This window comes from Phyllobates terribilis, unplaced genomic scaffold, assembly GCF_046119375.1.
Source record: "Phyllobates terribilis strain yellow unplaced genomic scaffold, ASM4611937v1 Scaffold_4__5_contigs__length_816908805, whole genome shotgun sequence".
In the NCBI taxonomy this organism is placed as follows: domain Eukaryota; kingdom Metazoa; phylum Chordata; class Amphibia; order Anura; family Dendrobatidae; genus Phyllobates; species Phyllobates terribilis.
In genome coordinates this window covers 527,581,466-528,734,898 of record NW_027362764.1, presented here as the reverse complement: position 1 = coordinate 528,734,898, position 1,153,433 = coordinate 527,581,466, and the positions used below count along the sequence as shown (strand labels likewise).

The 1,153,433-nt window shown below is 43.1% G+C and overlaps 1 protein-coding gene across 1 annotated transcript; it reads left to right on the top strand.

Moving 5' to 3' along the window:
- The first annotated feature begins 272,226 nt into the window (after positions 1-272,226).
- Positions 272,227-898,148, top strand: GALR1 (galanin receptor 1). Its single transcript, XM_073678918.1, has 3 exons — positions 272,227-273,158; positions 678,582-678,647; positions 895,782-898,148. The coding sequence occupies exons 1-3, from the start codon at positions 272,484-272,486 to the stop codon at positions 896,097-896,099; spliced, it is 1,059 nt and encodes a 352-aa protein (XP_073535019.1). The 5' UTR covers positions 272,227-272,483; the 3' UTR covers positions 896,100-898,148.
- The last annotated feature ends 255,285 nt before the right edge of the window (positions 898,149-1,153,433 follow it).

The window sequence follows — 1,153,433 nt, the reverse complement described above, 5'->3', positions numbered from 1 at the left end:
GAGCATTGTATGGGGCCCATTATCCTGTATGGAACAATATATGGGGCCCCGTGATGCAAATTAGCTGAATGTGTTCTGGGGCTTTTACAGTCTTCTGGATCAACAGATTTAGGTATTGGGAGTTTAGTAATACCATTATTAGAATCATAAGAGTAATACAAAATATAAAACTAATCAAATATATAAATGGATTCCTTTTTAATTGTAGTGCAACATAATAATAATAGTAATAAGACATTTGTTAGGCCTGGTCCTATTAAGTCAGAATGTTAGTGTAGGGAGTACAATTGGGGGAGAAAGGTAGAACTGGATGGACCTATGTTTTTATTCAACCTACTTTACTATGTTACTATGTTATATTCTATGGACCAAAATATGGGACCTATTATTCTGTATGTAACAGTATACGGGGCTCATTACACTTTATGGAGTATGATATGGGTTCCATTATCCTGTATGGAGCATTATATGGGGCCCATTATTCTGTATAGCGCATTATATGTGGCCCATTATTCTATATGCAGCATTCGATTGGGTCCATTATCCTTTATGGAGCAATATATGAGGTCCATTATTCTGTATGGAGCAATATATAGGGCCCATTATTCTGTATGGAGCAATATATGGGGCTCATTGTACTGTATGGAACATCATATGGGGATCATTATTCTGTATGGAGCATTATATGGGGTCCCTTATCCTGTATGGAGCAATATATTGGGCCCATTATTCTGTATAGAGCATTAGATCAGGTCCATTAATCTGTAAGGATCATTGTATGGGGCCCATTATTCTGTATGGAGCAATATATGGGGCTCATTATACTGTATGGAGCAATATATGAGGCCCATTATACTGCATGGGACAGTATATGGGGCTCATTATACTGTATGGAGCATTGTATGGTGTCCATTATTCTGTATGGAGCATTAAATGGGTCCATTATTCTGTATGGAGAATTATATGGGATTCATTATTCTGTATGGAACATTATATGGAGTTCATTATTCTGTATGGAGCATTATATGGGGTTCGTTATTCTGTATGGAGCATTATATGGGGTCCATTATCCTGTATGGAGCAATATATGGGGCCCATTATTCTGTATAGAGCATTGTATGGGGCCCATTATTCTGTATATAGCATTATATATTATTTATTTATTTTACTCACTTATATACCGAAAAAAAACAAAGACAAAAGCAAAATACACTAATACCTAAAAGTAAATGGATAAATCACACAGTGCATAAAAATAATGATAAATAATAAAAGTTAGCATTATATGGGGTCCATTATCCTGTATGGAGCAATATATCAAACCCATTATTCTGTATAGAGCATTTGATAGGGTCCATTATTCTGTATGAAGCATTATAGGGGCCCATTATTCTGTATGGAGCAATACATGGGGCTCATTATACTGAATGGATCAATATATGGGGCCCATTATTCTGTATGGAGCAATATATGGGGCCCATTATTCTGTATGCATCAGTATGTGGGTCTCATTATACTGTATGGAGCATTATATGGGGTCCAAATTTTCTCTAAGGACCATAATATGAGGTCCATTGTTCTGAATGGAGCATTACATAAGGTCCATTATTCTGTATATAACATTATATGGGGCCCATTAGTCTGGTTGGAACTGTATTTGGGGCTCATTATACTGTATGGATCATTATTTGGTATTCATTACTCTATATGAAACATTATATGGGGCCCATTATTCTGTAAAGAGCATTATATGGGGTCCTTTATTCCGCATGGAGCATTATATGGTGTCATATGTTCTGTATGGAGCATTATATGGTGTCCATTATTCTGTATGGAGCAATATATGGGATCCACTTACTTTTAAATTATCAATGGAGGAATGCTATTCCATTTGCTTCTCAGGAGACACAAATTATACTATACTATAATGTGCTATGCTATTCTATACTATACGATATTAATGTTGCTTCACTATTCTATGTCCTCCCAAGTCTGTGTTGTAGCATGGCATCTATGTTTGTACTCTGCTTTCATTACCTGATTCATTTGATGTTTAATATCTCCAAGCACAGTGCTCGAAAACTTGGACAATATTATATAAAACCTTGATGGAATCTCTATTCACCCATAGAATAGTTTAAACAAAAGGTCTTTAAAAGTTCTGACAATCTTATTTTAAAGGGGTTGTCCAGTACTAGAACAATCTAGAGGAACTCAGAAAAAGACAGACAAAAGAAATGCAAACTCCCTGTCAGACAATCATAATAATAGTTCACAGATCTGGTAGATTACAGAGAAGCTGAATAACATTTCCAGGGTAAGGAATGCTGCCATATTTGATGAATTTGACTTGCGGGCATAGCTATGCTCTGCCCTGCCCTGACTCATCTCAAGCTCTGCCCACTCTGGAGCTGGATAAAAGTGGAGTTAAAGCGCCAAAAGTTGCAAAATTTTTGCAACACTTTGCAATGTGACTTTTCAAAGTATTTACGACAATATTCTTGAAAAAACACTTGGATGAATTGCAGCCCATGATTCTGAAATTTGGCATAGTAGCTAGTGTGAAAACTGCAATGTTTTAGATTTTTTTTTAATATTGTGGTATGGAAAAGTTAAAAAAACACAATAAAAGATGTCAAAAATTTTTAACATTAAAATCTGATTTAAATAATGTCATTTTCTGAAAACATTTTCCCTTTAAGGCCCAAACTAAACCATGTCCTTAAGGGGTAAAATATGACTTGTGTTTCAAATATGAAAACATTCATTGCTTCATTCACTGACTCACTAAGAAATTAACCTTCACCTAAAGCTACCCATACACATGAGATCTGAAAATCAGCCAAACCTGCTGATTTGGGCGAGATTAGCTGACCATTTAATTTGATTGAAGATCTCCTGACACATGATGTTGGGGTAAAAGGAAGGATTAGACAGTTTGAATTAATAATTTCCATCTTTTTATCCTCTCGGGAGACAACCATCATCAAATATATCTGGCATGTGCTTCTTCGTGTGAATGGGCGTGTTGATAGAGATAACTAGTGGTGGACAACAGCTACCTAAGGTGTAAGGTCACCTATGTTAGTACAGTTCATGATCCGCATATATAGCATTATCCTGTGTACAGAAATTAAATAGTTAACTGTGAACTGTTTTTTTCATTTAATCTACTATGATGTATATATTAATCTATAATAATCAATGTAAAATGAACATAAAGAAAATGTATTCAAATGCTGTGACAATACTTAATTAGTTACCTAATGTGTTCTATTCAAAGTTGTTTTCAAGTTCATTAATGCTGGATAATTTATACAGTTTTGTTCCATTTAGTTTCCTGCTAACATGCATGACCAGTTTGATAAATGTTTTCTGTTAATTGAAAGTACATTACACTCTAATGTTTCTAAACAGAACTGATTTCAGAGGGTTTAATAATCTTAACTCTTTAAGTGAGACACATTCAGAGTCTTTAACTTTTTGGTGATCAGACATGAAAGACCCTTAGGATGTCTACTTTCAGTTAATGTTCATGCCTGAGTGCAAATTGGTATAAAAAGCAAACAAACTGTGTTGTCCTCACCTACAGTGCTGGCCAAAAGTACTGGCACCCCTGCAATTCTGTCAGATAATACTCAGATTCTTCCTGAAAATGATTGCAATCACAAATTCTTTGGTATTATTCTCTTCATTTAATTTACCTTCAATGAAAAAAACACAAAAAGAATTGTCCTAAAGCCAAATTGGATAGAATTCCACACCAAACCTAAAAAAGGGGGTGGACAAAAGTATTGGCACCCTTTCAAAAAATCATGTGATGCTTCTCTAATTCGTGTAATTAACAGCACCTGTAACTTACCTGTGGCACCTAACAGGTGTTGGCAATAACTAAATCACACTTGCAGCCAGTTAACATGGATTAAAGCTGACTCAATCTCTGTCCTGTGTCCTTGCGTGTACCACATTGAGCATGGAGAAAAGAAAGAAGACCAAAGAACTGTCTGAGGACTTGAGAAACCAAATTGTGAGGAAGCATGAGCAATCTCAAGGCTACAAGTCCATCTCCAAAGACCTGAATGTTCCTGTGTCTTCCGTGCGCAGAGTCATCAAGATGTTTAAAGCCCATGGCACTGTGGCTAACCTCCCTAGATGTGGACGGAAAAGAAAAATTGACGAGAGATTTCAACGCAAGATTCTGCGGATGGTGGATAAAGAACCTCGACTAACATCCAAACAAGTTCAATCTGCCCTGCAGTCCGAGGGTACATCAGTGTCAACCCGTACTATCCGTCGATGTCTGAATGAAAAGGGACTGTATGGTAGGATGCCCAGAAAGACCCCACTTCTTACCCTGAGACATAAAAAAGCCAGGCTGGAGTTTGCCAAAACTTACCTGAGAAAACCTAAAACGTTTTGGAAGAATGTTCTGTGGTCAGATGAGACAAAAGTAGAGCTTTTTGGGAAAAAGCATCAACATAGAGTGTACAGGAAAAAAAAAGAGGCATTCAAAGAAAAGAACACGGTCCCTACAGTCAAACATGGCGGAGGTTCCCTGATGTTTTGGGGTTGCTTTGCTGCCTCTGGCACTGGACTGCTTGACCGTGTGCATGGCATTATGAAGTCTGAAGACTACCAACAAATTTTGCAGCATAATGTAGGACCCAGTGTGAGAAAGCTGGGTCTCCCTCAGAGTTCATGGGTCTTCCAGCAGGACAATGACCCAAAACACACTTCCAAAAGCACTATAAAATGGTTTTAGAGAAAGCACTGGAGACTTCTAAGGTGGCCAGCAATGAGTCCAGACCTAAATCCCATAGAACACCTGTGGAGAGATCTCAAAATGGCAGTTTGGAGAAGGCACCCTTCAAATATCAGGGACCTGGAGCAGTTTGCCAAAGAAGAATGGTCTACAATTCCAGCAGAGCATTGTAAGAAACTCATTGATGGTTACCGGAAGCGGTTGTTCGCAGTTATTTTGGCTAAAGGTTGTGCAACCAAGTATTAGGCTGAGGGTGCCAATACTTTTGTCCGGCCCTTTTTTGGAGTTTTGTGTGAAATGATCAATGATTTGATTTTTGCTTCATTCTCTTTTGTGTTTTTTCCTTGCAAGCAAATTAAATGAAGATAATAATACCAAAGAATGTGTGATTGCAATCATTTTCAGGAAGAAACTGAATATTATCTGACAGAATTGCAGGGGTGCCAATACTTTTGGCCAGCACTGTATTCCCTGGTCTACTAGTGAGTCTCTGCCACTGTTCCATAGAATTGTCTGTGGCGCTAATGTCACATTTATAGCTTGTCCGCCAATCATTGAGCAACTCACACAGTGTTGAGAGAGAATACCGCACTCACAAGATTCCAAAGAGTGTGCAACCAAGCATTAAGCTGAGGGTGCCAAAAATTTTGTCCAGTCCATTTTTGGAGGTTTCTGAGAAATTATGTCCAATTTGCCTTTTTTTCTTGTTTTATTTTGTTTCATGTGTATAACAAAACGTGTAATTGCAATAATTTTCTGGAACAAATACTTCATTTTCTGGGACAATTTCAAGGGTGACAAAACTTCTGGCCAGGACTGCATATATTTATTTGATACAATACTTGCAAGTTTTCCCACCTACAAAGAATGGAGAGGTCTGTAATTTTTTGTCATAGGTACACTTCAACTGTGAGAGACAGAATCTAAAAATAAAAAACAGAAAATCGCATTGTATGATTTTTAAGTAATTAAATTGCATTTTTTTTGCATGAAATAAGTATTTGATCACCTACCAACCAGCAAGAATTCTGGCTCTCACAGACCTGTTGGTTTTTTGTTAAGAAGCCCTCCTACTCTGCACTCAATACTTGTATTAATTGCACCTGTTAGAACTTATTACCTATATAAAAGACACTTGTCCACACAATCACACGCCAACCTCTCCACCATGGTCAAGACCAAAGAGCTGTTTAAGGACACCAGGAACAAAATTGTAGACCTGCACAAGGCTGGTATGGGCTACAGGACAATAGGCAAGCAGGTTGGTGAGAATGCAACAAAAAACTGCTGGCACAATGATTAGAAAATGGAAGAAACACAAGATGACTGTCAATCTTCCTTAGTCTGGGGCAGCATGCAAGATCTCACCTCGCAGGGTAAGGATGATTCTGAGAAAGGTCAGGAATCAGCCCAGAACTACATGAGAGGCCTGGTCACTGACCTGAAGAGAGCTGGGACAACAGTCTCAAAAATTAGTGCTAATAACACACTATGCCATCATGGATTAAAATCCTGCAGGGCATGAAAGGTCCCCCTACTCACACAAGCACATGTCCAGGCCCATTTGAAGTTCATCATTGACCATCTGGATGTTCTAGAGGGGGCATGGGAGAAGGTCATGTGGTCAGATGAGACCAAAATATCACTTTTTAGTATCAACTTCATTCGCCGTGTTTGGAGGAAGAAGAAGAATAAGTACAACTTCAAGAACACCTTCCCTACTGTGAAGCATGGTGGGGGAAACATCATAATTTTGGGGTGCTTTTCTGCAAAGGGAACAGGACAACTGGACTTCAGTGTTGCCCAGCGATAGCCCTAATACCTGAAAGATCTGGAGAATATCTGTATGGAGGAGTGGGCAAAAATCCCTGCTGCAGTGTGGGCAAACTTGGTCAAGAACTACAGGAAACATCTGACCTCTGTAATTGAAAACAACGGTTTCTGTACGAAATATTGAGTTCTGTTTTTCTATTGTATCAAATGCATATTTCCATCAATAAAATGCAAATTAATTATGTAAAAATCAAACAATGTGATATTCTGTCTCTCACAGTTGAAGTGTACGTATAATAAAAATTACAGACCGTTAAATTCTTTATGGGAAAACTTGCAAAATTGGTAATGTATCAAATCCTCATTTTCCCCACTGTATACATATACAGTGGTGTGAAAAAGTGTTCGCCCCTTCCTGATTTCTTATTATTTTGCATGCTTGTCACACTTAAATGTTTCAGATCACAAAACAAACTGAAATATTAGACACAGATAACACAATTAAACACAAAATGCAGTTTTTAAATAAATGTCTTTATTATTAAGAGAAAAAGAAATCCAAACCTACAGGGCCCTGTGTAAAAAAGTGATCCCCCCTTTCCTTAAGCATAAATTAACTGTGGTTTATTACATCTTTGGGAAGATGAGTTTAATTTCTCAAGCCACACACATGCCTGATTACTGCCACACCTGTTCTCAATCAGTAATTCACTTAAATAGGGCCTGCTTGACAAAGTGAAGTAGACCAAAAGATCCTGAAAAACTAGACCTCATGCTGCGATCCAAAGACATTCAGGAACAAATGAAAAAGAAAATAATTAAGATCTATCAGTCTGGAAAAGGTTATAAAAAAAATTCTAAAACTTTGGGACTCCAGCAAACCACAGTGAGAGCCATTATCCACAAATTGGGAAAACATGGAACAGTGGTGAACCTTCCCAGGAGTGGCCAGCCGACCAAAATTACCCCAAGAGCGTAGCGACAATTCATCCAAGAAGTAACAAAAGACCCCACAGCAACATCCAAAGTACTGCAGGCCTCACTTGCCTCAGTTAAGGTCAGTGTTCATGACTCCACCATAAGAAAGAGACTGGGCAAAAACGGCAAAAATGGCAGAGTTCCAAGACAAAAACCACTGCTGAGCAAAAAGAACATTAAGGCTCAACTCAGTTTTGCCACAAAACATCTTGATGATCACCAAGACTTTTGGGAGAATACTCTGACCTGACGAGACGAAAGTTTAACTTTTTGGAAGGTGTACGCCATTACATCTGGCGCAGAAGTAACACAGCATTTCAGAAGAGGAACATCATACCAACATTAAAATATTGTGGTTGTGTGATGGTCTGGGACTGTTTTGCTGCTTCAGGACTTGGATGACTTGTTGTGGTAAATGGAACCATGAATTCTGCCGTCTACCAAAAAATCCTGAAGGAGAATGTCCGGCCATCTGTTTGTGACTAGAGATGAGCAAATATGTTCGAAAAAACGATTGCCAATTTAAAATTTGGCACGAATATGGCAAATTCGGATTCACGATCGGACACACAAGCATTTTTTCTTAAAATCTGCAAAATTCAGTAAAAAGTCGGTGAAACTGAGGGAAATTATTGCGTTGCCGCTAAAGTATTTTTAGCACTTTGACTGGATAGTGGTGGTGTATGATGAGTTGGGGGGACGTGTTTGATGATGGAAGGGGGTGGAGAGTACTCAGAGGAGCGGCGTGCTTGTAATCTTTTTTTTTATTTCCTAACTGTATGTATGCAAATTGCAGCTAGCCAATCAGGGCGCAGAAACCATCCACAATGTCCAGACACAAGGGCTTGTGCCATTGGCTGCTAAAATCACATGTCCCTCTCTATGTAAAGAGCAGGCATGTTGTTTTAGTGCCATTTGCTCCTGGTCTGCTCCTGGATTCATTAGAGATTTTAGCTAGTTATCTAGGCGGTTGCTTCTAAGTCAAATAGTTTACATAGTTAGGGTCCTGTGTGAAATGGAACTTCCAGCAGATTTTTTTTATTGTGTCATTAGTGAGGTCCAGACAAAGACAGCAGGGCACATTTCGTAGGAGTCGGTTGTGCACTGCTTCTATTGTACTCCATGCACGAGTACACCTTTAAAAAATCTATTTTTTTCTGTGACTAACATGATTCAGCATGACATATCTCACCTTCTCATTTTGTGGCAGTGAAATTCAGCTGTATGCAGATCTCATGCAGAGTAAAAAAATCTATTTTTTTTCTGTGACTAATGTGATACACAGAGGAGATCTCAGTTTGAAATCGTTTGGAGCATACACCAGTGATACACCAGGTTAGATTTCAGTTTTAAATTTCTTGCAGCATATATTCTATTGTATACAGGCCTCATCCACGGAAAAAAAATAATTTCTTCTGTTACTAACTTGATACAGTAGGGGAGATCTCAGTTTGAAATTATATGGAGCATATATTCTATGTTATACAGGCCTCATTCACAGTAAAAAAAAATATTTCTTCGGTTAGTAACGTCATACAGTAGGCCAGATGTCAGTTTCAAATTTTTGGGTCCTGATATTGTTCTCCACACAGAGGTACACATGATAAAATCAAAATTGGTTTTCTTACTACCGTGGTATATAAAGCAGGATACATTTAATCTTTTAATTCTTTGGTGTTGATATTCTTCTCCATACAGGGGCTGATATGATAAAATATAAATTTTTTCTGTTACTACCGTGCTACATAAAGGAGGCCGCATTTTATCTTTTAATTATTTTGTGCTAGTATTGTGCTCCAGCCAGGAGTCCACATTTCACAATAAAAAGTCTTTGTGCTAACAGCATGGTCCTGAAACCATGCCACATTTAAGCATTGGTATGGGCTTGGAGTTTGATCAGTAACTGGTGGAGGAGTGACTGGTGTAGGCCTGGTGCTCTGAGAACTCTGCCAAATTAAAGCAACACAAATGAAGGATGCCCAACTTGAAGACCAAACATTTTAAAAAACTATGGGCAGATACCACAAAGGTGGCATTAATTTCTATTTATGTATTTACTAGCTGTACTACCCAGCTTCGCCCGGGTTAATAACCGCTGTTAGCAAAATAGAATGTGTTAAAAAACATTTATTCTCCACACAAAAACCACAAACCAAATAGATAGAAATGTAATTATTAAAAGGCAAAAACTAAGCTAATAGAAGCATTTCACAACATATATTTCAACACCAGAGATATTCCACACAGATTTAACTAAATTGGCCAAGTAATGTGAAGTAATCTTCTACTCCTTATTAGTGTTGAGCCACCCCCGTAGTGTTCGAGTTCGGTTCGTCGAACACCCGTATGTTCGCCGAACTGTTCGTCGAACTATTGGTCGAACACCGTCGAACACCGTAAAAACCAATGGCAGGCAAACAAAAACACATAGAAACACATAGAAAAAACATAGAAAACACTTCAAAAGGTGTCCAAAAGTTGACAAACTGCTCAGAAGACACAACTAACACATGGAAAAGTAACAAGTACATATAGTCATGCAAAAAGAAAAGAGGTGGAGGAGTAAAAGGAGGGGGAGACACAGATATAGGCATGTCATGCCCTTCTAAAACCAAAGAAGTGCGAAGCCGACACGGCCAGTCCGTTCCTGCCCGTGCCACCTCCGTGTCGCCGGGTTTGTGACAGAGCCGCAGTGGACCCTGATGGCCAGCCCCCCTCTCCCAATACTGGTGCCTGTCCGCTGGTGGGTCGAGCCCCCCCGCGGTGGGGGTGGAGTAACATCTGCAGAAGAAAGACCATCTTCCAGCCAAACTAAGATGTCTACATCTTTTCGTGGACAATGTGATACGATCCCTTTCTTATGGACACGCCCATCGCTACAAATTCCAGATGAGGCACAAAAACAGCAGGTGCTTCAATGGATATCAAGTGCTCCTTCAAGTGGGCTCTACTCCACCTCAACTTCAACATCACAAATACTCCAGTCCTCAGAGGTGTCACCCCAATCGCACTTGCTTCCTCACAGCTCCCAAGTCTCCAGCTGTCCGTCTGAGTATGGGGTAACACAGATGGTTGAGTCTGCACAGCTGTTTACCCATAGTATAGCCTGGGAAACGGAGGTCTGCTCCAGAGCTTCTGTTAATCCAGACGAGGTAATGATCTGCACTGATGCCCAGAATCTTTATAAGTCGGATCCAGGACCAGATGAAGAAGGTTCTGAGCATAATGTAGACCCTCGTTCCCAAACTGTAATTCCTGTTGGTGGAGACAATGATGAAGACGATGATGAGACTCAAATACCTGATTGGAGCGACAACTTGACTTTTCGGTCAGGGCAGGAAGAGGTTGGGTCTGAGGACGACGGGTGTGAGAACACACAGGGTGATGATGACGAAGTTGGAGATCCCACTTACTGTCAACCCACAGTCAGCCAGTCGATTAGGTCAGCAGAGGAGGTGGAGGAGGATGTGACTAGCCCAGGGGATGGGGATGACTCGGTACCCGGGCCTTTGCCTGGCCTTGGGGATGTCGCGGTGGTCAGCTCCCTGGCCGGTACCCTGGGGTCAGAATTTAAAAGGTTGGATAATTGTTAATTTTATAAGAGTTCGTGACGCCACCTGTGGTATCTGGTGAGAAGCACCAGCGCTGCAGTAGTCCACTGAGGCCAGTGATAAGGCAGCTCAATGGTATAGCTCCCCACAGGTGGAGCTAGGTCTCAGGGCAGCGTATGCAGGGGGAATGCAGGACAGGCGAGACCCAGCTGGGTCAGAGCAAGAACGGGAACGGACACGGTAGTCACTTCAGTACCTTTTACTGGTGGAAATTCAGGCACATCCCGGAGCACTGTAGGGTGAAGTGTGCATATCAGGATCCTCCCCAATGAGCGGGTGTAGGGCCTCCTGTTTCTTGCCTCTGCGTAGTAAGTTTCTGACCTGCCTGGAGCTAGGCCTAACTTTGTCTCTGTCCTGCGCTGGCTGACCTTGTGGTAGGGCCTTCTCTTGGAGTTCACGCTCCCAGTATGCGGGGCCTAAACGTCTCCTGGCTCTGTTACGTATTAGCACCTTAGCGATCCTGGGACTTGTAGTTCTCCAGGGATTCCGGTTATGCCTTACTGGGTCATAGAGATCCCGGTAAGCTCGGATCCGGTGTCCGGTAAATGCTTCGGTGTGAGCTGGTTAAGCTCCTCTGCCCCTTATGTACTAACTCGCTACTCGCCTTCGGCCTACTCGGGCCCTCACTAGGCTATACACACTAACGGCAGCTTGCCGCTCTTCCCGATCTTATGGCGCCGGTACACCTTAAGCTCTATCTGGGCTCCCTGAATCTAGCTAGCAGGAGCCTCATGCTCCACTGCTGAACTATTAACTGAGTTCTCTAGACTAGACTGAGCTCCACTGCAGACTGACCTCTAATAGGCTTCTCTACTGCAGGAACTCTTCAGAGGAACTGAACTGCCTAGTCCCACCTTCCCTATTTATATCCCTAACGGGCTCCCTCTGCTGGTCTGAGATGGAAGGTGGAGATGTGTGAATGTTTATGGGGGCCTCTTGTGGAGGATTCCATCAATGCACTCTTCTAGGATCTGTGATACCAAGCGCAGCAGGGCGTCACAGATGCTATTGACGATGAGGTTAGGTTGCGCCTTCCTGGACAGAGACGGATTACTGGAAGCACGTCAACAACTGCATCCTCAACCACAACTCTGCCTCTGACCACAAGTCGTAGTGGCTCTTCAGGTCGCATGGGCTGTAAGCCTTGCATAGCCTGGGCATTTTTTCAGATCGATAAGGATGACCCAACTCATGTTATCTGTAATATTTGTCACCAAAAGCTAAGTAGAGGCCAAAAAAATCTATAGTTTGAGTACTTCATGCATGTACCGTCACATGGATATGAAGCATAGGTTGCAGTTGGAAGCTCACTGTGCTACAATGCAGCCTAGCAGGCCAGGTCAACCACCGTCTGCCCATCTTGTGCATCCGCAGCCTCTTCATCCTCTGTGACTGGGGGGACAGCAGTCACACATGTTTTTGGACGCAGACCTGCCACCTCTTTACCCGCAACAGCCAGTGTGATTGGCAGGTCGTCAGTTCATTGGGAAGTGGAAACACCTGCTGGTGTTGAGCGCTCTCCGACATCGAGAGCACCACCTTTGGATCAAGGCAACCTAACATGTCCGCCTGCATCTTCCTCACAGACCGGCAGTTTGCCGGGGACACCCTACTCAACCCCGTCTAAGCACAACAGCCAGCCCTCGGTCGCTCAGGTGTGGAAAAGTAAAAGACCATTTCCTCCTAGCCATGACAAAGCTAAGAGGTTGAATTTCACCATCTGCAAGCTCTTGGCTACAGAAATGCTGCCTTTAAGCCTGGAGGACACAGAGGATTTTCGAGACCTTATGTCCGTCGCAGTGCCCCAGTACCAGATGCCAAGACGGCACTACTTCTCAAAGAAAGGTGTGCCTGCGCTCCACCAGCATGTCGCACACAACATCACCGCTTCTTTGAGAAACTCTGTGTGTGACAGGGTGCATTTCACCACAGACACTTGGACGAGTAGGCATGGACAGGGGCGTTACATGTCCCTGACTGGGCACTGGGTAACTATGGTGACAGCAGGACAAGGGGCTGCTGTCCAAGTCTTGCCGTCCCCACGAGTTGTGCGTCAATCCTCTTTATCTAGAAGTTCCTCCACTGCTTCTGCCTCCTCAACCTCCTCTCGGTCCTCCACCTGCACCCAAAGCCTGTCTAGTAATGCCACCTGCTTTCTAACTGCGCAGAAGGAATCCTGCACACCTCCTTACTATGCTGGCAGCAGGGCTCAACGGCATCAGTGTTTACTTTGAAATGTCTGGCAAATGTGAGTCACACAGCTGAGGATTTGTGGTCAGCTCTGGAGACCCAGTTTCATGAATGGTTGTCTCCACTGGACCTGCAACCAGGGAAGGCCATGTGCGACAATGCTGCAAACCTGGGTGCGGCCCTTCTCCGGGGCAATGTCACACACGTACCTTGTATGGCTCACGTGTTGAACCTGGTATTCCAGCAATTTTTAGCCCACTATCCCGGACTAGATGGCCTTCTGCCGAGGGCACGGTCGCTGTGTGCTCACTTCCGCCATTCGCATCCCGTAGCTCAACGACTTACATCTCTACAGAAGTCGTTGGGCCTGCCAGCTCACCGGCTGAAATGCGATGTGCCGGCACGGTGGAATTCAACTCTGCACATGTTGCAGCGATTGTGGCAGCACCGACAAGCCCTCGTGCAATAAGTTCTGACGTATAGCCTGGGCCAATGAGATCCAGAGGTGGGGCAAATAAGGCTGCAGGAGTGGTCTCAGATCAGGGACCTATGAAGTTGACGCGCCCCCTGGGCCGTGGGGTACCCGGAGCCGGGCCGGTAGACGTTGAGAGTTGTAGTCACTGTGGCGGTGACCTGGTCCGTGACCCAGGGCGGTCAATCCAAGGGTAATTTGTATATATGGGTTTTATAATGTCCGACTACGCCACCTGTGGAGTGCAGCCAAAGGGGCCGCCGCTGCGGAACAGTCCTCTGAAGCTGGTGGTTTTGCAGCAATGGTATTATTACTCCTCACAGGAAGAGTGTAGCTTCAGGGCAGTGTGGGTGGATGATGGTGGTTGTAGTGCAGGGAGTCAGTAATGAACACAGAGTCCGTGTGATGCAGTCCCAAGATCTTTACTCACAGTTGTTGCAGTCCAGATTACAGGTACCAGAGCAATCTCCCCCGTCGTGCTGTGCATACTCAGTGAGGGTCTCAGTCCACACCCAGATAGCTCCGGAATACTTAGCAGGACCCCCTTCTGTGTGTCCTTTCTCTGGCCTTCTCCCTGCACCTCACACCCAGTGACACTTCTATCCGATATCCTCGGGCCTTGGCAGGAGACGTGTGTTCCGTCCCCTGGGTCCTATGTGGCTACCTTCTTAGTGAGACTAGTGTGGACTTTGGCCTGCAGTACATGAAATGCTGCAGCCTCCGGTTTCTAGTTGAGCCGTGCTGTTTCTCCGCTAGTTGAGGGACCGGTTCCCCTTATCTGGCCTGACCCCTCTACCTCCTGGTAGCAGCGGGAGTACGGGTGGCCTTCTGCACGGCCCGTAGCCCTAGGGTCCCTTCGGTTCCTGGAGCCTTCCTGCTCCCACTCCTCTCTTCTCTCCTTCAGTTCTGGGCCTCCCAGGCTAGGCCCGCCTCCGGAGCAGAGCTCGTGCAGAGCTTCTGCTCCTGTCACTTTTCCTCCTCTGACTGGCTTGCACTTTCTAAGATGGCTTCCTATTTATACTCTCCCTGTCATGTGCTCCCCTAAGCTGCTCCCCTAATAACCCACTACATAGGACGCTCCCGCCAGCTAGGGACCTGGGACTGGGCTCTCCCTTAGGAGCAATCTCGCCCTACTCCCACTGCGGGTATGTGTTGGATGCAGGTGTTAGGGTCCCGAGCCATACGCCTTCCTTACCTGAGGGTGAGATACCACACCTCTGGGTGAGATGCAGTAACTCTGTGGTGACTGAACCCTCAGGGGCGCCACACACACTTCTGCACAGTTTTGAAATGGCGACGAAGATGTTTAGTGCTGACGACGATGCCATTATCAGCATGACTATTCCGGTGATTTACATGCTGGAGCACACATTAAACAGAATTCAGAGTCAGGTGGTGGGACAAGAGGAGGTGGAGGTAGCAGAGGAGGAGTCGTATGCGGAAGGGATAACATCTCCAAGGTCCTGACGGTCGGCAGCACCAAGGCGGCAGGCATGGGAGGGTGGGGGAGAGGGATTAACTAGGGAGCATGGTAGCAGCCAAACTGTTGAGGAAGGTGCAGGAGCCGAGGAAGAAGTGGAGGATGAACTGGCAGTGGGCATGGAGGACTTATCAGATGAGGGTGACCTTGATCACATTTCTGTTGTGCGAGGTTGGGGGGAGAGGGCAGAGGACGGAAGCATGATTCTTACCTCACTACCAACACAACAAGGACTTGGTCCTCCTGGATGCGCAAGACACATGAGTGCCTTCTTGCTGCACTACCTGCAACGTGACCCTCGGATTGTCAGAATTCGAAGTAATCCCGACTACTGGGTTGCCACACTCTTAGATCCCCGGTACAAAAGTAAATTAGCCGAAATAATTCCTGCCATAAAAAGGGATTTACGCATGCAGGAGTATCTGCAGACGCTGTTGCAGAATCTTACATGTGCTTTTCCACAAAATACCAGTGGTGCACGTAGTGAATCTCACAGTTCTAACTTGCCAACCGTGGGACTGTCGAGTCTTCATCACTCAAACTGTAACAGTAACACAGTATCTGCTGGTAACAGCAATTTTGTGGAATCGTTTCACCATTTTTTTAGACCATCCTTTGCAAGGCCACAGGAGACAAGAAGTCTGACACATAGTCAACGCCTAGAGTGGATGGTACAGGAGTATCTACAAGTTAACATCGAAGCCATGACTGTGTCACTGGACCCTTGCTCATTTTGGGATTCCAATCTGGAAAAATGGCCGGAGCTCGCCACTCACACCTTGGAGATCTTGTCATGCCCTGCAGACAGCGTTCTCTCTGAACGTGTGTTCAGCGCTGCTGGTGGTGTGCTGACAGATAAGCGCACGCGGCTGTCCACTGAGAATGTAGACAGACTCACGTTCATAAAGATGAACAAATCATGGATTCGCAAGGACTTTTCTACCTCTGTGTCATCCTGGGGAAACTAAAAGCTTGAGGATTTGTAAAATCACCTCACCAACCGTTTTAAGCAATTGATGCAACTTAACCCTAGACCATAAAAATCTACACTTTCACATACCTGGGGCCTTTTAGGCCCGTGTGCAAATAACATGGAATAACTCAAACTCAAATGACAAACAACAATATACATGAAGAATACCTAGAGTTTCAAAATTCTAACTAAAGTAATCTTGCAGAAAATAGAAAACAATTAACAGGGTGGGCCTGCGAGGCCCAAGGTATGCGTTCTAGGGTTAAGTGGTGTCTGTGCCACAATTTTGGGAAAAAATGGAGACTCTTTTTGGAGTCCCCTTGCTGTGTCTTAAGTGACGTTGGCATCGTCAATTCGAGGTGGGTTGGGTCGCTCCCCCCTCTTTTAACTGTAAGAAACTACATACACTATGGCTTGGGGTAACACAGATGGTTGAGTCTGAAGAGCTGTTTACTCAGAGGTCTGCTCCAAAGCTTCAGTGTCTGCTAGTCAGCGTAGAATTTTTAACTGCATCTAGCCTAGGCAATACTTTGGACGTAGTAGCCCAGCTGCAAAGCAAGCTGCACCACCTGTGTATCTAATAAGAATTTTTAAATGCATCTAGCCTAGGCAGATTGTGGGGACCCCCAACCAAACCCAGACGCTCAGCCCCCCTACCGCCCCCCTTTCCTTCACAATACAATAATGTAACTCTTACAACTGGATGGGTGAGGATTGGTCACAGCTTTATTAACTCTTTATACTCATTCCATTAGAAAGGCATTTTATTTCTAAAATAATTCAGCTTGTTACAGCATGCCCTGGGTCTCCACTCCGGCAAGTTGGCCTACAAGTGTAACTCTCCAACATGTCCTTTCTATTTCCTGGCCACGGAGGATCCTGCGTACTCGTATGCATGACTCTGACCCCCACCCATCACTCTTAATGCTTGTTCCACTCCGTCCTGGAATCCTGACAGGAATATGTCCAGTCCAATATCCATTAAGTGAACACCGTCGGGCTGTATGAGGCCTGCTTTATCTCCTTCCAGTTGTCGGTGTCGTATCACTACACCGCCTCTGTCTCTTCTAAATTTTGCCATCCGAATATTTATTACCCGCCTTGTCCGTTCGATGGCCGTGATGTCTCACGCACCTTCCCATACCGCTATCGGCACAATCTCTGACCATACTATAGTTAGTTTTGTGAAAAATTCTCTGAAGAGCTCAGTGTCTAGTATCATTATTGCCATTAGTTATGCGCTCTTGTGATGACCCAGGTTGTTTCCCCCAGCCTGTATAACTAAGATGACCAGACCTCTTGCCTCTCTTCCTACCTTGATTACCCCCATTAGTACCTGTGGCCATAGCAGGCCTCTAATACCTCTCCAGTTGAAATATGCGTTATGAAACTCTAATTTCCTCCCGCCTAGGCGGACTTTCGCCCTTTTTTCTGCCCATTATATATACGAGTGGCCTATCACCCACACTGTTGGCTTAGTGTCACCTGTAAAAGAAACAAACCACGTTAGGATAACAAGTCCGGTCTTATGTATCTCGCCAAACACATGGATCGCCATCTCCCTATCCTCTGAACTTCCGTTTCTGACAGTCCTGCTCTTGCTGCTTCCGTGGCCACGCCTATGCGGAATGATTGTGTCCCGTAATCTTTGGGGTGGTTCCCTGCCGATGTTATGCATTTATTAAATATAGCTTGGAACTGGTATCTTGATAATGGCGTTCCATCAATGTGTGATAGGAAGAAATTACTTTGTGATCTGATGGTTAGATATGTTTTTACTATTGTTACCCGACTCAGTGTACTGTTTGTGGGTTGTAGAAGTACCCAAGTGCTCCTGCCCGCTGGAACCGTTTTCGATTGGCGTATGCGTAGACGTATTGCATTATTGGCTATGACTACGTCCTGGTGTAATAAGCCTCCACTGGTGGTAATTTTGGATTGAGGGACTAATTCACTTATGCATTGCACCCCGAAGAAGGCGATCACAAATGCAGTGGACAGTAGTGTTGCTTCAAATTGTGAGTGTCATGTTAATGGTGTTAGGGATATGATGTGAGAAATCAGTTTTAGTGACACGGGACGAGACGTCTACACTCCTGACTTGGCTGACCCCTTTTCCACACTTTTATGGATTGTCTGAAGATGAATCTTTGTCACATCTCCCCAATTCAGTAGTTGGAAGTGAAATGCTACTCCGGTCAGACACCACTGCGCTGACGCCCCTGATATGCCCCTCATCATTAGCTGGTGGAGAAATTCTATGGTGACTTGTGATCTGGCTTGTTCACATTGGTCAACCCGTCTGCCTGCTACTAGTCGTGTCCACTCTTCCCATGCCTTACTGTATGCTTGCCACGTCGACGGGGCAACTGACGCTCTGATTAATGGCATCAACTATTCGCCACTAGATCCCATAGGGAGGGTGGGCAACAGTTGCCCGATGGGTGGGCGTTGGGGAAGAGCTCTGTGAAAATCTGCCAATTGAATTGTTATAAAGCGTTAGCAGCAGCTTTAGACCCCTCAGCATAGTGGCTAGGGCGGACCCATACATTGTGTTTTAGGCACAGGAATGCTAGCCGGCATAGAAGGCCTAGCACTGGGAGAGACGATGATGCCATCTTATTAATGCAATGGGCTAGGCTGGTGTTTTTTGTTATGAAGCGTATATTTTTGTTAGCCAGGCGCGCGCCCCATATTTCTTTTGCTACCACTATTGGGGAGAAAAATTATTTTCAGGGCTAGATGCAGCTAAAAATTGTTATTAATTTCAAAGCTGGTGGAGCTTGGTATAGATGGCCTAATACAATGAGTACCACACACTGCTACAAGCCCAAATATTTTTTCAGAGCTAGATGCAGATAAAAATTATTTTTAATTTGCAACCTGGTGGAGGTTAGTATAGATGGACTAATAGAACAAGTCCCACACACTGCTAGAAGCCTAAATATTTTTTTAGAGCTAGATGTAGAAAAAAATTATATTGAATTTGCAACCTGATGGAGGACAGTATAGATGGACTAATAGAACAAGTCCCACACACTGCTAGAAGCTGAAATATTTTTTCAGAGCTAGATGCAGAAAAAAATTATATTGAATTTGCAACTTGATGGAGGTCTGTATAGATGAACTAATAGAACAAGTCCTACACACTGTTAGAAGAATAAATATCTTTTCAGAGCTAGATGCAGATAAAAATTATTTTTAATTCGCAACCTGATGGAGGTCAGTAAAGATGGACTAATAGAACAAGTCCCACACATTGTTAGAAGCTGAAATATTTTTTTCAGAGCTAGATGCAGATAAAATTATATTGAATTTGTAACCTGATGGAGGTCAGTATAGATAGACTAATAGACCAAGTCCCAAACACTGCTTGGAGCGTAAATTTTTTTTTCAGAGCTAGATGCAGAAAAAAATTATATTGAATTTGCAACCTGATGGAGGTCAGTATAGATGGACTAATAGACCAAGTCCCACACACTGCTAGAAGCCTAAATATTTTTTCAGAGATAGAAACCGATGAAAATTATTTTTAATTTGCAACCTGATGGAGGTCAGTATAGATGGACTAATAGAACAAGTCCCACACACTGCTAGAAGCCTAAATATTTTTTCAGAGCTAGATGCAGATAAAAATTTTATTGAATTTGCAACCTAATGTAGGTCAGTATAGCTGGACTAATGGAACAAGTCCCACACACTGCTAGAAGCCTAAATATTTTTTCAGAGCTAGATGCAGATAAAAATTATTTTAAATTTGCAACCTGATGGAGGTCAGTATAGATGGACAAATAGAACAAGTCCCACACACTGCTACAAGCCTAAATATTTTTTCAGAGCTAGATGCAGAAAAAAATTATATTGAATTTGCAACCAGATGGAGGTCAGTATAGATGGACTAAAAGACCAAATCCCACACTCTGCTAGAAGCCCAAATATTTATTCAGAGCTAGATGCAGATAAACATTATTTTTAATTTGCAACCTGATGGAGGTCAGTATAGATGGACTAATAGAACAAGTCCCACACACTGCTAGAAGCTGAAATATTTTTTCAGAGCTAGATGAAGATAAAAATTAATTTTAATTTGCAACCTGGTGGAGGTTATTATAGATGGACTAATAGACAAGTCCCACACTCTGCTAGAAGCCTAAATACTTTTTTAGAGCTAGATGCAGAAAAAAATTATATTGAATTTTCAACCTGATGGAGGTCAGTATAGATGGACTAATAGAATAAGTCCCTCACACTTCTAGAAGCCTAAATATTTTTTCAGAGCTAGATGCAGGTAAAAATTATTTTTAATTTGCAACATGGTGGAGGTTAGTATAGATGGACTAATAGAGCAAGTCCCACACACTGCTTGAAGCCTAAATATTTTTTCAGAGCTAGATGCAGATAAAAATTATTTTTAATTTGCAACATGATGGAGGTCAGTATAGATGGACTAATAGAACAAGTCCCACACACTGCTAGAAGCTGAAATATTTTTTCAGAGCTATATGCAGAAAAAAAATATTTTTAATTTGCAACCTGGTGGAGGTTAGTATAGATGGACTAATAGACCAAGTCCCACACACTGCTAGGAGCCTAAATATTTTTTCAGAGCTAGATGCAGAAAAAAAATATATTGAATTTGCAACCTGATGGAGGTCAGTATAGCTGGACTAATAGACCCAGTCCCACACACTGCTAGAAGCCTAAATATTTTTTCAGAGCTAGATGCAGATAAAAATTATTTTTAATTTGCAACCTGATGGAGGTCAGTATAGATGGACTAATAGAACAAGTCACACACACTGCTAGAAGCTGAAATATTTTTTCAGAGCTAGATGCAGAAAAAAATTATTTTTAATTTGCAACCTGATGGAGGTCAGTATAGATGGACTAATAGAACAAGTCCCACACACTGCTAGAAGCTGAAATATTGTTTCAGAGCTAGATGCAGATAAAAATTATTTTTAATTTGCAACCTGGTGGAGGTTGGTATAGATGGACTAATAGAACAAGTCCCACACACTGCTAGAAGCTGAAATATTTTTTTAGAGCTAGATGCAGAAAAAAATTATATTGAATTTGCAACCTGATGGAGGTCAGTATAGATGGACTAATAGAACAAGTCCCACACACTGATAGAAGCCTAAATATTTTTTCAGAGCTAGATGCAGAAAAAAATTATATTGAATTTGCAACCTAATAGAGGTCAGTATAGATGGACTAATAGACCAAGTCCCACACACTGCTAGAAGCCTAATTATTTTTTCAGAGCTAGATGCAGATAAAAATTAATTTTAATTTGCAACCTGATGGAGGTCAGTATAGATGGACTAATAGAACAAGTCCCACACACTGCTAGTAGCCTAAATATTTTTTCAGAGCTAGATGCAGATAAAAATTATTTTTAATTTGCAACCTGATGGAGGTCAGTATAGATGGACTCATAGAACAAGTCCCACACACTGCTAGAAGCTGAATTATTTTTTCAGAGCTAGATGCAGAAAAAAAATATTTTTAATTTGCAACCTGAAGGAGGTCAGTATAGATGGCTAATAGAACAACTCCCACACACTGCTAGAACCTGAAATATTTTTTCAAAGCTAGATGCAGATAAAAATTATTTTTAATTTGTAACCTGGTGGAGGTTAGTATAGATGGACTAATAGACCAAGTCCCACACACTGCTAGAAGCCTAAATATTTTTTCAGAGCTAGATGCAGAAAAAAATTATTTTTAATTTGCAACCTGATGGAGGTCAGTACAGATCGACTAATAGAACAAGTTCCACACACTGCTAGAAGCCTAAATATTTTTTCAGAGCTAGATGCAGAAAAAACTTAAATTGAATTTGCAACCTGATGGAGGTCATTATCGTTGGACTAATAGACCAAGTCCCACACACTGCTAAAAGCCTAAATATTTTTTCAGAGCTAGATGCAGATAAAATTATTTTTAATTTGCAACCTGATGGAGGTCAGTATAGATGGACTAATAGAACAAGTCCCACACGCTGCTAGAAGCCTAAATATTTTTTCAGAGCTAGATATAGATAAAAATTATTTTTAATTTGCAACCTGATGGAGGTCAGTATAGATGGACTAATAGAACAAGTCCCACACCCTGCTAGAAACTGAAACATTTTTTCAGAGCTAGAAGCAGATAAAAATTATTTTTAATTTGCAACCTGGTGGAGGTTAGTATAGATGGACTAATAGACCAAGTCACACAAGCTGCTAGAAGCCTAAATATTTTTTCAGAGCTAGATGCAGAAAAAAATTTGATTGAATTTGCAACCTGATGGAGGTCTGTAATGATGGACTAATAGACCAAGTCCCACACACTGCTAGAAGCCTAAATATTTTTTCAGAGCTCGATACAGATAAAAATTATTTTTAATTTGCAACCTGATGGTGGTCAGTATAGATGGACTAATAGAACAAGTCCCACACACTGCTAGAAGCTGAAATATTTTTTCAGAGCTATATGCAGAAAAAAATTATTTTTAATTTGCAACCTGGTGGAGGTTAGTATAGATGGACTAATAGACCAAGTCCCACACACTGCTAGGAGCCTAAATATTTTTTCAGAGCTAGATGCAGAAAAAAATTATATTGAATTTGCAACCTGATGGAGGTCAGTATAGCTGGACTAATAGACCAAGTCCCACACACTGCTAGAAGCCTAAATATTTTTTCAGAGCTAGATGCAGATAAAAATTATTTTTAATTTGCAACCTGATGGAGGTCAGTATAGATGGACTAATAGAACAAGTCACACACACTGCTAGAAGCTGAAATATTTTTTCAGAGCTAGATGCAGAAAAAAATTATTTTTAATTTGCAACCTGATGGAGGTCAGTATAGATGGACTAATAGAACAAGTCCCACACACTGCTAGAAGCTGAAATATTGCTTCAGAGCTAGATGCAGATAAAAATTATTTTTAATTTGCAACCTGGTGGAGGTTGGTATAGATGGACTAATAGAACAAGTCCCACACACTGCTAGAAGCTGAAATATTTTTTTAGAGCTAGATGCAGATAAAAATTATTTTTAATTTGCAACCTGAAGGAGGTCAGTATAGATGGCTAATAGAACAAGTCCCACACACTGCTAGAAGCTGAATTATTTTTTCAGAGCTAGATGCAGAAAAAAAATATTTTTAATTTGCAACCTGAAGGAGGTCAGTATAGATGGCTAATAGAACAAAAAACACACACTGCTAGAACCTGAAATATTTTTTCAAAGCTAGATGCAGATAAAAATTATTTTTAATTTGTAACCTGGTGGAGGTTAGTATAGATGGACTAATAGACCAAGTCCCACACACTGCTAGAAGCCTAAATATTTTTTCAGAGCTAGATGCAGATAAAAATTAATTTTAATTTGCAACCTGATGGAGGTCAGTATAGATGGACTAATAGAACAAGTCCCACACACTGCTAGAAGCCTAAATATTTTTACAGAGCTAGATGCAGATAAAAATTATTTTTAATTTGCAACCTGATGGAGGTCAGTATAGATGGACTAATAGAACAAGTCCCACACACTGCTAGAAGCTGAATTATTTTTTCAGAGCTAGATGCAGAAAAAAAATATTTTTAATTTGCAACCTGAAGGAGGTCAGTATAGATGGCTAATAGAACAACTCCCACACACTGCTAGAACCTGAAATATTTTTTCAAAGCTAGATGCAGAAAAAAATTATTTTTAATTTGCAACCTGGTGGAGGTTAGTATAGATGGACTAATAGACCAAGTCCCACACACTGCTAGGAGCCTAAATATTTTTTCAGAGCTAGATGCAGAAAAAAATTATATTGAATTTGCAACCTGATGGAGGTCAGTATAGCTGAACTAATAGACCAAGTCCCACACACTGCTAGAAGCCTAAATATTTTTTCAGAGCTAGATGCAGATAAAAATTATTTTTAATTTGCAACCTGATGGAGGTCAGTATAGATGGACTAATAGACCAAGTCCCACACACTGCTAGAAGCTGAAATATTTTTTTAGAGCTAGATGCAGAAAAAAATTATATTGAATTTGCAACCTGATGGAGGTCAGTATAGATGGACTAATAGAACAAGTCCCACACACTGCTAGAAGCCTAAATATTTTTTCAGAGCTAGATGCAGAAAAAAATTATATTGAATTTGCAACCTAATAGAGGTCAGTATAGATGGACTAATAGACCAAGTCCCACACACTGCTAGAAGCCTAAATATTTTTTCAGAGCTACATGCAGATAAAAATTAATTTTAATTTGCAACCTGATGGAGGTCAGTATAGATGGACTAATAGAACAAGTCCCACACACTGCTAGAAGCCTAAATATTTTTTCAGAGCTAGATGCAGATAAAAATTATTTTTAATTTGCAACCTGATGGAGGTCAGTATAGATGGACTAATAGAACAAGTCCCACACACTGCTAGAAGCTGAATTATTTTTTCAGAGCTAGATGCAGAAAAAAAATATTTTTAATTTGCAACCTGAAGGAGGTCAGTATAGATGGCTAATAGAACAACTCCCACACACTGCTAGAACCTGAAATATTTTTTCAAAGCAAGATGCAGATAAAAATTATTTTTAATTTGTAACCTGGTGGAGGTTAGTATAGATGGACTAATAGACCAAGTCCCACACACTGCTAGAAGCCTAAATATTTTTTCAGAGCTAGATGCAGATAAAAATTAATTTTAATTTGCAACCTGATGGAGGTCAGTATAGATGGACTAATAGAACAAGTCCCACACACTGCTAGAAGCCTAAATATTTTTACAGAGCTAGATGCAGATAAAAATTATTTTTAATTTGCAACCTGATGGAGGTCAGTATAGATGGACTCATAGAACAAGTCCCACACACTGCTAGAAGCTGAATTATTTTTTCAGAGCTAGATGCAGAAAAAAAATATTTTTAATTTGCAACCTGAAGGAGGTCAGTATAGATGGCTAATAGAACAACTCCCACACACTGCTAGAACCTGAAATATTTTTTCAAAGCTAGATGCAGATAAAAATTATTTTTAATTTGTAACCTGGTGGAGGTTAGTATAGATGGACTAATAGACAAAGTCCCACACACTGCTAGAAGCCTAAATATTTTTTCAGAGCTAGATGCAGAAAAAAATTATTTTTAATTTGCAACCTGATGGAGGTCAGTACAGATCGACTAATAGAACAAGTTCCACACACTGCTAGAAGCCTAAATATTTTTTCAGAGCTAGATGCAGAAAAAACTTATATTGAATTTGCAACCTGATGGAGGTCAGTATAGTTGGACTAATAGACCAAGTCCCACACACTGCTAAAAGCCTAAATATTTTTTCAGAGCTAGATGCAGATAAAAATTATTTTTAATTTGCGACCTGATGGAGGTCAGTATAGATGGACTAATAGAACAAGTCCCACACCCTGCTAGAAACTGAAACATTTTTTCAGAGCTAGAAGCAGATAAAAATTATTTTTAATTTGCAACCTGGTGGAGGTTAGTATAGATGGACTAATAGACCAAGTCCCACAAACTGCTAGAAGCCTAAATATTTTATCAGAGCTAGATGCAGAAAAAAATTATATTGAATTTGCAACCTGATGGAGGTCTGTAATGATGGACTAATAGACCAAGTCCCACACACTGCTAGAAGCCTAAATATTTTTTCAGAGCTAGATACAAATAAAAATTATTTTTAATTTGCAACCTGATGGTGGTCAGTATAGATGGACTAATAGAACAAGTCCCACACACTGCTAGAAGCTGAAATATTTTTTCAGAGCTAGATGCAGAAAAAAATTATATTGAATTTGCAACCTGATGGAGGTCAGTATAGATGGACTAATAGAACAAGTCCCACACACTGCTAGAAGCCTAAATATTTTTTCAGAGCTAGATGCAGAAAAAAATTATTTTGAATTTGCAACTTGATGGAGGTCAGTATAGATGAACGAATAGAACAAGTCCCACACACTGTTAGAAGCCTAAATATTTTTTCAGAGCTAGAAACCGATGAAAATTATTTTTAATTTGCAACCTGATGGAGGTCAGTATAGATGGACTAATAGAACAAGTCCCACACACTGCTAGAAGCTGAAATATTTTTTCAGAGCTAAATGCAGAAAAAAATAATATTGAATTTGCAACCTGATGGAGGTCAGTATAGATGGACTAATAGAACAAGTCCCACACACTGCTAGAAGCCTAAATATTTTTTCAGAGCTAGATGCAGATAAAAATTTTATTGAATTTGCAACCTAATGTAGGTCAGTATAGCTGGACTAATGGAACAAGTCCCACACACTGCTAGAAGCCTAAATATTTTTTCAGAGCTAGATGCAGATAAAAATTATTTTAAATTTGCAACCTGATGGAGGTCAGTATAGATGGACAAATAGAACAAGTCCCACACACTGCTACAAGCCTAAATATTTTTTCAGAGCTAGATGCAGAAAAAAATTATATTGAATTTGCAATCAGATGGAGGTCAGTATAGATGGACTAAAAGACCAAATCCCACACTCTGCTAGAAGCCCAAATATTTATTCAGAGCTAGATGCAGATAAAAATTATTTTTAATTTGCAACCTGATGAAGGTCAGTATAGATGGACTAATAGAACAAGTCCCACACACTGCTAGAAGCTGAAATATTTTTTCAGAGCTAGCTGAAGATAAAAATTAATTTTAATTGCAACCTGGTGGAGGTTAGTATAGATGGACTAATAGACCAAGTCCCACACTCTGCTAGAAGCCTAAATACTTTTTTACAGCTAGATGCAGAAAAAAATGATATTGAATTTTCAACCTGATGGAGGTCAGTATAGATGGACTAATAGAATAAGTCCCACACACTGCTAGAAGCCTAAATATTTTTTCAGAGCTAGATGCAGGTAAAAATTATTTTTAATTTGCAACATGGTGGAGGTTAGTATAGATGGACTAATAGAGCAAGTCCTACACACTGCTTGAAGCCTAAATATTTTTTCAGAGCTAGATGCAGATAAATATTATTTTTAATTTGCAACATGATGGAGGTCAGTATAGATGGACTAATAGAACAAGTCCCACACACTGCTAGAAGCTGAAATATTTTTTCAGAGCTATATGCAGAAAAAAATTATTTTTAATTTGCAACCTGGTGGAGGTTAGTATAGATGGACTAATAGACCAAGTCCCACACACTGCTAGGAGCCTAAATATTTTTTCAGAGCTAGATGCAGAAAAAAATTTTATTGAATTTGCAACCTGATGGAGGTCAGTATAGCTGGACTAATAGACCAAGTCCCACACACTGCTAGAAGCCTAAATATTTTTTCAGAGCTAGATGCAGATAAAAATTATTTTTATTTTGCAACCTGATGGAGTTCAGTATAGATGGACTAATAGAAGAAGTCCCACACACTGCTAGAAGCTGAATTATTTTTTCAGAGCTAGATGCAGAAAAAAATTATTTTTAATTTGCAACCTGATGGAGGTCAGTATAGATGGACTAATAGAACAAGTCCCACACACTGCTAGAAGCTGAAATATTGTTTCAGAGCTAGATGCAGATAAAAAGTATTTTTAATTTGCAACTTGGTGGAGGTTGGTATAGATGGACTAATAGAACAAGTCCCACACACTGCTAGAAGCTGAAATATTTTTTTAGAGCTAGATGCAGAAAAAAATTATATTGAATTTGCAACCTGATGGAGGTCAGTATAGATGGACTAATAGAACAAGTCCCACACACTGCTAGAAGCCTAAATATTTTTTCAGAGCTAGATGCAGAAAAAAATTATATTGAATTTGCAACCTAATAGAGGTCAGTATAGATGGACTAATAGACCAAGTCCCACACACTGCTAGAAGCCTAAATATTTTTTCAGAGCTAGATGCAGATAAAAATTAATTTTAATTTGCAACCTGATGGAGGTCAGTATAGATGGACTAATAGATCAAGTCCCACACACTGTTAGAAGCCTAAATATTTTTTCAGAGCTAGATGCAGATAAAAATTATTTTTAATTTGCAACCTGATGGAGGTCAGTATAGATGGACTCATAGAACAAGTCCCACACACTGCTAGAAGCTGAATTATTTTTTCAGAGCTAGATGCAGAAAAAAAATATTTTTAATTTGCAACCTGAAGGAGGTCAGTATAGATGGCTAATAGAACAACTCCCACACACTGCTAGAACCTGAAATATTTTTTCAAAGCTAGATGCAGATAAAAATTATTTTTAATTTGTAACCTGGTGGAGGTTAGTATAGATGGACTAATAGACCAAGTCCCACACACTGCTAGAAGCCTAAATATTTTTTCAGAGCTAGATGCAGAAAAAAATTATTTTTAATTTGCAACCTGATGGAGGTCAGTACAGATCGACTAATTGAACAAGTTCCACACACTGCTAGAAGCCTAAATATTTTTTCAGAGCTAGATGCAGAAAAAACTTATATTGAATTTGCAACCTGATGGAGGTCAGTATAGTTGGACTAATAGACCAAGTCCCACACACTGCTAAAAGCCTAAATATTTTTTCAGAGCTAGATGCAGATAAAATTATTTTTAATTTGCAACCTGATGGAGGTCAGTATAGATGGACTAATAGAACAAGTCCCACACCCTGCTAGAAACTGAAACATTTTTTCAGAGCTAGAAGCAGATAAAAATTATTTTTAATTTGCAACCTGGTGGAGGTTAGTATAGATGGACTAATAGACCAAGTCCCACAAACTGCTAGAAGCCTAAATATTTTTTCAGAGCTAGATGCAGAAAAAAATTATATTGAATTTGCAACCTGATGGAGGTCTGTAATGATGGACTAATTGACCAAGTCCCACACACTGCTAGAAGCCTAAATATTTTTTCAGAGCTCGATACAGATAAAAATTATTTTTAATTTGCAACCTGATGGTGGTCAGTATAGATGGACTAATAGAACAAGTCCCACACACTGCTAGAAGCTGAAATATTTTTTCAGAGCTAGATGCAGAAAAAAATTATATTGAATTTGCAACCTGATGGAGGTCAGTATAGCTGGAGTAATAGAACAAGTCCCACACACTGCTAGAAGCTGAAATATTTTTTCAGAGCTAGATGCAGAAAAAAAATATTTTTAATTTGCAACCTGATGGAGGTCAGTATAGATGGACTAATAGAACAAGTCCCACACACTGCTAGAAGCTGAAATATTGTTTCAGAGCTAGATGCAGATAAAAATTATTTTTAATTTGCAACCTGGTGGAGGTTGGTATAGATGGACTAATAGAACAAGTCCCACACACTGCTAGAAGCTGAAATATTTTTTTAGAGCTAGATGCAGAAAAAAATTATATTGAATTTGCAACCTGATGGACGTCATTATAGATGGACTAATAGAACAAGTCCGACACACTGCTAGAAGCCTAAATATTTTTTCAGAGCTAGATGCAGAAAAAAATTATATTGAATTTGCAACCTAATAGAGGTCAGTATAGATGGACTAATAGACCAAGTCCCACACACTGCTAGAAGCCTAAAGATTTTTTCAGAGCTAGATGCAGATAAAAATTAATTTTAATTTGCAACTTGATGGAGGTCAGTATAGATGGACTAATAGAACAAGTCCCACACACTGCTAGAAGCCTAAATATTTTTTCAGAGCTAGATGCAGATAAAAATTATTTTTAATTTGCAACCTGATGGAGGTCAGTATAGATGGACTAATAGAACAAGTCCCACACACTGCTAGAAGCTGAATTATTTTTTCAGAGCTAGATGAAGAAAAAAAATATTTTTAATTTGCAACCTGAAGGAGGTCAGTATAGATGGCTAATAGAACAACTCCCACACACTGCTAGAACCTGAAATATTTTTTCAAAGCTAGATGCAGATAAAAATTATTTTTAATTTGTAACCTGGTGGAGGTAAGTATAGATGGACTAATAGACCAAGTCCCACACACTGCTAGAAGCCTAAATATTTTTTCAGAGCTAGATGCAGATAAAAATTAATTTTAATTTGCAACCTGATGGAGGTCAGTATAGATGGACTAATAGAACAAGTTCCACACACTGCTAGAAGCCTAAATATTTTTTCAGAGCTAGATGCAGAAAAAAATTATATTGAATTTTCAACCTGATGGAGGTCAGTATAGATGGACTAATAGAATAAGTCCCACACACTGCTAGAAGCCTAAATATTTTTTCAGAGCTAGATGCAGGTAAAAATTATTTTTAATTTGCAACATGGTGGAGGTTAGTATAGATGGACTAATAGAGCAAGTCCTACACACTGCTTGAAGCCTAAATATTTTTTCAGAGCTAGATGCAGATAAATATTATTTTTAATTTGCAACATGATGGAGGTCAGTATAGATGGACTAATAGAACAAGTCCCACACACTGCTAGAAGCTGAAATATTTTTTCAGAGCTATATGCAGAAAAAAATTATTTTTAATTTGCAACCTGGTGGAGGTTAGTATAGATGGACTAATAGACCAAGTCCCACACACTGCTAGGAGCCTAAATATTTTTTCAGAGCTAGATGCAGAAAAAAATTATATTGAATTTGCAACCTGATGGAGGTCAGTATAGCTGGACTAATAGACCAAGTCCCACACACTGCTAGAAGCCTAAATATTTTTTCAGAGCTAGATGCAGATAAAAATTATTTTTATTTTGCAACCTGATGGAGTTCAGTATAGATGGACTAATAGAACAAGTCCCACACACTGCTAGAAGCTGAATTATTTTTTCAGAGCTAGATGCAGAAAAAAATTATTTTTAATTTGCAACCTGATGGAGGTCAGTATAGATGGACTAATAGAACAAGTCCCACACACTGCTAGAAGCTGAAATATTGTTTCAGAGCTAGATGCAGATAAAAATTATTTTTAATTTGCAACCTGGTGGAGGTTGGTATAGATGGACTAATAGAACAAGTCCCACACACTGCTAGAAGCTGAAATATTTTTTTAGAGCTAGATGCAGAAAAAAATTATATTGAATTTGCAACCTGATGGAGGTCAGTATAGATGGACTAATAGAACAAGTCCCACACACTGCTAGAAGCCTAAATATTTTTTCAGAGCTAGATGCAGAAAAAAATTATATTGAATTTGCAACCTAATAGAGGTCAGTATAGATGGACTAATAGACCAAGTCCCACACACTGCTAGAAGCCTAAATATTTTTTCAGAGCTAGATGCAGATAAAAATTAATTTTAATTTGCAACCTGATGGAGGTCAGTATAGATGGACTAATAGAACAAGTCCCACACACTGTTAGAAGCCTAAATATTTTTTCAGAGCTAGATGCAGATAAAAATTATTTTTAATTTGCAACCTGATGGAGGTCAGTATAGATGGACTCATAGAACAAGTCCCACACACTGCTAGAAGCTGAATTATTTTTTCAGAGCTAGATGCAGAAAAAAAATATTTTTAATTTGCAACCTGAAGGAGGTCAGTATAGATGGCTAATAGAACAACTCCCACACACTGCTAGAACCTGAAATATTTTTTCAAAGCTAGATGCAGATAAAAATTATTTTTAATTTGTAACCTGGTGGAGGTTAGTATAGATGGACTAATAGACCAAGTCCCACACACTGCTAGAAGCCTAAATATTTTTTCAGAGCTAGATGCAGAAAAAAATTATTTTTAATTTGCAACCTGATGGAGGTCAGTACAGATCGACTAATTGAACAAGTTCCACACACTGCTAGAAGCCTAAATATTTTTTCAGAGCTAGATGCAGAAAAAACTTATATTGAATTTGCAACCTGATGGAGGTCAGTATAGTTGGACTAATAGACCAAGTCCCACACACTGCTAAAAGCCTAAATATTTTTTCAGAGCTAGATGCAGATAAAATTATTTTTAATTTGCAACCTGATGGAGGTCAGTATAGATGGACTAATAGAACAAGTCCCACACCCTGCTAGAAACTGAAACATTTTTTCAGAGCTAGAAGCAGATAAAAATTATTTTTAATTTGCAACCTGGTGGAGGTTAGTATAGATGGACTAATAGACCAAGTCCCACAAACTGCTAGAAGCCTAAATATTTTTTCAGAGCTAGATGCAGAAAAAAATTATATTGAATTTGCAACCTGATGGAGGTCTGTAATGATGGACTAATAGACCAAGTCCCACACACTGCTAGAAGCCTAAATATTTTTTCAGAGCTCGATACAGATAAAAATTATTTTTAATTTGCAACCTGATGGTGATCAGTATAGATGGACTAATAGAACAAGTCCCACACACTGCTAGAAGCTGAAATATTTTTTCAGAGCTAGATGCAGAAAAAAATTATATTGAATTTGCAACCTGATGGAGGTCAGTATAGCTGGAGTAATAGAACAAGTCCCACACACTGCTAGAAGCTGAAATATTTTTTCAGAGCTAGATGCAGAAAAAAATTATTTTTAATTTGCAACCTGATGGAGGTCAGTATAGATGGACTAATAGAACAAGTCCCACACACTGCTAGAAGCTGAAATATTGTTTCAGAGCTAGATGCAGATAAAAATTATTTTTAATTTGCAACCTGGTGGAGGTTGGTATAGATGGACTAATAGAACAAGTCCCACACACTGCTAGAAGCTGAAATATTTTTTTAGAGCTAGATGCAGAAAAAAATTATATTGAATTTGCAACCTGATGGACGTCATTATAGATGGACTAATAGAACAAGTCCGACACACTGCTAGAAGCCTAAATATTTTTTCAGAGCTAGATGCAGAAAAAAATTATATTGAATTTGCAACCTAATAGAGGTCAGTATAGATGGACTAATAGACCAAGTCCCACACACTGCTAGAAGCCTAAAGATTTTTTCAGAGCTAGATGCAGATAAAAATTAATTTTAATTTGCAACTTGATGGAGGTCAGTATAGATGGACTAATAGAACAAGTCCCACACACTGCTAGAAGCCTAAATATTTTTTCAGAGCTAGATGCAGATAAAAATTATTTTTAATTTGCAACCTGATGGAGGTCAGTATAGATGGACTAATAGAACAAGTCCCACACACTGCTAGAAGCTGAATTATTTTTTCAGAGCTAGATGAAGAAAAAAAATATTTTTAATTTGCAACCTGAAGGAGGTCAGTATAGATGGCTAATAGAACAACTCCCACACACTGCTAGAACCTGAAATATTTTTTCAAAGCTAGATGCAGATAAAAATTATTTTTAATTTGTAACCTGGTGGAGGTAAGTATAGATGGACTAATAGACCAAGTCCCACACACTGCTAGAAGCCTAAATATTTTTTCAGAGCTAGATGCAGATAAAAATTAATTTTAATTTGCAACCTGATGGAGGTCAGTATAGATGGACTAATAGAACAAGTTCCACACACTGCTAGAAGCCTAAATATTTTTTCAGAGCTAGATGCAGAAAAAAATTATATTGAATTTGCAACCTGATGGAGGTCAGTATAGTTGGACTAATAGACCAAGTCCCACACACTGCTAAAAGCCTAAATATTTTTTTCAGAGCTAGATGCAGATAAAATTATTTTTAATTTGCAACCTGATGGAGGTCAGTATAGATGGACTAATAGAACAAGTCCCACACGCTGCTAGAAGCCTAAATATTTTTTCAGAGCTAGATGCAGATAAAAATTATTTTTAATTTGCAACCTGATGGAGGTCAGTATAGATGAACTAATAGAACAAGTCCCACACACTGTTAGAAGAATAAATATCTTTTCAGAGCTAGATGCAGATAAAAATTATTTTTAATTCGCAACCTGATGGAGGTCAGTAAAGATGGACTAATAGAACAAGTCCCACACACTGCTAGAAGCTGAAATATTTTTTTCAGAGCTAGATGCAGATAAAAATTATATTGAATTTGCAACCTGATGGAGGTCAGTATAGATAGACTAATAGACCAAGTCCCAAACACTGCTTGGAGCGTAAATATTTTTTTCAGAGCTAGATGCAGAAAAAAATTATATTGAATTTGCAACCTGATGGAGGTCAGTATAGATGGACTAAAAGACCAAGTCCCACACACTGCTAGAAGCCTAAATATTTTTTCAGAGCTAGAAACCGATGAAAATTATTTTTAATTTGCAACCTGATGGAGGTCAGTATAGATGGACTAATAGAACAAGTCCCACACACTGCTAGAAGCTGAAATATTGTTTCAGAGCTAGATGCAGATAAAAATTATTTTTAATTTGCAACCTGGTGGAGGTTGGTATAGATGGACTAATAGAACAAGTCCCACACACTGCTAGAAGCTGAAATATTTTTTTAGAGCTAGATGCAGAAAAAAATTATATTGAATTTGCAACCTGATGGACGTCATTATAGATGGACTAATAGAACAAGTCCGACACACTGCTAGAAGCCTAAATATTTTTTCAGAGCTAGATGCAGAAAAAAATTATATTGAATTTGCAACCTAATAGAGGTCAGTATAGATGGACTAATAGACCAAGTCCCACACACTGCTAGAAGCCTAAAGATTTTTTCAGAGCTAGATGCAGATAAAAATTAATTTTAATTTGCAACTTGATGGAGGTCAGTATAGATGGACTAATAGAACAAGTCCCACACACTGCTAGAAGCCTAAATATTTTTTCAGAGCTAGATGCAGATAAAAATTATTTTTAATTTGCAACCTGATGGAGGTCAGTATAGATGGACTAATAGAACAAGTCCCACACACTGCTAGAAGCTGAATTATTTTTTCAGAGCTAGATGAAGAAAAAAAATATTTTTAATTTGCAACCTGAAGGAGGTCAGTATAGATGGCTAATAGAACAACTCCCACACACTGCTAGAACCTGAAATATTTTTTCAAAGCTAGATGCAGATAAAAATTATTTTTAATTTGTAACCTGGTGGAGGTAAGTATAGATGGACTAATAGACCAAGTCCCACACACTGCTAGAAGCCTAAATATTTTTTCAGAGCTAGATGCAGATAAAAATTAATTTTAATTTGCAACCTGATGGAGGTCAGTATAGATGGACTAATAGAACAAGTTCCACACACTGCTAGAAGCCTAAATATTTTTTCAGAGCTAGATGCAGAAAAAAATTATATTGAATTTGCAACCTGATGGAGGTCAGTATAGTTGGACTAATAGACCAAGTCCCACACACTGCTAAAAGCCTAAATATTTTTTTCAGAGCTAGATGCAGATAAAATTATTTTTAATTTGCAACCTGATGGAGGTCAGTATAGATGGACTAATAGAACAAGTCCCACACGCTGCTAGAAGCCTAAATATTTTTTCAGAGCTAGATGCAGATAAAAATTATTTTTAATTTGCAACCTGATGGAGGTCAGTATAGATGAACTAATAGAACAAGTCCCACACACTGTTAGAAGAATAAATATCTTTTCAGAGCTAGATGCAGATAAAAATTATTTTTAATTCGCAACCTGATGGAGGTCAGTAAAGATGGACTAATAGAACAAGTCCCACACACTGCTAGAAGCTGAAATATTTTTTTCAGAGCTAGATGCAGATAAAAATTATATTGAATTTGCAACCTGATGGAGGTCAGTATAGATAGACTAATAGACCAAGTCCCAAACACTGCTTGGAGCGTAAATATTTTTTTCAGAGCTAGATGCAGAAAAAAATTATATTGAATTTGCAACCTGATGGAGGTCAGTATAGATGGACTAAAAGACCAAGTCCCACACACTGCTAGAAGCCTAAATATTTTTTCAGAGCTAGAAACCGATGAAAATTATTTTTAATTTGCAACCTGATGGAGGTCAGTATAGATGGACTAATAGAACAAGTCCCACACACTGCTAGAAGCTGAAATATTTTTTCAGAGCTAAATGCAGAAAAAAATAATATTGAATTTGCAACCTGATGGAGGTCAGTATAGATGGACTAATAGAACAAGTCCCACACACTGCTAGAAGCCTAAATATTTTTTCAGAGCTAGATGCAGATAAAAATTTTATTGAATTTGCAACCTAATGTAGGTCAGTATAGCTGGACTAATGGAACAAGTCCCACACACTGCTAGAAGCCTAAATATTTTTTCAGAGCTAGATGCAGAAAAAAATTATATTGAATTTGCAACCTAATAGAGGTCAGTATAGATGGACTAATAGACCAAGTCCCACACACTGCTAGAAGCCTAAAGATTTTTTCAGAGCTAGATGCAGATAAAAATTAATTTTAATTTGCAACCTGATGGAGGTCAGTATAGATGGACTAATAGAACAAGTCCCACACACTGCTAGAAGCCTAAATATTTTTTCAGAGCTAGATGCAGATAAAAATTATTTTTAATTTGCAACCTGATGGAGGTCAGTATAGATGGACTAATAGAACAAGTCCCACACACTGCTAGAAGCTGAATTATTTTTTCAGAGCTAGATGCAGAAAAAAAATATTTTTAATTTGCAACCTGAAGGAGGTCAGTATAGATGGCTAATAGAACAACTCCCACACACTGCTAGAACCTGAAATATTTTTTCAAAGCTAGATGCAGATAAAAATTATTTTTAATTTGTAACCTGGTGGAGGTTAGTATAGATGGACTAATAGACCAAGTCCCACACACTGCTAGAAGCCTAAATATTTTTTCAGAGCTAGATGCAGAAAAAAATTATTTTTAATTTGCAACCTGATGGAGGTCAGTACAGATCGACTAATAGAACAGGTTCCACACACTGCTAGAAGCCTAAATATTTTTTCAGAGCTAGATGCAGAAAAAACTTATATTGAATTTGCAACCTGATGGAGGTCAGTATAGTTGGACTAATAGACCAAGTCCCACACACTGCTAAAAGCCTAAATATTTTTTCAGAGCTAGATGCAGATAAAATTATTTTTAATTTGCAACCTGATGGAGGTCAGTATAGATGGACTAATAGAACAAGTCCCACACCCTGCTAGAAACTGAAACATTTTTTCAGAGCTAGAAGCAGATAAAAATTATTTTTAATTTGCAACCTGGTGGAGGTTAGTATAGATGGACTAATAGACCAAGTCCCACAAACTGCTAGAAGCCTAAATATTTTTTCAGAGCTAGATGCAGAAAAAAATTATATTGAATTTGCAACCTGATGGAGGTCTGTAATGATGGACTAATAGACCAAGTCCCACACACTGCTAGAAGCCTAAATATTTTTTCAGAGCTCGATACAGATAAAAGTTATTTTAAATTTGCAACCTGATGGTGGTCAGTATAGATGGACTAATAGAACAAGTCCCACACACTGCTAGAAGCTGAAATATTTTTTCAGAGCTAGATGCAGAAAAAAATTATATTGAATTTGCAACCTGATGGAGGTCAGTATAGCTGGAGTAATAGAACAAGTCCCACACACTGCTAGAAGCTGAAATATTTTTTCAGAGCTAGATGCAGAAAAAAATTATTTTTAATTTGCAACCTGATGGAGGTCAGTATAGATGGACTAATAGAACAAGTCCCACACACTGCTAGAAGCTGAAATATTGTTTCAGAGCTAGATGCAGATAAAAATTATTTTTAATTTGCAACCTGGTGGAGGTTGGTATAGATGGACTAATAGAACAAGTCCCACACACTGCTAGAAGCTGAAATATTTTTTTAGAGCTAGATGCAGAAAAAAATTATATTGAATTTGCAACCTGATGGACGTCATTATAGATGGACTAATAGAACAACTCCCACACACTGCTAGAAGCCTAAATATTTTTTCAGAGCTAGATGCAGAAAAAAATTATATTGAATTTGCAACCTAATAGAGGTCAGTATAGATGGACTAATAGACCAAGTCCCACACACTGCTAGAAGCCTAAAGATTTTTTCAGAGCTAGATGCAGATAAAAATTAATTTTAATTTGCAACCTGATGGAGGTCAGTATAGATGGACTAATAGAACAAGTCCCACACACTGCTAGAAGCCTAAATATTTTTTCAGAGCTAGATGCAGATAAAAATTATTTTTAATTTGCAACCTGATGGAGGTCAGTATAGATGGACTAATAGAACAAGTCCCACACACTGCTAGAAGCTGAATTATTTTTTCAGAGCTAGATGCAGAAAAAAAATATTTTTAATTTGCAACCTGAAGGAGGTCAGTATAGATGGCTAATAGAACAACTCCCACACACTGCTAGAACCAGAAATATTTTTTCAAAGCTAGATGCAGATAAAAATTATTTTTAATTTGTAACCTGGTGGAGGTTAGTATAGATGGACTAATAGACCAAGTCCCACACACTGCTAGAAGCCTAAATATTTTTTCAGAGCTAGATGCAGAAAAAAATTATTTTTAATTTGCAACCTGATGGAGGTCAGTACAGATCGACTAATAGAACAAGTTCCACACACTGCTAGAAGCCTAAATATTTTTTCAGAGCTAGATGCAGAAAAAAATTATATTGAATTTGCAACCTGATGGAGGTCAGTATAGTTGGACTAATAGACCAAGTCCCACACACTGCTAAAAGCCTAAATATTTTTTTCAGAGCTAGATGCAGATAAAATTATTTTTAATTTGCAACCTGATGGAGGTCAGTATAGATGGACTAATAGAACAAGTCCCACACGCTGCTAGAAGCCTAAATATTTTTTCAGAGCTAGATGCAGATAAAAATTATTTTTAATTTGCAACCTGATGGAGGTCAGTATAGATGGACTAATAGAACAAGTCCCACACCCTGCTAGAAACTGAAACATTTTTTCAGAGCTAGAAGCAGATAAAAATTATTTTTAATTTGCAACCTGGTGGAGGTTAGTATAGATGGACTAATAGACCAAGTCCCACAAACTGCTAGAAGCCTAAATATTTTTTCAGAGCTAGATGCAGAAAAAAATTATATTGAATTTGCAACCTGATGGAGGTCTGTAATGATGGACTAATAGACCAAGTCCCACACACTGCTAGAAGCCTAAATATTTTTTCAGAGCTAGATACAAATAAAAATTATTTTTAATTTGCAACCTGATGGTGGTCAGTATAGATGGACTAATAGAACAAGTCCCACACACTGCTAGAAGCTGAAATATTTTTTCAGAGCTAGATGCAGAAAAAAATTATATTGAATTTGCAACCTGATGGAGGTCAGTATAGATGGACTAATAGAACAAGTCCCACACACTGCTAGAAGCCTAAATATTTTTTCAGAGCTAGATGCAGAAAAAAATTATATTGAATTTGCAACTTGATGGAGGTCAGTATAGATCAACTAATAGAACAAGTCCCACACACTGTTAGAAGAATAAATATCTTTTCAGAGCTAGATGCAGATAAAAATTATTTTTAATTCGCAACCTGATGGAGGTCAGTAAAGATGGACTAATAGAACAAGTCCCACACACTGCTAGAAGCTGAAATATTTTTTTCAGAGCTAGATGCAGATAAAAATTATATTGAATTTGCAACCTGATGGAGGTCAGTATAGATAGACTAATAGACCAAGTCCCAAACACTGCTTGGAGCGTAAATATTTTTTTCAGAGCTAGATGCAGAAAAAAATTATATTGAATTTGCAACCTGATGGAGGTCAGTATAGATGGACTAATAGACCAAGTCCCACACACTGCTAGAAGCCTAAATATTTTTTCAGAGCTAGAAACCGATGAAAATTATTTTTAATTTGCAACCTGATGGAGGTCAGTATAGATGGACTAATAGAACAAGTCCCACACACTGCTAGAAGCTGAAATATTTTTTCAGAGCTAAATGCAGAAAAAAATAATATTGAATTTGCAACCTGATGGAGGTCAGTATAGATGGACTAATAGAACAAGTCCCACACACTGCTAGAAGCCTAAATATTTTTTCAGAGCTAGATGCAGATAAAAATTTTATTGAATTTGCAACCTAATGTAGGTCAGTATAGCTGGACTAATGGAACAAGTCCCACACACTGCTAGAAGCCTAAATATTTTTTCAGAGCTAGATGCAGAAAAAAATTATATTGAATTTGCAACCTAATAGAGGTCAGTATAGATGGACTAATAGACCAAGTCCCACACACTGCTAGAAGCCTAAAGATTTTTTCACAGCTAGATGCAGATAAAAATTAATTTTAATTTGCAACCTGATGGAGGTCAGTATAGATGGACTAATAGAACAAGTCCCACACACTGCTAGAAGCCTAAATATTTTTTCAGAGCTAGATGCAGATAAAAATTATTTTTAATTTGCAACCTGATGGAGGTCAGTATAGATGGACTAATAGAACAAGTCCCACACACTGCTAGAAGCTGAATTATTTTTTCAGAGCTAGATGCAGAAAAAAAATATTTTTAATTTGCAACCTGAAGGAGGTCAGTATAGATGGCTAATAGAACAACTCCCACACACTGCTAGAACCTGAAATATTTTTTCAAAGCTAGATGCAGATAAAAATTATTTTTAATTTGTAACCTGGTGGAGGTTAGTATAGATGGACTAATAGACCAAGTCCCACACACTGCTAGAAGCCTAAATATTTTTTCAGAGCTAGATGCAGATAAAAATTAATTTTAATTTGCAACCTGATGGAGGTCAGTATAGATGGACTAATAGAACAAGTCCCACACACTGCTAGAAGCCTAAATATTTTTACAGAGCTAGATGCAGATAAAAATTATTTTTAATTTGCAACCTGATGGAGGTCAGTATAGATGGACTAATAGAACAAGTCCCACACACTGCTAGAAGCTGAATTATTTTTTCAGAGCTAGATGCAGAAAAAAAATATTTTTAATTTGCAACCTGAAGTAGGTCAGTATAGATGGCTAATAGAACAACTCCCACACACTGCTAGAACCTGAAATATTTTTTCAAAGCTAGATGCAGATAAAAATTATTTTTAATTTGTAACCTGGTGGAGGTTAGTATAGATGGACTAATAGACCAAGTCCCACACACTGCTAGAAGCCTAAATATTTTTTCAGAGCTAGATGCAGAAAAAAATTATTTTTAATTTGCAACCTGATGGAGGTCAGTACAGATCGACTAATAGAACAAGTTCCACACACTGCTAGAAGCCTAAATATTTTTTCAGAGCTAGATGCAGAAAAAAATTATATTGAATTTGCAACCTGATGGAGGTCAGTATAGTTGGACTAATAGACCAAGTCCCACACACTGCTAAAAGCCTAAATATTTTTTTCAGAGCTAGATGCAGATAAAATTATTTTTAATTTGCAACCTGATGGAGGTCAGTATAGATGGACTAATAGAACAAGTCCCACACGCTGCTAGAAGCCTAAATATTTTTTCAGAGCTAGATGCAGAAAAAAATTATATTGAATTTGCAACCTGATGGAGGTCTGTAATGATGGACTAATAGACCAAGTCCCACACACTGCTAGAAGCCTAAATATTTTTTCAGAGCTAGATACAAATAAAAATTATTTTTAATTTGCAACCTGATGGTGGTCAGTATAGATGGACTAATAGAACAAGTCCCACACACTGCTAGAAGCTGAAATATTTTTTCAGAGCTAGATGCAGAAAAAAATTATATTGAATTTGCAACTTGATGGAGGTCAGTATAGATGAACTAATAGAACAAGTCCCACACACTGTTAGAAGAATAAATATCTTTTCAGAGCTAGATGCAGATAAAAATTATTTTTAATTCGCAACCTGATGGAGGTCAGTAAAGATGGACTAATAGAACAAGTCCCACACACTGCTAGAAGCTGAAATATTTTTTTCAGAGCTAGATGCAGATAAAAATTATATTGAATTTGCAACCTGATGGAGGTCAGTATAGATAGACTAATAGACCAAGTCCCAAACACTGCTTGGAGCGTAAATATTTTTTTCAGAGCTAGATGCAGAAAAAAATTATATTGAATTTGCAACCTGATGGAGGTCAGTATAGATGGACTAATAGACCAAGTCCCACACACTGCTAGAAGCCTAAATATTTTTTCAGAGCTAGAAACCGATGAAAATTATTTTTAATTTGCAACCTGATGGAGGTCAGTATAGATGGACTAATAGAACAAGTCCCACACACTGCTAGAAGCTGAAATATTTTTTCAGAGCTAAATGCAGAAAAAAATAAAATTGAATTTGCAACCTGATGGAGGTCAGTATAGATGGACTAATAGAACAAGTCCCACACACTGCTAGAAGCCTAAATATTTTTTCAGAGCTAGATGCAGATAAAAATTTTATTGAATTTGCAACCTAATGTAGGTCAGTATAGCTGGACTAATGGAACAAGTCCCACACACTGCTAGAAGCCTAAATATTTTTTCAGAGCTAGATGCAGATAAAAATTATTTTAAATTTGCAACCTGATGGAGGTCAGTATAGATGGACAAATAGAACAAGTCCCACACACTGCTACAAGCCTAACTATTTTTTCAGAGCTAGATGCAGAAAAAAATTATATTGAATTTGCAACCAGATGGAGGTCAGTATAGATGGACTAAAAGACCAAATCCCACACTCTGCTAGAAGCCCAAATATTTATTCAGAGCTAGATGCAGATAAAAATTATTTTTAATTTGCAACCTGATGAAGGTCAGTATAGATGGACTAATAGAACAAGTCCCACACACTGCTAGAAGCTGAAATATTTTTTCAGAGCTAGATGAAGATAAAAATTAATTTTAATTGCAACCTGGTGGAGGTTAGTATAGATGGACTAATAGACCAAGTCCCACACTCTGCTAGAAGCCTAAATACTTTTTTAGAGCTAGATGCAGAAAAAAATGATATTGAATTTTCAACCTGATGGAGGTCAGTATAGATGGACTAATAGAATAAGTCCCACACACTGCTAGAAGCCTACATATTTTTTCAGAGCTAGATGCAGGTAAAAATTATTTTTAATTTGCAACATGGTGGAGGTTAGTATAGATGGACTAATAGAGCAAGTCCCACACACTGCTTGAAGCCTAAATATTTTTTCAGAGCTAGATGCAGATAAATATTATTTTTAATTTGCAACATGATGGAGGTCAGTATAGATGGACTAATAGAACAAGTCCCACACACTGCTAGAAGCTGAAATATTTTTTCAGAGCTATATGCAGAAAAAAATTATTTTTAATTTGCAACCTGGTGGAGGTTAGTATAGATGGACTAATAGACCAAGTCCCACACACTGCTAGGAGCCTAAATATTTTTTCAGAGCTAGATGCAGAAAAAAATTATATTGAATTTGCAACCTGATGGAGGTCAGTATAGCTGGACTAATAGACCAAGTCCCACACACTGCTAGAAGCCTAAATATTTTTTCAGAGCTAGATGCAGATAAAAATTATTTTTAATTTGCAACCTGATGGAGGTCAGTATAGATGGACTAATAGAACAAGTCCCACACACTGCTAGAAGCTGAACTATTTTTTCAGAGCTAGATGCAGAAAAAAATTATTTTTAATTTGCAACCTGATGGAGGTCAGTATAGATGGACTAATAGAACAAGTCCCACACACTGCTAGAAGCTGAAATATTGTTTCAGAGCTAGATGCAGATAAAAATTATTTTTAATTTGCAACCTGGTGGAGGTTGGTATAGATGGACTAATAGAACAAGTCCCACACACTGCTAGAAGCTGAATTATTTTTTCAGTGCTAGATGCAGAAAAAAAATATTTTTAATTTGCAACCTGAAGGAGGTCAGTATAGATGGCTAATAGAACAACTCCCACACACTGCTAGAACCTGAAATATTTTTTCAAAGCTAGATGCAGATAAAAATTATTTTTAATTTGTAACCTGGTGGAGGTTAGTATAGATGGACTAATAGACCAAGTCCCACACACTGCTAGAAGCCTAAATATTTTTTCAGAGCTAGATGCAGATAAAAATTAATTTTAATTTGCAACCTGATGGAGGTCAGTATAGATGGACTAATAGAACAAGTCCCACACACTGCTAGAAGCCTAAATATTTTTACAGAGCTAGATGCAGATAAAAATTATTTTTAATTTGCAACCTGATGGAGGTCAGTATAGATGGACTAATAGACCAAGTCCCACACACTGCTAGAAGCCTAAATAATTTTTCAGAGCTAGATACAAATAAAAATTATTTTTAATTTGCAACCTGATGGTGGTCAGTATAGATGGACTAATAGAACAAGTCCCACACACTGCTAGAAGCTGAAATATTTTTTTAGAGCTAGATGCAGATAAAAATTATTTTTAATTTGCAACCTGGTGGAGGTTGGTATAGATGGACTAATAGAACAAGTCCCACACACTGCTAGAAGCTGAAATATTTTTTTAGAGCTAGATGCAGAAAAAAATTATATTGAATTTGCAACCTGATGGAGGTCAGTAGAGATGGACTAATAGAACAAGTCCCACACACTGCTAGAAGCCTAAATATTTTTTCAGAGCTAGATGCAGAAAAAAATTATATTGAATTTGCAACCTAATAGAGGTCAGTATAGATGGACTAATAGAACAAGTCCCACACACTGCTAGAAGCCTAAATATTTTTTCAGAGCTAGATGCAGATAAAAATTAATTTTAATTTGCAACCTGATGGAGGTCAGTATAGATGGACTAATAGAACAAGTCCCACACACTGTTAGAAGCCTAAATATTTTTTCAGAGCTAGATGCAGATAAAAATTATTTTTAATTTGCAACCTGATGGAGGTCAGTATAGATGGACTCATAGAACAAGTCCCACACACTGCTAGAAGCTGAATTATTTTTTCAGAGCTAGATGCAGAAAAAAAATATTTTTAATTTGCAACCTGAAGGAGGTCAGTATAGATGGCTAATAGAACAACTCCCACACACTGCTAGAACCTGAAATATTTTTTCAAAGCTAGATGCAGATAAAAATTATTTTTAATTTGTAACCTGGTGGAGGTTAGTATAGATGGACTAATAGACCAAGTCCCACACACTGCTAGAAGCCTAAATATTTTTTCAGAGCTAGATGCAGAAAAAAATTATTTTTAATTTGCAACCTGATGGAGGTCAGTACAGATCGACTAATAGAACAAGTTCCACACACTGCTAGAAGCCTAAATATTTTTTCAGAGCTAGATGCAGAAAAAACTTATATTGAATTTGCAACCTGATGGAGGTCAGTATAGTTGGACTAATAGACCAAGTCCCACACACTGCTAAAAGCCTAAATATTTTTTCAGAGCTAGATGCAGATAAAATTATTTTTAATTTGCAACCTGATGGAGGTCAGTATAGATGGACTAATAGAACAAGTCCCACACCCTGCTAGAAACTGAAACATTTTTTCAGAGCTAGAAGCAGATAAAAATTATTTTTAATTTGCAACCTGGTGGAGGTTAGTATAGATGGACTAATAGACCAAGTCCCACAAACTGCTAGAAGCCTAAATATTTTTTCAGAGCTAGATGCAGAAAAAAATTATATTGAATTTGCAACCTGATGGAGGTCTGTAATGATGGACTAATAGACCAAGTCCCACACACTGCTAGAAGCCTAAATATTTTTTCAGAGCTCGATACAGATAAAAGTTATTTTAAATTTGCAACCTGATGGTGGTCAGTATAGATGGACTAATAGAACAAGTCCCACACACTGCTAGAAGCTGAAATATTTTTTCAGAGCTAGATGCAGAAAAAAATTATATTGAATTTGCAACCTGATGGAGGTCAGTATAGCTGGAGTAATAGAACAAGTCCCACACACTGCTAGAAGCTGAAATATTTTTTCAGAGCTAGATGCAGAAAAAAATTATTTTTAATTTGCAACCTGATGGAGGTCAGTATAGATGGACTAATAGAACAAGTCCCACACACTGCTAGAAGCTGAAATATTGTTTCAGAGCTAGATGCAGATAAAAATTATTTTTAATTTGCAACCTGGTGGAGATTGGTATAGATGGACTAATAGAACAAGTCCCACACACTGCTAGAAGCTGAAATATTTTTTTAGAGCTAGATGCAGAAAAAAATTATATTGAATTTGCAACCTGATGGACGTCATTATAGATGGACTAATAGAACAAGTCCCACACACTGCTAGAAGCCTAAATATTTTTTCAGAGCTAGATGCAGAAAAAAATTATATTGAATTTGCAACCTAATAGAGGTCAGTATAGATGGACTAATAGACCAAGTCCCACACACTGCTAGAAGCCTAAAGATTTTTTCAGAGCTAGATGCAGATAAAAATTAATTTTAATTTGCAACCTGATGGAGGTCAGTATAGATGGACTAATAGAACAAGTCCCACACACTGCTAGAAGCCTAAATATTTTTTCAGAGCTAGATGCAGATAAAAATTATTTTTAATTTGCAACCTGATGGAGGTCAGTATAGATGGACTAATAGAACAAGTCCCACACACTGCTAGAAGCTGAATTATTTTTTCAGAGCTAGATGCAGAAAAAAAATATTTTTAATTTGCAACCTGAAGGAGGTCAGTATAGATGGCTAATAGAACAACTCCCACACACTGCTAGAACCTGAAATATTTTTTCAAAGCTAGATGCAGATAAAAATTATTTTTAATTTGTAACCTGGTGGAGGTAAGTATAGATGGACTAATAGACCAAGTCCCACACACTGCTAGAAGCCTAAATATTTTTTCAGAGCTAGATGCAGATAAAAATTAATTTTAATTTGCAACCTGATGGAGGTCAGTATAGATGGACTAATAGAACAAGTCCCACACACTGCTAGAAGCCTAAGTATTTTTACAGAGCTAGATGCAGATAAAAATTATTTTTAATTTGCAACCTGATGGAGGTCAGTATAGATGGACTAATAGAACAAGTCCCACACACTGCTAGAAGCTGAATTATTTTTTCAGAGCTAGATGCAGAAAAAAAATATTTTTAATTTGCAACCTGAAGTAGGTCAGTATAGATGGCTAATAGAACAACTCCCACACACTGCTAGAACCAGAAATATTTTTTCAAAGCTAGATGCAGATAAAAATTATTTTTAATTTGTAACCTGGTGGAGGTTAGTATAGATGGACTAATAGACCAAGTCCCACACACTGCTAGAAGCCTAAATATTTTTTCAGAGCTAGATGCAGAAAAAAATTATTTTTAATTTGCAACCTGATGGAGGTCAGTACAGATCGACTAATAGAACAAGTTCCACACACTGCTAGAAGCCTAAATATTTTTTCAGAGCTAGATGCAGAAAAAAATTATATTGAATTTGCAACCTGATGGAGGTCAGTATAGTTGGACTAATAGACCAAGTCCCACACACTGCTAAAAGCCTAAATATTTTTTTCAGAGCTAGATGCAGATAAAATTATTTTTAATTTGCAACCTGATGGAGGTCAGTATAGATGGACTAATAGAACAAGTCCCACACGCTGCTAGAAGCCTAAATATTTTTTCAGAGCTAGATGCAGATAAAAATTATTTTTAATTTGCAACCTGATGGAGGTCAGTATAGATGGACTAATAGAACAAGTCCCACACCCTGCTAGAAACTGAAACATTTTTTCAGAGCTAGAAGCAGATAAAAATTATTTTTAATTTGCAACCTGGTGGAGGTTAGTATAGATGGACTAATAGACCAAGTCCCACAAACTGCTAGAAGCCTAAATATTTTTTCAGAGCTAGATGCAGAAAAAAATTATATTGAATTTGCAACCTGATGGAGGTCTGTAATGATGGACTAATAGACCAAGTCCCACACACTGCTAGAAGCCTAAATATTTTTTCAGAGCTAGATACAAATAAAAATTATTTTTAATTTGCAACCTGATGGTGGTCAGTATAGATGGACTAATAGAACAAGTCCCACACACTGCTAGAAGCTGAAATATTTTTTCAGAGCTAGATGCAGAAAAAAATTATATTGAATTTGCAACCTGATGGAGGTCAGTATAGATGGACTAATAGAACAAGTCCCACACACTGCTAGAAGCCTAAATATTTTTTCAGAGCTAGATGCAGAAAAAAATTATATTGAATTTGCAACTTGATGGAGGTCAGTATAGATGAACTAATAGAACAAGTCCCACACACTGTTAGAAGAATAAATATCTTTTCAGAGCTAGATGCAGATAAAAATTATTTTTAATTCGCAACCTGATGGAGGTCAGTAAAGATGGACTAATAGAACAAGTCCCACACACTGCTAGAAGCTGAAATATTTTTTTCAGAGCTAGATGCAGATAAAAATTATATTGAATTTGCAACCTGATGGAGGTCAGTATAGATAGACTAATAGACCAAGTCCCAAACACTGCTTGGAGCGTAAATATTTTTTTCAGAGCTAGATGCAGAAAAAAATTATATTGAATTTGCAACCTGATGGAGGTCAGTATAGATGGACTAATAGACCAAGTCCCACACACTGCTAGAAGCCTAAATATTTTTTCAGAGCTAGAAACCGATGAAAATTATTTTTAATTTGCAACCTGATGGAGGTCAGTATAGATGGACTAATAGAACAAGTCCCACACACTGCTAGAAGCTGAAATATTTTTTCAGAGCTAAATGCAGAAAAAAATAATATTGAATTTGCAACCTGATGGAGGTCAGTATAGATGGACTAATAGAACAAGTCCCACAAACTGCTAGAAGCCTAAATATTTTTTCAGAGCTAGATGCAGATAAAAATTTTATTGAATTTGCAACCTAATGTAGGTCAGTATAGCTGGACTAATGGAACAAGTCCCACACACTGCTAGAAGCCTAAATATTTTTTCAGAGCTAGATGCAGAAAAAAATTATATTGAATTTGCAACCTAATAGAGGTCAGTATAGATGGACTAATAGACCAAGTCCCACACACTGCTAGAAGCCTAAAGATTTTTTCAGAGCTAGATGCAGATAAAAATTAATTTTAATTTGCAACCTGATGGAGGTCAGTATAGATGGACTAATAGAACAAGTCCCACACACTGCTAGAAGCCTAAATATTTTTTCAGAGCTAGATGCAGATAAAAGTTATTTTTAATTTGCAACCTGATGGAGGTCAGTATAGATGGACTAATAGAACAAGTCCCACACACTGCTAGAAGCTGAATTATTTTTTCAGAGCTAGATGCAGAAAAAAAATATTTTTAATTTGCAACCTGAAGGAGGTCAGTATAGATGGCTAATAGAACAACTCCCACACACTGCTAGAACCTGAAATATTTTTTCAAAGCTAGATGCAGATAAAAATTATTTTTAATTTGTAACCTGGTGGAGGTTAGTATAGATGGACTAATAGACCAAGTCCCACACACTGCTAGAAGCCTAAATATTTTTTCAGAGCTAGATGCAGATAAAAATTAATTTTAATTTGCAACCTGATGGAGGTCAGTATAGATGGACTAATAGAACAAGTCCCACACACTGCTAGAAGCCTAAATATTTTTACAGAGCTAGATGCAGATAAAAATTATTTTTAATTTGCAACCTGATGGAGGTCAGTATAGATGGACTAATAGAACAAGTCCCACACACTGCTAGAAGCTGAATTATTTTTTCAGAGGTAGATGCAGAAAAAAAATATTTTTAATTTGCAACCTGAAGTAGGTCAGTATAGATGGCTAATAGAACAACTCCCACACACTGCTAGAACCTGAAATATTTTTTCAAAGCTAGATGCAGATAAAAATTATTTTTAATTTGTAACCTGGTGGAGGTTAGTATAGATGGACTAATAGACCAAGTCCCACACACTGCTAGAAGCCTAAATATTTTTTCAGAGATAGATGCAGAAAAAAATTATTTTTAATTTGCAACCTGATGGAGGTCAGTACAGATCGACTAATAGAACAAGTTCCACACACTGCTAGAAGCCTAAATATTTTTTCAGAGCTAGATGCAGAAAAACCTTATATTGAATTTGCAACCTGATGGAGGTCAGTATAGTTGGACTAATAGACCAAGTCCCACACACTGCTAAAAGCCTAAATATTTTTTCAGAGCTAGATGCAGATAAAATTATTTTTAATTTGCAACCTGATGGAGGTCAGTATAGATGGACTAATAGAACAAGTCCCACACCCTGCTAGAAACTGAAACATTTTTTCAGAGCTAGAAGCAGATAAAAATTATTTTTAATTTGCAACCTGGTGGAGGTTAGTATAGATGGACTAATAGACCAAGTCCCACAAACTGCTAGAAGCCTAAATATTTTTTCAGAGCTAGATGCAGAAAAAAATTATATTGAATTTGCAACCTGATGGAGGTCTGTAATGATGGACTAATAGACCAAGTCCCACACACTGCTAGAAGCCTAAATATTTTTTCAGAGCTCGATACAGATAAAAGTTATTTTAAATTTGCAACCTGATGGTGGTCAGTATAGATGGACTAATAGAACAAGTTCCACACACTGCTAGAAGCTGAAATATTTTTTCAGAGCTAAATGCAGAAAAAAATAATATTGAATTTGCAACCTGATGGAGGTCAGTATAGATGGACTAATAGAACAAGTCCCACACACTGCTAGAAGCCTAAATATTTTTTCAGAGCTAGATGCAGATAAAAATTTTATTGAATTTGCAACCTAATGTAGGTCAGTATAGCTGGACTAATGGAACAAGTCCCACACACTGCTAGAAGCCTAAATATTTTTTCAGAGCTAGATGCAGAAAAAAATTATATTGAATTTGCAACCTAATAGAGGTCAGTATAGATGGACTAATAGACCAAGTCCCACACACTGCTAGAAGCCTAAAGATTTTTTCAGAGCTAGATGCAGATAAAAATTAATTTTAATTTGCAACCTGATGGAGGTCAGTATAGATGGACTAATAGAACAAGTCCCACACACTGCTAGAAGCCTAAATATTTTTTCAGAGCTAGATGCAGATAAAAATTATTTTTAATTTGCAACCTGATGGAGGTCAGTATAGATGGACTAATAGAACAAGTCCCACACACTGCTAGAAGCTGAATTATTTTTTCAGAGCTAGATGCAGAAAAAAAATATTTTTAATTTGCAACCTGAAGGAGGTCAGTATAGATGGCTAATAGAACAACTCCCACACACTGCTAGAACCTGAAATATTTTTTCAAAGCTAGATGCAGATAAAAATTATTTTTAATTTGTAACCTGGTGGAGGTTAGTATAGATGGACTAATAGACCAAGTCCCACACACTGCTAGAAGCCTAAATATTTTTTCAGAGCTAGATGCAGATAAAAATTAATTTTAATTTGCAACCTGATGGAGGTCAGTATAGATGGACTAATAGAACAAGTCCCACACACTGCTAGAAGCCTAAATATTTTTACAGAGCTAGACGCAGATAAAAATTATTTTTAATTTGCAACCTGATGGAGGTCAGTATAGATGGACTAATAGAACAAGTCCCACACACTGCTAGAAGCTGAATTATTTTTTCAGAGCTAGATGCAGAAAAAAAATATTTTTAATTTGCAACCTGAAGTAGGTCAGAATAGATGGCTAATAGAACAACTCCCACACACTGCTAGAACCTGAAATATTTTTTCAAAGCTAGATGCAGATAATAATTATTTTTAATTTGTAACCTGGTGGAGGTTAGTATAGATGGACTAATAGACCAAGTCCCACACACTGCTAGAAGCCTAAATATTTTTTCAGAGCTAGATGCAGAAAAAAATTATTTTTAATTTGCAACCTGATGGAGGTCAGTACAGATCGACTAATAGAACAAGTTCCACACACTGCTAGAAGCCTAAATATTTTTTCAGAGCTAGATGCAGAAAAAAATTATATTGAATTTGCAACCTGATGGAGGTCAGTATAGTTGGACTAATAGACCAAGTCCCACACACTGCTAAAAGCCTAAATATTTTTTTCAGAGCTAGATGCAGATAAAATTATTTTTAATTTGCAACCTGATGGAGGTCAGTATAGATGGACTAATAGAACAAGTCCCACACGCTGCTAGAAGCCTAAATATTTTTTCAGAGCTAGATGCAGAAAAAAATTATATTGAATTTGCAACCTGATGGAGGTCAGTATAGTTGGACTAATATACCAAGTCCCACACACTGCTAAAAGCCTAAATATTTTTTTCAGAGCTAGATGCAGATAAAATTATTTTTAATTTGCAACCTGATGGAGGTCAGTATAGATGGACTAATAGAACAAGTCCCACACCCTGCTAGAAACTGAAACATTTTTTCAGAGCTAGAAGCAGATAAAAATTATTTTTAATTTGCAACCTGGTGGAGGTTAGTATAGATGGACTAATAGACCAAGTCCGACAAACTGCTAGAAGCCTAAATATTTTTTCAGAGCTAGATGCAGAAAAAAATTATATTGAATTTGCAACCTGATGGAGGTCTGTAATGATGGACTAATAGACCAAGTCCCACACACTGCTAGAAGCCTAAATATTTTTTCAGAGCTAGATACAAATAAAAATTATTTTTAATTTGCAACCTGATGGTGGTCAGTATAGATGGACTAATAGAACAAGTCCCACACACTGCTAGAAGCTGAAATATTTTTTCAGAGCTAGATGCAGAAAAAAATTATATTGAATTTGCAACTTGATGGAGGTCAGTATAGATGAACTAATAGAACAAGTCCCACACACTGTTAGAAGAATAAATATCTTTTCAGAGCTAGATGCAGATAAAAATTATTTTTAATTCGCAACCTGATGGAGGTCAGTAAAGATGGACTAATAGAACAAGTCCCACACACTGCTAGAAGTTGAAATATTTTTTCAGAGCTAAATGCAGAAAAAAATAATATTGAATTTGCAACCTGATGGAGGTCAGTATAGATGGACTAATGGAACAACTCCCACACACTGCTAGAAGCCTAAATATTTTTTCAGAGCTAGATGCAGATAAAAATTTTATTGAATTTGCAACCTAATGTAGGTCAGTATAGCTGGACTAATGGAACAAGTCCCACACACTGCTAGAAGCCTAAATATTTTTTCAGAGCTAGATGCAGATAAAAATTATTTTAAATTTGCAACCTGATGGAGGTCAGTATAGATGGACAAATAGAACAAGTCCCACACACTGCTACAAGCCTAACTATTTTTTCAGAGCTAGATGCAGAAAAAAATTATATTGAATTTGCAACCAGATGGAGGTCAGTATAGATGGACTAAAAGACCAAATCCCACACTCTGCTAGAAGCCCAAATATTTATTCAGAGCTAGATGCAGATAAAAATTATTTTTAATTTGCAACCTGATGAAGGTCAGTATAGATGGACTAATAGAACAAGTCCCACACACTGCTAGAAGCTGAAATATTTTTTCAGAGCTAGATGAAGATAAAAATTAATTTTAATTGCAACCTGGTGGAGGTTAGTATAGATGGACTAATAGACCAAGTCCCACACTCTGCTAGAAGCCTAAATACTTTTTTAGAGCTAGATGCAGAAAAAAATGATATTGAATTTTCAACCTGATGGAGGTCAGTATAGATGGACTAATAGAATAAGTCCCACACACTGCTAGAAGCCTACATATTTTTTCAGAGCTAGATGCAGGTAAAAATTATTTTTAATTTGCAACATGGTGGAGGTTAGTATAGATGGACTAATAGAGCAAGTCCCACACACTGCTTGAAGCCTAAATATTTTTTCAGAGCTAGATGCAGATAAATATTATTTTTAATTTGCAACATGATGGAGGTCAGTATAGATGGACTAATAGAACAAGTCCCACACACTGCTAGAAGCTGAAATATTTTTTCAGAGCTATATGCAGAAAAAAATTATTTTTAATTTGCAACCTGGTGGAGGTTAGTATAGATGGACTAATAGACCAAGTCCCACACACTGCTAGGAGCCTAAATATTTTTTCAGAGCTAGATGCAGAAAAAACTTATATTGAATTTGCAACCTGATGGAGGTCAGTATAGCTGGACTAATAGACCAAGTCCCACACACTGCTAGAAGCCTAAATATTTTTTCAGAGCTAGATGCAGATAAAAATTATTTTTAATTTGCAACCTGATGGAGGTCAGTATAGATGGACTAATAGAACAAGTCCCACACACTGCTAGAAGCTGAACTATTTTTTCAGAGCTAGATGCAGAAAAAAAATATTTTTAATTTGCAACCTGATGGAGGTCAGTATAGATGGACTAATAGAACAAGTCCCACACACTGCTAGAAGCTGAAATATTGTTTCAGAGCTAGATGCAGATAAAAATTATTTTTAATTTGCAACCTGGTGGAGGTTGGTATAGATGGACTAATAGAACAAGTCCCACACACTGCTAGAAGCTGAAATATTTTTTTAGAGCTAGATGCAGAAAAAAATTATATTGAATTTGCAACCTGATGGAGGTCAGTATAGATGGACTAATAGAACAAGTCCCACACACTGCTAGAAGCCTAAATATTTTTTCAGAGCTAGATGCAGGAAAAAATTATATTGAATTTGCAACCTAATAGAGGTCAGTATAGATGGACTAATAGACCAAGTCCCACACACTGCTAGAAGCCTAAATATTTTTTCAGAGCTAGATGCAGATAAAAATTAATTTTAATTTGCAACCTGATGGAGGTCAGTATAGATGGACTAATAGAACAAGTCCCACACACTGTTAGAAGCCTAAATATTTTTTCAGAGCTAGATTCAGATAAAAATTATTTTTAATTTGCAACCTGATGGAGGTCAGTATAGATGGACTCATAGAACAAGTCCCACACACTGCTAGAAGCTGAATTATTTTTTCAGAGCTAGATGCAGAAAAAAAATATTTTTAATTTGCAACCTGAAGGAGGTCAGTATAGATGGCTAATAGAACAACTCCCACACACTGCTAGAACCTGAAATATTTTTTCAAAGCTAGATGCAGATAAAAATTATTTTTAATTTGTAACCTGGTGGAGGTTAGTATAGATGGACTAATAGACCAAGTCCCACACACTGCTAGAAGCCTAAATATTTTTTCAGAGCTAGATGCAGAAAAAAATTATTTTTAATTTGCAACCTGATGGAGGTCAGTACAGATCGACTAATAGAACAAGTTCCACACACTGCTAGAAGCCTAAATATTTTTTCAGCGCTAGATGCAGAAAAAACTTATATTGAATTTGCAACCTGATGGAGGTCAGTATAGTTGGACTAATAGACCAAGTCCCACACACTGCTAAAAGCCTAAATATTTTTTCAGAGCTAGATGCAGATAAAATTATTTTTAATTTGCAACCTGATGGAGGTCAGTATAGATGGACTAATAGAACAAGTCCCACACCCTGCTAGAAACTGAAACATTTTTTCAGAGTTAGAAGCAGATAAAAATTATTTTTAATTTGCAACCTGGTGGAGGTTAGTATAGATGGACTAATAGACCAAGTCCCACAAACTGCTAGAAGCCTAAATATTTTTTCAGAGCTAGATGCAGAAAAAAATTATATTGAATTTGCAACCTGATGGAGGTCTGTAATGATGGACTAATAGACCAAGTCCCACACACTGCTAGAAGCCTAAATATTTTTTCAGAGCTCGATACAGATAAAAATTATTTTTAATTTGCAACCTGATGGTGGTCAGTATAGATGGACTAATAGAACAAGTCCCACACACTGCTAGAAGCTGAAATATTTTTTCAGAGCTAGATGCAGAAAAAAATTATATTGAATTTGCAACCTGATGGAGGTCAGTATAGATGGACTAATAGAACAAGTCCCACACACTGTTAGAAGCCTAAATATTTTTTCAGAGCTAGATGCAGAAAAAAATTATATTGAATTTGCAACCTGATGGAGGTCAGTATAGCTGGAGTAATAGAACAAGTCCCACACACTGCTAGAAGCTGAAATATTTTTTCAGAGCTAGATGCAGAAAAATATTATATTGAATTTGCAACCTGATGGATGTCAGTATAGATGGACTAATAGACCAAGTCCCACACACTGCTAAAAGCCTAAATATGTTTTTAGAGCTAGATGCAGATAAAATTATTTTTAATTTGCAACCTGATGGAGGTCAGTATAGATGGACTAATAGAGCAAGTCCCACACACTGCTTGAAGCCTAAATATTTTTTCAGAGCTAGATGCAGATAAATATTATTTTTAATTTGCAACATGATGGAGGTCAGTATAGATGGTCTAATAGAACAAGTCCCACACACTGCTAGAAGCTGAAATATTTTTTCAGAGCTATATGCAGAAAAAAATTATTTTTAATTTGCAACCTGGTGGAGGTTAGTATAGATGTACTAATAGACCAAGTCCCACACACTGCTAGGAGCCTAAATATTTTTTCAGAGCTAGATGCAGAAAAAAATTATTTTTAATTTGCAACCTGATGGAGGTCAGTACAGATCGACTAATAGAACAAGTTCCACACACTGCTAGAAGCCTAAATATTTTTTCAGAGCTAGATGCAGAAAAAAATTATATTGAATTTGCAACCTGATGGAGGTCAGTATAGTTGGACTAATAGACCAAGTCCCACACACTGCTAAAAGCCTAAATATTTTTTTCAGAGCTAGATGCAGATAAAATTATTTTTAATTTGCAACCTGATGGAGGTCAGTATAGATGGACTAATAGAACAAGTCCCACACGCTGCTAGAAGCCTAAATATTTTTTCAGAGCTAGATGCAGAAAAAAATTATATTGAATTTGCAACCTGATGGAGGTCAGTATAGTTGGACTAATATACCAAGTCCCACACACTGCTAAAAGCCTAAATATTTTTTTCAGAGCTAGATGCAGATAAAATTATTTTTAATTTGCAACCTGATGGAGGTCAGTATAGATGGACTAATAGAACAAGTCCCACACCCTGCTAGAAACTGAAACATTTTTTCAGAGCTAGAAGCAGATAAAAATTATTTTTAATTTGCAACCTGGTGGAGGTTAGTATAGATGGACTAATAGACCAAGTCCGACAAACTGCTAGAAGCCTAAATATTTTTTCAGAGCTAGATGCAGAAAAAAATTATATTGAATTTGCAACCTGATGGAGGTCTGTAATGATGGACTAATAGACCAAGTCCCACACACTGCTAGAAGCCTAAATATTTTTTCAGAGCTAGATACAAATAAAAATTATTTTTAATTTGCAACCTGATGGTGGTCAGTATAGATGGACTAATAGAACAAGTCCCACACACTGCTAGAAGCTGAAATATTTTTTCAGAGCTAGATGCAGAAAAAAATTATATTGAATTTGCAACTTGATGGAGGTCAGTATAGATGAACTAATAGAACAAGTCCCACACACTGTTAGAAGAATAAATATCTTTTCAGAGCTAGATGCAGATAAAAATTATTTTTAATTCGCAACCTGATGGAGGTCAGTAAAGATGGACTAATAGAACAAGTCCCACACACTGCTAGAAGTTGAAATATTTTTTCAGAGCTAAATGCAGAAAAAAATAATATTGAATTTGCAACCTGATGGAGGTCAGTATAGATGGACTAATAGAACAAGTCCCACACACTGCTAGAAGCCTAAATATTTTTTCAGAGCTAGATGCAGATAAAAATTTTATTGAATTTGCAACCTAATGTAGGTCAGTATAGCTGGACTAATGGAACAAGTCCCACACACTGCTAGAAGCCTAAATATTTTTTCAGAGCTAGATGCAGATAAAAATTATTTTAAATTTGCAACCTGATGGAGGTCAGTATAGATGGACAAATAGAACAAGTCCCACACACTGCTACAAGCCTAACTATTTTTTCAGAGCTAGATGCAGAAAAAAATTATATTGAATTTGCAACCAGATGGAGGTCAGTATAGATGGACTAAAAGACCAAATCCCACACTCTGCTAGAAGCCCAAATATTTATTCAGAGCTAGATGCAGATAAAAATTATTTTTAATTTGCAACCTGATGAAGGTCAGTATAGATGGACTAATAGAACAAGTCCCACACACTGCTAGAAGCTGAAATATTTTTTCAGAGCTAGATGAAGATAAAAATTAATTTTAATTGCAACCTGGTGGAGGTTAGTATAGATGGACTAATAGACCAAGTCCCACACTCTGCTAGAAGCCTAAATACTTTTTTAGAGCTAGATGCAGAAAAAAATGATATTGAATTTTCAACCTGATGGAGGTCAGTATAGATGGACTAATAGAATAAGTCCCACACACTGCTAGAAGCCTACATATTTTTTCAGAGCTAGATGCAGGTAAAAATTATTTTTAATTTGCAACATGGTGGAGGTTAGTATAGATGGACTAATAGAGCAAGTCCCACACACTGCTTGAAGCCTAAATATTTTTTCAGAGCTAGATGCAGATAAATATTATTTTTAATTTGCAACATGATGGAGGTCAGTATAGATGGACTAATAGAACAAGTCCCACACACTGCTAGAAGCTGAAATATTTTTTCAGAGCTATATGCAGAAAAAAATTATTTTTAATTTGCAACCTGGTGGAGGTTAGTATAGATGGACTAATAGACCAAGTCCCACACACTGCTAGGAGCCTAAATATTTTTTCAGAGCTAGATGCAGAAAAAAATTATATTGAATTTGCAACCTGATGGAGGTCAGTATAGCTGGACTAATAGACCAAGTCCCACACACTGCTAGAAGCCTAAATATTTTTTCAGAGCTAGATGCAGATAAAAATTATTTTTAATTTGCAACCTGATGGAGGTCAGTATAGATGGACTAATAGAACAAGTCCCACACACTGCTAGAAGCTGAACTATTTTTTCAGAGCTAGATGCAGAAAAAAAATATTTTTAATTTGCAACCTGATGGAGGTCAGTATAGATGGACTAATAGAACAAGTCCCACACACTGCTAGAAGCTGAAATATTGTTTCAGAGCTAGATGCAGATAAAAATTATTTTTAATTTGCAACCTGGTGGAGGTTGGTATAGATGGACTAATAGAACAAGTCCCACACACTGCTAGAAGCTGAAATATTTTTTTAGAGCTAGATGCAGAAAAAAATTATATTGAATTTGCAACCTGATGGAGGTCAGTATAGATGGACTAATAGAACAAGTCCCACACACTGCTAGAAGCCTAAATATTTTTTCAGAGCTAGATGCAGGAAAAAATTATATTGAATTTGCAACCTAATAGAGGTCAGTATAGATGGACTAATAGACCAAGTCCCACACACTGCTAGAAGCCTAAATATTTTTTCAGAGCTAGATGCAGATAAAAATTAATTTTAATTTGCAACCTGATGGAGGTCAGTATAGATGGACTAATAGAACAAGTCCCACACACTGTTAGAAGCCTAAATATTTTTTCAGAGCTAGATGCAGATAAAAATTATTTTTAATTTGCAACCTGATGGAGGTCAGTACAGATCGACTAATAGAAGAAGTTCCACACACTGCTAGAAGCCTAAATATTTTTTCAGAGCTAGATGCAGAAAAAACTTATAATGAATTTGCAACCTGATGGAGGTCAGTATAGTTGGACTAATAGACCAAGTCCCACACACTGCTAAAAGCCTAAATATTTTTTCAGAGCTAGATGCAGATAAAATTATTTTTAATTTGCAACCTGATGGAGGTCAGTATAGATGGACTAATAGAACAAGTCCCACACGCTGCTAGAAGCCTAAATATTTTTTCAGAGCTAGATGCAGATAAAAATTATTTTTAATTTGCAACCTGATGGAGGTCAGTATAGATGGACTAATAGAACAAGTCCCACACCCTGCTAGAAACTGAAACATTTTTTCAGAGCTAGAAGCAGATAAAAATTATTTTTAATTTGCAACCTGGTGGAGGTTAGTACAGATGGACTAATAGACCAAGTCCCACAAACTGCTAGAAGCCTAAATATTTTTTCAGAGCTAGATGCAGAAAAAAATTATATTGAATTTGCAACCTGATGGAGGTCTGTAATGATGGACTAATAGACCAAGTCCCACACACTGCTAGAAGCCTAAATATTTTTTCAGAGCTCGATAGAGATAAAAATTATTTTTAATTTGCAACCTGATGGTGGTCAGTATAGATGGACTAATAGAACAAGTCCCACACACTGCTAGAAGCTGAAATATTTTTTCAGAGCTAGATGCAGAAAAAAATTATATTGAATTTGCAACCTGATGGAGGTCAGTATAGATAGACTAATAGAACAAGTCCCACACACTGCTAGAAGCCTAAATATTTTTTCAGAGATAGATGCAGAAAAAAATTATATTGAATTTGCAACCTGATGGAGGTCAGTATAGCTGGAGTAATAGAACAAGTCCCACACACTGCTAGAAGCTGAAATATTTTTTCAGAGCTAGATGCAGAAAAAAATTATATTGAATTTGCAACCTGATGGAGGTCAGTATAGATGGACTAATAGACCAAGTCCCACACACTGCTAAAAGCCTAAATATGTTTTCAGAGCTAGATGCAGATAAAATTATTTTTAATTTGCAACCTGATGGAGGTCAGTATAGATGGACTAATAGAGCAAGTCCCACACACTGCTTGAAGCCTAAATATTTTTTCAGAGCTAGATGCAGATAAATATTATTTTTAATTTGCAACATGATGGAGGTCAGTATAGATGGACTAATAGAACAAGTCCCACACACTGCTAGAAGCTGAAATATTTTTTCAGAGCTATATGCAGAAAAAAATTATTTTTAATTTGCAACCTGGTGGAGGTTAGTATAGATGGACTAATAGACCAAGTCCCACACACTGCTAGGAGCCTAAATATTTTTTCAGAGCTAGATGCAGAAAAAAATTATATTGAATTTGCAACCTGATGGAGGTCAGTATAGCTGGACTAATAGACCAAGTCCCACACACTGCTAGAAGCCTAAATATTTTTTCAGAGCTAGATGCAGATAAAAATTATTTTTAATTTGCAACCTGATGGAGGTCAGTATAGATGGACTAATAGAACAAGTCCCACACCCTGCTAGAAACTGAAACATTTTTTCAGAGCTAGAAGCAGATAAAAATTATTTTTAATTTGCAACCTGGTGGAGGTTAGTACAGATGGACTAATAGACCAAGTCCCACAAACTGCTAGAAGCCTAAATATTTTTTCAGAGCTAGATGCAGAAAAAAATTATATTGAATTTGCAACCTGATGGAGGTCTGTAATGATGGACTAATAGACCAAGTCCCACACACTGCTAGAAGCCTAAATATTTTTTCAGAGCTCGATAGAGATAAAAATTATTTTTAATTTGCAACCTGATGGTGGTCAGTATAGATGGACTAATAGAACAAGTCCCACACACTGCTAGAAGCTGAAATATTTTTTCAGAGCTAGATGCAGAAAAAAATTATATTGAATTTGCAACCTGATGGAGGTCAGTATAGATGGACTAATAGAACAAGTCCCACACACTGCTAGAAGCCTAAATATTTTTTCAGAGATAGATGCAGAAAAAAATTATATTGAATTTGCAACCTGATGGAGGTCAGTATAGCTGGAGTAATAGAACAAGTCCCACACACTGCTAGAAGCTGAAATATTTTTTCAGAGCTAGATGCAGAAAAAAATTATATTGAATTTGCAACCTGATGGAGGTCAGTATAGATGGACTAATAGACCAAGTCCCACACACTGCTAAAAGCCTAAATATGTTTTCAGAGCTAGATGCAGATAAAATTATTTTTAATTTGCAACCTGATGGAGGTCAGTATAGATGGACTAATAGAGCAAGTCCCACACACTGCTTGAAGCCTAAATATTTTTTCAGAGCTAGATGCAGATAAATATTATTTTTAATTTGCAACATGATGGAGGTCAGTATAGATGGACTAATAGAACAAGTCCCACACACTGCTAGAAGCTGAAATATTTTTTCAGAGCTAGATGCAGAAAAAAATTATTTTTCATTTGCAACCTGATGGAGGTCAGTATAGATGGACTAATAGAACAAGTCCCACACACTGCTAGAAGCTGAAATATTGTTTCAGAGCTAGATGCAGATAAAAATTATTTTTAATTTGCAACCTGGTGGAGGTTGGTATAGATGGACTAATAGAACAAGTCCCACACACTGCTAGAAGCTGAAATATTTTTTTAGAGCTAGATGCAGAAAAAAATTATATTGAATTTGCAACCTGATGGAGGTCATTATAGATGGACTAATAGAACAAGTCCCACACACTGCTAGAAGCCTAAATATTTTTTCAGAGCTAGATGCAGAAAAAAATTATATTGAATTTGCAACCTAATAGAGGTCAGTATAGATGGACTAATAGACCAAGTCCCACACACTGCTAGAAGCCTAAAGATTTTTTCAGAGCTAGATGCAGATAAAAATTAATTTTAATTTGCAACCTGATGGAGGTCAGTATAGATGGACTAATAGAACAAGTCCCACACACTGCTAGAAGCCTAAATATTTTTTCAGAGCTAGATGCAGATAAAAATTATTTTTAATTTGCAACCTGATGGAGGTCAGTATAGATGGACTAATAGAACAAGTCCCACACACTGCTAGAAGCTGAATTATTTTTTCAGAGCTAGATGCAGAAAAAAAATATTTTTAATTTGCAACCTGAAGGAGGTCAGTATAGATGGCTAATAGAACAACTCCCACACACTGCTAGAACCTGAAATATTTTTTCAAAGCTAGATGCAGATAAAAATTATTTTTAATTTGTAACCTGGTGGAGGTTAGTATAGATGGACTAATAGACCAAGTCCCACACACTGCTAGAAGCCTAAATATTTTTTCAGAGCTAGATGCAGATAAAAATTAATTTTAATTTGCAACCTGGTGGAGGTTAGTATAGATGGACTAATAGACCAAGTCCCACACACTGCTAGAAGCCTAAATATTTTTTCAGAGCTAGATGCAGAAAAAAATTATTTTTAATTTCCAACCTGATGGAGGTTAGTACAGATCGACTAATAGAACAAGTTCCACACACTGCTAGAAGCCTAAATATTTTTTCAGAGCTAGATGCAGAAAAAAATTATATTGAATTTGCAACCTGATGGAGGTCAGTATAGTTGGACTAATAGACCAAGTCCCACACACTGCTAAAAGCCTAAATATTTTTTCAGAGCTAGATGCAGATAAAAATTATTTTTAATTTGCAACCTGATGGAGGTCAGTATAGATGGACTAATAGAACAAGTCCCACACCCTGCTAGAAACTGAAACATTTTTTCAGAGCTAGAAGCAGATAAAAATTATTTTTAATTTGCAACCTGGTGGAGGTTAGTATAGATGGACTAATAGACCAAGTCCCACAAACTGCTAGAAGCCTAAATATTTTATCAGAGCTAGATGCAGAAAAAAATTATATTGAATTTGCAACCTGATGGAGGTCTCAAATGATGGACTAATAGACCAAGTCCCACACACTGCTAGAAGCCTAAATATTTTTTCAGAGCTAGATACAAATAAAAATTATTTTTAATTTGCAACCTGATGGTGGTCAGTATAGATGGACTAATAGAACAAGTCCCACACACTGCTAGAAGCTGAAATATTTTTTCAGAGCTAGATGCAGAAAAAAATTATATTGAATTTGCAACCTGATGGAGGTCAGTATAGATGGACTAATAGAACAAGTCCCACACACTGCTAGAAGCCTAAATATTTTTTCAGAGCTAGATGCAGAAAAAAATTATTTTGAATTTGCAACTTGATGGAGGTCAGTATAGATGAACGAATAGAACAAGTCCCACACACTGTTAGAAGCCTAAATATTTTTTCAGAGCTAGAAACCGATGAAAATTATTTTTAATTTGCAACCTGATGGAGGTCAGTATAGATGGACTAATAGAACAAGTCCCACACACTGCTAGAAGCTGAAATATTTTTTCAGAGCTAGATGCAGATAAAAATTTTATTGAATTTGCAACCTAATGTAGGTCAGTATAGCTGGACTAATGGAACAAGTCCCACACACTGCTAGAAGCCTAAATATTTTTTCAGAGCTAGATGCAGATAAAAATTATTTTAAATTTGCAACCTGATGGAGGTCAGTATAGATGGACAAATAGAACAAGTCCCACACACTGCTACAAGCCTAAATATTTTTTCAGAGCTAGATGCAGAAAAAAATTATATTGAATTTTCAACCAGATGGAGGTCAGTATAGATGGACTAAAAGACCAAATCCCACACTCTGCTAGAAGCCCAAATATTTATTCAGAGCTAGATGCAGATAAAAATTATTTTTAATTTGCAACCTGATGAAGGTCAGTATAGATGGACTAATAGAACAAGTCCCACACACTGCTAGAAGCTGAAATATTTTTTCAGAGATAGATGAAGATAAAAATTAATTTTAATTGCAACCTGGTGGAGGTTAGTATAGATGGACTAATAGACCAAGTCCCACACTCTGCTAGAAGCCTAAATACTTTTTTAGAGCTAGATGCAGAAAAAAATGATATTGAATTTTCAACCTGATGGAGGTCAGTATAGATGGACTAATAGAATAAGTCCCACACACTGCTAGAAGCCTAAATATTTTTTCAGAGCTAGATGCAGGTAAAAATTATTTTTAATTTGCAACATGGTGGAGGTTAGTATAGATGGACTAATAGAGCAAGTCCCACACACTGCTTGAAGCCTAAACATTTTTTCAGAGCTAGATGCAGATAAATATTATTTTTAATTTGCAACATGATGGAGGTCAGTATAGATGGACTAATAGAACAAGTCCCACACACTGCTAGAAGCTGAAATATTTTTTCAGAGCTATATGCAGAAAAAAATTATTTTTAATTTGCAACCTGGTGGAGGTTAGTATAGATGGACTAATAGACCAAGTCCCACACACTGGTAGGAGCCTAAATATTTTTTCAGAGCTAGATGCAGAAAAAAATTATATTGAATTTGCAACCTGATGGAGGTCAGTATAGCTGGACTAATAGACCAAGTCCCACACACTGCTAGAAGCCTAAATATTTTTTCAGAGCTAGATGCAGATAAAAATTATTTTTAATTTGCAACCTGATGGAGGTCAGTATAGATGGACTAATAGAACAAGTCCCACACACTGCTAGAAGCTGAATTATTTTTTCAGAGCTAGATGCAGAAAAAAATTATTTTTAATTTGCAACCTGATGGAGGTCAGTATAGATGGACTAATAGAACAAGTCCCACACACTGCTAGAAGCTGAAATATTGTTTCAGAGCTAGATGCAGATAAAAATTATTTTTAATTTGCAACCTGGTGGAGGTTGGTATAGATGGACTAATAGAACAAGTCCCACACACTGCTAGAAGCTGAAATATTTTTTTAGAGCTAGATGCAGAAAAAAATTATATTGAATTTGCAACCTGATGGAGGTCAGTATAGATGGACTAATAGAACAAGTCCCACACACTGCTAGAAGCCTAAATATTTTTTCAGAGCTAGATGCAGAAAAAAATTATATTGAATTTGCAACCTAATAGAGGTCAGTATAGATGAACTAATAGACCAAGTCCCACACACTGCTAGAAGCCTAAATATTTTTTCAGAGCTAGATGCAGATAAAAATTAATTTTAATTTGCAACCTGATGGAGGTCAGTATAGATGGACTAATAGAACAAGTCCCACACACTGTTAGAAGCCTAAATATTTTTTCAGAGCTAGATGCAGATAAAAATTATTTTTAATTTGCAACCTGATGGAGGTCAGTATAGATGGACTCATAGAACAAGTCCCACACACTGCTAGAAGCTGAATTATTTTTTCAGAGCTAGATGCAGAAAAAAAATATTTTTAATTTGCAACCTGAAGGAGGTCAGTATAGATGGCTAATAGAACAACTCCCACACACTGCTAGAACCTGAAATATTTTTTCAAAGCTAGATGCAGATAAAAATTATTTTTAATTTGTAACCTGGTGGAGGTTAGTATAGATGGACTAATAGACCAAGTCCCACACACTGCTAGAAGCCTAAATATTTTTTCAGAGCTAGATGCAGAAAAAAATTATTTTTAATTTGCAACCTGATGGAGGTCAGTACAGATCGACTAATAGAACAAGTTCCACACACTGCTAGAAGCCTAAATATTTTTTCAGAGCTAGATGCAGAAAAAACTAATATTGAATTTGCAACCTGATGGAGGTCAGTATAGTTGGACTAATAGACCAAGTCCCACACACTGCTAAAAGCCTAGATATCTTTTCAGAGCTAGATGCAGATAAAATTATTTTTAATTTGCAACCTGATGGAGGTCAGTATAGATGGACTAATAGAACAAGTCCCACACCCTGCTAGAAACTGAAACATTTTTTCAGAGCTAGAAGCAGATAAAAATTATTTTTAATTTGCAACCTGGTGGAGGTTAGTATAGATGAACTAATAGACCAAGTCCCACAAACTGCTAGAAGCCTAAATATTTTTTCAGAGCTAGATGCAGAAAAAAATTATATTGAATTTGCAACCTGATGGAGGTCTGTAATGATGGACTAATAGACCAAGTCCCACACACTGCTAGAAGCCTAAATATTTTTTCAGAGCTCGATACAGATAAAAATTATTTTTAATTTGCAACCTGATGGTGGTCAGTATAGATGGACTAATAGAACAAGTCCCACACACTGCTAGAAGCTGAAATATTTTTTCAGAGCTAGATGCAGAAAAAAATTATATTGAATTTGCAACCTGATGGAGGTCAGTATAGATGGACTAATAGAACAAGTCCCACACACTGCTAGAAGCCTAAATATTTTTTCAGAGCTAGATGCAGAAAAAAATTATATTGAATTTGCAACCTGATGGAGGTCAGTATAGCTGGAGTAATAGAACAAGTCCCACACACTGCTAGAAGCTGAAATATTTTTTCAGAGCTAGATGCAGAAAAAAATTATTTTTAATTTGCAACCTGATGGAGGTCAGTATAGATGGACTAATAGAACAAGTCCCACACACTGCTAGAAGCTGAAATATTGTTTCAGAGCTAGATGCAGATAAAAATTATTTTTAATTTGCAACCTGGTGGAGGTTGGTATAGATGGACTAATAGAACAAGTCCCACACACTGCTAGAAGCTGAAATATTTTTTTAGAGCTAGATGCAGAAAAAAATTATATTGAATTTGCAACCTGATGGACGTCATTATAGATGGACTAATAGAACAAGTCCCACACACTGCTAGAAGCCTAAATATTTTTTCAGAGCTAGATGCAGAAAAAAATTATATTGAATTTGCAACCTAATAGAGGTCAGTATAGATGGACTAATAGACCAAGTCCCACACACTGCTAGAAGCCTAAAGATTTTTTCAGAGCTAGATGCAGATAAAAATTAATTTTAATTTGCAACCTGATGGAGGTCAGTATAGATGGACTAATAGAACAAGTCCCACACACTGCTAGAAGCCTAAATATTTTTTCAGAGCTAGATGCAGATAAAAATTATTTTTAATTTGCAACCTGATGGAGGTCAGTATAGATGGACTAATAGAACCAGTCCCACACACTGCTAGAAGCCTAAATATTTTTTCAGAGCTAGATGCAGATAAAAATTATTTTTAATTTGCAACCTGATGGAGGTCAGTATAGATGGACTAATAGACCAAGTCCCACACACTGCTAGAAGCCTAAATATTTTTTCAGAGCTAGATACAAATAAAAATTATTTTTAATTTGCAACCTGATGGTGGTCAGTATAGATGGACTAATAGAACAAGTCCCACACACTGCTAGAAGCTGAAATATTTTTTCAGAGCTAGATGCAGAAAAAAATTATATTGAATTTGCAACCTGATGGAGGTCAGTATAGATGGACTAATAGAACAAGTCCCACACACTGCTAGAAGCCTAAATATTTTTTCAGAGCTAGATGCAGAAAAAAATTATTTTGAATTTGCAACTTGATGGAGGTCAGTATAGATGAACGAATAGAACAAGTCCCACACACTGTTAGAAGCCTAAATATTTTTTCAGAGCTAGAAACCGATGAAAATTATTTTTAATTTGCAACCTGATGGAGGTCAGTATAGATGGACTAATAGAACAAGTCCCACACACTGCTAGAAGCTGAAATATTTTTTCAGAGCTAAATGCAGAAAAAAATAATATTGAATTTGCAACCTGATGGAGGTCAGTATAGATGGACTAATAGAACAAGTCCCACACACTGCTAGAAGCCTAAATATTTTTTCAGAGCTAGATGCAGATAAAAATTTTATTGAATTTGCAACCTAATGTAGGTCAGTATAGCTGGACTAATGGAACAAGTCCCACACACTGCTAGAAGCCTAAATATTTTTTCAGAGCTAGATGCAGATAAAAATTATTTTAAATTTGCAACCTGATGGAGGTCAGTATAGATGGACAAATAGAACAAGTCCCACACACTGCTACAAGCCTAAATATTTTTTCAGAGCTAGATGCAGAAAAAAATTATATTGAATTTGCAACCAGATGGAGGTCAGTATAGATGGACTAAAAGACCAAATCCCACACTCTGCTAGAAGCCCAAATATTTATTCAGAGCTAGATGCAGATAAAAATTATTTTTAATTTGCAACCTGATGAAGGTCAGTATAGATGGACTAATAGAACAAGTCCCACACACTGCTAGAAGCTGAAATATTTTTTCAGAGCTAGATGAAGATAAAAATTAATTTTAATTGCAACCTGGTGGAGGTTAGTATAGATGGACTAATAGACCAAGTCCCACACTCTGCTAGAAGCCTAAATACTTTTTTAGAGCTAGATGCAGAAAAAAATGATATTGAATTTTCAACCTGATGGAGGTCAGTATAGATGGACTAATAGAATAAGTCCCACACACTGCTAGAAGCCTAAATATTTTTTCAGAGCTAGATGCAGGTAAAAATTATTTTTAATTTGCAACATGGTGGAGGTTAGTATAGATGGACTAATAGAGCAAGTCCCACACACTGCTTGAAGCCTAAATATTTTTTCAGAGCTAGATGCAGATAAATATTATTTTTAATTTGCAACATGATGGAGGTCAGTATAGATGGACTAATAGAACAAGTCCCACACACTGCTAGAAGCTGAAATATTTTTTCAGAGCTATATGCAGAAAAAAATTATTTTTAATTTGCAACCTGGTGGAGGTTAGTATAGATGGACTAATAGACCAAGTCCCACACACTGCTAGGAGCCTAAATATTTTTTCAGAGCTAGATGCAGAAAAAAATTATATTGAATTTGCAACCTGATGGAGGTCAGTATAGCTGGACTAATAGACCAAGTCCCACACACTGCTAGAAGCCTAAATATTTTTTCAGAGCTAGATGCAGATAAAAATTATTTTTAATTTGCAACCTGATGGAGGTCAGTATAGATGGACTAATAGAACAAGTCCCACACACTGCTAGAAGCTGAATTATTTTTTCAGAGCTAGATGCAGAAAAAAATTATTTTTAATTTGCAACCTGATGGAGGTCAGTATAGATGGACTAATAGAACAAGTCCCACACACTGCTAGAAGCTGAAATATTGTTTCAGAGCTAGATGCAGATAAAAATTATTTTTAATTTGCAACCTGGTGGAGGTTGGTATAGATGGACTAATAGAACAAGTCCCACACACTGCTAGAAGCTGAAATATTTTTTTAGAGCTAGATGCAGAAAAAAATTATATTGAATTTGCAACCTGATGGAGGTCAGTATAGATGGACTAATAGAACAAGTCCCACACACTGCTAGAAGCCTAAATATTTTTTCAGAGCTAGATGCAGAAAAAAATTATATTGAATTTGCAACCTAATAGAGGTCAGTATAGATGAACTAATAGACCAAGTCCCACACACTGCTAGAAGCCTAAATATTTTTTCAGAGCTAGATGCAGATAAAAATTAATTTTAATTTGCAACCTGATGGAGGTCAGTATAGATGGACTAATAGAACAAGTCCCACACACTGTTAGAAGCCTAAATATTTTTTCAGAGCTACATGCAGATAAAAATTATTTTTAATTTGCAACCTGATGGAGGTCAGTATAGATGGACTCATAGAACAAGTCCCACACACTGCTAGAAGCTGAATTATTTTTTCAGAGCTAGATGCAGAAAAAAAATATTTTTAATTTGCAACCTGAAGGAGGTCAGTATAGATGGCTAATAGAACAACTCCCACACACTGCTAGAACCTGAAATATTTTTTCAAAGCTAGATGCAGATAAAAATTATTTTTAATTTGTAACCTGGTGGAGGTTAGTATAGATGGACTAATAGACCAAGTCCCACACACTGCTAGAAGCCTAAATATTTTTTCAGAGCTAGATGCAGAAAAAAATTATTTTTAATTTGCAACCTGATGGAGGTCAGTACAGATCGACTAATAGAACAAGTTCCACACACTGCTAGAAGCCTAAATATTTTTTCAGAGCTAGATGCAGAAAAAACTAATATTGAATTTGCAACCTGATGGAGGTCAGTATAGTTGGACTAATAGACCAAGTCCCACACACTGCTAAAAGCCTAAATATCTTTTCAGAGCTAGATGCAGATAAAATTATTTTTAATTTGCAACCTGATGGAGGTCAGTATAGATGGACTAATAGAACAAGTCCCACACCCTGCTAGAAACTGAAACATTTTTTCAGAGCTAGAAGCAGATAAAAATTATTTTTAATTTGCAACCTGGTGGAGGTTAGTATAGATGGACTAATAGACCAAGTCCCACAAACTGCTAGAAGCCTAAATATTTTTTCAGAGCTAGATGCAGAAAAAAATTATATTGAATTTGCAACCTGATGGAGGTCTGTAATGATGGACTAATAGACCAAGTCCCACACACTGCTAGAAGCCTAAATATTTTTTCAGAGCTCGATACAGATAAAAATTATTTTTAATTTGCAACCTGATGGTGGTCAGTATAGATGGACTAATAGAACAAGTCCCACACACTGCTAGAAGCTGAAATATTTTTTCAGAGCTAGATGCAGAAAAAAATTATATTGAATTTGCAACCTGATGGAGGTCAGTATAGATGGACTAATAGAACAAGTCCCACACACTGCTAGAAGCCTACATATTTTTTCAGAGCTAGATGCAGAAAAAAATTATATTGAATTTGCAACCTGATGGAGGTCAGTATAGCTGGAGTAATAGAACAAGTCCCACACACTGCTAGAAGCTGAAATATTTTTTCAGAGCTAGATGCAGAAAAAAATTATTTTTAATTTGCAACCTGATGGAGGTCAGTATAGATGGACTAATAGAACAAGTCCCACACACTGCTAGAAGCTGAAATATTGTTTCAGAGCTAGATGCAGATAAAAATTATTTTTAATTTGCAACCTGGTGGAGGTTGGTATAGATGGACTAATAGAACAAGTCCCACACACTGCTAGAAGCTGAAATATTTTTTTAGAGCTAGATGCAGAAAAAAATTATATTGAATTTGCAACCTGGTGGAGGTTGGTATAGATGGACTAATAGAACAAGTCCCACACACTGCTAGAAGCCTAAATATTTTTTCAGAGCTAGATGCAGAAAAAAATTATATTGAATTTGCAACCTAATAGAGGTCAGTATAGATGGACTAATAGACCAAGTCCCACACACTGCTAGAAGCCTAAAGATTTTTTCAGAGCTAGATGCAGATAAAAATTAATTTTAATTTGCAACCTGATGGAGGTCAGTATAGATGGACTAATAGAACAAGTCCCACACACTGCTAAAAGCCTAAATATTTTTTCAGAGCTAGATGCAGATAAAAATTATTTTTAATTTGCAACCTGATGGAGGTCAGTATAGATGGACTAATAGAACAAGTCCCACACACTGCTAGAAGCTGAATTATTTTTTCAGAGCTAGATGCAGAAAAAAAATATTTTTAATTTGCAACCTGAAGGAGGTCAGTATAGATGGCTAATAGAACAACTCCCACACACTGCTAGAACCTGAAATATTTTTTCAAAGCTAGATGCAGATAAAAATTATTTTTAATTTGTAACCTGGTGGAGGTTAGTATAGATGGACTAATAGACCAAGTCCCACACACTGCTAGAAGCCTAAATATTTTTTCAGAGCTAGATGCAGATAAAAATTAATTTTAATTTGCAACCTGATGGAGGTCAGTATAGATGGACTAATAGAACAAGTCCCACACACTGCTAGAAGCCTAAATATTTTTACAGAGCTAGATGCAGATAAAAATTATTTTTAATTTGCAACCTGATGGAGGTCAGTATAGATGGAGTAATAGAACAAGTCCCACACACTGCTAGAAGCTGAATTATTTTTTCAGAGCTAGATGCAGAAAAAAAATATTTTTAATTTGCAACCTGAAGTAGGTCAGTATAGATGGCTAATAGAACAACTCCCACACACTGCTAGAACCTGAAATATTTTTTCAAAGCTAGATGCAGATAAAAATTATTTTTAATTTGTAACCTGGTGGAGGTTAGTATAGATGGACTAATAGACCAAGTCCCACACACTGCTAGAAGCCTAAATATTTTTGCAGAGCTAGATGCAGAAAAAAATTATTTTTAATTTGCAACCTGATGGAGGTCAGTACAGATCGACTAATAGAACAAGTTCCACACACTGCTAGAAGCCTAAATATTTTTTCAGAGCTAGATGCAGAAAAAAATTATATTGAATTTGCAACCTGATGGAGGTCAGTATAGTTGGACTAATAGACCAAGTCCCACACACTGCTAAAAGCCTAAATATTTTTTTCAGAGCTAGATGCAGATAAAATTATTTTTAATTTGCAACCTGATGGAGGTCAGTATAGATGGACTAATAGAACAAGTCCCACACGCTGCTAGAAGCCTAAATATTTTTTCAGAGCTAGATGCAGATAAAAATTATTTTTAATTTGCAACCTGATGGAGGTCAGTATAGATGGACTAATAGAACAAGTCCCACACCCTGCTAGAAACTGAAACATTTTTTCAGAGCTAGAAGCAGATAAAAATTATTTTTAATTTGCAACCTGGTGGAGGTTAGTATAGATGGACTAATAGACCAAGTCCCACAAACTGCTAGAAGCCTAAATATTTTTTCAGAGCTAGATGCAGAAAAAAATTATATTGAATTTGCAACCTGATGGAGGTCTGTAATGATGGACTAATAGACCAAGTCCCACACACTGCTAGAAGCCTAAATATTTTTTCAGAGCTAGATACAAATAAAAATTATTTTTAATTTGCAACCTGATGGTGGTCAGTATAGATGGACTAATAGAACAAGTCCCACACACTGCTAGAAGCTGAAATATTTTTTCAGAGCTAGATGCAGAAAAAAATTATATTGAATTTGCAACCTGATGGAGGTCAGTATAGATGGACTAATAGAACAAGTCCCACACACTGCTAGAAGCCTAAATATTTTTTCAGAGCTAGATGCAGATAAAAATTAATTTTAATTTGCAACCTGATGGAGGTCAGTATAGATGGACTAATAGAACAAGTCCCACACACTGTTAGAAGCCTAAATATTTTTTCAGAGCTAGATGCAGATAAAAATTATTTTTAATTTGCAACCTGATGGAGGTCAGTATAGATGGACTCATAGAACAAGTCCCACACACTGCTAGAAGCTGAATTATTTTTTCAGAGCTAGATGCAGAAAAAAAATATTTTTAATTTGCAACCTGAAGGAGGTCAGTATAGATGGCTAATAGAACAACTCCCACACACTGCTAGAACCTGAAATATTTTTTCAAAGCTAGATGCAGATAAAAATTATTTTTAATTTGTAACCTGGTGGAGGTTAGTATAGATGGACTAATAGACCAAGTCCCACACACTGCTAGAAGCCTAAATATTTTTTCAGAGCTAGATGCAGAAAAAAATTATTTTTAATTTGCAACCTGATGGAGGTCAGTACAGATCGACTAATAGAACAAGTTCCACACACTGCTAGAAGCCTAAATATTTTTTCAGAGCTAGATGCAGAAAAAACTAATATTGAATTTGCAACCTGATGGAGGTCAGTATAGTTGGACTAATAGACCAAGTCCCACACACTGCTAAAAGCCTAAATATCTTTTCAGAGCTAGATGCAGATAAAATTATTTTTAATTTGCAACCTGATGGAGGTCAGTATAGATGGACTAATAGAACAAGTCCCACACCCTGCTAGAAACTGAAACATTTTTTCAGAGCTAGAAGCAGATAAAAATTATTTTTAATTTGCAACCTGGTGGAGGTTAGTATAGATGGACTAATAGACCAAGTCCCACAAACTGCTAGAAGCCTAAATATTTTTTCAGAGCTAGATGCAGAAAAAAATTATATTGAATTTGCAACCTGATGGAGGTCTGTAATGATGGACTAATAGACCAAGTCCCACACACTGCTAGAAGCCTAAATATTTTTTCAGAGCTCGATACAGATAAAAATTATTTTTAATTTGCAACCTGATGGTGGTCAGTATAGATGGACTAATAGAACAAGTCCCACACACTGCTAGAAGCTGAAATATTTTTTCAGAGCTAGATGCAGAAAAAAATTATATTGAATTTGCAACCTGATGGAGGTCAGTATAGATGGACTAATAGAACAAGTCCCACACACTGCTAGAAGCCTAAATATTTTTTCAGAGCTAGATGCAGAAAAAAATTATATTGAATTTGCAACCTGATGGAGGTCAGTATAGCTGGAGTAATAGAACAAGTCCCACACACTGCTAGAAGCTGAAATATTTTTTCAGAGCTAGATGCAGAAAAAAATTATTTTTAATTTGCAACCTGATTTAGGTCAGTATAGATGGACTAATAGAACAAGTCCCACACACTGCTAGAAGCTGAAATATTGTTTCAGAGCTAGATGCAGATAAAAATTATTTTTAATTTGCAACCTGGTGGAGGTTGGTATAGATGGACTAATAGAACAAGTCCCACACACTGCTAGAAGCTGAAATATTTTTTTAGAGCTAGATGCAGAAAAAAATTATATTGAATTTGCAACCTGATGTACGTCATTATAGATGGACTAATAGAACAAGTCCCACACACTGCTAGAAGCCTAAATATTTTTTCAGAGCTAGATGCAGAAAAAAATTATATTGAATTTGCAACCTAATAGAGGTCAGTATAGATGGACTAATAGACCAAGTCCCACACACTGCTAGAAGCCTAAAGATTTTTTCAGAGCTAGATGCAGATAAAAATTAATTTTAATTTGCAACCTGATGGAGGTCAGTATAGATGGACTAATAGAACAAGTCCCACACACTGCTAGAAGCCTAAATATTTTTTCAGAGCTAGATGCAGATAAAAATTATTTTTAATTTGCAACCTGATGGAGGTCAGTATAGATGGACTAATAGAACAAGTCCCACACACTGCTAGAAGCTGAATTATTTTTTCAGAGCTAGATGCAGAAAAAAAATATTTTTAATTTGCAACCTGAAGGAGGTCAGTATAGATGGCTAATAGAACAACTCCCACACACTGCTAGAACCTGAAATATTTTTTCAAAGCTAGATGCAGATAAAAATTATTTTTAATTTGTAACCTGGTGGAGGTTAGTATAGATGGACTAATAGACCAAGTCCCACACACTGCTAGAAGCCTAAATATTTTTTCAGAGCTAGATGCAGATAAAAATTAATTTTAATTTGCAACCTGATGGAGGTCAGTATAGATGGACTAATAGAACAAGTCCCACACACTGCTAGAAGCCTAAATATTTTTACAGAGCTAGATGCAGATAAAAATTATTTTTAATTTGCAACCTGATGGAGGTCAGTATAGATGGACTAATAGAACAAGTCCCACACACTGCTAGAAGCTGAATTATTTTTTCAGAGCTAGATGCAGAAAAAAAATATTTTTAATTTGCAACCTGAAGTAGGTCAGTATAGATGGCTAATAGAACAACTCCCACACACTGCTAGAACCTGAAATATTTTTTCAAAGCTAGATGCAGATAAAAATTATTTTTAATTTGTAACCTGGTGGAGGTTAGTATAGATGGACTAATAGACCAAGTCCCACACACTGCTAGAAGCCTAAATATTTTTGCAGAGCTAGATGCAGAAAAAAATTATTTTTAATTTGCAACCTGATGGAGGTCAGTACAGATCGACTAATAGAACAAGTTCCACACACTGCTAGAAGCCTAAATATTTTTTCAGAGCTAGATGCAGAAAAAAATTATATTGAATTTGCAACCTGATGGAGGTCAGTATAGTTGGACTAATAGACCAAGTCCCACACACTGCTAAAAGCCTAAATATTTTTTTCAGAGCTAGATGCAGATAAAATTATTTTTAATTTGCAACCTGATGGAGGTCAGTATAGATGGACTAATAGAACAAGTCCCACACGCTGCTAGAAGCCTAAATATTTTTTCAGAGCTAGATGCAGATAAAAATTATTTTTAATTTGCAACCTGATGGAGGTCAGTATAGATGGACTAATAGAACAAGTCCCACACCCTGCTAGAAACTGAAACATTTTTTCAGAGCTAGAAGCAGATAAAAATTATTTTTAATTTGCAACCTGGTGGAGGTTAGTATAGATGGACTAATAGACCAAGTCCCACAAACTGCTAGAAGCCTAAATATTTTTTCAGAGCTAGATGCAGAAAAAAATTATATTGAATTTGCAACCTGATGGAGGTCTGTAATGATGGACTAATAGACCAAGTCCCACACACTGCTAGAAGCCTAAATATTTTTTCAGAGCTAGATACAAATAAAAATTATTTTTAATTTGCAACCTGATGGTGGTCAGTATAGATGGACTAATAGAACAAGTCCCACACACTGCTAGAAGCTGAAATATTTTTTCAGAGATAGATGCAGAAAAAAATTATATTGAATTTGCAACCTGATGGAGGTCAGTATAGATGGACTAATAGAACAAGTCCCACACACTGCTAGAAGCCTAAATATTTTTTCAGAGCTAGATGCAGAAAAAAATTATATTGAATTTGCAACTTGATGGAGGTCAGTATAGATGAACTAATAGAACAAGTCCCACACACTGTTAGAAGAATAAATATCTTTTCAGAGCTAGATGCAGATAAAAATTATTTTTAATTCGCAACCTGATGGAGGTCAGTAAAGATGGACTAATAGAACAAGTCCCACACACTGCTAGAAGCTGAAATATTTTTTTCAGAGCTAGATGCAGATAAAAATTATATTGAATTTGCAACCTGATGGAGGTCAGTATAGATAGACTAATAGACCAAGTCCCAAACACTGCTTGGAGCGTAAATATTTTTTTCAGAGCTAGATGCAGAAAAAAATTATATTGAATTTGCAACCTGATGGAGGTCAGTATAGATGGACTAATAGACCAAGTCCCACACACTGCTAGAAGCCTAAATATTTTTTCAGAGCTAGAAACCGATGAAAATTATTTTTAATTTGCAACCTGATGGAGGTCAGTATAGATGGACTAATAGAACAAGTCCCACACACTGCTAGAAGCTGAAATATTTTTTCAGAGCTAAATGCAGAAAAAAATAATATTGAATTTGCAACCTGATGGAGGTCAGTATAGATGGACTGATAGAACAAGTCCCACACACTGCTAGAAGCCTAAATATTTTTTCAGAGCTAGATGCAGATAAAAATTTTATTGAATTTGCAACCTAATGTAGGTCAGTATAGCTGGACTAATGGAACAAGTCCCACACACTGCTAGAAGCCTAAATATTTTTTCAGAGCTAGATGCAGAAAAAAATTATATTGAATTTGCAACCTAATAGAGGTCAGTATAGATGGACTAATAGACCAAGTCCCACACACTGCTAGAAGCCTAAAGATTTTTTCAGAGCTAGATGCAGATAAAAATTAATTTTAATTTGCAACCTGATGGAGGTCAGTATAGATGGACTAATAGAACAAGTCCCACACACTGCTAGAAGCCTAAATATTTTTTCAGAGCTAGATGCAGATAAAAATTATTTTTAATTTGCAACCTGATGGAGGTCAGTATAGATGGACTAATAGAACAAGTCCCACACACTGCTAGAAGCTGAATTATTTTTTCAGAGCTAGATGCAGAAAAAAAATATTTTTAACTTGCAACCTGAAGGAGGTCAGTATAGATGGCTAATAGAACAACTCCCACACACTGCTAGAACCTGAAATATTTTTTCAAAGCTAGATGCAGATAAAAATTGTTTTTAATTTGTAACCTGGTGGAGGTTAGTATAGATGGACTAATAGACCAAGTCCCACACACTGCTAGAAGCCTAAATATTTTTTCAGAGCTAGATGCAGATAAAAATTAATTTTAATTTGCAACCTGATGGAGGTCAGTATAGATGGACTAATAGAACAAGTCCCACACACTGCTAGAAGCCTAAATATTTTTACAGAGCTAGATGCAGATAAAAATTATTTTTAATTTGCAACCTGATGGAGGTCAGTATAGATGGACTAATAGAACAAGTCCCACACACTGCTAGAAGCTGAATTATTTTTTCAGAGCTAGATGCAGAAAAAAAATATTTTTAATTTGCAACCTGAAGTAGGTCAGTATAGATGGCTAATAGAACAACTCCCACACACTGCTAGAACCTGAAATATTTTTTCAAAGCTAGATGCAGATAAAAATTATTTTTAATTTGTAACCTGGTGGAGGTTAGTATAGATGGACTAATAGACCAAGTCCCACACACTGCTAGAAGCCTAAATATTTTTTCAGAGCTAGATGCAGAAAAAAATTATTTTTAATTTGCAACCTGATGGAGGTCAGTACAGATCGACTAATAGAACAAGTTCCACACACTGCTAGAAGCCTAAATATTTTTTCAGAGCTAGATGCAGAAAAAAATTATATTGAATTTGCAACCTGATGGAGGTCAGTATAGTTGGACTAATAGACCAAGTCCCACACACTGCTAAAAGCCTAAATATTTTTTTCAGAGCTAGATGCAGATAAAATTATTTTTAATTTGCAACCTGATGGAGGTCAGTATAGATGGACTAATAGAACAAGTCCCACACGCTGCTAGAAGCCTAAATATTTTTTCAGAGCTAGATGCAGATAAAAATTATTTTTAATTTGCAACCTGATGGAGGTCAGTATAGATGGACTAATAGAACAAGTCCCACACCCTGCTAGAAACTGAAACATTTTTTCAGAGCTAGAAGCAGATAAAAATTATTTTTAATTTGCAACCTGGTGGAGGTTAGTATAGATGGACTAATAGACCAAGTCCCACAAACTGCTTGAAGCTGAAATATTTTTTCAGAGCTAGATGCAGAAAAAAATTATATTGAATTTGCAACCTGATGGAGGTCTGTAATGATGGACTAATAGAACAAGTCCCACACACTGCTAGAAGCTGAAATATTTTTTCAGAGCTAGATACAAATAAAAATTATTTTTAATTTGCAACCTGATGGTGGTCAGTATAGATGGACTAATAGAACAAGTCCCACACACTGCTAGAAGCTGAAATATTTTTTCAGAGCTAGATGCAGAAAAAAATTATATTGAATTTGCAACCTGATGGAGGTCAGTATAGATGGACTAATAGAGCAAGTCCCACACACTGCTAGAAGCCTAAATATTTTTTCAGAGCTAGATGCAGAAAAAAATTATATTGAATTTGCAACTTGATGGAGGTCAGTATAGATGAACTAATAGAACAAGTCCCACACACTGTTAGAAGAATAAATATCTTTTCAGAGCTAGATGCAGATAAAAATTATTTTTAATTCGCAACCTGATGGAGGTCAGTAAAGATGGACTAATAGAACAAGTCCCACACACTGCTAGAAGCTGAAATATTTTTTTCAGAGCTAGATGCAGATAAAAATTATATTGAATTTGCAACCTGAAGGAGGTCAGTATAGATAGACTAATAGACCAAGTCCCAAACACTGCTTGGAGCGTAAATATTTTTTTCAGAGCTAGATGCAGAAAAAAATTATATTGAATTTGCAACCTGATGGAGGTCAGTATAGATGGACTAATAGACCAAGTCCCACACACTGCTAGAAGCCTAAATATTTTTTCAGAGCTAGAAACCAATGAAAATTATTTTTAATTTGCAACCTGATGGAGGTCAGTATAGATGGACTAATAGAACAAGTCCCACACACTGCTAGAAGCTGAAATATTTTTTCAGAGCTAAATGCAGAAAAAAATAATATTGAATTTGCAACCTGATGGAGGTCAGTATAGATGGACTAATAGAACAAGTCCCACACACTGCTAGAAGCCTAAATATTTTTTCAGAGCTAGATGCAGATAAAAATTTTATTGAATTTGCAACCTAATGTAGGTCAGTATAGCTGGACTAATGGAACAAGTCCCACACACTGCTAGAAGCCTAAATATTTTTTCAGAGCTAGATGCAGATAAAAATTATTTTAAATTTGCAACCTGATGGAGGTCAGTATAGATGGACAAGTAGAACAAGTCCCACACACTGCTACAAGCCTAACTATTTTTTCAGAGCTAGATGCAGAAAAAAATTATATTGAATTTGCAACCAGATGGAGGTCAGTATAGATGGACTAAAAGACCAAATCCCACACTCTGCTAGAAGCCCAAATATTTATTCAGAGCTAGATGCAGATAAAAATTATTTTTAATTTGCAACCTGATGAAGGTCAGTATAGATGGACTAATAGAACAAGTCCCACACACTGCTAGAAGCTGAAATATTTTTTCAGAGCTAGATGAAGATAAAAATTAATTTTAATTGCAACCTGGTGGAGGTTAGTATAGATGGACTAATAGACCAAGTCCCACACTCTGCTAGAAGCCTAAATACTTTTTTAGAGCTAGATGCAGAAAAAAATGATATTGAATTTTCAACCTGATGGAGGTCAGTATAGATGGACTAATAGAATAAGTCCCACACACTGCTAGAAGCCTAAATATTTTTTCAGAGCTAGATGCAGGTAAAAATTATTTTTAATTTGCAACATGGTGGAGGTTAGTATAGATGGACTAATAGAGCAAGTCCCACACACTGCTTGAAGCCTAAATATTTTTTCAGAGCTAGATGCAGATAAATATTATTTTTAATTTGCAACATGATGGAGGTCAGTATAGATGGACTAATAGAACAAGTCCCACACACTGCTAGAAGCTGAAATATTTTTTCAGAGCTATATGCAGAAAAAAATTATTTTTAATTTGCAACCTGGTGGAGGTTAGTATAAATGGACTAATAGACCAAGTCCCACACACTGCTAGGAGCCTAAATATTTTTTCAGAGCTAGATGCAGAAAAAAATTATATTGAATTTGCAACCTGATGGAGGTCAGTATAGCTGGACTAATAGACCAAGTCCCACACACTGCTAGAAGCCTAAATATTTTTTCAGAGCTAGATGCAGATAAAAATTATTTTTAATTTGCAAACCTGATGGAGGTCAGTATAGATGGAGTAATAGAACAAGTCCCACACACTGCTAGAAGCTGAACTATTTTTTCAGAGCTAGATGCAGAAAAAAATTATTTTTAATTTGCAACCTGATGGAGGTCAGTATAGATGGACTAATAGAACAAGTCCCACACACTGCTAGAAGCTGAAATATTGTTTCAGAGCTAGATGCAGATAAAAATTATTTTTAATTTGCAACCTGGTGGAGGTTGGTATAGATGGACTAATAGAACAAGTCCCACACACTGCTAGAAGCTGAAATATTTTTTTAGAGCTAGATGCAGAAAAAAATTATATTGAATTTGCAACCTGATGGAGGTCAGTATAGATGGACTAATAGAACAAGTCCCACACACTGCTAGAAGCCTAAATATTTTTTCAGAGCTAGATGCAGGAAAAAATTATATTGAATTTGCAACCTAATAGAGGTCAGTATAGATGGACTAATAGACCAAGTCCCACACACTGCTAGAAGCCTAAATATTTTTTCAGAGCTAGATGCAGATAAAAATTAATTTTAATTTGCAACCTGATGGAGGTCAGTATAGATGGACTAATAGAACAAGTCCCACACACTGTTAGAAGCCTAAATATTTTTTCAGAGCTAGATGCAGATAAAAATTATTTTTAATTTGCAACCTGATGGAGGTCAGTATAGATGGACTCATAGAACAAGTCCCACACACTGCTAGAAGCTGAATTATTTTTTCAGAGCTAGATGCAGAAAAAAAATATTTTTAATTTGCAACCTGAAGGAGGTCAGTATAGATGGCTAATAGAACAACTCCCACACACTGCTAGAACCTGAAATATTTTTTCAAAGCTAGATGCAGATAAAAATTATTTTTAATTTGTAACCTGGTGGAGGTTAGTATAGATGGACTAATAGACCAAGTCCCACACACTGCTAGAAGCCTAAATATTTTTTCAGAGCTAGATGCAGAAAAAAATTATTTTTAATTTGCAACCTGATGGAGGTCAGTACATATCGACTAATAGAACAAGTTCCACACACTGCTAGAAGCCTAAATATTTTTTCAGAGCTAGATGCAGAAAAAACTTATATTGAATTTGCAACCTGATGGAGGTCAGTATAGTTGGACTAATAGACCAAGTCCCACACACTGCTAAAAGCCTAAATATTTTTTCAGAGCTAGATGCAGATAAAATTATTTTTAATTTGCAACCTGATGGAGGTCAGTATAGATGGACTAATAGAACAAGTCCCACACCCTGCTAGAAACTGAAACATTTTTTCAGAGCTAGAAGCAGATAAAAATTATTTTTAATTTGCAACCTGGTGGAGGTTAGTATAGATGGACTAATAGACCAAGTCCCACAAACTGCTAGAAGCCTAAATATTTTTTCAGAGCTAGATGCAGAAAAAAATTATATTGAATTTGCAACCTGATGGAGGTCTGTAATGATGGACTAATAGACCAAGTCCCACACACTGCTAGAAGCCTAAATATTTTTTCAGAGCTCGATACAGATAAAAATTATTTTTAATTTGCAACCTGATGGTGGTCAGTATAGATGGACTAATAGAACAAGTCCCACACACTGCTAGAAGCTGAAATATTTTTTCAGAGCTAGATGCAGAAAAAAATTATATTGAATTTGCAACCTGATGGAGGTCAGTATAGATGGACTAATAGAACAAGTCCCACACACTGCTAGTAGCCTAAATATTTTTTCAGAGCTAGATGCAGAAAAAAATTATATTGAATTTGCAACCTGATGGAGGTCAGTATAGCTGGAGTAATAGAACAAGTCCCACACACTGCTAGAAGCTGTAACATACCTGGCGGCGTCCTTGCATGATGGTCCATCTCCCACTGTGCAAGAGCGCGAACTTGATCTCCAGTCCAGAATGTCTCTCTGGCTTCCCTCCATGCTGTCTGTTTGTGTCTGTTTCTGCTGCTTAAGGGCGGCGCCCGATCACTTCCTGCTTTTTGTACCTGCTGTGGGTCACATCCCTTGTGCGTCCTCAGCCTATTGCTGTCTGTCACCTGGTATATAGCTCAGCTGCTCCCATCTATTCCTGCCTGAGCATAGTGTTTCATTCAGTGTGTGCTTGCACTCTGAAGGTGCCAGGTCCCGTTCTGTGTTCTCTTGTCTGCCTATCCTGGAGGCTGTATTTCCAGGCCTGTCTGAACACGCTCCTAGCCTGTTCCTCCTGCCTTCTAGGGGCTGATTACCTAGACCCGCTCCTGTATCTTGTCTGTCCTGTCTGAACACGCTCCTTGCCTGTTCGTCCCGCCTCTCTGGGGGCCGTATTCCCAGACCCGCTCCTGTATCCCGCTGCAGTGTCGGTCTCCTCCGTACGCTCAGTTCCAGTCTGAACTCTCTCCTATCCTTTACCTGTTTTGCCTCTATGTCCGTTCCTTTCCTTTTTCTGCAGAGTCTGAACTTGCACCTAACTCCTGTTTGTTGTCTCTGTACTCCCGTTTGTGAGTTTGTGGTCCACTCGTTACTTCACTGCAAGTACCCTGTGGGTATCTGGCTCTGCCTTTCTCTTCCTGTCTGTTCCGTGTGAACAGAGCCCTGTCCCCTCTACTCAGCCTTGCCTGCTCTGACTCCTTTGCTCACTGCTCCGGCGGTTCTAGCCTGCTCTGACTCCTTTGCTCACCGCTCCGGCGGTTCTAGTCTGCTCTGACTCCTTTGCTCACCGCTCCGGCGGTTCTAGTCTGCTCTGACTCCTTTGCTTACCGCTCCGGCGGTTCTAGCCTGCTCTGACTCCTTTGCTCGCTGCTCCGGCAGCCTTGCTCCGCTCTGACCCTTTTGCTCGCTGCTCCGGCAGTCTCGCTCCACTCTTGCTCACCGCTCCAGGCGACCTCGTCCTGCTTTACTCTTGCTCACTGCTCCAGCAGTCTTGCTCAGCTCTGATCCTTTGTTCACCGCTCCTGGCGGCCTTGTCCTGCTCTACTCTTGCTCACCGCTCCAGGCGGCCTTGTCCTGCCCTGTTCTCGCTCACCTCTCTGGGCGGCCTCACTCTGCTGTGTTTGTCCGCCACATCTGTGGTTCTGTTCCTGAGTCCCAGTGTGTACTGGGTCCTATCCCGCCAGTGTCCCTACCTGCTAGTGCCTCCCTGTCTGCACTCTAGCTGTGCTTGCCTGTACCCCTCTGCCTGTATTGTTCCTGAGTCCCAGTGTGTACTGGGTCCTATCCCGCCTGTGTTCCTACCTGCTAGTGCCTCCCTGTCTGCACTCTAGCTGTGCTTGCCTGTACCCCCCTGCCTGCATACCCGCCTGCCTGCATACCCGCCTGCCTGCATACCAGTCGTGCCTGAATATACCCACCAGTCTGTGTGCCAGCCTACCAGTCTGTTCCTGTATTCGCCTGTGTGGGTCAACAGCCGTGTCCGGGGTCTGTCCTGGAGTAGCACCTGGTCCCTCTGCTCGGTTCCTCCTTGGTGCACTGGCGTCGTATGCCGTCGTGCGACCCTGGTTGGATCGGGTGAATACCTAGTTACGCCCCTCCAGGCATTCACTCTCCGGCACGGTCCAGTGGAATCACTACAATCACACGCACACGCCGCTCAGCCCGGGCGTGTGCATAACAGAAGCCTAAATATTTTTTCAGAGCTAGATGCAGATAAAAATTATTTTAAATTTGCAACCTGATGGAGGTCAGTATAGATGGACAAATAGAACAAGTCCCACACACTGCTACAAGCCTAAATATTTTTTCAGAGCTAGATGCAGAAAAAAATTGTATTGAATTTGCAACCAGATGGAGGTCAGTATAGATGGACTAAAAGACCAAATCCCACACTCTGCTAGAAGCCCAAATATTTATTCAGAGCTAGATGCAGATAAAAATTATTTTTAATTTGCAACCTGATGGAGGTCAGTATAGATGGAGTAATAGAACAAGTCCCACACACTGCTAGAAGCTGAAATATTTTTTCAGAGCTAGATGAAGATAAAAATTTATTTTAATTTGCAACCTGGTGGAGGTTAGTATAGATGGACTAATAGACCAAGTCCCACACTCTGCTAGAAGCCTAAATACTTTTTTAGAGCTAGATGCAGAAAAAAATGATATTGAATTTTCAACCTGATGGAGGTCAGTATAGATGGACTAATAGAATAAGTCCCACACACTGCTAGAAGCCTAAATATTTTTTCAGAGCTAGATGCAGGTAAAAATTATTTTTAATTTGCAACATGGTGGAGGTTAGTATAGATGGACTAATATAGCAAGTCCCACACACTGCTTGAAGCCTAAATATGTTTTCAGAGCTAGATGCAGATAAAATTATTTTTAATTTGCAACCTGATGGAGGTCAGTATAGATGGACTAATAGAACAAGTCCCACACACTGCTAGAAGCTGAAATATTTTTTCAGAGCTATATGCAGAAAAAAATTATTTTTAATTTGCAACCTGGTGGAGGTTAGTATAGATGGACTAATAGACCAAGTCCCACACACTGCTAGGAGCCTAAATATTTTTTCAGAGCTAGATGCAGAAAAAAATTATATTGAATTTGCAACCTGATGGAGGTCAGTATAGCTGGACTAATAGACCAAGTCCCACACACTGCTTGAAGCCTAAATATTTTTTCAGAGCTAGATGCAGATAAAAATTATTTTTAATTTGCAACCTGATGGAGGTCAGTATAGATGGACTAATAGAACAAGTCCCACACACTGCTAGAAGCTGAAATATTTTTTCAGAGCTAGATGCAGAAAAAAATTATTTTTAATTTGCAACCTGATGGAGGTCAGTATAGATGGACTAATAGAACAAGTCCCACACACTGCTAGAAGCTGAAATATTGTTTCAGAGCTAGATGCAGATAAAAATTATTTTTAATTTGCAACCTGGTGGAGGTTGGTATAGATGGACTAATAGAACAAGTCCCACACACTGCTAGAAGCTGAAATATTTTTTAGAGCCAAATGGAGAAAAAAATTATATTGAATTTGCAACCTGATGGAGGTCATTATAGATGGACTAATAGAACAAGTCCCACACACTGCTAGAAGCCTAAATATTTTTTCAGAGCTAGATGCAGAAAAAAATTATATTGAATTTGCAACCTAATAGAGGTCAGTATAGATGTACTAATAGACCAAGTCCCACACACTGCTAGAAGCCTAAATATTTTTTCAGAGCTAGATGCAGATAAAAATTAATTTTAATTTGCAACCTGATGGAGGTCAGTATAGATGGACTAATAGAACAAGTCCCACACACTGCTAGAAGCCTAAATATTTTTTCAGAGCTAGATGCAGATAAAAATTATTTTTAATTTGCAACCTGATGGAGGTCAGTATAGATGGACTAATAGAACAAGTCCCACACACTGCTAGAAGCTGAATTATTTTTTCAGAGCTAGATGCAGAAAAAAAATATTTTTAATTTGCAACCTGAAGGAGGTCAGTATAGATGGCTAATAGAACAACTCCCACACACTGCTAGAACCTGAAATATTTTTTCAAAGCTAGATGCCGATAAAAATTATTTTTAATTTGTAACCTGGTGGAGGTTAGAATAGATGGACTAATAGACCAAGTCCCACACACTGCTAGAAGCCTAAATATTTTTTCAGAGCTAGATGCAGAAAAAAAAAATTTTTAATTTGCAACCTGATGGAGGTCAGTACAGATCGACTAATAGAACAAGTTCCACACACTGCTAGAAGAATAAATATTTTTTCAGAGCTAGATGCAGAAAAAAATTATATTGAATTTGCAACCTGATGGAGGTCAGTATAGTTGGACTAATAGACCAAGTCCACACACTGCTAAAAGCCTAAATATTTTTTCAGAGCTAGATGCAGATAAAATTATTTTTAGTTTGCAACCTGATGGAGGTCAGTATAGATGGACTAATAGAACAAGTCCCACACGCTGCTAGAAGCCTAAATATTTTTTCAGCGCTAGATGCAGATAAAAATTATTTTTAATTTGCAACCTGATGGAGGTCAGTATAGATGGACTAATAGAACAAGTCCCACACCCTGCTAGAAACTGAAACATTTTTTCAGAGCTAGAAGCAGATAAAAATTATTTTTAATTTGCAACCTGGTGGAGGTTAGTATAGATGGACTAATAGACCAAGTCCCACAAACTGCTAGAAGCCTAAATATTTTTTCAGAGCTAGATGCAGAAAAAAATTATATTGAATTTGCAACCTGATGGAGGTCTGTAATGATGGACTAATAGACCAAGTCCCACACACTGCTAGAAGCCTAAATATTTTTTCAGAGCTAGATGCAGAAAAAAATTATATTGAATTTTCAACCTGATGGAGGTCAGTATAGATGGACTAATAGAACAAGTCCCACACACTGCTAAAAGCTGAAATATTTTTTCAGAGCTAGATGCAGAAAAAAATTATTTTTCATTTGCAACCTGATGGAGGTCAGTATAGATGGACTAATAGAACAAGTCCAACACAATGCTAGAAGCTGAAATATTGTTTCAGAGCTAGATGCAGAAAAAAACTATTTTTCATTTGCAACCTGATGGAGGTCAGTATAGATGGACTAATAGAACAAGTCCCACACACTGCTAGAAGCTGAAATATTTTTTTAGAGCTAGATGCAGAAAAAAATTATATTGAATTTGCAACCTGATGGAGGTCAGTATAGATGGACTAATAGAACAAGTCCCACACACTGCTAGAAGCCTAAATATTTTTTCAGAGCTAGATGCAGAAAAAAATTATATTGAATTTTCAACCTGATGGAGGTCAGTATAGATGGACTAATAGACCAAGTCCCACACACTGCTAGAAGCCTAAATATTTTTTCAGAGCTAGATGCAGAAAAAAATTATATTGAATTTGCAACCTGATGGAGGTCAGTATAGATGGACTAATAGACCAAGTCCCACACACTGCTAAAAGCCTAAATATTTTTTCAGAGCTAGATGCAGATAAAATTATTTTTAATTTGCAACCTGATGGAGGTCAGTATAGATGGACTAATAGAACAAGTCCCACACACTGCTAGAAGCCTAAATATTTTTTCAGAACTAGATGCAAATAAAAATTATTTTTAATTTGCATCCTGATGGAGGTCAGTATAGATGGACTAATAGAACAAGTCCCACACACTGCTTGAAGCTGAAATATATTTTCAGAGCTAGATGCAGAAAAAAAATATTTTTAATTTGCAAACTGAAGGAGGTCAGTATAGATGGCTAATAGAACAACTCCCACACACTGCTAGAATCCGAAATATTTTTTCAGAGCTAGATGCAGATAAAAATTATTTTTAATTTGCAACCTGGTGGAGGTTAGTATAGATGGACTAATAGACCAAGTCCCACACACTTCTAGAAGCCTAAATATTTTTTCAGAGCTAGATGCAGAAAAAAATTATTTTTAATTTGCAACCTGATGGAGGTCAGTATAGATGGACTAATAGAACAAGTCCCACACTCTGCTAGAAGCTGAAATATTGTTTCAGAGCTAGATGCAGATAAAAATTATTTTTAATTTGCAACCTGATGGAGGTCAGTATAGATGGACTAATAGAACAAGTCCCACACACTGCTAGATGCCTAAATATTTTTTCAGAGCTAGATGCAGATAAAAATTATTTTTAATTTGCAACCTGATGGAGGTCAGCATAGATGGACTAATAGAACAAGTCCCACACACTGCTAGAAGCTGAAATATTGTTTCAGAGCTAGATGCAGAAAAAAATTATATTGAATTTGCAACCTGATGGAGGTCAGTATAGATGGACTAATAGACCAAGTCCCACATACTGCAAAAAGCCTAAATATTTTTTCAGAGCTAGATGCAGATAAACATTATTTTTAATTTGCAACCTGGTGGAGGTTAGTATAGATGGACTAATAGACCAAGTCCCACACTCTGCTAGAAGCCTAAATACTTTTTTAGAGCTAGATGCAGAAAAAAATTATATTGAATTTTCAACCTGATGGAGGTCAGTATAGATGGACTAATAGAATAAGTCCCACACACTTCTAGAAACCTAAATATTTTTTCAGAGCTAGATGCAGGTAAAAATTATTTTTAATTTGCAACATGGTGGAGGTTAGTATAGATGGACTAATAGAGCAAGTCCCACACACTGCTTGAAGCCTAAATATTTTTTCAGAGCTAGATGCAGATAAAAATTATTTTTAATTTGCAACATGATGGAGGTCAGTATAGATGGACTAATAGAACAAGTCCCACACACTGCTAGAAGCTGAAATATTTTTTCAGAGCTATATGCAGAAAAAAAATATTTTTAATTTGCAACCTGGTGGAGGTTAGTATAGATGGACTAATAGACCAAGTCCCACACACTGCTAGGAGCCTAAATATTTTTTCAGAGCTAGATGCAGAAAAAAATTATATTGAATTTGCAACCTGATGGATATCAGTATAGCTGGACTAATAGACCAAGTCCCACACACTGCTAGAAGCTGAAATATTGTTTCAGAGCTAGATGCAGATAAAAATTATTTTTAATTTGCAACCTGGTAGAGGTTGGTATAGATGGACTAATAGAACAAGTCCCACACACTGCTAGAAGCTGAAATATTTTTTTAGAGCTAGATGCAGAAAAAAATTATATTGAATTTGCAACCTGATGGAGGTCAGTATAGATGGACTAATAGAACAAGTCCCACACACTGCTAGAAGCCTAAGTATTTTTTCAGAGCTAGATGCAGAAAAAAATTATATTGAATTTGCAACCTAATAGAGGTCAGTATAGATGGACTAATAGACCAAGTCCCACACACTGCTAGAAGCCTAAATATTTTTTCAGAGCTAGATGCAGATAAAAATTAATTTTAATTTGCAACCTGATGGAGGTCAGTATAGATGGACTAATAGAACAAGTCCCACACACTGCTAGAAGCTGAATTATTTTTTCAGAGCTAGATGCAGAAAAAAAATATTTTTAATTTGCAACCTGAAGGAGGTCAGTATAGATGGCTAATAGAACAACTCCCACACACTGCTAGAACCAGAAATATTTTTTCAAAGCTAGATGCAGATAAAAATTATTTTTAATTTGTAACCTGGTGGAGGTTAGTATAGATGGACTAATAGACCAAGTCCCACACACTGCTAGAAGCCTAAATATTTTTTCAGAGCTAGATGCATAAAAAAATTATTTTTAATTTGCAACCTGATGGAGGTCAGTACAGATCGACTAATAGAACACGTTCCACACACTGCTAGAAGCCTAAATATTTTTTCAGAGCTAGATGCAGAAAAAAATTATATTGAATTTGCAACCTGATGGAGGTCAGTATAGTTGGACTAATAGACCAAGTCCCACACACTGCTAAAAGCCTAAATATTTTTTCAGAGCTAGATACAGATAAAATTATTTTTAATTTGCAACCTGATGGAGGTCAGTATAGATGGACTAATAGAACAAGTCCCACACGCTGCTAGAAGCCTAAATATTTTTTCAGAGCTAGATGCAGATAAAAATTATTTTTAATTTGCAACCTGATGGAGGTCAGTATAGATGGACTAATAGAACAAGTTCCACACAATGCTCGAAACTGAAACATTTTTTCAGAGCTAGAAGCAGATAAAAATTATTTTCAATTTGCAACCTGGTGGAGGTTAGTATAGATGGACTAATAGACCAAGTCCCACAAACTGCTAGAAGCCTAAATATTTTTTCAGAGCTAGATGCAGAAAAAAATTATATTGAATTTGCAACCTGATGGAGGTCTGTAATGATGGACTAATAGACCAAGTCCCACACACTGCTAGAAGCCTAAATATTTTTTCAGAGCTAGATACAGATAAAAATTATTTTTAATTTGCAACCTGATGGTGGTCAGTATAGATGGACTAATAGAACAAGTCCCACACACTGCTAGAAGCTGAAATATTTTTTCAGAGCTAGATGCAGAAAAAAATTATATTGAATTTGCAACCTGATGGAGGTCAGTATAGATGGACTAATAGAACAAGTCCCACACACTGCTAGAAGCCTAAATATTTTTTCAGAGCTAGATGCAGAAAAAAATTATATTGAATTTGCAACTTGATGGAGGTCAGTATAGATGAACTAATAGAACAAGTCCCACACACTGTTAGAAGAATAAATATCTTTTCAGAGCTAGATGCAGATAAAAATTATTTTTAATTCGCAACCTGATGGAGGTCATTAAAGATGGACTAATAGAACAAGTCCCACACACTGCTAGAAGCTGAAATATTTTTTTCAGAGCTAGATGCAGATAAAAATTATATTGAATTTGCAACCTGATGGAGGTCAGTATAGATAGACTAATAGACCAAGTCCCAAACACTGCTTGGAGCGTAAATATTTTTTTCAGAGCTAGATGCAGAAAAAAATTATATTGAATTTGCAACCTGATGGAGGTCAGTATAGATGGACTAATAGACCAAGTCCCACACAGTGCTAGAAGCCTAAATATTTTTTCAGAGCTAGAAACCGATGAAAATTATTTTTAATTTGCAACCTGATGGAGGTCAGTATAGATGGACTAATAGAACAAGTCCCACACACTGCTAGAAGCTGAAATATTTTTTCAGAGCTAAATGCAGAAAAAAATAATATTGAATTTGCAACCTGATGGAGGTCAGTATAGATGGACTAATAGAACAAGTCCCACACACTGCTAGAAGCCTAAATATTTTTTCAGAGCTAGATGCAGATAAAAATTTTATTGAATTTTGCAACCTAATGTAGGTCAGTATAGCTGGACTAATGGAACAAGTCCCACACACTGCTAGAAGCCTAAATATTTTTTCAGAGCTAGATGCAGATAAAAATTATTTTAAATTTGCAACCTGATGGAGGTCAGTATAGATGGACAAATAGAACAAGTCCCACACACTGCTACAAGCCTAAATATTTTTTCAGAGCTAGATGCAGAAAAAAATTATATTGAATTTGCAACCAGATGGAGGTCAGTATATATGGACTAAAAGACCAAATCCCACACTCTGCTAGAAGCCCAGATATTTATTCAGAGCTAGATGCAGATAAAAATTATTTTTAATTTGCAACCTGATGGAGGTCAGTATAGATGGACAAATAGAACAAGTCCCACACACTGCTAGAAGCTGAAATATTTTTTCAGAGCTAGATGAAGATAAAAATTAATTTTAATTTGCAACCTGGTGGAGGTTAGTATAGATGGTCTAATAGACCAAGTCCCACACTCTGCTAGAAGCCTAAATACTTTTGTAGAGCTAGATGCAGAAAAAAATTATATTGAATTTTCAACCTGATGGAGGTCAGTATAGATGGACTAATAGAATAAGTCCCACACACTGCTTGAAGCCTAAATATTTTTTCAGATCTAGATGCAGATAAATATTATTTTTAAATTGCAACATGATGGAGGTCAGTATAGATGGACTAATAGAACAAGTCCCACACACTGCTAGAAGCTGAAATATTTTTTCAGAGCTATATGCAGAAAAAAATTATTTTTAATTTGCAACCTGGTGGAGGTTAGTATAGATGGACTAATAGACCAAGTCCCACACACTGCTAGGAGCCTAAATATTTTTTCAGAGCTAGATGCAGAAAAAAATTATATTGAATTTGCAACCTGATGGAGGTCAGTATAGCTGGACTAATAGACCAAGTCCCACACACTGCTAGAAGCCTAAATATTATTTCAGAGCTAGATGCAGATAAAAATTATTTTTAATTTGCAACCTGATGGAGGTCAGTATAGATGGACTAATAGAACAAGTCCCACACACTGCTAGAAGCTGAAATATTTTTTCAGAGCTAGATGCAGAAAAAAATTATTTTTAATTTGCAACCTGATGGAGGTCAGTATAGATGGACTAATAGAACAAGTCCCACACACTGCTAGAAGCTGAAATATTGTTTCAGAGCTAGATACAGATAAAAATTATTTTTAATTTGCAACCTGGTGGAGGTTGGTATAGATGGACTAATAGAACAAGTCCCACACACTGCTAGAAGCTGAAATATTTTTTTAGAGCTAGATGCAGAAAAAAATTATATTGAATTTGCAACCTGATGGAGGTCAGTATAGATGGACTAATAGAACAAGTCCCACACACTGCTAGAAGCCTAAATATTTTTTCAGAGCTAGATGCAGAAAAAAATTATATTGAATTTGCAACCTAATAGAGGTCAGTATAGATGAACTAATAGACCAAGTCCCACACACTGCTAGAAGCCTAAATATTTTTTCAGAGCTAGATGCAGATAAAAATTAATTTTAATTTGCAACCTGATGGAGGTCAGTATAGATGGACTAATAGAACAAGTCCCACACACTGCTAGAAGCCTAAATATTTTTTCAGAGCTAGATGCAGATAAAAATTATTTTAATTTGCAACCTGATGGAGGTCAGTATAGATGGACTAATAGAACAAGTCCCACACACTGATAGAAGCTGAATTATTTTATCAGAGCTAGATGCAGAAAAAAAATATTTTTAATTTGCAACCTGAAGGAGGTCAGTACAGATGGCAAATAGAACAACTCCCACACACTGCTAGAACCTGAAATATTTTTTCAAAGCTAGATGCAGATAAAAATTATTTTTAATTTGTAACCTGGTGGAGGTTAGTATAGATGGACTAATAGACCAAGTCCCACACACTGCTAGAAGCCTAAATATTTTTTCAGAGCTAGATGCAGAAAAAAATTATTTTTAATTTGCAACCTGATGGAGGTCAGTACAGATCGACTAAAAGAACAAGTTCCACACACTGCTAGAAGCCTAAATATTTTTTCAGAGCTAGATGCAGAAAAAAATTATATTGAATTTGCAACCTGATGGAGGTCAGTATAGTTGGACTAATAGACCAAGTCCCACACACTGCTAAAAGCCTAAATATTTTTTCAGAGCTAGATGCAGATAAAAATTATTTTTAATTTGCAACCTGATGGAGGTCAGTATAGATGGACTAATAGAACAAGTCCCACACCCTGCTAGAAACTGAAACATTTTTTCAGAGATAGAAGCAGATAAAAATTATTTTTAATTTGCAACCTGGTGGAGGTTAGTATAGATGGACTAATAGACCAAGTCCCACAAACTGCTAGAAGCCTAAATATTTTTTCAGAGCTAGATGCAGAAAAAAATTATATTGAATTTGCAACCTGATGGAGGTCTGTAATGATGGACTAATAGACCAAGTCCCACACACTGCTAGAAGCCTAAATATTTTTTCAGAGCTAGATACAGATAAAAATTATTTTTAATTTGCAACCTGATGGTGGTCAGTATAGATGGACTAATAGAACAAGTCCCACACACTGCTAGAAGCTGAAATATTTTTTCAGAGCTAGATGCAGAAAAAAATTATATTGAATTTGCAACCTGATGGAGGTCAGTATAGATGGACTAATAGAACAAGTCCCACACACTGCTAGAAGCCTAAATATTTTTTCAGAGCTAGATGCAGAAAAAAATTATATTGAATTTGCAACCTGATGGAGGTCAGTATAGCTGGAGTAATAGAACAAGTCCCACACACTGCTAGAAGCTGAAATATTTTTTCAGAGCTAGATGCAGAAAAAAATTATATTGAATTTGCAACCTGATGGAGGTCAGTATAGATGGACTAATAGAACAAGTCCCACACACTGCTAGAAGCCTAAATATTTTTTCAGAGCTAGATGCAGAAAAAATTATATTGAATTTGCAACCTGATGGAGGTCAGCATAGCTGGACTAATAGAGCAAGTCCCACACACTGCTAGAAGCCTAAATAATTTTTCAGAGCTAGATGCAGATAAAAATTATTTTTAATTTGCAACCTGGTGGAGGTTAGTATAGATGGACTAATAGACGCTGTCCCACACACTGCTACAAGCCTAAATATTTTTTCAGAGCTAGATGCAGAAAAAAATTATATTGAATTTGCAACCAGATGGAGGTCAGTATAGAAGGACTAAAAGACCAAATCCCCCACTCTGCTAGAAGCCCAAATATTTTTTCAGAGCTAGATGCAGATAAAAATTATTTTTAATGTGCAACCTGATGGAGGCCAGTATAGATGGACTAATAGAACAAGTCCCACACACAGCTAGAAGCTGAAATATTTTTTCAGAGCTAGATGCAGATAAGAATTATTTTTAATTTGCAACCTGGTGGAGGTTAGTATAGTTGGATTAATAGACCAAGTCCCACACACTGCTAGAAGCCTAAATATTTTTTTAGAGCTAGATGCAGATAAAAATTATATTGAATTTTCAACCTGATGGAGGTCAGTATAGATGGACTAATAGAACAAGTCCCACACACTGCTAGAAGCCTAAATATTTTTTCAGAGCTAGATGCAGATAAAAATTATTTTTAATTTGCAACCTGATGGAGGTCAGTATAGATGGACTAATAGAACAAGTCCCACACACTGCTAGAAGCTGAAATATTTTTTCAGAGCTAGATGCAGAAAAAAATTATTTTTCATTTGCAACCTGATGGAGGTCAGTATAGATGGACTAATAGAACAAGTCCAACACACTGCTAGAAGCTGAAATATTGTTTCAGAGCTAGATGCAGAAAAAAATTATTTTTCATTTGCAACCTGATGGAGGTCTGTATAGATGGACTAATAGAACAAGTCCCACACACTGCTAGAAGCTGAAATATTTTTTTAGAGCTAGATGCAGAAATACATTATATTGAATTTGCAACCTGATGGAGGTCAGTATAGATGGTCTAATAGAACAAGTCCCACACACTGCTAGAAGCCTAAATATTTTTTCAGAGCTAGATGCAGAAAAAAATTATATTGAATTTGCAACCTGATGGAGGTCAGTATAGATGGACTAATAGACCAAGTCCCACACACTGCTAAAAGCCTAAATATTTTTTCAGAGCTAGATGCAGATAAAAATTAATTTTAATTTGCAACCTGGTGGAGGTTAGTATAGATGGACTAATAGACCAAGTCCCACACTCTGCTAGAAGCCTAAATACTTTTGTAGAGCTAGATGCAGAAAAAAATTATATTGAATTTTCAACCTGATGGAGGTCAGTATAGATGGACTAATAGAATAAGTCCCACACACTGCTAGAAGCCTAAATATTTTTTCAGAGCTAGATGCAGGTAAAAATTATTTTTAATTTGCAACATGGTGGAGGTTAGTATAGATGGACTAATAGAGCAAGTCCCACACACTGCTTGAAGCCTAAATATTTTTTCAGATCTAGATGCAGATAAATATTATTTTTAATTTGCAACATGATGGAGGTCAGTATAGATGGACTAATAGAACAAGTCCCACACACTGCTAGAAGCTGAAATATTTTTTCAGAGCTATATGCAGAAAAAAATTATTTTTAATTTGCAACCTGGTGGAGGTTAGTATAGATGGACTAATAGACCAAGTCCCACACACTGCTAGGAGCCTAAATATTTTTTCAGAGCTAGATGCAGAAAAAAATTATATTGAATTTGCAACCTGATGGAGGTCAGTATAGATGGACTAATAGAACAAGTCCCACACACTGCTAGAAGCTGAAATATTTTTTCAGAGCTAGATGCAGAAAAAAATTATTTTTAATTTGCAACCTGATGGAGGTCAGTATAGATGGACTAATAGAACAAGTCCCACACACTGCTAGAAGCTGAAATATTGTTTCAGAGCTAGATGCAGATAAAAATTATTTTTAATTTGCAACCTGGTGGAGGTTGGTATAGATGGACTAATAGAACAAGTCCCACACACTGCTAGAAGCTGAAATATTTTTTTAGAGCTAGATGCAGAAAAAAATTATATTGAATTTGCAACCTGATGGAGGTCAGTATAGATGGACTAATAGAACAAGTCCCACACACTGCTAGAAGCCTAAATATTTTTTCAGAGCTAGATGCAGAAAAAAATTATATTGAATTTGCAACCTAATAGAGGTCAGTATAGATGAACTAATAGACCAAGTCCCACACACTGCTAGAAGCCTAAATATTTTTTCAGAGCTAGATGCAGATAAAAATTAATTTTAATTTGCAACCTGATGGAGGTCAGTATAGATGGACTAATAGAACAAGTCCCACACACTGCTAGAAGCCTAAATATTTTTTCAGAGCTAGATGCAGATAAAAATTATTTTAATTTGCAACCTGATGGAGGTCAGTATAGATGGACTAATAGAACAAGTCCCACACACTGATAGAAGCTGAATTATTTTATCAGAGCTAGATGCAGAAAAAAAATATTTTTAATTTGCAACCTGAAGGAGGTCAGTATAGATGGCTAATAGAACAACTCCCACACACTGCTAGAACCTGAAATATTTTTTCAAAGCTAGATGCAGATAAAAATTATTTTTAATTTGTAACCTGGTGGAGGTTAGTATAGATGGACTAATAGACCAAGTCCCACACACTGCTAGAAGCCTAAATATTTTTTCAGAGCTAGATGCAGAAAAAAATTATTTTTAATTTGCAACCTGATGGAGGTCAGTACAGATCGACTAAAAGAACAAGTTCCACACACTGCTAGAAGCCTAAATATTTTTTCAGAGCTAGATGCAGAAAAAAATTATATTGAATTTGCAACCTGATGGAGGTCAGTATAGTTGGACTAATAGACCAAGTCCCACACACTGCTAAAAGCCTAAATATTTTTTCAGAGCTAGATGCAGATAAAAATTATTTTTAATTTGCAACCTGATGGAGGTCAGTATAGATGGACTAATAGAACAAGTCCCACACCCTGCTAGAAACTGAAACATTTTTTCAGAGATAGAAGCAGATAAAAATTATTTTTAATTTGCAACCTGGTGGAGGTTAGTATAGATGGACTAAAAGACCAAGTCCCACAAACTGCTAGAAGCCTAAATATTTTTTCAGAGCTAGATGCAGAAAAAATTTATATTGAATTTGCAACCTGATGGAGGTCTGTAATGATGGACTAATAGACCAAGTCCCACACACTGCTAGAAGCCTAAATATTTTTTCAGAGCTAGATACAGATAAAAATTATTTTTCATTTGCAACCTGATGGTGGTCAGTATAGATGGACTAATAGAACAAGTCCCACACACTGCTAGAAGCTGAAATATTTTTTCAGAGCTAGATGCAGAAAAAATTATATTGAATTTGCAACCTGATGGAGGTCAGTATAGCTGGACTAATAGAGCAAGTCCCACACACTGCTAGAAGCCTAAATAATTTTTCAGAGCTAGATGCAGATAAAAATTATTTTTAATTTGCAACCTGGTGGAGGTTAGTATAGATGGACTAATAGACCAAGTCCCACACACTGCTACAAGCCTAAATATTTTTTCAGAGCTAGATGCAGAAAAAAATTATATTGAATTTGCAACCAGATGGAGGTCAGTATAGAAGGACTAAAAGACCAAATCCCCCACTCTGCTAGAAGCCCAAATATTTTTTCAGAGCTAGATGCAGATAAAAATTATTTTTAATGTGCAACCTGATGGAGGCCAGTATAGATGGACTAATAGAACAAGTCCCACACACAGCTAGAAGCTGAAATATTTTTTCAGAGCTAGATGCAGATAAGAATTATTTTTAATTTGCAACCTGGTGGAGGTTAGTATAGTTGGATTAATAGACCAAGTCCCACACACTGCTAGAAGCCTAAATATTTTTTTAGAGCTAGATGCAGATAAAAATTATATTGAATTTTCAACCTGATGGAGGTCAGTATAGATGGACTAATAGAACAAGTCCCACACACTGCTAGAAGCCTAAATATTTTTTCAGAGCTAGATGCAGATAAAAATTATTTTTAATTTGCAACCTGATGGAGGTCAGTATAGATGGACTAATAGAACAAGTCCCACACACTGCTAGAAGCTGAAATATTTTTTCAGAGCTAGATGCAGAAAAAAATTATTTTTCATTTGCAACCTGATGGAGGTCAGTATAGATGGACTAATAGAACAAGTCCCACACACTGCTAGAAGCTGAAATATTTTTTTAGAGCTAGATGCAGAAATAGATTATATTGAATTTGCAACCTGATGGAGGTCAGTATAGATGGTCTAATAGAACAAGTCCCACACACTGCTAGAAGCCTAAATATTTTTTCAGAGCTAGATGCAGAAAAAAATTATATTGAATTTGCAACCTGATGGAGGTCAGTATAGATGGACTAATAGACCAAGTCCCACACACTGCTAAAAGCCTAAATATTTTTTCAGAGCTAGATGAAGATAAAATTATTTTTAATTTGCAACCTGATGGAGGTCAGTATAGATGGACTAATAGAACAAGTCCCACACACTGCTAGAAGCCTAAATATTTTTTCAGAACTAGATGCAAACAAAAATTATTTTTAATTTGCATCCTGATGGAGGTCAGTATAGATGGACTAATAGAACAAGTCCCACACACTGCTAGAAGCTGAAATATTTTTTCAGAGCTAGATGCAGAAAAAAAATATTTTTAATTTGCAAACTGAAGGAGGTCAGTATAGATGGCTAATAGAATAACTCCCACACACTGCAAGAATCCGAAATATTTTTTCAGAGCTAGATGCAGATAAAAATTATTTTTAATTTGCAACCTGGTGGAGGTTAGTATAGATGGACTAATAGACCAAGTCCCACACACTGCTAGAAGCCTAAATATTTTTTCAGAGCTAGATGCAGAAAAAAATTATTTTTAATTTGCAACCTGATGGAGGTCAGTATAGATGGACTAATAGAACAAGTCCCACACGCTGCTAGAAGCTGAAATATTGTTTCAGAGCTAGATGCAGATAAAAATTAATTTTAATTTGCAACCTGATGGAGGTCAGTATAGATGGACTAATAGAACAAGTCCCACACACTGCTAGATGCCTAAATATTTTTTCAGAGGTAGATGCAGATAAAAATTATTTTTAATTTGCAACCTGATGGAGGTCATTATAGATGGACTAATAGAACAAGTCCCACACACTGCTAGAAGCTGAAATATTGTTTCAGAGTTAGATGCAGAAAAAAATTATATTGAATTTGCAACCTCATGGAGGTCAGTATAGATGGACTAATAGACCAAGTCCCACACACTGCTAAAAGCCTAAATATTTTTTCAGAGCTAGATGCAGATAAAATTATTTTTAATTTGCAACCTGATGGAGGTCAGTATAGATGGACTAATAGAACAAGTCCCACACACTGCTAGAAGCTGAAATATTTTTTCAGAGCTAGATGCAGAAAAAAATTATTTTTAATTTGTAACCTGGTGGAGGTTAGTATAGATGGACTAATAGACCAAGTCCCACACACTGCTAGAAGCCTAAATATTTTTTCAGAGCTAGATGCAGAAAAAAATTATTTTTAATTTGCAACCAGATGGAGGTCAGTATAGATGGACTAATAGAACAAGTTCCACACACTGCTAGAAGCCTAAATATTTTTTCAGAGCTAGATGCAGAAAAAAATTATATTGAATTTGCAACCTGATGGAGGGCAGTATAGATGGACTAATAGACCAAGTCCCACACACTGCTAAAAGCCTAAATATTTTTTCAGAGCTAGATGCAGATAAAATTATTTTTAATTTGCAACCTGATGGAGGTCAGCATAGATGGACTAATAGAACAAGTCCCACACACTGCTAGAAGCCTAAATATTTTTTCAGAACTAGATGCAAATAAAAATTATTTTTAATTTGCATCCTGATGGAGGTCAGTATAGATGGACTAATAGAACAAGTCCCACACACGGCTAGAAGCTGAAATATTTTTTCAGAGCTAGATGCAGAAAAAAAATATTTTTAATTTGCAACCTGAAGGAGGTCAGTATAGATGGCTAATAGAACAACTCCCACACACTGCTAGAATCCGAAATATTTTTTCAGAGCTAGATGCAGATAAAAATTATTTTTAATTTGCAACCTGGTGGAGATTAGTATAGATGGACAAATATACCAAGTCCCACACACTGCTAGAAGCCTAAATATTTTTTCAGAGCTAGATGAAGAAAAAAAATATTTTTAATTTGCAACCTGATGGATGTCAGTATAGATGGACTAATAGAACAAGTCCCACACTCTGCTAGAAGCCTAAATATTTTTTCAGAGCTAGATGCAGAAAAAAATTATATTGAATTTGCAACCTGATGAAGGTCAGTATAGATGGACTAATAGAACAAGTCCCAGACACTGCTAAAAGCCTAAATATTTTTTCAGAGCTAGATGCAGATAAAATTATTTTTAATTTGCAACCTGATGGAGGTCAGTATAGATGGACTAATAGAACAAGTCCCACACACTGCTAGAAGCCTAAATATTTTTTTCAGAGCTAGATGCAGATAAAAATTATTTTTAATTTGCAACCTGATGGAGGTCAGTATAGATGGACTAATAGAACAAGTCCCACACACTGCTAGAAGCTGAAATATTGTTTCAGAGCTAGATGCAGATACAAATTATTTTTAATTTGCAACCTGGTGGAGTTCAGTATAGATGGACTAATAGAACAAGTCCCACACACTGCTAGAAGCTGAAATATTGTTTCAGAGCTAGATGCAGATAAAAATTATTTTTAATTTGCAACCTGATGGAGGTCAGTATAGATGGACTAATAGAACAAGTCCCACACACTGCTAGACGCCTAAATATTTTTTCAGAGCTAGATGCAGATAAAAATTATTTTTAATTTGCAACCTGATGGAGGTCAGTATTAGAGATGAGCGGTGTTCGACTAGAACTGTTCGCCAATCTCAAATTCGAGCTGTTTTGGGCGGTGTCCGAGTTGTTCGACGAACCCGAACGATTTGCAAAAAATTCGGCTGTTCGAGGTTATGTTCGATAACTGTTCGTGCACCAAAAGCGTGTCCTGCATGTCTGGCGCTATTTAGAGCACCAATCATGCAGGGATTGTCTGCCACTCACTGTAATGCCACAGCCATGGTGGTTGTGGCATTAGAGTGATTGCCCAAATGGATGGGAACTGTGCTCACAGTGAAACATGAAAAGCCGGCAATTCAGCAGCGGTACACCGGTACCCGACAATTTAGAACCGAAAGAATAGAGCATCACACATAGATTAGATAGATAGAAACATGTCAGTCACATATATAAGAAGTACAGTGACAGTGTTGATTACTGTACTTGTCATTTAGTGTAAAGGATTTATAAAAAAAAATATTAGTGTTTTCATGCACCGTCTCTTTAAAAAAGCCGGCCGGCAATTCAGCATCTGTACCCGACAATTTAGAATAGAAGGAATAGAGAATCACACATAGATTAGATAGATAGAAACATGTCAGTCACATATATAAGAAGTACAGTGACAGTGTTGATTACTGTACTTGCCATTTAGTGTAAAGGATTTATTAAAAAAAATAATAGTGTTTTCATGCACCGTCTCTTTAAAAAAGCCGGCCGGCAATTCAGCATCTGTACCCGACAATTTAGAATGGAAGCAATAGAGCTTCACACATAGATTAGATAGATAGAAACATGTCAGTCACATATATATGAAGTACAGTGACAGTGTTGATGACTGTACTTGTCATTTAGTGTTAAAATAAAGGATTTATTTAAAAAAAAATTGGCGTGGGATCCCCCATAATTTTAGTCTCTAGCGGAGGTTAAGCAGACGGCTGGGGCAGATGTTTGAAGCCTGGGAAGGGGTAATACCCACGGAGCTTCCCAGGCTACTAATATCAGCCCCCAGCTGAATGCCTAGCCTTTACTAGCTATTAAAATGGGGGACCCCCCAAAAAATTGACGTGGGGTCCCCCCTATTTTAATAGCTAGCAAAGGCTAGGCAGACAGCTGGGGGCTGATATTAATAGCCCAGGAAGGGTGCCATGAATATTGGCCCCCTCCCAGGCTAGAATCACCAGCCGTCAGCCGCCCCAGAAATGGCACATCCATAGGATGCGCCAATTCTGGCACTTAGCCTCGCTCTTCCCACTGCCCTGTAGCGGTGGCAGTGGGGTAATAGGGCTGGGGTTGATGTCAGCTTATAATGCCAGCTGACATCAAGCCCAGGTTAGTAATGGAGAGGCGTCTATAAGACACCCCCATTACTAACCCCATAGTCAAAGTTAAAAAAAAACACAAACACCCAGAATAAAGTCCTTTAATTGAAATAAAGACACAATTCTTTATTGTTCTAAATTAAACCATACTTACAATCACGCCCATTCCAGCTGAAGCCAACGATCCCCTGCAATAAAAGAAAAATAATAAAGCATCATAATCCTTACCTTCCCATGGTTCCCACGACAGCTTCAGCTCTGCTACATCGAGATGACAGGCTGGACCGCAGCAGAAAGCTGCCATCCAGCCTGTCATCCCGCAGACACTGAGAAGCGCAGGCTTGCTTGCGCTGCTCAGCGTCTCTCTGTGACGGCATCCAGATGAGCCGAGTTAATGTCCAATGAACTCGGCTCACCTCATGCACGTCACTGACAGCGTGGGAAAATTCTCACGCTGAAGCGGTGAGTGCAGGAGAATTCTCCCACGCTGTCAGTGACGTGCATAAGGTGAGCTCATGTCCAATGAACTCAGCTCACCTCCTGCACGTCACTGACAGCGTGGGAGAATTCTCCTGCACTCAGCGCTTCAGCGTGAGAATTCTCCCACGCTGAAGCGCTGAGTGCAGGAGAATTTTCCCACGCTGTCAGTGACGTGCATAAGGTGAGCTCATGTCCAATGAACTCAGCTCACCTCCTGCACGTCACTGACAGCGTGGGAGAATTCTCCTGCACTCAGCGCTTCAGTGTGAGAATTCTCCCACGCTGAAGCGCTGAGTGCAGGAGAATTTTCCCACGCTGTCAGTGACGTGCATGAGGTGAGCTGAGTTCATTGGACATTAACTCGGCTCATCTGGATGCCCTCACAGAGAGACACTGTGGAGCGCAAGCAAGCCTGCGCTTCTCAGTGTCTGCGGGATGACAGGCTGGATGGCAGCGTTCTGCTGCGGTCCAGCCTGTCATCTCAATGTAGCAGAGCTGAAGCTGTCATGGGAACCATGGAAAGGTAAGGATGATGTTGCTTTATTATTTTTCTTTTATTTCAGGAGATCGTTGGCTTCAGCTGGAATGGGCGTGATGGTAAGTATGGTTTAATTTAGAACAATAAAGAATTGTGTGTTTATTTCAATTAAAGGACTTTTTTCTGGGTGTTGTGTTTTTTTTAAATACTTTACTAGAAATTCATGGTGGTCATGTCTAATATTTTCGTGACCCCATGAATTTCGGGCTTAGGGCCAGCTGATAATGCCAAGCTGGCCCTAACCCCTTTATTACCCAGTGAGCCACCGCATCAGGGCCCTGGATGAGTTGGGTACAGCGCCAGAAGATGGCGCTTCTATGAACGCGCCATTTTCCGGGGTGGCTGCGGACTGCAATTTGCAGCGGGGGGTGGCCCAGAAAGCTTGGGCCTCCCTGCGCTGCGGATTCCAGCCCCCAGCTGCCTAGTTGTACCTGGCTGGACACAAAAACAGGGCGAAGCCCCACGTCAATTTTCTTTAAATTATTTCATGAAATAATTAAGAAAACAAGGGCTTCCCTATGTTGTTGTGTCCGGCCAGGTACAAATAGGCAGCTGGTGGTTGGGGGCAGCCCGTTCCTGCCTGCTGCACCTGACTGGACACAAATATAGTGCGAAGCCCCACGTCAATTTTTTTTAAATTATTTCATGAATTTCCTGAAATAATTTAAAAAAATTGAAGTGGGGCTTCGCACTATATTTGTGTCCAGCCAGGTACAGCAGGCAGGAACGGGCTGCCCCCAACCACCAGCTGACTATTTGTACCTGGCCGGACACAACAATATAGAGAAGGCCTTTTTTTCTTAATTATTTCATGAATTTCATGAAATAATTAAAAAAAATTGAAGTGGGGCTTCGCACTATATTTGTGTCCAGCCAGGTACAGCAGGCAGGAACGGGCTGCCCCCAACCACCAGCTGACTATTTGTACCTGGCCGGACACAACAATATAGGGAAGGCCTTTTTTTCTTAATTATTTCATGAATTCCATGAAATAATTAAAAAAAATTGAAGTGGGGCTTCGCACTATATTTGAGTCCAGCCAGGTACAGCAGGCAGGAACGGGCTGCCCCCAACCACCAGCTGCCTATTTGTACCTGGCCGGACCCAACAATATAGGGAAGGCCTTTTTTTCTTAATTATTTCATGAATTTCATGAAATAATTAAAAAAAATTGAAGTGGGGCTTCGCACTATATTTGTGTCCAGCCAGGTACAGCAGGCAGGAACGGGCTGCCCCCAACCACCAGCTGACTATTTGTACCTGGCCGGACACAACAATATAGGGAAGGCCTTTTTTTCTTAATTATTTCATGAATTTCATGAAATAATTAAAAAAAAAATACGTGGGGCTTGAATCTGCAGCGCATGGAGGCCCAAGCTTTCTGGGCCCCCCACCCGCTGCAAATTGCAGTCCGCAGTCACCCCGGAAAATGGCGCGTTCATAGAAGCGCCATCTTCTGGCGATGTACCCAACTCATCCAGGGCCCTGGTGCGGTGGCTCACTGGGTAATAAAGGGGTTAGGGCCAGCTTGGTATTATCAGCTGGCCCCAAGCCCAAAATTCATGGGGTCACGCCAGTATTAGACATGACCGCCATGAATTTCTAGTAAAGTATTTAAAAAAAACACAACACCCAGAATAAAGTCCTTTAATTGAAATAAACACACAATTCTTTATTGTTCTAAATTAAACCATACTTACCATCACACCCATTCCAGCTGAAGCCAACGATCTCCTGCAATAAAAGAAAAATAATAAACCCAGAATTTTCCCACGCTGTCAGTGACGTGCATGAGGTGAGCTCATGTCCAATGAACTCAGTTCACCTCATGCACCTCACTGACAGCGTGGGAAAATTCTCCTGTACTCAGCGCTTCAGCGTGAGAATTTTCCCACGCTGTCAGTGACGTGCATGAGGTGAGCCGAGTTCATTGGACATGACCTCGACTCATCTAGATGCCGTCACAGCGAGACAGGGAGGAGCGCAAGCATGCCTGCGCTTCTCAGTGTCCGCGGGATGACAGGCTGGATGGCAGCGTTCTGCTGCGGTCCAGCCAGTCATCTCGATGTAGCAGAGCTGGAGCTGTCCTGGGAACCATGGAAAGGTAAGGATGATGTTGGTTTATTATTTTATTTTTATTACAGGAGATCGTTGGCTTCAGCTGGAATGGGCGTGACGGTAAGTATGGTTTAATTTAGAACAATAAAGAATTGTGTGTTTATTTCAATTAAAGGACTTTATTCTGGGTGTTTGTGTTTTTTTTAACTTTGACTATGGGGTTAGTAATGGTGGTGTCTTATAGACGCCTCTCCATTACTAACCTGGGCTTGATGTCAGCTGGCATTATAAGCTGACATCAACCCCAGCCCTATTACCCCACTGCCACCGCTACAGGGCAGTGGGAAGAGCGAGGCTAAGTGCCAGAATTGGCGCATCCTATGGATGCGCCGTTTCTGGGGCGGCTGACGGCTGGTGTTTCTAGCCTGGGAGGGGGCCAATATTCATGGCACCCTTCCTGAGCTATTAATATCAGCCCCCAGCTGTCTGCCTAGCCTTTGCTAGCTATTAAAATAGGGGGGACCCCACGTCATTTTTTTGGTGGGGTCCCCCATTTTAATAGCTAGTAAAGGCTAAGTATTCAGCTGGGGGCTGATATTAGTAGCCTGGTAAGCTCCGTGGGTATTACCCCCTTCCGAGGCTTCAAACATCTGCCCCAGCCGTCTGCTTAACCTCCGCTAGAGCCTAAAATTATGGGGGATCCCACGCCAATTTTTATTTTAATAAATCCTTTATTTTAACACTAAATGACAAGTACAGTAACCAACACTGTCACTGTACTTATTATAAATGTGACTGACATGTTTCTATCTATCTAATCTATGTGTAATGCTCTATCTTTCTGTTCTAAATTGTTGGGTACCGCTGCTGAATTGCCGGCCGGCTTTTTTAAAGAGACAGTGCATGAAAACACTATTATTTTTTTAAATAAATCCTTTACACTAAATGACAAGTACAGTAAGCAACACTGTCACTGTACTTATTATATATGTGACTGACATGTTTCTATCTATCTAATCTATGTGTGAAGCTCTATTCTTTCTGTTCTAAATTGTCGGGTACAGATGCTGAATTGCCGGCCGGCTTATTTAAGAGACGGTGCATGAAAACACTAATATTTTTTTTAATAAATCCTTTACACTAAATGACAAGTGCAGTAACCAACACTGTCACTGTGCTTCTTTTATGTGTGACTGACATGTTTCTATCTATCTAATCTATGTGTGATGCTCTATTCCTTCTTGTCTAAATTGTCGGGTACCGGTGTATGCCGCTGCTGAATTTGCCGGCCGGCTTTTTTAAAGGGAGTGTCTTCTGAGCAGTTTTTCAGCTTTTGGACACCTTTGCAGGTGTTTTCTATGTGTTTCTATGTGTTTTTGTTTGCCTGCCATTGGTTTTAACGGTGTTCGACGGTGTTCTAAGGTGTTCGACGAACAGTTCGACGAACAGTTCCTCGAACATCCCGGTGTTCGACGAACCGAACCAAACCCGAACACTACGGGGCTGGCTCAACACTAGTCAGTATAGATGGACAAATAGAACAAGTACAACACACTGCTAGAAGCCTAAATAATTTTTCAGAGCTAGATGCAGATAAAAATTATTTTTAATTTGCAACCTGATGGAGGTCAGTATAGATGGACTAATAGAACAAGTCCCACACACTGCTAGAAGCTGAAATATTGTTTCAGAGCTAGATGCAGATACAAATTATTTTTAATTTGCAACCTGGTGGAGGTTAGTATAGAAGGACTGATAGACCAAGTCCCAAACACTGCTAGAAGCCTAAATATTTTTTCAGAGCTAGATGCAGAAAAAAATTATATTGAATTTGCAACCTGATGGAGGTCAGTATAGATGGACTGATAGAACAAGTCCCACACACTGCTAGAAGCCTAAATATTTTTTCAGAGCTAGATGCAGATAAAAATTATTTTTAATTTACAACCTGATGGAGGTCAGTATAGATGGACTAATAGAACAAGTCCCACACACTGCTAGAAGCTGAAACATTTTTTCAGAGCTAGATGCAGAAAAAAATTATATTGAATTTGCAACCTGATGGAGGTCAGTATAGATGGACTAATAGAACAAGTCCCACACACTGCTAGAAGCCTAAATATTTTTTCAGAGCTAGATGCAGAAAAAAATGATATTGAATTTTCAACCTGATGGAGGTCAGTATAGATGGACTAATAGACCAAGTCCCACACACTGTTAGAAGCCTAAATATTTTTTCAGAGCTAGATGCTGATAAAAATTATTTTTAATTTACAACCTGATGGAGGTCAGTATAGATGGACTAATAGAACAAGTCCCACACACTGCTAGAAGCTGAAACATTTTTTCAGAGCTAGATGCAAAAAAAAATTATATTGAATTTGCAACCTGATGGAGGTCAGTATAGATGGACTAATAGAATAAGTCCCACACACTGCTAGAAGCCAAAATATTTTTTCAGAGCTAGATGCTGAAAAAAATTATTTTTAATTTGCAACCTGATGGAGGTCAGTATAGATGGACTAATAGAACAAGTCCCACACACTGCTAGAAGCCTAAATCTTTTTATAGCGCTAGATGCAGATAAAAATTATTTTTAATTTGCCACCTGATGGAGGTCAGTATAGATGGACTAATAGAACAAGTCCCACACACTGCTAAAAGCCTAAATATTTTTTCAGAGCTAGATGCAGATAAAATTATTTTTAATTTGCAACCTGATGGCGGTCAGTATAGATGGACTAATAGAACAAGTTCCACACACTGCTAGAAGCCTAAATATTTATTCAGAGATAGATGCAGAAAAAAATTATATTGAATTTGCAACCTGATGGAGGTCAGTATAGATGGACTAATAGAACAAGTCCCACACACTGCTAAAAGCCTAAATATTTTTTCAGAGCTAGATGCAGATAAAAATATTTTTAATTTGCAACCTGATGGAGGTCAGTATAGATGGACTAATAGAACAAGTCCCACACACTGCTAGAAGCTGAAATATTTTTTCAGAGCTAGATGCAGAAAAAAATTATTTTTAATTTGCATCCTGAAGGAGGTCAGTATAGATGGCTAATAGAACAACTCCCACACACTGCTAGAATCTTAAATATTTTTTTCAGAGCTAGATGCAGATAAAAATTATTTTTGATTTGCAACCTGGTGGAGGTTAGTATAGATGGACTAATAGACCAAGTCCCACACACTGCTAGAAGCCTAAATATTTTTTCAGAGCTAGATGCAGAAAAAAATTATTTTTAATTTGCAACCTGATGGAGGTCAGTATAGATGGACTAATAGAACAAGTCCCACACACTGCTAGAAGCTGAAATATTGTTTTAGAGCTAGAAGCAGATACAAATTATTTTTAATTTGCAACCTGGTGGAGGTTAGTATAGATTGTCTAATAGAACAAGTCCCACACACTGCTAGAAGCTGAAATATTGTTTCAGAGCTAGATGCAGATAAAAATTATTTTTAATTTGCAACCTGATGGAGGTTAGTATAGATGGACTAATAGAACAAGTCCCACACACTGCTAGACGCCTAAATATTTTTTCAGAGCTAGATGCAGATAAAAATTATTTTTAATTTGCAACCTGATGGAGGTCAGTATAGATGGACTAATAGAACAAGTCCCACACACTGCTAGAAGCCTAAATCTTTTTTCAGCGCTAGATGCAGATAAAAATTATTTTTAATTTGCAACCTGATGGAGGTCAGTATAGATGGACTAATAGAACAAGTCCCACACACTGCTAGAAGCTGAAATATTTTTTCAGAGCTAGAAGCAGAAAAAAATTATTTTTAATTTGTAACTTGGTGGAGGTTAGTATAGATGGACTAATAGACCAAGTCCCACACACTGCTAGAAGTCTAAATATTTTTTCAGAGCTAGATGCAGAAAAAAAATATTTTTAATTTGCAACCTGATGGAGGTCAGTATAGATGGACTAATAGAACAAGTTCCACACACTGCTAGAAGCCTAAATATTTTTTCAGAGATAGATGCAGAAAAAAATTATATTGAATTTGCAACCTGATGGAGGTCAGTATAGATGGACTAATAGAAGAAGTCCCACACACTGCTAAAAGCCTAAATATTTTTTCAGAGCTAGATGCAGATAGAATTATTTTTAATTTGCAACCTGATGGAGGTCAGTATAGATGGACTAATAGAACAAGTTCCACACACTGCTAGAAGCCTAAATATTATTCAGAGATAGATGCAGAAAAAAATTATATTGAATTTGCAACCTGATGGAGGTCAGTATAGATGGACTAATAGAACAAGTCCCACACACTGCTAAAAGCCTAAATATTTTTTCAGAGCTAGATGCAGATAAAATTATTTTTAATTTGCAACCTGATGGAGGTCAGTATAGATGGACTAATAGAACAAGACCCACACACTGCTAGAAGCCTAAATATTTTTTCAGAGCTAGATGCAAATAAAAATTATTTTTAATTTGCAACCTGATGGAGGTCAGTATAAATGGACTAATAGAACAAGTCCCACACACTGCTAGAAGCTGAAATAATTTTTCAGAGCTAGATGCAGAAAAAAATTATTTTTAATTTGCATCCTGAAGGAGGTCAGTATAGATGGCTAATAGAACAACTCCCACACACTGCTAGAATCTTAAATATTTTTTCAGAGCTAGATGCAGATAAAAATTATTTTTAATTTGCAACCTGGTGGAGGTTAGTATAGATGGACTAATAGACCAAGTCCCACACACTGCTAGAAGCCTAAATATTTTTTCAGAGCTAGATGCAGAAAAAAATTATTTTTAATTTGCAACCTGATGGAGGTCAGTATAGGTGGACTAATAGAACAAGTCCCACACACTGCTAGAAGCTGAAATATTGTTTTAGAGCTAGATGCAGATACAAATTATTTTTAATTTGCAACCTGGTGGAGGTTAGTATAGATTGACTAATAGAACAAGTCCCACACACTGCTAGAAGCTGAAATATTGTTTCAGAGCTAGATGCAGATAAAAATTATTTTTAATTTGCAACCTGATGGAGGTCAGTATAGATGTACTAATAGAACAAGTCCCACACACTGCTAGACGCCTAAATATTTTTTCAGAGCTAGATGCAGATAAAAATTATTTTTAATTTGCAACCTGATGGAGGTCAGTATAGATGGACTAATAGAACAAGTCCCACACACTGCTAGAAGCCTAAATATTTTTTCAGAGCTAGATGCAGAAAAAAATTATTTTTAATTTGCAACCTGATGGAGGTCAGTATAGGTGGACTAATAGAACAAGTCCCACACGCTGCTAGAAGCTGAAATATTGTTTCAGAGCTAGATGCAGATACAAATTATTTTTAATTTGCAACCTGGTGGAGGTTAGTATAGAAGGACTGATAAACCAAGTCCCACACACTGCTAGAAGCCTAAATATTTTTTCAGAGCTAGATGCAGAAAAAAATTATATTGAATTTGCAACCTGATGGAGGTCAGTATAGATGGACTGATAGACCAAGTCCCACACACTGCTAGAAGCCTAAATATTTTTTCAGAGCTAGATGCACATAAAAATTATTTTTAATTTACAACCTGATGGAGGTCAGTATAGATGGACTAATAGACCAAGTCCCACACACTGTTAGAAGCCTAAATATTTTTTCAGAGCTAGATGCAGATAAAAATTATTTTTAATTTGCAACCTGATGGAGGTCAGTATAGATGGACTAATAGAACAAGTCCCACACACTGCTAGAAGCTGAAATATTTTTTCAGAGCTAGAAGCAGAAAAAAATTATTTTTAATTTGTAACCTGGTGGAGGTTAGTATAGATGGACTAATAGACCAAGTCCCACACACTGCTAGAAGTCTAAATATTTTTTCAGAGCTAGATGCAGAAAAAAAATATTTTTAATTTGCAACCTGATGGAGGTCAGTATAGATGGACTAATAGAACAAGTTCCACACACTGCTAGAAGCCTAAATATTTTTTCAGAGATAGATGCAGAAAAAAATTATATTGAATTTGCAACCTGATGGAGGTCAGTATAGATGGACTAATAGAAGAAGTCCCACACACTGCTAAAAGCCTAAATATTTTTTCAGAGCTAGATGCAGATAAAATTATTTTTAATTTGCAACCTGATGGCGGTCAGTATAGATGGACTAATAGAACAAGTTCCACACACTGCTAGAAGCCTAAATATTTATTCAGAGATAGATGCAGAAAAAAATTATATTGAATTTGCAACCTGATGGAGGTCAGTATAGATGGACTAATAGAACAAGTCCCACACACTGCTAAAAGCCTAAATATTTTTTCAGAGCTAGATGCAGATAAAATTATTTTTAATTTGCAACCTGATGGAGGTCAGTATAGATGGACTAATAGAACAAGTCCCACACACTGCTAGAAGCTGAAATATTTTTTCAGAGCTAGATGCAGAAAAAAATTATTTTTAATTTGCATCCTGAAGGAGGTCAGTATAGATGGCTAATAGAACAACTCGCACACACTGCTAGAATCTTAAATATTTTTTTCAGAGCTAGATGCAGATAAAAATTATTTTTAATTTGCAACCTGGTGGAGGTTAGTATAGATGGACTAATAGACCAAGTCCCACACACTGCTAGAAGCCTAAATATTTTTTCAGAGCTAGATGCAGAAAAAAATTATTTTTAATTTGCAACCTGATGGAGGTCAGTATAGATGGACTAATAGAACAAGTCCCACACACTGCTAGAAGCTGAAATATTGTTTTAGAGCTAGAAGCAGATACAAATTATTTTTAATTTGCAACCTGGTGGAGGTTAGTATAGATTGTCTAATAGAACAAGTCCCACACACTGCTAGAAGCTGAAATATTGTTTCAGAGCTAGATGCAGATAAAAATTATTTTTAATTTGCAACCTGATGGAGGTTAGTATAGATGGACTAATAGAACAAGTCCCACACACTGCTAGACGCCTAAATATTTTTTCAGAGCTAGATGCAGATAAAAATTATTTTTAATTTGCAACCTGATGGAGGTCAGTATAGATGGACTAATAGAACAAGTCCCACACACTGCTAGAAGCCTAAATATTTTTTCAGAGCTAGATGCAGATAAAAATTATTTTTAATTTGCAACCTGATGGAGGTCAGTATAGGTGGACTAATAGAACAAGTCCCACACGCTGCTAGAAGCTGAAATATTGTTTCAGAGCTAGATGCAGATACAAATTATTTTTAATTTGCAACCTGGTGGAGGTTAGTATAGAAGGACTGATTGACCAAGTCCCACACACTGCTAGAAGCCTAAATATTTTTTCAGAGCTAGATGCAGAAAAAAATTATATTGAATCTGCAACCTGATGGAGGTCAGTATAGATGGACTAATAGACCAAGTCCCACACACTGCTAGAAGCCTAAATATTTTTTCAGAGCTAGATGCAGATGAAAATTATTTTTAATTTGCAACCTGATGGAGATCAGTATAGATGGACTAATAGAACAAGCCCCACACACTGCTAGAAGCTGAAATATTGTTTCAGAGCTAGATGCAGATACAAATTATTTTTAATTTGCAACCTGGTGGAGGTTAGTATAGAAGGACTGATAGACCAAGTCCCACACACTGCTAGAAGCCTAAATATTTTTTCAGAGCTAGATGCAGATAAAAATTATTTTTAATTTACAACCTGATGGAGGTCAGTATAGATGGACTAATAGAACGCGTCCCACACACTGCTAGAAGCTGAAACATTTTTTCAGAGCTAGATGCAGAAAAAAATTATATTGAATTTGCAACCTGATGGAGGTCAGTATAGATGGACTAATAGAATAAGTCCCACACACTGCTAGAAGCCAAAATATTTTTTCAAAGCTAGATGCTGAAAAAAATTATTTTTAATTTGCAACCTGATGGAGGTCAGAATAGATGGACTAATAGAACAAGTCCCACACACTGCTAGAAGCCTAAATATTTTTTCAGAGCTAGATGCAGATAAAAATTATTTTTAATTTGCAACCTGATGGAGGTCAGTATAGATGGACTAATAGAACAAGTCCCACACACTGCTAGAAGCTGAAATATTTTTTCAGAGCTAGAAGCAGAAAAAAAATATTTTTAATTTGTAACCTGGTGGAGGTTAGTATAGATGGACTAATAGACCAAGTCCCACACACTGCTAGAAGTCTAAATATTTTTTCAGAGCTAGATGCAGAAAAAAAATATTTTTAATTTGCAACCTGATGGAGGTCAGTATAGATGGACTAATAGAATAAGTCCCACACACTGCTAGAAGCCTAAATATTTTTTCAGAGCTAGATGCAGAAAAAAATTATATTGAATTTTCAACCTGATGGAGATCAGTATAGATGGACTAATAGACCAAGTCCCACACACTGCTAGAAGCCTAAATATTTTTTCAGAGCTAGATGCTGATAAAAATTATTTTTAATTTGCAACCTGATGGAGGTCAGTATAGATGGACTAATAGAAAAAGTCCCACACACTGCTAGAAGCCTAAATATTTTTTCAGAGCTAGATGCAGATAAAAATTATTTTTAATTTGTAACCTGGTGGAGGTTAGTATAGATCGACTAATAGACCAAGTCCCACACACTGCTAGAAGCCTAAATATTTTTTCAGAGCTAGGTGCAGAAAAAAATTATTTTTAATTTGCAACCTGATGGAGGTCAGTATAGATGGACTAATAGAACAAGTTCCACACACTGCTAGAAGCCTAAATATTTTTTCAGAGATAGATGCAGAAAAAAATTATATTGAATTTGCAACTTGATGGAGGTCAGTATAGATGGACTAATAGAACAAGTCCCACACACTGCTAGAAGCCTAAATATTTTTTCAGAGCAAGATGCAGATTAAAATTATTTTTAATTTACAACCTGATGGAGGTCAGTATAGATGGACTAATAGAACAAGTCCCACACACTGCTAGAAGCTGAAACATTTTTTCATAGCTAGATGCAGAAAAAAATTATATTGAATTTGCAACCTGATGGAGGTCAGTGTATATGGACTAATAGAACAAGTCCCACACACTGCTAGAAGCATAAATGTTTTTTCAGAGCTAGATGCAGAAAAAAACTATATTGAATTTTCAACCTGATGGAGGTCAGCATAGATGGACTAATAGACCAAGTCCCACACACTGTTAGAAGCCTAAATATTTTTTCAGAGCTAGATGCTGATAAAAATTATTTTTAATTTACAACCTGATGGAGGTCAGTATAGATGGACTAATAGAACAAGTCCCACACACTGCTAGAAGCTGAAAAAAATTTTCAGAGCTAGATGCAGAAAAAAATTATTTTTAATCTGTAACCTGGTGGAGGTTAGTATAGATGGACTAATAGACCAAGTCCCACACCCTGCTAGAAGTCTAAATATTTTTTCAGAGCTAGATGCAGAAAAAAAATATTTTTAATTTGCAACCTGATGGAGGTCAGTATAGATGGACTAATAGAACAAGTTCCACACACTGCTAGAAGCCTAAATATTTTTTCAGAAATAGATGCAGAAAAAAATTATATTGAATTTGCAACCTGATGGAGGTCAGTATAGATGGACTAATAGAACAAGTCCCACACACTGCTAAAAGCCTAAATATTTTTTCAGAGCTAGATGCAGATAAAATTATTTTTAATTTGCAACCTGATGGAGGTCAGTATAGATGGACTAATAGAACAAGTCCCACACACTGCTAGAAGCCTAAATATTTTTTCAGAGCTAGATGCAAATAAAAATTATTTTTAATTTGCAACCTGATGGAGGTCAGTATAGATGGACTAATAGAACAAGTCCCACACACTGCTAGTAGCTGAAATATTTTTTCAGAGCTAGATGCAGAAAAAAATTATTTTTATTTTGCATCCTGAAGGAGGTCAGTATAGATGGCTAATAGAACCATTCCCACACACTGCTAGAAGCCTAAATATTTTTTCAGAGCTAGATGCAGAAAAAAATTATTTTTAATTTGCAACCTGATGGAGATCAGTATAGATGGACTAATAGAACAAGTCCCACACACTGCTAGAAGCTGAAATATTGTTTTAGAGCTAGATGCAGATACAAATTATTTTTAATATGCAACCTGGTGGAGGTTAGTATAGATTGTCTAATAGAACAAGTCCCACACACTGCTAGAAGCTGAAATATTGTTTCAGAGCTAGATGCAGATAAAAATAATTTTTATTTTGCAACCTGATGGAGGTCAGTATAGATGGACTAATAGAACAAGTCCCACACACTGCTAGACGCCTAAATATTTTTTCAGAGCTAAATGCAGATAAAAATTATTTTTAATTTGCAACCTGATGGAGGTCAGTATAGATGGACTAATAGAACAAGTCCCACACACTGCTAGAAGCCTAAATATTTTTTCAGAGCTAGATGCAGATAAAAATTATTTTTAATTTGCAACCTGAAGGAGGTCAGTATAGGTGGACTAATAGAACAAGTCCCACACGCTGCTAGAAGCTGAAATATTGTTTCAGAGCTAGATGCAGATACAAATTATTTTTAATTTGCAACCTGGTGGAGGTTAGTATAGAAGGACTGATAGACCAAGTCCCACACACTGCTAGAAGCCTAAATATTTTTTCAGAGCTAGATGCAGAAAAAAATTATATTGAATTTGCAACCTGATGGAGGTCAGTATAGATGGACTAATAGACCAAGTCCCACACACTGCTAGAAGCCTAAATATTTTTTCAGAGCTAGATGCAGATAAAAATTATTTTTAATTTGCAACCTGATGGAGGTCAGTATAGATGGACTAATAGAACAAGCCCCACACACTGCTAGAAGCTGAAATATTGTTTCAGAGCTAGATGCAGATACAAATTATTTTTAATTTGCAACCTGGTGGAAGTCAGTATAGAAGGACTGATAGACCAAGTCCCACACACTGCTAGAAGCCTAAATATTTTTTCAGAGCTAGATGCAGATAAAAATTATTTTTAATTTACAACCTGATGGAGGTCAGTATAGATGGACTAATAGAACAAGTCCCACACACTGCTAGAAGCTGAAACATTTTTTCAGAGCTAGATGCAGAAAAAAATTATATTGAATTTGCAATCTGATGGAGGTCAGTATAGATGGACTAATAGAACAAGTCCCACACACTGCTAGAAGCCTAAATATTTTTTCAGAGCTAGATGCAGAAAAAAATTATATTGAATTTTCAACCTGATGGAGATCAGTATAGATGGACTAATAGACCAAGTCCCACACACTGCTAGAAGCCTAAATATTTTTTCAGAGCTAGATGCTGATAAAAATTATTTTTAATTTGCAACCTGATGGAGGTCAGTATAGATGGACTAATAGAACAAGTCCCACACACTGCTAGAAGCCTAAATATTTTTTCAGAGCTAGATGCAGATAAAAATTATTTTTAATTTGTAACCTGGTGGAGGTTAGTATAGATGGACTAATAGACCAAGTCCCACACACTGCTAGAAGCCTAAATATTTTTTCAGAGCTAGATGCAGAAAAAAATTATTTTTAATTTTCAACCTGATGTAGGTCAGTATAGATGGACTAATAGAACAAGTTCCACACACTGCTAGAAGCCTAAATACTTTTTCAGAGATAGATGCAGAAAAAAATTATATTGAATTTGCAACCTGATGGAGGTCAGTATAGATGGAATAATAGAACAAGTCCCACACACTGCTAGAAGCCTAAATATTTTTTCAGAGCTAGATGCAGATAAAAATTATTTTTAATTTACAACCTGATGGAGGTCAGTATAGATGGACTAATAGAACAAGTCCCACACACTCCTAGAAGATGAAACATTTTTCAGAGCTAGATGCAGAAAAAAATTATATTGAATTTGCAACCTGATGGAGGTCAGTATAGATGGACTAATAGAACAAGTCCCACACACTGCTAGAAGCCTAAATATTTTTTCAGAGCTAGATGCAGAAAAAAATTATATTGAATTTTCAACCTGATGGAGGTCAGTATAGATGGACTAATAGACCAAGTCCCACACACTGTTAGAAGCCTAAATATTTTTTCAGAGCTAGATGCTGATAAAAATTATTTTTAATTTACAACCTGATGGAGGTCAGTATAGATGGACTAATAGAACAAGTCCCACACACTGCTAGAAGCTGAAAAAAATTTTCAGAGCTAGATGCAGAAAAAAATTATTTTTAATCTGTAACCTGGTGGAGGTTAGTATAGATGGACTAATAGACCAAGTCCCACACCCTGCTAGAAGTCTAAATATTTTTTCAGAGCTAGATGCAGAAAAAAAATATTTTTAATTTGCAACCTGATGGAGGTCAGTATAGATGGACTAATAGAACAAGTTCCACACACTGCTAGAAGCCTAAATATTTTTTCAGAAATAGATGCAGAAAAAAATTATATTGAATTTGCAACCTGATGGAGGTCAGTATAGATGGACTAATAGAACAAGTCCCACACACTGCTAAAAGCCTAAATATTTTTTCAGAGCTAGATGCAGATAAAATTATTTTTAATTTGCAACCTGATGGAGGTCAGTATAGATGGACTAATAGAACAAGTCCCACACACTGCTAGAAGCCTAAATATTTTTTCAGAGCTAGATGCAAATAAAAATTATTTTTAATTTGCAACCTGATGGAGGTCAGTATAGATGGACTAATAGAACAAGTCCCACACACTGCTAGTAGCTGAAATATTTTTTCAGAGCTAGATGCAGAAAAAAATTATTTTTATTTTGCATCCTGAAGGAGGTCAGTATAGATGGCTAATAGAACCATTCCCACACACTGCTAGAATCTGAAATATTTTTTCAGAGCTAGATGCAGATAAAAATTATTTTTAATTTGCAACCTGGTGGAGGTTAGTATAGATGGACTAATAGACCAAGTCCCACACACTGCTAGAAGCCTAAATATTTTTTCAGAGCTAGATGCAGAAAAAAATTATTTTTAATTTGCAACCTGATGGAGATCAGTATAGATGGACTAATAGAACAAGTCCCACACACTGCTAGAAGCTGAAATATTGTTTTAGAGCTAGATGCAGATACAAATTATTTTTAATATGCAACCTGGTGGAGGTTAGTATAGATTGTCTAATAGAACAAGTCCCACACACTGCTAGAAGCTGAAATATTGTTTCAGAGCTAGATGCAGATAAAAATAATTTTTATTTTGCAACCTGATGGAGGTCAGTATAGATGGACTAATAGAACAAGTCCCACACACTGCTAGACGCCTAAATATTTTTTCAGAGCTAAATGCAGATAAAAATTATTTTTAATTTGCAACCTGATGGAGGTCAGTATAGATGGACTAATAGAACAAGTCCCACACACTGCTAGAAGCCTAAATATTTTTTCAGAGCTAGATGCAGATAAAAATTATTTTTAATTTGCAACCTGAAGGAGGTCAGTATAGGTGGACTAATAGAACAAGTCCCACACGCTGCTAGAAGCTGAAATATTGTTTCAGAGCTAGATGCAGATACAAATTATTTTTAATTTGCAACCTGGTGGAGGTTAGTATAGAAGGACTGATAGACCAAGTCCCACACACTGCTAGAAGCCTAAATATTTTTTCAGAGCTAGATGCAGAAAAAAATTATATTGAATTTGCAACCTGATGGAGGTCAGTATAGATGGACTAATAGACCAAGTCCCACACACTGCTAGAAGCCTAAATATTTTTTCAGAGCTAGATGCAGATAAAAATTATTTTTAATTTGCAACCTGATGGAGGTCAGTATAGATGGACTAATAGAACAAGCCCCACACACTGCTAGAAGCTGAAATATTGTTTCAGAGCTAGATGCAGATACAAATTATTTTTAATTTGCAACCTGGTGGAAGTCAGTATAGAAGGACTGATAGACCAAGTCCCACACACTGCTAGAAGCCTAAATATTTTTTCAGAGCTAGATGCAGATAAAAATTATTTTTAATTTACAACCTGATGGAGGTCAGTATAGATGGACTAATAGAACAAGTCCCACACACTGCTAGAAGCTGAAACATTTTTTCAGAGCTAGATGCAGAAAAAAATTATATTGAATTTGCAATCTGATGGAGGTCAGTATAGATGGACTAATAGAACAAGTCCCACACACTGCTAGAAGCCTAAATATTTTTTCAGAGCTAGATGCAGAAAAAAATTATATTGAATTTTCAACCTGATGGAGATCAGTATAGATGGACTAATAGACCAAGTCCCACACACTGCTAGAAGCCTAAATATTTTTTCAGAGCTAGATGCTGATAAAAATTATTTTTAATTTGCAACCTGATGGAGGTCAGTATAGATGGACTAATAGAACAAGTCCCACACACTGCTAGAAGCCTAAATAATTTTTCAGAGCTAGATGCAGATAAAAATTATTTTTAATTTGTAACCTGGTGGAGGTTAGTATAGATGGACTAATAGACCAAGTCCCACACACTGCTAGAAGCCTAAATATTTTTTCAGAGCTAGATGCAGAAAAAAATTATTTTTAATTTTCAACCTGATGTAGGTCAGTATAGATGGACTAATAGAACAAGTTCCACACACTGCTAGAAGCCTAAATACTTTTTCAGAGATAGATGCAGAAAAAAATTATATTGAATTTGCAACCTGATGGAGGTCAGTATAGATGGAATAATAGAACAAGTCCCACACACTGCTAGAAGCCTAAATATTTTTTCAGAGTTAGATGCAGATAAAAATTATTTTTAATTTACAACCTGATGGAGGTCAGTATAGATGGACTAATAGAACAAGTCCCACACACTCCTAGAAGATGAAACATTTTTCAGAGCTAGATGCAGAAAAAAATTATATTGAATTTGCAACCTGATGGAGGTCAGTATAGATGGACTAATAGAACAAGTCCCACACACTGCTAGAAGCCTAAATATTTTTTCAGAGCTAGATGCAGAAAAAAATTATATTGAATTTTCAACCTGATGGAGGTCAGTATAGATGGACTAATAGACCAAGTCCCACACACTGTTAGAAGCCTAAATATTTTTTCAGAGCTAGATGCTGATAAAAATTATTTTTAATTTACAACCTGATGGAGGTCAGTATAGATGGACTAATAGAACAAGTCCCACACACTGCTAGAAGTTGAAAAATTTTTTCAGAGCTGGATGCAGAAAAAAATTATATTGAATTTGCAACCTGATGGAGGTCAGTATAGATGGACGAATAGAATAAGTCCCACACACTGCTAGAAGCCAAAATATTTTTTCAGAGCTAGATGCTGATAAAAATTATTTTTAATTTGCAACCTGATGGAGGTCAGTATAGATGGACTAATAGAACAAGTCCCACACACTGCTAGAAGCTGAAATATTTTTTCAGAACTAGATGCAGAAAAAAAATATTTTTAATTTGTAACCTGGTGGAGGTTAGTATAGATGGACTAATAGACCAAGTCCCACACACTGCTAGAAGTCTAAATATTTTTTCAGAGCTAGATGCAGAAAAAAAATATTTTTAATTTGAAACCTGATGGAGGTCAGTATAGATGGACTAATAGAACAAGTTCCACACACTGCTAGAAGCCTAAATATTTTTTCAGAGATAGATGCAGAAAAAAATTATATTGAATTTGCAACCTGATGGAGGTCAGTATAGATGGACTAATAGAACAAATCCCACACACTGCTAAAAGCCTAAATATTTTTTCAGAGCTAGATGCAGATAAAATTATTTTTAATTTGCAACCTGATGGAGGTCAGTATAGATGGACTAATAGAACAAGTCCCACACACTGCTAGAAGCCTAAATATTTTTTCAGAGTTAGATGCAAATAAAAATTATTTTTAATTTGCAACCTGATGGAGGTCAGTATAGATGGACTAATAGAACAAGTCCCACACACTGCTAGAAGCTGAAATATTTTTTCAGAGCTTGATGCAGAAAAAAATTATTTTTAATTTGCATCCTGAAGGAGGTCAGTATAGATGGCTAATAGAACAACTCCCACACACTGCTAGAATCTGAAATATTTTTTCAGAGCTAGATGCAGATAAAAATTATTTTTAATTTGCAACCTGGTGGAGGTTAGTATAGATGGACTAATAGACCAAGTCCCACACACTGCTAGAAGCCTAAATATTTTTTCAGAGCTAGATGCAGAAAAAAATTATTTTTAATTTGCAACCTGATGGAGGTCAGTATAAATGGACTAATAGAACAAGTCCCACACACTGCTAGAAGCCTAAATATTTTTTCAGAGCTAGATGCAAATAAAAATTATTTTTAATTTGCAACCTGATGGAGGTCAGTATAGATGGACTAATAGAACAAGTCCCACACACTGCTAGAAGCCTAAATATTTTTTTCAGAGCTAGATGCAGATAAAAATTATTTTTAATTTGCAACCTGATGGAGGTCAGTATAGATGGACTAATAGAACAAGTCCCACACACTGCTAGAAGCTGAAATATTGTTTCAGAGCTAGATGCAGATACAAATTATTTTTAATTTGCAACCTGGTGGAGGTTAGTATAGAAGGACTGATAGACCATGTCCCACACGCTGCTAGAAGAATAAATATTTTTTCAGAGCTAGATGCAGAAAAAAATTATATTGAATTTGCTACCTGATGGAGGTCAGTATAGATGGACTAATAGACCAAGTCCCACACACTGCTAGAAGCCTAAATATTTTTTCAGAGCTAGATGCAGATAAAAATTATTTTTAATTTACAACCTGATGGAGGTCAGTATAGATGGACTAATAGACCAAGTCCCACACACTGCTAGAAGCCTAAATATTTTTTCAGAGCTAGATGCAGATAAAAATTATTTTTAATTTACAACCTGATGGAGGTCAGTATAGATGGACTAATAGAACAAGTCCCACACACTGCTAGAAGCTGAAACATTTTTTCAGAGCTAGATGCAGAAAAAAATTATATTGAATTTGCAATCTGATGGAGGTCAGTATAGATGGACTAATAGAACAAGTCCCACACACTGCTAGAAGCCTAAATATTTTTTCAGAGCTAGATGCAGAAAAAAATTATATTGAATTTTCAACCTGATGGAGATCAGTATAGATGGACTAATAGACCAAGTCCCACACACTGCTAGAAGCCTAAATATTTTTTCAGAGCTAGATGCTGATAAAAATTATTTTTAATTTGCAACCTGATGGAGGTCAGTATAGATGGTCTATTAGAACAATTCCCACACACTGCTAGAAGCCTAAATATTTTTTCAGAGCTAGATGCAGATAAAAATTATTTTTAATTTGTAACCTGGTGGAGGTTAGCATAGATGGACTAATAGACCAAGTCCCACACACTGCTAGAAGCCTAAATATTTTTTCAGAGCTAGATGCAGAAAAAAATTATTTTTAATTTGCAACCTGATGGAGGTCAGTATAGATGGACTAATAGAACAAGTTCCACACACTGCTAGTAGTCTAAATATTTTTTCAGAGATAGATGCAGAAAAAAATTATATTGAATTTGCAACCTGATGGAGGTCAGTATAGATGGACTAATAGACCAAGTCCCACACACTGCTAAAAGCCTAAATATTTTTTCAGACCTAGATGCATATAAATTATTTTAATTTGCAACCTGATGGAGGTCAGTATAGATGGACTAATAGAACAAGTCCCACACACTGCTAGAAGCCTAAATATTTTTTCAGAGCTAGATGTAAATAAAAAATATTTTTAATTTGCAACCTGATGGAGGTCAGTATAGATGGACTAATAGAACAAGCCCCACACACTGCTAGAAGCTGAAATATTGTTTCAGAGCTAGATGCAGATACAAATTATTTTTAATTTGCAACCTGGTGGAGGTTAGTATAGAAGGACTGATAGACCAAGTCCCACACACTGCTAGAAGCCTAAATATTTTTTCAGAGCTAGATGCAGATAAAAATTATTTTTAATTTACAACCTGATGGAGGTCAGTATAGATGGATTAATAGAACAAGTCCCACACACTGCTAAAAGCTGAAACATTTTTCAGAGCTAGATGCAGAAAAAATTATATTGAATTTGCAACCTGATGGAGGTCAGTATAGATGGACTAATAGAACAAGTCCCACACACTGCTAGAAGCCTAAATATTTTTTCTGAGCTAGATGCAGAAAAAAATTATATTAAATTTTCAACCTGATGTAGGTCAGTATAGATGGACTAATAGAACAAGTCCCACACACTGCTAGAAGCCTAAATATTTTTTCAGAGCTAGATGCTGATAAAAATTATTTTTAATTTGCAACCTGATGGAGGTCAGTATAGATGGACTAATAGAATAAGTCCCACACACTGCTAGAAGCCTAAATATTTTTTCAGAGCTAGATGCAGATAAAAATTATTTTTAATTTGCAACCTGATGGAGGTCAGTATAGATGGACTAATGGAAGAAGTTCCACACACTGCTAGAAGCCTAAATATTTTTTCAGAGATAGATGCAGAAAAAAATTATATTGAATTTGTAACCTGATGGAGGTCAGTATAGATGGACTAATAGAACAAATCCCACACACTGCTAAAAGCCTAAATATTTTTTCAGAGCTAGATGCAGATAAAATTATTTTTAATTTGCAACCTGATGGAGGTCAGTATAGATGGACTAATAGAACAAGTCCCACACACTGCTAGAAGCCTAAATATTTTTTCAGAGCTAGATGCAAATAAAAATTATTTTTAATTTGCAACCTGATGGAGGTCAGTATAGATGGACTAATAGAACAAGTCCCACACACTGCTAGAAGCTGAAATATTTTTTCAGAGCTTGATGTAGAAAAAAATTATTTTTAATTTGCATCCTGAAGGAGGTCAGTATAGATGGCTAATAGAACAACTCCCACACACTGCTAGAATCTGAAATATTTTTTCAGAGCTAGATGCAGATAAAAATTATTTTTAATTTGCAACCTGGTGGAGGTTAGTATAGATGGACTAATAGACCAAGTCCCACACACTGCTAGAAGCCTAAATATTTTTTCAGAGATAGATGCAGAAAAAAATTATATTGAATTTGCAACCTGATGGAGGTCAGTATAGATGGACTAATAGACCAAGTCTCACACACTGCTAAAAGCCTAAATATTTTTTCAGAGCTAGATGCATATAAAATTATTTTTAATTTGCAACATGATGGAGGTCAGTATAGATGGACTAATAGAACAAGTCCCACACACTGCTAGAAGCCTAAATATTTTTTTAGAGATAGATGCAAATAAAAATTATTTTTAATTTGCAACCTGATGGAGGTCATTATAGATGGACTAATAGAACAAGTCCCACACACTGCTGGAAGCTGAAATATTTTTTCAGAGCTAGATGCAGAAAAAAATTATTTTTAATTTGCAACCTGAAGGAGGTCAGTATAGATGGCTAATAGAACAACTCCCACACACTGCTAGAATCTGAAATATTTTTTCAGAGCTAGATGCAGATAAAAATTATTTTTAATTTGCAACCTGGTGGAGGTTAGTATAGATGGACTAATAGACCAAGTCCCACACACTGCTAGAAGCCTAAATATTTTTTCAGAGTTAGATGCAGATAAAAATTATTTTTAATTTACAACCTGATGGAGGTCAGTATAGATGGACTAATAGAACAAGTCCCACACACTCCTAGAAGATGAAACATTTTTCAGAGCTAGATGCAGAAAAAAATTATATTGAATTTGCAACCTGATGGAGGTCAGTATAGATGGACTAATAGAACAAGTCCCACACACTGCTAGAAGCCTAAATATTTTTTCAGAGCTAGATGCAGAAAAAAATTATATTGAATTTTCAACCTGATGGAGGTCAGTATAGATGGACTAATAGACCAAGTCCCACACACTGTTAGAAGCCTAAATATTTTTTCAGAGCTAGATGCTGATAAAAATTATTTTTAATTTACAACCTGATGGAGGTCAGTATAGATGGACTAATAGAACAAGTCCCACACACTGCTAGAAGTTGAAAAATTTTTTCAGAGCTGGATGCAGAAAAAAATTATATTGAATTTGCAACCTGATGGAGGTCAGTATAGATGGACGAATAGAATAAGTCCCACACACTGCTAGAAGCCAAAATATTTTTTCAGAGCTAGATGCTGATAAAAATTATTTTTAATTTGCAACCTGATGGAGGTCAGTATAGATGGACTAATAGAACAAGTCCCACACACTGCTAGAAGCTGAAATATTTTTTCAGAACTAGATGCAGAAAAAAAATATTTTTAATTTGTAACCTGGTGGAGGTTAGTATAGATGGACTAATAGACCAAGTCCCACACACTGCTAGAAGTCTAAATATTTTTTCAGAGCTAGATGCAGAAAAAAAATATTTTTAATTTGAAACCTGATGGAGGTCAGTATAGATGGACTAATAGAACAAGTTCCACACACTGCTAGAAGCCTAAATATTTTTTCAGAGATAGATGCAGAAAAAAATTATATTGAATTTGCAACCTGATGGAGGTCAGTATAGATGGACTAATAGAACAAATCCCACACACTGCTAAAAGCCTAAATATTTTTTCAGAGCTAGATGCAGATAAAATTATTTTTAATTTGCAACCTGATGGAGGTCAGTATAGATGGACTAATAGAACAAGTCCCACACACTGCTAGAAGCCTAAATATTTTTTCAGAGTTAGATGCAAATAAAAATTATTTTTAATTTGCAACCTGATGGAGGTCAGTATAGATGGACTAATAGAACAAGTCCCACACACTGCTAGAAGCTGAAATATTTTTTCAGAGCTTGATGCAGAAAAAAATTATTTTTAATTTGCATCCTGAAGGAGGTCAGTATAGATGGCTAATAGAACAACTCCCACACACTGCTAGAATCTGAAATATTTTTTCAGAGCTAGATGCAGATAAAAATTATTTTTAATTTGCAACCTGGTGGAGGTTAGTATAGATGGACTAATAGACCAAGTCCCACACACTGCTAGAAGCCTAAATATTTTTTCAGAGCTAGATGCAGAAAAAAATTATTTTTAATTTGCAACCTGATGGAGGTCAGTATAAATGGACTAATAGAACAAGTCCCACACACTGCTAGAAGCCTAAATATTTTTTCAGAGCTAGATGCAAATAAAAATTATTTTTAATTTGCAACCTGATGGAGGTCAGTATAGATGGACTAATAGAACAAGTCCCACACACTGCTAGAAGCCTAAATATTTTTTTCAGAGCTAGATGCAGATAAAAATTATTTTTAATTTGCAACCTGATGGAGGTCAGTATAGATGGACTAATAGAACAAGTCCCACACACTGCTAGAAGCTGAAATATTGTTTCAGAGCTAGATGCAGATACAAATTATTTTTAATTTGCAACCTGGTGGAGGTTAGTATAGAAGGACTGATAGACCATGTCCCACACGCTGCTAGAAGAATAAATATTTTTTCAGAGCTAGATGCAGAAAAAAATTATATTGAATTTGCTACCTGATGGAGGTCAGTATAGATGGACTAATAGACCAAGTCCCACACACTGCTAGAAACCTAAATATTTTTTCAGAGCTAGATGCAGATAAAAATTATTTTTAATTTACAACCTGATGGAGGTCAGTATAGATGGACTAATAGACCAAGTCCCACACACTGCTAGAAGCCTAAATATTTTTTCAGAGCTAGATGCAGATAAAAATTATTTTTAATTTACAACCTGATGGAGGTCAGTATAGATGGACTAATAGAACAAGTCCCACACACTGCTAGAAGCTGAAACATTTTTTCAGAGCTAGATGCAGAAAAAAATTATATTGAATTTGCAATCTGATGGAGGTCAGTATAGATGGACTAATAGAACAAGTCCCACACACTGCTAGAAGCCTAAATATTTTTTCAGAGCTAGATGCAGAAAAAAATTATATTGAATTTTCAACCTGATGGAGATCAGTATAGATGGACTAATAGACCAAGTCCCACACACTGCTAGAAGCCTAAATATTTTTTCAGAGCTAGATGCTGATAAAAATTATTTTTAATTTGCAACCTGATGGAGGTCAGTATAGATGGTCTATTAGAACAATTCCCACACACTGCTAGAAGCCTAAATATTTTTTCAGAGCTAGATGCAGATAAAAATTATTTTTAATTTGTAACCTGGTGGAGGTTAGCATAGATGGACTAATAGACCAAGTCCCACACACTGCTAGAAGCCTAAATATTTTTTCAGAGCTAGATGCAGAAAAAAATTATTTTTAATTTGCAACCTGATGGAGGTCAGTATAGATGGACTAATAGAACAAGTTCCACACACTGCTAGTAGTCTAAATATTTTTTCAGAGATAGATGCAGAAAAAAATTATATTGAATTTGCAACCTGATGGAGGTCAGTATAGATGGACTAATAGACCAAGTCCCACACACTGCTAAAAGCCTAAATATTTTTTCAGACCTAGATGCATATAAATTATTTTAATTTGCAACCTGATGGAGGTCAGTATAGATGGACTAATAGAACAAGTCCCACACACTGCTAGAAGCCTAAATATTTTTTCAGAGCTAGATGTAAATAAAAAATATTTTTAATTTGCAACCTGATGGAGGTCAGTATAGATGGACTAATAGAACAAGCCCCACACACTGCTAGAAGCTGAAATATTGTTTCAGAGCTAGATGCAGATACAAATTATTTTTAATTTGCAACCTGGTGGAGGTTAGTATAGAAGGACTGATAGACCAAGTCCCACACACTGCTAGAAGCCTAAATATTTTTTCAGAGCTAGATGCAGATAAAAATTATTTTTAATTTACAACCTGATGGAGGTCAGTATAGATGGATTAATAGAACAAGTCCCACACACTGCTAAAAGCTGAAACATTTTTCAGAGCTAGATGCAGAAAAAATTATATTGAATTTGCAACCTGATGGAGGTCAGTATAGATGGACTAATAGAACAAGTCCCACACACTGCTAGAAGCCTAAATATTTTTTCTGAGCTAGATGCAGAAAAAAATTATATTAAATTTTCAACCTGATGTAGGTCAGTATAGATGGACTAATAGAACAAGTCCCACACACTGCTAGAAGCCTAAATATTTTTTCAGAGCTAGATGCTGATAAAAATTATTTTTAATTTGCAACCTGATGGAGGTCAGTATAGATGGACTAATAGAATAAGTCCCACACACTGCTAGAAGCCTAAATATTTTTTCAGAGCTAGATGCAGATAAAAATTATTTTTAATTTGCAACCTGATGGAGGTCAGTATAGATGGACTAATGGAAGAAGTTCCACACACTGCTAGAAGCCTAAATATTTTTTCAGAGATAGATGCAGAAAAAAATTATATTGAATTTGCAACCTGATGGAGGTCAGTATAGATGGACTAATAGAACAAATCCCACACACTGCTAAAAGCCTAAATATTTTTTCAGAGCTAGATGCAGATAAAATTATTTTTAATTTGCAACCTGATGGAGGTCAGTATAGATGGACTAATAGAACAAGTCCCACACACTGCTAGAAGCCTAAATATTTTTTCAGAGCTAGATGCAAATAAAAATTATTTTTAATTTGCAACCTGATGGAGGTCAGTATAGATGGACTAATAGAACAAGTCCCACACACTGCTAGAAGCTGAAATATTTTTTCAGAGCTTGATGTAGAAAAAAATTATTTTTAATTTGCATCCTGAAGGAGGTCAGTATAGATGGCTAATAGAACAACTCCCACACACTGCTAGAATCTGAAATATTTTTTCAGAGCTAGATGCAGATAAAAATTATTTTTAATTTGCAACCTGGTGGAGGTTAGTATAGATGGACTAATAGACCAAGTCCCACACACTGCTAGAAGCCTAAATATTTTTTCAGAGATAGATGCAGAAAAAAATTATATTGAATTTGCAACCTGATGGAGGTCAGTATAGATGGACTAATAGACCAAGTCTCACACACTGCTAAAAGCCTAAATATTTTTTCAGAGCTAGATGCATATAAAATTATTTTTAATTTGCAACATGATGGAGGTCAGTATAGATGGACTAATAGAACAAGTCCCACACACTGCTAGAAGCCTAAATATTTTTTTAGAGATAGATGCAAATAAAAATTATTTTTAATTTGCAACCTGATGGAGGTCATTATAGATGGACTAATAGAACAAGTCCCACACACTGCTGGAAGCTGAAATATTTTTTCAGAGCTAGATGCAGAAAAAAATTATTTTTAATTTGCAACCTGAAGGAGGTCAGTATAGATGGCTAATAGAACAACTCCCACACACTGCTAGAATCTGAAATATTTTTTCAGAGCTAGATGCAGATAAAAATTATTTTTAATTTGCAACCTGGTGGAGGTTAGTATAGATGGACTAATAGACCAAGTCCCACACACTGCTAGAAGCCTAAATATTTTTTCAGAGCTAGATGCAGAATAAAATTATTTTTAATTTGCAACCTGATGGAGGTCAGTATAGATGGACTAATAGAACAAGTTCCAGACACTGCTAGAAGCCTAAATATTTTTTCAGAGCTAGATGCAGAAAAAAATTATATTGAATTTGCAACCTGATGGAGGTCAGTATAGATGGACTAATAGACCAAGTCCCACACACTGCTAAAAGCCTAAATATTTTTTCAGAGCTAGATGCAGATAAAATTATTTTTAATTTGCAACCTGATGGAGGTCAGTATAGATGGACTAATAGAACAATTCCCACACACTGCTAGAAGCCTAAATATTTTTTCAGAGCTAGATGCAAATAAAAATTATTTTTAATTTGCAACCTGATGGAGGTCAGTATAGATGGACTAATAGAACAAGTCCCACACACTGCTAGAAGCCTAAATATTTTTTTCAGAGCTAGATGCAGATAAAAATTATTTTTAATTTGCAACCTGATGGAGGTCAGTATAGATGGACTAATAGAACAAATCCCACACACTGCTAGAAGCTGAAATATTGTTTCAGAGCTAGATGCAGTCACAAATTATTTTTAATTTGCAACCTGGTGGAGGTTAGTATAGAAGGACTGTTAGACCAAGTCCCAAACACTGCTAGAAGCCTAAATATTTTTTCAGAGCTAGATGCAGAAAAAAATTATATTGAATTTGCATCCTGATGGAGGTCAGTATAGATGGACTAATAGACCAAGTCCCACACACTGCTAGAAGCCTAAATATTTTTTCAGAGCTAGATGCAGATAAAAATTATTTTTAATTTGCAACCTGATGGAGGTCAGTATAGATGGACTAATAGAACATGCCCCACACACTGCTAGTAGCTGAAATATTGTTTCAGAGCTAGATGCAGATACAAATTATTTTTAATTTGCAACCTGGTGGAGGTTAGTATAGAAGGACTGATAGACCAAGTCCCACACACTGCTAGAAGCCTAAATATTTTTTCAGAGCTAGATGCAGATAAAAATTATTTTTAATTTACAACCTGATGGAGGTCAGTATAGATGGACTAATAGAACAAGTCCCACACACTGCTAGAAGCTGAAACATTTTTTCAGAGCTAGATGCAGAAAAAAATTATATTGAATTTGCCACCTGATGGAGGTCAGTATAGATGGACTATTAGAACAAGTCCCACACACTGCTAGAAGCCTAAATATTTTTTCAGAGCTAGATGCAGAAAAAAATTATATTGAATTTGCAACCTGATGGAGGTCAGTATAGATGAACTAATAGACCAAGTCCCACACACTGCTAGAAGCCTAAATATTTTTTCAGAGCTAGATGCAGATAAAAATTATTTTTAATTTGCAACCTGATGGAGGTCAGTATAGTTGGACTAATAGAACAAGTCCCACACACTGCTAGAAGCTGAAATGTTTTTTCAGAGCTAGATGCAGATAAAAATTATTTTTAATTTGCAACCTGGTGGAGGTTAGTATAGATGGACTAATAGAACAAGTCCCACACACTGCTAGAAGCCTAAATATTTTTTCAGAGCTAGATGCAGAAAAAAGTTATATTGAATTTGCAAACTGATTGAGGTCAGTATAGATGGACTAATAGACCAAGTCCCACACACTGCTAGAAGCCTAAATATTTTTTCAGAGCTAGATGCAGATAAAAATTATTTTTAATTTGCAACCCGATGGACCTCAGTATAGATGGACTAATAGAACAAGTCCCACACACTGCTAGAAGCTGAAATATTTTTTCAGAGCTAGATGCAGATAAAAATTATTTTTAATTTGCAACCTGATGGAGGTCAGTATAGATGAACTAATAGAACAAGTCACACACAACTAGAAGCTGAAATATTGTTTCAGAGCTAGATGCAGATACAAATTATTTTTAATTGCAACCTGGTGGAGGTTATTATAGATGGACTAATAGAACAAGTCCCACACACTGCAACAAGCCTAAATATTTTTTCAGAGCTAGATGTAGATAAAAATTATTTTTAATTTGCAACCTTATGGAGGTCAGTATAGATGGACTAATAGAACAAGTCCCACACACTGCTAGAAGCTGAAATATTGTTTCAGAGCTAGATGCAGATACAAATTATTTTTAATTTGCAACCTGGTGGAGGTTAGTATAGATGGACTAATAGAACAAGTCCCACACACTGCTAGAAGCCTAAATATTTTTTCAGAGCTAGATGCAGACAAAAATTATTTTTAATTTGCAAACTGGTGGAGGTTATTATAGATGGACTAATAGAACAAGTCCCACACACTGCAACAAGCCTAAATTTTTTTTCAGAGCTAGATGCAGAAAATAATTATATTAAATTTGCAACCTGATGAAGGTCAGTATAGATGGTCTAATAGACCAAGCCCCACACAATGCTAGAAGCCTATATATTTATTAAGAGCTAGATGCAGATGAAAATTATTTTTAATTTGCAACCTGGTGAAGGTTAGCATAGATGGACTAATAGACCAAGTCCCACACACTGCTAGAAGCCTAAATATTTTTTCAGAGCTAGATGCAGATAAAAATTATTTTTAATTTACAACCTGATAGAGGTCAGTATAGATGGACTAATAGAACAAGTCCCTCACACTGCTAGAAGCCTAAATATTTTTTCAGAGCTAGATGCAGATAAAAATTATTTTTAATTTGCAACCTGGTGGAGGTTAGTATAGATGGACTAATAGACCAAGTCCAACACACTGCTAGGAGCCTAAATATTTTTTCAGAGCTAGATGCAGAAAAAAATTATATTGAATTTGCAACCTGATTGACGTCAGTATAGATGGACTAATAGACCAAGTCCCACACACTGCTAGAAGCCTAAATATTTTTTGAGAGCTAGATGCAGATAAAAATTATTTTTAATTTGCAACCTGATGGAGGTCAGTATAGATGGACTAATAGAACAAGTCCCACACACTGCTAGAAGCTGAAATATTTTTTCAGAGCTAGATGCAGATAAAAATTATTTTTAATTTGCAACCTGATGGAGGTCAGTATAGATGGACTAATAGAACAAGTCCCACACACTGCTAGAAGCTGAAATATTTTTTCAGAGCTAGATGCAGAAAAAAATTATATTGAATTTGCAACCTGATGGAGGTCAGTATAAATGGACTAATAGAACAAGTCCCACACTATGCTTGAAGCCTAAATATTTTTTCAGAGCTAGATGCAGATAACAATTATTTTTAATTTGCAACCTGATGGAGGTCAGTATAGATGGACTAATAGAACAAGTCCGACACACTGCTAGAAGCTGAAATATATTTTCGGAGCTAGATGCAGATAAAAAGTATTTTTAATTTGCAACCTGATGGAGGTCAGTATAGATGGACTAATAGAACAAGTCCCACACACTGCTAGAAGCTGAAATATTTTTTTAGAGCTAGATGCAGAAAAAAATTATATTGAATTTGCAACCTGATGGAGGTCAGTATAAATGGACTAATAGAACAAGTCCCACACACTGCTAGAAGCCTAAATATTTTTTCAGAGCTAGATGCAGATAAAAATTATTTTTAATTTGCAACCTGATGGAGGTCAGTATAGATGGACTAATAGAACAAGTCCCACACACTGCTAGAAGCTGAAATGTTTTTTCAGAGCTAGATGCAGATAAAAATTATTTTTAATTTGCAACCTGGTGGAGGTTAGTATAGATGGACTAATAGAACAAGTCCCACACACTGCTAGAAGCCTAAATATTTTTTCAGAGCTAGATGCAGAAAAAAGTTATATTGAATTTGCAAACTGATTGAGGTCAGTATAGATGGACTAATAGACCAAGTCCCACACACTGCTAGAAGCCTAAATATTTTTTCAGAGCTAGATGCAGATAAAAATTATTTTTAATTTGCAACCCGATGGACCTCAGTATAGATGGACTAATAGAACAAGTCCCACACACTGCTAGAAGCTGAAATATTTTTTCAGAGCTAGATGCAGATAAAAATTATTTTTAATTTGCAACCTGATGGAGGTCAGTATAGATGGACTAATAGAACAAGTCCCACACACTGCTAGAAGCTGAAATGTTTTTTCAGAGCTAGATACAGTTAAAAATTATTTTTAATTTGCAACCTGGTGGAGGTAAGTATAGATGGACTAATAGACCAAGTCCAACTTTCTGCTAGAAGCCTAAATATTTTTTCAGAGCGAGATGCAGAAAAAAATTATATTGAATTTGCAACCTGATTGAGGTCAGTATAGATGGACTAATAGACCAAGTCCCACACACTGCTAGAAGCCTAAATATTTTTTCAGAGCTAGATGTAGATAAAAATTATTTTTAATTTGCAACCTTATGGAGGTCAGTATAGATGGACTAATAGAACAAGTCCCACACACTGCTAGAAGCTGAAATATTGTTTCAGAGCTAGATGCAGATACAAATTATTTTTAATTTGCAATCTGGTGGAGGTTAGTATAGATGGACTAATAGAACAAGTCCCACACACTGCTAGAAGCCTAAATATTTTTTCAGAGCTAGATGCAGATAAAAATTATTTTTAATTTGCAAACTGGTGGAGGTTATTATAGATGGACTAATAGAACAAGTCCCACACACTGCAACAAGCCTAAATTTTTTTTCAGAGCTAGATGCAGAAAATAATTATATTGAATTTGCAACCTGATGAAGGTCAGTATAGATGGTCTAATAGACCAAGCCCCACACAATGCTAGAAGCCTATATATTTTTTAAGAGCTAGATGCAGATAAAAATTATTTTTAATTTGCAACCTGGTGAAGGTTAGCATAGATGGACTAATAGACCAAGTCCCACACACTGCTAGAAGCCTAAATATTTTTTCAGAGCTAGATGCAGATACAAATTATTTTTAATTTACAACCTGATAGAGGTCAGTATAGATGGACTAATAGAACAAGTCCCTCACACTGCTAGAAGCCTAAATATTTTTTCAGAGCTAGATGCAGATAAAAATTATTTTTAATTTGCAACCTGGTGGAGGTTATTATAGATGGACTAATAGACCAAGTCCAACACAGTGCTAGGAGCCTAAATATTTTTTCAGAGCTAGATGCAGAAAAAAATTATATTGAATTTGCAACCTGATTGACGTCAGTATAGATGGACTAATAGACCAAGTCCCACACACTGCTAGAAGCCTAAATATTTTTTGAGAGCTAGATGCAGATAAAAATTATTTTTAATTTGCAACCTGATGGAGGTCAGTATAGATGGACTAATAGAACAAGTCCCACACACTGCTAGAAGCTGAAATATTTTTTCAGAGCTAGATGCAGATAAAAATTATTTTTAATTTGCAACCTGATGGAGGTCAGTATAGATGGACTAATAGAACAAGTCCCACACACTGCTAGAAGCTGAAATATTTTTTCAGAGCTAGATGCAGAAAAAAATTATATTGAATTTGCAGCCTGATGGAGGTCAGTATAAATGGACTAATAGAACAAGTCCCACACTCTGCTTGAAGCCTAAATATTTTTTCAGAGCTAGATGCAGATAACAATTATTTTTAATTTGCAACCTGATGGAGGTCAGTATAGATGGACTAATAGAACAAGTCCGACACACTGCTAGAAGCTGAAATATCTTTTCGGAGCTAGATGCAGATAAAAAGTATTTTTAATTTGCAACCTGATGGAGGTCAGTATAGATGGACTAATAGAACAAGTCCCACACACTGCTAGAAGCTGAAATATTTTTTTAGAGCTAGATGCAGAAAAAAATTATATTGAATTTGCAACCTGATGGAGGTCAGTATAAATGGACTAATAGAACAAGTCCCACACACTGCTAGAAGCCTAAATATTTTTTCAGAGCTAGATGCAGAAAAAAAATATTTTTAATTTGCAACCTGATGGAGGTCAGTATAGATTGACTAATAGAACAAGTCCCACACACTGCTAGAAGCTGAAATAATTTTTCAGAGCTAGATGCAGATAAAAATTATTTTTAATTTGCAACCTGGTGGAGGTTAGTATAGATGGACTAATAGACCAAGTCCCACACACTGCTAGAAGGCAAAATATTTTTTCAGAGCTAGATGCAGAAAAAAATTATATTGAATTTGTAACCTGATGGAGGACAGTATAGATGGACTAATAGAACAAGGCCCACACACTGCTAGAAGCCTAAATATTTTTTTAGAGCTAGATGCAGATAAAAATTATTTTTAATTTGCAACCTGATGGAGGTCAGTATAGATGGACTAATAGAACAAGTCCCACACACTGCTAGAAGCTGAAATATTTTTTCAGAGCTAGATGCAGAAAAAAATAATATTGAATTTTCAACCTGATGGAGATCAGTATAGATGGACTAATAGAACAAGTCCTATACACTGCTAGAAGCCTAAATATTTTTTCAGAGCTAGATGCAGAAAAAAATTATATTGAATTTGCAACCTGATGGAGGTCAGTATAGATGGACTGATAGACCAAGTCCCACACACTGCCAGAAGCCTAAATATTTTTTCAGAGCTAGATGCAGATAAAAATTATTTTTAATGTGCAACCTGATGGAGGTCAGTATAGATGGACTAATAGAACAAGTCCCACACACTGCTAGAAGCTGAAATATTTTTTCAGAGCTAGATGCAGAAAAAAATTATATTGAATTATCAACCGGATGGAGGTCAGTAAAGATCGACTAATAGAACAAGTCCCACACACTGCTAGAAGCCTAAATATTTTTTCAGAGCTAGATGCAGATAACAATTATTTTTAATTTGCAACCTGATGGAGGTCAGTATAGATGGACTAATAGAATGATGCTATGCCCAAAAGGTTTTACTTTACTAGGTGCAGTAAAAAAAATTGTATTCTATACACAGGTGGTGTAGCTTGCAACACAGTTAGGCTACTCCACTGACTAACACACTCTGCAATAGGCCAAAAAGGATTTGCTTTGCTAGATTTAGCCAAATGCTGTGAAAAAAACTTGCACAGCACTGGCACAGACCTGCCTGGCAAAAAGTGATAGGAACTGATGTAACCTAGCCCTGAAAAGGACTGCAATTACAATTAGTCTTTACTCCCAACCTATCTATTTAAAAGCACAGACCTGCCTGTTAAAAGTCGCATGAAATGATGTAACCTAGTCCTTACAAGGACTGCAATCACAACTCTTCCCTACTCCCAAGCTATCTGTAGATTTGTGCGAAATTTGCTTGAAATTAACAAAGTATAGTGCACACAGCAACAGTGGTGCCATCTAACACGCAGCTGCAGCAGTGAGAAAATGGTGGCGACGGGGAAAATGGCAGGGTCTTATAGGGCAAGGACAAGTGACATACACTGCCAATGACACATGCCCTTGCTTGTGTGAAAAAAAGCAGTTTGCTCCGTGTGTGCGCTACTGATAGGCTGACAGACTGCACCTCCCCACTGTAAATGTGGGAAAGAGAAAAAAAATGGAGATCTTCATTATTCCTGCAGAGATCCATCCCCTGCCCCTCCCCCCGCCCCGCTGTACACTCAAACTGCGTATTAACATTAATTTTCATCATTACTGAGAAAAAATCCAGTTATGATTTTGGTGCATGAACAGTTATCGAACATAACCTCGAACAGCCAAATTTTTTTCAAATCGTTCGTGTTTGCCGAACGGCTCGAACACCGCCCAAAACAGCTCGAATTTGAGATTGGCGAACAGTTCGAGTCGAACACCGCTCATCTCTACTCCTTATTCGAGAGCCTTTTGATAAACAACATTCTTAGTTCTTCCTTCAGGTGCAAACGCGAACAGATTTTTGGCTGTTCCAACTCTTGAACAGGCCACATAAAGTTGACCATTAGAAAAGCATGGAGATTGTAAATCGATTCCAACTACTTTCAAGGACTGTCCCTGAGCCTTGTTGATGGACATAGCAAATTCCAGTCGAGCAGGAAACTGGAGGTGTTTAAAATCAAAAGGCAAATCAGATGGAATGAGAGGAATTGTTGGAATGAAAACATCTTCTCCTGTGGCACATCCTGTCAAAATGGTTGCCTCAATTTCATGTGGAAACAGGTTCTTAATCAAGAGTCTTGTTCCATTACACAGCTTTGGTGGATCCAAATTTCTCAATAGCAGAATAGGTGCTCCAGGTTTTAGAAAGAGGTTGTGAGGAGGAAGTCCTTGTGCTTTGTTATACTGAGAATGTCCTTTGTTGCCTATATTAACCAATCACAGCTCAGATTAATTAACTGTAGCAAAATAGAAGCTGAGCTGTGATTGGTTCCTATTGGCAGCCTGATAAATCTTTGTGAGATGAGTTTTGTGTGTGCTGAGGGTGGCATATGTGTTCATGCACGTGGTAGTGTGTGGTGCATTTTGTGTGTGTGTTCATATCCCCGTGTGTGGTGAGTAGGAGTATCCCATGTCGGGGCCCAACCTTAGCAACTGTACAGTATATACTCTTTGGCGCCATTGCTCTCATTCTTTAATTCTCCCTTGTTCACATGTGGCAGCTGTCAATTTGCCTCCAACACTTTTCCTTTCACTTTTTCCCCATTACGTAGATAGGGGCAAAATTGTTTGGTGAATTGGAACGCGCGGGGTTAAAATTTTGCCTCACAACATAGCCTATGATGCTCTCGGGGTCCAGACGTGTGACTGTGCAAAATTTTGTGGCTGTAGCTGCGACGGTGCAGATGCCAATCCCGGACATACACACATACATACATACATACATACACACATACATACATACATACAAACACACACACATACATTCAGCTTTATATATTAGATTTTACTCACTTATATAGCGCCAATAATAACACAGCACTTTACAGACATTTAGAGACATTAGTGGCACTGTCCTCATTGGGTCTCACAATCTAAATTTCCAATCAGTATGTCTTTGGAGTTTGGGAAGAAAAATGGGTACCCTGTGGAAACCCTTGCAAACATGGGGAGAACATACAAACTCCTTGCAGATGTTGTCCTTGGTGGGGTTTTAACCCAGGACCCCAGTGCTTTAAGGCTACTAATGTTTTTGCGTTGATGACTCAACGCTCTTGGGGTTGAAGTCTTTCACTGCCAAGCACACTGTGTGCCTCAGTGCTGTCTTGGGGAAAACCACTCTCAAGATTGTCTTCAAGCATGTTTTGATACTGCAGCATGGGTGTGTCCCTTTCCAGGGGGAAGAGGGAGCACCTGGCAAAATTTACTTTTGTACCGTGGATCGAACAGACTGGCACTGTCATCACTATTTTGAATCCTAACAATATGGGCAACAATCATGTTGCAGATAGTGCTGCAAGAAGGCGCTTATGGGTCAATCTCTTTCATGAGGTCCAAGTCCATAGTGTGTTGGTGGCGGGATAACACTCAAGCTTGCTTCCTCCATCCCCTCTTGGCAATCATTATCTTCTTCATCTCCTAACTGTTGTGTGTCCATCACCTCTTCCTTCTCATCCTTCTCCATTTGTTCCCCCCCTTGGCAACCACCTGTGAGGCAACAGACAGGAACTTAGAGATATTGTTAACCTTTCCACATCCTCCTCTGCTTCCTTTCAATAAACTTTATTAGACATCCGAACCCAAACAGAAAATCGGACATCGTGTTAAAAGTCCATGTTCGGGGTTTGGTCCCGGACACTAGGTGTGTGATACGGACCCTGAACTTTACAGTTCAGGTTCGCTCATCCCTAGTAAAGAGTAAATAAAGAGATAAAATATACACTCTTGATAGTAATTTTTCTTCTCATCAATTTACTAATGAATGCATATTTTCCTCAATACTGCTAAGGCTTAACTATTTCCATAGTGATTGACATTAGAAGTAATCACCAGCATGTTCTTTGCTGCTAAGTAATAAGTAATCACTAAAAGCAGGCAGAATCATTTTAAACTAAGATTTAAGTAGTTTGTGATTTTCTCTGCAGACATAAACAATTTGTGTGAAAAGACAGCAGCAAACCATGATAATATTTTTCAAATTATCCTGAGAAAAGTTGATGTTTTTGAATACATTCATACATCCATGTGAGTGTTAAAAGGAATCTGTCAGCAGGTTATTGCTATGTAAGCTAAAGACAGCATGTGGTAGGGATTAACACACAGATTTCAGGGATGCCTCTCCTATCAAGCTTCATACTGTTGTTTGCTTGCAATAATTGCTTTAGCACCAGGAACTTATCATTGCTGTGGCACAGCAGCACCTGCCTCCTAGTCTGACACTCCCCCTCCTGCCTGTGATAAGCACCTCACTGGACCTATGGACATTGTATATACAGAGCCTAGTGTGGGTGGGGTTAGCTTTCTCAGCTCTGCTGTATTGCTAAATCTAAAAGCTCTGAATGTGTCAGAACTACTGAACCCAGTAATCTAAGTGATACATGGTTGGATTCAGCTTCTCTTTGTCTACATCAGCCTGCTCTCAGATGGGGTAGCAAAAACTTGTTGACAGATTCCCTTTAATATCCAAGAGAAATGCAACAATTTTTTTTCGCCGGTGTCATTCGAAATGCATCCTATTTGCATCCTAGCTGCTTCCATTTTACTATCTTTTTTCCACTAGACCATGTGTATAGACTGCATGTTTTATACATTGATTTTTAATGTATATGTTAAAAACAGATGAAACTCAGATGGAGCTCTGGAGAGCAAAATATATTGTCAGTGTGTCATTTCATGTACATTAATCCCCATAGACTTTAATAACAGAGTTTTTTCCACAAAACAGATGAAACTAGAACTCAAACTGGAGACACAAATCCATTTTTAAAACTAATTTTGGATCAATGAAACCCTATGAATCAGTGTTTTGTCCAATGTGTGAATGTAGCCTAAAAATATTTATTTAATATGTTTCAAAAATAATTTATTTTAAAATGCTACAACCATAAAAATAAAAAGTTGCAGTCTTGTTTTCTTACACTTACAGATAGATAAAGTAGCATGGAGTAGATGGCACAAGACCGCAGAGCCATGTGAACGGCTGCAGCAGCCCAATGAAGAAGTTGAGGCATCACTACTGCAGTCATGTGAACAAAGGCCAGCTGGGAACAGTGGTGAGGTGTTGATAGAGCAGCAGCTGGTTAGTAATTATTTAATTTTTCTATTTTGCGAGTTAACAGAGAAATTTAATATTGAAAACAGAAAAACCCCATTCATTATACTTTGCTGAATTCAATACTATAAGCAAATGTAAGAATATTTGTAAAATATTTTAGCTAAGAAATATGGTTCTTTCTTCACTTGTGAGCCACTTCTTGCCTTCCTTGTGCTTCTTTAGCTCATTATTTACTTATAAATCCAGGGTCAGACCAGAAATTGATTTTTATTGAATGGGGAAGGAAAATGGAAGAGCTGAGTGAAAGCCAAGTAGTAATATTGTGTTTTAACACATCTAAGTGCAGGATTCACAGCTACACTGCTTAGTAGCTCTATATTATGTCCTTCATGCTGCTGTTGCTGCTTCACAAGTAGTTCTATTTCTCACACCAAAACTTATTCTGAAAAGACCTGAGGAGATTTGTCTTGTGAAATCCCTGATAGAAGCTTTAAAATAATAGTAGGGCAAATGGTGACCAGGTAAGTCAAAATACTTTAACCTCTCTATAGCTTCCATATGAAGTGGTACTTTGCCTCTTAATACATTTCTAACATAACTGGGCTGTTTATACTCTGAAAATTGAAATCTGTCCCTTATCTTATTCCAGAATGATAAATTCCCCTGTATTGATGTTGACTTTAAAACCATGGCTTTTTTCTGACAAGTAGTAAATTGGTTATTGACATAGCAAACATTAAACAAGCCTGGATACCACACTATGGTATTAACAAAGTAAGCCTATGCAGTCTGTGTATTGTGACTGCTTATTTACTGTATGCGGAGCAGATGACATATGCATCATTCAAAGTTTCTTTTGTGCGAACAAACATTTGTGGTGCAAACAATGTTGTTCTTTCAAACAACGTAGGCTTTCTTAAAATGACAAAGATATTCTAATGCAGAAAACTGTAACTTGACACTTGCTTGTACAATTTCATTTGCTATTGTTGTGTTAATTGTTAAGAGTTAATTTTTTGTATGTAATACAGTTATATGAAAAATTTTGGGCACCCCTATTAATCTTAAGCTTAATGTTTTATAAAAATTGGTGTTTTTGCAACAGCTATTTCAGTTTGATATATGTAATAACTGTTGGACACAGTCATGTTTCTGCCTTGAAATGAGGTTTATTGTACTAACAGAAAATGTGCAATCTGCATTCAAACAAAATTTGACAGGTGCGTCCCTCAACTTTAACAAGATTCCCGGTACCGGCATTGGCCACACAGCCCGAAAGCATGATGGAACCTCCACCAGATTTTACTGTGGGTAGCAAGTGTTTTTCTTGGAATGCTGTGTTTTTTGCCGCCATGCATAACGCCTTTTTGTATGACCAAACAACTCAATCTTGGTTTCATCAGTCCACAGGACCTTCTTCCAAATAGAAATTGGCTTCTCCAAATGTGCTTTTGCATACCTCAGCCGACTCTGTTTGTGGCGTGCTTTCAGAAACGGCTTCTTCGCATCACTCTCCCATACAGCTTCTCCTTGTGCAAAGTGCGTTGTATAGTTGACCGATGCACAGTGACACCATCTGCAGCAAGTTGATGCTGCAGCTCTCTGGAGGTGGTCTGAGGATTGTCCTTGACTGATCTCACCATTCTTCTTCTCTGCCTTTCTGATGTTTTTCTTGGCCTGCCACTTCAGGCCTTAACAAGAACTGTCCCTGTGTTCTTCCATTTCCTTACTATGTTCCTCACAGTGGAAACTGACAGGTTAAATCTCTGAGACAGCTTTTTGTATCCTTCCCCTGAACAACTATGTAGAATAATCTTTGTTTTCAGATCATTTGGCAGTTGTTTTGAGGAGCCCATGATGCCACTCTTCAGAGGAGATTCAAACAGGAGAACAGCTTGCAAGTGGCCACTTTAAGTAGCTTTTCTCATGATTGCATACACCTGGCTATGAAGTTCAAAGCTCAATGAGGTTACAAAACCAAAAAAAGTGCTTTAGTAAGTCAGTAAAAAGTAGGTAGGAGTATTTAAAACAAAAAAATGATAAGGGTGCCAATACTTATGCACCTGACAAATTTTGTTTGAATGCAGATTGCACATTTTCTGTTAGTACAATAAACCTCATTTCAAGGTAGAAAAATTACTGTGTCCAACAGTTATTACATATATCAAACTGAAATAGCTGTTGCAAAAACACCAATTTTTATAAAATATTAAGCTTAAGATTAATAGGGGTGCCAAAACTTTTTCATATAACTGTATCTTCTGGTACAATATCTCTTCTTCTACAGTTTAAAAAAAGTGTCAACAATTATAAAAGTATAGCATTTGATGCAAACCACATTCTTTTATTGAAATGACATCAGAAACATCTTGTTTCCATTGATAAATGCGGTTGTATGTTACCAGATTGCTGCCATTGCAATGATTAAGTATACAGAATTATGTGGACGCTTTCAAGGAACTCCATGATTCCAATAAAACCATTTAGGAATCACTGAAGTCACACATTCAATGCCATTTGACTCTGATTGCTAAGTTTTCTCTTCTTGTACATACTATATAATTCTTGGGTATTATACCCTTTCTTGTCTTTTTACCACACTTGTCAGACTGTGAAGTAAGGGAACTTTTTGCAGTTGATTAATTGTCGCTCTTAAAACTTCCTAATATTATAATAAGGAAAATAGAATGGCATAACAATTCTTACCGTGAGGATGCATCCTATTTTTATAAGAAATGCAAATGCTCGCAGGGTGCAATTGACACTATCAGCATCGCTGTGAAAGATGATAAGGGAATTTCTCTTTGCTGACTACTTAAGTGAAATGACATTTCTCCAAATGTTTAGTGCAATAATAACAGGAGGAAAAAGATATGAAGAATTTTATTACAGGGAACAAGCTCAGTGAATATCAAAATGTGACTGGAGCTGTGGAGTCCAAATTGTAATTTTGTAATCCAAATAACTGAACAAATAAAACTGTTTACTACAAAGTAGCAGGTCAGCCATGATAGATGTGTGATTGGTAAATGCTGAATGCACTCATCAAACTTAAAACATAGTCTTTTTATGAAAGGAAACCTGTCAGCAGAATTTTAGTGATGCTGTAAGGGTGTGATAGGGGTTGTCATATGCCTTTCCCTCTCCATACTGTGTTTGTATAAAATGTGTGTTGATTTGTGACTGTTATACTATGTGTATCTGCATAGAGTTTCATAGGCACTATTGTACAGTATTGTGATTAATGTATGATGTTATTCATGTATAGTGTATAGGGCAAGCATAGGATACAGTTTAGTGTTTAGTTAGTGATAGATAGAAACATCAGGGTAGATAGGCAATGATGAGCCTATTAGTGTATAGATATAAGGCATAGTGTAGGACACAGGAAGTTCAATGCATGCTGTTAGAAACTGCAGCAGCGGTGAAACGCGCGTCGAGGTAGCAAGAGAGCCAGAAATACACCATCTATGACTATACCTATTGTCTACAGGTAATATACCCTTTCAATTATATATTTGAGACACCTATAGAACTTATTATATATATTCCTACTACTAATTACTCAAATTAGACTTACCATATTGAGTATAAGGCGGCCTCCTATATCTACTCTATTGTTGGTAATCCTATACCTTACACTTAGGGGAAAAGCAATATTATAGTCCAGCTCACTGGTCTCCTATAATCCTTTGTACTAAGTTATGTCCTATTTCTATGTACAGTGCTGGCCAAAAGTATTGGCACCCCTGCAATTCTGTCAGATAATACTCAGTTTCTTCCTGAAAATGATTGCAATCACAAATTCTTTGGTATTATTCTATTCATTTAATTTGCTTGCAAGGAAAAAACACAAAAGAGAATGAAGTAAAAATCAAATCATTGATCATTTCACACAAAACTCCAAAAAAGGGCCGGACAAAAGTATTGGTACCCTCAGCCTAATACTTGGTTGCACAACCTTTAGCCAAAATAACTGCGAACAACCGCTTCCGGTAACCATCAATGAGTTTCTTACAATGCTCTGCTGGAATTGTAGACCATTCTTCTTTGGCAAACTGCTCCAGGTCCCTGATATTTGAAGGGTGCCTTCTCCAAACTGCCGTTTTGAGATCTCTCCACAGGTGTTCTATGGGATTCACGTCTGGACTCTTTGCTGGCCACCTTAGAAGTCTCCAGTGCTTTCTCTAAAACCATTTTATAGTGCTTTTGGAAGTGTGTTTTGGGTCATTGTCCTGCTGGAAGACCCATGACCTCTGAGGGAGACCCAGCTTTCTCACACTGGGCCCTACATTATGCTGCAAAATTTATTGGCAGTCTTCAGACTTCATAATGCCATGCACACGGTCAAGTAGTCCAGTGCCAGAGGCAGCAAAGCAACCCCAAAACATCAGGGAACCTCCGCCATGTTTGACTGTAGGGACCGTGTTCTTTTCTTTGAATGCCTCTTTTTTTTTCTTGTACACTCTATGTTGATGCTTTTTCCCAAAAAGCTCTACTTTTGTCTCATCTGACCAGAGAACATTCTTCCAAAACGTTTTAGGCTTTTTCAGGTAAGTTTTGGCAAACTACAGCCTGGCTTTTTTATGTCTCAGGGTAAGAAGTGGGGTCTTCCTGGGTATCCTACCATACAGTCCCTTTTCATTTAGATGCCGACGGATAGTACGGGTTGACACTGTTGTACTCTCGGACTGCAGGGCAGCTTGAACTTGTTTGGATGTTAGTCGAGGTTCTTTATCCACCATCCGCACAATCTTGCGTTGAAATCTCTCGTCAATTTTTCTTTTCCGTCCACATCTAGGGAGGTTAGCCACAGTGCCATGGGCTTTAAACTTCTTGATGGCACTGCGCACGGAAGACACAGGAACATTCAGGTCTTTGGAGATGGACTTGTAGCCTTGAGATTGCTCATGCTTCCTCACAATTTGGTTTCTCAAGTCCTCAGACAGTTCTTTGGTCTTCTTTCTTTTCTCCATGCTCAATGTGGTACACACAAGGACACAGGACAGAGGTTGAGTCAACTTTAATCCATGTTAACTGGCTGCAAGTGTGATTTAGTTATTGCCAACACCTGTTAGGTGACACAGGTAAGTTACAGGTGCTGTTAATTACACGAATTAGAGAAGCATCACATGATTTTTCAAAGGGTGCCAATACTTTTGTCCACCCCCTTTTTAGGTTTGGTGTGGAATTATATCCAATTTGGCTTTAGGACAATTCTTTTTGTGTTTTTTTTCATTGAAGACAAATTAAATGAAGATAATAATACCAAAGAATTTGTGATTGCAATCATTTTCAAGAAGAAACTGAGTATTATCTGACAGAATTGCGGGGGTGCCAATACTTTTGGCCAGCACTGTATATGTAAAATCTATGTTAACATTAGTGTTGAGCGAACATGCTCGACACTGCTCGGTACTCGCCCGAGCATCACGCTACTCGGGATGTTCGGCGAGCACCGAGCATTTCCGGGTTACTCGGGCGGGAGCTCGGGTCTCCGCCCTGCATGTTTGGCGCTCTTTACAGAGCCAATGAACATGCAGGGATGGCCAGCCAGTCACTGTAATGCCGGAGCCATGTTGTTTGTGGGCATTAGAGTGATTGGCTGGCCGCACAGCGTCACCTCGAGTATTTAAAACGGTGCGCCGCCATCTTGGACACAGTCGCTCCGGATCAGACAGTGTAGGGACAGCGCTGCTGATTTAGGGAGAGATATATCCTGCAAAATAGTTAGTGTGGGGTCTGTAAAGGCTGCCAGATCAAACAAACAGTCCTTCTCAGGACTAAAATCCATCCCAGGTATATCAGGCAGGCAGGCAGGCTGTATAGGAGACGCAGTGGTTATACCAGCAAACGCTGCATTACAGTCCTGTGTGCTGCTCCTGTTGCTGAAATTGCTGGACTTAGCTCCAGGTCCCTGGGGCCAGGAAAAAGACTTTTTTTTAATCTAAATCCTCTTTTTTTTTTCCTCCTTCACAATGTACAAATACCCATCTTATTAACTTTTTGGTGCCCCCCCCCCCCAAAAAAAAAGTGTGCCTCTGATTTTTCAGACACAAATATATCTGTTGAAAATAGTCTGGTGTAGGCCAGAGAAATAGAAGTGTGTTTTTGCAGTTCTATGGGCCATTTGTATCTAAAAAAAACTGTTTGAGTGTGTCGCTCACTGTTCAGCCTCAAATATATATATATTTTAAAAAGCCTGGTATACACCAGTAAATTATTACTGTGATTTTGATGTTCCACGGAAAAACATCTCTATTATCCTGTTTTTGGCATCTTTTGCTGTAAAAAAAAAAAAAAATAGTGTCTCCCTGATTTTTCAGACACAAATATACCAGTTGAAAATAGTCTGGTGTAGGCCCGAGAAATACAAGTGTGGTTTTGCAGTTCCACGGTACAAACCTCTGTATTATCCACTTTTGGGCCATTTGTATCTAAAAAAAACAGTTTGAGTGTGTCGATCACTGTTCAGCCGCAAATATATATATATTTTAAAAAGCCTGGTATACACCAGTAAATTATTACTGTGGTTTTGATGTTCCACGGAAAAAAAACATCTCTATTTTCCTGTTTTTGGCATTTTTTGCTGTATAAAAATAATAAGAGTGTCGCCCTGATTTTTCAGAGACAAATATATCTGTTGAAAATAGTCTGGTGTAGGCCAGAGAGACAGAAGTGTGCTTTTGCTGTTCCACGGTAAAAAATCTCTATTATCCTGCTTTTTGCATTTTTTGCTGTAAAAAAAAAAAAAAATAGTGTCTCCCTGATTTTTCAGACACAAATATATCTGTTGAAAATAGTCTGGTGTAGGCCCGAGAAATACAAGTGTGGTTTTGCAGTTCCACTGTACAAACCTCTGTATTATCCACTTTTGGGCCATTTGTATCTAAAAAAAACAGTTTGAGTGTGTCGCTCACTGTTCAGCCGCAAATATATATATATTTGAAAAAGCCTGGTATACACCAGTAAATTATTACTGTGGTTTTGATGTTCCACGGTAAAACATCTCTATTATCCTGTTTTTGGCATTTTTTGCTGAATAAAAATAATAATAGTGTCTCCCTGATTTTTCAGACACAAATATATCTGTTGAAAATAGTCTGGTGTAGGCCCGAGAAATACAAGTGTGGTTTTGCAGTTCCACGGTACAAACCTCTGTATTATCCACTTTTGGGCCATTTGTATCTAAAAAAAACAGTTTGAGTGTGTCGCTCACTGTTCAGCCGCAAATATATATATATTTGAAAAAGCCTGGTATACACCAGTAAATTATTACTGTGGTTTTGATGTTCCACGGTAAAACATCTCTATTATCCTGTTTTTGGCATTTTTTGCTGAATAAAAATAATAATAGTGTCTCCCTGATTTTTCAGACACAAATATATCTGATGAAAATAGTCTGGTGTAGGCCAGAGAGACAGAAGTGTGCTTTTGCTGTTCCACGGTAAAAAATCTCTATTATCCTGCTTTTTGCATTTTTTGCTGTAAAAAAAAAAATAGTGTCTCCCTGATTTTTCAGACACAAATATATCTGTTGAAAATAGTCTGGTGTAGGCCCGAGAAATACAAGTGTGGTTTTGCAGTTCCACGGTACAAACCTCTGTATTATCCACTTTTGGGCCATTTGTATCTAAAAAAAACAGTTTGAGTGTGTCGCTCACTGTTCAGCCGCAAATATATATATATTTTAAAAAGCCTGGTATACACCAGTAAATTAATACTGTGGTTTTGATGTTCCACGGTAAAACTTCTCTATTATCCTGTTTTTGGCATTTTTTGCTGTATAAAAATAATAATAGTGTCTCCCTGATTTTTCAGACACAAATATATCTGTTGAAAATAGTCTGGTGTAGGCCAGAGAGACAGAAGTGTGCTTTTGCTGTTCCACGGTAAAAAATCTCTATTATCCTGCTTTTTGCATTTTTTGCTGTAAAAAAAAAAATAGTGTCTCCCTGATTTTTCAGACACAAATATATCTGTTGAAAATAGTCTGGTGTAGGCCCGAGAAATACAAGTGTGGTTTTGCAGTTCCACGGTACAAACCTCTGTATTATCCACTTTTGGGCCATTTGTATCTAAAAAAAACAGTTTGAGTGTGTCGCTTACTGTTCAGCCGCAAATATATATATATTTTAAAAAGCCTGGTATACACCAGTAAATTATTACTGTGGTTTTGATGTTTCACGGTAAAACATCTCTATTATCCTGATTTTGGCATTTTTTGCTGTAGAAAAATAATAATAGTGTCTCCCTGATTTTTCAGACACAAATATATCTGTTGAAAATAGTCTGGTGTAGGCCAGAGAGACAGAAGTGTGCTTTTGCTGTTCCATGGTAAAAAATCTCTATTATCCTGCTTTTTGCATTTTTTGCTGTAAAAAAAAAAAAAAAATAGTGTCTCCCTTATTTTTCAGACACAAATATATCTGTTGAAAATAGTCTGGTGTAGGACCGAGAAATACAAGTGTGGTTTTGCAGTTCCACGGTACAAACCTCTGTATTATCCACTTTTGGCAATTTGTATCTAAAAAAAACAGTTTGAGTGTGTCGCTCACTGTTCAGCCGCAAATATATATATATTTGAAAAAGCCTGGTATACACCAGTAAATTATTACTGTGGTTTTGATGTTCCACGGTAAAACATCTCTATTATCCTGTTTTTGGCATTTTTTGCTGTATAAAAATAATAATAGTGTCTCCCTGATTTTTTAGACACAAATATATCTGTTGAAAATAGTCTGGTGTAGGCCAGAGAGACAGAAGTGTGCTTTTGCTGTTCCATGGTAAAAAATCTCTATTATCCTGCTTTTTGCATTTTTTGCTGTAAAAAAAAAGAAAATAGTGTCTCCCTGATTTTTCAGACACAAATATATCTGTTGAAAATAGTCTGGTGTAGGCCCGAGAAATACAAGTGTGGTTTTGCAGTTCCACGGTACAAACCTCTGTATTACCACTTTTGGGCCATTTGTATCTAAAAAAAGCAGTTTGAGTGTGTCACTCACTGTTCAGCCGCAAATATATATATATTTTAAAAAGCCTGGTATACACCAGTAAATTATAACTGTGGTTTTGCTGTTCCACGGTAAAAAATCTCTATTATTCAGGTTTTGGTAGTTTTTTCCGTAAAGAAAAACAGTAGTGTCTCCTGACTGTTGTGGCACAAAAATATATCTGTTGAAAATAGTTTTGTGTAGGCCCGACATCCCTGTGTGGTTTCGCAGTTCCACGGGTCAAATTGCTGTACTATGCAGTTTTGGTCCTTTGGTATCTAAAAAAAAAGCAGTTTGAGTGTGTCGCTCACTGTTCAGCAGCAAATATCTCTATTTAAAAAAGTGTGGTATACCCCAGTAAACAATAACTGTGGTTTGCCTCTTCCACGGTTCTAATATACTCTTTATTACCCTTTTTCCATTGATAGTGCAAGTGTAAGCTATTTTACTTCATTTACAATGGGCATGGCGCATGGCAAGGGACGTGGAAGTGGATGTTCTGGTGATGGTTCGTGCAGAGGACGGGGCCGTGGCCAAGGTGAAAATGTGCCACAACCAACAGCCACATCTTCTCTCTCCCACTTCTTGACCGAATTACTAGGGAAGCACAGAACAACACCAGTATTTAGAACTGATCAGTGTGAACAGGTTATTAATTGGACAGCAGACAATACTTCCAGTTACCTGGGCACCACCACCTCCGGTCTGTCTTAGACATGGTTAACTCTTAGTAGCCGTGAGTCTCGACCGCATACTCCTCCTCACCCTGATGCTCCTTCCTTCCACCATGCCGAGTGTCGTCAGACAGCAAGTGATCCCACACTTGGACACTCTGAAGAGCTGTTCACTGGTCCATTTCCATATTTGGGCCCCTCGCCTGATACGCTTGAAGTGGTGGAAGATGAGACCCCATGTTGCGATGCCCAAATATTTGAACAGCCACGGCCACAGGAAGTCGATGTTGGCAATCTGTCACAAGAGGTGGACGATGACGAGACACAATTGCCAGGAAGTGAGGAGGAGGATCGTGGTGCGCAAGTGGAAGAGGAGGAGGTGGTGGATGATCTAGTAACTGACCCAACGTGGAAGGAGGACATGCAGAGTGAGGCCAGCAGCACACAGGGAGGCAGAGTACCCCAACAGGCAGGAAGAAGCAGTGTGGTGGCCGCAGACAGAAGGCAGGCAACCGTTCCCCGTAACACCAACACGAGGGACGTTGCCAGTACAAGCGGTAGGTCTTCCAGAGTCTGGAATTTTTTTAAAGACTCTGCTGATAACCCCAAAAAGGCCATATGTTCCACCTGCCATGCCAGCATCAGCAGGGGTGACAAAACTACCAGCCTGACCACCACCAGCATGATCAGGCACATGGCAGCAAAGCACCCGACTTTGTGGGGCGAAACCCAGGGTCCACGACCAGTGTCAGCGGGTGTCACCACTGCTTCTTCCACTGTTGTGCGTGCAATAGAACCCCCTGTTGTGTGTGCAAGGCAATCCCCTGTCCATACTGCATGTAAAGATGCTCCCTCCTCTCAGTATTCACTTGTTATGGCAGTTTCTCAAGAAACAGCATCAACGTCCACGTCCACGTCCCACTGCATCGTTCAATTGTCCATATCCCAGACCTTTGAACGAAAGCGGAAATTCGCAGCTAACGCCCCACAGGTCACAGTCCTAAATTTGCACATTTCACGACTGCTTGCATTGGAAATGCTGCCTTTTAGGCTGGTGCAGACGGAATCCTTCCGCAATCTTATGGCGGTGGCCGTCCCTCGGTACTCGGTCCCCAGCCGACAGTATTTTGCCTGGTGTGATATCCCCGCACTACACAAGTACGTGTCCCAAAGCATCTGCCGTGCCCTCAACAACACAGTTACTGGGAGAGTCCACCTGACAATGGACACGTGGACAAGTGCTTGTGGCCAGGGATGGTACATCTCTCTGACGGCACACTGGCTAAACATAGTGGAAGCCGGGACCCAGTCGGACCTTGGGACGGAACTCATCCTCCCCACACCGAGGATTGCGGGCCCTATGTCAGTCAGAGTTGCCCCCACAGTGTACAGCTCCTGCGCATCCTCCTCCTCCTCCTCATGTTCAGCCTCCATCTCAGATATCACCACATCAAATACAAGCTGGAAGCATTGCAGTACTGCCTCCGCCAAGCAGCAACAGGCTGTGCTGAAGCTCATAAGCTTAGGTGATAAACCTCACACTGCTTGTGAGTTGTGGACAGCTGTGAAGGAGCAGGCAGATCTGTGGCTGAGACCGCTGAACCTACAATGGCCGTAACCTGGTGGCGGCTCTGAGGCGAGGTGAGATCACACACGCACCATGCCTGGCTCATGTGCTTAACCTCGTGGTTTAGCGGTTTCTTAAATCGTACCCCGAGTTGCCAGATCTGCTCGTGAAAGTACGCCACCTCTCAGCTCATTTTCGCAAGTCCGCTACCGCTTCCGCCGCCCTTGCTGTGTTGCACCAGCGTTTGCAGTTTCCGGCACACCGACTGGTGTGTGATGTCCCCACACGTTGGAACTCTACCCTCCACATGTTGCAAAGGATTTGTGAGCAGAAGAGCAGAAGAGAGCAGTTGTGGAGTACCAGCTGCAACAAGGCAGTCGATATTCAGGTCAGACTCCACACATAAGACCTCAGGAGTGGACCTGGATGTCTGACATATGTACCATCCTGACAAACTTTGAGGAGGCCACCAAGATGGTGAGTGGCGATGACGCCATCATTAGTGTCAGCATCCCACTTGTCTTTCTTTTGCAACGCTCTCTGCAGAGAATTAAAGAGGAGGTATTAAAGCCAGAGTATGATGAGATGGATCAAGAAGCCGTAGCGGGCGATTACACACAGCCCAGCCTCATCTCATCCCAACGTGCATTGGGGGACAATGAGGGAGAGGAGGAGGAGGAGGAGGAAGAACAGGAGCTGCTATCATGCGTTGTAGACGGTAGTACCTGTACAAGTGTCATATCGTCGGTTCAGCGTGGGTGGCCTGAGGACAGGGGGGAGGAGGAAGAGGAGGAGGAGGAGGAGGAGAGCATGGTCAGTCGTCATCTTGGTGAGGACACAGAAATCTTGCCCGATACCAGTTTAGCACGCATGGCTGACTTTATGTTACGCTGCCTTAACCGTGACCCTCGCGTTGTCAAAATGTTGGGTGACAGTCATTACTGGTTGGTGACACTTGTAGACCCCCGCTACAAGGAGAACTTTCACTCTCTTATTCCTGAGGTGGAGAGGTCTACAAAAATGGGGCAATACCAGAAGGCCCTTGCTGCAGAACTCTTAAAAAAATTCCCATCTGAACACGCTAGCGGCAGAGGTCACAGTTCATTGCCCAACCAAGGCGTACAGGCGAGAGAGATGCAACTCCAATCCAGCAGAGGCAGGGGAACACTGTCAACATTCTGGGACAGTTTTCTGACACCCGCCCAGCTTACAGGCCCTGAGGCGCGGGGTACTCTCACAAGGAGTGGAAAGTTTCAACAGATGGTGAGGGAGTACCTTGCCGATCGTACCAGCGTCCTCTGTGATTCCTCTGTGCCTTTTAATTATTGGGTATCCAAGCTGGACACTTGGAATGAACTCGCTCTGTACGCCTTGGAGGTCCTGGCCTGCCCTGCCGCTTGCGTGTTATCGGAGCGTGTTTTTAGTGCCGCTGGGGGAATTATAACTGATAAGCGCACTCGCCTGTCAACTGACAATGCTGACAAGCTGATCCTTATCAAAATGAACAAGGGCTGGATTGGGCCAGACTTCTCATCACCACCAAATGACAGCAGAGTAACATAAAGTCAAATCCACTGTGTTATTTCGGGAGGTGTGTTCACATGCACCGCTTCACACCCACACATGGGTATACGCTTCCTCGTTTCGGCTGTTTAATCTTCTTCTCCTTATCCTCAGCCTCCACCACCACTATACCTCCAGGGTGCCAGCATTGCAAGTTCCTCCGTCCTAATTTTTGGCAACTTTTGCTGGGAAAGCATAAGCAAATACTATGGGACACCCACTCCCCAATAATGGGACTTATGTTTGTAATATGCTGTACTGCATGGCTCTTTTAAGGGGCATTGCAAGTTGCTCCGTCCTAATTTTTGCCAGCTTTTGCTTGCAAGGCATAAGCAAATACTATGGGACACCCACTCCCCAATAATGGGACTTATGTTTGTAATATGCTGTACTGCATGGCTCTTGTAAGGGGCATTGCAAGTTGCTCCGTCCTAATTTTTGGCAGCTTTTGCTGGGAAAGCATAAGCAAATACTATGGGAGACCCACTCCCCAATAATGGGACTTATGTTTGTAATATGCTGTACTGCATGGCTCTTGTAAGGGGCATTGCAAGTTGCTCCGTCCTAATTTTTGGCAGCTTTTGCTGGGAAAGCATAAGCAAATACTATGGGAGACCCACTCCCCAATAATGGGACTTATGTTTGTAATATGCTGTACTTGCATGGCTCTTGTAAGGGGCATTGCAAGTTGCTCCGTCCTAATTTTTGGCAGCTTTTGCTTGCAAGGCATAAGCAAATACTATGGGACACCCACTCCCCAATAATGGGACTTATGTTTGTAATATGCTGTACTGCATGGCTCTTGTAAGGGGCATTGCAAGTTGCTCCGTCCTAATTTTTGGCAGCTTTTGCTGGGAAAGCATAAGCAAATACTATGGGAGACCCACTCCCCAATAATGGGACTTATGTTTGTAATATGCTGTACTGCATGGCTCTTGTAAGGGGCATTGCAAGTTGCTCCGTCCTAATTTTTGGCAGCTTTTGCTTGCAAGGCATAAGCAAATACTATGGGACACCCACTCCCCAATAATGGGACTTATGTTTGTAATATGCTGTACTGCATGTGACGCGCCCCCTGGGCCGTGTGTACACGTGTGTGGGATACCCGGTGCCGGGTCTCTGGGGTCTGTAGTCTCCGTGGCGGTGACCCGGTCCCGTGGCTCAGGCTGGTCAAACCAGTGGCAGTCTTTCTTAGGTTTTGAGGCTAATTGTCCGACTGCGCCACCCGTGGATTGCGGTTAGGGAGTACCACCGCTGCGAGGCAGACCGCTGAGGCTGGTGTTGTGTGCGCAGCATAGAATGGGATAACTTCCCTCGGGAGGAGTATAGCCTCAGGGCAGTGAGTGTGGATGATGGGGTTGATGGTGCACGAGCGCAGCAGGAACGACTCAGAGTCTTTGCAGTGCAGTTCGGGGTCTTTACTGATGATTATAAGGTAGACCCTCCCGGGAGTACTGGCTAGCATAAGAGGCCTGGTCAGTCTGTGAGCAAGCAGGAGTTCCCCTGGCCAGGTGGAGTTGTAGGCCTCCCCATCTGTCTGCACTCTTCCTGGCTACCTTGCTGTAAGCGGGTAGAAGTAGCACACGTCCCTGAGTGTACCGTGTAGTTCTCACCCGTATGGCTGGTGACTTGGGGCCTTCTGTTAGCCTCCGCTCCACGACGGCGGTGCTGGTCCCTTGCTTGTGACTGAGCCTCCGGGCTTCTATGGCCAGAGGACCTGAAATCCCCTGCCGGCTGGTTTCTGCTGCTGGATATATAAGTCCTCACAGCTTCGGACTCCTGTGTCCGGTTCCTATTGTTTTCTGCCAGGGCGAGCTCTGCTCAGCTTCCAGCCCCTGGTTTTTAGCTCCTAGCACCTACAGAACTCCTTGCTGTTACTTTCCCTTGCTCTCACTCTGACTCTGACTGTTCTCTGACTCACTCAACCCCGCCCCAGATCCAGTTTATAAGGGCAGAATTCTCCCCTCCCAGGACTGGGGCAGGAGGATGTTGCATGTGTAAGAGATCCTGACCAGGAAACCTCCCACTTGCTCTCCGACGTAATACCTCTATTACTCTGGTGACCAGACCCCTGGGGTGCCACACATGGCTCTTGTAAGGGGCATTGCAGTTCCTCATAATTTTTGGAAAGCCTTCCATTCACTGCTTAGGCCAACAGTGCACGGGAGACCCAGTTGCTATAAATCGAAAAAAAGGTTTAGTTAACGCCCTCTGACCTCCATGTCATTTCCAAGGGGCATTGGAGTGGCTCGAAATTTTTGGTAGGCATTGCACTCACTGTATGCCCTATAACTGTGTAGCTGAACCGCTCCTTTTGTTACAGAAACTTATCCTACAAGACATATCTGGTTGACTGGCCTGATATTGATGTGAATGGTCCCTGTTCCTCCTGCTCTTTCTCCTTTGCCACCACCTCATCCATCATTTATCACCTGAAGCTTTGTTTTAACGGGAGTCTTAGAACTGGGATAGTAGCAGGAAAACATCCAGCAATCCTCGGAGGAGGTAGGATATGCTCCAAAACGCTGACCACCTCAGGTCTAGCCGCTACTACATACATGCGCTTGCATTCCAAGAAAACAAAGCAGATGCTAGCTTCTATCATCATCATCATGCTCCTCACCTAGGCACTCTCAACTCCCCTGATGGAGAAGCCAGGGCCCTCCGGAGGAGTCTGGTTCTCTGGTGGGATCGTCCAATGCTGCCCTAAAGCAGGCCAGGCTAAGAAAAGTGTGGGGGAAGGTGACAGGAGAAATCAGGGCGGCTGGGGACCGAGTATGGACACCTGGCCGCCACCTGGCGGCTGGGGACCGAGCGTGGACAACCGGCCGCCGGGCGGCTGGGGACAGAGTATGGATACCTCAATGCCGAAGCGGCCATGAGGTAGTGGCCAGCTTTGGCCTCCACCAAACTAAAAGGCCCCATTTCAAGTGAAAGCTAGCAGTACGGTATTGCAGCCTGCGGGTGGGTGGGTGGTTGGCTGCATATTTTAGCTTGCATTGCAAGGAATGGGGGAGGTACAATTGAACAATGCCCTGGGACAAGGACTTGCACGGGGATAGTTGCAAGTCAGCATCTTCTGATGCGGCAAGGATCACTTCTGATGGGCACACTTTTAGACAGTTACCTGGGAGTCAGAGATGCTTCCAGGGGTCTTCCCCATGCTGATCCCTTGTCTTTTCAGCACTGTATGCATGTGTCACACAGCACATGGCCAGATAAGGTTGTAAAATGTTAAAATGACATTTCCCGGTGAACGCATATGTCACGGTTGAAAGCAATACAAAAGTGCAAAAACGCATGAAAAATGCTACTTGTGAACAGAGCCCAAGGTGTGGAGGAGTATTTTTATTTTTGGTTATTTATTTTACCTTATACACAAGTTTCTACCCTGGAAAGGAAATTCCTTAACATATTTCACAGGAAAACCGTTTCAGTTTCGTTTTTGAACGTTTTATTGTGAGCCCGCAAAAGTGGCTTAATACCTCTGACCACGTTGTTGACAGCAGTGACCTGGGGGTCAGAAATGCTTCCAGGGGCGATCCCCATGCTGCCCCCATGTCTTTTGAGCACTGTCACTATCGTTTTGGGCACTTTTTAGGCTTTCTACAGACTGCCGGGGGTGCTGCCGCAAAAATGCTCGGGTCTCTCATAGACTAACATTGGGCTCGTTGCTCGGGTCGAGCACCCGAGTATCATGGTAAGCTCGGCCCGAGCTTCGAGCACCCGAGCATTTTAGTGCTCGCTCAACACTATCAGTCGTCATCTTGGTGAGGACACGGAAGTCTTGCCTGTTACCAGTCTGGCACCCATGGCTGACTTTATGTTACGCTGCCTTAACCGTGACCCTCGCATTGTCAAAATGTTGGGTGACAGTCATTACTGGTTGATGCCACTTTTAGACCCCCTCTACAAGGAGAACTTTCACTCTCTTATTCCTGAGTTGGAGAGGTCTACAAAAATGGGGCAGTACCAGAAGGCCCTTGCTGCAGAACTATTAAAAAAATTCCCATCTGAACAAGGTAGCGGCAGAGGTCACAGTTCGCTGCCCAACTAAGGCATACAGGCGAGAGAGACGCAACTCCAATCAAGGAGAGGCAGGGGAACACTGTCAATGTTCTAGGACAGTTTTCTGAGACCTGCCCAGCTTACAGGCCCTGAGGCGCAGGGTACTCTCACAAGGAGTGGAAAGTTTCAAAAGATGGTGAGGGAGTACCAGCGTCCTCCGTGATTCCTCTGTGCCTTTTAATTATTGGGTATCCAAGCTGGACACTTGGAATGAACTCACTCTGTATGCCTTGGAGGTCCTGGCCTGCCCTGCCGCTAGCGTGTTATCGGAGCGTGTTTTTAGTGCCGCTGGGGGAATTATAACTGATAAGCGCACTCGCCTGTCAACTGACAATGCTGACAAGCTGACCCTTATCAAAATGAACAAGGGCAAGATTGGGCCAGACTTCTCATCACCACCAAATGACAGCAGAGTAACATAAAGTCAAATCCACTGTGTTATTTCGGGAGGTGTATTCCCATTCATCACTTCACATCCACACATGGGTATGCGCTTCCTCATTTCGGCTGTTTTTTGCTCTTCTCCTTATCCTCAGCCTCCACGACCACTATACCACCAGGGTGACCGTGGTCCATGTTGCCAGCATTGCAAGTTCCTCTGTCCTAATTTTTGGCAGCTTTTGCTTGGAAGGCATAGGCAAAGATTATGGGAGACCCACTCCCCAATAATGGGAATAATGTTTTTAATATGCTGTACTGCATGGCTCTTGTAAGGGACATTGCAAGTTCCCCCTTCCTAATTTTTGGCAGCTTTTGCTTGGAAGGCATAGGCAAAGACTATGGGAGACCCACTCCCCAATAATGGGAATAATGTTTTTAATATGCTGTACTACATGGCTCTTGTAAGGGGCATTAAAATTGTCTTGTTAAGCTACTGTGACCTCCATGTCTCTTCCAAGGGTCGTTAATATTGTCTTTTATTCCACTGCGACCTCCACCACTCTTCCAAGGGGCATTAAAAGCGTCTTGTTAAGCTACTGTGACCTCCACGTCTCTTCCACAGGGCGTTGATATTGTCTTTTTATTCCACTGTAACGTCCACCACTCTTCCAAGGGGCATTGAAATTGTCTTTTTATTCCACTGCGACCTCCACCACTCTACCAAGGGGCATTAAAACCGTCTTTGTTAAGCTACTGTGACCTCCACGTCTCTTCCACGGGGCATTGATATTGTCTTTTTATTCCACTGTAACCTCCACCACTCTTCCAAGGGGCATTAAAACTGTCTTGTTAAACCACTCTGAACTCCACGTCTCTTCCAAGGGGCATTAAAACCATCTTGTTAAGCTACTGTGACCTCCACATCTCTTCCAAGGGGCATTAAAACTGTCTTGTTAAACCACTCTGAACTCCACGTCTCTTCTAAGGGGCATTAAAACCGTCTTGTTAAACCACTCTGATCTCCACAGCTCTTCCAAGGGGCATTGACATATTGTTTTTAATTACCTCTAACCTCCACGACTCTTGCAACGGGCATTGCATTTCCTCCTAATTTTTTTCAGCTTTTGCTTTTCATTGCATAGGCGAACACTAAGGGAGACTGACTTCCCAATAATGGGTAGAAGGTTTTTAATACGCTGTAATCCACGTCTGTTTCAAGGGGCATTGCAGTGCCTAATAATTTTTGGAAAGCCTTCCATTCCCTGCTTAGGCCAACAGTGTACAGGAGACCCAGTTGCTATAAATGGAAAAAACGGTTTAGTTAAGGCCCTCTGACCTCCATGTCACTTCCAAGGGGCATTGGAGTGCCTCGAAATTTTTGGTAGGCATTGCATTCACTGTATGCCTTATAACTGTGTGGCTGAACCGCTCCTTTTGGTACAGAAACATATCCTACAAGACATGTGTGCCTGGCTGACCTGATATTGATGTGAATGGTCCCTGTTCCTCCTGTTCTTTCTCCTTTGCCACCACCTCATCCATCATTCATCACTTGAAGCTTTGTTTTAACGGGAGTCATAGAACTGGGATAGTAGCAGGAAAACATCCAGCAATCCTCGAAGGAGGTAGAATATGCGCCAAAACGCTGACCACCTCAGGTCTAGCTGCTACTACATACATGCGCTTGCATTCCAAGGAACAGAAAGCTAAGGAGGTGGATGGCCTCGTGATCATGAATAATTTACTCGTTGTGTAGGAGGCCGACCACAGCTGCTGTCTATCTTCTGAACTTTGTGTTGAAGCCTGATTGACCCAGGACCCGCAATCCTCTATGTCTGGAGGACGTGTTGCATCCCAGTGTCCAACTGTGTCCCGGCTTCCACAATATTAACCCAGTGTGAAGGCGTCAGTGAGATGGACCATTCCTGGCTACATTCACTTGTCCACGTGTTTGTGGTTCGGCTGTCCTTCCCACTAAATGCACTGGGGAGGGCACAGGTAAAGTTTTGGTATGCGAGCTTGTGTATAAGGTGCACCGGGACAAATAGGGGCGGCTGGGAACCGTTTATGGACACCCGGCCACCCCCACGCGGCTGGGGACTGTGTGTGGGCACCCGGCCGCGGGGCGTCTGGGGACTGAGTATGGACACCCGGCCGCCCCCTGGCGACTGGGGACCAAGCGTGGACACCCGGCCGCCGGGCGGCTGGGGACTGAGTATGAATACCAGGCTACCGACGCAGCCATGACGTGGTGGCCAGATTCCACCTCCACATGCCTAAAAGGCCAAATTTCAAGTGCAAGCAAGCTAGCAGTATGGTATTGCAGCCTGGGGGTGGGTGGGTGGCAGGCTGCATACTTGCGCTTGTATTGCAAGTTATGGGGGAGGTACAATTGAACACTGCCCTGGGACAAGGACTTGCACGGGGATAGTTGCAAGTCTGCATCTTCTGATGCGGCAAGGATCACTTCTGATGGGCACACTTTTAGGCAGTGACCTGGGTGTCAGAGATGCTTCCAGGGGTCTTCCCCATGCTGTTCCCATGTCTTTTCAGCACTGTATGCATGTGTCACACAGCACATGGCCAGATAAGGTTGTAAAATGTTAAAATGACATTTCCCGGTGAATGCATTTGTCACGGTTGAAAGCAATACAAACGTGCAAAAACGCATAAAAAATGCTACTTGTGAACATAGCCCAAGGTGTGGAGGAGTATTTTTGTTTTTGGTTATTTATTTTACCTTATACACAAGTCTTTACCCTGGAAAGGATGTTCCTTAACCTCTTTCCGACCTGGTCAGTAATAGTACGCACCAGGTCGGGAAGGCCGGTTCAGCGGTGGCTCCGGCGGTGAGCCCGCACTGAAGCGAGCACATGTCAGCTGATTATTGGAATCGCAATCCACCCGCTGCTGTTAACCTGTTAAATCTCTGACAGTGGCATTTATCTCGCGCTTCCGCGAGTCCTAAGCCCCGCCCATCAGTGACCCCGTCACTTCATCGCGGGTCACCAATGGGTGGGCATGACAACTCAGGGTCTGCAGCAGTCGCCTGTGGTTGTCATGTCTCAATTGCTATGAGCGCCACCAATTGGTCAGCGCTCATAGCAAGTGAGCATTTCTCCTGCATACAAGCGATCTGCTCATCGCTTGTATGCAGTAGAAGCAATCAGACAACTGCTGCTTCTAGTCTCCTCTGGAGACTATAGAAGCAAGCAGAAAGTGTAAAAAAAAAGTTTTTAAAAAAATAAAAAGAATAAAAAATATATAAAAGTTTAAGTCACCCCCCTTTCGCCCCATTCAAAATAAAATATATATATATAAAAAAAAAAACACATACACATATTTGGTATCGCCGCATTCAGAATCGCCCGATCTATCAATATAAAAGAAGAATTAATACAATCAGTAAACGGCGTAACGAGAAAAAAATTTTAAACGCCAGAATTAAGTTTTTTTGGTCTCTACAACTTTGCAATAAAATGCAATAACGGGCGATCAAAACATCGGATCTACCCCAAAATGGTATCAATAAAAACGTCAGCCCGGCACGCAAAAAATAAGCCCTCACCTGGCCCCAGATCCCGAAAAATGGAGAAGCTAAGGGTCTCGGAAATGGCGTCATTTTTTTTGTTTTTTTTAGCAAGCTTTGAATTTTTTTTTCACCACTTAAATAAAAAAGAAACTATACATGTTTGGTGTCTATGAACTCATAACGACCTGGAAAATAATGATGGCAGGTCAGTTTTAGCAATCTGTGAACGTGGTAAAAAAAGGACCCAAAAAACAACTGTGGAATTGCATTTTTTTTGCAGTTTCACTGCACTTGGAATTTTTTTCCCATTTTCCAGCACACGATATGGTAAAACCAGTTATGGTGTTTAAAAGTACACCTCGTCCCGCAAAAAATAAGCCCTCAGATGGCCATATTGAATGAAAATTAAAAAAGTTCTGGCTCTGGGAAGAAGGGGAGCAAAAAAGGAAAACACAAAAACAGAAAGACCCATGGTCGTTAAGGGGTTAACATATTTCACAGGAAAGCACTTTCACTTTCGTTTTTGAACGTTTTATTGTGAGCCTGTAAATGTGGCTTAATACCTCTTAACACGTTGTTGACAGCAGTGACCTGGGGGTCAGAAATGCTTCCAGGGGCGATCCCCATGCTGTCCCTATGTCATTTGAGCACTGTCACAATCGTTTTGGGCACTTTTTATGCTTTCTACAGACTGCCGGGGGAGCCGCCGCCAAAATGCTCGGGTCTCCCATAGACTAACATTGGGCTCGTTGCTCGGGTCGAGGACCCGAGTATCACAGTGAGCTCGGCCCGAGTTTCGAGCACGCGAGCATTTTAGTGCTCGCTCAACACTAGTTATCATCTTTTTAAAACCTTTTTGATATAATACATTTCTGATATATAAATTATTTTGATCTACTGCTTCTTCCTTTTTTTCGTGATTGGTGATGTTAAAGGGTAGTGACTGAAGTTAAGTGGTGAAGGGTGAAGTTTGCCTAGCAACTAAAGAAGACAGTTGGTGATTGGCCCAGTAATAAGTGGGAGAGGTTTGGGTCAGATAAGAGCAGAGTTTTTTTCCGGTTAGTCAGTCAGTCAGAGATGAAGAGTTGGTTGACAAAGAGGTATTTTAATTGCTGGCAAAAACAAGATTCCATTGAGTAAAGACAAGCCGTGGCTGCATTTATAATTATTATTAGTTATTTAAGCAAAAACAAACAAACAAACAAACAAGCATCAATTAATTGCTGGTTAAACATAATTACCATCACTGTTTCCAATTCTCAATACCAATTTGTCCTGTGGAAAAGTTGACTGGTGGCAAGTCTGCTTGTGAATAAATGCAAACTATTGGCTGATTTATCACAAGTTCCAGCAAAGCATAGAAAGGAATAGGTGCACACTACAATACCAAGGGTTACAAGTTGTGTTGAGCCACCCCCGTAGTGTTCAGTTTCAGTTCGGTTCGTCGAACACCGGGATGTTCGAGGAACTGTTCGTCGAACTGTTCGTTGAACACCTTAGAACACCGTCGAACACCGTTAAAACCAATGGCAGGCAAACAAAAACACATAGAAACACATAGAAAACACCTTCAAAGGTGTCCAAAAGCTGACAAACTGCTCAGAAGACACTCTCTTTAAAAAAGCCGGAAGCAAATTCAGCAGCGGCATACACAGGTACCCGACAATTGAGACAAGAAGGAATAGAGCATCACACATAGATTAGATAGATAGAAACATGTCAGTCACACATATAAGAAGCACAGTGACAGTGTTGGTTACTGCACTTGTCATTTAGTGTAAAGGATTTATTTAAAAAAATATTAGTGTTTTCATACACAGTCTCTTTAAAAAAGCCGGCCGGCAATTCATTCAGCAGCGGTACCCGACAATTAAGAACAGAAAGAATAGAGCTTCACACATAGATTAGATAGATAGAAACATGTCAGTCACATATATAATAAGTACAGTGACAGTGTTGCTTACTGTACTTGTCATTTAGTGTAAAGGATTTATTTAAAAAAATAATAGTGTTTTCATGCACCGTCTCTTTAAAAAAGCCGGCCGGCAATTCAGCATCTGTACCCAAGCTTTCTGGGCCACCCCCGCTGCAAATTGCAGTCCGCAGCCACCCCGGAAAATGGCGCGTTCATAGAAGCGCCATCTTCTGGCGCTGTACCCAACTCATCCAGGGCCCTGATGCGGTGGCTCACTGGGTAATAAAGGGGTTAGGGCCAGCTTGGCATTATCAGCTGGCCCTAAGCCCGAAATTCATGGGGTCACGCCAATATTAGACATGACCACCATGAATTTCTAGTAAAGTATTTTAAAAAAACACAACACCCAGAATAAAGTCCTTAAATTGAAATAAACACACAATTCTTTATTGTTCTAAATTAAACCATACTTTCAATCACGCCCATTCCAGCTGAAGCCAACGATCTCCTGCAATAAAAGAAAAATAATAAACCAACATCATCCTTACCTTTCCATGGTTCCCACGACAGCTTCAGCTCTGCTACATCGAGATGACAGGCTGGACCGCAGCAGAACGCTGCCATCCAGCCTGTCATCCCGCAGACACTGAGAAGCCCAGGCATGCTTGCGCTCCTCAGTGTCTCGCTGTGACGGCATCCAGATGAGCCGAGGTCATGTCCAATGAACTCGGCTCACCTCATGCACGTCACTGACAGCGTGGGAAAATTCTCATGCACTCAGCGCTTCAGCGTGGGAGAATTCTCAAGCTGAAGCGCTGAGTGCAGGAGAATTTTCCCACGCTGTCAGTGACGTGCATGAGGTGAGCTGAGTTCATTGGACATGAGCTCACCTCATGCACGTCACTGACAGCGTGGGAGAATTCTCCTGCACTCAGCGCTTCACCGTGAGAATTTTCCCACGCTGTCAGTGATGTGCATGAGGTGAGCCGAGTTCATTGGACATGAACTCGGCTCATCTGGATGCCGTCACAGAGAGACGCTGAGGAGCGCAAGCAAGCCTGCGCTTCTCAGTGTCTGCGGGATGACAGGCTGAATGGCAGCTTTCTGCTGCGGTCCAGCCTGTCATCTCGATGTAGCAGAGCTGAAGCTGTCGTGGGAACCATGGAAAGGTAAGGATTATGTTGCTTTATTATTTTTCTTTTATTTCAGGGGATCATTGGCTTCAGCTGGAATGGGCGTGATTGTAAGTATGGTTTAATTTAGAACAATAAAGAATTGTGTCTTTATTTCAATTAAAGGACTTTATTCTGGGTGTTTGTGTTTTTTTTAACTTTGACTATGGTGTTAGTAATGGGGGTGTCTTATAGATGCCTCTCCATTACTAACCTGGGCTTGATGTCAGCTGGCATTATAAGCTGACATCAACCCCAGCCCTATTACCCCACTGCCACCGCTACAGGGCAGTGGGAAGAGCGAGGCTAAGTGCCAGAATTGGCGCATCCTATGGATGTGCCATTTCTGGGGCGGCTGACGGCTGGTGTTTCTAGCCTGGGAGGGGGCCAATATTCATGGCACCCTTCCTGAGCTATTAATATCAGCCCCCAGCTGTCTGCCTAGCCTTTGCTAGCTATTAAAATAGGGGGGACATCACGTCAATTTTTTGGTGGGTCCCCCATTTTAATAGCTAGTAAAGGCTAGGCATTCAGCTGGGGGCTGATATTAGTAGCCTGGGAAGCTCCGTGGGTATTACCCCTTCCCAGGCTTCAAACATCAACCCAGCTGTCTACTTAACCTCCGCTAGAGCCTAAAATTATGGGGAACCCCACGCCAATTTTTTTTAAAATAAATCCTTTATTTTAACACTAAATGACAAGTACAGTAATCAACACTGTCACTGTACTTCATATATATGTGACTGACATGTTTCTATCTATCTAATCTATGTGTGATTCTCTATTCCTTCCATTCTAAATTGTCGGGTACCGCTGCTGAATTGCCGGCCGGCTTTTTTAAAGAGACGGTGCATGAAAACACTAATATTATTTTTAATAAATCCTTTACTCTAAATGGCAAGTACAGTAATCAACACTGTCACTGTACTTCTTATATATGTGACTGACATGTTTCTATCTATCTAATCTATGTGTGATGCTCTATTCTTTTGGTTCTAAATTGTCGGGTACTGGTGTATGCCGCTGCTGAATTGCCGGCTTTTCATGCTTCACTGTGAGCACAGTTCCCATCGATTTGGGCAATCACTCTAATGCCACAACCACCATGGCTGTGGCATTACAGTGAGTGGCAGACAATCCCTGCATGATTGGTGCTCTAAATAGCGCCAGACATGCAGGACAAGCTTTTGGTGCACGAACAGCTATTGAACATAACCTCGAAGAGCCGAATTTTTTGCAAATCGTTCGGGTTCGTCGAACAACTCGAACACCGCCCAAAACAGCTCGAATTTGAGATTGGCGAACAGTTCTAGTCGAACACCGCTCATCTCTAGTTACAAGTACCAACATAGTCAGTGATTAAATACAAAGCAGAAGCAGGGCTCACTTATCCTGATATAGAAGATGGTCACAGTGGCAGGCTGTACTGGAGGGGAGGACTCTTCAATTTGGCAGAACTTTCTTCTGGCACAGTAAATGGTTCTTATGTTCTGCTCCATGAAAACAGAGATTGGAATGAAATACAGCACAGCTTGGCATATAGAGGACTGAAACTGAAGTGTGGAGACAGATCAGAGGATGAGGAGTTACTAGAATAGGCTGCCTACAGGGAGAAAGCTTAGCCTGGCAAAAGGGGGGCTGAAGCAGTAGATGCTGTGAAGGAGTGCCAGTGACAAGGACGACTGCACAAAATCCTGAGCAATTTCCCATTTTATCATGGGTCACAAGAGTTTTCTCCGTTCTCACTGCATTTTGGCTGCAATCCCTTTCATCCTTTTGTTGAGATGAGTTTTTGGACTTGCAACTTAAGGAAAGGATTGCCCTCCTTGGTCCAGACAGTGTTGTCTAATCAGCTGGCATCTGAAATCCCTCACCTACTGTATCCTCACCTATCCCTTGTAGATTGTGAGTCCTCGCGGGCAGGGTCCTCGCTCCTCCTGTACCAGTCGCCGTCACGTTTTGTTCAAGATTATTGTAATTGTTTTTGCTATGTATACCCCTTTTTCACATGTAAAGCACCATGGAATAAATGGCGTAATAATAATAAATAATATTAATAATAATAATAATAATAATAATAATAATAATAATATGGACTCTGGTCTTCCATTTCAGTATCCCTGCTGTTAATAACCACCCCTTTAGAATTGTTTTGTATTTTATCATTTCGTTTTCACATTTATGCAAGAAATTTACAAGTTGTGCCCTTTCATTAAAGGTATTGTAGAAGATTTTTGAAAATAATTTCAAAGCAAGGAATTCATTAAAATATATTTTTTTAAGATTTCTCTAAATTGAATGCATCTTGACTCAACATATCCCAAAAATGTGTGACGTGGGATGATCAACTAATGAAAAACACATGATTTTGCAATACTCTCTCAAGAGATATCTATGCTATATGCTTCTTTTTTATGCCCAGTGGCTGTGGTATTAAATGAGGCCTGTCATAGGTTTTGTTTACATGTTGTGTCATTGTACTGAATTTGTTTAACACCTTAGTGAAGAACACTATTTTGAGCCTAATGACCAAGCCCTATTTTTCAAATTTGAAATATGTCACTTTCCGTGGTAATAATTCTGAAATGATTGCCAGTGATTAAAAGTGGTTTTCCTAATAGATTGTACTGTATGGTAACGGTAAATTTAGGCTGATATGTTTTTTGTTTTTTGTGTGAAAATATCTGAAATTTGATGAAAACTTACCAATGTTTAAACTTTGAATGCTTGTATCCTTGAACCACATGGTTATACCACACACAATAGTTAATAAACAACATTTCCCATATGTCTAGTTTATGTCAGCATCATTTTCCTAACCTCCTTTTATTTTTTTTGAATGTAAGTAAAGTTGAAATTTACAATCAAGTTTTCATTTTTTTCAAGGAAATTTACAAATTCTATTTTTTACAGACCTTTCAAGTTTTTAAGTGACTTTGAGGCTATGTGCCCACGATGCAGAAATGAAGCAGAAAATTTCTGCAGCATTTCTGCATCTCCCTGGCAGAAAAACGCATACAGATTGTGCATGCGTTTTTCCTGCAGAATACATGCGGAATACATGCGGATTCACATACGTACCCACATGCGTTAACGCATGTGTTTCCGCATGCGGACTGACAAGCACTTTCCAGGCGATAGCATCACTTGGAAAGTGCTTGACAATTAGGTCACACTGTATAAATCCATGCAAAAGGCATGGATTTATACAGTGTGACCATAAAAATAAAAAAATAAAGCTATACTTACCCCCGATACCCCGCCGCGTGTGCGGGAAAGCCTGCGGTCATATTACCGCGACGTCATCTCAGGTCCTGGAAGGAGTAGTGCTGCAGGGGCCGCCAGACAGGTGAATATAAACTTTATTTATTATTTTATTCTTTTTTTCATAGGTACAATGGTACCCAGGTCTGGATGAGAGTCTTCTCTCCTCCAGAACTGGGTACCATCCGCACATAGAGACGCATATAATCCGCTTGTACAAATGTACAGACACGGATTCTATGCGTCTCAATGCAAGTCAATGGCGGCCATTCCGCTGCGCTTCCGCAAAATTAATGAACATGCTGCGGATGTATGAGTGCTGCAGAAATGCTGTGGAAAAATCCGCAGCATGTGCATTGACATTGCGGAATGCCATTGGGGACCATGGCAGAAGGCTTACCATGCGTTTTTGATGCTTTTCCACTGCGGAAATTCTGCAGCAGAAACGCATGAAAAACGCATCGTGGGCACGCAGCCTGAGGGGCCTACAGTGGTTTGCAAAAGTATTCACCCGCTTGACTGTTTACCTATTTTGCTACATCACAATTTGTGTTAAAATAGTTTTGTAATCCGATTTGTGTGTGATGCATCAGCACTAGTGATAAGTGAAGATGATACTTGGATATTAGTGTAGAGCGAGCACTAAAATGCTCGGGTGCTCGAAGCTCAGGCCAAGCTAACCGTGATACTCGGGTGCTCGACCCGAGCAACGAGCCCAATGTTAGTCTATGGGAGACCCGAACATTTTTGCGGCGGCACCCCCTGGCAGTCTGTAGAAAGCCTAAAAAGTGCCCAAAACGATAGTGACAGTGCTCAAATGACATGGGGACAGCATGGGGATCGCCCCAGAAAGCATTTCTGACCCCCAGGTCACTGCTGTCAACAACGTGGTCAGAGGTATTAAGCCACATTTACGGGCTCACAATAAAACGTTCATAAACGAAACTGAAATGGTTTTCCTGTGGAATATGTTAAGGAACTTCCTTTCCAGGGTAAAGACTTGTGTATAAGGTAAAATAAATAACCAAAAACAAAAATACTCCTCCACACCTTGGGCTATGTTCACAAGTAGCATTTTTTATGCGTTTTTGCACTTTTGTATTGCTTTCAACTGTGACAAATGCATTCACCGGGAAATGTCGTTTTAACATTTTACAACCTTATCTGGCCATGTGCTGTGTGACTCATGCATACAGTGCTGAAAAGACATAGGAACAGCATGGGGAAGACCGCTGGAAGCATCTCTGACACCCAGGTCACTGCCTAAAAGTGTGCCCATCAGAAGTGATCCTTGCCGCATCAGAAGAAGCAGACTTGCAACTATCCCAGTGCAAGTCCTTGTCCCAGGACAGTGTTCAATTGTACCTCCCCCATTCCTTGCAATGCAAGCACAAGTATGCAGCCTGCCACCCACCCTCCCGCAGGCTGCAATACCATACTGCTTGCTTGCTTGCACATGAAATTGGGCCTTTTAGGCATGTGGAGGCGGAATGTGGCCACCACGTCATGGCTGCGTCGGCGGCCTGGTATCCACACTCAGTCCCCAGCCGCCCGGTGTCCGGGTGTCCCGCTTGGTCCCCAGCCGCCAAGGGGCAGCCGGGTGTCCATAAACGGTCCTCAGCCGCCCCTATTTGAAGGACTGCCTAACCACAAACACGTGGACAAGTGAATGTGGCCAGGGATGGTCTATCTCACTGACGCCTTCACACTAAGTTAATATTGTGGAAGCCAGGACACAGTTGGACACTGGGATGCAACATGTCCTCCAGACATAGAGGATTGCGGGTCCTGGGTCAATCAGGCTTCAACACAAAGTTCAGAAGGTAGACAGCAGCAGTGGTAGGCCTCCAACACAATGAGTAAATTATTCATGATCATGAGGCCATCCATCTCCTTAGCTTTCTGTTCCTTGGAATGCAAGTGCATGTATGTAGTGGCGGCTAGACCTGAGGTGGTCAGCGTTTTTGCGCATATCCTACCTCATCTGAGGATTGCTGGATGTTTTCCTGCTACTATCCCAGTTCTATGACTCCCATTAAAACAAAGCTTCAGGTGATGTATGATGGATGAGGTGGTGGCAAAGGAGAAAGAGCAGGAGGAACAGGGACCATTCACATCAATATCAGGCCAGTCAACCACACATGTCTTGTAGGGTATGTTTCTGTACCAAAATGAGTAGTTCGGCTACACAGTTATAGGGCATAAAGTGAGTGCAATGCCTACCAAAAATTTCGAGGCACTCCAATGCCCCTTGGAAGTGATATGGAGGTCAAGGGGCCTTAACTAAACTGTTTTTTCCATTTATAGCAACTGGGTCTCCTGTACACTGTTGGCCTAAGCAGTGAATGGAAGGCTTTCCAAAAATTATGAGGAACTGCAATGCCCCTTGAAACAGATGTGGATTACAGCGTACTAAAAACCTTCTACCCATTATTGGGGAGTGGGTCTCCCTCAGTGTTTGCCTATGCATTGAAAAGCAAAAGCTGACTAAAATTAGAAGGAAATGCAATGCCCGTTGGATAAGTCGTGGAGGTTAGAGTTAATTAAAAACAACATTTCAATGCCCCTTGGAAGAGCTGTGGACTTCAGAATGGTCTATCAAGACAATTTAATGCCCCTTGGAAGAGACGTGAAGGTCAGAGTGGAGGTCGCAGTGGAATAAAAAGACAATATCAATGCCCCTTGGAAGAGTGGTGGAGGTCACAGTAGCTTAACAAGACAATCTTAATGCCCCTTGGAAGAGTGGTGGAGGTCACAGTAGCTTAACAAGACGATCTTAATGCCCCTTGGAAGAGATGTGGAGGTCACAGTAGCTTAACAAGATGGTTTTAATTCCCCTTGGAAGGGTGGTGGAGGTTATAGTGGAATAAAAAGACAATATCAATGAGCCTTGGAAGAGTGGTGGAGGTCGCAGTAGCTTAACAAGACAGTTTTAATGCCCCTTGGAAGAGACGTGGAGGTCACCGTAGCTTAACAAGATGGTTTTAAAGCCCCTTTTAAGAGACGTGGAGGTCACAGTAGCTTAACATGACGGTTTTAATGTCCCTTGGAAGAGTGGTGGAGGTTACAGTGGAATAAAAAGACAATATCAATGCCCCTTGGAAGAGTGGTGGAGTTCGCAGTAGCTTAACAAGATGGTTTTAATGCCGCTTGGAAGAGTGGTGGAGGTCGCAGTGGAATAAAAAGACAATATCAATGCCCCTTGGAAGAGTGGTGGAGGTCGCAGTAGCTACACAAGATGGTTTTAATGCCCATTGGAAGAGACATAGAGGTCACAGTAGCTTAACAAGAAAGTTTTAATGCCCCTTGGAAGAGACCTGGAGGTCACAGTAGGTTAACAAGACGGTTTTAATGCCCCTTAAAAGAGCCATGCAGTGCAGCATATTAAAAACATTATTTCCATTATTGGGGAGTGGGTCTCCCATAGTCTTTGCCTATGCCTTCCAAGCAAAAGCTGCCAAAAATTAGGACAGAGGAACTTGCAATGCTGGCAACACGGACCATGGTCAACCTGGTTGTATAGTGGTGGTGGAGGCTGAGGATAAGGAGAAGAGCAAAAAACAGCTGAAATGAGGAAGCGTATACCCATGTGTGGGTGTGAAGGGGTGCATGGGAATACACCTCACGAAAAAGCACAGTGGATTTGACTTTATGTTACTCTGCTGTCATTTGGTGGTGATAAGAAGTCTGGTCCAATCCATCCCTTGTTCATTTTGATAAGGGTCAGCTTGTCAGCATTGTCAGTTGACAGGCGAGTGTGCTTATGAGTTATAATTCCCCCAGCGGCACTAAAAACACACTCCGATAACACGCTAGCGGCATGGCAGGCCAGGACCTTCAAGGCGTACAGAGCGAGTTCATTCCAAGTGTCCAGCTTGGATACCCAATAATTAAAAGGCACAGAGGGATTACGGAGGATGCTGGTATGGTCGGCAAGGTACTCCCTCACCATCTTTTGAAACTTTCCACTCCTTGTGAGAGTACCCCGCGCCTCAGGGCCTGTAAGCTGGGCGGGTCTCAGAAAACTGTCCCAGAATGTTGACAGTGTTCTCCTGCCTCTGCTGGATTGGAGTTGCGTCTCTCTCGCCTGTACGCCTTGGTTGGTCAACGAACTGTGACCTCTGCCGCTAGCGTGTTCAGATGGGAATTTTTTTAACAGTTCAGCAGCAAGGGCCTTCTGGTACTGCCCCATTTTTGTAGACCTCTCCACCTCAGGAATAAGAGAGTGAAAGTTCTACTTGTAGCAGGGGTCTAAAAGGGTCACCAACCAGTAATGACTGTTACCCAACATTTTGATAGCGCGAGGGTCACGGTTAAGGCAGTGTAATGTAAAGTCAGCCATGCGTGCCAGACTAATAATGGGCAAGACTTCCGTGTCCTCACCAAGATGACGACTGACCATGCTCTCCTCCTCCTCCCCCCTGCCCTCAGGCTACCCACGCTGAACCGACGATAAGACAGTTGTACAGGTAGTATCGTCTACAGCGCATGATAACAGCTTCTGTTCTTCCTCCTCCTCCTCTCCCTCATTGTCCCCCAATGCACGTTGGGATGAGATGAGGCTGGGCTGTGTGTAATCACTCGCTATGGCTTCTTAATCCATCTCATCATACTCTGGCTGCAATGCCTCCTCTTTAATTCTCTGCAGAGAGCTTTGCAAAAGACAGACAAGTGGGATGCTGACGCTAATGACGGCGTCATCGCCACTCACCATCTTGGTGGACTCCTCAAAGTTTGTCAGGATGGTCCATATGTCAGACATCCAGGTCCACTCCTGAGGTCTTATGTGTGGAGTCTGACCTGAATATTGACGGCCTTTTTGCAGCTGGTACTCCACAACTGCTCTCTTCTGCTCACGAATCCTTTGCAACATGTGGAGGGTAGAGTTCCAATGTGTGGGGACATCACACACCAGTCGGTGTCCTGGAAGCTGCAAACGCTGCTGCAACACAGCAAGGGCGACGGAAGCTGTAGCCGACTTCCGAAAATGAGCTGACAGGCAGCGTACTTTGACGAGCAGATCTGGCAACTCGGGGTACAATTTAAGAAACCGCTGAACCACGAGGTTAAGCACATGAGCCAGGCATGGTACGTGTGTGATCTCGCCTCGCCTCAGAGCCGCCCCCAGGTTACGGCCATTGTCACACACGACCATGCCTGGATGTAGATTCAGCGGTCTCAGCCACAGATCTGCCTGCTCTTTCACAGCTGTCCACAACTCACAAGCAGTGTGAGGTTTATCACCTAAGCTTATGAGTTTCAGCACAGCCTGTTGCCTATTGGCTGAGGCAGTACTGCATTGCTTCCAGCTTGTAACTGTTTTGATGATATCTGAGATGGAGGCTGAACATGAGGAGGAGGAGGAGGAGGATGATGCGCAGGAGATGCAGACTGTGGGGGCAACTCTGACTGACATAGGGCCCGCAATCCTCGGTGTGGGGAGGATGTGTTCCGTCCCAAGGTCTAACTGGGTCCCGGCTTCCACTATGCTTAGCCTGTGTGCCGTCAGGGAGATGTACCGTTCCTGGCCACAAACATATGTCACGTGTCCGTTGTTAGGTGGACTCTCCCAGTAACTGCGTTGTTGAGGGCACGGCAGATGTTTTGGGACACGTGCTTGTGTAGTGCGGGGATGGCACACTGGGTAAAATAGTGTCGGCTGGGGACCGAGTACCGAGGGACGGCCACCACCATAAGGTTGTGGAAGGATTCCGTCTCCAAATGCCTAAAAGGCAGCATTTCCAACGCAAGCAGTCGTGAAATGTGCAAATTTAGGACAGTGGCCTGTGGGGCGTTGGCTGCGAATATGCGCTTTAGTTCAAAGCTCTGGGATATGGACAATTGAACGCTGTGGTGGGACGTGGACGTGGCGTTGATGCTGTTGCTTGAGAAACTGCCATAGCAAGTGAAGACTGAGAGGAGGAGGCATCTTTGCATGCTGTATGGACAGGGGATAGCCTTGCATGCACAACAGGGGGTTCTCTTACACGCACAACAGCGGAAGAAGCAGTGGTGACACCCGCTGACACTGGTCGTGGACCCTGGGGTTCGCCCCATAAAGTCGGGTGCTTTGCTGCCATGTGCCTGATCATGCAGGTGGTGGTCAGGCTGGTAGTTTTGTCACCCCTGCTGATGCTGGCCTGGCAGGTGGTACAAATGGCCTTTTTGGGGTTATCAGCAGAGTCTTTAAAAAAATTCTAGACTCTGGAAGACCTACCGGTTGTACTGGCAACGTCCCTCGTGCTGGTGTTACGGGGAACGGTTGCCCACCTTCTGTCTCTGGCCACCACACTGCTTCTTCCTGCATGTTGGGGTACTCTGCCTCCCTCCCCCTGTGTGCTGCTGGCCTCACTCTGCATGTCCTCCTGCCACGTTGGGTCAATTACTAGATCATCCACCACCTCCTCCTCTTCCACTTGCACACCACGGTCCTCCTCCTCACTTCGTGGCAATTGTGTCTCGTCATCGCCCACCTCTTGTGACAAATTGCCAGCGTCGCCTTCATGTGTCCGTGGCTGTTCAAATATTTGCCCATCGCTACATGGGATCTCCTCTTCCACTACTTCAAGCGGAGCAGGCGAGGGGCACAAATATGGAAATGGACCAGTGAACAGTTCTTCACAATGTACAACTGTGGGATCAGTTGCTGTCTTACGACACTTGGCATGGTGGGAGGAAGGAGCATCAGCATGAGGAGGAGTATGCAGTCGAGACTCACGGCTTCTAAGACTTGACCGTGTGGAAGACACACCGGAGGTGGTCGTGCCCAGGTGACTGGAATTATTATCTGCTATCCAATTAATAACCTGTTCACACTGATCAGTTCGCAATAGTCGTGCTGTTGTGTGCTTCTCTAGAAATTCGGTCAAGAACTGGGAGCGAGAAGATGTGGCTGCTGGTTGTGGCACATTTTCACCTTGGCCACGGCCCCATCCTCTACACGCACCATCACCAGAACGTCCAGTTCCACGTCCCTTGCCACGCGCCTTGCCCATTGTAAATGATGTAAAATAGCTTACACTCATACTATCAATGGCAAAAGGGTAATAAAAAAGAGATTTGAACCGTGGAAGAGGAAAACCACAGATATAATTTCCTGGTGTATACCAGACTTGTTAAAATAGATTTATTTGTGTCTGAACAGTCAGCGACACACTCAAACAGTTTTTTTTTATGGAAAAAAAGCAAGCAGGTTGATAACACCCAGATTTGAACCGTGGAAGAGAAAAAACACAGTTCTATTTCTCTGGCCTACACCAGACTCTTTTAAACAGATTATATTGGTGTCTGAGCAGTCAGCGAGACACTGAAAATGTTTTTTTTTATGCAAAAAAGACAAAAAAATGGAGAATACAGAGATTTGAATCGTGGAACTGCAAAACCACAGTTAGAATTTCCTGGTGTATACCAGACTTGTTAAAATAGATATATTTGTGTCTGAACAGTCAGCGACACACTCAAACTGTTTCTTTCATGGAAAAAAAGACAAGCAGGTTGATAACACCCAGATTTGAGGCGTGGAAGAGGAAAAACACAGTTCTAGTTCTCCGGCCTACACCAGACTCTTTTAAACAGATATATTGGTGTCTGAATAGTCAACGAGACACTTAATTTTTTTGGGGGGGGGGGAATACCAAAAGGTATTTGTACAGTCTGACTGAGGAAAAAAAAAAAACAGGATTTAGATGAAGAAAAAAGGATTTTTCCTGGCCCCTGAGACTTGGGGATAAGTCTAGCAATTTGAACAGTAGGAGCACACAGGACTGTAATGCAGTGTTTGTTGGTATAACCACTGCATCTCCTATACAGCCTGCCTGATATCTGGGATGGATATTAGTCCTGAGAAGGACTGTTTGTTTGATGTGGCAGGCTTTAGAGACCCTACACTAACTATTTCACAGTATAAATCTCTCACTAGCTCTGCAGCACTGACCGTACACTGTCTGATCCAAAGCGACTGTGTCCAAGATGGCGGTGCCCGGTTTTAAATACTCGAGGTGACGCTATGCGGCCAGCCAATCACTGTAATGCCCACAAACAACATGGCTGTGGCATTACAGTGATTGGCTGGCAATCCCTGCATGTTCATTGGCTCTGTAAAGAGCACCAAACGTGCAGGGCGGAGACCCAAGCTCCCGCCCAAGTAACCCGGAAATGCTCGGTGCTCGCCGAACATCCTGAGTAGTGAGATGCTCGGGCGAGTACCGAGCAGTGTCGAGCATGCTCGCTCAACACTATTGGATATCACTCAAGTATCTTGGTGCTCGGACGTGCTTGACACTCGCCGAGCACTGGCTCGTGCTCGGATATCAAGCTTGAATACCTGCCATGCAGGGATTGCCTGCCAGTTACTGTAATGCCATAGCCATCTTGGTAGTGCCATTACTGTGATTGGCTGGCCGCATTACCTCATCATCAAAGGTTATAAAAAGACCAATACTGCCACTCTTGGCACACTGATGCCATGGCACAGCTCAGGGACAGTTGTGATTGGAGGGAGAGAGTAATTGTCCAGGCCTATGTGTGCATAGTTTCAGGAATTCCTCTAGAGGTGATATTGCTGATGCTAAACCATAGTATTAAAAGTCTTTGTAAGGGCTAATTCTTTTTTTTTCTGTTTCTATGCAATACCTTGCGCATTTAGCCTAAGGACAGCTGCAGGAGCAGGGAGAGTGACTGAATACAGCCTCTAGGCAGGACTTTGGGCTTTGGAGTCCATTGCTAAATATATAGCTGCTGCAAGTGATGATCACATTTTTGTTTTTTTGGTTAGAAAATTTACTGTATTGTCATCCATACAGCTTAACCTGCTTTATGTGAAATTATGGTGGTTTGAAATATAAAAACAACTCTTGGCCTGCTACAGATGACCAATTTTCTTGTTCCATATTTGACTATTCTCATCCATACCGTTTAACATATTTTGTGTGAAATTACGGTGATTTGAAATAAAGAAAAGAAAAGTTTGGCCTGGTACAGGTGATACAATTTTTTTGTTCCAATAATTGACTATTGTCTTCCATACAGCTTAATCTGCTTTATGTGAAATTTGGTCATGTGTGATAATGGCCGTAAATTGGTGGCGGATGTGAAGCTTAACAAGCTTACATGTGTACCATGTTTGGCCCACAAGCTCAACTTGGTAGTTCAACAGTTTCTGATAACCTACACAGATTTGCCAGAACTTCTGATCAAAGTACGCCACGTCAGTGGCCATTTCTGCAAGTCAGCTACAACTGCTGCGGCCCTTGCAGTGCTGCAGTAGTGCATCAAGTGCCAGGTCACCAATTGGTGTGAGATGTCACCACGTGCTGGAACTCCACAATGCACATGTTGGCAAGGCTTTGTGAGCTGCAGAGGCCAGTTGTCAAATACCAGCTCCAACACGCCTGTCGTTATTCTGGTCAGCCTCCGCACATAACAACTGAAGAGTGGGCATGGGTTTCTGACATTTGTGTGGTTCTCCAAGACTTTGAGGACTCTACAAAGATGATGAGCGGCAATGACGCCATAATCAGCGCAATGTTCCTGCTTCTGCGCCTATTTACACAGTCGCTGCTCACAATTAAACATGAAACTGTGCATATGGAACAAGTGGAGATGGAAGAAGGCATGAGACAGGGAAAAACTACCCAGCCTAGCCTCATCTTATTTGCTCAGTGCAGATTGGGTAACAATGAAGAGGAGGAACAGGAGCTGGTAGCTAAAGCAGAGGCTAGTACCCACACAAGGTTTGTTCCGTCTCTCCTACATAGATGGGCTGAGGAGGGGAATGAGGATGAAGAGAGGGAGGAGGAGGAGATGGAGAGTCACCATCATCGTGGAGACAGGGAAGTGTGGGCTGTAGGGAGCTTGGCACATATGGCCTACTTTATGTACTGCTATCTTTCCCATGACCCTCACTTTATATTCATCGTGGCCAAAAAAAGTGTACTGGTTGTTCACCCTGCTAGACCCACACTGCAAGGAGAACTTTATATTTCTTTTTCCTGAGGCGGAGAGACTTAATAAAATGGTGCTACACCAGAAAACCATTATGGAAAATATGTTGAAAAAGTTCCTATCTGACAATGCGAGCGGCAGGGGGCAAACTTCCTTGCCTTGCCCGACCAAGGAGGAGAGGCAAAGGAGACACACACCAGATAAAGCAGAGGCAGGGATACACTGTCAAAGTCCTGGGCCAATTTCATGACACCCTCCCAGCGTCCAGGGCCTGATCACTGGATATTTTTGAAAAGGAGGGAAAGTTTTTAAAAATGGTCAAGCAATACCTGGTTGACCAAACCAGCGTACTCCCTAATTCCTCTGTGACCTTCAACTATTGAGTCTCAAAGCTGGACACCTGGCTTGAGCTGTCCCATTATGCTTTGAAGGTGTTATGCTGCTCTGCCACTAGCATCTTGTCTGAGCAGGTTTTTAGTGCTGCCGGGGGCTATAACAGACAGGCGTTTTTGTCTGTCAACAGAAAATGCTGACAGTCACTCTGATAAAAATGAAGAAAGCATGGATTATCCCTGACTTTTCCACACTACCAGATGACAGTAGCACATAAAGTGTTTTCAATGTTCATTATTTGAATGAGGCCCTCCAGTTGTTGCCTTCAAGGACTTATGGATGACTGGATGATCCCCCTTATAATTTTTTCCTGGCTTTCCATTTTGTGCAGAGCCTTTGTGAGTGTAGGAGCACACACTTTTCTAATATTTTAATGAGGCCCTCCAGTTGTTAACTTCAAGGGTCTATGAATGAGTCTGCTTATTTTTTTTCTCTGTCCTTGCACTGTGTGCAGAGCCTTTTTGAGTGTAGGAATACCACAACTATACTTTATTTAAAATATTTGCATCAGGCACTACAGTTGGTGCCTTCAAGGGTGTATAGATGACCCCGCTTGAAATTTTTGGCAGGCTTTGCACTGAGTGCATAGCCTTTATGAGTCTAGGAATACCTCTACATGACACTTTGAACATGAATTTGAATGTGTATGAGGCCCTCTTTTATGTATAATATAGGGTGCATCGGAGCCCCCCTTCCAATCTAATTTTGGCTGTCCTTGCTGCCTTCATAAATTACACTGAAATTTCTAATTTTTTATAAAAATTTTAATTTTTGTTTACTTAAATTAATATTTTTTTAAAATTCTTTTAAAATTTTGCCTTATATACAAGTCATTATACAAGAAAGAATGTTTAACATTTTTTTCTCCTGTAAACTCCAATTTCTCTTTAAATTTGAATGTTTTATTGTCAGTCCTTAAAGTGGAATAAAAGTGTGATACCATTGTTCTTAGCAGCGACCTGGGATTCAGAGATGCTTCCAGCGGTCATCATTATGCTGTTCTCCTTTCATTCAGCATTTTTTCCATCCATTTCAACTCTTTCACTGCCCCCAGACCTCCTTGTAGAGCCTGCCAGAAAAATGCTCGAATTGCCCATTGACTGCCATTATATTCATTACTCGAAACGAGCATCTGAGCATTAGGAATTGCTCAGTTTGAGTAACAAGCATCCGAGCAGTGCTCGCTCATCCCTAATCAGCATTAAATAGTTTTAAGCTGGTGAAGTGAAATGAAAATATAGATATAAATTAAACTTATGGGTTAAACTTATGGGATCAAATAAATAAAATTGGCATGTGCATATGTATTCACTCATGTTGCTATGAAGCCCCTAAAAACTTCTGGTGCAAGCAATTACCTTGCTTAGTGAAATTAATTTCTCCTGTGTGCCATCTAAATGTCTCATGGTCTGTCAGTATATACACACCTTTTCTGAAAGGCCACAGAGGATGCAACACCAATAAGCAAGAGGCACCACTAACAAAACAACAACATGAAGACCAAGGAGATCTCCTAACAAGTTAGGGACAAAGTTGTTGAGAAGTACAAGTTAGGGTTGGGGGGTTGGGTTATAAAAAATATCCCAATCTCTGATAATCCCCCGATGCATCAACAAATCTATTATCATCAAATGGAAATAACATGGTACCACAACAAACCTGCCAAGAGAGGGCTGCCCACCAAAACTCTCAGCCCGAGCAAGGAGGGCATTAATCAGAGAGGCAGCACAGAGACCAACGGTAACCCTGAAGAAGCTGCAGTGTTCCCAAGCAGAGACTGGAGTACCTGTTCATTCGACCATAATAAGCCATACACTCCATAGAAGTGGCCTTTATGGAAGAGTGGGCATAAAAAAGTCTTTACTTGCAAACAGAAATTGTAAGGTTCGTTTTGAGTTTGCTAAATGACATGTGGGAAACTTCCCAAATGTATGAAGGAAGGTGCTGTGGTCAGATGAGACCAAAATTGAACTTTTTGACCACCAAGGTAAATGCTATGTCTGGCGTCAAACCAACACAGCTCATCACCCCGAGAACACCATCCCCACAATGAAACATAGTGATAGCAGCATCATGTTGTGGGGATGTTTATCGGCATCAGGGACATGAAAATAGTCCAAGTCGATGATAAAATTGATGGTGCAAAATACAGGGATATTCTTGAGCAAAGCCTGTTTCAGTCTGTCAGTGATTTGAGACTGGAGAGGAGGTTTACCTTCCAACAAGACAATGACCCAAAGCATACTGCTAAACCAACACGCGAGTGGTTTAAGGGGAAACATGTAAATGTTTTGGAGTGAAATTTGCTGTTCACCATAGGAAACCATCTAACTTGAAGGAGCTGGAGAAGTTTGCCTTGAGGAATGGGCTAAATTCCCTTTGGTAAGATCAGGAAAGCTCATAGTACCTTATTCAAAGCAACTTGCAGTTGTAAATACTGCAAAAGTAGGCTCTACAAAGTATTGACTTTAGTGGGGAGAATAGTTATGCACACTGAAGTTTTCAGTTATTTTGTCTTATTTGAGTTTTCAAGAAAGAGAAAACCAAATGTTCACAGTTGTAGGCATATTCTTTATATGAACTGATGCAAACTCTCAAAAAAACTGTGAAATCTCAGTTTGTGAGTTAGAAAAACATGTAAAAAATGCCAAGGGGGAGGGGGTGAATACTTTCACAATCCACCGCATATATATCTGAAATCCTCCAGAAGTGATATTTTAAAAACTGCCCCCCCCCCACACACACACACACACAAATTATTCTAAACTGCTGTTCAGGTGCTACACAGGAGTTAAGTCAAGGTGGAGCGAAAAAATGAAAAATGAAATTCTTTCCACCAAAATATTGCTTTAGCTACAATTTTTTATTTTCACAAGAGGTAGTAGGAGAAGATGGACACTAAAATATGTGACACATTTTCATCTGAATATGGCAATATCCCATATGTGGTAAAAACTGCTATTTGGACATACAGAAGAGGTTGGAAGGGAAGACGCACTATTTGGTATTTTCAATATAAATTTTGACTGGAACTGTTTTTGGATACCATGTTGCATTTGTAGAGCCCATGAGATACCAAAACAGTACAACAGAAACCCCCACAAGTGATCCCATTTTTTAAACTAAACCCCTCAATGAATTAATCTTAGGCTGTTTTGAGCATTTTAAACCCATAGATGCTTTACGGAATTTTATAGCATACATTTGGGTTTAATAACGAAGATTTAATATTTTCCAGTCAAAAGTTGCTTTAGCCCTATGTCTGTAATTTTCAAAAATGGTGACAAAATGAAATGGACCTCATAGTTTGTTACGCAATTTATCCCGAGTGCGTTGATACTTTATATGTGGTACAAGTAAATTAAAAATTACAGGGTTCGCAAAGGAAATAGCACCATTTGATTTTTGGAGTGCGAATTTGGCTGGATTAGATTGTGGACGCCATGGTGCTATTGCATAGCTCCTGACATATCAAAACAGCAGACACCCCCACAAGTGATCCCATTTTGAAAACTTGACCCCTCAAGAAATTCATCTAGTGGACTTGTGAGCATTTTTAACCTATATGCTATTTATGGAACTTTATAACATGTGAAAGCAAAAAAATTACACTTTTTCCAGAAAAATACCATTTTAGCACCAATTTTGTAATTTTCACGAGGGATAATAATAGAAAATGAACCCCATAGTTAGATAAGCAATTTCTCCCGAATGCAGTGATACCCTATATGTGGTAAAATAAAATAATGTTTGGGCACATGGCAATGCTTGGAAAGCAAAGAGTACTATTTAATTTTTGGAATGCAAATTTGGACACCATATTGCAGAGCCCCTGAGGTGCCAAAGAAGCCGAAATATCCACACGTGGACTCATTTTGCAAACTAAACCTGATAAGAAATTCAACTAGTGGTGTGTTAAGCATTTTTAACCCTCAAAAAACATCACAGAATTTTATAAGTCTGGGCTATGAAAAGTCTTTCCGCTAAAATGTTTATGTAACCCTGCTGTTCTGTTCGGGTCCATATGACCCGAAATGAAATTTGAGACCCTGAATATTATTTATTATGTCTATCTGAAACTTGTGATTAATTGACTTTTCCTCATTTGAGGGGTTCTTACTATGAAAGTTGTCACTGTGCTCTCGATGGTGGGTATAGACTTTTGGGATTGAATGACAGCTTGCCTGAGCATGCCTTCTGAAGACACAATTAGTCTGCCTCAGGCAAGCTGAGCAGGCAGTGTGATTCAGCAGTAGAGCAGGGGCCGACACCTTTACTAGTGATGGGAGGGAGTAGTTTGGATGGAGAATGGAGAGGGTATGATAAGTGCTGATTCACAGGCCATTGCAATGCATGATGGAGCTTGCAGTATTAGAACACAGCAAGCCTGAAGACAGGAAGTCAATGATGTAAGTAGCAGAGCTTCAGCTGGCAGACACCAAGCGATGCTATCTGCATGATAAAGGTATATATTACTATAATAAGAGTATGGATGCATTTGCTGGCACATAATATCAAGACTAGTTTTGAGAGAACATGCTCGACACTGCTCGGTACTCGCCCGAGCATCACGCAACTCGGGATGTTCAACGAGCACTGAGCATTTCCAGGTTACTCGGGCGGGAGCTCGGGTCTTCACCCTGCATGTTTGGCGCTTTTTACAGAGCAAATGAACATGCAGGGATTGCCAGCCAGTCACTGTAATGCTGCAGCCATGTTGGTTGTGGGCATTACAGTGATTGGCTGGCCGCACAGCGTCACCTCGAGTATTTAAAACCAGGCGCCGCCATCTTGGACACAGTCGCTCTGGATTAGACAGTGTAGGGACAGCGCTGCTGATTTAGGGAGAGATATATACTGCAAAATAGTTAGTGTAGGGTCTGTAAAGGCTGCCAGAACAAACAAACAGTCCTTTTCAGGACTAATATCCATCCCAGATACCAGGCAGGCAGGCTGTATAGGAGACACAGTGGTTATACCAGCATACGCTGCATTACAATCCTGTGTGCTCCTGTTGCTGAAATTGCTGGACTTAGCACCAGGTGTCGGGGGCCAGGAAAAATCCTTTTTTTTTCATCTAAATCCTCCTTTTTTTTTCCTCCTTCACACTGTACAAATACCCATCTTATTAACCTTTTGGTGTGTCCCTCCCCCCCAAAAAAAAGCGTGTCTCTGATTTTTCATACTCAAATATAACTGTTGAAAATAATCTGGTGTAGGCTAGAGAAACAGAAGTGTTGTTTTGCACTTCCACAGTTCAAACCTCTGTATTATCCATTTTGGGCAATTTGTATCTAAAAAAAAAAGCAGTTTGAGTGTGTCGCTCACTGTTCAGCCGCAAATATCTCTATTTAAAAAAGTGTGGTATACCCCAGTAAACAATAACTGTGGTTTTGCCATCCCACGGTAAAAAATCTCTATTATTCAGCTTTTGGTAGTTTTTTCCGTAAAGAAAAACAGTAGTGTCTCCTGACTGTTGTGACACAAAAATATATCTGTTGAAAATAGTCTTGTGTAGGCCCGACATCCCAGTGTGGTTTCGCAGTTCCATGGGTCAAATCGCTGTACTATCCAGTTTTGGGCCTTTGGTATCTAAAAAAGAAAGCAGTTTGAGTGTGTCGCTCACTGTTCAGCCGCAAATATCTCTATTTAAAAAAGTGTGGTATACCCCAGTAAACAATAACTGTGGTTTTGCCATCCCAGGGTAAAAAATCTCTATTATTCAGCTTTTGGTAGTTTTTTCCGTAAAGAAAAACAGTAGTGTCTCCTGACTGTTGTGACACAAAAATATATCTGTTGAAAATAGTCTTGTGTAGGCCCGACATCCCAGTGTGGTTTCGCAGTTCCACGGGTCAAATCCCTGTACTATCCAGTTTTGGGCCTTTGGTTTTTAAAAAAAAGCAGTTTGAGTGTGTCGCTCACTGTTCAGCCGCAAATATCTCTATTTAAAAAAGTGTGGTATACCCCAGTAAACAATAACGGTGGTTTTGCCATCCCACGGTAAAAAATCTCTATTATTCAGCTTTTGGTAGTTTTTTCCGTAAAGAAAAACAGTAGTGTCTCCTGACTGTTGTGACACAAAAATATATCTGTTGAAAATAGTCTTGTGTAGGCCCGACATCCCAGTGTGGTTTTGCAGTTCCATGGGTCAAATCGCTGTACTATCCAGTTTTGGGCCTTTGGTATCTAAAAAAAAAGCAGTTTGAGTGTGTCACTCACTGTTCAGCCGCAAATATCTCTATTTAAAAATGTGTGGTATACCCCAGTAAACAATAACTGTGGTTTTGCCATCCCACGGTAAAAAATCTCTATTATTCAGGTTTTGGTATATTTTCCGTAAAGAAAAACAGTAGTGTCTCCTGACTGTTGTGACACAAAAATATATCTGTTGAAAATAGTCTTGTGTAGGCCCAACATCCAAGTGTGGTTTCGCAGTTCCACGGGTCAAATCGCTGTACTATCCAGTTTTGGGCCTTTGGTATCTAAAAAAAAAAGCAGTTTGAGCGTGTTGCTCACTGTTCAGCCGCAAATATCTCTATTTAAAAAAGTGTGGTATACCCCAGTAAACAATAACTGTGGTTTTGCCATCCCATGGTAAAAAATGTCTATTATTCAGCTTTTGGTAGTTTTTTCCGTAAAGAAAAACAGTAGTGTCTCCTGACTGTTGTGACACAAAAATATATCTGTTGAAAATAGTTTTGTGTAGGCCCGACATCCCAGTGTGGTTTCGCAATTCCACGGGTCAAATCGCTGTACTATCCAGTTTTGGGCCTTTGGTATCTAAAAAAAAAGCAGTTTGAGTGTGTCGCTCACTGTTCAGCCGCAAATATCTCTATTTAAAAAAGTGTGGTATACCCCAGTAAACAATAACTGTGGTTTTGCCATCCCACGGTAAAAAATCTCTATTATTCAGGTTTTGGTATATTTTCCGTAAAGAAAAACAGTAGTGTCTCCTGACTGTTGTGACACAAAAATATATCTGTTGAAAATAGTCTTGTGTAGGCCCAACATCAAAGTGTGGTTTCGCAGTTCCACGGGTCAAATTGCTGTACTATCCAGTTTTGGGCCTTTGGTATCTAAAAAAAAGCAGTTTGAGTGTGTCGCTCACTGTTCAGCCGCAAATATCTCTATTTAAAAAAGTGTGGTATACCCCAGTAAGCAATAACTGTGGTTTTCCTCTTCCACGGTACTAATCTACTCTTTATTTCCCTTTTTCCATTGATAGTGCAAGTGTAAGCTATTTTACTTCATTTACAATGGGCAAGGCGCGTGGCAAGGGACGTGGAAGTAGACGTTCTGGTGATGGTTCGTGCAGAGGACGGAGCCATGGCCAAGATGAAAATGTGCCACAACCAACAGCCACATCTTCTCGCTCCCACTTCTTGACCGAATTACTAGGGAAGCAAAGAACAACACCAGTATTGAGAACTGATTAGTGTGAACAGGTTATTAATTGGATAGCAGATAATACTTCCAGTTACCTGGGCACCACCACCTCCGGTCTGTCTTCCACACGGTCAACTCTTAGTAGCCGTGAGTCTCGACCGCATACTCCTCCTCACCCTGATGCTCCATCCTCCCACCATGCCGAGTGTCGTCAGACAGCAAGTGATCCCACACTTGGACACTCTGAAGAACTGTTCACTGGTCCATTTCCATATTTGGGCCCCTCGCCTGATACGCTTGAAGTGGTGGAAGAGGAGATCCCATGTTGCGATGCCCAAATATTTGAACAGCCACGGCCACAGGAAGTCGATGTTGGCAATCTGTCACAAGAGGTGGACGATGACGAGACACAATTGCCAGGAAGTGAGGAGGAGGATCGTGGTGAGCAAGTGGAAGAGGAGGAGGTGGTGGATGATCTAGTAACTGTCCCAACGTGGAAGGAGGACATGCAGAGTGATGCCAGCAGCACACAGGGGGAGGGAGGCAGAGTAGCCCAACAGGCAGGAAGAAGCAGTGTGGTGGCCGCAGACAGAAGGCAGGCAACCGTTCCCCGTAACACCAACACGAGGGACGTTGCCAGTACAAGCAGTAGGTCTTCCAGAGTCTGGAATTTTTTTAAAGACTCTGCTGATAACCCCAAAAAGGCCATATGTTCCACCTGCCATGCCAGCATCAGCAGGGGTGACAAAACTACCAGCCTGACCACCACCAGCATGATCAGGCACATGGCAGCAAAGCACCCGACTTTGTGGGGCGAAACCCAGGGTCCAGGACCAGTGTCAGCGGGTGTCACCACTGCTTCTTCCACTGTTGTGCGTGCAATAGAACCCCCTGTTGTGTGTGCAAGGCAATCCCCTGTCCATACTGCATGTAAAGATGACCCCTCCTCTCAGTCTTCACTTGTTATGGCAGTTTCTCAAGAAACAGCATCAACGTCCACGTCCCACCGCAGCGTTCAATTGTCCATATCCCAGACCGTTGAACGAAAGCCTAAATTCGCAGCTAACGCCCCACAGGCCACAGTCCTAAATTCGCACATTTCACGACTGCTTGCGTTGGAAATGCTGCCTTTTAGGCTGGTGGAGACGGAATCCTTCCGCAAGCTTATGGCGGTGGCCGTCCCCCGGTTCTCGGTCCCCAGTCGACACTATTTTGCCCGGTGTGCCATCCCCGCACTACACAAGCACGTTTGCCAAAGCATCTGCCGTGCCCACAACAACGCAGTTACTGGGAGAGTCCACCTGACAACGGACACGTGGACAAGTGCTTGTGGCCAGGGACGGTACATCTCTCTAACGGCACACTGGGTAAACATAGTGGAAGCCGGGACCCAGTCGGACTTTGGGACGGAACACATCCTCCCCACACCGAGGATTGTGGGCACTATGTCAGTCAGAGTTTCCCCCACAGTGTACAGCTCCTGCACATCCTCCTCCTCCTCCTCCTCCTCATGTTCAGCCTCCATCTCAGATATCACCACATCAGTTACAAGCTGGAAGCATTGCAGTACTGCCTCCGCCATGTGGCAACAGGCTGTGCTGAAACTCATAAGCTTAGGTGATAAACCTCACACTGCTTGTGAGTTGTGGACAGCTGTGAAAGAGCAGGCAGATCTGTGGCTGAGACTGCTGAACCTACATCCCGGCATGGTCGTGTGTGACAATGGCCGTAACCTGGTGGCGGCTCTGAGGCGTGGTGAGATCACACACGTACCATGCCTGGCTCATGTGCTTAACCTCGTGGTTCAGCGGTTTCTTAAATCGTACCCCGAGTTGCCAGATCTGCTCGTGAAAGTAAGCCGCCTGTCAGCTCATTTTCGCAAGTCGGCTACAGCTTCCGCCGCCCTTGCTATGCTGCAGCAGCGTTTGCAGCTTCCGGCACACCGACTGGTGTGTGATGTCCCCACACATTGGAACTCTACCCTTCACATGTTGCAAAGGATTTGTCAGCAGAAGAGAGCAGTTGTGGAGTACCAGCTGCAACATGGCCGTCGATATTCAGGTCAGACTCCACACATAAGACCTCAGGAGTGGACCTGGATGTCTGACATATGTACCATCCTGACAAACTTTGAGGAGGCCACCAAGACGGTGAGTGGAGACGACGCCATCATTAGTGTCAGTATCCCACTTGTCTGTCTTTTGCAACGCTCTCTGCAGAGAATTAAAGAGGAGGCATTGCAGCCAGAGTATGATGAGATGGATCATGAAGCCGTAGCGGGTGATTACACATAGCTCAGCCTCATCTCATCCCAACGTGCATTGGGGGACAATGAGGGAGAGGAGGAGGAGGAGGAAGAGGAGGAAGAACAGGAGCTGCTATCATGCGTTGTAGACGGTAGTACCTGTACAAGTGTCATACCGTCGGTTCAGCGTGGGTGGCCTGAGGACAGGGGGGAGGAGGAAGAGGAGGAGGAGAGCATGGTCAGTCGTCATCTTGGTTAGGACACGGAAATCTTGCCCGGTACCAGTCTGGCACGCGTGGCTAACTTTATGTTACGCTGCCTTAACCGTGACCCTCGTGTTGTCAAAATGTTTGGTGACAGTCCTTACTGGTTGGTGACACCTGTAGACCCCCGCTACAAGGAGAACTTTCACTCTCTTATTCCTGAGGTGGAGAGGTCTACAAAAATGGGGCAGTACCAGAAGGCCCTTGCTGCAGAACTCTTAAAAAAATTCCCATCTGAACATGCTATCGGCAGAGGTCACAGTTCGTTGCCCAACCAAGGCGTACAGGCGATAGAGATGCAACTCCAATCCAGCAGAGGCAGGGGAACACTGTCAACGTTCTGGGACAGTTTTCTGACACCCGCCCAGCTTACAGGCCCTGAGGTGCGGGGTAATCTCACAAGGAGTGGAAAGTTTCAAAAGATGGTGAGGGAGTACCTTGCCGACCGTACCAGCGTCCTCCGTGATTCCTCTGTGTCTTTTAATTATTGGGTATCCAAGCTGGACAATTGGAATGAACTCGCTCTGTACGCCTTGGAGGTCCTGGCCTGCCCTGCCGCTAGCGTGTTATCGGAGCGTATTTTAGTGCCGCTGGGGGAATTATAACTGATAAGCGCACTCGCCTGTCAACTGACAATGCTGAAAAGCTGACCCTTATCAAAATGAAGAAGGGCTGGATTGGTAAAGACTTCTCATCACCACCAAATGACAGCAGAGTAACATAAAGTCAAATCCACTGTGTTATTTCGGGAGGTGTATTCACATGCACCGCTTCACACCCACACATGGGTATACGCTTCCTCGTTTCGGCTGTTTTATCTTCTTCTCCTTATCCTCAGCCTCCACCACCACTATACCACCAGGGTGCCAGCATTGCAAGTTCCTCCGTCCTTATTTTTGGCAGCTTTTGCTTGCAAGGCATAAGCAAATACTATGGGACACCCACTCCCCAATAATGGGACTTATGTTTGTAATATGCTGTACTGCATGGCTCTTGTAAGGGGCATTGCAAGTTGCTCCGTCCTAATTTTTGCCAGCTTTTGCTTGGAAAGCATAAGCAAATACTATGGGAGACCCACTCCCCAATAATGGGACTTATGTTTGTAATATGCCGTACTGCATGGCTCTTGTAAGGGGCATTGCAAGTTGCTCCGTCCTAATTTTTGGCAGCTTTTGCTTGCAAGGCATAAGCAAATACTATGGGACACCCACTCACCAATAATGGGACTTATGTTTGTAATATGCTGTACTGCATGGCTCTTGTAAGGGGCATTGCAAGTTGCTCCATCCTAATTTTTGGCAGCTTTTGCTTGCAAGGCATAAGCAAATACTATGGGACACCCACTCCCCAATAATGGGACTTATGTTAGTAATATGCTGTACTGCATGGCTCTTGTAAGGGGCATTGCAAGTTGTTCTGTCCTAATTTTTGGCAGCTTTTGCTTGCAAGGCATAAGCAAATACTGTGGGAGACCCACTCCCCAATAATGGGACTTATGATTGTAATATGCTGTACTGCATGGCTCTTGTAAGGGGCATTGCAAGTTGCTCCGTCCTAATTTTTGGCAGCTTTTGCTTGCAAGGCATAAGCAAATACTCTGGGACACCCACTCCCCAATAATGTGACTTATGTTTGTAATATGCTGAACTGCATGGCTCTTGTAAGGGGCATTGCAAGTTGCTCCATCCTAATTTTTGGCAGCTTTTGCTTGGAAACCATAAGCAAATACTATGGGACACCCACTCCCCAATAATGGGACTTATGTTTGTAATATGCTGTACTGCATGGCTCTTGTAAGGGGCATTGCAAGTTGCTCCGTGCTATTTTTTGGCAGCTTTTGCTTGCAAGGCATAAGCAAATACTATGGGACACCCACTCCCCAATAATGGGACTTATGTTTGTAATATGCTGTGCTGCATGGCTCTTGTAAGGGGCATTGCAAGTTGCTCCGTCCTAATTTTTGGCAGCTTTTGCTTGCAAGGCGTAAGCAAATACTATGGGACACCCACTCCCCAATAATGGGACTTATGTTTGTAATAAGCTGTACTGCATGGCTCTTGTAAAGGGGATTTACAAGTTGCTACGTCCTAATTTTTGGCAGCTTTTGCTTGGAAAGCATAAGCAAATACTATGGGAGACCCACTCCCCAATAATGGGACTTATGTTTGTAATATGCTGTACTGCATGGCTCTTGTAAGGGGCATTGCAAGTTGCTCCATCCTAATTTTTGGCAGCTTTTGCTTGGAAATCATAAACAAATACTATGGGAGACCCACTTCCCAATAATGGGACTTATGTTTGTAATATGCTGTACTGCATGGCTCTTGTAAGGGGCATTGCAAGTTGCTCCATCCTAATTTTTGGCAGCTTTTGCTTGGAATGCATAAGCAAATACTATGGGAGACCCACTTCCCAATAATGGGACTTATGTTTGTAATATGCTGTACTGCATGGCTCTTGTAAGGGGCATTGCAAGTTGCTCGGTCCTAATTTTTGGCAGCTTTTGCTTGCAAGGCATAAGCAAATACTATGGGAGACCCACTCCCCAATAATGGGACTTATGTTTGTAATATGCTGTACTGCATGGCTCTTGTAAGGAGCATTGCAAGTTGCTCCGTCCTAGTTTTTGGCAGTTTTTGCTTGGAAAGCATAAGCAAATAGTATGGGACACCCACTCCCCAATAATGGGACTTATGTTTGTAATATGCTGTACTTCATGGCTCTTGTAAGGGGCATTGCAAGTTGCTCCATCCTAATTTTTGGCAGCTTTTGCTTGGAATGCATAAGCAAATACTATGGGAGACCCACTCCCCAATAATGGGACTTATGTTTGTAATATGCTGTACTGCATGGCTCTTGTAAGGGGCATTGCAAGTTGCTCCGTCCTAATTTTTGGCAGCTTTTGCTTGGAAAGCATAAGCAAACACTATGGGAGACCCACTCCCCAATAATGGAACTTATGTTTGTAATATGCTGTACTGCATGGCTCTTGTAAGGGACATTGCAAGTTGCTCCGTCCTAATTTCTGGCAGCTTTTGCTTGCAAGGCGTAAGCAAATACTATGGGACACCCACTCCCCAATAATGGGACTTATGTTTGTAATATGCTGTACTGCATGGCTCTAGTAAGGGGCATTGCAAGTTGCTCCGTCCTAATTCTTGGCAGCTTTTGCTTGCAAGGCGTAAGCAAATAATATGGGATACCCACTCCCCAATAAAGGGACTTATGTTTGTAATATGCTGTACTGCATGGCTCTTGTAAGGGGCATTGCAAGTTGCTCCATCCTAATTTTTGGCAGCTTTTGCTTGGAAATCATAAACAAATACTATGGGAGACCCACTTCCCAATAATGGGACTTATGTTTGTAATATGCTGTACTGCATGGCTCTTGTAAGGGGCATTGCAAGTTGCTCCATCCTAATTTTTGGCAGCTTTTGCTTGGAATGCATAAGCAAATACTATGGGACACCCACTCCCCAATAATGGGACTTATGTTTGTAATATGCTGTACTTCATGGCTCTTGTAAGGGGCATTGCAAGTTGCTCCATCCTAATTTTTGGCAGCTTTTGCTTGGAATGCATAAGCAAATACTATGGGAGACACACTCCCCAATAATGGGACTTATGTTTGTAATATGCTGTACTGCATGGCTCTTGTAAGGGGCATTGCAAGTTGCTCCGTCCTAATTTTTGGCAGCTTTTGCTTGGAAAGCATAAGCAAATACTATGGGAGACCCACTCCCCAATAATGGAACTTATGTTTGTAATATGCTGTACTGCATGGCTCTTGTAAGGGGCATTGCAAGCTGCTCCGTCCTAATTTCTGGCAGCTTTTGCTTGCAAGGCGTAAGCAAATACTATGAGACACCCACTCCCCAATAATGGGACATATGTTTGGAATATGCTGTACTGCATGGCTCTAGTAAGGGGCATTGCAAGTTGCTCCGTCCTAATTCTTGGCAGCTTTTGCTTGCAAGGCGTAAACAAATAATATGGGACACCCACTCCCCAATAAAGGGACTTATGTTTGTAATATGCTGTACTGCATGGCTCTTGTAAGGGGCATTGCAAGTTGCTCCATCCTAATTTTTGGCAGCTTTTGCTTGGAAATCATAAACAAATACTATGGGAGACCCACTTCCCAATAATGGGACTTATGTTTGTAATATGCTGTACTGCATGGCTCTTGTAAGGGGCATTGCAAGTTGCTCCATCCTAATTTTTGGCAGCTTTTGCTTGCAAGGCATAAGCAAATACTATGGGACACCCACTCCCCAATAATGGGACTTATGTTTGTAATATGCTGTACTGCATGGCTCTAGTAAGGGGAATTGTAGTTGCTCCGTCCTAATTTTTGGCAGCTTTTGCTTGCAAGGCATAAGCAAATACTCTGGGACACCCACTCCCCAATAAAGGGACTTATGTTTGTAATATGCTGTACTGCATGGCTCTTGTAAGGGGCATTGCAAGTTGCTCCGTCCTAATATTTGGCAGCTTTTGCTTGGAAAGCATAAGCAAATACTATGGGAGACCCACTCCCCAATAATGGGACTTATGTTTGTAATATGCTGTACTGCATGGCTCTTGTAAGGGGCATTGCAAGTTGCTCCGTCCTAATTTTTGGCAGCTTTTGCTTGCAAGGCATAAGCAAATACTATGGGAGACCCACTCCCCAATAATGGGACTTATGTTTGTAATATGCTGTACTGCATGGCTCTTGTAAGGGGCATTGCAAGTTGCTCCGTCCAACTTTTTCGCAGCTTTTGCTTGCAAGGCATAAGCAAATACTATGGGAGACCCACTCCCCAATAATGGGACTTATGTTTGTAATATGCTGTACTGCATATGACGCGCCCCCTGGGCCGTGTGTACACGTGTGTGGGATACCCGGTGCTGGGTCTCTGGGGTCTGTAGTCTCCGTGGTGGTGACCCGGTCCTCTGGCTCAGGCTGGTCAAACCAGTGGCAGTCTTTCTTAGGTTTTGAGGTTAATTGTCCGACTGCGCCACCCGTGGATTGCGGTCAGGGAGTACCACCGCTGCGAGGCAGACAGCTGAGGCTGGTGTTGTGTGCGCAGCAGAGAATGGGATAACTCCCCACGGGAGGAGTATAGCCTCAGGGCAGTGAGTGTGGATCATGGGGGTGATGGTGCACGAGCACAGCAGGAACGACTCAGAGTCTTCGCAGTGCAGTTCAGGGTCTTTACTGATGATTATAAGGTAGACCCTCCCGGGAGTACTGGCTAGCATAAAAGGCCTGGTCAGTCTGTGAGCAAGCAGGAGTTCCCCTGGCCAGGTGGAGTTGTAGGCCTCCCCGTGTGTCTGCACTCTTCCTGGCTACCTAGCTGTAAGCGGGTAGAAGTAGCCCACGTCCCTGAGTGTACCGTGTAGTGCTCACCCATATGGCTGGTGACTTGGGGCCTTCTGTTAGCCTCCGCTCCACGACGGCTGTGCTGGTCCCTTGCTTGTGACTGAGCCTCCGGGCTTCTATGGCCAGAGGTCCTGAAATCCCCTGCCGGCTGGTTTCTGCTGCTGGATATATAAGTCCTCACAGCCTCGGACTCCTGTGTCCGGTTCCTATTGTCTTCTGCCAGGGCGAGCGCTGCTCAGCTTCCAGCCCCTGGTCTTTAGCTCCTAGCTCCTACAGAGCTCCTTGCTGTTACTTTCCCTTGCTCTCACTCTGACTCTGACTGTTCTCTGTTCTCTGACTCACTCAACCCCGCCCCAGATCCAGTTTATAAGGGCAGAATTCTCCCCTCCCAGGACTGGGGCAGGAGGATGTTGCATGTTTAAGGGATCCTGACCAGGAAACCTCCCACTTGCTCTCCAACGTAATATCTCTATTACTGTGGTGACCAGACCCCTGGGGTGCCACACATGGCTCTTGTAAGGGGCATTGCAGTTCCTCATAATTTTTGGAAAGCCTTCCATTCACTGCTTAGGCCAACATTGCACAGGAGACCCAGTTGCTATAAATGGAAAAAAAGGTTTAGTTAATGCCCTCTGACCTCCATGTCATTTCCAAGGGGCATTGGAGTGCCTCGAAATTTTTGGTAGGTATTGCACTCACTGTATGCCCTATAACTGTGTAGCCGAACCGCTCCTTTTGTTACAGAAACATATCCTACAAGACATATCTGGTTGACTGGCCTGATATTGATGTGAATGGTCCCTGTTCCTCCTGCTCTTTCTCCTTTGCCACTACCTAATCCATCATTTATCACCTGAAGCTTTGCTTTAACGGGAGTCATAGAACTTGGATAGTAGCAGGAAAACATCCAGCAATCCTCGGAGGAGGTAGGAAATGCGCCAAAACGCTGACCACCTCAGGCCTAGCCGCTACTACATACATGTGCTTGCATTACAACAAAACAAAGCAGATGCTAACTTCTATCATCCTCATCATGCTCCTCACCTTGGCACTCTCAACTCCCCTGATGGAGAAGCCAGGGCCCACCGGAGGAGTCTGATAGTCTGGTGGGCTCGGCCAATGCTGCCCTAAAGCAGGCTAGGCTAAGAAAAGTGTGGGAAAGGTTACGGGGACAAATAGGGGTGGCTGGGGACCGAGTATGGACACCCGGTCATCCCCTGGAGGCTGGGGAGCAAGCGGGGACACCCGGCCACCAGGCGGCTGGGGACTGAGTATGGTTACCAGGTCGCCGACACAGCCAGGGCGTGGTGGCCAGATTCCACCTCCACATGCCTAAAAGGCCCAATTTAAAGTGCAAGCAAGCAGTATGGTATTGCAGCCTGGGGGTGGGTGGGTGGCAGGCTGCATACTTGCGCTTGCATTGCAAGGAATGGGAGAGGTACAATTGAACACTGCCCTGGGACAAGGACTTGAATGGGGATAGTTGCAAGTCTGCAACGACAGGTGCAAGGTGGGAGGCATCTTCGCATGTACCATGAACAGGGGTTTGGCATGCACACACTACAGCGGAATAGGCTCTCCTTCCCACTAAATGCACTGGGGAGGGCACAGGTAATGTTTTGGTATACGCGCTTAATCTTATGTATAAGGCACACCAGGAAAAATAGGGGCGGCTGGGGACTGAGTATGGATACCTCGCTGCCGAAGCAGCCATGAGGTAGTGGCCAGCTTCGGCCTCCTCAAAACTAAAAGGCCCCATTTCAAGTGCAAGCTAGCAGTATGGAATTGCAGTCTGGGGGTGGGTGGGTGGCAGGCTGCACACTTACGCTTGCATTAAAAGAAAACATAGCAGATGCTAACTTCTGTCATCATCATCATGCTCCTCACCTTGGCACTCTCAACTCCACCGATGGAAAAGTCAGGGCCCACCGGAGGAGTCTGGTTCTCTGGTGGGCTCGTCCAATGCTGCCTAAAGCAAGCCGGGCTAAGAAAGGTGTGTGGGGGGATGTTCCAAAGAGAAATAGGGGTGTCTGGGACCGTTTTTGGACACCCGGCTGCCCCCAGGCGGCTGGGGACCGTGTGTGGGCACCCGGCCGCCAGGCGGCTGGGGACTGAGTATGGATTCCAGGCCACCAACACAGCCATGACGTGGTGGTCAGATTCCGCCTCCACATGCCTAAAAGGCCCAATTTCAAGTTCAAGCAAGCAGTATGGTATTGCAGCCTGGGGGTGGGTGGGTGGCAGGCTGCATACTTGCGCTTGTATTGCAAGGAATGGGGGAGGTACAATTGAACACTGCCCTGGGACTAGAACTTGCATGGGGATAGTTGCAAGTCTGCCTCTTCTGATGCGGTAAGGATCACTTATGATGGGCACACTTTTAGACAGTGACCTGGGAGTCAGGGGTCTTCCCCATGCTGTTCCCATGTCTTTTCAGCACTTTATGCATGTGTCACACAGCACATGGCAAGATAAGGTTGTAAAATGTTAAAATGACATTTCCCGGTGAATGCATTTGTCATAGTTGAAAGCAATACAAAAGTGCAAAAACGCGTAAAAAATGCTACTTGTGAACATAGTGGAAGGTGTGGAGGAGTATTTTTGTTTTTGGTCATTTATTTTAACTTATACACAAGTCTTTTCCCTGGAAAGGATGTTCCTTGACATATTTCACAGGAAAAAAGTTTCACTTTCGTTTTTGAACGTTTTATTGTGAGCCCGTAAAAGTGGCTTAATACCTCTGACCACGTTGTTGACAGCAGTGACCTGGGGGTCAGAAATGCTTCCTGGGGCGATCTCCATGCTGTCCCCATGTCATTTGAGCACTGTCACTATCGTTTTGGGCACTTGTTAGGCTTTTAAAAGACTGCCGGGGGTGCCACCGCAAAAATGCTCGAGTCTCCCATAGACTAACATTGGGCTCGTTGCTCGGGTCGAGCACCCGAGTATCACGGCGAGCTTGGCCCGAGCTTTGAGCACCCGAGCATTTTAGTGCTCGCTAAACACTAATCAAGACTAATGAATAAAAAGTGAAGAATTAGGGGTAGTGGATAACTTCTCTAACCTCAAAGTTTTCACTCACATGAGGGGTAATAGGAGTAAATGGACAGGACAATTTGTTATGAAATTTTTACCAAATGTGGGAATACCTCATATGTGGTTGTACACTACTGTTTGAGCACACAATGGGATAGGATGGGAAGGAGAGAGTGCTATTTGACTTTTAGAACTCAGATTTTGTTTTACTAGATTGTAGGCTCAATTGGAAGAGCCTCTGAGGTGGAAGAATAGCAGAAACACCCAAGAGGGACCCAATTTTGGAATCTTCCCTGCCTACGGGGTCTAGTGATGTAACTAGGGGTATAGTAAGTGTTTTAAACTCACAGGTGCCTCACAGAATTTTTTAACATTGGAAGAGGAAATATAACTTTTTAGTGGTAAAAATTAAATTTTTTCATATTTGGTGCAATTTTTTAATTTAAATAAATGTAATAAGTGAAACTGTACCGCACATTTTCTTGCACAATTTCTTCTGAACGCTGTGTTACCCTGTAGGTTGTCAAAAACTACTGTTTTGCCACACTTGAGGGTTCAAAAGGTAAGAGCACTATTTGTTTTTGGAGCGCAGATTTTGCTAGAATAGTTTGCAGTCAACATTTGCACATCTCCCAAGGTGGCAGAACAACAGAAAACTCACAAAAGTGACCCCATTTGGAAAATACACCTCTCAGTGAATTAATCTATGGCTATAGTGACTATTTTTGCCCCACAGGTGTTTTCCCTTTATAACATCCACTTCATGCTTTAATCTGGAGGCATGCAAATATAGCAATTTACTACCCCCATACATTGTACCAAGCTTGAGATTCTGGAGACTTGCACCCCATATATTGTTAAGTGGATTCTCTCTACTACCGCAATGATAAACATGTAGCCTCTTACTGCTGTCTATGAACACTATGGAGCTCAGAAGGGAGGGGGTCATTTGGATTTGGGAGTGCAGATTTCAATGGATTTTATTTCATGTGGTGGGAGTCATGTCACTTTTCCAAAGCCTTTGTCCAACCAGTAACATGGAATCCCCATAGATTTCCAATGACTGCACACATACTGGCTGGCGACCAGTCCATGTATTATTATTTATCCTATTCAGTATATCAAGGCTGCATTATACAATATATGTACTTTTTACCTTTTGTGTCTCCCCCACTTCCTCATAGACTGTAAGCTCGCGAGCAGGGCCCTCACTCCGTTCGATATGAGATATGCTTATTCTGTATTGTCTGTATAAGTCCCCCCTAAAATTTGTAAAGTGCTGCGGAATATGTTGGCGCTATAAAAATAAACTATTATTATTATTATAATGACAGATGAATGATGGCTTGTTTTTGGCAGGATAGGTTCAAGTTTTTATTGGTAACATTTTGGGGTACATAATATTTTTTGACCATTTTCAGTATAAGGCTTGGCTGATATTTATCCTGTGCTCTATGCTGAGAACTTACATTAGGGTATCCATCTAAATCCACAAAAAAATGCAATTCAGATGAAACCCCCATGGAACCACTCACTATGAGGCAGACAAGTCGCTTTGTACATTGTTTGGCATCTGTTCCCGTGGTATCTGTCTTTGTAGGCATGTTCGACCACACTTTTGTGAGCTAAAAAGATGTCTAAAATAATAAAACACCGCCAGTGGAGTCCAAATTGAATCCATATGCCTCCTTATAGTCAGTGGTTCCTTTGGGGGTTTCATCGGAATTGTGTTTTTAGGGGATTTAAACAGAAATAAGAACTAGCAAGTGTAGATATGGAATAATACCCCCTGAACTCTTTGGTGAGACTGCTCCACTTTTTCATTCTAATATTGCTTACTAGATTTACTTTGTTTGGCATGTGCACCATTTACCTACTATAACACTGTAGGTCCTTTCTTTGTGGGAGTATTTTACCTACTACATTACTGCAAGTCTTTTTGAGGAATATTTTGGCCTTTTAATTGTCTTTGTTGTGCTTGCCCTTTCGTAGCCAGGAAGCTTTTTTAGAGTGTACTTTATTAAAAGTTATGTTTTATTATCCATAGCTACCATTGCTAGTACTTATTAACTTGACAGGTAGATTGGCTCCGATTTTTAATCAGGACATTAATTGCATCTATCGATTTACACAGAAACCCTGATGTAAGTGCTTAGCGCAGAGTACAGGATAAATGTGAACCAAACCTTATTCCAATCTTTGGGTGGCAGAAATAAACAGCAGTTAAAGAATTTCTTGTATTTTTACTACGTTTATATTGCAGTATAAGCGGTAAGACATCTTTGTAATAGTACTGAACTGAAGTATAATGATACCAGATATACAGTACAGACCAAAAGTTTGGACACACCTCATTTAAAGATTTTTCTGTATTTTATGACTTTGAAAATTGTACATTCACACTGAATGCATCAAAACTATGAATTAACACATGTGGAATTATATACTTAACAAAAAAGTGTGAAACAACTGAAAATATGTCTTATATTCTAGGTTCTTCAAAGTAGCCACCTATTGCTTTGATGACTGCTTTGCACACTCTTGGCATTCTCTTGATGAGCTTCAAGAGGTAGTCACCGGAAATGGTTTTCACTTCACAGGTGTGCCCTGTCAGGTTTAATAAGTGGGATTTCTTGCCTTATAAATGGGGTTGGGACCATCAGTTGTGTTGTGCAGAAGTCAGATGGATACACAGCTGATAGTCCTACTGAATAGACTGTTAGAATTTGTATTATGGCAAGAAAAAAGCAGCTAAGTAAAGAAAAACGAGTGGCCATCATTACTTTAAGAAATGAAGGTCAATCAGTCCGAAAAATTGGGCAAACTTTGAAAGTGTCCCCAAGTGCAGTTGCAAAAACCATCAAGCGCTACAAAGAAACTAGCTCACATGAGGACCGCCCCAGGAAAGGAAGACCAAGAGTCACCTCTGCTTCTGAGGATAAGTTTATCCAAGTCATCAGCCTCAGAAATCGCAGGTTAACAGCAGCTCAGATTAGCGACCAGATCAATGCTACACAGAGTTCTAACAGCAGACACATCTCTACAACAACTGTTAAGAGGAGACTTTGTGCAGCAGGCCTTCATGGTAAAATAGCTGCTAGGAAACCACTGCTAAGGACAGGCAACAAGCAGAAGAGACTTGTTTGGGCTAAAGAACACAAGGAATGGACATTAGACCAGTGGAAATCTGTGCTTTGGTCTGATGAGTCCAAATTTGAGATCTTTGGTTCCAACCACCGTCTCTTTTTGCGACGCAGAAAAGGTGAACAGATGAACTCTACATGCCTGGTTCCCACCGTGAAGCATGGAGGAGGAGGTGTGATGGTGTGGGGGTACTTTGCTGGTGACACTGTTGGGGATTTATTCAAAATTGAAGGCATGAAGGCATACTGAACCAGCATGGCTACCACAGCATCTTGCAGCGGCATGCTATTCCATCCGGTTTGCGTTGAGTTGGACCATCATTTATTTTTCAACAGGACAATGACCCCAAACACACCTCCAGGCTGTGTAATGGTTATTTGACCAAGAAAGAGAGTGATGGGGTGCTACCCCAGATGACCTGGCCTCCATAGTCACCAGACCTTAACTCAATCGAGATGGTTTGGGGTGAGCTTGACCGCAGAGTGAAGGCAAAAGGGCCAACAAGTGGTAAGCATCTCTGGGAACTCCTTCAAGATTGTTGGAAGACCATTTCCAGTGACTACCACTTGAAGCACATCAAGAGAATACCAAGAGTGTGCAAAGCAGTCATCAAAGCAAAAGGTGGCTACTTTGAAGAACCTAGAATATAAGACATATTTTCAGTTGTTTCACAATTTTTTGTTAAGTATATAACTCCACATGTGTTAATTCATAGCTTTGATGCCTTCAGTGTGAATGTACAATTTTCAAAGTCATGAAAATACAGAAAAATCTTTAAATGAGAAGGTGTGTCCAAACTTTTGGTCTCTACTGTATATGTAGTTTTTTTTATGTTTTGCTACTTTTACACTGTAAAAAATCTTTTTCTGCAAATAATTTTTTTACCACCATATTCTGAGAACAATAACTTTTTTATTTTCTGGCAAACAGAGAATTATTTATTGCTGCACGAGTTGAAGTACCATTATGGAGTAAATTATATTTTTTGATCGTTCTATATTCAAATTTTACAGACGCAGAATGAACAAAAACCAGCTATTCAGGTATTGTTCTTACATTTTATCTTCTACACTGTTCATCCTTCAGTAAAAATGATAAGACCTTACTTATACTTACTGTACTTATATACTGCAGTGCATAAGACATGTCAGTCTTTCACTGACACAACCTGTTAGACTATGTTGGGGTCTAACAGGCCATTGTACCCTGAGGTCCTCATAAGATTACGTCAGGTTGAAATGGCACAATGGGGTAACGTACATCAATAAAAGTGACATATCCTGAAAGGGATGCCCAAGCCCTATTTCAGGATGCTATTAGTAGGGTAGGCAAAAATGACTTGTCAAATTCCCTTTAATAGTGGAGGTGGTTATGAAATCTCTATTCTTCCTCTTTGCTTTCTTTTACTTGTCAACACTTTGTGTACAATTGTTTTCATAAATAATATCATGACGCTTTGTACATTATTGTTGTTAGTACTAATTGTCTCTGGCTTCTTTTATTTTCTATCATGCTTTTACATAACCTTGTTTCATTTCACGTATTAACCATCTAATGTGATTCGAGACATACAAATATTTGAATCCCTTTCTACATTACACAGGGAAATGTGACTGTCAAGTTCTGATGGCCTATTTAACTATAGCTAGATGATTTATATTAAGTCTGTGTGAATTAAGAAAAAATCCATTTCTGAGTTCTCAATATGCAAATTCTGTTTTTCATTGCCTTATCTTTCCAAAACACCATTAAAGAAAAGTAGAAAGGCAGTTTGAAAGAACTGCATATTGGCTTATACTTTTTTTTTCAACTGGGGATAAATCATGTCACAAAGTTCCTATCCATTAGAAAGCATTCCCAGAGACACTTCACAGGCATCTTTACATGTCAGCTCCACTTTACTTTATATCAAGTTTGGTGATTTGTAAATATTTTTACATACATTTTAAATAATTTAACTGAACAGTATATTAGCACCCTTATATGTGTCCTTATTTACCGTTGGCTCAACATATGGTGTGAGATGACCAGCTGTTATCCCGCTGTGTACAGTTTCCTTTTTTTTTTAAATGTTTTTTTTAATCCCTGCCTTCCAAAAGCCATAACTCATTTATTTTCCTAGCAACATAGCCATATGGCATTTTTTGTGAAATAAGTTGTAATTTTTAAATGCACAATTTATAGGGTTTATACCAAGATATGTAGTTATGCCTTACCTGGGGTCCAGTCACAAGACTGAAGAGCCAGTATAAACGGAGCAGAGGTCAAGCATAGACACCATCACTCTATTCATTCTTTACGGGAGCCCAGAAGATAGCTGAGAGCAAAAAGTTGAGCTCAGCTATGAACTTTGATGGAAGTTGCAATGAAAAATATGTTTTTTTTCTTTTGCTTTCTCTTACCAAAGGAGAAAACGGGATGATCTGAATTTGTGATTTTTATTATTCTTAAATATTGTTTTTAAGAAACTATTTCAACTATATATTATTTATTTAGTCACTCTTGACAGAGGGGCCTTGTATCCAACTACTTAGATGCTGTGGCTAGCTTTGAGCATGGCAGTAGAAGACAAGTGTCACCTGTATAAACCCTCATTCACATGTCCGTGATGCACGCTCGGGTTTTATCCACTTATTTCACAGATATAACACGTACCCATTATAATGTATACTGCTACTCACATGTCCGTGCTTTTCACTGACCATGTGTCTGTGCAAAACACATGGAGCCATGTCCATTTTTTCCAGCAACACGAATGACAAGGGCCAATATTAGTCTATGAGTCTGTGAACAACTCGAACAACACACGGATGGCATCCATGTGATGTGCTTATTTAACATTGCAAAGTATAGGAGAAGCTTTGTCATTTCTTTCATTCTTTATCCATCGGTGATAAACTCTGATAATACACTGATGGTTAAAATAATCACACTGATGACACACTGATGGTAAAACAGACACATTGATGACACACTGATGGTAAAACAGACACACTGATGACACTGATGGTAAAAACGGACACACTGATGACACACTGATGGTAAAACAGACACACTGATGACACACTGATGGTAAAAACGGACACACTGATAACACACTGATGGTAAAAAAGGACACATGAATAACACACTGATGGTAAAAAATGACACACTGATGACACACTGATAGTAGTAACGGACACACAGATGATACACTGATGACAATCACCCTGATGACACACTGATGGTAAACACGGACACAATGATGGTAAAAACATTCAAATGGATGACAAACTGATGGTAATAATGGACACACAGATGGTAAATACGGACACACTGATGTTTCACTGATGGTAAACACAGACACACGGATGACACACTGATGACACACTGATGGTAAACACAAACACACTGATGTTTCACTGATAAACACAGACACATGGATGACACACTGATGATACACTGATGGTAAAACCAATCACATGGATGACACACTGATGGTAAAAACGGAACACAGATGACACACTGATGGCAAAAACGGACACATGGATGACACATTGATGGTAAAAACTGACACAGTAATGACACACTGATGGTAATAATGGACACATGGATGACACACTGATGGTAAAAACGGACACATGGATGACACACTGATGGTAAAAACAGACACACTAATGACATACTGATGACACACTGATGGTAAAAACAGACACACTGATGGTAAAGGTAAAAATAATAACACTGATAACACACTGATGGTAATAATGGACACACTGATGGTAAAAACAGACACACGGATGACACATTGATGGGAAAAACAGACACACTGATGGTTAAAATGGACACACAGATGACACACTGATGGTAAAAATAAACACATTGATGACACACTGATGGTAAAAATGGACACACTGATGGTAAAATTGGACACACTGATGGTAAAATTGGACACACTGATGGCACAATGAGGCACTACACTGATAACACCAGTACCATTTTTTCATGTATGTGTTTAAACATGGACGTGTGAATGATGCCTAACAAAGCTGCCACCTACTGAGTAGAGAATAGGCTTAACTTCTAAGCCATACAATTCCTTATGACTTCCACTATATGTGTCTGCCTGTTACCGTCAGGTGTTTGTAATATGAGAATTAGTGATGAGCGAATACATTCGGCACTATTCGTTACTCGCACGAATAGTACGGTATTTGGGCTATTCGTTACTCGGCAAGTAATTAGCTATTCGCCTCGGTATATTCGAGTGATCCGTCCAGCATGCTTGGTGCTTTATTTGCAGCCAATGAACATGCTGGGCTTGCTTGCCAATCACAGTAATGCCAGTGCCATCTTTGGTGTGGCATTGCTGTGATTGGCTGGCCTTATAGCGTCATAGGAGATATTTAATCCCTGCCGGCGGATGGCATCCATGTGATGTGCTTATTTACCATTGCAAAGTATAGGAGAAGCTTTGTCATTTCTTTCTTTCTTTATCCATCGGTGATAAACTCTGAAAATACACTGATGGTTAAAATAATCACACTGATGACACACTGATGGTAAAACAGACACATTGATGACACACTGATGGTAAAACAGACACACTGATGACACTGATGGTAAAAACGGACACACTGATGACACACTGATGGTAAAACAAACACACTGATGACACAATGATAGGTAAAACGGACACACTGATGACACACTGATGGTAAAAACGGACACATGAATAACACACTGATGGTAAAAAAGGACACACTGACGACACACTGATAGTAATAACGGCTACACAGATGACACACTGATGACAATCATACTGATGACACACTGATGGTAAACACAGATACACTGATGGTAAAAACAATCACATGGATGACAAACTGATGGTAATAATGGACACACTGATGGTAAATACAGACACACTGATGTTTCATTGATGGTAAACACAGACACACGGATGACACACTGATGACACACTGATGGTAAACACAAACACACTGATATTTCACTGATGGTAAACACAGACACATGGATGACACACTGATGACAAACTGATGGTAAAAACAATCACATGGATGACACACTGATGGTAAAAATGGAACACAGATGACACACTGATGGCAAAAATGGACACAGATGACACACTGATGGTAAAAACGGACACATGGATGACACACTGATGGTAAAAACAGACACACTAACGACATACTGATGACACACTGATGGTAAAAACAGACACACTGATGGTAAAAATAATAACACTCATAAGGGGTGCACGTGGTGTGGGGTGTCTGACAGTCATTTCAATGGCAACTGACTAACGTCCATCCATCTCTTCTATCTTCACACAGGTATAACATCTCTGCTTGCTGTTATCTATGTCATCTGCTGAACCCTCATCTTGAAACTTTTTCTATGGTATAACATCTCTGCTTGCTGTTATCTATGTCATCTGCTGAACCCTCATCTTGAAACTATTTCTATGGTATAATGTGTCTGCTTGGTGTATCTGTGCTCTGTCACTTGATGCATTGTATTCAGTATTCACTGTCTGTCCTGCCATCATTGTAGACTTTATCTGATGGCGAAAGGTGTTATACTGTGTCCGGCATAGTGAGCTAGGCCTGTTTCTTTGATCAGCCCTCCACCCCCCCTGGTGAGCTGAGCAGCTGGTAATTTAGTCACAAGCAGCACCCACAATCCCTCTCACCTGATGCTATAGTCCTTCCTATAAATCTAGATGTGTCATAAGGGGTGCACGTGGTGTGGGGTTCATGCACGTGTCCTCTTCAGCAAAAGTGTCCTGTTCAACAAGTGTCTGACAGTCATTTCAATGGCAGTCATTCAGGGCAGGAGTCAGGTAACCCACACTTTGTGCTCTCTGCTAACTATGTATTTTATTCCTGTGTCCATATTCCTGTGTGCTTTTTTCATCCACATTTACCGCCCTATCCCCCCTCCATCACCACTCATCCATATCTGCCCCATCACTCCTCCCTCTCCCATGTACTGCTCCCATGCTCTTTTGAACATACTGACAAATCTCACTCTGTCTCATCCAAAGGTATTGCACAAGAAACCATGTCACAAATCCAAAAACTATCTGCTCTTTCTCTTTTTACTGCTACTACTCATTTCAGGGGATATCTCTCCTAATCCTGGACCACCCTCTGCCAACCTGAACCCTTCCCCCACCTCACATCGAAACCCTGCTAACCTTATTAACATCAGCTGTACTCCTTCATCTCCCTCCTTCAATTGCGCACTGTGGAATCCACGGTCTGTATGCAACAAGCTTCCTTTTCTGCACAATTACTTTCTGCCCAACGCACTCAATCTGCTGGTCCTCACAGAAACCTGGATCCAGGATTCTGACAATGTATCCCCTGCCGCTATTTCTCATGGCGGCTTGCATTTTTCCCATTCTCCGAGACCTGCAAACAGACTTGGTGGTGGGGTCGGCATACTCCTGTCCCCACATTGCACCTTCCAGGTCATCCCCCCAGTACCATCACTCTCATTCCCTTCTTTTGAGGTCCACACTATCAGGCTCTTCCATCCCCTGTCCCTCAGAGTAGCCGTCATATGCTCAGCCACCCAGTTCCTTGACCATTTTTCTGCCTGGCTGCCACACTTCATGTCCTCAGATATATCAACCCTTATCCTGGGAGACTTCATCATCCCCATAAACAGCCCCACCTTCTCATCTGCATCCCAGCTTCTATTTTTAACCACTTCTCTTGGCCTCTCACAGCTTTCAACCTCTGAGACACACAAAGATGGAAACACCCTTGATCTGGTCTTTGACCGGCTTAGTTCAATCCCCCACCTAAATAACTCCCCTCTTCCCCTCTCTGATCATAACATTCTCTCCTTCACGCTCACAAATCCTCGCTCGCCCCAGCACACTCCTACCTATCACACATTCAGAAATCTACAAGCCATTAACCCTCATACACTTACAGACTCCCTTCACTCATCACTGTCCCCAATCTCCTCTTTTTCCTGTCCTGATCTGGCTGTAAACCACTACAATGACACTCTCATAAGCACGCTGGACCAAGTAGCGCCCCTCACCCTCAGAACCTCCAATCACAGAGTAAAACAGCCCTGGTTTACACCGCAAACCCGATTTCTCCAGCGTTGCTCTAGAAGTGCCTATGGAGGAAAACTCGGACACCAGAAAACTTTATCCACTACAAATTTATGTTAAAAACATATAACTCTGCCCTTTACCTCGCCAAACAGACCTACTTCACCACCCTAATATCCTCACTATCCAACAACCCCAAAAAACTCTTCGATACCTTCCACTCCCTCCTCAGTCCTAAAGCGCAGGCCCCCATTGCAGACATTTGTGCTGAGGACTTGGCCTCCTACTTCACAGAGAAAATAGACACCATCCGTCTGGAAATCAGCTCCCAGCCACCAAGTGCCGTGATTCCCATCCCCCCCCCACATTCCCTCTGGATCACTCTCCACATTTGACCCAGTCACAGTAGATGAAGTCCCCAGGTCCTCTCTTCTTCTCATCCCACTACATGCACCACTGACCCCACCCCTCACATCTTCTCCAGTCTCTTTCTTCAGTCTTCACTACTCACTTAACTAAAATCTTCAACCTCTACCTTTCTTCTGTTATTTTCCCCTCCTTCAAACACTCCATCATTACTCCATTATTAATAAAGCCCTCTCTTGACCCTTCCTGCACAAACAACTACAGACCAGTCTCCAATCTTCCCTTCATCTCTAAACTCTTGGAGCGCCTGGTCCACTCCCGCCTTACCAGTTACCTCTTCACTCACTCTCTTCTAGACCCATCACAGTCCGGCTTCCGCCCCCTACATTCTACAGAAACTGCACTCATCAAAGTAACCAATGACCTTCTGACAGCAAAACATAATGGCGATCACTCTCTGCTCATTCTTCTTGACCTCTCTGCAGCCTTCGACACCGTTGACCATCACCTCCTACTCTCTATGCTCCACTCAATCAGCATAAAAGACACTGATCTCTCCTTGTTCTCCTCCTACCTATCTGACCGCTCTTTCAGTGTATCATTCGCTGGCTCCACTTCTTCCCCTCTTCCTTTCACTATTGGGGTTCCTCAGGGTTCAGTCCTTGGCCCTCTTCTCTTCTCTCTCTACACAGCCCCAATTGGACAGACCATCAGCAAATTTGTCTTTCAGTACCATCTTTATGCTGATGACACACAACTAAACACCTCATCCCCTGACCTTACTCCCGCTGTACTATAGAACACCAGTGACTGTGTGGCCGCAGTTTCTAACATCATGTCTGCTCTCTACCTGAAACTCAACCTTTCCAAAACTGAACTTCTTCTACTCCCGCCGTCTACTCACCTCTCTAAATCTGACATCTCTCTCTCCGTGTGTGGCACCACAATAATGCTGAGCCAGCAGGCGCGTTGTCTGGGCGTTGTGTTTGACACCAATCTCTCCTTCACCTTCCACATACAATCTCTTGCCCGCTCTTGTCGCTTGCACCTGAAGAACATCTCTAGAATCCGCCCCTTTCCCACATTGGAAACAACAAAACCCTCACTGTTGCCCTGATCCACTCCCGCCTTGACTACTGTAACGCTCTATTAATTGGCCTCCCACTCACTCGACTTTTTCCGCTCCAGTCCATCCTTAATGCTGCAGCTAGGGTCATCTATTTTGCTAACCGTTACTCAGACTTTACCGCTCTGTGCCAGTCATTGCACTGGTTGCCCATGAATTATAGAATCCAATTTAAATTGCTTGTTCTCACCCACAAAGCCCTCCACAGTGTGGCACCCCCCTACATCTCTTCCCTCATTTCTGTTTATCGGCCTACCCGTTCTCTACGCTCCGCAAGCGACTTTTGACTAACATCCGCACTAATCCGTACCTCCCACTCCCGGCTTCAAGACTTCTCCCGAGCTGCACCTATTCTTTGGAATGCTCTACCCCAAGAAATTAGGATGAACCTCAACTTACACAGTTTTAGGCGCTCCCTAAAAACACACCGGTTTAAAGCAGCCTATCATCTTCCCTAATCGGAGTCCTTTTATATTCTTATAGCCCATCCCTTATTTCTCCAAACATAAGTCTCCACCGAACCCAAAAGCACTACAGATACTGGCTGGTGATGAGCTCATGCAGCGTTTATCTATCCCTCATCCCCTCAAGATGGCTGGACCATCCTTGTAAATAAACCATTGTACTTTGTGTCACCCCCACCTCATTGTAGTTTGTAAGCTCTTACGAGCATGGTTGTCATTATTTTTGCTGTAATTATTGTATTATCTTTAGCTAGGTTACTTATGACTGTTGCATATGAACCTGTGAATTGTTAAGCGCTGCGGAATATGTTGGCGCTATATAAATAAAGACTATTATTATTATTAACACTGTTGACACACTGATGGTAATAATGGACACACTGATGGTAAAAACCAGGGCCGGCGTCAGCACCTGGCGCACCCGGGCAAATGCCGGGGCCCTGAGCAGGCAGAGGGGCCCACTGGCGGTCGCGTACCATGCTGGGCTATGGGCGGAGGAGAGCAGTGTCAGCGCCCGCCCTTCTCCCCCCCTTGCTCAGGGCCCCGGCAGCTGGATACTTACCTCTCCCCGTGCCTCCGCAGATCCGCTGTCTTCCTGCTCTGCGCTCCCTGTGACGTCTCAGGTCAGAGGGCGCGGTGACGTCTTTTCACCGCGCCCTCCCCTGAGCCGTCACAGGGAGCGCTGAGCGGGAAGACACCGACAACGCTGGCGTTCGGACCCGAGCAGCGGGCAGCGGGCAGCAGGTGAGGAGAAGGGAGGTGAGTATTTGATTTTTTTTTTTTTAATGTATGGAGGTATGGGGCAGTATAAAGAGAAGGGGGGGCATCCTGCATGGGGCATTATAAAGAGGGGGGGGGACATCCTGCATGGGGCATTATATAGAGGGGGGGTGACATCCTGCATGGGGCAATATAAGGTGGGGAACAGCCTGCATGGGGCATTATAAAGTGGGGGGCAGCCTGCATAGTGCATTATGTGGGGGGGAACAGCCTGCATGGAGCATTATAAGGGGGGACAGCCTGTATGGGGCATTATGTGGGGGGTAACAGCCTGCATGGAGCATTAAAAGGGGGGGGGGCTGTATGGGGCATTATGTGGGGGGGAACAGCCTGCATGGAGCATTATAATGGGGGGCATCCTGCATGGGGCATTATAAAGAGGGGGGCATCCTGCATGGGGCATTATAAAGAGGGGGGGCATCCTGCATGGGGCATTATATAGAGGGGGGGTGACATCCTGCATGGGGCATTATAAGGTGGGGAACAGCCTGCATGGGGCATTATAAAGGGGGGGGGCAGCCTGCATAGTGCATTATGTGGGGGGGAACAGCCTGCATGGAGCATTATAAGGGGGGGCAGCCTGTATGGGGCATTATGTGGGGGGTAACCGCCTGCATGGAGCATTAATAGGGGGGGGATGTATGGGGCATTATGTGGGGGGTAACAGCCTGCATGGAGCATTATAAGGTGGGGGCAGCCTGTATGGGGCATTATGTGGGGGGTAACAGCCTACATGCAGCATTATATGGGGGCCAGTATCCTGTATGGAGAGTTATAAGGGGACCGGTATCCTGTATGGAGCGTTATAAGGGGACCGGTATCCTGTATGGAGCGTTATATGGGGGGCCAGTATCCTGTATGGAGTTTTATAAGGGGACCAGTATCCTGTATGGAGCATTATATGGGGGCCAGTATCCTGTATGGAGCTTTATAAGGGGACCAGTATCCTGTATGGAGCGTTATATGGGGGCCAGTATTCTGTATGGAGCCTTATATGGGGGCCAGTATTCCGTATGGAGCCTTATATGGAGGCCAGTATTCCATATGGGGCCTTATATGGGGGCCAGTACTCCGTATGGAGCCTTATATGGGGGCCAGTATTCCGTATGGAGCCTTATATGGGGGCCAGTATTCCGTATGGAGCCTTATATGGGGGCCAGTATTCCGTATGGAGCCTTATATGGGGGCCAGTATTCCGTATGGAGCCTTATATGGAGGCCAGTATTCCGTATGGGGCCTTATATGGGGGCCAGTATTCCGTATGGGGCCTTATATGGGGGCCCGTATTCCGTATGAAGCCTTATATGGGGGCCAGTATTCCGTATGGAGCCTTATATGGGGGCCAGTATTCCGTATGGAGCCTTATATGGGGGCCAGTATTCCGTATGGAGCCTTATATGGGGGCCAGTATTCCGTATGGAGCCTTATATGGGGGCCAGTATTCCGTATGGAGCCTTATATGGGGGCCAGTATTCCGTATGGAGCCTTATATGGAGGCCAGTATTCCGTATGGGGCCTTATATGGGGGCCAGTATTCCGTATGGGGCCTTATATGGGGGCCCGTATTCCGTATGAAGCCTTATATGGGGGCCAGTATTCCGTATGGAGCCTTACATGGGGGCCAGTATTCCGTATGGAGCCTTATATGGGGGCCAGTATTCCGTATGGAGCCTTATATGGGGGCCAGTATTCCGTATGGAGCCTTATATGGGGGCCAGTATTCCGTATGGAGCCTTATATGGGGGCCAGTATTCCGTATGGAGCCTTATATGGGGGCCAGTATTCCGTATGAAGCGTTATATGGGGGCCAGTATTCCGTATGGAGCCTTATATGGGGGCCAGTATTCTGTGTGGAGCGATTCACCGGTTTCTGAGCTATTGTGGAATTTACAATAGATATCACTCATGTAATGTAAGAAGTGAAATCTTTGCATTGTACTATATATATATATATATATATATATATATATATATATATATATATATATATATTCTCCGCTGTATCTCTGCATCATGAATCGTGGTATGTGTTAATGGGGCCCACTGAGACTCTTTCGCCCGGGGCCCAGAAAAACCTGGAGCCGGCTCTGGTAAAAACAGACACACGGATGACACATTGATGGGAAAAACAGACACACTGATGGTTAAAATGGACACACGGATGACACACTGATGGTAAAAACAGACACATTGATGACACACTGAGGCACTACGCAGATAACACCAGTACCATTTTTTCATGTATGTGTTTAAACATGGATGTGTGAATGATGCCTAACAAAGCTGCCACCTACTGAGTAGGGAATACCTCCGTCTGCTTATGTGTGGGAAAGACAGATCCTGATGCATTTAAAACCACCTGCGGCATGGGGGTGGGGGTGGAGTGCTCAGAGGTCTCTTAGAGAGGTATTCACATTGGTAGGTCCTGACATCGAGAAACGCCTTACCGCGGCTGTCAGGTACACATGAATTGGCCAATTTATGCGCTAAGATTTCTCATTTATTTACAGCAGTAATGCTATTCATTTTCCATACTTCATATTTCATGCGCTAAAAAAATTTTTCAAAAAATTTTTCATTTATTTCTATTTTTTACAGCAGTTATGCTCTTCATATTTCATATTTCACATCTATATACTCAGTGTTACAGTGTGCTACTTTATTTGTTCATTATATATGGAGGTAGCTGCTCTTAGTAAGCACCTGTTCACACCTAGTTTTTGTAGTGGAAGTGCCGTCATTCTCTTTGTTACTAGATTTAGCGTTGACTGAGCACTCCACCCCGACCCCCATGCCGCAGGTGGTTTTAAATGCATCAGGATCTGTCTTTCCCACACATAAGCAGACGGAGGTCTCTTAGAGAGGTATTCACATTGGTAGGTCCTGACATCGAGAAACGCCTTACCGCGGCTGTCAGGTACACATGAATTGGCCAATTTATGCGCTAAGATTTCTCATTTATTTACAGCAGTAATTCTATTCATTTTCCATACTTCATATTTCATGCGCTAAAAAAAAATTTAAAAAAATTTTTCATCTATTTCTATTTTTTACAGCAGTTATGCTATTCATATTTCATATTTCACATCTATATACTCAGTGGTACAGTGTGCTACTTTATTTGTTCATTATATATGGAGGTAGCTGCTCTTAGTAAGCACCTGTTCACACCTAGTTTTTGTAGTGGAAGTGCCGTCATTCTCTTTGTTTCTAGATTTAGCGTTGACTGAGCACTCCACCCCCACCCCCATGCCGCAGGTGGTTTTAAATGCATCAGGATCTGTCTTTCCCACACATAAGCAGAGGGAGGTCTCTTAGAGAGGTATTCACATTGGTAGGTCCTGACATCGAGAAACGCCTTACCGCGGCTGTCAGGTACACATGAATTGGCCAATTTATGCGCTAAGATTTCTCATTTATTTACAGCAGTAATGCTATTCATTTTCCATACTTCATATTTCATGCGCTAAAAAATTTTTTCAAAAAATTTTTCATTTATTTCTATTTTTTACAGCAGTTATGCTATTCATATTTCATATTTCACATCTATATACTCAGTGTTACAGTGTGCTACTTTATTTGTTCATTATATATGGAGGTAGCTGCTCTTAGTAAGCATATGTTCACACCTAGTTTTTGTAGTGGAAGTGCCGTCATTCTCTTTGTTACTAGATTTAGCATTGACTGAGCACTCCACCCCCACCCCCATGCCGCAGGTGGTTTTAAATGCATCAGGATCTGTCTTTCCCACACATAAGCAGACGGAGGTCTCTTAGAGAGGTATTCACATTGGTAGGTCCTGACATCGAGAAACGCCTTACCGCGGCTGTCAGGTACACATGAATTGGCCAATTTATGCGCTAAGATTTCTCATTTATTTACAGCAGTTATGCTATTCATTTTCCATACTTCATATTTCATGCGCTAAAAAATTTTTTCAAAAAATTTTTCATTTATTTCTATTTTTTACAGCAGTTATGCTATTCATATTTCATATTTCACATCTATATACTCAGTGTTACAGTGTGCTACTTTATTTGTTCATTATATATGGAGGTAGCTGCTCTTAGTAAGCACCTGTTCACACCTAGTTTTTGTAGTGGAAGTGCCGTCATTCTCTTTGTTACTAGATTTAGCGTTGACTGAGCACTCCACCCCCACCCCCATGCCGCAGGTGGTTTTAAATGCATCAGGATCTGTCTTTCCCACACATAAGCAGACGGAGGTCTCTTAGAGAGGTATTCACATTGGTAGGTCCTGACATCGAGAAACGCCTTACCGCGGCTGTCAGGTACACATGAATTGGCCAATTTATGCGCTAAGATTTCTCATTTATTTACAGCAGTAATGCTATTCATTTTCCATACTTCATATTTCATGCGCTAAAAAAATTTTTCAAAAAATGTTTCATTTATTTCTATTATTTACAGCAGTTATGCTATTCATATTTCATATTTCACATCTATATACTCAGTGTTACAGTGTGCTACTTTATTTGTTCATTATATATGGAGGTAGCTGCTCTTAGTAAGCACCTGTTCACACCTAGTTTTTGTAGTGGAAGTGCCGTCATTCTCTTTGTTACTCATCCAAGTGTCTGTGGTGAAATGCACCCTGTCACACACAGAGTTTCTCAAAGAAGCGGTGATGTTGTGTGCGACATGCTGGTGGAGCGCAGGCACACCTTTCTTTGAGAAGTAGTGCCGACTGGGCATCTGGTACTGGGGCACTGCGACGGACATAAGGTCTCGAAAATCCTCTGTGTCCACCAGACAGAAAGGCAGCATTTCTGTAGCCAAGAGCTTGCAGATGGTGAAATTCAACCTCTTAGCTTTCTCATGGCTAGGAGGAAATGGTCTTTTACTTGTCCACATCTGAGGGACCGAGGGCTGGCTATTGTGCTTAGACGGGGTTGATAAGGGTGTCCCCGGCAAACTGCCGGTCTGTGAGGAAGATGCAGGCGGACATGTTAGGTTGCCTTGATCCAAAGGTGGTGCTATCGATGTCGGACAGTGCTCAACACCAGCTGGTGTTACCACCTCCAAAGAAAATGATGACCTGCCAATCACGCTGGCTGTTGCGGGTAAAGAGTTGGCAGGTCTGCGCCCCAAAACAGGTGTGACTGCTGTCCCCCCAGTCACAGAGGATGAAGAGGCCGCAGATGCACAAGATATGGCAGACGGTGGTTGGCCCGGCTGGCTAGGCCGCATTGTAGCACACTGAGCTTCCCACTCCAACTTATGCTTCATGTCCATGTGCCGGTTCATGCATGAAGTACTCAAACTATGTATTTTTTGGCCTCTACTTAGCTTTTGCTGACAAATGTTACAGATAACACGAGTTGGGTCATCTTTATCGATCTGAAAAAATGCCCAGGCTATGCAAGGCTTAGCACCCATGCGACCTGAAGAGCCACCACGACTTGTTGTGAGAGGCAGAGTTGTGTTTGAGGATTCAGTTGTTGACGTGCTTCCAGTACTACATCTCTGTCCAGGAAGGCGCATCCTGACCTCGTCGTCACTAGCATCTTCCTCCACCTCCTCTGCTGACCTCATCTCTTGGCTGACTGTGGGTTGACAGTAAGTGGGATCTCCATCCTCATCATCATCACCCTGTGCGTTATCACACCCGTCGTCCTCAGAGCCAACCTGTTCCTGCCCTGACAAAAAACTAAAGTTGTCGCTCCAATCAGGTATTTGAGTCTCATCATCATCTTCCTCATTGTCTCCACCAACAGAAGTTACAGTTTGGGAATGAGGGTCTACATTATGGTCAGAACCTTCTGCGTCTGGTCCTGGATCCGACTCATAAAGATTCTGGGCATCAGTGCAGATAATTTCCTCGTCTGGATTCACAGAAGCGCTGGAGTCGATCTCTGATTCCCAGGCTATAGTATGAGTAAACAGCTCTGCAGACTCAACCATCTGTTCTACCTCATACTCAGACGGGCAGCTGGAGATTTGGGAGCTGTGAGGAAGCAAGTGCGATTGGGGTGACACCTTTGAGGACTGGAGTATTTGTGATGTTGAAGTTGATGTGGAGGAGAGCCCACTTAAAGGAGCACTTGATATCCGTTGAAGCACCTGCTGTTTTTGTGCCTCATCTGGAATTTGTAGCGATTGGCGTGGCCGTAAGAAAGGGATCTTATCACATTGTCCGCTAAAAGAAGTAGACATTTTAGTTTGGCTGGAAGATGGTCTTTCTTCTGCAGATGTTACTGTTGCTTTAACACCTACCCCACGGACACAACCTTTTTTCCCCTTCCCAACACGCCTATTCCCCTTTCCACCAGCAGCAGGCTTTTTTCCACTCATTTTGGTGGTTAACTAATTCACAACTCTGGAGTTGTTTGCACAAAAAAACAATGGATGGGAACCGAGCAGAGCTGAGTGGCCAAACTGTGGTATTAGGCCAAAACTATTGGCCGGGTTAGATGCAGAAAAAAATTATATTCAATTTGCAACCTGATGGAGGTCAGTATAGATGGACTAATAGAACAAGTCCTACACACAGCTAGAAGCCCAAATATTTTTTCAGAGGTAGATGCAGAAAAAAAATATATTCAGTTTGCAACCTGATGGAGGTCAGTATAGATGGACTAATAGAGAAAGTCCCAGACACTGCTAGAAGGCCAAATATTTTTTCAGAGCTAGATGCAGACAAAAAATTATTTTTAATTTGCAACCTGATGGAGGTCAGTATAGATGGACTAATAGAGAAAGTCCCACACACTGCTAGAAGGCCAAATATTTTTTCAGAGCTAGATGCAGAAAAAAATTATATTCAGTTTGCAACCTGATGGAGGTCAGTATAGATGGACTAATAGAACAAGTCCCACACACAGCTAGAAGGCCAAATATTTTTTCAGAGGTAGATGCAGATAAAAATTATTTTTAATTTGCAGCCTGATGGAGGTCAGTATAGATGGACTAATAGAACAAGTCCTACACACAGCTAGAAGCCCAAATATTTTTTCAGAGGTAGATGCAGAAAAAAAATATATTCAGTTTGCAACCTGATGGAGGTCAGTATAGATGGACTAATAGAGAAAGTCCCACACACTGCTAGAAGGCTAAATATTTTTTCAGAGCTAGATGCAGACAAAAAATTATTTTTAATTTGCAACCTGATGGAGGTCAGTATAGATGGACTAATAGAGAAAGTCCCACACACTGCTAGAAGGCCAAATATTTTTTCAGAGCTAGATGCAGATAAAAATTATTTTTAATTTGCAACCTGATGAAGGTCAGTATAGATGGACTAATAGAGAAAGTCCCACACACTGCTAGAAGGCCAAATATTTTTTCAGCGCTAGATGCAGAAAAAAATTATATTCAGTTTGCAACCTGATGGAGGTCAGTACAGATGGACTAATAGAACAAGTCCCACATACAGCTAGAAGCCCAAATATTTTTTCAGAGGTAGATGCAGAAAAAAATTATATTCAGATTGCAACCTGATGGAGGTCTGTATAGATGGATTAATAGAACAAGTCCCACACACAGCTAGAAGCCCAAATATATTTTCAGAGGTAGATGCAGAAAAAAATTATATTCAGTTTGCAACCTGATGGAGGTCTGTATAGATGGACTATTAGAACAAGTCCCAGACACAGCTAGAAGCCCAATATTTTTTCAGAGGTAGATGCAGAAAAAAAATATATTCAGTTTGCAACCTGATGGAGGTCAGTATAGATGGACTAATAGAGAAAGTCCCACACACTGCTAGAAGGCCAAATATTTTTTCAGAGCTAGATGCAGAAAAAAAATATATTCAGTTTGCAACCTGATGGAGGTCAGTATAGATGGACTAATAAAGAAAGTCCCACACACTGCTAGAAGGCCAAATACTTTTTCAGAGCTAGATGCAGACAAAAAATTATTTTGAATTTGCAACCTGATGGAGGTCAGTATAGATGGACTAATAGAGAAAGTCCCACACACTGCTAGAAGGCCAAATATTTTTTCAGAGCTAGATGCAGACAAAAAATTATTTTTAATTTGCAACCTGATGGAGGTCAGTATAGATGGACTAATAAAGTCCCACACACTGCTAGAAGGCCAAATATTTTTTCAGAGCTAGATGCAGATAAAAATTATTTTTAATTTGAAACCTGATGGAGGTCAGTATAGATGGACTAATAGAAAAAGTCCCACACACTGCTAGAAGGCCAAATATTTTTTCAGAGCTAGATGCAGAAAAAAATTATATTCAGTTTGCAACCTGATGGAGGTCAGTATAGATGGACTAATAGAACAAGTCCCACACACAGCTAGAAGCCCAAATATTTTTTCAGAGGTAGATGCAGATAAAAATTATTTTTAATTTGCAGCCTGATGGAGGTCAGTATAGATGGACTAATAGAGAAAGTCCCACACACTGCTAGAAGGCCAAATATTTTTTCAGAGCTAGATGCAGATAAAAATTATTTTTAATTTTCAACCTGATGGAGGTCAGTATAGATGGACTAATAGAGAAAGTCCCACACACTGCTAGAAGGCCAAATATTTTTTCAGAGCTAGATGCAGAAAAAAATTATATTCAGTTTGCAACCTGATGGAGGTCAGTATAGATGGACTAATAGAACAAGCACCACACACAGCTTGAAGCCCAAATATTTTTTCAGAGGTAGATGCAGATAAAAATTATTTTTAATTTGCAACCTGATGGAGGTCAGTATAGATGGACTAATAGAAAAAGTCCCACACACTGCTAGAAGGCCAAATATTTTTTCAGAGCTAGATGCAGACAAAAAATTATTTTGAATTTGCAGCGTGATGGAGGTCAGTATAGATGGACTAATAGAACAAGTCCCACACACTGCTAGAAGGCCAAATATTTTTTCAGAGCTAGATGCAGAAAAAAATTATATTCAGTTTGCAACCTGATGGAGGTCAGTATAGCTGGACTAATAGAACAAGTCCCACACACTGCTAGAAGCCCAAATATTTTTTCAGAGTTAGATGCAGAAAAAAATTATATTCAATTTGCAACCTGATGGAGGTCAGTATAGATGGACTAATAGAATGATGCTATGCCCAAAAGATTTTACTTCACTAGGTGCAGTAAAAAAATTGGTATTCTATACACAGGTGGTGTAGCTTGCAACACAGATAGGCTACTCCACTGACTAACACACTCTGCAATAGGCCAAAAAGGATTAGCTTTGCTAGATTCAGCCAAATGCTGTGAAAAAAACTTTCACAGCACTGGCACAGACCTGCCTGGCAAAAACTGATACGAACTGATGTAACCTAGTCCTGAAAAGGACTGCAATTACAATTAGTCTTTACTCCCACAATCTATCTATTTAAGAGCACAGTCCTGCCTCATAAAAGTCGTAGGAAATGCTTTAACCTAGTCCTTAAAAGGACTGCAATCACAACTATTCCCTACTCCCAAGCTATCTGTAGATTTGTGCGAAAATTGGCTTGAAATTAACAAGGTATAGCGCACACAGCAACAGCGGTGCCGTCTAACACGCAGCTGCAGCAGTGAGAAAATGGTGGCGACGGGGAAAATGGCTTGGTCTTATAGGGCAAGGACATTTGACATACACTGCCAATGACACATGCCCTTGCTTGTGTGAAAAAAAGCACTTCGCTCCGTGTGTGCGCTGCTGATAGGCTGACAGATTGCACCTCCCCACTGTAAATGCGGGAAAGAGAAAAAAAAATGGAGATCTTCATTATTCCTGCAGAGATCCATCCCCTGCCCCTCCCCCCACCCCGCTGTACACTCAAACTGCGTATTAACATTAATTTTCATCATTACTGAGAAAAAATCCAGTTATGATTTTGGTGCACGAACAGTTATCGAACATAACCTCGAACAGCCGAATTTTTCTCAAATCGTTCGTTTTCGCCGAACGGCTCGAACACCGCCCAAAACAGCTCGAATTTGAGATTGGCGAACAGTTCGAGTCGAACAACGCTCATCTCTACTAGCTAGGGCTTGGCCCATTCTCCAGACTGACTCCACGATCTCCAAATTTATATCTCCTACCCCGAGTGTAACAATCAGGAGATCTAAAAATCTACGTGATCATTTAGTACGAAGTAATATCAAGAAATGCCAGAAAGGGCCTTTATTGACGGGGTTGGCCCTGCGCCTGGCTGCAGGCCGTGTGGCCGATGTGCTGCATGCTCAAATGTTGAACGTGCTACTCATTTTTTTTAATTCATCAGGATCTAAGACCTTCAAGATTCAAAAACATATCGATTGTACATCTAGGTATATTATATACTTTGCCATATGTTCTTGTGGACTTATATATGTGGGGTTAACCTCTCGACAATTGAAAGTTAGGATCCAAGAGCACGTATTGGGTATTCAGGCAGCAGTTGACCACTCGGATGTGTCCACCCCCCATCACTTTAAGATATACCATAACTGTGATAGTACACAACTAAAAGTTAGAGGAATGGATCAACTTGCTGTTACCATAAGAGGTGGAAAGGTAAGCCAACGTTTGGCTAAATTAGAAACTCATTGGATTTGGACCTTGGATACTGTTTATCCTAAGGGTCTCAACGAAGATTGGAGTTTTGTCCCATTTCTATAATCATCCATTAAAAATACATGTGCATTGTTTGGTTTTAAGTGTTTTTATTCATTGTATTTCATTTTAATCATTCCCAGATGTTCACATGTCTATCCACGTATCTGATCATGATCTGTTACGGATGTCATTTTTTTTTTTCATCACCTCCACATATATTATGTGGGAGCTGCCATTATGAACGTCACGTATCCTAAGCATAAAGAAGATATCTACATCGACAATATTTAATAGGGCTAAATGCCTAATCGATTGTAAAGAATTAGTACTTTGGGATCGGAAATTGTGACATCTAAAACTTGGAAATGATGGCAACATACTGTGTGGGAGTTTCAACTACAAATGTTATGCACCTCTATTTTGAAAAAGATTTTTATATGTGAAATATGTGACTAATACCTATTGTGAAAAATGGTATAATTGTATAAATTGGTACTCTTTGTTTCTGTCACAACATATGCTTATAGTATTGTATTTTTTCAGAATTGACATTATTTGTAGATAAAAGTTTAGAGATCAGACTTTTTGGCTGATCCATAGATGGGTAATTCTAATTCCTGGTGAGAAATGTATGGTGTATTCTTAGTCTCCCACTTTCATTCTGTATGATAAGCTCCCAGTAACTTGCTTTGAGGGCCGAATTACACACGCGCGTCATGCCTGCGGCGAGTCCCCCGGCTCTCGGAATCTAATCGTGAGGACCTGCGCCGCGGTCAGCTGATCGTGACGCGTGTGCCACGTGATGCCGACGCCGCGGGCCGCCCTGCCCGTCATGACGCGGTATGCGTCATCAAAGGTCCTCAAACAGATTAATCAGAACATGGATATCCGGTTTTGTGCACGGGGTGATTGGTGTGGGGACATTTAAAAGGATGATACTGACACTACCATATGCCCCCTGACGAAGGTTCGCCGAAACGCGTGTTGGGGTGGATGTACACCATCCAGCCGTTGGTACGCTCCTGGCTCCCTGTATTTAAGGTAGCTATATATTCTATAAACAACACACTTAATTGTATATGGCTTACAAACTGCCCTAGACTAGTGGGAATACTTGAGTGGTAGTATGGATTGGAGCATGTAAATTCAATCATCGACTATATTGATATACCAATAAGGCTGGATGTTTGATACGTCCGTTTTTCTCTGTACATGGCCATTGGTGTCAAATACTCCTTATGCGATTGAACTGATTTTTAATTAACCACTTCGCGCCAGAGCCTGTTTTTGCCTTCGTGACCGGGCCAATTTTTTCAATTCTGACCACTGCCAGTTTATGAAGTAATTACCCTGGAACGCTTCAACGTATTCCCCTGATTCTGAGATTGTTTTTTCGTGACATATTGTACTTCATGATAGTGGTAAAATTTCTTCGATATCACTTGCATTTATTTGTGAAAAAATCGGAAATTTGGCGAAAATTTTGAAAATTTGGCAATTTTCAAACTTTGAATTTTCATGCCCTTAAATCAGAGAGATATGTCACACAAAATAGTTAATAAATAACATTTCCCACATGTCTACTTTACATCAGCACAATTTTGGAACCCAAATTTTTTTTTGTTAGGGAGCTATAAGGGTTAAAAGTTGACCAGCGATTTCTCATTTTTCCAACAAAATTTACAAAACCATTTTTTTAGGGACCACATCACATTTGAAGTCACTTTGAGGGGTCTTTATGACAGAAAATACCCAAAAGTGACACCATTCTAAAAACTGCACCCCTCAAGGTACTCAAAACCACATTCAAGAACTTTATTAACCCTTCAGGTGATTCACAGGAATTTTTGGAATGTGGAAGAAAAAAATTAACATTTAACTTTTTTCACAAAAATGTTACTTTAGACCCAATTTTTTTATTTTCACAGGGGTAACATGAAAAAATGGACCCCAAATTTTTTTGTGCAATTTCTCTTGAGCGTGCTGATACCCCATATGTGAGGGAAAACCACTGTTTGGGCGCACGGCAGGGTTCGGAAGGGAAGGAGCGCCATTAGACTTTTTGAATGTAAAATTTGTCTGAATAATTAGCGGACGCCATGTTGCATTTGGAGAGCTCCTGATGTGCCTAAACAGTGGAAACCCCCCACAAGTGACACCATTTTGGAAACTAGACCCCTTAGGGAACTTATCTAGATGTGTGGTGAGCACCTTGCACCCCCAGCTGCTTCACAGAAGTTTATAATATTGAGCCGTAAAAATAAAATTTTCACATTTTTCCCTCAAAAAATGTTTTTCATTCCCTAATTTTGTATTATCATAAGGGTAACAGGAAAAATTGCACCATGAAATTTGTTGTGCAATTTCTCCTGAACACGCCGATACCCCATATGTGGAGGCAAATTACTGTTTGGGCACATGGCAGGGTTTGAAAGGGAAGGAGCGCCATTTGACTTTTTGAATGTAAAATTTGTTTGAATAATTAGCGCACGCCGTGTCACATTTGGGGAGCCCCTAATGTGCCTAAACAGTGGAAACCTCCCACAAGTGCCACCATTTTGGAAACTAGACCCCTTAGGGAACTTATCTAGATGTGTGGTGAGCACCTTGCACCCCCAGCTGCTTCACAGAAGTTTATAATATTGAGCCGTAAAAATAAAATTTTCACATTTTTCCCATAAAAAATGTTTTTCATTCCCTAATTTTGCATTATCATAAGGGTAACAGGATAAATTGCACCATGAAATTTGTTGTACAATTTCTCCTGAGTACGCCGATACCCCATATGTGGGGGAAAACCACTGCTTTGGTGTACGGCAGGGTTCGGAAGAGAAAGAAGCGCTATGTTGGCTGGGATAGGCAGCAGACACCATGTCACATTTGAAGAGTCGCTGACATGCCAAAACAGCAGAAACCCCCACAAGTGACCCCATTTTGTAAACTACACCTCTCAAGGAATTCATCTAGGGAAGTAGTGAGCATTTTTTAATTTTTAAATTTATACCATTGGGCAGTGAAAAAAGCATAATTATATTTTTACCACAAAAAAATGTTTTACCCTCAGATTTTACATTTTCACACAGGGCAATGGGTAAAAATGGTGCCGAAATGTGTCACACAATTTCTTCTAAAAGTGTCAATACCCCATATGTGGCTGTATCGTACCACTTAGCCATACGGTGAGATTTGAGGGGGAAGGAGCGCTATTTGACAATTGGAGAACAAATTATTGTAGAATAGGCATTTGGATTTGGGAGCACAAAATTTCTGAATTTCTTTTGGGGGGCAAGGACCATTTTTCTTTTCCAGAGCCTTTCTGCTACCAGTAACTTGGAAGTCCCTTATATTTTTAACAGATGATGGACCTGAGTGGGGACTAGCTTTTTTTGAGGACTGAGTTGAAGCTTTTATTGGGAACATTTTACGTAACATTTATCCGGCGCTCTAGGCTGAGCACTTACATCGGGGTTTCCATCTAATTTTCCAAGTGATGTAATTCAGATGAAACCCCTGCAGGATCCATTCACTGTAATGAGGCAGCAGAGTTACTCTGGACTCCGTCTGGCCTCTGTTTAGTGGTGTCCTTTTTTTCAGAAGTGCACAAAACTGTGGCCAACCGCACTTTTATGCACGCCTAAAACAAATGACACCGTGGGATCCCAGGCTAGACGGCATCCACAGTGGCCTATATCTGCCTCATTACAGGGAATCTTCCATCATGGGTTCTGGCTGAATCACGTATTTCAGAGATTTACATGGAAACTCTGGTGTAAGTGCTCAGCGCAGAGCACAGGATAAATGTGAGCAGAGCCTTACTGGGATCTTTGGGAGACATAATAAACAAATCAGTAGCAGGTGAATAATATTTGTTTTATTTATTTTTTATGCCGTTCCTAGTGTGATATAACTGATTAGATTACTTTATTCTTCGGGTCGGTGCGATTACAGAGATACCAGATTTATATCGGGTTTTTATGACTGACAGCTGTCACACACTAAAATACGCTTTTTTTGCAAAATCTAGTTTTTGCATCACCATATTTTGAGAGCTATAATTTTTCCATATTTCGGCCGATAGAGTCATGTGATGGCTTGTTTTTTGCGGGACGAGTTGAAATTTTTATTGGAACCATTTTTGGGCACGTGACTTTTTTGATCGCTTTCTATTCCGTTTTTTGGGAGGTAAAGTTAACAAAAACAAGCACTTCAGGAATTGTTTTTTGAGTTTTTTTTTATGCCGTTCTGCGCGTGGTAAAAGTGATCAGGCAGCATTATTCTTCGGGTCAGTACGTTTACAGCGATACTACACTTACTGTATTTTTTTAATGTTTTGGCGCTTTTACACAATAAAACAATTTTATAGAAAAAAAAAATTTTTTTTTGCATTGCTTTATTCTGAGCGCTATAACTTTTTTATTTTTTGGCTGATGGAGCTGTATGGCGGCTTTTTTTTGCGGAACAAGATGACGTTTTCAGTGGTACCATTTTTATTTCTATTCTGCTTTTTGATCGCATTTTTTTCCACTTTTTGTTTGGCGATATGATGAAAAAGCATATTTTTTTGCTTCGTTTTTTATTTATTTTTATTACGGTGTGCACAGAAGGAGTTAATTAGTGTGACAGTTTTATAGCTCAGGTTGTTTCGGACGCGGCGATACCAAATATGTGTACTTTTTTTGGTTTTGTAATAATTTACGGATTTATTGGTTTAATATTTTATTTATTTATTTTTATTTATTTTGTGATTTTTTTTTTAATAGTTTAAAAACTTTTTTTTTACTTTTTTTTACATTTTTACTTAGTCCCTGTATGGGACATTAATTTTTATTTTTCTGATCACTGATCTCATGTAATGTAATACACATATATTACATTATATGAGATCTTCACTAACTGTTTCAGTCAGAGTCTCCTGTCTGACTTCAGCTACATACAGGCTGAAGTCAGACAGGAAGGACACCATATATGGGAGAGCTGGAGGCGGTCATGTGACCTCCAGCTGCCATAGCAACCCCAGGTCCTCAAACGAAACGGAGGTCTTCGGAGGTAAGTAAGACGACCCCCTCTCTTCCTGCTGTCTCCTATATGCCGTGATCACTATAGATCACAGCATATAGAAGACAGCAAAGGGTTAACATCACTGGGACCTGATCTAATCAGGTCCCGATGATGTATCCTGTCAGAGCTAACGCTCTGCACTGGAATCGCAGTGCTTGCAGGACCCTGGGGGTCCTGAACACTGCGAGACCACCCACCGTTTTTAAACGTCGGCACTGCACAGAGCCCGGCAAGCGCCGACGTTTATCTACAGTGGGCGGTCGGGAACCGGTTAAGATATGTCTAATAAATGTATATATTTTTTTACATCAACAAATGTTTATGGGCTTTATGTCGCTATTTCTCTCCTCTTCTTCCTATCTCTACGACCTAAAAGTGTCTGAACCTGTATATATCTCTAATTTGTTGTCTCTGTGCAATATTAGTGATTTGCGTGTATACGTGCTACTTCATTGAAAGTACCTTGTGTGAGTCTGGCTCTATCTGTCCTGTGTGTAACTGTACTTGTATTAGTCTTGCGTGAACTTGGTTCTGTCTGCCTTGTGTGTACATGTCCTTACCTGACCCAGTCTGTTCTATGTGAACCTGCGATTCCTTACCTGTCCGCACCTGCAATTCCCTGCCTGTCCGCACCTGCAGTCCAGTACCTGCCTGCCAGAAACCCAGTTCCTGCTGAAGCCATTCCTGCCTGTCCAGTCTGAACTGTACACAAGTCGTATTTGCCAGTGACCCAATTTTTTCTGAAGCTTAACCTGTCTGTCCAGTCTGAAATGGGTCCTACCTGTGTTAGTATATCAGCCGTACCCACCAGTGCCAGTCTGTGTACCTCCTTGAGGGTCAGCTGCCGTGCATCCGAGGCCAGTACTAGTGTAACACCTGGTCTCGCCCTTCCCTTGTCCTCCTTGGATTATGTAACCGAGGTCAGTCTTTGTGTGGCACTTAGTCATTCCCCACCAGGCTCTCCTTGGTTCAAGGCACAGTGGAACCACAATGCACGCACACGCTTAAGTATGCACGAGCATAACACTCTAGCTGCACCTCTCACAGCTCTGCTGTCTTGCAACATTGACTGCCTGTGAGATGAAAGCTGAAGAACTGAGAGGAACTTGCAGATGTGTTAATTATAATCAAAGAAAAAGGGAAAGAAAAGCGCTCTATGTGTGAACGAGCTGGGAACAACAGGGCAACCTCAGCGTGTTGGAGAGACTCCCCTCAGGGGATTGTGTTTGTCATGCCTAGCGCTGATATACATCAGAAGCAAATTCCACCAGGCTGCAGTTCCAATCACCAGACCAAATGAAGGGCACAGGACCATGAAGAAATCCACATAAGAGTAAAGGCGGCGATGATGTTGGGCGCTGCCACAGGGATGATAGGAAGGGTGGTAAAGAAGTCAGTTTATTTCAATTTTAATCTGAATAAATCTGACTTCTTAACCACTCTGCCTATAATCCCTGTGGCAGCACCTGACATCATCGCTGTCTTTACTCTTAACACAGGAACATTTTCTAACTCATCCAATTATTGTACTGATCTTTATTCCAAGATTTATTGATTAAAATGTACTTTGTTCATTGGACAATCCCTCTAAGGGAAACTTTGGGATTGGGTAGTGCATTCTGGGCAAAAAAATAAATATATATACATAGTGAGACAGTGAGGGGAATCATATGTGAGGGACAGTATGTATCCCCTAGGATACACATAGAGGTATATTGAACCCCCTGGAGTGCACTGTAATCAAATAAACAGCTGTGGTTGCAGTGCAAAATAAAAGTAAGCTTGGACTTGGTCAAGCTATTTGACCAAGTCGGATTTACGAAAACCTGGCACAGCCTTTTATTTTTGGAGTGATCTACAGGATGGTAGTGGGGTGGATCACTCCCTCCAGCCCAGGTCTTACAAGTGGCTCATGGCCACAGTTCTTCATTTAAACCTGCAGCAAAGGTTTGGATATGTCAGTGTTGGGATTGATAGCTGCACAGTAGGAAGATCTGCACTGCAAGCCTGTGTGAAGGCATAACACAGGCCTGACTCATCAATAAGTGACACGACAGTGCAGTCTCCCACGGCAATGGTGTTGTTTTGTACCGACGGTATTGGAGGACCCGGCTGCGATCCGGAGTTGCTGGACACTAAGAACAAAGTTGAACAAAGTTGGACATTTTTAGGTCAATGCCTGTTAAATTGCACTGTGTGAACACCGCCGCACTATTTATTTATTTAATTTACTCACTTATATAGCACAATTAATTCCACAGTGCTTTACAGACATTATCGGCACTGTCCTCATTGGGGCTCACAATCTAAATTTCCTACCATTATGTCTTTGTTAAACTTTCTGTTTTCCTGCCTATAGTTTTTTCTTTCCCATTTCCAGGCAAATTTAAATTGATAATATTGTCTGCTAACATCCATTGCACACAGTATGCATTGCTTAATACAGTATGTGCATATTTAAAGTGCACCTTTCAGCAAGATTGTGCTCAGTAAACTACATACATTGTCAGGTGGGCGACATTACACTGATAAAATTATACCTTAGTTGATAAAATCTGTCCTGTGATTCTTGTGTAATCTTTACTTTCAGTTTGGAGATAATGATATGCTCGTGCCCCGGTGCGGCCTGTGAGGGGCGCCCTATCTGGTGCTCTGCTTACATATTCAACTGTATTCTCTTATGAAAGCTCACTGATCCTTCACTGACCAGCCTCCTATTTTACCTAGCCCCGCACTACTAGATGCATTATGTAAAATAGGAGGCAGGTCAGTGAACGATCAGTGAGCTGTCATAAGAGCATACAGTTGAATATGTAAGCAGAGCACCAGATAGGGCGCCCCCCACAGGCTGCCACGAAGCATGAGCATATCATTATCTCCAAACTGAAAGTAAAGATTACACAAGAACCACAGGGTGGATTTCATCAACCAAGGTATAATTTTAATCAGTGTAATGTGGCCCACAAAAATGTATGTAGTTTACTGAGCACAATCCTGCTGACAGGTGCCCTTTAAGAAAAGAAGAATAAACAAAACCTTTTTGAACTAAAATAATAATAAAAAATTCTATACTTTCTAGTTCACTTTCATAAACTAGAATATCTTAGTTGTTATTCCTAAATAGCACTTTGTATCACTACTGGCACCGTTCATTTTGTTAGCATCCACTTAGCTCAAACGATCGCTTCCTTATCCATACTGAATACTACAATTATCGGATTTGATAATAGATGTAAGAACATTTACTTGGTGACTCAAGTTCATACATAGTTCTAGTTATATTCTTTAAGCATCTATTACAATTTACCATTTATCGCAAGTGTCATATTCCCACAAATATACCAGAAATCGGCCATATTCTTTGAAAAAAATACAAGCTCTGCTTTATAAAGATAGAATAGAATCAGATCTGTGTAAATGACTTTTTTTCCTGTGATTGGGGCAGATGCACATTACAGACCTCTACATGAACCCAGGAGATGACTCATCTATCTCCATAATATCCTTTCTCTTCCCTATCTCCACCTCATAACATCCACATGGTAAGGTCCAGGAATTGAACATCTATTTTAAAGCATCCAAATTGTATTTTTTTTTTGCATTTTTCAATAAAAAAAAATTCAAAAAAATAGTAATAGGAAAATACATATGATTTTTTTCACAACACATTCCTATGTAATGCTTAGCATATTACGCCTGCACACATATTTTTAAAATAAGGATACACTAAAGCAGAGCTTTCATTGCTTAGATTTTCCCTGGCTAACAAGGTTTCCACAATCATTGGCTTAGAATGGGCCTAACCAATTATATGCAGACATGTATCCAATTTGCAAGTAGCTTTCCTTTTTCATTAGTTCTCATCAGAGGAAGATAGATAACAATGGGTTGTACCTTACATCCTATTGTTGACCTAATAAAAATGAAAAAATCAGCTTGCAAATTAGATACATGTCTGTGTCTAAATGATTGTGTCACTCTCATGCTTGTATTGGAATTAAAGGAACAAGAATTGCTGAAAATGCACAAAAAGCATAACAGCTTTTCCATTAATGTATTCCTGCCTTGTGATAATATTATCTCTTTCCTCAAATAGCCTGAACGTATATAGAATTTGTTTTCTGTCAGCCAATTCATGTTATCATACACAAAGCATAAAACTAAACTCATTTTATTAAATAAAAAAAAAATATATATATATATATATATATATATAACCCATCCATATTTGATATCCCCATGTCAGTCATATTGTATACTTTGCATTTATAGTCAATAATGAGCCATGCAAAAACATGACAGAACATTGAGGAGGTTTTTTTTGCTTACCCCCACAAAATCTAAAGGGGTGATCCGAAGTCAAAGTAAATTTGATTCTAAATCCCTATTTCTTTGATGCTATAATCTAAGTTATTTTCAAACATACTTGCTTTAAAAACTCCCTACGATTCCCTTACTACACTGTCTAACTTCTATGCTATTTTTTTTTTTTTCAATTCCTGTGTGATGATGATTCATTTGAGAATCTCAGTGCATGCTGGGATACTCAATGTGTCATCGGGGCAGAGGCTGAGGTCACAGGTGCAGCCTTTGTCCCCTCCCTGAAATGAAGCATCATCAGTGACACACACTTCAGGATTATGTCTCCGTGTTCTGTCCATTGTGTGATATGCACAAAGTGCAGGAGACCAACGCCGCCAAGGCAAGTGACGTCACTGGTCAACAGACCAGGTTTTGTAACACCGCTCTGTTGTCGGCTGGTTACTACTGAGCTGAGACAACAACAGAGCGCTTGCTGTGATTATGCACAGGGACACATCATGGACTAGCCCAGCCCCTGAAATGAGAATCACTGATAACGCTTAATTTCAGGGAAGAGGAAAGGACTGCAGGTGTGACCTGATGACACTTCGTTTGAATATATCAGCATGCACTGTGACTCTCAAACAAAGCGTCATCAAAAAGGAAGCAGGGCAAAAAAAAAAAAAAAGAAAAGCAGTTAGATAGTATAGTTAGGGAAGGATAGGGAATTTTTAATGCAAATATATTAGAAAATAGCTTAGATTATGGAACCAAGTAGATAGGGATTTAGAATGAAATTTACTTTAACTTCGGGCCACCCCTTTAATAACTAAACAAAAAACTAACATTCATATAAACTCCAAAATAGTATGTGTAGAAACTGCAGATAATCTTTAAAAACAATACAAGACCCCATATTGCTACGCTGATGCAAACAAAAAAATGCAAAATTGTTCTTGAATGCCAAGATAGAGTTAAAATTGATAAATTTAATTTGGTTCTAAAGATTGGAAATTTATTTGTCCTTAAACAGTAAAAATGTATAGAGGATTTCACAAGAACTTTTGAGAGAAGCATCAGTTGTCCCTCAGATTTCTCACAAGCAACAAGTCAGAAGTGGTTACAGAATTGGATAGCATAGATGACATAAAGAGAAGAGAATTCAAGGAAATTATATTTGAGAACTTGTTTTCAAATTAATATTTGAGCCATACAGGTGGCATGCTGATTGAAAGCACTGTTTTAGCATCTACTACTTCTTTACTAATATGGTCACATACAGGTGCATCTCCCAAAATTAGAATATCATCAAAAAGTTAATTTATTTCAGTTCTTCAATACAAAAAGTGAAACTCATATATTATATAGAGTCATTACAAACTAATTGATCTATTTAAAGTGTTTATCTCTGTTAATGTTAATGTTGATGATTATGGATTGCAGCCAATGAAAACACAAAAGTCATCATCTCAATAAATTAAAATAATTAACAAAAAACACATGCAAAGGCTTCCTAAGAATTTAAAAAATTAAATTTCTTTCAGTAGGCTCCACAATCATGGGGAAAACTGCTGACTTGACAGATGTACGGAAGGCAGTCATTGACACACTCTATAAGGTCCCAGAGTTCCAATTTTCATTTGGAAATCAAGGTCCCAGAGTCTGGAGGAAGAATGAGGAGGCACACAATCCAAGCTGCTTGAGGTCTAGTGTGAAGCTTCCACAATCAGTGGTGGTTTGGGGAGCCATGTCATCTGTTGGTGTAGGTCCACTGTGTTTTATCAAGACCAAAGTCAGCGCAGCTGTCTACCAGGAAATTTTAGAGCACTTCATGCTTCCCTCTGCCGACAAGCTTTTTGGAGATGGAAATTTCATTCTCCAGCAGGACTTGGCACCTGTCCACACTACCAAAAGTACCAATACCTGGTTTATAAACAACAGTATCACTGTGCTTGCTTGGCCAGCAAACTCACCTGACCTTAACCCCATAGAGAATCTATGGGGTATTGTCAAGAGGAAGATGAAAGACACCAGACCCAACAATGCAGACAAGCTGAAGGCTGCTATCAAAGCAACCTGGGCTTCCATAACACCTCAGCAGTGCCACAGGCTGATCGCCTCCATGCAACGCCGCATTGATGCAGTAATTGATGCAAAAGGAGCCCCGACCAAGTATTGAGTGCATTTACTGAACATACATTTCAGTAGGCCAACATTTTGGATTTTAAAATCATTTTTCAAGCTGTTATTAAGTATTCTAATTTACTGAGCTAATGACTTTTGTGTTTTCATTGGCTGTAAGCCATAATCATCAACATTAACAGAAATAAACACTTGAAATAGATCACTCTGTTTGTAATGACTCTATATAATATATGAGTTTCACTTTTTGTATTGAAGAACTGAAATAAATTAACTTTTTGATGATATTCTAATTTAGTGAGATGCACCTGTATATAGCCCAAGATACACCATGATTATAACTGTCATAAGGCATTAATACATTTGTGTAGTTTGCAGGCATTGAAGAACCTATGCTTCGCAAGTCAGGACCTTTTTTTGTTTTAATTCAGCTGCCCTCTAGTGGCCGACAAGCAGAATACATCTGATCAAAACAGGAATAAAGTACAGTAATATAAATCACAATTGGTCATTTAATTACATCAATTTATGGAAGCTGAAGGCAGTTTACAGATTTCATATGTAAAGCAGTAGAGCTGGATTAATTAAAAAGAAAACAGTAGCAAACCACATTGGTATCAAGGATGAATAACACAGGCCTCATACAAGGTCAGATTTTTAAAGGAAAGGCCTATTATTTTAATAAATTTAACCAAATGTTCTAATGTAGTTGTTAAGAGAAGTTCGTCATTTTGCTGGTAAACTTTGTATGTAGTTATTGAGCAACAGGCAGCAACATGAGTCTATAATTTCCATATATTCATTATGGACATTGCACTGATGTCATATTATAAGACATTTACACTAAACAATATATTTACTTGGGCATTTTGCTTAAGTCTGACTGGAAGGGTTAGTTTTGAAGTTTATGTAGTATGACAAATGGAGATGGTGAAAATTATGGAAGAATTTAATTGAGTGGAATTGAATTCTAGTCGAAGTTTATAAATATCTGTATTCTTCCAAATAGCATTTTTTTGTAATTCACTATGTGTGAATGAATTCAACTAAATAGTGACAAGCTTGCAAAAAGGCCAGCAAAAGGTTAAATAAGATAAGAAGTATTGCTCACCTACCTCATCACTCACCTGTCTGCCATCTGATCCTTTTGTGTCTGCAGCCTTGAGCAGCATTGTCAGTGTCTTAAACTCTAAGCTTCAACCAGGCCTGGGAGGTCACTGCACGTCGTAAGGTTGTGACATACTTTTTAGCATCAAAATCAGGGGTGGACATACAATTGCTGCAATCTGTGCATCCACGCTGAGTCCCAAAATGTAAGGGGGCCCAATTCCACCTTTAAAACAGATCAAATTGTGTATTATGATGAACTATTGAGCTGCAAAGGACCCACATACTGTTCTTGCACACGGACCACCTTCTGTCTGCATCAAAATGTTGTGATGTCACGATGTGCACCGCATCATCATTTCATGCAGGGAGATCCGTGGTCTAGTTGCAGCCGGAAGTCTTGGCCTAGAGTGAAAACATTGGAAATGTGGTGGGCAACCATGGAAAGAAGAGTCGCAAAGGAGCAGCAGGGGCAGCCATACAGGTGACCAGTGATGTATTAGCTTTTTTTTCTTACATTCTATGCTTACATGTCTCTAGACCTCAGAGTATAACAAGGAACAATCAAATTAAGGTGAATAACTTCACTGTAAATGGAATTTCTGGGGAAAATATGCACTATCTGGTGAATCAGAATTTTTTTTAATCTACTGATCTCTAGTAGGGATGTAATGTGACAGTGTGGCGCCCTGCAATGACCGGCGTCACAAATGTCTATTAACTCTGATGGTGTGAGAAGCCAGCTCTTCAGCCATTTTTACACACACATGTAATTATTGTAAGGGCTATTGTGAAGTCTGGTGGGTAGCAGGCCCTGCAAGAGAACTACCCAGCCCAGGAAAAGCAACCCTGCACCACTGGGATTGAGTGGTGCTGGAGACCAAGGAGGCCAACCAGTGCCTTCATTGTGGTCATTGTTGGGACTCCAGAGAAATCTGTGCAGCCGCTTGGAACATAGTGTCCTGCGCAGTTCAAGAAGTACCCAACTGTCAGACGACGTCAGAGATGGAGGGATGTCTTGATATGATTCTTAGTTGTCAGCGGTGGGAAGAAAGCTGATGTACTTTCCTGTAAGCCTGAGGTGCCATGGATGCCAAGGTCCAGGATGAGAGGAGAATTTTTAGTGCACGTATAGTGCCATATGCAGCGGGAGTGAGCAGAGCTGTTACACATAGCCGCAAAAGAACTGGGTTCATCACACCATGGGTGATGGAGGGTGTTGGCTCAGGGTACTGAATAACTGTGGAGAGCTGTCATCATCATCATCAACTGCTCCAGTAAAAGCGGGTTTTTTTCCAGATGCATCTGAGGTCTGGACATTGATTATTGAGACAGGCTGGTCCTGCATCCCTTCCCCAACTTTCCCCTTTTTATTCTGCTGAGGACGGCCTGCCAGCTGGCAAAACCGCGGTGACCGTTGGCCGCCATTATGCCTCAGCCTTGTGGAGTCCGACCCAGACAACAGCATACATTGTTTGCAGAATTATTAGGCAAATGAGTATTTTGATCACATGATACTTTTTATACATGCTGTCCTGCTCCAAGCTGCATAGGCTTGAGAGCCAACTACCAATTAATTAAATCTGGTGATGTGCATCTCTGTAATGAGGAGGGTGTTGACTAATGACATCAACACCCTAGATAAGGTGTGCTTAATTATTAGGCAACTTCCTTTCCTTTGGCAAAATGGGGCAGAAGAGAGATTTGACGGGCTCTGAAAAGTCCAAAATTGTGAGATGTCTTGCAGAGGGATGCAGCAGTCTTGAAATTTCCAAACTTTTGAAGCGTGATCACCGAACAATCAAGTGTTTCATTGCAAATAGCCAACAGGGTCGCAAGAAGCGTGTTGGCCAAAAAAGGTGCAAAATAACTGCCCATGAATTTAGGAAAATCAAGCGTGAAGCTGCCAAGATGCCATTCGCCACCAGTTTTGCCATATTTCAGAGCTGCAACATTACTGGAGTAACAAAAAGCACAAGGTGTGCGATACTCAGGGACATGGCCAAGGTAAGGAAGGCTGAAAAACGACCACCTTTGAACAAGAAACATAAGATAAAACGTCAAGAATGGGGCAAGAAATTTCTTAAGATGGATTTTTCAAAGGTTTTAAGGACTGATGAAATGAGAGTGACTCTTGATGGACCAGATGGATGGGCCAGAGGCTGGATCAGTAAAGGACAGAGAGCTCCACGCTGACTCAGACACCAGCAAGGTGGAGGTGGGGTACTGGTATGGGCTGGTATCATCAAAGAAGAACTTGTGGGACCTTTTCGGGTTGAGGATGGAGTGAAGCTCAACTCCCGGACCTACTGCCAGTTTCTGGAAGACAACTTCTTCAAGCAGTGGTACAGGAGGAAGTCGGTATTGTTCATGAAAAACATGATTTTCATGCAGGACAATGCTCTATCACATGCATCTAACTGCTCCACAGCGTGGCTGGCCAGTAAAGGTCTAAAAGAAGAAAAAATAATGACATGGCCCTCTTGCTCACCTGTTCTGAACCCATTAGAGCAGGGTTCCCCAACTCCAGTCCTCAAGGCCCACCAACAGGTCATGTTTTCAGGATTTCCTTAGTATTGCACAGGTGATGGGATTGTTGCCTGTGCAGGTGATGGAATTATCACCTGTGTAATACTAAGGAAATCCTGAAAACATGACCTGTTGGTGGGCCTTGAGGACTGGAGTTGGGGAACCCTGCATTAGAGAACCTGTGGTCCATCATAAAATGTGAGATCTACAGGGAGGGAAAACAGTACACCTCTCGGAACAGTGTCTGGGAGGCTGTGGTGGCTGCTGCACCCAATGTTGATCGAAAACAGATCAAGCAACTGACAGAATCTATGGATGGAAGGCTGTTGAGTGTCAACATAAAGAAAGGTGGCTATAGTGATCACTAATTTTTGGGGTTTTTGTTTTTGCATGTCAGACATGTTTATTTCTAAATTTGTGCACTGATATTGGTTTACCTGGTGAAAATAAACAAGTGAGATGGGATTATATTTGGTTTTTATTAAGTTTCCTAATAATTCTGCACAGTAATAGTTACCTGCACAAACAGATATCCTCCCAAGAAAGCCAAATCTAAAAAAAACCCCACTCCAACTTCTAAAAATATTAAGCTTGGATATTTATGAGTCTTTTGGGTTGATTGAGAACATAGTTGTTGATCAATAATAAAAAATAATAAAAATAATCCTCTAAAATACAACTTGCCTAATAATTCTGCACACAGTGTAGTGTAATGTTGCACTGGTGACAGGGCCGTGATCATAAATTCTGGTTCTCCTACAGCAAACTACCCTGGGTACCTGCTCAACCCGCATTGCTGGATGGATCATGGAATGTGGTAGGTGGGTTGTCAGCAGTATACTGGGCACCTCACCAGCTTACAACTCTGTTACTGCATAAAAGACGCTAAAGACCAAGACCACTATTACGCCATACAGTAACAATATAATGGTGGATACCAGGTCTGTAGACTGTATAACTGATTATAGTACAGTTATTTTTAGCGACTTACAGCTGACGTTCTTTCTGATTTAAGTCGCTCAAGTTACCTGTTACATCTTGTCCAGATTGACATGACAATTTCCTCAAGCCATTACTTGTCTGCAGAGTTTGCAAGACAGAAACATACAGTATGAGCTGTCACATTTCTAGTACATCTCCATCTAATCCCAAACTAGAAAACTGTCCATCTTGCTGCTAACACCAATTCTATACCAGTTTCTGTTTTAGTTGCCGCTAATACGGCTCCTGCTGTATAACATAGTGTCCTAAATATTGTATTTCAGAATAAATATAGATATTCACAAAATTACTCCCAAATATGTTGGCAGACAGACATTGGCCCAAAAACAATAATGCTCCAAAAAGTAAATGTGCTAAACAGTTCCCTATATCGTGCTCAACACAGTAAAATTGTCATGTTTTGTGCTCCACAGAGTAACAACACCAACTATTGTCCCTCTTAAAAAGTAATAATGTCTCATTTATTCCATCATACAGCTTCATTTACTTACGAGTCTCAGAAAATGGTGGCACAAACACATTGTTTTTATAATCTTCTGAATTTTTTTTTTAAAAACTAAAATATAAAGTTTGGTATTGGCTCAATACTGCAGACCAGAAGACTGATTTCACCAGCTTATTCTTAGATCACAGCGAAAGTTGTAAAAACCAAAACAAAAAACAATGGTGGAATTGCATTTTTTTTCACCATTTTATCCCACTTGGATGTTTTTAATATTATGTCAAGTGCCCCTTTAAGTAATAATAATATGTGAAATGACCTTTACTGAATAACAATGCTCCCTGACTGCTTCATAAAAGAAAAAATGCATTGAGGAAAAAAATATAATGTATCCTCTTCTAACCAAGATCAGCGCAGCAACCAAATCCTCTTCTACATTTGCTAGGCCATGTGATGCGGTGAAAGGGGACTCTGATGTCCTGTGCATGGCCTCACTATTCTGTAATCCACAGGCCCACAGCTGTAGACTATGAGACATATGGACATAGGATTGGGAGTCCATAGCATTCTTCTCTAACACATATTTTATCAAATAAAAATGGCATTCACCCGTGGATCTGGGAGGGTACCAACTTTCAAGTTTGACTCCTATGCTAAAGACAGTCATGGAGGCAAACTGGTCCTTTAGTTTCTATCTTTAGGACCAGGACCCTGATGGCAGCACCAGCAGTAGCAGATAGCAGTCTAGACTGGTGATGCTGTATTAGCAAGTGGGTAGATGAAGCTAGTCAATAAAACTGAGAAAGTTTGAAATATATATTACTACTTTTGACCCATTATTCGATATAACATAGAAGGAAACACTGGTTATACTAGATCACGTTCTCATTGGCACCATAAACACAGAGCCCAAACACAATGTTTAAAGTATCCTAATATAATTTAGTTGAAGAATACCAATAAAGTAGATTGAAGGCAAAGAAAATGTGAGCTCTCCTCTCTCCAGACATTGGTTTTACGAGTAGAAATTACAATATTAACCCTTGTATTTGCAGTTAAAAGCCATAAACATAAAAATAATGTGAATATACTGTACATGACATGTTTTCAGACCAGACATTTAAAGTGAATAATTAACCGTGAATAAAACAATGTTACAATGTTATTAATCGTTGTTGGTATGGTATATATGCAATATAATACAGACCGGTTTTAAATAACAATAACATGCAATACTTATTATGATGAAAGAGCCATAATTGTAAGAACTTAAAGGGAAAATCCAGAAAAAAGGACGTTTTTACATGTTGCAAAGACGTCATAATAAAACAGGCTGATGTCACTGTTGTATCTGACATTTAAAATGGCAGAAGTCTCCAAAGAGTATGTGAAAATGCCTGTATTTTGCCAATTAGAGAGGGTTCAAATGTATGTTTATTCAGTTTCTAGAAAGTAATGGTCTATAATTAATCTTAATTTATTTTTGGTGTTCTTTTACGTATATGCTTCATTTTGCCTCTTCAATACATATCGCTGATCCATGGGCCTGAATAGTTCCAGTTTTATTTCCTCGCTCTATAGAATGTGGCTTTGAACATATTTGAGTCGACTTTTCTTTTGCTTGTGAGTCAGTAGAGATGTACGCCTTGGAGCTCAGGCATGGAGTCCTTCACCCTTTATTATGTGCCTTACTGTGCAAACTAAACCCACTGTGCCTGTTGCCAACCACATCTGGCTGCAGGGCTTTTGCAGTCACTCAAAGGTTTTTGATCACCTGCGTCCTCAGGAATTTGGTGGCAGCTGGTGATGGCTTTCTCTTTCTGTTATATCCAGGTAGTGTATCCATTGCTTCCATAATGTTGAACTTATGATCTTTGCTTCCAACTGTATCTCTAGAAATATTTAATGCCTTTGCTCTCTCTTTCTCTTTCTTTTTCTCTCTTTCTTGTCTTTCCCCTCATTTGTGCAATGCAATTATTTCTTTTCTTAACTTTTTAGATTACTCTCTTGACAAACCAAGAACATTAGTGAACTGGAGGCCATTGCCCATGAAGCCTGGGCTAAGAAGCATTAGGAACTCTTCCAGAAGCTGGTGTCTGACTGTGCATCATGCTTTCAGCAGGTCATAACAACCAAAGGTGTCTCCTAACTACTCTAGACCCTTATCATGAAAGGGTTGAATAATTATGAGTCTGCAACAGTCATTAAAATGGTATTTAGTGTTGAATTTGGAGAAACCACTTGTTATATTTGTTGTACTTAGCTATTTAAATTGTTCTTGCATCATTAGTTTATTTCAAATAGCAGATAAATCTAATTTCCATAATTGTGATTGTACAGTATGCACAGATCATACTCTGGGGCTTCCAACCGAGAAGTGTAGAATTTACACCAGGCATTACATAGCATAGCCATAGCTAGACTTTTATTTTTTTTTAACTTGGTGAAGGGATTTGTTAAACTGTCTCATATATAGATAAAAAAATGGCTTGTTGGCACCCACACTTTGACCTGAATGCATCATAAACCATTTGTATGTATTTATGGATCTTGTACTTCCCTCTCTTTTGGGGCTTGTGTCCATGTGGAAATAGATGGTGGTGCACAAAGAAAAAATATTTCCATGTGTCCATGTCACTTATACCTCCTCTGTGCCACGTTTATCTATCTATCTATCTATCTATCTATCTATCTTTCTATCCATCGATCCTTCCATCCATCTATCCATCATTCATCTATCTATCTGTTTATATGTTTTTATAAGCCTGCATTTCTCAAGTTGGCAAACTATTATTACCAAGAATATTGCCTTGATAAACGCAGCACATTTTTATGTAATCTGTTTACTGTCACTAATTGGTTCTATGCGGTAAAGAAAATCCCGGGCCTCATTTAAAGCAAACAAACGTCTTGTTGAACAGCTTCTGTCGTGCCCAAGAGAAGTTGCAGACAGTGTGAGATAATGAGAGTCATTTGCCAGCAGTTGTTGAAAATATGGAAAAGACAGAATAAGTAGTCACTTATAAAGGCAAGAAAGCATCATTATGAAGAATTGCATGATTCTTAACTTTTTCTAGTGATATGAATAATTAATCGAGTTCTCTAGGGGTAAGTGAATGATCATATAGGTTTCTTTAGGGAATTTTGCAGATAATCAGTCACGGCAGTCATGATGTATTGCACAGTTATGTCAGCTATAAAACCTTAATTATTAAGATTGTAAGCTTTCATAGCTAGAAAACTCTGCTTTGCATGTTGGTGCTAAAGAATTGGTACCACAGCAGCCAGACATCTCATTTTCTTCAAATATCAAAAGACTGACCATCACTTCCAAAACAGAAAACTAGTGTGTACAGGTGTTTACTAAGAGTAGCCATCTCCATATATAACCAACAAGTAAAATAGCACACTGCAACGCTAATTTTTATTCATTTGTAAGAAATCCCATGCCCACTGCTTGTTTTTGATTATACACTGCATTTAATGACATTTCAATCATTCAAAATTTGCAGCAGAGACAAGCATTTACGCTACATAAAATTGACATGCTGCGGGTGAGTTTACGCAGTGTCAAAAACAAAAACAGTGGGCATGGGATTTCTTATAAATGAAAAAAAATGAAGAATTAAATAAAAAAAAATGGTGTGGGCTCCCGCGTCATTTTCATAACCAGCAGAGAGAATGCCGACCGCTGTGAGCTGATATTAATAGTCAGGGAAGGGGACATGGATCCTGGCCCCTTGTGAGGCTAATAATATCAGCCCTCAGCCACCCCAGAAATGGTGCATCCATAAGATGCGCCAATTCTGGCAATTAGCCTTGCTCTTCCCACTTGCACTGGTGGGGTGGCAAGTGGGGTAATAGGGTTGAGGTTCATCTCAGCCTTGTATTGGCAGATGACATGAAGCCCAGGGTAATAATGGAGAGACATCTATAAGACATCCCCATTTCTAGCCCCATAGTGAAGATTTCGAAATAAACCCACGGCCTGAAAAAAATCCTTTATTTGAATTTTTTTTTCCCCAAAATCTGACTCACAGAAAATAAATTCCCTCGCTGATTAGAAGGGTTTACAGTCTACAGGAGAGATAACGAGAGGAGATTGCTGATCTTAAGAGTTTACATTCTACAGGAGAGAGAAAGAGAGAGGAACCCGAAGACCATAAGAGTTTACACTGTACAGAAGACATAGATAGAGAGGGAGAACCCTGCTGATCATAAGAGCTTACAATCTATAGGAGAGAAAGACTTACCTAGTGACTTTGGAGGTGGAAAGTGTTTCTGATGTGCAAACTGTTCTCCACTGGGAATTGCTGACCACCACTGTACAAGGCATTATAATCCATATGATGTCATAGCTGCAGGGCATTATGGGGAAGCCCACATAGCCACAAAAAGACATTAGGCCACTCTCTGATGCTTCAGCAGTGTTGGAAATTGTGCCAGATAAGTTTTTTTTTGTGAGCAATTAAACAAATTAAATCTCAAAGTGTCCTAATTCGCATGAAACTGAATTTTATTAAATTCGACTCCAATTTGATCTTCCGCTGATCTGTCCACTCATCTCTGCTAATAAAGGTTTCCAAGAAAACATTACATCTGAGTGTATTATTAGCAAATGCTACCAGTAATTGCTGTAACTGTGCCTCTTATCCTGTACTAGTCCACATATAGATGCAGACCAAATAAAGCCCAATCAGCCATCTTTACTAGATGCCAACTATTAGTACTACATATTACACTCCCTCTATAAATTCTAGAGAGGCAGCGATGCCTTTTCAGCTCTTTATATGGCAGCATTATGCCAAAAACAGAAACTAAAACCACCCCCTTAATAGAGCAATTGTAACTAGTGGACAGTGAACCTCTTCGTGTTGGCAGAACATTTGCAGACATTTTTTAAGCTCCACATCTTACATTTTGTCTCTGAATCCAGACTTAACATAGTTTTCTTCTTTCAACTGTTGCTCTAAATAAAAAAAAAAAATCCTTAAAACATAAAATATATTGGCATAGAGTACCATGTTCCAGGAAAGAGCGCAGACACTATGTACTGAATTATCTGCTAGTGAAGGCTACGTTCTTGGGTGTGCTCTAAATTTCATCATGCAGAAGATTTGTTGGAAAAAAAGTGATTTTTAGTTCTGATTTTATTTTTCTAAAAAATATTATTATTTAAAAGGGTGACTGAAACTTTAAAATGACTGTATTTACAGCTTACATTTTCAATGTATTAATTTTTCAGCAATTATGATTACATTGAGAAACATACACTTGCCACCTGTGGTCCTTCACTATGTATTATAGATTCCAGAGACAGACTGTTCCCCGTCCTCAAATATCACATATTCTACACAATGTGACATATTTAATGAACTGTCAAAAAAACTGTTTGTTGGCAATAGCAACCTATCACAGCTCTGCTTTAATTTTTCTAAAGCACTATAACAAATGAAAGCTGAAGTGTAATTGGCTGCTAAGGGCAACATAGACTGGATTTTTTTAGAAAGACTTAAAAGGGTATTCCCATGTCCAAGATCCTATCCCAATATATTGTAGGTGTATTAATAATAATATCAACAAATACCTCCATTGAAATGTAGAACAGTTCTTCTTATTAGCTATGTCCCTTACCCCATGTGCAGTGCATGTCATGCCAGGTGTGGGGAAGACTGCAAAAGAGAGGAAAAAGGGAAAGGGAGCCCAGAGACTAGGGAAAGGGGGGAAGTGGAGACTTCCTAGTCTGGTCTAGCATCACCCTGTCTCAACTAGCATTCCTATATTGCCTCCTCAGCAATTGCCGCACGCATGCATCGCTCTACTCTCCCTGGCGTATGGCTGCAGCTAGGGATGGAAGGAGATGAGCACTAGTCAACCTCCACTAAACTCTATAGACAGCAAGGGTGGACAGAACAGGGGAAATGGCTTAGCTTTAGATGTACTCCAAAAAAGCACACGACCTCAAGCTGCAGAGAGGACGAAGTACTGCTCCTGCTAAGCTTCACAAGTAGAAATGGATATAGCCGGCAACTCCCTTTCAGACACACCAGGTATATATGAACAAATAAAGTAGCACACTGTAACACTGAGTATATAGATGTGAAATATGAAATATGAATAGCATAACTGCTGTAAAAAATACAAATAAATGAAAAATTTTTGAAAAATTTTTTTAGCGCATGAAATATGAAGTATGGAAACTGAATAGCATTACTGCTGTAAATAAATGAGAAATCTTAGCGCATAAATTGGCCAATTCATGTGTACCTGACAGCCGCGGTAAGGCGTTTCTCGATGTCAGGACCTACCAATGTGAATACCTCTCTAAGAGACCTCCGTCTGCTTATGTGTGGGAAAGACAGATCCTGATGCATTTAAAACCACCTGCGGCATGGGGGTGGGGGTGGAGTGCTCAGTCAACGCTATATCTAGTAACAAAGAGAATGACGGCACTTCCACTACAAAAACTAGGTGTGAACAGGTGCTTACTAAGAGCAGCTACCTCCATGTATAATGAACAAATAAAGTAGCACACTGTAACACTGAGTATATAGATGTGAAATATGAAATATGAATAGCATAACTGCTGTAAAAAATAGAAATAAATGAAAAAGGTATATATTCACCAAAGCCAGAGATCTAATTCACAAGAGATAGGTAGCCGCTCGGTCCTAAAGACAGCCTCTTATCTAAGAAACTGTCTGCAATGCCAAACATAGAGATCTTCTGCAACCCAATGCAGGGCAACTGTCTGTCACCTCTGACACACCGTGACAGTGTATCACAGCAGCTTAGATATCCATGGTGATGACATAGATGATTGGTTACAGTAGTAATGGTGTTTCTACTGACTTTGACATCTTCAGCCTATGTAAATATAGGACCAGAGGAGAGAATCAGGGACGAAGCATTGAGAGGAGTAGAGGACTGATATCTTTTTAGCTTATTTTAGAAGTATTGCTACTTGGGGACAGCTTATTAAGTAACTTGGACAATCTCTTAAAGGGGTTGTCCAGTGAAAACAAATATAGGCGATAGCTTGATCATTGAGGGTCCAAGGACTTGTACCAATATGTAGAATGGTTGCACTTTTATCCCCGTTAGAGTAGAGTGGCAGTGCACATATGCAACATGTGCCCCATTAACTCCATGTGGGGCTGCTGAGCGCTGAGCGCAGCTTTTTCCTTCAAGCCCACAGAGAATGAATGGAGCAGCGATTGGATGTCAAACCTGCCATGCAATTTTGTAACGGGGATAACATTTCTCTGTCGGAGATAAAAATGCTTCTCAGCACAGGTCTCGAAAGTTGGACATAAACTAATCAGAAAGTTATCACCTGTCCTGTGAATAGGTAATAACTTGTTTTCACTGGACAATCTTTTTAAGTTTTCTGTCGTGTTCTTTTCATTTTAGGGTTTTAATGCTATAAGAAAGGTATTTTATTCTAAAAACAGAGTCACTTTTGTCCATGGATTGTGTTTGGTTCTTCAGCTTAGCACCATTCAAGTTAGCCAAAAGGCCTGAACAAGAGCAGAAATACCAGTAAATATACAAGAGCAGCCATGTTAAACGCATAAAAATTCAGTATAATTACACAATGTAAGTTAATTACAAAAAATAACTGTAACTTGGTCTTAAAACAGAAAAAACATTACTTTGATTACAGTTGCTTTAAACCATCCTATAATTTCATCCATTTGTTAATTTGCCAGTACAGCTTTTAACATGAAGCTCTGTGGATAAGATAAGATTAAAAATGACATCTTAGATGTATGCTCTGATTCATCAAAACCAGCATTGTTCAAGCCGGTCTTGATGAGAGATGTCCTGTAGTCTGAGGCACCTAATTCAATAAGAGGCGCTTGCCTCTTTATGAACCTGGCGAGTCTGAAAGCTGCTGTGCGCCTCCGTGTGCCTCTCCATAAATCTTACTCTAGTCAAGGACTGAAGTAAGATTTGTGTCACAAGGAATGCTGCAGCTTGTTATGAATAAGACGAGCAGGCATCTCTACACCTAGCGTAGGTTTTAGACAAAGAGGAAAAAGTTTAAAGGGGGTCCCAAATGCTAACATATTGCACCATCACACAGAAACATTTTGATTGTATTTACATGCGCTTAGTTCAGGCAGTAAAACGAGCATTAATCGACAATATTGAAGTAATATTTATTTTAATGGAACGCAACCGACCCCGGGGTCCGCAATGCAGCCTAATGGACTGCTGCCGAACACTTTCCGGGTGGAAAGGAAAGCGACAACTAAACTGATAAACCGTCTGTGTTAACCGCACACCGGGCCGGGTAAAGCGATACGCTCTATCTCCGTAAACTGCACGGATGGAGAGCGACCGGCGACGCACCTATAAACTATCTTAGCCCTTCGTGTTAATGCACACAGAAGGGTAAGACGGTTCACACAATCTCCAAGAACCGCAGGGAGACGTGTGACCGTGGGAGAAGCAGTAGCCCTGTCTTTGATACAGGCGCTACGCTATGGGGAATGGCGCTAAAGCGGTTCGCATAATCTCCAAGAACCGCAGGGAGACGTGTGACCGGAGAAGAAGCAGTAGCCCTGTCTTCGGTAGAGGCGCTACGCTATAGCAGTCGGCGCTAGTATGTGGGTGTGATACCCGCCGGGTATTCGTGCACTCAGCCGGCGAGCTACCGGACTGAGCAGACCCACTCTATATGGCTCAAGCTACCTGCCTGCATAAAGCTATGGCTCTTCGAGGAGCCCCAGAGTTCAAGCGTGCACACCACAACCAACCAGCTCAAATGATCTGAGCGTGTCGCCATGTTTGTGAGCGGGCCTTTTAAAGACTAAGCCCTGCCCTCTGACGTGCCATTAGTGACCAATCAGGCAGTGCCAGGTCACCGGGTCAGGTGGGTGCCAAACCACCAATCATAATCCGCCAGGTCACGGACATGCTCTGTACGGCAAACTCTGGACTTAGACTCCGCAAGCCCTGTCTCTCTCTGCAACCCAGGCTTAACATTGTTAGGCACAACTACCTGCAAGATAAACAGTGCTTGCGGACAAGCTAGGTGTTGGGGCTGATGATGATGCTGAGCAGCATCAGCACTGGCTGGACTGAAATGGGAGACCACAGAAGGTCCTGGACCCATTTCAAATCCAGCACCAGACCAACACCTAACAGTAATTCAACAATTGTTTCCCAGGCTTTTTACACTGGCTGATGAAGAATGATGGGCTCAGAACGATTACTAAGAGATCAATCTGTCCCCATACAGCAGCATATCTGCAGTTTTCACTGGCGATGTGCTGCTGAAAACAATTCATTTTGTTCCGGCATAAACAATCCAGTCACCCAATGAATGAGCAGCATTTTGCTTGTTTAGTATAATGCACCCCATAGTCATCCATACAGTATAATGCATTCCCCATAAGCATCCATACAGTATAATGCACCCCACAGTCCTCCATACAGTATAATTCACTCCCCGTATAGTACATATAGTATTATGCACTCCATAGAGTCCTCGATAGAGTATAGTGCAGCTCCCATAAGGAATAACGCAGCCCCCATAGGGTATAATGCAGCCCCCATAGAGTATAAGGCAGCCTCCATAGAGTATAATTCAGCCTCACAGAGTACAATGCAGCCCCATAGAGTTCAATAAAACCCCATTGAGTATAATGCAGCCCTCTTAGAGTATAATGCAGCCACCATAGAGTGTAATGCAGCCCCCATAGAGTATAACGCAACCCTCATAAAGTATAATGCAGTCACAATAGAGTGTAATGCAGCCCAATAGAGTATAATGCAGCCCTCATAGAGTTTAACGTAGCCCCACAGAGTTCAATACAACCCCATAGAGTATAATGCAGCCCTCATAGAGTATAATGTAGCCACCACAGAGTGTAATGCAGCCCCATGGAGTATAATGCAGTCCAATAAAGTATAATGCAGCTTCATAGAGTAAAATTCAGCCACCATAGAGTAAAATGCAGCCCCACACAGTAAAATACAGCCCCACACAGTAAAATGCAGCCCCCATAGAGTACAATGCAGCCCACCATAGAGTATAATGCAGCCCCTATAGAATATAATGCAGCCCTCATATAGTATAATGCAGCCCCCATAGAGTAAAATGCAGCCCTCATACAGTAAAATGCGGCCCCTTGGGGTATAAAGTATTAGCGCCACCACATACTCACAGATTAAAAAAAATATATACATTACTCACCTGAGTCACCTCTCCTCTTTTGCTTGCTGCTTAGGTCTCTGCTACGTGTCTCTTCACCTCAGTAACTCCACTGCCTGACACAGCGTGGTGTGCGATGAAGTGACGTCAACTCGCTTGCTGTGTCAGACGCAGAGGGGGGATGATGGGAGAGGGAGCATCATGTGACACTCCCTCCTCCATGCCAATACAGTTGAATGCGTGATCGAGGGTGGGAGAGGGAGCTGGCGCTTGGTCAGCCTGACTCACGGGCCCAATAGCGGCTACTAGGAGGCCCCTGGGGGAGTGGGGGCCCTAGGAAAATTCCAGTTTGCCTGCCTCTAACGCTGACCCTGGCTACACCACGTTGCGCCCCATCCCACCCCAACTCTGCCTATCTTGGCGGCTCTGGACAAAACTGGCATGTAAACACCAAAAGTGGCTAAACTTTTCCACAGTTTTTCAAAGTTTTACGTCAGAATTCGTCCAGAATCGCTTTTTTGAATTGGGGTCGTAATCTTTTGACACACTAATGTGTTTCTGCCTGCTGTTTTAAAATACATAGCAATGCTATATTTGATCAGACATTCAGTCTCAGAATAAGGAGCGGTGGTGATGAAGGGATAAACCTAGACTTAAAGTGTAACCATCATTTTCATTTTTACTTCATAAATCAATAGTACGCATGAAAATAATCCACTTTGTTATATATCAAATCAGAGAGATTTGCTTCTCTCTCTGCCAAAATTGATCATTATTAAAATTCTCAATTCTGAGGTAAAATCTGTATTCAATGATGACAGACTTTCCCATTGCTTAGGTAGGAGATGGTGACAGCTACTTATAAGAGTCTATGTAGACGGGAGGAGGGAGGAGCTAGAGGCAGAGCACCTCCCCCTCCTATCTAGATAGAATCCCATCAGTACAAGCCGCCAACTCCTATCTCAGTAATGGGAAAGTCTGTCTTTACCGAATACAGATTTTACCTCAGAATTGAGAATTTTGATAATAATCAATTTTGGCAGAGAAGGAAGCTAATTTTTCTGATAAAGTTTATTAAAAAGACGCTTATTTTGACATGTACTATTGATTCATGAAATAAATATTAAAATGATGATTACACTTTAAAGGAATATTCTGCAATCTCATTCAATCCCAGAAAGATTGACTGGAAAGGCAGGACGCATGAGTGACCCCATCTCTGTTCCATTGGGTGACACAAGAACCACATTTTAGCAGTTACCACTTAACTAGTGTATAGGTGATTATTTCTTATGACCAGATGCTCCTTTAAAAAGTTTTCGATTTTCCAAAAAAATAAAATGCCTAAATAATTACAGGCATGTAAAACAACAAACAGATATTGTTCACTCTTCCCCCCAGGTCCAGTGCTTGATTTGTGCCGCTGCTCTGATCTCTGTATTGGCAGCATAAGTGACATCAGGGTTCACCTCTCTGGCCAATCATTGATTTAGCGGGTTGTGCCATTTACATGAATAGAGCCAATGAGATCAGTGATTGGCTGAGCTGTAATCATGATGTCACTGCTGCAGAAAATACACAGAGACGAGAGCAGCAGCGGAGAGCCAACACTGGACCTTGCGGAGGGTAAGTATTACTACCTGTGCTTGCTGATATACAGGCAATCATTTGGGCAATCATTTGAAAGTGGAAACACCTTTAAATAATTTTGAAATGTTCAGTTTTGATCAGCCTCATTAATGGAACATGGCTATAAAATGAAAACCTTATATTATTTCCATATAGGTGTTTCTCTTTAGTTTCGTCTTTCCACATTATATAGTTTAAACGGAATTTTCCTACTCCAGAATCCATATAAAAGTAAGAAAATGTCCTTGCAGGGGACCTTGCACTAACAAGAGCCATATCTTTATTTAAAAAAAAATGCTGAACAGTTTTGGAGAAATGAGGTGATCCGAGTCAGGAAAAGTGTGGGAGAAAGGGTGCTCCGGGTCACATAAACCCATCATGGTGGTCCTAGCAGTGCACCTAATATGCATATGGACATAATGAAGGTTTTTGCCAAAACTATAAAATGAACATATGGCTCTTCTAAATACAAGATCATCCATAATCATCCATTTGCTCACTTTAATATGGATTTTGGAGCTGAGAGACTCTCTTTAAAATCTTGTTCAAAACCTAACAGTAAATTTAATATTAATATCAAACTATTTAATTAAAAATACTGACAACTTTTGTAATGTACTTCAATTAAAAATTCCCTATAGTTCCCTGTCTACTAACTTCTTTCTTATGCTGGCTTTAAAGAAAAATGACGAGCCAGCAAGAGAGCGCTCTCTTGCCGGCTCGTCACTTTTCTTTATAGCAAGGTTATCAACTTATTTTTTTATTTTTTCTTGATAGCTTATCAAATAATCATGGACAGACAATATTTTTTTATGGACACTTTAAGAATTCTTAAAAAATCATTATGATTATAAGTGATCCATGTCTGCAGCCCATAATTCTGATATGAACACATCAGCTGCATTCACTCTAAACTGCAAAATGGTAATTACAATCAAATAATCTGTATAAGTTTCATAAGCTTAAAAAAAATTACATACAGTACAGACCGAAAGTTTGGACACACCTTCTCATTTAAAGATTTTTCTGTATTTTCATGACTATGAAAATTGTACATTCACACTGAAGGCATCAAAACTATGAATTAACACATGCGGAATTATATACTTAACAAAAAAGTGTGAAACAACTGAAAATATATCTTATATTCTAGGTTCTTCAAAGTAGCCACCTTTTGCTTTGATGACTGCTTTGCACACTCTTGGCATTCTCTTGATCAGTTTCAAGAGGTTGTCACCGGAAATGGTCTTCCAACAATCTTGAAGGAGTTCCCAGAGATGCTTAGCACTTGTTGGCCCTTTTGCCTTCACTCTGCGGTCCAGCTCACCCCAAACCATCTCTATTGGGTTCAGGTCTGGTGACTATGGAGGCCAGGTCATCTGGCATAGCACCCCATCACTCTCCTTCTTGGTCAAATAGCCCTTACAAAGCCTGGAGGTGTGTTTGGGTTCATTGTCCTGTAGAAAAATAATTGATGGTCCAACTAAACGCAAACCGGATGGAATAGCATGCCACTGCAAGATGCTGTGGTAGCCATGCTGGTTCAGTATGCCTTCAATTTTGAATAAATCCCCAACAGTGTCACCAGCAAAGCACCCCCACACCATCACACCTCCTCCTCCATGCTTCACAGTGGGAACCAGGCATGTAGAGTCCATCCGTTCCCCTTTTCTGTGTCACACAAAGACACAGTGGTTGGAACCAAAGATTTCAAATTTGGACTCATCAGACCAAAGCACAGATTTCCACTTGTCTAATGTCCATTCCTTGTGTTCTTTAGCCCAAACAAGTCTCTTCTGCTTGTTGCCTGTCCTTTCAGTGGTTTCCTAGCAGCTATTTTACCATGAAGGCCTGCTGCACAAAGTCTCCTCTTAACAGATGTGTTGAAGAGATGTGTCTGCTGCTAGAAATCTGTGTGGCATTGACCTGTTCTCTAATCTGAGCTGCTGTTAACTTGCGATTTCAGAGGCTGGTGACTCGGATAAACTTATCCTCAGAAGCAGAGGTGACTCTTGGTCTTCCTTTCCTGGGGCGGTCCTCATGTGAGCCAATTTCTTTGTAGCGCTTGATGGTTTTTGCAACTGCACTTGGGGACACTTTCAAAGTTTTCCCTATTTTTCGCACTGACTGACCTTCATTTCTTAAAGTAATGATGGCCACTCGTTTTTCTTTACTTATCTGCTTTTTTCTGGCCATAATACAAATTCTAAGGCTGAGTTCACACGATGCGTATTTAATGCTTTTCCGCGGTGTTTTTGCAGTTGGTAGAAGGGCAGCAATGTTCCCCAATTGAAATCCGCATGTGCTGTGCCCATGATGCGGAATTTTCCGCAGCGTAAACGCTGCGCTCAAAAATCTGCAGCATGTCAATTAATTTTGCGGAAATGCGGCGTTTTCGCCGCCATTGACTTGCATTAGAACGCTCCAATTCCGCAAGACTGCATCTGTACTTGCGTTATTGGCGCGTTCTAATGTGCGGATGGTACCCGGGTGTGGAGGAGAGGAGAGTCTCATCCACACCCAGGTACCATTAAAAAAAAGCTGTAAAAAAAGAATAAAATAAAAAATAAATGTATTCTTACCTTCTGTCGGCCCGCGCACCGCTCCTTCTTGGTTCCCGGCACTTGCAGTGAATTGTAGGACCTGTGCTGACGTCAGAGTCATGTGACGGGTCACGTGACGCTGACGTCGGCAGGTCTTTCAATTCAAAGTTGCCAGCGAGGGAGACTGGATTGAGCAGGACAGCGCAGGCCATCGGAGGTAAGTATATACACTCTCTCGGGTCACACAATATAAATCCATGTCGGCTGCATGGATTTATATAGTGTGACCTAGTTGTCAAGCACTTTCCAGGTGATGCTAAAATCGCCTGGAATGCGCTTGTCAATCCACATGCGGAAACGCATGTGAATCCGCATGTATTCCGCAGGAAAAACGCATGCACAATCTGCATGCTTTTTTTCTGCCAGGGAGATGTGGAAATAATGCAGAAATTTTCTGCTTCTTTCTGCATCGTGTGCACATACCCTAACAGTCTATTCAGTAGGACTATCAGCTGTGTATCCACCAGACTTCTGCACAACACAACTGATGGTCCCAGCCTCATTTATAAGGCAAGAAATCCCACTTATTAAACCTGACAGGGCACACCTGGTGAAGTGAAAACCATTTCCGGTGACTACCTCTTGAAGCTCATCAAGAGAATGCCAAGAGTGTGCAAAGCAGTCATCAAAGCAAAAGATGGCTACTTTGAAGAACCTAGAATATAAGACATATTTTCAGTTGTTTCACACGTTTTTGTTAAGTATTTAATTCCACATGTGTTAATTCATAGTTTTGATGCCTTCAGTGTGAATGTACAATTTTCATAGTCATGAAAATACAGAAAAATCTTTAAATGAGAAGGTGTGTCCAAACTTTTGGTTTGTACTGTACGCCATCATTTTTTTTTACGGACAGTGCCCTATTTTTATGGATTTTCCTGGGATTTCCGGACGGTTGGCAACTCTAGTTTATAGTCAGCAGGGTAGTACACTGTCAGTACGTATTGAAAGTAAGAGAACGACGAGCAGGGAGCACATACTGAGGCTAGCAGTATAGCAGTATAGCAGAGGCTAGCCCGGCACCTAAACCAGACGCTCCTGATGACATCCCAATCAAGGGTGATGACAATGATGGCAGCTGTGGCAGTGACTCCTGATGACGTACAGTTTGAGAATCCTCAGCACGGGTTGTTATTAGAAGAAAAAAAATATAGATAGGACATTAGAGTAGAGAAGGAACAGTGGAGAAATTTTTAATTAAATTACATTAGAAAAGTTGTTTTTTAATTAGTTAAACATTAATTTTAAATTCACTGTTATGTTTCAGACAATTTCTTTAAGGTGCATTCATAAATGTTGATATTTATTATCATCCAAGAAGAAAATGACCAATGTCACCAATGCGTAAAAAAGGTGAAAAAATTCATTTCTACCCAATGGGATTTCATTTCTCAATATTCCAAATGCTGAACAGCGTAACTAAAATGACAGCACATAAGCAGTAATGGCAAAGATTGGTGAATAACAGAGTTTATTTACCTATGATGGGAACGCTTCCTGTAAAAAAATGTTCCAGTCAGATGACAATATGTCAGTGTATTAAAAAGCCGGCTCAGACAATAAAACTGTTAATGATTAATTGGAGAGGTCCTTCTAACTGCAAGAAAAATTTTGATGTGTAAATTTAGCCTTCAATTAAAATTGTGTCTAACAGATGATGAGAGCAGCAGCTAAGCACGGTATCCGGTATTTCCATTTGTGCACACTGCTATTAGTAGGAATTGACGTCACTTAGAAAGCCAAAGAGGTATTAAAGGTAACACTCTGGCCTTATGAATGTGTGCTGCTTTAAGAGGGATCTGCCAGTAGGATCAACCCTCCGATATCATGTATATGGGCATGCAAATCATAGGAAGCTGAATACAATGCCTTGATATCTGCGATCCAATGTCTTATAACAGAGAAATCCATGTTTTTCTTATAGTTAAATGACCTGTTAAGATCTATGGTCTGGACACAGATTTGCATGAAAATCAGCATCCAGACCTTATCTTAAATAAAAAGAGTCCTTACCAGTGTGAGACATGTAGTGACTGACAGTCTGCTCTCCTGATCTCACTGCAGAGCTGTGTGTGATTACAACTGACACCTCTGCAAGTGTCCTCTCAGTGCTTCAGCTTCCATATCACAGGTAGCCAGTGTTGTAATAGTGATGTAATACAGCAGAGCTGTGAGAGCTGCAGCAAATCTGTTTATTAGGAGACAAAGTTCAGTTCTACTGTTCTATTTTAGTTACATGTCTCGCAATGGTAATAGCTCCTTTCATTTAAAATAAGCTTTGGAGACAGATTCTCATGTAGATCTGTGTCCGGCCCACAGTCAAGAACAGCTCATTTACAGATAATAAAAATGTAGATTTCTCTGAAATAAGACATCAGATCACAGATATCAGGGTATCATTTTATTCAGCTATCTATGACCAACATGGCCATACAGACGGTTTTGGAGGGTTGATCCTACTGACAGATTCCTTTTAAAGCAGCATTTCTCATTGTTACAAAGTATGCAAATTGTCTTTACAGAGAGGACTAGAACTCTAGTGAGACCTATTGGAAGTAGCAATCCTAAATAGGATAATAGTACGCACCAGGCTGTCACCCCTGTTCAGCGCGGGCACTGGTGGTGAGCCCTCACTGAACCGGGCACATGTCAGCTGATTCTTACAGCTGACATGTGCCCGCAACAGCCGCGGGTGGAATCGCGATCCACCCGCAGCTGTTAACATGTTAAATGCCGCTGTCAGTCTCTGGAAGCGCGTCACTTACCCCACCCATTGGTGACCCCGTCACGTGATCACAGGTCACTGATGGGTGGGCATGACAACCCTGGGTCCGCAGCAGACCCCAGTGGTTGTCATGTACTGATCGCTATAAGCGCCACCTAGTGGTCGGCACTGATAGCACAGGAGCATTTCTGTTACATAGAGGTGAACAGCTTATCACCCCTATGCAGCAGAGGCGATCAGGTAATTGCTGCTTCTAGTCTCCCATGGAGACTATAGAAGCAAGCAAAAAGGGAAAAAAATGTTTTTAAAAATATAAAAAAAATAAAAAAAAAAAACACATACACATATTTGGTATCGCCACGTTCAGAATTGACTGATCTATCAATATAAGAAAAAATTAATCCGATCGGGAAACAGCATAGCGAGAAAAAATTCTAAAAGCCAGAATTACGTTTTTTGGTCGCCACAACAATGCAATAAAATGCAATAATGGGCGATCAAAACATCGGATCTATCCCAAAATGGTATCAATAAAAACTTCAGCTCGGCGCGCAAAAAATAAGCCCTCACCTGGCCCCAGATCCCAAAAAATGGAGACGCTACGGGTCTTGGAAAATGGTGACTTTTTTTTTTTTTTTAGCAAACTTTGGAATTTTTTTTCACCACTTAAATAAAAAAGAACCTGTACATGTTTGATATCTTCAAACTCTTAATGACCTGGAGAATAAGAAAGGCAGGTCAATTTTAGCATTCAGTGAACGTGATAAAAAAACTAAAAAAAAACATCTTTGGTATTGCACTTTTTTGCAATTTCACCGCACTTGGAATTTTTTTCTGTTTTCCCGTACAAGATATGGTAAAACCAGTAATTTCGTTCAAAAGTACAACTCGTTCCACAAAAAATAAGCCCTCACACGGTCATATTGACCAAAAAATAAAACACTACGGCTCTGGGAATAAGGGGAGCAAAAAACGAAAATGCAAAAACAGAAAATCCCAGTGTCCTTAAGGGGTTAAAGTTAGGTACCTCCAGTGAAAATTGTAAACAAGTCTACAGATCTGATTCCTATATTCCTGTAAATACTCTGGACCAGATCAAATCCACATTCTCTGGTGTAATCATCAAGTGGTGAACAGGATATCAGAAGATCGGGTGTTACGTGACAGAACAGCATCCAACTGTTACTAGTACAATTCATCTATTGCCAGTATATAGGAAGAAACCATATATACCATAATCCTGGATGAGCTGGATTATTCATGAGATAGTCAGGTAGGTAAACCGGGGTAATTGCCCACTTGTAAACCTAAAACAGATTTCTTAAAGTGAATGAAAACAGGAAATAGAGGAGGATGAATAGCACTGCAAAATAGAGTTAGAGCACAATAGAAATGCAGAATCGATCCAAGATTTCAGTGAGTTAGATATGTAAAAATTAAAACAGAACTATATGTGAAGGGTTTGGACCCAAGGGCTCTCAGTGTATTTGTGGCACCCCAGGGGTCCGGTTGCCACAGTATCATTGTCTCCCTCACAAGAGCTGATGCCTTGCCGGGAAGCAAGCAGGGGTCCCCTAATCAGGTATTACTAAGCATGCAACACTTTCCTGGCTCCAGACCAGCAAGGGGAGCTCCTCCCCTTAGCAACTGGGATCTGGAGGCAGGGTTAGTTAGTCTTAGTGTGAGGAGTTGAAGTCAGGACGTCGAAGAGAGAGGAGCTGCGGACTGGAGCTGCGCAGCAGCTCATCCCAGAAGGAACCATCACAGAAGAACCGGACACCGGAGTCCGAGGCTGTGGGGCACTGAAGGCCCAGCCGCAGAAACCGGAGGGCAGGAGACTGCAGGTCTCCTGGCCCCATCAGATGCCCGGAGGCTCAGCAGCACAGAGGGCCCAGCACTGCCACGTGGGAGTGATGCACCAGCAAGGCCCGAGCTGCCTGCCATACGGGTGAGCACAAAGACGTTGCACTCAGGGACGAGGGCCACCACACAGCTACAAGCAGCAGGGCCAAAGAGATTAGTGGAAAGGGAAGGCCTCCAACTTCACCTGGCAAGGAGGATTCTTTACTTGCTTACAGGCTGCCCAGACTTCCACTTCTAGCCAGTACCCTAGTCCCGGCTTGTCTAATCACCACCAGTAAAGCTAAGAGGAAACCGCCAATAAGTTGTGGACTGATTATTGCTGCACCATCAATCCCTGCACTACAACACCCAGCATAACCCATAACATCTACACTGCCCTGGAGCTAAGCTCTACCTGTGGAGAGCCACACCATCCCTGCTGCAGTAGCATCAGCTCCAGAGGACCTGCTCCGCAGAGGCGGCTCCCTCAGCTGCATACCACAGGTGGTGTCTCGAACTTTATACAAACACTATAAATCCCCTATAAATAACCCCTTTTTATTGACCGCCCTGGGTCACGGACCGGGTCATCGCCACTGTGACATCCCCCAGAATCTACCGGCCTGGCACCAGGTACCCCACGGCCCAAGGGGTGCGTCATATTTCCCAGTGTAGATCTGTAATCATGCAACCCACTCGTATTGCAAGCAGCATATGTGATGAAGTTAAGTTGATTTTTTCATTGCCCCCTTTCTTATAAATCAGTAATGTGTGTGTAGCCAATGCATTCAAATCCTTACATGTCGACATCTTCTTCCATTTCTAGGACTGTTCCAGTCCTCTCCTGCATCATGTGACTGTAGCTTTTTCTTGCCGGCTACCACGAACACTGTTAGTTCCTTTCTTAGGGCAGAGACAGACTGCCGTATAACTCGTGTGATGATCGTATGGCACTGGACAGACTGGCAGGCACCTCTCCTGACCTGAGTAGGACAGCATGATGTATTTCTATGCAGCTGTCAAGGTCAGGTCAGGAGATCTGCTGGCCAATACGAGGTTTACGATGCGATCCTCGCTCGAGAAGTACGGCAGTATGTCTCTGCCCTAAATGTTACTCTATTAGCTCCTCAGTCTGAGCCTCATCGACTTACATTGAAAAAGTGACTACCTGTCCACTTAGAAAACGCTGCATGAGCTGGCTGGTCACAACCATGATCTCTTGATACAGGAGTGTAACGGAGCAGCACTGGGAAGGTCAAAAGACAGTGACAGGTAATTATTTTAATGCACTCATTACACACACATTACTGATGGCTAAAAGAGAAGGCAAACAAAAAATGCCAGAGCAACCCTTTAAAGGGACTCTGCCAGCTCTAATAACAATTGCATCTTTAGGGAAGAGTCAAATGGCCATATAATTCTGACGAGGATCGCAATGCAATACTTGGATTGGTCGTCCCGTTTTTGAGAGCTGCTTAGTTATATGGCCGTCTGACTCTTCTCTTAGGCTAAGTTGTCTTGATGAGGGAAACTCTGCAAATAAAACACATATTTGCCACAAAGAGAAATTGAAATTGACATGTTGCATATTTCAAAAACACACCGCAGGTCAGTTACGCTGCGTGAAAAAAAAAACACAGTGGGCATGAGATTTTCAAAAATACCATATACTTTGTTGGAACTGTAATACTCTTTGATTTTTGCTCAGTAAAAATATAGCTTATAAAAAATGCACCATATAATCAAGAGCAAACCACAAAATATCATCGAAGAATATTAACGTGTCATAAAAATCAAGATATATCCTATAAGAATCGCAAATAACCCATACGGTGCCATGGAATAACCTATCAAAATAATGCCAAGCTAACACAATAGGGTGTAATGAATATTAGGAGAAGTCATCAGAGGACATTGTTATATCAATCTCAGCAAGATGGAGAAGAAAAGAAAAAAAGTCTACAATCACCTGTGAGTCACTGCATGTAATAGTTATGTATTCTGTGACTTCGTCTGATCACGTCAGAACTTACTCTGGACTAACATGGTCATAGTACAGATACATTTTATCATCCTGCTTTACCTGCAACTCAGAATCCTCTCATTTCACAAGTAATAACTAAAAGTAAGACTACAGGAGGAAATATCAGGAAAGAAAAGAAAAATAGTTCCTAAGAAACTGAAAGAAATGTGTATAATATTAAAAGCAATCTTTCTAAACAGTAATCGCCATGTTTACGGTACAAAGCTCTGTACCAGCACTAACTTGACACGGTAATATTGGTTGGAGTCTGTATGTCGCTATCAGTTCAGCAGCACTTTGATTGTTGTAGATGCTGTATGACATCGTTATAAGACATTTCATTGTGTTTGGTCCACAAATGCATAATATTTATGGCACCATATAACAACAATTTGGTGACATTATATATTTCACACACTGAAAGACACTATTATGTGCCTAGCTAATGATGCTTTTATAGTACAAAATATAGATGTGAGATAAAAGATTTTCTTATGCATTTTAACGGATATATTGTCAATCATAACATGCCAGTAAATCCTTTGCCTTCATCTTGACAATGGTTGTCATAATAACCCTCTTTTTTAACATTTCAACCAGATCTTCAAGGCAAAAAACAAACTAACTACTTGGATGGCAGCCCAGATGCTCCCTTTTGAGGCTATAATAAAACAGAGTGCCAGTTGTAGTCCTCCACTAGTGCTAGATATTGTCTCCCAATATCAGCAGTGCTGTATTTGGCATTCATGCTACCATAAACACTTTACCTTTTCACACCCCCAACAATTAAGTCAGACTAAAGGCGTATGCACACAACGTATTTTTCAGGTGGATCCGCTCCATAACCTGGCTGAAGAAAGTGCTGAATAAACTCTAAAAAGAATGAACATATGTACTGCAATGTAAGAATGACTTGCTGTGCATATGTTCAGCTTCTATTAACTACTTCAGGTTTCGAAAGATGGGAAGCAATTAAAAGTGACCTTACCATTTTTTGGGCGGCTTCTGCTTGTAAACCACTCACAAGTTTATTCAATGCAATTTAAATAAAAAAAAGCCAAAAGATTTTTGAAAAATTGACTGAAAAGAAGCAAAAAATGTAATTACAGTACAAAAGATCCTGCTGTGCCCTTGCGCGGTTTGCAGACGTCTAAAAGATATTGTTTGCACATACCCTAAATGTGCACATACACTTTAATAGTTAAGGCACCCATACACATTAGACTAAAGTTGATAGAGCAGGAAGACTTCAAAAGGTTCGGCAGACAATTTAAGGCAAAGTTCACATGTCCAATAATCATCCGTTAGAATGGATACAGCAGCAATCTGTTGTCAAAAAAGTTGTGCAGACACAACTTTTTTTGTCCACCTGAATAAAACTGATTTCAACTGGATCCATTTTGTTAACATTGAAGTCTGTGGAAAAAGGATCAGTTAAATAGCCATCCATTTTCCTCCCATTTGAAAAGGATCTGTTTTTCGCTTACGGGATCAGTTTCAAATAAATGATTACTTGAAAGTTCACACGTCTAGTAGCATGTGTTAAATATTTATTTCTCCACTTCCAGTAAGCAAAAAACGGATCCTTTTCAAATGGGAGAAAACGGATAGCTATTTAACGGATCTCTTTTCCATAGACTTCAAAGTTAAAAAACGGATCCAGTTGAAATCAGTTTTTTTCAGGTGGACAAAAAAGTTGTATCTGTGTAGTGGGATGGGCATCTTGCACATACTCCTTGAGAAACCTCCATGTAATGTTGTACAGTGTAATGTGTAGTGTGTACTGTGTGATACGTAATGTTATGTGATGTTAAGTATAATGGCCACAAGATGGCAATAACGATGTTATAGCCTGCCCAGCACCAGACAGTGAGTAAGGCAAAACAGAGTTAAGTCCAGAGTTTAGCCAGCCCAGAGAGGGAGGGCTATACAGCATGATCAGAAAGTACTTCCTGGTAGCTAGTCAGAAAAGAGCCCAGATGTGCAGAGTAAAGACCTATGGTGCTGGATGCAGTGGGTGTCCTTGTGTCAAGAGAGGAGCTACCGGAGCAGATAGTAAGGGCCTGTATGAGAAGAGATATCAAAAAAGAGAAGCGAGTAGCAGACCGGAATCGGGGCACAGAGAGTGAGAGAAAGAATATCAGGGCCTGGGGCAGGAAGCCTAGCAGGACGGTACGGAGAGAAGTAAAGGAAGGCAAAGTAAAGGGAAGCAAAAGGAAGAGAATACATATATCATTGTAGCTACTAGGCATCTACAGTAAAGAAAGTCATGTCACCATATTGGGATATATCCACTCCTACGAAGAAATTACAGGCCGCGTTGCTACATGATGGAGTCCATGAGTCTTGCGGACCGGAAACTGAGTTTAGCTGTGAGAGGCCGTAGTGTAATACCTCAACCCGTGCGGATCCCACAGAGGAAAAGGGGCCTTACCGTTACACCTCAACCTGAGTGTTCCCCACAGAGTTAAAAAATGAAGGTCCCAAGATAGTATGCTGGGCTGTGCAAAGAGTAGAGGAAGTAAGTGAAGAAGATAAAGTGTTTTCAGGGAAGAAGGAGATGTGTGTGTTCATGTCCCTTGTGGTTAAAGAAAACCAGCATCATCGGTTACATGTGGCCTGCATGGGCGTAGCGCCCACACAGCACAAGTCAACACACCAGCCAGGACCCCCACTTTTTAATAACGTGCCTGGGTGTATGAGAACAGTACCTTGCCCATGGCTACCATCCTGTGCCATGTTACTTCTGTACAACTTTTTTGTCAATGGAGATTGCTGTTGGGCCATGCTAATGGATTATTACTGAATATGTGAACTTAGTATATTGTGTATGGGGTCCCTTACAGATGATTGTTTCAGGAAATAAGGGTCTGGCAAGTCAGATTTCAGACTGCAGATCCTTTTGTTCTGTAAGTGATAAGCCACCACAAGAGATGTCTAGTAGTGTTGAGCGAGTATGTTCTATTAACCCTTTTGCCGAGTATGCTCAGGCCGAGCTCTGAGTTTTTATAGCTTCTCGGTGATAAGGTTAAATCGCTCCCCTGTGCAAGATTTGCGACTGTTTGACAGTTTTATTACATGTGAGGAATGTCTATTTCTTACACATTCCTCCCATGCAATAAAGCTGTCAAACAGTTGCAAATCATGCACATGGGAGCGATTTAACCTTATCACAGAGCAGCTATAAATACTCGGAGCTCGGCCCGAGCATACTCGGACAGAACATACTTGCTCAACCCTAATGTCTAGCAGTGGCTCTTATTGAGAACTCAGAAGCGCTCAGCAGAGTGAGCACGCCTGTGTTTGGGAAAGTTGGGGGAGATAGCAGCCGGATGAATGATCAGACAGCTTTCTATAGTGTATGGGGACTCTAGTCAAATACTTCTTCGGCTGACGTACTGTATATAGTTTCATTCAGATAGATGTATTTTTAGTACAGTACACTGATCCTATAATTATCTATTATCAAGTCTAATAAATTAAATATTACAACATCTACATTAATACATTATCATAACTACCATCAGGACATGAGTACAACCCCAGAACCATCATCAGGAGATACCTACATCACCAGAACCACCATCAGTACACGACTATTTTACCAGAAACACCATCAGTACATGACTACATCATCAGAACTGTTGTCCGTACATGACTACATCATCAGAACCATCGTTAGTAAATAGAAACATCATCAGAACCATCATTAGTACATAGCTACATCATCAGATCCACCATCAGCACAGGAATACAGCACCAAGTTCAGTCTCTCTATCACAATTAAATTAAATTCAAATGAGCTCTATTGGCAGAACTAAGCACGTGAAGCATTGCCAAAGCAAGTGGTAAAATAATGGGGGAATGGGGATAGGGACACATCTCCATGGTGGGGTATAGGGGTCCATGACATATCAGGCTCCTCTTAGTCTGAGGCAGGCACTAACATTTTGCGCTGCTATGGCTGCTGCAGTTTCTCTTCCTCCTCCATGGAGGTGAAGTCTAGGAGGATATCAGACAGTGTCTACTGAAGTGAGTGTCCCTCACAGCATATTTGGGGCACCTCAGCAAGAAGTGTGCCTCATCCTCTATGGCCTCCTGGGGCACTGCTGGCAGAGTCTGCTCTTTTGGGACTTATAGTTCTGTCGGTGCCGCCCGTATTCGACGAGGAGGCTGTGGGCACTCAATCTGTGCCGGCTCAAGATCTGTCACTTTTTGGGATTTTCTAGTTTCTCTAGATATGGGGCCAGTTTGTATTCCATCTGTATGTTTTGGTGTAGTGTCAGTTTATGTTGTTCCTCCAGACGGTGAGATATTCCTTTTTGCCTCTTTGTACAGTCTTCCGGGTTTCACCTTTTGTCAGGCCATGCAGGTTGATGTCTTGGTCAGGCTGGTTTTGGGTGATTTGTGTTGTTGGACTCCATTCTCCTGTGGCTTCCTGGTGTAGCAAGGTTTCGTGATGGTAGGAGCTGGGACTACTACTTTGTATATGAGCCTTAAATGATAGCTCCTTCTTCTGGATCGCAAGGTGGAGTGGAATCTGCCCAGCATTGCTCTGGAGATGCTGTTTGATGTGCTCCAATGGACTTGGAGGAAGTGTTTGTACAACACTAGGGGAAATATTTCTGTTGGTCCAGCATCCCACTTTGGGACCCCAGACTTTGCTGACATAGAGAAGGATTGGGGCAATAATGGTATCAAAGATTTTTAGCCAGACGGTTACAGGTGCCTTGAGATGGTAGACGTCTACTGATGGCATAGAAGGTTTTGCATGCCTCATCTTTCAGCAACTTTATCGCTGGCTTAAATCTCCCTGATTGGCTGAGTTCTAGGCCAGGTAGGTGTATTGTTGGTTTCTGTAAGTGGACAGTTGTCTATTATGAAGGAAGGATGGCCAGCTGGTTTCTGTTTTTTTTCTGGAACACCATAATACTATTTTTTTCTGGTTGATTTTCAGTGCCCATGTGGTGCTGAAGGTCTCTAGAGTTTTCAGATTATCTTGGAGTCCTTTCTCAGTTTCTGATAACTGCACGAGGTCATCAGCATACAGCAGAAATTTCACTTCAGTGACATGTAGTGTGAGTCATGGTGCTGAAGAGGACTCCTGAGCCACCGCCAGAATATTGATGTAATTGATGAATAGAATTGGACTGAGGCTGCAGCCCTGTCTTACATCTCGGCTTGGCTGGAAATAGGCCATGCTCCTTCCATTTACCTTCATGCTGCAGCTGTTCTCAGTGTATGAGCTTCAGATAACATCATATGTTTTTCCTTCTATTCCGCTCCCAAGCAGTTTTATGGTCCTAGGTGCCACACTGAATTGAACACCTTCTTGAAGTCCAAAAAATAGGCATATTTCCTCCCATGCTTTGTATTGTGGATTTGGTTCTTGATAAGGCTGTGCTGGGTGTAGATATCGTCCATGGTGCTGTGGCTTGGAATGAAGCCTGCGTGGCTTTCACTGAGGACGTTGTTGGGTGAAGAAGTTGAGGATCCTCTTGTTCAGGATGAAGTTGAAGAGTTTCCTCAGGTTGCTGCTGACACATATCCCCCAGTAGTTTGCTGAGTCGTACTTGTCCCCGATTTTGTGTATTTGGGTCATGAGTCCTTGGTTCCAGTTTTTGGTGAAGTAGGCAGTCTGCAATACAATAATTTTGGCAATGTAATTGGTGTGTCCAGAAGGCTTTGGAAGTATTTGAATTGTATCTCCATATCCTTCAGTTTGAAGGATATGGAGATACAAGGTTTGAGCTCTTTTTGTGCCGGGTTAAGGTCTTCACCTGGGATGTCTTTGTAAAGGTCCTTGAAGTACTGGAATAAGATGTTGCCTCTCTGGATGTGGAGGTTGTTTCTTTTATGGTTGATTTCAAGGTGGTTCCAAAGTTCCCAAAAGCTGTTGTCTTCAAGGGAATCTTGGAGTTGGAGGAGTTTGGTGGAAATGAGGCTTTGCTTTTTCTTTCTGAGCATGGATTTTTAATTTTGTTGTATGGTGTGGTAGGCTTCTCTAAGATTGGGGTTATTTTGGGTCTCTGTGTTTTTAATTTGAGGCCTTCCTTATGGGTTTACATTCCTTGTCAAACCAATTGGGATTTTGTGTACTCAGCCTCTTGTTGCTGCATCTTTTTAGGTCGGACATTTCTGCCATGGCATAGAGTATGTCGTTAAGGTCCCTCAGCGCTAGGTGTACTCCTTCTGGGTTAAGTTCATATACGTTATTATGGAAGTGTTGGAGCTTCTCCTTGTTCTCTGGTCTGTTGATGGCATCTGTACATTTTGGAGCTGACATCTTGGACCATTTGAAGGAAGGAGGAAAGTTAAAGAGTCCGGTCTGCTGCAGAATTTGTGACGGTGATTTGTTTGTGAATTTGATGTATAGGAGCAGTTGGTTGTGGTCTGACAGATGTGTTTCTGGGGTGACTATAAAGGTGCCAATATTTGTAGGGTCCATATCTGTGATGGCATAGTCTATCATGCTGCTGCCCATGTGGGAGTTTAGGGTATGTCTTCCCAATGAGTCTCCCTTGGTGAGGGCATTGAGGATGCAAAGTCCGAGGCTTCGGCATAGGTTTAACAGTGTTATGCCACTTTTTTTGACTGTGCCGTCATAGCTATTCCTCTCGGTGTGAACTGGGTTGTCACAGTCGGTATTTGCTCCAAATATATAGACGTTTCCATCAGTGGTAGTGATAGATGAGAACGTTGCCGGAGACTGGAAGTGGGCAGATTTACTCTGTAGTGTCTCAAAGCTGTCTGGGTTGAAGTATAGAGACTCTAGAGGAGCTATGTATGCTGCACAAAAGTAGATGTTGGCCCAAAAGGTGAGATGGATGGGGCTTATTGTTACCCAGATGTGGCTTTCTCCTCTCTTAACTGCTCAGATATGTTCATGAAACTCCTTTTTGTACCAGACTAATATTCCTCCTGAGCTCAGGCCCTTTTTGGTGGTTTTGTTTTTCAGGGCAGGGACAGAGAGTTCCCTGTATCTGGTGGAGACAAGGGATTCATTATCTGCTTTAGTCCATGTTTCCAGGAGGATTTGTATATCGGTGTTTTTCAGTCTGTGCTTGAAGTCTGGGTTGTCTGTCTTACTTCTAAAGGCTGAAGTGTTCAGGCCCTGGATATTCCAGCTACTGATGATTAGAGGTGACATTGTGGGGCTATATACCTTGTAATGAGCTGGACAACTTGGATCGCTGACTAGTTACCATGCTTTAGGCAATTGATCTAGTCACATTAGTTTTTTGCACAGAGAGCTGAGCTTGGTCTTTATCTCCTCCATGTCACTGCTCTGCTTTACTCTGTGTGGGATGGTGTCTTCTAAGAGTTGTGTATCTCATGGCCTAATTTTGCATACAGGTCTCAGTTTCCAGTTTGCTGTGCATATTCAGTTTTAGGTCTATTTGTTAGAGGTGCTCTTTCTACAGGTTTTTGGTTCGTGTGGGTTTCGTGTCCCAAGATTCTGTTGAGCACTATGTCTTTGAGTTCTTTGGCAAGAAGGCTGATTCCTTGGTTATTAAGATGTTTATCATCATACTGGTGATGGAGAATTATGGCGGGATGTTGTGCCAGAGTGATGTCTGGTGTCGAGGTGATCTTGGTTGCTAGCTCTCTGTTGATGTCTTGGGTGATGAGTTTGGGGACATTTTTTCTTGACAGCAGAGATGACAGGATGAGCTTACACCAGGGAACTTCTGTCGTGTGGTCTTTGATAGCTGACACAATTGTCCTACTAATACAAGAAATAGGTGTGAACAGGTGCTTACTAGGAGCCGCTACCTCCATAAAATACTAACAAACAAAGCAGCACACTGCAACACTAAGTATGCGAACATGAAATATATGAAATTTGAATAGCATTACTGCTGTAGAAAATAGAAATAAATGAGAAATCTTAGTGCATAAATTGGCCAATTCATGTGTACCTAGTAGCCGCAATAAGGCGTTTCTCAAAGTACCAGGACCCTGCCAATGTGAATACCTGTCTAAGGGACATCCGTCTTCTTATGTGTGGGAAAGTAAGATCCTACTGCAATTAAAATTGCCTGTGGCATAGAGGTAGAGTGCTCAGTCAAAGCTTAAACATAGAAACAGAAAAAACTGACGGCACTTCCAATACAAGAAATAGGTGTGACCTTATTGACGTTACCTCAGTTCACAGCGGCTGGTTATCAGGCTGTGCTGCGCTAGTGATGAACTGATGAGCGGCCGTTCATCAGTACGGCACTGGTGCTGTGCATCGTGAAAACCAGCTGCTATGAACTGAGGTGATCTTACTGACATCACCTTAATTCACAGCAGCCGGGTCTCAAGGAGCGCAGCCTGATACCTATCAGTAGTTGCTACTTCAGTCTATGGAGCTGCATTCTCCGATGCAGTTTTATGGAGCTGCGACCCTGTGAATTATTTGTTTTTATTATTAATTTTTTTTTTAATAAATGGAGGAAAGAGGGAAATTGTTGGGGAGTTGTTTTTTTTAAATAAAGATTTTTTCATGTGTTTTCTTTTTTTTTTTTTACTTACTGGGTTTGTAATGGAGGTGTCTGATAAATGCCTCTCCATCACTAATGCATGGGCTTCATGTGAGCGCACATTACACAGCTGACATCAACCCCACAATCCCACCAGCCCGATTGCCAATGCACCAGTGAAATCAGAAAGAGCAAAGACTAAGCACCAGAATTGACGAATCTAATGGATACGTCATTTTTGGGGTGGCTAAGAGCTGGTCTTATTAGGCTTGTAAGGGGCCAAAATCCATGGCCCTTTCCAGCTTATTAATATAAGCCCCCGGCTGTCTGTTTTGCCTCAGCTGGTTAATTAATAATAGGGGGGACTCCATGTCACTTTTTTAAGGTTCCCCCATTTTTAATAACCAGCAAAGGTAAAGCAGACAACCAGGGGCTGGTATTAATAGCTTGAGAAGGTCCTTGGATATTGGCCCCTTCCCAGCCTAATAATTCTGCTTCTTTCCCTTGGCTGGTTAATAAAAATAGGGAGGACCCACATTGATTTTTTTCATTTATTTATTTATTACAGTAAAATACAGTACTACAGTAAAATACATACGCATGGTAACCATAGTTCACAGCTGTCAGTTGTTCTAGCAGCTGAAAACTCCAGTTACCTTAAAGTCTCCGTTAAAGTAAACCTGTCAGCAGGATTTTGCTAATTTTGTCTTATCTTGCTGATCTGGCATAGAACACCAAGGAAAGACCCTGCCTACAGTCCCACCCAAGAGCACGGGCATATCATTAACATTCATTATTCATTCATTCATTATCATTACATGAGAACTACAAGATGGATTTCTTCACCTCTGGTATCATATTAATCAGTGCAGCAGCCCCAACATGACAAGGTCTGTAGTTTACTTAGCAAAATTCTGCCGACAGGATTGCTTTAAGGTTTCCGGGCCTCACAACTGTTGAGAGACCTGGTGGCTGTGGACTCTGGTAACAATTAAGGGAGTCTGCAAAAACCTGCTGAAAGATCCCCTTTAATCAAGTCTCGATATATGGCATTGTTCATCAGGGTCCGATCTCAGAGGGTCTGTATCACACTGAGTACTGATTGTTTCTTTTTTTCTCCTATCTAGTCGGGCACTATGCTTTGGCAGTGATATACATTCCTCAACAGTGAAACTGCAATACCAAAAAGAAAAAGTTGAAGAATTATGAAAATCACAGGATCGATAGACATGTTAAAAAAACACTCCCATCAAAGTTTTTAACCTCTTAATATTTTGCAGTCATCATATCATATAGCAATCTGTACTGACAGTTGCTCATTTTCCCTTCTACCCATGTAATTCTTCACTTTTCCATTAAGTCTATGACATCATGTGATTAAAAACTGACTAGCTGAATCCTTCTAAGCTCTATGTGGACACAGGAAGTCAATTTTCCCTGTTTGAATCACAAGTCCCTGCAAAAGTCCCTAGCGGGGGTGGGAGAGGGTAGCAGCTGGGTCACGAGCTGAAGATGGGAATGATTTATGCAGGGAAAAGTTACTCCCTGTTCTCACATAGGGTACTGTGACTGCAGCACACAAGCTTTGCAATCTTTGGTTGCATGCCCTTTTTGCAACCAAAGTCTCTATTTAACCCACATTTGCGATGTAGAGTATCCCTATCTGGGTGTTAGTTGTGTGCCATCAGTGGCCCAAACTTATTTTGGTCTTTTAAAACAATTGATACTTTTTCATCGCAATGAAAAGTGGCCAGCATTCATGCCTACCCTAGGGCGACCTGCAGTCACATGATTCTAAAGCCTGCCATCACCAGGCTTGGACTGGCTCACAAAAGAACAAGAGAATCCTCCAGTGGGCCACTGTACAAGAGTGGGCCACCACCCTCTTATATGACCAGTACTTGGCACAATGTACTTCAATCACTATGTACAGACAGAGGCAGCGTCTTATTCATGTAACAATCTACACAGTTCATTGTTACATACAGTACAGACCAAAAGTTTGGACACACCTTCTTATTTAAAGATTTTTCTGTATTTTCATGACTTTAAAAATTGTACATTCACACTGAAGGCATCAAAACTATGAATTAACACATGTGGAATTATATACTTAACAAAAAAGACTGAAACAACTGAAAATATGTCTTATATTCTAGGTTCTTCAAAGTAGCCACATTTTGCTTTGATGACTGCTTTGCACACTCTTGGCATTCTCTTGATGAGCTTCAAGAGGTAGTCACCGGAAATAGTTTTCACTTCACAGGTGTGCTCTGTCAGGTTTAGTAAGTGGGATTTCTTGCCTTATAAATGGGGTTGGGACCATCACTTGTGTTGTGCAGAAGTCTGGTGGATACACAGCTGATAGTCCTACTGAATAGACTGTTAGAATTTGTATTATGGCAAGAAAAAAGCAGCTAAGTAAAGAAAAACGAGTGGCCATCATTACTTTAAGAAATGAAGGTCAGTCAGTCCGAAAAATTGGGCAAGCTTTGAACGTGTCCCCAAGTGCAGTTGCAAAAACCATCAAGCACTACAAAGAAACTGGCTCACATGAGGACCGCCCCAGGAATGGAAAACCAATAGTCACCTCTGCTTCTGAGGGTAAGTTTACCGGAGTCACCAGCCTCAGAAATCGCAGGTTAACAGCAGCTCAGATTAGAGACCAGGTCAATGCTACACAGAGTTCTAGGAGCAGACACATCTCTACAACAACTGTTAAGAGGAGACTTTGTGCAGCAGGCCTTCATGGTAAAATAGCTGCTAGGAATCCACGGCTAAGGACAGGCAACAAGCAGAAGAGACTTGTTTGGGCTAAAGAACACAAGGAATGGACATTAGACCAGTGGAAATCTGTGCTTTTGTCTGATGAGTCCAAATTTGAGATCTTTGGTTCCAGCCACCGTGTCTTTGTGCGACGCAGAAAAGGTGAATGGATGGACTCTACATGCCTGGTTCCCACCGTGAAGCATGGAGGAGGAGGTGTGGGGGTGCTTTGCTGATGACACTGTTGGGGATTTATTCAAAATTCAAGGCATACTGAACCAGCATGGCTACCACAGCATCATGCAGCGGCATGCTATTCCATCCGGTTTGCGTTTAGTTGGACCATCATTTATTTTTCAACAGGACAATGACCCCAAACACACTTCCAGGCTGTGTAAGGGCTATTTGACCAAGAAGGAGAGTGATGGGGTGCTACGCCAGATGACCTGGCCTCCACAGTCACCAGACCTGAACCCAATCGAGATGGTTTGGGGTGAGCTGGACCGCAGAGTGAAGGCAAAAGGGCCAACAAGTGCTAAGCATCTCTGGGAACTCCTTCAAGATTGTTGGAAGACCATTTTCGGTGACTACCTCTTGAAGCTCATCAAGAGAATGCCAAGAGTGTGCAAAGCAGCCATTAAAGCAAAAGGTAGCTACTTTGAAGAACCTAGAATATAAGACATATTTTCAGTTGTTTCACACTTTCTTGTTAAGTATATAATTTCACATGTGTTAATTCATAGTTTTGATGCCTTCAGTGTGAATGTACAATTTTCCTAGACAGGAAAATACAGAAAAATCTTTAAATGAGAAGGTGTGTCCAAACTTTTGGTCTGTACTGTACATTTGTGATTGAGGATAATGTCACATTTGCATGTAGCTGAAAAGTGGGGTCCCGGAGTTGGTTACTGGTGGGCCCTTTGCACCCCAGTCCGACACTGGCCATCACTATCTGTTTTTTGGAAGTGAAAGAACGGTAATCCAAAATCATTTAACCCTTTGAGAACTCATTTTTATTCAAAGCAGTAAAAGGTGACCAACTGCCCCTCTGTGACAGTGTATATGCCCAGAATCTAGACTTGAATCAGTTTGATGCAGGACATCTCCGTATGTCTGCTGTCAATGACACAAAATGTTTTAAGCCTTTGAAAATATCTGTTGCTTATTTAAATCTGTAAAGAACAGCAGTCGGCCCAATTTAATGCCAATATTCAAGCTGAAAGCCCCCTTAGGTGAGTCTAGACATGAATGCTTTCCCCGCAGGGAAGTCTTTGTGAGAACAGTGGCTTAAAGTTTATTCAAACCACTTAATACACCAAAGTGTTGAATGATTATTCAAAACAGTAAAAATTCACCAGCTGCCATTTTCATGCCAGTCTTGATGCCCAGAACCCTTTTAGGCCAGTCTATTCTTGGATGATTTTCATGCAGCATTTTGCCGTCTACACGTAGGAGTGTAAGAAGAATTGCCTAATGGTGTTTAACCATTTGAAAACATCTGATATTCATTATGATCACTAAGTAGCTCTGTCTCCTCACTGTGATAACAATATAAGTGCCAAAAACTGTATTTGGCCAGGTGGATTGAAATCATTTTGATGCCAGGTATACCTATTCGTATGCTAGATGTGTAAATATAATGTGCCAAAAGCATTTATTCCTTTGAAAATTCCAGTAAGGCTATGTTCACATGTTGTGTTTTTGCTGTGGTTTTGTTTTATGCAGGCTAAACCTCTTGGCAGTAAAGACAAAAAGCAGCAAAAGCACAGCAAAAATTAATGATTGCGTTTTTTTAAGTGTTTTTGCACTTGCACTAGGGTGAAAAAACGCTACAAAAACCTTGCAAAAACGCTGAAAGAATTTAAATGCTGAAGGTTTAAAAAAAAAAAAACAGCAGTTTTTCTAATCCAATCCGGAAAGAAAAAGCAAGTGTGTGCATGAGATTTCTGAAATCTCATAGCTTTTGCTAATACTGTAAGAAGCAGCTTTTAATTTGCATAAAAAAACGCAGCAAAAATGCAACGTGTGAACATAGCCTAATGATATGAGCACGCGTTAAGTATTTGCTGCAGAGATTTCTTCACCAATTCTGCATCTCTTGGCAGGAAAAACGCAGCATAAAATATGTGCATTTTAGTTGCGTTTTTTTTTGCTGGGACTAGGAGATCAATGAAGTTTTGTGATAAAACTGTGCAGAAAAAACGCGACAAAAATGAGTCAAAAACGCAACATGTGCACAGACCCCAACTTTTCTGAACATGCAATATTTGGCTCACTTCATATTTTGATATCAGTGTTCATGCCCAGAACCACTTTGGGACAGCTGGGTCTGGAATGATTTTGATTCTGAGCATCCCTATCTGTGTGTAAGCTATGTAAGATCAGAGGTGCAATTTAACCCTTTTAAACCATTGGCTGTCTACCCACTATGATGCCAGTGTGTATGGCAAGAATGGAGAATCAGCTGAATTGTAAGTAACATACTAATGTGTGGTTGCAGTGTGAAATCAGTTGCCTCTTTACATTACACTTCCAGGTGCTCACCTTGGGTCTCATTTTATGCCTAGATTTTCTGATTCTCGGTTGCTTTCAGCCTCAGCTTCTTATCTGTGCACTTGAATTATTTTATTTATATATACTATAATCTCTAATTACTGAGGCATTAACAAAACAATAATAGGTACCTAGTTATTAAGACGCTAGTGAATTAGAAATCAACTTCAGCCCTGAATAGGAGACTGGACGAATAAGAAAACAGCTTCAGCATCGTCAGCTGATAGAACATGAGGGAGGAGGTGAAAACTCCAGGCTGAGAGGAGCAGTCACATAAGAGGAAGCACAGAGCGAAGTGCTGTCAGCACCCTGCTCCCTGTCCTGGCTGCTTCCTTCTAACTGAAGTCCCAGCACTTTCTTCTCTAGTCCTCACCTGCTCCTCTTCATCACTTGTTGGCTTTTACAGTGAGAGTTCTGTGCAGTAAAGTACATCCTGAAGTACCAGTGACTGCTGCTGATCAGTGCATGTCTATCTGACTGGCTGAAGACATGGATCAGATTACAGAGCTGGGGAACAAGAGTGAGGGGTTTACCCTGGAAGCCAATGGATCTGATGAACTACCATCTGTAAAGCCACTCTTGGGAATTGGCATAGACAATGTTATTACTCTGGTGGTGTTTGGCATCATATTTGCACTAGGGGTCTTGGGCAACTCATTGGTCATCACAGTCTTGGCAAGAAACAAGCCTGGCAAGCCTCGTAGCACCACCAACATCTTCATCCTGAACCTGAGCATTGCTGACCTTGCTTACCTTCTGTTCTGCATCCCTTTCCAGTCCACTGTCTATGTCCTGCCAACCTGGGTGCTTGGAGCATTCATCTGCAAGTTCATTCACTACTTCTTCACTGTATCCATGCTGGTGAGCATCTTCACCCTCTCAGCTATGTCGGTTGATCGCTACGTAGCTATAGTGCACTCCAGAAGGTCTTCTTCCATTCGTATATCAAGAAATGCCCTGCTTGGAGTCATCCTCATCTGGATCCTATCCATTGCCATGGCTTGCCCTGTTGCTTATAATCAACGCCTGATCCACAGGAGCAACAACCAGACCTTCTGTTGGGAGTTCTGGCCAAATCTGAAGCACAAGAGGATTTATGTGGTTTGCACCTTTGTATTTGGGTACCTGCTCCCTCTGCTTCTCATTTCTTTCTGCTATGCCAAGGTAAATCCATAAAATAGTAGTATGTGTGCATATCATGTCTCCAACAAAGTCTTGTTTGCAAGAGCTGGATGCAGGGTCATACACTACAATGCTAATGAGATGGCAGATGTCCAAGCTATCTACACTAATCCCCCTTCTACTACCAATAACTCTATACACATATGTCTATGGAGCTGGTTCTTTCATGTTAGTGCATACATTATAGACCCTTAATAGCAATTACTTTTCCTTAGTACTAGCTACTGTAATTCCTTATTAAATTAGCATAAGAGCACAATCCTATCAGACACTGAGAGCTTGCACACTCTTTAGTAGAGCAGTCATTATACCTGTTGCTTCTGTAGGGGGCTGAGGATATTAGTGTGCACAGTTAAGAGTGTGAATTAATTCAATGGCAATGCGATGAAAACTGTTGACTTGTCCGCAGAGACTTATTTCTACATTTACCAAAACTTATTGACAGATACATTATAATTATGGTTCTATATCTCTCCTTAATCCTTGTAAAATTAGAGAAGCTGTAGATTTGTGACCTTGTCTGGTGGCCAACATGAACACGTGAAAGGGATACTTTATAAGTAAAATACAAAATAAACAGAACTTTAACAATGTAAAGGGTGTATAACATATCTGATTACATTAAACCCTTTATAGGTGTATTAATGGGCCTCATGATTGCTTTGAGTGTTTACATACAATTCTGTTTAAAACCATTAAAAACTTAATGGAATGTCACCATGTCATATATAAAATACTACATCTTGTACTCAGCACTGCTATATCTGTAAGTCAAAATGTGTCCCCAATTTGAGTTTGGCCAGCAAGGATCTAACCAACATCTTAACCATAGTAGTAGCATACATCCTTGAAATCTATTATTATTGTTATGTTTTGCTTATATAGTACCATCATATTTAGCAGTGCTTTACAGAAATAAAAATTGCTGTCCCCATTGGGGCTCACAATCTAGATTCCCTATCATTATGTCTTTGGAGTTTGTGAGGAAAGCGCAGAACCCGGAGAAAACCAACACAAACATGGGGAGAACATACAAACTCCTTGCAGATGTTGTCCTTGGTGGGACTTGACCCCAAGACCCCAGCGCTGCAAAGCAACAATGCTAACCACTGAGCCACCGTTCTGCCCATCTACAAGTGAACATGTGAATAGTCACTGATCAAAGATTATCATTTACTCAGACTAGAGGTTACACACAGCACATTGAATATTAATATGTCTAGTAACAGAGATAAACTCTGAGCTGTGCCAGGTAGACGTGAATTATGGAGATGGTTGTTTTTATGGAACTTTGGATTTGTCCTATTAGAGAGTTCTCAGGGGAGGAAGGGATCCATTAAAGGAATTGTCCAGAATTAGAAAAGAAGTGTTTTCTTCTTTTTGGGAGACAGCGGCACGTCTGTCACTGGACTGTTTCTGGTATTGCAGCTCAAACTGTTAGAACTGCATGTAGCTGAACTGCAATACCAGACACGGCAAGCGGTCTGATGTGGCGCTGTTTCTGGAAGAAAAGCAACAATTTTTTCTAATCCCAGACAACCCAGTCAATGACCCTTATCTATTAGCCAAAGCAGAAAGCAGCTACATAAATGCTCTTTCACTCTGTTGGACCCAGCATGTCAGCACATTACATGGACAGCCCATTGATTTCAATAACAACTGTACAATACTTCATTTTCCTCATGCTGAATTTAGTATTTGCTACTGTATTGTTCCTCCACCGTTTACTTCTTATCACTGGGAGAGGGTCTCAGCTTATCATCAAGGTGCCTTTCGAAAAAAAAAAACATAGTACAAATTATAAAAAAAACACTTTAAAAATATATATATTTTTTATTTGCTTGCACTAGTCCACTGAACATGCAAGCATCTCTGATCATCTCTTATGAAGGCTCAACAGATATGTTCTTAAGCTTCAAATTTATTCCTAGAAGTTACCAGGTGTCAGAGTGACATATTACAAGAATAGTAGATCGTTCGCCGAAACTCAACTGCAGACTTCAAGATACTGTCAAACTGGAGTGCAGAATGACCAAGAAAGACTGATAAACCTCACATGGTTAGACACTGTTAGCAAAGGATAGGTAAAAAGTGCAGTTTGCTGTGGATACATAGGAAGCAGCAGTCTGATTGTAAAGAGTTAATGTGAGTAATAAGGTAGGTATAACATATAGAGTGATGGCAGATATATATCCTTGTATATTTCCTGAGACTGCTTGGTGTGGGTGTGAGGGTTGAGCACTTTAATACTGATGTGTTCTACTTATTCCTAAATACTACTTTTTACTACTGCCTTGGTGTTCTGCATCACTATAATCACATCTTTTAGTTGTTGCCTTTTGCCTCGCAACTGAAGCAGGACTGCAGATATATTCTATCAGGGCCGGCCTTAGGGTATATGGCGCCCTGTGCGAAATCCCTCTTGGCGCCCCCCCCCAAAGAAAAAAAATTAAACTCATGTAGGTGAAAACAACAAGTGCATTTTTTATTAATCAAATGATCAAGTAATAACAAGCAACAAAAGTTGAAAAGTTTTAAAGCCGCCACCACGATAAGGTAGACTCTTCTGGCAGGGCCCTACTCTAACCTATTAAAATTTTCTTAAAATATCCAATACTCTTTTTAGATATATTTTTATTTAGTTTTCTTTAAGGGAATGTGTCATATACATTTTTTTTTAAAAATGACCAATAATACCACATACAGGGAATACTGCCACACCATGACCAGACCACATATTACCACAACATAGTGACCGAATAATACCACACAGAAGGGGGAAAAACTGCCACACCATGACCAGACCACATATTACCACCACATTACTAATATTACCACCACATTACTAATATTACCATAAGTGTCATTATGCACGGGAGCTCTATACATGGTATGTATAATGTAAGTGTCCAGGTAATCTAGTGATCACCAGTGACATTATACACAGGAGCTCTGTATATAGTGTCAGTGTACAGGTAATACAGTGATCATCAGTGACATTATACACAGGAGCTCTGTATATAGTGTCAGTGTACAGGTAATACAGTGATCACCAGTGACATTATACACAGGAGCCCGGTACATAGTATATAGTGTAAGTGTACATGTAATACACTGACTCACTGGTGACGTCTCTAGGTGAAGTCCTTCAGCTACGCTTTTCTCCTTCATCCAGCACAGACCGCCATTACGTCTTCCAGCCAGGACTCGTCTCTGCATAAAATAACACAGTTATCTAGAGCACATTCCCCAACTTCTACATTACGCAGCTGAATACAGACGTGTATCCACCATCAATATATGGTTAGTTATTATACAACCTACCATTCCAAATATAAATTGTAATCCACCACGGTGCCCCCATTAACTGTAAATAGGCACTTAATATATAATTTAATTAGAACCTCTACTCTTTCCGCCAATTTGTTACCAGTTACACTCCTGCATCCGCAACGCCCCCTACTCTATACTTCCTGCTCCCCGCATTCATTATTTACATGCACCCCCTGCCCCAATTCATTATATCATGTCCTGCTCTCCCCACCCCATCATCATTTACTGTCCCCCACCCCACATTCATTATGTGCAGCTCATTATCCCCCTACTCCCAATTCCCCCATGTGCAGCTCATTTTCTCCCAATTCCCCCATGTGCAGCTCTCACCCCCCCATGTGCACATCTCTCATCCCCCTCCCCCACATGTGCCCCTCTCTCATCCCCCTCCCCCACATGTGCACCTCTCTCATCCCACTCCCCCACATGTGCACCTCTCTCATCCCCCTCCCCCACATGTGCACCTCTCTCATCCCCCTCCCCCACATGTGCACCTCTCTCATCCCCCCCATGTGCACATCTCTCATCCCCCTCCCCCACATGTGCACCTCTCTCATCCCCCTCCCCCACATGTGCACCTCTCTCATCCCCCTCCCCCACATGTGCACACCTCTCATCCCCCTCCCCCACATGTGCACCTCTCTCATCCCCCTCCCCCACATGTGCACCTCTCTCATTCCCCTCCCCCACATGTGCACCTCCCATTCCCCCCACTCCTAGTAAATTGTATTTAAAAAAAAAAAAAAACTTGTTATACTTACCCCCATGCGATCCCTGCAGAATCCTCGTCCAAATCGATGACACCAGGTTCTCCTGACTTCCGGTCATGTGACGGTGCCGTCACATGACCGGAAGTCAGAGAAATCATGACAGAGATGTTCCGGCCCCGGCGCTTAGCATGGGGCCGGGGGCCCCATGAGGAGAGAGACACACAAGAGGGGGGCCCCCAAGGGGGCCCCTACCGGCCGGGCCCCATACTGGAGTCAGGGCAGTCATGCCCTGATGGCGGCCCTGCTGGAGGCTGAAGGGGCCCCCTCTCCCTCGGGGCCCCCGTTCAATGAACCGGCTGCACGGGCGGTAGTTCCGCCCCTGTGTGTGAGGAGGAGAGAGTGCAGCGCGCCCGGGTCCCGGCCGGACATTTCAGAGCAGAGAGGGGGCGCCGGCGCCTGAGCACAGAAGAAACGCTGGGCGCTCCCTCTCTGCTCTTCCATAAGAAAAATACCGACGGGGAGGGAGCCAGCGCAGCGCCCCCCTTCACTCTCAAGTTTGAGGCGCCCTGTGCAGTTGCACAGCTGGCACGCCCCAAAGGCCGGCCCTGTATTCTATCACCTGCCTGACATAGAACATTTGCACCAGTGAAGAATTCACCACAGATGTAGAAGCCCATGGTTAGAAAAAGGTCCGGCTTCCCCCTCATAGAGCTGTAGAATATTACTGCAGCCATCACTAGGGGTAGCTTAATGCATAGAAATGATTACAGCTTCCATTGAGTTTAGTGGCAACTGCATAAAAATTCACATAAAAATTCACATGCACTGAGCTCCTCCTAGTGGTGGTTGTAGGCATCCAGTTTTAACATGTACTGTTGGAAGGAAGCAAGGAATTAGGACTGTATGGGATAGATGTATCAACATATTGAAACATATTGAAAAATATGGTGTTCAGAGTGAGCATCATATGGAAACACCAAATCTGCTTGTTCCACTGTATAAGTCGAATAATATGGAAAACTTGGTTGAACCAAGCACAATTTGTACTACAGAAGGTCCGAGCTGGTGTTTTAGTCCTAAATTGTGTTCATCAATACTACCCTGTTGATAAATGTAATACATGCTGCACAGGATGAGATACTAACACACTAGTATCAAAAGAGCTCCCACTATAAAGATGAGGATTACATTCATAAAATGTAGTAAATTGTTTGGAGTTCTCAGTGGTGGATTGGGCCCATACTAGGCTTTGTGATGGGGCATTATAATTTGGTTTGCACTACCATTAAAGGGGGTTGTCCGGTACTTTTAAAAATATGCCAATGTGTTTTAATGATAAATAAAAGCTTTCTAATTACCTCCTGGTGCTGTTTCTGCCTGTGAGCGGCGCTATCTGTGGCCGCTATAGGAAGGACGTGATCCCCAGCTGCAGCCGGCTCTGCCATCCGCTGATGTCACGACAAGTCCAGGCTGCAGCCGAGGGTCCCTCTTCTGCGTTCCACCGGTGGTTGCTGGGTTGTGGGCGGGGTTACCACGCACGTCACACCCGGCATCCACCACGTGCTCTCCCTGTCCCCATTCATTGGGAAAGCACACGGTGGATGCTGGGTGTGACACGGGGAATAACCCCACCCACAACCCAGCAACCACTGCTGAGTCACGCCTCACTTGATGTGATGTCAGAGGGGGGGTCATGTGCTGCCTGTGAGCGACCACCGATAGCACCGCTCATGGCAGAAACAGCATCAGGAGGTAATTAGAAAGAAGCTTCTATTTATCATTAAAACACATCGGCATATTTTTAAAAGTACTGGACAACCCTTTTAATGATAAGCATGTAGAAATGTCCCGTCTCTAGCGTCCTCCCTGTAGCACCTTGATAGACTGTTAGCATAATATTGGTGTTGCTTATTCCTCCCTGAAGTGGGACCTGGGCTGTTAGTATGTTATTGTTCTGGGAAGCCGAGTGTCAGCATGCCACTAATTGATGGAGCTATTGATCCATGCCTTCTCTGACCACCTAGAAGTTCTGCGCATTCAACCTACAATTTTCTTCTATTAGGCTTAAACAATGAATTGTAGCAGGCAGGAAAGCAAACAAATAATACTCTTTTCAGCAGTATTTTTAAGTTGATGTTTTTCCTATGTAGACATTAAATTGAAAAGAGAGTATACAAGGGTGGTTTAATTACAGTTCTTACTCACATATATTGTCTTCATGAACCAAAGTCTGCCACGTATTTGCTTATACTTTGTAGAATAGGTAGACCATATTCCAATTTCCATTGTTTGGTTTATTGTTGCTTTGTTCTATTATACCGTGGAAGAAATAATAGGCCATTAAAAGAAACGGTTCAGTACTTTACCTTCTAGGAAGAAGTAATTAGACAACGTATTTACTTGCATGATCCAAACATGTCCTACTGGTTCATGAATAAACAGAGCTTTTACTCTGTGTGACTTTTAGATGACTTTACTATTTGCTGATCATTGAGGTAAGGCACTTTTCACTGTGATATTTTCTATAATTTTAAACAGAATTTTTTTGTTATGCTGTTTTTTATTTATTTCGTTTACTCATTTCTTTTTACAATTTGCATTATATTACACGTATGCAATACTGTAAATTCTGATATCAAAAGTTTCAGGTTTGGGTATTTATAATGATGTCATAGGACATTATTTGAGAATAATCTGCAGAATATTAAAATTACACTAAAGTTAAAGAAAGGTATGAAACTTTGCATTATAAAATAGTATGAATTGCAATGTTGTCATTGGTTGTATCACGACCACACCAAGGCCAAACTGTACCTTCTATATGTTTCCATCTGTTACTAAAAGGATTTGCTGCAAGTTACATGATGAAAGGGATTGCTATAAAATAATAAAAAAGCATTATTCTCCCATCACACACATTAGTCATCTGACCACTGCAGCCAATCAATGGCCTGAGCTGATTGACAGCAGTAGACAGATGATTGATGTATAAGACCTCATTACTTTTGGTACCAACATTGATCACCTGAGTAAAATTACTAAAACACGAGGTTTCAGGATCTTTTCATATTTCATACTTGGTCAATTTTAAAAATCCAAGAAAATCCTTATAAGTGTATGAGATCTTTTTTATTGATGTGGGTCCAAACGTGTTTATTTTTGTTGAGCATTTTACAGTGTTTATGCAGCGATGATTTGTGTTTTTTTTGTAAATTACATAATTATTTTTCTGTAAAACATAAAATGAATAACAATACCACAGCAAAACCCACAACTGAACAATGCTTAGGAATCCATCTTAGTAATAAGCTGAGGAAGCATGAATGTTTCCATTCATAGGCAGCAGTAATAAGGTTTGAAAATGGTAAGGTAAACTGGAAAATGACACAACCTTTTAGCACAAAAAAAAGAGCTTTTTTTTCATTCATTTATTTATTAAGCCTTATACATTCTGGAATTCTGAAAATCACAAGATTTATCGACATGTTCATTTATACAGTATCGAGTATGAGCACCACACACAAAAATGCACACACTTATACATCTTGGCTGCTATCACTGAGGTTATTAATGGTTGTCTGAGGAGTGTTCTGCAATGCTGAATGCACTTGGGCATGCAAATCATCAAGATCTTCTGCTGGCAGCTTTCTTTGCAACTGCCGACCAATGACGTCCCAGATGTGCTCAATGGGATCAAGTCTGGAGATGTTGAAGGCCATGAGCACTACTGTACATTATGCATTGCCACAGAATAATCCCGGGAGCAAGATTGATGTGACCTTCCCTCATGAAAGCCCCTTCTTTGATATCATGTCACGGCTCTCAAAGGCTATCATACTGCGGAGCAAAACAGCAATGGAGGCTGGAATGAAGGTTTAATCTCTTCAGTGACAAGTTCTACTTTTCTCATAAATGCAATAATAGCTTGAGATTGGTCTGGAGGGTACATGGACAACTCCATGAAGAGGTCTTCGTGAAGAACATCACATCCTACTCCTAGGATTATGTGGTGGGCAGTTATAATGTACAATGGCCAGACCCCTATTGTGTTTACTCCAGATAACAGTAACAGCTCAGCATTACATTTTTTGGTTATCGAACCAATAATACAGCCATTTCGCCAAAATATCCAAGCAGCCATTTTTCAGCACAACAATGTCAGACCACATTTTGCTCGTGCTACTGTGAGCAGCCTGTGTGGCTTAAACATTCCACCATGGCCTGCAATGTCTCTGGACTTATCTCCCATCGAGTACATTTGGGACGTCATGAATCAGCAATTGCAAAGAGAGCTGCAAGCGGCGGATGTGAATTCAGCTCGGTAAAACATTCCTCAGAGAACCATTAATAAACTCATTGATAACATGAGAAGGCAAGTAAGTGCATGTATTTCTGCACGTTGTACTCGTACTCAATGCTGAATAAATCCAGATATTTGTAAATGTTGTTTCCATTTTTCATCAATTGCATATCATAAACATGTCTATGGAATTCCCTCTTATTGTTGGAATTGCAATAAAGCAGCCTTTTAATGCCAAATGATGAGTGACACATTCTTCTAATTCTATTTACAAGTAGATTTTTTTCTATGGTGAGCACCATCTATGTGATGTTACTGCAATCAAGTCTATGATGTCGTACATAATTACCATCTAAGTTGTGCAAAGTGTGAATGGTCTCTGTTCTTTACAAATATTGGATAAACAACTTTTCAGAATTTTCATAATTCCATGATTTTTAATTTTAGGTGTTGCTATTTTAAAGTGTTGAGGAGAGTATTTTTTTTAAGTGAATTGCAGCATAATTCCCAACATTGAAAGTTGTTACCTATCTACAGGATAGTTGCTGACAGGGCCGGCGTCAGCACCCGGCGCACCCGGGCAAATGCCGGGGCCCTGAGCAGGCAGAGGGGCCCACTGGCGGTTGCGCTCCCCGCTGGGCTATGGGCGGAGGAGAGCGGTGTCAGCGCCCGCCCTTCTCCGCCGCTTGCTCAGGGCCCCGGCAGCTGGATACTTACCTCTCCCCGTGCCTCCGCACATCAGCTGTCTTCCTGCTCTGCGCTTCCTGTGACGTGTCAGGTCAGAGGGCGCGGTGACGTCTTTACACCGCGCCCTCCCCTGAGCCATCACAGGCAGCGCTGAGCGGGAAGATGCCGACAACGCTGGAGTTCGGACCCGAGCAGCGGGCAGCGGGCAGCAGGTAGCAGGTGAGGAGAAGGGAGGTGAGTATTTGATTTTTTTTCTTTAATGTATGGAGGCATGGGGCAGTATGAAGAGAAGGGGGGGTGGCATCCTCCATGGAGCATTATAAAGAGAGGGGGGGGCATCCTGCATGGGGCATTATAAAGAGAGGGGGGGACATCCTGCATGGGGCATTATATGGGGGGTGACATCCTGCATGGGGCATTATAAAGAGGGGGGGGTGACATCCTGCATGAGGCATTATAAGGTGGGGAACAGCCTGCATGGGGCATTATAAAGGGGGGGGCAGCCTGCATAGTGCATTATGTGGGGGGGAACAGCCTGCATGGAGCATTATAAGGTGGGGGCAGCCTGTATGGGGCATTATGTGGGGGGTAACAGCCTGCATGGAGCATTAAAAGGGGGGGCCTGTATGGGGCAATATGTGGGGGGTAACAGCCTGCATGGAGCATTATAAGGGGGGGACAGCCTGTATGGGTCATTATGTGGGGGGTAACAGCCTGCATGCAGCATTATATGGGGGCCAGTATCCTGTATGGAGCGTTATAAGGGGACCGGTATCCTGTATGGAGCGTTATATGGGGGCCAGTATTCTGTATGGAGCCTTACATGGGGCCAGTATTCTGTATGGAGCCTTATATGGGGGCCAGTATTCCGTATGGAGCCTTATATGGGGGTCAGTATTCCGCATGGAGCCTTATATGGGGGCCAGTATTCCGTATGGGGCCTTATATGGGGGCCAGTATTCCTTATGGGGCCTTATATGGGGGCCAGTATTCCGTATGGGGCCTTATATGGGGGCCAGTATTCCGCATGAAGCATTATATGGGGGCCAGTATTCCGTATGGAGCCTTATATGGGGGCCAGTATTCTGTGTGGAACGATTCACCGGTTTCTGAGCTATTGTGGAATTTACAATAGATATCACTCATGTAATATAAGAAGTGAAATCTTTGCATTGTACTATATATATATATATATATATATATATATATATATATATATATATATTTCTCCGCCGTATCTCTGCATCATGAATCGTGGTATGTGTTAAAGGGGCCACTGAGACTCTTTCGCCCGGGGCCCAGAAAAACCTGGAGCCGGCCCTGGTTGCTGACTTTCTGATCTGTGGGAGTCAGGGGCCGATTGGGCAACGTGGCAAAAAGTCAGATGCTCCCCGGGCCGGTTCAGTAGTACCGCCTGGGTCTCGAGCATTCTAGCAACATTTACCCTTAAATTACCGATGACTGTAACATAATCTGTAACAGGCTCAGAGCATTTATCAAATTGTAATGTGACTGCAGATATTGTAAAGCAAGATACAGGAGTATGTGCACATGCAGCAGCATGCTATGCATATCTGAACATGCTTTTTGCTATCCACTGGAGAGGAGCACAGGACTCAGAGGTGCTGCAGTATGGGGGCTGTATATAGAGAGGAACGAAAGGAGCAATATATTGCAGGATAGGGGTTGTATATACAGGGGCTGAGAGGTTCGCTATAATGCAGGATGAGGATTGTATTTATAAGGGGCCAACAATTTTGATATACTTCAGGATGGAGGCTGTATATGCAAAGGACTAAGAGAAGCAATATACTGCAGGATGGGAGCTGTACGTACAGAGGCTGAGAGTAAGGATATAATGCAAGATCAAGGCTGTATATATTTGACCTTTATACAGAGGGATCTGAAAAGATTGAGGTGCTACATGATGGGGTTGAGGAGCATTGTACTGCTGAATGCATTAGTATATATAGAGGGCTTAGAAAAGAATGCACTGCAGGATGGTCATGTATGTAGAGGCGTCTGAGAGGAGTGATTATCTGCAGGAGAAGGCTGTACACGGGGACTGTGAGGAGTGATGTACTGTGGGATGAGGTTGTGTATAGAAAGGCTGAGAGGAGTGACTTACTGCAAGATGGAGCTGTGTATAGAGGGGCTGAGAAGAGTGATGTACTAGAAGATGGTGTTGTATACAGAGGGGGTAAGAGGCACATTATAGTGGGGGAGTGTCTATAAAGGTGGCTGAGGGGCGTAAACAATCTGCAGCTGTATCACTATTCGTAAGAGATGCCAATGCAGTTGGATGCCTCTTCATTCTACCTGCCAGAGACAAGTGCTGGTGGACCTTAAGATGCCATAATCTGGCTGGATGAAAGGCGAGAATGATCATTTTTACAGTAGTATTCAGGTTGCTGAGAAATGCTGGCAGTTGCTCCTGGTTTGTGTGCATCTTCTTGTGGCCGACTGGTGGCAGCACTCAACTAGTTCCTTATTAAATGTGACAACGCAATGCAGCAGCGCTCTGAATCTTTTGGATTGTGAATTATAGCAATTGATTTTAGTGAAATGTACATATTTATACAACACTGGTGCACTGTGTGGTGGATGTTGTTATAGTCTGGAGTGGGGATGATTATTATACTGCATGGGGTGTGTAATTACAATCTGTGGACAGCTGTTTACTGCAGGACAATATGTTATATCCTAGGTAGCAGAATAATTATACTACAGGTGATCACTGCAAGGGGATATATTATAATCAGGGGGAATGATTTATTAATATAATATGAAGGATTATCACTGGAAGGGGGTAAGTAATTGTGATCGGGAAGGATGGGTGGGGACAGTCGTCTTCTGCAGGTTGTGACCTGCCGGATCACTCCGGTGTTTGCTGGGTGAGCTGGAAGCCAGAACTCAATATAAGTCTATGCGAGGCAGAACGAGATTCTTATGGACTTGCATTGAGAGCTTGTGACCGTTTCCTCTGACTTACAGTCATTCCATCAGTTGCGGTCAAAAGATGGCAGATCAGGACTGGAGCAGCACTGGGAAGAGATGAAGACAGCGACTGGTAAGTATATTACTAGGGGTAGTGAACTTACGTTAGTGGCACTACTCCAGTTCTGAAAGAAAAAAATTCTTGAGTGGAGCTTTAACTATAAGTAAACTATTCATGATTCATTTCTAAGGATACAACAATAAGAGGCTTTGTTTTTAATGTATTGAGTTGTTACTAAACATACCATCAGGCATGCCAAGTGCTACATGAGACTAAAGACTAAAGGCCCCGTCACACTTAGCGACGCTGCAATGATCCCGACAACGATACGACCTGTCAGGGATCGTTGCTGCGTCGCTATGTGGTCGCTGGTGAGCTGTCAAACAGGCAGGCTCACCAACGATCAGGGGAGCAGCGATATCGTGGAAAGAATCTTTCCACGATGTCCTGCTCTTGGTTACGAGCCTGCTGAAGCCGGAGCAGGCTGGTAACTATGGTAAACATCGGGTTACTAGGGGCACACGTGCCCCTAGTAACCCGTTGTTTAGCATGGTTACCACTCTGCTACAGTGAGCGGGAGGTTACCGCTCACTTTAGCAGGCTCGTAACCATGATAAACAACGGGTTACTAGGTGCGCGTGTGCCCCTAGTAACCCGATGTTTATCATGGTTACCAGCCTGATCGCTGCTCCCGCTGGTCACACACAGCGATGTGTGCTGACCAGCAGGAGAGCAACGACCAAAAAATGGTCCAGGACACTTTGCAGCGATCAGCAACCTCACAGCAGGGTCCTGATCGTTGCAAAGTTTCACACATAGCGACATCGCTGGTGAGGTCGCTGTTGCATCACCAAAACCGTGACACAGCAGCGATCTCGCTAGCGATCTCGCTATGTGAGACAGGGGCTTAAGAATGGGCCGCACCACTCAAGAGCCAGCATCTTGTGCTTGCCCCCAGGGTAACATTTGCCAGTCAGCCACTAGTGGGCTTCCGTCCATTGGGTTCTCCACTGATTCAAAAAGTGAGATTTTGAAATGTACCACTGAAATACAGTAATAGCTATACATGCATTCATACTTGCTTTTGATGGGGATTCAAGCAGTCAGACACCAACCGATTAGAAAGTTATTACCTTCCTATCAATACTCATTGTTGGGAATAACCCTTTAATCACTCAATAGCAAAAAGTTATGAAACTCTCAAAAATATTCTGTGATTTCATTTCTCGTGTTGAAGTTTTCTACTTGCTATCAGTAAGTGAAAATATTAAGTATTTCCAGTGAAAATGTATCATTAGTCCGACTTCTCACTCAGTAGGTCAGCTTGTTACACTATATCAAAGTAGGTAAGAGCTATTAGCCTGGAGTTCTAGGCCAGGAAAGAGATTTGTGCTGCTACTGTTGCTAAATTTGGCTTACAGAGGATTATCTTGGCTATTTTTCAGTTGAAGAAGATACATCAGATAGTGATATGTCAAGGTTGATGCGACAAACAATAATTGATCAAGACTACATTCTAAAATGTGCACATCGCAAATAACTAACGAGGGAATAGAAATGATCAAAATAATCAACAGCACATGTGTTCATGTAAAGTAATGTGAACTACTACATCGATTAAAATACTTTGGAAGTATTGTGGGCAAAACTACAATTTACATTCTGTCTGGACTCGCAGAGTGAGTCTGTGAATCAATCTCAGTGCCAAAACAGAGTGACTGACAGCTTTACCTGCTCTTGTAAGAAAAGCTGTCATACATACAAATAGTTTTCAAGAGGAAACCAATTTCATTTACTTTTAAAACAGGGAGATATTTTAAGGTAGTTGCAGAGTCATAAAGATCCTGACGTCGTATTTCTTTTAGTCTTGTTGATCATTTGCCCAGTGAAGGTCTGCTGGATCTGAATTTTTAGTTAATGGTGTGAAAAAATATTATTTAATATTGTGTATTTGACCAAAATAAATAGAATCCGCCTAACAAAATCATCACAGTATAAAACAAATAAATTTTTTATTATCTAACAGAAAAATATAATAAAATAGTGACTCCAATAAATGCAAATAATGATGAAGGAACAGATGTCACAGTAGAGTTATTCACAACAATATACAGGGCAATAAAGTGCATCTGACAGTATGATAAAATGATTAAGATAAAAGGCTAGTGCAAAATAATATTGTAGTAACAAAGTATATCCTTACCAAAGCACAACACCTCAGTAGAAAGCAAAAGGAAAAATGCATTTAGTACATAATGTAATACAGATCGCCTTGGCTGCAACTTCAATGTATGGCTTTGTGAACATAATTTTCTGAGGCATTCAAAAGCGTTGAGTTTTTCAAACTAATATTGCTTCAGGAAAAGATCCTTCTTTGAGGAGTTTTTTGGTTCTTGAAGATTTTCCTGAAGTGATTTGAAAGAGTGTTGGAAGATGTTTTTTTAAGTGTTTTTTGCAGGCTCTTGGCTGGACAGTGTCTAGTTTGGATCTGATTCTGCTCCAAATAAGTGACATGTACTTGTCTTTTTTTCCACCAACCATTTTTCAGAACCCAAAGCGGTTTAACTGCGCAAAACACTTAAAGGAGTTTTACACTATTACGACAATCCCTTCTCAATCCCTATATTTCCCCCCTGTAAAATAATAACATCTATATTCACCTCTGGTGACAGTGCCATTCCAGTGATGTCGTCACCAGCTTTCCTAGCATTGTTATGTCACGCAAACCCTGAGACCAATCAACTCTGACTTCACTCTCCCCTCCTTCGGAAGAATTATATACATCCAGATGAAGTGAGAGACCAGCAGATGAATGTGATTTGACCTCAGCGTTGTTTAATAACATTGTCACACGAAGAAGGTGTTTTTCTAGTAGTGGACAACCCCTTTAACATATGTATAGCAAAGTGATCTTTCAGTGGAACTGAATATGAAAAGTCTAGTATTTAAGCTAGTGTTTTCAGCCATTTTTTTTACTCAATCCAAAATAATCTTCAAAACTGTGTGAGCACTAGGCTTCAGTTTTTCCTAATCTGATTTCCTCCAAGGGGATCATAAAAGAAATAGAAACAGCCCAGGCAATGTGAATGTGCTAGCGGAAATTCTTGTCAGGAATTCAAGCCACTGAACTACTAGTGATCAGCTAATTGTCTTGAAATCTGCCTCAAGAAATTGAGCTGTCCAAGGTTGAAAGTCTGGCTGAAGACTGCATAGGTGTAATATACTGTAAGTAAAGCTAAACTACATAGTAGTTATCAGTTGCTGTTCGGTACCTTACGCCATGATGGATAATTTGGTTCACAGTGCACTTGAACTCCACACTGGTGTAACACAAATCTGTATTTTGCCATTTTGCATGCATGCGTAGATAGGTTAATGTTGAATCCACTAGTATTAAAAAATACAGTAGATAACAAGGGAGGTAATTGGGGTATTTGAAAAGATATGCCCAAAATGTATCATCACTTTCATAGTTTATGTGCTGATCACCAATTCACCAGTGAAATTTAGAGATCATGTTAAATCTAGGTTTAGGTCATGGCGGGTTACATTTGTGTCTCATATGTATATGTTGAAAGCCTGTAATGGGTTAGCATTTTATGACTTTGAGAGTGCATTAGTTTAAGTGTTACATACATTACCATATTGAATAATGCTAAATGTCATCCACTTCTTTGTCAGATAAATACATGACTCTATTAACCTTCATCTTCACACTTCTGCTAAAATGCAGCCAGTATATTTACAGCTTTTTCAGACATGATCAGCATTAATGGTTGGCCAACTTATTTTATTTTAATGCTGGAATCACACTTTTGCAACCAAAATAGATTATAAAGTGAGTTGCCGCTCACAAAGTTGTAGAAGAAGTAAGTGGGGTGAAAGCAGGATTATCTCAACAGCTTGGGTTAAAAAGAAATCATTATGAAACTTTGTCCAAACTCAAAGTATTGTCCAAACTGCATTTCATTTGTATTCTCATAGCTCCTACTACTGAGCAGATGTGACTGTCGACGATTAAGGAGAATAGTGGCTGTTCTCCTCTTATGGGGAGAAGACTTGGATTACTTTATCCCCTACACCATCAGCTATATCATCTACTCTGCAAAGGCTACTATTCTATGACCAAACTGTCTTATAGCTTCTCTGCTGAGAAAGAAGAGTAATGGTACTATTAGCAAGTGTACGCCAAGTGCATGGACTGTGCATACTGACCCTTTGTGTAAAGGTCATGGTTGCCTAGGCTCAAGGAAAAAGGAAGTCATATTTCCACTTCTAAGCAGAGCCAGTTGCAGTGTACAGTGCCTCTAAATAATACAATTTATACAGGTACCATGCTGTACCACTATGTAAAGGCCACGGCATAGTGACCATATAGCAGTAGGGACCAGTCTTAAACTGGGATACTGCACACCATATAAGTGAATACAGTACAATTAAATCCAGTGACTCATAGGTGACGTATTTATTCCCTTTCCTCTTTCTCCATCTGACCCGAGCCTCCATGATAACTCTCCCAACTATGACTTGTTCCCGCAGAGTTTGCTGCCTTAAAATCTGCCTGTTTGCTACCCTCTACCCATTCTCCACCCTCTACACAAGCATCCTATTCTGCTAACCTGTACCATTCTCCTATTTTTCCTCCAATATTTTGACTGTGGCTGTTTCAGGTGCCCTCATAACTATAGATTTACTCTAAAACAAGAGCCAAACAAGTGTCCCAGATGGTTAAATGCCTTACACAACAATTGCGTATAAATTTGTCCCCCACACAGTGCCAGTGTCCCATTCAATAATGTTGCCAGCCCTTTGTGCCCAGCATAGTATGTGTTCCGCATTGTCCCCTAACAGTAATAGAGCTGTGTAATGGCAACACCTGTACAAGCCTTGTCTGAGAAAAACAGAAAAATTGGTCATATGAAAGTGTTTCTATGATTTTACATTTTTTTGAGCCGTGTACCGCAAACATCTCTTTCATTTTCCAGCTGTACGGGAAAGAAACTCCAGAGCAGTTTAAACCCTATGTTTAATTAGATGTAATTAAAACGCTTCTAAATCTAAAAATGTTCAAATGGATTGCGAATCTGAATACCGCTGGCGACATAGTTATCAAACGTAATTCTGCAATCTTTCTCATATTTCTTTTGTATTGTATATATCTACACATCAGCAGCTGCATATTGTGAAGCCAAACTGGAAAATATGTGGCAGCTGCTAAAATGTTCATCTACAGTAATCGTAGATAGATTGGATATGTGTTGATATGGCATATTACGTTTTAAAATGTACCACACTTGTGGAAATTAAATGTTTAAAGGAATATCAAACACACAAAATGTGCGTAAGGCTAAATTATAGACCAAATTAATTCATTATTTTGATGTATTTGAACAGATATTCCTCCCATAGCAGCCTTGAGATCAGTACTTTAGCAGTCAATTATATCAGAGTCCATATTACCAATTATATCTATTGTAAACCGTTTATTTTACCACTTTGGGGATACAGTTTTTATTGCTAAAGTGTCAAGAAAATGCAAATATTATAATCTTAAAACATGAAAAACTTTTATTTTTATTTGATTTTTGGTATTTTTTTGCGTTTTCTGGTTTCCAAAAACTTGTTATTTTGGTATGTGACGTGGTGATATTCTATGAAGCATTTTTTATCATTTGTTTTTCATCATTATTAGTTGTAAGGCTATCAGCCTGTATACAGTTGTCACTAGAGATGAGCGGTGTTCGACTAGAACTGTTCGCCAATCTCAAATTCGAGCTGTTTTGGGCGGTGTTCGAGTTGTTCGACGAACCCGAACGATTTGCAAAAAATTCGGCTGTTCGAGGTTATGTTCGATAACTGTTCGTGCACCAAAAGCTTGTCCTGCATGTCTGGTGCTATTTAGAGCACCAATCATGCAGGGATTGTCTGCCACTCACTGTAATGCCACAGCCATGGTGGTTGTGGCATTACAGTGATTGCCCAAATCGATGGGAACAGTGCCAACAGTGAAACATGAAAAGCCGGCAATTCAGCAGCGGCATACACCTGTACCCGACAATTTAGAACCGAAAGAATAGAGCTTCACACATAGATTAGATAGATATAAACATGTCAGCCACATATATACGAAGTACAGTGAAAGTGCTGCTTACTGTACTTGTCATTTAGCGTAAAGGATTTATCAAAAAAAATAATAGTGTTTTCATGCACCGTCTCTTTAAAAAAGCCAGCCGGCAATTCAGCAGCGGTACCCGACAATTTAGAATAGAAAGAATAGAGAATCACACATAGATTAGATAGATAGAAACATGTCAGTCACATATATATGAAGTACAGTGACAGTGCTGCTTACTGTACTTGTCATTTAGCGTAAAGGATTTATCAAAAAAAATAATAGTGTTTTCATGCACCGTCTCTTTAAAAAAGCCGGCCGGCAATTCAGCATCTGTACCCGACAATTTATAACAGACAGAATAGAGCTTCACACATAGATTAGATAGATAGAAACATGTCAGTCACATATATATGAAGTACAGTGATAGTGTTGGTTACTGTACTTGTCATTTAGTATTAAAACAAAGGATTTATTATTAAAAAAATTGGCGTGGGGTTCCCCTTAATTTTAGGCTCTAGCGGAGGTTAAGCAGATGGCTGGGGCAGATGTTTGAAGCCTGGGAAGGGGGTAATACCCACGGAGCTTCCCAGGCTACTAATATCAGCCCCCAGCTGAATACATAGCCTTTACTAGCTATTAAAATGGGGGACCCCCCCAAAAAAATGACGTGGGGTCCCCCCTAATTTAATAGCTAGCAAAGGCTAGGCAGACAGCTGGGGGCTGATATTAATAGCCCAGGAAGGGAGCCATGAATATTGGCCCCCTCCCAGGCTAGAAACACCAGCCGTCAGCCGCCCCAGAAATGGCGCATTCATAGGATGCGCCAATTCTGGCACTTAGCCTCGCTCTTCCACGCTGCCCTGGTGCGGTGGCAGGGGGTAATAGGGTTGGGGTTGATGTCAGCTTATAATGCCAGCTGACATCAAGCCCAGGTTAGTAATGGAGAGGCGTCTATAAGACACCCCCATTACTAACCCCATAGTCAAAGTTAAAAAAAACACAAACACCCAGAATAAAGTCCTTTAATTGAAATAAAGACACAATCCTTTATTGTTCTAAATTAAACCATACTTACCGTCACGCCCATTCCAGCTGAAGCCAACGATCTCCTGCAATAAAAGAAAAATAATAAAGCAACCTCATCCTTACCTTTCCATGGTTCCCACGACAGCTTCAGCTCTGCTACATCGAGATGACAGGCTGGACCGCAGCAGAACGCTGCCATCCAGCCTCTCATCCCGCAGACACTGAGAAGCGCAGGCTTGCTTGCGCTGCTCAGCGTCTCTCTGTGACGACATCCAGATGAGCCGAGTTCATGTCCAATGAACTCGGCTCACCTCATGCACGTCACTGACAGCGTGGGAAAATTCTCACGCTGAAGCGGTGAGTGCAGGAGAATTCTCCCACGCTGTCAGTGACTTGCATAAGGTGAGCTCATGTCCAATGAACTCAGCTCACCTCCTGCACGTCACTGACAGCGTGGGAGAATTCTCCTGCACTCAGCGCTTCAGCGTGAGAATTCTCCCACGCTGAAGCGCTGAGTGCAGGAGAATTTTCCCACGCTGTCAGTGACGTGCATAAGGTGAGCTCATGTCCAATGAACTCAGCTCACCTCCTGCACGTCACTGACAGCGTGGGAGAATTCTCCTGCACTCAGCGCTTCAGTGTGAGAATTCTCCCACGCTGAAGCGCTGAGTGCAGGAGAATTTTCCCACGCTGTCAGTGACGTGCATGAGGTGAGCCGAGTTCATTGGACATTAACTCGGCTCATCTGGATGCCCTCACAGAGAGACACTGTGGAGCGCAAGCAAGCCTGCGCTTCTCAGTGTCTGCGGGATGACAGGCTGGATGGCAGCGTTCTGCTGCGGTCCAGCCTGTCATCTCGATGTAGCAGAGCTGAAGCTGTCATGGGAACCATGGAAAGGTAAGGATGATGTTGCTTTATTATTTTTCTTTTATTTCAGGAGATCGTTGGCTTCAGCTGGAATGGGCGTGACGGTAAGTATGGTTTAATTTAGAACAATAAAGAATTGTGTGTTTATTTCAATTAAAGGATTTTTTTCTGGGTGTTGTGTTTTTTTTAAATACTTTACTAGAAATTCATGGTGGTCATGTCTAATATTGGCGTGACCCCATGAATTTCGGGCTTAGGGCCAGCTGATAATGCCAAGCTGGCCCTAACCCCTTTATTACCCAGTGAGCCACCGCATCAGGGCCCTGGATGAGTTGGGTACAGCGCCAGAAGATGGCGCTTCTATGAACGCGCCATTTTCCGGGGTGGCTGCGGACTGCAATTTGCAGCGGGGGTGGCCCAGAAAGCTTGGGCCTCCCTGCGCTGCGGATTCCAGCCCCCAGCTGCCTAGTTGTACCTGGCTGGACACAAAAATAGGGCGAAGCCCCACGTCAATTTTCTTTAAATTATTTCATGAAATAATTAAGAAAAAAAGGGCTTCCCTATATTGTTGTGTCCGGCCAGGTACAAATAGGCAGCTGGTGGTTGGGGGCAGCCCGTTCCTGCCTGCTGTACCTGGCTGGACACAAATATAGTGCGAAGCCCCACGTCAATTTTTTTTAAATTATTTCATGAATTTCCTGAAATAATTTAAAAAAATTGAAGTGGGGCTTCGCACTATATTTGTGTCCAGCCAGGTACAGCAGGCAGGAACGGGCTGCCCCCATCCACCAGCTGCCTATTTGTACCTGGCCGGACACAACAATATAGGGAAGCCCTTTTTTTCTTAATTATTTCATGAAATTCATGAAATAATTAAAAAAAAAGTACGTGGGGCTTCGCCCTATTTTTGTGTCCAGCCAGGTACAACTAGGCAGCTGGGGGCTGGAATCTGCAGCGCAGGGAGGCCCAAGCTTTCTGGCCCCCCCCCGCTACAAATTGCAGTCCGCAGCCACCCCGGAAAATGGCGCGTTCATAGAAGCGCCATCTTCTGGCGCTGTACCCAACTCATCCAGGGCCCTGGTGCGGTGGCTCACTAGGTAATAAAGGGGTTAGGGCCGGCTTGGTATTATCAGCTGGCCCCAAGCCCAAAATTCATGGGGTCACGCCAGTATTAGACATGACCGCCATGAATTTCTAGTAAAGTATTTAAAAAAAACACAACACCCAGAATAAAGTCCTTTAATTGAAATAAAGACACAATTCTTTATTGTTCTAAATTAAACCATACTTACCATCACACCCATTCCAGCTGAAGCCAACGATCTCCTGCAATAAAAGAAAAATAATAAACCAACCTCATCCTTACCTTTCCATGGTTCCCACGACAGCTTCAGCTCTGCTACATCGAGATGACTGGCTGGACCGCAGCAGAACGCTGCCATCCAGTCTGTCATCCCGCAGACACTGAGAAGCGCAGGCATGCTTGCGCTCCTCACTGTCTCGCTGTGACGGCATCCAGATGAGCCGAGGTCATGTCCAATGAACTCGGCTCACCTCATGCACGTCACTGACAGCGTGGGAAAATTCTCACGCTGAAGTGCTGAGTGCAGGAGAATTCTCCCACGCTGTCAGTGATGTGCATGAGGTGAGCTCATGTCCAATGAACTCAGCTCACCTCCTGCACGTCACTGACAGCGTGGGATTGTTTCCTGTGAAATATGTTAACCCCTTAGCGACCATGGGTCTTTCTGTTTTTGTGTTTTCCTTTTTTGCTCCCCTTATTCCCAGAGCCAGAACTTTTTTAATTTTCGTTCAATATGGCCATGTGAGGGCTTATTTTTTGCGGGACGAGTTGTACTTTTAAACACCATCACTGGTTTTACCATATCGTGTGCTGGAAAATGGGAAAAAAATTCCAAGTGCAGTGAAACTGCAAAAAAAAATGCAATTCCACAGTTGTTTTTTGGGTCCTTTTTTTACCACGTTCACAGATTGCTAAAACTGACCTGCCATCAATATTTTCCAGGTAGTTACGAGTTCATAGACACCAAACATGTAAAGGTTCTTTTTTATTTAAGTGGTGAAAAAAAAATCCAAAGCTTGCTAAAAAAACAAAAAAAAATGACGCCATTTTCCGAGACCCTTAGCTTCTCCATTTTTCGGGATCTGGGGCCAGGTGAGGGCTTATTTTTTGCGTGCCGGGCTGACGTTTTTATTGATACCATTTTGGGGTAGATCCGATGTTTTTATCGCCCGTTATTGCATTTTATTGCAAAGTTGTAGCGACCAAAAAAACTTAATTCTGGCGTTTAAAATTTTTTTCTCGTTACGCCGTTTACTGATTGTATTAATTCTTCTTTTATATTGATAGATCGGGCGATTATGAATGCGGCGATACCAAATATGTGTATGTGTTTTTTTTTTTATATATATATTTTATTTTGAATGGGGCGAAAGGGGGGTGACTTAAACTTTTATATATTTTTTTTATTTTTTTAAAAATTTTTTTTTACACTTTCTGCTTGCTTCTATAGTCTCCAGAGGAGACTAGAAGCAGCAGTTGTCTGATTGCTTCTACTGCATACAAGCGATGAGCAGATCGCTTGTATGCAAGAGAAATGCTCACTTGCTATGAGCGCTGACCACTAGGTGGCGCTCATAGCAATTGACACATGACAACCACAGGCGTCTGCTGCAGACCCTGAGTTGTCATGCCCACCCATTGGTGACCCGCGATCACGTGACGGGGTCACTGATGGGCGGGGCTTAGGACTCCCGGAAGCGCGAGTTAAATGCCACTGTCAGAGATTTAACATATTAACAGCCGCGGATGGATTGCGATTCCAATAATCAGCTGACATGTGCTCGCTTCAGTGCGGGCTCACCGCCGGAGCCCCCGCTGAACCGACCTTCCCGACCTGGTGCGTACTATTACTGACCAGGTCGGAAAGGGGTTAAGGAACATCCTTTCCAGGGTAAAGACTTGTGTATAAGGTAAAATAAATAACCAAAAACAAAAATACTCCTCCACACCTTGGGCTATGTTCACAAGTAGCATTTTTTATGCGTTTTTGCACGTTTGTATTGCTTTCAACCGTGACAAATGCATTCAACGGGAAATGTCATTTTAACATTTTACAACCTTATCTGGCCATGTGCTGTGTGACACATGCATACAGTGCTAAAAAGACATGGGGACAGCATAGGGGAGACCCCTGGAAGCATCTCTGACATTCAGGTCACTGCCTAAAAGTGTGCCCAGCAGAAGTGATCCTTGCCGCATCAGAAGATGCAGACTTGCAACTATCCCCGTGCAAGTCCTTGTCCCTGGGCAGTGTTCAATTGTACCTCCCCCATAACTTGCAATACAAGCGCAAGTATGCAGCCTGCCACCCACCCACCCCCAGGCTGCAATACCATACTGCTAGCTTGCTTGCACTTGAAATTGGGCCTTTTAGGCATGTGGAGGTGGAATCTGGCCACCACGTCATGGCTGCGTCGGTAGCCTGGTATTCATACTCAGTCCCCACCCGCCCAGCAGCCGGGTGTCCACGCTTGGTCCCCAGTCGCCAGGGGGCGGCCGGGTGTCCATACTCCTTCCCCAGCCGCCCCGCGGCCGGGTGCCCACACACAGTCCCCAGCCGCGTGGGGGTGGCCGGGTGTCCATAAACGGTCCCCAGCCGCCCCTGTTGGTCCCGATGCGCCTTATACACAAGCGCGCATACCAAAACATTTCCTGTGCCCTCCCCAGTGCATTTAGTGGGAAGGAAAGCCTAACCACAAACACGTGGACAAGTGAATGTGTCCAGGAATGGTCCATCTCACTGACGCCTTCACACTGGGTTAATATTGTGGTAGCCGGGACACAGTTGGACACTGGGATGCAACACGTCCTCCAGACATAGAGGATTGTGGGTCCTGGGTCAATCAGGCTTCAACACAAAGTTCAGAAGATAGACAGCAGCAGTGGTCGGCCTCCTACACAACGAGTAAATTATTCATGATCATGAGGCCATCCACCTCCTTAGCTTTCTGTTCCTTGGAATGCAAGCGCATGTATGTAGTAGCAGCTAGGCCTGAGGTGGTCAGCGTTTTGGCACATATTCTACCTCCTTCGAGGATTGCTGGATGTTTTCCTGCTACTATCCCAGTTCTATGACTCCCGTTAAAACAAAGCTTCAGGTGATGAATGATGGATGAGGTGGTGGCAAAGGAGAAAGAGCAGGAGGAACAGGGACCATTCACATCAATATCAGGCCAGCCAACCACACATGTCTTGTAGGATATGTTTCTGTACCAAAAGGAGCGGTTCAGCTACACAGTTATAAGGCATACAGTGAATGGAATGCCTACCAAAAATTTTGAGGCACTCCAATGCCCCTTGGAAGTGACATGGAGGTCAGAGGGCCTTAACTAAACCGTTTTTTCCATTTAAAGCAACTGGGTCTCTTGTACACTGTTGGCCTAAGCAGGGAATGGAAGGCTTTCCAAAAATTATTAGGCACTGCAATGCCCCTTGAAATAGACGTGGATTACAGAGTATTAAAAACCTTCTACCCATTATTGGGGAGTGGGTCTCCCTTAGTGTTCGCCTATACTTTGAAAAGCAAAAGCTGACAAAAATTAGGAGGAAAAGCAATGCCCGTTGCAAGAGTCGTGGAAGTTACAGGTAATTAAAAACAACATGTTAATGCCCCTTGGAAGAGCTGTGGAGTTCAGAGTGGTTTAACAAGATGGTTTTAATGCCCCTTAGAAGAGACGTGGAGTTCAGAGTGGTTTAACAAGACAGTTTTAATGCCCCTTGGAAGAGATGTGGAGGTCACAGTAGCTTAACAAGATGGTTTTAATGCCCCTTGGAAGAGACGTGGAGTTCAGAGAGGTTTAACAAGACAGTTTTAATGCCCCTTGGAAGAGTGGTGGAGGTTACAGGGGAATAAAAAGACAATATCAATGCCCAGTGGAAGAGACGTGGAGGTCACAGTGGAATAAAAAGACAATTTCAACGCCCTGTGGAAGAGACGTGGAGGTCACAGTAGCTTAACAAGACGCTTTTAATGCCCAATTGGAAGAGTGGTGGAGGTCGCAGTGGAATAAAAAGACAATTTTAACGACCCTTGGAAGAGACGTGGAGGTCACAGTAGCTTAACAAGACGATTTTAATGCCCCTTACAAGAGCCATGCAGTACAGCATATTAAAAACATTATTCCCATTATTGGGGAGTGGGTCTCCCATAGTCTTTGCCTATGCCTTCCAAGCAAAAGCTGCCAAAAATTAGGAAGGGGGAACTTGCAATGTCCCTTACAAGAGCCATGCAGTACAGCATATTAAAAACATTATTCCCATTATTGGGGAGTGGGTCTCCCATAGTCTTTGCCTATGCCTTCCAAGCAAAAGCTGCCAAAAATTAGGACAGAGGAACTTGCAATGCTGGCAACATGGACCACGGTCACCCTGGTGGTATAGTGGTCGTGGATGCTGAGGATATGGAGAAGAGCAAAAAACAGCCGAAACCAGGAAACGTATACCCATGTGTGGGTGTGAAGCGGTGCATGTGAATATACCTCCCGAAATAACACAGTGGATTTGACTTTATGTTACTCTGCTGTCATTTGGTGGTGATGAGAAGTCTGGCCCAATCCAGCCCTTGTTCATTTTGATAAGGGTCAGCTTGTCAGCATTGTCAGTTGACAGGCGTGTGCGCTTATCAGTTATAATTCCCCCAGCGGCACTAAAAATACGCTGCGATAACACGCTAGCGGCAGGGCAGGCCAGGACCTCCAAGGCGTACAGAGCGAGTTCATTCCAAGTGTCCAGCTTGGATACCCAATAATTAAAAGGCACAGAGGAATCACGGAGGACGCTGTTACGATCAGCAAGGTACTCCCTCACCATCTTTTGAATCTTTCCACTCCTTGTGAGAGTACCCCGCGCCTCAGGGCCTGTAAGCTGGGCGGGTGTCAGAAAAATGTCCCAGAACGTTGACAGTGTTCCCCTGCTGGATTGGAGTTGCATCTCTCTCGCCTGTACGCCTTGGTTGGGCAACGAACTGTGACCTCTGCCTCTAGCGTGTTCAGATGGGAATTTTTTTAAGAGTTCTGCAGCAAGGGCCTTCTGGTATTGCCCCATTTTTGTAGACCTCTCCACCTCAGGAATAAGGGAGTGAAAGTTCTCCTTGTAGCGGGGGTCTAAAAGTGTCACCAACCAGTAATGACTGTCACCCAACATTTTGACAACGCGAGGGTCACGGTTAAGGCAGCGTAACATAAGGTCAGCCATGCGTGCCAGACTGGTAACGGGCAAGATTTCCGTGTCCTCACCAAGATGACGACTGACCATGCTCTCCTCCTCCCTTCCTCCTCCCCCCTGTCCTCAGGCCACCCACGCTGAACCGACGGTATGACACTTGTACAGGTACTACCGTCTACAATGCATGATAGCAGCTCCTGTTCTTCCTCCTCCTCCTCCTCCTCTCCCTCATTGTCCCCCAATGCACATTGGGATGAGATGAGGCTGGGCTGTGTGTAATCGCCCGCTACGGCTTCTTGATCCATCTCATCATACTCTGGCTGCAATGCCTTCTCTTTAATTCTCTGCAGAGAGCGTTGCAAAAGACAGACAAGTGGGATGCTGACACTAATGATGGCGTCATCGCCATTCACCATCTTGGTGGCCTCCTCAAAGTTTGTCAGGATGGTACATATGTCAGACATCCAGGTCCACTCCTGAGGTCTTATGTGTGGAGTCTGACCTGAATATCGACGGCCATGTTGCAGCTGGTACTCCACAACTGCTCTCTTCTGCTCACAAATCCTTTGCAACATGTGGAGGGTAGAGTTCCAACGTGTGGGGACATCACACACCAGTCGGTGTGCCGGAAGCTGCAAACGCTGCTGCAACACAGCAAGGGCGGCGGAAGCTGTAGCCGACTTGCGAAAATGAGCTGACAGGCGGCGTACTTTCTCGAGCAGATCTGGCAACTCGGGGTACGATTTAAGAAACCGCTGAACCACGAGGTTAAGCACATGAGCCAGGCATGGTACGTGTGTGATCTCACCTCGCCTCAGAGCCGCCACCAGGTTACGGCCATTGTCACACACGACCATGCCGGGATGTAGGTTCAGCGGTCTCAGTCACAGATCTGCCTGCTCTTTCACAGGTGTCCACAACTCACAAGCAGTGTGAGGTTTATCACCTAAGCTTATGAGTTTCAGCACAGCCTGTTGCCGCTTGGCGGAGGCAGTACTGCTATGCTTCCAGCTTGTAACTGATGTGTTGATATCTGAGATGGAGGCTGAACATGAGGAGGAGGAGGAGGAGGATGCGCAGGAGCTGTACACTGTGGGGGCAACTCTGACTGACGTAGGGCCCGCAATCCTCGGTGTGGGGAGGATGTGTTCCGTCCCAAGGTCCGACTGGGTCCCGGCTTCCACTATGTTTACCCAGTGTGCCGTCAGAGAGCTGTACCGTCCCTGGCCACAAGCACTTGTCCACATGTCCGTTGTCAGGTGGACTCTCCCAGTAACTGCGTTGTTGAGGGCACGGCAGATGCTTTGGGACACGTGCTTGTGTAGTGCGGGGATGGCTCACCGGGCAAAATAGTGTCGGCTGGGGACCGAGTACCGAGGGTCGGCCACCGCCATAAGATTGCGGAAGGATTCCATCTCCACCAGCCTAAAAGGCAGCATTTCCAATGCAAGCAGTCATGAAATGTGCAAATTTAGGACTGTGGCCTGTGGGGCGTTAGCTGCGAATTTGCGCTTTCGTTCAAAGGTCTGGGATATGGACAATTGAACGCTGTGGTGGGACGTGGACGTGGACGTTGATGCTGTTTCTTGAGAAACTGCCATAACAAGTGAAGACTGAGAGGAGGGGGCATCTTTACATGCAGTATGGACAGGGGATTGCCTTGCACACACAACAGGGGGTTCTATTGGACGCACAACAGTGGAAGAAGCAGTGGTGACACCCGCTGACACTGGTCGTGGACCCTGGGTTTCGCCCCACAAAGTCGGGTGCTTTGCTGCCTTGTGCCTGATCATGCTGGTGGTGGTCAGGCTGGTAGTTTTGTCACCCCTGCTGATGCTGGCATGGCAGGTGGAACACATGGCCTTTTTGGGGTTATCAGCAGAGTCTTTAAAAAAATTCCAGACTCTGGAAGACCTACCGCTTGTACTGGCAACGTCCCTCGTGTTGGTGTTACGGGGAACGGTTGCCTGCCTTCTGTCTGCGGCCACCACACTGCTTCTTCCTGCCTGTTGGGGTACTCTGCCTCCCTCCCCCTGTGTGCTGCTGGCCTCACTCTGCATGTCCTCCTTCCACGTTGGGTCAGTTACTAGATCATCCACCACCTCCTCCTCTTCCACTTGGCCACCACGATCCTCCTCCTCACTTCCTGGCAATTGTGTCTCGTCATCGTCCACCTCTTGTGACAGATTGCCAACGTCGACTTCCTGTGGCCGTGGCTGTTCAAATATGTGGGCATCGCAACATGGGATCTCCTCTTCCACCACTTCAAGCGTATCAGGCGAGAGGCCCAAATATGGAAATGGACCAGTGAACAGCTCTTCAGAGTGTTCAAGTGTGGGATCACTCGCTATCTGACGAGACTCGGCATGGTGGGAGGAAGGAGCATCAGGGTGAGGAGGAGTATGCGGTCGAGACTCACGGCTACTAAGAGATGACCATGTGGAAGACAGACCGGAGGTGGTGGTGCCCAGGTAACAGGAAGTATTGTCTGCTATCCAATTAATAACCTGTTCACACTGATCAGTTCTCAATACTGGTGTTGTTCTGTGCTTCCCTAGTAATTCGGTCAAGAAGTGGGAGCGAGAAGATGTGGCTGTTGGTTGTGGCACATTTTCACCTTGGCCACGGCCCTGTCCTCTGCATGAACCATCACCAGAACGTCCACTTTCACGTCCCTTGCCACGCGCCTTGCCCATTGTAAATGAAGTAAAATAGCTTACACTTGCACTATCAATGGAAAAAGGGTAATAAAGAGTAGATTAGAACCGTGGAAGAGGAAAACCACAGTCATTGTTTACTGGGGTATACCACACTTTTTTAAATAGAGATATTTGCGGCTGAACAGTGAGCGACACACTCAAACTGCTTTTTTTTTAGATACCAAAGGCCCAAAATTGGATAGTACAGCGATTTGACCCGTGGAACTGCGAAACATCACTGGGATGTCGGGCCTACACAAGACTATTTTCAACAGATATATTTTTGTGTCACAACAGTCAGGAGACACTACTGTTTTTCTTTACGGAAAAAACTACCAAAAGCTGAAAAATAGAGATTTTTTACCATGGGATGGCAAAACCACAGTTATTGTTTACTGGGGTATACCACACTTTTTTAAATAGAGATATTTGCGGCTGAACAGTGAGCGACACACTCAAACTGCTTTTTTTTTAGATACCAAATGCCCAAAACTGGATAGTACAGCGATTTGACCCGTGGAACTGCGAAACCACACTGGGATGTCGGGCCTACACAAGACTATTTTCAACAGATATATTTTTGTGTCACAACAGTCAGGAGACACTACTGTTTTTCTTTACGGAAAAAACTACCAAAAGCTGAATAATAGAGATTTTTTACCGTGGGATGGCAAAACCACAGTTATTGTTTACTGGGGTATACCACACTTTTTTAAATAGAGATATTTGCGGCTGAACAGTGAGCGACACACTCAAACTGTTTTTTTTTTTAGATACAAATGGCCCAAAATGGATAATACAGAGGTTTGAACCGTGGAAGTGCAAAACAACACTTCTGTTTCTCTAGCCTATACCAGACTATTTTCAACAGTTATATTTGTGTCTGAAAAATCAAAGACACGCTTTTTTTGGGGGGGGGGAGGGGGGACATACCAAAAGGTTAATAAGACGGGTATTTGTACAGTGTGAAGGAGGAAAAAAAAAGGAGGATTTAGATGGAAAAAAAAGGATTTTTTCTGGCCCCCGACACCTGGTGCTAAGTCCAGCAATTTGAGCAACAGGAGCACACAGGACTGTAATGCAGCGTTTGCTGGTATAACCACTGTGTCTCCTATACAGCCTGCCTGCCTGGTATCTGGGATGGATATTAGTCCTGAAAAGGACTGTTTGTTTGTTCTGGCAGCCTTTACAGACCCTACACTAACTATTTCGCAGTTTATATCTCTCCCTAAATCAGCAGCGCTGTCCCTACACTGTCTAATCCGGAGCGACTGTGTCCATGATGCCGGCGCCCGGTTTTAATTACTCGAGGTGACGCTGTGCGGCCAGCCAATCACTGTAATGCCCACAACCAACATGGCTGCAGCATTACATTGACTGGCTGGCAATCCCTGCATGTTCATTGGCTCTGTAAAGAGCGCCAAACATGCAGGATGGAGACCCGAGCTCCTGCCCGAGTAACCCGGAAAATCTCGGTGCTCGCCGAACATCCCGAGTAGCGTGATGCTTGAGCGAGTACCGAGCAGTGTCGAGCATGTTCGCTCAACACTAGTCACCAGGTATTGCTAACCCATCTGAGAGCAGCATGATAAAGGGGCAGAAACCCTAGGAAAATATGGCTTACTGGGCTACTTGCTGCAGTTTTGATAAAATCAATGTTTTATCTGCTGCAGATCTAGAAGTTTTCGTAATACTGAGCTCTGTATAACCCCACGCACACCACTGATTGACAGCTTTCTGTGCACACCTCATAGGCAGAAAGATGCCAATCAGTGGTGAAGGTGGGGTTATACAGAGGTTATGAATATGGAGGACTACCTGGCAGCAAGTTTACTAGTCTTCTAGTGACAATCTCCTGCTGATGAAACAGTGATTTTTTCAAAACTTCAGCAAGCAGCTCAGTAAGTGAATCAGGTCCCTGGTGACAGGTTCCCTAGCCCATAGTATTCTTCTGCAGTGAAACTACGCCTAAAAAAATTAAATGGACACTATTTCTTTTTCTAAATAACAATCAGATTTTTCAGCTTTTCTCCAAACCAACACACAAAATTATTCTTATTATAGATCCACATTGTACAATGTTGCAGGAAGGGATAGTTTTGATAATATACTATGTTGCTAGGTTTCACAGTTCAATAATTCTGCCTTGTCCAATGCATAGAAAATTATAGTGAAGGAGACCTATTGCAGCTTCCAAATTACAGGTTATCCCAAGTTCCTGGTGTTTTTAAATAAATCCTTGAAAGCAGTCATGGTGTGAGTTGTGTTCTGCTAATGCATTGCTTATATAAGAAATATATAAGTTTTAGGCAGGTGTGTAAAAATGCTGCAAAATAAAAATGGTTTAAAAAATAGAAGTGTTATTAGTTTATTTTATCAAATAATAATATGCTGAGTACTCTGTAAATTGCACACAGTTTTTGAAGGAACTCAGAAGAGAGGTTGTTCCAAACATCTTGGAAAATTAACCACATATATTTTGTGGATGTAGGCTTCACAGTTCCTTCTGTCTCTTCATGTAATCCCAGACATACTCAATGATATTGAGATTAGTGCTCTGTTGGGTCATATCATTACTTTTATCACTGCTTTTACATATTTACGCTGAAGATAGTCCTTAATGACATTGACTATATGCATGGAGTCATTGTCCTGCTGCCATTGGAGCCAATCAGACATATCCCTGATGGTACTGCATAATAGCTAAGTATCTGCCTGTATATTCCATTATTAAAGGCATCATTGTTCTTGCCCAAATCACCAACTCCCTTTGATGAAATGCAGCCACAAACTTGCCAGGAATCTCCACCATGCTTCACTGTTGCCTACAAACCCTTATTGTAATGTTTTGCTTTGCCCTTTGGCAAACAAATTGCCTTCTGTTACAGGCAAATATTTCACATTTTGACTCATCATTCGAAAGCACCTTCTGCCATTTTTCTGCATCCAGTTCCTATGTTTTTATGCATAGTTGAGTTTCTTGGTCTTGTTTCCATATCGAAAGTATGTTTTTTTGGCTGCAGTTCTACATGATGGGTATAGCTGAATACCCCTGATTGCTGCCAGTTCCAAATATTGATTTAATTTAGATATCGTCTTTGTTTATTCACTTTGCATTTTGATAATTGATTAAAAAAAAAAAAAACATTTATATTTTTGAAAATATTTCTTTGCTCAGCTATACTGACAGGTCTCTGATGGAGAGAGAAGTGATTTGGGCACCATGCATCTCATAGCAGGTTCCATTTAGATTGCGACATATGCTTTATAGCTACAGTAGCACAAGTGGTAAATGTGTATTTTCACCTTTATCCTTTTATGCCCTCAATTTCCTGTAACTTGCTCAATAGATAAGAAAGCACTTTATTGCATAGAATTACAAAAAACATTTATTTTCATGTTCCACACAAAAACACATTAAATCAACAGTGAAATAAAGCCAAATGCAATCTTTTCCCAGGAGATAAATGTATTCTTATTTTAGATAACCCTCTTACCCAGCATTTGTAAGTCAGAAATACAACACGGCCTTAAAAAAAAACCTGATTGTAATTTATCGTTGAGAATGCAAACATTTATTTTAATAACATGCCATTTTATTTTAATAGGCTCAGATGCTCCATACAAAGAACATAAAAATAGCCCAACATAAAATATGCAACATATGGTAAAAAGAATTACTAAGAACACACATATCGGGTTATTTAATCCCATGCCTAATTTACAAATACTGTGTTTGTTACTGAAAAAGCCATAAGCAGATTTTAAAATAACCCAGAAACAAATAGGACTGTGTAATTTGAGGATATAATTTGTGTGCGTGATATACACGTGATCTGAAGAATTATCTAAACTTAACATATGAGACCATAACATTTGAACGACAACGAATATGTTAGAACGTTAAAAAGTTTTACTCACATCGTAGACTTTGATAGATTTACACAATTACTCAATTTACAAAGGAAGTACGCGCTGAACTCCCGCATGCATGCTTCATTGAGGAAATATTGGAAAACCATCATCCATCACCAGTGTGCAGTCGCCATCAAGTCATTTTTAATATTGAGCTGCTTTTCAGTTCCACCTGTTGCTAACTTTGTACACGGTGTCATGAGAATATACAGCAATTCCTCTGACAGTTCTGGAAGCTGATCTTTTTCTTGTTCAGTTTTTTTTTTATACCTCTCTGCTTCAAAATTGATAGAATATATCATTAAATGTTTTGTTCGGGATAAAGCTTCATCCATGTCAAGTTTTAATAGCTTTTATACTACTGTATCATTTTCGATGGCTTTAAGTGATGCTCCAGGCAGTTTCCTAATATGCCATTATTAGAATCACTCTTCGGAGCCGTAGGGGCATCTGTGTAATTTTTTATTTGATTCTCTTATATCTGCAATCTATTGACAGAAGGCGGCCTGCCATAAATGGCAGTTAGTATCGAATGACAGAAGTTTCCCAAAGGCCTGTTATTCCAGGCATATATGCATTCCTGGGGTAAATTAAAAAGGTTTTCCACTACTATTTTAACATTGATGACCTATCCTTAGGATAGTATGAAAGACTCGGCACGTGTCGGTATACAAGTTAAGAGGATAAATAGTTTATTTTGTGCAATCCAAGATAGTGCAATGTGTTATAACAATTGACGTTTCGGTCTACCATCCAGACCTTCATCAGAAAGTTTGCAGATTGCTAGAGAGAGGAAGGATACACTTGTAGGCACACTGTGGCATACGAAAACCGTCGCTGTGGTAATGAGCGACTCTTAACTCCACGAGTGGCAAGTCTTTCATACTATCCTAAGGATAAGTCATCGAGATTGCTCTTTACATGTTCCAGCTTACATCACTTCTATTAACCACTCCAGTGTTTGAAAACCCTGAAGCAGTTAAAGAAGTGAGATGTTCATTCTTAACAGTATAGAGTGAAAGCTTTTGCAAGAACAACGGCAAAGCTGCCAGCAGAGCCACCTCTTAAAAATAACAGCTTGCATTTTCCTGAAGTGACTTCACCTGGAGAAACTCTGCGGCTGCGTCGGCATCTAAATGATGCTATGTGTACATAGCCTAAGAGATAAAAGATATTAACATTGTGCATCAATTGATATTCTGCAACCAAGGATGCCCTCTATTTTGAGCACTACAGGCATTTGTTGAATACAAAAGATCTCAATTCATTCAAATAGGCACCCTTCCAATCTATAATGTAGATACAGATCATGGGATTGCTCTGGGCCTGTAGTGAGGGAGGTAGCAGTTGCATTTTTTGGGGCTAATTTTTTGAGTTTGATACTGTAGCCATTTACTATCAGCCCCTTCTATTGGTGGTTACAACTAGTATTTCTAGCTCTATGGCATAAAAGAAAGTTGGGTATTTCTAGTCCTACATCTGAAAAATACATTGCTCTCCTACATATACATTATTAAAGTCTAGAATTGTTAGTCTATAACACAGTGCAAAAGTCAGAGGAGTGAAAATAAATTATCCACAGGAAAGGTGATAACTAATTGATCAGGGATCTGACCGCAGGGACCCGCATTAGTCAGCAGAATAGGGAATCTTTATTCCCCGACAGGGCACTTTTATCCTCATTAGAATGGAACAACAGTCCACATGCTTGACTGCTACTTCATTCATTCTTTATGAGGCTGTAGGAAAAAGCTGAGTGCAATGCTTGGCAGCTCCTTTGGTAAAGAATGTTGCGACGAATGAGCATGTGTAACAATCCTCAATTCTAATGGGGATAAAAGTGCCCCATTCTGTCGATCGGTGTGGGTTTCAGTGGTAGAACCTTCTCCGATCAAGAAGTTACTCATATGGCATATAGGTAATACCTTGTTTTTACAGGACAACCCTTTTAAGATTAATTGAAAAAATAGTACATTTGGAAGTACTGTCAGTTTGGTTGGGGCAATTGCCATTATAATTGCTGTATAGAATCCTATGTCAGCTCTCAGTGGTAACCTATGACATTGCCTCAGCATATACTGTAAATTGTACTGAAAGAAGCACTCCTCCCATCAAAGTTTTTATTCTCTTAAATTGCAATCATCATATTACATAGCACTGTGTACTTACAATTGCTCATTTTTCCTTTCTACCCAGTTAACTCTTCTCTTTTCTAGTATGTCCATGACATCATGTGATCAAAAATAGACTAGCTGAATCCTTCTAAGCTCTATGTAGCAATAGGAAATCTCTTTTTCCTGCATGAGTCATCACTGCAAAAAGACCCTGGCAGGAAGGAAGAGGGCGCAGCTGGATCAGGAGTTGAAGAGGGGGATGACTCTTCAACTCAAAAGAGACTTCCTGTTTCTACATAGAGAAGAGAAATAACTGGGTAGAAAGGCGACATGAGGAATTGTAAGTGCACAGTGCTATATAATATGATAATTGCAATATATTAAAAGTAAGATGGTAACAATTTTGATGGGAGTGCTTCTTTAAAAGACAATGGAAGTTGTCTTTATTTTTTCTTCCAATAAAGGACAAAAATGATAACAAGAAAACAATGTGCAAGCAGCACAAATTCTAGATCATACTGTGATCTCTCACCAGTTTAACAAAAAATTAAATATACTAAGACTTTTATACATGAATAATGGAAATGTTATTGAATTAATAAAAGATATTTTTTTAGTTTATTTAAAGAGGATTATAATTGAATTACTCTTTACAAACCTGGGTAACCGTTAATCTCTTTATTTTAATGTAAAACATACTGCTTTAATTACTTTCTAAAGCTGAATTTAGAATTCTTCTGGTTTTCTGTGACCAGTAAACAATGCATTTTTGGGGTTTGGAGGGCAGTCATATATTTAGAATCAGCATGGACACGGGTGCAATAACGGAGTGGAGGAAAAATTCTGTCAAATCTTCAAAAGTTTTAAGCTTGAATGAGAATGGAGAACAAAACATAAAATAACTGGAGATTTGTCCAAAAATGGTAATGCGAAGAGAGTAAACATACTAAAGTGTCAAAATCAGTGTTTTTCTTTTACTTTACATTAAGTACATGAATCATTTTCCATTTTATTGTTAAACCTTCCCTGTTTAAGATCTTAATTTTCTTAATTAGTGCCTGATTTAACGTTCACATAATATCTTCTGTCGTATATTTTAGATAGCATTACTAATTTGGGATTCCTATGCAATTCAGTGTTTTTCTGGTCGCCTTAGGTTTTACTTTTTGTCTTAATGGTCTAAAGCTCTTTAATTACCTCTGTAACGAGAAGAGGATTTTACCATGATTAGATCACACTAACTCCATTCACATACTTTCACAATGCAGTATCGCGCTATGAATTATGCTTTCATTAGCTACATTTAATTATAACTGTAGTTTTATTGTTCAGAATATTTACTTCCTGGAGACACTTTTCTCTAAAATAACAACATCTTTCTTAACAACATCTTTTGGTGGAAATCCCTTAGCATTTGCTAGAAATAGAGTCTCTCACTACAAATATAAAATTAGTACTGGTTTATCCATGTATAAAAATTAGTTAATGTATGTAGCATTTAAAGGATAAATACATATTTAATAAGAATTTTTCATGTGGCTACATTCTTCATAAAAAATTACGGCATCTTAACAGAACCTGTAACTAGATTCATGGAGCCTGAAGAAGGGGCGGTATGATTCAGAGCTTGGCTGTGTGATTGCAACTAGGTATGGTTTACTCTGAAGCACTGCGGCGTCTTTGAGGAAACAGTTTGGCGGGGACTATAAAGAGAGATGTGACTAGTCTAGCATGGCCTCAGGCCAACTTCTCCTTGCTCGATCAAGGTGATTGACATGTCTCTCCCTATGTACACACATAAATCTTAATAAATCATTCAGCGTGCAAAGCCTGCCATTTTGCTTGCCTGTCTACACAGGAGGATGTGCTTCCTAGGAGAATGATCTTTTGTGCAAAACAAAACATTTCATCAGCCGCACGAGTGTTTTGCTCATTAAGCGGGTGATCCACAGTCTATTTAGATTGCACGATTAATATGAAAAATGTGCAGTGATAACGGACCTTTACCTATGTAATTGCAGCACTCTAGCTTGCATATATATATTTTTATGTTTTTCAAGTTGAAAGTATAAAAGTTTGGAGTACAGTCACATGTGTTGTTGTGACCATACAGAAATGAGAGTCTTATAGGTAACAGCTACAAGAAGTACAGAAGGAGTGAGCTGTTCCTCGGTATAGAGTAGGTAAAACTGGACTCTTTAGTTGTGGAGATGGTGAACCGCGGGTGAAGAATCATGGCGCAGCCTGTGCGGAAATAGACTTTAGAGGTATTACACCTACTTTCTTTGGGCATTTGTCACAAAGAAGACAGGGAACCATTCAAGGATGGTCCACATTGCAAGTGTATTGTGCTTATTCTCTATGTTAATTACAGGAATTTTGCCTTCTCCAATTTCCAAAAATCTGAAATTTAGTTCACATCTATTCTTAATCAATTAGTAATGTTCAAGGGCAAACCGTATTTTTAGACTATGTTTTATCTATTTTGTTACAGTTTCTTGATAGTTACAGTAGCTGCACACCCTTCCTGACTCTCTAGTGTTATCCTCTCACTGTGGTTAGAGACACTCATGGAATATTTAAAATCTGAAGCAGGAATAAAACTCTTATTTTCTTCTATAACTTAAAGTTTTACTTAATAATGGTCAGTTTGGTGGTGTAACCAGGTCTCGCAGGATGCTACAAGTTTTTTTTTTTATACAATTTATACTTTTTTTTCTTCTCTTAAAGAAATCCTGTTTAATCTATGATGCTCGGTGTTTGAGTCATTTGTCTTATATTTCTGATGAATAATATATACAGTTTTCCTGTTTCTTTTTCTGAAACTGAATATAATAGTTAATGGCATATACTTATATTCTGAAAGACATTGTGAACATACTGTTGTCTTTGATGCCTCATGCACATGGATTTCCTTGGGGTTCAATTACATTGTGAGTCTATGTGCTACCACATGGTGTTCCAGCTCTCTAATATGGCATCCAGTGAAGTATACTGCTAAGTTCTAAAGTCTAAAACAATTACCTATATGTTATGGATAATCACACTAATTGCAATTTATTCACATTACAATATCCTATCTATCTATCTATCTATCTATCATCTTTTGATGATAATTGAAATCATTTGTTTATATTCTGTTTTAAATTGAATATTTTCTCATACTTTATTCATTTTATTCTTTTGAAAAATGGTTTATTCCTTTAATGTTTTCTGGAAGGAATTGCATCTCACTTCTATGGCACAATCAGTTTCCATAACTTCCTTTCTATGGGATTAGCCTGAGGTTCTGCCGTCACATTGCTTTTTAAATTGGTATCTGCAGAAAATGTATCCTTAAAGTAATTGCATCTTCTTAATCATGACAAATGCTAGAAACTGCTTTCCTATAACATTGAAACTAACAGAAGAGTAATTTTCTACCATTTTTCAATGCTCCTATTAACCCTACACATAAAAGCGTAAAAATTATGATTCATGTAATTCCATCATGACATAGGACATTGTTAAAACTATACGTTTATAAACAGCTGAGCTTATTGCTCATTTGAATGTTTTTTTGTGACAATTCGTTAGTTTATTACATTTTAAAGTTTAATCAATTTGAGGAATGATTCAGGAACTCTGTCATTCTGGAAATGATGGAGTCATTTTATAAGGCCCCTTCCTGCTCTGGCTCCTGATATAATTTTTTTCTTAAGCAAATTGATTTACTGAAGCAATTTCGTCTGTGATGTTGACCTCTTTCATTATGCTTTGACATCCCCCTTTGCTACCTGCATGTTTTCTAAGAATGTGTAATTCATACAAAGTAATGCATTGTTCTGCAGCCTGACATTCCACATGTGGGTATTCAATAACTGATAATTCAGATAACAGTTTGTTCTAACTCTCACATAGACAGAAAATTCAGTAATAAAATATACTGATATTGTAATGTGGGGCCTGGTATTCTGCAAGTTACAGAAACACTATGGTGATTAACTGTCTACTGTTCTTGCAAGTAATGGTGAAAGCAACAAATTCACACCTTGAAATACAATTGATCAGTCGCAATTAATAACAAATAGTTATAGTCTCCGAGATGGCTGAAAGTATGCAGTCTGGTCACTGTCAACAATGATAAACTGGGACAATCTGTCACAATCTGTGCTAGAAATTATAATGTAGAGAGAATACTGGAACAATACTCTATTTCATCTTAATATTTGCCATGTCATTGGTACATCCGGTGCTTTGTCGATGGATACCTTTGCAGTTGCTTATCTTGCTGGCTCAGTTGCTGCACTTTGATTTTGTCTTAGGGGGTACAGAGGATTCTGACTGTATTGTGAATTGTGCAATAAATTCCTTCTTGCAAGTGGATTTTAATACACTGTGTTAGTTTAGGATGGCCTATGAGGCCATTGCTATAAATAGTATGAATAGGTTAGCAAATTCCTTCAAGTTTTACTTAGAGTTGTTGAAATACTTCACATGGGCTGGCTTCTTACCTTTTTATATTTTCTTGCTACTTATTTTTGTACATGATGACTTGGCTTCAAACTTGTAAATGCAAAGCCTTACATTTTTGATCGTCCATTAGAGCATGAGGGCCCAATCATTGAGCCATCAGATCATGCATCTCTTGCACTTTCTTTGAGGTTTCTCTATAAATGTCTGGAGTATCGACATTTCATCTTTGGTACAAGTCATAATTATTTTGGGGTGGAGAACTTTCATTTCTTCCGCACAAGAGCATAGAGGGTGAATAACCTGTAGCAGAGTATACTGTTTGTTGTATACAATAAATAGTTCAAGAAGTTGTCCACTAATCGGACAACCCTTTCCCAACCTGAGATGCTGAAGTGCTCGCTTGATATTGTAATGTCATGCAAGCCCTGTGCCCAATCAGTGCTGGCTTCACTGTCCCCGCCTTTGGAATTGAACATCAACAGGAAGTCTGGGCTACAGATGCCCTCTGACTTCCCCTTGATGTTTGATTTGTCCGAAGGCAGGCACAGTGAAGCAAGCACTGATTAGGCGCAGGGTTCGCATGACGTAACAAAATCATGTGTGCACCACGATAGCGAGTGCTGATACTCCTGAAATGGTGCTGGCATGGGAGGTGAGTATAAGTTTTTTCATTTTAAAGGGGGAAAACACTCAGATTTAGAAGGGGTTGTCCGAGTAGTGGACAATCCCTTTCAGCAACATAATTCAGACATCTCTCTAGTTTCATGATTCGCATGGTCCTTAACAACTTTAAAACCTGTAATATTGTATGGATCATATGCTTATAAGTACTCCTTTGCTAGGGTGGTACACAAACCTTGAAGCTACAAATATTCGCTCTTGCATTGCAGACTCTGATGTCTAACCACGGATGAGAGCTACCACTACAAACTTTCATCAATGATGACTAACAGCTATTTTGATCGTTATCCTTACAGTGATTCTAGGATCCATGAGATAGCCAAGTAAGACCAACTGTAAGAATGTATAGGCCAGAATGGTGCCCAACAAAGCCTTTTGTTCTCTGGCAAAATTACAGTTTTGCACTTTTCAAAAACTGTATGGCTGACCTTGTGTAGCTTGGGATGCTGCCAGATCTCTGTTGCCAACTGAATGCCCATTATAGATCCAAGTAATACCAGCCATTTTCCATTTTTCTTTCTCTCATCACATTTGGCCAGGTGGACCCTATTTTCATTTATACTCTCACAGATTGCCAGACATTTTATTTATTTATTTATTTATTTTACTCACTTATATAGCGCCATTAATACCAGAGCACTTTACAGACAATTCCCTTTGCTCTCAGTTTTTCATCAGTCATCCAATAACTGATAAGTCCCATTATACTTTGATAAGTGGTTAAGGAGGGTTACACCCAGTATCATTGGAGATGCAGGTGTGGAGCAAAATATAGTTTCTTAGAATTCTATATTTACAGAGATATTATTTCTTACAAGCAACATTTCTCTGAAAACAAGCAGTCAGACAGAACCTATACATGGAGCCTGTATGGATCTGTATTGAATGAGCCATACAGGTTTTGCACTAGTGTGCATGAGCCCTTAGGCTGGTTTCATACAACTCTAACACAGCCATATTTCAGTGGACACATAAGAATGGCCATCTGACTATTGTGGATGTAATATGGACACTGAAATGTGAATATACTACATAAGCATGAAACTGACCTCAGTCTATTATTTTAAAGTGCTTGTAATTAAAAACAGCATTTATAGTACATAACATAACAATATCAATGCATAACATAAGTAGAAAGTAAGTTCAGTCCACATGACTAAATGTGTGGGAGACTGAAACATGGTAAGACATAACAATGGCCCCAAAGGCTTACAAGCTACATGTGGAGGCAAAGTCATACATTAGTTGAGTTTATAAGCTGCTCATTTGGCTGGTATTTGCTGCAGGGTTATTGTAAGTCATTTTAAGTTGGGTGGGTGAAGCTAGTTTTCAGGTTGCTTTTGAAGGTTTTTTAAGGGAGAGAATTTGACCACTTGAAATTTCATATTTAATGGGGGATTTACAAGAGAAATCTTGTTTGTGATCAACAAGCAAGAATAGAAAGAAGAAGATTAAATCATAGGTGTTTGGAGAGGATGGTTTTAGATAGATTTGCAAGTTATTGTTAACATTTTTGATAGAATTCTATCGGTAATGGGTAACTATTGAAGATGCTGTCTGAGGGGAAAGCCAACATTGTAATGAAAGCTATTATGGAATATCCAAACAGCAGAGTTAAGTGTGGATTTGAGTTAAAAGAAAAAATAAGTGTTAGATGAGAAGTCACACAGGAATGTTGCAGTAGTCTAGGCTGGAGATGATGAGGGCATGTACTAACATTTCTGCTGGGTTAAAATGGAAGTGTATTTTGAACAAACTTTGCATAAATCAATAGTACAGGTGATTGTAAGAAACTTTATAATTTATCTTATCAGAGAAATCAGTTCCTTTCCCCACTTATCAGATACTTCTTGCCATCCCCCTGAATCCTGAACTTGCCATCAACTGTGAAAAAGCAGCTCAAGACTGTATTGCTCTGTATAACCCATTATTCTCTATAAAGAGAGGTGGAGGTGTGAGCAGTAGGTAAAGGAACGGACAGAGGCAGACAGAAAATCATTGTGCAGAGCTCTATTATATGTGTTTTACCTCACATCAAAGGTTCATTTAGATCAAAACAGCTGAGCTCTGCTGTATAATGTCCTCCACGTTACTGCAGCTTGTCTTTGTGAGCTAAAAAGTAAATAAAGAGGAATCATTCCCCTCTCTGTGCTGTGCTGTCTATGGGAGAAATCACTGCTTTTTGTCTCCCCCCCAGCAAACAGTGGATTGCAAGTTACAGATAGAGCATGCAGAGGGCAAAACTGGTGAAAATGCAGGATAGAAGTCACATGACCACAAATGGTGTTATTCCTCATGTTCATAAACGGAACTGCTTATTCTGAAAAATTACTTGTATGTACAGTTACACTTTAATGTTGAGCAAAAAGCAGATTTTAGAAATGTTTTGAGTTGAAGGTGGCAGAAGATAGTAAGAGTTTGGGTGTGCGGTTTAAAAGACAGAGCAAAGTTAAAAGTTGTGTTCCTCCTTCTATACCAGCACTATTAGATCCGTCTCTAATCTCTTATTAACCTAAAAGTGAATTGGTTAAGAGATAGAGTACTTAGCATTTGTGTAGAAGAAGTGTAAGGACTAAAGAATAAGACTTTCTATGGTATCACTAATCAGGTTTGAAATATGTGGCATAGAATTAAGTCTTTAGAAATAATAGATGTTGGAGGAGAAACCAAGGGAAGCTGAAGGGCATTGAAGAGATATAGATAGGAGCAAATACGTAGTCCTGTTTAGCACAATTTAGTGGTAACTTGAAGGTGAGAGCAACTTGTTGGTGATAAGGCCTTCTTTAGGTAAGTTTTCTTCCCATGCTGCTCTGCAACCCTGGTAATTTACCCCCGTTTTCTTGTTTGATTGATCTGCCAGTGTTATTTATTGATTTGCCAAGTTCTATGGAAAATAAGAGGAGCAGCTGAAGGTCCTTAGTCGATTGTGGTATTACAGAAAACTACTTCTGCCTCATGAAATTAAGGCATATAAAGGTATGAATATCAAGACATGTTCGGAGCCACAAGAGTGTGTGGTTTCTGAACTAAGGCAGTAGTTGGAAAAAAAATGCAAGCAGATTGTGGTCACTTATAAAATGAAAATATTTAGTTCAGAAATTGGTCAATTCATGTGGACCCACCAGGTGGTTTTTCTGTGGAGGGACCCTAACTATTTCTATCAGATATGCATACCCTGGACTCGAAGCCTACACAATTGAAAGGGGCATATTCCTCAGTTCACTGAGCACTCCACCAATCAGACTAAGGGTATGTGCACACAATCAGAATTTGCTTGCAGAAATTTCTGCAGCATTTCAGCAAGGTTCTGCACCTCTTGGCATCAAAAACGTTGCAAAGATACCGTGCATTTTTGATGTGGGGTTTTTTTGCTTTTTAGCCTGCAGATTTGCCATGCGTTTTTTCCAATTCATTGTATTGGAAAAACACAGGCAAATCCGCACAAAGAATTGACATGTTGCTTATTTAAACGCACATGAAATCTTGTCAGGAAAATTCCTGATCATGTGCACAGATCTTCCAAATTCTCATAGAAAATGCCGGGATAAGGTTTGCAATGCATTTTTGAGGATTTTGAGTGGATTTACCGCAAAAACGCATAAAAAGTGCACCATGTTCACATATCCTAAGTCTGTTTTTAAAAGGGATAGCTATGACATTATAAAAATTATAAATGTGCCTAAGCACCGGCAGGCATGTAGTCGCTACTTACCTGCCTGTTGTGCATGGCACCATTTTTTGCCAGGTCACAGACTGCTCTTGTTGGCAATTCAACTGCCTCTACTGACTTCACGTCGACAGAGCGCCTTCTTTTCCACTATGATTTGTTGACAGGGTGGGACTGCTGACATCATTCTGATTGACAGCTGGGTCCTCGCTGCCTAACTGATGGAGCCGACTGTCAATCAGAATGACGTCAGAAGTCACGACCTGTCAAGAAATCAGAGCGGAAAAGAAGCTGCTGCTCTATCGACTTGACATCAGTAGAGGCAGCTAAATCGCCAAAAGGAACAGTCTGTAACCACTATGTACTGCTGAGAAACAGTGCCGGGCACAACAGGCAGGTAGGTAGAAACTATCTGCCTGTTAGTATTTAGGCACATTTTTTTTACATATGCCCTTTAATTAATATTTGATCCTACATGACCTTTAAATGTGTAGGCTTTTTACCGAGAAGAGGCATATCTGATAGGAATGGAAACTACTTAGGTTTTATTTATTTAATCCATAAAACTGCTATGTGTTTTATTCTTGCTCATTTTTTTCTTGATAAAGGCAATTTTGGCTGTTAGGTTTCAAAGCTTATTTTACGGATGGATTAAATAAAAGATATTTTTTTTCATTAAATCCTCTTATGCCTTACACTTGTGGAGAATATATATTTCATAAAAATATTACCAAGTTTGTTCTTGTATGCTTAGGTTGAAATTCACTTAGTTACAGTGACCTGATATCATTTTGACACAGGAATAATCTGGCAGGTGTTTTGAAGGTTTCATTTTCTCAGTATTTTATACTCTCCTACTTTGTAGGGATATCAGTGCCTTTGCACTCTCATTTTCTTTATGTGAATGGAATGTAGAAAAGGTGTTTTTACTGTATATTTTAATTTTCAATTTTTATGTTTAGAGTTCTTGAATCCAATTTTGAAAACATTTGCTGTATGAAATTAAAAATTAAGTAATTTTGATCCATAAAAAAATTAATTCACAGTTGAAATTATTGTAATTTTATATCGCCAGACCTCGGCTCTATTCAAACACCTCCCGGCAACCTTGAATAAAATCCCAAACAAAATGTATTCGCTAAGGCTATGTTCACATATGCTGCATTTACTCTGGCAAATTTCAAGAGAAAATCTAGAGATTTGCACCAAAGAGGTACAGAATGGCTTTTCTTTGGCGTTGCCCTTTTCTATAAACTAAAGAAAAAATGTCACCTTCCTAATCCTCTGCTACTCCTCTGATAGTGCTCACCTGGTGTCCCATCCTTCCCCTGTATCTTGGATTGCAGTCATATTGACACCCATGACTACAAAACTGATCATGCGTCAATTTTACATCTCATCATCAGAGGTCAGAATGACAAGGGAACAGGCAAAAGCTGAGTATATGTACATACACTGCTCAAAAAAATAAAGGGAAAACTTAAACATCACAATGTAACTCCAAGTCAATAACACTTCTGTGAAAACTAACTGTCCAGTTAAGAAGCAACACTGATTGTGAATCATTTTCTCCTGCTGTTGTATGAAAGGAACAGACAACTGGTAGAAATAATAGTCAATTAGCAAGATACCCCCTATAAAGGAGTGGTTCTGCAGGTGGTGACCACAGACCATTTCTCTGTTCTCATCCTTTTTGGCTGATGTTTTGTTCACTTTTTCATTTTGCCATTGCTCTCACCCCTAGAGGTACAGTAGCATGAGGCGGTGTCTACAGTACAACCCACAGAAATTGCTCAAGTAGTGCAGTTCATCCAGGATGGCACATCAGTGCGAGCTGTGGCAAGAAAGGTAGCTGTGACTGTCAGCACAGTGTCCAGAGCATGGAGCAGATACCAGGACATGTGGAGGGAGCCATAGGAGGGCAACAACCCAGTAGCAGGACCGTTACCTCCTCCTTTGTGCAAGGAGGAACAGGAGGAGCACTGCCAGAGCCATGCAAAATGACCTCCAGCAGGCCACAAATGTGCATGTGTCTGCACAAATGGTTAGAAACCGACTCCATGAGGGTGGTATGAAGGCCCGATGTCCACAGATGGGGGTTGTGCTCACAGCCCAACACCATGCAGGACGCTTGGCATTTGCCACAGAACACCAGGATTGGCAAAGTCGCCACTAGTGCCCTGTGCTCTTCACAGATGAAAGCAGGTTCACACTGAACACATGTGACAGACGTGACAGAGTCTGGAGATGCCGTGGAGAGCGATCTGCTGCAGGCAACATCCTTCAGCATGACCGGTTTGGCAGTGTGTCAGTAATGGTGTGGGGTGGTATTTCCTTGGAGGGCCGCACAGCCCTCCATGTGCTCGCCAGAGGTAGCCTGACTGCCATTAGGTACTGATATGAGATCCTCAGACCCCTTGTGAGACCATATGCTGTGCGGTGGGCCCTGGGTTCCTCCTAATGCAGGACAATGCCAGACCTCATGTGGCTGGAGTGTGTCAGCAGTTCCTGCAAGATGAAGGCATTTAAGCTATAGACTGGCCTGCCTGTTCCCCAGACCTGTATCCTATTGAGCACATCTGGGACATAATGTCTCGCTCCATCCAAAAAAAGTCTCGTTGCACCACAGACTGTCCAGGAGTTGGCGGATGCTTTAGTCCAGGTCTGGGAGGAGATCCCAAAGGAGACCATCCGCAACCTCATCAGGAGCATGCCCAGGCATTGTAGGGAGGCATTTCAGGCACCGTGGAGGCCACACACAATACTGAGCCTCATTTTGACTTGTTTTAAGGACATTACATCAATGTTGGATCAGCCTGTAGTGTGTTTTTGCACTTGAATTTTGGGGGTGACTCCAAATCCAGGCCTCCATTGTTAATAAATTTGATTTCCATTTATGACTTTTGTGTGATTTTGTTGTCAGCACATTCAACTTTGTACAGAACAAAGTATTCAATGAGAATATGTCATTCATTCAGATCTAGGATGTGTTATTTGAGTGTTCCCTTTTTATTTTTTTTGAGCAGTGTATATATAAACCTTATATAATAATGTATATATATGCATACACTGTAAATAAATGCATATACATGTAAAGTGTGTGTGTATATATATATATATATACATATATATATATATATGTATATTTCTATATATATATATAGAAATATATAAACAATATATATATATGTAATTTTATACATTTTTCATTTTTTTTTTTAAATTTTAGGACTGTCAACACCTGTGGATATTACTGGTAATATGTGGCAAATTCTTTAACAGTAGGATTTAAATGTGTATATTTCCTTCCCCATTGACTTTTAGTGAAGAAATGCTGAAATTAATCCATGCTCATTCAGGTCAATCTCCATGCAGAAAAAATCTGCTGTATGTGTAGAGATTAGCAACAGAAATATAAAACGCCACTCGCTCATATTTATTCTCTACTATCTACTCTAACTCTACTAACTATGTGGGGTGCTTAAACTTTTGCATCGGACAATATTCCTTTTGTAATTTTTAAAATGAAAAAGAAGAAAAAAAATATATGTATATATTTTTTACTAAAATACAAAGGAAGTGTGTCATCTTTAACTTTAGGCCTTTTAGAGATCATTTCATCTTCAACTTGCTTAACTGTTCACAATAACAGTAATTTTGACCAGGGGTGCCCAAACCTTTACATGCCAGTATATATGACCAGAATATCATAATTGAGGATTGTGTGGTTTTAAGATTTGTTTAAATGGGTTAGGTTAATTAGATTTTGATGAAACTTATGGATAATATAAAATGGCTCTCAAGTCTTTGCGAAGAGCAATAATTTTGCTTATTTACATGTTTTTGGCTCTGTATATGTAATGGAAAAATAATCATTCATTTTTAAGCTATTTTTATGTTTGATGCTTTTGTTTTGGTACAAAGTTGTTTTATTTCTTTTATTTTCAGATACAATCATTGTGGTAAATTGGTTTATTGATTGATAGTAATGTGCCGGGCTCCTGTTTGAGGTTTTCCTCTTTGTTAACAGGGTTTGGTTTTTTTCATGATAGAGAGGTTAGCCACTTTAAAGCTTGAATCCCCTGAGCTCAAGGCTTCTAACATGTGTAACCTATAGTATTCTCACTTGGCCAGAGTGATATGCACCCAGACACTGATTAACACTTAGAAACTGAAATCCATTTAGAACATACGGTTTACTCCCTTACTTCATTCTCCAGTAAGCTAAAATAAGTAACACTTCTTAAGTTAAAAATTGAGAAATAAAAATTAAAACTCTGCTGATGTAGATATTAGCGCTGATAACAAGATATATCTAACAATAAAATGAACATATTTACTTGTAAGGAAAGGCATTTTCCAATAGCTTATCATTTTAAATTTATAACACTCAATCAAGCATTTGAACACTTCCAGAGATATGCCATGGTATTCTAGCATGTAAAAATGTCCTATTTAAGATGTTTTGTTCGTCTAATCCATGTGTAATACACTAGGGCGCAGGGCCTAGAAACCCTCTAGTACGCTGAGCATTTGGACTCTCTCTTACCCCTCTCTTCCTCATATTTCCTACATCTTCTTCTCTCTCAAACTAACTCCAATCCACTGCTAATTATACTATATTGTATGGTACTTTTGGGTGCAAAACTCCACCCACCAACTATTGACTTGGCCACCTGCCTTGGTGAGGATATTAACTGTTTCTGTATAAACTAGTATGAAAAGTCCTGAATCACTATAACATTAATATACATTTAACATATACATAGTTCTTTTCAGGAATACCCAACTCTGGGGTATTACACATGTTGTGATTCCAACTCAAAAATATCTCCCGAATCCGCACATTCCTCAACCATGAATCTGCAAAAACACTAGTGTACGCCCTCATTATCTCCCGCCTTGACTACTGCAACCTACTGCTCTGTGGCCTCCCTTCCAACACTCTCGCACCCCTCCAATCCATCCTAAACTCTGCTGCCCGACTAATCCACCTGTCCCCCCGCTATTCCCCAACCTCTCCTCTCTGTCAGTCTCTTCACTTGCTCCCCATTGCTCAGAGAGTCCAGTACAAAGCCATTCACAACCTGTCTCCTCCATATATCTCTGACCTAGTCTCCCGTTACATACCCGCACGCAACCTCCGATCCTCACAAGATCTCCTCCAACAATCGCATACAAGATTTCTCCCATGCTTCACCCCTACTCTGGAACTCTCTACCCCAACACATCAGCCTCTCGTCGACCGTGGAAACCTTCAAAAGGAGCCTGAAGACCCACCTCTTCCGACAAGCCTACAACCTGCAGTAACCACTGCTCCACCATACCGCTGCGCAACCAGCTCTACCCTCACCTACTGTATCCTCACTCATCCCTTGTAGATTGTGAGCCCTCGCGGGCAGGGTCCTCGTGCCTCCTGTACCAGTCGCTGTCAGATTGTGTTCAAGATTATTGTAATTGTTTTTTCTATGTATACCCCTTTTTCACATGTAAAGCTCCATGGAATAAATGGCGCTATAATAATAATAAATAATAATAATATATAATTTTAGAGTCAGATTATAAAATTTATGGTGCCAACCGTTGAAGAACTTCGGTGTGGACCATACATGCGCACATGAGCAGGTGTGTTCTCCTATTCATCTGGTAGAGTTTCTGCCCTATCAAATCTTAGCTCTCATGTGCACATGAATAGTCCACTCCGAAGTTCTGACTGCAGTTTGGAAGCTTATTGGAACCCTCATCGCAATTCGCTTTTTTTTAAAGTGGTGATTATTATTATTATTATTATTATTATTATTATGAAACTATCAAGACCTTGAATGTATGTTCATGGAATTCTAATGGATAAAGATTGTAATGAAAATAATTTGATGTGCCATTTTTCACATAATGGCTTAATGGAGGAGAAGCAGGAGGACTTCTTTACCTTCATTGTGACTGCCTTGCCTTCATTGTGACTGCTGATGATGATTCTATATGTTTATAGTGAGAAAATCAGATTAACCCTTTACGAGCATCCATTCTTTTCTCTTGGAGATAAACCTTTTAGAAACTGCTGTGTCCTCCTACTTTGCTTTGGTATATAATACATAGGGACATGTTAATACATGGCTGATAGACAATATTCTGTATGTTACAGAAAAATTAATCTGTAGACCCTGAATCTTAACAATATCTCAGCACAAGGCTACATTCACCGTTTAGATACTATATAGAATCACTTCCCACCCTCTTATAGTTTGGTCCTGCCAGCAAAGAGAATCTTACTAGATTTTGACTGAGCTAAAATTTAATTTAAACCTGCACCATTGTAATAACGAAGGAAATCATCTGGCTTGCTAATTGTATGTATTTGAAAAAAGTCTTAGAATTGAATCTATTCTAACTTTTTATATTTTCCTCTATACAGTTAGATCCTCACCTCTCTAAGGCCTAATACCTCCACAAAAGCATAGTTACAGCAGATTCCTTGATAGTAAGCCTACTGGCTGCATTACATGGGTTCAGAGGTGTAGGTAAAGGGGTGCAGGAGTAGACAATCACATTCATTCCCTGGTGCCTGAGGTATATTAGGGGCAAAATAAAAAAAGACAGTAGCAATATAAGTGGCACATGATAAGTGAGTGGAATGTCCAATTAAAGACTTTTTGGTGCAGCCCAGGATGTATGCCTGCAGTGGAGCCTTCCTGCTATGCTCTTTCTTCCTTTAGAGTAGACTCAATGAGACTAATGATGTTTAATTGACAGATGCAGACAGGAGGAGAATATATTGAGAAGTTCAAGTTATAACATAAGGAATTGACTAAATATATTACATATCATGCAATAGTTCTAATACAGCTTAAAGGGTTTTCCCCACAAACAAAGTTTTTTTTAATAAATAGATCTTGGAATAAAAAAAAGTTTCACAATTGGATTTGATTAAAAAAAATGTTCCTGTGCTGAGATAATTTTATGAATGTGCCCCTGCTGTGTACTATGTAATGGTTGTGACTGACCGTGCAGGAACATGGTCTGATCCTACCACAGCCCATGGGCAGGGGAGGAAGCAAAAGAGTATACAGACATGACAGCATGGGGTCACAGCTGATTCTTTTTGTAAGGTAAAGCATTTCCCTGTCTGTTTTTAATAAATGTTTTATCATAAAGAAAGAATAATTTGTGATCTCGTGCTGTAATATATTTTTACTTTTTTGTTTCCTCCCCTGCCCTAGAGCTATGGTATGATCAGACCATGTCACTGCATGGTCAGACACAGCCATTACACAGTACACAGCAGGGGCACATTTATAAGATTATCTCAGCACAGGAACATTTTTTTCAATCATATCCAATTGTGAAACTTATTACTATTCCAAGATCTGTTGACTAAAATGAACGTTGTTAGTTGGAAAACCCCTTTAAGTGTTTTGGACCTAGCAGGACTTGAAATGAATTGTATCTTTATAGATGCTCTGCCCATCTTGGCCCACTTTATAAGAGAAGAACTCCACTAGTGTTAAAAAAAGAAGTATACAGGACTACTGCTAATATATTGCAAAAAAAAAACTCATTAAGTTGATCACTCGTTTTCTATTTGAGGAAGAAAATAAATAATCAAAATATAATTTAAAAGCGAGAATATTGCTTAGTTTCCTGGGGGGGTTTACTGAAAATTATGAAAATAATATATGGCATAGCATAACAAACATAAATTACAACAGCAAATCAAATATAAGTATCTACACTGCAACATTACTTTACAAATTAACATCAGATGTACCCTATAATACACATAGCTTGGACAGTCATGCTTTACAATATACGTAAAATATTTACAAAGTGTCCTTAATATTGCAGCTTAAGGTCAGGGCTGTACATAAAATTAATCATTATCACCCTTTATTCCCACACTAAAATATTTGTCCTTCAGAAGCTTCATGTTCCTAAACTCTTTTAGTGTATACAGAAAACTCTGAAAATAACTGCAACTCGTTATCATAACACATCAAGTACCAAGAGGGCAACTGATAGTGAAGTCAAACTTTATAGCTGCTAAAACACCAAGTCATCCGGAAAAAAGCGTGCAAAGTATCTGCTGCAGTCCACCACTTTGATGTCTTCAACTCTTATTCGAATTTCCACTGTTCCATTTTGTACATTAATTTGTTGCTAGCCGCATTTATACTCGGAAAACAAATGAGTTCAGACTTTACCCATCTTTTAATTTTTATTGTTACACGATTTGTTCAGTTTCACAACAGTGTTTTAGAATCTTGTGACATTAATTAAGACATAAAATGATAACACATTCAATAATGGATGTCCAAAGGATGATATTCATCAGAAGCATCCACCACAGTATGCCGGTAAATAAAAAATACAGTATATGTTAAATGCATATGCTTTTAACATGATAGACTATAGGTGAAGGATGGCTGATAGACAGCCATCTGTCAGACATAAACATTTTGTTTAACACCTATGACAAGGCAAAATGATTGTGGTTACAGAGTGTGCTACTGGAGCTGGAGCTGAGTGGTGACCACTGGTGGCCAACGCTATTATCAACTGGATGTGCATCCTTGAATGCTTAACCAGCTTAAAGTTCCTGTGGAGCAGAGAGCCATTAGCTGCCAGTCCCTCATGACCTATTCAAGTTGCAAGCCTATTAGGATGTTGACATCCTGCTGCTGCCAGTACAGTGATGTCATTGCTTTGCACCATAGGAGAGCTACTCTTTTTTCATGGTTACATGAAGTAATATTTAGGTACAAACCGAAGACATCACTAGTGGCTGGGGGCCACAATGGGGTAAATTTTTAGTGTATCAGATCCACAATGTTGAACATTATTAGTGTATACAGCTTCGGTGTGGAACATTATTAGTGTATGGGGCCCCCTATGGGGGACATTAGTACTGTGTAAGGCCAGAAATAGGGACATTACAATTGTATGGGGTTGAGAAAGTGGACATTACGGCTATATAGGTGCCACAGATGAAGAGGGTGTTGCTAATTTGTTTATTCACAAAGAGGGACATTAGCACTGTATTGTGGCATAAAATATATTATTGCAAAAGGGAAACATATGAATTGATGCTTCATGGAATCTACAGAGGGTGACATTTTTACTGTGAGGGGGCACACAGGGGGACTTCACTTCTGCAATGTATTCTATTTTTGTGAATACTGTGACTGTGTGAGGACATAACAAGAAGGTACTGTTAGTAGTCAGGGCACTAGGGTGCCACAAGGGAAATTTGTATGTAGAGGTAGGGGAAAACATGGTGATGGTGCTATGGTCCATGTCTTACATTCTGCAAAAATAAGTTGTGACTAGAAGTCATAACAGTCTATGTGTTGGATGAGGAGGAAAAGGGAAAATGAGTGCCTTCAATTGGAAATGTCAGTGCTGAGTCACCTGTACCCTTACACTGTATACTTACATTATGTACAGAGCTCATGTGTATGACTGAAATCTACCACTATAAGGTCACTGCTGAGTCACCTGTACACTTACACTATATACTTACATTATGCACAGAGCTCCTGTGTATTACTGCTATCTACCACTATAAGGTCTTTGCTGAGTCACCTGTACACTTACACTATATACTTACATTATGCACAGAGCTCCTGTGTATTACTGCTATCTACCACTATAAGGTCATTGCTGAGTCACCTGTACACTTACACTATATACTTACATTATGCACAGAGCTCCTGTGTATTACTGCTATCTACCACCATAAGGTCACTGCTGAGTCACCTGTACACTTACACTATATACTTACATTATGCACAGAGCTCCTGTGTATTACTGCTATCTACCACTATAAGGTCATTGCAGAGTCATCTGTACACTTACACTATATACTTACATTATGCACAGAGCTCCTGTGTATTACTGCTATCTACCACTATAGGGTCACTACTGAGTCATCTGTACACATACACTATATATTTGCAGGTGTTTCAGCTCTCTGGAGACTGCTTGGACACTCACAGGCACAGAATTTAACCCTTTCACCCTCAGGCCAATTTCCATTTTTGCGCTTTCATTTTTTGCTCCCCTTCTTACCAGACCCATAACTTTTTTTATTTTTCAGTCTATATGGCCATGTGAGGGCTTATTTTTGTTGGACAAGTTGTACTTTTGAACGACACCATTGCTTTTACCATATCGTGTACTGGAAAATGGGAAAAAATTTCCAAGTGCGGTGATACTGCAAAATAGTGCAATTCCGCAGTTGTTTTTTTTTTTTACCATGTTCACTAAGTGCTAAAACTGACCTGCCATTTTGATTCTCCAGGTCCCGAGACCAGTAGAGTCTCCATTTTTTGGGATCTGGGGCTGGGTAAGGGTTTATTTTTTGCACACCAAGATGACGTTTTTATTGACACCATTTTTTGGTAGATACAATGCTTTGATCGCCCGTTATTGCATTTTATTGCAATGTTGCGGCAACCAAAAAAACGTAATTCAGCTGTTTTGATTTTTTTTCTCGTTATGCCATTTACCAATCGAATTAATTATTTTTTCTTATTTATAGATTGAGCGATTCTGAACGTGGCGATACCAAATATGTGTATATTAGATTTTTTTTATTGTTTTATTTTGAATGCGGCAAAGGGGGGTGATTTAAACATCCCTCTCCTTATTCATTGGGAAAGCGTGCGGTGGATGCTAGGCTGTGACGCTCGGTGGAACTCCACCCACAGCCCACCAATCAGGGGGGCGGGTGCATCACTGGGTCACGCCCGGCTGCAATGGGAACTTGACGTGACATCAGCGGATGTCAGAACCGGCTGCAGTCGGGTCACGTGATGCCTGATGAGCGGTCAGCAATAGCGCCACTCACAGGCAACACTCACAACAGAAGGTATTTGCAAAAAAACTTATTTCCATCATTTAAATACATTGGGACATTCTCTATAGTAGTGGACAATCTCTTTAATACAAATATATCGACTTAAAAATGAAAAAGTTATGACTCTCAGAATATTGCAACATAAATAAATTTTTTAAACAAAAAAGACTGACTGTCACTTCCAAAACAAGAAATAGGTACAGGTGCTTACTAGGAGCAGTCATCTCCATATACAACTAACAAAAGTAGCACTCTGCAATGCTAAGTATTCGAACATGAGATATATGAAATTTGTATAGCAATACTGCCCTAGCAAATAAAAATAACTGAGAAATCTTAGTGCATAAATTGGCAAATTCATGAATACCTGGAGCCACGATAAGGAGTTTTTCATTACCAGGTCCTATCAATGTGGAACTTATCTTAAAGACTAAAGTCTAGAGATGAGCGTTGTTCTACTCGAACTGTTCGCCAATCTCAAATTCGAGCTGTTTTGGGCGGTGTTCGAGCCGTTCGGCGAACACGAACAATTTGAGAAAAATTCGGCTGTTCGAGGTTATGTTCGATAACTGTTCGTGCACCAAAATCATAACTGGATTTTTTCTCAGTAATGATGAAAATTAATGTTAATACGCAGTTTGAGTGTACAGCGGGGTGGAGGGAGGGGCAGGGGATGGATCTCTGCAGGAACAATGAAGATCTCCATTTTTTTTTCTCTTTCCCGCATTTACAGTGGGGAGGTGCAATCTGTCAGCCTATCAGCAGCGCACACACGGAGCGAAGTGCTTTTTTTCACACAAGCAAGGGCATGTGTCATTGGCAGTGTATGTCACATGTCCTTGCGCTATAAGACCAAGCCATTTTCCCCGTCGCCACCATTTTCTCACTGATGCAGCTGCGTATTAGACGGCACCACTGTTGCTGTGTGCGCTATACCTTGTTAATTTCAAGCCAATTTTCGCACAAATCTACAGATAGCTTGGGAGTAGGGAATAGTTGTGATTGCAGTCCTTTTAAGGACTAGGTTACAGCATTTTCTACGACTTTTATCAGGCAGGTCTGTGCTCTTAAATAGATAGATTGTGGGAGTAAAGACTAATTGTAATTGGAGTCCTTTTCAGGACTAGGTTACATCAGTTCCTATCAGTTTTTTCCAGGCAGGTCTGTGCCAGTGCTGTGCAAGTTTTTTTCACAGCATTTGGCTGAATCTAGCAAAGCTAATCCTTTTTGGCCTATTGCAGAGTGTGTTAGTCAGTGGAGTAACCTATCTGTGTTGCAAGATATACCACCTGTGTATAGAATACCAATTTTTTTACTGCACCTAGTGAAGTAAAATCTTTTGGGCATAGCATCATTCTATTAGTCCATCTATACTGACATCCATCAGGTTGCAAATTGAATATAATTTTTTTCTGCATTTAGCTCTGAAAAAATATTGGGCTTCTAGCTGTGTGTGGGACTTGTTGTATTAGTCCATCTATACTGACCTCCATCAGGTTGAAAACTGAATATATTTTTTTCTGCATCTACCTCTGAAAAAATATTGGGCTTCTAGCTGTGTGTGGGACTTGTTCTATTAATCCATCTATACAGACCTCCATCAGGTTGCAAACTGAATATATTTTTTTCTGCATCTACCTCTGAAAAAATATTGGGCTTCTAGCTGTGTGTGGGACTTGTTGTATTAGTCCATCTATACTGACCTCCATCAGGTTGCAAACTGAATACATTTTTTTCTGCATCTACCTCTGAAAAAATATTGGGCTTCTAGCTGTGTGTGGGACTTGTTCTATTAATCCATCTATACAGACCTCCATCAGGTTGCAAACTGAATATATTTTTTTCTGCATCTACCTCTGAAAAATATTGGGCTTCTAGCTGTGTGTGGGACTTGTTCTATTAATCCATCTATACAGACCTCCATCAGGTTGCAAACTGAATATATTTTTTTCTGCATCTACCTCTGAAAAAATATGTGGCCTTCTAGCAGTGTGTGGGACTTTCTCTATTAGTCCATCTATACTGACCTCCATCAGGTTGCAAACTGAATATAATTTTTTTCTGCATCTAGCTCTGAAAAAATATTTGGCCTTCTAGCAGTGTGTGGGACTTTCTCTATTAGTCCATCTATACTGACCTTCATCAGGTTGCAAATTAAAAATAATTTTTATCTGCATCTACAGTACCTCTGAAAAAATATTTGGGCTTCTAGCTGTGTGTGGGACTTGTTCTATTAGTCCATCTATACTGACCTCCATCAGGTTGCAAATTGAATATAATTTTTATCTGTATCTAGCTCTGAAAAAATATTTGGCCTTCTAGCAGTGTGTGGGACTTTCTCTATTAGTCCATCTATACTGACCTCCATCAGGTTGCAAATTGAATATAATTTTTATCTGCATCTAGCTCTGAAAAAATATTTGGCCTTCTAGCAGTGTGTGGGACTTTCTCTATTAGTCCATCTATACTGACCTCCATCAGGTTGCAAATTAAAAATAATTTTTATCTGCATCTACCTCTGAAAAAATATTTGGGCTTCTAGCTGTGTGTGGGACTTGTTCTATTACTCCATCTATACTGACCTCCATCAGGTTGCAAACTGAATATATTTTTTTCTGCATCTACCTCTGAAAAAATATTGGGCTTCTAGCTGTGTGTGAGACTTGTTGTATTAGTCCATCTATACTGACCTCCAACAGGTTGCAAATTAAAAATAATTTTTATCTGCATCTACAGTACCTCTGAAAAAATATTTGGGCTTCTATCTGTGTGTGGGACTTGTTCTATTAGTCCATCTATACTGACCTCCATCAGGTTGCAAACTGAATATAATTTTTTTCTGCATCTAGCTCTGAAAAAATATTTGGCCTTCTAGCAGTGTGTGGGACTTGTTCTATTAGTCCACCTATACTGACCTCCATCAGGTTGCAAATTCAAAATAATTTTTTGTCTGCATCTAGCTCTGAAAAAATATTTGGCCTTCTAGCAGTGTGTGGGACTTTCTCTATTAGTCCATCTATACTGACCTCCATCAGGTTGCAAACTGAATATATATTTTTTCTGCATCTACCTCTGAAAAAATATTGGGCTTGTAGCTGTGTGTGGGACTTGTTCTATTAATCCATCTATACATACCTCCATCAGGTTGCAAACTGAATAAAAAAATTTTCTGCATCTACCTCTGAAAAAATATTTGGGCTTCTAGCTGTGTGTGGGACTGGTTCTATTAGTCCATCTATACTGACCTCCATCAGGTTGCAAATTGAATACAATTTTTTTCTGCATCTAACCCAGCCAATAGTTTTGGCCTAATACCACAGTTTGGCCACTCAGCTCTGCTCGGTTCCCATCCATTGTTTTTTTGTGCCAACAACTCCAGAGTTGTGAATTAGTTAACCACCAAAATGAGTGGAAAAAGGCCTGCTGCTGGTGGAAAGGGGAATAGGCGTGTTGGGAAGGGGAAAAAAGGTTGTGTCCGTGGGGTAGGTGTTAAAGCAACAGTAACATCTGCAGAAGAAAGACCATCTTCCAGCCAAACTAAAATGTCTACTTCTTTTAACGGACAATGTGATAAGATCCCTTTCTTACGGCCACGCCAATCGCTACAAATTCCAGATGAGGCACAAAAACAGCAGGTGCTTCAACGGATATCAAGTGCTCCTTTAAGTGGGCTCTCCTCCACATCAACTTCAACATCACAAATACTCCAGTCCTCAAAGGTGTCACCCCAATCGCACTTGCTTCCTCACAGCTCCCAAATCTCCAGCTGCCCGTCTGAGTATGAGGTAGAACAGATGGTTGAGTCTGCAGAGCTGTTTACTCATACTATAGCCTGGGAATCAGAGGTCGACTCCAGCGCTTCTGTGAGTCCAGACGAGGAAATAATCTGCACTGATGCCCAGAATCTTTATGAGTCGGATCCAGGACCAGACGCAGAAGGTTCTGACCATAATGTAGACCCTCATTCCCAAACTGTAACTCCTGTTGGTGGAGACAATGAGGAAGATGATGATAAGATTCAAATACCTGATTGGAGCGACAACTTTAGTTTTTTGTCAGGGCAGGAACAGGTTGGCTCTGAGGACGACGGGTGTGATAACGCACAGGGTGATGATGATAAGGTTGGAGATTCCACTTACTGTCAACCCACAGTCAGCCAAGAGATGAGGTCAGCAGAAGAGGTGGAGGAAGATGCTAGTGACGACTAGTGTTGAGCCACCCCCGTAGTGTTCGAGTTCGGTTCGTCGAACACCCGTGTGTTCGCCGAACTGTTCGTCGAACTGTTCATCGAACACCTTCGAACACCGTTAAAACCAATGGCAGGCAAACAAAAACACATAGAAACACATAGAAAACACCTTCAAAGGTGTCCAAAAGCTGACAAACTGCTCAGAAGACACAACTAACACATGGAAAAGTGACAAGTACATATAGTCATGCGAAAAGAAAAGAGGTGGAGGAGTAAAAGGAGGGGGAGACACAGATATAGGCATGTCATGCCCTTCTAAAATCCAAAAAGTGAGAAGCCGAGACGGCCAGTCCGCTCCTGCCCGTGCCACCTCCGTGTCGCCGGGTTTGTGCCAGAGCCGCGGTGAACCCTGACGGCCAGCCCCCCTCTCCCAATACTGGTGCCTGTCCGCTGGTGGGTCGAGAGAGCCCCCCTGTGGTGGAGGCAGCTCTAAGCTTTTTAATTTAAATTGTCCCTCTAATTTGAATGAATACACTTTAAATCCATTTACAAGGATCTATTGGAGGGCAAGTCTCATGCCAGCAGCCGCGTAATTCCAGCTCCAGTAGCGTCCACTAAAGCTGCTGCAGTTAAAAAGCTTTTATAAGGATCGAGCTCGGCTGTCCACCACAAGGCATCCTAGTGCCAGTCCCAGCCCCTATGCCTTGGGGTGCCTCCTGATGCTCTTCACTAAGTATCCCGTGGTCCCGAAGCATTTCCTTTGAAAAAATTAAGTGTCCAAACTACAGGTGGTGTAGCTTGCTTAACAGCCGGGATAATCCGCTGACTAGCAGACACTGCTACTAGGCACAAAGTATTTCCTGGGCTAGATGCAGTTAAAAATTTGTAAGTAGATACTCTCGTTGGATGCTGAGAAAGCATTCCATAGAGTCTCCTGGCACGCCATATATGATTCTCTTAAAAAGCTTGGGGTAGGGGTCTAGGGGACCCTTTTATAGCCAAAATCACGGCCCTGTATCACAATACGTCACCTAGGCTGAAGATAAGTGGAACTGTAGCACCGAGGGCTCGGTTGCTACAGACGTATTGCACCTCACCCAGAGGTGTGATATCTCACTCTCAGATAAGGATGGAGTGTGGATCAGGACCCGACACCTGCATGCATTACACCACATTGCCGTGGGGCAGGGCGACCAATATGCCCCTGAGATGGGCACGACAGTCCCTGTCCCTGGCTGGAGTGGGGGGAGGGAACACTGAGGAAGGGGAACCCTGCAGTGCAGGAGCAGGGAGGAAGCAGTTCCTGGGTGCATTGAGAAGGGAGTATAAAAGGTGGGCACCATCTTAGTTCAGTGCAGAGAAGTCTGAGCAGAAGTGGCAGGGAGCAGGGGCTCTGCATAAGCTCTGCTCCGGAGGCGGGCCTAGTAACAGAGGCCCAGGCCTGCAAGAGGGAGAAGGAAGGAAGAGGAGCGGAGAAGGCTCCAGGAACGAGGAATGAAGGGATCCCAGGGGTGCGGACGGGCGAGTCGCCACCGCACGCCCGAATCCACCTGCGTGGAGGGGTCAGGCCAAAGGGGGAGACCGGTCCCCGAACTAGTGGAGGCAGGAAACGACCCTCAGCTAGAAACCGGAGGCTCTGACATTTTATGTGGCGCAGCCCCTTGCTCCACCCGCTAGGAAGGCACCACATAGGGTCAGGGAAACTGGCGCCAAGTTTACCAAGAGGAGGCCCGAGGCAGCCGGACAGAAGTGTTGGTAAGAAAGTCCAGACAAAGGACACACAAAGGGGGTCCTGTGAAGCGCTCCAAAGTTATCTGGGAGTTGTCTGAGCCCCTCACCTGGTGAGCACAGTACGACGTGGGCAGCCGTTACCTGCAGACGTGGTCTGGATAATAAGAACTGTGAGTAAAGGCCCTGAACTGCATCACTGACTCCGTGTCATTACTGCTGCTGCCCTGCACCATCACCCCCATCCTCCGCATACACTGCCCTGAGGCTATACTCCTCCCGTGGGGAGTTATGCTACGCTCTGCTGCACCCACAACACCAGCCTTAGCGGTCTGCCCTGTAGCGGCGGTTCACTCTGACCGCAATCCACGGGTGGCGTAGTCGGACATTTAAACATCAAAACCACATAAATAGTTCCGCCACTGGTTTGACCGCCCTGAGCCACGGAACCGGATCGCCGCCACGAAGACTACAACCACCAGCATCCACCAAAAAGGGTCTGGCTCCGGGTGTCCCAAGGCCCAGGGGGCGCGTCAGAACATTTTCATCACCTTTCACAATCACCAATGGGACAAGGCAGGGATGTTCTCTGTCCCCTCTCTTATACATCCTAGTGACGGAGCACCTGCTCTCATCAATTCGCCATAACCCCAATATTAGGTGGATTGAGGTGGGAGGCACCGAGTACAAGTGCTCTCTATTTGCTGATGATGTCCTAGTATATATCACTCAATCACATATATCCATCCATGCTGTTATGGCTGAAATAGATCACTTTGTTACATGGTCAAATTTTAAAATCAATGCAGCGAAGTCTGAGGCCCTCGATGTCTCCCTCCCCAAATCCATATAGGATTCCATCCAGTCCAACTTTCGCTTTGCCTGGCCCTCACAGGGTATCAAATACTTAGGAATTCCTATTCATAGAGACCTCTCCCATCTATGTTATCTTAATTTTGGGCCCTTTATTGAACAACTCCATACAGACCACGGTTGGCAAGTTAGAACTGTAAGATTCACTACGTGAACCACTGGTGTTTTGTGGAAAAGCACATGTACACTGTGTTCCAAATTATTATGCAAAAAGTGTTTAGGAGTGATAAGGGAAGAATTTGTTTGTTTGTCAGTTAAACTCATTGATGGTGATGTGTGTCAGGGCTCTTTATATCACTGTAAGCAATTGCAGACACCAGTGCTAATTAGTTTGTCAGGTGTGTCCAATGAAAGGCAAGACTACTTAAGAAGGCTCTCTCACATTATTCAGCAGCCTACATTTTCTGCCAAAATGGGAAAGAAAAAGGATGTGTCGGCTGCTGAGAAGCAACAAATTGTGGAGTGTTTAGGTCAAGGCATGACTACAATCAACATTGTGCGATGATCAGGATGAAGTGTCTTGGCAATCAAGAAGTATGTAGCTGATTCACAGTACACACGTGTGCGTGCTGATAAGGGCAAATTGAGGACTCTTTCCTACAGGCAATTACGTCAGGTTGAAAGAGCAGCGGCAAAAAAGCCTTGTCATAGCAGCAGACAAGTTTTTGAAGCTGCTTGTGCCTCCAACGTCCCCTGAACAACAAGATGCAGGGTCCTTCAGAGGTTTGCAGCTGTGCATACGCCATCCTGTCGACCTCCTCTATCCACTTCACACAAGCAGAAACGGCTCCAGTGGGCCAAACATTACATGAAGACTGATTTCAAAACTGTTTTGTTCACGGATGAGTGCCGTGCAGCGCTCGATGGTCCAGATGGATGGAGTGGAGGATGGCTGGTTGATGGACACCCCACGCAAACACGGCTACAGCGCCAACAAGGAGGAGGTGGAGTAATGTTTTGGGCTGGAATCATGGGGAGAGAGATTGTCGGCCCCTTTAGGATCCCTGAAGGCGCTAAAGATGAACTCCATAATGTATGTGGATTTTCTCAAACAGCACTTCCTGCCATGGTTCAAGAAGAAGAACCGTGTATTTCACAGCAAGATCATTTTTCTGCATGATAATGCACCATCTCATGCTGCACATAAAACATCTGCATCTCTGGCTGATATGGGCATAAAAGGGGACAAACTTATGGTGTGACCCCCATGCTCCCCTGACCTCTACCCCATTCAGAACCTTTGGAGCATCATTAAAAGGAGTGTCTATGATGGCGGGAGGCAGTTCACATCTAAGCAACAGCTCTGGGAGGGTATTCTGTCCTCATGCAAAACAATTGAAGCAGAAACCATCCAAAACCTGACAAATTCAATGGACGAGAGAGTTCAGAAGCTCCTTTCGAACAAGGGGTCCTATGTGAAAATGTAACATCACCTAGAATAAAGTTTTGAGTTGAAAACTGTTTGATTTCAGTTTCTAACAACCTGCTAATGCTTATAATTTCAAAAATGACCATTTTTTTGGTCTTTATTAAAATGAAAAGGTTGATCGAAAAGTTTGGGGGATCTAAGAGTGTGGCAACCCAGTAGTCATGATTACTTCGAATTCTGACAATATGAGGGTCATGCTGCAGGTAGTGCAGCAAGAAGGCACTTATGTGTCTTGCGCATCTCGGAGCCCCAAAATTATTTTCCGGGCAAGATGCAGCTAAAAATTATTTTTAATTTTAAATCTGATGGAGCTTATTATAGATGGCCTAATAGGATCAGTGCTGCACACTGCTACAAAGCCCAAATTATTTTCCAGTCAAGATACAGATAAACATGATTAGTAATTTGAAAGCTTAAAACGGTTGGTAGGGTGATTTTAAACAATCATCAAGCTTTTACTCTCCCCAGGATGACACAGGGGTAGAAAAGTCGTTTCGGATCCATGATTTGTTCATCTTTATGAACGTGAGTCTGTCTACATTATCAGTGGAGAGCCGCGTGCGCTTATCTGTCAGCACACCACCAGCAGCGCTGAACACACGTTCAGACAGAACGCTGGCTGCGGGGCATGACAAGATCTCCAAGGCGTAAGTGGCTAGCTCCGGCCATTTATCCAGATTGGAAGCCCAAAAAGAGCAAGGGTCCAGTGACACAGTCGTGGCTTCAATGTTTACTTGGAGATACTCCTGTACCATCGTCTCTAGGCGTTGACTATGTGTCAGACTTCTTGTCTCCTGTGGCCTTGCAAAGGATGGGCTAAAAAAGTGGTGAAATGATTCCGCAAAATTGATGTTACCACCAGATACTGTGGTTCTGTTACGGTTTGAGTGCTGAACACTTGACGGTCCCACGGTTGGCAAGTTGGAACTGTGAGATTCACTACATGCACCACTGGTATTTTGTGGAAAAGCACATGTAAGATTCTGCAACAGTCTCTGCTGATACTCCTGCATGCGTGCATCCCTTTCTATGGCAGGAATAATTTCTGCAAATTTACTTTTGTACCGGGGATCTAACAGTGTGGCAACCCAGTAGTCAGGATTATTTCTAATTCTCACAATTCGAGGGTCATGTTGCAGGTAGTGCAGCAAGAAGGCACTCATGTGTGTTGCGCATCCAGGAGCACCAAGTCCCTGTTGTGTTGGTGGCGAGGTAACAATCATGCTTCCTTCCTCTGTCCTCTCTCCCCAACCTCGCACAACAGAAATGTGATCAAGGTCTCCCTCATCTGATGAGTCTTCCATCAGTTCGTCCTCCACTTCTTCCTGGGCTCCTGCACCTTCCTCACTAGTTTGGCTGCTACCATGCGCCCTGGTAAAACCATCTCCCCCACCCTCACATGCCTGCCGCCTTGGTGCTGCCGACCGTCTGGACCTTGCAGATGTTAGCCCTTCCGCATACAACTCCTCCTCCTCTACTTCCTCCACCTCCTCTTGTGCCACCACCTGACTCCGAATTCTGTTTAACATGTGCTCCAGCATGTAAATCACCGGAATAGTCATGCTGATAATGGCATCGTCAGCACTAAACATCTTCGTCGCCATTTCAAAACTGTGCAGAAGGGTGCATAGGTCCCTGATCTGAGACCACTCCTCCAGCGTGATTTGCCCCACCTCTGAATCTCGTTGGCCCAGGCTATACGTCAGAACGTATTGCACCAGGGCTTGTCGGTGCTGCCACAGTCGCTGCAACATGTGCAGAGTTGAATTCCACCGGGTAGGCACATCGCATTTTAGCCGGTGAAGTGGCAGGCCCAACGACTTCTGTAGAGATGTAAGTCGCTGAGCTGCGGGATGCGAACGGCGGAAGTGAGCACACAGCGACCGTGCCCTCTGCAGAAGGCCATCTAGTCTGGGATAGTGGGCTAAAAATTGCTGGACAACCAGGTTCAACGCGTGAGCCATACAAGGCACGTGTGTGACATTGCCCCGGCGAAGGGCCGCACCCAGGTTTGCAGCATTGTCGCACACGGCCTTCCCTGGTTTCAGGTCCAGTGGAGACAACCATTCATGAAATTGGTTCTCCAGAGCTGACCACAACTCCTCAGCTGTGTGACTCACATTTCCCAGACATTTCAATGTAAAAACCGCCTGATGACGTTGAGCCCTACTGCCAGCATAGTAAGGAGGTGTGCAGGATCCCTTCTGCGCAGTTAGAAAGCTTGTGGCATGACCAGACAGGCTTTGGGTGCAGGTGGAAGACCGAGAGGAGGTTGAGGAGGCAGAAGCAGTGGAGGAAAACTGACATAAAGAGGATTGACGCACAACTCGTGGGGACGGCAAGACTTGGACAGCAGCCCCTTGTCCTGCTGTCACCATAGTTACCCAGTGCCCAGTCAGCGACATGTAACGCCCCTGTCCATGCCTACTCGTCCAAGTGTCTGTGGTGAAATGCACCCTGTCACACACAGAGTTTCTCAAAGAAGCGGTGATGTTGTGTGCGACATGCTGGTGGAGCGCAGGCACACCTTTCTTTGAGAAGTAGTGCCGACTGGGCATCTGGTACTGGGGCACTGCGACGGACATAAGGTCTCGAAAATCCTCTGTGTCCACCAGGCGGAAAGGCAGCATTTCTGTAGCCAAGAGCTTGCAGATGGTGAAATTCAACCTCTTAGCTTTCTCATGGCTAGGAGGAAATGGTCTTTTACTTGTCCACATCTGAGGGACCGAGGGCTGGCTATTGTGCTTAGACGGGGTTGATAAGGGTGTCCCCGGCAAACTGCCGGTCTGTGAGGAAGATGCAGGCAGACATGTTAGGTTGCCTTGATCCAAAGGTGGTGCTATCGATGTCGGACAGCGCTCAAGACCAGCTGGTGTTACCACCACCAAAGAAAATGATGACCTGCCAATCACGCTGGCTGTTGCGGGTAAAGAGGTGGCAGGTCTGCGCCCCAAAACAGGTGTGACTGCTGTCCCCCCAGTCACAGAGGATGAAGAGGCCGCGGATGCACAAGATATGGCAGACGGTGGTTGGCCCGGCCGGCTAGACCGCATTGTAGCACACTGAGCTTCCCACTGCAACTTATGCTTCATGTCCATGTGCCGGTTCATGCATGAAGTACTCAAACTATGTATTTTTTGGCCTCTACTTAGCTTTTGCTGACAAATGTTACAGATAACACGAGTTGTGTCATCTTTATCGATCTGAAAAAATGCCCAGGCTATGCAAGGCTTAGCACCCATGCGACCTGAAGAGCCACCACGACTTGTGGTGAGAGGCAGAGTTGTGTTTGAGGATGCAGTTGTTGACGTGCTTCCAGTACTACGTCTCTGTCCAGGAAGGCGCAACCTGACATCGTCGTCACTAGCATCTTCCTCCACCTCCTCTGCTGACCTCATCTCTTGGCTGACTGTGGGTTGACAGTAAGTGGGATCTCCGACCTCATCATCATCACCCTGTGCGTTATCACACCCGTCGTCCTCAGAGCCAACCTGTTCCTGCCCTGACAAAAAACTAAAGTTGTCGCTCCAATCAGGTATTTGAGTCTTATCATCGTCTTCCTCATTGTCTCCACCAACAGGAGTTACAGTTTGGGAATGAGGGTCTACATTATGATCAGAACCTTCTGCGTCTGGTCCTGGATCCGACTCATAAAGATTCTGGGCATCAGTGCAGATCATTTCCTCGTCTGGATTCACAGAAGTGCTGGAGTCGACCTCTGATTCCCAGGCTATAGTATGAGTAAACAGCTCTGCAGACTCAACCATCTGTTCTACCTCATACTCAGACGGGCAGCTGGAGATTTGGGAGCTGTGAGGAAGCAAGTGCGATTTGGGTGACACCTTTGAGGACTGGAGTATTTGTGATGTTGAAGTTGATGTGGAGGAGAGTCCACTTAAAGGAGCACTTGATATCCGTTGAAGCACCTGCTGTTTTTGTGCCTCATCTGGAATTTGTAGCGATTGGCGTGGCCGTAAGAAAGGGATCTTATCACATTGTCCGCTAAAAGAAGTAGACATTTTAGTTTGGCTGGAAGATGGTCTTTCTTCTGCACCTACCCCACGGACACAACCTTTTTTCCCCTTCCCAACACGCCTATTCGCCTTTCCACCAGCAGCAGGCCTTTTTCCACTCATTTTGGTGGTTAACTAATTCACAACTCTGGAGTTGTTTGCACAAAAAAACAATGGATGGTAACCGAGCAGAGCTGAGTGGCCAAACTGTGGTATTAGGCCAAAACTATTGGCTGGGTTAGATGCAGAAAAAAATTATTTTTAATTTGCAACCTGATGGAGGTCAGTATAGACGGACTAATAGACCAAGTCCCACACACCACTAGAAGCCCAAATATTTTTTCAGAGCTAGATGCAGAAATTTTTTTTATTCAATTTGCAACCTGATGGAGGTCAGTATAGATGGACTAATAGACCAAGTCCCACACACTGCTAGAAGCCCAAATATTTTTTCAGAGCTAGATGCAGAAAAAAATTATTTTTAATTTGCAACCTGATGGAGGTCAGTATAGATGGACTAATAGAACAAGTCCCACACGCTGCTAGAAGCCCAAATATTTTTTCAGAGATAAATGAAGAAAAAAATTATTTTTAATTTGCAACCTGATGGAGGTCAGTATAGATGGACTAATAGACCAAGTCCCACACACTGCTAGAAGCCCAAATATTTTTTCAGAGCTAGATGCAGAAAAAAATTATTTTTAATTTGCAACCTGATGGAGGTCAGTATAGATGGACTAATAGACCAAGTCCCACACACCGCTAGAAGCCCAAATATTTTTTCAGAGCTAGATGCAGAAAAAAATTATATTCAATTTGCAACCTGCTGGAGGTCAGTATAGAAGGACTAATAGAACAAGTCCCACACACTGCTAGAAGCCCAAATATTTTTTCAGAGCTAAATGAAGAAAAAAATTATTTTTAATTTGCAACCTGATGGAGGTCAGTATAGATGGACTAATAGACCAAGTCCCACACACTGCTAGAAGCCCAAATATTTTTTCAGAGCTAGATGCAGAAAAAAATTATATTCAGTTTGCAACCTGATGGAGGTCAGTATAGATGGACTAATAGAATGATGCTATGCCCAAAAGATTTTACTTCACTAGGTGCAGTAAAAAAATTGGTATTCTATGCACAGGTGGTATATCTTGCAAACACAGATAGGCTACTCCACTGACTAACACACTCTGCAATAGGCCAAAAAGGATTAGCTTTGCTAGATTCAGCCAAATGCTGTGAAAAAAACTTGCACAGCACTGGCACAGGCCTGCCTGGCAAAAACTGATAGGAACTGATGTAACCTAGTCCTGAAAAGGACTCCAATTACAATTAGTCTTTACACCCACAATCTATCTATTTAAGAGCACAGACCTGCCTGATAAAAGTCGTAGGAAATGCTGTAACCTAGTCCTTAAAAGGACTGCAATCACAACTATTCCCTACTCCCAAGCTATCTGTATATTTGTGCGAAAATTGGCTTGAAATTAACAAGGTATAGCGCACACAGCAACAGCGGTGCCGTCTAACACGCAGCTGCAGCAGTGAGAAAATGGTGGCGACGGGGAAAATGGCTTGGTCTTATAGGGCAAGGACATGTGACATACACTGCCAATCACACATGCCCTTGCTTGTGTGAAAAAAAGCACTTCGCTCCGTGTGTGCGCTGCTGATAGGCTGACAAATTGCACCTCCCCACTGCAAATGCGGGAAAGAGAAATAAAAATGGAGATCTTCATTGTTCCTGCAGAGATCCATCCCCTGCCCCTCCCCCCGCCCCGCTGTACACTCAAACTGCGTATTAACATTAATTTTCATCATTACTGAGAAAAAATCCAGTTATGATTTTGGTGCACGAACAGTTATCGAACATAACCTCGAACAGCCGAATTTTTCTCAAATTGTTCGTGTTCGCCGACCGGCTCGAACACCGCCCAAAACAGCTCGAATTTGAGATTGGCGAACAGTTCGAGTAGAACAACGCTCATCTCTAGTGACGACGAGGTCAGGTTGCGCCTTCCTGGACAGAGACGTAGTACTGGAAGCACGTCAACAACTGCATCCTCAAACACAACTCTGCCTCTCACCACAAGTCGTGGTGGCTCTTCAGGTCGCATTGGTGCTAAGCCTTGCATAGCCTGGGCATTTTTTCAGATCGATAAAGATGACCCAACTCGTGTTATCTGTAACATTTGTCAGCAAAAGCTAAGTAGAGGCCAAAAAATACATAGTTTGAGTACTTCATGCATGAACCGGCACATGGACATGAAGCATAAGTTGCAGTGGGAAGCTCAGTGTGCTACAATGTGGCCTAGCCGGCCGGGCCAACCACCGTCTGCCATATCTTGTGCATCCGCGGCCTCTTCATCCTCTGTGACTGGGGGGACAGCAGTCACACCTGTTTTGGGGCGCAGACCTGCCACCTCTTTACGCACAACAGCCAGCGTGATTGGCAGGTCATCATTTTCTTTGGAGGTGGTAACACCAGCTGGTGTTGAGCGCTGTCCGACATCGATAGCACCACCTTTGGATCAAGGCAACCTAACATGTCCGCCTGCATCTTCCTCACAGACCGGCAGTTTGCCGGGGACACCCTTATCAACCCCGTCTAAGCACAATAGCCAGCCCTCGTTCCCTCAGATGTGGACAAGTAAAGACCATTTCCTCCTAGCCATGAGAAAGCTAAGAGGTTGAATTTCACCATCTGCAAGCTCTTGGCTACAGAAATGCTGCCTTTCCGCCTGATGGACACAGAGGATTTTCGAGACCTTATGTCCGTCGCAGTGCCCCAGTACCAGATGCCCAGTCGGCACTACTTCTCAAAGAAAGGTGTGCCTGCGCTCCACCAGCATGTCGCACACAACATCTCCGATTCTTTGAGAAACTCTGTGTGTGACAGGGTGCATTTCACCACAGACACTTGGACGAGTAGGCATGGACAGGGGCGTTACATGTCGCTGACTGGGCACTGGGTAACTATGGTGACAGCAGGACAAGGGGCTGCTGTCGAAGTCTTGCCGTCCCCACGAGTTGTGCGTCAATCCTCTTTATGTCAAAGTTCCTCCACTGCTTCTGCCTCCTCAATCTCCTCTCGGTCTTCCACCTGCACCTAAAGACTGTCTGGTCATGCCACAAGCTTTCTAACTGCGCAGAAGGGATCCTGCACACCTCCTTACTATGCTGGCAGTAGGGCTCAACGTCATCAGGCGGTTTTTACATTGAAATGTCTGGGAAATGTGAGTCACACAGCTGAGGAGTTGTGGTCAGCTCTGGAGAACCAATTTCATGAATTGTTGTCTCCACTGGACCTGAAACCAGGGAAGGCCGTGTGCGACAATGCTGCAAACCTGGGTGCGGCCCTTCGCCGGGGCAATGTCACACACGTGCCTTGTATGGCTCACGCGTTGAACCTGGTTGTCCAGCAATTTTTAGCCCACTATCCCAGACTAGATGGCCTTCTGCAGAGGGCACGGTCACTGTGTGCTCACTTCCGCCGTTCGCATCCCGCTGCTCAGCGACTTACATCTCTACAGAAGTCGTTGGGCCTGCCACTTCACCGGCTAAAATGCGATGTGCCTACCCGGTGGAATTCAACTCTGCACATGTTGCAGCGACTGTGGCAGCACCGACAAGCCCTGGTGCAATACGTTCTGACGTATAGCCTGGGCCAACGAGATCCAGAGGTGGGGCAAATCACGCTGGAGGAGTGGTCTCAGATCAGGGACCTATGCACCCTTCTGCACAGTTTTGAAATGGCGACGAAGATGTTTAGTGCTGACGATGCCATTATCAGCATGACTATTCCGGTGATTTACATGCTGGAGCACATGTTAAACAGAATTCGGAGTCAGGTGGTGGCACAAGAGGAGGTGGAGGAAGTAGAGGAGGAGGAGTTGTATGCGGAAGGGCTAACATCTGCAAGGTCCAGACGGTCGGCAGCACCAAGGCGGCAGGCATGTGAGGGTGGGGGAGATGGTTTTACCAGGGCGCATGGTAGCAGCCAAACTAGTGAGGAAGGTGCAGGAGCCCAGGAAGAAGTGGAGGACGAACTGATGGAAGACTCATCAGATGAGGGAGACCTTGATCACATTTCTGTTGTGCGAGGTTGGGGGGAGAGGACAGAGGAAGGAAGCATGATTGTTACCTCGCCACCAACACAACAGGGACTTGGTGCTCCTGGATGCGCAACACACATGAGTGCCTTCTTGCTGCACTACCTGCAACATGACCCTCGAATTGTGAGAATTAGAAATAACCCTGACTACTGGGTTGCCACACTGTTAGATCCCCGGTACAAAAGTAAATTTGCAGAAATTATTCCTGCCATAGAAAGGGATGCACGCATGCAGGAGTATCAGCAGATACTGTTACAGAATCTTACATGTGCTTTTCCACAAAATACCAGTGGTGCACGTAGTGAATCTCACAGTTCCAACTTGCCAACCGTGGGACCATCAAGTGTTCAGCACTCAAACCGTAACAGAACCACAGTGTCTGCTGGTAACATCAATTTTGCGGAATCATTTCACCACTTTTTTAGCCCATCCTTTGCAAGGCCACAGGAGACAAGAAGTCTGACACATAGTCAACGCCTAGAGACGATGGTACAGGAGTATCTCCAAGTAAACATTGAAGCCATGACTGTGTCACTGGACCCTTTCTCTTTTTGGGCTTCCAATCTGGATAAATGGCCGGAGCTAGCCACTTACGCCTTGGAGATCTTGTCATGCCCCGCAGCCAGCGTTCTGTCTGAACGTGTGTTCAGCGCTGCTGGTGGTGTGCTGACAGATAAGCGCACGCGGCTCTCCACTGATAATGTAGACAGACTCACGTTCATAAAGATGAACAAATCATGGATCCGAAACGACTTTTCTACCCCTGTGTCATCCTGGGGAGAGTAAAAGCTTGATGATTGGTTAAAATCACCCTACCAACCGTTTTAAGCTTTCAAATTACTAATCATGTTTATCTGTATCTTGGCTGGAAAATTATTTGGGCTTTGTAGCAGTGTGCAGAACTGATTCTATTAGGCCATCTATAATAAGCTCCACCAGATTTAAAATTACTAATCATGTTTATCTGTATCTTGACTGGAAAATAATTTGGGCTTTGTAGCAGTGTGCAGCACTGATCCTACTAGGCCATCTATACTAAAGCTTCACCAGATTTAAAATTAATAATAATTTTTTGCTGCATCTAGCCCGGAAAATAATTTTGGGGCTCCGAGATGCGCAAGACACATAAGTGCCTTCTTGCTGCACTACCTGCAGCATGACCCTCATATTGTCAGAATTCGAAGTAATCATGACTACTGGGTTGCCACACTCTTAGATCCCCCAAACTTTTCGATCAACCTTTTCATTTTAATAAAGACCAAAAAAATGGTCATTTTTGAAATTATAAGCATTAGCAGGTTGTTAGAAACTGAAATCAAACAGTTTTCAACTCAAAACTTTATTCTAGGTGATGTTACATTTTCACATAGGACCCCTTGTTCGAAAGGACCCTCTGAACTCTCTCGTCCATTGAATTTGTCAGGTTTTGGATGGTTTCTGCTTCAATTGTTTTGCACGAGGACAGAATACCCTCCCAGAGCTGTTGCTTAGATGTGAACTGCCTCCCGCCATCATAGACACTCCTTTTAATGATGCTCCAAAGGTTCTGAATGGGGTAGAGGTCAGGGGAGCATGGGGGTCACACCATAAGTTTGTCCCCTTTTATGCCCATATCAGCCAGAGATGCAGATGTTTTATGTGCAGCATGAGATGGTGCATTATCATGCAAAAAAATGATCTTGTTGTGAAATACACGGTTCTTCTTCTTGAACCATGGCAGGAAGTGCTGTTTGAGAAAATCCACATACATTATGGAGTTCATCTTTAGCGCCTTCAGGGATCCTAAAGGGGCCGACAATCTCTCTCCCCATGATTCCAGCCCAAAACATTACTCCACCTCCTCCTTGTTGGCGCTGTAGCCGTGTTTGCGTGGGGTGTCCATAAACCAGCTATCCTCCACTCCATCCATCTGGACCATCGAGCGCTGCACGGCACTCATCCGTGAACAAAACAGTTTTGAAATCAGTCTTCATATAATGTTTGGCCCACTGGAGCCGTTTCTGCTTGTGTGAAGTGGATAGAGGAGGTCGACAGGATGGCGTATGCACAGCTGCAAACCTCTGAAGGACCCAGCATCTTGTTGTTCGGGGGACGTTGGAGGCACCAGCAGCTTCAAAAACTTGTCTGCTGCTATGACAAGGCTTTTTTGCCGCTGCTCTTTCAACCTGACGTAATTGCCTGTAGGAAAGAGTCCTCAATTTGCCCTTATCAGCACGCACACGTGTGTACTGTGAATCAGCTACATACTTCTTGATTGCCAAGACACTTCATCCTGATCATCGCACAATGTTGATTGTAGTCATGCCTTGACCTAAACACTCCACAATTTGTTGCTTCTCAGTAGCCGACACATCCTTTTTCTTTCCCATTTTGGCAGAAAACGTAGGCTGCTTAATAATGTGAGACAGCCTTCTTAAGTAGTCTTGCCTTTCATTGGACACACCTGCCAAACTAATTAGCACAGGTGTCTGCAATTGCTTACAGTGATATAAAGAGCCCTGACACACATCACCATCAATGAGTTTAACTGACAAACAAATTCTTCCCTTATCACTCCTAAACACTTTTTGCATAATAATTTGGAACACAGTGTACATGTGCTTTTCCACAAAACACCAGTGGTTCATGTAGTGAATCTTACAGTTCTAACTTGCCAACCGTGGTCTGTATGGAGTTGTTCAATAAAGGGCCCAAAATTAAGATAACATAGATGGGAGAGGTCTCTATGAATAGGAATTCCTAAGTATTTGATACCCTGTGAGGGCCAGGCAAAGGGAACGTTGGACTGGATGGAATCCTATATGGATTTGGGGAGGGAGACATCGAGGGCCTTAGACTTCGCTGCATTGATTTTAAAATTTGACCATGTAACAAAGTGATCTATTTCAGCCATAACAGTATGGATGGATATATGTGATTGAGTGATATATATAGGACATCATCAGCAAATAGAGAGCACTTGTACTCGGTGCCTCCCACCTCAATCCACCTAATATTGGGGTTATGGCGAATTGATGAGAGCAGGTGCTCCGTCACTAGGATGTATAAGAGAGGGGACAGAGAACATCCCTGCCTTGTCCCATTGGTGATTGTGAAAGGTGATGAAAATGTTCTGACGCGCCCCCTGGGCCTTGGGACACCCGGAGCCGGACCCTTTTTGGTGGATGCTGGTGGTTGTAGTTTCCGTGGCGGCGACCCGGTTCCGTGGTTCAGGTCGGTCAAACCAGTGGCGGAACTATTTATGTGGTTTTGATGCTTAAATGTCCGACTACGCCACCCGTGGATTGCGGTCAGAGTGAACCGCCGCTCCAGGGCAGACCGCTGAGGCTGGTGTTGTGGGTGCAGCAGAGCGTAGCATAACTCCCCACGGGAGGAGTATAGCCTCAGGGCAGTGTATGCGGAGGATGGGGGTGATGGTGCAGGGCAGCAGCAGTAACGACACGGAGTCAGTGATGCAGTCCAGGGCCTTTACTCACAGTTCTTATTATCCAGACCACGTCTGCAGGTAACGGCTGCCCACGTCGTACTGTGCTCACCAGGTGAGGGGCTCAGACAACTCCCAGATAACTTTGGAGCGCTTCACAGGACCCCCTTTGTGTGTCCTTTGTCTGGCCTTTCTTACCAACCCTTCTGTCCGGCTGCCTCGGGCCTCCTCTTGGTAAACTTGGCGCCAGTTTCCCTGACCCTATGTGGTGCCTTTCTAGCGGGTGTAGCGAGGGGCTGCACCACATATAATTTCACAGCCTCCAGTTTCTAGCTGAGGGTCGTTTCCTGCCTCCACTAGTTTCGGGGACCGGTCTCCCCCTTTGGCCTGACCCCTCCACGCAGGTGGATTCGGGCGTGCGGTGGCGACTCGCCCGTCCGCACCCCTGGGATCCCTTCGTTCCTCGTTCCTGGAGCCTTCTCCGCTCCTCTTCCTTCCTTCTCCCTCTTCCAGGCCTGGGCCTCTGTTACTAGGCCCGCCTCCGGAGCAGAGCTCATGCAGAGCCCCTGCTCCCTGCCACTTCTGCTCAGACTTCTCTGCACTGAACTAAGATGGTGCCCACATTTTATACTCCCTTCTCAATGCACCCAGGAACTGCTTCCTCCCTGCTCCTGCACTACAGGGTTCCCCTTCCTCAGTGTTCCCTCCCCCCACTCCAGCCAGGGACAGGGACTGTCGTGCCCATCTCAGGGGCATATTGGTCGCCCTGGCCCACGGCAATGTGGTGTAATGCATGCAGGTGTCGGGTCCTGATCCACACTACATCCTTACCTGAGAGTGAGATATCACACCTCTGGGTGAGGTGCAATACCTCTGTAGCAACCGAGCCCTCAGGGTGCTACAGTTCCATTTATCTTCAGCCTAGGTGACGTATTGCGATACAGGGCCGTGATTTTGGCTATAAAAGGGTTCCCTAGACCCCTACCCCAAGCTTTTTAAGAGAATCATATATGGCGTGCCAGGAGACTCTATGGAATGCTTTCTCAGCATCCAACGAGAGTATCTAATTACAAATTTTTAACTGCATCTAGCCCAGGAAATTCTTTGTGCCTAGTAGCAGTGTCTGCTAGTCAGCGGATTATCCCGGCTGTTAAGCAAGCTACACCACCTGTAGTTTGGACACTTAATTTTTTCAAAGGAAATGCTTCGGGACCACGGGATACTCAGTGAAGCGCATCAGGAGGCACCCCAAGGCATAGGGGCTGGGACTGGCAGTAGGATGCCTTGCGGTGGACAGCCGAGCTCGATTCTTATAAAAGCTTTTTAACTGCAGCAGCTTTAGTGGACGCTACTGGAGCTGGAATTACGCGGCTGCTGGCATGAGACTTGCCCTCCAATAGATCCTTGTAAATGGATTTAAAGTGTATTCATTCAAATTAGAGAGACAATTTGAATTAAAAAGCTTAGAGCTGCCTCCACCACAGGGGGGCTCGCTCGACCCACCAGCGGACAGGCACCAGTTTTGGGAGAGGGGGGCTGGCCATCACGGTTCACAGCGGCTCTGGCACAAATCCGGCGACGCGGAGGTGGCACGGGCAGGAGCGGACTGAACGTGTCGGCTTCTCACTTTTTGGATTGTAGAAGGGCATGCCATGCCTATATCTTTGTCTCCCCCTCCTTTTACTCCTCCACCTCTTTTCTTTTCGCATGACTATATGTACTTGTCACTTTTCCATGTGTTAGTTGTGTCTTCTGAGCAGTTTGTCAGCTTTTGGACACCTTTGAAGGTGTTTTCTATGTGTTTCTATGTGTTTTTGTTTGCCTGCCATTGGTTTTAACGGTGTTCGAAGGTGTTCGACGAACAGTTCGACGAACAGTTCGGCGAACACACGGGTGTTCGACGAACCGAACCGAACTCGAACACTACGGGGGTGGCTCAACACTACTAAAGTCTGCATGTTTATGGGAAGGTAAGAACCTGCTGTAATTAAAACCACCTGTGTACTTAATTTTTTTAACTAGCAGAATATAAAAACTACATACATTTTGAGTAATCATAAACATACTGCCCCATAAAACAAAGTTACCAAATCAATTGTACAGCAAAGTGAGTATCGTTAAAACAAGACTCAAAATAACCAAGGCAAATTATTGTTTTTAATTTTTTTTAACATTACACCACTTGGAGTTTTTTCCCATTTTTTCAGTACTTTGTATGGTAAAATGAATGGTGTCCTTCAAAACTCATTTTGGAAAAAACATGTCAACTGTCAATTTACCAGGTCAATTTGGGCATTATAAAGACAAAATTAAAACATAATGGCAAATTGCTTTTCTTCATATCTCAATCTTTATTAATAAAACAAAATGAGTAATCTTGCAATTTTCAGACTGACCACTTGGGCTTTTTTAGACTTTATTGAAACAATACATTTACATAAACACAATGATCTGACCCTGACCTTATCTTTTTCATTGAAGTATCTAATGAGCATGTGCATAGGTCATTGTGAAGGGAGGAGGAGCATGGTCAGCTGTGACATCACCTAATGTCAATGGTACATCCTTTATCAATGGTGTATAGAAGTGTTACTTGTCACTGTAATCCTGTCTTTGATAATATGGAGCTTTGTTAAAAATTCTTACTGAAAGGATAGTGTGATCCAAAACAAAAGCCTAGTGGCTAATGTGAAAATTGCAAGATTACTAATTTCTTTTTTTTTTTAATAAAGATCAAAATCTGAAAATAAAAACATTTCCTAAGTTCTTTAATATACAGTACAGACCAAAAGTTTGGACACACTTTCTCATTTAAAGATATTTCTGTATTTTCATGACTATGTAAATTGTACATTCACACTGAAGGCATCAAAACTATGAATTAACACATGTGGAATTATATAGTTACCAAAAAAGTGTGAAACAACTGAAAATATGTCTTATATTCTAGGTTCTTCAAAGTAGCCACCTTTTGCTTTGATGACTGCTTTGCAAACTCTTGGCATTCTCTGGATGAGCTTCAAGAGGTATTCACCAGAAATGGTCTTCCAACAATCTTGAAATAGTTCCCAGAGATGCTTAGCACTTGTTGGCCCTTTTGCCTTCACTCTGCGGTCCAGCTCAGGTCTGGTGACTGTGGAGGCCAGGTCATCTGGCGTAACACCCCATCACTCTCCTTCTTGGTCAAATAGCCCTTTCACAGTCTGGAGGTGTGTTTGGGATCATTGTCCTGTTGAAAAATAAATGATGGTCCAACTAAACGCAAACCGGATGGAATATCATGCTGCTGCAAGATGCTGTGGTAGCCATGCTGGTTCAGTATGCCTTCAATTTTGAATAAATCCCCAACAGTGTCTCCAGAAAAGCAGCCCCACACCATCACACCTCCTCCTCCAAGCTTCACAGTGGGAACCAGGCATGTAGAGTCCATCCGTTCACCTTTTCTGCGTCACACAAAGACACGGTGGTTGGAACCAAAGATATCAAATTTGGACTCATCAGACCAAGGCACAGATTTCCACTGGTCTAACGTCCATTCCTTGTGTTCTTTAGCCCAAACAATAGTGTTGAGCGAGTATGTTCTGTTCCGAGTATGCTCGGGCGAGCGCCGAGTATTTACCGCTGCTCGGTATTATGTTTGAATCGCCCCCGTGTGAATGATTTGCAACTGTTTGACAGCTTTATTACATGTGAGGAATGTGTAAGAAATAGACATTCCTCAAATGTATTAAAACTGTCAAACAGTCACAAATCATACACACGGGAGCGATTCAAACATATCACCGAGCAGCTGTAAATACTCGGAGCTCTGCCCGAGCATACTCGGCGAAAGGGTTAATAGAACATACTCGCCCAACACTACCAAACAAATCTCTTCTGCTTATTGCCTGTCCTTAGCAGTGGTTTCCTAGCAGCTATTTTACCATGAAGGCCTGCTGCACAAAGTCTCCTCTTAACAGTTGTTGAAGAGATGTCTGCTGCTAGAACTCTGTGTGACATTGACCTGGTCTCTAATCTTAGCTGCTGTTAACCTGCGATTTCTGAGGCTGGTGACTCGGATAAACTTATCCTCAGAAGCAGAGGTGAATCTTGGTCTTCCATTCCTGGGGCGGTCCTCATGTGAGCCAGTTTCTTTGCAGCGCTTGATGGTTTTAGCAACTGCACTTAGCGACACTTTCAAATTTTTCCCAATTTTTCGCACTGACTGACCTTCATTTTTTAAAGTAATGATGGCCACTCATTTTTCTTTACTTAGCTGCTTTTTTCTTGCCATAATACAAATTCTAACAGTCTATTCAGTAGGACTATCAGCTGTGTATCCACCTGACTTCTGCACAACACAACTGATGGTCCCAACCCCATTTATAAGGCAAGAAATCCCACTTATTAAACCTGACAGGGCACACCTGTGAAGTGAAAACCATTTCGGGTGACTACCTCTTGAAGCTCATTAAGAGAATGCCAAGAGTGTGCAAAGCAGTCATCAAAGCAAAAGGTGGCTACTTTGAAGAACCTTGAATATAAGACATATTTTCAGTTGTTTCACACTTTTTTGTTAAGTATATAATTCCACATGTGTTAATTCATAGTTTTGATGCCTTCAGTGTGAATGTACAATTTTCCTAGTCATGAAAATACAGAAATATCTTTAAATGAGAAGGTGTGTCCAAACTTTTGGTCTGTACTGTATGTAACAAAAAAACCTGATTGAAAAGATTGGTCAATTTCTGATGATAGGTTACTTTTAAACTCGTAGCATACTACTGTGAGTTGAGAGTTATTTCTTGAATTTATTCCTGTACTCTGGTGCTTTCTCCCAATTCTTGCTTTTTATCCTGACTTTCTCTGTCTGTGTAAATCCTCCTGACTCTGACCCAGCCTATGTGACTTAGCTTCACTGCAGTTATATTTATGTTTCTTTCCCTGGTTTTGATTAGTTTAACTGTCCCTGCCTCAGATTCTCTACTTTTACCAGCAGCTACTTGTGAATGCAACCCATGATGTAAGTCCAGATACATGTATAGGGTTTTAAAGAAGCACTCCTCCCATCAAAGTTTTTTTCCTCTTAATATATTGCAATCATCATATTATATAGCACTGTGTACTTACAATTGCTCATTTGCCTTTCTACCCAGCTAATTCTTCTCTTTTCTCGGCTGTATGTAGAAACCGGAATTGTCTTGTACCAGCACTTACCATTCACCTCTTCAACTCCTGATCCAGCTGCTCCCTCCTCCCCCCTGCCAGGGACTTTTGCAGTGACTTATGACTCATGCAGGGAAAAGAGACTTCCTGTTTCTACATAGAGCTTAGAAGAATTCAACTAGTCAGTGTTTTAATAATAATGGATTCTAATGGAAAACAGAATAATTACATGGGTAGAAGGGCAAATGAGCAATTATAAGTACCCAGTGCTGTATAATATGATGACTGCAAAATATTAAGAGGATAAAAACTTTGATGAGAGTGCTTCTTTAAGTGTGATAGCCAGACTTCCTCTGGAACCTAATATGCTGAATCAATAGGGAACAAATGTGTACTACCTGTCTGCAACCACTATGCAGTGACGAAGCTGTGTAGTTCTGCTCTGCAACTGAGCCCATCTGGGAGCAGCTGATTGATGGCGATACCAATCAGATATTGATGATCTATACTAAAGAGAGGCATCAATGTGAAATCCCAGACAAACCCTTTAAATATTAGATTTCAAATTCACTACAGCTTTGAAAATAATAAAGAATAATATGAACATAGGTGAATATAAAGATATCTATACACATCAGATTAAAGCTGATGAAAATTGATGATTTGATATATTACAAATGTTAATTTGAACGTTATTGTCTGAAAAGAGGTTGACCTTGCTTGACTTTTTTTGTCAGTTCGAAAACGATCATTCTGTGAAAGATCTTTCTTTTGCATGAAAAATTGTTCTTCCATATTTGATCAGTTGTCCACCATTACATACCCAGTGTGATCTGAAAGTATTCAGACCCCTTTAAATATTTCACTCTGTTTCATTGCAGCCATTTGGTAAATTCTAAAAAGTTCATTTTTTTCTCATTAAAGTACACTCTGCACCCCATCTTGACTGAAAAAAAACAGAAATGTAGAATTTTTTGCAAATTTATTAAAAAAGAAAAACTGAAATTTCACATGGTCATACGTATTCAGACCCTTTGCTCAGTATTGAGTAGAAGCACCCTTTGGAGCTAGTACAACCATGAGTCTTCTTGGGAATGATGCAACAAGTTTTTCACACCTGGATTTGGGGATCCTCTGCCATTCTTCCTTGCAGATCCTCTCCAGTTCCGTCAGGTTGGGATGGTGAAGGTTGGTGGACAGCCATTTTCATGTCTTTCAAGAGATGCTGGGTTTAGGTCAGGGCTCTTGCTGGGCCAGTCAAGAATGGTCACAGAGTTGTTCTGAAGCCACTCCTTTGTTATTTTAGCTGTGGGCTTAGGGTCATTGTCTTGTTGGAAGGTGAACCTTCGGCCAAGTATGAGGTCCAGAGCACTTTATAAGAGGTTTTCATCCAGGATATCTCTGTACTAGGCCGCATTCATGTTTCCTTCATTTTCAACCAGTCGTCCTGTCCCTGCAGCTGAAAAACACCCCCATAGCATGATGCAGCCACCACCATGTTTCACTTTTGGGATTGTGTTGGGCAGGTGATGAGCAGTGCCTGGTTTTCTCCACACATACCGCTTAGAATTATCAACAAAAAGTTCTATCTTTGTCTCATCAGACCTGAGAATCTTATTTCTCATAGTCTGGGAGTCCTTCATGTGTTTTTGAGCAAACTCTATGCGGGCTTTCATATGTCTTGCACTGAGGAGCGGCTTCCGTCGGGCCATTCTGCCATAAAGGCCCGGCTGGTGGAGGGCTGCAGTAATTGTTGACTTTGTGGAACTTTCTCCCATCTCCCTACTGCATCTCTGGAGCGCAGCCACAGTGATCTTGGGGTTATTCTTTACCTCTCTTACCAAGGCTCTTCTCCCACGATTGCTCAGTTTGTCTGGACGGCCAGGTCTAGGAAGACTTCTGGTGGTCCCACACTTCTTCCATTTAAGGATTATGGAGGCCACTGTGCTCTTAGGAAACTTGAGTAATGCAGAAATTCTTTTGTAACCTTGGCCAGATCTGTGCCTTGCCACAATTCTGTCTCTGAGCTCATTGGGCAGTTAATTTGAGCTCATGATTCTCATTTGGTCTGACATGCACTGTGAGCTGTGAGGTCATATATAGACAGGTGTGTGCCTTTCCAAATCAAGTCATATCAGTTTAATTAAACACAGCTGGACTCCAATGAATGAGTAGAACCATCTCAAGGAGGATCACAAAGAAATGGACAGCATGTGACTTAAATATGACTGTCTGAGCAAATGGTCTGAATACTTATGACCATGTGATATTTCAGTTTTTCTTTTTTAATAAATGTGCAAAAATGTCTACATTTCTGTTTTTTTTCAGTCAAGATGGGATGCAGAATGTACTTTAATGATAAAAAAATCAACTTTTTAGAATTTACCAAATGGCTGCAATGAAACAAAGAGTGAAAAATTTAAACGGATCTGAATACTTTTCGTACCCACTGTAACTTGTAAGGTCACTTTTAATTACTGTATCTGCAAATATTGCTGGGTTACACTGATGAAATGATTGTCAATGAGGTGATCATTCATTCAACAATTGATTAATCATAAGCAAACCTACATAATATAGAAAGTTTGTCAATAAAATTAAATTCTGGAAACAAAAATTCTAGCTTCTTTAGCATCTGCTCTGTGGGTACAAATATCTATTATGTGGGTCAAAATATTTAAGTTCTTCAGGTATGTAAAGTATCTTAGCCACAATGTTCAACCGCAATATATATAGTTGTAAGCATTTAATGATCACACTACGATTCAATTTTCACAGCTGAGAGCGGTTTAAGAACGGTATATTAGGTATAGTTTCATTAAAATTGGACAATTTCAAACCAGGAAAAAAAGGATTTTGTTATTGAGATCTTGTTTTCTGCTACACCAAGCAGATAGTAGTTTGGTTAGCGTAAACAAGGGTCAATAGTTTCCTCCTGCCAGACAATTGTTAATGGTGTTATATCAAATGTTTTCTTGACACACATAGAAACCACTAGCATACAGTATTGCTCAAAATAATAGCAGTGTGTTCAAAAACATGAGATAAGTATGAAATCTGTATACTAATTTTTATTTCCATGCATTGGGAACATTGCACGCTGTTTTCTAATTCAAAACATGAAGAGAAATGTATATCATTTTTAACTACTTTTCAGAAAATGACAAAAAATTAACATTGGGCTGTTCTAAAAAATAGCAGAGTCTGCATTTGTCTTTAGAAACTCACAATATGTACTCTCTTTTTTTGAGGATTTACCATTCTTGTGAATCACAAACCTAATATTTAGTTGTATTCCCACAGTTTTTTAGAACTGCTTCACATCTATGTTGCATAGTGTCAACCAACTTCTGGCACCTGTCAACTGATATTCCAGCCCAGGATGCTTTGATTAAATCTCACAATTTTTTGACATTTGGTGGCTTTGCCTCAGAAACGGCATTTTTGATGTTGCCCCACAAGTGTTCTATCAGATTAAGGTACGAGGATTGGGCTAGCCACTTCATAACAAGAAAAACCAGAAAAATATTCACCAAACTAAATTGGTAATAGGGTATATATATTTACCAGAGAACCATAGACAGAAAAAATACCCAATAAAAATTAACTTTTAATAATTATCCTTAAAAGTGTACTCTATAGTACAAGTGAGAAAAAACTACACATATATCTCAAAAACAGGATACCATGTAAGGAGAATATAATATGAAATTAGCAATTAATTCAGACAAACTTACCCTGGATAGCACCTAATAAGATTGCTCTCCCTACCTAACAGCGGAGTGTTTTTCACCCTAAGGTTCAGATGGTGTCCCCGCTCCTTGGAGGCTGTCCTTCTCCTTTCCCTAGGTATCCCTACACAGTCAAAAGATGCCACACACATACATATAAATGGACCAATTGTAGACTATTCATGTCATAATTGACATGCTCAATATAAAAAATTACAACAATACCATATCAGTGGGGAGTGGGCAAAAATAGATATAGTTGCACAAATAGAAGGTTTTTGATTTACAGTAGCCCACTAATATAAATAGATAGACATGTGTACCAGTCAGAGCAAGTCCGAAAAAAATATTAAGAATATTTTCATCCCCAATCAAACTAGGATTCAAGCAATACCATAAATGATATCAATTAGTTGGCCTTTAGTACAATGACTTAAATGTAGTCAATCCACAATACAAAATTTCCCAAAGCTATAATAGCAATATTCCAGACATCAATATTATAAGATTCCTCAGACTGGTGTAAAGTCATCCGCAAATAAGGTTATAATTAATCCCTTTGTCCCAACCCACTGGAATAGGTAAAAATGTGTACTAGTCAGACCAAATAAGAAATAGTAATACACTTATCTTAATCTCTAGTCCATCTGAGATTCACACAGTGCCTTGAGTGGTGTCCATTAGATGTCCTTTTTTATATATACATAACTGAATATAGTCAATCCACAATTCAGAACTCCCCAAAATAGTAACAGCACTCCAGGCATCAATTTTCAAGGTCCCTCAGACTGGTGTAAAATCATCAGCAGTAAAGTTATTCCTTAGGATTAGTCCCTTCGTCCCTACGCGTTTCACCCCCTCCTCCATGTGGGGCTCATCAGGGGACAAGAAATATTAGAGGAGATGAGCCATAATAGATGCCCGCATAATAGCTCCTAGTATATCGGAGTCCAACCGCATGTTCAATGGTGGGATTCATCCCTATATATCTGTGGAATGCCATGTGCCACGAGATTAATTTCACCTGTGATCAATCCCAGCGTTACCCTGACTACGAGATGCAAGCTTTAAGAAACTAGCGTACCACCGTGTTTAACATCACTTCCGGTCCCAACGTAATACGTCATTTCCGATTGCGTAGCCCAGGGTATTAGCTAAGGGATCGTACGAAGAATGCGTAAGCAAAGTACGTATCCTCCCGCTTTTTACGTCACTTCCTGGAACCACCAGGTGGAACGCAGACTGCGTTTCACTATCTGCATGGAGGATACCGCTACTCTCAGTTCAACGGGAACATGCAAGAGACAATCACTACCACAAAACAATAGACCCGGAAAATCACAAGATGAGCTGAATATTCCACCATAATTAAAAAGATGTGCATCCATCCCCAAAGAAAAGGGGGGGAGGGAATAGGTAGCATATTATCCACTTATGTGTGAGTAACTAAGCCAGTATTACAGTCCACCAGTATGGTGAATACACACACCGGGACTATCTGTAGATATATAAAAAAGGCTGATCAGGATTTTTATCCGTAAGGCTAATTGAAACAACAGTAAGGCTATACAAAGCTAGAAAAGCTTAACTGTTCATTAATACCCCCGGGATTCAAAGATTCGAGCCAGAAAATCCATCTGGACTCCCGCTGCAGAATTCTTTTATCCCAGTCCCCCTGTCTCACTGAGGGACTCACCACTTCAATAGAACGAAATGTAATAGAATTTAAATCACCTCTATGGTGTGTATTGACGTGTTTCGCTAGAGGAGTATCTTGCTTGTTTCGGATGTCACCTAAGTGTTCACCAATACGTACTTTAAATTGTCTTCTGGTTTTTCCCACATAATCTTTTGGGCAAGTGCACGTACATACATAGACGACACCTATTGTTTTACAATTAGCAAAATGTTTGTTCCTATAGGTGCGTCCAGTTACAGAGCTCACAAATGTATCTGAGATGGAGACATAACGACAATAAGTGCACTGTCCACATCTAAAAGTACCAGTAGACCTCCTATCCAACCAGGTCCCCTCCTTCTTGTGGGGCACAAAGTGACTATGTACTAGGTGATCTTTGACAGATCTGCCTCTCCTAAAGGTGACAGAGGGATAGTCTGCAATCCATTTGGAAACATCCGGATCTGTCCTCAAGATACCCCAATATTTTCTCAGGATTGTCATAATCCTAGGATGTTGATCATCATATGTTCCAATTAGCCTAGTAATGGAGGTCTGTTCGGGCCTGGAGTGAGACACCAGTAATTTAGATCTATCCTGTTTAAAGGCATGATTAAATGCTCTATTGATCACCCTTGTTGGATAGTCCCGATCAGAAAAACGGTCCTTAAGGTCCCTAGCCTTATGAAAATAGTCAGAGGTAGAGGAGCAATTTCTCCTTAATCTTAAGAACTGGCCATTAGGGATCCCTTGTTTCAAAGGAACCGGATGATAACTATCCCATTTTAATAGGCTATTTGCTGCTGATTGTTTCCTAAAGATAGATGATCTTAATGAGCCAGATTCATCAATTGATATTATAACATCCAAAAAGGCAATCTTTTTACCTCCTATCTCATAAGTAAATTTAAGGCCCAAATCATTTTCATTGAGGCGCTGTATGAACCCAATGAAGGACTCCTCATCTCCAGTCCAGAGGACGAGGATGTCATCAATGTATCAGCCCCAAAATTGAATGTGGGGGCCCCCGACGACATCCTCGTCCCCAAAGACTATGTTGTCCTCCCACCAGCCAAGGAGCAAATTAGCATAAGTGGGGGCAAAGGGGCTCCCCATCGCTGTGCCCCTAAGCTGGTGGTAGAATCTCCCATGAAAAAGAAAGAAATTATGCGTAAGAACATAATCAAGCAACCGAAGAATGAATTCGTTGTGTGGGATCAAGTGGTTTCCTCTTGTTTTCAAAAAGGACTCCACTGCCATCAGACCAGCCGTATGGTGGATACTAGAATACAATGCCTCCACGTCTATGGAAACCAAAATAGTACCAGGATCAACTGTAATGTCATCCAATTTTGTTAATAAATCTGTTGTGTCTCTCAGATAGGATGGGAGAGCTGTAACAAAAGATCTAAGCATCTGATCAAGATAGATGCTTGAGTTTTGACTCAATGCATCCACACCTGAAACTATTGGCCTCCCTTTCAATGGTGGATAGCCCTTATGAACCTTAGGAAGGGCATAAAAAGTTGCAATCACAGGAAAATTTGGAAGCAGAAAATTCAGTTCACTCAATGAAATCAGATTATTTTGTCTAGCTTGTTGTAGAATGTCAGATAAGGTCCTCATAAAAGCAGATGTAGGATCACCCTGTAATACCTGATATGTCATGGTATCTGAAAGAATATTCATACACATAGAAACATATTGATCACAATCTAGAAGCACTATGTTCCCTCCCTTATCGGAGGGTTTTATGATAAGGGAAGTGTCACCACTCAAATCCTGTAATGCTCTCCGTTCATCAAACGTAAAATTGGGGTTCACCCTATGTGCCCTTGGATTTATTCTCCTGATTTCCTCCTGTGATTGCAACTTTTTATGCCCTTCGTAAGGTTCATAAGGGCTATCCACCATTGAAAGGGAGGCCAATAGTTTCAGGTGTGGATGTATTGAGTCAAAACTCAAGCATCTATCTTGATAAGATGCTTAGATCTTTTGTTACAGCTCTCCCATCCTATCTGAGAGACACAACAGATTTATTAACAAAATTGGATGACATTACAGTTGATCCTGGTACTATTTTGGTTTCCATAGACGTGGAGGCATTGTATTCTAGTATCCACCATACGGCTGGTCTGATGGCAGTGGAGTCCTTTTTGAAAACAAGGGGAAACCACTTGATCCCACACAACGAATTCATTCTTCGGTTGCTTGATTATGTTCTTACGCATAATTTTTTTCTTTTTCATGGGAGATTCTACCACCAGCTTAGGGGCACAGCGATGGGGAGCCCCTGTGCCCCCATTTATGCTAATTTTGCTCCTTGGCTGGTGGGAGGACAACATAGTCTTTGGGGACGAGGATGTCGTCGGGGGACCCCACATTCAATTTTGGGGCCGATACATTGACGACATCCTCGTCCTCTGAACTGGAGATGAGGAGTCCTTCATTGGGTTCATACAGCGCCTCAATGAAAATGATTTGGGCCTTAAATTTACTTATGAGATAGGAGGTAAAAAGATTGCCTTTTTGGATGTTATAATATCAATTGATGAATCTGGCTCATTGAGATCATCTATCTTTAGAAAACCATCAGCAGCAAATAGCCTATTAAAATGGGATAGTTATCATCCGGTTCCTTTGAAACAAGGGATCCCTAAAGGCCAGTTCTTAAGATTAAGGAGAAATTGCTCCTCTACCTCTGACTATTTTCATAAGTCTAAGGACCTTAAGGACCGTTTTTCTGATCGGGACTATCCAACAAGGGTGATCAATAGAGCATTTAATCATGCCTTTAAACAGGATAGATCTAAATTACTGGTGTCTCACTCCAGGCCCGAACAGACCTCCCTTACTAGGCTAATTGGAACATATGATGATCAACATCCTAGGATTATGACAATCCTGAGAAAATATTGGGGTATCTTGAGGACAGATCCGGATGTTTCCAAATGGATTGCAGACTATCCCTCTGTCACCTTTAGGAGACGCAGATCTGTCAAAGATCACCTAGTACATAGTCACTTTGTGCCCCCCAAGAAGGAGGGGACCTGGTTGGATAGGAGGTCTACTGGTACTTTTAGATGTGGACAGTGCACTTATTGTCGTTATGTCTCCATCTCAGATACATTTGTGAGCTCTGTAACTGGACGCACCTATAGGAACAAACATTTTGCTAATTGTAAAACAATAGGTGTCGTCTATGTATGTACGTGCACTTGCCCAAAAGATTATGTGGGAAAAACCAGAAGACAATTTAAAGTACGTATTGGTGAACACTTAGGTGACATCCGAAACAAGCGAGATACTCCTCTAGCGAAACACGTCAATACACACCATGGAGGTGATTTAAATTCTATTACATTTCATTCTATTGAAGTGGTGAGTCCCTCAGTGCGACAGGGGGACTGGGATAAAAGAATTCTAAAGCGGGAGTCCAGATGGATTTTCTGGCTCGAATCTCTGAATTCCGGGGGTATTAATGAACAGTTAAGCTTTTCTAGCTTTGTATAGCCTTACTGTTGTTTCAATTAGCCTTACGGATAAAAATCCTGATCAGCCTTTTTTATTTATCTACAGATAGTCCCGGGGTGTGTATTCACCATACTGGTGGACTGTAATACTGGCTTAGTTACTCACACATAAGTGGATAATATGCTAACTATCCCCCCCCTTTTCTTTGGGGATGGATGCACATCTTTTTAATTATTAACAACAAAGTTCCGCACTTGGAATCCTGAAAATTGTTACTGGTTATTAAACTCAATTCACATTGACACACCTACTCTTCTCAAATGGGACACAAGTCCCTCGAGAAAAGAAAACGAGTATTTAAACCTTAAAAAATCAATATTTTATTAAGACAGCATTAAAACATGGTAAAACAAATCACAGTGCTTCACATATAAGAACGGGCTTATATATATATACACAACTACTGTTGCTATGGATATGGAGTTGCAAATTTGCAGTATACTACTCACAAATGCGACCATATTGCTTGTTCAAAGATATAAGTGAAATTAAACATAGTAGTGCCAATAAAATTATCTATCTTTGTAAAGCCATGGTCGCTAGTGGAAGGAATGTTATGAAATATTGTGCAAAAAGATGCAGGAAAAAGCCCATAAGCATCAAAACATAGACAACAGTGGAAAAACCTAATTAGGTCACGCCAACAGGGAAATACTAAATGTAATTACCTGAATCTGTATATTGACGCTAGAGCCCGTCTGTCGCCCCGACGTACGTTTCAAATATCTTTCCTCAGGGAGCTAGAGTTGATATGTCGCGTGGTGGTATATATATGGGCGGGTGTCCCTCATGGATGAGCGTGTTGCCGTTTCCGGTTACCTTAGACCTTGGATGACGCATGCGCAGACTGTCACCCCCTTTAGAGCGGAACTTCCGTTTTCGGCCGGTGGAACGCAAGCCACAAGTTGCCAAGCGGCACTGGTGCGCTCGCGAGCACAGTGGCCGAGTCAGGAAGTATCCAAGGAGCCGCAGTCCAACGCATGCGTACAGGCCACGGGCAGAGTGGCCGGATCAGGGGGTATCCAGGGAGCCGCATTCATACGCATATGTGCAGATCCAGGAATGACAAGTATATAAAAAAATATATGTTGTTATGATATTGTGGAAATTAGATGTTTATCTAATATATGAGGCATATAGATTATATATTATGCTTACAGCCTAGACGCGCTCCTCCTGCACGTGATCCTCTTAGTATAATGTTTGCTAAATGAGAGATGTATCAAATAATTAACAGTTTTTATGTCCTCATTATACATTCTGCTTACAACTAGGAAGTGTCCTTCCTGTGTATATTCCTCTTAATATTATATTTACGTGCATTAAAAAAATATATACTAGAAGAAAAGTGTATCCCAAAATTGACGTTTTATATCCAAATTAAATGTGAAGTTGTGTGATTTGTTTTACCATGTTTTAATGCTGTCTTAATAAAATATTGATTTTTTAAGGTTTAAATACTCGTTTTCTTTTCTCGAGGGACTTGTGTCCCATTTGAGAAGAGTAGGTGTGTCAATCTTTTTAATTATGGTGGAATATTCAGCTCATCTTGTGATTTTCCGGGTCTATTGTTTTGTGGTAGTGATTGTCTCTTGCATGTTCCCGTTGAACTGAGAGTAGCGGTATCCTCCATGCAGATAGTGAAACGCAGTCTGCGTTCCACCTGGTGGTTCCAGGAAGTGACGTAAAAAGCGGGAGGATACGTACTTTGCTTACGCATTCTTCGTACGATCCCTTAGCTAATACCCTGGGCTACGCAATCGGAAATGACGTATTACGTTGGGACCGGAAGTGATGTTAAACACGGTGGTACGCTAGTTTCTTAAAGCTTGCGTCTCGTAGTCAGGGTAACGCTGGGATTGATCACAGGTGAAATTAATCTCGTGGCACATGGCATTCCACAGATATATAGGGATGAATGCCACCATTGAACATGCGGTTGGACTCCGGTATACAAGGAGCTATTATGAGGGCATCTATTATGGCTCATCTCCTCTAATATTTCTTGTCCCCTGATGAGCCTCACATTGAGGAGGGGGTGAAACGAGTAGGGACGAAGGGACTAATCCTAAGGAATAACTTTACTGCTGATGATTTTACACCAGTCTGAGGGACCTTGAAAATTGATGCCTGGAGTGCTGTTACTATTTTGGGGAGTTCTGAATTGTGGATTGACTATATTCAGTTATGTATATATAAAAAAGGACATCTAATGGACACCACTCAAGGCACTGTGTGAATCTCAGATGGACTAGAGATTAAGATAAGTGTATTACTATTTCTTATTTGGTCTGACTAGTACACATTTTTACCTATTCCAGTGGGTTGGGACAAAGGGATTAATTATAACCTTATTTGTGGATGACTTTACACCAGTCTGAGGAATCTTATAATATTGATGTCTGGAATATTGCTATTATAGCTTTGGGAAATTTTGTATTGTGGAATGACTACATTTAGTCATTGTACTAAAGGCCAACTAATTGATATCATTTATGGCATTTCTTGAATCCTAGTTTGATTGGGGATGAAAATATTCTTAATATTTTTTTCGGACTTGCTCTGACTGGTACACATGTCTATCTATTTATATTAGTGGGCTACTGTAAATCAAAAACCTTCTATTTGTGCAACTATATCTATTTTTGCCCACTCCCCACTGATATGGTATTGTTGTAATTTTTTATATTAAGCATGTCAATTATGACATGAATAGTCTACAATTGGTCCATTTATATGTATGTGTGTGGCATCTTTTGACTGTGTAGGGATACCTAGGGAAAGGAGAGGGACAGCCTCCGAGGAGCGGGGACACCATCTGAACCTTAGGGTGAAAAACACTCCGCTGTTAGGTAGGGAGAGCAATCTTATTAGGTGCTATCCAGGGTAAGTTTGTCTGAATTAATTGCTAATTCATATTATATTCTCCTTACATGGTATCCTGTTTTTGAGATATATGTGTAGTTTTTTCTCACTTGTACTATAGAGTACACTTTTAAGGATAATTATTAAAAGTTAATTTTTATTGGGTATTTTTTCTGTCTATGGTTCTCTGGTAAATATATATACCCTATTACCAATTTAGTTTGGTGAATATTTTTCTGGTTTTTCTTGAGAGTATTATGGCTGGATTTTTGTCGGGACCTTTAAACACTAACAGATGGTTGGACGAGGCTAAGGAAGTTTTTTCAGGGACTGAGTGTGGGGTCAATATTTCAACAGAGCCCAGTATTAAGAATGTCCTTGCGGATTTATTAGAAGTCTATAAAGAAAACATCAAGTCATGGTGGGAGGTCCAATCATTGGACAACTATATAAAACAAGGGATAGTGCCACGTGGCCTAAGGATTAACTTGTTACCAGCACATAGGAGCAGGTCAGTTTCACTTTTATCTAAGTGGGAGAAAGAATCTACAGCCTCATCTTTGAGGTTTATGCAAATCCTACTAGAGGAAGAAAAGGTCACTTTTGAGAAGTCTGCAGCCACCCTTAAAGAGCAGATAGATAGGGCCCTTAACTTTAAGTCCGCATTGGACTTCTCCACAAGAGAAGAAGCACTGAGGGTGTCAGTAGAAAAATATCAACTCGTTCTGAAAGATAGAAAACATAAACTATTCACTAGAGATTTGACTGATTTTAGGGAAAAACGAGCATATCCTGCCCTAAATAGCAAGGGTGGCCCAACGACAGACATCTCCTCCTCTGATCTGGAGTCCGCTGATACTGAATGTACTCCGAAGGAAACCCCTAGACTGTCTAGTAGATCTAGGGGGCAAGGAAGGAGAGGGTTGGGTAGAAGATGGCAAAATCGAGGTTATTCAGGCCAGGGTCCATCTTTCTCCACATCACCATCTATGGGATTATCCTCTACTTCAACTCCCTCTTTTTTAGAGAACAGGGAAGCACGCTACCATTTGCGGGAAAGAATGGTGAATTACAATCGTTAGCCAATAAGATAATACCACATCGATTAGATGCAGGTAATGATAGGAATGTGATAAATTTGTCCTCACACACTCTTACAGAGACTGAACGAAGGGTCTTAGGGACAGGACTGTCCTTTGTACCAACGACTAGCTTTGACCCTTTTTCGTGGGTTAAAGATATTCACCTATTCTTGAGGAAGTTGAGATGGGGAAAGTTTTTTGCACTCAATGACAAAAATAAATGTTTACAATTGGGCATCTCAATGGAGGATCTCCAGGATGTTCATCTCTTAGCTGAACTTGAAAACGAGGGCACTCGTGGATTGGGAGAGGGCCCTTTCTCGGATTTAAAACCTAAAAGTAGTAAAATGCCACCTGTTGGAGATATTGGTAGTATAGATATTTTTTCGTCGTTAGTCACGGAGGAAATCAGGAGAATAAATCCAAGGGCACATAGGGTGAACCCCAATTTTACATTTGATGAACGGAGAGCATTACAGGATTTGAGTGGTGACACTTCCCTTATCATAAAACCCTCCGATAAGGGAGGGAACATAGTGCTTCTAGATTGTGATCAATATGTTTCTATGTGTATGAATATTCTTTCAGATACCATGACATATCAGTTATTACAGGGTGATCCTACATCTGCTTTTATGAGGACCTTATCTGACATTCTGCAGCAAGCTAGACAAAATAATCTGATTTCATTGAGTGAACTGAATTTTCTGCTTCCAAAATTTCATGTGATTGCAACTTTTTATGCCCTTCCTAAGGTTCATAAGGGCTATCCACCATTGAAAGGGAGGCCAATAGTTTCATGTGTGGATGCATTGAGTCAAAACTCAAGCATCTATCTTGATCAGATGCTTAGATCTTTTGTTACAGCTCTCCCATCCTATCTGAGAGACACAACAGATTTATTAACAAAATTGGATGACATTACAGTTGATCCTGGTACTATTTTGGTTTCCATAGACGTGGAGGCATTGTATTCTAGTATCCACCATACGGCTGGTCTGATGGCAGTGGAGTCCTTTTTGAAAACAAGGGGAAACCACTTGATCCCACACAACGAATTCATTCTTCGGTTGCTTGATTATGTTCTTACGCATAATTTTTTTCTTTTTCATGGGAGATTCTACCACCAGCTTAGAGGCACAGCGATGGGGAACCCCTGTGCCCCCACTTATGCTAATTTGCTCCTTGGCTGGTGGGAGGATAACATAGTCTTTGGGGACGAGGATGTCGTCGGGGGACCCCACATTCAATTTTGGGGCCGATACATTGACGACATCCTCGTCCTCTGGACTGGAGATGAGGAGTCCTTCATTGGGTTCATACAGCGCCTCAATGAAAATGATTTGGGCCTTAAATTTACTTATGAGATAGGAGGTAAAAAGATTGCCTTTTTGGATGTTATAATATCAATTGATGAATCTGGCTCATTGAGATCATCTATCTTTAGAAAACCATCAGCAGCAAATAGCCTATTAAAATGGGATAGTTATCATCCGGTTCCTTTGAAGCAAGGGATCCCTAAAGGTGAGTTCTTAAGATTAAGGAGAAATTGCTCCTCTACCTCTGACTATTTTCATAAGGCTAGGGACCTTAAGGACTGTTTTTCTGATCGGGACTATCCAACAAGGGTGATCAATAGAGCATTTAATCATGCCTTTAAACAGGATAGATCTAAATTACTGGTGTCTCACTCCAGGCCCGAACAGACCTCCCTTACTAGGCTAATTGGAACATATGATGATCAACATCCTAGGATTATGACAATCCTGAGAAAATATTGGGGTATCTTGAGGACAGATCCGGATGTTTCCAAATGGATTGCAGACTATCCCTCTGTCACCTTTAGGAGAGGCAGATCTGTCAAAGATCACCTAGTACATAGTCACTTTGTGCCCCCCAAGAAGGAGGGGACCTGGTTGGATAGGAGGTCTACTGTTACTTTTAGATGTGGACAGTGCACTTATTGTCGTTATGTCTCCATCTCAGATACATTTGTGAGCTCTGTAACTGGACGCACCTATAGGAACAAACATTTTGCTAATTGTAAAACAATAGGTGTCGTCTATTTATGTACGTGCACTTGCCCAAAAGATTATGTGGGAAAAAACAGAAGACAATTTAAAGTACGTATTGGTGAACACTTAGGTGACATCCGAAACAAGCGAGATACTCCTCTAGCGAAACACGTCAATACACACCATGGAGGTGATATAAATTCTATTACATTTCGTTCTATTGAAGTGGTGAGTCCCTCAGTGCGACAGGGGGACTGGGATAAAAGAATTCTGCAGCGGGAGTCCAGATGGATTTTCTGGCTCGAATCTCTGAATCCCGGGGGTATTAATGAACAGTTAAGCTTTTCTAGCTTTGTATAGGCTTACTATTGTTTCAATTAGCCTTACGGATAAAAATCCTGATCAGCCTTTTTTATATATCTACAGATAGTCCCGGTGTGTGTATTCACCATACTGGTGGACTGTAATACTGGCTTAGTTACTCACACATAAGTGGATAATATGCTACCTATTCCCCCCCCCCTTTTCTTTGGGGATGGATGCACATCTTTTTAATTATGGTGGAATATTCAGCTCATCTTGTGATTTTCCGGGTCTATTGTTTTGTGGTAGTGATTGTCTCTTGCATGTTCCCGTTGAACTGAGAGTAGCGGTATCCTCCATGCAGATAGTGAAACGCAGTCTGCGTTCCACCTGGTGGTTCCAGGAAGTGACGTAAAAAGCGGGAGGATACGTACTTTGCTTACGCATTGTTCGTACGATCCCTTAGCTAATACCCTGGGCTACGCAATCGGAAATGACTTATTACGTTGGGACCGGAAGTGGTTAAACACAGTGGTACGCTAGTTTCTTAAAGCTTGCGTCTCGTAGTCAGGGTAACGCTGGGATTGATCACAGGTGAAATTAATCTCGTGGCACATGGCATTCCACAGATATATAGGGATGAATGCCACCATTGAACATGCGGTTGGACTCCGGTATACAAGGAGCTATTATGAGGGCATCTATTATGGCTCATCTCCTCTAATATTTCTTGTCCCCTGATGAGCCTCACATTGAGGAGGGGGTGAAACGAGTAGGGACGAAGGGACTAATCCTAAGGAATAACTTTACTGCTGATGATTTTACACCAGTCTGAGGGACCTTGAAAATTGATGCCTGGAGTGCTGTTACTATTTTGGGGAGTTCTGAATTGTGGATTGACTATATTCAGTTATGTATATATAAAAAAGGACATCTAATGGACACCACTCAAGGCACTGTGTGAATCTCAGATGGACTAGAGATTAAGATAAGTGTATTACTATTTCTTATTTGGTCTGACTAGTACACATTTTTACCTATTCCAGTGGGTTGGGACAAAGGGATTAATTATAACCTTATTTGCGGATGACTTTACACCAGTCTGAGGAATCTTATAATATTGATGTCTGGAATATTGCTATTATAGCTTTGGGAAATTTTGTATTGTGGATTGACTACATTTAGTCATTGTACTAAAGGCCAACTAATTGATATCATTTATGGCATTGCTTGAATCCTAGTTTGATTGGGGATGAAAATATTCTTAATATTTTTTTCGGACTTGCTCTGACTGGTACACATGTCTATCTATTTATATTAGTGGGCTACTGTAAATCAAAAACCTTCTATTTGTGCAACTATATCTATTTTTGCCCACTCCCCACTGATATGGTATTGTTGTAATTTTTTATATTAAGCATGTCAATTATGACATGAATAGTCTACAATTGGTCCATTTATATGTATGTATGTGGCATCTTTTGACTGTGTAGGGATACCTAGGGAAAGGAGAGGGACAGCCTCCGAGGAGCGGGGACACCATCTGAACCTTAGGGTGAAAAACACTCCGCTGTTAGGTAGGGAGAGCAATCTTATTAGGTGCTATCCAGGGTAAGTTTGTCTGAATTAATTGCTAATTTCATATTATATTCTCCTTACATGGTATCCTGTTTTTGAGATATATGTGTAGTTTTTTCTCACTTGTACTATAGAGTACACTTTTAAGGATAATTATTAAAAGTTAATTTTTATTGGGTATTTTTTCTGTCTATGGTTCTCTGGTAAATATATATACCCTATTACCAATTTAGTTTGGTGAATATTTTTCTGGTTTTTCTTGAGAGTATTATGGCTGGATTTTTGTCGGGACCTTTAAACACTAACAGATGGTTGGACGAGGCTAAGGAAGTTTTTTCAGGGACTGAGTGTGGGGTCAATATTTCAACAGAGCCCAGTATTAAGAATGTCCTTGCGGATTTATTAGAAGTCTATAAAGAAAACATCAAGTCATGGTGGGAGGTCCAATCATTGGACAACTATATAAAACAAGGGATAGTGCCACGTGGCCTAAGGATTAACTTGTTACCAGCACATAGGAGCAGGTCAGTTTCACTTTTATCTAAGTGGGAGAAAGAATCTACAGCCTCATCTTTGAGGTTTATGCAAATCCTACTAGAGGAAGAAAAGGTCACTTTTGAGAAGTCTGCAGCCACCCTTAAAGAGCAGATAGATAGGGCCCTTAACTTTAAGTCCGCATTGGACTTCTCCACAAGAGAAGAAGCACTGAGGGTGTCAGTAGAAAAATATCAACTCGTTCTGAAAGATAGAAAACATAAACTATTCACTAGAGATTTGACTGATTTTAGGGAAAAACGAGCATATCCTGCCCTAAATAGTAAGGGTGGCCCAACGACAGACATCTCCTCCTCTGATCTGGAGTCCGCTGATACTGAATGTACTCCGAAGGAAACCCCTAGACTGTCTAGTAGATCTAGGGGGCAAGGAAGGAGAGGGTTGGGTAGAAGATGGCAAAATCGAGGTTATTCAGGCCAGGGTCCATCTTTCTCCACATCACCATCTATGGGATTATCCTCTACTTCAACTCCCTCTTTTTTAGAGAACAGGGACGCACGCTACCATTTGCGGGAAAGAATGGTGAATTACAATCGTTAGCCAATAAGATAATACCACATCGATTAGATGCAGGTAATGATAGGAATGTGATAAATTTGTCCTCACACACTCTTACAGAGACTGAACGAAGGGTCTTAGGGACAGGACTGTCCTTTGTACCAACGACTAGCTTTGACCCTTTTTCGTGGGTTAAAGATATTCACCTATTCTTGAGGAAGTTGAGATGGGGAAAGTTTTTTGCACTCAATGACAAAAATAAATGTTTACAATTGGGCATCTCAATGGAGGATCTCCAGGATGTTCATCTCTTAGCTGAACTTGAAAACGAGGGCACTCGTGGATTGGGAGAGGGCCCTTTCTCGGATTTAAAACCTAAAAGTAGTGAAATGCCACCTGTAGGAGATATTGGTAGTATAGATATTTTTTCGTCGTTAGTCACGGAGGAAATCAGGAGAATAAATCCAAGGGCACATAGGGTGAACCCCAATTTTACATTTGATGAACGGAGAGCATTACAGGATTTGAGTGGTGACACTTCCCTTATCATAAAACCCTCCGATAAGGGAGGGAACATAGTGCTTCTAGATTGTGATCAATATGTTTCTATGTGTATGAATATTCTTTCAGATACCATGACATATCAGTTATTACAGGGTGATCCTACATCTGCTTTTATGAGGACCTTATCTGACATTCTGCAGCAAGCTAGACAAAATAATCTGATTTCATTGAGTGAACTGAATTTTCTGCTTCCAAAATTTCATGTGATTGCAACTTTTTATGCCCTTCCTAAGGTTCATAAGGGCTATCCACCATTGAAAGGGAGGCCAATAGTTTCATGTGTGGATGCATTGAGTCAAAACTGAAGCATCTATCTTGATCAGATGCTTAGATCTTTTGTTACAGCTCTCCCATCCTATCTGAGAGACACAACAGATTTATTAACAAAATTGGATGACATTACAGTTGATCCTGGTACTATTTTGGTTTCCATAGACGTGGAGGCATTGTATTCTAGTATCCACCATACGGCTGGTCTGATGGCAGTGGAGTCCTTTTTGAAAACAAGGGGAAACCACTTGATCCCACACAACGAATTCATTCTTCGGTTGCTTGATTATGTTCTTACGCATAATTTTTTTCTTTTTCATGGGAGATTCTACCACCAGCTTAGAGGCACAGCGATGGGGAACCCCTGTGCCCCCACTTATGCTAATTTGCTCCTTGGCTGGTGGGAGGATAACATAGTCTTTGGGGACGAGGATGTCGTCGGGGGACCCCACATTCAATTTTGGGGCCGATACATTGACGACATCCTCGTCCTCTGGACTGGAGATGAGGAGTCCTTCATTGGGTTCATACAGCGCCTCAATGAAAATGATTTGGGCCTTAAATTTACTTATGAGATAGGAGGTAAAAAGATTGCCTTTTTGGATGTTATAATATCAATTGATGAATCTGGCTCATTGAGATCATCTATCTTTAGAAAACCATCAGCAGCAAATAGCCTATTAAAATGGGATAGTTATCATCCGGTTCCTTTGAAGCAAGGGATCCCTAAAGGCCAGTTCTTAAGATTAAGGAGAAATTGCTCCTCTACCTCTGACTATTTTCATAAGGCTAGGGACCTTAAGGACTGTTTTTCTGATCGGGACTATCCAACAAGGGTGATCAATAGAGCATTTAATCATGCCTTTAAACAGGATAGATCTAAATTACTGGTGTCTCACTCCAGGCCCGAACAGACCTCCCTTACTAGGCTAATTGGAACATATGATGATCAACATCCTAGGATTATGACAATCCTGAGAAAATATTGGGGTATCTTGAGGACAGATCCGGATGTTTCCAAATGGATTGCAGACTATCCCTCTGTCACCTTTAGGAGAGGCAGATCTGTCAAAGATCACCTAGTACATAGTCACTTTGTGCCCCCCAAGAAGGAGGGGACCTGGTTGGATAGGAGGTCTACTGGTACTTTTAGATGTGGACAGTGCACTTATTGTCGTTATGTCTCCATCTCAGATACATTTGTGAGCTCTGTAACTGGACGCACCTATAGGAACAAACATTTTGCTAATTGTAAAACAATAGGTGTCGTCTATGTATGTACGTGCACTTGCCCAAAAGATTATGTGGGAAAAAACAGAAGACAATTTAAAGTACGTATTGGTGAACACTTAGGTGACATCCGAAACAAGCGAGATACTCCTCTAGCGAAACACGTCAATACACACCATGGAGGTGATATAAATTCTATTACATTTCGTTCTATTGAAGTGGTGAGTCCCTCAGTGCGACAGGGGGACTGGGAGAAAAGAATTCTGCAGCGGGAGTCCAGATGGATTTTCTGGCTCGAATCACTGAATCCCGGGGGTATTAATGAACAGTTAAGCTTTTCTAGCTTTGTATAGGCTTACTGTTGTTTCAATTAGCCTTACGGATAAAAATCCTGATCAGCCTTTTTTATATATCTACAGATAGTCCCGGTGTGTGTATTCACCATACTGGTGGACTGTAATACTGGCTTAGTTACTCACACATAAGTGGATAATATGCTACCTATTCCCCCCCCCCTTTTCTTTGGGGATGGATGCACATCTTTTTAATTATGGTGGAATATTCAGCTCATCTTGTGATTTTCCGGGTCTATTGTTTTGTGGTAGTGATTGTCTCTTGCATGTTCCCGTTGAACTGAGAGTAGCGGTATCCTCCATGCAGATAGTGAAACGCAGTCTGCGTTCCACCTGGTGGTTCCAGGAAGTGACGTAAAAAGCGGGAGGATACGTACTTTGCTTACGCATTGTTCGTACGATCCCTTAGCTAATACCCTGGGCTACGCAATCGGAAATGACTTATTACGTTGGGACCGGAAGTGGTTAAACACAGTGGTACGCTAGTTTCTTAAAGCTTGCGTCTCGTAGTCAGGGTAACGCTGGGATTGATCACAGGTGAAATTAATCTCGTGGCACATGGCATTCCACAGATATATAGGGATGAATGCCACCATTGAACATGCGGTTGGACTCCGGTATACAAGGAGCTATTATGAGGGCATCTATTATGGCTCATCTCCTCTAATATTTCTTGTCCCCTGATGAGCCTCACATTGAGGAGGGGGTGAAACGAGTAGGGACGAAGGGACTAATCCTAAGGAATAACTTTACTGCTGATGATTTTACACCAGTCTGAGGGACCTTGAAAATTGATGCCTGGAGTGCTGTTACTATTTTGGGGAGTTCTGAATTGTGGATTGACTATATTCAGTTATGTATATATAAAAAAGGACATCTAATGGACACCACTCAAGGCACTGTGTGAATCTCAGATGGACTAGAGATTAAGATAAGTGTATTACTATTTCTTATTTGGTCTGACTAGTACACATTTTTACCTATTCCAGTGGGTTGGGACAAAGGGATTAATTATAACCTTATTTGCGGATGACTTTACACCAGTCTGAGGAATCTTATAATATTGATGTCTGGAATATTGCTATTATAGCTTTGGGAAATTTTGTATTGTGGATTGACTACATTTAGTCATTGTACTAAAGGCCAACTAATTGATATCATTTATGGCATTGCTTGAATCCTAGTTTGATTGGGGATGAAAATATTCTTAATATTTTTTTCGGACTTGCTCTGACTGGTACACATGTCTATCTATTTATATTAGTGGGCTACTGTAAATCAAAAACCTTCTATTTGTGCAACTATATCTATTTTTGCCCACTCCCCACTGATATGGTATTGTTGTAATTTTTTATATTAAGCATGTCAATTATGACATGAATAGTCTACAATTGGTCCATTTATATGTATGTATGTGGCATCTTTTGACTGTGTAGGGATACCTAGGGAAAGGAGAGGGACAGCCTCCGAGGAGCGGGGACACCATCTGAACCTTAGGGTGAAAAACACTCCGCTGTTAGGTAGGGAGAGCAATCTTATTAGGTGCTATCCAGGGTAAGTTTGTCTGAATTAATTGCTAATTTCATATTATATTCTCCTTACATGGTATCCTGTTTTTGAGATATATGTGTAGTTTTTTCTCACTTGTACTATAGAGTACACTTTTAAGGATAATTATTAAAAGTTAATTTTTATTGGGTATTTTTTCTGTCTATGGTTCTCTGGTAAATATATATACCCTATTACCAATTTAGTTTGGTGAATATTTTTCTGGTTTTTCTTGAGAGTATTATGGCTGGATTTTTGTCGGGACCTTTAAACACTAACAGATGGTTGGACGAGGCTAAGGAAGTTTTTTCAGGGACTGAGTGTGGGGTCAATATTTCAACAGAGCCCAGTATTAAGAATGTCCTTGCGGATTTATTAGAAGTCTATAAAGAAAACATCAAGTCATGGTGGGAGGTCCAATCATTGGACAACTATATAAAACAAGGGATAGTGCCACGTGGCCTAAGGATTAACTTGTTACCAGCACATAGGAGCAGGTCAGTTTCACTTTTATCTAAGTGGGAGAAAGAATCTACAGCCTCATCTTTGAGGTTTATGCAAATCCTACTAGAGGAAGAAAAGGTCACTTTTGAGAAGTCTGCAGCCACCCTTAAAGAGCAGATAGATAGGGCCCTTAACTTTAAGTCCGCATTGGACTTCTCCACAAGAGAAGAAGCACTGAGGGTGTCAGTAGAAAAATATCAACTCGTTCTGAAAGATAGAAAACATAAACTATTCACTAGAGATTTGACTGATTTTAGGGAAAAACGAGCATATCCTGCCCTAAATAGTAAGGGTGGCCCAACGACAGACATCTCCTCCTCTGATCTGGAGTCCGCTGATACTGAATGTACTCCGAAGGAAACCCCTAGACTGTCTAGTAGATCTAGGGGGCAAGGAAGGAGAGGGTTGGGTAGAAGATGGCAAAATCGAGGTTATTCAGGCCAGGGTCCATCTTTCTCCACATCACCATCTATGGGATTATCCTCTACTTCAACTCCCTCTTTTTTAGAGAACAGGGACGCACGCTACCATTTGCGGGAAAGAATGGTGAATTACAATCGTTAGCCAATAAGATAATACCACATCGATTAGATGCAGGTAATGATAGGAATGTGATAAATTTGTCCTCACACACTCTTACAGAGACTGAACGAAGGGTCTTAGGGACAGGACTGTCCTTTGTACCAACGACTAGCTTTGACCCTTTTTCGTGGGTTAAAGATATTCACCTATTCTTGAGGAAGTTGAGATGGGGAAAGTTTTTTGCACTCAATGACAAAAATAAATGTTTACAATTGGGCATCTCAATGGAGGATCTCCAGGATGTTCATCTCTTAGCTGAACTTGAAAACGAGGGCACTCGTGGATTGGGAGAGGGCCCTTTCTCGGATTTAAAACCTAAAAGTAGTGAAATGCCACCTGTAGGAGATATTGGTAGTATAGATATTTTTTCGTCGTTAGTCACGGAGGAAATCAGGAGAATAAATCCAAGGGCACATAGGGTGAACCCCAATTTTACATTTGATGAACGGAGAGCATTACAGGATTTGAGTGGTGACACTTCCCTTATCATAAAACCCTCCGATAAGGGAGGGAACATAGTGCTTCTAGATTGTGATCAATATGTTTCTATGTGTATGAATATTCTTTCAGATACCATGACATATCAGTTATTACAGGGTGATCCTACATCTGCTTTTATGAGGACCTTATCTGACATTCTGCAGCAAGCTAGACAAAATAATCTGATTTCATTGAGTGAACTGAATTTTCTGCTTCCAAAATTTCATGTGATTGCAACTTTTTATGCCCTTCCTAAGGTTCATAAGGGCTATCCACCATTGAAAGGGAGGCCAATAGTTTCATGTGTGGATGCATTGAGTCAAAACTGAAGCATCTATCTTGATCAGATGCTTAGATCTTTTGTTACAGCTCTCCCATCCTATCTGAGAGACACAACAGATTTATTAACAAAATTGGATGACATTACAGTTGATCCTGGTACTATTTTGGTTTCCATAGACGTGGAGGCATTGTATTCTAGTATCCACCATACGGCTGGTCTGATGGCAGTGGAGTCCTTTTTGAAAACAAGGGGAAACCACTTGATCCCACACAACGAATTCATTCTTCGGTTGCTTGATTATGTTCTTACGCATAATTTTTTTCTTTTTCATGGGAGATTCTACCACCAGCTTAGAGGCACAGCGATGGGGAACCCCTGTGCCCCCACTTATGCTAATTTGCTCCTTGGCTGGTGGGAGGATAACATAGTCTTTGGGGACGAGGATGTCGTCGGGGGACCCCACATTCAATTTTGGGGCCGATACATTGACGACATCCTCGTCCTCTGGACTGGAGATGAGGAGTCCTTCATTGGGTTCATACAGCGCCTCAATGAAAATGATTTGGGCCTTAAATTTACTTATGAGATAGGAGGTAAAAAGATTGCCTTTTTGGATGTTATAATATCAATTGATGAATCTGGCTCATTGAGATCATCTATCTTTAGAAAACCATCAGCAGCAAATAGCCTATTAAAATGGGATAGTTATCATCCGGTTCCTTTGAAGCAAGGGATCCCTAAAGGCCAGTTCTTAAGATTAAGGAGAAATTGCTCCTCTACCTCTGACTATTTTCATAAGGCTAGGGACCTTAAGGACTGTTTTTCTGATCGGGACTATCCAACAAGGGTGATCAATAGAGCATTTAATCATGCCTTTAAACAGGATAGATCTAAATTACTGGTGTCTCACTCCAGGCCCGAACAGACCTCCCTTACTAGGCTAATTGGAACATATGATGATCAACATCCTAGGATTATGACAATCCTGAGAAAATATTGGGGTATCTTGAGGACAGATCCGGATGTTTCCAAATGGATTGCAGACTATCCCTCTGTCACCTTTAGGAGAGGCAGATCTGTCAAAGATCACCTAGTACATAGTCACTTTGTGCCCCCCAAGAAGGAGGGGACCTGGTTGGATAGGAGGTCTACTGGTACTTTTAGATGTGGACAGTGCACTTATTGTCGTTATGTCTCCATCTCAGATACATTTGTGAGCTCTGTAACTGGACGCACCTATAGGAACAAACATTTTGCTAATTGTAAAACAATAGGTGTCGTCTATGTATGTACGTGCACTTGCCCAAAAGATTATGTGGGAAAAAACAGAAGACAATTTAAAGTACGTATTGGTGAACACTTAGGTGACATCCGAAACAAGCGAGATACTCCTCTAGCGAAACACGTCAATACACACCATGGAGGTGATATAAATTCTATTACATTTCGTTCTATTGAAGTGGTGAGTCCCTCAGTGCGACAGGGGGACTGGGAGAAAAGAATTCTGCAGCGGGAGTCCAGATGGATTTTCTGGCTCGAATCACTGAATCCCGGGGGTATTAATGAACAGTTAAGCTTTTCTAGCTTTGTATAGGCTTACTGTTGTTTCAATTAGCCTTACGGATAAAAATCCTGATCAGCCTTTTTTATATATCTACAGATAGTCCCGGTGTGTGTATTCACCATACTGGTGGACTGTAATACTGGCTTAGTTACTCACACATAAGTGGATAATATGCTACCTATTCCCCCCCCCCTTTTCTTTGGGGATGGATGCACATCTTTTTAATTATGGTGGAATATTCAGCTCATCTTGTGATTTTCCGGGTCTATTGTTTTGTGGTAGTGATTGTCTCTTGCATGTTCCCGTTGAACTGAGAGTAGCGGTATCCTCCATGCAGATAGTGAAACGCAGTCTGCGTTCCACCTGGTGGTTCCAGGAAGTGACGTAAAAAGCGGGAGGATACGTACTTTGCTTACGCATTGTTCGTACGATCCCTTAGCTAATACCCTGGGCTACGCAATCGGAAATGACTTATTACGTTGGGACCGGAAGTGGTTAAACACAGTGGTACGCTAGTTTCTTAAAGCTTGCGTCTCGTAGTCAGGGTAACGCTGGGATTGATCACAGGTGAAATTAATCTCGTGGCACATGGCATTCCACAGATATATAGGGATGAATCCCACCATTGAACATGCGGTTGGACTCCGGTATACAAGGAGCTATTATGCGGGCATCTATTATGGCTCATCTCCTCTAATATTTCTTGTCCCCTGATGAGCCCCACATTGAGGAGGGGGTGAAACGCGTAGGGACGAAGGGACTAATCCTAAGGAATAACTTTACTGCTGATGATTTTACACCAGTCTGAGGGACCTTGAAAATTGATGCCTCGAGTGCTGTTACTATTTTGGGGAGTTCTGAATTGTGGATTGACTATATTCAGTTATGTATATATAAGAAAGGACATCTAATGGACACCACTCAAGGCACTGTGTGAATCTCAGATGGACTAGAGATTAAGATAAGTGTATTACTATTTCTTATTTGGTCTGACTAGTACACATTTTTACCTATTCCAGTGGGTTGGGACAAAGGGATTAATTATAACCTTATTTGCGGATGACTTTACACCAGTCTGAGGAATCTTATAATATTGATGTCTGGAATATTGCTATTATAGCTTTGGGAAATTTTGTATTGTGGATTGACTACATTTAGTCATTGTACTAAAGGCCAACTAATTGATATCATTTATGGCATTGCTTGAATCCTAGTTTGATTGGGGATGAAAATATTCTTAATATTTTTTTCGGACTTGCTCGGACTGGTACACATGTCTATCTATTTATATTAGTGGGCTACTGTAAATCAAAAACCTTCTATTTGTGCAACTATATCTATTTTTGCCCACTCCCCACTGATATGGTATTGTTGTAATTTTTTATATTGAGCATGTCAATTATGACATGAATAGTCTGCAATTGGTCCATTTATATGTATGTGTGTGGCATCTTTTGACTGTGTAGGGATACCTAGGGAAAGGAGAGGGACAGCCTCCGAGGAGCGGAGACACCATCTGAACCTTAGGGTGAAAAACACTCCTCTGTTAGGTAGGGAGAGCAATCTTATTAGGTGCTATCCATGGTAAGTTTGTCTGAATTAATTGCTAATTTCATATTATATTCTCCTTACATGGTATCCTGTTTTTGAGATATATGTGTAGTTTTTTCTCACTTGTACTATAGAGTACACTTTTAAGGATAATTATTAAAAGTTAATTTTTATTGGGTATTTTTTCTGTCTATGGTTCTCTGGTAAATATATATACCCTATTACCAATTTAGTTTGGTGAATATTTTTCTGTTTTTTCTTGAGAGTATTATGGCTGGATTTTTGTCGGGACCTTTAAACAATAACAGATGGTTGGACGAGGCTAAGGAAGTTTTTCAGGGACTGAGTGTGGGGTCAATATTTCAACAGAGCCCAGTATTAAGAATTTCTTTGCGGATTTATTAGAAGTCTATAAAGAAAACATCAAGTCACGGTGGGAGGTCCAATCATTGGACAACTATATAAAACAAGGGATAGTGCCACGTGGCCTAAGGATTAACTTGTTACCAGCACATAGGAGCAGGTCAGTTTCACTTTTATCTAAGTGGGAGAAAGAATCTACAGCCTCATCTTTGAGGTTTATGCAAATCCTACTAGAGGAAGAAAAGGTCACTTTTGAGAAGTCTGCAGCCACCCTTAAAGAGCAGATAGATAGGGCCCTTAACTTTAAGTCCGCATTGAACTTCTCCACAAGAGAAGAAGCACTGAGGGTGTCAGTAGAAAAATATCAACTCGTTCTGAAAGATAGAAAACATAAACAATTCACTAGAGATTTGACTGATTTTAGGGAAAAACGAGCATATCCTGCCCTAAATAGTAAGGGTGGCCCAACGACGGACATCTCCTCCTCTGATCAGGAGTCCTCTGATACCGAACGTACTCCGAAGGAAACCCCTAGACTGTCTAGTAGATCTAGGGGGCAAGGAAGGAGAGGGTTGGGTAGAAGATGGCAAAATCGAGGTTATTCAGGCCAGGGTCCATCTTTCTCCACATCACCATCTATGGGATTATCCTCTACTTCAACTCCCTCTTTTTTAGAGAACAGGGAAGCACGCTACCATTGGCGGGAAAGAATGGTGAATTACAATCGTTAGCCAATAAGATAATACCCCATCGATTACATCCAGGTAATGATAGGAATGTGATAAATTTGTCCTCAAACACTCTTACAGAGACTGAACGAAGGGTCTTAGGGACAGGACTGTCCTTTGTACCAACGACTCGCTTTGACCCTTTTTCGTGGGTTAAAGATATTCACCTATTCTTGAGGAAGTTGAGATTAGTGTTGAGCCACCCCCGTAGTGTTCGAGTTCGGTTCGGTTCGTCGAACACCCGTGTGTTCGCCGAACTGTTCGTCGAACTGTTCATCGAACACCTTCGAACACCGTTAAAACCAATGGCAGGCAAACAAAAACACATAGAAACACATAGAAAACACCTTCAAAGGTGTCCAAAAGCTGACAAACTGCTCAGAAGACATAACTAACACATGGAAAAGTGACAAGTACATATAGTCATGCGAAAATAAAAGAGGTGGAGGAGTAAAAGGAGGGGGAGACACAGATATAGGCATGTCATGCCCTTCTAAAATCCAAAAAGTGAGAAGCCGACACGGCCAGTCCGCTCCTGCCCGTGCCACCTCCGTGTCGCCGGGTTTGTGCCAGAGCCGCGGTGAACCCTGATGACCAGCCCCCCTCTCCCAATACTGGTGCCTGTCCGCTGGTGGGTCGAGCGAGCCCCCCTGTGTTGGAGGCAGCTCTAAGCTTTTTAATTTAAATTGTCTCTCTAATTTGAATGAATACACTTTAAATCCATTTACAAGGATCTATTGGAGGGCAAGTCTCATGCCAGCAGCCGCGTAATTCCAGCTCCAGTAGCGTCCACTAAAGCTGCTGCAGTTAAAAAGCTTTTATAAGGATCGAGCTCGGCTGTCCACCGCAAGGCATCCTACTGCCAGTCCCAGCCCCTATGCCTTGGGGTGCCTCCTGATGCTCTTCACTAAGTATCCCATGGTCCCGAAGCATTTCCTTTGAAAAAATTAAGTGTCTAAACTACAGGTGGTGTAGCTTGCTTAACAGCCGGGATAATCCGCTGACTAGCAGACACTGCTACTAGGCACAAAGTATTTTCTGGGCTAGATGCAGTTAAAAATTTGTAATTAGACACTCTCGTTGGATGCTGAGAAAGCATTCCATAGAGTCTCCTGGCACGCCATATATGATTCTCTTCAAAAGCTTGGGGTAGGGGTCTAGGGGACCCTTTTATAGCCAAAATCACAGCCCTGTATCACAATATATCACCTAGGCTGAAGATAAATGGAACTGTAGCACCCTGAGGGCTCGGTTGCTACAGACGTATTGCACCTCACCCAGAGGTGTGATATCTCACTCTCAGGTAAGGATGGAGTGTGGATCAGGACCCGACACCTGCATGCATTACACCACATTGCCGTGGGGCAGGGCGACCAATATGCCCCTGAGATGGGCACGACAGTCCCTGTCTCTGGCTGGAGTGGGGGGAGGGAACACTGAGGAAGGGGAACCCTATAGTGCAGGAGCAGGGAGGAAGCAGTTCCTGGGTGCATTGAGAAGGAAGTATAAAAGGTGGGCACCATCTTAGTTCAGTGCAGAGAAGTCTGAGCAGAAGTGGCAGGGAGCAGGGGCTCTGCATGAGCTCTGCTCCGGAGGCGGGCCTAGTAACAGAGGCCCAGGCCTGGAAGAGGGAGAAGGAAGGAAGAGGAGCGGAGAAGGCTCCAGGAACGAGGAAGGAAGGGATCCCAGGGTTGCGGACGGGCGAGTCGCCACCGCACGCCCGAATCCACCTGCGTGGAGGGGTCAGGCCAAAGGGGGAGACCGGTCCCCGAACTAGTGGAGGCAGGAAACGACCCTCAGCTAGAAACCGGAGGCTCTGACATTTTATGTGGCGCAGCCCCTCGCTACACCCGCTAGGAAGGCACCACATAGGGTCAGGGAAACTGGCGCCAAGTTTACCAAGAGGAGGCCCGAGGCAGCCGGACAGAAGTGTTGGTAAGAAAGGCCAGACAAAGGACACACAAAGGGGGTCCTGTGAAGTGCTCCAAAGTTATCTGGGAGTTGTCTGAGCCCCTCACCTGGTGAGCACAGTACGACGTGGGCAGCCGTTACCTGCAGACGTGGTCTGGATAATAAGAACTGTGAGTAAAGGCCCTGAACTGCATCACTGACTCCGTGTCGTTACTGCTGCTGCCCTGCACCATCACCCCCATCCTCCGCATACACTGCCCTGAGGCTATACTCCTCCCGTGGGGAGTTATGCTACGCTCTGCTGCACCCACAACACCAGCCTCAGCGGTCTGCCCTGTAGCGGCGGTTCACTCTGACCGCAATCCACGGGTGGCGTAGTCGTACATTTAAACATCAAAACCACATAAATAGTTCCGCCACGGGTTTGACCGCCCTGAGCCACGGAACCGGGTCGCCGCCACGAAGACTACAACCACCAGCATCCACCAAAAAGGGTCCGGCTCCGGGTGTCCCAAGGCCCAGGTGCGTCAGAACATTTTCATCACCTTTCACAATCACCAATGGGACAAGGCAGGGATGTCCTCTGTCCCTTCTCTTATACATCCTAGTGACGGAGCACCTGCTCTCATCAATTCGCCATAACCCCAATATTAGGTGGATTGAGGTGGGAGGCACCGAGTACAAGTGCTCTCTATTTGCTGATGATGTCCTAGTATATATCACTCAATCACATATATCCATCCATGCTGTTATGGCTGAAATAGATCACTTTGTTACATGGTCAAATTTTAAAATCAATGCAGCGAAGTCTGAGGCCCTCGATGTCTCCCTCCCCAAATCCATATAGGATTCCATCCAGTCCAACTTTCCCTTTGCCTGGCCCTCACAGGGTATCAAATACTTAGGAATTCCTATTCATAGAGACCTCTCCCATCTATGTTATCTTAATTTTGGGCCCTTTATTGAACAACTCCATACAGACCACGGTTGGCAAGTTAGAACTGTAAGATTCACTACGTGAACTGCTGGTGTTTTGTGAAAAAGCACATGTACACTGCGTTCCAAATTATTATGCAAAAAGTGTTTAGGAGTGATAAGGGAAGAATTTGTTTGTTTGTCAGTTAAACTCATTGATGGTGATGTGTGTCAGGGCTCTTTATATCACTGTAAGCAATTGCAGACACCTGTGCTAATTAGTTTGGCAGGTGTGTCCAATGAAAGGTAAGACTACTTAAGAAGGCTCTCTCACATTATTAAGCAGCCTACATTTTCTGCCAAAATGGGAAAGAAAAAGGATGTGTCGGCTGCTGAGAAGCAACAAATTGTGGAGTGTTTAGGTCAAGGCATGACTACAATCAACATTGTGCGATGATCAGGATGAAGTGTCTTGGCAATCAAGAAGTATGTAGCTGATTCACAGTACACACGTGTGCGTGCTGATAAGGGCAAATTGAGGACTCTTTCCTACAGGCAATTACGTCAGGTTGAAAGAGCAGCGGCAAAAAAGCCTTGTCATAGCAGCAGACAAGTTTTTGAAGCTGCTTGTGCCTCCAATGTCCCCCGAACAACAAGATGCAGGGTCCTTCAGAGGTTTGCAGCTGTGCATACGCCATCCTGTCGACCTCCTCTATCCACTTCACACAAGCAGAAACGGCTCCAGTGGGCCAAACATTACATGAAGACTGATTTCAAAACAGTTTTGTTCACGGATGAGTGCCGTGCAGCGCTCGATGGTCCAGATGGATGGAGTGGAGGATGGCTGGTTGATGGACACCCCACGCAAACACGGCTACAGCGCCAACAAGGAGGAGGTGGAGTAATGTTTTGGGCTGGAATCATGGGGAGAGAGATTGTCGGCCCCTTTAGGATCCCTGAAGGCGCTAAAGATGAACTCCATAATGTATGTGGATTTTCTCAAACAGCACTTCCTGCCATGGTTCAAGAAGAAGAACCGTGTATTTCACAGCAAGATCATTTTTCTGCATGATAATGCACCATCTCATGCTGCACATAAAACATCTGCATCTCTGGCTGATATGGGCATAAAAGGGGACAAACTTATGGTGTGACCCCCATGCTCCCCTGACCTCTACCCCATTCAGAACCTTTGGAGCATCATTAAAAGGAGTGTCTATGATGGCGGGAGGCAGTTCACATCTAAGCAACAGCTCTGGGAGGGTATTCTGTCCTCATGCAAAACAATTGAAGCAGAAACCATCCAAAACCTGACAAATTCAATGGACGAGAGAGTTCAGAAGCTCCTTTCGAACAAGGGGTCCTATGTGAAAATGTAACATCACCTAGAATAAAGTTTTGAGTTGAAAACTGTTTGATTTCAGTTTCTAACAACCTGCTAATGCTTATAATTTCAAAAATGACCATTTTTTTGGTCTTTATTAAAATGAAAAGGTTGATCGAACAGTTTGGGGGATCTAAGAGTGTGGCAACCCAGTAGTCATGATTACTTCGAATTCTGACAATATGAGGGTCATGCTGCAGGTAGTGCAGCAAGAAGGCACTTATGTGTCTTGCGCATCTCGGAGCCCCAAAATTATTTTCCGGGCTAGATGCAGCTAAAAATTATTTTTAATTTTAAATCTGGTGAAGCTTTAGTATAGATGGCCTAATAGGATCAGTGCTGCACACTGCTACAAAGCCCAAATTATTTTCCAGTCAAGATACAGATAAACATGATTAGTAATTTGAAAGCTTAAAACGGTTGGTAGGGTGATTTTAACCAATCATCAAGCTTTTACTCTCCCCAGGATGACACAGGGGTAGAAAAGTCGTTTCGGATCCATGATTTGTTCATCTTTATGAACGTGAGTCTGTCTACATTATCAGTGGAGAGCCGCGTGCGCTTATCTGTCAGCACACCACCAGCATCGCTGAACACACGTTCAGACAGAACGCTGGCTGCGGGGCATGACAAGATCTCCAAGGCGTAAGTGGCTAGCTCCGGCCATTTATCCAGATTGGAAGCCCAAAAAGAGCAAGGGTCCAGTGACACAGTCGTGGCTTCAATGTTTACTTAGAGATACTCCTGTACCATCGTCTCTAGGCGTTGACTATGTGTCAGACTTCTTGTCTCCTGTGGCCTTGCAAAGGATGGGCTAAAAAAGTGGTGAAATGTTTCCGCAAAATTGATGTTACCAGCAGATACTGTGGTTCTGTTACGGTTTGAGTGCTGAACACTTGACGGTCCCACGGTTGGCAAGTTGGAACTGTGAGATTCACTACGTGCACCACTGGTATTTTGTGGAAAAGCACATGTAAGATTCTGCAACAGTCTCTGCTGATACTCCTGCATGCGTGCATCCCTTTCTATGGCAGGAATAATTGTCGCACACGGCCTTCCCTGGTTTCAGGTCCAGTGGAGACAACCATTCATGAAATTGGTTCTCCAGAGCTGACCACAACTCCTCAGCTGTGTGACTCACATTTCCCAGACATTTCAATGTAAAAACCACCTGATGACGTTGAGCCCTACTGCCAGCATAGTAAGGAGGTGTGCAAGATCCCTTCTGCGCAGTTAGAAAGCTTGTGGCATGACCAGACAGGCTTTGGGTGCAGGTGGAAGACCGAGAGGAGGTTGAGGAGGCAGAAGCAGTGGAGGAACTTTGACATAAAGAGGATTGACGCACAACTCGTGGGGACGGCAAGACTTGGACAGCAGCCCCTTGTCCTGCTGTCACCATAGTTACCCAGTGCCCAGTCAGCGACATGTAACGCCCCTGTCCATGCCTACTCGTCCAAGTGTCTGTGGTGAAATGCACCCTGTCACACACAGAGTTTCTCAAAGAAGCGGTGATGTTGTGTGCGACATGCTGGTGGAGCGCAGGCACACCTTTCTTTGAGAAGTAGTGCCGACTGGGCATCTGGTACTGGGGCACTGCGACGGACATAAGGTCTCGAAAATCCTCTGTGTCCACCAGGCGGAAAGGCAGCATTTCTGTAGCCAAGAGCTTGCAGATGGTGAAATTCAACCTCTTAGCTTTCTCATGGCTAGGAGGAAATGGTCTTTTACTTGTCCACATCTGAGGGACCGAGGGCTGGCTATTGTGCTTAGACGGGGTTGATAAGGGTGTCCCCGGCAAACTGCCGGTCTGTGAGGAAGATGCAGGCAGACATGTTAGTTTGCCTTGATCCAAAGTTGGTGCTATCGATGTCGGACAGCGCTCAACACCAGCTGGTGTTCAACCTCCAAAGAAAATGATGACCTGCCAATCACGCTGGCTGTTGCGGGTAAAGAGGTGGCAGGTCTGCGCCCCAAAACAGGTGTGACTGCTGTCCCCCCAGTCACAGAGGATGAAGAGGCCGCGGATGCACAAGATATGGCAGACGGTGGTTGGCCCGGCCGGCTAGGCCGCATTGTAGCACACTGAGCTTCCCACTGCAACTTATGCTTCATGTCCATGTGCCGGTTCATGCATGAAGTACTCAAACTATGTATTTTTTGGCCTCTACTTAGCTTTTACTGACAAATGTTACAGATAACACGAGTTGGGTCATCTTTATCGATCTGAAAAAATGCCCAGGCTATGCAAGGCTTAGCACCCATGCGACCTGAAGAGCCACCACGACTTGTGGTGAGAGGCAGAGTTGTGTTTGAGGATGCAGTTGTTGACGTGCTTCCAGTACTACGTCTCTGTCCAGGAAGGCGCAACCTGACCTCGTCGTCACTAGCATCTTCCTCCACCTCCTCTGCTGACCTCATCTCTTGGCTGACTGTGGGTTGACAGTAAGTGGAATCTCCAACCTCATCATCATCACCCTGTGCGTTATCACACCCGTCGTCCTCAGAGCCAACCTGTTCCTGCCCTGACAAAAAACTAAAGTTGTCGCTCCAATCAGGTATTTGAGTCTTATCATCGTCTTCCTCATTGTCTCCACCAACAGGAGTTACAGTTTGGGAATGAGGGTCTACATTATGGTCAGAACCTTCTGCGTCAGGTCCTGGATCCGACTCATAAAGATTCTGGGCATCAGTGCAGATCATTTCCTCGTCTGGATTCACAGAAGCGCTGGAGTCGACCTCTGATTCCCAGGCTATAGTATGAGTAAACAGCTCTGCAGACTCAACCATCTGTTCTACCTCATACTCAGACGGGCAGCTGGAGATTTGGGAGCTGTGAGGAAGCAAGTGCGATTGGGGTGACACCTTTGAGGACTGGAGTATTTGTGATGTTGAAGTTGATGTGGAGGAGCGCCCACTTAAAGGAGCACTTGATATCCGTTGAAGCACCTGCTGTTTTTGTGCCTCATCTGGAATTTGTAGCGATTGGCGTGGCCGTAAGAAAGGGATCTTATCACATTGTCCGCTAAAAGAAGTAGACATTTTAGTTTGGCTGGAAGATGGTCTTTCTTCTGCAGATGTTACTGTTGCTTTAACACCTACCCCACGGACACAACCTTTTTTCCCCTTCCCAACACGCCTATTCCCCTTTCCACCAGCAGCAGGCCTTTTTCCACTCATTTTGGTGGTTAACTAATTCACAACTCTGGAGTTGTTTGCACAAAAAAACAATGGATGGTAACCGAGCAGAGCTGAGTGGCCAAACTGTGGTATTAGGCCAAAACTATTGGCTGGGTTAGATGCAGAAAAAAATTATATTCAATTTGCAACCTGATGGAGGTCAGTATAGATGGACTAATACAACAAGTCCCACACACAGCTAGAAGCCCAATATTTTTTCAGAGGTAGTTGCAGAAAAAAATATATTCAGTTTGCAACCTGATGGAGGTCAGTATAGATGGACTAATACAACAAGTCCCACACACAGCTAGAAGCCCAAATATTTTTTCAGAGGTACTGTAGATGCAGATAAAAATTATTTTTAATTTGCAACCTGATGGAGGTCAGTATAGATGGACTAATAGAGAAAGTCCGACACACTGCTAGAAGGCCAAATATTTTTTCAGAGCTAGATGCAGAAAAAAATTATATTCAGTTTGCAACCTGATGGAGGTCAGTATAGATGGACTAACCGAGAAAGTCCCACACACTGCTAGAAGGCCAAATATTTTTTCAGAGCTAGATGCATACAAAAAATTATTTTGAATTTGCAACCTGATGGAGGTCAGTATAGGTGGACTAATAGAACAAGTCCCACACACTGCTAGAAGGCCAAATATTTTTTCAGAGCTAGATGCAGAAAAAAATTATATTCAGTTTGCAACCTGATGGAGGTCTGTATAGATGGATTAATAGAAAAAGACCCACACACAGCTAGAAGCCCAATATTTTTTCAGAGGTAGATGCAGAAAAAAATATATTCAGTTTGCAACCTGATGGAGGTCAGTATAGATGGACTAATACAACAAGTCCCACACACAGCTAGAAGCCCAATATTTTTTCAGAGGTAGATGCAGAAAAAAATATATTCAGTTTGCAACCTGATGGAGGTCAGTATAGATGGACTAATACAACAAGTCCCACACACAGCTAGAAGCCCAAATATTTTTTCAGAGGTACTGTAGATGCAGATAAAAATTATTTTTAATTTGCAACCTGATGGAGGTCAGTATAGATGGACTAATAGAGAAAGTCCGACACACTGCTAGAAGGCCAAATATTTTTTCAGAGCTAGATGCAGAAAAAAATTATATTCAGTTTGCAACCTGATGGAGGTCAGTATAGATGGACTAACAGAGAAAGTCCCACACACTGCTAGAAGGCCAAATATTTTTTCAGAGCTAGATGCAGAAAAAAATTATATTCAGTTTGCAACCTGATGGAGGTCTGTATAAATGGATTAATAGAACAAGACCCACACACAGCTGGAAGCCCAATATTTTTTCAGAGGTAGATGCAGAAAAAAATATATTCAGTTTGCAACCTGATGGAGGTCAGTATAGATAGACTAATACAACAAGTCCCACACACAGCTAGAAGCCCAATATTTTTTCAGAGGTAGATGCAGAAAAAAATATATTCAGTTTGCAACCTGATGGAGGTCAGTATAGATGGACTAATACAACAAGTCCCACACACAGCTAGAAGCCCAATATTTTTTCAGAGGTAGATGCAGAAAAAAATATATTCAGTTTGCAACCTGATGGAGGTCAGTTTAGATGGACTAATACAACAAGTCCCACACACAGCTAGAAGCCCAAATATTTTTTCAGAGGTAGATGCAGAAAAAAATATATTCAGTTTGCAACCTGATGGAGGTCAGTATAGATGGACTAATACAACAAGTCCCACACACAGCTAGAAGCCCAATATTTTTTCAGAGGTAGATGCAGAAAAAAATATATTCAGTTTGCAACCTGATGGAGGTCAGTATAGATGGACTAATACAACAAGTCCCACACACAGCTAGAAGCCCAAATATTTTTTCAGAGGTACTGTAGATGCAGATAAAAATTATTTTTAATTTGCAACCTGATGGAGGTCAGTATAGATGGACTAATAGAGAAAGTCCGACACACTGCTAGAAGGCCAAATATTTTTTCAGAGCTAGATGCAGAAAAAAATTATATTCAGTTTGCAACCTGATGGAGGTCAGTATAGATGGACTAATAGAGAAAGTCCGACACACTGCTAGAAGGCCAAATATTTTTTCAGAGCTAGATGCAGAAAAAAATTATATTCAGTTTGCAACCTGATGGAGGTCAGTATAGATGGACTAATATAATGATGCTATGCCCAAAAGATTTTACTTCACTAGGTGCAGTAAAAAAATTGGTATTCTATACACAGGTGGTATATCTTGCAACACAGATAGGCTACTCCACTGACTAACACACTCTGCAATAGGCCAAAAAGGATTAGCTTTGCTAGATTCAGCCAAATGCTGTGAAAAAAACTTGCACAGCACTGGCACAGACCTGCCTGGCAAAAACTGATAGGAACTGATGTAACCTAGTCCTGAAAAGGACTCCAATTACAATTAGTCTTTACTCCCACAATCTATCTATTTAAGAGCACAGACCTCCCTGATAAATGTCGTAGGAAATGCTGTAACCTAGTCCTTAAAAGGACTGCAATCACAACTATTCCCTACTCCCAAGCTATCTGTATATTTGTGCGAAAATTGGCTTGAAATTAACAAGGTATAGCGCACACAGCAACAGCGGTGCCGTCTAACACGCAGCTGCAGCAGTGAGAAAATGGTGGCGACGGGGAAAATGGCTTGGTCTTATAGGGCAAGGACATGTGACATACACTGCCAATGACACATGCCCTTGCTTGTGTGAAAAAAAGCACTTCGCTCCGTGTGTGCGCTGCTGATAGGCTGACAGATTGCACCTCCCCACTGCAAATGCGGGAAAGGAAAAAAAAATGGAGATCTTCATTGTTCCTGCAGAGATCCATCCCCTGCCCCTCCCCCCACCCCGCTGTACACTCAAACTGCGTATTAACATTAATTTTCATCATTACTGAGAAAAAATCCAGTTATGATTTTGGTGCACGAACAGTTATCGAACATAACCTCGAACAGCCGAATTTTTCTCAAATTGTTCGTGTTCGCCGAACGGCTCGAACACCGCCCAAAACAGCTCGAATTTGAGATTGGCGAACAGTTCGAGCAGAACAACGCTCATCTCTAGTTGAGATGGAGAAAGTTTTTTGCACTCAATGACAAAAATAAATGTTTACAATTGGGCATCTCAATGGAGGATCTCCTGGATGTTCATCTCTTAGCTGAACTTGAAAACAAGGGCACTCGTGGATTGGGAGAGGGCCCTTTCTCGGATTTAAAACCTAAAAGTAGTAAAATGCCACCTGTAGGAGATATTGGTAGTATAGATATTTTTTCGTCGTTAGTCACGGAGGAAATCAGGAGAATAAATCCAAGGGCACATAGGGTGAACCCCAATTTTACATTTGATGAACGGAGAACATTACAGGATTTGAGTGGTGACACTTCCCTTATCATAAAACCCTCCGATAAGGGAGGGAACATAGTGCTTCTAGATTGTGATCAATATGTTTCTATGTGTATGAATATTCTTTCAGATACCATGACATATCAGGTATTACAGGGTGATCCTACATCTGCTTTTATGAGGACCTTATCTGACATTCTGCAACAAGCTAGACAAAATAATCTGATTTCATTGAGTGAACTGAATTTTCTGCTTCCAAAATTTCCTGTGATTGCAACTTTTTATGCCCTTCCTAAAGTTTATAAGGGCTATCCACCATTGAAAGGGAGGCCAATAGTTTCAGGTGTGGATGCATTGAGTCAAAACTCAAGCATCTATCTTGATCAGATGCTTAGATCTTTTGTTACAGCTCTCCCATCCTATCTGAGAGACACAACAGATTTATTAACAAAATTGGATGACATTACAGTTGATCCTGGTACTATTTTGGTTTCCATAGACGTGGAGGCATTGTATTCTAGTATCCACCATACGGCTGGTCTGATGGCAGTGGAGTCCTTTTTGAAAATAAGGGGAAACCACTTGATCCCACACAATGAATTCATTCTTCAGTTGCTTGATTATGTTCTTACGCATAATTTTTTTATTTTTCATGGGAGATTCTACCACCAGCTTAGGGGCACAGCGATGGGGAGCCCCTGTGCCCCCACTTATGCTAATTTGCTCCTTGGCTGGTGGGAAGACAACATAGTCTTTGGGGACGAGGATGTCGTCGGGGGCCCCCACATTCAATTTTGGGGCCGATACATTGACGACATCCTTGTCCTTTGGACTGGAGATGAGGAGTCCTTCATTGGGTTCATACAGCGCCTCAATGAAAATGATTTGGGCCTTAAATTTACTTATGAGATAGGAGGTAAAATGATTGCCTTTTTGGATGTTATAATATCAATTGATGAATCTGTCTCATTGAGATCATCTATCTTTAGAAAACCATCAGCAGCAAATAGCCTATTAAAATGGGATAGTTATCATCCGGTTCCTTTGAAACAAGGGATCCCTAAAGGCCAGTTCTTAAGATTAAGGAGAAATTGCTCCTCTACCTCTGACTATTTTCATAAGGCTAGGGACCTTAAGGACTGTTTTTCTGATCGGGACTATCCAACAAGGGTGATCAATAGAGCATTTAATCATGCCTTTAAAGAGGATAGATCTAAATTACTGGTGTCTCACTCCAGGCCCGAACAGACCTCCCTTACTAGGCTAATTGGAACATATGATGATCAACATCCTAGGATTATGACAATCCTGAGAAAATATTGGGGTATCTTGAGGACAGATCCGGATGTTTCCAAATGGATTGCAGACTATCCCTCTGTCACCTTTAGGAGAGGCAGATCTGTCAAAGATCACCTAGTACATAGTCACTTTGTGCCCCCCAAGAAGGAGGGGACCTGGTTGGATAGGAGGTCTACTGGTACTTTTAGATGTGGACAGTGCACTTATTGTCATTATGTCTCCATCTCAGATACATTTGTGAGCTCTGTAACTGGACGCACCTATAGGAACAAACATTTTGCTAATTGTAAAACAATAGGTGTCGTCTATGTATGTACGTGCACTTGCCCAAAAGATTATGTGGGAAAAACCAGAAGACAATTTAAAGTACGTATTGGTGAACACTTAGGTGACATCCGAAACAAGCGAGATACTCCTCTAGCGAAACACGTCAATACACACCATGGAGGTGATTTAAATTCTATTACATTTCTTTCTATTGAAGTGGTGAGTCCCTCAGTGCGACAGGGGGATTGGGATAAAAGAATTCTGCAGCGGGAGTCCAGATGGATTTTCTGGCTCGAATCTCTGAATCCCGGGGGTATTAATGAACAGTTAAGCTTTTCTAGCTTTATATAGCCTTACTGTTGTTTCAATTAGATTTACGGATAAAAATCCTGATCAGCCTTTTTTATATATCTACAGATAGTCCCGGTGTGTGTATTCACCATACTGGTGGACTGTAATACTGGCTTAGTTACTCACACATAAGTGGATAATTTGCTACCTATTCCCCCCCCCTTTTCTTTGGGGATTGATGCACATCTTTTTAATTATGGTGGAATATTCAGCTCATCTTGTGATTTTCCGGGTCTATTGTTTTGTGGTAGTGATTGTCTCTTGCATGTTCCCGTTGAACTGAGAGTAGCGGTATCCTCCATGCAGATAGTGAAACGCAGTCTGCGTTCCACCTGGTGGTTCCAGGAAGTGACGTAAAAAGCGGGAGGATACGTACTTTGCTTACGCATTCTTCGTACGATCCCTTAGCTAATACCCTGGGCTACGAAATCGGAAATGACTTATTACGTTGGGACCAGAAGTGATGTTAAACACGGTGGTACGCTAGTTTCTTAAAGCTTGCGTCTCGTAGTCAGGGTAACGCTGGGATTGATCACAGATGAAATTAATCTCGTGGCACATGGCATTCCACAGATATATAGGGATGAATCCCACCATTGAACATGCGGTTGGACTCCGGTATACAAGGAGCTATTATGCGGGCATCTATTATGGCTCATCTCCTCTAATATTTCTTGTCCCCTGATGAGCCCCACATTGAGGAGGGGATGAAACGGGTAGGGACGAAGAGACTAATCCTAAGGAATAACTTTACTGCTGATGATTTTACACCAGTCTGAGGGACCTTGAAAATTGATGCCTGGAGTGCTGTTACTATTTTGGGGAGTTCTGAATTGTGGATTGACTATATTCAGTTATGTATATATAAAAAAGGACATCTAATGGACACCACTCAAGGCACTGTGTGAATCTCAGATGGACTAGAGATTAAGATAAGTGTATTACTATTTCTTATTTGGTCTGACTAGTACACATTTTTACCTATTCCAGTGGGTTGGGACAAAGGGATTAATTATAACCTTATTTGCGGATGACTTTACACCAGTCTGAGGAATCTTATAATATTGATGTCTGGAATATTGCTATTATAGCTTTGGGAAATTTTGTATTGTGGATTGACTACATTTAGTCATTGTACTAAAGGCCAACTAATTGATATCATTTATGGCATTGCTTGAATCCTAGTTTGATTGGGGATGAAAATATTCTTAATATTTTTTTCGGACTTGCTCTGACTGGTACACATGTCTATCTATTTATATTAGTGGGCTACTGTAAATCAAAAACCTTCTATTTGTGCAACTATATCTATTTTTGCCCACTCCCCACTGATATGGTATTGTTGTAATTTTTTATATTGAGCATGTCAATTATGACATGAATAGTCTACAATTGGTCCATTTATATGTATGTGTGTGGCATCTTTTGACTGTGTAGGGATACCTAGGGAAAGGAGAGGGACAGCCTCCGAGGAGCGGGGACACCATCTGAACCTTAGGGTGAAAAACACTCCGCTGTTAAGTAGGGAGAGCAATCTTATTAGGTGCTATCCAGGGTAAGTTTGTCTGAATTAATTGCTAATTTCATATTATATTCTCCTTACATGGTATCCTGTTTTTGAGATATATATGTAGTTTTTTCTCACTTGTACTATAGAGTACACTTTTAAGGATAATTATTAAAAGTTAATTTTTATTGGGTATTTTTTCTGTCTATGGTTCTCTAGCCACTTCATAACCTCAATTTTGTTGGACTGGAACCAAGATTTTTCTCATTTACTGTTGTGTTTAGGGTCGTTGTTTTGTTGAAACACCCATTTCAAGGGCATATCCTCTTTAACATAAGGCAACACTACCTCTTCAAGTATTTTAATATATGAAAACCGGTCCATGATCCCTGGTATGCGGTAAATAGGTCCGGCACCATAGTAAGAGAAACATGGCCATATCATGATACCTGCACCACCATGCTTCACTGTCTTCAGACTGTACTGTGGCTTTAATGCCGAGTTTGGGGGTCATCTGATGAACTGTCTATGGCCCTTGGACCCAAAAGTAACAATTTCTCTTTAGGCCAGTTGATGTGTTCTTTGGCAAATTGTATCCGCTTCAGTACATGTCTTTTTTTAACAGTGGGACTTTGCGGGGGCTTCTTGCTAAGAGATTAGATTCATACAGGCGTCTTTTAACTGTTACAATACACACAGGTAACGTGAGACTGTCTTTGATCATCCTTGAGCTGATCATTGGCTGAGCCTTTGCCATTCTGGCTATTCTTCAATCCATTCGAATGGTAGTCTTCTGTTTTCTTCCACGTCTCTCTTTGCTTTACATTTTAAAGCACTGGAGATCATTTTAGCTGAACAGCCTATCATTGTCTGCACTTCATTATAAGTTTTACCCTCTTCAATCAACTTTTTAACCCTCCGTCACATACAATATCGGTTCTAACGAGTTCACATACAATGTGACTGTCAGGCGCAGGCTAGAAAAATACCTATAATATCTAATGTTTGCAATTTCAGTGCTCTAAAAGTGATCAGTGACCTTCATAGGGATGTAATAAAAGAGACTACACATAATCAGGTGCAAAAAAATCCCATTTACTTAACATAAAACTAATAACTCTGAAATACAAACATTTCAAAACTCCCGCCAAATAGTCCCCACTTCGACTCTGTCAAAAAACTCTACAAAGAAAATTTACGGAAACAAACTTAATTTTAAGGTACCTTAAGTACTATTAAACACATATTCAATCAGAATTAAATCCTGAAGTTTCCCCAGAAAAATTACACTTGCAGAGCAAAGAGCAAGAATTACACATCATTTTTGCATGTGTCAGGCAGATTGCATTATGACATTTGTGACATTCATAATTAGAAAGCCTTCTGATTCCGCTTTCCATGGTGCAAGTGGTGCATCTCCTTCTTTTGGGACGTGGTGCAGGTCGTGAATTTTCACTATCATCTTCTGGGCGGAATCTTTTGAGCTGAACTTGAAGGCGAGAGGGGATAACGATGGTTTTCATACTTCTCCTGCGTAGCTCTCCAAGCACTAGTTCATGGGCCAATTTTTTCAGATAGAATCATCTACGGAGTGGTTCAAGCTTGTTTTCAAGGTAAATGACTTGTGAATTTATACCACCCAAATTCAACATAGCAAAAAATATGACCATTGGTCAGCGTTTGGTGTTTCTGCTAACGTTGAAAGTTGAGCACATCTGATCAGCTGTATCAACACCCCCTTTGGTTGCATTATAAAATGTAATTATCTCCGGGTTTTTTGTGCCTCAGTCCCAGGATCGATGGCATCATCATCATGAAGTGTTGATAGAAGAAGTACAATTTTTTTTGCTTGTGGTACATAGGAAACCAAAACCTTTCCATTATGGAATGCAATCATACTGCTGTACTGTGGTCTCCCTTTCACACTTACAAACTGTGAAGGCAATTCTTTTTTATTTTTTCTTACATTTCCGACATATGAAAGCTTCTGCATTTTCAGATAATCAATCAGATCACAATTTGAAAACCAATTGTCCGCTGTTATATTGCGACCCAATCCAAATAAGGGCTCAGCCAGTCTTTTTACAACATCACTGGGTTTGTTGCTGACACAGTAAGGACCTTCTGGTTGTTTTCCTGCATAAACTTCCAGGTTGTAAGTGTAGGTCTTACTGGCATCAACAAGGGCATACATTTTTATGCCATATTTGTTAGGCTTTGATGGAACATATTGACGAAAGGCACATTTACCACGAAAACCAGGGAGCATTTCGTCAATAGTGAGATTCTCCCCAGGGCAATAGCTTTTTTTTACAGTTTTCAACAAATTTTTGGACTATATCATGAATTGGAGCAAGTCGGTCATGTGTTTTACGTTCGGTTCGGGTAGTTCTGTCGTCAAACCGAAGGCAATGAATTAGAAGCTTGAATCTGTTTATGGACATAACAAGGCCAAATTTTTCAACTCCATCCCCATCTTTACTTCAAAGTTTCTCCAAACTTTGTCTATTTGCCCTATAAGCTCCTGCAAGGTATAATAATCCAAAAAAAGCACGCAGTTCTATTTCATCTGTGGCCTTGATGGTTCTGTTGCAGATGAACTTGTCCTTTATAATGTCTATATATTGGTTGGTATATGTGACAATAGAGTCCAGAATGTCATCTGTGAATAAACTATTCCAGCATTCAACTGCAGTTTTTGCATTACTTGCAGTTCCTATAACTGCAGGAAGGTGAGTAATAATGTTTTGAGGTTCCCTACATTTTTTCTGGAGTGGCTTCTTGTTCCATTGTTTTTTTTTATCTTTTCCCATATAATAAGATTCTACATCTTCATCCTCATCACTGTCACCATCTTGCTCTGTTTCAGAATCCACTTCACATACTTCCACCTCATCATGAGAATCAATCTCACTTTCCTCTCCTAAATCCTCATTCAGTGTGGGGTCTGCATCATCTAACAGCATGTTTGTTACTTCCTCAACATCAAGGTTTTTTGATAAATTGTACATTTTCCTCTCCATTTCAGCAGATAATCTGAAGCAAGAGAAGGAATATGTGTTAGGGAACTACTGTATATGCCTGAGCAGCTCACTTTCTTTTTTAATCTGCCTTATTTCTATGAAATATCCTCACACTTTGTGCTATACATTCATAAAACAAGCTAAATAAACAATTGTGATGAATAAAAACATAAAATACCAACCTTATTGAGTGCGACGTGTTCACATACAATGAGCCTGAGAGAATAGCACAGTTATATCTGTCCTCCTGAAGCTCTGCAATCCAACTGTGGTATGAGGTTTCACAGAGCTGCTAGAGACAGGAGACTACCTGGAGGGAGGGGATTTCCTCACAATCTGGTGAGGAAGGAGAAATGAAAGTAAAAGAGATGTGCCTGTCAGGCCTGTCAGGGTTAATCAAAGTATGCCTATCTTCTGAACAATGTCTAGAATGACCCATATTTCTCAGGCTTTCAAGGAGAAATGCATGTACAACATGTGCTGGCTTCACCCTTAAATAAAGGCCATCTGATTCACACTGTTTCTTCACAGAATGATTGACCTCACTAATTGAACTCCACACTGCTATTATTTTGAACACACCCCTTTCAATTGATTATTCAAAGAAACAGACTCAAAACATGCAAATCATGAATGCTGAGTCTGTTGGTTTCCTTAGAATCTACTGCACCAACTGGTAAATTGTTTGACATGTGTTAATATAATTTTTACAAAAAACAGTGAATAATCTGGTTAGTCATATTGGACTGCTATTATTTTGAACACTACTGTAGCTTGAGGTGTCTCAAAATGCTAGAAATGGGTCAAAAGAAAAAAAAATACTTACCTCACTAATCCATCACTGCTCCCATTCCGCGGCTGTTTGCTATACAGCTGAGCATGCAGTCATTCTAAACTGAAAGGTAAACTGCTGCCAGGCACCTCTGACTGTGGGTTATCTCCCTGAGAACAAAAGGATAAGGCATTTTGAAATTCAACATAACTGTCCTTTTTGTCCCTCACATAGGCTGACCAAAAGACGGCCAAACATCCAGTACACAGTTTTGGCAAGTATGGCGGATCATGGTCTAATGGGCATGGCTAGCTTTAGCTATTCTTATTTTCATCGAAGAACATATAATTTTTCATATAAGGCATCATTCTTTATGTTTACTTGAGCCTCTACTTTGACAGAGAAAGATGATAAATTACAGTTGAATATAGTACAAATAGAAAGCCATATACTGGATCAAAAGAGGTGGTGAAAAACTCAGTTTTTAATATCTGGCACTGAAATGGAAATTTGGTTATCGACCAAGAGGATATTCAAATGCCAAAAACATTGCTCTCAGCAAGTGCTAACAGCTTCACAGCATTACACAGGGTTTATGTAATTGGCTGGCTGCACTTTTTATATTCCATCAGAAAATCAAATTAATGTTGTTCTTGTTTAGTTCAGCTTAAAGGATACTGTACCTATTCTTCTGTTTTTCATTTAATATCTAGTTTTTTTCCTAACATGTGCAGCAGATTAGTTAAAGATGGGTCCCAAGATTCCCACTGAGCCCACCCCCCTTCAGAACGCCCCAAAAAACGATACTGCTTTCTGGTTGAAGGTGCATAGCCTTCCCATTGAGCATGTACACTTTAGCGCACGTGATCATGCAGGAGCTCAGTCCTCCTTGTTGAGTATTGTGATGCAGATCACTTTTTTGAACAATCAGTAGGCATCTGGTTTTTTGGAAGTGACAAAATATTAAATAAAATGGTAACATTTAAACATTTTTCTACAGTATTTCCATGGATTAAACTAGTGTATTTTAGCGATTTCAACTAAGAGTGAATTAAAAATAAGTTTCAAGGTCTATTGAAGCCAGGAAAGACCATAAACTTGAGACTCCTAGCGCCATCTTTTTTCTCTAATTCTGTGGTGTCTGTTGACACTGGCAAAACATTTGATTATGTGAAGTATTCTCATCTTTGAGAGATATCAAAGTTTTACAAAGCCCCACATTTTTTTTTTACTTGGATGCAACTATTTTTTTAATATCCCTGCTATTAAAATCCACAATAACTTAGACATCTCAAACCCTATACCTTATGAAGAGAACAGGATGATTCATTTATCCAAATGTATAAGTTCGTTAGTAGTGGCGCTTGTATATGCAAAACTAGCTAGCAGCAAATAGGACAACCACAAGTTTGTCAAAAAAGCTATCTAAAACCTATATAAGATATTTGCGCTTTAGCCAATTGACAAAACAGAAGGGACCAGTAAAAGATTATAAGGGGTTTTATTTTTCTGTAATTTTTCCCAGTGTTAGCAAATTAACCTGGCTAATATCCCCAGATCTAAAAAAGTTTATGAGCAAGGCTTAGTATGTGTCATAAAAGGCACTCAATACTTTAGTAGCAATAGGTAGCCTCATAGAGGTTCCAATAACTCATAAATATTGGCCGTGTGATATTAGTCCATGCTTGTGGTAGTAGATCTTGTTTATCGCGAACCAAAGGCAGTAGAACAGGGCATATCACTGTCAGTTCATAATATGGACAGCGACCAGATGGTAATACTTCAAACTTGACGTAATATACGTACATGTGAAAAAGGGTATACATAGCAAACAACGAGTACAACAATCTTGAGCAAAAAACAAGTCATTGACTAGTACAGGAGGAGAGAGGACCCTGTCCACGAAAGCTCAACATCTACAAGGGAAGGGGGAGGATAAAGTAGGTAGGGGTAGAGCTGGTCATGCAGCAGTATAGTGGAGCGAGGGCTACTTCAGATTGTAGTCTTGTCGGAAGATATTTGTTTAATAAAATCATCATTGCCCCAATGTTTGGGAATAATTTGTATGTCTATCACTTCTATTCCCTCTATGGAACCCCCTTGATTTTCTAGATAGTGCTTAGATAGAGGATGGCCACTAAATGTATTCTTAATATTATGCAGGTGTTCAATAATCCTTTTATTCATAGGACGTTTTGTACGCCCTATGTGTAGTTTATTGCATGAGCATTTTAATCTACAGATGACCCCTTTAGTAATGCGAGTTATGTGATCTGAGATTTTGCGTTCTAATGTGCCTTTTTTCACGGTCAGTTGTTTTTTAGCATGTAATATCTTACATACTCTGCATTTTTTGCATGAAAATAAACCCTTCTAGGTTAGTAAACAGAATTAAAAATAAGTTTCAAAGTCTGTTGAAGACAGGAAAGACCGTAAACTTGAGACTCCTAATGCTATCTTTTTTCCCTAATTCTATGGTGTGTGTTGACACTGGCAAAGCTTTAGATTATGTGAAGTATTCTCATCTTTGAGCAATATGAAAGTTTTACAAAGTCCCACATTTTTTTTACTTGGATGTAACTAATTTATAATATTCCTGCTATTAAAATCCACAATAACTTAGACATCTCAAAACATTTTCCTTAAGGAGAGAACAAGATGATTTATTTATCCAAATGTATCTCTCTTTTTCATGCTGGTCATCACAAATTCACCTGCCTATGATCCAGTGGTCATTTCTGGCTCATGTGTATTGCTTCTGTTGTCTAGCTATTATGGCAACCAATCAGAATATTGATTTGACTTATTAATCTGGGGAATCTATCAGTGAACCAATTGTAGCATGGGTGTTCCACTATGGTGAGCTAATTGTATTATGATTCTTAAGTTCCAACCTGACTTTCTCCCTAGATGCATATTCTGTGTTGACTTGAGATTGTATTTCTACGCTCTGTTTTTTTATTGTGCCTGTCCTCCCAAACTCTGATCTGCATCTCCTTGACAATATCTTTGGTCCTGATTATGTTTCAGTTACTGAATCACTGGTTCAGACACTGACTAGCTGGATTTTCTCTTGGCTCGATCTGTGGCCCTTGCAGTGAAGTCGTTACTAAATGCATTATATTGTGAAAAGCTAGGAGCCCATTAGACTATGCTGAACAGAATAACCAATGCAAAGCCTGATCTAAGGTTTTCAACTTTAGTTATTCAAAATTTTAAATATTATATCATGAATATAATATATCATGAATAAGTAGCAGATGTTAATAATAATATATACAACTATGGAAAATCGAGAGCAAATCAGACTGATAATTTACATGATGCAGTTCTCATTTGTATAGTCAAGAAAAAGACTAATTTTTGGTTCACAACAGCACACACCTTTGTGTTATGGCTAGAGACTTTGGTATGAAAAGATCAGATAATCTCTGTAGTGACCATATAATTCCGAAATGGAAATGAAGTCATCCATGAGATTTCATGAAAGCAATAAATGTAAATCATTATGTTACAAATATAATGACAGGTGAAGTTTGCTAATATGGAACAATAAATCTTGACTGGAAATGTACCAAGTACAGAACAACACAGACCAGGATCATATATATCTATCCATCATTTACAGGAATGTATTGTCTTCCCTGGAACCTCCAAATAATCTCAGAGTGGTTAGCATATAATCATAAATGGCAAGCTACCTCTAACCTCTACAAATAGCCTACTCTATTGGGAAGTCTTTATCCTTAAAAATGAGAGTCATAAGGGACAATGTTAGAACAGGCTTACAGTCCAAAAACCAATAGGCTAAAAACAATTGGACTATTTGGTCTAAATGTTAGTACTTATTATTTAGCAATTTTACAATACGTCTCAAATTTTGAAGAACAGAAAGAGGGAAAAGTTTTGACCACACCCCTAACCACACCCCAAGCTACACCTATTTACTATTTCTTTCTTACCTGGTAGAAAGAGAAGTCAGAGGGGGCGATGACAGTGAGGGACATTCATCAGACTCCCGAGACTGCAGGGCGTAGACCCAAATCTGGGACTGTTCACCTATATAAAGGATGGTTGGGACTACAGATGAGATGATCGATTCACGGGACTGTGGTCCAGCAATCAAGTCAGTGCTACCTAGTGGCTGGACAGTATTCCTGCAAATCTCTTACCTTCTGGTGTCCCCGGTGTGACTTTTGATTAGCCAGGGCTGGCATGATGTCATCTCTGCATCATGATCATCTATAGTTGAGAACTATGGATTATTTTTTGTTCATTCTATCATAAATGTAGTAGCCATAACTTTCTCATTTTTATGTATGCTTCACTGTATGACACATGGCTTTTTTGTGTCTGTAAGACCATGTTCACACATTGTATACTTTATGCTTTCTGCAGGTGTCCGCACCAAACTGCGCAATAACAATCTTCTCTTATTATTGCATTTTTGTTGCATTTTTTATGCCTTTACCCCCTTATTTGATGCTTTTTTGGTGCAGATGTAAAGCAACATTTTTTTGTGTTTTTATATGACAAAAAAGTATTCATTTTGCATATAAAAAAGGAACTGCTGTTTTTTACATGCATTTTTTGTAGCCTACACATAGAAACCTCTTGAGAGAAAGAAGCAACAAAACCACACAGTACAGCAATGTCTTTAGATACACAGTGGTTACAGTTTTCGGGAAATCATATCCGATTTGTTTGGACAGTTGAACAAAGCAGAATTTCTGTGCAAAGCAAGTAGCAGAAAAATACAGCATTTATGCTACGTGTGAACACAGCCTCAGCATTACATTTTTGTTACATTTTTTGGGAATTAATAGAGAAAAAAAAAAGCGTCATTTTTTTAAGCCATTTACCGAACACCATAAATAATCTGATCACTGTGTTGTACAGGTTGTTGTGATTACAGGGGCACCATATATTTCAATGTTATTTTCTGATTTGTGAAATATATAGTTGTTTTTAAAAAAACGCATTAAAAATTACACTTTTGTAATTTTTTTCATCTATTTTAGTAATTTTATAAGAAAAAAAGTATTTATTTTATTTTCCCTCAAGAATACAGGGATGTAAAATACACAAATAGATACATGCATATATAGCAGTGTAAGTGTAATCTTCAAGTAGGGAAAATGCTACCATACTTTTGTCAGTGCAGACTGTGATTCATACGTAGCATTAGATGCTGCATAGCGTGAAACATGTTGTGGATTTGATTCCCAGGGAGACCAGATCTCAAGAAGAGAAAATTAAATTTTTGTAATTGTTTTTCATTATTTTTTAGTAATTTTGTAGGAACAAAAAATCTGACTGTTTCAAACATCTAAAATACAGGGACATAGAAATACACTGATATGTACTGATGTATGTCTATGTACCTATATAATCTATCTACCTGTGGGTTCAATGCCTGCAATGCCCTTCAAGTATACAAAATTCTCCCATACTTGTTAGTGTAGTCTGTGGCTCATAGCTTTGGTTACTGCCTGTAATGATAGAAGTTGCCAGTTCAATTGCTGGAGAGATCTCATCTCAAGAAAAGTTAATTGTTATTGTAATTAGTTGCAAGTGTTAGAAAGGCTGGCCACCTCCCTCCTACCTCCACCAAGGAGGAGGAGCTACAGAGTGATCAAGACAATGCACAGAGATGAGAGTGATTGGAAAAAGAGAAATAGCCCTGACATGGCAGGACTGACCCCTCAAATTGAGACAGTCCCACTGAATCCAGGACAGTTAGGAGGTATGATTTTACTGTTGCTTTTGGTAAACATTTTTTCCTGCTTCCAACTGTTATTGGTATATTTTTCATTTCTGCTGCCATCTAGAGCTATTAACTATTTTGAAGCAGCTTTTATTTTTATGGACTATGGTGTATATTTAGCAAGCTAAATGCACCAGAATTCTATCATAGTTTGAACCAAAAGTGCCTTTCATATACATTATGTGTTTTAGACATTTTTTATGACTTGTCCAACTTGTCTCACTTATAAGGGGTGTTGCTTATCAGGTAAGGGGACTGGATTTACAAGCGAGGCATACATTTTTGGCACAAAGTAATACAACTAATAGGTTTTGTAAACTTAGACTAAACCAGGGGTCTGAAACACGTGGCCCGTGGGCCGCATGCGGCCCCGCCCCTGAGGCTGCTTTATGCGGCCCGCAGGCACAGACCCCTTGATGATCCTGACCTGGTCCAGGAGGAACCGCTGACAGCAGCGCTGCATTGCCGCACAGAGACTGTCTCCCAGCACAAAATTTCCAATGCCAGCCGCCGGCCAATCAGAGGCCAGCAGCTGATATCTGCATGTCGGTGCAGCGAGTATGACGTCATTGACATACGCAGATGTCAGCTGCTGGCCTCTGATTGGCCGGCGGTTGGCATTGGAAATGCTGTGCTGGGAAACAGTCTCTGTGCGACAATGCAGCCCTGCTGTTGGCGGCTCCTGGACCAGGTCGGGATCGTCAAAGGGTCTGACTCTGTGCTGCCTGCGGGCCACATCTGCAGGAAGGACACCGAGGGAATGGAGGACAGGTGAGAATCATCTTTTTTTTTTTCTATTTTATGTGTGTGAAGAACAGCACAGGGGGCACATAGCCACAAGATGGGGCCCTGGATGGGGCACATAGCCACAAGATGGGGCCCTGGATGGGGCACATAGCCACAAGATGGGGACCTGGATGGGGCACATAGCCACAAGATGGGGACCTGGATGGGGCACATAGCCACAAGATGGGGACCTGGATGGGGCACATAGCCACAAGATGGGGACCTGGATGGGGCACATAGCCACAAGATGGGGACCTGGATGAGGCACATAGCCACAAGATGGGGACCTGGATGGGGCACATAGCCACAAGATGGGGACCTGGATGGGGCACATAGCCACAAGATGGGGACCTGGATGGGACACATAGCCACAAGATGGGGACCTGGATGGGGCACTTAGCCTCAAGATGGGGACCTGGATGGGGCACATAGCCACAAGATGGGGACCTGGATGTGGCACATAGCCACAAGATGGGGACCTGGATGGGGCACATTGCCACAGGATGGGGACCTGGATGGGGCACATAGCCTCAAGATGGGGACCTGGATGGGGCACATAGCCACAAGATGGGGACCTGGATGGGGCACATAGCCACAAGATGGGGACCTGGATGGGGCACATTGCCACAGGATGGGGACCTGGATGGGGCACATAGCCACAGGATGGGGACCTGGATGGGGTACATAGCCACAAGATGGAGACCTGGATGGGGCACATAGACACAAGATGGGGACCTGGATGGGGCACATAGCCACAGTATGGTGACCTGGATGGGGCACATTAGTACAAGATGGAGACTTGAATGGGGAACATTACTACAAGATGTTTGTCATTATTACAATATGATTCTAATTGTAAGACAATATTACCGTATGTGGCCAATTGGCGGAAACAAAATTGTAAAAATCAAAATAATAAAAATAAAAATAAAGCATGAAAAAATATTGGGCACTAAAATGCTGTTTTATATGTAAACTAATGTAAACACAAAAAAGTGCACGTTTATTATCGCCACACCCATAACGACCCAAGCTATAAAACAATAAACACGGCAAACATGTTCAAAAGGTGTATACAAAAAAAAATGGTATCACTAAAAATGTCTCATTAAATAAAGAATGCGGCCCCACAAATTAAAATTTTTTCCCTGTGCGGCCCATATACCCAGCCGAGTTTGAGACCCCAAGACTAAACAGTCTTGAAATTTGACCGATTAATCAACCTTTAGTATTTTAAGACTGCCTAGTCTAACTTTGCACTATCTAACAATTAGACATTTTGATAAACGTGCCCCAATATGTTTTAAGGTATGTTTTGCCTTAATGACCCATTTCATCATCATATTGTAATTACCCATCACGTGCATTTTATAGATGTCCTTATGCCTAGTCATATTTGTGCTGAGGTCTGCTTGGGCCATTATTGCACAGTAGGGCAATATCACAAGAGAAATAGCAGATGGTGAGAATGAGATTGATGGTAGTGCTCAAATGGGGGCATTGTTTGGGGACACAACACCTATAAGAATCTGCAGCTGCAGCTCCGTGGCTGAAGGAGAAAGTCTTCCAGATAGCAATTCACTTTAGTGAAGGGATTACAGTACCTGGGCTATGCTTGCAGGTAAGAAGAATCCTTGATGGTATAAAATCAAGGTTTTTATTCAACCAATGCGTTTTGGTGCCAGAATGTCGCCTTATTCAATAAAAAAACAAATGTCATATATATATATATATATATATATATATATATATATATATATATATATACAGTACAGACCAAAAGTTTGGACACACCTCCTCATTTAAAGATTTTTCTATGAAAACTGTACATTCACACTGAAGGCATTTAAACTATGAATTAACACTTGTGGAATTATATACTTAGCAAAAAAGTGTGAAACAACTGAAAATATGTCTTATATTCTAGGTTCTTCAAAGTAGCCACCTTTTGCTTTGATGACTGCTTTGCACACTCTTGGCATTCTCTTGATGAGCTTCAAGAGGTAGTCACCGGAAATGGTTTTCACTTCACAGGTGTGCCCTGTCAGGTTTAATAAGTGGGATTTCTTGCCTGGTTAATGGGGTTGGGATCATCAGTTGTGTTGTGCAGAAGTCAGGTGGATACACAGCTGATAGTCCTACTGAATAGACTGTTAGAATTTGTATTATGGCAAGAAAAAAGCAGCTAAGTAAAGAAAATCGAGTGGCCATCATTACTTTAAGAAATGAAGTCAGTCAGTCTGAAAAATTGGGAAAACTTTGAAAGTGTCCCCAAGTGCAGTTGCAAAAACCATCAAGCGCTACAAAGAAACTGGCTCACATGAGGACCGCCCCAGGAAAGGAAGACCAAGATTCACCTCTGCTTCCGAGGATAAGTTTATCCGAGTCACCAGCCTCAGAAATCGCAGGTTAACAGCAGCTCAGATTAGAGACCAGGTCAATGCCACACAGAATTCTAGCAGCAGTTTCTTTGTAGCGCTTTTTTCTTGCCATAATACAAATTCTAACAGTCTATTCAGTAGGACTATCAGCTGTGTATCCACCTGACTTCTGCACAACACAACTGATGGTCCCAACCCCATTTATAAGGCAAGAAATCCCACATATTAAACCTGACAGGGCACACCTGTGAAGTGAAAACCATTTCCGGTGACTACCTCTTGAAGCTCATCAAGAGAATGTCAAGAGTGTGCAAAGCAGTCATGAAAGCAAAAGGTGGCTACTTTGAAGAACCTAGAATATAAGACATATTTTCAGTTGTTTCACACTTTTTTGTTAAGTATATAATTGCACATGTGTTATTTCATAGTTTTGAAGCCTTCAGTGAGAATATACAATTTTCATAGTCATGAAAATACAGAAAAATCTTTAAATGAGAAGGTGTGTCCAAACATTTGGTCTGTACTGATATATATATATATATATATATATATATATATATATATTAGTCATTTTTTTGGACAGCTTTGTATATAGTAGGAGGAGCTGAGCAGATTAATATATAGTTTTGTGAGAAAAGCTTCAGTATACTTTGTTTTATTTCATTTACATTAAATACCCACTGTTTATACATTTAAGAGTTAAAATATTTATCTTGTGGCCAGATATTATCAAGGGGTAGGGCTGAAAAAAATATAGCGGTCTTGTTTTTTTTTTTTATCATTATAGGAGGTCTGAATATTTTTATGGATCTGGTCTCTGTTTTATAATAATAATTATATTAATAATATAGTGGCTGATGTTATTCTAGGAGATCTGAAAATAATTAGGCATGTACTTTTATATAAGTCATGTCCCTCAAATGACTGTTCCCATATTGCAGTCAGTCTGCTGCTCAAGTATCTACCTTTACAGGTTTCTCCGTGATACATCAGTGAACCTCTCCCTATAATAGCTGTCTGGCTCTCCTACTACTTCGGAGCTTGTTTATTGATTATCTGAGTGTTAGTATATACTGTATATCAGGGTCAGAAATCTTTAGCTATCATGTAGGTCACATATGTTTGGCATACTACAGTAAGTATTGTGTTCAAATACTGTGTTTGGCCTTAGTGACCACCATACAGTCTTGATAAATTCAGTAGGTAGTGTGAGGCAGTGAGGGGAATCATATGCGAGGGATGGTATTTATCCCCCAGGATGCGCATAGAGGCATATTGAACCCACTGGAATGCATTGCAATCACAGACATAGCTGTGGTTGCAATGAAGATTAAACGTAAGTTTGGACTTTGTCAAGCTATTTGACCAAGGCATATTTAGTAAAACCCGGCATGGACTTTTATGCTTGGAGTGGACTACAGACTGGCAGTGGGGCGTTCACTCCCTCTAGCCGGGTCTTGCATGTTACTCATGTCCAGAGTTTTCATTTAAAAACCTACAGCAAAGGTCTGGGTGTGTCAGTGGTTTGTTTGCAAGCTGCAGAGCCGGTGGCTCTGCAATACAGGCCTGTGAGAAGCTAGCACAGAGCCAAGGAAAGCAAAACTCCTGGCGCACCACAGGGCGACCCGGCGGTGCAGTCACCCATGGCAATGGGTATTGGAGACGGACTGTTTGACGACCGGCTAGATACCATTTCGCTTTTCTTTGTGAGTTTTGGAAAACACCCAATACAGCCTTGAGGATTCTCTAAAACTTATCTTTTACTTGTTATCATAAAATATTGGCTTCAATTGCCATAAACCAAAAAACACTTAACCAAAGTGACCCTACTAACCTCAGGACATTTAAGAGCTACATATAACAGGCATAATAAACTCTTAGATCTATAAATATCATATCTCTTCACATGTAAAGTCCGGACGGTTAGATAATATACATAATCATAAACAAGAGCTCAAAAACAACAAAGAAGGAAAAAAGCAAAAAGTGTGGATCTCACCCATTTCGCTGTTTTTTTTTTTTTGGGGGGGGGGGTTATGGCATTTGAGGCCAATATTTAATGATAACAAGTAAAAGTTACGTTTTAGAGAATCCTTAAGGCTGTATTTGGTGGTTTCTGATTGAGGTTTATCCTGCCATATGTTAAGCAGGTGGTTGCTAGTTGGTGAGTTTTGGAAAATAAAGATACTTGAGTTGAACTTTACTGAGTCACTGCCTCATTACAGCACAGTGTGAACACCACCGCACTACATATAGTTGGAGAATGCGGACAGTGTGAACTGAGGCATACCCCAAAAGCCGCATGTCTATGATCAATCCTGTTAAGCTACAGCTCAGGCCTGAAGACAACATGGAGAAGCTATTGAAGCAGTTGGTACTGCAAACAGCAACAGTAGCACCAGCAGCAGCAGAAAACAAATGAACTGATTCTGTAACAGATTGCTAGAGACATCCCCCATCTGTCATGAGGTCCGGGACAAAGTAAGAGCAGCGTTGAGGAAGATGAGTCCTGAAGACTACATGGAAGCTTTTCTCACAGTCTTCGAATGCACTGCGGAGCAGGAGTGCCTGCCAGCCGATCAGTGGGCTGAAGTGGTGGCTCTGTTCCTGATGGGAGATACCCAGAAGGCATACTTTGACCTCACCCGGGAGGATGCCCTGAACTACAGGAAACTGAAAGATGAGATCCTTGCCCGATTGGGGGTTAATACCTACGTGCGAGCCCAGCGTGTGTACCAGTGGTCTTTTGCAGAGTCCCGACCTGCTAGGTCTCAGGCATATAACTTATTACAGTTAGTCAAAAAGTGTCTCCAGCCTGAATCGTTGAGCCCAGCCCAAATGGTAGAAAGGGTAGTGGTTGACCGGTTGGTGCGAACTCTGCCAGCAACCATACAGCATTGGGTGGGGCAAGGGGACCCAGGTAACCTGGAACAGGTGGTTAGCTTGATTGAGTGTTATACAGCCACCCAGGATTTTGTACGGGACTCTGCCCCAATGCGAATGGCACGCCAGCATCTGCAATCCCAGGAGCCTTGAAAAGGGACACATCCCTCTGCTGGGGACAGTCGGAACCAAGCTCGTACTGAGGGTATACCCCAGAGTGAGGAAGGCTGGAGACCTGTTTCACCTAAATGGGTCTCGAGCACTGGCGGTGCCATGGCTATCAGGTGCTGGAGATGCCATGGGCCAGGACATGTGGCTGCCAACTGCCCCCTGACTGCTGAACCCATGGACTGTGGGTTTATATGCCGGGTGTCTATGTATGCTCGCACCGTCTACTCCACGGACCCCTTTGGTCCAATGGCTTAACCCCATCTGTGTCAGGTGCACGTCAACGGACATCAAGCGGAGGCTCTCTTCGACTCAGGGAGCCTAGTGACCCTCGTCCATGGGTCATTGATTTCAGGGTTAGAACCCACTGGGGGTAAAGTCGAGGTCGTGTGCATACATGGCGAACTCCGTGAGTATCTGACGGCGGAGGTTACTTTTCCACTCCATGTGGAGAGGTTAAACATGTGGTGGGACGCTTCCTTATGGGACTGTGCTGGGAAGTGATTTACCCCTGTTTTGGTCCTTGTGGGAGAGTAAGGTTAACCCTCCCAGAATAGAGGTAAATGGGGTGGCTCCGCAAACGAGTGTAGAGACGGTTTTTCCAGGCATGGCGGTCAACCAAGATTTACTCTATAGGGTTGACAAGATCCGAGACGAGGTCGTGGGACAGCTAGTAGTGCCTCAGTCGTACCTTTGGGCGGTACTCGAAATGGCCCACGCACACGTGTGGGGTGGGCATCTAGGGGTTAAAAATACGCAAGAGCACTTCTTGCAGCAGTTCTTTTTGCCATGGATTTATGCTGAGGTACAGAGATATTGTGAATCTTGTCTGGAATGTCAGCTAACCACACCCACCGCAAGCTTCCGTAACCCATTGGTACCTCTGCCGGTTATAGAGGTACTTTTTGAATGGATTGCGATGGATTTGGTGGGACCCATTGTAATGTCAGCTCAGGGTCACCAACACATACTTGTGGTCGTCGATTATGCCACCCGTTACCCAGAGGCCATTCCGCTATGCCACACTTCGGCTAAACTTATTGCCAAGAAGCAATTTGCCATGTTCTGTTGACTTGGGCTGCCTTAGGAGATCTTTACAGATCAGGGGACTCCTTTTATGTCTAAGGTGACGAAGGAACTGTGCAAACTCCTAAAAATAAAACAGTTGCGCACATCGGTGTACCATACACAGACTGACTGTTTAGTCGAGCGATTTAATAAAACTCTCAAGTCCATGCTAAAGAAAAGTGGTTTCCAAGGATGGGAGGGATTGTGACATGTTACTGCTCTATATAATGTTTGCCATCTGCGAAGTACCACAGACTTCCAAGGGGTTCTCACCCTTTGAGCTACTGTACGGCAGGCTCCCTAGGGGTCTGCTGGATGTAGCCAAAGAGACATGGAAACAGGAACCTACCCCACAAAGGAGTGTAAAAGAACATGTGGCAAGTGTGCAGAACCAGATCGCGTTGGTCTTGCCCATAGTAAAGGAACACCTCCTGGATGCTCAGGCAGCGCAGAGCCGTGCACATAATAGAAAGGCCACAGTTAGGTCCTTTAAAGAAGGGGATCGGGTATTAGTATTAGCATCTAGTGATGAGCGAGCACTAAAATGCTCGGGTACTCGTTGTTCGAGTCGAGCAAATTGAAATGCACGAGTGCTCGGTCCGAGTAACGAGCCCAATGTAAGTCTATGGGAAACTCGAGCATTTTTCCAGCGGCTCCCCCCGGCGGTCTGCAGAGGGTCTAAATATTGGCCAAATCGATGGGAACAGTGCTCAAATGACATGGGAACAGCATGAGGAGGACCCCTGGAAGCATTTCTGACTCCCAGTTCACTGCTGTCAACAACGTTGTCAGAGGTATTACGCCAGTTTTACAGACTCACAATAAAACATACAAAAACGAAACCAAAATGGATTTTCCTGGGAAATAAGTTAAGGAACATCCTTTCCAGGATGACTTGTATATAAAGCAAAATATATAACCAAAAACAAAAATGCTCCTCCACACCTTAGACTATGTTCACAAGTAGCGTTTTTGATGCGTTTTTGCACTTTTGCATTGCTTTCAACGAAGACAAATGCATTCACCAGGAAATGTCATTTTAACATTTTACAACCTTATCTGGCCATGTGGTGTGTGAAACATCATCAGACACATCCTGTTTCAATTATGGAGGAGGGATTGTGAAAGTCACAAACACTATTTTTACAGCCTTACTATTCTTAAAGGGCTAGCAGTCGGTCCTCACTATTGTTAGAGAGCCATCAGCCGGCTAAGCTTTTAATGTTCCCATTATTATTGAGTGTGTCTCCTATACTGTTATTGCGTATGCAGTGATTGCAAGGGCTGCCAAAAATTTGGATGCAACCCAATACCCCTTTGAAGAGACATAGAGGAGGGTCTCAGTAAATAAAATGTTTCCATTATAAAGGAGCAGGTCTCCTATAGTAGTAATGCCCATGCTTTGATTGAATCATGGGGTATGCAGTGAGTCCAATGGCTGTCCAAATTTAGGAAAAACCCTACTAACAAGTTAAAGACACATAGATCTGGGCCACAGTGATGACATGTTCCCATTAGAAAGGAGAGGGTCTGCTATTCAGTTATAGGGTATGCAGTGAGTGCAATGGCTGACAAAATTTAGGAAAAACCCTACTAACAATTTAAAGACACATAGAGATGGGCCACAGTAATGACATTTAAAACAGAAGAAACCATGAGTACAAAATGTCATAAAAAATTTAAGTTTTATTTAGTCAATCTGTAAATAACTTACATTAATATATCCACAATATAAATATAATACATGACAAGAAAATGCAATGTGCTGGAAGAAAAACGCAGTCCTACCTGCAAGGGCATATCATACCCAAGCTAAAAAGATAGAATCCATACACATGGTGTGTCTGGATAGAATAAGGCTATATATTCCAAGTGGAACATGATTTGAAAAAATGTTCAAACCAAACCCAGATTCACCAGATGCTTACCACAATTATATATTGGGTCCAGGGGTATATGGAGTCCAGGGGGACGTGGAGGACAGGTGATAGAGTCTACCAACTGTCCTCTGTGTCCCACTTGACCCCATATAGAGCCGCCACCAGATTTCGGCCATTGTCACACTCGACCATGCCTGGCTGTAGGGTCAGTGGTGTCAGCCACAGATCAGCCTGCTCTTTCAGAGCTGTCCACAACTCTTCATCACTGTGCAGTTTGTCACCTAAGCATATTAGCTTCAGCACAGCCTTTTGCCACTTGGTCGAGGCAGTGCTTCAGTGCTTTCAGCTTGCGACTGATGTGGTCATTTCGGATATGGAGGCTGAAGAGGAGGTGCAAGAGCTGTAGACTGTGGGGGCAACCCTGATTGACCTAGGGCCCGCAATCCTCGGCATCGTGAGGACTTGTTCCATCCCCAGGTCCGATTGGGTCACGGCTTCCACTATAATAACCAAGTGTGCCGTCAGCGAGATGTACCATCTCTGCCCACCAGCACTTGTCCTCGTGTCCGTGGTTAGGTGCACTTTCCCAGTAACTGCATTGTTGAGGGCACGGCTAATGTTGTGGTACATGTGCTCGTGTAATGCGGGGATGGCACACCGGGAGAAATAGTGGTGGCTGGGGACCAAGTATGGAGGGACGGTCGCCGCCATCAGGATGCGGAAAGGTTCCGTCTCCTTGAGCCTAAAAGGCAACATTTCGAGCGCAAGCATTCATGAAATGTGTGAGTTTTGTAGTGTGTCCTGTGGGGCATTGGCTGCTTATTTGCGCTTGCATTCCAAGGACTGGGATAGGGACATCTGAATGCTGTGCTGGGACAAGGACGTTTACGTGCTTGCTGATGGTGCTAGTTGAGAGTGTTCAACGACAGGTATAGGGCGGGAGGCATCTTGGCATGAGCCATGGACAGGGGATTGGCGTGCACGTACAACAGTGGAAAAGCAGTGGTGTCACCAGCAGACACTGTTGCTGGACCCTGGGGTTCATCCCACTTAGTCGGGTGCTGCCATGTGCCTGATCATGCTGGTGGTGGTCAAGCTGCTAGTTTTGCTTCCCCTACTGATGCTGGCATTGCAGGTGGTGCAAATGGCCTTTTTGGAGTTATCTACAGAGTCTTTAAAAAATATCCAGACTTGGGAAGACCTAACAGTTGTATTGACATCTTCCGTCGTGTTGGCGTTACGAACGCTTTGTGTCTGCGGCCACTACATTGCTTGTTCATGCCTGTTGTGGTGCAACACTTCCCTCCCCCTGTGTGCTTCAGTCCTCGCTCTGTATGTCCCCCTGCCAGGTTGGGTCAGTTACTATATCATCCACCACCTCGTCTTCAACTTCCGCACCCTGGTCCACCTGCTGACTTAATGGAAATTGTGTCTCATCATCATCATCATCCACCTCTTGCGACAGTAATTGCACTTTCCCACCGTCGCCTTCGTGTGACCGTGGCTGCTCCAATATTTGGCCATCGCTACACGTGTTCTCCTCTTGCTCTGCTCGAAGCTGGTCGGGCGAGAGGCCCAAATCTACAAATGGAAAAGTGAACAGCTCTTCTGAGTGTCCAAATGTGAGATCAGTTGTCTCCGGGAACTTGACATGGTGGGAGGAAGGAGGATCAGGGTGAGGAATATGCCGTCCAGACTCACGGCTACTGAGACTTGACCATGTGGAAGACAGGGTGGTAGTGGTGGTGGCAAAGTGACAAGCAGCATTATCTGAATCCAACCAACAACCTTTTGACACTGCTCTGTGCTCAATAGTGGTCTTCTGCGGTCCTCTAGTAATTAGGACAGGAAGGTCGAGTGACAAGATGTGGGTGTTTGTTGTGGCACAATTTCAGCTTGCCCACGGCCATGTCCTCAGCCTCATCCTCTGCATGCACTATCACCATCAAATCCACTTCTCCGGCCCTTGAAATGCACCTTGCCCATTGAGAACCACAATTTTAAATAGCTGGCCTGTAATTTACTAATATTATTCTACACAGTGACCTAGTGTGAATAGCTTGACTGATACACTGCAACAAAATGAAAATGGAAGAAATGGCTGAATTTGGAACACTCTTATAGGTGTTATGTCTGACCACAGTTTTAAATAGCAGGACTATAATTTGCTAATACTATCCTTCACAGACACCTAGTGTGAATAGCTTGCCTGACACCCTGCAACAGAATGAAAATGGAAGAAATGTCTGATTTTGGAACAGTCTTATAGGTGATATGTCTGACAGAGAACCACAGTTTCTAATAGCAGGCCTGTAATTTACTAAAACTATTCTTCACAGATACCTAGTTTGAATAGCTTGACCGACACACTGCAACAGAATGGAAAAGGAGGCCAATATTTTCCACGTTCAGTTTAAACTTCTGGATTTTTATCACTGAAATATGGAACAGATCTGACTTTATTCTGCAGTGAGAACAAGCAAATGGAGCAGAAAAATGGTGTACTCTGGATTGCTTTTTAAGCAAATAACCAGGATTAAGATAAAAAAATTTTTCCATGGCCCCTGATATCTGGGGCTATGTCTACAAATAAGTGTAATTATTACAGCAGCAGCAGCAGACAGGACGTTCAATAGACCCTCTTGCTCTATATGCACTGCAGTTTGCCACATACACTGCCTGCCTGCCTAAATCCTGTGTAGCACTGATTATATATATGCAGCTGGATTAGTCCTCAGAAGGACTGTTAGTTCAGATGGATATATATATATGTTGTGGAATACCTATACTAACAGGACGCTTAATGGACCCTCTTGTGCTGTATCATGCACTGCAGTCTGCCATATACACTGCTTGCCTTCCTAACTCCTGCCATCACCACTGGATATATGCAGCTGGATTAGTCCTCAGAAGCACTGGTAGTTCAGTTGGCTATATATATAAATATATATATATATATATATATATACTGCTCAAAAAAATAAAGGGAACACTCAAATAGCACATCCTAGATCTGAATGAATGAAATATTCTCATTGAAAACTTTGTTCTGTACAAATTTGAATGTGCTGACAACAAAATCACACAAAAATCATCAATGGAAATCAAATTTATTAACCAATGGAGGTCTGGATTTGGAGTCACCCACAAAATTAAAGTGGGAAAGCACACTACAGGCTGATCCAACTTTGATGTAATGTCCTTAAACCAAGTCAACATGAGGCTCAGTATTGTGTGTGGCCTCCACGTGCCTGTATGACCTCCCTACAATGCCTGGGCAAGTTCCTGATGAGGTTGCGGATGGTCTCCTGTGGGATCTCCTCCCAGACCTGGACTAAAGCATCCGCCAACTCCTGGAAAGTCTGTGGTGCAACAGGGCGCTAGTGGCGACTTTGCCAATCCTGGTGTTCTGTCAAGCGTCCTGCACGGTGTTGGGCTGTAAGCACAACCCTCATACCACCCTCATGGAGTCGGTTTCTAACCATTTGTGTAGACACATACACATTTGTGGCCTGCTGGAGGTCATTTTGCAGGGCTCTGGCAGTGCTCCTCCTGTTACACCTTGCACAAAGGCGAAGATAGCGGTCCTGCTGCTGGGTTGTTGCCCTCCTACAGCCCCCTTCATGTGTCCTGGTGTACTGGCCTGTCTCCTGGTAGTGCCTCCAGCCTCTGGACACTACGCTGACAAACACAGCAAACCTTCTTGCCACAGCGCGCATTGATGTGCTATCATGGATGAGCTGCACTACCTGAGCAACTTCTGTGGGTTGTATTGTCCCTCTCATGCTACCACGAGTGTGAAAGCACAACCAACATTCAAAAGTGATCAAAACATCAGCCAGAAAGCATTGGTACTGAGAGGTGGTCTGTGATCCCCACCTGCAGAACCACTCCTTTATTGAGGGTGTCTTGATAATTGCCATTAATTTCCATCTATTGTCTATTCCATTTGCACAACAGCATGTTGAAATTGATTGTCAATCAGTGTTGCTTCCTAAGTGGACAGTTTGATTTCTCAGAAGTTTGACTTACTTGGAGTTATATTCTGTTGTTTAAGTGGCCCCTTTATTTTTTTGAGCAGTGTGTGTGTATATATATTGTAACAGGGTCACTGGTTTTATATGTGAGGAGAGGTATGTGTCACTCAGGGTGCTCTCCTGTGCGAACTAAGACCTACTTTATTTCTGCCAGCATGTTATATGCTGGTGGGTTTACTCTGCTAAAGGGTGTGTGGTTTTATGGGAATGGCAAAGAGGGCGGGATGCCATTACCCCTACCTCCCCTCAGGGTGTGGCTGAGCAATGTGTAAAAGCTAAGTCCCCTTTTTTTTTTCCTGGAGTGTGGTCTGGAGAGTGAAGTCTCCAGACAGTGTTGTGGAAGCTGCAGAGCTTTTTACAAGGCCAGCCAATCACTGTAATGCCTACAACCAACATGTCTATGGAATTACAGTGCATGGCAGGCATTCCCTGCATGTTCATTGGCTCTCTAAAGAGCTTTAAACATGCAGTGAGGGGACCCGAGTTCCCGCCCGAGAAACCCGGAAATACGCACCGAGCTTGTCGAGCACCGTCCTGCTCGGGCGAGTACCGAGCAGCAGTGAGCTCGTTCGCTCATCACTATTAGTTCCCACTACAGAGAGTAAGCTATTGGCCCAATGGCAAGGGTCATATGATGTCCGGAAAAAGGTGGGGGAGGTTAATTACAGAGGGTACTAGCTCGGGAAGAGGAAACCCAAACAGTTATATCATATCAATTTGCTTAAAGCCTGGAAAGACCGGGAATGTATGAATACGGAGGCGGCTCCAGTCATATAGTCTATGGACCCTCCGACACCAGCCTGGGAGGAGGCCGCGGAGAGATAAAAATAAGTGACGCTCTCACTAAACATCAGCGGCGGGAGGCTCGGAAATAAGTGCAGCAGAATACCGACGTATTCTCCAAAATGCCCAGCCGTACATCTGTGATCCAACATGACATTGTTACCGAGCCTCGGGTAAGGGTGCGAATGAAACCGTACCGTGTGCCAGAGGCCAGGAGACAAGCCACCATGGCTGAGGTAAAACAAATGCTCCAATTAGGAGTCATTGAGGAATCTAGGAGTGAGTGGGCTAGCCCCATTGTGCTGATTCCAAAGCCAGATGGATCATTACTATTTTGTAATGACTTCCGAAAATTGAATGAGGTATCGAAATTTGACCTTTATCCAATGCCTCGGGTAGATAAGCTGATCGAGAGACTGGGGCAGGCCCAGTACTTCACCACGCTCGATCTGACCAAGGGTTACTGGCAGGTGCCTCTGACAGAGTCGGCAAAAGAAAAGACCGCCTTAGAAGCCCTCGGGTGTTAGAATCACTATGTTGTTTTGCCTTTTGGATTACATGGGGCTCCTGCCACATTCCAGAAGTTGATGGACATAGTGTTAGAAACTCATCAAATATACGCATCAGCATATTTAGATGATATCATCATCTTTAGTACTGACTGACATATGCACCTGTCCCAGGTACAAGCGGTGCTGGATTCACTCCGAGTCGCGGGTCTAACAGCAAACCCAAAAAATGTGCGATAGGTCTCGAGGAAGCCCAATACTTAGGGTACATGATTGGCCATGGGGTTATCAAAACCCAAATAAATAAGATTGAGGCCATTGAAAACTGGCCCAGGCCATTGACTACTAAACAGGTGAGAGCGTTCCTCGGCATTATTGGGTACTACCACCTGTTTATACCTAATTTTGCTAGGAGATCGGCACCCCTGACCGATCTCTTAAAGGGGAAGAAGTCGTCATGGTTCGGTGGAACCCTGAGGCGGAAGAAGCATTCCAATCCATGAAGTTGGCATTGTGTGGACAGCCGGTCCTCATCAGCCCCAACTTCAAGAAAAACTTCATCGTGCAAAGAGATGCCTCAGAGGTAAGCCTAGGAGCGGTCCTGTCGCAAGAGGTGAATGGAGATGAGAATCCGGTCACCTTCTTGAGCAGGAAACTTTCCCCTGCAGAGAAAAATTATAGCGTAGTGGAGAAGGAGTGCCTGGCTATTAAGTGGGCCTTGGAGTCCCTACGCTATTATTTGCTCAGGCGACAGTTTCATTTGGTAACGGACCATTCGCCCCTCGTCTGGATGAAAAATGCAAAGGAGAGAATGCTCGGGTCACCATATGGTTCCTGTCACTTCAAAATTTTAGTTTTTCGGTAGAACATTGAGCGAGAAAGTCATAGGGAAATGTGAATGCCCTGTCACGGGCACCCTGTATGGTGATAGGTGTTCAACCCTACAAGTTTGAACAGAGGGGAATCATATGCGAGGGACGGTATGTATCCCCCAGGATGCTCATAGAGGCATATTGAACCCTTTGGAGTGCATTGCAATCACAGACATAGCTGTGGTTACAGTGCAAAATAAAAGAAAGTTTGGACTTGGTCAAGCTATTTGACCAAGGCATATTTAGCAAAACCCGGCATGGGCTTTTATTCTTGGAGTGGCCTACAGAATGGCAATGGGGCGGTCCATTACCTCCAGCTCGGGTCCTACATGTGGCTCATGTCCACAGTTTTCATTTAAAAACATGCAGCAAAGGTTTGAGTGTGCCAATGCTTTGTTTGCAAGCTGCAGAGCAGGTGGCTCTGCAATACAGGCCTGTGTGAATCTAACACAGAGCCAAGGAAAGCAAAACTCCTGGTGCACCTCACTGTGACCCGGCGGTGCAGTCGCCCACGGCAACTTGTATTGGAGATGGACTGTTTGACACCTGGCTGCGATCCGGACTATACCATTTGCCTTTTATTTGTGAGTTATGGAAAATAAAAACATTTGAGTTGAACTTTACTGGGTCACTGCCTCATTACAGCACAGTGTGACTACTGCCGCACTACAATAGACAGATAGATTTTATATTCTACCATTTTAATATTTTTATATACAGTAAATATTATCAAAAATCTCTTAATTACAGAGGCAGATCAAACACTAATGTGTGGTCCCTTTCCCTGGGTGTTAGCTGTAACATCAAATACTATAGCTGTACTAAGATATGAACTTCAGCTTAATTACCTTTCACACCGATATTAAATAAGAGAAATTAGATTACATTCAGAATGAAAACCCACAAACAAACAAACATCTGCTGAATCTGAGCTTTGCTGAAGCAATATGTGTATGTGTTCTTGCTTTTAAATGAGATCATTGCAGACATATTATGTATACACAATATACAAACACAATAATAATTTACAGCTTATTTAGGTCATTTCTGATTTACAGGACCAGTTCATTTCTGATTTTCAGGACTAGCCATCTTTGACTAAAGGGGTTGTCTACAATTCGGACAACCCCTTCTCAATCCCTATGTTGCCCTCCCAGTAAAATAATAACATCTATGCTCACCTCCAGTGCTGGCGCTGTTCCATTATTGTGGGCACTGGCTCTCCCGGGGATTGTGTGACATTATGTCACACAATCCCTGTGGCCAATCAACGCTGGCTTCACTCTCCCCATCTTCACATACACCCAGAGAAAATGAGAGCTGCTGCTTACATTTGACAGGCGAGAGAGAGATCCCTGCTGGTCATAAGAGTTTACACATGAGATGAAAGAGAGGACCCCACTGTTCATAAGAGCTTACATTCTGCAGAAGAGAAAGTGTTACCCAGTGACATTGGAGATGGAAAATGACTCTACCGTACAAACTGAGCTCTACTGGGAACCCCTGATCTGTGATGACCCCGATACTGATCACCACTGTATAATTATTTGCAACATATCACAGCTGGAGGGAATTATGGGGGAAACCCAGGCGGCAATGCAAAATGACATAAAACTACTCTCTGATGCTTCAGCAGTGTGGGAAATGGTGCTGGGCAAGTTTTTTTGTGAACCCCAAATCAAATCTCAAAATGTTCGAATTCATGTGAAACTACAAATTTCAGGAAATTTTACGCAAATTTGATCCTCCATGGATTGATCCGCATATCTCTATCCCTAACTTATACTGAGAGGGACTGCAGTGCAAATTTAATACTGTATTCCCTTCTAAATTTTCCCTGCACAGGAATGCGCCTTTCCTCCCAGATATGTCGAGAAATATAGCCAGCCCTATTGGCTATATTGACTGTTGAGCAGATACTTGTGTGGCTAGTTACTGGGGTACCACTATTCAGAGGAAATACAGTTAGGTGAAACAACACAACAAAGTCAAAATTGGTATTAAAACATTTATATGAATTAGCTAGAATATAAAATGTTTTTAAAATATGTATGAAATTAGATTGTATGCTAACTTTAGACACCTGAGATGTTATTGCTAAGTTAAGACGTGTGCGACATTGTAATGTCATGACCTCACAGGGTCTACTAATCAGAAGAGGTGCCACCGATGCTGATAGATAGTTGAAAGTTTGCAGTGCTTTGGTATGGTTACCACATAATACGAACCAGGATCCAGCAAATCATATTGCTCATGTATTGCTGAAAATCTAAAACTTTGCTAATATAAAATACATGTAAAGTATATAAACAGTTTCTAAAATCGGTTAATTAGGAGCACCCTTAGTTTAAATACTTTTAATATGGTACTATTGTGTTGTAAGTATAGATTTAGAACTTCCCAAAACTTCCTACACTTTTCTCCAATTCATATTAACCAGTGACTACTTTGTTCTACAGTTCTCTATGATTAAAACATTGTTTGCATTTATTAATACTAATATTTGGTCTCACTTTGACATGTGTGAAAGGCATCAAGAACAGCTTGCACATACATTTTGGCATTTGATAAGGGACACATTTTGAGTACATTTTGACATAGCCTCTATTTTTTTGTCAGCATATTATCCAGTAAAATATAAAAAGTATAAAAAAAGTTTATTATAAATTACAGATATTACGTGCCTCTGATGTACAAAAGTATAATAAACAGATACTGGGCAGCACGGTGGCTCAGTGTTTAGCACTGCAGCCTTGCAGCGCTGGGGTCCTGGGTCCAAGTCCACCAAGGACAACATCTGCAAAGAGTTTGTATGTTCTCCCCGTGTTTGCGTGGGTTTCCTCCGGGTTCTCCGGTTTCCTCCCACACTCCTAAGACATACTGATAGGGAAATTAGATTTTGCGCCCAAATGGGGACAGTATAATGTCTGTAAAGCGCTGTGGAACTAATGGCGCTATGTAAGTGAGTAAAATAAATAAATACTATGCATGAGTGAATATATTCGAGTGAAATTGAATTGTACTCAAATATTACAAAAATCTATATCCGTCAAAATGCAGAATTTTTGTAAATCGATTTTGCTTTAATTGAGAAAGATGGAGGTTGCTGAACCATAAAGGACACCAAAAACGTTAAAAAAATACTTATAGTCATCTTATAGCTCACCTCTTCAGCTCCTCCACTCTTTCCACCATCCAGTCCTTGGTTCATCTTCTTATCAATGCTGCTAAGCTCTGAGTTCCTGAGCTGCTTCTTACTAGGCTGGGACTTTTGGTTTAGATGAGGCAAGGGATGTTTACACGCAGGATCACACAAGGTCACAGTGCACATTGTGGTGTCATGACATTGTGACCTTTCACGCACTTGCACAGAAACATCCGAGGCCTCATCAGAGCTGGAAATAATAGGCAAGTGTGAAGAGCACCATGAATTCAATGCTTGGCGGTGGTGACAAGAAGATGCGCCAAGAACCAGCTGGAGAAGTTTCAATACCACACAATAGAATGTTAGTGTTAATGTGTGTGTGTGCAACAATAGAATTATTACTTCCTTAGAAAATACTGGAGGAGAATGAAGCATGTTGACAAAAAATAAACCCTGAATGAAGCTTTCCAGGTGAAACGCATATCAGGTGTGTTATGTCTTCCTGGGTCCCTGATGCTATACCTTATGTCACATTGACTGTATCATTGTGGCAGCTCTTCTTTATCTACCTTCTTTTGGAACACACATGTGTGCGGTTTTGTTTAGTAGCTAGTATTCTTTGGATTAACCTTATTTTCTGTAATTATTCTCATTGACAGTATATACAGTACAGACAAAAAGTTTGGACACACCTTCTCATTTACAGATTTTTCTGTATTTTCATGACTATGAAAATTGTACATTCACACTGAAGGCATCAAAACTATGAATTACCACATGTGGAATTATATACTTAACAAAAAAGTGTGAAACAACTGAAAATATGTCTTATATTCTAGGTTCTTCAAAGTAGCCACCTTTTGCTTTGAGGGCTGCTTTGCACACTTTTGGCATTCTCTTGATGAGCTTCAAGAGGTAGTCACTAGAGATGAGCGGTGTTCGACTAGAACTGTTCGCCAATCTCAAATTCGAGCTGTTTTGGGCGGTGTTCGCGTTGTTCGACGAACCCGAACGATTTGCAAAAAATTCGGCTGTTCGAGGTTATGTTCGATAACTGTTCGTGCACCAAAAGCGTGTCCTGCATGTCTGGCGCTATTTAGAGCACCAATCATGCAGGGATTGTCTGCCACTCACTGTAATGTCACAGCCATGGTGGTTGTGGCATTACAGTGATTGCCCAAATCGATGGGAACAGTGCCAACAGTGAAACATAAAAAGTCGGCAATTCAGCAGCGGCATACACCGGTACCCGACAATTTAGAACCGAAAGAATAGAGCTTCACACATAGATTAGATAGATATAAACATGTCAGCCACATATATACGAAGTACAGTGAAAGTGCTGCTTACTGTACTTGTCATTTAGCGTAAAGGATTTATCAAAAAAAATAATAGTGTTTTCATGCACCGTCTCTTTAAAAAAGCCGGCCGGCAATTCAGCAGCGGTACCCGACAATTTATAACAGACAGAATAGAGCTTCACACATAGATTAGATAGATAGAAACATGTCAGTCACATATATATGAAGTACAGTGATAGTGTTGGTTACTGTACTTGTCATTTAGTATTAAAATAAAGGATTTATTATTAAAAAAATTGGCGTGGGGTTCCCCTTAATTTTAGGCTCTAGCGGAGGTTAAGCAGACGGCTGGGGCAGATGTTGAAGCCTGGGAAGGGGGTAATACCCACGGAGCTTCCCAGGCTACTAATATCAGCCCCCAGCTGAATACATAGCCTTTACTAGCTATTAAAATGGGGGACACCCCAAAAAAAATGACGTGGGGTCCCCCCTAATTTAATAGCTAGCAAAGGCTAGGCAGACAGCTGGGGGCTGATATTAATAGCCCAGGAAGGGAGCCATGAATATTGGCCCCCTCCCAGGCTAGAAACACCAGCCGTCAGCCGCCCCAGAAATGGCGCATTCATAGGATGCGCCAATTCTGGCACTTAGCCTCGCTCTTCCACGCTGCCCTGGTGCGGTGGCAGGGGGTAATAGGGTTGGGGTTGATGTCAGCTTATAATGCCAGCTGACATCAAGCCCAGGTTAGTAATGGAGAGGCGTCTATAAGACACCCCCATTACTAACCCCATAGTCAAAGTTAAAAAAAACACAAACACCCAGAATAAAGTCCTTTAATTGAAATAAAGACACAATCCTTTATTGTTCTAAATTAAACCATACTTACCGTCACGCCCATTCCAGCTGAAGCCAACGATCTCCTGCAATAAAAGAAAAATAATAAAGCAACCTCATCCTTACCTTTCCATGGTTCCCACAACAGCTTCAGCTCTGCTACATCGAGATGACAGGCTGGACCGCAGCAGAACGCTGCCATCCAGCCTCTCATCCCGCAGACACTGAGAAGCGCAGGCTTGCTTGCGCTGCTCAGCGTCTCTCTGTGACGACATCCAGATGAGCCGAGTTCATGTCCAATGAACTCGGCTCACCTCATGCACGTCACTGACAGCGTGGGAAAATTCTCACGCTGAAGCGGTGAGTGCAGGAGAATTCTCCCACGCTGTCAGTGACGTGCATAAGGTGAGCTCATGTCCAATGAACTCAGCTCACCTCCTGCACGTCACTGACAGCGTGGGAGAATTCTCCTGCACTCAGCGCTTCAGCGTGAGAATTCTCCCACGCTGAAGCGCTGAGTGCAGGAGAATTTTCCCACGCTGTCAGTGACGTGCATAAGGTGAGCTCATGTCCAATGAACTCAGCTCACCTCCTGCACGTCACTGACAGCGTGGGAGAATTCTCCTGCACTCAGCGCTTCAGTGTGAGAATTCTCCCACGCTGAAGCGCTGAGTGCAGGAGAATTTTCCCACGCTGTCAGTGACGTGCATGAGGTGAGCCGAGTTCATTGGACATTAACTCGGCTCATCTGGATGCCCTCACAGAGAGACACTGTGGAGCGCAAGCAAGCCTGCACTTCTCAGTGTCTGCGGGATGAGAGGCTGGATGGCAGCGTTCTGCTGCGGTCCAGCCTGTCATCTCGATGTAGCAGAGCTGAAGCTGTCATGGGAACCATGGAAAGGTAAGGATGATGTTGCTTTATTATTTTTCTTTTATTTCAGGAGATCGTTGGCTTCAGCTGGAATGGGCGTGATGGTAAGTATGGTTTAATTTAGAACAATAAAGAATTGTGTGTTTATTTCAATTAAAGGACTTTTTTCTGGGTGTTGTGTTTTTTTTAAATACTTTACTAGAAATTCATGGTAGTCATGTCTAATATTGGCGTGACCCCATGAATTTCGGGCTTAGGGCCAGCTGATAATGCCAAGCTGGCCCTAACCCCTTTATTACCCAGTGAGCCACCGCATCAGGGCCCTGGATGAGTTGGGTACAGTGCCAGAAGATGGCGCTTCTATGAACGCGCCATTTTCCGGGGTGGCTGCGGACTGCAATTTGCAGCGGGGGTGGCCCAGAAAGCTTGGGCCTCCCTGCGCTGCGGATTCCAGCCCCCAGCTGCCTAGTTGTACCTGGCTGGACACAAAAACAGGGCGAAGCCCCACGTCAATTTTCTTTAAATTATTTCACGAAATAATTAAGAAAAAAAGGGCTTCCCTATATTGTTGTGTCCGGCCAGGTACAAATAGGCAGCTGGTGGTTGGGGGCAGCCCGTTCCTGCCTGCTGTACCTGGCTGGACACAAATATAGTGCGAAGCCCCACGTCAATTTTTTTTAAATTATTTCATGAATTTCCTGAAATAATTTAAAAAAATTGAAGTGGGGCTTCGCACTATATTTGTGTCCAGCCAGGTACAGCAGGCAGGAACGGGCTGCCCCCATCCACCAGCTGCCTATTTGTACCTGGCCGGACACAACAATATAGGGAAGCCCTTTTTTTCTTAATTATTTCATGAATTTCATGAAATAATTAAAAAAAATTGAAGTGGGGCTTCGCACTATATTTGTGTCCAGCCAGGTACAGCAGGCAGGAACGGGATGCCCCCAACCACCAGCTGCCTATTTGTACCTGGCCGGACACAACAATATAGGGAAGGCCTTTTTTTCTTAATTATTTCATGAATTTCATGAAATAATTAAAAAAAAAGTACGTGGGGCTTCGCCCTATTTTTGTGTCCAGCCAGGTACAACTAGGCAGCTGGGGGCTGGAATCTGCAGCGCAGGGAGGCCCAAGCTTTCTGGGCCCCCCCCCGCTACAAATTGCAGTCCGCAGCCACCCCGGAAAATGGCGCGTTCATAGAAGCGCCATCTTCTGGCGCTGTACCCAACTCATCCAGGGCCCTGGTGCGGTGGCTCACTGGGTAATAAAGGGGTTAGGGCCAGCTTGGTATTATCAGCTGGCCCCAAGCCCAAAATTCATGGGGTCACGCCAGTATTAGACATGACCGCCATGAATTTCTAGTAAAGTATTTAAAAAAAACACAACACCCAGAATAAAGTCCTTTAATTGAAATAAAGACACAATTCTTTATTGTTCTAAATTAAACCATACTTACCATCACACCCATTCCAGCTGAAGCCAACGATCTCCTGCAATAAAAGAAAAATAATAAACCAACCTCATCCTTACCTTTCCATGGTTCCCACGACAGCTTCAGCTCTGCTACATCGAGATGACTGGCTGGACCGCAGCAGAACGCTGCCATCCAGTCTGTCATCCCGCAGACACTGAGAAGCGCAGGCATGCTTGCGCTCCTCACTGTCTCGCTGTGACGGCATCCAGATGAGCCGAGGTCATGTCCAATGAACTCGGCTCACCTCATGCACGTCACTGACAGCGTGGGAAAATTCTCACGCTGAAGTGCTGAGTGCAGGAGAATTCTCCCACGCTGTCAGTGATGTGCATGAGGTGAGCTCATGTCCAATGAACTCAGCTCACCTCCTGCACGTCACTGACAGCGTGGGAAAATTCTCCTGCAATCAGCGCTTCAGCGTGAGAATTTTCCCACGCTGTCAGTGACGTGCATGAGGTGAGCCGAGTTCATTGGACATGAACTCGGCTCATCTGGATGTCGTCACAGAGAGACGCTGAGCAGCGCAAGCAAGCCTGCGCTTCTCAGTGTCTGCGGGATGACAGGCTGGATGGCAGCGTTCTGCTGCGGTCCAGCCTGTCATCTCGATGTAGCAGAGCTGAAGCTGTCGTGGGAACCATGGAAAGGTAAGGATGAGGTTGCTTTATTATTTTTCTTTTATTGCAGGAGATCGTTGGCTTCAGCTGGAATGGGCGTGATGGTAAGTATGGTTTAATTTAGAACAATAAAGGATTGTGTCTTTATTTCAATTAAAGGACTTTATTCTGGGTGTTTGTGTTTTTTTTAACTTTGACTATGGGGTTAGTAATGGGGGTGTTTTATAGACGCCTCTCCATTACTAACCTGGGCTTGATGTCAGCTGGCATTATAAGCTGACATCAACCTCAACCCTATTACCCCCTGCCACCGCACCAGGGCAGCGTGGAAGAGCGAGGCTAAGTGCCAGAATTGGCGCATCCTATGAATGCGCCATTTCTGGGGCGGCTGACGGCTGGTGTTTCTAGCCTGGGAGGGGGCCAATATTCATGGCTCCCTTCCTGGGCTATTAATATCAGCCCCCAGCTGTCTGCCTAGCCTTTGCTAGCTATTAAATAAGGGGGGACCCCACGTAATTTTTTTGGGGGGGTCCCCCATTTTAATAGCTAGTAAAGGCTATGTATTCAGCTGGGGGCTGATATTAGTAGCCTGGGAAGCTCCGTGGGTATTACCCCCTTCCCAGGCTTCAAACATCTGCCCCAGCCGTCTGCTTAACCTCCGCTAGAGCCTAAAATTAAGGGGTACCCCACGCCAATTTTTTTAATAATAAATCCTTTATTTTAATACTAAATGACAAGTACAGTAACCAACACTATCACTGTACTTCATATATATGTGACTGACATGTTTCTATCTATCTAATCTATGTGTGATGCTCTATCTTTCTGTTCTAAATTGTCGGGTACCACTGCTGAATTGCCGGCCGGCTTTTTTAAAGAGACAGTGCATGAAAACACTATTATTTTTTTAAATAAATCCTTTACACTAAATGACAAGTACAGTAAGCAACACTATCACTGTACTTATTATATATGTGACTGACATGTTTCTATCTATCTAATCTATGTGTGAAGCTCTATTCTTTCTGTTCTAAATTGTCGGGTACTGATGCTGAATTGCCGGCCGGCTTTTTTAAAGAGACAGTGCATGAAAACACTAATATTTTTTTTAATAAATCCTTTACACTAAATGACAAGTGCAGTAACCAACACTGTCACTGTGCTACTTATATGTGTGACTGACATGTTTCTATCTATCTAATCTATGTGTGATGCTCTATTCCTTCTTGTCTAAATTGTCGGGTACCGGTGTATGCCGCTGCTGAATTTGCCGGCCGGCTTTTTTAAAGAGAGTGTCTTCTGAGCAGTTTGTCAGCTTTTGGACACCTTTGCAGGTGTTTTCTATGTGTTTCTATGTGTTTTTGTTTGCCTGCCATTGGTTTTAACGGTGTTCGACGGTGTTCTAAGGTGTTCGACGAACAGTTCGACGAACAGTTCCTCGAACATCCCGGTGTTCGACGAACCGAACCCGAACACTACGGGGGTGGCTCAACACTAGTAGTCACCGGAAATGGTCTTCCAACAATCTTGAAGGAGTTCCCAGAGATGCTAAGCACTTGTTGGCCCTTTTGCCTTCACTCTGCGGTCCGGCTCACCCCAAACCATCTCGATTGGGTTCTGGTCTGGTGACGGGAGGCCAGGTCATCTGGCGTAGCACCCCATCACTCTCCTTCTTGGTCAAATAGCCCTTACATAGCCTGGAGGTGTGTTTGGGGTCATTGTCCTGTTGAAAACTAAATGATGGTCCAACTAAACGCAAACCGGATGGAATAGCATGCCGCTGCAAGATGCTGTGGTAGTCATGCTGGTTCAGTATGCCTTCAATTTTGAATAAATCCCCAACAGTGTCACAAGCAAAGCACCCCCACACCATCACACCTCCTCCTCCATGCTTCACGGTGAGAACCAGGCATGTAGAGTCCATCCGTTCACCTTTTCAACATCGCACAAAGACACGATTGTTGGAACCAAAGATCTCAAATTTGGACTCATCAGACCAAAGCACAGATTTCCACTGGTCTAATGTCCATTCCTTGTGTTCTTTAGCCCAAACAAGTCTCTTCTGCTTGTTGCCTGTCCTTAGCAGTGGTTTCCTAGCAGCTATTTTACCATGAAGGCATGCTGCACAAAGTCTCCTCTTAACAGTTGTTGTAGAGATGTGTCTGCTGCTAGAACTCTGTGTGGCACTGACGTGGTCTCTAATTTGAGCTGCTGTTAACCTGCGATTTCTGAGGCTGGTGACTCGGCTTCCTCAGAAGCAGAGGTGACTCTTGGTCTTCCTTTCCTGGGGCGGTCCTCATGTGAGCCAGTTTCTTTGTAGCGCTTGATGGTTTTTGCAACTGCACTTGGGGACACTTTCAAAGTTTTCCCAATTTTTCGGACTGACTGACCTTCATTTCTTAATGTAATTATGGCCACTCGTTTTTCTTTATGTAGCTGCTTTTTTCTTGCCATAATACAAATTCTAACAGTCTATTCAGTAGGACTATCAGCTGTGTATCCACCAGACTTCTGCACAGCACAACTGATGGTCCCAACCCCATTTATAAGGCAAGAAATCCCATTTATTAAACCTGACAGGGCACACCTGTGAAGTGAAAACCATTTCCGGTGACTACCTCTTGAAGCTCATCAAGAGAATGCCAAGAGTGTGCAAAGCAGTCATCAAAGCAAAAGGTGGCTTCTCTGAAGAACCTAGAATATAAGACATATTTTCAGTTGTTTCACACTTTTTGTTAAGTATATAATTCCACATGCGTTAATTCATAGTTTTGATGCCTTCAATGTGAATGTACAATTTTCGTAGTCATTAAAATACAGAAAAATCTTTAATTGAGAAGGTGTGTCCAAACTTTTGGTCTGTACTATATTTATACTCACATGGTCAAAATTGTTGGTACCCCTCGTTTAATGAAAGAAAACCCACAATGGTCACAGAAATAACTTGAATCTGACAAAAGTAATAATACATTAAAAATCTATGAAAATGATCAAATGAAAGTCAGACATTGCTTTTCAACTCTCTTTCCACAGAATTATAAAAATAAATAAACTCATGGAATAGGCCTGGACAGAAATGATGGTACCACTGAAAATAATGTGACAAAAGGGACATGTTAAATCGAGTTGTGTCCACTAATTAGCATCACATGTGTCTACAGTCTTGTAATTAGTCAGTGGGCCAGTACATAGGGCTACAGATACTCGCTGTGCTGTTTGGTGACATGGTGTGTACCACACTCAACATGGACCAGAGGAAGCAAAAGAAAGAGTTGTCTCAGGAGATTAGAAAGAAAATTGTTGGCAAGCATGTTAAAGGCAATGATTATAAGACCATCTCCAAGCAGATTGATGTTCCTGTGACTACAGTTGCACATATTATTCAGAAATTTAAGATACATGGGACTGTAGCCAACCTCGCTGGACCTGGCCGCAGGAGGAAAATTGATGACAAATCAAAGAGACGGATAATACGAATGATAACAGAAGAGCCCAGGAAACTTCTAAAGAGATTAAAGGTGAACTTCAAGCTCAAGGAACATCAGTGTCACATTGCACCATCCTTCGATGTTTGATCCAAAGTGGACTTCATGGGAGACGACCAAGGAGAATACCATTGCTGATAAAAAATCATTAAAAAGCCAGACTGGAATTTTCTAAACTACATGTTGACAAGCCACAAAGCTTCTGGGAGAATGTCCTATAGACAGATGATACAAAAATGTAAGGTTTTGGCAAGACACATCAGCTCTATGTTCACAGACGGAAAAATGAAGCATATCAAGAAAAGAACAAACAAGTTATTTTTGTGACCATTGTGGGTTTTTCTTTCATTAAAAGAGGGGTACCAACAATTTTGACCACGTGTGTATATGTATATGTATGTATATATATAATTTTGAACATGTGGTTATAGGCTGTAGTCTTGTAGTAGACATTGAGATTGCTGTGTGTACATTTTTATCTGGGTGTTTTCCCATCCAGTTTCTATATTCATGTGATTTTATGTTGTCTCTATACTAATACCATCTGGGTGTTTTATTTTAGATGTATTAATAAAGATGTGATTTTATCCAAATATTTGCCTTGCACTTCATTCTTTTGATTTTGTTGCCAATGCGACTAAAGTAATACTTGCTTTGAAAGAAAATATTCTAAAATTGCATATTTTGATATCACTTATATTGTAATTGCCAGCCTGTAAAGTCATTTTACGAGATGCTCTGCTTTATAGATGACTTCTAAAATTATGTCTTAAAGGCGTATACTACGTGTTATGTCTTGCAGGTGTATTCAACATGAAATAATAATACACTTTATATAAATATATATTTTTACATCTTTGCCAAAAGCCATATGTGAACATACATTTCAAAAGAACACACTGAAAGGAAACAGTGTTAAGGCTGACATACACAAGTATCTAGAGGTTTCTCTTTATTAATCGTCTTTCTTATCCACTTTACATAGAAAAAAAGATACAAGATATATATGTGCTTACCAATTTATCATGTGCAGTGAGATATGAATGGTTGGTTTTTTAGTATTGTAAAATATATATTCATCCATTGGAATGTGCTTTAGTTGCTAAAAATCTGTCTTCAGTGTTATGGGAATGCATGTAACTCTTGGAGAGCAGTGGGATATAAATTGATGAACAGATCATCCCAGGAATGAATGGGAGATGATCTTGATGATTGAGTTTATCAGAATTTTGCCTGTAAAGAAAAAGTTTAGCTAACATTACCTGAGTAATATATGCAAACAAATTCTTCTCTGCTGTGAAAAAGTATTTACTCCCTTTCAGAAGCTCCCTTATTGCATAGTTGTTAACTTGAAATAGTTTCTAATTGTTAAACAGAATGTAAAAAAATGGAATCAGATTAGACACAAGGCACAGGTGCATTATTAGTACATTCATTTTAAAAGAATTGTACAGTTTACAAAATCCATTTTCAATTACCCTTCAAGGGCCCCCTGAGTTAATAAAGGGGAGTTTATTATTCATAACCTGTATCAATGAGCCAGAGTATGTGGCTTCTCTCTAGAGGATCCAACATCATAAAGACAGACAATTCATTTTTATTTAATTTCCTTTGAAAAGGAGCATAAAATAACTGCTCCAACCATGCACAAGCGCTTAGCGCACCATTGGTATAACTGAGCATTTCAATACACCTAACTACTCGATTGTTTTGTTTTTTCCTCCACTCCTTTTTACCTCCTCTTCCTTGATAGTTCTGGATTTACAGGAGCCAGAAGTAGAGGGAGACAGATGCAAAACAAGTAGGTGAGAAGTTGTACTGAGCTGGCTGGACAAGGATGAATCACATGCCTAAGCTATATTTGAACTACTTTGTCCTGACAAACCCCTTTATAAAGAGAATCTGTCACCAGGTTTTTGTTACCCAATCTGAGAGCAGTATAATATAGAGTCAAGGGTCCCGATTCCAGTGATAAGTCATTTATTGGGCTGCTTAATGCATTTTTGATACTCAAAATCAGCAGCAGATTATCTTAAAGGACTAATAAAACTACTGTCAAGTAGTCACACATATTCATGAGCTTTATTTAACCTCGCACCATCAATGATTGGCAGCTTTTTGTATATACTGTACATGGACAAAGATTTGACAATCAGTTTTAGAGTTCAAAATTCAGAGAACTGGTAGAGAAAACCGTGGCTTTATCAAAATGTCAGCAAGCAGCTCAGTAACTGATATATCATTGGAATCAAGAACTCTGTCCCTATATTATTCTGCATACTTTGAGATAAAATGAATATAAATCTGCACTGCCGCAGATCCAATATATGATGAGAGACCAAATAATATATGAATGGGGTTTTTATCTGTCAACACGTTTCGAGGTACTCACAACTTGGTGTTAACATTATTCTAATCAATATGGCATGCCTCATTCACAGTCTAACATGTTCAGTACTAATTAGACACTTCTAGGAGAAAGAAACTGCTGCTATATTTTGAGTTGTCACATTCTTGTTTAAAAACTTTAATTTGCCTTTATCGGCCTCTACCAGTTCATGTGTCTGGGTTTCTAATAGAGCTTAAACTAGATTAAAAGAGTTCTTTGAGAAAAAAAATATCCATGATGGTCCTGTAACCTACTTCAAGTTACAACCTGTCCTAGCATGAATGAGGATGGATTGTAACCCTTATACCGTATTTTTCGGACTATGCCGCACTTTTTTCCTCCAAAATTTTGGAGGAAAGTGGGGGGTGCGTCTTTATAGTCTGATATACATAAATACTGTGGCTGTGGGTGGTGGGGGATGTGGGGGAAGTGACAGTGGTGAAGTAGCGGTGCACAGGAGGCAGCAGCCGCCTGCTGCAGCCTACATTGTGCCCTCTACTAAAGAAAATGAATATTCACTCTCCCATTCACACACCCATGGGCGTGGGGAGCAATGAATATTAATTTTCCTTAATAACCGGCACACTGTGCCTGCAGCGCGGCTCCTGGTATGTATGGCACCCTTCATCCCTGTATGTATGGCCCCCCTCATCTCAGTATGTATGGCACCCTTCATCCCTGTATGTATGGCTCCCCTCATCCAGGTATGCTTGGCACCCCCTGATCCCCGTAACGCTGCACAGAGAAAAAATAAACTTTCATATCATACTCAACTCCTCTCTCTTCAAGCGCTGTGTCCCACTCTGTGCCGGAATAGTCACTGGTCCCCACGCTCTCATGGGTGTGGTGAATATTCATGGCCTTTAATAACGGGCACGCTGACAGCTGAGTGCTGCAGCTAAAGTGTGTGTGCTATTAGGGAGAATGAATGGTCACTGCTCCCCAAGCGCACAGTCCCGGCATGGGGAGCAGTGACTATTCCGGAACAGAGTGGAACACAGAGCTGGAGGTGAGTATGATTGTTTGTTTTTTTTCTGTGCAGCGTGACAGGGATCAAGGGAGGCCATACATACCAGGATGAGAGGGGCCATGCATACTTGGAACTGGGGGGGGGCATACATACAGGGATGAGGCATGAGGGGGGCCATACATAAAGGGATGAAGGGGCCATACATACAGGGATGAACGGGGCCATATATACCAGGATGAGGGGCCAATACATACAGGGAAGAAGGGATGAAGGGGGCCACACATACCAGGATGAAGGATGAGGGAGGCCATACATACAGGGATGCAGGGGGCTATACATACAGGGATGAAGGTGCCATACATACCAGGAAGAGGGATGAAGGTGCCATACATACCAGGAAGAGGGAAGAGGGGGCCATGCATACCAGGATGGGGGATTGGGGTGCCATGCATACCAGTATGGTGGATTGGGGTGCCATGCATATCAGTATGGGGATGAGGGCTATGTACAGAAAGGAGGTGGACCTTATATACCAGGATGGGGGATATTAACAGAATTGGGGGACATTACCCCTAAAACAGTGTCAGCAGCAGACCCCCTCCCCCTTAACAGGGCATCATGACCACATTTTTTGCTTACATTTTTTTTTCTATTTTCCTCCTCTAAAGCCTAGGTGAATCTTATGGTCCGGTGCGTCTTATAGTCCGAAAAATACGGTATATAGTTCCTGTCAGACTGAGGAGCAGCTTTGCAACTAGCCTAATTAGTCTGTTCACTCAACCTGACAAGTTTATAACGAGAAATTGAACAGAAAGCAAAAAAGCTATTCTTTGTGAGTCTCTGTGCTCTGCTGTAAACTATTTTGCTGAAAAATGTCAGTTGCAAGATTTATTATACTCCTAAACTTTACCCTCTCCAATCTACCCTGAATTCAGCAGCCATGGGTATATTTCTATTAAAACACTACACCGATGCCTCCACTCTGTACCAGACATTGCACTGGTTGCCCATCAACTACAGAGTACAATATAAACTTAACACTCTCACACATAAAGCTCTCCACAGTTCCACATTGCCCTACATCTCCTCCCTCATCTCTGTCTAACATCCTGTTAATTAGACCTACTAGACAGGCATATAAATGTAAATGGAACTTCCTGAAGTCAGCAAAAACCTACAAAATTAGTGGAAGCAGATAGTCAATAGCATAACATAATCTTTATTAACAAAAAAAGAATAAAAACAGCTTAGAAAAAACCCTGCTAATTAGCTGGGACTAACATTCTCTATAATCCAAACTTCCCACTCCTGTCTCCAAGACTTCTATAGTGCTGCACTAGTTCTTTAGAATTCAATACCCCAGAAAAATCCGGTTAATTCTCAATATTCACAGTTTTAAGCGTGCCCTAAAGCATCTTTCTTTAGATTAACCTATTTCTTCACCTCGCTAATCTAACCCTTCCCTTTTCTCTGTTCGTAAAGTTTCTTCAGAATCTGGTCCTTTCTATCATCTGTTTTCATACCCTCCACTTAATAGCACTTTGTATCTATAGTTCTGCCAAATATGTTGGTGCTATAGAAATAAAATTATTATTATTAGGAACAGAGGTAAGATACACATGGAAAACTCCTCAAAGTCAGATTATACTCTGAAATTCTATTATTCCTCATGTATTAACACAGCAGTTTATTCTAAAGAGTCACCTGAAATTACAGTTGGACTTTAAAGCGAACCTGTCAGCTGGATTTTGATAAGTAATCTACAGGCATTGTCATGTTGGGGTTGTTGCACTGATTAATATGATACCTGAGGTGAAGAAATCTGTCTTGTTGCTCTTGTGTAATCAGTATTTGCAGTTTTGAGTTAAAGGGGTATTCCCATCTCCGAGATCCTATCCCAATATGTAGTAGGTGTAATAATAATAATATTAGCAAATATCTCCAATTAGAAATGTAGTATAGTATTTTTGATTCACTATCTCTCTTTCCTCATGGTCAGACATCGCAGGACCTTAGGTATCCACGGTTACGACCACTAGTAGCTAGCTAACTGTGATTTTATCAGTGGACGTAACCATGGATACCTAAGGTCCTGCGATGCCTGCACATGAGGAAAGAGATAGCGAATCAGAAAAAATATACTACATTTCTAATTGGAGATATTTGCTAATATTATTATTATTACACCTAATACATATTGGGATATGATCTTGGAGATGGGAATACCCCTTTAATGAGATGTTCGTGCTCTGGGGTGGGACTGTAGACAGGGTCTTTTCTTGGTGCTGTATGCCAGACTAACAAGATAAGACCTGCCTACAGGCCCGTCCCTATCTGTCTCTCTGTCTGGCTGTCTCTGTCTCTCTCAGAACATACTTGTGCTTCGGGGTGGGCCTGTGGGTTGGTCTTTTCTTGCTGATCTGGCCTAGAGCGCCAAGGAAAGACCATGCCTACAGTCTTGCCCTGGAGCACGGGCATATCATTAACTCAAAACTGCAAACACTGATTACACAAAAACCACAAGACGGATTTCTTCACCTCATATATCATATGAATCAGTGCAGCAGCCCCAACATGACACTGCCTGTAGTTTACTTACCAAAATTTGCAGAAAAGTTCATCTTAAGCAAGGAACTAAATATATATTGCAATTTCAAGTATATATGGTTCCAAATAGTTCAGCTGACACTATAGAACTTGCTGAGCAGAAAAAGCTACAAATTAAATTGTGCAGAATGTAGACAAAATGTAATATATTAAATATTGTGATCAAATCTAAATAAATAAGGCTAAATGAACAAAATGTAAAAAACAAGGCAAACAGATCTCACAAAGAAGTTTCTTCACAGAGGGACAATCACACACGTCAACAATGAAAATGAGAGCACTCATAAGTTTCTTTACGCCATCCCTTTTAATACCAGATCTATGCTGCATTTTATTTCAATGCATTGCATTATTTTAGTAAGCAACATAATTCTTTTCTATGTCTGCATATCTTTCAGTATTTTCATTACTGCCATTAAAATGGATTTTTAAATTAAAAATTAATTCATTCATCTATGATTGATTCAATTTATTATTATATTTAAGGTATTAACACAGACAACTATTATTCTCGTTTGTTCAGTAACTCAGCGGCTAATGTCATATTTAAATTGAATGAAATGAAAGTTATAAAATATATTCATCTTTTAAAGTCTGTTTTCATTTTATAGCAATAGCAGATGAGTTTATTCATGTTATCATAGAGATAGTAAATGTTTCATTTTCATGTTGCTTGCAAGATGTCGAGGACCCATAACATGATATATTGAGTTTGCTTATTCTCCTCTATTTATATGACTTGTATGATACTAATTGTTAGCTACTGTTTCTGCTCATGAGATTACGAGTTCTAGTATGAAGGCACATCTGGAAGACATACTGTTACTGCTTGTCTAATGTAAGAAATAAATGTAAAATATTTTAAAGTAGAATTGATTTTAATAGTCACTGTCTGGTTGGGGAGGTCAGCCAAAGGCCTGATTGCAACATAGTATAAGCAGGGATTAGTGAACTCTTACTGTTAGTGGAGCTAAAGTATTGTATTTATTTAAAAAGACATTCCCATTACCAAAATGTATCACCTATCTACAGGTTAGGTGTTAAATACTAGATTGGAGGGCGCCAGATGCTGGGTTCCTCATATATAACTTCTACTGTATGTGTGAGGCTGTCAGCTACTTTTCCGACTGCCTAGCATGCACATAGCATGCAATGGGAATTAGAGTTTGAATTGTATTTTAGGAAAAAATTATTTGAAGCATTGTTAAAATATCTTTATAGCTTTTTCTATATCTATAGATAGATAGATAGATAGATATATAGATAGATGCTAAATGTAAAGGCAATCGGCCTCCCCTATGCCTTGTAAACTGCTACCATCATTTTAAATCATTACAACAAAGTCCTTAATGTACTATATGACCTATCCTACTTTTTAAAAATCAACTTTTAATGTAAACTTACAAATTATCCACATCTAGTTTGGCGAGCAGTTGATTTCCTTAGATTTATCATGTCCCGGCTTTTCTAATCAGACCTCTCTGGGTATGATTAACATATACACCACAGATCATCATCATTTCTTCATATTCCTCTGTGTTTTTGCCTGTTTGGGCATACGCTATGAATCTTAGTGTATGGTATTAGCTTCATGGCTAAATTGGTGCAGTGTACATGCCAAGGAAGACATTAGTGATGTAGGTTACAAGTTAGTAGGAAGCTCTTCCAGGGATGCCTCAATAGTAGAGATAACATCCCTAATATTGCCCTGTATTGGTACACTGAACTGCAAATACAGAACGCGTAGACCCGGCGTCATTCCGCTTGGTTTGACAGAAATGCAGAGAGGCAGAACACAGAGATTTGTTGAGATCTGGTGGTGACATTGCCTGTGTGGTGGGTGCCAGACATTCTTGAGAAGGCGTGAGTATAAGAGCCGAGACAGAACTAGGTTAGTCCTCAGCTAATTTGCATAGTAGAGGGAAACCTTAAAAATTGAGTTTTCAAATTTAGAAATGATTATATGGCACATGAAGGGCTTTGTTCAAAATCAAGGAATAGACTTATTTAAAGTTATGGTGGGAATTCACGAGATGTAGCGAAGCTGACAGGTTCCCTTGAAAATGATGAATTATTAATTTCCAGTGTGAGAACACACGCAGCAACAACTTAGGGCTTGAGTATTCTTGCATCACTGTAGAAGTGTCAATATGTGGTCTGAGCATGTTAACTATAGATATTTCATAAAGAAATAAGAATCTGCAAAACTTTGGACCGACACGGATGTGTAGCAAATAGAAACTGAAATATAATGCAATGTAATGTAATATCAATTGAGAAATGATATCCAGTGAAACAGGAAGTAAGATACTGTATATACACACAACATAATTGAGCAAGCAATGAGGGATAATGATGAGGAAGCTGTTAATACATTTGTTGTTCCCATACACACAGCTGAGAGACAGAATAAATATTTATATGGCTGCCATAAACCCTCGCGGAAAATCATACACTACTGAGGATTTCGAGACAAAGTCTTTAATGTGACTCTCTTCACCCAGGTGTCTTCTCCTTGTAAGTGAGGTAAATATTAGTTTTTGAGTTTACCTACACTTCATGATGTTTGACATCCCATTCTAAATCCATAGGCATTAATAAAAAGTTGGTTCCCCTTCTGTTGCTAAAACAGCTTCCCTTCTTTTGGAAAGAATTTCTAGGAGATGTTTGGGGGAATTTTTGCCTGTTCATCCAGAAGAGCATTTTTGATGTCAGACTCAATAAGGCCTGGCTCATAGTCTCAGATCCAGTCCATTCCAAAAGGGATTGACGTCATTATCCTTTTTCAGACAAGCATTTCAGTTGGCACATTACTGTCAGGGAGAAAACACTCTCCTGGCATTTGCCAAACCCAAATTCATCCATCAGAATGTGAGATAGAGAAGTAGAATTTGTTACATCACAGAATATGCAGAACTTTGCAGAAAATGATGGAACAAGCAATGCACTCCAAGTTCTTTACCTCAGTATTTCTAAACCAATATCAGGAGTGGAACAATCAGAGGAAAAGTATAATAGAAACATGTGCACCAGTTCTGTATTTATCACCCTCTCCTGATTTTAGCATACAAATACTGAGGTAAAATATTCACCAAATACTCAACGTGTGCACGTGGCCAAAAAGAGACAATGCTTTATCATCTATGGTTCCTAAAGCCAAAATAATGCAATACTGCCATAGCAGTTTTGTAAATGAGGCTCCTTTATTGTATGAAATTTCATCTTGAAATTCAGCCATCAGCTGGTGTGTCATGGAGGACAGTGGTTGCCTAATTTCAAATTAAGGCTTACTGGAAATATAGACATGATCCTAACAATGTGTGATTACAAAGCCAAGACATTTACTTTGAGTCAAGGAAAAGAGATCTACACATGGTGCCATGTTTTGTCTGAGGTTCTTAAGCAAAAGTAGTAATGAGACTGTATTTTGTTTTTCTGAAAATATTCAGACAAGCTTTAAAGGACTAAAATTAAGTTGAAAAAATATTTAGTTAATACTACAATACGCCACTTTTTTCTTTATCTTTAAAATGCTTCCACAGCTAATCTTTGTTTTTCCGTTTTCCTTTTACCCTCGTCTTCTTTTTTATTTTTCCTTCAACAGAGCTTGCTTTTTTGCAGGATGAGTAGTAGTGAAAATAGTTCTGTTAAAGTGTACTGTAATAGTGACAAAGCAAAAGTTTATGTGTATTATAGAAATGGGTAAATTTATAGGAGTGAAACTGAATTCTACTTGAGTTATACAAAAATATACATTCTGGACAATACAATTGTTTTGTAAATTGCTCTGCACCAACTCAGCCAATTGGCTGATAGTCTGACGAAAAGTAGAGGGCGAGCAAAAAGTTAAAAAGAAAAAAAAACATGCTCACCTCACTACTTACAGTATCTCCTCAGCCTTACCTGGAGCTCCTTGCCTGCTGTCCAGGCTTCCACGCCTACGTTGTACAGTATATGCGGACAGGTGTTTACTATAGACTGTCCGTGAGGAGACTTCACTGCACATGATCCGGGACCTACTCATGGCTTAAATAGAATCTCACACCCATGGATGTACCTATGATGAGCTTTAACAAAAAGCTCTATTTTGATCGCATCTGTCCACAAGACTGCCCACTAAAAATAGTGGAGGACACCTGGTAGCACTCTATAAATTATGAGGGCCACCTGCTGGCCCTTCAAGTTTCAAACTGTACATAATATATATGAAGAAGAAAATTTGACCACCTCAGATGGATACATTATATTGCAGTGGCAATATACAGCTATGAAAAGCACAGCCGGCTGCTGGCCCTTAAAAATGTTTAGTGAGGACCGCCTGCTGGCCCTCTAACAATAGTGATGGCCGACTTCTGGCCCTTTAACAATAGTAAGGGCCACCTGATGGCTCTCTACAAATAGTGAGGACTGCCTCATGGCCCTCTAAAAATGGTGAGGGCCGCCTGATGGCCCTTAAAAAAATGTAACTTTCAAAGTCCCTCCTTCATAAATGAAACAGGATGTGTCTGATCATGTCTCACACATCACATGACCAGATAAAGTATTAAAATGTTAAAATTACATTTACTGATTACTGTATTTTGAACCATTAAAAGCAATTCGAACGTGCAAAAATGCAGCAAAAACACTTCGTGTGAACATAGCCCAAGGTGTGGAGGAGCATTTTTTTTTCTCTTATTTTACGTTATATACAAGTCATTATCCTGGACAGAATGATTCTTAACATTTTTCCCAGGAAAATCCATTTTAGCATAGTTTTTGTATGTTTTATTGTCAGTCCATAAATGTGGCGTAACACTCTGACAACATTGTTCCCAGCAGCAATCTGGGATTCAAGAAGCTTTCAGGGGTTTTACCCATGCTGCTCTGATGCCATTTCAGCACTGTTTCCATAGATTTGACCAATTCTTAGGCCCTCTCCTGACCTCCATGGAGGGTGGGGGTCATTGGAAAATTACTTGAGTTTCCCATTGACTTCCATTATACTCGTTACTCAGATCAAGCACCCGGGCATTACGATTTGCTCGATTTGAGTAGAGCACCCAAGTATTTTAGTGCTCGCCCATCATTAGTAGTGAACTCTAGTCCTGTTTACAGCCGGAAGCTCCAGTCTAGAGTGAATATTGGGCCATAGATCTGAATTGACAGAAAAATGGAAGATCAGACAGTGGATAGGGAACAGCAGAAGCGGTCATAGAGATGAGCGGTAAGGGATGTGTAAGGATTTATTTATTTTGTACATCCTATATTAATTATGCACTGGGGTCTTTAAATTTGCAGACAAATTTTCCTGGACAATCCACATGAACAAGCAAATTCAAATTTTGCCTCATCTGCTCATCTTTAGTTTTTTAAACTGAATACTTTTGGTGTCCACATAAAAACAAGCTGCTTCCAATCCAAGTATATATTGATGGTTGCTATTTAATGATTCTACATCAAGACTTGCTAACAAGGTGTCACTAGATTTAGTAATTTAAATTGAAGTGCAAGCTTATGACAAAAGATGCAAGCATTTTATCAACATTTAAGTACTAACTTTTTGCATCAAGATGTCATTGACTAGCATTGTCGGGGATAAGGAGAGTGCTTTTATCCATTTTCAGCACAGCATATATGGACACTATTGTTGCTGCTACATAAAACATGCATTCTTCTTCTTCAGATCTTCAGATGTCAGATCATAGTGTATTCTTCTACAGATATTAAACCTTTATTCATGCCATCAAGTAAATTTTTAATTTTCTTCAAATAAATACTGATAGAGTTTCTCTCAAGAATCTCACGTCTTCTGACTTATATTTATCTTTTAACCATTTCAACATATTGTTTATCTTAAAGCGACAAAACCTAAGATAGAAACAAAATGAACATATACCCCTGCTGTAAGTAAAAAGCAATAGTGCATAAAAATAACATGGGGTACTTAGTAAACACTGTTTTTGATAAAAAAAAAACATAAAATCCATTCCACCAGCAACAAGGTGTACCCAGTCGGGATGTTCCTAACCTCTAGAATTAAAAACTTACCATATGTCAAAAATTACCTTAATTAATAATCTTAAGGAACAATGTTGCCTCTTTTGTCACTTGGCTTTACTATACTATTTTTGGTAGCTCTTATTTCTTCTAAAGTTTTTTCTTTTTTGACAAATTAAAAAATATTTAATTTATTAGTGTCACTTCATTTTCTATGTTTAAATGTTCTAAATATATACTTGCAAATTAATACAATAAATAAATAAGTAATCATGTGCTAATTTCTTTAACAAATTTATAGGAAAAATATATTCAATATTGGAACCAGAGGTAAGTATGCATATGCATATACAGAATAATAGGGATATTGGGATATGAACAGAAGAATAAGGGTTTGTAACATAACTAAAGCCAAAAAGAAAATAAGTGTAATGACTTGCATTTGAGCAGCTCTGGTCCCACTGTATTATGTAGTCACAGAGTTTGGACACAACAGAGAAGCTAAGTCTTATGTGATGTGCATTAATTTCACACATGTCCTTCTGCAGTAAGCATGGAGATAGCTCACGGATTAAGAAATATCATTAAACTTGCTTATCAACAGAAAAAAGCTAAATGGCATTTTGGTAGTATAGTTATAGGCTGTAAAGATGTGTCCCTTCTTTGAGAATTATACAGGCCTGTAAAGCTGTCCATCAAACTACATGTGTGTCTGAGGGGTCAAAAAGAAACCCGGGAAGAAGTTGCTGCAGTGAAATATGTAATGAAGGCTGGGTGACTTAAAGGATTGTTTTAATTTTTATTTCAGAAGTCAATAGTACACATGAAAATAAGTACATTTTTTGATATACCTTATGAGAGAAATCATATTTCCTGGATTGATCTTTTGCTCTCAATTTATGGGTACAATCTGCATTCAGTGAAGATAGATTTTCAAATGTCTGAAATAGGAGATAACAGTTGATGCTCTAAAGAGAGGGGGTGGAGGAAGGAGAAGCTAAATGTAGATAAACATTCTGCTGGAAGTTCTCTTAAAATAACAGTTACAGTTCTCCATAGAACTTAATGGGCATCAACTGGCATCTCTTGTCTCAGTATTGGGAAAATCTGCATTCACCAAGACAGATTTTTTTTGTGAGTGGAGAATTTTGAGAACAAATGATCAGGCTAGGAGGAGAAAGAAGAGAATTTTTCTAATAAGATATATTACAAAGTTTCTTATTCTCATGTGCACTATTGATTTATCAAATAAATAAATAAAATGATAGTTACTCTTTAATGGTTTCAATATGAAGCAAATGCTTTCAAGCTAAAGGTGAGCGGATCAATTTTTGGGACCCTGGTGCATAGGCCAGGCAGGTAATCACTGTCAGCTGGATAGGCGTCTCTTTTCTTCCCGGATCCCAGAGGTGACTTTTCATTAGCTGGACAGGGTCAATGTCATCTGTGTGTCACACCTTAATGATGTTGGTGAGCCATCCCGGCTTATCAAAAGTCCCATCTGAGATCCCAGAAGATAAGAGATTTGCCAGCCTCTTGAAGAACGACTGATGGACCTGAGTCCCGTGAATCAATGTCCCCATCTCTAATTCCAGCTAACGTAATGATTGAGATGTACTTCAGCCATAATCAGTAAAGCATCACATACACATAGCTGTAAATTTTTACATATTGCCTTGACAGAAATGTACATTCAATAATGTGAGCTGTTTATGCAGCTCTCTTATAGGAATTCTATAGACTTCCTAAAACTTTCCTATTGAAATTATAGAGGGTGATTTCCATTGAAGACTTATGAGAAATGTAGGGAAAATATTGCATAATTTTTATCTTTGTTTGCTTGGGAGGGTTTAATAGTTGTCTATAGAGTGCTGTGTTACAGTGTTTTATGTACAATAATAAAGGTTATATTTTAATAATTAGTGATTGGTGGAAGTAAGATATTATTTGCCACAGGCAGTTTTGTAAATTAATCTGACCTCCCTTTTGAGTAGCCTGCACCTGTGAGGGGTCTATGTGGAATACTGTAGTAAAAGCATTTTTCTGTACCTCTGAGCAGTACTCCCCTGAAATGAAAAACCTATTTTCAATCTTCAAAAATAAATGGTTTTATCTCAAATATTGAAACCTTAGTGGATATGGATAGTTTCATTGATTAGGTATCAAAACATGTCTAACAAAATCTTTAAATACTGCAAGGGCATTGCTGAAACCAAAAGGCATCAGATATTCAGAATATCCCTCTGTAGTGATGAAGGCAGTCTTCCACTCAGCTCCCTGATGAATTCAAATAAGCCTCTATGCTCCACTGAGATCTAATTTAGCAAAAACTTGGGCTCCTTGAAGCTGATTGAACATAACTAAGAATGACCATTGAAAATAATTTTATTGAGTTTGCGATTGTCAATACAAGGCCATAAGCCTTCAACTTTTTCCTTAAAAAATAGCATGATCCTGCTCTTAATGGAAAGGATGGAGTTTAGATGGAACTTTTCTTCAAACGGTCAACAATACTATCTTTGACACTTTTATGCTCAGGAAGGGAAAGATATAATTTCTTCCCTTGGGGCAAACAGGAACCTAAAATTAATTCTAAAGCAATATCATACTCTAAGGAAGATAACCTGTCTCAATCTTTTAAGAAAAAAATATTGGAAAATTCTTTAAAAGATTACCAGAATTACAAGACAGCAATAAACAGTTTGTGTCACACTGAACTGTAATGAATCATATCTCCCATATCCCATTTTATTGGATAACCAGGGTGGCCCCACCAAGATTCAACGACAAACACTTAGAAAAATAGAAAATTAAAATGCAAGTTTAGATTTCTGTGTTGTCTTGAAACAAGGGGGTACTATCTGCTGCAGAACCTAAGTACGAAAGTCAAGTTTAATGAGGGGAAACTTCAGCATCCATTCATAATACCTTCTTTATCAACATCTTTATCTGCTCTGCCATTCATGGAAGCCCTAATAGATACATTATTTTTCTACGCGTCATCTGTACAAATAAAAACTGATCATGTGACCACAAGAATAGAAGCAGGGGCCTTGATTATGGCATCTTGTTTGTTCATCTGATATGTTATTGTTATGGGATCTCTTAGTGAGGTGGTTTGACTAAGCTTTTGGTGAAAATGAGCAGTATTGACCAGAGGTGTCTAGTCATCTGCAGTGGCTAGATGGCACGTCAAACAGTGAGTAATAATAAAGCTGCATATGAAGGACGACATGTGGATCAGCAGAAATTAATGTGATAATTGAAGCAGAGCTGAGTATGCGGGAAGCTCCTTGAATCAGCAGAGACAAGTATGCATGCAAGTACCTTTTATGCAGCAGAATTAAAGCAGAACTTAGTGTATGAATAGCACACATGAAAAACCGAATTGTGTAGACAATCAGGCACCTTGTTCTCGCAGAGCTGGATGTGCAAATTGCACACAAGAATATCAGAGCTGAGTAGACAATCCGGTACCTTGTAGCAGAGCTGTATTTGCCGATAGTATCCATGAACAGTAGAGCAAAGTAGACAGTCATGTACCTTGTTGTAGGAGAGCAGGACATACAGATTGTACGCAGGAACAGCACAGCTAAGTAGACAGTTAGGTACCTTGCTGTAGCAGAACTGCAAGAGCAGATAGCACACAAGAACAGTAGAGCTGATTAGTAGACAATCAGACAACTTGTTGTAAGAGAGTTTGATGTGGGGATTGGACTCAGGAGTAGTTGAATAAACAAGTAGACATCTAGTTACAACAGAGCGAAGTGGCGGCTCTTTGAAAGCATATTATAGGATTATGCACTTGCTTCCTCAATACTGAGCCAGTCTTAAAAAGCCTTGAATGATAATATCAGAGGTTTGTGCATAGTAACATGGCATACCCTAGCACAGAGGAAGCTGGCCGCAAGGGAAGGAGGAAGCAAAGTCTTGTGCTGGAGCTGGAACAGGTACGTAACAGTTAAGCCCCATTTGTTCAACTGATAATTTTGCATATCCCTTCAATCACTATCTGAAAACTAAGACTATTTTTGACAGCAGTGTCACAATCTCCTACTCTTTTTAAGGGATAAAATAATTCAAAACTCTATATAGCTGAGTGTGGTATTATGTACTATTATGTCCAAGATAGCATTAGACAATCTCAATTCTAACAGACTAATTTGAGAATGCTTCTTCCATTTTAAGTCAGTAGCCAACTGTCTGAATCTTGTACAGAACTCTTTAGTAGCGTGGCTAAACTGATGTAAATAGGATATATTTTTTGCCACAGCAACTGGCATCATATAAAAGACCCAGTGCTGCAAAGAAGGCATCCTGTAATAAATCTGGATTATAGTGGAGATGTGCGGATCGATTCAGATTTGAGTATATTTTAATGAAAATTGCAATTCCCTGTGAGATCACAATAAAAAGCCAGGTGCCAAGGTGCCATTTCACACACTGCTGAAGATTGTACCAGCCAAAAAGCAGTCTTATTACATCAGGTGAGGCTGCACGGGCTTATCCATAGCGCCTTCTAGCTATTACATCACATTGTCTTGCACAGCAAATCAGGTAGTATCACAGTGACTATAAAAGATTAATGCCTTCCAGGCAGTTGCTATTTAAATACTTTACAGCCTAGGGAAAGGTCAAAGTAGAGCAGCTTGCACAAGATCATGCAACTATGGGGTTCTCTGTTAGACACAGCCAGATTTCCTAGAGATATGATTTATTACCTACTTATTCTCTGTATACACAGCACAGTACATATACAGTACTCAACCAGCAGGGGAAATCAGCAATAAAAAGAATATATTAAAGAGGTTGTCAACTACTTTTTGCTTGATGACTTATCCTTAGGATAGGTTATCCAAGCCTGATCGGAAGAGGTCCGACATTCAGCACCCCCACCGATCAGCTATTATCGGTGTCAGCGCGGCCACCGGCCGTAAGTGCTCACTTCAAGAGCTGGCCGTCTTCTGATACTGGCCACCTTGGGGTACTACAAAGTTAAAAATAGACACATATTTCTTTACATTATTCCCCGATATTAGCAAAAAAAATAATAATATAAAAATTAAATAGAAATTAAGCCCCTTGTATAGCTAAGTAAATGGCAAAAATTTGACTATCCGAACAAAATATGTCTCAAATTCTTTATCATCTTTTTTATCATCTTTTTGCCTGCATCTGGGGTGACTTTCCCCAGTAGCTTTGTGTGCAGGATTGAATCCTTGTGCAGGTCTGGGTACAAAGACATGTTGTGAGTTTCATGGATCAGACACATGGATCCATTTTTGTGAATATACTGTAGCTAAACCATTTGTTGTCCTTTTGGCTGTTTGACTGATTTGCATTTTTGTGCAGTTATGTCTTGTTTTACTGTTATGAACCCAAATAATGTGTTTCATTGTACAGTAGTTTATATTATGCTAATGGCATCTTTCCCTTGGAGTTTTTTGAGTATACCAGATTATATATTTTAATGTGTGACATAATAGCAAATTGAACTGTCTTTTACATGTCAGCTCTTGTGAAAATAGCCTATTCGTAATTTCACAGCTTTGTTATCTCCTTTTGGTGGAACATAATAGACATTATAATGAAGAACCGTTCTGTCCCAGGATTGCTGTCATGACTTGACATATAAGTATGTCAAAGAAAATACATGCCCTGAACTTTTCATTAAAAAAATAACTCCTGTACATATCACCTATTATCCTGTTCATGAGCTGTCACTTAATATGGAAACAAGCTTTACCTTTCATATAATGACAGCACTGTGTGCACTTTCTCCATACGTCATTGTTACTCAAGGCTCTTTGCTGGCTTTTTTATGTAGCTCCCCGAGTAGTGAGCCATGTAGCCCTGTGATCACTAATGTACTTCTTTGACTACTCATAAGGTAAATGGTTACTATTAGTGATGAGCGAGCACTAAAATGCTCGGATGCTCGAAGCTCGGGTCGAGCTCATTGGAATACTCGGGTACTCGACCCGAGCAACGAGCCCAATGAAAGTCTATGGGAAACTTGAGCATTTTTCTGGCGGCCCCCCCCCCCCCCCGGGTCGATCTGCAGAAGGTCAAAAATTGTCCAAATGGATGGGAACAGTCCTCAATTAAACGTCAGGCAGGCAGAATATGTAGGCAGACAGGCAGGTAGAGTATATAGGAGGGTGCATGAAAAACATAGCAGGGCACTTGGAACACACTAGTGCCCTCCGATTTTCATGCACCCTTCTCTTTAAAAAAGCTGGCAATTCAGCAGCCGCATACAACGGCACCCGAAAATTTAGAACAGAAAGTATAGAGCATCACACATAGATTAGATAGATAGAAACATGGCAGTCACATATATAATAAGTACAGTGGCAGTGTTGGTTACTGTATTTGTCATTTAGTGTTAACATAAAGAATTTCTTAAAAAAAAAATTGGCGTGGGGTTCCCCGTAATTTTAGTCTCTAGCGGAGGTTAAGCAGACAGCTGGGGCAGATGTTTGAAGCCTGGGAAGGGGGTAATACCCACGGAGCTTCCCAGGCTGCTAATATCAGCCCCCAGCTGAATACCTAGCCTTTACTAGCTACTAAAATGGGGGACCCAAAAAAAAATGATGTCTGGTCCCCCCTATTTTAATAGCTAGCAAAGGCTAGGCAGACAGCTGGGGGCTGATATTAATAGCCCAGGAAGGGTGCCATGAATATTGGCCTCCTCCCAGGCTAGAAACACCAGCCGTCAGCCGCCCCAGAAATGGCGCATCCATAGGATGTGCCATTTCTGGCACTTAGCCTCGCTCTTCCCACTGCCCTGTAGCGGTGGCAGTGGGGTAATAGGGTTGGGGTTGATGTCAGCTTATAATGCCAGCTGACATCAAGCCCAGGTTAGTAATGGAGAGGCGTCTATAAGACACCCCCATTACTAACCCCATAGTCAAAGTTAAAAAAAAACACAAACACCCAGAATAAAGTCCTTTAATTGAAATAAAGACACATTCCTTTAATGTTCTAAATTAAACCCTACTTACCGTATCGCCCATTCCAGCTGAAGCCAACGATCTCCTGCAATAAAAATAAAATAATAAACGAACCTCATCCTTACCTTTCCATGGTTCCCAGGACAGCTTCAGCTCTGCTACATTGACATGACAGGCTGGAGTGCAGCAGAACGCTGCCATCCAGCTTGCCATGCCGCAGACACTGAGAAGCTCCTCAGTGAAGCTCCTCAGTGTCTGGCTCTGACAGCATCCATGTCCAATGAACTCAGCTCACCTCATGCACGTCACTGACAGCGTGGGAGAATTCTCCTGCGCTCACCACTTGAGCAGGAGAATTCTCCCACGCTGGAATGGCATTGAGATGACAGGCTGGATCGCAGCAGAGTGCTGCCATGCAGCTTGTCATCCTTCAGAGACACTGCAGAGCGCAGGCATGCTTGCGCTCTGCAGTGTCTCTGAAGGATGACAAGCTGGATGGTAGAGCTCTGCTGCGATCCAGTGCTTCAGAGACACTGCAGGTAGCACTTCAGAGACACTGCAGCGCGCAAGCATGCCTGCACTCTGCAGTGTCTCTGAAGGATGACAAGCTGCATGGTAGCACTCTGCTGCGATCCAGCGCTTCAGAGACACTACAGGTAGCGCTTCAGAGACACTGCAGAGCGCAAGCATGCCTGCACTCTGCAGTGTCTCTGAAGGATGGCAAGCTGGTTGGCAGCGCTCTGCTGCGATCCAGCCTGTCATCTCAATGCCATACCAGCGTGGGAGAATTCTCCTGCTCAAGCGGTGAGCACAGGAGAATTCTCCCACGCTGTCAGTGACGTGCATGAGGTGAGCTGAGTTCATTGGACATGAACTCGGCTCATCTGGATGCCGTCACAGCCAGACACTGAGGAGCTTCACTGAGGAGCTTCTCCGTGTCTGCGGCATGGCAAGCTGGATGGCAGCGTTCTGCTGCGCTCCAGCCTGTCATGTCAATGTAGCAGAGCTGAAGCTGTCCTGTGAACCATGGAAAGGTAAGGATGAGGTTTCTTTATTATTTTATTTTTATTGCAGGAGATCGTTGGCTTCAGCTGGAATGGGCGATACGGTAAGAAGGGTTTAATTTAGAACATTAAAGGAATGTGTCTTTATTTCAATTAAAGGACTTTATTCTGGGTGTTTGTGTTTTTTTTTTAACATTGACTATGGGGTTAGTAATGGGGGTGTCTTATAGACGCCTCTCCATTACTAACCTGGGCTTGATGTCAACTGGCATTATAAGCTGACATCAACCCCAACCCTATTACCCCACTGCCACCGCTACAGGGCAGTGGGAAGAGCGAGGCTAAGTGCCGGAATTGGCACATCCTATGGATGTGCCATTTTTGGGGCGGCTGACGGCTGGTGTTTCTAGCCTGGGAGGGGGACAATATTCATGGCACCCTTCCTGGGCTATTAATATCACCCCCTAGCTGTCTGCCTAGCCTTTGCTAGCTATTAAAATAAGGGGGACCCCACGTCATTTTTCTTGGTCCCACATTTTAATAGCTAGCAAAGGCTAGGTATTCAGCTGGGGGCTGATATTAGCAGCCTGGGAAGCTCCGTGGATATTACCCCCTTCCCAGGCTTCAAACATCTGCCCCAGCCATCTGCTTAACCTCCGCTAGAGACTAAAATTACGGTGAACCCCACGTCAATTTTTTTTTTTAATAAATCCTTTATTTTAACACAAAATGACAAGTACAGTAACCAACACTGTCACTGTACTTATTATATATGTGACTGACATGTTTCTATCTATCTAATCTATGTGTGATGCTCTATTCTTTCTGTTCTAAATTGTTGGGTACCGGTGTATGCCGCTGATGAATTGCCAGCTTTTCATGTTTCACTGTGAGCACTGTTCCCATCGATTTGGGCAATCACTGTGATGCCACAACCACCATGGCTGTGGCATTACAGTGAGTGGCAGACAATCCCTGCATGATTGGTGCTCTAAATAGCGCTAGACATGCAGGACGGGGACCCGAGCTCCCGCCCGAGCATCTCGAAAGTACTTGGCGAGCTCCGAGCATCTCGAGTACTGAGATGCTCGGGCGAGTACCGAGCAATGGCGAGCGTGCTCGCTAATCACTAGTTACTATGTCTAATGTGAAAGTGAAGGTGTCTGTTATTGCTTTACTTACTAAGATGATACTACTTAGAATGGTCAGTGGTAAAAGAAAACTAGAGACCAAAGACTTGTTATTGAATTAAAACTAAAACTGGAAAAAGGTCCTCACAATAGCATTCTGCATACTGTATGCTACTTGTTCAGGTACAAACTTTACTAAGAAATTTAGAAATTCACTTCCTATCAACACTGACAATTAATAACTCTGGAACATATAGAAGTATGGTTTACTGTTGGGGTGTAAGGTTGATAGCTTTACAATTGAAACCATGCCATCTAATGTTTATGGCCAGCCTTACACATTCAAAAACTCCTTAGCACTTTTATGCTAGAGCCTTTATCTTCTAACTCAAATAAAATATATAATTATATCCCATAAATATTTCACAGCCTCCCTTCCTTTACTACATTCTGGACCTTTTCAAAGTTTTATGAGACCCTTCTGATTCCTTGCATACAATGCTTACCTCTGACCGCTGCCTGTGCTGATGACAGCTAATCAATGAGGGTGTCAACAAACAGATCCAACTGATCTGATATTGAAGACAGGACCCCCACAGATATGAAATTGATGACCTATCTGAATGATAGATGATCAGTATCACAGTATTTGACAATCCCTTTAATGATCGCTGAGCTATTTTCTGATGAAGAATTTTCTTTAATTTCTTTGGAAAATGTCTTTTTCTTGTATATTTTTTAGTTTCCTTTACTTATTACTCCTTTTTGTAATTTGTGTTCTATTCAATCAACTTATATTCATGGACTCATTGATCCTTACTAGTGATGAGCGAGCATGCTCACCACTGCTCAGTACTCGCCCGAGCACCTCACTGCTCAAGATACTCGGTGCTCTGCGAGTATTTCCTGGTTGTTCGGGCGGGAGCTCGGGTCCCCTCCCTGCATGTTTGGCGCTCTTTAGAGAGCCAATGAACATGCAGAGATTGCCTGCCACACACTGTAATGCCGTAGCCATGTTGGTTGTGGCATTACAGTGATTGGCTGGCCGCACAGAGTCAACATGTCTATATAAGACCTGGCGCTGCCATGCTCATCACAGTCTACCCCGGAAACAGGCAGTGTAGGGAGAGATGCTGCTGAGCTAAGGAGAGATTTGGATTTTTAGTTAGTGTAGGTATACCACAACTTATATATATATATATATATATATATATATATATATCCATATGAACTAACAGTCCTTCTGAGTAATGGTGAGCAAATTTGTTATCGACATTTCAAATTCGGGTTTGTGTTCAGGATTCCGGGTTGTTCGCGCAAAAAAAATCGGCTCCACCCATGAACATCCCTGATTTGCCATGCTGTCACGCAGATGGTATCTGAGGCTGAGCTCACACACATACCATGCCTGGCCCATGTGCTTAACCTCGTGGTTCAGCGGTTTCTCAAAACCTACCCGAATCTGTCGGATCTGCTTGTCAAAGTACGCCGCCTGTGTGCCCACTTTAGAACGTCAGCTACAGTTTCCGCTGCTCAGCAGAGTTTGCAGGTCAGTCGGTGAGCTGGAAGCTGCAATGTCCCCACACATTGGAACTCTACATTGCAGATGTTGGGAAGGATTTGTGATCAGAAGAGGGCAGTTGTTGACTACCAGCATCAACAAGGCCGTCGGTTTTCAGGTCAGACTCCACACATAAAACCTCAGGAGTGGACATGGATGTCAGACATATCTACCATCCTCCAAAACTTTGAGGACTCCACCAAGATGGTCAGCGGCAATGACGCCATAAATAGCATCACCATTCTCTGTCTTCTGAAATGCTCTCTGCTCTCAAAGAGGATGCATTGCATGCGGAGGACGATGAGATGGAGCAAGGAACCATACAGGGTGATTACACACAGCCCAGCCTCATCTCATCCCAACGTGGATTGGGTGACAATGTGGAAGAGGAGGAGGAGAAAGAACAGGAGGTAGTTTCCTGCGCTATAGACGGTGAACAGCTGTCATACCGTCTGTTCAGCGTGGATGGCCTGAGGACAGGGAGAAGGAGGAAGAGGAGGATGAGGAGGAGAACATGGTCAGTTGTCCTCTTGGTGAGGACACGGAAGTCTTGTCTTTTTGCAGTCTGGCACACATGGCTGAGTTTATATTACGCTGCCTTTCCCGTGACCCACGCTTCTAGACCCACGCTACAGGGAGAACTTTATGCTTCTTATTCCTTTGCAGGACAGGCCTAATAAAATGGGGCAGTATGAGAAGGCCCTTGTTGCAGAATTAGTGAAAAAATTCCCATCTGAAAACGCTGGCGGCTGAGGTCACAGTTCGTTGGATAACCATGGAGTACAGATGAGAGAGCCACAAATGCAATCCAGCAGAGGCAGTGGAACACTGTCAAAGTTCTGGGACAGTTTTCTCAGACTCTCCCATTGCACAGGTCCTGAGGTGGGGGGTAGTCTCACAAGGAGTGCAAAGTTTCGGACGATGGTGAGGAAGTACCTTGCCGACCGTACCAACGTCCTTTCCTCTGTGTCTTATAATTTTTGGTTATCCAAACTGGACATGTGGCATGATCTGGCTCTCTATGCCTTGGAGGTCCTGGCCTGCCCTGCCGCTAACGTTTTGCAAAGCAGGTTTTTAGTGCCGCTGGTGGAATTATAACCAATATGCGCATCCGCCTGTCAACTGAAAATGCTGACAGACTGACTCTTATAAAAATGAACAAGGGCTGGTTTGGGCAGACTTCTCAACACCACCGAATGACAGTAGCGTAACAAACTCAAACACGGTGTCTTTTTTTGGGGACGTCTAACTATTCCCATGCACCTCTGTCTTCACACCCAAACATGGGTAAACGTTTCCTGATTTTGTCTATTTGCTCTTGTCCTCCTCCTTCTTCGCATTCTCATCCTCCACCACCATATCACCACCATATGTACCATATCAACATATCTATGTCTCTTGCAAGGGGCATTGGATTTCCTCCAAATTTTTGGCTGCCCTTGCTTCACTACATAGGCAAACACTATGGGAGACCCACTTCCTAATAATGGGAACATTGTTTTTAGGAGGTTCTCTGACCTCTACGTCTCTTGCAAGGGGCATTGGAGTTCCTCCAAATTTTTGGCAGCCCTTGCAGTCACTGCATACGCAATAACAGTATAGGAGACCCACTCATTAATAATTGGAACAACACAGCATAGCAGGCTGATGACTCTCTAACAATAGCGAAGGCCGACTGCTGGCCCTTTAAGAATAGTAATGGCTGCCTGATGACCCTATAAAAATAGGCTTTGTGACTTTCAGAATCCCTCTATCATAAATGAAACAGTATGTGTATGTTGTGTCACACACCACATGGCCAGATAAGGTTGTAAAATGTTAAAATGATATTTCCCAGTGAATGCATTTGTCTTGGTTGAAAGCAATGTAAATTTGCAAAAGCACATCAAAAACGCTACGTGTGAACATAGCCCAAGGCGTGGAGGAGCATTTTTGTTTTTGGTTATTTATTTTGCCTTATACACAAGTCATTACCCTGGAAAGGATGTTCCTTAACATATTTCCCAGGAAAATCCATTTTGGTTTCATTTTTGCATGTTTTATTGTGAGTCTGTAAAAGTGGCGTAATACCTTTGACAACATTGTTGACAGCAGTGACCTGGGCGTCCAAAATGCTTCCAAGGGTCTTCCACATGCAAATCCCATGTCATTTGAGCACTGTTCCCATCGATTTTGGGGGGAGCCGCCGGAAAAATGCTCGAGTTTCCCATAAACTTACATTGGGCTTGTTACTTGGTCCGAGCACTCGAGCATTCCAATTTGCTCGACCCGAACAACGAGTACCCGAGCATTCTAGTTGTAATGCACACACCCGGGCTGAGCGGCGTGTGCGTGTGATTCCACTGGACCGTGCCGGAGAGTGAATGCCAGGAGGGGCGTAACTAGGTATTCACCCGATCCGACCAGGGTTGCACGACGGCATACGACGCCAGTGCACCAAGGAGGAACCGAGCAGAGGGACCAGGTGCTACTCCAGGACAGACCCCAGACACGGCTGTTGACCCACACAGGGGAATACAGGAACAGACAGGTTAGGCTGGCACACAGACTGGTGGGTATAGGCAGGCACGACTGGTATGCAGGCAGGCGGGTATGCAGGCAGGGGGGTACAGGCAAGCACGGCTAGAGTGCAGACAGGTAGGCACTAGCAAGTAGGAACACAGGCGGGATAGGACCCAGTACACACTGGGACTCAGGAACAGAACCACAGATGTGGCGGACAAACACAGCAGAGTAAGGCCGCCCAGAGTGGTGAGCGAGAGCAGGGCAAGACGAGACCGCCTAGAGCGGTATGCGAGAGTAGAGCAGGACGAGGCCGCCTGGAGCGGTGAGCGAGAGAAGAGCAGGATGAGGCCGCGTGGAGCGGTGAGCGAGAGAAGAGCAGGACGAGGCCGCCAGGAGCGGTGAGCAAAGGGTCAGAGCGGAGCGAGTCTGCCGGAGCAGTGAGCAAAGGGTCAGAGCGGAGCGAGACTGCCGGAGCAGGGAGCAAAGGGTCAGAGCGGAGCGAGACTGCCAGAGCAGTGAGCAAAGGGTCAGAGTGGAGCGAGACTGCCGGAGCAGTGAGCAAAGGGTCAGAGCGGAGCGAGACTTCCGGAGCAGTGAGCAAAGGGTTAGAGTGAAGCGAGACTTTCGGAGCAGTGAGCAAAGGGTCAGAGCGGAGCGGGACTGCCGGAGCAGTGAGCAAAGGGTCAGAGCGGAGCAAGACTGCCAGAGCAGTGAGCAAAGGGTCAGAGCGGAGCAAGACTGCCGGAGCAGTGAGCAAAGGGTCAGAGTGGAGCAAGACTGCAGGAGCAGTGAGCAAAGGGTCAGAGTGGAGCAAGACTTCCGGAGCAGTGAGCAAAGGGTCAGAACTGAGCAAGACTGCCGGAGCAGTGAGCAAAGGCAGAGCAGGCTAGAACCGCCGGAGCGGTGAGCAAAGGCAGAGCAGGCTAGAACCGCCGGAGCGGTGAGCAAGGCAGAGCAGGCTAGAACCGCCGGAGCAGTGAGCAAGGCAGAGCAGGCTAGAACCGCCGGAGCAGTGAGCAAAGGCAGAGCAGGCTAGAACCGCCGGAGCGGTGAGCAAGGCAGAGTGGGCTAGAACCACCGGAGCGGTGAGCAAGGCAGAGCAGGCTAGAACCGCCGGAGCGGTGAGCAAGGCAGAGCAGGCTAGAACCGCCGGAGCGGTGAGCAAGGCAGAGCAGGCTTGAACCGCCGGAGCGGTGAGCAAGGCAGAGCAGGGGGGACAGGGCTCTGTTCACACGGAACAGACAGGAAGGGAAAGGCAGAACCAGATACCCACAGGGTACTTGCAGTGAAGTAGCGAGTGGACCACAAACTCACAAACGGAAGTACAGTGACAACGAGCAGGAGTTAGGTACGAGTTCAGACTCTGCAGAAAAAGGAAAGGTACAGACACAGGAAACAGGCTAGAAGAGTATACAGACAAGAACAGACACAGTAGCAAGATACAAGAGCGGGTCTAGGTATGCAGCCCCTAGAAGGCGGGAGGAACAGGCTAGGAGCGTGTTCAGACAGGACAGACAAGATACAGGAGCGGGTCTAGGTATGCGGCCCCTAGAAGGCGGAACTAACAGGCAATGAGCGTGTTCAGACAGGCCTGGAAATACAGCCTCCAGGAAGGGCAGGCAAGTAAATACAGAAGGGGACCTAGCACATTCAGAGTGAGAGAGCACACTGAATGAAACACAATGCTCAGGCATGGGTTAATTGGAGCAGCTGGCTTAAATACCAGGTGACAGACAGCAATAGGCTGAGGACGCACAAGGGGTGTGCCTACAGCAGGTGCAAAAAGCAGGAAGTGATCGGGCGCCGCCCTTAAGCAGCAGAAACAGAATCAAACAGACAGCATGGAGGGAAGCCAGAGAGACATTCTGGATTGGAGATCAAGTGCGCGCTCTTGCACAGTGGGAGATGGATCACTATGCAAGGACGCCGCCAGGTATGTTACACTAGTGCTCACTTATCACTAATCCTTACCTTGTTTCTATAAAAATGTGATGATTCTTTTTTTTCTGTTTGTATGAATTCTGACTAGGGATGGGCAGACCGGTGGAAAATAGGGTTCTAGTATCTGACCCGAACTTTTGAGAAAGTTCTGTTCAGATACCAGAACAGCACCCGAACTTCCACCAGAACCCAAACCCGATTGAAAATAATGGAGATCCAAACTGTCTGGTATGAATGCCGAACATTTTTGTTCAGGTTCACCCATCTCTCATTCTGACACTTCCATTAATGATGTTGTAAAACATCTTAAAATCACTATAAAAATAAACCTCTGCTATGGTTCATGTCTTTATACATTTTAATTTTGAGTGAACTGCTTTTATAAGAATTTCTATAAAATGATTTTCGGAATATTTTGCTAAAAACTTGTTTTAATATATGAAACATTTTTTTTTCTATTTTTATAACTCCTTTTTATTACAGGATACAATATAATAAACATGCATTCAGTAACAAAAAGGATTATATCATAGTATCCAACATCCATGACACCATACATTTACAATCAGCATTGTAAAAGGTACATATAATCAACAATAATAAATAAAAGATTAAGCAATATATTGACATAGAGGACTATACTATATATAAATGTAAACCTAGGCACATAGATATTGTTAGGGAATGAAAATATTAATATTGTGGGCATTTTACAATTCAATTTATATGCAGAATCTCAGCTTATCTATATCATTTCATGCACCACATTAGGGTATATATTGTGAGAGTGTAGGAGATAAAGTGTTGGTAGGAAGCTGCATGAGGGGTGAAACAACACCACTCCCTCAAGTCTTGTGGAATTTTTGAGAACATCCTTTTCGCTAAAAAATTATATTCTCATAAGGTATTAAATCATTTACCATTATTTTCCATTGTGAAATAGTGGGAGATTTCACACTTATCCACCTCAGTGCTATTGCTTTCCTGGCTAGGAATGTAACTACACAAAGAAATATATCATAATGGGCCACACTTCTTCATCTACAATTCCCAAAATAGAAAGTTTTGGAATGCAATCAACTGGTATCCCAAATACTTGTGTCAATGAACTAGTCACAGCGCTCTAGTATCATCATAAAATCTTATGCTTTCAGATGAGATGCCAAAAATACGCAAATATTTCCCCACATTTGTGAGAATTATCGGAAGATAACCTACCAAATCAGTGCAATCTATAGGGAGTTAAATAGGATTGGTAAAAAATGTATAACTGTATATGTCTATTATTTGCAGCTGGTGATAGCAAAGTATGGACCTCTAAGTCGTCATTAGAGATGAGCGGTGTTCGACTAGAACTGTTCGCCAATCTCAAATTCGAGCTGTTTTGGGCGGTGTTCGAGTTGTTCGACGAACCCGAACGATTTGCAAAAAATTCGGCTGTTCGAGGTTATGTTCGACAACTGTTCGTGCACCAAAAGCGTGTCCTGCATGTCTGGCGCTATTTAGAGCACCAATCATGCAGAGATTGTCTGCCACTCACTGTAATGCCACAGCCATGGTGGTTGTGGCATTACAGTGATTGCCCAAATCGATGGGAACAGTGCTCACAGTGAAACATGAAAAGCCGGCAATTCAGCAGCGGCATATACCGGTACCCGACAATTTAGAACCGAAAGAATAGAGCTTCACACATAGATTAGATAGATATAAACATGTCAGTCACATATATTCGAAGTACAGTGAAAGTGTTTCTTACTGTACTTGTCATTTAGCGTAAAGGATTTATCAAAAAAAAAAATAGTGTTTTCATGCACCGTCTCTTTAAAAAAGCCGGCCGGCAATTCAGCAGCGGTACCCGACAATTTAGAATAGAAGGAATAGAGAATCACACATAGATTAGATAGATAGAAACAAGTCAGTCACATATATATGAAGTACAGTGACAGTGTTGATTACTGTACTTGTCATTTAGTGTAAAGGATTTATCAAAAAAAATAATAGTGTTTTCATGCACCGTCTCTTTAAGAAAGCCGGCCGGCATTTCAGCATCTGTACCCGACAATTTATAACAGACAGAATAGAGCTTCACACATAGATTAGATAGATAGAAACATGTCAGTCACATATATATGAAGTACAGTGATAGTGTTGGTTACTGTACTTGTCATTTAGTATTAAAATAAAGGATTTATTATTAAAAAAATTGGCGTGGGGTTCCCCTTAATTTTAGTCTCTAGCGGAGGTTAAGCAGACAGCTGGGGCAGATGTTTGAAGCCTGGGAAGGGGGTAATACCCACGGAGCTTCCCAGGCTACTAATATGAGCCCCCAGCTGAATACATAGCCTTTACTAGCTATTAAAATGGGGGACCCCCCCAAAAAAATGACATGGGGTCCCCCCTAATTTAATAGCTAGCAAAGGCTAGGCAGACAGCTGGGGGCTGATATTAATAGCCCAGGAAGGGAGCCATGAATATTGGCCCCCTCCCAGGCTAGAAACACCAGCCGTCAGCCGCCCCAGAAATGGCGCATTCATAGGATGCGCCAATTCTGGCACTTAGCCTCGCTCTTCCACGCTGCCCTGGTGCGGTGGCAGGGGGTAATAGGGCTGGGGTTGATGTCAGCTTATAATGCCAGCTGACATCAAGCCCAGGTTAGTAATGGAGAGGCGTCTATAAGACACCCCCATTACTAACCCCATAGTCAAAGTTAAAAAAAACACAAACACCCAGAATAAAGTCCTTTAATTGAAATAAAGACACAATTCTTTATTGTTCTAAATTAAACCATACTTACCGTCACGCCCATTCCAGCTGAAGCCAACGATCTCCTGTAATAAAAATAAAATAATAAAGCAACCTCATCCTTACCTTTCCATGGTTCCCACGACAGCTTCAGCTCTGCTACATCGAGATGACAGGCTGGACCGCAGCAGAACGCCGCCATCCAGCCTGTCATCCCGCAGACACTGAGAAGAGCAGGCTTGCTTGCGCTCCACTTTGTCTCTCTGTGACGGCATAAAGATGAGCCGAGGTCATGTCCAATGAACTCGGCTCACCTCATGCACGTCACTTACAGCGTGGGAGAATTCTCACGCTGAAGCGCTGAGTGCAGGAGAATTTTCCCACGCTGTCAGTGACGTGCATGAGGTGAGCCGAGTTCATTGGACATGACCTCGGCTCATTTGGATGCCGTCACAGCGAGACACTGAGGAGCGCAAGCAAGCCTGCTCTTCTCAGTGTCTGCGGCATGACAGGCTGGATGGCAGCGTTCTGCTGCGGTCCAGCCTGTCATCTCGATGTAGCAGAGCTGAAGCTGTCGTGGGAACCATGGAAAGGTAAGGATGAGGTTGGTTTATTATTTTTCTTTTATTGCAGGAGATCGTTGGCTTCAGCTGGAATGGGCGTGATGGTAAGTATGGTTTAATTTAGAACAATAAAGGATTGTGTGTTTATTTCAATTAAAGGACTTTATTCTGGGTGTTGTGTTTTTTTTAAATACTTTACTAGAAATTCATGGCGGTCATGTCTAATACTGGCGTGACCCCATGAATTTTGGGCTTAGGGCCAGCTGATAATACCAAGCTGGCCCTAACCCCTTTATTACCCAGTGAGCCACCGCACCAGGGCCCTGGATGAGTTGGGTACAGCGCCAGAAGATGGCGCTTCTATGAACGCGCCATTTTCCGGGGTGGCTGCGGACTGCAATTTGCAGCGGGGGGGGCCCAGAAAGCTTGGGCCTCCCTGCGCTGCAGATTCCAGCCCCCAGCTGCCTAGTTGTACCTGGCTGGACACAAATATAGTGCGAAGCCCCACGTATTTTTTTTTTAATTATTTCATGAAATTCATGAAATAATTAAGAAAAAAAGGCCTTCCCTATATTGTTGTGTCCGGCCAGGTACAAATAGGCAGCTGGTGGTTGGGGGCAGCCCGTTCCTGCCTGCTGTACCTGGCTGGACACAAATATAGTGCGAAGCCCCACTTCAATTTTTTTTAATTATTTCATGAAATTCATGAAATAATTAAGAAAAAAAGGCCTTCCCTATATTGTTGTGTCCGGCCAGGTACAAATAGGCAGCTGGTGGTTGGGGGCAGCCCATTCCTGCCTGCTGTACCTGGCTGGACACAAATATAGTGCGAAGCCCCACTTCAATTTTTTTAAATTATTTCAGGAAATTCATGAAATAATTAAAAAAAAATTGACGTGGGGCTTCGCACTATATTTGTGTCCAGTCAGGTGCAGCAGGCAGGAACGGGCTGCCCCCAACCACCAGCTGCCTATTTGTACCTGGCCGGACACAACAATATAGGGAAGGCCTTTTTTTCTTAATTATTTCATGAATTTCATGAAATAATTAAAAAAAATTGAAGTGGGGCTTCGCACTATATTTGTGTCCAGTCAGGTGCAGCAGGCAGGAACGGGCTGCCCCCAACCACCAGCTGCCTATTTGTACCTGGCCGGACACATCAATATAGGGAAGCCCTTTTTTTCTTAATTATTTCATGAAATAATTTAAAGAAAATTGACGTGGGGCTTCGCCCTGTTTTTGTGTCCAGCCAGGTACAACTAGGCAGCTGGGGGCTGAAATCCGCAGCGCAGGGAGGCCCAAGCTTTCTGGGCCAGCCCCGCTGCAAATTGCAGTCCGCAGCCACCCCGGAAAATGGCGCGTTCATAGAAGCGCCATCTTCTGGCGCTGTACCCAACTCATCCAGGGCCCTGATGCGGTGGCTCACTGGGTAATAAAGGGGTTAGGGCCAGCTTGGCATTATCAGCTGGCCCTAAGCCCAAAATTCATGGGGTCACGCCAATATTAGACATGACCACCATGAATTTCTAGTAAAGTATTTAAAAAAAACACAACACCCAGAAAAAAGTCCTTTAATTGAAATAAACACACAATTCTTTATTGTTCTAAATTAAACCATACTTACCGTCACGCCCATTCCAGCTGAAGCCAACGATCTCCTGAAATAAAAGAAAAATAATAAAGCAACATCATCCTTACCTTTCCATGGTTCCCATGACAGCTTCAGCTCTGCTACATCGAGATGACAGGCTGGACCGCAGCAGAACGCTGCCATCCAGCCTGTCATCCCGCAGACACTGAGAAGCGCAGGCTTGCTTGCGCTCCACAGTGTCTCTCTGTGAGGGCATCCAGATGAGCCGAGTTAATGTCCAATGAACTCGGCTCACCTCATGCACGTCACTGACAGCGTGGGAAAATTCTCCTGCACTCAGCGCTTCAGCATGAGAATTCTCACACTGAAGCGCTGAGTGCAGGAGAATTCTCCCACGCTGTCAGTGACGTGCAGGAGGTGAGCTGAGTTCATTGGACATGAGCTCACCTTATGCACGTCACTGACAGCGTGGGAGAATTCTCCTGCACTCAGCGCTTCAGCGTGAGAATTTTCCCACGCTGTCAGTGACGTGCATGAGGTGCGCCGAGTTCATTGGACATGAACTCGTCTCATCTTTATGCCGTCACAGCCAGACACTGCAGAGCGCAAGCATGCCTGCGCTTCTCAGTGTCTGCGGGATGACAGGCTGGATGGCAGAGTTCTGCTGCGGTCCAGCCTGTCATCTCGATGTAGCAGAGCTGAAGCTGTCGTGGGAACCATGGAAAGGTAAGGATGATGTTGCTTTATTATTTTTCTTTTATTGCAGGAGATCGTTGGCTTCAGCTGGAATGGGCGTGATGGTAAGTATGGTTTAATTTAGAACAATAAAGGATTGTGTCTTTATTTCAATTAAAGGACTTTATTCTGGGTGTTTGTGTTTTCTTTTAACTTTGACTATGGGGTTAGTAATGGCGGTGTCTTATAGACGCCTCTCCATTACTAACCTGGGCTTGATGTCAGCTGGCATTATAAGCTGACATCAACCCCAGCCATATTACCCCCTGCCACCGCTACAGGGCAGCGTGGAAGAGCGAGGCTAAGTGCCAGAATTGGCGCATCCTATGAATGCGCCATTTCTGGGGCGGCTGACGGCTGGTGTTTCTAGCCTGGGAGGGGGCCAATATTCATGGCTCCCTTCCTGGGCTATTAATATCAGCCCCCAGCTGTCTGCCTAGCCTTTGCTAGCTATTAAATTAGGGGGGACCCCACGTCATTTTTTTGGGGGGGTCCCCCATTTTAATAACTAGTAAAGGCTATGTATTCAGCTGGGGGCTCATATTAGTAGCCTGGGAAGCTCCGTGGGTATTACCCCCTTCCCAGGCTTCAAACATCTGCCCCAGCTGTCTGCTTAACCTCCGCTAGAGACTAAAATTAAGGGGAACCCCACGCCAATTTTTTTAATAATAAATCCTTTATTTTAATACTAAATGACAAGTACAGTAACCAACACTATCACTGTACTTCATATATATGTGACTGACATGTTTCTATCTATCTAATCTATGTGTGAAGCTCTATTCTGTCTGTTATAAATTGTCGGGTACAGATGCTGAATTGCCGGCCGGCTTTTTTAAAGAGACGGTGCATAAAAACACTATTATTTTTTTTAATAAATCCTTTACACTAAATGACAAGTACAGTAAGCAACATTGTCACTGTACTTCATATAAATGTGACTGACATGTTTCTATCTATCTAATCTATGTGTGAAGCTCTATTCTGTCTGTTATAAATTGTCGGGTACAGATGCTGAATTGCCGGCCGGCTTTTTTAAAGAGACGGTGCATAAAAACACTATTATTTTTTTTAATAAATCCTTTACACTAAATGACAAGTACAGTAAGCAACATTGTCACTGTACTTCATATATATGTGACTGACATGTTTCTATCTATCTAATCTATGTGTGAAGCTCTATTCTGTCTGTTATAAATTGTCGGGTACAGATGCTGAATTGCCGGCCGACTTTTTTAAAGAGACAGTGCATGAAAACACTATTATATTTTTTAATAAATCCTTTACACTAAATGACAAGTACAGTAAGCAACACTGTCACTGTACTTCATATATATGTGACTGACATGTTTCTATCTATCTAATCTATGTGTGAGGCTCTATTCCTTCTTGTCTAAATTGTCGGGTACCGGTGTATGCCGCTGCTGAATTGCCGGCCGGCTTTTTTAAAGAAAGTGTCTTCTGAGCAGTTTGTCAGCTTTTGGACACCTTTGAAGGTGTTTTCTATGTGTTTCTATGTGTTTTTGTTTGCCTGCCATTGGTTTTAACGGTGTTCGACGGTGTTCTAAGGTGTTCGACGAACAGTTCGACGAACAGTTCCTCGAACATCCCGGTGTTCGATGAACCGAACCGAACCCGAACACTACGGGGGTGGCTCAACACTAGTCGTCATTCCATTGCTCTTCAGTTAGTGTAGGTATCAGTTGAAGCCATTTACTTTCAAAAGTTAGTTAAGTAGAGGCAACTTTGGAGTTTAATAATAAGGTATAAAGTTTAGATATAGTATCAATTAGACCCTTGATAGTAAGTACTCCTATCAATGGTTATAGTGAAATACGCATTTTTGGGTGAGCAAATTGGTGTGTTGTCGCACGTTGCAATTGAAGATATCTGTAAAATGCTTTCAGGGGAACATTTTACATAGGGTGAATTTCATTAAAAAACAATAAAATTCCTTTTTCAAAGATTTGGTCTAGTGTTGTTATGTTATGTTGTTTCCAAAATACTGGATCCTACAGATTTTTAAGATGTGGGGATTCAGAGTTTTCCCACTATTGGTTTCTAACATTTTGTCTGTAAGGTTTAGAATACCTATTCCTTTATTGTCATGTTGTGTAAATTTTCTAAACCTTTCAGTGGTTTATATGATCCTTCTAGTATTGCCCAAACAGAGATCCCATTTAAAAATTATACAAAAATGGTTCTCTGCGTTAGGTGTATTTCCTCCAGATATCCATTTCTTCAGATATCTTAATTGGCCACCAGGTAGTTTAGAAAGAAATCAGGCACTGCATATTCTCCCTGATTTTTGGCTTCTGCAATGAACCAATACTGAGGTTAGACCGTGAAGAGCACCATATAAATGTTGCCAATAGACTGTATAGTTTCTTAAAGAAGGTTTTAGGAATTTCTATTGAGGAGTGTTTTGATATCTAGAGACATTTGGTAGGAACATTTGGTAGAGATTACTTCTCCCAGCTAGAGAGAGGAAGTTGGGACCATCCATCAAATTTCCTTTTAAGCATAGTACACAAAAGATATACATTATCTTTTGTACCTAAATTGTGTTATTATTGATTATTGATCCAAAGATATTTTAACTCAGAAAACGATAAGCTAAAGGACCAGATATATTATCTCTTAATGACATTACTACTCATTTAATCCAATTTAAAGTGAGACCTCAGAATTCTCCAAATTGGCTCATCAAGTTGATTGCTCTAGGAAGGCACTGTTCAACATGAGATAGAAAAGGGACTAGATCATCAGCATATAACCCAACTTTATATTTTTTGCAATCAACTCTAACCCCTTCCAATGAAGTATATTGTTTACATTTTAAAGCGATAGGTTCTATTGCTAATACAAAGAGCATTGGATACAGTGGACATCCCTGTCTAGTTCTTCTGTCCATATCAAAATTACCTGATATGATTCCATTTACTAAAGCATTGGCATTGGGCTTATTCTAGATCATTTTAATCTGATTACAGAATTGAACATCAAATCGAAATCTAAGGAGTACCTGATGCAAAAATTCCCATTCCATAGATTCAAAAGCCTTTGCTGTATCGGATGAGGCAAAAGCCCACTGTGAATGATTAATTTGTGTCAATACTTGGGCTGTCCTAATATTACATGAGGTTGAGCTCCCTGGAATCAAGCCAGATTGATGATGCATAAGATCAAGAATTACTGTTTTTAATCTGTTTGCTATGGTTTTCATACAAATTTTATAATCTGTATTTAGGAGATATATAGTGAGATAGGAGCTACACTGCATTTGGTTTGTCTAGTTGATGAATTACTATTAAGGTGGCATCTTAAAAAAGGAGGTAATGAAGCTTTTAAAAGAGATTCAGAGACAGTCTGCAATAAAAGTGGACCTACTTCGTCTATGTATTTTTTATATTGTTCTTTTGGCATGCCATTGGGTCCAGGCACTTTCCCCTCAGAGAGTGACATTATGGCTTTGGTAACTTCATCTAGTTTCATGTCATTAACCAATAATAATTGAATGTCAGGGGAAAGTTGGAGGAATTTAAATTGATCTAAATACTAATTGATCTCCTCAGTTGTGTGGTATAGTTGGGAACTATAGAGTTCTTTAATAGTGATGAGCGAGTATGTTCTTTGGTGAGTATGCTCGGGCGAGCACCGAGTAGTTACAGCTGCTCGGTGATATGTTTGAATCACTCCCGTGTGCATGATTTGCGACTGTTTGACAACTTTAATACATATGAGGAATGTGTAAGAAATAGACATTCCTTACATGTACTTAAGCTGTCAAACAGTCGCAAATCATGCACACGGGAGTAATTCAAACATAACACAGAGCAGCTGTAACTACTCGGTGCTCGGCCAGAGCATACTCGCCGAAAGGGTTAACAGAACATACTCGCTCATCACTATTCTTTAACGTATTGCTCAAACCTACTTGCAATAAGACCAGATTTTAAGGGAACCTGACAGTAAATATTTGCTATTTCATCTGAGAGCAGCATAATGAAGGTAATAAGAAGCTGAATCCAATGATGCATCACTTAGTTTACTGGGTGCAGCAGTTCTTACACAGAGATTTCAGATTTAGAATGAAACAGAGCTGAGAAAGCTGCCCCGGCCCACACCAGTCTCTCTGTGAACAAAGTCCATAGTCAGAGAGGGGCTTATTACAAGGGGAGGGGGAGTTGTTGCCAGACTAGTGTAGTCCAACAATGTTAATTTCTTAGTCTTAAATACTTCACCGTTAGTAAGCAACAACACGCACTTTGACAAGTGAAACATCGTTAAATTACATAGCAAAAACCCGCTGGCAGATACCCTTTAAGAAAGAGATCACCAATCTTTTGTTTAAATATTTAATATAGTGGGTGAGGTCTGATTTTGTTTCACTATATGTGCCAAGAATTTACTGGATTCAAAGTTTGGTTGTTAAGAGAAAAATAACCGTCTTTTGCCTTTCTCCAGTAAATGTGTTAAATGTTCTCTTCCCTTCCCAAGCTTATTGTGAAGGGATTTCACAAGAGGGTTACTCATTCTCCTTAGTTGTTCATTTTTCAGCAAGTTTTATTTCTCTATTAGAGGATTCTACTTTAATGTAGGATATTGTGCACCTAATACAGCCCCAACAAATGAGCTTTAACCCCTTCATGACCTTGGGATTTTCCATTTTTGTTTTTTGCTCCCTTTCTTCTCAGAGCCATAACTTTTTTATTCTTCCGTCAATGTGGCCATGTGAGAGCTTGTTTTTTGCTGGACAAGTTGTACTTTTGAATGACACCATTGATTTACCATACAGGGTACTGGGAACCGGGAAAAAAAATTCCAACTGCGGTGAATTTGCCAAAGAAGTGTAATTCCACGATTATTTTTTGGGTTTCTTTTTTACCATGTTCACTAAATGCTAAAACTGACCTGACCTGCCATTATGATTCTCCCCGTCATTACGAGTTCGCAGATACCAAACATGTATAGGTTCTTTTTTATTTACGTGGAAAAAAAAAATTCAAAGTTTGGAAAAAATATAAAAATTACACCATTTTCTGAGACCCGCAGCGTCTCCATTTTACAGGATCTGAGGCTGGGTTAGGGTTTATTTTTTGCTCGCCGAGCTGACGTTTTTATTTATACCATTTTGGGGTAGATGCAATGTTTTGATCCCCTGTTATTGCATTTTATTGAACTGTTGCGGCGACCAAAAAACTTAATTCTGGGGTTTTAATTTTTTTTCTCGTTACGCCATTTACTGATCGGATTAATTATTTTTATATTTTGATAGATTGAGCATTTCAGAACTCAGCGATACCAAATATGTGCATTTTTATTATTGTTTTATTTTGACTGGGCCAAAATGAGAGTAATTTGAACTTTTATATTTTTATAATATTTTTAATAAAAATTTTTTTCTACTTTTTACTTGCTTCAATAAGGAAACTTGAAGCTGCAATCGTCTGATTGCTTGTGCTACTCATAGCAGGGCCGGCATTCATAGCAGATTAGCAATGACAAGTACAGAGTTCTTCTGCAGACCACCAGTTGTCATGCCAACTCATGGGTGCCTCGCGATCATGAGACCTGGGCGCCGATGGGCGGGATTTGTGATGTGCTTCCGGCGCGATTATGTTAAATGCCGTTATCAGAGATTGACAGCAGCATTTGACATATCAACAGCTGCGGGTGGATCGTGATTCCACCAGCGGCTGTTAGGGTCACATGACAGCTAATCAAATCAGCTGTCATGTGCTGGAAAAGATGTGGGCTCAGTGCTGGAGCTCGCACCAAAGGGGGATACATGATTAATGACATGTTCCAAGAGAGGAATTTAAGTGCATCCATAGAGTATTTGTAAGATAAATTTGTCCAGGGTTATAATTTATTGTGAAGTGGTTATTTTCCCTACAGTTACAATGTTAGTTCCAGTTCTTTTTTGTTTAGTGCATCGTAGGCGACGCCATAATGTAAAGGGACTCTGTCAGCACAAAAAGACTGTTTAGTTTAAGTACAGGCGCTAAGTGCATCATGACGAGGCCAATAATTTAAATAAATCTTCCCATCTGCCTGTTCTCTATCTATCTCCACTCTTCTCTGGCTCTATGAAGCCAGAGCTATCAGTAGAGATGAGCGTTGTTCTACTCGAACTGTTCGCTAATCTCAAATTCGAGCTGTTTTGGGCGGTGTTCGAGCCGTTCGGCGAACACGAACGATTTGAGAAAAATTCGGCTGTTCGAGGTTATGTTCGATAACTGTTCGTGCACCAAAATCATAACTGAATTTTTTCTCAGTAATGATGAAAATTAATGTTAATACGTAGTTTGAGTGTACAGCGGGGTGGGGGAGGGGCAGGGGATGGATCTCTGCAGGAATAATGAAGATCTCCATTTTTTTTTCTCTTTCCCGCATTTGCAGTGGGGAGGTGCAGTCTGTCAGCCTATCAGCAGCGCACACACGGAGCGAACTGCTGTATTTCACACAAGCAAGGGCATGTGTCATTGGCAGTGTATGTCACATGTCCTTGCCCTATAAGACCAAGCCATTTTCCCTGTCGCCACCATTTTCTCACTGCTGCAGCTGCGTGTTAGACGGCACCGCTGTTGCTGTGTGCGCTATACCTTGTTAATTTCAAGCCAATGTTCGCACAAATCTACAGATAGCTTGGGAGTAGGGAATAGTTGTGATTGCAGTCCTTTTAAGGACTAGGTTACAGCATTTCCTTCAACTTTTATCAGGCAGGTCTGTGCTCTTAAATAGATAGATTGTGGGAGTAAAGACTAATTGTAATTGGAGTCCTTTTCAGGACTAGGTTACATCAGTTCCTATCAGTTTTTGCCAGGCAGGTCTGTGCCAGTGCTGTGCAAGTTTTTTTCACAGCATTTGGCTGAATCTAGCAAAGCTAATCCTTTTTGGCCTATTGCAGAGTGTGTTAGTCAGTGGAGTAGCCTATCTGTTTTGCAAGATATACCACCTGTGTATAGAATACCAATTTTTTTACTGCACCTAGTGAAGTAAAATCTTTTGGGCATAGCATCATTCTATTAGTCCATCTATACTGACCTCCATCAGGTTGCAAATTGAATATAATTTTTTTCTGCATCTAGCTCTGAAAAAATATTTGGGCTTCTAGCAGTGTGTGGGACTTGTTCTATTAGTCCATCTATACTGACCTCCATCAGGTTGCAAACTGAATATAATTTTTTTCTGCATCTAGCTCTGAAAAAATATTTGGCCTTCTAGCAGTGTGTGGGACTTTCTCTATTAGTCCATCTATACTGACCTCCATCAGGTTGCAAATTAAAAATAATTTTTATCTGCATCTAGATCTGAAAAAATATTTGGCCTTCTAGCAGTGTGTGGGACTTTCTCTATTAGTCCATCTATACTGACTTCCATCAGGTTGCAAATTAAAAATAATTTTTATCTGCATCTACCTCTGAAAAAATATTTGGCCTTATAGCAGTGTGTGGGACTTTCTCTATTAGTCCATCTATACTGACCTCCATCAGGTTGCAAACTGAATATATTTTTTTTCTGCTTCTACCTCTGAAAAAATATTGGGCTTCTAGCTGTGTGTGGGACTTGTTCTATTAATCCATCTATACAGACCTCCATCAGGTTGCAAACTGAATATATTTTTTTCTGCATCTACCTCTGAAAAAATATTGGGCTTCTAGCTGTGTGTGGGACTTGTTCTATTAATCCATCTATACAGACCTCAATCAGGTTGCAAACTGAATATAATTTTTTTCTGCATCTAGCTCTGAAAAAATAGTTGGCCTTCTAGCAGTGTGTGGGACTTTCTCTATTAGTCCATCTATACTGACCTCCATCAGGTTGCAAATTAAAAATAATTTTTATCTGCATCTAGATCTGAAAAAATATTTGGCCTTCTAGCAGTGTGTGGGACTTTCTCTATTAGTCCATCTATACTGACCTCCATCAGGTTGCAAATTAAAAATAAATTTTATCTCCATCTACCGCTGAAAAAATATTTGGGCTTCTAGCTGTGTGTGAGACTTGTTCTATTAGTCCATCTATACTGACCTCCATCAGGTTGCAAACTGAATATAATTTTTTTCTGCATCTAGCTCTGAAAAAATATTTGGCCTTCTAGCAGTGTGTGGGACTTTCTCTATTAGTCCATCTATACTGACCTCCATCAGGTTGCAAATTAAAAATAATTTTTTTTTTGCATCTACCTCTGAAAAAATATTGGGCTTCTAGCTGTGTGTGGGACTTGTTATATTAATCCATCTATACAGACCTCCATCAGGTTGCAAACTGAATATATTTTTTTTCTGCATCTACCTCTGAAAAAATATTGGGCTTCTAGCTGTGTGTGGGACTTGTTCTATTAATCCATCTATACAGACCTCCATCAGGTTGCAAACTGAATATAATTTTTTTCTGCATCTAGCTCTGAAAAAATAGTTGGCCTTCTAGCAGTGTGTGGGACTTTCTCTATTAGTCCATCTATACTGACCTCCATCAGGTTGCAAATTAAAAATAATTTTTATCTGCATCTAGATCTGAAAAAATATTTGGCCTTCTAGCAGTGTGTGGGACTTTCTCTATTAGTCCATCTATACTGACCTCCATCAGGTTGCAAATTAAAAATAAATTTTATCTCCATCTACCTCTGAAAAAATATTTGGGCTTCTAGCTGTGTGTGAGACTTGTTCTATTAGTCCATCTATACTGACCTCCATCAGGTTGCAAACTGAATATAATTTTTTTCTGCATCTAGCTCTGAAAAAATATTTGGCCTTCTAGCAGTGTGTGGGACTTTCTCTATTAGTCCATCTATACTGACCTCCATCAGGTTGCAAATTAAAAATAATTTTTTTTTTGCATCTACCTCTGAAAAAATATTGGGCTTCTAGCTGTGTGTGGGACTTGTTATATTAATCCATCTATACAGACCTCCATCAGGTTGCAAACTGAATATATTTTTTTTCTGCATCTACCTCTGAAAAAATATTGGGCTTCTAGCTGTGTGTGGGACTTGTTCTATTAATCCATCTATACAGACCTCCATCAGGTTGCAAACTAAATATAATTTTTTTCTGCATCTACCTCTGAAAAAATAGTTGGCCTTCTAGCAGTGTGTGGGACTTTCTCTATTAGTCCATCTATACTGACCTCCATCAGGTTGCAAATTAAAAATAATTTTTATCTGCATCTAGCTCTGAAAAAAGATTTGGCCTTCTAGCAGTGTGTGGGACTTTCTCTATTAGTCCATCTATACTGACCTCCATCAGGTTGCAAATTAAAAATAATTTTTATCTGCATCTAGCTCTGAAAAAATATTTGGCCTTCTAGCAGTGTGTGGGACTTTCTCTATTAGTCCATCTATACTGACCTCCATCAGGTTGCAAATTAAAAATAATTTTAATCTGCATCTAGCTCTGAAAAAATATTTGGCCTTCTAGCAGTGTGTGGGACTTTCTCTATTAGTCCATCTATACTGACCTCCATCAGGTTGCAAATTAAAAATAATTTTTTTTCTGCATCTACCTCTGAAAAAATATTGGGCTTCTAGCTGTGTGTGGGACTTGTTCTATTAATCCATCTGTACAGACCTCCATCAGGTTGCAAACTGAATATAATTTTTTTCTGCATCTACCTCTGAAAAAATATTTGGGCTTCTAGCTGTGTGTGGGACTTGTTCTATTAGTCCATCTATACTGACCTCCATCAGGTTGCAAACTGAATATAATTTTTTTCTGCATCTAGCTCTGAAAAAATATTGGGCTTCTAGCTGTGTGTGGGACTTGTTCTATTAATCCATCTGTACAGACCTCCATCAGGTTGCAAACTGAATATAATTTTTTTCTGCATCTACCTCTGAAAAAATATTTGGGCTTCTAGCTGTGTGTGGGACTTGTTCTATTAGTCCATCTATACTGACCTCCATCAGGTTGCAAACTGAATATAATTTTTTTCTGCATCTAGCTCTGAAAAAATATTTGGCCTTCTAGCAGTGTGTGGGACTTGTTCTATTAGTCCACCTATACTGACCTCCATCAGGTTGCAAATTCAAAATAATTTTTTGTCTGCATCTAGCTCTGAAAAAATATTTGGCCTTCTAGCAGTGTGTGGGACTTTCTCTATTAGTCCATCTATACTGACCTCCATCAGGTTGCAAACTGAATATATTTTTTTCTGCATCTACCTCTGAAAAAATATTTGGGCTTCTAGCTGTGTGTGGGACTTGTTCTATTAGTCCATCTATACTGACCTCCATCAGGTTGCAAATCGAATATAATTTTTTTCTCCATCTAACCCAGCCAATAGTTTTGGCCTAATACCACAGTTTGGCCACTCAGCTCTGCTCGGTTCCCATCCATTGTTTTTTTGTGCAAACAACTCCAGAGTTGTGAATTAGTTAACCACCAAAATGAGTGGAAAAGGGCCTGCTGCTGGTGGAAAGGGGAATAGGCGTGTTGGGAAGGGGAAAAAAGGTTGTGTCCGTGGGGTAGGTGTTAAAGCAACAGTAACATCTGCAGAAGAAAGACCATCTTCCAGCCAAACTAAAATGTCTACTTCTTTCAGCGGACAATGTGATAAGATCCCTTTCTTACGGCCACGCCAAACGCTACAAATTCCAGATGAGGCACAAAAACAGCAGGTGCTTCAACGGATATCAAGTGCTCCTTTAAGTGGGCTCTCCTCCACATCAACTTCAACATCACAAATACTCCAGTCCTCAAAGGTGTCACCCCAATCGCACTTGCTTCCTCACAGCTCCCAAATCTCCAGCTGCCCGTCTGAGTATGAGGTAGAACAGATGGTTGAGTCTGCAGAGCTGTTTACTCATACTATAGCCTGGGAATCAGAGGTCGACTCCAGCGCTTCTGTGAATCCAGACGAGGAAATGATCTGCACTGATGCCCAGAATCTTTATGAGTCGGATCCAGGACCAGACGCAGAAGGTTCTGACCATAATGTAGACCCTCATTCCCAAACTGTAACTCCTGTTGGTGGAGACAATGAGGAAGACGATGATGAGACTCAAATACCTGATTGGAGCGACAACTTTAGTTTTTTGTCAGGGCAGGAACAGGTTAGCTCTGAGGACGACGGGTGTGATAACGCACAGGGTGATGATGATGAAGTTGGAGATCCCACTTACTGTCAACCCACAGTCAGCCAAGAGATGAGGTCAGCAGAGGAGGTGGAGGAAGATGCTAGTGACGACGAGGTCAGGTTGCGCCTTCCTGGACAGAGACGTAGTACTGGAAGCACGTCAACAACTGCATCCTCAAACACAACTCTGCCTCTCACCACAAGTCGTGGTGGCTCTTCAGGTCGCATGGGTGCTAAGCCTTGCATAGCCTGGGCATTTTTTCAGATCGATAAAGATGACCCAACTCGTGTTATCTGTAACATTTGTCAGCAAAAGCTAAGTAGAGGCCAAAAAATACATAGTTTGAGTACTTCATGCATGAACCGGCACATGGACATGAAGCATAAGTTGCAGTGGGAAGCTCAGTGTGCTACAATGCGGCCTAGCCGGCCGGGCCAACCACCGTCTGCCATATCTTGTGCATCCGCGGCCTCTTCATCCTCTGTGACTGGGGGGACAGCAGTCACACCTGTTTTGGGGCGCAGACCTGCCACCTCTTTACCCGCAACAGCCAGCGTGATTGGCAGGTCATCATTTTCTTTGGAGGTGGTAACACCAGCTGGTGTTGAGCGCTGTCCGACATCGATAGCACCACCTTTGGATCAAGGCAACCTAACATGTCCGCCTGCATCTTCCTCACAGACCGGCAGTTTGCCGGGGACACCCTTATCAACCCCGTCTAAGCACAATAGCCAGCCCTCGGTCCCTCAGATGTGGACAAGTAAAAGACCATTTCCTCCTAGCCATGAGAAAGCTAAGAGGTTGAATTTCACCATCTGCAAGCTCTTGGCTACAGAAATGCTGCCTTTCCGCCTGGTGGACACAGAGGAATTTCGAGACCTTATGTCCGTCGCAGTGCCCCAGTACCAGATGCCCAGTTGGCACTACTTCTCAAAGAAAGGTGTGCCTGCGCTCCACCAGCATGTCGCACACAACATCACCGCTTCTTTGAGAAACTCTGTGTGTGACAGGGTGCATTTCACCACAGACACTTGGACGAGTAGGCATGGACAGGGGCGTTACATGTCGCTGACTGGGCACTAGGTAACTATGGTGACAGCAGGACAAGGGGCTGCTGTCCAAGTCTTGCCGTCCCCACGAGTTGTGCGTCAATCCTCTTTATGTCAAAGTTCCTCTACTGCTTCTGCCTCCTCAACCTCCTCTCGGTCTTCCACCTGCACCCAAAGCCTGTCTGGTCATGCCACAAGCTTTCTAACTGCGCAGAAGGGATCCTGCACACCTCCTTACTATGCTGGCAGTAGGGCTCAACGTCATCAGGCGGTTTTTACTTTGAAATGTCTGGGAAATGTGAGTCACACAGCTGAGGAGTTGTGGTCAGCTCTGGAGAACCAATTTCATGAATGGTTGTCTCCACTGGACCTGAAACCAGGGAAGGCCGTGTGCGACAATGCTGCAAACCTGGTTGCGGCCCTTCGCCGGGGCAATGTCACACACGTGCCTTGTATGGCTCATGTGTTGAACCTGGTTGTCCAGCAATTTTTAGCCCACTATCCCAGACTAGATGGCCTTCTGCAGAGGGCACGGTCGCTGTGTGCTCACTTCCGCCGTTCGCATCCCGCAGCTCAGTGACTTACATCTCTACAGAAGTCGTTGGGCCTGCCACTTCACCGGCTAAAATGCGATGTGCCTACCCGGTGGAATTCAACTCTGCACATGTTGCAGCGACTGTGGCAGCACCGACAAGCTCTGGTGCAATACGTTCTGACGTATAGCCTGGGCCAACGAGATCCAGAGGTGGGGCAAATCACGCTGGAGGAGTGGTCTCAGATCAGGGACCTATGCACCCTTCTGCACAGTTTTGAAATGGCGACGAAGATGTTTAGTGCTGACGATGCCATTATCAGCATGACTATTCCGGTGATTTACATGCTGGAGCACATGTTAAACAGAATTCGGAGTCAGGTGGTGGCACAAGAGGAGGTGGAGGAAGTATAGGAGGAGGAGTTGTATGCGGAAGGGCTAACATCTGCAAGGTCCAGACGGTCGGCAGCACCAAGGCGGCAGGCATGTGAGGGTGGGGGAGATGGTTTTACCAGGGCGCATGGTAGAAGCCAAACTAGTGAGGAAGGTGCAGGAGCCCAGGAAGAAGTGGAGGACGAACTGATGGAAGACTCATCAGATGAGGGAGACCTTGATCACATTTCTGTTGTGCGAGGTTGGGGGGAGAGGACAGAGGAAGGTGTTATGTTCTGCTACCAGAGCTAAGGAAAGAGAGGAAATCTGTCCCTACGATAGAACTCAGCTGAATCCCTACGATGTAACAGGGAACCTGATCCTGCGATCAGACCTGCTAAAGTCCTAAGCTAGTCTGTACGGAGACCTATAGATTTGGGGAAGGAATCCCTACAAGTACTAAGGACTGGGAGGAAAATGGGACACCTCCTAACAGAAATAGTAGCAGACAGACAAACAAACAAAATATATAGAAAACTGAGGTCCGTAGACCAAGCAAACTAACAGAGTTAGATACAGAGCTCAGGCTAGCTAGAAAGTAGTTATACAATGAAGTCCAGCAAAGCCAGAAGGGCGGAGCAGGATTAAATAGGCCAACAAGGTCATGTGACCAGCAAAGGAAAAAACCTAAGAGCAAGGTTCTAACAGTACCCCCCCTTCTAAGAGTATCCTCCGGATCCCCTAGGACCAGGCTTATCAGGAAATATCCTGTGAAACGCTCTGATAAGTCTGCATGCGAAAACATCATCTGACCTCACCCAAGAGTTATCCTCGGGTCCGAAACCTTTCCAGGCCACAAGATACTGCAAACTACCTCTATACCGTCTAGAGTTAAGGATGCGAGAAATTTCATATTCCCCGTCCTCCACCACCGGAGGAAAAGAGGCAGAGGCGTCACCATCCGACACAACAGCTTTTTTTAACAGAGAGACATGAAATACCGGATTAATTCTCCAGGAGGTAGGAACCTCCAACCTAACAGCAGATTGGTTGACAACCTGAAGCACCTTAAAGGGCCCTACAAACTTGGGACCCAATTTCTTAGAAGGAATCCTCAACCGCAGATTCCTAGAGGACAACCAAACCATGTCACCAACAGCGAACAAAACCTCCTGTCGTATCCTATCAAAGTAGTCTTTAGATCTTCTGTTGGCCTCCTGAAGATTACCACGCACATCCGTCCAAACTCTCTCCAAATCACCGGAAAAATTCTCCTCCTCAGGCACGGCAGATCCCAACTTGGAGAACGACCCAAACGACGGATGTCTCCCAGAACAACAAAAAAAAGGCGAACAACCAGCAGAAGAAGATGTATGATTGTTCAGAGCAAATTCAGCAAGTGGCAGAAACTCAGACCACCCCTCTTGATTGTCTGCCACAAAACAACGCAAGAACTGCTCAACATCCTGGTTTTTCCTTTCTGTCTGGCCATTAGATTGAGGATGATATCCGGACGAGAACGACAAATGAACTCCCAACCTGTCACAAAAGGCACGCCAAAAACGAGCCACGAACTGAGGACCCCTATAAGAAACAATGTCAGTAGGAACGCCATGAAGTCTGACAATTTCCTTGACAAAGGCCTTAGCGAGAGTTTTAGCGCAGGGCAGTTTGACGAAGGGAACCAAGTGACACATCTTGCTAAAACGGTCCACGACCACCCAGATGACAGTAAAACCCTCAGAGGGGGGAAGGTCAGTTATAAAGTCCATAGCCAAATGTGTCCAAGGAGCACTGGGAACCTCCAAAGGACAAAGCAACCCCGCAGCAGGAGTATGTGAGGACTTAGATCTAGCACATATAGTACATTGTCGCACCCACTTAATGACCTCCTTCTGCCATCCAGGCCACCAAAAACTGCGACCCACCAGTCTCTTGGTCTCAGAGATTCCGGGATGACCTGCCAACCGAGACTCGTGACACTCAACAAACAAATCTCTCCTAAAGGTCCCAGGCACAAACAACCTCCCATGAGGAGTGTTAGATGGGGCATTCTCCTGTGCTTTAAGAATCTCATCTTCCAAAATGGAGTCCAAAACAGCTATCACAACACCTTCTTGTAAAATGTTTTCCTCTTTCTCAGCACCGACTATGGGAGAAAAACTGCGAGACAAGGCATCCGCCTTAACATTCTTAGTACCAGGGATGTAAGTAACGGAGAAATTAAACCGCGAGAAAAACAGTGCCCACCTAGCCTGACGGGCATTCAGGCGCTTGGCAGCATCAAAATATATCAGATTTTTATGATCCGTAAGAACCTGAACGGGAAATTCCGCACCTTCCAAGAAGTGGCGCCAGTGTTCAAATGCGAGTTTAATAGCCAATAATTCCCGATTACCAATATCGTAATTCAGTTCAGTCTCCGAAAATTTTTTTTGAAAAAAAGGCACAGGGATGTAATCCATCCCCGTTATCCTGAGACAATACTGCGCCAACCCCCACAGAGGAAGCATCAACCTCAACCAAAAACGGCTTAGTCACATCAGGCTGCATAAGGATGGGAGCAGAGGTGAACCTCTCCTTGAGATACACAAAAGCTTCAATGGCCTCAGAAGACCACTGAACCGCATCAGCACCTTTCCTGGTGAGATCGGTCAGAGGTTTGACAATACTAGAAAAAATTTTTATGAATTTTCTGTAATAATTGGCGAAACCTAAAAACCTTTGTATCGATTTCAAACCAATAGGCCTAGGCCATTCCTGTACAGCTTGAACTTTAACCGGGTCCATCTCAAAACCTTCGCTGGAGATAATGTAACCCAAAAAACTAATTCTCTGTACAGCGAACTCACATTTCTCCAGCTTAGCAAAAAGCGAATTGTCCATTAACAATTGTAATACCTCACGTACGCTCCGCCAATGAGACTCCAGATCCGGCGAATAAATCAAAATGTCATCCAAATACACAACCACATTTTTGCCGATCAAAGGTCTAAGGATGTCATTAATAAGATTCTGAAAAAATGCAGGAGCATTAGTAAGACCAAAAGGCATAACCAGATTCTCAAAATGACCCACAGGAGTGTTAAAAGCAGTCTTCCATTCGTCACCCTCCTTCATGCGCAACAGATTGTATGCCCCCTTAAGGTCAATTTTAGAGAACCACTTGGCCCCCATTAACTAGTTAAACAGATCAGGAATCAATGGCAGTGGGTAAGGATTGCGTACAGTAATTTTGTTAATCTCACGAAAATCCAGACAAGGACGTAAACCGCCGTCCTTTTTTTTTACAAAAAAAAATCCAACCGCCACAGGAGACTTAGAGGGCCTAATGTGACCGGCGGCCAAACTTGTCTGTATGTATTCATCCAAAGCCTTCCTCTCAGGAATAGTAAGGTTAAATAAACGACTTTTAGGAAGAGTCGCTCCAGGGACAAATTCAATAGAACAATCATAGTCTCTATGGGGAGGCAAAACCTGCGATTCCTTCTCAGAAAAAACTCTCCAAAAATCCTGAATAGGAACAGGCAATTCTCCCCTATCCAAAGCTGCAATACGCCCGTTACAACACGTGTCATAACATTTATGGCTCCAGGATTTAATTTCATTAGTAGACCAATCCAGTACAGGATTGTGAAATTTTAACCAGGGCAATCCCAATATTACTGGAGAAGGCAAGTTATTCAAAACTACCAAATCCAATTTCTCATGGTGAACACCATTAATAGTGAGAGGAAATTCACAGACCTTGAGAGTAATATTCTTCAAAGGGGAACCATCCACAGAAACCACAGCAATGGGGGATGATAAAGGTTCGGGTTTTAAATTGAGTCTTTCCAAGAATCCCCCATCAATTACATTCAGAGTAGACCCACAATCAACAAACACCCGAAATTCCATTAATTTTTCCTGAGCAATCGTGGAAGCAGCTAAAAATACACCCTTGGAATTTAAACAGGCAATACGGGCATGACTGACCATTTTTTTTTTCTTTCTTCATACGAAGCTCACAGCCTTTAATCAAATGACCAGATTTTCCGCAATAGAAACACAAGCCTTCAGAAAATCGACGGTCTTTTTCTTGAGAGCGAGGTGCCACCGATCCAATCTCCATCGATTCACCACTGTTAGTACACACATTCTCATAACCAGAAACTGACATAGCAGAGGATTTGCTCTCATTAACCCTTGCACGCAGTCTCCTATCCACCCGTATAGCTAATTGCATAGCCTGTTGCAAATCTTCAGGTGTAGGATAAGCAATTAGCAGGTCTTTAACCCTTTCATTGAGCCCAGCAAGAAATAGACTTTTCAGAGCAGAATCGTTCCACCCTGTTTGAGTAGACCAACGATGGAAATGAGTACAATATTTTTCCACATTACCTGATCCCTGTCTCAAACGTCTTAACTCAGTCTCAGCTGATGCGACACGGTCAGGATCATCATATAATAGTCCCAGAGCAGAAAAAAAACTATCCACTGATCTGAAGCATGTATCACTAGGTTGCAAAGAAAAGGCCCACTCCTGAGGCTCTTTGCGCAAAAGTGACATTATGAACCCTATGTGCTGGGATTCATCCCCAGAGGACTTGGGTCTCAAACGAAAATACAATAAGCAAGCATTTTTAAATGAAAAAAAATTCTCGGTGTTCACCAAAAAATAAATCCGGCAAACATACCTTAGGCTCCAAGAAATGTGCTCCAGGACAGTTACTCACGTGCTGACGGAGCTCGGCCACCTCCAGAGAGAGTCCCTGCAGGCGATGAGCCAAATCCTGAACCGACACCATGATGGAACAGAAAAATCTTTCCTTAGAGAATTTGCAGGCTGGACTTACTGTTATGTTCTGCTACCAGAGCTAAGGAAAGAGAGGAAATCTGTCCCTACGATAGAACTCAGCTGAATCCCTACGATGTAACAGGGAACCTGATCCTGCGATCAGACCTGCTAAAGTCCTAAGCTAGTCTGTACGGAGACCTATAGATGTGGGGAAGGAATCCCTACAAGAACTAAGGACTGGGAGGAAAATGGGACACCTCCTAACAGAAATAGTAGCAGACAGACAAACAAACAAAATATATAGAAAACTGAGGTCTGTAGACCAAGCAAACTAACAGAGTTAGATACAGAGCTCAGGCTAGCTAGAAAGTAGTTATACAATGAAGTCCAGCAAAGCCAGAAGGGCGGAGCAGGATTAAATAGGCCAACAAGGTCATGTGACCAGCAAAGGAAAAAACCTAAGAGCAAGGTTCTAACAGAAGGAAGCATGATTGTTACCTCGCCACCAACACAACAGGGACTTGGTGCTCCTGGATGCGCAACACACATGAGTGCCTTCTTGCTGCACTACCTGCAACATGACCCTCGAATTGTGAGAATTAGAAATAATCCTGACTACTGGGTTGCCACACTGTTAGATCCCCGGTACAAAAGTAAATTTGCAGAAATTATTCCTGCCATAGAAAGGGATGCACGCATGCAGGAGTATCAGCAGAGACTGTTGCAGAATCTTACATGTGCTTTTCCACAAAACACCAGTGGTGCACGTAGTGAATCTCACAGTTCCAACTTGCCAACCGTGGGACCGTCAAGTGTTCAGCACTCAAACCGTAACAGAACCACAGTATCTGCTGGTAACATCAATTTTGCGGAATCATTTCACCACTTTTTTAGCCCATCCTTTGCAAGGCCACAGGAGACAAGAAGTCTGACACATAGTCAACGCCTAGAGACGATGGTACAGGAGTATCTCCAAGTAAACATTGAAGCCATGACTGTGTCACTGGACCCTTGCTCTTTTTGGGCTTCCAATCTGGATAAATGGCTGGAGCTAGCCACTTACGCCTTGGAGATCTTGTCATGCCCCGCAGCCATCGTTCTGTCTGAACGTGTGTTCAGCGCTGCTGGTGGTGTGCTGACAGATAAGCGCACGCGGCTCTCCACTGATAATGTAGACAGACTCACGTTCATAAAGATGAACAAATCATGGATCCGAAACGACTTTTCTACCCCTGTGTCATCCTGGGTAGAGTAAAAGCTTGATGATTGGTTAAAATCACCCTACCAACCGTTTTAAGCTTTCAAATTACTAATCATGTTTATCTGTATCTTGGCTGGAAAATAATTTGGGCTTTGTAGCAGTGTGCAGCACTGATTCTATTAGGCCATCTATAATAAGCTCCACCAGATTTAAAATTACTAATCATGTTTATCTGTATCTTGGCTGGAAAATAATTTGGGCTTTGTAGCAGTGTGCAGCACTGATCCTATTAGGCCATCTATACTAAGCTCCACCAGATTTAAAATTAATAATAATTTTTAGCTGCATCTAGCCCGGAAAATAATTTTGGGGCTCCGAGATGCGCAAGACACATAAGTGCCTTCTTGCTGCACTACCTGCAACATGACCCTCATATTGTCAGAATTCGAAGTAATCATGACTACTGTGTTGCCACACTCTTAGATCCCCCAAACTTTTCGATCAACCTTTTCATTTTAATAAAGACCAAAAAAATGGTCATTTTTGAAATTATAAGCATTAGCAGGTTATTAGAAACTGAAATCAAACAGTTTTCAACTCAAAACTTTATTCAAGGTGATGTTACATTTTCACATAGGACCCCTTGTTCGAAAGGAGCTTCTGAACTCTCTCGTCCATTGAATTTGTCAGGTTTTGGATGGTTTCTGCTTCAATTGTTTTGCATGAGGACAGAATACCCTCCCAGAGGTGTTGCTTAGATGTGAACTGCCTCCCGCCATCATAGACACTCCTTTTGATGATGCTCCAGAGGTTCTGAATGGGGTAGAGGTCAGGGGAGCATGGGGGTCACACCATAAGTTTGTCCCCTTTTATGCCCATATCAGCCAGAGATGCAGATGTTTTATGTGCAGCATGAGATGGTGCATTATCATGCAAAAAAATGATCTTGCTGTGAAATAAACGGTTCTTCTTCTTGAACCATGGCAGGAAGTGCTGTTTGAGAAAATCCACATACATTATGGAGTTCATCTTTAGCGCCTTCAGGCATCCTAAAGGGGCCGACAATCTCTCTCCCCATGATTCCAGCCCAAAACATTACTCCACCTCCTCCTTGTTGGCGCTGTAGCCGTGTTTGCGTGGGGTGTCCATCAACCAGCCATCCTCCACTCCATCCATCTGGACCATCGAGCGCTGCACGGCACTCATCCGTGAACAAAACAGTTTTGAAATCAGTCTTCATGTAATGTTTAGCCCACTGGAGCCGTTTCTGCTTGTGTGAAGTGGATAGAGGAGGTCGACAGGATGGCGTATGCACAGCTGCAAACCTCTGAAGGACCCTGCATCTTGTTGTTCGGGGGACGTTGGAGGCACCAGCAGCTTCAAAAACTTGTCTGCTGCTATGACAAGGCTTTTTTGCCGCTGCTCTTTTAACCTGACGTAATTGTCTGTAGGAAAGAGTCCTCAATTTGTCCTTATCAGCACGCACACGTGTGTACTGTGAATCAGCTACATACTTCTTGATTGCCAAGACACTTCATCCTGATCATCGCACAATGTTGATTGTAGTCATGCCTTGACCTAAACACTCCACAATTTGTTGCTTCTCAGCAGCCGACACATCCTTTTTATTTCCCATTTTGGCAGAAAATGTAGGCTGCTTAATAATGTGAGACAGCCTTCTTAAGTAGTCTTGCCTTTCATTGGACACACCTGCCAAACTAATTAGCACAGGTGTCTGCAATTGCTTACAGTGATATAAAGAGCCCTGACACACATCACCATCAATGAGTTTAACTGACAAACAAACAAATTCTTCCCTTATCACTCCTAAACACTTTTTGCATAATAATTTGGAACACAGTGTACATGTGCTTTTCCACAAAACACCAGTGGTTCAGGTAGTGAATCTTACAGTTCTAACTTGCCAACCGTGGTCTGTATGGAGTTGTTCAATAAAGGGCCCAAAATTAAGATAACATAGATGGGAGAGGTCTCTATGAATAGGAATTCCTAAGTATTTGATACCCTGTGAGGGCCAGGCAAAGGGAAAGTTGGACTGGATGGAATCCTATATGGATTTGGGGAGGGAGACATCGAGGGCCTCAGACTTCGCTGCATTGATTTTAAAATTTGACCATGTAACAAAGTGATCTATTTCAGCCATAACAGCATGGATGGATATATGTGATTGAGTGATATATACTAGGACATCATCAGCAAATAGAGAGCACTTGTACTCGGTGCCTCCCACCTCAATCCACCTAATATTGGGGTTATGGCGAATTGATGAGAGCAGGTGCTCCGTCACTAGGATGTATAAGAGAGGGGACAGAGGACATCCCTGCCTTGTCCCATTGGTGATTGTGAAAGGTGATGAAAATGTTCTGATGCACCCCCTGGGCCTTGGGACACCCAGAGCCGGACCCTTTTTGGTGGATGCTGGTGGTTGTAGTCTTCGTGGCGGCGACACGGTTCCGTGGCTCAGGGTGGTCAAACCAGTGGCGGAACTATTTATGTGGTTTTGATGTTTAAATGTCCGACTACGCTACCCGTGGATTGCGGTCAGAGTGAACCGCCGCTGCAGGGCAGACCGCTGAGGCTGGTGTTGTGGGTGCAGCAGAGCGTAGCATAACTCCCCACGGGAGGAGTATAGCCTCAGGGCAGTGTATGCGGAGGATGGGGGTGATGGTGCAGGGCAGCAGCAGTAACGACACGGAGTCAGTGATGCAGTCCAGGGCCTTTACTCACAGTTCTTATTATCCAGACCACGTCTGCAGGTAACGGCTGCACACGTCATACTGTGCTCACCAGGTGAGGGGCTCAGACAACTCCCAGATAACTTTGGAGCGCTTCACAGGACCCCCTTTGTGTGTCCTTTGTCTGGCCTTTCTTACCAACCCTTCTGTCCGGCTGCCTCGGGCCTCCTCTTGGTAAACTTGGCGCCAGTTTCCCTGACCCTATGTGGTGCCTTCCTAGCGGGTGTAGCGAGGGACTTCGCCACATAAAATGTCAGAGCCTCCGGTTTCTAGCTGAGGGTCGTTTCCTGCCTCCACTAGTTTCGGGGTCCGGTCTCCCCCTTTGGCCTGACCCCTCCACGCAGGTGGATTCGGGCGTGCGGTGGCGACTCGCCCGTCTGCACCCCTGGGATCCCTTCATTCCTCATTCCTGGAGCCTTCTCCGCTCCTCTTCCTTCCTTCTCCCCTCTTCCAGGCCTGGGCCTCTGTTACTAGGCCCGCCTCCGGAGCAGAGCTCATGCAGAGCCCCTGCTCCCTGCCACTTCTGCTCAGACTTCTCTGCACTGAACTAAGATGGTGCCCACCTTTTAAACTCCCTTCTCAATGCACCCAGGAACTGCTTCCTCCCTGCTCCTGCACTACAGGGTTCCCCTTCCTCAGTGTTCCCTCCCCCCACTCCAGCCAGGGACAGGGACTGTCGTGCCCATCTCAGAGGCATATTGGTCGCCCTGCCCCACGGCAATGTGGTGTAATGCATGCAGGTGTCGGGTCCTGATCCACACTCCATCCTTACCTGAGAGTGAGATATCACACCTCTGGGTGAGGTGCAATACCTCTGTAGCAACCGAGCCCTCAGGGTGCTACAGTTCCATTTATCTTCAGCTTAGGTGACGTATTGTGATACAGGGCCGTGATTTTGGCTATAAAAGGGTCCCCTAAACCCCTACCCCAAGCTTTTTAAGAGAATCATATATGGCGTGCCAGGAGACTCTATGGAATGCTTTCTCAGCATCCAACGAGAGTATCTAATTACAAATTTTTAACTGCATCTAGCCCAGGAAATACTTTGTGCCTAGTAGCAGTGTCTGCAAGTCAGCGGATTATCCCGGCTGTTAAGCAAGCTACACCACCTGTAGTTTGGACACTTAATTTTTTCATAGGAAATGCTTCGGGACCACGGGATACTCAGTGAAGAGCATCAGGAGGCACCCCAAGGCATAGGGGCTGGGACTGGCAGTAGGATGCCTTGCGGTGGACAGCCGAGCTCGATCCTTATAAAAGCTTTTTAACTGCAGCAGTTTTAGTGGACGCTACTGGAGCTGGAATTACGCGGCTGCTGGCATGAGACTTGCCCCCCAATAGATCCTTGTAAATGGATTTAAAGTGTATTCATTCAAATTAGAGAGAAAATTTAAATTAAAAAGCTTAGAGCTGCCTACACCACAGGGGGGCTCGCTCGACCCACCAGCGGACAGGCACCAGTATTGGGAGAGGGGGGCTGGCCGTCAGGGTTCACCGCGGCTCTGGCACAAACCCGGCGACACGTAGGTGGCACGGGCAGGAGCGGACTGAACGTGTCAGCTTCTCACTTTTTGGATTTTAGAAGGGCATGACATGCCTATATTTGTGTCTCCCCCTCCTTTTACTCCTCCACCTCTTTTCTTTTCGCATGACTATATGTACTTGTCACTTTTCCATGTGTTAGTTGTGTCTTCTGAGCAGTTTGTCAGCTTTTGGACAACTTTGAAGGTGTTTTCTATGTGTTTCTATGTGTTTTTGTTTGCCTGCCATTGGTTTTAACGGTGTTCGAAGGTGTTCGACGAACAGTTCGGCGAACATACCGGTGTTCGACGAACCGAACCCGAACACTACGGGGGTGCCTCAACACTAATTACTAGTCAAGAAAAAGGGCCATTAACCAAAGATGTTCCCTGGATATTAATAACAGCTCACAGCTGTTTTATTAGCCTTTAACGGCTAGATTACAGGGGGACCCCAGAAAAAAAATTGACGTGGGGTCCATCTATAAAATCTAACCAGCAAAGGCTAGGCAGACAGCTGAGGGCTGATATTAATAGCCAGGGAACGGACCATAGATCCTGGCCCCCTCTGAGGCTAATAACATCAGCTCTCAGCAGCCCCAGGCTGAACGCTGGCATGATGCTAGCGTTCAGCCTGTCAGACATGCACTGAGTGTCCCGGGGGCCCGAAGCATTTCCTTTGAAAAAATTAAGTGTCCAAACTTCAGGTGGTGTAGCTTGCTTAACAGCTGGGATAATCCGTTTACTAGCAGACACTGCTACTAGGCCCAAAGTATTGCCTTGGCTAGATGCAGTTAAAAATTGTCCCAGAGTTGCTTAAAATGGTTGGTGAGGTGATTTTACAAAATCCTAAAGCTTTTAGTCTCACCAGGATGATACAGGTGGGGCAGATGGTGGTTGGACCGGCCCGCTAGGCTGCATTGTATCACAGTGAGCTTCGCACTGCAACTTATGCTTCATATCCATGTGACGGTTCAAGCATAAAGTACTCAAACTATTGTTTTTTTGGCCTCTACTTAGCTCTTGGTGACAAATGTTACAGATAACATGAGCAGTGTTGAGCCACCCCCGTAGTGTTCGAGTTCGGTTCGGTTCGTCGAACACCCGTGTGTTCGCCGAACTGTTCATCGAACTGTTCGTCGAACACCTTCGAACACCGTTAAAACCAATGGCAGGCAAACAAAAACACATAGAAACACATAGAAAACACCTTCAAAGGTGTCCAAAAGCTGACAAACTGCTCAGAAGACATAACTAACACATGGAAAAGTGACAAGTACATATAGTCATGCGAAAATAAAAGAGGTGGAGGAGTCAAAGGAGGGGGAGACACAGATATAGGCATGTCATGCCCTTCTAAAATCCAAAAAGTGAGAAGCCGACACGGCCAGTCCGCTCCTGCCCGTGCCACTTCCGTGTCGCCGGGTTTGTGCCAGAGCCGCGGTGAACCCTGACGGCCAGCCCCCCTCTCCCAATACTGGTGCCTGTCCGCTGGTGGGTCGAGCGAGCCCCCCTGTGGTGGAGGCAGCTCTAAGCTTTTAAATTTAAATTGTCTCTCTAATTTGAATGAATACACTTTAAATCCATTTACAAGGATCTATTGGAGGGCAAGTCTCATGCCAGCAGCCGTGGTAATTCCAGCTCCAGTAGCGTCCACTAAAGCTGCTGCAGTTAAAAAGCTTTTATAAGGATCGAGCTCGGCTGTCCACCGCAAGGCATCCTACTGCCAGTCCCAGCCCCTATGCCTTGGGGTGCCTCCTGATGCTCTTCACTAAGTATCCCATGGTCCCGAAGCATTTCCTTTGAAAAAATTAAGTGTCTAAACTACAGGTGGTGCAGCTTGCTTAACAGCCGGGATAATCCGCTCACTAGCAGACACTGCTACTAGGCACAAAGTATTTCCTGGGCTAGATGCAGTTAAAAATTTGTAATTAGATGCTCTCGTTGGATGCTGAGAAAGCATTCCATAGAGTCTCCTGGCACGCCATATATGATTCTCTTAAAAAGCTTGGGGTAGGGGTCTAGGGGACCCTTTTATAGCCAAAATCACGGCCCTGTATCGCAATACGTCACCTAGGCTGAAGATAAATGGAACTGTAGCACCCTGAGGGCTCGGTTGCTACAGACGTATTGCACCTCACCCAGAGGTGTGATATCTCACTCTCAGGTAAGGATGGAGTGTGGATCAGGACCCGACACCTGCATGCATTACACCACATTGCCGTGGGGCAGGGCGACCAATATGCCCCTGAGATGGGCACGACAGTCCCTGTCCCTGGCTGGAGTGGGGGGAGGGAACACTGAGGAAGGGGAACCCTGTAGTGCAGGAGCAGGGAGGAAGCAGTTCCTGGGTGCATTGAGAAGGGAGTATAAAAGGTGGGCACCATCTTAGTTCAGTGCAGAGAAGTCTGAGCAGAAGTGGCAGGGAGCAGGGGCTCTGCATGAGCTCTGCTCCGGAGGCGGGCCTAGTAACAGAGGCCCAGGCCTGGAAGAGGGAGAAGGAAGGAAGAGGAGCGGAGAAGGCTCCAGGAACGAGGAATGAAGGGATCCCAGGGGTGCGGACGGGCGAGTCGCCACCGCACGCCCGAATCCACCTGCGTGGAGGGGTCAGGCCAAAGGGGGAGACCGGTCCCCGAACTAGTGGAGGCAGGAAACGACCCTCAGCTAGAAACCGGAGGCTCTGACATTTTATGTGGCGCAGCCCCTCGCTACACCGTCTAGGAAGGCACCACATAGGGTCAGGGAAACTGGCGCCAAGTTTACCAAGAGGAGGCCCGAGGCAGCCGGACAGAAGTGTTGGTAAGAAAGGCCAGACAAAGGACACACAAAGGGGGTCCTGTGAAGTGCTCCAAAGTTATCTGGGAGTTGTCTGAGCCCCTCACCTGGTGAGCACAGTACGACGTGGGCAGCCGTTACCTGCAGACGTGGTCTGGATAATAAGAACTGTGAGTAAAGGCCCTGAACTGCATCACTGACTCCGTGTCGTTACTGCTGCTGCCCTGCACCATTACCCCCATCCTCCGCATACACTGCCCTGAGGCTATACTCCTCCCGTGGGGAGTTATGCTACGCTCTGCTGCACCCACAACACCAGCCTCAGTGGTCTGCCCTGTAGCGGCGGTTCACTCTGACCGCAATCCACGGGTGGCGTAGTCGGACATTTAAACATGAAAACCACATAAATAGTTCCGCCACTGGTTTGACCGCCCTGAGCCATGGAACTGGGTCGCCGCCACGAAGACTACAACCACCAGCATCCACCAAAAAGGGTCCGGCTCTGGGTGTCCAAAGGCCCAGGGGGTGCGTCAGAACATTTTCATCACCTTTCACAATCACCAATGGGACAAGGCAGTGATGTCCTCTGTCCCCTCTCTTATACATCCTAGTGACGGAGCACCTGCTCTCATCAATTCGCCATAACCCCAATATTAGGTGGATTGAGGTGGGAGGCACCGAGTACAAGTGCTCTCTATTTACTGATGATGTCCTAGTATATATCACTCAATCACATATATCCAACCATGCTGTTATGGCTGAAATAGATCACTTTGTTACATGGTAAAATTTTAAAATCAATGCAGCGAAGTCTGAGGCCCTCGATGTCTCCCTCCCCAAATCCATATAGGATTCCATCCAGTCCAACTTTCCCTTTGCCTGGCCCTCACAGGGTATCAAATACTTAGGAATTCCTATTCATAGAGACCTCTCCCATCTATGTTATCTTAATTTTGGGCCCTTTATTGAACAACTCCATACAGACCACGGTTGGCAAGTTAGAACTGTAAGATTCACTACGTGAACCACTGGTGTTTTGTGGAAAAGCACATGTACACTGCGTTCCAAATTATCATACAAAAAGTGTTTAGGAGTGATAAGGGAAGAATTTGTTTGTCAGTTAAACTCATTGATGGTGATGTGTGTCAGGGCTCTTTATATCACTGTAAGCAATTGCAGACACCTGTGCTAATTAGTTTGGCAGGTGTGTCCAATGAAAGGCAAGACTACTTAAGAAGGCTCTCTCACATTATTAAGCAGCCTACATTTTCTGCCAAAATGGGAAAGAAAAAGGATGTGTCGGCTGCTGAGAAGCAACAAATTGTGGAGTGTTTAGGTCAAGGCATGACTACAATCAACATTGTGCGATGATCAGGATGAAGTGTCTTGGCAATCAAGAAGTATGTAGCTGATTCACAGTACACACGTGTGCGTGCTGATAAGGGAAAATTGAGGACTCTTTCCTACAGGCAATTACGTCAGGTTGAAAGAGCAGCGGCAAAAAAGCCTTGTCATAGCAGCAGACAAGTTTTTGAAGCTGCTTGTGCCTCCAACGTCCCCCGAACAACAAGATGCAGGGTCCTTCAGAGGTTTGCAGCTGTGCATGCGCCATCCTGTCGACCTCCTCTATCCACTTCACACAAGCAGAAACGGCTCCAGTGGGCCAAACATTACATGAAGACTGATTTCAAAACTGTTTTGTTCACGGATGAGTGCCGTGCAGCGCTCGATGGTCCAGATGGATGGAGTGGAGGATGGCTGGTTGATGGACACCCCACGCAACACGGCTACAGCGCCAACAAGGAGGAGGTGGAGTAATGTTTTGGGCTGGAATCATGGGGAGAGAGATTGTCGGCCCCTTTAGGATCCCTGAAGGCGCTAAAGATGAACTCCATAATGTATGTGGATTTTCTCAAACAGCACTTCCTGCCATGGTTCAAGAAGAAGAACCGTGTATTTCACAGCAAGATCATTTTTCTGCATGATAATACACCATCTCATGCTGCACATAAAACATCTGCATCTCTGGCTGATATGGGCATAAAAGGGGACAAACTTATGGTGTGACCCCCATGCTCCCCTGACCTCTACCCCATTCAGAACCTTTGGAGCATCATTAAAAGGAGTGTCTATGATGGCGGGAGGCAGTTCACATCTAAGCAACAACTCTGGGAGGGTATTCTGTCCTCATGCAAAACAATTGAAGCAGAAACCATCCAAAACCTGACAAATTCAATGGACGAGAGAGTTCAGAAGCTCCTTTCGAACAAGGGGTCCTATGTGAAAATGTAACATCACCTAGAATAAAGTTTTGAGTTGAAAACTGTTTGATTTCAGTTTCTAACAACCTGCTAATGCTTATAATTTCAAAAATGACCATTTTTTTGGTCTTTATTAAAATGAAAAGGTTGATCGAAAAGTTTGGGGGATCTAAGAGTGTGGCAACCCAGTAGTCATGATTACTTCGAATTCTGACAATATGAGGGTCATGCTGCAGGTAGTGCAGCAAGAAGGCACTTATGTGCCTTGCGCATCTCGGAGCCCCAAAATTATTTTCCGGGCTAGATGCAGCTAAAAATTATTTTTAATTTTAAATCTGGTGAAGCTTTAGTATAGATGGCCTAATAGGATCAGTGCTGCACACTGCTACAAAGCCCAAATTATTTTCCAGTCAAGATACAGATAAACATGATTAGTAATTTGAAAGCTTAAAACGGTTGGTAGGGTGATTTTAACCAATCATCAAGCTTTTACTCTCCCCAGGATGACACAGGGGTAGAAAAGTCGTTTCGGATCCATGATTTGTTCATCTTTATGAACGTGAGTCTGTCTACATTATCAGTGGAGAGCCACGTGCGCTTATCTGTCAGCACACCACCAGCAGCGCTGAACACACGTTCAGACAGAACGCTGGCTGCGGGGCATGACAAGATCTCCAAGGCGTAAGTGGCTAGCTCCGGCCATTTATCCAGATTGGAAGCCCAAAAAGAGCAAGGGTCCAGTGACACAGTCGTGGCTTCAATGTTTACTTGGAGATACTCCTGTACCATCGTCTCTAGGCGTTGACTATGTGTCAGACTTCTTGTCTCCTGTGGCCTTGCAAAGGATGGGCTAAAAAAGTGGTGAAATGATTCCGCAAAATTGATGTTACCAGCAGATACTGTGGTTCTGTTACGGTTTGAGTGCTGAACACTTGACGGTCCCACGGTTGGCAAGTTGGAACTGTGAGATTCACTACGTGCACCACTGGTATTTTGTGGAAAAGCACATGTAAGATTCTGCAACAGTCTCTGCTGATACTCCTGCATGCGTGCATCCCTTTCTATGGCAGGAATAATTTCTGCAAATTTACTTTTGTACCGGGGATCTAACAGTGTGGCAACCCAGTATTCAGGATTATTTCTAATTCTCACAATTCGAGGGTCATGTTGCATGTAGTGCAGCAAGAAGGCACTCATGTGTGTTGCGCATCCAGGAGCACCAAGTCCCTGTTGTGTTGGTGGCGAGGTAACAATCATGCTTCCTTCCATTGTCCTCTCCCCCCAACCTCGCACAACAGAAATGTGATCAAGGTCTCCCTCATCTGATGAGTCTTCCATCAGTTCGTCCTCCACTTCTTCCTGGGCTCCTGCACCTTCCTCACTAGTTTGGCTGCTACCATGCGCCCTGGTAAAACCATCTCCCCCACCCTCACATGCCTGCCGCCTTGGTGCTGCCGACCGTCTGGACCTTGCAGATGTTAGCCCTTCCGCATACAACTCCTCCTCCTCTACTTCCTCCACCTCCTCTTGTGCCACCACCTGACTCCGAATTCTGTTTAACATGTGCTCCAGCATGTAAATCACCGGAATAGTCATGCTGATAATGGCATCGTCAGCACTAAACATCTTCGTCGCCATTTCAAAACTGTGCAGAAGGGTGCATAGGTCCCTGATCTGAGACCACTCCTCCAGCGTGATTTGCCCCACCTCTGAATCTCGTTGGCCCAGGCTATACGTCAGAACGTATTGCACCAGGGCTTGTCGGTGCTGCCACAGTCGCTGCAACATGTGCAGAGTTGAATTCCACCGGGTAGGCACATCGCATTTTAGCCGGTGAAGTGGCAGGCCCAACGACTTCTGTAGAGATGTAAGTCGCTGAGCTGCGGGATGCGAACGGCGGACGTGAGCACACAGCGACCGTGCCCTCTGCAGAAGGCCATCTAGTCTGGGATAGTGGGCTAAAAATTGCTGGACAACCAGGTTCAACACGTGAGCCATACAAGGCACGTGTGTGACATTGCCCCGGCGAAGGGCCGCACCCAGGTTTGCAGCATTGTCGCACACGGCCTTCCCTGGTTTCAGGTCCAGTGGAGACAACCATTCATGAAATTGGTTCTCCAGAGCTGACCACAACTCATCAGCTGTGTGACTCACATTTCCCAGACATTTCAATGTAAAAACCGCCTGATGATGTTGAGCCCTACTGCCAGCATAGTAAGGAGGTGTGCAGGATCCCTTCTGCGCAGTTAGAAAGCTTGTGGCATGACCAGACAGGCTTTGGGTGCAGGTGGAAGACCGAGAGGAGGTTGAGGAGGCAGAAGCAGTGGAGGAACTTTGACATAAAGAGGATTGACGCACAACTCGTGGGGACGGCAAGACTTGGACAGCAGCCCCTTGTCCTGCTGTCACCATAGTTACCCAGTGCCCAGTCAGCGACATGTAACGCCCCTGTCCATGCCTACTCGTCCAAGTGTCTGTGGTGAAATGCACCCTGTCACACACAGAGTTTCTCAAAGAAGCGGTGATGTTGTGTGCGACATGCTGGTGGAACGCAGGCACACCTTTCTTTGAGAAGTAGTGCCGACTGGGCATCTGGTACTGGGGCACTGCGACGGACATAAGGTCTCGAAAATCCTCTGTGTCCACCAGGCGGAAAGGCAGCATTTCTGTAGCCAAGAGCTTGCAGATGGTGAAATTCAACCTCTTAGCTTTCTCATGGCTAGGAGGAAATGGTCTTTTACTTGTCCACATCTGAGGGACCGAGGGCTGGCTATTGTGCTTAGACGGGGTTGATAAGGGTGTCCCCGGCAAACTGCCGGTCTGTGAGGAAGATGCAGGCGGACATGTTAGGTTGCCTTGATCCAAAGGTGGTGCTATCGATGTCGGACAGCGCTCAACACCAGCTGGTGTTACCACCTCCAAAGAAAATGATGACCTGCCAATCACGCTGGTTGTTGCGGGTAAAGAGGTGGCAGGTCTGCGCCCCAAAACAGGTGTGACTGCTGTCCCCCCAGTCACAGAGGATGAAGAGGCCGCGGATGCACAAGATATGGCAGACGGTGATTGGCCCGGCCGGCTAGGCCGCATTGTAGCACACTGAGCTTCCCACTGCAACTTATGCTTCATGTCCATGTGCCGGTTCATGCATGAAGTACTCAAACTATGTATTTTTTGGCCTCTACTTAGCTTTTGCTGACAAATGTTACAGATAACACGAGTTGGGTCATCTTTATCGATCTGAAAAAATGCCCAGGCTATGCAAGGCTTAGCACCCATGCGACCTGAAGAGCCACCACGACTTGTGGTGAGAGGCAGAGTTGTGTTTGAGGATGCAGTTGTTGACGTGCTTCCAGTACTACGTCTCTGTCCAGGAAGGCGCAACCTGACCTCGTCGTCACTAGCATCTTCCTCCACCTCCTCTGCTGACCTCATCTCTTGGCTGACTGTGGGTTGACAGTAAGTGGGATCTCCGACCTCATCATCATCACCCTGTGCGTTATCACACCCGTCGTCCTCAGAGCCACCCTGTTCCTGCCCTGACAATAAACTAAAGTTGTCGCTCCAATCAGGTATTTGAGTCTTATCATCGTCTTCCTCATTGTCTCCACCAACAGGAGTTACAGTTTGGGAATGAGGGTCTACATTATGGTCAGAACCTTCTGCGTCTGGTCCTGGATCCGACTCATAAAGATTCTGGGCATCAGTGCAGATCATTTCCTCGTCTGGATTCACAGAAGCGCTGGAGTCGACCTCTGATTCTCAGGCTATAGTATGAGTAAACAGCTCTGCAGACTCAACCATCTGTTCTACCTCATACTCAGACGGGCAGCTGGAGATTTGGGAGCTGTGAGGAAGCAAGTGCGATTTGGGTGACACCTTTGAGGACTGGAGTATTTGTGATGTTGAAGTTGATGTGGAGGAGAGCCCACTTAAAGGAGCACTTGATATCCGTTGAAGCACCTGCTGTTTTTGTGCCTCATCTGGAATTTGTAGCGATTGGCGTGGCCGTAAGAAAGGGATCTTATCACATTGTCCGCTAAAAGAAGTAGACATTTTAGTTTGGCTGGAAGATGGTCTTTCTTCTGCAGATGTTACTGTTGCTTTAACACCTACCCCACGGACACAACCTTTTTTCCCCTTCCCAACACGCCTATTCCCCTTTCCACCAGCAGCAGGCCTTTTTCCACTCATTTTGGTGGTTAACTAATTCACAACTCTGGAGTTGTTTGCACAAAAAAACAATGGATGGTAACCGAGCAGAGCTGAGTGGCCAAACTGTGGTATTAGGCCAAAACTATTGGCTGGGTTAGATGCAGAAAAAAATTATTTTGAATTTGCAACCTGATGGAGGTCAGTATAGATGGACTAATACAAATAGTCCCACACACTGCTAGAAGCCCAAATATTTTTTCAGAGGTACTGTAGATGCAGATAAAAATTATTTTTAATTTGCAACCTGATGGAGGTCAGTATAGATGGACTAATAGACCAAGTCCCACACACTGCTAGAAGCCCAAATATTTTTTCAGAGCTAGATGCAGAAAAAAATTATTTTTAATTTGCAACCTGATGGAGGTCAGTATAGATGGACTAATAGACCAAGTCCCACACACTGCTAGAAGCCCAAATATTTTTTCAGAGCTAGATGCAGAAAAAAATATTTTTAATTTGCAACCTGATGGAGGTCAGTATAGATGGACTAATAGACCAAGTCCCACACACCGCTAGAAGCCCAAATATTTTTTCAGAGCTAGATGCAGAAAAAAATTATTTTTAATTTGCAACCTGATGGAGGTCAGTATAGATGGACTAATAGACCAAGTCCCACACACTGCTAGAAGCCCAAATATTTTTTCAGAGCTAGATGCAGAAAAAAATTATTTTTAATTTGCAACCTGATGGAGGTCAGTATAGATGGACTAATAGACCAAGTCCCACACACCGCTAGAAGCCCAACTATTTTTTCAGAGCTAGATGCAGAAAAAAATTATATTCAATTTGCAACCTGCTGGAGGTCAGTATAGAAGGACTCATAGAACAAGTCCCACACACTGCTAGAAGCCCAAATATTTTTTCAGAGCTAAATGAAGAAAAAAATTATTTTTAATTTGCAACCTGATGGAGGTCAGTATAGATGGACTAATAGACCAAGTCCCACACACTGCTAGAAGCCCAAATATTTTTTCAGAGCTAGATGCAGAAAAAAATTATTTTTAATTTGCAACCTGATGGAGGTCAGTATAGATGGACTAATAGACCAAGTCCCACACACTGCTAGAAGCCCAAATATTTTTTCAGAGCTAGATGCAGAAAAAAAATATTTTTAATTTGCAACCTGATGGAGGTCAGTATAGATGGACTAATAGACCAAGTCCCACACACCGCTAGAAGCCCAACTATTTTTTCAGAGCTAGATGCAGAAAAAAATTATATTCAATTTGCAACCTGCTGGAGGTCAGTATAGAAGGACTAATAGAACAAGTCCCACACACTGCTAGAAGCCCAAATATTTTTTCAGAGCTAAATGAAGAAAAAAATTATTTTTAATTTGCAACCTGATGGAGGTCAGTATAGATGGACTAATAGACCAAGTCCCACACACTGCTAGAAGCCCAAATATTATTTCAGTGCTAGATGCAGAAAAAAATTATATTCAGTTTGCAACCTGATGGAGGTCAGTATAGATGGACTAATAGAATGATGCTATGCCCAAAAGATTTTACTTCACTAGGTGCAGTAAAAAAATTGGTATTCTATACACAGGTGTTATATCTTGCAACACAGATAGGCTACTCCACTGACTAACACACTCTGCAATAGGCCAAAAAGGATTAGCTTTGCTAGATTCAGCCAAATGCTGTGAAAAAAACTTGCACAGCACTGGCACAGACCTGCCTGGCAAAAACTGATAGGAACTCATGTAACCTAGTCCTGAAAAGGACTCCAATTACAATTAGTCTTTACTCCCACAACTTATCTATTTGAGAGCACAGATCTCCCTGATAAAAGTCGTAGGAAATGCTGTAACCTAGTCCTTAAAAGGACTGCAATCACAACTATTCCCTACTCCCAAGCTATCTGTATATTTGTGCGAAAATTGGCTTGAAATTAACAAGGTATAGCGCACACAGCAACAGCGGTGCCGTCTAACACGCAGCTGCAGCAATGAGAAAATGGTGGCGACGGGGAAAATGTCTTGGTCTTATAATGCAAGGACATGTGACATACACTGCCAATGACACATGCACTTGCTTGTGTGAAAAAAAGCACTTCGCTCCGTGTGTGCGCTGCTGATAGGCTGACAGATTGCACCTCCCCACTGCAAATGCGGGAAAGAGAAAAAAAAATGGAGATCTTCATTGTTCCTGCAGAGATCCATCCCCTGCCCCTCCCCCCACCCCGCTGTACACTCAAACTGCGTATTAACATTAATTTTCATCATTACTGAGAAAAAATCCAGTTATGATTTTGGTGCACGAACAGTTATCGAACATAACCTCGAACAGCCGAATTTTTCTCAAATTGTTCGTGTTCGCCGAACGGCTCGAACACCGCCCAAAACAGCTCGAATTTGAGATTGGCGAACAGTTCGAGTAGAACAACGCTCATCTCTAAACATGAGTTGAGTCATCCTTAGACATCTCAAAAAATGCCCAGGCTATGCAAGGTTTAGAGCCCATGCGACTCTGCTACTAGCAATACTATTAAATGATTGGCTGGGTTAGATGCAGTAAAAAATTCTTATTAGATACACAGGCGGTGCAGCTTGCTTCACAGCTGGGCTACTATGCCCAAAGTATTGGTAGACTCTATACTAAATAAGGAAGGATTCACTGACTGTGGTGGCCCCTCCGCGGGCCGTGGCGATTGGTCATCCACTTTCGCTGCCCGTTACTCAACGAATTCACAAACATCTCCTGTCAGTTTGTAGTCCCATTATGCCCAACCAAAAACATAGGTCCCACAACAAAGATATCGTTCTTAGGCATCGAAATCGACACCACAGCAAGGTTGTTCCGCCTCCCATGGGAAAAAATACCAAAACATTACACCTGATCTAGGTTTTTTGCGCAGTATGGAAAGTAACACTACAGCAGATGCAAGTATTACTAGGTCTCCTCTTGTTTGCGAGCTGGGTGATGCCAGTCGGAAAGGTTTTTTCTCTTCATTTATCGCCCGCAACAAAAGGGGCATCTAAACCGAGTCATACAATCAGAATCAGCAGGCAGCTGTGGGCGGACTTAGAGGTGTGGAAAACCTTCTTATAATCATTCAACGGTCACATGTTATTTATGTCAGCAGAACAGTCCAACATTGAACTAAGATTATTCACCGGGGCGGCAGAATCAGGCGGATATGCAGCGATAATAAATAACCAATGGTGCACAAGCTTATGGCCTCCGTATTGGGCAGAACAAGTGCTGACAAAAAAACAGACTGTCCTGGAACTGTTTCCAATAATGGTAGCAATAGAAATATGGGGCGAGCGCCTGGCTAACAAAAATATACGCTTCATAACAAAAAACACCAGCCTAGCGCACTTCATTAATAATATGGCATTATCGTCTCTCACAGTGCTAGGCCTACTACGCCGGCTAGCATTCCTGTGCCTAAAACACAATGTATGGGTCCGCGCTAGCCACGATGCTGAGGGGTCTAACGCTGCTGCTAACGCTTTATCACAATTCAATTGGCAGATTTTCACAGAGCTCCTCCCCAACGCCCACCCATCGGGCAACAGTTGCCCAGCCTCCCTATGGTATCTAGTGGCGAATAGTTGATGCCATTAATCAGAGCGTCAGTTGCCCCGTCGATGTGGCAAGCATATGGTAAGGCATGGGAAGAGTGGACACGACTAGTAGCAGGCAGACAAGTTGACCAATGTGAACAAGCCAGATTACAAGTCACCATTGAATTTCTCCACCAGCTAATGATGAGGGGCATATCAGGGGCGCCAGCGCAGCGGTGTCTGACCGGAGTAGCATTTCACTTCCAACTACTGAATTGGGGAGATGTGACAAAGAGATTCATCATCAGACAATCCATAAAAGGGTGGAAAAGGGGTCAGCCAAGTCAGGAGTGTAGACGTCCCGTCCCGTGTCTCTAAAACTTATTTCTCACATCATATCCCTACCACCATTAACATGACACTCACAATTTGAAGCAACACTACTGTCTACTGCATTTGCGATCGCCTTCTTCGGGGCGCTATGCATAAGCGAATTAGTCCCTCAATCCAAAATTACCACCAGTGGAGGCTTATTACACCAGGACGTAGTCATAGCCATTAATGCAATACGTCTACGCATACGCAAATCGAAGCGGTTCCAGCGGGCAGGGGCACTTGGGTACTTCTACAACTCACAAACGGTACGCTAAGTCGGGTAACAATAGTAAAAACATATATAAACATCATATCACAAAGAAATTTCTTCCTATCACACATTGATGGAATGCTATTATCAAGATACCAGTTCCAAGCTATATTTAATAAATGCCTAACATCAGCAGGGAACCACCCCAAAGAATATGGGACACACACATTCCGCATAGGCGCGGCCACGGAAGCAGCAAGAGCAGGACTGTCAGAGACGGAAGTTCAGAGGATAGGGAGATGGCGATCCACGTGTTTGGCGAGATACATAAGACCGGACTTGTTATCCTAACGTGGTTTGTTTCTATTACAGGTGACGCTAAGCCAACAGTGTGGGTGATAGGCCACTCGTATATATATTGTGCAGAAAAAAAGGGCGAAAGTCCGCCCAGGCGGGAGGAAATTAGAGTTTCATAACACATATTTCAACTGGAGAGGTATTAGAGGCCTGCAATGGACACAGGTACTAATGGAGGTAATCAAGGTAGGGAGAGAGGCAAGAGGTCCGGTCATCTTAGTTATACAGGCCGGGGGAAACGACATAGGTTATCACAAGAGCGCATAACTAATGGCAATAATGAAACTAGACACTGAGCGCTTCAGAGAATTTTTCACAAAAATAACTATAGTATGGTCAGAGATTGTGCCGAGAGCGGTATGGCAAGGTGCCCGAGACATCACGGCCATTGATCGGACAAGGCGGCTAATAAATATTTGGATGGCAAAATTTATAAGAGACAGAGGCGGTGTAGTGATACGACACCGACAACTGGAAGGAGATAAAGCCGGCCTCATACGGCTTGATGGTGTTCACTTAATGGATATTGGACTGGACATATTCCTGTCAGGACTCCAGGACGGAGTGGAACAAGCGTTAAGAGTGATGGATGGGGGTCAGAGTCCTGCATACGAGTGCGCAGGATCCTCCGTGGCCTGGAAATAGAAAGGACATGTTGGAGAGTTACACTTGTTGGCCAACTTGCCGGTGTGGAGACACAGGGCATGCTGCAACAAGCTGAATTATTTTAGAAATAAAATGCCTTTCTAATGTCATGAGTATAAACAGTTAATAAAGCTGTGACCGATCCTTACCCATCCAGTTGTAAGAGTTACATGATTGTATTGTCAATGAAAGGGGGGCGGTAGGGGGCTGAGCGTCTGGGTTTGGTTGCGGGTCCCCACAGTCAGACTAGGCTAGATGCAGTTAAAAATTATTATTAGATACACAGGCGGTGCAGCTTGCTTCACAGCTGGGCTACTACGCTGACTAGCAGACACTGAAGCTTTGGAGCAGACCTCTGAGTAAACAGCCCTTCAGACTCAACCATCTGTGTTACCCCAAGCCATAGTGTATGTAGTTTCTTACGGTTAAAAGGGGGGTGGGGAAGACCCAACCCACCTGTACTTGAAGATGCCAAAGTCCCGTAAAACACAGCAAGGGGACTCCAAAAAGAGTCTCCATTTTTTCCAAAAATTTGTGGCACAGACACCACTTAAGTGGCATCAATTTCCCCAGAGTTGCTTAAAACGGTTGGTGAGGTGATTTTACCAAATCCTCAAGCTTCTACTCTCCCCAGGATGACACAGAGGTAGAAAAGTCCTTGCGGATCCATGATTTGTTCATCTTTATGAACATGAGTCTGTCTACATTCCCAGTGGACAGCTGCTTGCGCTTATCTGTCAGCACACCACCAGCAGCGCTGAACACACGTTCAGAGTGAACGCTGGCTGCGGGGCACAACAAGATCTGCAAGGAGTGAGGGGTGAGCTCAGGCCATTTTTCCTTATTGGAAGCCCAAAATGAGCAAGGGTCCAGTGACACAGTGTTCACTTGGAGATACTCCTGTACCATCGTCTCTAGGCGTTGACTATGTGTCAGACTTCTTGTCTCCTGTGGCCTTGCAAAGGATGGGCTAAAAAAGTGGTGAAATGAGTGCACAAAATTGCTGTTACCAGCAGATACTGTGTTTCTGTTACGGTTTGAGTGCTGAAGACTCGACAGTCCCACGGTTGGCAAGTTAGAACTGTGAGATTCACTACGTGCACCACTGTTGTTTTGTGGAAAAGCACATGTAAGATTCTGCAACAGTCTCTGCTGATACTCCAGCAGGCGTGAATCCCTTTCTATGGCAGGAATTATTTCTGCAAATTTACTTTTGTACCGGGGATCTAAGAGTGTGGCAACCCAGTAGTCAGGATTATTTTGAATTCTGACAATCCGAGGGTCATGTTGCAGGTAGTGCAGCAAGAAGGCACTCATGTGGCTTGCGCATCCAGGAGCACCAAGTCCCTGTTGTGTTGGTGGCGAGGTAAGAATCATGCTTCCTTCCTCTGCCCTCTGCCCCCAACCTCGCACAACAGAAATGTGATCAAGGTCTCCCTCATCTGATGAGTCTAACATGCCCATCGCCAGTTCATCCTCCACTTCTTCCTCGGCTCCTGCACCTTCCTCAACAGTTTGGCTGCTACCATGCGCCTTGGTTAATCCCTCTCCCCCACCCTCCCATGCCTGCCACCTTGGTGCTGCCGTCCGTCTGGACCTTGCAGATGTTAGCCCTTCTGCATACAACTCCTCCTCCTCTACTTCCTCCACCTCCTCTTGTCCCACCACCTGACCCCGAATTCTGTTTAACGTGTGCTCCAGCATGTAAATCACCGGAATAGTCATGCTGATAATGGCATCGTCAGCACTAAACATCTTCGTCGCCATTTCAAAACTGTGCAGAAGGGTGCATAGGTCCCTGATCTGAGACCACTCCTCCAGTGTGATTTGCCCCACCTCTGGATCTCGTTGGCCCAGGCTATACGTCACAACGTATTGCACCAGGGCTTGTCGGTGCTGCCACAGTCGCTGCAACATGTGCAGAGTTGAATTCCACCGTGTCGGCACATCGCATTTCAGCCGGTGAAGTGGCAGGCCCAACGACTTCTGTAGAGATGTAAGTTGCTGAGCTGCGGGATGCGAACGGCGGAAGTGAGCACACAGCGACCGTGCCCTCTGAAGAAGGCCTTCTAGTTCGGGATAGTGGGCTAAAAATTGCTGGACAACCAGGTACAACACGTGAGCCATACAAGGCACGTGTGTGACATTGCCCCGGCGAAGGGTCGCACCGAGGTTTGCAGCATTGTCGCACACGGCCTTCCCTGGTTGCAGGTCCAGTGGAGACAACCATTCATGAAACTGGTTCTCCAGAGCTGACCACAACTCCTCAGCTGTGGGACTCACATTTCCCAGACATTTCAAAGTAAACAACGCCTGATGACGTTGAGCCCTGCTGCCAGCATAGTAAGGAGGTGTGCAGGATTCCTTCTGCACAGTTTGAAAGCGGGTGGCATTACCAGACAGGCTTTGAGTGCAGGTGGAGGACCGAGAGGAGGTTGAGGAGGCAGAAGCAGTGGAGGAACTTCGAGATAAAGAGGATTGACGCACAAGTCGTGGGGACGGCAAGACTTGGACAGCAGCCCCTTGTCCTGCTGTCACCATAGTTACCCAGTGCCCAGTCAGCAACATGTAATGCCCCTGTCCATGCCTACTCGTCCAAGTGTCTGTGGTGAAATGCACCCTGTCACACACAGAGTTTCTCAAAGAAGCGGTAATGTTGTGTGCGACATGCTGGTGGAGCGCAGGCACACCTTTCTTTGACAAGTAGTGCCAACTGGGCATCTGGTACTGGGGCACTGCGACGGACATAAGGTCTCGAAAATCCTCTTTGTCCACCAGACGGAAAGGCAGCATTTCTGTAGCCAAGAGCTTGCAGATGGTGAAGTTCAACATCTTAGCTTTCTCGTGGCTAGGAGGAAATGGTCTTTTACTTGTCCACATGTGAGGGACCGAGGGCTGGCTGTTGTGCTTAGACGGGGTTGAGTAGGGTGTCCCCGGCAAACTGCCGGTCTGTGAGGAAGATGCAGGCGGAAAAGTTAGGTTGCCTTGATCCAAAGGTGGTGCTCTCGATGTCGGAGAGTGCTCAACACCAGCTGGTGTTTCCACTTCCAAATGAAATGATGACCTGCCAATCACACTGGCTGTTGCAGGTAAAGAGGAGGCAGGTCTGCGTCCAAAAACATGTGTGACTGCTGTCCCCCCAGTCACAGAGGATGAAGAGGCCGCGTATGCACAAGATGGGGCAGACGGTGGTTGGCCCGGCCGGCTAGGCCGCATTGTAGCACAGTGAGCTTCCCACTGCAACTTATGCTTCATATCCATGTGATGGTTCATGCATGAAGTACTCAAACTATGGATTTTTTGGTCTCTACTTAGCTTTTGGTGACAAATGTTACAGATAAGATGAGTTGGGTCATCCTTATCGATCTTAAAAAATGCCCAGGCTATGCAAGGCATAGAGCCCATGCGACCTGAAGAGCCACCATGACTTGTGGTCAGAGGCACAGTTGTGTTTAAGGATGCAGTTGTTGACGTGCTTCCAGTACTACGTCTCTGTCCAGGAAGGCACAACCTGACCTCGTCGTCACTAGCATCCTCCTCCACCTCCTCTGCTGACCTCATCGACAGGCTGACTGTGGTTTGACAGTAAGTGGGATCTCCAACCTCGTCATCATCACCCTGTGTGTTCTCACACCCGTCGTCCTCAGAGCCAACTTCTTCCTGTCCTGACCGAAAACTCAAGTTGTCGCTCCAATCAGGTATTTGAGTCTCATCATTGTCTTCATCATTGTCTACACCAACAGGAGTTACAGTTTGGGAACGAGGGTCTACATTATGCTCAGAACCTTCTTCATCTGGTTCTGGATCTGACTCAAACATTCTGGGCATCAGTGCAGATCTTTTCCTCGTCTGGATTCACAGAAGCTCTGGAGCCGACCTCTGATTCCCAGGCTATAGTATGAGTAAACAGCTCTGCAGACTCAACTATCTGTGCTACCCCATACTCAGTCGGGCAGCTGGAGACTTGGGAGCTGTGAGGAAGCAAGTGCGATTGGGGTGACACCTCTGAGGACTGGAGTATTTGTGATGTTGAAGTTGATGTGAAGGAGAGCCCACTTAAAGTAGCACTTGATATCCGTTGAAGCACCTGCTGTTTTTGTGCCTCATCTGGAATTTGTAGCGATGGGCGTGGCCGTAAGAAAGGGATCGGATCACATTGTCCACGAAAAGAAGTAGACATCTTAGTTTGGCATGAAGATGGTCTTTCTTCTGCAGATGTTACTGTTGCTTTAACACCTACCCCACGGACACAACCTTTTTTTCCCTTCCCAACATGCCTATTCCTCTTTCCACCAGCAGCAAGCCTTTTGCAACTCATTTTGGTGGTTAACTAATTGACAACTCTGTAGTTGTTTGCAGAAAAAACGATGGATTGAAACCGAGCAGAGCTGAGAGGCCAAACTGTGGTACTAGCCCAAAAGGATTGGCTGGGTTAGAAGCAGTAAAACAATTTTATTACATACACAGGTGGTGGAGCTTGGTATAGATGGCCTAATACAATGAGTACCACACACTGCTACTGTGCCCAAAATTATTTTCCTGGCTTGATGCAGCTAAAAATTATTATTAATTTCAAAGCTGGTGGAGCTTGGTATGGATGGCCTAATACAATGAGTACCACACACTGCTACTATGCCAAAAATTATTTTCCGGGCTAGATGAAGCTAAAAATTATTATTAATTTCAAAGCTGGTGGAGCTTGGTATAGATGGCCTAATACAATGAGTACCACACACTGCTACTATGCCCAAAATTATTTTCCGGGCTAGATGCAGCTAAAAATTATTATTAATTTCAAAGCTGGTAGAGCTTAGTATAGATGGCCTAATAGAATGAGTACCACACACTGCTACAGGCCCAAAATTATTTTCCGAGCTAGATGCAGCTAAAAATTATTATTAATTTCAAAGCTGGTGGAGCTTGGTATACATGGCCTAATACAATGAGTACCACACACTGCTACTATGCCCAAAATTATTTTCCGGGCTAGATGCAGTTAAAAGTTATTATTAATTTCAAAGCTGTTAGAGCTTGGTATAGATGTCCTAATACAATGAATACCAAACACTGCTACTATGCCCAAAATTATTTTCCGGGCTAGATGCAGCTAAAAATTATTATTAATTTCAAAGCTGGTGGAGCTTTGTATAGATGGCCTAATACAATGAGTACCACACACTGCTACTATGCCCAAAATTATTTTCCAGGCTAGATGCAGCTAAAAATTATTATTAATTTCAAAGCTGGTGGAGCATGGTATAGGTGGCCTAATAGAATGAGTACCAAACACTGCTACTATGCCCAAAATTATTTTCCGGGCTAGATGCAGCTAAAAATTATTATTAATTTCAAAGCTGGTGGAGCTTAGTATAGATGGCCTAATAGAATGAGTACCACACACTGCTACAGGCCCAAAAATATTTTCCAGGCTAGATGCAGCTAAAAATTATTATTAATTTCAAATCTGGTGGAGCTTAGTATAGATGGCCTAATAGATTGAGTACCACACACTGCTACAGGCCCAAAATTATTTTCCGGGCTAGATGCAGCTAAAAATTATTATTAATTTCAAAGCTGGTGGAGCTTAGTATTGATGGCCTAATAGATTGAGTAACACACACTGCTTCTATGCCCAAAAGGTTTTACTTGGCTAGGTGCAGTAAAAAATTCGTATTACATACACAGGTGGTGTAGCTTGCAACACAGATAGGCTACTCCACTGACTAACACACACTGCAAGAGGCTCAAAAGGATTTGTTTAGCTAGATTTAGCCAAATGCTGTGAAAAACATTTGCACAGCACTAAAACAGACCTGCCTGGCAAAAAGTCCTAGGAAATGCTGTAACCTAGCCCTCAAAAGGGCTGCAATTACAACTAGTCCCTACTCCCAACCTATCTGTCTATTTAAGAGCAAATTTGCTTGCAATTCACACAGTTAGAAAGTATAGTGCCCACAGCAGCAGCGATGCCGTCTAACACTCAGCTGCAGCAGTGATAAAATGGTGGCGACGTGGAAAATGGCTGGGTCTTGTAGGGCAAGGACATGTGACATACACAGCCAATGACACATGCCCTTGCTTGTGTGAAAAAAAGCACCTCGCTCTGTGTGTGCGCTGCTGATAGGCTGACAGACTGCACCTCCCCACTGTAAATGCGGGAAAGAAAAAAAAAATGGAGATATTCATTATTTCTGCAGAGATCCATTCCCTGCCCCTCCCCCCCGCCCACTGTACGCTCAAACTGTGTATTAACATTGATTAACAGCATTACTGTGAAAAAATCCAGTTACGATTTTGGTGCACGAACAGTTATCGAACATAACCTTGAACAGACGGATTTTTTTTTCAAATCGTTCATGTTCGTCGAACTGCTCGAACACCGCCCAAAACAGCTCGAATTTGAGATTGGCGAACAGTTCGAGTCGAACACCGCTTATCTCTACTAGTAATATCAGCCCCAAATGGTCAGCTTTCCCCTCCTGGTTATAAATAATCAGTGGGAGCACACACTGTCTTTTTAGAATTCTTTATTTTACACATAATGTACACTGCTGGTGATGAGGACAACTCCCATCAATGTCCCCTGCTCACTCTGATCTCAGGGAGGCCAGGCAACAATGATGTGAGCTGCACTCACTACCCGGCACTCGACACTCAGGCATTCAACAGTCTGGCACTAGAGTTACCGTGAGACCCGGTGGCTTGAATTCAGGCAACCAGAGTTCTGAGCCACTGGGTCTCCTGTCCCAGAAATCTCATGGGAAACTTTAAGGGACGTTTAAAAGTTCACTGGAGTTTCCAGCTGCTAGAACACTTGGAGGCTGTGAACTAAAGTTACCTTGGGTGCGTATTATAACTTACTTGTTAATAAATAAGTCATTAGCCCAAAATGTTTCCTCGCTATTAATAACAGCCCACAGCTGTTTGCTTAGTGTTTCCTGGCTAGATTACAGGAAGAAAAAAAAAAGTATGTGGGGTCCCCCTATAAAATGCAACCAGCAAAGGCTAAACAGACAGCTGTGAGCTGATATTAATAGCCAGGAAAGGGGCCATGGATACTGGCCCCCTACGAGGCTAATAATATCAGCACTCAGCGGCTCCAGAAATGGCACTTCAATAAGATTCAAGAAAAGCACTTCCTAGTCTCTGGGTCGACACATGACAAGTGACATGCTTGAAGGAGAATGGATGTCTAGCTTAGTTGATCAGTTAAACCCAGCTGAAACAGGAAAGAGGCTGGTTTAGCTAATGAACTGACAGCCACTTTCACCACATTGCTGCTTGACTGGATAACAAGTGTGTGTGGGGGAGATGGTCTTTTTTCTGCCTCTACAAGTCAAAGTTTAGCTACAGGAAGCAGGAGAGAAGTGCTGAACTTGGGAAATCTGTGCAATTTTCAACATAATACATTGAAATGCATAAAAATAGGTTCTATTCTAACAAAAATATTTAAAATCCCAGTAGCACACAGTAGTATGGTCAAGTGTCAGAGCATTGGGCTAATACTAATAAAACTGAGGACATGCCTCTGTGCTCCTTTGAGCACTGTCAAGCTGCTCCTCTGTAACCTTCTTTGCCGATGTATTGAGTCATCCATTAAATATCCAAGGGGGAAGTAACTCCCACAGGCTCATCTTTATGCTCCATTTATTTAGTCCTTATTTTTGGAGAGCTGGGACAATTACTGAAGAAATAGAGCTCTGATCAGATTTCCCTTTGTGACCACATTGCTATTATCAAAATGACCCTTCTCCCTAAGCTGCTGTATAACTTTCAACTGCTTAAAATTAAGATTCTCTGTCTGAGTTCAGATCTCATAAAGTTACAATATTTAATTTTACTTCTTATTCAAAATGACGGGATTTCTAAATCTGTTATCCTCTCAGCTAAATCACATGGTTGTCTTGCAGTTCATGACTGAATAATATAAATAATATTGTGCATTCCATCTTCAACATATCTCCTGAACTTCATTCTATGGCTACAATAAGTGGACGAACACTTTTGAGGTGCATAAAACTTTCTAATAATTTTACATTTGTTTTTTTTATTATGAGGCAAGTAAAAAAAAAACAATAAATCTGATATTTTTTTATGATTGCTTTTTGTGTTTTACTGCTTTTGCATAGGAAAATCACAAACTTTTTTTTTTGTAGGTCATATTACAACAGCCTTTTTTTTTATTTTTCCGAGCACTTTTTGGGAGGCACGATGAACAGAAACAGCAATTATGGCATAGTTTTTATTATTTTTAAGGCATTTTCTGCATGGGATAAATGATAATATAGTGTTATTAAAAACATGTTAAAGCATTTTCTTTCTTTTTTTTAATTAAAACTTGAATTTAGGGATTTACATCTTTATATATTTTTTTTACATTTAAAAAATAACCATGACTCTGCTCTGTAGAATGTAACATGCAGACATTTCTGACTTATTGCTTTCCAAAATTTTCCTCACATTCCCTCATCTCTACACAAACTATATTCTACCATCCATAGTGTTTTATATAGAACTAATTCTGCCTTTGCGCCTTGCATAGTAATATCTCCTTTTGTATCCCAACAGTACAACACCCCTTGAGTGCCTCCATACAATAATACTGCCCCCTCGATGCCTCCACAGAATAATAGTGATCACCTCTGTTCCTCCTTATAGTAATATGTAATGATATTGTACTAGTGCCATACTCTATGCATCCATATAGTAATAGCACCCTCTTGTGAACCCATATAGTAACAGTGACCTCCTCGGTGCCTCATCATAATAATACAGCCCCTCTGAAGTAATAATGCTCCCCAGATCTCCTCTTATTAATAATGCCAATGGTGCCTTCATATAGTAATAATGAACCCCTGTAGTAATAATGCCTTCTGTGCCTCCTTATAATAACATGTCATCTTGCCACCTGAAGTCCCCAGTGTTTCACCAGCCTCTGGCCGGCTGCATCCTGTAACATGCTGTGGAATGGGTGGTGTAGCAGGGAGCCAATGGCTCTCCTCTCTTTGCCACAATTGATTACAGTATCTGTGTCCAGAGAATGCAGATACCGTTACAAGTGCTGTGGGACAATATGGCCCACTGCCAGACCAGCATATCTGACATTGCATCTTTCTTCAGGTTTACAGTCTGAAAACAAATTCCAGGCAAAGACAGGACACTAAAAATTCAAGGACCTAGATGAGCCAAGGAGATAAATGGCAAATTAGACTGTCAGCAAAGCAAAGACATAAGGTGTCGATGCATCTAAGTGTCTATACCAGAAAACTGATGTAAACTATTTTGAATAGTGGGAAAATTTTTGTGCAATGCAGAGTTGCACAAAAATGTTGTGACTTTTGGCACTTTGACATCAGTTTTAAGCAGCTCTGACAAAACAGGCAGAGGTGGGGAGATGCCAATCTAGGAAAGCACATGGCTACGCCTGTCAAATTAATGGAAACGTTCTGGGTAAGCCGTGTAATTGACTTGTGGTGAAGTGGCAGAGCCGAGAAGCACATGAAAGCTGAGTATGTCAGGAGACTCAGTTGTGACAAAGCAGCAGAGCCGACAAAAACAGAGAAAGCTGGCCACCAGGAGTGGAAGATGGTGGACCTGGTGAAGGAGCACGAATGTATGAGTAACAATCTAATTATAAAAAATCCACAAAAAAAAATTCAACCTCATTCAGACAGGGCTCTGCAGAACTGCACCTGGGGTTGCTTGGGATCCTAGCTATCAAACCCTTAGAAATCAATAAGTTATTCCCTATGCTATTGATAGGGATAAGCGAAAACTTGTAACCTTGGCAATGCCTCTTTATAATTTAAAATTGTCTCACCCAGGGCCGGCGTCAGCACCCGGCACACCTGGGCAAGTGCAAGGGCACTGAGCAAGCAGGAGGGCCCACTCATCACTGGGACCCTGGCTCGCTATGGAGCCAGTGAGTCGGTGGAACCCAGTACCAGCGCCCACGAATGGGGCCTCCAGCTGGCTCATGATCCCAGGCCGGCACTTGCAATACTTACCTCTCCTCGATCCTGCACAGCTCCGGTGTCTTCCGCGTCTTCTGACACTTTCACGTGTCAGGGCAGAGGGTGCAATGATGTCACTACAGCGTGCCCTCTGCTCTGACAATGCAGACAGCCGGAAGATGGGAATGCTGGAGTCCTGACCTGCGCCAGCAAGGAGAGGTGAGTATTTTTTTTTTTTAATGCATGGAGGTATATATGGGGCCCATATTGTATGGGGGTATATATGGGGCCCATACAGTATGGAGCTATATATGGGACCCATACTCTATGGCGCTATACACTGTGTGCAGAATTATTAGGCAAGTTGTATTTTAGAGGATTATTTTTATTATTGATCAACAACTATGTTCTCAATCAACCCAAAAGACCCATAAATATCCAAGCTTAATATTTTTGGAAGTTGGAGTGGGCTTTCTTTCGATTTGGCTATCTTAGGAGGATATCTGTTTGTGCAGGTAACTATTACTGTGCAGAATTATTAGGCAACTTAATAAAAAACAAATATAATCCCATCTCACTTGTTTATTTTCACCAGGTAAACCAATATCAGTGCACAAAATTTAGAAATAAAAATTTCTGACATGCAAAAAAAAAACAAAAAAAATTAGTGATCAATATAGCCACCTTTCTTTATGATGACTCTCAACAGCTTTCCATCCATAGATTCTGTCAGTTGCTTGATCTGTTTTCGATCAACATTGCGTGCAGTAGCCACCACAGCCTCCCAGACACTGTTCCGAGAGGTGTACAGTTTTCCCTCCCTGGAGATCTCACATTTTATGATGGGTTCTCTATGGGATTCAGATCAGGTGAACAAGGGGGCCATGTCATTATTTTTTCTTCTTTTAGACCTTTACTGGCCAGTCACGCTGGAGAGTTGTTGGATGCATGTGATGGAGCATTGTCCTGCATGAAAATCATGTTTTTCTTGAACAATACCGACTTCATCCTGTACCACTGCTTGAAGAAGTTGTCTTCCAGAAACTGGCAGTATGTCTGGGAGTTGAGCTTCACTACATCCTCAACCCGAAAAGGTCCCACAAGTTCATCTTTGATGATACCAGCCCAAAACAGTACTCCACCTCCACCTTGCTGGCGTCTGAGTCGAAGTGGAGCTCTCTGCCCTTTACAGATCCAGCCTCTGGCCCATCCATCTGGCCCATCAAGAGTCACTCTCATTTCATCAGTCCATAAAACCTTTGAAAAATCAGTCTTAAGATATTTCTTGTCCCATTCTTGACGTTTTATCTTATGTTTCTTGTTAAAAGGTGGTCGTTTTTCAGCCTTCCTTACCTTGGCCATGTCCCTGAGTATCGCACACCTTGAGCTTTTTGATACTCCAGTAACGTTGCAGCTCTGAAATATGGCAAAACTGGTGGCAAATGGCATCTTGGCAGCTTCACGCTTGATTTTCCTAAATTAATCGGCAGTTATTTTGCGCCTTTTTTGGCCAACACGCTTCTTGCGACCCGGTTGGCTATTTGACATGAAACGCTTGATTGTTCGGTGATCACGCTTCAAATGTTTGGAAATTTCAAGACTGCTGCATCCCTCTGCAAGACATCTCACAATTTTGGACTTTTCAGAGCCCGTCAAATCTCTCTTCTGACCCATTTTGCCAAAGGAAAGGAAGTTGCCTAATAATTAAGCACACCTTATATAGGGTGTTGATGTCATAAGTCATCACCCCTCCTCATTACAGAGATGCACATCACCAGATTTACTTAATTGGTAGTTGGCTCTCAAGCCTATGCAGCTTGGAGTAGGACAATATGTATAAAAAGTATCAAAGTGATCAAAATACGCATTTGCCTAATAATTCTGCTTGTGGTGTATATGGGGACCATACTGTATGGAGCTATATATGGGGCTCATACTGCATGGAGCAATATATGGGGCCCATTACTCTGTATGGAGCATTATATGGGGCCCATTATTCCATACGGAGCGCTATATGGGGTCCATTATTTTGTATGGAGCATTGTATGGGGCCCATTATTCTGTATGCAGCATTATATGGGGTCCATTATACTGTATGGAACATTATATGGGCCCGTTATTCTGTATGCAGCATTATATGGGGCCCATTATTCAGTATGCAACATTCTATAGGGTCCATTATACTGAATACAGCATTATATGGGGCCCATTATTCTCTATGGAGAATTATATGGGCCCATTATTCTTTATGGAGCATTATATGGGGTCAATTATATTGTATAGAGCATTATATGAGGTCCATTACTCTGTATAAACACTATTTGCCAAAGGCAACAAAAACCCCAACCTAAAGACCTTAAAATATAATTTTATTTGACTAGTATAAAGGAATATAACTTTAAAAGTTTGCAGAGGTCAGTATAACAACTAGCTAACAATCGAGGATCCATTGATCTCTCATTTCATCTATCTGTATGACTACTATATATCCTAAGGTAAGCAAGGTGAGGCCCCTACCTATACTCTCCTATACTTATGTATGACTTTTGTATACTGACTACTGCCATTAAAACAAAACACAGAGCCTCCCCAACATGTTTCACCAGATATCTGGTGTCATCAGAAGATAGAGGCTAAATGAGCTGACACATGGGCTGCCAGACTTCTTATGCCCTTGCACATGACATCATCAAAAGGTCATCCAATCATATGGAACCGATCATCTACCACTAGCAATCAGTACTCATAGTCACAAGGTTGCACTGACCATTAGACTCCTCTATTTCCCAAGCCTGATCCTCTCTAATTGGTCCAGCTACTTTGTCATTCATTATTGCTATCCCATTCCAAACACGGGATAATTCTCCCTCCTGCCCTCATTAACTACAACCTATAAGACAGCACTTCTCTTAAACATATATGCTCCATTTACCAATCCCGGAGCTCCATAGACACTCGAGTACTTCCGGGTTTAGTGACTCCCCAGCCTGCACCACTGCACTGAAAAACAGCAGGACCTGTGATGACATCAGCACCATGTGATCAGGGGGCGGAGCTGTACAAAGAAGTGGTGAAGGACCTGTGATGATGTCTGCATCGTGTGATCAGGGGTGGAGCTGTACAGAGAAGGGATGAAGGACCTGTGATGACATCAGCACCGTGTGATAACGGGGCGGAGCTCCGCAGAACAGTGGAGAAGAACCTGTGATGACACTGTTTTGCAGAATGATACCTCTGCTTGACTGCATCATTTCTAGGTCGCATGATGTATGGCGCACATCCACTGATCACTCCACCAATCACGTTCTGAGGGGACAACCTCTCACAGGTCACTTTATGGGATCCAATGCGCCTGCGTTAACTCCGATACACAGGAAAGAGCATACAAATGTGCATGTCTTTATATCTCTGTCACCCATCTTATACATTAAAACATTATATCTTTTATATAGGGCAGGAGATAAGGAAGATTTATTATTATGTATAACGCAGGATAGAGCAGTTTGAATCTCATCTGTCAATAATCATATGTCTTATCCTGTCACAAAAGACAATGTAATGGACAATGTAAAATTGATATAACTGTAATACTGTCAAAAAATGACAATGGGAAGTCACTATAATAGTAAACCAAATAAAGTGCACATCACATCCCTTCACTACTAAAAACATACATGATCTAACAAGTGTCTCCTCAGTGCAAATAAATCATACCACAATTAATACCAATAATCATAATAGAAGCCATATCATGATGTCAAGCACAGCCCATATATACTATAGACTTATTTCATAACGTTATTTCATTATCCATTAATGTTGATGGCAGAACAACAAACCTTTATTCCTCATACACTCAATACTCTGGCAATAACCATAAAATAAAAATTATTAAAATAGACAACACTGAATCCGTATTTCATTCAATTCCTTTTCTAATTGTGCATTCAATTTTACCAGGTTCTGTTTCTCATACTCTAAAAGATAGCTCATCAAGCGCAATGAACAATCCATTAGAAGTTGTTCCCAACCTTGAATAGATGTTGTATCCTCCCTATGTGCGTTTGGGGTAATTTTGGAACAGTATGGTTGGTAATTACTCTGTATGGAGCATTATATCAGGCCCATTATTCTCTATGGAACATTATATGGGGTCCATTATTCTGTATAGAGCATTACATGGGCCCATTATTCTGTATGGAGCAATATATGGTTCCCATTACTCTCTATGGAGCATTATATGGGGTCCATTATTCTGTATGGAGCATTATATTGGGCCCATTATGTATGGAGCACTATATGAGGTCCATTATTGTGTATGGAGCATTATTTGGGGCCCATTATTCTGTATGGAACATTATATGAGGCCCATTATTTTGTACGGAACATTATATGAGGCCCATTATTTCGTACGGAGCATTATATGGGGCCCATTATTCTGTATGGAGCATTATATGAGGCCCATGATTCTGTATTGAGCAATAAATGGGGCCCATTATTCTCCATAGAGCATTATATGGGGTCCATTATTCTGCATGATGCATTATATGGGCCCATTATTCTGTAGGGAGCATTATATTGGGTCCATTATTCTGTATGGAGTATTATATGGGGCCCATTATTCTGTTTTGAGCAATATATGGGGTCCATTATTCTGTATGAAGCATTATATGGGGTCCATTAATCTGTATGAAGCAATATATGGGGTCCATTATGCTGTATGGAGCATTACATGAGGCCCATTATTCTGTGTGGAGCAATATATGGGGCCAGTATTCTGAATGGAGCAATATATGGGGTCCATTATTCTGTATGGAGCATTATATGGAGTCCATAATTCTGTATGGAGCAATATATGGGGTCCATTATTCAGTATGGAACAGTATATGGGATCATTATTCTGTATGGAGGACTATGTGGTACCCATAATACTGTATGGAGGACTATACTGTCCGGTCTGCACTGTGCGCTGTGAGGATTCGCCGGTTTCTTAGATATTGTAGAATTTACTTCTTACATTACATGAGACTATATCTATTGTAAGTGAAATCTTTGGCATTGTACTATATCTATATTTCTCTGCCTTATCTTTGCGTTATGAATAGTGGTATGTGTTAAAGGGGCCCACAGAGACTCTTTCGCTCGGGGCCCACGAAAACCTGAAGCCGGCCCTGGTCTCACCACTACATTGTAATATTCTACATATATATCATAGCTTTTATTCTGTGTGCAGTATTTTTCTACAAAGCTTGTACCTGTGCAGAGATCTGTATTCAGGGCCACTCACTTTGTTTATAAGTGTTTTTCTCATGTGGCAATGATAAGTAGATATTTGCACAATGTAGCTCAATATGCTCTCTGACACCAGCAATAATAAATCTTATTACTACACTATATTGTTTACTCAATTCATGCGCTGGGTCATCTAACAGTGCATGCTGAGGTTTAAGAGTAATCTAATACAGAAGCAATATAGAGCTTTACAGACATTCCAGATCCTCTTCATCTTTCTGCAACCTTAGGAAATCATATCATCTAAAACATTTTGATAGACATATGGAATTTATGACAAATGTAAAAGAGCAGGATTACCTTGATACTCTTCCCACAGGAGTGTAAACATTAGAAACTATTACCTCATTTTTTTGGCAGAAACCAATTATAGATAATATTCTGAAAGCCCGAACAGATTATAAGTAATTGTATCTGCTTGGTTAATATTCGGTAATAAGAATAATATAATATGAAGATTGAGTGCTTCTTTCTTCAGTCACATTAACAAGCAGAAATAAGTTAGGACTCTTTAAAAAATATTATATTTGTAGCATTTTATATTTAAATCCAATATAAATATAAATATTTTCACCCTCCTAAATAAATTATTTTGGCTCCTTACCCAAATGTGAACACTTATGCCTCGATTAATCTTTTGCATTTTTTCTTTTGAGTCACTTTTCAATCTTTGTCTTGTGGTATTCGCTGACGTTTATGAAATTAAATTAATCAAAATGATGCACGTCATTCATGAATTTATCGCAAAGTCAAAAATGTAATTTATTCCTGTCATTTATATACTCATAAAGCCTTTTATAAATACCTACCTTTAAGCCCTTTGGTAATTAGCTTTATTATTACATTTTTTACATTTCTCTCTTTCCTGATATTTTCTAAATGTGTTTTCCACTTTACAAAAACAGTTAGATATACTGTAGTTACAAAAATAGTTAAAAAATAGAAAAAGTGTGACTTCAGCTCAGCACTAATGTGTTAGAGATAAGTATCCAAGGAGACTTCCAGGGTAGACAGTCTGCGGTCTGGGCGTGGTGCACTAGGCTGGCTTCCAAGTCGAATATCTCTCAATGGTCCAAAAGGGGATGTTCTCCAACACGAAAGGGAAGTAGTTAAAACATAGTCTTTAATCAAATAGGATAAAAAAATTGGGAAAATGTGAACATATATATATATATATATATATATATATATATATATATATATATATAAAAAAAACGGTATACATAGGGCGGCCTTCATCTTTTAAGGTCGTGGCGAAAAGACAACCAGAAAATTCATAGCTTCTAATTGCCACAAGCCTACTCAATATTGAATATAAACACAACAGGAGGAACAGAGTATATATAGGCATAAAATCAGTATAGCTTTATTAGATACAAAATAGTAAAAGGGCCACGACAGTGGCGACACAGAGTACATAACAAATTACAAAATGCAGTACATGGTAACATATATAGGAGATATATGTAGCAGAAACCCCCCCAAAGAAAAAGAGGAAAGGCAAGCAAAAAACATGTAGGATATACCATAAATGGAGAGTATCCGCACAAGTGTGCAGGTATACCTGAAATGTTAAGAAAAATTCTAGTACCGCTTACCAGTCAATAATAGGGGGGGCCAGTAGAAAAAAGGTGACAGGCAGACCGGGAACAGGATAAGCTTAAGGTGCCAAGTGACCAAAAGAGAACCTCGACGTGCGTTTTGCCCCTCTATTATGGGCTTTCTCAAGAGGCATAAGCTTATGAAGGGCAACGACCTTTTTAAAGTTTTTTCACAAGGTCACGTGACCGCGATGTTCGCCACGTGACCGGAAGTGAAGGAGTGACCGATGCTAGTCGGCGCATGCGCTAGGCGTCAGAAACTGTCGGCGCGGGCAAAGTCCGTCACCCGGCAACGCACACGCCGGAAACACAAGGTATGTGAACCGGAAGTGTGCGGCCAGGGGAGAGACGGCCATGCCCGGGCCGAGAGCAGCGCGCCCAAAGCGCATGCGCACCGCATTATATGTCACCAGGCAACATAATGGCCAATAGCAGAGAGCGGTGTCCAAAAGAAGGGGGTAACAGAAAATCAAACATACATTGGTCCTGCATTGCATTGTACATATCAGGTTAAATAGATAATGATACGAGTCACGACAGTACAACAACAGATGTATGAAAATATCCATATATGCAATACGCAGGGCCGGTCTCATTGAATCCAGTGATGTTGATCAGCACATAAATTTAGGGTATAGTTCTGTTCTCGTGCTATATATAGACCAAAAACGGAAAAGGGGCCCAGGGAAGAAGAAAAGGAGAAAAAAAGAAAATGATTAAAAGGTAAAAAGACAAATATTAAAAATAATAAATAATAATTAAAAACAAGGAATGGCCAAAATGGCAAGATTTGGTTATAATGCATCCAAGGCGGAGAACGATATAACAGGCGAGGCCCATGTCACAAAAAGGGGGCAAAACTTAGTGCCTCATTAAGGCCCCGAGGGGACATGGTGTTCAAGCGTACCATCCATTTTGTTTCCATTTGACCAAGGACCTTTGCCCAGTCACCCCCACGGGAGCCAAGATGTAAAATATCAATTCCACGCACTTTTAAGGATTTTGGATCGCAATTATGTTTGCGTTGAAAGTGTCGTGGGATAGTTTTTAGCTCCCGTGGGTCGGCCACTGTTCTGGCCGCGCCAATGTCGCGCACGTGCTCCCGTATCCTCACTCTTAGCTCTCTCGTGGTCAAACCGATGTAAATTAAATTACAAGCGCAGGTTGCGTAGTAGATCACATGTGTTGAACCACAGGATATATAATTACGAATTTGGTATTCACGGGAGCCGTCGGATGAGGAAAAGGTGACAGAGCGCACGGCATTGGCGCACGCCAGACAGTGGCCGCAGGGGAAAAAGCCAAACCTTGGTCCTCGGGACCCAAAAGGGTTGGTTAGTGGGGGAACATAATGATTTCGTGTCAGCATGTCGCCCAGGTTATTGGCTTTCCTGGGCGTCATGAGTGGATAGTCCCCCACATATTCTCGTAGGGAGGGCTCCGCACCAAGAACATCCCAGTGTTTGGAGAGGATCCGCCGCATCTCCCCCCACTCATGGTTAAAGGTGGAGATGTAGCGGATCCTCCCCATGTCTTTCTTCCCAGCAGAGGCTGTTGAATATAGCAATTTATTGCGGGAAGTGCCCTTTGCCCTTCTATAGCCACGGCGGATGCATCTATTGCTATATCCTCGGTCCTAAAAGCGTCGGATAAGATCCGCCGACTGAGTCTCAAATTGGGAATCAGACGAGCATATGCGCCTCATCCTCAGGAACTGTCCGACCGGGACGGCACCAATGGTGGAAGTAGAATGAGCAGAAGCATGAATGAGGGAATTTGTAGCTGTAGATTTACGAAATATATTTGTCTGTATACGGCCTCCTTCATCAATTTCCAAATTGATGTCCAGAAAGGACATTTTGGACTGATCATAAGTATATGTGAGCTTGATCCCCCATTCATTCTGGTTCAGTCTGCTCATAAATACCTCGAGCTCCTGCACCAAGCCCTGCCACATCAAAAAGATGTCATCTATATATCTCAGCCACGTCACGGCCAGGTCACTACCCTGGACGCCTCCATCGCCAAATATCTCTCTCTCCCAGGCACCCAGGAGAGGTTGGCGTATGAGGGAGCACAGGCCGCACCCATGGCCATGCCGCGCTTCTGCAGGTAAACTGCATCCTTAAAAAGGAAATAATTGTGATGCAGGACAAAGCGCAGGAGCTCGAGTAAAAAGTCACCAGAGGGGCCGGCCAGGTTGGACCCCCGGAGGAAGAGGCGCACAGCCTCCTGGCCGAGTTGATGTTGAATGCAGGTGTATAAGCTTTCTACATCCGCCGTGACTAAGAGGGTCTGTTTGTCCACAAGGACCCCGTCGACCCATCTTAGGACCTCCGATGTGTCTTTGATGTAAGAGGGTAAGGTCTCTACCAGTGGGCGAAGATGGTTGTCAATGTAAGTACAGATAGGGCCCACCAGACCACCAATACCAGACACAATCGGACGTCCCGGGGGGCAGAGGGGGTCCTTGTGGATCTTGGGAAGAAGATAAAATGTAGCAGTACGGGGGAAACGCACAGTTAGCGCCTCCACCGTTTTTTTGTCAATGATATTTTTCTCACAGGCCCGGGCTACAATACCCTGGAGGATGGAGGAGAAAGAGGCAGTGGGATTAGATGATAATTTGGAGTAGGTGTTACAGTCCCGTAGTTGTTTTAGGGCTTCTTTTTCATATTTGGAGCAGGGCCAGATTACAATGTTCCCACCCTTGTCCGCTGGTTTAATTACAACGTCCGTCAATGATTGAAGTTGACGAATCGCATACCGCTGTGAATGTGTCAAATTATCAAATTTTCTGCGGGTGGACAGACGTTGTAAATCTTGTGTCACTAGCCGTACGAAGATGTCGACTGCTGGACTTATTGACAAGGGGGGGAACCTTGCAGATCTGGGTATCATTCACCTCTTTGTGAGTTCTCCTGCTCCTAAAACAACTACGGGACTGTAACACCTACTCCAAATTATCATCTAATCCCACTGCCTCTTTCTCCTCCATCCTCCAGGGTATTCTAGCCCGGGCCTGTGAGAAAAATATCATTGACAAAAAAGCGGTGGAGGCGCTAACTGTGCGTTTCCCCCGTACTGCTACATTTTATCTTCTTCCCAAGATCCACAAGGACCCCCTCTGCCCCGCGGGACGTCCGATTGTGTCTGGTATTGGTGGTCTGGTGGGCCCTATCTGTACTTACATTGACAACCATCTTCGCCCACTGGTAGAGACCTTACCCTCCTACATCAAAGACACATCGGAGGTCCTAAGACGGGTCGACGGGGTCCTTGTGGACAAACAGACCCTCTTAGTCACGGCGGATGTAGAAAGCTTATACACCTGCATTCAACATCAACTCGGCCTGGAGGCTGTGCGCTCTTCCTCCGGGGGTCTGACCTGGACGGCCCCTCTGGTGACTTTTTACTCGAGCTCCTGCGCTTTGTCCTGCATCACAATTATTTCCTTTTTAAGGATGCAGTTTACCTGCAGAAGCACGGCACGGCCATGGGTGCGGCCTGTGCTCCCTCATACGCCAACCTCTTCCTGAGTGCCTGGGAGAGAGAGATCTTTGGCGATGGGGGCGTCCAGGGTAGTGACCTGGCCGTGACGTGGCTGAGATATATAGATGACATCTTTTTGATGTGGCAGGGCTCGGTGCAGGAGCTCTAGGTATTTATGAGCAGACTGAACCAGAATGAATGGGGGATCAAGCTCACATATACCTATCATCAGTCCAAAGTGTCCTTTCTGGACATCAATTTGGAAATTGATGAAGGAGGCCATATACAGACAAATATATTTCGTAAATCTACAGCTACAAATTCCCTCATTCATACTTCCTCTGCTCATTCTACTTCCACCATTGGTGCCGTCCCGGTCAGACAGTTCCTGAGGATGAGGCTCATATGCTCGTCTGATTCCCAATTTGAGACTCAGTCGGCGGATCTTATCCGACGCTTCCAGGACCGAGGATATAGCAATAGATGCATCCGCCGTGGCTATAGAAGGGCAAAGGGCACTTCCCGCAATAAATTGCTATATTCAACAGCCTCTGCTGGGAAGAAAGACATGGGGAGGATCCGCTACATCTCCACCTTTAACCATGAGTGGGGGGAGATGCGGCGGATCCTCTCCAAACACTGGGATGTTCTTGGTGCGGAGCCCTCCCTACAAGAATATGTGGGGGACTATCCACTCATGACGCCCAGGAAAGCCAATAACCTGGGCGACATGCTGACACGAAGTCATTATGTTCCCCCACTAACCAACCCTTTTGGGTCCCGAGGACCAAGGTTTGGCTTTTTCCCCTGCGGCCACTGTCTGGCGTGCGCCAATGCCGTGCGCACTGTCTCCTTTTCCTCATCCGACGGCTCCAGTGAATACCAAATTCATAATTATATATCCTGTGGTTCAACACATGTGATCTACTACGCAACCTGCGCTTGTAATTTAATTTACATCGGTTTGACCACGAGAGAGCTAAGAGTGAGGATACGGGAGCACGTGCGCGACATTGGCGCGGCCAGAACGGTGGCCGACCCACGGGAGCTAAAAACTATCCCACGACACTTTCAACGCAAACATACTTGCGATCCAAAATCCTTAAAAGTGCGTGGAATTTATATTTTACATCTTAGCTCCCGTGGGGGTGACTGGGCAAAGGTCCTTGGTCAAATGGAAACAAAATGGATGGTACGCTTGAACACCATGTCCCCTCGGGGCCTTAATGAGGCACTAAGTTTTGCTCCCTTTTTGTGACATGGGCCTCACCTGTTATATCGTTCTCCGCCTTGGATGCCATATAACCAAATCTTGCCATTTTGGCCATTCCTTGTTTTTAATTATTATTTGGTATTTTTAATATTTGTCTTTTTACCTTTTAATCATTTTCTTTTTTTCTCCTTTTCTTCTTCCCTGGGCCCCTTTTCCGTTTTTGGTCTATATATAGCACGAGAACAGAACTATACCCTAAATTTATGTGCTGATCAACATCACTGGATTTAATGAGACTGGCCCTGCGTATTGCATATATGGATATTTTCATACATCTGTTGTTGTACTGTCGTGACTCGTATCATTATCTATTTAACCTGATATGTACAATGCAATGCAGGACCAATGTATGTTTGATTTTCTGTTACCCCCTTCTTTTGGACACCGTTCTCTGCTATTGGCCATTATGTTGCCTGGTGACATATAATGCGGTGCGCATGCGCTTTGGGCGCGCTGCTCTCGGCCCGGGCATGGCCGTCTCTCCCCTGGCCGCACACTTCCGGTTCACATACCTTGTGTTTCCGGCGTGTGCATTGCCGGGTGACGGACTTTGCCCGCGCCGACAGTTTCTGACGCCTAGCGCATGCGCCGACTAGCATCGGTCACTCCTTCACTTCTGGTCACGTGGCGAACATTGCGGTCACGTGACCTTGTGAAAAAACTTTAAAAAGGTCCTTGCCCTTCATAAGCTTATGCCTCTTGAGAAAGCCCATAATAGAGGGGCGAAACGCGCGTCGAGGTTCTCTTTTGATCACTTGGCACCTTAAGCTTATCCTGTTCCCAGTCTGCCTGTCACCTTTTTTCTACTGCCCCCCCCTATTATTGACTGGTAAGCGATACTAGAATTTTTCTTAACATTTCAGGTATACCTGCACACTTGTGCGGATACTCTCCATTTATGGTATATCCTACATGTTTTTTGCTTGCCTTTCCTCTTTTTCTTTGGGGGGGTTTCTGCTACATATATCTCCTATATATGTTACCATGTACTGCATTTTGTAATTTGTTATGTACTCTGTGTCGCCACTGTCGTGGCCCTTTTACTATTTTGTATCTAATAAAGCTATACTGATTTTATGCCTATATATACTCTGTTCCTCCTGTTGTATTTATAAAAAAAAACGGGTAGAAGAAGGCATGATGTTCAGTTTCAGAGAAGTCTCAAATGGGATGTCACAGGAGGCAGGGGCTGCAATTGCATCTCTGCAGCATCTAACACCCCTCTTGAAAAGGACATCAAGTGGGGTGCGGTGCTGCAGTAATTTACCACAGCTTCTGTTCCTCCGAACATGGCCTTCTCCCAGAAGTCCGTTTTAGAGGAGAGGGAGAGACCCTGAGGTCCATTTTGGTGGAGAGAGAGAGACCTTACACAGTACCAAATTTCCCCATTGACTTCTAAGGGGTTTGGGTTCAAGTTCGGATAGAGTTCTGCTACCAGAATCAAAGTTTTTTCGAACCCGATGAACCCAAACATCCACGTGTCTGCTCATCCCTACTTATGACATCATGGTGCAGTAGATGTTATGGAGAAGTGACCAAATCTTCAGTTGCTATTGCCGTCAGTCACAGTTGCCCTCTGATGATGATTTCTTTATGGGAAATGATATAAGCTGTGGGGCAGCGCTGCTGTCATTTATTTATTTATTTTACTCACTTATATAGCACCATTAATTCCACAGTGCTTTACAGACATTATGGGCACTGTCCCCATTGTAGCTCACAATCTAAGTTCCCTATCAGTATGTCTTTTGAGTGTGGGAGGAAACCGGAGAACCCGGAGGAAACCCACACAAATACGAAGAGAACTCCTTGCAGATGTTGTCCTTAGTGGGATTTTAACCCAGGACCCCAGTTCTGCAAGACTGCAGTGTTAGTCACTGAATCACCATGCTGCTCATATGCACCATGCTTCTATCACCTCACCTAAATGAATTATCATATGGGGGTGGTGCTGTTGTCACTCACAATGCAAAACATGTCACTTTTTGAAAAGATGTCCATTAAGCTACACCAGGGGAGACAGGAGAAGAGATTCACCAAATTTTGTCACTTTTTAAAAAGTCGCAATTGATAAATCATCTCTAAACATCTAGAATTGCTAAACTCTGCCCACAAATTGAAAAAAAACCACAGGAGAGTACATATAAATTTGACTTAAAAAAAGAAACAAATAGAATAATGAATTTAGTGCAATCAAAAAAAAACACACAAAACTAGACAAACTATTAGGCACAAAGGTAGCAATAAACTTACCATATTTTTTGGACTATAAGATGCACTTTTTTCCAAAAATTGTTGGAGGGAAGTGGGGGGTGCATCTCATAATCCAAATGTGGCTGTGGATGGTGGTGGATGATGTGGGGGGTGCAGCAGTCATGGAGGAGCGGTGCACAGGAGGCAGGAGCCGTCTGCTGCAGCCAACACTGTGCCCGCTAAAGAAAATTAATATTCACTGCTCCCTACACTCATGGGGGGGTGCCATGCATACCAGGATGGGGGTGCCATGCATACCAGAATGTGGGTGTCATGCATGCCAGGATGGGGGTGCCATGCATACCAGGATGGGGGGTGGGGGTGCCTTGCAAACAAGGATGGAGATAGGGGTGCCATATACACCAGGATGGGGATGGGGGTACATGCATACCAGGATGGGGGTGCCATGCATACCAGGATAGGGGATGAGGGTGCCATGCATACCAGGATAGGGAACCATCCTACCAGGATGGAGATGGGGGCCACGTATAACAGGAAGGGGGGCCATATATACAAGGATGGGGGCATATATATATATACCAGGATGGGGGATATTACTACAGAATTGGAGGACATTACCCATATAACAGTGTCAGAAGCAGACCCCCTTCCCCGTAACAGTGCATCATGACCACATTTTTTGCTTTCATTTTTTTTCATTTTTCTCCTCTAAAATTTAGGTGCGTCTTAATGTCCAGTGCTTCTTATAATCTGAAAAATGTGATATATTTCACCAGAAAACTCCCAAAAATTAACATGTTCCACCTCGCTACCACTGAAAAATACTCCCACTACTTTGTTGATGCAAACATGATCCTATGCTGAGCATCCAATCAATGCTTGCTACTTATGCTGCAAGCTTAGAGGTTAAATGACTCAAAATCTAAAAGATTGGGTCGGAAAAATGTATTTCTTCTATACAAACCTGTTTGTAGTACCCTTTTTCAGATATGGTCACTATGTAGATCTTATCTTGACAGTAAGAAAGTGCCCATACCACATTTTATTGTGAGGAAACGTATTCATAAATATGTATAAGACAAGTAGAAGTGTATATGACGCGCCCCCTGGGCCATATTCTTTAGGGGAATACCCGGAGCCGGATCAGATGGGAGTTGTAGTCTTCCGAGTGGCTGTGACCCGGTCCGTGCCCAGGGTGTCAAACTCAGTTGTATGTGGCAGTCCTACAGATGTTATTAAGTTCTTAATGTCGACTACGCCACCCGTTGTATTGCGGTCACTATGGCCGCCGCTGCAGCAGGGTCCGCTGAGGCTGATGGTGTTGGTGCAGCTTTTGGTGGTATAACCCCCAACGGGTGGGGTATAGCCTCAGGGGGTCAGGTGCAGAGAATGGGGGTTGTGGTGGTGCAGCATAGATGTTAAATGAAGACAGAGTCGGGTTGTGCAGTTTAGGGGATTTACTCACTGCTGTTGTTCCGGTCACTCCAGCTTCAAGTGACCACCCGAGCCGTGCTGCGTCCACCAGGTCCTGGATTCAGCCAACCCCCAAGCAAGTCCGGAGCGTGACCCTGAGCTCTCCTTCTGTCCTTTCCTCTGGCCGTCCCCACTAGTGATCCACCTAGGTCCAGCTCCCTCGGGCCTTCTGTTGGGAGACCCTTGGCCTTGGGTTCCCTGACCCTCCACGTGGTATGCCTTCGGGGTGGATGTGGTGGGTGGCCGTGGCAGACACTGCCCACGGCCTCCGGTCTCTGGCTAGGGTGTGCTTTTCCCCCCACCAGTTTGGGATCCGGTACCCTTTTGCCAACTCTTCACCCGCTGATGGACTTTGGGTTCTCAGAGTTCCTTTTCTGTTTCCCCCTCTGGGTCTTTCTTGCTTTCTCCTCTCTCTCTCTCTGGGGCTGCTCTGCTCCTCTTCCTCTGACTTCTCTGCAAAGACTCACAGACTGACTGACTGTGGCTGACTGACCCTGATCTTAGATGGTGCCCACCTTAAATACTCCCTCTATGTGTGAGCTCAGGTGACCAGCACCCAATGAGCTCCTATCTTTACCCAGGCTGCTCCCCCTATCTGCCCCTACACTACTTGGGATGTTCCACCCCCCTCCCACTCCAGCCAGGAACAGACTCGGTCGTACCTGCACATTTCTAAGTGGGAGTACCGTCGGTCTGCTCCTCGGAAATGGGATGTGTGTAGTGCATGCAGCCTACCGAGCTCAGGTCCACACTCCATCCTTACCCGGGAGTGGAATATCACACCTCTGGGTTGAGGTGCAATACCCCTGTAGCAGCCGAATCCTCAGGGTGCTACATATACATGTATATTTTTTTTTGGTACAAATGCCTTATTGTCAGATTGAACCAACGACATGGGCCACATAAACATCCCAACATAAACATCCCAACATAGATATTAAATATGTGATGATTCAGCTTTAAGGAGGATAGAGGTCCTCTTCTCTCCCATTCACAATCTAGAAAGGAAAAGACCATGGATTCAGCTTTCTCTATTTTAGATTATGTGAGATACTGGCACAGTCGAGTGTTTCCCATCTCCCATAAACTACAGAAATATGGCAGCACTCATACATAGCCACTTCTTTACCTCATGTTTTACTTAGAAGAAGACTTGGTCAAAGCATACCATTAATATATACCCATCGCTATAATGCTACCTGACACTCCTCTACTTCCTTATGGAAAATACATATGAGCAGTCACCAGACAGTTCCTTCCTTCCTCCTGCCCTCCTTTCTTCCTTCTTCGTTTCCACCCTTCCTCTTCCTTTTCTTAAAGAACCTCTTTTAGAAGTAAACCTGTAGAGAATTGATTTTTCATAGGAATAAGATCTTACAGTATTAAAGAACAAATGTGTAAAACATACCTTATTATAGCAATTGCATACACTCCCTGCATACCTAACACTTGAACTATTGGGATTATATTACCTAGTTTATTTTACCTGGAGGTAATCGTCAGGTGCTGGTTTCGGTGTACTAAATTGCCGCAGTACTGTTATCTTGTTTATATGCAAACTGGTTTGTTCATGTAACAGTGAATCTGTCTCCTTTATGAACTGTAACAGAGGTCACGGAAGGTAATATTTTGCTTGTGTTTTTTCATGATCAGTTATCAATTATTCTGATCTCAGCTTTCATATTTAATGACAAATAATGTGGAAATTAATATATTTGCAAATACATACCAACATTAAAAATCTGTAGCATTCTATAAATAAATATTATTCTCCATCCAATGCCCCGTCACTGTTTGACAGGTGTCTTCTATGGTTATGGCCACTCTGCAGGTCCAGCAGGTTTGCAAACTTCTTTCACCTCAATTGACAGTGTGAATGGTTGCAATCTTGGCATCTCACTACACTCGGGAGCAGCTATCTACCTGACACTTTTTTGCATCTTTATGAAAACATTTGTTTAGTTAACTCCATCCAATTATGAATTTATTAGAAGTGTGGTCTATAATGGCTATGTGCAGAAACGACAAACAAAAAAAGGGGTTTTCCCACCCCGCATATTATGGCTACGAATCGCAATTTGGCAAAAGCCTCTAATTGCCTGGAAAATGTTGAAACCCATTTTTGAGCTGTTCAACACAGCTTTAGAATTATCCAAGTGACCTCAATCTATATGGCTAGTGGAAAACAAATGGTAGCCAATGGCAAGCCTACTTAACCCCTTCCCCTTTGTTCAAGAGCCATAACATTTTTATTTTTCCATCCATATAGCCATATGAGGGCTTGTATTATCTGGGATGAGTTGTACTTTTGAATGACATCATTCATTATATCATGTGATACACTTCCTAAAATCCAAGTGCGTTGAAATTGCACAAAAAGTGCAAATCTACAATTTTCATTTTAAATTTACCACGTTCAATATATGGCAAAACTGACCAAGCAATATGATTCTCCAGGGTAGTACAAGTACGCAGATACCAAACATGTATATATTTTTTTTATCTATGTGGTGAAAACAAATTCAGAAATTTGTAAGAAATTTTTTTTATTTGGCATGTGTCGCCATATTCCGAGATCTGCAACGTTTTCATTTTTTGTAATGTGACTCGCCCCCTGGGCCGTGGGGCACTCAGATTCGGGCAACAGGGCAATGTTGGGGGTAGTAGTGGCAACACGGTCCGTGGCTCAGTGTGGTCAGACCAGTGGCAGCCTTTTATATGTTTTAGGTAATGTCCGACTACGCCACCCGTGGATTGTGGTCAGGGAGGACCGCCGCTGCAAGGCAGACCGCTGAGGCTGGTGTTGGGGATGCAGCAGGGAATAGTACAACTCCCCACGGGAGGTGTGTAGCCTCAGGGAAGTGTAATAGGATGCTGGGGGTCATGGTGCAGGCGAGGCAGTAACCACTGAGTCTAATAATGCAGTCCATGGTCTTTTACTGCAGATCTTATCACAGACCCACCAGGAGTACAGGGTAGGAATGGACCTGGGTGTCTGAGGGCATTTGGGCAAGCTCCGCTGGTCAGGGTGAGTGGGCGGGCCTACCGTTCTCTCTCTGCCCTTGCTGACTATCTCCCCTTTAGTGGTATGATAACCCACATCCCTGAGCTTGCCGTGTACTACGCCTGTATAGCTTGCGACTCGGGCCTTAGGTACCTGTAGTTTCTCCGTGCTGTACCGGTCCCTCTGTGTGGCGGAGCCTCCAGGCTTCTTGGCCAAGGGACCTTAAATCCCTTGCGGGTTGGTTATCTGCTGCAGGGCTTGCAACCCTGACAGCCTCGGACCCCAGTGTCCAGTTGTGTAGTCTCTCACTGCCAGGACCGGCTCTCGTCGCCTGTGTCCCTGGCTTTCTGTTCCTCCTTTGCCTCCTGGACTCCTCAGCTGTGGCTGACCTATCCCTCTCTTCTGGGAACCCTTCTGGATACTTCAGAAGTGGGTCCTGGTCTCTCTAACCCTGCCCTCAGTACCAGCTTTTATAGGGGCAGCCTGTTCCCCCTACTGGCCTGGGACAGGAGGTGCTGCATGCAAATGGTCCATGACCAGAGAACCTCCCTCCTGCTCTCAGACACAGCCTTACAAGTTTGTGGCATCCAGGCCTGGGGTGACACATTCCCCCCCTAGGAAAGCTTAGTACTCCGGGACTAAACAAGAAACACGATACAGGGTATAAATTATAACATAAACACAACAAAGAAAGAAATAACAAACAACACCACATATTGAGTTCTTTAGGTCTTCTCCTTCAGGTAGGTGGGGCATTCTTGATAGGGCGTTTGCAATGGTGTTGGTTCTGCCTGCCCGGTATTTGATTGTGAAGTCATAATTGGATAGCCGGGCCATCCACCGCTGTTCTAGGGCACCAAGTCTTGCATTGTCCAGATGTGTCAACGGGTTGTTGTCCATGTACACGGTGAACTTTGCTGAGGCCAGGTAATGCTTAAACCATTCTGTGACTTCCCACACCACTGCCAAGAATTCTAGCTTGAAGTAGCTGTAGTTCTCCGAGTTTCTTTCAGTGGGCTTCAGCTTCCGGCTGGCATACGCAATCACCCTTTCTCTGCCCTGTTGGTTCTGTGACAGTACGGCTCCCAGCCCCACATTACTGGCATCTGTGTGAAGGATAAAAGGCTGGCCATAATCGGGGTAGGCCAGGATCTCATCCCCCGTGAGGGCCATCTTCAACTGGCGGAAGGACTCCTCTTCCGACTTGTCCCACTTGAAGGGTGGCTTGTGACTTCAGGATTTAGATTGCCCTATCAGGAGGTCCTGCATAGGGGCTGCGATCTTAGTGAACCCGGTGATGAACCTTCGGTAGTAGCCTACCAACCCAAGGAATTGCCTCACTTCCTTGATGGTAGAGGGGCTTGGCCAGCTCTTGTTAGCTGTAACTTTGTCGGGGTCGGGGGCTACTCCCTCTGCACTCACCACGTGCCCTAGGTATTGTAGCTTCGGATTTAACAGGTGGCAATTTGAAGGCTTCACTTTCAGGCCATAGCCTGCCAGGGCTTCGAACACCTCGGCCAGGTGCTTTAGATGGTCCTCGTAAGTCTTCGAATAGACGATCACGTCGTCCAGGTAAAGGAGGACCGTCTCGAAGTTTCAGTGCCCTAGACAGCATTCCATCAGCCTCTGGAAGGTCCCTGGTGCATTACAGAGCCCGTAGGGCATACAGTTGAACTCACTCAGTCCCATCGGGGTGGTGAAGGCAGTCTTCTCCTTGTCAGCCTCTGCCACAGGAACCTGCCAGTACCCGCTAGTAAGGTCCAAAGTAGAGAAGAAATTAGTTGATTTTAGAGCTGCTAAAGACTCCTCTATCCTAGGTAACGGATACGCATCTTTATGGGTGATACGATTGATTTGTCTATAGTCCACGCACATTCTCATGGTACCGTCTTTCTTTTTTACCAAAACTAAGGGAGCTGCCCAGGGGCTACAGCTATCTCTAATGACCCCAGCTTATTTCATTTCTCTCAGCATACCTTTGGCGTTCTGATAATGTGCATGGGGTACAGGCCTGTGTCTCTCTTTTATTGGTGGGTGGCTCCCCGTGGGGATATGGTGTTCTATCCCTTTTACTCTGCCGAAGTCTAGCGGGTGCTTACTAAAAATTCTCTCATACTCTTGAACCACCCGGTAGACTCCTTGTTTTTGGTGCAGGGGAGTGGAGTCAGCACCCACATAGAGTTTCTGGCACCAGTCCTCCTTTTGCTTCTGGGAGCCATTACCCTCCGCCTGTGGAGATGGAGGCAACGGTTCCACGGCCCTGATAGCTTTGTGCTCAACAGCGAACAGTTTGGCAAGCGTAGCGTACCTGGGTAAGTGTACCTCCCTCTCCCCAATATTGAGAATGCGAACGGGCACCCTCCCATGACGGACATCAACCACCCCCCGGGCTGTCAAAATGGTGGGCCTGCAGTCTGAGTACACGGGTTCTACCATGGCTTGGTTGTCTCTGCCTCTCAACCAGATTGCAGTCCGACACCAGATCATCATTTCACTTTTGGGAGGCATGGAAATGGGGAATGAGTCACTCATTCTTACGCTACCGATCTCACCACCAGACAGTTCTACCTGCTGCCGTCTCATCAGGGCTCTTGTCTCTTTCTGGACGACCCTCTGTTGGCTGGAGCTCGCATTCATCGCCACCTGCTGTAAAATCACAATTACTTCTGAAAGACAGTTTTCAATTACATTAGTACCCACAGTTATTTTAGGGTGACTTTCACGACGGTCAATGTCCACAATGATCACTCCCTGTGCCGGCAGTTCCACCTTACCAATCTTGATGGTCATCTCTCTGAACCCCACCTGCGGCACGGGTTGGCCATTGCTGGCAATGATGCTTAAGTCATCATCTGGGTAGCGGGTTATGTCAGCGTCACTCCAGTACCGCTTGAAAAGTACGTAGGGGAAGGTAGTCACTTGAGACCCGGTGTCCAGCAGTGCACTCATGGGGATTCCGTCCAGCACTACGGGTAAGACCGGGCGTCCCCCCACGTACTTATCACACCAATTAGATGGGACTGATGACCTTATGCCTGGGGGTTGGCCCTCTGCCCCAGGTTGGACCCATTTAAAGTACAGTACCTTGCTATGTATCCTGGCTGACTGCAACGGCGGCAAATCGGCTGTCCATCCTCAGTGTAGCAGTCGGCGGGCCTCCCTCTGAATGGCGGGATCCTCCTCTGTCGACGCCACGGGACATCCTCCGGACTGGAAGCCAGCTCGATTGGTCTTGACGGTTCCACCTGCAACGACTGTACGGTCCTGGTTAATGCAGCCACACTCGTTGTTAGCTCCTGGACCTGATGGTGCAGGTCTGCAGGCTGGGATGGATTTAGGGCCTGTGCATCAGCCCCCACAAGGTTTGCGGGATAGGGCGCTGTGCCATGGTGGTAAGTGATGGCAGGGCGCCGGGAAGCTACAGCGCCACCCGGTGCGGGTTCTCTGAGCACCCGGATGGCCCTATCCTTGAACTGCGCAAAAGTCAAATTGGGGTTCTGTAGGGCCATGAGGCGCAGCTGGGTTCTGTGGGCGCTGGACAGCAGACCTTCTATGAACTGGTCAGTCAACAGTTTATCAGAGTCCTGCACGCTACCAGGGTCTGCTTGTTTGATAGCTCTCAGGGCTTCTTGTAGGTTCAAGGCATAGTCTCTGAACTATCCTGGGCCCGCTGCTTACAGCCATAGAACCGCATTTTGATTTCTGCTGAGGTACGGGTATCAAAGGTACTCCGCAGCCGGGTCAGAATGTCCTTTACTGTCCTTTTCTCCTCATCTGACCATGATTTCACTTCCCGCTGGGCTGCACCGGTGAGCTGCAACTTCAGAATGCTCACTTTCTGTTCTTCTGTCAGGGGATAAATTTTGAATAAACTGTGCAGTGTTTCCCTAAAGTCAGATAAGGTATGGGGGTCCCCTGAGTATTGGGGTAGCCAGGCTGCTCCGGGGATGTAGGGCATAGAGAACGGCATCACCGCTGCTGCAGCCCCGCTGGTTGTAGAAGGCCCCTCCGTGTCCGTCATCTTCCTCCCCCCTAGTTAAGCATGGCCTACCTTCCGACGATCCTCTTCTGTAGGCCGCAGTTCTGCTGGTGCTGCTCCGTGTGAGGACCTTGCGTCGCGTCCTGGTGACGTCAGCGTCGCTCTCTCTCTCTTCCAGGACCTTGCGCAGCGTCGGTGCGTAGGGCGGGGTTTCAAGTCTCGCGCGCTTTGGACGTCCACGCCCCTCTTCTTCCCGCGTGGCATCCTGAAGATGGCGTCCGATGGCGGGAAAACTGCTGAAGATGGCGGGAGACGGCTCCGGATGGCGGGAAACTCCTTTTTAAGGTACGTGTACAGTCTTTTTCAGGCACGCAATACCCGTTTGTGGCGGGTTGGTCACAATCCTGCCGACTACGCCAAAGCTGACTTGCCCCCTGGGCCGTGGGGCACTCGGATCCGGGCAACAGGGCAATGTTGGGGGTAATAGTGGCAACCCAGTCCGTGGCTCAGGGTGGTCAGACCAGTGGCAGCCTTTTATATGTTTTAGGTAATGTCCGACTACGCCACCCGTGGATTGCAGTCAGGGAGGACCACCGCTGCAAGGCAGACCGCTGAGGCTGGTGTTGGGGATGCAGCAGGGAATAGTACAACTCCCCACGGGAGGAGTGTAGCCTCAGGGCAGTGTAATAGGATGCTGGGGGTGATGGTGCAGGCGCAGCAGTATCCACAAAGAGTGCAATAATGCAGTCCATGGTCTTTTACTGCAGATCTTATCACAGACGCACCAGGAGTACAGGGTAGGAATGGACCTGGGTGTCTGAGGGCATTCGGGCGAGCTCCACTGGTCAGGGTGAGTGGGTAGGCCTACCGTTCTCTCTCTGCCCTTGCTGACTATCTCCCACTTTAGTGGTATGATAACCCACGTCCCTGAGCTTGCCGTGTACTACGCCTGTATGGCTTGCGACTCAGGCCTTAGGTACCTGTAGCTTCTCCGTGCTGTACCGGTCCCTCTGTTTGGCGGAGCCTCCAGTCTTCTTGGCCTAGGGACCTTAAATCCCTTTCGGGTTGGTTATCTGCTGCAGGGCTTGCAACCCTGACAGCCTCGGACCCCAGTGTCCGGTTGTGTAGTCTCTCTCTGCCAGGACCGGCTCTCGTCGCCTCTGTCCCTGGCTTTCTGTTCCTCCTTTGCCTCCTGGACTCCTCAGCTGCGGCTGACCTGTCCCTCTCTTCTGGGAACCCTTCTGGATACTTCAGAAGTGGGTTCTGGTCTCTCTAACCTTGCCCTCAGTACCAGCTTTTATAGGGGCAGCTTGCTCCCCCTACTGGCCTGGGACAGGAGGTGCTGCATGCAAATTGTCCATGACCAGAGAACCTCCCTCCTGCTCTCAGACACAGCCTTACAAGTTTGTGGCATCCAGGCCTGGGGTGACACAAATGCAAGGAACCATTTTAATACAATGAGTCAAGAATCAAGAGGTGTATTCTTTCATAATCTCCAAATACTGGGTTAAAGCTTAGTTCTGACCCTCATTAAGCATATATAGGGAGGCAAATTTAAGAAGAAATGAATCATTCAACAAGAATGAATCTACCTACTTCATCATTGTGCAATCCAACAATAGTATTGAAGAGAATTTTGAACACAATTGACTGGAGGTTGTTTTCTAGAGATGTAGCATGGTGACTAAGGTTTAGCCTCATTCATGCTCTGCTAATGTTATACAATATATACAGCCTATTAAGTTATACACTATATGGAAAAAAGTATAGGGGCACCTAATCATTACATCTAAAAGAGCTTTTATGATATACCACTCTAAATATATAGCCCTTAATCTGGATAGGTTTTCTACACAATTTTGGAGTACCTGTATAGAAATTTTTGCCCATTCACCAAGAAGAGCATTTCAGAGGTCAGAAACTGTTGTTGGTTGAAAGGACTTGTATCAATTTTGTTCATATCAAAGGTGTTCGATGGTGCTAGGATCACAGTTCTGTACTGGCCAGTCAAGTTCTTCCACACCAAACTCACTAAACCATACCATTATAAATCTTGCTTTGCTGGGGTATAGTCATGCTTAAGTGGAAAATGACCTTCCCCAAACTGTTCCCACAGAGTTAAAAGCTTACATACAATTGTCCAAAAAGAGTTGATAATTCAAAGCTTCAGTCTATGTTGTTACCTGACTATTTATGAGTGGTTTGACTTGTCTTTCTATCTTCTGTTGATCTATGCAAATATTAACTTCCATTTTGGCAACTTTAACCCCGGCATGTACATATTTATTTTTCCAACTAATAAAACAATATGTAACAAAGTTTCTGGGAAGGATATATTGAAATAAATCAACCATAATTTATTTAAACGCATATGGTAACCTTAATGATTTCTGCCACAGTCTGTAAGGTAATATTTTTGTGTCTTTCTTTTGACAATAATATTTTTGATTTGTCATATACTGTAAATCTAAAATAAAAATTGAAATAACTTGATAGTCTTCATTGAAAATAGAAGACTATCAAGGCCTATATGTCTTTAGGGTTTTAAACTACAAACAAACCCTGTTAAGTACAAACCTGCAGCCTTGCTCCCTACATACTTGGGCATGTGAGCAATAAGAAGGAGACAGATAGATGGCAACATGACAGTAGGGTCAATGTACGCTCACAGGAGATCCAACACTGTAGAACCAAACCTATGAGTAAAATAATGAATGTGGTTAACCACATTCATTACCTATTTACCAAAGCTCCTGCTCCAATGCTGAGTTGCCTTCCACTCCCTTGTTCCTGCTGCACCAATGATATCTTGAGACAAGGACATATGACTACTGCAGGCAATGACGGACTGCTCACATTTAACAGCTGCAGCTATTCAAGGGCTGATGCGGTAACTTACTATAACCATTAGCTAATTATACATAGCACACTGGAAACTGTAAGAAAGTTGTGCCTGAGTAGGGTTCCAATAGTATAAGTTGTTAGTAAAACTCGGCACTCAATCAAGGTATGTGGTACCATAACAGACATGGTTTATTACAATCCAAAACAGTCCTGTGAATAGCTTTCACATTTTGGTCCAACATGGACCCTCATCAGAAAAGCTGTACAAGAAAAATGATAGTATAAATCAGAACATTAATGGGTAAATCATGATAACTCAAAACATGGAAATAAATGGTACATAGTTTAGGTACACAGATAAATCAAAAACATCTGGCGAACACGATGAGGTGGTGATGTAATACAGTAGTGTAACAGGGCATTATGCTGTACACTGAAAGGAAGGTTGAAAAAAGATCACTCTCTGGAATGGAATGATATAGTCACTATACTTCAGCACTACACATCTCTAATCCTTCATACAGACACAGTCCGGTAAGTCCCTTCCTACATGGGTCTTTTCCGTTTGTCTCCATTACCTTTTTGCCATCGACACTCCTATTTTCCTTCGTTCAGGGACACTCACTCTATTAAAATTCTTACCTTTTCTATCGTGTTCACTATTAGGAATGAGTGGACCCGTGGAAGTTCGGGTACTGGTACCCAACGTGAACTTTAATCCAAAGTTCAGAACTCCACCAAAACTGTACCCAAACTTGAACCAGAATCCAAACCTCATTGAATACAATGGAGACCTGAACTTTGCAGGAAAACATCTCTCTCTCTCTGCACCGAACTTCACCTAGAGCTCCGAACATTACAATGGACTTCCAGGAGAAGTCCGTGTTCAGCACCGGACACTAACTGTCTGGTACGAACCCCAAACTTTTAAATTCAGGTTCTCTCATTTCTATACACTATGTTTCTTCAACAACTTCACACCGGTCTCCTTTACCACTTCTCTCCATTTCCATAGTCATGCTTTACTTCCCACATTATATCTTCCTCATGTTTGTGACATAGTCCACTTATGGCCTTTATGTTACCTTTTAGTGTTGATTGAGCACTAAAATGCTCGGGTGCTCAAAGCTCGGGCTGAGCTCACCGTGATACTCGGGTGCTCGACCCGAGCAACGAGCCCAATGTTAGTCTATGGGAGACGCGAGCATTTTTGTGGCGGCACCCCCGGCAGTCTGTAGAAAGCCTAAAAAGTGCCCAAAACGATAGTGACAGTGCTCAAATGACATAGGGACGGCATGGGTATCGCCCCAGGAAGCATTTCTGACCCCCAGGTCACTGTTGTCATCAACGTGGTCAGAGGTATTAAGCCACTTTTACGGACTCACAATTAAACGTTCAAAAACGAAACTGAAACTGTTTTCCTGTGAAATATGTTAAGGAACTTCCTTTCCAGGGTAAAGACTTGTCTATAAGGTAAAATAAATAACCAAAAACAAAAATACTCATCCACACCTTGGGCTATGTTCACAAGTAGCATTTTTTATGCGTTTTTGCACTTTTGTATTGCTTTCAACCGTGACAAACGCATTCACTGGGAAATGTAATTTTAACATTTTACAACCTTATCTGGCCATGTGCTGTGTTACACATGCATACAGTGCTGAAAAGACATGGGAACAGTATGGAGAAGACCCCTGGAAGCATCTCTGACTCCCAGGTCACTGCCTAAAAGTGTGCCCACCATCAGAAGTGATCCTTGCCACATCAGAAGATGCAGACTTGCAACTATCCCCGTGCAAGTTCTTGTCCAAGGGCAGTGTTCAATTGTACCTCCCCCATTCCTTGCAATGCAAGCACAAATATGCAGCCAACCACCCACCCACCCACAGGCTGCAATACCATACTGCTAGCTTGCACTTGAAATGGGGCCTTTTAGTTTGGAGGAGGCCAAAGCTGGCCACTACCTCATGGCTGCATTGGCGTAGAGGTCTCCATACTCAGTCCCCAGATGCCACTATTTGTCCCGGAAACCTTCCCCACACTTTTCATAGCCTGGCCTACTTTAGGGCAGCATTGGACGAGCCCAACAGACAACCAGAGACTCCTCCGGTGGGCCCTGGCTTCTCCATCAGGGGAGTTGAGAGTGCCAAGGTGAGGAGCATGATGATGATGATGATAGAAGTTAGCATCTGCTTTGTTTTCTTGGAGTTAAAGCGCAAGTGTGCAGCCTGCCACCCACCCACCCCCAGGCTGCAATACCATACTGCTTGCTTGATTGCACTTGAAATGAGGCCTTTTAGGCTTGTGGAGGCCGACACCGGCCACCATGTCATAGATGCGTCGGTGGCCTGGTATCCATACTCAGTCCCCAGCCGCCCGGCGGCCGGGTGTCCACGCTTGGTCCCCAGCCACCAGGGGGCGGCCGGGTGTCCTTACTTGGTCCCCAGCCGCCCCGCGGCCGGGTGCCCACAAACGGTCCCCAGCTGCCTGGGGGCGGCCGGCTGTCCATAAACGGTCCCCAGCCACCCCTATTTGTCCCGGTGCGCCTTATACACAAGCGCACTTACCAAAACATTACCTGTGCCCTCCCCAGTGCATTTAGTGGGAAGGACAGCCTAACCACAAACACACGGACAAGTGAATGTGGCCAGGGATGGTCCATCTCACTGACGCCTTCACACTGGGTTAATATTGTGGAAGCCGGGACACAGTTGGACACTGGGATGCAACACGTCCTCCAGACATAGAGGATTGCGGGTACTGGGTCAATCAGGCTTCAACACAAAGTTCAGAAGATAGACAGCAGCAGTGGTCGGCCTCCTACACAACGAGTAAGTTATTCATGATCATAAGGCCATCCATCTCCTTAGCTTTCTGTTCCTTGGAATGCAAGCGTATGTATGTAGTAGCGGCTAGGCCTGAGGTGGTCAGCGTTTTGGTGCATATCCTACCTCCTTCGAGGGTTGCTGGATGTTTTCCTGCTACTATCCCAGTTCTATGACTCCCGTTAAAACAAAGCTTCTGGTGATGAATGATGGATGAGGTGGTGGCAAAGGAGAAAGAGCAGGAGGAACAGGAGCCATTCACATCAATATCAGGCCAGTCAACCACACATGTCTTGTAGGATATGTTTCTGTACCAAAAGAAGTGGTTCGGCTTCACAGTTATAGGGCATACAGTGACTGCAATGCCTACCAAAAATTTCGAGGCACTCCAATGCCCCTTGAAGTGACATGGACGTCAGAGGGCCTTAACTAAACCGTTTTTTCCATTTATAGCAAATGGGTCTCCTGTACACTGTTGGCCTAAGCAGTGAATAGAAGGCTTTCCAAAAATTATGAGGATCTGCAATGCCCCTTGAAACAGACGTGGATTACAGTGTACTAAAAACCTTCTACCCTTTATTGGGGAGTGGGTCTCCCTTAGTGTTCGCCTATGCATTGAAAAGCAAAAGCTGACTAAAATTAGGAGGAAATGCAATGCCGGTTGGAAGAGTCGTGGAGGTTAGAGTTAATTAAAAACAACATTTCAATGCCCCTTGGAAGAGCTGTGGAGTTCAGAGTGGTTTAACAAGATGTTTTTAATGCCCCTTGGAAGAGACGTGGAGGTCCCAGTGGAATAAAAAGACAAAATCAATGCCACTTGGAAGAGTGGTGGAGGTCGCAGTGAAATAAAAATACAATATCAATGCCCCTTGGAAGAGTGGTGGAGGTCCCAGTGGAATAAAAAGACAATATCAATGACCCTTGGAAGAGACGTGGAGGTCACATTAGCTTAACAAGATGATTTCAATGCCCCTTGGAAGAGACGTGGAGTTCAGAGTGGTTTATCAAGATGGTTTTAATGCCCCTTGGAAGAGACGTGGAGGTCACAGTAGCTTAACAAGATGGTTTTAATGCCCCTTGGAAGAGAAGTGGAGGTCACAGTAGCTTAACAAGATGATTTTAATGCCCCTTACAAGAGCCATGCAGTACCGCGTACTAAAAACATTATTCCCATTATTGGGGAGTGGGTCTCCCATAGTCTTTGCCTATGCCTTCCAAGCAAAAGCTGACAAAAATTAGGACGGAGGATCTTGCAATGCTGGCAACACGGACCACGGTCACCCTGGTGGTATAGTGGTGGTGGAGGCTGAGGATAAGAAGTAGAGCAAATAACAGCCGAAATGAGGAAGCGTATACCCTTGTGTGGTTGTGAAGCGGTGCATGGGAATACACCTCCCGAAATAACACAATGGATTTGACTTTATGCTACTCTGCTGTCATTTGGTGGTGATGAGAAGTCTGGCCCAATCCAGCCCTTGTTCATTTTGATAAGAGTCAGCTTGTCAGCATTGTCAGTTGACAGGCGAGTGTGCTTATCAGTTATAATTCCCCCAGCGGCACTAAAAACTCGCTTCGATAACACGCTAGCGGCAGGGCAGGCCAGGACCTCCAAGGCGTACAGAGAGAGTTCATTGCAAGTGTCCAGCTTGGATACCCAATAATAAAAAGGCACAGAGGACTCACGGAGGACGCTGGTACGGTCGGCAAGGTACTCCCTCACTATATTTTGAAACTATCCACTCCTTGTGAGAGTACCCCACGCCTCAGGGCCTGTAAGCTGGGCAGGTCTTAGAAAACTGTCCCAGAACATTGACAGTGTTCCCCTGCCTCTGCTGGATTGGAGTTGGGTCTCTCTTGCCTGTACCCCTTGGTTGGGCAACGAACTGTGACCTCTGCCGCTAGCGTGTTCAGATGGGAATTTTTTTAACTGTTCTGCAGCAAGGGCCTTCTGGTACTGCCCCATTTTTGTAGGCCTCTCCACCTCAGGAATAAGAGAGTGAAAGTTCTCCTTGTAGCGGGGGTCTAAAAGTGTCACCAACCAGTAATGACTGTCACCCAACATTTTGACAACGCGAGGGTCACGGTTAAGGCAGTGTAACAAAGTCAGCCATGCGTGCCAGACTGGTAACGGGCAAGACTTCCATGCCCTGACCAAGATGACGACTGACCATGCTCTCCTCCTCCTCTTCCCCGCTGTCCTCAGGCCACCCACGCTGAACCGACGGTATAACAGTTGTACAGGTAGTACCGTCTACAGGGCATGATACCAGCTCCTGTTCTTCCTCCTCCTCCTCCTTCTCTCCCTCATTGTCCTGCAATGCACGTTGGGATGAGATGAGGCTGGGCTGTGTGTAATCGCCTGCTACGGCTTCTTGATCCATCTCATCATACTCTGGTTGCAATGCCTCCTCTTTAATTCTCTACAGAGAGCTTTCAAAAGACAGACAAGTGGGATGTGGACACTAATGATGGCGTCATCGCCACTCACCATCTTGGTGGACTCCTCAAAGCTTGTCAGGATGGTACATATGTCAAACATCCAGGTTCACTCCTGAGGTCTTATGTGTGGAGTCTGACCTGAATATCGACGGCCTTGTTGCAGCTGGTACTCCACAACTGCTCTCTTCTGCTCACAAATCCTTTGCAACATGTGGAGGGTAGAGTTCCAATGTGTGGGGACATCACACACCAGTCGGTGTGCCGGAAGCAGCAAACGCTGCTGCAACACAGCAAGGGCGGCGGAAGCTGTAGCCGACTTGCGAAAATGAGCTGACAGGCGGCGTACTTTGACGAGCAGATCTGGCAACTCGGGGTAGGATTTAAGAGACCACTGAACCACGAGGATAAGCACATGAGCCAGGCATGGTATGTGTGTGATCTCGCCTCACCTCAGAGCCGCCACCAGGTTACGGTCATTGTCACACACGATCAAGCCTGGATGTAGGTTCAGCGGTCTCAGCCACAGATCTGCCTGCTCTTTCACAGCTGTCCATAACTCACAAGCAGTGTGAGGTTTATCACCTAAGCTTATGAGTTTCAGCACAGGCTGTTGCCGCTTGGCTGAGGCAGTTCTGCAGTGCTTCCAGCTTGTAACTGATATGGTGATATCTGAGATGGAGGCTGAACATGAGGAGGAGGAGGAGGATGATGCGCAGGAGCTGTAGACTGTGGGGGCAACTCTGACTGACATAGGGCCCGCAATCCTCGGTGTGGGGAGGATGTGTTCGGTCCCAAGGTCCGACTGGGTCCCGGCTTCCACTATGTTTACCCAGTGTGCCGTCAGAGAGATGTACCATCCCTGGCCACAAGCACTTGTCCACGTGTCCGTTGTCAGGTGGACTCTCCCAGTAACTGCGTTGTTGAGAGCACGGCAGATGTTTTGGTTCACGTGCTTGTGTAGAGCGGGGATGGCACACCGGGCAAAATAGAGTTGGCTGGGGACCGAGTACCGAGGGACGGCCACCTCCATAAGGTTGCAGAAGGATTCCGTCTCCACCAGCCTAAAACGCAGCATTTCCATTGCAAGCAGTCGTGAAATGTGCGAATTTAGGACTGTGGCCTGTGGGGCATTGGCTGCGAATTTGCGCTTTCGTTCAAAGGTCTGGGATATGGACAATTGATCTCTGCAGTGGGACGTGGACGTGGACTTTGATGCTGTTTCTTGAGAAACTGCCACAACAAGTGAAGACTGAGAGGAGGGGGCATCTTTGCATGCAGTATGGACTGGGGATTGCCTTGCACGCACAACATGGGGTTCTCTTACACGTACAACAGCAGAAGAAGCAGTGGTGACACCCGCTGACACTGGTCGTGGACCCTGGGGTTTGCCCCACATAGACGGGTGCTTTGCTGACATGTGCCTGATCATGCTGATGGTGGTCAGGCTGGTAGTTTTGTCACCCTTGCTGATGCTGGCCTGGAAGGTGGTACAAATGGCCTTTTTTGGGTTATCAGCAGAGTCTTTAAAAAAATTCCAGACTCTGGAAGACCCACCAGTTGTACTGGCAACGTCCCTCGTGTTGGTGTTACGGGGAACGGTTGCCCGCCTTCTGTCTGCGGCCACCACACTGCTTCTTCCTGCCTGTTGGGGTACTCTGCCTCCCTCCCCCTGTGTGCTGCTGGCCTCACTCTGCGTGTCCTCCTGCCACGTTGGGTCAGTTACTAGATCATCCACTACCTCCTCCTCTTCGACTTCCGCACCACGGTCCTCCTCCTCACTTCGTGGCAATTGTGTCTCGTCATCGCTCACCTCTTGTGACAAATTGCCAGCGTCGCCTTCCTGTGGCCGTGGCTGTTAAAATATTTGGCCATCGCTACATGGGATCTCCTCTTCCACCACTTGAAGCGGAGCAGGCGAGGGGCCCAAATATGGAAATGGACCAGTGAACAGCTCTTCAGAGTGTCCAACTGTGGGATCAGTTGCTGCCTGACGACACTCGGTATGGTGGGAGGAAGGAGCATCAGGGTGAGGAGGAGTATGCGGTCGAGACTCACGGCTACTAAGACTTGACCGTGTGGAAGACAGCCCGGAGTTGGTGGTGCCCAGGTGACTGGAAGTATCTGCTATCCAATTAATAACCTGTTCACACTGATCAGTTGGCAATAGTGGTGTTGTTGTGTGCTTCCCTAGTAATTCGGTCAAGAACTGGGAGTGAGAAGATGTGGCTGTTGGTTGTGGCACATTTTCACCTTGGCCACGGCCCCGTCCTCTGCATGCACCCTCACCAGAACGTCCAGTTCCACGTCCTTTGCCACGCGCCTTGCCCATTGTAAATGAAGTAAAATAGCTTATACTCGCACTATCAATGGCAAAAGGGTAATAAAAAGGAGATTAGAACCGTGGAAGAGGAAAACCACAGTGCTATTTCTCTGGCCTACACCAGAATCTTTTAAACAGATATATTTGTGTCTGAACAGTCAGCGAGACACTCAAACTGTTTTTTTTTAGGTAAAAAAGGCAAAATAATGCAGAGATTTGAACCGTGGAACTGCAGAACCACAGTTCTTGTTATCTGCCCGAAACCAGACTCTTTTAAACAGATACATTTGTGTCTGAACACTCACAGACACGCTCAATTTTTTGGGGGGGAGGGAAATACCAAAAGGTTAAAAAGACGGGTATTTGTACAGTCTGACTGAGGGAAAAAAAAAAGAGGATTTAGATGAAAAAAAAAAGGATTTTTCCTGGCCCCTGAGACCTGGGGCGAAGTCTAGCAATTTGAGCAGCAGCAGCACACAGGACTGTAATGCAGTGTTTGTTGGTATAATCCAGGGGTCTCAAACTCAGCTGGGCATATGGGCCGCACACGGAAAAACATTTAATTTGAGGGGCCACATTATTTGCATGACAAAGTGACATTTTTAGTGATACCATTTTATTTTCTATACACCTTTTGAACTGGTCCTCATCTTGTAGACATGTTCTCCTCTCCTGGTCCCCCATATTGCAGACATGGTCTCCCCTCCAGGTCCCCCAAATTGCAGACATGGTCTCCCCTCCAGCTCCCCAATATTGCAGCCATGGTCTCCACTCCAGGTCCCCCAATATTGCAGACATGGTCTCCCCTCCAGGTCCCCCATATTGCAGACATGGTCTCCCCTCCAGGTCCCCCATATTGCAGACACTGTCTCCCGTCCAGGTCCCCCATATTGCAGACACGGTCTCCCGTCCAGGTCCCCCATATTGCAGACACGGTCTCCCATCCTGGTCCCCCATATCGCAGACATGGTCTCCCATCCTGGTCCCCCATATTGCAGACATGGTCTCCCATCCAGGTCCCCCATATTGCAGACACGGTCTCCCGTCCAGGTCCCCCATATTGCAGACATGGTCCACCATCCAGGTCCCCCATCCAGCAGATATGGTCTCCCATCCACGTCCCCCATATTGCAGACATGGTCCCCCATATTGCAGACATGGTCCCCCATATTGCAGACATGGTCCCCCATCCTGGTCCTTATGTTGCAGACATGTCCCCCATCCAAGTCCCCATGTTGCAGACATGTCCCCCATCCAGGTACCCCCCCATACTGCACACAGGGCCGCCCCCCCCATACTGTGCACAGGGTCCCCGTCCCCCCCGTACTGCACTCAGGGTCCCCGTCCCCCCCATACTGCGCTCAGGGTCCCCGTCTCCCCCATACTGTGCTCAGGGTTCCCCGTCCCCCCCATACTGCACTCAGGGTCCCCATCCTCCCCCATACTGCGCTTAGGGTCCCCATCCCCCCATACAGCGCTCAGGGTCCCCGTCCCCCCCATACTGCGCTCAGGGTCCCCATCACCCCATACAGCGCTCAGGGTCCCTGCCCCCCACATACAGCGCTCAGGGTCCCCATCCCCCCCATACTGCGTTCAGTGTCCCCATCCCCCCCATACTGCGTTCAGGGTCCCCGTCCCCCCATACTGCGCTCAGGCTCCCCGTCCACCCCATACTGCGCTCAGGGTCCCCGTCCCTCCCATTCTGTGCTCAGGGTCCCAGTCCCCCCCCATACTGTGCTCAGCGTCCCCATCCCCCCCATACTGCACTCAGGGTCCCCGTCCTCCCCCATACTGCGCTCAGGGTCCCCATCTCCCCCATACAGCGCTCAGGGTCCCTGTCCCCCCCATACAGCGCTCAGGGTCCCTGTCCCCCCCATACAGCGCTCAGGGTCCCCGTCCCCCCCATACTGTGCACAGTGCCCCCCCCCCCATACTGGGCACAGGTCCCCTGTGCTGTATTTCACATGACAGAGAAAGAAAAAAAAAAAGATTCTCACCTGTCCTCCGTTCCCTCGGCATCCTTTCTGCACCTGTGGCCCGCAGGCACAGACCCCGTAACGATCGCGGCTCTCTCCAGCAGCCGTGGACATCAGCGCTGTAATGCAGAGTATTGCCGCGCAGAGACCGGCTCTCTGCACAGCAATACCAGTGTCAGTCACCGGCCTATCAGAGGCCAGCAGCTGACATCTGTGCATGGCAGTGACGTCATACGCCGCTGCGCTGGGACGCAGAGGTCAGCTGCTGGCCTCTGATAGGCCAGCGGCTGACACTGGTATTGCTGTGCAGAGAGCATTACAGCGCTGATGTCGGCGGCTGCTGGAGAGAGCCGCGATCGTTACGCGGTCTATGCCTGCGGGCTGCAAGAAGCAGCAGGAGGGGCCGCAGGTTTGAGACCCCTGGTATAACCACTGCGTCTCTTATACAGCCTGCCTGCCTGCCTGATATGTGGGATGGATATTAGTCCTCAGAAGGACTGTTTGTTTGATTTTGCAGGCTTTAGAGACCCTACACTACCTATTTCGCAGTATAAATCTCTCCCTTGTTCAGCAGCTCTCACCCTAAACTGTCTGATCCGGAGTGACTGTGTCCAAGATGGCGGCGCCCGGTTTTAAATACTCGAGGTGACGCTGTGCGGCCAGCCAATCACTGTAATGCCCACAACCAACATGGCTGCGGCATTACAGTGACGGGATGGCAATCCCTGCATGTTCATTGGCTCTGTAAAGAGCGCCAAACATGCAGGGCGGAGACCCAAGCTCCCACCCGAGTAACCCGAAAATGCTCGGTGCTTGCCGAATATCCCGAGTAGTGAGATGCTCGGCCGAGTACCGAGCAGTGTCGAGCATGCTCGCTCAACACTATTATCTATCCCTTTTCTGATTATCCCTCCACACAGGTCCTAGTTCACACGCTGCTCCATTCTCCACTAACCCCCCTTTTTTTTATTTCTTTCTCTATTCGTCCCTTTAGTTATCCTTTCCCCATTAGTCCTTTTCCTCTTAGTTCTTCTTTATTTCATATATAGTTGGTATTGTTATGTAATGTTGACCTTTTTTCAACCTTCCTTTCAGTGTATGGCATAATGCCCTGTTACATCATTGTATTACGTCACTATCTCATCTTGTTCGTCAGATGTTTTTGATTAATCTGTGTACATAAACTGCATACCATTTATTTTCATGTTTTGATTTATCATGATTTGCCTATTAATGTTCTTATTTATACAATCAATTCTATGGTACAGCTTTTCTGATGAAGGTCCAAGTTGGACCAAAACATCATAGCTATTCACTTGACTGTTTTGGATTGTAATACACTACATCTGTTACCACATACCTTCATTTACTATACCCATTAGCTACAGTGGTTACATGTCACTGTGCCACATATTCCTCGCTGCACTAGCTTTAGACTTCAAGGTAAAAGGGTAGTGTTAAAATGAAAATGTCGGGGAAATGGTGAAGTATGTACAGTTTGGTACAACATTCAGAGATTTGTGAAATGCTTTTCCAATCTTTAATAAAATGGTCAAAGTGAGGTCACATTATTCAATATTTTAAATACTAAAAGAGCAGAATAATGAGTTGAGACTGCACTATTATTCTAGTGGTGAGTACTATACAAGCAAATGATGAAAACAATTGCTGGAGTGCTTCTCCTAAGAAATGTCGAAGATTGAAGATCTGAACAACTCACACTAATTTGTTCAAATATAAGTACTTAAATATTCTGTGTCCAGCATTATGAGCCCTTGTCTGTATACACGACTTGACACATAACTAACCTAATTATAATGATGAAAGACAGAATGCCGTTACTTCTACAAAGAACTAAACACTGTGCCAGGGCTGTAGATGGGAACAGTTTAGCTTAAATCTGTTGAATAATAAATATGCTTTCTCTCTCAGTAATATGTTAAGACTTTTGGCTCATTGGTAACATTTTAGAAAATTTGTTGAAATTAATTTGACATTTTTACAGAAAACAGAATGCTAATTTGCTTGGGTGCACTCTGAATTCAGCAACATGTAAAATAGTGCTACTTTTAGCGCTTCCTGAATTCTTTTCAATGCAGTATAACTACTGTAGGTATTCATGGACTGCTTTACATGCAGTGCATCTCCAATTACTCATGAGTCAGTGATTGGGTCAAAGGTAGTGTATAGGTTGCTGGAAAAAAAGCTGTTAATTGGATTAATAAGCATATTTCTGAGAAAAATGCATCATGCCCAGGTGTTTACTCCGCTCTCGGGCTTAAGAGATTTCTGGTCGAACTGGTCACTAATCTACAATAAATATGAGAACGGAATCTAAGACTGCAAGGTTCCTGCTATGAAGACATCAGGTTCCTAGATTCTGACGTGTAGTAACTCCATAAAAAGGAAGCTGTCACCTGATCTATTGTGCCCAAACTGCAGGCAGCATGAATCACACACTGGCTGCACAAGCCAGGTATACTTTTTTCCTGAAATGCAGCCAGTATACTTTTTTCCTGAAATGCAGCCAGGTTTACTTTTTTCCTGAAATGCAGCCAGATATACTTTTTCCTGAAATGCTCTGGCTGGGGACCTTAGCTGGAGACAAAAATAATCCAGCGCTGCCCCTGGAAGCTTTTCCCAGAGCCACTCTAGATGATTGACAGGTCTCTCACTATGAGAGTAACATGTCAATCACCTTCAGAGGTGCTGGAAAAAGCCAGCCAGGGGAAGTTCCGCACAAGTGTCATCCCTGACTATGGTGACTGTCTGGATCTTCAATGCCAACATTTCAGAGAAAAAGATACCTGGCTGCACTCATCCATGCAATAATACAGCCAGGCTTTGATTCATGCTGCCCGCGTTTTAGCCATCATGAAAAAGCTGACAGTTTCCATTTATAGAAGACATTTAACCACTTTTTACATGTTAAACTGGCAACTTCATAATAAACTGACTAAAGATCTGAATAAAAAATAATTTTTATTTCTTATCTCTGTTATGGATATATTGACTTGTACATTTTAAATGCTAATTTCCCCTTCAACTATCAAATGCTAGCAGAGATTTTTTTCCTCGGGGCAATTACTTTTTCCCCTCTCTGATATTGCCCAAGCATAAGTAGGCAGCCTCATGCGGGGAAAAAAAAAGAAAATGCCCCCCAGAGAAGCTTAAGTTTCTCAATGTAATATGGTAAGACTGATATGTCTATCTAGAAAATATTGATACTGAGTCTCAATGCCAGCAATTACTTACAGTCCAAGGGCAGAAAGGTGACAGTTATGTTTTGTGTCATTACTTACAACAGTCTGCATCTATCCAAAATAGTGAAGAATAATGCATCTATAGCTGGAGCTGGAAGAGGCGCAAAGCATTGTACTGTATGTGACACATTGTAGCTCTAGTCTGCCTGTGCTGTCGTGTTATTACATTATGAATGACAGTGCTGTAAGATGAGAGCTGCAGCATGTGAGCAGCATGTCACATACAACACTTTGCATGTATAAGAACATTATTCCTTGATGCCTGGATTTGTTTATCCCTATATGTCGCTGCCTGCTTGTGACTGGGCATCATCATGCAATGGAAAAAGTAGGAGAATCTCTGCCAATGCTTTTGGATGAAGGATAAATTAGCCTTTAAAGTTAACAAGCTAATATCTTCTCAACAGAGATGAGAAATAAAAAAAATACATTTATTCAGATCTTTAGTTGCTTTATTATAATGTGGCTAGGTTAGTATGTTAAACGTTATGATCCTTTATAAAGACTAGGCCTATTTAGGTCCTCTTTTAGGACATAGTTACACCTTAATGATGTTTAACTTTTTAAATATCGCATTTCAGAAGTCATAGTTTTTTTTATTATTTTGTCAATGGAGTTTTATAAGAATTTATTTTTGAGTGATGAACTGCATTTGTCTGTGGCACCAGTACATATAACTTATAACCTAACTTCTGTTAACTTTTTATGTAAACTTTATTCTGTTGAAGCGTTCCAATAAAGTGAAACAAAATGTATGTAGTTTTACAAAACTGTATTTAATTAATTTTTTTACAAGAAGTCCTGAATATGGTTTGTGCCGGGAGCAGGCGGACATGTGACCGCAAGTATGCAGTTTGCATTTTTCCTGTCACATTCTGACTAGACTTGTCCGGCATCTCTCAATACACTTTCATTGAGAGAGGCTGTACCCATCTGGCTGGCATGTGACCACATGTATGCAAATCACATACTTGCGGTCACGTATCTGCCTCTCCCGGCCTCAGCATAGGGATTCACAAGTCTGCAGTCACATGGAGTGACTGCAGACTTGTAGCCTAATGCCGGACAACCCCTTTAATAGCAGGATAGCAGCAATGTATTGGCAACTGATTGGTACTTGCAGAGGTGTGGCTGAACAAAATAGTAATAGATGAATATACAATCTGGTATCATGGCTTGCTTGAAGAGTTAAGGTTTATAGCATGGATGCTTACAATGAGGAACTGATAGTTTGAAAATGGTTAACAGCAAGATAACATTGAAGCAATGGAAATTGGTTCTTATTTGCAGAGGCGAGGTTCACACATAAACTGCACTTGCAGTGGTGTATTACCTTGATTGCAGTGACTTTGAATAGAGCTGAGAACAATTGATAATCTGAAACCTTGATTAGAATAGACAGGTGTGGACTACATCTAGGTAAATTTAATTGAGTTTGTGAAAAAAAATACTAGGAATAAAAAGGAAGTCAAAGGCAGCAGAAGGTAATTAGTCATCTTGATGGAGTTTGAACTAGGTGAAAAATAAACTCCTGACAAGCATATAGCTGCTAAGAACCACTGGCGGACACAGACAGAAAAGTACCACTGTGCAAAAACAATATATGGGCCCTTATCAGCCCAAGAACTCATCATAATGCACATTTCCACCTGCTTTGAGGGTAGAAATGGGCGCCCGGACCTCTTGGAACCCTGTTTGCACCAATGATATGTAAGCCCCTGCTAAGAGCAATGCTGTCTCAATAGCTGCTGGCATGGCTGCTTTAGTCAGGCTTAACTCCTTAACAACATACATTTTTGTCATATTTGCTAAAGAAAGTATGAAATCAGCTCATGTCTTGAGCCTGCAGACTCATGGCAGATGTCAACTGTATTAAATAGCTGCCATCTGCCTGTAACTGTGACCAGAGCTGGCTCTGATCAATGCAGTTTAACCATTTAAATGACACTATCTCTGACAGCAGCAGTTAAATGACAAGGATGCGATCATGGGGAACCAATGTGTCATGGCAGCTGGGGGCCTGCTGAAGGCACCCAAAACTGTTATCTTGATCCTTTTGTGAAGTTCAGCTTCATAACCACAATCTTACTATATGTTGCATATGTTAAAATAATTGGGTGTTAGAGAATCACAGGTTCAAATCCCTATGGGGACTATAAAATAAACTAAAAATTAAAAAAAAATTTAAAAAATTTAAGAAAAACATGTAAAAGTTTAAACCACCACCCTTTTCCCTTCATAAAAAAACATATTTTCTATTGTCATATCCAAAAACGTCTGATCTATCAAATTGTTTAATTGTTTAAACCATACTTTAAATGCAGAAAAAAAAATCTGAACATCATAATTTGCATTTTTTGGTACCTGCAATTCATAAAAAAAACAACAACAAGCAATTAAAATGTTATTTATACTCCAAAATGGTATAAATAAAACATCTGCTCAAGTTGCAAAAAACACGCCCTCAGCCCAGCTCTTTGGACCCAAAAAGAAAATGGTGACACAAATAAATTTCTGATTATTTTTCGCTTTTAAATTAATATAAAAAAAACTGGGCAAGATTTGTATTGCTGTAATTGTACTGTCCTGGAAAATCATATTGCCAGGCCATTTTTACAACAATGTACATTGTAAAATACCAAAGCCAAAAACAATGGCAAAATTGCATTTTTTTTTACAATTTCACTGCAATTGGATTTTTTTTTATTATTTTACAGTACATTGTATGGAAAATGGTGTCATTCAAAATTACAATTTGAAAATTTCAATGTAAAAATAAAAAAGTTATGGCTCTTGAAAGAATGGGAGGAAAAATTGAAAGCACCAAACCAATATTTATTGGGTTAAAAGGCTCAGAGATTTTCAGGGATAATACAATAGCATAGCAGTGAACTAGCACAAAGGAAACTGGCCATTGGGGAAGGGAACAAGGCCCAGTGCTTGAGAAAGGACAGGTGAATAACAACTGACATATTCATTCTGTGGGTTCTTTGATAAATATGCATGTCTTCTTTTGCAAACCTCCTTTACAAGTCCAAATTGATACCCATACATGCCATACTAATACAGCAACTTGTTGAAGAAAGTTGCTGGCTTTCTGGACAGACATACACTTACTTATATAGGAGGTTTTTTTTTTGCTATTTCCTTTTTGGCAAGGGGGAATAATAGGGATTAAAGAAATAGACAAAACTTCATTATTATAAAGTTACAAAAAATACATGGTCAATGAAAAAGTGGCAATGGCCATAGACAGAGTAATGTAAAACAAAACAACATACCTCAGCTAGGAATTTGAAAGCTACTAGCAGCAGCATCAATACCAATGTGCCATCTGTCCAAGCAGTAGGGCTACCAAATTCCGATCCCTATTGACTTCTTTTGCCTCTGGCTAGTATATTAATGGAGAGTAAGTGAAGAACGTTAATGAATAAATGGCACATCATTCATCTCTGTCACAGCAGGATGATGTTTTCTCTGATAGTAACACCTTTAGGCCACAGCCCCACTATCAGTATTTGATCAGTATTTTTTCTCAGGAGTGGGAGCCAAAACCAGGTGAGGAACAATCAGAGAAAAGGTATAATAGAAACAAGTGCACCAATTCAGCATTTATCACCCACTCCTGGTTTTGGCTCCAACTCCTGAGAAAAAATACCGACCAAACACTGACCAAATACTGATAATGGGGCTATGGCCTTAGTTTGAGTCAGTGTTCTTCACAGTTCTACTCCTTTGCCTCTGTAATAGTTAATATTTTATATTGCAAACTTTCTATCACCTCTATCCATTCTGCCCCTTATTTCCTTGAGCCACAGCACTTCATGTGTTAAGGAATATATTTTTGAAGTAAAATACTGACCGTGTGAACATCGCCTAAGAGGAACAGTTAGCCATTGTTAGCCAAGTCAGAAATGATGACTTTCATTGTGTGGTAGACATGACCTGGGAACTAAATCAAGTTATCAAGTTGACGAGAAAAATGTCATCAGAGGGGAAGAGTTTTGGCACCTTTGATAGAGAGTGAACCCAATGTTAAGCCAAAAAACTTCAAGGGGTAGATTTGCTTCTTCTGAAAATGCAGCTTGGGAGCAACTGATGCTGCAGGAGATGATGATAGAGAAGGGTCAACCCTAACTGAAATATATGGTCTTGCTCTTGTGTGGACATCTCAGGTGTGGAAATTCTTCTCTACGCTGCTGGCACTGGCTGAGAAATATTTTGAAGTATGCAAGCACTACAGGAGTTAAATAGACTGTAGACATCCAAGATCGAACAGATGAAAAATTGCTGCTTTCCATAAGCACATAAAGCAGCATCACGTTCTCAAATGGGAAACCAAGCTGGCCAGCAATTTGAACAGGGGGATGGAGGAACAACAGAGGATGGAGAAAGACCGTCTAATTCTACATGCTCATTGAGTGCCTTTTGAGACCTTAAAGTCAATTTTACTTGCAGCAATAAGTAAAAGTGGAAGAGGAAGAGCAGCAGATGGATGTGGAGGTGTACAATGAGTTATCCCAGACAAAGGCAAGAGTTGAAGCTGATAATGATGATGACAATGACGAAGCTGGCTACGATGAAATACTGTCTCAATGGGGTGCGAAAGATAACAAATGGAGCCCTTTGTTGTGCTTGCGATCAAGGCAAGTGTGAGGACCTGGGGTCTTCCATGGGCGTAATACTATTCAGACAATACAGGGTGAGGGTAAAACATTGTGGCAATACTTTATCGAACCACAAAGCGGACAATAAACACAAAGAACAGTTCCAGCAAATACACAAGATGGTACAACATTACACAGTCTCACCCTTCCGCTCCGCCCACCTGGAATAGAACAGCTGCAAATTTGGGTCTTCCAGTGCCAACTTCCTCAACCAGTGGCCCCCCCACTTCTGACAGAACCCCACGAGAAAAGGTAGTGGCAAGCTTAGGAAGCTAGCAGTCCATCGAAGTACAAGGCCAGGAGACCCAAGGGCCCCACCCTGGCCTCTCTGAGAGTTTCCATGGGGCCAGATGACTGGCTGGTCCAAATCTGGCTTCTCTGAATGTCTCCATGTGTTCCAGGTGACCGGACGGTCCCTCCTGTCAACCCCAAACAACATATACATGGGGCCAGGTGACTTCATCATCCCAACCTGGTCTCCCCAATTGTATCCATGGTCTCTCTGATGGTCAATGAAGGAGATCCAGATCTCTCCAGTCAGGGCTATATATCCTTAGGCTGGAATCCTGTAGAATCCAAATCTGTGTCTCTTTGGGTAAAGCCATCCTTCCAAGCTGATGGTCTGAGAGAGTCTGATCTTTGATTCTCCTTGTAAAGTCTCTTTCCAATCTCTGTGTCAAGTCTTACTGCCACAGTAGCACATGTCCTTTTTAAGTACACATACACAGGTCAAGGGGTTAGTCATTAGACGGCATTACTCACAGGGCTAAGGTCTCATTGTTTTAGCTAATCAATTTACATAGTTGGTGTAGCAGGGGCTCTTGCAAATAAAAATCATTGTTTCAGAATCAAAGAGGAGACAACAATCAGGGTTATACAAATACTGGTCTGACGTTCCTCAGACACAGAGATACACATACATTTACAAGTCAACACAAAGATAATATTGTATATTTCTTGGATTAAAAAATCTAAACATTTGGCTTATTAAGATTATAGGCTGTATCGTCACAACAAGCTGCATGGTTTTTTCATTGTGGGATGACAGGCATATTGTTAGCTTCAAACAAAGGAATTATTATTGGATAATCATGCTTATAAGATCCTTGCTATAAAGAAAATTTGAGAGATTTTTACAGCTTCCAAAGAGAAGTCAAAATTGATTCATTAGCAGCAAAAGCTGTGTTTCTTGTTCGGCGAAGCTTTTCTGATCAGATGTCTCCCGACAGCACTTCTGACTTAGAGACCCTTCTGTCCTTCCTGCAGATCCAATGCTCTCCCACCAGGGCTAGGGCTATACCAAACCGCAAAAACAGCAGCAGTATAACCAAATATATGACATCATGGACAATATTTTTAATCCACTGCTGCAACACTTGATGTTCCTCTGCAAAAAAAAGACACACCACCTGACCATGTAGCTGAACTTTATCTGTTCTCAGGCAGACACCTTGAGCCCTGACCATTAGTTAAGCAGACTGGACCATTGACAAGAACTGGCTTAGTTTCCCATTGGTGTACTGTCTTGTCCAGCTGCTAGTGTATTGTAGAGATGGTATTCAGCATGATAGGTGGTTTTATTGCATCCAAGTGAACCATATTGTCCTCTGAAAGTGTGGAAAAGGGGTCATCTCCAGTTTGTACAGTATATTAAAGATGAGTGAATCTACTGAAATTTGAAATTGGCACATTGTTTGAGTACAGCAGAGAAAACCCATTTGTTTGTGCCTTGCTATGCTCTGGGGTATAAATAGGAAAAACATAATACACACCTAGAATCTCACCTGTCTTGCCACTGCCACAGCCTATTCTGCCATCTTTACGTTGTGGTGGAGCTTCAGGCATTGAGTATGCCTTTAATGTTATGGTGGATGTCAAGAAATTATGACATGCATCTTCCCGAGACACTGACCAGGCCTCGGGTGACATATATTGTGACAACATGACATTCACCATGGACTATTTGACACCAGATGCTTTACCACAGAATAAAGATAGCAAAAGAGGCTGATGCACCTCAAGGAACAAGTGAGTGGTAAGGGGAGTATTACATTTTTTTTTTTGTACTTTTTTTCTTGCCGTTTACAATTTAACATAATGGCATCTAGCTGGCAGCCATTTTACTTTATGTGCATGAAGCGAATCAGAAAAAAGTCAAGTTAGAAAAATCCAAATGTGTTGTAAAATTATAGATAGATACATTTAATTCAGTAATGGTCTTAACATAAGTCAAAAAGCTGTCTGTACCAATTTATTCTCCCGACGGAGTCGTATATGGTATATAGACCGATTAAGCCATTAGTTGGCTGCCATTTGGCATCACTGTTGTAACCTGGTACTGGTACACTATAACTGGAATGCTCCCATCTTTACGAATTTGTTATCATTATGACATGGGCTTGAAGTTATAGGATTCACAACCTTTTATAGAACGTTATTGCTTTTTCCTTTTCTCTAATAAATCATATGATATCAGTTTGTATAATTTCCTATCAATACTTTATCAAGTGTTTCCAATTCATATTCATCTCCATTGACCTCAGTGGCTGGACAAATGTTATGATCAATTCTGTAAAAAAAACATGACAGGACTAGTGAAAACGTATGCACTAATTAATCTGTTTTAGTCTTGTAGAAATAAACAGTATCCACTATTTAGTACTGATCTTGTCAGTGAAAACCTTGTTTGTCAAGAAATAATTCACTGCAGGATTAATAAAGGAGGATGATGGAGGCAAGTATGATAAATGGCCATCTGTTTGATACACGGGTGTTATAATAGGAAACCTTCACATAGTATGGCTCTTTGTCTTGGTTCATAGAGAAGTATTGCAAGTGCCCTAAAAGGGTATTCACACAAGGATGTCTTCATTAAAAGGACCCTCTAATGAACACAGTTTCCGCACACTATACTGCTAGTAAACCATACTCATTCAAACTCATGCTCACATTACTATTACTACATAGACATGTTAGCAATGTTGTGGAAACCCCTTTTTTGGGAGAGCTAAGGGGGAGACACAAGGGATCTCTCGGTCTGCTGGTGCTAGTCAAAACAAGTAACAATTGTAAAGGGTCTGGGAGGCGGAACCTCTGAGCAACTATACAAGGGGGCGGTCCTTGTAAGGAAGCGGGTGGCTCCTAGGGAAGACGGGCAGGTAGTCACGGCAAGTGACAGGGACAGTCTCTGGGTAGAAGGGCAGGTAGTCACAGCAAGTGACAGGGACAGTCTCTGGGTAGACTAGCAGACAGGTAGCAGGTGGACGCTCCCAGGTGAGCGGGCAAGAGTCTCTGGACGGGCAGGTGGTCACAGCAAGTGACGGCAGAGCCTCCAGGTAGGCTAGCAGGCAGGTAGCAGGTGAGCGCTCCCAGGTGAGCGGGCAAGAGTCTCTGGACAGGCAGGTGGTCACGGCAAGTGACGGCAGAGCCTCCAGGTAGGCTAGCAGGCAGGTAGCAGGTGAGCGCTCCCAGGTGAGCGGGCAAGAGTCTCTGGACTGGCAGGTGGTCACGGCAAGTGACGGCAGAGCCTCCAGGTAGGCTAGCAGGCAGGTAGCAGGTGAGCGCTCCCAGGTGAGCGGGCAAGAGTCTCTGGACTGGCAGGTGGTCACGGCAAGTGACGGCAGAGCCTCCAGGTAGGCTAGCAGGCAGGTAGCAGGTGAGCGCTCCCAGGTGAGCGGGCAAGAGTCTCTGGACTGGCAGGTGGTCACGGCAAGTGACGGCAGAGCCTTCAGGTAGGCTAGCAGGCAGGTAGCAGGTGAGCGCTCCCAGGTGAGTGGGCAGGCTGGTCCATAGACAGACTGATTGGTGTCGGAAGGCAGACCGTCGGAGCGCAGGCTTGCAAGCAGGTAAGCGGATATCAGGCAGGTATCAAGCCGGAATCTGGCAGGTGACTGGCAGGTAACTGGTAACGGGACCTGAGGGCTGAAGCAGAGTGAAGGCTTTGCAACAACATTGCTCGGGCACCTCCATTTTGGAGGAGGTGCTTTATATATGGTGAGGTCCTCCAGCCATTGGCCGGGGACTCCTTAGGACGGCGTGCGCGGCCCCTTTAAGAGAGGGGGAGCGCGCGCGCGCGCTCCCTAAGCACAGTGGCCGGGAAGCAGCGCACGCTGCCAGCAGAGCGGGAGGAGGACGCCGGGCACGGAGCGGAGAGGTGAGGGGAACAGCGTCCCTGCCTAGCAGGAGGCAGGGACGCCGACGCTACAACAATGTTCCGGAGACAAGAAATACACAGTGTCAGTGTACAAACTTGTCTGTCTTGCTGTCAGAGACAGAGGTTTTTATTAGGTTATTATTAATGTATCATTAACAAAAAAGAACAAAAAGAACAAAAAAAAACTTTGTCTACTAAAAAAAAACTGCTTAGCAAAAAACGAGTAAATGACCTCTGCCTATGTGGCGGTTCTAAGCCTTGAAAAAGTTTCCTGCAAGACGATGCCCTGTTTCGCTGCTTTTGTGAGCATAATTTAAAGAAATTGGGTATACCTATTGTGACTAAATTAGAATATATGATAGCCTTGCCATAATACCAATAACAGATGAGTCAACTGTTTTTATTTCGTTGTCTCCAATATTTAAGTCTGTAAATTAAAAGTAGAGATAAGGAAATAACTTGATTTACTCAAACCGAAATTATTTATGATTCAATTTGGCCGAAGGGCAGGGAAGGCATAAAACAAAAGAATACTAACCTGACCCTTACCAATCTTCTTAGGCTGGTCACTGTTTCAGTCTTCACATGTACATCTTCTTTGATTTCTGGTCTGAAGCATCTACGCCGCCTCCTGAACTGACTAGGCAGTGATGTCATTACATAGAGGCCTAGTCAACACAGGAGATGGTGAAGATGCCTTGAACTGGAAGATGCCAAATATGACCCAGTGAAGACCGCATATGTGACCATACTAAAGAAGACGACAGGGGTGGAGTAGGGCTTCATAATGGGACTAGTGTGGTCCCAGTGTATATAATTTCTTCTTATTTTTTTCTTATTTTTAATACATATGATACAAATAGAACAATTTTGAGGTGAGTTGAATTTCCTGGCTAAATTCAAGTGAACCTCAGAATTTTTTCGCTAGTTTTGCTAATGACTAATTAAAAAAAGTCTAGGAAAAATATTTTACAAGAACGCTAGACCATAATTAATCCTTAGAGAGTCACTATTAGTTCACACCTTCAGTATTTGGTCATTATTTTACCTCAGTATTTGTAAGCCAAAATTAGGAGTGGAACATCATCATTATTTTTTAGGGTCTCCCCATTTTAATAACCAGTAAAGGCAAAGCAGACAGCTGGAGACAGATATTAATAGGCTTGGAAGCTCCATGGTTATTGGCCCCTTCCCAGACTAATAAGACCAGCTCACAGCTGTCTGCATTACCTTAGCTGGTTATCAAAAATAGGGGGGGACCCCATGCCATTTTTTTATTTATTTCTTTATTACCTAAATACAAGTACAGAAAACTACAAATCAAAGCACTGATTATATATCTCACTGACATATTTCTATCTATCTATTGTATCTATTCTATTCTGACATTTCGGGCTTTGTATTTACTATACTTGACTGATGAAATGTTTGGCTTCCTTTGAAATGTGTGCTTAAAATGGGACCGCACACACATGGTCCCTGTGCCGTGCGATTTTTTTTTTCTCGCTTTCATTTACTTGCATTGGTGAGTGCGATCCGATTCTCGCAGAGAATCGCAGTATGCTGTGATTTTTTCTTAGTATAATCCGAGCTGAGAAAAAATTTGCTGATGAACACTGACTCATTCATTTACTAATATTGGTCAGCGTGCAATGAGATGTTTTCTCGCATTGCACTCGTTCAATTTATACGCCAATGGGAGGGAACCCTTACAGGGGTACTCCCATCTCCAAGATCCTATCCCAATATGTAGTAGGTGTAATAATAATATTAGCAAATACTGCCAATTAGAAATGAAGTATAGTTCTTATGATTTGCTATGCCGCTTACCCCATGTGCAGGGCATTTCAATAACTTAGTTAGCTGTTAGTGGTCGTAACCATGGATATATAACTTGTCACTATATGAGTGGTCGTAACTATGCATACCTAAGCTACTGCAAAGCCCTGCACATGGAGTAAGCGACATAGCGAATGAGAAGAATTATACTACCTTTCTAACATGAGGCATTTGCTAATATTATTATTACTACACCTACTACTTATTGGCATAGGATCTTGGAGATGGGAATACCCTTTTAATGACAGGTTGGGTTTCACCTTTAGTTTACAGTTTCCTTATATAGTGTGATAATTTGAATTTGTTACATTAGCAGATGCTAAAAATTTCAGAATATTAAATTGTATGCGGTGACACCTAGTGACGTTTATCACAACAAAAGCACAGATTTATGTTTTTGCTTTCAAAGTTGCTACTGAGTTGCTGGCAGATGCAGCAGTAATGTTTCTAACACTAATATTCATTATCAGAATTTTTCTGAACATAATTAATGTTATTTTAAGTACATGACAATGAATGCCCTAGGCTTACGAACAGTGTCTTTGCCAAGGACACAGAGAAATACCAGTCTGGTAAGTACCAGTGCTTTCAAGATTTTCAAAGGAAATTGATTACAGTTTCTTATTGTTTAACCTGTGTAAAGTTATATGCAACACAAGTAATAACTGTTGACAAAATGAAAAAAATGTACGTAAAAAAAATAAATAAATAAATTATATATATATATATATATATATATATATATATAAATATATATATATATATATATATATATATTTAATCTTTTATATACAGGGGTTTTCATAGAGTAAAACATTGATGGTATAGCCTTAGGATAAGCCAGCAATCTTTGGTCAGGGGAGACAGGAGTGTATTATTATTTGTGTTAAAGCAACAGTCCTGCATTTTTTTAATTGCAGTGCTGGAGTGGTGCTGCTATTTTAGGGTCCTTGCCCATAGTCTCATACTTACCAGCCACCATCTTCACCTTCTATCAGCGCCGCTCCTGACGGTTTTCAGCAGGTTTTGATCTGCCGATCGCATTATTGTTTGGTCACTTTTCAATGTAAGCTTATGAGAACCTTGTTCTGACCCTCATAGACTTACAATGAGAACTCGAAAGTCAGAAGTTGCTTTCACAAGATTGCAGCACGGGACCAGAGCGGCACCGATAAAGGGTGAAGACGGAGACAGGTAAGTATATGACTATGGTCAGGGATCTTAGACTAGTATCACCACTTCAGCACCCAAAACACTGGGGTGGTGCTTTAAAGTAACATGATCTTCAGGCCCTGTGTAACCAAAACATGATGCAGATTGCCACATTTAGAAATCAGTGGCGTAAATTAAAGCTTGTGAGCACAAAGTAAAATTTCCAACACAGCCCCCAACTTTCATGGGTCTTTAATAGTATTAGTTTACTCATATGAGCCAACTGGTCTTTTAGGGGTCTCCTAAACTTAGGGGTCAGTGTGCAACTGCATCCCTTGCATTCACTATAGTTATGACCCCAATTTTAAAATGGACTTCTTATCTGAATATTCAGTTCAGAAGAAAGGAATGGAATAGCACTCTTAGAATTAGTTGATGTATTGGCCATTGTCTATTACCAGCTATGCCAAATGTATTATGCTAAACATAATGAATTACAGTACTGCAGTTTCATTTGTTTCTACTGGATTGGTGCCTTGATGGGATGTGGTCATACAATTTCCCAAATCTGATTATTAATAATACCACAGATGTTTAGCTAATATCAGTGATCAAAGAATACAGTGGATAATGTTTGATGTAGGGAAATGCTTCCTGTCTCTTCCTTTCCACATTTTCACTCTTTTTGTAGCATACAACAATAACTGCAGGCTCATGTTGTGGAGGGACTATGTTTAGCTTAAAGCAGATAGTTCTGTGTTCCATAATATATTGTATGACTTCTCAGGTTTGTTTGTAGTTGTTTTATGTCCCAAGTAAAACTGCTTATTCTCTCTCAATGTCGGAGTGCTGAATGATCCTGCTGAAAGCTCAATCTGCAAGAGGTTATTGGCCCAGAAACAGACAGGACAAGCCAAGCCCTAACACACTGATACAAGTAATCTTCCATAGGTTTTCAGGCTGCTGGGTAGAGTTGAGCCACCCCCGTAGTGTTCGAGTTCGGTTCGGTTCGTCGAACAACCGTATGTTCGTCGAACTGTTCGTCGAACACCGTCGAACGCCGTTAAAACCAATGGCAGGCAAACAAAAACATATAGAAACACATAGAAAACACCTTCAAAGGTGTCCAAAAGCTGACAAACTGATCAGAAGACACAACTAACACATGGAAAAATGACAAGTACATATAGTCATGCGAAAAGAAAAGAGGTGGAGGAGTAAAAGGAGGGGGATACACAGATATAGGCATGTCATGCCCTTCTAAAACCAAAAAAGTGCGAAGCTGACACGGCCAGTCCGTTCCTGCCCGTGCGACCTCCGTGTCGCCGGGTTTGTGCCAGAGCTGCGGTGGACCCTGACGGCCAGCCCCCCTTTCCCAATACTGGTGCCTGGCCGCTGGTGGGTCGAGTGAGCCCACCTGCGGTGGAGGCAGGTCTAAGCTTTTTAATTTGAATTGTCTCTGTAATTTGAATGAGTACACTTTAAATCCTTTTACAAGGATCTATTGGAGGGCAAGTCTCATGCCAGCAGCAGCGGGAATTCCAGCTCCAGTAGCGTCCACTAAAGCTGCTGCAGTTAAAAAGCTTTTATAAGGATCGAGCTTGGTGGTCTACCGCAAGTCGTCCTAACGCCAGCCCCAGCCCCTGTGCCTTGGGGTGCCTCCTGATGCTCTTCACTGAGTGTCCCGGGGGCCCGAAGCATTTCCTTTGAAAAAATTAAGTGTCCAAACTACAGGTGGTGTAGCTTGCTTAACAGGTGGGATAATCCGCTGACTAGCAGACACTGCTACTAGGTCCAAAGTATTTCCTGGGCTAGATGCAGTTAAAAATTTGTAATTAGATACTCTCGTTGGATGCTGAGAAAGCATTCCATAGAGTCTCCTGGCACGCCATATATTATTCTCTTAAAAATCTTGGGGTAGGGGTCTAGGGGACCATTTTATAGTCAAAATCATGGCCCTGTATCACAATCCATCAGCTAGGCTGAAGATAAATGGAACATTTTCATCACCTTTTTTATAATCACCAATGGGACAAGGCAGGGATGTCCTCTGTCCCCTCTCTTATACATCCTAGTGATGGAGCACCTGCTCTCATCAATTCGCGATAACCCCAATATTAGGTGGATTGAGGTGGGAGGCACCGAGTACAAGTGCTCTACATTTGCTGATGATGTCCTAGTATATATCGCTCAATCACATATATCCATCCCTGCTGTTATGGCTGAAATAGATCACTTTGTTACATGGTCAAATTTTAAAATCAATGCAGCGAAGTCTGAGGCCCTCGATGTCTCCCTCCCCAAATCCATACAGGATTCCATCCAGTCCAACTTTCCCTTTGCCTGGCCCTCACAGGGTATCAAATACTTAGGAATTCCTATTCATAGAGACCTCTCCCGTCTATTTTATCTTAATTTTGGGCCCTTTATTGAACAACTCCATAAAGATCTTACTTCTTTGACGGTGAAGGATTTTTCTTGGTTCGGCAGAATAAGTATACTAAAAATTAACGTCCTACCTAAACTCTTATACCTCTTCCAAACCATTCCCGTGGTAATTCCCTCAAATTTTTGGAAAAGACAACACAGTAGCTTTTATTCTCCCCAAGATGACACAGGTGGGGCAGATGTTGGTTGTCCCGGCCTTCTAGGCCGCATTGTAGCACAGTGAGCTTCGCACTGCAACTTATGCTTCATATCCATGTGACGGTTCATGCATGAAGTACTCAATCTATGGATTTTTTGGCCTCTACTTAGCTTTTGGTGACAAATGTTACAGATAACACGAGTTGGGTCATCCTTAGCTATCTGAATAAATGCCCAGGCTATGAAAGGTTTAGAGCCCATGCGACTCTGCTACTAGCAATACTATCAAATGATTGGCTGAGTTAGATGCAGAGCGTCTGGGTTTGGTTGGGGGTCCCCACAGTATGCCTAGGCTAGATGCAGTTAAAAATTCTCATTAGATACATAGGCGGTGCAGCTTGCTTCGCAGCTGGGCTAATACGCCCAAAGTATTGGTAGACTCTATACTAAATAAGGAAGGATTCACTGACTGTGGTGGCCCCTCCGTGGGCCGTGGCGATTGGTGGAGATTTGGTGGATGATTATAGGAGAAAGCTCCTTAATAGAGAAAGTTGGTGGATTTATACTTTAAATACACGTTTACCAGCAGGTTTAAACATCAGACATGATTTGATGTATCATTATGAGTGATTATTTATAGATTATTATTATATATGTTCCTTTTTTCTTCTTTCTTTTTCTTTTTGATTATTTACATTTATATGCATTGTTTCTATGCTATACGATTTTAACATGGTATGTGTGTTTAAATTTCTGATTAACTCAGCCTTGAACAGGTGCATAGCAGGACATGACATATAAATACCACTTCCTTGCTGTTTTTTTGCTATGCAATGATTAAGAACTCGTATATATATTGTGCAGAAAGAAGGGTGAAAGTCCGCCCAGGCGGGAGGAAATTGGAGTTTCATAACACATATTTGAACTGGAGAGGTATTAGAGGCCTGCAATGGACACAGGAACTAATGGAGGTAATCAAGGTAGGGAGAGAGGCAAGAGGTCCGGTCATCTTAGTTATACAGGCCGGGGGAAACGACATAGCTTATCACAAGAGCGCATAACTAATGGCAATAATGAAACTAGACACTGAGCGCTTCAGAGAATTTTTCACAAAACTAACTATAGTATGGTCAGAGATTGTGCCGAGAACGGTATGGCAAGGTGCGTGAGACATCACAGCCATCGAACGGACAAGGCAGGTAATAAATATTCAGATGCCAAAATTTATAAGAGACAGAGGCTGTGTAGTGATACGACACCGACAACTGGAAGGAGATAAAGCCGGCCTCATACGGCCCGACGGTGATCACTTAATGGATATTGGACTGGACATATTCCTGTCAAGACTCCAGGACGGAGTGGAACAAGCGTTAAGAGTGATGGATTTGGGTCAGAGTCCTGTATACGAGTAAGCAGGATCCTCCGTGGCCTGGAAATAGAAAGGACATGTTGGAGAGTTACACTTGTTGGCCAACTTGCCATTGTGGAGATTGGAGACACAGGGCATGCTGCAATAAGCTGAATTATTTTAGAAATAAAATGTATTTCTAATGGAATGAGTACAAACAGTTAATAAAGCTGTGACCGATCCTCACCCATCCAGTTGTAAGAGTTACATGATTGTATTGTCAATGAAAGGTGGGCGTTAGGGGGCTAAGCTTCTGGGTTTGGTTAGGGGTCCCCACAGTCTGCCTAGGCTAGTTGCATTTAAAAATCATTATTAAATACACAGGCGGTGCAGCTTGCTTCGCAGCTGGGTTACTACGCTGACTAGCAGACACTGAAGCTTTGGAGCAGACCTCTGAGTAAACAGCTCTTCAGAGTCAACCATCTGAGTTACCCCAAGCCATAGTGTATGTATTTTCTTACGGTTAAAAGGGGGGGGGGGGACCCAACCCACCTCTAATTGACGATGGCAATGTCACGTAAAACAAAGCAAGGGGACTCCAAAAAGAGTCTCAATTTTTTCCAAAAATTTGTGGCACAGACACCACTTAAGTGGCATCAATTGCCCCAGAGTTGCTTAAAACGGTTGGTTAGAATGAGTACCACACACTGCTACTATGCCCAAAACTATTTTCCAGACAAGATGCAGCTGAAAATTATTAGTAATTTGCAAGCTGGTGGAGCTTAGTATAGATGGCATAATAGAATGAGTACCGCACACTGTTACAGGCCCAAAATTATTTTCCAGACTAGATGCAGCTAAAAATTATTAGCAATTTGAAAGCTTAAAACGGTTGGTGAGGTGATTTTACGAAATACTCAAGCTTTTACTCTCCCCAGGATGACACAGGGGTAGAAAAGTCCTTGCGGATCCATGATGTGTTCATCTTTTTGAACGTGAGTCTGTCTACATTCTCAGGTGACAGCCGCGTGCGCTTATCTATCATCACACCACCTGCAGCGCTGAACACACGTTCAGAGAGAACGCTGGCTGCGGGGCATGACAAGATCTCCAAGGCGTAAGTGGCGAGCTTCGGCCATTTATCCAGATTGGAAGCCCAAAAAGAGCAAGGGTCCAGTGACACAGTCATGGCTTCGATGTTTACTTGGAGATACTCCTGTACCATCGTCTCTAGGCGTTGACTATGTGTGAGACTTCTTGTCTCCTGTGGCCTTGCAAAGGATGGGCTAAAAAAGCTGTGAAATGATTCTGCAAAATTGCTGTTACCAGCAGATACAGTGTTTATGTTACGGTTTGAGTGCTGAACACTCGACAGTCCCACGGTTGGCAAGTTAGAACTGTGAGATTCACTACATGCACCACTGGTGTTTTGTGGAAAAGCACATGTAAGATTCTGCAACAGTCTCTGCTGATACTCCTGCATGCATGAATCCCTTTCTATGGCAGGAATTATTTCGGCAAATTTACTTTTGTACCGGGGATCTAAGAGTGTGGCAACCAAGTAGTCAGGATTATTTCGAATTCTGACAATTCGAGGGTCATGTTGCAGGTAGTGCAGCAAGAAGGCACTCATGTGTCTTGCGCATCCAGGAGCACCAAGTCCCTGTTGTGTTGGTGGTGAGGTAACAATCATGCTTCCTTCCTCTGCCCTCTCCCCCTACCTCGCACAACAGAAATGTGATCAAGGTCTCCCTCATCTGATGAGTCTTCCATCAGTTCGTCCTCCACTTCTTCCTGGGCTCCTGCAACTTCCTCACTAGTTTGGCTGCTACTATCTCCCCCACCCTCACATGCCTGCCGCCTTGGTGCTGCGGACCGTCTGGACCTTTCAGATGTTAGCCCTTCCGCATACAACTCCTCCTCCTCTACTTCCTCCACCTCCTCTTGTCGCACCACCTGACTCTGAATTCTGTTTAACATGTGCTCCAGCATGTAAATCACCAGAATAGTCATGCTGATAATGGCATCGTCAGCACTAAACATCTTCGTCGCCATTTCAAATCTGTGCAGAAGGGTGCATAGGTCCCTGATCTGAGACCACATCTCCAGCGTGATTTGCCCCACCTCTGGATCCCGTTGGCCCAGGCTATACATCAGAACGTATTGCACCAAGGCTTGTCGGTGCTGCCACAGTCGCTGCAACATGTGCAGCGTTGAATTCCACCGGGTAGGCACATCGCATTTTAGCCGGTGAAGTGGCAGGCCCAACGACTTCTGTAGAGATGTAAGTCGCTGAGCTGCGGGATGCGAACGGCGGAAGTGAGCACACAGTGACCGTGCCCTCTGCAGAAGGCCATCTAGTCCGGGATAGTGTTCTAAAAATTGCTGGACAACCAGGTTCAACACGTGAGCCATACAAGGCACGTATGTGACATTGCGCCGGCGAAGGGCCACACCGAGGTTTGCAGCATTGTCGCACACAGCCTTCCCTGGTTTCAGGTCCAGTGGAGACAACCGTTCATGAAACTGGTTCTCCAGAGCTGACCACAACTCATCAGCTGTGTGACTCACATTTCCCAGACATTTCAAAGTAAAACCGCCTGATGACGTTGAGCCCTGCTGCCAGCATAGTAAGGAGGTGTGCAGGATCCCTTCAGCACAGTTAGAAAGCATGTGGCATGACCAGACAGGCTTTGGGTGCAGGTGGAAGACCGAGAGGAGGTTGAGGAGGCAGAAGCAGTGGAGGAACTTCGAGATAAAGAGGTTTGACGCACAACTCGTGGGGACGGCAAGACTTGGACAGCAGCCCCTTGTCCTGCTGTCACCATAGTTACCCAGTGCCCAGTCAGCGACATGTAACGCCCCTGTCCATACCTACTCGTCCAAGTGTCTGTGGTAAAATGCACCCTGTCACACACAGAGTTTCTCAAAGAAGCGGTGATGTTGTGTGCGACATGCTGATGGAGCGCAGGCACACCTTTCTTTGAGAAGTAGTGCCGACTGGGCATCTGGTACTGGGGCACTGCGACGGACATAAGGTCTCGAAAATCCTCTGTGTCCACCAGGCGGAAAGGCAGCATTTCTGTAGCCAAGACCTTGCAGATGGTGAAATTCAACCTCTTGGCTTTCTCATGGCTAGGAGTAAATTGTCTTTTACTTGTCCACATCTGAGGGACCGAGGGCTGGCTGTTGTGCTTAGACGGTGTTGAGAAGGGTGTCCCCGCCAAACTGCCGGTCTGTGAGGAAGATGCAGGCGGACATGTTAGGTTGCCTTGATCCAAAGGAGGTGCTCTCGATGTCGGAGAGCGCTCAACACCAGCTGGTGCTTCCACCTCCAAAGAAAATGATGACCTGCCAATCACGCTGGCTGTTGCAGGTAAAGAGGTGGCTGGTCTGCGTCCCAAAACAGGTGTGACTGCTGTCCCCCCAGTCACAGAGGATGAAGAGGCCGCGGATGCACAAGATGGAGCAGACAGTGGATGGCCCGGCCCGCTAGGCCGCATTGTAGCACAGTGAGCTTCCCACTGCAACTTATGCTTCATATCCATGTGATGTTTCATGCATGAAGTACTCAAACTATGGATTTTTTGGCCTCTATTTAGCTTTTGGTGACAAATGTTACAGATAACACGAGTTGGGTCATCCTTATCGATCTGAAAAAATGCCCAGGCTATGCAAGGCTTAGCACCCATGCGACCTGAAGAGCCACCATGACTTGTGGTCAGAGGCAGAGTTGTGTTTGAGGATGCAGTTGTTGACGTGCTTCCAGTACTACGTCTCTGTCCAGGAAGGCGCAACCTGACCTCGTTGTCACTAGCATCCTCCTCCACCTCCTCATCGACTGGCTGACTGTGGGTTGACAGTAAGTGGGATCTGCAACCTCGTCATCGTCACCCTGTGTGTTTTCACACCCGTCGTCCTCAGAGCCAATCTCTTCCTGCCCTGACAAAAAAATCAAGTTGTCGCTCCAATCAGGTATTTGAGTCTCATCATCGTCTTCCTCATTGTCTCCACCAACAGGAGTTACAGTTTGGGAACGAGGGTCTACATTATGGTCAGAACCTACTGGGTCTGGTCCTGGATCCGACTCATAAAGATTCTGGGCATCAGTGCAGATCATTTCCTCGTCTGGATTCACAGAAGCTCTGGAGCCAACCTCTGATTCCCAGGCTATAGTATGAGTAAACAGCTCTGCAGACTCAACCATCTGTTCTACCCCATACTCAGGCGGGCAGCTGGAGACCTGGGAGCTGTGAGGAAGCAAGTGCGATTCGGGTGACACCTCTGAGGACTGGAGTATTTGTGATGTTGAAGTTGATGTGGAGGAGAGCCCACTTAAAGGAGCACTTGATATCTGTTGAAGCACCTGCTGTTTTTGTGCCTCATCTGGAATTTGTAGCGATTGGCGTGGCCGTAAGAAAGGGATCGTATCACATTGTCCGCTAAAAGAAGTAGACATCTTAGTTTGGCTGGAAGATGGTCTTTCTTCTGCAGATGTTTCTGTTGCTTTAACACCTACCCCACGGACACAACCTTTTTTTTCCCTTCCCAACACGCCTATTCCCCTGTCCACCATCAGCAGGCCTTTTTCCACTCATTTTGGTGGTTAACTAATTGACAACTCTGGAGTTGTTTGCACAAAAAATGATGGATGGGAACCGAGCAGAGCTGAGTGGCCAAACTGTGGTATTAGCCCAAAAGGATTGGCTGGGTTAGATGCAGTAAAACAATTTTATTACATACACAGGTGGTGGAGCTTAGTATAGATGGACTAATAGAATGAGTCCTAAACACTGCTACAAGCCCAAAATTATTTTCCGAGGTAGATGCAGATAAAAATTATTTGTAATTTGCTAGCTGTAGGAGCTTAGTATAGATGGACTAAGAATAAGTCCCACACACTGCTACAAGCCCAATATTATTTTCCGAGCTAGATGCAGAAAAAAATTATTTGTAATTTGCTAGCTGGAGCAGCTTAGTATAGATGGACTAAGAATAAGTCCCACACACTGCTACAAGCCCAAAAATTATTTTCCGAGCTAGATGCAGATAAAAATTATTTGTAACTTGCAAGCTGGAGGAGCTTATTATAGATGGACTAAGAATAAGTCCCACACAATGCTACAAGCCCAAAATTATTTTCCGAGCTAGATTCAAATAAAAATTATTTGTAATTTGCCAGGTGGTGGAGCTTAGTATAGATGGCCTAATATAATGAGTACCACACACTGCTAATATGCCCAAAATTATTTTACAGCGCAAGATGCAACTAAAAAAAATTATTAATTTCAAAGCCGGTGGGGCTTGGTATAGATGGCCTAATACAATGAGTACCACACACTACTACTATGTCCAAAATTATTTTCTAGACAAGATGCAGCTAAAAATTATTAGTAATTTGAAAGCTGGTGGAGCTTAGTACAGATGGCCTAATAGAATGAGTACCACACACTACTACTATGCCCAAAATTATTTTCCGAGCTAGATGCAGATAAAAATTATTTGTAATTTGCAAGCTGGAGGAGCTTAGTATAGATGGACTAATAGAATGATGCTATGCCCAAAAGGTTTTACTTGACTAGGTGCAGTAAAAAAAAATTGTATTCTATACACAGGTGGTGTAGCTTGCAACACAGATAGGCTACTCCACTAACACACACTGCAAAAGGCCAAAAAGGATTTGCTTAGCTAGATTTAGCCAAATGCAGTGAAAAACACTTGCACAGCACTGGCACAGACCTGCCTGGCAAAAAGTCCTAGGAAATGCTGTAAAATAGTCCTCAAAAGGAATGCAATTACAATTAGTCCCTACTCCCAACCTATCTATTTAAGAGCACAGACCTGCCTGCTAAAAGTTGTAGGAAATGCTGTAACCTAGTCCTCAAAAGGACTGCAATCACAACTATTCCCTACTCCCAAGCTATCTGTATATTTCAGAGAAAATTGGCTTGAAATTAACACTGAAAGTATAGCGCACACAGCAACAGTGGTGCCGTCTAACACGCAGCTGCAGCAGTGAGAAAATCGTGGCGACGGGGAAAATGGCTTGGTCTTATAGTGCAAGGACACGTGACATACACAGCAATGACACATGCCCTTGCTTGTGTGAAAAAAAGCAGTTCGCTCCGTGTGTGCGATGCTGATAGGCTGACAGATTGCCCCTCCCCACTGTAAATGCGGGAAAGAGAAAAAAAAAATGGAGATCTTCATTATTTATGCAGAGATCCCTCCCCTGCCCCTCCTCCCGCCCCGCTGTACACTCGAACTGCGTATTAACATTGATTATCAGCATTACTGTGAAAAAATCCAGTTATGATTTTGGTGCATGAACAGTTATCGAACATAACCTTGAACAGACGGATTTTTTTCAAATCGTTCGTGTTTGCCGAACGGCTCGAACACCACGCAAAACCGCTCGAATTTGAGATTGGCGAACAGTTCGAGTCGAACAACGCCAATCTCTACTGCTGGGTACCTGCATACACACCATCTAGCCACAGGAGACGGTAGGGGAAGCACTCCCCTTGTTAGTATAATAAAGTACATATTTTTCATATTTAAAATGACAGCTTAAACAAAACGCAGCACTTTATTGGGAACAGAGTTCTAATAAAAACTGAACCTTTCGTGTCCAGATCTGTTGCTGCATTTGACAGAAATTGTTATTTATTGAAATATGCTAATAAGGTACTCAATATGCCAAGGGTGTAGCTAGGCAGTTCAGTATACAGTCCTACCTAATTGATTTCCATCTATGTCCGCCCTCCTAAACTCTTGTAATACCAAAGCAGTAAAACAAGGAAGAGCAGGGCAGACATAGAAGGAAAACAAGTAGGTGGGAAAGTACAATGCACTTCTCAGCCACACAAAAGGGTGCACTAGTGACTCATTAGCACATTTTAATAAAGAAGGATTTCTGTCAAAACCGTGATCGGATTTAGAAAGTAAAGGTATGATTCTTATTAGAGCTATGTCCCCGACAAGGTACTGACTGACTCCCTTCAATCACTCCTATTAAACAGCGTTTTTTGCGGGCAATGTGAAGGTACAATTACTATGTCATGTTTGCTCGGGTACCAGAACTCGACCTTCCAGGGGTCCACCCATGCCTACTCATATTTGAACAAAAGTATTCTATTTAATTTTTATTATTTTGTTGATTGTTTTAACTATTCAATATTTACCCAGGTATTTCCAAAGCAGGCAACAAATATAAGAGCAGGAAGTCGGGAGAATACAATAAGGGCAAGGTATTCAAACAAACAATAAAATGAGCCGTATAAATAGCACAGCTTTATTTACAGCATAAACTGCACAAGTCATTAGTCACAAGACGAGATAAGATAAAGAATCATTACCTTGTTGACAATAAACATTGTTAATAACTGACAGTAGTATGAAATGCAGATGTACCATGTAACAAGGTTTTGTACAAATTCAGTGAAAGAAAAATAGCTAAATAAGAAGAAAGAAAAGTAGTGTGATCAAAATGATGAGCCTGTGATGTAGAACGGAGACAGTGAACATGGTATTATGTCATACAGAAATTATATTATACAGAAGCAAAGCAAATAAAAGGTGGTTGAGGTTGGACCCAAACAGTAAAAGTGTTACACCATTTTTTTAGTCCCAACCCTATGTGTATTTGTCAACCATTTGTGGATTGTCAGAAGTGAACATAATATATTATTATCATGTGTTTAGGGCTGTGTGTGCACAATGTGTTTTGAAGAGTTTTTTGAGCAGAAACTCTCCAAATCCTTCCCCAAATCTCAAGACTTCTCAAAAACATTGAGTTTCTTCTCTGAAAACTCAACAAAAAGACTGAATGTTTGTTGCCTGTCACTTTGAGAAAGAATGCCTACTATTGCTGCTGCGTGGCTCACACATGCCGCCCAGCAAAATCCAAATAACAGTAGTTTTGTTTGAACCACCTGCTAGGCAGCACATATTTCAGCCCAACTCTAGTATATCAGCAATATGACTACACAAGAGCGGACAAAGGAGTAACTGGATATCACCCACCAATTAATAAATTAAAATATTTTATTGATATACAATTAAAAAATTATTATTAAAATGAAAGGATGTCAGCAAGAGAAGTTGCAAGATAGGACGGGATGGCAATGCTATATAAAAATTCCAACAGGGAATGCCACTGTTTGATTGGATGCACAAGGAAATCACAAAACAGGCGTAGCCCAAACATATTACAATACAGATATTATAAAGTAAATAAGTTATAAATGAAAATCAATATTCCTCTGATTATGAGGTATAGTTATGAAGTGCTGTCACATATGTCTGAAAAGCCAACCAATTAATGATGCTATATTAGGGATAATATATCTCTCACATAAATGACTAGCAGCAATCTCCCATAGGAGTGAATAGCAGCAAAGAATTGGTGTAAATAGCAGAGTATAAGAAGCAAGTGCTTACCAATAACTATTGCAAGAATGTCATTTCTGTCACTTCCATATTTTAGCTATATGAATACAAGATTTAGCTGCTTTGCTAATGACTGAGTCAGTCAGCAATCAAATCATCATGCTGGGTGATGTATTTAAACACCATATTCACATGACCGTATTTTTGGTCCAAGTACTGTCCAAGAAAAAAGACAGCCCTCAGACCAGTGTTATTCAATGGGGCAGCGCAGATGATTGATATTTTTCACTGACTGAATCTGCATTTGAAAAACATCACTAGTTTCTTCCATGAATTGGATGAGACTCACCCACTCAAGTCTATGGGTGCATGAAAACAACCTGCTGCCATATGGAGCCACAGTATCACATCCGATTTTTACAGATAGATTGCAATTCTGTAGCATAGAAAACTGGAAATGGTCCTGTAAATGATTAATAGCTGCTGCTGTAAAAAATTGATTGTATAAGGACTGTATACATATGAAAAGTGAGAGAAAAATTGTCCCACTTTTCTGAAAGAAACGCTGAACGATTCTTTATATGCTCATGTGAACCTACCCTATTAGTCCCTGTCAGTGCTGCTTGCTGAAATAGAGCGGTGGCATCTAACTGCTGAGGAAGACTGTGCTTGACAGTGCTCAGGTAAGTATGTGACAATCCTCATAAAGTGGTGCATTGGCCCCTTAGGGACCATTGTAGAAAGCCATAATGGTAATCACTAAAGAGTTATATAGGTAAATATACACTGTGTTCCAAATTATTATGCAAATAATATTTTCTCAGATTTTTCCAAATTACCTATATGAATTGCAGTCATTGTAATTTTCCAGTCAAATAACTATTAGAGTACAATTGAAAGATTTTTGTACAAACTGCCTATGACAACAGTATATTTTTTAAAAAATAAAAAACTCAAACTGCACTCAAAATGCATGTTCCAAATTATTATGCACAGCAGGGTTTTCAACCTTTTCATTTTAATAAAGAACAAAAAAATGGTCATTTTTGAAATTATAAGCATTAGCAGGTTATTACAAACTAAAATCAAACAGTTTTCAACTCAAAACTTTATTCTAGGTGATGTTACATTTGCACATAGGACCCCTTGTTCGAAAGGAGCTTCTGAACTCTCTCATTCATTGAACTTGTCAGGTTTTGGATGGTTTCTGCTTCAATTGTTTTGCATGAGGACAGAATACCCTCCCAGAGCTGTTGCTTAGATGTGAACTGCCTCCCGCCATCATAGACACTCCTTTTGATGATGCTCCAGAGGTTCTCAATGGGGTTGAGGTCAGGGGAGCATGGGGGCCACACCATAAGTTTGTCCCCTTTTATGCCCACAGCAGCCAGAGATGCAGATGTGTTATGTGCAGCATGAGACAGTGCATTATCATGCATGAAAATGATCTTGCTGCGGAATGCACGGTTCTTCTTCTTGAACCATGGCAGGAAGTGCTGTTTGAGAAACTCAACATACATTATGGAGTTCATCTTTACCCCTTCTGGGATCCTCAAAGGGCCGACAATCTCTCTCCCCATGATTCCAGCCCAAAACATTACTCCACCTCCTCCTTGTTGGCGCCGAAGCCGTGTTTGCATGGGGTGTCCATCAACCAGCCATCCTCCACTCCATCCATCTGGACCATCGAGATCATTTCATGCATGATAATGCACTGTCTCATGCTGCACATAACACATCTGCATCTCTGGCTGCTGTGGGCATAAAAGGGGACAAACTTATGGTGTGGCCCCCATGCTCCCCTGACCTCAACCCCATTGAGAACCTCTGGAGCATCATCAAAAGGAGTGTCTATGATGGCGGGAGGCAGTTCACATCTAAGCAACAGCTCTGAGAGGGTATTCTGTCCCCATGCAAAACAATTGAAGCAGAAACCACCCAAAACCTGACAAATTCAATGAATGAGAGAGTTCAGAAGCTCCTTTCGAACAAGGGGTCCTATGTGCAAATGTTACATCACCTAGAATAAAGTTTTGAGTTGAAAACTGTTTGATTTCAGTTTGTAATAACCTGCTAATGCTTATAATTTCAAAAATGACCATTTTTTTGTTCTTTATTAAAATGAAAAGGTTGAAAACTCTGCTGTGCATAATAATTTGGAATATGCATTTTGAGTGCAGTTTGAGTGTTTTATTTTTTTAAAAATATACTGTTATCATAGGCAGTTTGTACAAAAAACTTTCAATTGTACTCTAATAGTTATTTGACTGGAAAATTACAATGACTGCAATTCATATAGGTAATTTGGGAAAATCTGAGAAAATATTATTTGCATAATAATTTGGAACAGAGTGTAAGCTAGTTAATCACTCCTCCCTTTGGATGATTTTCTCTGCTGAACATGTGCCACCGACATTATGTAAATTGATACTAACTAATGTATTTTAATTTTCCACATATACATAAATTATGGTAAATCGGCTTGCTCAGCTGCACCCTGAGGTAGACACGGAACACAATTTTTTTAAACTTCGGGTTGGTCTATTAAAATATGTCATAAACCACCCTGGAGTCCATAAGGTAAACACAGCCCATTCGGCATAACGGCAAAACCAACCAAAAAAAGATAAAACACAGTCCGTATATCGGCTGTGGTCCGGGTATTCAGGGTTGGCTATTTACAGTCCAGAACACACCCTGAGGTGGAGATATGATGAATGGCCTCCCACCTGCTCTATGGTTCTCATAAAACATGTCCTTTTAAACATGGCTGATTAACGCTGTCTGCACCTACCATGCAGGAGAAAACTTCCATGTTTCACATCACTGAAGCTAATAGCCTCAGTGAAACATATCTCCCCTCCAGTATTCTGCCAGTGACTGTCACAAAGTCTAGAAATATTCTACCTGTTCTCTCATTGGTATTTATCCTGGAAAGATTACATTTATCAAAAGGTATTTAATAATGATCAGTGAGCATGCTCGCTTCTGCTCGGTGCTCGCCCGAGCACCTCACTGCTCGAGATGCTTGGCGTTCGCCGAGTATTTCCGGGTTGCTCGGGCAGTCCCCTCCCTGCATGTTTGGCGCTCTTTAGAGAGCCAATGAACATGCAGAGATTGCCTGCCATGCACTGTAATGCCGTAGTAATGTTGGTTGTGGGCATTACAGTGATTGGCTGACCGCACAGCTTCATCAGGTCTATATCAGACCTGGCGCCACCATGCTCGTCACAGTCACTCCGGATCAGACAGTGTAGGGAGAGCTGTTGCTGCGTCAGGGACAGATTTGATTGTGTATTAGGTAGTGTAGGGAGAAAAACCGTACATTACACATATCCATCTTAACAAACAGGCCTTATGAGGATCCATCTGCAGATATATCAGGCAGGCAGGGTGTATAGGCAGGCAATGTATAAAGCAGACTTCAGTGCACATAGCACAAGAGGCTCCATTCCAATTCTGCCTTCTGCTGCTGTTAGATATTTCTACACAAAGGCCCAGGTCTCAGGGGCCAGGAATACTTTTCTTTTGATCTTAATCCTCATTATTTGCTTAAAAAGCAATCCAGAGAACACCATTTTTTCTGCGCCATTTGCTTGTTGGCACTGCAGAATACACCCAGGTCCTTTCCATATTAGAGCGCTAGAAATCCAGCTATTTAAAACTGTGTTTTTTCCTTCAAACGGATTACATATACTTTGTCAGAAAATACTGCCATTTCTGGCCTCCATTAAAAATTTCCTTTAGTGTGTCATTGAAGCAATTCACCGCAGTTTGCTGTTCAAACTACTTACCTACAGGCCAGGCATTTAAAACTCTGTTTTCTCCATCACACGGATCACATATAAGTTCACTCCAAACTCAGTCATTTGTAGTGAGTGTGAAAGATACTGTCCTCCATTTAAAATGGGCAAGGCACGTGGCAAGGGCCGGGGAACTGGACGTGATGGTAATGGGGCATCCAGAGGCCGAGGGCAAGCCGAAATTGTGCCACAACAAACACCCACATCTTGTCGCCTTACCTTTCTGTCCCAATTTCTAGGGGACCGCAGCACACCACTATTGAACCCAGAGCAGTGTCAAAAGGTTGTTGGTTGGATAGCGGATAATGCTTCCAGTCACTTAGCAACCACCACCACCCTGTCTTCCACACGGTCAAGTCTTAGTAGCCGTGAGTCTGGACCGCATATTCCTCACCCTGATCCTCCTTCCTCTCACCATGCCGAGTACCCAGAGACAACTGATCCCACACTTGGACACTCTGAAGAGCTGTTCACTTTTCCATTTATACATTTGGGCCTCTCGCCCGGTCCGGGGCAAGAGGAGATCGCTTGTAGCGATGCCCAAATATTTGAGCAGCCACGGTCACATGAAGGCAGCGGTGGGAAAAGTGTCACAAGAGGTGGATGATGATGAGACACAATTGCCAGAAAATCAGGAGGAGGACCAGGGTGCGGAAGTAGAAGATGAGGTGGTGGATGATATAGTAACTGATCCAACCTGGCAGGAAGACATGCAGAGCGAGGACAGCAGCACACAGGGGGAGGGAGGCAGAGCACCTCAACAGGCAGGAAGAAGCAGTGTGGTGGCCGCAGATAGAAGGCAGGCAACCGTTCCCCGTAACACCAACACAAAGGAAGTTGCCAGTACAACTGTTAGGTCTTCCCAAGTCTGGTTGTTTTTTAAAGACTCTGCAGATAACCCCAAAAAGGCCATTTGCTCCACCTGCCAGGCCAGCATCAGTAGGGGTGGCAAAACGACCAGCCTGACCACCACCTGCATGATCAGGCACATGGCAGCAAAGCACCCGACTTTGTGGGCCAAATCCCAGGGTCCAGGAACAGTGTCTGTGGGTGGCACCATTGCTACTTCTGCTGTTGTGCATGCAAGCCAATCCCCTGTCCAGGGTGCATGCGAAGACGACTCCTGCCCTGCACCTGGCGTTGCATACTCTCAAGTAGAAGCATCAGGAAGCACGTCCATGTCCTTGTCCCAGCGCAGCGTTCAGTTGTCCATACCCCAGTCCTTGGAACGCAAGCGCAAATATGCAGCCAATGCCCCACAGGCCACACTACTAAATTCTTACATTTCACGACTGCTTGCGCTCAAAATGTTGCCTTTTAGGCTCGTGGAGACGGAAGCATTCCAAAACCTGATGGCGGCGGCCATCCCTCAGTACTCAGTCCCCAGATGCCACTATTTCTCCCGGTGTGCCGTCCCCGCATTACACAAGCACGTGTTCTAAAACATTAGCCGTGCTCTCAATAACGCAGTTACCGGAAAAGTCCACCTAACCACCGACACGTGGACAAGTGCTTGCGGGAAAGGACGGTACATCTCGCTGACGGCACACAGGGTAACATAGTAGAAGCCGGGACCCAGTCGGACCTTGGGATGGAACACGTCCTCCCGATGCCAAGGATTGAGGGCCCTAGGTCAATCAGGGTTGCCCCCACAGTCTACAGCTCCTGCACCTCATCCTCCTCAGCCTCCTCCTCCTCTTCAGCCTCCATCTCCAAAATGACCACATCAGTCACAAGCTGGAAGCACTGCAGCATTGCCTTGGCCAAGCGGCAACAGGCTGTGCTGAAGCTAATATGCTTAGGTGACAAACCGCACAATGCTGAAGAGTTGTGGACAGCTCTGAAAGAGCAGACAGATCTGTGGCTCACACCGCTGAACCTACAGCCCGGCATGGTCGTGTTTGACAATGGCCGGAACCTGGTGACAGCTGTGAGGCGAGGCGAGCTCACACATGTACCATGCCTGGCCCATGTGCTTAACCTCGTGGTTCAGCGGTTTCTCAAATCCTACCCGAAGCTGCCGGATCTGCTTGTTAAAGTACGCCGCCTGTGTGCCCATTTTAGAAAGTCAGCTACAGCTTCCGCCGCCCTTGCAGTGTTTCAGCAGCATTTGCTGCTTCCGTCTCAAAGACTGTTGTGTGATGTCCCCACGCATTGGAACTCTACACTGCAGATGGTGGGAAGGATTTGTGAGCAGAAGAGGGCAGTAGTTGAGTACCAGCATCAACAAGGCCATCGGTATTCAGTTCAGACTCCACACATAAGACCTCAGGAGTGGACATGGATGTCAGACATATTTACCATCCTCCTAAACTTTGAGGACTCCACCAAGATGGTGAGCAGCGATGATGCCATAATTAGAATCACCATCCCGCTTCTCTGTCTTCTGAAACGCTCTCTGCTCACAATCAAAGAGGATGCATTGCAGGCGGAGCACGATGAGATGGAGCAAGGAACCATACAGGGTGATTGCACACAGTCAAGCCTCATCTCATCCCAATGTGGATTGGGTGACAATGAGGAAGAGGATGAGGAGAAAGGACAGGAGCTAGTTTCATGCACTATAGACGGTACTACTTGCACAGCTGTCATACCGTCTGTTCAGCGTGAATGGCCAGAGGACAGAGAGGAGGAGGAGGAGGAGGAGAAGGAGCGAATGGTCAGGCATCCTCTTGGTGAGGACACGGAAGTCTTGCCTGTTAGTAGTCTGGCACTCATGGCCGAGTTTATGTTACGCTGCCTTTCCCATGACCCTCGCGTTCTTTAAATTTTGGGTGATAGTCATTACTGGTTGGTGACACTTCTATACCCACACTACAAGGAGAACTTTATATCTCTTAATCCTGAGGCGGACAGGTCTACAAAAATGGTGCTGTACCAGATGGCCCTTGTTGTGGAACTATTAAAGAAATTCCCATCTGAAAACGCTGGCGGCAGAGGGCACAGTACGTTGGACAACCAAGGAGTACAGACGAGAGAGACACAACTTCAATCCAGCAGAGGCAGGGGAACACTGTCAAAGTTCTTGGACAGTTTTCTCAGACCCTCCCATCGAACAGTCCCTGAGGCGCGGGTTACTCTCACAAGGAGGGCAAAGTTTGGGAAGATGCTGAGGGAGTACCTTGCCGACCGTACCGACGTCCTTCCGTGATTCCGCTGTGCCTTATAATTATTGGGTATCCAAGCTGCATACGTGGAATGAACTGGCTCTCTATGCCTTGGAGGTCCTGGCCTGCCCTGCGGCCAGCGTTTTATCAGAGTGGATTTTTAGTGCCGCTGGTGGAATTATAACTGATAAGCACATCCGCCTGTCAACTGAAAATGCTGACAGGCTGACTCTTATCAAAATGAACAAGGGCTGGATTGGGACAGACTTCTCAACACCACCGAATGATAGCAGCGTAACATAAACTCAAATCCAGTGTCTTTACTTGGGAGGTGTATTCCCATGCACCTTTTCACACCCACACATGGGTATACGCTTCCTGATTTTGGCTATTTGGTCTTTTCCTCCTCGTTCTCCTCATCTTCTACCACCATATCACCAGGGTGACCGTGGTCTGTGATGCAACACCCACATAATTTTTTTAAAGGGTGTTTATGATGCCCGTAAAAAAAATTTTTTATACAGTATGTTCATGTATACACCCCAGGGGTAAATGTTTGTCAGCCCATACACTTAGTGCATGGGCATTACAAGTATAGGAGGCCCACTCCTTTCTAATTGGAACATTTTTTTATGAAGCCCTCCTCCACGTCTCTTCCAAGGGTCATTGAAGTACCTACAAATTTTTGGCAGCCCTTACATTCTCTGCATAGGCCAACACTATGGGAGACTCTCTCCTTTCTAATGGAAATTTGTCGTTACTGTGGCCCTGCTCTATGTGTCTTTTATTTCTTAGTGGGGTTTTTCCTAAAATTGGTCAGCCGTTGGACTAACTGCATACCCTATAACTGTATAGCAGACCCTCTCCTTTATAATGGGAACATGTCTTACTTGTTACTGTGGCCCTGCTCTGTGTGTCTTTAAATTCTTAGTGGGGTTTTTCCCAAATTTTGGCAGCCCTTGCAGTCACAGCAAGGGCATTATCACCAGCTCCTTTATAATGGGAACATTTTTTTTTACTGAGACCCTCCACTATGTCTCTTGAAAGGGGTATTGGGTTGCGTCCAAATTTTTGGCAGCCCTTGCAGTCACTGGATATGCAATAGCAGTATAGGAGACCCACTTGTTAATAATGGGAACAACAAAGCATAGCCGGCTGATGGCTCTCTAACAATAGCTATGGCCGACTGCTGGCTTTTTAAGAACAGTAAGGGCCTTCTGATGGCCCTATAAAAATAGGCTTTATAACTTTCAGAGTCCCTCCATCATAAGTAAAACAGGATGTGTCTGATGATGTGTCACACACCACATTGCCAGATAAGGTTGCAAAATGTTAAAATGACATTTCTTGGTGAATGCATTTGTCTTTAAAAATAACGTAAAAAAAACAAAACAATAGGATCTTTCTTTAGTATAAAAAACAGCGTCACCAATTTACCTTTAATGTAATCACATTGTTCAGCTCATGCACCTCCTCCTCCATCTCCAAAATGACTGCATCAGTCACAAGCTGACAGCACTGCAGCACTGCCTTGGCCAAGCGGCAACAGGCTGTGCTGAAGATAACATCCTTAATGCTTAATTGACAAACCGCCTAGTGCTTCAGAGTTGTTGAAAGCTGTAACACAGCAGCCTGATCTGTGGCTCTCACCGCTGAACATACAGCCAGGCATGGTCGCATGTGACAATGGGCGGAACCTGGTGACGGAGAAATGACAGCCGGGGTAGATACAGTTTCCCTTTATGCCAGTCCTTTCACTGAGCTAAAGAATATGGCTGTGGTGAAATGCAACTCCCACTGAGAAGCTGTTTCAGATTGAAAAACATTGTGCCCACAAGAGGATTTGATTCTGAGGCCTAACCTCTCTCACCTGCTCAAGAGCCCCATAGCAGCTGCAAAGTTAGTGCCATCATGAACTCTCCTGAGGTAGAAGCCAAGGCACACCAGAGGATTCAACCCTGCCGAGAAGCAGTCCTTGCTAAGAAAAGTGTGTGGGAAGGTTCCCGGACACTCTATGGCTGCTTTTTTACTGAGGAGGAAACACACGCAAACACGGGGAGAACATACAAACTCCTTGCAGATGTTGTCCTTGCTGGGATTTGAACCCAGGATCCCAGCGCTGCAAGGCTTCAGTGCTAACCACTGATCCAATGTGCTGCTGTTCACCCTCTAATATCTAACAGGCTGGAGAAACTTGCACCTACTGCCACTCTATCTTCAGCTCCTTTGTGAGAAAATGTATTTGGGCTGCCACTCAGTCAACCAAATAAAATTCCTGAGAAGGAAATTGGGAATGGCTTCACTATTGGTATTGGGGGCAGTGCTAATACCATGGCGTTGTACCATAGTTTGCTGGAAATATTCCAGGCTGGTAGGAGGCAAGCAAATTCCCACAGAAAAGTACCAGCAGTAATATTCAGGCCACATTTCAAGTGCAAGCAGCTTTAGAGGACTTCCTGGGAGAAATGACACGCAGGGTAGATACGGTTTTTCCTATGCCAGTCCTTTCACCGAGCTAAATACAACTCTCAGCAAAAAAAGTTGTGGACTGGCTCTGTACCATCCCTGGCCACAATCACCTGTCCACGTGTTTGTGGTTAGGCGGTCCTTCTCAGTAAGTGCACTGGGGAGGGCACAGGTAATGTTGTGGGACCCGTGCTTGTGGAAGGCGGAGGCGATACCGGGAAATATAGTGGCGGCTGGGGACAGAATATGGACACCCGGCCGCCGCCAGCATGAGGTTATGAAAAGCTTCCGCCTCCATGAGCCTAAAAGGCCACATTTCAAGTGCAAGCAGCTGTCAAAAATTTGGCAGTATAGTATTGCAGCTTGTGGGTGGGTGTCTGCCTGTATATTTGCACTTGCATTCCAAGTAATGGGGTAGGGACAACTGAACGCTGCAGTGGGATAAGGACGTGGACGCTGATTGCTGCAAGTCTGCAACGACAGGTGCATGTCGGGAGGCATCTTCGCATTCGCCAAGGATCAATTATGATGGCCACACTTTTAGGCAGTGACCTGGGAGTCAGAGATGCTTCCAGAGGTCTTCCGCATGCTGTTCCCATATCTTTTCAGCACTGTATGTATGTGTCTGATGATGTGTCACACACCACATGGCCAGATAAGGTTGTAAAATGTTAAAATGCCATTTCCTGGTGAATGTATTTGTCTTGGTTGAAAGCAATGCAAAAGTGCAAAAACGCATCCAAAACGCTATGTGTGAACATAGCCCAAGTTGTGGAGGAGTATTTTTGTTTTTGGTTATTTATTTTGCTTTATATACAAGTCATTACACTAGAAAGGATGTTCCTTAACATATTTCCCAGGAAAATCCATTTTGGTTTTCTTTTTGTATGTTTTATTGTGAGTCCGTAAAAGTGGTGTAATACTGTGACCACGTTGCTGACTGCAGTGATCTGGGAGTCAGAAATGCTTCCAAGGGTCTTCCCCATGCTGTTCCCATGTCATTTGAGCACTGTTCCCATCGATTTGGGCAATTTTTAGGCCCTCTGCAGACCGCTGGGGGGAGCCGCCTGAAAAATGCTCGAGTTTCCCATAGACTTACATTGGGCTCGTTGCTCGGGTTGAGGACCCGAGTATTCCAATTTGCTTGACCCGAGCAACGAGTACCAGAGCATTTTAGTGCTTGCTCATCACTAGTATTTAACCATGTTTGCCCACAGTTCCAGAAATCACAAGGCCAAAGGTTATATTTCTGGATTATTTTTTTTTTTATATTGGTTTCACAGTCATCTACATGAGTCACGTATTATTATTGGACTTCGTTGGGTAATTGTATATAACACAGGTAATTATAATGTCAGATTTAATGACTCTTTGTAAAAAGCAGAACAGTTTTATCTACAACTGTTAAACAGTACACTGCAGCTGATAAATATCGGAAATGATACAAACACTAGTAAATCAAAGGGAAAGATTTATTTATTGAACTAGGACATTCCTGCTCATGTCCACTGTAGAATATAGACATAAATGTTGTTTTGTTATTGATTGTTGTGTTTTACACTGTGTACATAGACAGAATGCGCAGTGTGTGCACTGATGACCTATGAATATTCAGAACTCCTGGGTACCAGCCTATGCATCCACATATATCAATGTACCAGTATTATACGATTGGGAACATTATGAGCACGCATGTCCCTGAATTTTTTTGTTTGTTACTCTGATTTTTATCACTCCAACACTACTTCATTGTTTCTGCAACAGCATTAATATAGAATAATATCCTGTAAGGGATCAAGTGAAAAGGAGAATCTTATTATTTTCTTATATTTATTGGAAATTTATTCTTTTAGAGAGCAGAGTACAATTGAAGTTATATATTTTCAATCATAGCACCCTAATGAAAAATGTCAATAAATTGTCATAGTTAACCAGTGCAGCGCTGCACATCATTAACCCCTTAATGACCTGACCTTCGAGCTTGCTCAGACAAGTGTATTATACGGACGTGGGTTGTCCATGATAAAATCTAATAGCACGCTGATCAATGTAGTTCGACTGGGCTGTTCAGATGAAAAAAAATTCCAGCCCGCGCTATTCTTTTTCATATTTTGGGGGCGGCTCTATGATTGCGCAAAATAATGATATCTAATACTGAATATTCGTAGTGCATCCGATTTTTATGGATGCATTACCATTATTATCAGAGGAAACAGTATTTGATCATGCTCAGATATCTTACAGAGGTCATTGGATGTCACATAGAAGTAAAAATTGGACGCATGGATGGCATGGAGATAGCAGTAAATAAAGTTGTCTGATTTTTCTGGATAAAATTCGGACAATATTTCATACACTTGTCTGAACCTGTGCTTAAAGCTAGAGTCACACGAGCGAAAATTCTCTCATCTGAGAGCATAGGGTCACTTATACAAAAGACACTCTGATCAAACTGTGATCAGAGTGTGGTCATAGTATTATCCAATTCTCTCGGATGAGAAGATGGAGGAAATAAAATTCTCCATCTTCTCCATTCTGTCAGTCTGTGGAAATTGGACTGCACTCAAAAAGTGCAGCCAGATGTTCTCCATGGACTCATTGACTTTGCATGGCCAAGTGCAATCTGAATATCACATCAAACTCGAGCATGCTGCGATTATTTTTCTTCAGACCAGCTCTGTCCGAGGAAAAAAATCATACATTTAAACAGCCCCGTAGCATAATATTGGTCTGGGTGCGATCCAATGTTTTGTCAGATCGCACTCATACCGATAATATGGTCATGTCCACGAGCCCTAAAAGGAAAAAATAACCAGAGAATTGTTCACCTTTCTGGTTCTCTGCATTTTAGCATTCAAATACCTTTTTTATTTTTTCAGTGATGTGGCTATATGAAGCTATGTTTTATGCAAGGACAATTTTATTATTTTATTTTTCAATGCTTTTCTGGGTTCACATAAATTACTGTGATGTAATTTACTGTTTTGTACATTACTATGACATACATTTTGTCTGTAATGTGACTACAAAAAAAATTATGGAAAAATGCAAGAGCGCAATAGGGTCTTATCCAATAAATAAATGTTACATAAAAGTATAAAAAACTGCTCGCCTAATAGGGTTGTGTGGGACACAACACCTATAAAGCCTGGACTCCAAATGCTGCAGCTTCCTATGTTTATGTCGGAGATAGATGATGGGAAAGGAAGTTGTTTCTGCGCTCTCTGGAGTCATGACAAACCATTAGTATGGATAAAAATGTAGGTTTATTGTCTACGCGATTCAGAGTCCACCGACTCCTTCCTCAGGACAACCATACATAACAACGGGGGTAATCAACATACATGGTATAAATATTAGGGGGGAAAAAAAATCAAAAAAGCCATCAAAGAACAGAGGGAGGGGTGTGTGCAATCACATGCCTATTACCGTCACATGTTTAGAACAGACCATCTGAAGATATGCAAATTGCAAGCATTTTCTACTAGGTAGGGAAAATAAACATATGTTGAAATTTGCCAAAACCCAAATAATTAAATAAATAAAATATGTTAGTATTCATGTGACATACTACTTGGGATGCGAACTGGTAGTGAAAAGGGGGGAAAAAATGGAAAGAAATCTTCACCCTGCTGGTTCACAAGTTACTGACATAACTAATTTGCATTGGCTAGGACCGAACACACAACCATCTGTACCCGGCAGACATCCGTTGATCATGTAATTGCTGATTCCAATACTGCATAATGCTAATTAAGCACTAAAAAGTCTAAAGCAAAGATGACAGAAGAAGTGATAAACTGTTTCTGTTTTTCCCCAATTGTTTGGACCTGACCTGCTCCTACTAGATTGAAGGAGCAGGAGCATTAATGCTGTGATGTCAAGAGAGCTAGCTGCAAACTCCGAGACCAGCACCTTCCACCATTAAAAGACAGTGGGATGATGGAAACGGAATAAACATACTACTGACAGATTAGTTAAGTATTCACATATGGCACATTTGTAGCAGAATTTTTTTTGTGATTTTGACTTGGTTTTATTAAAGGGGTTGTTCACTACATTTTATTACATATTCTCCCAGGGCCCTTAAGTGGTTTTGTAATTACCTTGCAGTGCAGTTACTGCCTGTGAGCGGCGCTATCACTGGCCACTCACAGTCATCACGTGACCCCCAGCTGCAGCCGGCTCTGACATCCGCTGATGTCACGTCATGATACCGGATGCAGCCGGGGGTCTCTCTTCTGTGTTTCACTGGTGAATGCTGGGTTGTGGGCAGGGTTACCCTGCATGTCACACCCGGCATCCACCACGCACTCTCCCTTTCCCAATTCATTGATGATGAATAAAAAACTCTATTCAGAAATGTGTTAAAGGGCTTGGGATAAAAATCTGCAAGCACTCTATATGACTGCTGGCTGCTGAATCGTGACAGTGTGTGGTTTACACATTATCATGATTCCCCAGAATTGCCCACGTGAGCAGGTGGCCATGTGACAGAATGTATGCGATTTGCATATTAGCAGTCAACTCAACTCACCCAGTACCTCTCAGTTGACTTCTATGGAGAGGAGCCAAACTTGTCTAGTCTACAAGTGATCGCAATTATGCAAAACGCATTCATGTGGTCAAATGAGTGCTTGCTCACAGCGCAATATCGGAGAATTGTGACAGTGTGCGCACCGCACAATCATGACTTAGCAGCCTGCAGTCACATAGAGGACCTGCAGACCTTTGTCACATGCCTGAACAACCACTTTAATAAAGTGTATTTGTAAACAAATCTTATTTTTTGGAGATGGGGGAGCATACATTTTTTATTTCACAATACATATATACATATGTGTGCCTGAAACTCTTGCTTTAGCTGTGAACTATTTTGCCAGCAATAGAAGAATTTTCGGTGGCTATATATGTATATGCAGTTTTGTCTTTGTTGACACATTGCACTGTATAAATAAGTAAAGAAAAAATGTATATATATATATATGTATATATATACTGTATTATGTTACAGTTATTACAATTATCATACTACTGTATGTATTCCATTATATATACCTATATTTCTTTTTCTTTACTTATTTATATAAATAGCACATAGAGGTGTACTGGTATAAGTATGGACCAGTGCACATAAAGGTGTGTGCATAAATATATACCGTGTGTATATATGTATGTATGTATATATATTATATATTGTGACAGAGTCACTGGTATGATTTATGAGGGGAGGTATGTGTCGCACAGGTTGCTAGCCTGTGTGAACTGAAACCGATGGACTTTCTGCCAGCATGTTATATGCTGGTGGGTTAACTCACTTAAAGGGCATGGTTTTAGGGGAATGACATAGATATGGGAGGCACGTCATTCCCCATACCTCCACCTCGGGGTGTGGCTGAGCAATGTTTAAATGTTCAGTCCTGTTTTTTTTTCTCTGTGCTGTGTTTGGAGAGGCAAGGTCTCCAGACTGGACAGCCACAGCTCAGGAGGGAGCTGAAGGCTGGACATAACCTGTGTGAGCGACCCGCACACACATATATGGACTGTGCTACGGTTTATCTTTTGTTTTGTTGTTTTGCCAAGTAAAGCTGTGTTTATTTTGCTGGAGTGCTGAGCTTTATGCTATTAATAAAGCCTGCAAAGAAATCCCGGGTTCCTGAGTCTACTTCCGGAAGTGGCCGAGCGAGTTGTCCTACCACAATATACATATTTAGTTATCTATTTAGTTAGTGATTACATAGAGGTGTAATGGTATAGATACAGGTACTGATACAGATTAGATATTAGAAAAAACTTTTTGACAGTGAGGGTGATCAAGCAGTGCAACAAGCTGCCACGAGAGGTGGTGAGTTCTCCTTCAATGGAAGTCTTGAAACAGAGGCTGGACAGACATCTGTCTGAGAAGATTTAGTGAATCCTGCATGGAGCAGGGGGTTGGACACATTGACCCCGAAGGCCCCTTCCAACTTTAACATTCTATGATTCTAAGATTCTTTGGTATATAGAGCTGGATCTCTATGTATCAGTACAATGTGCCTATAAAGAAGAATAGCATGTAGGTATGTAGCCATGGAAAATTCGCCTATCCTAGGCAATACTGCGTGGGACTCACATTTAAGGCGCTATATTAGAGGGTGTGAGTTTGAATTCCAATCAAAGTGTGCTCATGGCAGCCTACTGAAAACCCACATGGCTGCCACCCTAGTCATGTCTTGTGGCTGGGCTTCAAAACATTATTTGCTCTCCAAAATAGTCTCAACAAAAATGTCAGCTCACCACACAAAAAACAAGCCCTCATATGGCCAAATCTATTTAAAAATAAAAATCTATTGAGTTTTAGAAAATCCGGAACACTAACCAAATTAAAATAAAAATGTCCGACTTTTTTTCACTACTTAAATAAAAAGAAAACAATAGATGTTTAGTAGCACGATTCTCATATTTACCTGGAAAATCATGTTGCTTGATCATTTTATTGCACAATGAACATCGTAAAAACAAAACTTAGGAAACAACGGCGCATGGATGATTCTTGGAAGAATGAGAGGAAAAAACAAAAGGGCAAAAATGAAAAATCACATAGTTGAGAAGGTGTTAAAGAGATCCTGTCAGGAGCTTTGGCTCACCCTTATGAGCTTGAGTGTAATCTCTTTTAAAGCACTATGCATTTTTCAATGAAAAAGAAACATACTGAAATGACACACTGTGTATATTTTATATTAAATTTCTCAAACCTATTAACATATTATTGGATATAATTTTCAATGAAGAAATAAATGCTAAGTTTTATAGCCTGTTAGAGATACATTGGCTTACTAGTGGGATATAAAGCCCTTTCAGTATCTCTTAAAGTGGTTGTCCACTACTAGGACAACCCCTTCTTGATCTAAATGCTTGGCCCCGTTAAAATAAAAAAGCTTATACTCACCTCCCGTGTCGGCGAAAATTCTAATTAAACATTAAGAGAAAGTCAGGGGTGCGGCTGGTGTTTCACTTCCTCTTCACTGAAGGTGGAGACAGTGATTGGGCACTGGACTCACATGTCATGACAACCACACGAGAGCCCCAGCAACGCAAGTGCCAACACTGCTGGAATGATGCCGGTAGGGGAGATGAGTATAAGCTTTTTTATTTTATCAGTTCCGGGCGTGGTGTATGAGAAGGGGTTTTTCAAGTACTGGACAACTTCTTTAAGGCCCCCATTCACATTAGATAGTTGTCGGCTGAACAATAATTCAACCCACAACTGTCTCTCTATCAATTTTTCGATACATAGGAATGCTTGACTTGGCTGTGTATTCTTGTATTCTCCATGAGAGTGCTCCAAAGTTCCAAACATATAGCAATAGTAGCAGCTGAGTCCCCCACATAGTTATAATGCCTCCTGATTCCACCCGCAATAAATTACAATAATGTCCACTAAGAATTCCCACCCAAAGTAATATTACCCCCCAGAATTCCCCACATATAAAAGTAATTATATATAGTAATAATGCCCCCTGATCAACCATATATACTAATATTGCCCGATTGATCCTCTATATTTACTAATAATGTCCTCTGAAACCTCCATATATACCAGTAATGCTCTCTGAACTTCTATTATGCAGTAATTCCCCCTGAACCCACCATATATACTAATAGTTCCCCCCAATCCCTCTATATTTAGTAATATTGCCCCTGATCACACCATATATACTAATAATGCCCTTTTATCCCCCTATATATACTAACTAATAGTACCACTTCTCCTGTCCTGTTTACTGGGTGTACAGTGGCTTGCAAAAGCATTTACCCCCACTGCATTTTTCAAGTTTTGCTACTTCCCGATCAGAAATTTCACTGTTTTTTTTGAGGGTTTGCATCTGTTCATGTAAAGAACATGCCTACAACTCTGAACATTTGTTTTTCTTTTTTATTGTGAAGCAAACAACAAATAGGACAAAATTACTGAAAACATCAGTGTGCATGAAAATTCACCCCCCTAAAGTCAGTGCTTTGTAGAGCTACCTTATGCGGCAATTACAGTTGTAAGTTGCTTTGTATAAGTCTCTATGAGCTTTCCACATCTTGCCACTGGGATTTTTGCCCATTCCTCAAGTCAAAACTGCTCCAGCTCCTTCAAGTTAGATGGTTTCCTCTGGTGAACAGCAATCTTCAAGTCTGACCTCAGATTCTCAATTGGATTAAAGTCTGGTCTTTGTCTAGGCCTCTCCAAAACATTTACACGTTTCCCCTTAAACCAATCGAGTGTTGCTCTAGAAATATGCTTTGGGTCATTGTCTTGTTGGAAGGTGAACCTCATCCCAGTCTCAAATCACTAACAGATTGAAACAGGTTTTGCTCATGAATACCCCTGTACTTCGCACCATCCATCTTCAACTCGACTCGGACCATTTTCCCTGTCCCTGTTGCCAAAAACATCCCCACAGCTTGATGCTGCAAACATCATCTTTCCCTATGGGGATGGTGTTCTTGGAGTGAGCTGTGTTGGTTTGGCGCCAGACATACCAATTACCTTAGTGGCCAAAATGTTTCATTTTGGTCTCATCTGACCACAGCACCTTCCTCCATACATTTTCAGAGTCTTCCACATTTCTTTTGGCAAACTCAAAAAGAGCCTTACAATTTTTGCATGTGAGTAAAGGCCTTTTTCTGCCCACTCTTCCATAAAGGCCACCTATTTGGAGTGTACAGCTTATTGTGGTCATATAAACAGATAATCCTGTCTCTGCTTGGGAACTCTGCAACCCTTCAGGGTTACCTTTGGTCTCTGTGCTGCCTCTCTGATAAATGCCCTTCTTGTCTGGGCTGAGAGTTTTGGTGGGCGGCCATCTCTTGGAAGGTTTGTTGTGGTACTATGTTCTTTCCATTTGATAGTAATGGAATTGATGGTGCTCCGGGGGATCATGAGAGATTGAGATAATTTTTTAGAACCCAACCCTGACTTGTACTTTTCAACAAATTTTTCCCTGACTTGTTTGGAGATCTCCTTGGTTTTCATGGTGTTGTTTGGTTAGTGGTGTCGCTTGTTTAATGGTGTTGCAGCCTCTTTGGCCTTTCAGAAAAGGTGTGCATATACTGGCAGACCATGCGATTGCACACAGGTGGACTTCCTTTCACTAAGCATGTGACTTATAAAGGTGATTGCTTACACCAGAATTTTTTAGGGGCTTCATAGCAAAAGGGGTGAGCACTAAAATGCTCGGGTGCTCGAAGCTCGGGCCGAGCTCACCATGATACTCGGGTGCTCGACCCGAGCAACGAGCCCAATGTTAGTCTATGGGAGACTCGAGCATTTTTGCGGAGGCACCCCCGGCAGTCTGTAGAAAGCCTAAAAAGTGCCCATAACGATAGTGACAATGCTCAAATGACATGGGGACAGCATGGAGATCGCCCCAGGAAGCATTTCTGACCCCCAGGTCACTGCTGTCAACAACGTGGTCAGAGGTATTAAGCCACTTTTACGGGCTCACAATAAAACATACAAAAACGAAACAAACTGTTTTCCTGTGAAATATGTTAAGGAACATAGTTTCCAGGGTAAAGACTTGTGTATAATGTAAAATAAATAACCAAAAACAAAAATACTCCTCCACACCTTGGGCTATGTTCACAAGTAGCATTTTTTATGCGTTTTTGCACTTTTTTATTGCTTTCAACCATGACAAATGCATTCACCGGGAAATGTCATTTTAACATTTTACAACCTTATCTGGCCATGTGCTGTGTGACACATGCATACAGAGCTGAAAAGACATGGGAACAGCATGGGGAAGACCCCTGGAAGCATCTCTGACACCCAGGTCACTGCCTAAATGAATGCCCATCAGAAGTGATCCTTTCTGCATCAGAAGATGCAGACTTGCAACTGTCCCCCTTGAAGTCCTGGTCCCAGGGTGGTGTTCAATTATACCTCCCCCATTCCTTGCAATGCAAGCGCAAGTATTCAGCATGCCACCCACCCACCCCCAGGCTGCAATACCATACTGCTTGCTTGCTTGCACTTGAAATTGGGCCTTTTAGGCATGTGGAGGCAGAATTTGGCAACCAAGTCAGGGCTGCGTCGGCGGCCTGGTATCCATAATCCGTCCCCAGCCGCCCGGCGGCCGGGTGTCCACGCTTGGTCCCCAGCTGCCAGGGGGCTGCCGGGAGTCCATACTCAGTCCCCAGCCGCCGCGTGGCCGGGTGCCCACACACGGTCCCCAGCCGCCTGGGGGCAGCCGGGTAGCCATAAGTGGTCCCCAGCCGCCCCTATTTGTCCGGGTGCGCCTTATACATAAGCGCGTATGCCAAAACATTACCTGTGCACACCCTAGTGCATTTAGTGGGATGGACAGCCTAACCACAAACACTTTACAAGTGAATGTGGCCAGGGATGGTCCATCTCACTGACGCTTTCACACTGGGTTAATATTGTGGAAGCTGGGACACAGTTGGACACTGGGATGCAACACGTCCTCCAGACATAGAAGATTGAGGGTCCTGGGTCAATTAGGCTTCAACACAAAGTTCAGAAGGTAGACAGCAGCAGTTGTCAGACTCCTACACAATGAGTAAATTATTCATGATCATGAGGCCATCCATGTCCTTAGCTATCTGTTCCTTGGAATGCAAGCACATGTATGTAGTAGCGGCTAGGCCTGAGGTGGTAAGTGTTTTGGCGCATATCCTACCTCCTCTGAGGATTGCTGGATGTTTTCCTGCTACTATCCCAGTTCTATGACTCCCGTTAAAACAAAGCTTCAGGTGATGAGTGATGGATGTGGTGGTGGCAAAGGAGAAAGAGCAGGAGGAACAGGGACCATTCACATCAATATCAAGCCAGTCAACCACACATGTCTTGTAGTATATGTTTCTGTACCAAAAGGAGTGGTTCGGCTACACAATTATAGGGCATACAGTGAGTGCGATGCCTACCAAAAATTTCTAGGCACTCCAATGCCCCTTGGAAGTAACATGGAGGTCAGAGGTCCTCTGCTAAACCATTTTTTCCATTTATAGCAACTGGGTATCCTGTACACTGTTGGCCTAAGCAGTGAATGGAAGGCTTTCCAAAAATTATGAGGAACTTCAATGCCCCTTGAAACCGAAGTGGATTACAGCGTACTAAAAACCTTCTACCCATTATTGGGGAGTGGGTCTCCCTTACTGTTCGCCTATGCATTGAAAAGCAAAAGCTGACTAAAATTAGGAGGAAATACAATGCCCGCTGGAAGAGTCGTGGAGGTTAGAGGTAATTAAAAACAACATTTCAATGCCCCTTGGAAGAGATGTGGAGCTTAGAGTGGTTTAACAAGATAGTTTTAATGCCCCTTGGAAGAGACGTGGAGGTCACAGTAGCTTAACAAGATGGTTTTAATGCCCCTTGGAAGAGACGTGGAGTTCAGAGTGGTTTAACAAGACAGTTTTAATGCCCCTTGGAAGAGACGTGGAGGTCCCAGTGGAATAAAAAGACAATATCAATGCCCCTTGGAAGAGTGGTGGAGGTCCCATTGGAATAAAAAGAAAATATCAATGCCCCTTGGAAGAGTGGTGGAAGTTGCAGTGGAATAAAAAGATAATATCAATGCCCCTTGGAAGAGTGGTGTAGGTCACAGTGGAATAAAAGACAATATCAATGCCCCTTGGAAGAGTGGTATATGTCACAGTGGAATAAAAAGACAATATCAATGCCCCTTGGAAGAGATGTGGAGGTCACAGAAGCTTAACAAGACGATTTTAATGCCCCTTGGAAGAGACGTGGAGTTCAGAGTGGTTTAACAAGATGGTTTTAATGCCCCTTGGAAGAGACGTGGAGTTCAGAGTGGTTTAACAACACGGTTTTAATGCCCCTTGGAAGAGACGTGGAGGCTACAGTAGCTTAACAAGACAATTTCAATGCCCCATGGATGAGACGTGGAGTTCAGAGTGGTTTAACAAGATGGTTTTAATGCCCCTTGGAAGAGACGTGGAATTCAGAGTTGTTTAACAAGACGGTTTTAATGCCCGTTGGAAGAGACGTGGAGGTCACAGCAGCTTAACAAGACGATTTAAATGCCCCTTGGAAGAGACGTAGAGTTCAGAGTAGTTTAACAAGATGGTTTTAATGCCCCTTGGAAGAGACGTGGAGGTCACAGTAGCTTAGGAAGACGATTTTAATGCTCCTTGGAAGAGACGTGAAGGTCCCATTGGAATAAAAAGACAATATCAATGACCCTTGGAAGAGTGGTGGAGGTTACAGTGGAATAAAAAGACAATATCAATGCCCCTTGGAAGAGTGGTGGAGGTCGCAGTGGAATAAAAATGCAATATCAATTCACCTTGGAAGAGAAGAGGAGGTCACAGTAGCTTAACAAGACGATTTTAATGCCCCTTGGAAGAGACGTGGAGTTAAGAGTGGTTTTTCAAGATGGTTTTAATGCCCCATGGAAGAGACGTGGAGGTCACAGTAGCTTAACAAGACGGTTTTAATGCCCCTTACAAGAGCCATGCAGTACAGCATATTAAAAACATTATTCCCATTATTGGGGAGTGGGTCTCCCATAGTCTTTGCCTATGCCTCCCAAGCAAAAGCTGCCAAAACTTAGGACGGAGGAACTTGCAATGCCCCTCGCAAGAGCTATGCAGTACAGCATATTAAAAATATTATTCCCATTATAGGGGAGTGGGTCTCCCATAGTCTTTGCCTATACCTTCCAAGCAAAAGTTGCCAAAAATTAGGACGGAGGAACTTGCAATGCCCCTTACAAGAGCCATGCAGTACAGCATATTAAAAACATTATTCCCTTTATTGGGGAGTGGGTCTCCCATAGTCTTTGCCTATGCCTTCCAAGCAAAAGCTGCCAAAAATTAGGACGGAGGAACTTGGAATGCCCCTTACAAGAGCCATGCAGTACAGCATATTAAAAACATTATTCCCATTATTGGGGAGTGTGTCTCCCATAGTCTTTGCTTATGCCTTCCAAGCAAAAGCTGCCAAAAATTAGGATGGAAGAACTTGAAATGCCCCTTACAAGAGCCATTTAGTACAGCATATTAAAAACATTTTTCCCATTATTGGGGAGTGGGTTTCCCATAGTCTTTGCCTATGCCTTCCAAGCAAAAGCTGCCAAAAATTAGGACGGAGGAACTTTCAATGCCCCTAACAAGAGCCATGCAGTGCAGCATATTAAAAACAGTATTCCCATTATTGGGGAGTGGGTCTCCCATAGTCTTTGCCTATGCCTTCCAAGCAAAAGCTGCCAAAAATTAGGACGGAGGAACTTGCAATTCTGGCTTCATGGACCACGGTCAACCTGGTGGTATAGTGGTGGTGGAGACTGAGGATAAGGAGAAGAGCAAAAAACAGCCGAAATGAGGAAGCGTATAACCATGTATGGGTGTGAAGCAGTGCATGGGAATACACCTCCCAAAATAACACAGTGGATTTGACTTTATGTTACTCTGCTGTCATTTGGTGGTGATGAGAAGTCTGGCCCAATCCAGCCCTTGTTCATTTTGATAAGGGACAGCCAGTGGAAGGGCAGGCCAGGACCTCCAAGGCGTACAGAGAGAGTTCATTCCAAGTGTTCAGCTTGGATACCCAATAATTAAAAGGCACAGAGGAATCACGGAGGATGCTGGTACAGTCGGCAAGGTACTCCCTCACCATCTTTTGAAACTTTCCACTCCTTGTGAGAGTACCCCGTGCCTCAGGGCCTGTAAGCTGGGCGGGTCTCAGAAAACTGTCCCAGAATGTTGACAGTGTTCCCCTGCCTCTGCTGGATTGGAGTTGCGTCTCTCTCGCATGTACGCCTTGGTTGGGCAACGAACTGTGACCTCTGCCGCTAGCGTGTTCAGATGGGAATTTTTTTAACAGTTCTGCAGCTAGGGCCTTATGGTACTGCCCCATTTTTGTAGACCTCTCCACTTCAGGAATAAGAGAGTGAAAGTTCTCCTTGTAGCGGGGGTTTAAAAGTGTCACCAACCAGTAATGACTGTCACCCAACATTTTGACAACGCGAGGGTCACGGTTAAGGCAGCGTAACATAAAGTCAGCCATGCGTGCCAGACTGGTAACGGGCAAGACTTCCGTGTCCTCACCAAGATGACGACTGACCATGCTCTCCTTCTCCTCCTCCTCCTCCTCCGCCCTGTCCTCAGGCCACCCACGCTGAACCGACGGTATGACAGTTGTACAGGTACTACCGTCTACACCGCATGATACCAGCTACTGTTTATCCTCCTCCTCCTCCTCTCCCTCATTGTCCCCCAATGCATGTTGGGATGAGATGAGGCTGGGCTGTGTGTAATCGCCCGCTATAGCTTCTTGATCCATCTCATCATACTCTGGCTGCAATGCCTCCTCTTTAATTCTCTGCAGAGAGTGTTGCAAAAGACAGACAAGTGGGATGCTGATGCTAATGATGGCGTCATCGCCACTCACTATCTTGGTGGACTCCTCAAAGTTTGTCAGGATGGTACATATGTCAGACATCCAGGTCCACTACTGACATCTTATGTGTGGAGTCTGACCTGAATATCGATGGCCTTGTTGCAGCTGGTACTCCACAGCTGATTTCTTCTGCTCACAAATCCTTTGCAACATGTGGAGGGTAGAGATCCAACGTGTGGGGACATCACACACCAGTCAGTGTGCCGGAAGCTGCAAACGCTGCTGCAACACAGCAAGGGCGGTGGAAGCTGTAGCCTGCTTCCGAAAATGAGCTGACAGGCGGCGTACTTTGACGAGCAGATCTGGTAACTCAGGGTACGATTTAAGAAACCACTGAACCACGAGGTTAAGCACACTGGTACGTGTGCTTAAGCATGGTACGTGTGTGAACTCGCCTTAGAGCCGCCACCAGGTTACATTCATTGTCACACACGACCATGCCTGGATGTAGGTTCAGCAGTCTCAGCCACAGATCTGCCTGCTCTTTCACAGCTGTCCACAACTCACAATCAGTGTGAGGTTTATCACCTAAGCTTATGAATTTCAGCACAGCCTGTTGCCGCTTGGCTGAGGCAGTACTGCAGTGCTTCCAGCTTGTAACTGATGTGGTGATATCTGAGATGGAGGCTGAACATGAGGAGGAGGAGGAGGAGGATGATGCGCAGGAGCTGTACACTGTGTTGGCAACTCTGACTGACATAGGGCCCACAATCCTCGGTGTGGGTAGGATGTGTTCCGTCCCAAGGTCCGACTGGGTCCCGACTTCCACTATGTTTACCCAGTGTGCCGTCAGGGATATGTACCGTCCCTGGCCACAAGCACTTGTCCACGTGTCCGTTGTCAGGTGGACTCTCCCAGTAACTGCATTGTTGAGGGCGCGGCAGATGTTTTGGGACACGTGCTTGTGTAGTGCGGGGATGGCACACTGGGTAAAATAGTGTTGGCTGGGGACCGAGTACCGAGGTACGGCCACCGCATAAGGTTGCAGAAGGATTCCGTCTCCACCAGCCTAAAAGGCAGCATTTACACCGCAAGCAGTCGTGAAATGTGTGAATTTAGGACTGTGGCCGGTGGGGCGTTGGCTGCGAATTTGTGCTTTTGTTCAAAGGTCTGGGCTATGGACAATTGAACGCTGCGGTGGGACGTGGACGTGGACGTTGATGCTCTTTCTTGAGAAACTGCCATAACAAATAAAGACTGAGAGGAGGGGGCATCTTTGCTTGCAGTATGGACAGGGGATTGACTTGCACGCACAACAGGGGGTTCTCTTACATGCACAACAGCGGAAGAAGCAGTGGTGACACCCACCGACAATGGTCGTGGACCCTGGGGTTCACCCCACAAAGTCGGGTGCTTTGCTGACATGTGCCTGATCATGCTGGTGGTGGTCAGGCTGGTAGTTTTGTCACCCCTGCTGATGCTGGCCTGGCAGGTGGTACAAATGGCCTTTTTGGGGTTATCAGCAGAGTCCTTAAAAAAATTCCAGACTCTGGAAGTCCTACCGGTTGTACTGGCAGCGTCCCTCGTGTTGGTGTTACGGGGAACGGTTGCCTGCCTTCTGTCTGCGGCCACCACACTGCTTCTTCCTGCCTGTTGGGGTACTCTGCCTCCCTCCCCCTGTGTGCTGCTGGCCTCGCTCTGCGTGTCCTCCTGCAACGTCGGGTCAGTTACTAGATCATCCACAACCTCCTCCTCTTCCACTTCCGCACCACGGTCCTCCTCCTCACTTCATGGCAATTGTGTCTCGTCATCGTCCACCTCTTGTGAGAAATTGCCAGCGTCGCCTTCCTGTGGCCGTGGCTGTTCAAATATTTGGCCATCGCTACATGGGATCTCCTCTTCCACCACTTCAAGCGGAGCAGGCGAGCGGCCCAAATATGGAAATGGACCAGTGAACAGCCCTTCAGAGTGTCCAACTGTGGGAACAGTTGCTATCTTACGACACTCGGCATCGTGGGGGGAAGGAGCATCAGGGTGAGGAGGAGTATGCAGTCGAGACTCACGGCTACTAACACTTGACTGTGTGGAAGACAGACCGGAGGTGGTGGTGCCCAGGTGACTGGAAGTATTATCTGCTATCCAACTAATAACCTGTTCACACTGATCAGTTCGCAATAGTGGTGCTGTTGTGTGCTTCCCTAGTAATTCGGTCAAGAACTGGAAGCGAGAAGATGTGGATGTTTGTGGTGGCACATTTTCACATTGGCCACGGCCCCATCCTCTGCACGCACCATCATCAGAACGTCCAGTTCCATGTCCCTTGCCACGCGCCTTGCCCATTGTAAATGAAGTAAAATAGCTTACACTCGCACTATGAATGGCAAAAGGGTAATATAAAGGAGATTTGAACCGTGGAAGAGGAAAACCACATTTCTAGTTCTCTGGCCTACACCAGAATCTTTTAAACAGATATATTTGTGTCTGAACACTCACAGACACACTCAATTTTTTTTTTTTGGGGGGGGGGGGATACCAAAAGGTTAATAAGACAGTTATTTGTACAGTCTGACTGAGTAAAAAAAAAAAAGAGCATTTAGATGAAACAAAAGGATTTTTCCTGGCCCCTGAGACCTGGGGCTAAGTCTAGCAATTTGATCAGCAGCACACAGGACTGTAATGCGGTGTTTGTTGGTATTACCACTGCGTCCCCTGTACAGTCTGCCTGCCTGCCTGATATCTGGGATGGATATTAGTCCTGAGAAGGACTGTTTGTTTGATTTTTCAGGCTTTAGAGACCCTACACTACCTATTTCACAGTATAAATCTCTCCCAAGCTGAGCAGCACTCTCCCTACACTGTCTGATCCAGAGCGACTGTGTCCCAGATGGCGGCGCCCAGTTTTAAATACTCGAGGTGACGCTGTGCGGCCAGCCAATCACTGTACATGGCTGCGGCATTACAGTGACTGCGGCATTACAGTGACTGGCTGGCAATCCCTGCATGTTCATTTGCTCTGTAAAGAGCGCCAAACATGCAGGGCGGAGACCCGAGCTCCTGCCTGAGTAACCCGGAAATGCTCGGTGCTCGTCGAACATCCCGAGTAGTGAGATGCTCGGGCGAGTACCGAGCAGTGTCGAGCATGCTCGCTCAACACTAGTGAATACATATGTACATATAAATTTTTAATTATTTGATTCCATAAATTTAATTCATGCCTATATTTTCTCACTTCACTTCACAAACTTAGACTATTTAGCGCTGATGCATCACTCCCAAATCGGATTACAAAAATATGTAAACACAGATTGTCATGTAACAAAATATGTAAAAAGCCAAGGGGAGTGAATACTATCGCAAGCCAGTGTAATTATCAGTATAGAGCGGCACGGTGGCTCAGTAGTTATCACTGCAGCATTGCAGCGCTGGGGTCTAGGGTTCAAATCCCACCAAGGATAACATCTGCAAGGAGTTTGTATGTTCTCCCCGTGTTTGTGTGGGTTTCCTCCGGGTCCTCTGGTTTTCTCCCACACTTCTAAGACATACTGATAGGGAATGTATATTGGGAGCCCCAATGGGAACAGTGCCCATAATGTCTGTAAATTGTTTGAGTTGTAAAGCGCTGCGGAATATGTTGATGCTATATAAATATTATTATTTTCTGTATATATACGCTGCACAGTACAACTACTCCAGTCCCGTTTTTGAAGACAGACAGCATTGGAGTTCGGGAGGGTCATTATTGGTTTATATTTTTTTATATTCCTATGGGCAAAGAAAAATAAATCTTGGAAAACTTGTTTACATGGGATATCCCAAGTTATATCCTATCCTACAGATAAGGAATAACTTTCCAATCGCTGGGGATCCGACCGCTGGGATCCCCATGATCCCAAGAACCAGAGCTCTGAAAAGAACCATTTAAGCATAGCTGTGGTCAATCATATACACTGCGGCGCCATTCACATATTGCTCTTCAAATTACTCCTTTAAGAGAGTGATGAAGGGCATGACAGTAAAGCAAAATTCACTAATCATGGTATGGGGGATGTTTTAGTGTGTGGGCTGATGGGGTTTGTGCGGCTTTGTGGCAGGGCTGCTTTTTTGTCCCACTCTGGCCCTGTACGTTGTCTTCCTGTGCCAATGAAAGTGCCGTTGACACTGGGCATCCTTTGCTGTTGACCGTGCGACTCTGAGCCCTGCCTCTTCACATATACTTTCTCCTCTCCCTGCATCTCATGCATGCGGCATGAGGGAGACAGTGAGGATCCCTGTGGCTTGCCCCCAGTATGCTGAGCATGGCGGCAGTCTTTTACTGTGTGTGTTCCTGGCTGAAGAGAGAGGAAAGTGCTTCAGGCAAGTCGTACTGACCCCATACTGAAAGATGCTATCTCTAAAGCCTGGTATTTATGGTTAAAAGCAATGTATAATAATAATTTCTAATTTTACTGATTTCCCCTCTGAAAATTACACCTCCCAGCATGCCCAGTCAGATTCAAACTATCATGGCCTGCTGGGAGTTGTAGTTTTGTTACTACAGTGATGATGCAGGGACAGATGTTGCATCTGAACCTGCAGCATCAAAAGTCATTCACCCTTTAAGGCTACTTTGACACTTGCGTTGTGAAATCTGGCAGGCTCTTCTATCTGGGAAGATCAGGATGGATTTCACAGCAGTGAACATTGCATGCGCCGGCTCACAGAGCATGAAGAAATTAAAGGGCTGGCGGCCGGCAAAATACAGCTGCCGGCCTGAGCACTGCGATCCCTGGGAATCTGCCTCGGGGGCCAGATAAAAGGGCTTCAAGACCACGGGCCTAAGGTTCCCCACCCCTGACCTAGGACATGGAATGTATATCCATGTGTGAGAAAAACTGATTCTGATTATAAATAACGGATTCCGTTATAAAATAGAATAAATTAGTTGCTTAACATGAAACACTTTAATAAAATGCAGTGCACAATACAGTTCTCTTTTGCACACTATATAGTTTGCTAAAAGGCACACGTTTTAGTGAGCAAGGCCAAAAAATGAACAAGTGATAAAACCATAATAAAACCGTTATAGTGTGGTCCCCTAGAGTCAATTCCAATTGTGGGCCCTATGGCTGGGACCTGCTCAGGACACTTATCTAGATGAAGATCCAACAGTAGACACTTTCCACTCTAGGAAGCTTTTTCTGTTGGTTGATGGTGATGAGATGGAGGTCAAGGAACAGATGTCTTGCTCCATAGGTTACAGGTCACACCCTCTACAATCCCCTGGTTTCATGTCAGTATAATTTTGATGTTAAACATTTTTGCCATAACTAATATAAAATCTATTGTTAAGATTTGGGCTGAAAACTACAAATATAAGGCTGCTGTTGTTACAGTACTGTAGATACTGTGATTCACTTTTCTGCCAATCAGATTAATCTACTGTATGAACATGAATGTGGAAGTCCTTAAGATAAGTAGAAGGATTGTTGTTACTTTGCATGCCTATTAACTATAAAGTATCACCATGTTAAAGTAGTCTCATCCATCTCTCCTTAAGGTTTGACTTTCGTCCGGGATTAAATCCAGATTGCAAAATTAAAAAATGCTTTATGACTGGTGTTGCCATTGTTTATTTTTCCACTGAATAAAATATTGGACAGCGTTACTTTCCATACTGCTCTAAGGGAGCAAAATGAATTGGGTTCAAAATAACAGCTGACTGAACACAGTGTCATAAATGCAACATGTCATGTTTAGATTTATGTTGGAAGTAAACATAAATCTGATCCAACAAAGAGAACAGAGAACACTATGTTAAGAAATTGTACAGTTGATAAAGACTCTATTCAATGTTTCCACCAACAATGTGCACAGTTAAAAACTAAAACATACAATTGTGACTTTCAGTCTTCCAGCTAATTTAGTTCTGACCATATATACAGTACTAGAAGTCTTAAGAGGAGGCAGTCATACCCAGTGCCTGATGTCTTAAAGGGGCTTCCTTAGGCTACAAGTTGCAGTCACTCTATGGTACTGCAGACTTGTGAATTTTCACATTGTAACACACTGAATGCTGTGAGAAGTCTCCACTAGCTTGACCTCAAATGTGTTATTTGCATACATGCGGTCACATGCCGACTAGGTGGAGACGACCTCGCTCAGTGCAAGTGTATTGAGCAAGGCTGGACACAATCTAGTCGGAATGTAACTAGGAATATGTGAATCACATAAATTAAGATAAAGAGGCAGCCTAGGACTACATCTACATCATAAAATTTGATATAGACACATCCAGCCCTCTACAGAAGAAAGCCTATCAACCACTCCACAACTCTCATCCTATAGCGTCATCACTGGTCATCAAATCAGTTTCTTAACAGTGTTCTCTGTTCTCTTAGTTTGATCAAATTTATGTTTATTTCCAACATAAATCTAAATATGACATAGTTTTCGTCACATGACCGCCCACTCCAGGCGTCAGCACTCGAGAATCCTCACAGCGCACAGAGCGTGTGATGTGAGGATTCACAAGTCTGCAGTCACATAGGTTACAAGTCTGCAATCACTCTAAGGTTGGACAACCCCTTTGTTTTGTTTTTTAGTACTCTCAGTTTGTTATGGGATCAGAGAGGAGAAAGGGTAACATTACAGACACCTGGGCAGGGAAAAGTCATCCAGGCAGCACAGAGGAGTAATGGGGGCAAATGGAGATTTTACTTCTGAATTGTTAACTGAGTAGTAAAGAATTCAGACTAAGTATGACAAGCTTGGCTGCTAGGTGTGTGTCAAAGAAGAAAAAAGAGGTAGCAAAAGACAACTAGATTATAGAAGTGGCAATGTGGACACCAGACACAGCTGGGACACATTTGATGCCCAGGAAACTGGAGCAGATAGGAAAGAGAGCTTAGATGCAGCAAGTACAGAGTTGGAAGTCAAGGAAGGCATAGGGTTTGTGGGGACCCTGAGACAGGAAATGATTATACAGGGGCTGAGGCAACATTTGGGCTGGACCTGGAAACCTTAGTGAAGGAACAGTGGGCTTGCCCGGATGGGGAACAGGTATAACAATTAAGTGGGCTGTGACCTGAAAAAAAAAAAGGATATCTATAAAAGTATGAAAGGCTTATGTTATCATGTTAGCTATGTCAGGTAATTGAAATGCTTCTTACAAAGTACCCTCATATGTGTGGCATAGTCGCCAGTGTAAAGTGTGCTGAAAAGAGTTAATGAAGATAGCAGTATCTGGCACAGTTAGAAAAATATAATCGCATGCCGTGGGAAGAGACAACGCAATGTTGCTCAGACACTGAAATGACAGACAGCGAGAGAGAGTACACTGCTGAAGCAGTGCTGCCCATAATGAGGGGTACATGCATGAGAGTGGCACAAAGTAAGAAAAAGTCCTTCTTACTAGGAGGTGGGTGAAGTGAGCCAGCAGTGTGAATTTGGGAGAAGAGATGAGCGGTGTTCGACTCGAACTGTTCGCCAATCTCAAATTCGAGCTGTTTTGGGCGGTGTTCGAGCGGTTCGGTGAACACAAACGATTTGAAAAAAATTTGGCTGTTCGAGGTTATGTTCGATAACTGTTCGTGCACCAAGATCATAACTGGATTTTTTCTCAGTAATGCTGAAAATTAATGTTAATACGCAGTTTGAGTATACTGCGGGGCGGGGGGAGGGGCAGGGGATGGATATCTGCAGGAATAATGAAGATCTCCATTTTTTTTCTCTTTCCCGCATTTACAGTGGGGAGGTGTAATCTGTCAGCCTATCAGCATCGCACACGGAGCGAAGTGCTTTTTTTCACACAAGCAAGGGCATGTGTCATTGGCTGTGTATGTCACATGTCCTTGCCCTATAAGACCCAGCCATTTTCCCCGTCGCCACCATTTTCTCACTGCTGCAGCTGCGTGTTAGACGGCACCGCTGTTGCTGTGTGCGCTATACTTTGTTAATTTCAAGCCAATTTTCGCACAAATCTACAGATAGCTTGGGAGTAGGGAATAGTTGTGATTGCAGTCCTTTTAAGGACTAGGTTACATAATTTCCTACTACTTTTATCAGGCAGGTCTGTGCTCTTAAATAGATAGGTTGGGAGTAAAGACAAATTGTAATTGGAGTCCTTTTCAGGACTAAGTTACATCAGTTCCTATCAGTTTTTGCCAGGCAGGTCTGTGCCAGTGCTGTGCAAGTTTTTTTTCACAGCATTTGGCTAAATCTAGCAAAGCAAATCCTTTTTGGCCTATTGCAGAGTGTGTTAGTCAGTGGAGTAGCCTATCGGTGTTGCAAGCTACACCACCTGTGTATAGAATACCAATTTTTTTACTGCACCTAGTGAAGTAAAACCTTTTGGGCATAGCATCATTCTATTAGTCCATCTATACTAACCTCCACAAGGTTGAAAATTCAATATAATATTTTTCTGCATCGAGCTCTGAAAAAATATTTCAGCTTCTAGCAGTGTGTGTGACTTGTTCTATTAGTCCATCTATACTGACCTCCATCAGGTTGCAAATTCAATATAATTTTTTTCTGCATCTAGCTCTGAAAAAATATTTTGGCTTGTAGCAGTGTGTGGGACTTGTTCTATTAGTCCATCTATACTGACCTCCATCAGGTTACAAATTCAATATAATTTTTTTCTGCATCTAGCTATGAAAAAATATTTCAGCTTCTAGCAGTGTGTGGGACTTGTTCTATTAGTCCATCTATACTGACCTCCATCAGGTTGCAAATTAAATATAATTTTTTTCTGCATCTAGCTCTGAAAAAATATTTCGGCTTCTAGCAGTGTGTGGGACTTGGTCTATTAGTCCATCTATACTAACCTCCACCAGGTTGCAAATTAAAAATAATTTTTATCTGCATCTAGCTCTGAAAAAATATTTGGGCTTCTAGCAGTGTGTGGGGCTTGGTATATTAGTCCATCTATACTGACCTCCATCAGGTTGCAAATTCAATATAATTTTTTTCTGCATCTAGCTCTGAAAAAATATTTGGGCTTCTAACAGTGTGTGGGACTTGGTCTATTAGTCCATCTATACTGACCTCCATCAGGTTGCAAATTCAATATAATTTTTTTCTGCATCTAGCTCTGAAAAACTATTTCGGCTTCTAGCAGTGTGTGGGACTTGTTCTTTTAGTCCATCTATACTAACCTCCACCAGGTTGCAAATTCAATATCACTTTTATCTGCATCTAACCCAGCAAATACTTTTGGCCTAATACCACAGTTTGGCCACTCAGCTCTGCTCGGTTCCCATCCATTGATTTTTTGTGCAAACAACTCCAGAGTTGTGAATTAGTTAACGACCAAAATGAGTGGAAAAAGGCCTGCTGCTGGTGGAAAGGGGAATAGGCATGTTGGGAAGGGGAAAAGAGTTTGTGTCCGTGGGGTAGGTGTTAAAGCAACAGTAACATCTGCACAAGAAAGACCATCTTCAAGCCAAACTAAAATGTCTACTTCTTTTAGCGGACAATGTGATAAGATCCCTTTCTTACGGCCACGCCAAATTCCAGATGAGGCACAAAAACAGCAGGTGCTTCAACGGATATCAAGTGCTCCTTTAAGTGGGCTCTCCTCCACCTCAACTTCAACATCACAAATACTCCAGTCCTCAGAGGTGTCACCCCAATCGCACTTGCTTCCTCACAGCTCCCAACTCTCCAGCTGCCCATCTGAGTATGGGGTAGAACAGATGGTTGAGTCTGCAGAGCTGTTTACTCATACTATAGCCTGGGAATCAGAGGTCGGCTCCAGATCTTCTGTGAATCCAGACGAGGAAATGATCTGCACTGATGCCCAGAATCTTTATGAGTCGGATCCAGGACAAGACGTAGAAGGTTCTGACCATAATGTAGACCCTCATTCCCAAACTGTAACTCCTGTTGGTGGAGACAATGAAGAAGATGATGATGAGACTCAAATACCTGATTGGAGCGACAACTTTACTTTTTTGTCAGGGCAGGAACAGGTTGGCTCTGAGGACGACGGGTGTGATAACACACAGGGTGATGATGATGAGGTTGGAGATCCCACTTACTGTCAACCCACAGTCAGCCAAGAGATGAGGTCAGCAGAGGAGGTGGAGGAGGATGCTAGTGACGACGAGGTCAGGTTGCGCCTTCCTGGACAGAGACGTAGTACTGGAAGCACGTCAACAACTGCATCCTCAAACACAACTCTGCCTCTGACCACAAGTCGTGGTGGCTCTTCAGGTCGCATGGGTGCTAAGCCTTGCATAGCCTAGGCACTTTTTCAGATCGATAAAGATGACCCAACTCGTGTTATCTGTAACATTTGTCAGCAAAGGCTAAATAGAGGCCAAAAAATACATAGTTTGAGTACTTCATGCATGAACCGGCATATGGACATGAAGCATAAGTTGCAGTGGGAAGCTCATTGTGCTACAATGCGGCCTAGCCGGCCGGGCCAGCCACCGTCTGCCACATCCTCTGCATCCGCGGCCTCTTCATCCTCTGTGACTGGGGGGACAGCAGTCACACCTGTTTTGGGACGCAGACCTGCCACCTCTTTACACGCAACAGCCAGCCTGATTGGCAGGTCATCATTTTCTTTGGAGGTGGAAACACCAGCTGACTGGGCACTGTGTAACTATGGTGACAGCAGGACAAGGGGCTGCTGTCCAAGTCTTGCCGTGCCCATGAGTTGTGCGTCAATCCTCTTTATCTCAAAGTTCCTCCACTGCTTCTGCCTCCTCAACCTCCTCTCGGTCCGCCACCTGCACCCAAAGCCTGTCTGCTCATGCCACAAGCTTTCTAACTGTGCAGAAGGGATCGTGCACACCTCCTTACTATGCTGGCAGCAGGGCTCAACGTCATCAGGCGGTTTTTACTTTGAAATGTCTGGGAAATGTGAGTCACACAGCTGAGGAGTTGTGGTCAGCTCTGGAGAACCAATTTCATGAATGGTTGTCTCCACTGGACCTGAAACCAGGGAAGGCCATGTGCGACAATGCTGCAAACCTGGGTGCGGCCCTTCTCCGGGGCAATGTCACACACGTGCCTTGTATGGCTCACGTGTTGAACCTGGTTGTCCATCAATTTTTAGCCCACTATCCCGGACTAGATGGCCTTCTGCAGAGGGCACGGTCGCTGTGTGCTCAATACCGCCGTTCGCATCCCGCAGCTCAGCGACTTACATCTCTACAGAAGTCGTTGGGCCTGCCACTTCACCGGCTAAAATGCGATGTGCCTACCCGGTGGAATTCAACTCTGCACATGTTGCAGCGACTGTGGCAGCACCGACAAGCCCTGGTGCAATACGTTCTGACGTATAGCCTGTGCCAATGAGATCCAGAGGTGGAGCAAATAACGCTGGAGGAGTGGTCTCAGATCAGGGACCTATGCACCCTTCTGCACAGTTTTGAAATGGCGACGAAGATGTTTAGTGCTGACGTTGCCATTATCAGCATGACTATTCCAGTGATTTACATGCTGGAGCACATGTTAAACAGAATTCTGAGTCAGGTGGTGGCACAAGAGGAGGTGGAGGAAGTAGAGGAGGAGGAGTTGTATGCGGAAGGGCTAACATCTGCAAAGTCCAGACGGTCGGCAGCACCAAGGCGGCAGGTATGTGAGGGTGGGGGAGATGGTTTTACCAGGGCGCATGGTAGCAGCCAAACTAGTGAGGAAGGTGCAGGAGCTCGGGAAGGAGTGGAGGACGAACTGATGGAAGACTCATCAGATGAGGGAGACCTTGATCACATTTCTGTTGTGCGAGGTTGGGGGGAGATGACAGAGGAAGGAAGCATGATTGTTACGTCGCCACCAACACAACAGGGACTTGGTGCTCCTGGATGGGCAAGACAAATGAGTGCCTTCTTGCTGCACTACCTGCAACATGACCCTTGAATTGTGAGTATTAGAAATAATCCTGACTACTGGGTTTCCACACTGTTAGATCCCCGGTACAAAAGTAAATTTGCAGAAATTATTGCTGCCATAGAAAGGGATGCACACATGCAGGAGTATCAGCAGAGACTGTTGCAGAATCTTACATGTGCTTTTCCACAAAACACTAGTGGTGCACGTAGTCAATCTCACAGTTCCGACTTGCCAACCGTGGGACCGTCGAGTGTTCAGCACTCAAACCATAACAGAAACACACTATCTGCTGGTAACATCAATTTTGTGGAATCACTTCACCACTTTTTTAGCCCATCCTTTGCAAGGCCAGAGGAGACAAGAAGTCTGACACATAGTCAACGCCTAGAGACGATGGTACAGGAGTATCTCCAAGTAAACATTGAAGCCATGACTGTGTCACTGGACCCTTGCTCTTTTTGGGCTTCCAATCTGGATAAATGGCCGGAGCTCGCCACTTACGCCTTGGAGATCATGCCCTGCAGCCAGCGTTCAGTCTGAACGTGTGTTCAGTGCTGCTGGTGGTGTGCTGACAGATAAGCGCACGCTGCTCTCCACTGATAATGTAGACAGACTTACGTTCATAAAGATGAACAAATCATGGATCCGAAACGACTTTTTTACCCCTGTGTTATCCTGGGGAGAGTAAAAGCTTGATGATTTGTTAAAATCACCTCGCCAACCGTTTTAAGCTTTCAAATTACTAATCATGTTTATCTGTATCTTGGCTGGAAAATAATTTGGGCTTTGTAGCAGTGTGCAGTACAGATTCTATTAGGCCATCTATACTAAGTTCCACCAGCTTTCAAATTAATAATAATTTATAGCTGCATCTAGCCCGGAAAATAATTTTGGGGCTCCTAGATGCGCAAGACACATGAGTGCCTTCTTTCTGCACTACCTGCAACATGACCCTCAGATTCTCAGAATTCAAAGTAATCCTGACTACTGGGTTGCCACACTCTTAGATCCCCCACACTCTTCGATCAACCTTTTAATTTTAATAAAGAACAAAAAAATGGTCATTTTTGAAATTATAAGCATTAGCAGGTTATTAGAAACTGAAATCAAACAGTTTTCAACTCAAAATTTTATTCTAGGTGATGTTACATTTGCACATAGGACCCCTTGTTCGAAAGTAGCTTCTGAACTGTCTCGTCCATTGAATTTGTCAGGTTTTGGATGGTTTCTGCTTTAATTGTTTTGCATGAGGACAGAATACCCTCCCAGAGCTGTTGCTTAGATGTGAACTGCCTCCCGCCATCATAGACACTCCTTTTGATGATGCTCCAGAGGTTCTCAATGGGGTAGAGGTCAGGGGAGCATGGGGGTCACACCATAAGTTTGTCCCCTTTTATGCCCATATCAGCCAGAGATGCAGATGTGTTATGTGCAGCATGAGACTGTGCATTATCATGCATGAAAATGATCTTGCTGTGGAATACACGGTTCTTCTTCTTGAACCATGGCAGGAAGTGCTGTTTGAGAAACTCCACATACATTATGGAGTTCATCTTTACCCCTTCAGGGATCCTAAAGGGGCCGACAATCTCTCTCCCCATGATTCCAGCCCAAAACATTACTCCACCTCCTCCTTGTTGGCGCTGTAGCCGTGTTTGCGTGGGGTGTCCATCAACCACCCATCCTCCACTCCATCCATCTGGACCATCGAGCGTTGCACGGCACTCATCCGTCAGCAAAACAGTTTTGAAGTCAGTCTTCATGTATTGTTTAGCCCACTGGAGCCATTCCTGCTTGTGTGCAGTGGATAGAGGAGGTCGACAGGATGGCTTACGCACAGATACAAACCTCTCAAGGACCCTGCACCTTGTTGTTCGGGGGACGTTGGAGGCACCAGCAACTTCAAAAACTTGTCTGCTGCTGTGGCAAGCCTTTTTTGCCGCTGCTCTTTTAACCTGACATAATTGCCTGTTGGAAAGAGTCCTCAATTTGCCCTTATCAGCATGCACACGTGTGTACTGTGAACCAGCTACATAATTCTTGATTGCCAAGACACTTCATCCTGATCATCGCACAATGTTGATTGTAGTCATGCCTTGACCTAAACACTCCACAATTTGTTGCTTCTCAGCAGCCGACACATCCTTTTTCTTTCCCATTTTGGCAGAAAATGTAGGCTGCTTAATAATGTGGGACAGCCTTCTTAAGTAGTCTTGCCTTTCATTGGACACACCTGCCAAACTAATTAGCACAGGTGTCTGCAATTGCTTACAGTGATATAAAGAGCCCTGACACACATCACCATCAATGAGTTTAACTGACAAACAAAAAAATTCTTACCTTATCACTCCTAAACACTTTTTGCATAATAATTTGGAACACAGTGTACATGTGCTTTTCCACAAAACACCAGTGGTTCACGTAGTGAATCTTACAGTTCTAACTTGCCAACCATGGTCTGTATGGAGTTGTTCAATAAAGGGCCCAAAATTAAGATAACATAGACGGGAGAGGTCTCTATGAATACGAATTCCTAAGTATTTGATACCCTGTGAGGGCCAGGCAAAGGGAAAGTTGGACTGGATGGAATCCTGTATGGATTTGGGGAGGGAGACATCGAGGGCCTCAGACTTCGCTGCATTGATTTTAAAATTTGACCATGTAACAAAGTGATCTATTTCAGCCATAACAGCAGGGATGGATATATGTGATTGAGTGATATATACTAGGACATCATCAGCAAATAGAGAGCACTTGTACTCGGTGCCTCCCACCTCAATCCACCTAATATTGGGGTTATGGCGAATTGATGAGAGCAGGTGCTCCGTCACTAGGATGTATAAGAGAGGGGACAGAGGACATCCCTGCCTTGTCCCATTGGTGATTATGAAAGGTGATGAAAATGTTCTGACGCGCCCCCTGGGCCTTGGGACACCTGGAGCCGGACCCTTTTTGGTGGATGCTGGTGGTTGTAGTCTCCGTGGTGGCGACCCGGTTCCGTGGCTCAGGGTGGTCAAACCAGTGGCGGAACTACTTATGTGGTTTTGATGTTTAAATGTCCGACTACGCCACCCGTGGATTGCGGTCAGAGTGAACCGCCGCTGCAGGGCAGACCGCTGAGGCTGGTGTTGTGGGTGCAGCAGAGCGTAGTATAACTCCCCATCTCAGGGGCATATTGGTCGCCCTGCCCCATGGCAATGTGGTGTAATGCATGCAGGTGTCGGGGTCCTGATCCACACTCCATCCTTACCTGAGAGTGAGATATCACATCTCTGGGTGAGGTGCAATACCTCTGTAGCAACCGAGCCCTCGGGGTGCTACAGTTCCATTTATCTTCAGCCTAGGTGACGTATTGCGATACAGGGCCGTGATTTTGGCTATAAAAGGGTCCCCTAGACCCCTATCCCAAGCTTTTTAAGAGAATAATATATGGCGTGCCAGGAGACTCTATGAAATGCTTTCTCAGCATCCAACGAGAGTATCTAATTACAAATGTTTAACTGCATATAGCCCAGGAAATACTTTGTGCCTAGTAGAAGTGTCTGCTAGTCAGCGGATTATCCCAGCTGTTAAGCAAGCTACACCACCTGTAGTTTGGACACTTATTTTTTTCAAAGGAAATGCTTTGGGACCCCGGGATACTCAGTGAAGAGCATCAGGAGGCACCCCAAGGCATAGGGGCTAGGATTGGCGGTAGGACGCTTTGCGGTGGACCGCCGAGCTCGATCCTTATTAAAGCTTTTTAACTGCAGCAGCTTTAGTGGACGCTACTGGAGCTGGAATTACGCGGCTGCTGGCATGAGACTTGCCCTCCAATAGATCCTTGTAAAAGGATTTAAAGTGTATTCATTCAAATTAGAGAGACAATTTAAATTAAAAAGCTTAGACCTGCCTCCACCACAGGGGGGCTCGCTCAACCCACCAGCGGACAGGCACCAGTATTGGGAAAGGGGGGCTGGCCGTCAAGGTCCACCGCGGCTCTGGCACAAACCCGGCGACACGGAGGTTGCACGGGCAGGAACGGACTGGCCGTGTCGGCTTCGCACTTTTTGGGTTTTAGAAGGGCATGACATGCCTATATCTGTGTCTCCCCCTCCTTTTACTCCTCCACCTCTTTTCTTTTCGCATGACTATATGTACTTGTCAATTTTCCATGTGTTAATTATGTCTTCTGAGCAGTTTGTCAGCTTTTGGACACCTTTGAAGGTGTTTTCTATGTGTTTCTATGTGTTTTTGTTTGCCTGCCATTGGTTTTAACGGTGTTCGACGGTGTGCGACCAACAGTTCGACGAACAGTTCGACGAATAGTTCGGCGAACACACGGGTGTTCGACGAACCGAACTAGAACACTGCGGGGGTGGCTCATCACTATTTGGGAGAAATCATCAGAATTGAAACAATGAGAAGACTCCTGAAAATGATTATAGAAATGAGCAGCCAGATAGTAACAGAAGAGCTCTATCAAGAGTTTCAGGACTTGTACCTGAACTGGGAGCCCAATATTGGTGAATGAGAGCTGCAGAGGTGCCACCATCAGCAAACAGTCTGACTCTGCCAGATGGAACTTTGTATATATTAGAGGAAACCAGTCACCATGAAAATGCAGTATAATCTGCGGCATTATGTTATAAATCAGGAGGAGCTCAGCAGATTGATGTATTGTGTTGTGAGAAAAGACTAGGTATAACCTGTATTTTCATAATTTACTCCTCTGCTCTTTCTGCCATTTTTTGTACAGTGGTCGGGGCAATAAATAACTGACAGCTATTGATATATAAGTGTGCATACAGAAATAACTGTCAGTCATGGATAGGACCGCCCACTGGACCGGAAATCCCTGAAAGAGCAGAGGTATAAATGAACAAATCACAGGTTATACTGAATCTTTTCTCACAAAATCACATTTCATTCTGCTCACCTCCTCCTGCTCTATAACATAGCACCCGCAGATCGCATTGCATTTTCTTGGTGACAGGTTCACTTTAATGACTGAGGTGCAGTTAAGAGTCCTGGAGGCCACCATGCAACAACCATGCGACATATGTTGACAAAGAAGGAGACTGGGCCACAGCTCCATATGGCTGGTCACAGGCCCTGAAACACTTATTGGGCACAACTGTCAATTTGAAGAGGCTGTGTTGAAATCCAAAAGGCAACAGTGAAACTATGGCAGGAGTTCTGGGCCTTGTGAGTTTTTAGGAGGCTCAAAGAGAAGAACAGGAAGCTTTGGTTGTTTGTTATTCCATACTCTCCGTTTATTATGCAATTATGGGATGTAAAAGGAACTATTAGATGTTCTTGGGCAGGGAAAGTTAATAGCCAGCCAAGCCTTGTAGCATGGAGGCATTATAAAAGAAAAAGGATATTTTTCTAGTAAGTTGTTAAGTCAGTAGTAGAAAGTTCAAAGTAAGTCTGAAAAGCAAGGCTGCAAGGTGTGTGTGAAGGAAGGAAACAGAGGTAGCTATAGAAGTGGCAGTTTGGAGGCCAGACAGGATTAGAACACTTTTAATGTCCAGGAAATTGGAGAATAAAGGAAGAAGAGCTCATCTTTAGCATTTAAGGAGCTTGAAGTAATGGAAGATATAGCTGTGGCTTTTAAAGACCCTAAGGCAGCAAAGGAGAAGATATGTGCTGAGGCAACCTGTAGGCTGGTCCTGGACTCATTAGAGAAGCAATACTGGGTGCGCCAGATCATGGGACTTGGTTAGGTACTGCATTGAAGTGTGCTGTGGGTAGAAGAAAGAAAGGAGGGCTCAAGTCAGCTATGTTGAGTAATTGTAATTCCTTTTACAGGAAATGTACTGTCATATGTAACCAGTAAAAGTATGCCTTTATTTAAAACTGAAGGTGTACTGATCAAGTTTTGTACCTGATACTCACTGCATATAATTTACATATGTTTTACATAAGTTTCATCAGTTTCACCAGTAAATTTTGTACAGTGGAGTGGCTCCTTTCTTGTTATAATTGTGAGCATTGGGCCATGGAGGACAATGTTTAAAGAAGCTACAGTCATACACAAACGCACACACACGCACACACACATACGCACACACATGCACACACACGCACACACACACACGCACACACACAAACGCACACACAAACGCACACACAAACACACACGCACACACAAACACACACGGACCTATTTCACTGGTGTGTAACGTTAAATGAAGCAAATTTGACTCTGTGATCCTTACATCTCCATTTCCGTCCTTACATTTCCTTTTTTTCCAAAGATCTAGCTATATATCTTCTTAACAGAACCCCTATATTATCACCCCAAATAACAGTAAATACATATTAAACTAAAACGTTTAGCGGACAAGGAGTAAAAATAAAAATTATGTAATGATATTTTCTTTTGGTTTTTGGAGACAACATAACTATTTTATCTCCAGAATACCAGTATAATACATGCCCTTAATATGGGGAATGTCTTGTATGCTGTGTCATTCCGTAGTCATGTCTGATGTAATTTAGAGTAGAAATGTAATAAACTCTACATAGTAAACACAAGGAATATTTTCTCCCAATTAACACTTTGGTGACATCTGCTGTATAAATACACAGCTGTCAAAAAGTGCCAAAAATGTACCACAGAGGGAAAATGTGAGCCCAGAAGCTGTGCCCAAACCATCTGTGTAACATGTCAGCTGCATATTAAAGCTGACACTCTGCTGCAATGGCCAAGACCAGAGACTACTTTTTTTCTGCTGTTTAACACGTCAGGTATCAGTCTATAGCTCCCACAGTAACTCTATCAGTGCCTCCATGATGAATTAATGCAGTACCGATGGGTTGCCATGGCAGTCATGGGCCTAAGAAAGTCCTCTACGTCTCCCTTTTGTATATGCCTACAAGGAGTATAACTGACAGGTGATATTACACTGCATTACATTTTTGGACAGCAATGGCTTTCTTCAAGGTGTTATCGAATGAAACAATTCTTCAGTGATAAAAAGACATGGCATAAAGCATTTTCCCTCACATCGTATCCATCCTCTGTAGTTCTACTCCAGGGCTCTGCAGACATACTGTTTCATCCTATGTCGCAACAACCCAGCCTGAACACAACAGTCCTGATCAGCGAGACTCTCTACTCACTCAGCGGTTCTGCATCTTATTTCTTCTACTACTGGCGCCCTGGATCTACTGCTCGGGACTCTCACTACTCCCACAAACTCAGTCCAGTTTAGGCCCATTACCTTCGGCGTTATAAGTTGAGGGGTTCGTGACACGCCGTCTTATCCACGGATGCCTCCTCTGGAAGGCCACTGTGACTAATCAGTCAACTAATTTTTAGGATCTCTCTATCCATGTTCTTAAGTCTCCTCTTACTGTGGATCACCCCAATGGCGGCACTGCTCACATTACACTCTAAACTCCAACTCCCTCTAACTATAGGAAGCAGTCACTTACCCTAACACTAATACCCTCTCACTATGGGCTAGTCATAGACATTAACTCTGTCTTACCCTACTATAATTACCTGAGCTACAGTCAACTATCTATGGTCCAAAAGTAGGTGGCCAGTAAATAATAACATTTATTTTGATTTATATATAAAATTATGTTTACTAACACAAGCATAACATTGAAAATTAAATTTTATTCTGAACAATAATACAAAAGCCCTTAAATTTTATCAACGCAAGTGCTCAAACTGTTTTCCATTACAATTTGCACAGATTTGAATTCTGCCTCTTTGACAAACATTTTTGCACAAGTCTCTTTGAGTATTAATTTCTTGAAATGCATCTCTTATGTAATTTTTCAAATCACTAACACTTTTTTGTTTTCGACTATAAACTTTGTCCTTGAGTACTCCCCAAAAGAAAAAATCCATTGGGGTCAAGTTTGGTGAACGTGCCGGCCAATCAAGTGGGCCTCTGTGGCCAATCCATTTATTAGGAAATGTTTCATCAAGATACTTGCGGACTACTCTTGAATAATGTGGAGGGGCCCCATCTTTTGGAAATAAAGGTCATTTGAATTATTCTGTTGCTGTAACTGGGGAACAACTTGATTCATTAGAATTTCGAGATACTTATCTCCTGTGACTGTTCCATCAAAAAATATTGGTCCTAAAACACCAAAACTTGAAATACCACACCAAACATTGACACGAGGCTCATTTAGTTGTTGCTCTAATGTTAAATGCATGTACTCATTATACCAGTAAATACAATTATGTCTGTTAATATGGCCGGATAACACTCTACATAATATTATCTAAAATTACTGGATTTTCTTGGAGTTTCTTCAATTTTCTTAAGCATAATCTCACTAAATTGCGGCTGCTTGTTTGGATCATCCTCCAATAAACCATGAATTAGATGTGGATGATAAGCTTTCCACCCAATAGATTTCAGGATTTGCATGATAAAAGGTTGTGAAATTCCCAATTCCAAGGAGGCGCTTCTGGTGGACTTGTGAGGAATGAAAAGTGGAATCTGATTGGTTGCAAAGGGCAACTGAGCCAGTTTTACTTTACAACATGTTTGATAAATCTCCCCCTTCATAACCTTATTACACTTTCTGTCCACCTATTATTGGACCACCCTGTATATATATATATATATATATATATATATATATATATATATATATACACACAGTACAGACCAAAAGTTTGGACACACCTTCTCATTTAAAGATTTTTCTGTATTTTCATGACTATGAAACTTGTACATTCACACTGAGGCATCAAAACTATGAATTAACACATGTGGAATTATATACTTAACAAAAAAGTGTGAAACAACTGAAAATATGTCTTATATTCTAGGTTATTCAAAGTAGTCACCTTTTGCTTTGATGACTGCTTTGCACACTCTTGGCATTCTCTTGATGAGCTTCAAGAGGTAGTCACCGGAAATGGTTTTCACTTCACAGGTGTGCCATGTCAGGTTTAATAAGTGGGATTTCTTGCCTTATAAATAGGGTTGGGACCATAAGTTGTGTTGTGCATAAGTCTGGTGGAAACACAACTGATAGTCCTACTGAATAGACTGTTAGTTGCTTTTTTGAAATGAAGGTCAGCCAGTGCGAAAAATTGGGAAAACTTTGAAAGTGTCCCCAAGTGAAGTTGCAAAAACCATCAAGCGCTACAAAGAAACTGGCTCACATGAGAACCGCCCCAGGAAAGGAAGACCAAGAGTCATCTCTGCTTCTGAGGCTAAGTTTATCCGAGTCACCAGCCTCAGAAATCGCAGGTTAACAGTAGCTCAGATTAGAGACCAGGTCAATGCCAGACAGAGATCTAGCAGCAGACGCATCTCTTCAACAACTGTTAAGAGGAGACTTTGTGCAGCAGGCCTTCATGGTAAAATAGCTTCAAGGAAACCACTGCTAAGGACAGGCAACAAGCAGAAGAGACTTGTTTGGGCTAAAGAACACAAGGAATGGACATTACACCAGTGGAAATCTGCTTTGGTCTGATGAGTCCAAATTTGAGATCTTTGGTTCCAACCACAGTGCCTTTGGGCGACGCAGAAAAGGTAAACGGATGGACTCTACATGCCTGGTTCCCACCGTGAAGCATGGAAGAGGAAGTGTGATGGTGCTTTACTGGTGACACTGTTGGGGATTTATTCAAAATTGAAGGCATACTGAACCAGAATGGGTACCACAGCATCTTGCAGCGGCATGCTATTCCATCCGGTTTGCGTTTAGTTGGACCATCATTTATTTTTCAACAGGACAATGACCCCAAACACACCTCCAGGCTGTGTAAGGGCTTTTTGACCAAGAAGGAGAGTGATGGGGTGCTACGCCAGATGAACGGGCCTCCACAGTCACCAGACCTGAACCCAATCGAGATGGTTTGGGGTAAGCTGGACCGCAGAGTGAAGGCAAAAGGGCCAACAAGTGCTAAGCATCTCTGGGAACTCCTTCAAGATTGTTGGAAGACCATTTCCGGTGACTATCTTTTGAAGCTCATCAAGAGAATGCCAAGTGTGCGCAAAGCAGTCATCAAAACAAAAGGTGGCTACCTTGAAGAACCTAGAATATAAGACATATTTTCAGTTGTTTCACACTTTTTTGTTAACTATATATTTCCACATGTGTTAATTCATAGTTTTGATGCCTTCAGTGTGAATTTACAATTTTTATAGTCATGAAAATACAGAAAAATCTTTAAATGAGAAGGTGTGTCCAAACTTTTGGTCTGTACTGTATATATATTTATATATATATATATATATATATATATATATATATATATAAAAATACGCAGGACATAATACACATCACCCAATTGTTGTCTTCAGTGGTAAGAACACAACAGCACAGTCTATAACCCTTTCAAGTGTGTCATTTTTATTTCCATTAGAGTTTTATCAGTCTTTGTCATATGCAAAAAAAAAATGATGCAGCTTTCTTAAGCTGCTCCTAACAGTCAGTGGAAAACAGACAGCCCGTAGATTCAAGTGCTGTCTGACTATTTGTAAGTTTGATCTGTAACTCTTTTCATGATGTAGTGCAGACTACACACCCTGCAAAAAAAATGGACATGTGAACAGCCCCATAAACTATAATGGGTATGAGTTATAGCAATGAAAAACACAATAGAACTCATATATGAAATACTGATGTCTGAATGAGCCATAACCTGGACTTCTGTGTCTTTAATTAATGAACAATGCACCTGTGAAACCCACACTTGAAATCTAATGTCCTTAACTATATCTCCTTTTGCCAATAGCAGTTAGAGAAGTAATTAAAGATAATCTGTCACTTACTAAAAAAAAATAATTAAATACTTTGTTAAAATCCTTGAGCACCCCTGATTCTGAGGCTCTTTTAGTTTTCAAGCTACATCATTCCATTGCAAAGATTTTAACATTTATGCCATGTTCGCATTTTCAGTATTTGGTGAGTATTTTACATTAGTATTTGTAAGCCAAAATCAGGAGTGGAACAATCAGAGGAAAAGTATAATAGAAAAACATCACCACTTCAGAATTTTTCACCCACTCCTGGTTTTGACTTTCAAATACTGATGTAAAATACTGAATGTGTGCCCTTACTGCTAATGAAGCGCAGTATGTGACATCTCTGTTTTCAGTCAAATTAGGCGTTTCTTCAGCTAGGCAGCATCTGAGACTGTTAGGCTGCTAGATCAGCTGCGGAGCCATTATTGGAAGGGTCTGATATGGAGGCGTGAAAGCTTACGCAACCAGAGAAAACTCTGAAGCAAAACACATATGGTCTGCTAGCAGAAATTTCACATCCTGTGCTCCAAAAGCAACAGAATGCTTTGCTTTAACCATAAGCACTTTTATTCTGCAGACAGATGAGAATCACTGATGCCTAGAAATATCCAGGCTCCAAGTTAAATAAACAGAACACAACTAGTCCTGTAAAATGGACACTGAGCTGAGGACTGTCAACAAAATCTGTTTTTATTCTAAATATAATGCAAAATCCAATGAAAAGTCTCTGCAAAGAATTGACTTGTAGCTCATTATTGTCATGTGAATGGAAAAAAGGACAAGGACCAAAAAGCTTAGTATCAGGACTCAGGAGACAAGAAATTACAATAACTACAAATATCATACAAAGGTCAATGTTTTCCAATTGGCCCAACTATTTATATTTCAAAGTGAAGCACATCTGCTTTATAAAAGGGATTTGACCATTTCATGTTAGAATAGGTTTACAATAAGGAGAGACGAGCAAACTGATTCGCTAATGCTAATGAAATTTCTGCCTAATATTTTAGAATTTTCTGGGTACATTGAATTAGAAAAATTTGCGGTTCTCTCTGCGCAAATTGACAAAAAAGACTGCTACCTTTTTACATATGGTAGAAGATTGCATCGGCCAGAGAAGACTCACATGACCTTGGGCGCTGCCAAGAGAGATTCCCTATAATACTTTGCAGCTATGACATCACATCGTATAGCACAGCCAATGAGGGGAGACCATCATAGCCTATATAAAACCTGAAGCAGGAAATGCAGCAGTCATTTTATGGTGAATCTGGAGAGCTAGAGAATGTCACAGATTATAGATTAGCTATAGAGATTGGGAGAGAAAGTCTTAAAACTCTGAAGAAACTGTAGGGCTCCGCTCACACGTTGAATTATTTGCCGCAATCTGGGCAAAAATGCAATGAAATTTGAATAGCTTTACTGCTCTAGAAAACAGAAATAACTGAGAAATCTTAGCACATAAATTGGCCAAGCATGTTATTTTGCATACAAGACTACAGTCTCTTAATTGTAGGGGAAAGGTGGTACTTCATATATATATACAGTACAGACCAAAAGTTTGGACACACCTTCTCTTTTAAAGATTTTTCTGTATTTTCATAACTTTGAAAATTGTACATTCACACTGAAGGCATCAAAACTATGAATTAACACATGTGGAATTATATGGTTAACAAAAAAGTGTGAAACAACTGAAAATATGTCTTACATTCTAGGTTCTTCAAAGTAGCCACCTTTTGCTCTGATGACTGCTTTACCCATTCTCTTGATGAGCTTCAAGAGGTAGTCACCGGAAATGGTCTTCCAACAATCTTGAAGGAGTTCCCAGAGATGCTTAGCACTTGTTGGCCCTTTTGCCTTCACTCTGCGGTCCAGCACACCCCAAACCATCTCGATTGTTTTCAGGTCAGGTGACTGTGGAGGCCAGGTCATCTGGCGTAGCACCCCATCACTCTCCTTCTTGGTCAAATATCCCTTACACAGCCTGGAGGTGTGTTTGGGGTCATTGTCCTGTTGAAAAATAAATGATGGTCCAACTAAACGCAAACCGGATGGAATAGTATGCCGCTGCAAGATGCTGTGGTAGCCATGCTGGATCAGTATGCCTTCAATTTTGAATAAATCTCCAACAGTGTCACCAGCAAAGCATCCCCACACCATCACACCTCCTCTTCCATGCTTCACGGTGGGAACCAGGCATGTAGAGTCCATCCGTTCACCTTTTCTGCGTCGCACAAGGACACGGTGGTTGGAACCAAAGATCTCAAATTTTGACTCATCAGACCAAAGCACTGATTTCCACTGGTCTAATGTCCATTCCTTGTGTTCTTTTGCCCAAACAAGTCTCTTCTGCTTGTTGCCTGTCCTTAGCAGTGGTTTCCTTGAAGCTATTTTACCATGAAGGCCTGCTGCACAAAGTCTCCTCTTAACAGTTGTTGAAGAGATGTGTCTGCTGCTAGAACTCTGTGCGGCATTGACCTGGTCTCTAATCTGAGCTGCTGTTAATCTGCTATTTCTGAGGCTGGTAACTCGGATAAACTTATCCTCAGAAGCAGAGGTGACTCTTGGTCTTCCTTTCCTGGGGCGGTCCTCATGTGAGCAAGTTTCTTTGTAGCGCTTGATGGTTTTTGCAACCGCACTTGGGGACACATTCAAAGTTTCCCCAATTTTTCGGACTGACTGACCTTCTTTTCTTAAAGTAATTATGGCCACTCGTTTTTCTTTACTTAGCTGTTTTTTTCTTGCCATAATACAAATTCTAACAGTCTATTCAGTAGGACTATCAGCTGTGTATCCACCTGACTTCTGCACAACACAACTGATGGTCCCAACCCCATTTATAAGGCAAGAAATCCCACTTATTAAACCTGACAGGGCACACCTCTGAAGTGAAAAACATTTCCGGTGACTACCTCTTGAAGCTCATCAAGAGAATGCCAAGAGTGTGCAAAGCAGTCATCAAAGCAAAAGGTGGCTACTTTTAAGAACCTAGAATATAAGACATATTTTCAGTTGTTTCACACTTTTTTGTTAAGTATATAATTCCACATATGTTAATTCATAGTTTTGACGCCTTCAGTGTGAATGTACAATTTTCAAAGTCATGAAAATACAGAAAAATCTTTAAAGGAGAAGGTGTGTCCAAACTTTTGGTCTGTACTGTACATATGAGTATATATATGCATATATGCAGTGGGTACAGAAAGTATTCAGACCCCTTTAAATTTTTCACTCTGTGTTTCATTGCAGCCATTTGGTAAATTCTAAAAAGTTCATTTTTTTTTCTCCTCATTAAAGTACACTCTGGGAGTCCTTCATGCGTTTTTGAGCAAACTCTATGCGGGTTTTCATATGTCTTGCACTGAGGAGATTGAATAGATGCAAACTACCGCACTCCTGGAGTGATGGTGGTGCCCAGGTAGGGTTACAAGCCCGTAATTAGAGAAGTAACCTGGCACTCAGAAGACTCATGGGTTCTTTTATAATTTTTAATAAAGTAGTGCAGAAAATAAACAACAGACGTTTCGGTCACATTTGACCTTCATCGGTGTACTACAAAAATAAAAATGGCAGTAAGTATCATATAGACATGTATAAACAATACAGATGTGACCAAACATGATCAAATATAACCAATTTGTCATGAAAAAGTGCTTAAAGGGAGTACAACATGGGAAAAATAGGATGGGAAGGGGAGGAGGATTAGGATAGGGAATGGTGGCAGATCCTGGAATCTTATAGAAAGGAACCTACCAGTTCGCAGTAATGGATATATTAAAGCTGTAGCCTATTAGATTTTAGGTTCTGTAAGCTGTGGGGCTAAAAATAAAGGCATGAATGCCATGGTCCAAGGCTATTACTAGTGTGGAGAGTGAGGGGATTGTCCCTAAAACGTTACCTGTAGATGTGTGGCAGCCGGACACGGTGTCCATCGTTTGTCAGGAGGTGTTATGAGGGACTGAGGACCTTATGGGTCTTAAATAGGTTGTGGAGAGGGTTAAAGGTCACTCTCTGGGCTAATCATTGGTAGCAGTGGGATTAGAGCGCGCATGTAGCAATCAGGATAGGACCTGAAAAGCGGAAGTAGCGTCATTTGACGTTCTTTAAGGTCCTACAACAAGAAGGGGCGGTCACGTGACCGGAAGTGACGCGCGTTTGCGTTCCACGCTATGCTGTATGCGTTCCACTGCATATGAGTAGCGCTGGAGACAGTTTGATAGGATGGAGGGATGTTATAGGATCAGGATAGGAGTCCAGAAGGGTAGGGGATCAGGAGGGAGGGACACCAATTAGGATGGGATCTAAAGAAAATGAGAAAAAATGGTATAATTAACATGATCATAGAATGCATCATTAGACCAACATAAAATAATATAGATCATATCAGCAAGGCATCGCATATTTCAAGACATAAGAGAATCAGAGTAATGATTACAATAACAGGGTATCCCATATAGGTCAATATGATAATGACATCTGAGTTTAAATGGTATTATGTGTAAAAAGATCAAAGGTCCCTGTTAAACACCATAGTTAAGTCCATGTCAAATATGATTGCATGAGCTAATAGGAAACTATGTGAATGAGCTAAGATTATATTCTTTATTGAGTCCTTTAGGGGATAGTGATTGTAGCTCATGGATCCAAAAAGACTCCCTGCGTTTTAATAAACGGATTCGGTTTCCTCCCCTTCTGGGAGGGGGGACATGTTCAATCAACTGGAATTTGAGTTGTGACACAAGATGACCGGCTGTCACAAAATGTAAGGGAACTGGTAAGAGTAAATTTTTACAACGTATTGTTGATTTATGCTTAGAGATCCTATCTTTGATGCACTGAGTAGTCTCCCCCACATAAATCAGGCCACAAGAGCATTTTAAAACGTAAACCACGTAGGAAGAGTTGCATGTGAAATAATCCCTATTTTTATACTGTTTGCCTGATTGTGGGTGATAGATGGTATCTCCCCGGATAATATTATTGCATTGGTGACATTGTAAACATGGAAAAGTCCCATGTTTCGGTGTGGATAGGAATCTCTGTCTTGGTTGGGTGTTAGTGGTACCGATGTCTGAGTGGACGAGTTGGTCACGAAGATTGGTGGATCTTTTATAACATGGTAAGAACGGGACCTTAAATTCTGGAACTGTTGGATAAGCTGTTTTCAATATGTTCCAGTGCTGTCTGATCTTTTTATGTAATATTGAAACCATAGGATGGTAAGTATGGACGAAAGGTTTGCGTTTGTTGGAAGTAAGACGAGTGCTTGTAGTGGGCTCTAAGGCTCGAGATAACATGGCTGGTGGATAACCTCTGTCGAGAAATTTTTCCCTCATCTCAGTGATCCTGACATCCCGTGTAGAGGGGTTACTAACAATGCGTTGAACCCGGTGGAATTGGGATCTGGGTACTGAGGAAAAGATGGATTTCGGGTGAATGCCAGTGTAGTGTAGATGACTATTCCTGTCTGTGGGTTTCACATACAAGTCAGTAGAGAAGAAGCCCAGCTCATCTTTGATGATGGTGGTATCAAGGAAATGAATAGATTGTCTACTGGAAGACATGGTGAAACCAAGACCATCCCAGGATGAGTTCAGAATTTCAAAAAATTGTGTCAAAGTCTCCATGGGCCCTGTCCAAATGCAGAAAATGTCATCTATGTATCGCTTCCATAACCTAGAATGGGTCTTGAATAGTGGATTCGTGTATACTACTTCTTCCTGGAATGTTGACATGAAGCAGTTAGCATACGGGGGGGTATGTTGGACCCCATTGCGGTACCCTGTTTCAGTAGGTAAAAAGTGTCTTCGAATAAGAAGAAATTTTTAGATAGGACCAAGGTTAAAAGATTTGGCAGAGGCGGCTAATCTCTGGTGGTGTATGGGAAATTTCCAGTAGGATTTTTACACAAGTGATTCCTTTCTCATGTGGGATGGAGGTATATAGATTATTGACATCAAGTGTGACTAGTAAGGATTCTGGGTGGATCTGTGCGATCTCTGTAATAATAGTAAGGAAGGCTCCTGTGTCAAGGATAAAGGATGTGGTCTGTTTAACCAAAGGGGTCAATATTTTTTCCAAGAAAATTGCTAAAGGTGATAAAATGGAATTAGTAGCAGCGACTATAGGACGGCCCGGGTGTTTTTCGAGATTCTTGTGAATTTTCGGTAAGGTATAAAACACTGGAGTAATTGGGAAGGTATTGGTTAGGAATTCACGGGTTTTGTTGTCAATTGTTCCTTTAAGGCAATGATGTTCCAGGGTTTTGGAGATAGCCTCCTTAATAGTGGAGGTGGGGTCGTGTGTAAGTCTCTCATAAACTGAGTTGTCGTCTAGTTGTCTATGAATCTCATTCAGATAGGTAGATTTGTCCATTACGACTATCGCCCCGCCCTTGTCTGCTGACTTGATGATAATGGAAGAATCAGATTGGAGTGTTTTTAGTGCTTGTCTGTCCAAAGAGGACAGATTCTGTTGGTAATGTAACCGGCCCAAATCAATATCTGATCGTAGATTTAGGAAAGATTGTTTAATTTGTCACAACTCAAATTCCAGGTGATTGAACATGTCCCCCCTCCCAGACGGGGAGGAGACCGAATCCGTTTATTAAAACGCAGGGAGTCTTTTTGGATCCATGAGCTACAATCACTATCCCCTAAAGGACTCAATAAAGAATATAATCTTAGCTCATTCACATAGTTTCCTATTAGCTCATGGAATCATATTTGACATGGACTTAACTATGGTGTTTAACAGGGACCTTTGATCTTTTTACACATAATACCATTTAAACTCAGATGTCAGTATCATATTGACCTATATGGGATACCCTGTTATTGTAATCATTACTCTGATTCTCTTATGTCTTGAAATATGCGATGCCTTGCTGATATGATCTATATTATTTTATGTTGGTCTAATGATGCATAGTATGATCATGTTAATTATACCCTTTTTTCTCATTTTCTTTAGATCCCATCCTAATTGGTGTCGTTCCCTCCTGATCCCCTACCCTTCTGGACTCCTATCCTGATCCTATAACATCCCTCCATCCTATCAAACTGTCTCCAGCGCTACTCATATGCAGTGGAACGCATACAGCATAGCGTGGAACGCACACGCGCGTCACTTCCGGTCACGTGACCGCCCCTTCTCATTGTAGGACCTTAAAGAACGTCAAATGATGCTACTTCCGCTTTTCAGGTCCTATCCTGATTGCTACATGCGCGCTCTAATCCCACTGCTACCAATGATTAGCCCAGAGAGTGACCTTTAACCCTCTCCACAACCTATTTAAGACCCATAAGGTCCTCAGTCCCTCATAGCACCTCCTGACAAACGGTGGACACCGTGTCCAGCTACCACACATCTACAGGTAACGTTTTAGGGACAATCCCCTCACTCTCCACACTAGTAATAGCCTTGGTCCATGGCATTCATGCCTTTATTTTTAGCCCCACAGCTTACAGAATCTAATAGGCTACTGCTTTAATATATCCATTACTGCGAACTGGTAGGTTCCTTTCTATAAGATTCCAAGATCTGCCACCATTCCCTATCCTAATCCTCCTCCCCTTCCCATCCTATTTTTCCCATGTTGTACTCCCTTTAAGCACTTTTTCATGACAAATTGGTTTTATTTGATCATGTTTGGTCACATCTGTATTGTTTATACATGTCTATATGATACTTACTGCCATTTTTATTTTTGTAGTACACCGATGAAGGTCAAATGTGACCGAAACGTCTGTTGTTTATTTTCTGCACTACTTTATTAAAAATTATAAAAGAACCCATGAGTCTTCTGAGTGCCAGGTTACTTCTCTACTTGCACTGAGGAGAGGCTTCCGTTGGGCTACTCTGTCATAAAGGCCCGACTCGTGGAGAGCTGCAGTGATAGTTGACTTTGTGGAACATTCTCCCATTTCCCTACTGCATCTCTGGAGCTCAGCCACAGTGATCTTGGGGTTCTAATTTACCTCTCTCACCAAGGCTCTTCTCCCACGATTGCTCAGTTTGGCTGAAAGGCCAGGTCTAGGAAGACTTCTGGTGGTCCCAAACTTCTTCCATTTAAGGATTATGGAGGCCACTGCGCTCTTAGGAACCTTGAGTAATGCAGAAATTATTTTGTAACCATGGCCAGATCTGTGCCTTTTCACAATTCTGTCTCTGAGCTCCTTGGGCAGTTCCTTTGAGCTCATGATTCTCATTTGGTCTGACATGCACTGTGAGCTGTGACGTCTTATATAGACAGGTGTTTGCCTTTCCAAATCAAGTCCTATCAGTTTAATTAAACACAGCTGGACTCCAATGAGTATACCCATCTCAAGGAGGATCACAAGGAAATGGACAGCATGTGACTTAAATATGAGTATCTGAGCAAAGGGTCTGAATACTTATGACCATGTGATATTTCAGTTTTTCTTTCCTAATAAATTTGCAAACATTTCTACATGTCTGTTTTTTCAGTCAAGATGGGGTGCAGAGTGTACTTTAATGAGAAAAAAAAATAACTTTTTAGAATTTACCAAATGGCTGCAATGAAACAAAGAGTGAAAAATTTAAAGGGGTCTGAATAATTTCCTTACCCACTGTATATATATATAGACATATATATATATAGTATACAAATGGGAACTTAAAATTCTTATTGGTTATCAATCTGTTAAGCTTTCACATTTCACAAGATCACTATCAATACAAAAGATTGCCTGCAAGAAGAGACATTCAAATTCACAATAACAAAATCATGTTAAGTCTCTATTTTAGGCCTTGTACACAGTGGTATAATGGATGTTTGTTTAACAGGCTCCAGATATGATGGATCCATTATATAATAGAGCAAATAACAAAAGTGCTTAGGGTATAAGGATAGATTTTTGTAAAGGATATTTTAGGTATCAGACCACCCTTTTAAGAAAACATATTTTAGACCACAACATACAAACTTTGTACCACTGACCCTCTTTTACACCTACTTCAACTCAAACATTTACACTTTTTTACCTTTTACATATTCTTGTTTCCGCTCCCTAGTGTGATTTCCAAGCGAATCACGCCCAATCTCCAGGCATCTAATATAACATTTTCAGGGCTACAGAAATGATATTGGCTAATACTTAGAGTTAACTTTATTTCAATGCCTTCAATTTTTTAAAGGGCATAACAACTCCCTACCTCCCTTCTATAAAAAAAAAAGCTTTGTCTTAATTGGCATCACATAATCTGCTCTCCTAGAAGGTCATAGATGTGAAATGTACATTTTTTTTGTATATTAGACAAATCTCTTGAATACATTTTTAATGCATTGTACTCAAAATATTAGTTCGGTCTTTTGTTTAAAACGTCAATAAAAAGATCATTAAAAATAAAGAGAAAGCATGGCAAGATGTAATATTTAAACATAAATTCAGTGAGAAAAATGCAATGAATTTATTTACAAGATTCAATTCCTAGTACTTAAGTATGTCATATAGATTAATTTTATTACATAATACTATATACCAACAATGTATGAAACTACACTGTGCGCACAATTATTAGGCAAGTGAGTATTGACCATATCATTATTTTTATGCAGATTTTCCAACTCTAAGCTGCATAAACTTGAATGCTTATTGGATGAAGCAGACCAGGTGATATGTATTTGTGTAATGAGGAGTATGTGGCCTAAAGATACAGCACCACTTATCGAGGTGTGCAAATTTATTAGGCAGCTTGTTTTCCTCAGGCGAAATGGGCGAAAATAGAGATTTAACCGAAGCTGAAAAGTAAAAAATTGGTAAAAGTCTTACAGAGGGTAGCAGCACTCTTGAAACTGCTAAGATATTGGAGCATGATCACAGAACCATCAAATGTTGCAAATCAACAGGGTAACAAGAATAATGGTTGAGGAAAAAAGACTCACATTAACTGCCAAAGATTTGAGAAGAATCAATCGTGAAGCGACCAGGAACTCATTATCTTCCAGTGTTGTCATATTCCAGAACTGCAGCCTCCATGGAGTGTCCAGAAGTACAAGTGTGTCACCCCAGGCCTGGATGCCACAAATATCAAAGGCTGTGTCTGAGAGCAGGAGGGAGGTTCTCTGGTCAGGGACCATTAGCATGCAGCAGCTCCTGTCCCAGGCCAGTAGTGGGAGCAGGCTGCCCCTATAAAATCTGGAACAGAGGGCAGGGTTAGAGAGACCAGGACCCACTTCTGAAGCATCCAGAAGGGTTCCCAGAGGAGAGGGACAGGTCAGCAGCAGCTGAGGAGTCCGGGAGGCATAGGAGGAACAGCAAGCCAGGGACAGAGGCGACGAGAGCCGGTCCTGGCTGAGAGAGAGAACTACACAACCGGACACTGGGGTCCTAGGCTGTCAGGGTTGCAAGCCCGGCAGCAGATAACCAACCCCCGAAGGATTTCAGGTCCCTTGGCCTGAGAAGCCTGGAGGCTCCGCCTCACAGAGGGACGGGTACAGCACGGAGAAGCAACAGGTACCTAAGGCCCGAGTCGCAAGCCATACAGGCGTAGTACACAGCCAGCTCAGGGACGTGGGCTATCACACCACGAAAAGGGTGATAGCCAGCAAGGACAGAGAGGGAACGGTAGGCCTACCCACTCACCCTGACCAGTGGGGCTCTCCTGAATGCCCTCTGACACACAGGCCCATTCCTACCCTGTACTCCTGGTGGGTCAGTGATAACATCTGCAGTAAAAGACCCTGGACTGCATTATTGGACTCTGTGTGATTTCTGCTGCGCCTGCACCATCACCCATAGCATCCTATTACACTGCCCTGAGGCTACACTCTTCCCGTGGGGAGTTATCCTATCCCTGTGCTGCACATCTACATCAGCCTCAGCGATCTGCCTTACAGCGGCGGTCCTCCCTGACCGCAATCCACGGGTGGCGTAGTCGGACATTCAAAACCCTACAAATAGTTTGCCACAGCACTTGGTCTGACCACCCTGAGCCATGGGATCGGGTTGCCACTACTACCCCCATCATCACACTGAAGCCCGGTTCCGGGTGCCCCACGGCTTTAGCGTAGTCGGCAGGATTGTGACCAACCCACCACAAACGGGTATTTCGTGCCTGAAAAAGACTGTACACGTACCTTAAAAAGAAGTTTCCCGCCATTCGGAGCCATTTCCCGCCATCTTCAGTCATCTCCCGCCATCTTCAGTCGTTTCCCGCCATCTTCAGCCGTTTTCCCGCCATCGGACGCCATCTTCAGGGCGCCGCGCAGGAAGAAGAGGGGCGTGGACGTCCAAACCGTGCAAGACCTGAAGCCCCGCCCTACGCACCGACGCTGCGCAAGGTCATGGAGAGAGAGCGATGCTGACGTCACCAGGACGCTACACAAGGTCCTCGCCCGGAGCTGCACCAGCGGAGCCGCGGCCTACGGAAGAGGATCAACGGAAGGTAGGCCACGGTCAACTAGGGGGGAAGGAAGATGACGGACGCGGAGGGACCTTCAACCACCAATGTGGCTGCAGCAGCGGTGATGCCGTTGCCCTACATCCCCGGAGCAGCCTGGCTGCCCCAATACTCAGGGGAATCCCATACCTTAACTGACTTTAAGTAAAGACTGCACAGTTTATTTAAAGTTTATCCCCTGACAGAAGAACAGAAAGTGAGCATTCTGATGGGGCAGCTAACCGGTGCAGCCCACCGGGAAGTGAAATCATGGTCAGATGAGGAGAAAAGGACTGTAAAGGACATTCTGACCCGGCTGCGGAGTACCTTTGATACCCGTACTTCAGCAGAAATCAAAATGCGGTTCTATGGCTGTAAGCAGCGAGCCCAAGATAGTATCAGAGACTATGCCTTGAACCTGCAAGAAGCTCTGGGAGCAATTAAACAAGCTGACCCTGGCAGCGTGCAGGACACCGATAAATTGCTGACTGACCAGTTCATAGAAGGTCTGCTGTCCAGCGCCCACAGGACTCAGCTGCACCTCATGGCCCTACAGAACCCGGATTTGACTTTTGCGCAGTTCAAAGATAGGGCCATCCGGGTGCTGAGAGAACCCGCACCAGGTGGCGCTGTAGCTTCCCGGCGCCCTGCCATCACTTACCACCAGGGGGGCGGTGCCCTACCCCGCAGGCCTTGTGGGGGCCGATGCACAGGCCCTAAATCCATCCCAGCCTGCAAACCTGCACCATCAGGTCCAAGAGCTAACAAAGAGTGTGGCTGCACTGACGAGGACTGTACAGTCGTTGCAGGTGGAACCGTCAAGACCAATCAAGCTGGCTTCCAGTCCGGAGGATGTCCCGTGGCGTCGACAGAGGAGGATCCCGTCGTTCAGAAGGAGGCCCGCCGACCGTTACACTGAGGATGGACAGCCGATTTGCCGCTGTTGCAGTCAGCCAGGACACATAGCAAGGTACTGTACTTTAAATGGGTCCGACCTGGGGCAGAGGGCCAACCCCCAGGCATAAGGTCATCAGGCCCGTCTATTTGGTGTGATAAGTACTTGGGGGGACGCCCGGTATTACACGTAGTGCTGGACGGTATTCCCATGAGTGCACTACTGGATACCGGGTCTCAAGTGACTACCATCCCCTACGTACTTTTCAAGTGGTACTGGAGTGACGCGGATATAACCCGTTATCCAGACGATGACTTAAGCATCATCGCCAGCAATGGCCGACCCGTGCCGCAGGTGGGGTTCAGAGAGATGACCATCAAGATTGGTAAGGTGGAACTGCCGGCACAGGGAGTGATCATTGTGAACATTGACCGTTGTGAAAGTTACCCTAAAATAACCTTGGGTACTAATGTCATTGAAAACTGTCTTTCAGAAGTAATTGTGATTTTGCAGCAGGTGGCGATGAATGCGAGCTCCAGCCAACAGAGGGTCCTCCAGAAAGAGATAAGAGCCCTGATGAGACGGCAACAGGTAGAACTGTCTGGTGGTGAGATCAGTAGCGTGAGGATGAGCGACCCGTTCCCCATTGCCATGCCTCCCAAAAGTGAAATGATGATCTGGTGTTGGACTGCAATCGGGTTAAAAGGGAGAGACTGCCAAGCCATGGTAGAACCCGTGTACTCAGACAGCAGGCCCACCATTTTGACAGCCCGGGGGGTGGTTGATGTCCGCCATGGAAGGGTGCCCGTCCGGATCTTAAACATCGGGGAAAGGGAAGTACACTTGCCCCGGTACGCTACACTAGCCAAATTGTTCGCCGTCGAACACAATGCTATCAGGGTCGTGGAACCCTTGCCTCCATCTCCCCCGGTGGAGGGTAATGGCTCCCAGAAACACAAGGAGGACTGGTGCCAGAAACTCCATGTGGGTGCTGACTCCACTCCCCTGCACCAAAAACAAGGAGTCTACCGGGTGGTTCAGGAGTACGAGAGAATTTTTAGTAAGCACCCGCTAGACTTTGGCCGAGTAAAGGGAGTAGAACACCACATCTCCACGGGGAGCCACCCACCAATAAAAGAGAGGCACAGACCTGTACCCCCTGCACATTATCAGAACGCAAAGGGCATGCTGAGAGAAATAAAAGAAGCTGTGGTCATTAGAGATAGCTGTAGCCCCTGGGCAGCCCCCTTGGTTCTGGTAAAAAAGAAAGACGGTACCATGAGAATGTGCGTGGACTATAGACAAATCAATCGTATCACCCATAAAGACGCAAACCTGTTACCTAGGATAGAGGAGTCTTTAGCAGCCCTAAAATCAGCTAACTTCTTCTCTACTTTGGACCTTACTAGCGGGTACTGGCAGGTTCCTGTGGCAGAGGCTGACAAGAAGAAGACCGCCTTCACCACCCTGATGGGATTGAGCGAATTCAACTGTATGCCCTTCAGGCTCTGCAACACACCAGGGACCTTCCAGAGGCTGATGGAATGCTGTCTAGGGCACCGAAACTTCGAGACGGTCCTACTTTACCTGGACAATGTGATCATCTATTCAAAGACTTACGAGGACCATCTAAAGCACCTGGCCGAGGTGTTCGAAGCCCTGGCAGGCTATGGCCTGAAGGTGAGCCCTCAAAGTGTCACCTGTTGAAACCGAAGGTCCAGTACTTAGGACACATGGTGAGTGCAGAGGGAGTAGCCCCCGACCCTGACAAAGTTACAGCCATCAAGAGCTGGCCAAGCCCCTCTAACATCAAAGAAGTGAGCCAGTTGGTAGGCTACTACCGAAGGTTCATCCCCGGGTTCACAAAGATAGCAGCCCCTATGCAGGACCTCCTGATAGGCCAGTTTAAATCCAGAAGTCACAAGCCACCCTTCAAGTGGGACAAGCTGGAAGAGGAGTCCTTCCGCCAGTCGAAGGTGGCCCTCACGGGGGATGAGATCCTGGCCTACCCCGATTATGGCCAGCCTTTTATCCTCCACACCGACGCCAGTAATGTGGGGCTGGGAGCCGTACTGTCACAAAATCAGCAGGGCAGAGAAAGGGTGATCGTGTACGCAAGCCGGAAGCTGAGTCCCACTGAAAGAAACCCGGAGAATTACAGCTCCTTCAAGCTAGAATTCTTGGCAGTGGTGTGGGCCATCACAGAACGGTTTAAGCATTGCCTGGCCTCCACAAAGTTCACTGTGTACACGGACAACAAATCGCTGACACACCTGGACAATGCAAGACTAGGTGCCCTAGAACAGCGGTGGATGGCCCGGCTATCCAATTATGACTTCACAATCAAATACCGGGCAGGCAGAACCAATGCCAACGCAGACGCCCTTTCAAGAATGCCCCACCTACCTGAAGGAGAAGACGACTTGGAAGAGCTTGAGGAAGTAGAGCTCCCTGCATTCCACCGGTATGGGGCCACTCAGTATTCTCACCGGGTAAGAGACAAAGACCTAACCACCGTCATGTTCAACCCCTTACCCCACCACGGCTGGGCTGAAATGCAAGATAGTGACCCTGCAATTCGTCTGGTGAAAGACCTGTTAAGCCAGGCAGACGCTAGCCCTGGCGCGGACGCTCCAGAGGAAGCCAAGCAGTTATGGAAGGAGAAAAGCAGGCTATTCCTCTACGAAGGTAAGCAATGCAGAAGGCTTGTCAACCACCGGACGCACGAGCTGACCTGGCAGGTAGTGGTCCCAAGGCGAGATGCAGCAATGGTCCTGGAGGCCTACCATGACAGAGCGGGACACTTCGGGTAGAAGAAACTGGAGTTCCTACTGAGAGAGCGGTTCTACTGGGTCGGTATGAGAAGGGCCATAGAGAAGTGGAGCAGGGACTGCGGCCCATGTCACCTCAGAAGGAAGGACCGTACCAGCCAGCAGACACCCTTGAGGCCCATCGTCACCAGGCTGCCTCTTGAGCTGGTAGCTCTGGACCATGTGAAATTGGCTCCCAGCTGGTCGGGCTATGTCTATGCCCTGAAAATTGTGGACCATTACTCCCGGTTCCTGGTGGTGGTTCCTGTTAAAGACCTGACAGCTCAAACAGCGGCCAGAGCCTTCCAGCAACACTTAGGCCATCCACATGGGTATCCGTAACAGGTCTTGACAGATCTGGGTCCAGCGTTTGAGGCTGAAGTATTCCAGGAGTTCTGCAACCTCTACGGCTGTAGGAAGATTCGGACAACGCCTTACCACCTGCAAACCAACGGGCTGTGTGAGAAAATGAATAATATCGTCATTGATCTCCTCAAGAAGTTGCCCCTGGAAGAACGCAGCCTGTGGCCGGAGAAGCTGCCAGACCTGATTGACTTGTACAACCATATCCCGGTGAATGCTGCAAATTGCTCCCCGGCTTACCTGATGCGGGCAAGACCAGGTAAGCTGCCGATAGACCTGGATATGGGAGTCCTGACACCCAAGGACACCTCCCCAGACGTGGACTGGGATACGGAACGGCGGCTACAGTACAAGAAAGTACAGGAGAGTGTGGAGAGGAGTCTGGCTCAAGCGAGAGAAAAGCAAGAGAGGCTCTTCAACCAACACGTCCCTGCTGGTCCCCTGGAACCTGGTGAGCAGGTCCTGAAGAGGAAGAGAAGGCTTCACAAGCTGGACGACCAGTGGGGGAGAGACCCATACACAGTACTGCAGTCCGACCACGACAACCCGAAGGTATGTGTGATCACCAAGGATGGAGGAGAAACCACTAGCACCATCTCCAGAGACCACCTAAAACGGTGCCCCGAGCAACTACAGAGTCCAAGTGAAGATCAAGATGACCTTGAACCCGCAGAGGACAAGAAAGAAATGATCAGCACAGTTCTCGGAGAGTTCCCCCGCACCTGGACTCGAATAAAGGATGCCATAGTGGTACCCGTCCTACACTTCCTTCAGCCTACCCAGCAGGAGCCTACAGGAGAGCAAGAAGAACAAGAAGAACAAGCAGCCCCGGAGGCAGAAGAACCCATGCCAGCAGCCCAGGAGAGTCAACCCTCTGCTGACAGTGAGCCTGCCATGCCTGCGGTAAGCCAATGAACCCGCAGACAGCTGCCTGCCCTGCCTGTAAAACCAGCTAGTAGCTGTACCCTTAATACAAGTGGGGAAAGCCAGGTTAGACCACCACCAGACAGTGGGTTACGGAGGTCAACCCGGAGCACTAGGGGTCAAGTACCAGCTCGCTGGAAAATCTAAATGTATAATGTATATATTTAATGTTTTATGTTTGTACCCTGGTTATTAATACTGTTTTACCAGTTTTCCTAGATGCAATAGACTGACAGGTTATGGACAGTGAATAACCGGAACTACTATGTAGATAGTTGCACTTGGTGCCCTCTTTCGAAGTTGGCCACAGAAGAAAAACATGTCCGGCGTGGCGTCCTTGTGGTCCAAAGTAGGTAGCTCAGCCTTGCCGCCATGCCCAAGGTCAGGAAATTGGGGTTTATAGGGACAGGTCCCCACTAGAGATGAGCGGTGTTCGACTCGAGCTGTTCGCCAATCTCAAATTCGAGCTGTTTTGGGCGGTGTTCGAGCCGTTCGGCGAACACGAACGATTTGAAAAAAATTCAGCTGTTCGAGGTTATGTTCGATAACTCTTCGTGCCCCAAAATCATAACTGGATTTATTCTCAGTAATGCAGAAAATTTATGTTAATACGCAGTTTGAGTGTACAGCGGGGCGGGGGGAGGGACAGGGGATGGATCACTGGAGGAAAAATGAAGAGCTCCATTTTTTTTCTCTTTCCCGCATTTACAGTGGGGAGGTGCAATCTGTCAGCCTATCAGCAGCGCACACACGGAGCGAAGTGCTTTTTTTCACACAAGCATGGGCATGTGTCATTGGCAGTGTTTGTCACATGTCCTTGCCCTATAAGACCCAGCCATTTTCCCCGTCGCCACCATTTTCTCACTGGTGCAGTTGCATGTTAGACGGCACCGCTGTTGCTGTGTGCGCTATACCTTGTTAATTTCAAGCCAATTTTCGCACAAATCTACAGATAGCTTGGGAGTAGGGAATAGTTGTGATTGCAGTCCTTTTAAGGACTAGGTTACAGCATTTCCTATGACTTTTATCAGGCAGGTCTGTGCTCTTAAATAGATAGGTTGGGAGTAAAGACTAATTGTAATTGCAGTCCTTTTCAGGACTAAGTTACATCAGTTCCTATCAGTTTTTGCCAGGCAGGTCTGTGCCAGTGCTGTGCAAGTTTTTTCACAGCATTTGGCTAAATCTAGTAAAGCAAATCCTTTTTGGCCTATTGCAGAGTGTGTTAGTCAGTGGAGTAGCCTATCGGTGTTGCAAGCTACACCACCTGTGTATAGAATACCAATTTTTTTACTGCACCTAGTGAAGTAAAACCTTTTGGGCATAGCATCATTCTATTAGTCCATCTATACTAACCTCCACCAGGTTGCAAATTGAATATAATTTTTTTCGGCATCTAGCTCTGAAAAAATATTTGGGCTTCTAGCAGTGTGTGGGACTTGTTCTATTAGTCCATCTATACTGACCTCCATCAGGTTGCAAATTCAATATAATTTTTTTCTGTATCTAGCTCTGAAAAAATATTTGGGCTTCTAGCAGTGTGTGGGACTTGGTCTATTAGTCCATCTATACTAACCTCCACCAGGTTGCAAATTAAAAATAATTTCTGCATCTAGATATGAAAAAATATTTGGGCTTCTAGTAGTGTGTGGGATTGGTCTATTAGTCCATCTATACTAACCTCTACCAGGTTGCAAATTAAAAATAATTTTTATCTGCATCTAGCTCTGAAAAAATATTTGGGCTTCTAGCAGTGGTTGGACTTGTTTTATTAGTCCATCTATACTGACCTCCATCAGGTTGCAAATTCAATATAATTTTTTTCTGCATCTAGCTCTGAAAAAATATTCGGGCTTCTAGCAGTGTGTGGGACTTGGTCTATTAGTCCATCTATACTAACCTCCACCAGGTTGCAAATTAAAAATAATTTTTATCTGCAGCTAGATCTCAAAAAATATTTGGGCTTCTAGCAGTGGGTGGGATTGGTCTGTTAGTCCATCTATACTAACCTCCACCAGGTTGCAAATTAAAAATAATTTTTATCTGCATCTAGCTCTGAAAAAATATTTCGGCTTCCAGCAGTGTGTTTTACTCATTGTATTAGGCCATCTATACCAAGCTCCACCAGCTTTGAAATGAATAATAATTTTTAGCTGCATCTAGCCCTGAAAATAATTTTTCTTCCCAATAGTGGTAGCAATAGAAATATGGGGTGCGCGCCTGGCTAACAAAAATATACGCTTCATAACAAAAAACACCCACCAGCCTAGCGCATTGCATTAATAAGATGGCATCATGGTCTCTCCCAGTGCTAGGCCTACTACGCCGGCTAGCATTCCTGTGCCTAAAACACAATGTATGGGTCTGCGCTAGCCACTATGCTGAGGGGTGTAAAGCTGCTGCTAACGCTTTATAACAATTCAATTGGCAGATTTTCACAGAACTCTTCCCCAACGCCCACCCATCGGGCAGCAGTTGCCCACCCTCCCTATGGGATCTAGTGGCGAATAGTTGATGCCATTAATCAGAGCGTCATTTGCCCCGTCAATGTGGCAAGCATATGATAAGGCATGGGAAGAGTGGACACGACTAGTAGCAGGCAGACGGGTTGATCAATGTGAACAAGCCAGATCACAAGTCACCATAGAATTTCTCCACCATCTAATGATGAGGGGCATATCAGGGGTGTCAGCGCAGCGGTGTCTAACCGGAGTAGCATTTCACTTCCAACTACTGAATTGGGGAGATGTGACAAAGATTCATCATCAGACAATCCATAAAAGGGTGGAAAAGGAGTCAGCCAAGTCAGGAGTGTAGACGTCCCGTCCAGTGTCACTAAAACTGATTTCTCACATCATATCCCTAACACCATTAACATGACACTCACAATTTGAAGCAACAATACTGTCTACTGCATTTGTGATCGCCTTCTTCAGGGCGCTATGCATAAGCGAATTAGTCCCTCAATCCAAAATTACCACCAGTTGAGGCTTATTACACCAGGACGTAGTCATAGCCAATAATGCAATACGTCTACGCATACGCCAATCGAAAACAGTTCCAGAGGGCAGGGGCACTTGGGTACTTCTACAACCCACAAACGGTACACTGAGTCGGGTAACAATAGTAAAAACATATATAACCGTCATATCACAAAGTAATTTCTTCCTATCACACATTGATGGAACGCCATTATCAAGATACCAGTTCCAAGCTATATTTAATAAATGCATAACATCGGCAGCGAACCATCCCAAAGATTACGGGACACACTCATTCCGCATTGGCGCAGCCACGGAAGCAGCAAGAGCAGGACTGTCAGAAACGGAAGTTCAGAGGATAGGGAGATGGCGATCCACGTGTTTGGCGAGATACATAAGACCGCACTTGTTATCCTAACGTGGTTTGTTTCTTTTACAGGTGACGCTAAGCCAACAATGTGGGTGATAGGCCACTCATATATATATTTGGCAGAAAAAAGGGCGAAAGTCCTCCCAGGCGGGAGGAAATTAGAGTTTCATAACACATATTTCAACTGGAGAGGTATTAGAGGCCTGCTATGGCCACAGGTACTAATGGAGGTAATCAAGATAGGGAGAGAGGCAAGAGGTCTGGTCATCTTAGTTATACAGGCCGGGGGAAACAACCTAGGTCATCACAAGAGCGCATAACTAATGGCAATAATGAAAGTAGACACTGAGCGCTTCAGAGAATTTTTCACAAAACTAGCTATAGTATGGTCAGAGATTGCGCCGATAGCGGTATGGCAAGGTGCGCGAGACATCACGGCCATCGAACGGACAAGGCGGGTAATAAATATTCGGATGGCAAAATTTAGAAGAGACAGAGGCGGTGTAGTGATACGACACCGACAACTGGAAGGAATTAAAGCAGGCCTCATACGGCCCGACGGTGTTCACTTAATGGATATTGGACTGGACATATTCCTGTCAGGACTCCAGGACGGAGTGGAACAAGCGTTAAGAGTGATGGGTGGGGGTCAGAGTCCTGCATACGAGTACGCAGGATCCTCCGTGGCCTGGAAACAGAAAGGACATGTTGGAGAGTTACACTTGTTGGCCAACTTGCCGGAGTGGAGACCCAGGGCATGCTGCAACAAGCTGAATTATTTTAGAAATAAAATGCCTTTCTAATGGAATGAGAATAAAGAGTTAATAAAGCTGTGACCGATCCTCACCCATCCAGTTGTAAGAGTTACATTATTGTATTGTCAAGGAAAGGGGGCGGTAGGGGGGCTCAGCTTTGCTTTTAGAAGGGAATGGCATGCCTATATCTGTGTCTCCCCCTCCTTTTACTCCTCCACCTCTTCTCTTTTCGCATGACTATATGTACTTGTCACTTTTCCATGTGTTAGTTGTGTCTTCTGAGCAGTTTGTCAGGTTTTGGACACCTTTGAAGGTGTTTTCTATGTGTTTCTATGTGTTTTTGTTTGCCTGCCATTGGTTTTAACGGTGTTCGACGAACACACGGGTGTTCGACGAACCGAACTCGAACACTACGGGGGTGGCTCAACACTAGTCCCCACATCGCTCAAAAACTTCGCCTTATTGGGTGAAATGGACACCCGGTCACGGATCATACTGTGACCCTCTTCTTTTGTTGGTGATATGGACACCCGGTCACAGACCACACTGTGACATAAAGAACTCAATATGTGGTGTAGTTTGATATTTCCTTCCCTGTTTTGTTTATGGTCATGCATTTATACCCTGTATTTGTGTTTCTTGTTTAGTCCCGGAGTACTAAAATTTACTAGGGGGGAATGTGTCACCCCAGGCCTGGATGCCACAAATATCAAAGGCTGTGTCTGAGAGCAGGAGGGAGGTTCTCTGGTCAGGGACCATTAGCATGCAGCACCTCCTGTCCCAGGCCAGTAGGGGGAGCAGGCTGCCTCTATAAATGCTGGAACTGAGGGCAGGATTAGAGAGACCAGGACCCACTTCTGAAGCATCCAGAAGGGTTCCCAGAGGAGAGGGACAGGTCAGCAGCAGCTGAGGAGTCCGGGAGGCATAGGAGGAACAGCAAGCCAGGGACAGAGGCGACGAGAGCCGGTCCTGGCTGAGAGAGAGAACTACACAACCGGACACTGGGGTCCGAGGCTGTCATGGTTGCAAGCCCGGCAGCAGATAACCAACCCGCGAGGGATTTCAGGTCCCTTGGCCTGAGATGCCTGGAGGCTCCGCCACACAGAGGGACCGGTACAGCACGGAGAAGCAACAGGTACCTAAGGCCTGAGTCGCAAGCCATACAGGCGTAGTACACGGCCAGCTCAGGGACGTGGGCTATCACACCACGAAAAGGGGGATAGTCAGCAAGAGAAGAGAGGGAACGGTAGGCCTACCCACTCACCCTGACCAGTGGGGTTCTCCCGAATGCCCTCAGACACCCAGGCCCATTCCTACCCTGTACTCCTGGTGGGTCAGTTATAACATCTGCAGTAAAAGACCCTGGACTGCATTATTGGACTCTGTGTGATTTCTGCTGCGCCTGCACCATCACCCCCAGCATCCAATTACACTGCCCTGAGGCTACACTGTTCCCGTGGGGAGTTATCCTATCCCTGTGCTGCACATCTACATCAGCCTCAGCGGTCTGCCTTGCAGCGGCGGTCCTCCCTGACCACAAACCACGGGTGGCGTAGTCGGACATTCAAAACCCTACAAATAGTTTGCCACAGCACTTGGTCTGACCACCCTGAGCCATGGGATCGGGTTGCCACTACTACCCCCATCATCACACTGAAGCCCAGTTCCGAGTGCCCCACGGCCCAGGGGGCGAGTCACAAGATGTTCAATGTTCAGAGACATGACAGAAGTAAGGAAGGCTGAAACCCGACCACCCTTGAACAAGACACATAAGTTGAAACATCATAACTGGGGCAAGAAATATCTGAAGAAAGATTTTTCAAAAATTTTATAGAATAATGAGGTGAACGTGACTTTTGCCAGACCAAAAGGATGGGCCCCTGGCTGCATCAGTAACAGGCATAGACCTACAACTTGGATGCCAACAAGGTAAGTTAGTTGGACCTTTTTGGGTTAAAGATGTACTAAAAATAAGCTCCCAAACCTACTGCCAGTTTTTGGAAGACACTTTCTTCAAGCGGGAAAAAGTCTGCATCTTTCAAGTATATCATGATTTTTATGTAGGATAATGCTCCAATGTATGAACTGAAGAATGCCCCTGCTTGGCAGCCAGTGAAAACCTTGAGATGAAAAAATGACATGAGCACTTCCTCACCTGACCCTATTGAGAACTTGTGGGCCCTTCTTGAATAGAAGATTTACGGTAAAGAAAAATAGTATTCCTCTCTTAACAGTGTCTGGCTGTGGTTGGTGCTGCCCAAAAAGTGGATCGTCAATAGATTAAGAAACTGACAGACTCCATGGATGGGTGGCTTATGACTGTTAGTGAAAAGAAGGATTGCTATATTTTTACATTTTGAGTTATTTGGCTGTCACTTTAACATATGAAAATAAACAATGGAGATGGGGAAATTTACATTTGTCATTTAGTTGCATTCTAGTTATGCACATGTAGATTTTCTACATGAAAGACAAAACTTTACTTTTACTTTCTTAAAATTTCAGGTTTATTAACCTTTGAGATTGACGGACGTTCAATAGTAAAATTGATCATCAAATATAAAAATTTCCTAATAATTGAGCACACAGTAACTTCCTATAGACTACCAAGTCTGCACTGACATATGGTATAATAATAAATCCTCAGTAACCCATCTTACAAGTTAATTGCTCTTGGGAGATTAAACTCATGGCCAGTAATTATTCATTTTGAGAAGCTGCACAGCAGATATCAGAATCTTCCAAATGCCATAATTTAAACTCTAGGGACAGAAATAAACTTCAGTGACTGGCTTGTAATTTTTTTCTATACAAATCAATGTGCTACAGAGCTCTAAGCATCAGGAATTCCAATTGTTATTGGATTAATAGTATGTGACTACAGGTTCCGAAATACCATACCATTCATTGTGTAGCAAAAATAAAATGTGTGCATATATACTGTATACCCATGGGCCAAGCCCAAATCTCTTCACAATTGCATTTGTCAAGCTTAAGGGTCTGTTTCGAATCTCATTGCTTGATGACATCTCCAAAATTGCATGTCTTGTGGCGTATTACCAGGATGCAGGGCTTACTACCCAGAAAAGTGTTTCAAGAAAGTGAAGTCAGTGAACCTGTTTTTATGGGTATTTGGCTCCAAGCTCACTAATGTCATTGGAAGCTAGTAGTTAGCTGGTCTAGTTTGATCCTACAGAACAGCTACTATCGCGCAAATTACTGAAAAGTGAATGCTGGCAATGATTGAGAGATGTCAGAACACACAGGGCATCTCAGCTTGCTGCTTATGGGCAAAGTTGCATACTTAAAGATTGGGCAAGGTGTACATTCTGATCCCTGTCCATCATAGTCTCGACAACCTCTACAATCAACATGTGAGCATTACAATTAAAAGATAAAGTAATGAAAAAAGGTGGACTGGCTTGACTCGTGATATTTCCATTTGGTCGGTGAGTTACTTGTGTGTTGCTTTTTTGTGGAAGAGACCAGGATGCTCACTGAGAAAAAAAGCAATATGAAGGAGGCATAGTGATGCTCTGGCCAATGTTCGGGAGCACATTGAATCCTGAAATTCATGTATTACTTTGACTCATACATCCTACTGTAATAATGTTGCAGACCACTGACAAAACTTTATGTCAATAGTATTTTCTAATGGTAGAACACTTAACACTCACCGGCATGGGGGCACAACATTCCATGAGGCCCTTGGTGTGCCAATCATTGTGGGTCAGTAATGGGTTGCTATGACAGCAGGGAGTCTGCAGAAGATCTCCGTGCTTGTTATTATGGAGTCTGAGCTCCGGTTGAGATCCACTGCTGTTAACTAGTGATGAGCGAGCATGCTTGTTACTCAAGATTTACGAGCATGCTTGGGTGTTTTCCGAGCATCTTCGGCAGTGCTCGAATGGTATGTTTGAGTCACTCCATGTGCATGATTTGCGAATGTTTGACAGCTTTAATACACGTGAGGAATGCCTGTTTGTTATGCATTCCTCACATGTATTAAAGCTGTCAAACAGTTACAAATCATGTACACACAGTGACTCAAACATAACATTCGAGCATGCCACAAATACTCGATGAGCACCCGAGCATGCTCGCCAAAAGGGTTAACAGAACACGCTCGCTGAAAACTACTGTTAACCCTTTAAATGCTGCTGTCAATCTCTGACAGCAGTATCTAAAGCAAGTGAACTGGGCTAGTATTCACAGGCAATGGTGATTTTTAGAATGTACTGCAATACTACATATGGTATTGCAGTATATAGTAAAAGCAATGAGACAACCACATGTCTCATCACCTGTGATTTTTACAAGCGATTAGATGATCACAGCTTCAGATCCCCTAAGGGAGCTAACAAGAACAGTGAAAAGTTAAAAAAAAGTTTTAAAAAATATGAAGAAAATGTAAAAAAAAACACGTTTAAATCACCTCCATTTTCCCCCTTTAAAAGTAAAAACAAACACATATGTAGTGTCGCCATGTTCAGAAAAGTCCTATTTATCAAAATATAAAAATAATTAACCTGATTGGTTAACACTGTAAACATAAAAATTTCAGGAATGCAAAAATTAGGTTTTTTTGGTCGCTGCAACACTACAAAAAACGCTGTAACAAGCAATCAAAATATACCTGTACCTAAATGGTATTAAAAAAAATATTGTCTCACCCCACAAAAAATAAGCCATCACACAGCTCCATCAACAGGAAAAAAAATATTACGGGTCTCAGAAAATGGTGACACATCCCAAAAAAATTAGTTTTTTTGCATTTTCAGATTTTTTTTCACCACTAACGTATAAAAAAAAACTGTACTTGTTTGGTATTACCATAATCTTACGGATGAGGAAATTCATAATACAAGGTCATTTTTTCTACAAAATGTATACCGTAAAAGCAATCCCTGAAAAACAATGTCATAATTGAGTTTTTTTTCACAAATAATCCCCACATTGAATTTTCTTCCTGTTTTCTAGTACACTATGTGGTAAAATGGATGATGCCATTCAAAAGTGAAACTCATTCCTCAAAAAATAAGCACTCATATATCTATGTGGACAGAAAAATAAAAAAGTTATAGCTCTGGGAAAATGTGAGGAAAAAATGAAAACACAAATTGGCTGTCCGGAGAGAAGGTTAATCTGATCCAGAATCTACTCCTACCATCATTGATGCTAACAAACACAGGCATCTTCAGAAATTTTGTGATATCCTCCCCTTAACAAGTTCAAACAGTTTTGATAGCTCAAGGAGGACATACACAAAATTATACAAGAGGTTCCAAAGGGGTTGTCCAGTCACAGGATGGTGATGATCTATTGGCAGGGGTTGTAGAAAAGATCCTATTAAAATGATCAGGAACTGTTGTTATGCTAAACCCAGCATCAGCCACTACACATTGAATCGAATTGCATAGAGCAGCTCCTTTCAAAGTTTTTACATCCGGTGGACAATGGAGACATTTACAGCTGATCTGTTAACAACTGTTCTGTTATTGATGACTTATCACTTGGATAGGCCATCAATATTCTGTGACCGGAAAACTCCTTTAATATTTGTTTATAAAATGTCATAAACCAGTAAACTATTCACATTAAAAAATAATTAACATCAATAAGCATTATTTGGATTACTGGCTGAAATTTATACAGTTTAGTCATGTGTGAAATAGCATTGCAAAAGTAATTTAATTTTTTTCAGGTGGACTTTTTTCTTATTTTAAATAGATGAGAATTTAATTTTCAATTTTGCTCTAACCCCTTCCTGACATTGTGCCTACTGCTACGTCCAATGTTGAGTCCCTAACTTCGAAGTAGGCTCAGGAACTGAGCCTGCATCATAACTGGCAGATGTTAGTTGTGTTATACAACTGGTATCTGCCTCTAATAGCAGTAAGTGGAGCTGAGCTGTTAACCCTTTAAATGCTGTTGTCAATCTCTGACATCAGCACTTAAAGCAAGCGAACTGGGCTGGCATTCACAGGAAACTGTGTTTTTTAGTATGTACTGCAAAACTACTTATGGTATTGCAGAATATAGTAAAAGCAATGAGACAATCACATGTTCAAATCTCCAAAGTACCTAAAAAATAAAGTGAATTTTTTTAAAAAAAGATATATATATATATATATATATATATATATATATACATAGAAAAATAAAATATATTAAATTTCAATTCAACCCTTTTTTTCCCTACATTGAAAATCAAGAAATAAAAAAAAGTAAAAAAAAAATAAACATGTGATATTGCTGCATCTGTAAAAGTCTGATCTATCAAAAAAAATCTAAAATTAATTTACAATTAAGTCAACAATAAATGCCATAAAAAAATAAATTAAGTTTCAGTTGCCATAACACAAAAATGCAATAGGAGTTCAAAATGTATAGACACCAAAATGGAATAGATAAAAACATGAGCTCATCACACAAAAATAAGCTCTTACTCAGCTCCATCAATTAAACAATGAAATAATTAAAGGTCATGGAAAATAATGAAACAAGAACAGTTCTTTCACAAATTTACTATCTGTTTTTCACTACTTAAAAAAAGCTATACAACTTTGGTAACACCGTAATTGTACTGACCTATGGAATTATATTGACTGATCATTTTTTCAGCACAATGAATATTGTAATAACAAAACCCTCAAAATTGTGTCAGAATTGATTTTTTTTGCACAATTTCACCACAAATCCTACTTTCCAGTACAATGGATGGTAAAATAAATGGTGCCTTTCAAAAGTACAACTTGATCCACAATAAACAAGCCCTCATATGGTTATATGGGCAGAAAAGTAAAAAAGCTATGGTTCTTGGATGAAGGGGAGAAAAAATAAAAGTAAAAAAATGGAAAGCTGCTCAGACAAAAGTAGTTAAATTGTCCCCTGTAACCCAGTTATAGTGAGCGAGCCATTATGAAAACAATTCATTCATTCATTGTTATGTCTTCTGTATGCTATCATCTTTAAAAAATGTACTGTGCTGGAAACATGGTGTTACTAGTAGAGATGAGCGTTGTTCTACTCGAACTGTTCGCCAATCTCAAATTCGAGCTGTTTTGGGCGGTGTTCGAGCCGGTCGGCGAACACGAACAATTTGAGAAAAATTCGGCTGTTCGAGGTTATGTTCGATAACTGTTCGTGCACCAAAATCATAACTGGATTTTTTCTCAGTAATGATGAAAATTAATGTTAATACGCAGTTTGAGTGTACAGCGGGGCGGGGGGAGGGGCAGGGGATGGATCTCTGCAGGAACAATGAAGATCTCCATTTTTTTTTCTCTTTCCCGCATTTGCAGTGGGGAGGTGCAATCTGTCAGCCTATCAGCAGCGCACACACGGAGCGAAGTGCTTTTTTTCACACAAGCAAGGGCATGTGTGATTGGCAGTGTATGTCACATGTCCTTGCCCTATAAGACCAAGCCATTTTCCCCGTCGCCACCATTTTCTCACTGCTGCAGCTGCGTGTTAGACGGCACCGCTGTTGCTGTGTGCGCTATACCTTGTTAATTTCAAGCCAATTTTCGCACAAATATACAGATAGCTTGGGAGTAGGGAATAGTTGTGATTGCAGTCCTTTTAAGGACTAGGTTACAGCATTTCCTACGACTTTTATCAGGCAGGTCTGTGCTCTTAAATAGATAGATTGTGGGAGTAAAGACTAATTGTAATTGGAGTCCTTTTCAGGACTAGGTTACATCAGTTCCTATCAGTTTTTGCCAGGCAGGTCTGTGCCAGTGCTGTGCAAGTTTTTTTCACAGCATTTGGCTGAATCTAGCAAAGCTAATCCTTTTTGGCCTATTGCAGAGTGTGTTAGTCAGTGGAGTAGCCTATCTGTGTTGCAAGATATACCACCTGTGTATAGAATACCAATTTTTTACTGCACCTAGTGAAGTAAAATCTTTTGGGCATAGCATCATTCTATTAGTCCATCTATACTGACCTCCATCAGGTTGCAAACTGAATATAATTTTTTTCTGCATCTAGCTCTGAAAAAATATTTGGGCTTCTAGCAGTGTGTGGGACTTGGTCTATTAGTCCATCTATACTGACCTCCATCAGGTTGCAAATTAAAAATAATTTTTTTCTTCATTTAGCTCTGAAAAAATATTTGGGCTTCTAGCAGTGTGTGGGACTTGTTCTATTACTCCTTCTATACTGACCTCCAGCAGGTTGCAAATTGAATATAATATTTTTCTGCATCTAGCTCTGAAAAAATATTTGGGCTTCTAGCGGTGTGTGGGACTTTGTCTATTAGTCCATCTATACTGACCTCCATCAGGTTGCAAATTAAAAATAATTTTTTTCTGCATCTAGCTCTGAAAAAATATTTGGGCTTCTAGCAGTGTGTGGGACTTGGTCTATTAGTCCATCTATACTGACCTCCATCAGGTTGCAAATTAAAAATAATTTTTTTCTTCATTTATCTCTGAAAAAATATTTGGGCTTCTAGCAGCGTGTGGGACTTGTTCTATTAGTCCATCTATACTGACCTCCATCAGGTTGCAAATTAAAAATAATTTTTTTCTGCATCTAGCTCTGAAAAAATATTTGGGCTTCTAGCAGTGTGTGGGACTTGGTCTATTAGTCCATCTATACTGACCTCCATCAGGTTGCAAATTAAAAATAATTTTTTTCTGCATTTAGCTCTGAAAAAATATTTGGGCTTCTAGCAGTGTGTGGGACTTGGTCTATTAGTCCATCTATACTGACCTCCATCAGGTTGCAAATTGAATAAAAAAATTTTCTGCATCTAGCTCTGAAAAAATATTTGGGCTTCTAGCGGTGTGTGGGACTTGGTCTATTAGTCCATCTATACTGACCTCCATCAGGTTGCAAATTAAAAATAATTTTTTTCTGCATCTAGCTCTGAAAAAATATTTGGGCTTCTAGCAGTGTGTGGGACTTGGTCTATTAGTCCATCTATTCTGACCTCCATCAGGTTGCAAATTGAATAAAAAAATTTTCTGCATCTAGCTCTGAAAAAATATTTGGGCTTCTAGCGGTGTGTGGGACTTGGTCTATTAGTCCATCTATACTGACCTCCATCAGGTTGCAAATTAAAAATAATTTTTTTCTGCATCTAGCTCTGAAAAAATATTTGGGCTTCTAGCAGTGTGTGGGACTTGGTCTATTAGTCCATCTATACTGACCTCCATCAGGTTGCAAATTAAAAATAATTTTTTTCTTCATTTATCTCTGAAAAAATATTTGGGCTTCTAGCAGCGTGTGGGACTTGTTCTATTAGTCCATCTATACTGACCTCCATCAGGTTGCAAATTAAAAATAATTTTTTTCTGCATCTAGCTCTGAAAAAATATTTGTGCTTCTAGCAGTGTGTGGGACTTGGTCTATTAGTCCATCTATACTGACCTCCATCAGGTTGCAAATTAAAAATAATTTTTTTCTGCATTTAGCTCTGAAAAAATATTTGGGCTTCTAGCAGTGTGTGGGACTTGGTCTATTAGTCCATCTATACTGACCTCCATCAGGTTGCAAATTGAATAAAAAAAATTTCTGCATCTAGCTCTGAAAAAATATTTGGGCTTCTAGCGGTGTGTGGGACTTGGTCTATTAGTCCATCTATACTGACCTCCATCAGGTTGCAAATTAAAAATAATTTTTTTCTGCATCTAGCTCTGAAAAAATATTTGGGCTTCTAGCAGTGTGTGGGACTTGGTCTATTAGTCCATCTATTCTGACCTCCATCAGGTTGCAAATTGAATAAAAAAATTTTCTGCATCTAGCTCTGAAAAAATATTTGGGCTTCTAGCGGTGTGTGGGACTTGGTCTATTAGTCCATCTATACTGACCTCCATCAGGTTGCAAATTAAAAATAATTTTTTTCTGCATCTAACCCAGCCAATAGTTTTGGCCTAATACCACAGTTTGGCCACTCAGCTCTGCTCGGTTACCATCCATTGTTTTTTTGTGCAAACAACTCCAGAGTTGTGAATTAGTTAACCACCAAAATGAGTGGAAAAAGGCCTGCTGCTGGTGGAAAGGGGAATAGGCGTGTTGGGAAGGGGAAAAAAGGTTGTGTCCGTGGGGTAGGTGCAGAAGAAAGACCATCTTCCAGCCAAACTAAAATGTCTACTTCTTTTAGCGGACAATGTGATAAGATCCCTTTCTTACGGCCACGCCAATCGCTACAAATTCCAGATGAGGCACAAAAACAGCAGGTGCTTCAACGGATATCAAGTGCTCCTTTAAGTGGGCTCTCCTCCACATCAACTTCAACATCACAAATACTCCAGTCCTCAAAGGTGTCACCCAAATCGCACTTGCTTCCTCACAGCTCCCAAATCTCCAGCTGCCCGTCTGAGTATGAGGTAGAACAGATGGTTGAGTCTGCAGAGCTGTTTACTCATACTATAGCCTGGGAATCAGAGGTCGACTCCAGCGCTTCTGTGAATCCAGACGAGGAAATGATCTGCACTGATGCCCAGAATCTTTATGAGTTGGATCCAGGACCAGACGCAGAAGGTTCTGACCATAATGTAGACCCTCATTCCCAAACTGTAACTCCTGTTGGTGGAGACAATGAGGAAGACGATGATAAGACTCAAATACCTGATTGGAGCGACAACTTTAGTTTTTTGTCAGGGCAGGAACAGGTTGGCTCTGAGGACGACGGGTGTGATAACGCACAGGGTGATGATGATGAGGTCGGAAATCCCACTTACTGTCAACCCACAGTCAGCCAAGAGATGAGGTCAGCAGAGGAGGTGGAGGAAGATGCTAGTGACGACGAGGTCAGGTTGCGCCTTCCTGGACAGAGACGTAGTACTGGAAGCACGTCAACAACTGCATCCTCAAACACAACTCTGCCTCTCACCACAAGTCGTGGTGGCTCTTCAGGTCGCATGGGTGCTAAGCCTTGCATAGCCTGGGCATTTTTTCAGATCGATAAACATGACCCAACTCGTGTTATCTGTAACATTTGTCAGCAAAAGCTAAGTAGAGGCCAAAAAATACATAGTTTGAGTACTTCATGCATGAACCGGCACATGGACATGAAGCATAAGTTGCAGTGGGAAGCTCAGTGTGCTACAATGCGGTCTAGCCGGCCGGGCCAACCACCGTCTGCCATATCTTGTGCATCCGCGGCCTCTTCATCCTCTGTGACTGGGGGGACAGCAGTCACACCTGTTTTGGGGCGCAGACCTGCCACCTCTTTACCCGCAACAGCCAGCGTGATTGGCAGGTCATCATTTTCTTTGGAGGTGGTAACACCAGCTGGTCTTGAGCGCTGTCCGACATCGATAGCACCACCTTTGGATCAAGGCAACCTAACATGTCCGCCTGCATCTTCCTCACAGACCGGCAGTTTGCCGGGGACACCCTTATCAACCCCGTCTAAGCACAATAGCCAGCCCTCGGTCCCTCAGATGTGGACAAGTAAAAGACCATTTCCTCCTAGCCATGAGAAAGCTAAGAGGTTGAATTTCACCATCTGCAAGCTCTTGGCTACAGAAATGCTGCCTTTCCGCCTGGTGGACACAGAGGATTTTCGAGACCTTATGTCCGTCGCAGTGCCCCAGTACCAGATGCCCAGTCGGCACTACTTCTCAAAGAAAGGTGTGCCTGCGCTCCACCAGCATGTCGCACACAACATCACCGCTTCTTTGAGAAACTCTGTGTGTGACAGGGTGCATTTCACCACAGACACTTGGACGAGTAGGCATGGACAGGGGCGTTACATGTCGCTGACTGGGCACTGGGTAACTATGGTGACAGCAGGACAAGGGGCTGCTGTCCAAGTCTTGCCGTCCCCACGAGTTGTGCGTCAATCCTCTTTATGTCATTTTTCCTCCACTGCTTCTGCCTCCTCAACCTCCTCTCGGTCTTCCACCTGCACCCAAAGCCTGTCTGGTCATGCCACAAGCTTTCTAACTGCGCAGAAGGGATCCTGCACACCTCTTTACTATGCTGGCAGTAGGGCTCAACGTCATCAGGCGGTTTTTACATTGAAATGTCTGGGAAATGTGAGTCACACAGCTGAGGAGTTGTGGTCAGCTCTGGAGAACCAATTTCATGAATGGTTGTCTCCACTGGACCTGAAACCAGGGAAGGCCGTGTGCGACAATGCTGCAAACCTGGGTGCGGCCCTTCGCCGGGGCAATGTCACACACGTGCCTTGTATGGCTCACGTGTTGAACCTGGTTGTCCACCAATTTTTAGCCCACTATCCCAGACTAGATGGCCTTCTGCAGAAGGCACGGTCGCTGTGTGCTCACTTCCGCCGTTCGCATCCCGCAGCTCAGCGACTTACATCTCTACAGAAGTCGTTGGGCCTGCCACTTCACCGGCTAAAATGCGATGTGCCTACCCGGTGGAATTCAACTCTGCACATGTTGCAGCGACTGTGGCAGCACCGACAAGCCCTGGTGCAATACGTTCTGACGTATAGCCTGGGCCAACGAGATTCAGAGGTGGGGCAAATCACGCTGGAGGAGTGGTCTCAGATCAGGGACCTATGCACCCTTCTGCACAGTTTTGAAATGGCGACGAAGATGATTAGTGCTGACGATGCCATTATCAGCATGACTATTCCGGTGATTTACATGCTGGAGCACATGTTAAACAGAATTCGGAGTCAGGTGGTGGCACAAGAGGAGGTGGAGGAAGTAGAGGAGGAGGAGTTGTATGCGGAAGGGCTAACATCTGCAAGGTCCAGACGGTCGGCAGCACCAGGGCGGCAGGCATATGAGGGTGGGGGAGATGATTTTACCAGGGCGCATGGTAGCAGCCAAACTAGTGAGGAAGGTGCAGGAGCCCAGGAAGAAGTGGAGGACGAACTGATGGAAGACTCATCAGATGAGGGAGACCTTGATCACATTTCTGTTGTGCGAGGTTGGGGGAGAGGACAGAGGAAGGAAGCATGATTGTTACCTCGCCACCAACACAACAGGGACTTGGTGCTCCTGGATGCGCAACACACATGAGTGCCTTCTTGCTGCACTACCTGCAACATGACCCTCGAATTGTGAGAATTAGAAATAATCCTGACTACTGGGTTGCCACACTGTTAGATCCCCGGTACAAAAGTAAATTTGCAGAAATTATTCCTGCCAAAGAAAGGGATGCACGCATGCAGGAGTATCAGCAGAGACTGTTGCAGAATCTTACATGTGCTTTTCCACAAAATACCAGTGGTGCACGTAGTGAATCTCACAGTTCCAACTTGCCAACCGTGGTCTGTATGGAATTGTTCAATAAAGGGCCCAAAATTAAGATAACATAGATGGGAGAGGTCTCTATGAATAGGAATTCCTAAGTATTTGATACCCTGTGAGGGCCAGGCAAAGGGAAAGTTGGACTGGATGGAATCCTATATGGATTTAGGGAGGGAGACATCGAGGGCCTCAGACTTCGCTGCATTGATTTTAAAATTTTACCATGTAACAAAGTGATCTATTTCAGCCATAACAGCAGGGATGGATATATGTGATTGAGTGATATATACTAGGACATCATCAGCAAATAGAGAGCACTTGTACTCGGTGCCTCCCACCTCAATCCACCTAATATTGGGGTTATGACGAATTGATGAGAGCAGGTGCTCCGTCACTAGGATGTAAAAGAGAGGGGACAGAGGACATCCCTGCCTTGTCCCATTGGTGATTGTGAAAGGTGATGAAAATGTTCTGACGCACCCCCTGGGCCTTGGGACACCCGGAGCCGGACCCTTTTTGGTGGATGCTGGTGGTTGTAGTCTTCGTGGCGGCGATCCGGTTCCGTGGCTCAGGGCGGTCAAACCAGTGGCGGAACTATTTATGTGGTTTTGATGTTTAATTGTCCGACTACGCCACCCGTGGATTGCGGTCAGAGTGAACCGCCGCTACAGGGCAGACCGCTAAGGCTGGTGTTGTGGGTGCAGCAGAGCGTAGCATAACTCCCCACGGGAGGAGTATAGCCTCAGGGCAGTGTATGCGGAGGATGGGGGTGATGGTGCAGGGCAGCAGCAGTAACGACACGGAGTCAGTGATGCAGTTCAGGGCCTTTACTCACAGTTCTTATTATCCAGACCACGTCTGCAGGTAACGGCTGCCCATGTCGTACTGTGCTCACCAGGTGAGGGGCTCAGACAACTCCCAGATAACTTTGGAGCGCTTCACAGGACCCCCTTTGTGTGTCCTTTGTCTGGCCTTTCTTACCAACACTTCTGTCCGGCTGCCTCGGGCCTCCTCTTGGTAAACTTGGCGCCAGTTTCCCTGACCCTATGTGGTGCCTTCCTAGCGGGTGGAGCAAGGGGCTGCGCCACATAAAATGTCAGAGCCTCCGGTTTCTAGCTGAGGGTCGTTTCCTGCCTCCACTAGTTCGGGGACCGGTCTCCCCCTTTGGCCTGACCCCTCCACGCAGGTGGATTCGGGCGTGCGGTGGCGACTCGCCCGTCCGCACCCCTGGGATCCCTTCATTCCTCGTTCCTGGAGCCTTCTCCGCTCCTCTTCCTTCCTTCTCCCTCTTGCAGGCCTGGGCCTCTGTTACTAGGCCCGCCTCCGGAGCAGAGCTCATGCAGAGCCCCTGCTCCCTGCCACTTCTGCTCAGACTTCTCTGCACTGAACTAAGATGGTGCCCACCTTTTATACTCCCTTCTCAATGCACCCAGGAACTGCTTCCTCCCTGCTCCTGCACTGCAGGGTTCCCCTTCCTCAGTGTTCCCTCCCCCCACTCCAGCCAGGGACAGGGACTGTCGTGCCCATCTCAGGGGCATATTGGTCGCCCTGCCCCACGGCAATGTGGTGTAATGCATGCAGGTGTCGGGTCCTGATCCACACTCCATCCTTATCTGAGAGTGAGATATCACACCTCTGGGTGAGGTGCAATACGTCTGTAGCAACCGAGCCCTCGGTGCTACAGTTCCATTTATCTTCAGCCTAGGTGACGTATTGTGATACAGGGCCGTGATTTTGGCTATAAAAGGGTCCCCTAGACCCCTACCCCAAGCTTTTTAAGAGAATCATATATGGCGTGCCAGGAGACTCTATGGAATGCTTTCTCAGCATCCAACGAGAGTATCTACTTACAAATTTTTAACTGCATCTAGCCCAGGAAATACTTTGTGCCTAGTAGCAGTGTCTGCTAGTCAGCGGATTATCCCGGCTGTTAAGCAAGCTACACCACCTGTAGTTTGGACACTTAATTTTTTCAAAGGAAATGCTTCGGGACCACGGGATACTTAGTGAAGAGCATCAGGAGGCACCCCAAGGCATAGGGGCTGGGACTGGCACTAGGATGCCTTGCGGTGGACAGCCGAGCTCGATCCTTATTAAAGCTTTTTAACTGCAGCAGCTTTAGTGGACGCTACTGGAGCTGGAATTACGCGGCTGCTGGCTTGAGACTTGCCCTCCAATAGATCCTTGTAAATGGATTTAAAGTGTATTCATTCAAATTAGAGGGACAATTTAAATTAAAAAGCTTAGAGCTGCCTCCACCACAGGGGGGCTCTCTCGACCCACCAGCGGACAGGCACCAGTATTGGGAGAGGGGGGCTGGCCGTCAGGGTTCACCGCGGCTCTGGCACAAACCCGGCGACACGGAGGTGGCACGGGCAGGAGCGGACTGGCCGTCTCGGCTTCTCACTTTTTGGATTTTAGAAGGGCATGACATGCCTATATCTGTGTCTCCCCCTCCTTTTACTCCTCCACCTCTTTTCTTTTCGCATGACTATATGTACTTGTCACTTTTCCATGTGTTAGTTGTGTCTTCTGAGCAGTTTGTCAGCTTTTGGACACCTTTGAAGGTGTTTTCTATGTGTTTCTATGTGTTTTTGTTTGCCTGCCATTGGTTTTAAAGGTGTTCGACGAACAGTTCGACGAACAGTTCGGCGAACACACGGGTGTTCGACGAACCGAACCGAACTCGAACACCACGGGGGTGGCTCAACACTAGTTACTAGTGACTTAATATTGAACTTTCAACATCTCATGTCACAATGGACTGAAAATATACAGTGTAGGGGTTCACGTTCTCATGTAGGCATTAGGTAGCTTTCAAAAAGGCAGTGTAGTTTGGTCCAAAAAGGTAAATTTCATGGCTTTCATAAAACTCCAACGGATTAAAAACCAAAAACAGCTTCTTCTGGGCACAAAGGTATAACAGCAAATAAACAGTTAATTTAGCAGAGCACACACAGTATGTCAGGGAGGGCTCACCCGAACAAGTTACAGTTCTTTCTCCCAGAGCAAACTTTATACACAGAAGAGGCACGATCCCACCAGGCGCAGTATCCTCTTCAGACTGAGCTCTAGCTTCCAGTGCCAAATAGAAGTGTTCAACTCTGGGGATCAGTTCACATTGAACAGGCTGCAGCTTCCACACATTATTCAGCAGCTCCAACACACAAACTGCTCAGCCTTCCTAGCTGACCCATGCAGTCTCCATTGAGAGGGAGACACTGGCTTGTCTCTCTCCCAGCTACGCTGACATTTTGGCTGGACCCTCATCAGCTTCAGAATACTCGACTCTGCTTCATTCACAAAGGTGAACACATGCCCTCGTTCTTGGTTTAAGCAATCCAGGTACATCTAAATAAGACCTGCAGTGCTAGGATTTAACTCAGTCCTACCAGACTTTGCTACAATAGTAACAGTAAAGCATACTGGTAAGTACATTTGAATACATTGAAACTGTGCAATAAACTTATAAGTTGTGACTCCTGGATTTTTCCCTCTATATCATGCAGATCAATTGTATTTCAAAGTTTTTTTTTCACAATTTTGGCTTTCATAATGTGTATACAAGTTGTCAAACAAAAATAATTTTTTTAAAATTATTTTATTTATCTATTTTTGGATTGTCACATACTCATTTTTGTGCTTTGGATAATCTCATTTTGGAAACATATTTGAACCCTTATTTTTCATTGATGGCATAAGTGTCGCCTGCCTTTTCTAAAGCTTCATGACAGGACTCCATTAAATGTATTTGTTAAATATGAAAAATATAAATGACAGAGAATTATATGAAGAAAAGCATCATCTTTAGTCACAGTTTGGTAATCTTTCCCATCCTATAGAGAGATAAGTGTTTTATGCGTACACTGTATTTCTCATCAACATATTTGTATATGTGAAAATAAATTCTAACAAGAAAAAAATCATAAATGAAAATACACGTCAAGCACAACAGTTTATACCATGTGAACAGTAAAAAAGATAGTTGTAATGAGAAAAAAAGACATATGCGCATTGTCAATTCTTTTCATGAACATTGTCAACATGTAGGTTAAATTACATCTTTAGTCCAAATGAGTTCTAATAACACTCAATGCAAGCTTTTATGGTTTAACATATGCAACAGTTACTCTAGCAACCAGCGAAGAGGCCTGTAAGGCATAATGTACACTTCATATATTTCATATCTGAATAGATCTCTGTTAAGTCTGTTCCATGTTAAAGAGTAGACAATGGTGATATTCTATATGAATGATCCAAATATCCAAAAATTTTGAATCAACAAATTTGTTCAAGCATGTGTGTAAATGTGTATGTGTGCATGTCTTTATGCATGTTTGTTCATGCGTTACAAGTGGGTGTGTGTATTTTGAAGGATTGAGGGATATTTATTATAAACTAGACATGAATAATTCAATTTGAGACAAATTGAATTTGCCTAAAATGTCACAACTTATATGGATTTATTATGCAAGATTCAAAAAAGTTTGAGCAAAGAATTAAAAACTAAATAAAAAAAATATACTCAACTCTCATCGGCCCTCACTTTCTCTGCACAGGAGGCCACCCAGTACGCATGGTTCAGTCCAGTATTCAGTCACAGCATGTCTTTGGTAATTTTAACAGGTCCCTTCTGGTCTTCAGAGCGTACAGCGCTGAGTAGGCCTCATAACTAGAGATGAGTGGATCAATCCGCGAATGATCAAATTCGATTTAAATTTCCTGAAAACTGCACAAAAAATGAACCCCCTGGCACCAGTTCCCATACTGCTGAAGCATCAGAGAATGGGCTATTGTCATTTTGCATTTCCGAACTGGTCTCCCCATAATGCTTTGCAGCTATGACATCTTAGAGATTATCATACCTTGTACAGTGGTGGTCAGTAGTTAGGCTATCACAGATCAGTGGAGCATAGTTTTTACAGCAGAGTCGTTTTCCATATTCAGAATTTTTAGGCAAGTCTCTCTCTTCTGTACAGTGTAAGCTCTTATGGTCAGCAGGGTCCTCTCTCCTGTATAGTGTAAGCTCTTATGGTCAGCAGGATTCTCTCCTTCTATTTCTTGACTGTAGAATGTAAATTTTTATGATTAGCAGGGTCCACTCTCTTTTTTGTAGAGTGAAGGTTCTTATTGTCAGTGGGGTCCACTCTCTCCTATAAACAGTGCTGGTGTTAGGGGGGAGGGACCAAGCTGTGTAATTGCCCGGAGCCACCATTCTCCTAGAGGACCTCAGTTTCTACAGCAGAAATTAGATTGACAATAACTCTGCATTATCAATGTAATTTCCGATGTTGAGACTGCCGTGATGTCACCACAGACCCTGAACTATGCAGGAGCTTAGAGGAACTTAAGAAGAGGAGACTGGTATGTATTCTATATGTGTATATATACATATATATAAACATGTGTGTGTGCTCTTTCTTTGTATGCAGCATGTCTGATATATGTGATCTGTGTATGCAGCATGTATCTGTATGTATGTGATCTGTGTATGCAGCATGTCTTTGTATGTTTGTGATATATGTATGCATAATGTCTCTATGTATGGGATCTGTGTATGCAATATGTCTCTGTGTGTATGGGATCTGTGTATTTTTGTGATCTGGGTATGTATGTGATCTCTCTATGTAGGTGCTCCGTGTATGCATGTATCTGTATGTAGGTGTTCTGTGTATGCATGAAATCTGTATGTATATGCTATGTGTATGCATGTATCTGTATGTGTTTGCTCTGTGCATGCATGTATCTGTATGTATGCTTTCTCTGTATACATACAGTCATGACCAAAAGTGTTGGCACCCTTAAAATTGTTCCAGAAAATTAAGATTTTCTTCCAGAAAATGATTGCAGTTACATACAGTACAGACCAAAAGTTTGGACACACCGTCTCATTTAAAGATTTTTCTGTATTTTCATGACTATGAAAATTGTATATTCACACTGAAGGCATCAAAACTATGAATTAACACTTGTGGAATTATATGTCTTATATTCTAGTTTCTTCAAAGTAGCCACCTTTTGCTTTGATGACTGCTTTGAACACTCTTGGCATTCTCTTGATGAGCTTCAAGAGTAGGTGGCTACTTTGAAGAACCTAGAATACAAGACATATTTTCAGTTGTTTCACACTTTTTTGTTAATTATATTATTCCACATGTGTTAATTCATAGTTTTGATGCCTTCAGTGTGAATGTACAATTTTCATAGTCATGAAAATACAGAAAAATCTTTAAATGAGAAGGTGTGTCCAAACTTTTGGTCTGTACTGTATGTTTTGTTATACTCATGTTTGTTTCCTTTGTATGTATTAGAACAGCACAAAGAAAGAGAAAAAAAGGCAAATTAGACACAATTTCTGACAAACCCAAGTATCTCATACTATTGATATTATGAACAAGCGCCGAATGACTTAAGTATGGTCGAAAACGCAATTTTATCTGCCTACACTAAGCCCATGTAAATGCAACTGAAATATTTCTTTATGATGGTGAAATATGTTAGCATTTGGGCCCCACGGTAAACTTTTGCTCAGAGCCTCACTTTGTTTAAAACTGGCCCTGCCTATAAAGTGTAAACTATTAAGGTCAGGAAGATTCCCTATCTCTACTTTCCCACATATGCATTTTCAATTCAATATCCTGTATTGAAATTCACACAAATTTATTCACCCCAAATCTAATTTTATGTGACTATTCGGTGAAGTCGGCAAATTCAAATTTCTAAAGACACGATTATTCCCACTCATGACATGATGTGGTGGCCAAATGCATAATTTCATGTTGGTTGAAATCTAGTTAATAGTGATGAGCGAGCATACTCGCAGGTACTCGGTACTCGCCCGAGCATCTCAGTACTCGAGATGCTTGGAGCTCGCCGAGTACTTGCTCGGGCGGATGCTCGGGTCCCCTCCCTGCATGTTTGGTGCTCTTTAGAGCGCCAATCAACATGCAGGGATTGCCTGCCACTCATTGTAATGCCGCAGCCATGTTGGTTTTGGCATTACAGTGATTGGCTGGCCGCACAGCATCATCAGGTCTATATCAGACCTGGCACCGCCGTGCTCGTCAGTCTATTCTGCAATCAGGCAGTGTAGGGAGAGGTGCTGCTGAGCTAGGGAGAGATTTGGTTGTGTATTAGGTAGTGTAGGGAGAAAACAAGTACATTACACATATTCATCTCAACAAACAGTCCTTCTGAGGACTAATCCATCTGCAGAGATATCAGGCAGGCAGTGTATATAGGCAGGTAGTCAGTGTATATAGCAGACTGCAGTGCATATAGCACAAGAGGCTCCATTCCAGTTCTGCCTTCTGCTGCTGTTAGATATTTCTAGACAAAGGCCCAGGTCTCAGGGGCCAGGAATAATTTTTTTTGGATCTTAATCCTCATTAAAGGCTTAAAAAGAAGCAATCCAGAGAACACCGTTTTTCTGTGCCAATTGCTCGTTGGCACTGCAGAATACAGCCAGGTCCTTTCCATTTTACAGCGCTAAAAATCCAGCAATTTAAAACTATGGTTTGTCCGTCACATGGAACATATATAATTGCGCTGAAAATACTGCCAATTTTGGCATCCATTGAAATTTTTTATCAGTGTCACCAAAGTTTTTGACACCGTTTTGCTGTTCAAAATAGTTACCTACATGCCAGGTGTGATGAACCTGTAGCCGCCATCTTGGTAATGATAAATCATATCCAGGGATGGCCACACTTCAGCAGCCCCCACCCTTGGGACCTTCTGTTAAAACGTCAACTAGATAGTTTCCCCCCATCCAGGCTCCTGTAAGATAAGAAGCCTACTTAACACTTGAATGCTAGGAGCTTCAAAGACTTCGAGAGGAAACACAGCCAGCAGGGGGGGGTGCTTCGTCTATCTGTACCTGACCATTTGTCCCATAGGACTAGTTTCTTTGTCTGTCACAAGCATGGAGGCATAAGATATAGAAACATGAAAAGTACACGCATGTTGCATGGGATGGGCCAATAAAAAAATATCACGGCGTCCCGGAGCCATTGCGCACACAAGCCTCCGCGGTAGACGTTTGTACGTGCTCTGGAAGCCAAGATATAGCGCGGAGCCATTCCTGAGGACCGTATGGTATCATAATTGATATCAAAAGGTCGGTTACGGCGGCCCGAATCCATGGGAACCCCTGGGGGTATCATGAGACCATCCCAGAAGAAGTTATTGGGTTCCTTAGAATTTGGGCTTCTGATCGAAGTTAGACCTGAGGGTGGAGACTGAGTCAGCTGACCTCACCAGCAGTGGGCGGGACAGGGCAGGTAAGATAGCAGGACAGACAAGAGACAAGTCAGTCTTGACCCAAGAGTGGTGTGCTGAACATCTGAGCACCAGCTGAGGCCACCAAGGGGAGGAGCAGTTTGACCATGCGGTGGTAGGCCTCAGCCTGTAACAAAGAACCGTGCCTGCGATCGCAGAATCCTCTCCCTGCGTCACAAGAAAATCAAGAAACCGGTAACTGATATGCTGTGGTGATTCTGTGTGTTGTATTCCATTGTTGTATAGTTTAGCCTGACCTTATACCTGTGTATATTTAGTTGTATATCGTGTATCTAGTGTATTATTATAATCAATTACCTCAAGTAATTGTGGGCCTGCCTTTTATTCTGCATAACGAACGCACGTCCGTGTGAGCTCGGCTCAAGCCAAAAACGCTACCCAGGGTTGGTTCCTGACCCGATATAGGCCCATTCACGGACTGGGCGTATATCTAAAATAGGGACTGGTGGCAGCATACCAACTGGGGATTGGGGAAGGCTGGTAGTGACGGTCGGAGGTTCAGATATATATATTCCTGGCGCGGCCAAGGAAGATATATATGCCGCCCTCACTACAGAGGGCCCCGATACCCAGTAGGTTACAGGACAGTCTCTCTGGCGACCGCTTATCCTAGGTGCAGTTCCTTGACTGACCTGAGGCTAAGAGGGCGCTAGCGAGTTGTGCTGTGTAGTGACGTTGAAGGGATAACACACTACCGTGTTCCCTGCGCTGGTTGCAGCTACCTGGCACTACTTTCTCTAGGTGCAGTACCTTGACTGACCTGAGAGGTAAGGGGGCGCCAGAGAGCTGCACCCACCGGCCGGCTTTCATCACATTGGTGGCAGAGCGGTGGGATTGCAGAATAATAGTGTTGTGGGACCCCTACTCCCAGGCACTAAAGACTGCCAGTGGTAACTTCCACTGCTGGAGTCTTAAGGTCAGCCCAACGTTAGACGGTCAGGCTAAAAGTATAACAAGGTGTGTGCAAACTCAGGGTTGCAGCGGTGTCGGTTACCAAGATGGCAGACGGCACCAGGAGCAAGACCCTGCAAGAGGCTAATGCTACGGTCCGTGTGGCAGGAGGGGAGGACATTGTTACTCATGGCGAGGAGGAGTCCAGCCCGGGCACCTCAGGGAGCCAGTCCCCAGTATACGGTCCCGCAGTGGGCTGCCCACCACCTACCCAGCCCAGCCTGTCCAGATCACAAGCCCTTTTACAAGCGGCTATGGCAAGTCTCCAGTCTCATGGCGATGCCGTCTACAAAACCCTCCTGGCAGCATCAGAGAAGGCAGCGGAGGAGGAGCGTGCAGAGCGGGCTGCGGAGCGGGCTGCGGAGCGGGCTGCGGAGCGTGAAGCTGCAGAGCGCCGGGAGGCTGCGGAGCGTGAAGCTGCAGAGCGCCGGGAGGCTGCGGAGCGTGCAGAGCGAGCTGCGGAGCGCCAGCACCAACTGGACCTGGCCCAGCGGGGGCTTCCGCTAGAGCAACCAACCCATCAGGAGACCAAGTCGTCCAAAGTCCGAGCTGAGGACTTCCCTCTACTGGAGAAGGATGGGGACCTGGACTCCTTTCTGGTGGCATTTGAACGGACCTGTCTTCAGCACCATCTGGCCCGGGATCAGTGGGCCAGATACCTGACCCCCCGTTTGAGGGGTAAGTCCCTGGATGCCTTGGGGGACTTACCTGCCGGGGAGGTACAGAACTACGACTGCATCAAGCGGGCCCTGATCCGGCAGTACAACCTCACTCCCGAGTCGTACCGCCAGAAGTTCCGGAGCCTGCTGCGTGGCCCCAAGGACACCTGGACCGATCATATGCGGGCGCTGTTGAGAGCCGCAGAGCACTGGACCTCGGGTCTAGCGCTTACTACCCGCCAGGAGGTCCAGGAACTGTTCGTCACGGAGCAGTTCTTGTGGAACTGCCCAGAGGACCTCCGACAGTTCCTCCGTGACCGAAAACCAACAGGGGCTTCTGCTACAGCCGCCCTGGCAGACGAGTATGCCAATAACAGGGCGCCTGAGCTGAAGAAGTCTGCCAGCAGCACCTGGAGAGGGGGTAAGCCCAGTCATGCCCCTGTTTCCCCGGCCCCTAGAACACAAGGGGTGTATCCCCCTGTTGCCCTCTCCAGGCAAGGACCAGACGTAAGACGTTGTCATCTATGCAACAAACCAGGACACTTTAGGGCTGAGTGTCCCCAGCGCCAAAAGACCCCATCCCAGTCCCAGAGAGCGCCCAATGTTTTGTGTGTGGGAGGGGGTGGTGGTAGGTCCCTGGACAACATCCAACCCGTCACCATAGGCCGTTCTGCGGTCATGGGACTGCGGGACACGGGCGCTGAACGAACACTGGTACGGCCTGAGGTGGTGTCCCCCCAGGACTTGGTACCAGGAAAGACTCTTTCCGTCTCCGGGGTTGGAGGCGTGGAGCCGGCACTTCCCGTTGCCATGGTGTATTTGGACTGGGGTGCCGGAAGGGGGATGCGGGAGGTGGGAGTAACGCCAAATATTCCCGCAAATGTTTTATTAGGGACCGACTTGGGGCGTCTAGTATCGCAGTATGTACCCTCTGAACCCCCAAGTTCGGCCCCCCAAGAGTGTATTGATTTGTCTGCTGCTAATGCCAACCATGTTGTATGTAGTGTGTGTCCTGCTGAGGAGGAGGGAGTGAAACCTGAGGGTAACACCTGCACAGACACAACACAAACAGGGTTAGTGAAAGCAGGTGGGGAGTGTGGGGATGCCCGCAGAGGTGCTCAGCCGGCGTGCCGTGACCTCTTGTCCTCCGGTGAGGGAGGGGGCGGGCAGGATTCTGTAGAGGGAAGCTCAGGGATGGAGAGGGGGGCAGCTACCGGCAGTGTAGGGCTCCCAGGGGTATCCAGGCTGCTGAGTATAGGCCCACTGCAGGGGGAGGAACAGGCCATGGGGGGTGGGGGTGTCCCAAGAGAGGAGCCGCCAGGTAAGACCCCAGGGCAGGAGTTCCCCACATCCGAGATGTCCAAAGGCCTAGGAAGCCTGCCTGATCGGGCGGCTTGGTCAGAAACAGAGGGGAAGCGGGCACTACCCACGGTCACAGCGGTCATAGCCGCTGTCACCAGGAGTGGGAGCGCCGGAGCCCAAGGAGCCTTGCAGAGGTCCGACGGCTTCCCCACTTCTGACCAAGTGTCTGCCGGGTCAGACAGCGGCCAGGTGACATGCCCGGAGGGGCTGACAGAGGATGTGGCAGTTTCGTCGATTCTGGCCACATCAAGTCAGGAATTTCAGGCTGCGTTGGAAGCAGACGACAGCCTGAAAGCTCTCAAGGAACAGGCGGCACAGCCTCCCATGGAGTCAGACTGCGAGCGGGTGGTCTGGGACCAGGGACGGCTGTACCGGGTAACGGTCCAGCAGGGTTCACCGGAGGCGTGGCCCAGGGACCGACAGTTAGTGGTACCCTATCCGTTCAGGGCGGAATTGTTGCGGGTCGCACACGAGATTCCGATGGCCGGACACCTAGGGATCACTAAAACCAAGGCCAGGATAGCTCAGCATTTCTACTGGCCTGGGATGGGAGCCGCGGTGGGTGCCTACTGCCGTTCGTGTGACACCTGTCAGAGGGTGGGGAAGGCGGGGCCGCGCCCCAAAGCCCCACTGGTAACTCTGCCAATCATCGAAGAGCCTTTCTCGAGGGTCGCTGTGGATCTTATTGGACCTCTGTCCACTCCCAGCCACTCCGGGAAATGCTTCATACTCACGGTAGTGGACTATGCCACCCGGTACCCGGAAGCGGTAGCTTTGTCGTCCATTCGGGCCGACAAGGTGGCTACCGCCTTACTGGAGATCTTCTCCAGAGTGGGTTTCCCCCAAGAAATGCTCACCGACCGAGGGACCCAGTTCATGTCGCGGCTGATGGAGTCCCTCTGTAAGCAAATGCAGGTGCAACATCTGGTGGCCAGCCCGTATCACCCACAGACTAATGGCCTGTGTGAGCGGTTCAATGGCACCTTAAAGCAGATGCTTAAGATGTTGGTCGACTCCCACGGGAGAGACTGGGAGCGTTACCTCCCACACCTCCTATTTGCTTACCGGGAGGTTCCGCAGGCCTCAACGGGGTTCTCCCCCTTTGAGCTCCTGTACGGGCGACGGGTACGGGGCCCCCTGGCTCTGGTGAAGGAAGCATGGGAAGGGGATTTGGCCACCCCCGAGGTGTCGGTCATCGAGTATGTCGTGCGCCACCGGGACAGGATGATGGCCTTGGCAAAGCTGGTGCAGGACAATATGGCCCAGGCCCAGGCCGACCAGAAGCGGTGGTACGACCAGAATGCTTGTGAGAGGACCTACCAGGTGGGTCAAAAGGTGTGGGTACTGGTCCCCGTACCACAGAACAAGCTTCAGGCAGCCTGGGAAGGTCCCTACTTCGTGCACCAGAAACTCAATGCCGTCACCTATCTGGTCACCCTGGATCACGCCCGTGGAAGGAGGAAGGCCTTCCACGTGAACATGATGAAGGCTCATCATGAGCGGGAAGCGACTGCCCACCCAGTGTGCAACCTTCCCGAGGAAGGAGAGGTAGAAACCCTCCTGGATCTGCTCACCCAAGCCAAGGCGGGTGGGTCCATCGAGGATGTGGGGGTTGGCCACCAGCTCACGGAGGACCAACGGTCCCAGCTGGGGACCACCCTGCACCCCTTCCGGGGGCTGTTCAGCAGCCTGCCCGGAAGGACTGAGATGGCTGTCCACGACGTGGACACTGGCGATCACCCGCCGATCCGGCGTTCAGCATATCGGGTCTCTTTCGAGGTGCAGGGAAACATGCGCCAAGAGATAGACGAGATGCTGAAGCTGGGGGTGATCCAGGCATCCAGCAGCGCGTGGGCCTCGCCTGTAGTCCTCGTACCAAAGAAGGACCGAACTACACGGTTCTGCGTGGACTACCGGGGGCTCAACGCTGTAACGGCCACCGATGCGTTCCCCATACCACGCATCGATGACCTGCTCGATCGGATGGCCGGGGCTAAGTACCTGACCATCATGGATCTGAGCCGGGGGTACTGGCAGATTCCTCTGACCCCCGCGGCAAGGGAACGCTCTGCCTTTATCACCCCTTTTGGACTGTACGAGTCCACAGTGATGCCATTCGGCATGAAGAATGCCCCTGCCACTTTTCAGCGGATGGTCAATACGCTGCTTGAGGGACTTGAAGGGTACGCGGCTGCGTACTTGGACGATATTGCAGTCTTCAGTCCCACTTGGGAGGATCACCTAGAGCACCTGCGGCAGGTGCTCGGTCGGATCCACCGGGCAGGCTTGACCATCAAGCCGGAAAAGTGCCAGCTGGGCATGAGTGAGGTCCTCTACCTGGGTCACCGGGTAGGCGGGGGGGTTCTGAAGCCAGAACCGGGGAAAGTGGATGCCATCGCATCCTGGCCCACTCCTAGGACCAAAAAGCAGGTGATGTCCTTCTTGGGGACCGCCGGGTACTATAGGAGGTTCGTCCCACACTATAGCACCCTGGCCAAGCCCCTGACGGACCTCACCAAGAAGAAGCTGCCCGTCGCAGTCGACTGGACAGTCGCCTGCGAGACAGCTTTCGGGGCACTCAAGGCCGCCCTAAGTAGCTCCCCTGTACTGCAAGCTGCCGACTTCGACCGGCCGTTTGTGGTACAGACCGACGCCAGTGACTTTGGCCTCGGTGCTGTGCTAAGTCAGGTCAACACGACAGGCCAGGAACATCCTGTCTTGTACCTGAGCAGGAAGCTACTGCCCCGGGAGGTGGCTTACTCCACGGTGGAAAAAGAATGCCTGGCAATTGTATGGGCCCTGCAGCGTCTGCAGCCCTACTTGTACGGGAGCCATTTCACCGTGGAGACGGACCACAACCCCCTCAGCTGGTTACACACGGTCTCTGGGTCGAATGGCAGGTTGCTACGCTGGAGCCTCGCTCTCCAGCAGTACCACTTCTCCATTCGCCACAGAAGAGGCCGTGACCACGGTAACGCTGACGGGTTATCCCGGCAAGGGGAGGGTGCAGAAGGACGCACGGGGGAACACAGGAATGTGCTACCCCCTCGCGCCCTCGTATAGGGGGAGGTGTGATGAACCTGTAGCCGCCATCTTGGTAATGATAAATCATATCCAGGGATGGCCACACTTCAGCAGCCCCCACCCTTGGGACCTTCTGTTAAAACGTCAACTAGATAGTTTCCCCCCATCCAGGCTCCTGTAAGATAAGAAGCCTACTTAACACTTGAATGCTAGGAGCTTCAAAGACTTCGAGAGGAAACACAGCCAGCAGGGGGGGGTGCTTCGTCTATCTGTACCTGACCATTTGTCCCATAGGACTAGTTTCTTTGTCTGTCACAAGCATGGAGGCATAAGATATAGAAACATGAAAAGTACACGCATGTTGCATGGGATGGGCCAATAAAAAAATATCACGGCGTCCCGGAGCCATTGCGCACACAAGCCTCCGCGGTAGACGTTTGTACGTGCTCTGGAAGCCAAGATATAGCGCGGAGCCATTCCTGAGGACCGTATGGTATCATAATTGATATCAAAAGGTCGGTTACGGCGGCCCGAATCCATGGGAACCCCTGGGGGTATCATGAGACCATCCCAGAAGAAGTTATTGGGTTCCTTAGAATTTGGGCTTCTGATCGAAGTTAGACCTGAGGGTGGAGACTGAGTCAGCTGACCTCACCAGCAGTGGGCGGGACAGGGCAGGTAAGATAGCAGGACAGACAAGAGACAAGTCAGTCTTGACCCAAGAGTGGTGTGCTGAACATCTGAGCACCAGCTGAGGCCACCAAGGGGAGGAGCAGTTTGACCATGCGGTGGTAGGCCTCAGCCTGTAACAAAGAACCGTGCCTGCGATCGCAGAATCCTCTCCCTGCGTCACAAGAAAATCAAGAAACCGGTAACTGATATGCTGTGGTGATTCTGTGTGTTGTATTCCATTGTTGTATAGTTTAGCCTGACCTTATACCTGTGTATATTTAGTTGTATATCGTGTATCTAGTGTATTATTATAATCAATTACCTCAAGTAATTGTGGGCCTGCCTTTTATTCTGCATAACGAACGCACGTCCGTGTGAGCTCGGCTCAAGCCAAAAACGCTACCCAGGGTTGGTTCCTGACCCGATATAGGCCCATTCACGGACTGGGCGTATATCTAAAATAGGGACTGGTGGCAGCATACCAACTGGGGATTGGGGAAGGCTGGTAGTGACGGTCGGAGGTTCAGATATATATATTCCTGGCGCGGCCAAGGAAGATATATATGCCGCCCTCACTACAGAGGGCCCCGATACCCAGTAGGTTACAGGACAGTCTCTCTGGCGACCGCTTATCCTAGGTGCAGTTCCTTGACTGACCTGAGGCTAAGAGGGCGCTAGCGAGTTGTGCTGTGTAGTGACGTTGAAGGGATAACACACTACCGTGTTCCCTGCGCTGGTTGCAGCTACCTGGCACTACTTTCTCTAGGTGCAGTACCTTGACTGACCTGAGAGGTAAGGGGGCGCCAGAGAGCTGCACCCACCGGCCGGCTTTCATCACACCAGGTATTTAAAACTGTGGTTTCTCTGTCACACGGATCACATATAATTGGCCTGAAAATACTGTCATTTTTGGCCTCCATTCAATTTTTTTTTCAGTGTGTCAGCAAAGTTTTTGACACCGGTTTGCTGTTCAAAATAGTTACCTACAGGCCAGGTATTTAAAACTGTGGTTTGTCCATCACACGGATTACATTTAACTTCACTCCAAATTCACCCATGTGCAGTGAGCGTGGAAGATATTGTCCTCAATTTAAAATGGGCAAGGCATGTGGCAGGGAAGGGGAACTGGACGTGATGGTGATGGTGCATGCAGAGGCCGAGGCCGATGCCGTGGGCAAGCTAAAATTGTGCCACAACAAACACCCACATCTTCTTGCCTGACCTTCCTGTCCCAATTCCTAGGGGACCGCAACACACCACTATAGAACCCAGAGCAGTGTCAAAAGGTTGTTGGTTGGATAGCGGATAATGCTTCCAGTCACTTAGCCACCACCATCACCACCCTGTCTTCCATATGGTCAAGTTTCAGTAGCCGTGAGTGTGGACTGCATATTCCTCACCCTGACCCTCCTTCCTCCCACCATGCCGAGTGCCCGGAGATGACTGATCCTACACTTGGACACTCCGAAGAGCTGTTCACTTTTCCATTTATAGATTAGGGCCTCTTGCCCTGTCCACTTGATGCGGGGCAAGAGGAGATCGCATGTAGCGATGCCCAAATATTTGAGCAGCCACGGTCACATGAAGGTGACGGTGGGAAAGTGTCACAAGAGGTCGACGATGATGAGACACAATTGCCAGAAAGTCAGGAGGAGGACCAGGGTGCGGAAGTGGAAGACAAGGTGGTGGATGATATAGTAACTGACCCAACCTGGCAGGAGGACATGCAGAGCGAGGACAGCAGCACACAGGTGGAGGGAGGCAGAGCACCCAAACAGGCAGGAAGAAGCAGTGTAGTGGCCACAGACAGAAGGCAGGCAACCATTCCCCGTAACACCAACATGAAGAAAGTTGCCAGTACAACTGTTAGGTCTTCCCCAGTCTGGTTGTTGTTTAAAGACTCTGCCGATAACCCCAAAAAGGCCATTTGCACCACCTGTCAGGCCAGCATCAGCAGGGGTGGCAAAACTACCAGCCTGATTACCACCAGCATGATCAGGCTCATAGCAGCAAAGCACCCGACTTTGTCGACCGAACCCGAGGGTCCAGGAACAGTGTCTGCAGGTGGCACCATTGCTTCTTCCGCTGTTTTGCATGCAAGCCAATCCCCTGTCCATGGTGCATCTGAAGATGCCTCCTGCCCTTCACCTGTCATTGCACACTCTCAAGTAGCAGCATCAGGAAGCACGTTAACGTCCTTGTCCCAGCGCAGCGTTCAGTACTCCATACCCCAGTACTTGGAACGCAAGCCAAATACGTAGCTAACGCCCCACAGGCCACACTACTAAATTCCCACATTTCATGACTGCTTGTGCTCGAAATGTTGCCTTTTAGGCTCGTGGAGACGGAATTATTCCACAACCTGATGGCGGCGGCCATCCCTCAGTACTCAGTCCCCAGCCGCCACTATTTCTCCTGGTGTGCCGTCCCCGCATTACACAAGCCCGTGTCCCAAAACATTAATCCTGCCCTCAACAAAGCAGTTATCGGGAAAGTGCACCTAACCTCGGACACGTGGACAAGTGCTTGTGGGCAGGGACGGTAAATCTCGCTGACGGCACACTGGGTTAACATAGTGGAAGCTGGGACCCAGTCGGACCTTGGGACGGAACAAGTCCTCCCGACGCCAAGGATTGTGGGCCCTAGGTCAATCATGGTTGCCCCCACAGTCTACTGCTCCTGCACCTCGTCTTCCTCAGCCTCCTCCTCCTCTTCAGCCTCCATCTCTGAAATGACCACATCATTCACAAACTGGAAGCACTGCAGCACTGCCTCAGCCAAGAGGCAACAGGCTGTGCTGAAGCTAATATGCTTAGGAGAAAAACCGCACAATCCTGAAGAGCACACCGCTGAACCTACAGCCAGGCATGGTCATGTGTGACAATGGCCGGTACCTGGTGGCAGCTCTGAGGTGAGGCGAGCTCACACATGTACCATGCCTGGCCCATGTGCTTAACCTTGAGGTTCAGTGGTTTCTCAAATCCTACCCGGAGCTGTCGGATCTGCTTGTTAAAGTACGCTGCCTGTGTGCCCATTTTAAAGAGTCACCTACAGCTTTCGCCGCCCTTGCCGTATTTCAGCAGCATCTGCAGCTTCCGCCACACAGACTGGTGTTTGATGTCCCCACGCGTTGAAACTCTACATTGCAGATGTTGGGAAGGATTTGTGAGTAGAAGAGGGCAGTTGTTGAGTACCAGCATCAACAAGGCCATCAGTATTCAGTTCAGATTCCACACATTAGACCTCAGGAGTGGACATGAATGTCAGACATATGTACCATTGTCCACAACTTTGAGGACTCCACCAAGATGGTGATTGGTGATGATGCCATAATAAGCATCACCAACCTGCTTCTCTGTCTTCTGAAATGCTCTCTGCTCACAATCAAAGAGGATGCATTGCAGGCAGAGCACGATGAGATGGAGCAAGGAACCATACAGGGTGATTACACACAGCCTAGCCTCATCTCATCCCAATGTGGATTGGGTGACAATGAGGAAGAGGAGGAGGAGGAGGAAGAACAGGAGCTAGTTTCATGCGCTGTAGACAGTACTACCTACACAACTGTCATACCGTCTGTTCAGTGTGGATGACCAGAGGACAGAGAGGAGGAGGAGGAGTGCATTGTCAGTCATCCTTTTGGTGAGGACACGGAAGTCTTGCCTGTTAGTAGTCTGGCACGCATGGCTGAGTTTATGTTAAGCTGCCTTTCCCAGGACCCTCGCGTTCTCATCTTTTGAGTGACAGTCACTACTGGTTGGTGACACTTCTAGACCCACGCTACAAGGAGAATTTTATATCTCTTATTCCTGAGGCGGACAGGTCTACAAAAATGGGGTAGTACCAGAAGGCCCTTGTTGCGGAACTATTAAAAAAATTCCCATCTGAAAACTTTGGCGGCAGATGTCACAGTTCGTTGGACAACCAAGGAGTGCAGGCGAGAGAGACACAACTTCAATCCAGCAGAGGCAGGGGAACACTGTCAAAGTTCTGGAAGAATTTTCTTAGCCCCTCCCATAGCACAAGCCCTGAGTCACGGAGTACTCTCACAAGGAGTGCAGAGTTTGGGAAGATGCTGAGGGAGTACCTTGCCAACAGGAGCAACGTCCTCCGTGATTCCTCTGTGCCTTATAATTATTGGGTATTAAAGCTGGATACGTGGAATGAACTTGCTCTCTACGCCTTGGAGGTCCTGGCCTGCCCTGCCACCAGCGTTTTATCAGAGCGGGTTTTTAGTGCCGCTGGTGGAATTATAACTGATAAGCTCATCCGCCTGTCATCTGAAAATGCTGACAGGCTGACTCTTATAAAAATGAACAAGAGCTTGGAATGAACCAGACTTCAAAACAACATCGAATGATAGCAGCGTAACATAAACTCAAATCCAGTGTCTTTTTTTGGGAGGTGTATTCCTATGCACCTCTTCACACCCACACATGGGTATACGCTTCCTGATTTTGGCTATTTGCTCTTGTCCTCCTTCTTCTCCTCATCCTCATCCTCCACCACCATATCACCAGGGTGACCATGATCTGTGATGCAACACCCACATAATTTTTTTAAAGGGTGTTTTTGATGCCCATAAAAAGAAAAAATCATACAGAATGTTCATGTATACCCTCTAGGGGTAAATGTTTGTCAGCCCATACACTTAGTGCATGGGCATTACAAGTATATGAGACCCGCTCCTTTCTAATGGGAACATTTTTTTATGAGGCCCTCCTCCACGTCTCTTCCAAGGGGCATTGGAGTGCCTCCTATTTTTTGGCAGCCTTTGCATTCACTGCATAGGCAAACACAATGGGATACCCACTTCCTAATAATGGGAACATTGTTTTCAGGAGGCCCTCCTCTAAGTCTCTTCAAAGGGGTTAATGGGGTGTGTCCAAATTTTCAAAGTGTATTAGAGTGCATCCAAATTTTGGGAAGCACTGCCACTCACTGCATACACAATAACAGCATAGGAGACCCACTCTTTAGTAATGGGAACAATAAAACATAGCCGGCTGATAGCTCTCTAAGAATAGTGAGGGCCAACTGCTGGCCCTTTAAGAATAATAAAGGCCGCCTGATGGCCCTAAAAATAGGCCTTGTGACTTTCAGAGTCCCTCCTTCCTAAATGGAACACGATGTGTCTGATGATATCTCACACACCACATGGCCAGATAAGGTTGTAAAATGTTAAAATCACATTTCCTGGTGAATTCATTTGTCACGGTTGAAAGCAATGCAAAAGTGAATTAACGCATCAAAAACGCTAAGTGTGAACATAGCCCAAGGTGTGGAGGAGTATTTTTTTTTGGTTATTTATTTTGCTTCATATGCAAGCCATTACCCTGGAAAGGATGTTCCTTAACATATTTCCCAGGAAAATCCATTTTGGTTCCATTTTTGTATGTTTAAGGCTGTGTGCCCACGATGCATTTTTTAAGTGTTTCCGCAGCGGCAAAAATTCTGCAGAAATGCTTAAAAAACGCATGGTGGAAGGCCTGCCAGTTCCCCAATGATAATCCGCATGTGCTGTGCGCATGCTGCGGAAATTTCCGCTGCGGATTATCATTGTGGAAAAAAATGCAGCACTACCACTCCCATGCCGGCAGATCGCGATGGACTGAAGGACCTGCGCTGACGTCATAGTCATGTGATGGGTCACGCGATGCTGACGTCGGCAGGTCCTTCAGTGTACCGCGATCTGCCGGCAGCCAGGACGGAGGGAAGCAAGACACCGGGGGCCATCGGAAGACAAGTATAGATTTATTTTTTTAATTTTTGACATTCTTTTACGGTCACACTATATAAATTCATGCCGTTTGCATGGATTTATATAGTGTGACCAAGTTGACAAGCACTTTCCAAGTGATGCTAAAATCGCTTGGAAAGCGCTTGTCAACCCGCATGTGGAAATGCAAGTGAAGAATGCTTCACATCCGCATGTCCCTGGCAGGAAAAACGCATGTACAATCCGCATGCGTTTTTTTCTGCCAGGGGAGATGCAGAAACGCTCAGGAAAAATCCGGAGCATTTCTGCATCGTGGGCACATAGCCTTATTGTGAGTTCATAAAAGTGGCATAATACCTCTGACGTCGTTGACAGAAGTGACCTGGGAGTCAGAAATGCCAATCCAAGGGTCTTCCCCATGCTGTTACCATGTCATTTGAGCACTGTTCCCATCTATTTGGGCAATTTTTAGACCCTCTGCAGACCGCCGGGGAAGCCTCCTGAAAAATGTTCGATTTTCCCATACACTTACATTGGGCTCGTTGTTCCGGTCGAGAACCCGAGCATTTTAGTGCTCGCCCATCGCTACTAGTTAATAATGGATGCTCTGAAGACTAGAAAAGACCTATAAAGACTAAAGACATGCATGACTGTAGGCTAGATCAGCAAGGAACCACATGAAGAAGATGAGGTCTGGGTGAGTATTATTGTTTTGTTTTTTTTACCTTAGGCTTATTATGCTCGGGGGTACCAGGCATTGGGCCAACACTGATCGGATATTCATGTACAATTCTATGAATAGGTCATCAATATTCTGTAAACAGACAATGCCATTAATATTTTTTTAGAAGATGAAAGTTGAATTTCCTGGACAATTTTGAGCAAATCTGCAAAGTCTAATTTTTGTCTGTTTTGCTAATCCTCATAATACACCCATAATAAATCCATGGGCAATCAATTATTAATTACTCAGACGTGGATATTTAATTATTTGGCACAGTCTAATTATGATTGTAGTCTTTTGAATTGAAGATTGTGCTGTGTCTCTATTATTTTATTTAATTATAGCATCAATAACCAGGCTTTTGTGATGATTGCTCAGCTCTAACTTATTTATATAAATGTTTCCAAAGACATGGAAAAAGGATTTCATGTGAAGCTATTCCTATTAGCATAGAATAAAGTATGTGGAGATAGGAATAATACAGCTTGTTTAATATTTTGTTACATATCATCATATTCTTCAGAGCTATATGGAGAATGCAAATAGGTAGAGAATTATATAAGTGTACCCAAATTGCCTAATCCCGAATAAACACAAAGGGAAAATCACTAACACTTTGCTTATTAGAAAAGTGGCAGAAAACTCTCAAAAATAAGTAGCATATCGCTGCTCCACCCAGACACAATAGTATGTAAACCTCCTCATGGATCTAGGGTCAACTTCTCAAGACGTTTTAAAGAATGAGAGAAAACCACAGAGTGCTAAGGGGAACACTAAAAGAACTACAAAACTCAACATAGATTTATATCTGACCAAGTTAATTTCTATGTACCTTGCTGTTGTTTGTTTCTATACAAAGTTACTATTTATATATACAGGTATATATATATTCATATACTCCTCAACATTGAAATTGCAACACCAAGATGGAGGAGTAAAGAAATTATGTAAATCACGGGATTGACACACATGTTAATGATATGCAAATTATAAAATTTTTAAAACATCTCAATTTATTAAGTCTCATGTATGAGTGCTATGCACAGAAACACATGGTCATTTCTTCAAAATGTCACAGAAGCCATTTTTCAACATGACAATGCCAGGCCCTATGTTGCTTATGCTACCGTGAGCAGTCTATGTGATCCAAAGGTGCCACCATGGCCTGCAGCATCTCTGGACTTGTTTCCTATTGAGCAGATTTGTAACATGTTTGGTCGGCACTTGCAAAGGGAGCTGCTAGCAGTGGATCTTGATGATTTGTGTGCCCAAGTACATTCAGTGTTGTAGAACATTCCTCAGACAACCATTGATAACCTCTTTGATAGCATTCAAAGGTGTGTAAGTACGCGTTAATGCGATACTGAATATTACCAATTTACACATATATATTACTCAATATTATATTTTCAATTATTTATTTATTTTACTCACTTATATAGCGCCATTAATTCCACAGCACTTTACAGATATTATCAGCATTTTATTTTTTTCATACACGTATAGATTAATATCTAAAGAATGCCTAGAAGAGCAACATAAAGTAAATTTTTTGGGGGTTACAATTTAAATTTCAAGCAGACATATTTATTTATTCTTTTACGCTTAGACACTTGTATTTGGTTGATCTGATACATTATAAAGAAGATTTGACTTGCATTAAAAAAACATGCAAAAGTCTAAAGCATACAAATATGTTCTTTTATTATTTTCTGCAATTACATTTGTTCAAGTGTGGTTAGTTTTGACAGAAATCTCATTTCATGGATTTGAAAAGCATGGAAGTTCAGGACACAGTAGTGTGCAACAATGCAAATTCAACAACTTGCACATTTTAAGCAGTTTTATAATGTGTTTTTTTTATCGTGTCTCATTCTATAATAATTTCATAGTGCTGATTTTTAGATGCAACTTTTTTGCCTTCCCTATCACATTCAATGGGTAGAAATGACATAAAAATAGGGATATATTCGGGTTATGATTACAATCTAAATAGTTTGAATGGGGTAGTTATACATTGTATCTTATAATAAATTCTGCACCAATACACATTAAAGATATTCCAATAAACCTTGTATTTACCAAGAAGAGATCACTGATAATTATTTATTAATCAGTGTCCTATTTACAGAGATTAATTCTATATTTTGAATTTAAAATGTTGACTAGATTTTGGGAAAGCCGTCTTGGTGCCCAAGGCAGGGATCTCTCAGTATTCACTCCATCCCCAGTTAATTCCTAAAAGTTTGGCATTATAGCTGTTTAATTGACTGTCCCTTCTTAAATACTTTGTACTCCGGTAAAATAATAGATACTCACCTTTCAGACAGTCACTGCTACAGCAATGTCAGTGTCAGGTATCCTGGCGCTCTCTTGACATTGTTATGACATTTAAGTACTGCACCCAATCAGCGGCCACTAGTTGACTGCTTCGTTCACACTTCCCTGGATAAAACTTTGAGGTTTCAGGGAAGTGTGAAAACTGTAGCCATTAGCAGTCACTGATTGGCTGCAGCACTTACGTAGCATAACAATATCATAAAAAATTTTGGTGATTCAGCGCAGATGTCACAGGACTGGAGATGACATGTGAGGTGAGTTATTTTGCACTGGAGAATGCAGTATTTAACAAGGGGCAGTCCAATAACCTCTTTAAGTCCATGATTCTATTCACCCTGTAACATGCAACTTTGGGTGCTCTGAATAGGCATGAAATAATATGACTGTTCAATTAGTATTTCCATAAGACAGGAAAATTAATGATAATTGAGTTCATGAGTTCATGCCCTTAGTGGCAATCTTGTCCTACTCTGTCCAAAGTACCACCTCTTCCAGTCTAAAAGAGGCCATTTTAAACATTTGACATAATATATATCACTTTGTATGTTGTAGGTTGACCTCATGGAATGTATGGGTGACATTTTCAAAGTATACATTGAAGTTGTCTTAGAAGACCAGCTGCGTGAGAATCTGTCCACAGAGCACCTAATTTCAAGCTAGTGCTGCCCTCTAGCGCCATCCACAATGAGATAAGGAGTTTAATCTCCTGAATAAACATGGTTTTGATCTTCCAGCAATGCCATGAGTAATAAAAAGTTTTTTTTTCTGAGAATCATCTCAATGTTTAAAAGAACAAAGAAACTATTTGTAAAGTTGTCTATCAGACATATGATTCATCTTGATACATGCTGACGTAGTCTCGTAGTGGAATGTTCATTCTGATCTAACTGATAATGGACGACTTACAATTACCTTGAAGTGTTTACCGTTAAACAAGTGAACTGAAAGTTCTGTATATTGTTATATTTATCCTTTGAATGAGATTGGTGAGATTATTTTCTTATGATTTCAGGTTCTTAACCATTTGCATAAAAAGTTAAGGAACATGTCAAAGAAGTCAGAAGCTTCAAAGAAAAAGGTAATGTTATATTTAGCTAAACTGGTAATATGTTTATGAAAGGTTATCTTTATGAATGTAAATTATCAATAGAGGCATATATTGACACCCCCTGATCAAATAATGTGTCTGGGCCCCCCTTTTGTACATGGCACCAAAGATACAAAAAGATGCATGTCACATTGACACTAGTCACACAATAGTCACATGCCACATAGGCGTCATCCTCATAATAGTCACACAGACATACCAAATAGATGTTAAGTACACTACATTATGTGTACCAAATGTCCAAGCTGTCTGTCTGTGGGGGAGACAGGTCAAAAACGTATGCAATACAAACTTGTAATGATACATTCAGAGCAGGAATGAATGAGTGGCACGGATTTATGTTTTTTGCATCAGTTAAGGAATGTGCTCCTCAGACTTTGTGGGGGCATCACAATCCCTGACCTGACCTCAATCATAGGACAATAACACTTTCACACTCCTTACCTAGGAACTCCTCCAATATTTGCTGCCCCAACTGTTTCTCACGTCACTTGTCTCATTTACTGCATTATTCTATGTCCTGTTGGGTATAAATATGTGACTCTTCAGATTTTCTGTTATATTATGCCTGATGAAGAGACCTGAGTAGTCTCGAAAGCTTGCTATTTGTTACCATCTTTCCAGTTAGCCATTGAAAGGTATCAACCACTGAGGACTCTCAAGTTTTAATATTTTTCTATCTACTGGCTAACATGGAACAAATATATATTTTTCCCGTATCAGTCAAGGACTAGACACACAGTATGTGATATACATGCTAGTCACTCACTAGATGCATGTCACATATTCTCCAGTCACACACTAAACATCTGCTACATAGACATCAGTCATGCACTAGTCATATGCCACATATGAGAGGCCATGCATTAGACACGTGACCCAGAGATGCCAGTCACATACTTGATTTGTGCTGCATAAATGCCAGTCAAACATTATACATGACACATACATGCCAGTCACGCACTAGACACATGCCATATGCGCTAGTCAAGCACTATACAAATAACTTCTTCAGTGAGGAAGAAGACTTCAACTCTAACACCACTAATTGGATGTAGCAATCCTAAAAGTCTTAGCCACATGACTTAGGAGAAGAAGACAAACTTGACACTTCATTTGCAGACATGTGTCTTGGGGTGTTTGATTTGGCTAGGCGAGAGGTGGGGGTCGATATTGACTTTAAGGATCACTATTTTCAATAGGTGGCACTAGCATTCAAGTGCTCTTCCTCTCTGAAGAGGCTATTTTCATAGTTAAAATCCCAGAGGAGAATTGCATGGCCTATAAGGCTCCTTACACTGGCTTGGCACTCTTGACATGTAGAAGTTTACCCCCTCAGATCATCTGTCAGAGACCTCTCACCTAGCCAAATCAGACCTACTTCTTTGCATTGATGGGGGAAAACATGCCTAAATATGTGTCTGCAAATGGAGTTTCCAGTTTGGGTTCTTACCCTAAGTCATGTGGCAAAATTTGTTAAAGGATTGATATTGACTTATAGGAATGCTACATACAATTGGTAACTCTCAAGTTTAAGTCCTCTTCCTCTGTGAAGAGACTATTTGCATATTTAAATTCCCAAAGGGAAATTACATGGCCTTTAAGGCTCCTTACATCGGCTTGGCACTCTTCGAAAGAAGAAACTTAGAGTCATACATTAGACACATGACACATAAACATCAGTCACAGACTGGCACCAGACATAAGCAATACACACACTACTCAAAGAAGTGCATATTTCCATCAACCACATACTGAACATGTTAACACTATGCATACCACTCATTAGAAGGATCACTGACACTACTAGATAATAGACGTTCCCCGCGTCTTACCTCATCAACGACCTGTCACCAGGGGACAGTGGCCAGTTTTTGTTCCAGCTAATCCCAAGAGTAACCTGTTTTTTTTTATTTCTTAACGTTTTTGTTTTTTTAAACTGCCATACTGTTACAGAGATATGGGCATTTTTGTTTAGTCTTCATTTTTATGGTCTTTACCAAGGAAATAGTATTCAAAGAATAATAATTTAGGGCATCCTAAGTAGAGATGAGCGTTGTTCTACTCGAACTGTTCGCCAATCTCAAATTCGAGCTGTTTTGGGCGGTGTTCGAGCCGTTTGGCGAACACCAACGATTTGAGAAAAATTCGGCTGTTCGAGGTTATGTTCGATAACTGTTCGTGCACCAAAATCATAACTGGATTTTTTCTCAGTAATGATGAAAATTAATGTTAATACGCAGTTTGAGTGTACAGCGGGGTGGGGGGAGGGGCAGGGGATGGATCTCTGCAGGAATAATGAAGATCTCCATTTTTTTTTCTCTTTCCCGCATTTGCAGTGGGGAGGTGCAGTCTGTCAGCCTATCAGCAGCGCACACACGAAGCGAACTGCTGTTTTTCACACAAGCAAGGGCATGTGTCATTGGCAGTGTATGTCACATGTCCTTGCCCTATAAGACCAAGCCATTTTCCCCGTCGCCACCATTTTCTCACTGCTGCAGCTGCGTGTTAGACGGCACCGCTGTTGCTGTGTGCGCTATACCTTGTTAATTTCAAGCCAATTTTCGCACAAATCTACAGATAGCTTGGGAGTAGGGAATAGTTGTGATTGCAGTCCTTTTAAGGACTAGGTTACAGCATTTCCTACGACTTTTATCAGGCAGGTCTGTGCTCTTAAATAGATAGATTGTGGGAGTAAAGACTAATTGTAATTGCAGTCCTTTTCAGGACTAGGTTACATCAGTTCCTATCAGTTTTTGCCAGGCAGGTCTGTGCCAGTGCTGTGCAAGTTTTTTTCACAGCATTTGGCTGAATCTAGCAAAGCTAATCCTTTTTGGCCTATTGCAGAGTGTGTTAGTCAGTGGAGTAGCCTATCTGTGTTGCAAGATATACCACCTGTGTATAGAATACCAATTTTTTTACTGCACCTAGTGAAGTAAAATCTTTTGGGCATAGCATCATTCTATTAGTCCATCTATACTGACCTCCATCAGGTTGCAAACTGAATATTATTTTTTTCTGCATCTAGCTCTGAAAAAATATTTGGCCTTCTAGCAGTGTGTGGGACTTTCTCTATTAGTCCATCTATACTGACCTCCATCAGGTTGCAAATTAAAAATAATTTTTATCTGCATCTAAATCTGAAAAAATATTTGGCCTTCTAGCAGTGTGTGGGACTTTCTCTATTAGCCCATCTATACTGACCTCCATCAGGTTGCAAATTAAAAATAATTTTTATCTGCATCTACCTCTGAAAAAATATTTGGGCTTCTAGCTGTGTGTGGGACTTGTTCTATTAGTCCATCTATACTGACCTCCATCAGGTTGCAAACTGAATATAATTTTTTTCTGCATCTAGCTCTGAAAAAATATTTGGCCTTCTAGCAGTGTGTGGGACTTTCTCTATTAGTCCATCTATACTGACCTCCATCAGGTTGCAAATTAAAAATAATTTTTATCTGCATCTACCTCTGAAAAAATATTTGGGCTTCTAGCTGTGTGTGAGACTTGTTCTATTAGTCCATCTATACTGACCTCCATCAGGTTGCAAACTGAATATAATTTTTTTCTGCATCTAGCTCTGAAAAAATATTTGGCCTTCTATTAGTGTGTGGGACTTTCTCTATTAGTCCATCTAAACTGACCTCCATCAGGTTGCAAATTAAAAATAATTTTTATCTGCATCTAGCTCTGAAAAAATATTTGGCCTTCTAGCAGTGTGTGGGACTTTCTCTATTAATCCATCTATACTGACCTCCATCAGGTTGCAAATTAAAAATAATTTTTATCTGCATCTACCTCTGAAAAAATATTTGGGCTTCTAGCTGCGTGTGGGACTTGTTCTATTAGTCCATCTATACTGACCTCCATCAGGTTGCAAACTGAATATAATTTTTTTCTGCATCTAGCTCTGAAAAAATATTTGGCCTTCTAGCAGTGTGTGGGACTTTCTCTATTAGTCCATCTATACTGACCTCCATCAGGTTGCAAATTAAAAATAATTTTTATCTGCATCTAGCTCTGAAAAAATATTTGGCCTTCTAGCAGTGTGTGGGACTTTCGCTATTAGTCCATCTATACTGACCTCCATCAGGTTGCAAATTAAAAATAATTTTTATCTGCATTTAGCTCTGAAAAAATATTTGGCCTTCTAGCAGTGTGTGGGACTTTCTCTATTAGTCCATCTATACTGACCTCCATCAGATTGCAAATTCAAAATAATTTTTATCTGCATCTACCTCTGAAAAAATATTTGGGCTTCTAGCTGTGTGTGGGACTTGTTCTATTAGTCCATCTATACTGACCTTCATCAGGTTGCAAACTGAATATAATTTTTTTCTGCATCTAGCTCTGAAAAAATATTTGGCCTTCTAGCAGTGTGTGGGACTTTCTCTATTAGTCCATCTATACTGACCTCCATCAGGTTGCAAACTGAATATATTTTTTTTCTGCATCTACCTCTGAAAAAATATTGGGCTTCTGGCTGTGTGTGGGACTTGTTCTATTAATCCATCTATACAGACCTCCATCAGGTTGCAAACTGAATATATTTTTTTTCTGCATCTACCTCTGAAAAAATATTGGGCTTCTAGCTGTGTGTGGGACTTGTTCTATTAATCCATCTATACAGACCTCCATCAGGTTGCAAACTGAATATAATTTTTTTCTGCATCTAGCTCTGAAAAAATATTTGGCCTTCTAGCAGTGTGTGGAACTTGTTCTATTAGTCCACCTATACTGACCTCCATCAGGTTGCAAATTCAAAATATATTTTTTTTCTGCATCTACCTCTGAAAAAACATTTGGGCTTCTAGCTGTGTTTGGGACTTGTTCTATTAGTCCATCTATACTGACCTCCATCATGTTGCAAATCGAATATAATTTTTTTCTCCATCTAACCCAGCCAATAGTTTTGGCCTAATACCACAGTTTGGCCACTCAGCTCTGCTCGGTTCCCATCCATTGTTTTTTTGTGCAAACAACTCCAGAGTTGTGAATTAGTTAACCACCAAAATGAGTGGAAAAAGGCCTGCTGCTGGTGGAAATGGGAATAGGCGTGTTGGGAAGGGGAAAAAAGGTTGTGTCCGTGGGGTAGGTGTTAAAGCAACAGTAACATCTGCAGAAGAAAGACCTTCTTCCAGCCAAACTAAAATGTCTACTTCTTTTAGCGGACAATGTGATAAGATCCCTTTCTTACGGCCACGCCAATCGCTACAAATTCCAGATGAGGCACAAAAACAGCAGGTGCTTCAACGGATATCAAGTGCTCCTTTAAGTGGGCTCTCCTCCACATCAACTTCAACATCACAAATACTCCAGTCCTCAAAGGTGTCACCCCAATCGCACTTGCTTCCTCACAGCTCCCAAATCTCCAGCTGCCCGTCTGAGTATGAGGTAGAACAGATGGTTGAGTCTGCAGAGCTGTTTACTCATACTATAGCCTGGGAATCAGAGGTCGACTCCAGTGCTTCTGTGAATCCAGACGAGGAAATGATCTGCACTGATGCCCAGAATCTTTATGAGTCGGATCCAGGACCAGACGCAGAAGGTTCTGACCATAATGTAGACCCTCATTCCCAAAATGTAACTCCTGTTGGTGGAGACAATGAGGAAGACGATGATGAGACTCAAATACCTGATTGGAGCAACAACTTTAGTTTTTTGTCAGGGCAGGAACAGGTTGGCTCTGAGGATGACGGGTGTGATAACGCACAGGGTGATGATGATGAGGTTGGAGATCCCACTTACTGTCAACCCACAGTCAGCCAAGAGATGAGGTCAGCAGAGGAGGTGGAGGAAGATGCTAGTGACGACGAGGTCAGGTTGCGCCTTCCTGGACAGAGACGTAGTACTGGAAGCACGTCAACAACTGCATCCTCAAACACAACTCTGCCTCTCACCACAAGTCGTGGTGGCACTTCAGGTCCCATGGGTGCTAAGCCTTGCATAGCCTGGGCATTTTTTCAGATCGATAAAGATGACCCAACTCGTGTTATCTGTAACATTTGTCAGCAAAAGCTAAGTAGAGGCCAAAAAATACATAGTTTGAGTACTTCATGCATGAACCGGCACATGGACATGAAGCATAAGTTGCAGTGGGAAGCTCAGTGTGCTACAATGCGACCTAGCCCGCCGGGCCAACCACCGTCTGCCATATCTTGTGCATCCGTGGCCTCTTCATCCTCTGTGACTGGGGGGACAGCAGTCACACCTGTTTTGATGCGCAGACCTGCCACCTCTTTACCCGCAACAGCCAGCGTGATTGGCAGGTCATCATTTTCTTTGGAGGTGGTAACACCAGCTGGTGTTGAGCGCTGTCCGACATCGATAGCACCACCTTTGGATCAAGGCAACCTAACATGTCCGCCTGCATCTTCCTCACAGACCGGCAGTTTGCCGGGGACACCCTTATCAACCCCGTCTAAGCACAATAGCCAGCCCTCGGTCCCTCAGATGTGGACAAGTAAAAGACCATTTCCTCCTAGCCATGAGAAAGCTAAGAGGTTGAATTTCACCATCTGCAAGCTCTTGGCTACAGAAATGCTGCCTTTCCGCCTGGTGGACACAGAGGATTTTCGAGACCTTATGTCCGTCGCAGTGCCCCAGTACCAGATGCCCAGTCGGCACTACTTCTCAAAGAAAGGTGTGCCTGCGCTCCACCAGCATGTCGCACACAACATCACCGCTTCTTTGAGAAACTCTGTGTGTGACAGGGTGCATTTCACCACAGACACTTGGACGAGTAGGTATGGACAGGGGCGTTACATGTCGCTGACTGGGCACTGGGTAACTATGGTGACAGCAGGACAAGGGGCTGCTGTCCAAGTCTTGCCGTCCCCACGAGTTGTGCGTCAATCCTCTTTATGTCAAAGTTCCTCCACTGCTTCTGCATCCTCAACCTCCTCTCGGTCTTCCACCTGCACCCAAAGCCTGTCTGGTCACGCCACAAGCTTTCTAACTGCGCAGAAGGGATCCTGCACACCTCCTTACTATGCTGGCAGTAGGGCTCAACGTCATCAGGCGGTTTTTACATTGAAATGTCTGGGAAATGTGAGTCACACAGCTGAGGAGTTGTGGTCAGCTCTGGAGAACCAATTTCATGAATGGTTGTCTCCACTGGACCTGAAACCAGGGAAGGCCGTGTGCGACAATGCTGCAAACCTGGGTGCGGCCCTTCGCCGGGGCAATGTCACACACGTGCCTTGTATGGCTCACGTGTTGAACCTGGTTGTCCAGCAATTTTTAGCCCACTATCCCAGACTAGATGGCCTTCTGCAGAGGGCACGGTCGCTGTGTGCTCACTTCCGCCGTTCGCATCCCGCAGCTCAGCGACTTACATCTCTACAGAAGTCGTTGGGCCTGCCACTTCACCGGCTAAAATGCGATGTGCCTACCCGGTGGAATTCAACTCTGCACATGTTGCAGCGACTGTGGCAGCACCGACAAGCCCTGGTGCAATACGTTCTGACGTATAGCCTGGGCCAACGAGATTCAGAGGTGGGGCAAATCACGCTGGAGGAGTGGTCTCAGATCAGGGACCTTCACACCCTTCTGCACAGTTTTGAAATGGCGACGAAGATGTTTAGTGCTGACGATGCCATTATCAGCATGACTATTCCGGTGATTTACATGCTGGAGCACATGTTAAACAGAATTCGGAGTCAGGTGGTGGCACAAGAGGAGGTGGAGGAAGTAGAGGAGGAGGAGTTGTATGCGGAAGGGCTAACATCTGCAAGGTCCAGATGGTCGGCAGCACCAAGGCGGCAGGCATGTGATGGTGGGGGAGATGGTTTTACCAGGGCGCATGGTAGCAGCCAAACTAGTGAGGAAGGTGCAGGAGCCCAGGAAGAAGTGGAGGACGAACTGATGGAAGACTCATCAGATGAGGGAGACCTTGATCACATTTCTGTTGTGCGAGGTTGGGGGGAGAGGACAGAGGAAGGAAGCATGATTGTTACCTCGCCACCAACACAACAGGGACTTGGTGCTCCTGGATGCGCAACACACATGAGTGCCTTCTTGCTGCACTACCTGCAACATGACCCTCGAATTGTGAGAATTAGAAATAATCCTGACTACTGGGTTTCCACACTGTTAGATCCCCGGTACAAAAGTAAATTTGCCAAAATTATTCCTGCCATAGAAAGGGATGCACGCATGCAGGAGTATCAGCAGAGACTGTTGCAGAATCTTATATGTGCTTTTCCACAAAACACCAGTGGTGCACGTAGTGAATCTCACAGTACCAACTTGCCAACCGTGGGACCGTCAAGTGTTCAGCACTCAAACCGTAACAGAACCACAGTATCTGCTGGTAACATCAATTTTGCGGAATCATTTCACCACTTTTTTAGCCCATCCTTTGCAAGGCCACAGGAGACAAGAAGTCTGACACATAGTCAACGCCTAGAGACGATGGTACAGGAGTATCTCCAAGTAAACATTGAAGCCATGACTGTCTCACTGGACCCTTGCTCTTTTTGGGCTTCCAATCTGGATAAATGGCCGGAGCTAGCCACTTACGCCTTGGAGATCTTGTCATGCCCCGCAGCCAGCGTTCTGTCTGAACGTGTGTTCAGCGCTGCTGGTGGTGTGCTGACAGATAAGCGCACGCGGCTCTCCACTGATAATGTAGACAGACTCACGTTCATAAAGTTGAACAAATCATGGATCCGAAATGACTTTTCTACCCCTGTGTCATCCTGGGGAGAGTTAAAGCTTGATGATTGGTTAAAATCACCCTACCAACCGTTTTAAGCTTTCAAATTACTAATCATGCTTATCTGTATCTTGGCTGGAAAATAATTTGGGCTTTGTAGCAGTGTGCAGCACTGATCCTATTAGGCCATCTATACTAAGCTCCACCAGATTTAAAATTAATAATAATTTTTAGCTGCATCTAGCCCGGAAAATAATTTTGGGACTCTGAGATGCGCAAGACACATAAGTGCCTTCTTGCTGCACTACCTGCAACATGACCCTCATATTGTCAGAATTGAAGTAATCATGACTACTGGGTTGCCACACTCTTAGATCCCCCAAACTTTTCGATCAACCTTTTCATTTTAATAAAGACCAAAAAAATTGTCATTTTTGAAATTATAAGCATTAGCAGGTTATTAGAAACTGAAATCAAACAGTTTTCAACTCAAAACTTTATTCTAGGTGATGTTATATTTTCACATAGGACCCCTTGTTCGAAAGGACCTTCTGAACTGTCTCGTCCATTGAATTTGTCAGGTTTTGGATGGTTTCTGCTTCAATTGTTTTGCATGAGGACAGAATACCCTCCCAGAGGTGTTGCTTAGATGTGAACTGCCTCCCGCCATCATAGACACTCCTTTTGATGATGCTCCAGAGGTTCTGAATGGGGTAGAGGTCAGGGGAGCATGGGGGTCACACCATAAGTTTGTCCCCTTTTATGCCCATATCAGCCAGAGATGCAGATGTTTTATGTGCAGCATGAGATGGTGCATTATCATGCAAAAAAATGATCTTGCTGTGAAATACACGGTTCTTCTTCTTGAACCATGGCAGGAAGTGCTGTTTGAGAAAATCCACATACATTATGGAGTTCATCTTTAGCGCCTTCAGGGATCCTAAAGGGGCTGACAATCTCTCTCCCCATGATTCCAGCCCAAAACATTACTCCACCTCCTCCTTGTTGGCGCTGTAGCCGTGTTTGCATGGGGTGTCCATCAACCAGCCATCCTCCACTCCATCCATCTGGACCATCGAGCGCTGCACGGCACTCATCCGTGAACAAAACAGTTTTGAAATCAGTCTTCATGTAATGTTTGGCCCACTGGAGCCATTTCTGCTTGTGTGAAGTGGATAGAGGAGGTCGACAGGATGGCGTATGCACAGCTGCAAACCTCTGAAGGACCCTGCATCTTGTTGTTCGGGGGACGTTGGAGGCACCAGCAGCTTCAAAAACTTGTCTGCTGCTATGACAAGGCTTTTTTGCCGCTGCTCTTTTAACCTGACGTAATTGCCTGTAGGAAAGAGTCCTCAATTTGCCCTTATCAGCACGCACACGTGTGTACTGTGAATCAGCTACATACTTCTTGATTGCCAAGACACTACATCCTGATCATCGCACAATGTTGATTGTAGTCATGCCTTGACCTAAACACTCCACAATTTGTTGCTGCTCAGCAGCCGACACATCCTTTTTCTTTCCCATTTTGGCAGAAAATGTAGGCTGCTTAATAATGTGAGACAGCCTTCTTAAGTAGTCTTGCCTTTCATTGGACACACCTGCCAAACTAATTAGCACAGGTGTCTGCAATTGCTTACAGTGATATAAAGAGCCCTGACACACATCACCATCAATGAGTTTAACTGACAAATAAACAAATTCTTCCCTTATCACTCCTAAACACTTTTTGCATAATAATTTGGAACACAGTGTACATGTGCTTTTCCACAAAACACCAGTGGTTCACGTAGTGAATCTTACAGTTCTAACTTGCCAACCGTGGTCTGTATGGAGTTGTTCAATAAAGGGCCCAAAATTAAGATAACATAGATGGGAGAGGTCTCTATGAATAGGAATTCCTAAGTATTTGATACCCTGTGAGGGCCAGGCAAAGGGAAAGTTGGACTGGATGGAATCCTATATGGATTTGGGGAGGGAGACATCGAGGGCCTCAGACTTCGCTGCATTGATTTTAAAATTTGACCATGTAACAAAGTGATCTATTTCAGCCATAACAGCATGGATGGATATATGTGATTGAGTGATATATACTAGGACATCAGCAGCAAATAGAGAGCACTTGTACTCGGTGCCTCCCACCTCAATCCACCTAATATTGGGGTTATGGCGAATTGATGAGAGCAGGTGCTCCGTCACTAGGATGTATAAGAGAGGGGACAGAGGACATCCCTGCCTTGTCCCATTGGTGATTGTGAAAGGTGATGAAAATGTTCTGATGCACCCCCTGGGCCTTGGGACACCCGGAGCCGGACCCTTTTTGGTGGATGCTGGTGGTTGTAGTCTTCGTGGCGGCGACCCGGTTTCGTGGCTCAGGGTGGTCAAACCAGTGGCGGAACTATTTATGTGGTTTTGATGTTTAAATGTCCGACTACGCCACCCGTGGATTGCGGTCAGAGTGAACCGCCGCTGCAGGGCAGACCGCTGAGGCTGGTGTTGTGGGTGCAGCAGAGCGTAGCATAACTCCCCACGGGAGGAGTATAGCCTCAGGGCAGTGTATGCGGAGGATGGGGGTGATGGTGCAGGGCAGCAGCAGTAACGACACGGAGTCAGTGATGCAGTCCAGGGCCTTTACTCACAGTTCTTATTATCCAGACCACGTCTGCAGGTAACGGCTGCCCACGTCGTACTGTGCTCACCAGGTGAGGGGCTCAGACAACTCCCAGATAACTTTGGAGCGCTTCACAGGACCCCCTTTGTGTGTCCTTTGTCTGGCCTTTCTTACCAACCCTTCTGTCCGGCTGCCTCGGGCCTCCTCTTGGTAAACTTGGCGCCAGTTTCCCTGACCCTATGTGGTGCCTTCCTAGCGGGTGTAGCGAGGGGCTGCGCCACATAAAATGTCAGAGCCTCCGGTTTCTAGCTGAGGGTCGTTTCCTGCCTCCACTAGTTTCGGGGACCGGTCTCCCCCTTTGGCCTGACCCCTCCACGCAGGTGGATTCGGGCGTGCGGTGGCGACTCGCCCGTCCGCACCCCTGGGATCCCTTCATTCCTCATTCCTGGAGCCTTCTCCGCTCCTCTTCCTTCCTTCTCCCTCTTCCAGGTCTGGGCCTCTGTTACTAGGCCCGCCTCCGGAGCAGAGCTCATGCAGAGCCCCTGCTCCCTGCCACTTCTGCTCAGACTTCTCTGCACTGAACTAAGATGGTGCCCACCTTTTATACTCCCTTCTCAATGCACCCAGGAACTGCTTCCTCCCTGCTCCTGCACTACAGGGTTCCCCTTCCTCAGTGTTCCCTCCCCCCACTCCAGCCAGGGACAGGGACTGTCGTGCCCATCTCAGAGGCATATTGGTCGCCCTGCCCCACGGCAATGTGGTGTAATGCATGCAGGTGTCGGGTCCTGATCCACACTCCATCCTTACCTGAGAGTGAGATATCACACCTCTGGGTGAGGTGCAATACCTCTGTAGCAACCGAGCCCTCAGGGTGCTACAGTTCCATTTATCTTCAGCCTAGTTGACGTATTGTGTTACAGGGCCGTGATTTTGGCTATAAAAGGGTCCCCTAGACCCCTACCCCAAGATTTTTAAGAGAATCATATATGGCGTGCCAGGAGACTCTATGGAATGCTTTCTCAGCATCCAATGAGAGTATCTAATTACAAATTTTTAACTGCATCTAGCCCAGGAAATACTTTGTGCCTAGTAGCAGTGTCTGCTAGTCAGCGGATTATCCCGGCTGTTAAGCAAGCTACACCACCTGTAGTTTGGACACTTAATTTTTTCAAAGGAAATGCTTCGGGACCACGGGATACTCAGTGAAGAGCATCAGGAGGCACCCCAAGGCATAGGGGCTGGGACTGTCAGTAGGATGCCTTGCGGTGGACAGCCGAGCTCGATCCTTATAAAAGCTTTTTAACTGCAGCAGCTTTAGTGGATGCTACTGGAGCTGGAATTACGCGGCTGCTGGCATGAGACTTGCCCTCCAATAGATCCTTGTAAATGGATTTAAAGTGTATTCATTCAAATTAGAGAGACAATTTAAATTAAAAAGCTTAGAGCTGCCTCCACCACAGGGGGGCTCGCTCGACCCACCAGCGGACAGGCACCAGTATTGGGAGAGGGGGGCTGGCCGTCAGGGTTCACCGCGGCTCTGGCACAAACCCGGCGACACGGAGGTGGCACGGGCAGGAGCGGACTAAACATGTCGGCTTCTCACTTTTTGGATTTTAGAAGGGCATGACATGCCTATATTTGTGTCTCCCCCTCCTTTTACTCCTCCACCTCTTTTCTTTTCGCATGACTATATGTACTTGTCACTTTTCCATGTGTTAGTTGTGTCTTCTGAGCAGTTTGTCAGCTTTTGGACACCTTTGAAGGTGTTTTCTATGTGTTTCTATGTGTTTTTGTTTGCCTGCCATTGGTTTTAACGGTGTTCGAAGGTGTTCGACGAACAGTTCGACGAACAGTTCGGCGAACACACGGGTGTTCGACGAACCGAACCGAACTCGAACACTACGGGGGTGGCTCAACACTAATCCTAAGATGTTCCCCAATGAATTGTGTGAACTGCGCCAATGACCATAAAATTAACACTAAATATAACGTCTCATATCTCTGGAACTGTATAGCAGATTTAAGAAAAAAAGGAATACTCAGGGGAGCAAAAGGAATAAAATTAAAGCATAATTTGGTGACTTTGACTAAGAGAAAGGTGCTCTTTAAAGCGAACCTGTCAGCAGGATTTAGCCCTATAAACTAAAGGCATGGCCATAATGGTGCTGTGATGCTGATTAATCTGATACCTGATGTGAAGGGATCCACTCAGTGGCAGCTGAATATTCACCTTATGAAGCTTTCAGATAATCTGAACATCTTCTGTGCTCCAGTGTGCTTTGGAGCGGGACATGCGGTCAGGGTCTTCTTCTTCTTCTCCGCACCCCACCAACCTCCTCTCTTTCTTGTGCAGGTCACTGATTATTCAGTGGCCTGCCTCCTTTTTTAAATTCTGCGCTGACACCATCATTGTGTGGATGGTGTGTGCTCAGTGGGAGCCGGCGTCTTGTATTCAGGACTTCACTAAAAGGGCGCCAGAGGCGGCACATGCGCAGATCAAGATCTCGGCTCAGTACAGACCCTGCCCCCACCTCCCACCCCGAAGCACACAAGATGAATTTTTCTGAAAGCTTCATAAGGTGAGTATTCAGTAGCCACTGATCGGATCCCTTCACATCAGTTATCATATTAATCAGCATCACAGTACCATTATAGCCATGCTTTTAGTTTATAGGGCTAAATCCTGCTGACAGGTTTGCTTTAACCCTTAAGCTTTCTGCTGAAGGTAAGACAAAGCACTGGCAGGATACACTCCACCAAGTTCCTGTATGAACCACACTCATTGTGCCAATAAGCCTCACCCACTCATACCACGGCTAAAGTTAATATCTTACATAAATCCTTTAATTTTTGCTCAGCTGTACTGCCCAGTCTCTGAATGCCTACCACTGCTCCACAGCTGGAGTGGGCCCACTCCCCTTTAGGCCCCGTGCACTGAATCAGCTGCACAGGTGATAAGTCCATCGCTGCTACAGAAGTATGCATCTACACTTCAACTGTTGTGGGGACTGACTGTAGTGTTTAGTTACTGTAAGTTAGGTATTGAACTGGGTTACTGAAATTAAAGCCTTAATGGTTTATTAACATATTTTATTGAAATTCACTGAATGCCTTTGACTGTTAAAAAATAACATTGGTTGCTCAATTTTAGAACTGCCCAATAACTGTGGGCCACAGTGAATTTTGGCACATAGCAGCATGATATTCTGCAGGAAAAATTGGATCTTGTAACAGCTTTTTTTTTAAATTTACATATGAATAGAGAGCGTCTTAGGAAGTTTGGCTTTTTGTTTATTGCTTAATAGTTTTTTCACTTGGTTTTAAAAATGGCAAATCTTAAGAAACAATTTCATATGTGCCAATTGTCATTTCTTGATAAAAAGTTTTATGATTTACTGATTATAATCAAGAATACCTTTCAACAAGTAAAAATTCAGTAACCTTCCTTATGAACACAAGGCACCAGCATATGCTATACACCAATTAGTCTCCAACGTGCAGTTCTACTGCTTTTGCGAAGCTACAACTCCCAGCATGACTTGCTTTATAACTAGATAACCTGTCACACTATAATTATATTTGTTCATCACAATCACATTCCACAGTCATTATCATCACTATACCTATTTGGTCTCACAATCTAAATACATTATAAGTATTTGGAGTGTAGAAGGAAACCCCCCAAAAATCACAAGATAGAAATTCCTTGTACAGGTGGTCATTGATGGTATTTGAACCCAGGACCCAAACATTGCAAAGCAGCAGAACTAACCATTATAAAAAACACAACTTAAATTAGATTGTGCTGTTTGCTTATAGAGGTGTTAAAACTATATATTCTTGTGGGACAGTCTGGCGTCACAGTCAAGATAAAGTTTATTTTATTTTTCAGCATTAATGATATTCAATAATGACCTTGTAATATTTACTTATGTTTATTTTATTTGTGTTTTAGAGTTTAGAAGCATAAAAAAATTATATTTTACCATTTATGCAGAGCCAAAACTACCATATTGTGCTTACAAAAGGTGCACTGTTGCTCAGAGCTGAATTTTCAACATGCTTTGGCTCCAAGTTGCAAAAAGAGCATCAAGCAAGCATTAAATTATCAGCTGCTTTCAATCCATAACTGAAAGATACATGACTGCATTACAATCCAATGGCCTGTTTAGCAGATTCATAATAAGGCGATTATTTAGCCATAGATACTGAATAAGTAGAGAAAATTTGAAATATTTGACTATGTATTTTGTGACAGCAAGCCAAAACGGATTAAATTAATGTGACTGTTAGCAAATTTTATAGCGCATTATTCAATGGTGCATAATTAATTTATAATACAGATAAATAAGTCTGAAGACAACATTTAGCCCAGTTTAAGATTTCTTCTAAACATATTTAAGTAGAAAGTTTCACTCCAATACTGATTGAAAAGTCATTTTGTACACAAATTGCTGTAAATATTCACAATGCATTATATAAAAAAATACATACAGGTGCATCTCACTAAATTAGAATATCATCAAAAAGTTAATTTATTTTAGTTCTTCAATACAAAAAGTGAAACTCATATATTATACAGAGTCATTACAAACAGAGTGATCTATTTCAAGTGTTTATTTCTGTTAATGTTGATGATTATGGCTAACAGCCAATGAAAACACAAAAGTCATTATCTCAATAAATTAAAATAATTAACAAAAAACACCTGCCAAGGCTTCCTAAGAGTTTAAAAAGGTCCCTTAGTTTGTTTCAGTAGGCTCCACAATCATGGGGAAGACTGCTGACTTGACAGATGTCCAGAAGGCAGTCATTGACACACTCCACAAGGTCCCAGAGTTCCAATTTTTATTTGGAAATCAAGGTCCCAGAGTCTGGAGGAAGAGATCACAATCCAAGTTGCTTGAGGTCTAGTGTGAAGTTTCCACAATCAGTGATGGTTTGGGGAGCCATGTCATCTGCTGGTGTAGGTCCACTGTGTTTTATCGAGACCAAAGTCAGCGCAGCCGTCTACCAGGAAATTGCTTTTTGGAGATGGAAAATTCATTCTACAGCAGGACTTGGCAACTGTCCACACTGCCAAAAGTACCAATACCTGGTTTAAAAACAACAGTATCACTGTGCTTGATTGGCCAGCAAGCTCGCCTGATCTTAAACCCCATAGAGAATCTACAGGGTATTGTCAAGAGGAAGATGAGAGACACCAGACCCAACAATGCAGATGAGCTGAAGGCTGCTATCAAAGCCACCTGGACTTCCATAACACCTCAGCAATGCCACAGGCTTATTCCCTCCATGCCACGCCGCATTGATGCAGTAATTGATACAAAATGAGCCCCGAATAAGTATTGAGTGCATTTACTGAAGATACATTTAAGTAGGACAACATTTCAGATTTTTTAAATATTATTCATGCTGTTGTTATAAATTATTCTAATTTACTGAGATAATGACTTTTGTGTTTTCATTGGCTGTAAGTCATAATCATCAACATTAACCGAAATAAACACTTGAAATAGATCATTCTGTTTGTAATGACTCTATATAATATATGAGTTTCATTTTTTGTTTTGAAGAACTGAAATAAATTAACTTTTTGATGATATTCTAATTTAGTGAGGTGCACCTGTATTTTGGCTAGAGTATCATAGTAGAACCCTCTGTGAATAGCATAATTAGGACTAATACATATTTCCAGCAACATTAGGAGCTTATAAAATTACTAGATACACTGGACATTTTTCACTATTTTGACAATGATGGTGTTGATGATACATTGACTATATCGCAGGCCAACACAGCAAAAATCATTACAGACAACCAGTTGAGCCTTTGTTTGCCTTGAAGTGGTAAATAGGCTCTCACAATTTGATCATGATGTGTGACAAAACTGTCTTTTATATTATTAGTGTGATTATTTGTATGACAGTGTAAATTGAGTACTATTGATTGTGGTATTGATATTCTTTATACTGTAATTCACAACATGTTTAAGCTTTTTGTAGGTAATTTTAAGCCCTGGAGAGTGTATATTGCTTTCATTACATTCAGAAATACTCTCTAGCTGACACGGTAAAGCAATAATATGTGAAAAATAATGTACCATTGAAAGTCATATATGATTCTAATGCATATCAACAATACCTTTGTTTCTCCAGTCCAAAACATATAATGCATAATTTACATACATATGAAAACCTTCCAACCAATCTAGATAGAGTGGGACAGTTCCGAATTTCTGGGAGCTGTCCTGCTGTTTTGGAATGTTGGGATATGTCCCGACTTCAACTGTATCTGTCCTGACTTCAACTGTATCTGTCCTAAGGATACAGTTGAACACAATGGTTTGGCAGAAAGCCTTACACATTCCTACTTTATAGAGACTGAAAGACCTTCAGATTACTTGCCAGTCTCAGGTTATGAGACCGGACAGCAGTGAACAGCTCAATCGCTGAGGAGTAGGTATGTAGGCAAATATGATGCTTGTGTGAGGGCCATTATGGGGACTGTGGGGCATCATATTGTGTGTGGGTTGGCTATGGGGGCATCATATAGTGTGGGATTGCTATGTGGGCATTATACTGTGTGGGATGCAGTGGGGTATTCATAATGCGTGGAGAGAATGTGGGTGGATCATATTTTGTGTGGCAGGACTGTGAAAGCATTAGACTGTGTGGGAGGTGTCATGATGGACTGTAGGGGTATTATACTACGTGTGGGGGTACTTTGGAGGCATCAGACTTTGTATGGGTGCTGTGGAGGCATCATACTGTGTTAGAACTGTAGGGGCATTGTAATGTGTTTGTGGGGGCTGTGCGTGCATTATACTTTGTTTGGGATAATTTACAACATGGACATCATACTGTGTGGTTGTTCTGTGGGGACGTTAAACTGTGTGAAGGGAAATGTACTATGGTGTCATCATACTAATGGGGGTGAGGTGAAGGCATCATATTCTGTGGGCATCATACTGTTTTAGAGTGCTGGAGGGTAATCATGTTGTGTGTAGGTGTGTGGGAAAATCATATAATGTGGGAAAGACTGTAGGAGCATCATATTGTGTGTGAAGGCTACTGTGGACATCATACTGTATGGGAACTTCGTGCTGTGTGGGAGGTCTCAATGGTTTTCATGCTACATGTGGTGGGCACTGTGAGGACCATGAAATCAGTTACACTCTGGGAAGGGGTGTGTGGGAGAATCGTATCTTGTGAGGAAGACCGTAACAGCATCATATTGTATGTGACAGCCACTGTAGACATCATACTTTGTGTGGGGGACTTAGTACTGTGGTCGGTGCCTTGATGGTTTTCGTACTGTTTGTGGTTGGCACTGTGAGATCAATTAAAGCAGTATTGTACTGTGTGGAAGCACTAATGGGCTTGACTTGGAGCAATATTTCTGTGTGAACACATAAAGCTAAGCAACTTGGCAAAGTTAGGGAAATGGCTTAGCATAAAATAAAAGTTGCCACAGCATGCTGCATGTGCCGCAGTGTTTACTTTCTTGGACTCAATGTTGGCTTATGCTGCATTCTAATAAACCAACAAGAAATTTAAAGAGACAGCGTACCTATGTCTACCTCCATATGCAGCTGAGTGAGTAATCTTCCACAATATATGCATAAATATATATACACTGCTGAAAAAAAATAAAGGGAACACTCAAATAACACATCCTAGATCTAAATGAATGAAATATTCTCATTGAATACTTTGTTCTGTACAAAGTTGAATGTGCTGACAACAAAATCATACAAAAATCATCAATGGAAATCAAATTTATTAACCATTGGAGGCCTGGATTTGGAGTCAACCCCAAAATTAAAGTGGAAAAACACACTACAGGCTGATCCAACTTTGATGTAATGTCCTTAAAACAAGTCAAAATGAGGCCCCGTATTGTGTATGGCCTCCACGTGCCTGTATGACCTCCCTACAATGCCTGGGTATGCTCCTGATGAGGCTGTTTCAGCTCTGGGGAACGGGCGGGCCAGTCCATAACTTCAATGCCTTCATCTTGCAGGAACTGCTGACACACTCCAGCCACATGAGGTCTGACATTGTCCTGCATTAGGAAGAACCCAGGGCCAACCGTACCAGCATATGGTCTCAAAAGGGGTCTGGGGATCTCATCTCGATACCTAATGGCAGTCAGGCCACCTCTGGCGAGCACATGGAGGGCTCTGCGGCCCTCCAAAGAAATGCCACCCCATGCCATTACTGACCCACTGCCAAACCGATCATGCTGAAGGATGTTGCAGGCAGCAGATCGCTCTCCACGGCGTCGCCAGACTCTGTCATGTCTGTCACATGTGCTCAGTGTGAACCTGCTTTCATCTGTGAAGAGCACAGGGCGCCAGTGGCGACTTTGCCAACCCTGTTCTGTGGCAAATGACAAGCGTTCTGCACGGTGTTGTGCTGTGAGCACAACCCCCATCTGTGGACGTTGGGCTCTCAAACTAACCTCATGGAGTCGGTTTCTAATCGTTTGTGCAGACACATGCACATTTGTGGCCTGATGGAGGTCATTTTGCAGGGCTCTGGCAGTGTGTTATGATTAGTGTTGAGCCACCCCCGTAGTGTTCGGGTTCGGTTCGTCGAACACCTTAGAACACCGTCGAACACCGTCGAACACCGTTAAAACCAATGGCAGGCAAACAAAAACACATAGAAACACAGAGAAAACACCTTCAAAGGTGTCCAAAAGCTGACAAACTGCTCAGAAGACACTCTCTTTAAAAAAGCGGGCCGGCAATTCAGCAGCGGCATACACCGGTACCCGACAATTTAGACAAGAAGGAATAGAGCATCACACATAGATTAGATAGAAACATGTCAGTCACATATATAAGAAGTACAGTGACAGTGTTGGTTACTGGACTTGTCATTTAGTGTTAAAGGATTTATTAAAACAAATATTAGTATTTTCATGCACCATCTCTTTAAAAAAGCCGGCAGGCAATTCAGCATCGGTACCCGACAATTTATAACAGAAAGAATAGAGCATCATACATAGATTAGATAGAGAGAAACATGTCAGTCACATATATAATAAGTACAGTGATAGTGTTGATTACTGTACTTGTCATTTAGTGTTAAAATAAAGGATTTATTAAAAAAAAAATTGGCGTGGGGTTCCCCGTAATTTTAGTCTCTAGCGGAGGTTAAGCAAACGGCTGGGGCTGATGTTTGATGCCTGGGAAGGGGGTAATACCCACGGAGCTTCCCAGGCTACTAATATCAGCCCCCAGCTGAATACCTAGCCTTTACTAGCTATTAAAATGGGGGAACCCAAACAAAATGATGTGGGGTCCCCCCTGTTTTAATAGCTAGCAAAGGCTAGGCAGACAGCTGGGGGCTGATATTAATATCCCAGGAAGGGTGCCATGAATATTGGCCCCCTCCCAGGCTAGAAACACCAGCTGTCAGCCGCCCCAGAAATTGCGCATCCATAGGATGTGCCAATTCTGGCACTTAGCCTCGCTCTTCCCACTGCCCTGTAGTGGTGACAGTGGGGTAATAGGGCTAGGGTTGATGTCAGCATATAATGCCAGCTGACATCAAGCCCAGGTTACTAATGGAGAGGCGTCTATAAGACACCCCCATTACTAACCCCATAGTCAAAGTTAAAAAAAAAACACAAACACCCAGAATAAAGTCCTTTAATCGAAATAAACACACAATTCTTTATTGTTCTAAATTAAACCATACCTACCGTCACGCCCATTCCAGCTGAAGCCAATAATCTCCTGCAATAAAAGTAAAATGATAAAGCAACATCATCCTTACCTTTCCATGGTTCCCACGACAGCTTCAGCTCTGCTACATTCACATGACAGGCTGGACCGCAGCAGAACGCTGATATCCAGCTTGCCATGCGGCAGACACAGAGAAGTGCAGGCATGCTTGCGCTCCTCAGTGTCTTGCTGTGACGGCATAAAGATGAGCTGTGGTCATGTCCAATGAACTCAGCTCCCCTCATGTACGTCACTGACAGCGTGGGAGAATTGCCTGCGCTCTACAGTGTCTATGAAGTATGGCATGCTTGATGGCAGCGCTGAGCTGCCATCCACCCTGTCAACTCAATGCCATCCCAGCATGGGAGAATTCTCCTGCTGAAGCGCTGAGAATTTTCCCACGCTGTCAGTGACGTGCATGAGGTGAGCCGAGTTCATTGGACATGAGCTCACCTCATGCACGTCACTGACAGCGTGGGAAAATTCTCCTGCGTTCACCGCATGAGTTCATTGGACATGACCTCGGCTCATCTTTATTCCGTCACAGCCAGACACTGAGGAGCGCAAGCATGCCTGCGCTTCTCAGTGTCTGCCGCATGGCAAGCTGGATGGCAGCGTTCTGCTGCGGTCCAGCCTGTCATGTGAATGTAGCAGAGCTGAAGCTGTCGTGGGAACCAAGGAAAGGTAAGGATGATGTTGCTTTATTATTTTACTTTTATTTCAGGAGATCGTTGGCTTCAGCTGGAATGGGCGTGATGGTAAGTATGGTTTAATTTAGAACAATAAAGAATTGTGTCTTTATTTCAATTAAAGGACTTTATTCTGGGTGTTTGTGTTTTTTTTTTAACTTTGACTATTGGGTTAGTAATGGGGGTGTCTTATAGACGCCTCTCCATTACTAACCTGGGCTTGATGTCAGCTGGCATTATAAGCTGACATCAACCCTAGCCCTATTACCCCACTGCCACCGCTACAGGGCAGTGGGAAGAGCAAGGCTAAGTGCCAGAATAGGCGCATACTATGGATGCGCCATTTCTGGGGCGGCTGACGGCTGGTGTTTCTAGCCTGGGAGAGGGCCAATATTCATGGCACCCTTCCTGGGATATTAATATCAGCCCCCAGCTGTCTGCCTAGCCTTTGCTAGCTATTAAAATAGGGGGGACCCCACGTCATTTTTTTGGGGGTCCCGCATTTTAATAGCTAGTAAAGGCTAGGTATTCAGCTGGGGGCTGATATTAGTAGCCTGGGAAGCTCCGTGGGTATTACCCCCTTCCTAGGCTTCAAACATCTGCCCCAGCCGTCTGCTTAACCTCCGCTAGAGACTAAAATTACGGGGAACCCCACGCCAATTTTTTTTTTAATAAATCCTTTATTTTATCACTAAATGACAAGTACAGTAATCAACACTATCACTGTACTTCTTATATTTGTGTCTGACATGTTTCTATCTATCTAATCTATGTGTGATGCTCTATTCTTTCTGTTATAAATTGTCGGTTACCGATGCTGAATTGCCTGCCGGCTTTTTTAAAGAGACAGTGCATGAAAACACTAATATTTTTTTTAATCAATCCTTTAACACTAACTGACAAGTACAGTAACCAACACTGTCACTGTACTTCTTATATATGTGACTGACATGTTTCTATCTATCTAATCTATGTGTGATACTCTATTCTTTCGGTTCTAAATTGTTGGGTACCGGTGTATGCCGCTGCTGAATTGCCGGCTTTTCATGTTTCACTGTGAGCACTGTTCCCATCGATTTGGGCAACCACTGTAATGCCACAACCACCATGGCTGTGGCATTACAGTGAGTGGCAGACAATCCCTGCATGATTGGTGCTCTAAATAGCGCCAGACATGCAGGACACGCTTTTGGTGCACGAACAGTTATCGAACATAACCTCGAACAGCAAAATTTTTTGCAAATCGTTCCCGTTCGTCGAACGACTCGAACACCGCCCAAAACAGCTCGAATTTGAGATTGGCGAACAGTTCTAGTTGAACACCATTCATCTCTACTCCTATAGCACCGGAAGAACCGAAGGAAGATATGCTTCACACAGTTCTAGGAGATTACCCTGCGGACTGGCCTCAACTTGATGGAGCCGTTATTATACCAGTAATACACTTCTATCAACCACAAGAAGAACCTGTGGGCGCCCTAGAGGAAGCTGCTCAGGAACAGGAAGAATCCCCAGTCAGAGGAGGATCACCAGTTGAAGCAGAGCCTGAAGGCCCAGTAATCAGTGCACTTGGCAGTCCCATAGAGAGATTGAGGCAGTTTTATAATCTACCAGCATGTACACCTGACAGGTTAGCAGAGAGTGCATGCACAGACACCAGTATCACCCCAGTGCTACGAAGGTCCACACGCAGCACACAAGGCCAAATCCCTGCCAGGTTTAGGGATTAAAATACAAAATGCCTAAAGAATAAATAGTTACTCAGTTGGGTATTGCCTATTGTTTATTGTGTAAACTGAAATTAATGTGTGCCTGTAGTTACCCGTCAGGGTACAGAGACTGGTAGGCTGAGGACTGGGAGCAGCCAAAAACTGTCCTTGCAAATAGTTGCACTCATCAAAAGTGCCCACCCTTATTTGACCACTGAACAAAAAGTCGTTTGGCGTGGCAGAAGACGTGGTCCAACACTTGGATCACTTATGCCCTGTAGCCACGCCCAGGGCCTACGTTGAGGGTTTTCAGGTCCCTCATGCTTCCTCTTGTTACACCTTCATCAGTAAAATGGACACCTGGTGACGGGACTTATTGTATCATTGTTGTTGTAGTTATTATTGTTATTGTTGTTACCTGCTTTAAAAATGCTTCAGTCCAGGAGTACTGAATTGTACTAGGGGGGAATGTGGCACCCTTCTTCCCTCAGGTACCACAGGACCCAAAAGGGTGCATGGACGGACTTCTCCACAAGAGGCCCTCATTACATGCAGACACCTCCACCCTTCCACCTCATACCACCAGAGGGAGCCCTGTTAGGGATATATATATGGAGGGTGGAGTTAGGCAGAGAGCAAAAAGTCAGAGAGCGTGCTCGCACTGAGACCAGTGAAGGAGCAGCATGTCTGCTGCTGTGTTCTCAGGGCCCCGAGTGTGGCTGGAGGCAAAGAGGAGAGGAGAGAAGAGTTGAGGGGGCAGAGGAGCATCATAGGCTCGCTCCAAGACACAAACCGGACACCAGGTCCGCGCCTACAGGGTCCTCTATACCCAGTAGGGACAACCGGCTTACCAGGAGGCTTCCAGACCCCTGGTCATCCTGAAGCTACCAGCAATAACCGGACTAGGAACCACGAAGGCCCCGGCGTCCAGGGATAGTGGTTGCCAAAGAAAGGTCCTACTATCAAGCGGTCAGGTGAGAGAGCAACACAACACAGAAGCTAGGCCAAGTTTCAGGCTGGCTAGAAGCTTAGAGAGAGGGAGACACGGATCAGGAGGCCTTATACCCGCTCACTGGGGAGAAGTCCTGAAGTGCACCCTTCCTAGCAAGTACCCTGGACCATACCTACCGTTACACCAGTAAAGATACTGAAGCGAATCCCCTGTGTGAGTGTCCGTCATTCCCCCTGACCTGGCCATCTTTCACCTGCACCCCTTCCATCTACACTGCCCCGGGGGCTCGCTCCGCCTGTGGGGAGTGGAAAGATCCCAGCTGCCATCCCATCACCCCCGGAGGTATGCAGCAGCGCCGGTAACCATTACCAGAAGCCACAGGTAGCGACACGAAACAAACTTTACACTAAAGAATCCCCTTTTTCAAGAGAGACCCCAGAGTACGGGCCCGGGAGTCGACTGCTGTGACATCCTAAACAAAGTAAAAGGCCCGGGTACCGAGTCCCCTATATCCCCCTGGGTGACACACCAACAGTCCAGGTCGGATCAGTGGACTCATCATCGACCACCTCGTCTTCCATCTCATCCTCCTTCCCAGTTGACATTTTAGGATGACCTGATGGCAACTGTGTCTCATCATCTTTAGCCTCCACCTCTGGAGACAGTAAATGACGTTCCTCCAAGTGGCTTTCTTCTGGCCGTAGGTCCTCAAATACTTGAGCATCAACACACGCCACCTTCTCTTGTCCCACTTCAATGCTGCACGGTGATAGGCCAGAGGCAACCAAAGGATAAGTACCAAACATATCCTCGGCGTGGCCAAGCTTGGGATCATATGTCTCCTGTGACTGATAATGGCGGGAGGAAGGAGAACCAGCTTCAAGATTGGATGGGCCAGCCTTCTGTGTATCGACAATAGACTGTGTGGTCGCGGAAGATTTGTTGCTGCTTGGCAAATGCGTAGAGGCCTTGTCTGCTATCCAAGACAGAATTTGATCTCGCTCTTGTGGCTTCCTCACACATTTGTGTTCCTGACCGGGAAATTTTTCCAGGAACATAGTGGATGCATCAAGCTTCTTCTGACCTGACACAGACTGAGTGCCTTCTCACGCACCACTGACAACACCACATCCATGTCCCTTAACAACAGGCTTTTTTGGCATTTTGGGTTTTGTTGACAGATTTTCAGATGTTGATGATGGACTAATGTGGATAGAAGGCAGGCTGTCACCCCAAAAACAGCGGGGAAAATGGCCTTGTGCGTGCTTGGTATCAGGCAGTAGGAAATGTTTTGACTACTTCTTTTTGTAGCACACTAAACGCTTCTTTAAGTGGACTAATGTGGACAGAAGGCAAGCTGTCACCCCAAAAACAGCAGGGAAAATAGGCTGGTGCGTGCTTGGTAGCAGGCAGTAGGAAATGTTTTGACTACTGCTTTGTGTAGGGCACTAACTGCCTTTTTATGTGGACTAATGTGGATAGAAGGCAGGCTGTCGCCCCAAAAACAGCGGGGAAAATGGCCTGGTGCGTGCTTGGTAGTAGTGTTGAGCCACCCCCGTAGTGTTCGGGTTCGGTTCGGTTCGTCGAACACCGGGATGTTCGAGGAACTGTTCGTCGAACACCTTAGAACACCCTCGAACACCGTCGAAGACCGTTAAAACCAATGGCAGGCAAACAAAAACACATAGAAACACAAAGAAAACACATTCAAAGGTGTCCAAAAGCTGACAAACTGCTCAGAAGACACTCTCTTTAAAAAAGCCGGCCGGCAGTTCAGCAGCGGCATACACCGGTACCCGACAATTTAGACAAGAAGGAATAGAGCATCACACATAGATTAGATAGATAGAAACATGTCAGTCACATATATAAGAAGTACAGTGACAGTGTTGGTTACTGTACTTGTCATTTAGTGTTAAAGGATTTATTAAAAAAAATATTAGTGTTTCATGCACCATCTCTTTAAAAAAGCCGGCCGGCAATTCAGCATCGGTAACCGACAATTTATAACAGAAAGAATAGAGCATCACACATAGATTAGATAGATATAAACATGTCAGTCACATTTATAAGAAGTACAGTGATAGTGTTGATTACTGTACTTGTCATTTAGTGTTAAAATAAAGGATTTATTAAAAAAAAAATTGGCGTGGAGCTCCTCGTAATTTTAGTCTCTAGCGGAGGTTAAGCAGACGGCTGGGGCAGATGTTTGAAGCCTGGGAAGGGGGTAATACCCACGGAGCTTCCCAGGCTACTAATATCAGCCCCCAACTGAATACCTAGCCTTTACTAGCTATTAAAATGGGGGACCCCCCCAAACAAAACGATGTGGGGTCCCCCCTATTTTAATAGCTAGCAAAGGCTAGGCAGACAGCTGGGGGCTGATATTAATAGCCCAGGAAGGGTGCCATGAATATTGACCCCCTCCCAGGCTAGAAACACCAGCCGTCAGCCGCCCCAGAAATGGCGCATCCATAGGATGCGCCAATTCTGGCACTTAGCCTCGCTCTTCCCACTGCCCTGTAGCGGTGGCAGTGGGGTAATAGGGCTGGGGTTGATGTCAGCTTATAATGCCAGCTGACATCAAGCCCAGGTTAGTAATGGAGAGGCATCTATAAGACACCCCCATTACTAAACCCATAGTCAAAGTTACAAAAAAACACAAACACCCAGAATAAAGTCCTTTAATTGAAATAAAGACACAATTCTTTATTGTTCTAAAATAAACCATACTTACCATCACGCCCATTCCAGCTGAAGCCAACGATCTCCTGCAATAAAAGTAAAACAATAAAGCAACATCATCCTTACCTTTCCATGGTTCCCACGACAGCTTCAGCTCTGCTACATTCACATGACAGGCTGGACCGCAGCAGAACGCTGCCATCCAGCCTGTCATGCCGCAGACACTGAGAAGCGCAGGCATGCTTGCGCTCCTCAGTGTCTGGCTGTGACGGCATCCAGATGAGGCGAGTTCATGTCCAATGAACTCAGCTCACCTCATGCACGTCACTGACAGCGTGGGAAAATTCTCCTGCGCATGAGGTTAGTGCAGGAGAATTTTCCCACGCTGTCAGTGACGTGCATGAGCTGAGCTCATGTCCAATGAACTCGGCTCACCTCATGTGTGATGCTCTATTCTTTCTGTTATAAATTGTCGGGTACCGATGCTGAATTGCCGGCCGGCTTTTTAAAGAGACGGTGCATGAAAACACTAATATTTTTTTTAATAAATCCTTTACACTAAATGACAAGTACAGTAACCAACACTGTCACTGTACTTCTTATATATGTGACTGACATGTTTCTATCTATCTAATCTATGTGTGATACTCTATTCTTTCGGTTCTAAATTGTCGGGTACCGGTGTATGCCGCTACTGAATTGCCGGCTTTTCATGTTTCACTGTGAGCTCTGTTCCCATCGATTTGGGCAACCATTGTAATGCCACAACCACCATGGCTGTGGCATTACAGTGAGTGGCAGACAATCCCTGCATGATTGGTGCTCTAAATAGCGCCAGACATGCAGGACTCGCTTTTGGTGCACGAATAGTTATCGAACATAACCTCGAACAGCCAAATTTTTTGCAAATCATTCGCGTTCGTCGAACGACTCGAACACCGCCCAAAACAGCTCGAATTTGAGATTGGCGAACAGTTCTAGTCGAACACCGCTCATCTCTAGTTATGATCTGCAACATGTACTAAGGAAAGATAGGGGAAAGCTGTCCCTACAGTAAGACTAAGCTGAATCCCTGCGATGTAGTGGGCTGCCTGTTCCTAGTCAACAGACCCGCCTTAGTCTGCACGAAGACCTATAGAATTAAGGGAGGGATCCCTAAAAGAACTAAGGACTGGGACAAAAATGGGACACCTCCTAAACAGAGAAGTTGTTGCAGAACACAAAAAGACAAACTGACAAAAATGTACTAGAGGTTCCAGAGGACAAATCGAACTTGACAGAGAAAGGCACCGAAGCACCAGGCTAGAGAAACAGTCAAACACTGAAGTCCAGCACAGCCACAAGGGCGGAGCTGGAATATAAAGGCAGATGGTCACGTGACAGCAAAACACAAGATGGAAAAAACAAACAGGAGGGTTCTAACAGTACCCCCTCTTTTATGAGGATCCTCCAGATCCTCCAGGCCCAGGCTTATCCGGAAACCTCCTGTGGAAAACTTTAACAAGCCTAGGAGCAGAGACATCATCTGTCCTTACCCAGGAGTTGTATTCAGGACCGAAACCCTTCCAGGAGACAAGATACTGTAATCTCCCTCTATGCCATCTAGAATTCAAGATGCGAGAAATTTCATATTTGCCATCCTCCACAAAAGGAGGAACTGTGACAGTGGCGTCCCTATCAGATACATCAGCCTTTTTCAACAAGGAAACATGAAACACAGAATTAATATTCCAGGAAGTAGGGACATCGAACCTAACAGCAGACGGGTTAACAACCTGAAGCACTTTAAATGGACCCACAAACTTAGGACCAGTTTTTTAGAGGGAATCCTCAACCGCAGGTTCTTCGAGGACAACCAAACCATGTCACCCACAGTAAACAAAACATCCTTACGTTTCCTGTCAAAATACTTCTTGAACTTCTTGTTAGCCTCTTGAAGGTTGCAAAGTACATTAGTCCAAACTCTCTCCAAATCACCGGAAAAATTCTCCTCCTCCGGCACCCCAGACCCCAATTTGGAGAACGAACCAAAAGACGGTTTTCTCTCAGTACAACAAAAAAAAAGGAGAACACCCAGCAGAGGAGGATGTATGACTGTTAAGAGCAAATTCTGTGAGAGGCAGAAACTCCGACCACACCTTTTGATTGTCCGCCAGAAAACAATGCAAAAACTGTTCAACATCCTGTTTCTTTCTTTCAGTCTGTCCATTAGACTCAGGATGATACCCAGACGAAAATGACAAATGGACTTCCAACCTGTCACAAAAAGCAAACCAAAAGCGAGTCACACACTCAAGTACTCTATCAGAAACAATATCTGTTGGAACGCCATGAAGCTTGACAATCTCCTTAACAAACGCCTTAGCAAGTGTCTTGGCGCAGGGCAACTTAATGAATGGAACCAAATGATACATCTTACTAAAACGGTCCACGATCCCCCAGATAAAACCCTCAGACACAGGAACATCAGTAATAAGATCCACTGTGAGATGCGTCCAAGGCGCACAAGGAACCTCCAGAGGGCAAAGCAACCCCGCATTAGGAGTATGTGAAGCCTTTGACCTAGCACACACTGTATATTGACGCACCCACTTGATGACTAGAGATGAGCGGTGTTCGACTCGAACTGTTCGCCAATCTCAAATTCGAGCTGTTTTGGGCGGTGTTCGAGCCATTCGGCGAACACGAACGATTTGAAAAAAATCCGGCTGTTCGAGGTTATGTTCGATAACTGTTCGTGCACCAAAATCATAACTGGATTTTTTCTCAGTAATGCTGAAAATTAATGTTAATACGCAGTTTGAGTGTACAGCGGGGCGGGGGGAGGGGTAGGGGATGTATCTCTGCATAAATAATGAAGATCTCCATTTTTTTCTCTTTCCCGCATTTACAGTGGGGAGGTGCAATCCGTCAGCCTATCAGCAGTGCACACACGGAGCGAACTGCTTTTTTTCACACAAGCAAGGGCATGTGTCATTGGCAGTGTATGTCACATGTCCTTGCCCTATAAGACCCAGCCATTTTCCACGTAACCACCATTTTCTCACTGCTGCAGCTGCGTGTTAGACGGCACCGCTATTGCTATGTGCGCTATACTTTGAGTGTTCATTTCAAGCTGATTTTCTCTGAAATATACAGATAGCTTGGGAGTAGGGAATAGTTGCGATTGCAGTCCTTTTGACGACTAGGTTAGATCATTTCCTACGACTTTTATCAGGCAGGTCTGTGCTCTTAAATAGATAGGTTGGGAGTAGGGTCTAATTGTAATTGCAGTCCTTTTGAGGGCTAGGTTACATCAGTTCCTATCACTTTTTGCCAGGTAGGTCTGTGCCAGTGCTGTGCAAGTTTTTTTCACAGCATTTGGCTAAATCTAGCTAAGCAAATACTTTTTGGCCTCTTGCAGTGTGTGTTAGTCAGTGGAGTAGCCTATCTGCAAGCTACACCACCTGTGTATAGAATACAAATTTTTTTACTACACCTAGCGAAGTAAAACCTTTTGGGCATAGCATCATTCTATTAGTACATCTATACTAACCTCCACCAGGTAGCAAATGAAAAATAATTTTTATCTGCATCTAGCTCTGAAAAAATATTTGGGCTTGTAGCAGTGTGTGGGATTTGTTCTATTAGTCCATCTATACTAACCTCCACCAGGTTGCAAATGAAAAATAATTTTTATCTGCATCTAGCTCTGAAAAAATATTTGGGCTTGTAGCAGTGTGTGGGACTTGTTCTATTAGTCCATCTATACTAACCTCCACCAGGTTGCAAATTAAAAATAATTTTTATCTGCATCTAGCTCTGAAAAAATATTTGGGCTTGTAGCAGTGTGTGGGACTTGTTCTATTAGTCCATCTGTACTAACTAGAGATGAGCGGTGTTCGACTAGAACTGTTCGCCAATCTCAAATTTGAGCTGTTTTGGGCGGTGTTCGAGTTGTTCGACGAACCCGAACGATTTGCAAAAAATTCGGCTGTTCGAGGTTATGTTCGATAACTGTTCGTGCACCAAAAGGGTGTCCTGCATGTCTGGTGCTATTTAGAGCACCAATCATGCAGGGATTGTCTGCCACTTACTGTAATGCCACAGCCATGGTGGTTGTGGCATTACAGTGATTGCCCAAATCGATGGGAACAGTGCCAACCGTGAAACATGAAAAGCCGGCAATTCAGCAGCGGCATACACCTGTACCCGACAATTTAGAACCGAAAGAATAGAGCTTCACACATAGATTAGATAGATATAAACATGTCAGCCACATATATACGAAGTACAGTGAAAGTGCTGCTTACTGTACTTGTCATTTAGCGTAAAGGATTTATCAAAAAAAATAATAGTGTTTTCGTGCACCGTCTCTTTAAAAAAGCCGGCCGGCAATTCAGCATCTGTACCCGACAATTTATAACAGACAGAATAGAGCATCATACATAGATTAGATAGATAGAAACATGTCAGCCACATATATACGAAGTACAGTGACAGTGTTGCTTACTGTACTTGTCATTTAGCGTAAAGGATTTATCAAAAAAATAATAGTGTTTTCATGCACTGTCTCTTTAAAAAAGCCGGCCGGCAATTCAGCAGCGGTACCCGACAATTTATAACAGACAGAATAGAGCTTCACACATAGATTAGATAGATAGAAACATGTCAGTCACATATATATGAAGTACAGTGATAGTGTTGGTTACTGTACTTGTCATTTAGTATTAAAATAAAGGATTTATTATTAAAAAAATTGGCGTGGGGTTCCCCTTAATTTTAGGCTCTAGCGGAGGTTAAGCAGACGGCTGGGGCAGATGTTTGAAGCCTGGGAAGGGGGTAATACCCACGGAGCTTCCCAGGCTACTAATATCAGCCCCCAGCTGAATACATAGCCTTTACTAGCTATTAAAATGGGGGACCCCCCCAAAAAAATGACGTGGGGTCCCCCCTAATTTAATAGCTAGCAAAGGCTAGGCAGACAGCTGGGGGCTGATATTAATAGCCCAGGAAGCGAGCCATGAATATTGGCCCCCTCCCAGGCTAGAAACACCAGCCGTCAGCCGCCCCAGAAATGGCGCATTCATAGGATGCGCCAATTCTGGCACTTAGCCTCGCTCTTCCACGCTGCCCTGGTGCGGTGGCAGGGGGTAATAGGGTTGGGGTTGATGTCAGCTTATAATGCCAGCTGACATCAAGCCCAGGTTAGTAATGGAGAGGCGTCTATAAGACACCCCCATTACTAACCCCATAGTCAAAGTTAAAAAAAACACAAACACCCAGAATAAAGTCCTTTAATTGAAATAAAGACACAATCCTTTATTGTTCTAAATTAAACCATACTTACCGTCATGCCCATTCCAGCTGAAGCCAACGATCTCCTGCAATAAAAGAAAAATAATAAAGCAACGTCATCCTTACCTTTCCATGGTTCCCACGACAGCTTCAGCTCTGCTACATCGAGATGACAGGCTGGACCGCAGCAGAACGCTGCCATCCAGCCTCTCATCCCGCAGACACTGAGAAGCACAGGCTTGCTTGCGCTGCTCAGCGTCTCTCTGTGACGACATCCAGATGAGCCGAGTTCATGTCCAATGAACTCGGCTCACCTCATGCACGTCACTGACAGCGTGGGAGAATTCTCCTGCACTCAGCGCTTCAGCGTGAGAATTCTCCCGCTGAAGCGGTGAGTGCAGGAGAATTCTCCCACGCTGTCAGTGACGTGCATAAGGTGAGCTCATGTCCAATGAACTCAGCTCACCTCCTGCACGTCACTGACAGCGTGGGAGAATTCTCCTGCACTCAGCGCTTCAGCGTGAGAATTCTCCCGCTGAAGCGCTGAGTGCAGGAGAATTTTCTCACGCTGTCAGTGACGTGCATGAGGTGAGCCGAGTTCATTGGACATTAACTCGGCTCATCTGGATGCCCTCACAGAGAGACACTGTGGAGCGCAAGCAAGCCTGCGCTTCTCAGTGTCTGCGGGATGACAGGCTGGATGGCAGCGTTCTGCTGCGGTCCAGCCTGTCATCTCGATGTAGCAGAGCTGAAGCTGTCATGGGAACCATGGAAAGGTAAGGATGATGTTGCTTTATTATTTTTCTTTTATTTCAGGAGATCGTTGGCTTCAGCTGGAATGGGCGTGATGGTAAGTATGGTTTAATTTAGAACAATAAAGAATTGTGTGTTTATTTCAATTAAAGGACTTTTTTCTGGGTGTTGTGTTTTTTTTAAATACTTTACTAGAAATTCATGGTGGTCATGTCTAATATTGGCGTGACCCCATGAATTTCGGGCTTAGGGCCAGCTGATAATGCCAAGCTGGCCCTAACCCCTTTATTACCCAGTGAGCCACCGCATCAGGGCCCTGGATGAGTTGGGTACAGCGCCAGAAGATGGCGCTTCTATGAACGCGCCATTTTCCGGGGTGGCTGCGGACTGCAATTTGCAGCGGGGGTGGCCCAGAAAGCTTGGGCCTCCCTGCGCTGCGGATTCCAGCCCCCAGCTGCCTAGTTGTACCTGGCTGGACACAAAAACAGGGCGAAGCCCCACGTCAATTTTCTTTAAATTATTTCATGAAATAATTAAGAAAAAAAGGGCTTCCCTATATTGTTGTGTCCGGCCAGGTACAAATAGGCAGCTGGTGGTTGGGGGCAGCCCGTTCCTGCCTGCTGTACCTGGCTGGACACAAATATAGTGCGAAGCCCCACGTCAATTTTTTTTAAATTATTTCATGAATTTCCTGAAATAATTTAAAAAAATTGAAGTGGGGCTTCGCACTATATTTGTGTCCAGCCAGGTACAGCAGGCAGGAACGGGCTGCCACAACCACCAGCTGCCTATTTGTACCTGGCCGGACACAACAATATAGGGAAGGCCTTTTTTTCTTAATTATTTCATGAATTTCATGAAATAATTAAAAAAAAAGTACGTGGGGCTTCGCCCTATTTTTGTGTCCAGCCAGGTACAACTAGGCAGCTGGGGGCTGGAATCTGCAGCGCAGGGAGGCCCAAGCTTTCTGGGCCCCCCCCCCGCTACAAATTGCAGTCCGCAGCCACCCCGGAAAATGGCGCGTTCATAGAAGCGCCATCTTCTGGCGCTGTACCCAACTCATCCAGGGCCCTGGTGCGGTGGCTCACTGGGTAATAAAGGGGTTAGGGCCAGCTTGGTATTATCAGCTGGCCCCAAGCCCAAAATTCATGGGGTCACGCCAGTATTAGACATGACCGCCATGAATTTCTAGTAAAGTATTTAAAAAAAACACAACACCCAGAATAAAGTCCTTTAATTGAAATAAAGACACAATTCTTTATTGTTCTAAATTAAACCATACTTACCATCACACCCATTCCAGCTGAAGCCAACGATCTCCTGCAATAAAAGAAAAATAATAAACCAACCTCATCCTTACCTTTCCATGGTTCCCACGACAGCTTCAGCTCTGCTACATCGAGATGACTGGCTGGACCGCAGCAGAACGCTGCCATCTAGTCTGTCATCCCGCAGACACTGAGAAGCGCAGGCATGCTTGCGCTCCTCACTGTCTCGCTGTGACGGCATCCAGATGAGCCGAGGTCATGTCCAATGAACTCGGCTCACCTCATGCACGTCACTGACAGCGTGGGAAAATTCTCACGCTGAAGTGCTGAGTGCAGGAGAATTCTCCCACGCTGTCAGTGATGTGCATGAGGTGAGCTCATGTCCAATGAACTCAGCTCACCTCCTGCACGTCACTGACAGCGTGGGAAAATTCTCACGCTGAAGTGCTGAGTGCAGGAGAATTCTCCCACGCTGTCAGTGACGTGCATGAGGTGAGCCGAGTTCATTGGACATGAACTCGGCTCATCTGGATGTCGTCACAGAGAGACGCTGAGCAGCGCAAGCAAGCCTGCGCTTCTCAGTGTCTGCGGGATGACAGGCTGGATGGCAGTGTTCTCCTGCGGTCCAGCCTGTCATCTCGATGTAGCAGAGCTGAAGCTGTCGTGGGAACCATGGAAAGGTAAGGATGAGGTTGCTTTATTATTTTTCTTTTATTGCAGGAGATCGTTGGCTTCAGCTGGAATGGGCGTGATGGTAAGTATGGCTTAATTTAGAACAATAAAGGATTGTGTCTTTATTTCAATTAAAGGACTTTATTCTGGGTGTTTGTGTTTTTTTTAACTTTGACTATGGGGTTAGTAATGGGGGTGTCTTATAGACGCCTCTCCATTACTAACCTGGGCTTGATGTCAGCTGGCATTATAAGCTGACATCAACCCCAACCCTATTACCCCCTGCCACCACACCAGGGCAGCGTGGAAGAGCGAGGCTAAGTGCCAGAATTGGCGCATCCTATGAATGCGCCATTTCTGGGGCGGCTGACGGCTGGTGTTTCTAGCCTGGGAGGGGGCCAATATTCATGGCTCCCTTCCTGGGCTATTAATATCAGCCCCCAGCTCTCTGCCTAGCCTTTGCTAGCTATTAAATTAGGGGGGACCCCACGTCATTTTTTTTGGGGGGTCCCCCATTTTAATAGCTAGTAAAGGCTATGTATTCAGCTGGGGGCTGATATTAGTAGCCTGGGAAGCTCCGTGGGTATTACCCCCTTCCCAGGCTTCAAACATCTGCCCCAGCCGTCTGCTTAACCTCCGCTAGAGCCTAAAATTAAGGGGAACCCCACGCCAATTTTTTTAATAATAAATCCTTTATTTTAATACTAAATGACAAGTACAGTAACCAACACTATCACTGTACTTCATATATATGTGACTGACATGTTTCTATCTATCTAATCTATGTGTGATGCTCTATCTTTCTGTTCTAAATTGTCGGGTACAGATGCTGAATTGCCGGCCGGCTTTTTTAAAGAGACGGTGCATGAAAACACTAATATTTTTTTTAATAAATCCTTTACACTAAATGACAAGTGCAGTAACCAACACTGTCACTGTGCTTCTTATATGTGTGACTGACATGTTTCTATCTATCTAATCTATGTGTGATGCTCTATTCCTTCTTGTCTAAATTGTCGGGTACCCGGTGTATGCCGCTGCTGAATTTGCCGGCCGGCTTTTTTAAAGAGAGTGTCTTCTGAGCAGTTTGTCAGCTTTTGGACACCTTTGCAGGTGTTTTCTATGTGTTTCTATGTGTTTTTGTTTGCCTGCCATTGGTTTTAACGGTGTTCGACGGTGTTCTAAGGTGTTCGACGAACAGTTCGACGAACAGTTCCTCGAACATCCCGGTGTTTGACGAACCGAACCGAACCCGAACACTACGGGGGTGGCTCAACACTAATACTAACCTCTACCACGTTGCAAATTAAAAATATTTTTTATATGCATCTAGCTCTGAAAAAATATTTGGGCTTGTAGCAGTGTGTGGGACTTGTTCTATTAGTCCATCTATACTAACCTCCACCACGTTGCAAATTAAAAATATTTTTTATATGCATCTAGCTCTGAAAAAATATTTGGGCTTGTAGCAGTGTGTGGGACTTGTTCTATTAGTCCATCTATACTAACCTTCACCAGGTTGCAAATTAAAAATAATTTTTATCTGCATCTTGCTCTGAAAAAATGTATGGGCTTGTAGAAGTGTGTGGGACTTCTTCTATTAGTCCATCTATACTAACCTCCACCAGGTTGCAAATTAAAAATAATTTTTATCTGCATGTAGCTCTAAAAAAATATTTGGGCTTGTAGCAGTGTGTGGTACTCAATGTATTAGGCCATCTATACCAAGCTCCACCAGCTTTTGAAATTAATAATAATTTTTAGCTCCATCTAGCCTGGAAAATAATTTTTCTTCCCAATAGTGGTAGCAACAGAAATATGGGGCGCCGCCTGGCTAACAAAAATATACGCTTCATAACAAAAAACACAAGCCTAGCGCACTGCATTAATAAGATGGCATCATCGTCTCTCCCAGTGCTAGGCCTACTACGCCGGCTAGCATTCCTGTGCCTAAAACACAATGTATGGGTCCGCGCTAGCCACGATGCTGAGGTGTCTAAAGCTGCTGCTAACGCTTTATCACAATTCAATTGGCAGATTTTCACAGAGCTCCTCCCCAACGCCCACCTATCGGGCAACAGTTGCCCACCCTCCCTATGGGATCTAGTGGCGAATAGTTGATGCCATTAATCAGAGCGTCAGTTGCCCCATCGACGTGGCAAGCATACGATAAGGCATGGTAAAAGTGGACACGACTAGAAGCAGGCAGACGGGTTGACCAATGTGAACAAGCCAGATTACATGTCACCATAGAATTTCTCCACCAGCTAATGATGAGGGGCATATCAGGGGCATCAGCGCAGCGGTGTCTGACCGGAGTAGCATTTCACTTCCAACTACTGAATTGGGGAGATGTGACAAAGAGATTCATCATCAGACAATCCATAAAAAGGTGGAAAAGGGGTCAGCCAAGTCAAGAGTGTAGACGTCCCGTCCCGTGTCACTAAAACTGATTTCTCACATCATATCCCTAACACCATTAACATGACACTCAAAATTTGAAGCAACACTAATGTCTACTGCATTTGCGATCGCCTTCTTCGACGCGCTATGCATAAGCGAATTAGTCCCTCAATCCCAAATTACCACCAGTGGAGGCTTATTACACCAGGACGTAGTCATAGCCAATAATGCAATACGTCTACACATACGCCAATCGAAAACGGTTCCAGCGGGCAGGGGCACTTGGGTACTTCTACAACCCACAAATGGTACACTGAGTCGGGTAACAATAGTAAAAACATATATAACCATCAGATCACAAAGTAATTTCTTCCTATCACACATTGATGGAATGCCATTATCAAGATATCAGTTCCAAGCTATATTTAATGAATGCATAACATCGGCAGGGAACCACTCCAAAGGTTATGGGACACACTCATTCCACATAGGCGCGGCCACGGAAGCAGCAAGAGCAGGACTGTCAGAAACGGAAGTTCAGAGTATAGGGAGATGGCGATCCACGTGCGTGTTTGGCGAGATACATAAGACCGGACTTGTAATCCTAACGTGGATTGTTTCTTTTACAGGTGACGCTAAGCCAACAGTGTGGGTGATAGGCCACTTGTATATATATTGGGCAGAAAAAAGGGCGAAAGTCCGCCCAGGTGGGAGGAAATTAGAGTTTCTTAACACATATTTCAACTGGAGAGGTATTAGAGGCCTGCTATGGCCACAGGTACTAATGGAGGTAATCAAGGTAGGGAGAGAGGCAAGAGGTCCGGTCATCTTAGTTATACAGGCCGGGGGAAACGACCTAGGTCATCACAAGAGAGCATAACTAATGGCAATAATGAAACTAGACATTGAGCGCTTCAGAGAATTTTTCACAAAACTAACTATAGTATGGTCAGAGATTGTGCCGATAGCGGTATGGCAAGGTGCGCGAGACATCACGGCCATCGAATGGACAAGGCGGGTAATAAATATTCGGATGGCAAAATTTAGAAGAGACAGAGGCGGTGTAGTGATACAACACCGACATCTGGAAGGAGATAAAGCAGGCCTCATACGGCCCGACGGTGTTCACTTAATGGATATTGGACTGGACATATTCCTGTCAGGACTCCAGGATGGAGTGGAAGAAGCGTTAAGAGTGATGGATGGGGGTCAGAGTCCTGCATACGAGTACGCAGGATCCTCCGTGGCCTGGAAATAGAAAGGACATGTTGGAGAGTTACACTTGTTGGCCAACTTGCCGGTGTGGAGACGCAGGGCATGCTGCAACAAGCTGAATTATTTTAGAAATAAAATGCATTTCTAATGGAATGAGTATAAAGAGTTAATAAAGCTGTGACCGATCCTCACCCATCCAGTTGTAAGAGTTACATTATTGTATTGTCAAGGAAAGGGGGGCGGTAGGGGGGCTGAGCGTCTGGGTTTGGTTGGGGGTCCCCACAGTCTGCCTAGGCTAGATGCATTTAAAAATTCTTATTAGATACACAGATAGTGCAGCTTGCTTCGCAGCTGTGCTACTACGCCCAAAGTATTGCCTAGGCTAGATGCAGTTAAAAATTCTACGCTGACTAGCAGACACTGAAGCTTTGGAGCAGACCTCTGAGTAAACAGCTCTCCAGACTTAACCATCTGTGTTACCCCAAGCCATAGTGTATGTAGTTTCTTACAGTTAAAAGGGGGGGGGGCGACCCAACCCACCTGGAATTGACGATGCCAACGTCACATAAAACACAGCAAGGGGACTCCAAAAAGAGTCTCCATTTTTTCCAAAAATTGTGGCACAGACACCACTTAAGTGGCATCAATTGCCCCAGAGTTGCTTAAAACGGTTGGTGAGGTGATTTTACCAAATCCTCAAGCTTTTAGTCTCCCCAGGATGACACAGGGGTAGAAAAGTCCTTGCGGATCCATGATTTGTTCATCTTTATGAACGTGAGTCTGTCTACATTCTCAGTGGACAGCCGCGTGCGCTTATCTGTGAGCACACCACCAGCAGCGCTGAACACACATTTAGAGAGAACACTGGCTGCAAGGCATGACAAGATCTTCAAGGCGTGAGTTGCGAGCTCCGGACATTTTTCCAGATTGGAATCCCAAAAAGAGCAAGGGTCCAGTGACACAGTCATGGCTTCGATGTTCACTTAGAGATACTCCTGTACCATCCTCTCTAGGCGTTGACTATGTGTCAGATATCTTGTCTCCTGTGGCCTTGCAAAGGATAGTCTAAAAAAGTGGTGAAATGATTCCACAAAATTGCTGTTACCAGCAGATACTGTGTTACTGTTACGGTTTGAGTGATGAAGACTCGACAGTCCCACGGTTTGCAAGTTAGAACTGTGAGATTCACTACGTGCACCACTGGTGTTTTGTGGAAAAGCACATGTAGGATTCTGCAACAGCCTCTGCGGATACTCCTGCATGCGTGAATCCCTTTCTATGGCAGGAATTATTTCGGCAAATTTACTTTTGTACCGGGGATCTAAGAGTGTGGCAACCCAGTAGTCGGGATTACTTCGAATTCTGACAATCCGAGGGTCATGTTGCAGGTAGTGCAGCAAGAAGGCACTCATGTGTCTTGAGCATCCAGGAGGACCAAGTCCTTGTTGTGTTGGTAGCGAGGTAAGTATCATGCTTCCTTCCTCTGCCCTCTCCCCGCAACATCACACAACAGAAATGTGATCAAGGTCTCCCTCATCTGATGAGTCTTACATGCCCATCGCCAGTTCGTCCTCCACTTCTTCCTCGGCTCCTTCACCTTCCTCAACAGTTTGGCTGCTACCATGCGCCCTGCTTAATCCCTCTCCCCCACCCTCCCATGCCTGCCGCCTTGGTGCTGCCGACCGTCTGGACCTTGGAGATGTTATCCCTTCCGCATACGACTCCTCCTCTACTTTCTCCACCTCCTCTTGCCCCACCACCTGACTCTGAATTCTGTTTAACGTGTGCTCCAGCATGTAAATCACCGGAATAGTCATGCTGATAATGGCATCGTAAGCACTAAACATCTTCGTCGCCATTTCAAAACTGTGCAGAAGGGTGTGTGGCGCCCCTAAGGGTTCAGTCGCCACAGAGGTACTGCATCTCACCCAGAGGTGTGGTATCTCACCCTCAGATAAGGAAGGACTATGGCTCGGGACCCTAACACCTGCATCCAACACATACCTGCAGTGGTGGTAGGGCGAGATTGCTCCTAAGGGAGAGCACAGTCCCAGGTCCCTAGCTGGCGGGAGGGTCCTATGTTGTGGGTGTGGGTTGAGAAAGCAGCTTAGGGGAGCACATGACAGGGAGAGTATATATATGAAGCCATGTTAGAAAGAGCAAGCCAGTCAGAGGAGGAGAAGTGACAGGAGCTGAGGCTCTGCATGAGCTCTGCTCCGGAGGCGGGCCTAGCCTGGGAGGCCCAGGACTGAAGGAGAGAAGAGAGGAGTGGGAGTAGGAAGGCTCCAGGAACCGAAGGGACCCTAGGGGTATGGGCCATGCAGAAGGCCACCCGTACGCCCGCTGCTACCAGGAGGTAGAGGGGTCAGGCCAGACAAGGGGAACCGGTCCCTCAACTAGCGGAGAAACAGCAAGGCTCAACTAGCATTTCATGTACTGCAGGCCAAAGTCCACACCAGTCTCACTAAGAAGGTAGCCACATAGGACCCAGGGGACGGAACACAGGTCGCCCGCCAAGGCCCGAGGATACCGGATAGAAGTGTCACTGGGTGTGAGGTGCAGGGAGAAGGCCAGAGAAAGGACACACAGAAGGGGGTCCTGCTAAGTACTCCAGAGCTATCTGGGGGTGGACTGAGCCCCTCACGGAGTACGCACAGCACAACAGGGGAGATTGCTCTGGTACCTGTAATCTGGACTGCAACAACTGTGAGTAAAGATCTTGGGACTGCATCACACGGACTCTGTGTTCATTACTGACTCCCTGCACTACAACCACCATCATCCACCCACACTGCCCTGAAGCTACACTCTTCCTGTGGGGAGTAATAATACTATTGCTGCAAAACCACCAGCTTCAGAGGACTGTTCCGCAGCGGCGGCCCCTTTGGCTGCACTCCACAGGTGGCGTAGTCGGAAATTATAAAACCCATATATACAAATTACCCTTGGATTGACCGCCCTGGGTCACGGACCGGGTCACCGCCACAGTGACTACAACCCCCAGCGTCTACCGGCCCGGCTCCGGGTACCCCACGGCCCAGGGGGCGAGTCAACTTCATAGGTCCCTGATCTGAGACCACTCCTGCAGCGTGATTTGCCCCACCTCTGGATCTCTTTGGCCCAGGCTATATGTCAGAACGTTTTGCACCAGGGCTTGTCGGTGCTGCCACAGTCCCTGCAACATGTGCAGAGTTGAATTCCACCGTGTTGGCACATCGCATTTCTGCCGGTGAACTGGCAGGCCCAACGACTTCTGTAGAGATGTAAGTCGTTGAGCTGCGGGATGCGAACGGCGGAAGTGAGCACACAGCGACCGTGCCCTCTGCCGAAGGCCATCTAGTCCGGGATAGTGGGCTAAAAATTGCTGGACAACCAGGTTCAACACGTGAGCCATACAAGGCACTTGTGTGACATTGCTCCGGCGAAGGGCCGCACCCAGGTTTGCAGCATTGTTGCACACGGCCTTCCCTGGTTGCAGGTCCAGTGGAGACAACCATTCATGAAACTGGGTCTCCAAAGCTGACCACAACTCCTCAGCTGTGTGACTCACATTTCCCAGATATTTCAAAGTAAACACCGCCTGATGCCGTTGAGCCCTGCTGCCAGCATAGTAAGGAGGTGTTCAGGATTCCTTCTGCACAGTTAGAAAGTGGGTGGCATTACCAGACAGGCTTTGAGTGCAGGTGGAGGACCGAGAGGAGGTTGAGGAGGCAGAAGCAGTGGAGGATCTTCTAGATAAAGAGGATTGATGTACAACTCGTGGGGATGGCAAGACTTGGACAGCAGCCCCTTGTCCTGCTGTCACCATAGTTACCCAGTGCCCAGTCAGCGACATGTAACGCCCCTGTCCACGCGTACTCGCCCAAGTGTCTGTGGTGAAATGCACCCTGTCACACACAGAGTTTCTCAAAGAAGAGGTGATGTTGTGTGCGACATGCTGGTGGAGCGCAGGCACACCTTTCTTTGAGAAGTAGTGCCGACTGGGCATCTGGTACTGGGGCACTGCGACGGACATAAGGTCTCGAAAATCCTCTGTGTCCACCAGGCAGAAAGGCAGCATTTCTGTAGCCAACAGCTTGCAGATGGTGAAATTCAACCTCTTAGCTTTGTCATAGCTAGGAGGAAATGGTCTTTTACTTGTCCACATCTGAGGGACCGAGGGCTGGCTGTTGTGCTTAGACGGGGTTGAGTAGGGAGTCCCCGGCAAACTGCCGGTCTGTGAGGAAGATGCAGGCGGAAAACTTAGGTTGCCTTGATCCAAAGGTGGTGCTCTCGATGTCGGAGAGTGCTCAACACCAGCTGGTGTTTCCACTTCCAAATAAAATGATGACCTGACAATCACACTGGCTGCTGCGGGTAAAGAGGTGGCAGGTCTGCATCCAAAGATATGTGTGACTGCTGTCCCCCCAGTCACAGAGGATGAAGAGGTCGCGGATGCACAAGATGGGGCAGATGGTGGTTGGCCCGGCCCGCTAGTCCGCATTGTAGCACAGTGAGCTTCCCACTGCAACTTATGCTTCATATCCATGTGACGGTTCATGCATGAAGTACTCAAACTATGGATTTTTTGGCCTCTACTTAGCTTTTGGTGACAAATATTACAGATAACACGAGTTGGGTCATCCTTATCGATTTGAAAAAATGCCCAGGATATGCAAGGCTTAGAGCCCATGCGACCTGAAGAGCCACTACGACTTGTGGTCAGAGGCAGAATTGTGGTTGAGGATGCAGTTGTTGACGTGCTTCCAGTACTCCGTCTCTGTCCAGGAAGGCGCAACCTAACCTCGTCGTCAATAGCATCTGTGACGCCCAGCTGCGCTTGGTATCACAGATCCTAGAAGAGTGCATTGATGGAATCCTCCACAAGAGGCCCCCATAAACATTCACACATCTCCACCTTCCACCTCAGACCAGCAGAGGGAGCCCATTAGGGATATAAATAGGGAAGGTGGAGCTAGGCAGTTCAGTTCCTCTGAAGAGTTCCTGCAGTAGAGAAGCCTAAGAGAGGTCAGTCTGCAGTGGAGCTCAGTCTAGTCTAGAGAACTCAGTTAATAGTTCAGCAGTGGAGCACGAGGCTCCTGCTAGCTAAATTCAGGGAGCCCAGTTAGAGCTTAAGGTGTGCTGGCGCCATAAGATCGGTGAAGCGCGGCAAGCTGCCGTTAGTGTGTATAGCCTAGTGAGGGCTCGAGTAGGCCGAAGGTGAGTGGAGAGTTAGTACATAGGTGGCAGAGGAGCTTAACCAGCTCACCGCGAAGAATTTACCGGACACCGGATCCGAGCTTACCGGGATCTCTATGACCCAGTAAGGCATTACTGGAATCCCTGGAGAACTAAAAGTCCCAGGATCGCTAAGATGCTGATACGTAACAGAGCCAGGAGACGCTTAGGCCCCAGATACTGGGAGCGTGAACTCCAAGGCAAGGCCCTACCACAAGGTCAGCCAGCGCAGGACAGACACAAAGTTAGGCCTAGCTCCAGGCAGGTCAGAAACTTACTACGCAGAGGCAAGAAACAGGAGGCCCTACACCCGCTCATTGGGGAGGATCCTGATATGCACCCTTCACCCTACAGTGCTCCGATATGTGCCTGAATTTCCACCAGTAAAAGGTACTGAAGTGACTACCATGTCCGTTCCCGTTCTTGCTCTGACCCAGCTGGGTCTCGCCTGTCCTGCATTCCCCCTGCATACGCTTTTCTGATGCCTAGCTCCACCTGTGGGGAGCTATACCATCGAGCTGCCTTATCACCGGCCTCAGTGGACTGCTGCTGCGCTTGTGCTTCTCACCAGATACCACAGAGGCGTCACGAACTCTTATAAAATTAACAATTATCCACCCTTTTAAAGAGTGACCCCAGGGTACGGGCCCGGGAGCCGACCACCGCGACATCTGAAAGGCCAGGCAAAGGCCCGGGTACCGAGTCATCCCCATCCCCTGGGCTAGTCACATCCTCCTCCACCTCCTCTGCTGACCTCATCGACTGGCTGACTGTGGGTTGACAGTACGTGGGATCTCCAACCTCGTCATCATCACCCTGTGTGTTCTCACACCCGTCGTCCTCAGAGCCAACCTCTTCCTGCCCTGACCGAAAAGTCAAGTTGTCACTCCAATCAGGTATTTGAGTCTCATCATCGTCTTCATCATTGTGTCCACCAACAGGAGTTGCAGTTTGGGAACAAGGGTCTACATTATGCTCAGAACCTTCTTCATCTGGTCTTGGATCCCAGTCAAAGATTCTGGGCATCAGTGCAGATCATTTCCTTGTCTGGATTAACAGAAGCTCTGAAGCAGACCTCCATTTCCCAGGCTATAGTATGAGTAAACAGCTGTGCAGACTCAACCATCTGTGTTACCCCATACTCCGACGGGCAGCTGGAGACTTGGCAGCTGTGAGAAAGCAAGTGCGATTGGGGTGACACCTCTGAGGACTGGAGTATTTGTGATGTTGAAGTTGAGGTGGAGGAGAGCCCACTTGAAGGAGCACTTGATATCTGTTGAAGCACCTGCTGTTTTTGTGCCTCATCTGGAATTTGTAGCAATGGGAGTGTCCGTAAGAAAGGGATCGTATCACATTGTCCACAAAAAGAAGTAGACATCTTAGTTTGGCTGGAAGATGGTCTTTCTTCTGCAGATGTTACTCCCCCCCACCGCGGGGGGGCTCGACCCACCAGCAGACAGGCACCAGTATTGGGAGAGGGGGGCTGGCCTTAAGGGTCCACCGCGGCTCTGGCACAAACCCGGCGACACGGAGATCGCACGGGCAGGAACGGACTGGCCGTGTCGGCTTCGCACTCCAGCGTAGTCCCTCTGCCCGCTTGCGCCCGTAACCTCAAAGGGATGAGCAAGCGGCTTTTCTTCCCAGAGCTGTTTCCCGCCCAGCAGGAACGTTGGGGAGCTCAGGTCGGCCTTCCACTGTACTCCCTTACATCCCTTGCCCTCTTTCCTTCTTCCGTTCTCCTTCTAACCCCTCGGCTCTGTGGTGTCCGCCCTCCCTCCAGCTCTCTCCTTCTCACAGGTGGACTACCGCGTGTATTCACACTGTGGCGAATCTTTTGGGCCCAGGCATAAGAAGTTGTCGAGGTAATGTATAATATGTGCCCCCTTAGAAACATCCATTACAACCCATTCGAGGAAGCAACTAAACGCCTCAAATAGTGAGCAGGATCTGGACCACCACATGGGCAAACAGCAATCTATATAGTATGCTCCTTCCCAGAAGCAGCCCAATAGGTGGACACTATTCGGAGGCACAGGTAGTAAGTAACCGGAACGCCGCATCAATGTCTGTTTTGGCCATTAGGGTGACCCTTCCCAACTTCTTGATCCACCTGATTGCCTTGTCAAAGGATGTACAGTATATGCTACTGTACTTGGTTCCACGTCGATGTTGTCGGTTACGGACCTGCCCCTTGGATATGACAAATGGTGGATTAGTCCGAATGTATTGGGTTCCGTTTTTGGCACAACTCACAACGGGGATACCACTACGTCTTGTAAGGAAAGTGTTCTGAATGGAACCGCCATTCTACCTAAAGATATTTATTTTTTTAATTTTCTTGTCACGACTTCTTGGTGTTGGTAGGCTGATTTTAGATTTTTACTCCAGCCTTTCTTGATTTTAGAAGGGCATGACATGCCTATATCTGTGTCTCCCCCTCCTTTTACTCCTCCACCTCTTTTCTTTTCGCATGACTATATGTACTTGTCACTTTTCCATGTGTTAGTTGTGTCTTCTGAGCAGTTTATCAGCTTTTGGACACCTTTGAAGTGTTTTCTATGTGTTTTCTATGTGTTTCTATGTGTTTTTGTTTGCCTGCCATTGGTTTTAACGGTGTTCGAAGGTGTTCGACGAACAGTTCGGCGAACATACGGGTGTTCGACGAACCGAACCGAACTCGAACACTATGGGGGTGGCTCAACACTATTGATGACTTCCTTCTGCCATCCAGGCCACCAAAAACTGTGACTGATAAGTCTCTTAGTCTCTGAAATTCCTGGATGACCTGCAACATGTACTAAGGAAAGATAGGGGAAAGCTGTCCCTACGGTAAGACTAAGCTGAATCCCTATGATGTAGTGGGCTGCCTGTTCCTAGTGAACAGACCCGCCTTAGTCCTCGGCTAGTCTGAACGAAGACCTATGGAATAGTAAAAAAGGGAGGGGTCCCTAGAAAAAGTAAGGACTGGGACAAAAATGCGACACCTCCTAAACAGAGAAGTTGTTGCAGAACACAAAAAGACAAACTGACAAAAATGTACTAGAGGTCCCAGAGGACCAAGCGAACTTGACGGAGAAAGGCACCAAAGCTCCAGGCTAGAGAAACAGTCAAACACTGAAGTCCAGCACAGCCACAAGGGCGGAGCAGGAATATAAAGGCAGATGGTCACGTGACAGCAAAACATAAGATGGAGAAAACAAACAGGAGGGTTCTAACACAGTGCTCCTCCTGTTCCTCCTTGCACAAAGGCGGAGGTAGCGGTCCTGCTGCTGGGTTGTTGCCCTCCTACGGCCCCCTCCACATCTCCTGGTGTACTGGCCTGTCTCCTGGTAGCTCCTCCAGCCTCTGGACACTACGCTGACAGACACAGCAAACTTTCTTGCCACAGCTCGCCCTGATGTGCCATCCTGGATGAGCTGCACTACCTGAGCAACTTCTGTGGGTTATAAAGTCCGTCTCATGCTACCACGAGTGTGAAAGCACAACCGACATTCAAAAGTGGCCAAAACATCAGCCATAAAGCATTGGTACTGAGATGTGGTCTGTGGTCCCCACCTACAGAACCACTCCTTTATTGAGTGTGTCTTGATATTGCCAATAATTTCCATCTATTGTCTATTGCATTTGCACAACAGCATGTGAAATTGATTGTAAATCAGTGTTGCTTCCTAAGTGGACAGTTTTATTTCTCAGAAATTTGATTTACTTGGAGTTATATTCTGTTGTTTAAGTGTTCCCTTTATTTTTTTGAGCAGTGTATATATATGCATAAATGTGTGTATATATATATATATATATATATATATATACAGTCATATGAAAAAGTTTGGGCACCCCTATTAATCTTAAGCTTAATGTTTTATAAAAATTGGTGTTTTTGCAACAGCTATTTCAGTTTGATATATGTAATAACTGTTGGATACAGTAATGTTTCTGCCTTGAAATGAGGTTTATTGTACTAACAGAAAATGTGCAATCTGCATTCAAACAAAATTTGACAGGTGCATAAGTATGGGCACCTCACCAGAAAAGTGACATTAATATTTAGTAGATCCTCCTTTTGCAAAAATAACAGCCTCTAGTCGCTTCCTGTAGCTTTTAATGAGTTCCTGGATCCTGGATGAAGGTATTTTTGACCATTCCTCTTTACAAAACAATTCCAGTTCAGTTAAGTTTGATGGTCGCCGAGCATGGACAGCCTCTTCAAATGATCCCACAGATGTTCAATGATATTCAGGTCTGGGGACTGGGATGGCCATTCCAGAACATTGTAATTGTTCCTCTGCATGAATGCCTGAGTAGATTTGGAGCGGTGTTTTGGATCATTGTCTTGCTGAAGGATCCATCCACTGCGTAACTTCAACTTTATCACTGATTCTTGAACACTATTGCCAAGAATCTGCTGATACTGAGTGGAATCCATGCATCCCTCAACTTTAACAAGATTCCCAGTGCCGGCATTGACCACACAGCCCCAAAGCATGATGGAACCTCCACCAAATTTTACTGTGGGTAGCAAGTGTTTTTCTTGGAATGCTGTGTTTTTTTGCCACCATGCATAACGCCTTTTTGTATGACCAAACAACTCAATCTTGGTTTCATCAGTCCACAGGACCTTCTTCCAAAAAGAAATAGGCTTCTTCAAATGTGCTTTTGCATACCTCAGCCGACTCTGTTTGTGCGTACTTGCAGAAACGGCTTCTTTCGCATCACTCTCCCATACAGCTTCTCCTTGTGCAAAGTGCGTTGTATAGTTGACCGATGCACAGTGACACCATCTGCAGCAAGTTGATGCTGCAGCTCTCTGGAGGTGGTCTGAGGATTGTCCTTGACTGATCTCACCATTCTTCTTCTCTGCCTTTCTGATGTTTTTCTTGTCCTGACACTTCTGGCCTTAACAAGAACTGTCCCTATGTTCTTCCATTTCCTTACTATGTTCCTCACAGTGGAAACTGACAGGTTAAATCTCTGAGACAGCTTTTTGTATCCTTCCCCTGAACGACTATGTTGAATAATCTTTGTTTTCAGATCATTTGACAGTTGTTTTGAGGAGCCCATGATGTCACTCTTCAGAGGAGATTCAAACAGGAGAACAACTTGCAAGTGGCCACTTTAAGTAGCTTTTCTCATGATTGCATACACCTGGCTATAAAGTTCAAAGCTCAATAAGGTTACAAAACCAAAAAAAGTGCTTTAGTAAGTCAGTAAAAAGTAGGCAGGAGTATTTAAAACAAGAAAATGATAAGGGTGCCCATACTTATGCACAGGTCAAATTTTGTTTGAATTCAGATTGCACATTTTCTGTTAGCACAATAAACCTCATTTCAAGGCAGAAACATTACTGTGTCCAATAGTTATTACATATATCAAACTGAAATAGCTGTTGCAAAAACACCAATTTTTATAAAACATTAAGCTTAAGATTAATAGGGGTGCCCAAACTTTTTCATATGACTGTATATGTATATATATATACACATATATATACATTTATATATATATACTAGATGATGGCCCGATTCTAATGCATCGGGTAATCTAGAATATGCATGCGGCTGACCGTGCGCCACTAAGCAGCGAAGCAGTGTTTAAATGGGTTGTGCACTACTTTTAATTAACTTCACAATGTATCCCCTCGGTGCCCCTAATGAATTTTGTCATTACGTCATGTTGTCAATCCTGCTTGTGACAACATCGCTGACGACGCACAGCCAGCACGTAATTCTCCCGCCTGCAGCCGTATGTTGCTTCAGTTTACATCACAACTATTTGCGGCTGCAGCCAGGGGTCTGCTGTTCCGCGCACCACAGGGAATGACGGGCTGTGGCCGGGGTTATCCGTCATCGTGTCACATCCAGCATCCACAGCGCGGTCTGTCAATGTGGTTTGTATGGCTGCCTCATTCCTCTAATCCTGGTTTGTATGGCTGACTTATTTTGGATTGTACGCCTTCCTCATCTTAGCTTGTATGGCCCCCTTATCCTGGTTTTGTATGACCTACTCATTCCCCCATCTCTACAGCACAGTTCAAAAACTAAACCCTAATCCTCCCCTTGTTTCCTTTCTCTGCTCTAGCGCTGTCTGTCCTGTTTTCAGCAGCTCCTCGCAGGATGTGAGGCACAGCACGCGCTCTCAGATACTGCTGTGATTAGCTGCTGTCTGTAGATTTGCTGCTTTCCACGCCGGGTCTAAGTGCGTGGAGAGGCACAAATCTGCATTCACTTTAGTAGCACATGCTGCAGATGCCGCTATGAAGATTTAACAATAATACAATGAATACACAGAATAATACTTTATTAACTATTATTGGTTATAGAACTTAATACAACGGAACAAAATTATTAAACAGATGATCAAAATATATAAACCATTCCATGAATATGTAACAATATTTTACAATAAATCATCGGACAAAAGAAGTACGACCCTAGAATTTATTTATTAACAATATCAACCTAAAATATTTTTGTACACGACATTTTTGGTGAATACTTTTGGACTATCTGGAAGCAACTTTCCTTGTAAATGGGTATCCAAAACTTGCACCTTGACATTGGATCTCATTTTAACTCTTGAAAAGTCAACATAGAGTTGTCCATGTCCAAAAACGGGCTCCGGTAAATATATGCCAACACGTTGTAGAGTTTGACCTTGTGACTTGTTTATTGTCATGGCAAATGCTGGTTTTACTGGAAACTGTCGACGTCGAAGCCTAAATGGAAGACCGGTGTCTGAAGGACATAAATCAATGCGTGGAAAGAACACTTCCTCTCCTTTTGCAGATCCAGTGATCACTGTTGCTTGAATTATGTGGTAATGGAGTCCAGTAACAATAAGGCGAGTTCCATTACATAGACCATTTCTTGTATTTAGATTCCGAAGCAACATTACGATTGCTCCAACTTTAAGTTGTAGTCTGTGGAATGGCATTCCTGATGGCGTAACACTATTTAAAAATTCAACTGGATAATGCTCTCGTTCATCTTCATTGTCGACATCCACCAAATCATCACTTTTGTATAATTTATATTCTCCAGGCATTCTATCCATCACACGGGAATTTAGCAGAGCTACGTCATCGTTCTTGGGACAGAGAATTGCATAGGAAGAGTCCCTCTCAACACTGCTTTGGTCGTTTACATCTATTTCAACGTGTTGTCCAAAAACATCACTTACGATGCAGTCAGTGCACACCATGTCTTCTGGTATTTCAATAATGTCTTCTCCAAGGTTATATTCATTGCTCAGTTCACCATTACCAAGTTTAAGAAGCCAGTTGCTGTACTCTGGGTCAGAAGATCCCATGTTGTTAATTAGTTGTAGTTTATTAAACTCTTTCCAAAGGTCTGACATTTTTAAGGTTGACTCGATAATATTTGTTCTTGTTCCATTCGGTACAACTGGAAGGCATTGCCTAAAATCGCCGCCAAGGACAAAAACTTTACCTCCAAAAGGAATTTCATTTTTTTCAGCAATATTTGTAGTCATAACTTCACGCAGAAGTCTGTCAATTAAGCTCAAAGCATATTTGGGCGCCATGGTGCACTCATCAAGTATCAAAAGATTTGCACTGTTCAACTGTTTTCCTGCAAATGTGTCTTGTTTGATTCTGGAAACGGAGATTTCATTGACCGGAACTGGTATCCCAAAGAGTGAATGCATAGTGCGACCTCCTCGTAAAAGGTTTGCTGCAATACCTGTTGTAGCCGATGGCAATACGACTTTTCCTAACCCTCTAACGTGATGCATTAAAACTTCACATAGGTATGTTTTACCGCTGCCTCCAGGACCGTCAATAAAGAAACATTTTGGCGTTGGATCGGCTTGGTTTTCTACAGCGCTCACAATAGTGTCTTATGCAATCCGTTGTTCTTGATTTAAGAAGTTTTTCTTCTCTGTTGCCAACAATAATTCTTAAGCTTCGTCATACTCTTGAATTTGTGCAACTTGACTTGCAGACTGTGGCAAATTAAAGTCTGAAAACGTTTTTCCATGCAGTAGTAGGATATTTTGGACATCTTGCATGGCATAAGATTCGCAATTGTGACAATTTCCACTTTTGTTGTGAAGACGTAAGCAGTAATCTTCAATTATATGTTCTTTGAAATTTGTCCAAAGTTGAGTCGGATTTGTAGGCGGTCCAAAGACACAAATGTAGGCAAACAATTCACGAAGTTTCTTAGGCATATGTAGAGTAACTGCATCTTCTAAAGTAAGTGTCCACATAGTATCATCCAATAGAAGTCCTAAAGCAAAAGCTGCAGCTTTAAATGTATCGTGCAATACTCCATTAACTGTTTTCTAATCTTCGTAACTTCTAGCTCCTTTGACATGCAGTAGTAATAGCCGAAGGCAATATCTTTCTTGATCTTTGACACTAACAGTATACATGCGTCCAATTAATCTGCTAAGTCCTCGTTGTCTTGGCTTCCAAGTTTTATTCCAAACGTAATGCTCTGGAATCTTTCGATACAAATACTGCCTTGCGTTTTCGTCACGTTGGTTCAGCAAAAACCATTCCATTAATGTTGACGTTGTGCTTAAATTTTTGGAGACATCTTCGACTTGAGCATTTTCAAAGAAATAAAGCTGCTGTTGATTTGGTAAATGAATAGCTAAACGTATAATGGCATGGGACTGTGAATGCATTGGAAATGCAAATATTCTCCAAGCAGCTTCTGGAGCACTGACATATCTTGAGTCAACAAACCGTGATGATTCATCGTGATTGACTGTTTTTTGTTGGATTTCGACGTTAGCTTTGTCATGCCCCTTGTAGATGTACTTGAAAAGATATTAAACACTTTTTATTGAAGCGCAGATTTCAACGTTGATGTGACAGTTGTAGCGTTTTAATAAGTACGGGTTGTATGGAACTATCCATGAGTTATTTATAATCTTTTTGTTGTGTACAATGTTATCAATCAGTTGTCTCCGGAAGGATGGGTAGCCGTCCAAATCTTTAACAGTGTGCTGTTTCAACTGCTTTGGAAACCCTTTTGTACACTTTCCATTTTACATGCATGGACTTTTTGGATTTGCTACACCGCATGGGCCATGAACCATATTACAGATTACAATATTATACAGTTCAGGATACTTTTCTTGGTTAGGAATTTCAGCCGACACTATGTTGTCAATTTCATCCTCCGTGTGAAACTTGGAATCCGCGTCTAAAATAATTAGTACATGCGCATGCGGGAGACCTCGTTTCTGAAACTCTATGACATGTACCATTGCTACTACTGTTCCAAAAAGGCCTTTTTTGATGTCTTCAAAAAGGCTGCTGAGTTTTAGTCGAAATACGCGAGCAACTAAGTCCGGCCTGTGTTCAACTTGCTGCCAGGGTTGTAGATTTTCTGTAATTTCCGGCCATTTAGTATTATAGGTCATTGTTAAAAAATTGTCAGGTCTTCCATACTTTGTTACTATTGCCATTGCATCTTGATAACGCTGTTGCATGTTGCGGGGGCTACCTTCAAAGGACAACGGGAGAATTACTGTTTTTCCAATTGGAATTCCTTTTTGAATGGATTGTTTTTGCAAATGTTCTTGAAGAACGCAGTAGTCTTCAACTTTAAGTTGTTTTTGATTTCTTCGTATGAAATTGAGCCGATTTGCTTCAATTTTAACGTATGCGTCTACTAAGCACTGTTGTGTCAGTTTCCAACCGTTTAAAATAGGATTGAAGTATTTTCACACAGACAGAAGAAAACTGTAGTACTGTAGTTGTTTAATTCTTCTTGAAGTTCCTTGCTGGTGTAGGTTTTCATGCCACCCTTGATCACCGCTTGGAAAGAATAGCGGATACAGAAGAGCATCAAGGTTGCTGTGCAAAATGCTAATCCGTTGTGTTTTAGGAACGAAAGGGTTGTTTTTGTCTTGCTTAAGATGAACTAATATATCTCTTTGAAAAGGAGGCTCTCCATCATCGTTTTGAAAAACAACTGCGACCTCACTTACACGTGGTTTGTTGTAACATCGGGGATCTTGTTGACGTTCTTGTTTAATGACCATGATAATAGAAGGCATTTCCGTCCCATTTTGTATAGCTCTCTGTTCCTCCTCAGCTTCAACGTCTTTTAGCATGCGATATGCGGCAGCAAATGGGCTGATTGTTTGTAAATGTACGGCAATTAGGTTCATCAGTTCTGCATTACACTTTTCATTTTCTTTTCGGTTCATCCTTTGTTCTGTAGTCTCATTTGGATCAAAGATGTATAATTGTGCAAATGTTGGTGGTTTTCCTAGTTCTGGGTGAAGTGTTCCAGTACGGTGGTAGATCTGGCCATGAATTTTAAAACAATACGGTCCGAATCGAGGGGGCGGTGCAATGTTGGCACCAAATGAAGCAAACGCATGAGAACTGTTGATACTTCTGATATTTTCCATAAAATTTCTACTGTGTTCATGCGTTCCTTTCATCAACTGCTCAAACAGATCTGAGTAGTGACATCTTGGTAGCATCACTTTTCCTTTTTGACAGCATTGAGTAAACTGATTGTCAGGTGGTTTTTCCTCGATAAAATTCGACATCCTGGGCTTGTCTGGCGGCAGTGTGTTGCGGTGTCTCCTGTTCCTGGTGTTTTTGGTGAGTTTCCGCATCCTGGGCTTGTCTGGCGGCAGTGTGTTGCGGTGTCTCCTGTTCCCAGCGTTTTTGGTGATATTCGGCATCCTGGGCTTGTCTGGCGGCAGTGTGTTGCGGTGTCTCCTGTTCCCGGAGTTTTTTGTGAGATTCCACATCCTGGGTTTGTCTGGCGGCAGTGTGTTGCGGTATCTCCTGTTCCCGACGTTTTTTGTGAGCTTCCGCATCCTGGGCTTGTCTGGTGGCAGTATGTTGTGGTGTCTGTTGCTCTCGACGTAGTCGTTTTCTTGCTGCTTCTACTGCTTTTCTGTCTTCCTCTGTGGCGTATTTTCGCTTTCGACCCATTATAAAACAGGAAGCGTAAAGAAGTATCTCTTCAGCGTGCTGTCACTGGCAGAACAAGTTCAGTAAACCTGACAGAAGTCCCTCGCACAGTGTGACAGAAGTCCCTCGCACAGTGTGACTGAAGTCCCTCGCACAGTGAGACAGAAGTCCCTCGCACAGTGTGACAGAAGTCCCTCGCACAGTGTGACAGAAGTCCCTCGCACAGTGTGACTGAAGTCCCTCGCACAGTGTGACTGAAGTCCCTCGCACTGTGTGACAGAAGTCCCTCGCACAGTCTGACTGAAGTCCCTCGCACAGTGTGATAGAGAAAACCTGCTCAGTACGTTATGAGCATTTTGTGAGTCACATGACCACATGGGCGGAGTTAGCCGTGCTATCTCCCGTACATGGCGTAGATATTTGAAATGTTGCGGTAATTGGCCGGAGAGCGTGTTTAAATTTGGTGCGGAAATCTGTGATTGGTCGCGGGTGGCGACCAATCAGTGATCTTGGCGCTAAAGTTAAACACTGCTGTGCTGATTGGTCGCCGACGCTGTGCGCGACCAATCACCGATTTGGGCAGCACATTTAAATAGCATCCGCGACCAATCAGTACAGCGGTGTTTAAATGTGGATCCAAGATCGGTGATTGGTCGCGGCCGATATTTAAATTTGGCGCCCAAATCGGTGATTGGTCGCGGGCAGCGCCAGCGACCAATCAGCGATTTTTAACACAAATGTCCGGACCTTTGTAACACCATGCAGATACTGTGGGGACATCAGCGGCTAGGGTGTGAAGGGAGGACCGGGGAGCGGCGCTGCGGGTCAGGATACTTCTGCTGCGAGCGCCCGCTCATGTCCCGGGTTCTCGCAGCGGAAATATCCGCACAGGCAGCGCCGCTGACATCCATGCGGCTAGGGCGTGAAGGGAGGACCGGGGAGCGGCGCTGCGGGTCCAATTGGTCGCGGCCGCTATTTAGATGTGCCACACAAATCGTTGATTGGTCACGGACTTGGCCCGCGACCAATCACTGATCTTGCGGCCAAAGTTAAACACTACTGTGCTGATTGGTCGCGGACGCTGCCCGCGACCAATCACCGATTTGGGCGCCAAATTTAAATATCGGCCGCGACCAATCACCGATCTTGGCTCCACATTTAAACACCGCTGTGCTGATTGTTCGCAGCCGATATTTAAATGTGGTGCCCAAATCCGTGATTGGTCGCGGGCAGCGTCGGCGACCAATCAGCAAAGTGGTGTTTAAGTTTTGCGCTAAGATCAGTGATTGGTCGGGTCCGAAGACCGCAACCAATCATCGAATCATCTTGGTGAGGACCGCTCCCCGGTCCTCCCTTCCGCATGGAGGTCAGCGGCGCCGGCGGTCCTTCCGCTGATACCGGCCGGGAGATGAGCGCCTCGTGCCGCTCATCTCCCGGCTGCATCTCCGTCCCGCAGATGGGTCCGGCAGTCGGGTTCCTTCTGCTGGTGCCGGCCAGGAGATGAGCGCCTCGCGGCGCTCATCTCCCGGCTGCATTGCCGCTCAGCTCCGTCCCGCAGATGAGCCGCTATCGGCCGCCATCTTTTTTCAGAAATCCCACGGCGCTGATTGGCCGCTGCCGGACCAATGAGCGACGCGGGATTTTTCTGGACAGACAGACAGACAGACAGGCAGACAGACAGACAGACAGATAGACAGATGGGATAAGACAATTATATATATAGATATATATATATACATATATACTGTATATACACATATCGTCTAAGCATGCAGGCCTACTGTGTCTCCTGGTGATTCCAGCCCTGATCATAATACTTTACAATTTGTTTTGGTGAAATTAAAAGTTTCTTAAAGGGAATCTGTCAGCAGGTTTTTGCTATGTAATTTGAGGACAAAGCCCAAGATAAAAACAAAATAAGCAAATACCCTGCAGTAAATAAATAGCAATAGTCCATGATAATAATATAAGGTACTTAGCTAACATAATTTTGATAAAAAACAAAACATAAAAGCCGTTACACTACATCAAGGTGACCCTATTCAGGACAGTGCTAACCTCTAGTATTAAAACCTTACCTTGTCAAATAATGTACATGTGAATAAGGACTAAGAAGGACTAAGGCCCAGATATTGGACACCTAGTCATGGGGAACTAGATGAATGTAATGTCCAGCTAAAAAAAAGGAGGCCACACCTTTATTTGCACAGAGTACAACAATTCTGAAACAAAAACCTAAAGAGATGACCTAGAATATAATTTGTGATGGGTGTCTCAATATGGAAACCTCTGGTGGTACCTGCCTCTTGTGTGGTACCACCAGCGGAACACCGTCACACCACACACACACTGTATACGCTGTACGCACCAAACACACACACGGTATACGCTGTACGCACCACACACACACACTGTATTCACCGTAAACACGTACGCACCACACACACACTGTATACACCGTACACACCACACACACACTGCATACGTCGTACGCACCACACACACTGAATACGCCGTATGCACCACACACACACACTGTATACGCCGTACGCACCACACACACAAACGGTATTCACCATACGCACGTACGCACCACACGTTCACATACACACTGTATACGTACCACACACACACGCACACACTGTATTCACCGTACGCACGTACGCACTACACACACACACACACACACACACTGTATTCACCGTACGCACGTACGCAACACACACACACACACACTGTATACACCGTACACACCACACACACACACTGTATACGCCATACGCACCACACACACAGACTGTATATGTCATACGCACCACACACGCTGTATGCGCTGCATGACCACACACACAAACTGTAAATACCGTATGCACCACACACACACACACTGTATTCACTGTACGCACGTATGCACCACACACACGTACACACTGTGTACTTACCATGCACCACACACTCGTACACACTGTGTACTTACCATGCACACACTGTATAGTCCGTATGCACCACACACACACACTGTATACGCCGTACGCACCACACACACACTGTATACGCCATACACACCACACACACTGTATATGTCGTACGCACCACACACTCTATATACGCCACACACACACTGTATACGCCACACACACACACACACTGTATACGTCGTACGCACCACACACACACACTGTATACTTCGTACACACCACACACACACTGTATACGCCGTACACACCACACACACTGTATACGCCGTACACACCACACACACTGTATACGCCTTACACACCACACACACACACTGTATACTTCGTACGCACCACACGCACACACTGTATACGCTGTACACACCACACACACTGTATACGCCGTACACACACTGTATACGCCATAGGCACCACACACATACACACACTGTATACGCACATACGCACACACACATACATACACACTGTGTACGTACCATGCACACACACACACTGTATACACCGTACGCACCACACACACACACACTGTATACGCTGTATGCACTACACACACACTGTATATGCCGTACGCACCACACACACACTGTATACGCCATACACACCACACACACTGTATATGTCGTACGCACCACACACACTATATATGCCGTATGCACCACACACACACACATACACACTATATATGTCGTATGCACCACACACACACACTGTATACTTCGTATGCACCACACACACACTGTATATGCCGTACACACCACACACACTGTATACGCTGTACACACACACTGTATATGCCATAGGCACCACACACACACACTGTATACGCTGTACGCACCACACACACACACACTGTATAAGCCATACGCAACACACACACTGTATTCACCGTACACACGTACGCACCACACACACACTGTTTACACTGTACACACCACACACACTGTATACGCCGTACGCACCACACACACACTGTATACGTCGTACGCACCACACACACTGTATATGCCATATGCAACACACACTGTATATGCCGTATGCACCACACACTGTATTCGCAGTATGCACGTACGCGCCACACACACACACATACACCCTGTATACGTACCACGCACACACACACACACTGTATATACCGTATGCATCACACACACACTGTATTAACCGTATGCACGTACGCACCACACACACACACTGTATACACCGTACACACCACATACACTGTATACGCCGTATGCACCACACACACACTGTAAATGCTGTACGCACCACACACACACTGTATTCACCTTACGCACGTACGCACCACACACACATACACACTGTGTACGTACCATGCACACACACACACACTGTACACACTGTACGCACCACACACACACTGTATATGCCGTACGCACTACACACACTGTATACGCCATATGCACCACACACACACTGTATACGCTGTACACACCACACACACTGTACATGTCGTACGCACCACACACACTATAAATGCCGTACACACCACACACACACTGTATACTTCGTACGCACCACACACACACACACTGTATATGCCGTACACACACACACACACACACACACTGTATACGCCGTACGCACCTCATATACACACTGTATACGCCATACGCACCACACACACACACACACACTGTATATGCCATAAGCACCACACACACACTGTATACACCGTACGCACCACCACACACACACTGTATGCACCACCACACAGTCACTCTGTATACGCCGTACGTACCACCACACACACACACTCTGTATACGCAGTACACACCACATACACTGCGTACGGCGTACGCACAACACACACACTGTATATGCCGTATGCACCACACGCACACTGTATATGCCATACTCACCACACACACTGTATATGCCGTACGCACCACACATACACACTATAAACGCCGCATGCACCACACACTCACTGTATACTTCATACGCACCACACACACACACACACACACTGTATATGCCGTATGCACCACACACACTGTATACGCCGTACACACACACTATATACGCCATACGCACCACACACACACTGTATACGCTGTATGCACCACACACTGTATACGCCGTACGCACCACACATACACACTGTATGCACCATACGCACCACACACACACTGTATACACCGTATGCACCACACACACACTGTATACACTGTACGCACCACCACACACACACTGTATATACCGTACACACCACACACACTGCGTACGGCGTACGCATGACACACACACACACTGTATACGCCGTAAGCACCACACACACACTGTATATGCCGTACGCACCACATACACACACACTGTATACGCTGTATGCACCACACACTGTATACACCGTATGCACCACACACACACACACAGAATGTATACGCCATATGCAACACACACTGTATACGCCGTACGCACCACACACACACACACACACACACACACTGTATACGCCGTACGCACCACCACATACACACACACTCTGTATGCGCCATACGCACCACACACACACACTCTGTATACGCCGTATGCGCCACACACACACACACACACACACACACACACACACACACACACACACTGTATACTCTGCATGCACCCCACATGCCGCTGCCAGGATCAGCGGAATCATCAATGATTCACTGACCGCCACCATCTTTGTACAGGAGGATCGCATGTGCAGTCTTAATGTGACCGCCGCTATCTGCCTGCACAAAGATGGCGGCGGTCTGATTTAATGCGCGGGGAGACAGCTCAAACGAGCGAACACATGAGGGAAGAAGACAGCACAGGGGTGGAGAGAGAGAGCAGACAAGGGGGAGAGCACATGGGGTACACAGGTCACAGAAGAGATCACATGTGAGGAGAAGACAACAGATGGGGAGAGTGAAAGCGCACAGCGAGGAGAGAGACAGAGCAGAGGGGGGAGACAGCTCAAACAGGACAGCACATGAGGGGAGAACACAGCACAGGAAGGAGAGAGACAGCAGACAAGGGGGATAGCACATGGGGTAGACAGGTCAAAGAAGAGAGCACAGATGGAAGAAGTCAGCACATAGGGGAAAGAGAGAGTGGATAGGTGGGTGAGCACATAGGGGGGAGTGATTCTCAGTGCTGCAAAGCCTGCCCCCTTTGAGACATTACTGCCCTCCTGATGCATCGGGCCACCATCTAGTACTTACATAATCTGCAATAACTTAGACAGGCAGCATGTATCATCTGTCAGGTTCCCCCTAAGCAAACCAGCCCCCTGCAAGAAATTTTTTCATGGCGAATGTGGGGAGGGGCTCCTATCATATGAGACTACAACTCTCTCTTTTTTATATTAGCATCTGTAAATGTTCACTATAGGTACCTATTTTGAACTGAAATAGAAAATTTGCTAAAATATAAAGTATTATGTGCCTCTGTATTTGTAACTGTATTAAATAATTGCCCCTACACAAAAGTAGTTTTCTTAATTTCATGTTGTATGAAATTAAAGGTCTTTCTGGATGTTACTTAGAATAGAAACATTTAATAATAATTACATACCAATTATATTAATTGCTTTCTTAAATAATGAAAATAATGAGAACTATAATTTGCACTGCAGTAAAGCAGAATAAAAGTGTTTCAGCATAAATAGATATAAAACTGAGCTTGTTTATCCAATAATAATATGGAAACTGAGTAGGAATTATTCAACAATATTTAGATATAATTGCAAATTCTAAAAAATGTAATTCATGATTAGCTCATCATTTACTCAGTCATTTAAAGGGGCACCCAAAATGTATTTTTCTAACTTTCTATCCTTACACACTAACCTCTTTTGTAACAATACACTTCACATTATCTACCTAATCTCTATTTTTTTTCTACTGTTCTTCCTATAATGTTTTGTTTGAGTCAGGTGCAGGCAGGAGCCTCCAGGTGACAGGCAAGTTCTCCAGGTAGGCAGGCTAGCCTAGCCCATAGACAGACTGGCGGGTTTGACCATAGGCAGACCGTCGGGCTGGAGAGTGTCCTTGGCAGGCGGAGACTGGTAGCAGGTGAAGGCTCCGGATAAGCCGACTATCCAAGCCCATAGACAGACTAGCGGACTGGGCTGTAAGCAGACTGTCGGGCTGGACTGGTAATCAGGCTGGCAGACTGGACTGATAGTCAGACGGACAGGACTGGTAGTCAAACAGGCAGCAGGACCTGTGGGCTGAAGCAGAGTTTAGCATACAGAGCAACAACCTTGCACGGGCACCTCCATATTGGAGGAGGAGCCTTTTATAGGGTAAGTCCTCCAGCCATTGGCCGGGGACTTTTTAGGATTTCGCGCGTGGCCCCTTTAAGAGGGAAGGAGCGCGCGCGCGCACTAAGCACAGAGCCAGGGATGCTGCGTGCACCAGCAGCAGCTGCAGGGAGGCCAGAGGACACCGGAGCAGGACCGCGGCGGTAAAGGGGAACTGCGTCTCTGCCGGGCAGGAGGCAGAGACGCCGATGCTACACAGCGCTAGATCTCCATTTCTATCTCTGCCGCTGTAGCTACTGTAAAGGAAGACTTTATCAAGGGACAGTGATAGAAGTAGTCAGTGACACCAGAGCCAACCCACAGCTTCTAGCACTGCCCTTAAAAAAGTCATCAGTAGGGGGCAATAATAGAAGCAGAGTGCCAGCGCTCTGCTCACATCTGCTGCAGTGTCCATCACCCAAGATACAGAAACTTTTCAGAAGGGCAGCGATGCAAGACACTATTGAGTAGCTGCACGTCGCTACCCCTTGTGACAGGGGCAATGTATGCTGCGGGGAGTGAGTGGAGCGCCATCCGACTTTTACATCCTGTTTGAAACTTCTCTCAAACAAAATGTTACAGGAAGTACAGTATAGAAAAACATTTAAAGATTAAGTAGATATGGAAAAAAGTAGGGTGTTGTATAATGAACCAAATTACAACAGTGGCTAGGTTTTAAAGATAGATAATTAAAAAATACATTTTAGGTGCCGGACCACCTTTAAGAGTAGCAGACAACATGGACAACAGGAAAAAGTCATTAAGTGTTATAATCTACAAAATTCCTTTTCTTGTTTTTTTTTTTTGCTTTTCTAGTTTTGTACAATAAAAACACATTTTTAACAAGATCATTTGTTCTTGTCTTGCTGCATTGCAATACTCCTAATGAGTTTCCCAAATTCGTATTCACTTTCCTGTAAAGTGCAGCGTTTTTGTTTACTTTTAAAAAATGCTTGGAGAAAATGAGGCACAAACACAGCACGTGAACAAGTTCTAAGAGGTTCTGCTTTAAATGGAAGCTGTCATCAAGATTTTATACCCCAAATGAAGGGCATTTATGTAAAAGTGCTTTAATGCTCAATAAATCAAGAACTGAGAAAGCCAAAGTTGAAACATATGTCGGGGGCCTGACGTTCTGTGTTATTTATTGATGTCTATAGTCTGATATTGGCATTTAATCTTTGCTGCATTATTTATTTACTTTAATCCAATATTTGGATATATATGTACATTGCTATATACTTATGCTACACTCGCTACATACAGACCATTCTTTAATCATTAAAGAAAAACATACTGATCAGTTACCTCTTATCCATATATAATACGTTTGTCATGAGCTTTCTTTTTTGCATTGACACCACAATTTTACTGCATACATTTGAAAAAAAATTGTATGTATCAAAAAGATTATATTTACAGATATTTCCTCTTGTGGTTATTCACATCATTTTGTAGGTTTAAATCCTACCTTAGTGATCGGGTCAAATTTTTAAAATCTGACCAGTGTCTATTCATGTGGTAATAACTCTGGAATGCTTCAACATATTCCAGTAATTTTGAGATTGTTTTTTGTGACACATTATACTTTATGTTAATGGTAAATTAGGTTGATATGTTTTGAGTTTATTTATAAAAATATCAAAAAGTTTACAAAAATGTTAAAAAAAATTAGCAATTTTCAAACTTTGAATGATTACTAGCGTTGAGCGAGCACTAAAATGCTCGGGTGCTCGAAGCTCGGGCCGAGCTCGCCGTGATACTCGGGTGCTCGACCCGAGCAACGAGCCCAATGATAGTCTATGGGAGACCAGAGCATTTTTGCGGCGGCACCCCCGGCAGTCTTTAAAGGCCTAACAAGTGCCCAAAACAATAGTGACAGTGCTCAAATGACATGGGGACAGCATGAGGATTGCCCCAGGAAGCATTTCTAACCCCCAGGTCACTGCTGTCAACAACGTGGTCAGAGGTATTAAGCCACTTTTAAGGGCTCACAATAAAACGTTCAAAAACAAAACTGAAACTGCTTTCCTGTGAAATATGTTAAGGAAGTTCCTTTCCAGGGTAAAGACTTGTGTATAAGATAACATAAATAACCCCCCCAAAAAATACTCCTCCACACCTTGGGCTATGTTCACAAGTAGAATTTTTTATGCATTTTTGCACTTTTGTATTGCTTTCAACCGTGACAAATGCATTCAACGGGAAATGTCATTTTAACATTTTACAACCTTATCTGGCCATGTGCTGTGTGACACATGCATACAGGGCTGAAAAGACATGGGAACAGCATGGGGATGACTCCTGGAAGCATCTCTGACACCCAGGTCACTGCCAAAAAGTGTGCCCATCAGAAGTCATCCTTGCCGCTTCAGAAGATGCAGACTTGCAACTATCCCCATGCAAGTTCTTGTCCCAGGGCAGTGTTAAATTGTACCTCGCCCATTCCTTGCAATGCAAGCGCAAATATGCAGCCAACCACTCACCTACCCCCAGGCTGCAATACCATACTGCTTGCTTGCACTTGAAATTGGGCTTTTTAGGCATGTAGAGGCGGAATCTGGCCACCACGTCATGGATGCGTTGGCGGCCTGGTATCCATACTCAGTCCTCAGCTGCCCGGCGGCCGGGTGTCCACACTCGGTCCCCAGCCGTCAGGTGGCCGGGTGTCCACACACGGTCCCTAGCTGCCTGGGGGCAGCCGGGTGTCCATAAACGGTCCCCAGCCGCCCCTATTTCTCCTTGGAACATCCCCCCACACACTTTTATTAGCCCGGCTTGCTTTAGGTCAGCATTGGACGAGCCCACCAGAGAACCAGACTCCTCCGGTGGGCCCTGGCTTCTTCATCAGGGGAGTTGAGAGTGCCAAAGTGAGGAGCAAGATGATGATGATACAAGTTAGCATCTGCTTTGTTTTCTTGGAATGCAAGCGTAAGTGTGCAGCCTGCCACCCACACACCCCCAGGCCTCAATGCCATGCTGCTAGCTTGCACTTGAAATGGGGCCTTTTAGACATGTAGAGGCAGAATCTGGCCACCACGTTATGGCTGCGTTGGCGGCCTGGTATTCATACTCAGTCCCCAGCTGCCCGGCGGCCGGGTGTCCACACTCGGTCCCCAGCTGCCAGGGGGCGGCCGGGTGTCCATACTCGGTCCCCAGCCGCCCTGCGGCCGGGTGTCAACACACGGTCCCTAGCTGCCTGGGGGCAGCCGGGTGTCCATAAACGGTCCCCAGCTGCCCCTATTTCTCCTTGGAACATCCCCCACACACTTTTCTTAGCCCGGCCTGCTTTAGGGCAGCATTGGACGCGCCCACCAGAGAACCAGACTCCTCCGGTGGGCCCTGGCTTCTCCATCAGGGGAGATGAGAGTAACAAGGTAAGGACCATTATGATGATGATACAACTTAGCATCGGCTTTGTTTACTTGGAATGCAAGCGCATGTATGTAGTAGCGGCTAGGCCTGAGGTGGTCAGCGTTTTGGCACATATCCTACCTCCTCCGAGGATTGCTGGATGTTTTCCTGCTACTATCCCATTTCTATGACTTCCGTTAAAACAAAGCTTCAGGTGATAAATGATGGATGAGGTAGTAGCAAAGGAGAAAGAGCAGGAGTAACAGGGACCATTCACATCAATATCAGGCCAGTCAACCACATATGTCTTGAGGGATATGTTTCTGTAACAAAAGGAGCGGTTCGGCTACACAGTTATAGGGCCTACAGTGAGTGCAATGCATACCAAAAATTTCGAGGCCCTCCAATGCCCCTTGGAAATGACATGGAGGTCAGAGGGCCTTAACTAAAACGTTTTTTCCATTTATAGCAACTGGGTCTCCTGTACACTGTTGGCCTAAGCAGTGAATGGAAGGCTTTCCAAAAATTATGAGGAACTGCAATGCCCCTTGAAATAGACGTGGATTACAGCGTACTAAAAACCTTCTACCCATTATTGGGGATTGGGTCTCCCTTAGTTTTTGCCTTTGCATTGAAAAGCAAAAGCTGACTAAATTAGGAGGAAATGCAATGCCCGTTGGAAGAGTCGTGGAGGTTAGAGGTAATTAAAAACAACATTTCAATGCCCCTTGGAAGATCTGTGGAATTCAGAGTGCCTTAAGAAAACGCTTTTAATGCCCCTTTGAAGAGACGTGGAGGTCACAGTAGCTTAACAAGACGGTTTTAATGCCCCTCGGAAAAGACGTGGAGGTCTCAGTAGCTTAACAAGACGGTTTGAATGCCCCTTGGAAGAGACGTGGAGGTCACAGTAACTTAACAAGACAGTTTTAATGCCCTTCGGAAAATTGTTGGAGGTCGCACTAGCTTAACAAGACGCTTTTAATGCCCCTTCCAAGAGCCATACAGTACAGCATCTTAAAAATATTATTCCCATTATTGGGAAGTGGGTCTCCCACGGTCTTTGCTTATGCCTTCCAAGCAAAAGATGACAAAAATAAGTACGGAGGAACTTTCAATAATGGCAACACGGACCACGGTCACCCTGGTGGTATAGTGGTGGTGGAGGCTGAGGATAAGGAGAAGAACATAAAACAGCCGAAATTAGCAAGCGTATACCCATGTGTTTGCGTGAAGCGGTTCATTTGAATACACCTCCCGAAATAACACAGTAGATTTGACTTTATGTTACTCTGCTGTCATTTGGTGGTGATGAGAAGTCTGGCCCAATCCAGCCCTTGTTCATTTTGATAAGGGTCAGCTTGTCAGCATTGTCAGTTGACAGGCGAGTGCGCTTATCTGTTATAATTCCCCCAGCGGCACTAAAAACACACTCTGATAACACGCTAGCGGCAGGGCAGGCCAGGACCTCCAAGGCGTACAGAGTGAGTTCATTCCAAGTGTCCAGGTTGGATACCCAATAATTAAAAGGCACAGAGGAATCACGGAGAATGCTGGTACTGTCGGCAAGGTACTCCCTCACCATCTTTTGAAACTTTCCACTCCTTGTGAGAGTATCCCGCGCCTCAGGGTCTGTCCGAAGGGAGAGTCTGAGAAAACTGTCCCAAAACGTTGACAGTGTTCCCTGCCTCTGCTGGATTGGAGTTGCATCTCTCTCGCATGTACGCCTTGGTTGGGCAGCGAACTGTGACCTCTGCCACTAGCGTGTTCAGATGGGAATCTTTTTATCAGTTCTGCAGCAAGGGTCTTCTGGTACTGCCCCATTTTTGTAGACCTCTCCACCTCAGGAATAAGAGAGTGAAAGTTGTCCTTGTAGCGGGGGTCTAAAAGTGTCACCAACCAGTAGTGACTGTCACCCAACATTTTGAAAATGTGAGGGTCACGGTTAAGGCAGAGTAACAGAAAGTCATCCATGCGTGCCAGACTGGTAACGGGCAAGACTTCCGTGTCCTCACCAAGATGACGACTGACCATGCTCTCCTCCTCCTCCTCCTCCTCCTCCCCCCTGTCCTCTGGCCACCCACGCTGAACCGACGGTATGACAGTTGTACAGGTACTACCATCTACAGCGCATGATACAAGCTCCTGTTCTTCCTCCTCCTCCTCCTCCTCTCCCTCATTGTCCCCCAATGCACATTGGGATGAGATGAGGCTGGGCTGTGTGTAATCGACCGCTACGGCTTCTTCATCCATTTCATCATACTCTGGCTGCAATGCCTCCTCTTTAATTCTCTGCAGAGAGCATTGCAAAAGACAGACAAGTGGAATGCTGATGCTAATGATGGCGTCATCGCCACTCACCATCTTGGTGGACTCCTCAAAGTTTGTCAAGATGGTACATATGTCAGACATCAAGGTCCACTCCTGAGGTCTTATGTGTGGAGTCTGACCTGAATATCGACGGCCTAGTTGCAGCTGGTACTCCACAACTGCTCTCTTCTGCTCACAAATACTTTGCAACATGTGTAGGGTAGAGTTCCAACCTATGGGGACATCACACACCAGTCGGTGTGACGGAAGCTGCAAATGCTGCTGCAACACAGCAAGGGCGGAGGAAGATGTAGCCGACTTGCGAAAATGAGCTGACAGGCGGCGTACTTTGACGAGCAGATCTGGCAACTCGGGGTATGATTTAAGAATACGCTGAACTATGAGGTTAAGCACATGAGCCAGGCATGGTATGTGTGTGATCTTGCCTCGCCTCAGAGCCGCCACCTGGCTATGGCCATTGTCACACATGACCATGCCTGGATGTAGGTTCAGCGGTCTCAGCCACAGATCTGCCTGCTCTTTCACAGCTGTCCACAACTCACAAGCAGTGTGAGGTTTCTCACCTAAGCTTATGAGTTTCAGCACAGCCTGTTACCGCTTGGCGGAGGCAGTACTGCAGTGCTTCCAGCTTGTAACTGATGTGGTGATATCTGAGATGGAGGCTGAACATGAGGAAGAGGAGGAGGATGATGCGCAGGACCTGTACACTGTGGGGGCAACTCTGACTGACATAGGGCCCGCAATCCTCGGTGTGGGGAGGATGTATTCCGTCCCAAGGTCTGACTGGGTCCCGGCTTCCACAATGTTACCCAGTATGCCGCCAGGGAGATGTACCATCCCTGGCCACAAGCACTTGTCCATGTGTCCGTTGTCAGGTGGACTCTCCCAGTAACTGCATTGTTGAGGGCACGGCAGATGTTTTGGAACACGTGCTCGTGTAGTGCAGGGATGGCACACGTGGCAAAATAGTGTTGGCTGGGGACCGAGTACAGAGGGAAAGCCACCGCCATAAGGTTGCGGAAGGATTCCGTCTCCACCAGCCTAAAAGGCGGCATTTCCAATGCAAGCAGTCGTGAAATGTGCGAATTTAGGACTGTGGCCTGTGGGGCGTTAGCTGCGAATTTGCGCTTTCATTCAAATGTCTGGGATATGGACAATTGAACGCTGCGGTGAGACGTGGACGTTGATACTGTTTCTTGAGGAACTGCCATAACAAGTGAAGACTGAGAGGAGGGGGGATCTTTGCATGCAGTATGGGCAGGGGATAGCCTTGCACACACAACAGGGGGTTCTATTGCATGCACAATAGCGGAAGAAGCAGTGGTGACACCCGCTGACACTGGTCGTGGACCCTGGGGTTCGCCCCCAAAGTCGGGTGCTTTGCTGCCCTGTGCCTGATCATGCTGGTGGTGGTCAGGCTGGTAGTTTTGTCACCCCTACTGATGCTGGCATGGCAGGTGGTACAAATGGCCTTTTTGGGGTTATCAGCAGAGTCTTTAAAAAAATTCCAGACTCTGGAAGACCTACAGGTTGTACTGGCAACGTCCCTCGTGTTGGGTTACGGGGAACTGTTGCCCGCCTTCTGTGTGCGGCCACCACACTGCTTCTTCCTGCCTGTTGGGGTACTCTGCCTCCCTCACCCTGTGTGTTGCTGGCCTCACCCTGCATGTCCTCCTGCCACGTTGGGTCAGTTACTAGATCATCCACCACCTCCGTCTCTTCCACTTGCGCACCACGATCCTCCTCCTCACTTCCTGGCAACTGTGTCTCGTCATCGTCTACCTCTTGTGACAAATTGCCAGCGTCGACTTCCTGTCGCCGTGGCTGTTCAAATATTTGGGCATCGCTACATGGGATCTTCTCTTCCACCACTTCAATCGAAGCAGGCGAGCGGCACAAATCTGGAAATGGACCAGTGAACAGCTCTTCAGAGTGTCCAAGCGTGGGATCAGTTGCTGTCTGACGACACTCGGCATGGTGGGAGGAAGGAGCATCAGGTTGAGGAGGAGTATGCGGTCGAGACTCACGGCTACTAAGAGTTGACCGTGTGGAAGACAGACCGGAGTTGGTGGAACCCAGGTAACAGGAAGTACTATCTGCTATCCAATTAATAACCTGTTCACACAGATCAGTTCGCAATACTGGTGTTGTTCTGTGCTTCCCTAGTTTTTTTTACGCCAAAAAATGCCTAAAGCAGGATAAAAAAGATTTTTTACCGTGGAACAGCAAAACCACAGTTATAATTTACTGGTGTATACCAGACTATTTTCAACAGATATATTTGAGTCTGAACAATCGGGAGACGCTACTACTGTTTTTCTTTACGGCAAAAAATGACAAAAGCAGGATAATAGAGACATTTTACGATGGAACAGCAAAACCACAGTTATAATTTACTGGTGTATACCAGACTATTTTCAACAGATATATTTGTGTCTGAACAATCAGGAGACACTACTACTGTTTTTTTTACAGCAAAAAATGGCAAAAGCAGGATAATACAGAGATTTAACCCGTGGAACTGCAAAACCACACTTCTATTTCTCGGGCCTACACCAGACTATTTTCAACAGATATATTTGTGTCTGAACAATCAGGAGACACTACTACTGTTTTTCTTTACGGCAAAAAATGCCAAAAGCAGGATAATAGAGACTTTTTACTGTGGAACAGCAAAACCACAGCTATAATTTACTGGTGTATACCAGACTATTTTCAACAGATATATTTGTGTCTGAACAATCAGGAGACACTACTACTGTTTTTTTTACAGCAAAAAATGGCAAAAGCAGGATAATACAGAGATTTGACCCGTGGAACTGCAAAACGACACTTCTATTTCTCGGGCCTACACCAGACTATTTTCAACAGATATATTTGTGTCTGAAAAATCAGGAGACACTACTACTGTTTTTCTTTACGGCAAAAAATGCCAAAAGCAGGATAATAGAGACTTTTTACCGTGGAACAGCAAAACCACAGTTATAATTTACTGGTGTATACCAGACTATTTTCAACAGATATATTTGTGTCTGAACAATCAGGAGACACTACTACTGTTTTTCTTTACAGCAAAAAATGGCAAAAGCAGGATAATACAGAGATTTGACCCGTGGAACTGCAAAACCACACTTCTATTTCTCAGGCCTACACCAGACTATTTTCAACAGATATATTTGTGTCTGAAAAATCAGGGAGACACTAATCGTTTTTTTTTTACGGCATAAAATGCCAAAAGCAGGATAATAGAGATTTTTTACCGTGGAACAGCAAAACCACAGTTATAATTTACTGGTGTATACCAGACTTTTTTAAATATATATATTTGCAGCTGAACAGTGAGCGACACGCTTAAACTGTTTTTTTTTTTAGATACAAATGGCCCAAAACTGGATAATGCAGAGGTTTGAACCGTGGAACTGCAAAACCACACTTCTATTTCTCTAGCCCACACCAGACTATTTTCAACAGATATATTTGTGTCTGAAAAATCAGAGACACGCTTTTTTTTTTTTTTGGTGTGGGGGGTGGGGGGACACCAAAAGGTTAATAAGACGGGTATTTGTACAGTGTGAAGGAGGAAAAAAAAAAAGAGGATTTACATGAAAAAAAAAGGATTTTTCCTGGCCCCCGAGACCTGGAGCTAAGTCCAGCAATTCAGCAACAGGAGCACACAGGACTGTAATGCAGCGTTTGCTGGTATAAAGACTGCGTCTCCTATACAGCCTGCCTGCTTGCCTGCCAGATATCTGGGATGGATATTAGTCCTGAGAAGGACTGTTTGTTTGATCTGGCAGCCTTTACAGACCCTACACTAACTGTTTCACAGTATATATCTCTCCCTAAATCAGCAGCGCTGTCCCTACACTGTCTGATCCGGAGCGACTGTGTCCAAGATGGCGCCGCCTGGTTTTAAATACTCGAGGTGACGCTGTGCAGCCAGCCAATCACTGTATTGCCCACAAACAACATGGCTGCGGCATTACAGTGACTGGCTGGTAATCCCTGCATGTTCTTTGGCTCTGTAAAGAGCGCCAAACATGCAAGGCGGAGACCAGAGCTCCCGCCCGAGTAACCCGGAAATGCTGGGTGCTTGCCGAACATCCCGAGTAGCGTGATGCTCGGGCGAGTACCGAGCAGTGTCGAGCATGCTCGCTCAACAATAATGATTACCCCTTTAATAAAGATAGTCATACCACACAAAAACATTAAGAAATAACATTTCCCTCATGTCTGCCTTACATCAGCACCATTTGTAAAATGTTATTTCATTTTGTTAGCATTTTAGAAGGTTTTAAAAATGGAGCAGTCATTTTTCATTTTTTCAAGGAAATTTATAAAACTTATCTTTTAAGGAACCTATTAAGTTTTGAAGTGACTTTGGGGATCTTATATATTGGGAATCCCAAAAAGTGATACCATTTTAAACACGCCATTCCTCAACATATTCAAAATTGCTTTCAGCTAGTTTATTAACCTTTCATGTTTATTTCAGGAATTAATGCAAAGTGGCATAACAGGAATGAAAAAAATATTTTTACCATCTAAATGTTAACATCTTCTGAACAGGCCACTATAGCTGGCAGTCTTTAAGGCCATTATTTGGCCGTGAATTGCTATGTCAAACATCAGGACCACACAATGAAGATCTCATGGTGCCGATAGGGTTAAATAAGGAGCCCCCGTACTCTGTTAACCATCTAGATGCTGTAGTCATTATTGACCGCAGCATTTAAGGGGTTAAATGGCTATAGTCGGTACCAACACTGATCTTGGCTGATGCAGCAACTTGTCAGCTATAGTGTACAGCTGACAGCTTTTGGATTGTCACCCGCCGGGGAATACTAGTCTCTTATATTGCAGGTCAGTAAAAAGACATATTGGTGGTCACTAATGGGTTAACATTCACTGTAATGGGGCAGACAGAATCACTTTGGAGTCCATCTGGCCTCTTTCCTGGCGGTGTCCGCAAGTTTAACCAGATTTGTGCACCTTTGGATGAACATTATACAAAGGAAAGACAGAGTAACTCTGCCTTCCTCAATTTTGCAAATGGATCCATTGAGGATTCCATCTGAATCATGTATTTTGAAGATTCAAATAGAAATTACATAAGTGCTCAGTGTAGAACACAAAATTAATGTGAACTGAGCCTTTAAATTGATTCAAAATGTTATGTACCCCAAAATGAGACCAATAAAAACATCAACTTAACTGACTAAAAACAAGCCCCCTGTCAGGATTGTCATCTGACTACAGAAATATAGGGGGTTTTCATGTTACCGGTAGCAAAAAAAGGCTCAACAAAAAGTGACATGCTTTCCTCCCCAAAAAATCCAGAAAAATCTGTACTCCCAAATCAAAATGCCTCCATCCCTGCTGAGCCTGAAATTGTGCCTAAACTGCAGTTAATGCCCTCATGTTAGGCATTACTGTAGTAGGGAGGACATAGTGATTTAGGGGGTGCTTATCTCCATCAGCACAAGCTAGGCACTATATATTGGGTACTAAGCTGGAATATTTGCAATTTTCACTCTATAATGTCCAATGCAAGCTAATAAATTTGCTATTAATTCAAACTGTACTCTTTCCCTTCCAAGCACTGCCGTATGCCAAAACAATAGTTTCCAACCCTATGTGGGATATTTACATACTCCATTTTTTCCTATATTACCAGTATTACCCTTGTGAAAATGAGAAATGTTGGGATAAATACATAATATTTAATTTTCATGGCCGAATGTGATAACAATTCTGTGAAGTACTTGTGGGTTTAAGATCTTCATCATAATCATACGTAAATTCTGTGAGGGGTATAGTCTCCAAAATCTTGTCACTTTTGGAGGAGTTTCTACTGTTTTGGCACTTCAGGGGCTCTGTAAATGCAATATGGTGTCCACTGTCTATTGCAGCCAAATTTGCACTCCAAAAATCAAATAGCTCTCCTTTACTTCAGACCCCTGCCATGTACTCAAACAATAGTTACCCTGTACACTCAGGAGCAATTGCACAACAACTGTGGAGACTTTTTTTCTTATTACGCTTGTGAAAATCAAAAATTTAGGGCTAAAACAAGATTTTTGTGTAAAAAAACATAATATTTCATTTTCACAATACAATGTTCTAAAAATCAATGAATCATCTGTTTTTCAAAATGCTCTCTACACCCCTAAATAAATTCATAAAGGATTGTAGTTTTCAAAATAGGGTCACTTATGGAAGCTTTTTTGGCACTTCAGGGGCTATCTGAATACGAAACAGCGTTCGCATTATATTCCAGCAAACATCGCTCTCCAAAAGTCAAATGGTGCTCCTTCCCCTCTAAGCCCTACTATGAGCCGAAACAGCAGGTTTAGCCACTTGTGGAGTATTCATGTACTCAGGAGAAAATGAAGCCCACAATTTGTTTTTGAAATTTCTCCTGTTACCCTTGTAAAAATGAAAAATTTGGGGCCTAAAGCAACATTTTCATTGAAAACAATGTAATATTTAATTTTCACGGCCTACTATTATAAAATTTTGTGAAGGACCTGTGGGTTAAAGATACCTATTATATCCATCAATGAACTCCATGACGGGTGTATTTTCCAAAATTGGGTCACATTTGGGGGCGTTTCTAATGTTTTGACACCTCAGGGGCTCTGGAAATATGACATGACTAGTGTTGAGCCACCCCCGTAGTGTTCGAGTTCGGTTCGGTTCGTCGAACACCCGTGTGTTCGCCGAACAGTTCGTCGAACTGTTCGTCGAACACCTTCGAACACCGTTAAAACCAATGGCAGGCAAACAAAAACACATAGAAACACATAGAAAACACCTTCAAAGGTGTCCAAAAGCTGACAAACTGCTCAGAAGACACAACTAACACATGGAAAAGTGACAAGTACATATAGTCATGCGAAAAGAAAAGAGGTGGAGGAGTAAAAGGAGGGGGAGACACAGATATAGGCATGTCATGCCCTTCTAAAATCCAAAAAGTGAGAAGCCGAGATGGCCAGTCCGCTCCTGCCCGTGCCACCTCCGTGTCGCCGGGTTTGTGCCAGAGCCGCGGTGAACCCTGACAGCCAGCCCCCCTCTCCCAATACTGGTGCCTGTCCGCTGGTGGGTCGAGAGAGCCCCCCTGTGGTGGAGGCAGCTCTAAGCTTTTTAATTTAAATTGTCCCTCTAATTTGAATGAATACACTTTAAATCCATTTACAAGGATCTATTGGAGGGCAAGTCTCATGCCAGCAGCCGCGTAATTCCAGCTCCAGTAGCGTCCACTAAAGCTGCTGCAGTTAAAAAGCTTTTATAAGGATCGAGCTCGGCTGTCCACCGCAAGGCATCCTAGTGCCAGTCCCAGCCCCTATGCCTTGGGGTGCCTCCTGATGCTCTTCACTAAGTATCCCGTGGTCCCGAAGCATTTCCTTTGAAAAAATTAAGTGTCCAAACTACAGGTGGTGTAGCTTGCTTAACAGCCGGGATAATCCGCTGACTAGCAGACACTGCTACTAGGCACAAAGTATTTCCTGGGCTAGATGCAGTTAAAAATTTGTAAGTAGATACTCTCGTTGGATGCTGAGAAAGCATTCCATAGAGTCTCCTGGCACGCCATATATGATTCTCTTAAAAAGCTTGGGGTAGGGGTCTAGGGGACCCTTTTATAGCCAAAATCACGGCCCTGTATCACAATACGTCACCTAGGCTGAAGATAAATGGAACTGTAGCACCGAGGGCTCGGTTGCTACAGAGGTATTGCACCTCACCCAGAGGTGTGATATCTCACTCTCAGATAAGGATGGAGTGTGGATCAGGACCCGACACCTGCATGCATTACACCACATTGCCGTGGGGCAGGGCGACCAATATGCCCCTGAGATGGGCACGACAGTCCCTGTCCCTGGCTGGAGTGGGGGGAGGGAACACTGAGGAAGGGGAACCCTGCAGTGCAGGAGCAGGGAGGAAGCAGTTCCTGGGTGCATTGAGAAGGGAGTATAAAAGGTGGGCACCATCTTAGTTCAGTGCAGAGAAGTCTGAGCAGAAGTGGCAGGGAGCAGGGGCTCTGCATGAGCTCTTCTCCGGGGCGGGCCTAGTAACAGAGGCCCAGGCCTGCAAGAGGGAGAAGGAAGGAAGAGGAGCGGAGAAGGCTCCAGGAACGAGGAATGAAGGGATCCCAGGGGTGCGGACGGGCGAGTCGCCACCGCACGCCCGAATCCACCTGCGTGGAGGGGTCAGGCCAAAGGGGGAGACCGGTCCCCGAACTAGTGGAGGCAGGAAACGACCCTCAGCTAGAAACCGGAGGCTCTGACATTTTATGTGGCGCAGCCCCTTGCTCCACCCGCTAGGAAGGCACCACATAGTGTCAGGGAAACTGGCGCCAAGTTTACCAAGAGGAGGCCCGAGGCAGCCGGACAGAAGTGTTGGTAAGAAAGGCCAGACAAAGGACACACAAAGGGGGTCCTGTGAAGCGCTCCAAAGTTATCTGGGAGTTGTCTGAGCCCCTCACCTGGTGAGCACAGTACGACGTGGGCAGCCGTTACCTGCAGACGTGGTCTGGATAATAAGAACTGTGAGTAAAGGCCCTGAACTGCATCACTGACTCCGTGTCGTTACTGCTGCTGCCCTGCACCATCACCCCCATCCTCCGCATACACTGCCCTGAGGCTATACTCCTCCCGTGGGGAGTTATGCTACGCTCTGCTGCACCCACAACACCAGCCTTAGCGGTCTGCCCTGTAGCGGCGGTTCACTCTGACCGCAATCCACGGGTGGCGTAGTCGGACATTTAAACATCAAAACCACATAAATAGTTCCGCCACTGGTTTGACCGCCCTGAGCCACGGAACCGGATCGCCGCCACGAAGACTACAACCACCAGCATCCACCAAAAAGGGTCCGGCTCCGGGTGTCCCAAGGCCCAGGGGGTGCGTCAGAACATTTTCATCACCTTTCACAATCACCAATGGGACAAGGCAGGGATGTCCTCTGTCCCCTCTCTTATACATCCTAGTGACGGAGCACCTGCTCTCATCAATTCGCCATAACCCCAATATTAGGTGGATTGAGGTGGGAGGCACCGAGTACAAGTGCTCTCTATTTGCTGATGATGTCCTAGTATATATCACTCAATCACATATATCCATCCCTGCTGTTATGGCTGAAATAGATCACTTTGTTACATGGTAAAATTTTAAAATCAATGCAGCGAAGTCTGAGGCCCTCGATGTCTCCCTCCCTAAATCCATATAGGATTCCATCCAGTCCAACTTTCCCTTTGCCTGGCCCTCACAGGGTATCAAATACTTAGGAATTCCTATTCATAGAGACCTCTCCCATCTATGTTATCTTAATTTTGGGCCCTTTATTGAACAATTCCATACAGACCACGGTTGGCAAGTTGGAACTGTGAGATTCACTATGTACACCACTGGTATTTTGTGGAAAAGCACATGTAAGATTCTGCAACAGTCTCTGCTGATACTCCTGCATGCGTGCATCCCTTTCTATGGCAGGAATAATTTCTGCAAATTTACTTTTGTACCGGGGATCTAACAGTGTGGCAACCCAGTAGTCAGGATTATTTCTAATTCTCACAATTCGAGGGTCATGTTGCAGGTAGTGCAGCAAGAAGGCACTCATGTGTGTTGCGCATCCAGGAGCACCAAGTCCCTGTTGTGTTGGTGGCGAGGTAACAATCATGCTTCCTTCCTCTGTCCTCTCCCCCCAACCTCGCACAACAGAAATGTGATCAAGGTCTCCCTCATCTGATGAGTCTTCCATCAGTTCGTCCTCCACTTCTTCCTGGGCTCCTGCACCTTCCTCACTAGTTTGGCTGCTACCATGCACCCTGGTAAAATCATCTCCCCCACCCTCACATGCCTGCCGCCCTGGTGCTGCCGACCGTCTGGACCTTGCAGATGTTAGCCCTTCCGCATACAACTCCTCCTCCTCTACTTCCTCCACCTCCTCTTGTGCCACCACCTGACTCCGAATTCTGTTTAACATGTGCTCCAGCATGTAAATCACCGGAATAGTCATGCTGATAATGGCATCGTCAGCACTAAACATCTTCGTCGCCATTTCAAAACTGTGCAGAAGGGTGCATAGGTCCCTGATCTGAGACCACTCCTCCAGCGTGATTTGCCCCACCTCTGAATCTCGTTGGCCCAGGCTATACGTCAGAACGTATTGCACCAGGGCTTGTCGGTGCTGCCACAGTTGCTGCAACATGTGCAGAGTTGAATTCCACCGGGTAGGCACATCGCATTTTAGCCGGTGAAGTGGCAGGCCCAACGACTTCTGTAGAGATGTAAGTCGCTGAGCTGCGGGATGCGAACGGCGGAAGTGAGCACACAGCGACCGTGCCCTCTGCAGAAGGCCATCTAGTCTGGGATAGTGGGCTAAAAATTGCTGGACAACCAGGTTCAACACGTGAGCCATACAAGGCACGTGTGTGACATTGCCCCGGCGAAGGGCCGCACCCAGGTTTGCAGCATTGTCGCACACGGCCTTCCCTGGTTTCAGGTCCAGTGGAGACAACCATTCATGAAATTGGTTCTCCAGAGCTGACCACAACTCCTCAGCTGTGTGACTCACATTTCCCAGACATTTCAATGTAAAAACCGCCTGATGACGTTGAGCCCTACTGCCAGCATAGTAAGGAGGTGTGCAGGATCCCTTCTGCGCAGTTAGAAAGCTTGTGGCATGACCAGACAGGCTTTGGGTGCAGGTGGAAGACCGAGAGGAGGTTGAGGAGGCAGAAGCAGTGGAGGAAAAATGACATAAAGAGGATTGACGCACAACTCGTGGGGACGGCAAGACTTGGACAGCAGCCCCTTGTCCTGCTGTCACCATAGTTACCCAGTGCCCAGTCAGCGACATGTAACGCCCCTGTCCATGCCTACTCGTCCAAGTGTCTGTGGTGAAATGCACCCTGTCACACACAGAGTTTCTCAAAGAAGCGGTGATGTTGTGTGCGACATGCTGGTGGAGCGCAGGCACACCTTTCTTTGAGAAGTAGTGCCGACTGGGCATCTGGTACTGGGGCACTGCGACGGACATAAGGTCTCAAAAATCCTCTGTGTCCACCAGGCGGAAAGGCAGCATTTCTGTAGCCAAGAGCTTGCAGATGGTGAAATTCAACCTCTTAGCTTTCTCATGGCTAGGAGGAAATGGTCTTTTACTTGTCCACATTTGAGGGACCGAGGGCTGGCTATTGTGCTTAGACGGGGTTGATAAGGGTGTCCCCGGCAAACTGCCGGTCTGTGAGGAAGATGCAGGCGGACATGTTAGGTTGCCTTGATCCAAAGGTGGTGCTATCGATGTCGGACAGCGCTCAAGACCAGCTGGTGTTACCACCTTCAAAGAAAATGATGACCTGCCAATCACGCTGGCTGTTGCGGGTAAAGAGGTGGCAGGTCTGTGCCCCAAAACAGGTGTGACTGCTGTCCCCCCAGTCACAGAGGATGAAGAGGCCGCGGATGCACAAGATATGGCAGACGGTGGTTGGCCCGGCCGGCTAGACCGCATTGTAGCACACTGAGCTTCCCACTGCAACTTATGCTTCATGTCCATGTGCCGTTTCATGCATGAAGTACTCAAACTATGTATTTTTTGGCCTCTACTTAGCTTTTGCTGACAAATGTTACAGATAACACGAGTTGGGTCATCTTTATCGATCTGAAAAAATGCCCAGGCTATGCAAGGCTTAGCACCCATGCGACCTGAAGAGCCACCACGACTTGTGGTGAGAGGCAGAGTTGTGTTTGAGGATGCAGTTGTTGACGTGCTTCCAGTACTACGTCTCTGTCCAGGAAGGCGCAACCTGACCTCGTCGTCACTAGCATCTTCCTCCACCTCCTCTGCTGACCTCATCTCTTGGCTGACTGTGGGTTGACAGTAAGTGGGATCTCCGACCTCATCATCATCACCCTGTGCGTTATCACACCCGTCGTCCTCAGAGCCAACCTGTTCCTGCCCTGACAAAAAACTAAAGTTGTCGCTCCAATCAGGTATTTGAGTCTTATCATCGTCTTCCTCATTGTCTCCACCAACAGGAGTTACAGTTTGGGAATGAGGGTCTACATTATGGTCAGAACCTTCTGCGTCTGGTCCTGGATCCGACTCATAAAGATTCTGGGCATCAGTGCAGATCATTTCCTCGTCTGGATTCACAGAGGCGCTGGAGTCGACCTCTGATTCCCAGGCTATAGTATGAGTAAACAGCTCTGCAGACTCAACCATCTGTTCTACCTCATACTCAGACGGGCAGCTGGAGATTTGGGAGCTGTGAGGAAGCAAGTGCGATTTGGGTGACACCTTTGAGGACTGGAGTATTTGTGATGTTGAAGTTGATGTGGAGGAGAGCCCACTTAAAGGAGCACTTGATATCCGTTGAAGCACCTGCTGTTTTTGTGCCTCATCTGGAATTTGTAGCGATTGGCGTGGCCGTAAGAAAGGGATCTTATCACATTGTCCGCTAAAAGAAGTAGACATTTTAGTTTGGCTGGAAGATGGTCTTTCTTCTGCACCTACCCCACGGACACAACCTTTTTTCCCCTTCCCAACACACCTATTCCCCTTTCCACCAGCAGCAGGCCTTTTTCCACTCATTTTGGTGGTTAACTAATTCACAACTCTGGAGTTGTTTGCACAAAAAAACAATGGATGGTAACCGAGCAGAGCTGAGTGGCCAAACTGTGGTATTAGGCCAAAACTATTGGCTGGGTTAGATGCAGAAAAAAATTATTTTTAATTTGCAACCTGATGGAGGTCAGTATAGATGGTCTAATAGACCAAGTCCCACACACTGCTAGAAGCCCAAATATTTTTTCAGAGCTAGATGCAGAAAAAAATTATTTTTAATTTGCAACCTGATGGAGGTCAGTATAGATGGACTAATAGACCAAGTCCCACACACTGCTAGAAGCCCAAATATTTTTTCAGAGCTAGATGCAGAAAAAAATTATTTTTAATTTGCAACCTGATGGAGGTCAGTATAGATGGACTAATAGACCAAGTCCCACACACCGCTAGAAGCCCAAATATTTTTTCAGAGCTAGATGCAGAAAATTTTTTTATTCAATTTGCAACCTGATGGAGGTCAGTATAGATGGACTAATAGACCAAGTCCCGCACACTGCTAGAAGCCCAAATATTTTTTCAGAGCTAGATGCAGAAAAAAATTATTTTTAATTTGCAACCTGATGGAGGTCAGTATAGATGGACTAATAGACCAAGTCCCACACACTGCTAGAAGCCCAAATATTTTTTCAGAGCTAGATGCAGAAAAAAATTAATTTTAATTTGCAACCTGATGGAGGTCAGTATAGATGGACTAATAGAACAAGTCCCACACGCTGCTAGAAGCCCAAATATTTTTTCAGAGAAATATGAAGAAAAAAATTATTTTTAATTTGCAACCTGATGGAGGTCAGTATAGATGGACTAATAGACCAAGTCCCACACACTGCTAGAAGCCCAAATATTTTTTCAGAGCTAGATGCAGAAAAAAATTATTTTTAATTTGCAACCTGATGGAGGTCAGTATAGATGGACAAATAGACCAAGTCCCACACACCGCTAGAAGCCCAAATATTTTTTCAGAGCTAGATGCAGAAAAAAATTATATTCAGTTTGCAACCTGATGGAGGTCAGTATAGATGGACTAATAGAATGATGCTATGCCCAAAAGATTTTACTTCACTAGGTGCAGTAAAAAAATTGGTATTCTATACACAGGTGGTATATCTTGCAACACAGATAGGCTAATCCACTGACTAACACACTCTGCAATAGGCCAAAAAGGATTAGCTTTGCTAGATTCAGCCAAATGCTGTGAAAAAAACTTGCACAGCACTGGCACAGACCTGCCTGGCAAAAACTGATAGGAACTGATGTAACCTAGTCCTGAAAAGGACTCCAATTACAATTAGTCTTTACTCCCACAATCTATCTATTTAAGAGCACAGACCTGCCTGATAAAAGTCGTAGGAAATGCTGTAACCTAGTCCTTAAAAGGACTGCAATCACAACTATTCCCTACTCCCAAGCTATCTGTATATTTGTGCGAAAATTGGCTTGAAATTAACAAGGTATAGCGCACACAGCAACAGCGGTGCCGTCTAACACGCAGCTGCAGCAGTGAGAAAATGGTGGCGACGGGGAAAATGGCTTGGTCTTATAGGGCAAGGACATGTGACATACACAGCCAATCACACATGCCCTTGCTTGTGTGAAAAAAAGCACTTCGCTCCGTGTGTGCGCTGCTGATAGGCTGACAGATTGCACCTCCCCACTGCAAATGCGGGAAAGAGAAAAAAAAATGGAGATCTTCATTGTTCCTGCAGAGATCCATCCCCTGCCCCTCCCCCCGCCCCGCTGTACACTCAAACTGCGTATTAACATTAATTTTCATCATTACTGAGAAAAAATCCAGTTATGATTTTGGTGCACGAACAGTTATCGAACATAACCTCGAACAGCCGAATTTTTCTCAAATTGTTCGTGTTCGCCGACCGGCTCAAACACCGCCCAAAACAGCTCGAATTTGAGATTGGCGAACAGTTCGAGTAGAACAACGCTCATCTCTAGACATGACATCCACAAAATATTCCAGCCTGACTGTGCTCCAAAATTGTTATAGTACTCCTTCCCTTCCAAGCGCCACTGTTTACCAAACAGTTGTTCCTGACCACTTTTTGAGTGTAAATGTATTTAAATGAAATTGTGTGGTTTATTTTCTCCTTTCATCCTTCTCTAAAAGAAATATTAGGGGCTAAAACAGCATTTTATAAAAAAAAAGAAAAAAAAAAGTTATTTTTCATTTTTTTACTTCCATATTGAATTAATTCCTCTGAAGCACCTGAAGGGACAGCAAACTTTCTGAATGTGGATTTGAAAACTTTGAAAAGTGCAGATTTTAAATTGGGGTCTTGCTTGCAGGCTTTCTGACAATTAGACTCCTCAAATTCACACTTGGATACATTTTGGCAGAGCTGGTTGAAACTTGTGTGAAAATTTTTGCACAAATTCATGTTATGCAAAAAATTTGCAACATTTGAAGGTGCTTTTCACCAGTATTCTGGCATCAACAACTTAATAAATCATTGCCATAGTCTTTAAATAGAGAAGCTGGTATTTTCTGGATAACTTGAATTATTTTGAAATAAGTAACAATTTTGATATATGAGACTAAATTATATTTTACAAAATCCATTTATTTCTACTAGGTTTAAGATATATATTTTTTAATTATTCTTGATGGTTCACTTAGAAATCTTACCAATTCATTTTGATCTGTCAGATTAGATTTATTTTAAAAAAAATAGTTAATTAGTTTTCAGTTGATTTCAACAGATAACATTTCTAATCATAAAATTATGTGTAATTTCAATTTTAACAAAGTTGCTGGGCCTAACTTATTACAGTGTATTTGCTTACCTTCTTAAGTGACTATTGAAAAAGGCATCCACTTTTATTAAACTACTTTCACATTTGTAATAATTCCAACCACTTAAAATTAAATGCATATTAGAAAAATAATTTCCGACTAAAGTACTTTTGCAAACTCATGAATATCAATAGGGAAAATGAATATGTTAACATATCATGAAAATTTGAACAGTGACCACAATTTCCCTCACTAGCGTTGGTTGTGGAATATGATTTCATTATGTAAATAGCCCATTTATTTTCACAAGTAATGAAATATTTAACCCGAAAATGTGCTTGAAAGAATGATTCACATATTTGATTACTTCTTTCACGGTCTTGACATTTTAATGTAGAAGGTGACAGTAAAACTGGAGAAAAGTAAGTATACCTATCTTTAGATTTTATGGATATTTGTACAATGAAATAATCTGTAAAACTGTGGGAATCTTCAAAAACCCTCCTAGGTTAGCCAGAAGAGAGCCACTCAGAGGCTGTAACATGTTGCTTCTAAAATTCTACAGTGAGATATTTTACCATTTTCCAAAAAAAATCTCTTTGTGGGACATAAAATGACTAAAGATGAGCGGAACGATCAGCGGATGATCGAATTAGAGTTGAATTTCCTGAAATCCACAGTTCCATGTGAATTCGACAAATTTCAATTCAATTGTGAATAGGAATCCAAGATTCCAGTGATATACATTGAAATCTTGCAACAGTCTCATCATCACCACTCAGTGTGTGACTGTGATTAAATACATCTGTGACTTATAGCAGCAACAGCCACTTCATAGCTGTATTTTTATTAGGTGGCACAACATCATGACTTTTTGAGGAACACAAAAAGACATGCCAGAGCTCCACCTGCAGAAATTTAATGCTGTATACAGTACAGACCAAAAGTTTGGACACACCTTCTCATTTAAAGACTTTTCTGTATTTTCATGACTATGAAAATTGTACATTCACACTGAAGGCATCAAAACTATGAATTAACACATGTGGAATTATATACTTAACAAAAAAGTGTGAAACAACTGAAAATATGTCATATTCTAGGTTCTTCAAAGTAGCCACCTTTTGCTTTGATGACTGCTTTGCACACTCTTGACATTCTCTTGATGAGCTTCAAGAGGTAGTCACCGGAAATGGTTTTCACTTCAAAGGTGTGCCCTGTCAGGTTTAATAAGTGGGATTTCTTGCCTTATAAATGGGGTTGGGACCATCAGTTGTGTGGTGCAGAAGTCCGGTGGATACACAGCTGATAGTCCTACTGAATAGACTGTTAGAATTTGTATTAGGGCAAGAAAAAAGCAGCTAACTAAAGAAAAACGAGTGGCCATCATTACTTTAAGAAACGAAGGTCAGTCAGTGCAAAAAATTGGGAAAACTTTGAAAGTGTAACCAAGTGCAGTTGCAAAAACCATCAAGCGCTACAAAGAAACTGGCTCACATGAGGACCTCCGCAGGAAAGGAAGACCAAGAGTCACCTCTGCTTCTGAGGATAAGTTTATCCGAGTCACCAGGCTCTGAAATCGCAAGTTAACAGCAGCTCAGATTAGAGACCAGGTCAATGCAACACAGAGTTCTAGCAGCAGACACATCTCTTCAACAACTGTTAAGAGGAGACTTTGTGCAGCAGGCCTTCATGGTAAATTAGCTGCTAGGAAACCACTGCTAAGGACAGGCAACAAGCAGAAGATACTTGTTTGGGCTAAAGAACACAAGGAATGGACATTAGACCAGTGGAAATCTGTGGTTTTGTCTGATGAGTCCAAATTTGAGATCTTTGGTTCCAACCATCGTGTCTTTGTGCGTTGCAGGTGAACGGATGGACTCTACATGCCTGGTTCCCACCGTGAAGCATGGAGGAGGAGGTGTGATGGTGTGGGGGTGCTTTGCTGGTGACACTGTTGGGGATTTATTCAAAATTGAAGGCATACTAAACCAGCATGGCTACCACAGCATCTTGCAGCGGCATGCTATTCCATCCGGTTTGCGTTTAGTCAGACCACCATTTATTTTTCAACAGGACAATGACCCAAACACACCTTCAGGCTGTGTAAGGGCTATTTGACCAAGAAGGAGAGTGATGGGGTGCTTTGCCAGATGACCTGGCCTCCACAGTCACCAAACCTGAACCCAATCGAGATGGTTTGGGGTGAGCTGGACCGCAGAGTGAAGGCAAAAGGGCCAACAAGTGCTAAGCATCTCTGGGAACTCCTTCAAGATTGTTGGAAGACCATTTCCGGTGACTACCACTTGAAGCTCATCAAGAGAATGCCAAGTGTGTGCAAAGCAGTCATCAAAGCAAAAGGTGGCTACTTTGAAGAACCTAGAATATAAGACATTTTCAGTTGTTTCACACTTTTTTGTTAACTATATAATTCCACATGTGTTAATTCATAGTTTTGATGCTTTCAGTGTGAATGTACAATTTGCATAGTCATGAAAATACAAAAAAATCTTTAAATGAGGTGTGTCCAAACTTTTGGTCTGTACTGCATATTTCAGTATTTGTACGAACAATGTGAAGGAATGATGGACTACATCATGCTGCAGTCAAACTGAAGCATGGGTTTCTGTAAGAGCAGAAAATGGCAGCTAATGAGGAATGCATTTAGCCTACTGAAGTCCTTTGAAGAGGTGGCAAAATTTGTTAGTAGGGATTAATGTGAAAACAACTATGCAATCTCACTAATATTTATCTGGGGAAAAAACATACTCATCAGCATGCTAGAGGGGTTAGAGGAAGAGCACTAATTTTCATCTGTTCAGTGCCATCATGTGGCACATGCTTCAATATTTGAGGAGGAAGGAGCAGCTACACGTGAAAATACATAGACTTGCTGCAGTCAGTGGATGACACAGTCAAAGCAAAAATGATGATGATTACGAATCTGGCCATGACGACCAACTGTCACAGTGGGGTTACCACAATGAAACAATAGGCATTTGGTCATGCAGGTGGGCACGACAAACTTTACATTGCAATGCTTGTGGAAGGACAGGAATATTGTTAGCATGAAGCAAAGTGATGGCTATTGGATAGCCATGTGTGAAGAATGGCACCAGAGAGACCCCGCAGAATCCCACCGCTGCCACCACTTGTGATGAATGGCACCAGAGAGAGATCCCTCATAATCCCACCGCTGCCACCACTTGTGAAGGATCCACACCTCGCCACCTGCTTGACGTCACAATTACGTCAGACGGATCACGAGATATGGATCTGCCCTTTGCAGTAACGGGATGTTCCGCACCCCCTTGAGGACATGTACGGTCAGATTGGTACCCTTCAACACAGACACCCCCTGTCCACACGGGTACGAGAAGGCACCGGGAGTGAGAAGAGGTGGCCCACTCAGTCAATGACGTGGCACTTCACTCGCTCACACCCCTGACGGGATGAGAGGCCCCTTCACTACCCCAGTGAAGAGGAACATTGTCGGCCTGGTAGAGCAGCCACCAGTTCCTATTAGATATAATTCCCTCTAGGACTGGTGGATTATATTGGGCCAGAAATCAGCCCGATAGTGTGTTCGTTGGACCGAACAATGGACATGAGAGTTTGTGGATAAAGATAATAGAGCAGTCCAAGGTAAAATTATATAATCGACATAAGGCACACTAGACAATGCACTATATATATATAAGTGTTATACATACATAATGGTCAGAGATGCAAACACAATAGTAGTGTTACAACATATATCAACAGTTAAGAGTCAATTACCAGTCATATGGAAGGCCTAGCTTGCGGGGAGGGGTTGCCACATGGTAGGCTGGTGGTCCACTTTGTTGCAGGACTTCTCCCACATGATGTGTCATCGCGACCTCTCAGGGAGAAAGACACTGAACTAGGGCTGCTGGAGCTCTTAATCCCTCTTGGTCACTCCCCCTCCTGCCCCTGGCTGGATCTAAATCCCCACACCTGTCATCTCTCAGCTAAATAATCCAAAAACTAAAATGGGCTATACTTCCTTAATGGATGGTCCTAGTGAGTCGGTTCTTGTGTCATCGGATCCTGCCTGGCCCCTGCTATGCGGGGAGACCAAACACAGTGGCTTTAGGGGTTTCCGAAAGGCTGTGCCGTGTCTCTCCTCATCCCTACACGCTAGACTGTGCTGGAAGCTAGGGTAACATCCCTCCTGTTCGTGTGATTCCAAAAATCTATTTGGTGTATCGCTGGAGTGTATCACTGGGATGTATAGTATTCCCATAACTCAATATTGAATTATACCTGTCTGACACAAAGGACATGCCGCATGGCTGGGGTCCACAGGGAGTCTTCATGTGCCAGCTCCACAGCAGAAGGTGGGAGTTTTGTCACTCACTGTCCCTCAACCCCCTCTCTTCTTGTTTAGCTGCGAAAGTGTCAGCTGTACATTGTAGACCTCTATAATCCCCCGCCAAACAGGGCACAATGATTGAAATGGGATTAAATCTTCAATATTCTTCACACCATGCTTTTTGACCCTTGCTATAAAAGTGAAATGGGGGAATTTTTCCAGCTTCAGAATGGGAGTCCAAATTGGCATACTTCCAGGATAAGACCTGTTATCTGATTTGAAAATTTTCGCATTCAAACACGAGTATCCAGAACAACTGACCAGCAGAACCCTCTTCACTCCTCGCAGATGCAACATTCCCCAGCGTTGTCCACCAGGAGATGCAACATTCCCCAGGGGCCCATAGAAAAAGTAATATTTCTTACATAACTTTTATAAACCAGGAGAAGGACATATATTGAGGCCTATGCACAGCAATTATGTCTCTATTCAAGCCCCTTAATGTTCTTGTTAGCAATGCCCCTTTTTTGGCCATTATAGAGCATGATGCTTCTGGAAATGCCCCAATTGAGTATGGTATCCCTCTAGTGAACCCCCCCACACACATTTTCACCTCACACGTACTATATAGAATGCCCTCTGCTCAATACAAGGATCCCCACAGACCTCTACTCAGTATGAGGGCCCCTACAGTTCTCTATTAAGTATATGTGTCCCCACAGCTTCTCACACAATATGATGGACCCCACAGCCCCCCACTCAGTATGTTGGCCCCTTGAGCACAACACTCAGTATGATGGCCCTCAGAGCCCTTCACACAGTATAATGGTAACTGCAACTCTCCACTCAGTATTATGGTTCCCACAGCCACCCACTGAGCATAAGGATGCCCACAGCCCCTCACACAGTATTATGACCACCACAGCCATCCCTACAAAATGAAGTCCCCCACAGTCCCCAACTCAGTATGGGGGCACTCACAGTTCACAACTCAGTATGAGGCCCTCACAGTCCTCCAAAACCCCTCGCACAGTATTGTGGTTCCCATAGTTTAATGGCCTCCATCAGCCCCCTACTAATGTATAATAGCCCCAACCAACCCCACATTCAGAATGATTGACCTCAACCAGCCCCCCCAGTCAGCATAATGGCCCCCATAGCCTCCCGCCCAGTACAATATCCCACTCTGTATGTTTGGCCCCCACCAACTTATCATTCAGTATGATTGACCCCCAACTGCTCCCATTCTGTACAGTTGCCCCCACCAGCCTCTCATTCAGTTTGATTAGTCCTTACTAGCTGCCTATTATATATTATTGCCCTCATCAGACCCCCATTGAGTATGATTGTCACCCACCAGGCCCCCATTCCGTATGATTGTCCTCTACAATTACTAACATTTAAAAAAATAACACTACTCACATCACCCCATTCCCCCAGCATTCTGCTCCATTCTGTGCAGTGTGTGTAGTGAGGCTTCAACAAAGCAGATTCAATGTAGTGCCTGCAGTGCACAGAGTCTCAGTCTCAGGCTGAATGGTGGATCAAGGAGCCTTTGGTCCGTGATCCACCATTCTATTCAATGATATCCATGTCCTGAGGATGCAGATACTGCAGAAATTCTGATGACAGGTGGAGGAGACCACCCCAACATGGAGACCCCATATCAGTCGCGTGGGTTGCTGCTATGGACGATATGCCCCTGGGAACATTTATTATTTAAAATTATCTTAGCACAGGAACATTTTTTTAAACATACAATTGTGTGACTTATTTTTATTCCAATATTTATTACTTAAAATGTACTTGGTTTGTGGGACAACTCCTTTAACAATACTATCAGACTTTTTAGGCTACTTAAATTGTAAAAATTGTGTTAAAAGTATTCCTTTTGGTCGGGGGGGGACAGATGCATGCATTGCCATTGTTTATAGAAAAGCAGTGCAAATGGAAGAAGCTGTAGCATTTTCACACAGTTGAGTGAAGCTATTATCCCTGCTTGGGGAGTATAAAGAGCTATGCAGATTTTATAATCACAAAATGATTATGCAAATACAAAGGCTTTTTTAACAAAAATTATTCACTTTTTATGGAGACAAGGTAGAAGTACTGTTCTGAATTTGAAGAAGTTATGGCTTGTTGTAACCAAATCTTTTAAAAAATTTGTCCTATTTTGAGGGCTTTTCTTTTGGTAACAATAACTTGTTTCCCAGGATAAATAGTACTGACTAGAACTATAAAACACAGTGGGCAGCCAGGAAATGCTTGACTGGCATGGCTGTGCAGTAGACGCTGCAGAAACATCATGGTAGAGTGTTAGGATGCAGCAGACAAGAAGATGCCTGTCAGTTTAAGGCCGCATGGTATGGCTGATTTCATCATTGGCATCAGCCGTAGGTATATGAAAGTCTACACTGATCCATGCCTTATTCATTTGTACAAACTTTAGGTTTTACCCAATTGTGATAGATAACAGCTCCTCTTTGAAGTGACAAATCCATCAGTCGCCCTGAATAACCTCTCTGAAATGACAATGGCAGCTGCACATGATAATACTCAAATAACAAATTGGAACAGTTCTTGCCACTGGTCCAATTTGTTTATCCAGAAATCTATGGGCTTGCGTATCTTCCTGAGAAAAGACACAGTCTACGTACAACTAGAGCTGACTACTCAGATGGCATCTATGTTGCTGATTTGTGCCATGTTGTTACAATAGAATAAAAAGCACATGCTTCATCTTGTCAAGAATATCGTAGGTGTTCGATGCTGTTCTGTCTGTATAGTCTTTTGCATCCGCCCCTGGCCAGGAGCTTTGGTAAACAGCAGAAATCGCAGGTAAACAGCAGCTCAGATTAGAGACCAGGTCAATGACACACAGAGTTCTAGCAGCAGACACATCTCTTCAACAACTGTTAAGAGGAGACTTTGTGCAGCAGGCCTTCATGGTAAAATAGCTGCTAGGAAACCACTGCTAAGGACAGGCAACAAGCAGAAGATACTTGTTTGGGCTAAAGAACACAAGAAATGGACATTAGACCAGTGGAAATCTGTGCTTTGGTATGATGAGTCCAAATTTGCGATCTTTGGTTCCAACCACCGTGTCTTTGTGAGACACAGAAACGGTGAACGGATGGACTCTACATGCCTGGTTCCCACCGTGAAGCATGGAGGAGGAGGTGTGATGGTGTGGATGTGCTTTGCTGGTGACACTGTTGGGGATTTATTCAAAATTGAAGGCAAACTGAACCAGCATGGCTACCACATCATCTTGCAGCGGCATGCTATTCCATCCGGTTTGCGTTTAGTTGTACCATCATTTATTTTTCAACAGGACAATGACCCCAAGCACACCTCCAGGCTGTGCAAGGGCTATTTGACCAATAAGGAGAGTGATGGGGTGACCTGGCCTCCACAGTCACCCGACCTGAACCCAATCGAGATGGTTTAGGGTGAGCTGGACCGCAGAGTGAAGGCAAAAGGGCCAACAAGTGCTAAGCATCTCTGGGAACTCCTTCAAGATTTCCAGTGACTACCTCTTGAAGCTCATCAAGAGAATGCCAAGACTGTGCAAAGCAGTCATCAAAGCAAAAGGTGGCTACTTTGAAGAACGTAGAATATAAGACATATTTTCTGTTGTTTCACACTTTTTTTGTTAAGTATATAATTCCACATGTGTCAATTCATAGTTTTGATGCCTTCAGTGTGAATGTACAATTTTAATAGTCATGAAAATACAGAAAAATCTTTAAATGAGAAGGTGTGTCCAAACTTTTGGTCTGTTCTGTAGCCATTACACAGTACATAGCAGTGACACATTTATAAGATTATCTCAGTCTTGGAAAATTATTTTGCAGCTTATTATTATTCCAAAATCTACTAATTAAAATGTACTTTGTTTGTTGGAAACCCCCTTTGAATATTCTGTTGGTTACCATCAATTTTCCATTAACCAGATAGCCTGAAGTCATTTGGATATACAAAGGCTGTGTATTTGAATTCTCCAATAGTGAAGAATTCTCCAAAGAAGCTTGTCTATCTTGTATTGACAAAATATGCCCATATAATCATAGCCTAAATTTGTTACTAAGAGAAGGGGAAATGTTTGAGTTCACAACAACATATTTTGTTGTGCCATTCATTTATAGACAGTACCATGAAACAATGAAACACCCTTGTTACCTTCATACATAAGTTCAGTGCTATGCACAGTCTTTGATCTGCTCCAACTAACCTAATAATAGTAACAGTTATTTAAGAGCCATTCAGATAGAGAGCCAAAGAAGTCTGAAATAAGTACATATTACTTTGATGACTTTATGCCCTTGCGTTTCATATAAAGGTTACATACTGCTATTTCAAAATAGGTGACTTCAAAGCGAGGTCAGAAGATGAAAGGTGGTTAATAAATTAATAGGGAGAAGTCACAACTAGAAATAAACATGGCCCACCCATACTCCTCTACTCCATAGTGTAGGCCTCTCATTTCACCTTGTTAAGCATCACATGAGATAAACACTGTTTTCAGATAAAATATGTTCTACTGCACAAAAAAATAGCAATATGTGTTTTTACGGTAAAGTCTTTGCCTTGTTTACAATGCAAAACTTGATTTACAATTTTATTAATAACCAATTAGGATGTGAATGGTATTAAATGAGCTTGTGGATGGCTTTCACCATTTGCTAACAAACATGCTGCAAATCATGCCTCGCGCTATTTTATGCAAGATGAATAATAGTTTTACAAATATTTTCTCTATTCTTATGCTTTATGGGCATGATCCAGACCAATAAATGGCCAATGATAGGCTTCATGTAAGCCAATTGTTGGTCATTAATGGCCTGTTTAGACAGACTGCTGTGAATTCTATCTGCGCTGATAGAATGTCTATTACCACCACTACATCACCGGTTTACACCAAATGATATGCTGCCGATAAGGAATTTTAGACCTGCTTAAAAATTATTGTACCCGACGAAAGAGCATACTGCTCATTCGTCTGTTGAATAATGACCAGTTCTTAGGAATGCTCATTCCCTGATTATTGGCCTGTCTAAATTGACTTTTAGTCAGCATTCATGTTTCCATCACAAGCAGTCTAGTATATGGAGGTTGATGGCGGTACTTTGTAATAATCACCTATTACTTTGCATTTGCACAACACCAAACAACAGCATTACTTTACTAGAAAATCTAAAACATATTACCGTTATTATAAAGTGAAAACAACGTCAATGTTGAATTTACACAGAGGATAACAAGCAATTACATTATTACTTGGTTAATCACTCTTTCTTTTAATAGAAATGTCAATGTTTTCCCCAAATAAAGGACATGGTGTCACCATATATGGAAAAATTCATTTGGTCCTTCTTTTACTTTGCCAAATATATTTCCATAAATGTTAGCACAAATTTTGAAGTGTGATATTAACAATGTTGGATTAAACAAATAGATTTTGTACTCGGACAAAGTAGAACATTGTGACATTTGGTTCAAATTAGAAGACAAGCATATCATGTTACAAAAGAAAATAAGGTAAAATTCTTAGAAGCCCAAGAGCCCTAACTTAACATACTCATGTCATAACATATGAAAAAAGATCTGCTATCTGGAAGAAGAACAAGGCAAAGTCAGAAAACATAGCTGAATAAGATTAACGAGTGGAACATATATTGTAGCTATTCTGTTTGAAACAATAGGTAACAGTCTTAAAGTGATTTGCCACTTTCTCTTGTTAATGCAGCTTTTTGTGCAAACCGACCATCATTTCTGTCTAATAACATGACTGATGATGGAGGGCCTTGTGACCATATCAGTCCATTAGACTGCTCTAACATCTCATATACCAGAGATACCGTTCCATTGGAGGAGGTTGGTGGACAGGTCTGGTCTCTATAAGAAGCCATTTTATGGACCGAAGTGCTGATCATTTTGTATGGAAAGCTGAAATAACAAGGGAAAGTGGTTAACCCTTTTAGTTCACTAAATGCTAAAATAAAGATTATTTTTTATGTGAAAAATTATATTCCATTTAATAAAAAACAACTGGAAAAAAAGTTTAAACAAAAATAGCCATAGTAATTTTACTGCACTTTGAGTGATTCACATTTTCTTATTCAAATATGAATTAAATTGCAAAAATTCCATCGAAATGAAATGATCCTATGCTTAGAAGAATCCATGAATTCTATGCTTTACTCAATTAGAATTTTTTTTTTCAGAGATCAAAATGTATATCCATATGGTTGGGACTTTATTTACATCCATTTTCAGATACCAGTTATTTCAAATGGCGAATAAACAATAAGCTCATAGCTCTTACATATAGGTTTTTTACTTGACTGGAGGTAGGTTCTCCAGAATACAGTTTTTTTTGTAAATTACTTTACGCATTCAGCAGAATGGCCATCATTTTTTTTAAATGTAGAGTGCCAGCACAAGGTAAAAAAAACAGAATACTCTCCTCATAGCTCACCTATCCCGATACCCATGCAGCATCCAATGACCACTGCTCGCTGTTCTGGCCTACGGGCCTTTGCTTTCTACAGTTATGCACTGGTGTCTCAACTCTACAACTGGACTCCTAGAGGCTGCTCAGCATGAGAGTGCAAAGTGTTACATCGCATTCAGAACTCCAAAGCTTGATCGCTGTCGGAAACCTTGTTCTAGAGTGAAAACACTAGTGGGTGTATGCAAAAAGAAGAGGCCATGAGGACTGGATGGCAGTCAGCAAGCACTGTGTCTAGTGAGGGTGCTGGGGCAGGTGACTGATGAGGAGAATATTATTATTTTTTTTTTACATGTTACATTTCTTATGCCCCGGCGTTTGGAGAGATGCCAGATCACAATAGGGAACATTTATTTTTCGGAGACTAACTTAGATGAAATTGAATTTTCCTTTAAAATGTACTTGATTTGGCGATTTGAGTCTTGTCAGATCTCTATTAGCTCCCTGTAAATCCTGTAAACATATTTTGCATATTCAATGAATAGAGAATGCCTATTTTATATTGTTGTATGTAATTAAAACTAAATCATGTTTGTAAATACATATATTTCTAATGGCAGGGAGCGTTCAGATGTAAAATTAGCCCACACAGCAAAAAATATATATTGTGCTGATTTATAAAAGTTACAACTTAAAGTAACGAGCTCACAATTTATTTTGAGGTGAGCACAACCTCTAGCTCACCAACCTACTTTACTCAGGTACACAGCGGCTATCAGTACCTGATGATAGGGGAGACTGCTGTGTTCTAGGTTCTGTTAGCCAAAATGCAAAATACAAATAGTACAAGTCTGCAAAGGGGTTGTCCAGCCTTAGGCTATGTGCCCACGTAGCAGATTTGATGCAGATTGTTTTTGCCTCTCTCTGGCAGAAAAAAACGCTTGCAGATTTACATGCGTTTTTTCTGCCAGAGAGAAGCGATTTTTTCAGCGTTTTTACATGCGTTTTCGCATGCATTTTTTCAAGCAGTTTTCCAAGCGATTTCGAGCATCACTTGGAAAAGTGCTTGACAAGTTGGTCACACAATATAAATCCATGCAACCGGCATGGATTTATAATGTGTGACCTGATGCTTTAAATGCAGCATCTATAGTAAAAAAAAGAGAATTAAAATGTTAAAAATAAAAAAAAAACTGTATACTCACCTCTCCGGTCTCCTCCAGTCTGCTCCCGGCCGCGTCCTCTCTCTTCGGCGTCCCGCAGTGTACTGTCAGGACCTGCGGTGATGTCATTTAGTCAGCTGATGGTCACGCGACCATCACCTGACCGCCAACGTCAGCGGTTGCGTGACCATCAGGTGACTAAATGACGTCACCGCAGGTCCTGACAGTACACCGCGGGACGCCAAGGAGAGAGGATGTGACCAGGAGCAGACCGGGGGCCGCCGGAGAGGTGAATATACAGGTTTTGTTTATTTTTAACTTTTTTATTTCTTATTTTCACCGCGTGGTAGCCGGGATGAAGAGGAGTTACAGTTTCCTCTTCATCCCGGGTACCACATGCACCGCAATTACACTGCAAATTCGCGGCCATTGAATTTAATTGAAACGCAGCAAATCCACATATACCTGCGGGTTTGCTGCGTTTCAATGTCCCTCAATGGCTGCAAATTTGCAGCGAAATCGTGGTAGAAATGGTCACGCTGCGTTTTGCAACGCAATGCGAATTCGGCACGCAAATTAGCGCATCATGTGCACAGCACATCCGAATTCACATTGCTTTGCATGGCAGACTGTTTTACAAGCATTTTCGCGGCGTTTTCGCAGCTGTAAAAACGCCGCAAGAATGCTACAAAAACGCTTCGTGGGCTCATGGCCTTAAAGTACAAGTCTGCAGTCACTCTACGTGATTACAGACTTGTGAATTCTCATAGCACACACACTGTGTGCTTTAATGATTCTCTGGTGCCGATGCTGGGAGCTGGTGGTCATGTGACCGCAAGTATGCGATTTGCATACTTCCGGCCATATTCCGACTAGACATGTCCAATAACCTCACTTAATAAACTTGCATTGAGTGAGGCCAATTCCACCAGAGGAGAATCTTCATGGCATGCAGTGCGTGCTGTGAGAGGATTCTAAAGTCTGCAGTCACATAGTGTAATTGCAGAATTGTATTCTGAGGTCAGATAGAAAATCCCTTTAAACCCTTAAAGACATATGATGTACAGGGTTTGTTATATGCCGTCTCCCTGACTCTAATGTGCCTTCATCTGCCTCTAACAGTTGACCTATGAAAGTAGCATTTAGTGCTTGCTCTTCTATGCACCCATTGGCACGCCCGTAATGGGATCATAAGATGCCTGTGCCTATTAGAATGGTACTCCTGTGAAAATCAGTTTGTTCATAGGATGATTTTTGCTATATACAGCAATGTTATGGTTCATATCTTCTGAGGGGACAAACAAATACTATGAAAATAAATTAAAAAAAAGAAAAAAATGAAAAACAGTATAAAAGTTCAAATCATTCTCCTTTCCCTCCATTAAAAATTAAAAAAGAAAAAATATCATATTTAATATCGCTGTATTCGTAAAAGTTTGATCTATCAAAATATAAAATCTATTAATCTGATCGATAAACGGCGTAATGAGAAAAAAATCAAAATATCAGTATGGTGGTTTTTTTGACCGTCGCAACACTGCAAATAAAAGGCGATCAAAACATTTTATCTACACCAAATTTATATCAATAAAAACATTGGCTCAGGGCAGATAAAACAAGCCCTCGCCTAGCTCCATTTCTTGAAAACTGAAAACTTTACAACTCTCTGAAAATGGCGTCACAAGCAATTTTTTTATAAGTTTCTGATTTTTTTTTCACCACTAATTAAAACAAAAGTTATGCATGTTTTGTACCTGCGTAATCATACTTGGACTAACATACTGCCAGGTCATTTAAAAAAAAAAGAAAATGTAAACTGAACATGGTAAATAAAAAAAAACACTTTTTAGCTATTTTGCCACACTTGGAATTGTTTTTCTCAATTTTGAGTACATTACATGATAAAATGGATGGTGTGATTCAAAAGTACAACTCACTCCTCCAAAAACAAGCCCTTATACGGTTATGAAGATGGAAAAATAAAAAATATGCTCTTGAAATAAAAGAAAAAAATAAGAAAAAAAGTGCAAAATAACTCAATCCTTAAAGGGGTTGGCCACTACTATTTATAATTGGCCATTCTATTTTTATGTTGAAAATAAGTATCTTTGTAAATATCTTGCTTTGCAGTTACTTCCTGTTAGTGGCGCTATCATTGGCCACTCACAGGCATCACGTGACCCCCGGCTGCAGCTGGTTCTGGCATCCGCTGATGTCACGTCAAGTTCCGGCTGCAGCTGGTTCTGGCATCCGCTGATGTCACGTCAAGTTCCGGCTGCAGCCGGTGGTGACTTACTGCTGCTTTCCACGGTGGATGCTGGGCTGTGGGTGGGGTTATCCTGCGCATCACACCCAGCATCCACCGTGCGCTCTCCCTCTCCCCATTCATTGGGAAAGCGCGCAGTGGATGCTGGGTGTGACGCGCAGGGTAACCCCACCCACAACCCAGCATCCACCGTGGGGACCACGTCACTGATGTCACGTCTCACTTGACGTGACATCAGTGGTGGGTCACGTGATGCCTGTGAGCGGCCATAAAAATAGAATGGCCAAATCTTAAAAGTAGTGGACAACCCATTTAAGGAGTTTAGTAAATTTTTTACAGTGGAACTATTCCCCTAAAATGTTTCCTTAAATAGAGCAGCATAGATTACAAATGTTGGTAGTCATGTATACAGTGCAAATCAAAAGCTTTCAGCTGCCTACATGATATATATTAAAACTATACAATCTATGCACAATTATTAGTCAAGTGAATATTTTGCCCATATCATCATTTTTCTGCAGATTTTCCAACTTCAAGCTTTATAAACTTAAATGATGGATGAAGCAGATCAGGTGATGTGTATTTGTGTTATGAGGGAAGGAATGATGGTGCTGTGTGAAGGCTTATATTTTGCATGGTCGGCCTATGCTTTTATTGACACCATTTTGGGGTATATATGATGTTTTCAGCACTTCTTTTTTCATATTGTTGATTGTTGATGATACTAAACAAGCACAATTTTCTTGATTTTTTTTCTCATTATGGTACTTATCAATTGGGTTTATTAGTTTTTTTATTTTGATGGAACACACAAATAGCGATACCACATATGTTTATTTTTTCAATTATTTTAAACACTTTACTTTTAAAGGGAATCTACACCAGATTTTTGCTACCTCATCTGAGAGCAGCATAATGTAAGCATAGAGACCCTGAATCCAAAAATGTCTCACTTAGTTTACTGAGTGCAGCAGTTGTGATACAATCAAAAGTTCTTAGATGGATAATGCAGCACAGCTGAGAAAGCTGTCCCCGCCCACCCCACAACTAACCCCGCCCACATCAGGCACTCTATGTACATTGTTTATTGACAGTGAGCTGCTTATCACAGGAGGGGGCATGGTCAGACCACTTGGCACTAGGCAGTTAGTCACAGTAATAATAATGTCGTACTGATAATACCTTCACTCTAAGTAAACAACAGCACACAGCCTGATAAGTGACACATCACTGAAATCTGTGTTTTACCTAATGCTTTCTTCAGATTGCATAGCTTAAACCTGCTGACAGATTCCCTGTCATGGGGAAAAAAAGAGAGAAAGTTGATTTTTTTATATTTATATTGTTATATTTATTTATGTATATTTGTTTCGATAATTTTAAAAACATTTTCTTCACTTTATCTTTTAGTCACATAAAGGAATATGAACCTACTATCATTTGATTGCGTATACTGTATACTGCAATATGATTGTATTAGAAAATATAAATCCACTGGTTACATACTTAAATTATAAATCTGGCCGTTTAATCCAAAAAAGGGCACATTACTGTTTTAATAGTAACTGTTAGCTACTCGATGAGAATTTTATATAATAGCAAAGAAAGGAGTTTTTAGCTAAAAAATATTTTTTATTAGAATTACAAGTGTAAACAATTATTTCCTAAACCAAAAAAGAAATCATAAGTCAAAAATCAGAATATTGGCATTTGAGCAATGCATGTAGCAATATAAGATACACACAATAGATGCAAATATATTACATTTAAAATAATAGATTCAGTTATCAGAATCTACATTACATATATACAAACACACATGTGCCCATTCATATGCAAATGACATATATGCTCTTATCTCCCTATGTTATCTCCCTCTTTTAGGCCATGTTCCCACAATGAGCTTTTGTTGAGTTTTTGATGTTGCAGAATTTCGGCACCATTTCTGCACTTATTATTTAAATTAGGCTACTTGTGCTTTTTCATTGCGTTTTTACCACGTTTTGATGCAGCAATTTTTGTATCTCGTTGATGTGTCATACTTTAAATAAAGTTGCCTTGCTTTTGATACTTCCAAGTCTATGAGGAGATTCCGCACAGAAAACTCAGCATACCTGCAAGAGAAACTGACATGCTGCGGATTTGACACACGCCCCGCAGGTCAGTTTACACTGTGTTAAAACGAAGCACAGTGGGTATAAGATTTCTATAAATCCCATCCACTTTGCTGGAACTGTAAGATGCTGCATTTTGAAGCAGCAAAAATACTAAACGTCAAAAAACGAACCAAAAGCTCATTTAAGAATCTAGCCTTAGAGATAAAGAATATAACTCTAGGTTGTTCACAATATTAGGTATGGCCTGTGGAGGGAAAAAAGTTAATTTATAAGCTATTAACTGTAGCAAAGGATTTAATCATGCAGTAGTTCTAAACCTCCGGCTTTAGAAGAATGGGAAAACAAAGTTTGGAAAATAATTGAATATCAGAAAATTTGGTACTGTATAGGAGAAAGATTTCAGATTTGGAAAAAAATATGTTGATACGGAATCTTTTGTGATATATTTGTTATATGGAAATGTATGGCTGATATGGAAATATGAACAATTTGTTTTTCTCACTCTTTCTAACTTATGGTTTAGACAGTTTACTTATGTTTTTGCTGTAAATGAAAAGTAAATACAAATTGTTAAAAAAAGAAGTCATACAATTGTATCTGTAGATTATTTCACCATAGACCTCTGCCCTGTGCAGTCTGTAAGACTGTTGGTAGCTTAGCAATGTATAACCTCAATTAGAGCAAATGAAGACCTGTGTAATAACTAGCAAGGTCATTATAAAATATTGCTTTTTAAAAGAGTTTCACAAATTTGCTAGTTTGTGTAATGGAAATATCACTGCTTTATAGGGAAGCCACAACACAGATACGAGCAGAGACTGTGACTGATTTTTATTCTGTATCCAAAAACCTTAGTAAAATAGACTTATCATGTAGTGGGAAATAAAAATAAAAAAAAGAAACTAAAGCAAATCTTAGGAAGGTTATAAATAAATGTGCAATGTGTCAAGAAACCCGTGTCACAAGTTTAAACAGTAAGTCAAATATTTCATACAGACTGTAACATCGGTATTATCTGCCAACATTATTCAGCTTGTCTGGAAAAAAAAGTCTATACTTATAAGGCTTCATAATCTCCTTCAGGGTTATAAATATCCAGTATTAAATAATAAATATGGCTTTATTCCTGGGCATATGAGCATTTTATTCCTACACTACCAGCAGTTGACTTCTTCTTACTGCACTTTCAGAAGAACTCTATATATTTCTGAGCGCTTAACTTTAAATTTTCCTTGGACTTGTGATCCTCCTATTTAATATTTGCGTATTTTATGCGTTTTTGGTGCGGAAATTTCCGCAGCGTAAACGCATGATAAACGCATGGTAAGCCTTCTGCCATGGTCCCCTATGCAATTCCGCACTTTCAATGCCCATGCTGCGGATTTTTCCGCAGCATTTATGCTGCGCTCAAAAATCCGCAGCATGTCCATTAATTTTGCGGAAGCACAGTGTTTTCGCCGCCATTGAATTGCATTAGAACGCGCCAATGCCGCAAGACTGCATCTGTACTTGCATAATTGGTGCGTTCTAATGTGCGGATGGTACACGGGTGTAGAGGAGAGGAGAGTCTCATCCACACCCAGGTACCATTAAAAAATCTGTAAAAAAAGAATAAAATAAAAAATAAATGTATATTTACCTTCTGGCGGCCAGCGCTGCGTTCCTCCTTGCTTCCCGGCACTTCACAGTGGATTGAAGGACCTGCGCTGAAGTCAGAGTCATGTGACGGGTCACGCGACGCTGACGTCGGCAGGTCTTTCAATTCAGCGAAACAAGACAGCGCGGGCCATCGGAGGGTAAGTATAGATTTATTTTTTTATTTTTAACCACTCTCTCTGTCACACTATATAAATCCATGCCGTTTGCATGGGTTTATATAGTGTGACCTAGTTGTCACAAGCACTTTCCAAGTGATGCTAATCGCTTGGAAAGCGCTTGTCAACCCGCATGCGGAAATGTCAGTGAATAACGCTCCATTTCCGCATGTCCCAGGCAGGAAAACACATGTACAATCCGCATGCGTTTTTTTCTGCCAGGGAGATGCAGAAACGCTCAGGAAAAAATCCTGAGCATTTCGGCATCGTGGGCACATAGCCTTAGAGTGTAAACTGTAATATACAGGTGGTTACTGCACCTCTACTGTGAACACACCATAACTGTGATGTACAAGTATGGTGGTTTACATTAAAAGGGTTCTTATGTGAAAACAATTTATCCTCTATCCACAGGAAATGGGGAACGTTTAATTATAAGGAGATGTCTGACTGCTGTTCCATTCATTCTTTGTGGGGCTGCTATAAAAAAAAATCTAAGATAAAAACAATATGAGCAAATACTGGCTCATTTCTTTGGTTTGGGGCTGCGAGGCCAGAAAAAGCCAAGCGCTGCACTCGGCAGCCACATATAGAATGAATGGATCATTAGTCGATTTGAACATACAGCTACATTCTAAAGGGGATACAAGTTCCCCAATAAGTCGATCAGTACAGATTCCAACAGTCGGACTCTCACGAATCGATAATTTATAACTTATCCTGCGATATCTTGCTTTCATCAGAGAACTCTTTATAAGTACTTCATAAGTGTAATAGTATGTCACTGGACAGGGAGGTGTTTCATTTTTCTATATGGAAAGAAAACTAGGGTAGAGCAAGTATGTTCTGTTAACCCTTTCGCCGAGTATGCTCGGGCGAGAACCGACTAGTTACAGCTGCTCGGTGTTATGTTTAAATCACTCCCGTGTGCATGATTTGCGACTGTTTGACAGCTTTATTACATGTGAGGAATGCAAAAGAAACAATCATTCCTCACATGTAATAAAGCTGTCAAACTGTCGCAAATCATGCACACGGGAGTGATTTAAACATATCACCGAGCAGCTGTAACTACTTGGTGCTCGGCCCGAGCATTCTCGGCGAAAGGGTTAACAGAACATACTTGCTCAACTCTAAAGAAAACCTGACAGTTTTCTCTTGTCACACAAATCAGTCCTATATTTTTATTCCAATATTTATACTTCTATGAACAAACCCCTTTCTTTTTTTCTGTTTAATAAATTTTCATTAAATTGTTTATTTCATTTGGCCAGGGAAATTTACATCAGTGAGCGACTAGTTTGAGGGGGCATTTTCTTACCCCAGACTAATCTTCCCAATAGTCAATGTAATCACACCTGTATGAGCATGAATAACATTATTTGCAAAATCGGATTCTTTGCAAATCTTTGCCTACATGACAACGAAGAAGAGAAGTATATGCACCCCTGCTTTATCAGCTCAGTGCACATGTCTAGCCGTTGCCACTGGCTCTTCAAATCTCGCAGCTCACTGTGTCCTATGTAAACACTTAGGGGCCCATTGACAACCAGAGCTCCACATGAGATTTCCTGGTCCCCCCATTAACCTGTTGGGCCAGTCTGAGCCGATAAACAAATTGATCCACATTATTAACAACAGCAAACATTTCTAAGATAATGAGACAGTGAAGCGTCACATTTTTTTGTAAATTTGTGAATTAATCTCTACCGTTGATTTATTTTGCAGTAAATAAACAACAAAATTTAAAGTGTTTAAAATCCCCATTCTCTGCTACTAGCATGGCGATTCATAACCAGTTTATATTTGATGTCTTTAAAGTTTTAGAATGGATCACAATTAGGGGTGGACTTGGCCGGGGGCACATGATCTGTGGATGATTGTCCTTTAGTAACTATTTAAGGCCTCTCAGATACCAGATGTGTGACCACTCAGCCTATAATCTTAATTATACCAGATGTGTATTTAGTAGGCCCAGGGACATGAGCTATTGTTCATCTGAGTCTGAACATTGACTCTTGTTGTAGATTGAATTGATGTTTGTGAATTCTTGGATGGATGTTGTTTACCTATTGTATCAGTCCTTGGAGCTTATTGTTCTACTATCCTTGGGAAACAATGGCACAGGATAATTGAACAATCAATGTTTGTTAATATTTTGATTGCCCATTGTATCAATCCATGTATCTTGATGTTCTGCAAACATTGAAAAACAGCTGTGGGTATAAAAAGGGACCTATATCCTTCTACAGACTGACTCTACATTACAGTAACCAAAGCACCATGGCCCCAACTGCAGGAATACAGATTTGTCTCTACAGAATGTTAGCTTAAGGGACCGCGGCCCCAGCTGGAGGAATACAGATCTGCTCCATTGACCATCACTGAATCCTCAAAGACGTTTGGAGAATCCAGGTTGGGATAATCAGGTCACCTGGCCACATACCTCAATGCACTATGTCAGCTTCCTAAGCTAGCCTCTACCTCCTCTCTATGGGGTTCCCATCAAAAATTGGGTGCCACTGGTTGGGGTAGTTGGCCCTGGCAGCCCCGAAGTCACAGATGTTTTAATTCCCAGCAAAGAGTAAGACTCTGCCATTTGCACCATCTTATGTACTTGCTGGGACTGTACTATAATGCTATTGACTGTAGTTGATCCAATAAATTATTACTGTAGTGTGTTACCCTCACCCTGTGTTGTCTGAGTAGTATTCTGCCCACGGGAAGGGGGTACGAGCGTTCAGTGGTATGAGCCCTGGTCCATGCGGTCTTTCTAAAGACAGCCAGGCTAGTGGATGAGAGCACCCACTGACCCTCGTGTCTCCACAAGGTGTTTCAGTGGTGCTGTACCTTTATTAAATAACAAGAAATCTCAACACAATCTGTAAAATGCTACTGTGATGCGACCACATGTAATATATTGTGAACAGGTTTCTTGGATGCAACAGCGCAGACAATGGGGAGACTGTTGTAATCAAGGCTGGGGAGGCTGTGTATACAGGGGCTGAGAAGTGGTGTAATTCAGATGCTAACTATCAAGATTCCGGGAGGAAGTGAGGACCAAACCTTATTGTGGCGCACGCGGAAGGTCACTGGAGCGGAAGCCACAGTGACTCCCCGGCGCCTGCGCACTAGAGCAGAGCAGTAAAATAGGGCAGGGAGAAAAAGAAAGTGCCTTAAGATATAAGCGCATTGCGCATGCGTGGGTTGTGCAGATCTAGAGTGCACGTCACAGAGCCCTGTGATGTGCAGGGGAGGGGTGAATATTTTCATTAAATAGGTAGGCAGGCATTTCTTGGCATCCCCCAGTCGCCAAGCCTAGGAAAAAGGATTTTATAAAAAGATATATCAAAGCAAGCAGACCTCTAATATGGGCCATACAGGTATGTATAGATTTACATTTCTATCACCTGTATGCCCATATTAGAGGTCTGAAAAGTCCCAGGGGGTGACAGATTCCCTTTAAGATGTGCTCAAGTAGCGGCATGCCTCTTCATGATTCCTGTTGGCTGGGAGATGCATTGGTTGGCTCTGATACTAGATGAAACTGATCACACATACAATAAGATGCCAAAAAAAATTACTGAAGAAAAATCAAAGTATAATAATATTTATTAGAATTCCATAATAGAACAAATGTATAATGTAATATTTAAAATAGGATCCAAATATAGCTATAAAGGCAGCAAAAGGTAACATGATCACTGCAATTCATAATAAATAACAATTATGCCTGGTTAAAGATATAATGACATTTCTTGAAAAATAACCTTTGTCATTAAAACAATAAAAAAATTATATTATATAATCAAAATGGATGTTGTTTTGCAATTGAAAAGACCAAGGCATAACTAAAGTATTTGAGTAATTCTAATTGAATAGAAAAGAGCTTAATGCTGCTCTTATTTTTATGCACACAGCAAAGTAACATACCATAAACAAGTACCACTCAACTCATGAAAAATTCTATATAAATAACTCTACCTTCAATATTGCATGCTTTATAATATTCCCGTGTCACAACATGTGTTTGGGAAGGAAGAATCTCTGAGAGAGAATAACCACAAATGCAGAAAACCTTTTAGATTTCCAAAACCAAATTGATATGGGCAGATGCAGGGAGCGCGATTAAAAGTTCAAAACAGACGTTTTTGTCGCCAAAAAGAAATGGTACTTTTGTATGTTTAAATTGTGCCCAGTGCAACAATGTGATTACGGGTGAATACTTCACACACTCACAAAGTGGGAAGCGTTTCTTAATAAAAGTTTTTTTCACCTGCATGACCAGCAATGTTATCTACTCAATTAATGGTCCTTGTGGCTTAAGCCCCCGTCTCATATAGCGAGATCACTAGCGAGATCGCTGCTGTGTCACGGTTTTGGTGACGCATCAGCGACCTCACCAGCGATGTCGCTATGTGTGACACTATGCAACGATCAGGCCCCTGCTGTGAGGTCGCTGATCGCTGCAAAGTGTCCTGGACCATTTTTTGGTCGTTGCTCTCCCGCTGGTCAGCACACATCGCTGTGTGTGACCAGCGGGAGCAGCGATCAGGCTGGTAACTATGGTAAACATCGGGTTACTAGGGGCACACGCGCAGTTAGTAACCCGCTGTTTATCATGGTTACGAGTCTGCTAAAGTGAGCGGTAACCTCCCGCTCACTGTAGCAGAGTGGTAACCATGATAAACAACGGGTTACTAGGAGCGCTTGTGCCCCTAGTAACCCGATGTTTACCATAGTTACCAGCCTGCTCCTGCTTCAGCAGGCTCGTAACCAGGAGCAGGACATCATGGAAAGATTCTTTCCACGATGTCGCTGCTCCACTGATCGTTGGTGAGCCTGCCTGTTTGACTGCTCACCAGCGACCACATAGTGACGCAGCAACGATCCCTGACAGGTCCAATCGTTGTCGGGATCATTGCAGCGTCGCTAAGTGTGACGGGGCCTTTACTTTATATAGGTGAGACAATGCAAGTGTAATGCACACGCCCGGGCTGAGCGGCGTGTGCGTGTGATTGTAGTGATTCCACTGGACCGTGCCGGAGAGTGAATGCCTGGAGGGGCGTAACTAGGTATTCACCCGATCCGACCAGGGTCGCACGACGGCATACGACGCCAGTGCACCAAGGAGGAACCGAGCAGAGGGACCAGGTGCTACTCCAGGACAGACCCCGGACACGGCTGTTGACCCACACAGGCGAATACAGGAACAGACTGGTAGGCTGGCACACAGACTGGTGGGTATAGGCAGGCACGACTGGTATGCAGGCAGGCGGGTATGCAGGCAGGCGGGTATGCAGGCAGGCACAGCTAGAGTGCAGACAGGGAGGCACTAGCAGGTAGGAACACAGGCGGGATAGGACCCAGTACACACTGGGACTCAGGAACAATACAGGCAGAGGGGTACAGGCAAGCACAGCTAGAGTGCAGACAGGGAGGCACTAGCAGGTAGGGACACTGGCGGGATAGGACCCAGTACACACTGGGACTCAGGAACAGAACCACAGATGTGGCGGACAAACACAGCAGAGTGAGGCCGCCCAGAGAGGTGAGCGAGAACAGGGCAGGACAAGGCCGCCTGGAGCGGTGAGCAAGAGTAGAGCAGGACAAGGCCGCCAGGAGCGGTGAGCAAGAGTAGAGCAGGACAAGGCCGCCAGGAGCGGTGAACAAAGGATCAGAGCTGAGCGAGACTGCTGGAGCAGTGAGCAAGAGTAAAGCAGGACGAGGCCGCCTGGAGCGGTGAGCAAGAGTGGAGCGAGACTGCCGGAGCAGCGAGCAAAAGGGTCAGAGCGGAGCAAGGCTGCAGGAGCAGCGAGCAAAGGAGTCAGAGCAGGCTAGAACCGCCGGAGCGGTGAGCAAAGGAGTCAGAGCAGACTAGAACCGCCGGAGCGGTGAGCAAAGGAGTCAGAGCAGGCTAGAACCGCCGGAGCAGTGAGCAAAGGAGTCAGAGCAGGCAAGGCTGAGTAGGGGGGACAGGGCTCTGTTCACACGGAACAGACAGGAAGAGAAAGGCAGAGCCAGATACCCACAGGGTACTTGCAGTGAAGTAACGAGTGGACCACAAACTCACAAACGGGAGTACAGAGACAACAAACAGGAGTTAAGTACAAGTTCAGACTCTGCAGAAAAAGGAAAGGAATGGACATAGAGGCAAAACAGGTAAAGGATAGGAGAGAGTTCAGACTGGAACTGAGCGTACGGAGGAGACCGACACTGCAGCGGGATACAGGAGCGGGTCTGGGAATACGGCCCCCAGAGAGGCGGGACGAACAGGCAAGGAGCGTGTTCAGACAGGACAGACAAGATACAGGAGCGGGTCTAGGTAATCAGCCCCTAGAAGGCGGGAGGAACAGGCTAGGAGCGTGTTCAGACAGGACAGACAAGATACAGGAGCGGGTCTAGGTAATCGGCCCCTAGAAGGCGGGAGGAACAGGCTAGGAGCGTGTTCAGACAGGACAGACAAGATACAGGAGCGGGTCTAGGTAATCAGCCCCTAGAAGGCAGGAGGAACAGGCTAGGAGCGTGTTCAGACAGGCCTGGAAATACAGCCTCCAGGATAGGCAGACAAGAGAACACAGAACGGGACCTGGCACCTTCAGAGTGCAAGCACACACTGAATGAAACACTATGCACAGGCAGGGATAGATGGGAGCAGCTGAGCTATATACCAGGTGACAGACAGCAATAGGCTGAGGACACACAAGGGGTGTGACCCACAGCAGGTACAAAAAGCAGGAAGTGATCGGGCGCCGCCCTTAAGCAGCAGAAACAGACACAAACAGACAGCATGGAGGGAAGCCAGAGAGACATTCTGGACTGGAGATCAAGTTCGCGCTCTTGCACAGTGGGAGATGGACCACCATGCAAGGACGCCGCCAGGTATGTTACAGCAAGCAGTGGGTAATCAAATCAATAAGCACAAATCAACGATTCCTTGTAATGTTACCACGTTACCTCTCCCCTATCATTTTAAAGCAAAAGGGCATTCTATTGCCCAGCTGCAGAATCAAGTACTGGAAAAGATTAAATTACCAAGAAGGGGTGAAAATCTTAAAACAATGCTGTTACGAGAGGCCTATTGGATGTATACCCTAAATACTTTCTTTACAAATGGATTAAATAGGGACTATGAGATAAGCCGCTTTTAGAATAATTTTTCCCAAGCTTGTTAATGGAATTTTGGATATGTCAATTTTCATTGCAAGGAAATGGATATCTCATATAAATTATACATTATAATGGCTCTTTATTATAGAAAGGAAATAATACAGTATAAAATTGATTATAAAAAAAAACAATGTGTAAGAAATAAGCAAAAGAAAAAATGAAATAATATATTAATAGCAACAGTAAAAAAAATTGATTAAATTACATTAATTAATTATTATTAAATATTTTTGTTAATTGTAATAATGTTTTCCTTTTTGTAATATTTCTATGTCAATGTATAGAGAGATCATGTTAACAAAGAATCTATTTTATATTTCATATTTAAATATTCCCCCTTTTTGAGTAACGAATTACATCTTCATGTATAAAAAGGATGTTATATTTGTATGATATATAAAAATATTACCATTGTCGGACTGTGACATATGTGCGTTTTTCCTTTTTTTCCTCCTTTTTTTCCTTTTTTCTTCTTTCTTTCCCTTTTTTTCTTTCTCTTTTTTTCACTTCACTGCTTGGAATTTTGTGAAGTCAGTGTTGTAGTCTATACAATTCTTGTAACGATTGTTATTCCACAATTAACAAAAGCCTGGGATAGGCTGAAACGTTTTGTATGTGGACCTTCATTAAAGAGAACTTTTAATCAACACGTGAGTACCGGGATTCGTAATTTTATGTAATCAGAATTTATACATTCTGACAGAAGTAAAAACTTCAGAATTAGACACCATCTTACCTGCAGCTTGAAGGGAGTCATAAACTATGCTATATGTTACTGTAGTTAAGGTTAGATTGACCACCGAAGAGCTTCGAATCGTAGTCACAGAACTTAAGAGTTATCAAAAAAACCTCAAATAAAACCAGTCAAAACAATTCAGGAAATACCATCAATGTAATTCCAAATTGTTAAATATCAAAAGCATATTAAATTTAAAATTTGTTCTATTATGGCATTCTAATATATATTGATATTTTACATTGATCCTGTTGTTCTCCATTAATTTGTTTGGTACCTTATTATATTAATTTCTGGAGTGATCGATACTCTATATATATTTTGGACATTGATGAATTATTTATTGATCACTCATACAGTTTTACTCAGGCTGTTGAGCTGCCATCAGTGTGCACTGTTTTTGTGCTTCTTGTTGTGTAGCAATGGTGACAGCATTAACATATGTTTTAAATGTGGCAAAATGTTTCAGTAGTACTTTGGATCTATTGGGATGGGGTGTATGGCGATTGAGTTGGCTTAAATATATAGGGTTTCATATATAGGGTTTCAGCTCTCTGGTAGCCGCTTGAATACGCAGTCACAAGGTTTTTATATCGAAATAGCATAAAGTTTATTGTACATAATAAACTTTACAGCTCCAAAATTAAAACAGCCTTTTATATAGTACAAATCAATAACATAAACAGTCCTTCCTTTAGGCACAATGAAACAAGATAAATACAGCAGCCTGAGCAATCTCAGTATTTCAGGCTGTAGCAGCTATAGTGGTTTAAAAACGTTCACCAGAGAAACACACCTATATTCAGCTCAACACTGCTGAGCTAACTCAACTGCTTTAGTTAGTCCTGTATGCCCCGAGCTGGATTATGGGAACGACCTTTTCTACTCAGACTCTTTTGGATGCTCCTAAATCCTGGACCCACAATTCAGTTGAATTAAAACTCTCTCAGTAACCTAGTGTTACTGGAACAGTCTTTACATTACCAAGGCCAAACACTTCGGTGCCATATATCTGCCAATCAGGAGTCAGGACCCTACCTCCTGCTTTCTTACAAGTGCCCACCTTCCTGGCCAAAAGTGGGGCTGGGCACTGTCTACCCATAAACAGTGAACCCTTGACTGAGCATCCATATTTCCATTTACTGGTCTATACTCCCTACTGATCTCATGGGAAATTATAGATCCTAGCCCATCTTACAGACTTTACATTACAGAAGCCAACCACTTTGGTGACACAAATCTGCCATCCAGGACCCTACCGCCTGCTTTCTTATAATATATCTATATGTTTATATATATAGTGACTTAAAGAAGTATTTATACTCTGTGAACTTTTTCCACATTTTTTCATGTTACACCCACAAACTTAAATTTCTGTGATAAACCAACACAACGTAGCAAGTAATTGTGAAGTGTAAATGAAATGATACATGTTTTTTTAAATATTTTTTTTAAATATAAATCTGAAAACTGGGACAAGCAGGTGTATTCAGCACGGCCTGAGTCAATACTTTGTAGGAGTGCATTTTGCTGAAATTTTTGCACAAGTCTTTTGGGGAATGTCTCTACAAGCTTTGCACATCTGGAGGCTGAAATTTGTCCCCATTCTTCTTTGCAAACTAGCTCTAGCTCAGCGAGATTGGATTGAGAGCATCTGTGAACAGCAATTTTCAAGTGTTGTCACAAGTCCTCAATGGAACTAAGCTATGGACTTTGACTAGGCCATTAAAACACATGAATATGCTTTGATGTAAGCCATTCCATTGTAGCTCTTGCAGTATGTTTAAGTTCATTGTCCTACTAGAAGGTTAACCTATGCCCCAGTCTCAGGTCTTTTACAGCCGCTAGCAGGTTTTCCTCCATGATTGCTCTGTATTTACAGTAGCTCCACCAATCTTCCCATCAACTCTGACCGGCTTCCCTGTTACTGCTGAAGAAAAACATCCCCACAGCATGATTTGGCCATCACCATGTTTGACGATGGGAATGGTGTTTTCCGGGTGATGTGCAGAGTTAGTTTTTCACCACACCTAGCATTTTACATTCAGCCCGAAAAGTTCTACTTTGATCTCATTTGAACAGAACACCTTCTTTCACATGCTAGGTGTGTCCCCTACATGTCTTTTTGCAAACAAGACTTCTTATGGCTTGCGAAATGGCTTTCATCTTGCCACTCCTCCATAAAGGGCAGAGTACATGACTAATAGTCCTCTGGACAGATTCTCCCACCTGAGGTGTGGCTCTCTGCAGCTCCTCCTGAGTGACTATAGATCTCTTGACTGTTTTTACAATTAATTCTTATGCACTATGCAGAGAGACCTAGCAAGACTAGCACCAAATCAGCAAAAGTGCAGCCACAGACGCACCTGGCGCAAGCTGCCCTGCTAGGCAATGAAGGATTGAACAGTGTTCCATGAGATGTTCCTAGCTTGGGCTGTTTCTTTTTAATTTTTAATCCTTAATATTCTCAATCAAATCTCTGAGGTCTTTACAGAATAGCTGTAGTAATACTGAGAATAAATTAAACACAGGTGGACTCAATTTAATAATTATGTTACTTCATGGGGTATGAATACTTTTTCCCGGCACTGTATATACAACTGGGGTGTACTGTGGGATGTTATTATAATCTGGGGTTGGCGTGTGAATAAATAGCTGTCCTAAAAAAAGGAAGCTCTTCATAGAACAATATATAACTTGCTGACCGCTGGGAGTTTGTCTGTTGGGACTCTCAGTGATCCCAAAAATGGTGTTCTGCAGCCTGTTCCTCAATGGATTGAAGATGTGCAGAAGAGGTGTCAACTTCATTCCTTTTTTATGGGCCTGCTAGATATTGCTAAGCACTCTATTTGACAATCCCATAGATAATTATGCATGGAGTGGAGGCTGAACATGAGCACCTACAGTCTATTGAGGATGGGATTCTGAAGCTTTAATCTCAGGTTTCTGGACCTACCCAGCAGTCGGACACCAAATAATCATCATGCTATTTTCTGTACTACATATAGGGGATAACTTCATATTTTTGGAATACAGGGGAAAGGGTGACTGATTACTGCAGGGTAGTGGTATGCTATGAGTTGGATGGAGATGTTTAATGTACTGTAAGTGATTATTTCAAGCTGGTATCAAATTAAAATGAAGGGAATTATTTATGAATATTCTATGTCATTACTTCAAGGGTCTAGGTTATTACAAAGGCAGAGTGATGCCTAAAATCACATCTAATTTCCACCGTAAAATAAGAAATTAAGCACAAGTCACTTGCTTACTGTCTGTGGCTGAATAATTTTGCTGAAATTGTGCAAACATTAAAAATAATTAAACCAACTGTAATTCATTTCTGAGTGTTATATGAAGAACAAGCCTATACAGTCCTGCTCATTATTATTGGCACCCATAAAGTTTCAGTACATAATGTGGAATATTTCCTGAAAAAATGAATCAAGTGAAACAGTTTTTTTATATAGAGCACTCGTATTAAATGCAAAAGAGCAAATGATGTACAATAATTTAAAACCAAAAGCAATGGGAGGGAAAACTAGAAAAACATAAAGCTTGCTGTGCCACTGGTATTGCACCCTTTACATTAATTTAGTATGGAAGCACATTTTGACTAGCCTGTGGTAAATCACAAAAGAGATTCACATGTGATTAATTGTTGGTGCCCATGTAACATGAATTAGCCAATGAATGATGACTTTGATGTTTTAAAAAGCCACGTGGTAGGCCTTGTTCCTTTGTCACAATTGTGAAGACAAAGGAGCTGTCTGAGGACATCAGAACTGCTATTATTAACAAAGACAAGACTTTCAAAGGGTATAAGTCCATCTCCAAAGACCTTCGTATCCCAGTTTTTCAGTGCACAATGTTATTAAGAAGTTTGACAAGCATAGAATCGTCAAGAACCTCTCTGGATGTGGGGGAAAGGGGAAAATTGATAAGAGATGTCTTCAAAGGCTGGTGCAAATGGTAGAAAAAAAACACCATGTCAAACATCCAAACCTTGAAGTCCAAACTTGAGCAGTCTGGGGTCATGGTTTCAACAAGTACCATACGCCGCACACAAGCGGAGCTTCATGGGCGTAGCCAAGGAAGAAACCATTGCTGAAGAAAAGTTATAAAAAGGAATGACTGATGTTTGCCAAAGAGTACCTTGACAAACCACAATCCTTCTGGGAAAATGTTCTGTGAACAGATGAAAAAAAAGTAGAGCTTTTTGGCAATGCAAAGCAACAGTTTGTTTACAGACGGCGCAAAGAAGCTTATAAGGAAAAGAACACCTTATCAACAGTTAAGCATGGTGGAGGTTCCATAATGCTGTGGGGTTGCTTTGTTTCGTCAGGTACTGGAGGCCTCGACCATATCACAGGAATCATGAAATCAGAAAATTATCAAGAGATTTTAGAGCGAAATGTCCTACCCAGTGTAGGAAAACTTGGTTTGAGTCGAAGATCATGGGTCCTTCAGCAAGACAATGACCCAAAGCACACATCCAAAAGTACACAGGAATGGTTGAAAAAGAAAAAATAGACTGTGTTAAAATGGCCAGCATTGAGTCCTGACCTCAATCCCATTGAAAATCTTTGGGGTGAGCTGAAATCTGCCATTGGGAAAAATAATCCTGCAAACATTCAAGAGCTTGAACGAACTGCAAAGGACGAGTGGGAGAAAATTCCAGCTGAGAAGTTCAAGAAATGTGTAGATGGCTACAAGAAATGTTTGGAGGCTGTTATCATTGCCAAAGCGTGTTCAATTAAGTATTAATTAGGGGTGCCTTTATTGCTGCACATGCTGTTTATTCTTTTTTTTCTTTGAAATTGCAACATGGAAGTTGAAAAACAATGTTTTATTGTTATATTACTTTGGACCACTAATTAAAAAATCCTGAGGATATAACATTGATACATTTCCATTTATTTCTGAAGATAGAGTACAATCTATCAAAAAAATGAAGGAGTGCCAATAACAGTGAGCAGCACTGTAGATAAGTTGTGCCACTACATGAACCAGTAATTTGGGCTTTCCCTAGGCCAAAAATTGATAGTGCTTGGAACTGCTCAATATTCGATCGAGCATCTGGGTGCTCGGGTACACTTGTTACTCAGTTGAGGATTGCTGGTGCTTGATTTAATGCTCAAGTGCCTGACCCGTATGTTTCGCAGCTGTTAGACAGCTAATAAACTTGCAATGTTAGCCCGCCATTCACATTAATTCAAAAGCCGTGTTGGCTACTGGCATTATTGTGGATGGAGATGTGTGACTGGTGTGACTGTGGCAGCAGCAAAAACCACTTGGTAGAAAAAAATGACAGGTCAGGTGAGTAGATGCCTGAAAGTGTAGTGATAGCATTAGCAACCCGGCAGCAGCAACACTATCTTGCACTATAAAACACAGTGGACAGCCAGGTTACGTGTACCTGTGGCTGTGTCGTGTGAATATAAATACAGTTACAGTGGGTAAGGAAAGTATTCAGACCCCTTTAAATTTTTCACTATTTGTTTCTTTGCAGCCATTTGGTAAATTCTAAAAAGTTCATTTTTTTCTCATTAATGTACACTCTGCACCCCATCTCGACTGAAAAAAAACAGAAATGTAGAAATTTTTGCAAATTTATTAAAGAAAAACTGAAATTTCACATGGTCATAAGTATTCAGACCCTTTGCTCATACACTCATATTTAAGTCACATGCTTTCTATTTCCTTGTGATCCTCCTTGAGATGGTTCTACTCCTTCATTGGAGTCCAGCTGTGTTTAATTAAACTGATAGGACTTGATTTGGAAAGGCACACACCTGTCTATATAAGACCTTACAGCTCACAGTGCATGTCAGACCAAATGAGAATCATGAGCTCAAAGGAACTGCCCAAGGAGCTCAGAGACAGAATTGTGGCAAGGCACAGATCTGGCCAAGGTTACAAAACAATTTCTGCATTACTCAAGGTTCCTAAGAGCACAGTGGCCGAGATAATCCTTAACCTCTTTACAACCTAAGGTGGTTTGCACGTTAATGACCAAGGCAATTTTTACAATAATGACCACTATCACTTTATGAGGTAATAACTCTGGAACGCTTCAACGGATCCCCCTGATTTTGAGACTGTTTTTTCGTGATATATTGTACTTCATGGCTGTTGTAAAATTCTTCTATATTACTTGAGTTTATTTGTGAAAAAAACGTAAATTTGGCAAAAAATTTTGAAAATTTTGCATTTTCAAAATTTTAACTTTTATGCCCTTAAATCAGAGAGATATGTCAAAAAAATAGTTAATAAATAACATTTCCCACATGTCTACTTTACATGAGCACACATTTTGTAACCAAAATTTTATTAGGGAGCTATAAGGGTTAAAAGTTGACCAGCGATTTCTCATTTTTCCAACAAAATTTACAAAACCATTTTTTTAGGGACCACATCACATGTGAAGTCACTTTGAGGGGTCTTTATGACAGAAAATACCCAAAAGTGACACCGTTCTAAAAACTGCACCCGTCATGGTGCTCAAAACCACATTAAAGAACTGTATTAACCCTTCAGGTGCTTCACAGGAATTTTTGGAATGTCGAAGAAAAACATTAGCATTTAACTTATTTCTCAAAAATGTTACTTTAGACCCAATTTTTTTTATTTTTGCAGGGGTAACAGGAAAAAATGGACCCCAAAATTTGTTGTTCAATTTCCCTTGTGCACGTAGATACTCCATACATGGGGAAAAAACACTCTTTGGGCCCATGGCAGAGTTTGGAAGGGAAGGAGCGTCATTTGACTTTTTGATTGTAAAATTTGCTTGAATAATTAGCGGATGCCATGTTGCGTTTGGAGAGCCTCTGATGTGCCTAAACAGTGGAAAATCCCCACAAGTGACACCATTTTGGAAACTAGTCCCCCCAGGGAACTTATCTAGATGTGTGGTGAGCACCTTGAACCCCAAGATGCTTCACAGAAGTTTAGAACATTGAGCGGTAAAAATAAAATTTTCATATTTTTCCCACAAAAATGTTTTTCAGCCTCCAATTTTGCATTTTCATGAGGGTAACAGGAGAAATTGCACCATGAAGTTTGTTGAGAAATTCCTCCTGAGCACACCTATACCCAATATGTGGGGGAAAACCACTGTTTGGACGCACGGCATGGCTCGGAAGGGAACGAGTGCCATTTAACTTTTTGAATGTAAAATTTGCTTGAATAATTAGCGGACACCATGTTGCATTTGGAGAGCCTCTGATGTGCCTAAACAGTGGAAATCCCCCACAAGTGACACCATTTTGAAAACTAGACCCCTCAGGGAACGTATCTAGATGTGTGGTGAGCACCTTGAACCCCCAGGTGCTTCACAGAAGTTTAGAACATTGAGCCGTAAAAATAAAATTTTCACATTTTTCCCACAAAAATGTTTTTCAGCCCCCAATTTTGCATTTTCTTAATGGTAACAGGAGAAATTGCACGATGCAGTTTGTTGTGAAATTTCTCCTGAGTAAGCCGATACCCCATGTGTGGGGGAAAACCACTGCTTGGGCGCACCGCAGGGTTCGGAAAGTTAGGAGCACCATTTGACATTTTGAATATAAAATTTGCTTGAATAATTAGCAGATGTGCCCCTGATGTGCCTAAACAGTAGAAAACCCCCACAAGTGACACCATTTTGGAAACTAGACCCCCTCAGGGAACTTATCTAGATTTGTGGTGAGCACCCTGAACCCCCAAGTGCTTTACAGAAGTTTATAACATGGAGCAGTGAAAATATAAAAATCAAACTTTTTCCACAAAAATGATGCTTCAGCCCCAATTTTCTTATTCTCACAAGGGTAAGAGGAGAAAATGGACCCCAAAAACTGTTCTGTAATTTCTCCTGAGTACGCCAATATGCCATATGTGGTGAAAATACATTGCTTGGGCTCACAGCAGAGTTCAGAAGGGAAGGAGCACTGTGTAAATTTTTTAACACAAAATTGGCTGGAATTGAGAGCGGATGCCGTGTCGTGTTTAGAGAACCCCTGATGTGCCTAAATAGTGAAAACCACCCAAAATTGACTCCATTTTGGAAACTACACCCCACAAGGATTTTATCAAGGGGTATAGGGAACATTTTGAACCCAGTGGTACGACACAGAATTTGATAACATTAGGTCATCATATTGAATAAGTTGTCATTAGTCTTGAGCGCAAATGCTCACTACTTGAGTTTGCATCGGTTACTCTGGTATGCATCATGTATCGCGTGACATGCTCGAGTCCCAGTCTGCATGTTTCACGGTTATTAGACACCCAAAAAAACATGAGGGGATCGCTCGTGCAAGGCAGGCAATCCCCGCAAGGTTTTATTGGCCGCGAAGCATATGGGGCGGAGACTCGAGCATGTCAGTCGAGCACCCGCCCAACACTAGTCACCATGTTGTCATGTTTTTTTTTTTACTTTTGAAAAAAAGCCCAACCCTAATACCAACCCTAGTACAACCCCAACCCTAACCCTAGCCCATTCCTAACCCAACCTTAACCGAACCCTAACCACAACCATAACCCCAAGCCCAACCCTAATACTAGCCCAACCCCAACCATAACCCTAGCCCAACCCTAACCCTAACCCCATCCCTAACCCTAACCTTAGCACAGCCCTAACCCTAACCCTAGAGTTTATTATTTATGCTGTTCCTCATGCGGTATAAGTGATTAGATGACTTTATTCTTTGGGTCGGTGCGATTACGGCTATACCAGAATCATATTGGGTTTTTATGATTGACAGCTGTCACACACTAAAAGACGCATTTTTTTTGTAATATCTAGTTTTTGCATCGCCATATTTTGAGAGCTATAATTTTTCCCTATTTTGGCTGACAGAGTCATGTGATGGCTTGTTTTTTGCGGGATGAGTTGATGTTTTCATTGGTACCATTTTCAGGCACGTGACATTTTTTGATCGCTTTCTATTCAGATTTTTTGGAGGCAGAATAAACAAAAACCTGCAATTCCGGAATTGTTTTTATGTGTTTTTTTTTATGCTGTTCTGCGTGTGGTAAAATTGATAAGGTAGCTTTATGCTTCTGGTCAATACGTTAACAGCGATACCACATTTATATCGTTTTTCCATGTTTTGGCGCTTTTACACAATAAAAGCTATTTTATAGAGAAAAAATTTTTTTGCATCGCTTTATTCTGAGAGCTATAACTTTTTTATTTTTCGGCTGATGGAGCTGTATGGCGGCTTGGTTTTTGGGGGACTAGATGATGTTTTCAGCGGTACTATTTTTATTTATATTCTTCTTTATGATCGCGTGTTATCCCATTTTTTGTTTGGCGGTATCATGATAAAGCATTTTTTTTGCTTCGTTTTTTATTTATCTTTTTTACCGTGTTCACTAAATGGTCTAACTAGTGGGACAGTTTTATAGGTCAAGTCGTTCTGGACTCGGAGTTACCAAATATGTGTACTTTTATTGTTTTTTTTTTCATAATAATATTTATTGATGGGTACATTATATTTTTATTTTTAGTGGATTATTTTTTTTTATATTTAATACTTTTACTTTTTTTTTTTCATTTTTTAACACTTTTTGGACTTTTATACTTTCTCCCACTATGGGACTTTCACTTTTTACATTCTGATCGCCTGTATAACATAGGGATGGAGCACCATCCCTGTGCTATACAGGCTGTCAGCGCTGCAGATGCAGAAGATACTTTGGTCATGCACTGCGCATGACCAAAGTATCTTCCTGCCGTCTGGTGACCTGGATGCTATCATGACAACATTGGGTCATCAAGGCAACATCCGGGAAGCCTCGGCAGACAGCGCTGGAGGCCGGGAGAGGAGGTGAGTATCACGATCACCTCCCCTTGCCCCCGCAATGCGCTGATCGACTTCGATTGGCGCATTGAGGGAATTATTGTGCCAGGAGCGGTGTGGGACCACTCCCAGCACATAGCACTGGGTGTCAGCTGTGACAATCAGCTGACACCCGGCGGCAATCGCGCCCGCACAGCCTGTGTGCGGGCGAAATCAACAGGGTGTACTAATACGTACCTGGCTCTTAAAGCCCAGGACACAGGTAAGTATTAGTATGCCTTGGGCTGTAAAGGGGTTAAATGGAAGAAGTTTGGGACCACCAGAAGTCTTCCTAGACCAGTCCGTCCAGCCAAACTGAGCAATCGTGGAAAAAGGGCCTTGGTAAGAGAGGTAAAGAAGAACCCCAAGATCACTGTGACTGAGCTCCAGAGATGCAGTAGGGAAATGGGAGAAAGTTCCACAAAGTCAACTATCACTGCAGCCCTCCACCAGTCAGGCCTTTATGGCAGGGTGGCCCAACAGAAGCCTCTCCTCAGTGCAAGACATTTGAAAGTCCGCATAGAGTTTGCTGAAAAACACATGAAGGGCTCCCAGACTATGAGAAATAAGATTTTATGGTCTGATGATACGAAGATAGAACTTTTTGGTGATTAATCTAAGCGGTATGTGTGGAGAAAACCAGGCACTGCTCATCACCTGCCCAATATAATCCCAACAGTGAAACATGGTGGTGGCATCATCATGCTATGGGGTGTTTTTCAACTGCAGGGACAGGATGACTGGTTGCAATTGAAGTAAACATGAATGCTGCCAAGTACAGAGATATCTTGGATGAAAACCTCTTCCAGAGTGCTCTGGAACTCAGACTTGGCGGAAGGTTCACCTTCCAACAAGACAAATACCATAAGCACACAGCTAAAGTAACAAAGGAGTGGCTTCAGAACAAGCCTGTGACCATTCTTGACTGACCCAGCCAGAGCCCTGACCTAAACCCAATTGAGCAACTCTGGAGAGACCTGAAAATGGCTGTCCACCAACATTCACCATCAAACCTGATGGAACTGGAGAGGATCTGCAAGGAAGAATGGCAGAAGATCCCCAAAATCCAGGTGTGAAAAACTTGTTGCATCATTCCCAAGAAGATTCATGGCTGTACTAGCTCAAAAGGGTGCTTATATTCAATACTGAGCAAAGGGTCTGAATACTTATAACCATGTGATATTTCAGTTTTTCTTTAAATTCAATAAATTTGCAAAAATTTCAACATTTCTGTTTTTTTTTCCATCAAGATGGGGTGCAGATTGTACATTAATGAGAAAAAAATCAACATTTTAGAATTTACTAAATGGCTGCAATGAAACAAAGGGGTCTCAATACTTTCCGTACCAACTGTAAGTACAGAAATATTTGACAGTGACAAATTAGCTGTCATTTCAGTTGGCTATCCAAACCATGATAAATATGGACTTAAAGTGCAAACTCTCAGATTAAATTTGAGGGTATTCACATGCTAATTGGAGTTTAGGGATTAGGAATTACAGCGCTTTCATATATACTGTAGTTTCCTCTTTTTTAAAGGGACCAAAAGTAACTGGACATTTATCTCAAAAGCTCTATAATGGGCTGCATGGGCTATTCCCTCGTTAATCCATCATCAATTAAGCAGGTATTAGGAGCTTATTTGAGGTTTGGCATGTCGTCAAAGGAACTCTCAATGGAAAAGAAACATCATTAGGTTAAAAAAAACATCCAACAAAGAGAGAGCTGAAATGTTAAGAGTAGCCAAATCAATAGTTTGGTACATTCTGCAAAAAAAGAGCACATTGGTGAGCTTGGGAACTCGGAAAGGCCTTGACATCCACGGAAGACAACAATGGTGGATGATCGCAGAATTCTTTCAATGGTGAAGAAAAACCCATTCACAACATCCACCCAAGTGAAAAAACATTCTAAAAGAAGTAGGCGTTTCAGTATTTAAGGCTACAATAAAGAAAAGACTTCATGAGAGCAAATACAGATGGTTCACCATGAGGTGCAATTTGTGATGAGCGAGTGTATTCGCTACTATTCGCTATTCACACGAATAGTACTGCAATCGGGTTAATCTTTATTCGGCGAGTATTTGTGTACTCTCCTCGCTCTATTCGGATGTCCCGCCCTGCAGTTTTGGCGCCTCCTTTGCAGCCACTAAACATGCTGGGCTTCTTAACCAATCACAGTAATGCAGCAGACATCTTGATTGTGGCATTACTGTAATTGGCTGGCCGCCCAGCGTCATAGGGTCTATTTAAGCCCTGCCGCCGCCATTTTGTGCACATTGCGTTTGGAGCATGCGTTCTATAAGCATAGGGAGAGATTTCTGAGCTCCTAGGGAGAGTGTTTAGTCCTCTTCATCAAACAAAAGCCCTTGTAAGGGCTACCTGCAGTGGGTACTAGTTCTGTGTTTAAAGGAGCTTGTCACAAACCGATTGGAGCCACGTGCCCCTGATCCTTCCTCACAACTTCCGTGAGTTCCGGGTTTAGGATAATGTGAAGAGAACTTATAAATTTTATATATTTATTTACTCAAAAGAGCGATGCTAGGTACAATATATACAAGCGGTTAAAAGATATATATATACAGTAGTCAGACAAATACAGTAAGGAAGCAGTAATACGATACAGTAAAATTAAAAGGAATAAAAGGGAATATACCAAACTTTCATCAAAGGTCTCTGGACACGGCAGGAAGGGTGCTGTCATGGGTCCAGGGCGGTTCCTGGTGTCTTTCTGCCCATCTGTAGCGACAGGTGACCCTCAACAGAAGACCCCTCCTCACTCACAGAGGGACACATTTATAAGTAACTTGGGCAGGGCAGAAAATAGGCGATTTACATGTAATCTCCTCTTCCCTTCTATCAGACATTTCATAATTCATTTCCCAGCAATATCCTCATTGTAAGGTGTGCATGGTAATTGATCTAACACAGGAGCTTCCCCTGACTTCAGAGGTAATTCAATTAGCTATTCCTCATTGCTATGATTCAATTAGCTCCCCCATACTCTTGTCAGGAATAGGCGTTTGCACTACAAAGGTGTATATCCTAGCTGACCTGTATTCAATTCTCTCCTGGCTTGTCACCCTGGTGTGAAAGGAGGCTCCCAGGGGTTGATGTATTGAAGGGAAACAAATGCTAATGTAAATACTTTGAACTCTCTGAGGTGAGACTGCAGGCCCAGGTACCCATTGTGTTAATGCTGATTACCTGGAAGCAGCAGGAAGAAGGGGGAAACACATGGCCCTCCAACCCCCTGCTGACCATCCTGTATGCCAACCTCCAATACAGTGTCCTATAGCACAAGCAGAACATCTCACCTTGTACATAGTACACATCATATTGCAGGCTGCTATCATTATGGTCTATGTAATAACTATCCCATCAATGATGCAATATATGATGTTGTCCCTCACACCTAGCACTATACCTTTCTCTCACGGCATATTCCTTACATTGGTCAGTTGCTATGACAATCAATATTACTCGTTCTAAACATTTGTCGTGTCCCTGTGAACTCCATCCTGGGCAATAGCATCCTTTTGGTAATTGCCTTTTGGAGCCGGCATAGTAACATAATGGTAATTAAGTCATATCCTCACTGTGGGGAAAACACCATTTCCCCTGGGGTCCTTTGAAGTCAGACGGACTAACATTCCTGCTGAGACCTTCATAACTGGGAATATGAATTTCCTGTCCCTGGTCTCACCACACCTCCCCCTTTTAGAGTGCGTTCAGAGGAAGATCTCGTTGGTCATCATCCGCAAGCACTTCAGCTGCCTCCCCTTGCCTGGATAACCCATCTGCGTTACCGTGGGCCCGGCCGGACTTATACCGTACATCAAAGTTGTAGTGTTGGAGAGCTAGGCTCCAGCGCAACATCCTTCAGTTCTCACCGGCTACTCGAGATAGCCAAGTGAGGGTGTTGTGGTCCGTCACCATGATGAAATGGCGCCCGTACACATATGGCTGCAGATGCTGCAGAGCCCACACAATCGCCAGGCATTCCTTCTCCACCGTAGAGTAGGCCACTTCCCTCGGCAGAAGTTTCCGACTGAGGTATTGAACAGGGTGCTCTTGACCTGCTGAGTCAGGTTGGCTCAGCACCGCACCGAGTCCGTAGGTGCTGGCGTCAGTCTGTACTACAAGCGGCCGGGAGTCGTCATACGCCTGGAGTACAAGGGTTGCCGCCAGGGCAGCTTTCAAGGCCTGGAAGGAGCGCTCGCAGTCCGCTGTCCAGTTGACAGCTTGCGGCAGCTTCTTCTTGGTGAGGTCTGTCAGGGGCTTGGCCAGGGCACTATAGTCCTGTACAAACTTCCTATAGAACCCGGCCGTACCCAAGAAAGACATCACCTGTTTCTTTGTCCTTGGAGTGGGCCAGGTCATGATTGCATCCACCTTCCCGGGTTCTGGTCTCAGTTTCCCCCCACCTTCCCGGTGTCCCAGGTATTGGACCTCGGTCATGCCCATCTGACACTTTCCCGGCTTGATGGTCAAGCCTGCCCGGTGGATCCGCATCAGCACCTCTGACAGGTGCCGAAAGTGTTCCTCCCAAGTGGGGCTGAAGACTGCAATGTCATCCAGGTACGCAGCTGCGAACCCTTCGCACCCTGACAGCAAGGTATTGAACATCCGCTGGAAAGTGGCGGGGGCATTCTTCATGCCAAATGGCAAGACGGTGGGCTCATACAGTCCAAAAGGAGTGATAAAGGCTGATTTCTCCTGTGCCTCTGGGGACAGGGGAATCTGTCAGTATCCTTGGCTCAAGTCCATGATGGTCAAGCACTGAGCCTTGCCCAACCGGTCAAGCAGGTCGTCGATGCGCGGCATGGGGAATGCGTCATCGGAGGTAATGGCATTGAGCCCCCTGTAATCTACACAGACCCGGGTCGTCCGGTCCTTTTTGGGTACGAGGACTACAGGTGAGGCCCATGAGCTGGTGGACGGGCGGATCACCCCCAGCTCCAGCATCTCGGCAATCTCCTTCCGCATTTGCTCCTGTACCTCCAAGGAGACGCTATATGCCGTTCGCCAGATAGGGGCGTGATTCCCCGTGTCCACTCAGTGGACTGCCAGCTTTGTCGGCTCGGGCTTTCCTGAGAGGAGGCAAGGGAAAGGGCTCATGACCTCCTTCAGCAGGGACCGTTGGTCCTCAGACAGAAGGATGTTCATGGGGGCATCCTCCATGGACCCTCCCGCACAGGCATGTGCGAGCAGATCCATGAGGTCCTCCTCCTCCCCTTCCTCCGGCAGACTGCACACCGGAAAGGCACAGGCTTCCCTGTCATGATGCGCTTTCATCATGTTGACATGGAAGACCTTCTGCCTGTTCTGGACCGGGTCAATTATGACCAGGTAATTGGCCTTGCTGAGCTGCTGATGCATGTCATATGGGCCCTCCCATCCTGCCTGAAGCTTGTCCTGGGGCACAGGGACTAGGATCCATACTTTCTGCCCTTCCTGGTATGTCCTCTCCCGAGCATTCTGGTCATACCAGGGCTTCTGCTCTGCCTGGGCCTGGACCATGTTGTCATGCACCAGCTGCCTCAGAGCCTGCATTCTGTCACGGAATCGCAAGACAAATTCCACGACTGAAACGCCCGGGGTGGCTGCTTCTTCCTCCCAGGATTCCCTCACGAGAGCGAGGGGTCCCCGTACCCGTCTTCCATACAGGAGCTCGAATGGGGAGAACCCCGTCGAGGCTTGAGGCACTTCCCAGTAAGCAAACAACAGATGTGGGAGGGGTCGCTCCCATTCGCGTCCCTGGGACTCGACCAACATTCGGATCATCTGTTTCAACGTGCCATTGAACCGTTCACACAGGCCATTAGTTTGTGGGTGATACGGGCTGGACACCAGATGTTGCACCCCTGTTTGCTTACACAGGCTCTGCATCAAGTCAGACATGAACTGGGTCCCTCGGTCCGTGAGCATCTCCTGTGGGAAACAAACACGGGTGAAGATTTCCAGCAGGGCTTTGGCCACTACGTCTGCCCGGATGGAGGACAGCGCGACAGCTTCTGGGTACCTAGTAGCATTGTCTACTACCTTTAGTATGTAGCGTTTCCCGGAGGTGCTGGGAATGGGCAGCGGCCCAATGAGGTCCACAGCAATCCGCTGGAAAGGCTCACCTATTATGGGCAGAGGTATCAATGGGACTTTAGGGCCTGGCCCCGCCTTCCCCATTCTCTGACAGGTGACACACGAACAGCAGTAGGCATCTGCTGCAGTCCCCATCTTAGGCCAATAAAACAAGTGGGCTAGCCGAGCCTTGGTCTTAGCGACCCCTAGGTGACCAGCCAATGGAATCTCATGCGTGAGCCGTAACAACTCAGCCCGGTACGGCTGAGGTACCACTAGGTGCCTCTCGCCGCGCCAACCTTCTTGTCCATCTGTGGGCAGTGTTTCCCAATACAGCCTCCCTTGGTCCCAGAATAAGCGGTCCTTGTCTGTCTCCAAGGGGGGCTTACCTGCACGTTCCTTCAAGGCTTCCAGGCTGCTGTCAGCTTGGACAGCCGCCTGGAACTCCTGGCTGGAGCCCGCTAACAGGGACCCGAAGGCCGCACTCTCGCCGGAACCCTCAAGGAACGGCGCTGGGGGGTTAACACCAGTGGGCCCTGTCCCAGACCCAGGTGATGGGGTGGAGGAGTCGGGGTGCAAAGCGGCCTCTGCCTCCTGAGCCCTCCTGCTGCGGGTGACCACAGCAATGCCAGGGGTCTCCTCAGAGAGTCCCGGTCCCCTTCCCTCACCTGGATGGGTTGTGGGGTCACTGTGGGTTGCCCCAACATGTGATACACACTTGACAGGCTCACTAGTTTTTGAGCTGCTGGAGGGATCATGTGCAAGCTCACAGTTGGGAGGGGCAGGCAAGGCCCCCACCAGCTCCTCAGCCAAGCCAGAGAGTTCATTAGCATGACAATGAATTACATTAGCATTCTCACTGAAAAGTTCAGAGCTGTACATGTCAGCTGAGAGAGCAGGAAGGGGGGCTAAATCCCCCCCAGCTGCACTCCTGTCAGCTGGCACGCCACTACAAGGATCAGCATGTATGGTACCACAAAGTATAATATCACTTACAGATACATTACAACGGGGAAGTGGGGTTGCTCTCTTCCCATACTGAGAGGTGAGAGGCCCCAAGTCTGTCCCCAACAAGACATTAGCAGGGAGACGAGATGTAACCCCGACCTCTACCAGCCCCTTGTCCACACCCCAATCCAGATGCACACTAGCCATGGGTAGAGTTATCTTCTCCGTACCAACCCCGCTGACGGTCAGTGCCTTTCCAGGGATGATACTCTCCGGGGGTACCAGTTCAGGCTGTACTAGGGTCACTTCGGCCCCCATGTCCCTTAGCCCCATAACCACTTTATTCCCCACTGTCACTTGCAGGAGATTGTCATTGGGCCTGGCCCCACCCCTCCACACCACATAAACTGTTGGACTCGCTGCTGTGGTTTGGGAAGTAGGAGGGTTCCTCTTCCGGCTAGGGCAGTTCGCCCTGTAATGTCCCGGCTGATTGCAGGCATGACATCGAGGGGGTCCTCCCTGGGGCTTGGAAGGGGGTACAATGGGGCCCATAGGTTTTCGGGCGGAGGTAGTCTCATGGGAAACTGCAGGGTTACCCGCAACAGGATTGGTCTTACCCCCCCTCCAGCCGGTGCTGACGGGTCTCCGCGAAGTCCGGTTGGCGACGTACTCATCCGCTAGCTCCGCAGCAGTTCTGGCATCTTGGGGTTTCCGGTCCAGGACATATTGTTGCACTTCCTCCGAGCAAATGTTTAAGAATTGCTCCTTGAGGAACAGATCCAAGGTTGCTTCGTCGGGATTGTCTATTTCTCCCTCTGCCCATCTGTGAAGCTGGACACTCATCTGGAGCAGAGTCTCTAGGTGGCTCTCGGTCAGTCATTTCCTCAGGCTGCAGAATTTCACTCTGTACACCTCAGGCGTGAGATGGTACCTCAGGATCAGCGCAGCTTTAAGGAGGTCATAGTCATGGTGCTGGGCTGCAGGAGAGACGAGAAAGCGTCTCTCCCTCTTAGCCTGGTGGACAGGGTGCGTGCCCAGTCTGCCTTGGGTACCTGGTACTGGAGACACACCTGTTCAAACACTTTCAGGAAAAGGTCCAGGTCTCCGTCCGATTCCAGGACAGGCAGATCCTCTGAGCGCAGCTTAGCTTTTGGGCTGCTGGAGTCTGTGCTGTTTGAGCCGGTGGGTCCTGCCGGCTAAGCAGCTGGGCTAACTGTAGCTGGTACTGCCTCTCCTCCTTTCTTTCCTGGGCATCTCGCTCAGCTTGCCACATGTGGAGCACGGTCTGGCTCTGCTCCTGCTGTCCATCTCTCAGAGCCTGGAGGTAGGCCTGCATAAGAGCATCCAGGGCTGGGTTACTGGCCCCTCCAGCTGGAGCTGTGGATTGCATAACAGAATGTCCAGGATTTTCGTGGGTGTCTGGGGCACTTCCACCCTCCTCTGACACCTCAGTCTGGTCAGTGACTGGCACCACACTGCCACCTTCCATCTGCTCAGCGTCCCCTCTGGTAGCACTCATCTGGGAACCTTTGCTTCTGAGGCAGTATGCCATCCACCAGAGACCGTAGCCCAATAAAAGATAGGACAGAAAACTAAGAGGGGGAAGGGTACAGTATCGTACACATGCTTTCACTGTATACTATGTCTGATCTACTAACAAGCACCGAGCTCAGTTCACAGATATCCAAATTCCACCGCTGCCACCAATTATCACAAGCCAATCGGAGCCACATGCCCCTGATCCTTCCTCACAACTTCCGTGAGTTCCGGGTTTAGGATAATGTGAAGCGAGCTTATAAATTTTATAAATTTATTTACTCAAAAGAGCGATGCTAGGTACAGTATATACAAGCGGTTACAAGATATATATATACAGTAGTCAGACAAATACAGTAAGGAAACAGTAATACGATGCAGTAAAATTAAAAGGAATAAAAGGGAATATACCACACTTTCATCAAAGGTCTCTGGACATGGCAGGAAGGGTGCTGTCATGGGTCCAGGGCGATTCTTTGTGTCTTTCTGCCCATCTGTAGCAACAGGTGACCCTCAAAAGAAGACCCCTCCTCTCTCACAGAGGGACACATTTATAAGTAACTTGGGCAGGGCAGAAAATAGGCGATTTACATGTAATCTCCTCTTCCCTTCTATCAGACAATTCATAATCCATTTCCCAGCAATATTCTCATTGTAAGCTGTGCATGGTAATTGATCTAACACAGGAGCTTCCCCTGACTTCAGAGGTAATTCAATTAGCTATTCCTCATTGCCATGATTCAATTAGCTCCCCCATACTCTTGTCAGGAATAGGCGTTTGCACTACAAAGGTATATATCCTAGCTGACCTGTATTCAATTCTCTCCTGGCTTGTCACCCTGGTGTGAACAGAGGCTCCCAGGGGTTGATGTATTGAAGGGAAACAAATGCTGATGTAAATTCTTTGTCCTCTCTGAGGTGAGACTGCAGGCCCAGGTACCCATTGTGTTAATGCTGATTACCTGGAAGCAGCAGGAAGAAGGGGGGACACATGGCTCTCCAACCCCCTGCTGACCATCCTGTATGCCAACCTCCAATACAGTGTCCTATAGCACAAGCAGAACATCTCACCTTGTACATAGTACACATCATATTGCAGGCTGCTATCATTATGGTCTATGTAATAAATATCCCATCAATGATGCAATATATGATATTGTCCCTCACACCTAGCACTATACCTTTCTCTCACGTCATATTCCTTACATTGGTCAGCTGCTATGGCAATCAAAATTACTCGTTCTAAACATTTGTCGTGTCCCTGTGAACGCCATCCTGGGCAATACCATCCTTTTGGTAATTGCCTTTTGGAGTTGGCATAGTAACGTAATGGTAATTAAGTCATATCCTGACTGTGTGGAATACACCATTTCCCCTGGGGTCCTTTGAAGTCAGACAGACTAGCATTCCTGCTGAGACCTTCATAACTGGGAATATGAATTTCCAGTCCCTGGCCTCACCACAGAGCCGCTCACTAGCTCCATAATTCTACCAACAAAAAGCTCTTTTCAGAACTGAAGACTGTCAACAAAGTCAGAGTACAGGGGAGAGCTTGTGTATTAGCTAGGAAGAGGAAAGTATTCTTCCAGTGTCCATCTTAAAACAGCTCTTGTCAGAGGCAAAGCAATATTTTTACTGTACACACAGAATTAGCATTGTGTGCTGCCTTTTTTCTTTTTTAGCACTGGTCTATTTTCCCTGCTGTTTTAGGGGTCAGAGCCTGCCTTCTGTCCATATTAGTGTACTTAAAAAATCTTTGATTGCCCTGCACAAAGCAGTAATCCAAACATTTCCTACTGCCTGCTACAAACAAGCACCAGGCCATTTTAACCACTATTTTGGGGTGCCATCCTGCCTTCTGTCCGTATTAGTCTTCGTAAAAAAATCTTTGATTGCCCTGCACAAAGCAGTAGTCCAAACATTTCCTACTGCCTGCTACAAAGCAAGCAGCATGCAATTTTAACCATTATTTTGGAAGCCACCATCCCAAGGACCTCAAATCACAAATAGTAGTTAGGCTGGAGTAGGAATACTGTCCTGGTTTGTCCACTGCACAATGTGCATAGGGTTTCTAAAAATTAGTCCTATAGGCAGAGTCATGGTTGACACAGGAAGGAAACTGGTTCTTTTGGGAAGGGGGTGACGTTAACAGCAGTAGCATGAATCTGCATTTTTGGTGAATTTAAGTTGGCTTGCTCTCATCTGTAGGGATTACAAACTGTGGAGATATCCAGTCCTTGTTGAATTTAATCAGAGTAAGTCTGTCTGCATTTTCCGTGGAGTAGCGTGTGCGCCTATCAGTGGTGATTGCCCCAGCAGAACTGAAAACACGCTCAGACGCCACACTAGCAGCGGGGCAGGCCTGCATCTTTAAGGCATATAAGGAGAGGTCAGGCCAAGTGTTCAGCTTAGACACCCAATAATTAAAGGGAACTGAAGTGTCAGAAAGGACGCACATATGGTCACTTAAGTACCCCTTGACCATGTTCTGCAACTTATCCCTCCTTGGCATTGCTACAGGCACAGATAGCCTTTACTGTTGTGCTGGTCTATTGAAAATTGCCCAATTTGTGCACATTTTCCCCCCACCTCTGTGGAGCTGGTGTTCTTATCTCTCTCCATTATCCCTTGGTGTTGAAAATAGCCAGTACCTCTGCCACCAACATTGTCTGAGGGTGATATTTTCAGCAACTGATCTACAATGGCTCTCTTGAACAATTTAATTGTAAAACTCTTTGTTGACTCCAAAAGGAAAGAAGGAAATTTCTCCTTGCACCGTGGATCGAGAAAGGTGGCCAACAGTATAGGTCGCTGTTGTCACCTGCACCTTAAAAACATCTCCAGAATCCAACCTTTGAAACTGCTAAAACTCTTACTGTTGGTCTTATTCACTCTTGTCTGGACTACTGCAACTCTCTTCTGATCTGTTTCCCTCTTACCAAACTTTCTTCACTTCAATGCATCCTGAATGAGGCAGCCAGGGTTGTATTTCTGTCCAGCCGCTTCACTGATGCCTCCATCTTGTGTCAGTCATTACACTGGTTGCCCATTTGCTACAGGGCCCAATATAAACTTATCACTGTCACCCACAAAGCTCTCCACAGTTCTACACCACCTTATATCTCCTCTCTCATCTCTGTCTATCACACTACACGTGCCCTCCATTCTACAAATGTCCTAAGACTAACATCCCCCATAATCCGTACCTCGAACCTCCGTCTCCAAGACTTCTCTCGTGCTGCACCAGTTCTCTGGAATGCTCTACCCCAGACAATCCGACTGATGCCTAGCCACCACGTTTTCAAGAGCGCTTTAAAAACCCATCTCTTTAAAAAAGCCTACCACCTCAACTACTCAGTAAATTAACTTTCCCCTGTTCCCTCCTTCTAAATATTATTCTGCATCTGCACCCTACTATTCATCTGTCTCCACACCCTCCATGCACACAATAACTACACTCGATACTTGATTATTGCACTTAAACATACTGGCTGATGACCGGATCATGCAGTCTTATATGAAAATCCCTACTTATTATAATTGCCTGACCTGAAATAACAAGCACTTTTCACCTACTGTGTTCACCCATTGCCTTGTTGAATGTAAGCTTGCAAGCAGGGACCTCACTCCTAATGTAACTGTTTAAACTGAATTTATTGTATGTACATGTCTCCACTTAATTGTAAAGTGCTGCAGAATATGTTGGCACTATATGAATTAAAATTATTATTATTATTACTGTTGGATAAAATGTGTATCACACGAGGGTCTTGCCACAGACACTTACACATGAAAGGTGCCATGTGGGCCAAGCTGCAAAATGGCAAATGTTCTGTGTCCCCAACAGTAGAAACAGTACCCATGTTCTCCTCACGCTGACTCGCCTCCTCCTCCACCTCTTCCTCTCCAGCCTATCCAGGCTGGACAATCATGAAGCTTGGGTTGGGTGTACCCTCTGTAGCATTAAGAGTTCCCTTGGTAGCACTAAAAAACAAGTCCTCTCCCTCCTCATCTTCCTACTCATCATCCAATGTTGCCTCAGAATATTGGCTAGGCTGGGTAGTATCACCCATTGGGAAATCTGGCTCCATACCAACATGCTGGGAACTCAAAGCTTCCTCTTTGAGATTATGCAGTGATTGTTTCAAGAGACACAGCAGCGGGATGGTTACGCTGATAATAGCCTGATCACCACAAGGTTGGTGCAGTACTCAAAGTTCTCAAGAACGTCACAAATGTCAGTGATCCACACCCACTCGAAAGTTATGTGTGGTGGCTGACTCTCAGTCTGACCGGCATGCTGAAGCTGGTATTAAGCTACTGCCCTCTGCTGTTTACTAATCCTCGCCAACATATGATAGGTGGAGTTAAACAGCATGGACAGGTCGCAAATGAGTCGGTGACTTGGCAAATTCAAACGCTTTTGCAGCGCTGTAAAAGCAGCTAAAGCAGTAGAGGAATGGTGGAAATGGGCACTAATACGGAGCACCTTCTCAAGTAGGTACGGCAAGTCATGGAAAGTTTTCAGAAATTTCTAAACAACGAGGTTCAGCACGTAAGCCATGCATGGCACGTGTACCAGCTTGTCTATCCTTAAAGCCTCCACCAGGTTACACCCATTATCGCAGACGACCAGACCGGGTTGGATGTGCAGCGGGGAGAGCCACTGATTGGTCTGTTGTTTTAAAGCTTGCCACAGCTCTGTTGCAGTGTGTGCTTTCTGATCTAAACAGATCAGCTTCAGCAGAGCGTCTTGCCACTTTGCCGATGCGCTGCTGCACAGGTCCCAGCTTGGCAATGATGGGGAGGGTAATTTAGCAAAGGATGAGGAGCAGGAGAAGGTGAGAGTGGAAGTGGAATATGAAGAGGTGGAAACCATGCCTGAAGTTAAGCCCGCTATTCTTACCATGGGTGGGCTGTGTGATTTTCCAGTTTGCACCTTTGTCCCACCCTTCACCAGGTTCCCCCAGAAATGTATCATCCCTGTACACAACAATTTGTCCAGGTGTCTGTTGTTAGGTGGACCTTCCGGGTCAAGGCGTTGGTGAGAGCACGGTTCAGATTGTTTAACACGTGCTTGTGTAATGCAGGGACGGCACACCGGGCAAAATAGTGATGGCTGGGAACACTGTATCGTGGGGCAGCCACAGCCAAGAGATCACGGAAGACTGTGCTCCCACAATCCTAAACGGCAACATCTCCACAGCTAGCAATTAGGCAATGTGCGAGTTTAGTATTTGTACCTGTGGATGCATGGCTGGGTATTTACGTTTTCTTTCCAAGCGCTGAGGCACAGACAATTGGACGCTTTGCACAAGGAAGTGGATGTGGTTGATATTTGTTTTGTGTGAGCAACTGCAGCTTGTGGGCAGGAGGTATGAGCGCCTGCTTCTTGAACAGCAGATTCTGAAGGACATAGCCCAGGTAACATGGCATAAGTCTCCACCGAACCCAAAAACACTACAGATACTGGCTGGTGATGAGCTCATGCAGCCTTTATTTATCCCTCATCCCCTCAATATGGCTGGACCATCATTGTAAATAAGCCCCTGTCCTTTGTGTCACCCCCACCTCATTGTAGATCGTAAGCTCTTACGAGCAGGGTCGTCATTATTTTTGCTTTAATTATGGTATTATCTTTAACTATGTTACTTAAGACTGTTGAATATGTACCTCTGAATCATAAAGCGCTGCAGAATAGGTTGGCGCTGCATAAATAAAGAGTATTATTATTATTAGACTGAAAAAAGATAATTAGCTCATATCACCTGATACTCACAGGAATCCGAGGCTCACGGATTAGTGTCCGGCATACACTTGTAAGGATATATAAAGAAGGTAAAATCCGGTGCCACATGCGATAAATCCTTTTATTCTAAACTTAAAAATCACAACATGTCCCTAGGAGGGGAACAACTGGATGCGTTTCGAGGACACAGCCCCGTATTCGTCAGTATACAAATGAATTAAAAAACAACACATTTATAATAAAAACTGACCACCCCTAAACATGTGTAATAGATTAGTATACAAATTAGGATATTAACTCCTACTTAGACAATATTTGCGTGCAACGAATTCTCATAGAATATTCAGATATAAACTTAGGAGAAAAAAAAAAAATATTATTATTATTATTAGTTTGACCCGCAGATGCAGATTTGGTACCCTGGTGTTCCGCCCACCTATTGGGGTGCTTGGCTGCCATGTGGTTTCTCATACTGGTGGTGCTCAGGTTGTCTTTGCCCTGGCCTCTGCTCAACTTGGTATGGCAGATGCTACAAACAACAATGTTTTTCTCTGAAGGACTTTCAGAAAAAATATTCCACACAGCAGCTGAACGCCCCCTTGCCCTGACTTGGCGCACAGCGGGGGTGCTCTTGTGAACAGTTGTCCCAGTTCTCACCCTGTGCAAATCACGACCCCTTGGTGCCTATGTTGGTGCTTCATATCCACCTTCCTCTGTGTTGCTGTCATGGCTATGCATGCTAACAGTCCAGGTCGGATCAGTGGACTCATCATCGACCACCTCGTCTTCCATCTCATCCTCCTTCTCAGTTGACATTGTAGGCTGACCTGATGGCAACTGTATCTCTTCATCATCAGCCTCCACCTCTGTAGACAGTAAATTACTTTCCTCCAAGTGGCTTTCTTTTGGCCGTAGGTCCTCAAATACTTGAGCATCAACGCACGCCATCTCCTCTTGTCCCTCTTCAATGCTGCATGGTGATAGGCCAGAGCCAACCAAAGGATACATACCAAACAGATCCTCGGAGTTACCAAGCTTGGAGTCATATGTCTTCTGTGACTGATAATGGCAGGAGGAAGGAGACCCAGCTTCAGGATTGGAAGGGCCAGCCTTCTGTGTATCCACAGTAGACTGTGTGGTCGTGGAAGATTTGTTGCTACATGACAAATGCGTAGAGGCCTTGTCTGCTATCCAAGACAGAATCTGCTCTCACTCTTCTGGCTTCCACACACGTTTACCTTCCAGACCGGGAACTTTTTCCAGGAACATAGTGGATGCATCAAGCTTCTTCTGACCTGATACAGACTGAGTGCCTTCTTGCGCACCACTGACAACACCACGTCCACGTCCCTTAACAACAGGCTTTTTTGCCATTTTGGGTTTTGTTGACAGATTTTCTGATGTTGATGGCACAAGCCAAGCTAGCTGTCACAGGCACAGTCAAAATAGTGAGTCAATCATGACACAGCCCATAGGTCTAATTTTTACAAATCCTATGCACATTGTGCAGTGGACAAACCAGGACAATATTCCTACTCCAGCCTAACTACTATTTGTGATTGAAGGCCCTTGGGATGGTGGCTTCCTGTGTCAACCGTGACTCAGCCCATTAGGGCTAATTTTCTTAAACCCTATGCACATTGTGCAGTGGACAAATCTGGAATGTACAGTAGTCCTACCAAACTAATATTTGTCATTGGAGGACCTCGTCACAGGTTGTGCCACATTGTGACTGAGATAGGTAATACATATTCAATAGAAATTTTCACTGACTGTGGATAACCGACTGATGGCCCTCTGAAAACTTGAATTGAGGGCCACAACTACTACAGTACTCCATTTCAGATAATGTTTGTCAAGGGAGGCCCTTGTCATAGAATCTTCCTGCACCTATGACACAGTCCCCAGGAGTAATTTTTGGAAATGCAATGCACATTCTGCACTGGACCACGTAGTACAGTATCAAGAAGTCTTCTCTTGCTATATAATCTGGGGAATATTGACAATCAAAATCTCTAAGCCATTTGGAGAAGCTTCTCCCACCCATCCTGGAGGGGAGGCACCATATATCCTTTGTCCATTGACTTGCACAAGTGATATATTTGAGCTCGCAATCCAGTTGACTAGTGCTGCTTTATTTTTCCGGTTCATAGAGTTCAGCCATACCTGAGGATCGTAGGCTGCACTCACTGCTACCTTGTAGTACTCCATGTCTCTTGGCCATTTTCTCTGTAGTCTCTGACCTTAAATGAGTTAAATAATAGTGAGGGCCCTACAATATGAATAAGTGAGGACACTCTCAAATGCACACAAGAAGCACCTCCAAAATTTCTAGAGGAGGGCACTTCAAAATGTATGTTACAGGGCCACAAGAGGGCTCTCATAAAACTCAGCTTTCCTGCCTACTGCAGGCCCTCTGAACATTTGAAAGTAGGGCCGCAGTATCACATGGTGGTGGAGGAGGAAGAGTGTCAAGCCCAACGCTGCAATGGGCACATTGTAAACTGCTATGGAATATGTATTCCACTATCTGAGTTTCAATGATGGAGGGACCGCCCAAATGTCTAAGTAACAGCTTTCCCTCCAAAATGCATGTTACAGAGCCACCTGAGGCCTCTCAGGTCAAAGATCAACATACCTACTGGTGAGTTCTAGCTGTGCTTGTAAAGTGCTGGGGAATAGCGAACTAAAAATGATGTATGACAAAGGGACCTACAAAATGTATAAGTCCGGGCCCTCCCAATTGTAAAAGGCGATTGTAAAAAAGCCACAACAGTATGTGTGAACAAAGGCTTAAAGGGATATATTTTTGGTTTCCCTGGTTTATTTAGCCTTATATACAAGTGATTATGCAGGAAAAACTGTTACTTAACCTTTTTGGCCTGTTAAATGCAATTTAGGTAAGGTTTGGTAGTTGTTCTTGTGTGTCTGCAAAAGTGGCGTAATACTGCGACAAACTTATTCCCAGAAACCATATGTGAGTCAAAAATACATGCAGGCACATTCTCCAGGCTCTTCCCATTCTGTTTCATCACTTTCCCATCCATTTCAGCCCTTTCCTCAAGCCCCCAGATCCCTTTGTAGGGTCCAGCAGAAAATAACTCGCATTTCCCATTGACTTACATTGTATTCGCTATTCGAATACGAACAAATACTCGATTATTACAAAGTATTCATTACGAGGATAGCAATTACGAATATTACGGTACTTGCTCATCACTAAGTGCAATCCATTAATTAGCATTAAAAATAGAAAGGCTAAATTAAACTTTGCCAAAAAACATCTAAAGAAACCAGTTCACTTCTGGAAAAGCATTCTTTGGACACATGAAACTAAGATCAATCTGAACCAAATTGATGGGAAGAAGAAAATATGGAGAAGGCATGGAATGACTTATAATTAGTGATGAGCAAGCATTAAAATGCTCGGGTACTCGTTGTTTGAGTTGACCAAATTGGAATGCTCGAGTGCTCGGACTGAGTAACGAGCCCAATGTACAGTACAGACCAAAAGTTTGGACACACCTTCTCATTTAAAGATTTTTCTGTATTTTCATGACTATGAAAATTGTACATTCACACTGAAGGCATCAAAACTATGAATTAACACATGTGGAATTATATACTTAACGAAAAAGTGTGAAACAACTGAAAATATGTCTTATATTCTAGGTTCTTCAAAGTAGCAACATTTTGCTTTGACGACTGCTTTGCACACTCTTGGCATTCTCTTGATGAGCTTCAAGAGGTAGTCACCGGAAATGGTCTTCCAACAATCTTGAAGGAGTTCCCAGAGATGCTTAGCACTTGTTGGCACTTTTGCCTTCACTCTGCGGCCCAGCTCACCCCAAACCATCTCTATTGGGTTCAGGTCTGGTGACTGTGGAGGCCAGGTCATCTGGCATAGCACCCCGTCACTCTCCTTCTTGGTCAAATAGCCCTTACACAGCCTGGAGGTGTGTTTGGGGTCATTGTCCTGTTGAAAAATAAATGATGGTCCAACTAAACGCAAACCAGATGGAATAGCATGCCGCTGCAAGATGCTGTGGTAGCCATGCTTGTTCAGTATGCCTTCAATTTTGAATAAATCCCCAACAGTGTCACCAGAAAAGCAACCCCACACCATCACACCTCCTCCTCCATGCTTCACGGTGGGAACCAGGCATGTAGAGTCCATCCGTTCACTTGCAACGCACAAAGACACGGTGATTGGAACCAAAGATCTCAAATTTGGACTCATCAGACAAAACCACTGATTTCCACTGGTCTAATGTCCATTCCTTGTGTTCTTTATCCCAAACAAGTATCTTGTTGCTTGTTGCCTTAGCAATGGTTTCCTAGCAGCTATTTTACCATGAAGGCCTGCTGCACAAAGTCTCCTCTTAACAGTTGTTGGAGAGATGTGTCTGCTGCTAGAACTCTGTGTGGCATTGACCTGGTCTCTAATCTGAGCTGCTGCTAACCTGCAATTTCTGAGGCTGGTGACTCGGATAAACTTATCCTCAGAAGCAGAGGTGACTCTTGGTCTTCCTTTCCTGGGGCGGTCCTCATGTGAGCCAGTTTCTTTGTAGCGCTTGATGGTTTTTGCAACTGCACTTGGGGACACTTTCTAAGTTTCCCCAATTTTTCGGACTGACTGACCTTCATTTCTTAAAGTAATGATGGCCACTCGTTTTTCTTTACTTAGCTGCTTTTTTCTTGCCATAATACAAATTCTAACAGTCTATTCAGTAAGACCATCAGCTGTGTATCCACCTGACTTTTGCACAACACAACTGATGGTCCCAACCCCATTTATAAGGCAAGAAATCCCACTTATTAAACCTGACAGGGCACACATGTGAGGTGAAAACCATTTCCGGTGACTACCTCTTGAAGCTCATCAAGAGAATGCCAAGAGTGTGCAAAGCAGTCATCAAAGCAAAAGGTGGCTACTTTGAAGAACCTAGAATATAAGACATATTTTCAATTGTTTCACACTATTTTGTTAAGTATATAATTCCACATGTGTTAATTCATAGTTTTGATGCCTTCAGTGTGAATGTACAATTTTCATAGTCATGAAAATACAGAAAAATCTTTAAATGAGAAGGTGTGTCCAAACTTTTGGTCTGTACTGTATGTCTATGGGAAACTTGAGCATTTTTAAGGCGGCTAAAAATGTCCCAAATCAATGGGAACACTGCCCAAATGACATGTGAACAGTATGGGGAAGACCCCTGGAAGCATTTTTGACTCCCAGGTCACTGCTGTCAACAACATTGTCAGAGGTATTACGTCACTTTTACAGACATAAAAAATGAAACCAAAATTGATTTTCCTAGGAAATATGAAATATGTTAAAGAACATCCTTTCCAGAGTAATGACTTGTATATAAGGTAAAATAAATAATCAAAAACAAAAATGCTCCTCCATACCTTGGGCTATGCTCACATGTAGCGATTTTTATGCGTTTTTGCACTTTTGCATTGCTTTCAACCAAGACAAATGCATTCACTGGGAAATGTCATTTTAACATTTTACAGCCTTATCTGACCATGTGGTGTGTGACACATCATCAGACACATCCTGTTTAATTTATGATGGAGGGACTCTGAAAGTCACAAAGACTATTTTTATAGGGCTAACATGTGGCCCTTACTATTCTTAAAGGGCCAGCAGTCGGCTATGCTTTGTTATTCCCATTATTAACGAGTGGGTCTCCTATACTGTTATTGCGTATGCAGTGACTGCATCGGCTGCCAAAAATTTGGAGGAACTCCAATGCCCCTTGCAAGAGAAGTAGAGGTCAGAGGGCTTCTTGCAAAAAATGCTCCCATTATTAGGAAGTGTGTCTCCAATACTGTTTGCCTATGCAGTGATGCAACGGCTGGCAAAAATTTGGAGGAACTCCAATGCCTCTTGCAAGAGACGTAAAGGTCGGAGGGCCTCCTGAAAACAATGTTCCCATTATTAGGAAGTTTGTCTTCCATATTGATTGCCTATGCAGTGAAGCAAGGGCTGCCAAAACTGTGAAATTACTCCAATGCCCCTTACAAGAGGCATAGAGGTCGGAGGGCCTCCTGCAAAAAATGTTCCCATTATTAGGAAGTGTGTCTCCCATACTGTTTGCCTATGCAGTGAAGCAACGGCTGCCAAAAATTTTGAGGAACGCCAATGCCCCTTACAAGAGATTCAGAGGTCGGAGGGCCTCCTGCAAAAAATGCTCCCATTATTAGGAAGCTTGTCTCCCATACTGTTTGTCTATGCAGTGAAGCAACACCTGGCCAAAATTTGGAGGAACTCCAATGCCCCTTGCAAGAGATTCAGAGGTCGGAGGACCTCCTGCAAAAAATGCTCCAATTATTAGGAAGTGTGTCTCCCATACTGTTTGCCTATGCAGTGAAGCTATTGCTTGCAAAAATTTGGGGGAACTGTAAGGCCCCTTGCAAGAAACGAAGAGGTTGGTAGGCCTCCTGAAAACAATGTTCACATTTTTCGGAAGAGTGTCTCCCATACTGTTTTCCTATGCAGTGAAGCAACGACAGCTAAAAATATGGAGGAACTCCAATGCCCCTTGCAAGAGACGTAGATATATTGATATGGTACATATGGTGGTGGCATGGTGGTCGAGGATGAGGATGCAAGGAAGAAGAGGACAAGAGTAGTGATGAGCGAGCATGTTCGCAACTGCTCGGTGCTCGCCCAAGCATCTCACTGATCGAGATGCTCGGCGCTTGCCGAGTATTTCCTGTGTTGCTTGGCGGGAGCTCGGGTCCCCTCCCTGCATGTTTGGTGCTCTTTAGAACACCAATCAACATGCAGGGATTGCCTTCCCCTCATTGTAATGCCGCAGCCATGGTGGTTGTGGAATTACAGTGATTGGATGGCCGCACAGCGTCATCAGGTCTATATCAGACCTGGCGCCGCTGTGCTCGTCACAGTCACTACGGAATCAGGCAGAGTAGGGAGAGGTGCTGCTGGGTCAGGGAGAGATTTGCTTGTGTATTAGGTAGTGTAAGGAGAAAAAACGTACATTACACTTATCTATCTTAACAAACAGTCCTTTTGAGGACTAACTACTCCAACTGCAGAGATATCAGGCAGGCAGGGTATATAGGCAGGCAGTGTATATAGCAGACTGCAGTGCATGTAGCACAAGAGGATCCATTCCAGTTCTGCCTTCTGCTGCTGTTAGATATTTCTATACAAAGGCCCAGGTCTCAGGGGCCAGGAATACTTTCCTTTGGATCTTAATCCTCATTATTTGCTTAAAAAGCAATCCAAAGAACACAGTTTTTCTGCGCCATTTGCTTGTTGGCACTGCAGAATACAGCCAGGTCCTTTCCATATTAATACGCTAGAAATCCAGCTATGTAAAACTGTGTTTTCTCCGTCACACAGATCACATATACGTTGTCAGAAAATACTGCCATTCTTGGCCTCCATTCAAGTTTTTTTCACTGTGTCAGAGAAGTTTTTGACACCGGTTTGCTGTTCAAACTAGTTACCTACAGACCAAGTGTTTAAAACTCTGTTTTCTCCGTCACACCGATCACATATACGTTGTCAGAAAATACTGCCATTTCTGGCCTCCATTAAAAATTTCTTTCAGTGTTTCAGTGAAGCTATTCACAGCAGTTTGCTGATCAAACTAGTTACCTACAGGCCAGGTATTTAAAACTCTGTTTTCTGCGCCACACCGATCACATATACGTTGTCAGAAAATACTGCCATTTCTGGCCTCTATTAAAAATTTCCTTCAGTGTGTCAGTGAAGCAACTCACACCTGTTTGCTGTTCAAACTAGTTACTTACAGGCCAGGTATTTAAAACTCTGTTTTCTCCATCACACGGATCACATATAAGTTCACTCCAAACTCAGTCATTTGTAGTGAGCATGGAAGATACTATCCTCCATTTAAAATGGGCAAGGCACGTGGCAAGGGGCGGGGAACTGGACGTGATGGTGATGGTGCATGCTGAGGCTGAGGACAGGCCGTGGGCAAGCTGAAATTGTGCCACAAAAAACACCCACATCTTCTCGCCTGACCTTCCTGTCCCAATTCCCAGGGGACCGCAGCACACCACTTTTGAACCCAGTGTCAAAATGTCGTTAGTTGGATAGTGGATAATGCTTCCAGTCACTTAGCCACCACCACAACCACCCTGTCTTTCACACGGTCAAGTCTCAGTTGCAAGTCTGGACCGCAAATTCCTCACCGTTATCCTCCTTCCTCCCACCATGCCGAGTGCCCGGAGACAACTGATCCCACACTTGGACACTCTGAAGAGCTGTTCACTTTTCCATTTATAGATTCGGGCTTCTCGCCCGGTCCACTTGAAGTGGCGCGAGAGGAGACCACGTGTAGCAATGTCCAAATATTTGAGCAGCCACGGTCACACGAAGGCGACGGTGGGAAAGTGTCACAAGAGGTGGACGATGATGAGACACAATTGCCAGAAAGTCAGGAGGAGGACCAGGGTGCTGAAGTGGAAGACGAGGTGGCGGATGATATAGTAACTGACCCAACCTGGCAGGAGGAAATGCAGAGCGAAGACAGCAGCACACCGGGGGAGGGAGGCAGAGCACCCCAAACAGGCAGGAAGAAGCAGTGAGGTGGCCGCAGATAGAAGGCAGACAACCGTTCCCCGTAACACCAACACGAAGGAAGTTGCCAGTACAACTGTTAGGTCTTCCCGAGTCTGGTTTAAAGACTCTGCTGATAACCCCAAAAAGGCCACTTGCACCACCAGCCAGGCCAGCATAAGCAGGGGTGGCCAAACGACCAGCCTAACCACCACCAGCATGATCAGGCACATGGCAGCAAAGCACCCGACTTTGTGGGCCGTACCCCAGGGTCTAGGAACCGTGTCTGCAGGTGGCACCATTGCTTCTTCTACTGTTGTGCATGCAAGCCAATCTCCTGTCCATTGTGCGTGCGAAGATGCCTCCTGTCCTGCACCTGTCATTGCGCACTCTCAAGTAGCAGCATCAGGAAGCACGTCCATGTACTTGTTCCAGCGCAGCGTTCATTTGTCCATTCCCCAGTCTTTGGAACGCAAGCACAAATATGCAGCAACACCCCACAAGCCACTCTACTAAAATCTCACATTTCACGACTACTTGAGCTCGACATGTTGCTTTTTAGGCTTGTGGAGACGGAAGCATTCCGTAACCTGATGGCGGCGGTCGTCCCTCGGTACTCGGTCCTCAGTCGCCACTTTTTCTCCCAGTGTGCCTTCCCAGCATTACACAAGCACGTGTCCCAAAACGTTAGCCGTGCCCTCAACAACGCAGTTACCGGGAAAGTCCACCTAACCACGGACACGTGGGCAAGTGCTTGTGGGCAGGGACGGTACATCTCGCTGACACTGGGTTAACATAGTGGAAGCCGGGACCCAGTCGGACCTTGGGACGGAACGCATCCTCCCGACGCCAAGGATTGCGGGCCCTAGGTTAATCATGGTTTCCCCCATGGTCTACAGCTCCTGTACCTCATCCTCCTCAGCCTCCTCCTCTTCAGCCTCCATCTCCGAAATGACCACATCAGTCACAAGCTGGAAGCACGGCCGCACTGCCTCGGCCAATCAGCAACAGTCTGTGCTGAAGCTAATATGCTTAGCTGATAAACCGCACATTGCTGAAAAGTTGTGGACAGCTCTGAAAGATCAGGCAGATCTGTGGCTCACAATGCTGAACCTACAGCCAGGCATGGTCGTGTTTGACAATGGCTGGAACCTGGTGGCGGCTCAGAGGCGAGACGAACTCACACACGTACCATGCATGGCCCATGTGCTTATCCTTGTGGTTCAGCGGTTTCTCAAGTCCGGAGCTGCCGGATCTGCTTGTCAAAGTATGCCATTTGTGTGCCCATTTTAGAAAGTCAGCTACAGCTTCCGCCGCCCTTGCCATTTTTCAGCATCATTTGCAGCTTCCGGCTCACAGATTGGTGTGTGATGTCCCCACGTGTTGGAACTCTACACTGCAGATGTTGGGAAGGATTTCTGAGCAGAAGAGGGCAGTTGTTGAGTACCAGAAACAGCAAGGCCGTCGGTATTCAGTTCAGGCTCCACACATAATACCTCAGTAGTGAACATGGATGTCAGACATATCTACCATCCTCCAAAACGTTGAGGACTCCACCAAGATGGTGAGCGGCGATGACGCCATAATTAGCATCACCATCCTGCTTCTCCGTCTACTGAAACACTCTCTGCTTACAATCAAAGAGGATGCGTTGCAGGCGGAGCACGATGAGATGGAGTAAGGAACCATACAGGGTGATTACACACAGCGATGCCTCATCTCATCCCAACGTTGATTGGGTGACAATGAGGAAGAGAAGGAGGAGGAGGAAGGACAGGAGCTAGTTTCATGCGCTATAGACGGTACTACCTGCACAGCTGCCATACCATCTGTTCAGCGTGGATGGCCAGAGGACAGAGAGGAGGAGGAGAGCATGGTCAGTCATCCTCTTGGTGAGGACGCGGAAGTCTTGCCTGTTAGTAGTCTGGCACACATGGCTGAGTATGTTACGCTGCCTTTCCCATGACCCTCGCATTCTCAAAATTTTGTGGGGCAGTCATTACTGCTGGTGACACTTCTAGACCCACGCTGCAAGGAGAACTTTATATCTCTTATTCCTGAGGCAGACAGGTCTTCAAAAATGGGGCTGTGCCAGTAGGCCCTTGTTGCGGTACTATTAAAAAAATTTCCATCTGAATACGCTGGTGGCAGAGGGCACACTTCATTGGACAACCAAGTAGTATAGGCAAGAGAGACACAACTTCAATCCAGCAGAAGCAGGGGAACACTGTCAAAGTTCTGGGAGAGTTTTCTCAGCCCCTCCCATCGCACAGGCCCTGAGGCATGGGGTACTCTCACAAGGAGTGCAAAGTTTTGGAAGATGCTGAGGGAGTACCTTGCCGACTGTACCAACGTCCTCCGTGATTCCTCTGTGCCTTATAATTGTTGGGCATCCAAGCTGGATACGTGGAATGAACTGGCTCTCTATGCCTTGGAGGTCCTGGCCTGCGCTGCCGCCAGCGTTTTATCAGAGCGGGTTTTTAGTGCCGCTGGTGGATTTATAACTGATAAGCGCATCCGCCTGTCAACTGAAAATGCTGACAGGCTGACTCTTATAAAAATGAACAAGGGCTGGATTGGGCCAGATTTCTCAACACCACCGAATGATAGGAGCGTAACATAAACTCAAATCTGGTGTCTTTTCTTGGTAGGTGTATTCCCATGCACCTTTTCACACCCAGACATGGGTATACACTTCCTGATTTTGGCTATTTGCTCTTGTCCTCCTCCTTCTCCTCACCCTCCACCCCACCATATCACCAGGGTGATCGTGTTCAGTGATGCAACACCCACATCATTTTTTAAAGGGTGTTTATGATGCCCGTAAACAAAATTTTTTATACAGTATGTTCATGTATACCCCCCAGGGGTAAATGTTTGTCAGCCCATACCCTTAGTGCATTGGCATTACAAGTATAAGAGGCCAGCTCCTTTCTAATGGGAACATTATTTAATGAGGCCCTCCTACACGTCTCTTCCAATGGGCATTGGAGTGCCTCCAAATTTTTGGCAACCCTTGCATTCACTGCATAAGCCATCTCTATGGGAGACCCACTTCCTAATAATGGGAACATTGTTTTGAGGAGGCCCTCTGACCTCCATATCTCTTCCAAGGGGCATTGAAGTGCCTCCAAATTTTTGGCAGCCCTTGTATTCACTGCATAGGCCAACACTATGGGAGACTCTCTCCTTTGTAATGGGAATTTTTCATTACTGTGGCCCTGCTCTATGTCTCTTTAAATTGTTAGTGGGGTTTTTCCTAAATTTGGTCAGCCATTGGACTCACTGCGTAGGCTATAACTGTATAGCAGACTCTCTCCTTTCTAATGGGAACATGTCGTACTTGCTACTGTGGCCCTGCTCTATGTGTCGTTAAATTCTTAGTGGGGTTTTTCCTAAATTTGGTCAGCCGTTGGACTCACTGCATACCCTATAACTGTATAGCAGACTCTCTCCTTTGTAATGGGAACATGTCGTACTCGCTACTGTGGCCCTGCTCTATGTGTCTTTCAGAGTCCCTCCATCATCAATGAAACAGGATGTGTCTGATGATGTGTCTCACACCACATTGCCAGATAAAGTTGTAAAATGTTAAAATGACATTTCCCTGTGAATGCATTTGCCTTAAAAAATAATGTAAAAAAAAAACAGTAGGATCTTTCTTTAGTACAAAAACAGATTCAGCAATGTAACCTCAATGTAATCACACTGTTCAGCTTCTGCACCTCCTCCTCCATCTCTGAAATGACCACATCAATCACAAGCTGAAAGCGGCAACAGGCTGTGCTGAAGATAACATGCTTAATGCTTAGGTGACAAACCACCCAGCGCTGCAGAGTTGTTTAAAGCTGTAACACAGCAGGTTGATCTGTGGCTCTCACCGCTGAACATACAGCCAGGCACGGTAGTCTGTGACAATGGGCGGAACCTGGTGACGGAGAAATGACAGCCGGAGTAGATACGGTTTCCCTCTATGCCAGTCCATTCAGTGAGCTAATGAATATGGCTGTGGTGAAATACAACTCCCACTGAGAAGCTGTTTCAGATTGAAAAACATTGTGCCCACCAGAGGATTTGATTCTGAGGGCTCACCTTTCTCCCCCTCTCAAGAGCCCCATAGCAGCTGCAAAGTTAGCGCTATCATGAACTCTCCGGATTTACAAGCCAGGGTTCACCAGAGTATTCTCTGGTGGGACCGTCCAACCCTGCCTAGAAGCAGTCCTGGCTAAGAAAAGTTTGTGGGAAGGTTCCCGGACACTGCTGCTTTTTTACTGAGGTGGAAAGCCACGCAAACATGGCGAGAACATACAAAGTCCTTGCAGATGTTGTCCTTGCTGAGATTTGAACCCAGGATCCCAGGGCTGCAAAGCTTCATTGCTAACCACTGATTCAATGTGCTGCCGTTCACCCTCTAATTTCTAACAGGCTGGAGAAACTTGCAACTACTATCACTCTATCTTCAGCTCCTTTGTGAGAAAATAATGTATTTGGGCAGCCACTCAGTCAACCAAATAAAATTCCTGAGAAGGAAATTGGGGATGGCTTTGCTATTGGTGCTGGGGCAGTGCTAATACCATGGCGTCGTACCATAGTTTACTGGAAATATTCCAGGCTGGTAGGAGGCAAGAAAATTCCCACAGAAAAGTACCAGCAGTAATGTTCAGGGACCCGCGCTTGTAGAAGGTGGAGACAACACCGGGAGAAATAGTGACTGCTGGGGACCTAGTATGGACATGAGGCATGAGGTTGTGAAAAGCTTCCGCCTCCACGAGCCTAAAAGGCCACATTTCAACTGCAAGCAGCTGCCCAGAAATCTGGCAGTTTAGTATTGCAACCTCTGGGTGGGTGGCTGGCTGCATACTTGCGCTTGCATTCCATGTAACAGAAAACTAAGCAGATGGTGGCCTCTATCATCATCATGGCCTCTCCTTGGCACCATGAACTCTCCTGAAGGAGAAGCCAGGGCCCACCGGAGGAGTCTCTGGTTTTCTCGTGGGTCCGTCCAACCCTGCCGAGAAGCAGCCCTGGCCAATAAAAGTGTGTGGGAAAGTTCCCGGACACTCTATGGCTGTTTTTTTAATGTGGATCGGACATGCTTATGCATGTTATTTCTCAAACCGGATTGCAGATCAGGCCATTGCCCAACTCTGTAGTCATGAAATTAAATGTGCAAAGAAAGATGTTTGTATGTCAAAGCACCACCGAGAAGTGCAAGTTGATGTTGGACAGGCTGCCATTGCTTCTGCAACAAGCTGCGTTAGAGGACTTCCTGGGAGAAATAACACCCAGAGTAGATACGGTTTCCCTCTATGCCAGTCCTTTCACCGAGCTAAAGACTATGGCTGTGGTGAAATACAACTCTCAGCAAAACAGCTGTGGACTGGCTCCGTACCGTCCCTGGCCACATTCACCTGTCCATGTGTATGTGGTTAGGCGGTCATTCCCAGTAAGCACACTGGGGAGGGCACGGGTAATGTTGTGGGACCCATGCTTGTGGAAGGCGAAGACGACACCGGGAGAAACAGTGGCGGCTGGGGACCGAGTATGTACACCCGGCCGCCGCCGCCATGACGTTATGAAAAGCTTCTGCCTCCATGAGCCTAAAAGGCCACGTTTCAAGTGAAAGCAGCTTTAGAGGACTTCCTGGAAGAAATGACAGCTGGGTAAATATGGTTTCGCAAGTCCTTTCACAAAGCTAAAGAATATAGCTGTGATGAAATACACTCAGCAAAAAAAGCTGTGCACTGGCTCCATACCATCCCTGTCCACATTCACCTGTCCACGTGTTTGTGGTTAGGCGGTCCTTCCCAGTAAGTGCACTGGGGAGGGCACGGGTAATGTTGTGGGACCCGTGCTTGTGGAAGGCGGAGACGACACAGGGACAAATAGTGGCGGCTGGGGACCGAGTATGAATACCCGGTCACCGCCGCCATAAGATTGTGGACAACTTCCACCTCCATGAGCCTAAAATGCCACATTCCAAGTGCAAGCAGCTGTCAAAAATTTGTCAGTATAGTATTGCAGCCTGTGGGTTGGTGGCTGGCTGAATACTTGCGATTGCATTCCAAGGAATGGGGTAGGGACAACTGAATGCTTCACTTGGAAAAGGACGTGGACGGTGATTGTTGCAAGTCTGCAATGACACGTGCATGGCGGGAGGCATCTTCGCATGCGCAAAGGATCACTTATGATGGGCACACTTTTAGGTAGTGACATGGGAGTCAGAGATGCTTCCAGAGGTCTTCTCCATGCTGTTCCCATGTCTTTTCAGCATTGTATGCTTGTGTCTGATGATGTGTCACACACCACTTGGCCAGATAAGGTTGTAAAATGTTAAAATGACATTTCCTGGTGAATGCATTTGTCTTGATTGAAAGCAGTGCAAAATTGCAAAAACGCTTCAAAAACCCTACGTGTGAACATAGCCCAAGGTGTGGAGGAGTATTTTTGTTTTTGGTTATTTATTTTGTCTTATATACAAGTCATTACTAGTGATGAGCGAGCATGCTCGCTACTGCTCGGTGCTCGCCCGAGTATCTCACTACTCGAGATACTCGGCGCTCGCGGAGTATTTCCGGGGTTGCTCGGCGGGAGCTCGGGTCCCCTCCCTGCATGTTTGGCGCTCTTTAGAGCACCAATCAACATGCAGAGATTGCCTGCCACTCACTGTAATGCCGTAGCCATGTTGATTGTGGCACTACAGTGATCGGCTGGCCGCATAGCGTCATCGAGTCTATATCAGAGTTGGCGCCACCATGTTCGTCACAGTCACTCCGGAATTAGAGAGAGGTGCTGCTGCGTCAGGGAGAGATTTGCTTGTGTATTAGGTAGTGCTGGGAGAAAAACCATACATTATACATATCCATCTTAACAAACAGTCCTTTTGAGGACTAACTAATCCATCTGCAGAGATATCAGGCAGGCAGTGTATATAGGCAGGCAGGGTATATAGCAGACTGCAGTGCATGTAGCACAAGAGGCTCCATTCCAATTCTGCCTTCTGCTGCTGTTAGATATTTCTATATAAAGGCCCAGGTCTCAGGGGCCAGGAATACTTTTCTTTGGATCTTAATCCTCATTATTTGCTTAAAAAGCAATACAGAGAACACAGTTTTTCTGCGCCATTTGCTTGTTGGCACTGCAGAATACAGCCAGGTCCTTTCCATATTTCAGAGCTAGAAATCCAGCTATCTAAAACTGTGTTTTCTCCATCAAACGGATCACATATACGTTGTCAGAAAATACTGCCATTCTGGCCTCAATTAAAAATTTCCTTTAGTGTGTCAGTGAAGAAATTCACAGCAGTTTACTGTTCAAACTACTGATCAACAGGCCAGGTATTTAAAACTCTTTTTTCTCCATCACACGGATCACATATACGTTGTCAGAAAATACTGCCATTTCTGGCCTCCATTAAAAATTTCTTTTAGTGTGTCAGTGAAGCAATTCACAGCAGTTTGCTGTTCAAACTACTTACCTACAGGCCAGGTATTTAAAACTCTGTTTTCTCCGTCACACAGATCGCATATAAGTTTGCTCCAAACTCAGTCATTTGTACTGAGCGTGGAAGATACTGTCCTCTATTTTAAATGGGCAAGGCACGTGGCAAGGGACGGGGAACTGTGACTCACACAGCTGAACCTATAGCCAGGCATGGTCGTGTGTGACAATGGCCGGAACCTGGTGGCGGCTCTGAGGCGAGCTCACACACTTACCATGCCTGGCCCATGTGCTTAACCTCGTGGTTCAGCGGTTTCTCAAATCCTACCCGGAGCTGCAGAATCAGCTTGTTAAGGAATGCCACCTGTGTGCCAATTTTTGAAAGTCAGCTACAGCTTCCGCCGCCCTTGCCGTGTTTCAGCAGTGTTTGCAGCTTCCGGCTCACAGATTGGTGTGTGATGTATTCAAACGTTGGAACTCTACACTGCAGATGTTGGGAAGGATTTGTGAGCAGGAGAGGGAAGTTGTTGAGTACCAGCATCAACAAGGCGACGGTATTCAGTACAGACTCCACACATAAGACCTCAGGAGTGGACATGGATGTCAGACATATGTACCCTCCTCCAAAATTTTGAGGACTCCACCAAGATGGTAAGCGGCGATGATGCCATAATTAGCATCACCATCCTGCTTTTCTGTGTTCTGAAACGCTCTCTGCTCACATTCAAAGAGGATGCATTGCAGGCGGAGCATGATGAGATGGAGCAAGGAACCATGCAGGGTGATTACACACAGCCAAGCCTCATCTCATCCCATCATGGACTGGGTGACAATGAGGAAGAGTAGGAGGAGGAAGGACAGGAGCTAGTTTCATGCGCTATAGACGGTACTACCTGCACAACTGTCATACCGTCTGTTCAGCATGGATGGCCAGAGGACAGAGAGGAGGAAGAGGAGGAGAGCATGGTCAGTCATCCTCTTGGTGAGGACACGGAAGTCTTGCCTGTTAGTAGTCTGGCACGCATGGCTGAGTTTATGTTAAGCTGCCTTTCCCATGACCCTCGCGTTCTCAAAATTTTGGGTGACAGTCATTACTGGTTGGTGACACTTCTAGACACACGCTACAAGGAGAAATTTATATCTCTTTTTCCTGAGGCAGACAGGTCTACGAAAATGAGGCTGTACCAGAAAGCCCTTGTTGCGGAACTATTAAAAAAATTCCCACGCTACAAGGAGAAATTTATATCTCTTATTCCTGATGCAGACAGGTCTAAAAAAATGAGGCTGTACCAGAAAGCCCTTGTTGCGGAACTATTAAAAAAATTCCCATCTGAAAACGCTGGCGGCAGAGGGCACACTTCTTTGGACAACCAAGGAGTACAGGTGAGAAAGACACAACTACAATCCAGCAGAGGCAGGGGACACCTGTCAAATTTCAGGGGGAGTTTTCTCAGCCCCTCCCATTGCACAGGCCATGAGGCGCGGGGTACTCTCACAAGGAGTGCAAAGTTTGGGAACATTCTGAGGGAGTAACTTTCTGACCGTACCAATGTCCTCCAAGATTCCTCTGTGCCTTATAATTATTGGGTATCCAAGCTGGAGTTCTTGGCCTGCCCTGCCGCCAGCGTTTTATCAGAGCGGGTTTTTAGTGCCGCTGTTGGAATTATAACTGATAAATGCATCCGCCTGTCAACCGAAAATGCTGACAGGCTGAGTCTTATAAAAATGAACAAGGGCTGGATTTGGCCAGACTTCTCAACACCATCGAATGATAGCATCTGTGAGGCAGTGATTGGGATTGTATACGAGGGATGTTATATATACCCCCGAATGTGTACAGAGACCTATTAAATCCATTGGAGTGCATTGCAGTCACAGACACACCTGTGTCTGCAATGCAGGAATGAAGGTGAGCATTGACCTGGTCTGGCTATCTGGCTAAGGCAGATTAGTAAAACCTGGCAGGGCCTTCATTTCTTGTTGGAGGTTACAGAAAGGCAGTGGGGCGGCCTCCTCTGTCCAACCCAGGTTTTCCAGTGGCTCTTGCCACAGGTCCTTTAAAAACCCAGCATTAATGTTTAGTGTTGTTCAGTGTTGGGACCTGCTAGGAACGTAGCAGGAAAGCTTGGCGGGCCTGTGTGTAGCTGAGCCGTCAAAGCTATAGAAATGGAACAGATAATGCACTCACTAACAGTGTTGCTTGATAATAGTCCTGTTTACTCGGGATTTCAAATGCGGAGTGGTCGTGCAGGTTCTGGGGTGCGGTGGTAAGAGGACAACGGCCGTTTCGCGAGAGTCCTCCGCTTCAACGGGTAATCAGGACAGGACTATTATCAAGCAACACTGTTGGTGAGTGCATTATCTGTTCCATTTCTATAGCTTCGATAGCTCAGGTTTCACTATATATGGAATTTGCACCACCTGGCTTGCATGCACACGGCTAGTGACCTGTCTACGTGTTTTTCAGGATAACACTCTTTCATATGCAGAGTGCAGCGATTAGTGCTCGACAATTGAAGGCTGCATAGTGTGACTGGTGCCTCACTATTTCTTTTCATATGCTGTGTGTAGCTGAACCTATGCCTGGGAAGGCTCTGCACCCGTCAGACTCTGAGCGGCCCATCGCGGCCGTTGCCCACGGCAACCGTTGTTATGGACTTGTTAACCCGGAAGCGAACCGGAGGACATACTGTTTACCCGTAAGTTGCTGAATAAAAGGTGTTTATGTTGGACTTGCTTGGGTCACTGCCTCAGTTACTGCATGGTGTGAACACCACCGCCCTACACAGCGTAACATAAACTCAAATTCAGTGTCTTTTTTGGGTGGTGTGTTCCCATGCACCTCTTCACACCCACACATGGGTATACGCTTCCTGATTTTGGCTATTTGCTCTTGTCCTCCTCCTTTTCCTCATCCTCATCCTCCACCACCATATCATCAGGGTGACCGTGGTCCGTGATGCAACACCCATATAATTTTTTTAAAGGGTGCTTATGATGCCCGGAAATTTTTTTTTTGTACAGTATGTTCATGTATTCCCTCCAGGGGTAAATGTTTGTCAGTTTATACACTTAGTGCATGGGCATTACAAGTATAGGAGACCTGCTCCTTTCTGATGGGAACATTTTTTTATGAGGCCCTCCTCCACGTCTCTTCCAAAGGGTATTGGAGTGCCTCCCAATATTAGCAGCCCTTGTATTCACTGCATAGGCAAACACAATGGGAGACCCACTTCCTAATAATGGGAACATTGTTTTAAGGAGGACCTCTGACATCCATGTCTCTTCCAAGGGGCCTTGGAGTGCCTCCAAATTTTTGGCAACCCTTGCATTCACTGCATAGGCAAACACAATGGGAGACCTACTTCCTAATAATGGGAACATTGTTTTCAGGATGCCATCCTCTAAGTCTCTTGAAAGGGATATTCGGGTCCATCCAAATTTTGGGCAGCCCTGCCACTCACTGCATACGCAATAACAGTATAGAAGACCCACTCTTTAGTAATGGGAACAATAAAACATAGCCGGCTGATGGCTCTCTATGAATAGTGAGAGCCGACTGCTGGCCCTTTGAGAATAGTAAAGGCCGCCTGATGGCTTTATAAAAATAGGCTTTGTGACTTTCAGAGTCTCTCCCTCATAAATGAAACATGATATGTCTGATGATATCTCACACACCATATGGCCAGATAAGGTTGTAAAATGTTAAAATGACATTTCCTGGTGAATGCATTTGTCACGGTTGAAAGCAATGTAAAAGTGAAAAAATGCATCTGAAACGCTACGTGTGAACATAGCCCAGGGTGTGGAGGAGCATTTTTGTTTTTGGTTATTTATTTTGCTTTATATGCAAGTCATTACCCTGGAAAGGATGTTCCTTAACATACTTCCCAGGAAAATCCATTTTGGTTATATTTTTGTATGTTTTATTGTGAGTCCGTAAAAGTGGCGTAATACCTCTGACAATGTTGTTGACAGCAGGGACCTGGGAGTCATAAACTCTTCCAGAGGTCTTCCCCCATGTCATTTGAGCAATGTTCCCATCAATTTTGGCAATTTTTATGTCCTCTGCAGACTGCCTGTGGGAGCTGTCTGAAAAATGCTTGAGTTTCCCATAGACTTACATTGGGCTCATTGCTCGGGTCGAGCACTCAAGTATTCCAATGTGCTCAACCCAAGCATCGAGCACCCGAGCATTTTAGTGCTCGCCCATCACTAATGAAGATTTGGTCACTGTCCAAATATTTCTAGACCTTACTGTATATGAAAGGGCATGCAAGAAGATGTGTTACAGTGTAGGGCCATCAACGGCACCTCTGACAGCAGCAATACAGTATTGGACTATTAAACACAGTAGGCAGCCAAGAGGTGTGTGATTTGGCATGGTTGTGCAGTGGTAGCAGCCGAAGCTGCATAATAGAGATTTAGAGATAGAGAGGAGGCAGGCAAGGAGCTGTCCTTGACTGCTTGGGTGTGACAAAGCCACTAGCCATGCTGAATACACTCTCTAATATTACAATGGAAGCTGGACATGACACTGTACCCATACCAAACTGGGCAAGGTTGTCAGGTTTTGGCACTGGTCCAAACTGCTGACCAAAAAGTCCATGGGCTCAGGGTATCTTTCTCAGAAAGGTCGCAATCTAGGGATGACTTAACTTGGCTTTGAACCCGTGCATCTCTGTTTGCTGAAATGTGTGAGGTAGTTGCTATGGAAGATAAAACATCTGGTCCATCATGTCAAATGTACTGTAGCTGTCTACAAAACAAAGGGAAGTGAAATGGGAAGGGGAAAGGGAGAAGGTTAAATAGTCAATGGGAAATACAGCAGAAATTAACCCATTGTCTCATATTTCAAATGCAAGTGTGTAGCAGCTTAGTGGAGTACTTTCATAAATCATAGGATCTCTTGCATGTCTAGGAGAACCTAAGGACATGTAGAGTATTATCAAGTACAGCGAGTAATATATGTAAAAGTAGAATTTCCCTAGGGAAAGTGGAATAAACAGAAATGTTATCTAAGCATAGTTTTAAGGTTGCTCAATGAAACAGGTGAGAGATAATATTTATTTACTCACCTGGTTAATTTGTGCTAACTCAGGTACAACTCTAGATTAAGACCCAATGTGTGATCTTGAATGCGGATTGCAGTTGACCTGGTAAAGCATGGAAGTTCCTTCAATAGAGTTTCAATGGTTCTGATTCTTATAGAAAAAAATCCAGGAAAATGGCGCTTCCACCATTAAAAAAAAATAATAAAACTTTTTTTAAAGAAACGTGATGAAGCTGTGTGTTCCAAAAAACAAAACTATTTATAAATTGTAACATTAAAACACAATGCGTTTCGGCCATAACAGCCTTCATCAGTTGTATCTTTTTTCATGGTGAAAGCGCCATTTTCCTGGATTTTCTTTTCTTTAGAAGTAATATATGCAGGAATAGTGTACATCATTTAAGAGGGGGGAGTTTCTGATGTAGATATAATACAGTCTAAAAAATGGATGAAGGAAGATGAAACAGACGATAAGAGAAAAGGAAGGAGGGGGGAAGGGGAGTAATGTGGGAGAGAGGGGGGTGGAAATACACTGTGTTCCAAATTATTATGAAAATAATATTTTCTCAGATTTTCCCAAATTACCTATATGAATTGCAGTCATTGTAATTTTCCAGTCAAATAACTATTAGAGTACAATTGAAAGGTTTTTGTACAAACTGCCTATGATAACAGTATATTTTTAAAAAAATTAAAAACTCAAACTGCACTCAAAATACATGTTCCAAATTATTATGCACAGCAGAGTTTTCAACCTTTTCATTTTAATAAAGAACAAAAAAATGGTCATTTTTGAAATTATAAGCATTAGCAGGTTATTACAAACTGAAATCAAACAGTTTTCAACTTAAAACTTTATTCTAGGTGATGTTACATTTGCACATAGGACCGCTTGTTCGAAAAGAGGTTCTGAACTCTCTCGTCCATTGAATTTGTCAGGTTTTGGATGGTTTCTGCTTCAATTGTTTTGCATGAGGACAGAATACCCTCCCAGAGCTGTTGCTTAGATGTGATCTGCCTCCCGTCATCATAGACACTCCTTTTGATGATGCTCCAGAGGTTCTCAATGGGGTTGAGGTCAGGAGAGCATGGTTGCCACACCATAAGATTGTGCCCTTTTATGCCCATAGCAGCCAGAGATGCAGATGTGTTATGTGCAGCATGAGACGGGGCATTATCATGCATGAAATCTGAGAAAATATTATTTGCATAATAATTTGGAACACAGTGTAGGTTAAGCAGAAGGATATCAAGTGAAATAATTGACAAGCACTGCTTCAAAGAAATATACATGGGTCTATGTTAATACATAGTCAGTGGAAGCATCTCAGTGTCATGGGATAAATAAGCAAATGAATAATTGAATAATTCTGGATGCATATGTAAAATGATAGATGTAATGTTGTCAATGAAGATCTATGAGTATGGTTACGTGTGTGTTTTAAGAGCCGGGAACCAGGACATGTGGCAATGTATGGGCCATGGGACTGGTGTGAGGGAGCAGCTCATATTTAAGTATACAGCACATACAGCTTCTGGAGTCAGGAAAAGGTCAGGGGCTGCATACTGACGAAGTGAATTTAGAGTAACCCTGGTGACCAGACAATAACGTGGTGTGAAGGAGGATTGTACCAAGCATGTCACTGTTGTGGGCGTGGTATAGATAACAATGTGTCAGGAGGCTAAACACAGCTTCTCAAGGATGGATTACCATGAAAACTGGAAGGAGGTGGTATGCCAGGAGAAAGAGAGACATAAAGGTGGATAGAGTCGAGAGGAGGAATGTTGGGAAGGAGAGAGAATAGAGAAAGGGGAAATCTAGACACAGATAGTATGACTATCTTATATGACAGGGAGCCGAGGGGAAAAACATGAACAGGTGGAAAAGGATGCAGGACAGAGAAAAGATAAGATATGGGGGAGAGATAGCTATGTTGGACTTGAACATATATTACCTGTATGATCACATGAGAAGGGGGTGCTAAAATTTAGACAATGTATGAAAATAAATATGTTAGTATAAACATATATGAATGACATGTCAAAGTGAACTAAAGTACTAATTGGTCAATACAAATGATGATGATAAGATTGGGTGTATATCAGAGTAATTGCATAAATACCATATTAGTTAATACAACCATATTGTGACATAAACATATTGCAAAGATATTACAAATATGCATACCCAATTGAGAAAATGGAAAAACAGAGTTGAAAACTATTGAATATAGAAAACTTCATACTCGTGTTTTAGGCTCTATGGCTCCACAGTTTGTAAGGTATGTATTAGCAAAGTCTCTCTTTATTTAAGCCTCTGGATAAAGTTACCTCCTCTTCTTGCTAATGAGACATGTTCGATGACCTGGAATCTCAACTGTGACAGTGTGTGTTTGGCTACTTGAAAATGTGCTTGCAAAGGTGGCATATTTCTGCCACAACGAATATTCAATTTGAAATTGTGAGATCCTGTCTCAAATTTGTTGGGTGGTTTTGCCCACATAGCCAAAGGCCATATGGGCACTTGATAAGATAAATGACGAAAGAGAAGTCATATGAAAAGTATTCCCCGATTAAGTATTGCTTCCCTGTGCATGGATATGAAAGAAATTTGTCTTTGGTAATGTTGGAGAACTGATTATAATTGGGGCATGGGTATGTGCCTCTCTAGATGGTATGCAGAGTACGTTGGACTAACTTAGGTCGTTGTGACCCATTGTTGGTTCTCACTAATTAGTCCTACAAGTTTCGGGTGCATTTATGACATGATTTTGAAAATTTGGTCTAGCTGGGTATGACTTAGATAGTAATGACCAGTGTCTCCTAAAGATCTCATGAATCTTGTTCATAAATGTGTGGTACGTGTTGACAAAGCAACCTGATCAATGTCGGAGTTACCATGATTACATGGGTTATGAACCTGTCTAAGATCCTTCATAACAAATTTCTTTGGGTATTCCCCATTGATTAATTTGGTTTCCATCTCGGTGTTTCTGATGGCTCTAGAGGCTGGGTTTGATACTATACGTTGAATGTGACATAGTTGTGATTTAGGTAATAACTTCTTGGTGTTGTCTGGATGGCAGATTGTGTAATGAAGAAGGGTGTTACCGCCTGTGTGTTTAACACACAATATAAGTCTGCTGTAAGTGGCCCGTCTTCATTTAACGTTACCTTTGTGTCTAAAAAATAATGTTTTTGGAATGGAATCATGGTGTATAGTGAAGGTGAGGCCTGGTATTATGGTATTGATCTCATTGAAAAAACATGATAGTGATTCCAGAGAACCCATCCAAATACCAAAAATGTCATCAATATATCGTTTCCACATGAGAATGTAGTGATGATAGCGTATTAGTGTAAATGTGCTACATCGTGGTCCCATTGTGGTCCCGGTTAGCTGTTGGTAAAATTGGTCATCAAAGAGGAAGTAATTTTTGGTCTGGATGATGGTAAGTATTTCCTCACAAAACTGTTTTTGTAATGGACTCAATTCTGAATGACTGGTCAAGAAGTCTTCTGTGGTATGTATCCCCAAATGGTAGTCAAAAATATAAGGGACACCACGCCACTTTTTTAAAGCCCGCAGCTGTTGGTTTTGCCTGCGCTGGTTACCAAGAATAAAAGAGATTCCACGCCATTTTTTTTTTATTTATTTATTTATTGCACATGCGCTGGCTTATGAATACTCTCATCAGCCTTGCCTGCTCTTGCTGCTATCAGTCGATGCCAGTGACCGCCAGTAAGCTTTTTACCAGTCACAGCTTCTGGCTCACATTCTGTCATCTGACAGAGTTGGCACCTCATCGCTCTAACCAGTGGTAACAAACTTACCACCAATCAGAGCTCGTTGATGACAGCGTGAGAAACAATGGATGTTCAGACCCTCTATTCATTTGTATGGGGTTCGGGTTCGGGTTCAAGTTCAGGTACCATTCTGGTACCAGAACCAAACTATTTTTAAATGTTCAGCTGAACCTGTCGGACCCGAACATCTGTGGGTTCACCCATCACTACTGTTGACCAAAGATATGAAAGGTTCAACAGGGTGGTAAGATGTGGGTGGATTATACTGGCTCTGTCGATCAAGACTTAGTTGGTGACTGATGAAATTAGAATTGTTAATAACATTTTCTGGTGGTGCCTTCGGTGCTACCTGTTCAGAAAAATGTAATTTCAGTCAATCTGTTTGGTAGAAGCGATGCAGTTCATGGTCAAGGAAAAATGTATTGAAGGAAGGGATTGAGCAGAAGGACACCTCATTTGATGTGAGTATATGAGACGAGATATTGTAGAAGAAAGGTTCTTGACTACCTGTGATTTGGCCTTCATTCTTAGACCTCTGGTGCAATCTGCCACCACGCCATACCATTTTTTTGTGGTTGATTCCTTCTTGGGCATAAAAAAGGAGATTTTGTTGTGAAAGAGACTGGTTGCTTCTGGAGTTGGAGATGCATTGAACTAATACGAGTGAGATTGTTTTGTAGGCCTGTAGGATCCTATGGATTGCCATCGATAAATCTGGCCAGAAGTGTAATCCTCTGTGTCTCTGATGAATTTGCTTAGCTTTTTTCATTCAAATCTAGTTTTAAATTCCGTGAGATTCTTGTCCACCTTGGATTTTATAGTTTACCAATTCTCCGTAGTGCTTGTGTTATCAAGCTGCTGTTCGATGTTTTCTACATTTTGCTTCACATTCTATAGTCAGTTATTGCTTTACTCAGCTCATCCAAAGGTTCCTGTTAGGAGGGCGGTTGCAAACAACTTTAATTTAATGGAACGCAACCGACCCCGGGGTCCGCAATGCAGCCTGGTGGACTGCTGCCAAACACTTTCCGGGTGGAAAGAAAGCGACAACTTAAATATTAAACCCTTCCGAGTTTCTCCACACAGGAACGGGTATAGCGGTACGCTCTATCTCCGTTAACAGCACGGGAGATGAGCGACCGGAAAACTATCTGTAGCCCTGTTACTGCACAGGGACTACAGTGGCGGCGCTAGAATGCGTGTGTGACTACGCCAACGGGTACACGTGCCTCCAGCCGGTGACCTACTGGACTGAAGAGTTCAACTCCACGTGGCTGACAGGCGATAGCCGTGAACAGGACGTCTGCAGGCTGCTCGGGGTGTTAGGTGACCCCTTTGGCTGAGCCAGGCTGCTAGATGAGGCTACCTGCCTCTATGGAGCTAACCTGCCTCTATGGAGCTAACCTGCCTAGGCGACCTGTGCTAATTAGCCAAGCGAACTCTGGCATCAGCAGGTCACGGAGTGAACAGCCAGAGAGCACGTGGAACACAGTTGTCCACACAACAGCATCGCTTGCTTAAATGATCTGAGCGCATCGCCATGTTTGTGGGCAGGCCTTTTAAAGACTAAGCCCTGCCCACTGACGCGCCATTGGTGACTTTACCCGTGAACCAATCAGGCGGTGCCAGGTCACCGGGTCAGGTGGGTGCCAACCCACCAATCATGATCCGCCAGTTCACGGACATGCTCAGTACGGCAAACCCTGGACTTAGATTCCACAAGCCCTGTCTCCCTCTGCAACCCAGGCTTAACATTGCTAGGCACAACTACCTGGGAGATAAACAGTGCTTGCGGACCAGCTAGGCGTTGGGGCTGACGATGATGCTGAGCAGCATCAGCCCTGGCTGGACTGAAATGGGAGACCACAGAAGGTCCTGGACCCATTTCAAGTCCAGCACCAGACCGATGCATAACATTATCCCCACCTCTAACATCCCCCTCCACTTGACGCTCATTTTCCTCCATGAGCCGTGGGGCAAGGATGTGGTCCATCGGGTCACAGAGAGGATTGACGCAACTGCGACCCCTCCGGTGAACAGGATACCCTTTTTAGAGCGGGAAGCAGGTTGGCAAGAAGTGACAACTGGTTCTCTATGTGTGGGATCCTTCACGGTTGACAGAGGGAAAGGACCCGCCGGACTCTGGCGGAAAGATTTATCTCTCGCACAGACGGGACACGCGAGAAAAAAGTCCTTGATGTCCTGGCGCCACCGGGGCCACCAATAGGATCGTTGAAGGAACTTAGTGGTACGTTTGACCCCCAGGTGAGCTCCGGTTTTAGGGGCATGAGCCCAGGAGAGCACCTTACTCCGTAGATTAGGGGAAACAAACGTCCTCCCCGACGGAACCGGGTTGGAGGACACTGCAGCCACCCTTTCTTCCTGAGAGTACTTTGCGACATAATCTGACAAGACCCGGGTCCTGGAAACAGAAAAGGAATCTGTACCGGATGTCGCAATGATAGGAGGCTCAGAGACTACCCTCTGGGTGACTTTGACCAAACACTGAGATGCACAATTCTCACTCCAGGAAGAAATTCTCCCCGTATTCCAGTCAATGAGTGGAGTATGACAACGTAACCAGGGGAGACCCAATAAGACCTCGTCTAATCCACGGGGAATAATAAGAAAAGAGATAACCTCCCGGTGGCCCTGAGGAAATGACATGGTGAGAGGGATCGACTGATGGGTGATTTGCACATCCAGGAGTGAACCATTAGCAACACTAATGTTCATTGTACTAGAGAGTCGTTCAATAGGGATGGCATGCCTCTGGGCAAATGTAGATGATAAAAAATTGCCCTCAGCATCAGAGTCCACCCAAGCCTTGGCAGCCACAACAGATCTACCAAAGGACAACGTCAATTTATAGGATAACTTGGAGGACGAAGTCCTGGAATTTAATGCACCTCCTCCAACGGTGGTAAGACCCACTCATTTTACCGACTGCTTGGAACCCTTATTTACGGGGTGCTCCAAGAGATGTACAGGTCGGGAACGAGAGGGCCAAGACTCAGTCCGGGATATATACATAGCCTCAGGCTCCGGGTCGAGAGTCTTGGGTTTGGACCCAAAGATGCCTGGTGCCTACAGATACTGAGGTCTGCCAACCTCTAGCTCTAACTTGTGTTCTGCATGACGCAAGTCTATACGGTCAGCGAGAGAAATTAACTCCTCCAGAGAGGTTGGAATCTCTCTGGTAGATAAAGCATCTTTAATATGCCCAGCCAGACCCTTGCAGAACACCGGGATAAGCGACCGCTCAGACCAATCCAGTTCAGCCACTAGGGTTCTGAACTGGACAGCATAGTGGCTGGCGGTGGCCGTACCCTGGACCAATGCAAGGAGCTTGAGAGCCGTATCATGCGTGACCTGAGGACCCAGGAAAACACTTTTTAGGGTCTTAAGGAAAAGACCCGCATTTACTACAACCAGGTCATTCCGCTCCCATAGAGGAGTAGCCCATTCCAGAGCCCTGTGAGAAAGCAATGAGATGATATATCCCACTTTGGCTCTTTCGGAAGGGAACCATGCCTCCATCATCTCCAAATGAATGGAGCATACATTATTAAAACCGCTGCAGAGTTTACTATCCCCAGAAAATTTCTCCGGGAGAGCAAACCGGGGTAATGGGGCACTTGCAGTGGTTGCAGTATTCACTGCAGCCGAGTTAATAATATTGGCTGCTAGAGTAGCTGCCTGGGTAGCTACTGCAGTGATATCAGCAACCGGAGCAGCTTGTTCCAGAGACCTAAGTCTGGTCTCCAGTTGCTGTATATAGCGCTGCAGCTGCTGAGTGTCGGCCATGTTCGGCAAGACCCTGGCGCTCAGATACTGTTAGGAGGGCAGTTGCAAACAACTTTAATTTAATGGAACACAATCGACCCCGGGGTCCGCAATGCAGCCTGGTGGACTGCTGCCGAACACTTTCCGGGTGGAAAGAAAGCGACAACTTAAATATTAAACACTTCCGTGCTTCTCCACACAGGAACGGGTATAGCGGTACGCTCTATCTCCGTTAACAGCATGGGAGTTGAGCGACCGGAATACTATCTGTAGCCCTGTTACTGCACAGGGACTACAGTGGCGGCGCTAGAATGCGTGTGTGACTACGCCAATGGGTACACGTGCCTCCAGCTGGCGACCTACCGGACTGAAGAGCTCCACTCCACGTGGCTGACAGGCGTTAGCGGTGAACAGGACATCTGCAGGCTGCTCGGGGTGTTAGGTGACCCCTTTGGCTGAGCCAGGCTGCTAGACGAAGCTACCTGCCTCTATGGAGCTAACCTGCCTCTATGGAGCTAACCTGCCTAGGCGACCTGTGCTAATTAGCCGAGCCAACTCTGGCATCGGCAGGTCACGGAGTGAACAGCTTGAGAGCACGTGGAACACAGTTGTCCACACAACAGCATCGCTTGCTTAAATGATCTGAGCGCGTCGCCATGTTTGTGGGCGGGCCTTTTAAAGAATAAGCCCTGCCCACCAACGCGCCATTGGTGACATTACCCGTGAACCAATCAGGCGGTGCCAGGTCACCAGGTCAGGTGGGTGCCAACCCACCAATCATGATCCGCCAGGTCACGGACATGCTCAGTACGGCAAACCCTGGACTTTGATTTCACAAGCCCTGTCTCCCTCTGCAACCCAGGCTTAACATTGCTAGGCACAGCTACCTGGTAGATAAGCAGTGCTTGCGGACCAGCTAGGTGTTGGGGCTGATGGTGATGCTGAGTAGCATCAGTCCTGGCTGTACTAAAATGGGAGACCCCAGAAGGTCCTGGACCCATTTCTAATCCAGCACCAGACTGATGCCTAACAGTTCCAACATGTGCAGCATCAAATTCCATCAGGTTGTGAAGTTGACAAATCAGGGGGTACTTTGGCTGAACATTCTATTTTTGTAAAGCCAAGAGGATGTGCTGTGCAATGTAAGAATGGCTGAAATGAGCAGACGCTTTCCTTTCCATAGCTACTACCTTTCTCAATTGGGTATATTCCTGAAAGAAATGTTGCACAATTAAATTCAGAAAGTGTACCATGCATGGAGACTAATTTACTTTGCCTGACCACAAGGTAGCCATATTATTATGGTAATTGTTAGTCACAATTTTCAGCTGTTCTTGATGGGAAGCACGCTAGCATGAGATTTTCAGCTTGATGCACAGCAGTACCTCGCCCACTATATGGCTTTTGTCCCCCATACTTTCAAACTGTAAAACTGCTTAGCAGCACTTTACATTGCATGAATGAAAATAATGAATTTTTTATGTAAAATTAGCCCTGTGTTTTGTGGCTCTTAAGGATGGGGTCATGTCTGTTGTGTATATTCCAAGAGGAGATGTAGAAAGAAACAGATAAATGCCAAATGGTGGTAGAAATAGATGTGGCTCTCAGTTTTGGAGGATTCATCACCTATTCCAGTTGCGCTGGTGCATTACTGCCACTAAAACATTCAGTGGGCTGTTAATCTAATGTTTCTGCTCATAGTTTCTCCACATGTCTACTGTGCATTGCACTTTGGAGTTCAAAGACAAGTCAAGAGAGTGTTCCACGGTTTCTTGCATGTAACAGCACAAAACAGGCACCCCTTTCTGTGAGATATAATGGAAAGTGGGTGTCTTACAGCAAGCCTGAGCATACATCAACATTTACTCCACAATGTTTTATATCAAAAAGGTCAAAGAGTATTCCTCCGCCATAGAATCTTTTCCACACACAAACCACAGTTAATAATCTGGTTTAAGGAAGATATACAACAAGAATCTTAATAAAATCATTCTTTTATTTCACCAATTAAAAAATTTTTTTTCATAAGAATACAATAAGAAATAAGTAAAAGCAGAGACCTAAAAACAATGAAGGAGACCACTCCCAATCAATCCAGTAACATATAGTATTATCCCTATTGAAGAAGCACATTAGCGAAACGGCGTCGTCGGGGCAGGTTCTGTCTTGGAGACCTCCAGATACATAGCATTATCAGCAATCCCTTTGTAAGTATTATGGCTGTCTTAAATATAGATACCTTAGACATACCTTAGATGCCTTAGACATACCCTAGATATTTCATACCTGGGTTTTACACTAGAACAATTGCACTATTTTTGGCACTTTATAGTATGATTACATTCTATAATTAGTCTGTCACTTGACATTTATTCACAATATTGCTTTCCATATTATGCACAAAATTAAATTAGGAGTATTTTTTATGGGAATAGTGCAATTTGTGCTGCTGTCTTAATGGATCTGGAGTGATACCAAATTTCTTGTAGATATATCAGTTAGGGATAATACTATATGTTACTGGATTGATTGGGAGTGGTCTCCTTCATTGTTTTTAGGTCTCTGCTTTTACTTATTTCTTATTGTATTCTTATGAAAAAAAAATTTTTAATTGGTGAAATAAAAGAATGATTTTATTAAGATTCTTGTTGTATATCTTCCTTAAACCAGATTATTAACTGTGGTTTGTGTGTGGAAAAAATTTACTCCACAATGTAGCAAAGCAGTGACTGCACCACTAGCAACTTGACAAGATTAGTTGGAACACACGTTGATGAATGGGAGCGTATGTCTGATTATTCGAAACATAATCAGAGATAGATATCAACTGATGTGTTGGAGAAGAAAGAAGAGGCGTATTTAGAGTATGACAAGTAGTAATGGCAGAGGACAATCCAGGTACTACTTGGGGGGGTGGCCTGGCTGATAGAAAGACATGTATAAGAAGAAAGGTAAGGAGGACAAGTTGGCTTGCTTTCCCCAAATGAGCAGGTGATGTCGCTTCATGCGCTGATTTAGAGCCATAGGTCCTATATAGCCTACACAAGCTGGGAGATGGCTCATTTACCCATGCAGAGCCTGCAGACTGCCAAAGAATCATCTGGTGGCAAGATGTAGAAGAACTCTCAAAGAGCAAGATGACCACATGTACAATTGTCCATTAACACAACTAGACTTTTTGGCGCTGTTGAGCCTCCTCCTTCAAAAGCATGTATGGCATCTTCTGCTCCATAGATGACCACTGATTTTTCTCTGCAAGATCATTTGACATCATGTGATACCTCTTCAGCACACCTGTCATTTTCACCACAGAATCATAATTATCATCGTCATTAATGATTTGTTTAGCAGTCCCCTTTGTGTGAGAAAAGGCCTAAACTCCTTTCCCCCTTCCCTGATTCCCACCGGGAGATTTGGCTTGACTCGGAGTGCTACTACAACTGCCAGTGCCCCTACCATTATGGCTTGCAAAGTTATTAACACAATATGGCCTTGATCTCTGGCACCATGTCATCTGAGTACAATGGCTAACTGTCCACCTCTTCTAACAAATCAACTGGAGGAAGGTATACTAATGTTGTATATTCCTTAGCCACCAGAATAACTAAGGGGCACAAGAGACACGGGTGTCATTCTAGGAAAGGAAATTCAACTATTTACAAGACTAAAGGGAATTTGTAAGCATGCGCATGTAGATCTTACAAAGACAAGACCAGCAATACCTTTAACTATGTAGTACGTTTAAGCCATTTAAAAAAAAATTAAGCACGCTCAGCCAACCCTGTAAAAATATGGAATCAGCCAGAAATGCAAGGCAGGGTTGACGTGATGGCTGAAAAGCCTAATACACATCTAGTCTAGCTGCAATGCAAAAAGTAAAATGTGTATGTCATGTTTTTGCCTTTTTATTTATTTATTTCTAAATAAAATTATCCCTTTTGGCAAGAAACTGTACCACAGAATGTTACGTTGCTTGGTAAATACATGCATGGATACATATGTTTGTCAATTTGTAATACCTTTATGAAAAGAAATATTATTTGTTTTGTATTTTTTATAGATATTTTTGGTTTTAAAAATAAGCAAAAATTCCTTTTACAATGATTTTACTACGTACACACACAAGAATTACGCCGCAAAAACAGCCAGCAGCATTGCTGTGGCACATCCGTTTGTGAAATTGGACAAATAAGAGTTATGCCAAAGCTTCAGGGTTTTTTTTTATATTTTTCTCCATTTTTTAATAAATATTTTTCCGTTTAAATTCTCCCCCTAATAAGAATAATTTTGAAGGCCTAAAAAATTATAGAATTATGAAGAGGAATCCAGAAAATAGTACTCTGGCCAATGGGCTGTAGAAAAGAACCTTTGAATCCAAAGAAATCCAAGATTCCTTCCTAATAACTGCAGTATTTATGCATTCCTGTGTTCATCACCAGGCATAAAAAAGGCATACATTTGGTCCTAGCAAAGTGTATCAAGTCCACAAAGTATTTTGTGCTGTTTCGAGCCTGACAAATAACCACATAGCCTACTTGATCTGCATTAATAAGCTTAGGAAGAAGCTTTATTAAGCGGGTGGCCAGTATATTCATGTAAAGTTTGTTGTTCACTTTTCACATTTTTTCACTCTTTAAATGAACTCAGCTTGTGCCTAAAATGGTATAAAAGCTAGATTTTATGTTACTTTACATTTTTGGATGCTAATGAAAGATGCATTAGATTATTTTTATTATTTCAAAAGGAAATTTGTTTTAAGGCATCCACATCTGTTTCTGATCTACTGGATGTTATTACACTTCGTGATGAAAAAGTGAAATATTTTACCACAAGCTTATAATTATAAATAGAAATACTTTTAATTATAGCCACATTGACGACTGCAAGTTCACCAGCCCCTATTGTTGAAAAGGGATACCACACTGCAGACAACCGGAGGTAATTAATTCTACTTTTAAAGTGTACCTTTGATATGGATCAATTCAACATAGGTTAAATATTAAAGAACATAGTGATTCAAGGGAAGAGAATGTGTCAAGGTTTAATATTTATTGATTTTCTTCATATTCTAATAAGACGAAAATCAATAAATATTAAATCTTTAAGTGTTCTTTTCCCTTGAGTTTTTTTTTATTCTGTTCAGCTGTTTCTTAGTTCTTACATCTTTTACAAATGTAATACCAGGTAGTGATATAAGCCATTACAACTCATTTAGAGTAGTCACATATTTTTTTTAAAAGGACAAATCAGTCTTGTTGTGCACTAATAGAGTTTAGAAGTCTAGGAAACTAGATGACAGCCTCAATAGGAGCTGTGCTACTTTTGTTGTGACTTTTGAAAAGCCTAGAGGATGCTGAAGTACTATTTTCTTTTGTGGAAATGCTTTTCAAAGCAGATAAGAGTGCCCTGTTTTAGAGCAGCTTAATATGAGGACTGGTAGACTAGTAGCAGATAGCACAAATACAATATGCTCATAGTTATAGGCCTGTTGTATTCTTAAAGGGATAACTCCCCCTAGCTCTACTTGCCTCTTACATCACTCTAACCAGTGACCGATGACTGCCTTTTATTTGTATTTATATACAGTGGCATGTAAAAGTTTGGGCACCCCGGGTCAAAATTACTGTTATTGTGAACAGTTAGGCAAGTTGGAGATGAAATGATCTCTAAAAGAGCTAAAGTTGAAGATGACACATTTCTTTTGTATTTTAGACAAAAAAATGCGAATATATATATATATGTATATATATATGTATATATATATATATATATATAGTGTCATTGTTTACATAAAAAAATTACAAAATGGAAGATGGGCTACTGCAAATGTTTGGACACCCTGGAAAATTTGTGTGCTCAGATAACTTTGACCAATGTTTTAGACCTCAATTAGCCTGTTAGGGTAGTGGCTTGTTCACTATCATCGTTATGAAAGGCCAGGTGATGAAAACTTCACGGCTTTATAAAAACTCAGCCTCCTCTAACCTTGCACTAAAAAACAGCAGCCATGGATTCTTCTAAGCAGCTGCCTAGCACTCTGAAAATGAAAAACGGTGAAGGCCAGCAAAGTAGGAGAAGGCTTTAAGAAGATAGAAAAGCTTTTTCAAGTTCCCTTTCTTCAGTTCAAAATGTAATTAAGAATTGGCAGTGAACAGGAACAATGGAGATCAAGATATAATCTGGAAGACCAAGCAAAATTTCAGTGATAGCTGCTAGTAGGATTGCTAGAGCAGTAAATCAGAAATCCCGCTTGACTGCAAAAGACCTTCGGAAAGATTTAGAAGACTCTGGAGTTGTTGTGCATTGTTCTACTGTTCAGAGACACCTGCAAAAATATGACCTTCATGGAAGAGTCATCAGAAGAAAATGTCTCCTGTGTCCTCACCATAAAATTCAGCATCAGAAGTATGCAAGAGCAGATCTAAACAAGCCTGATGGATTTTGGAAACAAGTCCTGTGGACCAATGAAGTTAAAGTAGAACTCTTTGACCACAGTGATCAAAGCTATGTGTAGAGAAAAAAGGGCACAGAATTTCAGGAAAAGAACATCTCACCAACCATAAAGCATGGGGGTGGATCAATCTTACTTGGGGTTGTGTTGCAGCCAATGGTGGGGGGAACATTTCACAGGTAGAGGGAAGAATGGATTCAATGAAATTTCTACTAATTCTTGATGCAAACATAACACCATCTGTAAGAAAAGCTGAAGTTGAAAGGAGGATGGCTTCTACAAATGTATAATGATCCTTAACACACGTCAAAATCCACAATAGACTAGCTCAAAATGCGCATGCTGAAGGATTTACAATGGCCCTCACAGTACCCTATTCTGAATATCATTGAAAATCTATGGCTAGGTCTCAAAATAGCAGTGCATGCAAGACGACCCAGGAATCTCACAGAACGGGAAGCATTTTCCAAGGAACAATGAATGAAAATCCTTCAAACAAGAATTGAAAGAATCTTGCCTGGCAGAAAAAGTGTTTACAAGCTGTGATACTTTCAAGACTGTTAATGGGTACTAACCATGTAGAGGGCCCAAACTTTTGCATCGGCCCATTTTCCTTTTTGCAATTTTTAAAATGTAAAGGATTAAAAAAATATATATTTTGCCTAAAATACAAAGAAAATGTGTCATCTTTAACTTTAGGCCTTTTAGAGATCATTTCTTTTTCAACTTGCTTAACTGTTCGCAATAACAGTCATTTTGACAAGGGGTGCCCAAACTTTTACATGCCACTGTAATTTATTCCTTGTTAAAAAGGGTTTCTGATCACACAGATTATTAAAGCATTATAATGCTTATGAGAAATAAAGAAACATCATAATTTAACTGCTGTTAAAATTCTGTTGAGATCTTCAGCTTTGACATGTAGAGTAGGTAGAGTGATTCACTACTAAAATTTAAGAAGGGCCTGGATGACTTTCTTGAAAAGTACAATATTACAGGTTATATATCCTAGATTCCTTAATAGGGCGTTGATCCAGGGAACTAGTCTGATTGCCGTAATCTTTATTGAAACACATAAAAGAAATACAAAACATGTAAAAAAGGAGGCAGCAAACAGTGAGGCTGAAAGTGGGAACACCTGGACATTTATATGTATATCCCCCACAGTTCCACAAAATATATTGTATATAATATGTGAAGCATATGGTGACATCCAGCTGAATAATAAAATGAGTAAAGAGCAATAATAGTAATAAGTATAAATGCCACAGTGGGAATGATCAAATATAAACTAAATAGCAAACTAAAAGAAATACAAAGGACAAGGATTCTTCTGGATCAACATGTTAGGCTATCGGTTGATCTAGATGGACTTAGTCTTCCTTCAACCTTAAAAACTATGTTACTATGTTACAATGTGTAGCGTTGGCGTCCCGGCCTCCTGCTAGGCAATTGCTGGTAGAGCTCCCATATATAAGGCACCTCCTCCAAAATGGAGGTGCCCGAGCAAAGTTGTTGCAAAGCCTTTCACCTCTGCTTCAGCCCTCAGGTCCCGTTGCCAGTCTGTTTTCCAGCTCTGTCTACCTGCTTGCATTCCCTGCGGTCCAACAGTCTGTCTGCCAGCATCCGCCAGTCTGTCTATGGACCAGTCCGCCTGCGGATCAGGAAGCACCTGCCTGATACCTGCCTGATACCTGCATGATACCTGCCTGTTACTTGCCTGATACCGGCCTGATACTTGCCTAATACCTGCCTGAGACCACCTGCCAGCCAGCCGAAAGACTCTTATCCGCTCACCCGGGAGCGCTCACCTGCTACCCGCCAGCTAGCCTACCTGGAGGCTCTGCAGTCACTTGACTTGACCACCTGCCAGCCAGCCGAGAGACTCTTATCCGCTCACCTGGGAGTGCTCACCTGCTACCCGCCAGTTAGCATACCTGGAGGCTCTGCTGTCACTTGCCGTGACCACCTACCAGCCAGCCGAGAGACTCTTACCCTGCTGTCACTTGCCGTGACCACCTGCCTGTCTAGAGACTCCTACCCTGCTGTCACTTGCCGTGACCACCTTCCTGTCAAGAGACTGTTCCCGTCACTTGCCGTGACCTCCTGCCCTTCTATCCAGAGACTGTCCCTGTCACTTGCCGTGACTACCTGCCCGCCTTCCCTGGGAGCCACCCGCTTCCGTACAAGGACTGCCCCTTTGTATAGTAGCTCAGAGGTTCCACCTCCCAGACCCGTTACAGTTTGCTCAGGCCATGGAACCCGGTGGCACCCAAGCTCCCTCGCTCTCGGACCTATGTCATGAACTTTCCCGTCAGAGGTCCCAACAGGACTCCATGTTGGGCCACCTGCGTAGTGTTCACTCCCACCTGTACACACTGACTACCTCGTCGGGAGCTGCTTCCACTCGCACAACTACTACCCCGGCAGCGCCGCTGCCCATTAATGCCATGGCATCCTTTCCCGGTTCCCGCCTTTACGCTCCGCCTCATTTTGGGGGAGATCCCGGTCAGGCATGGGGCTTCATTAATCAGCGCACCCTGCACTTCGAACTTTTGGCACACCAGTTTTCCACCGACCGAGCCAAAGTGGCCTTCATCATGTCCTATCTCACTGGGGAGGTGCTGGCCTGGCTAAATCCTCTATGGGAGAGAGGAGACCCCCTGGTGTCCAACCTACCAGCCTTTCTCACGGCCTTCCGGGAAGTCTTCGACGAACCAGGACGAAGGACCTCATCTGCCTCATCTCTGCTATGCCTCCGTCAAGGGAGTCTCACCGTGGGCCAATATGCCATACGGTTCCGTACCCTTGCTTCTGAGCATGCCTGGGATAACGATGCCCTGGTGTTCGTCTTCTGAGAAGGTCTATCCGGCCAGATTAAAGATGAACTTGCCGGTCAGGACATTCCTACCACTCTCTACGACTTACTAACCCTTGCCACCCAGATTGACATCCGGTTCCAGAAGCGTACCAAAGAGGTCACCCGTGAGAGAATGTTTCCTCGCCTTGCTCCTACCTTCCAGAATCCCGTCACTTCTTCTGTTACTCCCCAGGCGCACTCACCCGAGCCTATGCAGGTTGACCAGACCAAGATGGTCAAAACCCGTCAAGAGTCACGCCGTGCCGAGGGGAGCTGCTTCTACTGTGGCAGTAAGGAGCACCGGATCAGTTCCTGCCCGGAGAGGTCGGGAAACGCCTGTGTCTAGGATCGCTCAGAGAGGTCACCCTAGACAAAAGTAAACCCTCTCCATCTCTGATGCTGTCGGTCTCTATCATCTGCGGGGAGAACCGTTACTTTGAACTAGCTCAACTTGATTCTGGAGCTGCCGGAAATCTCATTTCTCAGTCCCTGGTAGAGAAATACCGCATTCCCACCAAACCTCTGGTCGAACCCTTATCTGTCTCCTCTCTGGACGGGGGTCTCTTACCGCATCCCATCCAACTTATCACTGAACCCATAACTCTGCAGGTGGGAATGCTGCACTCTGAGAGCATCTTCATTCATGTTCTACCTGGACTCTCTCATGCCCTTTTGCTTGGCCTACCTTGGCTCCAGAAACATGCACCCATGCTTGATTGGAAGACCGGAGAGGTCCTTTGCTGGGGAAAGGACTGCCTTAAGACTTGTTTAGTTCCCGTTCGTCCTGCCCGTCCTTCTCCTCCCCCAGCCAATCTACCTGGTCTAACAGTACCCTATTGGTCTTATGCTGATGTCTTTAATAAAAAGGAAGCAGAGACATTACCTCCTCATAGACCATACGATTGCCCCATCGACTTGACACCTGGCGCTACTCCGCCCCGAGGACGTATCTACCCTTTGTCCGCTGCTGAGACCCGGTCTAAGTCTGAAAAAATCGAGGAGAACCTGGCCCGGGGATTTATCCGGAAATCTACCTCCCCGAAGGGAGCAGGCTTCTTCTTCGTTAAAAAGAAGGGCGGCTCACTCCATCCCTGCATAGACTATAGAGGCCTTAACCAGATCACAGTGAAGAATAAATACCTCCTTCCGCTCATTCCCGAATTATTTGACCATCTGAGGGGTGCTAGAATCTTCACCAAGCTGGATCTCCGTTGGGCCTATAACCTGGTTCGTATCCATCAGGGGGATGAATGGAAGACGGCATTCAACACCCGGGACGGCCACTATGAATACCTCGTAATGCCCTTCGGTCTCTGTAATGCTCCCGCCGTCTTTCAAGAGTTGGTCAATGATATCTTCCGTGACCTTCTCTACTCCTGCGTGGTGGTATACCTGGACGACATCTTGGTCTTCTCTCCGGATCTCCCCACACACCGGAGGGACATTCGTCAGGTCCTGCTCAGGCTCAGGCAAAACCACCTCTACGCAATTTTGCGAAGTGCCTCTTTGAGCAGACCTCGCTTCCATTTCTGGGCTACATCATCTCTCAGACCGGTCTACGAATGGATCCTGAGAAACTTTCTGCCATCCAGAAGCGGCCCCGACCAGAGGGGTTAAAGGCTATCCAGCGGTTCCTGGGCTTCGCCAATTACTACCACCTCTTCATTCCGCACTTCTATTCCCGGACTGCCCCTATCTCTGCGCTCACCCGTAAGGGCGCTAATCCCAAAGAATGGCCGCCCGAGGCAGAGGAGGCCTTCCTGTCTTTGAAACAAGCTTTCTCCTCCACTCCTGTGCTGCACCGTCCGGACAGCCACAAACAATTCTTCTTAGAAGTAGACGCTTCCTCCTCCGGAGCCGGAGCAGTGCTCACCCAAAAGTCATCTTCCGGAAGAATGGTAACCTGCGGCTTCTTCTCCAAACTCTTCTCCTCATCTGAGCACAATTATTCTATAGGAGACCGAGAATTGTTAGCCATTAAGTTGGCACTGGAGGAGTGGCGTTACTTGCTTGAGGGGGCTCTTCACCCGGTAATAATCTACACGGATCACAAAAACTTGGCTTATCTCCAGAGTGCTCAAAGACTTAACCCGCGCCAAGCCCGGTGGTCCTTGTTCTTCCCCCGCTTTGATTTCAGTCTTCATTTTCGCCCGGCAGACAAAAATATCAAAGCTGATGCCTTGTCTCGATCCTTTTTGTTCTCCGATCTAGAGGAGGAGCCAAAGCACATCATCGACCCCGCCAAGGTAATGCTGGTGGCTCCCGTGGATCTTAGTCATCTTCCACCCGGTAAGACGTTCGTAACAGTAACTGATCGTGAGAAAGTCCTACACTGGGGACATTCATCAAAGCTTGCTGGCCATGCTGGCCAGAAAAATACCCTCCTGCTTATTACCCGGCATTACTGGTGGCCTACCCTGCACAAGGATGTAGTAGACTTTGTCTCAGCCTGTGCATCCTGCTCCCGCAACAGGTTTCCTAGACATCTGCCAGCCGGCCGCCTTCTGCCTCTTCCCATACCTGCTGCCCTGTGGCAGCATATAGCCATGGACTTTATAATGGATCTTCCTGTCTCTGCTGGTTGTACGGTCATCTGGGTGGTCACTGACCGCTTCTCTAAGATGGCTCACTTCATTCCCCTGCCGGGCCTTCCGTCTGCATCTAAATTGGCTAAAGACTTTATCCATCATATTTTCCGTCCTCATGGTCTCCCTCTCCACATCATATCCGACTGAGGAGTTCAGTTCACCTCTCGCTTCTGGAGAGCCATGTGTAAACTGCTGGGGGTCACATTGGACTTCTCCTCTGCTTATCACCCACAGTCCAATGGTCAAGTAGAGCGGATCAACCAAAGTTTAACCAGTTACCTCCGGCACTTTGGTAATGCCCACCATTCCGACTGGGTGGATCTTTTACCATGGGCCGAATTTTCCTATAACAATCACGAAAGCGAGTCTTCCTCCAAATCCCCATTTTTTATTGTCTACGGTCAACAACCTCGGATCCCGTTTCCCGTCTCCGCCTCGGTGGATATCCGGCCGCGGAATCTCTTGTTAGCGAATTCTCCTCAGTTTGGGAAAGTACCAGATCCGCACTTCTTCAGTCCTCCGAGCGGATGAAGAAACAGGCTGACAAGAGACGTCTGGATCTGCCCCAATTCCGTCCTGGAGATAAAGTCTGGCTCTCGTCCAAGTATGTCTGGCTCAAGATTCCTTCCTACAAGTTAGGGCCTCGGTTCATCGGCCCACTGGAAGTTATCAAACAAATCAACCCGGTGGCCTATAAATTGAAACTCCCGGCCAACTTGCGGATCCCTAACTCCTTCCATGTATCTCTCCTCAAACCTGTGGTACTTAACTCTTTTTCCAAGTCTACAGGTACGCCTCCTGCTCCGGTTTCCGCTGAAGACGAGTTTGAGGTAGAGAGCATTCTGGCCACCAAAAGGGTAAGAGGAAAGACCTTTTTTCTAGTGGATTGGAAGGGGTTTGGTCCTGAGGAGAGAACGTGGGAGCCCCGGGAGAACATCCATGCCCCGCTCATCCTTGATAAATTTCTCTCCGGCCTAAAAAAGGGGGGACTTAAAGGGGGGGGTACTGTAGCGTCGGCGTCTGTGCCTCCTGCTAGGCAGAGACGCCGTTCCTCTCACCTCCCTGCTCTGTCCTCGGCGTCCTCTTCCCACGCTGCTGGCAGCGCTCGCCGCTTCCCGGGCACTGGGCTTAGGGCGCGCGCTCCCTCTCTCTTAAAGGGGCCGCGCGCGCCGTCCTAAGGAGTCTCCGGCCAATTGCCGGTAGAGCTCCCATATAGAAGGCACCTCCTCCAAAATGGAGGTGCCCGAGCAAAGTTGTTGCAAAGCCTTTCACCTCTGCTTCAGCCCTCAGGTCCCGTTGCCAGTCTGTTTTCCAGCTCTGTCTACCTGCTTGCATTCCCTGCTGTCCGACAGTCTGTCTACCAGCTTCCGCCAGTCTGTCTATGGAACAGTCCGCCTGCGGATCAGGAAGCACCTGCCTGATACCTGCCTGATACCTGCCTGATACCTGCCTGAGACCACCTGCCAGCCAGCCGAGAGACTCTTATCCGCTCACCCAGGAGCGCTCACCTGCTACCCGCCAGCTAGGCTACCTGTAGGCTATGCCGTCACTTGCCGTGACCACCTGCCATCCAGCCGAAAGACTCTTATCCGCTCACCTGGGAGCGCTCACCTGCTTCCCGCCAGTTAGCCTACCTGGAGGCTCTGCCGTCACTTGCCGTGACCACCTGCCAGCCAGCCGAGAAACTCTTACCCTGCTGTCACTTGCCGTGACCACCTGCCTGTCTAGAGACTCCTACCCTGCTGTCACTTGCCGTGACCACCTTCCTGTCAAGAGACTGTTCCCGTCACTTGCCGTGACCTCCTGCCCTTCTATCCAGAGACTGTCCCTGTCACTTGCCGTGACTACCTGCCCGCCTTCCCTGGGAGCCACCCGCTTCCGTACATGGACTGCCCCTTTGTATAGTAGCTCAGAGGTTCGACCTCCCAGACCCGTTACACTATGTGATGATGTATCCTCCAGACTGTTTAACTATTCACAGAAAAATATTGATTGACTCACGGGTCAATAGGTATAGGCTAACATAAGAAAAAAAAACATATTGAAACAATGTTTATTAGGAATGCATTAAAAAACATGGGACTTAACAACGTGTTGAAATCACACTGATAAAATCTGGGTATATAAATGCACGTACTGCAACAAACCCAGATAGACAAAAAGGGCGGCTAAGTAACCCTGACCTCTGTCCTAAACACCTGATCCTGCCTGGCAGTGGAGGTTGGCACCCTGGTATATAGCAATTGGCATCCCCGCACCTTGACGACTGCCCTATGGTTCCCTGAATAACCGTATCAGCTTAAATAAGCAAAAGACACATATAGTAGCACCATGCAAACTGTGGTTCAGAGTGCAGAGAATAAATCTAATCAAATAAAATAGTGTAGTCAAAGGGTTAAATAAGAGTCATAAGTGGTCAGATGATATATATACATGGCCGAGTAAGGCAAAGATAAAAATAAATGAATACTTATCAGAACATATTCTTAGAAACTGCCTCAAGCCGTTTCCTCAGAGTACTGCAATGTGTTTACAGAAAGTTAGATGTACACTAGATGGAAATAAAACATGGATCATGGATTAGCTTGGGGCCAGCCCAACATGTGTCCTGAAAACTCTTGTAGTGTCTTTGAGAGCATGAAAGGAAGGGACCATTCTGCCAGTAGAGATCAGACACAGAGATAGTGTTGCCAGGCACAGGAGAAACTTCCATTAGTGGGAAGCACTGGGATTGAGTAAGCACCATTTGTTAATTTGCAGTGTCCTTGAGTTTATTAAGGGCCAAACAAGAGCAAAAACGATTTAGTTTGAGCTTCAGTCATGTGAGTTTTATCCTGGTTCAGGTCATTTGATTGATTGAGACAGGGAGTTGCAACAACAGGGGGAGGGTGGGGCAGTTTGAGATGGAGGCTTACGCCTATTTGTGTACAATGAAAAGTTATATTGTGGTACCTTGTTAGCCAGAAAAAATCAATGTAAATACTTTTATGCCCAAAAATGACGAAAGTAATTTCGAAGTGAATCCTTTATTGGCTAGCTAAAAAAATATATTTGCAAGCTTTCAGTGCACAGAGTCTCCTTCCTCAGTCAAATTTACAAATGAATGATTTGTAAACCAGTTTAAGGAATGAGTCTCTGTTCTCTGAAAGCTTGAAAACATATTTTTTCTGGTTAGCCAATAAATGTATCACTCCGAGAATAGTTCTGTAAATTTTGGGCATAAAAGTATTTACACCTATTTGCGTTAAGTGCATCCTCAAGTAAGGAGAGTAGAGATATTTGCCTTAGAAAAATGAAGAGAGGAGACACACCACACCAGCCATCAAAGTAGCTAAATAAGGGCTTGTTTTTTACAGTATTAATTTTAGCTTCCATTAGCACCATTTGGGGATACATATGAATTAATTTATTTTTATTACATTTGTTTGGTGAATATTGCAGTTTGAATACTATATTACCATTATCATCTCGTAGCATCTGATGGGTTAAACAGTCAGGGCATAAGAAAAAATTTCCTATAAAAACAATATTTATTAGATATGCATTAAAACATAGGACTAGACAGAATATTGAAATCCCACTGATAACATCTGGGTATATAAATATATGTACCGCAATGAAGCCAGGTTGGAGCCAGGGGAGGGCAAAGCATTCATTGTGAAATGTACACCAGGAGCGGTGGGTTCCTGGCTGTCTCCTCCACAAGTATGTATCTTTGTCTTTTGTATTTCTTTTAGTTTGCTATTTACCGTATTTTTCGGACTATAAGACGCACCAGACCATAAGATGCACCCCAAATATTGGGGTGGAATATATAAAAAATATATATTTAAATAAGATGGGGTCCATCTTATAGTCTTAATAGGTACAGTATCTTACCTGGGGGTCGGTGGAGTGAGGGTCACAGGAGGCAGGGTCCTTCAGAAATCCAGTGCTCCAGCAGCGGGGAGTTGGGGTGGAGCAACATTGCAGGGCCCTCCGTTTCCTCCCTCAGGAACCTGGCGGCTGCAGCAGAAGAGATGGCTGGTGCCTGATGCCAGGCTGGGGGCCGGGGCCTGGTTGGTGGCCGGGACCTGGCTGAGGCCCAGTGCATGGCTGGGGGCCTGGCTGAGGCCCAGTGCATGGCTGGGGGCCGGGCCCTAGGCCTGGCTGAGGGCTGGGGCCAGTGTTTGGCGATAAGGGCCTGCCTGCGTGTCGCTGAGGCCTGCCTGGAGACCAGGACCAGTGGTGGAGGTGGTGGCAGCGGCAACAGCAAAGGAGGAGGAGGTGAGGTGCTGCGGGTGACTTGCTGGGGGCCCTTGGTGTCTGGCTGGGGGCCCTTGGTGTCTGGCTGGGGTTAGACTGGATGCGGGCAGTGTCTGACTGCGGGCCGGGGCGGTGAGAGGATGAGGAGGAGGTGAGATGCTGCCGGTGTCTGGCTGGGGGCTGTGGGTGTCTGTCTGGGGGTCAGCGTGGATTGAACTGAATGTGGGCAGTGTCTGGCTGCGGGCCGGGGCATTGAGCTGCGCAGGTTTCCGGTGTGCGCGGCCATCTTCCTAAAGCTGTGGTCTACAGGAAAATGTCCGCCCGAGCTACAAATCAGAGCATGCGCCGGCTCGGGTGGCCATTTTCCTGTGGATCACAGCTTCAGGAAGTGACCACGCACACCGGAAACCTGCGCTGCTCACCGCTCCGGCCCGCAGCCAGACACAGCCCGCATTCAGTTCAACCCATGCTGGCCCCCAGCCAGACACCCGCAGCATCTCACCTCCTCCTCCTTTGATGCCACCACGGCCAAGGAGGGAGATCCCGCTCCACCACCACGGCAGGTACGCAACGTTCGGACCATAAGATGCACCCCCCATTTTCCTCCCAAATTTGGGGGGAAAAAGTGCGTCTTATGGTCCGAAAAATACGGTAGTTTATATTTGATCATTCCCACTGTGGCATTTATACTTATTACTATTATTGCACTTTACTCATTTTATTATTCAGCTAGATGTCACCAAATGCTTCACATATTATATACAATATATTTTGTGGAACTGTGGGGGATATACATATAGATGTTCAGGTGTTCCCACTTTCAGCCTCACTGTTTGCTGCCTCCTTTTTTACATGTTTTGTATTTCTTGTATGTGTTTCAATAAAGATTATTGGTCGTTGTTTATTTGGTCTTTGGTTAATTTTATTGGTGGTACATTACAAAAATTCAAAATTTTCATTGCAGTAACATACCCAGCTATAAGGCATAACACTACCTAACAGGTGGTTGTCATCTGAAGGTTGGTGGTACTGAAAGCCAAATCAGATGAAAGGGGTTGTGTAGAGGAAAAAGAGTAGGTGGACCTAGGACTGACCTATGAGTAACCCTGACAGCAAGTGGAAGAAGTAAAGAAGAGCTAGCAACTGAGACACTAAAAGAACAGGCAGACAGGTAGAAAAAGAACCAAGAGATAACAGTATTTTTAAAGATCATCAAAAATGTTACTTTTATTAAAAAGTAAAAAATCGAATTATATGTATATATTTATTTATTTTAGACAGGTCAGCACGATAGCTCAGTGGTTAGCACTGCAGCTTTGCAGCACTGGGGTCTGGTGTTCAAATCTCCCCAAGGACAACATCTGCAAACAGTTTGTATGTTCTCCCTGTGTTTATGTGGGTTTCCTCTGGGTTCTCTGGTTCTTCCCACACTCCAAAGACATACTGATAGGGAATGTAGATTGTGAGCCCCAATGGTGACAGTGTCAATAATGTCTGTAAAGTGCTGTGGAATTAACAAAGCTATACAAGTGAATAAAATAAACTAAATAGATACTGATATTTAATGCAGTCAGTATCTACCTAAAAACCTGTTTTATGTACCTTTTTTTCAATGGAGGCTTTTTTGGATAGCACAGCTTCTTATTCATCGCCCTGCAGCACTCATGCTTTTAATGTGCATGCGCAGGCCTAGAGACCAGAAAAGCGCTGCTCCCTGGGACATACTGCTATTTTATTGGAATTTTTTTCCCCCTTCCCCTCAGCTTCACCATGCATCATTGTCACACTCGTCTGTGCTCTGATTGGAGTGAAAGCGCTCTAATCACAGCAGAAACCAGTGTGATAGTGATAGACAGAGAAGCTACAGTGTGGCAGGGAAATCTGTAATGATATACAGTACAGACCAAAAGTTTGGACACACCTTCTCATTTAATGATTTTTCTGTATTTTCATGACTATGAAAATTGTACATTCACACTGAAGGCAACAAAACTATGAATTAACACATGTGGAATTATATACTTAACAAAAAAGTGTGAAACAACTGAAAATTTGTCTTATATTCTAGGTTCTTCAAAGTAGCCACCTTTTGCTTTGATGACTGCTTTGCACACTCTTAGCATTCTCTTGATGAGCTTCAAGAGGTAGTGACCGGAAATGGTCTTCCAACAATCTTGAAGGAGTTCCCAGAGATGCTTAGCACTTGTTGGCCCTTTTGCCTTCACTCTGAGGTCCAGCTCACCCCAAACCATCTCGATTGGGTTCAGGTCTGGTGACTGTGGAGGCCAGGTCATCTGGCATAGCACCCCATCACTCTCCTTCTTGGTCAAATAGCCCTTACACAGCCTGGAAGTGTGTTTGGGGTCATTGTCCTGTTGAAAAATAAATGATGGTCCAACTAAACGCAAACCGGATGGTATAGCATACCGCTGGCAAGATGCTGTGGTAGCCATGCTGGTTCAGTATGCCTTCAATTTTGAATAAATCCCCAACAGTGTCACCATCAAAGCTCCCCCACACCATCACACCTCCTCCTCCATGCTTCACAGTGGGAACCAGGCATGTAGAGTCCATCAGTTCACCTTTTCTGCGTCGCACAAAGACACGGTGGTTGGAACCAAAGATCTCAAATTTTTTCTCATCAGACCAAAGCACAGATTTCCACTAGTCTAATGTCCATTCCTTGTGTTCTTTAGCCCAAACAAGTCTCTTCTGCTTGTTGCCTGTCCTTAGCAGTGGTTTCCTAGCAGCTATTTTACCATGAAGGCCTGATGCACAAAGTCTCCTCTTAACAGTTGTTGAAGAGATGTGTCTGCTGCTAGAACTCTGTGTGGCATTGACCTGGTCTCTAATCTGAGCTGCTGTTAACCTGCGATTTCTGAGGCTGGTGACTCGGATAAGCTTATCCTCAGAAGCAGAGGTGACTTTTGGTCTTCCTTTCCTGGGGAGATCCTCATGTGAGCCAGTTTCTTTGTAGAGCTTGATGGTTTTTGCAACTGCACTTGGGGACACTTTCAAAGTTTGCCCAATATTTGCACTGACTGACCTTCATTTCTTAAAGTAATGATGGCCACTCGTTTTTCTTTACTTAGCTGCTTTTTTCTTGCCATAATACAAATTCTAACAGTCTATTCAGTAGGACTATCAGCTGTGTATCCACCTGACTTCTGCACCACACAACTGATGGTCCCAACCCCATTTATAAGGCAAGAAATTCCACTTATTAAACCTGACAGGGCACACCTGTGAAGTGAAAACCATTTCCGGTGACTACCTCTTGAAGCTCATCAAGAGAATGCCAAGAGTGTGCAAAGCAGTCATCAAAGCAAAAGGTGGCTACTTTGAAGAACCTAGAATATAAGACATATTTTCAGTTGTTTCACACTTTTTTGTTAAGTATATAATTCCAAATGTGTTAATTCATAGTTTTGATGCCTTCAGTGTGAATGTACAATTTTCATGAAAATACAGAAAAATCTTTAAATGAGAAGGTGTGTCCAAACTTTTGGTCTGTACTGTATTTACTGCTGGTGAAGGACAGTGGAGCAACGATGAGCAATCTTCTGATAAAGTGTAGGGAGGACTCGAGAAGCCACGGATATGGTAACACTTACTGATTTCTCTACTCAGTAAGCAGAGAGATCCAGCGATAACTTGCAAGATTTAATATTTCCTGAAGAGAAACAACAGTAAGTGTTGCCATTATGTACTTCTTTTTCTTGATTTTTGCATGTTTTCTCCTCGATAGCAGTGAGTTGATCTAATTTATTAATTTATTATTATTATTACTATTCTGGTAGTGCCAGCCCTTTACCATCTTGCAGGAAGTATTAGCATTGGCGTGGCTCTTAGGTTCATTGCTTCACTTTTTTAAAAAGACTGCTCACAGCAGCTCACCATCCTTTGCCGCAGCTCCACAAAAAGTGCATTAACAAGCAATCAAATTGTCGTATTTACACTAAAATAGTGTTAATGAAAAGTCTAGTCACCATACAAAAGACAAACATACACAATGCTACATCGACCAAAAAATAAAAATGTTACAGGTTTTAAAAAAATCCAGACTTAAGCTATTTTTTTTGATGAATTTCTGATTTTTGTTTCACCACTTAAATGAAAAAAAATTTTTACTTTTGTGTCATCGTAATGGTACTGACCAGGACAATCATTTTTCCATGGCATTTTTAAGTGCAAAATTTTCACCAAAAAACAATGGTGAAATTTCATTTTTTTGCAATTTCAATTCAATCTGATTTTTGTTCCTATTTTTAAGTATACCTTATGATAAAATGGATAATGTCATTCAAAAATATGACTAGTCCCACAAAAAATATGCCTTCCTATGTCTTTGTCAGCATGAAAATAAAAAACGTTACTTAGAAGCGCTTGGGAGAAGGGGAGGGGAAAAACAAAAAACTGCTTTGTCCTTAAGAGATTGAAATTGTGATATTGTGATGTTTGACCGTATTGTTCAGTTTATTTTATATGCTCCATTTAACTGTAAATCTACATAAACCAGACAGACAGGTTTTATTATTGTTGGCAGCTGTTGATATATTTTAAATTAAAACTTTTTTTTTTACAAATGGATTATTTAGAGTTCTAAAACTTTAATGACTTTTTAAATGCTGGAGTGTTTGGAAATGATTTTTCAAACTTCATGCAATATCAATATTACATTAGATTTTTGAAAAATCTAGAAAGTATCTTTAGGATTAATATTATAATTTTATTTCTATTTTCCTATAGGAAGTCCGTGATCATACTAACTCTAACAGTGAGTTATTTGAATAAGTGTTGAATAGGAACGTGTCAACATATATGTTTGAAGAATCAAACATTTTTGTATGGTACGAACAGGAAATGTGCTTTCTATGGGAGTGTGGGAGAAAAACAAAGTGCCTGGAGGCAATCCATGCAAGGAGCACATACAAGCTCATTGCTGATTTTACCAATGGAGTGATTTGAAGTTAGTACCTCAGTGCTGAAAGGCAGCTGTGCTACACACAGAGTGACTAAGACTGAGGTGCAGTATCAGGCACACAACTGTACTTACCTTCCTATGCCTGCATAAACAATGATGGAAACCTGGCACTTGCTGGTATTTGGGGTGTTGTAAGGTACACCCCCTCCATTCAAGAACTAATAAACTTATCACATCCAGGAAACTTTTTTCGCCCTCACATCAAAATGTTATCATTGATCACTAGTACTATGTAAGGAATATTGAACTCTATTTTAGAAATAAACTAATTTTGAACTGCCATAAAGAATATTAAGGAAGTTAATGATAGAATCTTGACCCAAAAACAAAGTGTGATACAAACATTAGTGAACATTTACTTTCAGCTAACTGCTAGTTTCTTCTTATTCATAGTTGTCATTGATGACTTCCAGTTTGAGTTCAGTGATTAATACCTCAGTCGTCATTAACTAAAAAAACGGTTACTTCAAGTCGACCTGTGTGGCATTAGCATAAGATCAATGGAGGAGTGTGCGAGGGTGGAGGCTTGAATCAATGATAATAGGTTATTTTTTTTATAATATTCCCTTGCTACGGCCGTAAAAATAAGTAATCTGAACAAGGTACTGGCATTACTAATTATAGCTTACCATTGAAATTTTAGTGACTGCTTTAAGTCAATTTACATAACTTTCAGCCTGAATCAATGCTTCCTCATAACGTGTGGCGCAGACACTACCTACATATGCCAAGTTTTAGTCTAGTTTTAGTGCTTTTCAATACTATTGTTAATTGAGGGCTGTTGAGTCTGAGCTATTGCGTAGAAATGTATAGACTGGAGCTTTAAAACAATATTATCAGTTATTGATATTCTATACATTTTTAATATCTGTCTTAAAATATAAGAACCATTTCAAATTATTAAATGTTATGTCCTATCAATCTAGGGCTCGTATTTATTTATTAAAAAAAAAGTGAAAATCATAGTTTTCTAGTGGCGAGAGAACAGTTATCTTTTGTGTTACCTCTCCTGTATTCTCTCTTATCCTTTATATTAGTTATCTTCATGCTGCTCCATGGCCAATAGATCAACATTTCAGTGAAATAAATTTTTATTACTAAATATTAACCATATATGAAGGCGTTGTAGTCACAGCTGGAGTAGAGTGTTAAAAAACAGCGAAGTCGGAGTTGAAGTCTACTCTTTGGCTCACTGATTCTACAGCCTTGGTTAGTTCATTGAGTTCATGGCAACAGGCTTCTAATTTAGCAGGAAAAATAATGCTTCTGTTTCACTTGTAGCCTTTACATTCTTTTAAACATTGGATTTTGCTGTAAAGAGGTCAAGTAGTTCTACATTAGTTTTGTAGTGGCATGCTTAGAAATTACTTTGACATTTTAAAATATACAGTACACATGTGCATAGAAGAGAAAAATGCACAATATCAATTGAAATGAAGCAAAGAGAAAAGTGTACATTATTTAGCTAAATGTTACTCAAATTTTCTTAACATTGGAATATTACCAAGGAAGCATTGTTAACCCTTTCCAGAATGGGCGATTTTCCTTTTTTGAGCTTTAGTTTTTTCATCCCCTTCTTCCAAAAGCCATAACTTTTTTTATTTTTCTATCTACATAGACGTATTAGAGATAATTTTTTGAGGGACAAGTTATCGTTTTCAACGACACCGTTCATTTTATCATTTGCTGTAATGGAGAGGGGAAAAATATTCTAACCCAATGAATTAAGAAAAAAATATGCAATTTTGCAATTATAATTTGAGTTTTGCTTTTACAGCGAACTGAAAAGATTACCTCATACCATGATTTTCCTGGTTAGTACATTTACTGTAATATCAAACTTATATAGCTTTTTTTTTTATTTGAGTGGTGAGAAAAAAATCGTAAATTTGTAAAAAAAAAAAAAAAATTCTGTCGGCACAACGTTTTCATTTTTATGGCACTATGTGAGGTCTGATGACTTATATTGTAAACTGCAATAACACTGGATTGCTGCATATTGTAAAACTTACAGTCTCCTGTGAAGGACAGCTATAGGCCCCCGTTCACCATAATGATATGCACAGGGGCCTTCTGCAAGTCCCTGGTACAATGGCAACCCATTGGTAGTCCACGACTGCATCAAATTTGGGTTTTTGAGCATGTGGAATGGCGCATAAACATAGACCACATATTAAATGCCGGTGTGTCACAGATTGACAGCAAAATTTAAGGGATTAGCTGTCATAGGTGGAACTCTGATCTGAAGGTATGGTGCAAGCTCGGCTCCTGAGTCTGCATAAAAAATGGGGACCCAACACTAGACATTTAGTTCCTCCAATCTCAGAATGGGTTAAAACATAAAATAGCAGCTAATAAACGAAACTTCTGCAAAGTATTAAGAAATAAGCATAGTATGCCCTAGAATTTTTGTAATTGCCTTATTCCTGATTCCTTGATTATACTGTACAAAACGATATACTTTTTTTCTAGATACAGTGGATAACTCTTGTCATAGGTACAGGTGTGGGTATAAAATAATCATAACACCTCATTCAGATATCCGTGAATCACATACATGTTCTATTGGAGATTTTCACTAATAAAAACGTACCCATTATAATTTATAGGGCTATTTATATGGCTGTGTTCTTTTTTGCTGACCATGTGTCCTTGCAAACACATGGAGAAATGATTTTTTTACTGGCATCGAGGATTAAAATTAAAAGTACAATTTATTTTTCCCTTTTATTTTTCACAAAAATGAAATCACTGATCAAATACTGGATGGAAAAAAACTGATACCATGACCAAACACTAGTGAAATTAGAATCCAAAACACTGATGAAACTTTTACTAGTTTTTTGTGTACATGAAAAACCATGGACGTCTGCATGAGATTAACAATATAGTAAAACATATCCTTTATTATATGCACTAAAAGTATAACAATTCCACCATACTATGTTGTGGATCTATCTAGCATTATAAACAGTGCTACAGTTCACACTGACAACCAATCAGTGACATTGGAAACCACAATCTTCCAATATCCAAAGGGTGGTTTATTGAGTGGATACTAAAATGAGCTGTAGTTTGTTGGATACTAGTGTAGCTATTTCAGCCAGATATAGTGGATCAATTATTAACTCAGATTTAGTCTCCTATTCAGTTTATAGCAGTGTCTGTAATTCTCCAAGTGAAACATCCATATAGGATTATTCATATCATGTGGTCCAATGAACCCTATCCGAATAGGGATAATGTCTCTTTAAGGCTATTGAAAAAACTAACTGCTGTGGATATACTGCTGCACATCTAATAAATAATCCAGCCAAGGGAGTAATTCAGTTTCCTCTACTTCCCAAATTGGTGATTTAATTTATATCCACGCTCAGTTTCCATATATGATTCTTGTGTATAAGACCTCACTCTCTGTGCTGACTGAATTTTTGAGAATATTAACTGCTGGACGAATCATCAACAATCTTAAATATGCAGACGATACAACATTGATAGCAACAAGCTTAGATGGAATGAAGGACTTATTACGGAGTGTCAAGATGGAAAGCTCGAACATGGCACTGTTACTCAATACAAAGAAGACAAAGATATTGACTACTGCCAGTTACGACCGGGACACATTTGAAATGGCGGCGATGATTTGGAAGTTGCCAAGGACTTCAACCTACTCGAGTCAATGATCACTCAAGATTCAATGATGACACTGGAAGTCAGTAGGAGAAAAGTTTCATAGTTATAAGGTTAAGGTAGACTTATATCCATTGAGGTCAACCTATATCATAACATGTTGTTCCTGAGGAAGGCAAAAACCTCATGGGGCAGACACTAATAGCTCCATATTAGGGGAAAAATTTCTTCCCGACTCCATACGGCAATCAGACTAGTTGATTAGATCAATGCACCATCACAGAATCTAGTGCGCATAACCTGTAAATTATATTTATCAAGAAAGGCATCCTGGCCCTTCTTGAATTTTAGTAGTAAATCAACCATTACAACATCATGCGGCAGAGAGTTCCATAGTCTGACTACTCTTACAGTAAAGAATCTGTGTCTGTGATTATGATTAAACCTTCTTTCCTCTAGACATAGAGGATATTCCCTTGTCCTTATTGCAGGCCTAAGTGTAAAAAGATCTTTGGAAAGATCTCTGTACTGCCCCCTCATATATTTGGACATTGTAATAAGATCGTCCCTAAGCCTCCGTTTTCCTAAACTGAAAAACTCCAAGTTTAATAACCTGTCTTGGTATTGTAGTCCACTAATTCCCTTAATAACCTTGGTCGCTCTTCTCTACATCCACTCTAGTTCAGCTATATCCTTCTTATACACCGGTGACTAAAACTGTACATAGTATTCTAAGTGTGGCCACACTAGTGACTTACATAGAGGCAAAACTATGCTGTGGTCACAAGCATCTATGCCTTTTTTGATGATTTAATGCATCCCATTACTTTATTTGCCTTGGCAGCAGCTGCCTGACACTGATCACTAAAGTGGAGTTTGCCATCTACCCATTCACCCAAGTCTTTTTCAGTGAGCATTTTACCCAGTGTTTGACAATTTAGTACATAATTGTACATTTTATTTTCTCTGCCCAAGAGCATAACCTTACATTTATCTACATTAAATTTCATTTGCCATTTCTCAGCCAAAGCCTCCAACTTACATATGTCTTTCTGTAATATTAAATGATCCTCCTCTGTATTGATTTCTTTGCAGAAGTTAGTATCATCTGTAAATATTGTAATTCCCCTACAAGGTCATTAATAAATATATTTAAGAGGGCCCAATACTGACCACTGTAGTACTCGACTGTTAAATGTGACACAATCTGAGTGTGTTACATTAACAACCATATCTTGTTTCCTATCATTGAGACAGTTGTTAACCCAGTTACACATTTTTCCCCTAGTCCCATTTTTTCATTTTATTTATGAACCTTTTGTGTGGCACTGTATCAAATGCCTTTGAAAAGTCCATATACTCAACATCCACTGTGTTTCCCTGGTCCAGTCTGGAGCTTACCTCCTCATAGATGTTAATCAGATTAGTTTAACAAGACTGATCCCTCATAAAACTATGTTGATATTGGGTCATGAGGTTATTCTTCTTGAGATACTCCAGAATAGCATCTCTTAGGAAACCCTCAAGGATTTTACATACAGCCGAGGTTAAACTTACAGGCCTATGATTTCTAGGCTGAGAATTTGTCCCCTTTTTGAATAAGGCACCACATTTGCTATGCTCCAGTCCTATGGTACAGACCCTGTTATTATGGAAATTGTGAATATTAAAAATAACAGTCTATAACTATACTTAATTCCTGCAGTACTCAGGGGTGTATGTCATCCGAGCTTGGGGATTTACCTGCTTTAGTGTTTTTAAGGCAACGCTGTACATCCTGCTTGGTTAAGTGGGTGACTTTTAGTGGAGAATTATTAATATCCTTAATCATGTCATCGGTCATGGGATTTTCTTGTATAAATTCTGAAGAGAAAAAGGAATTTAGCAGATTGGCCTTTCCCTCATCCTCTTCCACCATTTCCCCCAGACTATTTTTGAGCGAGTCAACACTATCATCTTTCAGTTTCTAACAGTTTATATAATTGTATAACATTTTTGGATTATTTTTACCTTCATTGGCAAACAGTTTCTCTCCCTCTATCTTTGCTGCCATGATTGGATTTTTACATAAATATTTTTCTATAATTTTTTAATGCCTCGTCACTACCCTTTTGCTTCAATTCTCTAAAAGCTTTGTTTTTGTCATTTATTGCACCTCCTACAGCTATTTTTATCCATTGTGGTTTCCTCCTATTTCTAACTTGCTTATTCCCATAGGGTTTATGTTTTGCACAGGTCCTATTCAGGATGCTTCTCCTTGGTTTGCTGCCTCATCTATTTTCTTTATGAGGATATTTTCTGCCACTTCCATTATATTTGGAGACTTATTACATACCCCTATCAGTATGTTAATAGTCTTTCTCCCTCCCCTTATCTCTATCCACAGGGGCTCTACATTTTCATTAGCCTCACATATATCATCAAGCAGGATGGGTTTTATGGACGATTTACATATAACCAAACCACTCCCCCTCACTTATTTGTACAGTCTTTTCTGAACAGACAATAGCCCTGTAAATTAACAGCCCAGTCAAAGCTCTCATCCAGCCGTGTCTCCTTTATCCCCACCATACCATAATTTTCTTTCAACAGTATTAATACTAATTTCTCCATCTGGTTGGTGGGGCTTCTGGCATTAGTGTATATTCACTTTAAGTATTTCTCTGTACCTCTAATCTTGCTAACTCTATTGACCGTCCTAACCCCTCCCCCATGAGATCCCCAATTTCATTACTTCTGCCCATGTCACTATCTACACTATCTTCTCAAGTTGTACAGTAATTACTAGTGAGAAGCGAGCACTAAAATGCTCGGGTACTCGATGCTCAGGTCAAGCACATTGGAATACTCGGGTGCTCGACCCGAGCAACGAGCCCAATGTAAGTCTATGGGAAACTCGATCATTTTTCAGACGGTTCCCCCCGGCGGTCTGCAGAGGACATAAAAATTGCCCAAATCGGTGGGAACAGTGCTCCAATGACATGGGAACAGCATGGGGAAGACTCCTGGAAGCATTTCTGACTCCCAGGTCACTGCTGTCAACAAAGTTGTCAGAGATGTCAAGCCACTTTTATGGACTCACAATAAAACATACAAAAACGAAACCAAAATGGATTTTCCTGGGAAATATGTTAAGGAACATCTTTTCCAGGGTAATGACTTGTATATAAGGCAAAATAAATAGCCAAAAGCAAAAATACTCCTCCACACCTTGGGCTATGTTCACACTTAGCATTTTTGATGCGTTTTTTCACTTTTGCATTGCTTTCAACCGTGACAAATGCATTCACCAGGAAATGTCATTTTAACATTTTACAACCTTATCTGGCCATGTGGTGTATGTGATATAATCAGGCACATCGTGTTTCATTTATGAAGTAGGGACTCTGAAAGTCACAAAGCCTATTTTTATAGGGCAATCAGGCGGCCTTTACTTTTCTTAAAGGCCAGGAGCTGGCCCTCACTATTCTTAGAGAGCCATTAGCTGACTATGTTTTATTGTTCCCATTACTAAAGAGTGGGTCTCCTATACTGTTATTGCATATGCAGTGAGTGGCATGGCTGCCCAAAATTTGGATGCACCCCAATACCACTTTGAAAATTTGGATGCACCCCAATAAACCTTTGAAGAGACTTAGAGGAGGGCCTCCTGAAAATAATGTTCCCATTATTAGGAAGTGGGTCTCCCATTGTGTTTGCCTATGCAGTGAATGCAAGGGTTGCCAAAAATTTGGAGGCATTGCAATGCGCCTTGGAAGAGACGTAGCGGAGGGCCTCCTGAAAAAAAATGTTCCCATTATTAGGAAGTGGGTCTCCCATTGTGTTTGCCTATGCAGTGAATACAAGGGCTGCCAAAAATTGGGAGGCACACCAATGCCCCTTGGAATAGATGTGGAGGAGGGCCTCATAAAAAATGTTCCCATTAGAAAGGAGCGGGTCTCCTATAGTGCTAATATCCATGCTGTGACTGTCCATGCCCCTATACTTTTAATGCCCATGCACTAAGTGTATGGGCTGACAAACATTTACCCCTGGAGGGTATACATGAACATACTGTAAAAAAAAAAAAATTCCAGGCATCATAAACACCCTTTAAAAAAAATTATGTGGATGTTGCATCACGCACCTCGGTCACCCTGGCCCAATCAAGCCCTTGTTCATTATTATAAGACTCAGCCTGTCAGCATTTTCAGTTGACAGGTGGATGCGCTTATCAGTTATTATTCCACCTGCAACACTAAAAACCCCCTGGCCATGACCTCCAAGGCATAGAGAGCCAGTTCATTCCACGTATCCAGCTTGGAGACCCAATAATTATAAGGCACAGAGGAATCAAAGTGGACGTTGGTATGGTCGGCAAGGTACTCCCTCAGCATCTTCCAAAACTTTGCACTTTTTGTGAGAGTACCCGCACCTCAGGGCTTGTACAATGGGAGAGGCTGAGAAAATTCTCCCAGAACTTTGCCAGTTTTCCCCTGCCTCTGCTGGATTAGAGTTGTGTCTCTCTCACCTGTAGTCCTTGGTTGTCCAACGAACTATGACCTCTACTGCCAGCGTTTTCAGATGGGAATTTTTTTAATAGTTCCGCAACAAGGGCCTTCTGGTACTGCCCCATTTTTGTAGGCCTGTCCATCTCAGGAATAAGAGATATAAAGTTCTCCTTGTAGGTCTAGAAGTAACATCAGCCAGTAATGATTGTCACCCAAAATTTTGACAACGCGAGGGTCATGGGAAAGGCAGTGTAACATAAACTCAGCCATGCATGCCAGACTGCTAACAGGCAAGACTTCAGTGCCCTCACCAAGATGACGAGTGACCATGATCTCCTCCTCCTCCTCCAGACAGTATGACAGTTGTGCAGGTAGTACCGTCTATAGCGCATGAAATTAGCTCCTGTTCTTCCACCTCCTCCTCCTAATCTTCATCAATGTCACCCAATCCACTTTGGGATGAGATAAGGCTGGGCTGTGTGTAATCACCCTGTATGGTTCCTTGCTCCATCTCATCGTGCTCCGCCTGCAATGCATCCTCTTTGATTGTGAGCAGAGAGCATTTCAGAAGACAGAGAAGCGGGATGGTGACGCTAATTATGGCATCATCGCCACTCACCATCTTGGTGGAGTCCTCAAAGTTTTGGAGGATGGTACATATGTCTGACATCCATGTCCACTCCTGAGGTCTTATGTGTGGAGTCTGAAGTGAATACAGACGGAATTGTTGATGCTAGTAATAAACAACAGCCCTCTTCTGCTCACAAATCCTTCCCAACATCTGCAGTGTAGAGTTCCAACGCGTGGATACATCACACACCAGTCTGTGAGCCGAAAGCTGCAAAAGCTGCTGAAACACGGCAAGGGCGGCAGAAGCTGTAGTTGACTTTCTAAAATGGGCACACAGGCAGCGTACTTTAACAAGCAGATCCGGCGGCTCCGGGTAGGTTTTGAGAAACCACTGAACCACGAGGTTAAGCACATGGGCCAGGCATGGTAAGTGTGTGAGCTCGCCTCGCCTCAGAGCCGCCACCAGGTTTTGGCCATTGTCACACACTACCATGCCTGGCTGTAGGTTCAGCGGTGTGAGCCACAGATCTGCCTGCTCTTTCAGAGCTGTGCAAAACTCTTCAGCATTGTGCGGTTTTTGACCTAAGCATATTTGCTTCAGCACAGCTATTGCAGCTTGGCCAAGGCAGTGCTGCAGCGCTTCCAGCATGTGACTGATGTGGTCATTTCGGAGATTGAGTGTGAAGAGGAGGAGTAGGCTGAGGAGAATGAGGTGCTGGAGCTGTAGACTATGGGGAAAACCCTGATTGACCTAGGACCTACAATCCTTGGCATCGGGAGGACGTGTTCCGTCCCAAGGTCCGACTGCGTCCCGGCTTTCACTATGTTAACCCAGTGTGCCGTCATCGAGATGTACCATCCCTGCCCACAAGCACTTGTCCACGTGTCCATGGTTAGGTGGACTTTCCGGATAACTGCGTTGTTGAGGGCACGGCTAATGTTTTGGGACACATGCTTGTGTAATGCGGGGACGGCAAACTGGGAGAAATAGTCACGGCTGGGGACCGAGTACCAAGGGACGGCCGCCGCCATCAGGTTGTGGAATGCGTCCATCTCCACAAGTCTAAAAGGCAACATTTTGAGCGCAAGCAGTCATGAAATGTGGAAATTTAGTATTGTGGCCTGTGGGGCATTGGCTGCATATTTACGCTTCCGTTCCAAGGACTGGGGTATGGACAACTGAACTCTGCGCTGAGACAAGGACGTAGACATGCTTCCTGATGCTGCTATTTGCATCTTCGCATGCACCATGGACAGGGGATTGGAGTACATGCACAACACCAGAAGAAACAGTGGTGCCTCCCGCAGACACTGTTCCTGGACACTGGGGTTCGGCCCACAAAGTTGGATGCTTTGCTGCTATGTGTCTGATCAAGCAGGAGGTGGTCAGGCTGGTAGTTTTGCCACCCCTGCTGATGCTGGCCTGGCAGGTGGTGTAAATGGCCTTTTTGGGGTTATCGGCAGAGTCTTTAAAAAACAACCATACTCGAGAAGACCTACCAGTTGTACTGGCAACTTCCTTCATGTTGGTGTTATGGGGAACGGTTGCCTGCCTTCTGTCTGCAGCCACCACACTGCTTCTTTCTACCTGTGTGGGTGCTCTGCCTCCCTCCCCCTGTGTGCTGCAGTCCTCGCTCTGCATGTCCTCCTGCCAGGTTGGGTCAGTTACTATATCATCCACCACCTTGTCTTCCACTTCCGCACCCTGGTTCTCCCACTGACTTTCTGGCAATTGAGTCTCATCATCGTCAACCTCTTGTGACACTTTTCCACCGTCGCCTTCGTTTGACCGTGGGTGCTCAAATATTTGGGCATCGCTACATGCAATCTTCTCTTGCCCCACTTCAAGTGGACTAGGCGAGAGGCCCGAATCTACAAATGGAAAAGTGAACAGCTTTTCAGAGTGTCCAAGTGTGGGATCAGCCTTTTGACACTGCTTTGGGTTCAATAGTGGTGCGCTGCGGTCTCCTAGGAATTGGGACAGGAAGTTCCAGCGAGAAGATGTGCGTGTTTGTTGTGGCACAATTTCAGCTTTCCCACGGCCTCGGCCTCTGCATGCACCATCACTATCATGTCCAGTTCCCAGTCCCTTGCCTCGCGCCTTGCCCATTTTAAATGGAGGACAATCTTCCACGCTCACTACAAATGGCTGAATTTCGAGCGAAGTTATATGTGATCCGTGTGACGGACAAACCACAGTTTTAAATACCTGGCCTGTAGGTAACTATTTTGAACAGCAAACTGGTGTCAATAACTTCACTGACACACTGAAACAAATTTTTAATGGAGTCCAGAAATGGCAGTATTTTCTGAAAACGTATATGTGATCTGTATGATGGAGAAAACACAGTTTTAAATAGCTGGCCTGTAGGTAATTATTTTGAACAGCAATCTGGTGTAAATTGCTTCACTGACACACTGAAACAAATTTTTAATGGAGGCCAGAAATCACAGTATTTTCAGCGCAATTATATGTGATCCGTGTGACGGACAAACCACAGTTTTAAACAGCTGGATTTTTAGCGCTGTAAGATGGAAAGAACCTGGCAGTATTCTGCAGTGCCAACAAGCAAATGGCACAGAGCAACTGTGTTCTCTGGATTCCTTTTTAAGCAAATAATGAGGATTAAGATCCAAAAAAATTATTCCTGGCCCCTGAGACCTTGGCCTATTTCTAGAAATATCTAACAGCAGCAGCAGACAAAACTGGAATGGAGCATCTTGTGCTATGTGCACTGCTGTCTACTATATACCCTGCCTGCCTATATACACTGCCTGCCTGATATCTCTGCAGATGGATTAGTCCTCAAAAGGACTGTTTGTTGATATGGATATGTGTCTCTAATATAGTTTGATACACCTACACTAACTAGAAGCAAGCAAATCTCTCCCTAGCTCAGCAGCACCTCTGCCTACATTGACTGATTCTGAAGTGACTGTGACGAGCATTGCGGCGCCAGGTCTGATATAGACCTGATGACGCTGTGCGGCCAGCCAATCACTGTACTGTCACAACCAACATGGCTACAACACTACATTGAGTGGCAGGCAATCCCTGCATTTTCATTGGCTCTGTAAAGAGCACCAAACATGGAGGGAGGAGACCTGAGCTCCCGCCGAGCAAGCCTGGAAATACTCGGCGAGTGCCGAGCATCTCGAGCAGTGAGCATGCTCGCTCATCACTAGTAATTGCCCACTGCCGCAGTCCCTAGTTTAAACATTCCTCCCACTTTCTAGTTATTTTCCCCCAGCACAGCTGCACCCTCTCCATTGAGGTATATCTCATCCCTAGCGTAGAGCCTATAACCAACTTAGAAGGTGGCCCAGTTCTCCAAAACACAAACCATTCCTTCCTACAATAATTTCTTAACAACTTTTTTACCTCCCTAATATCCTTCTGCCTCTCTTGCATGGCGCGGTGGTGCACGCAGTATTTAAGAAAATACTACATTTGATGTTCTTGCTTTAAGCTTACAGCCTTATTCCCTGAAATCATCTTTAAGGACCTTCCACCTACCTCTAACTTTGTCTTTTGTGCCGATGTGCACCATGACCGCTGGGTCCTCTCCAACCCCTCCCAGTAATCTGTCAGCTAGATCAATAACATGATGTACTCGAGCACCAGGAAAACAACACACCTATGGGCAAATTAAAAATTAAATCACTGTACAAGGTCTTTAAATTGAGAAACATTTCACTGGCGACTAAGACATGACTCTTAAATAGTTTGGCCTTTTCTGTGGTAGCATACAGATGCGAAACCTGGACAAAAAGAAACAAGACAAAAGAATATTCAATGGCTTCAAAATGAGTTGCTGGAGTAGGATGTTACCAATACCATGGATGGCAAGAAGAACAAACAAATCAATTTTGGAAAATATCAAGCCAGACATGTCACTCAAAGCAAGGATCGCTTTGCAAAGACTTGCCTAGTTTGGACTCATCATGCAAGAGAGCAATTACTGGAGAAGGACATTATGGTATAAAGAATAGATTGAACAAGGCAAAAAAAAAAAGATAAGTAACCTGATGGCTTGATATAATCAAAATAGCAGCAAAGAAGACTGTGGTGGACATATCTAGGTTTGCACAAAATCGATCTTCCTATAGATCGTTCATCCATCAAGTCTCCATGGCTCAAGTATGAATGTGATCTAATAGGCAATGCCTTGCTTATAAGTGCATGCTTGATTGCTTCTATTGTTTTTGCTACCTCGAATGCTACTGTTGTGATTGCTGTCACAACACGTTTCACCCACCTTTTGCTTGGTGGGTACGTCAGGAGACTATAATTTACTGTATTATGGCTCCAGAGTTTCTGATGCTAATTTTTGAGGGCACAATATGAGGTTTTTTTTTTAAAATAAAACTAAAACACATATGTCTATTTTCTGCTCATTTGTATGTATTAGAGATTGATTTGATGGAATTTGAATTCTGAAATTGATTTAAGAATTTTCTGAATGCTGAAAATATGAACACTTTTTTTTTTCTCAAGTCATCTAAAATGACTCCATCATTTTATACATTGCAGAAGATTGTTTTGTCCAGAAAAGGTTAAAATAAAGTCTTGGCCGGGAAGGATTCCCCGTAATGCTTTGCAGCTACCATATCATATACAACAGTCAATCTGTATTGACTATCCTAGCGTGTGTAAAAGCTGAAGAAGGGAATGCAGCAGCCATTGTCTAGTGAATTTAGATAGTTGCAGGACATCACAGTTCACAGCTTAGGAATACAGATAGGAATACAACACCATTAAACACTTAAGAAACAATGCCTATAGTGTGTGTGACAGCACATCAGTGAAGAAGATTTGTATGTGAGAAAAAGAGAATAATATATTTAATTGATAAGGATAAAGAGAGTTATTCAGTTACTTTTTTTTATCATCTGTTTACCCATAACTATGTATAAATCAAAGTTAGGAAATAAAAAGTGGATGGCAGTACTCAATGGTGTCAGCCATTAGTATAAAAATTGGAGGGAAACTGCTGCAACCATTAAATCACACGGCGGTGTTGTGTATTCCACAGTATTCAAAGCATAGAGACATGGTTAAAACACTTAGCAAGTATTAAAGCTTCTTACTTTATTATATTTAGTTTACAGTACAAAACAGGAATAAAAAACAGTGAGGACAGAGAGCACTCAGCTTTTGGCCATTTCTTGATGAGCCTTGAGAAAATGTCCTCAGACACGAAACAGCTGAAGGCCCTTATTTTATTCCTGTTTTTTAAGATGGATATTATAAAGTAAGTCATTTTAATACTTGTTGATTTCTGTAACCTTATATGTGTGATTGGAATATCATAGCTATATAAGTATGTTGATGTCACAGGCTATTTTCATGTTAAAAAAATCATAAAATTAATGGTTTCAAAACCTAATAGATTCTATTTCTCAAATGACAGCACAGAGTATAATAAATTAATGCAAGACATAAACGGACATGAATCATACATATGGAAAGCTACCAAAGATCACTCCCACAAAGTCACTGTATTACATACAGTATATAAAAGGAAGCTTAGTAATTACATCAAACGGCATAGCTGACTCACGTAATTCAGTGAAACAGTCTTTTTCTTTGTTTCTATTGTGTAAAGATAAATATAAAGCACTTAGAAATGGTCTGTTTGTATAATTTGCTATGTTCATATGTGGACTGGACAGCATAAAAACGCCCCACAAACTAACATGAAAAACCTAAACCTATAAATGGGGTTCCACGTTACCCTCTCCCCCTTCTGAAAAAAAAACAAGAAACGTGCCAAATTGTAAAGATTCTGTGAGAACAGACTCAGACATAATGTGAGGATTCAGATTTGTGGCAGATTAATTGCCCCTATTGATCGCTAATTAATGATATTGCACATGTACCTACTACTTTCACCACTAAAGTATTCCTAACTAAAACATAAATAAAATAAAAGTAAATACATAAAAAAACACAGTATTAAAAAGACCAATATTACCCCCATATCTACAGCATAGTGGAAGCTATCACCTCTGTCAATAAGAGACTATGGTACAGTTATATAGAGCATGGTGACTTACAGGTGATGTTCTTTCTGATTGAGATTAGTTCACTTTTCGCATCTTTTTTCAACTTGCCGAAATCGGCTTGATGACTTCTTCCAGCCATAACTCTTCCGCCGAGTTTATAAGAATGAAACATTTGACTTCTCATGTTTTCAGCACCATCCTCATCTTCTTCCAACAAACACAAACTCCTCATCCTGCTTGCATCAGTGCCATTGAATAATGACCCCTATAATTAAAAACGTCATTACTATAATTACCACTTGCCCCCCCACCCCCCCAAAAAAAAGAACTACACAGTGGGCCAGAAAACGAGTGCCTCTAGAAATAATAGTGTTCCATAGGAAGTAATAATGCCTCCATTGTGCTACCTAGAAAGTAATAAGGCTTCCTTTTTTCCCCACACAGAATGAGTGAATGTTAGAATGTCCCAAGTGCTTCCTTAAAAAGTAATAATGCCCCAAATTCCCCCTTAAAAACTAATAATGCTCCTTGAGTGCATCAATATAAACTAGTAATGCCCTCACATTTAAAACAAATAAGGTTCTTTAAGTGCCCCCTTCAGAACTAATAATGATATTTTAGGGGCATACAAAGAATTCATTGGGCCACTTAGCAAAATTCCTCTCACACCACAAAAAATAAATATTACATGGAGTAAGCGGAATAAGGACACACCTGTGCAGTCATGGAAGGTCATATGGCTCAACTTTTAAAGACAGGGAGAGGGACATATTGTGTCAAACACAGTAGTTTGGTCCCTTTGTGTTCTCTCTTACTACAATATCCCTTTAATGGCCTCCATAGAGTATGATGGCCCCAAAAATGCCCACACCCCACAAAGTTTAATGATAAAAAAGGAAACCCCATACGTAGAGAATGGCACTACAGTGCCTTCAGCAAAGAATGATGCCTCCATAGTTCCCCAACATAGCATGATGCTACAGTGCCCACAAAACAATATGATGTTTCCACAAACCCCCTAATCTGCATGATGCCACGACAGTGACCCCCACAGTATGGTGCCCATTTAAACACCAATACAGTATGAAGCCCCTACTGTCCTCCACACACAGTATGATACCATCATAACCCCTCATACATAGTATGGTTCCCCCACAGACCCCCAACACCCACACATACTATAATATCCCTGTAGACCCTTACACCTTACACAGTATAATGCCCCCAGAGTCCACCTCATGCATTATGATATCCCTACAGTCCCCCACACTCATTCTAAGGCTCCAACAGTCTTCCACCTACTGTATGATGCCACTACAGATCCCACACACAGCATGATGACTCCACAGTCCCCTCACACAATATTATGCCCCAACTTACCCCACACAGAATACACTGACGAGCAAAATGGTAACAATGTTGTGAACTTTTGACTTTCAGGCTCCATATCTCACCACCCACTACTGCTTCGAACGTGAGACTGCCATAATTTTATAGGAAATAATCGTGGCTATCTCATACATAAATTTGACTTGCAACTATTTGTAGCCTGAAAGTCAAAGTCCTGAACATTGTTACCCTTTTGCTCATCAGTGTATGATGTCACAGAGTAAAATGCCCCCTATGCTCCTCTCCCACAAAGTATTATGCTGCCACAGTCTTCCACACACAGTATAAGGCCCCCACAGTCCCCCACACACTGCAAGATGCTCCCACAGCCCCTACATAGTATGATCCCCTCATAGTTCTTCACATATATTATGACACTCCTAAAGCCCCCCACACACAGTATGATGTATGCACAGCCACCTACACATTATGATGCCACACACACATTATAATGCCCTTTTAGCTCCTAACACAAAATGATGCCCCAACAGCCCCTCAATACACAGTTGGATTCCCCCACTGCCCCTTTGCACAGTATGATGGCCCTCTCAGTCCAATCACAAAATGATAAAGCTTATATTTTGATTCCTGGTCCATCAGAACCTCCATCTCCTCTTTTGACTTGAATAAACAGTGGGCTAGTGCAATGCATGGATGCCATTACACTCACTGCACCATGACACTGACATCTTGCAAGCTGCAGGCCTACAGCAACCTGTGGCCTACAAGATGGGGAATGATAAGGCAAGGAGCTTATGGCTCCTTGCTGTATCACTGGTTTGAACTATATCTGCTTAATGATGATACTTATACAGTTCAATGTGGCATCACCGGAGAAGTGTGGCTCCGAGCAAGAAGTTTGGGGCTGCAGCCCCGATTTTTCACTCTAGCAATGTCACTAGAGATAATACAGTAAATCCCTCTAGAAATTTCTCTTCTTTTCCTGAAAATAGCTATTTCATATTGTTCAATAGTATATCAGATATGTACAACCTACAATTGGCTAGTAAGCCGTATAGCAACATTTTCTGTGTAATGCATTTAATAATTACTGTATATAGTTTTTCACTTAAGCCCCTGTTTAAAAAATATGACATATACTGTATAAACACGCTGTATAATATATAACTATTAGAGGTTTTCTTTTCTACGGAATGTGTATTTACTGTAGTCGTGTGTTTATATTTACTATACATGAGCAATGTTAGTTCCTATTAACGGACAAAAAGAGTGCCCTTCAGTTTCCTTGGTTACAAATGATACTGATAATGTGCTAAAAGGGGAGTTCTAGAATTACATATAGAAATATAATGACACAAAACAGATGTCACTAAAATTTACAAGCAGTACAAACCATTATGTGCAACGAATGTTAGATACATAAGAAGGATAATAAATGTGCTAAGAAAATAGCTTAAATACTAAGAAATAAACCTGAACCCAACATATGTGTTTTTTTAAACTACTTAGACTGCGCTAAACAACTTGTCTTAAAAAGATTCATTTTTGGACTTATGGTTTCTAAATGTCCTTAGTTTTGTTTCTTTTGAGGCATAGAACATGTTACTTCAGCTACAGTATAACAGGCGTTTCTTCATTATCCTTTACCAATGTTGTTTAAAGGAATATTTCCATCTTTAGCATTTATTATATATCAACTGGATGTCCACCTATCGGACCCTCACTTAGGGTAGGTTCACACAAGAGTATAAAAAAATTGTTTAGAGTTTCATTCAGAAAACACTGACAATTTTTTTTCTCACTTGTCATTCGTGTGCAATCTGTATACAATCCATTTTTTATAGCAGCAGTTATTAATCAGTTACAGAATTGCAATGTATTAGTAAAAAATGGATGCTATACTATGGCTCCTTATGGCATTTGCACGGCCAAAGACTTGAAAGGCCGAGTCTCATCCGATTTAAGCTGTGTGCCCACGATGCGGATTTAATGCTTTTCCGCGGCGGCATTTCCGCCATGGAAACGCATTAAAATTGCTTGGTAAGAGGTCTGGGATGCATCCCAATGATAATCCGCATGTGCTGTGCACATGCTGCGGAAATTTCCGCTGCGGATTATCATTGCGGAAAAATCCACAACACAACTAATTTGGGAGCGATTTCACAGTAAAATCGCTCCCATTGACTTGCATTGAACCGCATAATATCCGCATGTATACAAGTATACATGCGGATGTTATGAGGTTCAATGCGCTGATGGTACCAGGGTCTGGACAAGAGGAGACTCTCCTCCAACCCCAGTACCCTGGTACCTGCAAGTTAAAAAAAATAAAAAAATAAAAAAAAATATTCATACACACCTCTCCGGCGGCCCCCGGTCTTCTCCAGGCAGTGTCCTCTCTCCTTGGCGTCCCGCGGTGTACTTGCAGGACCTGTGGTAACGTCATTTAGTCAGCTGATGGTCACGCAAACACTGACGTCAGTGGTCGAGTGATGGTCGCGTGACCATCAGCTGACTAAATGACGTTACCACAGGTCCTGCAAGTACACTGAACACTGCCAGGAGGAGACAGGGGGCTGCTGAAGAGGTGAATATAAGGTTTTTTATTTATTTTTACTTTTTAATTATTTTTTTTTTACTTCAGATGCAGCATTTGAAGCAGAAATTTCCTCTAAGTTGGTCACAGAATAAAAATCCATGCCAGTTGCATGGATGTATATTGTGTGACCAACTTGTCAAGCCCTTTTCCAAGTGATGCTCAAAATCGCTTGGAAAAACGCTTGAAAAAAATGCATGCATAAACGCATGTAAAAACGCTGAAAAAACGCATATGAATTCCTCATGCATTTTTTCTGCCAAGGAGATGCAGAAATGCTCAGGAAATTTCTGCTTCAAATCTGGATTGTGGGCACATAGCCTTACAGAAGAAACTACTGCACACTGCAGATCTGTTCAGTAAAAAAAAAATGCTCATTTGCACTGGCCCATTAAATAATATTGGTCCTTGTGATGCCTGCTTTTCTGACGGACAGCACTCGGACCAAAAATACAATTGTGTGAATGAGCTCTTACTGGGAGAATTGTGTTCCCATCCATCATATTCCTCTGCACCTTAGTGTAGGTGTGGCTGCATTTCCACATGTGCTTAGCAAGCAGCTGTAAGTATTCTATAACTGTTTATGGTAATATTTCTTAAGTTCAAACCAGAATTGTCTGATAATATACAGAGGATACGGAAAGTGTTCAGACCCCTTTAAGTTTTTCACTCTTTGCTTCATTGCAGCCATTTGGTAAATTCTAAAATGTTCTTTTTTTTCCCATTAAAGTACACTCTGCACCCCATCTTGACTGAAAAAAACAGAAATGTAGACATTTTTGCAAATTTATTAAAAAAGAAAAACTGAAATATCACATGGTCATAATTATTCAGACCCTTTGCTCAGTGTTGAGTAAAATCACTCTTTTGAGCTAGTACAGTCATGAGTCTTCTTAGAAATGATGCAACAAGTTTTTCACACCTGGATTTGGGGATTTGGCCATTCTTCCTTGCAGATCCTCTCCAGTTCCATCAGCTTGGATGGTGAACGATGGTGGACAGCCATTTTCAGGTCTCTCCAGAGATGCTCAATTGGGTTTAGGTCAGGGCTCTGGCTGGGACAGTCAAGACTGGCACAGAGTTGTTCTGAAGCCACTTCTTTGTTATTTTAGCTGTGTGCTTAGGGTCATTGTCTTGTTGGAAGGTGAACCTTCGGCCAAGTCGGATGTCCAGAGCACTCTGAAAGAGGTTTTCATCCAGGATATCTCTGTACTTGGCCGCATTCATGTTTCCTTCAATTGCAACCTGTCTGCCACCACCATGTTTCACTGTTGGGATTGTATTGGGCAGGTGAGCAGTGCCTGGTTTTCTCCACACATACCGCTTACAATTATCACCCAAAAGTTCTATCGTCGTCTCATCAGACCAAAGAATCTTATTTCTCATAGTCTGGGAGTCCTTCATGTGTCTTTGAGCAAACTCTATGCGGGCTTTCATATGTCTTGCAATGAGGAGAGGCTTCCGTTTGGCCACTCTGTCATAAAGGCCCGACTAGTTGAGGGCTGCATTGATAGTTGACTTTGTAGAGCTTTCTCCCATCTCCCTACTGCATCTTTGGAGCTCAGCCACAGTGATCTTGGGGTTCTTCTTTAACTCTCTCACCAAGACTCTTCTCCCACGATTGCTCAGTTTGGCTGGACGGCCAGGTCTAGGAAGACTTCTGGTGGTCCCAAACTTCTTCCATTTAAGGATTATGGAGGCCACTGTGCTTTTAGGAATTTTGAGTAATGCATTAATTAAGTAATTAATATTTATAGCCAAAACTGTTTATCTCTTCCATAATAACTCTGCTTTCCATCACCTGTCTTACCTATTACATTATTTTTGTGTCTTATTGTGTATAAATATGTGACTCTTCAGATTTTGTGGTATACTATGCCTGATGAAGCGACCTGAGTAGTCTCGAAAGCTTGCAATTTGTTACCATCTTTTCGGTTAGTTATTAAAAGATATCAACCACTGAGGACTCTCAAATCAAAATATTTGAGTAATGCAGAAATTCTTTTGTAACCTTGGCCAGATCTGTGCCTTGCCACAATTCTGTCTCTGAGCTCCTTGGGCAGTTTCTTTGAGCTCATGATTCTCATTTGGTCTGACATGCACTGTGAGCTGTAAGGTCTTATATAGACAAGTGTGTGCCTTTTCAAATCAAGTCCTATCAGTTTAATTAAACACAGCTGGACCTCAATGAAGGAGTAGAACCATCTCAAGGAGGATCACAATGAAATGGACAGTATGTGACTTAAATATGAGTGTCTGAGCAAAGGCTCTGAATACTTATGACCATGTGATATTTCAGTTTTTCTTTTTTAATAAATTTGCAAAAATTTCTACATTTCTGTTTTTTTTCAGACAAGATGGGGTGCAGAGTGTACTTTAATGACAAAAAAGTTAACTTTTTAGAATTTACCAAATGGCTGAAATGAAACAAAGAGTGAAAAATTTAAAGGGGTCTGAATACTTTCCAGACCCACTGTAAATGTCCAAACAGAACTTCCTTCTTTGGCAGTGTCCCATCCCCTGATGACGCCGCACATGCGGTTAAACATGTTGGGGAGACTTGTGCTATGAGTACTTTTTGTCCTTTTCTGCCATTTGAATGAAAGCATCCACGGGTGCCGCTAAGTGTGTGTAGAAATACAAATACCACTATTAAATACTAGAAGCAGATTAGGGACAAAGTTTTATATACCCTTAGGCGTTTTTAATCAAATATGAAATAAAAGCTAAGCTTTATGGCTTGTTAGAGAGGGGTCTCTTTTGGGGTTCTCCCCATTTTGTAAATACAATATCCCTTCTAGCTTCATCAACTGGAATACTTATTTTCAAGGCATAGTAAAAATTAACTCTCTATATAGTAGATAGGATAAGTTATCAATGTTAAAGTAGTGAACAACCTCTTTAACCCTAGAATGCATGACCCTAAAAATCTACACTTTCACATACCTGGAGCCTTTTAGGCCCTTGTGCAAATAACATGGAATAACTCAAAAAAAAATGACAAACAACTATATACCTGAGGAATACCTAGAGTTTCAAAATTCTAACTAAAGTAATCTTGCAGAAAATAGAAAACAATTAACAGGGTGGGCCTGCGAGGCCCCAGGTATGCGTTCTAGGGTTAAACTGTTGACTAGTGATTAGTGTTGAGCGAGTATGTTCTGTTCCGAGTATGCTCGGGCGAGCACCGAGTACTTACAGCTGCTCAGTGTTATGTTTTAATCACTCCCGTGTGCATGATTTGCAACTGTTTGACAGCTTTATTACATGTGAGGAATGTGTAAGAAATAGACATTCCTCACATGTAATAAAGCTGTCAAACAGTCGCAAATCATGCACACGGGAGCGATTCAAACATGTCACCGAGCAGCTGTAAATACTTGGAGCTCGGCCCGAGCACACTCATCGAAAGGGTTAACAGAACATACTCACTCAACACTACTAGTGATGAATGAAGCTGCCAAATTTTTAATCTGGCAATTTGCTTTAATTTTTCCAGGATATTTAATTTGCATTGAATTTATTTGATGTGAATTGAATGCTTTTTATTATGCTATGGGTAGTGATGAGTGCAAGTGCTCATTACTCGAGATTGCCAAGGGTGCTTGGGTATGTACTGAGTATAACGGGTGCTCGAGTGACATGTTCGAGTATCCACAGCCGCATGTTAAACGGCTGTTAGACAGCCACAAAACATGCGGGGATTAACTGTGTTTTCAGGTTATTCCTGCATATTTTGTGGCATTGTAACAGCCACGAAACATGCAGCTACGGGGACTCGAACATTTCACTTGAGCACCCTTGATACACGGAGCATTCCCGAGCACCCTAGGCAAACACGAGTAATGAGCACTTGCGCTCATCACTAGCTATGAGGTCTCTCATAGGGCATAATAAACATATGTTAGAGAAATTGAAAAAACTTTACTCACCCGTCTCTCACTTGTCTTGCCATGCAGACCTGACATTTATCATCGTCTTAAGTCCAGTCAATGCAGTGATCATTGGGCCATCATCGGTGTCTTCCAATGCTCCAGCTCTTTCCTTTGATTCTTGCACAGATGAGGACACAAGATTGTGACTTTGCATGACATATGTCATGACGTTAAGCCTTTTGTGGCTCATACAGCAAATATGACTTTTTTCTGAAATTTGAGATGAATTCAATTCATCACGAGCAATTCGCTCATTTCTACTGTAGACACAATTTCTGTGAGCCAGGGAAATGTGTTAAGTTTTGAACAAAAAGGTGAAGTTTGAAAAAAGAAAGTACAGAAGATTGGAAAAATGTCATCCCTCCAATATAACATAATATACTGAACTATGTTTTATTACTCAGTTATAGTACTCATTTATTTGCTAACTATTATTTTAATGATTTCATTTCTAAAACATTGCCACTAACACTTTTATTGTTACAATTTAAAGCGTTTTCTCAAAAATAATTTTTTTATCTTCATCAACTTGCTCTACTTAGAAATAATAAAATCTGTATTACTCATCCTCTCCTGCTTCAGAGAAGCCTCTCCACCACTGCTACCAGTTTTTGTTAGCAGGCTGCAGCAGTAATGTCCTAACTAAACCCCTTATGACTGCTGTTGCCAATCACTAGGCTCATCAGTCTTGTGCTGATCACCTCAACATTGCACTTAGCCCTGTGATTTGACTACAGCAATTGTGTGTTGTAGCCACTGCAGCCTGTCAACAAAGAGCAGGAGCAGTGGCTGAGAGGTATCACTGGAGCAGCAGAATGTGAGTATTACTGACTTTGTAATTTTTATCTTAACAAACCAATGAGGATAAAAAAGTACTAATGAGAAACCACTTTGTTATTCATACACATTTGGATAGAGCTCAATATAAGTTAATTTTGGGGAACGTTGATGGGGCACTTACTTGGCGCAAGCAACTCTATGGAGTGTTTGAATTTCTTGGGCAATCCATTTTGTGAAAAGGGGAGGGTGAATACATGTTCTTTAGACTACAAAACAAAAGGCAGAATAAGCATAAAAATGAACAAGAGGTGGATCACAAAGAACAGCCACATGAACATGCATTTGGCTGAGTAGATGTTTATACCAGGCGCACTGTTATTTTTAAGTAATTTGTTAAAAAAAATGTTGGCCCCCTCCCCTTCTTCCATGTACACCACCACATCCACCTCTACCTCCTCCTCCACTTTGACCTCTGCGTCATGGTCCAATTTGTATTATATTTGTAATTTTTGGGGTAGCATGTTTTATTTATTTTTAAAGTTATTTTTTAAGCAAAAGTAAAAAAAAAATGTTTTTTGGTCTGTTGTTATTATAAGTAATTTAGCATAAAAAAGGGGGGATAGATGATTGATGGAAGCATGAATGAATAGATTAGAGATGGATGAATGGATGAGGGATAGATGAATAGATGAGGGATGGATGAATGCGGGATAAATGGACTCATTTTTGCTAACAAACCAAGGGAAAGCAGACAGCTGGGGGCTGCAGAGCTAAGCTGTTTGCTTTCCCTTAGCTGGTTATTAAAAATAGGGGGGAACTCTTGACATTTTTTTCATTTATTTATTATAAATATAAATAAATGGGAAAAAAATATGTGGGGTCCCCTCTGTTTTTAATAACCAGTTGAGGAAAAGCCGACAGCTTGGGGCTGATGTTAATATTCTGGGAATGGGCCAATAGCCCTAAAGGTTCCCAGGCTATTAATATCAGCTGACAGCTGTTTGCTTAGCCTTTACTGGTTATTATATGGGAAACCTTCCAAAAAATTGACGTGGGGTCCCCCTATATTCACTAACCAGCAAAGTCTAAATAGACAGGTGCGGGCTGATATTAATAGCCTAGGAAAGGGCCATTTGGCCCAAATGTTCCCTGGCTATTAATAACAGCTCACAGCTGTTTGATTAGCGTTTACTGGTTAGATGAAAGTGGGACTCCAGAAAAAAATTGACGTAGAGTCCCCCCTATAAAATCAGCAAAAGCTAACCAGACATCTATGGGCTGATATTAATAGCCAGGGAAGGGGCCACGGATACTAGCTCCCTTCAAGGCTAATAACATCAGCACTCAGCCGCCCCAGAAATTTTGCATCATTAAGATGCAAGAAATCTTGCGCTTAGCCTAGCTCTTTCCACTTGCCCTGGTGCAATGACAAGTGAGGTAATAGGATTGGGGCTCATGTCAGCCTTGTATTGGCAGCTGATATGAAGCTCAAGTATAAGACACCCCCATTACTAACCCCATAGTGAAAATTTGGAAATAAAGACACGGCCTGAAAAAAATCCTTTATACGAAATAAATGTCCACACAGTTTTACATATTTATTTAAAAATAAAAAACACTATTATACTCACCTAACACCTAATCCATTGAAGCCATTGTCCCCTGTGACTGCTCTAACCAGCCACCAACTACACGCTGAGTATATATGTATAGCACTGAGCTGCCGTGAGAGAGTTCACAGGAGTTCATCAGCTGATGAGCCCTGGTGACCACACTTACGGCACCATTGCTGCCCTAAGTGGCGGCGCCAATCAGAGTCCCTGTTTCCCGCGCTGTCACATGGATGTTTGGGCCCCCACATTCATATGAATGGGGTGCAGGTTCGGTTACCGTTCTGGTACCTGAACTCGAACTTTTAATAGATGTTCAGCCGAATCCGCCAGACTCGAACATCCAGAGGTCTGCCCGTTACTACTCATCAATGATAAAGCAGTGGAAAACCTCTTTCAACCATCAATTATTTTGATAAAAAGGCTATGAAGACATGTTAACTTATTAGACTATTAAAGTACCCTCATTATCAAAAATTGCATAATAATATCTTACTAATAGAAATGCAAAATATAGAGCACATCTAGATGTACATTTGAAAAATGATGCTGATGTTAAGTAGACGTATGGAAAGGTTATTTAATGACTATTTTTTGTAGTGTGACTATCTGGTTAAAGGATATAAGCAACATTTTAAAATTGCTAACTTTTCTAAATTTTCATCAAGTTCCATATATTTTAATAGAGTATTCAAAACCTATCGATCTAAATTTATAGCTAACATAAAGTAGAGTATGTCACAAAAAAAGTCTCTGAAGCTCAGAGATATTTTGAAGCATTTCAGTGTTATTTCCACATAAAGTGACACATGTGAGATTTGAATAATAGGGGTCTGTCATTAAAGTCAAAATTAGATAAACACTGGAGGGAAACAGAGCACCAGACCACACAGTGATACCTTTATAAAAAGATAAAATAGATCCAGTTAATGTTCTCGCCTGAGCAAGTTGTGTAAGCACAATGCCTGTGAAAGCTCAATAACGGTTGATCCTTCCCCGTGGTTGGGGGATTAACTCCATCAGGAAATTCTAAGGTAAAGACAATTCATGGTTTGGGATGCGCTAACCTAAATGAAGATCCATGATCCAATAATATAAGGAACAAAAGAAGACCTACATATTGCATACAAAGCGGAATAAGGGATCGGTGAAGCAATGCCGGGCCCAAACCACAAAGAAGCCTACTCAAACAGCAAGATAACATAAAGGAGAAACATGAGTATTTATGGCATAGAATAGATTTTATTAGAAAATATTCTTATTGAAATGACAATAGTGTAAACTACATAGTAGAAACAACAAGACAAGAGGCGCCCCTTGTGCTCCCAGGCGAAAAGCGTGTTGGGGCACGACCTTTTACCTCTGTAGCCATCGTTGACACCCTGCCCTACCTCTTGGGCCCCCTCCTGTCTTGTGGTGAGTCTCTATGGGTATTATTATTTCTATTGTAGCCCTAATGTTAATGCATACTTCCTACTGAGGCTGTTAAATCTTACCCAGATATAGTAACTCATACACATATATATTTACCTGTGTCATCCATATTGGATATTTTGGGGCACCTTGTGTATGGACATGGTGTCGCTTGACCTGATCCATTTTTCCCATGTCTTGTTGTTTCTACTATGTACTTTACACTATTTTCATTTTAATTAGAATATTTTCAAGTAAAATCTATTTTATGCCATAAATACTCATGTTTCTCCTTTATGTTAATAATATAAGGAAGCGGTTTTATTACACAATGCATTTCCATACCGGATTGGTGTCTTTCTCAAGTGTAAAAACCAACGTCAAAATTGGCTTTGTCACTTTGACTTAAAGACCTTTTTGCCTTGCAGTATTGTAGATGATATTAGCTTTTGCTTAACAGTATTTTCTTATATGTTTCTCAAGTGCTTCCTTCATTTCCAAAATTATGAATTTGAAAAAAGTATTTCAAATAATTATAGAAACACCTTATGTTGTTGAATCTTTGCCATTTTATTTTCTCTCTACTCAGGGTAGAAAGTCACCCCAAACTTACAGGTGAATTACCATATTTTATTGATTGAATTGGTACAAAGAACAACATTGTTAAATGTCTTTCAAGAAATCTACGGTGCTTGAATAAAATCATTTTTAACAGCAGCTTTTTTTTTTACATTGATTTTATTTTTAATTGCCTTTTTGATGTAATTTCTTACATGTAATTTTCCTTTATTGTCTGCAGAAATATGATATTTGAAAGGTTAGCTTATTTGAAAAAGTGAAAGTTAGATTAAAAATGATATGAAAAATAACAATTTTTTAAAGGGTAATGTGATTTAAAAAAAATCTATATTTTGTTTTATATAATTAAATACCAATATCATAGCAGTCAATGTGCTAAAATAATTCATTTGGACACAGCCTTGATGAGTTGGGAATTCTGCATCTTCTATGGAATACCTTTAATTAAATATTATTATTTAACTAAATTCTCCCAATGGAAATGCTATTAAATTTCAGATTTTTTTGCTTCAAGTAAAAATGTAAAACCCTTATTAATTTCTTGTGCTAAGAAAATGTAAACTGTTGCTACTTACATAAGGGTTAGCCACAAAAAAAAACATTGCTTTCGAATGTGTAACCAAGGAAATTTCAAATGAAAACAGAAAATATTTTTCCATCTTTTTGCAATAATACAGGCACTTTCAGCTACACTTCATTGATTTCAAGTGTTTCCTAGCACCTATACACACACAGAGCAGAGTAGACAATCCAGCTAAACCAGAAAGATTAACAGAGGCAGACATTTTAATTAACTTACCAAGTTTGAAAGACATGCTGTGTTTACTTTTATTAATTAGACTGTACAAGAAAATGGATAGTATTGTACATAGACTTTGCAAATAATTTTGTACCCCACTAAATTAGCTGAAATTGCAATTGTTATTTCCAATATATTATCACCAACATAGGAGGGAATTGGAGAAAAAGTGTTTAACTGATTTCTTGTAATGTTCTATATTTGTCAGATATTTGTTAAAACTCTTAATAACTTGACATGTTATGATTATGACACAAAGTGACATGTTTTGCATAATCAAATTGTAATTGAATAATCACTAATATACAGTATATACTATGCAAACGTTTTAGGTGGGTGAGGAAAAATGCTACAAAATAAGAAAGCTTCCAAAAATAGAAGTGCTGGGAGTTAATTTTATCAAGTTACAAAGTAACAAAACAAAACCCTAAATATCATAATTTCCTGGTCTCCTTATTCTTTTTTACTTTAAATTTAGTTCTTAATGACATTGGCTGTATGTTTAGATTCCTTGCCTGCTGCATAATTATTTTGGAGCCAATTAGACACCCAAATTTTTGGTAGACAAACATATTCAAATTGTAAGAGAGAACTGACTGATGACCCTTGTCCCTGTAAGAGTACAATTATTGACAGTGGTCAAAATTATTAGGGTCTCAATACACACGAGTCCATATAGTGAACAGACTCAATACATATAACATTTGAGTGTACAAAGGATTAAATAAGAAAGATCTCACCCATATTCAGTTTTGTCCTCTATGTCCTTTGTACCTCCTCAGGATTCCCTGTTAATGGTGGAGTTCTCATTGTTTATTGGCCCTGCCAGTCCCTATAACTTAGAGATACCCTAATAATTTTGACCACTCTCAATAATTGTACTCTTACAGGGACAATTGTCATCAGTCAGTTCTCTCTTACAATTTTAATATTTTTGTCTACCAAAAACTTTCTTTTTAAGAAAAATACTCATTAAAGTTAAGTTTTAAATCCCCAATTTTGCTATTTTCTGACAAAACTATTTGTGTGGATATTGGAAGAGGTCCTGAGGGATCTTTACTATGCTTTGGCTTCTCTCTATATTTTTTGCTTAATTGTGCCAATTAGACACCCCCCTGAATTTATTGCATGGTGGATAAGTATCTACCTGTATTTCTCCCCATTTAGGGTACACTCGCCCAAAAGCATATTCTCTCTTTTGAGAGAATCGGGCTGATTTTGCTAATGACCCTCAGATCAAACTCTGTCAGAGTTTGATCCGAGTGTCACCTGAGTGTGATCTGATTCTCCTGCATGAGGAAAATTACAGCACAGATGCGGAGAAGACAGAGTACTTAATTTCTCCATCTTCACAATTAACTCTGTGTGAGTACATCGGACAACACTTGGATGACATCTGAGTGCAATCTGATGTTTCACTCGCACCCGTAGACTTGAATGGGTAAGTGCAATCTGAATATCAGATGCACTCGCAGCATGCTGCAAATATTTTCTCATACCGAATAGGCATGTGAAAATAATCGGACAGCTGCACTTCCCATAGTGTAACATTGGGCCGATTGCTATCCGATAAAACATCACATAGCACTCAGTTGTGTTATACTGCAGTGTAAGCGTACCCATAGGATATGAAGATATGGACAGCATTGAACACCATAGATAAAAGATACATCATGCTTCTCTTCAAAATCGAAAGATGTACATCACCCAGTGGGACTCAGCTATACTCATCTGCTGTTTAGGGAAAGTCTGGTCAGGAGTGGTTTTCATGAAAGAATTCCAGTCAAAAAATATACCACCATACCATTAACATGGAAACAAGGACAAATGACTCAACTTTGCACAAAAAAAATGAAACTGAGATCTAGAAAAAAAATGTCAGTAGGTGCTCTGGACTGATGAGTCAAAATTTAAATTATTTGACTACAACAGAAGACAGTTTTTTTTGCCTAAGGACTAAGAGTTTCTTCAGGTTTTAATTAAACATGTTGGAGGTTACAAATTTTGGGCTGCATTTCAGCAAATAGAGTTTGGGATTTAGTGAAGAATAATGGTGTCCTCAACACTGAGAAATACAAGCAGATTATTATTCAGTATCCATTACCATCAAAGAGGCGCACGATTTGCTCCACATTCATTCTGCAGCTAGACAATGACCACAAACACACAGCCAATGTCATTAAGAACTTACAAACTAGACATAAACAAATTTGTCTTGAGCAACTTCCCTGCCGAGTACCATCAAGAAATTTTTCCACACCTGCCTTAAAATGTTGGATTGTACTGTATATATACACTACCATTCAAAAGTTTATGGTCACCCAGACAATTTTGTGTTTTCCATGAAAACTCATACTTTTATTTATCAAATGAGTTGCAAAATGAATAGAAAATATAATCCCGACATTGACAAGGTTAGAAATAATGATTTTTATTTGAAAGAATAATTTTCTCTTTCAAACTTTGCTTTCGTCAAAGAATGCTCCCTTTGCAGCAATTACAGCATTGCAGACCTTTGGCATTCTAGCTGTTAATTTGCTGAGGTAATCTTGACAAATTTCACCCCATGCTTCCTGAAGCCCCTCCCACAAGTTGGATTGGCTTGATGGGCACTTTTTCGTACCATACGGTCAAGCTGCTCCCACAACAGCTCAATGGGGTTGAGATCTGTTGACTGCGCTGGCCACTCCATTACAGAGAAAATATCAGCTGCCTGCTTCTTCCCTAAATAGTTCATGCATAATTTGGAGGTGTGCTTTGGGTCATTGTCCTGTTGTAGGATGAAATTGGATCCAATCAAGCGCTGTCCACAGGGTATGGCATGGCATTGCAAAATGGAGTGATAACCTTCCTTATTCAAAATCCCATTTACCTTGTACAAATCTCCCACTTTACCAGCACTAAAGCAACCCCAGACCATCACATTACCTCCACCATGCTTGACAAATGGTGTCAGGCCCTCTTCCAGCATCTTTTCAGTTGTTCTGTGTCTCACAAATGTTCTTCTGTGTGATCCAAACACCTCAAACTTTGATTCGTCTGTCCATAAAACTTTTTTCCAATCTTCCTCTGTCCAATGTCTATGTTCTTTTGCCCATATTAATCTTTTCCTTTCATTAGCCAGTTTCAGATATGGCTTTTTCTTTGCCAGTTTGCCCTGAAGGCCAGCATCCCGTAGTCGCCTCTTCACTGTAGACGTTGACACTGGCGTTTTGCGTGTACTATTTAATGAAGCTGCCAGTTGAGGAGCTGTGAGGCATCGACTTCTCAAACTAGAGAATCTAATGTACTTGTCTTGTTGCTCTGTTGTGCACCGGGGCCTCCCACTTCTCTTTCTACTCTGGTTAGAGCCTGTTTGTGCTCTCCTCTGAAGGGAGTAGTACACACCGTTGTAGGAAATCTTCAGTTTCTTGGCTATTTATCGCATGGAATAGCCTTCATTTCTAAGAACAAGAATAGACTGTCAAGTTGCACATGAAAGTTCCCTTTTTCTGGCCATTCTGAGAGTTTCATAGAACAAATAATGTAATGCTCCAGATTCTAAACTAGCTCAAAGGAAGGAAGGAATTTTATAGCTTCTCAAATCAGCCAAACAGTTTTCAGCTGGGCTAACATACTCGTGCAAGGTTTTTCTAGGGTCTTCTAAACATCCATTAGCCTTCTTACACAGTTAGCAAACACAATGTACCATTAAAACACTGGTGTGGTGGTTGTTGGAAATGGGCCTCTATACACTTATGTAGATATTGCAATAAATGCAAGACGTTTGCAGCTAGAATAGTCATTTACCACATTAACAATGTATAGAGTGTATTTCTGATTCATTTCATTTTAGCTTCATTGAAAAAAAAAAAGTGCTTTTCTTTCAAAAATAATGAGATTTGTAAATTCCCCCAAGCTTTTGAATGGTAGTGTATATATATATATATATATATATATATATATATATATATATATACAGAGAGAGAGAGAGAGAGAGATTGACAGTCATCTTGTGTTTCTTCCATTTTTTAATAATTGTGCCAACAGTTGTTGCCTTCTCACCAAGCTGCTTGCCTATTGTCCCGTAGTCCGTCCCAGTCTTCTGCAAGTCTTCAATTTTGTCCCTGGTGTGCTTAGCTCTTTGTTCTTGGCCATGGTGGAGAGGTTGTAGTGTGATTGAATAAGTGTGTGGACAGGTGTCTTTCATACAGGCAAAGAGTTCAAAAAGGTGCAATTAATACAGGTAATGAGTGCATAGCAGGAGGGCTTCTTAAAGAAAAACTAACAGGTATATGAGAACTAGAATTATTGCTGGTTGGTAGGTGATCAAATACTAATTTCATGCAACAAAATGAAATTTAATTATATAAAAAAAATACAATGTGATTTTCTGGTTTTTATTTTTAGATTCTGTCTTTCACAGTTGAAGTGTACCTATGATAAAAATTACAGACCTCTCCATTCTTTGTAGGTGGGAGGACTTCCAAAATCGGCAGTGTATCAAATACTTATTTTCCCTACTGTGTATTAACCCCATATATATATATATATATATATACATATATATACAGTACAGACCAAAATTTTGACTTTGAAAATTGTACATTCACACTGAAGGCAACAAAACTATGAATTAACACATGTGGAATTATATACTTAACAAAAAATTGTGAAACAACTGAAAATATGTCTTATATTCTAGGTTCGTCAAAGTAGCCACCTTTTGCTTTGGTGACTGCTTTGCACACTCTTGGTAATCTCTTGATTAGCTTCAAGAGGTAGTCACCGGAAATGGTCTTCCAACAATCTTGAAGGAGTTCCCAGAGATGCTTAGCACTTGTTGGCCCTTTTGCCTTCTCTCTGCGGTCCAGTTCACCCCAAACCATCTCGATTCGGTTCAGGTCTGGTGACTGAGGAGGCCAGGTCATCTGGCGTACCACCCCATCACTCTCCTTCTTGGTCAAATAGCCCTTACACAGCATGGAGGTGTGCTTGGGGTCATTGTCCTGTTGAAAAATAAATGATGGTCCAACTAAACACAAACCGGATGGAATATCATGCTGCTGCAAGATGCTGTGGTAGCCATGCTGGTTCAGTATGCCTTCAATTTTGAATAAATCCCCAACAGTGACACCAGCAAAGCACCCCCACACCATCACACCTCCTCCTCCATGCTTCACGGTGGGAACCAGGCATGTAGAGTCCATCCGTTCACCTTTTCTGCGTCGCACAAAGACACGGTGGTTGGAACCAAAGATCTCAAATTTGGACTCATCAGACCAAAGCACAGATTTCCACTGGTCTAATGTCCATTCCTTGCGTTCTTTAGCCTAAACAAGTCTCTTCTGCTTGTTGCCTGTACTTAGCAGTGGTTTCCTAGCAGCTATTTTACCTTGAAGGCCTTCTGCACAAAGTCTCCTCTTAACAGTTGTTGAAGAGATGTGTCTGCTGCTAGAACTCTGTGTGGCATTGACCTGGTCTCTAATCTGAGCTGCTGTTAACCTTCGATTTCTGAGGCTGGTGACTCGGATAAACTTATCCTCAGAAACAGAGGTGACTCTGGGTCTTCCTTTCCTGGGGCGGTCCTCATGTGAGCCAGTTTCTTTGTAGCGCTTGATTATTTTTGCAACTGCACTTGGGGACACTTTAAAAGTTTTCCCAATTTTTCGGACTGACTGACCTTCATTTCTTAAAGTAATGATGGCCACTCGTTTTTCTTTACTTAGCTGCTTTTTTCTTGCCATAATACAAATTCTAACAGTCTATTCAGTAGGACTATCAGCTGTGTATCCACCAGACTTCTGCACAACACAACTGATGGTCCGAACCCCATTTATAAGGCAAGAAATCCCACTTATTAAACCTGACAGGGCACACCTGTGAAGTGAAAACCATTTCCGGTGACTACCTCTTGAAGCTCATCAAGAGAATGCCAAGAGTGTGCAAAGCAGTCATCCAAGCAAAAGGTGGCTACTTTGAAGAACCTAGAATATAAGACATATTTTCAGTTGTTTCACTCTTTTTTGTTAAGTATATAATTCCACATGTGTTAATTCATAGTTTTGATGCCTTCAGTGTGAATGTACAATTTTCAAAGTCATGAAAATACAGAAAAATCTTTAAATGAGAAGGTGTGTCCAAACTTTTGGTCTGTACTGTATATATATTTATATATATATATATATATATATATATATATATATATATTCTGTCTACCGTGGAGTAATAGCCATTTGGTTTTTGATTCCTTACTTATTACATTGTTGTTTTCAATGATACTTAATGTTAATTTTCTTTATTTTTTTTATACTATAGACTGCACAAACAGTGCTCGTTGTTGTGGTGGTGTTTGGGATATCGTGGCTCCCCCATCATGTGATCCATCTTTGGGCAGAATTTGGAAGCTTTCCTCTCACCCAGGCCTCATTTGTCTTCAGAATAACTGCTCATTGCCTTGCTTATAGTAACTCTTCTGTGAATCCTATCATTTATGCTTTTCTGTCTGAAAATTTCCGAAAAGCTTATAAGCAAGTATTTAAATGTCAGATAGGCTGTGATACCATGCAAAGTGATGCTAAGGAAATAAAAAGCAAAATGGAGACCCCACCCTCTACAAATTGCACTCATGTGTGACAGAGATGAAGACGATGGTCCTGCTCAGATCCATTAATACAAGCCGCAAGATTTCAAAGCACAAGGATACTTGGTTGAAAATGCCACTACATTGTCAAGATTTATTGTAGCTGACATCTGCTTCAGTTAGCTTACATCCTATAAGCTACATCCTCTAAGCTGCCACTGCTCATAGTACAGTAGGTCTAGAAAAAAAGTGCAGTTCTATTTATCAAAAGAGATGAAAGACGGAGATCTTGATGCTTTTGAAGCTGTAAATTATATTTTTTATTAGGTCAACATGTTAAAAAATAATGATTATGTTGCCAATTTAATGTTATCATCAATACAGTTTAGCTGGCTGCTGTGCTTTTAGCTGCTGTTACGTATTTGGTAAAGGCAAAAATTAGCATATTAACAGCTTATTAGAAGGATGGTTGACGCATTTTATGCATGTTTTTTTAGGGGAGCATGAAATTACTGTTTTGATTCTTAAAATCACTATTAGACTATAATTTGCTTTACTTATGAAAAAAGCATCATTTGGATGCAAAGGATTTTTTTACATGACATTAACCTTATTTATTCTTTTCTTTTGCATTCAAAATGATTTCATTTCCACCCAAAAAAGTATTACATTTAAACAAAGAGTAATGGAGTCATGAAAAACAACTTCAGTCTTGAATTCTGTTTTGATTTGTAAACTGGTCGAACTGCTCAGAATATTTATAATATTGCATAATAGGTATCTTAAAGGTAACCTGTCACCAGAAAAAATACTATTAACCTGCAGATATGGGGTTAGTATGCAGGTTAATAGTGTTATAATGCTGGCTGGTGCCCTGCAGCGGTCCCATTTCAGTCATGGGAGCAGCAACGGCACTGGTTCAGTCACCGCTCTGAGTATACACAGCAGTGGCTGTAACCGTGCCCCAGGCCCTGACTGTCAGCTGAACGCCAATGCAGAGATGGTGTCAGTCAGGGTCGGGAGCGTGCCTGCAGCTGCTGCTCTGTATACTTAGAGCGATGACTGAATTTGCGCCAACACCGTCCCCATGGCTGAAACCGTGCCCCCGGCCCTGACTGAAAGCCAGCTTCAATGCAGAGCCAGCATCAGTCAGGGCTGGGGATGTGGATTCAGTTACAGGGGTGGCTCTGGTGATGATTCAGTCACCGCTTTGAGAATACAGAGCGGCAGCTGTAACCATGAACTCAGCCTTGACTGATGCTCCCTCTGCATTTGGGCTCAGCTGTCAGTCAGGGCCGGGGGTGCGTTTACAGCTGCTACTGTGTATTCTCAGAGCGGTGACTGAACCAGCGCCTGCACGGTTCCTGTCACTGAAGCAGGGATGTTGCCGGGAAGAATAAAGTTAATTTTCTCCCCACAGTGTAAGGTTATGTTCAGGCGCCGGCCAGCATTATAACACTATTAACGTGCAGATTAAGCACATATCATATATACACATATAATAGAGTTTTTACTGGTGACAGGTTCCCTTTAACTTTAAAATATGGCCACTAATTGTTAACAGGTAGCATTAGGGATGAGCTAATATGTTTGAGAGCAACTGAATTCTAGAATTGAATATTACAAAATCCGCATTTGACGAAAGGCAGATATTTTGTAAACCACTTCAACGCGGATACAGCAAAATAGCGGCAGCTGACTGCCATGTTTCTGAATCATAAATAGCCCTCAACAAGTTTAAAAAATAAAAAATATATACTTATACTCACTGTACAGCTCACCTTTACTTCCCCTCCCTCCCCACCGTCACTCTTCCAGTCCTCTCTGTTCTGGACTCAAGGAAAACCTTGGAGAATAATAGAGGACATTAAGTTTGCGTAGAATAACTTCTCTGCAAATTGAATTTCCTGGGAAAACCCACGCAAGCAATCAAATTTGAATTTTGCTGGATCCACTCACCACTAGTAATCATCTTTTTCATAGTCAAGGTTAGAATTCACAAATCTATGAAAATCAATGTCTAATACATATGATTATACACCAATATTATAGCAAATGAATTAATGACGTTACATTTAAAAATAAATTTGCGAATAAAACCATGCAGAGTAATGGTCTCAAATACTTACAAGAGAGAATGTAAATTAACGGTGTGAACTTGTAAATATATTATGGCATTTGTAGATATAAACAGGTATGAAAATGTTTCCTAATGATACTGTTCTGTATTCTGTATTCTGCAGTATATATTGGGAATGTAACCTGCAATAACTTTCAGAAATTGAAGAAAATTGCATGTAAAGCATACATTCTTTCCAGCAAGCTATATTTTTTTTGCAAAAAATGTATTTTTTTTAATTCAAGTGCAACACTTGTGTCTAGTTACTCACATATTGATAATAATGTATATCTATGAGGTTTATGTTATGCTTTGGACACATTTAATGTATTATATTCATACCCAAATTTCATCTAGATCATTGAATCTCTGGTAAATTTAGCAATGAAATATTTAATATTCAATTATATTTGTATTAGCATTAAAGGTTTTGGCTCTCATTCCACTTATCAGTACAAAATCAAAATCACAAGCACTACAGTAATTGTATGAGGATTCAATGTAGTAAAGCTGGAATTGTTATGTAATCTACATATTTTTGGCTTTTTTAATTCCCTCTCCATCATGTTTGTAAATGTTATTTTTTTTTCTTTTCATGCTTTAGACATAGACACATAGACTTTAGCACAAAATGAAGCAACAGGAGAGATTTATTAAGCTACATGCACCATAATTCTTTCACAATTTGCTAAAAATAATATCTTTCATCACTTTCACCATATTTATTTTGTGTTTTAGATGCCTCTTTGTACCTTGTAAAACATGGAATACAGTTTTGCTGAAAGGGGTGAGTTAAAGAGGTTGTCCACTACTTTAGTATTGATGTCCTATTCCTGGAATAGGTCATCAATGTCTGATCAAACAGGGTCAGAAACCAGGCACCCGTGCCGATCAGCTGTTACCGGTGTCAGCGGCGGGAACCACCAGCCTGAAGTGGTCGCCACAGGGTACTGCACATCTGCCTCCTATTCAAATCAATAAGAGGCGGATGTGTAGTACCCTGCGGCAGCCACTAATACAAGATGGCCAGCTCAGTAAGCGAGCACTTCAGGCCGCTGACACCGATAGCAGCTGATCAGCGGGGGTAGCGGACCCTGGCCGATCAGATATTGATGAATTATCCTAAGGATAGATCATCAAAGTAGTGGACAACCTCTTTAAGCCAACCTGAAATTTGTTTACATGCACATTTATCTTTTCTGCTTGTTTGTTATATTTAGAATAGGCAAATGGAACAGATAAACAGAAACTTCATCCGGTGTGATAGAGTTCATTACGTTTCCATTTGATCTTTATTTTAAGAATGAAAGAAAAGTATTCCATTAATGTAAAGGAAGCTAATTCTGTTTATCTTCTTCATTTGTCTGTTCTAAACATAACAGATAAATGGAAAAGATAAATGTACATGTGAACACAGCTATAAATGTCCAAATGGCCCACACATTACTCTACATTGACATTCTATAATTCTAATGTAGTGTAAGCGACTTGCAAGAGATAAGGGAACTGTGGATAGGTGAGCTGACTGTCAGACACAGGCAGACTTCACAGAGAGAAGATAAACATGGTTTATTACCATGTTTACCTTCATGATCTTTGTATACACAGCTCTGAGCCAGCACTTGTGTCTACAGATTAGGAAGCATTGACAGTGCTTCTTCATATGGACATAGTGAACATTTGATTGCTGGGTATAGGTAGGGAGCAGGAGCTGCTAGGTCCTATGTGACCCAATCAGCTCTTCTTTGTAGGCTGGAGGCTGAAATTCTCCTGTAACTGGAGCTAACATAGCAACCTCAGTTACAGGGGGAATCATCAGCAAAAAAATGTTTAATATGTTAAAAAGCTTCCCCCTCCTAAAAAATAGACACATATTTCCTATTTTCTTGGCATCTTCCCCCAATATTAGCAAAAAAAGACATAATAATGCCAAAAATTAATCCACATCCTGAAAAAAATAGGCAAAAATTATTTGAATATCCAAATTAGAGCAATTTTTAGAGTGTTTAAAATACTTATATGATAAAGTCTGAAAATGTACCTGGTCAAGAAGTGTGGGATCATGGCCGTTCATGAAGTGGTTTAAACAGCATAAACCATGAAGAGACTGTCTACACTGCCTTAAAGATAGAAACTATTAAGACATATGCCCCATTGTGCCCTCTTCCCATCTCCTCCAAACAGCAGTTTCCAAACCTCCTTTCCTATATAATAATTACTACTTACTATTTATGAAACATTAAAAAGAGCCAGCAGACTGGAAAAAAGAAACTACAGGCTGTTGAAAGGTGAGAAATATGCCATGTACCATTGTTTTATGTACAACTCACATGTTCTAAAGATTTGTGTATTTGTATATAGATATGTGTATGCACCCCTCAAATATATACGGTATATATATTCCACAACATTGAAATTGCAACATAAAGAAGGAAAAGTTGTGGAATTATGGAAATCACTGGTGATAACCAAATGGAAACAACATTTTGAGAACTTCTTGATTTATTCAGTATGGAGTATGAACACCACATGGAGAAGTACACACATTTGCATTACTTGGAATGCTATCATGCTATATTTAAGATTGTCAAATTGTTTGGGGAATGTTTTGCCACATTGAATGCACTTTGGGACGCATCTCATCAAGATGCACTGCTGCAGTTCCCTTAGCAATTACCAACCTATGAATGCAGTTTTTATTGTGCAATTTGATTACAGATCCAAAAATGATCACATTTTCTTTTTATTGAACTTCTACCCTAAGCACCGAATAATTATTTTCCTCTGGTGCATATTGTATTTTGTTTCACATCTTTCTGCTGCATACACAAACTTGACAACTTTCCACTTTGGTCCTGTAACCCTTTGCTAACACATTGTACATTTGACCTGAAAAATGTTTGATTGCTCTAGAGAGCAAAAAGTCTTATTTATAGTTTAACCTAGAAAACGCTACATCTGTTGCCGCCAGTCCTGTATCTTTTCAGTCGATTTGTTTGAAAAGGTCAGATTTTCATGACTTTAACAGAATGTTTTCAATCACTCTACTAAACATTTGAAATTTCTTTACATGTGTTGAAATACATTTTTATAATAACCAGACAGTGAGATCACACTTCTTATGTTTTCTCCTGGAATGAATGATATTGTACATACTAAAACTACAGGTGATTTTCTTAGTTAAAAATACATTACCATATATGATGTTTGTAAAACATATTTTATATCTTACCAAATGAAAATCTACTATACTTTAAGTAAACATCTCCCAATTTAAAGGATAATTCTATAAAAAAAAAGATGAAGAAGTGATCCTGCATAATTAATATGACCAGTAGATTAAAAAAATCCATTTTTTCAATCTACAGACAATAGTTTACAAGTATGTACAGTAAGTGGCATTCGTGAAACAGAGCCTATTAACAACTATGACACTGGTCATGTAGTACGCATAGACAGTAAATAAAGCTACAGATAAGGAACATCAATATGAAAGAAAAGGTTTTGCGCTTTACAACTTAAATCTACATATAAATTGGCTATGTGCCCATGTAGCAGATTTGATGCAGTGTGTTTTTGCCTCTCTCTGGCAGAAAAAAAAGCATGCAGATTTACATGCGTTTTTTCTGCCAGAAAGAAGCATTTTTTCAGTGTTTTTACATGCATTTTTCAATCACTTTTCCAAGCGATTTTGAGCATCACTTGGAAAAGTGCTTGACAAGTTGGTCGCAAAATATAAATCCATGCAACTGGCATGGATTTATATTGTGTGACCAACTTAGATGCTTTAAATGCTCCATCTATAGTTAAAAAAAAGAATTAAAAAGTTAAAAATAAAAAAAACCTGTATTCTCACCTCTCCAGTCTCCTCCCAGCGGCGATCCTCTCTCCTCAGTGTCCTGCGGTGTACTGGCGGGACCTGCGGTGGTGTCATTTAGTCAGCTGATGGTCACACGACCATCACCTGACCACTGACTTCAGCGGTCACGTGACCATCAGCTGACTAAATGACATCACCGCAGGTCCTGCAAGTACACCGCAAGACGCCAAGGAGAGAGGACGCGACCGGGAGAAGACCGGAGAGGGGAGTATACAGGTTTTTTTTATTTTTAACTTTTTTATTTATTTTTTTCACCGCGTGGTAGCCGGGATGTTTCAGAGTCAAACATACTGCCTGAGATCCTACAGCAAGTGTCTGATCATGCTATTTTAGTCATTTAGTCATTTTAGTGATTTATTCACACATTAAATCACACATTCACACCCATAAGGACTAGTATAGAACACACAAGTGCACAGGTACATGGAAAACCCAGTGGAGCCTTTTAGGGAAAATGTATATGCACAGTTGGTAAATTTAAAAAATACACAGGTAAATAAAGTTCTTTCTATAATCCTACAGTGTTGATCCAGAGGGAAACAATAACCTAAAGAACCTGAGAGCTGATACATGCTGCCCGATCCCCAGGCAATGGCTGTATGATTACAGTCAGGTGTGTTTATCTCCAAAATGTGGCGTCATTGCAGAGAAAAAACACACTTTAAAAGCCACCGTGGACTGAGCCGCACAGGACTAGTCGGACAGGTGGGTCCCTGGGAGCTTCTCTCCACCCTCTGGCCTGGAGTGACAGATCTCTCCCTGCATGCATGTATAGGGAGAGACTTGTCAGTCTAGGGAGCAAGGTGGGGTAAATTAAGTTCTTCCTATAATCCTACAGCGTTGATCCAGAGGAAAACAAAAAAATAAAGAGGCGGATGACAATTGCCTTATAACTGCAGAAAAATTATTTCTTAACCTGAAATATGACTTTTAGAATAAATCCCTGAACCAACATCCCCTCTCCATTAAATCAAATTTACATCACATATGATGTTATAGTTTTCAAGAACCCCTTTGAAGATGTTTGTTCAATGAATCAACCAACATGCTACATGGTAGAGAGGTTCTATAGACACTTGTTATGAAGGGATTGAATAATTATGAGACTGCGATAGTCATTAAAAGTGGCATGTTGTGTTAAATTTAGAGAAACCACTTGTTCTATTAGTTGTGTTAAAGTATTTAAGCTGTTCTTTTTTATTAGTTTATTGCAAGCAGCAGAAAGTTTGTACATTTTGTTAACAAACCTATTTCACAATTTGGATTTCTAAACGTGCCTCAACTGTCAAAATGAGTTATTAAGGGTTTTGCTAATTCAGTTGAGCAGAGTTAATAATTTGCTACCATTCATCACTTTGCCGCTATCTCCTATCTGAGGTTTTCCGTGGTGCTGCAGGTAAACATGTGTAGCAATTTTAAATTTATGGTGCTCAAAATATTCTGCTAAATTAAAAAATATAAAGCTCTGCTGCATTGACACTAAAAATGTAGAAATAGTCAATCATGATTTATTTTTTATTATATTCACATATATCTGCTTTTTTTCAGAATTTGTATTTTAGTGTTAGTGTAAAATATTGAGCCCAATCAATGCCAAATATAGGATGAGTTAATTCAACACAACAATCATGTAAAATGAAAAAAATTCTCTACAATGAAACAATGCATTTTTTTAACTCTACAGGATTCTAATTGTTCCTTGATAAGCCTGTGTCTCTTATTTGTTTTGGTATTGTACAGTGAATCTTAAAAAATTAGGTTCCCCCCCAAATAAAGGCAAACGACTCCTTGTCTTAACTGTCATTTGTTCATTACTGTACATTGTAAGCGTGTATTTAAGGAAATGTACATTATGTAAAAAATATTGTATACTTTGAAACTTCAATGGCTTAGCTCCCTAGATCAATCCCCAGTCCTATCCAGCCAGTGATAAGATGTTTTTCTCTATCAATAGATGACATTGTATTATTGTGTCTAACGCTTACCTGCTTTAAATCTCTCCTTTCAGATTAAATATATTTGTTGTTGAATTGCTTTCTCTAAATGCTTTGGAATATTCTGCAATTAAACAGAAATTATGTTTCATATATTTCAAGAGAAGCTTCATTATTCATAGCTGCCTAAACAAATAGGCTTTTCGTAAAAAATAAAATGAACTGGTTTATTTCTAAATTCTTATATTGTTAGACACAAGTGGTTAATAAATGTGTGCATATAACAGATATGTATTTATAACATATCTGTTATATATATGTGCATATGTAAATATATATACAGTATAATCAAAACTGTAAAAGAATTCCATATCACTTACCATTATACAGCATCAGTTTTTATATGAACAAGCTATAAATCTTTATCTTACTCCAGAACATTCACTATCTTGACATTAGCAAATGTGTCTTAATTAGTGTTGCGCGAGCGTGCTCGGTTAATCCTTTCATCAAGCTTGCTTGGGTGCTTCCCGAGTATTTTTGGCATGCTCGGCATCTATGCTCAAACCACCACGGCTGCATGTGTCGTGGCTGTTAGACGGCTATGACACTTGCAGGGATTGCCTGTTTTTTAACAGCTGCGACACATGCAGCCGCGAGCATAGATGCCAAGCATGCAGAAAATTCTCGGGCAGCACCCGAGCGTGCTCTGTGAAAGGGTTCACCGAGCACGCTCATGCCACACTAGTGTTAATCAGTCAACAGGGAAAGATTACTCACTTTTTTTGTTATTAAATGCAAAATTAATTGGCTAATAGTGATGAGCGAGCACTAAAATGCTCGGGTACTCGCTGCTCTGGTCGAGCAAATTGTAATACTCGACCCGAGCAACGAGCCCAATGTAAATCTATGGGAAACTCGAGCATTTTTCAGACGGCTCCACCCGGCGGTCTGCAGAGGGCCTAAAAATTGCCCAAATCGATGGGAACAGTGCTCAAATGACAAGGGAACAGCATGGGGAAGACACCTGGAAGCATTTCTGACTCCCAGGTCACTGCTGTCAACAACGTTATCAGAGGTATTACGCCACTTTTACAGACTCACAATAAAACATACAAAAACTAATCCAAAATGGATTTTCCTGGGAAATATGTTAAGGAACATCCTTTCCAGGGTAATGACTTGTTTATAAGGCAAAATAAATAAACAAAAACAAAAACACTCCTCCACACCTTGGTCTATGTTCAAACATAGCGTTTTTGATGCGTTTTTCACTTTTGCATTGCTTTCAACCAGGACAAATGCATTCACTGGGAAATGTCATTTTAACATGTTGCAACCTTATCTGGCCATGTGGTGTGTGACACATCATCAGACACATGCATACAGTGCTGAAAAGGTATGGGAACAGCATGGGGAAGACCCCTGGAAGCATCTCTGACTCCCAGGTCACTGCCTAAAATTGTGCCCATCATAAGTGATCCTTGGCACATGCAAAGATGCCTCCCACCATGCACCTGTTGCTGCAGACTTGCAACAATCACCATCCACGTCCTTGTCCCAGTGCAGCGTTCAGTTGTCTCTGCCCCATTCCTTGAAATGCAAGCACAAGTATGCAGCAGCCACCCACCCACAGGCTGCAATACTATACTGCCAAATTTTTGACAGCTGCTTGCACTTGAAATGTGGCCTTTTAGGCTCGTGGAGGCAGAAGCTTTTCACAACCTCATGGTGGCGGCGACCGGGTATCCATACTCGGTCCCCAGCCGCCACTATTTCTCCCGGTGTCGTCTCCGCCTTCCACAAGCACGGGTCACTCAATATTACCTGTGCCCTCTGCAGTGAACTTACTGGGAATGACCGCCTACCCCCAAACACGTGGTCAAGTGAATGAGGCCAGGGACGGTACGGAGCCAGTACATAGCTTTTTTTGCTGAGTTGTATTTCACCACAGCCATATTCTTTAGCTTGGTGAAAGGACTTGGGAAACCATATCTACTCCAGCTGTCATTTTTCCTAGGAAGTCCTCTAAAGCTGCTTTCACTTGAAATGTGGCCTTTTAGGCTCATGGAGGTGGGAGCTTTTCACAACCTCATGCCTAGTGCCTCATGTCCTTACTCGGTCTCCAGTCGCCACTATTTCTCCCGGTGTTGTCTCCGCCTTATACAAGCGCGGGTCCCTGAACATTACTGCTGGTACTTTTCTGAGGGAATCTTCTTGCCTCCTACCAGCCTGGAATATTTCCAGTAAACTATGGTACGATGCCATTGTATTAGCACTGTCCCCAGTACCAGTAGCAAAGCCATCCCCAATTTCCTTCTCAGGAATTTTATTTTGAAGACTGAGTGGCTGCCCAAATACATTAGTTTCTCACAAAGGAGCTGAAGATAGAGTGGCAGTAGGTGCAAGTTTCTCCAGCCTGTTAGATATCAGAGGGTGAATTGCAGCACATTGAATCAGTGGTTAGCACTGAAACCTTGCAGTGCTGGGATCCTGGGTTCAAATCCCAGCAAGGACAACATCTGCAAGGACTTTGTATGTTGCAGAGATGTTGATGCTACAAATGGCAACACATTGGATCAGTGGTTAGCACTAAAGCACTGCATCTGCAAGGATTTTGTATGTTCTCCCCGTGTTTGCATGGGTTTCCACCTCATTAAAAAAGCAGCCATAGAGTGTCCGGGAACCTTCCCACACACTTTTCTTAGCCAGAACTGCTTCTCGGCAGGGTCGGACGGACCCACCAGAGAATTCTCTGGTGTGCCTTGGCTTCTACATCAGGAGAGTTCATGATAGCGCTAACTTTGCAGCTGCTATGGGGATCTTCAGTGGGGGGAGAAAGGTGAACCCTCAGAATCAAATCCTCTGGTGGGCCCAATGTTTTTCAATCTGAAACAGCTTCTCAGTGGGAGTTGTATTTCCCCACAGCCATATTCTTTAGCTCGGTGAAAGGACTGGCATAGAGGGAAACCGTATCTACTCCATCTGTCATTTCTCCGTCACCAGGTTCCGCCCATTGTCAAACACAACCATGCCTGGCTGTATGTTCAGCTGTGGGATCCACAGATCAGGCTGCTGTGTTACAGCTTTCAACAACTCTGCAGCGCTGGGCGGTTTGTCACTTAAGCATTAAGCATGTTATCTTCAGCACAGCCTGTTGCCCCTTGACCAAGGCAGTGCTGCAGTGCTTTCAGCTTGTGACTAGTGTTGAGCTTTCCGATACTGAAATATCGGGTATCGACCGATATTCGCGGTATCGGAGATCCGATACTGAGTTCCGATACTTTTAGAATATCGAATACCGGAATCGGAAGTTCCCAAAATGCCTGCGCTCTGCAGTGTCTCTGAAGGATGACAAGCTGGATGGCAGTGCTCAGCTTACTGTACTTGTCATTTAGTGTAAAGGATTTATTAAAAAAAATAATAGTGTTTTCATGCACCGTCTCTTTAAAAAAGCCGGCCGGCAATTCAGCAGCGGCATACACCGGTACCCGACAAATTACAACAGAAAGAATAGAGCATCACACATAGATTAGATAGATAGAAACATGTCTGTCACATATATATGAAGTACAGTGACAGTGTTGCTTACTGTACTCGTCATTTAGTGTAACGGATTTATAAAAAAAAATAATAGTGTTTTCATGCACCGTCTCTTTAAAAAAGCCGGCCGGCAATTCAGCAGCGGTACCCGACAATTTACAACAGAAAGAATAGAGCATCACACATAGATTAGATAGATAGAAACATGTCAGTCACAAATATATGAAGTACAGTGATAGTGTTGATTACTGTACTTGTCATTTAGTGTTAAAATAAAGGATTTATTTAAAAAAAAATTGGCGTGGGGTTCCCCCTAATTTTAGTCTCTAGCGGAGGTTAAGCAGACGGCTGGGGCAGATATTTGAAGCCTGGGAAGGGGGTAACACCCACGGAGATTCCCAGGCTACTAATATCAGCCCCCAGCTGAATACCTAGCCTTTACTAGCTATTAAAATGGGGGACCCCCCCAAAAAATGACGTGGGGTCCCCCCTATTTTAATAGCTAGCAAAGGCTAGGCAGACAGCTGGGGGCTGATATTAATAGCCCAGGAAGGGTGCCATGAATATTGGCCCCCTCCCAGGCTAGAAACACCAGCCGTCAGCCGCCCCTGAAATGGCGCATCCATAGGATGTGCCAATTCTGGCACTTAGGCTATGTGCCCACGTTGCGGACCTGAAGCATATTTTTTACGCTTCTCCCTGGCGGGAAAATCACATGCGGATATTACATGCGGTTTTCCCGCCAGGTAGAAGCGTTTGTGAGGCGTCTTTGCAGCGTCTTTGCATGCATTTCCGCATGCGGGTTATCAAGCACTTCTCCAAGTGATTTAAGCATCACTTGGGAAAGTGCTTGACAACTTGTTCACACTATATAAATCCATGCAACCGGCATGGATTTATATAAGTTGACCAAGTAATAGTTAAAAAAACTAATCAGAATGGTAAAAAATAAAAAAATAAAGTTTATACTCACCTTCTGATGCATTCTCTGCCCCATCCGGAGTCTTGAGCGGCTCACGCTGTTGTGTGCAGGACCTGCGGTGACGTCATTGAGTCATGTGATGGGTCACATGACTCAATGACGTGGCAGGTCCTTCAGCCAACAGCGCGACGGAGGGAAAACATCAGAAGATAAGTATAAACTTTATTTTATTCTTTTTTTTACAGGTTCTTTGTTACCCAGGTCTGGAGGAGAGTCTCCTCTCATCCAGACTTGGGTACCATCCGCACATTGATCCCGCAGCGCTTCCGCAAAATTAATGAACATGCTGCGGATTTTTGACCGCAGCATATATGCTGCGGAAAAATCCGCAGCATGGGCATTGACATTGCGGAATGCCATTGGGGACCATGGGGTGCGGATATACATGCGTTTTACAAGCGTTTACGCTGTGGAAATTCCGCAGCATATACGCTTGAAAAACGCTACGTGGGCACACAGCCTTAGCCTCGCTCTTCCCACTGCCCTGTAGCAGTGGCAGTGGGGTAACAGGGCTGGGGTTGATGTCAGCTTATAATGCCAGCTGACATCAAGCCCAGGTTAGTAATGGAGAGGTGTCTATAAGACACCACCATTACTAACCCCATAGTCAAAGTTTAAAAAAAACACAAACACCCAGAATAAAGTCCTTTAATTGAAATAAAGACACAATTCTTTATTGTTCTAAATTAAACCATACTTACCATCACACCCATTCCAGCTGAAGCCAACGATCTCCTGCAATAAAAGTAAAATAATAAAGCAACATCATCCTTACCTTTCCATGGTTCCCACGACAGCTTCAGCTCTGCTACATCGAGATGTCAGGCTGGACCGCAGCAGAACGCTGCCATCCAGCCTGTCATCCAGCAGACACTGAGAAGTGCAGGCATGCTTGCGCTCCTCAGTGTCTGGCTGTGACGGCATCCAGATGAGCCGAGTTCATGTCCAATGAACTCAGCTCACCTCATGCACGTCACTGACAGCGTGGGAAAATTCTCCTGCACTCAGCGCTTCAGTGTGAGAATTCTCCCACGCTGTCAGTGACGTACATGAGGTGAGCTGAGTTCATTGGACATGACCTCGGCTCATCTGGATGCCGTCACAGCCAGACACTGAGGAGCGCAAGCGTGCCTGCGCTTCTCAGTGTCTGCGGGATGACAGTCTGGATGGCAGCGTTCTGCTGCGGTCCAGCCTGTCATCTCGATGTAGCAGAGCTGGAGCTGTCCTGGGAACCACCGAAAGGTAAGGATGATGTTGCTTTATTCTTTTTCTTTTATTGCAGGAGATCTTTGGCTTCAGCTGGAATGGGCGTGATGGTAAGTATGGTTTAATTTAGAACAATAAAGAATTTTGTGTTTATTTCAATTAAAGGACATTATTCTGAGTGTTTGTGTTTTTTTTTAACTTTGACTATGGGGTTAGTAATGGAGGTGTCTTATAGACGCCTCTCCATTACTAACCTGGGCTTGATGTCAGCTGGCATTATAAGCTGACATCAACCCCAGCCCTATTACCCCACTGCCACCGCTGCAGGGCAGTGGGAAGAGCGAGGCTAAGTGCCAGAATTGGCGCATCCTATGGATGCGCCATTTCTGGGGCGGCTGACGGCTGGTGTTTCTAGCCTGGGAGGGGGCCAATATTCATGGCACCCTTCCTGGGCTATTAATATCAGCCCCCAGCTGTCTGCCTAGCCTTTGCTAGCTATTAAAATAGGGGGGACCCCACGTCATTTTTTTGGGGGGGTCCCCCATTTTAATAGCTAGTAAAGGCTAATTATTCAGCTGGAGGCTGACATTAGTAGCCTGGGAAGCTCCGTGGGTATTACCCCCTTCCCAGGCTTCAAACATCTGCCCCAGCCGTCTGCTTAACCTCCGCTAGAGACTAAAATTAGGGGGAACCCCACGCCATTTTTTTTTTAAATAAATCCTTTATTTTAACACTAAATGACATGTACAGTAACCAACACTGTCACTGTACTTCTTATATATGTGACTGACATGTTTCTATCTATCTAATCTATGTGTGATGCTCTATCTTTCTGTTCTAATTGTTGGGTACCGCTACTGAATTGCCGGCCGGCTTTTTTAAAGAGACGGTGCATGAAAGCACTATTATTTTTTTAAATAAATCCTTTACACTAAATGACAAGTACAGTAAGCAACACTGTCCCTGTATTTCTTATATATGTGGCTGACATGTTTCTATCTATCTAATCTATGTGTGAAGCTCTATTCTTTCTATTCTAAATTGTCAGGTACCGGTGTATGCCGCTGATGAATTGCCGGCTTTTCATGTTTCACTGTGAGCACTGTTCCCATCGATTTGGGCAACCACCTCCCCCAATACATTCTACATTATTGTTAGCTGTTTTCCTTCATGTAGAATTAACCTACAAGGAAAGAAAGGGTTTATTTTCATTCCGATATTTGTGTTCCATTGACTTGCATTGGTTTCCGGTATCGGAATCGGCGATATCCGATACTTTTTGAGTATCGGCCCGATCCAATCCGATCCGATATTTCCTGATATCGGAAGGTATCGCTCAACACTACTTGTGACTGATATGGTCATTTCAGAGATGGAGGAAGAGGTGCATGAGCTGAACAATGTGATTACATTGAGGTTACATTGGCGACTCTGTTTTTTCTACTAAAGAAAGATCCTACTGTTTTTTGTTTTTTTACGTTATTTTTTAAGACAAATGCATTCACCGTGAAATGTCATTTTAACATTTTACAACCTTCACTGGCAATGTGGTGTGTCACATCATCAGCCACAAAATGTTTCATTTATGATGGAGGGAATCAGAAAGTCACAAAGCCTTTTTTTATTGGGCCATCAGGCGGCCCTTACTGTTCTTAAAAGACCAGCAGTAGGCCCTCGCTATTGTTGGAGAGCCATCAGCCGGCTATGCTTTGTTGTTCCCATTATTAATGAGTGGGTCTCCTATACTGTTATTGCGTATGCAATGAGTGCAAGGGCTGCCAAAAATTCGGACGCAACCCAATACCCCTTTGAAGAGACATAGAGGAGGGCCTCAGTAAAAAAATGGTCCCATTATAAAGGAGCGGGTCTCCTATAGTGCTAATGTCCATGCTGTGACTGCAAGGGCTGCCAAAATTTGGGAAAAACCCCACTAAGAATTTAAAGACACATGGAGCAGGGCCACAGTAATGAGTACGACATGTTCCCATTAGAAAGGAGAGAGTCTGCTAAACAGTTATAGGGTATGCAGTGAGTCCAACGGCTGACAAAATTTAGGAAAATCCCCAATAAGAATTTAAAGACACATAGAGCAGGGCCACAGTAAGAAGTACGACATGTTCCTATTAGAAAAGAGATAGTCTGCTATACAGTTATAGGGTATGTAGAGAGTCCAGCGGCTGACCAAATTTAGGAAAAACCCCACTAAGAATTTAAAGACACATATAGCAGGGCCACAATAACGAGTATGACATGTTCCCATTAGAAAGGAGCAGGTGTGCTATACAGTTCTAGGGTATGCAGTGAGTCCAACGGCTGACCAAATTTAGGAAAAACCCCACTAAGAAATTAAAGACACACAGAGCAGGGCCACAGTAACGAGTACGACATGTTCCCATTAGAAAGGGGAGAGTCTGCTATACAGTTATAGGGTATGCAGTGAGTCCAACGGCTGGCCAAATTTAGGAAAAATCCCACTAAGAATATAAAGACACATAGAACAGGGACACAGTAACGGCAAATTTCCATTAGAAAGTAGAGGGTCTCCAATAGTGTTGGCCTATGCAGTGAATGCATGGGCTGCCAAAAATTGGGAGGCACTCCAATGCCTCATGGAAAAGACGTATAGGGCATCATGAAAAAACGTTCCCATTATTAGGAAGTGGGTCTCCCATAGTGTTGGCCTACGCAGTTAATACAAGGGCTGCCAAAAATTGGGAGGCACTCCAATGTCCCTTGGAAGAGACGTGGAGGGAGGCCTCATAAAAAAATGTTCCCATTAGAAAGGAGCGCGTCTCCTATACTTGTAATGCCGATGCACTAAGTGTATGGGCAGACATACATTTAACCTGGGGCGGGGGTATACATGAACATACTGTATAAAATTTTTTTTTTTCGGGCATCATAAACACCCTTTAAAATAATTATATGGGTGTTGCATCACGGACCACGGTCACCCTGGTGATATGGTGGTGGAGGATGAGGATGAGGAGAAGGAGGAGGACAAGAGCAAATAGCCAAAATCAGGAAGCGTATAACCACGTGTGGATTGTGAAAAGGTGCAAGGGAATACACCTCCCAAAAAAAGACACTGGATTTGAGCTTATGTTATGCTGCTATCATTCGGTGGTGATGAGAAGTCTGGCCCAATCCAGCCCTTGTTCATTTTTACAAGAGTCAGCCTGTCAGCATTTTCAGTTGACAGGCGGATGCGCTTATCAGTAGTGTTGATCCACCCCCGTAGTGTTCGAGTTCAGTTCGGTTCGTCGAACACCCATATGTTTGATGAACTTTTCGTCGAACTGTTCGTCGAACACCTTCGAACACCGTTAAAACCAATGGCAGGCAAACAAAAACACATAGCAACACATAGAAAACACATAGAAAACTCTTCAAAGGTGTCCAAAAGCTGACAAACTGCTCAGAAGACACAACTAACACATGGAAAAGTGACAAGTAGATATAGTCATGCGAGAAGAAAAGAGGTGGAGGAGTAAAAGGAGGGGGAGACACAGATATAGGCATGTCATGCCCTTCTAAAACCAAAAAAGTGCGAAGCCGACATGGCCAGTCCGTTCCTGCCTGTGCGACCTCCGTGTCGCCGGGTTTTTGCCAGAGTTGCGGTGGACCCTGACGGCCAGCCCCCCTCTCCCAATACTGGTGCCTGTCCGCTGGTGGGTCGAGCGAGCCCCCCTGCGGTGGAGGCAGGTCTAAGCTTTTTCATTTAAATTGTCTCTCTAATTTGAATGAGTACACTTTAAATCCTTTTACAAGGATCTATTGAAGGGCAAGTCTCATGCCAGCAGCTGCGGGAATTCCAGCTCCAGTAGCGTCCACTAAAGCTGCTGCAGTTAAAAAGCTTTTATAAGGATCGAGCTCGGCGGTCCACCGCAAGGCGTCCTACCACCAGTCCCAGCCTCTGTGCCTTGGGGTGCCTCCCGATGCTCTTCACTGAGTGTCCCGGGGGCCCGAAGCATTTCTTTGAAAAAATTAAGTGTCCAAACTACAGGTGGTGTAGCTTCCTTAACAGCTGGGATAATCCGCTGACTAGCAGACACTGCTACTAGGCACAAAGTATTTCCTGGGCTAGATGCAGTTAGAAATTTGTAATTAGATACTCTCGTTGGATGCTGCGAAAGCATTCCATAGAGTCTCCTGGCACGCCATATATTATTCTCTTAAAAAGCTTGGGGTAGGGGTCTAGGGGACCCTTTTATAGCCAAAATCACGGCCCTGTATCGCAATACGTCACCTAGGCTGAAGATAAATGGAACTGTAGCACCCAGAGGGCTCGGTTGCTACAGAGGTATTGCACCTCACCCAGAGGTGTGATATCTCACTCTCAGGTAAGGATGGAGTGTGGATCAGGACCCCGACACCTGCATGCATTACACCACATTGCCGTGGGGCAGGACGACCAATATGCCCCTGAGATGGGCATGACAGTCCCTGTCCCTGGCTGGAGTGGGGGGAGGGAACACCGAGGAACGGGAACCCTGTAGTGCAGGAGCAGGGAGGAAGCAGTTCCTGGGTGCATTGAGAAGGAAGTATAAAAGGTGGGCACCATCTTAGTTCAGTGCAGAGAAGTCTGAGCAGAAGTGACAGGGAGCAGGGGCTCTGCATGAGCTCTGCTCCGGAGGCGGGCCTAGTAACAGAGACCCAGGCCTGGAAGAGGGAGAAGGAAGTAAGAAGAGTGGAGAAGGCTCCAGGAACAAGGAAAGAAGGGATCCCAGGGGTGCGGATGGGCGAGTCACCACCGCACGCCCGAATCCACCTGCGTGGAGGGGTCAGGCCAAAGGGGGAGACCGGTCCCCGAAACTAGTGGAGGCGGGAAATGACCCTCAGCTAGAAACCAGAGGCTGTGATATTTTATGTGGCGCAGCCCCTCGCTACACCCACTAGGAAGGCACCACATAGGGTCAGGGAAACTGGCGCCAAGTTTACCAAGAGGAGGCCCGAGACAGCCGGACAGAAGCGTGGTCACTGGTGGGGTAAGAAAGGCCAGAGAAAGGACACACAGATGGGGGTCCTGTGAAGCGCTCCAAAGTTACCTGGGAGTTGGCCGAGCCCCTCACCTGGTGAGCACAATACGACGTGGGCAGCCGTTACCTGCAGAAGTGGTCTGGATAATAAGAACTGTGAGTAAAGGCCCTGGACTGCATCACTGACTCCATGTCATTACTGCTGCTGCCCTGCACCATCACCCCCATCCTCCGCATACACTGCCCTGAGGCTATACTCCTCCCGTGGGGAGTTATACTACGCTCTGCTGCACCCACAACACCAGCCTCAGCGGTCTGCCCTGCAGCGGCAGTTCACTCTGACCACAATCCACGGGTGGCGTAGTCGGACATTTAAACATCAAAACCACATAAATAGTTCCGCCACTGGTTTGACCGCCCTGAGCAACGGAACCGGGTCGCCGCCACGGAGACTACAACCCCCAGTATCCACCAAAAAGGGTCCGGCTCCGGGAGTCCCAAGGCCCAGGGGGCGCATCAGAACATTTTCATCATCTTTCATAATCACCAATGGGACAAGGCAGGGATGTCCTCTGTCCCCTCTCTTATACATCCTAGTGACGGAGCACCTGCTCTCATCAATTCGCCATAACCCCAATATTATGTGGATTGAGGTGGGAGGCACCGAGTACAAGTGCTCTCTATTTGCTGATGATGTCCTAGTATATATCACTCAATCACATATATCCATCCCTGCTGTTATGGCTGAAATAGATCACTTTGTTACATGGTCAAATTTTAAAATCAATGCAGCGAAGTCTGAGGCCCTAGATGTTTCTCTCCCCAAATCCATTCAGGATTCCATCCAGTCCAACTTTCCCTTTGCCTGGCCCTCACAGGGTATCAAATACTTAGGAATTCGTATTCATAGAGACCTCTCCCGTCTATGTTATCTTAATTTTGGGCCCATTATTGAACAACTCCATACAGACCACGGTTGGCAAGTTAGAACTGTAAGATTCACTACGTGAACCACAGGTGTTTTGTGGAAAAGCACATGTACACTGTGTTCCTAATTATTATGCAAAAAGTGTTTAGGAGTGATAAGGTAAGAATTTTTTTGTTTGTCAGTTAAACTCATTGATGGTGATGTGTGTCAAGGCTCTTTATATCACTGTAAGCAATTGCAGACACCTGTGCTAATTAGTTTGGCAGGTGTATCCAATGAAAGGCAAGACTACTTAAGAAGGCTGTCCCACATTATTAAGCAGCCTACATTTTCTGCCAAAATGGGAAAGAAAAAGGATGTGTCGGCTGCTGAGAAGCAACAAATTGTGGAGTGTTTAGGTCAAGGCATGACTACAATCAACATTGCCAAGACACTTCATCCTGAACATCGCACAATCAAGAAGTATGTAGCTGATTCACAGTACACACGTATGCACAAGCAGAAATGGCTCCAGTGGGCCAAACAATACATGAAGACTGACTTCAAAACTGTTTTGTTCACCGATGAGTGTCGTGCAACGCTCAATGGTCTAGATGGATGGAGTGGAGGATGGCTGGTTGATGGACACCCAACGCAAACACGGCTACGGCGCCAACAAGGAGGAGGTGGAGTAATGTTTTGGGCTGGAATCATGGGGAGAGAGATTGTTGGGCCCTTTAGGATCCCTGAAGGGGTAAAGATGTATGTGGAGTATCTCAAACAGCACTTCCTGCCATGGTTCAAGAAGAAGAACTGTGTATTCCGCAGCAAGATCATTTTCATGCATGATAATGCACCGTCTCATTCTGCACATAACACATCTGCATCTCTGACTGATATGGGCATAAAAGGGGAAAAACTTATGGTATGACCCCCATGCTCCCCTGACCTCTACCCCATTGAGAACCTCTGGAGTATCATCAAAAGGAGTGTCTATGATGGCGGGAGGCAGTTCACATCTAAGCAACAGCTCTGGGAGGGTATTCTGTCCTTATGCAAAACAATTGAAGCAGAAACCATCCAAAACCTGACAAATTCAATGGATGAGAGAGTTCAGAAGCTCCTTTTGAACAAGGGGTCCTATGTGAAAATGTAACATCACCTAGAATAAAGTTTTGAGTTGAAAACTGTTTGATTTCAGTTTGTAATAACCTGCTAATGCTTATAATTTCAAAAATTACCGTTTTTTGTTCTTTATTAAAATGAAAAGGTTGATCGTAGAGTGTAGGGGATCTAAGAGTGTGGAAACCCAGTAGTCAGGATTATTTCCAATTCTGACAATCTGAGGGTCATGTTGCAGGTAGTGCAGCAAGAAGGCACTCATGTGTCTTGCGCATCTATTATCCCCAAAATTATTTTCCTGGCTAGATGCAGCTAAAAATTATTATTAATTTGAAAGCTGGTGGAGCTTAGTATAGATGGCCTAATAGAATCAGTACTGCACACTGCTACAAGGCCCAAATTATTTTCCAGCCAAGATACAGATAAACATGATTAGTAATTTTAAATCTGATGGAGTTTAGCATAGTTGGCCTAATAGAATCAGTACTGCGCACTGCTACAAGGCCCAAATTATTTTCCAGCCAAGATACAGATAAACATGATTAGTAATTTGAATACTTAAAACGGTTGGTGAGGTGATTTTAACAAATCATCAAGCTTTTACTCTCCCCAGGATGACACAGGGGTAGAAAAGTCGTTTCGGATCCATGATTTTTTTCATCTTTATGAACATGAGTCTGTCTACATTATCAGTGGAGAGCCGCGTGCGCTTATCTGTCAGCACACCACCAGCAGCACTGAACACACGTTCAGACAGAACGCTGGCTGCGGGGCATGACAAGATCTCCAAGGCGTAAGTGGCGAGCTCCGACCATTTATCCAGATTGGAAGCCCAAAAAGAGCAAGGGTCCAGTGACACAGTCATGGCTTCAATGTTTACTTGGAGATACTCCTGTACCATTGTCTCTAGGCGTTGACTATGTGTAAGACTTCTTGTCTCCTGTGGCCTTGCAAAGGATGGGCTAAAAATGTGGTGAAATGATTCCGCAAAATTGATGTTACCAGCAGATACTGTGTTTCTGTTACGCTTTGAGTGCTGAACACTAGAGATGAGCGGTGTTCGACTAGAACTGTTCGCCAATCTCAAATTCGAGCTGTTTTGGGCGGTGTTCGAGTTGTTCGACGAACCCGAACGATTTGCAAAAAATTCGGCTGTTCGAGGTTATGTTCGATAACTGTTCGTGCACCAAAAGCGTGTCCTGCATGTCTGGCGCTATTTAGAGCACCAATCATGGAGGGATTGTCTGCCACTCACTGTAATGCCACAGCCATGGTGGTTGTGGCATTACAGTGATTGCCCAAATCGATGGGAACAGTGCCAACAGTGAAACATGAAAAGCCGGCAATTCAGCAGCGGCATACACCTGTACCCGACAATTTAGAACCGAAAGAATAGAGCTTCACACATAGATTAGATAGATATAAACATGTCAGCCACATATATACGAAGTACAGTGAAAGTGCTGCTTACTGTACTTGTCATTTAGCGTAAAGGATTTATCAAAAAAAATAATAGTGTTTTCATGCACCGTCTCTTTAAAAAAGCCGGCCGGCAATTCAGCAGCGGTACCCGACAATTTATAACAGACAGAATAGAGCTTCACACATAGATTAGATAGATAGAAACATGTCAGCCACATATATACGAAGTACAGTGACAGTGTTGCTTACTGTACTTGTCATTTAGCGTAAAGGATTTATCAAAAAAATAATAGTGTTTTCATGCACTGTCTCTTTAAAAAAGCCGGCCGGCAATTCAGCAGCGGTACCCGACAATTTATGACAGAAAGAATAGAGCTTCACACATACATTAGATAGATAGAAACATGTCAGTCACATATATATGAAGTACAGTGATAGTGTTGGTTACTGTACTTGTCATTTAGTATTAAAATAAAGGATTTATTATTAAAAAAATTGGCGTGGGGTTCCCATTAATTTTAGGCTCTAGCGGAGGTTAAGCAGACGGCTGGGGCAGATGTTTGAAGCCTGGGAAGGGGGTAATACCCACGGAGCTTCCCAGGCTACTAATATCAGCCCCCAGCTGAATACATAGCCTTTAGTAGCTATTAAAATGGGGGACCCCCCCAAAAAAATGACGTGGGGTCCCCCCTAATTTAATAGCTAGCAAAGGCTAGGCAGACAGCTGGGGGCTGATATTAATAGCCCAGGAAGGGAGCCATGAATATTGGCCCCCTCCCAGGCTAGAAACACCAGCCGTCAGCCGCCCCAGAAATGGCGCATTCATAGGATGCGCCAATTCTGGCACTTAGCCTCGCTCTTTCACGCTGCCCTGGTGCGGTGGCAGGGGGTAATAGGGTTGGGGTTGATGTCAGCTTATAATGCCAGCTGACATCAAGCCCAGGTTAGTAATGGAGAGGCGTCTATAAGACAACCCCATTACTAACCCCATAGTCAAAGTTAAAAAAAACACAAACACCCAGAATAAAGTCCTTTAATTGAAATAAAGACACAATCCTTTATTGTTCTAAATTAAACCATACTTACCGTCACGCCCATTCCAGCTGAAGCCAACGATCTCCTGCAATAAAAGAAAAATAATAAAGCAACCTCATCCTTACCTTTCCATGGTTCCCACGACAGCTTCAGCTCTGCTACATCGAGATGACAGGCTGGACCGCAGCAGAACGCTGCCATCCAGCCTGTCATCCCGCAGACACTGAAAAGCGCAGGCTTGCTTGCGCTGCTCAGCGTCTCTCTGTGACGACATCCAGATGAGCCGAGTTCATGTCCAATGAACTCGGCTCACCTCATGCACGTCACTGACAGCGTGGGAAAATTCTCACGCTGAAGCGGTGAGTGCAGGAGAATTCTCCCACGCTGTCAGTGACGTGCATAAGGTGAGCTCATGTCCAATGAACTCAGCTCACCTACTGCACGTCACTGACAGCGTGGGAGAATTCTCCTGCACTCAGCGCTTCAGCGTGAGAATTCTCCCACGCTGAAGCGCTGAGTGCAGGAGAATTTTCCCACGCTGTCAGTGACGTGCATAAGGTGAGCTCATGTCCAATGAACTCAGCTCACCTCCTGCACGTCACTGACAGCGTGGGAGAATTCTCCTGCACTCAGCGCTTCAGTGTGAGAATTCTCCCACGCTGAAGCGCTGAGTGCAGGAGAATTTTCCCACGCTGTCAGTGACGTGCATGAGGTGAGCCGAGTTCATTGGACATTAACTCGGCTCATCTGGATGCCCTCACAGAGAGACACTGTGGAGCGCAAGCAAGCCTGCGCTTCTCAGTGTCTGCGGGATGACAGGCCGGATGGCAGCGTTCTGCTGCGGTCCAGCCTGTCATCTCGATGTAGCAGAGCTGAAGCTGTCATGGGAACCATGGAAAGGTAAGGATGATGTTGCTTTATTATTTTTCTTTTATTTCAGGAGATCGTTGGCTTCAGCTGGAATGGGCGTGATGGTAAGTATGGTTTAATTTAGAACAATAAAGAATTGTGTGTTTATTTCAATTAAAGGACTTTTTTCTGGGTGTTGTGTTTTTTTTAAATACTTTACTAGAAATTCATGGTGGTCATGTCTAATATTGGCGTGACCCCATGAATTTCGGGCTTAGGGCCAGCTGATAATGCCAAGCTGGCCCTAACCCCTTTATTACCCAGTGAGCCACCGCATCAGGGCCCTGGATGAGTTGGGTACAGCGCCAGAAGATGGCGCTTCTATGAACGCGCCATTTTCCGGGGTGGCTGCGGACTGCAATTTGCAGCGGGGGTGGCCCAGAAAGCTTGGGCCTCCCTGCGCTGCGGATTCCAGCCCCCAGCTGCCTAGTTGTACCTGGCTGGACACAAAAACAGGGCGAAGCCCCACGTCAATTTTCTTTAAATTATTTCATGAAATAATTAAGAAAAAAAGGACTTCCCTATATTGTTGTGTCCGGCCAGGTACAAATAGGCAGCTGGTGGTTGGGGGCAGCCCGTTCCTGCCTGCTGTACCTGGCTGGACACAAATATAGTGCGAAGCCCCACGTCAATTTTTTTTAAATTATTTCATGAATTTCCTGAAATAATTTAAAAAAATTGAAGTGGGGCTTCGCACTATATTTGTGTCCAGCCAGGTACAGCAGGCAGGAACGGGCTGCCCCCATCCACCAGCTGCCTATTTGTACCTGGCCGGACACAACAATATAGGGAAGCCCTTTTTTTCTTAATTATTTCATGAATTTCATGAAATAATTAAAAAAAATTGAAGTGGGGCTTCGCACTATATTTGTGTCCAGCCAGGTAAAGCAGGCAGGAACGGGCTGCCCCCATCCACCAGCTGCCTATTTGTACCTGGCCGGACACAACAATATAGGGAAGCCCTTTTTTTCTTAATTATTTCATGAATTTCATGAAATAATTAAAAAAAATTGAAGTGGGGCTTCGCACTATATTTGTGTCCAGCCAGGTACAGCAGGCAGGAACGGGCTGCCCCCAACCACCAGCTGCCTATTTGTACCTGGCCGGACACAACAATATAGGGAAGGCCTTTTTTTCTTAATTATTTCATGAATTTCATGAAATAATTAAAAAAAAAGTACGTGGGGCTTCGCCCTATTTTTGTGTCCAGCCAGGTACAACTAGGCAGCTGGGGGCTGGAATCTGCAGCGCAGGGAGGCCCAAGCTTTCTGGGCCCCCCCCCGCTACAAATTGCAGTCCACAGCCACCCCGGAAAATGGCGCGTTCATAGAAGCGCCATCTTCTGGCGCTGTACCCAACTCATCCAGGGCCCTGGTGCGGTGGCTCACTGGGTAATAAAGGGGTTAGGGCCAGCTTGGTATTATCAGCTGGCCCCAAGCCCAAAATTCATGGGGTCACGCCAGTATTAGACATGACCGCCATGAATTTCTAGTAAAGTATTTAAAAAAAACACAACACCCAGAATAAAGTCCTTTAATTGAAATAAAGACAGAATTCTTTATTGTTCTAAATTAAACCATACTTACCATCACACCCATTCCAGCTGAAGCCAACGATCTCCTGCAATAAAAGAAAAATAATAAACCAACCTCATCCTTACCTTTCCATGGTTCCCACGACAGCTTCAGCTCTGCTACATCGAGATGACTGGCTGGACCGCAGCAGAACGCTGCCATCCAGTCTGTCATCCCGCAGACACTGAGAAGCGCAGGCATGCTTGCGCTCCTCACTGTCTCGCTGTGACGGCATCCAGATGAGCCGAGGTCATGTCCAATGAACTCGGCTCACCTCATGCACGTCACTGACAGCGTGGGAAAATTCTCACGCTGAAGTGCTGAGTGCAGGAGAATTCTCCCACGCTGTCAGTGATGTGCATGAGGTGAGCTCATGTCCAATGAACTCAGCTCACCTCCTGCACGTCACTGACAGCGTGGGAAAATTCTCCTGCAATCAGCGCTTCAGCGTGAGAATTTTCCCACGCTGTCAGTGACGTGCATGAGGTGAGCCGAGTTCATTTAACATGAACTCGGCTCATCTGGATGTCGTCACAGAGAGACGCTGAGCAGCGCAAGCAAGCCTGCGCTTCTCAGTGTCTGCGGGATGACAGGCTGGATGGCAGCGTTCTGCTGCGGTCCAGCCTGTCATCTCGATGTAGCAGAGCTGAAGCTGTCGTGGGAAACATGGAAAGGTAAGGATGAGGTTGCTTTATTATTTTTCTTTTATTGCAGGAGAACGTTGGCTTCAGCTGGAATGGGCGTGATGGTAAGTATGGTTTAATTTAGAACAATAAAGGATTGTGTCTTTATTTCAATTAAAGGACTTTATTCTGGGTGTTTGTGTTTTTTTTAACTTTGACTATGGGGTTAGTAATGGGGGTGTCTTATAGACGCCTCTCCATTACTAACCTGGGCTTGATGTCAGCTGGCATTATAAGCTGACATCAACCCCAACCCTATTACCCCCTGCCACCGCACCAGGGCAGCGTGGAAGAGCGAGGCTAAGTGCCAGAATTGGCGCATCCTATGAATGCGCCATTTCTGCGGCGGCTGACGGCTGGTGTTTCTAGCCTGGGAGGGGGCCAATATTCATGGCTCACTTCCTGGGCTATTAATATCAGCCCCCAGCTGTCTGCCTAGCCTTTGCTAGCTATTAAATTAGGGGGGACCCCACGTCATTTTTTTGGGGGGGTCCCCCATTTTAATAGCTAGTAAAGGCTATGTATTCAGCTGGGGGCTGATATTAGTAGCCTGGGAAGCTCCGTGGGTATTACCCCCTTCCCAGGCTTCAAACATCTGCCCCAGCCATCTGCTTAACCTCCGCTAGAGCCTAAAATTAAGGGGAACCCCACGCCAATTTTTTTAATAATAAATCCTTTATTTTAATACTAAATGACAAGTACAGTAACCAACACTATCACTGTACTTCATATATATGAGACTGACATGTTTCTATCTATCTAATCTATGTGTGATGCTCTATCTTTCTGTTGTAAATTGTCGGGTACCGCTGCTGAATTGCCGGCCGGCTTTTTTAAAGAGACAGTGCATGAAAACACTATTATTTTTTTAAATAAATCCTTTACACTAAATGACAAGTACAGTAAGCAACACTATCACTGTACTTATTATATATGTGACTGACATGTTTCTATCTATCTAATCTATGTGTGAAGCTCTATTCTTTCTGTTCTAAATTGTCGGGTACAGATGCTGAATTGCCGGCCGGCTTTTTTAAAGAGACGGTGCATGAAAACACTAATATTTTTTTTAATAAATCCTTTACACTAAATGACAAGTGCAGTAACCAACACTGTCACTGTGCTTCTTATATGTGTGACTGACATGTTTCTATCTATCTAATCTATGTGTGATGCTCTATTCCTTCTTGTCTAAATTGTCGGGTACCGGTGTATGCCGCTGCTGAATTTGCCGGCCGGCTTTTTTAAAGAGAGTGTCTTCTGAGCAGTTTGTCAGCTTTTGGACACCTTTGCAGGTGTTTTCTATGTGTTTCTATGTGTTTTTTTTGCCTGCCATTGGTTTTAACGGTGTTCGACGGTGTTCTAAGGTGTTCGACGAACAGTTCGACGAACAGTTCCTCGAACATCCCAGTGTTCGACGAACCGAACCGAACCCGAACACTATGGGGGTGGCTCAACACTACTGAACACTCGACGGTCCCACGGTTGGCAAGTTGGAACTGTGAGATTCACTATGTGCACCACTACTGTTTTGTGGAAAAGCACATGTAAGATTCTGCAACAGTCTCTGCTGATACTCCTGCATGCGGGCATCTCTTTCTATGGCAGGAATAATTTCTGCAAATTTACTTTTGTATCGGGGATCTAACAGTGTGGCAACCCAGTAGTCAGGATTATTTCTAATTCTCACAATTCGAAGGTCATGTTGCAGGTTGTGCAGCAAGAAGGCACTCATGTGTCTTGCGCATCCAGGAGCACCAAGTCTATGTTGTGTTGGTGGCGAGGTAAGAATCAAGCTTCCTTTCTCTGCCCTCTCCCCCCAACCTCGCACAACAGAAATGTGATCAAGGTCTCCCTCATCTGATGAGTCTTCCATCAGTTCGTCCTCCACGTCTTCCTGGGCTCCTGCACCTTCCTCACTAGTTTGGCTACTACCATACGCCCTGGTAAAACCATCTCCCCCACCCTCACATGCCTGCCGCCTTGGTGCTGCCGACTGTCTGGACCATGTAGATGTTAGCCCTTCCGCATACAACTCCTCCTCCTCTACTTCCTCCACCTCCTCTTGTGCCACCCCCTGACTCCGAATTCTGTTTAACATGTGCTCCAGCATGTAAATCACCAGAATAGTCATGCTGATAATGGCATCGTCAGCACTAAACATCTTCGTCGCCATTTCAAAACTGTGCAGAAGGGTGCATAGGTCCCTGATCTGAGACCACTCCTCCAGCGTGATTTGCCCCACCTCTGGATCTCGTTGGCGCAGGCTATACATCAGAATGTATTGCACCAGGGCTTGTCAGTGCTGCCACAGTCACTGCAACATGTGCAGAGTTGAATTCCACCGGGTAGGCACATCGCATTTTAGCCGGTGAAGTGGCAGGCCCAACGACTTCTGTAGAGATGTAAGTCGCTGAGCTGCGGGATGCGAATGGCGGAAGTGAGCACACAGTGACCGTGCCCTCTGCAGAAAGCCATCTAGTCCGGGATAGTGGGCTAAAAATTGCTGGACAACCAGGTTCAACACGTGAGCCATACAAGGCACGTGTGTGACATTGACCCGGCGAAGGGCCGCACCCAGGTTTGCAGCATTGTCGCACTCGGCCTTCGCTGGATTCAGGAATAGTGGAGACATCCATTCATGAAACTGGTTCTCCAGAGCTCACCACAACTCCTCAGCTGTGTGACTCACATTTCCCAGACATTTCAAAGTAAAAACTACCTGATGACATTGAGCCCTGCAGCCAGCATAGTAAGGAGGTATGCAGGATTTCTTCTGCACAGTTAGAAAGCTTGTGGCATGACCAGCCAGGCTTTGAGTGCAGGTGGAGGACCGAGAGGTGGTTGAGGAGGCAGAAGCAGTGGAGGAACTTTGACATAAAGAGGATTGACGCACAACTCGTGGGGACGGCAAAACTTGGACAGCAGCCCCTTGTCCTGCTTTCACCATAGTTACCCAGTGCCCAGTAAGCGACATGTAACGCCCCTGTCCATGCCTACTCGTCCAAGTGTCTGTGGTGAGATGCACCCTGTCACACACAGAGTTTCTCAAAGAAGCGGTGATGTTGTGTGCGACATGCTGGTGGAGCGCAGGCACACCTTTCTTTGAGAAGTAGTGCCGACTGGGCATCTGGTACTGGGGCACTGCGACGAACATAAGGTCTCGAAAATCCTCTGTGTCCACCAGGCGGAAAGGCAGCATTTCTGTTGCCAAGAGCTTGCAGATGGTGAAATTCAACCTCTTAGCTTTCTCATGGCTAGGAGGAAATGGTCTTTTACTTGTCCACATCTGAGGGACCGAGGGCTGGCTATTGTGCTTAGATGGGGTTGAGAAGGGTGTCCCCGGCAAACTGCCGGTCTGTGAGGAAGATGCAGGCGGACATGTTAGGTTGCCTTGATCCAAATGTGGTGCTATCGATGTCGGACAGCGCTCAACACCAGCTGGTGTTACCACGTCCAAAGTAAATGATGACCTGCCAATCACGCTGGCTGTTGCGGGTAAAGAGGTGGCAGGTCTGCATCCCAAAACAGGTGTGACTGCTGTCCCCCCAGTCACAGAGGATGATGAGGCCGTGGATGCACAAGATGTGGCAGACGGTGGTTTGCCCGGCCGGCTAGGCCGCATTGTAGCACAGTGAGCTTCCCACTGCAACTTATGCTTCATGTCCATGTGCCGGTTCATGCATGAAGTACTCAAACTATGTATTTTTTGGCCTCTACTTTGCTTTTGCTGACAAATGTTACAGATAACACGAGTTGGGTCATCTTTATCAATCTGAAAAAATGCCCAGGCTATGCAAGGCTTAGCACCCATGCGACCTGAAGAGCCACCACGAAGTGTGGTCAGAGGCAGAGTTGTGTTTGAGGATGCAGTTGTTGACGTGCTTCCAGTACTACATCTCTGTCCAGGAAGGCTCAACCTGACCTCATCGTCACTAGCATCCTCCTCCACCTCCTCTGCTGACCTCATCGACTGGCTGACTGTGGGTTGACAGTAAGTGGGATCTCCAACCTCATCATCATCACCCTGTGTGTTATCACACCCGTCGTCCTCAGAGCCAACCTGTTCCTGCCCTGACAAAAAACTAAAGTTGTCGCTCCAATCAGGTATTTGAGTCTCATCATCGTCTTCCTCATTGTCTCCACCAACAGGAGTTACAGTTTGGGAACGAGGGTCTACATTATGGTCAGAACCTTCTGCGTCTGGTACTGGATCCGACTCATAAAGATTCTGGGCATCAGTGCAGATCATTTCCTCGTCTGGATTCACAGAAGCTCTGGAGCCGACCTCTGATTCCCAGGCTATAGTATGAGTAAACTGCTCTGCAGACTCAAACATCTGTTCTACCCCATACTCAGACGGGCAGCTGGAGACTTGGGAGCTGTGAGGAAGCAAGTGCGATTGGGATGACACCTCTGAGGACTGGAGTGTTTGTGAAGTTGAAGTTGAGGTGGAGCAGAGCCCACTTAAAGGAGCACTTGATATCCGTTGAAGCACCTGCTGTTTTTGTGCCTCATCTGGAATTTGTAGCAATTGGCGTGGCCGTAAGAAAGGGATCTTATCACATTGTCTGCTAAAAGAAGTAGACATTTTAGTTTGGCTGGAAGATGGTCTTTCTTCTGCAGATGTTACTGTTGCTTTAACACCTACCCCACGGACACAACCTTTTTTCCCCTTCCCAACACGCCTATTCCCCTTTCCACCAGCAGCAGGCCTTTTTGCACTCATTTTGGTGGTTAACTAATTCACAACTCGGGAGTTGTTTGCTCAAAAAAACAATGGATGGGAACCGAGCAGAGCTGAGTGGCCAAACTGTGGTATTAGGCCAAAAGTATTGGCTGGGTTAGATGCAGATAAAAATTATATTGAATTTGCAACCTGATGGATGTCAGTATAGATGGACTAATAGAACAAGTCCCACACACTGCTACAACCTGACATTTTTTTTCAGAGCTAGATGCAGAAAAAAATTAGATTGAATTTGCAACCTGATGGAGGTTAGTATAGATGGACTAATAGAACAAGTCCCACACACTCCTAGAAGTTGAAATATTTTTTCAGAGCTAGATGCAGAAAAAAATTAGATTGAATTTGCAACCTGATGGAGGTCACTTAACATGGACTAATAGAACAAGTCCCACACACTGCTACAAGCCGCAATATTTTTCCAGAGCTAGATGCAGATAAAAATTATTTTGAATTTGCAACCTGGTGGAGGTTAGTATAGATGGACTAATAGAACAAGTCCCACACACTGCTACAAGCCGAAGCCAAAATATTTTTTCAGAGCTAGATGCAGATAAAAATTATATTGAATTAGCAACCTGTTGGAGGTTAGTATAGATGGACTAATAGAACAAGTCCCACACACTGCTACAAGCCGAAGCCGATATATTTTTTCAGAGCTAGATGCAGAAAAAAATTATATTGAATTTGCAACCTGGTGGAGGTTAGTATAGATGGACTAATAGAACAAGTCCCACACACTGCTACAAGCCAAAATATTTTTTCAGAGCTAGATGCAGATAAAATTATTTTGAATTTGCAACCTGGTGGAGTATAGTATAGATGGACTAATAGAACAAGTCCCACACACTGCTACAAGCCGAAATATTTTTTCAGAGCTAGATGCAGATAAAAATTATTGTGAATTTGCAACCTGGTGGAAGTTAGTATAGATGGACTAATAGAACAAGTCCCACACACTGCTACAAGCCGAAATATTTTTTCAAAGCTAGATGCAGAAAAAAATTATATTGAATTTGCAACCTGGTGGAGGTTAGTATAGATGGACTAATAGAACATGTCCCACACACTGCTACAAGCCGAAGCCGAAATATTTTTTCAGAGCTAGATGCAGATAAAAATTATATTGAATTTGCAACCTGGTGGAGGTTAGTATAGATGGACTAATAGAACAAGTCCCACACACTACTACTAGCTGAAATATTTTTCAAGAGCTAGATGCAGATAAAAATTATTTTGAATTTGCAACCTGGTGGAGGTAAGTATAGATGGACTAATAGAACAAGTCCCACACACTGCTACAAGCCGAAGCCAAAATATTTTTTAAAAGCTAGATGCAGATAAAAATTATTTTGAATTTACAACCTGGTGGAGGTTAGTATAGATGGACTAATAGAACAAGTCTCACACACTGCTACAAGCCGAAGCCAAAATATTTTTTCAGAGCTAGATGCAGATAAAAATTATATTAAATTTGCAACCTGGTGGAGGTTAGTATAGATGGACTAATAGAACAAGTCCCACACAATGCTACAAGCCGAAATATTTTTTCAGAGCTAGATGCAAAAAAAAATTATTTTGAATTTGCAACCTGGTGGAGGTTAGTATAGATGGACTAATAGAACAAGTCCCACACACTGCTACAAGCCGAAGCCAAAATATTTTTTCAGAGCTAGATGCAGAAAAAAATTATATTGAATTTGCAACCTGGTGGATGTTAGTATAGATGGACTAATAGAAGAAGTACCACACACTGCTACAAGCCGAAATATTTTTTCAGAGCTAGATGCAGATAAAAATTATTTTGAATTTGCAACCTGGTGGAGGTTAGTTTAGATGAACTAATAGAACAAGTCCCACACACTGCTACAAGCCCAAATATTTTTTCAGAGCTAGATGCAGATAAAAATTATTTTGAATTTGCAACCTGGTGGAGGTTAGTATAGATGGACTGATAGAACAAGTCCCACACACTACTATAAGTAGAAGCCAAAATATTTTTTCAGAGCTAGATGCAGATAAAAATTATTTTGAATTTGCAACCTGGTGGAGGTTAGTATAGATGGACTAATAGAACAAGTCCCACACACTGCTGCAAGCCGAATTATTTTTTCAGAGCTAGATGCAGATAAAAATTATTTTGAATTTGCAACCTGGTGGAGGTTAGTATAGATGGACTAATAGATCAAGTTCCACACACTGCTACAAGCCGAAGCCAAAATATTTTTTCAGAGCTAGATGCAGATAAAAATTATTTTGAATTTACAACCTGGTGGAGGTTAGTATAGATCAGGGGTCCTCAAACTTTTTAAACAGGGTCCAGTTCATGGTCCCTCAGACCATTGGAGGGCCGGAATATAGTTTTTAAAAAAACTATGAACAATTTCCTATGCACACTGCACATATCTTATTTTGAAGTAAAAAAAGCAATACAGGAACAAATACAATATTTAAAATGAAGAACAAGTAAAGTTAAATCAACTGGTATTTCAATAGGTAGGTAACTGTACCCAATAGGCAGCATAGGTCCCCAATAGGCAGGTAAATATCCCCAATAGGCAGGTAAATGTCCCAAATTGGCAGGTAAATGTCCACAATAGGCAGCATAGGTCCCCAATATTCAGGTTAATATCCCCAATAGGCAGGTGAATGTCCCCAATAGGCAGCATAGGTCCCCAATAGGCAGCATAGGTCCTCATTGGGCAGGTAAATGTTCCCAATAGGCAGGCTGTTTCCCCCTTATAATGCCATATGCAGGATGTCCCCCCCTTATAATGCCCCATGCAGGCTGTCTCCCCCTTATAATGCCCCATGCTGGATGCCACCCCCCATATAATGCCCTATGCAGGATGTCCCTTCCTCACACCATATAATGCCCCATGCAAGATATCACTCCCCTGTCTTTATAATGCCCCATGCAGGATGTCCCTTCCCCCCATATAATGCCCCATGCAGGATGTCACCCCCCATATCATGCCCCATGCAGGATGTCACCCCCCTATATCATGCCCCATGCAGCATGTCACCCCCCCATATCATGCCCCATGTAGCATGTCACCCCCCCATATAATGCCCCATGCAGCATGTCACCCCCCATATAATGGCCCATGCAGCATGTCACCCCCCCATATAATGCCCCATGCAGCATGTCACCCCCCCATATAATGCCCCATGCAGCATGTTACCCCCCATATAATGCCCCATGCAGCATGTCACCCCCCCATATAATGCCCCATGCAGCATGTCACCCCTCCATATAATGCCCCATGCAGCATGTCACCCCCCATATAATGCCCCATGCAGCATGTCACCCCCCCATATTATGTCCCATGCAGCATGTCACCCCCCCATATTATGCCCCATGCAGGATGTCCCTTTCCCCCCATATAATGCCCAATGCAGGATGTCCCTTTCCCCCCCATATAATGCCCCATGCAGGATGTCACCCCCCCATATCATGCCCCATGCCGGATGTCAGCCCCCCCATATTATACCCCTTGCAGGATGTCACCCCACCATATAATGACCATACATTAAAAAAAAAAAAATCCAATACTCACCTCACTTCTCACTTGCTGCCGCTGCTTTACTCTGGTCAACTCCGGACTCCAGCGTCGCGGCGGCGTTGTCCCGCTCTGCGCTGCCTGTGACAGCACTCGGGAGGGCGCGGTTTAAAGACGTCACCGAGGTTAGTTTAGATGGACTAATAGAATGATGCTATGCCCAAAAGGTTTTACTTCACTAGGTGCAGTAAAAAAAATTGTATTCTATACACAGGTGGTGTAGCTTGCAACACCGATAGGCTACTCCACTGACTAACACACTCTGCAATAGGCCAAAAAGGATTTGCTTTGCTAGATTTTGCCAAATGCTGTGAAAAAACTTTCACAGCACTAAAACAGTCCTGCCTGGCAAAAAGTGATAGAAACTGATGTAACCTAGCCCTGAAAAGGACTGCAATTGCAATTAGTCTTTACTCCCAACCTATCTATTTAAGAGCAAGACCTGCCTGATAAAAGTGATAGGAACTGATGTAACCTAGCCCTGAAAAGGACTGCAATTACAATTAGTCTTTACTCCCAGCCTATCTATTTAAGAGCACAGACCTGCCTGATAAATGTCGTAGGAAATGATGTAACCTAGTCCTTAAAAGGACTGCAATCACAACTATTCCCTACTCCAAAGCTACAGTATCTGTAGATTTGTGCGAAAATTGGCTTGAAATTAACAAAGTATAGCGCACACAGCAACAGCGGTGCCGTCTAACACGCAGCTGCAGCAGTGAGAAAATGGTGGCGACGGGGAAAATGGCTGGGTCTTATAGGGCAAGGACATGTGACATACACTGCCAATGACACATGCCCTTGCTTGTGTGAAAAAAAGCAGTTCGCTCCGTGTGTGCGCTTTTGATAGGCTGACAGATTGCACCTCCCCACTATAAATGCGAGAAAGAGAAAAAAAATGGAGATCTTCATTATTTCTACAGAGATCCATCCCCTGCCCCTCCCCCCACCCCGCTGTACACTCAAACTGCGTATTAACATTAATTTTCAACATTACTGAGAAAAAATCCAGTTATGATTTTGGTGCACGAACAGTTATCGAACATAACCTCGAACAGCCGAATTTTTTTCAAATCGTTCGTGTTCGCCGAATGGCTCGAACACCGCCCAAAACAGCTCGAATCTGAGATTGGCGAACAGTTCAAGTCGAACACCGCTCATCTCTACTTATCAGTAGTGTTGAGCCACCCCGTAGTGTTCGGGTTCGGTTCGGTTCGTCGAACACCGGGATGTTCGAGGAACTGTTCGTCGAACTGTTCGTCGAACACCTTAGAACACCGTCGAACACCGTTAAAACCAATGGCAGGCAAACAAAAACACATAGGAACACATAGAAAACACCTTCAAAGGTGTCCAAAAGCTGACAAACTGCTCAGAAGACGCTTTCTTTAAAAAAGCCGGCCGGCAATTCAGCAGCGGCATACACCGGTACCCGACAATTTAGACATGAAGGAATAGAGCATCACACATAGATTAGATAGATAGAAACATGTCAGTCACATATATATGAAGTACAGTGACAGTGTTGCTTACTGTACTTGTCATTTAGTGTAAAGGATTTATTTAAAAAAATAATAGTGCTTTCATGCACCGTCTCTTTAAAAAAGCCGGCTGGCAATTCAGCATCTGTACCCGACAATTTAGAATAGAAGGAATAGAGAATCACACATAGATTAGATAGATAGAAACATGTCAGCCACATATATACGAAGTACAGTGACAGTGTTGCTTACTGTACTTGTCATTTAGTGTAAAGGATTTATTAAAAAATATAATAGTGTTTTTGTGCACCGTCTCTTTAAAAAAGCCGGCCGGCAATTCAGCAGCGGTACCCGACAATTTATAACAGACAGAATAGAGCTTCACACATAGATTAGATAGATAGAAATATGTCAGTCACATATATATGAAGTACTGTGACAGTGTTGCTTACTGTACTTGTCATTTACTGCAAAGGATTTATTAAAAAAAATAATAGTGTTTTCATGCACCGTCTCTTTAAAAAAGCCGGCCGGCAATTCAGCATCTGTACCCGACAATTTGTAACAGACAGAATAGAGCTTCACACATAGATTAGATAGATAGAAACATGTCAGTCACATATATAATAAGTACAGTGACAGTGTTGGTTACTGTACTTGTCATTTAGTATTAAAATAAAGGATTTATTATTAAAAAAAAATTGGCGTGGGGTTCCCCGTAATTTTAGTCTCTAGCGGAGGTTAAGCAGACATCTGGGGCAGATGTTTGAAGCCTGGGAAGGGGGTAATACCCACGGAGCTTCCCAGGCTACTAATATCAGCCCCCAGCTGAATACCTAGCCTTTACTAGCTATTAAAATGGAGGACCCACCCAAAAAAATGACGTGGGGTCCCCCCTAATTTAATAGCTAGCAAAGGCTAGGCAGACAGCTGGGGGCTGATATTAATAGCCCAGGAAGGGAGCCATGAATATTGGCCCCCTCCCAGGCTAGAAACACCAGCCGTCAGCCGCCCCAGAAATGGCGCATCCATAGGATGCGCCAATTCTGGCACTTAGCCTCGCTCTTCCACGCTGCCCTGGTGCGGTGGCAGGGGGTAATAGGGTTGGGGTTGATGTCAGCTTATAATGCCAGCTGACATCAAGCCCAGGTTAGTAATGGAGAGGCGTCTATAAGACACCCCCATTACTAACCCCATAGTCAAAGTTAAAAAAAAAACACAAACACCCAGAATAAAGTCCTTTAATTGAAATAAAGACACAATTCTTTATTGTTCTAAATTAAACCATACTTACCATCACGCCCATTCCAGCTGAAGCCAACGATCTCCTGCAATAAAAGAAAAATAATAAAGCAACCTCATCCTTACCTTTCCATGGTTCCCAGGACAGCTCCAGCTCTGCTACATCGAGATGACAGGCTGGACCGCAGCAGAACGCTGCCATCCAGCTTGCCATGCCGCACACACTGAGAAGCGCAGGCATGCTTGCGCTCCTCAGTGTCTGACTGTGACGGCATCCAGATGAGCCGACAATGAACTCGGCTCACCTCATGTACGTCACTGACAGCGTGGGAAAATTCTCCTGCACTCAGCGCTTCAGCGTGAGAATTTTCCCACGCTGTCAGTGACGTGCATGAGGTGAGCTGAGTTCATTGTCGGCTCATCTGGATGCCGTCACAGCCAGACACTGAGGAGCGCAAGCATGCCTGCGCTTCTCAGTGTCTGCGGGATGACAGGCTGGATGGCAGCGTTCTGCTGCGGTCCAGCCTGTCATCTCGATGTAGCAGAGCTGAAGCTGTCGTGGGAGCCATGGAAAGGTAAGGATGATGTTGCTTTATTATTTTACTTTTATTGCAGGAGATCATTGGCTTCAGCTGGAATGGGCGTGGCGGTAAGTATGGTTTAATTTAGAACAATAAAGAATTGTGTGTTTATTTCAATTAAAGGACTTTTTTCTGGGTGTTTGTGTTTTTTTTAAATACTTTACTAGAAATTCATGGTGGTCATGTCTAATATTGGCGTGACCCCATGAATTTCGGGCTTAGGGCCAGCTGATAATGCCAAGCTGGCCTTAACCCCTTTATTACCCAGTGAGCCACCGCACCAGGGCCCTGGATGAGTTGGGTACAGCGCCAGAAGATGGCGCTTCTATGAACGCGCCATTTTCCGGGGCGGCTGCGGACTGCAATTTGCAGCGGGTGGGGCCCAGAAAGCTTGGGCCTCCCTGCGCTGCAGATTCCAGCCCCCAGCTGCCTAGTTGTACCTGGCTGGACACAAAAATAGGGCGAAGCTCCACGTATTTTTTTTTTAAATTCATGAAATTCATGGAATAATTAAGAAAAAAAGGGCTTCCCTATATTGTTGTGTCCGGCTAGGTACAAATAGGCAGCTGGTGGTTGGGAGCAGCCCATTCCTGCCTGCTGTACCTGACTGGACACAAATATAGGGCGAAGCCCCACATCAATTTTTTTTTCATTATTTCATGAATTTCCTGAAATAATTTAAAAAAAATTGACGTGGGGCTTCGCCCTATATTTGTGTCCAGTCAGGTACAGCAGGCAGGAACGGGCTGCCCCCAACCACCAGCTGCCTATTTGTACCTGGCCAGACACAACAATATAGGGAAGCCCTTTTTTAAAAAAATTATTTCATGAAATAATTAAAAAAAAATTGACGTGGGGCTTCGCACTATATTTGTGTCCAGCCAGGTACAGCAGGCAGGGACGGGCTGCCCCCAACCACCAGCTGACTATTTGTACCTGGTTGGACACAACAATATAGGGAAGCCCTTTTTTTCTTAATTATTCCATGAATTTCATGAAATAATTTTAAAAAAAAATGCGTGGGGCTTCGCCCTATTTTTGTGCCCAGCCAGGTACAACTAGGCAGCTGGGGGCTGGAATCTGCAGTGCAGGGAGGCTCAAGCTTTCTGGACCCCACCCGCTGCATATTGCAGTCCGCAGCCGCCCCGGAAAATGGCGCGTTCATAGAAGCGCCATCTTCTGGCGCTGTACCCAACTCATCCAGGGCCCTGGTGCGGTGGCTCACTGGGTAATAAAGGGGTTAAGGCCAGCTTGGCATTATCAGCTGGCCCTAAGCCCGAAATTCATGGGGTCACGCCAATATTAGACATGACCACCATGAATTTCTAGTAAAGTATTTAAAAAAACACAACACCCAGAATAAAGTCCTTTAATTGAAATAAACACACAATTCTTTATTGTTCTAAATTAAACCATACTTACCGTCACGCCCATTCCAGCTGAAGCCAATGTCTTCTGCAATAAAAGTAAAATAATAAAGCAACCTCATCCTTACCTTTCCATGGTTCCCACGACAGCTTCAGCTCTGCTACATCGAGATGACAGGCTGGACCGCAGCAGAACGCTGCCATCCAGCCTGTCATCCCGCGGACACTCAGAAGCGCAGGCATGCTTGCGCTCCTCAGTGTCTCGCTGTGACGGCATAAAGATGAGACAAGCTCATGTCCAATGAACTCGGCGCACCTCATGCACGTCACTGACAGCGTGGGAGAATTCTCCTGCACTCAGCACTTCAGCGTGAAAATTCTCCCACGCTGTCAGTGACGTACATGAGGTCAGCTGAGTTCATTGGACATGAATGAGCTCACCTCATGCACGTCACTGACAGCGTGGGAAAATTCTCACGCTGAAGCGCTGAGTGCAGGAGAATTTTCCCACGCTGTCAGTGACGTGCATGAGGTGAGCTCATTCATGTCCAATGATCTCAGCTCACCTCATGCACGTCACTGACAGCGTGGGAAAATTCTCCTGCACTCAGCGCTACAGCGTGAGAATTCTCCCACGCTGTCAGTGACGTGCATGAGGTGAGCTCATTCATGTCCAATGAACTCAGCTGACCTCATGCACGTCAATGACAGCGTGGGAGAATTCTCACGCTGAAGTGCTGAGTGCAGGAGAATTCTCCCACGCTGTCAGTGACGTGCATGAGGTGCGCCGAGTTCATTGGACATGAACTCGTCTCATCTTTATGCCGTCACAGCCAGACACTGCAGAGCGCAAGCATGCCTGCGCTTCTCAGTGTCTGCGGGATGACAGGCTGGATGGCAGCGTTCTGCTGCGGTCCAGCCTGTTATCTCGATGTAGCAGAGCTGAAGCTGTCGTGGGAACCATGGAAAGGTAAGGATGAGGTTGCTTTATTATTTTTCTTTTATTGCAGGAGATCGTTGGCTTCAGCTGGAATGGGCGTGACGGTAAGTATGGTTTAATTTAGAACAATAAAGGAATGTGTCTTTATTTCAATTAAAGGACTTTATTCTGGGTGTTTGTGTTTTCTTTTAACTTTGACTATGGGGTTAGTAATGGGGGTGTCTTATAGACGCCTCTCCATTACTAACTTGGGCTTGATGTCAGCTGGCATTATAAGCTGACATCAACCCCAACCCTATTACCCCCTGCCACCGCACCAGGGCAGCGTGGAAGAGCGAGGCTAGGTGCCAGAATTGGCGCATCCTATGGATGCGCCATTTCTGGGGCGGCTGACGGCTGGTGTTTCTAGCCTGGGAGGGGGCCAATATTCATGGTTCCCTTCCTGGGCTATTAATATCAGCCCCCAGCTGTCTGCCTAGCCTTTGCTAGCTATTAAATTAGGGGGGACCCCACGTCATTTTTTTGGGGGGTCCCCCATTTTAATAGCTAGTAAAGGCTAGGTATTCAGCTGGGGGCTGATATTAGTAGTCTGGGAAGCTCCGTGGGTATTACCCCCTTCCCAGGCTTCAAACATCTGCCCCAGCTGTCTGCTTAACCTCCGCTAGAGACTAAAATTATGGGGAACCCCACGCCAATTTTTTTTAATAATAAATCCTTTATTTTAATACTAAATGACAAGTACAGTAACCAACACTGTCACTGTACTTATTATATATGTGACTGACATGTTTCTATCTATCTAATCTATGTGTGAAGCTCTATTCTGTCTGTTATAAATTGTTGGGTACAGATGCTGAATTGCCGGCCGGCTTTTTTAAAGAGACGGTGCATGAAAACACTATTATTTTTTTTAATAAATCCTTTGCAGTAAATGACAAGTACAGTAAGCAACACTGTCACAGTACTTCATATATATGTGACTGACATGTTTCTATCTATCTAATCTATGTGTGAAGCTCTATTCTGTCTGTTATAAATTGTCGGGTACCGCTGCTGAATTGCCGGCCGGCTTTTTTAAAGAGACGGTGCACGAAAACACTATTATATTTTTTAATAAATCCTTTACACTAAATGACAAGTACAGTAAGCAACACTGTCACTGTACTTCGTATATATGTGGCTGACATGTTTCTATCTATCTAATCTATGTGTGATTCTCTATTCCTTCTATTCTAAATTGTCGGGTACAGATGCTGAATTGCCGGCCGGCTTTCTTAAAGAGACGGTGCATGAAAACACTATTATTTTTTTTGATAAATCCTTTACACTAAATGACAAGTACAGTAAGCAACACTGTCACTGTACTTCATATATATGTGGCTGACATGTTTCTATCTATCTAATCTATGTGTGATGCTCTATTCTTTCGGTTCTAAATTGTCGGGTACCGGTGTATGCCCTGCTGAATTGCCGGCTTTTCATGTTTCACTGTGAGCACTGTTCCCATCGATTTGGGCAATCACTGTAATGCCACAACCACCATGGCTGTGGCATTACAGTGAGTGGCAGACAATCCCTGCATGATTGGTGCTCTAAATAGCGCCAGACATGCAGGACACGCTTTTGGTGCACGAACAGTTATCGAACATAACCTCGAACAGCCGAATTTTTTGCAAATCGTTCGGGTTCGTCGAACAACTCGAACACCGCCCAAAACAGCTCGAATTTGAGATTGGCGAACAGTTCTAGTCGAACACCGCTCATCTCTACTTATCAGTTATAATTCCACCAGCGGCACTAAAAACCCGCTCTGATAAAACGCTGGCGGCAGGGCAGGCCAGGACCTCCAAGGCATAGAGAGCAAGTTCATTCTTTGTATCCACCTTGAATACCCAATAATTATAAGTCACAAAGGAATCACGGAGGATGTTGGTACGGTCGGCCAGGTACTCCCTCAGCATCTTCCCAAACTTTGCACTCCTTTGGAGAGTACCCCGCGCTTCAGGGCTTGTGAGATGGGAGGGGCTGAGAAAATTCTCCTAGAACTTTGACAGTGTTCCCCTGCCTCTGCTGGATTGAAGTTGTGTCTCTCTCACCTGTAGTCCATGGCTGTCCAATGAACTATGACCTCTGTCGCCAGCGTTTTCAGATGGGAATTTTTTTAATAGGTCCTCAACAAGGGCCCCATTTTTGTTGACCTGTCCTCCTCAGGAATAAGAGATATAAAGTTCTCCTTTAGCATGTGTCTAGTAGTGTCACCAACCAGTAATGATTGTCACCCAAAATTTTGAGAACGCGAGGATCATGGATGGGAAAGGCAGCGTAACATAAACTCAGCCATGCGTGCCAGACTGCTAACTGGCAAGACTTCCGTGTCCTCACCAAGAGGATGAGTGACCATGCTCTCCTCCTCCTCTCTGTCCTCAGGCCATCCACGCTGAACAGACGGTATGACAGTTGTGCAGGTAGTACCATCTATAGCGCATAAAACTAGCTCCTGTTCTTCTTCCTCCTCCTCCTCCTCTTCCTCATTGTCACCCAATCCACGTTGGGATGAGATGAGGCTGGGCTGTGTGTAATCACCCTGTATGGTTTCTTGCTCCATCTCATCGTGCTCCGCCTGCAATGCATCCTCTTTGATTGTGAGCAGAGAGCATTTTAGAAGACAGAGAAGCGGGATGGGGAATTATGGCGTCATCGCCGCTCACCATCTTAGTGGGGTCCTCAAAGTTTTGAACATGTCCACTCCTGAGATCTTATGTGTGGAGTCTGAAATGAATACCGACGGACTTGTTGAAGTTGGTACTCAACAACTGCCCTCTTCTGCTCACAAATCGTTCCCACCATCTGCAGTGTAGAGTTCCAATGAGTGGGGATATCATACATCAGTCTGTGAGCCGGAAGCTGCAAACACTGCTGAATCATGGCAAGGGCGGAGGAAGCTGACTTTCTAAAATGGGCACACAGGCGGCGTACTTTGACAGATCTGGCAGCTCTGGGTAGGATTTGAGAAATCGCTGAACCACGAGGTTATGCATATGTGTGAGCTCGCCTCACCTCAGAGCTGCCGCCAGGTTCTGGTCATTGTCATACACGACCATGCCTGGCTGTAAGCTCAGCGGTGTGAGCCACAGATCTGCCTGATCTTTCAGAGCTGTCCACAACTTTTCAACATTGTGCAGTTTGTCACCTAAGCATATTAGCTTCAAAACAGCCTGTTGCCGCTAGGCCAAGGCTGTGCTGCAGTGCTTCCAGTTTGTGACTGATGTGGTCATTTCGGAGATAGAGGCTGAAGAGGGGGAGGAGGCTGAGGAGGATGAGTTGCAGGAGCTGTAGACTTTGGGGGCAACCCTGTTTGACCTAGCGCCTGCGATTCTTGGCATCGGGAGGACGTGTTCCATCCCAAGGTCCGACTGGGTCCCGGCTCCCAGTGTGCCGTTAGTGAGATTTACCATCCCTGCCCACAAGCACTTGTTCACGTGTCCGTGGTTAGGTGGACTTTCCCGGTATCTGATTTGTAGCGGGCACGGCTAGTGTTTTGGTACACATGGGGGGACGGCTCACCGGGAGAAATAGTGGCGGCTAGGGACCGAGTACCGAGGAACGGCCACCGCCATCAGGTGGTGGAATGCTTCCATCTCCACGAGCCTAAAAGGCAACATTTCTAGCACAAGAAGTCGCGAAATATGGTAATTTAGTACTGTGGCCTGTTTGACGTTGGCTGCGTATTTGCGCTTGCGTTCCAAGGACTGGGATATGGACAACTGAACGCTGCACTGGGACAAGGACATGGACATGCTTCCTGATGCTACTACTTGAGCGTGTGCAATGACAGGTGTAGGGCAGGAGGCATCTTCGCATGCACCAAGGACAGGGGATTGGCTTGCATGCACAATAGCGGAAGAAGCAGTGGTGCCACCCGCAGACACTGTTCTTGGACCCTGGGGTTCGGTCCACAAAGTCGGGTGCTTTGCTGCCATGTGCCTGATCATGCTGGTGGTGGTCAGGCTTTTCGTTCTTTTCCACCTCTGCTGTTACTGGCCTGGCAGGTGGTGCAAATGGCTTTTTTGGGGTTATTGGCAGAGTATTTAAAAAATAACCAGACTCGGGAAGACCTAACAGTTGTACTGGCAACTTCCTTCAGGTTACTGTTACGGGGAACGGTTGCCTGTCCTCTTTCTGCGGCCAACTCACTGCTTATTCCTGCCTGGTGGGGTGCTCTGCCTCCCTCCCCCTGTTTGCTGCTCTCCTCACTCTGCATGTCCTTCTGCCAGGTTGGGTCAGTTACTATATCTTCCACCACCTCGTCTTTCATTTATGCACTCTGGTCCTCCTCATGACTTTCTGGCAACTGTGTCTCATCATCGTCCACATCTTGTAACATTTTCCCACCATCGCCTTCATGTGACCGTGACTGCTCAAATATTTGGGCATCGCTACATGCGATCTCCTCTTGCCCCGCTTCAAGTGGACCGGGCGAGAGGCCTGAATGTATAAATGGAAAAGTAAACAGCTCTTCGAAGTGTACAAGTGTGGGATCAGTTGTCTCCGGGCACTCGGCATTCTGGGAGGAAGGAGGTTCAGGGTGAAGAATATGTGGTCCAGACTCACAGCTACTGAGACTTGACCGTGTGGAAGACAAGGTGGTGGTGGTGCTGGCTAAGTGACTGAAAGCATTATCTGCTATCCAACCAATAACCTTTTCACACTGCTCTGTGTTCAATAGTGGTGTTCTACGGTACCCTCTTAATTGGGACAGGAAGATCGAACAAGAAGATTTGGGTGTTTGTTGTGGCACAATTTCAGCTTGCCCACATCCTCGGCCTCAGCCTCTGCATGCACCATCACCATCACGTCCAGTTCACCGTCCCTTGCCACTTGCCTTACCTATTTTAAATGGAGGACAATATTTTCCACGCTCACTACAAATAACTGAATTTGGAGTGAACTTATATGTGATCCGTGTGACGGACAAACCACAGTTTTAAGTACATGGCCTGTAGGTATCTAGTTTGAACAGCAAACTGGTGTCAATTGCTTCACTGACACACTGAAACTAATTTTTAATGGAGGCCAGAAATGGCAGAATTTTCTGAAAATGTATATATAATCCATGTGACGGAGAAAACACAGTTTTAAATACCTGGCCTGTAGGTAACTATTTTGAACAGCAAACTGGTGTCAACTGCTTCACTGACACACTGAAACAAATTTTTAACAGATGCCAGAATTGGCAGTATTTTCAGCGCAATTATATGTGATCCGTGTGATGGACAAACTACAGTTTTAAATGGCTGGATTTTTAGCACTTTAATATGTAAAGTCTTGGCAGTTTTCTGCAGTGCCAACAAGCAAACGACGCAGATCAACGGTGTTCTCTGGATTGCTTTTTAAGCAAATAATGAGGATTAAGATCCAAAAAAAATTATTCCTGGCCCCTGAGACCTGGGCCTCTTTCTAAAATTATCAACAGCAGCTGCAGCCAAAACTGGAATAGAGCTTCTTGTGCTATGTGCACTGCAGTCTGCTATATAATCTGCCTGCCTGATATTTCTGCAGATGGATTAGTCCTCAAAAGTACTGTTTTTTTAGATGGATATGTGTCTCTAATATTGTTTGATATACCTACACCAGCTAGAAACAAGCAAATCTCTCCCTAGCTCAGCAGCATCTCTCCCTACTGTTAGGCATCAGTTTGGTGCTGGATTTGAAATGGGTCCAGGACTTTCTGTGGTCTCGCATTTCAGCCCAGCCAAGGCTGATGCTGCTCAGCATCACCATCAGTCTCAACACCTACCTGGTCCACGAGCTGTACAAATTGTCTCCCAGATAGTTGTGCCTAGCAATGTTAAGCCTGGGTTGCAGAGGGAGACAGGGCTTGTGGAGTCTAAGTCCACGTTTCGCCACACTGAGCATGTCCGTGACCTGGCAGATCATGATTGGTGGTTTGGCAACCTCCTGATCCGGTGACCTGGCACCGTCTGATTAGTACACGGGTGGCGTCACCAATGGCGCATCGGTGGGCAGGGCTTAGTCTTTAAAAGGCCCACCCACAAACACGGCGACGCGCTGGACCATTGAGCATGATGCTGTTGTGTGGACGACTGTGCTCCACGTGTAGTTTCCTCAGGCAGGTCTAGTGAAAGTAGGCAGGTAGCTTCGCCTTGCAGTCTGGCTGTGTCAGTAGGGGTCGCCTTACACCCCGAGCAGCCTGCAGACGTCCTACTCCCTGTAGACACCTGTGGTCCATGTGGAGAAATACTCCTCTGTCCGGTAGCACGCCGGCAGAGGGCACGTACCCATCGGCGTGAGTCACACACGCATCTTAGCGCCAACTCCTACTACCTAGCGCCTGTATCGAAGACAGGGCTACTGCTTTTCCCCCAGTCACACGTCTCCCTGCGGTTCTTGGAGATTGTGTGAACCGCTGAAACCCGCTCCGTGTGCTTTAACACGGAGTGGTTTATCAGTTAAGTAGGTGCTATCCCGGACGCTCTTCTCCCGTGCAGTTAACGGAGATAGAGCGTACCGCTATACCCGTTCCTGTGTGCAGAAACACGGAAGGGTTTAACATTTAAGTTTGACGCTTTCTTTTCCACCCGGGAAGTGTTCGGCAGCAGTCCACCAGGCTGCATTGCGGACCCCGGGGTCGGTTGCGTTCCATTATATTAAAGTTGTTTGAAACTGCCCCCCTAACAGTATCCGAGCGCCAGGGTCTTGCCGAACATGGCCGACAATCAACAACTGCAGCATTATATACAGCAACTGGAGACCAGACTTAGAACTCTGGAACAAACTGCTCCGCTCGCTGATATCACTGCAGCAGCTTCCCAGTCGGCTACTCTAGCCTACAATATAATTAACTGGGCTGCGGTGAATACTGCAACCACTGCAAGTGCCCCATTACCCCTGTTTGCTCTCCCGGAGAAATTTTCTGGGGATAGTAAACTCTGAAGGGGTTTTATTAATGTATGCCCCATTCATTTGGAGATGATGGAGGCACGGTTCCCCTCTGAAAGAGCCAAAGTGGGATATATCATCTCATTGCTTTCTCACAGGGCTCTGGAGTGGGCTACTCCTCTATGGGAGCGGAATGACCCAGTTGTAGTAAATGCGGGTCATTTCCTTAAGACCCTAAAAAGTGTTTTCCTGGGTCCTCAGGTCACGCATGATATGGCTCTCAAGCTGCTTGCGTTGGTCCAGGGTTCGGCCACTGCCAGTCACTATGCCGTCCAGTTCAGAACCTTAGCGGCTGAACTGGATTGGTCTGAGCGGTCGCTTATCCTGGTGTTCAGGAAGGGTCTGGCCAGGCATATTAAAGACGCTTTATCTACCAGAGAGATTCCAACCTCTCTGGAGGAGTTCATATCTCTCGCTGATCGTATAGACTTGCGTCATGCAGAACACAAGTTAGTGCTAGAGGTTGGCAGACCTCAGTATCTGTTGGCACCAGGGGTCTTTAGATCCAAACCCAAGACTGTCGTCCCGGAGCCTGAGGCTATGGATATATCCCGGACTGAGTCTAGTCCCTCTCGTTCCTGACCTGCTCATCTCTTGGAGCACCCCGTAAATAAGGGTTCCAAGCAGTCGGTAAAACGAGTAGGTCTTACCACCGTTGGTGGAGGTATATTAAATTCCGTGACTTCTTCCTCCAGGTTATCATATGATGTGACATTGTCCTTTGGTAAATCTGCAGTTGCTGACAAGGAGTGGGTGGACTCTGGTGCTGAGGGCAATTTTTTGTCATCTGCGTTTGCCAGGAGGCATGCCATCCCTATTGAGCTACTCTCTAGTCCAATGAACATTAGTGTTGCCAATGGTTCACTCCTGGATGTGCAAATCACCCAACAGTCGATCCCTCTCACCATGTCATTTCCTCAGGGCCACCGGGAGGTTATCTCTTTTCTTATTATTCCCGGTGGATTAGACGAGGTGTTATTGGGTCTCCCCTGGTTACGTTGTCATACTCCACACATTGACTGGAATACGGGGAGAATTTCTTCCTGGAGTGAGAATTGTACATCTCAGTGTTGGTCAAAGTCACCTGGAGGGTAGTCTCTGATCCTCCTATCTTTGTGACATCCGGTACAGATTCCTTGTCTGTTTCCAGGACCCGGGTCTAGTCAGGTTATGTCGCAAAAAACTCTCAGGAGGAGAGGGTGGCTGCAGTGTCTTCCAACCCGGTTCCGTCGGGGAGGACGTTTGTTTCCCCTAATCTACGGAGTATGGTGCTCTCCTGGGCTCATGCCCCTAAAACCGGAGCTCACCTGATGGTCAAATGTACCACTAAGTCCCTTCAAGGGTCCTATTGGTGGCCCCAGAATGTCAAGGACTTTGTTCTCGCGTGTCCCGTCTGTGCAAGAGATAAATCTTTCCGCCAGAGACCGGCGGGTCCTTTCCCTCTGTCATCCGTGGAGGATCCCACACATAGAGAACCAGTTGTCACTTCTTGCCATCCTGCTTCCCGCCCTAAAAAAGGTATCCTGTACACCGGAGGGGTCACACTTTCGTGAATCCTCTCTGTGACCCGATGGACCACATCCTTGCCCTTCGGCTCATGGATGAAGATGAGCGTTAAGTGGAGGGGTATGATAATGTTAGGTGTTGGTCTGGTGCTGGATTTGAAATGGGTCCAGGACCTTCTGTGGTCTTCCATTTCAATCCAGTCAGGGATGATGTAGCTCAGCATCGCCATCAACCTCACACCTAGCTGGTCCACGAGCCGTACAAATTGTCTCCCAGGTAGTTGTGCCTAGCAATGTTAAGCCTGGGTTGCAGAGGGAGACAGGGCTTGTGGAGTCTAAGTCCACGTTTCACCACACTGAGCATGTCCGTGACCTGGCAGATCATGATTGGTGGTTTGGCAACCGCCTGATCCGGTGACCTGGCACCATCTGATTGGTCCACGGGTGGCGTCACCAATGGCGCGTCGGTGGGCAGGGCTTAGTCTTTAAAAGGCCCGCCCACAAACATGGCGGTGCGCTCGGATCATTGAGCATGATGCTGTTGTGTGGACGACTGTGCTCCACATGTAGTTTCCTCAGGCAGGTCTAGTGAAAGTAGGCAGGCTAGTGAAAGTAGGCAGGTAGCTTCTCCTTTCAGTCTGGCTCTGTCAGTAGGGGTCGCCTTACACCCCGAGCAGCCTGCTGACGTCCTACTCCCTGTAGACACCTGTGGTCCACTTGGAGAAATACTTCTCTGTCCTGCAGAGGGCACGTACCCGTCGGCGTGAGTCACACACGCATCTTAGCACCAACTCCTACTGTCTAGCGTCTGTATCGAAGACAGGGCTACTGCTTTTCCCCCGGTCGCACGTCTCCCTGCGTTTCTTGGAGATTGTGTGAACCGCTGAAACCCGCTCCGTGTGCTTTAACACGGAGTGGTTTATCATTTAAGTAGGTGCTATCCCGGACGCTCTTCTCCCATGCAGTTAACGGAGATAGAGCGTACCGCTATACCTGTTCCTGTGTGCAGAAACACGGAAGGGTTTAACATTTAAGTTTGTCCCTTTCCTTTCCACCCGGGAAGTGTTCGGCAGCAGTCCACCATGCTGCATTGCGTACCCCAGGGTCGGTTGGGTTCCATTATATTAAAGTTGTTTGCAACCGCCCCCCTAGCACCTACACTGTCTGATTCCTGAGTGACTGTGACGAGCATGGCGGCGCCAGGTCTGATATTGATCTGATTACGCTGTGCAGCCAGCCAATCACTGTAATGCCACAACCAACATGGCTACGGCTTTACAGTGAGTGTCAGGCAATCCCTGCATGTTCACTGGCTCTGTAAAGAGCGCCAAACATGCAGGGAGGAGACCCGAGCTCCCGCCGAGCAACCCCGGAAATACTCGGCGAGCACCAAGCAGTAGCGAGCATGCTCGCTCATCACTATTGGCTAAAAATAATTTTTGCTATTAGGTCTAATTAAACAAAATTGCATGGTTTGCATTCTATATACTCTGTATAGTATTGTCTATTGCTGTCTGCAGCATTTACTGAGAATCTGTCACTTAGCTTTTGGGGTATTTTATTACTCTTATCTTATATCTTTTGAGCTCCTGTAATTTAAAAAGTTCATCTAAACTGCATATGGTTATAATAACTCAGTTAAGAGGAGCTTAGAAGAACAAATTCAATAGTTATAAAATCTTCCATCGGAATGGGCTGACTGATGGATTAGTTCATTCTGCAGTCAGCAATAAAAAGTGCAAAACAAAAGATGTAAAAGGCAAAAAGCGCAATTTTTTAATGAATCCGGATTGCAGAAAGACAAGGTCTAAATAAAATCAAATAAATATGTAATGCCCGCAAAGGAATTTATATTCTTTCAAGGGTGTGTGGAATTTATAAATATCATATATTTAAACTCAGTTGAAATAATAAACTATCATTTTATTTTTTATTCAAAAAACATCACAGAAGAGAAATAGGCCTTACCAACACCAGGTCAGATTACCAAAGCACAAGCAGGATGCAGCAGACCCACATGATAAAGCCAGTGGCAAGCACAGCTGCAGAATACTGATGCAACAGCCACCCCCTCCATGAATTGGCAGATATGTGAGTGGCTGTGCGGTATTAAAAATGCACACAGATAGGCCTTGCATAGGACACCATTCACACAGATAGGTATGATGCACAGTGTCTGGGTTACAGCCTATTAATGACGCCCATAATTTCAAGTCGAGCGGGCTGTCCAGCACTATATACGTGCACCACACAGGACATATTCCCCAATTCACCCAACCAACACAAAAGGGTCAGGCTGCATTCTGCAAATGATGAAAAATGTGGAATAAAAAGATGAAAAATAATGTATAAGATAAATACATTACATGAGGTATTGGTCGATATTTTGGCCAAAATACGCAAGCTCGCAACCCGTGTCAAGGGTCTTCATTAGTGATGACCGAGCATGCGCGTCACTGCTCGGTACTCGCCCGAGCATCTCAGTACTCAAGATGCTCGGAGCTCGCCGAGTACTTTCGAGATGCTCGGGCGGGAGCTCTGGTCCCCGTCCTGCATGTTTGGCGCTATTTACAGCACCAATCATGCAGGGATTGTCTGCCACTCACTGTAAAGTCACAGCCATGGTGGTTGTGGCATTACAGTGATTGCCCAAATCGATGGGAACAGTTCAGCAGCGGCATACACCGGTACCCGACAATTTAGAACAGAAAGAATAGAGCACCACACATAGATTAGATAGATAGAAACATGTCAGTCACATATATAATAAGTACAGTGACAGTGTGGGTTACTATACTTGTTATTTAGTTTTAAAATAAAGGATTTATTAAAAAAAAAAAATAATAGTGCTTTTGTCTCTTTAAAAAAGCCGGCCGGCTCACTATACTTATTATATATGTGACTGACATGTTTCTATCTATCTAATCTATGTGTGATGCTCTATTCTTTCTGTTCTAAATTGTCGGGTACCGGTGTATGCCGCTGATGGATTGCCGGCCGGCTTTTTTAAAGAGACGGGTGCATGAAAATCGGAGGGCACTAGTGTGTTCCAAGTGCCCTGCTATGTTTTTCATGCACCCTCCTATATACCCTGCCTGCCTGTCTGCCTATATATTCTGCTGCCTGAAATTTAATTGAGCACCGTTCTCATCGATTTGGGAAATATTTTTGACCTTCTGCAGACCGCCGGGGCGGGGGCCACCAGAGAAATGCTCGAGTTTCCCATTGGGCTCGTTGCTCGGGTCGAGCACCCGAGTATTCCAATGTGCTCGACCCGAGCTTCGAGCACCCGAGCATTTTACTGCTCGCTCATCACTAGTCTTCATACTTGCGAGTCCCTACTCTATTGTTTGCGAGTAGTGATGAGCGAACATGTTAAAAATCCGATCTCAAAAGTTAAGTTTAGGACAAATGTGGCACATTCGGATTCGTGATCGGAAAGTCGAGCATTTTTACTTAAATTCGGGAAAAATCAGCAACGTTCGGCAAATAAGTCCGGGAACGTGATTGCAAGGCAGCTACAGCATTTTTAAGACTTTGGCTAGCATTGTGCCTGTGTATGATGAGAGGAGGGACAATTTAAATGACTAAACAGGCTGGGAGAGCTCAGAACAGGTCAGAGCAGTGGCGCGCTTTTTTTTTCCCCTGTATCTTTAAATGAGGAAAGTGCGGCTAGCCAATCAGAGTGCAGGAAGCATCCACACTGTCAAAACACAATGGCTTCTGCCATTGGCTGCTGAAATCACATGTCCTCTCTATATAAAAAGCGGCCATGTTCCCTCAGCATCATTTTATGGATGTCACACTGCCAGTGATAGATGCTGCTCCTCCACCCTGCTCCTGTGTAATGAGAGATATTAGCTAGATAGATGGGTGCTTGTTTGGAAGTCAGAAAGTGTAGATAAGTCCTCTGCTGTGTACCTGTGAAATCGACCTTGAAGCACATTTTTTTTTTGTGTTCAATTACTTAGATTCAGACAGAAACAGCAGGGCCCATGCCATAGAAATGGGTTGTGCATCGGTTGTATTTTGCTGTATGCACGAGTATCTTGTCAATCTATTTTTTCACTTGCTTATGTGATAAAGCAAGCAAGCCCTTGTAGCCCACCTTTTGATTTTGTGAGGTTGAAATTCAGCTGTATGCAGACTCTGCAACGCTTCTCAGGGCAGAGCACAAAAACCTTTTTTTCATTTGTTAATGTGATAGTGCAAGCTATAGTAGCCAGCTTTGTCATTTTTTGGTGGGTGAAATTCAGCTGTATGCACAGTAAAAAATCAATACTTTTTCTGTTGCTAGGCAGAGTCCACAAAAGATTTTTTTGTGTCGCAAACGTGATATACTCTGCTATAAGACACCTACTATTTTAGTGCCATTAAACTTCATCTGTTTTCAGAGTAAAAAAAATCGATTTTTTGTCTTGTTAGGTAGAGTCCACAAAAGATTTTTTTGTGTCGCAAAAGTGATACACTCTGCTATAAGCCACCTACTATTTTAGTGGCGTTGAACTTCAGCTGTTTTCAGAGTAAAAATAAAGATTTTTTGTGCTGCTAGCCAGAGTCCAAAAAATATTTTTTTCTGTGACAAAACGTGATACACTGTCCTATAAGCCACCTACTATTTTAGTGGTGGTGAACTTCAGCTGTTTTCAGAGTACAAAAATAATTTTTTTCTGCTGCTAGCCAGACTACAAAAAGTATTTTTATCTGTCGCAAACGTGATACACTCTGCTAAAAGCAACCTTCTACATTAGTGGCGTTGAACTTCAGCTGTTTTCAGAGAAAAAAATAGATTTTTTCTGTTGCTAGCTAGATTACATAAAGTATTTTTATCTGTTGCAAACGTGATACACCCTGCTAAAAGCCACCTACTACTTTTGTGGTGGTGAACTTCAGCTGTTTTCAGAGTAAAAAAATAAATTTTTCTGTTACCAGCCAGAGAAAAAAAAATATTTTATTCTCTCGCAAACATGTTACACTCTGCTATAAGCCACCTAGTCCTTTAGTGGCGATGAAATTCAGCTGTATGCAGAGTGAGAAAAAAATTTTTTTGCTGTTCCTAACATGATACAGCAAGCTAGATCTGAGTTTGAAATATCTTGGAACATATATCGTATGTTATACTGGCCTCATCCACACTAACAAAAATGCTTTGTTCAGTTTCTAACGTTATACAGCAGGGGATATCTCAGTTTGAAATAGTTTGGAGAATATCTCGTATGTTATACAGGCCTCATCCACTCTAAAAAAATACTTTCTTCTGTTAGTAACGTTATACAGTAGGCCTTGTCATTTAGTGCCACTGAAATTCAGGTGTGTGGAGAGCTGTTGCAAAGGAAAAAATCTAATTTTGTTTTGCTAATAGCGTGCTACTACCACAGGATATGAGCAACATGAGTGTGAAAAAGAGAGGTTATGGTGGAAGGGGGAATAGGCTTGGTGTGCATGGTATATGTGAGGTAGGTGGTAATGTTGGTGAAAGCACTAGTGAACTAAAACCATCATGTCCTATCAGAAGACAACTGACAACTTCTGTTACTTCTGTTACTGGATGGGCTACTCCACTCCCTATCTTTGGAAGCCACATGGGGCCAGAAAGAGCAGGTTCTCCAGTAGATGGCAAGCGCTGCTTCAAGTGGCCTCTCCTCTTCTTCCTCCACCTCAACATCCCACAGAGTACAGTCCACAGAGGTGGCACCCCAATTACCCTTGTCACAACTGTTCCAGTGTCCAACTGACTGTAGCGAACCACAGACGGGCGGGTGAGTCTGTAGAACTTCTTCAGCCTTTCTATACCATGAGCATCAGAAGTGTACTTTAAACATTCACAGAGTCAAGAAGAGTAGGAAAGCATCTGCACCGATGCCAAAAAAATTTCAGTTTTATTCGGTGCAGGACAAAGTAGAGTCCGAGCAGGTTCCTGACCCTCGTCACCAGACGTTAACCACCAGGGAGGGATTTGATCCTGATGAAACTCAGATATATGAGGCTCATGCGGACTGTACTGTGCTGTCAGGGCAAGAAGAAGAGGAGGAGGAGGGTGACTGCCAGGGAGAGGAATGGGATAACACATTGGATGATGATGAGGTTGTAGATCCCACTTGGTGTGATCCCAGAGGCACTCGGTGGAGTAGCTCATCGGAGGAGATAGAGAAGGAGGTGATGCAACCACGACGAGCACTCCATCCAACAATGGCAGTGACCAGCACCAGGGGCGTGTCTGCAGCTCGCAGGACGGAAAGGGTTGTCTAGCCTTGGCTTTTTTGACACCGCAAAGGATGAGCCAACTCACGTTATCTGTCAACTTTGCAAGAAAAAACTCAGTAAAGGGAAAAAGGGCAATAATTTGACTACTACATGCATAAACTTTCACATGCGCAATCAACATGCATTACCCTGGCAATCTCACTGCGATAAATCGCGGACCTCAACAACCATCAGCAGTTCCATCAACCGCATCTGCTGCTTCTTCCTCCTCCTCTGTTACCATGCCAAGTAATGTGACGCAGGTGTCCCACCGCAGAACCTTCGGTTATTTACCCGCTCCAGTCAGGCTGAGTGAGAGCCCGTCAGCTGTAACGGAAGCGGACATGACTGCTGTTTTTGACTGATCTCAGAAAACGAGCACACAATAACTTTATCAATCCATCGTAACATCTCCAACTGCATCTCACTCACGGTCCAGCAGTTTGTCCAGTTCACCGTACTCCACCCTCTCTCAGCACAGCAGCCAGCCCTTGGTCCTGTAATTGTGGTCACGTAAAAGATTGTTTCCTCCTACACATGACAAAGCTAAGAGGTTGAACTCTCCAATCTGTTGGCCACGGAAATGGTGGTGTCAGGCCCTAATTTTTTGAACTGTGAACACTCCTGTATGGCTGCTTTTTTACTGAGGAGGAAACCAGACAACCTAGGGGAAACCCTGCAAACACAGAGAGAACATACAAACTACTTTCAGATGTTGTTCATGGTGGGAATTGAACCCAGGACTCCAATGCTACAAGGTTGCAGTGCTAACTACTGACTCACCATACTGCTCTCTCTGTTCTCCTGATATCTAACATGCTGGAGAAACTTGCACCTACTGCCACTCAGTATCTTCAGCTCCCTTCTGAGAAACTAATGTTTGGGCAGCCACTCAGTCTACCAAATAAAATTCCTGAGAAGGAAATTGTGGATGGCTTTGCTTCTAGTACTGGGTGCACTGCTAATACCATGGCGACTAGCCATAATTCATTGGAAATATTCCAGAATGGTTGGAGACGAGCTCATTCCCACAGAAAAGTACCAGCAGCAAGCTAAGGAGATGGTAGCCTCTATCATCATAAAGGAGTTAACTCGTTGTCTAGGAGACCGACTACCGCTGCTGTCTACCTTGAAAACATTGTGTTGAAGCTTTCAAGGTGTCAAGGGTTTACTGTGACAGAGAGGAGCCAGAAGACCGCAACACTGATTCCTCTCACTCATTCAGTCATTAGAAGCCTTTCGCCTTAATATTAATTGGTGCAGGGGTTAATCTGCTCAATTGTGAGATCCTGGAATCTTACCACGATTTAGGCTCTCTGCAGATTTTCCCTGTGCAACTCCTCTACTGTGTAGTGCTTTACCCCAACACATCAAACTGTCGCCTACCGTGGAAAACTTGAAAAGGAAACTGAAGACGCACTTCTTCTGACAAGCATACAATCTACGGTAACCCTCGCTCCAGCATACCGCTGCACGATTAGCTGTACCCTGATGTACTGTATCCTCACTCATCCCTTGTAGATTGTTTGTGTGCCCTCGCGGGCATGGTCCTCTCTCCTTTTGTACTAGTCGGTGAGTCAGCAATGGTGACGCCTCTTCACATGTAAAGCACCACAGAATAAATGTCGCTGTAATAATAATATTAATTATAGTACTTGTACTCTGGGTCAATTGATAGCACTTTCCAGGTGTCTATCCCTAATTTGATGCGTTTTGGGCCCGTTTGAAGGTGTTTTATATGCATTTTTTGGCCTCCCCATTGAATCCTATGGCACTCGGTATCGTTTGGCGAATATTCGCCGAACGTAATCCGAACCGAATATTGAAACATTCGCTCATCCCTTTTTACGAGCTGGCGTATTTTGGCCAAATTATAGACCAATACCTCTTATACCAATCTTATACATTATTTTTCATCTTTTTATTGCATATTTTTCATCATTTGCAGGATGCAGCCAGGCCCTTTAATGTTGGTTGGGTGAATTGGGGCGTCTGCCTTTTGGGGTGCACATGTATAGTGCTGGAAAGCCCGCTTGATTTAAAATTATGGACGTCATTAATAGGTTATAAGCCAGACACTGTGCATCACACCTATCTGTGTGACTGGCGTCCTATGCAAGCCCCATCTGTGTGCATTGTTAATATGACACAGCCACTCACATTTCTGCCAGCTCATGGAGTGTATGGCTGTCATATCAGTATTCTGCACCTGTGCTTGCCCCCGCCTTTATCATGGGGGTCTGCTGCATCCTGCTTGTGCTTTGGTAATCTGACCTGGTGTTGGTAAGGCCTGTTTTTTTTCTGTGATGTTTTTTGAATTCATGTCCTTTTCTGTGTGCCGTTTTTATTTTTTTTTGGCAGTTTAAAATTTCAATGCCAATATCTACAGTTGAAACCAGAAGTTTACATACACTATATAAAAAGACACATATGCAAGTTTTTCTCAATATCTAACATAAAATCAGAATAAACATTTTCCGTTTTAGGTCAATTAGGATTACCACAATTTTTAATATTTGCCAAATGTCAGAATAATGATACAGAGAGAATGTTTTAAGGCATCTTTATTACTTACTGCAAAGTCAAAAGTTTACATACATTTCATTAGTATTTGGTACCATTGCCCTTAAACTGAATGACTTGGGTCAAACGTTTGGAATATCCTTCCACAAGCTTCTCACAATAGTTGATCAAAAGTTGGGGCCATTCCTCCTGAAAAAAATGGTGTAACTGATCCAGGTTTGTAGTTCGCCTTGCTCGCACCTACCTTTTCAGCTTTGCCCATAAATATTCTATAGGATTAAGATCAGGGCTTTGTGATGGCCACTCCAAATCATTGACTTTGTTACCCTTAAGCCACTTTGTTACCATTTAGGCAGTATTCTTAAGGTCATTGTCCATTTGGAAGACCCATTTCCACCCAAGGTTTAACTTCTGGGCTGATGTTTTGAGATGTTGATTCAGTATTGCCACATAATCTTCTTTTCTTATGATGCCATATATTTTGTGAAGTGCACCAGTCCCTCCTGCAGCAAAACAACCCCACAACATGATGCTGCCACGCCCGTGTTTCACAGTTGGGATTGTGTTCTTAACCTTCCAAGCTTCTCCCTTTTTCATCCAAACATAACGATGGTCATTATGCCCAAAAATTTCAATTATAGTTTCATCAAACCATGGGACATGTCTTCAAAAATGATGGTCTTTGTTCCTGTGTGCATTTGCAAACAATAATCTGGCTTTTTTATGTTTATTTTAGTGTAATGGCTTCTTCCCGGCAGAGTGGCCTTTCAGCCCATTTTGATACAGTACTCATTTCATTGTGGTTATTGACACAATCTTATCAGCTTCCGCCATCATCTTCACAAGGTATTTTGCTTTTGTCATTGGGTTGATATGCACATGTCAGACCAAAGCACGTTCATCTCTGGGACACAGAACCCATTTCCTTCCTGAGCGGTATGATTGCTGGATATTCTCATCTTGTTTGTACTTGCATATAATTGTTTGTAGAGATGAACGAGGTACCTTCAGGTATCTTGAAATTGTACCCAAGGATGAACCAAATTTGTGAAAGTCCACAATTCTCTTCCTGATATGTTGGCTGATTTCTTTAGACTTTCCCATGAAGCTACACAAAGAATCAGTATGTTTCTGGTGTGTATTAAAACACATGCATGGGTGTGCCTCTAATTTACTCATATGTTGCCAAAAAATCTATCAGAAGCTTCCAAACACATGACATCATCGTCATATGTGCAGTCCAGAATTGTTTAAAGGCATAGTAGCCTTAGTGTATGTAAACTTTTGACTTTGCAGTTAGTAATAAAAATACCTTAAAACATTCTCTCTCTCATTATTCTGGCATTTGGAAAATATTAAACATTATGGTAATCCTAATTGACTTAAAACGGGAAAGGTTTATTATGATTTCATGTCAAATATTGAGAAAAATATGCATATTTGTCTTTTTATATAGTGTATGTAAACTTCTAGTTTCAACTGTATATATATTTGTATATTAAAAAATACTTAAATGTTGCAGTTTTCATTATAGGCAATGGGTTTCTTAATTAACTGACAATATTTATTCTGTAGAGAGCACTAGAGATGAGCAAATCGATCCGCTGAGGGTGGAGTTTGAGACGAATTTCCTGAAATTTGCAGTTTCACGCAAATTCGAAAACATGTGACATTAACAAAAATGTGTCCAACACCATTTCCCTCTTTGCTGTAGCATCAGATAGCAGGCCAATGTCTTTTTGTGTGGCTGTGCTGATCTCCCAATAATGCCCTACTGAAATGACATTTAGTTAGTCACACCTTGTACAGTGGTGGTCAGTACTTTGGCCATCACAGATCAGCAGTTTCCAATGGAGCACAGCTTGTCCAGCAAAGCCATCTTCAATCTCCACTGAGTAAGTCTCTCTATCCTGTAGAGTGTAAGCTCTTATGGTCAGCAGGGTCCTCCCTCTCTCTCTCTATTTTTATCTCCTGTACAGGTTAAGCTCTTATGATCAGTGTTGTCATTTCTCTCTCTCTCTTCAGTAGTGCGTAGATATTATATCCAGTGGGAGTCTCTCTCTCCTGTAGAGTGTAAGCTCTTATGAGCTGCAGGGTCTTTTCTCTCTCCCTCTCTCTTTTGTAGTGTGCAAGCTCTTATGGTCAGTGGGGTTTACTCTCTTTCCTCTCCCCCACATATATTTTCAAAGCAAATACAAACTTTCGAGTATTGAAATTCTAGTAAATTTATTAGCCACAAATCAAATTTTTGGGAGAAATTCAAATTTCAAAAGATCTGCTCATCTCTTGAGATCACTTCTCATAAATCATCTCATTGTCATCACAACCATCCCTTTTCACCAACTGGCAATTCAATGAATGAATTATCTCTCCCTTTGACTGGTTTTAAGTAAAAGTTATTATTCACACATTATGGACTAATTACAGCTAAAACATCTTTAATTGGAGACATGTTTTTTTTATAGGTAAAGCATGTTGATTGTTTCACCTATAATAATAGCATAGACAGCTACATCGTAAATCATGGGAAAATTATATTGAAACTCAACTGCAACATGTGAGCACATTCTTTTAAAAATGTATCATAACACCTTACTTTTGGTAATGAGCCCACATCTATATGTGAATAGAAACTCATAGATGACATTCTGTTTTTTCCCATCAATATGTATGCGTGTGAGACATGTATATTTTTGTTTAAAAATTTATAACATTATCACCAATTTATACAGTGCTTTGAAAAAGTATTCATACCCTATGAACTTTTTCACATTTTTTCACATTACACTTACAACTTAAATGTATTTAATTAGAATTTTACATGATACACCAACACAAAGTAGAAAGTATTTGTGACGTGTAAAGGAAATTTTACATGGTTTTCTACTTATATAAATCTGAACATTGTGACATGCATTTGTAATATCTGATTCCCCTAAATAAAATCCAAAGTGACCAATTGCCTCCAGAAGTCACATAAATAGTCAATTGAGTTCACCTGTGTGTAATTTATTCTCAATAAAACTACAGCAGTTCTGTGAAGGCCTCCAAAGTTTTTTAGGGAACAAACAGCATGATGAAAACCAAGGAAAACACCAGACAGATCAGTGATAACATTGTAGAGAAGATTAAAGCAAGATTAGGTTATAAAAAAAAATAGCCCAAGTTCTGAACATCTCATGGAGCAAAGTTCAATCCATCATCCACAAATGGAAGGATTATGGCACAACAGCAAACCTACCAAATCATAGCAATCCACCTAAACTGACATCCCAAACAAAGCATAAGTTAGAGAAGCAGCCAAGAGGCCTATGGTCACTTTGGTCAAATGAGACCTAAGTAGAACTTTGGGGGCAAAATGCAAAACGCTGTGGTATTAAGTACTCTGGGATGTTCAGACCATGTCCCTGTATGGAAAGACGCAGCCATTCCACAGTATACAGCAGGGGTATATTTATAAGATTACCTCTGTACAGGGCAAAAAATGTTAAAAACATCCAATTGTGGAACTTGTTTTTATTTCAAGATCTATGGATTAAAATGCACTTTGTTTGTGGGAAAACTCCTTTAAATAGTGATAAAGAAAATAATAAATACACGTATTGAAATCCATAATTTGCCAAAATGTTATATTACTTGTTATGTGTCAGTCATGTACTAGCTTTAAAAATAATGTTTTGTTTCAGCTAAAACAAAACCAAGGCTGAGCCTGCAGATATTGTTAGAATGTTATGTAAGACATTGTACTATAGATAAGATATTCTCTCAGAAACATCAAGCCTGGAAGCCTCATTTGTCGATTGTTATATTATATTTCAAATATTGAATTCTTCAGTCTGAGCATGTGTGGAAATTTCATGGCTGTAAACTAAAATTTTGATTTAACTACTGCTCCCTTCTGCAACAGAGCAAATCCCTCCCACATGGTCACAGGGGTCCAATATGCACCTTTTATATCTTATCTTTAGATAATTATTTTTCTTTTTGAAACTACTATTCTAAATGCATCTGCATTTTATTCAAAACACCCAAAACACCTATAAAGATGGATGTTTTGCTTGGAAAGTAGATTTCCATGTCAGTAGAGGGCATTAATAAAAGTAGCAGATAATCCAAATTTTTCTGAAGTAGAAAAAGCATAGTCCTAGTCCTATTAAGCCTGTCAAGATTTTTCTGCATCTAGAAATAAGAATACCACAGGAGATTTAGAAGACTCTGTAAGAGCCATTAAATTAAAAATCCTACATGTGTTGTCAGCTGATTGACATCGCATTGGCAAGCTATCTGAGACTACATTCAATGGCTGGATTCTAATGGAACCCTTGGCTGAAATATCCCATTACAATATTGACATGCTCCTACTGTTGTCTTGCATCTTGCATTCTTTCTCAGATTCTCCACAATATCCTTATACTGCATTTCTCCCAACATGTGCCGACACCTCTGCTTTATACTTTACAGGACTTATGGTATCACTCACTTTTTCTTCTTTAGACATTCATGTCTTAAACAATCTGTAGGGGACTTCAGAGAAAATCATTTTACCCCAGACTTCTGCACATCAATTCCTGTACTTTCTGCAATGTTATTGTAGCATCGGCGTCTCTGCCTCCTGCCGGGTAGAGATGCCGTTCCCCTCACCGCCGCGGTCCAGGTCCTGCATCTTCCTGCTCCCCTTCCCAGGCACTGTGCTTAGGGCGCGCGCGCACTCCCTCCCTCTTAAAGGGACTGCGCGCGCTGTCCTATAGAGTCCCCAGCCAATGGCCGGAGGACTTCCCCTATATAAGGCACCTCCTCCAAAATGGAGGTGCCTGTGCAAGGTTGTTGTTACATGTGCTAAACACTTGCTCCAGCCCTCAGGTCCTGACAGTCTGTCTGTCAGTCCAGCCCACCAGCCTGTCTAACAGTTCTGTTCTCCAGTCTGTCTACAGTTGTGCCCGCCAGCCTGCTTACCTGGAGCACCTGCCTGTAACCTGCCATGTCCGTCAGTCTGCCTACCTGGAGCACCTGCCTGTTACCTGTTTTGCCCGCCAGCCAGTCTACCCGGAGCACCTACCAGTTACCTGCCGAGCCCACCTTTTCGCCTACCCGGAGCACCCGTCTGGCTATCTGCCGAACCAGCCTGCTTATCTACCCGGTCCACCCGTCAGCCTTCCTGCTGTGCTCATCCGCTGTACCGGTCAGTTCCTGCCACCTGACCCATGGGAGTCACCTGCTCTCACACAAGGTTGGTCCCAGAGTGGCACCTGGTCCTCCTGCCCGGTTCCTCCCTGGTTCACGGAGTCGACTAAGCCGCCATGTGACCTAGGTCAGGCCGAGTAGGCACGCCTCTCTGGTCCCTCCTTGCACCAAAGCACAGAGGTTCCACCACCCGGATTTGTAACAGTTATTTTCTCTCAAGAAGCCTACTTTAGACTGTTATGGACAACTGGAAGAACAACAATCCAGAGAAGAAAAGGTGAATGCTACCAAGTCAAAATCAAAGGGATAGTACCAATGACAAATCAGTGGACAGCAACAAGGTAGATTAGACAGATTAGACAGCCGGAGACAGAACCAGAGAGATAAAGTCATACACAGATGTAGCAGGACAACGGGGGGTTAATGCAGTCCACTGTCAAGTTCAAGTTTGTATCCAAGTAAGACAGCAGTGTAATGGTTAATAAATCGGGTCTGGTAGCAAAAATAATTTAGAATCTAGCAGGTCAGGATGAGGTATGAAGGACATCCAGAGTGAAAGTCAGAGTAAGATCAAGAGGTAAAACCATATTGACTTAAATATAAAATCAATAGGAAAGCAAAAGGTTAAAGCAGCCTAGAGTTAAGTCCAGGTATCTAGTCAGGTAAGGCAGTGTAGAGTAGTAGTTATTTGTTAAAAAAAAAACATGTCAGGTAACAGGAATCTAGCATTAAGAGCAAAATAATTGACTATATTGGATAATGGGCAAGATAACAGAGTGAATTTTTAATGGTCTAGTACAAACCCCTCTTGTAATTGACAATCCCCAACCATTCTTAGGTCAGCAAGCCCTAGTTTACATGAATTAAAATGCTGAATAAAGCTGAGCAGAAATCACGTACTGTAACTAGTAGTGAAGCCGTAGCTGAAGTTTGCATCTGTACCTTGCCATGCGGCAAAAAAAGGGGGTTCCTGGCTTGGTGTGTGTAATATGGCAATATTCCACTGCAGACCGTATGTTGCTGCTTGACATGATAGGCCAAGTCCCCAAAATATAGAGATGAATGAGGGAGACCAGAGTCCAAAAAAACCCTTTTCTTTACTCAACAAACAGGTGGGAAGTATACACATCAGATTGCCAGCACAAGGCTATGTGCCCACGATGCCGAAATTAAGCGGAAATTTTCCTGAGCATTTCTGCATCTCCCTGGCCAGAAAAACGCATGCGTTTTTAGTTGCGTTTTTGACGCGTTTTTGCATGCGGATTTTACCTGCGTTTTTTTAAGCATATTTCAAGCGTTTTTGAACACAAATAAAGTTAGTGAAAAAAAAAAATAGTGAGACTGCTGATGTCATTTCCTAGTTCAACCCCTCTTCACCATTTTTTTTTTGCAATAGACAGGATGCCACAGGAACTGCAGCCTCTGCGTGTCAGCAGACCGTGCATGCACCTTTTGCTGCTGACTGCCATAAATCTCCCGTACTACTACTGCGAGCAGGTAATAGATTTAAAGTAGATTTTTTTGGGGGTTACATTATTTTTAAGTAGTGTGTACTAACCTATTATTGTTTCATGGGAGCGGTAAAGGAGGAGAAGAAGACTCAAAAAGATGTGGGTGCACCCTATCTTGCAGGAGCGGGCGGACAAGGGCCACTTCAATGTTCTTTACCACGATTTAAGGAGGTAAGATATATGGGAAAAAAGGATATTGTTACCCGTGTGTACCATTTTTTTTTAAGGAGTTTTTGTTGGTAGGCTATATTCCAAAATTAAATTTTAATCCGTGTGTATATTTTTTGGGGGGGGTTTCTGTTTAATAAAGTTTTCCAGAAAAATTCCAGCAGTTTTGCTGTCTGACCATTGCTGCATTTGATCGGCTGTTAATCCTTATTTCTCCTGACCTGGACTACAGTGACACCATAATGCGATGGGCCATCTCTACTGAGGAAAGGCTGCTCATCACCTTGCGGTAAGTTGAATGTTTCCATATATATATGTGTTTTTTTTATTTTTAGATATAAACAACGTATGCTGCCACGGCCAGAATAATTATTGTGTCAGTATTTGCACATTATTATTGTCCTAAATTGTAGAAAAAACGCGTGCTGAACAAGATAATTTTTTAAAATAGAAACACCACACCAATTCTGCATTTATCATCCATGGCCAGTTTCACATGTACACATATCTCCATCACCTTACCAAAAAATGTTCCAGAGATATCCATTCCCCATGTGCCAGTGTGTGTTTTCCATGTTGTAGTTGTGTGCGTTACGTGTGCTGCACCTGGATCACATGGACGGACTTGTGGGAGTCAGCACTACAATCGCTGATCCCAGGAGTCGGTGCTGAACGCTGCCCTCATCATGGTTGCTCAGAACGAGCAGGGACCATGATGAGGGGGTTAGTAGTGTGTCCCCACCTGTAAAAATTAAGAATAAAGTACTAGCAATCATTATGTCTCTAGTCTCCGGTACGTCTGGAAACTGTCACCACTCATATAGGAGAAACTGACGTGTGAAAGAGCCCTTGTGCGATTTTGTATTTTAAGAATCACATAGGAACAGAAGTTCCACCACCCATGAATGGGCACAGCAGCACACCCCTCCAGTTTGGTGTACCTGTTTTTGTTAGTCACCCTGTGGTGACGGCTCCGCTGCGTCAGTTTTTGTGTACCTATTTTTTGCTTGGCCATGATATAACAATGCACCAAGATCAGATTGAAAATGTCACTGATGTGTGAACTCTGGAGCAAACATCGTATGCAAACACAGACACCAAACGAAAACAGAATAGAATTGATATGTGTGAACTCAAGAGCAAACAAAAGATGAAAAAACACCTACAAAATGTGTAACCAAACCACCCCACCCAAAAATTGCGCTCATTGCTGGAATAGTATTTTGTAATAAAGTCCGTAATTTTTTCCATGGTAATCAATAATGGAGAATTATAGTGTTGGCTTGTATTTCTTTTCTTTTTCTGGCTTTTCTAATTTAATATTTTTCTTTTTCAGGTTTTTGGCCACAGGAGAGAGCTATACATCACTGCACCTCCAATTTAGGGTTGGTAAATCAATAATTTCCAGAATTGTGAGGTGCACATGTAGCGTCATCTGGCAGAAGTTGCAGCCCATCATGATGCCTTCCCCAACCGAGGAGACTTGGCTGCAGGTCGCAGCAGGCTTTCAAACTGTGGCCAATTTACCCAACTGCATAGGTGCTGTTGATGGCAAACATGTGAGAGTTCAGCAGCCACCACGATCAGGTTCACGCTTCTTTAATTATAAGAAATAATTTTCTGTGGTCCTGATGGCGGTGACTGATGAACATTACAAATTTGTTGCCATTGACGTTGGTGCTTATGGCAGTACTGGGGACTCTCGGGTGTTTCAATCATCACAGATTGGTCTGCAAATTCTTCAAGATGGCAGAACGCTCCCAGCCCCAAGACCTTTGCCGGGTTCCACACATCCAGTTGCCTTTGTGATGGTATCGGATGAGGCATTTCCCTTAAACATCAACCTGCTGCGCCCATACCCACGAAGGACACTGAATGATCAGCGGAGGATTTTTAATTATCGGTTGAGTCGTGCATGCAGATATGTGGAATGCACCTTCAGAATCATGTGTAGTCAGTGGAGGATCTTTCACACTGCCATCTAGTTGGATATGGAGACCATTGACAATGTAATTAAGGCATGCTGTGTACTCCACAACTATGGTCGTGAATACAGCACCGAGCTAGATGAGAAGTCCAGATGCTTATTTTTTCCCAGAAATGCCCAAAAAATGTTTTGAAAAAAAAAAAAACAATTGTTTTAATTTTTAATCTTGTCTCCAATATTTCTTGAATTTTCACCTTCTGCGTTTTGTTTTAGGACCATACGTCAAAGCAAAAGTGCATTTAAGTGTATGACAGGCCCAACAAGGCTAAAACTTGGCAATCATACACTTACATTGGGACCCCTACCTCTGATTATTCTCAGTCACAAGTTGTGGTCACAAGATGGCTTAGCAGCATCAAGATATTTCATGTATTTTTCCAAAAAATTAAAAAACACATGAGATATACATGTCGGTTTTTATATTTTTATAATACTTTTGTGTGAAATACCCACAAGTATTAGTGCCTGGGAATTGGCGCTACTACTAGAGCGTTCTTCCCAAGTACTGTCTGCTAAAGTCATCACTCACCATTGTCATTTGCTTGCGCTAAGAGCAGAACTAGCAAAAGAACAATGTTGAGAGTAGTATCCTTCCAAAAATTTGATGTGGAAAAAAATATCAAAGTATATTTCTAATTTAAAAACAACTGTGTACAGCCAACCACACACGTAGAGTAGCTGAATAACTTTCACATTTTTTTCAGTTTAAACCCAATCCAACCACATATACAGTTGAAAAGTAAAATGAACACAAATAGTTTAAATATTTTTTTATACATAATATAGATGAACTGTTTAAATTATTTTAACCAAAAAAACAACAAACTTTTATAGAAATTTTTGTAACAAACATTGCCCATAACTTTGGAATAAATGACACATTGAGTACGGCAGACCTGTCATCAGTTTAGGGTCATAAAATATGGGCAGCACCTGTAGGTTGTTTAATTATATAAAACTAAACACCTTTTCTTACAGTCCCCTACGCCTGAAGCTTGGTATAGGTGACCATAAGAAAAGGTGTTTGTAAGCGCATTGTCTCATTCTCTAAAAAATTGTGTATCTAACGACCTACAGGTGCTGTCTGTATTTGCTATGGTCCATAAATGATGACAGGGAGGGGGTAAATCAGGTAACTATAAAGTATGATAATCTGGGTCATAGCCGTATCCAGGAAACATTTCTGGAGAAAAGCTGCTGTTAGGAGATGGTCCTTGACAAACTGTTGCTGCTCCAGGGGCTCTTGGGAGACCATAAGTGGCTTGCGTCTCTTCAGGCCGGTATGCTGCAACCTGACCAAAATGCTAGGTTGCAGCTGCTGGTGGTGGTGGAGGCCCACTGGGATTGAACAGATTAAATATCTCAGTAAGTACGGCTGGGGGTGAGGACATAACTGATGTCCCATCAATTGCCATGACCAGCGCGTTGGCTGCAATCATGTACATGTTCTGCTTGTTTCTTGGCATGGATCTGATGCGGCCAGCTATGGGTAAGGCAAATTTATCTAGGTCATCTTCTTGTGTTGTCCTGTCCACAAGACTGAGGGTACGATTAGTGAGGGCTACAAGCACACTAGTCACACCCTCGCGGCTTTTGGCCTTTTTTGATGCCACGGAACAAGTAGAACCAGCCCCCCTCCCAGTGGGCCTCGACACATCACCAGTAGAGCTACCGGCAGCTCTTGTAGTAGGAGCAACAGTACCCAAAATCAGCACGATGTCAGCAGGGCTTGAAGAAGCGGCAGGACAACCGGCAGAGGCCAAACCAGAGGTAGAAGTGGACGGACAAACAAATTCATTCGGCGAGGAAACAATAAACAAGTCCTCTGATTCTTCTGCTTCATGGTCAGTGCTTGTGTCCTCTTGTGGACCTGGTGTTGAGGCCCTAATATTGCCTTCTGTTCTGTATAAAAAATGAAGGCATGTTAATACAACATTTTTGTAAATATTTCGATTAATAATACTTATTGGGAAATTACCTCTGCAAACTCCTGCTGCTTAACATGAAGTTCAGCTCGTCTGCAAAAGGTATCTTTCTTTTGTGTGGCAATGTGCCACTTTTCACCGCCTGGCAGGCGGTCGGTGACCGATCGCCACCTACTTTTGATGTCAGCAACTGCAATAACAAAAGCAAAAACAATTTTTGTACTGCTTTAACAACAAAAATGAAATTACAAATATATATAAAAATAGTGAACAGATAAATGCAAAAATAAAAACTTACTAATTTGATCTTGGGCATCTGGTTCCGCATGCACCCACTGGGGATGGATTTCCCTCAAAACAGCGGCCTAAGTGTCCTTTTTTTCTGTTTGTCTTTATAGACATCACTGTCCCAGATTTCCGAATATTTTTCAACCTAGAGTGTATAACATACCATCAGTGAATATTTTTTTTTTAAAAAAGGGGGGGAATATAAGAGTAAAAAATAATATAAATATATATACCGTATTTTTCAGACTATAAGACGCACCGGACCATAAGACGCACCTAGGTTTTATAGGAGGAAAATAAAAAAATAAAAATGTAAGCAAAAAATGTGGTCATGATGCATTTTTAAGGGGGAGGGGGTCTTCTGCTGACATTGGTATAGGGGTAGTGTCCCCCAATTCTGACAATATCCCCCATCCTGGTATATATGCCGCCCCCCTTCCTTTTATATGTGGTCCCCATCCCCATCCTGGTATGCCCGGCATCCCTCCATCCTGGTATGCATGGCACCCCTCATCCTTATCCTGGTATGCCTGTCACCCCTCATACCTATCCTGATATGTATGGCTCCCTCATCCTTATCCTGGTATGCATAGCACCCCTCATCCCCATTCCTGATATGCATGGCACCCATCATCCCTGTCCTGGTATGCATGGCACCCCTCATCCCTGTCCTGGTATGAATGGCACCCTATTCCCTATCCTGGTATGCATGGCACCCCTAATCCCTGTCCTGGTATGCATGGCACCCCTCATCCCTGTCCTGGTATGCATGGCACCCCTAAGCCCTGTCCTGGTATGCATGGCACCCCTAATCCCTGTCCTGGTATGCATGGCACCCCTCATCCCTGTTGTGGTATGCAGGCACCCCTAATCCCTATCCTGGTAAGCATGGCACTCCTCATCCTTGTCCTAGTATGCATGGCACCCCTCATCCCTGTCCTGGTATGCTTGGAACCCCTAATCCCTGTCCTGGTATGCATGGCACCCCTAATCCCTGTCCTGGTATGCATGGCACCCCTAATCCCTGTCCTAGTATGCATGGTCCCCCTAATCCCCATCAGGCTGCACATTAAAAAAAAAATAAACACTCATACTCACCTCTCTTCTCTCTCCTCCAGCTCTGCGTCCGGTCTGCCTGCACTGATCTCTCCATGTGAGCATGAAGTCACTGCCATGCGCGGCTCACAAGGACAGATCAGCTGCCGGAAGTCACTACTCCCCACACCGGGTCTGTGTGCGCGGGGAGCAGTGACATCACTCTCCTTCATAGCCGGCACACAGCGGAGCCACGCTGTGGCTGCTGCTGTTGCTGGCTATCTCCTGTGGCCACTCATTAAAAGGCATGAATATTCACCCCCTTCCGATGCCCATGGGTGTGGAGAGAGGTTGAATATTCATGCACTTTAATAGCGGGCAAAGGAGATAGCCGGCAGCAGGAGCATCCGCTGCGTAGCGTGGGGAGCAGTGAATATTAATTTTCTTTAGCAGCGGGGACAGTGTAGGCTGCAGCAGGCGGCTGTTGCCTCCCGTGCCTCGCTCCTCCTCCGATAGCGCTCCCCCCACACCCCACATAAATATACACCCCCCCCAACATTCGGACTATAAGACGCACCCCCCATTTTCCTCCAAAATTTTGAAGGAAAAAAGTGCAGTTTGGACACACCTTCTCATTTAAAGATTTCTCTGTATTTTCATGACTATGAAAATTGTACCTTCACACTGAAGGCATCAAAACTATGAATTAACACATGTGGAATTATATACTTAACAAAAAAGTGTGAAACAACTGAAAATATGTCTTATATTCTAGGTTCTTCAAAGTAGCCACCTTTTGCTTTGATGACTGCTTTGCACACTCTTGGCATTCTCTTGATGAGCTTCAAGAGGTTGTCACCAGAAATGGTCTTCCAACAATCTTGAAGGAGTTCGAAGAGATGCTTAGCACTTGTTTGCCCTTTAGACTTCACTCTGCGGTCCAGCTCACCCCAAACCATCTCTATTGGGTTCAGGTCTGGTGACTGTGGAGGCCAAGTCATCTGGCGTAGCACCCCATTACTCTCCTTCTTGGTCAAATAGCCCTTACACAGCCTGGATGTATGTTTGGGGTCATTGTCCTGTTGAAAAATAAATGATGGTCCAACTAAACGCCAACCGGATGGAATAGCATGCCGCTGCAAGATGCTGTGGTAGCCATGCTGGTTCAGTATGCCTTCAATTTTGAATAAATCCCCAACAGTGTCACCAGTAAAGCACTCCCACACCATCACACCTCCTCCTCCATGCTTTACGGTCGGAACCAGGCATGTAGAGTCCTTCCGTTCACCTTTTCTGCATCATACAAAGACACGGTGGTTGGAGCCAAAGATCTCAAATTTGGACTCATCAGACCAAAGCACAGATTTCCACTGGCCTAATGTCCAATCCTTGTGTTCTTTAGCCCAAACAAGTCTCTTATGCTTGTTGCCTGTCCTTAGCAGTGGTTTTCTAGCAGCTATTTTACCATGAAGGCCTGCAACACAAAGTCTCCTCTTAACAGTTGTTGTAGAGATGTGTCTGCTGCTAGAACTCTGTGTGGCATTGACTAGAGATGAGCGTTGTTCTACTCGAACTGTTCGCCAATCTCAAATTCGAGCTGTTTTGGGCGGTGTTCGAGCCGTTCGGCGAACACGAACAATTTGAGAAAAATTCGGCTGTTCGAGGCTATGTTCGATAACTGTTCGTGCACCAAAATCATAACTGGATTTTTTCTCAGTAATGATGAAAATTAATGTTAATACGCAGTTTGAGTGTACAGCGGGGTGGGGGGAGGGGCAGGGGATGGATCTCTGCAGGAACAATGAAGATCTCCATTTTTTTTTCTCTTTCCCGCATTTGCAGTGGGGAGGTGCAATCTGTCAGCCTATACCTTGTTAATTTCAAGCCAATTTTCGCACAAATCTACAGATAGCTTGGGAGTAGGGAATAGTTGTGATTGCAGTCCTTTTAAGGACTAGGTTACAGCATTTCCTACGACTTTTATCAGGCAGGTCTGTGCTCTTAAATAGATAGATTGTGGGAGTAAAGACTAATTGTAATTGGAGTCCTTTTCAGGACTAGGTTACATCAGTTCCTATCAGTTTTTACCAGGCAGGTCTGTGCCAGTGCTGTGCAAGTTTTTTTCACAGCATTTGGCTGAATCTAGCAAAGCTAATCCTTTTTGGCCTATTACAGAGTGTGTTAGTCAGTGGAGTAGCCTATCTGTGTTGCAAGATATACCACCTGTGTATAGAATACCAATTTTTTTACTGCACCTAGTGAAGTAAAATCTTTTGGGCATAGCATCATTCTATTAGTCCATCTATACTGACCTCCATCAGGTTGCATATTTTTTTCTGCATCTACCTCTGAAAAAATATTGGGCTTCTAGCTGTGTGTGGGACTTGTTCTATTAATCCATCTATACAGACCTCCATCAGGTTGCAAACTGAATATATTTTTTTCTGCATCTACCTCTGAAAAAATATTGGGCTTCTAGCTGTGTGTGGGACTTGTTCTATTAATCCATCTATACAGACCTCCATCAGGTTGCAAACTGAATATATTTTTTTCTGCATCTACCTCTGAAAAAATATTGGGCTTCTAGCTGTGTGTGGGACTTGTTCTATTAATCCATCTATACAGACCTCCATCAGGTTGCAAACTGAATATATTTTTTTCTGCATCTACCTCTGAAAAAATATTGGGCTTCTAGCTGTGTGTGGGACTTGTTGTATTAGTCCATCTATACTGACCTCCATCAGGTTGCAAACTGAATATATTTTTTTCTGCATCTACCTCTGAAAAAATATTGGGCTTCTAGCTGTGTGTGGGACTTGTTCTATTAATCCATCTATACAGACCTCCATCAGGTTGCAAACTGAATATATTTTTTTCTGCATCTACCTCTGAAAAAATATTGGGCTTCTAGCTGTGTGTGGGACTTGTTCTATTAATCCATCTATACATACCTCCATCAGGTTGCAAACTGAATATATTTTTTTCTGCATCTACCTCTGAAAAAATATTGGGCTTCTAGCTGTGTGTGGGACTTGTTCTATTAATCCATCTATACAGACCTCCATCAGGTTGCAAATTGAATATAATTTTTTTCTGCATATAACCCAGCCAATAGTTTTGGCCTAATACCACAGTTTGGCCACTCAGCTCTGCTCGGTTCCCATCCATTGTTTTTTTGTGCAAACAACTCCAGAGTTGTGAATTAGTTAACCACCAAAATGAGTGGAAAAAGGCCTGCTGCTGGTGGAAAGGGGAATAGGCGTGTTGGGAAGGGGAAAAAAGGTTGTGTCCGTGGGGTAGGTGTTAAAGCAACAGTAACATCTGCAGAAGAAAGACCATCTTCCAGCCAAACTAAAATGTCTACTTCTTTTAGCGGACAATGTGATAAGATCCCTTTCTTACGGCCACGCCAATCGCTACAAATTCCAGATGAGGCACAAAAACAGCAGGTGCTTCAACGGATATCAAGTGCTCCTTTAAGTGGGCTCTCCTCCACATCAACTTCAACATCACAAATACTCCAGTCCTCAAAGGTGTCACCCCAATCGCACTTGCTTCCTCACAGCTCCCAAATCTCCAGCTGCCCGTCTGAGTATGAGGTAGAACAGATGGTTGAGTCTGCAGAGCTGTTTACTCATACTATAGCCTGGGAATCAGAGGTCGACTCCAGCGCTTCTGTGAATCCAGACGAGGAAATGATCTGCACTGATGCCCAGAATCTTTATGAGTCGGATCCAGGACCAGACGCAGAAGGTTCTGACCATAATGTAGACCCTCATTCCCAAACTGTAACTCCTGTTGGTGGAGACAATGAGGAAGACGATGATAAGACTCAAATACCTGATTGGAGCGACAACTTTAATTTTTTGTCAGGGCAGGAACAGGTTGGCTCTGAGGACGACGGGTGTGATAACGCGCAGGGTGATGATGATGAGGTTGGAGATCCCACTTACTGTCAACCCACAGCCAGCCAAGAGATGAGGTCAGCAGAGGAGGTGGAGGAAGATGCTAGTGACTACGAGGTCAGGTTGCGCCTTCCTGGACAGAGACGTAGTACTGGAAGCACGTCAACAACTGCATCCTCAAACACAACTCTGCCTCTCACCACAAGTCGTGGTGGCTCTTCAGGTCGCATGGGTGCTAAGCCTTGCATAGCCTGGGCATTTTTTCAGATCGATAAAGATGACCCAACTCGTGTTATCTGTAACATTTGTCAGCAAAAGCTAAGTAGAGGCCAAAAAATACATAGTTTGATTACTTCATGCATGAACCGGCACATGGACATGAAGCATAAGTTGCAGTGGGAAGCTCAGTGTGCTACAATGCGGCCTAGCCGGCCGGGCCAACCACCGTCTGCCATATCTTGTGCATCCGCGGCCTCTTCATCCTCTGTGACTGGGGGGACAGCAGTCACACCTGTTTTGGGGCGCAGACCTGCCACCTCTTTACCCGCAACAGCCAGCGTGATTGGCAGGTCATCATTTTCTTTGGAGGTGGTAACACCAGCTGGTGTTGAGCGCTGTCCGACATCGATAGCACCACCTTTGGATCAAAGCAACCTAACATGTCCGCCTGCATCTTCCTCACAGACCGGCAGTTTGCCGGGGACACCCTTATCAACCCCGTCTAAGCACAATAGCCAGCCCTCGGTCCATCAGATGTGGACAAGTAAAAGACCATTTCCTCTTAGCCATGAGAAAGCTAAGAGGTTGAATTTCACCATCTGCAAGCTCTTGGCTACAGAAATGCTGCCTTTCCGCCTGGTGGACACAGAGGATTTTCGAGACCTTATGTCTGTCGCAGTGCCCCAGTACCAGATGCCCAGTCGGCACTACTTCTCAAAGAAAGGTGTGCCTGCGCTCCACCAGCATGTCGCACACAACATCACCGCTTCTTTGAGAAACTCTGTGTGTGACAGGGTGCATTTCAGCACAGACACTTGGACGAGTAGGCATGGACAGGGGCGTTACATGTCGCTGACTGGGCACTGGGTAACTATGGTGACAGCAGGACAAGGGGCTGCTGTCCAAGTCTTGCCGTCCCCACGAGTTGTGCGTCAATCCTCTTTATGTCAAAGTTCCTCCACTGCTTCTGCCTCCTCAACCTCCTCTCGGTCTTCCACCTGCACTCAAAGCCTGTCTGGTCATGCCACAAGCTTTCTAACTGCGCAGAAGGGATCCTGCACACCTCCTTACTATGCTGGCAGTAGGGCTCAACGTCATCAGGCGGTTTTTACATTGAAATGTCTGGGAAATGTGAGTCACACAGCTGAGGAGTTGTGGTCAGCTCTGGAGAACCAATTTCATGAATGGTTGTCTCCACTGGACCTGAAACCAGGGAAGGCCGTGTGCGACAATGCTGCAAACCTGGGTGCGGCCCTTCGCCGGGGCAATGTCACACACGTGCCTTGTATGGCTCACGTGTTGAACCTGGTTGTCCAGCAATTTTTAGCCCACTATCCCAGACTAGATGGCCTTCTGCAGAGGGCACAGTCGCTGTGTGCTCACTTCCGCCGTTCGCATCCCGCAGCTCAGCGACTTACATCTCTACAGAAGTCGTTGGGCCTGCCACTTCACCGGCTAAAATGCGATGTGCCTACCCGGTGGAATTCAACTCTGCACATGTTGCAGCGACTGTGGCAGCACCGACAAGCCCTGGTGCAATACGTTCTGACGTATAGCCTGGGCCAACGAGATTCAGAGGTGGGGCAAATCACGCTGGAGGAGTGGTCTCAGATCAGGGACCTATGCACCCTTCTGCACAGTTTTGAAATGGCGACGAAGATGTTTAGTGCTGACGATGCCATTATCAGCATGACTATTCCGGTGATTTACATGCTGGAGCACATGTTAAACAGATTTCGGAGTCAGGTGGTGGCACAAGAGGAGGTGGAGGAAGTAGAGGAGGAGGAGTTGTATGCGGAAGGGCTAACATCTGCAAGGTCCAGACGGTCGGCAGCACCAAGGCGGCAGGCATGTGAGGGTGGGGGAGATGGTTTTACCAGGGCGCATGGTAGCAGCCAAACTAGTGAGGAAGGTGCAGGAGCCCAGGAAGAAGTGGACGACGAACTGATGGAAGACTCATCAGATGAGGGAGACCTTGATCACATTTCTGTTGTGCGAGGTTGGGGGGAGAGGACAGAGGAAGGAAGCATGATTGTTACCTCGCCACCAACACAACAGGGACTTGGTGCTCCTGGATGCGCAACACACATGAGTGCCTTCTTGCTGCACTACCTGCAACATGACCCTCGAATTGTGAGAAATAGAAATAATCCTGACTACTGGGTTGCCACACTGTTAGATCCCCGGTACAAAAGTAAATTTGCAGAAATTATTCCTGCCATAGAAAGGGATGCACGCATGCAGGAGTATCAGCAGAGACTGTTGCAGAATCTTACATGTGCTTTTCCACAAAATACCAGTGGTGCACGTAGTGAATCTCACAGTTCCAACTTGCCAACCGTGGGACCGTCAAGTGTTCAGCACTCAAACCGTAACAGAATCACAGTATCTGCTGGTAACATCAATTTTGCGGAATCATTTCACCACTTTTTTAGCCCATCCTTTGCAAGGCCACAGGAGACAAGAAGTCTGACACATAGTCAACGCCTAGAGACGATGGTACAGGAGTATCTCCAAGTAAACATTGAAGCCACGACTGTGTCACTGGACCCTTGCTCTTTTTGGGCTTCCAATCTGGATAAATGGCCGGAGCTAGCCACTTACGCCTTGGAGATCTTGTCATGCCCCGCAGCCAGCGTTCTGTCTGAACGTGTGTTCAGCGCTGCTGGTGGTGTGCTGACAGATAAGCGCACGCGGCTCTCCACTGATAATGTAGACAGACTCACGTTCATAAAGATGAACAAATCATGGATCCGAAACAACTTTTCTACCCCTGTGTCATCCTGGGGAGAGTAAAAGCTTGATGATTGGTTAAAATCACCCTACCAACCGTTTTAAGCTTTCAAATTACTAATCATGTTTATCTGTATCTTGGCTGGAAAATAATTTGGGCTTTGTAGCAGTGTGCAGCACTGATCCTATTAGGCCATCTATACTAAAGCTTCACCAGATTTAAAATTAATAATAATTTTTAGCTGCATCTAGCCCGGAAAATAATTTTGGGGCTCCGAGACGTGCAAGACACATAAGTGCCTTCTTGCTGCACTACCTGCAGCATGACCCTCATATTGTCAGAATTCGAAGTAATCATGACTACTGGGTTGCCACACTCTTAGATCCCCCAAACTTTTCGATCAACCTTTTCATTTTAATAAAGACCAAAAAATGTTCATTTTTGAAATTATAAGCATTAGCAGGTTGTTGGAAACTGAAATCAAACAGTTTTCAACTCAAAACTTTATTCTAGGTGATGTTACATTTTCACATAGGACCCCTTGTTCGAAAGGAGCTTCTGAACTCTCTCGTCCATTGAATTTGTCAGGTTTTGGATGGTTTCTGCTTCAATTGTTTTGCATGAGGACAGAATACCCTCCCAGAGCTGTTGCTTAGATGTGAACTGCCTCCCGCCATCATAGACACTCCTTTTAATGATGCTCCAAAGGTTCTGAATGGGGTACAGGTCAGGGGAGCATGGGGGTCACACCATAAGTTTGTCCCCTTTTATGCCGATATCAGCCAGACATGCAGATGTTTTATGTGCAGCATGAGATGGTGCATTATCATGCAGAAAAATGATCTTGCTGTGAAATACACGGTTCTTCTTCTTGAACCATGGCAGGAAGGGCTGTTTGAGAAAATCCACATACATTATGGAGTTCATCTTTAGCGCCTTCAGGGATCCTAAAGGGGCTGACAATCTCTCTCCCCATGATTCCAGCCCAAAACATTACTCCACCTCCTCCTTGTTGGCGCTGTAGCCGTGTTTGCGTGGGGTGTCCATCAACCAGCCATCCTCCACTCCATCCATCTGGACCATCGAGCGCTGCACGGCACTCATCCGTGAACAAAACAGTTTTGAAATCAGTCTTCATGTAATGTTTGGCCCACTGGAGCCGTTTCTGCTTGTGTGAAGTGGATAGAGGAGGTCGACAGGATGGCGTATGCACAGCTGCAAACCTCTGAAGGACCCTGCATCTTGTTGTTCGGGGGACGTTGGAGGCACAAGCAGCTTCAAAAACTTGTCTGCTGCTATGACAAGGCTTTTTGGCCGCTGCTCTTTCAACCTGACGTAATTGCCTGTAGGAAAGAGTCCTCAATTTGCCCTTATCAGCACGCACACGTGTGTACTGTGAATCAGCTACATACTTCTTGATTGCCAAGACACTTCATCCTGATCATCGCACAATGTTGATTGTAGTCATGCCTTGACCTAAACACTCCACAATTTGTTGCTTCTCAGCAGCCGACACATCCTTTTACTTTCCCATTTTGGAAGAAAATGTAGGCTGCTTAATAATGTGAGACAGCCTTCTTAAGTAGTCTTGCCTTTCATTGGACACACCTGCCAAACTAATTAGCACAGGTGTCTGCAATTGCTTACAGTGATATAAAGAGCCCTGACACACATCACCATCAATGAGTTTAACTGACAAACAAACAAATTCTTCCCTTATCACTCCTAAACACTTTTTGCATAATAATTTGGAACGCAGTGTACATGTGCTTTTCCACAAAACACCAGTGGTTCACGTAGTGAATCTTACAGTTCTAACTTGCCAACCGTGGTCTGTATGGAGTTGTTCAATAAAGGGCCCAAAATTAAGATAACATAGATGGGAGAGGTCTCTATGAATAGGAATTCCTAAGTATTTGATACCCTGTGAGGGCGAGGCAAAGGGAAAGTTGGATTGGATGGAATCCTATATGGATTTGGGGAGGGAGACATCGAGGGCCTCAGACTTCGCTGCATTGATTTTAAAATTTGACCATGTAACAAAGTGATCTATTTCAGCCATAACAGCATGGATGGATATATGTGATTGAGTGATATATACTAGGACATCATCAGCAAAGAGAGAGCACTTGTACTCGGTGCCTCCCACCTCAATCCACCTAATATTGGGGTTATGGCGAATTGATGAGAGCAGGTGCTCTAGGATGTATAAGAGAGGGGACAGAGGACATCCCTGCCTTGTCCCATTGGTGATTGTGAAAGGTGATGAAAATTTTCTGATGCACTCCCTGGGCCTTGGGACACCCGGAGCCGGACCCTTTTTGGTGGATGCTGGTGGTTGTAGTCTTCGTGGTGGCGACCCGGTTCCGTGGCTCAGGGTGGTCAAACCAGTGGCGGAACTATTTATGTGGTTTTGATGTTTAAATGTCCGACTACGCCACCCGTGGATTGCGGTCAGAGTGAACCGCCGCTGCAGGGCAGACCGCTGAGGCTGGTGTTGTGGGTGCAGCAGAGCGTAGCATAACTCCCCACGGGAGGAGTATAGCCTCAGGGCAGTGTATGCGGAGGATGGGGGTGATGGTGCAGGGCAGCAGCAGTAACGACACGGAGTCAGTGATGCAGTCCAGGGCCTTTACTCACAGTTCTTATTATCCAGACCACGTCTGCAGGTAACGGCTGCCCACGTCGTACTGTGCTCACCAGGTGAGGGGCTCAGACAACTCCCAGATAACTTTGGAGCGCTTCACAGGACCCCCTTTGTGTGTCCTTTGTCTGGCCTTTCTTACCAACCCTTCTGTCCGGCTGCCTCGGGCCTCCTCTTGGTAAACTTGGCGCCAGTTTCCCTGACCCTATGTGGTGCCTTCCTAGCGGGTGTAGCAAGGGGCTGCGCCACATAAAATGTCACAGCCTCCAGTTTCTAGCTGAGGGTCGTTTCCTGCCTCCACTAGTTTCGGGGACCGGTCTCCCCCTTTGGCCTGACCCCTCCACGCAGGTGGATTTGGGCGTGCGGTGGCGACTCGCCCGTCCGCACCCCTGGGATCCCTTCATTCCTCGTTTCTGGAGCCTTCTCTGCTCCTCTTCCTTCCTTCTCCCTCTTCCAGGCCTGGGCCTCTGTTACTAGGCCCGCCTCCGGAGCAGAGCTCATGCAGAGCCCCTGCTCCCTGCCACTTCTGCTCAGACTTCTCTGCACTGAACTAAGATGGTGCCCACCATTTATACTCCCTTCTCAATGCACCCAGGAACTGCTTCCTCCCTGCTCCTGCACTACAGGGTTCCCCTTCCTCAGTGTTCCCTCCCCCCACTCCAGCCAGGGACAGGGACTGTCGTGCCCATCTCAGAGGCATATTGGTCGCACTGCCCCACGGCAATGTGGTGTAATGCATGCAGGTGTCGGGTCCTGATCCACACTCCATCCTTACCTGAGAGTGAGATATCACACCTCTGGGTGAGGTGCAATACCTCTGTAGCAACCGAGCCCTCAGGGTGCTACAGTTCCATTTATCTTCAGCCTAGGTGACGTATTGTGATACAGGGCCATGATTTTGGCTATAAAAGGGTCCCCTAGACCCCTACCCCAAGCTTTTTAAGAGAATCATATATGGCGTGCCAGGAGACTCTATGGAATGCTTTCTCAGCATCCAACGAGAGTATCTAATTACAAATTTTTAACTGCATCTAGCCCAGGAAATACTTTGTGCCTAGTAGCAGTGTCTGCTAGTCAGCGGATTATCCCGGCTGTTAAGCAAGCTACACCACCTGTAGTTTAGACACTTAATTTTTTCAAAGGAAATGCTTCGGGACCATGGGATACTCAGTGAAGAGCATCAGGAGGCACCCCAAGGCATAGGGGCTGGGACTGGCAGTAGGATGCCTTGCGGTGGACAGCCGAGCTCGATCCTTATAAAAGCTTTTTAACTGCAGCAGCTTTAGTGGACGCTACTGGAGCTGGAATTACGCGGCTGCTGGCATGAGACTTGCCCTCCAATAGATCTTTGTAAATGGATTTAAAGTGTATTCATTCAAATTAGAGAGACAATTTAAATTAAAAAGCTTAGAGCTGCCTCCACCACAGGGGGGCTCGCTCGACCCACCAGCGGACAGGCACCAGTATTGGGAGAGGGGGGCTGGCCGTCAGGGTTCACCGCAGCTCTGGCACAAACCCGGCGACACGGAGGTGGCACGGGCAGGAGCGGACTGGCCGTGTCGGCTTCTCACTTTTTGGATTTTAGAAGGGCATGACATGCCTATATCTGTGTCTCCCCCTCCTTTTACTCCTCCACCTCTTTTATTTTCGCATGACTATATGTACTTGTCACTTTTCCATGTGTTTGTTATGTCTTCTGAGCAGTTTGTCAGCTTTTGGACACCTTTGAAGGTGTTTTCTATGTGTTTCTATGTGTTTTTGTTTTCCTGCCATTGGTTTTAACGGTGTTCAAAGGTGTTCGACGAACAGTTCGACGAACAGTTCGGCGAACACACGGGTGTTCGACGAACCGAACCGAACTCGAACACTACGGGGGTGGCTCAACACTAGCATTGACCTGGTCTCTAATTTGAGCTGCTGTTAACCTGCGATTTCTGAGGCTGGTGACTCGGATAAACTTATCCTCAGAATCAGAGGTGACTCTTGGTCTTCCTTTCCTGGGGCGGTACTCATGTGAGCCAGTTTCTTTGTAGCGCTTGATGGTTTTTGCAACTGCACTTGGGGATACTTTCAAAGTTTTCCCAATTTTTCAGACTAACTGACCATCATTTCTTAAAGTAATGATGGCCACTCATTTTTCTTTACTTAGCTGCTTTTTTCTTGCCATAATACAAATTCTTACAGTCTATTCAGTAGGACTATCAGCTGTGTATCCACCTGACTTCTGCACAACACAACTGATGGTCCCAACCCCATTTATAAGGCAAGAAATCCCACTTATTAAAACTGACAGGGCACACCTACGAAGTGAAGACCATTTCCGATGACTACCTCTTGAAGCTCATCAAGAGAATGCCAAGAGTGTGCAAAGCAGTCATCAAAGCAAAAGGTGGCTACTTTGAAGAACCTAGAATATAAGACATATTTTCAGTTGTTTTACACTTTTTTGTTAAGTATATAATTCCACATATGTTAATTCATAGTTTTGTTGCCTTCAGTGTGAATATACAATTTTCATAGTCATGAAAATACAGAAAAATCTTTAAATGAGAAGGTGTGTCCAAACTTTTGGTCGGTACTGTACACACACGCAAAACATATGGAGATATCTACGCATGTGTGTATACATGCGCCCACACACACACACACACATCAACCCCTCACCTATATTGTACGGCTCTTTCACACATCTGAATCTCCGGGACGAGTGGTGATGACATTTTCCACACATACCGGAGACCCACAAACAGACCCATTCCAAAGCATGCTCGTTCAGGCATATCTGCAGTGACGTGGATATGTGGACGTGAGAAATTGGCCTTACAGCGTATGCTGGAGCTTTCAGTGAATGAACACACATACGCTGTCCAATAATCTTTCATTTCCCTAAATAATTTTTTTTTAAAAAATCGTGGGCTCCCGCATAATTTTAATAACTAGCAGAGGGAACGCAGACGATTGAGGGCTGATGTTATAGTCTGGGAAGTAGCCAATAACTATGGTTCCTTCCCTTGCTGTTATTACCAGGCCGCAGCAGTTAGTTTAGCCTTTACTGGCCATTGTACAGGGGGACCACTATAAAATGTAGCCAGCAAAGGCTAGGCTGACAGCTGCGACCTGATATTAATAGCCTAGAAAGGGGCCATGGTTATAGGCCCCTTCCCAGGCTATAATATCAGCCCTCAGGAGCCCCAGATTTGGCGCATCATACTTGTGCGCCAAATATGGCGCTTAGCCTTGCTCTTCCACGCTGCCCTGGTGCGGTGACAGGGGGTAATAGCAGTGAGATTCATGTCAGCGCCAGCTGCCATGAAGCCCAGATTAGTAATGAGGGGCGTCTATATGACACCCCGTTACTAACCTACAAAGAGTTTAAAAAAAAACACACTACACCCAGAAAAAAATAATTTATTTGAAATAAAACACACCATTTTATTTAATTCCTGATTTACTAAAAAAAAAATAATTACCTGTCCACGTTCCTGCGCTGATCTCCCATGCACAGCTGTCACATCTGGAGATGTGACAGCTTTGCATGTCTTCTGTAAGCTCACACTGCTGGGAACACGTCTGATCCCGGCAGCGTGAGCCCCTGACTGAGGTCACCGGAGTGCATTCAGTCAGCGCAGCTCCTGTGACCTCCTTTACGGCCCTGCTGTACCGTGGGAATTTCACACGGTCAGTGGGGCCGTAAAGGAGCTCACCGGAGTAGCACTAGCTGAACTCTAGTGAACTCGCATATGCAATGACGGGCCCGTCATTGTAGCAATGACGGTTTATAGCGGTCACATTTTATGTGGCTGCTCTAAACTGGAGATCTTCGTGGGACACTCATGGACTATGACAGAGGGATAAGGATAAGGTTGTGGTTTATTATTTTAATTTTTATTACAGGAGATTGATGGCTTCGGAAAATTAGGTGTCTAGGTGAGTATAGGTATATTTTTTTTATTTTATTTTAGGTGGCGATCGGTGGGGACAGGTAATGTATTAACTACTTAATTTTTTTTTTTTCTAGGTAACCACTGGCCACCAATTAATAAAAACTAAAAAAGGGACAGTAGATTTAATAAATAATCTTGGGGGAAATAAAATAAAAAATCTATATATAAAAAAAGGCAATTGGATGGCTACACCCCCCCCCCAAAAAAAATGGGCAAAAAAATAAATAAAGTGGGGGGGGCAAATAACAAATAAATGGGGGCAATAATATATGGAAGCAATAAATAAAAAAACATATATGGGGGCAATAATTTTATTTTTTATTTTTGTGTAACATTTTACAGCAGGATCAGGCTGATGGGAACTACTGCTCCCATCGAGCTGTTCTTGCTGGCACTAGTTTACTGGTTACAAACATAGGCCGATGGGACTAGTAGTCCCACATCGGCCTATGTCTGCATGCTGACACCCGCACACATAGACCCCACACAGACTCCACACAGACACACAGACACTACTTACCACACTAATCATGAATCCCACGTTGAGATTCATGCGTTTATACCATCCCAGTTGAGCAGCCATGATCCTGGTAGACGGGAATGGTCTGGGATTCTCGTCTTCCTGGATTATGGGTTGATCATGGGATGACATGAAAACCCCCACATGAGGTCACTTCCTATTCGCTGCGGTTTTGTGATACAAAATCGCAGCAAATGCGCTTCAACTCCGCAAACATTTTAACATGTTTGCGGATTTGAAGCGGCCCAATGTTAGTCAATGGCGGCGAAAACGCCGCGCTTCCGCAAAATTAATGGACATGCTGTGGATTTTTCCGCAATGATAATCCGCAGCGGAAATTTCCGCAGCATGTGCATGGCACATGCGGATTATCATTGGGGACCATGGGACACGTATTACCAAGCGTTTTTAAAGCATTTTCACTGCGGAAATTCCGCGGCAAAAACGCTAGAAAAACGCATAGTGGGCACGAAGCCTAACACTTAAAGAATATATCTTCTGCACAAACTTCACGTGGCCGTACATTACTTCTGTTACATGTTGCACTAGACCAGCATACCACTAAGGGAACCTCCATCTCCCCACCGTGTGAGGGCCACACAGGCTGAGCTGCACCAAATGACTCCTCATTACTCTTTGCAAAGTCTATTTGGTGTGGGCCACACGCCCATTAGTATGCCATTGCATCTTCAGTTTCCCACAGGAGAACACTTGTCCCAGCCTGGCCATCTTCTCTTTTTATCATAACGTTTGCTGTAGGCCCCCACTTGCCTGAGATAAGGAATTTTTCTGCCACTTAATCCTTGTTTACATTAGAAAGTGTTGTCTGAATATGGTCTCTCTTCTTCGCACACACAATCCTTTTAAATACCGGTCTGCGAACAGTAGGACCACAGCTCCTTTCCTTTTCAATACTTTTCCATAACTGCCTTATAAGAGGAACTGAATTCCTTTTGCCCAGATAACTCCTCCTACAATGAGCTCGTCCCATAAGTTAACCCTGTGTGCAGCTAACCAGCTGTTGCAGGCTGCAAACCACATAAAATACAATTTAATACAGCACAATGCATTAAATAATCAGAAGTACTTCAAGGAGCATGTAGACAGCTTTTCCACTCCTTTTCAGCTCCATATCAGAAACATTAAATAACAGACTAGCGAGTGTGATCACGGCGGTGGCAATTGTAATGTTAGCACCAATTGTCGAGTCAAAGCAGGAGCACCTGAGCGCAAAGGCAGTCAATACAAGAATGGGGCCAGGAAAATATGCAACAATTAGGTAGACATAATCTGAGATAATTAATCAGATTTGAAAAATAACTTCAATATAATTACATAGCAAAAGAGAGTGCATTTCTGAAATGTCAGTTCTTCCTGCCGTAATCACATTTTTGCAACTGGATTGTTGTATCTTCACTGAATAACAACTACTTTTCCACACCTGTACAAAATGCAGACCTAGACTTAATCTCTGTGTAGGTAGAAGAGGAGAAAACAAAATGCGAGAATAAGCAGCTGGACACATATAGCAAGCTGCTCCTTGTCAGTCACTAACTGTTTACAAGTCACCCCATCCACACAAAGCTAGGATTTTACAGGATGCACTTAATTATATCTGCATACTTGAAGATATAGATGCAATTGTGAGAAAGGGCATCCTGACATCCACGGTGCTGAGCAGGAACCCCAAATGCTAAGACTACTGACTGGAACTATAACTGCTCAACTTAGCGAGTTAAATGGGAGGCATTTGGTTTTGAACTCATTTAGGCTACTGAGTGAAGAGAATTCCCAGGTCTTCAGCCCTGATTTAAGATTTAGACTATGTCACAAAAAGACAGTAGCGGCTCAGGTGAAGTGATGGTGTAATCGGAAGCATAGCCAGGACCATCATCAGGTGTCAGTGAAACCATTAGTAAGGAGATGAGACATCAGCATAGTCAAGGACAGTCCAAGTTTGTCAAACAGTTCAAAAATAGTGAAAATTATCAAATCCAATTCTCAGGACAGAGGGTTAGTTTACGAAGACATAGTAAAAAAACAGAAAGGGTCACAGCTTGTAATCAACTATCAATATAAGACCTCAAACAGGTTAGAAAACTAATATTTGGCACAACGGTTAAGACAGTTAACATTCAACTAATACACCTAAAGTTTGTATTGGCTGTCCACTGAGTACAATGATTGCATGTGTGGCTATAGGCACTGTTCATGTGTCACCCAATTTCCCCACCATTCCACCTTGATGTCGCCTCCATTCCGCAACAACAAGCAAAAAATGGCATTGGAAGAATGTAGCAAGGTGATTATATGGCACAATGCTCAACATTAAAATTGCAACATCAAGAGAGAAAAATCATGAAAACTACAAAATCAATAGACATGTTAATGATATGCAATCAATGAAAAAACTAAATTTCCAAAACATCTTGATTTATTCAGTATCAAGTATAGGCACCACTTGCAAAAATACACAAACTTGCACACCTTGTCATGCTATCAATGAATTTACTTATGAATGTCTCGGAGATATTCTGCCATTGAATGCAGTTGGTCACTGAAATCATCTAGATCTGCTCCTGGCAGCTGTTTTGCAATTGCTAACCAGTCAAGTCCCAGAAGTGTATGATTGGAAGCAGATTCAGAGACGCTGCAAGCTATGGTATGAGGTATAGGCCACGCAGGCTGTTTACAGCAGCATAAGCAATATGCGGCCTGACATTGACAAGTTGAAAAACTGCTCCTGGGTCATTTTGGAGAAATGTTGGTACCATTGGTTCCAAAATCAATTTATTGTGCTTTGCTTACACACTGAAATAAATTTTTAATGGAGGCCAGAAAAGGCAGTATTTTCTGAAAATGTATATTTAATCCGTGTGACGGAGAAAACACAGTTTTAAATACCTGGCCTGTAGGTAACTGCTTTGAACAGAAAACCAGTGTCAAAAACTTTGCTGACACACTGAAAATTTTTTAATGGAGGCCAGAAATGGCAGTATTTTCTGAAAACGTATATGTAATCCGTGTGACGGAGAAAACACAGTATTAAATACCTAGCCTGTACATAACTGTTTTGAACAGCAAACCAGTGTCAAAAACTTTGCTGACACACTGAAAAAAAATTTTAATGGACGCCAGAAATGGCAGTATTTTCTGAAAACGTATATGTGATCCGTGTGACGGAGAAAACACAGTTTAAAATACCTGGCCTGTAGGTAACTATTTTGAACAGCAATCTGGTGTCAATTGCTTCACTGACACACTGAAATTTTTTTTTAATGAAGGCCAGAAATGGCAGTATTTTCTTAAAACGTATATGTAATCTGTGTGATGGAGAAAACACAGTTTTCAATACCTGGCCTATAGGTAACAGTTTTGAACAGAAAACCAGTGTCAAAAACTTTGCTGACACACTGAAATTTTTTTTTAATGGAGGCCAGAAATGGCAGTATTTTCTGAAAATGTATATGTGATCCGTGTGACGGAGAAAACACAGTTTTAAATACCTGACCTGTAGGTAACTGTTTTGAACAGCAAACCAGTGTCAAAAACTTTGCTGACACACTGAAAAAAACATTTAATGGAGGTCAGAAATGGCAGTATTTTCTGAAAACGTATATGCGATCCGTGTGATGTAGAAAACACAGTTTTATATAGATGGATTATTAATGCGATAATATGGAAAGGATCTGGCTATATTCTGCAGTGCCAACAAGCAAATGGCGCAGAAAAATTGTGTTCTCTGGATTGCTTTTTAAGCAAATAATGAGGATTAAGATGCAAAAAAAATTATTTCTGGCCCCTGAGACCTGGGCCTATTTCCAGAAATATCTAACAGCAACAGGCGACAGAACTGGAATGGAGCCTGTTATACTATATGCACTGCAGTCTGCTATATACACCGCCTGCCTATACACCGCCTGCCTATACACCCTTCCTGCCTGATATCTCTGCAGATGGATTAGTCCTCAGAAGGACTGTTTCTTAAGATGGATATGTGTAATGTACGGTTTTTCTCCCTACACTACCTAATACACGATCAAATCTCTCCCTGACACAGCAGCTCTCCCTACACTGTCTGATCCAGAGTGACTGTGATGAGCATAGCGGCTGTCTGATATAGACCTGATGACGCTGTGCGGCCAGCCAATCACTGTAATGCCCACAACCAACATGGCTTTCGCATTACAATGCTTGGCAGGCAATCCCTGCATGTTCATTAGCTCTCTAAAGAGCGCCAAACATGCAGAGAGGGGACCCGAGTTCCTGCCCGAGCAACCCAGAAATACACGCCGAGCGCCGAGCTTGTCGAGCACCATGATGCTCGAGCGAGTACCGAGTAGTGGCGAGCACATTCGCTCATCACTAGTCATTAGCCCACATTCTCATTTTTTATTTTTGAACCTCACAAATCGTATCACAAACTGTTCAAATCCATGGGGACCTGTGAATTTGAGGAAATTCAACTTAAAGTTTAATCTCCACAGATCAAGCCACTCATCTCTAAAATAAACCCAATATAGTCTATGGGTCTTTACAGATATAACTGTTGTTTTGCAGGCCAAGTGCCTGCAAGAAAAGCGGAGACATGTTGGCTTTAAATCTAAGTTGTGGACGTAACAGAGTCACTGGTGATGTGTGTGAGGGGAGATATGTTTCGCTACGGCTCCTTGCCTCTGTGAACTGATCCTAGAAGTTTCTTCAGCATGTTAGGTGCTGAAGAGGTTAATCAGCTGTCAAGGGTATGGTTCTTTGTGAGTAGGTGTGAGACGGACAGGACGCCTACTCACCTTATCCCCACCTCAGGGTGTGGCTGAGCAAGGTTAAATGCTCAGTCAATATTTTTTTTTTCTCTGTTCTGGTCTAGAGGTGGAAGTCTCCAGATGGTGAGTGGATGCCAGAGAGCTCCACAGAAGGACTTTGCTATATGGTTTGTGTTACCGATAGCAGGCGAAACTCGCTCACCTATGATCTGTGATATACTTTATCTTCTTTTTGTTTGCCTGTTATCCCGGAGAAGACTTGTTTATTTTGTGGTACCCTGACGTGGTTGATGCAGTTTAATAAACCAGCAGGAAGTTAACCCGAGTCGTGTTTCCTGTGTCTGCTTCTGTGAGAGCCGAGCAGGTCGCTTTACCACATGGATAAAACTCACCCATTCCAAATCAATGAATCCATGTAAAAAAAAAACCGACCACGCATAGATGAAGTCTGTGTATCGTCTGAATGCTGTCCTATTTTTTAAATATTTAATGTATAGGAGAATGTCTGAATTTTTAATCTGAATTTGAGAAAAATAACATGCAATATTGATGGTAAGAATCCACAGAAAAAAACAAAAAATGGATGAAAATCTGCTCCAGCACACTGATGAAATGTGGTCCATTTTTTCTTATACACTAACCTCCCAAGTTTGTCAACTTGACCCTTTTTATTTTTTTCTAGACAGCTTATCAAAACATCATGGACAGACAATATTTTTATGGACAAATTGGAAAACCATATTAAATAATTATGACTGTAAGAGATACATGTCTACAGCCCATAACATAATGTTAAGCAGCAGCCGCTAAAGCAAAGATGATTTTAGGGTGTATAAAAAGAGAGATAAAATCCTGCAATCCCAACGTATTGTTACCCCTTTATAAATCACTGGTGAGGTTACATCTAGAATATGGGAACCAGTTTTGGGCTCCACATTTTAAAAAGGATATTCAGAAGTTAAAGTCAGTTCAAAAGCGGCAACTAGATTATTACAAGGGATGGAAGGCCACTCATATGATGAGAGGTTGAAAAAGTTGGACTTGTTTAGATTAGAAAAAAGACGCCTCAGAGGAGATCTCATTTACATGTATAAATATATGTGTGGTCAGTACAAAGTACTGGCAGTTGACTTATTCCTTACAAAGACCATAATAAGAACCAGGGGGCACTCATTGCGGGTGGAAGAAAGGCAATACATATAACGTTGAGGGTTATAGTTAATTTAGTGAAAAAATGTACAATTGGCGGAGAAAGGTTAAACTTGTTGGACCTAGGTCTTTTTTCAACCTATGTAACTATGTAACTCTGATATGAGACATTAATTGCAATCACTATGAACTGTAAAATGATAATTACAGTTAAAATAATCTGTATAATTTTCAGAAGCCTCAAAATATTCGTGGATACCCTATTTTTGCAGACTGTCCAGGAATTTCTGGACGGTTGGCAACCCAGGGCAGGAGAACTTAAAGTGCCTAGAACAGTATGAATTAGAAATACAGCTTGGTAAAATGTGAAATATAACTATTATTGTCTCTGTTCCAGTATCACTTCATGTTTATGACACTCGATCTCTGTAGCTATAAAATATATGGATGCATAAATTGTGAAAGATAAAGATAGAGCACATTTGTTTTAGATTAAAGACATGATTGAAGCATCTGTCACTGAAAGCTTCCACTTCGTCATTTACCCTCCAACTGCACGGTCTCTCTTTAGTGTTACCACAATGAATATTTCCATTTAGTAAATTTATTTTAAAATATCTGGTTATTTACAACTTGAACATGTCTCTGAACCCAAGCTTGAGCAGTAACCCAAAGAAATTTTACTTTTAAAATAAACTAACTATAAAATAAAATAACCATGTGTTTGTGATCATGTCAGATTTGCTATAAAACAAGATGTTGGATTGGATTCAGAACAAATATATTTATTTGTTTCCAGGAATAAGAGTTATCTAGAAGTTCTTTGGTAACAGCATACTAATAAACCTTGACAAATCACATCAATTATTCTTTATGTTCTGTATTCTTATTTATCACCAAAAGACCTGAAATTATTACCACTGAAAAACCTGAAAGTACATTTGAGTGGTGAGATATTTTAAGAAAGTAATTTTAACCCCTTTCCCACAAAAGAACATTGTATTTATGTGTTGGGAATGGATTTTCTAGAGTATAGGGACTCAGGAGCTGAGCTCCCTCTACACGCTGCAGAAGCAGGCTATATTTTACAGCTGTCATCTGTCTCTAACAGCAGCAGCTGGCGCTTAGTTTCGGCCTCGGCTGTTAACCATCTGAATGCTGCTGTCAATCTTTTATATTTAAATGTAATGCCGGCTTCCATTGGCTTCCGTGGCCTGTACATGGGGAACTGATGGTTTACTATGACAGAAGGGGGTCTGCTGTAGAACCACTGAACTTACTGTCATCTTGGTCCTACTGTGAAGCTCAGCCACAGGGCTCGCATAAAATGCTACAAAGTGCTATTCAATGTTTTATCGGATAGGACTTGGCCCAATGTTATACTATGGGGCAGTGCCGACTAGCGCTTTTTTTTCTCATGCAGATTCGGCATGAGAAAAAATCTGAGCATGCTTTGAGTGCATCCAATCAGACCTTGTTCACCCAAACAAGTCTATGGGTGCATGTAAAAAATTAAACAGAGACAATGGAGAAATTAAGTTCTCCATATTCCTCACACAAGTGCTCCTATTCTCTCATGTGAGAGAATCAGATCACACTAAGATGACAGAGTTTGAGCCAAGTGTCAAGACAATAATTTGCCTGATTCTTTCACATGAGAGAACATACAGCCGTCTGATTGCAGGCATAGGAGCTCCATAGGAGACTGAGATTTTTACTATTTAATCCCAAGCTGTGGTTTTGCAGTATATAGTATAAATGATCAACAATCGCAGGTTAAAGTCCACAATGGTGACCTAAGAAAATATACATTTAAAAGTTCAAACAGCCTCATGTTCACCCATAAAGTAAAATGATAAAATAAACATATTTTAATTCCAACGTTTGTAAAAGTCTGATCAATTAAAACAGGAATTAATTAACCCATCGGTAAACAACATAAAAGTCATAAAATATAAAAAATCAGAACACCAGAATTGCATTTTAAGAGTCACATCACCCCCTTTAAAAAGGAACAACAAGCAAGCAAAGTGGTGAGATTAATAATTTTTTTTTTACAATATTCAGAATTTTTTTATCACTTGAATAGAAAAAAATATTTGATATCGTCTTAATCGTACTAACCTTAACAATCATGGTTCCAGGTTATTTTTACCGCACAATGACTGCTGTAAAAACAAACCTCAAAAAACAATGGTAGAATTGCATTTTTTCACCATTTCATAACACTTGGATTTTTTTTTCTGCGCTTCAGTACATTATATTGTAAAATTGATGGAGCCAATCAAAACTACAACTCATCCTGCAAAAAACAAGCCCTCACACGTCTATGTTGATGGAAAAGTAAACAAAAAATTCCTTGCTCCTTAAACTTTATTTTAAATATAGCGAGCATGCACATCTGTGTAACAGTAGCACTAGAACAAGTGCAGAAGTTAATACACATGAATCACATATGAAAACAAAGCACGGAGCCTGGCAGTCATGCAATTTCTTGGGAAATGTAGTTTCCTGTCAAAATTACTGGTCACAGGCTTAGCAATGCTTGTTGTGATGAAGAAGAATGGAGGAAACAGGGAAGAAAAAGTGACAAAAAATGTACCTAAAATGAAAAGGTGTGGAGGAGTGGATATGCTGCTCTGCCGGCATCTCAATAAATGAGTATGGATGTCCAGAATACACTTAAAATAGTAGAACAAGTATTGCGGTTTTATTCTCAATGCATTTAAGGCTGTGTGTTCACGATGCGGTTTTTATGCGTTTCCACGGCGGTATTTCTGCCGTGGAAATGCATTAAAAACGCTTGGTATGAGGTCTGTCATGGTTACCAATGATAATCCGCATGTGATGTGCACATGATGCGGAAATATCCTCAGCGGATTATCATTGCGGAAAAATCCCCAGCACATGCAGCACATTTCGCAGTGAAATCGCGCCCATTGACTTGCATTGAATTGCAGCAAACCTGCATGTATAATATTTATACATGCAGATTTGCTGCTTTTCAATGTAAATCAATAGGCGTAAAATCGCGCCGGAATCGCGCAGCGGCTGGTACCAGGGTCAGGAGAGGAGGCTGCTACTCCTCTCATCCGACCGTTTCTCTGGCTGATAACAGCAAGAGCAGCGTGGATGGGAGAAGTGGCAGCCTGCTTCTCCCAGCCCACGTGCCAGCGCCAGTAAAAAAAAGAATCAAAAGCAAAAATAAAAAGTTAAACATTAATACCTCTCCGGCAGCCCCCGGTGTCCACCTGGGCGATGCTGTCCCATCGGCGGCTCGCTGCACACTGCGGGATGCAGGCTCGTGCCCAGCAGTGTGCTTCCAGTACCTGCGGTGACGTTACTGAAGATTCACATGAATTTTCCCACGCTTTCTTTCTCACCGAGGCTCATCAGCTGATCTTCAGCTTATGAACCCCAGTGACTCCCTGCAGCACTGTATACTGATAGGGGCTGATTTTTCACCCTTGTCAGTATATATTGCTGTATTCTACAGCTATTACATCAGTGATTGCTGATGTCACAGCTGTAGAAATGATCCGGATCTTCGTGCGACCTTGGCGTTACGTGGATTATGTCGTTGACGGCGGACAGGTGAGAAATATTGTTGTTTGTTTTTATTTATGTTTTTTTCAGGAGATCGAGGGCTTCGCGGAGGCATGTAATAAATGTAGAATTGTGTCTGTTTTATTTCAATATAATTCTTTATTCTGGCCGTGTCTTTTATTGAAAATGCGGTTAGTAATGGGAGCGTCTTATAGAAACCCTCCATTACTAACCTAGGCTTCACGTCAGCCACCAATACAATGCTGACGTGAACCCCAACCCCATTACTCCCTGCCACCGCTAGAGGGCAGGGTGGAAGAGTGAGGCTAAGCGCAAGATTTGGCGCATCTTATGGATGTGCCATTTCTGGGACTTCTGAGGGGTGATATTAATAGCAGCGGAGGGGGCTAGTGTTCATGGCCCCTTCCATGGCTATTAATATGAGCCTGCAGCTGTCTAGTTTAGCCTTTGCTGGCTAGATTTTATAGGGGGACCCCACATCAATTTTTTTCTCGGGTCCCCCTGTAATCTAGCCAGTAAAGGCTAAACAAACAGCTCTGGGCTGATATTAATAGCCATGGAACATTGTTGGCTAATGGCCCCTTCTGCGGCTACTAATATCAGCCCCCAGAGGTCGGCTTTCCCTCTCCTGGTTATAAAAATGATGCGGAAGCCCACGCCATTCTTTTTTTATTTTAGGCTTTGTGCCCATAATTCAGAAGTAGCAACGCTTTGGACGCAAATTTTTGCTGCGTCCAAAACTTTGCATTCTATTGAACGCAGGTAAATCCACATGTGTTCTCTCAACCATGCAGATTTACCGCATTCAATACTTTCTAGTGGTCAAATTTCTGTTGTGGAGACTAGTGTTGAGCCACCCCCGTAGTGATCGAGTTCGGTTCGGTTCGTCGAACACCCGTGTGTTCGCCGAACTGTTCGTCGAACTGTTCGTCGAACACCTTCGAACACCGTTAAAACCAATGGCAGGCAAACAAAAACACATAGAAACACATAGAAAACACCTTCAAAGGTGTCCAAAAGCTGACAAACTGCTCAGAAGACACAACTAACACATGGAAAAGTGACAAGTACATATAGTCATGCGAAAAGAAAAGAGGTGGAGGAGTAAAAGGAGGGGGAGACACAGATATAGGCATGTCATGCCCTTCTAAAATCCAAAAAGTGAGAAGCCGAGACGGCCAGTCCGCTCCTGCCCGTGCCACCTCCGTGTCGCCGGGTTTGTGCCAGAGCCGCGGTGAACCCTGACGGCCAGCCCCCCTCTCCCAATACTGGTGCCTGTCCGCTGGTGGGTCGAGAGAGCCCCCCTGTGGTGGAGGCAGCTCTAAGCTTTTTAATTTAAATTGTCCCTCTAATTTGAATGAATACACTTTAAATCCATTTACAAGGATCTATTGGAGGGCAAGTCTCATGCCAGCAGCCGCGTAATTCCAGCTCCAGTAGCGTCCACTAAAGCTGCTGCAGTTAAAAAGCTTTTATAAGGATCGAGCTCGGCTGTCCACCGCAAGGCATCCTAGTGCCAGTCCCAGCCCCTATGCCTTGGGGTGCCTCCTGATGCTCTTCACTAAGTATCCCGTGGTCCCGAAGCATTTCCTTTGAAAAAATTAAGTGTCCAAACTACAGGTGGTGTAGCTTGCTTAACAGCCGGGATAATCCGCTGACTAGCAGACACTGCTACTAGGCACAAAGTATTTCCTGGGCTAGATGCAGTTAAAAATTTGTAAGTAGATACTCTCGTTGGATGCTGAGAAAGCATTCCATAGAGTCTCCTGGCACGCCATATATGATTCTCTTAAAAAGCTTGGGGTAGGGGTCTAGGGGACCCTTTTATAGCCAAAATCATGGCCCTGTATCACAATACGTCACCTAGGCTGAAGATAAATGGAACTGTAGCACCGAGGGCTCGGTTGCTACAGATGTATTGCACCTCACCCAGAGGTGTGATATCTCACTCTCAGATAAGGATGGAGTGTGGATCAGGACCCGACACCTGCATGCATTACACCACATTGCCGTGGGGCAGGGCGACCAATATGCCCCTGAGATGGGCACGACAGTCCCTGTCCCTGGCTGGAGTGGGGGGAGGGAACACTGAGGAAGGGGAACCCTGCAGTGCAGGAGCAGGGAGGAAGCAGTTCCTGGGTGCATTGAGAAGGGAGTATAAAAGGTGGGCACCATCTTAGTTCAGTGCAGAGAAGTCTGAGCAGAAGTGGCAGGGAGCAGGGGCTCTGCATGAGCTCTGCTCCGGAGGCGGGCCTAGTAACAGAGGCCCAGGCCTGCAAGAGGGAGAAGGAAGGAAGAGGAGCGGAGAAGGCTCCAGGAACGAGGAATGAAGGGATCCCAGGGGTGCGGACGGGCGAGTCGCCACCGCACGCCCGAATCCACCTGCGTGGAGGGGTCAGGCCAAAGGGGGAGACCGGTCCCCGAACTAGTGGAGGCAGGAAACGACCCTCAGCTAGAAACCGGAGGCTCTGACATTTTATGTGGCGCAGCCCCTTGCTCCACCCGCTAGGAAGGCACCACATAGGGTCAGGGAAACTGGCGCCAAGTTTACCAAGAGGAGGCCCGAGGCAGCCGGACAGAAGTGTTGGTAAGAAAGGCCAGACAAAGGACACACAAAGGGGGTCCTGTGAAGCGCTCCAAAGTTAACTGGGAGTTGTCTGAGCCCCTCACCTGGTGAGCACAGTACGACGTGGGCAGCCGTTACCTGCAGACGTGGTCTGGATAATAAGAACTGTGAGTAAAGGCCCTGAACTGCATCACTGACTCCGTGTCGTTACTGCTGCTGCCCTGCACCATCACCCCCATCCTCCGCATACACTGCCCTGAGGCTATACTCCTCCCGTGGGGAGTTATGCTATGCTCTGCTGCACCCACAACACCAGCCTTAGCGGTCTGCCCTGTAGCGGCGGTTCACTCTGACCGCAATCCACGGGTGGCGTAGTCGGACATTTAAACATCAAAACCACATAAATAGTTCCGCCACTGGTTTGACCGCCCTGAGCCACGGAACCGGATCGCCGCCACGAAGACTACAACCACCAGCATCCACCAAAAAGGGTCCGGCTCCGGGTGTCCCAAGGCCCAGGGGGTGCGTCAGAACATTTTCATCACCTTTCACAATCACCAATGGGACAAGGCAGGGATGTCCTCTGTCCCCTCTCTTATACATCCTAGTGATGGAGCACCTGCTCTCATCAATTCGCCATAACCCCAATATTAGGTGGATTGAGGTGGGAGGCACCGAGTACAAGTGCTCTCTATTTGCTGATGATGTCCTAGTATATATCACTCAATCACATATATCCATCCCTGCTGTTATGGCTGAAATAGATCACTTTGTTACATGGTAAAATTTTAAAATCAATGCAGCGAAGTCTGAGGCCCTCGATGTCTCCCTCCCTAAATCCATATAGGATTCCATCCAGTCCAACTTTCCCTTTGCCTGGCCCTCACAGGGTATCAAATACTTAGGAATTCCTATTCATAGAGACCTCTCCCATCTATGTTATCTTAATTTTGGGCCCTTTATTGAACAATTCCATACAGACCACGGTTGGCAAGTTAGAACTGTAAGATTCACTACGTGAACCACTGGTGTTTTGTGGAAAAGCACATGTACACCGCGTTCCAAATTATTATGCAAAAAGTGTTTAGGAGTGATAAGGGAAGAATTTGTTTGTTTGTCAGTTAAACTCATTGATGGTGATGTGTGTCAGGGCTCTTTATATCACTGTAAGCAATTGCAGACACCTGTGCTAATTAGTTTGGCAGGTGTGTCCAATGAAAGGCAAGACTACTTAAGAAGGCTCTCTCACATTATTAAGCAGCCTACATTTTCTGCCAAAATGGGAAAGAAAAAGGATGTGTCGGCTGCTGAGAAGCAACAAATTGTGGAGTGTTTAGGTCAAGGCATGACTACAATCAACATTGTGCGATGATCAGGATGAAGTGTCTTGGCAATCAAGAAGTATGTAGCTGATTCACAGTACACACGTGTGCGTGCTGATAAGGGCAAATTGAGGACTCTTTCCTACAGGCAATTACGTCAGGTTGAAACAGCAGCGGCAAAAAATCCTTGTCATAGCAGCAGACAAGTTTTTGAAGCTGCTTGTGCCTCCAACGTCCCCCGAACAACAAGATGCAGGGTTCTTCAGAGGTTTGCAGCTGTGCATATGCCATCCTGTCGACCTCCTCTATCCACTTCACACAAGCAGAAACGGCTCCAGTGGGCCAAACATTACATGAAGACTGATTTCAAAACAGTTTTGTTCACGGATGAGTGCTGTGCAGCGCTCGATGGTCCAGATGAATGGAGTGGAGGATGGCTGGTTGATGGACACCCCACGCAAACACGGCTACAGCGCCAACAAGGAGGAGGTGGAGTAATGTTTTGGGCTGGAATCATGGGGAGAGAGATTGTCGGCCCCTTTAGGATCCCTGAAGGCGCTAAAGATGAACTCCATAATGTATGTGGATTTTCTCAAACAGCACTTCCTGCCATGGTTCAAGCAGAAGAACCGTGTATTTCACAGCAAGATCATTTTTCTGCATGATAATGCACCATCTCATGCTGCACATAAAACATCTGCATCTCTGGCTGATATGGGCATAAAAGGGGACAAACTTATGGTGTGACCCCCATGCTCCCCTGACCTCTACCCCATTCAGAACCTTTGGAGCATCATTAAAAGGAGTGTCTATGATGGCGGGAGGCAGTTCACATCTAAGCAACAGCTCTGGGAGGGTATTCTGTCCTCATACAAAACAATTGAAGCAGAAACCATCCAAAACCTGACAAATTCAATGGACGAGAGAGTTCAGAAGCTCCTTTCGAACAAGGGGTCCTATGTGAAAATGTAACATCACCTAGAATAAAGTTTTGAGTTGAAAACTGTTTGATTTCAGTTTCTAACAACCTGCTATTGCTTATAATTTCAAAAATGACCATTTTTTTGGTCTTTATTAAAATGAAAAGGTTGATCGAAAAGTTTGGGGGATCTAAGAGTGTGGCAACCCAGTAGTCATGATTACTTCGAATTCTGACAATATGAGGGTCATGCTGCAGGTAGTGCAGCAAGAAGGCACTTATGTGTCTTGCGCATCTCGGAGCCCCAAAATAATTTTCCGGGCTAGATGCAGCTAAAAATTATTTTTAATTTTAAATCTGGTGAAGCTTATTATAGATGGCCTAATAGGATCAGTGCTGCACACTGCTACAAAGCCCAAATTATTTTCCAGTCAAGATACAGATAAACATGATTAGTAATTTGAAAGCTTAAAACGGTTGGTAGGGTGATTTTAACCAATCATCAAGCTTTTACTCTCCCCAGGATGACACAGGGGTAGAAAAGTCGTTTCGGATCCATGATTTGTTCATCTTTATGAACGTGAGTCTGTCTACATTATCAGTGGAGAGCCGCGTGCGCTTATCTGTCAGCACACCACCAGCAGCGCTGAACACACGTTCAGACAGAACGCTGGCTGCGGGGCATGACAAGATCTCCAAGGCGTAAGTGGCTAGCTCCGGCCATTTATCCAGATTGGAAGCCCAAAAAGAGCAAGGGTCCAGTGACACAGTCGTGGCTTCAATGTTTACTTGGAGATACTCCTGTACCATCGTCTCTAGGCGTTGACTATGTGTCAGACTTCTTGTCTCCTGTGGCCTTGCAAAGGATGGGCTAAAAAAGTGGTGAAATGATTCCGCAAAATTGATGTTACCAGCAGATACTGTGGTTCTGTTACGGTTTGAGTGCTGAACACTTGACGGTCCCACGGTTGGCAAGTTGGAACTGTGAGATTCACTACGTGCACCACTGGTATTTTGTGGAAAAGCACATGTAAGATTCTGCAACAGTCTCTGCTGATACTCCTGCATGCGTGCATCCCTTTCTATGGCAGGAATAATTTCTGCAAATTTACTTTTGTACCGGGGATCTAACAGTGTGGCAACCCAGTAGTCAGGATTAGTGTTGAGCCACCCCCGTAGTGTTCGGGTTCGGTTCGGTTCGTCGAACACCGGGATGTTCGAGGAACTGTTCGTCGAACTGTTAGTCGAACACCTTAGAACACCGTCGAACACCGTTAAAACCAATGGCAGGCAAACAAAAACACATAGAAACACATAGAAAACACCTGCAAAGGTGTCCAAAAGCTGACAAACTGCTCAGAAGACACTCTCTTTAAAAAAGCCGGCCGGCAAATTCAGCAGCGGCATACACCGGTACCCGACAATTTAGACAAGAAGGAATAGAGCATCACACATAGATTAGATACATAGAAACATGTCAGTCACACATATAAGAAGCACAGTGACAGTGTTGGTTACTGCACTTGTCATTTAGTGTAAAGGATTTATTAAAAAAAATATTAGTGTTTTCATGCACCGTCTCTTTAAAAAAGCCGGCCGGCAATTCAGCATCTGTACCCGACAATTTAGAACAGAAAGAATAGAGCTTCACACATAGATTAGATAGATAGAAACATGTCAGTCACATATATAATAAGTACAGTGATAGTGTTGCTTACTGTACTTGTCATTTAGTGTAAAGGATTTATTTAAAAAAATAATAGGGTTTTCATGCACTGTCTCTTTAAAAAAGCCGGCCGGCAATTCAGCAGCGGTACCCGACAATTTAGAACAGAAAGATAGAGCATCACACATAGATTAGATAGATAGAAACATGTCAGTGACATATATATATGAAGTACAGTGATAGTGTTGGTTACTGTACTTGTCATTTAGTATTAAAATAAAGGATTTATTATTAAAAAAATTGGCGTGGGGTTCCCCTTAATTTTAGTCTCTAGCGGAGGTTAAGCAGACGGCTGGGGCAGATGTTTGAAGCCTGGGAAGGGGGTAATACCCACGGAGATTCCCAGGCTACTAATATCAGCCCCCAGCTGAATACATAGCCTTTACTAGCTATTAAAATGGGGGACCCCCCAAAAAAAATGACGTGGGGTCCCCTCTAATTTAATAGCTAGCAAAGGCTAGGCAGACAGCTGGGGGCTGATATTAATAGCCCAGGAAGGGAGCCATGAATATTGGCCCCCTCCCAGGCTAGAAACACCAGCCGTCAGCCGCCCCAGAAATGGCGCATTCATAGGATGCGCCAATTCTGGCACTTAGCCTCGCTCTTCCACGCTGCCCTGGTGCGGTGGCAGGGGGTAATAGGGTTGGGGTTGATGTCAGCTTATAATGCCAGCTGACATCAAGCCCAGGTTAGTAATGGAGAGGCGTCTATAAGACACCCCCATTACTAACCCCATAGTAAAAGTTAAAAAAAACACAAACACCCAGAATAAAGTCCTTTAATTGAAATAAAGACACAATCCTTTATTGTTCTAAATTAAACCATACTTACCATCACGCCCATTCCAGCTGAAGCCAACGATCTCCTGCAATAAAAGAAAAATAATAAAGCAACCTCATCCTTACCTTTCCATGGTTCCCACGACAGCTTCAGCTCTGCTACATCGAGATGACAGGCTGGACCGCAGCAGAACGCTGCCATCCAGCCTCTCATCCCGCAGACACTGAGAAGCGCAGGCTTGCTTGCGCTGCTCAGCGTCTCTCTGTGACGACATCCAGATGAGCCGAGTTCATGTCCAATGAACTCGGCTCACCTCATGCACGTCACTGACAGCGTGGGAAAATTCTCACGCTGAAGCGCTGATTGCAGGAGAATTTTCCCACGCTGTCAGTGACGTGCAGGAGGTGAGCTGAGTTCATTGGACATGAGCTCACCTCATGCACATCACTGACAGCGTGGGAGAATTCTCCTGCACTCAGCACTTCAGCGTGAGAAATTTCCCACGCTGTCAGTGACGTGCATGAGGTGAGCCGAGTTCATTGGACATGACTTCGGCTGATCTGGATGCCGTCATAGCGAGACAGTGAGGAGCGCAAGCATGCCTGCGCTTCTCAGTGTCTGCGGGATGACAGACTGGATGGCAGCGTTCTGCTGCGGTCCAGCCTGTTATCTCGATGTAGCAGAGCTGAAGCTGTCGTGGGAACCATGGAAAGGTAAGGATGAGGTTGGTTTATTATTTTTCTTTTATTGCAGGAGATCGTTGGCTTCAGCTGGAATGGGTGTGATGGTAAGTATGGTTTAATTTAGAACAATAAAGAATTGTGTCTTTTTTTCAATTAAAGGACTTTATTCTGGGTGTTGTGTTTTTTTTAAATACTTTACTAGAAATTCATGGCGGTCATGTCTAATACTGGCGTGACCCCATGAATTTTGGGCTTGGGGCCAGCTGATAATACCAAGCTGGCCCTAACCCCTTTATTACCCAGTGAGCCACCGCACCAGGGCCCTGGATGAGTTGGGTACAGCGCCAGAAGATGGCGCTTCTATGAACGCGCCATTTTCCGGGGTGGCTGCGGACTGCAATTTGTAGCGGGGGGGGGCCCAGAAAGCTTGGGCCTCCCTGCGCTGCAGATTCCAGCCCCCAGCTGCCTAGTTGTACCTGGCTGGACACAAAAATAGGGCGAAGCCCCACGTACTTTTTTTTTAATTATTTCATGAAATTCATGAAATAATTAAGAAAAAAAGGCCTTCCCTATATTGTTGTGTCCGGCCAGGTACAAATAGGCAGCTGGTGGTTGGGGGCAGCCCGTTCCTGCCTGCTGTACCTGGCTGGACACAAATATAGTGCGAAGCCCCACTTCAATTTTTTTTAAATATTTCATGAAATTCATGAAATAATTAAGAAAAAAAGGGCTTCCCTATATTGTTGTGTCCGGCCAGGTACAAATAGGCAGCTGGTGGATGGGGGCAGCCCGTTCCTGCCTGCTGTACCTGGCTGGACACAAATATAGTGCGAAGCCCCACTTCAATTTTTTTAAATTATTTCAGGAAATTCATGAAATAATTTAAAAAAAATTGACGTGGGGCTTCGCACTATATTTGTGTCCAGCCAGGTACAGCAGGCAGGAACGGGCTGCCCCCAACCACCAGCTGCCTATTTGTACCTGGCCGGACACAACAATATAGGGAAGCCCTTTTTTTCTTAATTATTTCATGAAATAATTTAAAGAAAATTGACGTGGGGCTTCGCCCTGTTTTTGTGTCCAGCCAGGTACAACTAGGCAGCTGGGGGCTGGAATCCGCAGCGCAGGGAGGCCCAAGCTTTCTGGGCCACCCCCGCTGCAAATTGCAGTCCGCAGCCACCCCGGAAAATGGCGCGTTCATAGAAGCGCCATCTTCTGGCGCTGTACCCAACTCATCCAGGGCCCTGATGCGGTGGCTCACTGGGTAATAAAGGGGTTAGGGCCAGCTTGGCATTATCAGCTGGCCCTAAGCCCGAAATTCATGGGGTCACGCCAATATTAGACATGACCACCATGAATTTCTAGTAAAGTATTTAAAAAAAAACACAACACCCAGAAAAAAGTCCTTTAATTGAAATAAACACACAATTCTTTATTGTTCTAAATTAAACCATACTTACCATCACGCCCATTCCAGCTGAAGCCAACGATCTCCTGAAATAAAAGAAAAATAATAAAGCAACCTCATCCTTACCTTTCCATGGTTCCCATGACAGCTTCAGCTCTGCTACATCGAGATGACAGGCTGGACCGCAGCAGAACGCTGCCATCCAGCCTCTCATCCCGCAGACACTGAGAAGCGCAGGCTTGCTTGCGCTCCACAGTGTCTCTCTGTGAGGGCATCCAGATGAGCCGAGTTAATGTCCAATGAACTCGGCTCACCTCATGCACGTCACTGACAGCGTGGGAAAATTCTCCTGCACTCAGCGCTTCAGCGTGGGAGAATTCTCACGCTGAAGCGCTGAGTGCAGGAGAATTCTCCCACGCTGTCAGTGAAGTGCAGGAGGTGAGCTGAGTTCATTGGACATGAGCTCACCTTATGCACGTCACTGACAGCGTGGGAGAATTCTCCTGCACTCACCGCTTCAGCGTGAGAATTTTCCCACGCTGTCAGTGACGTGCATGAGGTGAGCCGAGTTCATTGGACATGAACTCGGCTCATCTGGATGTCGTCACAGAGAGACGCTGAGCAGCGCAAGCAAGCCTGCGCTTCTCAGTGTCTGCGGGATGAGAGGCTGGATGGCAGCGTTCTGCTGCGGTCCAGCCTGTCATCTCGATGTAGCAGAGCTGAAGCTGTCGTGGGATCCATGGAAAGGTAAGGATGAGGTTGCTTTATTATTTTTCTTTTATTGCAGGAGATCGTTGGCTTCAGCTGGAATGGGCGTGACAGTAAGTATGGTTTAATTTAGAACAATAAAGGATTGTGTCTTTATTTCAATTAAAGGACTTTATTCTGGGTGTTTGTGTTTTTTTTAACTTTGACTATGGGGTTAGTAATGGGGGTGTCTTATAGACGCCTCTCCATTACTAACCTGGGCTTGATGTCAGCTGGCATTATAAGCTGACATCAACCCCAACCCTATTACCCCCTGCCACCGCACCAGGGCAGCGTGGAAGAGCGAGGCTAAGTGCCAGAATTGGCGCATCCTATGAATGCGCCATTTCTGGGGCGGCTGACGGCTGGTGTTTCTAGCCTGGGAGGGGGCCAATATTCATGGCTCCCTTCCTGGGCTATTAATATCAGCCCCCAGCTGTCTGCCTAGCCTTTGCTAGCTATTAAATTAGGGGGGACCCCACGTCATTTTTTTTGGGGTGTCCCCCATTTTAATAGCTAGTAAAGGCTATGTATTCAGCTGGGGGCTGATATTAGTAGCCTGGGAAGCTCCGTGGGTATTACCCCCTTCCCAGGCTTCAAACATCTGCCCCAGCCGTCTGCTTAACCTCCGCTAGAGCCTAAAATTAAGGGGAACCCCACGCCAATTTTTTTAATAATAAATCCTTTATTTTAATACTAAATGACAAGTACAGTAACCAACACTATCACTGTACTTCATATATATGTGACTGACATGTTTCTATCTATCTAATCTATGTGTGAAGCTCTATTCTGTCTGTTATAAATTGTCGGGTACCGCTGCTGAATTGCCGGCCGGCTTTTTTAAAGAGACGGTGCATGAAAACACTATTATTTTTTTTGATAAATCCTTTACGCTAAATGACAAGTACAGTAAGCAACACTGTCACTGTACTTCGTATATATGTGGCTGACATGTTTCTATCTATCTAATCTATGTGTGAAGCTCTATTCTGTCTGTTATAAATTGTCGGGTACCGCTGCTGAATTGCCGGCCGGCTTTTTTAAAGAGACAGTGCATGAAAACACTATTATTTTTTTTGATAAATCCTTTACGCTAAATGACAAGTACAGTAAGCAACACTGTCACTGTACTTCGTATATATGTGGCTGACATATTTATATCTATCTAATCTATGTGTGAAGCTCTATTCTTTCGGTTCTAAATTGTCGGGTACAGGTGTATGCCGCTGCTGAATTGCCGGCTTTTCATGTTTCACTGTTGGCACTGTTCCCATCGATTTGGGCAATCACTGTAATGCCACAACCACCATGGCTGTGGCATTACAGTGAGTGGCAGACAATCCCTGCATGATTGGTGCTCTAAATAGCGCCAGACATGCAGGACACGCTTTTGGTGCACGAACAGTTATCGAACATAACCTCGAACAGCCGAATTTTTTGCAAATCGTTCGGGTTCGTCGAACAACTCGAACACCGCCCAAAACAGCTCGAATTTGAGATTGGCGAACAGTTCTAGTCGAACACCGCTCATCTCTAGTCAGGATTATTTCTAATTCTCACAATTCGAGGGTCATGTTGCAGGTAGTGAAGCAAGAAGGCACTCATGTGTGTTGCGCATCCAGGAGCACCAAGTCCCTGTTGTGTTGGTGGCGAGGTAGCAATCATGCTTCCTTCCTCTGTCCTCTCCCCCCAACCTCGCACAACAGAAATGTGATCAAGGTCTCCCTCATCTGATGAGTCTTCCATCAGTTCGTCCTCCACTTCTTCCTGGGCTCCTGCACCTTCCTCACTAGTTTGGCTGCTACCATGCGCCCTGGTAAAATCATCTCCCCCACCCTCACATGCCTGCCGCCCTGGTGCTGCCGACCGTCTGGACCTTGCAGATGTTAGCCCTTCCGCATACAACTCCTCCTCCTCTACTTCCTCCACCTCCTCTTGTGCCACCACCTGACTCCGAATTCTGTTTAACATGTGCTCCAGCATGTAAATCACCGGAATAGTCATGCTGATAATGGCATCGTCAGCACTAAACATCTTCGTCGCCATTTCAAAACTGTGCAGAAGGGTGCATAGGTCCCTGATCTGAGACCACTCCTCCAGCGTGATTTGCCCCACCTCTGAATCTCGTTGGCCCAGGCTATACGTCAGAACGTATTGCACCAGGGCTTGTCGGTGCTGCCACAGTCGCTGCAACATGTGCAGAGTTGAATTCCACCGGGTAGGCACATCGCATTTTAGCCGGTGAAGTGGCAGGCCCAACGACTTCTGTAGAGATGTAAGTCGTTGAGCTGCGGGATGCGAACGGCGGAAGTGAGCACACAGCGACCGTGCCCTCTGCAGAAGGCCATCTAGTCTGGGATAGTGGGCTAAAAATTGCTGGACAACCAGGTTCAACACGTGAGCCATACAAGGCACGTGTGTGACATTGCCCCGGCGAAGGGCCGCACCCAGGTTTGCAGCATTGTCGCACACGGCCTTCCCTGGTTTCAGGTCCAGTGGAGACAACCATTCATGAAATTGGTTCTCCAGAGCTGACCACAACTCCTCAGCTGTGTGACTCACATTTCCCAGACATTTCAATGTAAAAACCACCTGATGACGTTGAGCCCTACTGCCAGCATAGTAAGGAGGTGTGCAGGATCCCTTCTGCGCAGTTAGAAAGCTTGTGGCATGACCAGACAGGCTTTGGGTGCAGGTGGAAGACCGAGAGGAGGTTGAGGAGGCAGAAGCAGTGGAGGAAAAATGACATAAAGAGGATTGACGCACAACTCGTGGGGACGGCAAGACTTGGACAGCAGCCCCTTGTCCTGCTGTCACCATAGTTACCCAGTGCCCAGTCAGCGACATGTAACGCCCCTGTCCATGCCTACTCGTCCAAGTGTCTGTGGTGAAATGCACCCTGTCACACACAGAGTTTCTCAAAGAAGCGGTGATGTTGTGTGCGACATGCTGGTGGAGCGCAGGCACACCTTTCTTTGAGAAGTAGTGCCGACTGGGCATCTGGTACTGGGGCACTGCGACGGACATAAGGTCTCGAAAATCCTCTGTGTCCACCAGGCGGAAAGGCAGCATTTCTGTAGCCAAGAGCTTGCAGATGGTGAAATTCAACCTCTTAGCTTTCTCATGGCTAGGAGGAAATGGTCTTTTACTTGTCCACATCTGAGGGACCGAGGGCTGGCTATTGGGCTTAGACGGGGTTGATAGGGGTGTCCCCGGCAAACTGCCGGTCTGTGAGGAAGATGCAGGCGGACATGTTAGGTTGCCTTGATCCAAAGGTGGTGCTATCGATGTCGGACAGCGCTCAAGACCAGCTGGTGTTACCACCTCCAAAGAAAATGATGACCTGCCAATCACGCTGGCTGTTGCGGGTAAAGAGGTGGCAGGTCTGCGCCCCAAAACAGGTGTGACTGCTGTCCCCCCAGTCACAGAGGATGAAGAGGCCGCGGATGCACAAGATATGGCAGACGGTGGTTGGCCCGGCCGGCTAGACCGCATTGTAGCACACTGAGCTTCCCACTGCAACTTATGCTTCATGTCCATGTGCCGGTTCATGCATGAAGTACTCAAACTATGTATTTTTTGGCCTCTACTTAGCTTTTGCTGACAAATGTTACAGATAACACGAGTTGGGTCATCTTTATCGATCTGAAAAAATGCCCAGGCTATGCAAGGCTTAGCACCCATGCGACCTGAAGAGCCACCACGACTTGTGGTGAGAGGCAGAGTTGTGTTTGAGGATGCAGTTGTTGACGTGCTTCCAGTACTACGTCTCTGTCCAGGAAGGCGCAACCTGACCTCGTCGTCACTAGCATCTTCCTCCACCTCCTCTGCTGACCTCATCTCTTGGCTGACTGTGGGTTGACAGCAAGTGGGATCTCCGACCTCATCATCATCACCCTGTGCGTTATCACACCCGTCGTCCTCAGAGCCAACCTGTTCCTGCCCTGACAAAAAACTAAAGTTGTCGCTCCAATCAGGTATTTGAGTCTTATCATCGTCTTCCTCATTGTCTCCACCAACAGGAGTTACAGTTTGGGAATGAGGGTCTACATTATGGTCAGAACCTTCTGCGTCTGGTCCTGGATCCGACTCATAAAGATTCTGGGCATCAGTGCAGATCATTTCCTCGTCTGGATTCACAGAAGCGCTGGAGTCGACCTCTGATTCCCAGGCTATAGTATGAGTAAACAGCTCTGCAGACTCAACCATCTGTTCTACCTCATACTCAGACGGGCAGCTGGAGATTTGGGAGCTGTGAGGAAGCAAGTGCGATTGGGGTGACACCTTTGAGGACTGGAGTATTTGTGATGTTGAAGTTGATGTGGAGGAGAGCCCACTTAAAGGAGCACTTGATATCCGTTGAAGCACCTGCTGTTTTTGTGCCTCATCTGGAATTTGTAGCGATTGGCGTGGCCGTAAGAAAGGGATCTTATCACATTGTCCGCTAAAAGAAGTAGACATTTTAGTTTGGCTGGAAGATGGTCTTTCTTCTGCACCTACCCCACGGACACAACCTTTTTTCCCCTTCCCAACACGCCTATTCCCCTTTCCACCAGCAGCAGGCCTTTTTCCACTCATTTTGGTGGTTAACTAATTCACAACTCTGGAGTTGTTTGCACAAAAAAACAATGGATGGTAACCGAGCAGAGCTGAGTGGCCAAACTGTGGTATTAGGCCAAAACTATTGGCTGGTTTAGATGCAGAAAAAAATTATTTTTAATTTGCAACCTGATGGAGGTCAGTATAGATGGACTAATAGACCAAGTCCCACACACCGCTAGAAGCCCAAATATTTTTTCAGAGCTAGATGCAGAAATTTTTTTTATTCAATTTGCAACCTGATGGAGGTCAGTATAGATGGACTAATAGACCAAGTCCCACACACTGCTAGAAGCCCAAATATTTTTTCAGAGCTAGATGCAGAAAAAAATTATATTCAGTTTGCAACCTGATGGAGGTCAGTATAGATGGACTAATAGAATGATGCTATGCCCAAAAGATTTTACTTCACTAGGTGCAGTAAAAAAATTGGTATTCTATACACAGGTGGTATATCTTGCAACACAGATAGGCTACTCCACTGACTAACACACTCTGCAATAGGCCAAAAAGGATTAGCTTTGCAAGATTCAGCCAAATGCTGTGAAAAAAACTTGCACAGCACTGGCACAGACCTGCCTGGCAAAAACTGATAGGAACTGATGTAACCTAGTCCTGAACAGGACTCCAATTACAATTAGTCTTTACTCCCACAATCTATCTATTTAAGAGCACAGACCTGCCTGATAAAAGTCGTAGGAAATGCTGTAACCTAGTCCTTAAAAGGACTGCAATCACAACTATTCCCTACTCCCAAGCTATCTGTATATTTGTGCGAAAATTGGCTTGAAATTAACAAGGTATAGCGCACACAGCAACAGCGGTGCCGTCTAACACGCAGCTGCAGCAGTGAGAAAATGGTGGCGACGGGGAAAATGGCTTGGTCTTATAGGGCAAGGACATGTGACATACACTGCCAATCACACATGCCCTTGCTTGTGTGAAAAAAAGCACTTCGCTCCGTGTGTGCGCTGCTGATAGGCTGACAGATTGCACCTCCCCACTGCAAATGCGGGAAAGAGAAAAAAAAATGGAGATCTTCATTGTTCCTGCAGAGATCCATCCCCTGCCCCTCCCCCCGCCCCGCTGTACACTCAAACTGCGTATTAACATTAATTTTCATCATTACTGAGAAAAAATCCAGTTATGATTTTGGTGCCCGAACAGTTATCGAACATAACCTCGAACAGCCGAATTTTTCTCAAATTGTTCGTGTTCGCCGACCGGCTCGAACACCGCCCAAAACAGCTCGAATTTGAGATTGGCGAACAGTTCGAGTAGAACAACGCTCATCTCTAGTGGAGACTAATGACTCCACAAGAGAATTTGACATGCTGTGGTCCTGAAAGAGGCACAGCATGTTAGTGTCCGCAGGTGATTCGCAGCCTCAGATGAACGCATAGCTGACATGGGATTTCTAGAGATCCCATCCACTATGCTGTAACATCTGGACGCTGCAGGTTTGATGCTGTATAAACACGCAGCATCAAACCTAAAATCACCCACATCATGTTAATTTCTGTAGCGGACACTCTACTCTCCGCTGCAGATTTTGACAGATGGAAGTGTCATTATATGCGGTGGATTCACATTAACTGACAACAAAAGTGCCACATTATAATTCCGCATTTTCGATGCAACATAAATACGTTGTGTCCAAAGCACTGCTGAGTGCTGATCAGGGAGGGGTGACGTAGGTGCTACTGAACCAGCTGTGAGATGTTAATTATAGCCAAGAAAAATGTTTGCATAGTGGCTAGTGATGAGCGAGCATGCTTGCTACTGCTCGGTGCTCGCCCGAGCATCTCACTGCTCGAGATGCTCAGAGCTCTCCAAGTATTTCCGCGGGGTTGCTTGGTGGGAGCTTGGGTCCCCTCCCTGCATATTTGGCGCTTTTTACAGAGCCAATGAACATACAGGGATTGCCTGCCACTCACTATAATGCTGCAGCCATGTTAGTTGTGGAATTACAGTGATTGGCTGGCCGCACAGTGTCATCAGGTCTATATAAGACTTGGCGCCACAATGCTCATCACAGTCACTCAGGAATCAGACCGAGTAGGGAGAGGTGCTGCTGAACTATGGAGAGATTTGCTTGCTTCTAGTTAGTGTAGGTATACCAAACTATATTAGAGACACATATCCATCTCAACAAACAGTCCTTCTGAGGACTAATCCATCTGCAGAGATATCAGGCAGGCAGAGTATATAGGCAGGCAGGCAGGGTATATAGCAGACTGCAGTGCATATAGCACCAGATGCTCCATTCCTGTCTTGTCTGCTGCTGTTATATTTCTAGAAATAGGTCCAGGTCTCAGGGGCCAGGAATAATTTTTTTTTGGATCTTAATCCTCATTATTTGCTTAAAAAGCAATCCAGAGAACACCGTTTTTCTGCGCCATTTGCTTATTTGCACTGCAGAATACAGCCAGGTCTTTTCCATGTTGCAGTGATAAAAATCAAGCTATTTAAAACTGTGGTTTGTCCGTCACACGGATCACATATGATTGCGCTGAAAATACTGCCATTTCTGGCCTCCATTAAAAATGTATTTCAGTGTGTCAGTGAAGCTATTGACACCAGTTTGCTGTTCAAAATAGTTACCTACAGTCCAGGTATTTAAAACTGTGTTTTCTCCGTCACACAGATCACATATACGTTTTCAGAAAATACTGCCATTTCTGACCTCCATTTAAAAAAAATTTCAGTGTGTCAGTGAAGCAATTGACACCAGATTGCTGTTCAAAAAAATTAACTACAGGACAGGTATTTGAAACTGTGGTTTGTCCGTCACATGGATCACATATAAGTTTGCTCCAAATTCAGTCATTTGTAGTGAGCGTGGAAAATATTGTCCTCCATTTAAAATGGGCAAGTTGATGGTGCATGCAGAGGGCGAGGCCACGGGCAAGCTGAAATTGTGCCACAACAAACACCCACATATTCTCGCTCGACTTTCCTTTCCCAATTAATAGGGGACTGCAGAACACCACTATTGAACACAGAGCAGTGTGAAAAGGTTATTGGTTGGATAGCAGATAATGCTTCCAGTCACTTAGCCACAACCACCACCACCTTCTCTTCCACACGGTCAAGTCTCAGTAGCTGTGAGTCTGGACAACATATTCCTCACCCTGAACCTCCTTCCTCCCACCATGCCGAGTGCCAAGAGACAACTAATCCCACACTTGGACACTCCGAAGAGCTGTTCACTTTTCCATTTATAGATTTGGGCCTCTTGCCCAGCCCACTTTAAGCGGGGAAAGCAGAGATCGCATGTAGCGATGCCCAAATATTTGAGAAGCCACAGTCACACGAAGGTGACGGTAGGAAAGTGTCACAAGAGGTGGACGATGATGAGACACAATTGAGAGAAAGTCAGCAGGAGGACCAGGGTGCGGAAGTGGAAGAAGAGGTGGTGGATGATATAGTAACTGACACAACCTGGCAGGAGGACATGCAGAGCGAGGAGAGCAACACACAGGGGGAGGGAGGCATAGCACCCAAACAGGCAGGAAGAAGCAGTGTGGCGGCAGCAGAATGAAGGCAGGCAACTGTTCCCCGTAACACCAACATGAAGGAAGTTGCCAGTACAATTGTTAGGTCTTCCCGAGTCTGGTTGTTTTTTAAAGACTCTGCCGATAACCCCAGTAAGGCCATTTGCACCACCTGCCAGGAGAGCATCAGCAGGGGTGGCAAAACGATCAGACTGAACATCACCAGCATGATCAGGCAAATGGCAGCAAAGCACCCGACTTTGTGGGCCGAACCCCAGGGTCCAGGAACAGTGACTGTGGGTGGCACCACTGCTTCTTCAACTATTGTGCATGCAAGCCAATTCCCTGTCCATGGTGCATGCAAAGATGCCTCCTGCCCTGCACCTATTATTGCACACTCATAACTAGCACCATCAACACGCACGTTAATGTCCTTGTCCCAGCACAGCGTTCAGTTGTCCATACCCCAGTAGTTGGAACGCAAGAGCAAAAATGCAGCCAACGCCCCACAGGCCACACTACTAAATTCCCACATTTCGCGACTGCTTGCGCTAGAAATGTTACTTTTTAGGCTTGTGGAGACGGAAGCATTCCGCAACTTGATGGCGGCGGCCATCCCTCAATTACTTGGTCCCCAGCCGCCACTATTTCTCCCGCATTACACGAGCACGTGTCCCAAAACATTAGCCGTGCCCTCAACAACACAGTTATCGGGAAAGTCCACCTAACCACGGACACGTGGACAAGTGCTTGTGGGCAGGGACGGTACATCTCGCTGACGGCACACTGGGTTAACATAGTGGAAGCCGGGACCCAGTCTAACCTTGTGATGGAACAAGTACTTCCGAAACCAAGGATTGCAGGCCCTAGGTCAATCAGGGTTGACCCCCACAGCCTTAAACTTTTGTACCTCATCCTCCTCTTCAGCCTCCATCTCTGAAATGACCACATCAGTCACAAGCTGAAAGCATTTCAGCACTGCCTTGGCCAAGCGGAAACAGGCTGTGTTGAATCTAATATGCTTAGGTGACAAACCACACAATGCTGAAGAGTTGTGGACAGACAGAACTGTGGCTCACACCGCTGAACTTACAGCCAGGCATGGTCGTGTGTGACAATGGCTGGAACCAGGTGGCAGCTCTGAATTGAGGCGAGGCGAGTTCACACACATACCATGCCTGGCCCATGTGCTTAATCTCGTGGTTCAGCGATTCCTCAAATCCTACCTGGAGCTGCTGGATCTGCTTATTAAAGTACACCGCCCATTTTAGAAAGTCACCTACAGCTTCCGCCGCCCTTGTCATGTTTCAGCAGCATTTGCAGCTTCCGGCTCACAGACTGATGTGTGATGTCCCCACGCGTTGGAACTTTACACTGCAGATGTTGGGAAGGATTTATGAGCAGAAGAGGGCAGTTGTTGAGTACCAGCATCAACAAGGCCATCTGTATTCAGTTCAGAATCCACACATAAGACCTCAGGAATGGACATGGATGTCAGACATATGTATCATCCTCCAAAACTTTGAGGACTCCACCAAGATGATGAGCGGCAATGACGCCATAATTAACGTTACCATCCCGCTTCTCTTTCTTCTGAAGCGCTCTCTGCTCACAATCATTGCAGGCGGAACATGATGAGATGGAGCAAGGAACCATACAGGGTGATTACACACAGCCCAGCCTCATCTCATCCCAACGTGGATTGGGTGACAATGAGGAAGAGGAGGAGGAAAAACCGGAGCTAGTTTCATGCACTATAGACGGTACTACCTGCACAACTGTCATACCGTCTGTTCAGCATGGATGGCCTGAGGACAGAGAGGAGGAGGAGGAGGAGAGCATGGTCAGTCGTCCTGTTGGTGAGGACATGGTAGTCTTGCCTGTTAGCAGTCTGGAACGCATGGCCGAGTTTAAGTTACGCTGCCTCTCCCATGACCCTCCGGTTCTCAAAATTTTGGTGACAGTCATTATTGGTTGGTGAAACTTCTACACCCACGCTTCAAGGAGAACTTTATATCTCTTATTCCTGATGGGGACAGGTCTACAAAAATGGGGCAGTACCAGAAGGCCCTTGTTGCGGAACTATTAAAAAAAATTCCCATCTGAAAATGCTGGCGGCAGAGGTCATAGTTCGTTGGACAACCAAGGACTATAGGCAAGAAAGACACAACTCCAATCCAGCAGAAACAGGAAAACACTGTCAAAGTCCTGGGAAAATTTTCTCAGCCCCTCCCATTGCACAAGCCCTGAGGTGCGGGGTACTCTCACAAGGAGTGCAAAGTTTCAGAAGATGCTGAGGGAGTACCTTGCCGACTGTACCAATGTTCTCCGTGATTCCTCTGTGCCTTACAATTATTGGGTATCCAAGGTGGATACTTGGAATGAACTGGCTCTCTATGCCTTGGAGGTCCTGGCCTGCCCTGCCACCAGCGTTTTATCAAAGCGGGTTTTTAGTGCCGCTGGTGGAATTATAACTGAAAAGCACAAAAAAAATGAGCAAGGGCTGGATTGGGCCAGACTTCTCAACACCACCGAATGATAGCAGCATACCAAACTCAAATCCAGTGTCTTTTTTTGGGAGGTGTATTCCCATGCACCTTTTCACATGCACACATGGGTATACCCTTCCTGATTTTGGCTATTTGCTCTTGTCCTCCTCATTCTCCTCATCCTCATCCTCCACCACCATATCACCAGGGTAACCATGGTCCGTGATGCAACACCCACATAATTTTTTTAAAGGGTGTTTATGATGCCCGTAAAAAAAAATTATTATACAGTATGTTCATGTATACCCCCAGGGGTAAATGTTTGTGAGCCCATGCACTTAGTGCATGGGCATTACAAGTATAGGAGACCCGCTCCTTTCTAATGGGAACATTTTTTATGAGGCCCTATAAGTCTCTTCCAAGGGGAATTGGACTCACTGCATACCCTACAACTGTATAGCAGACCCTCTCCTTTCTAATGGGAACATCTCATACTTGCTACTGTGGCCCTGCTCTATGTGTCTTTAAATTCTTAGTGGGGTCTTTCCTAAATTTGGTCAGCCATTGGACTCACTGCATACCCTATAACTGTGTAGTAGACCCTCTCCTTTCTAATGGGAACATGTCGTACTCGATACTGTGGCCCTGTTCTATGTGTCTTTAAATTGTTAGTCGGGTTTTTCCTAAATTTGTTCAGCCATTGGACTCACTGCACACCCTATATAAATTTATCACACCAGCCCCTTTGTAATGGAAACATGTCATTACTGTGGCCCTGCTCTGTGCGTCTTTAAATTCTTAGTGGCGTTTTTCCCAAATTTTGGCAGCCCTTGCAGTCACAGCATAATGAGAACAACAAAGCATAGCCAAGCTGATGGCTCTTTAACAATAGCGAGGGCCGACTGCTGGCTTTTTAGGCTGGGTGCCCACGTAGCGTTTTTCAAGCGTTTATGCTGCGGAATTTCCGTAGCGTAAACGCTTGTGAAACGCTAGGTAATCCGCACCCCATGGTCCCCAAGGGGATTCCGCATGTTCTATGCACATGCTGCGGATTTTTCCACAGCGTTTATGCTGCGTACAAAAATCCGCAGCATGTCATTTAATTTTGCGGAAGCGCAGCGGAATGGCTGCCATTGACTTGCATTGAGACGCATAGAATGCGTGTCTGTACATTTCTACAAGTGAATTCTATGCGTCTCTATGTGCGGATGGTACCCAGTTCTGGAGGAGAGAAGACTCTCATCCAGACCTGGGTACCATTGTATCTGTAAAAAAAAGAATAAAATAATAAATAAAGTTTATACTCACCTTTCCGAAGGCTTCTCTGCATGCCGCCATCGCTGAAGGACCTTCGGTGACGTCACAGTCATGTGACCGCAGGCCCTTCACCGCTCTTTCTCGCGATATGCCGGCAGCCAGGAACCAGCCAGGAAGCAGCGCTGCAGCCACACCGGGGCATCGGGGGTGAGCATAGCTTTATTTTATTTTATTTTTACGGTTCACACTGTATAAATCCATGCTGTTTGCATGGATTTATACAGTGTGACCTAGTTGTCAAGCACTTTCCAAGTGATGCTATCGCCTGGAAAATGCTTGTCAATCTGCATGCGGAAACGCATGTGAATCCACATGTGGATCCGCATGTATTCTGCAGGAAAAATGCATGCACAATCTGCATGCGTTTTTTCTGCCATGGAGATGCAGAAATGCTGCAGAAATTTTCTGCTTCATTTCTGCATCGTGGTCACATAGCCTTAAGAAGAGTAAGGGCCGCCTGACAGCCCTATAAAAATAGACTTTGTCACTTTCAGAGTCCCTCCATCATAAATGAAACAGGATGTGTCTGATGTTGTGTCACACACCACATGACCAGAGAAGGTTGTAAAATGTTAAAATGAGATTTCCCGGTGAATGCATTTGTCTTAAAAAATAATGTAAAAAAAAAAAACAGTAGGATCTTTCTTTAGTAGTGTTGAGCCACCCCCGTAGTGTTCGAGTTCGGTTCGGTTCGTCGAACACCCGTGTGTTCGCCGAACTGTTCGTCGAACTGTTCGTCGAACACCTTCGAACACCGTTAAAACCAATGGCAGGCAAACAAAAACACATAGAAACACATAGAAAACACCTTCAAAGGTGTCCAAAAGCTGACAAACTGCTCAGAAGACACAACTAACACATGGAAAAGTGACAAGTACTTATAGTCATGCGAAAAGAAAAGAGGTGGAGGAGTAAAAGGAGGGGGAGACACAGATATAGGCATGTCATGCCCTTCTAAAATCCAAAAAGTGAGAAGCCGACACGTTCAGTCCGCTCCTGCCCGTGCCACCTCCGTGTCGCCGGGTTTGTGCCAGAGCCACGGTGAACCCTGACGGCCAGCCCCCCTCTCCCAATACTGGTGCCTGTCCGCTGGTGGGTCGAGCGAGCCCCCCTGTGGTGGAGGCAGCTCTATGCTTTTTAATTTAAATTGTCTCTCTAATTTGAATAAATACACTTTAAATCCATTTACAAGGATCTATTGGAGGGCAAGTCTCATGCCAGCAGCCGAGTAATTCCAGCTCCAGTAGCGTCCACTAAAGCTGCTGCAGTTAAAAAGCTTTTATAAGGATCGAGCTCGGCTGTCCACCGCAAGGCATCCTACTGCCAGTCCGAGCCCCTATGCCTTGGGGTGCCTCCTGATGCTCTTCACTGAGTATCCCGTGGTCCCGAAGCATTTCCTTTGAAAAATGAAGTGTCCAAACTACAGGTGGTGTAGCTTGCTTAACAGCCGGGATAATCCGCTGACTAGCAGACCCTGCTACTAGGCACAAAGTATTTCCTGGGCTAGATGCAGTTAAAAATTTGTAATTAGATACTCTCGTTGGATGCTGAGAAAGCATTCCATAGAGTCTCCTGGCACGCCATATATGATTCTCTTAAAAAGCTTGGGGTAGGGGTCTAGGGGACCCTTTTATAGCCAAAATCACGGCCCTGTATCGCAATACGTCACCTAGGCTGAAGATAAATGGAACTGTAGCACCCTGAGGGCTCGGTTGCTACAGAGGTATTGCACCTCACCCAGAGGTGTGATATCTCACTCTCAGGTAAGGATGTAGTGTGGATCAGGACCCGACACCTGCATGCATTACACCACATTGCCGTGGGGCAGGGCGACCAATATGCCCCTGAGATGGGCACGACAGTCCCTGGCTGGAGTCGGGGGAGGGAACACTGAGGAGGGGGAACCCTGTAGTGCAGGAGCAGGAAGGAAGCAGTTCCTGGGTGCATTGAGAAGGGAGTATAAAAGGTGGGCACCATCTTAGTTCAGTGCAGAGAAGTCTGAGCAGAAGTGGCAGGGAGCAGGGGCTCTGCATGAGCTCTGCTCCGGAGGCGGGCCTAGTAACAGAGGCCCAGGCCTGGAAGAGGGTGAAGGAAGGAAGAGGAGCGGAGAAGGCTACAGGAACGTGGAACGAAGGGATCTCAGGGGTGAGGACGGGCGAGTCGCCACCGCACGCCCGAATCCACCTGCGTGGAGGGGTCAGGGAAAGGGGGAGACCGGTCCCCGAAACTAGTGGAGGCAGGAAACGACCCTCAGCTAGAAACAGGAGGCTGTGACATTTTATGTGGCGCAGCCCCTCGCTACACCCGCTAGGAAGGCACCACATAGGGTCAGGGAAACTGGCGCCAAGTTTACCAAGAGGAGGCCCGAGGCAGCCGGACAGAAGGGTTGGTAAGAAAGGCCAGACAAAAGACACACAAAGGGGGTCCTGTGAAGCACTCCAAAGTTATATGGGAGTTGTCTGAGCCCCTCACCTGGTGAGCACAGTACGACGTGGGCAGCCGTTACCTGCAGACGTGGTCTGGATAATAAGAACTGTGAGTAAAGGCCCTGGACTGCATCACTGACTCCGTGTCATTACTGCTGCTGCCCTGCACCATCACCCCCATCCTCCGCATACACTGCCCTGAGGCTATACTCCTCCCGTGGGGAGTTATGCTACGCTCTGCTGCACCCACAACACCAGCCTCAGCGGTCTGCCCTGCATCGGTGGTTCACTCTGACCGCAATCCACGGGTGGCGTAGTCGGACATTTAAACATCAAAACCACATAAATACTTCCGCCACTGGTTTGACCGCCCTGAGCCACGGAACCGGGTTGCCGCCACGGAGACTACAACCACCAGCATCCACCAAAAAGGGTCCGGCTCCGGGTGTCCCAAGGCCCAGGGGGTGCGTCAGAACATTTTCATCACCTTTCACAATCACTTATACATCCTAGTGACGGAGCACCTGCTCTCATCAATTCGCCATAACCCCAATATTAGGTGGATTGAGGTGGGAGGCACCGAGTACAAGTGCTCTCTATTTGCTGATGATGTCCTAGTATATATCACTCAATCACATATATCCATCCATGCTGTTATGGCTGAAATAGATCACTTTGTTACATGGTCAAATTTTAAAATCAATGCAGCGAAGTCTGAGGCCCTCGATGTCTCCCTCCCCAAATCCATATAGGATTCCATCTAGTCCAACTTTCCCTTTGCCTGGCCCTCACAGTGTATCAAATACTTAGGAATTCCTATTCATAGAGACCTCTCCCATCTATGTTATCTTAATTTTGGGCCCTTTATTGAACAACTCCATACAGACCACGGTTGGCAAGTTAGAACTGTAAGATTCACTACGTGAACCACTGGTGTTTTGTGGAAAAGCACATGTACACTGTGTTCCAAATTATTGTGCAAAAAGTGTTTAGGAGTGATAAGGGAAGAATTTGTTTGTTTGTCAGTTAAACTCATTGATGGTGATGTGTGTCAGGTTTCTTTATATCACTGTAAGCAATTGCAGACACCTGTGCTAATTAGTTTGGCAGGTGTGTCCAATGAAAGGCAAGACTACTTAAGAAGGCTGTCTCACATTATTAAGCAGCCTACATTTTCTGCCAAAATGGGAAAGAAAAAGGATGTGTCGGCTGCTGAGAAGCAACAAATTGTGGAGTGTTTAGGTCAAGGCATGACTACAATCAACATTGTGCGATGATCAGGATGAAGTGTCTTGGCAATCAAGAAGTATGTAGCTGATTCACAGTACACACGTGTGCGTGCTGATAAGGGCAAATTGAGGACTCTTTCCTACAGGCAATTACGTCAGGTTGAAAGAGCAGCGGCAAAAAAGCCTTGTCATAGCAGCAGACAAGTTTTTGAAGCTGCTTGTGCCTCCAACGTCCCCCGAACAACAAGATGCAGGGTCCTTCAGAGGTTTGCAGCTGTGCATACGCCATCCTGTCGACCTCCTCTATCCACTTCACACAAGCAGAAACGGCTCCAGTGGGCCAAACATTACATGAAGACTGATTTCAAAACTGTTTTGTTCACGGATGAGTGCCGTGCAGCGCTCGATGGTCCAGATGGATGGAGTGGATGATGGCTGGTTGATGGACACCCCACGCAAACACGGCTACAGCGCCAACAAGGAGGAGGTGGAGTAATGTTTTGGGCTGGAATCATGGGGAGAGAGATTGTCGGCCCCTCTAGGATCCCTGAAGGCGCTAAAGATGAACTCCATAATGTATGTGGATTTTCTCAAACACACTTCCTGCCATGGCTCAAGAAGAAGAACCGTGTATTTCACAGCAAGATCATTTTTCTGCATGATAATGCACCATCTCATGCTGCACATAAAACATCTGCATCTCTGGCTTATATGGGCATAAAAGGGGACAAACTTATGGTGTGACCCCCATGCTCCCCTGACCTCTACCCCATTCAGAACCTTTGGAGCATCATTAAAAGGAGTGTCTATGATGGCGGGAGGCAGTTCACATCTAAGCAACAGCTCTGGGAGGGTATTCTGTCCTCATGCAAAACAATTGAAGCAGAAATCATCCAAAACCTGACAAATTCAATGGACGAGAGAGTTCAGAAGCTCCTTTCGAACAAGGGGTCCTATGTGAAAATGTAACATCACCTAGAATAAAGTTTTGAGTTGAAAACTGTTTGATTTCAGTTTCTAACAACCTGCTAATGCTTATAATTTCAAAAATGACCATTTTTTTGGTCTTTATTAAAATGAAAAGGTTGATTGAAAAGTTTTGGGGATCTAAGAGTGTGGCAACCCAGTAGTCATGATTACTTCGAATTCTGACAATATGAGGGTCATGCTGCAGGTAGTGCAGCAAGAAGGCACTTATGTGTCTTGCGCATCTCGGAGCCCCAAACATATTTTCCGGGCTAGATGCAGCTAAAAATTATTATTAATTTTAAATCTGGTGAAGCTTTAGTATAGATGGCCTAATAGGATCAGTGCTGCACACTGCTACAAAGCCCAAAATATTTTCCAGTCAAGATACAGATAAACATGATTAGTAATTTTAAATCTGGTGGAGCTTATTATAGATGGCCTAATAGAATCAGTGCTGCACACTGCTACAAAGCCCAAATTATTTTCCAGCCAAGATACAGATAAACATGATTAGTAATTTGAAAGCTTAAAACGGTTGGTAGGGTGATTTTAACCAATCATCAAGCTTTTACTCTCCCCAGGATGACACAGGGGTAGAAAAGTCGTTTCGGATCCATGATTTGTTCATCTTTATGAACGTGAGTCTGTCTACATTATCAGTGGAGAGCCGCGTGCGCTTATCTGTCAGCACACCACCAGCAGCGCTGAACACACGTTCAGACAGAACGCTGGCTGCGGGGCATGACAAGATCTCCAAGGCGTAAGTGGCTAGCTCCGGCCATTTATCCAGATTGGAAGCCCAAAAAGAGCAAGGGTCCAGTGACACAGTCGTGGCTTCAATGTTTACTTGGAGATACTCCTGTACCATCGTCTCTAGGCGTTGACTATGTGTCAGACTTCTTGTCTCCTGTGGCCTTGCAAAGGATGGGCTAAAAAAGTGGTGAAATGATTCCGCAAAATTGATGTTACCAGCAGATACTGTGGTTCTGTTACGGTTTGAGTGCTGAACATTTGACGGTCCCACGGTTGGCAAGTTGGAACTGTGAGAATCACTACGTGCACCACTGGTATTTTGTGGAAAAGCACATGTAAGATTCTGCAACAGTCTCTGCTGATACTCCTGCATGCGTGCATCCCTTTCTATGGCAGGAATAATTTCTGCAAATTTACTTTTGTACCGGGGATCTAACAGTGTGGCAACCCAGTAGTCAGGATTATTTCTAATTCTCACAATTCGAGGGTCATGTTGCAGGTAGTGCAGCAAGAAGGCACTCATGTGTGTTGCGCATCCAGGAGCACCAAGTCCCTGTTGTGTTGGTGGCGAGGTAACAATCATGCTTCCTTCCTCTGTCCTCTCCCCCCAACCTCGCACAACAGAAATGTGATCAAGGTCTCCCTCATCTGATGAGTCTTCCATCAGTTCGTCCTCCACTTCTTCCTGGGCTCCTGCACCTTCCTCACTAGTTTGGCTGCTACCATGCGCCCTGGTAAAACCATCTCCCCCACCCTCACATGCCTGCCGCCTTGGTGCTGCCGACCGTCTGGACCTTGCAGATGTTAGCCCTTCCGCATACATCTCCTCCTCCTCTACTTCCTCCACCTCCTCTTGTGCCACCACCTGACTCCGAATTCTGTTTAACATGTGATCCAGCATGTAAATCACCGGAATAGTGATGCTGATAATGGCATCGTCAGCACTAAACATCTTCGTCGCCATTTCAAAACTGTGCAGAAGGGTGCATAGGTCCCTGATCTGAGACCACTCCTCCAGCGTGATTTGCCCCACCTCTGGATCTCGTTGGCCAAGGCTATACTTCAGAACGCATTGCACCAGGGCTTGTCGGTGGTGTCACAGTCGCTGCAACATGTGCAGAGTTGAATTCCACCGGGTAGGCACATCGCATTTTAGCCGGTGAAGTGGCAGGCCCAACGACTTCTGTAGAGATGTAAGTCGCTGAGCTGCGGGATGCGAACGGCGAAAGTGAGCACACAGCGACCGTGCCCTCTGCAGAAGGCCATCTAGTCTGGGATAGTGGGCTAAAAATTGCTGGACAACCAGGTTCAACACGTGAGCCATACAAGGCACGTGTGTGACATTGCCCCGGCGAAGGGCCGCACCCAGGTTTGCAGCATTGTCGCACACGGCCTTCCCTGGTTTCAGGTCCAGTGGAGACAACCATTCATGAAATTGGTTCTCCAGAGCTGACCACAACTCCTCAGCTGTGTGACTCACATTTCCCAGACATTTCAATGTAAAAACCGCTTGATGACGTTGAGCCCTACTGCCAGCATGGTAAGGAGGTGTGCAGGATCCCTTCTGCGCAGTTAGAAAGCTTGTGGCATGACCAGACACGCTTTGGATGCAGGTGGAAGACCGAGAGGAGGTTGAGGAGGCAGAAGCAGTGGAGGAACTTTGACATAAAGAGGATTGACGCACAACTCGTGGGGACGGCAAGACTTGGACAGCAGCCCCTTGTCCTGCTGTCACCATAGTTACCCAGTGCCCAGTCAGCGACATGTAACGCCCCTGTCCATGCCTACTCGTCCAAGTGTCTGTGGTGAAATGCACCCTGTCACACACAGAGTTTCTCAAAGAATCGGTGATGTTGTGTGCGACATGCTGGTGGAGCGCAGGCACACCTTTCTTTGAGAAGTAGTGCCGACTGGGCATCTGGTACTGGGGCACTGCGACGGACATAAGGTCTCGAAAATCCTCTGTGTCCACCAGGCGGAAAGGCAGCATTTCTGTAGCCAAGAACTTGCAGATGGTGAAATTCAACCTCTTAGCTTTCTCATGGCTAGGAGGAAATGGTCTTTTACTTGTCCACATCTGAGGGACCGAGGGCTGGCTATTGTGCTTAGACGGGGTTGATAAGGGTGTCCCCGGCAAACTGCCGGTCTGTGAGGAAGATGCAGGCGGACATGTTAGGTTCTTTTTGCTAGTGTGAACATGCTCCTATTTCTTGCATGTCTACCATCTTAGACCTCAGTTCACATTGCTTGGTTTTTTGTCTCGTTTGCATTCTGTGCAATTTAAGGGTGTGGCATCCCCTTTGTTGAGCTGACTGGTATATATGTAGCTTACCACGGGCCTGGGTGGTCTGGAGTTGGGACCCGGTCCTATTTGTCTACCCTTTTATATGCATTACTTCAACTTTGATATACAGTAAGGTTTTTAATATAGGCAGTATAGGTACCGTCCCAATTTAGGGTCACCTTGCCGCTGGTGGGACGGCTTGTATACTTTTTTTGATCAAAAATAGTTCACTAAGTACCCTATATTTATTATGCAACTTTGCTTTACATTTATATATAATGATGGTAGGGTATGAGATATATTTTTGTCTTTTGTCTTTTGTAGGTTTTGCTTCTTTTTGCTAGTGTGAACATGCTCCTATTTCTTGCATGTCTACCATCTTAGACCTCAGTTCACATTGCTTGGTTTTTTGTCTCGTTTGCATTCTGTGCAATTTAAGGGTGTGGCATCCCCTTTGTTGAGCTGACTGGTATATATGTAGCTTACCACGGGCCTGGGTGGTCTGGAGTTGGGACCCGGTCCTATTTGTCTACCCTTTTATATGCATTACTTCAACTTTGATATACAGTAAGGTTTTTAATATAGGCAGTATAGGTACCGTCCCAATTTAGGGTCACCTTGCCGCTGGTGGGACGGCTTGTATACTTTTTTTGATCAAAAATAGTTCACTAAGTACCCTATATTTATTATGCAACTTTGCTTTACATTTATATATAATGATGGTAGGGTATGAGATATATTTTTGTCTTTTGTCTTTTTTAGGTTTTGCTTCTTTTTGCTAGTGTGAACATGCTCCTATTTCTTGCATGTCTACCATCTTAGACCTCAGTTCACATTGCTTGGTTTTTTGTCTCGTTTGCATTCTGTGCAATTTAAGGGTGTGGCATCCCCTTTGTTGAGCTGACTGGTATATATGTAGCTTACCACGGGCCTGGGTGGTCTGGAGTTGGGACCCGGTCCTATTTGTCTACCCTTTTATATGCATTACTTCAACTTTGATATACAGTAAGGTTTTTAATATAGGCAGTATAGGTACCGTCCCAATTTAGGGTCACCTTGCCGCTGGTGGGACGGCTTGTATACTTTTTTTGATCAAAAATAGTTCACTAAGTACCCTATATTTATTATGCAACTTTGCTTTACATTTATATATAATGATGGTAGGGTATGAGATATATTTTTGTCTTTTGTCTTTTGTAGGTTTTGCTTCTTTTTGCTAGTGTGAACATGCTCCTATTTCTTGCATGTCTACCATCTTAGACCTCAGTTCACATTGCTTGGTTTTTTGGACATGTTAGGTTGCCTTGATCCAAAGGTGGTGCTATCGATGTCGGACAGCGCTCAACACCAGCTGGTGTTACCACCTCCAAGAAAATGATGACCTGCCAATCACGCTGGCTGTTGCGGGTAAAGAGGTGGCAGGTCTGCGCCCCAAAACAGGTGTGACTGCTGTCCCCCCAGTCACAGAGGATGAAGAGGCCATGGATGCACAAGATATGGCAGATGGTGGTTGGCCCGGCCGGCTAAGCCGCATTGTAGCACACTGAGCTTCCCACTGCAACTTATGCTTCATGTCCATGTGCCGGTTCATGCATGAAGTACTCAAACTATGTATTTTTTGGCCTCTACTTAGCTTTTGCTGACAAATGTTACAGATAACACGAGTTGGGTCATCTTTATCGATCTGAAAAAATGCCCAGGCTATGCAAGGCTTAGCACCCATGCGACCTGAAGAGCCACCACGACTTGTGGTGAGAGGCAGAGTTGTGTTTGAGGATGCAGTTGTTGACGTGCTTCCAGTATTACGTCTCTGTCCAGGAAGGCGCAACCTGACCTCGTCGTCACTAGCATCTTCCTCCACCTCCTCTGCTGACCTCATCTCTTGGCTGACTGTGGGTTGACAGTAAGTGGGATCTCCAACCTCATCATCATCACCCTGTGCGTTATCACACCCGTCGTCCTCAGAGCCAACCTGTTCCTGCCCTGACAAAAAACTAAAGTTGTCGCTCCAATCAGGTATTTGAGTCTTATCATCGTCTTCCTCATTGTCTCCACCAACAGGAGTTACAGTTTGGGAATGAGGGTCTACATTTTGGTCAGAACCTTCTGCGTCTGGTCCTGGATCCGACTCATAAAGATTCTGGGCATCAGTGCAGATCATTTCCTCGTCTGGATTCACAGAAGCGCTGGAGTCGACCTCTGATTCCCAGGCTATAGTATGAGCAAACAGCTCTGCAGACTCAACCATCTGTTCTACCTCATACTCACACGGGCAGCTGGAGATTTGGGAGCTGTGAGGAAGCAAGTGCGATTGGGGTGACACCTTTGAGGACTGGAGTATTTGTGATGTTGAAGTTGATGTGGAGGAGAGCCCAATTAAAGGAGCACTTGATATCCGTTGAAGCACCTGCTGTTTTTGTGCCTCATCTGGAATTTGTAGCGATTGGTGTGGCCGTAAGAAAGGGATCTTATCACATTGTCCGCTAAAAGAAGTAGACATTTTAGTTTGGCTGGAAGATGGTCTTTCTTCTGCAGATGTTACTGTTGCTCTAACACCTACCCCACGGACACAACCTTTTTTCCCCTTCCCAACACGCCTATTCCCCTTTCCACCAGCAGCAGGCCTTTTTCCACTCATTTTGGTGGTTAACTAATTAACAAATCTGGAGTTGTTTGCACAAAAAAACAATGGATGGGAACCGAGCAGAGCTGAGTGGCCAAACTGTGGTATTAGGCCAAAACTATTGGCTGGGTTAGATGCAGAAAAAAATTATATTCAATTTTCAACCTGATGAAGGTCAGTATAGATGGACTATTAGATAAAGTCCCACACACTGCTAGAAGGCCAAATATTTTTTCAGAGCTAGATGCAGAAAAAAATATATTCAGTTTGCAACCTGATGGAGGTCTGTATAGATGGATTAATAGAACAAGTCCCACACACAGCTAGAAGCCCAATATTTTTTCAGAGCTAGATGCAGAAAAAAATATATTCAGTTTGCAACCTGATGGAGGTCAGTATAGATGGACTAATACAACAAGTCCCACACACAGCTAGAAGCCCAATATTTTTTCAGAGGTAGATGCAGAAAAAAATATATTCAGTTTGCAACCTGATGGAGGTCTGTATAGATGGATTAATAGAACAAGTCCCACACACAGCTAGAAGCCCAATATTTTTTCAGAGGTAGATGCAGAAAAAAATATATTCAGTTTGCAACCTGATGGAGGTCTGTATATATGGATTAATAGAACAAGTCCCACACACAGCTAGAAGCCCAATATTTTTTCAGAGGTAGATGCAGAAAAAAATATATTCAGTTTGCAACCTGATGGAGGTCAGTATAGATGGACTAATACAACAAGTCCCACACACAGCTAGAAGCCCAATATTTTTTCAGAGGTAGATGCAGAAAAAAATATATTCAGTTTGCAACCTGATGGAGGTCTGTATAGATGGACTAATACAACAAGTCCCACACACAGCTAGAAGCCCAATATTTTTTCAGAGGTAGATGCAGAAAAAAATATATTCAGTTTGCAACCTGATGGAGGTCAGTATAGATGGACTAATACAACAAGTCCCACACACAGCTAGAAGCCCAATATTTTTTCAGAGGTAGATGCAGAAAAAAATATATTCAGTTTGCAACCTGATGGAGGTCTGTATAGATGGATTAATAGAACAAGTCCCACACACAGCTAGAAGCCCAATATTTTTTCAGAGGTAGATGAAGAAAAAAATATATGCAGTTTGCAACCTGATGGAGGTCAGTATAGATGGACTAATACAACAAGTCTCACACACAGCTAGAAGCCCAATATTTTTTCAGAGCTAGATGCAGAAAAAAATTATATTCAATTTGCAACCTGATGGAGGTCAATATAGATGGACTAATAGAATGATGCTATGACCAAAAGATTTTACTTCACTAGGTGCAGTAAAAAAATTGGTATTCTATACACAGGTGGTATATCTTGCAACACAGATAGGCTACTCCACTGACTAACACACTCTGCAATAGGCCAAAAAGGATTAGCTTTGCTAGATTCAGCCAAATGCTGTGAAAAAAACTTGCACAGCACTGGCACAGACCTGCCTGGCAAAAACTGATAGGAACTGATGTAACCTAGTCCTGAAAAGGACTCCAATTACAATTAGTCTTTACTCCCACAATCTATCTATTTAAGAGCACAGACCTGCCTGATAAAAGTCGTAGGAAATGCTGTAACCTAGTCCTTAAAAGGACTGCAATCACAACTATTCCCTACTCCCAAGCTATCTGTAGATTTGTGCCAAAATTGGCTTGAAATTAACAAGGTATAGCGCACACAGCAACAGCGGTGCCATCTAACACGCAGCTGCAGCAGTGAGAAAATGGTGGCGACGGGGAAAATGGCTTGGTCTTATAGGGCAAGGACATGTGACATACACTGCCAATGACACATGCCCTTGCTTGTGTGAAAAAAAGCACTTCGCTCCGTGTGTGCGCTGCTGATAGGCTGACAGATTGCACCTCCCCACTGTAAATGCGGGAAAGAGAAAAAAAAATGGAGATCTTCATTGTTCCTGCAGAGATCCATCCCCTGCCCCTCCCCCCCACCCCGCTGTACACTCAAACTGCGTATTAACATTAATTTTCATCATTACTGAGAAAAAATCCAGTTATGATTTTGGTGCACGAACAGTTATCGAACATAACCTCGAACAGCCGAATTTTTCTCAAATTGTTCGTGTTCGCCGAATGGCTCGAACACCGCCCAAAACAGCTCGAATTTGAGATTTGCGAACAGTTCGAGTAGAACAACGCTCATCTCTATTCTTTAGTATAAAAAACAGTGTTGCCAATATAACCTCAATGTAATCACATTGTTCAGCTCCTGCACCTCCTCCTCCATCTCTGAAATACCCACATCAGTCACAAGCTGAAAGCACTGCAGCACTGCCTTGGCCAAGTGGCAACAGGCTGTGCTGAAGATAACATGCTTAATGCTTAGGTGACAAACCACCCAGTGCTGCAGAGTTGTGGAGCGCTGTAACACAGCAGCCTGATCTGTGGCTCTCACCGCTGAACATACAGCCAGGCATGGTCGTGTGTGACAATGGGCGGAACCTGGTGACTGAGAAATGACAGCCGGAGTATATACAGTTTCCCTCTATGCCAGTCCTTTCACCGAGCTAAAGAATATGGCTGTAGTGAAATACAACTCCCACTGAGAAGCTGTTTCAGATTGAAAAATATTGGGCCCACGAGAGGATTTGATTCTGAGGGCTCACCCTTCTCCACCACTCAAGAGCCCCATAGCAGCTGCAAATTTAGTGCTATCATGAACTCTCCTGATGTAGAAGCTAGGGCACACCAGAGGATTCTCTGGTGGAACAGTCCAACCCTGCCAAGAAGCAGTCCTGGCTAAGAAAAGTGTGTGAGAAGGTTCCCGGACACTCTATGGCTGCTTTTTTACAGAGGTGGAAACCCACGCAAACACGGGGAGAAGATACAAAATCGTTGCAGATGTTGTCCTTGCTGGGATTTGAACCCAGGATCCCAGCACTACAAGGCTTTAGTGCTAACTAGAGATGAGCGTTGTTCTATTCGAACTGTTCGCCAATCTCAAATTCGAGCTGTTTTGGGCGGTGTTCGAGCCGTTCGGCGAACACGAACAATTTGAGAAAAATTCGGCTGTTCGAGGTTATGTTCGATAACTGTTCGTGCACCAAAATCATAACTGGATTTTTTCTCAGTAATGATGAAAATTAATGTTAATACGCAGTTTGAGTGTACAGCGGGGCGGGGGGAGGGGCAGGGGATGGATCTCTGCAGGAACAATGAAGATCTCCATTTTTTTTCTCTTTCCCGCATTTGCAGTGGGGAGGTGCAATCTGTCAGCCTATCAGCAGCGCACACACGGAGCGAAGTGCTTTTTTTCACACAAGCAAGGGCATGTGTCATTGGCAGTGTATGTCACATGTCCTTGCCCTATAAGACCAAGCCATTTTCCCCGTCGCCACCATTTTCTCACTGCTGCAGCTGCGTGTTAGACGGCACCGCTGTTGCTGTGTGCGCTATACCTTGTTAATTTCAAGCCAATTTTCGCACAAATATACAGATAGCTTGGGAGTAGGGAATAGTTGTGATTGCAGTCCTTTTAAGGACTAGGTTACAGCATTTCCTACGACTTTTATCAGGCAGGTCTGTGCTCTTAAATAGATAGATTGTGGGAGTAAAGACTAATTGTAATTGGAGTCCTTTTCAGGACTAGGTTACATCAGTTCCTATCAGTTTTTGCCAGGCAGGTCTGTGCCAGTGCTGTGCAAGTTTTTTTCACAGCATTTGGCTGAATCTAGCAAAGCTAATCCTTTTTGGCCTATTGCAGAGTGTGTTAGTCAGTGGAGTAGCCTATCTGTGTTGCAAGATATACCACCTGTGTATAGAATACTAATTTTTTTACTGCACCTAGTGAAGTAAAATCTTTTGGGCATAGCATCATTCTATTAGTCTATCTATACTGACCTCCATCAGGTTGCAAACTGAATATAATTTTTTTCTGCATCTAGCTCTGAAAAAATATTTGGGCTTCTAGCAGTGTGTGGGACTTGGTCTATTAGTCCATCTATACTGACCTCCATCAGGTTGCAAATTAAAAATAATTTTTTTCTTCATTTAGCTCTGAAAAAATATTTGGGCTTCTAGCAGTGTGTGGGACTTGTTCTATTAGTCCTTCTATACTGACCTCCAGCAGGTTGCAAATTGAATATAATTTTTTTCTGCATCTAGCTCTGAAAAAATATTTGGGCTTCTAGCAGTGTGTGGGACTTGGTCTATTAGTCCATCTATACTGACCTCCATCAGGTTGCAAATTAAAAATAATTTTTTTCTTCATTTAGCTCTGAAAAAATATTTGGGCTTCTAGCAGTGTGTGGGACTTGTTCTATTAGTCCTTCTATACTGACCTCCAGCAGGTTGCAAATTGAATATAATTTTTTTCTGCATCTAGCTCTGAAAAAATATTTGGGCTTCTAGCGGTGTGTGGGACTTGGTCTATTAGTCCATCTATACTGACCTCCATCAGGTTGCAAATTAAAAATATTTTTTTTCTGCATCTAGCTCTGAAAAAATATTTGGGCTTCTAGCAGTGTGTGGGACTTGGTCTATTAGTCCATCTATACTGACCTCCATCAGGTTGCAAATTAAAAATAATTTTTTTCTTCATTTATCTCTGAAAAAATATTTGGGCTTCTAGCAGCGTGTGGGACTTGTTCTATTAGTCCATCTATACTGACCTCCATCAGGTTGCAAATTAAAAATAATTTTTTTCTGCATCTAGCTCTGAAAAAATATTTGGGCTTCTAGCAGTGTGTGGGACTTGGTCTATTAGTCCATCTATACTGACCTCCATCAGGTTGCAAATTGAATAAAAAAATTTTCTGCATCTAGCTCTGAAAAAATATTTGGGCTTCTAGCGGTGTGTGGGACTTGGTCTATTAGTCCATCTATACTGACCTCCATCAGGTTGCAAATTAAAAATAATTTTTTTCTGCATCTAGCTCTGAAAAAATATTTGGGCTTCTAGCAGTGTGTGGGACTTGGTCTATTAGTCCATCTATACTGACCTCCATCAGGTTGCAAATTAAAAATAATTTTTTTCTTCATTTAGCTCTGAAAAAATATTTGGGCTTCTAGCAGTGTGTGGGACTTGTTCTATTAGTCCTTCTATACTGACGTCCAGCAGGTTGCAAATTGAATATAATTTTTTTCTGCATCTAGCTCTGAAAAAATATTTGGGCTTCTAGCGGTGTGTGGGACTTGGTCTATTAGTCCATCTATACTGACCTCCATCAGGTTGCAAATTAAAAATATTTTTTTTCTGCATCTAACCCAGCCAATAGTTTTGGCCTAATACCACAGTTTTACCACTCAGCTCTGCTCGGTTACCATCCATTGTTTTTTTGTGCAAACAACTCCAGAGTTGTGAATTAGTTAACCACCAAAATGAGTGGAAAAAGGCCTGCTGCTGGTGGAAAGGGGAATAGGCGTGTTGGGAAGGGGAAAAAAGGTTGTGTCCGTGGGGTAGGTGCAGAAGAAAGACCATCTTCCAGCCAAACTAAAATGTCTACTTCTTTTAGCGGACAATGTGATAAGATCCCTTTCTTACGGCCACGCCAATCGCTACAAATTCCAGATGAGGCACAAAAACAGCAGGTGCTTCAACGGATATCAAGTGCTCCTTTAAGTGGGCTCTCCTCCACATCAACTTCAACATCACAAATACTCCAGTCCTCAAAGGTGTCACCCAAATCGCACTTGCTTCCTCACAGCTCCCAAATCTCCAGCTGCCCGTCTGAGTATGAGGTAGAACAGATGGTTGAGTCTGCAGAGCTGTTTACTCATACTATAGCCTGGGAATCAGAGGTCGACTCCAGCGCTTCTGTGAATCCAGACGAGGAAATGATCTGCACTGATGCCCAGAATCTTTATGAGTCGGATCCAGGACCAGACGCAGAAGGTTCTGACCATAATGTAGACCCTCATTCCCAAACTGTAACTCCTGTTGGTGGAGACAATGAGGAAGACGATGATAAGACTCAAATACCTGATTGGAGCGACAACTTTAGTTTTTTGTCAGGGCAGGAACAGGTTGGCTCTGAGGACGACGGGTGTGATAACGCACAGGGTGATGATGATGAGGTCGGCGATCCCACTTACTGTCAACCCACAGTCAGCCAAGAGATGAGGTCAGCAGAGGAGGTGGAGGAAGATGCTAGTGACGACGAGGTCAGGTTGCGCCTTCCTGGACAGAGACGTAGTACTGGAAGCACGTCAACAACTGCATCCTCAAACACAACTCTGCCTCTCACCACAAGTCGTGGTGGCTCTTCAGGTCGCATGGGTGCTAAGCCTTGAATAGCCTGGGCATTTTTTCAGATCGATAAAGATGACCCAACTCGTGTTATCTGTAACATTTGTCAGCAAAAGCTAAGTAGAGGCCAAAAAATACATAGTTTGAGTACTTCATGCATGAACCGGCACATGGACATGAAGCATAAGTTGCAGTGGGAAGCTCAGTGTGCTACAATGCGGTCTAGCCGGCCGGGCCAACCACCGTCTGCCATATCTTGTGCATCCGCGGCCTCTTCATCCTCTGTGACTGGGGGGACAGCAGTCACACCTGTTTTGGGGCGCAGACCTGCCACCTCTTTACCCGCAACAGCCAGCGTGATTGGCAGGTCATCATTTTCTTTGGAGGTGGTAACACCAGCTGGTCTTGAGCGCTGTCCGACATCGATAGCACCACCTTTGGATCAAGGCAACCTAACATGTCCGCCTGCATCTTCCTCACAGACCGGCAGTTTGCCGGGGACACCCTTATCAACCCCGTCTAAGCACAATAGCCAACCCTCGGTCCCTCAGATGTGGACAAGTAAAAGACCATTTCCTCCTAGCCATGAGAAAGCTAAGAGGTTGAATTTCACCATCTGCAAGCTCTTGGCTACAGAAATGCTGCCTTTCCGCCTGGTGGACACAGAGGATTTTCGAGACCTTATGTCCGTCGCAGTGCCCCAGTACCAGATGCCCAGTCGGCACTACTTCTCAAAGAAAGGTGTGCCTGCGCTCCACCAGCATGTCGCACACAACATCACCGCTTCTTTGAGAAACTCTGTGTGTGACAGGGTGCATTTCACCACAGACACTTGGACGAGTAGGCATGGACAGGGGCGTTACATGTCGCTGACTGGGCACTGGGTAACTATGGTGACAGCAGGACAAGGGGCTGCTGTCCAAGTCTTGCCGTCCCCACGAGTTGTGCGTCAATCCTCTTTATGTCATTTTTCCTCCACTGCTTCTGCCTCCTCAACCTCCTCTCGGTCTTCCACCTGCACCCAAAGCCTGTCTGGTCATGCCACAAGCTTTCTAACTGCGCAGAAGGGATCCTGCACACCTCCTTACTATGCTGGCAGTAGGGCTCAACGTCATCAGGCGGTTTTTACATTGAAATGTCTGGGAAATGTGAGTCACACAGCTGAGGAGTTGTGGTCAGCTCTGGAGAACCAATTTCATGAATGGTTGTCTCCACTGGACCTGAAACCAGGGAAGGCCGTGTGCGACAATGCTGCAAACCTGGGTGCGGCCCTTCGCCGGGGCAATGTCACACACGTGCCTTGTATGGCTCACGTGTTGAACCTGGTTGTCCAGCAATTTTTAGCCCACTATCCCAGACTAGATGGCCTTCTGCAGAGGGCACGGTCGCTGTGTGCTCACTTCCGCCGTTCGCATCCCGCAGCTCAGCGACTTACATCTCTACAGAAGTCGTTGGGCCTGCCACTTCACCGGCTAAAATGCGATGTGCCTACACGGTGGAATTCAACTCTGCACATGTTGCAGCGACTGTGGCAGCACCGACAAGCCCTGGTGCAATACGTTCTGACGTATAGCCTGGGCCAACGAGATTCAGAGGTGGGGCAAATCACGCTGGAGGAGTGGTCTCAGATCAGGGACCTATGCACCCTTCTGCATAGTTTTGAAATGGCGACGAAGATGTTTAGTGCTGACGATGCCATTATCAGCATGACTATTCCGGTGATTTACATGCTGGAGCACATGTTAAACAGAATTCGGAGTCAGGTGGTGGCACAAGAGGAGGTGGAGGAAGTAGAGGAGGAGGAGTTGTATGCGGAAGGGCTAACATCTGCAAGGTCCAGACGGTCGGCAGCACCAAGGCGGCAGGCATGTGTGGGTGGGGGAGATGATTTTACCAGGGCGCATGGTAGCAGCCAAACTAGTGAGGAAGGTGCAGGAGCCCAGGAAGAAGTGGAGGACGAACTGATGGAAGACTCATCAGATGAGGGAGACCTTGATCACATTTCTGTTGTGCGAGGTTGGGGGGAGAGGACAGAGGAAGGAAGCATGATTGCTACCTCGCCACCAACACAACAGGGACTTGGTGCTCCTGGATGCGCAACACACATGAGTGCCTTCTTGCTGCACTACCTGCAACATGACCCTCGAATTGTGAGAATTAGAAATAATCCTGACTACTGGGTTGCCACACTGTTAGATCCCCGGTACAAAAGTAAATTTGCAGAAATTATTCCTGCCATAGAAAGGGATGCACGCATGCAGGAGTATCAGCAGAGACTGTTGCAGAATCTTACATGTGCTTTTCCACAAAATACCAGTGGTGCACGTAGTGAATCTCACAGTTCCAACTTGCCAACCGTGGGACCGTCAAGTGTTCAGCACTCAAACCGTAACAGAACCACAGTATCTGCTGGTAACATCAATTTTGCGGAATCATTTCACCACTTTTTTAGCCCATCCTTTGCAAGGCCACAGGAGACAAGAAGTCTGACACATAGTCAACGCCTAGAGACGATGGTACAGGAGTATCTCCAAGTAAACATTGAAGCCACGACTGTGTCACTGGACCCTTGCTCTTTTTGGGCTTCCAATCTGGATAAATGGCCGGAGCTAGCCACTTACGCCTTGGAGATCTTGTCATGCCCCGCAGCCAGCGTTCTGTCTGAACGTGTGTTCAGCGCTGCTGGTGGTGTGCTGACAGATAAGCGCACGCGGCTCTCCACTGATAATGTAGACAGACTCACGTTCATAAAGATGAACAAATCATGGATCCGAAACGACTTTTCTACCCCTGTGTCATCCTGGGGAGAGTAAAAGCTTGATGATTGGTTAAAATCACCCTACCAACCGTTTTAAGCTTTCAAATTACTAATCATGTTTATCTGTATCTTGACTGGAAAATAATTTGGGCTTTGTAGCAGTGTGCAGCACTGATCCTATTAGGCCATCTATAATAAGCTTCACCAGATTTAAAATTAAAAATAATTTTTAGCTGCATCCAGCCCGGAAAATAATTTTGGGGCTCCGAGATGCGCAAGACACATAAGTGCCTTCTTGCTGCACTACCTGCAGCATGACCCTCATATTGTCAGAATTCGAAGTAATCATGACTACTGGGTTGCCACACTCTTAGATCCCCCAAACTTTTCGATCAACCTTTTCATTTTAATAAAGACCAAAAAAATGGTCATTTTTGAAATTATAAGCATTAGCAGGTTGTTAGAAACTGAAATCAAACAGTTTTCAACTCAAAACTTTATTCTAGGTGATGTTACATTTTCACATAGGACCCCTTGTTCGAAAGGAGCTTCTGAACTCTCTCGTCCATTGAATTTGTCAGGTTTTGGATGGTTTCTGCTTCAATTGTTTTGCATGAGGACAGAATACCCTCCCAGAGCTGTTGCTTAGATGTGAACTGCCTCCCGCCATCATAGACACTCCTTTTAATGATGCTCCAAAGGTTCTGAATGGGGTAGAGGTCAGGGGAGCATGGGGGTCACACCATAAGTTTGTCCCCTTTTATGCCCATATCAGCCAGAGATGCAGATGTTTTATGTGCAGCATGAGATGGTGCATTATCATGCAGAAAAATGATCTTGCTGTGAAATACACGGTTCTTCTTCTTGAACCATGGCAGGAAGTGCTGTTTGAGAAAATCCACATACATTATGGAGTTCATCTTTAGCGCCTTCAGGGATCCTAAAGGGGCCGACAATCTCTCTCCCCATGATTCCAGCCCAAAACATTACTCCACCTCCTCCTTGTTGGCGCTGTAGCCGTGTTTGCGTGGGGTGTCCATCAACCAGCCATCCTCCACTCCATTCATCTGGACCATCGAGCGCTGCACGGCACTCATCCGTGAACAAAACAGTTTTGAAATCAGTCTTCATGTAATGTTTGGCCCACTGGAGCCGTTTCTGCTTGTGTGAAGTGGATAGAGGAGGTCGACAGGATGGCATATGCACAGCTGCAAACCTCTGAAGGACCCTGCATCTTGTTGTTCGGGGGACGTTGGAGGCACAAGCAGCTTCAAAAACTTGTCTGCTGCTATGACAAGGCTTTTTTGCCGCTGCTGTTTCAACCTGACGTAATTGCCTGTAGGAAAGAGTCCTCAATTTGCCCTTATCAGCACGCACACGTGTGTACTGTGAATCAGCTACATACTTCTTGATTGCCAAGACACTTCATCCTGATCATCGCACAATGTTGATTGTAGTCATGCCTTGACCTAAACACTCCACAATTTGTTGCTTCTCAGCAGCCGACACATCCTTTTTCTTTCCCATTTTGGCAGAAAATGTAGGCTACTTAATAATGTGAGAGAGCCTTCTTAAGTAGTCTTGCCTTTCATTGGACACACCTGCCAAACTAATTAGCACAGGTGTCTGCAATTGCTTACAGTGATATAAAGAGCCCTGACACACATCACCATCAATGAGTTTAACTGACAAACAAACAAATTCTTCCCTTATCACTCCTAAACACTTTTTGCATAATAATTTGGAACGCGGTGTACATGTGCTTTTCCACAAAACACCAGTGGTTCACGTAGTGAATCTTACAGTTCTAACTTGCCAACCGTGGTCTGTATGGAATTGTTCAATAAAGGGCCCAAAATTAAGATAACATAGATGGGAGAGGTCTCTATGAATAGGAATTCCTAAGTATTTGATACCCTGTGAGGGCCAGGCAAAGGGAAAGTTGGACTGGATGGAATCCTATATGGATTTAGGGAGGGAGACATCGAGGGCCTCAGACTTCGCTGCATTGATTTTAAAATTTTACCATGTAACAAAGTGATCTATTTCAGCCATAACAGCAGGGATGGATATATGTGATTGAGTGATATATACTAGGACATCATCAGCAAATAGAGAGCACTTGTACTCGGTGCCTCCCACCTCAATCCACCTAATATTGGGGTTATGGCGAATTGATGAGAGCAGGTGCTCCGTCACTAGGATGTATAAGAGAGGGGACAGAGGACATCCCTGCCTTGTCCCATTGGTGATTGTGAAAGGTGATGAAAATGTTCTGACGCACCCCCTGGGCCTTGGGACACCCGGAGCCGGACCCTTTTTGGTGGATGCTGGTGGTTGTAGTCTTCGTGGCGGCGATCCGGTTCCGTGGCTCAGGGCGGTCAAACCAGTGGCGGAACTATTTATGTGGTTTTGATGTTTAAATGTCCGACTACGCCACCCGTGGATTGCGGTCAGAGTGAACCGCCGCTACAGGGCAGACCGCTAAGGCTGGTGTTGTGGGTGCAGCAGAGCGTAGCATAACTCCCCACGGGAGGAGTATAGCCTCAGGGCAGTGTATGCGGAGGATGGGGGTGATGGTGCAGGGCAGCAGCAGTAACGACACGGAGTCAGTGATGCAGTTCAGGGCCTTTACTCACAGTTCTTATTATCCAGACCACGTCTGCAGGTAACGGCTGCCCACGTCATACTGTGCTCACCAGGTGAGGGGCTCAGACAACTCCCAGATAACTTTGGAGCGCTTCACAGGACCCCCTTTGTGTGTCCTTTGTCTGGCCTTTCTTACCAACACTTCTGTCCGGCTGCCTCGGGCCTCCTCTTGGTAAACTTGGCGCCAGTTTCCCTGACCCTATGTGGTGCCTTCCTAGCGGGTGGAGCAAGGGGCTGCACCACATAAAATGTCAGAGCCTCCGGTTTCTAGCTGAGGGTCGTTTCCTGCCTCCACTAGTTCGGGGACCGGTCTGCCCCTTTGGTCTGACCCCTCCACGCAGGTGGATTCGGGCGTGCGGTGGCGACTCGCCCGTCCGCACCCCTGGGATCCCTTCATTCCTCGTTCCTGGAGCCTTCTCCGCTCCTCTTCCTTCCTTCTCCCTCTTGCAGGCCTGGGCCTCTGTTACTAGGCCCGCCTCCGGAGCAGAGCTCATGCAGAGCCCCTGCTCCTTGCCACTTCTGCTCAGACTTCTCTGCACTGAACTAAGATGGTGCCCACCTTTTATACTCCCTTCTCAATGCACCCAGGAACTGCTTCCTCCCTGCTCCTGCACTGCAGGGTTCCCCTTCCTCAGTGTTCCCTCCCCCCACTCCAGCCAGGGACAGGGACTGTCGTGCCCATCTCAGGGGCATATTGGTCGCCCTGCCCCACGGCAATGTGGTGTAATGCATGCAGGTGTCGGGTCCTGATCCACACTCCATCCTTATCTGAGAGTGAGATATCACACCTCTGGGTGAGGTGCAATACGTCTGTAGCAACCGAGCCCTCGGTGCTACAGTTCCATTTATCTTCAGCCTAGGTGACGTATTGTGATACAGGGCCGTGATTTTGGCTATAAAAGGGTCCCCTAGACCCCTACCCCAAGCTTTTTAAGAGAATCATATATGGCGTGCCAGGAGACTCTATGGAATGCTTTCTCAGCATCCAACGAGAGTATCTACTTACAAATTTTTAACTGCATCTAGCCCAGGAAATACTTTGTGCCTAGTATCAGTGTCTGATAGTCAGCGGATTATCCCGGCTGTTAAGCAAGCTACACCACCTGTAGTTTGGACACTTAATTTTTTCAAAGGAAATGATTCGGGACCACGGGATACTTAGTGAAGAGCATCAGGAGGCACCCCAAGGCATAGGGGCTGGGACTGGCACTAGGATGCCTTGCGGTGGACAGCCGAGCTCGATCCTTATAAAAGCTTTTTAACTGCAGCAGCTTTAGTGGACGCTACTGGAGCTGGAATTACGCGGCTGCTGGCATGAGACTTGCCCTCCAATAAATCCTTGTAAATGGATTTAAAGTGTATTCATTCAAATTAGAGGGACAATTTAAATTAAAAAGCTTAGAGCTGCCTCCACCACAGGGGGGCTCTCTCGACCCACCAGCGGACAGGCACCAGTATTGGGAGAGGGGGGCTGGCCGTCAGGGTTCACCGCGGCTCTGGCACAAACCCGGCGACACGGAGGTGGCACGGGCAGGAGCGGACTGGCCGTCTCGGCTTCTCACTTTTTGGATTTTAGAAGGGCATGACATGCCTATATCTGTGTCTCCCCCTCCTTTTACTCCTCCACCTCTTTTCTTTTCGCATGACTATATGTACTTGTCACTTTTCCATGTGTTAGTTGTGTCTTCTGAGCAGTTTGTCAGCTTTTGGACACCTTTGAAGGTGTTTTCTATGTGTTTCTATGTGTTTTTGTTTGCCTGCCATTGGTTTTAACGGTGTTCGAAGGTGTTCGACGAACAGTTCGACGAACAGTTCGGCGAACACACGGGTGTTCGACGAACCGAACCGACCTCGAACACTACGGGGGTGGCTCAACACTAGTGCTAACCACTGATCCAATGTGCTGCCATTCACCCTCTGATATCTAACAGGCTGGAGAAACTTGCACCTACTGCCACTCTATCTTCAACTCCTTTGTATGAAACTAATGTATTTGGGAAGCCACTCAGTCTACCAAATAAAATTCCTGAGAAGGAAATTGGGGATGACTTCTCTACTGGTACTGGGGGCAGTGCTAATACCATGGCATCATACCAGAGTTTACTGGAAATATGCCAGGCTGGTAGGAGGCAAGCAGATTCTCACAGAAATAGTAGTACCAGTAGTAATGTTCAGGGACCCGAGCTTGTAGAAGGCGGAGACAAAACCGGGAGAAACTGTGGCAGCTTGGGGATTGAGTATGGACACCTGGCCGCCGCCGACATGAGGTTGATAAAAGCTTGCGACTCCACCAGCCTAAAAGGCCACATTTCAAGTGTAAGCAGCTGCCCAGAAATCTGGCAGTTTAGTATTGCAGCCTGTCGGTGGGTGGGTGGCTGGCTGCATACTTGCGCTTGCATTCGAAGTAACAGAAAACTAAGCAGATGGTGGCCTCTATCATCATCATGGCCTCACCTTAGCAATATGAACTCTCCAGAAGGAGAAGCCAGGGCCCACCGGAGGAGTCTCTGGGTCTCTTCTGGGCTCGTCCAACCCTGCCAAGAAGCATCCCTGGCTAAGAAAAGTGTGTGGGAAGGTTTCCGGACACACTATGGCTGCTTTTTTAATGTGGATTGGAAATGCTTATGCATGTTATTTCTCAAACCGCATTGCAGATCAGGCCATTGCCCAGCTCGGTAGTCATGAAATTCAAGGTGCAAAGAAAGATGTTTGTGTGTCGAAGCACCACTGACAAGTGTAAGCTGATGTTGGATGGGCTGCCATTACTTCTGTAACAGACTGCTTTAGAGGACTTCCTGGGAGAAATGACATCCAGAGTAGATATGGTTTCCCTCTATACCAGTCTTCTCACCGAGCAAAAGAATATGACTGTGGTGAAATACAACTCTCAGCAAAAAAAGCTGTGGACTGGCTCTATACCGTCCCTGGCCACATTCACCTGTCCACGTGTTGGTGGTTAGGCGGTCCTTACCAGTAAGTGTACTGAGAAGGGCACGGGTAATGTTGTGGGACCCCTGCTTGTGGAAGGCGGAGACAATACCAGTAGAAATAGTGGTAGCTGGGGTCCGAGTATGGACACCCGGAAGCCGCTGGCATGAGGTTGTGAAAAGCTTCCACCTCCACGAGCCTAAAAGGCCACAGTTCAAGTGCAAACAGCTGTCAAAAATTTGACAGTATAGTATTGCAGCATGTGGGTGGGTTGGTGGCTGGCTGCATACTTGCACTTGTATTCCAAGGAATGGGGTAGGGACAACTGAATGCTGCACTGGGACAAGGACGTGGATGGTGATTGTTGCAAGTCTGCAACGACAAGTGCATTGCGAGAGACATCTTTGCATGCGCCAAGGATCACTTATGATGGGCACACTTTTAGGCAGTGACCTGTGAGTCAAAGATGCTTCCAGGTGTATTCCCCATGCTGTTCCCATATCTTTTCAGCACTGTATGCATGTGTCTGATGATGTGTCACACACCACATGGCCAGATAAGGTTGTAAAATGTTAAAATGACATTTCCCAGTGAATGCATTTGTCTTGGTTGAAAGCAATGCAAAAGTGCAAAAACGCTTCAAAAACGCTTTGTGTGAACATAGCCCAAGTTGTGGAGGAGTATTTTTGGTTATTTATTTTGTCTTATATACAAGTCATTACCCTGGAAAGGATGCTCCTTAACATATTTCCCAGGAAAACCCATTTTGGATTAGTTTTTGTATGTTTTATTGTGAGTCCGTAAAAGTGGTGTAATACCTCTGACAACATTGTTGACAGCAGTGACCTGGGAGTCAGAAATGCTTCCAGGGGTCTTCCCCATGCTGTTCCCATGAAATTTGAGTACTTTTCCCATAGATTTGGACAATTTTTATTCCCTCTGCAGACAGCCAGAGCATCGAGCACCCGAGCATTTTCGTGCTCGCCCATCACTACTAGTTGCACATTCCCAGGCTAAAAAAACATCTCACAGCTGTCGCCTAAATTACGTGAATAGAAATGCTAATGAAGATTGGATGAATGGGATTAGCTGACACCCCGCTCTTTTGCTTGGTGATGTCAAGATATCAATCAGACCTTTACATGACCAAACAAAGTAAAGAAACACACAGACACAGTGTAAACACTTTTTTTAAATACAACAGACCCATTCTTTAATCATTTAAATTAACCAATATACTCACCCCAGTTCTTGGTAATTCAACGGCTTAAGCAATGTCCCACAAAAAAAATTTATTTAGCTCCAAAAATCATTCATTGATGCTCAAAAACGTTTCAAAAACACTTAAAAAGCGCATGTAAAAACGCATGTAAAAATGTGTCAAAATGCGTAAAAAACGCATGTAAAAACCGCAAGCGTTTTTCCTGGCAAGGAGAGACTAAAACGCTCAGGAAATTTCTGTTTCAAATCTGCATCGTGGGCACATAGCCTAAGGCTGTGTGCCCACGATGCGGTTTTAATACATTTCTGCGGCAGCATTTCTGCCGCAAAAACGTATTAAAAACGCTTGTTAAGTTGTCTGCCATGTTTCCCAATGATAATCCGCATGTGCTGTGCGCATGCTGCGGAAATTTCCGCTGCAGACTATCATTGCGGAACAATCCGCAGCACAACCATTTATTGTGCGTAATCGCGCCAAAATCACCGCCATTGACTTGCATGGAACCACATAACATCTGCATGTAAACATGTATGCATGCGGATGTTACTATGCGGTTCAATGCGCGGATGGTACCCGGGTCTCGAGAAGAGGAGACTCTCCTCCAGACCCGGGTACCATTAGTAAAAATAAGAATTAAAACGCAAAAATAAAAAAAAAACATTATATTTACCTCTCCGGCGACCCCCGGTCCCCTCTACGGTGGCGTCCTCTGTCCTCGGTGTCTCGCGGTGTTCTGAAAGGACCTGCGGTGACGTCATTGAGTCATGTGATAGTCACGCGACCGCTGACATCAGCAGTCTCATGACTTGTCAGCTGACTAAATGACGTCACAGCAGGTTCTTTCACAACACCGCGGGATGCCGAGGACTGAGGACGCTACCAGAGAGGTAAGTACAATGTTTTTTTTTCATTTTTTACGTTTTAATTCTTTTTTTTTACTATTGATGCTGCATTTAAAGCAGCATAAGTTGGTCACACAATATAAATCCATGCCAGTTACATGGATTTATATTGTGTGTCGAACTTGTCAAGCTTGTTACCAAGTGATGCTCAAAATCGATTGGAAAAGCGTTTCAAAAAACACATGCAAAAATGCATGCAAAAACGCTTAAAAAACGCTTCTCCCTGGCAAAAAAACGCATGGAACATCCGCATGCTTTTTTTCTGCCAGGGAGAGGCAGAAACGCTCAGGAAAAATCTGCATCAATTCAGCATCGTGGGCACGTAGAGTGCATTGTGAAAGCATTTGGCCCCCTTGAACTTTTATACCTTTTGCCACATTTCTGGCTTCAAACATTATCATATAAAATTCTATTTTTTTTGGGAAGAATCAACAAGTAGGACACAATCATGAAGTGGAACGAAATTTATTGGAAATTTTAAACTTATTTAACAAATTAAAAACTGAAAAGTGGGGCGTGCAATATTATTCGGCCCCTTTACTTTCAGTGTAGCAAACTCACTCCAGAAGTTCAGTGAGGATCTCTGAATGATCCAATGTTGTCCTAAATGACAGGTAATGATAAATAGAATCCACCTGTGTGTATTCAAGTCTCTGTATAAATGCACCTGCTCTGTGATAGTCTCAGGGTTCTGTTTCAAGTGCAGAGAGCATTATGAAGACCAAGGAACACACAAGGCAGGTTCGAGATACTGTTGTGGCAAAGTTTAAAGCCGAATTTGGATACAAAAAGATTTCCCAAGTTTTAAACATCTCAAAGAGCACTGTGCAAGTGATCATAAAGAAATGGAAGGAGTATCAGACCACTGCAAATCTACCAAGACCCGGCCGTCCCTCTAAACTTTAATCTCGAACAAGGAGAAGACTGATCAGAGATGCAGTCAAAAGGCCCATGATCACTCTAGATGAACTGCAGAGATCTACAGTAGAGTTGAGCCACCCCCGTAGCGTTCGGGTTCAGTTCGGTTCGTCGAAAACCGGTGTGCTCGTCGAACTGTTCGTCAAACACCGTCGAACACCGTTAAAACCAAGGCAGGCAAACAAAAACACATAGAAACACATAGAAAACACCTTCAAAGGTGTCCAAAAGCTGACAAACTGCTCAGAAGACACAACTAACACATGGAAAAGTGACAAGTACATATAGTCATGCGAAAAGAAAAGAGGTGGAGGAGTAAAAGGAGGGGGAGACACAGATATAGGCATGACAAGCCCTTCTAAAATCATGAAAGGCTGGAGTAAAAATCTAAAATCTGCCTACCAACACCCATACGTCGTGACAAGAAAATTAAAAAAATATATATCTTTAGGTAGAATGGCGGTTCCGTTCAGAACACTTTCCTTACAAGACATAGTGGTATCCCCGTTGTGAGTTGTGCCAAAAACGGAACCCAATACATTCGGACTAATCCACCATTTGTCATATCCAAGGGGCAGGTCAGTAAACGACAAAATCGACGCGGAACCAAGTACAGTAGTATATACTGTACATCCTTTGACAAGGCAATCAGGCGGATCAAGAAGTTGGGAAAGGTCACCCTAATGGCCAAAACAGACATTGATGCGGCGAGCCGGTTACTTACTATCTGTGGCTCCGAATAGTGTCCGCCTATTGCGCTGCTTCTGGGAAGGAGCATACTATGTAGATCGCTGTTTGCCAATGGGGTGGTACAGATCCTGCTCACTATTTGAGGCGTTTAGTTGCTTCCTCGAATGGGTTGTAATGGACGTTTCGAAGGGGGCACATATTATTCATTACCTCGACAACTTCTTATGCCTGGGCCCAAAAGATTCGCCACAGTGTGAATACACGAGGTAGTCCACCTGTCAGAAGAAGAGAGCTGGAAGGAGAGCGGACACCACAGAGCCGAGGGGTTAGATGGAGAACGGAAGAAGAAAGAGGGCGAGGGAGGTAAGGGAGTACAGTGGAAGGCTGACCTGAGCTCCCCCACGTTCCTGCTGGGCGGGGAACAGCCCTGGGAAGAAAAGCCGCTTGCGCATCCCTTTGAGGTTACGGGCACGAGCGGGCAGAGGGACTATGCTGGAGTGCGAAGCCGACACGGCCTGTCCGTTCCTGCCCGCGCGACCTCCGTGTCGCCGGGTTTGTGCCAGAGCCGCGGTGGACCCTGACAGCCAGCCCCCCTCTACCGATACTGGTGCCTGTCCACTGGTGGGTCGAGCCCCCCCGCGGTGGAGGCAGGTCTAAGCTCTGTAATTTTAATTGGCTCTGTAATTTGAATGAGTACACTTTAAATCCTTTTACAAGGATCTATTGGAGGGCAAGTCTGATGCCAGCAGCCGCGGTAATTCCAGCTCCAGTAGCGTCCACTAAAGCTTCTGCAGTTAAAAAGTTTTTATAAGGATCGAGCTTGGCAGTCCACCGCAAGGCGTGCTACCGCCAGTCCCAGCCCCTTTGCCTTGGGGCGCCTCCCTGATGCTCTTCACTGAGTGTCCCGGGGGCCCGAAGCATTTCCTTTGAAAAAATTAAGTGTCCAAACCACAGGTGGTATAGCTTGCTTAACAGCTGGTATACTCTGCTGACTAGCAGACACTGCTACTTAGCCCAAAGTATTGCCTGGGCTAGATGCAGTTAAAAATTTGTAATTAGATCTACAGGCGGTGGCTACTCCGCTGACTAGCAGACACTGAAGCTTTGGAGCAGACCTCTGATTCCCAGGCTATAGTATGAGTAAACAGCTCTTCAGACTCAACCATCTGTGTTACCCCAAGCCATAGTGTATGTAGTTTCTTATGGTTAAAAGGGGGGGGGGAGACCCGACCCATCTGGAATTGACGATGCCAACGTCAGGTAAAACACAGCAAGGGGACTCCAAAAAGAGTTGCTTAAAATGGTTGGTGAGGTGATTTTCCAAAATCCTCAAGCTTTTAGTCTCCCAGGATGACACAGGTGGGGCAGATGGTGGTTGGCCCGGCCCGCTAGGCCGCATTGTAGCACAGTGAGCATTGCACTGCAACTTATGCTTCATATCCATGTGACGGTTCAAGCATAAAGTACTCAAACTATTGTTTTTTTGGCCTCTACTTAGCTTATGGTGACAAAATTTACAGATAACATGAGTTGGGTCATCCTTAGCGATCTCAAAAAATGCCCAGGCTATGCAAGGTTTAGAGCCCATGCGACACTGTTACTAACAATACTAGCAAATGATTGGCTGGGTTAGATGCAGTAAAAGATTGTTATTAGATACACAAGCGGTGCAGCTTGCTTCACAGCTGGGCTACTACGCCAAAAGTATTGCCTGGGCTAGATGCAGTTAAAAATTCTTATTAGATACACAGGCGGTGTAGCTTGCATCACAGCTGGGCTACTACGCCCAAAGTATTGGTAGACTCTATACTAAATAAAGAAGGAGTCACTGACTGGGGTGGCCCCTACTCGGGCCGTGGCGATTGGTCATCCCCTTTCGCTGCCCCTTGCTCAATGAATTCACAAACATCTCCCGTTGGTTTGGAGTCCCATTATGCCCAACAAAAACCATAGGCCCCACAACAAAGCTATCGTTCTTAGGCAGCGAAATCGACACCACAGCAAGGTTGTTCCGCCTCCCATGGGAAAAATACCAAAACATTACACCTGATCGAGGGTTTTTGCGCAGTATGGAAAGTAACACTACAGCAGATGCAAGTATTACTAGGTCTCCTCGTGTTTGCGAGCCGGGTGATGCCAGTCGGAAGGGTTTTTTCTCGTTATTTATCGCCCGCAACAAAAGGGGCATCAAAACCGAGTCATAGATTCAGAATCAGCAGGCAGCTACTGGCGGACTTAGAGGTGTGGAAAAGCTTCTTATAATAATTCAACGGTCACACGTTATTTATGTCAGCAGAACAGTCCAACATTGAACTAAGATTATTCACCGGGGTGGCAGAATCAGGCGGATATGCAGCGATACTAAATAACCAATGGTGCACAAGCTTATGGCCTCCGTATTGGGCAGAACAAGTGCTGACAAAAAAACAGACACTCCTGGAACTCTTCCCAGTAGTGGTAGCAATTGAAATATGGGGCGTGCGCCTGGCTAACAAAAATATACGCTTCATAACAAAAAACACCAGCCTAGCGCACTGCAATAATAAGATGGCATCATTGTCTCTACCAGTGCTAGGCCTACTACGCCGGCTAGCATTCCTGTGCCTAAAACACAATGTATGGGTCCGTCTCATGCTGCACATAACACATCTGCATCTCTGGCTGCTATGGGCATAAAAGGGGACAAACTTATGGTGTGGCACCCATGCTCCCCTGACCTCAACCCCGTTGAGAACCTCTGGAGCATCATCAAAAGGAGTGTCTATGATGGCGGGAGGCAGTTCACATCTAAGCAACAGCTCTGGAAGGGTATTCTGTCCTCATGCAAAACAATTAAAGCAGAAACCATCCAAAACCTGACAAATTCAATGGACGACAGAGTTCAGAAGCTCCTTTCGAACAAGGGGTCCTATGTGCAAATGTAACATCACCTAGAATAAAGTTTTGAGTTGAAGACTGTTTGATTTCAGTTTATAATAACCTGCTAATGCTTATAATTTCAAAAATGACCATGTGTTTGTTCTTTATTAAAATGAAAAGGTTGAAAACTCTGCTGTGCATAATAATTTGGAACATGCATTTTGAGTGCAGTTTGAGTTTTTTATTTTTTTTTAAATATACTGTTATCATAGGCAGTTTGTACAAAAACCTTTCAATTGTACTCTAATAGTTATTTGACTGGAAAATTCCAATGACTGCAATTCATATAGGTAATTTGGGAAAATCTGAGAAAATATTATTTGCATAATAATTTGGTACACAGTGTAAGAGTGTAGCAACCCAGTAGTCAGGATTACTTCGAATTCTGACAATCCGAGGGTCATGTTGCAGGTAGTGCAGCAAGAAGGCACTCATGTGTCTTGCGCATCCAGGAGGACCAAGTCCTTGTTGTGTTGGTAGCGAGGTAAGACACATGATTCCTTCCTCTGCCCTCTCCCCCCAACCTCGCACAACAGAAATATGATCAAGGTCTCCCTCATCTGATGAGTCTTCCATGCCCATCGCCAGTTTGTCCTCCACTTCTTCCTTGGCTCCTGCACCTTCCTCAACAGTTTGGCTGCTACCATGCGCCCTGGTTAATCCCTCTCCCCCACCCTCCCATGCCTGCCACCTTGGTGCTGCCGACCGTCTGGACCTTGGAGATGTTATCCCTTCCGCATACGACTCCTCCTCTACTTCCTCCAACTCCTCTTGTCCCACCACCTGACTCCGAATTCTGTTTAACATGTGCTCCAGCATGTAAATCACTGGAATAGTCATGCTGATAATGGCATCGTCAGCGCTAAACATCTTCGTCGCCATTTCAAAACTGTGCAGAAGGGTGCATAGATCCCTGATCTGAGACCACTCCTGCAGTGTGATTTGCCCCACCTCTGGATCTCGTTGGCCCAGGCTATACGTCAGAACGTATTGCACCAGGGGCTTGTCGGTGCTGCACAGTCGCTGCAACATGTGCAGAGTTGAATTCCACCTTGTCGGCACATCGCATTTCAGCCGGTGAAGTGGCAGGCCCAACGACTTCTGTAGAGATGTAAGTCGTTGAACTGCGGGATGCGAACAGCGGAAGTGAGCACACAGAGACCGTGCCCTCTGCAGAAGGCCATCTAGTCCGTGATTATGGGCTAAAAATTGCTGGACAACCAGGTTCAACACGTGAGCCATACAAGGCACGTCTGTGACATAGCCCCGGCGAAGGGCCGCACCCAGGTTTGCAGCATTGTCGCACACGGCCTTTCCTGGTTGCAGGTCCAGTGGAGACAACCATTCATGAAACTGGGTCTCCAGAGCTGACCACAACTCCTCAGCTGTGTGACTCACATTTCCCAGACATTTCAGAGTAAACAACAGCTGATGCAGTTGAGCCCTGCTGCCAGCATAGTAAGGAGGTGTGCAGGATTCCATCTGCACAGTTAGAAAGCGGGTGGCATTACCAGACAGGCTTTGGGTGCAGGAGGAGGACCGAGAGGAGGTTGAGGAGGCAGAAGCAGTGGAGGAACTTCTAGATAAAGAGGATTGATGCACAACTCGTGGGGACGGCAAGACTTGGACAGCAGCCCCTTGTCCTGCTGTCACCATAGTTACCCAGTGCCCAGTCAGCGACATGTAAGACCCCTGTCCATGCCTACTCGTCCAAGTGTCTGTGGTGAAATGCACCCTGTCACACACAGAGTTTCTCAAAGAAGCGGTGATGTTGTGTGCGACATGCTGGTGTAGCACAGGCACACCTTTCTTTGAGAAGTAGTGCCGACTGGGCATCTGGTACTGGGGCACTGCGACGGACATAAGGTCTCGAAAATCCTCTGTGTCCACCACGCGGAAGGCAGCATTTCTGTAGCCAATAGCTTGCAGATGGTTAAATTCAACCTCTTAGCTTTGTCATGGCTAGGAGGAAATGGTCTTTTACTTGTCCACATCTGAGGGACCGAGGGCTGGCTGTTGTGCTTAGACGGGGTTGAGTAGGGAGTCCCCGGCAAACTGCCGGTCTGTGAGGAAGATGCAGGCGGAAAAGTTAGGTTGCCTTGATCCAAAGGTGGTGCTATCGATGTCGGAGAGTGCTCAACACCAGCTGGTGTTTCCACTTCCAAATGAAATGATGACCTGCCAATCACACTGGCTGTTGTGGGTAAAGAGGTGGCAGGTCTGCGTCCAAAAACATGTGTGACTGCTGTCCCCCCAGTCACAGAGGATGAAGAGGCTGCAGATGCACAAGATGGGGCAGACGGTGGTTGGCCCGGCCGGCTAGGCCGCATTGTAGCACAGTGATCTTCCCACTGCAACTTATGCTTCATATCCATGTGACGGTTCATGCATGAAGAAATCAAACTATGAATTTTTTGGCCTCTACTTAGCTTTTGGTGACAAATATTACAGATAACACGAGTTGGGTCATCCTTATCGATCTGAAAAAATGGCCAGGCTATGCAAGGCTTAGAGCCCATGTGACCTGAAGAGCCACCACGACTTGTGGTCAGAGGCACAGTCGTGGTTGAGGATGCAGTTGTTGATGTGCTTCCAGTACTCCGTCTCTGTCCAGGAAGGTGCAACCTAACCTCGTCGTCAATAGCATCCTCCTCCACCTCCTCTGCTGACCTCATCGACTGGCTGACTGTGGGTTGACAGTAAGTGGGATCTCCAACCTCGTCATCATCACCCTGTGTGTTCTCACACCCGTCGTCCTCAGAACCAACCTCTTCCTGCCCTGACCGAAAAGTCAAGTTTTCGCTCCAATCAGGTATTTGAGTCTCATCATCGTCTTCATCATTGTCTCCACCAACAGGAGTTACATTTTGGGAATGAGGGTCTACATTATGCTCAGAACCTTCTTCATCTGGTCCTGGATCCGACTCTTAAACATTCTGGGCATCAGAGCAGATCATTTCCTCGTCTGGATTAACAGAAGCTTGGAGCAGACCTCCGTTTCCCAGGCTATAGTATGAGTAAACAGCTCTGCAGACTCAACCATCTGTGTTACCCCATACTCAGACGGGCAGCTGGAGACTTGGGAGCTGTGAGGAAGCAAGTGCGATTGGGTTGACACCTCTGAGGACTGGAGTATTTGTGATGTTGAAGTTGAGGTGGAGGAGAGCCCACTTGATGGAGCACTTGATATCCATTGAAGCACCTGCTGTTCTTGTGCCTCATCTGGAATTTGTAGCGATGGGCATGTCCGTAAGAAAGGGATCATATCACATTGTCCACGAAAAGAAGTAGACATCTTAGTTTGGCTGGAAGATGGTCTTTCTTCTGCAGATGTTACTGTTGCTTTAACACCTACCCCACGGACACAACCTTTTTTCCCTTTCCAACACGCCTATTCCCCTTTCCACCAGCAGCAGGCCTTTTGCCACTCATTTTGGTGGTTAACTAATTGACAACTCTGTAGTTGTTTGCACAAAAAACAATGGATGGAAACTGAGCAGAGCTGAGTGGCCAAACTGTGGTACTAGCCCAAAAGGATTGGCTGGGTTAGATGCAGTACAACAATTTTATTAGATACACAGGTGTTGTAGCTTGGTACAGATGGGCTACTACAATGAGTAACAGACTCTGCTACAGGCCCAAAAGTTTTACTGGGCTAGATGCAGTAAAAAATTGTTAATAAAAACAAAGGTGGTATAGCTTGGTACAGATGGGCTACTCCAATGCGTAACAGACACTGCTACTATGCCCAAAAGTATTTACTTGGCTAGATGCAGTAAAAAAATTTTATTAAATACAAAGGTGGTGTAGTTTGGTACAGATGGGCTGCTACAATGAGTAACAGACACTGCTACAGGCCCAAAAGTATTTACTGGGCTAGATGCAGTAAAAACATGTTATTAAATACAAAGGTGGTGTAGCTTGGTACAGATGGGTTACTACAATGAGTAACAGACACTGCTACTATGCCCAAAAGGTTTTACTTGGCTAGATGCAGTAAAAAATTGTTGTTAAATACAAAGGTGGTGTAGCTTGGTACAGATGGGCTACTACAATGAGTAACAGACACTGCTACAGGCTCAAAAGGATTTACTGGGCTAGATGCAGTAAAAAATTGTTAGTAAATACAAAGGTGGTGTAGCTTGGTACAGATGGGCTACTACAATGTGTAACAGACACTGCTACTATGCCCAAAAGGTTTTACTTGGCTAGATGCAGTAAAAATATGTTATTAAATACAAAGGTGGTGTAGCTTGGTACAGATGGGCTACTCCACTGACCACCAGACACTGCTACAGGCCCAAAAGATTTTACTTTGCAAGATGCAGTAAAAAATTGTTATTAAATACAAAGATGGTGTAGCTTGGTACAGATGGGCTACTACAATGAGTATCAGACACTGCTACAGGCCCAAAAGGATTTACTTGGCTAGATGCAGTAAAAAATTGTTATTAAATACAAAGGTGGTATAGCTTGGTACAGATGGGCTACTGCAATGAGTAAGAGACACTGCTACTATGCCCAAAAGACTATTCTTGGCTAGGTGCAGTAAAAAATTGGTATTAGATACACAGGTGGTGTAGCTTGCAACACAGAAAGGCTACTCCACTGACTAACACACACTGCTAGAGGCCCAAAAGGATTGGCTTAGCTAGATTTAGCCAAATGCTGTGAAAAACACTTGCACAGCACTGGCACAGACCTGCCTTGCAAAAAGTGCTAGGAACTGTTGTAACCTAGCCCTCAAAAGGGCTGCAATTACAACTAATCCCTACTCCCTCAACCTATCTGTCTATTTAAGAGCAAATTCGCTTGCAATTCACACAGTTACAAAGTGTAGCGCCCACAGCAGCAGCAGTGCCGTCTAACACTCAGCTGCTGCAGTGAGAAAATGGTGGCAATGGGGAAAATGGCTGGGTCTTATAGGGCAAGGACATGTGACATACACAGCCAATGACACATGCCCTTGCTTGTGTGAATAAAAGCACTTCACTCCGTGTGTGCGCTGCTGATAGGCTGACAGACTGCACCTCCCCACTGTAAATGCGGGAAAGAGAAAAAAAATGGAGAACTTCATTATTTCTGCAGAGATCCATCCCATGCCCCTCCCCCCGCCCACTCTACACTGAAACTGTCTATTAATATTGATTAACAGTATTACTGTGAAAAAATCCAGTTACGATTTTGGTGCACAAACAGTTATCGAACATAACCTCGAACAGCCGGATTTTTTGCAAATCGTTCGGGTTCGTCGAACTGCTCGAACACCGCCCAAAACAGCTCGAATTTGAGATTGGCGAACAGTTCGAGTCTAACACCGCTCATCTCTAATCTACAGCTGAGGTGGGAGATTCTGTCCATAGGACAACAATCAGTCGTACACTTCAAAAATCTGGCCTTTATGGAAGAGTGGCAAGAAGAAAGCCATTTCTCAAAGATATCCATAAGTCTCATTTTAAGTTTGCCAAAAGCCACCTGGGAGACACAACAAACATGTGGAATAAGGTGCTCTGGTCAAATGAAACCAAAATCAAACTTTTTTGGCCTCAATGTAAAACCATATGTTTGGCGTAAAAGCAACACAGCTCATCACCCTCAAAGCACCATCCCCACTGTCAAACATGGTGGCGACAGCATGATGGTTTGGGCCTGCTTTTCTTCAGCAGGGACAGTAAAGATGGTTAAAATTGATGGGAAGATGGACAGAGCCAAATACATGACCATTCTCGAAGAAAACCTGTTGGAGTCTGCAAAAGACCTGAGACTGGAACGGAGATTTATCTTCCAACAAGACAATGATCCCAAACATAAAGCAGAATCTACAATGGAATGGTTCAAAACTAAACGTATCCAGGTGTTAGAATGGCCAAGTCAAAATCCAGACCTGAATCCAATCGAGCATCTGTGGAAAGAGCTGAAAACTGCTGTTCACAAACGCCCTCCATTCAACCTCAATGAGCTCGAGCAGTTTTGCAAGGAAGAATGGGCAAGAATTTCAGCCTCTCAATGTGCAAAACTGATAGAGAGATACCCCAAACAACTGCAACTGTAATCGCAGCGAAAGGTGGAGCTGCAAAGTATTAACTCAAGGGGGCCGAATAATATTGCACGCCCCACTTTTCAGTTTTATTTTGTTAAAAAGTTTAAAATATCCAATAAATTTCATTCCACTTCACAATTGTGTCCCACTTGTTGTTAATTCTTCCCCCAAAAAATAGAATTTTATATCTTTATGCTTGAAGCCAGAAATGTGGCAAAAGGTAGAAAAGTTCAAGGGGGCCAAATACTTTCACAATGCACTGTAGCCTAAAACTACAACTGACTGATTCATCAGGAGAACCACCTAATGAAGAAGTCAGTTGAACTTTGAAACGCATTGAGAATAAAACCGCAACAATTTTAAGTGTATTCTGGACATGTTTATTTATAGAGATGCCAACAGGGCAGTATATGCACTTCTGCACACCTTATCCTTTCATTGCTAGTCAGTCGACCTTCGGAAAAGCAGCACCTGGACCCTTTGTTACTGAGCCCTTCTAAGTGTAGTGCTTTCTGACAACAGTACCATGTCAGCAGTTGCCGCATCACTAAACTTCTGTTGTCAGCCTAACGCTATATTTTGTGCTCTCTTGTCCTTTTAGCTTATACTAAAAATGCACATAGTAAATTCACCTATGTGTTCAATACATTATTTTGAAAAATAAAGCACATTTTAGGAGCATCTTTTAGTATGACTCGAACTTGACAACCTCTTATATCCCACGGCCGGTAAGAAATACAGACAGTGACTCACAGATGCATGAATGTAGCCATAGTCTACGGACTTCAATCAAAATGATTTAGGCATAAATTGTGCACTGTTCTAATGAGCATTTCAAGAAAACCTTTATTTGGTTTCTGTGTACCCTGAAAAAAGCTAACTGTTGCTTACTGCTGACTTTTGTCTTGTTTCAAACTTCCTTTACTTGCTTGAAAACATATTATAACTTTATATTTATATTTTTGCTCATGTGCATTGTGACTTATTTTCTGCATGCTTCCTATTTTGCACTTATATGTCAGTTATTAAATTTGATATTGAAAAAATTGATATTTCTTGTTCCTTTTGTTTGCTATCTATTTTGTTTTTAATGCCAACCTTTTTCTCCCTTTGACATAAATTTTTGTTCCTTCTTGATCTCTTTATCACAGATCAACTTGTCCAGGCCACTAATGGCCACATCTCAGCCTGATCTCCAATTATCTGCTTCAAAATAAGACCACTATCCAGGCCGAGATATCAGGGTGTGTATCATAGCAGCAAAGTAAAAAAAAGATGTTTAGAAAAATAAAAAAATCAAGTAAAAAAATATGAATAGTCCTCTTTTCTTTAATCATTATATATATATATATATATATATATATATATATATATATATATATGTGTGTATATCTATTCTGTGTATATATATACTGTGTATATACATGTATTTATCATCACCATGTCTGTATCAATCTGGATCTAATTAGTATAAAACTAATTATTCACATAGTTCTTCAAGTAAATGCAATAAAAATTCATAGATTCATAAAAATCCCCACAAAAAATTTGCATCCTATTTACTACACGAAATAAACATCACAGAAAACAGTCAGAATTGCTGTTTTATGATTATTTTAGTTAAAACATTGAATGGAAAATCTCATGAACCACAAAATGTTACAAATAAGTTCATGTATAAAGATAAGCCTTCACAAAGCTCAGCTGTAAAAAAATTGCAGCATTTATAATATGGCAACATGAAAAAACATGTTCTTTTGGAAAAAAAATATTTTTATTTTAAAATATAAGTAAACAATGCATATTTGATATTGTGTCTGCAAGAAATGAAACTATAAAATGAGCATTCTATTTATACCGCCCAATAAATGCTCTAAAAATAATTTTAGAATTGCTGTTTTTATGTCACACATAGTGTTGAGCCACCCCCGTAGTGTTCGAGTCCGGTTCGGTTCGTCGAACACCCGTATGTTCGCCGAACTGTTCGTCGAACTGTTCGTCGAACACCTTCGAACACCGTTAAAACCAATGGCAGGCAAACAAAAACACATAGAAACACATTGAAAACACATAGAAAACACCTTTAAAGGTGTCCAAAAGCTGACAAACTGCTCAGAAGACAGAACTAACACATGAAGAAGTGACAAGTACATATAGTCATGCGAAAAGAAAAGAGGTGGAGGAGTAAAAGGAGGAGGAGACACAGATATAGGCATGTCATGCCCTTCTAAAATCAAGAAAGGCTGGAGTAAAAATCTAAAATCAGCCTACCAACACCCAGACGTCATGACAAGAAAATTATAGAAAGAAATATCTTCAGGTAGAATGGCGGTTCCATTCAGAACACTTTCCTTACAAGACGTAGTGGTATCCCCGTTGTGAGTTGTGCCAAAAACGGAACCCATACATTCGGACTAATCCACCATTTGTCATATCCAAGGGGCAAGTCAGTAAACGACAACATCGATGGGGAACCAAGTACAGTAGTATATACTGTACATCCTTTGACAAGGCAATCAGGCGGATCAAGAAGTTGGGAAGGGTCACCCTAATGGCCAAAACAGACATTGATGCGGCGTTCCGGTTACTTACTACCTGTGCCTTCGAATAGTGTCCACCTATTGGGCTGCTTCTGGGAAGGAGCATACTATATAGATCGCTGTTTGCCCATGGGGTGCTCCAGATCCTGCTTACTATTTGAGGCGTTTAGTTGCTTCCTCGAATGGGTTGTAATGGACGTTTCTAAGGGGGCACATATTATCCATTAACAGAGGGGTTACATGGAGAATGGAAGAAGGAAAGAGGGCGAGGGAGGTAAGGGAGTACAGTGGAAGGCCGACCTGAGCTCCCCCACGTTCCTGCTGGGCGGGGAACAGCCCTGGGAAGAAAAGCTGCTTGCGCATCCCTTTGAGGTTACGGGCGCGAGCGGGCAGAGGGACTACGCTGGAGTGCGAAGCCGACACAGCCAGTCCGTTCCTGCCCGTGAGACCTCCGTGTCGCCAGGTTTGTGTCAGAGCCGCGGTGGACCCTGACGGCCAGCCCCCCTATCCCAATACTGGTGCCTGTCCGCTGGTGGGTCGAGCCCCCCGCGATGGGGGGGGGGTAACATCTGCAGAGGAAAGACCATCTTCCAGCCAAACTAAGATGTCTACTTCTTTTCGTGGACAATGTGATTCTTACGGACACACCCATCGCTACAAATTCCAGATGAGGCACAAAAACAGCAGGTGCTTCAACGGATATCAAGTGCTCCTTCAAGTGGGCTCTCCTCCACCTCAACTTCAACATCACAAATACTCCGGTCCTCAGAGGTGTCACCCCAATCACACTTGCTTCCTCACAGCTCCCAAGTCTCCAGCTGCCCGTCTGAGTATGGGGTAACACAGATGGTTGAGTCTGCACAGCTGTTTACTCATACTATAGCCTGGGAAACGGAGGTCTGCTCCAGAGTTACTGTTAATCCAGAAGAGGAAATGATCTGCACTGATGCCCAGAATGTTTATGGGTTGGATCCAGGAACAGATGAAGAAGGTTCTGAGCATAATATAGACCCTCATTCCCAAACTGTAACTACTGTTGGTGGAGACAATGATGAAGATGATGATGAGACTCAAATACCCGATTGGAGCGACAACTTGACTTTTCGGTCAGGGCAGGAGGAGGTTGGCTCTGAGGACGACGGATGTGAGAACACACAGGGTGATGATGACGAGGTTGGAGATCCCACTTACTGTCAACCCACAGTCAGCCAGTCGATGAGGTCAGCAGAGGAGGTGGAGGAGGATGTGACTAGCCCAGGGGATGGAAATGACTCAGTACCCGGGCCTTTGCCTGGCCTTTGGGATGTCGCGGTGGTTGGCTCCCGGGCCCGTACCCTGGGGTCACTCTTTAAAAGGGTGGATAATTGTTAATTTTATAAGAGTACGTGACGCCACCTGTGGTATCTGGTGAGAAACACCAGCGCTGCAGCAGTCCACTGAGACCGGTGATAAGGCAGCTCGATGGTATAGCTCCCCACAGGTGGAGCTAGGCCTCAGGGCAGCGTATGCAGGGGGAATGCTGGACAGGCGAGACCCAGCTGGGTCAGAGAAAGAACGGGAATGGACACGGTAGTCACTTCAGTACCTTTTACTGGTGGAAATTCAGGCACAACCCGGAGCACTGTAGGGTGAAGTGTGCATGTCAGGATCCTCCCCAATGAGCGGGTGTAGGGTCTCCTGTTTCTTGCCTCTGCATAGTAAGTCTCTGACCTGCCTGGAGCTAGGCCTAACTTTGTCTCTGTCTTGCGCTTACTGACCTTGTGGAATGGCCTTGTCTTGGAGTTCACGCTCCCAGTATGCGGGGCCTAAGCGTCTCCTGGCTCTGCTATGTATCAGCACCTAAGCGATCCTGGGACTTGTAGTTCTCCAGGGATTCTGATTATGCCTTACTGGGTCATAGAAATCCCGGTAAGCTTGGATCCGGTGTCCGGTAAATGCTTCGGGGTGAGCTGGTTAAGCTTCTCTGCCCCCTATGTACTAACTCTCCACTCGCCTTCGGCCTACTCGTGCCCTCACTAGGCTTTACACACTAACGGCAGCTTGCCACGCTTCACCTTAAGCTCTAACTGGGCTCCCTGAATCTAGCTAGCAGGAGCCTCGTGCTCCACTGCTGAGTTCTCTAGACTAGACTGAGCTCCACTGCAGACTGACCTCTCTTAGGCTTCTCTACTGCAGGAACTCTTCAGAGGAACTGAACTGCCTAGCTCCACCTTCCCTATTTATATCTCTAATGGGCTCCCTCTGCTGGTCTGAGGTGGAAGGTGGAGATGTGTGAATGTTTATGGGGGCCTCTTGTGGAGGATTCCATCAATGCACTCTTCTAGGATCTGTGATACCAAGCGCAGCTGGGCGTCACAGATGCTATTGACGATGAGGTTAGGTTGCGCCTTCCTGGACAGAGACGGAGTACTGGAAGCACGTCAACAGCTGCATCCTCAAACACAACTCTGCCTCTGACCACAAGTCATGGTGGCTCTTCAGGTCGCATGGGCTCTAAGCCTTGCATAGCCAGGGCATTTTTTCAGATCGATAAGGATGACCCAACTCGTGTTATCTGTAATATTTGTCACCAAAAGCTAAGTAGAGGCCAAAAAATCCATAGTTTGAGTACTTCATGCATGAACCGTCACATGGCTATGAAGCATAAGTTGCAGTGGGAAGCTCACTGTGCTACAATGCAGCCTAGCGGGCTGGGCCAACCACCGTCTGCCCCATCTTGTGCATCTGCTGCCTCTTCATCCTCTGTGACTGGGGGGACAGCAGTCTCACATGTTTTTGGACGCAGACCTGCCACCTCTTTAATCGCAACAGCCAGTGTGATTGTCAGGTCATCATTTCATTTGGAAGTGAAAACACCGGCTGGTGTTGAGCGCTCTCCGACATCGAGAGCACCATCCTTTGGATCAAGGCAACCTAACTTTTCCGCCTGCATCTTCCTCACAGACCGGCAGTTCAACCCCGTCTAAGCACAACAGCCAGACCTCGGTCCCTCAGATGTGGACAAGTAAAAGACCATTTCCTCCCAGCCATGACAAAGCTAAGAGGTTGAATTTCACCTTCTGGGAGCTGTTGTCTACAGAAATGCTGCCTTCCCGCCTGGTGGACACAGAGGATTTTCGAGACCATATTTCCGTCGCAGTGCCCCAGTACCAGATGCCCAGTCGGCACTACTTCTCAAAGAAAGGTGTGCCTGTGCTACACCAGCATGTCGCACACAACATCACCGCTTCTTTGAGAAACTCTGTGTGTGACAGGGTGCATTTCACCACAGACACTTGGACGAGTAGGCATGGACAGGGGCGTTACATGTCGCTGACTTGGCACTGGGTAACTATGGTGACAGCAGGACAAGGGGCTGCTGTCCAAGTCTTGCCGTCCCCACGAGTTGAGCGTCAATCCTCTTTATCTAGACGTTCCTCCACTGCTTCTGCCTCCTCAACCTCCTCTCCGTCCTCCACCTGCACCCAAAGCCTGTCTGGTAATGCCACCCGCTTTCTAACTGCGCAGAATGAATCCTGCACACCTCCTTACTATGCTGGCAGCAGGGCTCAAAGGCATCAGGCAGTGTTTACTTTGAAATGTCTGGGAAATGTGAGTCACACAGCTGAGGAGTTGTGGTCAGCTCTGGAGACCCAGTTTCATGAGTGGTTGTCTCCACAGCACCTGCAACCAGGGAAGGCCGTGTGTGACAATGCTGCAAACCTGGGTGCGGCCCTTCGCCGGGGCAATGTCACACACGTGCCTTGTAAGGCTCAAGTGTTGAACCTGGTTGTCCAGCAATTTTTCGCCCACTATCCCGGACTAGATGGCCTTCTGCAGAGGGCACGGTCGCTGTGTGCTCACTTCCGCCGTTCGCATCCCGCAGCTCAACGACTTACATCTCTACAGAAGTCGTTGGGCCTGCCAGTTCACTGGCTGAAATGCGATGTGCCGACATGGTGGAATTCAACTCTGCACATGTTGTAGCGACTGTGGCAGCACCGACAAGCCCTGGTGCAATACGTTCTGACGTATAGCCTGGGCCAACGAGATCCAGAGGTGGGGCAAATCACGCTGCAGGAGTGGTCTCAGATCAGGGACCTATGAAGTTGATGCGCCCCTTGGGCCGTGGGGCACCCGGAGCCGGGCCGGTAGACACTGGGGGTTGTAGTCACTGTGGCGGTGACCCGGTCCGTGACCCAGGGCGGTAAATCCAAGGGTAATTTGTATATAGCGGCCGCCGCTACGGAAGAGTCCTCTGAAGCTGGTGGTTTTGAAGCAATGGTATTATTGCTCCCCACAGGAAGAGTGTAGCTTCAGGGCAGTGTGGGTGGTTGATGGTGGTTGTAGTGCAGGGAGTCAGTAATGAACACAGAGTCCATATGATGCAGTCCCAAGATCTTTACTCACAGTTGTTGCAGTCCAGATTACAGGTACCAGAGCAATCTCCCCCGTCGTGCTGTGCGTACTCAGTGAGGGGCTCAGTCCAGCCCCAGATAGCTCCGGAGTACTTAGCAGGACCCCCTTCTGTGTGTCCTTTCTCTGGCCTTCTCCCTGCACCTCACACCCAGTGACACTTCTATCCGCTATCCTCGGGCCTTGGCGGGCGACGTGTGTTCCGTCCCATGGGTCCTATGTGGCTACCTTCTTAGTGAGACTGGTGTGGACTTTGGCCTGCAGTACATGAAATGCTGCAGCCTCCGGTTTCTAGTTGAGCCTTGCTGTTTCTCCGCTAGTTAAGGGACCGGTTCCCCTTATCTGGCCTAACCCCTCTACCTCCTGGTAGCAGCGGGCATACGAGTGGCCTTCTGCACGGCCCGTACCCCTAGGGTCCCTTTGGTTCCTGGAGTCTTCCTGCTCCCACTCCTCTCTTCTCTCCTTCAGTCCTGGGACTCCCAGGCTAGGCCCGCCTCCGGAGCAGAGCTCATGCAGAGCCTCTGCTCCTCTCACTTCTCCTCCTCTGACCGGCTTGCTCTTTCTAAGATGGTTTCCTATTTATACTCTCCCTGTCATGTGCTCCCCTAAGCTGCTTTCTCCACCCACACCCACTACATAGGACCCTCCCGCCAGCTAGGGACCAAGGACTGTGCTCTCCCTTAGGAGCAATCTCGCCCTAGCCCCACTGCGGGTATGTGTTGGATGCAGGTGTTAGGGTCCCGAGCCATACTCCTTCCTTACCTGAGGGTGAGATACCACACCTCTGGGTGAGATGCAGTACCTCTGTGGCGGCTGAACCCTCAGGGGCGCCACACACCCTTCTGCACATTTTTGAAATGGCGACGAAGATGTTTAGTGCTGACGACGATGCCATTATCAGCATGACTATTCTGGTGATTTACATGCTGGAGCACACGTTAAACAGAATTCAGAGTCAGGTGGTGGGACAAGAGGAGGTGGAGGAAGTAGAGGAGGAGTCATATGCGGAAGGGATAACATCTCCAAGGTCCAGACGGTCGGCAGCACCAAGGCGGCAGGCATGGGAGGGTGGGGGAGAGGGATTAACCAGGGCGCATGGTAGCAGCCAAACTGTTGAGGAAGGTGCAGGAGCCAAGGAAGAAGTGGAGGACGAACTGGCGATGGGCATGGAAGACTCATAAGATGAGGGAGACCTTGATCACATTTCTGTTGTGCAAGGTTGGGGGGAGAGGGCAGAGGAAGGAAGCATGATTCTTACCTTGCTACCAACACAACAAGGACTTGGTCCTCCTGGATGCCCAAGACACATGAGTGCCTTCTTGCTGCACTACCTGCAACATGACCCTCGGATTGTCAGAATTCAAAGTAATCCCGACTACTGGGTTGCCACACTCTTAGATCCCTGGTACAAAAGTAAATTTGCCTAAATAATTCCTGCCATAGATAGGGATTCACACATGCAGAAGTATCAGCAGAGGCTGTTGCAGAATCTTACATGTGCTTTTCCACAAAACACCAGTGGTGCACGTAGTGAATCTCACAGTTCTAACTTGCCAACCGTGGGACTGTCGAGTCTTCATCACTCAAACCGTAACAGTAACACAGTATCTGCTGGTAACAGCAATTTTGTGGAATTGTTTCACCACTTTTTTAGACCATCCTTTGCAAGGCCACAGGAGACAAGAAGTCTGACACATAGTCAACTTCTAGAGAGGATGGTGCAGGAGTATCTCCAAGTGAACATCGAAGCCATGACTGTGTCACTGGACCCTTGCTCATTTTGGGATTCCAATCTGGAAAAATGTCCAGAGCTCGCCACTCATGCCTTGGAGATCTTGTCATGACCTGCAGCCAGCGTTCTCTCTGAACGTGTGTTCAGCACTGCTGGTGGTGTGCTGACAGATAAGTGCACGCGGCTGTCCACTGAGAATGTAGACAGACTCACGTTCATAAAGATGAACAAATCATGGATCTGCAAGGAATTTTCTACCCCTGTGTCATCCTGGGGAGGCTAAAAGCTTGAGAATTTGGTAAAATCACATCACCAACCTTTTTAAGCAACCCTGGAGCAGTTGATGCCACTTAAGTGGTGTCTGTGCCACAATTTTTGGAAAAAATGGAGACTCTTTTTGGAGTCCCCTTGCTGTGTTTTACGTGACATTGGCATCGTCAATTCCAGGTGGGTTGGGTCGCTCCCCCCCCTTTTAACTGTAAGAAACTACATACACTATGGCTTGGGGTAACACAGATGGTTGAGTCTGAAGATCTGTTTACTCAGAGGTATGCTCCAAAGCTTCAGTGTCTGCTAGTCAGCGTAGAATTTTTAACTGCATCTAGCCTAGGCAATACTTTGGGGGTAGCAAAAAAGAAGCAAGACAAAAATATATCTCATACCCTACCATAATTATATATAAATGTAAAGCAAAATTGCATAATAAATATAGGGTACTTAGTGAACTATTTTTGATCAAAAAAAGTATACAAGCCGTCCCACCAGCGGCAAGGTGACCCTAAATTGGGACGGTACCTATACTGCCTATATTAAAAACCTTACTGTATATCAAAGTTGAAGTAATGCATATAAAAGGGTAGACAAATAGGACCGGGTCCCAACTCCAGACCACCTAGGCCCGTGGTAAGCTACATATATACCAATCAGCTCAACAAAGGGCATGCCACACCCTTAAATTGCACAGAATGCAAACAAGTCAAAAAACCAGACAATGTGAACTGAGGTCTAAGATGGCAGACATACAAGAAACAGAGGCATGTTCACACTAGCAAAAAAGAAGCAAGACAAAAATATATCTCATACCCTACCATAATTATATATAAATGTAAAGCAAAATTGCATAATAAATATAGGGTACTTAGTGAACTATTTTTGATCAAAAAAAGTATACAAGCCGTCCCACCAGCGGCAAGGTGACCCTAAATTGGGACGGTACCTATACTGCCTATATTAAAAACCTTACTGTATATCAAAGTTGAAGTAATGCATATAAAAGGGTAGACAAATAGGACCGGGTCCCAACTCCAGACCACCTAGGCCCGTGGTAAGCTACATATATACCAATCAGCTCAACAAAGGGCATGCCACACCCTTAAATTGCACAGAATGCAAACAAGTCAAAAAACCAGACAATGTGAACTGAGGTCTAAGATGGCAGACATACAAGAAACAGAGGCATGTTCACACTAGCAAAAAAGAAGCAAGACAAAAATATATCTCATACCCTACCATAATTATATATAAATGTAAAGCAAAATTGCATAATAAATATAGGGTACTTAGTGAACTATTTTTGATCAAAAAAAGTATACAAGCCGTCCCACCAGCGGCAAGGTGACCCTAAATTGGGACGGTACCTATACTGCCTATATTAAAAACCTTACTGTATATCAAAGTTGAAGTAATGCATATAAAAGGGTAGACAAATAGGACCGGGTCCCAACTCCAGACCACCTAGGCCCGTGGTAAGCTACATATATACCAATCAGCTCAACAAAGGGCATGCCACACCCTTAAATTGCACAGAATGCAAACAAGTCAAAAAACCAGACAATGTGAACTGAGGTCTAAGATGGCAGACATACAAGAAACAGAGGCATGTTCACACTAGCAAAAAAGAAGCAAGACAAAAATATATCTCATACCCTACCATAATTATATATAAATGTAAAGCAAAATTGCATAATAAATATAGGGTACTTAGTGAACTATTTTTGATCAAAAAAAGTATACAAGCCGTCCCACCAGCGGCAAGGTGACCCTAAATTGGGACGGTACCTATACTGCCTATATTAAAAACCTTACTGTATATCAAAGTTGAAGTAATGCATATAAAAGGGTAGACAAATAGGACCGGGTCCCAACTCCAGACCACCTAGGCCCGTGGTAAGCTACATATATACCAATCAGCTCAACAAAGGGCATGCCACACCAACCAGCTCAACAAAGGGCATGCCATACTTTGGGGGTAGTAGCCCAGCTGCGAAGCAAGCTGCACCGCCTGTGTATCTAATAAGAATTTTTAAATGCATCTAGCCTAGGCAGACTGTGGGGCCCCCCAACCAAACCAAACGCGCAGCCCCCCTACGCCCACCTTTCCTTGACAATACAATAATGTAACTCTTAAAACTGGATGGGTGAGGATCGGTCACAGCTTTATTAACTCTTTATACTCATTCTATTAGAAAGGCATTTTATTTCTAAAATAATTCAGCTTGTTGCAGCATGCCCTGGGTCTCCACACTGGCAAGTTGGCCAACAAGTGTCAGTCTCCAACATGTCCTTTCTATTTCCAGGCCACAGAGGATCCTGCGTACTCGTATGAAGGACTCTGACCCCCATCCATCACTCTTAACGCTTGTTCCACTCCGTCCTGGAGTCCTGACAGGAATATGTCCAGTCCAATATCCATTAAGTGAACACCGTCGGGCCGTATGAGGCCTGCTTTATCTCGTTCCAGTTGTCGGTGTTGTATCACAACACCGCCTGTGTCTCTTCTAAATTTTGCCATCCGAATATTTATTACCCGCCTTGTCCGTTCGATGGCCGTGATGTCTCGCGCACCTTGCCATACCGCTATCGGCACAATCTGTGACCATACTATAGTTAGTTTTGTGAAAAATTCTCTGAAGCGCTCAGTGTCTAGTAGAGATGAGCGTTGTTCTACTCGAACTGTTCGCCAATCTCAAATTCGAGCTGTTTTGGGCGGTGTTCGAGCCGTTCGGCGAACACGAACGATTTGAGAAAAATTCGGCTGTTTGAGGTTATGTTCGATAACTGTTCGTGCACCAAAATCATAACTGGATTTTTTCTCAGTAATGATGAAAATTAATGTTAATACGCAGTTTGAGTGTACAGTGGTGTGGGGGGAGGGGCAGGGGATGGATCTCTGCAGGAATAATGAAGATCTCCATTTTTTTTTCTCTTTCCCGCATTTGCAGTGGGGAGGTGCAGTCTGTCAGCCTATCAGCAGCGCACACACGGAGCGAACTGCTGTTTTTCACACAAGCAAGGGCATGTGTCATTGGCATTGTATGTCACATGTCCTTGCCCTATAAGACCAAGCCATTTTCCCCGTCGCCACCATTTTCTCACTGCTGCAGCTGCGTGTTAGACGGCACCGCTGTTGCTGTGTGAGCTATACCTTGTTAATTTCAAGCCAATTTTCGCACAAATCTACAGATAGCTTGGGAGTAGGGAATAGTTGTGATTGCAGTCCTTTTAAGGACTAGGTTACAGCATTTCCTACGACTTTTATCAGGCAGGTCTGTGCTCTTAAATAGATAGATTGTGGGAGCAAAGACTAATTGTAATTGCAGTCCTTTTCAGGACTAGGTTACATCAGTTCCTATCAGTTTTTGCCAGGCAGGTCTGTGCCAGTGCTGTGCAAGTTTTTTTCACAGCATTTGGCTGAATCTAGCAAAGCTAATCCTTTTTGGCCTATTGCAGAGTGTGTTAGTCAGTGGAGTAGCCTATCTGTGTTGCAAGATATACCACCTGTGTATAGAATACCAATTTTTTTACTGCACCTAGTGAAGTAAAATCTTTTGGGCATAGCATCTTTCTATTAGTCCATCTATACTGACCTCCATCAGGTTGCAAATTGAATATAATTTTTTTCTGCATCTAGCTCTGAAAAAATATTTGGGCTTCTAGCAGTGTGTGGGACTTGTTCTATTAGTCCATCTATACTGACCTCCATCAGGTTGCAAACTGAATATAATTTTTTTCTGCATCTAGCTCTGAAAAAATATTTGGCCTTCTAGCAGTGTGTGGGACTTTCTCTAAAGGTCCATCTATACTGACCTCCATCAGGTTGCAAATTAAAAATAATTTTTATCTGCATCTACCTCTGAAAAAATATTGGGCTTCTAGCTGTGTGTGGGACTTGTTCTATTAGTCCATCTATACTGACCTCCATCAGGTTGCAAACTGAATATAATTTTTTTCTGCATCTAGCTCTGAAAAAATATTTGGCCTTCTAGCAGTGTGTGGGACTTTCTCTATTAGTCCATCTATACTGACCTCCATCAGGTTGCAAACTGAATATATTTTTTTTCTGCATCTACCTCTGAAAAAATATTGGGCTTCTAGCTGTGTGTGGGACTTGATCTATTAATCCATCTATACAGACCTCCATCAGGTTGCAAACTGAATATATTTTTTTCTGCATCTAGCTCTGAAAAAATATTTGGCCTTCTAGCAGTGTGTGGGACTTTCTCTATTTGTCCATCTATACTGACCTCCATCAGGTTGCAAATTAAAAATAATTTTTATCTGCATCTAGCTCTGAAAAAATATTTGGCCTTCTAGCAGTGTGTGGGACTTTCTCTATTAGTCCATCTATACTGACCTCCATCAGGTTGCAAATTAAAAATATTTTTTATCTGCATCTACCTCTGAAAAAATATTTGGGCTTCTAGCTGTGTGTGGGACTTGTTCTATTAGTCCATCTATACTTACCTCCATCAGGTTGCAAACTGAATATAATTTTTTTCTGCATCTAGCTCTGAAAAAATATTTGGCCTTCTAGTAGTGTGTGGGACTTTCTCTATTAGTCCATCTATACTGACCTCCATCAGGTTGCAAATTAAAAATAATTTTTATCTGCATCTAGCTCTGAAAAAATATTTGGCCTTCTAGCAGTGTGTGGGACTTTCTCTATTAGTCCATCTATACTGACCTCCATCAGGTTGCAAATTAAAAATAATTTTTATCTGCATCTACTAGAGATGAGTGTTGTTCTACTCGAACTGTTCGCCAATCTCAAATTCGAGCTGTTTTGGGCGGTGTTCGAGCCGTTCGGCGAACACGAACAATTTGAGGAAATTTCGGCTGTTCGAGGTTATGTTCGATAACTGTTCATGCACCAAAATCATAACTGGATTTTTTCTCAGTAATGATGAAAATTAATGTTAATACGTAGTTTGAGTGTACAGCGGGGTGGGGGGAGGGGCAGGGGATGGATCTCTGCAGGAACAATGAATATCTCCATTTTTTTTTTCTCTTTCCCGCATTTACAGTGGGGAGGTGCAATCTGTCAGCCTATCAGCAGCGCACACACGGAGCGAAGTGCTTTTTTTCACACAAGCAAGGGCATGTGTCATTGGCAGTGTATGTCACATGTCCTTGCCCTATAAGACCAAGCCATTTTCCCTGTCGCCACCATTTTCTCACTGCTGCAGCTGCGTGTTAGACGGCACCGCTGTTGCTGTGTGCGCTATTCCTTGTTAATTTCAAGCCAATTTTGGCACAAATCTACAGATAGCTTGGGAGTAGGGAATAGTTGTGATTGCATTCCTTTTAAGGACTAGGTTACAGCATTTCCTACGACTTTTATCAGGCAGGTCTGTGCTCTTAAATAGATAGATTGTGGGAGTAAAGACTAATTGTAATTGGAGTCCTTTTCAGGACTAGGTTACATCAGTTCCTATCAGTTTTTGCCAGGCAGGTCTGTGCCAGTGCTGTGCAAGTTTTTTTCACAGCATTTGGCTGAATCTAGCAAAGCTAATCCTTTTTGGCCTATTGCAGAGTGTGTTAGTCAGTGGAGTAGCCTATCTGTGTTGCAAGATATACCACCTGTGTATAGAATACCAATTTTTTTACTGCACCTAGTGAAGTAAAATCTTTTGGGTATAGCATCATTCTATTAGTCCATCTATGCTGACCTCCATCAGGTTGCAAATTGAATATAATTTTTTTCTGCATCTAGCTCTGAAAAAATATTGGGCTTCTAGCTGTGTGTGGGACTTGTTGTATTAGTCCATCTATACAGACCTCCATCAGGTTGCAAACTGAATATATTTTTTCTGCATCTACCTCTGAAAAAATATTGGGCTTCTAGCTGTGTGTGGGACTTGTTCTATTAATCCATCTATACAGACCTCCATCAGGTTGCAAACTGAATATATTTTTTTCTGCATCTACCTCTGAAAAAATATTGGGCTTCTAGCTGTGTGTGGGACTTGTTCTATTAATCCATCTATACAGACCTCCATCAGGTTGCAAACTGAATATATTTTTTTCTGCATCTACCTCTGAAAAAATATTGGGCTTCTAGCTGTGTGTGGGACTTGTTGTATTAGTCCATCTATACTGACCTCCATCAGGTTGCAAACTGAATATATTTTTTTCTGCATCTACCTCTGAAAAAATATTGGGCTTCTAGCTGTGTGTGGGACTTGTTCTATTAATCCATCTATACAGACCTCCATCAGGTTGCAAACTGAATATATTTTTTTCTGCATCTACCTCTGAAAAAATATTGGGCTTCTAGCTTTGTGTGGGACTTGTTCTATTAATCCATCTATACAGACCTCCATCAGGTTGCAAACTGAATATATTTTTTTCTGCATCTACCTCTGAAAAAATATTGGGCTTCTAGCTGTGTGTGGGACTTGTTGTATTAGTCCATCTATACTGACCTCCATCAGGTTGCAAACTGAATATATTTTTTTCTACATCTACCTCTGAAAAAATATTGGGCTTCTAGCTGTGTGTGGGACTTGTTCTATTAATCCATCTATACAGACCTCCATCAGGTTGCAAACTGAATATATTTTTTTCTGCATCTAGCTCTGAAAAAATATTTGGCCTTCTAGCAGTGTGTGGGACTTTCTCTATTAGTCCATCTATACTGACCTCCATCAGGTTGCAAATTGAATATAATTTTTTTCTGCATCTAACCCAGCCAATAGTTTTGGCCTAATACCACAGTTTGGCCACTCAGCTCTGCTCGGTTCCCATCCATTGTTATTTTGTTCAAACAACTCCAGAGTTGTTAATTAGTTAACCACCAAAATGAGTGGAAAAAGGCCTGCTGCTGGTGGAAAGGGGAATAGGCGTGTTGGGAAGGGGAAAAAAGGTTGTGTCCGTGGGGTAGGTGTTAAAGCAACAGTAACATCTGCAGAAGAAAGACCATCTTCCAGCCAAACTAAAATGTCTACTTCTTTTAGCGGACAATGTGATAAGATCCCTTTCTTACGGCCACGCCAATCGCTACAAATTCCAGATGAGGCACAAAAACAGCAGGTGCTTCAACGGATATCAAGTGTTCCTTTAAGTGGGCTCTCCTCCACATCAACTTCAACATCACAAATACTCCAGTCCTCAAAGGTGTCACCCCAATCGCACTTGCTTCCTCACAGCTCCTAAATCTCCAGCTGCCCGTCTGAGTATGAGGTAGAACAGATGGTTGAGTCTGCAGAGCTGTTTACTCATACTATAGCCTGGGAATCAGAGGTCGACTCCAGCGCTTCTGTGAATCCAGACGAGGAAATGATCTGCACTGATGCCCAGAATCTTTATGAGTCGGATCCAGGACCAGACGCAGAAGGTTCTGAGCATAATGTAGACCCTCATTCCCAAACTGTAACTCCTGTTGGTGGAGACAATGAGGAAGACGATGATAAGACTCAAAAACCTGATTGGAGCGACAACTTTAGTTTTTTGTCAGGGCAGGAACAGGTTGGCTCTGAGGACGACGGGTGTGATAACGCACAGGGTGATGATGATGAGGTTGGAGATCCCACTTACTGTCAACCCACAGTCAGCCAAGAGATGAGGTCAGCAAAGGAGGTGGAGGAAGATGCTAGTGACGACGAGGTCAGGTTGCGCCTTCCTGGACAGAGACATAGTACTGGAAGCACGTCAACAACTGCATCCTCAAACACAACTCTGCCTCTCACCACAAGTCGTGGTGGCTCTTCAGGTCGCATGGGTGCTAAGCCTTGCATAGCCTGGGCATTTTTTCAGATCGATAAAGATGACCCAACTCGTGTTATCTGTAACATTTGTCAGCAAAAGCTAAGTAGAGGCCAAAAAATACATAGTTTGAGTACTTCATGCATGAACCGGCACATGGACATGAAGCATAAGTTGCAGTGGGAAGCTCAGTGTGCTACAATGCGGCCTAGCCGGCCGGGCCAACCACCGTCTGCCATATCTTGTGCATCCGCGGCCTCTTCATCCTCTGTGACTGGGGGGACAGCAGTCACACCTGTTTTGGGGCTCAGACCTGCCACCTCTTTACCCGCAACAGCCAGCGTGATTGGCAGGTCATCATTTTCTTTGGAGGTGGTAACACCAGCTGGTGTTGAGCGCTGTCCGACATCGATAGCACCACCTTTGGATCAAGGCAACCTAACATGTCCTCCTGCATCTTCCTCACAGACCGGCAGTTTGCCGGGGACACCCTTATCAACCCCATCTAAGCACAATAGCCAGCCCTCGGTCCCTCAGATGTGGACAAGTAAAAGATCATTTCCTCCTAGCCATGAGAAAGCTAAGAGGTTGAATTTCACCATCTGCAAGTTCTTGGCTACAGAAATGCTGCCTTTCCGCCTGGTGGACACAGAGGATTTTTGAGACCTTATGTCCGTCGCAGTGCCCCAGTACCAGATGCCCAGTCGGCACTACTTCTCAAAGAAAGGTGTGCCTGCGCTCCACCAGCATGTCGCACACAACATCACCGCTTCTTTGAGAAACTCTGTGTGTGACAGGGTGCATTTCACCACAGACACTTGGACGAGTAGGCATGGACAGGGGCGTTACATGTCGCTGTCTGGGCACTGGGTAACTATGGAGACAGCAGGACAAGGGGCTGCTGTCCAAGTCTTGCCGTCCCCACGAGTTGTGCGTCAATCCTCTTTATGTCAAAGTTCCTCCACTGCTTCTGCCTCCTCAACCTCCTCTCGGTCTTCCACCTGCACCCAAAGCCTGTCTGGTCATGCCACAAGCTTTCTAACTGCGCAGAAGGGATCCTGCACACCTCCTTACTATGCTGGCAGTAGGGCTCAACGTCATCAGGCGGTTTTTACTTTGAAATGTCTGGGAAATGTGAGTCACACAGCTGAGGAGTTGTGGTCAGCTCTGGAGAACCAATTTCATGAATGGTTGTCTCCACAGAACCTGAAACCAGGGAAGGCCGTGTGCGACAATGCTGCAAACCTGGGTGCGGCACTTCGCCAGGGCAATGTCACACACGTGCCTTGTATGGCTCACGTGTTGAAGCTGGTTGTCCAGCAATTTTTAGCCCACTATCCCAGACTAGATGGCCTTCTGCAGAGGGCACGGTCACTGTGTGTTCACTTCCGCCGTTCGCATCCCGCAGCTCAGTGACTTACATCTCTACAGAAGTCGTTGGGCCTGCCACTTCACAGGCTAAAATGCGATGTACCTACCCGGTGGAATTCAACTCTGCACATGTTGCAGCGACTGTGGCAGCACCGACAAGCCCTGGTGCAATACGTTCTGACGTATAGCCTGGGCCAACGAGATCCAGAGGTGAGGCAAATCACGCTGGAGGAGTGGTCTCAGATCAGGGACCTATGCACCCTTCTGCACAGTTTTGAAATGGCGACGAAGATGTTTAGTGCTGACGATGCCATTATCAGCATGACTATTCCGGTGATTTACATGCTGGAGCACATGTTAAACAGAATTCGGAGTCAGGTGGTGGCACAAGAGGAGGTGGAGGAAGTAGAGGAGGAGGAGTTGTATGCGGAAGGGCTAACATCTGCAAGGTCCAGACGGTCGGCAGCACCAAGGCGGCAGGCATGTGAGGGTGGGGGAGATGGTTTTACCAGGGCGCATGGTAGCAGCCAAACTAGTGAGGAAGGTGCAGGAGCCCAGGAAGAAGTGGAGGACGAACTGATGGAAGACTCATCAGATGAGGGAGACCTTGATCACATTTCTGTTGTGCGAGGTTGGGGGGAGAGGACAGAGGAAGGAAGCATGATTGTTACCTCGCCACCAACACAACAGGGACTTGGTGCTCCTGGATGCGCAACACACATGAGTGCTTTCTTGCTGCACTACCTGCAACATGATCCTCGAATTGTGAGAATTAGAAATAATCCTGACTACTGGGTTGCCACACTGTTAGATCCCCGGTACAAAAGTAAATTTGCAGAAATTATTCCTGCCATAGAAAGGGATGCACGCATGCAGGAGTATCAGCAGAGACTGTTGCAGAATCTTACATGCGCTTTTCCACAAAACACCAGTGGTGCACGTAGTGAATCTCACAGTTCCAACCTGCCAACCGTGGGACCGTCAAGTGTTCAGCACTCAAACCATAACAGAACCACAGTATCTGCTGGTAACATCAATTTTGTGGAATCATTTCACCACTTTTTTAGCCCATCCTTTGCAAGGCCACAGGAGACAAGAAGTCTGACACATAGTCAACGCCTAGAGACGATGGTACAGGAGTATCTCCAAGTAAACATTGAAGCCATGACTGTGTCACTGGACCCTTGCTCTTTTTGGGCTTCCAATCTGGATAAATGGCTGGAGCTAGCCACTTACGCCTTGGAGATCTTGTCATGCCCCGCAGCCAGCGTTCTGTCTGAACATGGGTTCAGCGCTGCTGGTGGTGTGCTGACAGATAAGCGCACGCGGCTCTCCACTGATAATGTAGACAGACTCACGTTCATAAAGATGAACAAATCATGGATCCGAAACGACTTTTCTACCCCTGTGTCATCCTGGGGAGAGTAAAAGCTTGATGATTGGTTAAAATCACCCTACCAACCGTTCTAAGCTTTCAAATTACTAATCATGTTTATCTGTATCTTGGCTGGAAAATAATTTGGGCTTTGTAGCAGTGTGCAGCACTGATTCTATTAGGCCATCTATAATAAGCTCCACCAGATTTAAAATTACTAATCATGTTTATCTGTATCTTGGCTGGAAAATAATTTGGGCTTTGTAGCAGTGTGCAGCACTGATCCTATTAGGCCATCTATACTAAGCTCCACCAGATTTAAAATTAATAATAATTTTTAGCTGCATCTAGCCCGGAAAATAATTTTGGGGCTCCGAGATGCGCAAGACACATAAGTGCCTTCTTGCTGCACTACCTGCAACATGACCCTCATATTGTCAGAATTCGAAGTAATCATGACTACTGGGTTGCCACACTCTTAGATCCCCCAAACTTTTCGATCAACCTTTTCATTTTAATAAAGACCAAAAAAATTGTCATTTTTGAAATTATAAGCATTAGCAGGTTATTAGAAACTGAAATCAAACAGTTTTCAACTCAAAACTTTATTCTAGGTGATGTTACATTTTCACATAGGACCCCTTGTTCGAAAGGAGCTTCTGAACTCTCTCGTCCATTGAATTTGTCAGGTTTTGGATGGTTTCTGCTTCAATTGTTTTGCATGAGGACAGAATACCCTCCCAGAGCTGTTGCTTAGATGTGAACTGCCTCCCGCCATCATAGACACTCCTTTTGATGATGCTCCAGAGGTTCTGAATGGGGTAGAGGTCAGGGGAGCATGGGGGTCACACCATAAGTTTGTCCCCTTTTATGCCCATATCAGCCAGAGATGCAGATGTTTTATGTGCAGCATGAGATGGTGCATTATCATGCAAAAAAATGATCTTGCTGTGAAATACACGGTTCTTTTTCTTGAAACATGGCAGGAAGTGCTGTTTGAGAAAATCCACATACATTATGGAGTTCATCTTTAGCGCTTTCAGGGATTCTAAAGGGGCCGACAATCTCTCTCCCCATGATTCCAGCCCAAAACATTACTCCAAATCCTCCTTGTTGGCGCTGTAGCCGTGTTTGCGTGGGGTGTCCATCAACCAGCCATCCTCCACTCCATCCATCTGGACCATCGAGCGCTGCACGGCACTCATCCGTGAACAAAACAGTTTTGAAATCAGTCTTCATGTAATGTTTAGCCCACTGGAGCCGTTTCTGCTTGTGTGAAGTGGATAGAGGAGGTCGACAGGATGGCGTATGCACAGCTGCAAACCTCTGAAGGACCCTGCATCTTGTTGTTCGGAGGACGTTGGAGGCACCAGCAGCTTCAAAAACTTGTCTGCTGCTATGACAAGGCTTTTTTGCCGCTGCTCTTTTAACCTGACGTAATTGCCTGTAGGAAAGAGTCCTCAATTTGCCCTTATCAGCACGCACACGTGTGTACTGTGAATCAGCTACATACTTCTTGATTGCCAAGACCCTTCATCCTGATCATCGCACAATGTTGATTGTAGTCATGCCTTGACCTAAACACTCCACAATTTGTTGCTTCTAAGCAGCCGACACATCCTTTTTCTTTCCCATTTTGGCAGAAAATGTAGGCTACTTAATAATGTGAGACAGCCTTCTTAAGTAGTCTTGCCTTTCATTGGACACACCTGCCAAACTAATTAGCACAGGTGTCTGCAATTGCTTACAGTGATATAAAGAGCCCTGACACACATCACCATCAATGAGTTTAACTGACAAACAAACAAATTCTTCCCTTATCACTCCTAAACACTTTTTGCATAATAATTTGGAACACAGTGTACATGTGCTTTTCCACAAAACACCAGTGGTTCACGTAGTGAATCTTACAGTTCTAACTTGCCAACCGTGGTCTGTATGGAGTTGTTCAATAAAGGGCCCAAAATTAAGATAACATAGATGGGAGAGGTCTCTATGAATAGGAATTCTTAAGTATTTGATACCCTGTGAGGGCCAGGCAAAGGGAAAGTTGGACTGGATGGAATCCTATATGGATTTGGGGAGGGAGACATCGAGGGCCTCAGACTTCGCTGCATTGATTTTAAAATTTGACCATGTAACAAAGTGATCTATTTCAGCCATAACAGCATGGATGGATATATGTGATTGAGTGATATAAACTAGGACATCATCAGCAAATAGAGAGCACTTGTACTCGGTGCCTCCCACCTCAATCCACCTAATATTGGGGTTATGGCGAATTGATGAGAGCAGGTGCTCCGTCACTAGGATGTATAAGAGAGGGGACAGAGGACATTCCTGCCTTGTCCCATTGGCGATTGTGAAAGGTGATGAAAATGTTCTGATGCACCCCCTGGGCCTTGGGACACCCGGAGCCGGACCCTTTTTGATGGATGCTGGTGGTTGTAGTCTTCGTGGCGGCGACCCGGTTCCGTGGCTCAGGGTGGTCAAACCAGTGGCGGAACTATTTATGTGGTTTTGATGTTTAAATGTCCGACTATGCCACCCGTGGATTGCGGTCAGAGTTAACCACGGAATGCAGGGCAGACCGCTGAGGCTGGTGTTGTGGGTGCAGCAGAGCATAGCATAACTCCCCACGGGAGGAGTATAGCCTCAGGGCAGTGTATGCGGAGGATGGGGGTGATGGTGCAGGGCAGCATCAGTAACGACACGGAGTCAGTGATGCAGTCCAGGGCCTTTACTCACAGTTCTTATTATCCAGACCACGTCTGCAGGTAACGGCTGCCCACGTCGTACTGTGCTCACCAGGTGAGGGGCTCAGACAACTCCTAGATAACTTTGGAGCGCTTCACAGGACCCCCTTTGTGTGTCCTTTGTCTGGCCTTTCTTACCAACCCTTCTGTCCGGCTGCCTCGGGCCTCCTCTTGGTAAACTTGGCGTCAGTTTCCCTGACCCTATGTGGTGTCTTCCTAGCGGGTGTAGCGAGGGGCTGCGCCACATAAAATGTCACAGCCTCCGGTTTCTAGCTGAGGGTCGTTTCCTGCCTCCACTAGTTTCGGGGACCGGTCTCCCCCTTTGGCCTGACCCCTCCACGCAGGTGGATTCGGGCATGCGGTGGCGACTCGCCCGTCCGCACCCCTGGGATCCCTTCATTCCTCGTTCCTGGAGCCTTCTCCGCTCCTCTTCCTTCCTTCTCCCTCTTCCAGGCCTGGGCCTCTGTTACTAGGCCCTCCTACGGAGCAGAGCTCATGCAGAGCCCCTGCTCCCTGCCACTTCTGCTCAGACTTCTCTGCACTGAACTAAGATGGTGCCCACCTTTTATACTCCCTTCTCAATGCACCCAGGAACTGCTTCCTCCCTGCTCCTGCACTACAGGGTTCCCCTTCCTCAGTGTTCCCTCCCCCCACTCCAGCCAGGGACAGGGACTGTCGTGCCCATCTCAGAGGCATATTGGTCGCCCTGCCCCATGGCAATGTGGTGTAATGCATGCAGGTGTCGGGTCCTGATCCACACTCCATCCTTACCTGAGAGTGAGATATCACACCTCTGGGTGAGGTGCAATACCTCTGTAGCAACCGAGCCCTCAGGGTGCTACAGTTCCATTTATCTTCAGCCTAGGTGACGTATTGTGATACAGGGCCGTGATTTTGGCTATAAAAGGGTCCCCTAGACCCCTACCCCCAGCTTTTTAAGAGAATCATATATGGCGTGCCAGGAGACACTATGGATTGCTTTCTCAGCATCCAACGAGAGTATCTAATTACAAATTTTTAACTGCATCTAGCCCAGGAAATACTTTGTGCCTAGTAGCAGTGTCTGCTAGTCAGCGGATTATCCCGGCTGTTAAGCAAGCTACACCACCTGTAGTTTGGACACTTAATTTTTTCAAAGGAAATGCTTCGGGACCACGGGATACTCAGTGAAGAGCATCAGGAGGCACCCCAAGGCATAGGGGCTGGGACTGGCAGTAGGATGCCTTGCGGTGGACAGCCGAGCTCGATCCTTATAAAAGCTTTTTAACTGCAGCAGCTTTAGTGGACACTACTGGAGCTGTAATTACGCGGCTGCTGGCATGAGACTTGCCCTCCAATAGATCCTTGTAAATGGATTTAAAGTGTATTCATTCAAATTAGAGAGACAATTTAAATTAAAAAGCTTAGAGCTGCCTCCACCACAGGGGGGCTCGCTCGACCCACCAGCGGACAGGCACCAGTTTTGGGAGAGGGGGGCTGTCCGTCAGGGTTCACCGCGGCTCTGGCACAAACCCGGCGACACGGAGGTGGCACGGGCAGGAGCGGACTGAACGTGTCGGCTTCTCACTTTTTGGATTTTAGAAGGGCATGACATGCCTATATCTGTGTCTCCCCCTCCTTTTACTCCTCCACCTCTTTTCTTTTCGCATGACTATATGTACTTGTCACTTTTCCATGTGTTAGTTGTGTCTTCTGAGCAGTTTGTCAGCTTTTGGACACCTTTGAAGGTGTTTTCTATGTGTTTCTATGTGTTTTTGTTTGCCTGCCATTGGTTTTAATGGTGTTCGAAGGTGTTCGACGTACAGTTCGACGAACAGTTCGGCGAACACAAGGGTGTTCGGCGAACCGAACTCGAACACTACGGGGGTGGCTCAACACTAGTGTCTAGTTTCATTATTGCCATTAGTTATGCGCTCTTGTGATGACCTAGGTCGTTTCCCCCTGCCTGTATAACTAAGATGACTGGACCTCTTGCCTCTCTCTCTACCTTGATTACCTCCATTAGTACCCGTGGCCATAGCAGGCCTCTAATACCTCTCCAGTTGAAATATGTGTTATGAAACTCTAATTTTCTCCCGCCTGGGTGGACTTTCGCCCTTTTTTCTGCCCAATATATATACGAGTGGCCTATCCCCCACACTGTTGGCTTAGCGTCACCTGTAAAAGAAACAAACCACGTTAGAATAACAAGTCTGGTCTTATGTATTTCACCAAACACGTGGATCGCCATCTCCCTATCCTCTGAACTTCCGTTTCTGACAGTCCTGCTCTTGCTGCTTCCGTGGCGCGCCTATGTGGAATGAGTGTGTCCCGTAATCTTTGGGGTGGTTCCCTGCCGATGTTATGCATTTAATAATTATAGCTTGGAAATGGTATCTTGATAATGGCGTTCCATCAATGTGTGATAGGAAGAAATTACTTTGTGATCTGATGGTAATATATGTTTTTACTATTGTTACCTGACTCAGTGTACCGTTTGTGGGTTGTAGAAGTACCCAAGTGCCCCTGCCCGCTGGAACCGTTTTCGATTGGCGTATGCGTAGACGTTTTGCATTATTGGCTATGACTACGTCCTGGTGTAATAAGCCTCCACTGGTGGTAATTTTGGATTGAGGGACAAATTCGCTTATGCATAGCGCCCCGAAGAAGGCGATCGCAAATGCAGTAGACAGTAGTGTTGCTTCAAATTGTGAGTGTCATGTTAATGGTGTTAGGGATATGATGTGAGAAATCTGTTTTAGTGACACAGGATGGGACGTCTAGACTCCTGACTTGGCTGACCCCTTTTCCACCCTTTTATGGATTGTCTGATGATGAATCTCTTTGTCACATCTCCCCAAATCAGTAGTTGGAAGTGAAATGCTACTCCGGTCAGACACCGCTGCGCTGATGCCCCTGATATGCCACTCATCATTAGCTGGTGGAGAAATTCTATGGTGACTTGTAATCTGGCTTGTTCACATTGGTCAACCCGTCTGCCTGCTACTAGTCGTGTCCACTCTTCCCATGCCTTACCGTATGCTTGCCACGTCGACGGGGCAACTGACGCTCTGATTAATGGCATCAACTATTCGCCACTAGATCCCATAGGGAGGGTGGGCAACTGTTGCCCGATGGGTGGGCGTTGGGGAGTAGCTCTGTGAAAATCTGTCAATTGAATTGTGATAAAGCGTTAGCAGCAGCGTTAGACCCCTCAGCATCGTGGCTAGCTTGGACCCATACATTGTGTTTTAGGCACAGGGATGCTAGCCGGCGTAGTAGGCCTAGCACTGGGAGAGACGATGATGCCATCTTATTAATGCAGTGCGCTAGGATGGTGTTTTTTGTTATGAAGCGTATATTTTTGTTAGCCAGGCGCGCGCCCCATATTTCTATTGCTACAACTATTGGGAAGAAAAATTATTTTCCGGGCTAGATGCAGCTAAAAATTATTATTAATTTCAAAGCTGGTTGAGCTTGGTATAGATGGCCTAATACAATGAGTACCACACACTGCTACTATGCCCAAAATAATTTTCCAGGCAAGATGCAGCTAAAAATTATTAGTTATTAGTTATTTGAAAGCTGGTGGAGCTTAGTTTAGATGGCCTAATAGAATGAGTTCCACACACTGCTAATATGCCCAAAATTATTTTATAGGCAAGATGCAGCTAAAAATTATTATTAATTTCAAAGCTGGTGGAGCTTGGTATAGATGGCCTAATACAATGAGTACCACACACTGCTACTATGCCCAAAATTATTTTCCAGGCAAGGTGCATCTAAAATTTATAAGTAATTTGAAAGCTGGTGGAGCTTAGTATAGATGGCCTAATAGAATGAATACCATACACTGCTAATATGCCCAAAATTATTTTACAGGCAAGATGCAGCTAAAAATTATTAGTAATTTGAAAGCTGGTGGAGCTTAGTATAGATGGCCTAATAGAATGAGTACTACACACTGCTAATATGCCCAAAATTATTTTACAGGCAAGATGCAGCTAAAAATTATTACTAATTTCAAAGCTGGTGGAGCTTATTATAGATGGCCTAATACAATGAGTACCACACACTGCTACTAAGCCCAAAATTATTTTCCGGGCTAGATGCTGCTAAAAATTATTATTAATTTCAAACCTGGTGGAGCTTGGTATAGATGGCCTAATAGATTGAGTACCACACACTGCTACAGGCCCAAAAGGTTTTACTTGGCTAGGTGCAGTAAAAAATTTGTATTACATACACAGGTGGTGTAGCTTGCAACACAGCAGGCTACTCCACTGACTAACACACACTGCTAGAGGCCCAAAAGGATTTGCTTAGCTAGATTTAGCCAAATGCTCTGAAAAAAATTTGCACAGCACTAAAACAGACCTGCCTTGCAAAAAGTGATAGGAACTGATGTAACCTAGCCCTCAAAAGGGCTGGAATTACAACTAGTCACTACTCCCAACCTATCTGTCGATTTAAGAGCACAGACCTGCCTGCTAAAAGTGCTAGGAACTGCTTTAACCTAGCCCTCAAAAGGGCTGCAATTACAAACTAGTCCCTACTCCCTAAACCTTTCTGTCTATTTAAGAGAAAATTCACTTGCAATTCAGTTACACAATATAGCGCTAACAGCAGCAGCAGTGCCGTCTAACACTCAGCTGCAGCAGTGAGAAAATGGTGGCGACGGGGAAAATGGCTGGGTCTTATAGGGCAAGGACATGTGACATACACAGCCAATGACACATGCCCTTGCTTGTGTGAATAAAAGCACTTCACTCTGTGTGTGCGCTGCTGATAGGCTGACAGACTGCACCTCCCCACTGTAAATGCGGGAAAGAGAAAAAAAATGGAGATCTTCATTTTTTCTGCAGAGATCCATCCCATGCCCCTCCCCCCGCCCCGCTGTACACTCAAACTGTGTATTAACATTGATTATCAGCATTACTGTGAAAAAATCCAGTTACGATTTGGGTGCACGAACAGTTATCGAACATAACCTCGAACAGCCGGATTTTTTTCAAATCGTTCGGGTTCGTCGAACGGCTCGAACACCGCCCAAAACAGCTCGAATTTGAGATTGGCGAACAGTTCGATTTGAACACTGCTCATCTCTAGTCACACAGTCTCACAAAAGATAGAACAAAAAGTTATCAAAAAGTCACATATACAGGGGGGGAAATAAGTATTTGATACACTGCCGATATTGCAAGTTTTCCCACCTACAAAGAATGGAGAGGTCTGTAATATTTATCATAGGTACACTTCAAATTTCAGAGACAGAAACTAAAAAAAATCCAGAAAATCCCATTGTTTGATTTTTACATAATTAATTTTCATTTTATTGCATGAAATAAGTATTTGATACAATAGAAAAACAGAACGTAATATTTGGTACAGAAACCTTTATTTGCATTTACAGAGGTCTGACGTTACCAGTAGCACACACAGGAAAGTTTACACACACTGCAGCGAGGATTTTGGCCTACTCCTCCATATAGATCTTCTCCAGATCTTTCAAGTTTCAGGGCTGTCACTGGGCAACATTGAGTTTCAGCTCCCTCCAAAGATTTTCTATTGGGTTCAGATCTTGAGGCTGGTTAGGCCACTCCAAGGACCTTGAAATGCTTCTTATGGAGCCACTCCTTCGTTTCCCTGGCTGTGTGTTTCCGGTCATTGTAATGCCGGAAGACCCACCCATGACCATCTTCAATGATTTTACGAAGCGAAGGAGTTTGTTGCCAAAAATCTCTCGATACATAACCCAATTCATCCTCCCTTCAACACGATGTAGTCATCCTGTCCCCTTTACTGAAAAGCATCCCAAAATATGATGTTTCCCCCACCATACTTCATGGTTGGGATGGTGTTCTCGGGGTTGTACTCATCCTTCTTCTTCCTCCAAACATGGCGAGTGGAGTTAATATCAAAATTATCTATTTTGGTGTCATCTGACCACATGACCTTCTCCCATGCATCCTCTGGATCATCCAGATAGTCATCAGGCATAATATAATATATACTATGCCTGATGAAGAGACCTGAATAATTTCGAAAGATTGCAATTTGTTACCATCTTTTCAGTTAGCCATTTAAAGGTATCAACCACTGAGGACTCTCAAATCTAAAATGTTTTACCATAAAAATTGTACAATTTACAATTGTAAAATGTTGCTGAATGTTGATACCATTATGTCTATCGATGTCTTTATCTAATAGCGTTCATAAAAAAAGAAAAAGAAATTCATATCTGCCTACCCCAATCATAACACGTGTAAGAAGATTTGTCCCAAATAAAAGACAGTTGAAATCTATCCCCCTTTCCAACTGTATTAACGTGTGTAAAACACAAGAAAAGAAACAAACAAAAAAAACATATTAGACCATAAGCACACAGTTGTATCACAGCTCAATTTTGTGTAGAGCAATAAGCCTAAGTTCACATTATTTTCAGAGTTTAAATGCATTACATTACAGCTTCATCAAAGTGGATGAGATTTCAATAAATCTCATGGCCACTGTGCTTTTATTAATACTGCAAAAATTGATCTACTGTGTGGTTTTGAAATCCATAGCATGTCAATTTTTATTGTGGTTAACAAGTGTTTTATTTGCAGATTTTCCCTATATTAAAGTGTGAAAATTCCACATATAAATGGAGATATGTTTATATTGCATTTCTGCTGAGTAAATGCTGGAAAATGCTTGTTATTCACACATAACTTTATCAAAGTTTTACTAAAGCTAGGATAATGTGCAAAGAGGAAATTTCCAAAACAAACTAGTTTTATTTAAAACTTGATATAGCAGAAACATAAAGACCTCAGCAGAAAAACACATTAAAAATGCAATAAAAATTATTGGTGCAGAGATGATGCTGAAAATCAACAGCATTAGAAATGCACCAAATGCACACCATAGAATCTTCGTCTGATAGCACAAATAAGAAAAGGGCTTCACTGTATGTCATTTACCTTCAATTTTATGTATAGTTTTCTGCTCTGTTTGATTCTATATTAAGAAATTGGGGAATGCTTTCTTGCAATTAGGGAGGTAAAGTTCCGGTTCCATACCAAACACCTAGTGTCCGTGCATGGACTCCGAACTCAGACTTCTCTCTGAAATCTGTGTTACTGTTGAGGTTCGGCAGCCTGAACATCCTGTGTTTCCCACTCTGTAATCTGTGTGACAGCAAGAGTAACACCGGCTCTGATGGGTTGTAATTTCGTTACCGCCAGTCAGAGCACTGCAGTTCCCATGCTGTCATACAAATGACAATGTGTGTGCCAGCAGTAGCTGTGACCGATGATAAAAATGTTACCACTGTTAGCAGGCGTCGGTTAATGAGAGAGTATCATTCTCATCAGCGAATGCCTGGTCTTGCTGATAGTAGCGAGAGCAGGCAAGACTAATGAGAGTATTCATTAGCCGGCAACTGTGCTATAAATAAATAGATAATAAGACAAAATGACATGCGGTTCCTTATATTTTTGCTAAACAGCACAAGCAAAGCTGACAGCTGTGGGCTCCAGCCCCAGCTGTCAGCTTTATATTGGCTGTTTATCAAAAATAAATAATTAAAAAAACAGTATGGGGTCCCCCCCATGTTTGACAACCAGCCAAGCTAAAGCAGACAGCTGGAGTCTGGTATTCTCAGACTGGGAAGGGGCCACAGATATTGACCCTCCCAAACCTGCCTAAAAATAGCATCCCGCAGCCGCCCCAGAAAAGGGGCATCTATTGGATGCACCGATTCTGGTGCGTTGCCCGGCTCTTTTCACTTGCCCTGTTGTGGTGACAAGTGGGGTAATATTTGTGGGGTTGATGTCAGCTTTGTAATGTCAGCTGACATCAAGCCCAGGGGTTTGGAATGGAGAAGTGTCTATAACATGTCCCCATTACTAACCCCATAGTGAAAAAGTAAAGACACACACTGAAAAGTTTCTTTAATGGTAATAAACACGCAGACTCCTTTATATGAAATAAAAACATCCCACCCTCTTTCACCTATTTATTAATGCAAAATAAAAAATAATAAAACCTCATATTCCTTTAATTGCCATGTCCCACAATGATCCGGGTGTTTGGACCTGCAGAAGCGCCTCTCTGAGCACGAAATGGCTGTTGTCTGTCTTCTCTTCCCCACACCTCCTGCCCGCCGTAAATTTGCACACTATGGAATAAAGGACTGCATTTTTTAAGGAATGGTGAGCGCCACATTTATTTTATATGGATCGCAGTTTGTTTACCACAAAAGCTGAGCACCTCCATTAACCTTATTGACTGCTTTAGTTCATAAAAAGGTGATACTTTTCCCAGTAAAACGGTTGGCGCCGAAATCGACCTACATATTATTTATTAACAGGAAAATGTTAATCATTTAAAAAATTATCTGATCATCAAAATGTCAAACCTATTTTACCATACTAGAGTTAACGAAAACTGAATAAAATATCTAAGTTGGTGAATTTCTATGTGTATGTCCTGTATAAATTCTGCGAGGTATTATACTTTGCTTTGACATATAGTGCAGCTTGCATGCTTGTCTAATTACAGTGAATATTTAACTACAAGTTGAATCACAGCTTTGTAAAATGTATAATAATAAATGTGGTCCTACACAATTTGCTAATTACTTAATCATCATTATCGGCGACACTGATTCTGAAATAACCAAAGCTGACTTTAGTTCAGATTTAATATTACCTAGCAACAAAGCATACAAAAGCTATTTGAGTAGGAGGAAAGGGGATGCAAGGTAACCAATAGAACACAAAATCATTTTGTTCCAATATCTTTAAAGTATTTGAACAGGGACAGAGCATTGTGGGAGTTTTATGTAACTGGTTTGATAAAGGTTTTCATAGTTTGTCCTATGAATAGTGTATAAATTACAGATCAGCTGAACATGAGTTTATATTAAATATATTAAAATAACAGAGCTCAAATGATAATATTATTGCATGGTAGCATATCGTTATGCTAAAGACGTGAATTAAATTGGTTACAAGGTTATAAATCAATGAACCATGGTAAAGGAGGTAGAAAGCTTTTCAGTCTGTGTGCCCATGTTGGTGAGTTTTTGATGCTGCATTATTTTCTTCAAGAAAAACGCAACGTCTTACAGTTCCAGAAAAGTTGATGGGATTTATAGAAATCTCATGCCCACTATGCTTCTTTTTCACTCACTGTAAAGTCATCCGCAATATGTGTTTCAAATCCGCAGAATGTCAATTTCTATTGTGTGTACGCAGAGTTTTATGTGCAGATTTTTCCCTAAGACTTGCATTAGATGCAGATAATCCACAGGTAAAAACTATCATCTGTTTAAGCCTTATAAACCCCGCCCATCACCTTTAAAATCATGTAAATGGAGTTACTACAACCTCTTTATGTTCATAACATTTCCCCTGCATATCGCTGAAAAAGTGTTTAATACACGCCCCACATTGTATGTAATTTGTGCGGTCCGGTTCAATGGGCAAATTCAGATCCGTCATGGTTCTTTCAAATGCCGATTCCTCTATCTGGATGGAAGTGGATGATGTCTCTACGTCATCCAACCAATGCTCAAAGTCTCACACCGGCGCAGTGGAATTAGTGACCGGCATCACAAAGTCATGTAATGCGCTGACTTCATTTGTATGTCGCCACCTCCCTGGCTGTTCAATAGCGCAGAGTGAAGCAAGACTGGGCATGTCTCTGAATAAATTTTCTGAAAATATCTTCTCCACTGATCAAATTTGCCAGGATAAAATGCATGAACACACGGATTCAAATTTTGCGCACATCTCTAGTGATGACTGAAAAAAAACAAATTCTCATTAGGGCTATTACTAGATGGACTAATTAGTTTTATATTTTGAAAGACCAATATGTTTTCTTTTTATTCTCTGGGGGAGATTCTAGTTTTAATATTTTCATTTTTTTATATATTTTTAAACTTTTTTGTATTATTAATGTAATTTTTTATTATCTTTAAGGAACTTGCTCAACAGTATTGCAGTATATAGTGAAACTCTTGGTCTCCTATGAAGCTCATAGAAGTAGAAAGATGGCAGAGATAGGGCACTTCATCAGGCCCCTGGCTGCCATGATAATGCATCAGTGCCTTGCAATCATGTCATGGGGGACAGATCGGAGCCAGTGCGCATGATCACTGGCATGAGTTCCATTTAAATGCTGCTTTCAGAGATTGCCAGTAGCATTTAAATGGTTAATGCTCAGCTTCTGCCACTGCTATTTGACTCAGATGTAGGCTATATGATACAGTGGGTACAGAAAGTTTTCAGACCCCCTTTAAATTTTTCACTCTTTGTTTCATTGCAGCAAACACTCTGCACCCCGTCTTGATTGAAAAAAAACAGAAATGTAGACATTTTTTAACATGTATTAAAAAAAGAAAAACTGAAATATAACATGGTCATAAGTATTCAGACCCTTTGCTCAGACACTCATATTTAAGTCACATGCTGTCCATTTCCTTGTGATCCTCATTGAGATGGTTCTACTCCTTCATTTGAGTCCAGCTGTGTTTAATTAAACTGATATGACTTGATTTGGAAAGGCACACACCTGTCTATATATGATCTCACAGCTCACAGTGCATGTCAAACTAAATGAGAATCATGAGCTCAAAATGAACTGCCCAAGGAGCTCAGAGACAGAATTGTGGCAAGGCACAGATCTGGCCAAGGTTACAAAAGAATATCTGCATTACTCAAGGTTCCTAAGAGCACAGTGGCCTCCATAATCCTTAAATGGAAGAAGTTTGGGACCACCAGAAGTCTTCCTAGACTTGGCCGTCCAGCCAAACTGAGCAATCGTGGGAGAAGAGCTTTGGTGAGAGAGGTAAAGAAGAACCCCAAGATCACTGTAGCTGAACTCCAGAGATGCAGAAGGGAGATGGGAGAAAGTTCCAGAAAGTCAGCCCTCCACCAGTCAGGCCTTTATGGCAGACTTTTTAGTGATAATTCTAAGCGGTATGTGTGGGGAAAACCAGGCACTGCTCATCACCTGCCCAATAAAATTCCAACAATGAAACATGGTGGTGGCAGCATCATGCTATGGGGGGTGTTTTTTCATCTGCAGGGACAGGAAGACTGGTTGCAATTGAAGGATAGATGAATGTGGCTAAGTACAGAGATATCCTGGATGAAAACCTCTTCCACAGCGCTCTGGACCTCAGAATTGGCCGAAAGTTCACCTTCCAACAAGACAATAACCCTAAGCACAGAGCTAAAATAACAAAGGAGTGCCTTCAGAACAACTCTGTGACCATTCTGGACTGGCCCAGCCAGAGCCCTGACCTAAACCCAATTGAGCATCTCTGTAGAGACCTGAAAATGGCTGTCCACCAACATTCACCATCCAACTTGATAGAACTGGAGAGGATCTGCAAGGAAGAATGGCAGAGGACCCCCAAATCCAGGTGTGAAAAACTTGTTGCATCATTCCCAAGAAGACTCATGGCTTTACTACCTCAAAAGGGTGTTTCTACTCAATACTGAGCAAAGGGTCTGAACACTTATGACTAGTGTTGAGCGAGCACAAAAATGCTCGGGTGCTCGAAGCTCGGGCCGAACTCGACGTGATAGTCGGGTGCTCGACCCAAGCAACGAGCCCAATGTTAGCCTATGGGAGACCCGAGCATTTTTGCGGCGGCACCCCCGGAAGTCTTTTAAAAGCCCAACAAGTGCTCAAAACGATAGTGACAGTGCTCAAATGAAATGGGGACAGCATAAAGATCACCCCAGGAAGCATTTATGACCCCCAGGTCACTGCTGTCAACAACGTGGTCAGAGGTATTAAGCCACTTTTAAGGGCTCACAATAAAAGTTCCTTTCCAGGGTAAAGACTTGTGTATAAGGTAAAATAAATAACCCCCCCAAAAAAATACTCCTCCACACCTTGGTCTATGTTCACAAGTAGCATTTTTTATGCGTTTTTGCTTTTGTATTGCTTTCAACCGTGACAAATGCATTCACCGGGAAATGTCATTTTAACATTTTACAACCTTATCTGGCCATGTGCTGTGTGACACATGCATACAGTGCTGAAAAGACATGGGAACAACATGGGGAAGACCCCTGGAAGCATCTCTGACCCCCAGGTCACTGCCTAAAAGTGTGCCCATCAGAAGTCATCCTTGCCGCATCAGAAGATGCAGACTTGCAACTATCCCCGTGCAAGTTCTTGTCCAAGGGCAGTGTTCAATTGTACCTCCCCCATTCCTTGCAATACAAGCGCAAATATGCAGCCAATCACCCACCCACCCACAGGCTTCAATACCATACTGCTTGCTTGCACTTGAAATTGGGCCTTTTAGGCATGTGGAGGCGGAATCTGGCCACCACGTCATGGCTGCGTTGGCAGCCTGGAATCCATACTCGGTCCCCAACCGCCCCGCGGCCGGGTGTCCACACACGTTCCCCAGCTGCCTGGGGGCAGCCAGGTGTCCATATACAGTCCCCAGCCACCACCAATTTCTCCTTGGAACATCCCCCCATACACTTTTCTTAGCCTGGCCTGCTTTAGGGCAGCATTGGACGAGCCCACCAGAGAACCAGGCTCCTCCAGTGGGCCCTGGCTTCTCCATCAGGGGAGTTGAGAGTGCCAAGGTGAGGACCATGATAATGATGATACAAGTTGGCATCTGCTTTGTTTTCTTGGAATGCAAGCGTAAGTGTGCAGCCTGCCACCCACCCAGCCCCAGGCTGCAATACCATACTGCTTGCTTGTACTTAAAATTCGGCCTTTTAGGCATCTGGAGGCGGAATCTGGCCACCACATCATGGCTGCGTTGGCGGCCTGGAATCCATACTCAGTCCCCAGCCGCCCGGCGGCCGGGTGTCCACACTCGGTCCCCAGCCGCCAGGGGGCGGCCGGGTGTACATACTCAGTCCCCTGCCGCCCCGCGGCCGGGTGTCCACACACGGTCTCCAGCCGCCTGGGGGCAGCCGGGTGTCCATAAACTGTCCCCAGCCGCCCCTATTTCTCCTTCGAACATTCCCCCACACACTTTTCTTAGCCCGGCCTGCTTTAGGGCAGCATTGGACGAGCCCATCAGAGAACCAGACTCCTCCGGTGGGCTCTGGCTTCTCCATCAGGGGAGTTGAGAGTGCCAAGGTGAGGAGCATGATGATTATGATACAAGTTAGCTTTGTTTTCTTGGAATGCAAGCGCATGTATGTAGTAACGGCTAGGCCTTAGGTGGTCAGCGTTTTGGCGCATATCCTACCTCCTCCGAGGATTGCTGGATTTTTTCCTGCTACTATCCCAGTTCTATGACTCCAGTTAAAACAAAAATTCAGGTGATGAATGATGGATGAGGTGGTGGCAAATGAGAAAGAGCAGGAGGAACAGGGACCATTCACATCAATATCAGGCCAGTCAACCACATATGTCTTGTAGGATATGTTTCTGTAACAAAAGGAGCAGTTCGGCTACACAGTTATAGGGCATACAGTGAGTGCAATGCCATTGCCTACCAAAAATTTTGAGGCACTGCAATGCCCCTTGGAAATGACATGGAGATCAGAGGGCCTTAACTAAACCGTTTTTTTTCCATTTATAGCAACTGGGTCTCCTATACACTGTTGGCCTAAGCAGTGAATGGAAGGTATTCCAAAAATTATGAGGAACTGCAATGCCCCTTGAAACAGACGTGGATTATAGCATACTAAAAACCTTCTACCCATTATTGGGGAGTGGGTCTCTCTTAGTTTTCGCTTTTGCATTGAAATGCAAAAGCTGACTAAAATTAGGAGGAAATGCAATGCCCGTTGGAAGAGTCGTGGAGGTTAGAGGTAATTAAAAACAACATTTCAATGCCATTTGGAAGAGCTGTGGAGTTCAGAGTGGCTTAAGAAGACACTTTTAATTCCCCTTTGAAGAAACGTGGAGGTCACAGTAGCTTAACAAGACAGTTTTAATGCCCCTCGGAAAAGACGTGAAGGTCCCAGTAGCTTAACAAGATGGTTTGAATGCCCCTTGGAAGAGATGTGGAGGTCACAGTAGCTTAACAAGACGGTTTTAATGCCTCTCGGAAAAATGGTGGAGGTCGCAGTAGCTTAACAAGACGATTTTAATGCCCCTTCCAAGAGCCTTACAGTACAGCATATAACAAACATTATTCCCATTATTGGGGAGTGGGTCTCCCATAGTATTTGCTTATGACTTCCAAGCAAAAGCTGCCAAAAATTAGGACGGAGTGACTTGCAATGCCCCTTACAAGAGCCATGCAGTACAGCATATTACAAACATTATTCCCATTACTGGGGAGTGTGTCTCCCATAGTCTTTGCTTATGCCTTCCAAGCAAAAGCTGACAAAAACTAGGACGGAGGAACTTGCAATGCTCCTTACAAAAGCCATGCAGTACAGCATTTTACAAACATTATTCCCATTATTAGGGAGTGTGTCTCCCATAGTCTTTGCTTATGCATTCCAAGCAAAAGCTGCCAAAAATTAGGACGGAGGAACTTGCAATGCCCCTTACAAGAGCCATGCAGTACAGCATATTACAAACATTATTCCCATTATTGGGGAGTTTGTCTCCCATAGCCTTTGCTTATGCCTTCCAATCAAAAGCTGCCAAAAATTAGGACGGAGGGACTTGCAATGCCCCTTACAAGAGCCATGCAGTACAGCATATTACAAACATTATTCCCATTATTGGGGAGTGTGTCTCCCATAGTCTTTGCTTATGCCTTCCAAGCAAAAGCTGCCAAAAATTAGGACGGAGGAACTTGCAATTTCCCTTACAAGAGCCATGCAATACAGCATATTACAAACATTATTCCCATTATTGGGGAGTGGGTCCCCCTATAGAGTTTGCTTATGCCTTCCAAGCAAAAGCTGCCAAAAATTAGGACGGAGGAACTTGCAATTTCCCTTACAAGAGCCATGCAATACAGCATATTACAAACATTATTCCCATAATTGGGGAGTCGGTCTCCCATTGTATTTGCTTATGCCTTCCAAGCAAAACCTGCCAAAATTAGGAGGAAATGCAATGCCCGTTCGAAGAGTCGTGGAGGTTAGAGTTAATTAAAAACAACATTTCAATGCCCCTTGGAAGAGCTGTGGAGTTCAGAGTGGTTTAACAAGACGCTTTTAATGCCCCTTGGAAAAGTGGTGGAGGTCGCAGTAGCATAACAAGAGGCTTTTAATGCCCCTTCCAAGAGCCATAGAGTACAGCATCTTAAAAATATTGTTCCCATTATTGGGGAGTGGATCTCCCACAGTCTTTGATTATGCCTTCCAAGCAAAAGCTGACCAAAATAAGGACGGAGGAACTTTCAATAATGGCAACACGGACCACGGTCACCCTGGTGGTATAGTGGTGGTGGAGGCTGAGGATAAGGAGAAGAACATAAAACAGCCGAAGTGAGGAAGCGTATACCCATGTGTGGGTGTGAAGCGGTGCATGTGAATACACCTCCCAAAATAACACAGTGGATTTGACTTTGTTACTCTGCTGTCATTTGGTGGTGATGAGAAGGCTGGCCCAATCCAGCCATTGTTCATTTTGATAAGGGTCAGCTTGTCAGCATTATCAGTTGACAGGCGAGTGCGCTTATCAGTTATAATTCCCCCAGCGGCACTAAAAACACGCTCTGATAACACGGTAGCGGCAGGGCAGGCCAGGACCTCCAAGGCGTACAGAGCGAGTTCATTCCAAGTGTCCAGCTTGGATACCCAATAATTAAAAGGCACAGAGGAATCACGGAGGACGCTGGTACGGTCGGCAAGGTACTCCCTCACCATGTTTTGAAACTTTCCACTCCTTGTGAGAGTACCCCGCGCCTCAGGGCCTGTAAGCTGGGCGAGTCTCATAAAACTGTCCCAGAATGTTGACAGTGTTCCCCTGCCTCTGCTGGATTGGAGTTGCCTCTCTCTCGCTTGTACGCCTTGGTTGGGCAATGAACTGTGAAATCTGCCGCTAGCGTGTTCAGATGGGAATTTTTTTAACAGTTCTGCAGCAAGGGCCTTCTGGTACTGCCCCATTTTTGTAGACATCTCCACCTCAGGAATAAGAGAGTGAAAGTTCTCCTTGTAGCGGGGGTCTAAAAGTGTCACCAACCAATAATGACTGTCACTCAACATTTTGACAACGCGAGGGTCACAGTTAAGGCAGCGTAACATAAAGACAGCCATGCGTGCCAGACGGGTAACGGGCAAGACTTCAGTGTCCTCACCTAGATGACGACTGACCATGCTCTCCTCCTCCTCCTCCTCCCCCCTGTCCTCAGGCCACCCACGCTGAACCGACGGTATGACAGTTGTACAGGTACTACCGTCTACAGCGCATTATACAAGCTCCTGTTCTTCCTCCTCCTCCTCCTCCTCCTCTCCCTCATTGTCCCCCAATGCACATTGGGATGAGATGAGGCTGGGCTGTGTGTAATCGACCGCTACGGCTTCTTCATCCATCTCATCATACTTTGGCTGCAATGCCTCCTCTTTAATTCTCTGCAGAGAGCATTGCAAAAGACAGACAAGTGGAATGCTGACGCTAATGATGGCGTCATCGCCACTCACCATCTTGGTGTAGTCCTCAAAGTTTGTCAAGATGGTACATATGTCAGACATCCAGGTCCACTCCTGAGGTCTTATGTGTGTAGTCTGACCTGAATATCGATGGCCTTGTTGCCGCTGTTACTCCACAACTGCTCTCTTTTGATCACAAATCCTTTGCAACATGTGGAGGGTAGAGTACTAACGTGTGGGGACATCACACACCAGTCGGTGTGACGGAAGCTGCAAACGCTGCTGCAACACAGCAGAGGCGGCAGAAGCTGTAGCCAACTTGCGAATATGAGGTGACAGGCGGCGTACTTTGTCGAGCAGTTCAGGCAACTCTGGGTACGATTTAAGACACTGCTGAACCACGAGGTTAAGCACATGAGCCAGGCATGGTACGTGTGTGATCTCGCCTCGCCTCAGAGCCGCCACCAGTTTTTGGCCATTGTCACACACGACCATGCCTGGATGTAGGTTCAGCGGTCTCAGCCGCCTGCTCTTTCACAGCTGTCCACAACTCACAAGCAGTGGAAGGTTTCTCACCTAATCTTATAAGTTTCAGCACAACCTTTTGCGGCTTGTAACTGATGTGGTGATATCTGAGATGGAGGCTGAACATGAGGAGGAGGAGGAGGATGATGCGCAGGAGATGTACACTGTGGGGGCAACTCTGACTGACATAGGGCCCGCAATCCTCGGTGTGGGGAGAATGTGTTCCGTCCCAAGGTCCGACTGGATCCCGGCTTCCACTATGTTTACCCAGTGTGCCGTCAGGGAGATGTACCATCCCTGGCCACAAGCACTTGTCCACGTGTCCGTTGTCAGGTGAACTCTCCCAGTAACTGCATTGTTGAGGGCACAGCAGATGTTTTGGGACACGTGCTTGTGTAGTGCGGGGATGGCACACCGGGCAAAATTGTGTTGGCTGGGGACCAAGTACCGAGGGACGACCACCGCCATAAGGATGTGGAAGGATTCCGTCTCCGCCAGCCTAAAAGACAGCATTTACAACGCAAGCAGTCGTGAAATGTGCAAATTTAGGACTGTGGCCTGTGGGGCGTTAACTGCGAATTTCCGCTTTCATTCAAAGGTCTGGGAAATGGACAATTGAATGCTGCGGTGGGACATGGACGTGGACGTTGATGCTGTTTCTTGAGAAACTGCCATAACAAGTGAAGACTGAGAGGAGGGGGCATCTTTGCATGCAGTATGGACAGGGGATTGCCTTGCACACACAACAGGGGGTTCTATTGCACACACAACAGCGGAAGAAGCAGTGGTGACACCCGCTGACACTAGTCGTGGACCCTGGGGTTCGCCCCACAAAGTCGGGTGCTTTGCTGCCATGAGCCTGATCATGCTGGTGGTGGTCAGGCTGGTAGTTTTGTCACCCTTGCTGATGCTGGCATGGCAGGTGGTATAAATGGCCTTTTTGGGGTTATCAGCAGAGTCTTTAAAAAAATTCTAGACTCTGGAAGACCTACAGGTTGTACTGGCAACGTCCCTCATGTTGGTGTTACGGGGAAATGTTGCCCGCCTTCTGTGTGCGGCCACTACACTGCTTCTTCCTGCCTGTTGGTGTACTCTGCCTCCCTCACCCTGTGTGCTGCTGGCCTCGCTCTCCATGTACTCCTGCCACGTTGGGTCAGTTACTAGATCATCCACCACCTCCTCCTCTTCCACTTGCGCACCACGATGCTCCACCTCACTTCCTGGCTATTGTGTCACGTCATCGTCCACCTCTTGTGACAAATTGCCAGCGTCGACTTCCTGTGGCCGTGGCTGTTCAAATATTTGGGCATCGCTACATGGGATCTCATCTTCCACCACTTCAAGCGGAGCAGGCGAGGGGCACAAATCTGGAAATGGACCAGTGAACAGCTCTTCAGAGTGTCCAAGTGTGGGATTAGTTGCTGTCTGACGACACTCGGCATGGTGGGAGGAAGGAGCATCAGGGTGAGAAGGAGTATGCAGTCGAGACTCATGGCTACTAACAGTTCTATTTCTCTGGCCTTCACCCGACTCTTTTAAACAATCTGAACAATCAGCGAGAAACTATTACTGTTTTACTTTACGGAAAAAATACCAATAGCTGAATAATAGAGATTTTTTACCGTGGAATGGCAAAACCACAGTTATTGTTTACTGGGGTATACCAGAAAAATTTAAATAGATATATTTGCGGCTGAACAGTGAGCGACACACTCAAACAGTTTTTTTTTTTAGGTAAAAATGGCCCAAAAGTGGATAATACAGAGATTTGACCCGTGGATCTGCAAAACCACACTTGTATTTCTCGGGCCTACACCAGACTATTTTCAACAGATATATTTGTGTCTGAACAATCAGGAGACACTACTGTGTTTCTATACAGCAAAAAATTCAAAAAAGCAGGATAATACAGAGATATGACCCGTGGAACTGCAAAACCACACTTTTATTTCTTGGGCCTACACCAGACTATTTTCAACAGATATATTTGTGTCTGAACAGTCAGGAGACACTACTGTTTTTCTTTACAGCAAAAAAAGCAAAAAAGCAGGATAATACAGAGATTTGACACGTGGAACTGCAAAACCACACTTGTATTTCTCGGGCCTACATCAGACTATTTTCAACAGATATATTTGTGTCTGAGCAATCTGGAGACACTACTGTTTTTCTTTACAGCAAAAAAGCAGGGTAATACAGAGATTTGACCCATGGAACTGCAAAACCAAACTTGTATTTCTCGGGCCTACACCAGACTATTTTCAACAGATATTTTGTGTCTGAACAATCAGGAGACACTACTGTTTTTCTTTACAGCAAAAATGCCAAAAAGCAGGATAATACAGAGATTTGACCCGTGGAACTGCAAAACCACACTTGTATTTCTCGGGCCTACACCTGACTATTTTCAACAGATATATTTGTGTCTGAACAATCAGGAGACACTACTGTTTTTCTTTACAGCAACAAATGCAAAAGAGCAGGATAATACAGAGATTTGACCCGTGGAACTGCAAAACCACACTTGTATTTCTCGGGCCTACAACAGACTATTTTCAACAGATATATTTGTGTCTGAACAATCAGGAGACACTATTTTTTTTTTACAGCAAAAAATGCCAAAAGCAGGATAATAGAGATTTTTTACCATGGAACAGCAAAACCACAGTAATAATTTACTGGTGTGTACCAGACTATTTTCAACAGATATATTTGTGTCTGAACAATCAGGAGACACTATTATTTTTTTTTTACGGCAAAAAATGGCAAAAGCAGGATAATAGAAATTTTTTACCGTGGAACAGCAAAACCACAGTTATAATTTACTGGTGTATACCAGACTATTTTCAACAGATATATTTGTGTGTGAACAATCACGAGACACTATTATTTTTTTTTACGGCAAAAAATGCCAAAAGCAGGATAATAGAGATTTTTTACCGTGGAACAGCAAAACCACAGTTATAATTTACTGGTGTATACCAGACTATTTTCAACAGATATATTTGTGTCTGAACAATCAGGAGACAGTACTACTGTTTTTCTTTATGGCAAAAAATGCCAAAAGCAGAATAATACAGAGATTTGACCCGTGGAACTGCAAAACCACACTTGTATTTCTCGGGCCTACACCAGACTATTTTCAACAGATATATTTGTGTCTGAACAATCAGGGAGACACTATTAGATTTTTTTTTACGGCAAAAAATGGCAAAAGCAGGATAATAGAGATTTTTTACCGTGGAACAGAAAAACCACAGTTATAATTTACTGTTGAATACCAGACTATTTTCAACAGATATATTTGTGTGTGAACAATCAGGAGACACTATTATTTTTTTTTTACTGCAAGAAATGCCAAAAGCAGGATAATAGAGATTTTTTACCGCAGAACAGCAAAACCACAGTTATAGTTCACTGGTGTATACCAGACTATTTTCAACAGATATATTTGTGTCTGAACACTCAGGAGACACTATTATTTTTTTTTTTACGGCAAAAAATGCCAAAAGCAGGATAATAGAGATTTTGTTCCGTGGAACAGCAAAACCACAGTAATAATTTACTGGTGTATACCAGACTATTTTCAACAGATATATTTGTGTCTGAAAAATCAAGGAGACACTATTAGTTTTTTTTTTGGGCAAAAAATGCCAAAAGCAGGATAATAGAGATTTTTTACCGTGGAACAGCAAATCCACAGTTATAATTTACTGGTGTATACCAGACTATTTTCAACAGATATATTTGTGTCTGAACAATCAGGAGACACTATTATTTTTTTTTACAACAAAAAATGCCAAAAGCAGGATAATAGACATTTTTTACCGTGGAACAGCAAAACCACATTTATAATTTACTGTTATATACCAGACTATTTTCAACAGATATATTTGTGTCTGAACAATCAGGAGACACTATTATTTTTTTTTACGGCAAAAAATGGCAAAAGCAGGATAATAGAGATTTTTTACCGTGGAACAGCAAAACCACAGTTATAATTTACTGGTGTGTACCAGACTATTTTCAACAGATATATTTGAGTCTGAAAAATCAGGGAGACACTATTAGTTTTTTTTTACGGCAAAAAATGCCAAAAGCAGGATAATAGAGATTTTTTACCGTGGAACAGCAAAACCACAGTTATAATTTACTGGTGTATACCAGACTATTTTCAACAGGTATATTTGTGTCTGAACAATCAGGAGACACTATTATTTTTTTTTTACGGCAAAAAATGGCAAAAGCAGGATAATAGAGATTTTGTTCCGTGGAACAGCAAAACCACAGTTATAATTTACTGGTGTATACCAGACTATTTTCAACAGATATATTTGTGTCTGAAAAATCAGAGATACACTTCTTTTTGTTTTTGGGGGGGACACCAAAAGGTTAATAAGATGGGTATTTGTACAGTGTGAAGGAGGAAAAAAAAAAAAAGAGCATTTAGATGAAAAAAAAAAGGATTTTTCCTCGCCCCCGAGTCCTGGAGCTACGTCCAGCAATTTCAGCAACAGGAGCACACAGGACTGTAATGCAGCGTTTGCAGGTATAACCACTGCGTCTCCTATACAGCCTGCCTGCCTGCCTGATATCTGGGATGGATATTAGTCCTGAGAAGGACTGTTTGTTTGATCTGGCAGCCTTTACAGACCCTACACTAACTATTTCGCAGGGTATATCTCTCCCTTAATCAGCAGCGCTGTCCCTACACTGTCTGATCCGGAGCGACTGTGTCCAAGATGGCGGCGCCCGGTTTTAAATACTCGAGGTGACGCTGTGCGGCCAGCCAATCACTCTAATGCCCACAAACAACATGGCTATGGCATTACGGAGACTGGCTGGCAATCCCTGCATGTTCATTGGCTCTGTAAAGAGCGCCAAAGGGCGGAGATGCGAGCTCCCGCCCGAGTAACCCGGAAATGCTCGGTGCGTGCCGAACATCCCGAGTAGCGTGATGCTCGGGCGAGTGCTGACCGAGCATTGTCGAGCTTGCTCGCTCAACACTACTTATGACCATGTGATATTTCAGTTTTTCTTTTTTAATAAATTGGCAAAATTTTCTACATTTCTGTTTTTTTTTTTGTCAAGATGGCGTGCAGAGTGTACTTTAATGAGAAAAAAATGAACTTTTTAGAATTTACCAAAGACTGCAATGAAACAAAGAGTGAAAAATTTAAAATGGGCTGAATACTTTCCGTACCCAGTGTAGAGCCAGCATCTACTCCATGTAAAGACAGCTCAAGCCCTATAATCACGTACATGCATGTGATTTTACTTTAAAGTGTTAATGTTTTGGGATTTGGATTTTACTATTTACTGTAGATATTGTAACATCCCTGGCGGCGTGTTGGCATGGCTTACCATCTCCCACTATGCAATATCCCCAACTTATCAGTCCAGGCTGCACACTTTGTTCCATTACTAGCTGTGTGCATGTCTCTTGTCTGCTTATTTAGGGCGGCGGCGCTCCTACTTCTTGATTCTTAAAATTACAGTGTGCGCAGTCCTAATGCTTCCCCAGCCTATTTCTGTGATTCACTGGATACTTAAACCCCCTTCACCCAGTAGGAGGTGCCTGAGCAACGATTTCTTTCAGTGTGTTCTGTGCAACTGCGTTGCCAGGTCCTGTCTTGTATCTTGTCTGTTAACGCCAACCTGGGGGCTGAGTACCCATGCCCGTTACCTGTTTCCGTGACTTCTAATCTGTTTCCGCCACCCTGGGGGCTGAGTACCCAGGCCCTTTACCAGTATTTGTGACTTCTAGTCTGTTTCCGCCTCCCTGGAGGCTGAGTACCCAGGCTCGTTCCAGTATCTTGTTCCAGGTTCAGTTCCTGTCTGAACTGTGTCCTAGCCCATTACCTTTTTGTCTCTATGTCTGATCCTTTCCTTTTCTTGCAGAGTCTGAACCTGCACCTAACTCCAACTCGTTGTCTCTGTACTTCTGTTTGTGAGTTTTGTGTCCACTCGCTACTTCATTGCAAGTACCTTGTGTGTATCTGGTTCTGCTTGTCCCGTTTCCTTGCCTTCGTATCTACCTTCTGTGTTCTAGCTATCTTCCTGTGTTTCCCAGTGTGTTCCATGTGAACAGAACCCTGTCCTGTCTGCCGCACCTGTGGTTCCGCTCTGCTCTGCTCCGCTTGTCCTCCGCGCCTGCGGTTCTGTTCTGCTCTGCTCCACTTGTCCACCGCACCTGCGGTTCCGCTGTGCTCTGCTCCGCTTGTCCCCCGTGCCTGTGGTTCCACTCTGCTCTGCTTCGCTTGTCCTCCACGCCTGCGGTTCTGCTCCTCTCTGCTCCGCTTGTCCTCCGCACCTGCGGTTCTGTTCCGCTCTGCTCTTCTTGTCCTCTGCGCCAGCGGTACTTCTCTCCTCTGCTCCGCTTGTCCTCCGCGCCAGCGGTTCTGCTCTGCTCCTCTTGTCCTTCCCGCCTGCGGTTTTGCTCTGTTCTGCTCTGCTTGCCCTCTTCGTCTGCGGCTCTGCTCTGCTTGTAAACAGCACCTCTGGCTCTGTTCCTGTATTCCAGTCTGTACTGGTCCCTTTCCAGCCTGCTTTCCTATCTGCCAGAATAGACCTGCATATCTGCTAAGCCTGCCAGTACCCGCCTGTTTGAATACATACTGTGCCTGCCAGTACCCACCTGTCTGCATACCTGCCAGTACTCACCTGTCTGCATACCAGCCATGCCTGCCAGTGCCCACCTGTCTGCATACCAGCCTAATTCCTGCATTCCTCGGTGTGGGTCAACAGCTGTGACCGGGGTCTGACCTGGAGTAGCACCTGGGCCACCTCTCACATCCCTCTTCGGAACATGGAGTCGTGTGTTAGTAGTCAGATCTGTTGAGGCCCCTAGTCAAGCCCCTCCAGGCACTCCACGGTTCATGGCCCAGTGGGACCACTAGCCACGCTCACGCCAATCTGTCCGGGTGTGAGCGTAACAGATATTTCACTGGTTCTGTCTTGTATTGTTGCTTTTAGCTCTAACATGTATGGAATTACATTTTTATTTTATATTGTTATAGGTAGATTATATTTGTTATTTATTTCTTCAAATCTTTGGGCATTTAGATATTTTTTTACCCAGTGACCGCCCTGGTGCGGTGGCTCACTGGGTAATAAAGGGGTTAGGGCCAGCTTGGTATTATCTGCAGGCCCTAAGCCCGAAATTCATGGGGTCATGCCAATATTAGACATGACCGCCATGAATTTCTAGTAAAGTATTTAAAAAAAACCACAACACCCAGAATAAAGTCCTTTAATTGAAATAAACACACAATTCTTTATTGTTCTAAATTAAACCATACCTACCATCACGCCCATTCCAGCTGAAGCCAACGATCTCCTGCAATAAAAGAAAAATAATAAAGCAACATCATCCTTACCTTTCGATGGTTCCCAGGACAGCTCCAGCTCTGCTACATCGAGATGACAGGCTGGATCACAGCAGAAAGCTGCCATCCAGCCTGTCATGCCGCAGGCAGACACTGAGAAGCGCAGGCATGCTTGCGCTCCTCAGTGTCAGGCTATGACGGCATCCAGATGAGCCGAGTCTCTCACGCTCACTGCATGCGCAGGAGAATTCTCCCACGCTGTCAGTGACGTGCATGAGGTGAGCTGAGTTCATTGTCGGCTCATCTGGATGCCGTCACAGCCTGACACTGAGGAGCGCAAGCATGCCTGCACTTCTCAGTGTCTGCCTGCGGCATAACAGGCTTGATGGCAGCTTTCTGCTGCGATCCAGCCTGTTATGTGAATGTAGCAGAGCTGAAGCCGTCCTGGGAACCATGGAAAGGTAAGGATGATGTTGCTTTATTATTTTACTTTTATTGCAGGAGATCGTTGGCTTCAACTGGAATGGGCGTGATGGTAAGTATGGTTTAATTTAGAACAATAAAGAATTGTGTCTTTATTTCAATTAAAGGACTTTATTCTGGGTGTTTGTGTTTTTTTTTTTTACTTTGACTATGGGGTTAGTAATGGGGGTGTCTTATAGACGCCTCTCCATTACTAACCTGGGCTTGATGTCAGTTGGCATTATAAGCTGACATCAACCCCAGCCCTATTACCCCACTGCCACCGCTACAGGGCAGTGGGAAGAGCGAGGCTAAGTGCCAGAATTGGCGCATCCTATGGATGCGCCATTTCTGGAGTGGCTGATGGCTGGTGTTTCTAGCCTGGGAGTGGGCCAATATTCATGGCACCCTTCCTGGGATATTAATATCAGCCCCCAGCTGTCTGCCTAGCCTTTGCTAGCTATTAAAATAGGGGGGACCCCAGTCATTTTTTTTTGGGTCCCCCATTTTAATAGCCAGTAAAAGCTAAGTATTCAGCTGGGGGCTGATAGTAGTAGCCTGGGAAGCTCCGTGGGTATTACCCCCTTCCTAGGCTTCAAACATCTGCCCCAGCCGTCTGCTTAACCTCCGCTAGAGACTAAAATTACGGGGAACCCCACGACAATTTTTTTTTTAATAAATCCTTTATTTTAACACTAAATGACAAGCACAGTAAATTATCGGGTACCGATGCTGAATTGCCGGCAGGCTTTTTTAAAGAGACGGTGCGTGAAAACACTATTATTTTTTTACATAAATTATTTAACACTAAATGACAAGTACAGTAACCAACACTGTCTCTGTACTTCTTATATATGTGACTGACATGTTTATATCTATCTAATCTACAGTACAGACCAAAAGTTTGGACACACCTTCTCATTTAAAGATTTTTCTGTATTTTCATGACTTTGAAAATTGTACATTCACACTGAAGGCATCAAAACTATGAATTAACACATGTGGAATTATATACTTAACAAAAAAGTGTGAAACAACTGAAAATATGTCTTATATTCTAGGTTCTTCAAAGTAGCCACCTTTTGCTTTGATGACTGCTTTGCACACTCTTGGCATTCTCTTGATGAGCTTCAAGAGGTAGTCACCGGAAATGGTTTTCACTTCACAGGTGTGCCCTGTCAGGTTTAATAAGTGGGATTTTTTGCCTTATAAATTGGGTTGGGACCATCAGTTGTGTTGTGCAAGAGTCAGATGGATACACAGCTGATAGTCCTACTGAATAGACTGTTAGAATTTGTATTATGGCAAGAAAAAAGCAGCTAAGTAAAGAAAAACAAGTGGCCATCATTACTTTAAGAAATGAAGGTCAGTCAGTCCGAAAAATTGGCCAAACTTTGAAAGTGTCCCCAAGTGCAGTTGCAAAAACCATTAAGTGCTACAAAGAAACTGGCTCACATGAGGACCGCCCCAGGAAAGGAAGACCAAGAGTCACCTTTCTTCTGAGGATAAGTTTATCCGAGTCACCAGCCTCAGAAATCGCAGGTTAACAGCAGCTCAGATTAGAGACCAGGTTAATGCCACACAGAGTTCTAGCAGCAGACACATCTCTACAACAACTTTTAAGAGGAAACTTTGCGCAGCAGGCCTTCATGGTAAAATAGCTGCTAGGAAGCCACTGCTAAGGACAGGTAACAAGCAGAAGAGACTTGTTTGGGCTAAAGAATGCAAGGAATGGACATTAGACCAGTGGAAATCTGTGCTTTGGTCTGATGAGTCCAAATTTGAGATCTTTGGTTCCAATCACTGTGTCTTCGTGCGACGCAGAAAAGGTGTGATGGTGTGAAGGTGCTTTGCTGGTGACACTGTTGGGGATTTATTCAAAATTGAAGGCATACTGAACCAGCATGGCTACCACAGCATCTTGCAGTGGCATGCTATTCCATCCGGTTTGCGTTTAGTTGGACCATCATTTATTTTTCAACAGGACAATGACCCCAAACACACCTCCAGGCTGTGTATGGGCTATTTGACCAAGAAAGAGAGTGATGGGGTGCTACGCCAGATGACCTGGCCTCCACAGTCACCAAACCTGAACCCAATCGAGATGGTTTGGGGTGAGCTGGACCGCAGAGTGAAGGCAAAAGGGCCAACAAGCACTAAGCATCTCTGGGAACTCCTTCAAGATTGTTGGAAGACCATTTCCAGTGACTACCTCTTGAAGCTCATCAAGAGAATGCCAAGAGTGTGTAAAGCAGTCATCAAAGAAAAAGGTGGCTACTTTGATGAACCTAGAATATAAGATATATTTTCAGTTGTTTCACACTTTTTTGTTAAGTATATAATTCCTCATGTGTTAATTCATAGTTTTGATGCCTTCAGTGTGAATGTACAATTTTCATAGTCATGAAAATACAGAAAAATCTTTAAATGAGAAGGTGTGTCCAAACTTTTGGTCTGTACTGTATGTGTGAAGCTCTATTCTTTCTGTTCTAAATTGTCGGGTACCGGTATATGCCGCTGATGAATTGCCGGCTTTTCATTTTTCACTGTGAGCACTGTTCCCATCGATTTGGGCAACCACTGTAATGCCACAACCACCATGGCTGTGGCATTAACGTCTTAAAAAAATATTAATTCCTGCTATTCCATTTAATTGTAATGTAAGGTAGATAATGTAATGGCAGCGCTTGAGCAGGAGAATTCTCCCACGCTGGGATGGCATTCTGATGACAGGCTGGATCACAGCTGAGCGCTGCCATCCAGCTTGTCATACTTCAGAGACACTGCAGAGCGCAGGCATTATGTGATCTTCTGATTCCAGTAATCGATATTGTAAAAGTATCGGAACTCAGTATCGGAACTCCGATACAGCGAATATCGGTCGATACCCGATATTTCAGTATCGGAATGCTCAACACTACCCGTGAATCCTTTGGGGTGCTACCCGATAGTAACAATTGGAGAGAGACTTTCCTTTGTCCTGTTCCTGGTACTTCGCCCACTTCATCTGATGCTGAGGATGGCTCGATGGGAGGAAGCATCCTAGTCACCAAGATGGTGAGATCAATCTCGTTCCCTCTAGTGGACAGAAGAGGTAATCTTCTTGAAGAGAAGGATTGGCCTCCAAATTCTCTGCAGAAAATCCTTGCAGGCTTGAAGAAGAGGGGTCGTAAAGGGGGGGTACTGTAACATCCCAGGCAGCGTGTTGGCATGGCTTACCATGCAAGACCGCCAACTTACCTATCAGTCCAGGCTGCACACTATGCTCCATTACTTGCTGTGTGCATGTTTATTGTCTGATTGCTTAGGGCGGCAGCGCTCTTACTTCCTGATTCTTAAAGTTACAGTGTGCGCAGTCCTAATGAGTCCCCAGCTTATTGCTGTGAGTCACTGGATACTTAAACCCCCTCCACCCAGTAGGAGGTGCCTGAGTAATGCTTTCTTCATTGTGTTCTGTGCAACTGAGTTGCCAGGTCCTGTCCTGTATCTTGTCTGTTATCGCCACCCTGGGGGCTGAGTACCCAGGCCCGTTACCTGTATCCGTGACTTCTAGTCTGTTTCCGCCACACTGAGGGCTGAGTACCCAGGCCTTTTACCTGTTTCCACCACCCTGGGGGCTGAGTACCCAGGCCCGTTACCTGTATCTGTGACTTCTAGTCTGTTTCCACCACCCTGGGGGCTGAGTACCCAGGCTCGTTCCTGTATCTTGGTCCAGGTTCAGTTCCTGTCTGAACTGTGTCCTAGCTCGTTACCTGTTTGTCTCTATGACCGATCGTTTCCTTTTCCTGCAGTGTCTGAGCCTGCACCTAACTCTAACTCATTGTCTCTGAATTTCTGTTTGTGAGTTTTTTGTCCACTCGCTACTTCATTGCAAGTACCTTGTATGTATCTGGTTCTGCTTGTCCCGTTTCCCTGCCTCCGTATCTACCTCCTGTGTTCTAGCTATCTTCCTGTGTTTCCCAGTCTGTTCCATATGAACAGAGCCCTGTCCTGTCTACCACACCTGCGGTTCCACTCTGCTCTGCTCCGCTTGTCCTCCGTACCTGCGGTTCCGCTCTGCTCCGCTTGTCCTCTGCGCCTGCGGTTCTGCTGTGCTCTACTCCGCTTGTCCTCCGCACCTGCGGTTCTGCTCTGCTCCACTTGTCCTCCATGCTTGCGGTTCTGCTCTACTCCGCTTGTCCTCCGTGCCTGCGGTTCTGTTCTGCTCCGCTTGTCCTCCGTGCTAGCGGTTCTGCTCTGCTCTGCTTGTCCTCTGCGCCAGCGGTTCTGCTCTGCTTTACTCTGTTTGTTCTCCACATCTGCGGTTCTGCTCTGTTCTGCTCTGCTTGTCCTCCGCGACTGCGGCTCTGCTCTGCTTGTCCACCGCACCTGCGACTCTGTTCCTGTGTCCCAGTCTGTACTGGTCCCTTTCCAGCCTGATTTATTGCCTGCCAGTATCGGCCTGTCTGCATACCTGCTGTGTCAGCCAGTACCCGCCTGTCTGCATACCTGCCGTGCCAGCCAGTACCCACCTGTCTGCATACCTGCCATGCCTGCCAGTACTCACCTGTCTGCATACCAGCCGTGCCTGCCAGTACCCACCTGTCTGCATACCAGCCTAACCTGCCCGCTCCTGCATTCCTCGGTGTGGGTCAACAGCTGTGACCGGGGTCTGACCTGGAGTAGCACCTGGGCCACCTCTCACGTCCCTCCTCGGACCACGGAGTAGATTAAGCCGCCGTGTGTTAGTGGTCAGATCTGGCGAGGCCCCTAGTCACTCCCCTCCAAGCACTCTTCTGTTTGTGGCCCAGTGGGACCACTAGCCACGCTCACACCAGTCTGTCCGGGCGTGACGTAACAGATATTTCACTGGTTCTGTCTTGTATTGTTGCTTTTAGCTCTGACATGTATGGAATTACATTTTTATTTTATATTGTTTTAGGTAGATTATATTTGTTATTTATTTCTTCAAATCTTTGGGCATTTAGTTATTTTTCCATCGAGTATGCAGAGTGTTGTTTCTGTTGGTTTTATTTACTGGAGGCTTGAAATTTACAAACTTGCAAACCAAATAACATGACTAAGTGTATACATCTTTGAATCATTGAAATTGCAACACCAAGAAGGAAAAGTTGTGGAATTATGTAAATTACAAGAACAATATATATGTTAATGATATGCAAATGATAAAAAGTTTAAACTTCATTTTCAAAACATCTTGATTGATTCAGTAACAAATATGAGCACCCTGCACAGAAATACACACACTTAGGCCCTGGGCACACTTTGAGTATTTGGTGAGTTTTTTATCTTACAGTATTTGTAAGCCAAAATCAATCATAGGAAAAGTATAATAGAAACACGTCACCACTTCTGTATTTATTACCCACTCCTGGTTTTGGCTTACAAATACTGAGGTAAAAAACTCTCAAAATACTCACCGGGTGCATGGGGTCTTACACGCCTTTGCTGCTATCAGTGAGTATATTTATGGTTGAATGATGAATACTCTGCCACGCTGACTGCACTTTAGCAAGTAAATCCTCAAGATTCGCTGCTGGCAGCTCCCTTTGCAATTGACAAACATTGACATCCCATATATCCTCAATGAGCCAAAAGTCCAGAGCTGCTGCCGAGCATGGTAACAGGTTCATGTAATGCAGGCTGCTCACAGAAGCAGAAACAAATGTAGCCTGGCATTGTTGTGTTACAAAATGGCTCCTGGGACATTCTGGAGAAATGGAGGTACCACTGCTTGTATGTATACCGCGGTTCCAAGCCTCCTCACCTGACTTACTCCAGCGCCCAAGGAAACCCAATCCTGGGACACTGCACCCCCTACTCCTTGCCCTATTGCTCTATTCCCAGCAAGTGGTATTCTGATGAAGGTTTTACTGACAAAAACGTTTATTGCTGTCGACTGCTAAAATAAATTATTAAATCTACCTTTGGTGTGCCGAGATTTATCTACATATCTGCATGGTTTTGGACTCTACTTGTGCACCCTGATCTAGTTGTGCTGCGTTTTCTACTATTATAAAAACAGGCTTAACACTAAGAAGTGTCCTGATGATAATTTGATATGAGTTAGTCAAAGTGGGTTTTATTATGTGCATGTGGGTCTATTTGTAGGCAAGATAACATTAGTTATTATTTTAGATTGATATTATAAAAGGTTATTTTTTAACCACCCTAATCTTTTGCAATAGCACATATTACAGTATATAGTAAAAATCGCAATCTTCTTTGAATGCTAGCTACATACTGGTTTTCATTGGAGTAGTGTCATGGCACCGGGCACTTTGGTCTTCAGCAAACCCTGGATGTGATGGCAATCCATTGATAACCCACAATTGTGTTGCAAGAGGGGCCAATGGGCATTTGAAAAATGTCACTGCCAGAGATTGATAGGAGCATTTTAGAAGTTAGCAGTAGTGAGCGGATGTTGATTCCACTTACTGCTTTTAGGGTTTAAAGATGAATATTTGATGTATTTTTGATGTGGCAGATGTTCTGCAGCATTTCTGCACCAATTAGCTAAATTAGGATACTTGTGTTTTCTCATTTTATTTTCTCATTGCAATTTATTGCGTTATTTCTGTTGGGTTTGATATGTCATGTTTTAATAAAATTGTTGTCTTGTGGATACTTCCTTCTATTTAACTTTGATAAGCTTGATTGAAATTCATGTGCAGAATACATGCAGTCTTAAAAAGCACTAAAAACACATATGCTTTTTTTTTTTCCTGTGGATTTTCCTCATCACATTCAAGTCTATGCCTACGCTACACTCCTCTGTGACTCAGATGAGTCTATTCAAGTCTATGAGTGTGCAAGAAAATTGGATCCCATATAGAAAATCAGATTTCATCCAATTTTTAGAGTTATGTTGCCATTAATAACCTACAAAACTGTATTTGATAATGTACATTTTAAAATGTTGATGTCCAAAAACAGATGACACATGGATGTTACATAAGGACACACCAATGGCAATATAGATAAATTCTGTGTGAGTTTTATGGATAAAAATCTGGCTATTTCTTTCGATCGTCTGACCCCGGTCTTAGGGTTCATTTAGACGAACATATTACTCATCAGTGTGCTGTCCATATGCATACGGATTGAGTATGGACATAAGAAATGCAAACACTGATAGCATGTGTATTACACAAGGATGACAATACAGTTGGAAAGTCATCAGCTTCCTCTCAGTGAAAAATGGATGATTTTGCAAATGCGCATGTGAACCTAACCTTAGAGACAAACGATGACAGCCATCATCTGACGGCAATGACGGCTTTCCCTCCAAAAATATCAGTAATTAATGGGGGAACTCTCCTACACCTCTATTGAGATCCGATATTAACTATGAACATCAAACTTGACTATTAATAATTAATATTCACTAACGTTATCTGTGCCTTATACTATATACCAACTAAGACAAAACCGTGTTCTAATAAAAGGTATTTATTACACAAAAGTCTACAGTTAATAGACTACTATTTATCACACTAACACAGTACACAATAATAATAACAATAGCACACAAGACGGATATACAATTCCCAATTACCTAATATATTTTCCACCCACGTTTCCTAATAACTCATGCAATATCGGCCCACTCAACTATACTAAATTTCCCTATATATATACAGATACAAGGATATCAATATCTAGGAGGGTTAGTACAGTATATGTAGGGCTAGTAAGTAAAGCAGTTACAGGGGAAGAGAGATACTTAGCCATGTGTTGTTGTGTCCATCTCCAAGAGTCAAAGAGGAAAAAGGTTCCTCAGCTTCTGAAACTTCTTGAAAGAAAGTGACAAATCACTTAACAGTTACTGATGAGCAAACAAGCTCGCCACTACTCGGCACTCACCCGGCCATCACTGTGCTCGACGAGCTCGGCACTCGGCGAGTATTTCCGGGTTGCTCTGGTGGGAACTCGCGTCCCCTCCCTGCATGTTTGGCGTTCTTTAGAGCCAATGAACATGCAGGGATTGCCTGCCATGCACTGTAATGCCGGAGCCATGTTGGTTTTGGGCATTACAGTGATTGGCTGGCCGCACAGCATCATCAGATGTATATTAGACCGGGCGCTGACATGTTAGTCACAGTCTACCCTGGAATCAGGAATAGCAGGGAGAGCTGCAGCTGCATCAGGGAGAGATTTGCTTTTTAATAGTTAGTATAGGTATTCCACAATATATATATATATATATATATATATATATACATATATCCAACTGAACTAATAGTCCTTCTGAGGACTAATTCAGTTGCATATATTCAGTGGTGATAGCAGGAGTTAGGCAGGCAGGCAGTGTATGTGGCAGACTGCAGTGCATGATACAGCACCAGAGGGTCCATTGAACGTCCTGTTAGTATACAGTACAGACCAAAAGTTTGGACACACCATCTCATTTAAGATTTTTCTGTATTTTCATGACTATGAAAATTGTACATTCACACTGAAGGCATCAAAACTATGAATTAACACATATGGAATAATATAATTAACAAAAAAGTGTGAAACAACTGAAAATATGTCTTATATTCTAGGTTCTTCAAAGTAGCCACCTTTTGCTTTGATGACTGCTTTGCACACTCTTGGCATTCTCTTGATGAGCTTCAAGTGGTAGTCACTGGAAATGGTTTTAACTTCACAGGTGTGCCCTGTCAGGTTTAATAAGTGGGATTTCTTGCCTTATAAATGGGGTTGGGACCATCAGTTGTGTTGTGCAGAAGTCTGGTGGAAACACAGCTGATAGTACTACTGAATAGACTGTTAGAATTTGTATTATGGCAAGAAAAAAGCAGCTAAGTAAAGAAAAACAAGTGGCCATCATTACTTTAAGAAATGAAGGTCAGTCAGTGCGAAAAATTGGGAAAACTTTGAAAGTGTCCCCAAGTGCAGTTGCAAAAACCATCAAGCGCTACAAAGAAACTGGCTCACATGAGGACCGCCCAGGGAAAGGAAGACCAAGAGTCACCTCTGCTTCTGAGGAGAAGTTTATCCGAGTCACCAGCCTCAGAAATCGCAGGTTAACAGCAGCTAAGATTAGAGACCAGGTCAATGCCACACAGAGTTCTAGAAGCAGACACATCTCTACAACAACAGTTAAGAGGAGACTTTGTGCAGCAGGCCTTCATGGTAAAATAGCTGCCAGGAAACCACTGCTAAGGACAGACAACAAGCATAAGAGACTTTTTTGGGCTAAAGAACACAAGGACCATTTCCGGGGACTACCTCTTGAAGCTCATCAAGAGAATGCCAAGAGTGTGCAAAGCAGTCATCAAAACAAAAGGTGGCTACTTTGAAGAACCTAGAATATAAGACATATTTTCAGTTGTTTCACACTTTTTTGTTAAGTATATAATTCCACATGTGTTAATTCATAGTTTTGATGCCTTCAGTGTGAATGTACAATTTTCAAAGTCATGAAAATACAGAAAAATCTTTAAATGAGAAGGTGTGTCCAAACTTTTGGTCTGTACTGTATATCCATCTGAACTAACAGTCTTTCTGAGGACTAATCCAGCTGCATATATTCAGTGATGAATTAGGCTGGCAGACAGTGTATGTGGCAGACTGCAGTGCATATAGTGCAAGAGGGTCCATTGAACGTTCCTGCTGCTGCTGTTCTTACAGATATTTGTAGACATAGCCTCCGATATCAGGGACCAGGTAAAATATTTTTTTGATCTTAATCCTGGTCATTAGCTTAAGAAGCAATCCAGAGTACACCATTTTTCTGCTTCATTTGCTTGTTCTCACTGCAGAATAAAGCCAAATCTGTTCCATATTTCAGCGATAATAATCCAGAAATTTAAACTGAACGTGGAAAATATTGGCCTCCTTTTCCATTCTGTTGCAGTGTGTTGGCCAAGCTATTCACACTAGGTGTCTGTGAAGGACAATATTAGCAAATTACAGGCCTGCTATTTAAAACCATGGTTCTCTGTCAGACATAACACAAATAAAAGTGTTCCAAAATCAGATATTCCTTCCATTTTCATTCCATTGCAGTGTGTCTGTCCAGCTATTCACACTGGGTGTCTGTGAAGGATAGTATTAGCAAATTACAGGCCTGCTATTTAAAACCGTGGTTCTCTGTCAGACATAACACCTATAAAAGTGTTCCAAAATCAGATATTCCTTCCATTTTCATTCCGTTGCAGTGTGTCTGTTCAGCTATTCACACTGGGTGTCTGTGAAGGAGAGTATTAGCAAATTACAGGCCTGCTATTTAAAATTTTAAAATTGTGGTTCTCTGTCAGACGTATCACATATAACTGTGTTCCAAAATCAGTGATTTGTCGTGAACGTGGAAAATATTGTCCTCCATTAAAAATGGGCAAGGTGCATGGCAAGGGACGGGGAAGTGGATGTGATGGAGATGGTGCATGCAGACGCTGAGGCCGAGAACGTGGCCGTGGACAATCTGAAATTGTGCCACAACAAACACCCACATCTTCTTGCTCGACCTTCCTGTCCCAATTAATAGGGGACCGTAGAACACCACTATTGAACACAGAGCAGTGTCAAAAGATTATTGATTGGATAGCAGATAATGCTTTCAGTCACGTAGCCATACCACCAACACCCTGTCTTCCACATGGTCAAGGCTCAGTAGCCGTGAGTCTGGACGGCATATTCCTCACCCTGATTTTCCTTCCTCCCACCATGCCGAGTGCCCAGAGACAACTGATTCCCCACTTGGACACTCAAAAGTGCTGTTCACTTTTCTATTTGTAGATTCGGGCCTCTCGCCTGGCCAGCTTCAAGTGAGTCAAGAGGGGAACGCATGTAGCGATGCCCAAATATTGGAGCAGCCATGGTACACAAAGGAAATTACTGTCATAAGAGGTGGATGATGATGATGATGAGAAACAATTGATAGGAAGTCAGGAGGAGGACCAGGGTGCGGAAGTGGAAGACAAGGTGGTGGATAATATAGTAACTGATCCAACCTGGAATGGGACATAGAGTGAGGACAGCAGCACACAGAGGGAGGGAGGCGTAGCACCACAACAGGCAGGAAGAAGCAGCATGGTGGCCACAGACACAAGGCAGGAAAGCGTTCTTCATAACGCTAACACGACGGAAGTTGCCAGTACAACAGTTAGGTCCTCCCGAGTCTGGTTGTTTTTTAAAAACTCTGCAGATAACCCCAAAAAGGTCATTCGCTCCACCTGCCAAGCCAGCTTCAGCAGGGATAGCAAAAAAGCAACCTGACCACCAACAGTATGATCAGGCACATGGCAGCAAAGCACCCAACTAAGTGGGCCAAACCCTAGGGTCCAGCAACAGTGTCTGCGGGTGGCACCACTGCTTCTTCCGCTGTTGTGCGTGCACGCCAATCCCCTGTCCATGGCACATGCCAAGATGTCTCCCGTCCTGCACCTGTCATTACACACTCTCAACTAGCACCATCAGCGAACACGTCCACGTCCTTGTCCCAGCACAGCATTCAGTTGTCCCTACTCCAGAAAGCACAAATAAGCAGTCAATGTCCCACAGGCCACACTACTAAATTCACACATTTCGCGAATGCTTGTGATCGAAATGTTGCCTTTTATGCTCTTGGAGACGGAAGCTTTCCCCAACCTGATGGCGGCGGCCATCCCTTGGTACTCAGTCCCCAGCCGCCACTAATTCTCCCGGTGTGCCGCCCCAGCATTACACGAGCATGTGTCCCACAACATTAGATGTGCCCTCAACAACGCAGTTACTGGGAAAGTCTACCTAACCACGGACATGTGAACAAGTGCTTGGGCGCAGGGATAGTAAATCTCACTGACGGCACACTGGTTTAATATAGTGGAAGCCATGACCCAGTCAGACTTTGGAACGGAACACGTCCTCCCGACACCGAGGATTGCTGGCCCTGGATCAATCAGGGTTGCCCTTACATTCGACAGCTCTTGCACCACCTCTGCCTCAGCCTCCATCTCCAAAATGACCACATCATTCGCAAGCTGGAAGCACTGCAGCACTGCCTCGGCCAAGCAGCAACAAGCTGTGCTGAAGCTAATATGCTTAGCTGACAAACCGCACAATGCTGAAGAGTTGTGGACAGCTCTGAAAGAGCAGGCAGATCTGTGGCTGACACTGCTGAACATACAGCCAGGCATGGTTGTGTTTGACAATGGTCGGAACCTGGTGGTGGCTCTGAGGTGAGGCGAGCTCACACACGTACCATGCCTGGCTCATGTGCTTAACCTTGTGTTTTATCAGATTCTCAAAACCTACCCAGTTCTGTGAGATCTGCTTGTTAAAGTCCGATGCCTGTGTGCCCATTTTAGAAAGTCAGCTACAGCTTCCGTCGCACTGGCCGTGCTTCAGCAGCGTTTGCAGCTTCCAGCTCACCGACTGATCTGCAATGTCCCCACACTTGGGACTCTACATTGCAGATGTTGGAAAGGATTTGTGAGCAGAAGAGGGCAGTTGCTGACTACCAGCATCAAAAAGGCCGTCGGTATTCAGGTCAGACTCCACGCATAAAACCTCAGGAGTGAACATGGATGTCAGACATATGTACCATCCTCCAAAACTTTGAGGACTCCACCAAGCTGGTGAGCGGCAATGACTCCATAATTAGCGTCACTATCCAGCTTCTCTGTCTTCTGAAATGCTCTCTCCTCACAATTAAAGAGGATGCATTGCAGGCGGAGCACAATGAGATGGAGCAAGGAACCATACAGGGTGATTCCCCACAGACTAGCTTCATCGCATCCCAATGTGGATTGGGTGACAATGAGGAAGAAAATGAGGAGGAGGAAGGACAGGAGCTAGTTTCATATGCTATAGATGGTACTACCTGCACAACTGTCATACCGTATGTTCAGAGTGGATGGCCTGAGGACAGGGAGGAGGAGGAGGATGAGGAGGAGAGTATGGTAAGTCATCCTCTTGGTAAGTAGAGATGAGCGGAGTTCGACTCGAACTGTTAGCCAATCTCAAATTCGAGATGTTTTGGGCGGTGTTCGAGCCGTTCAACGAACCCGAACGATTTGCAAAAAATCCGGCTGTTCGAGGTAATGTTCGATAACTGTTCGTGCACCAAAATCGTAACTGGATTTTTTCACAGTAATACTGTTAATCAATGTTAATAGACAGTTTCAGTGTAGAGTGGGCAGGGGAGGGGCAGGGGATGGATCTCTGCAGAAATAATGCCGATCTCCATTTTTTTTTTATTTCCCGCACTTACAGTGGGGAGGTGCAGTCTGTCAGCCTATAAGCAGCGCAAACACGCAGTAAAGTGCTTTTTTTTCACACAAGCAAGGGCATGTGTCATTGGCTGTGTATGTCACATGTCCTTGCCCTATAAGACCCAGCCATTATCCCCATCGCCACAATTTTCTCACTGCTGCAGCTGAGTGTTAGACGGCACCGCTGCTGCTGTGGGCGCTATGCTTTGTAACTGTGTGAATTGCAAGCGAATTTGCTCTTAAATAGACAGATAGGTTTAGGGAGTAGGGACTAGTTGTAATTGCAGCCATTTTGAGGGCTAGGTTACAGCAGTTTCTAGCACTTTTTGCCAGGCAGGTCTGTGCCAGTGCTGTGCAAATGTTTTTCACAGCATTTGCTTAATCTAGCTAAGCCAATCCTTTTGGGCTTCTAGCAGTGTGTGTTAGTCAGTGGAGTAGCCTATCTGTGTTGCAAGCTACACCACCTGGGTATCTAATACCAATTTTTTTACTGCACCTAGCCAAGTAAAACCTTTTGGGCATAGTAGCAGTGTCTGTTACTCATTGGAGTAGCCCATCTGTACCAAGCTACACCACCTTTGAATTTAATAACATTTTTTTACTGCATCTTGCCCAGTAAATACTTTTGGGCCTGTAGCAGTGTCTGTTACTCATTAGAGTAGCCCATCTGTACCAAGCTACACCACCTTTGTATTTAATAACAATTTTTTACTGCACCTAGCCCAATAAATACTTTTGGGCCTGTAGCAGTGTCTATTACTCATTGTAGTAGCCCATCTGTAGCAAGCTAAACCACCTTTGTATATAATAACAATTTTTTAATGCATCTAGCCCAGTAAATACTTTTGGGCCTGTAGCAGTGTCTGTTTCTCATTGCAGTAGCCCATCTGAACCAAGCTACACCACCTTTCAATTTAATAACAATTTTTTACTGCATCTAGCCTAGTAAAACCTTTTGGGCATAGTAACAGTGTCTGATACTCATTGGAGTAGCCCATAAGTACCAAGCTACACCACATTTGTATTTAATAACAATTTTTTACTGCATCTAGCCCAGGAAATACTTTTGGGCCTGTAGCACTGTCTGTTACTCATTGGAGTAGCCCATCTGTACCAAGCTACACCATCTTTGTATTTAGTAACAATTTTTTACTGCATCTAGCCCAGTAAATACTTTTGGGCATAGTAGCAGTGTCTGTTACTCATTGTAGTAGCCCATCTGTACCAAGCTACACCACCTTTGCATTTAATAACAATTTTTTACTGCATCTAGCCCAGTAAATACTTTTGGGCCTGTAGCAGTGTCTGTTACTCATTTTAGTAGCCCATCTGTACCAAGCTACACCACCTTTGTATTTTATAACAATTTTTTACTACATCTAGCCCAGTAAATACTTTTGGGCATAGTAGCAGTGTCTGTTACTCATTGTAGTAGCCCATCTGTACCAAGCTACACCACCTTTGAATTTAATAACATTTTTTTACTGCATCTAGCCAAGTAAAACCTTTTGGGCCTGTAGCAGTGTCTGTTACTCATTGTAGTAGCCCATCTGTACCAAGCTACACCACCTTTGTATTTAATAACAATTTTTTACTGCATCTAGCCCAGTAAATACTTTTGGGCCTGTAGCAGTGTCTGTTTCTCATTGTAGTAGCCCATCTGTACCAAGCTACACCACCTTTCTATTTAATAACAAATTTTTACTGCATCTACTCAAGTAAAACCATTTGGGCATAGTAGCAGTGTCTGTTACTCATTGTAGTAGTCCGTCTGTACCAATCTACACCATGTTTGCATTTAGTAAAATTTTTTTGCTTCATCTAGCACAGTAAATACTTTTGGGCCTGTAGCAATGTCTGTTACTCATTGTAGTAGCCCATCTGTACCAAGCTACACCATCTTTGTATTTAGTAACAATTTTTTACTGCATCTAGCCCAGTAAATACTTTTGGGCATAGTAGCAGTGTCTGTTACTCATTGTAGTAGCCCATCTGTACCAAGCTACACCACCTTTGCATTTAATAACAATTTTTTACTGCATCTAGCCCAGTAAATACTTTTGGGCCTGTAGCAGTGTCTGTTACTCATTTTAGTAGCCCATCTGTACCAAGCTACACCACCTTTGTATTTTATAACAATTTTTTACTACATCTAGCCCAGTAAATACTTTTGGGCATAGTAGCAGTGTCTGTTACTCATTGTAGTAGCCCATCTGTACCAAGCTACACCACCTTTGAATTTAATAACATTTTTTTACTGCATCTAGCCAAGTAAAACCTTTTGGGCCTGTAGCAGTGTCTGTTACTCATTGTAGTAGCCCATCTGTACCAAGCTACACCACCTTTGTATTTAATAACAATTTTTTACTGCATCTAGCCCAGTAAATACTTTTGGGCCTGTAGCAGTGTCTGTTTCTCATTGTAGTAGCCCATCTGTACCAAGCTACACCACCTTTCTATTTAATAACAAATTTTTACTGCATCTACTCAAGTAAAACCATTTGGGCATAGTAGCAGTGTCTGTTACTCATTGTAGTAGTCCGTCTGTACCAATCTACACCATGTTTGCATTTAGTAAAATTTTTTTGCTTCATCTAGCACAGTAAATACTTTTGGGCCTGTAGCAATGTCTGTTACTCATTGTAGTAGCCCATCTGTACCAAGCTACACCACCTTTGTATTTAATAACAATTTTTTACTGCATCTAGCCAAGTAAAACTTTTTGGGCCTGTAGCAGTGTCTGTTACTCATTGGAGTAGCCCATCTGTACGGATATGCAGCGATACTAAATAACCAATGGTGCACAAACTTATGGCCTCCGTATTGGGCAGAACAAGTGCTAATAAAAAAACAGACACTCCTGGAACTCTTCCCAATAGTGGTAACAATAGAAATATGGGGCGCGCACCTGGCTAACAAAAATATACGCTTCATAACAAAAAACACCAGCCTAGCGCACTACATTAATAAGATGGCATCATCGTTTCTCCCAGTGCTAGGCCTACTTCGCCGGCTAGCATTCCTGTGCCTAAAACAAAATGTATGGGTCCGCGCTAGCCACGATGCTGAGGGGTCTAATGCTGCTGCTGACGCTTTATCACAATTCAATTGGCAGATTTTCACAGAGCTCCTCCCCAACGCCCACCCATCGGGCAACAGTTGTCCATCCTCCCTATGGGATCTAGTGGCGAATAGTTGATGCCATTAATCAGAGCGTCAGTTGCCCCATCGACGTGGCAAGCATACTGTAAGGCATGGGAAGAGTGGTCACAACTAGTAGCAGGCAGACGGGTTGACCAATGTGAACAAGCCAGATTACAAGTAACCATAGAATTTCTCCACCAGCTAATGATGAGGGACATATTAGGGGCATCAGCGCAGCGGTGTCTTACTGGAGTAGCATTTCACTTCCAACTACTGAATTGGGGAGATGTGACAAAGAGATTTATCATCAGACAATCCATAAAAGAGTGGAAAAGGGGTCAGCCAAGTCAGGAGTGTAGACGTCCCGTCCCGTGTCACTAAAACTGATTTCTCACATCATATCCCTAACACCATTAACATGACACTCACAATTTGAAGCAACACTACTGTCTACTGCATTTGCGATGGCCTTCTTTGGGGCGCTATGCAAAAGCGAATTAGTCCCTCAATCCAAAATTACCACCAGTGGAGGCTTATTACACCAGGAAGTAGTCATAGCCAATAATGCAATACGTCTACGCATACACAAATCGAAAACGGTTCCAGCAGGCAGGGGCACTTGGGTACTTCTACCACCCACAAACGGTAGACTGAGTCGGGTAACAATAGTAAAAACATATATAACCATCAGATCACAAAGTAATTTCTTCTTATCACACATTGATGGAATGCCATTATCAAGATACCAGTTCCAAGCTAAATTTAATAAATGCCTAACATCGGCAGGGAACCACCCCAAAGATTACTGGACATACTCATTCCGGATTGGCGTGGCCACGGAAGCAGCAAGAGCAGGACTGTCAGAAACGGAAGTTCAGAGGATAGGGAGATGGCGATCCACGTGTTTGGCGAGATAAATAATACCGACTTGTTATCCTAACTTGGTTTGTTTCTTTTACAGGTGATGCTAAGCCAACAGTGTGGGTGATAGGCCACTCGTATATATATTGGGCAGAAAAAAGGACGAAAGTCAGCCCAGGTGGAAAGAAATTAGAGTTTCATAACACATATTTCAACTAGAGAGGTATTAGAGGCCAGCAATGGCCACAGGTACTAATGGAGGTAATCAAGGTAGGGAGAGAGGCAAGAGGTCCGGTCATCTTAGTTATACAGGCTGGGGGAAACGACCTAGATCATCAAAAGAGTGCATAACTAAAGGCAATAATGAAACTAGACACTGAGCGCTTCAGAGAATTTTTCACAAAACTGACTATAGTATGGTCAGAGATTGTGCCGATAGCGGTATGGCAAGGTGCGCGACACATCACGGCCATCGAACGGACAAGGCGGGTAATAAATATTCGGATGGCAAAATTTGGAAGAGACAGAGGCGGTGTAGTGATATGACACCGACAACTGGAAGGAGAAAAAGCAGGCCTCATATGGCCCGACGGTGTTCACTTAATGGATATTGGACAGGATATATTCCTGTCAGGACTCCAGAATGGATCATCACCCATCCAGTTGTAAGAGTTGCATTATTGTATTGTCAAGGAAAGGGGCGTGGTAGGGGGGCTGAGCAAATGGGTTTGGTTGGGGGTCGCCACAGTCTGCCTAGGCTAGATGCAGTTAAAAATTCTTATTAGATACACAGACGGTGTAGCTTGCTACAGACCTGGGCTACTACGCTGACTAGCCGACACTGAAGCTTTGGAGCAGACCTCTGAGTAAACAGCACTTCAGACTCAACCATCTGTGTTACCCCAAGCCATAGTGTATGTAGTTTCTTATGGTTAAAAGGGGGGGTGGAGAGACCCAACCCACCTGGAATTGACGATGCCAACGTCACGTAAAACACAGCAAGGGGACTCCAAAAAGAGTCTCCATTTTTTCCAAAAATTGTGGCACAGACACCACTTAAGTGGCATCAATTGCCCCAGAGTTGCTTAAAATGGTTGGTGAGGTGATTTTACCAAATCCTCAAGCTTTTAGTCTCCCCAGGATGACACAGGGGTAGAAAAGTCCTCGCGGATCCATGATTTGTTCATCTTTATGAACGTGAGTCTGTCTACATTCTCAGTGGACAGCTGCGTGCGCTTATCTGTCAGCACACCACCAGCAGTGCTGATCACACGTTCAGAGAGAACGCTGGCTGCAGGGCATGACAAGATCTCCAAGACGTGAGTGGCGAGCTCCGGCCATTTTTCCAGATTGGAAGTCCAAAATGAGCAAGGGTCCAGTGACACAGTCATGGCTTCGATGTTCACTTGGAGATACTCCTGTACCATCCACTCTAGGCGTTGACTATGTGTCAGACTTCTTGTCTCCTGTGGCCTTGCAAAGGATGGTCTAAAAATGTGGTGAACCGATTCCACAAAATTGCTGTTACCAGCAGATACTGTGTCACTGTTACGGTTTGAGTGATGAAGACTCGACAGTCCCACGGTTGGCAAGTTAGAACTGTGAGATTAACTATGTGCACCACTGGTGTTTGTGGAAAAGCACATGTAAGATTCTGCAACAGCCTCTGCTGATACTCCTGCATGCGTGAATCCCTTTCTATGGCAGGAATTATTTTGGCAAATTTACTTTTGTACCGGGGATCTAAGAGTGTGGCTACCCAGTAGTCGGGATTACTTTGAATTCTGACAATCCGAGGGTCATGTTGCAGGTAGTGCAGCAAGAAGGCACTCATATGTCTTGCGCATCCAGGAGGACCAAGTCCTTGTTGTGTTGGTAGCGAGGTAAGAATCATGCTTCCTTCCTCTGCCCTCTCCACCCAACCTCGCACAACAGAAATGTGATCAAGGTCTCCCTCATCTGATGAGTCTTCATGCCCATCACCAGTTCGTCCTCCACTTCTTCCTCGGCTCCTGCACCTTCCTCAACAGTTTGGCTGCTACCATGCGCCCTGGTTAATCCCTCTCCCCCACCCTCCCATGCCTGCCGCCTTGGTGCTGCCGACCGTCTGGACCTTGGAGATGTTATCCCTTCCGCATACGACTCCTCCTCTTCTTCCTCCACCTCCTCTTGTCCCACCACCTTACTCCGAATTCTGTTTAACGTGTGCTCCAGCATGTAAATCACCAGAGAAGTCATGTTGATAATGGCATCGTCAGTACTAAACATCTTCGTCGCCATTTCAAAACTGTGCAGAAGGGTGCATAGGTCCCTGATCTGAGACCACTCCTGCAGCGTGATTTGCCCCACCTCTGGATCTCGTTGGCCTAGGCTAAATGTCAGAATGTATTGCACCAGGGCTTGTCAGTGCTGCCACAGTCGCTGCAACACGTGCAGAGTTGAATTCCACCATGTCGCCACATCGCATTTCAGCCGGTGAACTGGCAGGGCCAACGACTTCTGTAGAGATGTAAGTCATTGAGCTGTGGGATGCGAACGGCGGAAGTGAGCACACAGCGACCGTGCCCTCTGCAGAAGGCCACCTAGTCAGGGATAGTGGGCTAAAAATTGCTGGACAACCAGGTTCAACACGTGAGCCATACAAGGCACGTGTGTGACACTGCCCCGGCTAAGGGCCGCACCCAGGTTTGCAGCATTGTCGCACATGGCCTTCCCTGGTTGCAGGTCCAGTGGAGATAAACATTCATGAAACTGGGTCTCCAGAGCTGACCTCAACTCCTCAGCTGTGTGACTCACATTTCCCAGACATTTCAAAGTAAACACCGCCTGATGCCGTTGAGCCCTGCTGCCAGCATAGTAAGGAGGTGTGAAGCATTCCTTCTGTGCAGTTAGAAAGCGGGTGACATTACCAGACAGGCTTTGGGTGCAGGTGGAGGACTGAGAGGAGGTTGAGGAGGCAGAAGCAGTGGAGGAACTTCTAGATAAAGAGGATTGACGCACAACAAGTGGGGACGGCAAGACTTGGACTACAGCCCTTTGTCCTGCTGTCACCATAGTTTCCCAGTGCCCAGTCAGCAACATGTAATGCCCCTGTCCATGCCTACTCGTCCAAGTGTCTGTGGTGAAATGCACCCTGTCACACACAGAGTTTCTCAAAGAAGCGGTGATGTTGTGTGTGACATGCTGGTGTAGCGCAGGCACACCATTCTTTGAGAAGTAGTGCCGACTGGGCATCTGGTACTGGGGCACTGCGACGGACATAAGGTCTCGAAAATCCTCTGTGTCCACCTGGCGAAAAGGCAGCATTTCTGTAGCCAACAGCTTGCAGATGGTGAAATTCAACCTCTTAGCTTTGTCATGGCTAGGAGGAAATGGTCTTTTACTTGTCCACATCTGAGAGACCGAGGGCTGGCTGTTGTGTTTAGACGGGGTTGAGTTAGTTTGCCTTGATCCAAAGGTGGTGCTCTTGATGTCGGACAGCGCTCAACACCAGCTAGTGTTTCAACTTCCAAATGAAATGATGACCTGCCAATCACACTGGCTGTTGCGGGAAAATAGGTGGCAGGTCTGCGTCCAAAAACATGTGTGACTGCTGTCCCCCCAGTCACAGAGGATGAAGAGGCCGCGGATGCACAAGATGGTGGTTGGCCCGGCCCGCTAGGCCACATTGTAGCACAGTGAGCTTCCCACTGCAACTTATGCTTCATATCCATGTGACATTTCATGCATGAAGTACTCAAACTATGGATTTTTTGGCCTCTACTTAGCTTTTGGTGACAAATATTACAGATAACATGAGTTGGGTCATCCTTATCGATCTGAAAAAATGCCCAGGCTATGCAAGGCTTAGAGCCCATGCGACCTGAAGAGCCACCACGACTTGTGGTCAGAGGCAGAGTTGTGGTTGAGGATGCAGTTGTTGACGTGCTTCCAGTACTCAGTCTCTGTCCAGGAAGGCGCAACCTAACCTCGTCGTCAGTAGCATCCTCCTCCACCTCCTCTGCTGACCTCATCGACTCGCTGACTGTGGGTTGACAGTAAGTGGGATCTCCAACCTCGTCATCATCACCCTGTGTGTTCTCACACCCGTCATCCTCAAAGCCAACCTCTTCCTGCCCTGACCGAAAAGTCAAGTTGTCGCTCCAATCAGGTATTTGAGTCTCATCATCGTCTTCATCATTGTCTCCACCAACAGGAGTTACAGTTTGGGAACGAGGGTCTCCATTATGCTCAGAACCTTCTTCATCTGGTCCTGGATCCGACTCATAAAGATTCTGGGCATCAGTGCAGATCATTTCCTCGTCTGGATTAACAGAGGCTCTGGAGCAGACCTTCATTTCCCAGGCTATAGTATGAGTAAACAGCTCTGCAGACTCAACCATCTGTGTTACCCCATACTCAGACGGGCATCTGGAGACTTGGAAGCTGTGAGGAAGCAAGTGCGATTGGGGTGACACCTCTGAGGACAGGAGTATTTGTGTTGTTGAAGTTGAGGTGGAGGAGAGCCCACTTGAAGGAGCACTTGATATCCGTTGAAGCACCTGCTGTTTTTGTGCCTCATCTGGAATTTGTAGCGATGGGCGTGTCCGTTAGAAAGGGATCATATCACATTGTCCACGAAAAGAAGTAGACATCTTAGTTTGGCTGGAAGATGGTCTTTCTTCTGCAGATGTTACTTCCCCCCTTATCGCGGGGGGGCTCGACCCACCTGCAGACAGTCACCAGTATTGGTAGAGGGTGGCTGGCCGTCAGGGTCCACCGCGGCTCTGGCACAAACCCGGCGACACGGAGGTCGCACGGGCAGGAACGGGCTGGCCGTGTCAGCTTCACACTCCAGCGTAGTCCCTCTGCCCGCTCGCGCCCGTAACTGCAAAGGGATGCGCAAGCGGCTTTTCTTTCCCGGGCTGTTCCCCGCCCAGCAGGAACATGGGGGAGCTCAGGTCAGCCTTCCACTGTACTCCCTTACCTCCCTCACCCTCTTTCCTTCTTCCGTTCTCCACCTAACCCCTCGGCTCTGTGGTGTCCACTCTCCCTCCAGCTCTCTCCTTCTCACAGGTGGACTACCGCGTGTATTCACACTGTGGCGAATCTTTTGGGCCCAGGCATAAGAAGTTGTCGAGGTAATGGATAATATGTGCCCCCTTAGAAACATCCATTACAACCCATTCGAGGAAGCCACTAAATGCCTCAAATAGTGAGCAGGATCTGGACCACCCCATGGGCAAACAGCGATCTATACAGTATGCTCCTTCCCAGAAGCAGCCCAATAGGTGGACACTATTCAGAGGCACAGGTAGTAAGTAACCGGAAAGCCGCATCAATGTCTGTTTTGGCCATTAGGGTGACCCTTCCCAACTTCTTGATCCGCCTGATTGCCTTGTCAAAGGATGTACAGTATATACTACTGTATTTGGTTCCGCGTCGATGTTGTCATTTACTGACCTGCCCCTTGGATATGACAAATGGTGGATTAGTCCGAATGTATTGGGTTCCGTTTTTGGCACAACTCACAATGGGGATACCACTACGTCTTGTAAGGAAAGTGTTCTGAATGGAACCGCCATTCTACCTAAAGATATTTCTTTTTTTAATTTTCTTGTCAGGACGTCTGGGTGTTGGTAGGCTGATTTTAGATTTTTACTCCAGCCTTTCTTGATTTCAGAAGGGCATGACATGCCTATATCTGTGTCTCCCCCTCCTTTTACTCCTCCACCTCTTTTTTTATCGCATGACTATATGTACTTGTCACTTTTCCATGTGTTAGTTGTGTCTTCTGAGCAGTTTGTCAGCTTTTGGACACCTTTGAAGGTGTTTTCTATGTGTTTCTATGTGTTTTTGTTTGCCTGCCATTGGTTTTAACGGTGTTCGACGGTGTTCGACGAACAGTTCGACGAACAGTTCAGCGAACACACCGGTGTTCGATTAAACGAACCGAACCCGAACACTACGGGGGTGGCTCAACTCTATTGGTAAGGACACGGAAGTCTTGCCTCTTTGCAGTCTGACACACAAAGCTGAGTTTATATTACGCTGCATTTCCCGTGACCCTCACGTTGTCCAAATTTTGCATGACAGTGATTATTGGTTGGTGACACTTCTAGACCCATGGTACAAGGAGACCTTTCTGTCTCTTATTCCCTTGCAGGACAGGCCTAAAAAAATGTTGCCACTTGTTGTGGAGTTATTAAAAAAATTCCCATCTGAAAACACTGGCGGCAGAGGTCACAGTTTGCTGCACAACCAAGGAGTACAGGCGAGAGAGACACAGATGGAATCGAGCAGAGAGCAGAGGCAGAAGAACACTGTCAAAGTTCTGGGACAGTTTTCTCAGACCCTCCCATTGCACAAGCCCAGATGCGTGGGGTACTCTCTCAAGGAAGGAAAAGTTTTGGAAGATGGTTATGGAGTACCTTGCCGACCATACCAATGTCCTCTGTGATTCCTCTGTGCCTTATAATTATTAGGCATCCAAGCTTGGCATGTGGCATGAACTGCCTCTCTACTGGAGTTCCTGGCCTGCCCTGCCGCTAGCGTTTTGTCAGATTGGGTTTTTAGTTCCGCCGGTGGAATTATAACCGTTAGGTGCATCCGCCTGTCAACTGAAAATGCTGACAGGCTGACTCTTATAAAAATAAAGAAGGGCTAGTTGAGCCAGACTTCTCGACACCACTGAATGATAGCAGTGTAGCAAAAACTCAAATACAGTGTTTTTTTGGGGGGAGGTATAACTCTATTCCCATGCACCTCTGTCTTCACACCCAGACATGGTTATACGATTCCTGATTTTGCCTATATGCTCTTGTCCTCCTCCTTCTCCACATCCTCATCCTCCATAATTATATCACCACTATATGTACCTTATCAACATATTTACATCTCTTGAAAGGGACATTGGAGTTCCTCCAAATTTTTGGCAGCCGTTGCTTCACTGCATAGGCAAACAGTATGGGAGACACACTTCCAAATAATGGGAAATTTTTTTGCAGGAGGCCCTCCGACCTCTACATCTCTTTCAAGGGGCAATGAATTTCCTCCAAATTTTGGGCAGCTGTTGCAGTCATTGCATATGCAATAACAGTATAGGAGACCCACTCGTTAATAATGGCTGGCTGATGGCTCTCTAACAATAGCAAGGGCCAACTGCTGGCCCTCTAAGAATAGTAAGGGTCACCTGATGACCCTATAAAAATAGGTTTTGTGACTTTCCCTATAAATGAAACAGGATGTGTCTGGTGATGCATCACAGACCACATGGCCAGATAAGGTTGTAAAATTTTAAAATTACATTTTCTGGTGAATGCATTTGTCTTGGTTGAAAGCAATGCAAAAGTGCAAAAACGCATCAAAAATGCTACTTGTGAACATAGCCCAAGGTGTGGAGGAGCATATTTGTTTTTGTATATTTATTTTGCCTTATATACCAGTCATTATCCTGGAAAGGATGTTCATTAACATATTTCCCAGGAAAATCCATTTTGATTTTAGTTTTTGTATGTTTTATTGTGAGTCCATAAAAGTGGCGTAAAGCCTCTGACAAGGTTGTTGACAGCAGTAACCTGGGAGTCATAAATGCTTCCAGGGTCTTCCCCATGCTGTTCCCATGTCATTTGAGCAGTGTTCTCATCGATTTAGACAATTATTAGGCCCTCTGCATACCGTTGGGGGGAGCAGCCAGAAAAATGCTCGAGTTTCCCATAGACTTACATTGGGCTCCTTACTCGATCCGAGCACTCGAGCATTCTAATTTGCTTGACTCAAAAATCGAGTACCCAAGCATTTTAGTGCTCTCTCATCACTAATAATAGTATGTCATATGTCGGGAAGGAGTTAAAGGGACTAAAAAAGTCAAATCTGTACAAAATCCTCTAATTTAGAGCAATATTCAAACCATTGAAAATGAAAATCTACCAACACACATGCAAAATGTGTCCATGATATATAATAGGCCCTATATATGTCAAAAGAGTATAATTTTGGTACGAGTTTTATTTACTGTATTAAATGATGTAGTCAACTATGTTTGTCAATATAGTTGGATTCTACATCTCAAAAATATAAATCTTGTTGTACACATATTTATTTACAATAAAAGTTAATAGAAGTCTTAAATATTTTAACCCCTTCATGCTGTGGCCATTTTACATTTTTTATTTTTTGTTTTTTCGTCCCATTCCTCCAAGAGCTATGACTTTTTTATTTTTCTGTCTACATCGCCGTATAAAGGCTTCTTTTATGTAGGACAAGCTTTAGTTTTAATTTACACCATTCATTTTAACATATGGAAAAATTTCATTTACCATGATCACTATGAGGTGAAACTGACCTACTGGGCAATATGATTTTGCAGGTCAGTATGATTGCACAGATACCAAGCATAAATATTTTTATTTTTTACTAAGGTGAAAAAATTTTCGGAAATTCGTAAAAAAAAGAAAGAAAAAAAATTTGCTTGTGTCGCCACTTTCCTAGACACGAACACTATCAATTTTCATGATATGAGCCTGTATGATGGTTTAATTTTTGCGCCATGAGCTGATGTTTTTACTGATACCATTTTGGGATTCATAGAATGCTTTGATCGCTTTTTATTGTATTTCGTTGCAATGTTGCAGAGGCAGAAAAAAGTAATTCTGGCTTTTTGATTTTTTACGCTGTTTACTAGTGTTGAGCGAGCATGCTCGACACTGCTCGGTACTCGCCCGAGCATCTCGCTACTCGGGATGTTCAGTGAGCTACGAGCATTTCTGGGTTACTCGGGCGGGAGCTCGGGTCTCCTCCCTGCACGTTTGTCGCTCTTTACAGAGCCAATGAACATGCAGGGATTGCCAGCCAGTCACTGTAATGCCGCAGCCATGTTGGTTGTGGGCATTAAAGTGATTGGCTGGCCGCACAGCGTCACCTCGAGTATTTAAAACCGGGCACCTCCATCTTGGACACAGTCGCCTGGGATAAGACAGTGTAGGGACAGTGCTGCTGAGTTAGGGAGAGAGATATATAGTGCGAAATAGTTATTGTAGGGTCTCTAAAGGCCGCCAAATCAAACAAACAGTCCTTCTCAGGACTAATCTCCATCCCAGATATCAGGCAGGCAGGCAGGCTGTATAGGAGACGCAGTGGTTATACCAACAAACAGTGCATTACAGTCCTGTGTGCTCCTGCTGGTCAAATTGCTAGACTTTTCCCCCGGTCTCAGGGGCCAGGAAAAATCCTTTTTTTTTCATCTAAATCCTGTATTTTTTTTTCCTCAGTCAGACTGTACAAATACACGTCTTATTAACCTTTTGGTATTCCACCCCCGCCCAAAAAAAATGGAGTGTGTCTGTGACTGTTCAGACACAAATATATCTGTTTAAAATATTCTGGTGTAGGCCAGATAACTAGAAGTTTGGTTTTGCAGTTCCACGGTTCAAATCTCTGTATTATCCAGCTTTTGGCTTTTTTTTCCGAAAAAAAACAGTAATAGCGTCTCCCTGACTGTTCAGACACAAATATATCTGTTTAAAATATTCTGGTCTAGGCCAGATAACTAGAAGTTTGGTTTTGCAGTTCCACGGTTCAAATCTCTGTATTATCCAGCTTTTGGCCTTTTTTCCGCAAAAATAACAGTAATAGTGTCTCCCTGACTGTTCAGAGACAAATATATCTAACTAGAAGTTTGGTTTTGCAGTTCCACGGTTCAAATGTCTGTATTATCCAGCTTTTGGCCTTTTTTACATAAAAAAAACAAACAATTTGAGTGTCTCGCTCAGTGTTCAGACACAAATATATCTGTTTAAAAGATTCTGGTGTAGGCCAGAAAAATAGAACTGTGGTTTTCCTCTTCCACTGTTCTAATCTCCTTTTTATTACCCTTTTTCCATTGATAGTGCGAGTGTAAGCTATTTTACTTCATTTACATAGGGCAAGGCGAGTGGCAAGGGACGAGGAACTGGACGTTCTGGTGATGGTGCTTGTAGAGGACGGGGCCGTGGCCAAGGTGAAAATGTGCCACAACCAACAGCCACATCTTCTCGCTCCCACTTCTTGACCGAATTATTAGGGAAGCACACTACAACACCAGTATTGCGAACTGATCAGTGTGAACAGGTTATTAATTGGATAGCAGATAATACTTCCAGTTACCTGGGCACCACCACCTCCGGTCTGTCTTCCACACGGTCAAGTTTTAGTAGAGGTGAGTCTCGACCGCATACTCCTCCTCACCCTGATGCTCCTTCCTCCCACCATGCCAAGTGTCGTCAGACAGCAACTGATTCCACAGTTGGACACTCTGAAGAGCTGTTCACTGGTCCATTTCCATATTTGTGCCCCTCGCCTGGTCCGCTTGAAGTGGTGGAAGAGGAGATCCCATATTTGAACAGTCACGGCCAGAGGAAGTCGCCGCTGGCGATTTTTCACAAGAGGTGAACGATGACGAGACACAATTGCCACGAAGTGAGGAGGAGGATCGTGGTGCCCAAGTGGAAGAGGAGGAGGTGGTGGATGATCTAGTAACTGACCCAATGTGGCAGGAGGGCACGCAGAGCAAGGCCACCAGCACACAGGGGGAGGGAGGCAGAGTACCCCAACAGGCAGGAAGAAGCATTGTGGTGGCCGAACACAGAAATCGGGCAACAGTTCCCCGTACCATCAACATGAGGGACCTTGCCAGTACAGCCGGTATGTCTTCCAGAGTCAGGAATTTTTTTTAAAGACTCTGTTGATAAACCCCAAAAAGGCCATTTGCACCACCTGCCATGCCAGCATCAGCAGGGGTCACAAAACTACCAGCCTGACCACCACCAGCATGATCAGGCACATGGCAGCAAAGCACCCGACTTTGTGGGGTGAACCCCAGGGTCCACGACCAGTGTCATCGGGTGTCACCACTGCTTCTTCCGCTGTTGTGCGTGTAAGAGAACACCCTGTTGTGCGTACAAGGCAATCCCCTGTCCATACTGCATGCAAAGATGCCCCCTCCTCTCAGTCTTCACTTGTTATGGCAGATTCTCAAGAAACAGCATCAACGTCCATGTCCACGTCCCACCGCAGTGTTCAATCGTCCCTTTGGAAGTGCATTGAGGTGAAAGGTACATTGCTGGAAAAGGAAGAAAAAAGAAAAAAAAACTCTTTAAATCTCTTAGTTTGCGAGTGTGAACAAGCTGCGTGTGTCCGGAGCGTAAGTGCGAACGAAAGTAAGTGTGTGACTTGTTTTTCAGTGAAGAGGTATTTGGGAATCCTGCAGAAAATACCTGTGTGAATTGCGGTGAGTGCTGCATTGTGACCTGCTGAGTGCTTTTCTACCTGTTTAGATTTATTGGGCTTTTTCAAACCTATTTTCTCACTACAGTTTTAGTTTCTTAGTTTACTACCTGTGTATTTAAGGGTTAACTACATTGCACTAAAATCCTGAGGTGTAGATTTACTCACAAGGGGTTAATTAAGGGGAAGGGGTCATAATTAAGGGTTTATAAGGGGCAGCTGGTTGGACATCAAGTCCTTTGGAAGTGCATTGAAGTGAAGGGTACATTGCTGGAAAAGGAAGAAAAAAAAAAAAAAAACTCTTTAAATCTCTTAGTTTGCGAGTGTGAACGAGCTGCGTGTGTCCGGAGCGTAAGTGCGAACGAAAGTAAGTGTGTGACTTGTTTTTCAGTGACTTTGGATTCAGGGAGTTTGGAAGGGAGGAATTAGGACTGAATTGCTGACTGTATTTCATTCTTTCTTTACTTTACTTTTTACTTAATTAATCCACCTGACCTACTTATCTGATTCCCCCGTCCATACTTGATACTTAACTGATCCCCCGCCGATATCTAATTGATACACTTGCACATCCCTAATTGATCCCCGTCCATACACCTATATATAAATAATTGTGTTTTGTACTTGTATATATATACTGACTGTATCCCCATATTTAGAATGACGTCCATGTTGGCCGGAGCCGTGCAGTGTACATCTTGCGCAATGTATGCATTCCGTGAGCAACCGCTCGAGGATCCATACTGCTGCGAGAGATGTGAGCATATCGTGCACTTGGAAGCCCAAATTCTGGATCTAAGTGCTCAGATAGCGGTACTGAGGAGCATCGACAACATGGAACGGAGTTTGCTGCTCACCGAGCAGACACTCAATGGGTCAATACTGGGGGTGGAGCATAGAGGGGAAGTGCAGGCTGAACAGGCAGGGAGCTGGATAACAGTTAGGAGGGATAGAGGGAAGGAGTATAGGAAGGCTGGTTCAGAACCGGCATTATTGGAGCACGACAGATCCTCTGACCGCCGGGGGAGTGTATGCTCCAGTAATGAGGGGGAGGGGGGAAGTGTAGGGCAGGCAAGACAGGTTCTGGTAGTGGGTGACTCTATTATTAGGGGGACAGACAGGGCAATCTGTCATAAAGACCGGGATCGCCGAACGGTGTGCTGCCTCCCTGGCGCTCGAGTCCGGCACATCGCGGATCGGGTTGACAGGTTACTGGGTGGGGCTGGCGAAGACCCAGCGGTCATGGTCCACATCGGCACCAATGACAAAGTGAGTGGTAGATGGAGGGTCCTTAAAAATGATTTCAGGGACCTAGGTAGGAAGCTTAGGGCAAGGACCTCCAAGGTAGTTTTCTCAGAAATACTACCAATCCCGCGAGCCACACAGGAGTGCCAACGGGAAGTTAGGGAGGTGAATAAGTGGCTAAAGAGTTGGTGCAAGGCAGAAGGGTTTGGGTTCATGGAGAACTGGGCCAACTTCGCGGTCGGCTACAGGCTCTACCGTAGGGACGGGCTGCACCTCAATGGGGAGGGTGCAGTGGTGCTGGGGAAGAAGATGGCTAATAGGTTGGAGGAGTTTTTAAACTAGGGACGGGGGGGAAACCAAGGAAATAGGTGGGATGTGAGGCAAGCAAGGGGGAAGGGGAGAAGTGAATATAATGAGGGTGGAGAGGGGGGTGGGGATAGTACAGTTAGATCGTTAGAGAAGAATAGGATGCTAAATAACCCAAAAGTTTTATCTTGCATGCTGACCAACGCAAGAAGCCTGACCAATAAGGCGGATGAGCTGCAGGCGCTTATATCGGAGGAGAGGTATGACATCGTAGGTATAAAAGAGACTTGGCTAGACGATAGCTACGACTGGGCGGTAAATTTATTAGATTATAGTTTATTTAGAAGGGACCGGAAACAGGGGAAAGGCGGAGGAGTCTGCTTATATGTAAAGTCATGTCTAAAACCCAGACTAAGGGAAGATATAGGAGAGGGAGAAGAGGGGGTCGAGTCCATGTGGGTAGAGATAGAGGGAACTAAAAATAATAATAAAATATTACTGGGGGTCTGCTATAAGCCACCAAATATAACAGAGGAGAATGAGAATCTGCTATTAGGACAAATAGACAAAGTAGCAAAACATAATGAAGTGATTGTAATGGGGGATTTCAACTACCCGGATATTGACTGGGAAAAAGAAACCTGTAGATCTCAGAAAGGAAAAAGGTTCTTGACAAATATTAAGGATAATTATCTCTCCCAACTAGTGCAGGAACCAACGAGAGGGAAGGCCGTGTTGGACTTAATATTGACTAATAGGCCTGATAGAATAACTGAGGTACAGATAGGGGGGCACCTAGGTAATAGCGACCATAATATTGTCGACTTCAAAATGCCCTTCAGTAGGGTTATCAATAAGGGAACAACAAAAACATTAAACTTTAGGAGGGCGAAGTTTGATCAGCTGAAAGAAAGCCTTCAACTTATTGACTGGGACAAAGTTCTTAATCAAAGGAATACGAATAGTAAATGGGAAACCTTCAAAAGAATTCTGAATACTCAGTGCGAGAGAGATATACCGTATGGGAATAAAAGGGCCAGAAATAAGAGGAAACCAATATGGTTGAACAAGAACGTAAAAGGGGCGTTAAATAGCAAAAAAGAGGAATTCAAGAGATTAAAACAAGAAAACAGTAAGGAAGCACTAATGTGTTACAAGGAAAAAACGAGAACCTGTAAAAAACAAATAAAAATAGCGAAGGAGGAAACAGAGAGACGTATTGCTAGGGAAAGTAGATCAAATCCCAAACTGTTCTTTACGTATATAAATAGTAAAAGGATTAAATCAGATAATATTGGACCGATAAAAAGTGAGGAAGGCAAAATCATAGAGAAAGATGAGGATAAAGCTAATCTATTAAATAATTTTTTTTTGACAACTTTCACAAAGGAAATCGAACTAACAGGAGAAATGAGAAGTGACAAACTTAATCCTCCACTAAGTATGACAAATCTAACCCAAGCTGGGGTACAGAAACGCCTCAGTAACATTAAAATAAACAAATCACCAGGACCTGATGGCATACACCCACGGGTACTAAGGGAACTAAGTAATGTGATAGACAGACCGTTATATCTTATATTTAAGGACTCTGTTGAGACTGGGTCTGTGCCACTTGATTGGCGACAGGCGAATGTAGTGCCAATATTCAAAAAGGAAGCGAAAAGTGACGCTGGAAACTATCGGCCGGTGAGTCTGACGTCCGTTGTGGGCAAAATTTTTGAAAGCTTCATTAAAGAGGCAATTACGGAGCATCTTGATGCTAATAATCTTTTAATCCCGAACCAACATGGATTCATGAGGAATCGCTCCTGCCAAACAAACCTGATTGACTTCTACGAGGAGGTTAGCTCTCGAGTAGATCAGGGGGAACCAGTGGATGTCGTGTATCTCGACTTCTCAAAAGCGTTCGATAGCGTGCCACATAATACGTTGGTATACAAGATAAGAATGATGGGGCTGGGGGAAAATGTCTGCAAGTGGGTAGCTAACTGGCTAAAGGATAGAAGGCAGAGGGTGGTTATAAATGGAATATACTCAGATTGGGTAAGCGTCACTAGTGGGGTACCACAGGGGTCTGTACTAGGCCCAATATTATTTAATATCTTTATTAACGACATAGTCAACGGGATAAATAGTAAAATATCAATATTTGCAGATGACACAAAGTTATGTAAAACAATTAATACAAAAGAGGACAGTGCAGACCTACAGAGGGATTTGGATAAGCTGGGTAGGTGGAGCATTAAATGGCAAATGAGGTTTAACGAGGAGAAATGTAAGGTCATACATATGGGAAGGAAAAATGGAAGTCACCAGTACTCACTGAATGGGAAATCATTGGGGAATTCAGAGATGGAGAAGGACTTGGGCATCTTGATTGATAGCAAACTAAATTGGACTGCCCAAAGTCAGGCCGCTGCTGTAAGGGCAAACAGGGTAATGGGATGTATCAGAAGAGGTATAGCTGCAAAGGATGAGAACATTGTTCTTCCACTGTACAAAGCACTGGTCAGACCACACTTGGAATACTGTGCTCAGTTATGGGCCCCAATATATAGAAAGGATATAAATGAGCTTGAAAAGGTACAAAGGAGGGCAACAAAATTAATAAAGGGAATGGAGGGACTGCAATACCCAGAGAGGTTGGCAAAACTAGGACTATTCAGCCTGGAAAAGAGAAGGTTGAGGGGGGACATAATAAATGTGTACAAATATGTTAGGGGACAGTATAGAGATCTTGCCCGGGATTTGTTCAAAGGGAGGGATATTACGGTAACAAGAGGGCACTCACTAAGACTGGAAGAGAAAAGGTTTCAGCACCAGCATAGGAAGGGGTTCTTTACGGTAAGAGCAGTGAGAATATGGAATTCACTGAGTGAGGAGACGGTAATGTCGGATTCACTACACCAGTTCAAGCGGGGACTGGATACATTTCTAGATACCAGGCAGATTTCAGCATATACTTAAAAATAAAATAAAATAGGTTGATACAGGGATTTATTCTGACTGCTGGTTTCAGAGTCGGGAGGGAATTTTTCCTCAGGTGAAGATTGGCCCAATCATTTGGGGTTTTTGCCCTCCTCTGGATCAACTTTAGCAATTACAGAACTAACAGGTCGAACTTGATGGATGCAAGTCTTTATTCGGCTTTACAAACTATGTTACTATGTTACTATATCCCAGACCTTTGAACGAAAGCGCAAATTTGGAGCCACAGTCCTAAATTCGCACATTTCACAACTGCTTGCATTGGAAATGCTGCCTTTTAGCCTGGGGGAGGCGGAATCCTTCTGCATCCTTATGGCGGTGGCTGTACCTCAGTACTCGGTCCCCAGCCGACACTATTTTGCCCGGTGTGCCATCCCCGCACTACACAAGCACGTGTCCCAAAACATCTGCCGTGCCCTCAACAACACAGTTACTGGGAGAGTCCACCTGACAACGGACACGTGGACAAGTGCTTGTGGCCAGGGATGGTACATCTCCCTGACGGCACACTGGGTAAACATAGTGGAAGCCAGGACCCATCGGACCTTGAGACGGAACACATCCTCCCCACACTGAGGATTGCGGGCCCTATGTCAGTCAGAGTTGCCCCCACAGTGTACAGCTGCTGCGCATCATCCTCCTCCTCCTCCTCCTTTTCAGCCTTCATCTCAGATATCACCACATCAGTTATAAGCTGGAAGCACTGCAGTACTGCCTCAGCCAAGCGGCAACAGGCTGTGCTGAAACTTATAAGCTTAGGTGATAAACCTCACACTGTTTGTGAGTTGTGGGCAGCTGTGAAAGAGCAGGCAGATCTGTGGCTGAGATAGCTGAACCTACATCCAGGCATGGTCGTGTGTGACAATGGCCGTAACCTGGTGGCGGCTCTGAGGCGAGGCAAGATCACACACGTACCATGCCTGGCTCATGTGCTTCAGCGGTTTCTTAAATCGTACCCTGATTTGGCAGATCTGCTCGTCAAAGTACACCGCCTGTCAGCTCATTTTCGTAAGTCGGCTACAGCTTTCGCCGCTCTTGCTGTGTTGCAGCAGCATTTGCAGCTTTCGGAACACCGACTGGTGTATGATGTCTCCACACGTTGGAACTCTACCCTCCACATGATGCAAAGGATTTGTGAGCAGAAGAGAGCAGTTGTGGAGTACCAGCTGCAACAAGGCCGTTGATATTCAGGTCAGTCTCCACACATAAGACCTCAGGAGTGGACTTTGATGTGTGACATATGTACCATCCTGACAAACTTTGAGGAGTCCACCAAGATGGTGAGTGGCGATGATGCCATCATTAGCATCAGCATTTCACTTGTCTGTCTTTTGCAACGCTCTCTGCAGAGAATTAAAGAGGAGGCATTGCAGCCAGAGTATGATGAGATGGATCAGGAAGCCGTAGCGGGCGATTACACACAGCCCAGCCTCATCTCATCCCAACGTGCACTGGGGGACAATGAGGGAGAAGAGGAGGAGGAAGAACAGGAGCTGGTATCATGTGCTGTAGACGGTAGTACCTGTACAACTGTCATACCTTCGGTACAGCGTGGCTGGCATGAGGACAGGGGTGGGGAGGAGGAGGAGGAGGAGTAAAACATGGTCAGTTGTCATCTTGGTGAGGACACGGAAGTCTTGCCCGTTACCAGTCTGGCACGCATGGCTGACTTTATGTTTCGCTGCCTTAACCATGTCCCTCGCGTTGTCAAAATGTTAAGTGACAGTCATTACTGGTTGGTGACACTTTTAGATCCCCGCTACATGGAGAACTTTCACTCTCTTATTCCTGAGGTGGAGAGGTCTACAAAATGGGGCAGTACCAGAAGGCTCTTGCTGTAGAACTGTTAAAAATATTCCCATCTGAACTGGCTAGCGGCAGAGGTCACAGTTCATTGCCCAACCAAGGCGTACATGCAAGAGAGACGCAACTCCAATCCAGCAGAGGCAGGGGAACACTGTCAACGTTCTGGGACAGTTTTCTCAGACCCTCCCTTCGGACAGACCCTGAGGCGCAGGGTACTCTCACAAGGAGTGGAAAGTTTCAAAGATGGTGAGGGAGTACCTTGCCGACCGTATCTGTGCCTTTTAATTATTGGGTATCCAAGCTGGACACTTGGAATGAACACACTCTCTACGCCTTGGAGGTCCTGGCCTGCCCTGCCACTAGCGTGTTATCGGAGCATGTTTTAGTGCCGCTGGAGGAATTATAACTGATAAGCGCACTCGCCTGTCAACTGACAATACTGACAAGCTGACCCTTATTAAAATGAACAAGGGCTGGATTGGGTCAGACCTCTCATCACCACCAAATGACAGCGGAGTAACAAAGTCAAATCCACTGTGTTATTTCGGGAGGTGTATTCCCATGCACAGCTTCACACCCACACATGGGTATACGCTTCCTCATTTCGGCTGCATTTTGCTCTTTTCCTTATCCTCAGCCTCCACCATCACTATACCACCTGGGTGGCCGTGTTCTGTGTTGCCAACATTGCAAGTTGCTCCATCCTAATTTTTGGCAGCTTTTGCTTGGAAGGCATAGGCAAAGACTATGGGAGACCCACTCCCCAATGATGGGAATAATGTTTTTATTATGCTGTACTGCATGACTCTTGCAAGAGGCATGTAAACCATCTTGTTAAACCACTCTGAACTCCACAGCTCTTTCAAGGGGCATTAAAACCATCTTGCTAAGTTATTGTGACCTATACCACTCTTCCAAGGGGAATTGATATTGTCTTTTTATTCAACTGCGACCTCCACCACTCTTCCAAGGGGCATTAAAACTGTCTTGTTAAGCTACTGTGACCTCCACGTCTCTTCCAAGGGGCATTATAACCGTTTTGTTAAACCACTCTGAACTCCACAGCTCTTCCAAGAGGCATTAAAACCATCTTGTTAAGCTTCAGTGACCTCCAGGTCTCTTCCAAGGGCCATTAAAACCGTCTTGTTAAATCACTCTGAACTCCACGTCTCTTCCAAGGGGCATTAAAATTGTCTTGTTAAGCTACTGTGACCTCCACGTTTCTTCCAAGGGGCATTAAAACCATCTTGTTAAACCACTCTGAACTCCACAGCTCTCCCAAGGGGCATTAAAACCGTCTTGTTAAGCTACTGTGACCTCCACGTCTCTTCCAAGTGGCATTAATACAGACTTGTTAAACCACTCTGAACTCAACAGCTCTTCCAAGGGGCATTAAAACCATCTTGTTAAGCTACTGTGACCTCCACCACTCTTCCAAGGGGCATTGATATTGTCTTTTTATTCCACTGCGACCTCCACCACTCTTCCAAGGGGCATTAAAACCATCTAGTTAAGCTACTGTGACCTCCACCACTCTTCCAAGGGGCATTGATATTGACTTTTTATTCCACTGCGACCTCCACCACTCTTCCAAGGGGCATTAAAACCGTCTTGTTAAGCTACTGTGACCTCCACGTCTCTTCCAAGGGGCATTAAAACAGTTTTGTTAAACCACTCTGATCTCCACGTCTCTTCCAAGGGGCATTAAAACCGTCTTGTTAAGCTACTGTGACCTCCATGTCTCTTCTAAGGGGCATTGATATTGTCTTTTTATACCACTGCGACCTCCACCACTCTTCCAAGGGTCATTAATAGTGTTGAGCCACCCCCGTAGTGTTCGAGTTCGGTTCGGTTCGTCGAACACCCGTGTGTTGGCCGAACTGTTAGCCGAACACCTTCGAACACCGTTAAAACCAATGGCAGGCAAACAAAAACACATAGAAACACATAGAAAACACCTTCAAAGGTGTCCAAAAGCTGACAAACTGCTCAGAAGACATAACTAACACATGGAAAAGTGACAAGTACATATAGTCATGCGAAAAGAAAAGAGGTGGAGGAGTAAAAGGAGGGGGAGACACAGATATAGGCATGTCATGCCCTTCTAAAATCCAAAAAGTGAGAAGCCGACACGGCCAGTTCGTTCCTGCCCGTGCCACCTTCGTGTCACCGGGTTTGTGCCAGAGCCGCGGTGGACCCTGACGGCCAGCCCCAATCTCCCAATACTGGTGCCTGCCCGCTAGTGGGTCGAGCCCCCCCGTGGTGGGGGGGGTAACATCTGCAGAAGAAAGACCATCTTCCAGCCAAGCTAAGATGTCGACTTCTTTTCGTGGACAATGTGATACGATCCCTTTCTTACGGACATGCCCATCGCTACAAATTCCAGATGAGGCACAAAAACAGCAGGTGCTTCAGCTGATTTTAAGTGCTCCTTCAAGTGGGCTCTCCTCCACCTCAATTTTAACATCACTAATACTCCAGTCCTCAGAGGTGTCACCCCAATCGCACTTGCTTCCTCACAGCTCCCAAGTCTCCAGCTGCCCGTCTGAGTATGGGGTAACACAGATGGTTGAGTCTGCAGAGCTGTTTACTCATACTATAGCCTGGGAAACGGAGGTCTGCTCCAGAGCTTCTGTTAATCCAGATGAGGAAATGATCTGCACAGATGCCTAGAATCTTTATAAGTCGGATCCAGGACCAGATGAAGAAGGTTCTGAGCATAATGTAGACCCTCGTTCCCAAACTGTCACTCCTGTTGGTGGAGACAATGATGAAGACGATGATGAGACTCAAATACCTGATTGGAGCGACAACTTGACTTTTCGGTCAGGGCAGGAAAAGGTTGGCTTTGAGGACGACGGGTGTGATAACACACAGGGTGATGATGACGAGGTTGGAGATCCCACTTACTGTCAACCCACAGTCAGCCAGTCGATGAGGTCAACGGAGGAGGTGGAGGAGGATGTAACTAGCCCAGGGGATGGGGATGACTCGGTACCCGGGCCTTTGCCTGGCCTTGGGGATGTCGCGGTGGTCGACTCCCTGGCCCGTACCCTGGGGTCACTCTTTAAAAGAGTGGATAATTGTTAATTTTATAAGAGTTCGTGACGCCACCTGTGGTATCTGGTGAGAAGCACCAGCGCTGCAGCAGTCCACTGAGACCGGTGATAAGGCAGCTCGATGGTATAGCTCCCCACAGGTGGAGCTAGGTCTCAGGGCAGCGTATGCAGGGGGAATGCAGGACAGGCGAGACCCAGCTGGGTCAGAGCAAGAACGGGAACGGACATGGTAGTCACTTCAGTACCTTTTACTGGAGGAAATTCAGGCACATCCCGGAGCACTGTAGGGTGAAGGGTGAATATCAGGATCCTCCCCAATGAGCAGGTGTAGGGCCTCCTGTTTCTTGCCTCTGCGTAGTAAGTTTCTGACCTGCCTGGAGCTAGGCCTAACTTTGTCTCTGTCCTGCGCTGGCTGACCTTGTGGTAGGGCCTTCTCTTGGAGTTCACGCTCCCACTATGCGGGGCCTAAGCTTCTCCTGGCTCTGTTACGTATCAGCACCTTAGCGATCCTGGGACTTGTAGTTCTCCAGGGATTCCGGTTATGCCTTACTGAATCTAGCTAGCAGGAGCCTCGTGCTCCACTGCTGAACTATTAACTGAGTTCTCTAGACTAGACTGAGCTCCACTGCAGACTGACCTCTCTTAGGCTTCTCTACTGCAGGAACTCTTCAGAGGAACTGAACTGCCTAGCTCCACCTTCCCTATATATATCCCTAACGGGCTACCTCTGCTGGTCTGAGGTGGAAGGTGGAGATGTGTGAATGTTTATGGGGGCCTCTTGTGGAGGATTCCATCAATACACTCTTCTAGGATCTGTGATACCAAGCACAGCGGGGCGTCACAGATGCTATTGACGACGAGGTTAGGTTGCGCCTTCCTGGACAGAGACGGAGTACTGGAAGCACGTCAACAACTGCGTCCTCAACCACAACTCTGCCTCTGACCACAAGTCGTAGTGGCTCTTCAGGTCGCATGGGCTCTAAACCTTGCATAGCCTGGGCATTTATTCAGAATGATAAGGATGACCCAACTCGTGTTATCTGTAATATTTGTCGCCAAAAGCAAAGTAGAGGCCAAAAAATCCATAGTTTGAGTATATCATGCATGTACCGTCACATGGATATGAAGCATAAGTTGCAGTGGGAAGCTCACTGTGCTACAATGCGGCCTAGCAGGCTGGGCCAACCACCGTCTGCCCCATCTTGTGCATCCACGGCCTCTTCATCCTCTGTGACTGGAGGGACAGCAGTCACACATGTTTTTGGCCGCAGACCTGCCACCTCTTTACCTGCAACAGCCAGTGTGATTGGCAGGTCGTCAGTTCATTGGGAAGTGGAAACACCTGCTGGTGTTGAGCGCTCTCTGACATCGAGAGCACCACCTTTGGATCAAGGCAACCTAACATGTCCGCCTGCATCTTCCTCACAGACCGGCAGTTTGCCGGGGACACCCTACTCAACCCCGTCTAAGCACAACAGCCAGCCCTCGGTCCCTCAGATGTGGAAAAGTAAAAGACCATTTCCTCCTAGCCTTGAGAAAGCTAAGAGGTTGAATTTCACCATCTGCAAGCTCTTGGCTACAGAAATGCTGCCTTTCTGCCTGGAGGACACAGTGGATTTTCGAGACCTTATGCCCGTCGCAGTGCCCCAGTACCAGATGCCCAGTCGGCACTACTTCTCAAAGAAAGGTGAGCCTGCGCTCCACCAGCATGTCGCACACAACATCACCGCTTCTTTGAAAAACTCTGTGTGTGACAGGGTGCATTTCACCACAGACACTTGGACGAGTAGGCATGGACAGGGGCGTTACATGTCGCTGACTGGGCACTGGGTAACTATGGTGACAGCAGGACAAGGGGCTGCTGTCCAAGTCTTACCGTCCCCACGAGTTGTGCGTCAATCCTCTTTATCTCGAAGTTCCTCCACTGCTTCTGCCTCCTCAACCTCCTCTCGGTCCTCCACCTGCACCCAAAGCCTGTCTGGTAATGCCACCTGCTTTCTAACTGCGCAGAAGGAATCCTGCACACCTCCTTACTATGCTGGCAGCAGGGCTCAAGGCATCAGTGTTTACTTTGAAATGTCTGGGAAATGTGAGTCACACAGCTGAGGAGTTGTGGTCAGCTCTGGAGACCCAGTTTCATGAATGGTTGTCTCCACTAGACCTGCAACCAGGGAAGGCTGTGTGCGACAATGCTGCAAACCTGGGTGCAGCCCTTCGCCGGGGCAATGTCACACACGTGCCTTGTATGGCTCACGTGTTGAACCTGGTTGTCAATAAATTGTTAGCCCACTATCCCGGACTAGATGGCCTTCTGCAGAGGGCACGGTCGCTGTGTGCTCACTTCCGCCATTCGCATCCCGCAGCTCAACGACTTACATCTCTACAGAAGTCGTTGGGCCTGCCAGTTCACCGGCTGAAATTCGATGTGCCGACACGGTGGAATTCAACACTGACCATGTTTCAGCGACTGTGGCAGCACCGACAAGCCCTGGTGCAATACGTTCTGACGTATAGCCGGGGCCAACGAGATCCAGAGGTGGGGCAAATCACGCTGCAGGAGTGGTCTCAGATCAGGGACCTATGAAGTTGACGCGCCCCCTGGGCAGTGGGGTACCCTGAGCCAGGCCGGTAGACACTGGGGGTTGTAGTCACTGTGGGGTGACCCGGTCCGTGATCCAGGGTGGTCAATCCAAGGGTAATTTGTATATATAGGTTTTATAATGTCCGACTACGCCACCTCTGGAGTGGGGCAAAAGGGGCCGCTGCTGCGGAACAGTCCTCTGAAGCTGGTGGTTTTGCAGCAATGGTATTATTACTCACCACAGGAAGAGTGTAGCTTCAGGGCAGTGTGGGTGGATGATGGTGGTTGTAGTGCAGGGAGTCAGTAATGAACACAGAGTCCGTGTGATGCAGTCCCAAGATCTTTACTCACAGTTGTTGCAGTCCAGATTACAGGTACCAGAGCAATCTCACCCGTCGTGCTGTGCGTACTCAGTGAGGGGCTCAGTCCACCCCCAGATAGCTCCGGAGTACTTAGCAGGACCCCCTTCTGTGTGTCCTTTCTCTGGCCTTCTCCCTGCACCTCACACCCAGTGACACTTCTATCCGGTGTCCTCGGGCCTTGGCGGGCGACTTGTGTTCCGTCCCCTGGGTCCTATGTGGCTACCTTCTTAGTGAGACTGGTGTGGACTTTTACCTGCAGTACATGAAATGCTGCAGCCTCCAGTTTCTAGTTGAGCCTTGCTGTTTCTCCGCTAGTTGAGGGACCGGTTCCCCTTATCTGTCCTGACCCCTCTACCTCCTGGTAGCAGCAGGAGTACGGGTGGCCTTCTGCACGGCCCGTAGCCCTAGGGTCCCTTCGGTTCCTGGAGCCTTCTTACTCCCACTCCTCTCTTTTCTCCTTCAGTCCTGGGCCTCCCAGGCTAGGCCCGCCTCTGGAGCAGAGCTCATGCCGAGCCTCTGCTTCTGTCACTTTTCCTCCTCTGACTGGCTAGCTCTTTCTAAGATGGCTTCCTATTTATACTCTCCCTGTCATGTGCTCCGCTAAGCTGCTCCCCTAAGCACCCACTACATAGGACCTTCCCACCAGCTAGGGACCTGGGACTGCGCTCTCCCTTAGGAGCAATCTCGCCCTACTCCCACTGCGGGTATGTGTTGGATGCAGGTGTTAGGGTCCCGAGCCATATGCCTTCCTTACCTGAGGGTGAGATACCACACCTCTGGGTGAGATGCAGTAACTCTGTGGCGACTGAACCCTCAGGGGCGCCACACACCCTTCTGCACAGATTTGAAATGGCGACGAAGATGTTTAGTGCTGACGATGATGCCATTATCAGCATGACTATTCCGGTGATTTACATGCTGGAGCACACATTAAACAGAATTCAGAGTCAGGTGGTGGGACAAGAGGAGGTGGAGGAAGTAGAGGAGGAGTCATATGCGAAAGGGATAAAATCTCCAAGGTCCAGACGGTTGGCAGCACCAAGGCGGCAGGCATGGGAGGGTTGGGGAGAGGGATTAACCAGGGCGCATGGTAGCAGCCAAACTGTTGAGGAAGGTGCAGGAGCCGAGGAAGAAGTGGAGGACGAACTGGCGATGGGCATGGAAGACTCATCAAATGAGGGAGACCTTGATCACATTTCTGTTGTGCGAGGTTGGGTGGAGAGGGCAGAGGAAGGAAGCATGATTCTTACCTCGCTACCAACACAACAAGGACTTGGTCCTCCTGGATGCGCAAGACACATGAGTGCCTTCTTGCTGCACTACCTGCAACATGACCCTCAGATTGTCAGAATTCGAAGTAATCCCGACTACTGGGTTGCCACACTCTTAGATCCCCGGTACAAAAGTAAATTTGCCGAAATAATTCCTGCCATAAAAAGGGATTGACGCATGCAGGAGTATCTGCAGACGCTGTTGCAGAATCTTACATGTGCTTTTCCACAAAACACCAGAGGTGCACGTAGTGAATCTCACAGTTCTAACTTGCCAACCGTGGGACTGTCGATTCTTCATCACTCAAACCATAACAGTAACACAGTATCTGCTGGTAACAGCAATTTTGTGGAATCGTTTCACCACTTTTTTAGACCATCCTTTGCAAGGCCACAGGAGACAAGAAGTCTGACACATAGTCAAAGCCTAGAGAGGATGGTGCAGGAGTATCTCCAAGTGAACATCGAAGCCATGACTGTGTCACTGGACCCTTGCTCATTTTGGTATTCCAATCTGGAAAAATGGCCGGAGCTCGCCACTCACGCCTTGGAGATCTTGTCATGCCCTGCAGCCAGTGTTCTCTCTGAACGTGTGTTCAGCCCTGCTCTTGGTGTGCTGACAGATAAGCGCACGCGTCTGTCCACTGAGAATGTAGACAAACTCACGTTCATAAAGATGAACAAATCATGGATTCGCAAGGACTTTTCTACCCCTGTGTTATCCTTGGGAGACTAAAACCTTGAGGATTTGGTAAAATCACCTCACCAACCATTTTAAGCAACTGTGGGGCAATTGATGCCACTTAACCCTAGAACGCATGACCATAAAAATCTACACTTTCATATACCTTGGGCCTTTTAGGCCTGTGTGCAAATAACATGGAATAACTCAAACTCAAATGACAAACAACTATATACATGAAGAATACCTAGAGTTTCAAAATTCTAACTAAAGTAATCTTGCAGAAAATAGAAAACAATTAACAGGGCGGGCCTGCGAGGCCCCAGGTATGCGTTCTAGGGTTAAGTGGTGTCTGTGCCATAATTTGGGGAAAAAATGGAGACTCTTTTTGGAGTCCCCTTGCTGTGTCTTACGTAACGTTGGCATCGTCAATTCCAGGTGGGTTGGGTCGCTTCCCCCCCCCTTTTAACTGTAAGAAACTACATACACTATGGCTTGGGGTAACACAGATGGCTGAGTCTGAAGAGTTGGTTACTCACTTACTTGTCTGCTAGTCAGCGTAGAATTTTTAACTGCATCTAGCCTAGGCAACACTTTGGGCGCAGTAGCCCAGCTGCGAAGCAAGCTGCACCGCCTGTGTATCTAATAAGAATTTTTAAATGCATCTAGCCTAGGCACACTGTGGGACCCCCAACCAAACCCAGACGCTCAGCCCCCCTACCGCCCCCCTTTCCTTGACAATACAATAATGTAACTCTTACAACTGGATGGGTGAGGATGGGTCACAGCTTTATTAACTCTTTATACTCATTACATTAGAAAGGCATTTTATTTCTAAAATAATTCAGCTTGTTGCAGCATGCCCTGGTTCTCCACTCCGGCAAGTTGGCCAACAAGTGTAACTCTCCAACATGTCCTTTCTATTTCCAGGCCACGGAGGATCCTGCGTACTCGTATGCAGGACTCTGACCCCCACCCATCACTCTTAACGCTTGTTCCACTCCGTCCTGGAGTCCTGACAGGAATATGTCCAGTACAATATCCATTAAGTGAACAACGTCGGGCCGTATGAGGCCTGCTTTATCTCCTTCCAGTTGTCGGTGTCGTACCACTACACCGCCTCTGTCTCTTCCAAATTTTGCCATCCGAATATTTATTACCCGCCTTGTCCGTTCGATGGCCGTGATGTCTCGCGCACCTTGCCATACCGCTATCGGCACAATCTCTGACCATACTATAGCTAGTTTTGTGAAAAATTCTCTGAAGCGCTCAGTGTCTAGTTTCATTATTGCCATTAGTTATGCGCTCTTGTGATGACCTAGGTTGTTTCCCCGGCCTGTATAACTAACATGACCGGACATCTTGCCTCTCTCCCTACCTTGATTACCTCCATTGGTACCTGTGGCCATAGCAGGCCTCTAATACCTCTCTAGTTGAAATATGTGTTATGAAACTCTAATTTCCTCCCGCCTGGGCAGACTTTCGCCATTTTTCTGCCCAATACATATACGAGTGGCCTATCACCCACACTGTTGGCTTTGCGTCACCTGTAAAAGAAACAAGCCACGTTAGGATAACAAGTCCGGTTTTATGTATCTTGCCTAACACGTGGATCGCCATCTCCCTATCCTTTGAACTTCTGTTTCTGACAGTCCTGCTCTTGCTGCTTCCGTGGTCCCACCTATGCGGAATGAGTGTGTCCCGTAATCTTTGCGGTGGTTCCCTGCCGATGTGATGCATTTATGAAATATAGCTTGGAACTGGTATCTTGATAATGGCATTCCATCAATGTGTGATAGGAAGAAATTACTTTGTGATCTGATGGTTAGATATGTTTTTACTATTGTTACCCGACTCAGTGTACCGTTTGTGGGTTGTAGAAGTACCCAAGTGCCCCTGCCCGCTGGAACCGTTTTCGATTTGTGTATGCGTAGACGTATTGCATTATTGGCTATGACTACGTCATGGTGTAATAAGCCTCCACTGGTGGTAATTTTGGATTGAGGGACTAATTCGCTTATTCATAGCGCCCCGAAGAAGGCAATCACAAATGCAGTAGACAGTAGTGTTGCTTCAAATTGTGAGTGTCATGTTAATGGTGTTAGGGATATGATGTGAGAAATCAGTTTTAGTGACACGGGACGGGACGTCAACACTCCTGACTTGGCTGACCCCTTTTCCACCCTTTTATGGATTGTCTGATGATGAACCTTTGTCACATCTCCCCAATTCAGTAGTTAGAAGTGAAATGCTACTCCGGTCAGACACCGCTGCGCTGACGCCCCTGATATGCCCCTCATAATAAGCTGGTGGAGAAATTCTATGGTGACTTGTGATCTGGCTTGTTCACATTGGTCAACCCGTCTGCCTGCTACTAGTCGTGTCCACTCTTCCCATGCCTTACCGTATGCTTGCCACGTCGACGGGGCAACTGACGCTCTGATTAATGGCATCAACTATTTGCCACTAGATCCCATAGGGAAGGTGGGCAACTGTTGCCTGATGGGTGGGCGTTGTGGAAGAGCTCTGTGAAAATCTGAAAATTGAATTGTTATAAAGCGTTAGCAGCAACTTTAGACCCCTCAGCATAGTGGCTAGCGCGGACCCATACATTGTGTTTTAGGCAAAGGAATGCTAGCCTGGGTAGTAGGCCTAGCACTGGGAGAGACGATGATGCCATCTTATTAATGCAGTGCGCTAGGCTGGTGTTTTTTGTTATGAAGCGTATATTTTTGTAAGCCAGGCACGCGCCCCATATTTCTATTGCTACCACTATTGGGAAGAAAAATTATTTTCAGGGCTAGATGCAGCTAAAAATTATTATTAATTTAAAAGCTGGTGGAGCTTGGTATAGATGGCCTAATGCAATGAGTCCCACACACTGCTTGAAGCACAAATATTTTTTCAGAGCTAGATGCAGATAAAAATTATTTTTAATTTGCAACCTGATGGAGGTCAGTATAGATGGACTAATAGAGAAAGTCCCACACACTGCTAGAAGGCCAAATATTTTTTCAGAGCCAGATGCAGAAAAAAATTATATTCAATTTGCAACCTGATGGAGGTCAGTATAGATGGACTAATAGAACAAGTCCCACACACTGCTAGAAGGCCAAATATTTTTTCAGAGCTAGATGCAGATAAAAATTATTTTTAATTTGCAACCTGATGGAGGTCAGTATAGATGGACTAATAGAGAAAGTCCCACACACTGCTAGAAGGCCAAATATTTTTTCAGAGCTTGATGCAGACAAAAAATTATTTTTCATTTGCAACCTGATGGAGGTCAGTATAGATGGACTAATAGATAAAGTCCCACACACTGCTAGAAGGCCAAATATTTTTTCAAAGCTAGATGCAGATAAAATTATTTTTAATTTGCAACCTGATGGAGGTCAGTATAGATGGACTAATAGAGAAAGTCCCACACACTGCTAGAAGGCCAAATATTTTTTCAGAGGTAGATGCAGAAAAAAATTATATTCAGTTTGCAACCTGATGGAGGTCAGCATAGATGGACTAATAGAGAAAGTCCCACACACTGCTAGAAGGCCAAATATTTTTTCAGAGCTAGATGCAGATAAAAATTATTTTTAATTTGCAACCTGATGGAGGTCAGTATAGATGGACTAATAGAGAAAGTCCCACACACTGCTAGAAGGCCAAATATTTTTTCAGAGCTAGATGCAGACAAAAAATTATTTTTAATTTGCAACCTGATGGAGGTCAGTATAGATGGACTAATAGAGAAAGTCCCACACACTGCTAGAAGGCCAAATATTTTTTCAGAGGTAGATGCAGAAAAAAATTATATTCAGTTTGCAACCTGATGGAGGTCAGCATAGATGGACTAATAGAGAAAGTCCCACACACTGCTAGAAGGCCAAATATTTTTTCAGAGCTAGATGCAGATAAAAATTATTTTTAATTTGCAACCTGATGGGAGGTCAGTATAGATGGACTAATAGATAAAGTCCCACACACTGCTAGAAGGCCAAATATTTTTTCAGAGCTAGATGCAGACAAAAAATTATTTTGAATTTGCAACCTGATGGAGGTCAGTATAGATGGACTAATAGAGAAAGTCCAACACACTGCTAGAAGGCCAATTATTTTTTCAGAGCTAGATGCAGATAAAAATTATTTTTCATTTGCAACCTGATGGAGGTCAGTATAGATGGACTAATAGAGAAAGTCCCATACACTGCTAGAAGGCCAAATAATTTTTCAGAGCTAGATGCAGATAAAAATTATTTTTAATTTGCAACCTGATGGAGGTCAGTATAGATGGACTAATAGAGAAAGTCCCACACACTGCTAGAAGGCCAAATATTTTTTCAGAGGTAGATGCAGATAAAAATTATATTCAGTTTGCAACCTGATGGAGGTCAGTATAGATGGACTAATAGAGAAAGTCCCACACACTGCTAGAAGGCCAAATATTTTTTCAGAGCTAGACGCAGATAAAAATTATTTTTAATTTGCAACCTGATGGAGGTCAGTATAGATGGACTAATAGAGAAAGTCCCACACACTGCTAGAAGGCCAAATATTTTTTCAGAGCTAGATGCAGATAAAAATTATTTTTCATTTGCAACCTGAAGGAGGTCAGTATAGATGGACTAATAGAGAAAGTCCCACACACTGCTAGAAGGCCAAATATTTTTTCAGAGGTAGATGCTGAAAAAAATTATATTCAGTTTGCACCCTGATGGAGGTCAGTATAGATGGACTAATAGAACAAGTCCCACACACAGCTAGAAGGCCAAATATTTTTACAGAGCTAGATGCAGAAAAAAATTATATTCAATTTGCAACGTGATGGAGGTCAGTATAGATGGACTAATAGAACAAGTCCCACACCCAGCTAGAATCCCAAATATTTTTTCAGAGGTAGATGCAGAAAAAAATTATATTCAGTTTGCAACCTGATGGAGGTCAGTATAGATGGACTAATAGAACAAGTCCCACACACAGCTAGAAGGCCAAATATTTTTTCAGAGCTAGATGCAGAAAAAAATTATATTCAATTTGCAACCTTATGGAGGTCAGTATAGATGGACTAATAGAATAATGCTATGCCCAAAAGGTTTTACTTCACTAGGTGCAGTAAAAAAATTGGTATTCTATACACAGGTGGTGTATCTTGCAACACAGATAGGCTACTCCACTGACTAACACACTCTGCAATAGGCCAAAAAGGATTAGCTTTGCTAGATTCAGCCAAATGCTGTGAAAAAAACTTGCACAGCACTGGCACAGACCTTCCTGGCAAAAAGTGATAGGAACTGATGTAACCTAGCCCTGAAAAGGACTGCAATTACAATTAGTCTTTACTCCCAACCTATCTATTTAAGAGCACAGACCTGCCTGATAAAAGTCGTATGAAATGATGTAACATAGTCCTTAAAAGGACTGCAATAACAACTATTCCCTACTCCCAAGCTGTCTGTAGATTTGTGCGAAAATTGGCTTGAAATTAACAAGGTATAGCGCACACAGCAACAGCGGTGCCGTCTAACACGCAGCTGCAGCAGTGAGAAAATGGTGGCGACGGGGAAAATGGCTGGGTCTTATAGGGCAAGGACATGTGACATACACTGCCAATGACACATGCCCTTGCTTGTGTGAAAAAAAGCACTTCGCTCCGTGTGTGCGCTGCTGATAGGCTGACAGATTGCACCTCCCCACTGTAAATGCGGGAAAGAGAAAAAAAAATGGAGATCTTCATTATTCCTGCAGAGATCCATCCCCTGCCCCTCCCCCCGCCCCGCTGTACACTCAAACTGCGTATTAACATTAATTTTCATCATTACTGAGAAAAAATCCAGTTATGATTTTGGTGCACGAACAGTTATCGAACATAACCTCGAACAGCCGAATTTTTCTCAAATCGTTCGTGTTCGCCGAACGGCTCGAACACCGCCCAAAACAGCTCGAATTTGAGATTGGCGAACAGTTCGAGTCGAACAACGCTCATCTTTAGTCATTAAAACTGTCTTGTTAAGCTACTGTGACCTCCACGTCTCTTCCAAGGGGCATTAAAATCGTTTTGTTAAACCACTCTGAACTCCACGTCTCTTCCAAGGGGCATTAAAACCGTCTTGTTAAATCACTCTGAACTCCACGTCTCTTCCAAGGGGCATTGATATTGTCTTTTTATTCCACTGCGACCTCCACCACTTTTCCAAGGAGCATTAAAACCGTCTTGTTAATCTACTGCAACCTCCACCACTCTTCCAAGGGGCATTAAAACTGTCTTATTAAGCTACTGTGACCTCCACGTCTCTTCCAAGGGGCATAAAAACATCTTGCTAAACCACTCTGAACTCCACAGCTCTTCCAAGGGGCATTAAAACCATCTTGTTAAGCTACTGTGACCTCCACGTCTCTTCCAAGGGGCATTAAAACTGTCTTGTTCAACCACTCTGTACTCCACTTCTCTTCCAAGGGGCATTAAAACCGTCTTGTTAAGCTACTGTGACCTCCACGTCTCTTCCAAGGGGCATTGATATTGTCTTTTTATTCCACTGCGACCTCCACCACTCTTCCAAGGGGCACTAAAACCGTCTTGTTAAACCACTCTGAACTCCACGTCTCTTTCAAGGGGCATTAAAATTTGTCGTGTTAAGCTACTGTGACCTCCACGTCTCTTCCAAGGGGCATTAAAACCGTCTTGTTAAACCACTCTGAAGTCCACAGCTCTTCCAAGGGGCATTAAAATTGTCTTGTTAAGCTAATGTGATCTCCACGTCTCTTCCAAGGGGCATTAATACCGTCTTGTTAAACCACTCTGAACTCCACAGCTCTTCCAAGGGGCATTAAAACCGTCTTGTTAAGCTACTGTGACCTCCACCACCTTCTTGGTATTGTCTTTTTATTCCACTGCGACTTCCACCACTCTTCCAAGGGGCATTAAAACCGTCTTGTTAAGCTACTGTGACCTCCACCACCTTCTTGGTATTGTCTTTTTATTCCACTGCGACTTCCACCACTCTTCCAAGGGGCATTAAAACCATCTTGTTAAACCACTCAGAACTCCACAGCTCTTCCAAGGGTCATTGAAATGTTGTTTTTAATTTCCTCTAACCTCCATGACTCTTCCAACGGGTATTGTATTTCCTCCTAATTTTAGTCAGCTTTTGCTTTTCAATGCATAGGCGAACACTAAGGGAGACCCACTCCCAAATAATGGGCAGAAGATTATTAGTACGCTGTAATCCACGTCTGTTTCAAGGGGTATTGCAGTTCTTCATAATTTTTGGAAAGCCTTCCATTCACTGCTTAGGCCAATAGTGTACAGGAGACCCAGTTGCTATAAATGGAAAAAACTGTTTCGTTAAGGCCCTCTGACCTCCATGTCACTTCCAAGGGGCATTGGAGTTCCTCAAAATATTTGGTAGGCATTGCTCTCACTGTAGGCCCTATAACTGTGTAGCCGAACCGCTCCTTTTGGTACAGAAAGAAACATATCTTACAAGACATTTGTGGTTGACTCTCCTGATATTGATGTGAATGGTCCCTGTTCCTCCTGCTCTTTCTCCTTTGCCACCACCTCATCCATCATTTATCACCTGAAACTTTGTTTTAACGGGAGTCATAGAACAGGGATAGTGGCAGGAAAAAATCCAGCAAACCTCGGAGGAGGTAGGATATGCGCCCAAACGCTGACCACCTCAGGCCTAGCCGCTACTACATACATGCGCTTGCATTCCAAGGTACAGAAAGCTAAGGAGATGGAGGGCCTAATGATGATGAATAAATTACTCGTTGTGCAGGAGGCCGACCACTGCTGCTGTCTACCTTCTGAACTTTGTGTTGAAGCCTGATTGACCCAGGACCCGCAATCCTCTATGTCTGGAGGACGTGTTGCGTCGAAGTGTCCAACTGTGTCCCGGCTTCCACAATATTAACCCAGTGTGAAGGCGTCAGTGAGATGGACCATCCCTGGCCACATTCACTTGTCCACGTGTTTGTGGTTAGGCTGTCCTTCAAATAGGGGCGGCTGGGGACCGTTTATGGACACCCGTCCGCCCCCAGGTGTCTGGGGACCGTGTGTGGGCATCCGGCCGTGGGGCGGCTGGGGACCAAGTACGGACACCTGGCCACCGCCTGGCGGCTGGGGACCAAGCGTGGTCACCCAGCCGCCGGGCGGCTGGGGACTGAGCATGGATACCAGGCCGCCGATGCAGCCATGACGTGGTGGCCAGATTCCGCCTACACATGCCTAAAAGGCCCAATTTCAAGTGCAAGCAAGCAAGCAGTATGGTATTGCAGCCTGAGGGTCAGTGGGTGGCAGGCTGCATACTTGCGCTTGCATTGCAAGGAATGGGGGCAGTTAAAATTGAACACTGCACTGGAACAAGGACTTGCACGGGGATAATTGCAAGTCTGCATCTTCTGATGTAGCAAGGATCACTTCTGATGGGCACACTTTTAGGTAGTGACCTGGGTGTCAGAGATGCTTCCAGGGGTCTTCCCCATGCTGTTCCCATGTCTTTTCAGCACTGTATGCATGTGTCACACAGCACATGGCCAGATAAGGTTGTAAAATGTTAAAATGACATTTCCCGGTGAAAGCATTTGTAACGGTTGAAAGCAATACAAAAGTACAAAAATGCATAAAAAATGCTACTTGTGAACATAGCCCAAGGTGTGGAGGAGTACTTTTGTTTTTGGTTATTTATTTTACCTTATACACAAGTCTTTACCATGGAAAGGAACTTCCTTAACATATTTCACAGGAAAGCACTTTGAGTTTCATTTTTGAATGTTTTCTTGTGAGCCCATAAAAGTGGCTTTATACCTCTGACCACGTTGTTGACAGCAGTGACCTGGGGGTCAGAAATGCTTCCATCCCCATGCTGTCCCCATGTCTTTTGAGCACTTTCTAGGCTTTCTACAAACTGTCGGGTGTGCCGCTGCAAAAATGCTTGGGTCTCCCATAGACTAACATTGGGCTCGTTGCTCGGGTCGAGCACCCGAGTATCACGGCGAGCTCGGCCCGAGCTTCGAGCACCCGAGCATTTTAGTGCTCGCTCAACACTACTGTTTTCCAATCGGATTAATTTATTTTATATTTTGATAAATCAGACTGTTATTAATGCAGCGATACCACATATGTGTATTTATTATTTTTTTATAATTGTTTTATTTTTAATGGGGCAAAATGGAGGTGATTCAAACTTTTGTGCTTTTTTTAATATTTTTAAAAACATCCTTTTAAAACTTTTTAAATAGACTTTTAAAACAGTTTTTAATAGCTGCCTGAGAGGTCTTGAAGCTGCAATCATCTGATCACTTGTGCTATACATATCACTGCATTGGCACCGCTATGTTTAGTGAAAATCATGATCTTGTGACATGATATAGGATGCAAATATTCGTTCTATGTCGTGTAGGGGTTAATAGTTGTAGCATTTTGCATGCACTATGGAGTACTCATATGATATAGGCTCACCCCTTCAAATCTCAAGTTGATGATTGAGAACTTTCTCATTATGAGGGTTCATGCACACAACAAATTTTCTCGTATGAGTGCTATTTGTGGTTTTCACAGGTAGCGCTCGTACCTTTGATTGTCTATGGGGTTTTGCACATGTCCGATCTTGATCAGGCACTCAGTAATGCAAGTCTATGGATCCGTGAAAAAATCGGACCGCATTCAGATGACTTAAGAGTAGTGTCACACAACTGTTTTCTCCACGTCTGAAGAAAACAGTCCAATTTCATTTACTCTGATCAAAGTTTGATCAGAGTGGCATCAGTTTTTCTCAGGCATGGAGAGCAAAGAAAACAATGTTTCTCCACCTCCTTCATTCTGTTAGTTGTGAAAATCGGACAGCACATTGATGTCATCCGAGTGCTGTTCGATTTTTTTTCACAGACCCATATTCATGCATTGCTGGTTTTGACCCGACAGTTGGAACAAAATCGGACATGTCTCCAATTTTTTTCCGCTGACCATTTGGTCCGAGAAAAAAAAAAGATATGTGCACAGTCCCATATGTATGAATGCTAGTCATGAATAGCAGAGAAAGCACTTAAACGAGAAAATTGGTCATCTGTATGAGCCCTAAAATTGAATTCACATCTATCATAAATGCTGCATTTTTTTCTAGTGCTTTTTATCTGCATATTTTCTTCAGATATCTGCACCATAATCTATAATAATAATCTTTTCTGATTATTGTGTTTTTGCTGCATTTTCTTTTGCTTTGTTTTTCTGTTTGATGTTTTTGAGCAGATTTGAAGCAGCATTTTTTAATATGTCTTTTTAATAAACAAAATATTTGTATCTGTGATAAAAAAAAATGCAATTGCAAGGGCTCTACAAATATAACATAGTGTCCACAATTAATTCTAGCCTAAATTGCATTACAATTAAATTGTAAATTATAAGTCAGGGCGTCTGAAAATTAAATATGGAATGAAGATTGCAGCCTGAATCTTGGTGCACATTTTTACCCCAAAGTAACCACTAGCATGAAAAAATAGTGTTTTACTTTTTAAATATTTCAATACTCTAGTATTTTACAAATAAGAACTCACTGACAGCAAAAATTAATAATTGAATACTTTGCACAAAATGACAATACAGTAAAGTCTTTTCTCCCTCAGTGCTGTATAAAGAATGTACAATGAAGGAATTTCCTGACCTTCTATACCATTCGTTTTCTTTTTGCCTGCACATGAGATTGACCTAAGTACTGTATTGTATTGTTACTCATAAATCAAAATATAATAGCTGATCATTACCATTTTAAATTACTTGTAGTCTCTCAATTTGTATACAGTTTTATGAGCAAAAACCAAATGAATATGACTAAAGAACATAAGCAAGCAGCAAGGGAATAATTGGTTTAGGGCTCGGATTAATTTTTGAATAATTCAGAAAAGTTTTAAAATATTTTTTTCCTAATTACAAATTGTCCTATAAAATCATGCAGAATGACCTCTTGGTTAAAAGGAATCTGTCAACATGTTTTTCCAATTTAATCTGAGAGCAGTATAAGATAGGCCATGATTCCAGATGGATGTGTCACTTATTAGGCTATGCAGTTTCAATGAAAAGTGTTTTATTTGCAGGAGATTAAAGGGGTTGTCCGGGACTTTACCTGTGATGTCCTACCCTTAAGATAGATCATCAATGTCTGATTGGTGGGGGTGCAACACCCAGCACCCCTGCCAATCAGCTGTTCCCAAGTCAGCGGCATATTAAACTGCTCTGTTCAGATCTATAGGGGGTGGATGTGAAGTACCCGACCACATCCAGTATTCCAATGAGCTGTGTAACGTCACAACTGAGCAGTTCCGGCAGCTGCCAACACCGGGAACAGTTAATCGGTGGGGATGCCGAATGTCGCAACCCCACCGATCAGACATTGATGACCTATCCTAAGGATAGGCCATCAATGCTAAAATCCCAGAAAACCCTTTAAAAACTACAGGACTACAACTCATGCAGCCAGCCGCTAGAATAATCTGTGTAACCCCGCACCCACCACTGAAAGGCATCCCGCTCACAATGCACAGTGAAGCTGCTAGTCAGGGGTGTGGGTGAGGTTATTCACAGAGCAGAAGCTCTGCTACATCTACATCAGTCAAAACAGGTATTCTGTTAAAAACTACACCAAGCAGCTCAGTAAGTGATACATCCCTGGAATCAGAATTTCTTGCCCTATGTTACAGTGGCATGTAAAAGTTTGGGCACCCCTGGCCAAAATTACTGTTATTGTGAACAGTTAAGCAAGTTAAAGATTAAATCTCTAAAAAGCCTAACGTTAAAGATGACACATTTCCTTTGTAATTTAAGCAAAAAAATGAGAAAATTTTATCTTTTACATTTCAAAAATTACAAAAATAAAAATGGGCAGATGCAAAAGTTTGGGTACCCTGCATGGTTAGTACCTCACAGCTTGCAAATGCTTTTTGTAGCCAGATGAGAGTCTTTCAATTCTTGCTTGAGGGATTTTCATCCATTCTTCCTGGGAAAATTCTTCCAGTCTTGTGAGATTCCTGGATTGTCTTGCATGCACTGCTATTTTGAGATCTAGCCACAAATTTTCAATGATGTTCAGATCAATGGTCTGTAAGGGCCATCGTAAAACCTTCAGCTTTTGCCTTTTGATGTAGTTTATTGTGGATTTTAAAGTGTGTTAAGGATCATTATCCATTTGTAAAAGCCATCCTCTTGTCAACTTCAGCTGTTTTACAGATGATGTTATGTTTGCATCAAGAATTAGTTGAAATTTCATTTTATCCATTTCTCCATCTACCCATGAAATGATCCCGGTGACATTGGCTGCAACACAACCCCAAAAGCATGATTGATCCACTGTCATGCTTAATAGTTGGCAAGATGTTCTTTTTCTGAAATTGTCTGCCCTTTTTTCTCCACACATACCTTTGATCATTGTGGCCAAATAGTTCTATTTTAACCTCATCGGTCAGCAGAACTTGTTTCTAAAATGCATCAGTCTTGTTTAGATGTTTATTTGCATACTTCACATGCTGAATTTTAAGGTGAGGATGCAGGAGGTTTTTTTCTGATGACTCTTCCATGAAGGTCATATTTGTGTAGGTGTCTTTGAACAGTAGAACAATGTACCACAACTCCAGAGTCTGTTAAATCTTTCTGGAGGACCTTTACAGTCAACAGGGGGTTCTGATTTTCCTCCCAGCAATCCTACGAGCAGCTCTCACTGAAATTTTTCTTCATCTTCCAGAACTTATCTTGACCTCTACTATCCCTGTTACCTGTCATTTCTTAATTGCATTTCGAACTGAGGAAAGGGCAACTTGAAAATGCTTTGCTATCTTCTTATTGTTATGTTCTGCTACCAGAGCTAAGGAAAGAGAGGAGATCTGTCCCCACGATAGAACTCAGCTTTATCCCTACGATGTAACAGGGGACCTGATCCTGCGATCAGACCTGCTAAAGTCCTAAGCTAGTCTGTACGGAGACCTATAGATGTGGGGAAGGAATCCCTACAAGTACTAAGGACTGGGAGGAAAATGGGACACCTCCTAACAGAAATAGTAGCAGACAGACAAACAAAATATATAGAACACTGAGGTCCGTAGACCAAGCAAACTAACAGAGTTAGATACAGAGCACAGGCTAGCTAAAAAGTAGTTATACAATGAAGTCCAGCAAAGCCAGAAGGGCGGAGCAGGATTAAATAGGCCAACAAAGTCATGTGACCAGCAAAGGAAAAAACCTAAGAGCAAGGTTCTAACAGTACCCCCCCTTCTAAGAGGATCCTCCGGATCCCCTAGGACCAGGCTTATCAGGAAATCTCCTGTGAAACGCTCTGATAAGTCTGGACGCGGAAACATCATCTGACCTCACCCAAGAGTTATCCTCAGGTCCGAAACCTTTCCAGGCCACAAGATACTGCAAACTACCTCTATACCGTCTAGAGTTAAGGATGCGAGAAATTTCATATTCCCCGTCCTCCACCACCGGAGGAACAGAGGCAGAGGCGTCACCATCCGACACAACAGCTTTTTTTAACAGAGAGACATGAAATACCGGATTAATTCTCCAGGAGGTAGGAACCTCCAACCTAACAGCAGATTGGTTGACAACCTGAAGCACCTTAAAGGGCCCTACAAACTTGGGACCCAATTTCTTAGAAGGAATCCTCAACCGCAGATTCCTAGAGGACAACCAAACCATGTCACCAACAGCAAACAAAACCTCCTGTCGTTTCCTATCAAAGTAGTCTTTAGATTTTCTGTTGGCCTCCTGAAGATTACCACGCACATCCGTCCAAACTCTCTCCAAATCACCGGAAAAATTCTCCTCCTCAGGCATGGCAGATCCCAACTTGGAGAACGACCCAAACGACGGATGTCTCCCAGAACAACAAAAAAAAGGCGAACAACCAGCAGAAGAAGATGTATGCCCCCTTAAGGTCAATTTTAGAGAACCACTTGGCCCCCATTAACTGGTTAAACAGATCAGGAATCAATGGCAGTGGGTAAGGATTGCGTACAGTAATTTTGTTAATCTCACGAAAATCCAGACAAGGACGTAAACCGCCATCATTTTTTTTTACAAAAAAAAATCCAACCGCCACAGGAGACTTAGAGGGCCTAATGTGACCGGCGGCCAAACTTGTCTGTATGTATTCCTCCAAAGCCTTCCTCTCAGGAATAGTAAGGTTAAATAAACGACTTTTAGGAAGAGTCGCTCCAGGGACAAATTCAATAGAACAATCATAGTCTCTATGGGGAGGCAAAACCTGCGATTCCTTCTTAGAAAAAACTCTCCAAAAATCCTGAATAGGAACAGGCAATTCTCCCCTATCCAAAGCTGCAATACGCCCGTTACAACACTTGTCATAACATTTATGGCTCCAGGATTTAATTTCCCTGGTAGACCAATCCAGTACAGGATTGTGAAATTTTAACCAGGGCAATCCCAATATTACTGGAGAAGGCAAGTTATTCAAAACTACCAAATCCAATTTCTCATGGTGAACACCATTAATAGTGAGAGGAAATTCACAGACCTTGAGAGTAATATTCTTCAAAGGGGAACCATCCACAGAAACCACAGCAATGGGGGATGATAAAGGTTCGGGTTTTAAATTGAGTCTTTCCAAGAATCCCCCATCAATTACATTCAGAGTAGACCCACAATCAACAAACACCCGAAATTCCATTAATTTTTCCTGAGCAATCGTGGAAGCAGCTAAAAATACACCCTTGGAATTTAAACAGGCAATACGGGCATGACTGACCATTTTTTTTTCTTTCTTCATACGAAGCTCACAGCCTTTAATCAAATGACCAGATTTTCCGCAATAGAAACACAAGCCTTCAAAAAATCTACGGTCTTTTTCTTGAGAGCGAGGTGCCACCGATCCAATCTCCATCGGTTCACCACTGTTAGTACACACATTCTCATAACCAGAAACTGACATAGCAGAGGATTTGCTCTCATTAACCCTTGCACGCAGTCTCCTATCCACCCGTATAGCTAATTGCATAGCCTGTTGCAAATCTTCAGGTGTAGGATAAGCAATTAGCAGGTCTTTAACCCTTTCATTGAGCCCAGCAAGAAATAGACTTTTCAGAGCAGAATCGTTCCACCCTGTTTGAGTA

Bases quoted from the DNA above. Each gene is read 5' to 3' on its own strand.
- GALR1 (XM_073678918.1), top strand. From the start codon at position 272,484: ATGGATCAGATTACAGAGCTGGGGAACAAGAGTGAGGGGTTTACCCTG. The intron at 273,159-678,581 runs GTAAATCCATAA...TTATGATTTCAG, and splicing joins TTTCTTTCTGCTATGCCAAG to GTTCTTAACCATTTGCATAA. The intron at 678,648-895,781 runs GTAATGTTATAT...TTTATACTATAG, and splicing joins CAGAAGCTTCAAAGAAAAAG to ACTGCACAAACAGTGCTCGT.